Source organism: Bos taurus, chromosome 7 (genome assembly GCF_002263795.3).
Source record: "Bos taurus isolate L1 Dominette 01449 registration number 42190680 breed Hereford chromosome 7, ARS-UCD2.0, whole genome shotgun sequence".
Classification (NCBI taxonomy): domain Eukaryota; kingdom Metazoa; phylum Chordata; class Mammalia; order Artiodactyla; family Bovidae; genus Bos; species Bos taurus.
Window position 1 is genome coordinate 83,350,974 of NC_037334.1, and position 1,153,433 is coordinate 84,504,406.

Here is a 1,153,433-nt window from a genome sequence, read left to right on the forward strand (position 1 = left end):
GTGAAGAGATTTTCCAGTGGAGGAAGTAGCTTTTTTGGGCTAGCATTCTTCTCTGATTCAGTGGTAGTTGGTGGCATGTTTTTTAAAAAATGGCTGAGTAGACAAGCCACTGGACATGCACACACAGACAAATACTTTTCCCCTCTAAGTTCATTTGTCATTATGTAGATGATAAGCTTGACTACTCTAATAAATATTTGTTCTATAGAAATTATAAACTTCTTTAGGATGGGAAGCAATTCTTCCCTTTTGAATTATGCCTGAACACCTAACGTCTAAAACAGTGTACACAGAAGGTACTCAGGAAATGTTTGTTGAACTGACAAAGAAAACAGAAATCAAATTGAGAGTGGTCTGTTTGTGACAAGTATTTGCACAGCCTTATAGATATTCTTCTTTTTCTTGGTGAGTTATAGCACATATTTGATCTTGTTTGGATCACAGGGTTGAAATGTGATTGTTCATAATTTGTGATAAGAGCCTAAAGTCCCTGACATTCAACTAGTCCTGCAATTCTTTCTACTGATAGAATAAAAATAGTAACTGCTGTTACTGCTATTCCTTGTTTTGATACCTATACTGGAGTTCTCCAAACATTCTTCTCACTAAACTTCTTTTGTTTCCTGTCTTGCTTCCACCTTTGTTCAAAGGAGATACTAATGATGCTATGCTGACTTTTTGCCCCATCCGTTGTGCAAAATTGGGCTTCCCAGGTGATGCTGGTGGTAAAGAACCCACCTGCTAATGCAGGAGACATGAGATGCAGCTTCAATCCCTAGGTCTGGAAGATCCCCTGGAGAAGAGCATGGCAACCCACTCCAGTATACTTGCCTGGAGAATCCCATGGACAGAGGATCCTGGCAGGCTATGGTCCTTAGGGTCACAAAGAGCTGGACATGGCTGAAGCGACTTAGCACACATGCACGCCCGCCTGATGCTTTCATTAAGCTTCTTGACTCTGGGTTTCATTGTCCTCTAATTAAATGAATGGAGCCTGGTACTCACTGAAAATACACAGCAAGTTTTGGCCCTTCCCCGTTCATAGATTCTAAGATCTCTACCGCTTCCTTATGTTCAAAATCCAGGTTCTTCATTTCGTCCTGGTTCATTCAGACAGATGCGCTATATATATATATATATACACATATAAATTAACATTATTTGTCAGGCTGTGCAGAGGAAAAGAAAAGAATTTGAGAAAGTGACTAAGGAGAGGAGGAAGATTGATACCTGTGATTCAATTTAGCTGGACTGCTTTATTTGTGCCTTGATCTTTTCCTGTCTAAAAACGATGGCATTTTTGATACTCTGCTCCAAGCAACCTCCCCAGGGCAAGTGCAGATGTATTGAGCCATTTGGCAGCAGTGTGGACCGACTCAGAGATCCTCTCTTCTCCCTAATGAAGTCATCTCCTCTCGGCAGCCCAGCCTTTCCCATCACTCCATGTTGGAACTTGGCTTTGGCTTGCATAGTTCCGTCATGATGTAGATGGTCTCCTACTTCAGTTCTGGAGAAATCTACCCAACCATGAACAGGACATTTACAGGAAAGAAAAAAAAAAAGAACTCTTTTATTGAAAGAAATATTTTACTGTAACATTTTGATTTGGAGGTTGGGGAGCAAAGGCTTGGTGTCTGATTTCTGGGGAAAATCACATTTTTCATGGCTTTCTAAGGATATTTGTCTGTATTTAATTTCTCTGAGTAATTTATATACTTCAGGCTAAAATGTAATGAGATTGTCACCACCACTTTGCCTTTTGTAGGGTTTCTTTTATTTTTTAAAGAAAGTGACAAAGACTGTATATTACTTCTGCATTTCCTAGAAACCAAAGATTTGAAGTGTTGGATAAAACATTAATCTGTAGAGTTATTTTTGTTTTTAGAAAGCAGTCTTAGAGGGTTGACTTCCTTTTTCTGGGGTCTTAAAGTTCGTTAAAAGTGCATTTTTAATCTTTCACATTCTTTTACCATCCAGAAAGGATATTTGCTTAATTGTGCCTAGAATCTGCCAGATCAGGGATGTGAAATATGAACTGTTTTCTGAATGTGGATGGGACTGGAACCTTCATTCCTAGTGCAGCCACAGATAATAAGATGTCTAAGAACACTCCACCTGATCAATAAAAAAGGAGAAGACTGAAATGTGATCCCAAAGGACCTCAGAAGTAGGTTTAGATAAAGATAATGAAATTCCCTGGAGACCCACCTGACATCTACACCTTTCTTCTCTAAGTCATTGGCTGGCTGCCCCTGACCTCAGCCAAGTTCCTAAAGACAAGATCAAGGCAATGAAGCAAGGCATGTAGCTTCTGGCTTCTGGTTTCTTGCAGACACCAACCCTGGGAATGAAGAGTTTGTTTTATCCATGTCTGGGACCATGGAGTTTACACACAGAATATCCCCAGGACCAGAACATGATTTGAAGGGGGAAGCTCAGAATGCTATTTTAATTACTGTATGATTCAGACAAGTGTATCGGGCAAATATAGTTGTAGTTATGCATGCCTGCTTGCTAAGTCACTTCAGTCATGTCCGACTCTTTGCAATAGCCCATAAGGCTCCTCTGTCCCTGGGATTCTCTAGGCAAGAACACTGGCGTGGGTTGCCATGCCCTCCTCCAGGGCATCTTCCTGACCTAGGGATGGAACCCACTCTCTTATGTCTCCTGCATTAGTAGGGGGGTTCTTTACCACTAGTGCCAGTTTTAGTTATAAAAGCTGCAAATATATATTTTCTCATTCAATAACCTGGGGAGAGAAGGTGAGGGAAAGGAAGAAAAGAGGGAAAGAAGGAAGGGGGAAAGAGGGATAAAGTCCTCAAGGACAGTTATAGTTGCATAGAAATAATAGAGCTGTAGACTGTGCTGAATGTACCAGGTATGCTTTCCTTTTTATTCCTTCTCTATTATAAATAGCCAGAGGGGAAAATCTGCCTTAGAAAAAGAAAGCAGATATTCAAGGGTGTCATTTCATTCTGGTTATTTGACAGCCTGAAGAGTGTTTAATTTTCTAAATAATAATGTTACATGCCAAAGTAAAGAAAAGGCGTGCAGTATAAAGCTTTCCAACGTTGTCCATGTTCTGACTAGTTATGTCTGCCTGAGAAAGTGCCTTTCCCTGTAGAACTGCTCTATCAAGAGTTGTAATGTCTGTGGACATAAAAAGGAACTGTAAATGTTGGAAGGCTGAAGAAACACATTTGGCAAGATAAAGGAAATTATCTCAGGATGTAAGGAGTAGCTGACCCATAATTATAATCATGTTCCATCATGTACAGATGGTATTATTTATAGTGAATGTTAACCAGTAACATTTGCTTGAAAATGGATATTAATCTGTTATTTGCTGCTTGCTGCTGCTCCAGGTCTCCTTTGTAGAAAAGTTTTACTTAACTGAATTATGAAGGGAGAGCAGGATAATGGAGCGATAATAAGCTTTTCAGATTGGCAGATCTACCACTTAGAAAGTGGCCTTGGGTAGGACATTAAACTCTTTGGAACTCAACTAGGTTCACTCAAATTTAAAAATGAGATGAATAATATATATTTTGAAGATGTTTCAGAGAAAGATCTAGCCTAATGCTTGGGATATAAACTTCAATAAAGACTGTTTTATTTCATTTTTCTCCCTTTCTGAGTAAAGTCTTTACGTAGCATAAAGTTGCTATGAGGAGCACTGAAAAGATCACTGGACCAGAAGTCAAGCGTTGTGTGCTGGTAACAGCTCTGCTATTAATCATGTGACTAGAAAAAGTCACTTTCTGGGCCCTAGGTTGCTTATCTGTTAAATGTAAAGATTAAAATCCGTTTCTGTTCTATGACTCCCTTATTCTAAATATATTTTAATGGACTGGAATTTCAACATTGGGAATGGTTGTCTAATAACTGCGTGTGTTCATGTGCTCAGTTGTGTCAGATTCTTTGTGGCCCCATGGACTGTAGCCTGCCAGGCTCCTCTGTGGAATTTTCCAGGCAAGAATACCGGAGTGGGTTGCCATTATCTTCCCGACCCAGGGATAGAACCTGCATCTCTTGCATCTCCTTCACTGGCAGGCAGATTGCTTACCACTAGCACCACCTGGGAACTCCCAACAATAACTGTACTAAGAATAAATAAATCAGTGTGAAAACAAATAAATGTTGATTTCCAAAGCCTATAATTAATAGTTATATCATTCACAGTATTGAACTGATAGATAGATCAATCAATCAATCACATTTTGAGGACTGAAATTCTCCTGACCAATCTTCATTTGTTTATTAATTAAAATCTATGATCCTGCAATTTGCATACAAATTGCAAAAGAAATATTACAAGAGTCTAGGCTGCTACAAGTTTTAAAGTATGAACTTAAGTCAACTTACTCAAAGAAATTCAGTGTGAAAATGGACTTTCTCCTTTAATCATGTGAGATGTTGAGTTTGATACAATTTTAATAGGGACTTCAGTGAGAAGAATTATCTCATTTTCCATATTTGGAATACTTCTATTTTTGTGTAGAAAGAAAAGTGTGCTATCCACTCTGGTATCCTCCGTGTTAAACTGATATGCACCTCGGATTTATTTTGTTCTCATTGTATAAACTCATACTTGACTTCAAAGGAAAGGGAAATACAAAATCTCTGTTTTCTAAGGGGCAGAAATCCTTTGTGTCAACTGGTTGACCCTTGATGTCAGGTCCTCTTGGAAGGCTTTTGTAGCAGGAGGCAGGGGACTTTTCCATGTGTTGATATTGTTTACATAGTCCAGTGGACCTGGCTGAGAATAAAAATCACATAAACTCAGGAAAGATTATGGTCCCATTTCCTGACCACAGGGGAGGTGATTGATACACCCAAGGAACCTCGGCTGCTCAGAGAAATTATTAAATATTCTGCCACGAGGGACACTTGGAAAGACTGAGGGAAAGAAAGAAAGAAGAAAGCGGAACATAGCCTTCTGGAGGTTTGTGGCAGGGGAAGAGGATCTGTTTGAGTCTGACAAGGGATTTGCCTCGGGGAATTTCCTGTCCAGCCCCGTTATTAGCAGGGTCTTTGTAGATTGCTCAATGACCCTGGGCTCCCCATTGGGTAGCTCCAGGGAAAGGCAGTGGGGGGACTCTTATACTTCCCCTCTAGGTCTCAGAAGGGTCCCCTTGTCTCAGTGTCTCTTTCAGGTTGGCAGAAGCCAGGACCCTGACACTTGCCTCAGATGGGACAGGCAGGCTCGGTGGCCGCGTAAACACGCTGTAACCAAGTTCTGGGCTAATTTTTACAGAGTTTCGTTTGCTCCCCAGAAGAACCGACGGTACTCAATGGTCTCCTACGGGCCTGCCCCCACAAGAGCCTGGGGGCTCCTTTCCCCTAAGCCAGCACTGGCAGCGCGGGGGGCGGGGAAGAGGGGGTGGGGAAGGGTGGGAGGGCAGCGGTTTCCTCGCGCACCGCGCGATGTTCCTTAGTGAGCCGCTGAATGGGGAGCGCGGCTGTCCCCAAGCCGATTGGTACTTGCTTGTCAGGAAGAAACGCCGAGAGGTGGGAGTGCCTGGGGAGGGAGGCAGGCGGTCCCTGCCGCAAGCGCGGGGAGCTGCCTTTCCGCCCCTCTGCCTGCCTTCCCAGCCTGGGCTTTGAGGAGTGGCTGAAGCTGCGGAGCGCTTGAGGAGCCTGTGAATGAACCCTCCTCCTCCTCCTCCTCCTCCTCGCCGAGTCTCCTCCTCGGCGCTGACGGTACAGTGATATAATGATGATGGGTGTCACAACCCGCATTTGAACTTGCAGGCGAGCTGCCCCGAGCCTTTCTGAGGAGGAACTCCAGTCGGGAGGGCGCAACAGCCGCGAACCTTCTTAGGTGCTGCGGACAGGCGTGGGGACGCGGATCTGCGGCCAGCCCCGCATCCTCCAGCACCATCCCGCACGCTTCCCCAGGACACCGCGCTTCCTATGTGACCCGCCCCGGCAACGCCGAGCCCAATCGCGCAGCGCTGAGGTGAATTTTCCCCCCAAACTGCAATAAGCCGCCTTTCAAGGTAATCACGTTTCTTTTGTTTCCCCTTAAAAAAAAAAGAAAGAAAGAAAGAAAGAAAAGAACAAGAAAAACTTATAGGAAAAAAAAAAAAATCGAGTTTAGAAAAAAAGTACATTGTGATTGGTAGAAGGCTTTAATTAAGGCAAAAAGAACTATCTTTGAGAAGTTAAGAAAATATAGGCACTGTAAAAAATGCAGGTAACTTTCAAAAGGATGTTTGGAGAGAGGACTACGGAGGGACCCTGGTGCTGAAAAAGATCCAGACAAAAGAAGCCCGGGGTGGGGTGGGGGTAGACCGACTAATGGAATTGGGGGAAGGGAGGGAAGGAAATGCGGAGACCCCCCCTAGAAACGTCGAGGGGTCTGGAGCTGGAGAGGACGGAGGGACCCTGGCACCTTGATCTTTTTGTTGTCGTTAACCTGCTCGAGGCAAAAGTTTGAATGGGGACTCCCGAGACTTGCCCACAAGCAAATCCCCGAAGCCGCCTTGGTGCAGGCCACCTGGTTCCCGGCCCCTGGTGTGTGGTCAATGCCCGCGTTCCTGGAAAGCCGCTCTCGGGCAGCTCCTGACAAGGCGATCCGGGTTCTGAGCGGACGTGACCCCCTCATCCCGCGGGCTGTCTGGGAGGCGGTCCGGTCTGGGGGAGGTGCAGGGTTCCCGGTCCGCGCGTCTCTTTGGCGACTTGAGGGCTGTCACGGCTCTCTCCGGTGCCCCTGGGTTCTTTTGTCCAGCGCGCCGTGCTCCGGAGCCGGCCAGGAGGGAGCAGGGGATGGGGGTGGGGTGTTTGGAGCGCCGCGGACGTCTGCTCGGCGCCAGGGCGGGAAAAGCTTGTTCCGAACCAGTAGAGATGTGCAAGAATTTTAGCTCATTCTGAGAAGCGAGGTAGAGGCTTTTGCTCCCGTCTCAACCAGCAAGCCAGCGCTCAGGGCGCTTTTCAGACAAAGGTGGCGTGGGGACCCGAATCTGGGGCCTCTAGGATCAGCCCTCTTCGCCCGGACTACTGCAGCCCTCCTTTTCCTTCCATTTCCCCACCCCTCTCCCCGCTCGCGGCCCTAGTTGAGCAACTTTACTGGCGAGTCTTGCGGCGGCAGAGAGCGAGTGTCGGCAGCTCCGGGGGACGCCCTGGGCTGGAGCGCCCCACCGCCCTGCGGAGGCGTGGGCGCCGCCGGGCAGTATCCCTGGTGCGTGCGGGCTGGGGGGCATCAGGGTTGTCTAGGCTCACTGTGTCACTGGGCGTGGAGCGATCCCTGTGTCAGGCAGCGGAGAGCGAGGTAGAAAACTAGTGTCATCGCTTAAACTATGTGCTCTGGGATCCAGCTGCGCCCTAAGAAGTCCTGCAAGTTCCCGGGAGATGCTACGGGAGGGAGGAAACATCTACACGGCGCCTGGAGAGCTGTCCCGCCGTGCGCACACCCACAGGCGGAAAGACAATCTGGCTATCTCTGTCCGCTTTCTCATCTTTGTCTCTACCTTTCTGTCTCCATCTTCTCTGTTTCCCTTCCCCTCTCCCAGCCTCCGCTCCGTCCCTTTCGCTCCTGCGTCCCCTCCCCCACCGCTGACAAATGAATGGCTAGTGTGAAATCCCTGCCTCCTCTGTCCGCGGAGGCAGGCAAGAAGGGAGGAGCGAGGGAGGCGGTGCGCTCCTTCGGATCGGCCCCCAGTTGGAGAGCTTCGAGCTTGCAGAACCCAGATGTCTAGGAATAGGGAGTTTTGTGACGGGTGTGGGCGCCCCCTGATGGAGAAATCCAGTACAGGTGGAGAAAAACGAGCTCACCCTCCCCCCTCCCCCCGCCCCAAAACCAAACGAGCCTCTTTCACAGCCCTGCATTAAACGATGGAGGGCCATAGCTTCCCGTTTACTTTTCTACTTCGGAATCTGCGAAGTAAACCTAAGCGTTGGCAGGCCCAGGAAGGAGACGTCTTTGCCAAGGGCTGAAGCGCCTTCTCTTGAGTCCGCTGGGGTGTGCGCGGCGCTCCCGGGTCAAGCCTGCAGTTTGATAGACTAACACACGTGGCCAGGTTTCAGAGGGCTTGGTACTCTATCTTGGGCGTCCCTTTAAGAAAGATCATACAGATCTTTGGGAGATTTTACTAAGGCCCATGACCACTCGAAATCGATGCTAGGGCCCCGCCCAGACTATTGCCTCCATTTAAACTTTCTCAATTTCACAACACTCGTCGAGGACAGAAATTTGGGAGGAGGGCTCCGGGTGGAAAATACAGAGAAGGGAAGGACAGGAGCAGTGGGGAGAAAGGGAAGAAGAAAGGATGGGGCACATACACGCAAATAGCCAGGAGCGGACCGGCTGGGTTCGTTTCAAGGTTTGGACTGAATTTCACGTCTCATTTTAAGCCATTGTTTTAATCCCCAGAGCGGTAACAAATCCTACTGAAGCAGCGTGCTGGGGTTAGCGGGGGTAGGGGGGAGAGGCGGAGGAACTAGGCTTAGAGAGGGGGCGCTGGGGGTTTCTTTCCACTCCCCTGTCCCCGCGTAAAGGAACCGCATGGAGCGCTTCCCGCAGCGCCGGGGTTCACCAGCCGCCGCCACGTGGGCTGGGGCTTCAGCTCCCGGCCCGAGACGGGTGTGACTTCTTGGGCTCGGAGACAGCAGCACTGCTGGACCGGCAGTCCTACAGAGCCGCGGCTGGCTGGGCGCCTCCTGGGTCACCGCCCAGAGGCCGGTGGGGGCGTGGCTTTGGTCCTTCCGCGGGATCGGGGCGGGGCGGGGAGAGCCCGGCGGCCGCGCATCCCTTGTAAAAGGGCTAGTGGAGACTGCTGGAGCGGATCTGACTTCTATCCAGAGGGCGCTAAACACTTTTATTAAATAGGACCCCTTGATTTTTTTTTTTTTTTTTCCCCTCTTGCTTCTTGGGAGTGGGATGGAGTAGATTTTGCCTGGCGACAGGAAAGAAGTAAAGATTTACACCAAGCAAATTTGAGATGAGTTTATGATCTATATATTGACTTTTTAAAGATCGTTTTTAGTCAGTTACAAGATATTCACGTTCCGGATGTCATGAAGAGTTCGTCTAGCACCACAAGCAATTGCCATTGACAGGACTGATAGATTCCATGAGCGCAAACCTTAGGGGCTGTGGGTGTAACCCTGATCCCTTTGCAGCAGGAGCTTTTCGCTCCCGCCCGGCCCATGGTTGGAGCTCAGCTCATATTTATGAAATGACTGAGCGAAAAGACTGCGGAATGTGGCGCAGAGTAGACGCTGCCACTTAGAGCTGCATTTTAGACTCGCCTACTTCTTCGCTTTATCTTGGAAGAACAGAGTTTTAATGATCTAGTGTGTTAGTCACTCAGTTGTGTCCGACCATTTGCGACCCCCGTGGACTGTAGTGCACCAGGCTCCTCTGTCCGTGGAATTCTCCAGGCAAGGATACTGGAGTGGGTAACCATTTCCATCTCCAGGGATTGAACCTGGGTCTCCTGCATTGCAGGCAGATCTAGTCCGTCTTCTGACATCTATCTGATACACTTGCCGTTCAGTTTTGACTCCTTCTAAAAGCTGTGACCTAAATTCTTTTAAACATGCTTGGCAATTTTGCCAAACCTACAGTGAAAATATTCCTTTAAAGACTTAAAATAGGATGTTGTGAGATTAACATAAAAATAGGAAGGCATCAATGGAAGCAACTAGTGTTTGAGATGAAATTTGTTCCAGTTGGGGGAATATGTAACTTGGAATGTGAGAACATACCAAGCAGAAGGTCTCAGACTGAACTTCTGGTTCTGGTGCTATGTTTAAAAAAAAAAAAAAGAAGAAGATTTTATGATTGTGTCCCAGCTAATACGGCAAAGGCTTCCATGGATTCCAAAGTAGTTGAGCAATTACTTCCTCCAGCAGGAAGTCCACGATCCTTAATCTTGTGGGTTCTGGGAAAAGGGATGAGAGTCAAGACAATTGCTAAAGATTTATGTAAGAATTCAAAGTTTTATTTTGTTTTTCTTAGTAAGTAAAATAAATTTAAAGTTAGCCCTAAATTGTATTTCCTACTTTTAAAGTGTAAAAAGAATATTAACTGTAATTCAAATTTAAGGTTTTAAAAGAATCCCCCTGGATTTATATATGTTTACAGACATAGGTTTCGGTTTCTTCTTTTTCTCTGTGCCTACAAACTGGAAGGAAATACCTTTGATATCCTAGGATACCTATATCTGCATGCACCCTTGTAAGTTGTTTGGAAAAGACCTAAAAAGTTCATTTAAGGCTGAATATGATTAATGTTACAGATATACTCATTGTTCTTTCTTTCCTCACATTATTATGGTTAAGTACTTTGTGGTTAATGATTGGTCAGTAATTGAACATCAGAGCACAAAGATCAACCAACACTGTCACCCAGTAGCCATATAACTAAACTTTCCATACCTGGTGGGGTTTAAATATTTTTGTTAACTTTATTCATGGACAAACATCACTAAATACTGTATTTAAAATGGGATATTTCCCTATGACTGAACAGAACTTTTCCAGACACATGGTTCTTTTGAGGAAAACAATGAATGACTGCAGTAGGCTATTATTCCACCACCCACCTAGAGAAACCAGTTAGGAGTCACATACACTCACTATTGGGGGTGACTGGCTCTGGGATGAGAAAACATGTTGACTATTGGATAGATGTGTACTTTACCAGAAAATACAAGGTCTGTACTCTGATTTGGAATCAGAACAAGGAGAAGTAGAGATAAATGTCTTGACCAAGCTCCGCTTGTTAGTGAATGTTTGCCAGTTTCCTCTGGTAGCCTATATGTGGTTAATTACATATATGTGCATAATTACATATTACATATATGTTCTCCAGGTTTTTTTGACAGCTGTGTTCCTATTACTGAATGTGCCAAGAGTAGTTCCATTTCAGTGGTCAGTGCAAAGTATCTTTATGTGATGAGTTTGCTTCCCTGAAACTCTGCTGGCTAGATTGATCATCTTTAAAAGGGTGTAAATTAGGAAACTACATTTAAATTTATCTTTTTTCTGTATCTATATACATCCTACTTCATTCTTCTAAGAATTTTAAGAGGTGGTTACATCTATAAATTTATGATTGCATAGTTTATAATAAACTATGTAAACATATAAAATATGTTATCTTTTTATTATTAAATTACTGAGTTGGTATTTATTACATGTGGTAATAGTAGAATGAGCACTAGGCTTAGAATCAGAAAGCTTGAGTTTCAATTCCTAGTTGAGAAAACCAAGTTAAGACACAACTTTTGGGCATTTGGTGTCAAAATCTATGAAATGGATATACATTTATAAACAACAAAAGGGTAAGTACCTATGAAAGGACTCTCATAAATAACTCCACAAATAAATAGTGTTAAGATATATATCCCTGGGGCTCGTCTTGATCTAATTCTATAATCCTAATATTAACAGCATTACCCAAATCATGTATTTCCTACTAAACCTGTAAAATGAGTTAGAGAGGGACATACTGTTCTCAGAATTGTCTAGTTTCACACTTGTATGTGGAATCTAAAAAAACCAATACAAATGAACTTATTTATAAAACAGAAAGAGGCTCACAGACATAAAAAAACAAATTTAGGTTTACCAAGGTGGAAACAGGGGAAGGGATAAATTAGGAGTTTGGGTTAACAGGACAATATATAAAATAAATGAACAACAAAGACCCACTGTATAGCACAGGCAACTATAAGATATTCAATATCTTGTAATAACCTATCATGGAAAAGAATCTAATAAAAGATTATATATATAACTGTGTATATATGTATATATATAATGTATATATATATAACTGAATCACTTCGCTGGGCAGCTGAAACTGACACAACATTGTAAAGAAAGTATACTTCAATTAAAAAAAAAAGAATTGTCTAGTTTCATTGACTAGAAGACAGAGTCCATAAACAGACTCAAATAAACATGGAAATTCAGTGGAAATGAAAAATTATTCAGTAAATGACTTGGGCACAACTGATTGGCCCACTCAAAATACAAATCAATCTTTACCTCATTTATCCCAGAATAAAATTAAGATGGATCTCATATGAAATGTAGGGAGTGAAAAAATAACCTTTTAAAAAAATAACTAGAGGAAATTATAAAATGTTTAAAATAATAAGCTAGGAGAAAAGAAACCCTTGATAAGGAAAAGGTGTAACCCAAAAGCTATACTAGAAAAGATTGATAAATCTGACTAAATAACAATTAAATTATTTACACAAAACACATAACACATCTAGAAAATGTCAGCAACGTAAGAGAAACAAAGACCTAACAACTATTTTGATATGCCAGGAACTTTTACAAAAGCATATACCACAGCCCATCAAAAAGAAAAATTGGCAAATGTTTTGTGTGTAGACTGCTGGCAGAAAGGGAACAATAAATGTTTTAAAATCATATGAAAAATTGCTTAGTCTCATTCATAATTAAAGACATAATAATTGAAACAGCAGTTTATTCTGTGCCATTTTCATCAATCAGCTGTAAAGATAAAGTTTAATAAAAGTTTGTGTTGGTCAAGTTGCGGGGAAACTGGATCTCTTATATATGTAAATAGGTTCATCCTCTTTAGAAAGTGATTTGGTAATAGCTATAATTTTTTTTAATGCATATACATTTTGACCCAGCAATTCCACTTCTAGGTATTGTCATGTAGATATTGGTAGGAATGTCACTCAAGACAAATGGACAAGAACGCCCTTTTGCAGCATTGTTTCTCATTGCAAAAATCTGGAGACACCTTAAAGGCTCATCACAGGAACTGTATGATAAAAGATGATACGTTCATGTAGGAGAAAATTATGCAGCTGTTAAAAGTAACAGACAAACTGTATTAGCTGATTCAGAACATTCTCAGAGATAAACAGTATTTTAACTAAGAAAGTAATGTGCCAAATAGTGTATAATGTGCACATAATTGGCTTCCCAGGTGGCTCAGTGGGTAAAGAATCCCCCTGCAATGCAAGAGCTGCAGCAAATATGGGTTCGATCCCTGACTTGGGAAAATCCCCTGGAGAAGGCCATGGCAACCCACTCCAGTATTCTTGCCTGGAGAATCCCATGAACAGAGGAGCCTGGCAGGCTACAGTCCACAGGGTTGCAAAGAGTTGGACATGATTGAAGTGACTGAGCACGCATGCATGCATGCACATAATTACATACAAAATGGGCATATTCATTCATTCGACCAATATTACTGGGTGTCCTGGGCATTGTGGATACAAGAATGAACAGAACATCAAAGACTGCCTTCCTGGAGCTTATATTGTGGCAGGCAGAGAAGGGCAGTTCCCAAATACACATATACAGTGGTGAGATGTGCTATGATGAAAATAGAACATGAGAAAGGGAATGGAAAGTGCAGTGTGTTTTACATCAAGGAGGGCACAGGCAGTGAACACAGCAATACTAAGGAGCAGTGACATGAAAAAACTTAGCCAAGTCCAGGTTCAGGAATCCATACCTATGTTTGTGGTAATTTCACATGGTGCTATTTATTCGTGGGAAGCAAATTCATGACACTGTATGCTTAAACCATGATATCTTTCTCTGCATTACAGTGATCCTCCTTTGTGTAAGCACCACATGGCAACATGAGAGACAATGCTCTTTGCATCCACTTTGTGGCTGAGGTATTCTGAACAATTGGTTGTCTAGGGTAACTAATTCGAGAACTGGAAGACAAACCACTGGGTCTGCATCCTTAAGTCACCCTTTGCTCAGTGGAGCTTCCCCAAGATCAAGGGAGAATACTAAATATCTGTTTACTAAAACCTTGGCTCTCTCTTTCGCTGAGGCAGCCTACCCCTGGCATGACCCTTATCCCCTTTGCAGACGTTTCTCATGGATAGGAATCCTGTTGACCTTGTCTCTCATGTCTCCTAGGCAATTAAACAGCCTCAGTCAGCTGTGACTTGATTGTTCAATGACTTTTTCCTCTTCTCATTGACTTCACTGGAATAGAAGACTAAATATAGGCACCGGCTCTCATATCTCCCAGGTCTTTCTATGCAGTCAGACTTGTTATCACTAACAGATAATGCTTACAAGACCCACACAGAAGAGCAGAAGAATGAAAATGGGGGTTGGAGTGGTGCTAAAAACAAAGAACCTTCAGAAAGTGTCTCATTTTGTAAAATCAAAGAAGGCAAATGGTGTGCTTAAACAACCATGACCATGAACACAGACTTATGAAAATTAGAGAAATGGAATGATGTCCATGGCCTGTAAGGAAGAGGCAGTGAAAACATAGTTCTGAGATCAGAAGTTTGGGAATTTGAGTTGCAAACTCTGGTGACTACAGGGAATAGGCATGGAGTAGAAATGGACGAGAGGCCAACTGGGGCATTGATAACCTTGAGCTCACAGAGCCAAGGCCAGGGCCTGCTGCTTGCTTAGTGCTAATGATTGGCCAGCTAGAATATGGACCTCTAATTGTTAGGTCTGATTTTCCAAAAGAAGTCCGAGATCGGGGGCTTAGTGTGAACACTCCAATTTTTAAATGTTGGCAACTTAATTTATGCAAATGTATTTAAAATATGACTGATCTCTCCCTTGCTCTTTTAATGCACCAACTTCCTTCCCTAACCTTGCCTTACTGGCAGTCTTACTTGGGCAAGTGATGAGTATACTTGTTAAATAGATGAAGAACTACTTCCTCCTCTCCCTAAAAAAAAAAAAAGCCACTTTTATAAGGATGGAGTATCCTTATAAAAGAGTTAGACTTTTAAGTATCTGCTTTGGGTGGAAAATTGTGATGCAGAAGACCCATTCTTGGTCAGGATTGCATCTTCTCCACTGGTTTTGTTACAACATGTTGACACTCCAGATATTGCAAACATCAGATATTATTGAGTCATGGCCAATGTTAATTGTATTTCATGTGTTAATTAGCCCACTCACCCATGTTTAAAGAGATTGTTGATGCTTCTCTTCAGAGTGTATTTCTGAATAGAAAATGAGGGGGTGTTGGTCATGCATTTGGTCAGCAAACCTCCCTCAAAGCAACTACTCTGAAGCTGGCACTGTGGAAATATTGTGGGAATTAATAAGTTGAATATGACACTGACTCTGCTTTTCAGAAAGCTACTGTTCTACATAGGAGATAAAACATATTTCTAAGTAATGATTCAAAGGACATAATGATAAATTATAGGACAGTTTACTGTGAGCATGAAGGTGTACAAAGTTATAGTAATAACCCAGGTTATAATTTTCAAATCCAAGAGCTTTAAATATTCTTTTTACTACTAGTGATATGAAACCAGGAACTTCTCACTGGTAGAAAGCTTGAATTAGGAATTTTAATAATAAATACTGAGTACTGAATATACTGTGTATCACCAAGCTATATTTTATATGCATTGTTTTATCAATTCTCATTATACTGTTTAGTAACTTACCCCAAATCTCAGAGTATAAGCAGAAAATTCAGAACTCAAATTCAGGGCTCTTTGACAATGGAGCCCAGACTTTTAACATTAAGCTTATAAATGTTTTCTGAAAAAAAGAAAAACAATTTGAGAAAAAATTTTTCTTGAAGGAGAATAATAAATTATTGTTTGTAAGCACAATTGAAGAAAAGTTTCTTATTTGGATTCAGTACTCATGGAGTACATTGTCTTCATAGTGTTGTATGATACAATCTAAAGCTTCATTTTGGTGGAAGCTTTAGGGTATGTGAAATTGACATCTTATTTTTTTTCCTGAAATATTGATATGGTAATGAGATATAGGTGTACACTTCCTGCTTGCTGTGGTATCTTGTAAAAAAAATCCAGAAAAGTAGAAACCTAATTCCCAGTTTGTGTGTAACAACATTTATTAGCATATCTCAGTGATTATATGGTAAATAATAAGCTTAATTATCAAGGTTAATTTAGGATTATCAGCTATATACTTTTCATTGTGACTTGTCAGATGGTTCATTGATGGAAAATATGAGATATATAATGTGTTAGATAAAAATTGGTCTTCAGGAAATATCTAGAATTTTATAATTTTCTTTTAGAAAGATTCTAACACTTATTTCAAGCTATATAAAGTAAAGCAATTAAATGGAGAAGAATATCAAGGGAAGAGGAATAGCTGATGTAAATTATTAAATTGAATTTGAGCCCAAATTGGACTTGGATTCTTACAAGATTTTAATCTAGGTTTTCTAAATAGTACAGAATTTAGATAATTTCTGAGAAAGTTATAGGGCACCAACTCAAATATGTGTCAGTTAAGATGCCTTTCAGTGACATTGGCTACCAAAAAGCCCTGACTTTATTGGGTTTAAATAATAAAGGAATTTATTATCTAATAAAAGAAAGTTCAAGGGTATGGCTAGCTGTTGGTCTAATGCCTGGGCACTTCAGCCCTGCCTCTCCTGATTGTTTCTCAGCTTCATCCCAGAGGGTATCTTATATACTCATGGGTGCAACATGGACACAACAGTTTCACAAACTAGGACCTGTGTAACTGGCTTGGAAGGAAAGTTATGACCAACTTAATAGCATATGAAAAAGCAGAGACATTACTTTGCCAACAAAGGTCTGTCTAGTTAAGGCTATGGTTTTACCAGTGGTCATGTATGGATGTGAGAGTTGGACTATAAAGAAAGCTGAGCACCAAAGAATTGATGCTTTTGAACTGTGGTGTTGGAGAAGACTCTTGAGAGTCCCCTGGACTGCAAGGAGATCCAACCAGTCCATCCTAAAGGAGATCAGTCCTGGGTGTTCATTTGAAGGACTGATGTTGAAGCTGAAAGTCCAATACTTTGGCCACCTGATGCGAAGAGCTGACTCATTTGAAAAGATCCTGATGCTGGGAAAGATTAAGGGCAGGAGGAGAAGGGGACGACAGAGGATGAGATGGTTGGATGGCATCACTGACTCAGTGGACATGGGTTTGGGTGGACTCTGGGAGTTGGTGATGGACAGGGAGGCCTGGCGTGCTGCAGCTCATGGGGTCGCAAAGAGTTGACCACAACTGAGTGACTGAACTGAACTGACCTGAACTGAATTGGCTTGGAATAAACAGGATCGTCCATTTGGGCTGGGGTTTGACCCAGGTTCCATCAAAGTATGGCCATGTGAAGGAGGGTAGATATTAAAATGGAATCAAAGTTTTGTTAGAAAAGAGAGAACGTTGGCTACTGGGTAGCCAACCAATGATGGCTGTTATAGAGCAGTTCTAAATGTAACTGGGGAGGAAACAGCTGTTGAGATCAAATAGTCTTCTGTGCTTGTTTTGAGCTTAGCTCTTTGATTTCTAGATGGTCCCCAACAATGATGCTTATCCTCCTCATAGTTATAACAGCAGGGAAATGTGAGCTCGAAGGGATCATTCTGAGACCCAGATTTGTTAAATGTCTTCCCCAAATTCACACAATAAATTAATGGCAAAGCCAGGGCAGGGTTTATTGACTCTCAGTACAGGGTGTTTTCTTTCATTCTTTACCCTTCAGACCATTGGAACTACTTTAAAACTCATGGCAAGCATTGGCCTTTTCTGTAATTAACAGCTCCTTATAATACATTTATTTTGTTTGCTCAGCCTCCTAGAAACTAAATTGAGTCTGTGCTTTAAAAAGCCTGCTGAGATCCTTATTCTCTGTCCTGGTACCATGTGCATGAATCAGCAATGGGTTTCCACACACTTCACATTTGGTGCAAATCCCTTTCTTTCCACATGTCTCCCAACTGCTTCCCCATCTTCTCTTGCTCCATCTATGATCAGCTTCCTGTTTCTAAATAGGTTTTGTGGTCGCCCGTCCCTCCTTGTTCCAGTTGCTAGCCGCTCGTTACTTAGGCTGTGGTCTATATTGTTCTTCCAACAGCCTACCCCACTGCGGTTGCCCCACACATCCACATTGTTATATGTCCCCAGTTTGGGTTCTGGAATTATTTTGGTAACGACCACATTGGGTGAGAGTCAAACTAATAATTAAAGTGTTGGGACAACTTCTCGTATTGCAAGTCTCCTCCTGTGTTTACAACCCAAGAGGAGCAGCTTCTTGTACTCTTGTTACATACAAGGTACAAAAAGCATGTGACGTATGGCCTCCCACAAGCCTGAGTGCTTATGATTTCCTTTGTGTTTATCTTCATTTCTAGGACAAGATGCTGATAAATATAAAGAGCATCTTATGGATGTGCTCCACCTTAATAGCAGCCCATGCACTACAGAAAGGTGAGTGTGGTAATCATTTTTTAGGACTAATTGAAATAAAAATTAAAGTATTGGGGCATGGAATGTGATTATGGAATCATTAAAATAAAGGATGAATTTTTTATTTATTCGTTGCTGAAGACTTTTAGCTAAAATATCATTAGGCTGAAAACAGTGGTTTTAAATAAATCAGTTATAACAAAATAATGAACAGGATGCTAAAGAAGAAAGTGGGCTTTCAGTAACTTACCAGATTACTTTCAGACTGCGCAAAAAGGCTCATTTGAGTGGCTGGGCATATTTTAAGGTTCCACTCTTTTTGACACCACTCAAAGGCTTTTCTACATTGAAAAAAAGACTATTGAGCTTTCAGAGGGATACAATTTGAAAGAAATCAATAAGATATAGATAGACAAGATAACTGATAGACAAGTTTTTACCCCTACCTCCATTTCTTTCTTTTTCTCTTTTCTTCTCTCTCTCTCTTTCTCCTTTGTAACTGGATAAGTAAACATGCACTGTTTTCTTAGCTTTAAATTATATGTCCGCCTAATGAGAGTTTTGTGATTCCAAATTTGTAGATTCTTGGTCCATGAAGAAAGAATCTGTGCTGAGTATCAGTGACCTGCTCCCATCAAGGGTCTCTCTAGACTCAGCTTCTGCTTCTTTCTCACACTCACTGCCTGCTACAGAGTCTGAAATAATTTATAATTTCCATTCTTATTCCCTATTTTTTTCCTTACACCTTGTTTCCCTTCCCCTGCCCCAATGCAGTTCCTTCTGCTTAGCAGTGCCTTCTTTTGTCCTCTACAGTTCCACTTCAGTTCATTCTTAAGATTCAGAACTTGTGTCACTCAACCTATTTATTCATCCATCCTTCCTATCCATCCATTTATCTATCCATTGACAGTATTGTTTGAACAGATTCTACGTGCTATGGCTTAGTCTGGGTCTCCAGGGATATATCAGTGGATGAGTCATACATTGTTTTAGATTTCATTAAGCCTAATCTCCTTAGTTACATGAGGTAGGCAATAAACATGTAAACCAACAATCCCAGTACTTCTGAACTGATGAAAATAAAGCAGAGTGACGACCTAGAAAGTGTCTTAGGGTGGGGGCAGGGGAGGTGGTAAGGCGTCTTTGAGAAAGTAATCCTTAACACTGACGTGGGAATGACGAGAAGGAGCCAGCCAGCTAAGATCTGGCCCAAGTTAGGTAGTGTGTTTGAGCAATAGAAAGGTCACTGCAGTTGGAGAGCAGTGATCAAGGGAAAAGTAGGAGATCTAGATAGAGAGATAGGCAGAAATCAGCTCATGTAAATAGAAACACTATCTGACACTCAGAAAAGAGCTTCCTATGTTTATTTTTCTGCTGCACCCCCATGTCTCTATTTCTACTTTGCAAATCTGGGTGGACACCAAGGGGGTGGCATGAATTGGGAGATTGGGACCAATATATACACACTACCATGTATAAAATGGATAACTCATGAGAAGCCTCTGTAAAGCATAGAGAATTCCACTCAATGCTCTGTGATGACCTCAACAGAGAGGAAATCCAAAAGAGAGCAGATATGTGTATAGGAGTAACTGATTCACTTTTCAGCAGAAACTAACACAACATTGTAAAGCAACTATACACAAATTATTATTATTTTTTTTTAAGAAGGAGCTTCCTATGAGCCAGGAACAGTTTTAATACTTAACATTAGCTTATTGAAACATTCACTATCCATAGAGGAAACTGAGATCCAGAGAACCTAAGTGACTTGCTCAAAGTCACAAGACTAGTAAGTAGCAGAACTGGGAGAAGAACCAAGGCTGTCCCAGGAGTGTGTGAGCTTTACCACTGATACACTTCTTATCCATGTAAGCATTGTAAGCTTTAGAAATGGATTTTATTCCCAGGAAGCACTAAAGGCTTTCAGCCAGTGAAAGGTAAGTCGATGAATACTTCCCAGGTTCCATGTTTGCTGTTCTACGTTGGTTTGACTGTAGGAGAGAAAGAGCGGCCCCAGGGAGATGACTTAGGAGGTTATTGTGATCACCCGTGTGTGAGATGGGGCACTTGTATCACGTGGGGGCAGGAGAGCTGGAGGGAAGTGAACTGGATAGGTGGAGATGGAGGATTAGGACCAACGCATGGATGGGATGTGGTGTGGTGAGGGTGAGAGAGGAATCAAGGATGAGCTGACTTCTGAGATGGCTCCCACCTCTCATCCCCCAGATTGTTTCCAGGCAGTTTTAAAGCCCTTTCTCTACGTTCTCATTGTCCCCTGTCCTGTGACAGCTATTATAGTCCATACCACTCATTGAGGATAAGTTATTCTTTGTTTTTTTTCCCAGGCAGACTGTGACTTCAAGAGAGCTGTTTTTTTTTTTTTTCTCTTCTAGTAGAGTTCCTGACACACTGCTCGCACTTAATCAATTTATGCTTGAGTGAATAAGTGAATGAATAAATAAATAATGAGTGAATACCACAATGAATGACTTGGATGGCCATCAGAGTCTAGGCTCCACCAATCCAATGGCCAAGAAGATGTCCTCTTCAGCATTTCTAGGAAGTAAAGGTGACAGAGAGGAAAGGACAACAGCATTGAGTGAAGAGGGAGGACACAGAAAAGAGATGGAGAAAAGGGGGTTGATTTGGTTGGGTTGTAATAGAAGGAAATTACAGAGAAAGTAGCAGGAGGACTTTGAGAAACAGGACCATCACCCTTTCACTTAAAGAAAGAACTCACACAAATAATAGGGAAACTAATGCTTATGGTATAGCTCCTTGATGATATTTTAAATAGTAATAACCACTAACAATATTGAGTAATTTCTACATGTTGGGCTTTCTTCTAAGTATTTTACTTTGTTAACCTTTTTTAATCTTAACTCTTCCATGAGACACGTGCTTTATTCTCCCCAGCTGGCAAATGAGGAAACAATAGTACCAAAAGATTTATCAACATAGCTAATGTAGAAGATCACACAGCAATTTAGTGATGGAGCCTGGAGGTGAGCCCAGGCAATCTGGTTCCACTGTCCATGCTCTCAACCAGTGTCCTGTACTTTACCCCAGGCATCAGGCTTTTTGTAAATTGGTGATCACTATTAAGCAATATCATTAGTTTGGGGCTAATTTCAGAAGAAGCTTCATTTTTTCAAAGGGACGAAGTTGAAAATGTAAGATACATATGAAATATATTTGCCAAGTTCACAGTGAAGCACAGAGTAATAGCTAGTTGGGTCAACACAAGTACTCTCATCTTAAGGGTTTTTCTATGTAAGTCTAGGCACTTGAAAGGTGAGTAATTAATGAGCACTTTGTCTCTTGGTTATTGGCTTTATTTTAATGCATAAGGAACTCTTTGATTTAACAATATCTTTCATATGGATTATTTACCACTGACTCTGTTATTCGGATATTCCTCTAATATAATAAACAGAGTCATGCACAGTCACAAGTAAATGAATGAATGAGGGAGTGATATTAATACTTGAAAGGGCGATAAATTCCCCTAGTCTCACTCTGGCACTTCTAGGCCAAGGTCTGTGTGTGTTTGATTAAATTTTGTAGATAGAATTTGCATCATTCTTGCTCTGCAGAATTTACTGACATAGAATGAAGCATAATTGATTATTCATTATTTGGAGTGCTCTCCCTTACAGTATTCATTTAGACCACAAACTTGAATGGTGAACTGTTGTAAGCATTCGTTTTTATTTCTTGCACTGTCAGAATTTCAGACAAGTTCTTGCAGGTAGCATTTTTTTTTAACATGCATAGCCGATAAACATTATCCTCTGTGCTACTAAATTTCTTTCTTAAAATATTTGTATTTGATAAACTTAGTTCTCATTACCCAGTGCATTAAGACCCAAGATTTCATACACAAAAGACTTGGCCACACAGCTTTTTGTTAATCTTGTTGATAAGACTGGATTCTCCATGAATATATATTTACATACAACTGCAGCTTTTAATTCTCTTGCATCTGTAAATATCCAGAACAATAAATAACTCTTGGAAAATTACCTTTTGACATTATATTGTTCCAATATATCTTTTCATTACAGCACAGTTCTGGAGAAATGCTCTAAGTGTAAAAAACCTCCCAATTGAATTGATTGGGCTGAATCAAAGAGTCTTATAAATTTATACCACAATTGATGTCAATGGTAAAGATGTTTATTCTCCCTTTAAAAAGCCATCTTTTATTTGTGAGTTTAATCATTTTCAGAAAGGAATATAGGAATTCCTAGAACATACGATGGGTACAAATTAAGACATTTTTAGTTCATAAAATTCTCACCTCTTTCCTTCTCAGGACTCCTCAGTTCAGTTTAGTTCAGTTGCTCAGTTGTGTCCAACTCTTTGTGACCCCATTCTCAGGACCCCTATTCTCTGCCAAAATAAAAAAAAAGTACAAAATATCTTTTTGTTGTCTTTAGCTGCTTAATGGGATCCAGTCCTTTTGAAGTTAAATTTTAGTCTTTAGCATCTGTATCATTTCTAATGCATGTTCATATTGAGACATGTGTTACTAATGCCTTTAACCACTAACATACCAAGTGTTAGCTACATATTATTTTGTCAATTAAGAAATATTATTTTACTCCACCTAGAGGTTACTATTACTGTTCATCATATTTGCATGAACTGGGAGTTCTCTGCGCACTATAATTTATATTCTATTACTGAACTGAACCAACACATTGTCTCGCCAACTAGGAGAGACTGGGAGATGGGTGCAAGATGGGGAGGAGAGGTATAGATCCCTATATAAGTGAAAGAATGTGGGTTTTTATTTATTTTATTTGCATGTAATGGTGTTAAATTATAGTTGAAGTGTTCTTTCTCATTAAAAGTTTAAGGGCTTAAGCAGAAAGGCATTCTGTAGATTAATACTTTAGAAGGGTTGCATGTGTGCATATTCAGTCACTCAGTCATGTCAGACTCTTGCGACCCTATGGACTGTAACCCGCGGGGCTCCTCTGTTCATGGGATTCTCCAGGCAAGAATGCTGGACTGGGTTGCTATGCCCTCCGCCAGGGGATCTTCCCGACCCAGGGATCAAACCCACATCTCCTGTATTGTAGGCGGATTCTTTACCACTGAGCCACCTGGGAAGCCAGGCTTAGGAGGGTTAGGTGAACAGAAGCCAACATTACCCCCCAGGATATAATGGAGAGGTAATGTTTCGCTGCAAAGCGACTGCAGCTGGATTTGTCATTACGATGAAAGCCTTTGATTCACTGAACCATAGTGGGTCCTTCAAGTGTTAGACATTTCCCTGCTCCAGTCTACTGAAATACTTTTGATAATTTTCACTTCCTCCTGAAGTTGTTTTCATTTCCTCTAAAGTAATGTGGTAGTTATCTTAATCATTTTTCTTCTTCTCACCTGTTGACTTAAATCTGCTTTTTAACCTGTATTGCTTAGTCTAGGTTCCTCCCACCCTTGATTTCTTGCCTTCCTACAATGGCCTTATTTTATCACTTGTTTTGTTCATGTTAAAATCTAAGTTACAAAAACTTTAAAATGAATGCTCATATTTTAGCACCTAAAAATGAGCATTATCCATTTGCAGCAACATGGATGGGCCTAGAGATTGTCCAAGTTAGTGAAATCAGACAGAGAAGGAGAAATATCGTATAAGAAAAGTGTTATAAATATATCCGGATGAGGGTGTATATGGAATCTAAAAAGAAATTATACAAATGAACTTATTTATAAAACAGAAGCAGACTCGCAGACTAGAGAATGAACTTTTGCTTGGCATGGGGGAAAGTGATAGGGAGTTTGGGATTGACATATACACACTGCTATAATTAAAATGGGAGCCAACAAGGTCCTACTGTATCGCACAGAGAACTCTGCTCAGTATTATGTGGCAGCCTGGATAGGAGGGGAGTTTGGGGAGAGTGGATACATGTATATGTTGGCTGTGTACTTTGCTGTCCACCTGAAACTATCACAATGTTGTTGACCAGCTATACTCCAGTATAAAATAAAAACTTTAAAAAATAAAAACAAAAACAACTTTTAATGAGCATTATTAATTCCTGTCTTTGTTATAAAACATTATTGAAATGATATACTATTCTCTGTATATAAAATCATCCTTATTATTTTACATACTGAAGATGTAACCAAATCCCTGTAATGGTTCTTATCCTTTCACTTATTTAATAGACTCAGCTTGTAGATTTTGTATTTTCTTTTTCTTGTAGTCAACATGGAAAAAAGCCCACCTGTTAAGGGCTCCCTCTCTGGAAAAGTCAACCTACCTTGTCATTTCTCAACCATGCCTACCTTACCACCCAGTTATAACACCACCAGTGAATTTCTGCGAATCAAATGGTCTAAGATTGAATTGGACAAGACGGGAAAAGATTTAAAGGAGACTACTGTTCTCGTGGCCCAAAATGGGAATATCAAGATCGGTCAAGACTACAAAGGGAGAGTGTCGGTGCCTACACATCCCGAGGATGTGGGCGATGCCTCACTCACCATGGTCAAACTGCTGGCCAGTGATGCAGGCCGCTACCGCTGTGACGTCATGTACGGGATTGAAGACACACAGGACACGGTGTCACTGACCGTGGAGGGTAAGGCTTGCGAATCTAGAAGAAGCTGGTACTACAGGATACCTGGTTCAGAAGTGTGGTGAAACAAGATTCAAAAGTAGCCATTGCTCAGGGTTTGAACAGAGGGAAAACACACACCAATCGACCCAATAGTCCATGTCTGTTACTAAAAATGAGCTGTTAATTGGTCAGGAGTCAAGGAAGGTGACTTTATACCAGATATAATGAATACCTCAAGACATGGTATATAGCTCAAGAATCATTACTTCATTATTGAGACCTATCAGCAATTATTTTTGAAGACTGCAAAGGCTGATCTACAGTTTAATTTTTTTAAATATGTGCATATGTGCATGTATACTCACGTGCATACATAAACACACATATACACATATATACATACACACACACACACACAAACCCTTTTTCTCACTCTCCTAGCATGATTATTAAAATGTTTGAGTTTGCTTTTAAGAAATATAAGTTATATCTTAACTTACATTGAATAAATAAGGCACCTAATAAGTCCATGGTATATATTAATATCATAGTGCTTTGAAAAGGCAAGGACTCAACAAACATTTGAATTGGATCAAAACAAGAATTCGGTGTATTTTTTTAAGGTCAGTACACTAGTCACCCACTGTCTTGCGATGAGACATTTTAGTTTCAGCCCCCTTTCAGTGGTAGTTTGTATGTCATTTGAATTTAAGTTAGGAGACAAAGCAAAGAAAAATTGCTTTAATTGGGTACACACATAATGCCACAGCTCCTGGAAGCAGAATATTTTGGCAAGTTATTAAGCAAAATTCTCATACCCAGACATGATGGAACAGATTTTTCTTCCAACCCTCCATTTCCCTATAAAATATTTACCTTTCAGAAACATATACAAAGGGTTTTATTAAAACTCTTTCTTGTGTAGCCAAAAGGAAATACTCTGAATTTCAGATGTGACAGATTAATTTTCTGAACATCCTTTCCCATTCAGATCCTATTCCTGTCTTCTATAAATCTATTTTTATGTTTTCCAGGCATCCACTGAACACCCTGGGCTCTTTGCTCTTAATTTTTTTTATCATTTACTTTGATTAGTCTTGGATTGTTTTTTCTACTGATATATCTCTTCCTCTTTTTGTGTAATCTAACATTATATATATATAAATAAAATATATAAACTTAGATACGCATTATACGTATATTATATATATATATTAAATCCCAGAAGTTTAACAACTTCTTAAATCTTCATCATTAAAGAATTAGCAGTGGATTTGCCCCTTGCCTCTCTGAAACAATGAAAATTCTCCACTTAATCTCCTTAGCCCCATGAGGTCTTCAAATTATCCAGCAATTATAGATACTTATACAGCCTGATATTCCCTGCCTTGGTCATGGAGGCCCCTTTGTGCCCCCTTACTGCCAGTCCTCAGTGCACTAGGAAGATTTTTAATTACCAAGAAGGCTCTTTGAAGCTTTGATCAGCAGAAGACTAATTTAAAACCATGCAAAGTCTTGCTCAAGTCTTAGAGATCATTATAAACATACTTATAGGACTATATATACTTCCTGGAAATGTTAAAGTTGTTCTGTAAAGGTATAGATTTTATGAAAAGCATTCGCTGTTTTTTTGTTTTTTTGTTCTTTGAAATATCAGAAATGGGAAATAAGTATTAGTTGTCAGTGCATCCACTTGGTACCTGTGCAGGCCTTTTTGTATTGACACTGATCAGAGGTGCTTATTGATGACATGCCTAGTCTGTCCCCTGTAGATGCTTTATTGGCACATACCTGTTTTGGAAGACAGAAGCGAGGATAGGCATGTGGAAAACAATTTAATAGCTAGAAGTCAAGCTGTGTGTGTGTGAGAGAGAGAGAGACGGAGGGAGGCTGTTGTCAACTCTAAGAAATTACTAGGAATAAAAGGAAAGTGAAAGATATCTTGGAAACCAAAATTAATTCCACATAATAAATATGTGGTGTTAAATGATATGACAATAAAATCTCACCCATAAAACCCAATTACTCCAATTTCTATTTTCCAGTGATTTCCTAGGCACATTAGCTTGACTCACTTTGCTGTCTGATGAAAATGAGTCACCATATTTACTCCAGTTAAAAATGGAGATGCCCTTGCTCAAGTGGGAGGAGGGCCCCAAGCTTCACCCCCTCAGTTGCTCTTTCCTCAGGCTTTTGACAGTTCTTTGACCCTGAAACACAGTTCAAGAACCACTAGTTTATGCAACTCCTAAAATACGACAAAGTGGAATTTGAAGCGCATATCAGGATGCCTGGCTTCTACCCGCGGGAGTCTGGAGAACTTTATTTCAGGCCTTCTTTGGGATAAAAATCATACATTTTACCTGTCAAAGTGGAGATTCTACATTATGCAGATCAGTTAGTGAATATGATAAACATTTATTATAGTAGCCTATCCAACATTTTAAGATACTTTAAAATTCTTTATCTAATTTGATCTTCATTTCAATAAAACAGCATAAGCACTGTTAGGTATACTTTATAGAGGAGGAAATTAAGGCTTATATATGATTAAGGAGCAAATCAGGAATTAGAATAGGCCTTCTCTTATATACTCTAGTGTCTTTTCCATTATAATATATTGTCTCGGTAAGTAAATACCACAATATTTCATGTCTGGAGGAAGTGGTATTGGTGAAGGTTCTATATGCTTCTATTGAGTTGGCCCTGAGTACAAACATGGAGAGGAGTTGATCTCGTGACCTCCTTAACTCTTTGTGTCTCCTGCAGCACCTACTGCCTTTAGTCGTCCGTGGTCCCCTGATAGCCTGTGCGCGCATGCTCAGTTGCTTCAGCCGTGCCAGATTGTTTTGCAACCCCATGGACTATAGCCCGCCAGGCTCCTCTGTCCATGGGATTCTCCAGCCAAGAATACTGGCAGTTGGTTGCCATGCCCTCCTCCAGGGAATCTTCCCTACCCAGGGATTGAACCTGCATCTCCTGCATTGCAGGCAGATTGTTTATCCATTGAAGCACCTGGGAAGCCATGATAGCCTGAATACTACCTATAATTAGGACCACTAGTCACCATATGGGATTTAGCGACTTAAATCTTTTTTTCAGACGGTTTCCATGGGAACAGAAAACTCCTGACTAGGAAACTTTAATGGAGCAGAATGGGATACCTGAGTGAATAGCATTTCTGGGGTTCCTCAGATCACCATGATTTTGCATAATGCTATATGAAGTAAAAATAAAAGATTGTCATGGTCTTAAGACCGTGTTAGCGAGTCATTTGACATACTGCTCCAATGAGAAACTGCACAGTACGAGGGGAGAGCTGAACTCGCCTGTAATTGTTCGCTGCTATCTTTGCAGGGGTTGTGTTTCACTACAGGGCGGCAACCAGCAGGTACACCCTGAACTTTGAGATGGCACAGAAGGCTTGTGTGGACATCGGGGCCGTCATAGCCACCCCAGAGCAGCTGCATGCCGCCTATGAAGATGGTTTTGAGCAGTGTGATGCAGGCTGGCTGTCAGATCAGACTGTTAGGTGAGTGGTCTGGGGGCTACCGGCTTTAGTTCATCACGTGGGGAGTGAGAATATAGTGCTACTTCCTAGTCCTTTATTTTCCCAGGTATCCCATCCGGGTTCCCCGAGAAGGCTGCTATGGAGACATGATGGGGAAGGAAGGAGTCCGGACCTACGGATTCCGTGCTCCTCATGAAACTTACGATGTGTATTGTTACGTGGACCATCTGGATGGTAAGATGTTCACATTTCTATAGCTTCATTTGACCCGAGAAAATCGAGGAAACACTGGGAGCACGTGGGGATAGAGTGAGTCTCCATGCTTGTTTGGATTCCAAACAGCAACGTTTAGTTTAAATAACCGTATGATTCTGTGGTAAAATAAGCTTAAATTAAAGTGGAAAGAGAAGGAGGGTTGTGTAAATGGTTATGTAGGTTTGAAATGTCTTTAGTTAATGGCAGGTTTGCTTTCAGTCATGCTGCCACTGGAACGTTTCCAATACATTTTTAGAGAATTAAGAATAGAAGCCTGTAAGGGCGGTACCTATTCTTGTAAGGACTTCAGGTAAAGTCCTGTGATGACAAACCACTGTGAATCCAAGTGCTGATAAACATCCCAAAGTGCAACTGAATGACACAAACTAGCCAAGGAAGGATTTTCATGGTTTGCTTCTCCTTGTGTTCACTTTGTTACACTAATATTTATTTTTTTAATATAAATTTATTTTTTTAATTGGAGGTTAATTACAAATATTTAAAGCAATATTGCTACACTAATTTTTAAAGCAATCATTTATTCATTCAATCAATCAGCACGCAAAAAAAAAAAAAATACAAAACACCCACTGTGTGATAGATGCTCTGCTTGTTAGAACTATGAAGTCAGGTAAGATATAAGCCTTGCTTTAGAGATTCTTAGAGCCTGATTGATTCTGGCATCGTCATTTCCTCCTCAGTGACAGAGTGAGACTCTTAGAGATAGTAAGTTTGAGGTCTCTTCTGGCAATGTTACCTAAGGACATAATAATTTTATTATAAGACACATGGAGCAGAAGTTTCTGTGACTTTTGAAATGGAAGTTCACTTGTAACAATAGCTATCTTAGAGGCCTCAATATATAAATAGAGGTATCGCATTGAGTTATACATTTAATTTTAGCTGGGTACCCGTAAAAGAATGATCTCAATTTTCTTATGCTTAAAATGAGGAGGTTGGACTAGAAAATTTCCATAGTCCCTCCCAACATAATTAAATTCTCTGATTCTATGAATTGAATAAACAACCTCAGTGACCGAAAGCTAGAAAATAAGCAGCTTATATTTGCCTGGTGTCCTAAATGTGAATAGGATAGCCTGATTTCCAAGAAGGTTTCTTTAGTGTGGTTCTCTAGCATCTTAACCTTCTTATTATTCATATTCTTATTATGACTGTTATTTAAGATTGATACATGTGTTTTCTAAACCATAATTTCAGATACTAACAATTTACATTTTTCACAAAGGTAAAGGGAAAATAATCTAGAAAATTCAAGCTATGAGATATAGCTTATCTCCTTCCTTAAGTTGAATTTTAAATTTAGTTAACTTTTTTCATAGGATAAGAGATGGTTGATAGGAGATTCTGATTCTAGGAAACAAATTTTGTTATTGCTATCTCAGTAAGATGGAAATTTGTACCTAAATTCAGTGAAATTTATTTTATCAGTGTTGTTTTCTTTTGGAATAATGTCTATTAGAGTGATAGCAATAGAAATTTCTGGAATGTTGGTAATACTGGAACTAAATCAGAGACAGATTTTGCAAAAGTATATATAAGTTGTAATTGGTAATCTTTACCAAGTGTGATTGAAATAGTGGCTTTCAGGTATAAATCTGTGGACAATTTGATCCCAATGGGAATAAACGTTAACATCACAAGCCAACCTTTGTGATGGAAAGTTAGGATTATGTATTTACAATGCTCCCAGAAAGCATGCCTAGGGGTCCCTCTGCATGTCTCTTCTTTAGTCTTATCCTGATGAAGTACTGAAACCCTACTCTCTAAGGCTACAGAATCGCTAGCTTCTTTGAAGTCTAGAGGACTTTGTGCAGAAGCTCCAGAAATTCCATGCCCTCCACAAATTCAGTGTGAGATACTTTTGACAGGGTCTTGGTGGGAAAAGCCCTGCCAAGGATTCCTAGCCGTGTTGTACCATCAAGAGCTGGCTTCCTAAAATCTGTTCAGAGTATCATAACTAATGTTTGGGGAAAACTGAGCTGTCAGAAGAGCCATTTTGAGGATCTAGGCATACACCACAATGAGAGGGATTTATTAGTCATATAGGAGTTCTTCTCCATCTCCATAAACATTGTCACTTCTAGGGCAACTGTTATTCGTAAAACCAGTCTCTGCTCCAGGGTAACCCAACTGTGTTTTATATAGTTATGTATTTACTTGGGATATATGTTCATGTATTTGATAACTGAAAACTTGAAGTGTGTAACACAGCATAACTTTAGTTGAGGTATTTATACTAAAACGACAGAATCTGAAATTTTTTGTCTTACCACATAGAAGTTGGAAGACAAAGATGAAAGAATTGATATAAACATGAATTCAAGCACTGGCTGAGATTTGTGTCAGCAGTTACAAGGCTTCAATTTGTTTCACAGAAGAAACTTAGTTTCAGAGGATATTCAATATGTTTATAATGACATTTATTGTGAAATGGGGTCTGTAAGGATAATTCCCTTTTCATCACAGTATGAAGATAAAATGAGTTAAGGTGTAAAGTGTTTGTCAGAATGTGTGGCACAAAGTAAGTGCTCAATAAATAGTAGTTATTATAGTTTATAGATTTTTAAAAGGTTCTTATTTCTGCTGAATTCTTAATTGATTTCATTTTTGCTCTTTTGTATGTAAGTAAGTCAAGTGCCTTGAGGGATGAACAGGACATGAAAAGACACCAAGAGAACAAAAAAAAAGAAAAATGAAAATGATAATTTTTAGTTTTGCATGTCTAGCCCCAAACTCTCTTCTGAATTCCATACCTGCATTTCTGGTTTGTGAATCATTTTGGTGTCTCATCTCTGGTTTTCTGTCTTACCTCGCAAGTAATCCCCAAGCCTTTAATAGTTCTTCAAGGAATCTGTTTTATGACCATCAAAACAGGCAATCACCATGGCCATATCATTCGCCTACTCAGCATGGTATGGTGTGAATTTCCCGTTGCCTTCCTCCTCAAGCAAATGCTGCTGGCTCAATCAAGAACCTCAATCCTGGCTCAGGAGTATAAACTTTTCAGCTGTGTTTCTCTCTCTCTGATATGCTTATATGCCTTATAACCCTTGCTTATATGCACCAGCTGTCCCTAGCTCCTGCCAACAGCTGTGCTTTGAGCCTCTCTGAGAACAAACCTCTCATCTTCCCAGCATTCCACTCTCCCCTATGCCTGTGAGCAGACTGCCTTCAAGAGCCCATCTTTGGCCCTTCCAGCTCACACTGCCATTTTCTGATTTTGAACTCCCACCTTTCTTAGAGTTAGGGCCACATATCTGGTGTTGAATTCTTCTTTCTGGTTGTTTTATATTCATCATACACAAACTATTACCTAATATTTTTGTTTCTGAAAAAACTTTTGTAAGATCCTGATAGAAATAAGGGAATAACCATCTTCTATAACTCTCCAACCACAGTGAAGAATCTATTCCAGTATCAGACACATAGCAGAACTCAAGAACTACACGGTGGTAATTGCAGTTTTTTTCCAAACTTTGTCTCTTTCGGAAACCGCCTCCACCACCCTACCATTTCTACAGTACTTGAAAACAAATGCCAAATTTTATTCACAAGACTTACTAAGGATCTATTTTTTTCATTGGATCACCAAGGTGCTAGTTTTTCTCTTTGAATTTCTCCTTTCACTCTTTTCTGTGGTGTCTCTTAGAAATAACTTTTTCCTAGAGATACTCCTTTATTCTTTCTCGCCTCTCCAGTCATTTCGCTTTTTTGCCTCCCCAGCCAATTGTCTTTTCTGGGATTGGTCCCTTTGTACCTATTCACAAATCATAGGCTTATTTTTCTACTGCTTCCTTATTTCAAAATCAGGATAACTCTGTCACCTCTATGACTTATCTAATGATTCCATGTCATCCAGGTGTCTGACCTAGAACGAAAAGCAACTTTTCCTTTTTGTCTTATGAGCTCCTTTATATATGTAAGCTTCTCAGGTGGCTCAGTCCATAATCTGCCTGCCAGTGCAGGAGATGCAGGTTCAATATGAAAACCTAAAAATATTCAGGTAAAAACCTGAATATCATTAAACAGGTCTTAGAGCAGGGCTTAATTCCAACTTCTTTAGAGGATTTGATAGGATCAAAATCAGATACCAAATCTGTAAATTGTGTGATTTCCTGCCTGTGGATTCTCAGATTGACTTTTAATATTAATGGAATTTGCAGTGTGTAATCTACAGATTACTTTACTGCTGGGAGTTATTTAAGAATTAGTGATAATTGGGTTGATTCAGTTAAAATGCCCCATGTCAACTAGAATAGCTTCCTGCACACTGTGGTTCAGCAGATGGCTTCAAATATTGATTCCGGATTATAGAATCTTTCCACATGGATTGATGTCGGTGCCTGAAGATGCCGGAACTTTTTATTCTCTACAGAACTCACAGAATTGTAGATCACAGTTAAGGCTGTGGGTTCCCAAATAGGCTTTAGACATGAACGCACCTTGCTAAGGGTTTGAAATTGAACTTGGAGTTCTTTTTGTTTAAGTGTTTGAATGTCTCGCTAAGAGTCACTGAGGAAGGTGTCCAGGCGTGGACCCTGGCAGAACCTCTGGAAAATGATGTCCTCTGTCAGTATGACTTGAATAGATTGACTGTGAAGTAGCTCCATGGGTAGAATAAGAAAAAAAACTATTTGTTGTATGATTGTACTGTCCTTTAACTTAATTCTCAGAAAAACCTTGATAGGGATTTTTGTAAAACCTTCCTTTTTATACATGAAGATACTAAGGAACAGAAGTTAAGTGACTGGGTATACCCTTTTTTTACTGTCCTTCTTGAGTAGCTTTTCAGGACCACCAAAGATTCCCCAGTAGAGCAACAGGCAGTCTTACAAACCAGGAGGGTGCAAAGTACTCTTAATGCTCCCCGAAATCTCTGATTTTTCACATGAAAATATCCTAATTCTTATCTGAGTAATGATTGCATCCCTGTTTGGATTACAGTGATTGGGATTGCTGGGTTAAATGACAACTCTATTTTTAACATTTTGAGGAACTGTTTTGAAATTTTTACCAGAAGTACCTTAGGGTCCCGATTCTTTCATTCCTGCCAACACTTGTTTTAATCTGATTTTTTGATTATAACCATCCTAATGTGTGCAATACTACCTGTGTGTGGTTTTGATTTGTATTTCCCTGATAGCTAGAGATGTTGAGCAACTTTTCCTATGACTGTTGACTATGTACATAATTTTCTTGGAGAATCATCTGTTCAGAAGCTTTGCTCATTTTTAATTGGGTATTTGCCTTTTTATTACTGAGTTATAGGAATTCTTTGTATACTCTCGATTCAAGAGTGTCTATTCAGATATATGATTTGTAAATATTTTCTCCCATTCTCTGATTTGCATTTTTACTTTTTCAATAAGACCTTTTGATGAACAAAGTTTTTAATTTTTATGAAATCCAATATCTAGTTTTTCTTTGATAATTTGTGCTTTTGGTGTCACATCTAAGAAAACAGTGCTAAATCCCTAGTCATGAAGACTTATTTCTGTGTTTGTTTCTAAGAACTGTAGAAGTTTTAACTTTTATTTTTATCTATTTTGAGTTATATTTTGTATATGGCAACTCTTTGCAGAAGAAGTAAAACAATTTTGAAAAAGAAGAACACAGTTGGGAGTCTCATATTTTCCAATTTCAAAATTTACAACAAAGCAATAGTAATCCAAACACTGTTGCAGTGACGTAAGCATAGTCATACAGGTCAGTGGGGCAGAGTCCAGAAGCAAACCCATATATTTATGATCAATAGATTTTCACCAGGGTGCCAAGGCCACTAATGGGGAAAGAATAGTCCTTTTTAACAAACAGTGCTGGCATGATTGAATACCCACATACCAAAGAATGGATTTGGATTCTTATGCCATATACAAAGGGATTTCCCTGGTGGCTCAGATCGTAAAGAATCTGCCTGTAATACAGGAGACCCCGGTTCGATCCCTGGGTCAGGAAAATCCCCTGGAGAAGGGAATGGCTACCCACTCCAGTATTCTTACCTGGAGAATTCCATGGACAGAAGAGGCTGGTGGGCTACAGTCCATGGGGTCGAAAGTGAAAGTGAAAGTCACTGAGTTGTATCTGACTCTTTGCGACCCCATGGACTATACAGTCCATGGAACTCTCCAAGTCAGAATACTAGGGTGTGTAGCCACTCCCTTCTCCAGGGGAATTTTCCTGACCCAGGAATTGAACTGGGGTCTCCTGCATTACAGGCAGATTCTTACCATCTGAGCCACCAGGGAAATGCTTTTGTATATGGCATAAGAATCCAAATCCATTCTTTGGTGTGTGAGCATTCAATTATGCCATCACTATTTGTTAGAAAGACTATTCTTTCCTCATTTTAATGGCCTTGACACCCCGGTGAAAATCTATTGATCATAAATATATGGGTTTGTTTCTGGACTCTGTCCCATTGATCCGTATGACTATGCTTACGTCACTATCACATTGTTTGGATTACTATTGCTTTGTAGTAAATTTTGAAATTGGAAAATATGAGACTCCCAACTGTGTTCCTCTTTTTCAAAATTGTTTTACCTCTTCTGGACCCCTTCAATTCCTACATGATTTTTGGGATACATTTGTCAATTTCTGCAAAAAATCCAGCTGAGTTTGAATTGAATTGCCAGATCAATTTGAGGTGTATTGTCATCTTGACAATATTGAGTCTTCAGATTAGATCTGTAAACATGGGATATTTTTTCATCTTTTGTTTAGATCGTCTTTATTTTCTTTCAGCAGTGTTTTATAGTTTCAGAGCTTTCATAGTATAGATTTTGCATTACTTTTGTTAAATTTAACCTACATATTTTTCTCTTTTGATGTAAATGTAATTTTCTTTCTTTTTCCAATTGTTCATTGGAAGTGTGTAGAAATAAATTGGCCTTGTATATTTTATCCTACAAGCTCGTTGAAATTATCTCTTAGTTCTAATATATTTTTATGGAATCCTCAAGGTTTTCTATATATATAGCCACTTTTATTTTATAATCTAAAAATAAATAAGTAGAAATGTCTTGACAGAAATCCCTTAAAACCTGTGACAGTCATTTGCTTTAAGGCTTGATGGCAATTTCTAGAATTCTAAATTAAAAGAGCTTCTTTGGAAACACAGGGCCATTTAACTCTGAGCTGTGAAAAGTTAAAAAAAATAACTAGGCTGATCTTCCTATGTTGACCTGCGGCCATACTGTGCCTGTCAAACAAAATAACACATTCGATCTTTTGTATATTTTGAAGACTCAGACATCCAGAAATTTTTTAGAATCTCTTTCTCACTCTAATTAAAGTCTTACTGCTCTGTCATGGGGAAAGAATGAGATCTGACATCCTGAAAACCATAAAAATATGCTTAAATTTTGGTGGGATTTCCTGTGTCTTTAATCCCTTCAAATGACATATACAATATCTTGTGTAATAGCACATCGACAAATATGTGGATTCCTTTTCCCATGAATGTTATCTGATTTAAAGAATGTTAACTGACTATCACATGACTGATGACAATTCTCTAAAATTAATTAAAGGTTAAATTTTTCAAAACCCAGTGTCTATGCTTTAAGCCACATTTTGTTTCTCAGTTCAGTTCAGTTGCTCAGTCATGTCCAACCTCTTTGCAACCCCATGTATTGCAGCACGCCAGGCCTCCCTGTTCATCACCAACTCCCAGAGTTCACCCAAACTCATGTGCATTGAGTCGATGATGCCATCCAGCCATCTCATCCTCTGTCATCCCCTTCTCCTCCTGCCCCCAATCCCTCCCAGCATCAGAGTCTTTTCCAATGAGTCAACTCTTCGCATGAGGTGGCCAAAGTACTGGAGTTTCAGCTTTAGCATCAGTCCTTCCAATGAACACCCAGGACTGATCTCCTTTAGAATGGACTGGTTGGATCTCCTTGCAGTCCAAGGGACTCTCAAGAGTCTTCTCCAGCACCACAGTTCAAAAGCATCAATTCTTTGGCACTCAGCCTTCTTCACAGCCCAACTCTCACATCCATACATGACCACTGGAAAAACCATAGCCTTGACTAGACAGACCTTTGTTGGCAAAGTAATGTCTGTCTCTGCTTTTCAATATGCTATCTAGGTTGGTCAAAACTTTCCTTCCAAGGAGTAAGCGTCTTTTAATTTCATGGCTGCAATCACCATCTACAGTGATTTTGAAGCCCCAAAAAATAAAGTCTGACACTGTTTCCACTGTTTCCCCATCTATTTCCCATGAAGTGATGGGACCAGATGGCATGATCTTCGTTTTCTGAATGTTGAGCTTTAAGCCAACTTTTTCACTCTCCTCTTTCACTTTCATCAAGAGGCTTTTTAGTTCCTCTTCACTTTCTGCCATAAGGGTGATGTCATCTGCATACCTGAGGTTATTGATGTTTCTCCCGGCAATCCTGATTCCAGCTTGTGCTTCATCCAGCCCAGCGTTTCTCATGATGTACTCTGCCTATAAGTTAAATAAGCAGAGTCACAATATACAGCCTTGACGTACTCCTTTTCCTTTTGGAACCAGTCTGTTGTTCCACGTCCAGTCCTAACTATTGCTTCCTGACCTGCATACAGGTTTCTCAAGAGGCAGGTCAGGTGGTCTGGTATTTCCATTTCTTTCAGAATTTTGCACAGTTTATTGTGATCCACACAGTCAAAGGCTTTGGCATAGTCAATAAAGCAGAAATAGATGTTTTTCTGGAACTCTCTTGCTTTTTCGATGATCCAGCAGATGTTGGCAATTTGGTCTCTGGTTCCTCTGCCTTTTCTAAAACCAGCTTGAACATCTAGAAGTTCAAGGTTCACATATTGCAGAAGCCTGGCTTGGAGAATTTTGAGCATTACTTTACTAGCGTGTGAGATGAGTGTAATTGTGCGGTAGTTTGAGCATTCTTTGGCATTGCCTTTCTTTGGGATTGGAATGAAAACTGACCTTTTCCAGTCCTGTGGCCAGTGCTGAGTTTTCCAAATTTGCTGACATATTGAGTGCAGCACTTTCACAGCATCGTCTTCCAGGATTTGAAATAGCTCCACTGGAATTCCATCACCTCCACTAGCTTTGTTCTTAGTGATGCTTCCTAAGGCCCACTTGACTTCACATTCCAGGATGTCTGGCTCTAGTATTTTCTACTTCATCCTAAAACAAATGATATATTTGAAAGGTGCTGACCTGGCCATTACACCCCAAATTAGATACATTGCCAGCCTAACACTAGAATTGGATGAAGCTATCTTGGCAGCCCCAGAAGTTTTCTTGTCACTGTTAACAGAAGAGTGGTTTCTGTATAGGTTAAAGAGTCAGATCTTAGGGGGAACTGACATGCTTTTGAATTATCTACAAATGTTGGCTGTCAAAAGATTATATAATAGTGTATGTTGCCTGTTAACCAACCACGTACAGCTGATAGATTTTGTGATCCAGGATAATGAGTATTAGTCTTTATTGTTTTGATCTTGTGTATACAGACATGGGCAAAAAATGAGAAAGAGCAAAAGGCAGAGGGAAAAAAAAGGAAACTTACTTTGAAAAAACTTAAAAGTCCAAAACTTTTACCCAGTAATAATTATATTGACTTGTCTTTATTACCATAACACTTACCGTATATTGTAAGTGGTTTTATCCTTCTGGGCATGTCATCTGACTATTTCCAGCTCATACACCACGTCTACTTTTGCATACACTTATTGCCTGTATACCATTTTGACCCAAACAGCAGGGAACTGTAGTAACAATCGCAAATCTTGATCTTCCTTATAGTGAACAAAAAAATCATGAAGTTCTATTCTCAAATGAGAAAAGAGACTCATGATTAGTTTATAGGAGCTAATTCTCAGACAGTTCAGGATAGATAGGTTATGAGTGCACACACACACACACACACACACAAACAGAAGAAGCATAAATATTTATCAGACTATCCAGAAAATAGGCCCTTCTAGATAACTGTGGTGAGACCTCAGCTTGGACTACCACACAGAACAGCCCATCTAGGAAGGACCTGAATAATTCTCTGTGATCTGCTGGTGCCAGTTTCTTGTTCTCCTTGGCGATCTCAGGGAATTGCTTGTGAAAGAAAAAGATCCTCTTCTCAATTTGCTCTGGACTCAGAGTCTCTTTCATAATTTTTCTGAGTTACTCCTGAGTATCAACTCTTAGTTTTTGAACATTGTAGGTCATCTTAATGTTTTGATTTGTTTTCATCATTGCTTGCCACATTTTAGTATGTGTCATTTCTAAGTCTGCCAAGGAATAGCTTTTCCATTTAGCAATCAAAAGTGTGGAAAAAGAACACGCATGATCCACTTTCCAGGGAGTCTTTTAGCAGTTACTTTTCAAATTTAAGTATTATTTTTGATGATGTTAATTCCTGTAATTAAGATGAATTTAGTTTGTAGAATGTCACCAGATATTAAAGTCTCACCAGCAATGTCTTCCAATTTCTTCTAGGGCATCCCTAGAAAGTTGGAAAAACAGGAATAGTTTAAAGTCACAGCATTTAACTTGATATTTTGGAAAAACAGAGGTTAAGCTACTGCATATATGTTTACCATATGAGCATGCAAATTATCCCTTTTGTGAAATCCTCTGTTCTACATTATAGTTTATGTGTTGTACTAATAAGAATGTATATATATATGCATGTCAGTAAATTCTTACTTAGGACAACTTAACTTCACATTTTACATTAAGTCGTGCATTGCTTTGTGTATAAAGGATATTTTGTGTATTTCTTTCCTTACATTTTATCTGCTGTCAAGAGCAAATGATTGTTATTACACTTGGACACTTTCGTGTTCACCTTACATGTGGTCCTGGACACCATCAGGGTCTCTGCTCTGGTCCAGCTTCTTCTGCTCATTTACAGTCTTTGACACAGCCTTGGTAGGCAGTGGACTTCATATGACCTTTGTTTTTGTTTTTTTGGTTCCTGCTTTGATTCTGATTACCTTGTCTATATACTGTGTTTCTGTCGTGGACAGGTTAACACATAGGATATGAGAAACTTAATATGTGCTGAGTTATCATTGTTATGGCTCAACTGAGATTCTTCTTCTTGATTGAAACATACATGTCTCTCAGTCGCTCAGTCATGTCCGACTCTTTGCAACCCCATGGACTGCAGAACGCCAGGCCTCCCTGTCCATCACCAACTCCCAGAGTTTACTCAGACTCATGTCCATTGAGTCGGTGATGCCATCCAACCATCTCATCCTCTGTCATCCCCTTCTCTCCCATGTTCAATCTTTCCCAGCATCAGGGTCTTTTCAAATGAGTCAGTTCTTTGCATCAAGTGGCCAAAGTATGGGAGTTTGAGCTTCAGCATCAGCCCTTCCAATGAATATTCAGGACTGATTTCCTTTAGGATGGACTGGTTGGATCTCCTTGCAGTCCAAGGGACTCTCAAGAGTCTTCTCCAATACCGCAGTTCAAAAGCATCAATTCTTCAGTGCTCAGCTTTCTTTATAGTCCAACTCTCACATCCATACATGAGTACTGAAAAAACCATAGTTTTGACTAGATGGACCTTTGTTGGCAAAGTAATGTCTCTGCTTAATACGCTGTCTCAGTTCAGTTCAGTTCAGTTGCACAGTCATGTCCAACTCTTTGCGACCCCATGTATTGCAGCACACCAGGCTTCCCTGTCCATCACCAACTCCTTGAGTTCACCCAAACTCATATCCATCAAGTCAGTGATGCCATCCAGCCATCTCATCCTCTGTGTCCCCTTCTCCTCCTGCCCCCAATCCCTCCCAGCATCAGAGTTTTTCTAATGAGTCAACTCTTCGCATGAGGTGGCCAAAGTACTGGAGCTTCAGCTTTAGCATCATTCCTTCCAAAGAACACCCGGGACTGATCTCCTTTAGAATGGACTGGTTGGATCTCCTTGCAGTCCAAGGGACTCTCAAGAGTCTTCTCCAACACCACAGTTCCAAAGCATCAATTCTTTGGCGCTCAGCTTTCTTCACAGTCCAACTCTCACATCCATACATGACTACTGGCAAAACCATAGCCTTGACTAGACGGACCTTTGTTGGCAAAGTAGTGTCTCTGCTTTTGAATATGCTATTTAGGTTGGTCATAACTTTCCTTCCAAGGAGTAAGCGTCTTTTAATTTCATGGCTGCAATCACCATCTGCAGTGATTTTGGAGCCCGAAAAATAAAGTCTGACACTGTTTCCACTGTTTCCCCATCTATTTCCCATGAAGTGATGGGACCAGATGGCATGATCTTTGTTTTCTGAATGTTGAGCTTTAAGCCAACTTTTTCACTCTCCACTTTCACCTTCATCAAGAGGTTTTTTAGTTCCTCTTCACTTTCTGCCATAAAGGTGGTGTCATCTGCATATCTGAGGTTATTGATATTTCTCCCGGCAATCCTGATTCCAGTTTGTGTTTCTTCCAATCCAGCATTTCTCATGATGTACTCTGCATATCAGTTAAATAAGGAGGGTGACAGTATACAGCCTTGACATACTCCCTTCCCAATTTGGAACCAGTCTGTTATTCCATGTCCAGTTCTAACTATTGCTTCCTGACTTGCATACAGATTTCTCAAGAGGTAGGTCAGGTGATCCGGTATTCCCATCTCTTTAAGAATTTTTCACAGCTTGTTGTGGTCCACACAGTCAAAGGCTTTAGCATAGTCAATAAAGCAGAAATAGATGTTTTTCTGGAACTCTCTTGCTTTTTCGATGATCCAGCGGATGTTGGCAATTTGATCTCTGGTTCCTCGCCCTTTTCTAAATCGAGCTTGCACATCTGGAAGTTCACAGTTCATGTTCTGTTGGAGCCTGGCTTGGAGAATTTTGAGCATTACTTTGCTAGTGTGTGAGATGAGTGCAATCGTGTGTTAGTTTGAGCATTTTTTGACATTGCCTTTCTTTGGAATTGGAATGAAAACTGACCTTTTCTAGTCCTGCGGCCACTGCTGGGTTTTCCAAATTTGCTGGCATATTGAGTGCAGCACTTTCACACATCATCTTTCAGGATTTGAAATAGCTCAACTGGAATTCCATCACCTCCACTAGCTTTGTTCGTAGTGATGTTTCCTAAGGCCCATCTGACTTTGCATTCCAAGATGTCTGGCTCTGGGTGAGTGATCATACCATCATGATTATCTCAGTCGTGAACCTCTTTTTTGTACAATTCTCCTGTGTATTCTTGCCACCTCTTCTTAATATCTTCTGCTTCTGTTAGGTCCATCAATTTCTGTCCTAATTGAGCCCGTCTGCATGAAATGTTCCCTTGGTATCTCTAATTTTCTTGAAGAGATCTCTAGTCTTTCCTATTCCATTGTTTTCCTCTATTTCTTTGCACTGATCACTGAGGAAGGCTTTCTTATCTCTCCTTCCTATTCTTTGGAACTCTGCGTTCAAATGGTATATCTTTCCATTTCTCCTTTGCCTTTCACTTCTTTTCTTTTCACAGCTATTTGTAATGCCTCTCCAGACAGCCATTTTGCCTTTTTGCATTTCTTTTTCTTTGGGATGGTCTTGATCCCTGTCTCCTGTAAAATGTCACAAACCTCCATCCATTGTTCTTCACACATTCTGTCTATCAGATGTAATCCCTTGAATCTATTTGTCACTTCCACTGTATAATTGTAAGGGATTTGATTTAGGTCATACCTGAATGGTCTAGTGGTTTTCCCTACTTTCTTCAATTTAAGTGTGCATTTGGCAATAAGGAGTTCATGATCTGAGCCACAGTCAGCTCCCGGTCTTGTTTTTGCTGCCTGTATAGAGCTTCTCCATCTTTGGCTGCAAGAATATAATCAATCTGATTTCAGTGTTGACCATCTGGTGATGTCCATGTGTAGAATCTTCTCTTGTGTTATTGGAAGAGGGTGTTCACGCTGCTGCCATACATGTTTCTAGGGCAGTTTAGTCCAATTTGCTTCAAGAAATAGATCCGTGGACTACTAGTTAGTCTTCTATGAGAAAAGGAGATTATTCTTTTCCTCCAATGGTCAAATGGTTTAAAAATCCTGACTTCTTTATAGAAACTCGCAGTAAATTCTATAATATTACCTGCTCTGAGAAGTCTTACAGAAATGAAACCTGTCAGATGACTTGTGTGTATTTGTTTTCCAAATGCCGTCCACAAAGCCTATTTTCGTTGGATACCTAGTCATGTTTCAGGGATTATCAGTTTTTTGTGTAAGGCATTTTTAGAAATTGTATTTTTAGAACTTGGACTATACGTTAATAATCTTCCCAATACACATCTTCAGCAATAAGCTTTTATTTGGTTGTGTACTAGCTTAGATGCTCAGTCGTGTCCAACTCTTTGCAGGCCCATGGACAGTAGTCCACCAGGCTCCTGTGTCCACGGGATTTTTTAGGGAAGAATACTGGAGTGGGTTGCCATTTCCTCCTCCAGGGGATCTTCCAGATCCAGGGATTGAGCTCACATCTCCCGCATTACAGGTGGATTCTCTACCACTGAGCTGCCCGGGAAGCTCAGTGGTAAAGCTCTTAATAGGTTAATTCTGATTTAAACAACAAATCATCTACATTTATATTATGTTAGATTAAATACATAATGTCTGCTGCTGCTACTGTTAAGTCACTTCAGTCGTGTCTGACTCTGTGCGACCCCATAGACGGCAGCCCACCAGGCTCCCCCATCCCTGGGATTCTCCAGGCAAGAACACTGGAGTGGGTTGCCATTTCCTTCTCCAGTGCAGGAAAGTGAAAAGTGAAAGTGAAGTTGCTCAGTCATGTCCGACTTTTAGCGACGCCATGGACTGCAGCCCACCAGGCTCCTCCGCCGATGGGATTTTCCAGGCAAGAGTACTGGAGTGGGGTGCCACTGCCTTCTCCGACATAATGTCTAAAATTGTCTAAATCCAGGTAGCTTGTGAATCCAAAAGGACTTGACAGGAGATTATTTTAGTAATATCAATAAAAACTAAAAACAGATGTCTTAGAAATCAAGAGTACTTAGAAATCAAAAATACTTAGGAATATGAATTAATTCAGTGATTGCTATCTGTGTATTACCCTTTAATTTACCTTTTTTTTCTTTGGGTTTTAGTATATGAAACTGATGCTGGGATATTCTGGCACATTTGAGAACAGTATTAGATGTCTGACATTAATATTTTGAGGTTGTTACATAGAAAGGTCACAATTTAGACATTTAACTTAGTTTCTTTTGGTAGAGATTGAGTGTCAGTTCTAACAGCTTCTAGACTCAGTAAGATAGTTCCGTAGTATGGATACTTCACTGTATCATTAGAATTATGAAATAGACAAGGCAATGTTTATGTTAAACAATTATGATTTAGAAAGGCTTAGACACTATTTTTTGCAACAGAGTTAAAGTAACTTTTTTTATTATTTTAAAATCAAACAATTATGCCGTGTATAATGATGGGCCACACATATGGATCTTTATAGATGAGTTGTTTTGATTCTCACCTTAAGTCACATTAATGCTAGTTAAATCTTCCTTTTTTCATCTGAGTTACTTGAAACCCAATGATGACATCACTTTCAATAAGTTTTTTAAATTTAATTTGCAATGTTTGAAAAGTTTTTACATACAAATGAAAAGGAAAACAGGGGAATAACAGAACTTATACTTAAATAAAATCATTATTTTTTGGAGCTTGGAGAGATAGATACTGTATACCCCAAACAAGTGAATTAAATAATTAATTTAATATAAAGTCAGACTTAATAAGAGTTTTTAATGAAAAGTTCTATAAGTAGATCTTTATTGATTTGATAATAATAAGGGTATTTTTTTAACCTGCCAGCACCTACCAAAACCTTTCCTTCCGTTAATACCCCAAACGTGTTTGCTACTTAAAACAGAGAAACAAGTTATCCAGAAAATCATGCTGTCATTTTTCGTCATTAGCCCTTTGGTCTGGCTGTATTTGGAGAAGTTGATTTCCCCCATCATGTGGGCGAAAATCGCTGTTTGGAGAAGCAGAGGTTTACTCATTTAATTTATTTCTCTGCCTTGCTCTGGTTGTCTGATCAGTTACTGAAAAGGAACAGTGCTCTTGCCTCCATGTAGAAGCACCTCACCATACAGGAAACGAAGGCAACAAAATTGATATTCCAGCTGTAATAACAAACCCAAGGGTTCCACCTTGGAGGGAAGCATGCTGGCAGGCTGCCCTCTTTCACACTTCCATTGCTTTCAGGCCAAATGCAAGAGTAATGCTCAGGTGAACAAGGCTGCTGAGGCTGCTTGGGGCGACACGGTCTGTCTGCCTGCCTTCCCCCAGGTTTTGTTGTTATTTTCTTGTTATTTAGTCACTTAAGTAGTGTCTGACTCTTATGCGACCCCATGGACTGTATGTAGCCCATTGCTTTGAGCCAGATCCACAGGCGAGATGAATCTCCTGTCCCAGATGGCAGCTACCCAGAGCACTGCAGCCGAGGGAGCACTCTTTAATGTGCTGCTTGGGAAGGATGGAAGGAAAAAGGGCACCTTTTTTCTGAGTAAGAACCTTAACAAATTATTGAATACGTGCTATGCAACTGGTACTATGACCTTACAATTTTAAAACCTACTAGGAAGGATGACATTCTAGGAATGAGGGGGGCCTTTGTTCTTTCAGTGTATTTTTGGGTTTGAGATTGCTGTCCTTTGCCAGCCTAGATTATTAAGGACAAAACCCCATTCTCACCTCTGCCTTACTTTTTGCAGTCAGGTAAAAGTCATTTTTCTTTTTCTTCATCAAATAGCTCGTATTGGGATTTGTCCTCGTTTCATTGGCAGCGTTTTTAGATTTGTAGTGAGAAGAGCTGATGTGGGTGACTTGACCTTTTTCTCCTGACTATGATTTTCTGGTTTTATAAAGTTATGACACTCACACATGGAGTAATGGCTCTATTCATTTTAAACAATAACTTGTTACATCTGGATTTAGTGAGGTGAAGATCCAGATCATGAGAGCTCTTGTGTCTGATAGATCATAGAATCAAAGACAAGTCTCAATGAAATGGAAGCAGGACCCATGGCTGCTATAAAAATGGGCTCTCGATATTTTAGCTACCTCTCTACCTCATTTTGTACTCCTCATCCTGCCTGCTCTATTTGCTTAGGTCTTCTCTAATTCTACCTTTGTCTTTTAGCCACTTGTGAAAAGCATCATTTAATTCACATTGCATTCATTTCAGCCAGTTGTTACGTTACACAAGTAACATTCCAATTTAACAAACGCTTTGGCATTTCCAGAATATTTTACTGTGACATGTTAAGTGATAATGAGCATACTAATTGGGTCTAATTGAGCCTAATGTGATGAACAAAGGAAATGTTCAGCCTTTCTTTGTTAATCAATAAATAAACATGAAAATTTCCCCAACCTAGTTAGAGGCCCTTATGGTAACTTTGTGGGAACCGGAAAGGCAGACGGATTTCAAACGGTATCCACCTTGGGCAGAGCAAGTAAAAAAAAGGGTGCCCCTTCTTCCAGGGGGACTTTTGGTCTCTTTGGCTGGTTGACTGGGAGCTGATATTGGTCCTCATACATCCTCAGCCCTGCCCAAGGGCAGGCCGTGACCTGCGTAACTCTCAAAGCAGCCCTGTGCCTAGGACAGAAAAGCAGGAAACTGCATTCCATTCTGCCCCTTTCCCTCCCCCGTCTTCAAACCTTGGAAGTCTTGTTTTGTTGTTTGCTTTGCTGGGAGTTAATCCATTCTGATGGCAGAAATGGATGAGAGAGTCAGAAAATTGCTATTTGATTTTAGGATAAACAAAGAAAAATGACCTCAAAGACATTTCAGTGCAGCTTTCTCTTTCCGGCATGCAATGTTAATAAGTATACCACAGCCTCTTTCATGGAGAGAAAACCCATTTCCTGGACAGTAAATCAAAGAATCAATTGGAAAAGTTTGTTTACTTCAAAGAATCTATTGTAACTGTATTATCAAATGACTGCTTCTATGAACTAGGGAATGTACGTATATGAAATGAAACGTTTCTGGTGTGTGTTTATTGTGTTACTTCTTATCATACACTAATATTAATAATAACAAAATTAGGAAACTGAGTTTTCTGCTGTAAATATCAGAAGATGATTCCTCACTATAAGAAAAGAATGGTGTGCTTTTCCCCAACTCCTATAAACAGGAAAAGACAAGAGTAAACTTTAGACCCTTTTTTCTTCTTCTTATTGCAGGTGATGTGTTCCACATCACTGCTCCCAACAAGTTCACCTTTGAGGAAGCTGGAGAAGAGTGTAAAACCCAGGACGCCCGCCTGGCGACCGTGGGGGAGCTCCAAGCAGCGTGGAGGAACGGCTTCGACCGGTGTGATTACGGGTGGCTGTTGGACGCCAGCGTTCGCCACCCTGTGACTGTGGCCAGGGCCCAGTGTGGAGGTGGTTTACTTGGGGTGAGAACCCTGTATCGTTTTGAGAACCAGACAGGCTTCCCTACCCCTGATAGCAGATTTGATGCCTACTGCTTTAAACGTAAGTGTTTGATACCTTTTAAAACATTCTAGTTTAAAAAAAAAAAAAAAGCTTCGAAGGCATGCAATTGATGTTCAACTAGCCATTGGAATGATTCCATGTCTTGCATTGTGTGCACGGAATGGAAACAGTTCAGTGACTCTCAAAAACAAGGAAATGAAACAGCAGTGATATGGTTAAAACAAGTTAGACAAATGGCTTTTAGAGAGGATGAAAAAATGTCAGGCAAAGGCCTTAACTGTGCTGCATTGCACAGAACATGTTTCTGAGCACTTGTTTTATATTAATTGCAGTCCTTCAATGCAATTGGATTGTTGGCGCTATTATAATGCTGGGGCCAGTCATGGCTGAGTTGAATCCCTGAGTTCTGTTTTTTTCCCTCTTTGTTTGGTATCACCCTTTCTTTCAAATAGCAGAGGATTTAAATTTCAGTAACCGCAGGTGAGTACTTGGAGCTGACATGGATAATACCTAAAAATGAACCATGCTATAAGTAAAAATTTCATTTTATCTCAGTTTATCTCATATAATGGAAATATGTTCCTTCTAATGCTCTAGTATCATATTAAATACAGTATATGTTTTTTGGCAAGCTCTAACATAAATAGGCTACCTTCAGTTAAGTATGGATTTAAAATAACTTAAAATGGATTTGAAGTAACATTTCTCAACATTAATGATATATTTAATTTTTACATGTCCTTAAATTACTTTAGCACTAGTCACATACCATAGTGTCATGCTTGTAGAATGCTTAATTAAACAAGCAACTAATCCAGAGCCTCACTGTGATGTTTACTGTAGGATCTATATTATGCCAGCCAAACAAAGATCTGCTAGAAATTTTGGTGACCTTTAGTGTGTTCAAGATGGAGCCATATTATATTGAATTAGTGAGAATTTTTTTACTAAGTTTTCAATATATGTACTGTTTTAGCAATACATACAGTCATCCCCTCAGTATCCATGGGAGATTGCTCCTAGGGCCCTCAGGGATACCAGAATTACTTACCTAAGCTATACTGTGTAATGGGATATAATATCAACTATGTAAGTAGTTGCTAGCGCACAACAATTTCAAGTCTTGCTTTTTGTAACTTCCTGGAGTTTTTTTTTTTTTTTTAATCAGAACTTGGTTGAATCTTCAAATATGGAACCCGTGGATACAGAAGGTCAACAGTAACTGAAATGAGTCAAAAATACACTAGCTTATTTTGTAATTGGCTTCTAAATATACAGACTTTCTTCATTAACCAAAAAGACACAGAAGTGGGATATCTGAGTAGTCAGGAGAATCGATTGTTAGTGCAATGGAAAGGTGTAATTTCATATCCTGCTATCTCCCAGCTAAGGTATTTCTGTTTGGATCTCCTCCTGTAAACTCAACTTTCTGAGTGTTAAAGCCATGTGTTGTGTATCAGTGCAATACAAGCTGGCCACGAAAAGCCTTTGGAATTATTTGTTTTTGTTCTTAGGCCCTGAAACTACAGGAAAAGTCTTGATCATTTTCAGGAAAACAAACAAAACAACAACAGTAATAGCCAAACCTTATCCCCAGAAGTAAGAAGATATCATTCTTTTAAGCCACATACCCATAACAGTAGTTCCAGGAATATTTTCAAGTAGTTCAAGCTTTAAAATCAGTTTTATGTTAAGTGACTGGTGTGATTAAAGGAGAAAATCAGATTTTTGTGTGTGTATTGGGGAGGGGAGGGAACAGGTGGGTTAGAGAAGTTAAATTCAGGAAGGAGTTGAATTATCCTTGTTTGATTTTATTTTCTTGTGCTTTATAAACCTGGCACTAGAAAACTTTTAAACATTTTTGTTCTCTGTGAGAGAAAAATGTCAAACAAAGCCTGTCTATAGCCCCAAAGAATTCATCCTGATGTGTTTTAAATTATTTATTTAAATAAGGAATTCACATGAATGTACAAAATAACAAGATACTTAGATTCAAGTAGAATAACCACCTACTAAAACATCTGTATAAAACGTGAATAAAATTTGAAAGTTTAGGTCTTCTTTTTTCTCCCTAATTCATTTGAATCTATATAACTTGGAAATATATAACTTGCAGATATAATAGATTCAAATTTTTGTTTTTTACCCCAGTTAAGCTAAAGACTAGATTCTTATTTAGTTCTTCCCTAAGACTCTACCATACTCAAAGTTTAGTCATACATAAAAGCCTTCCTTAACACATAATGCCAACACCCTCCTCAAATTTCGAATTCATTTTTAAAAGATTCTTTTTAAAACATATACATTTTTTTAAATTTGAAAAATATTCTCAAAATGACTTGCCTGCTGTAGTTTCCCATAGAGTTGAGTCATGACTAAATCTATAGGGTTAAAGTTGATAAGAATTGTGACCTTAAGGACAAATTCCAAAAGTGATGTCAGGGATGTACAGCTAGTTGGTTAAGTAGAAGAATTTAGAAATATAACCATATTTTTCTTGTTTGCTTTTACCAAATGTCAAAAGTGTTTTTAAGGCCACTTCATGGTGAATAAACAATACCAAATCTCACTTTGCTATAATTCCCTCTTCCTTCTGAAATCACTGAATAGAACATTAACAATGGCCGATGATAAATAGAATTAGAATCTGTTCTTGTCAAACAGATTTGAAAAACAAGTATATTAATGTCCTTGTGAAATACAGTCTTCCTGCTGGTTTCCCCTTGATTAAATTGTGCACTTTTCATTCTTCTTTGACCTCAGAGTTAAGCAAGTTTTGCGAAATAGAGTTATGCAGTGCTCTGAAGGTTCATGCATGCTCCCCAAATTTAAGGGAATCAAAACCATTAAAGACTCGTGATAACCTCTCATTTAATATGATTAAAGATCTCCAGGAGAGGAAGACAGGGAATGTTTCCTAGAAAACACATTCCAATATCCTATTATTATCACTCTCAGATTGTTTTCTTCATTATCTAAATCCTTTGCATTAGAATCCGAGTCCATCTTTCCTTCTCAAGTTGGAAACCAAATTCTAAATAACAGCATTTCTACTATTGAACACAATTGTTCAGTTGTCCCTCAGTGTCTCCTTCAGCTGAAACAATTTCCTTGTTTTGAAATTTTAATTTCTAGGCCTCTAATCACCTATGCCATCTTGCTTTGAACCCTCATTGTTTTTCACACCCCTCTGTTCAGTTAAGCTTGGAGCTAAAGACAGTGGTCTAAAGAAGACTTAAATAAATACCCACCACTTCCTATGATGTCTTTCTTATGTATTTGTTCACTTTTACAATTGATCTGCCCTTCTAACCTATGATCAGCTTGTTATCTTTTCTGCACCCTAGATCATAATCTGACCATAGGTGTCAAAACTTATCCTTCCCTAACTGGCCTTTCTGACATGTTTTCTCTTTATTGAATTTGAATCGGTTGGCATTCAATCACTCATAAAACTTTAAATATTACTTTGAATTCTGATCCCGCGGTTCTGACCATTACTCTTTCTGCAACCATGAACCCCAAATCAACTTTCTGAATATCTAGTCATTTCCCTATAATAAAGGCAAGTATGGCTATAAGTTAAATCGACTATCGTGCTGCTAATAGGATTTTCATATTTCATTAGGAAAATCTGCCTTGTGTCTCACAATAGAAGCACTGGAGAAGATAGTCCATAGGATATAAAATACCATAAGTACAGTGATGTGAAACATCTGTGTGGCAAACAGCTGCAAATGTTCGAGGGGAGCTTTTGTGGGAAAAGAAGCCTGCTGCTTTCTGTTGGCTTCCTCGATAATGAAGCTGAAGAAGGGACAGTGGTAGTTTTCCAGGACAAAAACTTCTCCACGTGAATTCTTGTGGAGAGACACTTTCAGAAAAATCTGGAGTTGTGTTTTCATGTTTGTAATAGTCATCATTAATACACTGGTATTTATTCTTATGTTATTTCTTTGTAGATATTTGTGTTTTTATTTTTTTTTAATTAGTTCCTTTTTTTTTTTTTTGGAAGGGCTGAAACAAGTGGCGCAGATGCTCAGATACACTGAGTTGTGATGGAAATCATCTGTTAAGTTGATGAAAAAGTAACCCAACCCCAAAAGGAAGTCTGAGGTTTTCCATTCCAAATAGTAGAATTAATCAGCTTAATTATAAGCAGACCCTTAAACGGGGCTCTCATTAAAAACCCTTGTTCTGAAAACAAAGTCATGTAGCTTTGTAAAGGAGATTCTGAGACACACTACCGTCATATGACTATGTTTCAGGCCTAGAGGAAGACAGCATCAAACAGCACAATACCAACTGATAATGACATACAGTCATGTCGTTTTTGAAATCTGAGTCTTTCGTTTTTAAACTGATATGAAAAGTATTTTCATAGTACTGTAGAAAGTTGCTGGCATACAAATTGGGTTGGAACATTTGGAAGACCTGATTCACAGGCCCTGTTTTGGCTCTCAGGCAGTTATCACCTCCTTTTAAGTGAATTTTTTCAGCCATGGAAATACTCAGAGGGAAAAAGCAAAATTAGCTTTTGTGTTGTTATTAATAACAATATGATTGAATTTTCTCTAATATGCAGTGTACCAAGTGTTTATATTATGTTTCCTTGGGAACTTTCTCTGTATGTACATTTTACTGCTTCCCTAAAGAATGCAGTTATAAAACAAACATGATATCTGGCAGTTAAATGAGGTAACAGTTATGGAATTTCAGAGGATAGAGAATTGAATGAAAAGAAAAATAGTCAACCTCACTTTGGTTCCTTAAGTTGTCCATGTCAATCAAAATAGACCAAAGCTTCCTCCAGGAAATGACTGCAGAAAAAGCTTTCTTTAAAAAAGGGGGGAAGAAACGTTATTGAACATGTTTTTGAAGAGTCTAATTCTTTTTTTTTTTTTATTGTTTAGTTTTAAGATAAAGGGACAAATAGTGACAGACTAAAGAATTTTAAAATACAGCATAATGAAATGGTCACCAAGTTTTTGTATAATATTAATGAATCTGGGCTTTAAAATGGTCCAGGAAATGAGCACAACTAATAATAGCTCATACCAGACCAAAAAAAATGAGGAGTCTGTTACAGCTCAAGTCTGATTTACAACGAAATCACATCATTTTATCATTAAATTTTTAAAATAGGCTTTATTTAATAGTTTTAAGTTCACAGTAAAATTTAGTGGAACATTCCAAGATTTCCCACATACGCCCTGTCCACACTCATGTACAGCCTCACCCATTGTCAACATCCCCCATCAGAATGACACACTTATTAGACCAATGAACCCACATGGATGCAACATAATCACCCAAAGTCTGTAGTTTACATTAGGGCTCACTCTTTGTGTTGTACATTCAACATTTGGGTTGAATTTGGACAAATATATAATGACATGTCTTTGCCATTCTCTTATCACACAGAGCAGTTTCAGTGCCCTAATATCATTACGTTTTGACAGAGTAGATGGCGCTCAAAAGTAATCAACCAGTTTTGTCTTCCAAGGACTCTGGTTTGGGGATTATTAAGAGTAGGCCACAAGATATTATAGATACTACAGATTTTACAACTTAGCAAAGCAGTGACCACAGATGTCCTCAGATCAGTTCCTTCTGAGGCTAGTGGCAGTTTTTGATTTTTGAAAATCTTGAGTATTTTTTAAAAGACAAAATCTTTATGTGCCTAACTACTGCATTTTCTTTATGGTGAGATGGAATCCTATCTACAACACTGTCATTTTTATACACAACTTATATTTCTTTCAACAGGCCAGGCCATTCTCTGTAAATCTGGAGGCGTTATAATGTAGCATTTTATGATGACATGTTACTTTTTATTGCCTGAGCCCATTCTTTCTGATGCTCAGGGTTGTTTCCAGTGATTTGTAATTACAGAGCTAAAATATATCATGTGGGTACTTTACTTCCTGTTCTCTGTTTGCATTTCCTGCTGAAAGTAAGCCTGGACCCAAGACTCGTAAGAGTTATAAACATATCGTGTTGAACATAGAACAAGATGTAGAACTACAACAAAGGCCAAGCAGCCTCTGCCAGAGGCATTTTAGTATTTATTATAAACAAGGCTACCCTGTAGAGTTGAAAGGAACATGAAGACAAATGTCCAACACCTGGGATCAAGCAACAAGTGGTGTTAAAACGTTTAATATCCTGTTTTTATGAAAGCTTCCACAGTATGGACCATGTAATCGTTGATATGTAACTCGGGTACATTTGATGTGGCTTTTTTGTTATTTTGCAATCTGAGGCACTCCCTCTCCCTGGAGACATTATGTAGCTAGAGACAGAATAGTAGTATTGAGTTCTCCTACTAAACTTCAAGTTGGTGCTGCAGTTTCTGAGAAATAATGTGCCTACTGTTTCCAAGCTCTGCATTTGTTTTTTGAACTTCTTATCTGAAAACTACATAATATTCACGTTCGTTAACTAAGAACAGTCTTTTGTGATGATTAAATGTTTAGTTTCTGTCTTTGGGTTAAGTATAGTTTTTAGACTCCCCTCCATCACAAAACACTTTTGGGTCACTCCAAATTACACACAGCACTTAACAAACACTGGACGTACAACTTTTATCAGTAACTTGTCTAATCAACTCTTTGAAATTATTTTTCTAGCTAAACAGAATATATCAGAGGCTACAACCATCGAACTGAATATGCTTGCAGAAACTGTCTCACCCACTTTATTGGAAGAACTACAAATGGGACTGGACAGAATGACACCAATCGTCCCTTTAATCACTGAATTACCTGTCATTACAACAAAGGTCCCTCCTATAGGAAATATTGTCAATTTTGAACAGAAATCCACAGTTCAGCCTCTAACTAGTACCCACAGATCAGCCACAGAATCACTGCCACCTGATGGAAGTATGAAGAAGCCTTGGGATATGGACTATTACTCACCTTCCGCTTCAGGACCTCTTGGAGAGCCAGACGTATCTGAAATTAAGGAAGAAGTGCCCCAAAGTACAACTGTCGTTTCCCATCATGCTCCTGATTCATGGGATGGTGTGAAGGAAGATCTGCAAATAAAAGATTCAGTTACACAAATTGAACAAATAGAAGTGGGTCCCTTGGTAACATCTATGGAAATCTCAAAGCACATTCCTTCTAAGGAATTCACTGTAACTGTGACACCATTTGTATCTACAACGATGACCCTGGAATCAAAAACTGAAAAGAAAGCAATAAGCACAGTCTCTGAATCAGTGACCACAAGCCACTATGGATTCACCTTGAGAGAAGGTGATGGTGAAGATAGAATATCTACAGTTAGATCGGGTCAGAGTACCTCGATCTTTAGCCAAATACCTGAGGTCATTACAGTGTCAAAGACTTCAGAAGACACCACCCGCGGTCAACTAGAGGATGTGGAGTCAGTCTCCGCATCAACGATTGTCTCACCTGACAGTGATGGGTCGCCCATGGACCACAGGCAAGAGAAACAGACTCATGGCAGGATAACTGAAGGTTTTCTTGGCCAGTATGTGTCCACCACACCTTTCCCATCACAGCATCATACAGAAGTAGAATTGTTTCCTTATTCTGGTGATAAAAGATTAGTCGAGGGGACATCCACAGTTATTTCTCCCACTCCACGAACAGGAAGAGAAAGAACAGAAACTCTAAGACCAGCGATGAGAACAGTTACTTACACCAATGATGAAATACAGGAAAAGATCACCAAAGATTCATCTATAGAAAAAATCGAGGAAGAAGGCTTCTCTGGAATGAAGTTCCCTACAGCTTCCCCAGAGCAAATTCATCATACCAAGTATTCAGTGGGAATGACCAAATCTTTTGAATCCCCAGCACTGATGACAACGACAAAGCCAGGCGTGACACCAACAGAGGCAACAGATGTGGAGGAAGACTTTACAACTCCAAGTGGATTAGAAACAGATGGCTATCAAGATACCACAGAGTATGAGGAGGGTATTACAACCGTGCATTTGATCCAGAGCACTTTAAATGTGGAGGTGGTTACTGTATCAAAATGGTCATTGGATGAAGATAATACAACATCAAAACCTTTAGGGTCCACAGAACATGTAGGCTCTCCAAAATTGCCCCCTGCCTTAATCACCACCACGGGAGTGAGTGGTAAGGATAAAGAAATGCCAAGTCTTACTGAAGATGGAAGAGATGAATTCACTCGTATCCCAGGTAGTACTCAAAGGCCACTAGAGGAGTTTACTGAGGAAGACACAACAGACCATGAAAAATTCACAGTTAGATTTCAGCCAACTACATCAATTGCTACCACAGAAAAGTCTACTTTGAGAGATTCTATAACTGAAGAAAGAGTTCCACCTTTTACAAGCACAGAAGTCCGAGTTACTCATGCAACCATAGAGGGAAGTGCTTTGGATGAAGGAGAAGATGTGGATGTCTCTAAGCCTTTGTCTACTGTCCCTCAATTTGCACACCCTTCAGATGTGGAAGGGTCAACCTTTGTTAATTATAGTAGCACCCAGGAGCCTACTACTTATGTAGACACTTCCCATACCATTCCTCTTCCTGTAATCCCCAAGACAGAATGGGGAGTGTTGGTACCTTCCATTCCATCAGAAGGTGAAGTTCTAGGCGAACCTTCTCAAGACATACGTGTCATTAATCAGACTCACTTTGAAGCTTCTATGTATCCTGAGACTGTAAGAACAACAACAGAAATTACACAAGAAGCAACGCGAGAAGATTTTCTTTGGAAAGAACAGACTCCAGAGAAACCAGTTTCTCCTCCCAGTTCTACAACTGACACAGCCAAGGAGACAACACCACCTTTGGATGAACAAGAGAGCGATGGGTCAGCATATACTGTCTTTGAAGACAGATCAGTGATGGGTTCTGACAGAGTCTCAGTTTTAGTAACAACTCCAATTGGAAAATTTGAGCAGCATACATCTTTTCCACCTGGTGCTGTCACCAAAGCAAAAACAGATGAAGTGGTAACGCTAACACCAACCACAGGGTCAAAGGTAACTTTCAGTCCATGGCCTAAACAAAAATATGAAACAGAAGGTACCAGTCCAAGGGGATTTGTATCTCCTTTTAGCATTGGTGTTACCCAGCTTATAGAAGAGACCACGACTGAGAAAAGAGAGAAAACATCCCTGGATTATATTGATTTAGGCTCAGGATTATTCGAAAAGCCCAAGGCCACAGAACTCCCAGAATTTTCAACAGTTAAAGCCACAGTTCCAAGTGACACTGCTGCCTTCAGTTCAGCAGATAGACTTCACACACCTTCAGCCTCCACTGAGAAGCCACCTCTCATTGACAGAGAACCTGATGAAGAAACAACCAGTGACATGGTAATCATTGGAGAATCAACATCTCGTGTTCCTCCCACTACCCTTGAGGATATTGTAGCCAAGGAAACAGAAACAGATATTGATAGAGAATATTTCACAACTTCAAGTACTTCTACTACACAGCCAACGAGACCTCCCACTGTGGAAGGCAAAGAAGCCTTCGGACCACAGGCATTTTCTACTCCAGAACCCCCAGCAGGGACAAAATTCCACCCTGACATAAATGTTTATATTATTGAGGTCAGAGAAAACAAGACAGGTAAGTCTTTGCTTTCTAGACATACCAATCAAGGCAATCAGCATTTTATCTTGAAAATTACTTTTGGGAAAAAAAAGTATCAACATGCCAAATGCTGCCATTAGAAGATAACTGGAGTGTGAAAAAATTCTGTTTTAGCTTCATATATTGTGTATTTGTACATGAATTGGAAGAATATGTTAAACAGTTTGGAAGAATGTTAGATATGGTTTTATTTTAAAAGTCATAAGAAGCCCTGCTTTGTCATCTAATATAACCAAATCATCACTGTTACATCACTTCAGAACATGCAGAACAAGATGTTTTAATTTCAGTGTCTTTCCATGTGTTACTACTCAAGTGTAGTACTAGACTGTGTTAACATTTCATTGGTCTTTAACTATTAACCTTCAGTACTTACACCGTGGACAGCTAAAACCGTATTGCATATCCCTCGGGCTGATAGAAAGACATCTAGAGGTTTGTTTTGGTTTTTCTCTTCCATGATTTGCAGGTTTATTATGCAACTTTGTGGGGTGGGTAATAGGTATGCAGTTTAAATTTATTTTAAAGAAAGTTCAACATATTTTCAAGCTGTTGTCCTTGGATATTTTCATTAAGCTGTAAATATTTAGAACAAATAAGGTCTAGCTCAATTCTAGGAAATGCTGTAATATATTTTATCAAATACAGTTTCAGAAAGTGGATTACCTCTGTTCCCTAAAAACCCAGGCTGTAATGTTATTTATTTTGTGATTTAGTTATAAGAATATTCATGGTGCTTTTTATTCTGCTCAAGTATTTTATATATCTCTCTGGCAAAAATCTTAAAAGCTGTTTCTTTACATTGACTAATACTTGCAATTTTTATCATTAAATTTAACTTATTCCTTCTTAAAGGTCAGTACACTCTATCTTCCAAATTTGGTAAGCTGAATCGCGAATACGTGTTATATGGAGTTCAATAGATCTATTCAGGTTTGTCTTTTTTTAATTTAGAAGTTAAGATCATCGATTTTAGTTAAGTTGCTGTATTTTAGTTTTAGTGTGTGGATTAGAGGAATAAATGCTCGTTTTTCCTTAACCTAGCTATGAGAAGTCAAGCTAGAAGAATGTTTTTTGAGAGGTTTTTTTCTCTTACTGTTGGGCTATTCCCCTAGAGGTGTCATTTTTTGTAAGAGGTGTCATTTTTTGTAATTTATGCGATACTCATGAGCCTGCTTGGGGATGCACTTGTTGGGAACACAGGTGGCTCTAATGTCTAGTCAGCTGGCTTTCAGTTAGATGGTAATTTGGCCTCTACCACCCAGAACTTTCTCCATGTAAAAGCTCCTCCTGCGGGACAGTGAATAGCAGAGAAGAGAATACACTCTCAGAGTATTGATATTAATCTCCACTTTCCAATACAGTTGAATGAGGTCAGGATTGGAGCATTATTTGCCTGTTAATGATGCTGTTTCTTGGAAACCATATTTCTTCTCTCCTACATTGCTCTTCTGCCTCTTGGAACTGGAGATGGAGAGAGAAGACAGGCTGCCAAATAGTGGTAATGAGGATTGCTGTTAGTGGGGCTGGAAAGTGACAAGAAGATATTACTATGAAAAAGAAAGAAATGAAGAGAAGCTTAGGGATTCCTACGAATGCTTAATTTGAGAATTAAAAAAAAAATTCTTGAATGGCTAACTACACAAAAGTTTTTTCCCAACTTAGATTACTCTCTTGTTAGTGTAGATACTATGTTGAATCAAATGATAGATAAAGCAGTAAAACATGTTCTGCATTTAAAAACTCTTCTAAATGGGAAACTGTACATTGAGGTGAGGGTAATCAAATTACCAAACGGGATAAGTGAAACTCAATCTCCCTGGAAGAATTGGCAGCCATCAGAAAAAAAAAAAATCTAAGTTTATAAATGGCTACTTGAAATGGAGAGTCTGAGTAACTTTAACTCATAAACCATTTATACAAAGTGTGTATTTTTATCTGAATTGTAAACTTAAGTCAGCTGGGTCTGGGAAACACAACTAGGTATTTCCTCCTCTTTTTTCTACCTTTATTTTACTTTTCTTTTCTTTTTTTGGAGTTTAGTTGCTTTACAATGCTATGTTAGTTTCTGCTGTAGAGCAAAGTAAATCAGCTATACATATTCATATATCCCCTCTTTGTCACCACAGAGAGTTGAGTGGAGTTCCCTTTGCTATACAGTAGATTCTCATTAGTTATCTATTTTATATATAGTAGTGTATATGTGTCAATCTCACTTTTCAAACATGTGGCCTTGACTTGCCTTCAAACTAATTTCCATTCAGCATTGATAACAATGGGTCAGAAAGGAAAGGGAATAATTGTTTATCTTCTTTGGCAGAGGGTTCCAGTGAGTGCAGTGGGGTGCAGGGGGCTAGGGATGAGAATAGAACATGTATCTATTAACTCCCTCGCTCCATCTCTCTCTTTTTCTCCCCTGTCCCTGCATCTATCTGTCTTTTCTGTATGCTTTATATATGCCCTTCTTAAGACTAAAAACACCGTTTATTGTCTTGATAAGACAATGAGGGTGGTGACTGAGGTCCAACTGCTTTATATTCATTTTATTTGTTTTCTATGAGAAATTTAATTTTTCAAGCATTTTTCACTCTGAAAAGGGAAAACCTGAGAGCAGATGTTAAATTAATGAGTTTTAAGGCAGGTGTTCATTAATAAGGAAAAATACATATGTGCCTGGAAAACCAACCTTTTTATGTATCAAGGCACATTTTTCCAAACTGGAAAATCCTTGGTACATGTACAAATTTGTATAAATCTATTCAAAAACGTAAAATTGACCTGTACATATACTGTATATTCAAGTAGGCAAAAATACCACCCATGTTACTCTAAACCAAGGCATTCATAATTTTTTTGCTGCTCTCAGCAAGTCACATAAATCTTGATTTTTAAAAAATTTTTACTACTATTAAACAAAACACACTATGCAGGACATGTTTATGTTCTATTTGCTCAAATGGATCTTAATAGCAACTCAGGGTGCTGTTGCCGGAGGGCAACTGTAGTTAGCAGTTAAAAAAAATCTGAAGGAACTTTTCAGCTCATAAAATTTTTATGAGCTGAAAAATGCTATAGGGTGTGTTTAACAGTGGTTCAGGGGATACTGAAAACATGGCTCCTGTCTATTTCAGGAGTAATTTGCACACCTGCACTTTGAAAAGTTATTGAAAGGTTTTCTTTGTGAACATGTGATGGCTCAGAAGATAACGAATTTGCCTGCAATGAAGGAGACCCAGGTTCAATTCTTGGGACAGGAAGATCCCCTGAAGAAGGGAATGACTACCCACTCCACTATTCTTGCCTGGAGAATTCCATTCCTCCTCCAGAGCAGGCTGGTGGGCTATACAGTCCATGGGGTTGCAAAGAGTTAGACATGACTGAGTGACTAATACACACACACACACACACACACACACACATGAAATCTATAGAGTTTAAAGGCATAGGAAGAGTTAGCTCAATTCTGGACTCTTTCCCTTTTTTAAAAGAATGCTCCTCCTTGAAATCATCTGAAATGTCATAAATTAGTGTAACAGGATTATGAATGATTTTAAAAACTAATACACTGTAATTTTAACTCAAAGAATAATTTAGAAGTCTACAGATATTGAATGTACAAATTATTATGCAAATGCTTATGGTTATAACATTAAAATAAGTGACTTATTTGTTTTTATTTTAAACAAATTCATGTATACTGCCTATTACTTGTCAGACTCGCTTGGTATTATTTGCTGGTCAGGTGTTCTTTTTTGCTAGTTTTATCATTTCTAGCTACCCAGTCTAAGTGTAAGACAGGTATTAAGCCACTATGAAACTAAAATGATAACAAATATAAAATATTGATGAAATTATTAATGAAATGGCATTAATGATTAATGAAGTTTTGAGAAAAATAATTTTGGTCTCTAAATTAGAGTTTCTTTTGCTCTGTTTCCTTGTTGAGAATTATGGTACTTTATTGCTTACAAAGAGTCGGACACAACTGAGCGACTGAACTGAACTGAACTGATTGCTTACATCATTCAGAAATAATTCCCATATGATTAATCCCATCTGCATTTTTGTTTGTATATTTGAGAAATGTACATAGAGCTAAATATTTATTTCCTGAATATGATGCTGTTGAGGAGAGGGTAAGGAATAAGGGTCATTAGCTCTAAGTATAGGAGATATCTGGGTAAATGCCAATATTCATACCATTGAAAGCACAGTCATCAGGTTTTAAAAAGTAATGTTACTTATATAATTCTTTTTAAATCACATTTTTATAGAATTTATTATGTAGAACTGCTTTCAGATTTTTAATTAGAGGATCAGATTCCTTTCTTGGGCCTCCATATTTTGAGCGCATAAAAGAGTGGCTGTTCTGGTTAGTGTTTGACGGGGGGGATATTAGGAGCCCTACTTTCTTGGGACCCCTCTCTCATCCCCAGTGGTAGTTTCTAAAGTAACATGTACCTTAGAACACAGCTAGAAAGAGAATGAGATCATTTGGGTAATTCAGAATAAAGCAGCAAAAATTTACTCATTTCTGAATGAATTTCTTTATTTTTTCTTAAGTAAAAACATTTTTTAAATTGGTCTCTCACTATATGGGCTTTCCTTGTGGCTCAGATGGTGAAGAATCAGCCTGCGATGCAGGAGACATGGGTTCGATTCTTGGGTAGGGATGATCCCCTGGAGAAGGGAATGGCTACCCACTCTAGTATTCTTGCCTGGAGAATTCCATGGACGGAGGAGCCTGGTGGGCTACAGTCCATGGGGTGGCAAAGAGTTGGACACGACTGAGTGACTAAGCACACAGTTTTCACTACGTGTATGTATATGTCTCCCTATAATGATACACATTTATTAACATTTACCTTTGAACATTTACCTACATGATTCTGAATAAAACAAATTAAGCAAATCTAACTTTAATCTTATTGATAGCTGTATGTAGTCAAAATTATATATAATTATATTTCAGAGTATGTGCAGGGCAAAATCATCAAGTGTGCACTTAGAGCTTGATATTTTCAGACCACTCTTGATATATTTTATCATGTTTAAACTTCAGAGGTAATTTGTGAGGTGTCCAGGGGAAATGCAGCAGATGGCAGACAGAGGCACACTGGGTCTGGCACTTTGGTACTAGTCTGAGTCTTGGCACTCCTTGGAGCATTTTTGCAGTGAGGCAATTCTCTCCCCTGATGAACTCACAGGAATAATGACTCGCTGTTGGCTCAGGTGCTGCTCTGTCTGTCAGTTTCTGAAAGAACATAGACTCTGGAAAGACTGGCTTCTCATTGGCATTCTATTGGTTTAAGAGGAGATGGCTTAGATTTCGTTTGCTGCTAATAAGGGGCTCTGTGTATGCTATTCAGATACCTGCGATGGCAGGAGAACAGCATGCTGAAACCAGCAGCTCTGGTTCTGGGCTGTTTCTCTCCTGCAGAATTTTGGAGCACATCCCTGAACGTGGATGGGGCGGGTGCCGACACACTTGAGTGGTTCTCTTTGCTGGGCTCCAGCTGTGGCTCCCTGCCAGAGAAGCACATGTTTTTTTTCCCCTGCAGGGAATTAGGATGGCTTCCCTCATTCCTCCTTGGCTGTCTAGAAAAGGACTGAATTCTTCTATTGGCAAAATAATGAAAAAAAGAAGAGACTGTCTCCTTTCCCTTCGTTTCTATAGTAGGAAAAAAAGAATTGGCCTTAATATTTTTAAATGATTAATGAGCTTAACACTACAGTACAGATCAAAGCTTACCTTTTTTACCAAGTCCTTCTAAGTGAAATGTTTTGTATGTATAACACATACAGTCACATAAGACACACATACAAAACACAGAGAATCTCAAACTTTTAAATGCTGTATAAATATTTATTAACCCACTAATCTCAAGAAAATCTTGAAGACATTAAAATCATGCTTCTCACAGGTTGAGGCTTACTAATAAAAGAGATGTCCTGTAGTTGGGTAAAAGGAACTTTGCTGTCTTCTTCTTAACATAAAGAAGCTTATTCTTTCTGAAAATGGCACTTGCAACTACAAGTTGCCAGTGTCGAAGCTGCTATTGAGGTGGGGCGTCAGCCAAAGACAAATGCCACTTGTTATTAGCAGTGACCTTGAGAGAAAGGCTCACACTGTCTTCTAGCAGAGTAGTCAGTCAAGGGTTATCCTCAGGTAAAGCTACAACATGCTTTGTTCTTTAACAGAATCAAAAGGGACACAAAATAACTGTAAACCATAGGCCCTGCTCCCAAAGCCTTTAAATGCTTTTGAGGAGCCTATATTAACATAGTCAAATGTAATTAACAGTACAGAAATGCATAATTACACACTAGGTGTGAAATACTGACTAAATGGCAGATTATATCAACAAAGAATAAATCAATGAAGGCAGGGGATTCAGAAAATATTTCATGAGAAGGATGAAATATAAGCTGGTTCTTGTTGGAAGGGTACGATCAAAGACAAATGGCTGAAAACTCATTATTAACCTATTGCTTCACAACAGAGACTCACCAGTGGGCCAAGGAGCCCCAAGTACTGTCAGGCATTTTCCTAGACAGGGCTTGAATGGCAGAGTGGCTCCCCTGATTCAGAAGATGAATGCCTTCTTAAGATTCACCTAGAAGCCTATACAAATCATGGAAACTTCAGGCAACTTCCTCAGGAAGGAGTGTTCTCTCACATTTTCCTATTTTTCAGTGATTGATATATTTTGATAAAGATAGCATCATCTGTAAGTTAAGTACATTTAGCTTTTCAAAACACGTCCCATGATGTATCACGGTTCAGAATTACACATTTGTAAAATTAAATGACATAAAACTACTTTTTAGAGTGGGCTGTATACCTAAAAGATGATCTAAACTTCTATAATATCTTAATTCAAATGCAGTTTGAACTAGCAATATTACAGAAGCAGGTGATATAAGTTAGGGAAACTACAATCAGTCTTTCCTTTGATTCTTGGCCATGTGGACCCAGGAATTTCTTAAATTTTCTGTCAGAATTTTTTGCCAGTAAAATGGATGTAGTAGTGATTATTGTATAGAAAGAATAGTTCCTAAATTCTGATACATACTCTCTTTTTTTTCCAAATCACAGGGATTATATAACAAAAGATCACTGTGTGAGTATATATATATACACACACATATATACACACACACATATAGGGATCTTCCCAACCCAGGGATCCAACCCAGATCTCACTACATTGCAGGCAGATTCTTTACCAGCTGAGCCACAAGGGAATCCCAAGAATACTGGAGCGGGTAGTCTATCCCTTCTCCAGCAGATCTTCCCGACCTAAGAATCAAATCGGGAGCTCCTGCATTGCAGGTGGATTCTTTACCAACTTAGCCATACATGTATGTATGTATCCAAATATATTAATATACATGTATCCAACAAATAGTCAAATAATTGCCATTCACTACATACTATACTAGAACTGGATTTCTGAAGCATACTCTGTGATATTCTGAAAGTCCACGGATAGGTAGTTGATTTGATCCATGGGATACAGTTCGATGGAGTGGAAAGAGCCTTTGGAAACAGACTTGGGTTCATGGTCAACATTGTTATCTGCCACCTATTTGATCTTGGGTAAATTGCTTGATCGCCACAGGCCTCAGTTGTTATAATAGTAAACATATGTGCTAATGCTGCTGCTGCTGCTGCTAAGTCATGTCCGACTCTGTGCGATCCCATAGACGGCAGCCCACCAGGCTCCCCCATCCATGGGATTTTCCAGGCAAGAGTACTGGAGTAGGGTGCCATTGTCTTCTCTCATGTGCTAATACTACAAACTCACGAGATTACTTAAAAGAGAAGGGGATCTCTTCCTGGGCTTGCACGACACGGTGGCAGGCACATCGCACGTTTAATACCTCCTAAGTGACTAGAAAGCACCCAGCATAGTGCTTTGCACATGGCAATGACGTAGTAGAAATGAATCCCCTCTCAGCTACGGCAGTTGTTTCGTTGTGAACGTCTAAATGTCAGAAAATGTAGATTGTTTTGTATTAAGTATGTTAAAAATGCAATTTCCTTAAAATTTGAGATGATTTATACTACAGTGAGACAAATATAATTATACTCTAGTATCTGTCTGACTGCAAGAGCTTGTTAAAATTTTAATCATCTATGGATTGTGTTTGTCTAGGGTGATGCCATTTTGGGTGCAAATCAGAAGCAGCTGCAGCCCTTATTTAAATTTTAAATATAGTTATAGTATTGATTCTATACTATCAACATGTAGAACTCATTAGCTTTCTGCTCTTTTTCATGTGTGAAAATTGGACTTGTGATTTTTGATGATTGCAAATTTAATTTTTTTCAAAGAAAAGATCTTTTCACAAATTCTTTATAAATTTTTCCAGGTGCTGGGCCAGGCCTCTTCTTGCATATTCATAGAAAACATGGGCATTCCCTGCTGTCTTTTTGTTGTTGTCAAGGAAACCCCCTAGTTCTCTACACAGGGATTACATTCTTCTTTCTTAATAGCTCTTAGATCATTCATTTGTGCAGTGAATAAAAAATGTATTCACGGGCCCAGACAGTGTTCAGAACTTTTGGAGGGGAGGGGTGTAGCTAAGGGGAGAGACGTGTGGTGAGAGGAGCAAAGGGATAAAAGAAACAGAAAAAGAAATGCTTTATAAAGGTTTCATTTTAATGAGGTAAAATGAAAAAATAATTTAAATGCATTATCTGTTTTTGTCAGTTTTAAAATTTATTTGCAAAATTTATTACATTGAATCTCACTGAGGCCAGTTTGTCACATATATATTTTTTTTAAAAAGCTGGTTAATAAGTGACTTTATTAATAGGAAGATTCCAAGAATGGGGCTCTGGTTGAGGGGACAGGGGAACAATTTTTAGTGAAAACTGTTGTGTATTTTTTTTTCATTTGCATGGAAGTACTCTGATTTTTTACAACACAATTGAGGCAATGGAAATTGTAAAATATTGTTTCAACCTAGGGTATTGTGTGGACAATTCAGCACCTATTGCATGAGAAACTGTGTTCCTTAGAGGGATATGCCAATATTCAGACCTTTTGAGTGTAAATCAAGAAGGAAACCCTGATCCGATGGCATGAAAGCTATAATTATTCTCAAAAGGAGTGGTTTGATTTGGAGGAGGAGACTAAATTACGGCAAACCTTCTAAATACTTGCTAGAATTATTGTGATAATGTATCAAAATTTTTTTTCCATAGATAAGTTAAAGTAGGAGATTTGAAACTGGAAAGAAAGAATCCCTTGAGTGAGAGGGAAAGTTTAGTTGTACTTCAACATCTGTGTCTATGAAAGCTTGACATATTATGTCTCAGTATGGTACTTAGACCTGCTTGCCTCTAGGATCGGCATACACTACCTTGTCTGGCTTCCAATGACTTCATCTTTTCATCTTACACCACAGTATTCCTGGCATCTCACAGGGTGAGTTAGTTTCTTTGGCCATGTGCTGTTCGGAGTAGGTTTGGGTTTCTCTAAGTTGAGAAAGGGAGAAGAAAACACACCAACATATGCTTCTGTAGAGTACAGCGGAATATACTATAGTTACCATCTTTTATTACGTTGTGATCTTACCTTGCTCTGCTTTCTAAGGGAGCCATTTCACTCTCTGAAGATAAAACATTCTCTGCCCATCTCTTCACATTCACTCCCAGGAAGTATTTTAAAGGCTTGTTGAAATAAAGGCATTCAGGCAAGCTACTCTGTGGCTGAAGTGAATTGAAGTCACTCAGTCATGTCCGACTCTTTGAGACCCCATGGACTGTAGCCCACCAGGCTCCTCCGTCCATGGAATTTTCCAGGCAAGAGTCCTGGAGTGGGTTGCCATTTCCTTCTCCAGGGGATCTTCCTGAGCCAGGTATCAAACCTGGGTCTCCTGCATTGCAGGCAGACACTTTACCGTCTGAGCCACCAGGGCTAGGGAAAGGAAAATAATGTCATCCATAGCTTAGTTGGGAAGGCAACTTGAAATAATCAATAAGCAAGAAAAGTATACAATAAAAGCCAGTTGCTTGCTTTAATAAAAAAGAAAAATAGAGGTAATATGGGCGTGAGTTTGAGCAAACTCCAAAAGATAGTGAAAGACAAGGAAGCCTGGCTTGCTACAGTCCTTGGGGTCGCAGAGTTGGACACAGCTGAGAGACTGAACAACAGCAGCAACAATGAAGTAAGTTACTATTTCAGACAAAGTCTCAGAATCAGCCTCACAGGAAACTCTGGGCATTCATCCTCTTGCTGAGCAACCATCCATGTTGCCCAGAAGGCCACAGAACAGCACCAACCAGGTATCAGCAGCTGACCGACAGTGATGCCATTCTGTGCAGGGGTTTGAAGGAGCCCCAGGAAATCCCCCAGTGCACAAATTCTGCTCATGTTGCTTCTCAACCTCGGCTTTATATCAGAATCACCAGGGAGCCTCCATATAAAAATATCCACTCTCCCAACCCCCACTAGACAACTTGAATCTGAATTTCTAGTGGTGGGACCCAGGCCTTCATATTTTTTGTTTCTTTTCTTAAATTTGCCTTCTTTTTTTAGTATTAGACGTCTGTATTTTTTTAATGCATGCAGTCTTTATTCCTGGAGAATGTTGAACCCTACAGTAAAGTAAAGGCTTTCTGACCTTGAAATATAGACATATTGGGGAAGGGGTTGCTTTAAACCCCTGCAAGTTTAAGTTGTATTTTACCAGTTTTAAGGGGGAAAAAATGTTTAATTCAGTCTCCCCTAAATGAAATGCTGGCCTTTATCACATTTTGGGAAGTGTAGCTTTTCTCACACATGTTAAATGAACCTTGACATCTGTAAGGAAGGAAGAAAATAGAATTAACTATAATGGAAACCTGTGTTTTTTAACATTTCAGAGTAATTGTAATTGGATCAAAAGTGATCGTGAGGGGTGGAGAATGTATCTTGAATTATACAGACCTGCATACCTCACACTGCCATACCCGTATTACTTTCTCTCTATCAGCATGGAAATTAAAAGGAAATACATATGCTCATGGCTTAAGGATTCTTTTGACTATACTGACAAAGTAAATATGTTCATTATATATTTCCACTTGAGAAAAATAGTGAGTATTGCCCTGAGATAAACCTATATGGATTCTATATTTGGAAAGGAAAAGAATGATAAAAAATAATATTGAGACTATGCCTGCCCACTTAGATTATCTGATTTTCATAGCCATAGAAGTCTTTAATATTTGCATTATCTGTGTTTCTTTTAGTTGTGTCTCAGAATTTGAGCTATTATTGCAGCCAAAAAACAGTTTCTTCAGGACCAGAAAAAATGCAGATATTTAAAAGAAAGGGTCAAAGTAGTAAATGTAAATGTTTCCATTCTTGATGATAAATAACTATGTAGACATTCTTTCAACTAAATTCCCAAAGAGAAGCTAAGTGGCTAGAATAAGGAAAGCTTTACATGTTTAAAAGATCCTTTCACTTTACGGAACATAGAAGTTAGTAAGGAAGGTGAGACAAGTATATAATACCCACTAGGGAATTTATAAATAAGAAACAATATGACATAAGTCCTATGGCATACAAATGAAAGACACAACCAGTTCCGGCTGAGGAGTTTTAGTGAAGACAGACTGGAGGAATGGAGACTTCAGCTGGATCATTCATAAATACAGGAGTGAAGCTCCAAGGAGGGTTTATGAAGCATTCCAAGTTTGGGGCAGGAGGATTCTTGTTGAATAGAAGTGTGAGTTGGGAATGAGGAGGATATTGAGATGGGGGCATAGATTTCTCTGCATCCAACTCAGAGATGCAGAGAATGAGAGGATGAGGATAAATGTGAGGACAGCCATGGAGCTGTTTGAACATGCTATTGAAGAGGTCAGTTGGAAGAGGTAACTTTTGAAGAAGGGAGTGTTGTAATGAAAACAAACTGATGTTTGGTAAAGTTCAGTTTAGTAGCTGTAATTGGAGAGCTTACAAGGAAGTATTGAGATACACACACACACACACACACATATATGAGGGGCATTCGTTTTACTTATGTCAAAGTGTTTTACCTAAATTTGAATCCTTGATCTTGACCAAAGTATTTTTCTGGTGTTGGGCATCTAGTCATTATCTGTCATCTATTCATCTATGAAAAGTTTTGACAATCATGGGGAACTAACATGAAAAAGATAAGAAAAGTAAGTACTGCCCAATAATTGGTTTTTGTCATTTGCTCTGCTTTCAAGGAAACATTTACAAACTGAAATAACCTGCCTTCTTTTTCATGCAGCTCTTTATCTTACTGTTCAAAAATGCTTGAAGGGCCCAAAATTACTTGATTAAGCTCTCCAGGAAAACCCTTACCCTTTAAAAATTGGAAGTTAGGGAGTCCCTTGGGCCTCTTCTATAAGCAAGAAAAGCCCACACTCAGTGGTAACTCCTTAAGCTCACTTAGAGCAGATGACTGTATCTAAACACATTCTTTCCACTTGAAAGAACAGCATTATTAGAGGATTATTTGAAGCTGGGAAAAGAGATGATTCCCATTTATCATCCCCATAACATGTCTGCCTCAAAAGTGAGGCCATCAGAAACGCTTATATTGTTTATTACGCTTTCTGGGTGTAAAATTCATGAATTGAGAAATATTGAGCTCCTTTCTCAGCAAGCAGGAGCTGTCAGTGTCCGATAGCATGCATGGGTGGTACACCAAATGAACCTCGGCTAGCAGAGCTAACAGGGAGACACGGGTCACAGAATCCAATCTTGATCTCCTGGCCTCTAGTTTAATCTCTTACCTCTGGAGGGATTGCGCGTTGATCTAAATATCACGTGATTTTCAATTATTAAAGTAATTTAAGCATATGAAAACAAGTGACAAGATTTGGGGAAGATATTTATATCTTGATCACTAATGTCATTTATTTTTTCAACATCCTGAGTTGGCACCATTTTTAGTGTCTCAAATTTTGAAAATGTTGGGAAATTTGGAATGTCTGAGACAACCTAGTGGAAAAGCACATTAGGTAGTCTTCATTGTTTTACAAGGTGGCAGCTAGCATTTTATTTTAGTTAAGAATATTTCAATGGTGAATGAAATTGAAGCATTTGCTTATGTCTGGATATATTAGATTCATAGGTATGTGTCAGAAAACTTAAATATCTTAGACAACTTCAAGTTTTCTCTATTTAAATTCCAAAAGTGTTTCTCAAGTACTTCAGTATGGCTGTCTATTGTATTTTTTAAATAAGGAACCAAAATCTTTTTTTTCCCACACATTGAAATCTATTTTAATAGAGAAATGTGATCCTAGTATCTCTCCACTGAGTGGATTGGTATATACTTATATTTGATTAAAAGCTCTTAAATTGTAGAATTCCCTATAGAAAACATGGACTCTAGCCAGCTGCCTCTGCATCTTAGCAACTATGTTTTGTGTCTGCTAACAGTGTGATTGTAAGACTTGTGCTATGTCTACAAAATTTTGCCATTAAGTACTTAAATATACTTGATGAGTAATTTGAGGTCAGCTAGCAATAAAGCTTTGTGTGAAATGCCATTAAAAAAAATCTATTAGCGTGGTATATTCAAGCTGTTAAAATACATTCATAGAAACAGAGAAAAGATTATACATACGCTGTGTAGAGTTCTGTGGTTTGACTCTTGCAGTCCAAATAAAAGTTATATCACCCTAGAATAAAATTCTAAAATAGAGTCGTCTTTTGTAAGAATTTGTTCACCTCAGAGCTGGGGTCATTAATTATTCCATGAGGTTGCACTGTTAGTACAAAATAGAGCAGATCACAATTTCATGATGAAATACTTGCTTTCACAGAAACACAGGTGTTCCCTACTCCCCTCCACACCCCCCACCGGTCACACACCCTACAAAGAAACTTTTCTGGTTTGCAATAATAGCTCTTGCAACTCTCTCATAATATGCATGGTGGGTGAGGGTGGTGGCAAGAAAGGGGGATGAAGAAGTAACTTTAGAAACTAAATAGAGAGGAGCAAATTGGAATATGGGTGAGATGGAGGTGGCAGTGGCAGGAGTGAATTCACCTGTCTATCCTAAGTCGATTTTGTGACTTTTTACAAAAATTATTTATTTATTTTTGGCTCTGCTGGGTCTGTTGCTGCTCAGGCTTTTTCTCTAGTTGTGGTGAGCTGGGGACTACTCTCCAGCTGCTGTACGTGGGCATCTCATTGCAGTGGTCCTCTTGAGGCAGAGCATGACTCTAGGGCTCACAGGCTTCAGTACTTGCGGCTCGTGGGCTCCATAGTTGTGGCTCCCAGGCTCTAGAACACAGGCTCAATAATTGTGGTGCGCAGGCTTAGTTGCTCCTCAGCACATGGCATCTTCCTGGATCAGGGATTGAACCCATGTCTCTGGCTTTGGCAGGTGGAGTCTTTACCACTGAGCCACCAGGGAAGCCCTTCATGACATTTTTAAAGTATGAAAACAAGTTTGCCATGCTAAGAATAAAATGTCGATTCATCTGTAGAGAATCTCTTGGCCAAAAAACTTGTCTTCAAAGCCCTGGGCAATGAATATTTTCCTCACCCTTGAACCAATATTAAGAAATCAGAAGAAACCATTTGGAACACAACTTATTTTAATAATAAATACTGATAAGTTATTAAGACTTCCCTGGTGGCTCAGATGGTAAAGCGTCTGGCTACAATGAGGGAGACCTGGGTTCAATCCCTGGGTCAGGAAGACCCTCTGAAGAATGAAATGGCAACCCACCCAGTATTCTTGCCTGAAAATCCCATGGATGGAGGAGCCTGGTGGGCTATAATCCATGGGGTAGCAAAGAGTCGGACACAACTGAGCGACCTCACTTTCACTTTTCACTGATAAGTTAATTGTGAGAAGATTCCTTTCAGAAAAGAAAACCAAATAATTTTATGTCACATTTCATATCTTTGTTTAAGAATTCTTGTTAAGTGGAGCATTTTTACAGTGCTCATATTTAATGAGCACCTTTTGAAATATATCTTCTCAATCACTGTTTATTATGATGCACTGATAGTTATTTGGTCAGTCCAACTTCAAAGAACAATGAGAAGTATAAGATGAAATTGCTTAAGTATTTCTGTATTTTCTGCCATTCTGAGGCAAGGCAGATCAGGTACTTGGAAGGCAGGTAGATAAAGGAATTCTAATTTAAATGTAATGATTGGTACATCTGCATTACATACAATCACAAAGTGTCCTTTGCAAAAAGAGTTATAGGAAGGTCATTTCTCTAACCTATTGGCATGAGGACTTGTTTCAGAGAGAAAGAGAAAGATTTGGAAGACACCCTTGGAGGCCATAGGTTTCTGTAAAGTTGGTAAATATGAGTCTGCCATATAGTCTCATAGAGAATAAGTATTTAGTAAATTTTGTGCAATCAATTGATCTTGGGGAGATTGCATTTTTGGGTGCCATGCATGGTTGTGGGAGTTAATTTAATTTTGCATGCAAAAACCAGTACGATGCTGAGCTGTGTTGTGAAGTTTATGGCTGTGATTGAAGTATTGTGGTATTTATTTAGGTTAGAAAATGGAATAAATTGCATCTAACAGTTGAGTCTTTTGGTGAAATATTCTAACACGCTGGTCTAAAATGCTAAGGGAGTCCTCAGATTTATGAGCAATAAGAAATGTCAGGGTTCCTTATCCAAGTGGAAAATGGGCTAAAAGAATATTATACTCTGTTCATTGAACTGCAATTAGAGAACATAAAATGAATGTCAGGGAATTTAATTAATTGAATTAAATAGACTTAATGAGTTGATAGTCAATGAAATTATTATAAAAATTGTTGATTTACAATGAGTTCTTTGTTTTCTTTACTAGGAAAACATTTTATTTTAAATTATTCTTTTCCTTTGTAAAACATGTAAGTGAGCGTCAGAGTGTCAGTTCCTTTGACATGTTGACATTTGACACACTGACAGGCCTCTGTGTCTTCTTTCTGCTTTTTTCCACCCCACTTGTTTTTAGAGCTACCAACATCATACCTAATGAACCTCTATCTATAATTATTCACTAAGAAGTTCATGGGATATGTTTATATCCATTTTGTTTTTCTAAAAAGTAAGGAATTTATTTAGAAATTCATAGAAATCTATAATAACATTGAATATTTTTACCCTATTCCCAGCCTAGGAGTTTATAAATAAAGACTATCAAGCAGTTATTTCCTTATGTATCCTTGTGTTTGGCTGGAGAAGCTTGGCTGAGTAGTTAGTTTAATCTCCACTGCTTATACAGAGGTACAAAATGTGATGGGGATTTTTTTATATATGCTTGACACACACCTATGCTTCTTATTGAAATTCTTTCTGTATTTAAGTGCAAGGTGTTGTGGAAATTTAGACTGTATGTGTGGTCATTTTTCATAATGAGTTCTCATGATATTTATACCTAATGAAACCTAATGAAAAGGGTGATATGCTAAATGACACTATGCTGCTGCTGCTAAGTCGCTTCAGTCGTGTCTGACTCTGTGCGACCCCACAGACGGCAGCCCACCAGGCTCCCCTGTCCCTGGGATTCTCCGGGCACTATAAGCAATTTAAAATTGGCATATTTTTGAAGTTCCTGTTAAATTCTACAAAGTTTCACAGAATCGTTTAACTGAGTGTAGCTTCATGGTAGCTCAAATGGTAAAGAATCTGCCTGTAGCACAGGAGATCTGGGTTCAATGCCTGGGTCGGGAAGGTCCCCTGGAGAAGGAAATGGCAACCCACTCCAGTATTCTTACCTTGAGAAGAACTCCATGGACAGAGGAGCCTTGTGGGCTGTAGTTCACAGGGTTGCAGAGTCGGACACGACTGAGCGACTAACACGCTTTCACTCAACTGTATTCAAATAGTATTAACAATGAGGCTGCTTGATTTAGTGATTAGATAAGGTTATATATGTGATATTTCAAAAGATTCATTTGTACAGAAGGCATTTAAAGATGCATTCTCTCATATACCTATATAAGAATATGCATATATATTCTCTCACATTCTTTTTTCCTTAGTGAGAGGTAGCCTTCAACACAAGCTATATTAAAAGGTATTTGTCATCTGAAGATGTTTTCTTTTAAAACATACACCATGAGACAGTATAAGATCAGAGTAATAACTTCTATGATCTAATATTAAATGAACTTACCCTTTTTTGAAAACAAAGGTAAGGCATTTAGTTACTTCTGTGAGTTTGGCAATTAGGAATAGCTGTAACTTCTGTGGCAGAAATCATCTATATTAGTACATATTTTTAATTTTTAAAATTTTTATTTTATATTGGTTTATAGTTAATTTACAATGTTGTGTTAGTTTCAGGTATACAACAAAGTTATGCAGCTCTATATATACATATGTAAATTCTCTTTCAATTCTTTCCCCATTTAGATTATTACAGAATATTGAGCACAGTACCCTGTGCTATACAGTAGGTCCCTGTTGGCCATCTGTTTTATTTATTTTTTAGTTGTTTTTTTTTTTTAACTGGAGGATAATTGGTTTACAGTATTGTATTGATTTCTGCCCTACATCAACATGAATCAGCCATAGCTAATACATATGTCCCCTCCCTCTTGAACCTCCCTTCAACCTCCCACCCCATCCCACCCCTCTAGGTGGGGTTTTATATTTTTGTAATATGCCAGAGTTATGTATTGATCACATTTCTGTTTAGGGTAGCAGTATTTTTTGTTCATTTGAATACCTATCCCACTTTGTTTACATGATTGAGGCACCGAATGTATTCAGTGGAGATATAAGGAGTGATTTGTAGTGTGTGAAAGTTAAATAGGATGCACATGTAGTAGGGAAGAGTGACCTACTCTGACACAAATAGTACTGATATTTTATGGTGGCAATATAGTGAAGATGGGATACAGAGAAAAAAGTTTTCTTTTTTGTTTTTATTAGAGTGAAAGGGATTAATGTAAATACAATATATCTTCTACTTACATAAACGTTTTGCGGTCTCTCTTTTTTTAATTAGCAAACCATAGTTAAAAACAGAAGGAGCGCTGTAGAGTTTTTATTGGATGTTCATATACTTCTGTATTTATGCTGACACAGAGAATACAATGGCAAAGAGTCAGACATGACTGAAACACACACGCATGCAAAGAATACAGACAATATTGCTACCGTCTCAATAGAGTGTTTTTCTTTTTTGCCATCGGGAAATGTTAGATGTTGGGTGACGGGGAGTGGCTTCTGACAACAGAAGCCATTTCCCTACCAATAGAGGGTAGGAGTGATTCCGTCGTTGTAATTATTATTCCTCCTGTAAGTTCTCAGGTTCAACCTAAGCATGTGTGGCATGGATCAGGGCTAGGCTGAAAGCTGTATCTGCAACAGTGTTCCCGGGACCAGAGGGCGAGACCCCTGGCAACCCTACGAGCTTCTCTGTGTCTTTCCTGGGGTCAGAACACCCACAGGTACCTGTCCGTGCTGCCGTGATTCTGAAACCCTCTCCAAGGACCACTGAATTCCACTCCGATGCAAATGAGGGTGCGGAATGTCCCCCTCCTGGTGTTTGGATGAGGAGCTTTGCTGGTGGATTTTTGGAGAGAGAAAAGACAGATGGGCTTAGTGGTTGATACCCTGTGGCAATCTACAGTCTAGGAAATGTTCCGAGGATAGGTGTTATTTCAGGTATGCTAGTTCTAATGTTTAGAAGTGACTCCTGAACTTCTTTTGGAGAAAAGGTTAATGAAAAGAATGACAATTGCCCCAGGCCAGATCACCTCTCATTACAGATAAAGCTGGAAAGGTGTGGAGGGCTCTTCTTTCCTGGTGCTTTCTGTGAGACAGCCCTGCAAGGAGACCCCCAGCCCCTCCTCCCCAGGGCTTCCTGCCCTTGTGCATGGAATGTGGCTGCAGTTTATTACACAGCTAAGTCTTGTCTTACTGTTGCGTGGGACAGGATTGTCATCACACTGTGAAAGGGCTGTAAAGAAACCTCTCTTTTACTTTTCTAAAAACAGTCTTCTCTAGAGTAAATTATGACAGGAGGCCAGAAGAAATTGCTTCTCACTTCCCTATTCAATAGAGGGTATCTTTGCATTCACCAACATGAAGGACAACAGTTACTTTTTTCTGTATGATCTCGTGAAGGGATCTTAACTTGAAATTTTTTTTTTCCAGTTTGCACAGAGATGAATTCTTCCATTTCATGATTACACTGTGTGTACCTGGTGCCTTGTTTCGTTTTAAGGATGTGGTTTTGTTAAACATGTTGAAGAGCTTTTGTGACCTGTTGCTACAATTGGATTTATCTTTCCCGTTGTTAATATCAAACAGCAAATGCGAAGACTGAGAACCATGTGTAGAAGGGTGATTGCTCTTACTGTGAACAGATTTGAATCCTTCTTTTTGTGTGAGAGTGTGATCAGCCAGCCTTGCTATCGATTTCTTCTATCGTACACTGCCAAATCTTCTATTTAAGTATTGTGAAAACTCTTTGTTTTTTTCAGGTCGAATGAGTGATTTCAGTGTAAGTGGTCATCCAATAGATTCAGAATCTAAAGAAGATGAGCCTTGTAGTGAAGAAACAGATCCAGAGCACGATCTAATTGCTGAAATTTTACCTGAGTTACTTGGTATGTTGCACAGTGAAGAGGATGAAGAAGATGAGGAGTGTGCCAATGCCACTGATGTCACGACCACCCCATCCGTGCAGTACATAAATGGGAAGCATGTAGTTACCACTGTTCCCAAGGACCCAGAAGCAGCAGAAGCTAGGCGTGGCCAGTTCGAAAGTGTTGCACCTTCTCAAAATTTTTCAGACAGCAGTGAAAGTGATAGCCATCAGTTTATAATCACCCATGCTGGACTGCCCACTGCCATGCAACCTAATGAATCTAAAGAAACAACGGAGTCCCTTGAAATTACGTGGAGACCCGAGATTTACCCTGAAACAGCAGAGCCTTTCTCAAGTGGCGAGCCTGATATTTTCCCCACAGCCTCAATCCATGAGGGAGAAGCCACTGAGGGGCCAGACTCAATCACAGAGAAAAATCCTGAACTTGATCATCTGGTGCATGAACATGCTGAATCGGTACCTCTGTTTCCTGAAGAGTCTTCAGGAGATGCTGCCATTGACCAGGAATCTCAAAAAATCATCTTTTCAGGGGCTACCGAAGGAACGTTTGGTGAAGAGGCAGAAAAAAGTTCTACCACACATACTCCAAGTATGGTTGCAAGTTCTGTATCAGCACCTGTCTCAGAGGATGCATCATTTATCTTAACAGGCACTCCACAGTCTGATGAGCCGTTGTCCACAGTAGAAAGCTGGGTGGAAATAACCCCTAGACACACTGTCGAGTTCTCGGGAAGTCCTTCAATTCCAATTCCGGAAGGCTCTGGGGAAGCAGAAGAAGACAAAGATAAAATATTTGCCATGATAACTGATTTATCACAGAGAAATACTACAGACCCCCGCGTTACTTCAGACACCAGCAAGATCATGATCACGGAGAGCCTTGTGGATGTTCCTACAACCACTGTATATTCAATTTCTGAACAGGTTTCTGCAGTAGTGCCTACCAAATTTGTAAGGGAGACAGACACTTATGAGTGGGTTTTCAGTCCACCTCTGGAGGAAACAACAAGGAAAGAGGAGGAGAAGGGAACTACAGGTACAGCTTCTACAGTTGAGGTACATTCCCCTACACAGCGATTAGATCAGTTTGTTTCACCCTCTGAGTTAGAAAGCTCAAGTGAAACTCCACCTGATGATTCAGCAGCTGCTACTAGGAAGAGTTTCACGTCCCAGATGACACCCACACAGTCTGAAAGGGAAACGACAAGTTCTACTGTTGTCTTTAAAGAAACAGAAGTTTTAGACAATCTGGCAGCACAGACCACAGATCCCAGCCTTAGCAGTCAACCTGGGGTTCTGGAAGTGTCACCTACTGTCCCAGGGAGCCCCGTCTCTCTCTTTATGGAGCAAGGCTCCGGAGAAGCTGCTGTTGACCCAGAAACCACCACTGTTTCTTCACTTTCATTAAATATAGAGCCTGAAATTCTAGCTGAAGAGGAGGCAGCTGGCACTTGGTCTCCAAATGTGGAAACTGTATTCCCTTTTGAGCCAACCGAACAAGTCTTAAGTACTGCAGTGGACAGGGAGGTTGCTGAAACTATAAGCCAAACATCTAAGGAAAACTTGGTTTCAGAGATCTCAGGAGAGCCAACTCACAGGGCAGAAATAAAGGGCTTTTCTACAGATTTTCCTTTGGAGGAAGATTTCAGTGGTGACTTCAGAGAATACTCGACAGTATCTTATCCCATAACAAAAGAAGAAATAGTGATGATGGAAGGCTCAGGGGATGCAGCATTTAAGGATACCCAGATGTTACCATCTGTAACACCTACCTCGGACCTCAGTAACCACACTGCTGACTCGGAAGAACCTGGCAGCACCTTGGTCAGCACCTCAGCCTTCCCTTGGGAAGAATTCACAGCCTCTGCTGAGGGCTCAGGTGAGCCCTTGCTCTCAGTAAGCAGCTCTGTTGACCAAGTGTTTCCCAGTGCCGCGGGAAAAGCCTCTGGAACAGATTCCCCATTTATTGACCAACGATTGGGAGAAGAAGGTGCTATCAATGAAACTGATCAAAGATCCACCATTTTGCCAACAGCAGAAGCTGAGAGTACTAAAGCTTCAACCGAAGAGGGGGAGGTGAAGGAGAATCACACAGTTTCAATGGACTTTCCCCCAACTGTGGAGCCAGACGAATTATGGCCTAGACAAGAAGTCAACCCTGTAAGGCAAGGAAATGGAAGTGAAATAGTATCAGAGGAAAAGACTCAAGAGCAAGAATCTTTTGAACCCCTTCAAAGCTCTGTTGCACCAGAACAAACAACTTTTGATTCACAGACATTTCCTGAACCTGGACTCCAAACCACAGGTTATTTCACACTAACGACAAAGAAAACTTACAGTACTGATGAGAGAATGGAGGAGGAAGTCATTTCCTTAGCTGACGTGTCCACTCCAACTCTAGATTCAAAGGGCTTGGTATTGTACACTACTCTCCCTGAAGTTACTGAAAAATCCCATTTTTTCTTAGCTACTGCCTCAGTGACTGAATCAGTACCAGCTGAAAGTGTAATTGCAGGTTCAACCATCAAAGAGGAAGAGAGTATAAAACCCTTTCCCAAAGTTACGAGCCCGATAATTAAAGAGTCAGATACAGATCTTATATTCTCTGGACTGGGATCTGGGGAAGAAGTTTTGCCTACTCTAGGATCAGTGAATTTTACTGAAATAGAACAAGTCCTTAGCACATTATATCCCCTGACTTCTCAAGTACAAAGTTTAGAAGCCAGCATCTTAAATGATACAAGTGGAGACTATGAGGGAATGGAAAATGTAGCAAATGAAATGAGACCACTCATTTCCAAAACAGACAGCATTTTTGAAGATGGTGAGACAGCATCCAGCACAACACTACCAGAAATTTTAAGTGACGCCAGAACAGAAGGGCCCTTCACGGCACCTCTCACTTTTTCCACAGGCCCCGGACAGCCTCAAAATCAGACGCACCGTAGGGCAGAAGAAATCCAGACCAGTAGACCACAGCCTCTGACTGATCAAGTCTCTAGCGAGAATTCTGTGACAGCAGAAACTAAAGAAACAGCAACCCCTGCCACTGATTTTCTGGCTAGAACATATGATCTTGAAATGGCCAAAGGATTTGTTACATCAACACCGAAACCATCTGACCTGTTTTATGAACATTCTGGAGAAGGTTCTGGGGAATTGGATGCCGTTGGTGCAGAAGTCCACGCTTCTGGAATGACTCAGGCAACTAGGCAAGGAAGCACCACATTTGTTTCTGATAGATCCCTGGAAAAACATCCCAAGGTTCCAAGTGTCGAAGCTGTTACTGTTAATGGATTCCCGACAGTTTCAATGGTGCTGCCGCTTCATCCTGAGCAGAGAGAAGGCTCTCCTGAAGCAACCGGCACACCGGCAAGCACAGCATCATATGAGAAGGCCACAGAAGGTGCGGCAGATAGTTTCCAAGACCATTTCTGGGGATTCAAGGATTCCACGCTGAAACCCGACAAAAGAAAAGCCACTGAAAGTATTATTATAGATCTGGACAAAGAGGACAAGGATTTAATATTGACAATGACGGAGAGTACCATCCTTGAAATTATACCTGAGCTCACATCAGATAAAAATACTATCATAGATATTGATCACACTAAACCAATATATGAAGACATCCTTGGAATGCAGACGGACTTGGATCCAGAAGTACCCTCAGGACCGCCTGACAGTAGTGAAGAGAGCACTCAAGTTCAAGAGAAGTATGAGGCAGCTGTTAACCTGTCTTCAACTGAGGAAAACTTTGAGGCTTCTGGTGATATTCTGCTGGCTAATTACACTCAGGCAACACCTGAATCGAAGGCTCCTGAAGACAGAAATCCATTAGATCACACAGACTTTATCTTCACGACTGGGATCCCCATTCTTAGCTCAGAGACAGAATTAGACGTTTTGCTTCCCACAGCCACATCTCTGCCCATTCCTAGTAAGTCTGCCACAGTTAATCCAGAGTCAAAAACTGAAGCCAAAACCCTGGAGGACATCTTTGAATCAAGCACTTTGTCTGATGGCCAAGCTATTGCAGACCAAAGTGAAGTCATATCAACGTTGGGCTATTTGGAAAGGACACAGAATGAGGATGAAGCAAAGAAATATGTAAGTCCCTCTTTCCAACCAGAGTTCTCTTCTGGGGCTGAGGAGGCACTGACAGATCCTACCCCCTACGTAAGTATTGGTACTACCTACCTTACGGCTCAGAGTTTAACAGAGGCACCTGATGTGATGGAAGGAGCCCGTCTGCCGGATTCCATCGACACATCCACAGTTTCAGCTTTTTCAGAGCTGCTCTCTCAGACACCATCATTTCCTCCACTCAGCATCCACTTAGGCAGTGGAGACTCTGAGCACTCAGAGGACTTGCAGCCAAGTGCTCTGCCAAGTACAGATGCCAGCACACCCCCAGTATCCTCAGGAGAACTTGCAAACATTGAAGCGACTTTCAAACCCTCAAGTGAAGAAGACTTTTACATAACTGAGCCTCCATCCTTACCTCCTGACACAGAGCCTTCAGAAGATGAAAGTAAGCCTAAACTATTAGAACCAACAGAGGCTTCTGCCACAGAACTAATTGCTCAAGAAGAAATTGAGATTTTCCAAAATTCTGACAACACAACCAGTGTCCAGGTTTCTGGGGAAGCAGTCAAGGTGTTTCCCAGTATTGAAACCCCTGAGGCTGAGGCTATTGTCACAGCTGCAAGTGAAACGAAGTTAGAAGGTGCTACACTGCGGCCACATTCTACTTCTGCTTCTGTGATTCACGGGGTCGAGGCAGGTGTGGTGCCTCAGCCCAGCCCACAGACTTCTGAGCGGCCCACCATCCTTTCTCCTCTGGAAATAAGCCCTGAAACACAGGCAGCTTTGATCAGAGGGGAGGATTCCACAGTAGCGGCCCCCAAACAGCAAGTACCGACGAGGATGCTTGATTCTAATAAGCAGGCAACACTAAGCACCACAGAGTTAAATACTGAGCTTGCAACACCATCATTTCCCCTTCTGGAAACTTCTAATGAAACCAGTTTCCTGATTGGCATTAATGAAGAGTCAGTGGAAGGCACAGCAGTCTATTTACCAGGTAAGGACACAATGTTGATAAATCTGTTTCCAAACGTGGAAACAGTCCCTTGGTCCTAACATATTTATTTATATAATTGTGTTGTACTGTGAAAGGGGTGAAGGTTCTTTGTATTGTTCACATACAGCAGAACAGGCCATAGTATTGATTTCCTAATGAGATGCAAAGAAAGTAAGTATAGACTGGGGGCTTCCAAGATAAACTTTGTATTTTTCTGGGTTTAAGAAACATGTTGTTTCTTTTTTTTTTTTTTCAATTGCAACATGGAAAACCTGAAGTTGTTAATGGTATAAAAATTCAATTTGACTTTATCCACAACTTACGTATGACTTTGTCTTAGGTCCCATAGTTATACATCTTAGCTTTAGGAACAGGAAAAGTATCTTATTAAAAAAAAAAACAAAACAAAACTCTAATGAATGGGTGTTATTATGGCAATATTAAAATCTGTCAGGCCTTTACAAATGAGACTAGTAAGTAACTCTAATAAATACTTAACATGGTTCACACAATATCGGTTATAAGTTCATACTTTTGTGTAATTTCCTTGCTTTAGATAGGTAGTCTACCTAATGCTTCTAACACAGTGCCTAGCCACAGTGAGTATTCATTCGGTATATATTCAAACTCTGCCTATTGAGAGATTTCTAGTTTTTTGCTGAGTAGACAGGAAGCATGAATTTGATACTGGTTCATATAGACTATGCCATTTGAGCTTCACAGAAAGGCCACAATGCGTACATTATTATCTCCATTTAAAAGGGTAGGGGGTGGAGGTTCAGAGAGGCTCTGTAATTGGCCCAGGGTTGTAGCCACACATATCATGGTAAAGTGGTATTTGAACCCAGATGGGCCTCGCTCCAGAGTAGGTGGTTTTTTCCACTGGTCTTTGGTGGTTTTCTGTTAATATAGTATAAAAATGAATAATATTTAATTACATGTAAAGCAGAGATCTTGGAATATTTACTCTGTAGAATTTATTTTCCTTTTAGTCTAGTTGATAATGTTGAAAAGTTGAGTTTAATGGTGTTTTCCAAGAACGGTGGGAATAATAATGTTAGTGGAATCCATAAGTAGCTATCACCACCTAGTTGCTACCTAGAAAAAGAAAAAAAGAAACCAAAAAATAGTACTTCTAGGACTGTGCTGATTAAAAATATGTTTTATTTTAATGAGTATGTTTTTACAGCATGGCTATACTTAAGAGTTATTCTTCTGAGCGTTGCAACCTTATCTTTTGTGCTACCAATGCTTCAGTTTTGTTGTGCTTCAGATAGAGTGAAATAGTCATAAAGTGTAACTTTTATAAATGATGAAGTATTTTGTGAATACATCTGATCAAAGGTGGCTGATGGATTTTTGTGTGTTTTTTTTTTTTTTTGTCACTCTTGATTGAATCTGTAAATGATAACCTAGTAATCTGGCCAATATTTATTCTTTTGTAATTTAGTTGAAATATACTTCAGATTAGAGGAAATATGATAGAGAAATCACTGGTAATAACTGTATCTATAGAGAGAGTTGGATTTGACAAATGAGAAATGTGTACCAGTTGCCCAATTCGTAATGTTTACCTAGAATCAGAGCTTGCGTCCTTGCAAAACCAAGTGTCACTTTAGGTGAATTCAATAAAAAAAGCTCCTATTGGATCCCCTGGTCTATTTGCTGCAGTTTCAACTTTCCGAGATGACTACACACTGCTTAGGGAAGAATGAAATGAGTGAAAACAAAACTGTTCTCCTGATCGAAACTGCCTTCAGTTCACAGCCCTCTCCCTCGCCAAGCCCGTGTCCTGCACTCTATCATGATGTCCCGTGTCTGTGGTGGGAGTAACGCTGTACTTCACATTTCTGTGGCACGTCACTTTACCAACCACTTTCACTTTAGTGTCATTTTGGTTTTGCACTGAGAGCAGCATGTAGAAGTGTTGTTGACTGTAGCCTTGTCATCTAAGCAGCGTGTTTTCAAAAGCAGAAGGCAAAAGTAGGGAGATCTTTAGAACTATAGGGAGAATCTTAGCACAGTTGGGGTCACTTTTGAAGAAACAGTTGCAAGCATCTGAATTAACCTAATTATCATGAACCCACACGTGCACATGTGCCCCTATCAAGTCTTTCTAGTAGTCCAGAATTTGCTTAACACTCAGAAAGTGTGAGTTTGACTTTCCTGGGTGGGAAAGGCTCAGTTATTTTCTACAGCCATACCTGTTTCTCATGTTTCATAAGTGCATATCTTCTTTTCTTCATGTGCAATTATTTCAGACTTTCAGGTCTTAAAATTTTTGAAACTATATAGCCTATTTATTTCAGTTCTTTTGTAAAAAATGGTTAGCTCTCATTTGGATTCTTAAACATTGAAGCAAGCACTTCTGGAAAAGTGTTCAAATAATATATATAAGCTATTAATATAAATATAATTACCCATGTGATATTACAGAATAACAGATGTGCCTCAGTTAGTCTAAAAGTACTTGGATTTAGAAAATATGTATTAAACTGTTTTCTCCTTATACATTTGTACCTCTGGCCTTTATATTGATCACCTAGGAGTGTCAATTTTGTGTTTTTAATAAGAAAATTGTAATAAAATTTTGGGGTTTCACTTGAGGTGAGATTTTTGTATTTGGGTTTGTTTTTACACAGTAGAGTTTAATCCATGTGTTGCTTTTCTTCAAGTATAGTTTAAAGGAGTACAATTGGAACGTGTTTTTGGAAAAAGCATATTAATGTAGCAGAAGAGACTTCAGTGCACACTTTCGAAGAAAAAGTTTCTGAGCATTAAGTGGTAAAAGGCAATAATAATTTAAATGATGGTAACAAGCCAATGCTAAAAAGAATGCATGTTCTGTGTATCCAGCCATTTCACATGAACTAACCTCGTTTAAAAGAATACATGTTCCATTCACTGTGCACATACGTGTAATCATTTTGACTAAAATCAATTGCCATTATCATGCCAACTAAATCTGCAGTAGAATATATTAATTAGTTGCCAGATACCATACAAAATACTGTTTAAAAATAATGATGATTGATTGGATTCCAGAAATGAATAGACGCAATTTGTAATAATTAGTTATAATGCCAAGAAACACTCCAGAGAGTAAAGTTAATCTTAATTTTTATGTGTAGTGCTATGGTAAAGCCTTATGTTATGGTAGCAAAAAACGGCATTTTTATGCTAAAATATGTTGAAACTGAGAGATGAGCCTAATTGCTCTTCTTACTTTCCTGAACCTGGTAGGACCTGATCGTTGCAAAATGAACCCGTGCCTCAATGGGGGCACCTGTTATCCTACTGAAACTTCCTACGTGTGCACCTGCGTGCCAGGATACAGTGGTGATCGGTGTGAACTTGGTAAGATGTTCTTCCCTGAAAGACCATGGTGCTTTTCCAGAAGACATATTGGGGGAGAGTTTATGTTGCTTGGATCCATCAGAGGATTTCAGAGAAGCCCATTGTAGATGAATGGTGTGTTAGATGAAATTAAAATCATAGAGTAATTTAAGTAGTCTATGGGAAACAGGGATAGATGTTTATTGAATTTTCTTGATATCACCAGGACTCAAGGAAGATTACTGACGTCAGTTGTATTTATGTGTGGTTTTCACACTCAGGCTTTACAAATGTAAAGTTTGATATACAGTATTTGCTTACATACTGACAAAAATTTTAATCTGTCTCCAAATCTGTGTATCAATAAATAATCAATTTAAGTGCAAATTTCTTTTAAAAAGCTCTATTTAAAAAATGGATTTCCCAGGTGGCGCTAGTGGTAAAGAACCTGCTTGCCAATGCAGGAGACCTAAGAGACGCAGATTTGATCCCTGGGTCGGGAAGAGCCCCTGGAGAAGGAAATGGTGACCCACTCCAGCATCCTCGCCTGCGTAATCCCACAGACAGAGAAGCCTGGTGGGCTACAGTCCATGAGGTCACAGTCAGACATGACATAGTGACTAAACAACAATTTAAAAAATAGGGAGGTTTTATGTTTTGAGATGACTTGCTGCTCTGGCGTGTCATGGGAAAGTACCTTCTCTGGCTGTGCCCAGAGACCAGCCTAGTCCATTTCTCCCTCGAGGAGCTGTGACATTGTTGTCTTCCTCCTCTCTTTGGATTCCAAAGAACGTCATTGTCTCTTTACTAAATCAGTCCCTTTTACTTCCATTCTTATTTGGGGTTCCTTCTCCTGAAGAAAATTTTAAAAAGGACTCCAGTTTTGATTTGGCTAAATATAGACCTTGACCCTCAGAGAAGGTGATGGCACCCCACTCCAGTACTCTTGCTGGAAAAATCCCATGGACAGAGGAGCCTGGTAGGTTGCAGTCCATGGGGTCATGAAGAGTCGGACACGACTGAACGACTTCACTTTCACTTTTCACTTTCATGCATTGGAGAAGGAAATGGCAACCCACTCCAGTGTTCTTGCCTGGAGAATCCCAGGGACGGGGGAGCCTGGTGGGCTGCCGTCTATGGGGTCGCACAGAGTTGGACATGACTGAAGCGACTTAGCAGTAGCAGCAGACCTTGACCCTAAGAAATAAAATGATGGGAGCTACTCATCGGGTGCTCCTTTTAGCAGTACCATAGTGGTTTTCTCATAATGACTGAATAAAGTTTATACTTTAGATTACACAGAAATGTTGAGATAAAACCCCCAGCATTCATGTTAAAAGAGTGCTTATATTTAAAAAAAAAAAAAGAGCAAAAGTCAACAGAGCTAGTTCTATTTGTGTGCTAACCAGTGAAGACAGAGATCACAATCAGATCAGATCAGATCAGTCGCTCAGTCATGTCCTATTCTTTGCGACCCCATGAATCGCAGCACACCAGGCCTCCCTGTCCATCACCAACTCCCGGAGTTCACTGAGACTCATGTCCATCGAGTCACAATAGATAACACTTAAGAAATCATTATATCTTAAATATCAAATTTACATATTTTATGTGGTTTAGCTGCTAAATCCTATCTGTCTCTTTGCAATCCCCTGGACTGTAGCCTTCCAGGCTCTCCTGTCCAAGAAATTCTCCAGGCAGGAATACTGGAGTGGGTTACCATTTCCTTCTCCAGGGCATCTTCCTGACCCAGGGATCAAGATAGGTCTCCTGCATTGGCAAACAGGTTCTTTACCACTGAGCCACGTGGGAAGCCCTCAAATTTATGTGTGCAGTATAAAAGTATATGTGTGACCCCCATTTTTTTTCACATTACAATCAATTGAAAATAATTTAATGAGTTAATATATGTGAAACTGTTTGATCAATGACTGGCACTTAGCAAACAATATAAAACCATTATTATGATATTAATATATTATCATTTCTACTAAGGTCATTTCTTTAGGTAAGAATACAGCATATATCTCTTAGAAATTTAATTTATTTTTTATATTTATTTTTGGGCTTCCCTTGTGGCTCAGTGGTAAAGAATCTGCCTGCTATATGGGAGATGCAGGAGATGTGGGTTAGATCCCTGCGTTGAGAAGATCCTCTGGAGGAGGGGATGGCAACCCACTCCATATTCTTGCCTGGAGAACCCCCACTGACAGAAGAGCCTGGCAGGCTACAGTCCAGGGGGTCGCAAAGAGGTGGACATGACCAAAGTGACCGAACACACACATATTCATTTTTAATACTTATATAAACATTAACTAAATTTTTAGTGTAACTGCAAAATGCAATGAAATAAAGGTATTAGTTTCATCACAAGAGATCATAGATGTCTGTTAGAAAGTTTGTATTCAATATAGACACTGAAATTAGGGAGGATTTTCATAAGTGGGAGAGAAAGACTCAACACAGCAAACGAAAGCAGAGACCGCAAACGCAGGATGCATCTGGGGGACCTCGAGTATTCTGGATGCCTACTTAGTGGGTTGTGAGAGAGAAACGCTGGGAAAGAACAGTGGAAAGCTAGTGGGATCTAGTCTAAAGTCTAAGACTTTAGTGTACATGAGAATCACCTGGAGGGCTTGGTAAAACACAATTTGTTGTTCCCATCCTCCAAATACCAGTCAGTAAGTCTTGGATGGGCCTGGGAACATGCATTTCTGATATTCTCAGGTGATATCGATACTGCTGGTCCAGGGACCACATTCTGACGACTGCCACCCTGGATAATCGGTGTCTGCGGAATGCTTAGATGCCAATGAGGGAGAATGGATATGTGTATATATGGCTGAGTCCCTTTGCTGTGCGCCTGAAACTATCACAGCATTGTTAATTGGCTATACTCCAATATAAAATTAAAAGTTTTGTAAAAATTGAAAAATACATTTAAACATTTAAAAAGATTAAAAAAAAGCCAGTGAATAAAATTATCTTGATGGTGCCTAAAGAAGATGACAGTCAGCTGAATGAAGGATATATTGGAAAGGGAAGGGTCTGGAGGCTATGAAGCCAGTGAAGTATTTTCAGTGTTTCACAACTGAAGTGGTCAGAGCATGAGTCAGAATTGGGGGTGGGAAGGCTAGGGGGATTCTTTATTGGTTTTAATGCTCATGGGACTCATCTAACAGCAATGGAGATAATGACCTTACTCTGAATATACTTGAAATTTTCTTAGGGTTGCCAGATTTAACAAATAAAAATATTAGATCAGTGACACTTAAATTTCAGATTTAAAAAAGAAAAGTTTTTAGTACAAGTTTGCCCTAAATAAAGGATGTGACGTACTAAAATTTCTTTTTTTTAATCTGGAATTCAAATTTAACTGGCTATCCTGTATTTTACCTGGCAATCTTATGAAATAGGATCTTTTGACCTTTTACTGAAAGTACTTTTGTGGCTTTTATTATAGATTTTGATGAATGTCATTCTAATCCTTGTCGCAATGGAGCCACATGTATTGACGGTTTTAATACCTTCAGGTGTCTCTGCCTCCCGAGCTACGTTGGTGCGCTTTGTGAGCAAGGTAAGAGCTTTTGCAACATGTGCATGAAGAACAGTATTTATACTTCATCTCAACTGTTAATTCTGGACAGCCCTTTGTCATAATTATTTGGATTTTATTGTTGTTGTTGTTAGCAATTTTGACCATACTGTATATTCTTTTCTGCAGAGGAAATTCGCAGATTGCCAAAATACATTAGGTTTCCTGATGCGTTTTTAGCTCACAACATTTGAACAATAATGTTCATTTGATCATTTTTGTTTTACTGATAGAATGGAATTGCAGACAGGCATGCTGAGCCTTTAAGGACATCCATCCACCAAAAGGAACACTGTGGTACATATTCTTCCTGGGGACAGACTAGTCATGGACCTTAATTACATATGTAGCTTGTACCAAGGATATTGAATTCAGTGTTAATTGCCTTTATTTTCTCCTCTCAGCATTTGAGACTCAATGGTCTTATTGTTCATAGTTGATCATCTCTGGAGAATGAGTTAATGCAGTTGTGTGAATACATTCACCTTGACTTGGCAAATACTACAGAAAAGATATTATGAACCAGGTTTCTTTCCTACTGAAGAAAAATCTATTTTTTTCTGAATGAAAGGCCTAAATTCATGATGGCTTGAATTGAGTGATCCCTGTAATTTGCATTTTATGGCCAACCTGAGAGTGTATTTTGGGTGGTTAATGGTAACATTTCTGAGCCCATCAATCAGAAACAGATCGCATACTCAGCACACTCAGTTTTGGAACATCGATTTCCTCTCCTTAAAGTCATACAGTGGTTTGGCTTTGATAAAAGTGCTTAATGCCAAACTTCCATTCCACCAGACAAAATGAAAATGAGTGTCTAATAACTCAGACACATTGGTCTGGCCCCACATTCCGCTTTGCAGCATGAATCTGGATGTCAACACAATTAAAGCAAAGCTAAAAGGAGTGTGCATTGAATTGCCAAAGGAAAGGGATGGATGATGTTTGGCTTTTTTAGGGTTTTCTTTTCTTTTTCCTTACTGCATAGGATGGGTCTGTTTTAAAATTGTAAAATATAAATATGATAATTGACCAAACAAGATCCTCTTCTTTAAAGAAAACAGTAGGAAAGATGCTATTTTTTGAAGAAAACAAAAGGGTGAGGTGCTTGAGCCTTTTGTATGTGTTAAAATGATTCTGGCTTCACTTAGTTCCCAGTACAAGGAGTGATTCAAAAAATTATTTGTGCCACAAGTGTTCTGAACACCTGCAGTCTTACAGGCACTGTTCTGGGTGCTGGGTGATAGAGCTCTGAACAAAACAAAGGCTCTGATCTTCTTGACTCAGCATAATTCTTGGCAGGGAATACAAAGAGATACTATTTGTTGGTTGCTTTTTAATTTACCACGTGCTTCAAGGTACACCATTTCCTTTGGCTGACAGCAATATTTCTGTGGGTTAAGTGGACCAGAAACTGAGGCCCAGGAAGGAAAAGTGATGTGTTCAAGGTCACACAGCTAGTAAATTAGAGAGTGGGAAGAATGAACCTCAGTGGCCTTGGGAAGCCCAGATTTCTTCAACATCTTCACTCTTCTGAAGTAACTCTTAACGAAAAGCATTTTATTTATATGTGAAGCTGATAGACTCAGCAGTAACATCTTTGGAAGGAAGTTTGGGGGCAATTACCTTTTACTTCCTTTTAAGAGAATATTAAAAAGAAAAAGTTTTCATTTTTCTTCTTGTTTCTGATATCGCCTTTCAGGTACCTTCTATTTTATCTTACAGCAAGGTTCGCTGAGGAATAACTACCCCAGTCTGTTTACCAGATGCAGCTGTGCTCCTGTGATTTACTGCCAGGACACTGAAAGATTTTTTTCTCCTCTTTTCAGGTTGCCTAAGAACAAATGTTTTCTTCATTAACAGCGGCATTGTTCTCTAAACAGTTTTCTATCCAAATTTCGGTGATGACTGTGTTGTTGTTTCTTCAGCTGACCTTTTCTGTTCTCTGCTTTAGTAACTTCCCAACTCCCAGCAACTCTGAAAGAGGGGACGCATTTGGTGGAATGATAACAGATCTTAAAATCTAGAAGAAGGTCTTAGAACCATGGAGGGACAGTTCTGTACACACAATTTGCCCCCAAGTCAAGATACATCTTGCCAAACAGAAGTGCCAGAGTGTTGACAGTTTCTTAAGGCTTGTGGGCTATATGTTAGGAGTGTTGAAAACGTTACCTATATAGCATAAGGAGAATAGAGTTTTAGTGAGGTTGTTTAAGAATGACAATTTCAGCCTCTGTGGTCGTGAACAAGTGTTGTTGTAATCTCCCCATCTTCCCCCAACATACACAGGCCAAACTAAATGTGGGACTTTGTAGTATAACCTATAGACTATAGGAGTCTTAAAGCATAAGAAATATTCCCAAACGTAGACTGATGCCTAAGAAAGCATCATCTGAAAGCATTGCCTTTTAATAAATAAGATGTGTATCACATTATTTTTAGCTAAGATTGAAAAGACAAACTGCTTCTGATAACTCCTTTCAGAATTGCATGCTAGAAGGTGCTGCTTGACACATTGTCCTTCATTATGTGTTTGTTAAATTCATGAATAATAAGGATTAAGTGAATTGGTGTGGTTATTTGGCTTCTTTAAAAAAAATTCACTCTGTTAAGTATTTGCACATCTATTTACAATCATTGGAAGAGTACAGATAAATAATCTGTCCCTGTTTGGTTTTAGCAGAAACACTGCCTCTATTTTCTGTACACATGTGCTAACTGAGAAAGGAACTGGGGCAGTGTCATGGTCATGTATCTAAATTTTTAGGATCATTTGGTTTTCTGTACTTAAGAGGAAAATACTTTCTCTTAGTGATAAAAGACAAAGAAAACCAGACCAAAACTGTTTAGGCTAATAGAGGATAAGAAAGAGGGTAGAGAATAATTTTTTTCTGATGTATTATTCAGTAAGCTAGGGATCCTCTAGAATCTTGAACTGTGTTTCTTCAAATAAATGATAATTTCCAAGGTTATGGTTGGATGGTATCACCAACTCAATGGACATGAGTTTGATCAAGCTCTGGGAGTTGGTGATGGACAGGGAAGCCTGGCGTGCTGCAGTCCCTGGGGTCACAGAGTCAGACATGACTGAGTGAGTGAACTGAACTGATGCTATTACAGTATCACAGCACTGACTGGCAGTAAGGATATTTTAACAAATTTCCTGATTCTACCTCTCCCCCGCCCCCGCAACCCTTTCATATATAAAGATCTGTTTCCTCTTCACCCCTCCCACTTCTCCTCTGAAATCTTCCATGTGAACTTTCCAAAAGAAAACCCGCTATTTCCAAGTAGCCAAAATAGGCTTCCTTCTTGGGTTCTGAGTGCTACTGTTATAAAACTGCCTATCTGTGTCTTGAGTCCTTTCCTATGAGATTGGTGGTGTCCAAACAACTCTGTAATACAACTCAAAACTTCCAGTGCACATTGTTGAAATCAATTAGTCAGCTGGCTCTAACTAAACAACAGGCCTGATAGACTAAACTGAAATAAGGACTGTTCTCAGAGATAAGCTGCATCTGTTTTATGATTCTGGCTTAATCACTGAAGCCAGGAAAAAAGTTAAGTCTCTCATCATGCATGATTTCCCACAATGAGTTATAGGAGGAGGAATAAATGGAGTGAGAATCAGGAAACAATCTGACTTTCAGCTTGGCCCCCAAGTCAGACATATAAAATGAGCATTTATTTCATCTAATAGAGTTTTGTTATCTTCATCAATCAGTAAAATTTAGGGGAGGGGCGTCTGATCATTAGGTAATGTGGAGTTTTCACAGTGTCCCCACTTTCACAAACTTGGCCATTTTGTTCGTTTTTACATGTAACTGGTTCAATATCTTCATGAGATGCTTTATGAAAGTTAAAATGATTTCTATTGATCATCATTTAATGCATATTTTAATCTCACCTGTGAGTAGGCTTGGAGAAAGCAATGGCACCCCACTCCAGTACTCTTGCCTGGAAAATCCCATGGACGGAGGAGCCTGGTAGGCTGCAGTCCATGGGGTTGCTAAGAGTCGGACACAACTGAGCGACTTCACTTTCACTTTTCACTTTCCTGCATTGGAGAAGGAAATGGCAACCCACTCCAGTGTTCTTGCCTGGAGAATCCAGGGACGGCGGAGCCTGGTGGGCTGCCGTCTATGGGGTCACACAGAGTCGGACACGACTGAAGTGACTTAGCAGCAGCAGTGAGTGGGCTAGTCTGAGAAGGTTGCCAATGAGAAGTCAATGCTATGTGCAAGACTACTTTCTTTTGATATACTTAAAAAGTGGCAATCTAGAAAATATAGCTGAAGTTTACTGCCAGTGTAAAATTTAAACATATTTGACAAATGTTTTCATCTCACCAGGATACTGGTTATAGTATGCTTGTTTCAAAAGAGAAAAAGTATATGTATATATTAATACACATACACATATCTACATATGTGCATATGGCTTGATGAAATGAGGGGTACTAAGTTAAAGTCACTCTTGATAAACTTCAAATCCTGATGCTTTTGCACTGGGAGTTACCTATACTCCTTCTCCTTTTGGGAAAAAGGCTCACAGTTGTTAGTGATATCCCAGAAGCTGCCAATTGATGAAGAATTTTTTTCTCTTAGTAAATCTACGTGACAAGAACCTGTGACCATGCAGCTCTCTGGGAAGTGGGGAAGGACTATTTCCAGAGCCTTTGAAGTCATTATGCAAATAGAGCATTCATAATCCTTTTAGCAAGAATTCTTATCTTATCATTTGACTGATTTCTCTTTAGAAAAGTTTGGTAAGAAATTATTAGCCCCAGTTGCTTCACAAGTGAGTCAGTAGACTCTGCAGCCTACAGAAGTTTTGATTGGCCCCTTTTCCAGTTTTTCTCCTGCTGATACTGGCTTTCATCAAGGAAAGTGCAGTTCGATAATGCCTTTCCAGTCCTAAGATGTATTGTCACTCATTTGGCAGGAATCACCTGGGCTCTCTTTATCATGATTTCTTTGTCACTGTAACCAAAATTGGTGAATCCCTTGCTTCAGGGACATTGCATTGATGTGGCTTGGGATGTCTATGAACTTTTGGATGAGTGAACCAAGTTTGAATGATATAGGTGAGTTTAATAAGCCCATCCTTGTTTCTTCCCAGACACGGAGACATGTGACTATGGCTGGCACAAATTTCAAGGGCAGTGCTACAAGTACTTTGCCCATCGACGGACGTGGGATGCAGCTGAACGGGAATGCCGTCTGCAGGGCGCCCATCTCACCAGTATCCTGTCTCACGAGGAACAAATGTTTGTGAATCGTATGTACCAAATATACATGGGTTTTCATTCAATCTTACCACCTTCTTAGTTTTTCCTGTATCTAACTGAAACAAGTAGCATTCTCAGTTGTGACCCAACTTATTAAATCCCTCATCTGTAAAATGCTTTAAATCATGTCTCCTATGTGAGTCCCCTATTTTGAGAAACATTCAATTGTAACATGGGCAGACATTTCTTGATTTGCCACCAGAAATGGTTGAAATAGCATGCTATAGGTGGAATCATATGAAATTGCTATTCAATCATTTTTTAACTTACAGAAATGACCACCTCTTAAGTTTCCAATCTAATTCTTCCCATACTTTTTGGTCTTTGAATATGTACATATGTTGTCTAAAGTTAAAGAGAAAATTGCTTTCAATTATTTTTATCCCACTAATTAAAATTAAATTATAATAGCACCCTAATGTTATTCTCTGTGCATAATTGGCTTATGGATGCTGAAAGCTAATGAGACTTATTACCAGAGCTGTTTAATAACTTCCTAGACTATGGCAAAGAGGAGGGCAGCTAGCTTTTATGTAGAAAATACATAGAAATTTTTTGCTCATGAAACATTGTTTGATGATCTATTTAATATGTTCTTATGGTGCCTGCTATCTTTTAGAAGTTTGATTGTTAATTTGCAATCTGGGTAGAGGTTCATTTAAGTGTTTTCATGGTGTCTTTGCCTGTGACTCATTCCATGGTGAAAGTCATTATTTTTGAGGAAGTTTTGCAGAACTGTCCAGTCTAGGTGCTCACCATTAAAAATGCTTTGAGAAGAAACATGTGGCTTCCAAAATGAGTCTAGTATGGGTGAGATCTGTCACATTTTATTGGTTCACTGAACTTTTGCCAACTGCACAGCTTAATAAAAAAAAGTGGAAAGTTTCTATCGTGAGTAAAGATGGAAAAAATTACTTAATTGTAGTAAACTGCTAGGGAAATAATTGTCCATGTCTGATATTTTATTCACGATATTTGCAAATTAGCTTTTTAGTTTAAAACACGTTGGGCAGAAGAACAAAAGATAGTTAGACCATGAAAGATTTTTATGAGCAACTAAACAGAAATTCAGCCAGGAGAGGATTCATGATTCAGTCCAAAAATAACTTTCTTTGATACATTTCATCCATAATTGGGAAAGGCAATAAAAATGTCTGTGTTGTTCTCCTTCTCAGGTGTGGGCCATGATTATCAGTGGATAGGTCTCAATGACAAGATGTTTGAGCATGACTTCCGTTGGACTGATGGCAGCACACTGGTAAGTTGCTGATTAAAATGATACCAATTCTAGAACTTGGTACTGTGGGTTGCTGGCATTTTACTGAGACACATTAGGCTGCAGACCAATTAAACGTCTTGCTCAGTGATATTTTCATCTAATCAGTGTAATATTTCATCTACTTGGTAAAATAGACAGGGGTTAAAATAGTTCGTTCCCTGAGAACAGATCCAGCTACTAATATTAGTCAGGGTGGCCCTCTTAAAAGAAGAGTATATTGGATTTCCATTGAACAGGTAAACTGCACAATCATCAGAATTGCCTCAGGCCTGTCTTTCAGATGGTTATCTTTGTTTTTACAGCTTCAAAGCAAAAAGGGAAATAATAAATGTGACAGAAAACATCCTTTAAAAAAAACAAAACCTTTTCTTCTTACATAATTGCACTGGAAATCTGATATTATAAGGCATGGCTCATTTTTATCTGAGCAAAAAATGCTCATTTTTTTTTTACATCTTAGAAAGGATTGTTGAATTATGATCTTATAAATTTCTTTCTATTCAAACTCAGTTGACTAATTATATGGTCTCTTAGATTTTTCTACCTCTTAAAGAAAAAAGTGATTTGATAATACTGCCCACATCCTTGAGTAGACTTCAATAAGGTTCTTTAGATTTGAGTCACTGCTAGTAAATGCATGAGTCTAATTCCTAAGAACTAGTTCAAGTGCAATGGCAACCCACTCCAGTACTCTTGCCTGGAAAATCCCATGGACAGAGGAGCCTGGTGGGCTGCAGCCCATGGGGTTGCTAAGAGTCGGACACGACTGAGCGACTTCACTTTCACTTTTCACTTTCCTGCATTGGAGAAGGAAATGGCAACCCACTCCAGTGTTCTTGCCTGGAGAATCCCAGGGACGGGGGAGCCTGGTGGGCTGCCGTCTAAGGGGTCGCACAGTCGGACAGGACTGAAGCGACTTAACAGCAGCAGCAGCAGTTCAAGTGCAGCTAGCTATAGTGGTTGTTCTGGGCTCTGGCTGTTCATTAAAATCACCTGGGGAGCGTAATTTAAAAAAAAAACAAAAACTGGTGTCTAGGCTTCGGCTCAAATTCATTAAAGCAAAACCTCTGGCAGCTATATTTTCTAAGGGTTCCCTGGGTGATTCTAAAATGCAGACAAAGATTTGGGATCTACTAGGCTAGACAGTTAAGTGTAAATTCAATTCTAACTTAGATAAACAAGAGGAAAACCTGAAAATAATTTTTAAACACTTTTTGTGTGTGCTTAAGTTTCATTCATTACTGCCACTCATCTGGATTTAATGAGTTTGGCAAAATGTGAAGTTCATTCTAGAACAGACGCCAAACTAATTATTGTTTTCAGAAGTTCTGCTCTGCCTGTTCAGGAAAACTTTTCTGTGCTCTCCTGGACATGCCCCTCAGTTCATCTCTGTGTCCATCATTGTACTCAGCATTTTGTACTCATCTATTCTCCACAGTAACCTGTAAGAAAGGCATCAGGTGGTTATTTTAATAGGAAAATGAAGGTCAGTTAGGCTAAACTTTTGCCCACAGTCACAATGCTATTAAGGGGAGAAGCCACAGGCTTTCTCCTAGCTGGTACCTCCTTGACTTTAAAAAGGGTATCCCTTATCACATTTTGCCTTTAGGAACCCTAAAATACCCTGGCTTGCACTGTCTCTGTCATCACTCCTTATATTTAATCAACATTGTTTGTCGTTTGTGTCCATAAGTAAGTTCTTTGGTAAGAGGCAGAAAAAGTACAGAAAGTAGTTTGTCCATAAAATATATTCTCAGTAAGGTATAGGATTTCAGCCCTTGTACCAGGAGTCTTAGGCTTCCCTGGTGGCTCAGACAGTAATGAATCTGCCTGCAATATGGGAGACCCAGGTTCAGTCCCTGGGTTGGAAATACCCCTTGGAGAAGTGAATGGATACCCACTCCAGTGTTCTTGCTTGGAGAATTCCAAGGACAGAGAGCCTGGTGGGCTACAGTCTATCAGGTTGAAAAGAGTCCGACTTTACTGAGTGACTAACATTTTCACTTTTCACTTCATCAAAAGTCTCATTTTCTTCTACTTGTCCTGGGTGGATGGTATTAATGTATCTGCAGTTGTTACATCTGTATATTTTCATTTTGCTGAAATCAGTAGTAATTGCAGGCTGATAATTTTGTTCATATTAATAGTGGTTCATGTAGATGAGTTCTTACATATAAATTTTAATTTAAGATAGACAATATTGTTTTTATTAATGTAAGCAAACATAAAAATTAAAGATTTTTCATGTATATTACAGACAATTAAAACTTTTTATAATTTTGTTGAAGTTTATTATGTAATATAGGCATTTAGTAAGTTTTCCCTTGTTGAATGTAGGCTTCATTCCTGTGGGATAAATTGGGTCTAGGCTACCCACTATTAAGTCTCCCCCTTATAAATAGCCCAGTAAAAGTGCAGGTTCTTGTAAGCTCTATTACAGAAGCTGGAATGCCAGGCACTCAGGTGACCAGTTCTGGTGGGTACTTACTTGTGCTTTGCAGACTTGGACCATGACTTATCTCTAAGTGTGCGTGTTACTTGGGTACCTCTATGCTCCTGCCCTGAGCTAGGATAGATGCATTTGACCCAGTCAAGTACTTGTAAAGTCTGTCATTTGAAACGTACTGATCTGATGGCAAAGTCCCTGACTATCTCCAGCCTGTCCTTGGTCCTATAGACTGGGTTTGTATATCCTCATGCTGTGTACTTTTCCATGTCACTAAGGAGAGTGAAAAGGTTGGCCTAAAGCTCAACATTCAGAAAACCAAGATCATGCCATCTGGTCCCATCACTTCATGGGAAATAGATGGCCAAACAGTGGAAACAGTGTCAGACTTTATTTTGGGGGGCTCCAAAATCACTGCAGATGGTGATTGCACCCATGAAATTAAAAGACGCTTACTCCGTGAAAGGAAAGTTATGACCAACCTAGATAGCATATTCAAAAGCAGAGACATTACTTTGCCAACAAAGGTCCGTCTAGTCAAGGCTATGGTTTTTCCAGTGGTCATGTATGGATGTGAGAGTTGGACTGTGAAGAAAGCTGAGTGCTGAAGAATTGATGCTTTTGAACTGTGGTATTGGAGAACTCTTGAGAGTCCCTTGGACTGCAAGGAGATCCAACCAGTCCATTCTAAAGGAGATCAGTCCTGGGTGTTCATTGGAAGGAATGATCAGATCAGACCAGTCGCTCAGTCGTGTCCGACTCTTTGCGACCCCACGAATCGCAGCACGCCAGGCCTCCCTGTCCATCACCAACTCCCGGAGTTCACTGAGACTCACGTCCATCGAGTCAGTGATGCCATCCAGCCATCTCATCCTCTGTCGTCCCCTTCTCCTCCTGCCCCCAATCCCTCCCAGCAGCAGAGTCTTTTCCAATAAGTCAACTCTTCACATGAGGTGGCCAAAGTACTGGAGTTTCAGCTTTAGCATCATTCCTTCCAAAGAAATCCCAGGACTGATCTCCTTCAGAATGGACTGGTTGGATCTCCTTGCAGTCCAAGGGACTCTGAAGAGTCTTCAAAGGTGAAACTCCAATACTTTGGCCACCTCATGTGAAAAGTTGACTCGCTGTAAAAGACCCTGATGTTGGGAGGGATTGAGGGCAGGAGGAGAAGGGAACGACAGAGGATGAGATGGCTGGATGGCATCACCTACTCGATGGACGTGGGTTTGGGTGAACTCCGGGAGCTGGTGATGGACAGGGAGGCCTGGCGTGCTACGATTCATGGGGTCACAGAGTCGGACACGACACAGTGAACTGAACTGAAATGAAATGTTTTTTCTGGTCTCTCCATGAGCAATTGAGCTCTTCAAAGATGTGGTTCTCTTGTCTGCATTTTCTTTCTGAAGGTGTGTAGAATAAGGCTCTATACTCCCTCTGAGTTTGGTTAGTGAGCTTGAATATTGGTTTATAGCTAGCAGATGGAGGTCTGAAAAAAATCTTAGGGAATTTATCTTGCTTGTCAGGTGCCATTCAGATATGCTTGATTCATCAGATGTCATTATTCCACTCTTCTGAAGCAAGCCAGCTGAATTCGATGATTTTTTTTAATCTGTGTCCATTAAGTTTTAATGGACTATACTGTGAAACACACGTGAAATAATAACTTACTTACCATTTCCATAGTTTAGACTGGTCCTAAACTTGGTAAATAAGTGAGTATTGCACTTTTTCGAAGGAGAAATAATGGTCTTCCTCTGATATTTTCTGGGTTTCCCTGGTGGCTCAGCTGGTAAAGAATTCGCCTGCAGTGCAGGAGACCGGGTTCATCCCTGGGTTGGAAAGATCCCTTGGAGAAGGGAACGGTACCCACTCCAGTATTCTGGCCTGGAGAATTCCATGGACTGTATAGTACATGGGGTCGCAAACAGTCGGACAAGACTGAGCAACTTTCACTCACTCTGATATTTTCAGATGAAGGTAACGTGACCTAAGATAGATAACTATACCCCATAAACAAGAAACTTTCCCTTAATTAATTCACATTTTCTAATGCAAACCCAAGGGTTTTGGAGAGAGCACCAAGTAAATGGGGCTCAATTTGAAGAAGGCAGCAAATGAATGTCATAAACAAGGTGAAGTTTATCAAAGAAATGCCACAAGTAAATCTAGGAAAAACTCTGACAGACCCCCGGTTTCTTCTTAATTCACTCTTTGTGTAAAATAAAAGTGTGCTAAGGAGTGTCCTTAACTTTGAACATTTTGGAACAGAAGAGGCCATCTGCCCAACAGTCTGTCTCCCTCCTATTTGACTGATCTCTGGCCCACTTTCTGCTTTTCAAACACCCTTGCCTCCATCCTTCCTTTCCGAGGCAGCCTAGGTGTTTCTTAAATTCGTTTGTAGTTCTTTCTGCAGCCACCATCCCCTTAACAGGTTCCATGTGTGCTCAGGCCTTGGAATAAAATAGTTCCCCTTTGTTTCGCTGTTTACGCCAAGTGTCCTGCTTTTGAAAATATCCCTAATAGTAAACTCTTCCTTGGGAAAAGCAGTATCTGCTTACACTTGGGAATGGTGTTAACTTGACTGTGTGCAATTTCAAGGACTTTGTTTATGTTTTAGAGAGATTTCTCCTCTCTCCCCCCACTCCCATTTTTTGTTTGAAAGGTTTATTAGAGCTTATCCTTCTTGGGAGGTAGAGCAGTATTAAAACAAAAAGAACCTTTGATATTTACCGTATATTATCTTGTGTCATTCAGTCTTACAGTTAAAACAAACAAGTTGATACTAGGTCTCAATTTCAATCATTTCTTTTCTTGAAATCATTAAACTTTGCTTCCAAAAAACTTGCAGTGTATCGTATTTAATGTGATTATGCTTTATAGCTGGATTAATTCAGGTTATATGCTTATACTAAATTAATAGTGTTATTTGGCCAAGTTATTTACTTTGCCCTTATTCTTCAGATTCTGATGGCTTCATTCCACATTATTGGTTTGTATAATAGGATGTTGCTACAATGACAAATTCTTGCCTTTGTTGAATCTTTAAAATATTTTTTGTTATTTATTTGGAGTATTTATCCAATAAATTTCACAAAATTGTACTCATGAACAGTATTTGTTCTAGCCTCACCTTTCTGATTTCTATGAAGGCTATTTTCTCTTAACACAGTTTTTATTTTGTCACTTGCTTTCCTACTCAGCAGTCACATTTCAGTTTGTCCTTTGGTTTTCTACTCACCAGTCATTCTTTAACTTGACTATTGATTTCTCACAGCAAAATGCCTCAAGTGCTTGTTAGAAAGCCTGACAAATAACTTCCATAATGAATTACTTTCCTTGTCACCCAAGTAATGTCTTCAAAGACACTAAGTTAAACCATTCAGGTTAAATACACATTAAAGCTGGCGAACTTAAACAAACATTGCTTATCTAGCTTCTATACTATTAGCTGACTTTTAAGTTTTTTCTTTAACCTATTGTTAAATGAATGACTAGTCTGAAGTGTTTCTCCCCCAGATCTTGTTTTCCACTGCCTATGACCTTCCTCTTCCCTTGCTCTGAACTATTGTACTCCCTTTAAAATTCTGCAAATGTCTTCCTCTTGCCTTCAGGATAAAATTTTGTAATTATTTGTGACGCATATCACGCCCACTTACTCCATCTGCCACTTCCTAGGCTGTCTTATCTCAAAATACCCACAGTTTCAGGAATAAGCCATGACATCTCACTCCTGCGGGTCTTTACATTCACGTGCCCTCAGTCTCAAAATGCTCTCACCTCTTGCCCTAAATTCACTTGATAAATGTTTGAATACCTTGCTTAGCTAAGAGTCGCCTTCTTCCAGGAAACCCTCCTAGCTGGATGTGACGAAGGACTCTTCCTCTGTGTTGCAGAAACCTTTGTGCGCTCTTCCCATCCTACCACTGAACCCTGTGGTGTTAATTTCCTGACACAGAGCTTTCTGGGGTGGAGATTAACTTTCATCCCTATTTTCTTGGCACCTAGCAGAGTGGTTGACAAAAACAGATATTTGAATAATAATCAGTATCCATACATTACTCAACCAACTCACTGTGTTATCTTTTGAATACTGAAAAGACTCATCAAGTCTTTTGGCTGAATCTCCCCATGACAATTCTTGTTTCTCTAAATTGTTTTATTTAAAGTTGTATCAGTATGAAAAAAATTAAACCATAAAATAGGTGGTATTTCAAACATGACAAAAAGAAAAAAAAATGTTTCTGTGAATCAGAAGTATGTCGCTGAGCATAATGCATCTTACGAAAGTTATTAACTCAAAGGAAAACAGATGTTCCTCCTGGAAATGATGACAATTTTGTCCATGGTTGTCCCAAGAATACATATAAGCCTTGGGAAGAAAAAATGGAAAGCAAACTTTTCAAAAGTTTGAGTTATATCAGGGCTGATTTTCCATGAAGTTTTGGGAAACTGACAATTACTCAGACTTTTAAAAACCTTATTATCCAAATCCAAAATGTAGTGAAACAAGCAAAAGGAATCCCACTCCTGAATGTTTTCAGCTTGTTTCATTTCTTATGGGTTGCTTCCCCGAGGATGACGTGGTTGCTAAGTTGGACAGGGCTTCCTTTATCCATCCACTATCTGAGTCCGTCCTTTCAAGCACAGAGGGAGCCAGACCTCAGGGAGCACTCTGGAGTCACTTATGTTTCTCCACCTACATGCATCCTGGCAAAATCATTTCATGACTTGCTTTTCAACTACAGATTATAGTGTGTCCATGGACAGCAAAGTTAGGAAGATGCTGGAAACTGTTAAGTGCCTTCGTCACACCATTTTTTTTATAACACAACTCCCCAGTTTAAAATCAACCCGTGGGCCTCAGAGACTTAAAGCTTGTACTCTCTTACCCCCTCCTCTCTCTAACCACCCAGGAATAAAACTCTCAGAGAATTCTCACAGGATTCTCCTGAGGTCTGTATTGCTCCTTTCAGTCTTCTTTTTAGTCAGTTCCTACAGCAGCTCAAAACTGCCCCCTCACCACTGGGGCTCAGATGCTTCAGTGGATCAGATGCGATTACTTCAAAGGAAAATGTCACCTTCGATGTCCAGAGGTTGAGGATTGAATAGAACTGACAATCCAGTTCCCTTTAAAAAAATGTTGAGGAGCTTTAGGAAAGTCTGATTTGTAAGGGAAAAACCCTTGGCTTTATCCTTATACATTAAAAAGAGCACTTTCTACATCTCTTTTATACTTTTCCCCTGTCATCTCTGTTTTATCAGCACTCAGTGTCACTCTGTGAAAGACTGGTAGCTTGTCAGCTTCCTAGGAAGTAGTCACGGCCTCCTTCTCACTCTCCAGGGTCGTGTTTGGAGACAACAGACTTCCTTTTCTCTGCACTTGTCTGGCTCTAGTCAGAAAGTTCTCAAACAAGTTAGTAATTCACAAATCCATAGCTGTCTTATTTTCTAGCTCTAGCTAATTAATCTTGTGCCTTTATGTTATGAGATAGATTATGAAGCACTTATTGATATCCTTTTTGTGCTTAAAAAATGCTATGGGAATAATATTCTGGAAGATATCGGAATTTTGCAATTTTTTTTTTTTTTAAACATGGTTGATCATTGGCAAACTGGCCCTCCTAGAATTTGGAATACTCACTTGCCCTCCTGGTCATGATGCAGAGTTGATGCAGAAAGATAGCTAAATCAGTTGTGGATTTGACTTTAAATCCAGAGTCCCTTTTTCTTCTTTCATGAATAAACACCTCAGTCTGTCATGCAAAGTATGGTGAGAAAAAAAAACACAGCTTTTAAAAAGGTAGAAACAATAAAGAAATGGCCTTTAATCCAGGAAGAGACACTTAAAAGGGACAGAGAAAAAGAGTAACAAATTGCAGGCCATAAACCATTATTATTTTTTTTTTTCTGCAGGAATGTACCGTTATTACCCTTTTATAAACACAGAGGTTCGTATCCTCCTCCCTCTCCCAGATGTCTTGGACATTGAAAAGAGAATCAAGAGAATTAACTAACCGTGTCTTCCAAGTTTGTTTGTAGGTTTGTAGGTTTGAAGGGATTGAGAATGATTTGGCAGAAAACAATGATGCAAAACAAAACCCCCAAGCCAAAACTTTCAGTTTTACTTTTTCTACCTGAAAATCTTAGAAGACTTCCTGTCAAATGTTTGCAGATGGATGTGTGTTGGCTGTGCTGTGGCTTCAGCTCCAAGTCAAATGCCACTTCCCTATGAGCAAGTCACACTGCATATCAACATTAATTTAATTATGTTAAATCTCACAGACTTCATCACATTACCCTAAAAGCCAAGGAAACGTAGGCTGTTTCCTCTTCCTTTCACACATTGCCCATGAGTAGAAGAATTTTCAGTTTCTTGTCCAAAAGACCACTAAACTCTTGGTGAAAATTTTTACTTGTGTTGCAGTTCAGTTTGATTTGAAACAAGAATTGATTCTTCTGATTCTACACGTGAGATAGATCGAGCAATAGAGTAGTTGTAGAACACAAAACCCTCACCTCCTCCTTTCCCTTCCTTGAGTCAGCTGGTTCGTGACAGCAAACAGCTGGAAGAACCATATTTACCCTCCACCAGAAGATCACTTCATAGTTGACAAAATTCCCCTTAAAAAAAGAATTGATCAATGCAGTAGTTCCTTCTCCCAGAGGCTTTTCCAACAGTGCTCTGTGAAACTTGAAAATCACACACGGTTATTTAAATTTAATTGCTAATTAGTTTAAGGCAATGCATAACCAAGGAAAAGGCCAAGAAAATGTTGAATGGATTTGGCAGTTTCACGTTGCATTTGGATCGTTAGCACTTCCTGACTGAAGACCTGTACAAACAAACTTGGGGCGAAGGAACCCACTGGCATCATTCATGGTGGGGATTAAACGCAAGTGGCTTGTGGGGCTGAGCCTGGGGCCCCATCTCCCAAGTGCTCTCACAGTGGGAGGAACTCACATCCTTTGGAAACTGCTGTTGATAATTACTACTTTGTAGGGCAGTGAGCTCACACTATTACACAAGATTAGTGCTGTGCTCCAAAGCTGGCAGATCATCTCTCCCGCACAGAGACTTGCCAGCTAGGAAAATAATGGGCATATTGCCACTTTAACAACTATCAGGAGAGCCCAAGTTAGTTTTTCTTCCCTTCGATGTATTCATGTTTGCAGGATCCGACTCCAGGCTGCCAGCCTAGGGCAGGGACACCAAAACAAACGTCTCTTTCTCCTTTAAAACAAAGCTGCTCTTTTCCTTTTGGTTGTTGGACTAAAAGACAACGGCAAAACCATAACCTCCTTTAAAACATAAATAAACAAGGACCGAGACCAGAGTAACCTGAAGCAAGTACCAGGATCAGAAGAGGGTATATCTCTACCTCGAAGTGAGGTCATGTGACCCGGCAATTTAAATAAAACAAAATTAAATACAACCGCCCTCCTTCCCCCCATGCCGCAGACTGCAAACAAATGCCTATTGTGACCAGAGCCATCTAGGGGAGAGAGGCATTTTAAAGTTACCAAATGTTTTGATTTCTCTAATAAGTAGTCCTCCTAAGCTCCTGGCAGATAACCATTTGACCTGTGTTCTGAAAGGCGGAGAGTTGGGGGCGGAGGTAAACCCAGAGTGGTTTATCTGAGTCCTTCATTTAGTGCAAAGGTGGTTTCTTATCAGCATATGTTTCAAAAGGGTAAGCAGTCCTCTAGGGTCGCTGTTTTCTCTTTGGAGTTTGCTTTTATCCTTGTATCCTTGGGTGGTTATCTGCTTACCCCTGGCATCCTGGCATCATCTGCATTTGGCCATGGGAAGAGCAGCAGTGGCCCTACCGGTTCCAGGTGATAAAAAGAGTTTGAACACAGAGAAGTCAGCTTTTAGTACAAGTGTCATGTTTTTATAACTAATCTACATAAGTTTTTAATTAAAAACAAACTAAATCACACGAAGACATTAACTTGTGTGCATATTGTTGTTCAATAGCTAAGTCATATCCCTGCTCCATGGACTACAGCAGACCAGGCTTCCCTGTCCTTCACTATCTCTTGGAGGTTACTCAAACCCATGTCCATTGAGCTGGTGATGCCATCCAACCATCTCATCCTCTGTCTCCCTTTTCTCCTCTTGCCCTCATTCTTTCCCAGCACATGGTCTTTTCGAATGAGTCAGCTTTTCACATCAGGTGTCTACAGTATTAGAGCTTCAGCTTCAGCATCAGTCCCTCCAGTGAATATTCAGACTGATTTCCTTTAGGATTGACTGGTTTGATCTTGCAGTCCAAGGGACTCTCAAGAATCTTCTCCAGCACTACATTAAAAGCATCAGTTCTGCAGTGCTCAGCTTTCTTTATGGTCCAACTCTCACATCCATACGTGACTGCTGGAAAAACCATAGCTTTGACCATCCAGACCTTTGTTGGCAAAGTGATGTCTCTGCTTTTTAATATGCTGTGTAGGTTTGTCATAGCCTTTCTGCCAAGGAGCAATTGTCTTTTAATTTTGTGGCTGCAGTCATGGTCTGCAGTGATTTTGGAGCCCAAGAAAATAAAATCTGTCACCATTTTTACTTTTTCTTCATCTATTTGCCATGGAGTGATGGAACCAGATGCCATGATCTTAGTTTTTTGAATGTTGAGTTTTAAGCCAACCTTTTCACTCTCCTGTATAGGTGCTTATTTTTTATCTGCCCTGTTCTAAGGATTTTAGGTGGCTATTATAGATTTGGCTTGTTTCTGATGCAGTTTCACCATTGATGTAAGTTATCTGATAATTTAAAAAGCCCAAATAGTAAAAACAAACTATTGTAGTTGAATGTTTTTGTCAAGTAGAAAGTTTAGATTATAGCTACACTGGCCTGTAGCCAAATAGAATGTAATGGGATTGGTACTTACTGTTTAGTTGAGATCTATTTTTTAGAAAAGTGTTCTCTTCTTACTTTTCCTCACAAAACTGAAAGGACATAACACAGATAATTTTAATCTTTTTTTTTTTCCCATATAGAGTAAATAATCGTAGTTTTGGGGGGATTCTACTTTAACTGTGAATTAGTTGGTAATTCAAAATATAGTGATGGATGGATATCACCACCTAGTGGCCAGATAGTATTTTGCATGTCAAAACTTCGCACTCCCAGAACTGCACTTAAATTCCTGCAGGAGTAATATTCTCTGTGAGTTAAGTCCCTATAGCTTTAGGTTTTAAAATTCTAGTATGAATTGCATTATATTGTGAACTTGAAAGTTACATGTGATATGAGATGATTTTTCAAATACAGTTGAAGCTAACACATGAAGTCACATGCTTAGTAAAATCCTAGCAACTGAGGCAAATATTAGGACCAATCTTTCCTGTATCTTCACTTTATGCACAGTAATAACAGAGGAAAGTTTTCCTTGGCTGGTTCGCTTGGCGTGTGAACCTAGAGGATATTTTTGGTTTTATTATGAAAATTTTTTTACAGTGAATTAAATCAGCAGTGTTTGGGGAAAGGGAGACTAGGTAGAAAGTAGAGACTGGATTGTTCATGGAAAAAAAAAAAAAAAACAACTCCAAATTATAACTTGAAGCCTTAATAAATTCTTCCAACAATTACAATAATATATTATATCATAGAATGACTTTACTGGACAAATGTCAAGAGTGGTTTTTATCAATGGAATGTATGTGATTAATTGTTTAAACATACTTGGCAAAACCCAAAGTAGTTCTAAAACACAAAGCCATTAAGATAATCTAAATTCCAGTGAATTTTAAAGAACAAAAGATTCAATCTAACTCAAGTGAAGTGGAAAAACTGTAGAAAAATATGTGTGTAGGTCCAAGGTCAGTGACAGAGGAGGCCCTTGGCAGATACAGATTCAAGATTTGCAGTTCAGATATACGTGGGAGATCTTGGGCTCCAAAATCACTGCAGATGGTGACTACAGACATGAAATTGAAAGAGGCTTACTCCTTGAAAGAAAAGTAATGAACAACCTAGGCAGCATATTAAAAAGCAGAGACATTACTTTGCCAACAAAGGCATGTCTAGTCAAAGCTATGGTTTTCCAGTAGTCATGTATGGATGTGAAAGTTAGATTATAAAGAAAACTGAGCGCCAAAGAATTGATGCTTTTGAACTGTGGTGTTGGAGAAGACTCTTGAGAGTCCCTTGGACAGCAAGGAGATCCAACCAGTCCATCCTAAAGGAAATCAGTCCTGACTGTTCATTAGAAGGACTGATGCTGAAGCTGAAACTCCAATACTTTGGCCATCTGCTGTGAAGAACTGGCTCATTTGAAAATACCGTGATGCTGGGAAAGATTGAAGGCAGGAGGAGAAGGGGACGACAGAGGATGAGATGGTTGGGTGGCATCACTGACTCAATGGGCATGAGTTTGAGTAAACTCTGGGAGTCAGTGATGAACAGGGAGGCCTGGAGTGTTGCAGTCCATGGGGTCATGAAGAGTAGGACACGACTGAGTGACTGAACTGAACTGATGATATGAGAGAGCCTCAAGATCCATGACATGAAACAGTTTGTACTTTTTGCTCAAGCACAAATTCAAACTCTACCCAGGGACTAGTGTGTAAAGATTGTTTAGTTAGCTAACAAGTTTGTCCAAAGGACAGCTCTGTTTTCCCATCTCAAGGAGTCTGCTGCTGTTGATTCTGGTAGTCATTTAACCATTTTGGAATTTCTCTATCATTTTCATGGTGGGAACCTATCCACAGCACAGGTCTGCGTGAACAGGGGCACTCCCAAAGGTCTAGCCTAGATGCTGCCTTCCCTGAGGCCAAGAAATACTGTACTTGTAGGGGTGAATGTGTGTGTGTGTGTGTGTGATGGTAGTAAGTGTCAAATTTGTGTCACAGAAAGATGAACTTTAATTTCATTTAGTGTGTGAAAATATTTTTTTTTTATTTCATTAGAGAAGAAAAGAAACCAAAAGATTTTAAACAGAGTGATTCTTTAGCAGAACCAATTTGTTTCCATCGATTATTCTTTGTAGTTATTTGACCAAAGAAATCATAAAATCTCAATGAAAAGAATTTGAAATGGGTCAAATATTATGGAGAAGGGCTAGTTATCAACCAAGTTTTGATAAGGTCCATTGCTTTGAAAATGTCTTAGCTTTAAGATGCGGATAAAGGAATTTAAAAACAAAGCTCTTTCATGTTCCAGGAATTCTTTCTCTACTAGAGGCTGAAGCATGACCTTGTTATCTTCAGGGGTTTGATTTTTGAATTGGCTTTATCGTTTAAAGACAAAAGATTTCCTAGACAAAGTCTTCTCTAGTGGCTTAGACAGTAAAGAATCTGCCTGCAGTGCAGGAGATCTGGGTTCAGTCCTTGGGCTGGAAAGATCCACTAGAGAAGGAAATGGCAACCGACACCAGTATTCTTGCCTGGAGAATTCCATGGACAGAAGAGCCTGGTAGGCTAAAAACAAAGATTATATTGGAATGTTGCATGTGAGGATGCGGAGAAGGCAGTGGCACCCCACTCCAGTACTCTTGCCTGGAAAATCCCATGGATGGAGGAGGCTGGTAGGCTGCAGTCCATGGGGTCGCTAAGAGTCGGACACAACTGAGCGACTTCACTTTCACTTTTCACTTTCATGCATTGGAGAAGGAAATGGCAACCCACTCCAGTGTTCCTGCCTGGAGAATCCCAGGGACGGCGGAGCCTGCTGGGCTGCCGTCTATGGGGTCACACAGAGTCGGACACGACTGAAGTGACTTAGCAGTAGCAGCATGTGAGGAGGAGAGTAAGTCATTCCACATTTCAAGAACCTTCCTTGATCCAGCCTTTTCTTTTCACCATCCAGCTGCTTGCCTATTTCCTCATAAATTGATCTGTTTATATCTGTGTCACATAAAGGACCAGCTGGGACGTGACTATCACAGAAGTAACTAATACTGGATGGTATGTTTCTTTTCTTGAACAGAAAGCAGTGCTCAAAGCTGAACCAAGCTAACTCCTGCTGTAAAGCAAAGCAAAATACCTGATTTATTTCTAAACCTTGTCTATTAATGAAATAATGCTTTTTGAAAAATTGAAGTATAGTGGATATACAATGTTGTGTTAGTTTCAGGTGTGTAGCAAAGTAATTCAGTTACATGTATGTGTGCATGTATTCTTTTCCATTATAGGTTCTTATAAGATATTGAATGTAGTTCCCTGTGCTATACAGTAGGTCTTTCTTGCTGTTTATCTATTTTAGTTATAGTAGTGTCTATCTTTTAATCCTAAAGTCCTAATTTATTCCTCTCTACCTTTCCCCTTGAGTAGCCATAAGTTTCCCTTCTGTGTCTGTGAGTCTATGAATTATGCTTTTTAACCTTAGAAAAAAGACAGTGATCTATCTTTACTTAAGAAAAAAGTCAATTACTTACATTACAGTTTTATCCTCAGTTTATTTTGTTCATGCTCGTGATGCTAGTTATCTGCTGAGATTTCAGGGCCATTGATCATGGTGGTGTGTATTTTAAAGATAAAAGTCCGCTGGTATCTTTGAATGACAGTTCGGACTCCAAGACACTAAACAGTCAGAGTCACCTTGAAAGGATGTAAACCCTGACTGAGTTTAGTAGGTTTCTGGTAACTTTCAAAAGCAGAGACTCTACCCCTATCCCAAAACACAGTACATACATTTTCCCTTCCAATATGTTGATTGAATCAAGATGGAAACTTTCAAAGAGCTGGGGAGGAGAGAATAACTCTTCAGCCACTCTGCTTGAGAGAACTAAGTCAAGTTCTTCTTAGATCCGTGGAACTGAATTCACTCTCCAAGGGTGGAGAATGTTTGCAGGCAGGGGAGTTCCATGTGCTCCAGGAGACCTGCAGGGTAATTCTCTGCTTTTATGTTCATTTAAGACAGGAATAAAATTTTGACAGTAAGATACAGGTTATTTGGAAAAAAATAATCTAAGCATTTGTAAAATTTGATAGATTCTGGTGAATAACTTCAATCATATTAGGATTGATTCAGAATGAATTCTCTGGTTGTGGAGACATTCAATTGATAGAATGGTATGTGACTGTTGGATTTTGGCCAGGATTTTTAGAATCAGTGTATGTTTTTGGCAGCTACCTTGCTTGAATCTGATTGGGGGGAAAAGAAAGAGAAAACAGTAACTGAAAAGTTAATAAATTAAATTTAATTGAAATGGTTGTCTTTGGGGGCACATTTTCTTTTTGTACAGATATGTAGAGGTGATCATTTAATTGGGACTCTAAAGTAACTTTTTCATACAGTATAGAGCATTAAGCAGCTCATACAAGGTTTAAATAATGGTATGGACCTAACAGAAGCAGAAGATATTAAGAAGAGATGGCAAGAATACACAGAAGAACTGTACAAAAAAGATCTTCATGACCCAGATAATCATGGTGGTGTGATCACTGACCTAGAGCCAGACATCCTGGAATGTGAAGTCAAGTGGGCCTTAGAAAGCATCACTACGAACAAAGCCAGTGGAGGTGATGGAATTCCAGTTGAGCTATTCCAAATCCTGAAAGATGATGCTGTGAAAGTGCTGCACTCAATATGCTAGCAAATTTGGAAAACTCAGCAGTGGCCATAGGACTGGAAAAGGTCAGTTTTCATTCCAATCCCAAAGAAAGGCAATGCCAAAGAATGCTCAAACTACTGCACAATTGCACTCATCTCACACGCTAGGAAAGTAATGCTCAAAATTCTCCAAGCCAGGCTTCAGCAATATGTGAACTGTGAACTTCCAGATGTTCAAGCTGGTTTTAGAAAAGACAGAGGAACCAGAGATCAAATTGCCAACATCCGCTTTATCATGGAAAAAGCAAAAGAGTTCCAGAAAAACATCTATTTCTGCTTTATTGACTATGCCAAAGCCTTTGACTGTTTGGATCACAATAAACTGTGGAAAATTCTTCAAGACATGGGAATACCAGACCACCTGACCTGCCTCTTGAGAAACCTGTATGCAGGTCAGGAAGCAATAGTTAGAACTGGACACGGAACAACAGACTGGTTCCAAATAGGAAAAGGAGGACGTCAAGACTGTATATGGTCACCCTACTTATTTAACTTATATGCAGAGTACATCATGAGAAACGCTGGACTGGAAGAAACACAAGCTGGAATCAAGATTGCCGGGAGAAATATCAATAACCTCAGATATGCAGATGACACCACCCTTATGGCAGAAAGTGAAGAGGAACTAAAAAGCCTCTTGATGAAAGTGAAAGTGGAGAGTGAAAAAGTTGGCTTAAAGCTCAACATTCAGAAAACGAAGATCATGGCATCTGGTCCCATCACTTCATGGGAAATAGATGGGGAAACAGTGGAAACAGTGTCAGACTTTATTTTTCTGGGCTCCAAAATCACTGCCGATGGTGACTGCAGCCATGAAACTAAAAGACGCTTACTCCTTGGAAGGAAAGTTATGAGCAACCTAGACAGCATATTCAAAAGCAGAGACATTACTTTGCCAACAAAGGTTCGTCTAGTCAAGGCTATGGTTTTTCCTGTGGTCATGTATGGATGTGAGAGTTGGACTGTGAAGAAGGCTGAGCACCAAAGAATTGATGCTTTTGAACTGTGGTGTTGGAGAAGACTCTTAAGAGTCCCTTGAACTGCAAGGAGATCCATTCTGAAGGAGATCAGCCCTGGGATTTCTTTGGAAGGAATGATGCTAAAGCTGAAACTCCAGTACTTTGGCCACCTCATGCAAAGAATTGACTCATTGGAAAAGACTCTGATGCTGGGAGGGATTGGGGGCAGGAGGAGAAGGGGACAACAGAGGATGAGATGGCTGGATGGCATCACTGACTCGATGGACGTGAGTCTCAGTGAACTCCGGGAGTTGGTGATGGACAGGGAGGCCTGGCGTGCTGCGATTCATGGGGTCGCAAAGAGTCGGACACGACTGAGCGACTGATCTGATCTGATCTGATCTGATAAAATGCAAGTCTATTACAGAACATGTAGAAAAGTTTACATCTGATCTGGCTTGCCATCAGCTGTGTGACTTTTATGTCATAATTTCCTCTGCCCTCAGAAGAGAATAAAAATGCAAAGTAATGTAGGGGCTTCTTTTCAGACACGGTATTGATCTAATTCTGGTCTCTATGGGAAAGAAAAAGAGTTCAAGGTTTAGAATGGTGAACATGAGTCTCTGAGACAGAAGCAGTCTCTGGTCAGCATTTATTTCTGTTTGCAATGTTAAGATGAATTCTCCCCAAACCATGCTGGTCTTTTGGGATAATTCTTAGTTTGTCCATCCAATCCTAGAAGAGGGTCAATCTGGGCTGGATCACCCAGAATGTTGGCTTATAATCCCAGTGAGGAGAAGATAATCCAGGTGAAAGTAGAGAATTTTTCTCTGCTTGATCCAAGAGTCTACACTTCTGTATGTATGAGTCACGGTCTATATGAACAAGGCTCAGTTACATTCTTATAACTCAGAACCGATTTCCTCACATTTAGCTTTAGTGGAAAAAAAAATACGTTATTAAACCTAAAATCAATGATTTATTTTTTCTACTCTTTCGTCCTATAAATGATATTAAATAAGGCTATAAAGAATTGAGAAGGATACAAAGAAAGTTGTTCAGAAAACTGCAGTTTCCTTTGCTAAGTCAGTTTGGCAGTAACATGGAGCAAAATCAAAGCATCCAAGCCAAAATAAATGCGCACAATGGAGCAATCAGATATGAGGTAATAGTGTGACATGCCTGTGGCTATCAGACATTCTTGTAAAAACCACAGACTTAAAATTTGGTCCTGCACCATTAAGCCACAGTTCTGCCAAGCAACAACACAGAACACGGGTTTTAAATCACTGTTGTGAGCCAAATGCAATTCCCACCCAAAACAATTAAATCTTTTACCAGAGGTCTGAGTCTGGGCAGCTTAAGGCCTGAGAATTGCTTTGGTGGCATGGAATCAGAATCTCATTTCAGTGTGAAAATGAGATGGTTATTGTTGAGATCAGGAGGAAATGTCAGCTGCAAAATACATGGCAGTTAAGGGACTTGGATGACTTGAAATGCTATTTCTTGAGGTTAGATTAAAAAAGGGCTAGCTGAGAAATTGGTAAGTTCTTTCTGATCACTGCATAGATCATTTTATACTGTTCATTTTTACTAATTACAGAAGTAATTCATACTTACTCAAGGCAAGTTTTCAAACCTGTAAGAATATGTAGAATAAAATATTACCTTAATCTCATAGCACTGGGTATAAACTTTATATATGACATTTGATCACATATTTTCTTTGATCCTTTATATGCACGCATACAAACAGCTACATCTGAGAGTATGTGTAAAATTTGGATCATTGTATATTTTTAGTACTTTGATTTTTAACTTAACACTTCTTTTAGTATCTTCCATCTTCCTGTATAATCCTCAATAACAAGATATTTAATGCTTATATAATATCCCATTTGTCTGGCTGTACCCAAGATTTACTAAATATATGTTTGCTCTATATATTTTTCCCACTTACTACTAGTGTAAGTAATATTTTAGATAAAATGTTAACACCTCTGGTTATTTTTTAGGATAACCCTTTAGAAGTAGAATTACGAGGTCCAGTGTTGAGAACTGTTTAAGACTCTTGGTGTGCATTGCCAACCGTTTCCCAGAACGGTTATTTAACTCTGCTGACTTTGTGATTGTTTTGCTTATGGTTACCAGGGGGAAGCAACATCTTCAATCAGGGGCCAGCCATAGCTCCTGAGGATACAGGCACTGAGGATACAGGAGTAAACAAAAGAAACCCAAACTCCTGTCCTTAATGAGCTTACACTCTGCTAAGGAGAAAAAAATGCAATAAGTAAATAAGATGCATAGGATATTAGAAGGTAATCAGTGTTATGAGGAAAAATAGAGCAAAGAAGGGAGACGAACAGTACGGGAGGGACAAGGAGAGGGGAGCATTGCACAGTGTACACATGTGTTGGGATACTGGAAAATTTTCCACCTTTGAGGACATTCACTGGTTTCCTGGAAACGGTTAGTTAGAAAGTAAACTAGAAAATATTGAGCTCCAAGTTAAGTATATGAGGAACTCTGGAATCTTTCACCATAAAAGTATTAAATGTAGATCTTTATTAGTTTTAGGGGATTCTTATTCTTTTACTTATTAATTTTTTATTTTATCCTGCTTTAATTCATCTATTAAAGACAGTTTAGTTATACAGCAGCAGGACAAATGTGACATTTCTATCTGCAATGTTGCTCCATTTCCTTTTCCATCATCTAATAAAGGAAGATAGCAAAAAACAAAAAAAAACACAGAGGGTAAGAGATAATAAGGAAAGAAAAATAAAGAAATAATTAGAAACCCAGGTCAGATCAAACGTCAGTTCCTTGTTGCAGGAAAACCTGCCAGGCAGAGTGGCTTGGTGTGTATGTTCCTCTAAGCGTCTTTCCAAGGGTCACCTAGTGGGTAACTCGGTGGTACCCTCCAGGCTAAGAGAATGGATTTAAATCCATGTAATTTCTGGATTTCCACAGGAGAAATAAAAGCATCCTTAATTCTGTGTTTTGGGGGAAAAAAATCTTTACTAACCTCCCCTTAATTCTTTGCAGTTGTATCACTTTTCAGAGACACTTTTTTACATAGCAGAGGTCTCTTGTCTCCTATTTTAATTTTCACATGATTGATGTTTATTTCAAAGCAAAGTTAAGCAAAGAGATTGAAAGAAAAGTAGAAGATTTCTTAATCATCTACCTTTCAAACTTAAGGTCTTCATCTCACAAGTTATTTTTCAAAGATCTAGGTTGTTTCACTATAAAGTTTTAAAAACCACATTTTTTTTTCCTGAGGATAAAGGAAAATTCGAACCATTTTCTAGTAAATTTACTGTACATTTTTTTAAAACATAAAAATAGCTTTTGGAAATAACAGCTCTTGGCATGCTCTGAATTGGGAACAATTGCCTTCAGTCATATTCAGTTCTTTCTTCTCTTTTTTCAAATAGAATCTAATTCATTGTTGCAACCACAGACTTATTTTTCCCCCTTTTTTAAAATTTGTATTGGAGTATAGTTGATTTACAATGTTGTTAGTTTCTGCTATACAGCAAAGTGAATCAGATATATATATATATATATATACACACACACACACGCGCTCTTTTTAAGATTGTTTACCCACAGAGGTCATTACAGAGTATTGAGTAGAGTTCCCTGTGCTGTACAGTAGGTTCTTATTAGTTATCTATTTTATGTATAGTATCTATTTCATGTATAGTTATCTATTTTATATATATATATATCAATCCCAACCTCTCAATTTCTCTCTCCCTCCTTTCTTCTCCCCTTGGTAACCATAAGTTTGTTTTCTACACACAAACTTATTAAATTTAATTCAAGGTGCATGCATGCTAAGTCACTTCAGTCATGTCTGACTTTTTGCAACCCAGTGGACTGGAGTCTGCCAGGCTCCTCTGTCCATGGGATTCTCCAGGCAAGAATACTGGAGTGAGTTGCCATGCCTTTCTCCAGGGGATCGTCCCAACCCAGGGATCAAACCTGTGTCTTTTACATCTCCTGCATTGGTAGGCAGATTTTACCACTAGAAATTAATTTTAAATTTAATTCAAGAAAAGATTAATAAATCTGTATGCCCAGAGAGATGTCATATTTGCCATTGTCCCATAAATCTGAATCTATATTCCTTTCAGATGAAGGAAATGTGTCTCCACCAGTCTGGTCAACATTAGATGTGATGTAAAAGCTGACAGTAAGCAAAGCATATTGGGAAAGCAGTACCCAAGTCGAGTCAGACAGACCTGAACAAACTTGTCCCGTATCACATTCTAGTTAAGAGTCTGGCAGCTGGGAAACTGCTTTCTTATTTATAGTGCAATATTATTTTCATCTCACTAAAGTTTGTTACTTTTGAATAGGCATAAGGACTATGTTTTTCATGTAATTGTTGCTTGATATGGAGGCTACATTTTAAGGTGACAAAAAATTGAATGTAAACCAAAAAGTTCTGGGTGTTTAACATTTCTAAGGTCCAAGTTATTCCCAGTCTTGCTGGATCATTGTAAGAGATAATGCATACGAAGTACCTAGAATAGGGTTTCATCTATTATTGGTGCTAAAATAAAAGGCAAATATCACTGTTCAGTTTAGTTGCTCAGTCGTGTTTGACCCTTTGTGACCCCATGGTCTGCAGCATGATAGGCTTCCCTGTCCATCACCAACTGGACAGGTTGCCATTCAATAATCTCATCCTCTGTCATCCCCTTCTCCTCCTGTCTTCAATCTTTCCCAGCATCAAGGTCTTTTCCAATGAGTCAGGTCTTCACATTGGGTGGCCAAAGTACTGGAGTTTCAGCTTCAGCACCAGTCCTTCTAATGAATATTCAGGACTGATTTCCTTTAGGATTGACTGGTTTGATCTCCTCGTGTTCCAAGGGACTCTCAGGAATCTCCTCCAACACCACAGTTCGAAAGTATCAATTCTTTGGCGCTCAGTTTTCTTTTAGTCCAATTCTTACATCCATTCGTGACTACTGGAAAAACCATAGCTTTGACTAGACTGACCTTTGTTGGCAAAGTAATCTCTATGCTGTCTAGGTTGGTCATAGCTTCTCTTCCAAGGAGCAAGCATCTTTTAATTTCATGGCTGCAGTCACCATTTGCAGTGATTTTGGAGCCCCCAAAAGTAAAGTCTGTCACTGTTTCCATTGTTTTCCCATCTATTTGCCATGAAGTGATGGGACTGGGTGCCATGATCTTAGTTTTTTGAATGTTCAGCTTTAAGCCAACTTTTTTTTTTTTTAATTTTATTTTATTTTTAAACTTTACATAATTGTATTAGTTTTGCCAAATATCAAAATGAATCCATCACAGCACATACATGTGCTCCCCATCCTGAACCCTCCTCCCTCCTCCCTCCTCATACCATCCCTCTGGGTCGTCCCAGTGCACTAGCCCCAAACTTTTTCACTCTCCTCTTTCACTTTCATCAAGAGGCTCTTTAGTTCTTCTTCACTTTCTGCCAAAAGAGTGGTGTCATCTGCATATCTAAGGTTATTGATTTTTTTCCCATCAATCTTGATTCCACCTTGTGCTTCATCCAGTCTGGCATTTCTCATGATGCACTCTGCATATAAGTTAAATAAGCAGGGTGACAATATATAGCCTTGAAGTACTCCTTTCCCAATTTGGAACCGGTCTGTTGTTCCATGTTCCAAGTATCGCTGCTGCTGCTGCTAAGTCGCTTCAGTCGAGTCCGACTCTGTGCGACCCCATAGACGGCAGCCCAACAGGCTCCCCGTCCCTGGGATTCTCCAGGCAAGAATACCGGAGTGGGTTGCCATTTCCTTCTCCAATGCATGAAAGTGAAAAGTGAAACTAGTGGAAGGCTTTAAAAGATATTTCTGGTTACATGTCATTGCTCAAACCAGAGAATCAATAGGAATTATCTAAAGATATAAAGGCAACCAGTAGAAAAACATCAGATCAATAAAATTCTTTTTAATTATCTGAACATTCATTTAAAAAACATTTTTAGTAAGATGTATTTTAAAAGCATTATCTTGTATGTCAATATACACAAATGTGATAAATGTTCCTATTAAAGAAACTTGCAGATCGGATCATAAAGCAAACACAACTGTATGGTGTACATGAGAATCATATCTAAAGCAGAATTACTCAGGGAAGTTGAGTGTAAAATGATGGGCATAGGTATATTAGATAAATAAAGAACAAATATAGCAATTTACATATATATCAATATATCAAAGAATTTGGATAAAACAATTTAATTCAATAAGACAAAGAAAGCTACTTTATAGTGATAAAAATATAAATGAAGGACTGAACCTTTTATCACACTATAATCACAACTACATAACAGTATATGTACACATAGAGTCTGGAAGGAAACATGTAGATCAGAGTGCCGAGTTTATGATTTTTGTCTCTAGTTGTTGCACTGCCATTAATGTTGTTACAGTTAACAATAATGCCATGGTTAAAATTCTTAAAATGAGCATTGATTTCATATTTAGAAATCTAGGACACACACGTGCACACTAAGTCATTTCAGTTGTGTCTGACTCTTTGCAACACTGCGGACAGTAGCCCGCCAGGCTCCTCTGTCCGTGGGATCCTCCAGGCAAGAATACTGGAGTGGGTTGCTATGCCCTCTTCCAGGGGATCTTCTTGACCCAGGGATTGAACCCGCATCTCTTGTCTCCTATATTGGCAGCAGAGTTCTTTACCACTAGCACCACTGGGAAGCACTATTAATAGCACCAAGTTCCTTAGATATATCTCATTGTCAAAGGAAAAAATATGCATATTTCTTGAAGAGAGACTTGGAGATAACACATATTTTCCACTCAAAGTGTAAAAATCTTTACCACCAAAATTATTTGAGCTAAATTGTTCAACAGGAATTGCTGAGCCCATTCTAATTCAATTGTGCTGTGATGGAGCCATCGCTTTTATAGTATGCTTCAACAGTTATCTTTCCCTGCATTTTTACAGCAATATGAGAACTGGAGGCCGAACCAACCAGACAGCTTCTTTTCTACTGGAGAAGATTGTGTTGTGATTATATGGCATGAGAATGGCCAGTGGAATGACGTTCCCTGCAATTACCATCTCACCTACACCTGCAAGAAAGGAACAGGTAATGATTAACCCATCAGTAAGGTATACTTAATCTGCATTTCAGTTATCAAGTAAATTCAGGAAGAATAAACGTCATTCTTTGAGACATAAGCTGGATGTCATATACAGCATCCTTATTGCCCTGGAACAGTTTACTTTCTCAATTTAATTGAAAAGTTTGTTTTCAGTAATGTCTTCATTTTAGATTTCAAGTGCTTAAGATAATAATGTAGCATTTATGTAAAAAAAAAAACTACCTGTCAGTATTTTTAAGAAAAACAACTGTCAGCCCCAAGGGCCCACAAATCTGTTAATTTTGATGAGGAAAGCATTAAAAAAAATTAGTTATCAAAAATAAAAAACTGGGATATACCATAAGATAATGTGAATTATTTTTTACTTAAAAATAAAAAAGACCACTTGGTGCCATTTGGCCCTAATTTGGTTCAAATTTATCAGTGGCTTAAAGTACTGCAGCTAAACAACACTGCCTGCCTTGGTGGGGGCTGTGGTCCCCACCTCATTGTGCTCCTCATTCGGACTTTCCCTCCTTTTTGGTTAAGCTCCTGGTCTTTATAGGCATTTGAGTTTTTCAATCAGTCCCTTAGAAGCTCAATCTATGCTCATAAACCACAAAACAAAAATACCATCCCTATATCTATTATGACTATTTTCAAGAAGTGATAAAACAAAAACATTTATAATATAAATTCTAGAATGAGGAGAATTGCTTAGTTGACATTAACAGATAAAATTAATGAAGCTGATTTTTCAGCATTTATCATTGACCAATATGTTTGAATTCTAAGCCATACTACGTAGATTTCTTCCTTAAAAAAAAACAACAAGAATTGCATCACAATTTTTAAACCTGGTTACAATTGATAATGGTGTTAGAACATGCATATTTAACTTCTAGACCCAGATTTTACCCACCTCAATTAAGAGTACAAAGCACAAATGCAAAATATAAAATCCATTTGACTTATTTTTTAATATAAAAATGATAAAACAAAAAATATATACTCTATAGATATTTTAGAAAAGACTTAAACACCAGTGAGAAATTCTGTTAAAACACAGAGAACAGTAATTTACACAAAGCTGAGTCGAAACTCAGTATCTGTGATTATTTCACTCTGCTATTCTCTTCTCTGAAACAGAATTTATTCTGAATATCCTTTCTGTGTGAGCAGCTTTCCTGACTATGTATGTTACTTTAGCACTTAAGCCTGTGAAAACAGCAAATCAAGTTATTTGCTGTTTTCCCTGCTGTTTCCCTGTTGTTCCCTAGTGTGAGAAGTCCTTAGTGAACTGTCTGTCTTTATCCAAATGTCATGTTTGCCTTCTTAGATCTCCAAATGCCCCCAGAGTCATACTTTTTGGTTTATGACGCAAACGTTCTTTTATCTCCAGTGTTGTTTCTTCCTATACTGGGGTATGTTACAGCAGCACTACTGACACTCTGGGCCCGACAGCCCTTGGTTGCGGGGGCTGTTCTGTGCCTTGCAGAGCGTTTGGCATCATCTCTGCCCTCTGTGGCCTCCAAAGTGGCTCAGTGGTAAAGAATTCACCTGCCAGTGCAGGAGATGCAAGAGGCATGGGTTCGCTCCCTGGGTCAGGTATACCCCCTGGAGGAGGAAATGGCAACCCACTCCAGTTATTCTTGCCTGGAAAATCCCGCGGACAGAGGAGCCTGGTGGACTATAGCTCATGGGATCGCAAAGAGTCTGATACAACTAAGCAACTGAACACGCAACACTTCCCTCTATGCACTGAATGCCAGAGGCATTCTCCCCCACTCTCCATCCTCCTCCTCTGCTTTGTGACAGCCATCCACGTCTCTAGCCATTGCCAACTATCCCTGGGGAAGCGGGAAGAGGAAGAAAACTGCCCCCGGTTGAAAACCACTGGCCTGGATCTAAAAAGGATTCACAAAAGCAGCATCATGGTATACATTTCCCAATGGGGAAAGATTTACAAAACATTAGGTCTACCTCGTTAAACGAGGAAGAAACCAAAACAAAACAATTCATATATTTTATCTCCCTACTGTCTGATTTTTATTTATGTAAACTTAATTCTTTGTTAATCTTTACCCTGGGGAATTTTATGAATTTTATAAATGTCTATATAGACTCATTTCTCTTTACAGATAATTTATACATCTTTACAGACCTAGGTAGTTTTAATTAATTACAAAGAAGAATTACATTATTTACAAAAGACATTAAAAAAAACAAACCTTAGTACGTGCCATTCATGCATCTTTGGAGCGTTCTGCAGGTTTTTTCCAATCCCATCCATTTATCTCCAAATCCAACCACAGATAATGACTTAATTCCCTTACTTTTCTCTTAAAAATGGTCACTTATGCTTGTATCTGTAAGCAAATTGTTTGGTTCTGCACATTTTTGAACTTTAAGTTTGTATTTTGTGCCTTGCTCTTTTTGTTCAGCATTATGTTTGTCAGATTAATCCACGTCATCGATGCATGTAGCTGTATTTCTTCATTGTTGCTGCTGTGTAGTATTACATTGTATGACTATATAACATTTTATTTATCAGTTCTATAAGTGGACATTTGGGTTATAGTCAGTGTTTTTGCAATTATAAACAATGTCACTATGCATATTCTTGAACTTGTTTGTGGTAGATCTCTGCAAGTTTCCATAGAGTGTTTCTCCAGGAGTGAACTGCTGAGTCATAGGATATATATACCATCAAATTTACTAGAAAATGCCAAATTATTTTCCAAAGTGGTTGTACCAATTTGCACTCCCACCAGCAATGTGTGAGGGGTCCTGTTACTCCACATCTTCTCCAACATTTGATCTTATCGGACTTTGAAATTTTTGCCAGTCTGGTGGGTATAAAATGTTATCTCTTCTGATTTAACTTGCATTGTCTTGGATGATTCTTCTTGGAAATCTTTTCATATATGCATAGCTCTTCTTTTGTAAGCTATCTGCTCATTTCTATTGCTTATTTTGAAAGATTGATTGCTTCTCTTATATATATTGATCTGCAGGAGTTTGTGTTTTTTTTGTATTTTGTTTTTGTTTTTAATGTCCTAGTTTCTAATCCCCTGATAATTGTATGTTGCAAATATCTACTCCTAGTTTGTAGCTTTTCTTTACCCTACGGCATTTTTTGATAAATAGAGTTGTTTATTTTGTTGAGTTTTCTTTTATGCTTTAAGCCTTTTTGTGTCTTAAGAAATTCTTACCTACCCTAACATTGGAAAGATATCCTATGTTGTTTGCTAAATGCTTTATAGTTTTATCTTTTACATTTATGTATGTGTACCATCTAGAATTGATCTCCCATGGACTCTCTGAGGTAGGGAACCAAAATTTTTTCCATATGAATACCCAATTGTCCAAATGAAAAAAACTACCTTTTCGCTACTGCTCTGCCATGTTGCTCTGTCAAATATCAAGCATGTATATGTGGGTCTGTTTCTAGTCTATTTGCCTTTCCTTGCCAATACCACACTCCTTGAATTATTTTAACTTCAGAATAAGTCTTCGTTTATAGTTTTGGAAGAAATCTATACATTGCTTTCCTCTCAAATTTAAAGACAACTTTTAATTTGCCAGAATCAAGTATGAGTTATCTAACTGATATCATTGCTATCTCATTCTGATACTTACTGGTGTTTGGGCCCCAGTGTAGACTTTCCATATTACAATAAAAGAAGTGTAGATATGCAGATGGGGGTTATTATTGAACTATATATAGTGTAGACTATTAATTGAAAATAACATATTATTATAGAATTCTCAGTTTACCTTCTAGGAATTTGTGAAAAGGAACTATATGCATAAATACTTCTAATTTCTTAGTTTTAGATAGCAGGATTTTATAAACTATTTTTAGGTTATGGCTATCTGAGACACAATTTCTTATGTGAATGAAAAAAATATGCCTGGATTATGTTTTATTAAAGACAATTTTTGCTATAGGGTCAATACTTTCTAACTTGTTTTGTTAGGCAGAAGTAAATTAAAGAGCTAAATATTTAAGTTAAACCTGCATTTGTCACTGCAAAAGAATCTGGTTGTAAACAGCCTTCTGGATATGTAAATAAATTTAACATTCGCAACCATTTAATAGTCTTCCCAGGTAGCGCTAGCGGTAAAGAACCCGACTGCCAGTGCAGGAGACATAAGAGACACACGGGTTCAATCCCTGAGTCAGGAAGATCCCCTGGAGGAGGGCATGGCGATCCACACTAGTATTCTTGCCTGGTTATTTTAGGATGTTGACATCTAAACCTCTTGGTTCTGAGGTTTCTGGTAATCATTCTCCCATTGAAGATTTGCATTATTTCATGAGAGACTATGGCATACCCTTGTAGGCCTTGTGATGGCATTCTTAAAGTAAACTATGGGTAGGAAATGTCATTCAGGGAAATTATATTGAAGTTAAGTTATATTTTTATTAGAACTATATAGCAAAACACAATCACTTAGAGTTAAATTAGTATATTTTTAAAGCAAGTACGCTGATATGAGTAAAATTACAAATTAATACAAATGTTGTTGAATCAATTTTCCTACCTTCTTGAATTTCAAAATTACAAAGTTTTTTTTACTGTTATTTCCTTTTTACTATTTCTATCATCACTAAGTTTGTTGCTATCCAGAGTTTTTTATTGTAGGTTAAAAATGATGGTTATATATTCTAAGATTTACCTTTACTTACCTTTCTTAAGAGTTGAAATTTATATATATAAGGTAATTACAAAACTGAGGCATGAATACTATGTCCTGACTTGCTCTCTGTCTCCATAGAGAAGACAGAAAGAACAAATAAGCATAATTGAACCTGGATGTATTTTATTTACACTGAAAAGTCCATATTTTAGAGCTATGTTGTTATTATACATTGTAAATTTTTTCAGAGAAATGGAAATAATAATTGTTAGAAATCTATTATTATTTGAAGTGAAAAGTGAAAGTGAAAGTCACTCAGTCGTGTCCTACTCTTTGCGACCCTATGGACTATACAGTCCATGGAATTCTCCAGGTTGGAATACTGGAGTAGGTAGCCTTTCCCTTCTCCAGGGGGATTTCCCAACCCAGGGATCGAACCCAGGTCCCGCATTGTGGTCATATCCTTTACCAGCTGAGCTGCAAGGGTAGCCTGTTTGAAGTGAAGGTGAGTGGTAAATAAAACCACTGGGATAGAGGCAAAACCAATAGGCCACATAGTAACATGAGACAGATGCCTTTTAATGTGGAATTTTTTCAGAAAAGTAGCTCTTCCAAACGGACAAATGAATGTATAACCACATGCCTTATGGTTCCTTTAAAAAAAAACAAACACACACACACAATTCAAGATGACAGAATCTGAGATTCAAACCAGGCCCAAAGCCTCAACGTTTCATTTTGTCTTGAAAGTTGTCAATTTCTTAGTCTAAATGATTACTGAAGGTACTTGATTGGGTAAAATAAAGAAGGAAAGAAAAAAAAAAGAAGAGTGTCTTATACTAACAGAAATATTTAGATTATTTGGAAATAACCCAATTTACTTTTCTTTAGTTGCTTGCGGCCAGCCCCCTGTTGTAGAAAATGCCAAGACCTTTGGAAAGATGAAACCTCGTTATGAAATCAACTCCTTGATTAGATATCACTGCAAAGATGGTTTCATTCAACGCCACCTTCCAACTATCCGTTGCCTAGGAAATGGAAGATGGGCTATGCCTAAAATTACCTGCCTGAACCGTAAGTGGTCCTTTAGAAAGAATGGACAACCATGCTATAACAAGTACTAGACACCCTCATTTTACGGCTACGGTATTGGTAGTTTAGGGTATGGAGCAAGTAATATTATTGTGTTTTCTTTTCTTTCTTTCTTTCCTTCCATGTAGCATCTGCATACCAAAGGACTTATTCTAAGAAATATTTTAAAAATTCCTCATCAGCAAAGGACAATTCAATAAATACATCAAAACATGATCACCGTTGGAGCCGAAGGTGGCAAGAATCAAGGCGCTGATCCCTAAAATGGCATACACATGTTTTCATCATTTCAGCCAAAGTCCTAACTTCTTGTGCCTTTCCTATCACCTAGAGAAGTATTATCAGTTGGTTTGGATTTTTGGAACACCGTCCAGTCCAGTCATTTTGGGTTGCCGTGCTCCCAAAACATTTTAAATCAAAGTATTGGCATTCAAAAAGAAAGCAAACAAAAGAAAGGAAAATGAGAGCAGAATGGAACCATTTCCAGCCTAATTTCTTTAGTTTTCTATTTGCCTCCAGTGCAGACCATTTTATAATGTATACCAGCCTACTGTACTATTTAAAAAGCTCCATTTCAGCACCAATGGCAATGTAAATAAGATGATTTAATGTTGATTTTAATCCTGTATATAAAATAAAAAGTCACTGAGTTCAAGCATATTTAATGATGATTACGGAGCCTTAGAGGTCTTTAATCATTGGTTCGGCTGCTTTTTGTAGTTTGTTTAGGCTGGAAATGGTTTTCCCTGCTCTTTGTCAGCAAGACTGAAGACAGCTTTTGCTGGACAATTAACAAACACAAAATTTTGTAGGTCACTGTCCCATCTCCACCACAGGTACAGTTGGCTTCCATGTGATGCTGAAGCCTGGCTAATGGGATCCCAACGAAACTAGAGACTGCAACATGGAACTCTTTATTTTATATTATTTTTTTTTTTTTGCTGCGTTCCTTTTTTTTTCACTTACAAGAAAGGCCTGAATGGAGGACTTTTCTATGACCAGGAGCATTTTCTAGGGGTCAAAGTGCTAATTATTAACTCAACTGGGTCTCCTTTTTAATGGCTTTCTTAACACTAACTTGCAAGATTACAGATCAACACATTTCAAATGGATATAGACCTGGGGTTCTGGAGGGAGGGGGTTTGTTAAAACAACACACATTCAAAGAAAGAAATTTTGTATATATAACCATTTTAATCTTTTATAAAGTTTTGAATGTTCATGTATGAATGCTGCAGCTGTGAAGCATACATAAATAAATGAAGTAAGCCATACTGATTTAATTTATTGGATGTTATTTTCCCTCAAACCTGAACATTGACGTAGTTGGTAGTTATTTTTCGGTTTTAGCCTTTATATTTCCCTCACAGTTTGGAATCGTATAATCTAGGTACTCTGTCCCTGATTAAATAATGTGATGGATAGAATGCATTAAGTGTTTTATTATAAAGAAGAGTGGAAAAGTGTCTAGCTTTCAGCAAACGGTGTTTGCCCATTCTAAGCAAGGAGCACATATATAGAAATAGTATGGGCATTGCTTCTTATTAGGTGGAGTGTATGTGTTGAAATTTCTCCCTATCTCTTCCCACTCCATTTTCTCCCCTTAATTTGAATAAAATGACTGCTAAAGATGACTTTGAATTATTATCTGCTTAATTTAATGTTTAAAGAAACCCTGTGATGGAAAGAAAGCATTTAGGTGTCTTTCCTAATTTTAGTTTAGAATGATCTTGAGAGCTCAAGATAAAAAATAAAATGCGAATTGAAAAAGAGCAGACCCAACAGGGATTCTTTTTCTCAGAACCTCTTTTGACTAGAAGGAGCTACAGTAGCCACCGTCATACACCCTGTCTTTAGGCAAGTTTCCTCGGTTGCTGTGTTAAATGTGACCAACCTTTGGGTGTTCTAGAGCACAGAAGAACTCTGTGTCTACCTATGAGGTTTTTATTTTTCCTCTTTCATTACAATGCACATAATACGTTCCTGTATTTATATTATAACATGTATAGTGTAAAATGTGAATGATTGTTTTTTTTTTGTGAATGAAAATCTAAAATCTTTGTAACTTTTTTATACCTGCTTTTGTTTCACCAAAGAAACCTAAAATCCTTCTTTTACTATACTGTGACTGGTCTGGTTATTTACATTTTTTTTATATTTATATGTATTTATTTACATATTTATAACTTTAAATCCTAATGTGTACCAACATTTTTACATTCTAGATCTATCATGGAGTATAAGCTGCTGGCTTGAATGAAATGATTTTATGGCTAGCAGAGAGATGATTATAAATGTCCCTGCAAAAATTGGAGATAGTAATTCTGATAATGTTTACAACCGCATTCTTAGGCATTGATCTCAAAAATGAAAGAAACATGCAGTAGGAAAAGTGATAGGTCACACTTACACAATTCTTCCTATTAACCAGGCCAAGTGTTTAATGTGCCTCATCTCCCAACAAGCCTAACAGAGAGGCTGTTACCGTCTCATTGACGAGGGAACAGCTTAGAGAATTTAAGTCATTTGTGCCCCATTGCATAGTTTGTTTGTAGAGGATGCAGGTCATCTCTACAACCTGCATGATACTCTGAATAAAAATATAAAATAATATATTCTCAGTTGTTAAAGATTCAGGAGGTTAATTTACTGGCTAGAAGATCATATCTAACAAAATGATCAGAAGATGTCACAAACACCAAGTTCCTATCCATCCAGATATTCATTCATCCCTTTATTTTCATTCATTCACTATTACTAAGTACTTACTATGTATTAGGCACTGGACTAGGCCCTGGAGATTCTACAGTGAGCAAGCTACACAGGTTCCTGCCAATGTAAGGTTTTTTTATACTGAATGCATCCCATGTGAGTTATTTTACAGTCAGTTCTATTCAATATATTTATTAATGCTGTGAAAGAACAAATCCATTGTATATACTCCAGTTGTATAGAAGATATCATAAAGGACAAAGGTGAGTGGAAAGTTATTTTGAGGTTTCTTTCTTGGAATGTCAAAAATATATGGGAAGGCATGATTAGATGCAGCAGAGATACTTTTCCTTGTTGAGCTTGTCCTTTTAATGTGCTGTCATATCTATACAGACCTTTAAAGAGAAATTACTCCAGGGAGTATGTAAGTATGTGGCACAGTGGCCCACCTATATGTGCCAATGCAGGGGACTCAAAAGACGTGAATTTGATCCCTGGCTTGGGAAGATCCCTTGGAGTAGGAAATGGCAACCCACTCCAGTATTCTTGCCTGGAGAATTTCATGGACAGAGGAGCCTGGCAGGCTATAGTCCATGGGGTCACAAGAGTCAGACACCACTGGGTGACTGAGCACAAGCACACATACACCCTTATTAGATGTTTATAAATCCATCAAATAAATTTTTATTGATCTAGGTACAAATAATAGAGGCTATGAGATGTTCCATTACCTATAATACTGGGACAAAGTGAGAAGTTTAAGGAGACTTAGCACTACTCAATATCAGCCAGAGGTGGTTTTCTATTCATTTCTAAAAGCTGGGTTGCATATCAGGGGAAGAATGTGCCCCTACCATAAGGAGCTATGTAAGAAGACGTGGTCTTCTGGGGTAGCTGAAATAGAAGAGATATGAGAGATTGTATAGGGAGGAATGTTGTTCAGTTGCTAAGTCCTTTCTGCTCTGCAACCCCCTGGACTGTAGCCAGTCAGGCTCCTCTGTCCCTGGAGTTTTCCGGGCAAGAATACTTGAGTGGGTTGCCATTTCTTTCCCCAGAGGATCTTCCTGACTCAGGGATCAAACTCGTGTCTCCTGCATTGGCAGGTGGATGCTTTACCACTGTACCACCAGGGAAGCCCCATAGAGAGGAATACATCATTTTGATGTGATAGCAACTTTGCTGATCTTAAGTGAATTTTCAGTTACAGAGCAGAAAGTAAGAACTGGATTAGCCTTGAGCTAATTGTCCAGAAGGCATATATCATGCAAACTTAAGTTTTCGAGTTTGGAAATGGATAGAAAAGAATATAATAGGTTGCCCAAAAGTGCAGAGTTGCTTTCATGAATGGGCTATACATGAGTGTCTCCCAAGCAAAGAAATCTCCAAGAGGAAATATATCTTAGATAAAAGCAAAAGATGTTACTATCAAGTGGTTAAAGACTCGGTGATAGCTTCAACATGTTTTATTGTGTTTCTTTTAATGTTTCCTAGTATTAAAATGCAGTGAAAGGATTTCTGAAGAAAAAGGCCCCGCAGTGATGGTTTTGTACAACTTGTACATCTTTTTTTTTTTTTTAATTGTGCTGCAGTTCCCATCTGCTAAACACACCAGAATTTATCCAAATGATTCTTTTCTAAAACAAGTCTACAGAAAGTTGATAAAGGTCTTTGAATGAGTCATTCAAGAGTGTGTAATCTTTTCCCATTATTACTCATTTCTGTGTGTTTGGATCCCAGCTGGACTAGAAAGAGCAAATGCCAAACAAGAACAAGAATGGTTTTTGTTGAGATGTTTACAGAATAAGCAAAGCTTGGATTTTAATTGGAATTTAATTCACAGTCCTGTCTGAATCCATCAAATGATCCCTGTTGAAGATTAAAAGTCGATTGCCTTAAGGCAGTAAGTTGTAAATGATTTTGATAGTATTTACTTTAAAATAAAACTTTAAACTGTGTCCCCATCACATCTGACATTGTCAACCAAAATGTTTTTCATCACAGAGTAAAACAGTTGTAAAGGACTTTATTTTTGGCGTATTATAAATATTGCCATTCTAAAATAAACATGTAACATCACTCTTAAATATATTCAGCAGGACTCTAAATACCATACTAGTTTGATTCCCATTCTCATCCATCTAAAAAACAACTGAAGGAAAATAATCTTTTAACAGTCAGATATTTTATGTTTTTCTTATTTTTGGACTTGGTTTTTTTAATTTCACTTCCCACATGTAATTGTATCTAAATATTATATATTTATGTGCTTGAAAATCTTCTATTGATTAAGCTATCAACACATATACATCAAAATTTGTACTTTGAAGTGAAAAATTAATTTTAGGAACATAAAGGTGTAAAGTTAAAAATCTGGATTGAGTTATCATTGTAATTTACAGATATAAAATTGGTCAAAGCAATATAATGTTCTTACAAACTTTGAAAAGTCATTACACAAATTGTAACATTTTATTAAAAATACAGCTCAATGAGATGATTAGGACTGTTTATCACAATTCACATTTCCATGAAACTAGAATGTGTCATGGCTTAGCATCAATTCTATTCCTATTTTATTCTTATAGATTTAAAAGTGGAAAAAAAACTTACGTAAATGGAAATGATAGTTTTATTAAGCAAAGCTACTCAAACTTTTTAAGCTTCTTTTTAAATTATACGCCAAACATCACATAGTGGTCTATCAAAAATTATTTTCAATTATTTGTCAGTTGACATCTCAATGAAATCCTTCTTAAAATTTATTGGTGTCACTAGAGTCATTCATTTGGATTTGTCCTTTTGTTTGTTTATAATTTTTACGTCCCAGGTCAGTGCATCCTAAGACTCAGGACAGATGAAGAGTGTGTTTGATGTGGTGGGTTTTTTGTTTGTTTGTTTTTAATAAATGGGTTTGGTTTATTCTAAAGCTTTAGATTTTCAAAGCTTGTTCTCTGAAACAACAACATTAACATCACCTAAAAATTTGTAAGAAATGCAAATCCTCAGACCCTGCCCTAATGAAATAGAAATTTTAGGACTGAGAAGAGCAACCTGGGTTTTCACAAGCACTCAGGGTGATTCTGATGAATTCTAAAGTTTAGGAGAACTGGTTTTAAAAAGAAGCAAAAGTAAAACCAATGGTCTCCACCACAGACACCTTCTTCAGTTCAGTTCAGTCGCTCAGTCGTGTCCAACACTTTGCGACCCCATGAACTGCAGCACGCCAGGCCTCCCTGTCCATCACCAACTCCTGGAGTTTACCCAAACCCCTTCTCCTCCTCAATATGGGAAAGATTGCCCTCAATCTTTCTCAGCATCAAGGTCTTTTCAAATGAGTCAGCTCTTCGTATCAGGTGGCCAAAGTACTGGAGTTTCAGCTTCAACATCAGTCCTTCCAATGAACACCCAGGACTGATCTCCTTTAGGACGGACTGGTTGGATCTCCCTGCAGTCCAAGGGACTCTCAAGAGTCTTCTCCAACACCACAGTTCAAAAGCATCAGTTCTTCGGTGCTCAGCTTTCTTTATAGTCCAACTCTCACATCCATACATGACCACTGGAAAAACCATAGTCTTGACTAGACGGACCTTTGTTGGCAAAGTAATGTCTCTGCTTTTTAATATGCTGTCTAGGTTGCTCATAACTTTCCTTCCAAGGAGTAAGCGTCTTTTAATTTCATGGCTGCAGTCACCATCTGCAGTGATTTTGGAGCCCAGAAAAATAAAGTCAGCCACTGTTTCCACTGTTTCCCCATCTATTTGCCATGAGGTGATGGGACCGGGTGCCATGATCTTAGTTTTCTGAATGTTGAGCTTTAAGCCAACTTTTTCACTCTCCTTTTTCACTTTCATCAAGAGGCTTTTTAGTTTCTCTTTACTTTCTGCCATAAGGGTGGTGTCATCTGCATATCTGAGGTAATTGGTACTTCTCCCAGCAGTGTTGATTCCAGCTTGTGCTTCTTCCAGCCCAGCGTTTCTCATGATGTACTCTGCATAGACGTTAAATAAGCAGGGTGATAATATACAGCCTTGACGTACTCCTTTTCCTTTTTGGAACCAGTCTGTTGTTCCATGTCCAGTTCTAACTGTTGCTTCCTGACCTGCATACAGGTTTCTCAAGAGGCAGGTCAGGTGGTCTGGCATTCCCATCTCTTTCAGAATTTTCCACAGTTTATTGTGATCTACACAGTCAAAGGCACCTTCTTTGGCTGATGAATTTTATAGGACAGAGGCCAGGTAAAAGTTGAAGTGTTGGGAGCTTCTCTGGTAGTCCAGTAGTTAAGAATTTGCCTTCTATTGCAGGAGATGTGGTTTTGATCCCTGGTGCGGGAATTAGGATCCCACATGCTAAGCCTGCAACGAAGCCTGAGTGCCACAACTAGAGAGCTCATGCATGCATATGTTCATGTTAAATTGTGTCTGACTCTTTGCAACTTCTATGGACTATAGCCCATCAAGCTCCTCTGTCCATGGGATTCTCCAGGCAAGAATACTGGAGTGGGTTGCTGTTTTCTTCTCCAGGGGATCTTCCCCACCCAGGGATTGAATAAGCTACATCTCTTGTGTCTCCTGCATTGGCTGCTGCTAAGTTGCTTCAGTCATGTCCGACTCTGTGTAACCCCATAGATGGTAGCCCACCAGGCTCCCCCGTTCCTGGGATTCTCCAGGCAAGAACACTGGAGTGGGTTGCCGTTTCCTTCTCCAATGCATGAAAGTGAGAAGTGAAAGTAAAGTTGCTCAGTAGTGTCCGACTGTTAGCGACCCCATGGACTGCAGCCCACTAGGCTCCTCCATCCATGGGATTTTCCAGGCAAGAGTACTGGAGTGGGGTGCCATTGTCTTCTCCACTCCTGCATTGGCAGGCAGATTCTTTACCTGGGAAGCCCAGTGTGCTGCAACAAAAGACCTTGTGTGCTGCAATTAAGACCTGATGCAGCCCCAAATAAATATATATTTTTTAAGTTGAAGTTCTGGAAATTGTTTCCTTTTGTGTGCCCATGTATCTTCCACCCCCCTCACCCTGGAAAGTCTTGGGATACTCCCAGGATAAACAACCCTGATTTGGGGACCACTGCTTTAAGATACACTGTACTTAAAGTACTTTTAGATTTTCAGACTTTCATTATATTACCTATCTACTTACGAACATGTTTGTTGATTACTTTCCAAATTTTGAATGGGCCTCTGGTTATACCAAAATAAATACATAAATAAATAAATAAAGAATCACTTTCTCTACAGAGAAAATTGGGTAAAGAGGTATGGTTAAAAAATAATTGGTTCTTAAAAACAGACCTGAGACAAAGCCTTAAATGAAAGAACTAAGACAAATACAACAACTGAGAAATAGAAACAAACAAGAAGTAACTTCCAAGCAATAGCTAGTCAGGAAAAACTTCAAATTCAGTGGGGAGCCCTAAAAGAGGTATAGATGGGAGAATCCTTCAGAGTGAATTGATCTATAAATAAGTCCAGTTCTTAAATCAGATGACCCTCTCCAATGCCCATTAGCCAGATCAAGTCATCATTCATTCAGTAACGTATATTGAGACTTACCATGTGCCAAGCACAATGCTAGATATTGAGGATACCATTAAAAACAAGCTAGGCCAAATCCTTGTTCTCACTGAGATTTACTGTCTGGTGGGAAAGATTATCAATGGAACTAAAGCAGGAAGAGCTCTGAATTTTAAAATGTTGCTAAAGCCTCCATTCTTGAACAACTGTGTGCTCTGTTCTCCATCTTCACCTGATTCCAGATATAACCATGTACCTTAACTCATTCCTACATTATAACTTCCATATCTCTTTCTTGTGTGGGAAAGGTATATATTCAGCTGGTTGGATTTCAGCAGTACATTGTTTTATATGTCCCAAATTGAACTATTATTGACCCCGCCCACTAATTGGGTACACTTCTTATTTTTTAAAACTAGGAGCCTAAGAGTCCTAACTCTCGACTCCTAATTTCTGTCCATGTTCAATCAAGCACCAAATTCTATTAATTCTACCTCCAAAAGTTTCCTGTATTATCATCATCTCTCTATCCCAACTGTCACAATATCTCATATAGTATTACTGTCTCCAGGTACATCATTTTCAAAATGATCTTTTAAACTACTATGGAGTATTTTTTCCAGTGTGCAAATCAGAGCTTGGCATTCTACAACTCAAAATTCTCCAGAAGTTATTGTTTACAAAATAAACCTAATTTTACATGCATAGAAAAATGTTTTGGGCAGGAACAGCTGTTCTAGGTATTATGTGCTTAAGAATAGAGGAATTGATTTAGAAGTCTTAAGCAAATCAACATAATGAATTTTAATTAATTTGTTTTAGCCAATTAAAGTTTTAGGTTTTTTCTTCTAATTAAATCAGTTTGGTTTCCTGTTCAGTTTCTGATGATTCGTCATGTTCCCCTCGTAGCAACTGGATACAGGGTGAAATGGAAGACCGAAAATATTCTCTGATTTAGTAGGACATAGGCTTGCCCTCCAGGTACACTCTCCACCCTTCTCCTCCTACTTTAGCCCTGAGAGATGCAGTCCCATCCCCACGTAGCCCTCTCTGCCTCTGAGTCCCTGCTGCTCTCTCAACTTGACCCTTCAGGACTGAGGTAGGAAGAGCTCACAATTCTGGCCCAGGGGTATTGCAGTATTAATTGTGATTTCCTTAAGCTGCACACCTGTATTTTCAATAGTTCTCTGGTTAAACTCTCAACTTACCCTGTTCGATTGTGTCATCTGTTTCCTGCTGGATTCCTATGTGTTTTTAGATGCAGTTCAGGGAAATTTGGGGACTTTCCCAGTGGCCCTGCAGTAAAGAGCTGCCTGCAGTGCAGGAGCCGAAGGAGACACAGGTTTGATCTCTGGGTCGGGAAGACCCCCAGGAGGAAGGCATGGCAAACCACTCCAATATTCTTGCCTGGAAAATCCCATGGACAGAAGAGCCTGGTGGGCTATAGTCCATAGGGTCACAAAGAGTCAGATATGACTGAAGTGACTTAGCATGCACACAGGCACCCAGTCCCTATCAATCACTGGATGGGCACGCCACATTACAGTCTGCAAGCAGCTACACTGGATCTCTTGGTTTCTTCCACAGCATCTTATTGTGAGCTTTTGTGAGGTTGTATCTTTACTTCTTCCTTATAGCCACTAGACACTGAACGTGATTGTTGCAACTGCCAGCCATTTTTCTGCTTCAGTTATGAATAAACATAGCCACACTGCACATTGCTTGGTCCTAAGGCTGTGTTCTCTGGCTTGAATTTCCAAAATAAAAAATGATACTCCTCAGCTTGGAGTCACAATCAAGTTCAGTATTCAATGCTTGTCTTAAAATAAGGAGCAAAGAAAAGAGTAGATGTCAAGTTATACATGTACATAACTTTCTCTGAGACTAAACATCAATATTGTTGAAGCTTTATGACCACACAAGGGGAACTGGGAAGAGACAGGAGCAGAGACTGCTATTTTGAGGCTGCCAACCCATTTTGTTTCTCTGGATAGAGGTCTGCTTCTATTTTTCAGAGAAGAGGTGTTTTTTTTTTTTCCCCTCCTTTTGTTTTTGGAGGAGCCATTCCAGGCTGTAAGTTATACAAGTTTAAGACTGAGCTTCTATTTTGGAATGAATTGGTAAAAGGAGGAACTGAGTTGCTCGGCGTTAAAAAGTAGATGTTATCTTCTCATACAAAATGTTGTAATTTTAGAATAAATTTTTACTTTAAGAAATATTCTGTTTGTTCTCTCCAGGGTATTAATTCTAAGGAATGGAAAATTATTGGCAGAAGGACCTTCCTATGTTGAGAAGGGAAGCTGGTTTCAGGAACCCGGTAGCAGAGGTGCTGAAATTAAGAGAAACACCTTAAGTCTCTACCTGTGGAGGGGCCTGTAAACTCTGGAAATAGTTGATAAACTACACAGTTTTAAGACTTGCTTAGCTGTGTTAGAATTCTTTACATTTCTTCACATCCTCAGCATAGTTTTGTTAAGTTAGGGCTTAACCAAGATTTTCAGATTTAAGGGATTGGGCTGTGCCCTCCTATGGGAAGAGTGGCGAGGCAAAGAGATCAGCAGCAGCCTTTGAGAGCCAGGTACAGATGGCACAATGGGGTGGGGAGTCATGCGCCTGGTACCACAAGACTGGCTGGGGTCGGAGTGACATGCCAGCTGGATTTATGGGACAGGGCAGCATGCCAGAAATGTTCAGAAGGAGTCTAATAAAATTTTTAAATTTTTTGTCAAGTAACAAGTAGTCTTGGGAATATTGTTTGAGCACTAAAGGGAAGTGCAATTTCTTAAAACTAAATGTGGGAATCTGCTTACATAGGTTTTCTCATAAGTAATATCACTGTGTAATACATGGCAATACTTAGACTTTACCATGTAGGCTTTACCATGTATAGACTTTATAGTATTGGTATAGATTTTACCAATACTTTACAATGTACTGTCTTCTACCTTAAGATGTGGGGTGAATTAACAGATTCTTTTATTTTGCACAGGATATGTAGGGCAGAGTGAGTAATTTGGGAATTTAAAAACAAAGACACAGGCAAGAAAAAAGTAACCCAGTAAAATGAATAGAAGAAAATTGGCTAAGTAATTCAGGATGAATGAGAGTAATACAACAATACCATGCTTTTTTGATAAGGATTTAGGAAAGGAAGAAGACTTGCTGAGACTTTAGAGGCTGTACTAATCTTCAGTTCAATTGCTCAGTCGCGTCCAACTCTGCGACCTCATGGACTGCTACTAATCTAGGTAGAGACAAAACGTGTCGTTAAACGGCAGGCATTGAGATTTGGTGATGCTGTGATTATGATAGAGAATAAAAGAAAAATATTAATTATAACATTTCCCATATAGTATTAGGGAAAACAGAAATACTATAACACATTCATGCTAAAAAGAGAAGACAGTTCACCTGGAAAACAAAGAATATTCGAAGCTCACTAACAGTGGGCAGATATCAATCGCTTGGGCATTTCTGATTGTATAAGAATGGAAAACATGTAAAATGATTTTTAATAAACGGAGGGCTTAAACACACAAAAATAATGATCCTGTACATCCATGAAGAAAGAGGCTTGGGATGGAGACTAGACCAGAGGAGGAGAGATGCTGAAGTTACCAAGCATGAATGGACCACTGTGCTGAAGTTGGAAAACACACATCCAAGCTGAAAACTGTGTGGGCAATTACTGTTTGTTGAATCATAATTCAACATAATCATAACTTGAATCATAATTCTCTTTTAGACACCATGAAAACTCTTTTAGATACGTTAAATTATGTCATCGCTCTTTTATTTTTCTTAATTTATTACCTTAGCAATCCCTGCTCATTGTAAATATGTTGGAAAATTCAAAAAGGCACAAGTAGGAAAGTAAATGTTCAAGAGAATATTTGCTTGAGGTCACTATTTTTTACCCATAATACCCCAAAGAGTGCTCAATTACTATGTGTTGAAGGTACTATTTATTGGGTGCTGGTCACTCTCATAAGCGAATTGCCATCTGTTTTCTTTCATGAAAATGTAAGTTCCCTAAGTACAGGGACTCCTCTGTCTTGATCATCACCATGTTCCTAACACCTGCAACAGTACCCGGCATGCAGCAGGCACTCAATAAATATTTGCTAAATGAATGACTAAATCACCTCTCTTAATATTCATGACGATTTTACTATCATTCCTGTTTACTGATAGAGATATAAAGGCTCGGGGAGATTATGCTGACAGCCCCAGGTCTCTTAGTACAAAACCTCAGATGTGCCCCCTGAAAGCCTAACTCTGGAGCTCAGGAATATATTTGGATGTTGCTCCTCAGATAGAGGGGGAGCTTGTTGAAGCTAAGGTAGGATGAAGTTAATAACAGAATAATGAAACTAAGACCAAGACACCTTGTCTCCTTGCCCCAAGTACCATCAAGAGCCTCTTATGTTATATTCTTTGAGCAGTTTTATTAACCAGCAGCAGCAGATGCTGAGGATAGAATAAGAAAAATGTGAAGCCCTTTCTTTCTCTGTCTCTTACCACTCTTTGCTCCAGAAATATGCCATCCACTGTTGTCACCTAAGTTAGTGGACTGAGTGATTTGGCAGATGAGAAGTTGTTGGGATTTCTAGAAAATCATGAGAATGTTTAGAAAAATACAGCTGCAATTTATGTCTATCTTAGCCTGAGAGTCAGAGTGAATGAATATCAGTGTTATTTCATGGTGGATATCAGTCCTTTGTGACTTTCCCTGTTGCCTGTTTAACCAAAGTAAATATTCTCCATTAGAACAGAACCAGAAGTTGCTTTCCAGCAATGTGTGAACAAATCTCCAAGCAGCCTCCTAAAGATCAAGAAATTACAGCTCAACTCCAGAAAAATAAACGACCCAATCAAAAAATGGGCCAAAGAACTAAATAGACATTTCTCCAAAAAAGACATACAGATGGCCAACAAACACATGAAAAGATGCTCAACATCACTCATTATCAGAGAAATGCAAATCAAAACCACTATGAGGTACCATTTCACACCAGTCAGAATGGCTGCGATCCAAAAGTCTACAAGCAATAAATGCTGGAGAGGGTGTGGAGAAAAGGGAACCCTCTTACACTGTTGGTGGGAATGCAAACTAGTACAGCCCCTATGGAGAACAGTGTGGAGATTCCTTAAAAAACTGGAAATAGAACTGCCTTATGATCCAGCAACCCCACTGCTGGGCATACACACTGAGGAAACCAGAAGGGAAAGAGACACGTGTACCCCAATGTTCATCGCAGCACTGTTTATAATAGCCAAGACATGGAAGCAACCTAGATGTCCATCAGCAGATGAATGGATAAGAAAGCTGTGGTACATATACACAATGGAGTATTACTCAGCCATTAAAAAGAATACATTTGAATCAGTTCTAATGAGGTGGATGAAACTGGAGCCTATTATACAGAGTGAAGTAAGCCAGAAGGAAAAACATAAATACAGTATACTAACGCATGTATATGGAATTTAGAAAGATGGTAACAATAACCCGGTGTACGAGACAGCAAAAGAGACACTGATGTATAGAACAGTCTTATGGACTCTGTGGGAGAGGGAGAGGGTGGGAAGATTTGGGAGAATGGCAATGAAACATGTAAAATATCATGTAGGAAACGAGTTGCCAGTCCAGGTTCGATGCACGATGCTGGATGCTTGGGGCTGGTGCACTGGGACGGCCCAGAGGGATGGTATGGGGAGGGAGGAGGGAGGAGGGTTCGGGATGGGGAACACATGTATACCTGTGGTGGATTCATTTTGATATTTGGCAAAACTAATACAATTATGTAAAGTTTAAAAATAAAATAAAATTGGAAGAATAAAAAAAAAAAAAAAAAAAAAAGAAATTATTGCATGAAATTTACAGATAGAGCCGTGTTACAGCTATGCTTTTATCATGTGTCCTGAGAATGTTTATGTATATGAATTTTTGAAGTGAATGTTAACATTTAAAAAAATACCTAACGTATTTCTTCAAAGAAAATGTAGCAGAAAAAAAAAATGTGCTCCAAATTTTCATAACCCTTGAGATGTATTTAGATTTAGGGTAAATGTGAACACATACATTGATTCATTTGTGCACTCACTTTAAATTCACTCAATAGGTATTTGAGTAAGAACTACACTCCAGGAACTATTCTATTTAATTTCTTAGATTCATTTCAGACTTTATTATATTGTTCTGACACTAGCATAAGGCTCTTATGGTTTTTAGTAGTTGCTCCTGACAAATGAAAGTTTTCAGCTGTCCGGAACATCCTACACCTATACAGACACACTGAAAATACACATGATTGGCCTCAGGATTAAAGACGTTTCAGAGTAAAACAAGCTGTGTTGGCAACGAGAAATAGCCTGTGAGTTCAGTATGGAAATAAATGTTTGGGGTTAGGAAGGAAAATTTGTATCCAAGCAACAAGTACTTTATAATAATTCTGTGATAAATAAGAACCTTCTTGATTTTTTTTGTTGTTGTTTAGTCGCCAAGTCGTGTCCAACTCTTTGGCAATCCCATGGACTGTAACCTGCCAGGCCCCTCTGTCCATGGGATTTCCCAGGCAAGAATACTGGAATAGGTTGCCATTTCCTTTTCCAGGGGATTGTATCAACTCAGAGATTGACTCTGCGTCTCCTGAGGCTCCTGCATTGGCAGGAAGATACTTTACCACTTGATCCAGCTGGGAAGCCCCAGATCCAGGGTAAGGCCTGATAATTCACATTTCTAATCAGTTCACAGGCAATGTAGCTCTGGAATGATCATGTAGGGCAGTAGTTCTCAAACTTGGCCACACCTAGCAAAATTATATAGCATACTCAGGCTGGGCCCTCCACCCCTCTGCAGCCTCCCCCCCTGCCTAGACCCCCCTCTCACAGAATCTGATCTAAAGTCCCCTGGGTGATCCTAATGTGTCCTCAGACTTGAGAACCGTCAGTAGAAACCTTCAAGGGTCACATAAAGGCTCCAGATTTTACCCTAAATATGAGACCATATATTTGTTTTCTGTGCTTTCAGAAATAATTTGTGAATGGATATAAAGGTATTTTAAGGCAGACCACTGTGGAATCCTGACAACTGAACTATGTGCCTTTATCTCTAAAGGTGAATGAATAAGCCTTCTGAGGCAGGCACTGTCTTCATTATCTCCTTTATTACAAATAAGGGAGACTCAGAAAGGTTAACCAGACAACTCTTTAATTCCTGTGGAGAAATGTATTTAAAAGGACACAAATTGGTTAATTTTGAAATCTGCTCACACCAAAATTGACTCAGTTTGATTTGCTCCTGCTTTCTATTAACTTCAATGTGTTCCATTATGGGTTATGTGGCAAAAGCTAATTACTGGAAGCCTGTAATTTGAAGTGACTGGTAATTGAAACTTGGGTTCTGTAGGAATATCTGTGTAATGCATAATACATTATTAAACACAAATTATTTAAAATACAAGTGAAGCCAGTTGAAGTCAGCTTCTGCAGTTGGTGGTTCATAATGAAATTGAAACTACAGATAATTAACATGGGTGCAAAAAAGCTCATTCCAAGTTGGCCTGAAAAAATTATTCTTTGCCATTTGATATTAATTATGACATGCTAATATGTGTAATTTGTTTGACCCATCTATATTCATATCACGTACTCAGAGTGGAAAGCAGAATAAAGCTCTAAATCCAAGAAAGAAAGAGAATAATCTATCCCACACTTCTATTAATATTTAATCTTTTTTACTGGACTAATATTGCAATGTTGCCAACACAAACCTCTGTAGAAATGGTGACTCTTTTGAAACAATATGAAATCGGATTTTCATTTCAAATGGGATGTTATTATCTTATAAAATTTGATCACTTGATTTTTTTTCTAAATGGAAAAGTCTCATTAGAACAATGAGATGTGTATCACCTGATGATAATAACATTCCATTTGAAACAAAAATCTGATTTCATAGTCTTTCAAATGAGACACCAAAATTAACCAATTTCTGTTTCAGGAATTTCTGAGGCAGCTACCGTATCTACAATTGCTGCCTTGCCACTTACATTTACTTTGTGAATGGTAGCTCTAGCCTTGAACCGATGAAACCAGGCATGGCTGGCATTAAAAGATGTGACCTCTGATTCTTCACCGTTTTTCAAGTCTTCATAAAGGCTTTTAGCTTTCTCTTGAAACAGCATTATGTTGAATTGGATTCGACACTGATGCTGTTCCTGCATCCACACACTGAGAAATTCCTCCATCCCCTTCATTACTTTTCCAAGCTTCTTTGGGATTATTGTCAACATCATCACAGAGCAGACTTCACAGGCTCCAAGATCTTGTCTTCGTTCCGTAGAACTGTGCCAATGGTTGAACTATTCGGATTAAAAGAATGAGTGACATCTACTATCTTTCTGTCTCACTCCACTCTCTCAATTATTTTCACTTTCGTTTCCATCAACATTGCTTGGTGTTTCTTAGCAGTACCAGCTACATCACTGCTACTTTTATGCTTGCTTCCAGACATCCTGCGCTTGAAATAAAGATACTGCACCACTCTACTCTGCACAGTAACGTACAATAAAGTACACAAAAGCACAACCACTCGTAGTGGACGCATGCGCGTGATGATGTACACAAGACTCATGAACTAATGTGATTGGATGTGTGAATGCACATTCACATCTTTGAAAGTTCACAACTTGAAGGTTTGTGTGCAGGGGACTTACAATGTACTGCTATGAAAATAACAGCTCTTGCATTGAGGCAGGTTCTTTATCACTAAACCACCTGGGAAGTCCTGAAAATAACAACTCTGACTTCCTCTGCCATCCATCTGCAACTTGGGGCACTGACAGTGAAATCCACTTCTAGCCTTTAACATCCTTGTTTGTTGTTGTCGCTGTTGTTTAGTTGCTAGGTCATGTCTGACTCTTTGGTGACCCCAGGAACTGTAGCTTGCCAGGCTCCTCTGTCCATAGGATGTGCCAGGCAAGAATACTGGAGTGAGTTGCCATTTTCTTCTCCAGAGGATCTTCCAGACCCAGGGTTGGAATCAACATCTCCTGCATTGGCAGGTGGATTCTTTACCACTGAGCCCCCAAGGAAAAGAGAGCTTTAAAACTCTGCCAGTATATAGTTTTCCACAAGAGCAACAAGCTAAAAGGCTGATTACCTTAGTTATGAAAACAAACTTACCACAGGTATAAAGATTTATACTTATGTGAAATGAAAATATCTCCTGCTATATCAATAAATAAGACACGTCATGGCCATCAGCGATTTCTGGCCTCCAAAAGTGAATGAGGGCTCCCCAAACTGTGATCCGGAAGATGCTGCTACTGCCTCACCACTCCCCTACCCCCATGGTGGTTGCTGAGTTGCTGAGGTGGGAGAATGCAAGAGGCAGCCATCTGCTACTTCTTAAAGTGAACAAGGAAACAGTATTTGGCCCCAGATAACTGAGGTGCATATGAAAGGAATGAATTCAGTGAACCCAGAGGCTTGCATCTTTCCATACATAGAATGCTAAATTCCTTAACTTGACAACTGATCTCTGATGTACAGACTGCCTGCTCCCTTTGTTGCAAACTTGTAAATAGCCTGACTTCCTCTCCCGCCTCCTTGGAGCAGTTTTCTCAGAGCTACTGAGATGCTGTCTCCTGAGCTCCTAAACATTCCCACCAAATAAAATAACTCTTTACTTTCAGGTTGTGACTATATTTTGTAGTTGACACTTATAAACCGCAGACCTTTCTAAACTGAGGTACTTCTGTAATAGAGCACTGCTGAGTGCCCTCAGCAGGTGGTGTGTGCCGTTATTGTTGCCCCCAACCCCCGTTATGAGGCAACGGTTGTGAAGGACCGTTAGTGGTCCTGCTCAGCCATTGGTGGGTGCGGCAGTGGGTCCCGCCCACAAGCAACCGTCAATAAGCGACTGTTAGCGGTCCCGTTGCGCCATTGGTTGGTGCTGCAGTGGGTCCTGCCCACAAGCAACCAACTGTCAAGGAGCGGCCATTAGTGAGGAATTCAGCCAGCGATTGGTGAGTGGTGGTCATCAGGTGGAGACTGAGGTAAGAGGCAGTTCCCGGCCTTCTCCCAGAGCCCTCCAGCTCGCTGAAGCTTGGGCCAGTGGGTAAGCTGGGTGGCCCATGAAACAGGGTTGTAGCTGTGTCCTGCAGGACTCCAGAGTCCTCACCAAGGCCACCCATTGGCCGCGGCCATGCCTTGAGGAAGCAGTGAACCTCTCCCCCATCCCCACTTCTGCGACCTAATGGCAGAGTCAGTTGGCCTGGACTTGCCCCTGACTTCCAGTGGCCTGAGGAGCCTGAGGGCCAGTTGGATTCTGGGCGCCTGACTCCCTCAGTGATGACAGCTGGGCAGGGTCTAGGGACCTGGCCCTGAGAGAGTCACCAACTGAGATCTGCCTCCTCTTAGGCAGGACTTGTGTAGTGGTGGTCCCAGATGAGACCCAAGGCATAAAGGGCCTTTCACTCCCTGGCTCCAGCCTGCATGCTCCACTGAGACAGACACAAACTATAACAGTCCTCCTCAGCCATTGGTTGGGCATCCCATTGGGCCCCTCCTCCCAACCAAGTGAGCAACTGTCAACCAGCAACCAGTTAACAGCCCTATTCTGCCATTGGTCAGTGCCGCTGAAAGCCCCTTCCTCTTCCCTGCTGCTGCTGCTGCTAAGTCACTTCAGTCGTGTCCAACTCTGTGCAACCCCATAGACGGCAGCCCACCAGGCTCCCTCGTCCCTGGGATTCTCCAGGCAAGAATTCTGGAGTGGGTTGCCATTTCCTCCTCCAATGCATGAAAGTGAAAAGTGAAAGTGAAGTCGCTCAGTCGTGTCCGACTGTTAGCGACCCCATGGACTGCAGCCTACCAGGCTCCTCCGTCCGTGGGATTTTCCAGGCAAGAGTACTGGAGTGGGTTGCCACTGCCTTCTCCGCCTGTAAATACTACATTCACTTGACTTCCAGGAATCACATTAACTTGGTTTTCTTCTGCTTCTTGGGCATCTCTCTTGCTGGTTACTCCACATTCTTTTCTATTTATACTCTTTATGTTGATCTCGTCTAGTCTTATGACTGTTAATACCATATATGTTGATGACTCAGCCTGAATATTTCCCTTGAACTCCAGACTTATACGGCCATTTGTCTACCCTGCATCTCCACTTGAATGTTAACATATAGCTCAAATTTAACACATCCAAATACAAACCCCTGCTTTTCCCTCCTACTCCATCCAAGGCAGAAACTGAGTACTGTGAGGAAGAATAACTTGGGGGGAGGATATCTACTTTTGATGGAATGGGAATACAACTATAAGGAGGTGACATTTAAGCTGAGGGTAGGTCTGAAGGTCAAAAAGGAATCAAGAAAACAAAATATAAACCTGGGATGGGGGAGGGTATTTCAGGGAAAGAAAACAATCTTATGTGAAGACCCTGAATGATTAAAAAACATGGTATATTTGAGAAACCAAAAGAAAGCCCATGTGACTGAAGTGAGAGATGGGCAGTTCCTGTAGGTTTCACAGTATCTGTAGTGTTTAGGAATTCTAGAGTTAGATTCCTGAGGTCAAATCCAGGTTTTGCCTCTTAACAGCTTGTAATATTTGACAAGTTACTCTAACTGCTCTGTGCTTTCGTTTCGTTATCTCCTAAAATGGGAATATTTTTAGCACCTAACCTATAGAGTCGGATATGACTGAGTGACTAACATACACCCTATATAGTAGTTGTACGATCAAAAGAGCCATTGCATTATTCTTAGAACAGCAACTACAATGTAGCATATCTTTCAGTATCTATTTTGAATTCAATTACTTCTTACCACATGGAGAACTGCCACTCTACTCCACTATCATTTCTGGCCCACTTCTAAAACGGCCTTTCATTTGGTCTCTAGGTATTCACTCAAGCAAATACAATCCATTCTCCACACAGAGGTCAGGGTGAAATAATTTTTTAAAGAGAAATCTGTGTCCTTATTGACCAACAGGCTGCTTGAGGGGGATAAAGCAGGAGTGGGTAGCTCTGATGCTGGGCAGCTGTGCTTTGTGGGCTTGTAGGTGATTGAGAACTCGCCTAGGGAATGGCCAATCATTTCAGGCAGTACTTGGATGTAACCTCAAAACGAGAGAATGAACTCTGTTTCCAAGGCAAACCATTCCATATCACAGTAATCGAAGACTATGCCCCAACCAGTAATGCTGAAGAAGCTGACATTGAATGGTTCTGTGAAGACCTACAAGACCTTCTAGAACTAACACCCAAAAAAGATGTCCTTTTCATCATAGGGGACTGGAATGCAAAAGTAGGAAGTCAAGAGATACCTAGAGTAACAGGCAAATGTGGCTTGAAGTACAAAATGAAGCAGGGCAAAGTCTAGCAGAGTTTTGCCAAGAGAACGCACTGATCATAACAAATACCCTCTTCCAACAACACAAGACTCTACACATGGACATCACCAGATGGTCAACACCGAAATCAGATTGATTATATTCTTTGAAGCCAAAGATGGAGAAACTCCATACAGTCAGCAAAAATAAGACTTGGAGCTGACTGTGGCTCAGATCATGAGCTCCTTATTGCCAAATTCACACTTAAATTGAAGAAAGTAGGGAAAACCACTAGAGCATTTAGGTATGACCTAAATCAAATCCCTTATGATTATACAGTAGAAGTGGCAAATAGATTCCAGGGATTAGATCTGATAGACAGAGTGCCTGAAGAACTATTGATGGAGGTTCATGACACTGTATAGGAGGCAGTGATCGAGACAATCCCTAAGAAAAAAGTAACGCAAAAAGGCAAAATGGCTGTCTGAGGAGGCCTTACAAATAGCTGAAAAAAGAAGAGACATGAAAGGCAAAGGAGAAAAAGAAAGATATACAAATTTGAATGCAGAGTTCCAAAAAAAATAGCAAAGAAAGCCTTCCTCAGTGATCAGTGCAAAGAAATAGAGGAAAACAATAGAATGGGAAAGACTAGAGATCTCTTCAAGAAAATTAGAGATACCAAGGGAACATGTCATGCAAAGATGGGCTCAATAAAGGACGGAAATGGTATGGACCTAACAGAAGCAGAAGATATTAAGAAGAGGTGGCAAGAATACACAGAAAACTATACCAAAAATATCTTCATGACCCAGATAACCACGATGGTGTGATCACTCACCTAGAGCCAGACATCCTGGAATTGCAAAGTCAAGTGGGCCTTAGGAAGCATCACTATTAACAAAGCTAGTGGAGGTGATGGAATTCCAATTGAGCTATTTCAAATCCTAAAAGATGATGTTGTGAAAGTGCTGCACTCAATATGCCAGCAAAGTTGGAAAACTCAGCAGTGGCCACGGGTCTAGAAAAGGTCAGTTTTCATTCCAATCCCAAAGAAAGGCAATGCCAAAGAATGTTCAAACTGCCGCACAATTGCACTCATCTCACATGCTAGCAAAGTAATGCTCAAAATTCTCTAAGCCAGGCTTCAACAGTATATGAACCATGAACTTCCAGATGTTCAAGCTGGATTTAGGGATCAAATTGCCAAAATTGGGTGGATCATAGAAAAAGCAAGAGAGTTCCAAAAAACATCTACTTCTGCTTTATTGCTTTGTATGCTACACCAAAGCCTTTGTGTGGATTGTGGAAAATTCTTCAAGTGATGGGAATACCAGACCACCTGACCTACCTCCTGAGAAATCTGTATGCAGGTCAAGAAGCAACGGTTAGAACTGGACATGAAACAACAAGTCAGTACAGTCACTCAGTCATGTCCGACTCTTTACAACCCCATGAACCACAGCACGCCAGGCCTCCCTGTCCATCACCAACTCCGAAGTCCACCCAAACCCATGTCCATTGAGTCGGTGATGCCATCCAACCATCTCATCCTCTGTCATCCCCTTCTCCTGTCCTCAATCTTTCCCACCATCAGAGTCTTTTCAAATGAGTCAGCTCTTTGCATCAGGTGGCCAAAGTATTGGAGTTTCAGCTTCAACATCAGTCCTTCCAATGAATTCAATCTCCTTGCAGTCCAAGGGACTCTAAAGAATCTAATCCAACACCACAGTTCAGAAACAACAAGACTGGTTCCAAATCAGGAAAGGAGAACGTCAAGGCTGTATATTGTCACCCTGCTTATTTAACTTCTATGCAGAGTACATCTTGTGAAATGCCAGGCTGAATGAATTACAAGCTGGAATTAATATTGATGCAAGAAATAGAAATAATCTCAGATATGCAGATGACACCACCTTTATGGCAGAAAGCAAGAAGAACTAAAGAGCCTCTTTATGCAAGTGAAAGAGGAGAATGAAAAAGTTGGCTTTAAACTCAACATTCAGAAAACTAAGATCATGGCATCTGGTTCCATCACTTCATGGCCAATAGACTGGGAAACAATGGAAACAGTGAGAGACTTTATTTGTGGGGGGCTCCAAAATCACTGCAGATGGAGACTGCAGCCATGAAATTAAAAGACACTGCCTCCTTGGAAGAAAAGCTATGACCTATCTAGACAGTATATTAAAAAGCAGAGACTTTGCTTTGTCAAAGCTATGGTTTTTCCAGTAGTCATGTATGGATGTGAGAGTTGGACTATAAAGAAAGCTGAGCACCGAAGAACTGATGCTTTTGAACTGTGGTGTTGGAGAAGACTCTTGAGAATCCCTTGGACTGCAGGGAGATTAAACCAGTCCATCCTAAAGGAAATCAGTCCTGAATATTCACTGGAAAGACTGATGCTGAAGCTGAAACTCCAATACTTTGGCAACCTGATGCAAAGAACTGACTCTTTGGAAAACACCCTGATGCTGGGAAAGATTGAAGGCAGGAGGAGAAAGGGATAACGGAGGATGAGATGGTTGGATGGCATCACCGACTCGATGGACATGAGTCTGAGCAAGCTGGGAGTTGGTGATGGACAGGGAAGCCTGGTGTACTGCAGTCCATGAAGTCACAAAAAGTTGGACATGACTGAGCAACTGAATGGAACTGAACTGTATCATGTTGTTCACCTGCTCAACTTTCCTAAGTTTAAAGTGAACTCATTGAGAATAAAATGCAAAGTTTTTTCCATTACTCTCAAGCCCTCCTGCTCTGGCCCTTTCCTGTCATCCTAGGCTCATTTTCATCCAGGTTCCCTTCACTCGCTCTGTTTTCTCTTATCTTATGACCTTCATATGTCATGTTTTCCATAGTATCTAGAATGTTCACTTTCTAGCCCTCCACACCTAATTTTTCAGGTCTCTGCTCAAATGTCATCTTAAAAATGACTTTCCTAATTATCACACTTAAACAGGCACGTACTTGGGCTTCCCAGGTTGTGCGGTGGTAAAGAATCCGCCTGCCAGTGCAGCAGGCACAGGAGACTCAGGTTCCATCACTGAGTCAGAAGATATCCTGCAGTGGGAAATGACAACCCACTCCAGTTTTCTTGCCTGGAAAATCCCAAGGACAGAGGAGCCGGGAGAGTTGCAGTCCATGAGATCACAAAGAGTTGGACACGACTGACAGCGCTCATTGCCCACACATGTACATTGGTCCCTGTAAAACATTTACTTTTTAATTTTTTTACTTTGCACTTTTCATCAGCTGAAATCTCATTACTTATTTCATTGTTTACTTGTTTCTTGCTTGTCTCCATTCCTAGCTCTCAGTGTTTATAACTGTAAGTACCTATATGTTGAATGAGTGGATGTTTTTCCATATTCTGATAAATGAAAGAAGAAGAATTGAGGATGTGAATTATTTCTACCTGTCAGGTATTCAGATGGAACAGCATATTTTTAGTTGCCTCAACTGTTTATCCTCTATCAGGGATTTCAGTCTTGTGCAATGTTGTTCAATATCTGAAACCATTGTTTATATATATATATATATATATATATATATATATATATACACACACACACACACACATATATTTGTGGTTGTTGTTGAAGACAAAATAAATAAGTCCGGTCCCCATTTCTCTATCTTGATGGGAACTAATTGCACATGTATGATTTTTATGACTCCAGATGTTTGTACTTTGTATGGACTTTTACAAGTTGAGAGCATCTTACATAAAGGCAATTCATGCAGATCACTGTGTCCTTTCTCCATTTGTCTCCAGCTTCTGAATATCTAAGTCACTGTGCTGCCATCTTGGGACACCATGCGTGATAATAGAAATTCTAGGAATACACATTTAGAAGGGTCTAATAGCATTTCCTGAGTTTTTCCCCAGGGCCCATCTCTTTTAGATCATATATGGTTGGTTGAAGAATCAGGGCAGATCTCAGAGGAGATATTTCTGGGAGACCTATAATCCAAGATATGACTGAACCCTACATGGTGCTTTGAACAATTCTTGCTTATTTATTACTAAACCAGATAGATTGTTTTAAATCTGAATGCTAGAAAAGAGAACAAGCTAAGTTAATATCTGCAAGAATTTAGTTGTCCTGAGTCAACACAAGATGTTTATTGCAAGAAGAGTTACCCTCTCCCCATCTTGGAAATATATTTAAATGATAAAATTGAATAGACGTGGATATTTATTCAATAGATCTATACTTGGAAATTTGGAATATGGTTCAAAACAATAAGAAATATTTTCTATAGAAAATCAAGCTTCTATTACATCAATTTCTAGGCAAACTGTTTCAACTTAAATATCTTGGAATTGTGTTTCTACAGACTGAAAAGTGATAATTAGATATGAATTAATCTACTAGAACTTATCATTTCTATTTTCATTTTGAACAAAACAAATTTTCTCTATCAGTTAAAAGGCTGAAAATGGGTGATTTTATTACAGCATAGAAAATTCCATGTTATTTAATCCTTTGTGTAGTGAAAGGGAAACATATAAAGAACTCTGAAAAAGACTTTGCTGTTGGTAATTGTTCTGCTATATAATGCCAAATTTCTGCATTCAGACCTGGTCTGAAGCCAGGAAGTTGTATATGAACACTCCTAATGTATTTTTATTATACTTAGAGAAATAAGGCATGAAGAACATAATGATACCCTGGAAGGAGTGGGGGGAAAAAGCAATGTAGACTGAAAAATCAATTCTAACATGAATGAGGGATATTAACTAGTGAATTTTTTAGTAATATAACTTGAGTTTCGGTGTAAATATAGTATTGAAAGTTACTATCCCACATTACTAGGTTAACCCTAATGGCTTGAAATCAGTGTCTAGCTTTTAGGTTCTAGCTTTTGACTTGGATTAAAAGCCTTACTGAAGTATTTTGGTTAATGAGTTTAGAAGACTTGTGAAAATCTCATTTATCAGAAGTCTCTGGGAGACACTTGCTATTGGTTGGGTAGGAAAGAGAAGGACAGTTATCACAGGGAAGGAAGGGAAAAATGATTTTCTCAAACTTACATATGGACTAATCCCCAAATGATAAATCCAAACTGCCCTAAAAATATTTCCATGACACCAGAACAAAATGTGAATTATACACTTTTATTCAAGAAATGTATAAATATATGATATGCAGGAACTGTGTTTCTATCATTCTTCTAGATGTTAATATTTTCAAAACATCAGTTAAAAGCAAAAATCCCCATAATTCCTGCTCTCTTAGAGTTTAGATCCTATTAGGGGATAGACACACCATAAAAATAAACATAACTGAATACATTACAAAGTAGAGAAAGTGGAAACAACTTTGGGAAAAATAATAGTGAGCAGAATGGGGGCGATCCAGCTGGATGCCTTGTCACTGATGTCTGAGTAGTCTCATGCAAACAGCAATATTTGATTAAAAAAACTTGGAGGAGATGAGGTCCTTAGCTGAAATGATATCAGAAAAAACAGTGTTCTAAGCAGAGTGGGCAATGGCACCCTACTCCAGTACTCTTGCCTGGAAAATCCCATGGACGGAGGAGCCTGGAAAGCTGCAGTCCATGGGGTCGCTGAGGGTTGGACATGACTGAATGACTTCACTTTCACTTTTCACTTTCATGCATTGGAGAAGGAAATGGCAACCCACTCCAGTGTTCTTGCCTGGAGAATCCCAGGGACGGGGGAGCCTGGTGGGCTGCCGTCTATGGGGTAGTACAGAGTTGGACACGACTGAAGCGACTTAGCAGCAGCAAGCAGAGTGGGTGGTCAGTACTAAAGCTCTAAGATGGGAGATTACTTGAAATCAGTAGGAAAGAGCAAGAAGATCTGTGTGCATAGAGTAGAATAAGCAAGGAGGAGGAAACATGGGAGAGAGATCAGAGAGATAATGAGGGCTAGACCTTTTCTCCTTCCTACTCTGAGGAGGGAGATCCACTGTGAGTCTACTCACCTCCCATTCTTAAAAGATTCTATCCCAAGAGACCAACTTTGTTCTACAGATCTAAAATTAATTATGTACATTGCTCATCAATGGCTGAAGCTGTACTACTTCTGATTCCAAGCACCAACAACTATCTTCTCTCCCAGAACATCAGTATCATCACTTCATATTAAGAAGTGATAAGTCAATAGTACTTAACCGGTTGATGAAGAAGTTAATGCCAATGAGAGCTTCTTAAATTACAGTAATCAAATTTCTTTTTGCAATGAGCTAGGACATGGATCAGCAAACTTTTTTTCTGTAAAGAGACAAAGAGTAAATACTTTTGGCTTTGCTGGATTTATGGTGTCTGTTGCACATACTCAGTTCTGCCATGGTGGTGCTAAAGCAGCAATAGATAATGTATAAATGAATATGCACAGCTGGGTTCCATAAAAAATTCATTTACAAAACCAAGTGGTGGGCTAGGTATGGGCCACAGACTATCGTTTGCTTTTCCTTATGATAGGACACAGAGAATTTATTAGCTTTGGCGCGAAGCCCATTAGGTGAGGGGGGATGCAACATGATGCAGGAGAAAGAACAGTCATTAAAATCATCTGGAATCAGACAGACCTGTCCTTTAAGCTCAACTCTTCTACTTACCCAGTGTGCATAGCAGGGGTTATTGAGTGAACGTTTGTATCCCTTCCTCGCACCACATACAAAAAAATATTCATAGGTTGATGCCCAAACTCCCAGCATGATGGTATCTGGAGGTGTGGGGCCTTTTGTAGATAATTAGTTTTAGGTAAGGTCATGAGAGTGGGGCCCTGTGATGGGATTAATGTCCTTATATGAAGAGAAAGAGAGACCAGAGCTTGCTTGCTTTGTCCACCATGTGACAACGTAGCAGGAAGGCAGCCATCTGCAAACCAGGAAAAGCATCCTCAGTAGAAACTGAATCAGATTTGCAGAAACCTTGATCTTGGACTTCCCAGCCTCCAGAACTGTAAGAAAAAATGCTTGCTGTTTAAGTCACCGGGTCTACGGCATTTTAGTCAGCCCAACCTGACTAAGACAACAGGCATTAAAAAATACAAAAGAATGGTTACCAGATATTAGACTTTGAGAAAAAAAATCGCCATTTTAGAATGTAATAATGATTTGAAAAATAAGGAAAAAGCATTGTTGAATAGACCATTATCTCTCTGAATACTGGTTCTGTCCCATTCTCTCACTTTTCTCCTTCCAGTACCCCAGCTTTACAGATCTATACATTTGATCATGGCTTGTGCATACATGCATGCTCTGTCACTTCAGGAGTGTCCAGCTCTTTGTGACCCTATGGACTGTAGCCCACCAGCCCTCTGTCCATGGGATTCTGCAGGCAAGAATACAGTTGCAATGCCCTCCTCCAGGGGATCTTCCTGACCCAGCATCTCTTGCACTGAAGGTGGATTCTTTACCACTGAGCCACCAGGGAAGCCCTTGATCATGCCTTGTGGGGCTTCGCTGGTGGCTCAGGGGGGCCTGCAATGCAAGAGCCATAGGAGATGTGGGTGGGTTTGATCCCTGGCTCAGAAAGAGCCCCTGGAGGAGGGAATGGCAACCCACTCCAATATTCTTGTCTAGAGAATCCTGTTGACAGAGGAGTTACCTGTCTCTTATTATCTGTTTTGTTTCCTCTATATAATATTTTTTACTATGATTCTTCTCTTGCTTATTCTTATTCACCCTTCTTCTAGTTTGCCAATCTGTCTTATACTGTGTTTAGTCTGCTGGAAAACTCATCTAATGATTTCTTAATTTCAAATATTATATTTTCACATTCTAAAATGTCCATTTGATATTTTAATAAATTACACTTTTTTTTAACTTTCATCCTTTTCTACCAGTTGGTCAACTTTTCCTCTAATATCTGAGCCACATGTGCATCTTTTTTTCCCCTTCTTCTTGGCTTTAGCAAAACTACTGTGTCCTATCTGTTAACATGCCTCATAAGTTTAGATACTGAAGATAAACACAAAATGAACTATAGATGATCTGTTGATTTCTTTTGTTGACTAAAAGAAATGCACAACATGAGAGTTGTGAGATAAGTTTTATTTGGGGCAAATGAAGCCTGTGGCCCAGGAGCCAGCACCTCAGATAGCTCTGAGAAGCTGTTCCAAAGAGGTAGTGAAAGGGTCAACATATGTGATTTTGGTGAAGGGGGAGTTCATACAATCAAGCACTTATCCTACGAAAGGTTTTCTGCTAGTCACAAGGAGCTGATGTCGCCATGAAGGGATTTAGTGTTTTTCTAGACATGAAGAGATGCAAAGATTGGGATCATGAAGTCAGTTTCTGAAAATGTCTATCTAAAGACCTGTTCCCCAGTTTTCCTGGAACACAAAGTGCCTCATTTTCCACCCTGGATTCTCTTCAGGGTGTGTTCAAGGTCACCAGCTGCAGCAACACAGGATTCAAACTACAGAGCCAGATGGCAAATAGCCTTGGCAAGTGCCAATATGTAATTGATACTTTCAAAGACAACTATTTATTTATTTTGGGGGGAGCAAGTAGATCAGTCCTGCTGAAGTATGATTGAAAGTGAAAGTTGCTCAGTTGTGTCCAACTCTTTGCAACTGATGGACTATACAGTCCGTGGAATTCTCTAGGTCAGAATACTGGAGTGGGTACCCTTTCCCTTCTCCAGGAGATCTTCCCAACCCAGGGATCGAACCCAGGTCTCCTGCATTACAGGTGGATTCTTTATCAGCTGAGCCACGAGGGAAGCTCAAGAATACTGGAGTGGGTACCCTATCCCTTCTCTAACGGGTCTTCCCAATCCAGAAGTTGAACTGGGGTTTCCTGCATTGCAAACAGATTCTTTACCAACTGAGCTATCAGGGAAGCCCAAAGTATTAGATTGTTAAATTTTACCTTACTTGACCTTATTTGGCTGATCTTATTTCTCACTGATTTCCCCATCTAAGGTCTTCACTAAAATTTTGTTTACTGATGCATCTTCTCTTCGGTAGGGCGTAAACTCTAACCTCTGTTTTCTCAGTACTTCATGCTGCTGAAATATGTGATCAGCTTTTTGGCATTCAAGCTGCTGTTTTCAGCTGGGTTTGTAGAGTTCTTCCCTACCCATGTGCAGCTTAGGCATTGTCCAACAATGTACAGGGATATATACACCGTTTTCCCAGGGCTCTTTTTCTGAATTTCTCCCACTCTCATGAATCTGCTTCTGGTGTGCCCTGCTCTTGCAAGACAGTCACTCTCTACTCAGGCCCTATTTTCCCGTGCTTGAATGTCGAAAACTATCTCAGATGAAAATCCAGGGGCTCTATGAACTCACCTTCTATGCTTCCTTCTCTCAAGACTTACGGGGCCTGTATTACAGTTTTTCAGTGTCAAGCAATTGTTTGGTATATTTTATCAAGTTCTTATAATATTCTCAGCCATAACATTAATCCAATTACAAAATATTCTGCCATGGCCAGAATGGGGTCACCTTTATGCTTCAACTTCATATAGTATAATTTCCATCCCACTGTTTCATTGAAACTGTTCTTGCTAGAGTCACCAATGACATCCACAGCACTACTCCATTGGATTCTTTTTAGGCCTTATTCTATACCATCTCTTAATAGCATTTGAAATAGTTGACCACTTTCTGATTTTGGCTTTCATACCATACTTCTTGGTGTTCCTTCTATCTCTATGGTCATTTTTTTCTCAGTCTCCTTCATTGACTTAATTCTCCATTACTCAGCCGTTAGTTGTTGGAGTTCCCCAGGCCCTCTGATAGCATGAGTCTTAGAAGCTTTTTTCTCCTCACTTTACATTCCTTATGTGAAGTGAAAGAAAGTGAAAGTGAAAGTCGCTCAGTCTTGTCCGACTCTTTGCAACCCCATGGACTATAGAGTCCATGGAATTCTCCAGGCCAGAATACTGGAGTGGGTAGCCTTTCCCTTCTCTAGGGGATCTTCCTAACCCAGGAATCGAACCCATATCTCCCATATTGCAGGCGAATTCTTTACCAGCTGAGCCACCAGGGAAGCCCTTGTGTAGGTGAATTCATTCAAACCTGATGATTGCCATGGTATGCTGGAAACTTAAAATTCCTATTTCCACCCCAGGCCCCACTTCTAAGTTTCACAACTTAGGACTAATGGCCTACTCGATAGCTCCACTTGGATGCCTCACAGGGATTTCCAGATTTAATATGTCTAAAATGGAACTAGTTTTGTACTGTATGCTGATCTCTCTCTTCTTTCCAAGTTCTTCCTCTCAGCACAGGGCAGACTTTGCACCTCTCCCCTGTAACTCTTGCCAGCCACTTAGGAATAACCCTTGATTCCTCCTTTTCATTTTAATCTACCAGGTTTCAGTAGCTCACCTTTTGATCACACTTTCAGCATGATAAGAATCCATCTCTTTGCTGGCTAATGACCTTACTTTGCTTGGTCCTGGGCCAAGTGCGTTGTTCTGGAGCCACTGGAGTCTTTTTTAATTATAGAGCATATGAGGGTATGGGTTTCTCAGCTGGTTCAGTGGTAAAGAATCCACCTGCCAAGCAAGAGATGTGGGTTCCATCCCTGGGTCAAGAAGATCCCCTGCAGAAGGAAATGGCAGCTCACTCCAGCATTCTTGCCTGGGAAATCCCATGAACAGAAAAGCCTGATGGGCTATAGCCCATGGGATGGCAAAAGAGTTGGTATACGGCTTAACCACTAAACAGCAACAACAGCAATGCAAGGGTATATATAGGGGCTTCAAACCCTGAAATCTCACTGTACAGCAAGCAACACTGGGCAGATACAGGTATTGATAGGCAAGACCAAAGTCATCAAATAAAGTTTAATTTGTGTTCTCTATGCTTTTATAAGACATTTAGCACATTTAATGGTTAGTTTTTAAATAATTTCTTAGAAACTTTAGAATTTGGAGGCTAATTTTCTGTAGATTCTGTAAGGCTTGTCTTACAGAAAATAGTCACCGTCACATAGAATTGTTTTTGCAATTTGTGAAACTGCAGCTAGCTAGATGAGCTATCAACTTATATTGCACAGGCTGAAATCTTAGGCTTCTTTTAGTCATGGATAATTGGGAATTTTAGATGTATGCATGCCATCTAGTCCAGTAAATGTCTTAAAAGTTAAAATACTTATTAGGAAGAATAATATGTTCTAACTAATGAGAAATGGTCTGAGTAAAATTCTGCTGCTGCTGCTAAGTCGCTTCAGTCGTGTCTGACTCTGTGCGACCCCATAGACGGCAGCCCACCAGGCTCCCCCGTCCCTGGGATTCTCCAGGCAAGAACACTGGAGTGGGTTGCTATTTCCTTCTCCAATGCGTGAAAGTGAAAAGTGAAAGTGAAGTCGTTCAGTCGTGTCCGACTCTTAGCGACCCCATCGACTGCAGCCTACCAGGCTCCTCCATCCATGGGATTCTCCAGGCAAGAGTACTGGAGTGGGGTGCCATTGCCTTCTACTCATATTTTATATAGGGCTTCCCTGTGGCTCAGAGGTTAAAGCGTCTGCCTCCAATGTGGGAGACCCGGGTTCGATTCCTGGGTCGGGAAGATCCCCTGGAGAAGGAAATGGTAACCCACTCCAGTATTCTTGCCTGGAGAATCCCATGGATGGAGAAGCCTGGTAGGCTACAGTCCACGGGGTTGCAAAGAGTCAGACACAACTGAGCAACTTCACTATTTTATACAGTTTCTTCAGAACCTCTAGTCACAGCACAGTACCCATTGACCTGAGTGACCTTGGAAATGTCACAGACCTGCTCTATCTTCATTTTCCTCATGTACGAATGGTGATGATATTAGTGCCTGCCTCATAGGTTAACCTATGAAGCTTAAGTGACTTAGTATTTATAAAGTGCCTAAAACAGTGCTTGGCCCACTACAAACATGATAACCATTTGTTAAGTTAATAAAGTATTCCTAGCTTCTCCTTTTTGGTTTCTCTATTGTTTTGTGAAAGAACCAAGGAGTCGGGAACCTTGGATTTTTACCTCAGAGGTGTCATTGCTCAGCTGTGTGGCCTTAGTGCCACTTAATTTTTAGTGTCATTTACTGTAACATGATAAGTAACACTTACTAGATCTTTTTCTTGTGCCAAATACTCCATGAAGCACTTGACCTAATCATCTCTAATTCTCACAACTACCTCAAGATGCGTGCTAAAATAATAACCTTCATTTCATCTAAAGCTTGGAAAAGATAATAACTTACAGGAAGTCTCACATCGAGTAACTGTGGCAACAGGCAGCCTGTCCATTTCCAGAGCACAGAGCTCTAACCACCTCTCTGAGATCCTGAGCCTCGCTCTTCAATCTTTCCCAGTGGCTGCTTGTTTCTTACTTACAGAGCTTTTTCTTACTTACAGAGCTTTCAGGCATTGAAAAGCAAGCCCAGTTGCAGCCAGGCCTCTGCCTCTGCCAACTGTCTTGTTCGTGGGAGGAGTCCGTGAGATAGTCTCCATGTCTGAGTGAGAATGTCCCTCGCCTCCTGGTGCAGGCTGGGGTCCACCCACTTCAGCAGCTCACTAGTTCTCACCAGATATGAATAGTAGGAGCCTGGGTGGGCCTTTGTTCCCTGGCGTTGGCTCTTCTCTGTCATTGCTTTCTTTCTAGGATGCCTTTGCAGTTTTAACAAAAATCAGGCAGACTCAAAGCCTTGTGTTGCCTCTCTGGCATTTTTTTCTCTGAACTGAGTCTCGGTTTCCCTTGGCAACCATGTAGCTTGACCCTGCACAAAGCAGTTCTCACTGTAATGTTAGCATTTCAAAACTGAATCCCTTGTCAATATAATTGTGTGTTGTCAGGAATCTAGATTGTCCTTACAGCAGCCTTCAGGAGACAATATGTCTATTTGTCGTCTAATACTTTTGTGACCCTGATGGTAAAAGGAACAGGCCAGCAAGGAGGGAAGCATCACAAGGGTGGAGTATTCTCAGAGCAGCAGAGTCTTGTGTGAGTGGAGGGTGGGGAAAGGCTTCATCCATTCCTCCATTCAGGCTCAGCAGAATCATGACATGTCAGCACTGGAAAGGATCAGAGACTCTATCCCAGCCACCATAAAGATGGACAAATCAAGACCATTAGTGGCTAATTGCCTTGCTCAAGGTCTTGTGTCACCTTAACACTGCACTGGGGCCAGCCTTCCTGACATGGATGCTCTCAGCCCTGCACAGTGTCACCCCTCCACACCAAACTTATCTGAGTAGCAGGTATCAATCCCAGACCACAGATTCAGGTGTACAGTGGGTTGAATTGCATCTCCTCAAAGAGAGGGGACCTTGGTATCTGTGAATATAAACATGTTTGGCAATAGGGTCTTTTCAGATGTAATCAAATGGGATTTTCCAGGCAAGAGTACTGGAGTGGGTTGCCATTTCCTTCTCCAGAGGATCTTCCCAACGCAGGGATCGAAACCGGGTCTCCCGCATTGTAGGCAGACGCTTTACTGTCTGAGCCACCAGGGAAGTCAATTTAAGATAAGGTCCTATTGATTAGTATGGATCGTGAATCCAAAGGCTGATATCCTTATAAAAAGGGAGGACACACAGGGACACGCACCGAGAATAGGTCCCATGAAGACGGAGGTGGAGACTGGTGTGATGAAGGATTGCCAGGACCTGCTGGCAGGCACTGGAACTTGGGAAAAGGCAATGGAGGAGTCTCCCCTAGAATCTCTGTGGGGAGGACGGGTTTGTAGCTGCCTTCGTTTTGTGCTTCTAGCCTCCAGAACACAGAGATTAAATTTCCGTTATTTCAAGCCACCCACTTTGTGGTAACTCGTTATGGCAGTCCTAGGAAATTAATACAAGGTGGCTATTAAATATAATTTTATTTTTCTGTAATTCAACATGACATTTATTTTGTCCTTCAGTTCTTCCAGGGGGTAAACACTTAAACACAGTCAATTTAGGTTCCTGCCACCTCCCAGGGCTGTGCCTAAACTACAACTTGGGTTCATCTGCCCAACCCAGTTGTCTGGGAACATGCTTTGCTTCTGTGCCCATGGCCTCTACAGCTCTGATGACTCCAGCAGCTTCCAGACTACTGCAAGGCATGGCAGTCTCAGACACTTTTCTCTCGTGTACACCAGGTTGGGGTTTTCTGGACATTTCTGCAGTGGGTGCTTCTTTGTTATGATGGCTTTGCAGGAAGAAAGGCTTTTAGGCTTCACTTTCCAAGACCCACCTGTGTCTTTTCTTCCATCTTCACCCCAGCTGTGCAGTCATGGAAAAATAATCACATCCACTTCCCTCCGCTTCATTTCTCAGCACTCTTGCTATACTCTTTATCTCTGCCTTGATTCTCTAACTTCCTTACTTAGACTTTTGGGATACAAAAGCCCAAATATTTGCTGGCTGTTTCAGCTTTCTGTTTGGATACATCCTTGTCCTGAGGCAATGAACCCAGAATATTTGCTACAGGGGACAAGGAGGAGGAGGGCAAGGAAAGCGGAAAATAGCAGTGGAAAAACAAAGAACATTAGTTGGTTTATCAAAGCTGTTATCTGGATGAATGTGATATGGAAGAAAAATGTACTTCTGAAGCCAAAAAGACAAGAAATCAGATGCCAACAATGCTACTTTCTAGCTGTAAATAGGGCAAGTTTTATTTAGCCTCTCTGAGCCCTTGTACTCTCACTTACCAAAATAGGGAATTAAAAGACCTACCTTCTGGAGTTGTTGTGAGGATTAAATTTAGTAAGATAATATACGCGAAGTCGTAATACCTTCATTTACTAAAAACACAAGATTCCAACTACCAACCCACCGTTGTCACAGAAATGATGTAAGAGTGGATCGATGTCTGAGTTCTTTCCTGAGAAACCAGCATCCATGAAGAACCAGCTATTGAGCCTGAACATTCATTCTGAGAGTGACCTCTCACTATGAAACAAGACGCTGCTCTAGAGGCTGGCCAGCTCCTTGTCTTTCTGATGCTAAGGAATAGCCTGAGGATGGGAATTAGCTTTTCAGTTCTTCCCTATCATTATCATTTTTAGCCTTTGGAGCAGTTTATTTTTTGTGCTTTCCTGAATCCAGATGAATACTCTGCAGATAGACAGATGCCTTATATTTTAATCCACTTGGCTCTTAAACTGGAACACTGCTGAACTCTTGTGGGGAGAGAAGAGTGCTCTGGTGTTTTTTCAGGAGTTGGAGAAACCCAGCAGAGGCCTGTTGCCAGATTTTCCTTCTCTGACTAAGAAGCTGTCATGCAGATGCAAAGCCACTAGATGTCACAAATGGGGAAGTGTTCTGTCTTGCTCCCCGTGGTTTCTCTGCAAGGAGAAATGGTGATGTACTGTAATCCTTAAAAAAAAAAAAAATCTTCTAAAAGACTAATTTTTAGGGCAATTTTAGGTTTATAACAAAATTGAGTAGAAAGTTGGGAGTTTCCCATATATCCACTCATGCAAACATACTTGGCCTCCCTTATTGTCAGCATCACTTGCTAGAATGGTACATTTTTTAAAAATCAAAGAAGAACCCACACTGACACATCATTATCACCAAAAATCCATAGTTTACCTTAGGGTTTATTCTTGGTTTTGTATATTTTATGGGTTTAAACAAATGTGTAATAACATATGTCCATCATTATACTATCGTTGCTATTGTCTGAGTGGTTGTATATCCTACCAAATTCATATGTTGAAATCCTAACCTTCAAAGGTGATGCTGTTAGTAGACGAGGGCTTTGAGAGGTCACCGAGGTGGAGCCCTCATGAATAGTACGTTGTTGTTGTTCAGTTGTTCAGTCGAGTCCGACTCTTTGCAACCCCATGGACTGCAGCACACCAGGCTTCCCTGTCCTTCACCATCTCCCAGAGTTTGCTCAAACTTACGTCCATCGAGTCAGTTGATGCCATCCAACCATCTCATCCTCTGTTGTCCCCTTCTCCTCCTGCCTTCAATCTTTCCCAGTATCAGAGTCTTTTCCGTTGAGTCAGTTCTTTGCATCAGGTGGCCAAAGTATTGGAGCTTCAGTTTCAGCATCAGTCCTTCCAATGAATATTCAGGACTAATTTCCTTTAGGATTGGCTGGTTTGATCTCCTTGCAGTCCAAGAGACTCTCAAGAGTCTTCTCCAGCACCACAGTTCAAAAGCATCAATTCTTCGATGCTCTTCTTTAAGTCCAACTCTCACATCCATGCATGACAGCTGGAAAGGCCTGACTATATTGACCTTTGCCAGCAAAGTAATGTCTCTGCTTTTTAATATGCTGTCTAGATTTGTCATAGATTTTCCTCCAAGGAGCAAGTGTCTTTTAAATTTCGTATCTTCAGTCACCATCCACAGTGATTTTGGAGCCCAAGAAAATAAAGTCTGTCACTGTTTCCATTTTTTCCCTATTTGCCATGAAGTGATGGCACCAGATGCTTTGATCTTTGTTTTTTGAATGTTGAGTTTTAAGCCAGTTTTTTCACTCTCTTTCATTCTCATCAAGAGGCTCTTTAGTTCCTTTGCACTTTTTGCCATTAGGGTGGTGTCATCTGCATATCTGAGGTTATTGATATTTCTCCCAGCAATCTTGATTCCAGCTTGAGCTTCATCCAGCCCAGCATATTGCATGATGTATTCTGCCTAGAAGTTAAATAAGCAGGGTGACAGTATACAGCCTTGACATACTCCTTTCCCAATTTGGAACCAGTCTGTTGTTCCATGTCTGGTTTTAACTGTTACTTCTTAACCTTCATACAGATTTCTCAGGAGGTAGGTCAGGTGGTCTGGTATTCTCATCTCTTTCATGATTTTCCACAGTTTGTTGTGATCCACACAGTCAAAGGCTTTAGTGTAGTCAATGAAGAAGTAGTAGATGTTTTTCTGGAAGTCTTGCTTTTTCTATGATCCAATGTATGTTGGCAATTTGAACTCTGGTTCCTCTGCCTTTTCTAAATCCAGCTTGAGTATCTGGATGTTCTCAGTTCACGTACTGTGGAAGCCTAGCTTAAAGGATTTTGAGCATTATGTTGCTAGCATGTGAAATAAGTGCAATTGTGTGGTAGCTTGAACATTCTTTGGCATTGCTTTTCTTTGGGATTGGAATGAAAACTGACCTTTTCCAGACCTGTGGCCACTGCTGAGTTTTTCACATATTCTGGCTTATTGAATGTAGTACTTTCACAGCATCATCTTTTAGGATTTGAAATAGTTCAACTGGAATTCCATCCCTTCCACCTCAATCATTGTTCATAATGATGTTTCCTAAGGCCCACTTGACTTCTCACTCCATGATGTCTGGCTCTAGGTGAGTGATCACACCATCATGGTTATCTGGGTCTTTAAGATCTCTTTTGTACAGTTCTTCTGTGTATTCTTGCCACCTCTTCTTAATATCTTCTGCTCCTGTTAGGTACATACGATTTCTGTCCTTTATTGTGCCCATTTTGCATGAATATTTCCTTGGTATCTCTAATTTTCTTGAAGAGATCTCTGGTCTTTCCCATTCTATTGTTTTCCTCTATTTCTTTGCATTGTTCATTTAGGAAGGCTTTCTTATCTCTCCTTGCTATTCTGTGTAACTCTGCATTTAGATGGGTATATCATGAATAGGATGAGTATTCTTATTAATGAGCTCCCTGGCCCCTTTTGATATGTAAGGAAATAAGGAGAAGTCAAGCACTTATAAGGGAGGCCTTCACCCTAGCATACTGGCACCTTGATCTCTGTCTTTCAGCCCCTGGAACTGTGAAAAATAAGTTTCTCTTGTTTATAAGCTACCTGGTCTGTAACATTTTGTTTTAGGTGCCTGCATGGACTAAGACAATCATATGGAGTATTTTCACTGCCCTAAAATTCCTTTGTGCTCTGTCTGCTCGTCTCTTCTCTCCTTCCCCCAACCCTGACAACCACTTATCTTTTTACTGTGTTTATAGTTCTGCCTTTTCCAGAATGTCATATAGTTGCATTTATATAGTACAAAAGCAGAGACATTACTTTGCCAACAAAGGTTCGTCTAGTCAAGGCTATGGTTTTTCCTGTGGTCATGTATGGATGTGAGAGTTGGACTGTGAAGAAGGCTGAGCGCCTAAGAATTGATACTTTTGAACTGTGATGTTGGAGAAGACTCTTGAGAGTCCCTTGGACTGCAAGGAGATCCAACCAGTCCATTCTGAAGGAGATCAGCCTTGGGATTTCTTTGGAAGGAATGATGCTAAAGCTGAAACTCCAGAACTTTGGCCACCTCATGTGAAGAGTTGACTCATTGGAAAAGACTCTGATGCTGGGAGGGATTAGGGGCAGGAGGAGAAGGGGATGACAGAGGATGAGATGGCTGGATGGCATCACTGACTTGATGGACGTGAGTCTGGGTGAACTCCAGGAGTTGGTGATGGACAGGGAGGCCCGGCGTGCTGCAATTCATGGGGTCGCAAAGAGTCGGACACGACTGAGCGACTGATCTGATCTGATCTGATGGCCTTTCAGATTGGTTTCTTTCATGTGGTAATAAAATCACTCTACATCTTTTCACGGCTTGATAGCACATTTCATTTTAGCACTGAATAATATTTCATTGTCTAGAAGTATCATAGTTTATTCATCCATTGACCTACTGAAGGACATCTTGATGGGTTCCAAGCTTTGGAATTATGAGTAAGTCTGCTGTAAACATTCATGTGTAGAATTTTATATGGATGGAAGTTTTCAACTCTTTGTACTAAAGTGCGTGATTGCTGAATCATCAGTAGGAGTATTTTAGTTTTCTAAGAAATAGCCAAACTGTCTTCTAAAGTGGCTGTACCATTTTTCCATTCACACCTGCAGTGTTTTCTGTTTTCCTACATCCTTGACAGCATTTGGTGTTATAAGCAGTCTAGGTTTTGACCATTCTAATAGATGTATAGTGGTATCTCATGGTTGCTTTAATTTGCATTTCCCTGGTGACATATGATGTTGAGCATTTTTTCATATGCTTACTTGTTATCTGTATATATTCTTTGATGCGGAGTCTATTAATATTTTTGGCCCAGTTTTAAAATCAGTTTTTTTTATCATGATTATTATTGAATTCTAAGAGTTCTTTGTATATTTTGAATTGAAGTCTTTTATTGTTTGTAAATATTTTCTTTGTGGTTTGTCTTCTCATTCTCTTAATATTATCTTTCACAGAGCAGAAGTTTTAAATTATATTAAATTCCAGGTTACCAATTATTTCTTTCATGGATCATGTCTTTTGTATCTAAAAAAGCATCATCATAGCCAAGGCCATTTGGGTTTTCTCCTATATTATCTACTAGGAGTTTCATAGTTTTGCATTCTGCATTTAGGCCTGTGATCCATTTCTGAGTTAATTTTTGCAAAGGTGTGAGATCTCTGTCTAGATTTCCATTTTTGCAAGTGCATGTCTAGTTGTTCCAGCATCTTTTGTTGAAGAAACTGTTTTTGTTCCATTGTATTGCCTGTGTTCCTTTGTCAAATATCAGTTAACTGTGTTTATGGTTATCTACTTCTGGACTCTATTCTGTCCCTTTGACCTATTTGTCTGTTTTTTCACCAATACCACACTGTCCTGATTACTGTAGCTTTATAGAATATCTTGAAGTTAGATAGAATAAGCCCTCCTTCAATATTGTATGGGCCTATTGCCCCTCCATATAAGTGTTAGAAGTTCACCGATATCTATAAAATAAAATGTTGAAATTTTGATTGGGATTGAATTGAATTTATATATCAACTTGGGAAGAATTGATATCCTGTGTTGTATGACAGTCTCAACCTTTAGATAACCAATGTTGTAGCTGGACCTGCCTTGTGGTTCATATGATTGCAAAACGCTGTCAGCAATAACCATCAAAAAACTTAAAAAAATATGTTTATTGTTTAAAGTCCTGGAAGTTATATGGCACATCAGTGAGCACACAGTGAGGTCACAGGTAGAGAGGGAGAGAAAGCATAGACATGGGTTTCTGCTTTTATTGGGACCAAGGGTGCAGGCCCAGGGAGGGCACCTGTGGTCTCAAGGGCTCACTCTGTATTGGTGAATTTAAACATAAATGTGGGAATTTAAAGAACGAGAAGAGAAGAAATACAAGCAGTCCAAACAGTCGGTTACTGAAATCAACTGAAGGTGTCGGAGAGAGCTAGGGGAGACGGCAGCCTGGTTCTTTATCTAGCTGTGTGCTTCTTACTGAGGACAAATGCTCAGGAAGACAGAAGTATGTCAAATGACTCTTTTTCTCTAGAATGTGGTGAGACAAAAGGTGGACATGGACCAAGCATTTCAGGGCTGGGACTGACTGCTGCTCAGTGTCCTGCCTTACATAGGAATGTACCTTCCTGGGGAGCCCACAGCCAATGACTGACTAGGGTATAAAGGCTCAGTCATTTCAGTGCAAAGTGGGACAACTCAACAGGGCCATCGAAGCTCCAGAACTCCCCTCAGCATCAGCTGAAGCTGTTTCTGAGACCTGCATCCCAGCTTGACTTTGCCCTCAGCTAATCCTGCTTCCTTCACCTCCCCTCCACAGGCACTTTCTAATAAACATTCTACACACTAACCTCAGCCTCCAAGCCAGCTTCTCAAAGAACCTCTCCTGTATCAGTGTGTGTGGAGAGACAGCCCACAAGCCTCATTCAGGGTTCCCTTCCCTTCTGGTAGCAAAACTGGGTATACCCAAGTGTGAAAAGGCTGAAAGAACAAAATAATTGACTTATATTGAAAACTAGCTGTGGTAGTTTTAGCTGAGTATGGATGGAGGTAATACCAAATATGGGCTTCCCAGGTGGCTCAAGTGGTAGACAATCCACCTACCAGTGCAGGAGTCACAGGAGACTCAGGTTCAATCCCTGGCTCAGGGAGATCCCCTGGAGAAGGAAATGGCAACCCACCCCAGTATTCTTGTGTAGAAAATTCCATGGATAGAGGAGCCTGGTGGGCTACAATTTTATGGTGTCACAAAGAATCAGACATGACTAAGCAACTGAGCACACACACACAATACCAAATACAAGTGTAAATGAATAGAAATACCCCCCACAGAACAACGAGGTCAATTGTCCTGTAGGGAATTAACATTTTATAATATTCTAATTCAAAATAATTGGATGAATTCTTAGTTCTTCTCAAAAGTCATTTTAAATGTCAGTGATCCTGTTATTCTTTCTGTAACTTCCTCGGAAAAGATCTGTTTCTTCTTTCACTTTGCTCATACAGCAGTTGGCATCAAGGGGATGGGAGAGGGAGTAGGGGGAGAGCAGTGTGCCCTGGTGGCAGGCACAAAGCGGGTATATTGCCTGTGGAGAATTTAAAATGGTACTAAAACAGACTAAGGGTCAGCCTGCTTTTTGTTATCACCATGCATTGCTGATTCTAAACAATGTCAGTAGCAATATGCTTCTTCCTCCAGTGAAGAGTGCTCCACCTCCCACCCCCATAACTTATACATTCCTCTCTATCTTGGTCCGCTATGAGTCAGTGTATACTTTAATTATGGAAACTTGTATTAATACTATTTTCCCCATGAGTTCTTTACATATTATTTCATTATGGCTGATCTTTGCCCCTTCTTTGTCATCTCTGTATTATCCTTATTATAATTCCTGGCCAAAGTAGTCATCGGTAATATTTAGTTGAATAAATAAAGGGTTGTAGTTCATCTACATGTGGGAGTGGCAGATTGTTACAGAGATAATAAAGTCTTCTAATCTTAAAGCTCAGTTAATGTCCTAAGTCAATATCATTGTGATCCCCTCAAACTTGATTTACTTTTAAATTTCCAGTTATTGAATCAAAACACTTTTCTATGTAGTGAGGCAGGAGATAGATGGGCTCCTGTTTACACTTCCAGATAGAAATAACAACAGGAACAGGGTAAATAGCTGGACTTTGCCTCTGGTGGACACTTAAAGATAACAGTAAAGGCAGAGGCAGAGAGGAACTGAGCCCTGCCCAGATAAGAGATAGAGAGACCACATATTTCTCATTCTCGAGGTCAAGGAGATCTTCCCAACTGCATGTCCTTCAGAAAGCCTCCAAAAATGGAGGAGGTGTCACCCCATACAAGGTGATGTCAAACTACCTCTAGGCCTCTTCCATCTTGGCTAGGATGCTGCGCATACAGGGGAAAATTGTCAATTCAGTTCAGTCACTCAGTCATGTCCGACTCTTTGCGACCCCATGAATCACAGCACGCCAGGCCTCCCAGTCCATCACCAACTCCTGAGTCCACCTAAACCCATGTCCATTGAGTTGGTGATGCCATCCAACCATCTTATCCTCTGTTGTCACCTTTTCCTCCTGCCTTCAATCTTTCCCAGCATCAGGGTCTTTTCCAAGTAATCAGTTCTTTGCATCAGGTGGCCAAAGTATTAGAGTTTCAGCTTCAACATTAGTCCTTCCAATGAATATTCAGGACTGATTTCCTTTAGGATGGACTGGTTGGATCTCCTTGCAGTCCAAGGGACTCTCAAGAGTCTTCTCCAACACTACAGTTCAAAAGCATCAATTCTTCAGCACTCAGCTTTCTGAGTCCAAATCTCACATCCATACATGACCACTGAAAAAACCATAGCTTTGACTAGATAGACCTTTGTTGACAAAGTCAAGTCTCTGCTTTTTAATATGCTGTCTAGGTTGATCATAACTTTTCTTCCAAGGAGCAAGCATCTTATAATTTCATGCCTGCAGTCACCATCTGCAGTGATTTTGGAGCCCACAAAAATAAAGTCTGTCACTGTTTCCATTGTTTCCCCATCTATTTGCCATGAAATGATGGGACCAGATACCATGATCTTAGTTTTCTGAATGTTGAGCTTTAAGCCAATTTTTTCACTCTCCTCTTTCACTTTCATCAAGGGGCTCTTTAGTTCTTTGCTTTCTGCCATAAGGGTGGTGTCATCTGCATATCTGAGGTTATTGATATTTCTCCCGTCAATATTAATTCCAGCTTGTGCTTCACCCAGCCCAGCATTTCTCTTGATGTACTCTGCATAGAAGTTAAATAAGCAGGGTGACAATATAGAGCCCTGATACTCCTTTTCCTATTTGGAACCAGTCTGGTGTTCCATGTACAGTTCTGACTGTTGCTTCTTGATCTGCATACAGATTTCTCAGGAGACAGGTAAGGTGGACTGGTATTCCCATCTTTTTAAGAATTTTCCACAGTTTGCTGTGATCCACATAGTCAAAGGCTTTGGCATAGTCAATAGCACAGAAATAGATGTTTTTCTGGAACTCTCTTGCTTTTTCAATGACCCAACAGATGTTGGCAATTTGATCTCTGGTTCCTCTGCCTTTTCTAAATCCAACTTGAATATCTGGAAGTTCCTGGTTCACATACTTTTGAAGCCTGGCTTGGAGAATTTTGAACATTACTTTGCTAGCATGTGAGATGAGTGCAATTGTGTGGTAGTTTGAGCATTCTTTGGCATTGCCTTTCTTTGGGATTGGAATGAAAACTGACCTTTTCCAGTCCTGTGGCCACTGCTGAGTTTGCCACATTTGCTGGCATATTGAGTGCAGCACTTTCACAACATCATCTTTTACGATTTGAAATAGCTCAACTGGAATTCCATCACCTCCACTAGCTTTGTTCATGGTGATGCTTTCTAAGGCCCACTTGACATTGCAATTCCAGGATGTCTGGCTCTGGGTGAGTGATCATACCGTTGTGATTATCTGAGTCATGAAGATCTTTTTGGTATAGTTCTTCTGTGTATTCTTGCCACCTCTTCTTAATATCTTCTGCTTTTGTTAGGTCCATACCATTTCTGTCCTTTATTGTGCCCATCTGTGCATGAAATATTCCCTTGGTATCTCTGATTTTCTTGAAGAGATCTCTGGTCTTTCCCATTCTATTGTTTTCCTCTATTTCTTTTCATTGATCACTTATCTCTCCTTGCTATTCTTGGGAACTGTGCATTCAATTGGTATATCTTTCCTTTTCTCCTTTGCCTTTCAGGTCTTTTCTTTTCTCAGCTATTTGTAAGGCCTCTTTGAACAACCATTTTCCTTTTTTGCATTTCTTTTTCTTGGAAATGGTCTTTGCCTCCTGTCCAATGTCATGAACCTCCATCCATAGTTCTTCAAGCACTCTATCAGTTCTAATCCCTTGAATCTATTTGTCACTTCCACTGTATAATTGTAAGGGATTTGATTTAGGTCATTCCTGAATGGTCAACTATGAACTCAGAGTCAAGCAAAGCAAGATGATTGGCCAGAGGGAATGCAGAAGAAATACCCCATGTAAGTGAGTCAAACTACCACAAGGGCGTGACTCTCTCTCTTTCAGCCCACCCATGTGTGTCTATTCAAAATACTCTTTTTCCTCCTAATAAACACTTTACTTGTTTCACTACTTTCTGTCTCTTTGTGGAAATTCATTTCTACAAAGCCAACAAGCCCGGGCCTTGTCACTAGCCACTGGTCTCTGGTGGCCAGTGGCTAGACTTTGGCACTCTCACTGACACGGACCAACTTCAGTCTCTAGACAGTGGACCAAGATCCTACTTCAAACTGCTGCAGACTGAGGCCACCCCAGATCAATACCACCAGCATATTGGGATAGATGTAGTTAGATAGCAATAATAACTGAAATGTCACTAGTCCTTGTCCCTATGTGCCTGCCCAGGACCACAGACCATATTTATTCATGTATTCAATTGTGCAATGGGTAAGAATGAATATGATGAATATTGACTCCCATGTGCCAGGCTCTGTGGGCTAGTACCTCTGACATCTCATCCAGTTACATCTGAGAGTTCCAAGTAGAGGTATTAGCCATGATCACAGACAGAATGAAACTTAAACACTTACATTTCTCTCACTAATACTGACCTTCTCATATAATACAACTTCAATGCATTATTTAATTATTTAATAACAGTGGAGAAGAGGCCAAAAAAAGAAAAAAGGAAATTATTTCTAGTCACTCATCACCCTTCATATCTCCAATCTAGCCTTTACCTTGTGGCCAGACTATCTTCCAATGTCTATATATAATTTTAAATCACTTTCTTCATCAAATCTCATCAGTGGTTTCCTGTTACTACAAAATAAACCCCCAAACCCATGACATTTAAGGCTAGTTGAAGGATTAAAATATACAAATAAATGTCACAGAATCAAAATGACAAACATATGGAAAATTTCAGACTTTTTCTTCTCCCTGCCAACTGCAGAGTGGTCTGGCTTTCTCCGGCTCAGTGTTTTCTTTTCCTTTTTCTTTTGAGAAGCGTCCTTCAGTGCCCTGTGCGTAACTGCTGTTTGGGGGGTATAATTTGGGGGCAAGAAGGAGAGTGGGCCTGAGTTTCAACGTATGCTTACCCTATTACACGGTGGCAGGAGATTGCCCAGAACTCCTGCATAGTTGATTTTTATGAATCAAAATGGGAGAAGTGATGAGAAATCTGAACAAGAAAAGAGAAGGAATGGTGCCAGAGAGGACGGCTAGGAGTGGGAAAGGAGATTTTTAGGGTGGTTTGTGTGGGAAGGGACTAGAGAGGCTGTGGGTTGGGAGGGAGATGGATGGGGAGAAATGGGATTTTAAGAAGCATTCATCAAAGTAAGAAACTGGTTACTTCGAAATTTCTTTTCGTGGCTGGACTATGTTTTCTTTGTCTGCCATCGTGTTAGAAAAAGTATTTAACACTCCAGACTCAACGTCTCAGTTTAACTAGCTAACCAGTTAATTAAGGTCTACAGCTGCCTTCCAGGTCAATGAGTATTAGGAAAAGAAATCCTCTCATCTTCCCAGTTATGTTATCTGACCTTTTGGAAGTTAACACTTTTCTTAATTTCTGTTTTTTCATCTGCACACTAGGGTATTAACAGTGCCTGCCTCATCAAATGGTTGTGAGGATTAAGTGAAATCACGCATATATAAAGGCCTCAGCTCAGTCTCTGACATAATGTGAGTGAGAGATGAATGATAACATCCTGTTATTGTTTACATTGTTAGTTGGAGAGACTCAAACTGAATCCTTGGAAGTCTCCACAATGAAATTCTGTGTCCTGGCAAGTTAGATGGGACCAAGAGGTACCCTGGGGCTTGCTGAATAACAGTGACTAGAATCAAAGCAGAAATTCTATGCCTTGCAGTGGTTCCTGTAGTCTGTAGACACAGCATATTTTTGTATCTAACTTCTAACATGTCAGATTTCCTCTAAGTAGTAGTTTCTTCTGTTAAGCCTTTCATATAATTTTAACATTTTTCAGCATCTCATTTGCCTAAGTGTGTTTTTATTTTTTCTTTTATATTCCATCTTGTTTGCTTTCTCTTACTCAATCCCACTTCTAAAGAAGGATTTAGGGATTGCAAAGGTCCTCCAAATTTGAATTTAGCAAGGCAAAAATAAGCTAACATCTCAGCTCTCTTCTCTCCAAGCTGTTGCCTTCTCTCCTTCCTACTCCCTTACCGCACACCTTAGACATTTCTCCCTAGAACAACTTGCCCCTCAAGATTTTAGCTTTTTCACCTTCAGAGGAAAAGGATGGAAGTCTTTAATCAGTTGTATCTTTTTGTTTCATAAAACAACAACAAAAAAGCACACTGCCTCATCAGATAGTTGTAATTATAAGCCAGATACAAAATAAAATAAAATTCAAAGAAACAGACACTGGGGCAAAAGCTCTTTGAGCCCAAGTGGTCTAAAGGGACTATTTGTCTTTCCCTTGGTTTTCTTTCAGTTTCTCCGAAAGCCTGTTCTCTGGTTATTGAAATTATAGGATTCTGTTCTCTCATACCATTTTCAAAGGCTCAGTGTTCTTAATTGGTGGTCTGAGAATACCAGCATGAGAGCTCTCTACTAGAATCATCCATGGAAGGGTTTCCAGGGGACAAGACCCTTTATAACTATCATAAAGATGTGTCTGGTGTTCATGTACACAAGCAAACTGTCTTCTGGGAGAAGGATCATATCCATTAGCAGAATCCCAAAGACCCCTCCAAAATTACAATTTGTGCAACTTTAACCATTCATCCAAATACTTAATTCTATTTATTTTGGTTTGTTCCTGCTTTTCTCATTGCATATATATATATATATATATATATATATATATATTTTTTTTTTTACTATGGTAGTTCTATACAGGCATTTTAGATCTCGAAGTAGAGATATTTCTTCCTTATTCACTATCATCTGAGAGGATTAACTCCCAGTTCAGGGCCTATGTAAGAGACATTTCAATTAAAGTTTTCAAAGAGTGTGGATGTGTGGTGATAAAAATGTCGTTAAGCTTGGTTCTTACTGTGTATGAGTCTATAAGTAAAACAGGAAGACAGATATGTTTTTAAAAAAAAACACCACCAAGAACAATAGTCACAGCAGTAGAGAGTCCTATGGGGAGTAATGGGGAAAATAGATGAGTTTCTGAACCTATTCCAGGAGGTTAGGATGGACCTGTTGAAATAATTGATATTCAAAAGTGTCTTGAATGGCTCTGAGGAATTTTTACAGCGAGGCCAGGTGGAAATGAGCGTTCTTGCAAGAGGGAGGACAGCACTCAGTTTGGCTGTATCTGGGATCTGAAGGTACAGTGGGACCTGTGACTCGTTGGGGGCAATGTAGTCAGGTGAATGATCCCGGGTGGATGACTTGGGATTTCGGGTCAAATCATCTATACATGTATATGGTGTGTGTCCTGACATAAAAGTCTATCTCGAGAAAACGTACTTTGGGAGAAGTCTGCTCAGTTCTTGAGAACTTCCAGGGCTTGGGAGAGAGGGAGACAGAGAGACAGAGGATGCACAGACAGAGACCATATGGAAATTGAGCAGTTCAGGATCTAGAAATGTAGGTTCAGGTCAGAGGTGGAGACACAGGGACAGTCCTCTGAAATATGAAGGGACCCGAATCTGCCAGAGGAGAAAGAGGTCAATGCTGCTATATACATGGTTCAATTCTATGAGCAGTTTACAATGCAACAGTGAATGTAGACCCTTAAACACTTCAGTTTGATTGTTTAAACAGGGAGCTTTCAGCTTATTTTATTAAGAAGTATCTTGGGCTTTATGAAGAGCATTGTACAGAGAGCAATGGTTTAGGTCAGTTGTGTTCTAAATGAAACCCTATTATTCACTGGAAAAGGTCAAATGTAAAATGGCTATTTTTGAAAAGGTGACTCTCACATAATTCCTTTGCATTTTAATAAATAGCATATTCGTGGATACTTTATTCTTTTACAAGGCACATTTTTGGTGCCTTGGCAAATACGGCCATGTAGTATTTTCACTGATCAACACCTTACTGATGGCAGGGCCTATAGACCACAAAAAGCAAGACTAAACATTGTAAAGTTGTTTGTATGTTATGGCTCTTTGCGAGAGAACCAGACATTTGTATCCTTTGCCTGAGGCTGCTTAGAGACAGTTTAGCTGCCAAATAAAGTTGCTAAATGGGCTTTTAATTTACTGTATATATCTGAACCTGAGGATAATGTTGTATCTGAGAACTGGCTTGTGGAAGAAGCTAAATTTGACTGTTATCACCATATAAGTGGTCATATTTGTTTGACTCTTTTAGTTTGGAGAAAAATATTTTTACAGCAGTGCTGAGATAATATGTTTGAATTAAATGTAATGGGTAGAGTCACTCTGGAAAGATTTTGCTCTGAAAATGACTTTTTTCTAAGCCCTTTTCCATAATAAAATAGAAAATTTTATAGGCTGTTTCCCCCCATCAAATAATATTTACTAGTTATATATTTTGATGACACAGGCCTTTGTTTCTTTTCTTCAATTGTTACCTTTGATGATTTTGCCTAAGTATGTTGTCAGTATATACCCTTAAATCAAGAAACCCTAGGGTCTGGCAGGCAGGAGGAAGTGATAATGTTTTACAGGATATAGTCACCATATATAGGATTTGTTAGAAGTGAGGGGGCAGTAGAGGGAAGGGGTTGAAGAAACAGCTGCCTGGAAGTTGCTTTCCTCCTCTCAGAGCTCTAGTAGTCTGTGAAATGATGACTAGGAAAGTCACAAAGAGAGGACCCCCTTCCTGAGTCCTCCTAGGCACCCCCAGGAGGACACATTTCCAGATGGGAATTAGCAGACAACGAACCTCTTAGAGTCTGGCCCTGCAGGGCTCTGGACATGCTGTTTACAGACTTTTCCAGAAAAACAGAATTGTGTTAATAATGACTGAATGGCATTTTTCCATAGTTGGCTGTTGGTAATGACTGAAAGGTATTTAAAACGCAGTTTACTAGTCTGATGTGCATCTTGTCATTACCACTTAACTTAGGTGCTGGTACTCTACATTGATTTTTAAAGTTTTACATATGCTTTGCATTTATATTGTTCATAAAAAGCTTTTTGTCCAAAAACATTACCAGTTGGCAATTTAATTCTTTCCAAAAATGTCTCTTGTTTAAATATGAAATTACAGCTTGCACTTTTATCAAAGAACTGCTTATCTTGAACATAATTATTTTGAATTTTTAAATTGTAGATAAACCTAGTCACATAAAATTGTAAATACTATATACTTCAAAATATTACCACCTTCTATTAGCAAAATCTAATATTAGCAATGCTAGTGACCTGTATTTTTTTAATAAAAAGAAGTATTTTGTTTATAAAAGCTTTTCTCCTAAAGATAAAGATTCCATTAATGCTAGCTCAAAGGGATCAGCTTAGCAGCTGGTGAGTGGCATGCGGTATGTAAACACTTTTCATATAAAAATGTCACAAATCTAATACAATTATTCAGGTGTTTGTAATTTTAAGTGCAATTAAATCAATGCATCTATGTACATATGATATTTAAAAATTTTTCTCTTCATTTGTAGCCTAATCTTGAGTTACTTAGCTTGTTTATTTTGAGTCTCTGACTACTAACCTTAATCCCATTTTTCCAGCATTTTGTTCAGCACTAGTCCTTATATGTTGGGCTTCCCTGGTGTCTCACAGGTTAAAGCATCTGCCTCCAATGTGGGAGACCTGGGTTTGATACCTGGGTCAGGAAGATCCCCTGGAGAAGGAAATGGTAACCCACTCCAGCACTCTTGCCTGGAGAATCCCATGGACAGAGGAGCCTGGCGGGCTACAGTCCATGGGGTCGCAAAGAGTCGGACACAACTGAGCGACTTCACTTCACTTCAGTCCTTAAATTATCAGGAGGTTGTTGGCATACTGAAAGTTTAGAATTCACTTTGAAATTTCAGGAATTTTTCCTGCTCCTAATGCTATAGAAAAATGTGCATATGTGAAAAAAAGATTTTAAATTTCTATTCAGGGCTTACACGGCAATTGTTTACCTGAGCACTTAGGAGAGAGAGGAAGCCCTCAGGGTGTGGATGAACAAATTCAGTGTTTAGGAAGAAATAATGTCTGTATTGTCTATTATATGTGAGGGGGCACAGTTTGAGAGCTGCTGATATAGATGACAGTGTCTGGCTAGACCAATTTGGAAACATTTCAGTCAAACCTGGAAGTTGGTCTGCTTTCGCAATTGGTACATTCTCACAAGTTCCACTGGGACAAGTTCCATGCATTTCCATTCCTCTATCCAGATGCAGAGGAGCACCTGGGGGCTTGGAAATTTGTCTCATGACCCTAATTTCTTCACGTATTTACTCAGACCAACTCATATTAAATCGCCCAACAAAACTTGAACAAGCCTCAATTGTGTTTTCCTGAACACAAGTTGCCTTTCATTAAAGGCTACAGGGGCTTTCCTAATAGCTCAGTCGGTAAAGAATCTGCCTGCAATGCAGGAGACCAGGGTTTGATCCCTGGGTAGGGAGGCTCCCCTGGAGAAGGGAATGGCGCCTCATTCCAGTGCTCTTGCCTTTAGAATTCCATGGACAGTACAGTCCATGGGGTCACAAAGAGTCTGTCACGACTGTGCGACTAACTTTCCTTGCCTTTCAAAGGCACATGAAGAGAAGAAACTCAATTGTTTTAAGATGAAAAGTTAGATTAGGTGGAACTCTACAGATTTGCCAGCCATCTGGTTCTGTCACAAACTCCTCAGGGATCCTGAACATATTTGCAACTGAAAAGAATTTGAACTTGAATGACTTTTAAATTGGGATGTAAAATGTGGCAACCCAGACTAGGCACAGATACTTATCAAGGACTAAGGAATAGATTTATTTTGAGGTTTATGCCCCCATGATATTTTCTTTTCTTCAGAGAAAATTAAAAAGAATGCATGCACATTAATTATTCAATAAAAACTCTTTCCCTAAAATTAAACGGAAGAAGGAATTCATAGGGCCTGGACTCCAGCTTAGGCCTGTTCATGCTGATCATGCTCGGCCACCTTTCCAATGGACTCTGAACTCTGTGCTTAGTGCCTATGAAAACAACAACAGAAGGATAAGACCCCCTCCAGACAGGGGAACCTTGAAGATCGTATCTAGGTTACTCATCGCCTAAGAGAAAACATACACTAATCACCCCTTCCTCTGTATCTATCGGAGTGTGACCTCGGGTTTATTGATTATTGGCTAACTGTTTGACTGTTTGAGCACTTGAGCACATAGCACGTGAATGAGGGGGTCATTGGGATTGTATTTTCCTTGGTTTATGTAAGTCTCAAGGAATTTGGAGTGGTGGGTTCAGACACGTACACATGGGGTATAAAAGATTTTCACAAATGCTGGTCGGGGTCCTTGGCTAAGAGGAGACTCTGCCTTGGGCCCGGGGGTGTAATAGACTGCACTCCACTATCTGCATTGTCCTTCTGAGTGAGTTTGTTTCCCGGAACGCATGGTTACAACAAAACTATACTTAAAAGCTATATTTTAAATTAATCCAAAAAGTCTTCTGCTCTGTGACCTTTCTCATTTGCCAGTTTGCAGGGAACCACATTATCAGTTGTTAAATTCTTAAGTAAAGGAAACTTCTTGTAAAGAAAATCCAAAGTGTAATTAGTTTAGTTTAGAGACTATAGATTATACTTTAGTTTAGAGACTATATCCCATGGGTGGAGGAGCCTGGTGGGCTGCAGTTGATGGGGTCGCTAAGAGTCAGACATGACTGAGCGACTTCACTTTCACTTTTCACTTTCATGCATTAGAGAAGGAAATGGCAACCGACTCGAGTACTCTTGCCTGGAGAATCCCAGGGACGGGGGAGCCTGGTGGGCTGCCGTCTATGGGGTCGCACAGTGTTGGACACGACTGAAGCGACTTAGCAGCAGTAGCAGCAGAGACTATAAAGTAACATATCTTATTTTCATTTTGGAAATTTTCTTATCTTTTTTTAATTGAAGTAAATTTGACACATAACATTGTATAAATTTAAGGTGAAATGTTGTATAATCCAGAGTCACAAAACACACCTCGGAGGACACTCAAGACAGTGGAAAGTGAAAGTGAGTCCCTCAGTCGTGTCTGATTCTTTGTGACCCCGTGGACTCTGCAGTCCACAGAATTCCCCAGGCTGAAATACTGGAGTGGGTAGCCTTTCCCTTCTCCAGAGGATCTTCCCAACCCAGGAATCAAACCCAGGTCTCCTGCATTGCAGGTGGATACTTTACCAGCTGAGCTACCAGGGAGGCCCCTCAAGACAGTGGAGTACAGTTTATTATGCCAGCGGGTCCAAGGGGAATCAGTTCACAACAAGGACCCTGATGTTTCTGAGAGGCCCAGTTTTATACCCCCCACTAAGTGACTGGTCACATGTTAGCAACCTCTTTGTTGTATATGATTGAGTTTTACAACAAGTGGGTGCTAGGAGAACAAACAAGGTTAAAGCTTGGGGGGGGAACAGTGATTATACATAAAGGGGGGTGTCTCCATTATTAATCTAACAGGGGCTACCTGACCTCAGCTACAATCTCCGTTTGTCATCTGTAGGGAGGGAAGACGTCACTAGGAGACCTGGTTTACACTAGCAATGGTTTCTTCACTCTTGGGCAGGGTTCAGGCCCAGTTCACATCCTGTCTGTAAGACGGATGACAGGCTTCAAGATGGAGTCTCTCCTGCTTTCTTCACACTGGCCCCAACAATACAACATGTTGATTAGATACATTTATATACTGTAATCTGATTCTCATGTAGTACTAAGACCACTATCACATTACATAATATTCATTTCTTTTTTGTGTGTGATGAGAATAAAATCTAGGAAGGGATTATTTCATTTTCAGATCAGACACCTCTTTAGCACTTTCTCCCTCAATTAAGCTGCACCTGTTTTGAGATGTGCAGTGAGCAGTATGTGAGAGCCTGGGCTTCTGGAACCATGTAAGAAGTGGAGAAGTAGGTAGGGGGTTTGCTGTCAACAAACTTGCAGTGTTTCTTTATCAGAAATGTCACATATCAGAACACAGGTGACCAAGTGGTGTGTCAGAACATAACTTTCAGTTTATGGCAAACTGGCATACACCAATTTTAGATCCCTTAAGAATCATTAGTAAGAACCTCACACCCCCTGCCTACCACAATCCCCCATTAACAACCCAATTTGCATTTATCTCCACTAAGGGGCTTCCTAGATGATGCTAGCAGTACAGAACCCGCCTGCCAATGCAGGAGACATAAGAGACACAGGTTCAGGCCCTGGGTCAGGAAGATCCCCTGGAGAAGGAAATGGCAACCTGCTCCAGTATTCTTGCCTGGAGAATCCCATGGAGAGAGGAGCCTGATGGGCTACAGTCTATGGGGGTCTCAAAGAGTTGGGCATGACTTAAAGTGACTTAGCACTTAGCACAAGGGAGTAATACCAACACACACCCAGACAACAGATGTTCCAGGATTATCATTTAAAGATGTCTCAAACCTTTCATGCATGTACTCAACAGTGGTTTCAAGACAGTAAATTCTAATTTTGAATCCTAGAAAGATGATCTTTTATCAATGAAAAACAGCTTCACTTACAACAGGAAGATATGTTAAGCCAGGAAAAAATATTTTTGGTTCAAATGCTCATAGAATTATATATTGAGAAAATCCAACTTGTTCAGCCTATGCAGAAAACTTCCAAAGGAACATATACAACATAAATTTTACATTGTATTTGATTTCACAATTCAATAAATGTTTGTAAAAACCTACATTTGTGGAGAATTTTGATGATTCATTTGAAAACTACATTGACAATGACAGAATCATTTTCATCCTAGAAATATGGGTACAACTTGTGAGGTCCAGATTTTGACTGTGGGGCAAGAACTGTTGAGGTCTTAAATTGATCACTACCAGATTAAAGAAGGAATAACTTGCTTTGTACAGAGCACAGTATATAGTTGACTAAAGGGTAATCTTTGTAAGTTTAAGGTCTTGGACTTTTGTACAGAATTGCTATTTATACTGTGCTTGAAAAGGAAATCACAAATGATGATGATGATGATGATTAATGATAAATGTAGCATTTATTGAACACTTACTAGTGCCAGACACCCTTAAAAGCATTTAACTCATTTAATCAACAAATAAACTTAACCAGTGGATAAATGCTGAGATGGATCTCCTGATCTTAGGCACTTCTATTGGACCACTGCGGATAAGATACTAGAGATGGGTAAGATACCCTAGGACTTTTTGGAGAAGGTCAACTTTGACTGAATCCCTGGAGGTGGCTGGTTTCAGGAAGAGCACACCTAGCTAGCTCAGATGGACATTAAGACAAGAGCTTGGTTGTGTTTTCCTTGCAGCCAATTTAACAAAGCTTCACTGAGGCTTTAGTTCCACTGGTTTCTTTGTTTTCTTTTTACGCTGATCATCCACCTTGTAATAGAAAACCCAAGCTGTTTCCCCAAAAGGCACTATTACCTGTCTTGGGGATGTAGGGAAACTTGGAGGGTATGTTTTGAGCTGTTAGTTTGATTGGAAAGGAGTATTCACTAGCAGTGACTGGAAGAGTGAGGGACGTTAAGTGCCCTAAAAGGTGAGATAATCCCACACAGTAAAGAACCATTTTATCCAAAATGTGCATGGCATTTCTGAGAAACACTGCAGGTGATTCAGATCCTCCCCAAGAGAGATCCAGGGAGGTTTTATATTGGCAGGCCTGTAATAGAAGATGCAGTGGAGAGCAATTCATAAAATCAAGTCTGGAATATTTTTTCCAAGTGTTTTTTTTTTTTTTTTAGAAATTGTTAGACTCCAGTGAGAAGGCAATGGCACCCCACTCCAGTACTCTTGCCTGGAAACTCCTATGGACAGAGGAGCCTGGTAGGCTGCAGTCCGTGGGGTCGCTAAGAGTCGGACACGACTGAGCGACTTCACTATCACTTTTCACTTTCATACATTGGAGAAGGAAATGGCAACCCACTCCAGTGTTCTTGTCTGAAGAATCCCAGGGATGGGGGAGCCTGGTGGGCTGCCATCTATGGGGACGCACAGAGTCGGACACGACTGAAGCGACTTAGCAGCAGCAGCAGCAGTAAGAATGAATATTATAGCACAATAATTTGTTAAATAATTTTTGTGTAATGCATCTTTGCTGTGGAGATTTCAGAAGTAGAAGGAAAAAGGATAACCCTCACGAGTATGTGTATATCCTTCTAGACTTTACTATGCATGTTAATTGCACAACGATGATATCACGAAGACATCACACAATTTTTTAATTGCCTTTTTTTAGTATTTGCATGGAAGGAAGGAAGTTTCGTAGCCTCAGATCAGTACTCTCTACTTGTAAATTTTTGAAGTTTTTAAAAGGATTTTATATGGGAAAAGACATCAAATACTTACATTTCAAATAGCAGTAAGTGTTACTGATATTTTTTTCAGTGTTTTATTTATCTTTGCATTATTCCAAACAAGATTGGAAGTGATTTATTTACATCACATGTCAAAACTGACTTTTGAAGTAGTGCTTTGGTCAGTAAGATAAGGGCATTTCTGCAGACTACTATCATCGCGATAGCTTTCCTCCACTGACTCTCTAAGGCATTAGGCAGCAGTCTCTAGATACTTTTATGCTGTCTATTGATTTGAGAGTTTCTAAGTTTTCACAGTTCCTCCTGAGCAGTGCTCTCCCTCCAAATCCTGATGCCTGAACTTTCCTCTAATGATCATTTAATAGGGAGCCAGTTCTCAAGGGAATTGTCATGCTTCAACAATTTGCTTTATCTGTTTGGTAGTGGCAAATTGTTATATTGTTAGTGCACTTTTCTAATTAATATTTATTCTTTTTGATCCACTCAGTACGGTATATTTTTCTTTAGAATTTAGAATTCTTCTTCTTGGTGGGGAGGATAAAAATAGAACTTTATGCTCTCTTTTTGCACAGGCGATATTCTGGTAGGAAGCCTCACGCCTTGTGCCACTGGTACTAGTCCTTTCTTTGTTAGTTGAAAGCCAGGGAAGGAAAGGTCAGGTCCCACTTCCTCTGTCAGTGCTAGACCGTTGCCCTCTGTGCTCTCTGGAGGGGCCAGAGAACTAAGGAAGCTGAAGAATGGCTGGAGGATATTTCAAACTAATTAATTGCGTTGTTCATGTCTTCCACGTGCCTCAGCGTGAGTTGCAACTGACTCAACTAACTCTATCAGATTCACAGGCCAGTTAGGAAATGACTTATAGCTTTACTGACATAGTTTACACATCGTATATTTTCTAGAATTGATGACTCAATTTAGCAAGCGTTTATTTACAGACATAATGGAAAATAAGATACTATAAAATTTAAGACTACTTTTCTTCCTTTTCCCCAAATATTCAGATTATGAATAATTTTCATTTTCTTTCTTTCCTATTGTATGTTGGCTTTTTGTTTGTTTATTTATATTTTTGGTCCAAGGGTCCATGTTGTAATATAAAGCTCACTGTGAGAATAGGTTCTTCTTCCTAAAATATAACTAAATCTCAGAAGCAATTGGCTTCAAGTGGAGTTTGAATTCTTGTCACCAAAACGTTTTACACAATTATTGTTATAGCCCTGGGATTTTGGTAGTTTAGATGGGAAAGAATTTGATGTTAGGATATATGTGGTTTATAGTAGTTTTTACAGAAGGGACTGTGATAGGGCAGGCAGGCAGGCAAATGGCTTATTAGAACACATCTGCTAATATAATGGAAACTATTACTTGGAGAAAAAGAGTAAATCAAATGAATCCAATGTTCACATTTGAAGAATTTCTGAGTTTGATCAAATTCAAACCGATTATACTATTTTAAAAATTATTTTAAATTGCGAACTATAAATATCAGTCCAACCATTTATCAGTGGAATGGTTTTGATTTTTTTCCTGCTAAGTCTGTTAAGACCAGTGTTTCTCAACCCTGACTACATATTAAAATTTACCAGAGGTCTGTGACAGAAGATTCGAACAATCCTGATGTCCAGGTTGCACCTTTGACCATGATCTGTGGCAAAGAGACCCAGGCCTCAAAGTTTTTCTAAAGCTCCCTAGGTGATTCTAATATGCTGCCAACTGCTTTAATATATTACTACATTTTCATGTATATTGAACTGAAAGGTTGGCCTTTAAAAAACATTTTTTTTTTTTTCTATTAGAACAGTAGACTTTGCTTCTCAGCCACTTGAAGTTAGGCTCTCAGCACAGGAATTAAGTGCTTTCCCATGGAGGGAGGATGTTCAGTTTGGCTGACCTCGAGTACAAGCAGAGCCACAAAGTACTTTATTTATCTTTTCCCTGGGCTCACAGCAATCATTACACATGAATATGTTTATTTATCAGAATAATAAATGAATGGTTCTGCAGTTTTGTTTCAGATTCATATGTAAGATTCTCAGCATTTTCAAAGAAGGGCTTTTCAAAGACTTAAAACTTCAAAATTTCCTGCTTTTTGTTTTCTACTCATATGTATGAGTTTTGGCAGGGAAAATTTTCATTGACTAAAATCAAAGGGAGAAATAGTGGAAAAAAATTTAAAAACAACAAAAATCCCAGATATTTCAAGCAGAATGAAGAGCTGCCAATTGAGCCCCTTACTTAGAAAGAAAAATATGGGAATGTGGTATTCTTAGAATTTACCACCATCTGAGAATCTCATATTTGTTGATCAAACCAATAGGTTCATCCCTAGAAAATGAAGAATCTGAGCTTTCTCTCCACCTTGAGAATAATCCCTTGAATAAACACAGCTCACGCTGCAGTCAGACACCAACTGAAAGAAAGAAGCATCTTTTAATAATGGAGGCATGTGGAACTGGACAACTTCAGTGGACAGGGATAAGCTGAGAAGGAAAAGCGTTTAATTTCAGAGAAGACATGGAGCTACTCTCTGGGCTGACCCAGGTTGTCTCAGATGATGAGTGGCTATAGAGATGACAAAGCTTTATTGGTCTGAAACAAATATAGAGAAAATAAGCTTCACTTGTTCTTAGTGGAAAAAAAAAAATGTGTGTGCAGTGAATTTCCTCCTAAAGATTGGAGCAAGTAGCCTGCTGTCAGTATCCTAAATACATCACCTACAGAGAGATAAGGACTCCAGAGTCATCTTAAGCTGTGCCCTCTAAATAATGCTAAATGAAGGGCTGAAGAAATCACACTACCCAGTAATGCTTTAATGTAACACTTTACTTTTTGGTGGCTCAGCAGTAAAGAATCCGTCTGCCAATGCAAGAGATGCATGTTTGATCCCTGGGTCAGAAAGATTCGCTGGAGAAGGAAATGGCAACCCACTCCAGTATTCTTACCTGGAAAATAAGATGGACAGAGGAGCCTGGAGGACTACAGTTCATGAGGTTGCAAAGAGTTGGACACAACTGAATAACTGATCAACAATTCTTGCATATCTGATCATCCTGGACAAGGTCCCTTCTGCTCAAGAAGGTAGTCTTCTCAAGACTAAGACTTTAGTATTAAGCCTTGTCACTTGATAGGGAATTAAGGGGACCACATCTGAACAGTGAACTTATTTTTATTTAAGCAGTATTCTAAAGGAGATCAGTCCTGGGTGTTCTTTGGAAGGAATGATGCTAAAGCTGAAACTCCAGTACTTTGGCCACCTCATGTGAAGAGTTGACTCATTGGAAAAGACTCTGATGCTGGGAGGGGTTGGGGGCAGGAGGAGAAGGGAACGACAGAGGATGAGATGGCTGGATGGCATCACAGACTCAATGGACATGAGTTTGGGTGAACTCTGGGAGTTGGTGATGGACAGGGAGGCCTGGCATGCTGCAATTCACGGGGTCACAAAGAGTTGGACATGACTGAGAGACTGAACTGAACTGAACTGATGGAAACCCATAGGACCTTTCAGTATTAGTACCAAGCAGGTTTGTGTGGGATTTGGCTATAATAATACAAGAGGTTTGCTGGAAAAGTTAAGATGATACCTTTCATCTGTGTGAAAACTTAAACGTTAAAGAAACATGATTTAATTTCATGTTACCCTTAGACTTTTTTCTCCAAGGTTGTTTAATGTATTCCAAGTAAGTATGGGAAAAAATTTAAAGTAAACTTTTCTGTTTGAATGTCAGTAACCCAAATTGTTTTAGATGCTTGCATTCAAGTCATTGCACCAGTAATAGACTCTTGCACTCAAGAATCCATTTTTAAATACCGAAATATCCAGAAACTGTCTTCCACATTGAAAATTCAGAAGGGATGGAAATATTAACAAATATGTTCCTTTTTATTGGACTATAAAGTGCATGAGAAGGACTTCAGCAAGAAAATTAAAAACCTTTTTAAAATTTAGCTGTGTATGTAGTTTAAATATATAAATCTATTCAAGGATACACTGTGAACCAGATGAACCAAATAAATTATACTTTGAATCATAGTAGATTTGGGGATAATACTATTGCTGATTTAGTTACACTACAGATATACTCCTTTTGTTGCTGTTGTTGATAACTTTGCAAAATATAGGAAATAGGAATTGGTAGGTGTTTACAATTTGAAGTCAACTGTATCAGAGCAAGGATGAGTTAAACGTCTTTTCTTGAGATAATGCATTTATGGGGTTTGACACAAAGAAAAATAGCTAAGATTCTACAACTCAGAAGAATCAAGAGATACTGCAGTAACATAAAATTGACTTTTAATGTTTGTTTACCAGTTCATTGTATCTTACAGAAAATGAAAACATTTTTTTTTTTTTTTGTAATACAGATATGGTTCTTCTCAGATTTGTACTCAGTAGGTATTAAATGCCTTTAAATACTGACTTCCTTTTAATCAGGTGGCTTAATAATGACTTGTATTTTTCATTTCTTTCATTGTACATCATTGCTACGCTGGCAGTAGTAAGCTACGGTACAGTTAACTTCTCAACACAACTATGTCAGTTATCCACTGATCATTCTTTATGTATTCTATGCTGAGAATGAATAAGCGATTCCCTTTTCATCCTTCCCTCCTTAGTGGTCAACTACTCCTTGAGACCACCATATTCTTTGGAGCACTGAAATCAAGAAACCCAGTATGGCTGCCAGCAACCAAATTGGAATCTCCTTTGAGACTACTTCTAATTGCCAAAATAATAAGCAACTACATTATTGCATAAAATAAAACTTTAACAGGTACCGGCCCCCTTTCTATGAAAGAAAGTTTAAATTTACAAATACCATATTTGACTAGAAATTACTGTGATAAAACATGGCAGCAGTTGGTAAAAAATGGCTTCCAGTGTTAATGTAACTAACTTGTTTTCATTCGTATACTGCCTTTTATAGGTATCATTTCTTTTGTCTATTTTTTCAAATGTAGGCTTGTCAGTGAAATATGCAGATATACTTTGTTCCTTAAATGGGCCAAGTGTTAATTATGAACGAAATGATCAAAGCAAGATTTCCTAACCAGACTCCCATCTCATCCCTCTGTTGTTCTTAGTACCCAAGTCTGAGTAGCAATTGTTGAATTAGCCAGTGTTAGCCAGTGTTGTACCAACTTTACGTTAGGAATTGTGTTAGTATAACCTTTTTTTTCCAGACACTCTCAGTGAAGTATCTTGAGGAATGAAATAGGAAAATAGATATTTGGTGAAAATGGCAAAATAAGAATATTAAAAAGAAACACTTATTCAAGGAGGAGTCCAAAAGGGTATGGGAATTCTGATCCTTTGGGAGAAGTCAGAAGATAAAAATTCTGCCCAGCAGTATTCATTCTGTTAAGATTTTTTTTTCCCAAGCATGGAAAAATGGTGTGCAGTCAGTATAGACTTTAGTCAGCTAACAGTCACTCCAAAGATTTTTATCAGCACCAATTCCTATACTAGTAAGTATTCAAAAGTTAAGAAATGTTACTATGCTTAATATATAAAGGTAGAGTTTTGCAGCAATAACTGAAATTTGTATATCTGCTTCAATAGAAATTTCTTTCCACTTGTACTTCCAATAAGATTCTTGTAATGTGAGTAATAATCATTCAAGTATGGATTTCCTCTAGTGAGCTGACCTCACTTTTGAGGTACTAGAGTCACTGTTTTGGAGATAGTCCCTCTTTAAATAATATATTCATATTATCTTAGATCATTCAGGTATTTTTAATTTAGAAGTTTGAATTCTATTTGTATCAGCAGTGTTTGAGTTAAACTATACAATCTCTTTGGATTTGTATTTTTGTACAATTTGCATATCCAACCTACTGTAAAAATGTGCCTGCATACATTCTCATCTTTTAATAGCAAAGCATCTGAAAATTTCCAGATATGCTTTTGACAGATGAAATGATCTACTTTTATTTACAATATTCTGCCTAGATAATATATGAGTATAGTTATGGTTTCATGGACTTCCAATTGTCCTATACCTTCCACACACATAACTCTACATTTATAGAGTAAATTTATTAGAATTATTACAGAGCTTTGAAGGCAACCACAATCAATTCAGGAAACAGATTTATTTACTCATGTTCATGGGAGGAAAATCTACATAAAAACATTCATGAAAGCATATCAGCTATGTCATACTTGGATTATTATCCTAAATCCCATTTATTAGAACTCATTGTCAAACAATGGGAAACCATGAAATGTAATTTGAATACAAATATTGGTCCCTGTGGGGTTTCAACACTCATAAAAATATAGGAAAACCGAGCTTTATTTAAGATTGGAGCTGCTAATGGGGAAAGTTGTTTTTTGAAGCTGGTCTTACCCTTTCATATAAAGCCCTGAAGATTTTAGTGTAAACTCTTTGACAGCTTCAGCATTTCATTTAAGCCTGATGATGATCAGCAAGAAAGTGACATCCATAACTGTTCACATTTTCTATATGGAGAAAGGTTAAAACTACTTTGTTGACTTTTTTACCCAAACACAGGCACCAGTTGGACTTCCTAGTCTATATACAAATAGGAATAATAAGAATTCTGAAAGTTGGGTTCTTATTTCTTGGTTAGGCAAGTATAGTTATTTATTCCTTCTATGATTTAAATTTTTGTCATGTCATGTAAATAAGAAGGAAATATTAAATATTTTAAAGTTAATTTTATAGGACAATAACACTTCATAGGCTAACATAAAATCAAGCTGCTAAATTTTACAATTTTTCTGTCCAGCAGTTTATCTATATAACTGCCCTGAGTAGATGCTAAATGCTGCTTAGCAAACGGCCCTTAGAATTTAAATATAATTCAGTAAAGCTACTCAAAAGAAAACAGTTCTTCTCAGGCATGTATAATTTTAATTAGAAGAAGGTAGGAATCTCTCATTGGTTATATATGATCTGCTGATTTTAGTTTCATACTTCATATAAATGGGGGTCTTAAGGGGTTTTAACTGTGCTTGTTATACATTGAAGTCCATCTGATTTTTTTTTTTTTTTGGTCAAAAAGACAGGATTTTAAAGAGTAAAATATTCTGACTATTGGAGCTTTGAAATATTTTAGAAAAGTGTAGATTGTTCTCTTGCGAAACTAAGTGTTGTGCAACCTCTCAGAGCCTCAGTTTATGTAAAGAAGCCTATATTTCAAATCTGTTGCTCTAATCTGTTTATTGTAGTGCATTTCAAAATTGTACAAACATGTAAAATTTGTGCTTGTGGCAGCTGCTGCTCTGAGTAGCTTTACTTTCCTTAGTTTAATCCTAGCAATCCTCAAGCTATTGCATGCCCCGATCATGAAAGGATACTTCACTGGGATGATGTAGCCTAAACAGTTTGGCTCTAAAACCTCCATATGTAGTGCTTCCCTTAAAATTATATTAATTTATAATATATATTGAATGATAATAGCTTTACAAAAACAAATTAATGAATTGGTCTTTATGAAAATGACTCTTTACAGTAAGTAAAAAAGGGTTATCACAGTTTTGGTAACTTGCATGAGTTCATATTGGAAAAAAAAAAAAAACCTTTCACTTCACATGTTCTTAATGACTTTCAAACTGATGTGCTTTAGGGGCACGCTCAGTTGTATGCTCTGAAGCAGTAGACACCATACAGCTTATGCTTTTTGTCTGGGAAACCCACGAAGCGCACTGCAGCCTCGCTAGGACTGCAGCGCCTTCTTGGCCTAGAGATGGGGTAGCGGACACTGCCGTCTGCCAACCAGCCTGCATCGCAACGGTCATATCCCAGAAGTTTCCAGGCAGCGAATATCTGGCCCACTTTAGCAATCTGAGCACCATCATTGAGACAAGCCTGCACCGCTTCGTCGTAGGTCAGCTTGGTGGGGTGGATCAGGTAGTAAAATCGGCCTGCAGAGAGAAGGAAAGAGGGTCAGTGGGCCTGTCTGGAGCTCAGCCCAAGAGAGATGGAAAGAGCCCCAAATGGAAGTGTTTCTCAATGCGGGGGGATATAGAGCAGTGTCTGTAGAGGTTCTGAAACATAGGCTAGTCAGTTAAAGGCAGTAACCCTAGATCTCTCTCCATTAAATTAGTTTTTTCCTTGCCCCTTAGTGTGTGTTCAGACATGCCCTTTTAGAGCGGTGAAAAAGAAAGGGGAAATGACAGATGCAGTCTCTGTTAGCCAATTAGTGGCTAAAAGGGCCCTTCTGTGGCATTAGAGAAGACAGAATTCCATGTTAAAAGCAAGAGCTATTTAAATTCTAGCTGTAGCAAGACTGAAGCCCAGCACAAGTTTCTGGAGAGGCAAAATTTGAATGTGAAAGGATCAAAAAACATTCCTGACAGAAAAGTCCATTTAAAAAAAATCAAAAGCCCTCAAGTCCTTTTCATTACAGGTATCAATAAGGCATTATTCTTATTCAAAGACTACAGTATGAAAATGCAAAACATACAGGAAGTCACTTGCCATAAATAGTACGGACTTAGAATGTGAACCCAGTCTGTTCACTCACTAGCAGAGAGGAAAGGAGTTAGTTGTTTTTTCCAACTTCCCTCTGTAGGAGCTCGGACACCTAACCATTTCTTGATTTCACAAAAAAGAGCAAGTTAGCCTCAACCACTTACCTCAGTAGTGTTCATTACTGAGATTCCTTCAATTTGTACTAAATATGCATAAGAAGTATATGACACCAACTAACTAAAGTCATAGGCACCTACCAGTGCAAGATTTTCTCAGATTTTTAGTTTCAGGTAGAACAGGATCAGACTCTTACCAGGTTACACATTGTCACGTGATACCCTCCTGAAAAGTGAAAGTCGCTCAGTCGTGTCCAACTCTTTGGGAGCCCATGGACTATACAGAATACTGGAGTGGGTAGCCTTTCCCTTCTCCAGGGGATCTTCCCAACCCAGGTCTCCCACATTGCAGGCGGATTCTTTACCAGCTGAGCCACAAGGGAAGCCCAAGAAAACTGGAGTGGGTAGCCTATCCCTTCTCCAGTGGATCTTCCCAACCCAGGAATCGAACCAGGGTCTCCTGCATTGCAGGTGGATTCTTTACCAACTGAGCTATCAAGGAAGCCCTGATACCCTCCTGCCTCTCTTCAAATATAGATTATTGAAGTCTAAATTAGTGCTTGTCAGTTCTTTCTAGACTGCTGCTACTACTGCTGCTAAGTCGCTTCAGTTGTGTCTGACTCTGTGCGACCCCATAGACCGCAGCCCACCAGGCTCCGCCATCCCTGGGATTCTCCAGGCAAGAACACTGGAGTGGGTTGCCATTTCCTTCTCCAATGCATAAAAGTGAAAAGTGAAAGTGAAGTTGCTCAGTAGTGTCCGACTGTTAGCGACCCCATGGACTGCAACCTACCAGGCTCCTCTGTCCATAGGATTTTCCAGGCAAGAGTACTTGAGTGGGGTGCCATTGCCTTCTCCGTCTTTCTAGACTAAAAGGGTATAATTTGGAGAACGGGTAGTGGTCATGAGAGCATTAACAGAGGGTTAGTTCTATCACCTGTACCCGAGGCTGGCAAACTATAGCATGTGAGTCCAATGAGGTTTTATTAGAACACAGCCACACCCATCTGTTTAAGATTGTTCATAGTGGCTTTTGTGTTGTAGTTTACAAAGCTACATGAAATAGGTGCAACAGAGAGCATATGGCCCACAAAGCCAAACATATTTACTGTCTGACCTTTTGTTGATCCCTGATCCCTTTCTGTTTTCCCCATAGCATATCAACAGGCACCTAAAATGTAAAATAATGGGACCTGGGCCAGCCTCATGGGTTTGCAACCTGCACAGTTACACTGGGCCTCATGCTTGATTTAATGTTCTACTGTGTCATCTTAAAATTCTTAATAATTTTTTTTTTTTTAACAAGGAGCCCACATTTTCATTTTGCACTAGGCCCCACTATCACATCACTGGTTCTGAAAGAAGCAAGATAGGGTTGGGAGTTGTGCTGAATTCAACTAATCAGTCATCAGTACTGATGCAAACTGGATCTCTCACTTCTGCTTTTGCTTCCAGTGTTATTTCTACTTAATTTTCTTGCAAAGTTCTCTTAATCAGAGCTCTCTCTTTATCCAGCTCTCTATCCTAAGCTTTGCTGATGATCTATGAATACATTGACATTGTAATTTAAAGAAGAGCATGACACTGATGCCATCCTTACTTCAATGGAGAGATCTATATCCTATGGAGGGCACACAGTGGCAGCAGCATCTTTGGCAGTAAGAAAAAGACTCCATAAAACATGACAAACTATTTCACAGCAACAGTTGGATGCAATAAAACCAAAGAATCATGGAAATGTGTACTTTTGCTTGGTATCTGTGTGGATTTTTAAACATTATGATATTACAGAGCTTCTCATAATACTTCAAAGATTTTTCTTTTTTTAAGTAGATAAGATTAAAATTTTAATGTCATATCATAGTATGTATTGGTTTCTGGGATAACAAACAAGGTAGTATGGTTAATATCTTACCATTGAAATTGGATGTAAAACAGAAGACATCATATCTGCTTTTATCTTTGTCCCAAAACCCGTAGTTCCTGACGCCAGGGACTGTGTTCTGGCCTCCACAGGGTTCTCTGGGTTTTGTGATGGGATATTGCACAGACCCATCACTGAGCCAGCCAGCGTTGCACCAGTCCAGCCCACTCCGCCAGGCATCATACAGCTGATCAAAGGAGGCAATCACAGCATCCTGGTCCAGACAAGCCTGCTGTGCCTCATGAAAATTGAGATTGTAGCGCCCCAATCGTGGAAAATAAGGGAATACTACACCTGTCCAAAGGAGAAAGCAAGGACTCATTAGTGGCACAAATAGTAAGAACTATAAGCAAATCCCACTTGAGTGGGGAGAACAGAATCACCATCAGATGAAGTAGCAGCTTTTTGTTCAAGTTGCAGTGTTTTCTAATGGTCCCATTTCCCTTCAAGCCTCTCAGCTCTGAGCATTTCACAATGAGCTATTTGGTCTGGTAACTGCAGTGATTTATCTGTTTTGCTAAGCATTCAACTCAAGCCTCATAATTCTCCTTTCTGAAATGATTCATCTGCAAATTATAGTTTTCAAGTTGCCCTCCCAGTGAACTTACCTTTTGCATATCTAACAAAAACCTAATTAAGAAGTCTTATTTCTTTTTTTTTTTTTTTTTTAATTTTTTTCCGAGCGCCGCGCGCGGACTCTCCTTGCCTCCCGCCCCAGCTTCGCAGGGTGTGCAGCCAGCGGCCCTGCGCAGCCGGCGCGCTCCGGACGCGGCGGGAGGGCGGGCGTCGCAGACGCTCGCAGGTGACCCTCCCGCCCCTCCAGTCGAAGCCCACAACGGCCGGCGGGGCTGGCCTCTCCCCTGCGCGCGCGCGCACAAGCGCGCCGCCACCCACACCCCGGGCGCGGGCGCGGGCACGATCACCAAGAAGTCTTATTTCATATTAATAGGGTAATTTTTTACAGTGAGGCACTTCCATAAAAAGCATCCTGGCTCTCTTATTCATTTGTCTCAGCTTTTACTGTAGCTTAACTTAATTTCATTTTTTTTTCTCTCCTTAAACAATACAACTAAAATAAAAGCTTTCATTTTTAAATATTTCTATTACTATTTTTCAGCTTCCGTATTCATGCACTGCAAACTGAAACTAAGTTTTCTAAACATTGATATTGCAAATAGAGAACAAAAGCCTTTAGAAGCTTGTCCTATACAAGGTACGTACAAAATAGACATCTGCCGAATAATTAAATATTTTAGAGGACAAAAACCCTTAGTCAATGTAGCACTTGGTGAAGATATGGCGCTTGACTTTGCCTGGGAATATGCAACAGTTTTCCAAAGCATTTCTTTAGGTTGGTTCAAATCAGATTATTACGGGAGGTGACTGAGCTGTCTCACAACTTTCTGCACAGTTTCTTTAAAGAATAAGGGTTGCATCATAAAAAAACAAAGTTGTATCATTTGCTGGACTTTATGAAGGACCACTGAGTCAAAATGTCTTCTCCATGGTTGCTAAAAGAAAACTAATTTTGCCTTGAATTTTTTATTATAATGAGTAATAATTCATATTTTAGCATGTGGAATGTAAAAAACTGTCTGACTCACACAGTAATTTGGTGGATTATACCAAATGTGCTATTTTACGAGCCGGCAGACCCTGTGCAAGATGGGTGCACAATCTACTAATAGTGTAACCAGTTGCACAGGAAATGTTTTCTTTTATCAGTTGTCCTGGAATATTCTACAGGAAGAAATTTCAAGAGCCTAAATCAAGTCGTGTCCACTGAAGGGCTCTGCAGGACACATTTGTCCCTGCAGGGCAGTCCAGCTGGCACCATCCACTAGAGGCAGAGATCCAGGAAGGCTTCCTGATCTCATCCTGCCTTCTCAGGTTCTTGGCTGAGAGATCTGTAAGCGGAATTGGAGCCAAAAGTAAGGAGGAAAAGACTCTCTTGGTTGCCTTTGCCCCCTGTAGAGATGGGGGGATGGGGGTGGGGAAAGCCTGGAGGCGACTCCTTCTAAGAAGGGCTGTGCCCAGGCATCCAACTAAGAGCCCAGTCAGCGCTGAGAAGGAGAAGCTTTAGTGTTCTCAGTCCCCTCACGCTTTGCATCCTCTTTTCTCAACAAGCCCAGGAATGCCAATGGAAAGGAAAATATTTCATTTTTCCAGTAGAGCTTTCCTTGGCAGCTAGACCTTAAGTGAGAGAAAATCTCAATGTATATAGACCTAAATTCAACCATTTAGGTTGAATTCCATTTCTCAAATAGCTCGAGATGGTAACAGTGGAGAAAGCAGGCTATTTTAATTTGTAATAGTTTTAAAGACCTAGGCAACCTCTCAAGTTTTAATTCACCAGACTGATTTGGTGAACTCCCATAGGCATTGGGGAAATTTTTTCTTTAGTCATTTGTCCTTGATTAGCCATTGAATTATGTTTGATTTAGTTCCAAAAACAGTGTAATATATTTTTGAGTTCCTTTTACATTTAACATAATTTTACACAATCATTTCTCAAAGTCAAAGTGTAACCCTATATTAAAATTTCACTCTTTTTCAATGGTGAGAGTAAATGGTCAACTTACAGTAACTCAAAAAATTTACTTAGATTTTAATCAATGTTTGATGCTGGAAAGAACAAATTCCGAGTAAATCAAGGTCAATTTCCACATCCTCACCAACATTTTAAAAGTTTCACTTTATTGTACACATTTTAACAATCAGATGTTTTGTACAAGTGGGAGCATTTCTGGAACATGTTTATTAGTATTTTATTTATTTACTCGTTTTACTTCCAGCTAGTTAAGATTTCAACATCTAAGACTATAACTGCAGAAACTTTCTTGGCTCTGTGGAAAAATGTGCAGTTCCTACAGTTAAATTATGGAGCAAATGGTGATTACTTTCATCCAGCATTACAAAAATAAGAAAAGTTAAACTTTCATGAGTGAGAAAGAAGGGTATATGATTATTTTCCAAGTATGATTATTTTATACTTATATGTCAAAATATAATCAAAAACTCTTTACTTTTCCCTGAAAGGCTGGTATGCATTACTACCAAGGGTATTAATAAGAAATATCCATCACATGGAAAAGGATAATATCAAGTGATGTGAGTAGTTTAGTGAATTGAAATATGTTTTAAAAGCACATTCTTTAAGACTTACAATTGCACAGTCCAGTTCATCTTAGTTGTTGGCAAATATCAATTTGTTGGTTATGTGAAAGGTTTTCATGCCATGCTGCATATTAAAGCTAAAGGAAATTTCAATAACTCCATAAAGTAAATATTTTTTAATAATAAAAAGGTAGAGGCCATGCAGAACACTTGTACTTTCCACAGTATCTCTCAGAATGCCTTTCAGTGTTACATACATATATGGAATTAGCTTTCTATTTCTAAAAGTTCTCAGATCCTATTTTTTGTGAATTGGCCCCATTTTCATCAGTGGAAGACCAATAATACAGTGGAAGATTAGAAGTACAAATATCATGTTTTTCATATCATTATCTATATATTTATCAATTGCTCAAATGAATTCTGTAGGCCAAGCTACTCATGAATTTCTGGGGACACTTTCCTTGTTATATAAGGCTTACCTCTTGCTGGATGTTGTTTCTAGCAATGTGGGTAATTTGGTAGTAATAAGAGGGCTTTACCCTATCCAAGATTCTACATGAAAAAAATTATGCTTCCACAGCTAATTCCAACTCATATGTAGGTCAGTTTTTCAAAAGGGTTTACTTTTAAAAAAAAAATCTGTGTGATTTGAAAAACAGACTTTAAAATACAACTAAGAGCAGGCATTATACTGAATACTCTAGGATACCTTGAGTTTGGGGGATGGTGTTTTTCTGCAAAGACTCCATGATTGTATGTGTGTATACACACACACACATATAAAAATCTGACTCCAAGACAGAATGCTGGTGCTGGTGCTGCTAAGTCGCTTTAGCTATGTCCGACTCTGTGTGACCCCATAGATGGCAGCCCACCAGGCTCTCCCATCCCTGGGATTCTCCAGGCAAGAATACTGGAGTGGGTTGCCATTGCCTTCTCCGCCAAGACAGAACAGAATCTTATAAATACAAACCATACAATTTTGGCATCTTGAAGTAGAACGATTTTTTTTCTAATTGGGAAAATTTTTTGAACAACATAGCATTTAATCTGGTATTAAAGGGCTAATATGATTAAAGACATTGTACAATTACAGTTGGAAAGGCAGCTTAATTATGACATTTAAAATGATACACTTCCTTAGTCTTATTTATGCATGTTAGAAGATTGACAAGGAGCTTAAGCAGAACTTGCCTGATTTGGTGATGACCCTAGTAAGGATGTAATTGATAGTGAAAAAAGGTCAGAACCTGGAATTCAGTTCAGTTCAGTTCAGTCGCTCAGTCGTGTCCTACTCTTTGCAAGCCCATGAATCCCAGCACGCCAGGCCTACCTGTCCATCACCAACTCCCGGAGTTCACCCAGACTCACATCCATCAAGTCAGTGATGCCATCCAGCCATCTCATCCTCTGTCGTCCCCTTCTCCTCCTGCCCCCAATCCCTCCCAGCATCAGAGTCTTTTCCAATGAGTCAACTTTTCGCATGAGGTGGCCAAAGTACTGGAGTTTCAGCTTTAGCATCATTCCTTCCAAAGAAATCCCAGGGCTGATCTCCTTCAGAATGGACTGGTTGGATCTCCTTGCAGTCCAAGGGACTCTCAAGAATCTTCTCCAACACCACAGTTCAAAAGCATCAATTCTTTGGCGCTCAGCCTTCTTCACAGTCCAACTCTCACATCCATACATGACCACAGGAAAAAACCATAGCCTTAACTAGATGAACATTTGTTGGCAAAGTAATGTCTCTGCTTTTGAATATGCTGTCTAGGTTGGTCATAACTTTCCTTCCAAGGAGTAAGCGTCTTTTAATTTCATGGTTGCAGTCACCATCTGCAGTGATTTTGGAGCCCCCCAAAATAAAGTCTGACACTGTTTCCACTGTAAGAGCTAATAAATGATAACCACAAGGTATTTCTTCTGCTGCATGTGGTTTACCATAGCCTTCCAATTCTTATGTATATAATTGCTGCACTGTGAGCATTTACCCAAGACTCAGATGATCATTATATCTACTACTGTTGGCAGGAATCCCTTAGAAGAAATGGAGTAGCCATCATGGTCAACAAAAGAGTCTGAAATGCAGTACTTGGATGCAATCTCAAAAATGACAGAATGATCTCTGTTCGTTTCCAAGGCAAACCATTCAATATCATGGTAATCCAAGTCTATGCCCCAGCCAGTACCGCTGAAGAAGCTGAAGTTGAACAGTTCTATGAAGACCTACAAGACCTTTTAGAACTAACACCCAAAAAAGATGTCCTTTTCATTATAGGGGACTGGAATGCAAAAGTAGGAAGTCAAGAAACACCTGGAGTAATAGGCAAATTTGGCCTTGGAATACGGAATGAAGCAGAACAAATGTTAATAGAGTTTTGCCAAGAGAACACCCTGGTCATAGCAAACACCCTCTTCCAACAACATAAGAGAAGGCTCTACACATGGACATCACCATAAGGTCAACATTGAAATCAGACTGATTATATTCTTTGCAGCCAAAGATGGAGAAGCTGTATACAGTCAGCAAAACAAGACAAGGAGCTGACTGTGGCTCAGATCATGAACTCCTTATTGCCAAATACAAACTTAAATTGAAGAAAGTAGGGAAACCCACTAGACCATTGAGGTATGATCTAAATCAAATCCTTTATGATTATATAGTGGAAATGAAATAGATTTAAGGGACTAGATCTGATAGATAGAGTGCCTGATGAACTATGGACAGAAGTTCGTGACATTGTACAGGAGACAGGGATCAAGACCATCCCCAAGAAAAAGAAATGCAAAAAAGCAAAATGGCTGTCTGGGGAGGCCTTACAAATAGCTGTGAAAAGAAGAGAAGAGCAAAGCAAAGGAGAAAAGGAAAGATATAAGCATCTGAATGCAGAGTTCCAAAGAATAGCAAGAAGAGATAAGAAAGCCTTCCTCAGCGATCAATGCAAAGAAATAGAGGAAAACAACAGAATGGGAAAGACTAGGGATCTCTTCAAGAAAATTAGAGATATCAAGGGAACATTTCATGCAAAGATGGGCTTGATAAAGGACAGAAATGGTATGGACCTAACAGAAGCAGATGATATTAAGAAGAGGTGGCAAGAATACACAGAAGAACTGTACAAAAAAGATCTTCACGACCCAGATAATCACGATGGTGTGATCACTGACCTAGAGCCAGACATCCTGGAATGTGAAGTCAAGTGGGCCTTAGAAAGCATCACTACGAACAAAGCTAGTGGAGGTGATGGAATTCCAGTTGAGCTCTTTCAAATTCTGAAAGATGATGCTGTGAAAGTGCTGCACTCAATACGCCAGCAAATTTGGAAAACTCAGCAGTGGCCACAGGATTGGAAAAGGTCAGTTTTCATTCTAACCCCAAAGAAAGGCAATGCCAAAGAATGCTCAAACTACCAACAATTGCACTCATTTCACAAGCTAGTAAAGTAATGCTCAAAATTCTCCAAGCCAGGCTTCAGCAATACGTGAACCATGAGCTTCCAGATGTTCAAGCTGGTTTAAGAAAAGGCAGAGGAACCAGAGATCAAAGTGCCAACATCTGCTGGATCATCAAAAAAACAAGAAAGATCCAGAAAAACTTCTATTTCTGTTTTATTGACTATGTCAAAGCCTTTGACTGTGTGGATCACAATAAACTGTGGAAAATTCTGAAAGAGATGGGAATACCAGACCACCTGACCTGCCTCTTGAGAAATTTGTATGCAGGTCAGGAAGCAACAGTTAGAACTGGACATGGAACAACAGACTGGTTCCAAATAGGAAAAGGAGTACGTCAAGGCTGTATATGGTCACCCTACTTATTTAACTTATATGCAGAGTACATCATGAGAAACACTGGGCTGGAAGAAGCACAAGCTGGAATCAAGATTGCTGGGAGAAATATCAATAACCTCAGATATGCAGATGACACCACCCTTATAGCAGAAAGTGAAGAGGAACTAAAAAGCCTCTCGATGAAAGTGAAAGAGGAGAGTGAAAAAGTTGGCTTAAAGCTCAACATTCAGAAAACAAAAATCATGGCATCTGGTCCCATCACTTCATGGGAAACAGTGGAAACAGTGTCAGACTTTTTTTGGGAGGGGGGCTCCAAAATCACAGCTGATGGTGAATGCAGCCATGAAATTAAAAGACGCTTACTCCTTGGAAGGAAAGTTATGACCAACCTAGATAGCATATTCAAAAGCAGAGACATTACTTTGCCAACAAAGGTACGTCTAGTCAAGGCTATGGTTTTTCCAGTGGTCATGTATGGATGTGAGAGTTGGACTGTGAAGAAAGCTGAGCACCGAAGAATTGATGCTTTTGAACTGTGGTGTTGGAGAAGACTCTTGAGAGTCCCTTGGACTGCAAGGAGATCCAACCAGTCCATTCTAAAGGAGATCAGTCCTGGGTGTTCTTTGGAAGGACTGATGCTAGCGCTGAAACTCCAGTACTTTGGCCACCTCATGCATAGAATTGACTCCTTGGAAAAGACTCTGATGCTGGGAGGGATTGGGGGCAGGAGGAGAAGGGGGACGACAGAGGATGAGATGGCTGGATGGCATCACTGACTTGATGGACGTGAGTCTGGGTGAACTCCGGGAGTTGGTGATGGACAGGGAAGGCCTGGCGTGCTGCAATTCATGGGGTCGCCAAGAGTTGGACATGATGGAGCGACTGAACTGAACTGAGGTTGAAATTGTCAAGTCCCTCATAGTGTCTGTTCTTAGCAATCACGGTTCGTCAGATTTTATTCTATTATGGCACTGTAGCTATCATTAAAATTTTTGTAGTTTTATTTTAAAATGAATTCTTATCTCATGTTGAAATATATAGATAAAATAATACCCTGGATTTTTCTTTAAAATTATTCAGTTGGAGTAGATAAAGCAGGCTAAAGTAAGATTAGCTATCTGATGACACTTTTTGAAGCTGGATGATTATATATATAGATACGTTATACTCTTCATCATAGTCTTTCTCCTTTTTCAAACTTTTGAAATTGGTGAAAATGAAAAGTTAAAAAATTTTATCCCACCCTATTGCCATGCTGAGGGTTAAATCAGTCAAACTGGATGCTAACTACCTGTGGCATCTGTTACTCACATTTTGGCCTTTGAAGAGTTTCTCCTTCAACCTGTGATGTTCTCTTTCCCATTTTGTCATACTCTCTATGCTATGAAGGTACAAAGTTCACCTCTCATGGTCCATATCAAATGTCTCTTCCTTTAGAGTGTTTTCCAATGCATGGCCCTTCTTTTGCATGCAGACTTTTTTGTATTGAAAGTATAAACCCATTGTATCAAACATTCACTCACTTATAAACTATTTCCTGGAGAAGGGAATGGCAAACCAGTATTCTTGCCTTGAGAACCCCATGAACAAGATGAAAAGGCAAAAAGATATGACACTGAAAGATGAACTCCCCAGGTCAATAGATGCCCAATATGCTTCTGGAGAAGAGTGGAGAAACAACTCCAGAAAGAATGAAGAGACGGAGCCAAAATGAAAACAGTGCCCAGTTGTGGATGTGACTGATGACAAAAGTAAACTCTGATGCTGTGAAGAACAATATTGCATAGGAACCTGGAATCTTAGGTCCATGAATCAAGGCAAATTGGAAGTGGTCAAACAGGAGATGGCAAGAGTGAACCTTGACACTTTAGGAATCAGTGAACTCAAATGGACTGGAATGGGTGAATTTAACTCAGATGACCATTATATTCCATTTAGCAGGTGAAAAGTGAAGTTGGACAAGTTTGCAAATATTTACAAAAAAAAAATGTGATTAGAGTTACAGTAGAAATCTGTGGTCTGAGAACATCAGAGCTGGGGGTGGAGGGGATAAGGCTCAGAGTAGCATTGGTTTTTGATCTTATTTTTAAAGGATTGCATTGTTTCCAGTTGTTCAGAAATGATTCATGTAGATAATGTTAAATGTGGAAATGTCAGTCACTCTAAGGCAGATCCTCTGGTTAATGACTGTTTCTACTCTTCCTATAGTACAGAAGCAGCTGTAATAGACACACCAATTAACGCAGTATGACTAAAAGACAGTCCCTTGATCATCTCCCAAATAACTCTGGGGCCTTTAAGAATCTTTAGAAAGCTTCAGAAGAACTGAGGCTGTCAAACACCAGTGCCTTTCTGAAACCTCTACTCTTCTACCCCAACAGAAACTTTCTCCTTACTGCAAACCCCCAGATCATAGTAGATAAAAGCAATGACTTCATTGAGTGCCCTTGGAATCAAATTCTAGTCCTAGCTCTTACTCCTAACCATCTTACTTTTGGAAAGGAGTTTTCCCAAGTTTCAGCTGTCCAGGGGCATTACTGAAAGTGAGCAAAATAAATATGGATACGATTAGAGCGATTTGTACCTACTTACTTTAACAAGTTCCATCTTATTTTAAAGTATTTACTATCTTTAATGGATTGTAAGATTGTTGAATGAAAGGAACCATGTTTTAGAATTTTTTGTTTCTCATGGTACAAAAACAGCACTTCAAAAAATATTTATCAATTAAATTGGTCTCTTGGGCACATTTACTTAGCTCATATGCATATGAATTATATGGTAAAGAAGTAGCCTGAAAGCATGGAAAACATGGAGATTTGGGAAGGTGCAGGGCTTGTATAGGAAAAATTACTCTTCTTACAATTCCCCTTCAACATATCTAAGTATGTCTTAAAGGAAGTCTCAGTTTGACTATCAAGTGTATTATCCTCTAAAATGTGCTAAATCTCTTTTTCAAAAGGACAGCAAGCTTCATACTCAAAGCCATCATCAAGCAGTTATAATTTAGAAAGACCTTATATTCATTGTACTTATTTTTCTGGTTTCCTTCTATTTCTGGCAAGTTATGTTGTTTTCTATTTATTTAAAATTTATTTTTAAGTAAGCGTAAGGAGATAACAAACATGGGCATATGAGTTAAGTTTAGGAAATACTGTGGTATATAAACATGGACTTTAAGAAGAAAACCTACCAATTGATAATATAGTTCAAACTATTGTTCATAGATTGGAAGCCAATGTGCAATACGGAGAAGTAACTTGATCTGGTTACAAAACATGTACTGACAAAGCTGGGGCGAACATGACCATCTTAGTCCTCCTAGTTTCCATTGCCTGATGCCCCTTTGATAAAAGAAAGTGACCCTCAATTAATATTTGATGATTATTGTCTTCTCTAAGCCAACTGCTTCTTTCATTTTTAATAATGCCAGTGTTCATGGATATTAAAGTGAATCAATAAACACTCTAAGTATAAGGTGGCGTGCAATCAGGAGCCAAGAACTACAAGTAAGAAAAGGTCACAAAAATGCACATTACAACATCAAGCAATGTATCAGACACACAAAGCTGATAAATCTGTATGCATGTAATGGTACTCTATCGGATTCAGAAGGTCACATCTTCAGTGGTATGCTAGTGGACAAAATAGATATTTTTCCAAAAGCCACAAATCTGTCCTAGAATGTAAAAGGAACTTATAGCAAACATACACCTACGGTTTACATAAGGAAGGACTATTCCATTAATGCAGTCAAAATTTATTCTCTCATGTAAAGAAATGCTCAAATTCATGAATGAAGAGTGTCTAGAGCTATATCATCAACTAAGGAGAAGTGTAGAGGGCTTTGGTAGAGGCAAGATGGTACATTTTATTGTTTAGCTTTGTAAACATTTTGGTCTTTAAACCTACTAAGAGTGTTGAGAGTGTTAGTTGCTTAGTCGTGCCTGACTCTTGGTGACCCCATGGACTGTAGCCTGCCAGACTCCGCTGTCCATGAGATTATCCAGGCAAGAATACCGGAGTGGGTTGCCATTCCCTTCTCCAGGGGATCTCCCTACCCAGGGATCGAACCTGGGTCTTCCACATTATAGCCGGATTCTTTACTCTCTGAGCCACCAGGGAAGCTGAACCTATTGCAAGTACTGCATATTTAGAAATAAAACTCCCTCCAAAATTCCTTGACCATTTGCTATTCAGTATCTAGGAGACTCTGGACCATTAAAAAATTTACTTCTTTACAAGAATATTTAAAGAAATCTAGAGGTTATTTTTTGTTAAATAAAGTTTTCACAGTTATTTTACAGAATACAACTAAATTTATTTTAGTTAGCAGATGTCCTTCACAAGCTCGCCATTATTTTGAAACGGAGACAATTTTAGAAGCATAATAAAAAGCCTCCACTCTGCATTTCTTAATAACTATGTAATGAGATTTAAATTTTGAATGGCATAAGGCAGTTCCTGAATATTGTTAATTCAGTTACACTGCACATTTCTTCTACTTGTAAATAGCTTCAGTTTTGCATATAACCATTGTGTATAAATTTCAAATGTGAAAGCTTGATTTGTAGACAGACTGCAAATTACAGAAAAACATGCTTTACATGGACTTTTGGTTCCTCATATCAGCACTGGGGTGATCACTGGACATTACTTGTCATGAAAAAAAAGCAATGATTAATTATCATTCCTAAGTTTAACACCGTACTTACCTTGTAAATCTAATGCTACCACAGCAGTATCATCTTCTAATCCTTCAATCACCTCACACTTATATCTCCCATAATCCTCTAGAGTAAGGTCTGTGATCACCAGAGAAGCATCATTATCGCTGCCTCCTTTCAGAAACACTCTACCATGGTAGCCTCCATAGGTTTTCTTGTGGTATCCCATGGAAACAAAGACATCCACTTCCTTGAGGTAATCTGAAGTTAGCTTGGTCCACTTAATCCGGATTTTGTGGGTTCCTGAGCCAAATGCTGTAGGGTCTCGGTAAAATTTACATGGCAGTGTAACATTGCCACCTCTACGTGAGAACACCTTGGCTTGTTCTGCTTCCACCAGTAGACGGGGGCCATTTTCTGCTATAATTGAAAAAAAGAGAAAAAATTAATATGCTTTTAGACTTTTATAATATGAAACATACTACCTATACAGGGTATCTGGTGAAGAGTAGCATTGAAGATAAGCTTCTCTGCCTTGTTGAGCAGTGACCTCCTTTGACTTACGGAGAAAGGTACCTCTAGTACCTAGTGGGGTTCTACAAGGTAGTCATGTCTTTTAAGCCACTGAAGAAAGGGAAAGTTGTACATGACAATCAATGAGAAATACTGGCTATAAGATTCTATAGTCATCTGAAGTTTGAGGATGTCATCATAAATTCCATTTTTTTCTATATTTAAATATAAAAATGTAGAAATAAGACCAAGAGAAGTGATGGGGAACCATAATTATTTCATCGATATAAACCCCAAAATTCAAATTGTATAAATTGATCTTTCCTCAGCTGAACTTTCTAATCCAATAAGTCTGTATTGTATTTAGGGGAAAGTTTATGGTAACAGACTAACATTCATTGAACTGTTCTGGTCAAAGAACTTAGAGTGTTCTCCCATCTCTGCCTTCAGATACATACCTGTGATATACCATTCTGGAGCATTTCAAGCAACATGTATGTATTTTATTTTCACACAAAGGCTAGACCTCAGAAAGGCATTTTTAGTGGATGTTTTTTAAAAAGCTCCAGATTTTGAAATATATTCCTCAAACTTTGAATGGTAAAAGTGTATCCAAAGTTATATTTCTTTTCTAATTAACCCAATAGTTGTTTGTTTCTTTATTCCCTTAAATCTCCTTCTACTGTCCTTCTGCTTTTTCTGTGTCTTGGTTTACAGAATCTTCTCACTTCACTTCTGCCTTGACTTGCCCTTTAGCTTCCTTCCTCCAAGGACTTTATTGCCTTCCCAAGAGCACCGCGATATCCCTAGCCTGCCAAGTCAGCAGGGCTGCCAGGCTCTGGATAGCCAGCTGTTATTTTCAGATCTTGGCTTTCTCTGGGGTTCCCCCTGGTTCGCTCATTGTGCTTTTGACCTTGATGAGCTCTCTTGAGAATGTGCAAGTTTTGAAAATGAGAAAGTGCTACAACAACTCCTGGATGCACATAACCTCTCATCTACACACAGCTTTCAAAGGCTGCCAAAGCTGCCTTTCAGGCAGTCTTTCCTCCTTTAGGCTGGAGGTTCTGAATCAACCTTGGTCATGAATCATTAATGGTATACAGGTCATCAGGCAGAGTAGTTGGTCATCTCCAGACAGACCTCAAAACTTAGTTATTTAATGGCATATGTAACTTTCAGATTTTAAAATAAAGTGTCCAAGAATGGACACACTGGTTCCATTTTTATTATAAAGCAATCAAAATATTAAAAAATATGTATATTTATGTTAGCTCTAATCTTCAGAAACATAATAGTTTAAAGCCATCAGTGCCCTACCTTGAATAGTTTTAAAAACATGAAAGGATAGTGGCTTAATTATCCAGCTTAAAAAATTCTGGCTTAAAAAATGCTCATTAAGCATTTCCTTTGATTCTCTTCATCTTCTTATTTAGGCCCATAGATTTATAATACATAACAGGTAAATCTATTCAACTCTACTGTATGTATGATACTCCCCCTGCAATATCCTCAATGACCACACCCATGTTCTACTTAAATATTCCTAGTGTCTTCTTTCTGGGAGGAGGAAAAAGTGCTGTTTAGTAAGTTGCTCAGCAATGCCTGAGGCCCTACATGGATCTACCCAGTACCTTGGGAGGATGCCTGGAGCTGGATCTTTCCATGATGGGACTTGAGACATGACATGAAAGAGAAGTGAAAGGCAAAGTTGCTCAGTTGTGTCCGACTCTTTGTGACCCCATGGACTATACAGTCCATGGAATTCTCCAGGCCAGAATACCGGAGTAGGTAGTCTTTCCCTTCTCCAGATTTTCCCAACCCAGGGGTTGAACCCAGGTCTCCCACATTGCAGGTGGATTTTTTACCAGCTGAGCCACAAGGGAAGCCCATATAAGACCTTCAAAAAGTTGAAGTTACCTGATTCTTTCAAGTTTTTTTTTTTTTAATCTTTTATCTTATATTGGAGCATAATTGATTAACAATGTTAGATAGTTTCGGGTATACAGCAAAATAATTCAGTTATACATATACATGTGTCTGTTCTTTTTCAAATTCTTTTCCCATTTAGATAGTTACTTAATATCAAGCAGAGTTCCATGTGCTATCAATTAGATCCTTACTGGTTATCCATTTTAAATATAGAGTGTGTACATGTCAATCCCCAATTCCCTAACTATCCCTCTTCCCTACCCTTCCACCATAAGTTCATTCTCTAAGTCTGTGAGTTTGTCTCTGTTTTGTAATTAAGTTCATTTGTATCATTTCTTTTTAGATTCTGCATATAAGTGATATCATAAGGATAGTTCTCTTTGTCTTACTGTCTTATGACAATGTCTAGGTCCATCCATTTTGCTTCAAATGGCATCAGATTAGATCAGATCAGATCAGTCACTCAGTCGTGCCTGACTCTTTGCGACCCCATGAATCACAGCACGCCAGGCCTCCCTGTCCACCACCAACTCCCAGAGTTCACCCAGACTCACGTCCATCGAGTCAGTGATGCCATCCAGCCATCTCATCCTCTGTTGTCCCCTTCTCCTCCTGCCCCCAATCCCTCCCAGCATCAGAGTCTTTTCCAATGAGTCAACTCTTCGCATGAGGTGGCCGAAGTACTGGAGTTTCAGCTTTAACATCATTCCTTCCAAAGAAATCCCAGGACTGATCTCCTTCAGAATGGACTGGTTGGATCTCCTTCAGTCCAAGGGACTCTCAAGAGTCTTCTCCAACACCACAGTTCAAAAGCATCAATTCTTCGGCACTCAGCCTTCTTCACAGTCCAACTCTTACATCCATACATGACCATAATTTCATTCTTTTAAATGGCTGAGTAATATCCATTGTATATATATATATACCACATTATCTTTATCCATTCCTTATTGGATATTTAGGTGGTTTCCATGGCTTAGCTATTGTAAACAGTGCTTTAGTGAATATTAAGTGCCTTTTGGACCATGTTTTTCTCTGATATATGCCCAGGAATAGGGGGGTTGCTGGATCATATAGTAGCTCTATTTTTAGTTTTTTAAGGACTCTATATACTGTTCTCCATAGTGGCTGTATAAATTTACATTCCTGCCAGCATTCTCTCCACACCCTCTCCAGCATTTATTGTTTGTAGATTTTTTGATGATAGCCATTTTGACTGGTATGAGGTGATATCTCATTGTAATTTTGATTTTCATTTCTCTAATAATTACCAATGTTTAACATCTTTTCATGTGCCTCTTGTCCATCTTTATGTCTTCTTTGGAGAAATATCTATTTAGGTCTTCTGCTCATTTTTTTCATTGGATTGTTGATTCTCTCATGCTTTTTACTTTAAAGTCAAAGCTAATGCCCAAATGGATTGGGTTAAGGGGATATTACAGTAGTTAGGAACAAGGGCTTTGATGTATCAGAGACCTTGTTCTAACCTCACCTCTTCAGGTTTCTAGCTCTCCAGCTTTGAGCAAGGTGTATAACCCCCAAGCCTCAATTTCTTTATATGTGAATTAGGGATAGTAATATCTACTATGCATAGTTGACATAAGAGACACTGAAAGCACTTAAAATAATGGCTGACCAAACTATTACTCTGCATAGTTTTTCCACTATATTTTTCCAGTATGATACTGCCTGATATAACATATAATTTTGACATATATTAACCTTCCATGGTTCCATTATAAAGTTTTGAACCATGTGGAGTAAAAAAATACATGCAATGCCACCTGTGTTATATAGGAAACTTGGAAATTATTGTGTGGTTTAGCATAATCATAAGGTATTCCAGAATGAATACAAGGCCTGAGTGTTTTATAAATTAAAGAGTTAAGGCACAGATCAAAAGTCTTGTCTAAGAGACTGAAACTTCTAATTTTTTTCTGAGGTTAACTATAAATCATCTTGTAGTGTTTTAGAAGTATAAACTTCTGATTTTTTTAAGGTGCTATTTACTTATACTCTAGCGTTGTGAGTAGATGATGACTTATGTGGTATAATGGTGAGAACTAAGCAGACACCAAAAATAATTTTTCTAACAAGACTGCTAGAATGTATAAATTTCTACCATTCTTATTTTTTGGACAGCTGGGGTGTTGAGGTAAAAGATGCCAGAAGCCCTGGCTGCAATTCAAAAAACCCTATGAAAAATATGTAATGTATAACACGTTGAGTGACTGAAGGCCATTAATGTTCATTAACCTAAATCCCCAACATGACCTTTAGAACAATGCCTTTTATTAGTCTGCGTGATTTTAGAAGCTCAACACTGCAGATTATAAAGCATTGAACACTGCTGGTGGGAGTAGCCTATTGCAGGGCAGGTAAGATGTAGGCAAGAGCTCTGGCCATTGAGTCAGGAACTCTGGGTTCTGTTGCAGGCTCTGGTAGGGCTTAGCTGTTTGAATGACAGGTTTATGTCATGAGAACATTGAGCTTTAGATTTGTATCCAGCTGCCTTTGGCAGGTTGTCATGACAGGGATCAGCCAGGAAACACACTAAGCTGGAGAAGGGGAGGGCAGGAACAAAGGGAACCTATAATGCTGAAGACAAACTGCACAGTCGCGCCTAGAGTTAAGATTTGAATCTGATTCTTGGATTAAAAAACATGAACTAATTTGAAATTAATGTTTAAATCAAAACTGTTCAATCAACAGGGCACTTGAAAAGCAAATCAAATGCAAAAGGTAAAAATAAACCTTGATCATCAGAATGAATATTGCTTATCCCTTCAAATTTTTCTTTAACTATAAAAACCTAAGCAGCATATATGTGCTCATTTTAGGGATACCGAATTTTTTAAAAAGTCTATCTGTAAGTCACAGGAACTTCATATTTTTATTCGTGAGTGTCAATGACATTGACTTGAAAAGATTTGATGACCTTCAGGACCATAGTTGTCTCCAGGGAAAACAGCAGGGCTTCATTATTATTTTATGAATTCTGCTGTGAAGTCTAGAGGACATCATTCACTTTCATGAAATTATGGAAGCAATGGCATGACTGAACAACTGACCCCTGTGTCACTCTGGGATTTAGAGGAAATCTTTTCAACAATAGGACAAAAACAAATAGTTGCAGAAAAACAGTTTAGAAATAGGGCATGGGAATATTACCTATTGTTCTTAGTTCTATTAAAAGTGTAATCATGGTGGGGGGCAGTTCATTGCTAAGGAAATAGAGATAATAGAAAAGAAAAGGTGTTATGAGTCAGAGTTGGTCTTTTAAAAATAAATAACTTTTGGATTTTACAAAACAACCAGTTTTGGTATCGGTTACTTTCTCACTGGTGTATAATGAAGGAGCCTCCAAACTCTTGGATTTTCTAGACCAATAAAATGTAAAAAGAATCCAAACAGACAAAATGGAGGAATATATTTCAGATGGCTAAACAAGAATAAAAAAACACTCCCAAGGAAAAATTCTACCAGTATCATTTGATTTTTTATTTTTTACATGTAACATAAAATTTGCCATTTTAACCATCTTTAAGTGTACAGTTCAGCATTATTAATTATTCTCACACTATTGTGCAACCACCACCACCATCTATTTCCAAAACTTTTCATCACTCCAAGCAGAAAACTAATTCCTCCCTTATATCCCAAGCTAGTCAGCAGACACTCAAGTGCCAGCTCCACAATGAGTCATTTGAAAATGCTGCATAAGGGTTTGAAAATGGTTCCTTAATATTGTGGTATTTGTTATCACTGTGATAGGTTGAGATGTGTAAGACTAACACTCTGGAAACTGTTACTTCCCTTAGGCTAGCCAGCCTGCCCAAGGATGAGCAACCAGGCTGGATTTGTATCCTTATGCCTGTGCTTACCACAGTCTACTGAAAACAGTCATTCTGTCCGTTTAATGACAATCTCTCTAGTGCATATCTTGTTATATTGTTCCTCCAGCATCAAAATAGTGCCTGGCCTGCGATAAGTGTCTGTGACTGAACTAGACTAGTGCTGCCCAGAGCCTGCAGTCAGCTATGGTAGTAGACACGGACCCCTGCACAAGCTTTACACCATAATACAGCTCTAAGATGAAAACACTTTTACAAAAACAGCTAGATATATGTAATAAGACACAATAGTTAAAAAGAATACATGATTTAGACATTTATCTCTCATGGTATCTTACACATTACATTTGAGTAGGATATATAATTTAGGAAAAAATTTATCTTACTCATTAAACTTTAACTCTTAAAAAAAAAAAAAACAACCTTTAACTCTTTATAATTACAGTCAGTCCTCCATATCTGAGTGTGCCTCTTTTGGGATTCAGCCAGTTGGGGATAAAAAATGTTTTTTTAAAAAATGCCAGGAAGTTCCTAAAAGCAACATTTGAATTTGTTGTGTGCCCAGCAAGTATTTACATAGCATTTACATTGTATTTAGAGCTATTTGCATAATATTTACACTTTTTTAGGTATTATAAGTTATCTAGAGGTGATGGAAAGTATAAGGGGATGATGCGTACAGGTTAGGTGCAAGTACTGTAACATTTTATATAAGGGACTTGAGAATCTGAAGATTCTGGTACCTCAGGTGAGTCCTGGAACCAATCCCTGGTGGATACTGAGGGATGATTGTATTTTGTTTCCTTCAGACCAGATTAAACCTAATTGTTTCTGAAGCTGCTTACTGGGAGTCAGAAGCTCCCATCATTTGGTCTTGATTCTGATCTGTCTAGTAAGCTTTGCATCAGAAACTCTTACAAGGTTCACCCCACTGTCGCCACCCTCTGCTCCCCCCCCCCCCCACCATGCAGCCTTTACTGCCCTTTTGGAGGGCTAATTGCTTTTAGTTTATCAGACAGAGCTTTAGTTTCTTCCCCAACTCTTCCTGACTGTAAGAACTCTGAGTCTCTATGACTCAGCTCTTCAGGAAGGACAACATGATAAGGGTAAGAAAGAAGCTCTAAGGAGGATCATTTCTGTCCTCTGCACTCAACGAGTTGATCTGAGTTTGCAATCCTGTTGGATTTATTCCTAGGCCATCTTTACTTTCATCTGGAGTTCAAATACTGATCTGAAGACTTGTAAGATTATGTGTACTTCTTATCATTTGTGTGAAGTCAAAAGAAATACATATATTTGCCTAAACTAAACTATACCTGAAGGAATCATAGGAAGCTCAAGAAACTTATAACCATGATAGCCTGTGGGAAGATAAGGTAGCTGCGTGGGTAGAGAACCCCTGAGAGATTTTCACAGTGTATACTATACTTCCATATTTTAAAAACTTTTGAACTGTGTGTATGTATCACCTGCTCACACACTAAACATAAATGGTATAAAAATACATAAAATGGTTGAGGGAATTTAATTAACAAAATAAACAAAAAACTTTGCCTAGAAATACAGACAAGAAGCTGGTTACTAGAATTGTAGTATACTGTTATAATTGCAGGATTATAATTTTGTATAAGACCTATGGCTCTGTTAATTATAATATTATCTTTAAACAGTTCTTCAAAACATGAAAGTTTTATCTCATTTTTTCCCCCAATCCTTTAAGATGCTGCTGACAAAGGTACTGTCATCTCGTTTCGACTATAAAGGAAGAATCCAAAGCTAAAGGTAAGTGAAGGTTACTCTTTGCTGTAAAGTGATTACTGCTGTTTCTCACCCTCTGTGACCCTGCCTTTTGGTCTCACAGGCTACAAGAACATACTCCTCTCAACACCCTTCCACTCTCTGCAGTACCTACCTGCTCTTTAACCCCTGTATAGTCTATGTCCCCTGCTAGTTCCTGTCAGTCTACAGCTGAACCAGATTACCTGGAATTGTGTTTTCAGTTTCCTTACATGCCATGTGACCTGTATTATCTGATGTGCTGTGCTGTGGAGCATTCTCTTAGGTATTGACCACATCCATCTTCCTTCCTGTTATGGTCAGGCCACTCAAGATGGCTGTTCTCTTGCTCTCTGTATATCCCCAGTGCTGGCTTCGTCTAGACCCTACTTCCATGACTGACCCTCCTACTTAGCTACCCCAGACCCCAGCTAATGATTGCTTTAGCTTTAGATCAGAATGTCTCCACCATGACAGCTTATCAAAGGGGAGGTGAGAGGCATTCCCCTCTGCTGGTTTCCCTGGTAACTAATGAACCAACCTGATTTTACTTCCCCCTATAACTGTAACCTTCCCTTATCCCTGGGAGCAAAGACTACAGCCAGGTCCTGTCCACTCTCTGCCATACACAGTGGGGTGTTGCTCTAGGACCTTGCTTCAGACATGTACTCCCTCATCCATTAAAACTTTGATGACTTTATTGCTGATTCTGGGCTTTTTCTTCAGTCTTGAGGCTGGGCAAGTGCAGGACTTGTAAGCCTATGAAGTTCAGCCCAACACTTGCCTTAGAGCTAAAGCAATTCTGTGATGAGTGCCCAACACCAGAATATAGTATTGTTTGGGTGATGTTGATCACATATGTGTACCACGTTATTATCATATCCCAGTTTTATAGTGAAAAAATAATGGTTAGAGCCTATAGGTTTTTTTCAGAGACAGTGGAAATCCCCAGCCCCCTGCCAAAAAAGGATAACTTAGACAAATTTTTGCCTTATAAAAAGGTAAGCTTCTTTGCTGGAAATGGGCATCAAGAGCCTCCAAGTAGCTTGAGGGCATCCATTGAACATAGTTCAAACATCTGTGTTCTGAAATATAAACCCCAAACTGTTACTATCTTGAAAAATATTGTCTCTTTTTAATTACTTTTTCTTCATCTGTTTTGACCAGGAGTAAGAAGTGTGGTGAGGGTGTTTAGCTCTGTTCTGCTGACTAAGTTCTTTGGGGCTTTTGTCTTTTCACGTTCATTCTTGTTTCATCTGTTATCTCAGAAGCTATAGTTTATTGATTAAGCCTATGAATTATGCCTCTTGCATGGCCTCAGTTTCCTCATCAGTAAAATAGAGTTAAGTCACCTTCCTCTCAGGGTTCTCATGAGGATTAAAGGAGGTCATACACTGAGAGCTTAACCTGGTGCCTGGCACCCTGAGTGCCCAGTAAAGGTTGGCTCTTACTAACAAACACTTACTTAGTGTCCCAAGTGTGCTAGGTATGCAAACCAGCTTCTGTTTTCAACACTGTCTTCTTTCCCGTGCTCTTTCAGAAGACAGTTCCTAGAAGTACTGATTCCCAAAAACTTGTACCTCATCAACTTACAGTGATTTTCTTAGTGGTTCTTAACAGCATAGGAGCTTAATTCAGGACCACCACTTTAAAGCCTTAAAAACAAAACCAAACCTATATCTGTATAATCTGACTTCTTCCTGCCTCTTCCTCAGTTTTCTCTGGGGTTCCAGACAGTCTTCATTTGGGGGTAGGTGTGGAATGTACGTAAATGTAGCTGTCATCCCCACCTTGCTCCTCGAATTTCCTTCAGAATCACTACGGCAGCCTGTGAGACAAGTTTCTCCAAGGCTTGAGACCAGATCTTTTTTCATAGTAATTTAATTTCTTCTGGAACATAGTTATATCAATTGAATGGAACAAGATGGGAGCGGTTTTTACCTACCGCTTTGTTCAAAAGTTTTTAAGAGAAGGCTTAGATGGAGGTTGTATGATTCCTGGTGGGTTAGGAGCACAAGAATCAGCCTGCCTGAGTTTGAACATCAGTTTTACCACTTAATAGCCAAATGACACAGTTTCAGTGAGGATAACCACTTTTATATAGCATGGTGGGGAGGACGGACTGAGATGATCTAGGTAATGCACATTCTATTGTGCATTCTATATTCTATATTGTGAATCACACATAGTAAGTGGTTTTAAATGTTAATATTAATTTATCAGTATTATTGCCATTGGTAACTTCAATCTAACTGGTCCCCAAACTAGAGACAGTCATGCTAGCTGTGTCAACCCAGAGCTGTTTGCATTTGTTAATAATTTTCAGAATTTAAATTTATCCATGTTATCAATGATTTATGGATAATGAAATAGCATTTGATTTCCATTATTTGAGACAGAATAAAAGCAAATTGAGTTATCACATTGAGAAATTAAGAAATACGTTATACGAAAATAAAATTGATTGTTTCATTAACAGTGAATTACAATCTTTGAAGAAACCTGCTTTCCAGGATTTTAACTGTAATACAGGCTTATTTCAAAGGGTATGGAGAAACTGAAACATTAGCATGTGTCATTCTTCTTCATTAGGCTGTAATTAACCATAGTCCCTAATTGTTAGAAACATGTCTTCATGTGGTAAAGGGCCCGGATCTACTTGTCTCTGCTCAGACTACTTCCGTTTTGTGGTGAAATGTAAGGTCAAGTTCTCCGTAATTTGTAGAAAGGACACTTTTGGTTTTCTACATTGCTATGGTTACTGTCTTCACTTAGTATGAAAAACATCAGGATAACACTGCCCAGAGTCAGTTCTGGAGGCAAAAGGGAACTGTTGATTCTTTACTTAATCAATGGTCATGAATTAATAGCCTATAATGTGTCAACTATTAAGTTTAGTGCTGAAACAAAATGAAAGGTAAATGGAACACAAATGCCCAGGTAGGCAAGACTGAGAGAAGTGAAAATAACAGGGAGTGGAAGGGACTGTACTATTGCTGGGCACTCATGCTCCATGCTAAAGGTTCCCACTGATGTCCAAAGAGAATGCAGCCTGAAAAACAGCAGGACTTTCAAATTTTCAGCAGATGCTAGAAATGTACATTTTAAGACAAATATCTCCTATTCTATTTTTAAACACTTGCAATTCATTTAGATTTTTTAAAGCTACCTGGGAAAAAAATGACCACACATCAGTGATCAGGATTTAGGCTCAAAGAGGTGAATATGTGACCTTTGTAACCTCCTTCACCACCATCCCCCCTGCCCCCACCCCCAGTTGATGCTGAGGGTTTCCAAACTTCAGACCAGGGCAATCTCCTTGTCTCTGCCTGCATTTCCTCTTTCTTTAGGTGATCTCATCTAGTCCTATGGTTATACATATTTATGTACTGGTGATCCCAAAGCTTTCTACCAGTATACTTTTCCTTGAGCTCTGAAATAGTAAATCCAACTACCTGCTGGTTATAAATTCTATGCCAAACAAATAACTTGAGCCCTCCTCTCCAGTCCAAACTTGTTCTTCTTCCAGTCTTCCTCAACTCATTTTATGCCTACATCATCCATCCATTTGTTCAAGCCAAAATTCAGAAGGTGTGTTTGATGTGACCCTTCCTTTCGCTTAATCTCTTAATCTCTACATCTAATCTATTATCTTGGAGAAGGAAATGGCAACCCACTCCAGCATTCTTGCCTTGAGAATCCCAGGGACAGGGGAGCCTGGTGGGCTGCTGTCTATGGGGTCGCACAGAGTTGGACACGACTGAAGTGACTTAGCAGCAGCAGCAGCAATCTATTATCAAGTGCTGCCATCTCTGTCTCCGCTTCCACCCCCTTCCCCCAAATTGGCTCATCTTCATCCACCTCCACTGTTCCCATCCTGGTTCACACCACCATGATTTCCTATCTAAACTACCTCAAGACCCTTTCCTCACTTTTACTCTTCACCCATCATAATCCAGTATCCACTTGGTCTTTTGTACATGAGAATCATAGTACATCAGCCCCTTGCTCAAAATCAAGCAGGCAAACACCACCATTACGAACAGAAGCCTCTAGAAGTAGAAATCTCCTCACTTCAAGGATATGTTTTCAATGGTGTTTCTATTGATATTTAAAATGTATGATTCTTTAGAAATAAGATAGGACTCTTCTTTCTGTCCACCTCCTTCACCCCATCTGAACACTTTACTGGAGTAAATGTTCCCAGTTCTAACTTGCTTTGTTATTTTTGTTCTCGATGGACTATGATCTTCCTGTGTTTTCATCCTTAATGTCCTTGTCTTGCTTGAGTGGACAGTGTTTGGAAAAGGTAGGTAAAATTATTGTTTAACTCAGTGTGTTTAGCACACTTCACAGCACCATCCTCCAATATGTAAAAACGTACTACTTGGAGCTTATACATGTGGTAATTAGTCTCCAAGTAAGCACTGAAGTTAACAACCAACATGTTTAGTTAAAACAACATTAAAATGGCTCCTATTTGTACTGGTGATTTGATAATTATTTTTGAGGACATGTGTATTTAGTGCCACTCCCCCATTGGCTTTTCAGGTGGGGCAGTGGTAAAGAACTCAGATGCCAATGCAGGAGATGTGGGTTTGATCCTTGGGTCAGGTAGATCCCCCGGAGAAGGAAATGTCAACCCATTCTAGTATTCTTGTCTTGGAAATCCCATGGACAGAGGAATCTGTCAGGCTACAGTTTATGGGGTGCCAAGAGTTGGACAGCAGGAAGCATGCATGCATATACCACATTGTAGCAATACAAAATACACACAGTGTTTTGGAGTGATTTGTATAGAACTTATATATTTCTTGTGCTTTCACTGTCTTCATTTTGAAATAAAAATGCTCATATCATAAAGATTTCTGCCCCCCACCAGATATTTTCACTTTGATATCTCTTAATTAAATATTTTAACTTTTTAGTATTTTGATAGATTTTTGTATTCCAAACTACATTCTGAAAAGAGTAGTTTCCATTTTATATTAAAAATAAGAACCAAAACAACAAAGAAATCTAAATCTATTTTTTCTTGATAGCCCCTGCTAACAAGTCAGAGAAACAGGGAAAGTCAGAGAAACATAGCATGTTGAAATTACTCTAACATTAAGCATTAAGTTATAGGTTAGTACAACTTACAACCAAAAAAAAAAACACACAAAAAAACAATGCTTCTCTATTTAATTGACTTTTTCTGGGGAAAAAGAAAAAAAGCTTTGGGAAAGTTTCCAAATAATCATTGACTTCCCACATAATTTGCCAATTTCAGCCCCCAGAATGGAACAGAGAAAGTAATGACTGCTTTAGTGTAAATTTGCTGCTACCTGAAAATATTAAATATAGGTTTTTATACTTGGAAATATTCCAAAATTCATTGTTTTAATGGATGCCTTATAAATAACACAGAATTCAGACTTTTAGGTTACTTACTAACAAGATTAGAAATATTCTTAAAAGGTATTTTATGGGTTTAAAAGGTGAGTATGAATACAGTTTTATAATAAGATATTTTTGTTTGGCAACTATTCTTTTCTTCATATTTCCACCTCTATATAACACTTATTTTAATTTTTTTTATCACCTTTGATGCTCTAATAATATTGTCGTTGAGCTCATTGAGGAGATGGTCTGTCCTACAGAGAATAACTCAGTGTTTTGAACAAAGAAGGCCAATGTTTAACAAATGCCCAAATGAGTAAATAATTTCAAAAGACACACAAATGTGAAGACTGCACCATGGGCTATCAGATGCAAAGTTGGCATGAAAGTATACATATATATTTCTGAGTATAGATTAAAGGCTTTATCAAAAGTATATATCAACCTACAACCAACCTATAGTTTTTGCTTAGTTGAATGGCAGTTATCACAGTCAGTAGTTCTATATTCATAGCCATGTCTGCCTTTCTCTAGACCATAAACTTGATGAAGACAGACTGTGTTCTGATCATCATTCTATTCCCAATGCCTATTTAGGTGCTTGCTGTAGACCGAACATTTGTGCACCACCCCCTCTCCCCAGTGCATATATATTGCAGGCTGTTTCCCAACGTGATGATATTTGTAGGTGGGCCTTTGGAGGTGATTAGGTTGTGAGGGTGGAGCCCTCATGAACAGAATTAATACCATTATAAAAGAGGCCCAGGATAGGTCCCTTGTCCTCTTCTGCCAGGTGAGGACACATAAAAAAAGGTGGCCCTCTCTGAACTAGGAAGCCAACTTTCACTGGACACCAAATGTGCCAGCATCATCATTTTGGACTCCCAGCCTCTAGAACTGTGAGAAATAAATTTCTATTGTTTGCAAGCGACCCAGTCAATGGTATTGTGTTATACAGCAGGCTGAAGAGGAGTATATGTGTATTTGTGCAGTATTTTGCAAATATATATGTATATATGCCTGTATATACATTTTCATTCTTTTGTGTTTATTATATATATGGTAACATTCTTATTTTGATCATATGATAAGCCTGTGTTTAATGTAGTAAGTTCTTATTAGTATATTTGATCTTACATCCTAAAGTAAACTAAGAAGAAATTTTAGAATTAGGGTGTTGCTAACTTTTATAGTTTCATGATGAAATTCTCTGATATTTTTTAGCTAATAATTTCTAGATAGTATTATTAATAGCGTATGTATTTAGCTAAATGCAATTTGGAAAATGTAGTTGACATTCATGGATTTTGCATTTGTAGCTGTAAATAGTAATATAATACCTCAAAAAGAGAAAAAGAAATTATAATTTAACTTTTAATAACAGACTCATAGAGTCTGAGTCCAAACGAGTTTTAAGTGAAAGAGAGAACACATATCCAGTTCTCCCACCAAACTCCGGCTCTGTAGATAGTGTATGATCAATCATACATTATTAAATTCACTTTTGATCCTTTCTGCACCACCAGATCTTGACTCTGCAGATATTACATAAAGAACATGATAGCATTGCAGTGACCACATGTAAATCAAATATTCTTCAAAGTTTCATGCCCACATTAGGAGGATTGCTGCATCCTACCTCTGGTTGATTCTCCTGGAAGTAAGATGTTATGTGCAGTATGGGAGCCATAAAAGCAACCAAACAAAATTTGCTACCCAAACTCAGAATCCTCTTATCTGCTGCCTCTCATTCTACAAACTAAAAACTTCCCTGCAATTTGCAAAGACTGACTTGGGCTTGATTAGGAAAAGTTCCTGGATTTTGGTCCTGAATTTATTCAACGAGCATATTGATCACCTACTACGTGCCCAGTAGTATTAATTTAGGTGACAGGGAGGCATTGGGCAAAGATTCCTTCCCTCGTGGAGCTGATTTATGTTCTTGTGGCAGAGATGGACACAAACAATTATGTAAAAATAAGTAAAGTAGATATCCAAGACTAGAGAGAAAAGGAAAAGGAGATCAGAGATAAATCGGGATGCCAGAGGAGGGTAGAACATGGTAGGCAGGGTGAGTTCATTAAGAAGGTGAAAAGTGATCCTAAATTTGAGGAAGGGCAGGGAGTTAGCGAGAGAAATTGTTCCTCATCAGCCATGCAACCTGGGCTAAGCAACATTTAAGCTCTGGGTCTTGATTTCCTAATTTGTACAATGGGATATTGACCTCAATGATCTATATTAAAGTCCTTTTAAGTTATTAAATTCTGTTAACTATGATTTACTTTATGCCAACATTACAGAATGAAAGCTGTGACCCAGTTAATGTACACTAGGCCCACACAACGTGTCATGTGTTGCTAAATGCATGGATGCTGTGGGATTTAAGAGGTGCTTGTTATGATGAAAGTGAAAGAGGAGAGTGAAAAAGTTGGCTTAAAGCTCAACATTCAGAAAACTAAGATCATGGCATCTGGTCCCATCACTTCATGGCAAATAGATGGGGAAACAGTGGAAACAGTGTCAGACTTTATTTTTGGGGGCTCCAAAATCACTGCAGATGGTTACTGCAGCCATGAAATTAAAAGACGCTTACTCCTTGGAAGGAAAGTTATGACCAACCTAGATAGCATATTCAAAAGCAGAGACATTACTTTGCCAACAAAGGTCCGTCTAGTCAAGGCTGTGGTTTTTCCAGTGGTCATGTATGGATGTGAGAGTTGGACTGTGAAGAAAGCTGAGCACCGAATAATTGATGCCTTTGAACTGTGGTGTTGGAGAAGATTCTTGAGAGTCCCTTGGACTGCAAAGAGATACAGCCAGTCCGTCCTAAAGGAGATCAGTCCTGGGTGTTCATTGGAAGGACTGATGCTGAAGCTGAAACTCCAATACTTTGGCCACCTGATGCTAAGAGTTGACTCATTGGAAAAGACCCTGATGCTGGGAGGGATTGGGGGCAGGAGGAGAAGGGGACGACAGAGGATGAGATGGCTGGATGGCATCACCGACTTGATGGACGTGAGTCTGAGTGAACTCCAGGAGTTGGTGATGGACAGGGAGGCCTGGAGTGCTGCAATTCATGGGGTCGCAAAGAGTCGGACATGACTGAGCGACTGAACTGAACTGAACTGAACTGTAATGATAGTGGCAATTTAGAAGTATCTCATTACACTCATTCATGTATTTATCACATATATTCAGCACCTACTATGTGCCAGGCACTACTGTCTAGCTGGAGTGTGACAAGCTGACAGTAATGCTAAGCGGGGATGGAAGAGTGGTTTGGGACACAAGAAGGAGGAAACAGCCACAGTGAGTGGGGAGTGTCCACTTCTGCAAGGGATTCTAGATCTGCATTAATTTTTCTACTCACAAAGAGATGAACTTCTGACAACTCTTTCTTTAAAAAATCTAATTGCTTTATCTCTTAAGACAAATGACCATAAATTTCACTTATTATAACGAAGGGTGTCACAGTGGTAAAGAATCTACCTGCCAATGCAGGAGACACAAGAGACACAGGTTCAATCCCTGGGTCAGGAAAATCCCCTGGAGTAGGAAATGGTAACCCAATCCAGTATTCTGGCCTGGAAAGTTCCAGAGAAGCCTGATGGGCTACAGTCCATAGGGTGGCAGAGTCAGACATGACTGAGCACACATTTGGGCACATTATAAAGAAGGGGACTGCTTTCCTCTCCAAGATTTCCTCTTATTCTTTTAAAAAATTTAAAGGAGCTTAGTTGTGTTTACCTGATATGTATGTTAAGGGGAATATTACTTAAGTTTGGAAAAATTCAGTTTCTACAAGGAAAGTAAAAGTGATCAGATAATATTTTAATACCATTGGGGAAATCTTAAATTGTACGATTTAAAAAGGGCAAAGAAGGCTACTTATAAAATGTTTATTTCATTAGCACTAAAGTAAGATATTGTTCTTACTGCTAGCAAATGAATTTGAAAAGTAAGAGCTTTTCCCACCAGTGTCTGTGTTCCTTTTTTATTTAAAAATCATTTTTCCATGACAATAAAGAAATAATCAACGTGGCAATAACAACTTTCATCTACTGGGAGCTTATTGTATGCTGGGTACTAAGCACTTTCCTATGTATTATCTAATTTAATTCTCATAAAGCTTTATGGAATAAACAGTGATTATGTCCAGTTTTATAGATGAGATAACTGAGACTGAAAGAGATTAAGTGAATTGCCCAAGGTTTAAAGCCAGAAAGTGGCATTAGGGGAAAAAAATCTTAAACTGGTGACCAGAAGGCCGGCACCTGAAATACCAGAGGCAGGTGTCGCTCTATCACCGAAGTGGGGAAGAACAGGTAGCCACGTATTCAGGATAACTATTGTGGTTCATAGTAAACGGTCATAAAATTTCTCTGCTGTCCATATAAATGTTTTCTTAAAAATTGTATTTTATAAAGTATATTCATCATCTCTGAACTTCTACTGGTAATTGAAAGTCTATAAAGAATTTTTAGACCAGATCTAAATATTTTAAAAATTGTTCTTTTGTGAGATTTAATATTCCATATAAAATTCTTCCTAATGAACTCAGGTTTCAAAGGATTCAGATATTGTTTGACTAGGCACATCATGAAATGAGGAAAATACTCCATTAGTTGAGATTGTTATAGAGACAATATTAACAGTAGCTATCTCTTTCTGCAGAAGTATTTGAGGAAATTACTATCCCCACACTGCCAACAGTATATGATATATAAGTGAATAAATTGATTACAGATTTTTAGCAGACTCCATGGACAAGTAGTTTGCTTTCTCATTTTTATTGAATCAATTTGTAATCAAATTGATTCAATAAAAAATTGGAGTGAGTTAGTCTAAGTGCAATTTTTTCTAAAACTATTCCTTTCTCCATGGAAAGCTAGCACAATTTCCTTTTTCATCACCAAAAAAGATGCTTTTCAATAGAAACTCTTTGTATAGGAATCTATACTTGCCATGTTCCCCCCTGGTATTCTGATTTTCTTTAAAAACCAGATTAAAATTTTTTGTGTGTATATATCTATAGAATTTCCCATAGATAAGAAAGAAATCTTCAGAAAAACTAATTAAGGTAACTCTTATGCATAAGAGTTAAGAACATGTTAACAAAGTGTTCAGCATCTTTATCAAGGCAGCCAAGATGAATTTGAGGGTGATGTGCCTGGGGAACTTAACAGTACAAAAATTTTAAAAATTAATGGAAAATGAGAGACAGAAAAGATGTTTTTGCAGTAAAATGAATTTTGAATAATTTTCTATTACTGACAGAACTTTTACTGCTTATCAGTATGATTCAGGACTTTGAGATTCAGATTACTAATTTAATGATTTGATTGCAGAATTCTTATAAAATTTTATGAAAGTTTCAGCTCCCTTAAATTCCTTCTGGGCCATGTTTGATAAATAAAAGTTTTAAATGTGACAAAATAATCCAGCATTTCAAGTGAGTAATGAAAGATGTCTGCTTTAATGATTACCTGCTGTGCTATGAGTTTATTTTTGTGTTATAAAAGATGCCTGAAATTATGGCAGATATTTGCAAGTGTTTCTCTGAAGGGCAAGAACATGAAAGTGCAATCTGAATGTTATAATAAAGAAAAAAGAAAAATTTTTATTGAATAGAAACTAAGAGGAACAAATAGTTGGAGCAATTTTAAAATAAATTTCAACTATGGACATAGCATGACAATATCGACCCAAATCATATTTCCGTATTAACTTCCTCGAGCAAAATGTAGACCTTGTAGTTTTATTACTTGAAAGCTCAGGGCAACTTTCTAAGAACATTACTTTACAATTAAAATGAAATGGACTAGCAAGTCATTTTTGAAAAAATAGGATAGTGTAGGCAAATAATCTGGATAATTTTGATACCTTGTGTCAGCAATTCTTTTGCACTAAATTTCAATAGAGTATATGGGAATGGAAAGACTGGAGAAACAAGTTTTTCTTGATGAGAAAACTTGAATCTGACTTATAGGCTTCTTTCAGGAATAACTTTTAAAATGCTAATATACTTTAAAATATTTTTATACTCTGCATGAAATTTAGACCTTATGATTATACATAGTTAATAATATAACAGGTATCTAGTCTAGTAATAACTTAAAACCATTGCTAAAGTTTATTCTCCATGAGATTTAAAACCGTTGTTAACAATTACTAGGTATTACACTCTGGCTGAATTGACTTTGACTTGACATTAAAAGGATGTTATCCTTCACCAGAAATCTCTATGTGTAAATGTCTTAAGTCTCTGGGAAACAGCCTTGATTCTGCTTTTATACGGTAAAGAAAATAGCTGAGTCAGCAGCTTGCATAGTCAAGTTTGTGATTATATAATTCCTTTTTATGGTCCGATAGTGAAAAATGTAAAGCTGTTAGAAACATAGAGGTCTGAAAGAGGAATGTCTAAAATAACTAGACATTGTCAAATTCAGAGTTCTGTTTGGGTAGTCATACAGAAAAATACTTCTAGCCAGACCTACACTATCATTTGACCTTCCCAAGTCATACTTTTCAACAGTGGATGCAATTTTCTGAGACTGCACTTTTGACCTTGAAGATATTGAGTTATATCTTCTCAAAGTTTTATTTCTCTTAGCAAACTTATAATGTTTCTGGTCCCCAAACTGACTTCATCTAAAATTCCTATCATCATATGTTTAAACTGTTAAATTCTGTAATTCTTATTTTAAATATTCAGCATACAAGGGCAAAGAGAGACATTCCAGCTCCTTTGGAACCATCTTTTTCTTATTGCATAAGTCTCTTAGCTTTCTTAATGCAGGATGTCCCTCATCTGAAGCTGGGGCTGAGGAAATAGCTGCATTGTACTGCAGCCTCAAATCTTGCTACAGCTCCCAGGTTTAGGATTCAGCTGAGCTGAAAAGAAACATGCAGGCAAAACATTGCTCTGTGGAAACTAAGGCTTTACCGAAGGAGATTTTAATAGGGTAAGTTCTTTTTCCTGAAACTTAGCTTGTCTGACTCATTTTCATGTTGTTTTTCGTGATGACTCTTAACAGAATGACCTTACGTGTAAGTTTTACTTCTATTTCTCCCTGCTTTTGCCCTGTCTTTAAATGAACTTTCTCCCTGCATTCTGCTTAGAAGATAGCAACTGAAAAGCCTTGAACAATTGCATCAGCTCCCTGCAGTTGGATATTCTTAAGCCAATCCACTTTAATTGTCCCTGATTCTTAGCTCTACTGTAATGCAATAGCATTCAAAAGCCAGGGAGCATGTTCACCAATTAGCAGAAAGGAAAAGAAAAAGTCAATGCAGCAGAACTAAAATTGAGAAGCACTAACATAAATGTTAAGAAATCACTTAACATTTCTAAGTAACTTGAAATGGATTTAACTTTCACAAGAGAAGCTGCGTTTTCTTACCTTGGATATGAATAACTCTGTCATGATCTACAGTATAGTTGTCTGAATGATGATCAGCCCAGCAGAATGAAATCAGCACCAGAAGAAGTAGACTCTTCATCTTTGTAGCCCAAATAATCTTCTTCACTGTGAGAGCATCACATACAAAGAGGCTTGTGAGATTTGGAACCCTTTGGAGTGTTGCACTGCACAACTTTTACTGCCTTATCATCCTAGAATGGGTCTGTAAAAATATTTAACCCAATCTGCTCAGAAAGTTACTGTAGCTGTCTTTGGGAGCTGAAGACTGCAGCTTTGAACAATTCCAGTTTCCCTTATGTAGTCAGAGTCCAAACAGTGTTTAACTCTATCTTTACAGAGTTGTAAATCTAAAAATTTATTTAGAACAGTATAGTTTTGATATAGAGAGTTGTAGCAAGTTAAAAGAGATATGACAAAGATATAAACAGACTTAAAAAGCAAAACCATTTAAACTTCTGAATTTGAAGTACAAGTTAATAAAACAATTTGATATAGCTACCTATGAATATTTATCACCCAGTTTAATTTGTAACTGAATATTAAGCCAGGGCAAATAAGGAATATTTGCATGAAACTTGACATCATCATTCATTTTATATATGGCTTTCTAAGCAGGTTAGATTTGCTTGTTCTAAAAAGAAAAGAGGACACACACAAAAAATGCCTGATTAAATAGAAGCAGCACATTTGTTACAGACTCACCATCTTAAACACTGCTTGGGTCTATGGTGAATAATTGAAAGTTAGAGACAAACAAGGTTAGAATTGTGTATGCTATCACTGCAGTCATCCTGATTGATTTTCATTCATTTCTACCTGAAATGCTGACGCATCAACTTGGAGTGCCAGGTAGGGTCTCTGCAGTCAGCAGAGCCTTGGCTGCAGGGAACATCCCTGCCAACCTCGCAGGGCAATTAGGCAAATGAAGAGCTGAAATAGACAGCCAGGGACAGCTCTGGTCCTGAGTGACAGTGGCAGAGCCATTGCCTGGCTATCCTCATTCAAGACCAATTTGATAAAAAGGGACACAATCCCCACAAACTTTGTCATTGTAAGGACCAAAAAGTGATTCCAAATAATACACACCAGATGACCTTTGGAGTATTTGCCAGGCAAGAATTTCAGTGTAGCTCCTCTGTTTTAATGTGGAAGCTGAGGCAGATATTAGAAGGGCTTTCTTTTCCTCTCACGCACACAGAAGCCTTAACAATACTTGGCTATTTTTAAAACTGAAATTGCACAGTACTGGCTTCTCACACTAATTTGTTTTTTCCAGGAAAGCCTGACTCCCTGGAATACTTATTAAAGAGCTCCGAGTCCATTCCTGGAGCTCTTTGCAGGCCAGCCTCTTCTCCAGAGCCTAATGCCCTAATCACAGACGTCACCAGGTCCCTCTTGGGACCTCAGCCCCTCCCTGTTTCCTCCTCTCAAAATCATCGTGATGCTCCGACTTCAGTCTCTAGTGTTTGCTTTAAGCCTTTTCTTTTTATTATGTCACAGAAAGAAGATAGTCGATGAGCAAATTGAGAAACTTACTTTCCCAAGAAACAAAAACTGCCACCTTCAAAATTCTATCTGATTTACTGATTTTATTTTCAGAAGTTTACTTGCTTGTTCCTCTGAGGTTTTTTGGGAAATGGTTTTTTTTTTTTTTGAAGCTACTGACTTTTGCCTATAGGAATACTGTTAAGAAATATTACCTGGAAATATTTTCAGTCCGGAATAATGCTTTGGGTGAAAATATATAATAAAGGTGACCTTTTGGAATTTGGAATATAATTGGCACAATTACAGACATACACATAAGATAGTAGGCCAGCTGGAACACAAGGTGCCCTGTGCTCTCTTGCTTGACATGGGAATCAGAGGAGAGGGGGAGTTGTGGAAGAGAGGGTATGAGAAAAACATACAAGTGAGCATTTAAAAATACATTCAAAGAACGGTCAAGATGAGCCGAGGCAGAGAATTTGCTATATTATCTTTCACATTAAATTGAACATCTATAGTATAACTTGTAGAGAGTTGTATACTTTCCTCTCAAGGAAAGTATACGCACACACACACACACACACACAGTTATGCATCCTACCACAGAAGTCATCCTAATTTGTTCTCATTTTTCCTAAGATTTATTACACATAAATTTATCTCCTTTAATTCCATATCATAGTATTAAAATTATAACACTAAGAATTCATTCCACTGTGTTATGATATAAACTATTCAATGACCCAATTTTAAAATGCAAACATCCCTGGGGGGAGGGTGGGATAGACAGTGCTGGAGATAAATAATAATAATAAAAGAGGTTCCTCTTCATTGAATGTCTGTTATCTGCCAAGTGCTCTGCTAAGCACTGTGCATATACTGGCACATGCAGTCCTTACAATAATACTGTGAAACACAAGCTTCCATTCTTCCTGACACAGTCACCTTGCTGGAGGTCACATATCTAAGAAAGCAGCAATGTTTGTGTTTCCTTCAGGCAAAAGCAGCACCTATTTTGAATTGCACTTATTTTTCTGAAAGAGAAATCTACTTATTTGTTTGGTTACCTTTTTTATTTAGGCTCTTTTACTGGAAGCTACTATGCTGTTAAACCTTTGACTTGTGTTATATGTGAATATAAAACTTTTCCCCCAAGAAGTATGAGGAGTCAGATGGCACTTTTCTTAGCCTGCTTCTGCCCTGCCTCATTTACAATACCATGCTGGTGCCATGAACACTGCCACGGTGGCTCATGTGTGGGTACGCAGACATGTGGGTACACAAATATGTGTTCATACACACACACCATCTTTAATTAAAATAGCTGAGGACATTTCACATCTTCAGTGATTTGTGATTAGAATAAATGCATATATCAGTGCAAGTACCCCACACTGGCATTAATGCAGTCCAGGTAGGAGAAAGTGGAAATGATCTTTGTTACTCTGCTGGTATAACGGCTGTCTTACCAAAAGACATGAAAATATATAAGAAAGCTTTAGGGACACAATCTTCAGATGTCTAAGCAAACTGCAGGTACACATGAGGCATTGCACACTAGACTGAGGTTCACGAGGACGAGGGCTCTGCCAGCTGTCTATGTGCTGAGCCTCAAAGGAGACCTGCTTGTCTGCGTTTGTAATGTTTTCTCTGAATGTCTAGATATTTTTGGTTAAAATTTTTCAGTTTTTTATAGGAGCAAAATTTAGAAAATTTGGGAGCTTGTATACAACCAGTTATTGTTGGCCTTGATTTAGCATTCTTAGTTCACCTGCAACTCACACACTGATGGTCTCCTTCTACAGGCTACCAAACTTTGGAACCATGATGCTGCAGCCAGCTTCAAGATGAGTTCATATGGAAATGTCTGTGTTCACAGTCACAGACATCATAGGACTGCAATTTTGCAGTTCTGCTTGAAAATTGAGCTACTATTTAGAAGCAAGATATCTAGCCAACTTAAAAGTCTCTTAGTTTTATAGACACAGAGATAAACTAACAGTCTAGTAACAAAGTGGCTAACTGCTATTTATTAAATACCTACTATGCTAAAATTATTATTTAATTAGACAATGGAGAAATAAAACCAAGTGGAAAGCATTATGCCATTTTCTGTGTCTTGAGAGGTAATGCCACATATTTCCTGAACTACTATTACAGTGGGCCCTCTGTATCCGTGGGTTTTACATCCTCAGGTTCAACCAATGTCAGGACAAATATATTTGGAAAAAAAATTCCAGAAAGTACTGAAAAGCAGAACTTTAATTTCATCTATTTTGTAGCCTTTACATTATATTAGGTATTATAAGTAATCTAGAGTTTAAAATTAGGGGAGGATGTGTTCTTGCCTGGAGAATCCCAGGGACGGGGGAGCCTGGTGGGCTGCCGTCTATGGGGTCGCACAGAGTCGGACACGACTGAAGCGACTTAGCAGCAGCAGCAGCAGTGCCTATATTATATGCAAATACCACTCCATTTTATATAGAGACTTGAACATCTGTCATCTGTCAGTTTTGGTATCCACAGGGCATTCTGGAACCAATTCTCACGAGGACACCTAGGGATGACTGTACTGTCCATGAAGCTTCACCCATTTAGTTGTTATATCTCAGAACAACCAAATTGAAGTCAATCTGTTTGTATACACATTTTACAGTTCTGGAAATGAGTCAGTGTGGCAAATTCCCCATCATGTCAAATGAGAAGCTGAGGATCTGGACAGTCTGATGTGACCCTAGAGCCTGCACAATCCACCACCATCACTGGGAGTGTCCTGGTACCCTGAGGAATGCCAGCAGCTCTCACAGCTCTTTCAAGGATTCATACAAGCTGGAGTGCCTCTCCCCAGCCTTCTCTCACTGGGTTGTAGGCATAGCACTGATCACAGCACTGTTGGCGTAGATGTATGCATGTCCAAAGTCAGAATGCTTTCCTCACTGCATGCCCAGCACCCAGAATGATCCTTTGTGCCAAGAAGGGTGAATTTAAAACTGGACCTGGGAGAAGTACTTACCAAGACTAAAGGAGCTAAGAAGGGAGTTTCTATGCAGTTTATAAAGATCACATGTGTTATTCACGTAGAGGATGCTGAAGAGTTGGTTTGCTATGTTATTATGTTGTGTATTATTTGTTGTGTTTTTATGTGGAGGATGCTGAAGAGTTGGTTTGTTCCTCCATTGAGGGCATCATGAAATTGACCAGGTTTCAATTTAGCACTTGAAATTTAGTTTACAAATTATGAGAATCAATACAAAGGTTGCTAGAAACTGAACAAACCGTAGAATCTCATTGGACAGAATTATTCTACTATAGACTGAATCTCCTCCTCCTTGCTAGCAAGTCTGATCTAGTTAGAGGTGGGTTCATGGTCAGTGGTGCAGTGAAATGAAAAAAAGAGAAGACAAGAGAGTGCCAAAGTATACTTTTTCATTAGGTTAAATTAATTCAACTTTTAAAAATTGCTCTTTTTCTAAGATTAGTTGTTTGTCAGTTGCTTCATTTGCTATTATTTTCTCCCATCCAGAAAAATAAATGACCCAATCAAAAAATGGGCCAAAGAACTAAATAGACATTTCTCCAAAGAAGACATACAGATGGCTAACAAACACATGAAAAGATGCTCAACATCACTCATTATCAGAGAAATGCAAATCAAAACCACTATGAGGTACCATTTCACACCAGTCAGAATGGCTGCGATCCAAAAGTCTACAAATAATAAATGCTGGAGAGGGTGTGGAGAAAAGGGAGCCCTCTTACACTGTTGGTGGGAATGCAAACTAGTACAGCCCCTATGGAGAACAGTGTGGAGATTCCTTAAAAAACTGGAAATAGAACTGCCTTATGATCCAGCAATCCCACTGCTGGGCATACACACTGAGGAAACCAGAAGGGAAAGAGACACGTGTACCCCAATGTTCACCGCAGCACTGTTTATAATAGCCAGGACATGGAAGCAACCTAGATGTCCATCAGCAGATGAATGGATAAGAAAGCTGTGGTACATATACACAATGGAGTATTACTCAGCCATTAAAAAGAATACAGTTGAATCAGTTCTAATGAGGTGGATGAAACTGGAGCCTATTATACAGAGTGAAGTAAGCCAGAAGGAAAAACATCAATATAGTATTCTAACGCATATATATGGAATTTAGAAAGATGGTAACAATAACCCGGTGTACAAGACAGCAAAAGAGACACTGATGTATAGAACAGTCTTATGGACTCTGTGGGAGAGGGAGAGGGTGGGAAGATTTGGGAGAATGACATTGAAACACGTAAAATATCATGTAAGAAACGAGTTGCCAGTCCAGGTTCGATGCACGATACTGGATGCTTGGGCTAGTGCCCTGGGACGACCCAGAGGGATGGTATGGGGAGGGAGGAGGGAGGAGGGTCTAGGATGGGGAACACATATATACCTGTGGCGGATTCATTTTGATATTTGGCAAAACTAATACAATTATATAAAGTTTAAAAATAAAATAAAAAAAATAAAAATTGCTCTTTTTCTAAAGTAACTTTTTTTGTTATCATTTTTACTGTTCAAATGGTCTTTATTCATGGAATAACTTTTAGGTTTTTTAAACTTTTAGGTTTTTTAAAGATCATGTGTTATTCTTATTTAGCAATATATTTTTAATGACAGCCTTACACTAGCTCATCACTTGTTTTGTTGTTTTTGATTGGCTTTGTCTTCTGTTTTGACTCTGCAGGTGTGTAAAATTCAGAAGTCAGACCACTGACCCAAATGATGGCTAAAGAACTCAGACTATTGATGCATTTGAATTGTTCACTGTGTGGAGGAACCGCTAGGCTGTCACCTAAGCCTCAGGATTTATAGCACACAATGGAGCAGAATGCAGAGCTGTTTGGAATATACCCAATGCTCAAAAGAGAAGTCATGACTGAAAAAAAAAAAAACAAAACCACTTTGCTCAATTATACAACAAAATTCCCCTCAGGGAGTTAGTCTGTATAAACTCCAAGTGAACATAGCATCCGCTCTGTCTTCTTGCATTGTTCTATGAAAGTGCAAATTACTAAAGAAGCAGAAAAGAATTTATGATGCTCTGAATTAGATGTCCAGCCACAGACATCATGATGACCTCCAACTCAAGCCATCATCAGTGTGCTGCTTCCTTGGCGTGATTCATTGGTAACCTGAGAAGGTGGGGAAAGTCCTCGGTCAGGAGGAAGGAACTTTCCCACCTTCTCAGCTTGTTCCCTCAGTGGCTCAGTGGCTCAGTGGTAAAGAATCTGCCTGCCCAGCAGGAGATGTGGGTTTGATCCTTGGGTCGGGAAGATCCCCTGGAGAAGGAAATGGCAATTCACTCCAGTATTCTTGCCTAGGAAATCCCATGGACAGGCGGGCTACAGTCCATGGGGTCACAAAAGAGGTGGACACAACTTTAGCAACTGAACACCAGGAGGAGGAAGGAAATGTGAGTTCTACAAGAAGCCTCATAATCAAAACATCATGTCTTAATTTTTTCACCTACAAAATAGTAGTATTTTGTTTCCTAAGGTGGGAAGTTTTTGAAAAAGTATAAAAACTATGCAGCTTGTATTGTTATCAATACAAGTTCACCTCAGACCTGATCAATTTTTATGGCGAAATGCAAGAAAAATAACAAACTAAAGATATCTCCTTCTCAAAGGCTGGTGAGTTCTAAAAAGTTCACTATCTCTTATACATGGAATCTAAAAAAAAAAAATGATACAAATGAACTTATACAAAACAGAAATATACCCACAGACATAGAAAACAAACTTATGGTTACCAAAGGGAAAGGGGAATGGAGGGATAAATTAGGAATTTGGGATTAACATGTACACACTAGTATATATACAATAGGTAACCATCAAGGGCCTTCTGTGTAGCATAGAAAACAATACTTATATATACAGAGAACTATACTGTAATAACTTACAAAGGAAAAGAAGCAGAAAATATACATATATATGTGTACATATATACATATACACACACACACACACACACACATATATATATAACCCTGAATCACTTTGCTGTACACAACAGTGTAAATGAACTATATTTCAATTAAAAAACAAAGGTCACTATTTGGAATGAGCACAGGAATGAAAACACAGCAGAGGGCAGGAGCAACAGGAAGCCCATTAATAAAGCAAATTCCCAGGGCCCTAAACCAGGACTTCTGAATCAGAACTGAGGATGAGGCCCGCCCGCAGTGCTTGACAAGCCCTGCCCCCTGCCCCAGGTGAATCTGACGCAGGCTCAGTTGGAGAAGCATGTGCCTAAGCCTTTAATACCAGGCATTCTTCATCTGGTGGTTCAGGGAGCCGAAGCCAAATCATCACGCTGAGGACAAGGAAGCAACCGACTGACCATGTCCAGATTACAAGGTCACCATGATGTCTGGTAATGTTACAGGTTTAGACTAATTGAACTTAGGGTCTTCACAATTCTCCAAATAAGCTGCATTTTAAATTTTATGAGTTTTTTTTTTCTTCCTCCTCCATACTTTGAAATCAGCCTGTTTAATTCCTATTTTCCCCTAAATTTTTCATTTCAAAGATGCTTTTATCTTTTCTCATTTTGCTTTTCTGCTTCTGTTTCTCTATTTGTTACCTACAGACTTACCCATGCACTGTATCTTCATTTTTTTCCCTCTTTTCCCTATATTTATTGTATATATTACATTACTTGGTAATTGATGTGATCATATGATTTATCATCCAAACCGGAGCACAGGGTGAACAGAAAAACTATAACTATATGGGAAACAGTGTGATGTAAATTGGGTCTATCGTAGGGAGAAGGGCGTATGTTATGAGTGTAATGGAGGAAAGGCACACTTCAGTTTTCTTCTTTGACCTGCCACTTTCTAGTTGTGTGACTGTAAGTGAAGTCGTTCAACTGCTTCTGGGTCAAATATTTTATCCATCACTTGGAATAGTTGATGACAAATATCAAACTCTTCCACATGTTCACTGTTGTTCTTATTGGTATTTAACTTTTTCTTACCAGAGATATCAGACCCTTCATTCTACTCACTTTGCATTTTAGGACTGTCCTCCTCAGCAAACAAATTCATGGATTTTTAAATGGATGACATCAATAATGCTTGTTTAAGTAGCATTTTGAATCACTTACTGCTTTTTGGCTCAGTGTTCTTTGCCCGCTCTTTCTTAGAGAATTTGGGACAAATTGATAAAATTTGGGACAAACTCAGCAACTCTTCACTTAATCAAAGCACATTAGCTCCAGCTGCTTGTTGACCCATCTGAACCTACTTTAGGTAATTCTTGGGGCGGCTGCTGCTGCTGCTGCTAAGTCGCTTCAGTCGTGTCCGGCTCCGTGTGACCCCATAGACGGCAGCCCACAGGCTCCCCTGTCCCTGGGATTCTCCAGGCAAGAACATTGGAGTGGGTTTCCATTTCCTTCTCCAATGCATGAAAGTGAAAAGTGAAAGTGAAGTCACTCAGTCGTGTCCGACTCCTAGCAACCCCACGGACTGCAGCCTATCAGGCTCCTCCATCCATGGGATTTTCCAGGCAAGAGTACTGGAGTGGGGTGCCATTGCCTTCTCCAGAGGAGGAGGTTAGATTTCTCCAAAACCAGCTTTATGAAAGTATTCCACAGTGCTTTTGTATGTGATTGTTTTTCTAAAACAAACATAAAAGCACAAATTATATTTGGTATTTATAGTGTCAATTCCTTCGATCTCTAGGGAGTAAGGGAGAAAGCAATGCATATACATACTAATTAGCACAGTGACTTATGTGGACTTGTTTCTGAATAACTAATACTGGCATTGCTGAACAAATAAGTGAATGAAGCTTATACAGCAAGATTCTGACACTTTCAGGTTATAACTATGTGAAACCCTAACAGAGTGATGCTAGGGAACATTCCATTCAATGTTTATTTACATGCAATACCTTTGGCTGGAATTGTATTGGAGAGTAGGTAGTATAAACTGTGCTTTTCCAATCTTGTGAGATAATACCAGTGGATAGGTAGATATCAAAATCCACTCTTATGACAAGAAAGAAAGAAAAACAGAAGTTGTTAACTATAGTAAGGCCTGTGCATTTACAATGGCAATCAGTAAACTCTCTTCTGAGGTTATGGCAAGGAAATTCCAGACTTGCTCTCAGTATACTACAATATTCTAGTCTGAATACTAGTGGATAATTCACAGGTTGCTGGAGAGAAAAATAGTATGAGAGATGGGCAGTCTTAGGACACCAAAGTCCTGGAGTGTTCGGACATTGCCTCAGTAGGTTGGGCATGTTGTGTGAGTGCTCTCTATGTGTCTTCTGCAGGGTTCTCACAGCAACTCAAAAGCCTTTTAGTTACATGAGATTTCTAGGTTTTCAGAGTGGGGGCGTGTCTTCTATAATTAATAGTCTGTTTCTTAACCAGAGAGTTGTTAGTAGAGGAAGTCAATAAATACATGCTTAGCAATACATTTTGATGATAACTGTGAGATTAAAAGACAATAAATCTTTTGTCTTCCTTTCTGTTTACTTTGGGGAATTTATCCTACTTTTGTTGCCCTAAAAAAATTATTTTACCATAGAACATTAAGAATTAGGCTATAACTAGTATGAATATTGCATTGCTATGCAATTAAAATGCATCCTTCATAGAATGTAGAAAACATTCATTTTCTATCATTAGAGTAAAGAAAATGTTCAAAAATCAAAATCTCATGAGCAATTCTTAAATTTGTTGGTATATAAATTAGCAGTTCTATCATTTCACAAGCTCACTCATAACTTCTTTTCTATTTTGATTGCTGTCAGGGTGTATTGGCATTATAATCATGATCAAATTATGGGAGTAATAAGTCTACATACTAGAGGTTATTTTGATTAAAATTTAAATGTCACTAAAATTTTGTTTATGCCCTGGAATAATTTCCTCAAAAACCAAACAAGAAAAATGTGTATCGATGTTAGCATTGTTCTGAAAAATTTCTTTACTTTAAGGAATATACTTGATAGGCATACTTGTACAGGAAACACATCATTTTATATAGTCATTCTTCCTTGAGTCATGATCAAAATTCTTAGCACAAATAACAAGCATTACATTGAAAATATAAAGTTAGACCTTAAAATATTTTTGTTAATGTATAAAATCAAATGACTGGCTGCCATATCAGTAATACTGAATGATTTTTGAATACTGACAAGGAATTTGGCACTAAATTAAGAACTCTACAAAGGTAGATGTATTCCCTAGTGAATTGCAATTCAAATAGGACTTGAACACAGGCATTTTAAAGAGACTGGAAGGCCCATTGGCCAAGGATAGTAATAGTTTTAGTAAGCAGTCTTTTTCTGAAGCATTGCAAAAGAATGAATATATATGAAGACTACTAAGAATTTAGATGGCTATCTCATTGTTTCCTAACATATAACATCCAAAAACAGATGAAAGTGAATAAAATACCACAGTTTCCATTTTTAACTACTCTTCTACATCATTTTAAAGCCATGGAAAATAACTCTCTTCGTATTTTAATGGGAAAATATGAATAAAATCACGAGTGTTAGGACTACTTTTAAATGTAGGTTACATAAAAATGAGTTAAACTCCAGCTTATATTCATGCAACTAAATAAATGCAAACCTCTTGGCAATAGACTTTATAATTTGAAACAAAAAATGTTTTAATTTAAACTAGAAGTAGAGTTATATGGATAGAAAACTGATCATAACATCACTTAGAAAAACTGCTTTTGAAAGTACTTCTAATTAAACTTGCAAAACAGTGTTTTAGACTGTTTCATTTAAAATTTTAGCATTTGTTATAAAATTCAAAATTTCAACAGCTGTCAGTTAAACATCATATTAAAACTGAATCTAAAAATACAACTGCAAATCATCTACAGGACAGCTTTGGTGGATCACAGATGTGACAGTAACAAGTTTTCAACATAATGCAAAATCCAACTCTAAGCCCCCACTGCATCCCACATGGAATTCTAAACTAGTTAACAACGAGAATCAGGCAACTCACATATATTTTAAACGATGATCAAACTCTGAGAAGGTGTAGAATGATGTTAAATATATGTCAATCCTGACTTTTTACTAAGCACACCGAAGAGTTTTATGAGCAATGTTTTGCTGTGGTATCTTATCATACTAAGTCATGATAAACGCAAAAATAAATCCATTCATGATCTTTAGCAGCAAAAGCTTCTCTCCTCTCCGCTTGATGCAGTCGCCACCTCTCTTGGCTGTAACTTTTAAGATATCGTCCAAGACCCTGAAGCAGGTTTACTATTGGTCCACATCCTACGTCAAAGCATGATCTCATCAGAATTCAGTTCATTGGCCTAGGGATAACAAAGGCTGTTCCAGTCCAAAAGGCTGTGTCTACACAGAACAAAAAGGGAGTATCCAGTATTCTCCAATTAACTTGGCAAATATTGACAACTAAGCTCATTAAATCAAGTTTCCAAATTGGTTTTGTGATACAAGACACAACCCAAGAATACATCTTAATAGATTTTTTAAAGTTATAGTTATCTTTGAGTGTATTTTAAGCTTTTAAAACTAAGTAATCCTCCTTTATATCTTCTTGAGCTGAGGAATTTGTTCGTTCTGAAAACAACCAAAATCATTTAATCAGCCTTCTTTATAGCACTGAAGCTCAGTCGGTTAGAGCTGACTACCTTAGACTCTAAAACATGTACATAATTTATAACTTTCGTAAAGAATGCTATTTAAAACTTTTATGTTATGTAAGTATTAGGCTTGCAATTGACTTAGAAGTAAATAATCAGCTAGGAGTATAGTGTACAAAAATGCGGGCAGTATTATCACAAGAAATACAGAAATTGGGTGTACATAAACCTCAAAACTTTTTCAGTGTCCTAAATACCATGAAATTACACTCCCACCTCTCCACAGACTTTCCCCTTCAGTTTGCTTCCAAATTCCCACCATTAGAGTTGCCAGTATGAAGTTCCCCTAGGTCTTTTCTATTTCAAACTTGAACATGTTTTTTTCAAGATATTATGGAGAGCTTCACATCCATGCTAGTGAAAGCAGTGTAAAACTGAGAGTTCTGGGGTGAGTACTGTTAGAGTTAAGGAATAAATGGCCAATCATGAACAATGACATAAAGATCAGAATTCTCATCAATGCCAGGTAAATGAGAGTTGTGTACTGTTTGTGTTCTAAGGCACAGTGGTGAAGAACCCACCTGTAATGCAGAAGAATCCGGTGACGCAGGTTGGATCCCTAGGTTGGGAAGATCCCCTGCAGTAGGAAATGGCAACCCGCTCCAGTATTCTTGCCTGGAAAATTCCATGATCAGAGGAGACTGATGGGCTACAGTCTATGGGGTCATAAAGTAGGACATGACTGAGCAGCTGAGCACGGTGACCTTTGAATAGTTGCTTTCACCTTGCTAACTTAAGGAAGTATGCAGAAATATATCTATCTAGGTGATAAAATGTAGTCCTGAGAGTAAAATACCTAGAAAGAAAGGGATATGGTTCAGTTCAGTCGCTCAGTCATGTCCGACTCCTTGCGACCCCATGGACTGCAGCACGCCAGGCCTCCCTGTCCATCACCAACTCTGAGTTCACTCAGACTCATGTCCATTGTGTTGGTGATGCCACCCAACCATCTCATACCCTGTCGTCCCCTTTTCCTCCTGCCCTCAATCCTTCCCAGCATCAAGATCTTGTCCAGTGAGTCAGTTCTTTGCATCAGGTGACCTAAGTATTGAATTTCAGCCCAAGCATCAGTCCTTCCAATGAATATTCAGGACTGATCTCCTTTAGGATGGACTGGTTGGATCTCCTTGCTGTCCAAGGGATATGGTAACTCTGTACAAGTTTCAAAAATGAACTGCTATCAAAAATTTTTTTTAAAAACCTTCCAAACTGAACAGTCACAGCCCTCAGGTGTTGGTAATAACTGCACACCTGAAAATCATTTTTAGTGTACACAATACTGCAAGGAGATCAAACCAGTTAATCCTAAAGGAAATCATCCCTGAATACTCATTGGAAGGGCTGATGCTAAAGCTGAAGCTCCAATACTTTGGCCACGTGATGCAAACAGCCAACTCATTTGAAAAGACCCTGATGCTGGGAAAGATTGAAGGCAGAAGGAGAAGAGGGAGACAAAGGATGAGATGGTTGGATGGCATTATGAATTCAATCGACATGAACTTGGGCAAACTCTGGGAGATGGTGAGGGACACGGAGACCTGGCATGCTGCAGTCCATGGGGTCACAAAGAGTCAGACACGACTTGGTGACTGAACAACAAATCCTGCAAATACAGAGAGAACCACTAAAGGTATAAATACCATAGGAAATAAAATGCAAATGACTGATTCAGTGTTCATTTGCAGACAGTAGTTTAAAAGGCAAAAGCCCCTACCACTGAGAAACAAGCAGAAAGAACAAGAAAAGGAGGAGGGGGAAGGAAATGAGGAATTGGGGGGGAAAGGAAGAGATGGAAAAGGAGAAGGAGGGGGAAGAATACATAGCAACTGGGCCATGGACAAGGAGCAGTGATCTTAGTGCTGATGGACCCCTGAAAAAGGCAGCCAGCAACACAGCCACTGGCAATGGAGGGATGACTTGAAGGACAGATATCCGAATAGAGAAAAAATGGCCAGGCTATGCAAACAATCTGAACAGATCCAGGGAGGGAAAAACCAATCTGACAGACCTTAAGGGCTCCTTAATTATGCACTGTGCCATGTGAGGCCACAATTCAATTATCCATTCAGCACTATTATATGTCAGACCAGTAGAAGTAAGGCTCAGCTTCAGATTGCAAAGCATTTATTACTCTTTGGGGAGGCTGCGAAGCAGGAGACAGAGCAGGATGCTAACTGCATAGAGGCATCTCTGTAAGATACTACAGGAGAAAGAGGAAGAGCTCTCTGGCAATACAGTGGGAAGGGCAACGCCTGGAGCTGTGAAATGCAGTAGCCTTGGAAGGCAACTAACCCTGGTGCCTGGGAGGGGATGGGAATGGTTTCACAAAGAAAGTGACTTCTCAGCTGGATCTGAAAGGCAAGAAGGAGCTAGAGAAGAGGGGAAGGGATACTGCTGTCCATGAGAATAGCATGTACAAAGGAAGTGAGCTATGAGAGACTTGGGCTGCTCATGTGACTGCACGTATTAACAGCTCCCTGTGACCAAAGAGTAGGATAATGAGAATGAATTGGCTGGAGATGATGCCGGACAGGCAGGCAGGGGCAGGAACAAGGCCTTAAAGGTCATGCTTATTTGCGTTTTTCCTGGTGCTGCCAGCTTTTCTAAACGAAGTTCCATAACCACTAAGAGTTGTTTACCTCATCCTTACACATCTCATAATTGTTATTTAGTCACTAAGTCATGTCCGACTCTTTTAGACCCCATGGACTGTAGTCTGCCAGGCTCCTCTGTCCATGGGATTTCTCAAGCAAGAATACTGGAGTGGGTTGCCAGGGGATCTTCCCAACCCAGAGATTGAACTCACATCTTCTTCTGCTTGGCAGGTAGATTCTTTACCACAGAACACCTGGGAAGCCCACATCTAATAATACCCTAAAAATACAACCTTGTTAGAGTACATTACTAAGAGGGATTTTTTCTTTTTCTTGAAGTATAGTTGATTTATAATGTTTCAGGTATACAGCAAAGTGATTCAGATATATATATATATATATATATATATATATACATACACACATTCTTCAGATTTTTTTCATTATAGGTTTTACAAGACAATGAATATAATCCCCTGTGCTTTACAGTAGGTCCCTGTAGTTCCTTTTATATATAGGAGTATATGTCTGTTAATCCCAAATTCCTTATTTTTTCCTCCCTGACTTTCCCCTTTGGTAACCATAAGTGTATTTTCTAGATTTGTGAGTTTCTGTTTTGTAAGTTCATAATTTTTTAGATTCCACATATAAGTGATACAGTATTTGTCTTATTTCACTTAGTATGATAACCTATAGGTCCATCTATGTTGGGACAAATGACATTTCATTCTTTTAATGGCTGAGTAGTGTTCCATGGTATGTATATACCACATCTCTTTATCTATTCCTTTGTTGATGGACATTTAGGTTGCTTACACACGTTGGCCATTGTGAATAGTGTGGCAGTAAACATTGGGGTGCGTGTATCTTTTCAAATTAGAGTTTTCATCTTTTCTGGATATATGCCCAGGAGTGGGACTGCTGATCACATGGTAGTTCTTTTTTAATTTTTTAAGGAACATCTATATTGTTCTCCATAGTGAAAGTGAAGTCGCTCAGTCGCTCAGTCATGTCCGACTCTGTGATCCATGGACTGTAGCCCACCAGGCTCCTCTGTCCATGGGATTTTCCAGGCAAGAATACGGGAGTGGGTCGCCATTTCCTTCTCCAGGGGATCTTCCCAATCCAGGGATCAAACCCGGGTCTCCCACATTGTAAGCAGATGCTTTACCATCTGAGCCACCTGGGAAGTTGGCTCCATAGTGGGTTAACAGTGTGGGAGGGTTCCCTTTTCTCCACACCCCAAGAAGGATTTTCTTAATCATGTTATGTCATCTTTTTACTAAGGAAGATACAAACATAACACACTTTAATAATATTTCCAATTTTTATGAAAGTAAAATGGTCTTAAAGTAAAGTTGTGAAGTTGCTCAGTCGTGTCCGATTCTTTGTGACCCCACGGACACCAGGCTCCTCCGTCCGTGGGATTTTCCAGGCAAGAAGACTGGAGTGGGTTGCCATTTCCTTCTCCAGGGATTCTTCCTGACCTAGGGATCGAACCCAGGTCTCCCGCATTGTAGACAGATGCTTTACCATCTGAGCCACCAGGGAAGTCCAACATCATAGTTTGCTAACATCATAGTTTTTAAAATGGTCTTAAATGGTCTTAAAAGTAATGTGTTAACTTTTACTATTGGATTCTCAGTCTTTAGGGTGGCCAGATTAACATGATATTGCTATAAATTCAATGATTAGTGTAATTATGGAAAACATCAACATTTTAACACATTTTCATATTGGGCTATAGCAAAAGACTGTCAAGCCACATACTTTAAAGTGCTTCTAGGCATATTTTATAGGATTTGAGAGCAGAATTCAGCCCATTTCATGGACACACAACAGCTGGAATGCAAGCTCCAAGAAGGTAGAAACTGTTCACCAGGATATCTTCTGCACACAGTAGGAGCTTGGAGGTGCTGGTATTGCTCTGTACACTGCAGGCTGAACGGCAGGCTCAGTGTGGATATTATACAATATGCACAACCATGTGCTATGGCTCTCTAGATACGAGACACACCACACACATCCTACCTACCTACTGAAGAAATCATCACATTTCGTACAAATTTAGAAAACAGTCATTTAATTTTCAAATGATGAATGAAGCACTAAAAGTGCCTGGCTCCGTGTTAATGTTACAAAAGTTTAAGCCCCCTCAGGACCAAAAAAATGTATTTTATTAGTCTTTGTACTCCTGGCATGTAATGAGTTTTCAGTGAGTATTGAATGAATGAATTAAAAAGACTGGCATTTCTGTGGTTCTAAATGCAGCTGATGAAGGGTGTCCTGGAGTTAACTAAGTAATTACTAGAGTCATTCAGTTATTCCACTTTTTGTATTGATTGTTGTGACCCTTTCTGGCCTACCTCAACCTCAGCCTGTCCCCTTTCAACTTTGCTGCTTGTTTGAAAAGGTAATCTACATAATCTGACATAAAAGGAACCACTTTTGGCCAAAAGCATATGACCACCTGTACCTTCTTCCAAGTATTTCCACACAAGCTCTGGAAGTCCATTTGTGGAACAACATAAGGCATAAAGCTTGAACAACATTCTTATTGTTAACTGTCTACCTCTATCCGCATCATCAGTCCCCAGCCCATCTTATTAACAGAATATTCTCACACCAATAGAGAAGAAACACAGTACAAGCCACTGAAGGCCTCGTATGAGTAGAATTATTTTTCATCAGCATTTCCTATTTGATTTCTTCCAGATCATTTAAAATTGTACTAACCACCAATGGCAGAGACAAAACAAAACCTAGGTTTGTAAAATGTAGTCAAACAGGAACTAAAAAGGGAAAGAACGAGACACGAAGCCAAATTATCTATCTCATTTCCTCCTATGTGCTAATTTAAAATTTGCTTAAGGGTCATGACTTTTGATGTGCTCCTTGCATGATATCTGACTTCTTTCATGAAAAGGGAAAGGTATGACAAAGAAGCAGCTGTTGCTAGCGGTGAAAAAGTAGAAAAGGGAGCGAGGCCAGTCTGTCAAATATAATCACCTTACAGAGGTTCTCTGAACCCTGCTGTCCTTTTCTGCCATGCTAATGGAAAGCTCCCTGGGCTTAGAGGAGAAACAAAGACAGTGAATAGTTATTGCAGCCATAAAGTAGGAAGTTTCAATGTCTTTGGACTTCAGATGGTAATTTCCAGCAATGAATGAATTCAGAGGCAACTATGTCACCTCTTCATTCTGCTAATGCTGAAACGCATCAAATCTAATGCCAACATAGGCATTGCCCCAGCCCCCACTAAATCTTACCACTTTAGAGACAGTCTGCAAATGAACTTGGAAATGCTCACTGAACCTGTGATGCTGGATTGAGGAGTGGGGGGAGATGGTAAAGGAGGTGGGGTGCAAAGTGACTCAGAACAAAAGAAGGTCATTATTTCAGGAAGTTCAAGGGCAGGATAATGTTTATTTTCTTCACATCTGGAAGGGTGTGTTATTTTTTCACTCATTCCTAAATTTCAAGGGAAGAATTTCATTCTGTCAAAATGCCATTGCTTAAAAAAAATAGGTTAAGTTAGCTGTTTGACAGTTAAGCGAGTTAAGGGGACAGGTGTTTGGAATAAGATTTCCTCTTCCAAAAGAGGAAATACACTCAAAATAATGTATACAAATAAACTGGTATGAAAAGGGGCAATTTGTCATTAAAAAGAAAAAAAAAACCTACAGGAAAGAAAATAGGAAAAGAGTAATCTCATTGAATCATTAACTTCAATGATCTGGTTTAGGCAAAATCAGTTTTTAAGAAATGCACAATTGGCAAATATTCTCTCACATGTAGTGAATGGCCTAAGGATGCATCTGCTGTTTCTCCCTTTGAGAAGAAGAGCATGGCCCTCAGGAACCCTTCACTATGATTTGCATTTTTAGTGATAGTTTAGTAAGGTCTTTGCAAAATAACCCTGTTTGCCAAAGCATAAATTTCTATTTAGTCATATGCACAGGCAAAATAAATAGCTACTTAATGGCATCATATGAAAAGCATTTATTCAAAAATACTTAGGAAAAAGTACATAAAATGTAGTCTATATCACCATTATGGAATCCAAACCAGGAAGGACCTCTTTAAATCCCACTGGATTGCATCTGGTGTCATACTTATGTGATTAGACCCTCAGCTTCCCCAACTGCAATGCAACTGCCTTGATCAGAGCAGTGCCCACACTGTAGTATCAGTCCTTGAATCTTCAGCATTTAGGCTAGAAGAATACCCTCATGCCTATCTTACAATTTGTATCTATCAGTTTTAATATTTTAGAACACTCTATTCTTTGATATACATAATGGGAAGAGAAAAAAGAAAATATCAGGAAGACTGATAAACTGTTAATTTGTGCTTTTTGCTGTTAGAATGTCTAAATTCCAGAATTGCATTTATATAGAATATTCCTAGTTACTGCTCTTAAACAGAAACATTTAAAGAATATTTTTATCCCAGTATCCATTTATCTCTATGCAGCAGCATAGTTCCTGTCATGCTTTATTTGGTTCTCTTCACAAACTTACCAGTGCCCACAATGGATCTGGCATGAGCTCACTGGCACAGTCCCACTTTAAGAAGTTCTCATTCTCAATTGCAAAATGAAGCTGCCTTCAAAATACTAGCATAATTGGCAAATCAAATTTCCTCCAATAATTAAATGCACATGAAAAACAAATGACTGTTGACCTCTTTAGTTGGCACCCACTATTTTGGATAATTTCTTGGCTGGTATTTGCCATATGCAGATCTGAGTCTTTTTTTTTTTTTTCCTTTTGTGATAATGGGTATGTTAGGAAAGCTTATTTAAATGGGAGACATTAATATAGACTGGGGAGACAGCCCTAAAAAATGATGCATTCAGGGCAGTGGTGGAGAGAAGCGGGAAACCTTCAGCTTATGGACACGGAGAAATTGTTACTTATAATCAATCCCACTAATAAAACCATGAGCCAAGGAAACTAGCCAAGGAGCTGAAGGCCACAACAATATTCAGTTGCCAACCAAAGCCCACTTGGCCAATCGCTGATGGAGGTCAGCAGCACCATGAGGAATGTAAATTCAATGTTCTGTATTCAGGCAAGTACAGTTCGTAGTACAGACATTGTATTTACACAGCCCAAAATGCCATTTACAGTGAGATTGCTTAAAGGATATGCAAAGTCTACAATAGTCGCATAGTCTACCTTATTTAAATTTGCTCAGTCCACCAGTCAACCACTCCAATTATTAGGTCCCTGTTTATATAAGATTTTCTTTTCTCATGACAATTAATTTGACTATCCTTCCTATTTGGAGTAAGTGGGTGGAGAGGGTTTGGAGTTGCTGGATTAGTGTGCATGCTAAGGCGTTTTAGTCGAATCCGACTCTGCGACCCTAGGGACTATAGTCCACAAGACTCCTGTGTCCATGGGATTCACCAGGCAAGAATACTGGAGTAGGTTGCCATTTCCTCCTCCAGACCAAAATGGAATGATCTGAATGCTAAGTGGTGACTGTCTTCACTGTCAAACTGTTAGACTGATACAGACAGTGAACTACTGAAAATCAGAATCACAGGCATTTGAGTAGTGACGATGACTAACATTGTCAGCCCGTCCTGCGTTTCCCTAGAGGGAATAGCTGCCTACTTAGATATTTTTCAGGGAAATAAAAGGCCTCAAGACTGAAATACAATTCTTTTTTCCCACTGATTAGCCAAGATGAGTAAAAAGGCAAAAGGGGTCTCTGGAAGAGAATGGAGTACCCATAAAAGCAACTTCAACTACTTGAGTATTTTACCTAGGGCAAGCTCTAATGAGGGGATAATATTGAGAGACCACAAAGGGATGATTTTGAATTCCAAAGTGGAATCAAATGTACAGACTAAGCCTAAGTAATAACCAATTCTCTCAGAATTGCACAAAGTTCTTTACTTACTAAATGTCCCTCAGTTCAGTTCAGTTCAGTTGCTCAGTCGTGTCCGACTCTTTGTGACCCCATGAATCACAGCACGCCAGGCCTCCCTGTCCATCACAGACTCCCGGAGTTCACTCAGACTCAAGTTCATCGAGTCAGTGATGCCATCCAGCCATCTCATCCTCTTGTCTTCCCCTTCTCCTCCTGCCCCCAATCCCTCCCAGCATCAGTTTTTTCCAATGAGTCAGCTCTTCGCATGAGGTGGCCAAAGTACTGGAGTTTCAGCTTCAGCATCATTCCCTCCAAAGAAATCCCAGGGCTGATCTCCTTCAGAATGTCCCTAGATATTTTAAATTTATTACATACTGATTTTAATATAGACTGCAATATGTGTGTGCATCATTTACATATAAAAGTAAGCAAACCAAGTAGTTTGCACACATGTACACATGTGCGTGCACAAACACAGTTGGCTAATTCTAAGCTCAAATATACACACATCTTTTAAAAAAAGTTTTTCATTGGATTCATACAGAATTTTTCCCTCTTAAAATCAGAGCTAGAAAATTCTATATGAACAAACAAAAAACATTGAATTTCTCTTCATTCTTTCTTAGCTTCAAAGTTAAAGGACTAAAGTTATTTTACATTTACAGTATTATTAGTTCACTAGTTTCTTCAAAGAACTGTTTTTTAAAGGACCACCCAGAAGATTCAACTAATTGAGGAAGCAATCTTCAGTTTACTTGAAAAGAAAGACTGCATGGGACACATTTCCTGGCACCAGTTCTCTGTCATATGTTTCGACTGGATATAATGCAAAGGACAATCTTAAAATTTAAAAATAACTTGGTCTTTTCTTTCTGCTCCTAAAACACCCAAAGCAAGAAAACAGTTAAGAATTTCTGATACGTTTTTCAGAGAGATTATTTTATAATTTGAGGTTTAGTAATGCCAGGAAAAAAAAAAAATGAACCACCCAAGGAGATCATAAAAGCCGAAGTCACAGATGTAGAAACAGGTTTTTAGCACTGTGATGAGTTACTGAGTTTGGGGAAAGTGTAAGATGTTATTCAAAGTGAATTATTTAGGCCATGGAATTCTCATTAGGTCATGAGAGAAACATCTGTAAATGGGAACTAAAAGGTTTTATGAAAAGTATTTGAGGAATACGTTAGGACCTAGAATAACAAAAGTGTAATGGTAGAATTAAATTGGAAATCAGTAACAAAAATACATGTGGAATATATCCATGTATTAGGAAACTAGTCTATAAACCTCTAAACAACCCAAGGTTCATAGAAAAAAATCAAAAGGAACATTAAAAATTATTTTCAACTGAATGAAAGTGAAAACATTAAAATTTGGGGGTTTCAGCTGGAGCATTATGTAGTGAAAATTTATAGCTTTACATACCTGCAATAGAAAAGAATAAAAGTTTCAGGTCAATGACTTCAGATTCCACCTTAAGAACCTAGAAACTGAAGAGTACTTGAAAAGCAGAAGAAAGAACAATAAAAATCAGCACAGAAATCAATGAAGCAGAAAGCAGAAACAATGAGAAAATCAATGAAAACAAAAGACAGTTTCATGAAAAGATCAATAAAAGTGATAAACCTCTATCCAGGCTAACCTGATAAAAGATAAATTTATTAATAGGACTAACCATACCCACGTGTTGGATAGGATATAGAGCAACTGGAACTCTCTAACACACTGCTGGAGAGAATGTAAAATGGCACAATCGCTTTGGAAACTGGCTGTTTATTAAATAAAAACATAAACATTCCTACCATATACCAGGCATTCCACTCTGAGGTGTTTACTCCAGAGAAATGAAGACCTATGTCTATACAAAGACTTATGCATTAATATTCACATCTGCTTTATTTGTAGTGGTCTAAAATGGAAACACCCTAAATGTCCATCAACAGATGAATGGATAAAAAACTGGTATCCAGATGGAAATACGATTCAGCATAAAAAGGACTGAACTACTGCTATTCACAATAATGTGAATCAAGTTCAAACAAATGATGCATGAATGAAGCCAGATTTTTTTAAGAGAATATAACAATGATTTTTTATATAAAATTCTAGAAAGTGCAGACTAATTTTCAGTGACAGAAAGTAGACAAGTATTTGTGCACAAGGAAGAGGGAGAGGGGAAGGATTACAAAGGGATCATAGAAAACTTTCTGGGTGATGAACATTTTTATTATCTTAATTGTAGTGATGGTTTTATAGGCATACACACACACGAAGCTGATTTTTTGTGCATTTTGAACCTGTCCTTTTTATTGTATGTTGATTGTGCCTGGAGAAATATCAATAACCTCAGATATGCAGATGACAACACCCTTATGGCAGAAAGTGAAGAGGAACTAAAAAGCCTCTTGATGAAAGTGAAAGAGGAGAGTGAAAAAGTTGGCTTAAAGCTCAACATTCAGAAAACCAAGATCATGGCGTCTGGCCCTATCACTTCATGGGAAATAGATGGGGAAACAGTGGAAACAGTGTCAGACTATTTTTGGGGGGCTCCAAAATCACTGCAGATGGTGATTGCAGCCATGAAATTAAAAGACGCTTACTCCTTGGAAGGAAAGTTATGACCAACCTAGATAGTATATTGAAAAGCAAAGATATTACTTTGCCAATAAAGGTCCGTCTAGTCAAGGCTTTGGTTTTTTCAGTGGTCATGTATGGATGTGAGAGTTGGACTGTGAAGAAAGCTGAGCGCAGAAGAATTGATGCTTTTGAACTGTGGTGTTGGAGAAGACTCTTGAGAGTCCCTTGGACTGCAAGGAGATCTAACCAGTCCATCCTAAAGGAGATCAGTCCTGGGTATTCATTGGAAGGACTCATGCTGAAGCTGAAACTCCAATACTTTGGCCACCTCATGCGAAGAAATGACTTATTGGAAAAGACCCTGATGCTGGGAGGGATTGGGGGCAGGAGGAGAAGGGGACGACAGAGGATGAGATGGTTGGATGGCATCACTGACTCGATGGACATGAGTTTGGGTAAACTCTGGGAGTTGGTGATGGATAGGGAGGCCTGGCGTGCTGCGATTCATGGGGTCACAAAGAGTCGGATACGACTGAGTGACTGAACTGAACTGACTGTGCCTTAATAAATGTTAAAAGTAATCACCCATAATTCCAACTGTGATTAATTGTGGTTGCATCTTATTGCATACTTGTCCAAACATTTTAGTCAAAAATGCTTTTCATTTTTGCTGAAATGGAACCAAATTGTATGGCTTTTAAAAAGTGATTTTTTAAATTGAGTATATAATGGGCATCTTGTCGTTTCATTAAATTCTCTTTTACATCATTTTAATACCTGCATGTTACATTATTATGTGTGTCAGACATATTTTTTTGTTTGTTTTTTGTTTTGAGATTTTATTCAACTTTTTATTTTATCTTGGAGTATCATGGCATCTGGCCCCATCACTTCATGGAAAAGATGGGGAAACAGTGGAAAGAGTGCCTGATGAACTATGGATGGAGGTTCGTGACATTGTACAGGAGACAGGAATCAAGACCATCCCCAAGAAAAGAAATGCAAAAAAGCAAAATGGCTGTCTGAGGAGGCCTTACAACTAGCTGTAAAAAGAAGAGAAGCGAAAAGCAAAGGAGAAAAGGCAAGATGTACCCATTTGAATGCAGAGTTCCAAAGAATAGCAAGAAGAGATAATAAAACCTTCCTCGGCGATCAGTGCAAAGAAGTAGAGGAAAACAATAGAATGGGAAAGACTAGAGATCTCTTCAAGAAATTTAGAGATACCAAGGGAACATTTCATGCAAAGATGGGCTCGATAAAGGACAGAAATTGTAGGGACCTAACAGAAGCAGAAGATATTAAGAGGTGGCAAGAATACACAGAACTGTACAAAAAAGATCTTCACGACCCAGATAATCGTGATCACTCACCCAGAGCCAGACATCCTGGAATGTGAAGTCAAGTGGGCCTTAGAAAGCATCACTGTGAATAAAGCTAGTGGAGGTGATGAAATTCCAGTTGAGCTATTTCAAATCCTAAAAGATGATGCTGTAAATGTACTACACTCAATATGTCAGTAAATTTGGAAAGCTCAGCAGTGGCCACAGGACTGGAAAAGGTCAGTTTTCATTCCAATCCCAAAGAAAGCCAATGCCAAAGAATGCTCAAACTATGGCACAATTGCACTCGTCTCACATGCTAGTAAAGTAATGCCCCAATTTTCCAAGCCAGGCTTCAGCAATAGGTGAACCGTGAACTTCCAGATGTTCAAGCTGGATTTAGAAAAGGCAGAGGAACCAGAAATCAAATTGCCAACAACCGCTGGATCATCGAAAAAGCAAGAGAGTTCCAGAAAAACATCTGTTTCTGCTTTATTGACTATGCCAAAGCCTTTGACTGTGTGGATCACAATAAACTGTGGAAAATTCTGAAAGAGATGGGAATACCTGACCTGCCTCTTGAGAAACCTTTATGCAGGTCAGGAAGCAACAGTTAGAACTGGACATGGAACAACAGACTGGCTCCAAATAGGAAAAGGAGTACGTCAAGGCTATATATTTTCACCCTGCTTATTTAACTTATATGCAGAGTACATCATGAGAAACGCTGGGCTGGGAGAAGCAGAAGCTGGGCTCAAGATTGCTGGGAGAAATATCAATAACCTCAGATATGCAGATGACACCACCCTTATGGCAGAAAGTGAAGAAGAGCAAAAGATCCTCTTGATGAAAGTGAAAGAGGAAAACAAAAAAGTTGACTTAAAGCTCAACATTCAGAAAACTAAGATCATAGCATCCAGTACCATCACTTCATGGCAAATAGATGGGGAATCAATGGAAACAGTGGCTGACTTCATTTTTTTGGGCTCCCAAATCACTGCAGATGGTGATTGTAGCCATGAAATTAAAAGACGCTTACTCCTTGGAAGGAACGTTATGAGCAACCTAGACAGCATATTAAAAAGCAGAGACCTTACTTTGTCAATAAAAGTCCATCTAGTCAAGGCTATGGTTTTTCCACTAGTCATGTATGCATGTGAGAATTGGACTATAAAGAAAGCTGAGCAGAGAAGAATTGATGCTTTTGAACTGTGGTGTTGGAGAAGACTCTTGAGAATCCCTTGGACTGCAAGGAGATCTAACCAGTCCATCCTAAAGGAGATCAGCCCTGGGTATTCATTGGAAGGACTGATGTTGAAGCTGAAACTCCAATACTTTGGCCACCTGATGCGAAGAGCTGACTCATTGGAAAAGACCCTGATACTGGGAAAGATTGAGGGCAGGAGGAGAAGGGGACGACAGAGGATGAGATGGTTGGATGGCATCACCGACTCAATGGACATGGGTTTCGGTGGACTCTGGGAGTTGGTGATGGACAGGAAGGCCTGGTGTGCAGCAGTTCACAGGGTCGCAAAGAGTCAGACACGACTGAGCGACTGAACTGGACTGAACTGAAACCACCAAAGGCAGATAACCTTGAAGAAGATTCTTTTTTAACAAGAGTGTCCTAAAACTGTTTTGATGACTTTATATGGTGACTGTTATTAGACCGCCTTCCAAAGAGCCTGTTCATGCTGAATGACAAGCACTTTTCTAGCTGTCCTTAAGTAGCATATATACAGTTCAAACTGTAAATTATCAAGGCCTAGGATGCCCTTGTTTTACTTCAAGGAGAAATCCTATGGGATGTGTCGAGCGTTGCTCTGCTCCTGAGCAGTCTTCCTTAATCAAAGGTTCATAGGCATTACACAGAGCATACGTGCAATTATATAAAAATCTCAACTTCACAGGTAGTCAATACACTGTAAGGCATTTTGTAAAGGCTTCGATAATTTCCAATAATATGTCAGGGTACAGATGAAGGGAAATATTTTTGTAGTTCATTCAAAATTAAGTTTCTTACACTATTCATGCATGCACGAAAAATTCAGATTTGTAACTCATGGGAACATTCTGTTATATAATGTGAAAGCAAAGAAATAACTAATTCCCAATATATTTAGTACTAAATCAATCCTGCTCCATAGTACAGGATAATAGGTTTAATTTACAGTCAACTGAAATATTGATAATAACAGGAGCATAATTCAACTATAGTTCTACTTTAAAATCAAGAGCAGAACGTAGGAATTCTTGTGTTACTAGGTTGAAACAAATGCTTTACTTTACTTAAGATGATACTTTTCTATTGCTATACTGTGTAGAAGTAAGATTTTTCTTTTAAAGTGGGAAGCCTGACATTCGAGGTATTGCAGATGTGTCGTTTCTGAATGACCCTTTGCTTTCCATCAGTCTGAGGTGGCAGTTGCTGGCCTAGGGCAAATCCATTACCGTTCAGAATTTACAATTATTATTCAGGAGTCACAGGTTGTTGACTTCTTATCTTTAGCCTGGATATTGCAATACTGGTGCAGGCAGGGTGGACTGGGGTGAAGGGAAGCATTTTTTCAAAGAATGTACAGTAATGCAAATTATAATCACATTTTGAGTGCAGACTCAGTTGCTCAGTCGCATCCAGCTCTTCTGACCTCATGAATCTGTAGCCTCCTCTGTCCATGGAATCTCCAGGCTAGAATCCTGGAGCTGGTTGCCACTTCCAGGTGATCTTCCCGACCCAGGGGTCACACCTGCATCTCCTGCGTCTCCTGCAGTGGCAGTTGGATTCTTTACCACTGTTCCACTTGGGAAGTCCCAAGATCACATTTGCTTTATACCAACTACAATAAATTGTATTTTCTGTTAACATTTAGATCTCATATTCTTCAAGTTATATCATTTTACCTTTGGGAAATTAGTGTATTACCACTAATCATAACTATTTGACAAGCTAGGTTTCAGTTTTTGATATTCTAAGTTTAAGGATACAGATATTCAGGGATGGTACAATGCTGTTTTCATTCTGCTATCTGAAATAGTAACAACGTAATGAAATAAAATTACAATAAGAGTGCAGATGATCAATGCATTCTGTTATCAAAAGAAAGGTTTTTGACTCCGCGCTGACATTTATTTTCCATTTCTCTGGTGCACTGGCTATTTGTTTAATAAAAGGAGACCTTTCCAGTGACAAGGACATTAGCACCATCAATCAAAAGGTTTGCTTAAGTCATGATAATATAAATGAAGTTTTTTTTTTTTTTTTCTTTTAGAATTTCAAGACTCAAAGCTTAGTACTGGCAATGTGGCTAAGAAGCTAGAAGAAATAAAATGATATACAGAGTTTGGAACAATGTGCCCAGAATAACAAAATTTTACAGAACATAACATAATGTTTTGCATTTAGAAATAAATTGCTCAGATATGAACTGGGGAAGATATTGGACTTAATCAATGTAACTTCACAGGGCAAAATGAGAACACATGGATGGAAGTTAAGGAAGCCAATTTTGTGCAATGTCAGAAAGAACTTCTTGGTAAGTCCTCTAAAAGTGAAATGAATTTCCTGTGAAATACCAGTGCTTTTTGCCCCTGCAGGTGTTAAAGCAGATCAACAAACATCTGTCAGTTATATTACACAAGGGATTCCTAGAGTGGGTGGAACACTGGAACCGATTAAGTCCTTTGAACTCTGATTCCCAATCTAACCTTTCGGGTCAGAACCCTTTAGGACATCAGATGGATAAACAATCTACTAAGAAGAAAGACATTTCAACAATGAAATACAGTATAAGAAATAGAAAAGTATGTAAGTAATGATGATGCAAATAAAAAATTAAGGAAGAATTGAGAGAAAAGTGACAAATTCTAGCTAGCAGTACAATGTCAGATTGCTTAGAGGAGTCCTTATATTAAGGATTATAGTGGGTGTCATAATTCAGGTGGGAAGGATAATGTGGTACAGGATTCCTGCCTGAAAGGAGGGCCCAAGCAAAGAATTAGAGGAGTAGATAGAACTCCAATATCTGAGAAGAGAAGAGAAATATTCTGGAGCTTTTAATTAATCAGAATCTTTGTGATAAATCTGTATTTACTTTGGCTGTCAAGACCTGTCTTTCAGTGCCTTAAATAGGTATAAGGTTGTAAAATGCCTGACATACGTCAAAAAGAATGAAATCATGCCGTTTGAAGCAACATGGACCGATCTAGAGGTTATCATATCACGTGGAGTGAGTCAGAAAGAGAAAGACAAATGCCATATGATATCACTAATTTGCAGCATCTAAAATATAACATAAATGAACTTATCTACAAGACAGAAACAGGTTACAGACATAGAGGACAGACTTTTGGTTGCCAAGGGGGGGAGGCGGGTCGGGGAGGGAAGGACTGGGAGTTTGGGTTTAGCAGATGCAAACTATTATATGTTATACATAGGATGGATAAACAATGAGGTCCGACTATGTAGTGCATGGAACTATATTCAATATCGTGTGATAAACCACAAAGGAAAAGAATATGAAAAAGAATGCATATGTGTATAACCGATCACTTTGCTGAATATATATATATATATATATATTTATATGGTTTAAATCAACTTCTCAGTCATATTTATTTCTTATTTATAATCTAAAATAATATTATATAGTGATAAAGATAGATAGGAGCCTCCCAAATTGCTTCCAGAATTTTCTTAGATAGCAACAGAACTGTACAGCATCTGAACACAGACTGCAGGAACCGAGTCACCAGGTGGTATCTCTCTAGGCTTGAAGACTTTGTCTCAGAGAAAGTAGGCTGAGCATGAGATCCACCCAGAATATGATCAAGCCAAACCACTGATTTTGGGCATTTTCCTAAAGTGAAAAGAGAAGCAAAATTTCCAACTCGCTAATTTCGCTACTTGTTAGTCTATCTAAAGTCTTTTGTTTCTGGAAGCTTTTAATATTCTCTTTGTTTCTGTCAGCAGTTTTTCTGTACCATGCCTGGCTGTAAGTTTTTTTATTTCTTTATTTTCTGGTTTTATCCTGTTGGGCTTTGTAGTGCTCCTTGAATCCCTGACAGGGATAGTCACAAGCTATTCTTTGGAAAAGATTGTTTCTGCCCTATTTGCTGACCTCCTGCTGGGACACCAGTCTATACCCCATATACGTTTTACACTTTTCTTCCCTTCAGGATCTTTCATCCTTTTTCTATAATGTCTCTGTCTGGTTATTTTTTCAGAACTACTTTCCAGTTTATTAATCATCTCCTCAGTGTGTCTAAATTATTTTGTAAACTCATGTATTGAGTTCTTAATTTTGGTTATTACATTTTCCCAGTTCTAGAGTTTCTACATGAATCATTTTCAGTAGTTTCCAGTTCTTTGCTAAAATTCTTCAGACCCAATTTCTTAAAAGAAACATAAAATCTGCATCTGATAACTCTAATATTTAGAGCTATTGATCCGTTTCTACTGTCTTCATTTTTCTGGTCATTTGATCCTGTCAACTGGGGTGTGGGATTCACTGCTAGATGAGAGATGAGGCTGGTAAGGGAAGCATGGGAGAATGCATTAGAAAGCAGCAAGACTAGAGATGCAGAGACCAATGGGTAAGGTTTACAGGCATGTAAGAAGACAAGATGGCAATTAGGGATAAGGCTTTTACTAAGGAAATGGCAATCTACTCCAGGACTATTGCCTGGAAAATCCCATGGACAGAGGAGCCTGGAGGGCTACAGTTCATGGGGTCCCAAGAGTTGGACGACTTATCGACTAAACCACCACCACCACCACCAATGGAGACTTTTAAAAACAGGTGTATATATCCAAGAGATTTTTATGGGCTAGAGTCTACATGATGATTCCCATGTTTCTGTTTTTGAAAACTGAAAGAAGAAAAAATGGTGCCATTTACTAAACTAGATAAAACTGAGGGAAGTTCAAATTTAGGAGAAAAAGAGTTGACTTGAGATTAGTGCAGTTGAGATGGCAGGCTGACTTCCTAGCTGTGAGAGGCTTGTGGTCTGTACATTCAGGAGAAAGTTCTGGGCCAAATATACAGCTCTGGATGTCATCTGCACACAGGTGGCAGTGGTGTCACAGGGAGGAGTAGATGAAAGGGACAGGGAGGAGGTGGAGGTCAGGGTGGGGCGCCTCGGGCTGAAGCTATCAGAGCACAGAGCTGCCAGGAAGCAGGTGGGCCCTTGGAAGCCTGGAACAGGCCGAGATGGAGTTGGAAAAGAAGTCTGTGGTAACCAGGGGAGTGCATTGTCACAAAACTAAGGGTAGAGATCATGGCGAGGGGAACATGGTCACCAGAATGAAATGCGACTAAGAAAACATACCGAAAACAAGCAAATCATTGGTGACCCTGGTGAGCGTTTTGGTGGAATGAAGGGAGAAAGCAGGTTGTGGTGGGCTGAGGAGTGGACGGGTGAAGGGGTGGAAAATGAGCAGAGGGAGTTTGTGAAGTCTGGCTCTGAGGAGGAGAAAGATGGGTAGATAGGATGCATGTGAGACTAGGGCATGTTTTCTAAGTTTAGGCCAAAAAGATATGACCATGATAAAATACCAATAGGAAGATATAACCAAAGTGGGAGAGGTTGAGGGATATAAGAGGAAAAAAAAAAAAAAAAGCCTGCGTGCATCCTAAGTCGCTTCAGTCTTGTCCAACTCTTTGCGCCTGGAAGGACTGCCAGGCTCTTCTGTCCATGGGATTCTCCAGGCAAGAATACTGGAGTGGGTTGCCATGTCCTCCTCCAGGGAATCTTCAAAAAAAAAAAAAATAGCCTAATTAATAGCAAATATGGGGGCTTCCCAGGTGGCACTAATGGTAAAAAAACGAAACAAAACAAAAAAACCACCCACCTGCCAATGCAGGAGACCCAGGTTCAATCCCTGGTTTGGGAAGATCCCCTGGAGGAGGGCATGACAACCCACTCCAGTATTCTTGCCTGGAGAATCCTATGGACAGAGGAGCCTGGTGGGCTACAGTCCATAGGGTTTCAAAGAATTGGATAGGACTGCAGAGACTTGGTACACAGCACGCACGATAGCAAACATCTGAAGACTGGAGGATTCAGGATCTAGAGCTCAAGGGGCAAGGTCTGCCTGAGATGCTTAGAAGCTAGGTAGAGAGATCCTTTCCCGTTTTTTCCTATCAGAAGGGAAAAGTCAGGAGATCGTTTTGGTGGCAAGACAGGGAGAGGGTTCTTTACAGATGGTTTCTCTTTTTAGTGCCAATCAGGGGGGCTTGGATATCTGCTGTAGGGAAAAAGCAAAAACTTTCAAGCAATATGGTAGAACAGCCACATAGCATTAATGATCCGGCTGAAGTCAGACACCATGAAGTCGTTCAGTGGCTGCGTTCTACAGGGTGATATGAGTTTGCCCATAAGTTCCCAGCAGTTTGGAGCAGTTGCAGAGGAAGTCGACTGTTAGATGTATCCTGAAAAAGGATTTGGGGCTGGTGGGTCCCTCTGCAGACAACAGGACAAGGCTAAGGAGAACGTTGGCAAGTGTGACGGACAGTGGAGAAGCAAGTGAAGATGAAAGGGAAGAAGTAGGTAGAAGAAACGGAGAAGTGTGCAATGGAGGTCCCAGGACAATTTGATGAAAGAGTCTGGGACTCCAGATTTCCTATTTTGGGTGACTGGATTTGATGATTATTAATTTATATATAAGAAGACCGGTTTTCTTGAGACAGTCTTGGTTTATACCTGTTTTGCTGAAGTAATTGCTAAGTTTCACCCCGTTTCACTTTCAAAAGTGTCCTTGTTTGTATAATAAATTAAATGTCTTGGTATTTATATAGAGATTATATGGAACAGGCGTGGAAGAAGGGAGATAATTAGTTTAATTTTGGACATATTGAGTTCAAGGAATTTATAGGAATTCAGGTTTAAAGATCAAGTAGATCAAACATTTGGGCAGATACAACCTATACTCACCCATAATACATAAATCAGTATAGTACTAATTGACTTATAATTTAGTGATTATCTCAAATGGTATACTAATCTGCAGATAATACATTAAATTCCTAGAAAACATTTGCTTGAGGGCTTTTTCTTGGTATTAAAGTATGTGGTATTTGTGTGTGAAATGAAAAATATTAATCACGTGAGAAACAATTTTAACACTGACCAATTTGTCAATCTGGTATAAGGTATTAATGGACCGAGTTCAATTGGGTCATACCTCAAAGCGCCACAAGGTGGCAGCACAACTACACTATGATACATAATTAACACGGGGAAAGATTCCTACCAGATATTCTGCAGGTAGAACATTTAAGAGTTTATAGCCATTGGACATGATAAGTGCGTGCATGCTAAGCCGCTTCAGTCGTGTCCGACTCTGTGCGACAGTATGGACTGTAACCCGCCAGGCTCCTCTGTCCAAGGGATTCTCCAGGCAAGAATCCTGGAGAGGGTTTCCATGGCGGCCTCCAGGGGATCTTCTCTACCCAGGAATTAAACCTGGGTCTCTCATGTCTCCTGCCTTGGCAGGTGAGCTCTTTACCACTAGTGCCACTACATTATATAAATGTTTCTAAATGTATGCCTTTTAATTTAAAAGGAATTATTTGTTTTATCATTATTGCCAATTGGAAGATGTGAAAATTAAAAAGTTTTATTTTTAAATATGTACATTATTTTTAAATATTTTAAACAGATTAAGACACATGATGTCCCTATTCCCTGGTGGCTCAGTGCTTAAAAAGTCCATCTGTAATGCAGGAGACATGGGTTCGATCCCTGAGTGGCAAAGATCCCCTGGAGAAGGAAATGGTAACCCACTCCAGTATTCTTGCCTGGGAAATCCCATGAACAAGCCTGGTGGGCTACAAAAGTCCATGGGGTCATGAAAGAGTTGGATGCAACCTAGTGACTTAACAACAAAAGACATGATCACTGATGTACATTTATGGGCATTCTTAAGATAGCTGTTCATATGGCTTCCCTGATGGCTCAGATGGTAAAGAATCCACCTGCAAGGTAGGAGACCTGGGTTTGATCCCTGGGTCTTGGAAGATCCCCTGGAAGAGGACGTGGTAACCCACTCCAGTATTCTTGCCTGGAGAATCCCCATGGACAGAGGAGTCTGGCAGGTTACAGTCCACAGGGCCACAAAGAGTTGGACATGACTGAGTGACTAAGCACACACGGTATATCATACACTAGCTATAAATGTCTTATAAATTTGCATTTTGATTGGTATATTGTAGTTAGATAATTTTATTTATAGTATCTTTTTAATACATTTATCTCACTAGTGAACATACACTTAGCAACTTCATTCATTGGCCTTTGGGAGGAAAGCATTCAGAAATCTCATGAAGAAACTCTTGTTTGCCATATTCTAGCTATAGCAACACAAATGGAGGTAGGTATGGTTATCTGATTTAGCCAATGGATAGTACAGGATACCCGGTTAAATTTGAACTTCAGCTAAACAGCAAGTAATCTCTTTAATATAAGTATGGTACCATACAATATTTGGGACATACGTATACTAAAAATTAGTCAATTCCTCATTATATTTTACGTGGTACCCCAAGTAGGGAGCAATAAGAGGGAGAAGAATTGGGGGGTGGGGGGAAAGCAAGCTGTGGAGAAATCCAGGATTCTGGGCTCCAAATCTGACCTACTATTCAGATGTCTTCAGGACCAAGGAAAAGAATCATAAATGGACTTGAACTAGGCTGCATTCTGTGGTGAACTCATTTATATGTTAAGCTAAACAACATGGGCTAGGGTTAATCAAGCACTCTGGTGAATTACCATCTACACCACACATTGATTACTGATTTTCAAACAACAAAACACGACAACATATATTTAAAGCTAGCTCAGTTTTGGACAAAATTGAATAAATAACTGCAATTCAGACATTTTGGGGTCTTACCCACATTCAGGGTTATCATTATGAAAATCTGTCATTAGAGCATGAAGGCTCGGAAAGGCCATTTTAATTTTGTTTAATCAACAAGCATGCCTGGCACCTTCTGTGTGCAGAGGACTGACTGAGACTGTGAGTATAAGGATTAATAAGACACTGATGTAATTCATCTTGGTAGCCATTTATCGTTGATAAAATAAAAGTTAAAATCGTGTACAAATCATGGCAAAGTCATTCTTACCATTCCGCACCCCCCCCGGGGTTTGGTCCTTGATCAACTGTTTCTCCCTTTGTTCCTCCCTAGAATGATCTCCTTTCTCTTCTGTGTGATCTTCAACTATCATTTTAATACTCAAGACTTCCAAATATCTATTCCAGCCATGACTTCTCTGCTCTGCCTAAGTATGTACATTTAACTGATATGAGTTCCTGGCTGTCCCATGAGCACTTCCTAAATTAGACTTACAGTTTACTTCCAGAAAATTTTATTCTTCGTTTATTCCCAATCTTAGTTAATTGCAGTTCTCTTCCTGTTCTCCTCTGCCCTTCAGACATTCACACAATCTCAACTTCTGTCCCCCATCCAATCAGAGTATCCTTACTAGATCGTGTGTCTACTGTTCCATGTCCTTTCTAAACTCATTTCCTTCCTCCAGCCTCAATTGCCTTAACTTTAGAAATTTATTAAAATTATCAATTAATTTTATTTACATTATTTTATACCAATAATTATATTTTTAAATCTGAGAAGAGTTTACGATTTTAATGGCATTAAAAGGTAAGAATAAGACTGATAAGGAAACACAGGCAGAGTCAGAGAATGGCCTGGGGTTGGGAGGTGTTCAGATGTCTGAAATACAGACACTTGGAAGAGAAGGCAGGGAAACCCCTCAAGCTTCCCATTCAGCACAGTGCTAGGCACTGATGGAAACAACTGGAAGCATTTATAAGGCGCCCACTGAACGTTCTGCAGAAGATTCTTGAGAGTCCCTGAGCTGTAAGGAGATCAAACCAGACAATCCTAAAGGAAATCGACCCTGAATATTCATTCAATGGAAGGACTGATGCTGAAGCTGAAGCTCCAATACTTTGGCCACCTGATGCGAAGAACTGACTCACTGGAAAAGACCCTGATGCTGGAAAGATTGAGGGCAACAGGAGGAGGAGGCGACAGAGGATGAGATGGTTGGATGGCATCACTGACTCAATGGACATGAGTTTGAGCAAACTCCGAGCCTGGCATGCTGCAGGCCATTGGCATGCTGCAGTCCATGGGGTTGCAAAGAGTCAGACACAACTCAGTGACTGAACAACAGCAGCAGAACAACATCAACACTGAACCTTAGGCATTCATATCCTCCAGTGAGATGAATAATGCAGGTCAAAGGTCACATTCCTCTAGACTGCAGGGAAGAAGGGGAAGGAAACAAAGTCTTTCAATCTGGGTCATTAGTCCTAGCAATTTAAAAAGTGATGAACACATCTTTATAAGACCAGCCCAGTATCTTACAGGAGCATCAGTGGTGGCGTAATCAAAGGAGTATAATTAAGAAAAACGTAAATAAATCTGAAACAACTAATAACATGACTACCCTTATGCCCTATATCAACTATAAAATGGGAAATATTTAAACAAATGATTCTGATCGGTGTTACTTTTAAAAAGCCAAGGCAAATTTTCAGTTTTATTTCCAAGTAGTTTTCCAGAATCTATAATCAGCATTGATGTTGAAATTTCTCAAAATCCATTGGAAAGTATCTCAGCATACATTTTAGAAAGATGCTGGCTTTGATCCATTTTGTCAACGTGATGGCTGATACCTGTCCTTGTCTTATAGCCTATCCCTGTCTTCCTCCTTCAGTAACTTGACTCAGAGGAGTTCTGGACCACATATGTGGATTCTCACTGCTCCGTCGCTGTATTTGGGGTGACATAAGGGCTCAAACAACAGAACGTGAGAAGCTATAAGTGGTTTACGTGTCCAGAGGCAGCCACCCAAGCTTGGTAGTTAAGGGCTAAGAGGACTCAAGCAAAGAGAACAGGAAGGTTCAAAAGGAGGGGTCGTGATGCCCCTTGCAACGGGGGAGGGGAGTTTGTGTCCGGGCAAAGCACTGAGGGGAGGGTGGAAGGACAGGTTGATCAGGCCAGGGGTTAACTGGACCCAAGATCCTGTGTGTTTCTAGAAACAGGCCTTGAGGGAATCTCTCTGGCCTCACATATGGAATGGGGATAACAGAGATTGAAGACCATGGAGGCCTGAATCAGCTTAATTACACACTGTGGTGTAAGGATGGGAAGGCCCCCAGATGCTTGAAATTCTTTCCACAGAAAACAAAACATTTACTTTACAGAGATAAAAGGCTTGAAATGTAAATGCATGAGTGAAACTCATTCACACTTGGGTGTAATCAGTCAGTCAAGAAATCAATAAACAGAGAAGTATCAGATTCCCTGGGGGTGGGGGGCAGAGAGCAAGGGGCTAAGTTTAGGAGGTAGAGGCTGGGTGGAAAGTTAGGATAAGTGCCAAGGAAAGAGACCTAGGAGACTAGGAAGCCCAACTTCAGCTACTTGGCACATTTTACTTGTGATTCATGAGGTGTGTCCGTCTGTCTTCTCCACCGGATTATGAACTCCTTGAGCCAATGACTGTAGCACCTAGCATTGAGCCTGGTGCAAATGGTAAGCATTAAATCATTCTGTGCTCATGCTGAATTTTAGTTCCAAACTGGTGGACAGCAACAGTGTGCAAATGAACCTTTGCTTTTCCGGCCCAACCAAAGAGACAGATTATTGGGACCCTTACTCTCCTGGGGTTCTGGAGTGTCAGAGCTGCCTTCTCAGGCCCATCTGTGCCCACACAACCAAGAAACAAGGCTCTTACTTAGCTAGGAGATGGCAAACAAGGGAAAATGATTTTAAAGATGCCTGCTCAAAATTCTCCTAATACGAAAACTATGAGGTGAGGACATTTTGATTGCGTCTGTTGCTCAAAGTATACATCAGGATCTCGCAGTGCTTTCCATTCATTATCCTCAGTGTGGAATTTTGGATTTTTTTTAGTATCAATTTTCTGGTATCGATAGAGTAAAGAGGCTAGCATGTGGCGCTAGCACGGTGCCTGGCAAATAGCAAGTGTTCAATAAGTTTTTGTTGAACGAACAAATGAATGCAGGAATGATCGATTGGGGGTGATCCCCAAATTCCAAACAGTGGAGTCAAAAATGAGGAAAATTCACATCAAGTAGGTAGAGACTAAGCTGAAACATTATGCATAAAACTTTGTGAAAAATCCAGATTTACCATACAAATACTTGAATGTTATTAGCTTAATTGGATTTTATTTGATACAGTAAATGGAATTGGAATATAGTGACTGGAGTATAGGAACAAATGAAGTCAATTTTGTTCTCTTTGGGTTAAGCTAGGTTGAACAAAATGGGAAATTTCTGTTGCCCTTGCCCTTGCAAGACTGGGACATAGTAATTTTTCTAAGTTTTCTGGAAAATTCTGAGTTTGATTTGTTTGTTTTTGTTTTGCTTTACTTTACAAATAGCCTCCTGGCCCTCTAGCAATACCCCCATCTCAGATACCACTCCCCTATCTAACTATAAAACAATTAATAGAAGCTCAAAATACTTGAGCAACATTTGCTATTTTAAACAAATCCTGGTTTTAGTCTGAACATAGTTAAGAACTTTTCAGGCCCAGCAAGCCCCGCTTCAGGTCTCCATTACTGGAAAAAGCCATTATGTGGAACCACTGCAATACAGCCAAGAACCTAGTAATATTAGCACATTTCAGAAAGCTTGGCTGATTCTCTCTTGTAGTTTCTTCTTATCTAGTATCAGGTCACCTGAAATCATTAAAACTTCTTGTAACAGTTTTCCAATCCATGACTAAATTTCCACTTTGAGGACCTCTGACTTTTTAGGCAATCTCTCACTAGAATGAGTCTACGATTCATGCTAAATCACAAGGATGATCAGATGAAATTGTTAACAGAATGCTGTGTTTCTGGTGGATAATAACTCATTGGACATAAAAATTAAGATAATATGCTTTATTTTACATGATTGTTGATGTTGATTCCAGCCATTACCTCCAATCAAGTCAGGCTATAATTTTGTGGCATTAATGAAGACAGACTTAATGAGCAGCTCTCCTTTCACAGCGTAGGTCTCGTTGCTGTACACAAAACCAAAGTTCCCTAAACAGGAAACTTCCATTCCACACCAGCAGGCCTAACTCGATCTGTGGATTACACCTCCAGAGCTCAGCAAGCAACAAATTAATCATGGTTTCCCCCAACCGAGGCATTTTTTCCCTTCCAATCTGAATTTCAGAACTTGGCTTGATTAATGCTGATGTGCTGAACACTGTTGCCATTAAGTCATATATCTTGCAAACAGCCATTTGGAGTAATAATTCATATATCTCCTGGAGCAAAGTTTTTCAAAAGTCTCAGTGCAATATTCTGATGGATCAATCTCCTATGATTCCTGATGCTTCTTTCCAACAGTGGCTTTCATTCTAATTGTTCTTAAGATTTTAATCTATCATGTCAACTTAATAGAAACAATGTTCCTGCTTCAAAACTACATATGAATAACAGGTATAAAGTTGTTCTACATGCTGATTATTAGTCCCTGAGAGCAATATTTTGTAAAACTTACCTCACTACCCAAAAGCAATTTTTACTCTTATCCTTAAATGAAAAAAAAAAATCTAAAGAATATGTGCTAGTATCTGTGTGCTAACCTTTTAAGCTAATTATTATTTATCCACTTAAAATTAGTAACAGTAAATTTTCCATGTAGGAAAGTCATTCAAGATTCAAACTCTCCCCACTCTTTTTTTAAGCGAGGTCATGACATCTCTGCAGAAGACAAATCCTGTATTAGCGATGAGTTGTTGTTCAGTTGTTAAGTCAGGTCTGACTCTTTTGTGATTAGAAGTGAGTTACTGTTATCCTCAAGGAGGCAGAAAGTTGATGATATTACCCAGTAAAGAGTAAACTAATTTTTAATGCAACCACCAGGAGTTTAATCAACTGTTAAGTGATGCCTTAATTTTTAAATTATGCAAAAGTCACTTGCTGTATTTTTTACTCTGAGCACCTACCCCAACGTATGGTCTGCAGTTGGTGTTCAATGTCAACTGAATGGAACTCAGAATTTTTTACCAAGAGGCTGGTGAGAAAGCGTTCTTCAATTTGTCCACTAGGTGGCAGACAGGGACTACGCTTCCCACATGGAACCATCACAGACCCTCCCATTCATAGTGTAAATAAAGAGCTGCATTATTAATTTATACCATAGCATCCACTCTACACTTAATATTTGTTTAACCAGCTGTTTCCTGTAATCCTCCTTAAACACTATTGATTACAATCCTAAGAACATTTAAGTTTCCATCCCTTTCCATTTTACCCCAACAACATATTGTTACTTTTACTTAACAGACTAAATACATTTAAATATCATAGGCTAAGTACTATGGCTACTGATAATGAATACAGGAGGTTGGAAAATTAACTAGAGGCAACAGAAGATGACAATGCAAAAGTGTTTTCAAATTTTCTCTGCATTTCGCTGGAATTTTAACTGGCTGTGAATACCATTATTTTTAAACTGTAATCTGGAAAATAAGACATGCATGGTTCAGAAGGAAACGAAAAGAAAACCAGTATTAGGGTGTTCCAAAAAAGGGAGTTATTTCCTGAATATGCCTCTTGTTCATCTTTACAAAGACCAAGGGCTGTGCTACCTTAAGAGTCAAAGACTTCTTCAACTACTCAGAAAATACCAACATTCCACACCCAAGATGCTAAAAGGCAGGACTGTTTAGTAGACCATCTATTCATAAAGCATCTTCGTTCGCCGAATGTATTTATCCTGGATGTGTTACCGGCTCCCAAAGGAAGGAAAAGGCAGTGAAACCACTAGGGATATAATGAATTGATTCTTCTCTGTGAAAGTATCTTCAGTTCTTCTAAATTACAGTGTCAGTCATTCCTCTGAGATTCAGGGCCTAGCAGACAATAAATGGCTCACTTTATAAGAACACCATGTTCTCTTCTTGCTTGTTTCTGATAGAAAGCCCAGGCCCACTGAACACTCCCCTTTGGAATACTGGCCTCTGGGTACTTTCTCTTTGGAGACCAGTGGTCTGGAGCTTGTTGGTTTTCTCTTGCTCATTAAGTTATGTTTAAACAGAATTAGTTCTTATCTAGTTTTCCCATTTTTAATCTGTTTCCAATTTTGTGAAGAGATTACCAAAATATATAGCTATTCTCTTCACTTAAAAATGAAATTATCAAGAACAGATAGCCCCAAGTGACTGAAGACTAAGGTTTAAATAAATGCCCAACCACCTTTGGCAAAGTTTCTATTTTATTGAATGAAAGAAAAACTTCTTTATTCATAAAAGTAATGGAAGTGAACTTAAGACACATCAAACTAAAAGTTATCCAAAGAGAATGACTATGATGTATGTTTGGTAAAACAATATTCCCATTTTATGATTCCATTAAAATATTGAAGTCGCTGAAGTGTGTGTAAAATGATTGCAAATTTAGTACACTGAAATAATCAAATAGAAATGGTTACCAGAAACTACGTTTGTAATGAATAAATATTACATTTCATGTAGAAATTAATTCTCAGGCTTTATTTCTTAAGAACCGTTAGCTTCCAAGAAGCCAGCCAGTATGTTTGATTTTATGACATCACACTGGAACGTGTACAGGAACACTTTCCATACTAAAAACTCCCGAAGTACTGGCCACTTTGTGTATTTTTCCAGGGGTAAATGAAAATAAAATAACTTATTTTCAAAATAATAAACCATCTTATTTGGAACACAACAGTCATAGTCAATGGAAGAAAACAACTTCATTTCAACCCCAGAGAGTTCAGATTTACTTAGGGTGGTAAACAGTCTCACACAAATCATTCATTTAAGCAACTTTTAAAAGTAACCTTACCAACCACGACTTAAAAGGAATTTTTTTCAGTGTATTAAAATTGTCCACCAAAATCATTCTATATACAAAAAGCATCATAGTTCTGTGATCTTAATTTCACAATTAAGTTGAGAAGCCTGGACCAAAATCAGTAACATCTCAAAGACTGTCACTCTAACAGATATTACCTATGTGATTACAATAACTTTCTTTTTCACATAAACTTACATAGTCTCTAAAAGAAAACTCATAAATCTGGAATGGACATTGCCATTCCTCAGCATTTCCTTCAGCCTATACTATCCTTTTTTTTCAGGTGTTATAAAAATGCTTGTTGAAATACACATGGAAAACTGCCACTTGGAAACCATGCATCCACCAGATTATAGTAGCATCAGCGAAATCTGGGATACTGGACTTCCTCCTTGCCCCAGTCTAGACTGAGCTTGTTTACTGCTGAACAGTATTTTATCTAACAATATGAATCTTTAAAAAAAAAAAAAAAAAAAGTTGAGATGTCATGTCAAACTCAAAAGAAAATTAAGAAAAGTTATTTTAATGTATACATAAATTATGATATGTATTGCTATCTGAAATCTTAAAGGAATCAAGGCTTAACCCAAAGAGTAAAAAAAAAAAAAAAAAAAAAGGGATTTTTACCTTTTCCTAAAATCCAGGAGTTCAGATGCTCTCAAGTCCTGCTGAAGTTGGAGCCTGGAGATCAAGTGAAGCCAGCGCTCTTTCCCCTCACCTTAAGTTTGTCTCTGGGCAAGTGTGTGTGCGTGTGTGAGTGTGTGTGTGTGTGCGTGTGCCGCGCAGAATGTCTCTTTGTGGCGCTGGATGGCAGAGGTCCTGCTCCTGGGAAGAAGGAGGCACTTTCTCACCAAGAGCAGAAGAAAAGCAAAGCAGCGTCACCAGGAAAGTTCTCCTCCCAGATCCCCTAATTACAGCCTAACGTGCGCTTCATGCAAACTTCAGGGAGGAAGGGAGGGGCAGCTCTGTGCCCAGACCTTCTGGAACAGCAGCCTCTTAGATGACTTTCCCTCTGCTCAGATCCCGGAGTTACCCGCTCAGGGGTTCAGGCAAAGCGGGAGCTACAACCACAAGCCCCCGCCACTGCACACCTCCTGGGTCTTCCAGAGGGGATGGGGCAAGGGGCTGTGGAATGATCGTGGGGCAGCGGGGTGAGGCAGACAAGCCAGGACAGTGAATTTTGACTTTGCTTCTTAGCCTCTGCTTAAAATGAAGATCCAAAAGTAGGAGAGGTCCTCGCTTTCCCGTCTCCCTCTCCCCAAGGTATATCCAGGGTAATCAGGTAGACAGGTAATTATGACAACAGCGGATAAACCTTCCAAAATGTAAGGTGCCCTTTCACCCACACTGCCAGAAGTATGCTTTCTTGTTTACTGGACGCAGTATTTATACTGAATTTAATTCTCCTTTAACAAACAACTGCTATTGTATCCTTGGGTGACAAAGCTCAAAGAACCTGGGTTTATTTATAGAGTGAAGAATGCGAAGGGCAGACAGGATGGGTGGAGGTGGCTTATGGATCCATACCCAGGATTAGAACCAGATGGGTACAGAGCGCGCGCGCGCATACATGGAGACAGGCGCGCGCGCAAGCACCCCTAAAATAACCACTGGGGAAGATGCTAGGACACGCGGGAAAACGCCTCCTGAACAAACAGGCATTTATTTATAACTTCTGGGACAGTATATAGGTCCATTGATTCCCGCCTTGAGTAACCAAGGGTTTTGGAGAGGAAACGGCTTCATATTTCAATAACAGAGCCACCTTTGATGGAGCCTAGGAGCGGGGAAAAAAAGAAACACACCGCAGGAAGCAAACGGCTGTTGCAGCCGCCGGGAGGAGGGAGCGGGGCTGGCCCGGGGATGAGGACAAGCAAACAAGCCCGAGAGGCCCCTAGCCAGGGAGGAGGCGAGACGCAGGCCATTTCGCTTTAGAGCTTGGGGTGCCAGGGCACCAGGGGCGCTGGGCGCTCGGAGGCGTCCCGGGGATCGCGGCTGCGCTCCCCTCTCTCGCCCGCGGGCTTAGGAGGCGCAGGCTGAGCTGCGGGCTCTTCACGACCGCTGCCGCTCAACGGGTGCAAAGGAAGGGCAGAGCGTCTGCAGAGCCCGAGGACTGATGGAGCAGAGGGATTGGTGCGGCGGGGGAATTGTGGGGAGATAAGCCAGTGGGATGGGGGCATCGATGGGACAGGGCTCAGGTGAGCCACGGGGCCCAGTGGCAGGCACGCCAGTGGAGTTGGCGACTCCTGGGACAGTGCAACTGGTGCGGCGGGGGGACAGGGCGCGAGGCGGGCGTCGCGCGCTGTCCGAGCCCCTCACTAGGCGGCGAGCGGCGCTATTGTCTTGGAGATAAACTCTAAGCCGGGTTGGCTGCTTCCTCTTACCAGAGAGGCGGGAAAGAGGTCTTAAAAAGAAGATAATAAGGCTTCGTTCCAGCTTTTCCCCCTCGCTGTATTTCACCGGTTCCTGCCCCCAGATTCACCCTTGCCATTCGGGTCTTCGGGTAAATTAATGTGTGCCTCTTGGAAAGATTTTATTCCGCAGCCAAACGAAACACCCACAAAGTCTCATAAAGGAAGACTAGTTATATTCGCCGCGAAATAATTAAAAACGAATCCTCCAACAGACAACTCAACACCTTTCTTGTCATTTCAAAACCTGGGCGTGGGCGCCCCCTTTTCAGTTTTTCTGTTTGCCCTCACCGGGAACAGGCCACTCAGGACTTGGCAATTTTATATCATTGATTTCGTGGCTATTCGAGACAGCTGTTCTGCTGTAGGTCCCACATTAACTGCCAGTAAAAATAAGATACATCTCTGCCTTTCAACTATGAAAAGAGTTTTTATGCTGTTTCTTGTAAATGTTCAGGATGGTATGCACTTTGAGGACCATAAAGGATTTGGAGTTAAAAGCAAATGTACGGCTATGAAATCATATAAATATGTTTGAATACTGATCTTGTTCCCTCAGTTTAACACTTAATTTCTGGGAGTTGCCTGGGCAGTAAGTCAGATCAGCTGGTTCAGCTCGGGCACTTGTTCTTTATTTTGCAGTCTTCTCCAGCCATATACAGGTATTCCAGCACAGCATTAAGAGCACATAATGCATTCTCTTCAGAAATTGCTTATTAGCTACAAAAAACCACCTGCTATGCAATTTAGTCACTCCACAGTGAGTTAGAATTTTGTCTTTTTTCAGTTTCAGGTAAAACCCTACCATCTGAGCTAGGCTTTCAGAGTTATCTCATCAATCCTTCCCCATCCCTAGCTCCTACCTTCTCAGATAGGCTAGTTACTAGTGCGGTCACTAAGATGGCTATTCTCCTGCTTTCTGTACATCCCCTGCTGGACCGGACTCTTCTTTACTTAAACCCTACTCACTTGAGAGATCCTCCTACAAATGTGCCTCTAGCTCCAGCAAGGAATTGTTCTAATCTTTAGATCAAAATATCTCCACCAGCAGAGCTTATTAAAGGGGTAGTGAGGGGCATGTGCCTCTGCTGGTTTCCCTGGTAACTAATGAGCCAACCTGATTTCAATTCCTCCTATAAAACTAGTGACCTCCCCTTCCCTCCCCCCGCTCTTGGAGTGAAGACCATCGCCATGTGCTGCCTGCTGCCATCCATGGTGTTGCTCCAGGACCTTCCTTCTAACATGTAAGATTCTCTCTCCCCAGCCATTAAACTGCTGATATCTCTGGCGCTGACCCCAGGCTCTTGTTTAGGTCAAGGCTTGGCATGGACAAGACTTGTAGGCCTGTGGGGCGCAACCCCAAACTAGCTCCTGTTAAAAGATTCCCAGTACAGTGTTTTTAATCTCAAGTACTTAAACCTGTTAAGATGTTGTTTAGTCGCTAGGACGTGTCTGACTCTTTGCGACCCCATGGACTGTAGCCCACCAGGTTCCTCTGTCCATGGGATTCTCCAGGTAAGAATACTGGAGTTGGTTGCCATTTCTTCCTCTAGGGGATCTTCCCAACTCACGGATTGAACCTGCATCTCCTGCATTGCAGGCGGATTCTTTACCACTAAGCCACCAAGAAGCCTAGAAAAATATTAGAAGATCCGAATGTCTTTTCAAGGAAACTCATACCAAAGTCTACTGTGTGTGAAGATTCTTTCTAATTATTAACATCAATAATTCCTGTGGAAATGTTACCAAATCCTAATTTGTGTGCCCCATGAATGGTAAGGCCAAAAAACACTGGGGTTTGGAGCAGAGAAGGTTTTATTGCAGGGCCAAGCCAGAAGAATAGGTGGCTCATGTTCAAAACCCCCAAAGTCCCTGATGGTTTTCAGGGAGAAGTTTTTATAGGCAAAAGTTGGGGTGAGGGCTGCAAGGTGTGTGACTTTTTGCTGATGGTTGGTGGTGAGGTGACAGGGCTTTGCTTTCTGGAATCTGGTGGTCTCCCTAAAGTTCCCAGTCTCTGCCTTGCTGAAGGCCTTAGTTCCTGAAGAAGAACTCAAAGACAGTGTTACGCATATTCCTGGGGGTTTGGGAACTGGGCCTCTGCCCCATTGCTACCCTATTGCTTCTTGACTCTTCCTCCCTTGTTTCTGCATACCCTCATTCCCTGATTAGCTGTTGTTTGAATCTGCCTTTTGGAACTCAGGTAAGATCCAGGAGGCTGAATGAAACCTATTTCCTACAAACAAGAAACTGGGGACAGGGAAAGGATTTGTACCCAGGAGGACCGCCCCCCCAGGATCCTGCTCAATTTCAGAAAGATGTCTTTCATGGCATAATGAGGTGTTTTGTTTATGTTTGGAAGATAAGGAGACCAACTTTGTTAAATTACAAGGAAAAATCCAAATATCTTCTTCAACATTAATTTTTAAAATGGCTTATGTACTTAAAATTCATGTGAAGTTTTACCTTAAATTGCCTGGCTAAGTGCTCAAGATACAGTCTAGAAATTCAAGTGGAAAATCAAAGTTCTGGAAAAGTAAATACCAATTTAGAGCTAATGGATATTGAATAGACCTTGTTTAGCATAAAGCAAAAGTATTTTTTTAAGAATGAAAAATAGGTCAGAATAGTGTTAATAACATCTAACTTTACATTCTTTTACTAATTGTAAGACAATTTGAGTAATTGGGTTGAACTAGATAAAATCGAATATTCAACCATTTTTGACCTACCAAAAAAAGGCAATTCATCTGGTTTAACCTAGTGCAAACTTAAATATGTCCATAGTATAAACATAGCAGGAACATTTTCAACATTTAAAAAATATCGATATAAAATATCATGAATCTTTAATATGTGATAAATTTGCAAGCAGAGTGGTATTCCTTCTGGCATATTATACTTCTAATGAAATATACATTTATATTCAAATGGAGATTATCTAAATTCATCTCCTTTTCAAACTCTGAAAGAGGCTGCTCTATTATCTACTGAATTTCAGAGAACTTCTCCATGAATTTGTGTTTCCTGGAATTTTTGCCTCAGGCTAATATTATACCTGGCTGAACATCTGCTAGGGGAAAGGGTGCACTCTGTGGATGGGGGTGGGGAGGAAAGCTGTTTGACCTTTCCTGTCTGAGGGCTCAGAACTTCATTAAAGCATCTCTTGGGATTGTGGGATAACCATGAGAAAGATATCATTTGTAATTAAGTCCTTCCCACTGGCTATATTCCTGTTGAACTCCATGATTAAGATACAAATTCAATATTTTAAATGGTCACAAAGCATTTGATAAAAGGTTATTTGGCTTTTAATTCAATGGGTGGGATGACTTTCCAAGGGCCCACTTTTTGTACTCTCACTCTCAAAAAGTGTCCTGCGGAGAGACTCTTCAAAAGGGCAGATGAAATAATTAGGCAATAAATTGTTCAAATGTTAAGAGCAGAGCTGTTCCAGAAGCTAGTGAGGCCACATGAATATCATACCAAGTGATAAATATCCTCAGCTCTGGAGAAGTTAAGTGCCTATGTGTTCTGCTGCTTGCCTGGTGGGTGGGTTTTGGCTTCACAGCATATTTCTTATAATCTATTGTTGCTTCAGTGTGTTTCTCTTGTCCTGAACACAGAAACTCTTTCATTAGTTTTTCAATACATTAATGTATATTTCATTGTTAACTAGGGCCCAGATTTAGTCTCAGGTCCTTTGTTCTGTACTGATTGTTAAGAAACTTCCCTCACCCACCCTCACAATCCCATATGACTCTTTAGAGCATCACTGGCCTATTTTATACTGTCCTGCATTTTACTTATATTTTCATGTATTTAGTTTTTTTTTTTTTTAATCAGGTGTACTATAAATTCTCTGAGGGATGATATTATATCTTTGCACTTGCAGTTGCTAGCACACAGCCTTGCTGGTAGAAGCTGATCAAAAAATATTTATTGCTGTTGTTGAAGATGACAATGTCATCTTTTATACTCAAGAGGGAAAAGAAAAACAAATGAGGAAAGCTAGTTATTGAACAAGCTAGTTCAGAGTATTTTGCATCTAATAGCCAGTGGCATAAATAGTAAATCACCAGAGGTTGATTAATAATTTGTATCATTGTTATTGATCTCATAGAATTAAAGGAAACATAATACATATTTTTCTTCCATGTTCGGTTGATGAGTGATTGTATAAAAGATAACAAAGGTAAAATATTTTACCCTTTTAAGAAACTAGGTTGATGTTAGTGGCAAAATAAGGTTATTGTCTTAGAATTACAGTATCAGTCACTTGGATATTGATTGTTTTGCTTATTTTTATAGTTATTTTAAATTTAGACCAATTATAACTATCAATAAATCTAGTCTTTATTGTATTTTCTTCTTGATCCTTATAACCTTTAGAGAAAAGGATGTTAAAGTCTACTTGGGCTGGACTGGTTTATGTACAGTTCTTCTTAGGGTAAGATGGATGACTTAGCTAATGCATCAAGATTGGCATAGGGCAAGACTACTCAGGAGAGACTAAAGCGTAGCGCGGTGATTATTGGGAAGCGAAGGAAAATAGTCCAGCTTTGTTAGAAAAATGGAGAAAGACAGTGATATTTTGTATCAGAAACCTATGGAGAAGAATTTCAAAAGCAAATAATTGGTAAAGTGCCAAGCTTAGAGACAGTACTAAGACTAGAAGAGAATATTAACCTAAATACTTAAAACAGCATGCCTGTTAGTAAATTTTGACTTAAGTGTTTTGGAATAAACATTTGGATGTTTTTAAAATTGTCTGTACTGGTCAACGCTAAACTAGATAGATAAAATCTATTTCTTTCGTAGTATCACCAGAAATACAGAATTCTTTATTTACATCCAACTTTTAGGCAGGTACTAAGCAAGGCAGTATTTAAACTAACTAATATATCTAGCACTATCTATATATACATGCATCTATCGTATGTATACCCTTTTTTTTTTTTGTTAAGGTTATTGGAAAGCTTACTTGTAGTTTATTTTAAGCAGTGAGGAAGTAAAAGGATTTTGGAGGGAGCCTTTGAACCACACATGTGGAAATTGCCTTACATGTATTTATCTTAAACTTCCTTTCACAGACTAGCTCAGCCAATTGATTCTACTGTAAATAGGAAATCTGCCCTTCTTCCTCAACCACAATCTAGTTGTTCCAACTTGTGGCTAAATTAAGGCATGAAAGGTTAAATTGGAAGGAAGATGTTTATGGGTAAACAAAGAAAAGAAAAAGAGGAAATATTTCTCCATTTTGTGTCTAATTGACACTTCCAGTAGACTTGTTGCTGAAAGCACCGCAATTCCTCAGCAATTCTGCCCTGATGTCAACTCAAGAATATTCTCTTGCTGGTCAAATGCCTGGGATTGACTCTCTTTTGAGCTTAAAGGCCGGTAACTTTGGAATATGAAAAATTCTGAATATTTGCAAAGTTGAGGAGACTGTAATTTCAGCTTGTACATGGAAAAAAATGTCAATAGCTTTAGTATCTGGTGATCTCCAGGAATTTTTTCTCTATTAATGTTCTCTTTTCCAAAGTCTCCTGCCCCTTCCAAAAACACTTAAATAGAAAGTATTTAGAGTGAATAGTAAGCTGAAATGATTTAATTCAATCCTTTACTTTCTGAATAAGTAAACCAAGTCTTCTGAGAGTCACGAATTGTCCCCATAGTTACACTCTTATCCTGAGATAAGTCTGTGAATTGTCACAGCCACCATTTCTGCAAATCAGAGTAGTTCTTAGGATGCAGTTATGATTAATGTACTTCTCCTAGAGCATAGCCAAGAATTAATTATTTTTTCCTCTCCATTTATTACCTTATATCTCTTACGGAACTTTGTACAGTTCAACTCATTAGTTAGGTATATATCTATCTCATTATACTGGGAGCACATTGCTTGTTCATGTCTAATTCACTCTTAAATCTTCCAGTGTTGCCTCCCACCCTACCTCAAGCTCAGAGCCTTGTACGTGTAGGCATAGAGAAAAGCTTGCTGAATTGAACCACATCAAAACCATAGAGAAAGTGTATTAGCAGGGAGAAATCTGAAAGTGATTTCTAGTCCAACTTTTCAGGTTTATCTTTCATAAAAAAAAAAAATAGCCATACATTTTGATTTAAAACCCGACTTGACTCATTTTTATGCCCTTTATTTCTTAGTTTCTGTCTTCAGCGTCTTAGTTCCTCACCACACAAATGCTTGATCTTTTCTGCTAGTTGGAAATTACCATGTCAGGAGTCTGACTCTGGAGGAAGTCCGAAATGTTTCTCACACCTGTAACCTCTTTTTCATTTTAAGTGTCCCTATCTTATTTGATCTTTACTCTTGTAGTAGCATCCTGGTGGCTTCTCTGACTCAGCTCTCCTTTGCGGGCGTCCATTTCTACATGCCTATAATACTGCTTTCTTCTGTCATAGCTGTGAACATAGCACTTCTTTTGTCAAAAACTTTTTGATGAGGCTTGCTGGATAGCTGAGCTCTAAAGATGTGTATTTAGTTTTGCGACCTATACGTTAAAATCTATACTGCTTTACTCTGCTTGGCCTGAGAGTGGCATTCTTAACTCTTTGAATTAATTGCTTTGTTTGGAGGCTATAGAAACTGCTTTAGGTCAAGCATAGTAAATATAGCTGTTCATCAGATGCTGGCAACTCCTAAAATATATTTTTATTACTAAATTACTATGCATGAATGTTTCTTAAATAGACCTCTGCTGAATGGAATTTTGGACTCCAATTTCATAGACAGTCACTATGCTCCATTTCTGTAAATCTAGGCTCATAAAATAATAGACAAATATTTGTAGAGCAAAAAATTTACTTGATAATTTTGTATTATGATTTAATCACTTTGTGGATTTTCTTGTGGATAAAGGCTTTGTGTTATTTGAGTACTACTTATTATGTGAGTACTATTATTAGAATTGTGTGCAGTTTAGAAGCCCTCTCCCTCAACTGGAATATTTGTAAAAAATGAATAAGCTAAAAACTATGTGCACTGCCCTCTCGAGACTATTTCGTTTAAAAAGATAATTTTTTAGAGCAGTTTTAGGTTGAAAGCAAAACTGAAAGGAAGGTACAGAGACTTTCCAGATGCCCCTCCTCTCACATCTGCATGCCGCCCCCCCGCCACCGTCCATACCTCCTTCTCAGGGTGGGATATTTATTATGCGATGAACCTACGTTGACACATTCTTATCATCCAAAGTCCATAGCTTATATTAGGGATCACCCTTGGTGTTGTATATTCTATGGATTTGGACAAATATATAATGACATGTATCTGCCATTTCAGTATCATAGAATATTTTCACTGCCTTAAAAATCCTCTGTGTTCCACTTATTCATACCTCCTTCCATCTAACCCCTGACAACCGCTGACTGAGTTTCCACTTTTAATGCCTCTAGATAATTTAAGAAGCTAACAATGAACTTCTGTGGGATCCTATACGGAATGAAAATTTATAGTCCTACAAGCCACTTAGACAAATTAGGGAGCTTTAAATACATGTTACTTATATCAAAATATGTCCTGCTGCTGCTGCTAAGTCGCTTCAGTCCTGTCATAGACAGCAGCCCATTAGGCTCCTCTGTCCCTGGGATTCTCCAGGCAAGAATACTGGAGTGGGTTGCCATTTCCTTCTCCAATGCATGAAAGTAAAAAGTGAAAGTGAAGTCACTTTGTCCTGTCCGACTCTTCGTGACCCCATGGACTGCAGCCCACCAGGCTCCTCTGTCCGTGGATTTTCCAGGCAAGAGTACTGGAGTGGGGTGCCATTGCCTTCTCCGAAAATATGTCCTAATACTGTCTAATTCTTTATGGAAGGGGAGGAATAAAAGTTTTGAAGTAAAATAATTCAGTGCAACAGGAATATATTCCTGGTTTTTTAATGAGAGAGAAGCTTCATTTCTGCCTAGTAGATTGGCATGCAGGCTGCCTCACTACTAACTCTCTTTTGATCTTTATGAATGGTAATATTTTCTATTTGTAATTTTGCTATTAAAAATCATGAATTATGTTTTAATCAACTGTACAACTTAAAGGGAAGTTAAGGTTCGTAGCATTGTTTTCATTTCGATGTAAAATGTGTGTCATTTGTGACTACGCTTTTAAAAGTGAACTCTGAAAATGACTTCTTTCTACCACCATTTTTTTGAGTAATTAAGCTTGAAGCACATTTTGTCTCACTGATTCTTCAAAGTTCTGGCTGTCAAAAGTTATATCATTTTCCTTAGAGTTTAGAAGAAAAAAGCACTCTTAAATAATAAAATACTTCATTTTAATGCCTGAAATCTTCTGTCTGCTGATATCTCAAAGAATAAGAAAGTTATCCTTATGGCTGTAACATCCATTCTTGACCTCTAGAAACGGAGTAATTTGAGGCAACCTATGTTTGTTGTTTTGATGGCATAACTATTTTGTTAAGGTTTTGTTGTTTTTATTCCAAAGTGAACTTTTACTCCAAACCATGGAATAGGAAACCATAGTTAATTGATCAACAAAACAGCTATAGGACTTCCCTGGTGTCCAGTGGTTAAGACTCTGTGCTTCCACTGCAGGGGCAAAGTTTTGATCCCTGGCCTGGGAGCTGGATCCCACATACCATGGACAAAAAAATTAATAAGATAACAATAATTGTTCTTAATGCTTTAAACCTTCTAGTCTGCATTATATCAAAGTATTCACCATCAATTTTTCAGGCTATTTTCATTTTTTTCAGTCATGTAGACAATGGAGGTAGTCTTAATAGAGTAAAAGCTTATGTACATGTATACTTTTATTCTGTGGTGGGAACTGGAAAAAGGTTCATTACAGTAACTCTATAGGTTTGAGGTCACATGCTTAACTTGGACTTGTGCTTTATATATTGGCAAAATAATTGTCCATAAAGGTCTTTACATCCTCCTGTCCAATACAACACATGTTCTGCCAGGGAAAGTTGTATAATTGAGTCTTTGGTTGGAAAAATTCTAATTGGACAGTTAATTTTGGCAATCCTAATTGCCTTGCCAGATGAATTTTTTACTTTTTTGTCAAAGATATCTTATGATTCTCTTCCTGAAAAGTGTTTACCAGCACACTGATAAAATGGGCTGTAATCACTTCTGGTTTTTATCGGTACTTAAGGAATGCTGCTGCTGCTGCTAAGTCGCTTCAGTCGTGTCCGACTCTGCGACCCCATAGACTGCAGCCCACCAGGCTCCCCCGTCCCTGGGATTCTCCAGGCAAGAACACTGGAGTGGGTTGCCATTTCCTTCTCCAATGCGTGAAAGTGAAGTCGCTCAGTCGTGTCCGACTCTTAGCGACCCCATGGATTGCAGCCTACCAGGCTCCTCCATCCATAGGATTTTCCAGGCAAGAGTACTGGAGTGGGGTGCCATTGCCTTCTCCACCTAAGGAATAGACCTTAGGAAAAGTCACCCATATGATCTGCCAAAATACTGAAAGACTTCTACTTAGGCTATCTTGAAATTACAATCTCTATAAAATGTTATTTTAAACTGGATGAAGCTGTTATTATAATAGATAAAATTGCTGCCTACCAAGGTCTAACCATTTTTAGAAATTGATTATGGTTATATATGAACAAGAAATAGAAAAGGGTCAGAATTAAGTTCTCTTTTCTCCCATTATTTTCTTAAGGTATTTTTTGATAGGAGAAATGATAAACTATGAAGAATGCAATAGATTTGGAAGTAACTGACATCTAAATTTTTCCTCTTAAAAAAATTTCAGCTTTAGCTTCTCTGTCATATACACTTTACCTCATATTTTTATGACTTGTTTGGTGTATGTCTTTCTTGGTAGTGTTTAAACTACGTGAGGGCAGAAACTAAATCCATTTTATTCTCTGCTTTATCTTTAATGACTTACATGTGGTAAGTTATTGACAAATATTTAACAAGTATTTTAAAAATAAAGTTTATTTTAAAAGTAATAAAAATAGAAAAGAGCAAAGCCTCTTTAACTAAAATTAGGTTTCATGTCTAGGGTGTTTTTAATTGAAGCTTTGAAGTACATTGACACTCAAGAGAAAAATGTTTCCCTACCCTAATTTATATATTCTCACAAATCTTCCAGATCTATTAATAAGAAATAGTATTAAATTCCTTTGAGCTGGGATGGTCCTACTTATAAACAGAGTGGGAGGCAATGTCAGTGGTATAATTTGAGGGACAGTAAGAGGTAGGTCTGTTCAAAAATAGCTCCCACCTGGTAGCCACAGTATTTGGAACTCTCTCGTTGGAGTTGTTTTGTAGCTGTTAAAGGGTCTCTGGGAGGACCATTTCAAATTTATTTATTCTGGATGTGAAAACAAGATGATATGCTACCTCCTTTCTGGGGCAGGACTTGTAATTAGGAATTATTATATGAAAGGTAACAAACTTTTGATCAGTAAAATGAACATAGACTGTGCTATCATTTTGTTGAATAGGCAGAGATTTTTCCACCTGAAAATTTGAGAGAGAAAAAAAAATCTCTGAAAATATTGTTAAGCTTCAGATGAAGATTAGAAGCTTCTACTCTAAGGAGGGTAAGCAGAGATTAAACAATGTCAGATACAAGATTATTTGTGCAAAATTTAGGGAAAGAAAGAAAAATGACACATTCCTGGAACATGGAAGAACCTGTGGAATATGAGTTTGTCTAATGTATTATTTATGTATTTGGATTATGGATTGAATAGGATGGTAGGGCCAGGGTTTGAGGGGCAGTGATTATTAGGACACATATAGGAATGAGGGAAAGAAGTTGCTTAGCAACTCAAAGGCAAGTAGACCTTGTCAGAAAAGATGCCTTGGTTTATGGAATCACCATTTGCACGTTCACTTAAGCCAGGAAATAAACGTGGGAGATTTTACTTGTTTTACTGAAGGTTGACTATGATATTGGGATTTATAATAGGGTAAAAATAGTTACCATATGATTCTGCAATTCCGCTCCTGGGTATATATCCAGAGAAAACTAATTCAGAAAGATATATGCAGCCAACATTCATTGCAGCATTATTTACAATAGCCAAGACATGGAAGTACCCTAAATGTCCATTGACAGATGAATGGACAAGGAAGCTGTGGTATATATATGTATACAATGAAATATTTATTCTTGCTTAGTCTCCTAGTCATGTCCAACTCTTCGTGACCCCGTGGGCTGTAGCATGCCAGGCTCCCCTGTCTATGGGATTTCCAGATAAGAACACTGGAGTGGGTTGACATTTCCTTCTCCAGGGGATCTTCCCAACTCAAGGACTGAACCTGTGTCTCCTAGGTGGATTCTTTACTGCTGAGCCACCAGGGAAACCCCATAATATCAGATACTAATACTATAGAAGCTAATCAAATTTTCTATAAAATTTAATACAAGAGAATTAGTTCAAATTTTCAAAATCACTCCTTCATATACTTTCATTCTTCCAAGACTATACCCTAATTTGAAAAATATATTTGTATAATGTGTCAGTAGATTAATTTTATTTTCTTATTTCTATATCATTAATGCCTTATTGTCCAGCTAGACCATACATTCTCTCATTCTAAAGTATACTCCAAATCCCACTGAGATGTGATTAGGCATATGGAGAAGTTATTTGTAAACTTTACCTGATAACAACTTATTAGTGAAGTGAAGTCGCTCAGTCGTGTCCGACTCTTTGCGAACCCATGGACCCACCAGGCTTCTCCATCCATGGAATTTTTCAGGCATGAGTACTGGAGTGGGTTGCCATTTCCTTCTCCAGGGGATCTTCCCAACCCAGGGATTGAACCCGGGTCGCCTGCATTGTAGGCAGACGCTTTACCATCTGAGCCACCAGGGAATCTCAACTATTACTGAGCCACAAAAAAGAATGAAATAATGCCACTTGCAGCAATATGGATAGAGATGATCATACTAAGTGAAGTAAGCCAGACAGAAAGACGAATATCATATGATGTCACTTATATGTGGAATCTTAAAAAAAAAAACACCAAAAACAAAACTTATTTCCCAAACAAAGACTCACAGACACAGAAAACAAACTTATGGTTAAAGAAGGGGAAAGATGGGTAAGGACAAATGAGGACGTTGGGATTAACATATACATACTACTGTATATAAAAGAGATAACCAACAAGAATCTACTGTATAGCACAGAGAACTATATTCAATGTTTTGTAATAACCTATAAGGGAAAAGAATCTTAAAAAGGATATATTCAATGTGAATCACTTTGCTGCACAGTTGACATTAACATGACATTGTAAATCAACTGTACTTCAATTAAAAAAATATAAATATATATAACTGATTTATAGAATTTATAGAATTAAGATATTGCTTATTATATATTCATTAAACAATATACCTTTGTATAAACAATATAAAAACAAGATACCAATACATCTATATCATTAAACAATATACCTGGCTCCTAAAACCCTTGGAATTCCTCTTATCCTTGTCAGGTGGTAAGAGAAAACAAGCTGTTTTTGCTATATTAATGCGGTGACTTTTGGGCCATAGGGATGGAGGCTGGATTAGATGGTTTTGACTTTCAGTCCCATTCTCTGGAAACTCCTGGAAAGGGAGAGAGGGCTGGAGGTAGAATGAGTTGCCCGTGGCCAATGATTTATTTAGTAAACCATGGAGTTTATGTAATCATTTATTCAGTTTTATGGAGGTAATGAAGCTTCCATAAAATCTCCAAAGGAGAGAATTTAGAGAGCTTTCAGTTTGAGCACGTCGAGTTTGGGCAGAGCGGCACATTCTGAGAGGCCGTGAAGCCCGTGTTCTTCCCCCACACCTTGCCCTGTGCGTCTCTTCAGAATGGCTGTTTCTGAGTTATATCCTTTTAGAATAAACCACTAATCTACTAAGTAAAATGTTTTCTCTGAGTTTGGTGAGCTGTTCTAGGAAATTAATCAAACTCAAGGAGGGGGGGATCTTGGGAAGCCCTGATTTATAGTCAGAAATCCTGGCAACAACCTGGGCTTGTGGCTGGAGTATAAAGCACAAGGAGGGGATCATGGGAACCTCTGATCTGCAGTCAGGGTGTCAGGAGCACAGATAACCGCTGGGGAGGGGAGGGGCAGTCTTTAGAAAACTGACCTCTCAACCTGTGGAAGCTGGTGTTCTCTCAGATAGTGCCAGAATTTACATTGTAGGAACCCCTGCTAGTGTCCTGAGCTTTGCTTGGTGATGTGGGGGAAATCCTTCCACCTCCACAGCCACCACTGAACTGGGAGCTCTTCGTTGGTGTGGGGAAAGATGGCCACACGTTTGCTGACTGGAAGTGTTCTGTGTCAGTAGGGTAAGAGTAAAAAAGAAATACAGGGGGATGGACTGGGTTTCCCCTTCATAGGTAGACTGAATGTCATGTTTCCTATTTATTGACGTTCTTGTTTGGCATTTATGTTTTTCTATTTCCTGCTTTCTCTTTGGTAAAGATGATATTGTGTTCTGTGGTGGGTAGAAGGCAAACTCAGGAAAGAGGGAAGGAAAGTAACTCATGACTTATTCTCATAGTAAATAGGCTCCTGAACCATGAAGAGTATGAATCACTTCCTACTTATTTTCCTAACCCAGTGTTTCCTCCACTGAAAGAATCAATGGTAGACAAGTAGAGGAGAAGCCACAGGATGAAGCCACCACTGCCTTCACGTTGTGACTATTTGTAGACAAATCTGGGCTTTCTTCCTCCCCAGCAGCAGCCCTGGGCAGCCTATCTAACCTTTGTAAATTGAAATTTTATCTGCTATAAAATGAAGGTCTTCATGGCGGCTGATTGCAGGGCTATGTGAGGGTTAAATGAGCGCAAAGAGATCATAACGTGAGCTATGTTCACAAACTGCTCAGTAAATGTCAGCTGTTATTCCTCCCAGGACAGACCCCCAAGCCTGCTCAGGCTGGAATGATCTCCAAGTTAAAGATGACCCAGAAATTCCTGACGTATTTGGAGGTTCCAGTTTGGACATCTTTCTAACCAAATGGTGGGGATTTATACAAAAACCCCTGAGGGCTCCAAATCACACCAGGAAGTAACTGCCTCTGTCACAAACACGAGGAAAAGGAAACCTTTGATCTGTAACAGAAGTGATATATCATTGAGCCAGTTTTCTCCCTAGAAGATTTGAATCACAGTTGGTTGATGTTTCACAGGAAGTGAATACTAACTCATAAGTAACTTAATGGAGAATTACTATGAACTGTAATCACAGAGAATTTAAAATACTACATGCTGGATAATTTACTTGAGAAACAATTCATGCCAGGCAGACTAAAGAGTCAACCTTTTGAACTTCCCTCTTGCACATTATAGCAGACCTACTTCCCCCCCGCCCCGCCTTTTTTGGGCCTAAACTGTATCAGTGTTTTGAAATGTTACTGGAGAAGCTTCTGACAACATCTACTTTCCCTTGCTTTTTAAAAAAAATTTAAATTTATTTATTTTAATTAGAGGCTAATTACTTTACAATATTGTATTGGTTTTGCCATACATCAACATGAATCCTCCATGGGTATACACTGTGTTCCCAATCCTGAACCCGCCCTGCCACCTCCCTCCCCATACCATCCCTCTGGGTCATCCCAGTGCACCAGCCCCAAGCTTCTGATGCCTAACCAACTGTAAGTCTGGCTGCTGCTCATCTGCTTTACTGCTCTCCTAACAGCATCCAGTGTCAGCTTTGAAACCAATGGATACTACTCGGTCCTCATAAGCTACTCATACTATTGCCCACATTGCATGCTTTTCATATCATTTATTCTTTTCACTTTGGTTTTCTCTCCTTGTCACCACAAATCTCTAACCACTGCTGTGTTTTGCGGGAGTTTTCTCTGTCATCCCTGTAGTGTTTTCAAGGTTGAATCCTTGGTCTGTTACTCTTTTCTGTTGTACTTATTCTTCTTAGATAATTTCATTTATCTACCATCAATGTGTCAATCATGCCTAAACCTGAATCTCCAGAGTTTAGACTCTAATTTTCAGACATCTGTCTGACTACTTATCCAAAGTGAGCATCTCCATCTGAACCAGCCCATCAGAAATACACTCCTTCTCTTTATTTCTTGTCTTGGCTTATGGACTCACATCTCCCCCATTCAACTGCAGCAGAAAGCCTAGGAATCCTTCGCTACTCTCACATCTTCATCCATATCAAAGTCCAGTCAGATTTACTTCCTAGCATCTTTTCCTTTCGATCTAAATGCCTGAGTCTTTACTGACACAGGCCTATATCTTTATTATTTCAATAATCTTCTAAATGTTTTCCATTCTTACCTTTTAAATAATTAACAAACCCTGAAATATCAGTTACTACATTCCAATCTCTGTTCTAAGTGCTTTATTTATATTAACTCATTTAATTCCCAAGATAAGCCCCTAAAGCAGGTATTCTTATTGGCTTTTTACAGATAAGATCACTGAGGCTCAGAGAGGTTAAATAACTTATCACAGAGCTGGTGGAGGCAAGATGTTAACCCAGGCAGTCAGGCTCCAGAGTCTATCCTTCTCTCTGCTATCAGAATAATTTATGCACACAGAAGTTTCTGTTGTTTGCCTGCTACCCATAGCCCAGAGAACAAAGCTTAATCTCTTCAATGGGGCAGAAAAGCTCCGTCTACCTGTTTTTATGGCTTCACTTGTCACTTTCCTCTTCACACTATGTTCTAACCACACTCACCTCATGCTATACTCTGGCATCAATCTCAGCAGCAACGATGGGTTCTCTGTCTTTCCATAGCCACCATCCAGCTTGGCATTCATTTTCTCTGTTCTCAAACTGACATATTTCTTAAACACATAGTTACAGATGCTGTAACAGTTCAGCCAATTTGTAAAAAGGGTATTGTGCCAGACAGAATTCCAAGATGCCTCCTGTTTCCCCCAGTTCCTGACCCTTGGTGTACATGTACCTTAGTTATTCAAATAAACACTAATCTAGGTATTACTATGAAGGGATTTTTTTGCAGATGTAACAAAAGTACTAAATCAGTTTGACTTTGTAATAAGGAGATTGCCTTAGTGGGCTTAACTTAATCACATGAGCCCTTCAAAAGCAGATTGTTTTTTTTCCCCCAGCAGGAAGAAGTCAAGAGATTCAAAGCATGAGAAAGATTTGATGTGCTATCTCTGGTTTGAAGATGAAGGAGGCCCCAGCAAGGACTGAGCAAAGTGTCTAGGAGGTGAAACTAGCCCCTAGCTGAAAGTCAGCATGGAAACAGGAACCTCAGTCCTCCAAAGGCAGGGAACTGTATTGTGCCACCAAGAATAAGCCTGGAACTGTTTTTTAAATGCAAGATCACGTCATCTGTGAGTAAAAACTGCTTTACTTTAACTTTGTAAATCAGAGTGAATTTTGTCTTGTTCTGACTGATTTCCTTATCTAGAACTTCTAGTACAATGTTGAGCAGAAGTGGCAAGAGTGGGATTCTTATGGGGAGAAACTTTTATCTAGTGTTTGTCCATTGAGTATGAAGTTAGCTTTGGGATTTTTGAAGATGCCCTTTTTAGTGGAGGAAGTTCCCTTTTCTTCCTAGTGTGCTTGTGTTGTTTTGTTTTACCATGAAAGGATGTTGGATTTTGTGAAATGATTTTTCTGCATTGATTGAGGTCGCTGTATGTTTTTGTTGTTTCTTGATACAACAGTAATTGATTTTGTGATGTTAAGGCTATTTATTTCATTCCTGGGATATGTCTCACTTGGTCATAGAATCTAATCCCTTTATATGTTGTTGGATTCAGTTTGCTGGTACTATATAGTGATTTTTGTGATCCATGAGGAACATTGGTTTATAGTTTTCATGTCTTTGTCTGGTTTTGGTATGATGATAGAATAGACCAAAACAGAATTAGAAATCAACAAAAGAATGAAATTTATAAAATTCATAAATATATGGGAATTAAAACAGTCATAAATAATCAATGGGTTAAAGATGAAACTGCAATGAAATTTCATTAAAGATGAATGAAAACAAAAACACAACATGCTATACATAAGCGATGCAGCTAAAACAGTGCTTTGAGGGAAATCAATGCTTTAAACACATACATGAAAAATGAAAAAATCTTAGGACAGTAACCTAAACTTTTAAACTTAAGAAACTACAAAAGAACTAAACAAACCCAAGCTAAACAGAAGAAAGGAAGTAATAGTGAATGAAAATAAATAGAAAAAGGAAATCATTAAAACCAAAAATCGGTTCTTTGAAAAGATCAGCAGAATCTATAAACCTTTATTTATAGACTAATGATTTTTAAAAGGGTTCAAATTAGTGAAATCAGGCTGAATAAGAGAGCATCACTATCTGAGCCCTAATTTCCTCATCTGTAAAGTGAAAATTACAATATATGCCTCATCAAGTTGTTACGGACATTAAATGAGAATTACTGACCACTGTGCCTGGAATGTAATATGCATAACGGGCAAATGTAACACGAAAGGTTGTTTCTGCCTTCCTCTTTTGTACTTCCAGTTTATTTTTTACCATTTTATTCTTTGCAAAGTCTAGTTTAAAAATCAGAAGTGGTTATCCATACTTGTTTAGATCTACTTCACTGCTTGTCTTCAGCGCCTTCCGTATTCTAATCCCAATGTGCCTCTCCATTTATACTCCTCCCTACAGCCTGGCATTGACGCTTAGCTTTGGTGAGAACTGTTTCATTCACTCTTCCTTGAGCTGCAAATGATGTAGGGATTTGTTTTCATGTATTTATCTGCTTATTTTCCAGCTCTAGCTTTTCTTTTATTTTTGCCCTCTCACTGGTACTCCGTAGACAATTGTTTTCCCCTCTAGCCCATACCAGAGCAGAATGAATAAATCAAGGCATTTCTACTGTGAGTGAAGGCAGAAGCTTTTGGCTTCTGCTAGATCTGTTTCCTTACATAAACAGCTTTCAAACTTGTCTCTGTCCCCATACAACAAGCATGTACACTAAGGGTGGATATACTTTTCAGGCCCTCATCCTGCATCCTCCTTCAACTTTTCTTTCATGTCCAGTTTGAAGCTCAGTCCATTTCTGCATACGACTGCAATCAATTTCTTCAATTATTTTAATCTTTTGATTTGTTTAATTGCTTCATGACCAAAGCCTTGCCAGGATGTGTGTACCAGCATATCACTACAGTATTACCTCGGATTGAATTACAAACACCAATATTACCTTGGATTGAATTACAAACACCAAAAGAAAATGCTCAAAAATTTAAAAGGTGTAGGTATAAAAGTAAACAATATTTCAGAGAGGGGTTAATGAAAGGAGTTTTTATGCAGTTTGTTCCTGCATCATTTTGCCTACAGCTTCTAAAATAAAAGTGAGTCATCTTTAACAATGCCATTCAGAAAACATTAATTTAAGACAGCATCTACAGAATACCTGCTGTAAAAGAATACCTGTGTGCAATCAATGCACACACACATTTTCCTACTTCCTATCAAACAACTTTGTCCTGTTTTTTGTCAGGCATATTGCTATTTACATTTTTGAGGTTTATAGTGTTGACCTAAAAATAGACTGCCAGTTATTTCCCCAGCAAAAATGGGTGTATCCAAGATTTTTAAAATTGCATTTTGGAGTCTGCAACCATAGTGAGCCATGTGCAAGTCCCCAGGCAACTTGGAGAGAGAACTCTTTTAAAGAGGGGAAAAGGAAGTTGGGAGGTTTGTAGTAGACAAAGGGTCTATTGGTGGAATTGAGAGTCCTAGGTATAGTGGCTTTTCATTGGCAGCATTGTCTCTCCCTGGCTGAGCTCTTACCAGGCAAGAAGAGGAAGTCTTTCTTCTTCCTGTTGGCCTCAGCTATCACGATAGGGTATGAGAGCTCCTCCTTCTAGCCTCCTGATTTTATTTTAATTGAGGTTTCTGTTTAATTTTTATACAACTATATACCTTCTTAAACTGGCCTTTTTAAACCAAGCAACAAAATGTCTGCATCCCTTTGAGATGATCACTATATTGTTCAGCATTTGTTCTATGGATGTATAATATGATGTTATATATGATCTGTTGAACGTACGTTATACAACCTGTGTGCTATTATAAGACATGCATGATATTTTCCATTTTTCTTACATAAGCAATATTCTGATCAGTTTTACAGCCAAATTATTGCTCAAATACTTAACTTTTTATCCTTTCTTTCCTAAGTTCATCGAGATAAAACAAAGACAAATTTAAAAATTTTAAGTCTAGGTAGTCATTGGCTATCACATTGACCAAGCACATGGGAATTTCAATTAATGTATACTAATACTGTCGTTCACCTGTAACATTAAAATATGATGTCTTTTCCCCAAGGCTTTGAAAGTTCCATTTAGATAACATCTGAAAAAGATATGCTATCAAACAGTGCAGTATATTACTAATTTTATTGTTGAAGCAGTTTTATGAAATCACTGCCCCCACAACACTGTTTTTATGCTTTATTACCTTTTGACATAAATGACTACTTACAAAAACTGAAAATGCTATGAAAATGTCAGAACAGTCCTGGTTTCTACACATCCCTGGCTTTATAGACTCTAGCAGATCATGAGGTTTCAAAGTATGCTATCATTAAGAATTCCTAACACATATCTTTTTGAAAAAATACATAATAATGACCTTTCCAAATATTTCATTTATTGACTATTGTATTCAAAATTCTAAATCTGAACTTTAACGTGCAGATTATTGTTCCCACAATTGCAGTGTAATCCCACCCATTTTAGTGATGGCATTTTGTATGCTTAAGGAAAACATGATTGGGAGGCTCTGTCTGCATTGTAAATACAGAGATTAGAAGAATCGCTGTTAGCTAGGTAGTACCTTTCATAGTATTTCCAAATAATAATGACTTCACAAAATGGGCTGAGGTTGGAGTTTATTTTTAAGAGTCTACCTGAATATGTGCTTAGGTTAAGAGAGGTAGTGTGCATTAATAATTCAAAATGCTACCTTTCATACTTGCCTAATTAAAAAAAGCTCTTCACTAAATCTATCAAGTGGAGTGAAGTGTCTGTTGGCTACTACCGTCTCCACATCATTGGCTTTCCTCTTCTATTTGGAAGAATTTAACAGAGAAGCAAATGCTATTATAAATATGCCATGGTTTTGCAAGGGATAGTCAGTTAAATAAACATTCATTGAGATCCTACTTTGTAGCGGGTGCTATCTAGGTACTAGAGGTTCTGAGATCAATGTTTTGTGGCTTCTATCTTTGAGTTTACAATTTAGAGGGAGAAATAGTCACACAAACAGGTCATCTCAATATGATAGTTTAAAAATAATATTCAGGCAGAAGGATTCAGAGTATTTGGAGAAACAGAGTATTGACCCTGTCGGGCAAGATAAGGAATTCAATGCCTGAACTGAGTCTTCAAAGTCAAAAGCTAGCTGCATAGAGGGCAGTCTACGCAGCTGGATGGAAGGAGCATTTTCCACCTGGTTTATTTAGTCCCATCTTGGCCAGCTGGCTGAGTGCCGTTGTTCAGACTGTGCCTTTATGTTCAGCCCATGCTGCTCTGACTCGCACTCTTATACCATTTTGCAATTCATCTGCCTAGTGGAGGCACTTTTATGTAATTTCTCCATCCACAGAGGTGTCTTTTTTATGTTTGTTCAATCAGAAGGCCTGCTTTTCTTGCGATTTTACAAAGGTGTTATATTTTAGCTTTGTACTATCAGTCAGAGAGCAAGGCTTGCTCTTCATATCATCTTTAACTCATAAGTTTGCTAAGCATCTAACAGTCCCTTGTCTTCTCTTCTGAAAGCTTCCAGGCATCCTGAGTTTGCTCCCTGTGGGTTGTCAACAGCTAGCGAACTGGATAAGCAAATGGAGAGGCTGGTCTGCACCCTGGGCTGTCTCTCTGGTCTAGATCAAAGTCAATACAAACCAAAAGAAAGGTGGACAACTGGCTGACCACTTAGGGAGTGGATCTCAAAAGGAAACAACTGCACACTGAGTTAGTTTCCAGAAAAGTGAGCTCCCAGGGGCTCGAGTTTTCTCTGCTATCTTCTCATTTCTGCCTGGTGCCTCCCTGTCTTTTGATTCCTTCCTTCCATCTGGTTGCTTCTACAGACTCTGCTAGTGGAAAACAAATGCCACCATAGGCTCCAAATCTCTTTTTCTAGCATTGTTCTCAGGTTTTGTTTAGCTTTCTGTGGTAGGCGGTTTATGTCTACCTATCCCTGTGCAGACCTGAGAGATGGAAGGGACCCTCTGGCTGGGGGATGGAAGAATCTACTAAGTTCAGAGAAGGTGTAGATGGAGGGAAAAACAGGTTAAAATCTAGAAATACATGTGTTATCACATGTGTATATGCTGGAAATCACTGAAGAACTGTTAGGGAACACCAGGGTAGGGCCAGTGTATATAGCCCCCCCTTTTTTTTTTTTTTTTTAATTTTATTTTATTTTTAAACTTTACATAATTGTAGTTTTATGACTCCTTTGTTCAGGTAAACTCGATATTTGAGAACTAGGTTGAATACTGGTACTGATTGGTGTCCCAGTACAATATCAGAACTCCAATAAGCAGGGAGATGCGCGTGGTCAGCTCTTGACTATCTTTGAAGTCACTGAGCAAATATTAACTCTGTAGATAGTAAAAGGTGATGGTAAATAGTTTAAATTCCTTTTTCTCCTCTTTGGGGGAGAGATAAGGAGGACTTTAAGTGTATTGAAAAGCCTTTAAAATTCTTTCAGTATTTCTGAGGCTCTCTGAGGAAAGATTGCAACCTGGGAAGCATGACTTTGAACAGGAGTTGTGTGATCTTTGGGGAAGTCCCAGCCCAGCAAAGTCCTGCTTTACAGAGAAGTTAGAAAGAAAATCTGATCCCTAGCCAAGAAAACCAGCAGTGATTGTTCAGTGGCAATCAATTGACAAAATACATTTTGGAGAGGAAAAGTGCTGGGGATAGAATTATCTGGACAAATTGGGCTTTGAGTTAATTCGATCAAGTCTCCAGGAAGAGGTGGGAATTGACATGTAAGCATGACCTAGAGAGATTGCACCTACCTACTCTAAGGAGCAGTATCTGTTCCAAGTAATATTTGGCAAGGTGATCAAAAGCCCACAGACACTCTGCCATTACCCTGTACACAACCTTATGGCAATGTTTCATAAGTATAGGCTGAAGACCACTGGGATCAGACACTCCTGGGGTACTGTAAAATGTCCAGTTCCTGGATCCTACCCTGACTTGATGGCATCGATATCTTAGAGTGAGAGTCAAGAAACTGGCTATTTTCTAATGACCCTGAGTAAATCCTAGGTCTATTATTTAAGAATCATTGATTTGTAGAATACTATCTGTTGTATGTAATACTAATAGGCAAAATTGTGGGAGTCTGTCTACACAGAGAAGCTACAGAAGTAAGCTTGAAGATGTAAAATTCCATGGTATGCATGTACCTCTTCATGGGAGGTCTGTCGAGATACATTGTTACTTACAAGTAAGAGTACTCCTACCAAGCCAATCTGCTTCTCATTTAGGTTATTCCTCCTTTAAAAATAGTTTTTTTTTTTTTTTTTTAATGGATGAACTGGAAGTGGATGGATGAGGAGGAAAGGGGAAAAAAGTCTGATGTTCACATAGTAGCCTGTTTATAATTACAGTGATAAATGTGGGTAAGTAAGTTGTACTGAATATTATGATGGTATGCTCTAAAGTGTTGAAGCACTAGCTCTTTGGGGGAAAAGTCCTGATTTAGAAGTTGCTTATTTTTGTGTTATAAATACTTCCAGATTCATCCATTTCAACCAACCAATGCTTTAACAACCAGCTAGCAAAGTTCCTAAACTTTTAATGTCAGTTTTTATGAACCATCCCTGGTGGCTCAGTGGTAAAGAATCTGCCTGCCAATGCAAGAGATGTGGGTCTGATCCCTGGGTGTGGAAGATCCCCTGGAAAAGTGAATGACTGCCTACTCCAGTATTCTTGCCTGGAGAATTCCACGGACAGAGGGGCCTGGTGGGCTACAATCCATGGGGTGGCAAAGAGTCAGACATGACTGAGCGATTAACACTTTCACTTCACACCAGCCTACCAGCCAGCTCCACTGATTTTATATGTAAACTAGCATATATAAATATTTTTTTTCAAAGTGGATTTTGTAACTTATTTATTATATTGAATAGTACATAGATTCTTCAAGTCCTAGTCAACATTTGTGAGTCAATGCACTTTTTCCCTTTTGATGTTCTTTTTGCATCATTATGACTTTGATATGTTAATGTGGGTTTCCCTGGTGGCTTAGATGGTAAAGAATCCACCTGCAATGTGGGAGACCTGTGTTCGATCCCTGGGTTGGGAAGATCCCCTAGAGGAGGATATGGCAACCCACTCCAGTATTCTTGTCTGGAGAATCCCATGGACAGAGGAGCCTGGAAGGCTACAGTCCATGGGGTCGAAAAGAGTCAGACATGACTGAGTGACTAAGCACAATAGCACGTGTTAACATGGCCAGTGTACTTTTCATTCAATTTGCTTTTCTAGAATTATACACTGCTCATGTGCTTTGAAATGGAGAAGGCCCACTCCAGTACTCTTGCCTGGAAAATCCCATGGATGGAGGGGCCTGGTGGGCTGCAGTCCATGGGGTCGCTAGGAGTCGGACACGACTAAGCGACTTCACTTTCACTTTTCACTTTCATGCATTGGAGAAGGAAATGGCAACCCACTCCAGTGTTCTTGCCTGGAGAATCCCACAGACGGGGGAGCCTGGTGGGCTGCTGTCTATGGGGTCGCACAGAGTCGGACACGACTGAAGCGACTTCTTAGCAGCAGCAGCAGCAGGATGTGCTTTGAAAAGGAACAAAGAGACTTTATCATTGTAGTAGAAAATGAACTACAACTACTGGATTCAGTAAAAGTTATTTTTTTTAGAAGTATTTGTAAAACTAAATGGCACCAATATATCAGATACCAGTCTGATTAGTTTTTAAAAAATTTTCTCCTTTGTAAAATGATTTGTTTATAGACTTGGAAGATAAAGAGGTATCTGGTTCAACTGTTGGAAAACTCTGGCAGTGAGTGGGTCTATCAGAGAAATACTTGCTGTATAATCTTGTGAAAGGAAAATAAAGGTATGAGAGAAATCTAGGAAGATCTTTTACTAGTACATACAGATACTCACATATAACTTTTCATAATGGGAGAGATTATTGAGAAAGACAGGTATATTTTGAGAAAACTTCCTATGATAATTCTAATTTAGTTGTTGTGTGACTATGGTCTGAAACAATGGTCCCTGCCTTTGACCATCTTGTTTTCTAGAAATACTTTGAAAAGTGTAAGTGTTAGTCTTTTAGTCATTTCTGACTCTTTGGGACCCTATCGACTATAGCCCACTAGGCTCTTCTGTCCATGGAATTCTCTAGGCAAGAATATTGGAGTGGGTTTCCATTCCATTCTCTGGGGGATCTTCCCAACCCAGGGATCGAATCTAGGTCTCCTGCATTGCAGGTGGATTCTTTACTATCTGTGCCACCAGGGAAGCCCTACTTCAGTAGGATATAAGACTTCCCTGGTGGCTCAGATGGTAAAGAATCCACCTGCAGTGCAAGAGACCCAGGTTCAATCCCTGGGTTGGGAAATCCCCTGGAGAAAGGAACGGCTACCCACTCCAGTATTCTTGGGTTTCCCAGGTGGCACTAGTGGTAAAGAACTCACCTCTACTTTACCGAAGCAAGAGACATAAGAGACACAGGTTCAGTCCCAGGGTGGGGAAGATCTCCTGGAGGAGGGCATGGCAACCCACTCCAGTATTCTTGCCTTGGAAATCCCATGGACAGAGGAGCCTGCCAGGCCACAGTCCATAGGGCGGGTCAGAGTCGGACACAACTGAAGTGACTAAGTGTGCATGCAAGCAAACACTGAGCTAGAGTTAGGATTATAGTAGCTTTGTTCTACCTGACAGTGCTGTTTTTAGAGGAAATTAGGAATTTAATATTTCAGAGTGTGGTCCAGTGGTTAGGACTCGGCACCTTCACTGCCATGGCCTGAGGTTCAATCCCTGTTTGGAGAAAAGAGATCCTGCAAGCTGCACAGTGACTCGATGGACGTGAGTCTGGGTGAACTCCGGGAGTTGGTGATGGACAGGGAGGCCTGGCGTGCTGCGATTCATGGGGTCGCAAAGAGTCGCTGACTGAAGCTGCACAGTGGGGTGGATCAATCAACTAATTGAAAAAAAAGAGTTGTTTTACTGAGTCGTACAGCTAAAGTAACTAGAAGGGAGGAATTTTGTGGGGACATTGATTAAAAATGCTAAACATCTGGATCGTATGTTATGGACTGAATCGTCGCCCCATATTCATATGTTGAAGCCCCAGCTCGCCAGTGACTATATGTCTTCCTGCTTTTGATGACATGTGTAGCTGAACATGCAAAAACATCATTACTTGAGCAACAATAACATTTTTAAGCATCCAACATTACAAGGTGGGACAAGTTAATAATCAGATAAAATCTATTTTCAGTGAGTTTTCCATCATAGTGAGAAAATTCTAACACACCGTGGAGAAATATAATTTCTTTAATATAAAGAAAATATAGTTCAAGATTGGTATGGAAATAATTTAAGGTAGGATTCTATTGTTCAATAATCTGTTATTTTATTTTAAATATAAATTTTGCTCTTGCCAAAACAACTTAAGGTGGATTTTAAAACAAACATTCATGTAACTGTGGTAGGTTCTCATGTCTATTGCTATCTGTGGGAGCATTAAGGATAAAAAGTGAAGTCAGGAATTACATGGTAAAGGAAAAGCAGTTCTGCTCACAGGGGATAACGTGTTCTGCAGGAGTACAATTAAATTGGCTCTGGGAGTCTTGGTATTTCAAGGAAGGAATAATCTAATAGCTTGCATAGATATCCTTGTTGGTATTATTCCCTTTATCACTTTGCAGTACATTTCATTGTCCAAACTCTGCTTAACATTCTGCTGTAGAACAAAAATAGCTATTTTCAAAGATTGAATAACGATGGATCTGTAGGGTTTCATCAGTTCACTTTGGCGTAGTTTTTCCTAGTGGCTCTTCACTTTCCCCTGCAGCTGGGTGATGGCAGTATCCCACATATTCTGGCTTCATGAACAGGAAGAAGGGCTTGCTACTGCCCTATTTTTTTTTTTTTCTTCATCTATATCTAATATGTGTGTATATTTCCTGGCTAAGACAAAGGGTGACAGAGATCCTTCCTGTTTTTCCTATCTTTGGGCTCTTCCTGCCTTCTTCCTTCTGGTTCCTCTGCTTCTTCAGATTCCCTGTTGTCCATTTGTTTGAACTTTGACCTCCCATCTTGCACCCTCGGCAATAGTCTTGCTCTCCTCTCTGATTGTGTAAGATCTTTCCTATCTTTGAACACTCTTCTTTTTTTCATAAACTACTCAGAGCTTAATTTTTGGTTCCTATAACTAGAATTCAACTTATTAAAGTCACAAGTTCAAAACCTAGTATTTCCTTAAGAACAAATTATTGTTTTTAGCTTACAAATCTTAATATTGTAATTTCTAAGTCCAGCAAACTTTTGACTACCATTTTTGTATTGTTTCAAATTTAGTTAACTAATAAACACCTTTAAACATATTTAGCCGAATTTATAAAATATGTTTAACATTCTTCTTAAATATTCAGTTGTCTGAAAGATATGTCCAAAGTGATTATTTTTCTGCATAGTAAATGTTTCCAGGTAATGTGACAAACATAAGTTCTTTAGATTTTATTAATGTTTATATAAGACAGTTTTCACTTTAATTGAACTCTATCCTGTGATGCCTCATTCTCAGAGTGAAGCTTTCTGCTTGAGTCTATCTGCTGCCATGCGCTATTGAGAATTTCCTTTAGAGGAAAAGCTGTCTAAATATGCATGTCTGTCAGTGTAGCACCCGCTTCTTTGGTTTCTGCCTGTTTTTGGTCCCTCTCCATTGCTTTCAAATAGTTGTTTTTCATAATTTGTCTAAAATTTTCATTGTTCTCTGTGGCAGGGTTAGTCTGATATCAACTATTAATACTTTGTTATTACCTAGACTGGACCTTTGAAAGCAGAGGTTTAAAAGGTTTGTTAACCTGTCACCGAATATAAAGTGAAGGCTGGGGAAATAAAGATAACAGCAGATAGTTACCCAACCAAAAATGTCTTTTATAGGCAAAGCTGGGAAATTAAATGCAGAATTCATACATGTCTTGTGTCATACCAAAAAGATAAAATGTCTGAAATTCTGTTCTGCTGCCAGCAAAGCTATCTAGGCCTACTAACTAGCAAGACTAAAGAGAAGCTATCTTTTCATTAATGTGACCAGCCCTGCTCTGTATTTGGCAGTGGCTCACAGCCGGTCTTTCAAAACTGTGCCTTAGAACCAATGTGGTGTACTGTTCTTCCTCAAGTGGCTCAGATATCTGACAATGGCAGGCTGTTGGCCTTTCAGCTTGGGAAAAAATGACGGATATCCCTTTAGTATATTGAGACACTTATGCAGACTTCAATAACTGTAAATTCTGTGAGTCTAAACCCATAAGAGAATTTGTCATCACTCCATTTGAAACATGTGCTATTAAAATGCCTCATTAAATGGTATAGATAAAAAAAAAAAAGCTTGGAACAAGTACAGAGAATGATAATGGAGGAGAGGATAATTTTCAACAAAACATTACACATAAAATGTATCAGAGAAAAAGGAAAAAAGAAAAGTAGGGAGATGGGATAAGCCATCTTAAAAGAGTAGCCCCTTCTGTGAACTGCTGCTAAGTCACTTCAGTCATGTCTGACTCTGTGCGACCCCATAGACGGAAGCCCACCAGGCTCCCCCATCCCTGGGATTCTCCAGGCAAGAATACTGGAGTGGGTTGCCATTTCCTTCTCCAACGCATGAAAGTGAAAAGTGAAAGCAAAGTCACTCAGTCATGTCCAACTCTTAACGACCCCATGGACTGCAGCCTACCAGGCTCCTCCGTCCATGGGATTTTCCAGGCAAAAGTACTGGAGTGGGGTGCCATTGCCTTCTCCGTCTAAACCAATTTGGCTGGCCAGCAATATCACCTCCAATGAATAGGAATATGTGAAGACTACGTATTCCCACTTTTGTGTTACCAGGTTATATTTTACGATAAATACAAGTCTGAACCTCAACCCTAATTCTGCCTAATGGTAGCATACAGGAGCGAATAGAATCATGTAATCCTTTCTTATTACTTCTGGAATATCCACCTTTCTGTCCTCAGCCCCTCTGACAGGCATCTCACTAAAAGATTCAACCAGAGGTGGGTTCAACCAACACTTCCTGGGGTCAAATGACAAAGCTGTCCTTGAAACAGTGGCCCAAGGCTGTTAGACCCTTAAGGTGCCAGTGATGCCCAATTTAGATTTGTCGAACTTTAATGCTTCCTTTATTTAGTCTCGTATACTCTCTAGCCAATCACATGTTTCAGAAACCATACATTTCGGCACCAAGACTTTTTTTTTTTTAAAGGTAATACACATTTGCCATTATATTTTTCAATCATGTGGCTAGAAGTTACAGGAAGGATATTGGATAGGCGTTCTACCAGAAGCAAATTACTTTCTTCAATTTCAAGTTTAAGAGTTATTTATTACATTTGCTACCTGCCTCAAATAAAAGCTGAAAACAACTCTCCCATAGGAGATATTTCAAGCTTTTTTTGCAGATGATTTATTACATCAATCAATGTCTGTTCATTCTTTCTTTGAATTAATTTTATTGGACTATAGCTGATTTACAATGTTGGATTAGTTTCAGGTGGATCAGTTATACATATACATACACCCACTCTTTTTTTTAGATTCTATTTCTGTATAGGTCATTGAGTAGAGTTCCTTGTCAGCAATGAAAATTTACTAAGATTTCTTTGTGATTAGTAAGATTTCTTGTAAAGCTTTTGGTAAAATATTTGAAGGGCTTAAGTGCACTTCCAGTGTATGGATTCCTCTTTAATCTACTTCAAATGGTAGCTGAATGCCCCACCTTGAGGAATAGAGTTAACTATACCTGTATACATTACACTGCTTGCTGCTAGATTCTAAAAGTAATTTATTACACAGATAATAAAACACTCTCAATGACAATCAGATTTGTCTAGAATCCATTAGCCCAAATGAATAGATTTGAATCGCCACCCATGTACTGTGAGTAGACACTGCTAATAAATAATTAACTGCTTTTTATTCTAGGATACGTTTTCTAAATGCAGATTCACAATCTTCAGGAGCAAAGGCAGCCACTCTCAGTCAGAATTTTCAGTCAAGATATAACTTGTCATCTTAGCCTTAGTCTTCCTTCAGCTTAATATCAAACATTTATCTTATTTAAACATCAAAGTAATAATCAGTATTCCCCATTTCACATATTGTATGGCAGCAGCTTCAACAATACATATTTGATATTTGCAGTCATTAAGCTCTTTTTTTTCTAATGGAGACAAATAAAGTGGGAAGCAGGTCAGTCCTGAGCATCACAATTTTAAGAGAACTCAATATTGTAGATGATTGCTTGGAAGCTGTAGCAGTAAGAGACCACCTATGAGGAAAATGGAGATAATTACAAACAACAATCACAGCTGTTAATGGCAGCGCTCATAACACATCCTCAGCATGAAAAGATTGCAACGAATGCATCAGACGTTCAGTCACTGCGATGGACCCGGAGTGAAGATGACCTGTAGACAAAGCCGACAATAACAGCAGGAGAGGTCAGAAGTAAAGTTAGAGTTTTCCTTGCATGAGAAATTTTTAATCATTTCAGAATTAAGGCTTAACTTATTTTGCATAAGAAATATATTACTTAAAGGTTATTTTTCATTCAAAGCTGCAAGGTTTCTTACCATATTTTAACACTTCCTATAGATGGCACTTGAATCATTGTTCTTATTTTTCCTGACTGCACAAAGAACCTCCCTTTGTGCAGATATTGTGCTCTATATTCTTTAGTTCCAGCGCCATTTAGGAAATACTTCATAGCTCCCAGACAGCGAGATATAACTTTCAGTAGCCAAGGACTAAATTATCTTGGATTTTTCTCCAGAAAAATAATTATGATTTATTTAAGAATATTCATTTTTGGAAAAACTTACTCATTTCACTTCCTGTAAAACATATTTAATATTAGAATTATTTAATGTCTTTTATCCTCTAATGTCTTTTGCTTAATATCTTACCAAGCCCACGAAATAAGCGACAACATGACAAGTCAAGTAATGCAAAAAAAAACCACAAAAAACCAAAAAAAAACCATGAATAAAAATACTCATAGTCTAAGTCCCATAGATTAATTCAAATTCTGATAATCACATATAATTTAAAGAAACATGGTTGATACTACTTTGAAATAAACCAGAATAATCAGAATATATTAAGATTTATAAATCAGAATAAGATGATGTTACCATTATCTCTTTGGATCCAAATCATATCCTGTTACTGTGAATTATATGCATTTGAAATGTTGATTGTCACAAGAAGGATGTTTTGCCTTTGCAAAATGTTAGTATAAATGTGTTTGCTTAAGGGACACTGAAATGTAGAAAACGACTGGTGAATTTAGGTTTTGTTTGAAATGAATGACTGTTAGCTGGTCTATAGTAGGTTTAGTTGGAGGGGCTTCCCTAATGGCTCAGATAGTAAAAAATCTGCCTGCAATGCGGGAGATATGGGTTCGATCCCTGGGGTTGGGAAGATCTCCTGGAGAAGGGAATGGCAACCCACTCCGGTATTCTTGCCTGGAGAGTCACAGAGAGTCAGACAGGACTGAGTGACTATACATACATACACAAACAAACACACCCTATTTGAGAGACAGAATCATGCAAATTAGTTGTAGCCTCAGCTAGAAAAGAGCTTCTACAGGGAATGTACAGAGGACCATCTACTATCCTAAGTACACAGGAAGGCAAATAATGACATATGTAGTGTTCAGTTCAGTTCAGTTGCTCAGTTGTGTCCAACTCTTTGAGACCCCGTGAACCGCAGCACACCAGGCCTCCCTGTCCATCACAAACTCCTCGAGTCCACCCAAACCCATGTCCATTGAGTCAGTGATGCCATCCAACCATCTCATCCTCTGTTGTCCCCTTCTCCTCCTGCCCTCAATCTTTCCCAGCATCAGGGTCTTTTCCAACGAGTCAGCTCTTCACAAAAGGTTCAGTTCAGTTCAGTCGCTCAGTCGCTTCCGACTCTTTGCAACCCCATGAATCCCAGCATGCCAGGCATCCCTGTCCATCACCAACTCCCGGAGTTCACTCAAACTCATGTCCATTGAGTCAGTGATGCCATCCAGCCATCTCATCCTCTGTCGTCCCCTTTTCCTCCTGCCCCCAATCCCTCCCAGCATCAGAGTCTTTTCCAATGAGTCAACTCTTTGCATGAGGTGGCCAAAGTACTGGAGTTTCAGCTTTAGCATCATTCCTTCCAAAGAACACCCAGGGCTGATCTCTTTTAGAATGGACTGATTGGATCTCCTTGCAGTCCAAGACTCTCAAGACTCTTCTCCAACACCACAGTTCAAAATCATCAATACTTTAGCGCTCAGCTTTCTTCACAGTCCAACTCACACATCCATACATGAATTTAACTCAGATGACCACTGAGTTATATCTATTACTGCAGGCAGGAATCCCTAAAAAGAAATGGAGTAGCCATCATGGTCAACAAAAGAGTTTGAAATGCAGTACTTGGATGCAATCTCAAAAATGACAGAATGATCTCTGTTCGTTTCCAAGGCAAACCATTCCATATCACAGTAATCCAAGTCTATGCCCCAACCAGTAATGCTGAAGAAGCTGAAGTTGAATGGTTCTATGAAGACCTACAAGACCTTTTAGAACTAACACCCAAAAAAGATGTCCTTTTCATTACAGGGGACTGGAATGCAAAAGTAGGAAGTCAAGAAACATCTGGAGTAACAGGCAAATTTGGCCTTGGAATACGGAATGAAGCAGCACAAAGGCTAATGGAGTTTTGCCAAGAGAACGCACTGGTCATAGCAAACACCCTCTTCCAACAACACAAGAGAAGACTCTATACATGGACATCACCAGATGGTCAACACCGAAATCAGATTGATTATATTCTTTGCAGCCAAAGATGGAGAAGCCCTATACAGTCAACAAAAACAAGACCGGGAGCTGACTGTGACTCAGACCATGAACTCCTTATTGCCAAATTCAGACTGAAATTGAAGAAAGTAGGGAAAAACCACTAGACCATTCAGGTATGACCTAAATCAAATCCCTTATGATTATACAGTGGAAGTGAGAAATAGATTTAAGGGCCTAGATCTGATAGATAGAGTGCCTGATGAACTATGGACTGAGGTCATGACATTGTACAGGAGACAGGGATCAAGACCATCCCCATGGAAAACAAATGCAAAAAGCAAAATGGCTATCTGAGGAGGCCTTACAAATATCTGTGAAAAGAAGAGAAGCAAAAAGCAAAGGAGAAAAGGCAAGATAAAAGCATCTGAAAGCAGAGTTCCAAAGAATAGCAAGAAGAGATAAGAAAGCCTTCTTCAGTGATCAATGCAAAGAAATAGAGGAAAACAACAGAATGGGAAAGACTAGGGATCTCTTCAAGGAAATTAGAGATACCAAGGGAACATTTCATGCAAAGATGGGCTCAATAAAGGACAGAAATGGTATGGACCTTAACAGAAGCAGAAGATATTAAGAAGAGGTGGCAAGAATACAAAGAGGAACTGTACAAAAAAGATCTTCATGACCAAGATAATCACAATGGTGTGATCACTGACCTAGAGCCAGACATCCTGGAATGCGAAGTCAAGTGGTCCTTAGAAAGCATCACTATGAACAAAGCTAGTGGAGGTGATGGAATTCCAGTTGAGCTACTTCAAATCCTGAAAAATGATGCTGTGGAAGTGCTGCACTCAATATGCCAGCAAATTTGGAAAACTCAGCAGTGGCCACAGGACTGGAAAAGGTCAGTTTTCGTTCCAATCCCAAAGAAAGGCAATGCCAAAGAATGCTCAAACTACCGCACAATTGCACTCATCTCACATTCTAGTAAAGTAATGCTTAAAATTCTCCAAGCCAGGCTTCAGCAATACGTGAACCATGAACTTCCAGATGTTCAAGCTAGCTTTAGAAAAGGCAGAGGAACCAGAAATCAAATTGCCAACATCTTCTGGATCATGGAAAAAGCAACAGAGTTCCAGAAAAACATCTATTTCTGCTTTATTGACTATGCCAAAGCCTTTGACTGTGAGGATCACAATAAACTGTGGAAAATTCTGAAAGAGATGGGAATACCAGACCACCTGACCTGCCTCTTGAGAAACCTATATGCAGGTCAGGACGCAACAGTTAGAACTGAACATGTAACAACAGACTGGCTCCAAATAGGAAAAGGAGTTCGTCAAGGCTGTATATTGTCACCCTGCTTATTTAACTTATATGCAGAGTACATCATGAGAAACGCTGGGCTGGAAGAAACACAAGCTGGAATCAAGATTGCCGGGAGAAATATCAATAACCTTGGATATGCAGATGACACCACCCTTATGGCAGAAAGTGAAGAGGAACTCAAAAGCCCCTTGATGAAAGTGAAAGCGGAGAGTGAAAAAGTTGGCTTAAAGTTCAACATTCAGAAAACTAAAATCATGGCATCCAGTCCCACCACTTCATGGGAAATAGATGGGGAAACAGTGGAAACAGCGTCAGACTTTATCTTTCTGGGCTCCAAAATCATTGCAGATGGTGACTGCAGCCATGAAATTAAAAGACGCTTACTCCTTGGAAGAAAAGTTATGACCAACCTAGATAGCATATTCAAAAGCAGAGACATTACTTTGCCAACAGAGGTCCATCTAGTCAAGGCTATGGTTTTTCCAGTGGTCATGTATGGATGTGAGAGTTGGACTGTGAAGAAAGCTGAGTGCTAAAGAATTGATGCTTTTGAACTGTGGTGTTGGAGAAGATTCTTGAGAGTTCCTTGGACTGCAAGGAGATCCAACCAGTCCATTCTGAAGAGATCAGCCCTGGGATTTCTTTGAAAGGAATGATGCTAAAGCTGAAACTCCAGTACTTTGGCCATCTCATGTGAAGAGTTGACTCATTGGAAAAGACTCTGATGCTGAGAGGAACTGGTGGCAGGAGGAAAAGGGGATGACAGAGGATGAGATGGCTGGATGGCATCACCAACTCAATGGACATGAGTTTTAGTGAACTCTGGGAGATGGTGATGGACAGGGAGGCCTGGCGTGCTGGGATTCATGGGGTTGCAAAGAGTCAGATATGACTGAGTGACTGAACTGAATGGTCTAGTGGTTTTCCCTACTTTCTTCAATTTAAGTCTGAATTTGGCAATAAGAAGCTCATGATCTGAGCCACAGTTGGCTCCTGGTCTTGTTTTTGCTGACTGTATAGACTTCTCCATCTTTGGCTGCAAGGAATATAATCAATCTGATTTCGGTGTTGACCATCTGGTGATGTCCATGTGTAGAGTCTTCTGTTGTGTTGTTGGAACAGGGTGTTTGCTATGACCAATGCATTCTCTTGGCAAAACGTCATTAGCCTTTGCACTGCTTCATTCTGTATTCCAAGGCCAAATTTGCCTGTTACTCCAGGTGTTTCTTGACTTCCTATTTTTGCATTCCAGTCCCCTATAATGAAAAGGACGTCTTTTTTGGGTGTTAGTTCTAAAAGGTCTTGTAGGTCTTCATAGAACCGTTCAACTTCAGCTTCTTCAGTGTTACTGGTTGGGGCATAGACTTGGATTACTGTGATATGGAATGGTTTGCCTTAGAAACGAACAGAGATCATTCTGTCATTTTTGAGATTGCATCCAAGTACTGCATTTCAAACTTTTGTTGACCATGATGGATACTCCATTTCTTCTAAGGGATTCCTGCGCAGGGTACTATATATAATGGTCATCTGAGTTAAATTCACCCATTCCAGTCCATTTCAGTTTGCTGATTCCTAGAATGTCGACTTTCACTCTTGCCATCTCCTGTTTGACTGCTTCCAATTTGCCTTGATTTGTGGACCTGACATTCCAGGTTCCTATGTATTATTGCTCTTTACAGCATTGGACCTTGCTTCTATCACCAGTCATATCCACGGCTGAGTATTGTTTTTGCTTTGGCTCCATCCCTTCATTCTTTCTGGAGTTATTTCTCCACTGATCTCCAGTAGCAATTTGGGCACCTACTGACCTGGGGAGTTCCTCTTTCAGTATCCTATTATTTTGCCTCTTTATACTATTCATGGGGTTCTCAAGGCAAGAATACTGAAGTGGTTTGCCATTCCCTTGTCCAGTGGACCACATTCTATCGGACCTCTCCATCTTGACCTGCCCATCTTGGTGGCCCCACACGGCATGGCTTAGTTTCATTGAGTTAGACAAGGCTGTGGTCTGTGTGATTAGACTGACTAGTTTTCTGTGATTATGATTTGTGTGTCTGCCCTCTGATGCCTCTCGCAACACCTACCATCTTACTTGGGTTTCTCTTACCTTGGACATGCGGTATCTCTTCAGGCTGCTCCAGCAAAGTGCAGCCACTGCTCCTTATCTTGGATGAGGGGTATCTCCTCACAGCCGCCCCTCCTGACCTTCAACGTGGAGAAGCTCCTCTTGGCCCTCCTGCACCCGTGCTGCCACCGCTCCTTGGACATGGGGTTGCATCAGGTTAGATAACTTAAAAGAGAGAAAGAAAGTGAAAGTGAAATCTCTGTCTTGTCTGACTCTTTGCGACCCCATGGACTGTAGCCCCCCAGGCTCCTCAGTCCATGCAATTTTCCAGGCAAGAGTACTGGAGTGAGTTGCCATTTCCTTCTCCAGGGGATCTTCCCAACTCAGGGATAGAACCCGGGTCTCCTGAGGTGCAGGCAGATGCTTTACTGTCTGAGCCACCAGGGAAGAAGAGGAATATTAGGAGAATTCCTATGTCTTATCTTTTATTTTCTTTCAGAAGAGACGTGAGATCAGTTTAAAAAATGAATGTGATAATTAGAAGTCTAGAAAGTAGCTCCATTTCTTTTTCAAGCCTTGTTTCCTCCCCCACCCTAAATCTGTTTCCCCTCCTACTAATGGTGCTTTTGGGGGAAATTTAGAAAAACTTACTTTTCCCTTACCCTGAACTAATATCAGTATGGAGATGCAACAGTGACAAAACTGGTATCTTACCTTCCTTAAGAGATCTTCCGTGTTAATAAATCAGTAAATTAAGCAACTTTTGAGTACATTTAAATGTATTCTCCCGGAGAAGGCAACGGCAACCCACTCCAGTACTCTTGCCTGGAAAATCCCTTGGATGGAGGAGCCTGGTAGGCTGCAGTCCATTGGGTTGCTAAGAGTCGGACACGACTGAGTGACTTCACTTTCACTTTTCACTTTCACACATTGGAGAAGGAAATGGCAACCCAATCCAATGTTCTTGCCTTGAGAATCCCATAGACGGGGGAGCCTGGTGGGCTTCCGTCTATGGGGTCGCACAGAGTTGGACACGACTGAAGCGACTTAGCAGCAGCAGTAGCAAATGTATTCTCCATATAAAACAAAAGTTTTTAAAGCATTGTTGCATTTAGTATTTCACCTGATCTGAACAAGAGTCCTAAAAGTAGAAAGTGAAGACATTATTGTTATTAAAATGACACTAATGGCATCTCATATTTATAGGTCATCTTACAATATGCAAAGTGTTTTCATATAACTTTCTCATTCCCACTTTAGACAAATTATCAGAGTACCAGAACAATTTGCAATAGAATAAATACAAGTAGTTAATATTCATAAAAGTTGTTCAAGGTCACTTAAGACCGAAGAAATAAAAATTAAAATTACCAAAAAACATTTTTTCTTGTCGAATAATTGAGGGAATGGCATGCTCAATTTTGTCAAGGGCATGTGTTGACAAAACAGGTACTATTATGTGCGGCTGGTAAAGCTGTAATTTGTTACACCTTTTCTGCATGACATTTGGCACTAGGAATTTATTCTGAGGAAAAATGAGAGATATAAACATAAGTTTACTTGTAAATGAATTCATTACAGGGTTATTTATAACACAGAATACCAGAAACCACATTTTTCTGGGTAATTGTAATTTGAGGCAGTCATCGTGGAATATGAGATCTTGGGAAGATAGACCCTGTAATGTGAAACAGTAATTGGAAGAAGGCTGGGATCATAGCTCCCCTATCTGCACTGACATCCCTGGAGTTTAATATGAGAAAAATAAAATAGTAGGGCACTATTCCTTTTTCGTTGTTGTTTTTCTTTTATAAATTACTAAAATATATTAACACATTTAGAAGAGACTTGGAAAATACAGAACAAAGTTACATGTCAGATCAGATCAGATCAGATCAGTCGCTCAGTCGTGTCTGACTCTTTGCGGCCCCATGAATCGCAGCATGCCAGACCTCCCTGTCCATCACCAACTCCCGGAGTTCACCCAGACTCACGTCCATAGAGTCAGTGATGCCATCCAGCCATCTCATCCTCTGTCGTTCCCTTTTCCTCCTGCCCCCAATCCCTCCCAGCATCAGAGTCTTTTCCAATGAGTCAACTCTTCGCATGAGGTGGCCAAAGTACTGGAGTTTCAGCTTTAGCATCATTCCTTCCAAAGAAATCTCAGGGCTGATCTCCTTCAGAATGGACTGGTTGGATCTCCTTGTAGTCCAAGGGACTCTCAAGAATCTTCTCCAACACCACAGTTCAAAAGCATCAATTCTTCAGCTCTCAGCCTTCTTCACAGTCCAACTCTCACATCCATACATGACCACTGGAAAAACCATAGCCTTGACTAGACGAACCTTTGTTGGCAAAGTAATGTCTCTGCTTTTGAACATGCTATCTAGGTTGGTCATAACTTTTCTTCCAAGGAGTAAGTGTCTTTTAATTTCATGGCTGCAGTCACCATCTGCAGTGATTTTGAAGCCCAGAAAAATAAAGTCTGACACTGTTTCCACTGTTTCCCCATCTATTTCCCATGAAGTAGTGGGACCGGATGCCATGATCTTCGTTTTCTGAATGTTGAACTTTAAGCCAACTTTTTCACTCTCCGCTTTCACTTTCATCAAGGGGCTTTTGAGTTCCTCTTCACTTTCTGCCATAAGGGTGGTGTCATCTGCATATCCAAGGTTATTGATATTTCTCCCGGCAATCTTGATTCCAGCTTGTGTTTCTTCCAGCCCAGCGTTTCTCATGATGTACTCTGCATATAAGTTAAATAAACAGCGTGACGATATACAGCCTTGATGAACTCCTTTTCCTATTCGGAACCAGTCTGTTGTTCCATGTCCAATTCTAACTGTTGCTTCCTGACCTGCATACAAATTTCTCAAGAGGCAGATCAGGTGGTCTGGTATTCCCACCTCTTTCAGAATTTTCCACAGTTTATTGTGATCCACACAATCAAAGGCTTTGGCATAGTCAATAAAGCAGAAATAGATGTTTTTCTGGAATTCTCTTGCTTTTTCCATGACCCAGCGGATGTTGGCAATTTGACCTCTGGTTCCTCTGCCTTTTCTAAAACCAGCTTGAACATCAGGAAGTTCACGGTTCATTATATTGCTGAAGCCTGGCTTGAAGAATTTTGAGCATGACTTTACTAGCGTGTGAGATGAGTGCAATTGTGCGGTAGTTTGAGCATTCTTTGGCATTGCCTTTCTTTGGGATTGGAACGAAAACTGACCTTTTCCAGTCCTGTGGCCACTGCTGAGTTTTCCAAATTTGCTGGCATATTGAGTGCAGCACTTTCACAACATCATCTTTTAGGATTTGGAATAGCTCAACTGGAATTCCATCACCTCCACTAGCTTTGTTCGTAGTGATGCTTTCTAAGGCCCACTTGACTTCACATTCTAGGATGTCTGGCTCTAGGTCAGTGATCACACCATCGTGATTAACTGGGTCGTGAAGATCTTTTTTGTACAGTTCCTCTGTGTATTCTTGCCATCTCTTCTTAATATCTTCTGCTTCTGTTAGGTCCATACCATTTCTGTCCTTTATTGAGCCCATCTTTGCATGAAATGTTCCTTTGGTATCTCTGATTTTCTTGAAGAGATCCCTAGTCTTTCCCATTCTGTTGTTTTCCTCTATTTCTTTGCATTGATCACTGAAGAAGGCTTTCTTATCTCTTCTTGCTCTTCTTTGGAACTCTGCATTCAGATGTTTATATCTTTTCTTTTCTCCTTTGCTTTTCACTTTTCTTCTTTTCACAGCTATTTGTAAGGGCTCCCTAGACAGCCATTTTGCTTTTTTGCATTTCTTTTCCGTGGGGATGGTCTTGATCCCTGTCTCCTGTACAATGTCACGAACCTCATTCCATAGTTCATCAGGCACTCTATCTATCAGATCTAGGCCCTTAAATCTATTTCTCACTTCCACTGTATAATCAAAAGGGATTTGATTTAGGTCATACCTGAATGGTCTAGTGGTTTTCCTTACTTTCTTCAATTTAAGTCTGAATTTGGCAATAAGGAGTTCATGATCTGAGCCACAGTCAGCTCCTGGTCTTGTTTTTGCTGACTGTATAGAGCTTCTCCATCTTTGGCTGCAAAGAATATAATCAATCTGATTTCGGTGTTGACCATCTGGTGATGTCCATGTATAGAGTCTTCTCTTGTGTTGTTGGAAGAGGGTGTTTGTTATGACCAGTGCATTTTCTTGGCAAATCTCTATCAGTCTTTGCCCTGCTTCATTCCATATTCCAAGGCCAAATTTGCCTGTTACTCCAGGTGTTTCTTGACTTCCTATTTTTGCATTCCAGTCCCCTATAATGAAAAGGACATCTTTTTTGGGTGTTAGTTCTAAAAGGTCTTGTAGGTCTTCATAGAACCATTCAACTTCAGTTTCTTCAGCATTACTGGTTGGGGCATAAATTTGGATTACTGTGATTTTGAATGGTTGTCTTGGAAACGAACAGAGATCATTCTGTTCTTTTTGAGATTGCATCCAAGTACTGCATTTCGGACTCTTTTGTTGACCATGATGGCTACTCCATTTCTTCTGAGGGATTCTTGCACGCAGTAGTAGATATAATGGTCATCTGAGTTAAATTCACCCAATCCAGTCCATTTCAGTTCGCTGGTTCCTAGAATGTTGACATTCACTCTTGCCATCTCTTGTTTAACCACTCCCACGCCCAAGGTAAGAGAAACCCAAGTAAGAAGGTAGGTGTTGCAAGAGGGCATCAGAGGGCAAACACACTGAAACCATACTCACAGAAAACTAGTCAATCTAATCACACTAGGACCACAGCCTTGTCTAACTCAATGAAACTAAGCCATGCCTGTGGGGCAACCCAGGACGGGCGGGTCATGGTGGAGAGATTTGACAGAATGTGGTCCACTGAAGAAGGGAATGGCAAACCACTTCAGTATTCTTGCCTTGAGAACCCCATGAACAGTATGAAAAGTTACATATATTTCTACTATATTTTACAATTATTTTTTTAAGTAGATCAATTAAGATTTTTAGTCAGAGTTTCAATATCAGACTCTCTAATAGGATGAATATACAGGAAGATAGAAGGATGTAGTGGATCTGAAAAACACTATGAACCAATTCCACTGCTATGGACCAAAGCGTATTAAGATTTACACAATTTTCACACAGCAGTAGGATACAAATTCTGTTCAAGTTCCCCTAGACTATAAACTAGAAGACACTGGAACATATCCAGGGACATAGAACAAGGTGCAAAAATTTCATGGTCTAAAGGTATTGAAATCAGTAGGGCACTATTTTCTGGGGATTCATTGATTATAGCCCAACCTAATTTTAACTGGCATAGGGATACTCGCTTGCTTGTGTATATATGAATGCATTTATTTAATCCATAAAATATTTTTTAGGTAAACTTTCAATCTCTTTGTTACAAGCATAGTGTCTGTATTATTAAGGAAACTGTAGGAGTGAGTCTACATGGTAATAACTTTGCCCATTGCAAAGCCAGTAGATATTGGAAGCCTAAAGTTATTTTAAAAACTATTGAAATGTATGTCTCTGATTAAACTGGCTTAGGTAATATCCTTTATTCTGATTCTAGGACTTGATGATCCTGAGATTTCTTTTAGCTTTATGAGTCTATGGCTGATTTAGCAGCCACATTTATTATTTAAAGAAAGCGAGAAAGATGGTGTTAAATGTTCCTCAAAGTGGAATCAAGGTTTTAATTATTACTGGACATATGGGTGAGAGAGACACTGAACAGCTCAATTCTGAGCCTGATCATTTTTCTGTGAATATTTAAAAATACTACAGTGTGGCTATCCAATTAAAAAGCTCTTGGTTGGTGTTTGTCTGCTTTCACTAGGCACTAGTCATTCAAGTCATCACAGCACTTCCAAATTAATGAAGAGAAATCTTTTTGTAAAGTAGTGATTAAAACTCCCTTAATTTTCACTCAAACAAAATCAGTGCTACAGAAACTATGCAACACTTTTGGCTATGGCTGCATATTTTGTGATGTAAATTAAAGGCCACCATTAACAATGAAATCTGCAAAGCTGAATTCAGTGTATTGAGCTGTAGGAAATTCTCCAATTTCTTCTCTTTCTGAATTATTATAGTAAAGACGGCAGACTTTTTAACTATTATAACAGCTTTACATAAAGGAGGCAGTCTCTCTTCTGCAGATGCCCTCTCAGAAGTCTTCTCTCTCTCTCTTTTTTTTTTTTTTTGGTGACAACCCTAATGTTGTTTAACTCTTCCATAGCATCTTATGTTATTTATTATTGTATCCTTTCTCCCTCTCTCCCTGCCTTCTTTCTCCTTTCTCAGTTGTTGAAATCAAAGTGTTGGTGCTACTATGGATAAGGAGAATATAAAATACCTCTTTGAATAAATGTTCCCCCCTGGAGACTGACATAGATGAACGTCAGGGCAGTGAACCTGTCACGTGTGACCCCAGGTCATGTGTCTGCAGAGGATAGCTCTGTGCTTCTGGAAACGCTGTGCACCTTTAGTTTCTGTCCTGCCCCCTGTCCTGTTGTGCTCTGCCCTCTCTCCAGCTCTTGGATGAAGCTTCTTTCTTCCCTGTTGCCTCTTTTTCCTTTACTATGTTATCCTGGGGCTCGAATGGTCTTAAGGTTCCATCTTCTTCCACACACCCACTTCTTTTGGGACCTCTTTTTATGCTTGTGGGTTTCACCTATTATGAAGACAGACACCAAGTATATTTCTCCGGTTCCAGCTTCTGGGCTCCTTACTGGACATCAGTGCTAAACCTTGTATTTAAAGCCCAACTCCTTTTCTTTCCCTTTACAAACCAGTCCTCTGATGTCACATTTTTACTAGTCTATCAGCACTTTTCCAGTCACCCAGACACTGAAATTCTGATATCCTTTCCTCTAATCAGGCATTCCTTTGCCGTATCTCCTGCATCCATCCTTTCCTTTCCATTGCCTCTGATACCAGGCTGGCTCCATTTGCCTGAGATCAATTGCAGGGAATCTGAAAGGACTACACAAAGATTAGTTAATGCTATCAGTGTTTTCAGCCTCTCCCTCATCATCTCCTTTGTCTTTGGGATTAAATCCCTTTATATTGCATTGGAGGGTTCACACAGTTTACTTTCTAAATACCTGTGGAGTTAATCTACTTCTCTCACACAAACCTTCCATTCCAATCCAACTTAACTAATCACTATTCCTTTAATATTATTTCTCTTTGTTCACGCTGTTCTTTCTACCCAAACATCCTGAGTATGTTTCTCCAGCAAAAGCCCACCCTTTCTTTAAGGGCCAGTTTAAACTTTAACCCCCTTTCATGAGCTTCTGTTAACATGAAGTTATATATGCTGCCTTTTGAGCTCAATGATGAGCTTTAATAACATTTCTTCTTCTTTATCAATTTTTTATAACACTTTGTTGCTTGGTATATTTTAATACATTTTATCTCTAGTTTTAGATTATAAACTACTTGAGGGCAAGGAGTTTATTTGTATTTTCCACAGTTAATAGGGAGGTTCAGCATATCAGATGACTGATTGCTGCCTGGAGGTTGTGTCATCTATTATAAAAAACTATTTACCTCCTATCTTTCCATGAATGATGAATGATTCTGAAATTATTCATAATAGCTACCTACATAATAGGAACTGCATTTGTCTTGAAGACATATGTACTTAGTTTTATTACCAATTGTATACCAATGTGGGTTTTAGTCTATTATTAATTTTATTCTGCCTTTGGGGGATTCTCAGGGTCTTTACAGCTCTAGGGCTTTATTTATCCCTGGTAAATAATACCATCATGCACAAAAGGAAATCAGCAAAACAAATTTCCTCATTGTATAACTGCACACAAAACTGCCAGATTTAAACTATTTGAGAACAGGAACTACCCCATAAGATTTCTCTGTTAAAATGCAGAAAGCTTTGAAGACACTTCCAAGGCTAAAAGTAACACATAGTCAAGTCAAGAGTCCAAAAGAAAAATAAAAAAACACTAAGGGAAACACTTATCCCCAGAAAGATACTGCAGTTATTGTTGTCTGGGGCAAGATCCTTTTCTGCCCCCAACAAAATAGTGTGTGCTGACAATTAAGCTAAGAGTAGATTCCTTTTCAGCCTTTGAAAGCAAGAGTTGGTCACCAGCAGTAAGAAAACTAGTATAATGACAGCAGCTTTCTAAGATAAAAAGCCACTTGCTTAAATTTCAGCATGAAATCAAAAATTTTAAATAAATGGAATTCATGTTCGGAAAGGCAGTTCACATAATTTGCAATACTTACACTATTCTTTCACAAAGAAGTGTAGGAGAGCATGACCAGAAAATGATTCAGTTGCTGACAGAGAAAGTCCTTTGTTCTCAAATGTGAAGTAATTTTGATTTTTTTTTTTTTTTAATATATTGAAAGTAGCATTGAGTTATAGCCACCCTGGAGTTGTAAAGATCTAGAGAGTCCTCTCTTTAAAATAATTTTTATTGTTTCATCTATAAGTAGAAATATTAGAATTCAATTTTCCATAAACTGCATTCATCAAGTATTCATTAAAATATTCCAAGCATATTTCCCATAGCCTCTTTTTTGCATTCTCTTTTCCAGGCAAACTAAATTAGTAAGTGCTCACATGATATAATTCCCCACCTCTGAATCTCTGCTTATATTGTCTTTCCCACAGAAATCTCAGGAGATTGCAGTACATGAGCAACCCAGTCTTGAGTCATTTAAAACATAACTAACCACACCCTTTCTTATAGCAGGCAAATATGGCTGCTATATTTGAATATTTCAAATTCAACCTTAAATTATTTCAAAGTTGTCTAGCACATACTCAATTCCAGCTCCTGGATGAATATCATCTTATATCTAGCAAAGAGAGGACCTGTAAACAGTTAAAATAGTGGGTATATAAACCACGCTGGCAGTTTGAAATGGTGACCTTAGAAAAATATCACGGTCTCTAATTTTTGGATCTTAAGATATTTGCTGAAAGAGCAAGAGCATAGAATTTTTAACATCTAGATTTCATTTTCAGGACTCCATACAGCATTTTTATAACACACCAAGTCTGCAGTCATTTCAATGGCTGTTTATGGCCTCTGTCTCAGCCAGTTCAAGTGGAGGTGAAAGTTGACTGCTTCAGTGGTGCTCCCTATTTTGAAGTGGACCAATTTTCTGTTCTTTGGTAGTCTGTGACTTTTTAGCACTTCAGTGTAGTGCTTGCAATCTGTATTTTGATTGCTAAGGCTTGAAGACTTTGTTTTGGTAGTAAGGACTTTTGATTATTCTTTGAAAGTTCTAACTTAAGCTGATCATGTTTAGCATAGGCTTAGAAATTAAAGAAGCAGCATCTGACTATATGCTTGAGAGATTGCTGAGCGTACGGCAAAAATCTAACTTTCAAGTCAGGAGGTAAAATGCCTGTATTGAATTGACCTATCTATGTTAGGGAGCTTCCTAAAATATAATTGCTGAGAATTATCGTGTCAGGTCATTTGCTGAAGTTATTGTATGTATTTGTCATGGTGACTCTGTACAGTAGGGATGAGTAGGCCATGTTGTGGACATCTGCTTTTTGAATTGCTTTAATCTTTAATCTTTCGGAAACTATCCCTCTATGCAATTCAAGTGGTGCAAGAAAGTAATTATTCCTTCACCTCCATGTGCTGTAGATCAAATCTGCCAACCTGTACTAATCTTAGTAGCTTAAGTACCTAAAGTCCTGAGAGAAAGAACAGAACTCAAGAAAAGCCATCCAGAATCCATGTTGGAGATTCATGTGGCTCTTGGTGTCACATGTGACCTTGTCATTTTGTCTGACTTTTTAAATATTGAGGATATGTATAATTGGTACTTGGAATGGCAAGGACCCATCTTTGCTACTTCCTGGGGAGACTCTTCCTACAAATGAAGGCAACCCAGAGGGAAAACAGAGCCAAAAAACTATGTTGCTGCTACTGCTCCAGCTAAGTTGCTTCAGTCGTGTCCGATTCTGCGACCCCATAGACAGCCTCCTACCAGGCTCCCCCATCCCTGGGATTCTTCAGGCAAGAACACTGGAGTGGGTTGCCATTTCCTTCTCCAATGTATGAGAGTGAAAAGTGAAAGGGAAGTCACTCGGTCATGTCCGACTCTTAGCCAATACTTTTTTGTTGTTTGTTTTTTGCTTAAGCCATTTTTAGTAGAGTTACTGACATTTACAATCAAAAGAATGCTAACTAATATTCCCTTCCAATTTTCTTACACAAAAAAGGGTACCTAACTTCTCCAAAAGGAAATGGCAACCCACTCCAGTATTCTTGCCTGGAAAATCCCATGGATGGCAGAGCCTGGTAGGCTACAGTCCATGAGGTTGCGAAGAGTCAGACATGACTGAGAGACTTCACTTTCACTTTTCACTTTCATGCATTGGAGAAGGAAATGGCAACCCGTTCCAGTGTTCTTGCCTGGAGAATCCCAGGAACAGAGGAGACTGGTGGGCTGCCGTCTATGAGGTCGCACAGAATCAGACACAACTGAAGCGACTTAGTAGCAGCAGCAGCAACTTCACCTTATAAACACAGCTAGTAGATGGCCAGCTCAGGATTTGAATACAAGTCTCTCTGAGTCTAGAACCATAGTCATATAATGACACTGAGAGTAGTTTGGGGAATCTGGGTACTAGTTAGCTACTTGAAACATCAAGATGGCTTTGGACTCTGATTTCAAATTAGGCAAACCATTTTCTTCCCAAGTGGTTTTTGTGTACCCGCCAAATGATAAGGGAATAGTTTCTGAAGGGCAGATGTAATCCTGCAGATTCTAGCATATATTATCTGTTTTTATTAAGACAATCTTCGAGAATGTTTGCTTATCTTAAGCTTGGCAAGTGAGAATGTTTTATAGAAATCACCTCTTTACATCTATCAGTGTTGGCTTGCACTGGTTAAAAATTCTGATGTTTACTGTTTTACAAATAGTCAATATAAGTGAGGACAAAATGATGGGAGTTGCTACAGAAATTCATGGAATTTGATCACCAACCTCTCCTGAGATGAACTTTCCTAATAGGTACTTTCATAAGCCAAGCGGGGCTGTTTCTCCTCTCTGGCTCTCCACTGTGTTTGGATGACCTAGTTAGAAAGAGGTCTCTGCTTGGATGGCAGGGAGAACTGTAAGATGGAGAAGCTGTTTCTCTGATGTCTGAGACATTTAGTGACGGTAAAGATTCATGGACCACTAGTTATATCCCTTTAGGCTGAAATAAAAACAGATGTAGGAATTCTTTTCAAACAGAAAGATTTCAAAATCTGTTCTGAAATTTCCTCAATATGCTGGAAAAGAAGTTACACTGTTAAGGGAGATGGTGGTTAGCTATAAAGAGAATTGCCATAGTTTCTTTATTTAAAGAAACTTGAATCTCTGAATAATTTATGGGGATAGAATTGCAGGTATTCAATTAAGTGTTTCAGACTCAGTGTATACAATGACAACTTGTGAATGGTAGGTTTTTCAGGTGTCACAGATGTTCAGATTTTTCTCTTTTGGACGCTTGTTTATTCTAAAGCATGAAGAAAACTTTCAATACACTGATTTCAGAGGCTAAGATTCAATTAGTCAATATTTATCAGAGGGCACATTTTAAACTTAGTTCCCCCAATTTTTAGGACAGAACCTGACTTAAATATCTATCAAAATTACTTTAAAGTAGATTTGTATTGCTTGCTATCCATTTATATTTAGTTGAAAAAAGACTCCAAATTTATTGTTAGGAAACCTAGTGTTTGGGGATTACAATAAATAAGCAGACATGGCTAGCTTGGTCTCAGTTTTTAAAGTCTATAAAAGTATACTATAAAATTAAAATTGGAAAGTTAAACACAGTGAGTTACATTAGCTTCTGTTCCCTCCTGAAACTGCAGTAAAATGACAGTAAAGATATCTTTTAAGGTCGTAAATAAACAAGGACAATGAGAACGGAAGAGACAATGTCAGTAATGAAATGTTGGAAGCTGAAGAACAGATGGAGGGGTTATAACTGACTTAGCAGATCCCAGAAAGCTGAGTCCCAATCACACAGTAGAAAAAGCAAAGAGCAAACTGATTTACACCATGAGACCTCCAAAAGACTCCAGAATTGCTGATGTTGGCTAGTGCTGGAGTGGGAGATGCAAGTGGGCGGAAGACAAGGGTTTGGGTTAAAAGTCTGTTAAGAAAGTTAGTCCTCCAGGTGTTTTTGCCTCTCTGTGCAGCTCATCACTGCTCCTCCCCAGCATGGCAGGTTTGCTCTCTGGAGAAGGTCTCTGATCTGTTTCTGTTCTAAGGCACGTAGAGAACATAATGCCCCACTGTAAACAGGGAATGAAGGAAGATTTCTGTACTCTGTTAACTCACCAAGCTTAGCTGTTAGACTTATATCCTTAAGCAAGTTCTGAAGAAGCTGTCTCTGAGGAATCTGATTGGTCCCCCAAGTAGAGCTGCTGACTATCCCCAGTGAATTGATTTAGGCAGACAACACTAAAAAGAACCAACATTCAATACCCATTTGCCTCCACCACATGTAGACCTTCTAATCAACAGTGATGACTCAGTCACAAATCTGAACAGTCAGGATCACCAAGTATTTGAGAAGGCCTCCAATGTAAATTGAAGGCCTCTAATTTCAAAATAAAGAAATAAACAAAGACATTAGCTTGAAAGAGAGACCATGAAACAAGGAAAAACAATGACCCAAAACCCAGTTATCTTCAAAACAGTCAAAGAAATAAGAACATATATTGTGTTCATGAAATACTTGATAGAAGAGTTAGGTTGAAAAATTCTCTCAGAAAACATAGCAAAAAGGAAAAAAGATGCAAAAAAAAAAAATGAATAAAAGATAAAATCAGCAGATCAATGTAAATAGGAAGTTCAACATCTCAGGAATTTAGGGATAAAAAAGTAACATCATAGAAGAAGTAATTCAGTGGCTTTATCAGCATTGCAAGTTATAAGTTTCTAGATTTAAAAAAATATGTCTGATATAAGGAATGAAGGGAAAAGACTTCATACTAGACATACTATTTTGAAATTTCACATCAAAGACAAAGAAAATAAGCTAAAAATCACTTAATTCTGATAGAAAAATGGCCTCTAATCTAGAAATCTGTGTCCTGCCAAACTATCATTCAAAGTTGGGAATAGATTGAAGACATTTTCAGAAATGCAAGACACCCTGAATTTTAGCACCCATGTTTTTCTCCAGGGATATTAGTAAAGTATGTGCCTAAAATAAAGGAATAAATAAAGAATCAGAAAACACAGGATCCAGGAAAGACATCAGCATGACAGGCAAAACGAATTTCCAGGTAAAAGTTCAAAACAATAATGAGTACGAGATGCAGAGTATGCACGTGTGTATGTATGGTATGCACGTAGAGGTTTGGTAAAGAAACTGGTCCGTGTAGCCTAGTTCAGTGCTGCTGTATTCATTAGATTAACTTGTCCCTTTGTTAGGCTTAATTAATATTGTACAATACTATTGTTAACAATTTCCATTTTGCCATATACATATATATGGTAGTCAAAGCAATAATTTGATGAATTATTATTCTGTTCACTAATTTATCCAGCACGGCATCTTCAGAGGCATGTTCTGAAGCATTTAAGCTTTTAATTTCTGTAGAAATTCCAGTGAAAGGTTACGATGAATCTTTATGGAAAAATTAGATTAAACCAGAATCTGCTCAATAGGAAAAGGGACATGACTGTAGGAAATGGAAGACGCTGGGGGCAAGTGTACTGTTTACTGGTTTAATGTAGCAATAAAATTGCCCAGCACAACCCATTGATTCAAGAATTGTCATTGCACATCCTGTAACTGAGCAATGAAGTATGGCAAGAGAGCTTTTAGAAAAACCTATGTGAGGTTTAGATTATAAATAGAAATATTGACTTATAATCAACTCATTTGAGGGGCACTTACCTCACTAAGAAATGATTCTTGTGACCACCTCATTCAGATTCATTGTCATTCCATGTTTTCACACTGAAAATACCTTGTCCTTTCTTGGTCTAAACATGTGTCTCTTCATTTATAATCAGTGCTGAGCAGAATGACTTAGTCCTAGCTGTAAACATGATAATTTTCCTTAAAATTTCATTCTTTGGGGAAAAGTTGCATTTTTATGCTGGATTCCTTTGTAATTAATAGCTTAATGTTGAACTCCTTTTTTGCTTATGTATTCAGCATACATATTTTTAATTTAAAATACAGAACCTAATCATCCTATTTCCCTTGCTTTGGGAGCCTTGTTCTCCCAGTTAACCATTCATCATTGGCTTTTAAATTGCTGTAGGCAAGCAGAAAAGTATTTCCTTCTTTATAATTTCTTAGCATATTTTCACAGAAAAGAAAATTAATAGAAGTATAAAAGACTCCCTGGGAACATTTGTGGCCACTGTGATTTAGAAATATTATTGGTTAAAAAAAAAAAAGTATGAAATAAAAGAAACAAAAAGATGAAGCGAAGGAAACTTGCAGTTTTGATTTTTAAAATATTTCTGAGATGAACAAGAAAAAAAAAAACTAAGGTTGAGGCTGCCAACCATAGAGTTTCAAAACCTACAGCCATGCTGAAGCTACCACGTTCCAATACACCCTCTCATGTAACACAATTGCTAGATGATGGTGGCAAATACAGACAGCCACTCCCATTCTTAATGCAAAACAAGTAAATTGCAACTGTAATGAAATACTGTTTACACCTTTCAGACTGGCAAAGACAAAAAGGCTTGCTAATATGCTTTGAGGGTAAGGGTGTAGAGAAGATAGCTTTTTATCCTCACACACTACTGGTGGGAATGTAAATTGGAATGATCTCCATTGAGGGCAACTTGACAAAACTTACCCAAATTCCCTGCTTATATTCTTGGCCTAGAATTCTGAAAACTTATTTTCCAGAAAATGTATCCACATGTACGAGGATATTCATCGTGAGTATTCTTTTGGCAAATAAAATAATAAACCAAGGAATACTTTTGACTGTCCATCAATAGACTGCTGGTTAAATAAATTACGGTAAATTTATGATAAGGACTATCTATGCTATATGCAAGAGACGTTATTAAGTGCAAAACAGTGTGTAAAGGAGTAACACTACCATTTGTAGGGGTTTTTTCCTTTGATTTTTTAAAATTATTATTTATAAGAATTTATAGAAGGCTTCAGAAAAGCTACATAAGAAACTGGTGACAGAATTTTCACTGTAGGGAAGGGAGGCTTGAGGAGGACTGGGATGGTCTGTTTCCATGTATTTTTTTGTATTGTGGGGGGAAAAATGATACCAACACAACATTTTTCTGCCCAGTTAAAATTTCAAAACAGAATGGCAAGCCCAGTTCCATGGGCTCATGTTCCTACTGACCACTGCAACTCTAACCTGTTATGCTACTGCTGCTGCTAAGTTACTTCAGCTATGTCCGACTCTGTGCGACCCCATAGACAGCAGCCCACCAGGCTCCCCCGTCCCTGGGATTCTCCAGGCAAGAACACTGGAGTGGGTTGCCATTTCCTTCTCCAATGCATGAAAGTGAAAAGTGAAAGTGAAGTCGCTCAGTCATGTCCGACCCTCAGCGACCCCATGGACTGCAGCCTTCCAGGCTCCTCTGTCCATGGGATTTTCCAGGCAAGAGTACTGGAGTGGGGTGCCATTGCCTTCTCCGCTAACCTGTTATAAATACCCCTACATGTCCAGAGGGAGGCCCTGGAGGTGAAGGGAAAGTGGAGAACAGTTGGATGGAGGAAATATTATGAAATGAGTGATGTTAGGGACCATGATGTTACTTTACAGTTTTTGGATGCTTAGAACATGCTTGGTGCTGGTCAGTTTTCCATTTATTAACCTACTTAATCCTCACATCTATCCCCAAAATTATGTATAATCATTGTCTTCATTTTACAGATGAGGTAGACCTGAGAGATGGTGAGGTTGAGGAACCTGCCCCAAATCACATAATTATTAAATGACTACCCACAATGTCAATGACTCCAGGCACTGCACTCAGCAAAGCAAAAGGTCCCTGCATTCCCAACAGCACTCTTCTGCCCTTTTATGAAAATGACCAACTGTTCTCCAATCCAATAAAAAGGTATTTTTCTCTGTCAACTCATTCTCAAAAAAGGAGACCTGTTTTCATTCATTATTTGGATTTGCAAATATTTACAGAGACTGTGTGGGCAGTATGAAGACTAGTTAGTTTCTTGGAAATTGGAAGGCTAAGCAAACAAAGGAATGAGTGAAAGGTATGCCAGACAAATGCCAAGAGAAGGACAGTGGGTTGTCGATATTAATATTAGAGAACACCATCAAAAGTCATAATATAGGAGGAAAATTTTTTAAAATATTGACAAAATACTTAATTTCCACAGTGAAAATGTCACAGCCATGAATGTTGAGTTGTTAAATATGCACAACCAAAGATATTAAAAATTCAAGAGGAATGAACAAAACCACAGTCATTGTGGTACATTTTGACACCTATCCCCTTCTGTCTCTGGCATGTCTAATACATGAATAATGATATCAATAACAAGGAATAAAAGTAAAAGAGAATTAAAATATATTTACTGCCCTAAAATGATTTATAAATCTGTTTCATAAAATTTGAATTTGCATTTATTAGAATTTTTAGTGGCCTAGGGATTTTGATGCTAACCTAACTGAGTGAGATTCCTTCCCTTATACATTTTCTTGATGATAGGATATATCATTTTAAAGGCAGAAAACAATATGAGCATACCATAGGAATTGTACTCAGATGCAGACAACAGTAGAATTTTTAGGAAGGTAGGGAAAGGAGAGTCTCTAATAAAGTATCTGGAGTCATACTGTAAAATACTGTTAATTTTAGAGTAGGAAAATGTACTTGCCTTGTAGCTCTTCCACCCCAATGCTGGACCAGGAGAAACAGAATTTCTTTAACATCTTCTTCCCACCCAATGCTGGACCAGGAAAAGCAGAATTTCTTTAACATTTTCTTCCCACAAGCAGGGTCTAATGGACTGAAAACCTAGGCCAGTGTACATGCCAAAAAAAAAAAGGCAGGAAGATACTGATGGGAGATCAGGATGGGTAAGGGACCTTGGAGGGAAGGATCATATTTTGATGTTGACTGAGCACCATAATTTCCTCTGTGAATTGTCTAATCCTAGTCTTTACCCATTTTAAAATCAGGTTGATTTACAGAAGCCCTTTATATATTATTTATATTAACTATTTTATACCTGGGCTTCCCTGATGTCTCAGTGGTAAAGAATCTGCCTGCAATGCAGGAGATGTGGGTTCTATCCCTGGGTCAAGAAGATTCCTTGAAGAAGGAAATAGCAACCCACTCCAGTATGGCTGGGAAATCCCATGGACAGAGGAACCTGGCAGGCTACAGTCCAGGGTAGCAAGGATCAGACACCACCACGACCATTTTATATTCAAATTATATCTATTATGCCCAAATATTTAAATATTTTATCCAAATAATTATACTTACTATATTAAATATTAACATTATTTTATATACAAGTTTATCAAGCATATTCACATAGATCTAGTGCATTTTGAGGCTTATTTTTGTCCCTGGTGGCTCAGATGGTAAAAGCGTCTGCTTGCAATGCGGGAGACCCGCGTTCAATCCCTGGGTGGGGAAGATCCCCTGAAGAAGGAAATGGCAACCCACTCCAGTATTCTTGCCTGGAGAATCCCATGGACATGGGAGCCTGGCAGGCTACAGCCCATGGGGTTGTAAAGAGTTGGACAGGACTGAGTGACTTAACTAACTTTTGTGTGAATGTTTTGGCTACCAATGTTTATATTTGATATAATGAAATGTGTTCATTGCCTTTTTTATGTCTTCTGGGTCCTTATTTTGTTAAGCAAAATTTAACAACTTCTAAATGTAATATTTTTGTACCAAATTGGAATTTCTAAACTATATTTAGTAGTTCACCTTACTTCTCTTTTAGGCATTTGAAATTATTGTATGGGTCCCCTTTAACCTCCTGCAACTATTCCTTACATAAGTTTGGAGTTAACCCCTCACCCAGGGCTCAGTTTGCAAAATTCCCTTGGTGAGTCTTGTCTTCTTTGGTCCTCTTCATTTTCATTCTCTCGAAGCCCTCTGTGTTTTGCAGTCTGTGCTCTGCTTGGATGTTCACTTCCTAAAACCTGCCAATGGAGAAGAAATAACTATAACTGCCTTGATCCATTAAGAGATACAGAATATCTTCATTTCCGTATCAGTTTTTATTTTTCCCTATTGCAGTTTATAATTTCAAAATGTTCATTTCCTAAACAATATACCAGTAAGCATACAACCATATTAACATATCCTTGATTAGTCTCTTTCTGTGAGATATCCACCCCACCATTTCTCCTCACTGATTCACGGCCCTCAGCTGTGGTCTTTAAGTGGTATCTCTCACCCCAATGGGGTGGTGGCTGCTGTCTCTGCTCCATAACCCATGTTGAACCCTGTGACTCTTTTAGAACTGCTTTGCAGAGCCTCTGTTCTGTTTTATCAGGCAAGTATTTCTCTGCTGGTGAATCTTGCTTTGATTCTCTGCTTTGAATCTTCATGGTGCTGGAGCTTAGAGACTCTGGAAGAGTGGGCGAAGGGTCTACTTTCCTTTGTGTTATACTCTTTTAGTGGAGTTCAAAAGCTGAGTTAGTTGGAACCAATGATATATTGAGTTCAATGAGTACCTTAGTTTGAGTTCCTCAAAAGCCAGCTCCAGGGTTAGGACTTGGGAGCATGTGGTTTATTTGTAGAATATTCCAGTAAGCATGGGATTCAATCCCTGGGTTTGGAAAATCCCCTGGAGGAGGGCATGGCAACCCACCCCAGTATTCTTGCCTGGAGAATCCCCATGGACAGAGGAGCCTGGCGGGCTACAGTCCGTGGGGTCACAAAAAGTCGGACACGACTGAGTGACTAAGCGCACACACACAAGTGAAGGAGTGGGGAAAGAGAATGAAGAATCACTGATTGAGGTTATGATAAGCTGGTTATATGGAGGAGCAAGGATGCCATCTGACTAGGAGCAGTCTGAGATATTAGATGGCATATACCACAGAACTGTCCACTAGAGTACGCGGGAAGCTTGGGTATTTATCTGCTGATTTCTCTCTCTCATTTGTTGAGGGGTGCTCCTGGGGCTGTTAAATCTCAGCATTTCTGAACTACAGTAGGCAAACTCCCAGGGCTTTGGAGAAAGCCCTAAGACTGAGATATATTGATCTGGTTGCCTGTACAGGAATGTCCACCACAGCTGCTGGTGAATAGAGGGGACATGAACAGAACCTGCCACTGAGAAACTGCACCTTCAATTTATACTTAAAATTCCCTGGTACCATCACTGCAGATGCATGCTCCAGTGTGCTTTCTCTGAGCCAGGTTCACCGTGAATACTATCATTTTTTGTGGAACTCACCTGCTGTCAACACACGCCCCACATACACTCTCAGCCCCTCTAGTTCTCCAGGCAGACCTAAGATGTCCAAACCCCACAAATGAATACAAGTTAGGGTATTTCCTAGCAATCCCATGAGAGTGCCATGCAAATAGATTTCCCCGTAGTTCACAAGTTGCAGCCCATCACACATTTGAACTCTCAGCAGTGAACACAGCCATGGTCAAACTGATCATCACATCATACAATCTTAAAATAAAATTTAATCTTTTATGTCTTTTTCTTTCCTGAACTCTGCCAACTGGTACTTGACTTATTCTATATAACATTGATTTACTTACAAACAGTTTTTGCCAGGTGTCCCTAGATACTCATAGCAACTGGCTTCTTAAAACTTGCCTTTTGTGCAGACTTAAAGTGACAGCATTCCTTTTAAAAGCACAGAAAATTAATCAGTTCTTTCTTGAATAGAATGACACATAATTGTTGCCTCTTGCTTGTTGTATAAAGACAGTGTCTTCCATTTATTTACTTAACAATGATTTCAGAAGACATGACATTAGGTCAGAACATTCCAAGGACAGGAAAGAATGACTGAGGCTCAGGTATTATTGAAGTCCTCTTTCTTCCATTGATTTATGGTAAAGCTCCAGGCAAGTAGGCTGGCTCCTCTGCATTGCAGTTCCCTCACTTTTAATATGGAAATACTTATGTGCTAAAGAACTCCAGGGAAGGAAAACCAGGAGGCGAGATCAGCTGCCCTTGGCAGAGTAGGAAGCAGAAGGACTTGACAGAGAAACAGAGTGTCAGAGTTTTCAGATTCTTGTTAGCAATTGACATTAGGTGAGATTAACTTGTGTGGGGGACACCTTCCCAATTAGCCACGCATCTGAAGTAGCCCTTGTTAGGGTTGAAGTATTTGTTGTTTGAGTTGTTTGCATTCTAATATTGTTTCCATATGGGTTGCAATCTGACTGGTGTCTCTCTAGAGGACTTAGTTTAGTGCTTTATCCATGATTTACCTAATAAATGCCAAGTGATGTATTGCTATATATTGAGGCTGTATAAAATAGCCCTATTTAATATTTTTCTCTGTATTCAGGGAGGGGTGTGATAAATTCACAAAGAAATAGAGAATTTTTCTTCCCCTCTCATTCTAGAACTGAGGAAAACGAGGCAGTCTATCCCTGTGTTCATTTCTCTCCAGTTCCCAGCTCTGCCTGCCCTTGTCTGTGTCACATACAGGCACATTCACAGACACGTTCACACCATGGAGATTCTCTTTTCCCTTCCAAGGCCATTCCCCACACTTAAAGTAAAGCTTGACCTGTCTTACCCCTGTGAAACCCACAGGAGAGGCAGTGTGGAATAGTGTAAAGAGCTGAGGTTTTTGACAATAAACACCGTTTTGAATCCTGGCTTTACCACTCAGCTACATGACCTGCAAGATACACAAACTTCCCTGAACCTTCCTTCTCTGAAGGTCCAAATATTTGCCATGTCTTACAGCGAGAGAAGAACACATCCCTTCCCAGGACACATGCTTGTAGTATGGTCTCCCTGAGGGAAGATTAGGCTTCCAGACATTTTGTGACCCTTGTCCACGTGTCTTGCTTTAGCCAGTAGGTGAACAGAAGTCTCAAGAGCCATGCTGCGGTTCGACTATTGGTCTTTGCTGCTGTCACAAGGTGAATACGTCTTAGATAGGGGTTGTCACTGCCATTTGGGTCGGAAGAACAGGCAACATGCAGCACAGACACAGTGGATGCATGATGGAGACCTACGATGTGAGCAGGAAACAAACCCTTATGGCTATAAACCACTAAGAGCACACAGCACTTTAGCCTTATATTTCCTTATCTGTAAGATGGGGCTGTAATATCCACTCTGCAAAGCTACTGTAAGAGTGAGATAATTCTATAAAAGCTCAGCAATTGGGAGTCAACGAACAGCTTGGAGATGGCAATTTAAAGGTTTTTAACTAAAAGGGCTAGAAAGGAGGGATTTCTGAAGCCCCTACCTCATTATTTTTGAAGGTGCTTTCTAATCAAAGGAAGGTGATTCTTTCTAAAACGATCTCCTTCCTTCTTAGGAAAATGTCAGCATATAATTCAAGTCACAGTTCTAATTTCATATCTTCAATAAAGTTTCACCCAACCCTCTGTCCCTCTGTGAAATCAATTGCCTCTTTATAGCCATAACAACACTGTGTTATAAATGTTTACATGCTGAATTTCCCACGGGACTGTGCAGACCTTTAGGGTATAAACTGATTTTCGTATTCAAACATCTAACGAGCAATAGAATAGGTAGAAATGATAGTGGAGCCTCATCCTAGAAACAGTTTTAATTTATGCTGAGAAACACAACAAAGTTAATGATTCTATTATCTTGCACAATGACAAGCACATCTAAAGTGCCATCGAATGATGGTGTAACAGCATGCAGTAAGGATGCCTTAGAATTTTTTACCCGACTGTTCATCACTGGGACTAGAAGGAGAACGGCTTGACTATGTCCATATTTCCTCTTCTCTTTCTTAAGCCTACTCTAGTGGGTCTCCAAGTATGCTCTGTGTAAGAATGTCTGTGTATAATGTACGTGTGTTTATTGTACTTTAGGGCAAGTTACTGGATTTTTAAAGAAAACATTTAAATAAGTTTATGGAGGTAAAACGGACATGCAATAAACTGCACAGATTTAAAAAGTACACTTGAAAAGCTGTCATATGTTTATACTGGTAAGACCATCACCACAATCAAGATAATGAATAAACCTATTCCATTAGAAGTTTTCTTGTGTTCCTTGTAATCTCACCTCCACTTCTCCTCCTTGGCCTTTCCATCCCTAAATGAGCACTGACCTGCTTTCTGTAATATAAATTAGTTTGCTTTTTCTGAGCTTTATATAAATGGAATCATACAGTGTGCACTCTTTGTCGGGCTTCTTTCACTCACTATAATTATTTTGAGATGAACATTTGGGTTATGCCCAATTTGGGGCTATAGCAAACAAAGCTTCTTTGAACATTCACGTACATGACTTTGGTAGACATATGTTTTTATTTATCTTGGGTAAATATCTAGTAGTGGAATGGCTAGATCATATTATAAGTTTATATTTAACTTTATAAGAGGCTGCCAAACTGTTTTCCAAAGTGGTTCACCATTATGCATCCCTAGCAGTACCGATGAGTGCCAGTTTTTCTATATCCTGTCAACACTTGGTATGGCCAGTCTTTTTAAGTATAGTCATTCCATGAGGTATACATCTCATTATGGTTTCAATTTGCATTTCTCTAATAGCTCACAATGTTGAGAATCTTTCCATATGCTAATTTGTTACACATATATTTTCTTTGGGCAAGTGTTTGTTCAAAACATTTTCCCCCATATTTTATGGTGTTATTTGTTTTTTTTACAATTGCATTTTGAGAGTTGTTTATATGTTTTCAATACAAGCTTTTTTATCAGAAATATGCTTTGAAAATAGTTTTCCCATCTGTGGCTTGTCTTTTCATACTCTTAAAGTCATTTGGAGAGTAATCTAATTTTGGTAAAGTCTATGTTATTTTTTTTTCCTCTTATGGATATACTTGCAGTGTCTAAAAAATTGGTTTCTAACCCAAGGTCATACAGATTTTCTATTCAATTTTCTTCTAAAAGTTTTGTAGTTTTTTAAGTTTTACATTTAGTGCTGTGATCCATCTTGAGTTAATTTTTCTTACAGTGTGAGTAGGAATCAACATTTATGCTTTTCCATATGGGTTTTCATTGCTTCTGTCACTATTTGTTGAAAAGATTGTCCTTTTCCACCTTTGCAACTTTGTTAAAAATCAATTGTCCATACCTTGGCAATTTTGAATACTGTTGCAGCGAACATGGGAATGCAGATATCTCTTAGAGATAATGATTTTGTTTCCTTCAGGAATACACTCAGTAGAAGGATTTCTGAATCCTGTGGTAGGTTTTTTTCCCCCCAAGCAATCTCCATTCTGCTTTCTGTAGTGGCTGTACCCGTCTATATTTCTACCAAGAGTGTTCCCTTTCCTGGACATTCTTTCCAGCATTTGTTGTCTCTTGTCTGTTTGATAATAATCCTAGGACGGGTTAAGCAATGTCTCATTGTGATTTTGATTTACATTTTCCTGATGATTAGTGATGCTTAGTACCTTTTCATGTACTATTGGCTTTTGTAAGCTTTCTACGAAAATTGCATATTCAGGTTCTTTGCCCATATCTTAATTGGGTTATTTGTCAGTTTTGCTATTGAGTTGTATGAATCCCTTGTATAGTTTGCATATTAACCCTTTATTGGTTATGTGGTTTGCAAATATCTTCTCATATTCATTATTATGTTGCTTTTTCATTACAATGATGGTTTCCTTTGCTGTGCAAAAGCTTTTCGTTTGTAGTTCCACGTGTTTATTTTTGCTTTAGTTGCCATTGCTTTTGGTGTCAATTTCTAAAAAATTATTGCCAAGACCAATGTCCAAAGGGGCTTACCCCCATAAAGAAAATATGGTATGTATACACAGTCAGTCAGTTCAGTTGCTCAGTCATGTCTGACTTTGCAACCCCATGGACTGGAGCACCCCAGGCTTCCCTGACTGCACTCCTGGAGCTTGCTCAAACTTATGTCCATTGAGTTGGTGATGCCATCCAACCATCTCATCCTCTGTTGTCCCCTTCTCCTTCTGCTTTCAATCTTTCCTAGCATCAGAGTCTTTTCCAATGAGTCAGTTCTTCACATCAGGTGGCCAAAGTATTGGAGCTTCAACATCAGTCCTTCCAATGAATATTCAGGACTGATTTCCTTTAGAATTGACTGGTTTGATCCCCTTGCAGTCCAAGGGACTCTCAAGAGTCTTCTCCAATACCACAGTTGAAAAGCATCAATTCTTTGAAACTCTGCTTTTTTTTATGGTCCAACTCTCACATCCATACATGACTACTGGAAAAACCATAGCTTTGACAAGATGGATCTTTGTCAGCAAAGTAATGTCTCTGCTTTTTAATATGCTGTCTAGGTTTGTCATAGCTTTTCTTCCAAGGAGCAAGTGTATACACAATGTATACACAATGGGATATTATTCAACTTTAAGCAAGAAGAAATCTTGCCATTTGCAACAGCTTGGATGAACGTGAAAGGCTAGAATATTTAGTGTAATGTTGAACAGAAGTGGTGAGGGTGAACATCTTTGTCTTAATCCTGTTCTTAGGAGGAAAATATCTAGTCTTTCACCATTGGGTAATGTTAGCTGTAGTTATTTCATAGACATCATTTATCAGGTTTGGAAAATTCCCTTATATCCCTCTTTTGCTAAGAGCTTTTATCAGAATGAATGTCAGATTTTATCAAATACTTTTTCTGTATTAATTTAGATGTCACCTGATTTTGACATGTATATGAACAATCAGGGTGTACCTTGATTGTCTTTTGGCTGTTTTTAATCAACTTTGTATTCATAGGATAAGTTCTACTTCATTATGACACATTTTAATTTTTTAATATATTCTTGGATTTGATTTCCTAAGATTTTGTTTAAATATTTGCATTTATAGTCATGAGTCATAGCCAGCTCTAGTTTTGCTTGTTTTTGTTTTCATAATGCCTTTGGGTTTGGTTAAAGAGTAATGCTAGCCTCCATAGAAAGATTTAGGAAGTAGTTCATTCTCTTCAATTTTCTCAGAGTTAAAGTAAAACTGGGATGAATTCTTCCCTACGTGTTTGGTAGAATTCACCAGAGAAGACTTCTGGGCCTGGAGTTTTCTGTATATGAAGGCTTTTTTAATTTACAAATTCAATTTCCTAACTAGATATGGGATTATTTCTGTTATCTCTTTTCTTCTTGAATGAAAGTAGGTGGCTTATATCTTCAAGAAATTTGTTTATTTCATCAACATTGTCATATTTATTTGCATGAAACTGTTAGTAATATTTTTGTTTTGTTTTTAAGTATATATAGAATCTTTGGTGATATTATCTTTCTAATTGCTAATATTGATAATTTTGTATTCTTTTTTCCAGAACAATATACCTAGATGTTTATTGCTTTTATGGATTCTATCAAAGACTCGGATATTGTTTCATTGGTATCTAGTCTGGCTGGTGGGAACAGGCACTATTCCGTGTCTTGCCTGAGTTTTAGGAACTGTTCTCTCTCACCCTTACAGGTGGTTCTGTCCCTGTCTGTGGGCAGTTTCTTCACATGCATTCACTGATCTAAACTCTAAGGAATATCAAGAGTGACCTTCTGCAGATCTCCAGTGTTCTTTTTCTGTGCGGTTCATTTCTTTTCAGTACTCTGTCTTAAAACTATACCCTCTTGGTCTCTTCAGACCCTCAGCTTCATCTTTTCACCTCAGGGAGCCCACCAAGCTCCACCTGGATTCCTACCTCCCTATAAACCATCTGGAAACTCTTGAGGCGATAATCCATGCAATTATGAGGATCACTTCTTTTATTTTCCATCCTCCGGGATCACTATTTTTCTTTGCCTGGTGACCAGGGTCCTTAAATTGATTGCTTCAAATATATTGTCTGGTTTTGGGTGTTTTTTTTTTTAAGTCAGGGGAGTAAATCTAATCCATTTTCTAAAAGTCTCTCTTCCAAGTTGGCAGAAGTCCCTCAAAGCTAATTTTGATCCTGTGATTTTTCACCTCAGTAAATTAAATCTGTGAAAGTTAATTGATTTGACTAAAGGTTTTACTGCTAGTAAATAAAGCCTAGCCAGGAACAGTTGGACCTAGAACTCACAACCCAGTCTTCATTTCACTCAGCAGTCAATCGTCAACAAACTTTCATTTAAAAAATTTGCATGTAGTCAGATGTATGTTTGGGAACATATGCACAACTATACTAATTTTTGGTGCTTGATAACTTAATTTTAAGTAATTCACACATATGCTAGTAAAAAATAGTGCAATAAAATGATTTTTGCAAAGAAGATCTGCTCGTCTGCATGCCTACTGTTACTTTGGTGTAAATTTACCATTACCTACAATTGCAGTGCTAGCTGATCTACTTTTACAGAGTTTTTCCAACACGAATCATACAAAACTGTCAGCTGTCAGCTGTGAGCTATGTTTATTTTGCATCACGTATATCCTAGAAAGTGAGAACTTACATCCTTATACTGTGGTTTTTGTACAGAAATAATGCTGAAATTAACACATAGGGAGATTTAATTTCATTTACATATTTTAGAATTATGAGAAATTACATCTGCCAGACTTGGTGAAAACGATGTTGTAGATTTTTCTAAAAGTAGAGTTGGCTTATTTTCTTTGTCTGTTATTGGCAAATCTGTAATATTAATTTCTTCCATCTTGGAAAAGCTGTAGTGCTGATTGAAATGTATCATAGAAGAGTTTTGGCAACTGAGATTTACACATATATATAATATATATGTAAATATATATATATATACACACACACACACACACATTCAAAATATATTAAATGGATAAATGAATACTTACATGTTTCTTCAAGTTCCTGACCCTAATTTTTATTCCTTAATTTTTAACTGTACAAATATTCACTAAGTATGTAAGTATCAGGCACTGTAGAATACCCAAAGATGAATAAATTTTAATTGTTACACTTAAGGAGCTGATGGCCTAGTGTATGGCATTAGTTAGGGGACACACTCTATAGAGGACAAGGTGGTGTGTGTGAGGTTAATGCCATAGAATAGAACAAAGAAAGTTCTATAGGGACTGGTCATCTCACAACTCAGAGAGCAGTCACCTCCACTTGGGAGAAATTAAGTAGACAAGGCATTTAAGATGAATTTGGAAATATGGGTAATGTTTTGATAGGTGGAAATAGACATCCAGGAAATTCCAAGCAGGAGAATCATATGTACCGAGATCTTCCATTTATCTGGTGACCAGAGAACCTGCAGAAAGAACTGAGGGATTAAACTGGAGTAATGGGAAGGATGACATGGCAGTAATATTGTTAGCAGCCATGGAATGAGCAGGAGAGTCTGTAATTAATGTCATTAGAAATTGGAAGCCTTCACATATTTTAGTAGGAATTTAGTAGGATCAGAGCTGTGTGTGAATTTAAACTGACACCTGAACATAGGAAAGAAGTGGGCAGTGATGAGGGGCATGGAAACTTGGTTAGGCCACAAGAAAAATAATTTTCAGAAGAAACAGTTGAAGTACAAGTTAGGGAAGATTATAAAGATGTTTCAGAGGTAAAAATCTAAATAATTTGACAACTGATTAAGTACAGTCATTAAAGTAAAAGAGAAGGAAGAGATTTACTTAGCTGCAAATAATTTTATAAATGTACTCAATTTGTTTGTAGCTAACGTTTCAAATTAGAAACCACAGAATACTGAACTCAGAGATGAAGTATGTGTGAGAACATAGTAATCTGAATGTAAACTGTGTCCTAATGTCTGTACACAGAAATCGAGGCCAGACCAGTTAAGCCAACACAACAGGGTAAATAAAGTTTGAAAAGTGCTCACATTAGAAGTTCTTTTTACTTTCTCTTTCTTTAAACATGAATGACCTCAAAGTGTTCTGAGTTTGCATGGCTGGAGGCATAGTCCTACTGGTAATGGAATCTGGAAATCCAGAGAGTAGGCTAATAAACTGATAATTACCAGTCATATACTCTTTGACTCTGAACGCACTTGGACCACCAAAGCAAACAAAAACAGAATCTTTCTCCAAGAATAAAATTGTATTCAAACTATGAGGTCAAAGACATGAGAGGGAGTTGCAGATGCTTACAGCAAATCTAATACAAAAGAGTTTAAAGAACTGATAATATTTAAAGCCATGTTTAAATCTATTCATTGCAAGGACCATATAAAATTATGCAAACCCCTAGACCTTTCCTGAATTAGCATTGAGCTCACAGACACTATTTTTAAATTCCAGTGATCACTGTTGTTTCTTACTCATTTTGAAGATTGCATAGACACAATACTTTTCTCATACTACATGTGAACCCTTTTTGTCTTTCAGAATTATTCCTGATTTTGAATATTTCACTTCCTACGTATCACCATTTATCACAACTTTCAATGATTTTATGATCTTTATTTTTAGTAAGATGTAACTCTTCTTACCAGCACCTTTAATATTTCCACTCAATTTTTGTGTATCAGATATGATAAGATTTGTGTTCATGAATCACGACAACAGGAAACACACCCTGTACTAGTCAGTACTGTGACAGACAACAGTAAAATGGATGTACCCAACTGCTAAAGTCCTCTCTTGTTTGGGTGCAGAAATGAAACAACATTTGCTTTGCTTACGAAAGTTAACAGGTTGAGAAGTTCATGAGTACAGGGGATGTGTGTTTATTCTGTGGCCTCAGGCCTTCCATCTCCTGAGAACATACTGGAAGTGAGTCAGTCTTTTCCTGCAGGTCAGCCATGATGGTGCAAAACAAGAAATTCAAGCCTTTTCTTTCTCTGCTAAGCCAAGAGGCAGGCTGTGTATGATAAATATTTCATTAAAGTTTGGGCAGCATCTGAATTCCCCTATATAAGAAAATCACAAGAAACATTTATGAAAGGATTCTTAAGAGGGAACTTCTCACTGAGAAAATGCACCCAATCCTCAGTTCACCAGCCTCTCTCAGGACTTGGGACCTTTGCCAGGCTCGGGATGTACCACATGAGGGTGGGGTGTGGGGACTTTCTTCTCATCTTATGAAGGCTGTGCTGGGACAAAGTCTTGCTGATCACAACAGCTTTCCTACCCAGGGGATGAAGAAAATATTGTAATATTCTGCTTGATTTATATTCCTTTTTGTAAATTTCTTTCATTCTTTCCCTCCACTACTTAGGTGCTACGTTAAGTTGCACTGATACTAAATGTGCAAAGGAGGGGAGGGTTTAGAGAGAACCTCAGGATCGTAAATAGCATCAGTTATAAACCTAGAAATTAAATGACGGCAGCAACAAAAAAGCACGTTGTGAGGCTGGAAAATGAACTAAAATATGTAGAATAGTTTCATGCAATATGGTGGTGATTAATTGTCATTTGTTCTAGAAAGCACATTTTACAAAGTTACTTTCGTATTTGGAACAATGTAAATTACATTTTCCAAGTCCAGTACTACTGGTGGTTTCAGAGGATTGAGACAATATTTAATCAAATTTCATTTTCTCGGTAAGGTTAAGTGGAAAGTTGAGAAGAATGTCTCTTTTATAAATATTCATGTTTATTAACACACACACAAAGAACAATAGGGAAACCCATGAAAAATAAAAATCCATCAAGATAAATCAGATCAGATCAGTTGCTCAGTCATGTCCTACTCTTGGCGACCCCATGGATTGCAGCACGCCAGGCCTCCCTGTCCATCACCGACTCCCGGAGTTCACCCAGACTCACATCCATCGAGTCAGTGATGCCATCCAGCCATCTCATCCTCTGTCTTCCCCTTCTCCTCCTGCCCCCAATCCCTCCCAGCATCAGAGTCTTTTCCAATGAGTCAGCTCTTTGCATGAGGTGGCCAACTCCATAGGACCCCATTATTTAAATCAAATATATTGGGGAAAATTTTAGGCAATAAATTGCCTATTGATAATGGCTAATATCTTTAAGCCAAAAAGAATTATGTGTGCTTGTGACATTGTTTTGTGTTAATACTTGAGGGTTTTTTTTTTATTTTTAGGGTTAAATTTGTTACCACATGTTCAGGATTTTGTAGAACTGTCTTGATTTAAAACAGGGATTCTCAATACAGAGTGTTTTGACCTCCCCTGCTCTCTGCAGGGAACAACGTCTGGGAGCATTTTAACTGATACAACTTGGGAATGGGGAAGTTGGTGCCACTGGCATCTTGTGGGTAGAGGCAGGAGATGCTGATGAATGTGCTTCAATACACAGGATGTTCCCTTACAACCAGGAAGTATCCAGGAGCAAATGTTAGTAATATTCTGGCTGAGACACTTGACTTAAAATATTCTATCGTATCATCTTTCTATATGCTCATCAGCTCATGTAGCCTGATATTCCTAATTTGGAGTTCAGAAAATACGATCCAGTCATTTTATTCCACAGTAGGCTCAATTTAGACCAGATTTTACAGCAAAATACTTAAAAACTATTCATTTTTCTTGTAAAACTGTTGCCTAGTATAACACATGAATATATATATATATATTTGTTATAGTTCAAGTCTTTGCTAATGTTTTGATACAGTTTTGTGCAAGCTTATTAGGCCAGTTATCCATAGAAAACATTTTATAAACTGACAACAGAATGCTTCTGCAAACAAAGGCTGGAATATCAAGCGAATAATTTTCACACAAGGAAATCTCAAAAATTGAGAATTCTAAGCTCTGCAACGTTTCTCTTCTCCAGCAACATTTCATTTGCGCTGGCTTTCACAACTGTATAGAATAGTTACTGACATTTTTCAACATGGACTAGAGGTGAACTTTTTACCCAGTGGTTGCAGAATGACTGAACGTACTGTTCCTCCTTTCCAGGCCCTGCTGTTTGACAAAGAGGCCATTTTGGGCGGACACGTACCTGGTGGTGGGCGTGCAGCTGGGACCTCTGAGTGGGTGTGAATAATCTTTCTGTGGGTTGAGTTGTACCCAAGAACAAAGTAAGACCTGAGCCTCAGAATGCAGCCTCTGTACTCTCTTTTAAAGAGTTTTGTTTATCTTTAGGTTAAATAACATTCTAGAATATGTAAGCAAAATCCCTGAGGTACACGGTGTAGTAGAACAAATTGCACAATAGTGAAGCTGTGTTAGGCATGCTGTGTACATGGTGCTCAATGGACATTCCAGAATCATATGCATTATCAAAAAAAAAAATGAGATGTTCCAGCAGTAAGCTAATTTTTTCAGGGGTCACAAGTGTTATGCATCTGGAAGGATAAGTGTAAATTCACATCAGATGCAACTGGTCTGTTAAAAGGTCAGAAGAATTATTACCCATCTTCCTGCCCCTTGGCCTTATGATCAAAGCTCACTGTGTACTGACATTTTAAAAATGAATGTGAGAAAAATTATTTTGTTACTATCCTCCGAAGTTCCCATTCTTTAGGGAATACTAGTTGTCCAGGGTTGGTATCTTTTCATTCATCATAAAGCATTCAAGCTGTAGTTGTGTGTTAATTTTTTCCTATTTAGTAAAAAAAAGAAAAAGAAATATATCACCTCAGAGATATCAGATTCACTACAAAATGCACTCAATCAAGGCTAAATTATTTTATTGTCACTGGGGAGAAATAAGGTGCAAACTACCAAATTTCAAAATATATGAATAAAACTGAAAATATAACACAGGTATTGCCCTTCAGTTCTAGATCACATTATTTTTAGAAACCATTTAAGATATTTTAAGAAAACCAAGCCTGACTTATTTGCCAGGACAAGCACAGAGTAAGTCTCATTTATGATGAGTTTTCTTATTGGCTTCCTTCAGAACAGGAGTGTCAAAATCAAGGTCGTTGTTTCTACGGGGTGAGAGAAAGAACTGCGAGAAGAGAAGATACAGGGTATGAGGGAGTATGTTGGGGACAGAGTTTAAGATTCTTGTGGCCTAATACTTGTTCATTTCTTATTGTCAATAATTTTTATGGATCCTTTTTGGTTTGTTTTCTTTTGGGTTTACAACTTTCTTTCTGGTTTGACAAATTAACAAATACATAACTGAAATAAACTTTTCTGTGTTTATTTCTCCCTTACGTCAGTGCAAGTGTTTAAATATTCAGTGCCAGACAGTATAAGGCCTTGTGGGGATAGAAGATACGTGGGCCATGGTACTTGTTCCAAAGAGAGCTCTGCATATCTGCAAAATTGGCTGCCTAGCTGTTAGAGAGATGCGAACAACAGATTCCCTTCAAATCCTGCCTTCGCCTGTGTGCTGCCCTCCCTTTTTAGCTTGACTTCAGATTTCCACCTAGAGAATCACTATTATTCAGGGTTGCAAATTTACCTAAGCCAATTTAGCTGTTTAGCAAATGTCAGGTTTTTTTTGGTAAATGTCAGAGTTAAGGGTAGGTACTGATTTTCTGCCAGCATCTCTATGAACTAATAGCCAGATGGTTAGTTACAATGAAAGCAAACTTGAGACCAAAGTCTGCCAAAGTTACCTGCATTTATTAGTGAGTTGTCACACAAATTGTTGGAGACTCTGTTCGTATAGTATGGGGAAACATCTATCCTTAAACCTTCTGACTGGTGCCATGCATGAAAAGTTTACTTTGAGGAGGATGCAATGTTATTGTTTTTCTTATTTTTTATGACTATTAAGATATAATTAAAATACAATCATAAGCATTAGTTTATTGCATTGTGACAATTTTATATACCCATGTAACCACTGTTACAAATAAGATTTGGTATGTTTTCCTTCTCTACTCCGTAGAAAAAGAAACCGGATACTTTCCAGTCAGTTCCCCTCTCACAACAACTCTTTTTTCCATCCCTATAAATTGGTCTGTGTGCATTTAGATTTCATACAAGCAAAAGGATTCTAAACAAGTTTGTAGTTGAATCAGGACAGAATCTCTGTAGAGTGAAGGGATATACTGCCAGATGGGCTGGATTCTTAATCTTCCAATCACACCATGGATGAGGGTCTGCAAAGTCTTTCTAACCAATCATGTGTCTTAAATATCACTCATTTTGCAAATGAAGAACTATCTCTTATACTTACTACACTACTTAACAAATCCTCTGGCATGTATTTCAGTAACAATACATGAATCATCTATCTTAGGGGGTAATTAAAGATTTCACTCTTAAAGTACATAGATTGATAGAGGAAATTGTCTTGTGATGATCTTGCTCCTGCCTTTACCTCTTTTCCTGAATAAACCCCACTCACCTTTAAATGTATGATTCAATAGTCCTTTGTCCACCATCATCATCATTATTGTTTCTTCCATTTCCCATGGTTCTATGTTAGAACCTTTATCATTGCACTATTAACAGTGAATTAACCACAAAATGTGTTCTTTCTTGGCATTTTCTCTTCAGAAATCGTAGTTTAGACATCTCTGAATTTTCCAGATAAATTACTGTATCCCCCAGAACAGAATGCTAAATTAATATTTGTTGCAATGATATATGGATGGATGGATGATAGATGGATAGTTAAATCACCCATGAGTTATCTGGGGCTGTTTCAAAGAGTAGTTTATCAAGAATTCATAATGCTGTCTAGTTTGGGGAATAGAATATATTCACTGGGGGAGTGGAGGTTGACCGCAGTTTCTCAATGGATGGGCCTGAATGATGTCACCTGATCAGGAAATATATCTTCCTAAGGCACTAAAAAGAGATGGGTGATGATGAACTCTTTAAAACTGGATTTTCTGAAAATAATAGATTTCTCTTTTTTTCCTAGTTTTACCGAGGGTTTACACTGTTTCCTTGCCATGACAATTCTTCCTTCCTCCTTTATTCTTTATATGAGGTTTATTATATTACCAGAGAATATGAGATTAATCATGTCATGAACGAGCTAGAGTTCTCTGCGAGATTTTATCTCAAAAATATTGAGATGACTGGCTTAGAGAGAAAAAAATAATTCCTGGAAAACAGTAGTTCGGATACCCATGACCATCTCCACCCTAGCCTTGACTTTTACTCTGAAATGGTAAAGTCTTCCTCCAAACAGAGGAGTTTATGTACTGACATGTCTTACTGGAAAAAAATAAACAACTCAGCCCAGGTTTTATTTGCTTCATGATGCATCAGGAAACATTAAAATTCTCAGTGTCTGTGACAAGTTATCAATTAATTGATCCTAACTTGGCATAATCGCAATTAATTTTTTCTTAATTTCACATTTAGGCCATGTGCTCCTCTGTAACTGGAGAGGAAATTTTTATTGCCTAATAGATTCTTAGCACTAATTAAGGTTATACAATTATAGTTCAGTGAACTAAAAAAGAATGCTACTGAGAAAATTAGCACACTATTTAGGGTTTTAAATATGAAACAAAGAAATGCTTTTATTCAAAGAACATCGGTCTTTTACCTCTCTTTTCTAAATCAGGGAACCACTCATTTCCAGCTATATACTCCTCTGCCTCATCTTTCAATTTCATGACTCTCTCCTTCTGCTCTGGTCCCCTTTGAACTATTTTCAACCCAGAAGTCAAAGTGATTCTTCAAATTGCAAATCAAATTATGTCACTCCTTCGCTGAAAACTTTGTAATGACTTTCCGTCACAGTCATCCCTAAAGGCTATCACTGTCATTTTATCTAAGGTTGTAAGAAAGCCCAACCTCACTCTGGAACAAGAAACTCTTTCTTCCAAGTCTCCTCTCTACATAAACATCCTAGAGAAAATAGCCCAGAACAAAGGTAGTCAGTACGTCTGATCACGAGTTGTGTGGAAGTGTGAGAGACACATGGAAAGTTATTTCTTAGCAACTATGCATTTTATTTTTCCTGTTTGCTGCCTACCTCCCCCATTACATTTTGAACTCCATGAAATTAAGGGTGTTTCTTCAGCAGCTAGGAGAGTAGCTAATAATAGATATTTAAAAATGTGCATTTTGATCAAATGAATGAATGGCTAGTCCTTCACCAGAGGTTACAAAGGAAGCTGGCTGACAGAACCTCCTCAGTTCAATGATGTGAATATAAGGTAAGCGTCTATCCCAGCTAATACCGATTCTGTCTACTACTGCTTAGAACACTGTCAGGCTCTTGGTAGGCACTCTGTACTTAGTTGTTGTATACGTATGATTTATTATAAGGAATTGGATCATGTGAGTACAAAGCTGAGAAGTCCAAGATGTGCAGTCAGCAAGCTGGAGACCATGAAAACTGACGATGTCAGTTCCGGGGCAGATCCAAGGGCCTACAAACCAGGAGAACTGGTAGTTAAGTTCCAATTTGAGTCTGAGCCTGAAAGCTGTAGAAAACCTATCTCCTGGCTCAAAGATTGTCAGAGAGAAAGAATTCTTTCTTACTTAGCTTTTTTACTCTGAATAAGCCTTCAGTGGATTGGATGAGGCCCATCCACATTGGAGAGGGTCATGTATATTCAAGATGCTTAGAGGAAAAAGTGAGGGCTAAGGTCAGGTAATGGGGTAATCTGTAGAATCAAAATTTTGACCTGGGTGAAGAGAGAATGGGGTGAAGTAGGGAAATGTCTTGGGGTTCCCCCTGGGTCTGGGAGATACAGACTACCTTGCGCTTATGGAAACATCTGTGTTCTCTTCTTCTGCTAACCTAGAGAAGGCTCTGAGAAGGAGACTTCCTCTCTGTTCTCTGTGCTGGGGAATTTTAGATAGGAGCTCCCCTGGTGGTTCAGCAGTAAAGAATCCTCTTGCCATGCAGAAGACAAGGGTTTGATCCCTGGGTCAGGAAGATCCCTGGAGAAGAAAATCGCAACCCACTCCAGTAGTCTTGCCTAGAGGATCCCATGGATAGAGGAGCCTGGTGGGCTACAGTTCACGGGGTCGCAAGAGTTGGACCTGAGTTAACAACTAAACCACCACCACCCATCTCTCCAGCTACTATCACTTTCTTTGTTACACCAAGGACCTCAAACTGGAATGGGGAAGGGAGTGAGAATCTATTGAGTGAGAATGGAAACCAGATTAATCGAAGGACTTCACTATGATGTACTTGGTCCTAAATATATCATGAAAAGGACCTCATTAGAAATGTAATAAAGTTTTACATTTTGAAGTTAAAACTTTATTTGAAAAAAAAAATCTCATCTCATCCAGAAGCACACTGAAAGTGTACCCATAAATAATGTTTAACTGAATATCTAGGAATGGGACTCAAAACTGGCAAATTCTGATAACTTGGAAGTGGAAGAAGACTCTCCTGGAGTATATATCCCATTGAGTTTGTAGGAAAATGGAGAAAGACCCTAGAAACCATCTTGGGCCCAGCCAGACACACACATAAAACGAACCATAATCATTGTATGAGTCTTCCAATTCTTTTTTTTTTTTTTTCATTTACAAAGCATTTTATTATTATTTGATTTATTTATTTTTTAGTTGAAGGATAATTGCTTTACAAAATTTTGTTGTTTTCTGCCAAACCTCAACATGAATCAGCCACAGGTATACAAATTATCGTTCTTCCAACTCTCAGTGAGTACTAATAAATAAAAGTGTTCCAAGGATTTGGGGAGTTCAGACCACTGTGTTCTGGATCATCTTTACCACATGCAACAATTAGGTGATCAAAGGTGACAGAGGGTTGGTCCTATTCAGTGAATCAGCGAATCATGGCTGCGGATGGTGATATGAACAAACTCATGCTAAAGTAACTGAAAACAAGGAATTCAGAAACACATGGAAGACTACACAGTTATCTTTAAAAGGTAGGAAGGATGCATGAAGATAATCTTGATGTGTTTGATTGCCCATGAAGTTGACATGGTGACAGAAGTACAAGCAACGGTGCACTGCAAAAACATAATGCCCTTGATCTGTTGTTATTAAATATCTGAAATGTTGGGAAGTGCTGAGGTTATGAGACCCAACGCAGGCAAGTTCTGGTAGGTTGGAAGTGAAAGCAGGGAGATTGGTTCTGGAGAAAAATGGGCAACGACAACGTGGGGACAAGCCACCAGTGTGGCCAATAGTGCTCTTCAGGCATGAGCCAGCATCCTCTTTCCTCACATAGAGAGCCACAAGATCTGCTTGCTTTTACCATCTGTCTTCTTTTTTATCATATAAAAATGAAATTTTTAACTCTCTAGTAACTCATAGAACTGCATCTCATTTTATTGTTTTCCTTGGGCTCAGAGACAGAGTACTTTAAGATTCTTTTCAAATAGTTCTTTTAAAGAAAGTGCTATTCAATATTTGATTTTCCCCCCATATGATACAGTAGTACCAAAAAATAAGTCAGAGTGAAGCTCTAAGTAAACACATTATTAGAGCTATTTACTTTTTTTTAAAAATTAAAGTGTTTTGCACAAAAATTATAGTTTCATATGTACCGTCTATGTATTTAAAGAATACATTGCAATCATTATCCAGGTGTCTTCTCATAAAAAATCTTAAAAACAGTTTGTACTGTTGCTTTTTTGTTCTGAAGGAGCCAGAGTTTCACGTGTTGAAAAGCACCCTAGGTTATTTTTCTCTGGGCAAAAAAAAAAAAAAAAAAAAAATAGCTTTGATTCATCAAAATCTCACAATTCTTCAATTCATTCAAAGCTCTAGCTTCCCTTTTGGTAACTTATTCATGACTTCCTGAGAGTGGCCAATCTCGTAGGTAGAAGTGACTAGATTTCTAGAAATGGTGCCCCAGTGAGTCATCATTTTGGCCTGAAAATCCCATTTCCAGGGGTAGAACATCAGGAATGGTGGCACACCCATTATGAGACAAACATTAGTAAGGAACTGAAGCATTTGTGCATGAAAATTTTTTTCCTAAAGTGTTTGGATGTAAAAACAGAAAAGTTGTACTAAGTTATTCTTAGTGGCTGTGGTCATGTACTGTTTGGTGGAACAGGATTAGGCAACTACAGACCAGCAGTGCTTCTGGGATTGGTCCCTATTGGGTAACGATTTAAGCTTGGAGGTAAGACCAGAGTTCAGGACTGGCCAAAGCCAGTTACTAAGGGTCACAGTTGAAAATCCCAAGAACCAAGGGGCATGGATACCACAGTTAGAGTTGTGATCGAGCTGTCATAATCGGAAACCAATAGAAACAAATAAATCAGATTGGGACTCTGGAAGTAAATATAAGACAATCTGATAAAATTTGGCTGATAAAGACTTGCTTGTTGAGTTTACTTTAAAAAGAAAGAAAGAGACTGGCTTCTGATCATCCTCATAAAACTCAAATGATAGTTGTGGGTATATATTTAAAAAAAAATAATGGGAGAATTAACATCTTTGCAATGTTAAGCCTTTGCATCCATGAATATTGCTTTACTTATTCAAGTCTGTTTTTATGTTCTTCATTCAAGTGTTATTCCTTCTCAAGTCTTTCTATCTTAGATCTATTCCCGGCTTCATGGTGTTTTTGTCATTGCTGTTGTTTTCTGTAACTGAAAATTTTTTCTGTTACATTTTTAACGGATTTTTATTGGTGTGCGGGAACTGTAATTTTGATGTTGACTTTGTATCCTGCACAGTTAAATTTCCTGTTAGTGAAAATCCCACAATAATCTCTTAGGTAGCCAATACGTATAATTTTGTGTCTTCATTTCCAATATATTGCGTTGGCTAAGATTTACAGCACAAGAGAGGGATTAACTTCACTTGTTTTTTAAATGTATTTTTAAAAAATCATAAATGTTGAATTTTATGAAATGCTTTCTTTCCGCATCTATTATGATGTGGTTTTACTCTGTCACCTGTTTGTTGGTGTGATACTTGATAGTTCTCTATCACTGGACTCTTCTTGTATTCCCAAGATAAACAGAATTAGGTCATGATGTATTATTTGATACACAACTTTATTCATTTAGATAATACATTATTTAAGGTTTTGGTATTTATATTTTTGTCAGATTGGTCCCTAAATTTGACTTGGTTTTAAAATGTACTTTATAAGTGTAGATCTGTCTTTTTCATTCCCAGTAGTATTTGTGTTTTATTTATTTTGTTGATTAGTCTTATTTCTATTCTACTGGGTTTTTTTGTTTTTTTTTGGGGGGCAAATCATGTTTCGATTTCACTGATCATTTTTTAATTTCTTTGTTTTTTTATTTCACTAATACCACTTCCTAGCTTTATTATTTTCTTGCTTCAACTTTCTTCTTTATTTTGTTTTACTTTTCCTCAACTGAAATTGTAAAAGTAAATTTACTTTTACTCAACTGAAGCATTGAGTTAAATGCTTAACTCATTTAACTTCTTAGAAAAATCAGTTTCAAAATACTTTCCTTTTCAAAGAAATCAATTCATACGTTTTTCTTTGTAGTACTTCCATGCCATTTGCTTCTAAGTGTCTTATTATTTCCATTGTAGTTTCCTCATTATTCTATCAGCCACTTAGGAGTGAATTTTAAGGTGTGTGTGTGTGTGCGCATGCACATGTGTATTTTCAGATATGTTTACTCTAATATAGAAAAAGTCTGTATAATAACATTTGAAATTTTTTGATATGTCCTATATACTTTATTTTCTGTCTTTGTCTCATGGTTTTAAGGTTACTTCTACCTATTCTTAGAGTCCAGAATTAAGTGTTAAGATTATTTTTTAAAGCTTCTTCCCTGAAGTTATATTGGAAGATATAGAAAAAAAACAGTTCTACAGGTCTCTTGATTTAATACTTGATCCTAACTATATCTGTGTTCATTGCCTTCCTAAGTTAGCTGCTCCATGAAAACAGTAACTGGAGGAAATGATTGAGAGTAGTTTTGTGTTGTTGTTATTTTTAAGTGTGTTTTATGGGAGAGAAATGCCTTTCCTGTCTGCTGCTTTAAGCAGTGGTCACTGACTCACCTGAACTGACTCACTGACTCACTTAGAGTTTGGCTACCCACTCCCAGGAGCTGAACTTCGGCTGTTTCTGCCTACTCTTGGACACAGGGTTCTGATGACCAGTGTCATCAGAACTGATCCATTCAGTGTCTTGAGTTTTGTTTTGTTTTGTTTTTTCCTTCTGTTTCTGACTCAAGAAAAACTCTATTTTACTTTTGATCCTACTATCCCATTTTTGTTTTTCCTTTCTATATTTTATTCCTATGTGTTCAGGTCAGAGGGAGTTCATCAAAGCATAAACTTCCTGCATGCTATTGACTTAAATGCTTTTATGCTTAAAATATTTGGAATTACTTTTGTGTATGGCGTGAGATGAACATCTCACGCCTGTTGTGTTTTCTTTCTGTCTCTTTTCAAAATGAAATTAGTATCTCCTTTATTTAGTAATAAATGATAATTCATTTATGTCCTGTGAGATTTAAAGTACCACAAATTGATGGCCTCTGGCTGAAATTGATTTGGAACTTACAGAGGTTTTCTGAACTTTTTTTTAACTTTTGGAATTAAAGTCACTTTGAAAGGGGCACAGTCTTTATAGTTAGATACAGTCCACAGCCTTCTCTCTTGTCTTACTGGCTTTAAGAGCTTCTGACTGTGCAAATTCTTAAGTAAAACGCAGTCTTTTAAGTTTCCAAATCATGGATTCCATTATTTTTGACTCATTAGTGTGAAGGATTTTGAAAATTTTATTGCACATAATATTCCTCCCCTCAATTTTGCCTGCATATAGCTTTACTCCCTTCAGGTTGCAAATGTATCTACAGAAGAAATGGTTAATGGCTAGTCTCAGATTCTGCATAAGTATTGGGAGCAATAAATGATCTTTTAAAGATCACTGAACCTTGCTTGGCCTTTACTCCCTCATCAGTTAAAATGAGAGATATGGATTATCTGACCTTTGAGATTCATGCAGCAATGTGGCTGGGTCTATATCCTATATCTGAGTAAAAATATAATAATACTAAATAGCACTTGAGAGAGCCCACCATATGGTGTGTAACTGGGTGTGATGCTTTGTCTAATCCTGTTAATTTAAAATTCTTAAAAAAATCATTAGTGAGCTGGAAGACAGGGTGAAGAACATATTAATTACATGGGCAAATGATGCTGTTGTATATAAGGATATGTTGCTAATGTGAGGGAAAAGAGAAATGATAGGTATGGTTTATTACCTGTACATGATCAGAGCGAAGGACCTGCTGACAAAAATGTACACATTTCTGTTTGTTATTCTAGCACAAATTTTTATTAATGAGCCAGATTCTTGAATTGTTTAAACTGTTCCCTTAATTCTTCCCGCCTGTTGGTGTACCATGCCCTGGAGTGTCAAAACTGCCTTTGATGTTACCCTATTGTCCCAAATGTTATACTTCTTAAAGTGTAGTGTAGGCAGTTGAGAAGATCTGACTCGATTTAATGTTCAGTTTTAGGTATCAGGGGCTTTGGCACAGTATCTTATTTTCTCCCTGGAGAGTTATAGTAATTGCATTAGGAACACAGAAGTGGTAACATGCTTAGCATTGTTTATCTCTGCATTAGGCACACATAGGACCTATTTAGCTGGTGGGAGCGTCGGAAGCATCATTTTCAGTTTCTAAAGAAATCGAGTTAAAAAGAAAAAAGAAATCGAGTTTTATTCTCAGTCCTTTGCGTTTCTTAACAAACTTCTCTTTAGCCTTAATGATCCATTCACCTTCTAAGAAGAACATTAAAGTGTTAATAAGAAAATATCCCAAAGAAATAATTTTGTTGATTTCTAGTTTTCCTAATTTTTTAGATTTGCTGATTATGACATAATTTTGGTTACTTAGTCTTTCATCCTTGTTGTTATTGTTGCTGCTACTGTGTTGAGCATCAAAGCAATTTCATTGATTTGGCTTTTAATAAAACATTATTATTAATACTTCCAGATGCCCTGAAATGTTTATTTCAGTACACATGCTCACAGTTGCTGTAGCTCAAGTTCAAGACTAATATATCATTCTGTTATCAAATATTTGTCCTTTACCTTCCTTTCCCTTCCCTAGGTTTTGTTTTAATTTTGACTGAAACTGAAGTCACATCTTGGGTAACTTCCCCCACTATCCCCCAGCCCCCATGAAAAACAAGAAGACAAGTTCCTTTCATTTTTAAGTTTTACAGTTATTTACTATATAGTAGCTGAAAAGAAACATCAAAGATAGCAAACTAAACCATATTTGAGTAGATTTTAACACATTTTAATCTATTTTTCTCTTTAAGGATTGAGAACAAATATTTTACATTTCTCTTTTCTTACTTTCCTCAATGAGTGATGATCATCAAATATCCTTTTTTCCATTTTCATACATTAAGCCAGTATTTATTTGACAAACCATTTCTTCTCTTTGGGGGCTTCCCTCATAGCTCAGTTGGTAAATAATCTGCCTGCAATGCAGGAGACCCCAGTTCAATTCCTGGGTCAGGAAGATTTGCTGGAGAAGGGATAGGCTACCCACTCCAGTATTCTTGGGCTTCCCTTGTGGCTCAGCTGGTAAAGAATCCACCTGCTTATTTTGAACACAAGTAATGTATACTCACTGTATACATTCCTGAATAATATGCATTCTTGAAAGTACAAAAAAGATTAAAATCAAAAAACAATGAAATGAAATTCCACCCATATTTATACTCCTCTGCGGTACCTACTGCACCATTTTGCCTGATTATGCACTGTCTTCTACAAATCTTTCTTCATACACAGAAGGTTCACAAGGCTTTGCTCAACTTAGCTATTGTCTTTGAAGAGTGGTGCCAATTGCCCGTCAAGATATGTCTATGACTCTGAGTTTTAAACATTTGAGTTTCCTTTAAAAATAAAACAGATCAGTTACATCATTATTTGGTAGACAAGCTCAGTCAAGGCCAGAGTCACCAGGATCAGGCTTCTGAGAACTTGAAACTGCAATAGAGAAGTGCTCTAACCATGTTAAGTGCAGGTGGGCAGTCAGAGACCAGTGCCCATGGACAGGCGCAGCAGCTCAGTCTTCTCCAGCAAGGATACACATCTGAAAGAAAACTAACCACTGCCAGACCATAAACATTAGTGAAATAGCATTTTACTTCTTTGGCATCAAACATTAACTTCCCATTAAGTATAGCCCTCTAAGTTATAATCCTAAAAAATCATAAAAAGCAATCAAGTTGGAAATATCTTAATTTGATTAATCTTATAATTTCTCTCCAAAATATTCTGAATTTGGTTGCTGGTATCCAGTTATGCCCCAAACATATGTCATGTATGCATAGTCAAATCAGGTACAGGATTTCACAAACTGAATCTTCTTTATCTTCTGCCTCAAATCATGTTTCATATGACTTAAACTCTCAGCACAATGTCTACTGGCATTGTCCTGTGTATACAGAACTGTGTGAAATCAGAGGACATCAAATGGAAAACAATGGGTCAGACTTGGCTCACAAGTATCTTTTATTTAGGTGTGAATTTTAAAAAAAATTAAATAAGTTGCTAATATTTAAAAACTGATAGAGTGCACATAAATGTATGGATTCCTTGCTTTTCCAGAGACCAGACAATAATTGGAACTATATTCAAATCTAGCAACAATAGACTTAGATCGTCTTACACATGGGGTGCACACTCTTTTCTGCCCTCATCCCACCACCTCCAGGCTTCCACATCTGCTGCTTTTACTCATTCACCTCTATCTGCTTCACAGCTACAGCTTCTCACTGTGTCACTCTGGTTCCCCTTACCACTGAAGCTCTTCAAAGGCTCATGGTATGATCACACTTCGCAACCCATTATTTTTCTTTCCTTCAGTTCAGTTCAGTCGCTCAGTCATGTCCGACTCTTTGCGACCCCATGGACTGCAGCACGCCAGGCCTCCCCGTCCATCACCAACTCCCAGAGTTCACTCAAACTCATGTCCATTAAGTCGGTGATGTCATGCAACCATCTCGTCCCCTTCTCCTCTTGCCTTCAATCTTTCCCAGCATCAGGATCTTTTCAAATGAGTCAGTTCTTTGCATCAGGTGGCCAAAGTTTTGGAGTTTCAGCTTCAGCATCAGTCCTTCCAATGAACACTCAGGACTGATCTCCTTTAAGATGGACTGGCCGGATCTCCTTGCAGTCCAAGGGACTCTCAAGAGTCTTCTCCAACACCACAGTTCAAAAGCATCAATTCTTTGGCACTCAGCTTTCTTTATAGTCCAACTCTCACGGCCATACATGATACTGGAAAAACTATAGCCTTGACTAGATGGACCTTTGTTGGCAAAGTAATGTCTCTTCTTTTTAATATGCTGTCTAGGTTGGTCATAACTTTCCTTCCTAGGAGTAAGCATCTTTTAATTTCACGGCTGCAATCACCATCTGCAGTGATTTTGGAGCCCAGAAAAATAAAGTAGGACACTGTTTCCACTGTTTCCCCATCTATTTCCCATGAAGTGATGGGACTGAATGCCATGATCTTTCTTTCCTTAGACTTGTTTCTACCTCTGGAATGTTCCTTTTGTTGTTGCTGTTTGTTTCCACGGGTCATTTCCCTATTTTCACAGTTGCCTCTTGTCATGCCTTTATATTCCAGATAAGCCTCGACAATATCCAAAGTTTTTTAGAGTCTTACTACCCCTTACAGAATTCCTTCAGCATGTGTTGCTTCCTCTCCTCAAAACACCCTTGGTTCTCATCCATCCTTAGATACAACATCATCATCCTCTGGGAATCTGTATCTGTGCTGCATTTTTCTGACACAGCCTGTCCCTCTACTAGGTGGGTGAAGGGTCTCTCCCTTCATCTGCCAGAGTAACTGTGGACACAGTTCTATTAAAACATGTAACCCTTTATAACTCTAGAGTGTGTGTGTTGATTTGTTTATGTGTAGCTCCTCGGTCTCAGCCCTGGACTCATTCTTTGAAAGCCAGGACCAGATATGTCTTGGTCCTGGCTCAGTGTGTTCACACTCAACAATATGCTCAGCTTCATAGTAGGAGTGGAATAAAGGAATGAGAAGGAAAATATGTATTGAAAGATACAGCGCGTTTTGAGGTTTGATTAAAAAAGAAAAAAATTGAAAGTCGCTCGGTCTCGTCTGACTCTTTGCGCCCCCATGGACTATACGGTCCATGGAATTCTCCAGGATACTGGAGTGGGTAGCCTTTCCCTTCTCCAGGGGATTGGAGGTTTCATTAAATCATGCTTTATTTGATAACTTTTAACCCTGAATATTCACTGAAAGGACTGATACTGAAGCTCCAGTAGTTTGGCCACCTGATGTGAAGAGATGACTCATTGGATGTTGGGGAAAACTGAAGGCAAAAGAAGAAGGGGGTGGCAAAGGATGACATGGTTAGATAGCATCACCGACTCATTGGGCATGGATATTAGCAAACTCTAGGAGATGTTGAAGGACAGGGAAGCCTGGCATGCTGGCAGTTCATGGAGTCTCAAAGAGTTGGACAGAACTTAGCAACTGAACAACAATAACAACACTAAACTTATACTTCTAACTTTTGATGGGATAAGATTTCTCCCATTCTCTTCTCTTCCCTTCCTCCTTTTCTTCCCTGACTTTTACAGGTTGAAAACATATTCGTGTACACACACACCCCACATACACATACCCACCACTCACACACGTATCACCACTATTGCTGTTACTCTCACATACCAGACAAGAATACTTAATAAGTATTCACTAATTTGGAATGTTTCAGTAGCACAGAAATAGAGATCTAGAATTTGCAATATAAATACAGACTTATTATGTGCTATAGTGTCTTATATAGTTCATTAAATTTTATGTTTAGAACTTGCTCCAAAAGTAAATAATAATAATTAGAGGAAGCATTTCATGTAGAAGTAGAATGAAAGGAAATTCTGAACGCTTAAAAGATCCTGCTAATTAGTACGGATTGTGTAAATGTGGCTGCTTTCAGAAAAGAGATTTGGAACTTTTAGATAAAGCTGCAAAGCAGTGGACTACAGAAAACTTCCTGATTACAGTATCATGTCTACTTGCAAACATGGGCTGTGAATACCCTCATCTGTGTGCCTACTTGGGAGCTGTTTGTCTTTATGGGACTTTACACAGCTGACAGCTAATGCAGACGTTTAAATGCAAAATCTGACACTGATGTTTTCCCCCAAATGACACTTCGATTCATAAATTCTATGAATGCGGGTAGCACTATTCATTTATAAAATAATGCAGCTATCACTTAGTAATGCAATTCAAAACATCTTTCACTTTATTTAGCCATTTCCAGCCCCATTACATGTGAAGATGAAGAGAATAAAAATTGATTAGACAATGACTGAAAGTGGGCAAAAGCATTTCCCGGCATGTTGCCCGCCTTGTGGCAAAACGATGGAGCCAGAGCATTTTATTTCCTATTGAGGAGACGTTTCTTGCTTAGGTGGCCTGTTTCTGATTAAAAGCATCTTTATAATATTGCATTTCACTTCCATAAAAAGAAAAATATGCTCTGTGCCAGGAAAGAGTAGTACTAGTTGCAAAAAAGAAAAAAAAAAAAGAGGTTAATGTGGCAAGACAGGATATCCTTGCTTCCAAAGCTTATAGGGTGGTTGGTTTTGAAACCAAAGCAAATCTTGTCTGCTAACTTCTCTATATTGGGTCAGTTATAAAAGTGGTAGAGGTAACTATAATAATTGCTAAGATAACAATAATAGCTATAATTTTGGGGACTTTTTTGAGTACGTTATATTACAAATAAATATATTATTCATAACTGTCAGAGCAACCTGGACATGTGGAAGCATTGTCCTAATTTACGAATGTGGACTCTGAGCCCAGTTAGGTGACTTCCTGGAGGTGAGAAGTGAGTGCCCAAGGCTAGACTAGGGCTGTCAACCTTTTCTCTCTCCTTGTACCTACAGACCCGAGGGGCTGAGGTAGCCCTTTGTGAAAACTAGGAAGTTCTCATTGGCTGTCTTCCTGAGAGTAGTTCGTGGGTCTGTGTGACGGGGGCACTCTGTACTTGCTTCCATACACTTTTTAGACTTCTAAAAAAAAAAAAAGTATCTTGCTGTTTAGAATTAAAAAAAAAAAAATGTGTTTACTTCTTTGGGTGTGCCAGGGCTTAGTTGTGGCACACGGCACTTTTAGCTGCAGTGTGTGGGATCTAGTTCCCTGGCCAGGGATCGAACCTGGGCCTTCTGCACTAGGAGTGGGAGTCTTAGCCAGTACCAGGAAAGTCCCTGTTCAGAATTTTCCTTTTGAATTTTGGGGAACTGGTCTGGATGCAGAACTGCTCTATTTCAGGAGGGAGAAGACTTATCCGTCTCTCCTGTGGTACTTGGGGGTGGCATCCTGGCAGGTCATCCATTGTGGGAGCACTCAGGACATAGCTACTGGTGTCTTCGTTCACAGGTGCTGCCTGAGGAGCAGCTCAAATTGGAGTTCAATGAAAAATAGCTTGTTATAAAACAAGGGAAGTAGTTCCCATTTACTTTTTCAATAAGTGGTATTAGGTATGGGGACCTTGCATTCTGAGCAGAAGGCTGCTAATTTCTGTGTGATCTTTATCAATAAGTACAAATCCCATGAACAGCGTACTGACAGAACACACCTCAGGTGGCTTGTGAATTACACAGCCAGATGGCCTCTGCTGCCCAAGGACTGTTCCAAAGTCATATACATTCTTTATTCATTAATTTCAAATTTTGCCTAACATTTTTACAGGCATAAGGCTTTTCTGCAAGGGGAAAAAAAATCCATTTTAATGAGAAGAAAAAGAGTACATTTGGACATTATTCATTCCCTAGTAAAACGCAGTCCTATATATATAAAAAAGATTAAATGCTAAGATAATATCTATGTTCAAAATATATTCACAAAGTGTTTTTGCATCTCATTTTTTCAAAATTGTCTTACTATTATTTCCCTCTTACTAAGATACTCTGTCTTGTTAGTAGCATACAGAGACCCATAGACTAAATTTTCTGTTTTAAATATTACAGGAAACTTATTACATAGAACTGCTTTCCTTCTCCTCTTTTGGTTTATTTCTTTTTCTTAATCCTATATGATCCTGATATTATACTTTTAGCCAGTTGGACTCTTTACCAGTTCTATACAGGGGGGCGGGGGGGGGGGAGGTATTGAGTTGGAATCTCAGGCTGAAAATTTGATAGTTGGAAGTAAAGGATTTAAGGAAACATGGTCAACATCAGAAAAGCTTTATGTTCAATAATAGCACTGCAGGCGGATTCTTTACCAACTGAGCCACCAGGGAAGCCCAAGAATACTGGAGTGGATTGCCTATCCCTTCTACAGCAGATCTTCTGACCCAGGAATTGAACCGGGGTTTCCTGCATTGCAGGTGGATTCTTTAACAGCTGAGCTACCAGCGAAGCCCTCAGTATAGACCAAAAAAAAAAAAAAAAATCATAAAATAATGGCTGCAGAAAATCTTTCTTTCTTTCAAAATTCCACCCTCAGGAATTCTCTGGCAGTCCAGCAGTTAGGCCTTTGTACTCTCACTGCTGAGGGCCCAGGTTCGATCCATGGTTGATCTCTGGAACTAAAATCCCACAAGCTGTGGTGTGCACACACACAAAATCCCAGTCTCAGCTTGATGCTTATCACTATAGTATAATTTCTGAAGCAACTGTCATGGATATATTATGAAAGGACAAAGGAAATGGAATCAGATCTTTTTTGCATTTATATCAATTCATTAGATCTACATGCTCTTCCCTCTGTTTTGTTTAACCTGAAAGGGGTGTTTTTGAAATTAGTGACACAGCACAGATGCCTGTCTCATCAGTTCATCCAAAGGGCCTCTGCACAGCCCAAGAACAGACCATGTCTGTTCTACCCCCAAGAGGTTTCATTCTGTTTCTCTCTCTTGACCTGTCCCTATTCCTGCCCTCTGGGGTCTAGCACATGACTCTCTTTTAAGTCTTTTCTAGGAAGTCCAGCCTTCCGTTGCCTGAGAAAAACTGTAGCACTTAATCGCACATTGCTTAGTCCTCTACTATGTTCCTCCATTGAACGAGTCTTTCTTCAGCACCTAGACTGCAGGCCCCTTGAAGATAGGGAAACTGGTGTCTGTATCCCTCAGCACAAAGTGGAGTGTGAGCACTCAGCAGGAACTCTTTGATTCAGAGCCTGCTTTCTGCTACTTTATTATTTAATCGAGTGAGATTCTGCAGGGCATAAACTATGCCCTTGAAACCAAGGCACCCTTGGGAGCTATATTAACTTAAGGCACCTGGGCCTTATTTATTTACTGTTTCAACATACTGAGTTAGCTGTACCATCAATCACACCATCTGACAGTTCTAAAAAATGCAGTGCTTCTTCTACATTTTTTGGCTTTGCTCCTTCTCTTATGACCTTTTGGAAGCAGTGGAGAGACACTGGAAAGGAGTGTTTCTCATGCTCTGTCAGCTTCTAGAACCTGAATCAGAAAACTCAAGGAGAACAAGAATTCCTTTTGTCATACACTTAAAAAAAAATAAAGACGTATGTTCCTATAAGTATATAGAATTCTAGTATTTCTTTGACTCTTACAATTAGAGGCATGGAATGAGCTGGTGATATTTCCCTTCAGGTGGCATTTGTCCAGTTGGATCTGTGGCTATGTTCCTGCTTTCTGTTTCTGTATAGAAGCCATTGGGTTATAGTTGTGTCTGAGATGACTTGGGTGAGTGTTTGGGAGCTGGTTTAGGGGTGAGTCGTCAGGAACTCTCAGCCAAAGTATGTTTCCAATGAAGCATTCTAAATAGTGCTTCCCTGGCCATCAGCTTTTCAGGGAGCTCTGAGTTAGGAGGATGAATCTAGGGGCAATGAGCTCAGGGTAAGAATAAGAGGGGCAAATTAACCCCCGGACAGAACCACTACAAAAATAGCCAACCTTCAAGAAGTGTACAGATTTGAGATGTATCCAGGTTAGTGTTGAAATACCCATTGTTTGAAGGGGGTCTGTGCAGAGACCAAAAAAAAAAAAAAGGTCAAACGTATTGTATGCAAGGAAGACAGAAGGCTGGGTCCAATCCAGCAGTAAGGGTCTGCTAGGAGCTTTGTGAAGAGACTAGGATAGTGGCCGCTTTGCTTGAACTATGACAGACCCTGGTCCTAGCAGAAATTTGGGGTGAGAACCTAAAAGAGTGTAAGGTAGATCAGATACACATGAAGGGATCTGAAGTCTTCTGTTCTTATGAGTCCTCTGAGCACCATATGTATCCTGAAACTGGAGGTGAGGGGGGAGGGCATCAGGCAAGTGGAATTCCTGATGTTCTGTGCTGGTTTATGGCAGCTCTCAGGCTGCTACGTGACCTGACTCTCATTGCCTCAGCGTCCTGCACTCAGCCCACATTTATCCTGGCCTCAGGGCAGGGCAAGTATTGGTGGGAATTCTTATAAAGACTCCAGAAAAATCAAGTCAGTTTGACTTTCACTTGAAATGGCATGAGGGTGGCCCCAGACTCTTGGGCCCAATCTAGTTCTTGGGTCTGCCCCAGAGCGAACCCACACCCTCAGTGTCTGAATTATCCGGATGGGTCTTCTTGCTTTCAAGACCACAAGGGCCCCTCTCTAGGCAAGAGCAGACTCCAGGATTAGCCTCAAGCAAAAATGTATTTCTTTGGCATCCATCTAGGATGGAAATAGCCTACCCAGGCCGGCAGCTGTGCGGTACAGCGCTGCTCAGCCCAGCACATTCTCCTTTATGTATGACTTCAGAGGGAGGGTGGGAAACTTAGGTGGAGGCTGAGGAGAGAGGTTTCTCAGAAATGTCAGTTTCACAAAGCAGCTCTTTTTCTCAGTCGAACAACTTTGAGCCTATTGCTTTCATTTCCCTCAAATATCTATCAGGGCTTTGTAACTTATGAGCAAACAAACTGAAACAGAAAGCCATTTTCTAAGTTAATTTTATATTTGGTACAGGATTAGAAACCAGGCTCTGTTCACACACCAGCTGTAGCCTGTAGCACAGAAACCGTGTCTGCTCTTCCAGCCCATCGCAGGGATGTTCAGCTGGAAGGGGATTAAGCATAAGAAAAAAAAAAAAAGGTCAGTTTCTATTTGTAGGTAATTCTCAATGTCCCCTCTCAGAATCTCAATGACTTCTTTCTTATTTTCTTTTCCATGTGTCTCATGGCCTTAAGACTCATTGGAAACAGGAACGTCCTACAGTCTCATCAACAGCCATGGATCATAGCGCCACTCACTCATTTTACTGCAGTGTCCTGAGCTGCCCAGTCGCCTCATGCTAAATTTAGGGTTTAAGTAAATAGAGCATTTTGGTTGCAGTGCTACTAGAAAGCAGCTGGAATAAGGATAAATGGATCTGCTTTTGTGTTGCTGTAATGGGAAACATAATTTTGCATGTTAACTTTTGTTTGTTCTTTTTTATTCCAAAATATTTTATGGGAAAGCAAAATATCTTCCCACTGTAGCAATGGGGCGACTAGCCTCTCATATAAATTAATTTCTTAGTTAATATTTTTAAACTAAGCAAATACATAATACTAAGCAAATACATTTTCCTGAGTGGTTCTGAATAAATTAAATGTATATACATGACTAGTCTCCAAACCAGAAGTACCAAGTTGAAACAGTGGTCATCCTCTCAGCCTCTTTAGAAGCCTTGGCTCTATTCTCTAATGATTCATATGGATGCATCTTGCTACCCAAAAAGTATCTTGAAGTGAAGGACTAATGTTAAACTTCCTAAGACTCTCTGATAGCACCTGCCATTGACCTTGGCACACAGTGAAGGCATCAAGAAATCTTTGCTAAAGGGATGTGCCCTTGTTGACCTAAAACAATAAACAGCAAGTTCTTTTACCAGCAAAATGGGCTTATTCAGTAATAGCAAAGAATTGCAATTTGGAAAATGCAGTCTGTGGTGAATCACAGGCAAGTCCGGAGACCAAAGGAGAGGAATTTTCTTTCACAGAGAAGGGGGAGGTTAGGAGGAGCTGCTATAAAGAGACAGTCCATTGGAGGCAATTGGGAGTTCAAAGTGTAGTGGCTTTTCATTGGCAGAGTTGTGACAGCCTCTCATTGGCTGGGCTGTTGCTGGGTGAAGAGAAATTCTTCCTTCCTCTGGCTGGGTTGTAAAGTAGTAACCTTCTTATTGTTGACGTTGCAAAGTCATCTCTCTCTCTCTCTCTCTGTTTTTTTTTTTTGGTCTGTTCGGTTCAGTTCAGTTCAGTTGCTCAGGCGTGTCTGACTTTGTGATCCCAAAGCACGCCAGGCCTCCCTGTCCATTACCATCTCCCAGAGTTCACTCAAACTCATGTCTATCAAGTCAGTGATGCCATCCAGCCATCTCATCCTCTGTCATCCCCTTTTCCTCCTGCCCCAATCCCTCCCAGCATCAGAGTCTTTTCCAATGAGTCAATTCTTTGCATCAGGTGGCCAAAGTTCTGGAGTTTCAGCTTTAGCATCAGTCCTTCCAAAGAAATCCCAGGGCTGATCTCCTTCAGAATGGACTGGTTGGATCTCCTTGCAGTCCAAGGGACTCTCAAGAGTCTTCTCCAACACCACAGTTCAAAAGCATCAATTCTTCGGCACTCAGCTTTCTTCACAGTCCAGCTCTCACATCCATACATGACCACTGGAAAAACCATAGCCTTGACTAGATGGACCTTTATTGGCAAAGCAATGCCTCTGCTTTTGAATATGCTATCTAGGTTGGTCATAACTTTCCTTCCAAGGAGTAAGCATCTTTTAATTTCATGGCTGCAGTCACTATCTGCAGTGATTTTGGAGCCCAAAAAGATAAAGTCTGACACTGTTTCCACTGTTTCCCAATCTATTGCCCATGAAGCTGATCTCAACTAGCAGGATGTGAAATCTTTCCTTCTAGTCCCTGTCTCCATTTTAAATGAGGTTTCTATTTATTAATTTTCATATCCTTACTGTGAAATTGACATTTTAGGATCAAAACTTTTAATTTCTATTCTACAACCTCATATGGACTTTCTAATTTCATAGTATATAATAAAATTATTATTTTGGAGGATAAAAAATAGACTTACTTAAAAAAATACTTTTTTTGAACATATATACAGTACACAATATAAAAGCTGCTATGAAATATAAACTTAAAAGTCAAGGCTGCTTCTTAACTCTCTGTCTTCACCTAGTTTTCTTCTGAGAGGCAGAGTCCTCCTGTGTAACTTTCTAAAAATACTACATTCATTTACAAACACATGCATAGAGAAATGTATATATACATTATCAAATTCTAGGAAAATATGTACACTGTCCTACAATTGACTTTTTAAAATTTTTTTTACTTAGCAATATATTCTGGAAAATTTTCTATCAACGCATAGAAAGCTAATGCATTCTTTTCAAGAGCTGCATATTATATTCTATGGTTGTACATTTTCCCAAACTTTTCACTATTATCAATTACATGGCAAGAATATTTTTGTATATATGTCATTTTATAAATGGGTAAGTGTAGCTAAAGGATAAATACCTAGAAATAGAACTGTTGCATAAAGACAGTGACAAATTGCGCTCTGCCAACTTTCTCTCCAGCCAAGTTACAATGTATGCAGTGACTGTTTCCTTGACATGCCCTGTGATACCCAAGAAAGTCACATTATTAATGGCAAACACTTACATAGCATTTAGCCTGTGCCAGGAGCTGGTTTATGTGCTTTACATATATTAGCTCAAGTGAGACTCACCACAACCTTGTGAGGGAGGTACTTTCATCATCTTCAATATACAGATGAGATAAGACACTTTGCCTCAGGTCACGCAGCTAGTAAATAGTAGATGACATCTATGCCCAGGCTGTCTGGCTCCAGGAATTAGCTCTTGTAAGCATAACCCTAAACTGTGCTAATCATGACAATTCTTAAAAAAATATTCTGTATGAGATATAAAAGGAATTTCTCAAGAAATAAAAGTTCAACTGTTGAATGATTTCTGCATCAGGCCCTGTACGCTCCTTGTTGCTAGTCTTCCACAGCACCCTGAGTTCCTCCTCACCATTTCTTGAAGGCATTAGTTCCTGGTTTACTAGCACATTCTGGTCATAATTTGCCAGAATATCAATGCACACATAGATGAACCTTTTTATTATTCTCATCTATTAATTTCTTGGTCTCTTCTTCCTGAATAACCTTACCCTCCACCTTACCTCTGCTCTCTTTCCTGCTATTATAACCAAGAATCTAATCATCACCAATAACTGCATCTCATTTATTTATTTATTTTGGTCATTAACTATTTTTTTCTAATTTTTAAAAATTTATTTTTAATTGGAGGATAATTTCTTTACAATTTTGTATTGGTTTCTGCTGTACAATAATATGAATCAGTTATGTGTATACATACATCTCCTCTCTCTAAAGCCTCCTTCCCACCCATGCTGCCCCATCTCAACTGTCTAGGTCATCACAGAGAACTGAGCTGAGTTCCTTGTGCTAGACAGCCGCTTATAGAGACTGTGTGTATCAGTCTCTCAGTCATGTCTGACTCTGTGACCCATGGACTGTAGCCCAGCATGCTCCTCTGTCCATGGAATTCTCTAGGCAAGAATACCGGAGGGGGTTGCCATTCCCTTCTCCGGGGGATCTTCCCGATGCAGGGATTGAACCTGGGTTTCCTGCATTGCAGGCAGATTCTTTACCACCTGAGCCACCAGGGCTTACCACTAGCTGTCTGTTTCACACATGGTGGTGTATATGTCAATACTGCCCTCTTAATTCATCCCGCTCTCTCCTTCCCCAGCTGTGTCCACAGTTCCATTCTCTAAATCTGCATCTTTATTCCTGCCCTGCAAATAGGTTCATCAGTACCATTTTTCTGGATTCCATGTATATTTGTTAATATATGATATCTGTTTTTCCCTTTCTGACTTCACTCTGTGTAACAGGCTCTAGGTTTATCCTCAATCAACTGACTCAAATTTGTTTCTTTTTATGGCTGAGTAATATTCCATTGTATGTATGTACCACAACTTCTTTATCCATTCATCTGTCAATGGCCATCTAGGGCTGCATCTTGATTATAATGCCACTTTCAAGCATCCTGCATTCAGACCAGTGGTTCCAATGTTTCTAAACCATTCTTCTAATACTTCACTGGGGTCTACATTCTGTTGATACTGTGAATAAAGAACAAAGAACACTGCTCATCACTCAATTATATCAGAGTTAAATCATAATTTATGGCAGTTGTTCACCAACAAAGTATCCAGAAAGGAACTCAGGATAAAAAAGAGGATGAGGCACTCTTTGCTTTGGATAAATAGCCCTTAGATAATTAAATGTGTATCTCAGGAAGAATTTCAATGACTCCAGATTCTTGCACTTTCCCATATATAGAAAAACATTGAAATCATTAACTTGAGATATTGGTTGGTTGTTATTAGCAGTAATCTTCTACCAAGATATATGCTTGACTTCATGTATTTCCTAGCCTATATACATATATATATGTATGTATGTATGTATATATATATATACTGCTCCTCCCCTACCTCTTTGGACCAACTCCTCAGAGCTGTCTCCTGGGCTATAGTCCTCAATAAGACCCTAAAAAAAAAGAACAACAACAACAAAAAAACTTATGACTCTTATGTTGTGTGTTTTTCTTTAAGTCAATAGTACTGTCATTTATTTTCATGTCATCTGCACATTGGTGCTCTCTTTTTCCCTTGCACAATAGCTTATATTTCACAGTTCATTGCTACAATCAATTTTACTTAGATTTTTGTATAGCCTGAAAAATATATCTGTTCTTTGCCTCCTTTCTATATATTCTTAAAACAGCAGGTGACTCTGTTAAAATCTAAATTAGATTAAATTGCTTGTTAGTTTAAAGCTCTCCAACGTCTTTCCATTTCACTCAGGAAAAAGACTAAGTATTTTAAATGTTTTATAAGCCTGTATACAGCCTCTCTGGATGTTTCATACCACTCTCCCTTTTTCTCACTCTACTTAAGTTTCCACCAGAAGTCTTTGTATTTGCTTTGTGAGTTTGCCTGGAATATTTTCCTTCCAGATATCCACGAAGATCCCCCTCTCACTTCCATCATTCCAAGAAAAATAGTGTTGCAAGTTATGATAATTTCAGACACAAAAATCAAGTGTGGAAATGTTAACTTTGTTCCTTTTTTACTTCTGAGCTCAACATAGTGCATTTCCCTTCATTAACTGAACTTTTAATCAAGCTTTAATCACGTGTTGTTAAAACTCAGTGTTAAAAGTCTGTCACACTCTTCCTCTCCTGCTTTTCCTCAAAGGTAATATACATTCTTGGTTTTTGAGTGGTTTACTTAAGAGATATGACATGGGAATGGGGATACATTTGTTTCAGAGAAATAGGTTCTGCCAGGACTAATTTTTGCCTGAAGTGTATGCTTCATGTTTGTTTGCAACTTTCTTTGTAATAACAGAGAGCTGGAAACAGCTTCAATATTCCTAAATGGAAGACAGTGCTTGGCACATTTTACAATGAAATGCTACATAGCCATTAAAAAGTAATGAAAATATATTTGAAAATGCTGATTTGGAAAGATCATCAAACTGAGTGAGAAATACATGTAAGTGAGAAAAAAGATACAGAACAGTGTATACATCGTAGTTCCTATATATTCTTTCTTGCTCAGCCGCTTAGTTGTGTCCAGCTCTTTGCAACCCCATGGACTGCAGCACATCAGGCTTCCCTGTCCTTCACCATCTCCCAGAGCTTGTCCATTGAATCAGTGATGCCAGAGTTATAGTTGCTGCTGCTGCTGCTGCTAAGTCACTTCAGTCGTGTCCGACTCTGTACGACCCCAGAGACGGCAGCCCACTAGGCTGCCCTGTCCCTGGGATTCTCCAGGCGAGAACATTGGAGTGGGTTGCCATTTCCTTCTCCAATGCATGAAAGTGAAGTCGTTCAGTCATGTCCGACTCTTCACGACTCCATGGACTGCAGCCTACCAGGCTCCTCAGTCCATGGGATTCTCCAGGCAAGAGTACTGGAGTGGGGTGCCATTGCCTTCTCCAAGAGTTATAGTTAGTATGATATAGATAAATAAAAATATTTGTTTTAGTATACATAAGTAACCACTTTTGCATACGTAAGAGTCCACTTTAGGAAAAAGGAGGCTAAGGAGACAGTTTTCATTCAGTTTCTTTTTCATAGCCTTATTTAAAAAGCATGCACATATTTTTAATTTTTGTGTTTAAATTTTAACATACATTAAATATTATTGAACTGAGTCATTTAACATCAATTTATTTCTTTGTTATTCAGAAGACAACAAATTAACTCTTAGAATTTTGCTGTGAGCGTAGTACCCTGCCAGGTACTGGGGAGTGCATAAAAGAAAAAGAAACAATCACCTACCTAAAAAAATTAAGATATAATAGGGCAAATAAGATTCACAGAAACAGTAAGAGAAGAACATAAAAATCATATAATACAGACTAATGTAAATATGTAAACTGAGACGAGGATACAAATTGCCAGGGATTATCAGCTAAAAAGATAAAATCTTTCCAATTTGGTGCTGAAAGAAATGTAAGGGTTAGATTGTCATTGTTTAATTGCTAAGTTATGTCCAACTCTTTGCCACCACATGGACTCTAACTCACCAGGCTACTCTGTCCGTGGGATTTCCGAGGCAAGAATATTGGAGTGGGTTGCCATTTCCTTCTTTAAGAGATCTTCCTGACCTAGGGATCAAACCCATGTTTCTTGCATTGGCAGTCAGATTCTTTACCACTGAGCCACTAGGGAAGCCCAAGGGTTAAACTAAGGGAAAGAAATGGAGAATATAATCCATGAAAAAGTAACATACATCAGGGAAATATAGTAAGGTCAAAGGGAACAAGCCAGCAAGTTCAAAATATTTTAGGACAATGTATTGGCACAAGCATGAGAATTAATAGATGTGGTTAGAGACTGGGGAGGGAATAAATTTGAAGACTAACATAGAAATCCAAGCCTGAGTATTTCAGTCTATAGTGGAAAAATAAAATTGGATGCAGAGAAGAGGATGAATCCAAAATATGCTGGAAAAGTAAAGATATTATTATGTAGAGTCTGATTGAATGTAAGCACTGCAAGATAACTTTCAGGGAACGTTTCAGAAAAAATATTTCTATTTTTCTTACTTAGAGTACATATCATTATATATTGATAGAATATCATGTCTATCTAATTAAGAGCTGAAGAACAGAAAAAATTAATCTTATAAAATGTCTGATATAATTACTGATACAGACAGACACAAATAACTGCAAATCTACTTAATAAAACTGAAAGTAAACTCAAGAGATAAAATAAAAATATAATAAAAATAACGTAGATACAAAATTTAGATATAACAGAAAATATTGAGAAACTAGGCAGATGGAATGAGAAAAATAAAAATGCACTGCTAACTCATTTTCTCTCGAGGGCCTGAAATATTTTCGTGGAATTCTTAGTACAATGTTTCAACCTTGACTCCAAACATTAGGGAGTAGTGCTATCTCCCTGTTACTTTCATTGTACTGACCAAACTCTCCAAGACGGTGTTAAGAGAAGGGAATAAGATCCAAGGTGTAGGCTGTTTAGATTGCCCTGAACCCCTACACAGAGCACCAGAAAACTGAGCATCTGCTTTTGCTTAGGGGACATTTCTTAATAAACAAGGATTACTTTCAAGTAACAATGCCACAGTAACCAGATGAGGTAACTTGGATATAAAACTACAAGATTCATTACTTAACATCTATTCCAACTTGGGTCAGAAAGAGTAGCGATAAGTTTGCAACGCTCAAGTTTCTCTTGCATTTCTTTTTGCAGATATCCCATTCTTTTCCTTCATTAACATCATTCTTGGTCTCCATCAGAAATCCTTTCCAAACTCCTCCCAGACTCTTCCTCAGTGTAGTACTCTCCAGGCCACATGTGCTCCTCCCATCATTGCTTACTTCATTTGCACAGGGATTTTCTTATTATAATTCACTTTCATAAAGCAGGATCCTATTGTCAGGTCAATATAATAAAGCTTCGATAAGGACACAATGCTACTTGGTCTGATTTCTAATACATTCTCACTTTCATTTCTGAGGTAGGCTGAATAAGGTTTACTCAAAAATGTCTATTCCCTAGCCCCTGGGACCTGTAAATACATTATATTGCATAGCAAAAGTTGTGTGATATGATGAAGGTAATGGAATTTGAGATGAAGAGGCTATTCCTTTAAGTCTAATCACATGATGCTTTAAAAGAGGAGACTTCTTTCTTGGCTCAGTCAGAGAGAGAGAGTGTAAGAAGGATTCAACCCATGCTTACTGACTTTGAAGACTGAGCAAATAAGGGAACTAGATGCCAAGGAATGCAGGTGGCATCTAGAAACAGAACAGCTCTCAACTGACATCTAGCTAGGAAGCAGAACCTTAGTCCTATAGCTGTGAGGAACTGAATTCTATCAACTGAATAAGCATGGTTGATTTTTTTCCCAGAGCTTCCAGAAGGGAGCATGGGCAGTTCCAACACCTTGATTTCAGTCTCTGAGACTCTTAGCAAACTCCAGAGCCCACTGAACTTCTGACCCATAGAAACTGTGAAATTTATAAATTTGTGTTGTATTTAGCTACTAAGTTACTGGTAATTTGTCATGGCAGCAGTAGAAAGCTAATATAATTTCATCATGTGGTTAAGAACACACAGAGAATTCCATGGATTTTATTGTCTCTGTTTTTGTTCTTTCCTTTCCCCTTCAATATCCACCTTTGTTGTCATTGTTCAGTCACCAAGTCAGGTCCAACTCTCTACGACCCAATGAACTGCAGCTTGCCAGGCCTCACTGTCCCTCACTATCTCCCAGAACACACTTAAACTCATATTCATTGAGTCAGTAATGCCATCAGACCATCTCATCCTCTCTCGTCCCCTTCTCTTGCCCTCAGTCTTTCTCAGCATCAGCGTCTTTTCCAATGAGTCAGTTCTTTGCAATGGGTGGCCAAAGTATTAGAGTTTCAGCATCAGTTCTTCCAATGAATATTCAGACTGGTTTGATCTCCTTGCAGTCCAAGGGACTCTCAAGAGTCTTCTCCAGCACCACAGTTCAAAAGCATCAGTTCTTCTTTCTGGTCGAACTCTCACATTCATACACGACTACTGGAAAAACCATAGCTTTGACTATATGGACCTTTGTTGGCGAAGCAATGTCTCTGCTTTTTCATATGCTGTCTAGGTTTGTCATAGCTTTTCTTCCAAGGAGCAAATGTCTTAATTTCATAGCTGCTGTCACTGTCTGCAGTGATTTTGGAGCCCAAGAAAATAAAATCTGTTACTGTTTCAACTTTTTTCCCATTTATTTGCCATGAACTGATGGGTGGGGCAGGATGCCATGATCTTAGTGTTTTGAATGTTGAACTTTAAGCCAGCTTTTTCATTCTCCTTTTTCACCCTTATCAAGAGGCTCTGTAGTTTCTTCACTTTCTGCCATTAGAGTGGTATCATCTGCATATCTGAGGTTGTTGATATCTTTCCTGACAATCTTTATTCCAGCTTGTGAGTCTTCCAGCTCAGAATTTTGCATCATGTACTCTGCATATAAGCTAAATAAACAGGGTGACAATATACAGCCTTGCTGTAATCCTTTCCTAATTTGGAACCAGTCCCTGGTTGCATGTCCAGTTCTAACTGTTGCTTCTTGACCTGCATACAGATTTCTCAAGAGACAAGTAAGGTGGTCGGGTATTGCCATCTCTTTAAGAATTTTCCACAGTTTGTTGTGATCCACACAGTCAAAGGCTTTAGTGTAGTCAATGAGGCAGAAATAGATGTTTTTTGGAATTCCCTTGATTTTTCTATGACCCAGCAGATGTTGCTAATTTGATCTCTGGTTCCTCTGCCTTTTCTAAATCCAGCTTGTACATTTGGAACTTCTTGGTTCATGTACTATTGAAGCCTAGCTTAAAGGATTTTGAACATTACCTTGCTAGCATTTGAAATGAGAGCAATTGTACAGCAGTGTGAACATTCTTTGGCATTGCCTTTCTTTGGAGTTCTAATGAAAACTGACCTGTTCCTGTTTTGTGGCCACTGCTAAGTTTTCCAAATTTGCTGGAATATTGAGTGCAGAACTTTGATAGCATCATCTTTTAGAATTTGAAACAGCTCAGCTGGAATTCCATCACCCCTACTAGCTTTCTATGTAATAATGCTTCCTAAGGTCCACTTGACTTTGCACTCCTGTATGTCTGGCTCTAGGTGAGTGACAATACCATCAGGGTTATCTTGGTCATTAAGATCTTTTTTGTATAGTGCTTCTGTGTATTCTTGCCATCACTTCTTAATCTCTCCTGCTTCTGTTAGATCCTTACCATTTCTGTCCTTTGTTGTGCCCGTCATTGCATGAAATGTTCCTTTGGTATCTCCAATTTTGAAGAGATTGCTAGTCTTTCCCAATCCTTTGCACTTGCAAAGATAGAAGTCTTTCTTATCTCTCCTTGCTATTCTCTGGAACTCTGCATTCAGATGGGTATATCTTTCCCTTTCTCCTTTGCCTTTTACTTGTCTTCTTTTCACAGCAGTTTATAAGGCCTTCTCAGACAACCACTTTGCCTCCTTGCATTTCTTTTTAATGGGGATGGTTTTGGCCACCACCTCCTGTACAATGCTATGAACCTCCATCCATAGTTCTTCAGGTCTACCAGATCTAATCCCTTGAATCTATTCATCACCTCCACTGTAAAATCATAAGGGATTTGATTTATGTCATACCTGAATGATCTGTGGCTTTCTTCAGTTTAAGCCTGAATTTTGCAATAAAGAGCTCGTGAGCTCATGATCTGAGCCTCAGTCAGCTACAGGTTTTATTTCTGCTGATTGTAGAGAGCTTTTCCATCTTCATCTCCAACGAATATAAGCAATCTGATTTCGGTATTGACCATCTGGTGATGTCCATGTGTAGAGTCATCTCTTGTGTTGTTGGAAGAGGGTGTTTGCTATGACCAGCACATTCTGGCAAAACTCTGTTAGCTTTGTCCTGTTTAATTTTGTACTGCAAGACCAAACTTGCCTGTCACTACAGGTATCTCTTGACTTTCTACTTTTGAATTCCAATCCCCTATGATGAAAACCACCCTTTTTTTGTTGGTAGTTCTAGAAGGTCTTGTACGTCTTCATAGAGCCATTCAGTTTCAGCTTCTTTGGCAGCAGTGGTTGGGGCATAGACTTGGATTACTGTGATGCTTTGCCTTAGAAACAAATGATTTGCCTTAGAAACAAACTGAGGTCATTTTTTCAATTTTGAGATTGCACCCAAATACTACATTTTGGACTCTTGCTGACTATGAGGGCTACTCCATTTCTTCTAAGGGATTCTTGCCAATAGTAGTAGATATAATGGCCATCTGAATTAAATTTGTCCATTCCTGTCCATTTTAGTTCACTGATTCCTAATACAATAGATTCTTTCTCAAATCAATACATCCCAGTCAACATACATTTAAATGATTTTAAATGTTAAAAAAGCTCATGAATTGGATTTAAAATATGATATATGTGGCCTAAAACAGCAGAAATTATGAAAACAAACAGACAAATGAGTCCATATGGCACAAATTAGAAAAAAAGGAAAACATTAAGAAAGCATTATAAAAAAGATAGAAATTATTTAAAAAGTAAATGTAAGTAAAAATAATACAATTATAAATGCAAATGGGAGATTAGACTGTAAAATAAAATCCTAAATGACACACTTAAAGAAACGCAAAATGATTAAGTATTGAAGCACTTAAAAAGCATATATAATGCATTCAAATTGTAAGAAGGCCTTGGTCTCCAATCAGTGTTACATGGCAGCCTGAATGGGAGGGAATTTTGGGCAGAAAGGATACATGTATATTCATGGCTGAGTCCCTTCGCTATATACCTGAAACTGTCACAATATTGTTAATTGGCTGTGTTCCAGTACAAAATGAAAAGCTTAAGAAAACAAACAACTTTGATCATAAGTGAAAAGGAAAAAGACGGCATTGGTTACAATAATTATATCAGTAATGAATTAAAAGCAAAAGGCACAAAATAGAATGAAGGTCTCCTTTTTATATTTTAAATTACATAATTTATATAAAAGATTTAAGTGATATGAATCACCCCTTAAATAAAATTTTATTGAATTATATAAAGCAACAATTTGTAAATGTAAGGAGAAATTGAAAGAAATAAAGAGTTAAAAATATCATGTTGTATTTGACAAAAATAATGATGCATGTGCTCTGAATGAAAGAATACAATTTATTTAAATATATTAAAACATATGCTTTACAATTGAAATGAAGCTTCTTTACCAGTGGCTATTAATTTGCCATGGCAAAAATGGACATGCTAATAAATTCCTGAGAAGAGATATTATATGATTTATATTCCCTATGCTAAATGCTTGACTTTATATCAGAAAATTGCAGCAACAAATTAACATTAAAGATATAATCATTTAGAAATCTTAAAATAATTTACATAGTATTTGTTGGTTCAAAGTAGAAAGACAAGTACAGTATAGAATATTAGAAAATCAGTAACCATAATAAGGTATATAGAATCTGGCCAAGGGAGTAACTCAGAGGAAAATTCATAGATTAATAACTGTATAGAGCTAACTAAAAAAGCAGGAAAGAGTTGCACTATAAAATAGGACCATAAAATAAGAAAATAAGGAAATGAGAAATATGGTTAGATATAACTCATTCTTACCCCAAACTTGCCTAAAAGGAACATCTCTTTTTTTTTTTAATTTTATTTTATTTTTAAACTTTACATAATTGTATTAGTTTTGCCAAATATCAAAATGAATCCGCCACAGGTATACCCGCGTTCCCCATCCTGAATCCACCTCCCTCCTCCCTCCCCTACCCTCCCTCTCGGTCGTCCCAGTGCACCAGCCCCAAGCATCCAGTACCGTGCATCAAACCTGGACTGGCGACTCGTTTCATACATGATATTATACATGTTTCAATGCTATTCTCCCAAATCTCCCCACCCTCTCCCTCTCCCACAGAGTCCATAAGACTGATCTATACATTGGTGTCTCTTTTGCTGTCTCGTACACAGGGTTATTGTTATCATCTTTCTAAATTCCATATATATGCGTTAGTATACTGTATTGGTGTTTTTCTTTCTGGCTTACTTCACTTTGTATAATAGGCTCCAGTTTCATCCACCTCATTAGAACTGATTCAAATGTATTCTTTTGAATGGCTGAGTAATACTCCATTGTGTATATGTACCACAGCTTTCTTATCCATTCATCTGCTGATGGACATCTAGGTTGCTTCCATGTCCTGGCTATTATAAACAGTGCTGCGATGAACATTGGGGTACACGTGTCTCTTTCCCTTCTGGTTTCCTCAGTGTGTATGCCCAGCAGTGGGATTGCTGGATCATAAGGCAGTTCTATTTCCAGTTTTTTAAGGAATCTCCACACTGTTCTCCATAGTGGCTGTACTAGATTGCATTCCTACCAACAGTGTAAGAGAGTTCCCTTTTCTCCACACCCTCTCCAGCATTTATTGCTTGTAGACTTTTGGATCGCAGCCATTCTGACTGGCGTGAAATGGTACCTCATAGTGGTTTTGATTTGCATTTCTCTGATAATGAGTGATGTTGAGCAACTTTTCATGTGTTTGTTAGCCATCTCTTGATCCATTCTAAAAACCAAATTTGGGGCTTTCCTAGTGGCTCAGTGGTAAAGAATCCGCTTGCCAATGCAGGAGACACAGGTTTGATCCCTGCTCTGGGAAGATCCCACATGACTGGGAACAACTAAGCCCACGTGACATAATATTGAGCCTATGCTCTAGGGCCTAGGAGCCACAGCTACTGAAGCCCGTGTGCCCTGGAGCCTGTACTTTGCAACGAGAGAAGTCACAGCAAGAAGAAGTCCTCACACTGCGACTGAAAGTAGCCCCTGCTCTCCGTAACTATAGAAAAGCCTGCACAGTGACAAAGACCCAGCACAGCCAAAAATAAATAAAAAGAAGAAATTTTTTTAAAAGAAGAAAAAATCGAATGTGTTCTATTATTACTCTGACACCACCCTTATGGCAGAAAGTGAAGAGGAACTAAAAAGCCTCTTGATGAAAGTGAAAGTGGAGAGTGAAAAACTTGGTGTAAAGCTCAACATTCAGAAAACGAAAATCATGGCATCCGGTCCCACCACTTCATGGGAAATAGATAGGGAAACAGTGGAAACAGTGTCAGACTTTATTTTTCTGGGCTCCAAAATCACTGCAGGTGGTGACTGCAGCCATGAAATTAAAAGATGCTTACTCCTTGGAAGGAAAGTTATGACCAACCTAGATAGCATATTCAAAAGCAGAGACATTACTTTGCCAACAAAGGTTCGTCTAGTCAAGTCTATGGTTTTTCCAGTGGTCATGGATGGATGTGAGAGTTGGACTGTGAAGAAGGCTGAGCATCGAAGATTTGATGCTTTTGAACTGTGGTGTTGGAGAAGACTCTTGAGAGTCCCTTGGACTGCAAGGAGATCCAACCAGTCCATTCTGAAGGAGATCAGGCCTGGGATTTCTTTGGAAGGAATGATGCTAAAGCTGAAACTCCAGTACTTTGGCCACCTCGTGCGAAGAGTTGACTCATTGGAAAAGATTCTGATGCTGCGAGGGATTGGGGGCAGGAGGAGAAGGGGACGACAGAGGATGAGATGGCTGGATGGCATCACCGACTCGATGGACATGGGTTTGAGTGAACTCCAGGAGTTGGTGATGGACAGGGAGGCCTGGTGTGCTGTGATTCATGGGGTTGCAAAGAGTCGGACACAACTGAGCAACTGAACTGAACTGATAATGCCATTCTAACAAGAGGATGGGAAAGAATGTAACTATGTAGGTGCAGTAGATGGTTTCCATCCATGACTAGTCGATATGGAGCAGACTGCTCTTGTAGAAATTTGTCTCCAAATGATGCACAGTTCTCCATTATAAGAGAAACATTTTACTTTGAAAGACCAGCCACTCCTAAAAGGTATGAACCAGTAAGGCCCTTACACATGGGTGAATTTGTCCAGTTGCTTTGCTCCACATGACAAGAGAAGTGAGCCCAAATGGACTGTTTAATATGGTCTGCGGAACACATCTTTGAATTGGCTTTCACTCCTTTCCTATTTCTTCAGTTCCTCTGCCCTTCATTCCTTCTCCCTGAATCACTTCCCAAACAATCCCCCACACGGAGGGGATTGTAGACACCACTTTCAGGAGAACCCAAGTTAAAACTTGAGAGATGGTGACATACTGAAAGGAAAGATGAAATTGTGTTTTACTGGAGACTAGCTTTTTCTGTGGATGCTAGAAATGACTGCAGAGTAAATGTTTAATGACCTAAATTTATACCATGTAGAATCCTACTACTTTGGGTAGATAGAGTGGATCATAAGAGGGAAAGAATATTCCTTTCTATTTCATTTTGCTTTCACTCGTTACTATTATATAACAAAACTAATTTGAAAGTCCCTTTACATATCCATAAATAAACTTTCCTTATGAGAAAACACTCCCCTCAAATTTTTAAGACTAAATCATGCCTGATGTTGGTAATACATGTGAGCTTTACTGGTCTTTAAATACATATACTTTTTACAAAAGCCTTAAATTTAGAATAAAAAATTTAAAAAACAAATTTCAGGAAAGTCAGGGATACAATGACAGAATCTCTGCATGAAAACCCTTTGGCATTGTTTCAAAAATTTTTTAACTTATCATTCAACAAGAGAAAGTCTGTTTAACACCCTCTGTACTTTCAGAGAAATTAACACTTCAGCAGATGTCAAGGATGCTTTTTTTTTTTCTCTTTAAGTGACGGCCTTGTTCAGATTCAAGCTTTAGAGCAGTTTTTCTAAATGCACATCCATAAAACATTTATGGACTATAATGAAGATCTATTGTAGGAAATGTCTAAATTACCAGTTTGGGGAGGGGGAGGAAAAATTAATAGCAAAGGGAAGAAATAGATGAATGCCTCTGATTGACATGATTGTTCACTGTTCTTTTCACTCCTCAAATTAGAGCTTTCTTTATAGCTGGCTATAAATACCTATTCCTATTTTATAATGTATGTGCTCCCATTCCATGGGTGACCAAAAGGAGTTTTTCCTGTTGACTGTGAACTGTCCGTCTTGCTGACAGTGCTGGAAATGAACCGCCTTGCAGACGTGAGACAGATTATCAATCCTGGGGAGAGTAATCTGTTCAGAATTGAGGGGCCCCATTGCTCTGAGATTGGTCTGGATGTGTACGATTATGAAGTCAATCCTGAGAGAGAAGATCTAGAACCTGGGGAGGAAAAATAAGCACAAAGCTGGAGATAAACAGAAACAGTGGTAGGCTCTGACCTGGAATGATACTTTAGATGAACTCTTACATTCTTCCTTTCTTCAGTGTGAAGAGATTTTGCAGTTTTATGGCATAAATTTTCAAGTCTCCAATTTGGCTATGGGGAAAAGTGAAAAAATAATTGACTAGAATTTACCCTCAGATTTACCCTTTTTATTTTCTCCCTTGTGGGTCAAAGTAGTTACGTATAAACCTTAACTAATTGTTTAGGGGTTAGGGATATCATACCGGAGAAGGCAATGGCACCCCACTCCAGTACTCTTGCCTGGAAAATCCCATGGGCAGAGGAGCCTGGTGGGCTGCAGTCCATGGGGTCTCTAGAGTCAGACACGACTGAGCGACTTCACTTTCACGCATTGGAGAAGGAAATGGCAACCCACTCCAGTGTTCTTGCCTGGAGAATCCCAGGGATGGGGGAGCCTGGTGGGCTGCCATCTATGGGGTCACACAGAGTTGGACACAACTGAAGCGACTTAGCAGCAGCAGCAGAGACATCATACAGGGCTTCCCTGTAGCTCAGCTGGTGAAGAATCTGCCTGCAATGCAGGAGACCCCTGTTTGATTCCTGGGTGGGGAAGATCGGCTGGTGAAGGAATAGGCTACTTACTCCAGTATTCTTGGGCTTCCCTGGTGGCTCAGCTGGTAAAGGATCCTCCTGCAATGTGGGAGACCTGGGTTCGATCCCTGAGTTGGGAAGATCCCCTGGAGAAGGGAATGGCTACACACTCCAGTATTCTGGCCTGGAGAATTCCATGGGCTGTATGGTCCATGGGGCACAAAGAGTGGGACACGACTGAGCAACTTTCAGTTTTCTTTCTTTTCTTTGGAGAAGGAAATGTGTACTCACTCCAGTATTCTTGCCTGGAAAATCCCATGAGCAAAGGGGCCTGACAGGCTACAGTCCCTGGGGTTGCAAAGAGTTGGACATGACTGAGAGACTAACACTTTCACTTCAGAGATATTAATGATTAATCACCAGTGGGCTCCTGGTGACTCAGACAGTAAAGAGTCTGCCTACAATGCGGGAGACCAGGGTTCAATCCCAAGGTAAGGAAGATCCTCTGGAGAAGGGAATGGCAAACCACTTCAGTATTCTTGCCTGGAGAATCCCATGGACAGAGCAACCTGGCGGGCTACAGTCCATGGGGTCGCAAAGAGTCAGGACACGACCACGTGACTAACACTTTCACTTCAGAGATATCAATGATTAATCACCAGTGGGCCCAGAAATAAAACCTGTTCTAGGATCCACACTCTATTCTAATTTTCCTTTGGTTGGAGGGAGGGCACACCAAGAGTACAAATTAAAATTTTTGTTCCATAAGGGAAAACAATATCCAAGAACCAAATTGTTTGTCTTTGATCATCAAAAATAGTATCTCCAGCTGCTCAAGTTCCATTATGAATTTCCCTCATAACAAAAAGGCTATGGAGGGCAAGGTGTTAAACATACCCTAGGATATAGGTGACATTATCCTGCAGAGTAGTACGTGCCTGCCATGTCTCTTCTAGATTGCCAGAAAGCACTTTATAAGAAGAATCTGGTGGTACTTTCAAAACTCTTCACCAACTGCAATGTATGAGACTTCCTTTTCTTACTTTTATATTTACAGATAAAAATCTAACCAGCCTGGCAGTTTTCTAGTTAATCTGATTATTTGGGACAGCCAGATTAAATAATTCAGTTCCCAGCTGGAGTATGATTGACCTGAATGACCCGGTTTGGCAGTTTGCAATTCTCCAATTGACACACATATTGCCAAATCTCCACTTCATGGCAGTTTTGCAGTGTCTGGAGCCACAGTTTTAAGCATCGATCCCATGAGACCTAAGCTGGCTCTTGCTGCTAATGGGTTTAGTTACACACATGTTGCCTGCTCACAGCCTCTTTTATTGCCCCAAATCCAGTTACAGAACTAGACAAGAGACAGTGGGGGAGTCAGAGAACCAGGGTTAGATGGCATTTTGAAAGGTTGGGCAAGGTCATGCCTTTATAATGAAGGAGGAGCAGGAATATCTCAGGAATTCCTGAGGAGGAGAACTGATACTTATTCTCTCCTCAGCCTCATTGGGGACTTGAGTTAAAGCAACCAACAGACACACATGGCATCTGCAGTGACTGAGAGTGAGTTCCTTGCAGGCTTCACCCTGATTGGATTGAGCGTTTCTCAGGAATCCTATGAGGGTTTTCGCTTGCAGAGTTCTGGCGAGACAGCAGGGCTGCCCAAGAGCCCCACCCTTCTGGCATGTTCTGTTTGGCAGGGCCGCCTACCTGAGTGGCCCTGAGCCCAGGCTGAGTGGCCAGAGCCACCCAGCCTGGCTGTGGAGACGGGCAGAGTCTGCAAGTCAGCAAAGCCCTGGTTCCAGACATTTTTGGTCATTGATTTAATTTCTGCTTTCAAAAATATCCCTGAAGCAAGCAGTGAGCAGTGCATAAGAGATCTTATGTCTTTTTTTCCCCCTCCTTCTATATTAACTATGTCTAATTAAGAGGCATTTCCCCCCCATGAGCTTAGTTTCAAGTAGAACACTCCATAGGGAAATACAGTTGTGACATAAAATTGCTGCAGAAACTGAATTGGAGGAATCAAGTCACAAGATGAGCTTTTACCTCAAGAATTTTCTTCACCGCCATCCTCGGCACTGAAAACCACCCAGGTACACACCACATAAAGAGGCATATTTATAAAGATTGAATTGTCACTAACTTAAGCATCAAAAATGACAGTGCAATTCTAAAAAATTCTAATCTTATAGCCAAGGTAAAAATCATCTAATATCTTTACCTAAAATACAACAGAAATAGGCATACATATGTGTAAATGTAAAGTTTAAAGTAATATGTAAAATGTTGAAACAAGATAAAAAAATAAATTATTTTAAATTACAGCCAAACTTGACTTACACATTGGAAGATTTCTAAACGGAACATTTTATTGAGGAGAAACAGTGGTTGTCAGAGATATTTTAGATAAGATTTTATTTTTATTTATTAAAAAGATTTCAGAACATCTTACTTACATGGGAGAAGAGGTAGGAACTAACTGATTTTTAGGAGCCCCTTGTAAATCTATAACTCAATAGTCTCTGTTCTGATAGCCTGCCTGCCATGTGTAGTTGGGAGATTAAAACACAAAAGTGCATGCTAGTCTCTGACTACTCTTTAATTCACTCTTTAATATTAAGACTGGAGAAGGAAATGGCAACCCACTCCAGTCTTCTTGCCTGGAAAATCCCATGGACAGAGGAGCCTGGTGGGCTACAGTCCATGGGGTCACAAAGAGTCGGACATGACTGAGAGACTTCACTTTTGCTTTTAATATTAAGAAAGTTCTTCTTGGACTCATTCAAGGGCATTCAGTTGTTATTGCTTAGTCGCTAAGTCATGTCTGACTCTTTTGTGACCCCATAGACTATAGCCTGCCAGGCTCCTCTGTCCATGGGATATCCCAGGCAAGAATACTGGAGCGAGTGGCCATTTCCTTCTCCAGGGGATCTTCGTAACACAGGGGTCAAACCCATGTTTCATGCATTGGCAGGCAGATTCTTTACCACTGAGCCATCAGGGAAGCTCAATACTTAAGTTCAAAGCAATACCAAGAATTGGCAGTTATAGTGGCATTTTAGTGGCAGGGGCACCCCACTCCAGTACTCTTGCCGGGAAAATCCCATGGATGGAGGAGCCTGGTGGGCTACAGTCCATGAGGTCGCTAAGAGTGGAACACGACTGAGCGACTTCACTTTCACTTTTCACTTTCATGCATTGGAGAAGGAAATGGCAACCCACTCCAGTATTCTTGCCTGGAGAATCCCAGGGACGGGGGAGCCTGGTGGGCTGCCATCTATGGGGTCGCACAGAGTTGGACATGACTGAAGCGACTTAGCAGCAGCAGCAGGGTATATAGATCCTGTATTTCACTATAATTATCTTTTCTCTTTCTCTGCATCCTCCTTCCTCCATCTAGTCTGGAAGCAATTTTGTGAACACATCGTCATAAGGATAGTCATTCTTGACAGGATTTGAGTTTGGATATCAAGTCTTGAAAGGATTCTTGGATTGTTAAACAAGGCCAAGAAGCATGTTGTTTGGTGCAGGAGGGGAGGGGGCTCTAAACACCTGAATGTGTTAGAATGCCATCTGTGTCTTTAAGATGCCCATTGAGAGAGGTCCTGGGAGTGGGAATTACCTAGTAAATATCACTCCAGTGAAAGGCTTTGGGAAAGATGACCTAAGTGGTCCCAGAAATAATTCTCTTTCTGACTGATATATCTGTCTCATCCATCAGGTTTCCAAATAGACCTTGTCACTGCTGTCAGATTGCTGGTTCTCTGTGGAATATCAATAACTTAATTTTTTGAATTCTTTTTACCCATCTCTGTGTTTTCCACAGACCTCTGGAATGTTGGTCAACATGGCATCGGTTGTATACACTTACAGAGACTCAGTAGCTTCCTGAACTTTATTTGCATCTTATTCTTTCTCAATGGATTTTGGCAAAAGACAAAGAAAAGTTCATGGAAACAGGGAAAAACTGGGCTTGAAGGGTATTGAGGACAGAGATATTGTGAACTAACTTTAGATACAGAACAAGACACTGTTATTTAATGTTCAGTCTGAAATATGCCAGAATACAGAAACTCATTTTCATTGGATTGTTATTTTATCAAAATCAGACAAAATGAGATTGTCGGAAGCTCTGCATTGTCCTAGTAATTGCCTGTGCCATCTGTACTGTGATTCTTAGCGATGGGTTCTTATTATTAAGCAAAGGGTATGTTAAATGCCCAGAAGGTCTCCATATTCTATGGATATGTTGTTTTAAAAAGCATGCTTTTCTTCTGACAAATAGGAAAACAGAAATTATATAAGAACATAGCCCAAACCAGCAAAAGTTACATTAACCCTACCTGCACTGTCATTGATCTTCATCTTGTCAACGCTCATATTCCAGTATTATTCCTTTTGCTATTTTATAATCAGATGGGCTCTCATAGGTGCAATTCCCAGGGGTGGGTACCATTGCTAATATGTCTAAGTAGTCTTGGTGTGAAATGGGCCCAAAGTACAACCCTATAAACTTACATTCTCCTGGGGATAAAGATGAGGTGCTTGCCACCAACAGTTGGAGTCTGTCACTGTCCTCTCCAAGTTACTCTCTCGGGCCAGCTTCAGGCAAAGATGTGAAAGAAGTAACATGTGCCCCTGGTGCTCTAAGTCTTCTCATTTCTATTCTTCTGCACTCGTCAGCATTCACTCTGCTTCGCGTCTTAACCTTGTCAGAATTTTGCTCTCAGAAAAAGAGCTCCTTGAAATCTTTTTAAGTCTTAGTATGAAATTCTTTGTGTCACCTCTCCCAGGGCGACTTGAATGTTAGTTTCTAATGCTGATTATAGAATGAGATGCTCTTCCCCATCTGAGTCATTCCATGCATCTCTGGGCAGATTAGGAAGAGATTCTGGAGGGACACCAAAGAAAGCCTTCTCAGCACTGTGATATATATCTTGACTTCACATACACACACACACACAATGAAAGAAGACATTAACAGCCATCACCTCCCCATCTTGTGTTAGAGGGTACAGTTACAGTCATTTGTAGGTTTCTCACTAAATTCTGTACTATAAGTAAGGAAGACTCAAGTGAGAGATCAAGTGATTTTGTCAAGGTTACACAGTTAGTCAATACAAGATCCAGGATAAAAAACCTCAGCCAATGCCCAATCTCCTTTCTCTGTATATTCTAATCATTTTTGTTGATTTGAGTATGTACTGAAAGAGAGGCATTTTCTGGGCTTAAATGCATATAAAACTATGGGAGAAACCAAGTGACAAAATATAAAATCTTCTCAGAAATCCCAGGGGCAAGCCAGATTGATTTTAATGTCTGAAGTCTTCATTCATTTTTTACCATTTCTAAAGAGACACGTCATCTATCATCTTTGTTTCATCTCTTGCTTTGGTTAACGAATGGTGTTGCTCTTTGATTACTGACTGATCTCTCATAACTTCTGTGCTGTGAGGCATGAAACATTTCAGATCACAAAACATGGCATTCTCACTATGGAGTAACTAAATATTTATTTCCCTCGAAATGTTCAGCAGGATCTGGGTGGTTTTTTTTGTGCATTTTCTTACATTCCCTCTTTTGTTAATTTCATTACTGTCACCATTTTGTCATAAAATTCTTTTCTTGAAGATCACACACAAAACTAATTCAGTGTTCTTTCATCAGTGCTACTGCCTTCTCTATTCCCAATGAGTGTCGTGTCGTTAGGTGGACTTAAAAGAACTCAGAACAGGTAGGAAGCCCTTGATAATGAAACTTCTCAATGTCTGACACTCCTACATTTACTGCTTCTAAACCACCTATGCCTATCCCAACAAGGAGAAGCTAGAAACACAATTTCATACTTTAATTATTGCTGTATTAAGCAAAGAGTATTTTAAGATAATGGTTGACTTGCATTAGCAATGCAGTGAAAACAATGTTTCATTTATTTAGCAAGTATTATTGGCCTCCTGTATTACATATGCCAGGCATTGTTTTGAGGCTAAAAGGAAACACCGAAGAGCAATATATGCAGCCCTGCTCTATGGACTGGTTGGAAAAAGCGATATTAGTCAAATGAGAGTGCAAAAGAATGTAAGATTATGAACAAAGATATGTGCTAGAAAGGAGGGGAGAGAGGGAGATGGAAAGGGAGGGGCTTTCTATGTAGCAAAGGAACCTGGCCTAGAACATGAGGAGGTAAGGCGAAGCTTCTAGGGTTCATAGGAGGCAGTGGGATGAAAAAGAGCTTTATAAACAGAATGGTAAGATCAAAGGCCTGGTGTTTACAAGGAAAGTGGAGAATTTAGAGAGAAGGCAGTTTGGCCTGAGTGCATAGACAACGTGAGAGAGTGGTGATTAAGGAGACTAGGGAGATAAGCAGGTAACAGGCCTAGTGGACACTGAGGCTGTGCTTGGGATGCAATTGTTCCGTTTATCAGCTATGGGAAGCTACTGTGGGATTTTAAGCTTGGGGGATAATGTAATTGGTTGGCTTTGTATTTGAAAAGATTCCTTTCTGCTCCTGGCAGACTTTGAGTTTGGTGAAAGGGAAATCAGTGATCAATTTTCTTCTCTAGTGTCCAATTATTATTTACGATTTTATCATTAAGGAAGAGAAAACGGAGAAACATGTTCTATAATGCCATCAGTGAATTTATTTCTTTCTCCCCTCCCTCCCTTTCCTACCCTCTCCCCTTTTTCCCTCCCTTCCTTTCTCCCCCCATCTTTCCTTTCTTCCTTCTTCCCTTCTTGAATTAATGCCATTAATTAATACTTCTTGAATTAAGGCTGGCTTATTCAAATAGAAAAAAGCTCTTTGGAGAAGGCATCGCTAAGCTTCACTTATAAAGATGTATAGAAAATTTTAAATTCTCATACAGTGCATGAAGAAAGACTGATTATAATAATCAATGGCCAAGTACAGGTTTATAAGCTAGGAGAAAATTTATTTCTCATATGAAAATAATGTACAGGGAAGACATGATATGCTTCCATATGTACAAAGATATTTTAATCATTTTTGGAGTGTTCTTCTAAGAAATGTGGCTGTTTTTAGAGAAACAGGAAATCTCTTTACCCAGGGAGAAGTACACCAAAGCATACTGGACAGATGGTTATGATATTTCTCTTAGTGTGAAAGGAAGCTCGTATTTGATTGACCGATTCATTCACTAAATAACACATTCTTATGGATGTCCACCCTGTGTTAGATACTGGTTCAAGACATATACTAGAGAATTAGAGATAGCTGCTCTTCTTATGAGGCTTTTATTTTGGGTGGAGTACATATTAAATAATCAAGGAAATACATGGTATGTTAAATGGTATAAACCAAAGAAAAGCGGGGAGGGGGTGGAATAAGATATCATGAACGGTACTTGCAAATATGTATATGCTACCATAAGGTTTTTTCTCAGTATGCATGTACATACACATATGTATACGTACATATACTTGTAAATACTTGTTTTTGTACAAATTCGTATGGAGAGAAATATCTCACTGATGAGCTGGCACTTGAATCAGTCAAAATACTGACACCCTGAATGAAAGAAAATCAGAGAAATCTCTTTAAAAATTTTTGCTCCACCAATTGGTGAAAGACACACCAGTTCAGTTGCTGAGTTGTGTCCTACTCTTTGCAACCCCATGGACTACAACACGCCAGGCTTCCCTGTCCTTCACTACGTCCTGGAGTTTTCTCAAACTCATGTCCATCAAGTCAGTGATGCCATCCAACCATCTCATCCTCTGTCATCTCCTTCTCCTCCTCCCTTCAATGTTTCCCAGCATCAGGGTCTTTTCCAATGAATCAGTTCTTCCCATCAGGTGACCAAAGTATTGGAGCTTCAGCTTCAACATCAGTCCTTCCAAAGAATATTCAGGGTTGATTTTCTTTAGGGTTGATCTAAAGGCAGTTTAGATCAATTGGGCTCTTTGATCTCCTTGCAGTCCAAGGGACTTTCAAGAGTCTTCTCCAACCCCACAGTTCAAAAGCATCAATTCTTCGGCTCTCAGCTTTCTTTATGGTCCAACTCTCACATCCATACCTCACTACTGGAAACCAAAGTTTTGACTATACAGACCTTTGTTGGTAAAGTCTCTGGTTTTTAATATGCTGTCTAGATTTGTCATAGCTTTCTTCTAAGGAGCAAGCATCTTAATTTCATGGCTGCAGTCACAATCTGCAGTGATTTTGGAGCCCCCCCAAATAAAGTCTCTCACTGTATCTGTTGTTTTCCCATCTATTCGCCATGAAGTGATGGCACCAGATCTTCAATTATCTAAATGTTGAGTTTTAAGCCAGCTTATTCATTCTCCTCTTTCACTTCATCAAGAGGCTCTTTTGTTCCTCTGCACTTTCTGCCATGAGGGTGGTGTCATCTGCATATCTGAGGTTATTGATATTTCTTCTGGCAATCTTGATTCCAGCTTGTGCTTTCAGTCCAGCATTTTGCATGATGTACTCTGCACATAAGTTAAATAAGCAAGGTGAAAATATACAGCCTTGATGTACTTCTTTCCCAATTTGGAACCAGTCAGTTGTTCCATGTCCAGTTCTAACTGTTGCTTCTTGACCTGCATACAGGTTTCTCAGGAGGTAAGGTGGTCAGGTATTCCCATCTCTTGAAGAATGTTCCACAGTTTGTTGTGATCCACACAGTCAAAGATTTTGGGGTAGTTAATGAAGCAGAAATAGATGTTCTTCTGGAATTCTCTTGCTTTTTCATGATATAACGGATTTTGGCAATTTGATCTATGGTTCCTCTGCCTTTTCTAAATCTAGCTTGAACATCTGGAAGTTCTCGATTCACCTACTGTTGAAGCCTGAGTTCAGTTCAGTCACTCAATCATGTCCAACTCTTTGTGACCCCATGAACCGCAGCATGCCAGGCCTCCCTGTCCATTACCAACCCCCAGAGTCCACCTAAACCCATGTCCATTGAGTTGGTGATGCCATCCAAGCATCTCATCCTCTGTCGTCCCCTTCTCCTCCTGCCCCCAATCTTTCCCAGCATCAGAGTCTTTTCAAATGAGTCAGCTCTTCATGTCAGGTGGCCAAAGTGTTGGAGTTTCAGCTTCAGCATCAGTCCTTCCAATGAACACCCAGGACTGATCTCCTTGAGGATGGACTGGTTGGATCTCCTTGCAGTCCAAGGGACTCTCAAGAGTCTTCTCCAACACCACAGTTCAAAAGCATCAATTCTTTGGCACTCAGCTTTCTTTATGGTCCAACTCTCACATCCATACATGACCACTGGAAAAACCATAGCCTTGACTAGATGGACCTTTGTTGGCAAAGTAACGTTTCTGCTTTTGAATATGCTGTCTAGGTCGGTCATAACTTTCCTTCCAAGGAGTAAGTGTCTTTTAATTTCATGCCTGCAATCACCATCTGCAGTGATTTTGGAACCCAGAAAAATAAAGTCAGCCACTGTTTCCCATCTATTTGACATGAAGTGATGGGACCGGATGCCATGATCTTAGTTTTCTGAATGTTGAGCTTTAAGCCAACTTTTTCACTCTCCTCTTTCACTTTCATCAAGAGGCTCTTCAGTTCTTCTTCATTTTTCTGACATAAGGGTGGTGTCATCTGCATATCTGAGGTCATTGATATTTCTCCCTGCAATCTTGATTCCAGCTTGGAGAATTTTGAGCATTACTATGCTAGCATGTGAGATGATTGCAATTGTGCAGTAGTTTGAACATTATTTGGCATTGCCCTTCTTTCAGATTGGAATGAAAACTGACCTCTTCCAGTCCTGCGGCCACTGCTGTGTTTTCCAAATTTGCTGGCATATTGAGTGTAGCACTTTCACAACATCATCTTTTAGGATTTGAAATAGCTCAGCTGGAATTCCATCAGTTCCACTAGCTTTATTCGTAGTGATGCTTCCTAAGGCCCACTTGACTTTGCACTGCAGAAGTCTGGCTCTAGGTGAGTGGTCACACCATCATGGTTATCTGGATCATTAAGATCTTTTTAGTATAGTTCTTCTGTGTATTCTTGCCACCTCTTCTTAATAACTTCTGCTTCTGTTAAGTTCATACCATTTCTGTCCTTTATTGTGCCCATCTTTGCATGCAATATTGTCTTAGTATCTCTTAATTTTCTTGAGATCTCTAGTCTTTTCCATTCTAATGTTTTCCTCTATTTCTTTGAACTGACACTGAGAAAGGCTTTCTTATTTCTCCTTGCTGTTCTTTGGAACTCTGCATTCTGATGGATCTGTCTTTCCTTTTCTACTTAGCCTTTTACTTCTCTTCTTTTCTCAGCTGTTTGTAAGGCCTCTTTAGACAGTTATTTTTACCTTTTTGTGTCTTCTTCTTGGGGATGGTTTTGATCAGCGCCTCCTGTATAATGTTATGAAAGGCACATAGAGTCATCTTGTTTTTTTTTAAACATCATGCTAAAGTGGATCATTGGTGTGTGATATTGGAGCATCACACCACTGCAACCTCACCTCCACTGCCACCCTGTCTTCTGCTTTATTCTTAATTCCTTATGGCTGATCTACTTCTGGCTCTGTCTGGAGTGCCTGCTATTTGATGATTATGGATGCTGTGAAGAGCATGGTTGGGAAAAGATCCACTTCATTTGCAATACAATTTAATTATAAAAGAACTTTTTAAACTAATGTTTTCTTGCTAATTCCTTTCTCAAACTTGGTCTCTCTCTTTTGTTTAGCAGATGTGTTTTCATTACATACCCATTTGGCAATTTTGAAACAAGTTCACAACAGAGCCCATTTTCTAAACAAATCTGCACAAATATGCAAACTGTGAACTTGACATTCAGCTTTACAGCTGCAACAACTGAAGGATAGATAGTTTTGTTAGGAATTACCATCATGAGTTGAAGATTAAAATTCCCTTTCAGGGCAGTATCACCAAACACTATTACTTATCTTGATATCTGGAAACAAAATGGTATATTTATTTTTAATAGAAATGACTTCAAAGTATTTAAGAATCTATTTCTTCAATTCAATAGTATGAAAATATGTCATGTCTAAGCACATTTTAAAAATCACTTTCATGTAAATACTTTCAAGTTGTAAGTCTGTCATTGGCCATAATATTGCATAGAATTTTAAAACATGGATCAGATTGCTGAAAGCACACATATGGGGTTGTATTACAAGCTGTATGTTCTATGTTAATAAATGAACTCATGGATAAAAGTAATATGACTGAAATACTAATCTGAAATTTCGATGTGGGATATCAGCATAAGGAAGCAAAATTACAAAATGAATGTGGCAGGACATGCACACCTGGTATTCAAATCTTCTGATTTGGAACAAGCAAGTATTCAAGAAATGCTTTATCACAAGGGCCCCAATTCATCTTGCAGACCCTTAAGATTCACAAACACATGCAAATAAATTGCCCACTCACCATGGTGATGATATTTGTTTATCACCCCCAATTTAATTCTTTTATTTTAAAAAAGCACGTGGAAGGGCCTTCCTGGTGATCAGACAGTAAACAATCTGCCTGCAATGCAGGAGAACTAGGTTCAGTCCCTGGGTCCAGAATATCCCTTGGAGAAGGAATGGCTACCCACTCCAGTGTTCTTGCCTGTAGAATTCCATGGACAGAGGAGCCTGGCAGGTTACAGTCCATGGGTCTCAAAGAGTTAGACACAGCTAGTCCATGAGTCTTAAAGAGTCACACATGACTAAGTGACTATCATTTTCATGAAAGTTTTACATTATTTTTTGAACTAGCATAGAACTAACTGAGGGACAATTCAAGAACCTACATGAACTTACTGATATGATTTAAATACTTTTATTCTTTTGTGGAATTCTGAATAACATGATATAGAAAGTTTGAGTTAAGAACAGCTGTTATACCCACCAAAGTGATCACTGTATTTTTTTTTTCTCAAGGATAACATGCAGGAATTAAAATTGAAAAAAAAGAAAAAGAAAAACAGTTGTTAAACATGGTCTGACTTAGAGTCATGACTAAAAAAAGTAAATTCCCTCAAGGATTTACGAAAGATAAATTATGAAAGATAATTCACATATAGAAAGACAATTCACACATAAACATCTTCCCCCTGTCCTTCTATAACCTAGAAATGAAAGATAAGGTTACTGATACCTAGAGAGTAAGGATATGAGAGGAAAGTACTGAATATAGTTTTTGAATTATATGTAAAATTATGTAGGTGTTTGACTCTTGGAAAGTCACTTTCCCTTCTCATTCATAGGGTCCATAATAGTGAGTTAATGATTAATTACTAGGTTTTCCAAAAATTTTGTTGTTGTTCAGTCACTCAGTCATGTCCGATTCTTTGCAACTCCTTGGACTGCAGCATGCCAGGCTTCCCTGTCATTCACTATTTCCTGGAATTTGCTCAAAATCATGTCCATTGAGTCAGTGATACCATCCAACCATCTCATCCTCTGTCGTCCCCTTCTCCTCCTGCCTTCAATTTTTACCAGCATCAGGATCTTTTCCAGTGAGTCGGCTCTTCCTATTAGATGGCCAAAGTATTGGAGGTTCAGCTTCAGCATCAGTCCTTCCAATGACTATTCAGGGTTGATTTCCTTTAGGATCGACGCGTTTCATCTCCTTGCAGTCCAAGGGACTCTCAAGAGTCTTCTCCAGCACCACAGTTCCAAAGCATCAGTTCTTCAGTGCTCAGCCTTTTTTATGTCCAACTCTCATATCCATATATAATTACTGGAAAAACCGTAACTTTGACTATATGGACCTTTATCAGCAAAATAATGTCTCTGCTTTTTAATTTGCTGTCGAGGTCGGTCATAGCTTTTCTTCTAGGGAGCAGGTATCTTTTAATTTCATGGTTGCAGTCACCATCTGCAGTGATTTGGAGTCCAGGAAAATCATGTCTGTCCCTGTTTCTTCTGTTTCCCCTTCTATTTGCCATGAAGTGATGGGACCAGATGCCTTGATATTCATTTTTTGAATGTTGAGTTTTAAGCCTACTTTTCCACTCTCCTCTTTCACCTTCATCAAGAGACTCTTTAATTTCTCTTTGCTTTCTGCTGTTAGGGTGGTGTCATCTGTATATCTGAGGTTATTGATATTTCTCCCTGATATCTTGATTCCAGCTTGTGCTTCATCCAGTCTGGCATTTTGCATGATGTACTCTGAATAGAAGTTAAGTAAGCAGGGTGAAAATATACAGCGTTGATGTACTCCTTTCTCAATTTGGAACAGGTCCATTGTTCTTTGTCCAGTTCTAACTGTTGCTTCTTGACCTGCATACAGGTTTCTCAGGAGGTAAGGTGGTCAGGTATTCCCATCTCTTTAAAAATTTTCCACAGTTTGTTGTGGTCCACACAGTCAAAGGCTTTAGCATAATCAGTGAAGCAGAATACATGTTTTTCTGGAATTTTCTTGCCTTTTTAATGATCCAAAAGATATTGGCAATTTGATCTCAGGTTCCTCTGGCTTTTCTAAATCCAGCTTGTATATCTTGAAATTCTTGGTTCACATACTTGTACATCTGGAAGTTCTTGGTCCTAGATTGAAGGATTTTGAGCATTATCTTGCTAGCATGTGAAGTGAGTGCAACTGTATTATAGTTTGAACATTCTTTGGCATTGCCTTTCTTTGGGATTGGAATGAAAACTAACCTTTTCCAGTTCTGTGGCCACTGCTGAGTTTTCCAAATTAGCTGGCATATTGAGTGCAGCACTTTCACAGCATCATCTTTTAGGATTTGAAATAGTTCAGATGAAATTCCATTACCTCCACTAGCTTTGTTCATAGTAATGCTTCCTAAGATCCACTTGACTTTGCACTCCAATGTGTCTGGGTCTAGGTGAGTGATCACACCATTGTGGTTATCTGGATCATTAACATCTTTTTTGTATAGTTCTGTGTATTCTTGCCACCTCTTTTTAATATCTTCTGCTTCTGTTAGGTCCATCCTATTTCTGTCCTTTATTGTGCCCATCTTTGCATGAAATATTCCCTTGGTATCTCCAATTTTCTTGAAGAGATCTCTAGTCTTTCCCATTTTGTTGTTTTCCTCTATTTCTTTGCATTGATCACTGAGGAAGGCTTTCTTATCTGTCCTTGCTATACTTTGGAACTCTGCATTTAGAGGGGTATATCTTTCATTTTCTCCTTTGCCTTTCACTTCTCTTCATTTCTCAGCTGTTTGTAAGGCCTCCTCAGACAACCATTTTGCCTTCTTGCATTTCTTTTTCTTGGGAATGGTCTTGATCACTGTTTCCTGTACAATATCATGCACCTCTGTCCATAGTTCTTCAGGCAGTCTGTCTATCAGATCCAATCCCTTGAATCTATTTGTCACTTCCTCTGTATAATCATAAGGGATTTAATTTAGGTCATACCTGAATGGCCTAGTGATTTTCCCTACTTTCTTCAATTTAAGTCTGAATTTTGCAATAAGGAGTTCATGATCTGAGGTACAGTCAGCTCATGGTCTTATTTTTGCTGATTGTATAGAGCTTTTCCATCTTTGGCTACAAAGAATATAATCAATCAGATTTTGGTATTGACCATCTGGTGATGTCCATGTGTAAAACCAAAGATTTTAATGGTTAACTATGGTGGTGGTTTAGTTGCTAAGTCATGTCTGACTTTTGTGACCCCATGGACTATAGCCTGTCAGAGTCCTCTGCCTATGGGATTCTCCAGACAAGGATACTGGAGTGGGTTGCCATTTCCTTCTCCAGGGGATTGTCCTGACCCAAGAATAGGATCTCCTGCATGCAGGCAGATTCTTTACCAACTGATCTATGAGGGAAACCCCTATGGTTAGCTATAGGAGATAGCAAATACTAATTTAGCCCCCGGTCATAAATTTCCTTTTCAAATTCATTACTTTAAGGTTTAATTCTATCTACCTGTGTTTGATCCCTGGAGAAGGGAATTGTTACACACTCCAGTATTCTTGCCTGGAGAATTCCATGGACAGAGGAGCCTGGTAGGCTCAGTTCATGTGGTCACAGAGCCAGACATAACTGAATGACTAACACTCATTTTCAGTTTTAATTCTATCATTACTTTGCCAACAAAGGTCCATTTAGTCAAGGCTATGGTTTTTCCAGTGGTCATGTATGTATGCGAGAGGTGGACTGTGAAGAAAGCTGAGTGCCAAAGAATTGATGCTTTTGAACTGTGGTGTTGGAGAAGACTCTTGAGAGTCCCTTGGACTGCAAGGAGATCCAACCAGTCCATTCTAAAGGAGATCAGCCCTGGGTGTTCTTTGGAAGGAATGATGCTAAAGCTGAAACTCCAGTACTTTGGCCACCTCATGCGAAGAGTCGACTCATTGGAAAAGACTCTGGTGCTGGGAGGGATTGGGGGCAGGAGGAGAAGGGGATGACAGAGAAGGAGATGGCTGGATGGCATCACTGACTCGATGGACATGAGTTTGAGTGAACTCCGGGAGATGGTGATGGACAGGGAGGCCTGGCGTGCTGAGATTCATGGGGTCACAAAGAGTCGGACATGACTGAGCAACTGAACTGAACTGAATCTGAAATGAATCTTGCACTTGAGTGTGATATCATGTTCATAGGGAAAAAAATGTCTCAAAATATAAAATACATACCACAGATAATTCAGTAAAATATGATTGAGGAAAATCTAAAGCAATAGCATTTCAGGATTGATCTTGGACCTTTAAGAACACTGTCCCACAAATTATGTGTATGCATTAAACCTTAACCAACATTCATTAGCAATAGGCACATAAATTCATGTAATGTCTTTTTTAAGCTCTCTGTCCTTCTAGGGGCTCAATTTGTATAAATAATTAATCATCAGTTTGTATAAATTATAACACACACCCAGCCAAGAACAGACTGAAGAAGGCAGCTGGACACTCATACTACATCTGCGTTGCTTTTGCCATATGTTGCTTTGGTTGATGCATATAAAGAATCTATCTTCACACAGCTACATTGTTGGAAAAGCAGCATTTAATAGCCTTTCCAATTGTGGATATTCTTCTTTGATAATGTACCAATACTTGACATATGGTGGTTTCTTTAAGATTAGTTGCCGTGTAGAATTTGAAATCCTATCAATGAGCTTTTTTATACTATGTAATATTAAAACCCATAGGTCTGTCTTGCATTTTGAATACCAGTTACACATGTACGATTGATTTTGTAACATCATACGTTTGTTACTTGGAAAATATTGGTTTATTGAGTTACATAGATTTTTCGAATGTTGATATAATTTACAAAGTCAAAAAATCATATTCATTTATATCCCACCAATCCTATCAGAAATGTCTCTAAGTTTGGGGACACTTTCAAGTTCACCATGGTAAATACAGTTTTTCAAAATAAATTTGCACTTGGCAATCTTATTCTATTACTTGCAACAAATATTAGGAGTTGCTTTTCTGAACTGATGGATTCACATCATTCATTTTTGGGAAAAAAAGACCCCAAGTACTCATGTGTGTAGCCATAATTTTTCTTCAGTTGTTCTTCAAAATAAAAATGGTATTCTGCCAAAAATAAAGGAAGAAAGATGGGAAAGAATTTGCATAAGTGCTTTACCTAGAGATCATTGTCATATTTCTTTGTGCAGTAAAATTGCTTTATGTGTATTTTATATTCAGTTATAAAGAATATTTAAAAAGATATTTACTTAAGAACAGGACCTTAATAAATAAAATTCATTTTATTTATCAAGGACCTTAAGTAAAACTGACTTTTTGAGAACTAGAAGTACATACAACTAGAGAATACACTGACCATTATTAAAGTTTGGCCTGCTGCCCTGATTTGTGTCAAATATCAGTAGGTTTATTTACAGTTGCTTTTGCAATATCAGTGCAAATGTCAGCACAACAAAAATAAAAATAACCTTGTTTTATTATAGAAATAGCTTTTATCTTTCAGATACCCTCGAATGTTCTGGGGGACTAAGAGCTCCACAGAACACACTTTAAGAACTACTTATTGTTCTATATCAATGATTCTTACCTTTGTTTTGTTCTTAGAGTAGAAACAAATCATATGGTATTGAGAAATTGATTAAAAAATTATAGTGATAATCTATTTAGCACATCTACTGTGGCAAGTATATACTAAATATCTTAGATGCATTATCTTATATAATCTGTACTGGAAAACAGAGATGTTTTATTGTGCCCATTTTATAAAAGAGAAAATTGATAAACTTAAAAGGTTAAGTAGTTTTCCAAGATCACATAACTTGTAACTTGCAGGATCGAGAATAGAATGTTGGAATTTCTGATGTAAACCCTAGCTACTCTTAACCATTAGGTCAATTCATTTTTCAGTAGATGTACATATTTAAATATAAATTTAAGGTGATTCAGAGACCCAAAGAAGTCAATTCATATAAACAGTTGTTGTTCTGGAATCTAGATCACTTTATAAAGCTTCCAAGGAAGACTTCCTAAGATGCTTTCCACGGAACAACATCCTTTACACTTTTCCTACAGAAAATTTCAATTTTTGTTTTATCCATTCATTCCCATTTCTTCGTCACTTTCCGCTCTTTGAAAATTTAGTCCCCCATTCAATACAGCTTTACTTTTAAAACTTTGGTGTAGAACATTGACCATGTCCTCTTTAAAGCTTAAGTCCTTTTTGAAACTGATGGAATTTCAGTAGTTCACACTCACTCCAGACCCTCATATCACTCTAGATTAATCAGGCATAACTGACTTCCTTTTCCAGAAGTGTGTTATTTTCTTTCAGATGCTAAGCCTTTGGGAACAGGAACTTGTTTCATCCCTATATTGTTTCCTGTGTGACATCATTGGTGCTACTCCTGATTAGTAAGACGGGGTGATAAGGGGGTGTCCCCTGACAGGAATTGATAACCCAGCAATGTCTGTTCATTTCCTAGTTGAGTTGATACTTCCCTCTCAGATAACAAGGTCTCGAATCTGTGGGAACTCTTCTTCCCGAGTGGTAACCAAGAGCATAGCGGAATAACTGACATCAAGGCGGAAAGAGTTTGACTGATCACCAAATGTAGCAAATGCGAGCTGTGTGAATGCTGCATCTCCCCAGCGCTTAGTTCCCACGCACTTACTGCAGGCACGGTGTTAGAAGCTGAGCGACAGTGAATAAGACAGCAGGTTCCTGCCCTCACAATACTTGCTGTCTATGTGAGAAGTCAAATAGTCAGTGTGCAATTAGACACATACATGACTGTTCTCTACAAGCAAATATTTTAGTGGAGTTCTTACCCTTGCTTGGTTGTAGGGGGAAAAAAATCTCAGCAAAGAGGAAAATCTTCCTTTGGAATCAGGACCTGATAAAACCACCTATCTGGTTTCAAAATCAGCCTCTGCTGTGTGCAGCAACTTGCTGGCATACAAAACCTCTTCCTGACCATTCCAGGCCTTCCTTTACTTGGAATGACTGTGCCCTCAGGCTCCTCTGTCTTCAGTTTTCCAGACAGAGCAAACCAGCCCTTCTGTTGTATCCTCTGGCATGGAGTAAACCAGAAAGCACAAGCTTTCGTTCCAAGGAGTCAGAATTCAAGACGCTTGTGTTTGAAGGCCAGCTCTTCTCTACCTACAGTGTGATGCTGGGCTAGTTTCATAAACTCTCCAAGGTTCAAGTTTCTCAAACTAGATTATAGGATAGGTCGACTGTGTACATTGGTGAAGTAACCTGGCACATAGTAAATGCTCAGAGTTTATTGGCTAATAATATATTAGTGATTGCATTCATTCTTTGACAGCACTTCCTGAATCTGTATGTGAGTACTCAAAAGCCTCAATGACAGCACTTCTCAATCTGCTCTGACATCTACCGTGGCTTCCGTCTCACTCAAAGTCAAAGTCATTCGAATGACCTATAGTAGGCCTCTAAGCGGGCTTCCCTGGTGACCCAGTGGTAAAGAATCTGTCTGCCAATACAGGAGATGTGGGTTTGATCCCTGGGTTGAGAAGATGCCCTGATAAGAATGGCAACCCACTCCAGTGTTCTTGTTTGGGAAATCTCATGAACAGAGGAGCCTGGTGGGCTACAGTTCTTGGGGTTGCAAAGAGTCAGACACGACTTAGCAACTAAGCAACACCAACAGGGCTCTAGGTAATCTGTCTTCTTTCACATCTCTGGCCTCACCTCTTGTTACTTTTTCTCTCCCTCCCTTTCCTCCAGCTACACAGGCTTCCATGTTGTTTTACATTTCAGCAGTTTCTGTCTTTGATCCTTTGCATTCCTTTACTTTTCCTGGCCTGATCTTCTCAGGGATCTTCCCATCTTTTCAGTGAAGCACCACCTGCCCCAGTCAGCTACCATTGCTCTACTCCTTTTAATGTTAATCCTTAGCTCATTTCCTTGCTTCATTTTTCTTTATAGCACTTATTATGCCTGTGCATCTTATTTCTTACCTAATCCCTATATTAAAATAGCCTTATGAAGTAGACATTTATGACTTTCATTCACCACCCAAATCCTGAGCACCTAGAACAGTGCCTGCATCTAGTAGGTGCTCAGTAACTGTCGCTGAAAGACAAAAGAAGTGGTTTTCTTCCTTTTCCTTGAACCCCTTCATAGTTTCATTTGTAGGAGATATTTAGCAAACACCAGTTTAATTTATGCAAATAAATTGTGGTGAATGAACTGAATTAGCAGGTTACCTAGTCAATTTTTACCTTTAAAGATGAATATGAAAGATGCTTTCCTGTGTGAACAAGTCTTTCTACTCTATGGAACTATGGGTTTTCACTGCTCATACCAGAATCATTTTCAGAAATACCTTATGAAAGTATTTATTATCCAATGCTTCCCCCTCCCCATAACCAGAACACTCTATAACTCAAAAGTATAAAAAATATTTATATGACATTCAAGTGTGTTTGTTTTGTTTTGTTTTTGAGCCTGGAGTCTTGAAAAATGTAGAACTTTATATTTGCAGTTGTGAAATTTTCATTTCTGAATAATAATTTTTCATCAAAACGTTTAAATTGCTCATGACCAGTTTTTACTCCAAGAGGCAGTATCATATTTATAAGGGCTTCAAACACATAATTAATTCTAAAGCAGTATCAGGTTGCAGCCAACTCTTACAGGAGTTGGCTTTACTGTCACTTCACTGTTATTACCATGTAAAAATCAAGTCTATAGCCAGGTTGCTGTTTGCTTCTTTCTCAGTTTCTCAGTAGTTTGAGCAAATTATGTAATACTATTTTTAAAATATTCACTCTCAGATGTATCCATTCAAAACATATCTTTCAGTCTTAAAGGCATCAGTTTTTTATCTTAATTTTATTATTGGAAGCCTTTGCTTCCCTTGTAGCTCAGCCGATAAAGAATCCACCTGCAATGAGGAAGACCTGGGTTCAATCCCTGGGTTGGGAAGATCCCCTGGAGAAGGGAAAGGTTACCCACTCCAGTATTCCGGCCTGGAGAATTCCATGGACTATAGTTCATGGGGTCGCAAAAGAGTCAGACACGACTGAGCAACTTTCACTTTCACTTGCAGAATATAGGTGATGTATGTATACATTGCAAAGAGCTCCAGAAATAAAATACATGGCTAGAAAAGATGAACACATATTGGTGGAGTATAAGACTCTTTGATAGGAGGAGAAGTGAGTAAGTAGAATGTTAGTGATGCTTAGACAATAGCTATTCTAAAAAAATACATATTACAGCTCTCTAATACTTAATTATTAAAGAGACTACAGAGATTAATGGTAAGGGAACTTGGGAAGAAACCATCATGTTTTATTATCATTATGAATTTTTGATCACTGAAGAAGAACATACTTATTTTACTGATTTAGTATTATAATTCCAAATGTAAAATGAGTTATTAAATATAAGTTATAAGTATGAGGGTAAGAAATTACAAAATTTAAATGACTATAATTTTGAAGGAAAAAGCGAGAAAAGCAGAAATGAGCCTCCATTTGCTCTGGGGAATTTGCAAACATGGGTGTTCTGAACCCACTCACAAATCTCTCTTCTTTGATGCTCTTTCCTTTTCTACAGCTCCTTTGGTGGCAGAAATGGCTCATGACTTTCTGAAAAGCAGCTCTCCAGCCAAATTCTGTCTGCTGGGCCTGAAACTGAACTTTAAGGGTGATATATGAAGGCTGACTTTCTCATCAGGGCTGAGGTTAGATCTGTGGGTTCCAACTAGTCAGGCATGTCAAGAAAGACTGCATATGTCTTGTGTATGCCAGGTTGAGTTTTATCTGGTTTGTTCTATAGTTATTGTCATGATTGTTACCTAATTATACTTGAGCAGTTGTATGCAGGACTTTTTTCATATTAGAAAACCAGAGACTATACTAGCAAGGGTGAACTTTACATGAATATTTTATTTTCCCATCATAATTTTATCATCTATTGGAGACAAGAAAATATATTCCAGGGAAAATGGCCATCCACTTTACTGGCTATGAAACTGTATACAAATTATTCTCTCTGGGACTCAGTTTTCTCATTTGTAAAATGGGAAATGTTAAGGTGATTGTGAAGATAAAATGATTTCATAAATGGAACACACTTAGAATTATGCCTGGCTTATAATGCACTCCTTAGAAGGAAAGTTATGACCAACCTAGACAGCATATTCAAAAGCAGAGACATTACTTTGCCAACAAAGGTCCGTCTAGTCAAGGCTATGGTTTTTCCAGTGGTCATGTATGGATGTGAGAGTTGGACTGTGAAGAAAGGCTGAGCTGCCGAAGAATTGATGCTTTTAAACTGCGGTGTTGGAGAAGACTCTTGAGAGTCCCTTGGACTGCAAGGAGATCCAACCAGTCCATTCTAAAGGAGATCAGCCCTGGGTGTTCATTGGAAGGACTGATGTTGAAGCTGAAACTCCAATACTTTGGTCACCTGACTCAAAGAGCTGACTCATTTGAAAAGACCCTGATGCTGGGAAAGATTGGGGGGAGGAGGAGAAGGGGAAGACAGAGGATGAGATGGTTGGATGGCATCACTGACTCAATGGACATGAGTTTGAGTAAACTCCGGGAGTCGGTGATGGGCAGGGAGGCCTGGAGTGCTGCAGTCCATGGGGTTGCAAAGAGTCGGATATGACTGAGTGACTGAACTGAACTATAGTATATGCTTAATGAGCATCAGCCCTTTTAGTGTTGGGGGAGGGGTTTAATTTTTGGTTTAATGAAATTGCTCTGCAATATAACATCCCAGGTAGTAGCACTTCTATTGGTCAAATGCTGCAAGTGAACATTTTTTGGAAATAAAATTATGCATGCCAACCCACTCCAGTATTCTTGCCTGCAGAATCCCCATGGACATAGAAGTCTGGCAGGCTACAGTCCGTGGGGTGGCAAAGAGTTGGACATGACTGAGCAACTAAGCACATACTTACATACTGCTTCTCTAACCAAATCCAGGTCTTTAACTTTATTTCTGGTCACTACCATCACATTTTAGTGAACAAGTCTAGAATCTAGGGCATACTTCATTCTTTACTAGAAGAACTTCAGGCATTTCATGTAGATAAGTGATTCTCAAATATCAGCATGCTTGTGGAATACTTGTTAAAACACTAATCATTGAGCCCTATTCCCAAGGTTTCTGACTCATTCCCCTAGGGTATTGTCCAAGAATTTGCCTTCCTATCAAGTTCCCAGGTGGTACTGATACTATTGATACATGGACACACTTGGAGAATCAAAATGCAATGGTACACTTTTTTAGGTGTCTTATAATTCTTTTTGCTGTTGTTCAGTCACCCGGTTGTATCTGACTCTTTGTGATCCCATGGACTGCAGGCCTCCCTGTCCCTCACCATCTCCCGAAACTTATAATGCCATCCAGGCATCTCATCCTCTGATGCTCTCTTATTCTTCTGCCTTCAGTCTTTCCCAGCATCAGGGACTTTTCCAGTGAGTCAGCTGTTCGCATCAGATGACCAAAATACTGGAGCTTAAGCTTCAGCATCAGTCCTCCCAGTGAGTATTCAGGGTTGACCAGTTTGATCTCCTTGCAGTCCAAGGGACTTTCAGGAGTCTTCTCCAGTATCACAGTTTGAAAGCGTCAATTCTTTGGCTCTCTGGCTTCTTTATGGTCCAGCTCTCACAACTGCATGTGAACACTGGGAAGACCATAGCCTTGACTATATGGACTTTTGTCAGCAGAGTAGTGTCTCTGCTCTTCAACTCTGTCTAGGTTTGTCATAGCTTTCCTGCCAAGAAGCAATCATCTTCTGATTTCATGGCTGCAGTCATCGGCCACTGTGGTTTTAGAGCCCAAGAAGAGGAAATCTGTCTCTGCTTTCATCTTATCCCCTTCTTTTTCCCATGAAGTAATGGGGCCAGATGCCATGATCTTAGTTTTTTTTAATGTTTAGTTTTAAGCCAGCTCTTTTGCTCTCCTTCACCCTCATCAAAAGGCTCTTTGGTTCCCCATTGTTTTCTGCCATTAGAGTGGTATCATCTGCATATCTGAGGTTGTTCATGTTGGTCCCAACTATCTTGATTCCAGCTTGGAGCTCCTCCAGCCCAGCATTTCTCATGATGTGCTCAGCATATAGGTTAAACCACAGGGTGATAGCAGACAGTCCACCTGTACTCCTTTCTGTATTCTTCCTTAATCTTTGTGTTTGTCTTTACTTGTTTACATATCAGATCAGATCAGATCAGTCACTCAGTCATGTCCGACTCTTTGTGACCCCATGAATCGCAGTATGCCAGGCCTCCCTGTCCATCACCAGCTCCTGGAGTTCACTCAGACTCATGTCCATTGAGTCAGCGATGCCATCCAGCCATCTCATCCTCTGTCGTCCCCTTCTCCTCCTGCCACCAATCCCTCCCAGCATCAGAGTCTTTTCCAATGAGTCAACTCTTCGCATGAGGTGGCCAAAGTACTGGAGTTTCAGCTTTAGCATCATTCCTTCCAAAGAAATCCCAAGGCTGATCTCCTTCAGAATGGACTGGTTGGATCTCCTTGCAGTCCAAGGGACTCTCAAGAGCCTTCTCCAACACCACAGTTCAAAAGCATCAATTCCTCAGCACTTAGCCTTCTTCACAGTCCAACTCTTACATCCATACATGACCACTGGAAAAACCATAGCCTTGACTAGACGAACCTTTGTTGGCAAAGTAATGTCTCTGCTTTTGAATATGCTATCTAGGTTGGTCATAACTTTCCTTCCAAGGAGTAAGCGTCTTTTAATTTCATGGCTGCAGTCACCATCTGCAGTGATTTTGGAGCCCCCCAAAATAAAGTCTGACACTGTTTCCACTGTTTCCCCATCTATTTCCCATGAAGTGGTGGGACCGGATGCCATGATCTTTGTTTTCTGAATGTTGAGCTTTAAGCCAACTTTTTCACTCTCCATTTTCATTTTCATCAAGAGGCTTTGTAATTCCTCTTCACTTTCTGCCATAAGGGTGGTGTCATCTGCATATCTGAGGTTATTGATGTTTCTCCTGGCAATCTTGATTCCAGCTTGTGTTTCTTCCAGCCCAGCGTTTCTCATGACGTACTCTGCATATAAGTTAAATAAACAGGGTGAAAATATACAGCCCTGATGTACTCCCTTTCCTATTTGGAACCAGTCTGTTGTTCCATGTCCAGTTCTAACTGTTGCTTCCTGACCTGCATACAAATTTCTCAAGAGGCAGATCAGGTGGTCTGGTAGTCCCATCTCTTTCAGAATTTCCCACAGTTTATTGTGATCCACACAGTCAAAGGCTTTGGCATAGTCAATAAAGCAGAAATAGATGATTTTCTGGAACTCTCTTGCTTTTTCCATGATCCAGTGGATGTTGGCAATTTGATCTCTGCTTCCTCTGCCTTTTCTAAAACCAGCTTGAACATCAGGAAGTTCACGGTTCACATATTGCTGAAGCCTGGCTTGGAGAATTTTAAGCATTACCTTACTAGCATGTGAGATGAGTGCAATTGTGCAGTAGTTTGAGCATTCTTTGGCATTGGCTTTCTTTGGGATTGGAATGAAAACTGACCTTTTCCAGTCCTATGGCCACTGCTGAGTTTTCCAAATTTGCTGGCATATTGAGTGCAGCACTTTCACAGCATCATCTTTCAGGATTTGGAATAGCTCCAGTGGAATTCCATCACCTCCACTAGCTTTGTTTGTAGTGATGCTTTCTAAGGCCCACTTGACTTCACATTCCAGGATGTCTGGCTCTAGGTCAGTGATCATACCATCATGATTATCTGGGTGGTGAAGATCTTTTTTGTACAGTTCCTCTGTGTATTCTTGCCATCTGTTCTTAATATCTTCTGCTTCTGTTAGGTCCATACCATTTCTGTCCTTTATCAAGCTCATCTTTGCATGAAATGTTCCTTTGTTATCTCTGATTTTCCTGAAGAGATCTCTAGTCTTTCCCATTCTGTTGTTTTCCTCTATTTCTTTGCATTGATCTCTGAGGAAGGCTTTCTTACCTCTTCTTGCTATTCTTTGGAACTCTTCTTTCAGATGCTTATATCTTTCCTTTTCTCCTGTGCTTTTCGCTTCTCTTCTTTTCACAGCTATTTGAGAGGCCTCCCCAGACAGCCATTTTGCTTTTTTGCATTTCTTTTCCATGGGGATGGTCTTGATCCCTGTCTCCTGTACAATGTCACAAACCTCAGTCCATAGTTCATCAGGCACTCTATCTATCAGATCTAGTCCCTTAAATCTATTTCTCACTTCCACTGTATAATCATAAGGGATTTGATTTAGGTCATACCTGAATGGTCTAGTGGTTTTCCCTTTCTTCTATTGAAATCTGAATTTGGCAATAAGGAGTTCATATAGACCTCTTGATTTCAGGTTTCAAATTAGAAACTGGTGAAAACTAGGTCCAGAAAGCATTGAAAGAGAAGCAATAACAGAAAATCACAGAAGATGACAGAAATTTTGACAAAATGGCATTCTTTACACTTTTAATATTGCGTTTTAAAAATCATATTATATTTACTTTCCCTTTAATAGCTGCTTTGAAAAATCTTACAGAGATTTCCTCTTATACCTATCTTGTGGATTACAGGGCCACCATTTCTAGTCCTGTGGAGCAGCACAAGATTTAAGTAATAAGAATAATTAACTCTGAGTATTTCTCTCTAAAAAGGTAACAGAATATTTTGCTTTATTAATCTCCTTTCGTTTGCTTTTCTTTTGAGAATCCACATTGCCTAGCAAATCAGGTTTGGAATGTAATGTGATGTAGGACATATTAGACCCAATATATGAGTGGCAATTCTGTTTTTTCATAGCTATTTTCTAAGCTTTTGTGGCATATAAGAACATTATTAAGAGGAATGGCAACATCTCAGTTCTAAGAGTACTTAAAAAAAAAAAATCAGCCCTGGATGAGTACTTTTGGGGCTGAACATTACAATCTCAAGATGAGTCACAATGTTCTTGGTTTTTGAAAGTATTAAAAAAAAAACAAACCCATAGATAAAATTCAATGAATGTTGGGCCATTTGAAATGAGCAGTTGATGGGTGATAGAAGGATCCAATCAGCTAATCATGGCAGTATCTAGAGACTGTGTCTTTTTACAGTTTGCTATTTTAAGAAATATCTTTTAAGAAATAGCCATTAATACAAACTACAGACAAAGCACGTTCGAGTCCAAGGATACACTTTCTTATTTAACACCACAGACCTTTCCTGAAAGGATGTACGAGTTTCCATTACACCTGTAACTAAATTTAACCTTATATTGGAAATACTTCACCTTGTTGGGTATACACATTTTAAAAAGAAACACTCATTTTAATTTAAAATATCTAATTTATTGTATTTAACCCAGTGTTAATACACAGTGACTCAGGAGATCTTCTCCCAAACACCTCAGTCAGGAGGCCATTTGTAAGACATCCAAAGACAAGCGACCACAGGCATGAGGCCTGGGAAGGGGGTTTGAAACAGCAGCCAAAGAAAACTGTATCTTGTTAAAGGGGCGTGTTACTTAGAAACAAAGCTGCCCTTTGGAAAAGTGTAGGTTTGGAATGTTTCCAACTTTGGGGTGACGCTAAGCAAAATAAGAGTTAAAATGGAGTCCTTCAACCTTGCTGTCTCATGATTTTGGAAGTTAAGCATCAGGCTGTCCACCGGAGATGCCATTTTAGGACTGGAACAGAGAAGCAGCGGAAAGGAAAGCAGAGCACTTTGCTGAGACAGGATGTGCCTGCGTGCGAGCTCCCAACAGCTGTGTCCTCAAAGAGGATAAATGAGGGCATATTCACTCATTAATCAACGGAGAGGGATCACACACACAGAAAAAGGCTTCAACTGAGTTGCTCGGATGTTTTGGTCTTTAAGCGCAATCTAATTGCCTGGAAATGTGCCCACAATTCTTAGAGATGGCCCTGGGCTCCTCTCATTGTGAGTCCGGTCCAAATAGCGAGAGCCAGCTCCCAAAATTCTGTCTACATCTGGAGCCTCAGATCTCAACACACTCAGCTGCTCTCCCTGATTCTGCCAGAAACAAAGTGGCAACCTGGTTTGAAGTGGCTGGAGAGATAGGGCTGGGAATGAAGGGGTGGAGCATGCCATCTCTTTCAGAATAGTCTTAATGACTTAGTTGGGTTCCTCTTGGGTTTTTGTTTTACATCCCATGTAGCTTTCCTTCCTACAGGAGAGGTCGAAGATGCCACATTTAATGCTTGTCAATGAGACATTGCGAGTCTGCTTACAGCTGAGTTCCCTATGAGCCCAAGAGAAGAGCTATTTCCAGTTTGGAGTGAGTTATAAGACGAAGCTGTGCTGTGGGATCTAGACAGCAATTCTTCACAGCAAGACTTTACTATTTAAAGAGGAACTCGGAGACACTTTGATTTGCTATGCTGTGAGGGGCCCTAGATTAAGTTTCTGATCTCATTCTTTGTTTTCCCTAAGAGAAAAAAGGAGGCCAGAGAGGGGGAATCACTTACAGAGGTTACTCAGTCGTGGATCCAAGACTAGTTCCCCAGGGCTGTGGTTCTCAGCTACAGTGCTTCAGTTTGAAGTGAATTTCCAGATTATTCATATTCAAACGGGAGAACCAAAATACATTCTGAAGTGAAAGATAAAGGTTTCTTCGCAGAACACTGGCTTGCTTCGTCTTCATTAGGAATAGTCAAGTACTAAATATTAATTATTTACAGTGTATATTTTAAAAGGAGAAGAGGGAATGATTAAGGCAAATATCTTGTAGGTATAGTGAAGAAGTAACAATATTTTAGAAAGACTTAAATTTAGAATAGATTAATTAATACTCTGAATTTTATATCCTACTTAGGCAAGATGTGGACAGGTGGGTTTGGTTGGGGACTGAGAAGAAGCAAGACTTTATTATTAAAATCCCCTCACCTTTTTGCATTCATCCACTTTCCTTCAGCTCTCTAAACATGGCATGCTGCTGCTGCTGCTAAGTTACTTCAGTCATGTCCGACTCTGTGTGACCCTATAGACGAGAACCCACCAGGCTCCCCCGTCCCTGGGATTCTCCAGGCAAGAACACTGGAGTGGGTTGCCATTTCCTTCTCCAATGCATGAAAGTGAAAAGTGAAAGGCAAGTCACTCAGTCCTGTCTGACTGTTAGCGACCCCATGGACTGCAGCCTACCAGGCTCCTCTGTCCATGGGATTTTCCAGGCAAGAGTACTGGAGTGGGGTGACATTGCCTTCTCCATCAAACATGGCATAGGTGTTCTTTTTTAAATTTTTATTTTTTATTGAAATATAGTTGATTTATAATATTGCATTAGTTTCAAGTGTACAGCAAAGCAATTCAGTTATACAGTATATGTAAATCTATTCTTTTTTCAGATTCTTTTCCCAGATAGGTTCTTTAAAAAGTGTTCTTATATCCTCTACCCTATATGGGCAAGTACAAGAGGTAGGGTTGAATCTCCAAGCTTTGGTCAAGCTGGGTAAGTGTCTGCTGAGGCATACGTGTTTTGCTGAGCCTTACAAAGACCCTTCCTGGGAGGAAGCCAGCCCCAAAACTTAAACAGCAAGATAATAACAAACAAGGAGTTGTTAACAAACTTCTAAAAGAAACACTGTGTATATAACAGGAAAGACAGGAGAGATTCTGCCTTTGTAGATTCTAATGTGACAGGTCTAATCACGCTAGGACCACAGCCTTCTCTAACTCAATGAAACTAAGCCATGCCCGTGGGGCAACCCAACACGGGTGGGTCATGGTGGAGAGATCTGACAGAATGTGGTCCACTGGAGAAGGGAATGGCAAACCACTTCAGTATTCTTGCCTTGAGAACCCCATGAACAGTATGAAAAGGCAAAATGATAGGATACTGAAAGAGGAACTCCCCAGGTCAGTAGGTGCCCAATATGCTACTGGAGATCAGTGGAGAAGTAACTCCAGAAAGAATGAAGGGATGGAGCCAAAGCAAAAACAATACCCAGCTGTGGGTGTGACTGGTGATAAAAGCAACGTCCGATGCTGTAAAGAGCAATATTGCATAGGAACCTGGAATGTCAGGTCCATGAATCAAGGCAAATTGGAAGTGGTCAAACAAGAGATGGCAAGAGTGAATGTCGACATTTTAGGAATCAGAGAATTAAAATGGACTGGAATGGGTGAATTTAACTCAGATGACCATTATATCCACTACTGTGGGCAGGAATCCCTCAGAAGAAATGGAGTGGCCATCACGGTCAACAAAAGAGTCCAAAATGCAGTACTTGGATGCAATCTCAAAAATGACAGAATGATCTCTGTTCGTTTCCAAGGCAAACCATTCCATATCACAGTAATCCAAGTCTATGCCCCAACCAGTAATGCTGAAGAAGCTGAAGTTGAACAGTTTTATGAAGACCTACAAGACCTTTTAGAACTAAGACCCAAAACAGATGTCCTTTTCATTATAGGGGATTGGAATGCAAAAGTAGGAAGTGAAGAAACACCTGGAGTAACAGGCAAATTTGGCCTTGGAATATGGAATGAAGCAGGGCAAAGACTAATAGAATTTTGCCAAGAAAATGCACTGGTCATAACAAACACCCTCTTCCAAAAACACAAGAGAAGACTCTACACATGAACATCACCAGATGGACAACACCGAAATCAGATTGATTATATTCTTTGCAGCCAAAGATGGAGAAGCTCTATAGTCAGCAAAAACAAGACCAGGAGCTGACTGTGGCTCAGACCATGAACTCCTTATTGCCAAATGCAGACTGAAATTGAAGAAAGTAGGGAAAACCACTAGACCATTCAGGTATGACCTAAATCAAATCCCTTATGATTATACAGTGGAAGTGAGAAATAGATTTAAGGGCCTAGATCTGATAGATAGAGTGCCTGATGAACTATGGAATGAGGTTCGTGACATTGTACAGGAGACAGGGATCAAGACCATCCACATGGAAAAGAAATGCAAAAAAGCAAAATGGCTGTCTGGGGAGGCCTTACAAATAGCTGTGAAAAGAAGAGATCAGATCAGATCAGTCGCTCAGTCGTATCTGACTCTTTGCCACCCCATGAATCGATGCACGCCAGGCCTCCCTGTCCATCACCAACTCCCAGAGTCCACCCAGACTCACGTACATAGAGTCAGTGATGCCATCCAGCCATCTCATCCTCTGTTGTCCCCTTCTCCTCCTGCTACCAATCCCTCCCAGCATCAGAGTCTTTTCCAATGAGTCAACTCTTCGCATGAGGTGGCCAAAGTACTGGAGTTTCAGCTTTAGCATCATTCCTTCCAAAAAAATCCCAGGGCTGATCTCCTTCAGAATGGACTGGTTGGATCTCCTTGCAGTCCAAGGGACTCTCAAGAGTCTTCTCCAACACCGCAGTTCAAAAGCACCAATTCTGCAGCGCTCAGCCTTCTTCACAGTCCAACTCTCACATCCATACATGACCACAGGAAAAACCATAGCCTTGACTAGACGAACCTTTGTTGGCAAAGTAATGTCTCTGCTTTTGAATATGCTATCTAGGTTGGTCATAACTTTCCTTCCAAGGAGTAAGCGTCTTTTAATTTCATGGCTGCAGTCTCCATCTGTAGTGATTTTGGAGCCCAGAAAAATAAAGGCTGACACTGTTTCCACTGTTTCCCTATCTATTTCCCATGAAGTAGTGGGACCGGATGCCATGATCTTTGTTTTTTGAATGTTGAGCTTTAAGCCAACTTTTCACTCTCCACTTTCACTTTCAAAAGAGGCTTTTTAGTTCCTCTTCACTTTCTGCCACTAGGATGGTGTCATCTGCATATCTGAGGTTATTGATATTTCTCCCGGCAATCTTGATTCCAGCTTGTGCTTCTTCCAGTCCAGCGTTTCTCATGATGTACTCGGCATAGAAGTTAAATAAGCAAGGTGACAATATACAGCCTTGATGTACTCCTTTTCCTATTTGGAACCAGTCTGTTCTTCCATGTCCAGTTCTAACTGTTGCTTCCTGACCTGCATACAAATTTCTCAAGAGGCAGATCAGGTGGTCTGGTATTCCCATCTCTTTCAGAATTTTCCACAGATTATTGTGATCCACACAGTCAAAGGCTTTGCCATAGTCAATAAAGCAGAAATAGATGTTTTTCTGGAACTCTCTTGCTTTTTCCATAATCCAGCGGATGTTGGCAATTTGATCTCTGCTTCCTCTGCCTTTTCTAAAACCAGCTTGAACATCAGGAAGTTCACGGTTCACATATTGCTGAAGCCTGGCTTGGAGAATTTTGAGCATGACTTTACTAACGTGTGAGATGAGTGCAACTGTGCGGTAGTTTGAGCATTCTTTGGCATTGCCTTTCTTTGGGATTGAAATGAAAACTGACCTTTTCCAGTCCTATGGCCACTGCTGAGATTTCCAAATTTGCTGGCATACTGAGTGCAGCACTTTCACAGCATCATCTTTCAGGATTTGGAATAGCGAAAAGCAAAGGAGAAAAGGAAAGATATAAGCATCTGAATGTAGAGTTCCAAAAAATAGCAAGAAGAGATAAGAAAGCCTTCCTCAGAGATCAATGCAAAGTAATAGAGGAAAACAACAAAATGGGAAAGACTAGAGATCTCTTCAGGAAAAAGAGAGATACCAAGGGAACATTTCATGCAAAGATGGGCACAATAAAGGACAGAAATGATATGGACCTAACGGAAGCAGAAGATATTAAGAAGAGATGGCAAGAATACACAGAAGAACTATACAAAAAAGATCTACATGACCCAGATAATCACGATGGTGTGATCACTGACCTAGAGCCAGACATCCTGGAATGTGAAGTCAAGTGGGCCTGAGAAAGCATCACTACGAACAAAGCTAGTGGAGGTGATGGAATTCCAGTGGAGCTATTTCAAATCCTGGAAGATGATGCTGTGAAAGTGCTGCACTCAATATGCCAGCAAATTTGGAAATCTCAGCAGTGGCCATAGGACTGGAAAAGGTCAGTTTTCATTCCAATCCCAAAGAAAGGCAATGCCAAAGAATGCTCAAACTACCGCACAATTGCACTCATCTCACACGCTAGTAAAGTAATGCTTAAAATTCTCCAAGCCAGGCTTCAGCAATATGTGAACCGTGAACTTCCTGATGTTCAAGCTGGTTTTAGAAAAGGCAGAGGAAGCAGAGATCAAATTGCCAACATCCACTGGATCATGGAAAAAGCAAGAGAGTTCCAGAAAAACATCTATTTCTGCTTTATTGACTATGGCAAAGCCTTTGATTGTGTGGATCACAATAAACTGTGGAAAATTCTGAAAGAGATGGGAATACCAGACCACCTGATCTGCCTCTTGAGAAATTTGTATGCAGGTCAGGAAGCAACAGTTAGAACTGGACATGGAACAACAGACTGGTTCCAAATAGGAAAAGGAGTACATCAAGGCTGTATATTGTCACCCTGCTTATTTAACTTCTATGCAGAGTACATCATGAGAAACGCTGGACTGGAAGAAGCACAAGCTGGAATCAAGATTGCCGGGAGAAATATCAATAACCTCAGATATGCAGATGACACCACCCTTATGGCAGAAAGTGAAGAGGAACTAAAAAGCGTCTTTTGAAAGTGAAAGTGGAGAGTGAAAAAGTTGGCTTAAAGCTCAACATTTAGAAAACAAAAATCATGGCATCCGGTCCCACCACTTTATGGGAAATAGATGGGAAAACAGTGGAAACAGTGTCAGCCTTTATTTTTCTGGGCTCCAAAATCACTGCAGATGGTGGCTGCAGCCATGAAATTAAAAGACGCTTACTCCTTGGAAGGAAAGTTATGACCAACCTAGATAGCATATTCAAAAGCAGAGACATTACTTTGCCAACAAAGGTCCATCTAGTCAAAGATCAGATCAGATCAGTCAAGGCTATGGTTTTTCCTATGGTCATGTATGGATGTGAAAGTTGGACTGTGAAGAAGGCTGAGCGCTGAAGATTTGATGCTTTTGAACTGCGGTGTTGGAGAAGACTCTTGAGAGTCCCTCGGAGTGTGAGGAGATCCAACCAGTCCATTCTGAAGGAGATCAGGCCTGGGATTTTTTTGGAAGGAATGATGCTAAAGCTGAAACTCCAGTACTTTGGCCACCTCATGCGAAGAGTTGACTCATTGGAAAAGACTCTGATGCTGCGAGGGATTGGTGGCAGGAGGAGAAGGGGACAACAAAGGATGAGATGGCTGGATGGCATCACTGACTCTATGGATGTGAGTCTGGGTGAACTCCAGGAGCTGGTGATGGACAGGGAGGCCTGGCGTGCTGCGATTCATGGGGTCACAAAGAGTCGGACACGACTGAGTGACTGGACTGAAGTGAACTGAACTGAACTGAATGTGGCCGGTAGGTTTTCCTCAATAGATTTTTGACACCATGGGGTAGAGTTTTAATGTTCATAAATGAGGTTTCCTTTTGAAGTTTCTAATACATGTATCTTCTTAGCAATCGTACTTTTTCTTCAAGAGTATAATCTTTATAATTTGAGCAGTTACTGTACATCAAACCCAGGTTTACTTTTGCCTCAAAAGAAAGACAGCAGGAACCATATAGCGAACAAAAAAACAAGCTGCAAGGCTATTCTCATCAATACAGCTCAATAGATCAACAGTGGGATAAAGACGTTAAAGCATTGTCTTTGGCAATTTCGTTCCATTCCACTCCACCTCTTCTTTAAATTTCCCTCTCCTCTGCTCTCAGTCCTGCTTGCTCTGCAAAGATAGGCTTTTTGACTTTAGAATAACATTGCTGGTGGTAAACGTTGGAGGTAAGAATAAGCATGGTAAGTAGTTTTGCGAAGAATCACGCAAGTTTTGGGGTGGACAAGAGTAGAACTGGATATACTACGAGGAAGGGAGAGAAGGGAGCAGGAGGTGTAGGGTAAGGGAGTCAGAGAAGGTGAGGTTCAGAAAAAGAACAAGACCAGCACTTTACAGGAACAGATCACCTTTAATGAGGCTAGAAGGGGCAGCAGTCAGATTAGTGAGCTGCTGCACTGACCCAAGAAAAGATTAAGTATATATAGGCATATATGTGGAAATCTACTGTCTTAAGGGGGCCTGTTCTTCTCCAAGGTTGTTCAGATTAGTTATCTCTTTTTTTCAGGGTTTAAAAAAAATTATTTGATTTATTTTAATTGGAGGCTAATTAACTTACAATATTTTAGTGGTTTTTGACAAACGTTGACATGAATCAGCCATGAGTGTATGGTGTTCATGTGTTCCCCATCCTGAACCCCCCTCCCACCTCCCTCCCTGTCCCATCCCTCAGGGTCATCCCAGTGCACCAGCCCTGAGCACCCTGTCTCACGCATGGAACCTCGATCTGCGATCTACTCCACATATGATAATATACATGTTTCAACGCTACCCTCGCAAATCATCCCACCTTTGCCTTCTCCTACAGAGTCCAAAGACTGTTCTTTACATCTGTGTCTCTTTTGCTGTCTCGCATATGGGGTCATTGTTACCATCTTTCTAAGTTCCATATATATACGTTAGTGGATCTTCCCTGGTGGCTCAGACAGTAAAACATCTACCTACAACACAGGAAACCTGGGTTCGATCCCTGGGATCGGAAGATCTCCTGGAGAAGGAAATGGCAAACCACTCCAGAACTCTTGCCTGGAAAACCCCATGGACAGAGGAGCCTGGTAGGCTACAGTCCATGAGGTCTCAAAGAGTTGGACACGACTGAGCAACTTCACTTCACATACTTGTATATATGCAAAGTTAGTATACTGTATTGGTGTTTTTCTTTCTGACTTACCTCACTCTGTATAATAGGCTCCAGTTTCATCCACCTCATTAGAGCTGATTCAAATGCATTCTTTTTAATGGCCTAATAATATTCCATTGTGTATACCTACCACAGCTTTCTTATCCATTCGTCTACTGATGGACATCTCGGCTGCTTCCATGTCCTGGCTATTGTATCTCTTAAACGGCTGGGGCAAGAAATTCTGGAGATTGGCCAGAGGTTGGGACTGGCTGGGAGCTGGTCGTAATCAACCTTAATGTCCATTTTTTCTCTGCAGGTGAGAGAGTTCTTTGTTTTGCATAGGATGGTGGGGAGGACCTGGAGGGGAGTTTTAACTCCAGGCTATTTTGAGCCATGTAACTTTCCTTCAGGAGGAGTTAGGGCTGAATCAGAAAGTACCACTTCACTCAGCAAGCAGGTCTTGTACCAAACTTTGAATTTGGGAAGAAAAGTGTCTTTATGAATTCTCATTTTTTATGCATCTCTGTAATATTTAGTAGTAATAACTTACTGCCTATCCTAAAATACTTTAATACAGATATTTCTTTTGTTCAAAAATAAACTCATGTTCATTGTAAAACTCTGTTACATTATAAGCCTTCCTGCTATTAGTCATATGAATACATTTTCAGAACCATGCCCAGGTAGGGGCTCATGGGGGAGGCTGCCCATGGTTCAGGCTATCAGGGATTCATTGTCTGGGGAGAATTTAAGAGCAAAAGTAAAACCTTTAGTGAATCTGCTTTTTGTTAACACTATTTGCCCAAAATCCAAAGAATGTCAGTAATAAAATATTCTTCCTCTCCAGAGACACTCATTCCCAGTGTCTTGCACTTTCTATACTACTGTTTTTCTTTCAACAGAATTGGATCATTCTATATTTTTTCAGTGTTCAATGAGCCTTGAACATTTTCTTTTATCACTAATCAATATCCTTCTAGGGCTTCCAAGGTGGCACTAGTGGTAAATAACCCACCTGCCAATGCAGAAGACATTAAGAGATGAGGGTTCGATCTCTGAATTGGCAAGATCCCTGGAAAAGGAAATGGCAACCTGCTCCAGTATTCTTGCCTGGGAATTCCCATGGATAGAAGAGCCTGGCTGGTTACTCCATGGGGTTGCAGAGTCTGACACACAGAGTCTGGCACAACACAATATCCTTCTATATTATAAATTTTGTATTTGCCTATCATGTCATCATTTACTTACACAATCCCATGTTTTTGATTAATATAGACTGCTTCTAATAATTATTTCATATTTAATAACTTGTATTTTAAAAACGTAACTATCGACAAAATGTATGGGGAAAATTTGACTTTTTATATTAATTTTTAACATTTATTTTTAATTGGGAGATTTGTTGTGTTAGTTTCTGCTATGTAACAGTGTGAAACAGCTATAAGTATACATATATCCCCTCCCTCTTGAACCTCCTTGCCACACTCCCATTCCACCCCTCTAGGTTGTCACAGAGCACCAGGCTGAACTTACTGTGTTATATAGCAACCTTCCAACTAGCTCTTTATACGTGAGCATACATACTCATGTACACACATACATACTGCTAAGTCACTTCAATCGTGTCCGATTCTGTGCGACCCCATAGACGGCAGCCCACCAGGTTCCCCCGTCCCTGGGATTTTCCAGGCAAGAACACTAGAGTGGGTTGCCATTTCCTTCTCCGATGCGTGAAAGTGAAAAGTGAAAGTGAAGTCACTCAGTCGTGTCTGACCCTCAGTGACCCCATGGACTGCAGCCTTCCAGGCTCCTCCGTCCATGGGATTTTCCAGGCAAGAGTGCTGGAGTGGGGTGCCATTAGCATCTCTTATACATGGTAATGGATATGTTTCTTTTCTTTTTAAATTAGAGGAACACTGCTTTACAGCATTGTGCTGATTTCTGCCGAGAAACAAAGGAAATTAGTTATAATTGGCAGTGTATTTGTTTCAGTGTTATTCTCAATTCGTTCCATCCGCTCCTTCCCCCACTGTGTCCACAAGTCTGTTCTTTCCATTTGCACCTCTATTCCTGCCCTGCAAACAGATTCATCAGTAATATTTTTATAGATTCCTTGCATATGTATTAATATATGACATTTGTTTTTCTCTTTCTGTCTTACTTCGCTCTATATAACAAGCTCTAGGTTCATCCACCTCAGTTCAACTGACTCAAATTTGTTCCTTTTATGGCTGAGTAGTATTCCATTGAATATATGCACCACACCTTCTTTATTCATTCATCTGTCATTGGACGTATAGATCGCTTCTATGTCCTGGCTATTGTGAATAGTGCTCAATGAACATTGAGGGTGTTGTTGTTCAGTTGCTCAGTCGTGTCTGACTCTTTGTGACCCCAGGGACCACAGCATGCCAGGCTTTCCTGTCCTTCACCATCTCCCAGAGCTTCCTCAAACCCATGTCCATTGAGTTGGTGGTGTTGTCTAACCATCCTCTGTCATCCCCTTCTCCTCCTGTCTTCAATCTTTCCCAGAAACAGGGTCTTTTCCAATGAGTCAATTCTTCCCATCAGGTGGCCAAAGTATTGGAGTTTCAGCTTCAGCACCAGTCCTTCCAATGAATATTCAGGACTGATTTCCTTTAGGAGGGACTGATTAGATCTCCTTGCAGTCCAAGGGACTCTCAAGAGTCTTCTCCAACACCACAGTTCAAAAGCATCAATTCTTTGGTGTTCAGTTTTCTTTATAGTCCAACTGTGACATCCTTATTCCTTAAATTTTATTTCTTTTTTGATCTCTCCTAACAGAGATTCTTGAGTTTCCACTTACTGTAGTCCAACTCTCACATCTGTACACGACTAGTGGAAAAAACATTGCTTTGACCAGATGGACCTTTATTGGCAAAGTAATGTCTCTGCTTTCTAATATGCTGTCTAGGTTGGTCATAGCTTTTATTCCAAGGAGCAAGTGTCTTTTAATTTCATGTCTGCAGTCACTATCTGCAGTGATTTTGGAGCCCAGGAAAATAAAGTCTGTCCCTGTTTCCATTGTTTCTCCAACTATTTGCCATGAAATGATGGGACTGGATGCCATAATCTTCATTTTTTTTTTTTTTATTATGTTGAGGTATGTTCCTTCTATTCCTGCTTTATGGAGAGTTTTTATCATAAATGGATGTTGAATTTTGTCAAAGGCTTTCTCTGCATCTATTGAGATACTCATATGGTTTTTGTTTTTCAATTTGTTAATGTGGTGTATTACATTGATTGATTTGCGGATATTGAAGAATCCTTGCATCCCTGGGATAAAGCCCACTTGGTCATGGTGTATGATCTTTTTAATGTGTTGTTGGATTCTGATTGCTAGAATTTTGTTTAGGATTTTTGCATCTATGTTCATCAGTGATATTGGCCTGTAGTTTTCTTTTTTTGTGGGATCTTTGTCAGGTTTTGGTATTAGGGTGATGGTGGCCTCATAGAATGAGTTTGGAAGTTTACCTTCCTCTGCAATTTTCTGGAAGAGTTTGAGCAGGATAGGTGTTAGCTCTTCTCTAAATTTTTGGTAGAATTCAGCTGTGAAGCCGTCTGGACCTGGGCTTTTGTTTGCTGGAAGATTTTTGATTACAGTTTCAATTTCCGTGCTTGTGATGGGTCTGTTAAGGTTTTCTATTTCTTCCTGGTCGAGTTTTGGAAAGTTGTACTTTTCTAAGAATTTGTCCATTTCTTCCTCGTTGTCCATTTTATTGGCATATAATTGTTGATAGTAGTCTCTTATGATCCTTTGTATTTCTGTGTTGTCTGTTGTGATCTCTCCATTTTCGTTTCTAATTTTATTGATTTGATTTTTCTCCCTGTGTTTCTTGATGAGTCTGGCTAATGGTTTGTCAATTTTATTTATCCTTTCAAAGAACCAGCTTTTGGCTTTGTTGATTTTTGCTATGGTCTCTTTTGTTTCTTTTGCATTTATTTCTGCTCTAATTTTTAAGATTTCTTTCCTTCTACTAACCCTGGGGTTCTTCATTTCTTCCTTTTCTAGTTGCTTTAGGTGTAGAGTTAGGTTATTTATTTGACTTTTTTCTTGTTTCTTGAGGTGTGCCTGTATTGCTATGAACTTTCCCCTTAGGACTGCTTTTACTGTGTCCCACAGGTTTTGGGTTGTTGTGTTTTCATTTTCATTCATTTCTATGCAAATTTTGATTTCTTTTTTGATTTCTTCTGTGATTTGTTGGTTATTCAGCAGCGTGTTGTTCAGCCTCCATATGTTGGAATTTTTAATAGTTTTTCTCCTGTAATTGAGATCTAATCTTACTGCATTGTGGTCAGAAAAGATGCTTGGAATGATTTCTATTTTTTTGAATTTACCAAGGCTAGCTTTATGGCCCTGGATGTGATCTATCCTGGAGAAGGTTCCATGTGCGCTTGAGAAAAAGGTGAAATTCATTGTTTTGGGATGAAATGTCCTATAGATATCAATTAGGTCTAACTGGTCTATTGTATCGTTTAAAGTTTGTGTTTCCTTGTTAATTTTCTGTTTAGTTGATCTATCCATAGGTGTGAGTGGGGTATTAAAGTCTCCCACTATTATTGTGTTATTGTTAATTTCTCCTTTCATACTTGTTAGCATTTGTCTTACGTACTGTGGTGCTCCCGTGTTGGGTGCATATATATTTATAATTGTTATATCTTCTTGGATTGATCCTTTGATCATTATGTATTCATTTTTTGAATATTGAGTTTTAAGCCAGCTTTTTCACTCTCCTCTTTCACCTTCATCAAGAGGCTCTTTGCTCCCTTTTTGCCTTCTGCCACTAGGATGGTGTCATCTTCATATCTGAGGTTATTGATATTTCTCCCAGCTATCTTGATTCCAGCTTGTGCTTCCTCCAGCCCAGCATTTTGCATGACATACTCTGCATATAAGTTAAATAAGCAGGGTGACAATTTACAGCCTTGACATAACTTCTTTCCCATTTTGGAACCAATCCGTTGTTCCATGTCCAGTTCTAACTGTTGCTTCTTGACCTACATACAGGTTTCGCGGAGGCAGGTAAGGTGGTTTGGTATTCCCATCTCTTTAAGAATTTTTCAGGTGGTTGTGATCCACACAATCAAAGGCTTTATTCTAATCAATGAAGCAGTAAATGTTTTTCTGGAATTCTCTGCTTTTTCTATGATCCAACCTTCACCATCTCTTGGAGCTTCCTCAAACTCGTATCCATTGAGTCAGTGGTGCCGATGTTGGCAATTTGATCTCTGGTTCCTCTGCCTTTTCTAAACCCAGCTTGAATATCTGGAAAGCTCTTGGTTCACGTAGTTTTGAAGCCTAGCTTGGAGAATTTTGAGCATTACTTTGCTAGAGTGTGAAATGAGTGCAATTGTGCAGTAGTTTGAACATTATTTGGCATTTCCTTTCTTTGAGGTACATACATCTTTTTCAAGTATAGTTTTCTCAGGGTATATGCCCAGTAGTGGGATTGCTGGGTCATATGGTAGTTTTATTCCTCATTTTTTAAGGAAACTCCATGCTGTACTCCACAGTGGCTATTTCAGTTTACATTCCCACCACTAGTGCAAGAGGGTTTCTGTTTCTTCACATGCCTTCAGCATTTATTGTTTGTAGATTTTTTGATGATGGCTCTTCTGACTGGTGTGAGATATACTGCGTTGTATTTTTGATTTGCATTTCTCTAACATTGGCAATGTTGAACACATTTTCAAGTGTTTATTGGCCATCTGTATGTCTTCTGTGGATAAATGACTGTTTAGGTCTTCTGTCCATTTTGTGACTGGGTTGTTTGTTTTTCTGATATTGAACTATATGAACTGCTTATATATTTTGGAGATTAATCCTTTGTCAGTTGCTTCATTTGCAATTATTTTTCTCCCATTCTGAGGGTTGTCTTTTCATCTTGTTTATAGTTTCTTTGCCATGCAAAAACTTTTAAGTTGAATTAGCTCCCATTTGTTAGTTTTTGTTTTTATTTCCATTACTCTAGATGGTGGGTCAAAGAGGATCTTGCTGCACTTAATGTCAAAGAGTGCTCTGCCTATACTTTCCTCTTAGAGTTTTATAGTTTCTGGCCTTACATTTAGATAAGACTTTTAATAATGAGAAAATTTCTTTAGATAGTTTTACTATTGACAGTCCTACAGCAGCATAAGACAATAGGCATTCCCCAATAGCTGTGCCAACAGTAGAATTTGTCTCACAACAAAGCAACATAAAAACATAAATAAACACTTGATCAGTTTGGTAAATTGGTGATTGCATTTGATTGTGTTGTAACTTATTTTAGTTTGACTAGTTGTGAGGCTGATTATTTTGGTATATTTATTATTTTTAATTATGCTCTTATAGTCATCCTCTCAATGTCCTCAAATGATCTTGCCCCTCTTTTGAACTGTGTATATATGTGTTCACACATTCATAAAAATCTGTGTAGGTTAGGAGCATTACTGTCTATTTGTGTATGCTGCCAATATTTCTATAAAGTTTATCATTTGTTTACTGATTTTAAGTTTGAAATTTTGGGTTAACTAAAAATTTTTAAATTTAATACTATTGTATTCTATCCTTAATAACATCCAAAATCAGCAGTGGAAAGGTCAGTTTTCATTCCAATCCCAAAGAAAGGCAATGCCAAATAATGTTCAAACTACCACACAATTGCACTCATCTCACATGATAGCAAAGTAAGGCTCAAAATCCTCCAAGCTAGGCTTCAACAGTTGATGAACCGTGAACTTCCAGATGTTCAAGCTGGATTTAGGAAAGGCAGAGGAACCAGAGATCAAATTGCCAGCATCCATTGGATCATCAAAAAAGCAAGAGAGTTCAAGAAAAATGTCTACTTCTGTTTTATTGACTGTGTAGATCACAACAAATTGTGGAAAATTCTTCAAGATATGTGAATACCATACCACCTTACCTTCCTCCTGAGAAATCTGTATGCAGGTCAAGAAGCTACAGTTAGAACTGGAACAATAGACGGTTCCAAATTGGGAAAGGAGTATGTCAAGGCTGTATATTGTCAGCCTGCTTATTATCCCTGTTGGGATTCCCTGGTGGCTCAGATGGTAAAGCGTCTGCCTGCAATGCGGGAGGCCTGGGTTCGATCCCTGGGACCCTGGGTCGGGAAAATCCCCTGGAGAAGGAAATGGCAACCCACTCCAGTACTCTTGCTTAGAAAATTCCATGGATGGAGGAGCCTGGTGGGCTTCAGTCCATGGGGTCACAAAGAGTTAGACATGACTGAGTGACTTCATTTTGGGTAGAATTATTATTGCTAGTTCTATCTTCCAAATTCTGTATTTTTCCTTTGCTTTGACCTACTGCTTCTTAATTTATTATTAACAGTTATTTTTGTTTGTTATTTGGATTCCTATTAATCCCTTGTGGATTGGAACACATTACCAATAATTTTTATATTTTGAAAAGCCAGAGAAAAGTATATGTGTTTATATTTATAAATTTCTTATATTTCAGACAGTTTAACTTCATTTATGTTGCTATTTTATTAGGTGGCATATAAATGTAAATGATCATTGTATATTTGTTGAGAACTGTGTCTCTCAGCAATATAAAATAGTGAATTTCTATCTCATTTAATATTTGTCCTTGAACTTGTTTTGTAGGCTGTTTATATCACGGCTTTCTGTTTATTTGCATTTTCTTATAATCCTGTGTTCCCTCTTTTATTTTGACTCTTTTACCTAATTTTATCTTAGACGCTTCTCATATGAAAAGTGTTTTTATATTAGAGGAAAATTGTTAATTTAAAATCCAAATAGACTAAAACAGCATCTGTCTTTAGGAACTTAGGGAGGATATGGGAACAGGTGATGGACTAATTCATATTCAGGGAGGAAAGCAAAATCTCTGACTCCCTTGCATTTACATAGGCTTATAGAACAGTCAAAATGAATAGTGAAATTTCAAAGCCTATTCTTCTGGATTGCTAAAAGGTGAGACCCAGAGTAAAAGAGCTATTTGAATAGTGATATTAATCAAGTCTGGAAAAGCAAAGGCAGGATGGAAGACTATTTGTGGTTCAAAAGCTAGATAGATTGCCCTGTTTAATGTAGGGAGCTTAGCTGAGTTTTCTGTAAGTATAATAGTGAAGAGTTCTTGGAAATCTGAGGGACCTTGTGATATGCAAGGCGTCTTGAGAACAAAAGAATATGCAATAAACAGAAGTGTTGGGGCCCTGCCATGGTCCCAAAGCTTCAGTGATGTCTGCAACCCACACCATTGCTTATCTAGGGAGCTGGACATGGGGAAAACCCAGGAGGGAGGCAGGAGTAAAAGCTGGAGAGATAGGAGGTTAGATGCAAGTGAGATTTAGAGTTTAGAAGTTAAAGACCTTGACTCCAGCAAAAGCTACAAGAACATATCAACTCAGAACATTGATCTTCCTATAAATTGTGAGGTGATACAATGAGTATTTCTTTTAATCTCATAGAGCATATGATCTCACCTGACATCTGGGTTACATATATTTAAAATTTTTGTTTAAGCTAGACTGGCCATCTTTACCTTTTAATAGGAAGCATAATCTACTTATATTAATCATCTTATTTGATATATTTGTGTTTATTACCATCACATTTATATATATTGGGCCTATATTTTAACTTAAAGTATCAAATAGTTTTCAGAATGGATACATGGACAGTTGCATATTTTTAAAGCACCTAACTAAAAATGTCTTTATAACTTTTTTACATGAAGAGAATCAAGAATGGAAAAATAAATCTTGGGTTAAATTTTTTTATTATTGTTGTTTACTTTTCAGAACTCAATAAACATTGCTTGATTGCCTTCTGGAGTTAGTGTTGGGAAGGAGATATCTAAATTCAATTTGAATTTTGTTCTTTTGAGCTTCCCTGGTAACACAGCTGGTAAAGAATCTGCCTGCAATGCAGGAGACCCCAGTTTAATTCCTGGCTCGGGAAGATCTGCTAGAGAAGGGATAGGCTACCCACTCCAGTATCCTTGGGCTTCCGTGGTGGCTCAGCTGGTGAAGCCAGCTACAGTCCACCTACAATGCAGGAAATGTGGATTTGATCCCTGGGTTGGAAAGATCCCCTGGAGAAGGGAAATATGATGCAACCCAGTATTCTGGCCTGGAGAATTCCATGGACTGTATAGTCCTTGAGGAGTTGGACAGGACTGAGTGACTTTCACTTTCACTTTTGTAGATTATCTGCTTTCCTATATAGTAGTTGAGTGTCTTCTACCCCTCAATTTTGTGAAATATAAGTCATAACTAGGGTATATTACTGTATTAACTCTTTTCATTATTTGTATCTTATTTTTGTCCAGTCCTTTAGATAAAGGCTTTGTCTTTCTTTAGCTTAAACCTTTTTTTTTTTTTTTTAATTTCATCTATTACTAATCTTGGAATTAAGTTTTTTTTTAAAGTTCTGGGATGTCTCATATAGGTTGGATTCTCTGACTCTTTCCTCTGTACCTAACACATTTCATGACACTATTTTTATCTTTTTGTCTTTCTTTTCTGAATTCAGGGTAGATTTCTTAAGTTCATCTCCTACCACACTAAAGTAAATATGCAAAACCCAATGTACTGTTCACTCTCATTGTCAAGGCTCAGAATGCAGGTAAGTAGGAAGCATATTTTCTGTAGAGACTTTAAAAACAATAATAAAATCAAGTTAAATCACTTTTCTTTATCATTATGTGGTAGGAACTGTAATAGTGCTTGCTTAGGGTACAGATTATGTCTCTAATCCTAATAGGACTACATATTTATGCACTAAAATAGTCATTATAAGAATTAACAAACAGATCATTAATTATGTCAATTCTGCTTTTCTACGTGGCCAATTGAGTTTTGTTTTTGTTTAGAATTTAAATCAATGAACTGCTGGTATGATATTTTTAATTGGTAAGTGAAAATTTTAGCTTATAAGTAAAACATTTTATTGCACTTAAATAGTAATATATAAATTCTAAAAATAAAATGCTATTCTTTTAAATGATAATTAAAAAGTAGCGACAATGATTACTTGTTACTACATGATTGTGGTTTTTGTCATATAGAGGAAGGAGATTTTAAAACATGATCTGATTTTGTCATCAAATATGCTAGTCATGTCACTGCCAACCATGGTGATATCAGCTTTTTTCAGTAGCTCACTCTATGAGGAATTTTGATCAATTAGCTTTTCCCTTTGAAACCCTATTAACATTGACAATCTGCTTGCTGTGGCCATCTGGTCTACCCAGTCTCCTTTCTCTCCCTGCACTCTGATGCTGTATAAGTGAAAAAGTCTCCTAACCCTTGTTTCCTAGAAAAGCTGAATTTTTGCAGGTCTCTATGCCTCTTTTTTGAGAGTCGGACATGACTGAGTGACTTCACTTTCACTTTTCACTTCCATGCACTGGAGAAGGAAATGGCAACCCACTCCAGTGTTCTTGCCTGGAGAATCCCAGGGACAGGAGAGCCTGGTGGGCTGCCATCTATGGGGTGGCACAGAGTCGGACACGACTGAAGTGACTTAGCAACAGCAGCATGCCTCTTTTAGTGCAGTCCTGTCTCCACTTCCTCTTGAAGAAATTCATCAAAGCTTTCAACTCTTTAAAAAAATTGTATTTATGTATTTTTGGCTGTGCTGGGGTTTGTTGCTGTGTGCAGTATTTCTCTAGTTGCAGCAAGGAGGGGCTACTCTAGTTGTGGTGTGCAGGCTGCTCGCTGCAGTGGCTTCTCTCGTTGTGGTACATTGTCTCTAGCATGCAGGCTTCAGTAGTTGCGGTGCACGGGCTTAGTTGCTCCATGGCACGTGGGATCTTCCCAGACCAGGGTCAAACCGAGATCCCTTGCATAACAGGGCCAATTCTTAACCACTGGACCACCATGGAAGTCCCCAACCTTGGATGGAACCCTTTCTACTTTCCAAATGGGTAGGAATTTTTCTGCATTTTGCTTTCTATTTCCATATACACAGAAAATATGAGGAAAATGTGAGAATGGTGGGGGCCATCTATGCTCCTGTCATTATCTTTCCCTCAGTTTTCTGCTGCTTATTGATTTAAATCCCCCCTACTCTTACTCTCATTAAATGCATTTCTGGAAGAGGCTTTAATAAGCAGGCATTGTGTGTGTGTACACGCAAGTATGTGTGATAGTGTGCATGTATGTGTATATGGATTAATTTTAAAGACTTACAGCTGTTAGAAGAAAGCTCTTGAGTAATCCTGTAATTACAGTGCACTGCATAGTTTAATGAAACCATACGGTTTTTTTCTTTCTTTTAAAGGAGTTAATGTAAGAATCTCAATAAGTGTACTGTTACAAATTTCTCGACAGAAATTTTAAAGTTTATACATGCTTGCATTCATAAAAGAGGAGACCCAGAAAACCACTTTGACTAGTTCAGGAAATATAAACTTTATTTTCTCAAAGAGAACACCCACAGTAGCTTATGGAGGTAGTAGAACAGCTTAAGAATTACTGTTTTGAAGCTGAAAGTTCAGCATCAGTTTAGGGAATTGTGGTATCCCTAAGACTTTAAAACTCTTTATTTCTATCCTATATATTTCAGAGCTGGTGTTTTTCTACTCTTAGATTTATCCAATATAATGGACTTTTGATGAAACTGATTCTACAGAATGTGACCAAATAACTGGCTTCTGAGGGAAGGCTAACAAGTCCCTAATATTGGCAGCAAGTACAGCAAGGGTATAAAACACCTAGAAAATGTCAGTGGAATTTAAACAATTCAGGACTAGGCTAGAAATCTAGGATTAATAGGTAGAATCCTGTTGTTGAAATAGTATTATTTGCCAAGATTAATAGTTAATTCAGTGAAAAATTAGTATCTATGATGTATAAGAGTTAATTCCATATAGAAGGAAGACAGAAGGCTATTTCATAATAGCAAATTTTTAAATGAGAATAGTACCCTGGGGGCAAAAGCGAGGCACCTATGTGCGTGGGGTTGGGGAGGAGGAGAAGACATATCAAATTTTGACTCCTTCTGGGGTCTCTCTAGTTCACCTTCTGAGTATAAGCCTCATTCCAATGCTACCACTTCATATATATGTCTGTTTTCTTGGGCTCCAAAATCACTGAGGACAGTGACTGCAGCCATTAAATTAAAAGATGCTTGTGAAAGTTTGCCTCTATGATCCAAGCCGTGAATGATGTGATTCCTGGCCTCTGGTGGAGAGGAATTCAATCCGGGGCCAGAGACAAGGTTTGATCACTCAGAGCTTTTGTGTAATATTAAGTTCTATTAAAGTAAAAAAGAGAGAGAGAAAGTTTCTGACATAGACATCAGAAGGGGACAGAAAGAATGCCCCCTTGCTAGTTTTTAGCATGGAGTTATATACCTATTAGCAAGCTACTAATTAGAGAAAGGAAATGCCTCAAAGCTGAGAGTTTCACCAAGCCTTCCACCCACAACATGCATTTTGAGATAGCTTGCATAAGGTGAGTCATCCCTGGCCATAAAACAATTGACATGAATCTTGAAGAAAGGCAGTTTTCTAAGCAAATACATAGTTCATTAACATAGCTTAAGAAAATATTTCCATATGGAAAAATGCAATGGTTAGCTCAAGGTTTGAGATAAAGGTAAGTTCAGGTGGAACCAGGTGTCGCCATGGCAACACAGGATTAGAAGAGAAAAGAAAAAAAAAAATTGAAAAACGCCTGCCACTTGCTGTTTATTTTTTCCTGCCACCTGGGGACCTCTGACCTCCCTACTGAGGCTATTAACACCCTCTCTTGCTCCTTGGAAGAAAAGCTATGACAAACCTACAGCATATTAAAAAGTAGAGATATCACTTTGCTGACAAAAGTGCATATAGTTGAGCTAAGGTTTTTCCAGTAGTCATGTACAGTTGTGAGAGTTGGACCATAAAAAAGGCTGAGCACTGAAGAACTGATGCTTTCAAACTGTGGTGCTGGAAAAGACTCTTGAGAGTCCCTTGGACTGCAAGCAGATCAAACCAGTCAACCCTAAAGGAAATCAACCCGGAATATTCATTGGAAGAACTGATACTAAAGCTCCAGTAATTTGGCCCCCTGATGCAGAGACCTGACTCATTGGAAAAGATCCTGATGCTGGGAAAGATTGAGGTCAGGAGGAGCAGGGGATGACAGAGGATGAGATGGTTGGATGGCATCTTTGACTCGATGGACATGGGTTTTAGCAAACTCTGGGAGATGGTGAAGCACAGGGAAGCCTGGTATGCTGTAGTCCATGAGGTCACAAAGAGTCAAACGCAACTGAGCAACTGAACAACAGGGTTCTATTTTTGATAAACTGTGGATCATTTCCTAAACACACGTTTCATTTCATAGCACTCTTTCTTTGTGTATGCTAATCCCTCTCTTGGAATGCTTTTCCTATTCTTGCTTGCCAGAATAACCCTCCTCATGTATTAGGGCCCACTTCACATGTGCCCTGTTCCATGAAGCTTTCTCATCAACTATAAGTAAACAGTATAAGTTGCTAGGATCCCTGTGCCCAGTCCCTCACATTCACCGAGCCTAGCATTTTGTTTCCACCAGCACCTACCACATTGTTCATAATGTTTTTTTTTCGTGTATCTTCCTACTAGACTGCATGGTCCTTGAGGACTGAACAGTGTCATGCATCTTTGCATTTTCATTATCTTATATAGGGCTTGCTTCTTAGTAGAAGCTCATATATGTTAAATGCATGAAGGAGTGAAGGAAACACCCCTATAATGTTAGATTTACCTCCATAACAAAGACTTAATTTTTCTAAGAATGGTGAACATAGAATTGTATTTGTATTATTCAGAAAAAAAAGAAACTTCAAGTGCTATGCTGCTTCCTTTGGGAGATGGGCTTTCTAGAACAATGGAAAATTAGAGATACTGATATTGTTCAAGGGTACCTAGGTACTAGGGCTTCCCTGGTGGCTCAGTGGTAAAAAAAAAAAAAAAAAAAATCTGCCTGCCAGTGCAAGAGATGGGAATTCTATCCCTGGGCTGAGAAGATCCCCTAGAGAAGGAAATGGTAACCCACTCCAGTATTCTTGTCTGGAAAATCCCATGGACAGAGGAACTTGGTTATAGTCCATGGCATCACAGAACAGTCATACATGACTTAGTTACTGAACGATAGCAACCTGAGTACTGACAATGCTTTCTCCTTATAGACGAGAAACTCCCTGTTTTACGCTGTTTGTATGTGGAACAGGATATTTATGAATAGTCCTTTCTAAAGAAGAATATAGATCATTGGTAAAAGTTTTTGTGGATTGGGGATGAAAAAAAGACTAAGGGCACTGGCATAACACTTTTTGCTTCATTCTTAACACTTACAGGCGCCTAAAAGGCTAACCTGGAAGCTCCAGAAGAGGGACAGAAAAACCACACTGTGTACTATTTCTGCAGCATCTTCTCTAATGCCACGTACACATGCTTCGTAACTTACAAATTCATAGCAGGTGTACATGTAAGATCTTTCCCTGCCATCTGTGATCCACCTGCAGTGATGCAAATTATTTATACTGGATTGTGTTGATCACTCTCATTAGTACTACATTTATCAAAGATTGTCTATACAAAAAGGAATATCCTTGATTTCAGAGAGAAACTCCTTGGGTCCCCAGTTAAGTTTTAATGGAAGTGAACTTAGAGTGAGTGTTAGTCACTCAGTCATGTCTGATTCTTTGTGACCCCATGGACTGTGGCCCACCAGGCTCCTCTGTCCATGGAATTCTCCAGGCAAGAATACTGGAGTGGGTAGCCTTTCCCTTCTCCAGGTGATCTTCCTGATCCACGGATTGAACCCAGGTCTCCTACATTATAGGCAGATTCTTTACCATCTGAGCACCAGGGAAGCCCAGAATAAATTTACCTTACACTTAATATGTATCTGTGTAAATCAGCATCTACTTTTTGGGTATTCACAAACATGCTTGTTGCTTAATTAAGATGATATTCTGAGTCAAAATAACACAGCTACCCATGACCTAATTGATTTATCTACTCGTGAGCTCATCTTCTTGATGCTTTCACACATCCTTTGTATGATAGTTCCTATTTCTAAAATTGGTTGCAGTTTAAGTGGAATGTTTCAAAATCTGACTCTGCCTTGAACAATTCTATCTATAGTAGCTAGTTATAGAGAATTATGTCAGCACTTCTTAATTGTTGCACTAAGAAACACTTGGGTGTCTACAATTCCATGATATTATGCTGAGATACTGATTTCTTTAATCCCAAGCATAGCCAGAAAGAAAACACACACACACACATGGAATGGTACTTCTAGCCACAAGCAATCCTTAACTTTGATTCCAATCTGCTGGTCAAATGTCATCTTTTTTCTTGTCTGTGCCATCATGTGAAAAATGAAGAGGCACTGAATTGTAGCATGTTGATATGAAAAAATCCACAAGGTGTATCTGCAAGAGAACTATAGAGATGCTGAGAGGGTCATGGAATAGTGGTTGGGAGCCTGTACTTGATGTGCTATGTGAGTTTGAATCCCTGGTCTCTTCTTTACTAGTTAGTTGTGTGGAATTAGACAAATTACTTAGCTTCTCTATGCTTCACTTTTCTTATCTGTAAAAAGGAGATAATAACAGAACCTAGCCTACTGGACTGAGAAGATAAATTAATATAGCCAGAGTGCTTAGAACATGCCTGATATACAGTCAAGGTGATGAAAGTATTTACTGTTATGATTTATTTTCTTGTTGAGGAATAAGTTCAATTATCATATAATTGGAAGGAAAATTTGTCTCTTGTGCTTAGTATACCATCATTAAGATGCATTCATCTCCAATACACCATAAACAAGTATAATATGTTTATAGGTATTCATGTAAAATACATAGCATTAAGGGCTTCCCTTAATATTCTCATACTCTCATTGACATCACTTTGCAAACAGAAATTGCTTATTCTAGAAGAGTCTTATAAAAATTCAAAAAATTTTTTCTTGGGCCATACAAATGACTTATTAATTAGATATATGGCAGGGATGAAAAATATGCTGATGAATAGCAATAGTTTGTTGGCCAGATAATTAGGCTCACCAGAGTGTTTTACTAGGAAAAACTGGTGGAGCATACAGGACACCAGAAGCCCCATCATTCCTAAAAGGGCAATCAGGTTGATGGATCAGCGCATCTGCTTGGTAGAAGAACACAGACTTTTCTTCGATAGATTAGCACAAAATAGAGCTAAATTTGTGATTTAATTGACTCAAACTATAAAGTTTCATACATAAAATTAGGCCAAAAGTGATGGTTATAAGATTCCTTTTAAAACTGTAGGTGGTGCATGTGTAATTTTTTAAATTTGTAATTAAAATTGACAAGGATTTAATATTTCAACAGCATCTTCATTTGTGGTACCCTAAGATTTGCAGTATATGTTGATACAGTTCAGGAATCTTTTTATCTATGCTACTGCGTGCGAGCTAAGTCACTTCAGCCGTGTCCGAATCTGCAGCCCTGTGCACTGCAGCCTGCCAGGTGCCTCCGTGCATGGGATTCTCCAGGCAAGAATACTGGAGTGGGTTGCTGTGCCCTCCTCCAGGGGATCTTCCCAACCCAGGGGTCGAATCTGCATCTCTTACATCTCCTTCATTGGCAGGCAGGTTCTTTACCACTAGCGCCACCTGGGAAGCCCATCTATGCTATTATGTTTGAGGAATACCAAGAAAGATTTTTTTTTTTTCATTTCATACTATCAACTCAGTGCTTCAGTTCATTTCCATCCAACACACATCTGATAACTGCTTCCTCTCTGAAAATTAAGTCTACCCGTTAACTAACATTGCAATCAAACCATAAATTAATCATGTAGTTTATTCACCCCCCTGCTGCCATCATCCCCCAATAGCAACTTAGATGCCTCTGAGAGTATGTTGACTATGGAAGTGCACAAAATGGCATCTTAATGACCTGAAAGAGCTAATACCCTTCTGTAAGTGCCTTGCTAAATATCACAGAGTGACTTGGACGCTGGGGAAGCTTGGCTCATTATTCCACTGTGCTGAGCTAAATCATTTGGGTTCTCTTTATTTGCTGTTGGCCTTTCTCTTTGCCTCTCTCTGCTCATGCATAAAGGATATTGATTTAAATAAAAGATACTGTAAACATGCACTTTGTTAGGGAAATCTGACTATGCAAGTATAATTTCAAAGGTCAGAGTTCTAACAATGCTTGATTTACATTAATTTGTGCTTGAGGAAAATGCCTACTTGACTAAAAGAAGAAAAGAAAAAGAATTTTATTCACACATATTGCCCTGTGTTTTTCTATCATGTTTTCCAGAGCTGATCAAAGAGGAAAATCATATTTACTGGAAAGATCCCACACTTGGGATCACTCAATGTAGCACAATAGATTAAACCTCTGGGAAAAATATATAGTCTGAATGTAAGTCTGAAAGAATTTGGGACCTCCATCCTAAAATGATTGCCATAGTGAAATAAAAAATTTGTATTTTTAAAGATTATTTTACAGCTTTTTCTAGGACAACATAATTGTTTAATTCTGTAAAGGTATTTTCCATAAAGGTCTATCTTTACTGACATGGAAAAATAGAAAAGAAATTTAAAAAGATGATTATATGCTGTGTGAACTGCAAAAATGGCAAATAATTTAACTATTTTGCATACTTCAGTAGCAAATCTGCCTTTCAATGGCCCTTATTTTTCTACATAAATTCACTTTTTAGTGCTGATTTGCTTGTATTAAAATGTACTTCTATTAATATGGTTAATAAGTATTTTTTAGAGTGCTGTTCCTTTTAAAGTATTTTCAGAATTTTTAATTTACCATTTTATTACTTTATTCTGTGTAGCTTTAAAATATTTATTTATGGCTGCCCTGGATCTTCATTGCTATGCAGGCTTTCTCTGGTTGCGATGGGCAGGGGCTACCCTCTAGTTGGAGCCTGCGGTCTTCTCATTGCGGCAGCTTCTATTGCTGGAGAGCACAGGCTCAAGGCACGTGGGCCTCAGCTGTTGCAGCGCGTGGGCTCAATAATTGGCGGTGCGCTGTTTCTAGAGCTCAGGCTCAGTAGTTGTGGTGCACAGGCTTAGTTGCTCCACGGCATGTGGGATCTTCCCGGACCAGGGATCGAACCTACATTGCAAGGTGAATTCTTAACCACTGGACCATCAGGGAAGCTCCTATTCTGTGTATTTAAAAGATAAACAGGAATTAAAACTTTGTAAGTTAATGATCAAATACACAATAATATCAGAAACATAAAATCCCCCTATGTAGTATCATGTATTTTTTTTTTAACTTAGGGTTTGTTTGCTGTTATTGCTGGATTTGTTGTTGTTGCTGTTTTTTGATGCCAGATTTAGTTCCAATTTGCAGATTTACTTCTTACTAGATAAATTGTGAAAGGGAGGTGACAAGTACCACCTTATACATTGTTGAGGAACTTGCTGATAATAAAGTGATCGTTTAGTGATCATTTTATTGTGTTCACTCTCCTTGCAAAGTATTAAAGACAATACTGTTCCTTTTCATCCTTATAACAAACCTTTAAGGTAGACAGTGAGATTGTTATATTTACTGATGAAAAATGAGAAGTTAAGAGAAGTGAGGTAATATTCAAGATCAGATACCTAACAAATTGCAGAAACAGGATTGGAATCTTGGAATCTGATTTACACACACACAAAAGCTTAACGACTGAATTGTATTGTTCCTAGGGATGTAGGAACAATACATTTCTACATTCTAGGGATGTAGAAAATCATCTGGAATCTGAAAGAGTAATAATTGATTACTATATTTAAATATTTGCTATTGCTTTGATATTCAATAAGAGATGGTTGTATCCTCAGAATTCAAAGTTATAATATAATACTGAAGTTAATGAGTTTTTACTTGTATTGGTAGTTGAAATTTTAGACCTACAATTGACTTAGCTTATTGTTACATTAATTATCTTTGGTGGCATTTATTTTTCTCTGCTTGAATTCTGACTTTAAGACCAGTACTTCTCTTCATTGTCAGATCCTCTGAAATTATATATACTTTTGACAGATTTATAATCCTTCAGCTGTCAGATGCTAATTGTAGTATAGAGAGTCCATTTTGTTTCTATTTGAGGTATATGCAAGTCATTTATCTTTCCATGCCCATAAGATTTCCTTAGGCTTCCTGACCTAGTTCATGAAGCCTTTCATTCATGAGTAGTATTTGCCACCCCAATTTATATCTCTGCATTTCTGCTGCTGCTGCTTTTTTCATTGACTCCATACTCATTTCCTCCCATAAAACTCCTACAGTACAGAATATACATAATATAATTTTTATGTTGCTGTAATATTACATTACCATTTGCTTCTGTCTCCACATGTTGCTAAAATCTTCAATAACTTTGCCCAGGAGGAGGATATTAGTGCTCAGATAGTTCATATAAAATGTTTTCTGAATATTCTTAATTGTTATTCAAGTATTTTCAGTCATTTTGTTCCAAGGTGGGCATAACACTTTGTTTCGTGTTATAGCTTATTTTTCCTTTATAAAAGCCCAGAGTATTGTGCACAGATAATGGAATCATGATGAAGTTTTGTAAACTTGACGTGTGCTTGTTGTTTTCAAATGAGTGAAAGCTATTCTGTCTTAGGGATATTCCTGAGTATCCTTGTAAGACTGAAATGAATGGTCATTGCTAGTTCTATTGCTCCTTAAACTACTGTATCTTGAATTTTTTCTGGAATAGAGAGCTGGGAACAAAGGTCAAAAGACTGTTTAATCTCTGTAATGACATTATTCAAATCCATTATGTTATACACCATTACACACCAAAAGTTCATTCATTAAAATACACATGCCTGAAAAACATAATTGGAACAAACTGTATTACATGCATAGATATATATCTCGTTCGTGTTGTAAATACTTGTGTATACATAAACATGGGCTTCCCATGTGGCACAGTGGCAAAGAATCTGTTTGCCAATGTAGGAGATTCAAGAGACTTAGGTTCGATCCCTGGATTGAAAAGATTCCCTGGAGTAGGAAATGGCAATCCATTTGAGTACTCTTACCTGGAAAATCCCTTGGACAGAGGAGTCTGGCAGAGTTGGCGGGGTACAGTCCATGGGGTTGCTAAGAGTTGGGCATGACTTAGCATATACACACACACATACATAATATGTATATATTTTTCACATATGTATATATATACAATCATATAAATTCTACAGAAATAATATTACTGTGTATATTACACTAGAAAATATATATAATTCAGTTGAGTAGTTCTTTTCATCAAAAAGAACTAGATAATTAACTATTTTTATTTGGCTTCAGTTATGTGGATAATAGCTCTAGTTTTCCATTTCTGTCTGTGCATTTGTATATGTGTGCATCTGTGGAGTCAATTTATTTAATACAATAAAACCTCACTGAACAAAGTTTTTCTAGATTATCTTTTCAATTATATCAATGCAACAGAATGTATTTTGAGCATTCACTATGATACTGGGTAGTTCTCTCTCCTTTTAAGAGTGAGAACCTAAGAAATAGATCCATGTCCCTCAATATCACATATTTCTTAACTACTTATATTAAGCATTTGGGTTTAACTGTATCACCATCCCCATAGTTTAAAAATTATAACAAAGGCCCAGTCAAATAGTCACCAAACTTGAGAGTTGTAGTGAACTCTATGGGTTGTTTAAACCAGATTCTTTATTTTATGTGTTTTAAAAGGAGCTTTGTATGTGTGTGTATTATAAAAATATAAAATTTAAAAAATTAGAACAAAATGCTTGATATTAAAAGATGGGAATTTTTAACTTTCAGAATTTTCTGTGACATTTTAATGAGAAAGGAAAAATTATCCTTTACTTAATTTTAAAGTTTCTCTTTGCACTTTTATAATAGCATCCCTCCCTGGGAAAGAATCTTCTAAAATGTTCTGGAGTAGCCTCTATGGGATAATGGTTTATAAATACATTTTAGTTAGTTCAGTGGTAATTAGTGACACATGAGTGAAGAACCATATTTTAAGTTCATGGATACTGAGCTTAGTGAATGATGTTTTGCTGTATAAGAGTCTGTTGGGGGCTGTTATGAATAATAATGAGGAAAGAACATATATTTGCATCTGTAGTGAATGCCCCCTGGCAGCAAGGCCTTGAGAATCCTCAGTGTCCATGTACGGCTGCCTGAGTGACACTCCAGACTACCCTCCCCAGCGCAGCAAAGCTGCAATCTGCGAATTGCTTCAAGGATCATTACCTTTTTGACACCACTTTCATTGCTTCTTTCATTCTGAATTTCTCTGAGAATGAGTTTTATTCATTCTATAACTGTAACACATCTAGTCTTGGCACTTTTTATCAGTAATTACAAAAGAAGCAGTAGACTGGAATTTGGAGCAATTCAGATATCGTCTAACTCAAGTGTAACTCTTGCTTTTGGAGAATTCCCTGTCTGAATTAGGACCAGCGCACTTTCCTACTTTGTACACTAAGGCCTAAGGAGAGTATCTGCTCCAGATCCCCTCATTAAGGCAACCGTTTCTAAACCAACACCTTTCCCATCCTTCTCTGTGCTCTTTCCCTGCTTATGTTCGTTCTACCACACATCACTCCCTGACACACTGTTTAATTATTAATTCTCTCATTTTCCAGTGGAAAGCAAGCTTCATAAAAACAGAATTTTACCTATTTTACTCACCTTTGTATCTATAGTTCTAGAACACTGGCTGACACATTATTGTTGGATGAATGAAAAATAATGAATTATAAGAACTTTGAAGCTGGTTATATATATTCTTATGGTTCACAATTCCAAAACAGATTTCAGCATTTATTCCTACACTAATTGAATTCTGACTATGTGCTTAGGCATTATGACAAGTGAAGATGAATAAGATAGAATTCTTGCCCACATAGAACTTACTGACTCATGTGCTGTGCTTAGTCGCTCAGTTGTGTCCAACTCTTTGTGACCCCATGGACTGTGGCCCTCCAGGCTCCTCTGTCCATGAGGTTTCTCTAGGCAAGAATACTGGAGTGGGTTTCCATGCCCTCCTCCAGGGGATCTTCTCAACCCAGGATCGAACCTAGGTCTCCCACATTGCAGGTGGATATTCTTTACCATTTGAGCCACCAGGAAAGTCCAAGAATACAGGAGTGGGTAGCCTATCCCTTCTCCAGGGCATCTTTCTGACCCAGGAATTGAACTGGGCTCTCCTGCAATGCAGGTAGATTCTTTACCAGCTGAGCTACCAGGGAAGCCCTACTGTAGACTCATAGGGTGTTCTATTAATCTGATTTTCTGAGAATGGATTTTAAGGCTGCATAATTGGAAGAGTTTCCTTTACCTATAAAGTAAGGGGCTCAATTTGAATGTCATGAAAGATACTTAATACTAATCCCAGAATAGAGTTATTTTTATGAATTAAGCCATTGTTTATGTCAGGCAGTGTTGAATGCAAACATGTTAGCAAGGGGTGGTAATTTATTAATGCAATGACTCTTACGTAGTACATTTTCTTTACAATTTTTTATTGAACTTACTTCTGTACCAGGTGAGTCTATATCTATAATCACAAAAATACTTAGAAGTGGCACTGGAGAAGATCAGGTTTATGGAAGGCACAGGCTAAGGACTGAGAGAAGTCTAGGTGGAGCACAGAGTTTTGTCAGGAGTCTCACTCTTACCACGGATGAAGACCTGGGCTAAGCAGGGAAAAGTATGAGGCCAGAGCACCTGGTAGGCAGGCATTAAAGGGAAGAGACATTTATGAATTATCATCAAACTCTATGGTAAATTCAGATATTAGAAGTCATCCAGATCAAACCTGCATCTTTTTAAAAAAAATTATCTGTTTTAATTGAATGAAAGATGATTTATAGTGCTTTGAAAGAAAGAGAGTGAAAGTGAAGTCGCTCAGTCATGTCCGAGTCTTTGCGACCCGATGGACTGTAGCCTGCCAGGCTCCTCCCTCCATGGGATTCTCCAGGCAAGAGTACTGGAGTGGGGTGCCATTTTCTGTCTGCATTATAGTGCTTTACAATTTTCAAAAATTTCACACACACAATTTGATATAATCCCATAATAACCCTTTTTTAATCCCCTACTTCTATATTACTCCCCCTTCCCTTTCCCCCACTGAGAACCTCTAGTTTGTTCTCTATATCCATGAGTCTTCTTTAAAAACAATTTTTTATTCACTAGTTTGTTGTATTTCTTTTTAGATTCTATATACAAGTGCTATCATACAGTATTTGTCTTTCTCTGATTTATTTCAATTAATTTCACTAGCATGATGCACTCCCAATCATCCATGTTGCTGCAAATGGCAAAATTTCATTCTCTTTTATAGCTGAGTCATATTCCATTGTATACGTGTGTGTGTGTATATATATGTATGTATATACATATATATACATATACACACCTACCTCTTTTTTATCCATTCATGTTGATGGCTACTTTCATTGCTTCCTTTCCTTGGCAATTATAAATAATGCTACTATGAACATTAGGGTGCATGCATCTTTTGCAATTAGTGTATCTGTTTTTGTCAGATATATATCCAGGAATGGAATTGCTGGGTCATATAATTGCTTCCCTGGTGGCTCAGATGGTAAAGAATCTGCCTGCAATGCAAGAGACCTAGCTTCAATCCCTGGGTTGGTAAGATCCCTGGAGAAGTAAATGGGAACCCATTCCAGTATTTTTACCTGGAGAATTCCATGGACAGAGGAGCCTGGCAGGCTACAGTCCATGGGGTCACAAAGAATCAGACATGATTGAGTGACTAACAACTTTCACTTTCTTTCATAATAGTTCTATTTTTAGCTTTTTAAGAAACCTCTATACTGTTTTCCACAGTGGCTGTACCAATTTACATTTCCACCAACAGTGTAGGAAGGTTGCCTTTTCTCCACACCCTCACCAATATTTGTTATTTATTTTCTTTCTGGTGACAGGCATTCTGAAAGATGTGAGGTGATATCTCATTGTGGTTTTGATTTGCGTTTGGCTGATGATTAGCAGTGTTGAGCATCTTTTCATGTGCCTGCTGGACATCTTTGGATTTTTCCTCTTTGGAAAAATGTCTACTCAGTTCTTTTGTCCAATTTTTAATTGAGTTGTTTGTTTTTTGATGTTGAGTTCTATTAGCTATTTATATAGTTGGATATTAACTCCTTATCAGTCATATCATTTGAAAATATCTTTTCTCATTCAGTAGGTTGTCTTAATTTTGTTTTTGGTTTCCTTTGCTGTGAAAAAGTTTGTAAGTTTAATTTTATCTTTTTTTTTTTTTGTTTTCATTTCCATTTATTCTACAAGAGGGATCAAAAAATTTTTTGCTACAATTTATGTCAATGAGTATTCTGCCTGTTTTCCTCTAGGAATCTTATAGTATCTGGCCATAAATGTATGTCTTTATTCCATTTTATTTTTGTATATAGTGTTAGAGAATGTTCTAGTTTCAATTTTTTACAAGTAACTGTCAAATTTTCCCAGCATCATTTATTGAAGACACTGTCTTTTCTCCATTGTTTATTCCTGCCTTTTTTGACATCGATACCCTACTCCAGTACTCTTGCCTGGAAAATCCCATGGATGGAGGAGCCTGGTAGGCTGCAGTCCATTGGGTCGCAAAGACTCGGACACGACTGAGCGACTTCACTTTGACTTTTCACTTTCATGCATTGGAGAAGGAAATGGCAACCCACTCCAGTGTTCTTGCCTGGAGAATCCCAGGGACGGGGGAGCCTGGTGGGCTGCCGTCTATGGGGTCGCACAGAGTCGGACAGGACTGAAGCGACTTAGCAGCAGTAGCAGCAGCAGTTGACCATAAGTGTGTGGGTTTATTACTGGAATGTCTATCCGGCTCCATTGATCTATGTGTGTGTGTTTGTGACAGTACTGCACTGTTTTAATTACTGTAGCTTTGGAATATAGCCTTAAGGCAGGCATGTGATTCCTCTAGCACTGCTATTTGGCTATTTGGGGGTCTTTTGTGTTTCCATACAAATTTTTATATTATTTGTTCTAGTTCTATGAAAAATGGCATTGATAATTTGATAGGGGTTACATTGAATCTGTAGATTGCCTTGGGTAGTATGGTCATTTTGAGAATATTAATTCGATTTGCGTATGGTCAGTTGAGTATGTGATTGCTATGGTTTTATGATCATTCAACATCCACTTTTTCTTTTGGTAGTAAGTACTGACTGTGTTTAAGGATCTGCCTTTCTTATATCCCCAGCACTTGTGGCATAGTGAGTACCAGACTCCAGGGGTGGCGTATGAGACGTCAGCCTAACCCAATCAGAATAAACCATCTCCCTGAACACAGTGACGTCTTACCATGACTCATGCTGCGTGACTCAAGTGACACTTCGCTACTTCCAGTCTTTTTCTGGTCCCATGAGGAAGTTTTCTTTATTTCTAGTGGACTCAGACTTGAAAGATGAAAGACCAAAGCTGCTTCAAGCGTCTTGAAGGTAGAAGTCTGTTGTGACAGGTAGAGGCAATTTGTAACTGGAGCCAAGGTTGAGGGCTTGAAGAGGGGGAGGGAGGACACAGCCTGGTGCCATTGTTGGAAGCCCTGTGCCAGACAGTGTTTGGAATAGAACAATGCCTCCTGGGCTTCCCAGTTTCCTCAGCTACTGAGCTTCTTTTTCCCCCTCTTTTTCTTTTTTATCCATGCTTGGATTAAAGATTGGGTTTGTTTGGTTTTTGCAATGTAAATGTCCTCACTGACACAGTGGTGGATTTCTAGTTTAGTTCTTACTTGTTTGGTGTTTTTGTGTGTTTTTTGAACCCTGACATAAAGAGGCATATAGGTGAATGTATCTGTAGTACAATTTGGTGGGACTAGTTTTAATTCTAATGATATGGCCACAAAAATATTAGTATAGTACAGAGGTTAATAATACCAAGTTTGGAGTAGAAAACTAAGCTCCAGTCTTCTTTCTAGTTCTGAGATCTTCAGTAATTTCCTGAAACTCACTTCTTTTGTGTCTTTTAGACACACAGTGGAAATAATGGTTATCCTTGCATGGTGGGCTCACTGTGAAGATTAAGTGAGACTATATGCCTATAGCATTTTACAGAGCCCAGCATGTGGTAAACAATCACAGGTGTGTTATGGAGATTGATATTATGTTGTGCTAACAACTGCTTAGTCATTGCTAAGGAAATGATACATTGGAAAGAGATTGTTTTAATTTGGGATCAGAAGAATTTGACTTTATTCTCTCCGTCAAAGATTTCATTTTTAAAGTCTCATTCTGCTCCTTTTTCAATTTTGTAAACTTTATTTAGGCAATTATTTTTTTAAGCTCTCATTTTTTCATATTTTTCTCAAAAGATCTTTTTGGGATTTTATTTCCATCCTTGATTTCCTTCTGCATAGCTAGATATTTAATGGACAGCCTGCCTGCTAATAAAACATACTCAGAGAAACTATGCCTAATCCGTTTATTTTTATTTACAATTGTTTTTATACACTCTCTAAAGATGCTACTTGCAAGTTTTATTTTGAGATCCCAGTCATTTTTTGGTCTAATAAATACCATTTTACGTTTCTGAAACATATGTTAGAGTAGATAGAGAAACAGATCTTTCCTGTGTTTTCAATTATGCTATCTTCACAAAGTAATGGTAAAACTTCTTTTGGATTAATAGAACAATTTTATGTATATATTTTTGCACTGAAAGTTTATCTTCATTTTTGGTAATTACACTATTCAGGGGTTTGAAATTATGTATTCTCTGATTTTATAATTCTCTGAATTTATTTATTTATTTATTATTTATTTATATATTCTCTGAAATTATAATTCTCTGATTATGTATTAACTATCTCTCATCATTTTGTGTTAGCATGTACCAGAAGCATGATTTTAAATTAGAATGGATCACATGCTGAGAAAAATGGGATAACCCAGGCAGTGAGAACTTAATAAGTTTAGTAACCTGGGACTTTCCTTGTAGTCTCCTTACTGGGTGATTAATGAGGAGCTGTGTACGTAAGATAATCCTAAGGCAAGATTTTCCAAATTACATTTTTTTGTTCTATATAATAAAATTTTGAGTGTGTGATGTTTTTTCATATCCCAGCAAAACTCCAATATGGAGAATTATTTTGAAGAAAATTATATTATTTATAGGTCTTCAAACAAAACAGCTTCTACTGTACTCTAGGGTCTGAGCTCCTAGGATCTAAACAAAAGTCTGCAACTGATTTAGAATCAAGAAATTTTTAAGAGCATATGCAAACCAATGGACCTAGCAGCGCTTCTATCAACCACTGTCTTGAGTGTGCCATTTGGGTAAAAGCCCATTAAATGTTCTTATCAATGGTACATGAAAATATAATTTTTTAGGATAAAGAATTCTCTTAATGTGATTCAGTAGCTTGAATGATATAGATTTTTATGAATTTTGTGCAATCTAGTTTGGAAATTAAAATGGTGATATCTATAGTTGATAGATTTATCCTCTAGTGAATTTCTCATTAGCAAAAAAGGATTGTCTGAAAGACAAAAGTATACTTAAGTAGTCTGGTTTCTTCCTGCAGCCAGAGTAAATTGATCAGTCTGGAGTCTTAACTACAGAAAATAAAATGCATTCTAGATGGTTTAAACTCAAGGGATTATTATGGCTCATATAATCATTGGTAGACCTGATGAAAGAGATGCTCAGAATGTTCAGGAATAGATTCTCAAACTGTATAGCAGAGCTGGACTGCAGATGGATCATATAACTCTTCAAGAACCTGTTGAATGAGGAAGTTGTTACCACACCTGTCAACTCCAGCCCCCTGAACTTGTTACTATGTGCACCAGAAAACTTTATGCAGTACATCCTACTCCTCCTATGAAACAGCTTCCCTGGGATTCCGTCTGATTGACAGAACCTAAATTGTCTGTACTGTTAGCTGCAAAGGAATCTGGGAAATCTAGCCTTTAGCCTTCAAGCCAATGCAGATGGAAAGGGATGTAGAAGCAGGTGGGAATGACTGCTGAGTGAGCCAGCTACAGTGCTTGCTATGTGTAGCCTGGAAGTGCACATGTTTTAACAGTTAAAAAATCTGATGTGTGATAGCCTTAAAAGCAGATTACATTACAGAAAAGTGTAGGTTGTAAATATCTGACGATTTGGCTGAGGCACATAGAAGGAAGGGAAAGAGATTGGAAGGAACAGGAAGAGTTTACAGGAGCCATGATTCTAAGATCAGACAGATTCACGTTGGTGAGATCTTGAGGTTCTTGTCTCCTTTTACCCCTATCTCTGCCCTGCTTTCTTCATGGGCAGTTGCTTACATGAAACATCTTCTTGCCTTATCTCTTTACCTTGCTCATTCAACCTCTTAGCAGAGGACCAAAGCCACCCTTCTCCCTGGATAAAACAGAAAGCTTTAGTCTGTGAGCGAGGAATAGTTTTCTCTGTGGCCCTTTCATTTTCTGTATAACTAACACCAAATGCACCATTAAATGCATCGCCATTCTCCTACCATCACCACTATACAAGAAGAGGGCTAAACTAGTTCCTTACGAGAGGTATCCACTCTGTGCATTTGGATCTCTCTTTGCACAGCCTGGGGATATTACCAGGAATGTCTGCTTGGGGAATGCTAAAAAATTGGCAGAATCTGGCATTGCTTCAACTACAGGGTCTGAAATGTGAGATTTTAGCCCACATCTTATGGCCCCGCACCAAGCTCTCAATTCCCCAGCCCTGACCAATTAGCTGTTTCTTTCCTCTCCTCGAGTGGCAGCATCTGGACAGTCTTCAAGATGAGAAACATCTAATTTTTCATTTTTCCTGCAACTCAGACCCAAAGCCTAGTGCACAGCTGAGCCCATCAGCAAGCTATGTGTTTGAGTGGCAAATTGGGGTGCGCGTACCCCTTTCTGAGCTGTTTTGCAACCTCTCTTGTCATGATGCACACTGGGTCCATTGTCTGTGGCTCTCTACAGGCAAGGCTGAATTTTGAAAGCACAGAGTTCTATTAGAGCTTCCTCTTGATGCTCTTTTGATTCTGATTATCTTTAAGATGAGTGACTGAGATATTATGATCAAGATGAGAAAAACCCACAGTCTTTCCCCTCCCAACACTGAAATTATCAGGAGACATTTTTTTTTGGCTTCATTGGAGTGTGGAACAAGAATTTTCAAAGAATTACCTAGTAGCTCTTAGTAGAGGGTTTCTGAGCATTTTTGTTTCCCTTGTAAAACAGACAAACTAGTAGGAACACTTTGTCGATTGTTATTTCAAAAATTCTGAATCCTCTGTGAATTTTTTTTGTAAGATGCTAGATATTATCAAAGGTCTACAAAATAGGCTGTTACCTTGCCCACATGGATGACCTTGTCCTTTTAAACAATTTAGCACAGTTGGCTGGGTGAGTCAATCCTATTTATGTCTGCTCTTTGGGAGAAAGTAAATGGTCATTTGAGTCTACTAGAGGACAATAGTTATCTTCTAATAGGGACAGGCAATATTAAGTGTTGGCTTTAATTGTGGAAGTGTCAACTGTATGTCAATTGGATAAATGCTTTACCAAGTGAAAGGAAAGTTCAGATGGTTAGAAATGTTTTCTTTTTTAGACTCATAGTCTTCAAGTTAATAAAATTTAAATTCAATAAGTAGTTTTCCACATGAATGTAATTCTGAAAACATTTGTCTAACGCTTGACTTATCATCTCTAATGGTATTTATAACAAATATGCATTCATTAAAACATATTGCAACAATAATTTTTTGTGTGTCAATATTAACGGAGTTTCTTTTGAAATGAATACTCTTTGTAGAGGAAGGTTGGAGGTTTTATTTGCTGTAGTAGGATGTCATCGATGTAGTAAAAAGCATACAGGTTTGAAATTCTGAACCCTTTTGTTTTGGGGAAATTTGGGCTAACATTCTGCTTCTGTCTTGTCATTGGTACTATAAGGATAATTATGATGAAATTAAAAATTTATTGGAGGATTAAATACAGTCATTGATTTACTCAGTAGCAATTTACTGGGTACCCACTCTGTACCAGGCACTAAACTATTATTCCAAAACAAGACTCACTACTGCCATGAAGAAGTTGTAATCTAGACTATGAAAAAGCACTTTGGGTGTATAAAAGATGTTAAACAAATACTTGTAGTTACTACTAAAAATGTAAAGATGGAGTAGTTATCTATTCTGTCTTTGAGCTAAAATATTCAATACTCTCATCTTAAACAGTAACTTGTCAATGTTAGATCAGTTTAAGCAGTGTGTTCTCTCAAAGAGAATCTCTACTTTTCTGAGACTCTATCACAAATAATTACAATAATAGTATCTTTCTAATTCCAACTCTTTCATGTGACTTAAGCAAAACCTTTATTATCTCACCAGTATCTAATTTCCAAGAAGACAACTCACTAGTTTTACTAGTCATAGACGGATTAATCTTTATAGTGCTGGAAGCATATACAAATTTGCGAGTTCTCTTTAGAAAAGAGAATCTAATATCAAAAATACAAAATTAGGTTCAAATTAATATAGATTTAAAATAAAATGATAAATAAAATTACATATATGTAAAAAGCCATCAGATACCATAAATATCACAAAATTCAAAAGTAATGCTTTATTAGTTAATTTTTTCTAAAAGTTAAGATAATTTTCCTTATAATTTTGGCAGCCTACTCGTTGATCAGGCTTCCCAGGTGGCACTAGTGGTAAAGAACCCACCTGCCAGCGCAGGAGACATAAGAGATCGGATTCGACCCCTGTGTCAGGAAGATCCCCTGGAGGGGAGAGCATGGCAACCCACTCCAGTATTCTTGCCTGGAGAATCCCATGGACAGAGGAGCCTGGTGACCTACAGTCCATAGGTTGCAAAGAGTCAGACATGACTGAGAGCGACCTCTCAAGCACATGCACATTCCTTGATCACCTATCCATACGACAATAATTTTCTAACACAACTTTCTATAGAGATAATAGAATTCAATCTTTTATCAAACATGGATAATTGAAATCTTCTCTTTGTTAAAATGTTTCTTTCAGCTTCAGCTGAAGCTCTCAACTGATGATGTCATATACATTTTTAGGATTTCTATCAAATTTGGGGAAACTTCTATCAAATGTCTTTTATACATGAATTATGCAGTTTGTAAGAATTTTCTCTGGTCCAGTCCGTTTCAAGCTGCCTTTCTCTTTGACTGCTGGTACCTTCCAGGCATTAAAATAGAAGTTGATATTCTAATCCAATTGCAGGTCTTATATGCATATCATGGAGCTGGATGAGTAGGCATAACTAGGGTAAATGTGTTCCTAAAATCGTTCCTACATTGGTCAGTAATAACTTAATCATGTGTGAAGTGTGAAGTCGCTCAGTCGTGTCTGACTTTTGCGACCCCGTGGACTGTAGCCCGCCAGGCTCCTCTATCCATGGGATTCTTCAGGCAAGAATACTGGAGTGGGTTGCCATTTCCTTCTCCAGGGGATCTTCCCAACCCAGGGATCAAACCCAGGTCTCCTGCATTGCAGGCAGATGCTTTATCCTCTGAGCCACCAGGGAAGCCCATATTAAGCCCACAACTTAATCATATGTGGAAATAAATGAAACTATATATATCTTACTAAACCCAAGCTAAACATATTTTCAATTCAACATTCCCCTAACTGTACTTCCCAAATCCCTATGACGTCTCCCACATGAATGGAAGGGAAGCAAAATGGAAATAAGTGTAGAATGAGATACACGTAGTTATATGTACAGCATCCTATGTTTTTAAATATTAAAAAAAGTGCAAATGATCCTGTGAACATATTGCTGGAACTCCTCCAAGAACTGTGGAAGCGGCCTCTGCAAATGAAAGTGTCCAAGATTATGCTTCATTATTTCATGGTAAAGTTTCCTTTGTATCTAGCATATCTCTTTCCTTATAGAGCAGAAAATGTATCAGATGACTGTTACCCTTGCAGTAGTATTATTTAATATAAAATGGTAGTATTTTAATGTGAGAGTCATGTAGTTCCATTTTCCTGAGTAGGGCCTTTATTTCAAATACTGTCTTTATCAGCTGTTAATTTGCTTTGAACCATTTGTTCTTAATTTATTCACACGGATAACCAGTGGATGTCACCTATGCGATGTAGTGTACTGACCTTGCAGAAGATGAGAGGTAGAGAAGAGTTACTGCCCTTCAGGGTGGTGGGCAGGTTTTTAATAGAGAGTGCACAGTTAGTAAACTGATACTCTAATTCCTTGGAATTCCAGCTTTTCTCTGATATTTTACAAAATAATGCAGAAAAATCTCTGCTTCCCCAAATGTCTCTTAGTTTTGTATGTTTCTTTCTCAAAGCCACAGTAGTACATTTCTAATATTCTCCAACACTCTCTAATAGCCACTTCCTACCACCATTATGCAGATTCCAGAGGCTGTCTCTCTCTGCTCCGTGTAACTTTATAATTAGATGTTTACAGTCATGTCCTTTGGCAGAGATTGATGATGGACAAAAATCTTTGAACATTGCCAATGGTCTTGAAATGCTGTCTCATTACTAGATACATGGGGCTATCAAAGCACCTCATTTCCTTGTGATGTTTCTTTCTAACATTCTCCCCATGGTAAAGATATTTCCTTGCACATTTGCTTTAGATGTTATCATAATCATTCTATGTCTTCTGGCATGTGAGTTGGTGAAACAGAGATGCTGAGTGATAAAATGTTGATAATTTCTATCAAGTATCATTGTATTTCATTTCTGATATCCTGTTCTTGCAGGGGGGCTATTTATTTTTGTTAGTTTAGTTATTCGTGTGGAATAGTGTCATGCATGTGAATAGATTTTCTTTTTGGGGCCACGCCTTGCAGTTTATGGGATCTTAGTTCCCTAACCAGGGATCAGGCCTGGGCATAGGGTAATAAAAGTGCCAAGTCCTAACCACTGTACCACGAGGAAAGTGTGTGTCAGTTGCTCAGTCGTGTCTGACTCTGCGACCCCACGGACTGTAGCCCACAAGGCTCCTCTTGTGGAGCCTCGAGATTCTCAAGGCAAGAATACTGGAGTGGGTTGCCATGAGATTCTCCAGGCAAGAATACTGGAGTGGGTTGCCATTTCCTTCTCTAGGACCACCAGGAAATTCCCACATTTTCTTTTTCTTAAAGAAGAGTACTTCAGTTAAGAACTATTCTATTCATCTGAAGAACTAACATTCTGCAGAAAGAGAATCAGAGGCCTAGGATGAACTCGGGAGGGCCCTCTTGTACTGGGCCAGGATTATCGTCTAATTAATCAAGATAGATTAAAAACAGTATTTTGTGTTTAAAGAAAGCATCTGAACAATTTTCCTAGTTACCCATTCCAGTTTTAAACAATTCTCACTCTTAGGCAGTCATTTCATTTATAATAAAATGGCCCAGTAGTGAATTTTGGAAAGGAATACAGGTGGCTTATAACATGAGTTCTCCAAAGGGTACCATGAATTAAAACAATGATATTGAGGCTTGGAGTTTTGAAAACCTCCAATAGCTAACAGGGGAAATGAGGTAAAGAATTCAGCTTTGCAAAGGATTCCTATTAAGACCCTGAAAACACAAATTTATAAAGATTCACTGAATTTCTCTACAAAAGGCAACTATAATTCTGTTTCTCAGAAGTGACTTCTTCCTGGTTCAAATCTCTCTGCTGTCCTTTGGTGAAATGTTTTCTTTTGTATGCACTTATTTTTTCATTCAATATACTTTTTCATGATCCCCAATAGTGTTCATGGGCTTCCCTGATGGCTCAGATGGTAAAGCATCTGCCTGCAATGTGGGAGACCTGGGTTTGATTCCTGGGTCAGGAAGATCCCCTGGAGAAGGAAATGACAACTCACTCCAGTACTCTTGCCTGGAAAATTCCATGGACAGAGAAGCCTAGTAGGTTACAGTCCATCGGGTCGCAAAGAGTTGCACATGACTGAACAACTTCACTTCAATGGTGTTCAAGACAAAACATTAAGGATCAAGAGATAAGCAAAGGTCCACAGCCCCTGACCTCTAGGAACACTGTCTAGGAAATGATAGAGGTGACACTGGGTATAGGATTGTTATGGTGGAGTTAGGCCCAAACTGGCTGAAGCCTATCAAAAGGTACCACTATATAAGGGAGAAATTGCAGGAGTTCTACCCACCCTTACTATAGTGGCATTTTGAAGTGGCTTTTCACATTAGAAAATAAAATACCAACCTCCCCAAAGAGTATGTTCCATTACATCTCTGAAGTCTAGAACAATCAAAATCTAGTAAATGGATACCTGAATGAGGAGGCTCACGAAAGTGATGCCCTCCAGACAAACTTGTTTTCAGAATTAGATTTCTCAACTAACTGACTTACAGGAAGTAAATTCTTGGTAGTGTTACAACGAATTGTTGATCGTTTCTTCAATTTATCAACACTTCAGAAATACTGAGATCCAGTCTCAAAGTACTTATCTGTGCAAGCAAGAACAATTAATTATGCAAAACATAGATTCTAGAATCCATTTAAAATTAGTCTGATCAGTAGATAATGAATGGGAGTAGAAACTTCAATAATGTTTTTAGGCATTCTGAGTGAGATTGAAACAGACTTGAAACTGTACATAGAATAGTAATTCTCACTTTTTTTATATCATAGATGAAGGATGGATCCTCTTACAAAAATGCACATGCACAATTTTAGGGGTTTCATTGAAACCTTTTAAATGGAGTTTCCATCAGTTTTTTCAGACCCTTTCCTTGTTTTGGACTAGCTTGCTAGTACTTCTTTCATCAAGAAACCATATGCCATATAATTACTGTTGGAATACAAGAAACACTTGAGAATAATGACATCATGCAGCTAAATATTTCTGTTTCCTGAAGCTTTGGGGTTGGCCTTAATAAGATCAACTTCTACATTTCCAATGTGCTTTCTTCCCGAGGCTTGGTCAAAGCTTGCCCTGGCTATCTGAATAGCCTCTTAGCTGTTTAATTTGTCACTCTCCCCATACCTCCCACCCCTCTGCCACATTAGCTGTCAGAGTGATTGGGCCAAAACATGCGTCTCATGATTGAAAACCTTCACTGGCTCCTGAAACCCATATATTGAAGCCCTGCATCATGGAATTGAAAACCTTAATCATTTCTCCCTGGATATCTCTCCAGCCTCATGGCCCCCTGTTCCATCTTCTACTTCTTTATCAGATGCTTGTTACATTCCATTATGGTAAAATCCCCTAAAACTGTCATAGCTTATACCTCCATTCTTTGCCTTTTTGCTTGAAATCTACTTTCATCTCTTGCTCTCCTGTGAACTATTTCTCATTCTATAAAATTCAATGCAGAGGTCAGTTCACCTGAGGAAACCCTCCCAGGCAGCGCCAATCACTTTCCCTCTGATTCATGGTATTGTGAACAGAATTCTACTGATGCTTTCATCATATCATATTTAAATCTTTGCTTATTTATTTGAATCACCACTAGATTCTTGTGAGCATTAATTTTTTGGTTTTATAGCCCAGTACCATAGTCAGCACGCTGGGCAAGGTAACTGAATTGAGAAATACAGTGTCATTCTTCTGACATTTAAAAAAATCCATTTATTTTTAGGCATAACTATTTTGTTGGCAGAAGAAAGGACTAGTAACACTTTAGTTAGTTGTCTTTACTGCATTAAAATATTAATAGTAACATAGAAACAGTTTTAAAATCGTCCAAAAGCCAGTGATGTAAAGCGGGTCCTTAGAAGAGAAAATCATGGATAATGTATTGGTAAAGCCAGCCCTAAAATATGGGCAGAAAGAGCAGGAAAAACACATAACATACACATGAGTGCAATAAACTGACACATTTATTGGTGCAATAAATTGACAAATATTTCTAAATATCACTTGGAAGTTGACCAAAACTCCCAAGATCAATTTAAAGTGTAGAAAGTTGGGGAATGAATGGCATGACTTTTATCTCATAGAATAGCAGAATTGACCTACTAAGCTGGCAAATAAATCATTTCAAAATAATTTTTGAGGCATTTGGTAATTTAGTTTTAATTAGTAACTATCCACATGTAGAATTAGATCAGCATTATTATCCTAATTTTAAAGACCAGCCTTTGTCTTCTAAGTATTTATTTATTCATCCTATATTATTGGTTTAAAAGGGCATTTTTTCCTTGAAATATAGCAGTTACTTAAAAAAAACTTTTTACTCATAAAAAGTTATTCTTGGTATTGTTGGGTAAATATCTTTATAATACTATAATTACAGGACAGATACTGATTAATTTTGTAGTTAATTGAATCTTTATTTTGACCTTTTCATGTTTCCTTGAAATATTTTTCTTTAAGCATTATTATTATTAAATAATAAAATATTCCATTATTTTAAGGATAACAACATACAATTTTACTCAAAATTTTAGTACAAATCACAAAACAACCAGAGAAGAAGAAATGTTATGCTGGTGCATTAGAAAGGCACTTGTTTCTATTTTGTTTTTAACATTAATCTTGTTATATTTTCTCAATATGTTATTATTTGACTCAAAAACTGCCTAAATATATTGCTACATATAGAATTGATACTTTCTAAAATGTGAATTGGATAAATCTGCTGTTTCAACTAGAAATAATCTTAGTGATGATAATAAAATATGATTATAGAATAAATATGAGGAAAGTGAAAGAATAGGACTTGTGGAGGTTTTACTGACTAGGAGAGCAGGTTAACTTTTGGAATGAAGCATCAAAATAATTATTAGCTTCAGTGATTTAAGTATGTGTGTATACAAATGTATGTATATAGGGGTATGTAAGTATATGTGTGATTCCATAATTTTATATGTACAAATAGTATCTATATATTATACATAAATATATAATATAATACACACAAATGATCTACTTTATATAATAATATATTAATATCAGTATTGATACATATTTTATATATTATATATATATATATAATGTGTATATACATAATATCCCTAAGCCCGAGGCCAAGGGCGGCGGGCGGGAGGAGCTACCCCACGCCCCCACGCCCAAGGAAAGTGGAGAGTGAAAAAGCTGGCTTAAAGTTCAACATTCGGAAAATGAAGATCATGGCATCTGGTCCCATCACATGGGAAATAGATGGGGAAACCGTGGAAACAGTGTCAGACTTTATTTTTCTGGGCTCCAAAATCACTGCAGATGGTGACTGCAGCCATGAAATTAAAAGACGCTTACTCCTTGGAAGGAAAGTTCTGACCAACCTAGATAGCATATTCAAAAGCAGAGACATTACTTTGCCAACAAAGGTTCGTCTAGTCAAGGCTATGGTTTTTCCTGTGGTCATGTATGGATGTGAGAGTTGGACTGTGAAGAAGGCTGAACACCGAAGAATTGATGCTTTTGAACTGTGGTTTTGGAGAAGACTCTTGAGAGTCCCTTGGACTGCAAGGAGATCCAACCAGTCCATTCTGAAGGAGATCAGCCCTGGGATTTCTTTGGAACGAATGATGCTAAAGCTGAAACTCCAGTACTTTGGCCACCTCATGCGAAGAGTTGCCTCATTGGAAAAGACTCTGATGTCTCTGATCCCTCCCCAGTGGGAGGGACTGGGGGCAGGAGGAGAAGGGGACGACAGAGGATGAGATGGCTGGATTGCATCACTGACTCGATGGACGTGAGTCTCAGTGAACTCCGGGAGTTGGTGTTGGACAGGGAGGCCTGGCGTGCTGGGATTCATGGGGTCACAAACAGTCGGACACGACTGAGGGACTTTCTGATCTGATTTGATGTACATAATATAAAGCAACAAAATATCAAGATATTTACATATTTAAATATCTTGTTTCATTTATATATACACACATATTTATATTTGTTTATTTATATCCAAAAAGATAAATAGTGGAGTCTTTATTAGTGGAAGCTGTTTTTCAAAAGTTAAAGAAATCAAAGCATGGTTTTATGTCTTTAAATAATGCACCTGGACTGCAGTTACTTGATTTATCAGCTTCAGTAGTCTTTATTGATCTCTTGCTGCAAAATGTGGGCCAATCACCTTTATCCACCTTCCTTCCACTACTCCATCTCCCCCCTCCCCTGTTTTTTTTTGGTGGCTATTTAAATTATTTCTACATTTCCAAATTCCTATGGTTATGCTTTGATTTGCCCTTAGAAGAATGACTCAAATCAGAAGCTGCTTTGAGTTTACTTTACATGCATTTTTCTCATATTAGACAATATTTTCTCCCAGAGGGAGAGAAAAATCTATTGCTTATAGTGAAAACAGGTAAAATTCATGAAACAAAATAAATGAAGTTAAACAGGGCAACAGCTTATAAAAAGCCAGGTTCTTATAGGCCTCTGGAAACATCAGTGTTACTGACCTATAAAGTATTTATTTACTCTGTGAAAGGCCGCATGTCCTTTGTCCTCTGAGGGTGGGTTGTCAACCAATATATCTTTGAACCGATACCATTTTGAAGGAGTCACCAAGTTATTATCCTTTCAGTGTCTTCTCTATGTAGATTGACAGCTAGGCAGACAGCAAGGGTGTAAACCCATGTTTCTTAAAGTGAAATAGTTTGTAGGGAATTCTAGGTCACTCTAATTACTATCACTCTAACTTACACATAATGGCAGGTTGCTTTTTGATTCAGAGTCTGATGGTGTGAAGGGATTTGAAAGATGAAACAAGCTTTTAATCCAGTGTGTTCACAGAAGGTTGAATTGACAGTCACATGGGCAGAAGCAGGGGCAAGCTTTGAGTCAAACTGAGAAAAATAATCCATTTAATTTCCATTTTCCCATAATTATGATTGTCATGCTGATTAATCATAGACCATGTCGTGAGTATCTCAAGATTTCTGGACAGGTAAAATTAGAATAATGCCTTTGATCAAAAACTGTGTGTTAATGCTTATAAATGGAATCAGTCCTCTTGGACTGTCTTTTGTCACACAGGAAGAAGGTTCCTGCTTGATCCTCTTGAGCCCTGTTTTGTTGGAGCATCTGCTTCCATTGGCTCTGACAGGAGCACTTACCTGAGGGAGCCCCACTTTCCACTTTCCCTTCTAATTATTATTCAGAATGTTTCCACCCGTCTCGTAGCTACCTGCACTGGGGCAAAGCTGTGTTCAGTGATTTCTCCAGAGATGAAACTCAGCTGGCAACTTACCATAGACAACACAGATGTGACAAGAAGTTATCTAAGAATTCAAAACTATGAACAAGAAAAAATGTATACCCAAGCAGCTTAAGCAAAGAGGTAATCCATGTAAATATCTTTCCTGATGCTTCAAAGACCTTGCAGAGAAGGAGTTTTTATTATCTTGCATACATTGGGTGCTTAAACTTTGCATCTTGATACTACTACTAATTGTTGTAGCTCTGCCTCTTTAGAAAGAAATACGATGTAATAATTGTAGCCGGCTAGCTGCTGAATTGAGTGGCTGTGCAAATTTTCTTAGCTGGTTATTCATTGTTCCTTAAAGTTAACTGCACATAGAATAACCTGGGAGGTTTGAAATATAGATGCCTGGATCCCATCTTCAGAAATTCTAATTTACATGGGCCAGTGTATAGCCTGAGCACTGGGACTTTTAAAACCTCCCAGGTCGTATGTACAAGGTTGAAAATCATTGTCTGAATTGTATTAGCTCACATGTACCAAGTGCTTATTTTGTTCTGGCTCTATGTTAAACACATTACCCATGGCATCTTGTTTGCTCAGCAAAATTACACTTTGAAGTTGCAAATAGTATCTCCAATTTACAGATGAGGACTCTAAACTCAGACAGGCTAAGTAAATTCCCCTAAGTCATGTTTCTGGTGGGTAGTAAAGAAAGGATTTGAACCACGTCTGCCCACAGTACTATAGAGCTGACCATCCTCATTGGTGGAAGTTGTGAGGCCAAGGTAGAACAAATGGCTTATGACATATTATTGGGCTTCCCTTGTAGCTCGACTGGTAAAGAATCCGCCTGCAATGTGGGAGACCTGGGTTTGATCCCTGGGTTGGGAAGATCCCCTGGAGAAGGGAAAGGCTACCCATTCCAGCACTCTGGCCAGAAGAATTCCATGGACTGCATAGTCCATGGGGTCGCAAAGGGTTGGACATGACTGAGCGACTTTCACTTCACTTCACTATTAATAGTTTAGGGAGGCACTAGACTTGATGACTGCTTCAGAATCCTGGCATTCTGTGTAAGCCTTTTCCCAGTCCTTCCAGGGAAAAGTCTGAGAAATGATGGTTCTGAATCCTGTTGAAAACTGGTGACAAAGACAACCTTTGTGCTATATACTCCTAAATACAAGCTCAGGGTGTAATCCTGTCCCAAGGGTTTGGAGGCAGCTCTTAGGGTACCCATCTTTGACTCATTGGAAAAGACCCTGATACTGGGAAAGATTTACCCATCTTGGCAGTATTGGGACCTGATCCTGCCCCATCATTTGAGCCCCTTTCTCTTAAGAGTTGATTGTGCTCAGCTCTGCCTGTGTTTCCTCTGCATCACATATCACATTGGTAGTCTGAAGTTGGCCATCTTGGAGTTCTTAATTTTTTAAATAAACTTTTATTTTTATTTATTTCTTGTCCATTGAGCCAATGATGCCATCCAACCATCTCACCCTCTGTCATCATCCCCTTCTCCTCCTGCCCTCGATCTTTCTGAGCATCAGGGTCTTTTCCAATGAGTTGGCTCTTCATATCAAGTGGCCAAAATATTGGAGCTTCAGCTTCAGCATCATTCCTTCCAATGAATATTCAGGATTGATTTCCTTTAAGATTGACTGGCTTGATCTCCCTGCTGTCCAAGGAACTTTCAAGAGTCTTTTCCAGCACGGCAGTTTGAAAGCATCAATTCTTCAGTGCTCAGCCTTCTTTATGGTCCAACTCTCACATCCATATATGACTACTGGAAAAGTGGTACCTTTGACTATACGGATCTTTGCTGGCAAAGTGATGTCCCTGCTTTTTATACACTGTCTAGGTTTGTCATAGTGTTTCTTCCAAGGAGCAAGAGCCTTAATTTCATGGCTACAGACACTGTCCACAGTGATTTGGGGACCCAAGAAAATAAAGCCTGTCACTGTTTCCATTGATCCCCCATCTATTTGCCATGAAGTGATGGGACTTGATGCCATGGGCTTAGTTTTTTGAATGTTGAGTTTTAAGCCAGATGGACCTTACACTTTGTTTAATGCTCTACTGTTGTGTCTTAAAATTCTTCATAATTTTTGGACACTGAGTCCTGAATTTTATCAGTGCTAGACCTGTAAACTAGGGGACCATTTCTGCATCCAACTGTTCATTGCTGGAGGACATTGACTACCTCTTTCATTTCTTTATAATACTCATTGCTTCAGTTCAGTTTAGTTCAGTCGCTCAGTCGTGTTCGACTCTTTGTGACCCCATGAATAGCAGCACGCCAGCCCTCCCTGTCCATCACCAACTCCCGGAGTTCATGCAAACTCACATCCATCGAGTTGGTGATGCCATCCAGCCATCTCATCCTCTGTCGTCCCCTTTTCCTCCTGCCCCCAATCCCTCTCAGCATCAGAGTCTTTTCCAATGACTCAACTCTTCGCATGAGGTGGCCAAAGTACTGGAGTTTCAGCTTTAGCATCATTCCTTCCAAAGAATACCCAGGGCTGATCTCCTTTAGAATGGACTAGTGAGATCTCCTTCCAATCCAAGGGACTCTCAAGAGTCTTCTCCAAAACCACAGTTCAAAAGCATCAATTCTTCAGCACTCGGCTTTCTTCACAGTCCAACTCTCACATCCATACATGACCACTGGAAAAACCATAGCCTTGACTGATCTGATCTGATCTCTGACTAGACAGACCTTTGTTGGCAAAGTAATGTCTCTGCTTTTGAATATGCTATCTAGGTTGGTCATAACTTTCCTTCCAAGGAGTAAGCATCTTTTAATTTCATGGCTGCAATCACCATCTGCAGTGAGTTTAGAGCCCCTAAAAATAAAGTCAGCCACTGTTTCCCCATCTATTTCCCATGAAGTGATGGGACCAGATGCCATAGCATGTATTTATTACTTATTAGATTAGATCTTTTCTGATTGTATGGAAAAGATTCCCTGCTGATCCTTTCTGATTCCACCCAAAAAGATAGAGGGTGGGGGTATATACAATGTGTTTGAATGTATAATAGAATGTTTTCACAGTGCTAATAGCTTTTACTGTATAATTAAATGATTTGATGTTAGGCATAGAAAAGGAGACTTGTGAAATAAATAGACATTATCTTACAAGGTGACTAACATTAAAGACCATTTTTTTAGCACTAAAAAGTTAATGTTTTAGGTTTTGTGTATAATGTTGGTAATAATAATTTTTGCTAAAAATATTTATAACATCAGGAAAAATCCAACCGAGATTCCTTGTCTCATTTTCACTTAAGCCTGAAGGTATTAAAAACACCAGTTGGCAAATGTAGGTTTTGAATAATCAATTAGCAAAGTTAAACCCTTTATTTAATGTTTCATGAAAATTTTTTTAAAAAGATTTTTACCAGAGACTCAAACTGAGCTATACAACTCAGTGGGAAACCTTAGTCAGTTCATTTTTGTGTTATGTTATTTTCCTTCATTAGGTAAATGAATATTGAAGAATAAAATAAGGAGCAAGAAAATGGTCTTAGGTCTGTACCTCCAAAAAACAACAAAAGATCCACCAGCCATTTAAGTGCAGACTCTAATAAAATTGGAGATTTAGATTATAGTATTTTCATATTTGAATGTACAAGTGGTAAGCATGCATGACATGTAAATAGAAATGCTTACTGCAGTTTAATGCTGCTGCTACTGCTGCTGAGTCGCCTCAGTCATGTCCGACTCTGTGCGACCCCATAGACGGCAACCCACCAGGCTCCCCCGTCCCTGGGATTCTCCAGGCAAGAATACTAGAGTGGGTTGCCATTTCCTTCTCCAATGCATGAAAGTGAAAAGTGAAAGTGAAGTCGCTCAGTCGTGTCCAACTCTTAGCGACCCCATGGACTATAGCCTACCAGGCTCCTCCGTCCATGGGATTTTCCAGGCAAGAGTACTGGAGTGGGGTGCCATTGCCTTCTCCACTGCAGTTTAATATAGTTTCTCAAATACTGAGGTGTGATCCAAGCAGTTTTATTTATGCATATATATATATATATTAATAAAACACATCTCACTTTTATGATGGAGAATAGCATAACTGAATGAAGGGAAGTACTTGATGATATATAATATTGTTGCAATAGTGTTCTGGTTCTGCTGCTGCTCAGTCATGTCTTACTCTGAGACCCCATGTACTGTGGCCCTCCAGGCTCCTCTGTCCATGGAATTCTCCAGGTAAGAATACTGGAGTGGGTTGCCTTTCCCTTTTCCAAGGGATGTTCCCAACCTAGGGATCGAACCTCCGTCCTTTGTGTCTCCTGCATTGGCAGACAGATTCTTTACCACTAGCGCCACCGATATATTAATAAAATATATTATTGTTGCAATAGTGTACTGACTTCCTTTTTAAATTTTATTTATTTCTGGCTGTGCTGGGTCTTCATTGTTGTGCAGGATTTTCCTCTGGTTGTGGCGAGGGTGGGGCAACTCTCCAGTTGCGGTGCACTGGCTTCTCATGGCAATGGCTTCTCTCTTGCAGAGCACAGGCTCTCACACGTGTGGTTTTCAGTAGCTGCACCTCCTGTCCTCTAGAGCACAGACTCAATAGTTGTGCTGCACAGGCGTAATTGCTCTGTGGCATGTGGGGTCTTCCCTGACCAGGGATCAAACCAGTGTCTCCTGCATTGGCAGGCAGTGAGCCACCAGGGAAGTGTATGTATAGACTTCTTAACATGGATAATAATGCTGTTTTATGTTTGGAAAATGAATAAACTAACAATCTTTGTTATCTACTGATTTAATTTAGCCTCCCCTGAAATCATGTAACTGAAGAAAATTAGACTGCATTACATTTTAAAGACAGAGGTGATATATGCATAACAGTAAACACTATAGGGACAAAAAAAAAGGCATTACATTAGCGACCATTATTGTAATATTGAAAACTTGCCCTTTCTGGCAGAGCAGGTAGTTTTCTTCTGAAAATCCAAGCTACCCTTTGTTATTTTTATCTATTTGAGTTCCATGCTGAGAAATATTACAGGGTAAGTGTTCAACAGTAAGCATTATACTAATGATTTCTACCTAGATGGGTACTTTGCCTAAAAAGAAAGCATTTGTTTGCTCTGAAATTTTGAGATTTTAAGAATTAAATCAGATGCATCATTCCTGTTAAGTGGATTAAAAGAGGCAGCACTCTGAGTTTTTAAAAGTTAAGGAAAAATTATAAGCTAATTTTTGGTTTAAATGTGAGAGAGCTCTCATATGGAAACATGTAAAATGTATCAAAAAATAGTGACTTTAGAAACAACTTAGTTGAAAATCCTCCCCCCCTCAATATTACATTCTGTTTTAAATAAGTTAGTATTCATACATACATTCATTTATTTGGTAGACTGTAACTCCTAGTGGCAGGGCTAATGTCTGTACAATTTTTGCATATATTTACTAAGGATACATTTGTGAAAGGAACTGTAGAATTTTTTCATATTTTCCATTGTGGTTTATTATACAATATTGAATATAGTTGTCTGTGCTCTACAGTAGGACCTTGTAGTTAATCCATTCTATATACAATAGTTGGCATCTGCTAATCCCAAACTCCCAATCCCTCTCTCTCCCTTGGCAACCACAAGTCTGTTTTCTATGTCTATGGGCCTGTTACTGTTTTGTAGATAGGCTCATTTGTGTCATATTTAAGATTCCACATATAAGTGATATCATATGGTATTTGTCTTTCTCTTTTTAACTTAACTTACTATGGTAATCTCTAGGTTCATCCATGTTGTTCCAAATGGCATAATTTCATTCTTTTTTTTTTTAATGTCTGAAGGAATTGTTGAATTATTATAGATGTGGTAAAAACTGATAACCTGATGAAGCAACTATACAAATCACCCAAGAGAAAAATCAAAACCATTGACAATGTGTGAAAATGATATAAACAGAAATGCTGAAATATTCATTTTGGCCTTCAACAGACACATTATTATATGAAATGCAGTAAATGAAACTGTTGGATTTCTCTCTTTCACTGAGAAGTCTCTTTAAAAAAAAAAAAAGATTCCTCAAACTCCCCTTTGTTAGGAACCCCAAGAGACTAGCTCCTTCAGTAAATCTAATCCCTTGGACTACACCTAATTTGCATGTCAAGTACGCTTTTCCATAGTCATACATCTACAATTTATATCCCCTGAATATTTTTCTTGGAAGTTCATAGGATGTTGAATTTCAAATCATATCTGTGATATCTACATTTAATTTCCAGAAGTCACACAAAATTAGGCTCAAAAGTAATAAATTGGCTGCATGACTGGGAATCTTGCTAATTCTCAGGGAAAGCTGATCCCTGCTAGGGCAGAAGTGGAGGCCAGGCAGGCAATAGGCAGGCTCACTTCCTTCCAGGCTCAGGGATAAGCTATCTCACCCTGCAGAGCGAGAAAGCAAGAAACCTGAAGGCCGGAATTTGGGAAATGTTATGTGAAATCTGAAAACAGGCTTCCCATGAAATGTAACATTTTCTCATTAAACTAATGATTGGAGAACAGCTGTTGACTTTAATTCAGTGAGCTTTGGGGCTTTCTCTTATTGCAGCTTTCATAATGTACAAGTGTTAGTGGAAGGATAAAGTCTGGGGCCTGCAATTAGGTGACCTGAATTCAGTTCCCTTTCCAGCACTAATAGGCTCTGTGATCTTCATCAAGACTTTCCCCTGTCATGCTTCATTTCTACTTATGAAAGACAGTAATAAGTTATCTTTTCGATATTTTGTAATTTTTGTCATTATATTGAAAGGGAAACAGATATTTTAATTAGATATGTTCTTGTCTTTTTTTTCTAATTGATTCATTCTCTACCTCAAGACGTGTGTACACACACACACACACGCAAATACATATCTTGTGGCTAAATGGAAAATATTTGTGGGTAACCCTCTAGGCAAAGGTACTTCAGTGTTAAACATCTAAAATGTCTTTGTGCAAGTCTTCATGCGAGTTTCTTTCTTGTCACAGTGAGTTTATTTTATCTTGCAGTTCATATTACCTGCTCTGTATTTATAGGTATATATTGTACACACCCTTTGGTTAAAATCTCAGCTTACAGATTATTTTTGCTCACATCAAAGGGTCCATTAATTTGTTTTGCTTCATAAAAGTCTGCATTTAGTTCATAGGAAAATGTTCATAGGAAATATTTAAAGAATGTAACTTTTAGAATTAAATGTACTCTGAGAAAAAGGTAGGGTGTCAATAGATCCTTTTCCTGTGGTTACACAATGACTTTCTTTTCTGAAAATATTAAATTATTTATAGAAATGATTTAATGATTTTAAACAGCACACATTTTATTTCTGTTAATGATAAAACAGTATGTGAAAGAACCTGGATACCCCATGTATTTATTTATATTATTTATTAAACACAATTTGGGTTCAAAGTGATATGGTAAATTGGAGAACTCCTCAGAATTCATATGTTACAGATGGTAAACATGGAGGGTCTTTAAGCTCCCTGGTTACTGGATTTAAAGTCTAATCTCCTGACTTAAAGTGTTTCTATTCAAAAGAATTCAGTGGACTCTACTATTCCAAATACTTGGCTTCTTCTTGTTGTGGTATAAATCACCTTTTTCCATTTTCTTGGGATTCACAAAACTTTGTGCAGTGTTGAAATAGTAAGTGCACTTATCCAACTACAAAACTTTCAAGCTGAAAAAAAAGATACTGGATTTGAGAAAACCATAATTCAAAAAGACACATGTACCCCAATATTCACTGCAGCACTGTTTACAATTGCCAACCCAAGAAAGCAACCTAAATGTCCATCGACAGATGAATGGGTAAAGAAGATGTGGTTCATGTATACAATGAAATATTACTCAGCCATAAAAACGAAAGTGATTCATTTGTAGTGATGTGGAAGAACCTAGACTCTGTCATACGGAGTGAAGTAAGTCAGAAAACCAAATATTGTATATTGACACATATATATGGAATCTAGAAGGATGGTATTGATGAACCTATTTGTAGGGCAGGTATAGACACACAGACATAGGGAAGAGACTTAGGAATGCAGATGGGTAAGGAGAGGGTAGGACAAACTGAGAGAATAGCATTGACATGTATATACTACCATATGTATTAATAAAATACTTAGCTAGTGGGAAGCTACTGTATAATACAAGGAACTCAGCTTGGTGCTTTCTGATGACCTAGTGGAGCGGGATGGGGGCAGTAGGAGGGAAGCTCGAGAGAAATGGTTATATGTATGCATGGAGCCGATTCAGGTTGTTATACAGCAGCATTTAGAGCAATTATAATGCGCTGTACAGCAATGATACTCCAATTTCAAACCTTTTTTTTTTTTAAAGGGTTGCAGTAAGACCAAAACTACCATGAAAAAAATGGAACATATTATCAAAAGGTAGGATGTGGCATTGGGCCAATGCTTATAGAAGTCACTGGTCTTATGTTCTTGCCAGCCTGAAGCAGCTGGTTTCATAGAATGATGAAATGGTGTTTTGAAGACTCAGTTAAAACACCAGCTAGTTGGAAATACCTTGCAGAACTGGGGCCAGGGTCTCTAGAAGGCTGTATGTGCTTTGAATCAGCATCCAATATCTGGTGGTGTTTCTTTCATAACCACGATTCACAGGTCTGGTAATCAAGGAGTGGAAATGAAAGCAGTACCATTCACTAGTACCCTGAAAGTGAAAAGTGGAAGTGAAAATCGATTAGTCCATCTGACTCTTTGTGACCCCAAGGACTATACAGTCCATGGAATTCTCCAGGCCAGGATACTGGAGTGGGTCGTATTTCCCTTCTCCAGGGGATCTTCCCAACCCAGGTCTCCCACATTGCAGGAGGATTCTTTACCAGCTGAGCCATAAGGGATGCCCAAGAATACTGGAGTGAGTAGCCTATCCCTTCTGCAGGGGATCTTCCCAACCCAGGAATCAAAGCAGGGCCTCCTGCATTGCAGGCAGATTCTTTACTAACTGAGCTATAGTGACACACTACTAGTATTTTTTTCTTGTTTCTGTAACTTTATGCTCTGTTGACCTACTGATCTTAGTTCCAAAGGGAAAGATGCTTCCACCAACAAGAGTCCATTGAATTGGAATTTATGACTGTCATCTGATTACACGGGGCTTCTCACTTCTTTGAATCAACAGGGAAAGAACAGTGTTACTCTGTTGGCTAGGATAATTGATCATGACTACCACAGGAAAAGGGCTTCTCTGATAGCTCAGTTGGTAAAGAATCTGCCTGCAATGTAGGAGACCCTGGGTCAATTCCTGGGTCAGAAAGATCTGCTGGAGAAGGGATAGGCTACCTACTCCAGTATTCTTGGGCTTCCCTTGTTGCTCAGCTGGTAAAAAATCCACCTGCAATGCAGGAGACCTGGGTTGCCTGGGTTCAACCCCTGGGTTGGGAAGATGCCCTGAGAAGGGAAAGGCTACCCACTCCAGTATTCTGGCCTGAAGAATACCATGGGATAGCAAAGAGTTGGACATGACTAAGTGACTTTCACTTCACCACAGGAAAATTGGAGTACTACTCTACAATGGAAGTAAGAAAGAATAAGTCTGGAATACAGGAGATCCTTTAGAGTATCTCTTGGGAATACCATGGACTTGTGAATAAAACCAATGAAAAACTACAACTCAATCCAGGCAAGATTGTTAATGTCCTAGATCCTTCAGGTATGAATTTTGGGGTCATCACACTGAGAGAAAATTACAATGAGAAAAAGTACTTGCAGGAAGCAAAGGGAATAGAGATTGGGTAGTGGAAGGAGGTTATAAGTAGTGTTTATAACCGCATGATCAGTTACAGAAATGAGGACTGTGATTTTCATGAAGATTTCTTTCTTATTTTGTTGTAAATATGTTTGTGTACATACACACACAGAATAAGCAAATACATTTGTCTTCTTCCTCTTTAAAATCTCTTTATCATTTAACAAATACTATGACACAAATGTATTCACTTTGTATCATGATGTTTAAGTTTTATTAGTTTTACATCATAGTATTTTTTTAAATTTTATTTTATTTTTAAACTTTACATAATTGTATTAGTTTTGCCAAATATCAAAATGAATCCGCCACAGGTATACATAGTATTTAAGTTATGAGATATCAAGGAGAAACTAAACATTACTTAAGTGCTTTATCTCCTCTTATGAGGAAAAGTTCAATGTGTTTTCAGCTGCCTTCAGGATACCTGTATCGTGTTCAGTGGAAGTATGATGACCATGCTTTTGTCTTTATTCAAAGACTAAGTGTGGCTTAAGAAGATGTGTTTAGATGCCAAGTTGACAAAGGGTGAACTTGTGATGGTTAATTTTATGGATCAACTTGGCTAGGCCACAGTACCCATATATTTGTTCAAACATTATTCTAGATACTTCTGTGGTATTTTTAGATAGGATTAATGTTTAAGTTAATAGATTTTGAATAAACCTTCAAAACATGGGTGGACCTCATCCAATCACTTGAAGGTCTTAATAGAAAATGACTGGCTTCCCTGCAAGAAAAGGGAATTCTTCCAGAAGAATGAGCTTGAACTGTGACATGGACTCTTCCCTGGGCTGCAGTCTGTCTGCCTAATCTGCAGATCTGGGACTTGCCAAGTCCCCACAATTACATGAGCCAATTCCCTAAAATAAATTTCTCTATATATATACATACTTCCTGTTCTGTTTCTATGGAGAACCCTGACACCTTAAAAACCAATAATAACAATTTGCTGTAATATAATGGAGTTCCACTAGAATTAACTAATATAGTGGAGTTCCACCAGAATTAAGTTCAATGAAGGCAGGGGTCTCTTTTTATTATTATTACTTTGAATGAAAGATTCTTTCAATTATATAGTGCTTTAAAACTTTCAAAAGTTTCCAACACGTGATTTTGTATAATCCCTTAATGTTGCTGTTGTTGTTCAGTCACTTGGTTGTGTCTGATTCTTTGCGACCCCATGGAGTGCAGCACATCAGGCTTCTCTGTCCTTTACCATATCCTGGAGCTTTCTAGCCCCTTTTTAAATCCCCTTTCCCTGTTGGCTCAGTGGTAAAGAATCCACCTGCCAAAGCGGGAGATCCAGGTTTGATTCCTAGGTTAGGAAGTTCTCCTTGAGAAGGAAATGGAAGCCCCCTCCAGTATTCTTGCTGGGCAATCCCATGGACGGAGGAGCCTTGCGGGCTACAGTCCATCCTGCAGTGGCAAAAGAGTCGGACACTCCTGAGTGACTAAACAACAGTAACAACAGCCCTTATATTGCCGCTCTTCCTTCCCTCTTCCTACTGGTAGCCACTGGTTTGTTCTCTATATCTGTGAGTCTGCTTCTGTTTTGTTCACTAGTTTGTTGTAGTTTTTAGATTACACATATAAGTGATACACAGTATTTGTCTTTCTCTGTCTGATTTATTTCACCTAGCATGATGCTCTTCAAGTCTGTCCACATTGCTTCAAATGTCAAAATTTTATTCATTTTATCACTGGGTAGTATTCCATTGTGTGTGTGTGTGTGTGTGTGTACACACATATATACATACCACCTATTCTTTATCCATTCATATGTCCATGGTCACTTTTGTTGCTTCCTTACCTTGGCAATTGTAGAAATGCTGCTATGAACATTGGGGTGCACTCATCTTTCCAGATTAATGTTTCTGTTTTTGTTGGCTATATAATTAAGAATGGAAGTGTTGGTCATATGGTAGTTCCATTTTTAAGTTTTTTGAGAAACTTACATACTGTTTTCCAGGGGCTCCCCAGGTGATGCTAGTGGTATAGAACTTGCCTGCCAGTGCTGGAGATGGGTTTGATCACTGGGTTGGGAAGATCCCCTGGAGAAGGAAATGGCATCCCACTCCAGTATTCTTGCATGGAGAATCCCATGGACAGAGGAGACTGGCAGGCTATGTCCATATGGTCACAAAGAGTCAGACACGACTGAAGTGACTTAGCCTACTGTTTTCCACCAGTGGCTGTACCAATTTACACCTTTACCAACAGTGTAGGAGGGTTCCCTTTTCTCCACATCCTCGCCAGCATTTGTTATTTGTGCTCTTTTTGATGATAGTCATTCTGACAGGTGTCAGGTGGTATCTCATTGTGGTTTTGATTTGCACTTCCCTTAATGATTAGCGATGTTGAACATCTTCTCATGTGTCTGTTGGCTGTCTGAATTTTCTCTTTGGAAGAATGTCCATTTAGTTCTTCTCCCCATTTTTTAATCAAGTTGTTTGTTTTTTGATGTTGACTTCTATTAGCTATTTATATCAATATATGTGGGATGTTAATCCTTTAGCATTTGTATTGTCTGAAAATATCTCTCATTCAGTAGGTTGTCTGTCATTTTTTCAGTGGTTTATTTTGCTGTGCAAAAGGTTGTTAGTTTAATCAGGTCCCATTTAGTTTAGTTTTGTTTTTGTTTCCATTACTGTAGGAGATGGATCCAAAAAATTATTGCTACAATTTATGTCAAGGAATTTTTTGCCTATGTTTTCCTCTAGGAGTTTTATAGTATTTGATCTTACATTTAGGTCTTTATTACATTTTGAGTTTGTTTGTATGTGGTGTTAGTGCTTAGTGACTCAGCCATGTCCAACTCTTTGTGACCCCTTGGACTACAGCCTGCTAGGCTCCTCTGTCCATGGGGAATCTCCAGGCAAGAATACTGGAGGGGGTTGCCATGCCCTTCTCCAGGGGTTCTTCCCAACCTAAGTATCAAACCCAGGTCTCCCACATTGCAGGTGGATTCTTTACTGAATGAGCCACCAGGGAAGCCCACATGGTATTAGAGAATATTCTAATTTCATTCTTTTACAAATAGCTATCCTGTTTTTTGAGCACCATTTATTGAAAAGACTGTCTTTTCTCCATTGTAGACTCTTGCCTCCTTTGTTGTAGATTAATTGACCACAAGTGAGTGGGTTTATTTCTGGGCTTTCTATCCTATTGTATTTATTTATGTGTCTATTTTTGTGCCAGGACAATACTGTTTCAATTACTGTAGCTTTGTAATATAGTCTAAAGTGAGCAGGTGTGATTCCTCTAGCTCTGCTTTTCTTTCTCAAGATTGTTGTGCTATTTGGGGTCTTTTGTGTTTTCATACAAGTTGTGAAATTATTTGTTCTGTGAAATTGTGAAGTTTTGTTCTGTGAAAAAAGTCATTGGTATTTTCATAGAGATTACACTGAATCTATAGATTGCCTTGGATACTATGGTCATTTTAACAATATTGATTCTTCCAATCCAAGAATGTGGTATGTCTTTCCATCTCTTTTTGACATCTTCAATTTTTCATCAACATTTTTCAGTTTTCAAAGTACAGGTCTTTTGCCTCCTTTGGTAGGTTTACTCCTAGGTATTTGTTTCTTTTGATGCAGAATTGTTTCCTTATTTTCTCTTTGTGATATTTCATTGTTAGTGTATAAAAATGGAGCACATTTCTGTATATTGTTTTTTGTCCTGCAAATTTACCAAATTCATTGATGAGCTCTGGTAGTTTTCTGGGCTTCCCAGGTGGTATTGTGGTAAAGAATCTGCCTGCCGATGCAGGAGACCTGGATTCAATCCCTGGATCAGGCTGATCCCCTAGAGCAGGAAATGACAACTCCTTCAGTATTCTTGCCTGGAAAATTCCGTGGACAGAGGGGCCTGGTGGGCTACAGTGCCTGGGGTCACAAAGAGTCAGATATAACAGCACACGCCATCTGCACACACACACAGCACAGTAGTTTTCTGGTGGTATCTTTAGAATTTTCTACGTATTGTGTCGTGTCATCTGCAAATAGTGATAGTTTTACTTTTTCCTTTTCAATTTGGATTCCTTTTATTTCTTTTTCTTCTCTGATTTCTGTGGCAAGGAATTATAAAACTATGTTGAATAAAAGTGGTGAAAGTGGATATTCTTCTCTCATTCCTGATCTTAGAGGAAATGCTTTCAGCTTTTCACTATTGAGTGTGATGTTAGCTGTGAGTTTTTAACATATGGCCTTTATTATGTTGCAATATAGTCCCTCTATGCCCACATACTGGGAAATCTTTATCATAAATGAATGCTGAACTTTATTAAAACTTTTTCTGCACCTACTGAAATGATCATATGTTCTTTATTCTTCAATTTACTAGTATGGTATTCACATCAATTGAATTGTGGATGTTGGTATCACATCCCAAGGCAGGGGTTTCTTGATCTCTGCTCTCTCTACCACTCAAAATATTGCCCAGGAAGTCAATATATACTGTTTAATTAATGAATGATAAGTTTTCAGAGGGATAATCATTTGGTAAATGAAAAACTACAAAGTTTATGAAGGGATTAATCAAACCTGTTAAATACTTAAAGTTTGGATTTGATGATGATTGATAGTCATTGATAGAGAGATGGCCTTAGAGGAATAGTAGAGACAGAAGGCAGTTTAACATTGATTTAGGACTTGGTTAAGAAATTGCTACAAATGTATATCTTTCAAAGAATTTGGTAATAGCGGTTCTTTCTCTGTATATGTTTGTATCTCTCTCTTTCTCACATACAGATATGCATACATAAAGTAACAGGTGGGCCATAGCAAATTTTCTTAAAAATTAAGGGAGTTCAGTAGACAAAGATTAAAGACTGTAGGGGAAGAATGATTCACACTTTTTGGGAGTAATACTTAAGAAGAGCTTTAAAATATAGGTTTATTCACTAGCTAGCTGTTTGACCTTTGGCAAGTCCATTTGCTGTGCTGAGACTCTGCTTATTCATCCATAGAATAAATATAATGATTTCTACCTCACAGGATATAACTGGAGACTAAAACACAGAAGAGTTCCCAGAATGTTTAATTGGTGAGTGTAGCAGTTTTAAAACTTGGCGATAAATTCTCTAACACTCCTTGAGATGTTCTACCCACTTGAATCTGGTTTGAACAATAGGGTATCAAAACTGATGATGTGCTATTTCTGACACTAGGTCAAAAAATGCTAGACAGCTTCTGCCTTGTGCTGTTGCAATACTGAACCATCATGTAAGAAATCTGACTACCCTGAATCTACCTGTTGTGCTGGAGAAGGCCGTGTGCAGGCACTCCAGCGACAGTGCTAGCTAAGTCCAGGCTACTGCCATGATGGGCTCAGATGGAGCTGGATGCAGATGGCAGAGAGCTGTCATAACCCCAGTCTTCTCTGTTCTGAGTGAAGGGCCTTTCATGGGGCTGAGGAAAGAGGAAAATGGTAAAGGTTTTAGATTTAGACCACTACTGTTGGGCACAGGAGAGGGAATTGCCTAAGCAGAGGCAAAGATACTACTGAACAACACTGCATTATGAGTCCACAAGGAATTGTAGATGGAGAATCTGTCATGGCAGCAAACTACAGCACCGTCACTTCCCTCTAGGGTGATATCAACCAAATACAGACTCTGAAGAGGAAATGCTTGTGCTTGGTTGAAGGCTAGATAGTTGCAGGATCAGTGTGCTGGAAGTATGTGTAAGACAGGCGAAATGAAAAGAAATTCAATCAAGTTTCTATCTACTTCGTGCCAGGCACTCAATACGTATTGACATACAAGTCAAGAATGCTGGGGAGGCAAGGTCTAGATTAGTGAGGGGGAACTCCCTCAGTCTTGGGAAGGAAGGTTTGAATGAGAACAGAGAGCAATTGTAGGAGAGTGAGGCAGTGAGAGATCCTGACAAGTTGGAGACGATGGTGAGAGAGTGAGATTCTAAAGTTTAAACTATCAAAGAAATACTATATCTTCTTGGTGGCAAGGTCTTGAAAGTTGAGAAGCTGTCTTTAATGAACTAAAGGAAACGGTAGACAAAAGGGATTCAAAGAACAGGGAGGCTAGACATATTTGTCCCATCCTTCTGGACCTTCAATCTGCCTGACATAAAGATAAGATGACTGCTACGGACTAACTATCTGTGTCACCTCAAAATTCACACGTTGACATCCTAAGCACTGTGATGGTATTAGAGGCTTAGCCTTTGAGAGGCAAGTGATTAGGTCATGAGAATGGCATTCTCGTGAATGGGATTTTTCTTTCATAAGAAGAGATCCAAGGGAGCTTGCTCCACTCCATCTCTGCTTTCCATTGTATGAGAATGCCAGAGACAAAATTCTGCAAGGCCTGATGAGGATGCTCTTCCTCACCAGACACTACAAGTGCCAACATCTTCATCTTGGAGTTTTGTGCCTCTAGAACTGTGAGAAATGTTTATTATTTAAGCTTCCCAATGTATGGTATATTTGTTACAGCAGCTTCAGCTGGCTAAGACTATGACTTTAAGGGTAAGCCTTGAAGGATGAATAGGATGCTTCCATATATTTTTTTTAAAACAGTGAGGAAGGATATAATAGTCACAGGGAACAGATTCAATAGAAAATCAGAGATAAGAGCCCAACTAAGTGCTTCCATGGTGGCTCAGATGGTAAAGAATCTGCCTGCAATGCATTAGAGCCCAGTTCTATCTATCACTGGGTTGGGAAGATCCCCTGAAGAAGAGAATGGCAATCCATTCCAGTATTCTTGTCTGGGAAATCCCAAGGACAGAGGAGCCTGGTGGGCTACAGACCACGGGGTTGCAAAGAGTCGGACACGACTGAGCGACTAACACGCTTTCACTCAACTGTATTCAAATAGTATTAACAATGAGGCTGCTTGATTTAGTGATTAGATAAGCTATGAGCCAAATGAGCCCAGCTATTTTCTTAGATAGTGGCAACAGGAAGTGTTTGCACAGGGCTAAGTGGGGTTAAGCTCTATATGAGGCAGAAGACCCCTCTGAGTGTCAGCTTTTCAATGAATTTAGTAATATTAGATGTTTAAAAATGATCATTTCTGTTTCTGACACTAAAATAACTCACTTAATTGTGACTGTAAACACATTGGTTATAAAAATATAAACGAGGTGTGTGGAAAGCTATGTGAAAGTATATAACCCCTGTAATATAACTATGTTCTAAATTCTGATGCTCATACACACATAGAGGGCAAAAGAAATCCTGACTTCTAGCCAAATGACATTACCAGTGAAACTTGAACGAACGTGCTTAATTGAGATTTTAGGAGCCATCAGACAGTTGGACAAAGGTTGTACTTTTCCCTCTATCCAACCAAGAACGTGAACGACGGGCTTTATGAGTTCATCATTCATAGTGCATTGTACTGTCAGTCTGAAAAATAACAGTTGAGCTAGAATCGCTCTGTAGAATGAAGATCCCCGAAGGCAATGCGTGCGGAAATCCTACCACTAATTACTGCCTGTGCTGAACACGCTCATCAAGCAAGCCCAAGCCCTGCATGCTGCTTTAGGCTCAGGAGGGCGCTGTGATTCTGAGCACAGAGGGCGGCCAGTGAGCTCCCAGTGACCAAAGGGTATGTCAGTTAACATGGATCATGAGAGAATTGCCTAAAGTAGCTGTTCTCAGGCTGCTGCTCAGCGGAGCAATTCAGTAAAGCAGACAGAAGCCATGCTTTCGGCATCGCTTGTCTTGATCCCAGATATGCCAGCTGCCGAGTCTCTCTGAGGTCTGGCCTGCATCGCTGCCTTCCTCTTCGCTGTTTCTACAGTCACTGCTTTAATTAAATTCATCAGCCCTCATCGAGGCTATGTGATGTTCTGATGGATCTCCTCCTTCCCTCCAGATACTTTACTCACTTTTAAAAAGTATGTTTCTCAAACACAAGTTGATTATTTCATTTATTTAAAGGTGAGGTTGCTATTTAGCTGAAGAATCCTTCTTTGGGTCCAAGGATGTGACTAGATTGTGTCCAAAGGGACACGAATTGATGAGCGCATGTTCCAGCCTATAGACTTGGAAAGGGCTATGTCTTTGTTCACGCCTGTCACGTTTCCCTCCCAGGGTGCATATATGATCTTGGGGGCTGGATCAAGCATTTTAGGACAGCTGTTCAAGATGCCAGAGCAACAAGATCCAAGAGGTCTGGAACTCCAAAAGCCCTATGCCGCCCTGTCAGCACTGGCTTGCTTATGCTTGGATCGCTGTGTGAGAGAGAAATAAACTTTCAGATTGTTTAAGACACTATTAATTTGGCCCTTACTGTGGCAGTAAAACCTACATTCTAAGACACTTTGTTTCAAAAGCTCTCCAGGGCTTGAAGGTAAGTCCCTCTCTCTAGGGAGGACATTTAGTATCTAGGTTCAACCCACCTTTGCAATTTAATTCCCTGCCACTTGTCCTGTGCTGTCGCTTCAGTCCTGTCCAAACTTTTTGTGACTCTGTGGACTGTAGCCTGCCAGGCTCCTCTGTCCATGGGATTATCCAGACAAGAATACTGGAGGGGGCTGCCATTTCCTTCTCCAGGGGATCTTCCCAACCTAGGGTTTCAAACCCGTATCTCTTTCATCCCCTGCATTGGCAGGCAGGTTCTTTACCAACTGTGCCACCCGGAAAGCCTATGGATACACTCCTCTAGCCAAATTAGTCCTCTCTGTCTACCACACATACCTTTATTTAGTGGTTTGACACATGTTGTTCCCTCTTTTCCCCACTTACAAAAAAGCTTCTCATTCACCTTTCAGATTCTGAAGGGATGTGCTGCTTTCTTGGGTTTCTTGCAATGATTTTTCCTGGCAGATTTAATTTCTTCTTCCTCAGGGCTTCTAGAGCACCGTGTGTGTGTGTTTGAGAAAACGACAGTCATATACTCATTTCCTATAGTTTCTTGCGTTATTTGTGTTTATCTTCCTCACTAGGAATTATTCCGTTACAGTGTTATTGGCCAGAATTGGACGACACCCCAGTCCTCCAGCTTCAGTCTTGTCACAGCAAAGTAAACAGTGAATGATCAGAATGGACACAAACCTGAGCCATCTGTCTCTCATGAGGAGTGGAACCCTGAGTGGAATTGACATTCTGTTTGCAAGGAGGAATGGAGTGATGGTTTGGAAGTACTTTTTTTTTTTTTTTTTTCCAATGAGTATGTTTTTGACAATGGTAGGGAGACTGGGAAATTGAACAGCATGGGGCAGATGCCTTGGATTACTGGATTCAAGCTGGAAAAACAGTCCCTGACAAACTACAGTCATTATTGTGTATTTCTAGAACTTTGAAAGATAAGGAGGAAATCTGCAGAGTAGCCCCCCTAAGGGATAGGAAGGGAATTGGGCCATTGTAGTCCCTGAAGACAGGCTTTTCTTGTTTCGCTGGTTGTGGAGATGTCTTCCTTAGTATCCAACATCAACAACTGCCCTTTGACACTGAGATTCTGACATGTCTGACTAGGACAGTCCCAGTTGGTGTGGAGTGCAAAAAGTCACAGCTGGTGCATTTGGTTTAATCTGCTTTACCCTGGTCTCAGCCTTAAACAAAGAATTGTTTAACCTCCTCCACTCTCAACATTTGTAAATGAAAAATCTATGCATCTTAGCATCTTTAATTTCTGTGGAAAAACACTCTGCTCTCAGGTGTACCCCAAGTGTCCAAGCTCTGTGAGATGGATCTATGGACAAGACGTTAATGAATTCTAGTTATATTAAACCAGGAGACATTGGAAAGATAATGCACATGTTTAAAGTTACAAATGATTTTGAAAATAAGCCAGTGGTATAATATTGTTCTTGTCTTCCCCTCCACCACCTCATTGCAATATCTTAATAAGCTTTGTAGAGTAGAGAAAGCCTAAGTTTGAAAAGAAAGAAAGGAAGGTAGTCACTTAAATATAATGGTTGAGAACTTGGGTTCTGAAGTCAGAGTGTATGGGTGGATGGCTTGGTTTCATTGTACAATACAGAGAAGGAAATGGCAACCCACTCCAGTATTCTTGCCTAGAGAATCCTGTGGACAGAGAAGCCTGGTGGGCTGCCATCTATGGGGTCACACACAGTTGGACATGACTGAAGCGACTTAGCAGCAGCAGCGACTTAGCAGCAGCAGCAGCAGCATTGTACAATAGAAGGCTACTTAAACCTGCTGTACCTTTAGCTTTCTTATGTTTAACCTGGAGATGATGTTACTGTCACCTCATAGGTCTTCTTTAAGAATTAAATGAGCTAAATATATAAGATCTTCCTTTAGTACTGGCACATAACTAGTACAATAAATATTAGAGCTATCTATGACTATTTTATGTAGCATTCATTTGTCAATTAATACTCCTTTTCCTTGATCTCTTAACAGCCTGAGATGCTGGACTGTTTCAAACATCATATCATATTGCTCGCATTGGTGACCTTATAAAAAGAGAATGTCAAGAATTTAATATCTTCTTTTCTAGGATACTAAAACATGAGTTGGTAGAATATAAGTTGATGTCTCAGTAATGACTCCAGATTGGATTTAGAAAAAAAGAGTGTCATTATATTGGTTCTTGTGAAAGTGTGAATCAGACTGCATATGATGGAATTTTGTAGGTAGACGTTTGGAGGTGGTAGTGGATAAAAATCATAAATGTGGGGGAGGAGAAGGGTTTTTAAAATTAACCCACACAGCATTTTTGGCACATAACTTTCTTTTGGCCACCCCTGAGACAGTGTGAGGGTTTGAAGTGGATTTATGCCCAAATTCTTCAAGGCATAATTTAAAAGATTTTAAGCAAAATGTGCTGCCACAATGAACACACACTCTATGCTTTATGAATGGCCTGTTTATTGCTGTGGTTCCGCACAACTGGAAGAAACTGGTCTAAACTAGTCAAATTCATGCAGAGTCACGGGCTTGTGCTCTAAATCTATCCCTCACTTCTAAATCCACTTTCAACTACTGTAATGTGTAGATATTGCAATGAAATATACTGGGTTGTGCACCTTCTGAACGACTCCCTGTCTCTCACTGTTTAATGTGGAGCCTGAAGGAATTTCTGCTTCCCAGGCTGCAGTGTGTTCTTCCGCCCGTGCAGGTCTGGCTGCAGGAAATAGCAGCTCAATCTTTGAAGCAAAGACTTTTCCTCTGCCTCTCCGAGTAAATAGCCCAGGAGAGCTTCCTCACTCCAAGGAAGTCGAGATAAGTGTGTGATAGGAAGGGAGAGAGCTGTCTTTGTGTCTGTCAGAATGGCACCCGGAGGAAGGCAGCTGGTCTGCTGAGTGATAAGGTTAAGGTTACAGAGGCAGAGATAAAAAGCCTGCTTGGTCAAAAAGCATTACAAACCAAACGATTACCAACAGGAGTTTTTAGCATTACACGCCAAGCCTGTTTCTGAACAAAATGACGGTCTGTTCTGTTTTTTTTTTTTTTTTGAGGGGATGTGAGACGTATACGTCACTAAGTGGAAGAAATGCAGGACACACACACACACTGTCTCTCTCTCTCTACTGGCTTTACTAGCTGTAGGTGGCTGACTCCTTCCCCAATGCAACACTTTAAGAAATCATTGCGAAGGACCAGAATAGATGGGACAGGATTTTATTGCTTGAAGCAGGAACTTGTATTGCCAGCGTTGGTGGTGGTAGTGCTGGTGTTGGTGTTAGAAGTCAGGCAGCGCTAGGAGTAAAACACCCAAATGTAAGAGCTGTGGCAAGCAGTACGAACTCAGTACCCTTACCTGCATAATATGAAATGATACTATCACCTTGACCTGGCTCCTTTCACACTGGGTGTAAAACAGTCCCTCATACGCCACGGATGGGGTTGCCATCCTTCCTCACCCTCATGTATGCTGGAATAACGAGTGAAATGACTAACTCTGCCTACAAGAGACCTGGCAAAATATATGCCGCAATACAGGGGCCTTAAAGGGAAATCCCTATTACTTTCCAGTTTTAAAGAACAAATAGAACTTTTCTCTCTTGCTAGTTTCCTTCCTTGAGGTGTGATATCAACCCTTATGTTTTTTCCATACCTCCAAGCAACAGTCCCTAGTGGAGCAAGAACTCCTGAACAAGAGCTTGTATTTTGTTGACTCCTTGCCAAGTCAGATCGGTCTTACTGAGCAAGGCCATCAGGGGGAGCTCTCTGAGCTTCTGTGAGTCTGGGAGAAAGACAAGGCAAGACTTGTTCAAGGTCACAGAGTTGCAGGACCAATAATTTCTGCATGCAGGGACCACAGAGGGCTTCCCTGGGGCTCAGCTGGTGAAGAAGGCATCTGCAATATGGGAGACCTGGGTTCGAGCCCTGGGTTGGGAAGATCCCCTGGAGAAGGGAACGGCTACCCACTCCAGTATTCTGGCCTGGAGAGTTCCATGTGTAGTCCATGCGGTCCGCAGAGTCAGACACGACTGAGCGACTTTCACTTTCAGGGACAACAAAGACCACCCTTCCCTTCCTACCCAGTAGGTTTGCTGGGTAGAAAAAGAAGCAGCCCAGCAGAAATGAGGACCTGGTCAGCATTTAAAAGGAAATGCGTACAGAGGAATGCTTGATGGTTGGATGAGGAGGAGATTTTTGAGTAGAGAACAGTGGGCATTCCTGTTAGCTGCAGGCATAGTTTGTAGGAATCTAGACCTGTAAACATGGATGAGAGAGGCCCCAGCAAAGACTCTAGCTTCAAGGGTGGAGTCAGCATCTAATGGTGGCCTACTGATGGAATAAGTACCGGAGGTGATTAAAAAACAAAGGATATTTTTGTTGCCTCCTTTACAGGGTTTGTTGGGGGCAGAGTGGAAGAGCAGCTGCGATGATACTAATGCAGAAGACCAGGTTAATTGGTTTTCAGAATGATGGAGGAAATGGCAGATGACACAAGATGATAGAAAAGGGGGAGATGTATATATGAACCCTTTCATGAACCTCTGTGAGCCAGAAAGCAGAGATCTGAAGAAACCAGAAGTTCCAGAGATGTTGCTCCCAGTGGGGGAGTCAGATTTACTGTTCTGAGGCCCAATTAAAACCCTGTCATCTAGGATGACTTGGGAAAGTGTGGTTTACACATAGCCGTCTAACAGTATCTCTCCATCCCATCACAAAGACATTTAGAGCTTCAGATATCACTTTCCATCTCCAATATGTCCAATTTTATGATTTCCCCACCCACAGCCTGAACTGTATTTTTGTTGATAAAACAAAAATGCAAAAAAGCAAGAGAAAGCAAATACAAGGCGTAGCTTTTTTCTCTCTCAGATTCCCCAGAGAGAATCCCACCAGCGACGCCACATTTACCGGTCACCGCCCTGTAGTAACACTGTCTCCTAGAGTCTCGTACGAAAATGATTTCTCGAGAACTTTCCATGAGGCTAAGCGCTGGCCTTCTGCCCGGCAGAGTGAATGACAGGCTCGTCAGTGGCGGCTCTGACCTCAAGTTCTGGCTGGCACAGCCCAGGTGCCCCGACATTAGGGAGACGCCACCGAGATGCTCACACTGCTGCTCTGTGAATAGCTCCTTGCAGTTATGGTTGTTGCTCCTGGAACAAGCTGGATTGAAGGAGTTCTGTGTGCAGCAGGCTTTGCCAGACTGTGGGCTGCATGCGACTTTTTATTCCCCCCTTTGGTATGTTCAACTTGACGGTTGTATTTTGACCTCCTTGTTGGAAACAATGGGACAGTTGGGGCACATTAATGACTCTTTTCAAAAAACATGTTTTCTAAACTGAATTTGGAGATTTACGGCTTCAGATGAGTGAAACAGTTCCAAGTGTTATTTGCTTTTTCAGCTCAACCAGCTATTTCTGAATTTATAAGTGGAAGAATTTCAGAATAAGAAAGAAGTCCAGGAGGAAAGAGAGGCTCACAAATGGAGAGAAAGGGGAAAGAGAGAAATAGATAAAAAACAGGGAAAGAGAGTACAGTGAAAAGAAATTACTTGTGGAGATATTTCAAAGGTCAGAGTGGTTTTTTCTTCTTTTAGTTTATCTTCATTTATTTATCAATTCCCACTGCCTTAAACTGTAACTACAACAGTGATAATCATTTGTTTCAGTAAATACGAATAACTTCTACAGCTTCTACCTGCAGAAAATAACTATTAAGAATTTTCATATGTATTTCAAACTACTTAAGCTTACATATAGTTACTAAATATAGGATTCCTGCCAATTGTGTTTAAAATCTTCAAATGAAGAAAAAATTCATTGTGCTTTAATTCAATAAAGCTTCAGAGTGCGGGGCCTTTATCTGTCTGCAGGTTACTCAGCTCTTTCATTTTACTGGTAGGGAGGCTGAAGTCAGACAGGTTTAGTGTATTTTTGTTTATGCATGTGGCTCAGTGATATAAAAAGTATTAACTGATAGGTTTCTTCCTCACAGGCCTTCATATTTTTAATCATTGTCTTCTCTCAATTCTTTAATTTCAAGTAAAAGGAGAAAAGCCAGAGTCTAGGGGTCACTCACAACATCTGAGACTCCCCAAGCTCCTTGGAGCTTAGAGGGAAAGGGCAGAGGGAAGAATGGCCCTTTTGGAGCAGGTCTGTCTCCCCTTCGGTAATGGGATGCTCAAGAGCAGAAAGGACCCGTGACTCCCATCAGTCCAGAAGGCTGGGAGTTGGCGGCCTCACAGAGTGCTTATACCACATTGTCTAGACTAGAGGCGGCTGAATGAGCATGCAGAGCTGCTCTGAGGAAAGTTGCATGTCTTCCTCTCTAAAGACAATCTCAGGAGAAGCTGTATTCATTCTTTCATTCATTCAACAAATTTCCAGAGAATAGACATGTGTGCAGGGCTGAGATTCAGGAGCACATAAAAGCCTTCATGGAGCCCAGTATCCTAGTGAACCATCTCAGTCACCCAAAGAAGGGCCCGTGTCAGCTTAGGCAGAGGACAGTGGTTTGAGAAGTAAAGAGCAGTAACTTATAGCATGATGGAGAAGCAAGAGGCCCAGTGGAAAAAGGCCACCCCCATGGATGACAACAGAGATGCCATCAATGAGATAGGATGATTCTCTATATTCCACCAGATGCCAGACAAGGAGGAGACCTGGGTATTCCCTGTCCCACTCACTCCTGTAAACTTCTAAATACCCTGAAGCTTAAGCTTCATCTCAGGCAGGAGAAAATTAGTGCATTTGCAGAGAAATCAGTAAATTCATAAAATAACTTAAAATTACTGAAGTAACTTAGTTTTCTTGGAAATGACTAAAGTACTTTCTTTCTTTCTTTTTTTTGGAGGGAGGCCTTAAATGAAATACAAAGAACAGCATTTTGTACACCTAAGTTTGTGGTCTCTGAAAAGTAAGCCTGCTACAGTGATGAGCAAAAATCACATCCAAAAAACAAATTTACTGAGTGTGTGTTTATGTATGTGTTTATGTGTGTGTGTGTGTGTGTGTGTGTATGCATATATCTATATATCTATATATATCTTTCCAGGGGAAAAAGTCCTAGAAAGCTGCCCAAAGAGGATCTGATATCTAAACTCAGGGCTGTCTAATTTCCAAACCTGAGATTTCTTTTTTATTTTTTCTTGGTAGGGGAAAACATAGGTTTATTAATTATTTGCACACATCGATGCCTTGGATTTACTAAAGAAGGAATAGCCACCAAAAAGAAAAATTTGGCACTTGTCAACAGATGCTGCTCCTGTACGAAGTCTGGTGCACTCCCAAGGGATAGATTTCCTCCCCAAGGGGATCTTTCCTACTCAGGGATCAAACCCAGGTCTCCTGCACTGCAGGCAGATTCTTTGCTGTTTGAGTCACCAGGGAAGCCCCCAGATAGATTTAGGTTTGTGGCTCAGATGGTAAAGAATTCACCTTCAGTGCAGGAGACTCAAGTTCAATTCCTAGATCGAGAAGTTCCCTTGGAGAAGGGAATGGCAACCCACTCCAGTATTCTTCAACTTACCTGGTGGATCTGATGGTTAAGAATCCACCTTCAAAGCAGGAGACCCAGGTTTGATCCCTGGTTGGGAAGATTCACTTAGAGAAGAGAATAGCTACCCAATCCAGTGTTCTTGCCTAGAAAATTCCATGGACAGAGGAGATTGTCAGCTACAGTCTATGAGATTGAAAAGAGTTGGACAAGACTGAGCAACTAACACTTAGGTTTGTAAATTTCTTGGTCAGCTGCTCAGTCATGTTCGATTCTTTGTGACCTCATGGACTGCAGCACGCCAGGCTTCCTTGTCTTACACCATCTAACACAGCGTGGTAAAACTCATGTCTATTGAGTCGGTGATGCCATCCAACCATCTCATCCTGTTGTCCCCTTCACCGCCTGCCTTTAGTCTTTCCCAGCATCAGGTCTTTTCCAATGGGTCAGCACTTTGCACCAGGTGGCCAAAGTATTGGAGTTTCAGCTTCAGCAACTTTCCTTCCAATGAATATTCAGGACTGATTTCCTTTAGGATGGACTGGTTGGATCTCCTTGCAGTCCAAGGGACTCTCAAGAGTCTTCTCCAACACCATACTTCAGAAGCATCAATTCTTTAGCACTCAGCCTTCTTTATAGTCCAACTCTCACATCCATACATGACTACTGGAAAAATCATAGCTTTGGCTACACAGACATTTGTCAGCAAAGTAATGTCTCTCCTTTTTAATATGCTGTCTAAGTTTGTCATAACTTATCTTCCAAGGAGTAAGCGTCTTTTAATTTCATGGCTGCAGTCACCATCCACAGTGATTCTGGAGCCCAAGAAAATAGACTGTCACTGTTTCCATTGTCTCCCCATCTATTTGCCATGAAGTAATGGGGACCAGATGCCATGATCTTTGTTTTTTTGGATGTTGAGTTTTAAGCCTGTTTCATGCTCCTCTTTCACTTTCATCAAGAGGCTCTTTAATTCATTTTCATTTTCTGCCATAAGGGTGGTATCATCTGCATATCTGAGGTTATTGATATTTCTCCTGGAAATCTTTATTCCAGTTTGTGCTTCATTCAGCCCGGCATTTTGCATGATGTACTCTGACTATAAGTTAAATAAGCAGGGTGACAATGTACAGGCTTGACATACTCTTTTCCCAATTTGGAACTAGTCCATTCTTTCATGTCCAAGTCTAACCATTGCTTCTTGACCTGTGTACAGGTTTCTCAGGAGGCAGGTCAGGTGGTCTGGTGTTCCCATCTCTTGAAGAATTTTCCACAGTTTGTTGTGAGCCACACAGTCCAGGGCTTTAGCAAAGTCAATGAAGCAGAAATAGATGTTTTTCTAGAATTATTTTGCTTTTTCTATGATCCAATGGATATCAGCAATTTGATCTCTGATTCCTCTGCCTTTCCTTAATCCAACTTGAACATACAGGAGTTCACGTACTGTGCAGCCTCACTTGGAGCATTACTTTTCTAGCATGTGAAATGAGAGCAATTGTGCAGTAGTTTGAACATTCTTTGGCGTTGCCTTTGGGATTGGGATGAAAACTGACCTTTTCCAGTCCTGTGGCCACTGCTGAGTTTTCCAAATTTTCGGGCATAGTGAATACAGCATTTCAACAGCATCATCTTTTAGGGTCTAAAGTAGCTCAACTGGAATTCCATCACCTCCACTAGCTTTGTTCATAGTGACACTTTGTACAGTCCCCTTGACTTCACATTCCAGATGTCTGGCTCTAGGTGAGTGATCACACCTTCCTGGATAACCAGGTCATTAAGATCTTTTTTGTATAGTTCTTCTGTGTATTCTTGCCACCTCTTGTTTAATATCTTCTGTTAGGTCCATATTGTTTCTGTCCTTCATTGTGCCTACCTTTGCATGAAATGTTTCCTTGGTGTCTCTAATTTTCTTGAAGAGATCTCTAGTTTTTCCCATTCTATTGTTTTCCTCTATTTCTTTGCATTGTTCACTTAGGAAGGCTTTCTTATTTCTCCTTGCTATTCTTTGGAACTCTGCATTCAGATGGGTATATCTTTTCCTTTTCTCCTTCACCTTTCACTTTTCTTTTCTTGGCTATTTGTAAGGCCTCCTCAGACAACCATTTTGCCTTTCTGTATTTCTTTTTCTTGAATTCTGACTTAAATTGAAGAATGTAGAGAAAACCTCTAGGTCATTCAGGTATGACCTAAATCAAATCCCTTACGATTATATAGTGGAAGTGACTAATAGATTCAAGGGACTATATGCCTGAAAACCTATGGACGGAGGTTTGTAACACTGTACAGGAGGCAGTGATCAAACCATCCCCGAGAAAAGGAAACATAAAAAGGTTTGAAAATAGAATTTTACAATTTAAAACACCAAACTTGCAATGTGCTAATGATATTAAAGTTTTTATATTTCTATTCCTTGAATACTGTCAATGCTTGAGCCTGAATACTTTTTGGGGAGATAAAATAGTTAGCAGAGGTAAGAATATAATTCTTAAAGTGAAAGTGTTAGTCGCTCAGTGGTGCCTCACTCTTTGAAATCCCATGTACTGTAGCCTGCCAGGCTCCTCTGTCCAAGGGATTCTCCAGGCAAGAATGCTGGAGTGGGTAACCATTCCTTTCTCCAGAGGATCTTACTGACCCAGGGATCGAACCTAAGTATGCTGCATTGCAGGCAGATTCTTTACTGTCTGAGCAACCAGGGAAGCACTATAACTCTCAAATGGGTAAGTAATGTTATTGAAAGTTAACATGTAGAACTGAACCATTCCAGTGGAATGAATCTATCCTAATAAATATTCTCTAAGCTAATGTAAATTTCAGCTGAACCAGAGTTATTATTTCAGGGCTTGATATTGTGGTAGGGGCCAATTACACTTTTATTTAGGCAGCATTATATAAATTCTGAAAAAACCAAAGGGTATGCCAACAGAAAGAAATATGACTTGTATAGGGAAACCATTACTTTTCTTTTCCTATGATTGTGAGGAATAAATTTGCTTAAACCAGAAGCTAACTTAGGAGACATGTGTTTTTAATATTTCAAGAATTTTTTTAGAATATAAATCAGTGAGTCTCATGCCCTATTAATTATGGAAGTGTTCTAATAAAAGTTTTTGTGGAATCACCTAGCAATTCAAATTTGCAAAAACAACACTCTGCCTTTCATTCCATGTTTCTTGGTAATATGCAATATAAATATAAACTATAATATAAATGTGTGGATATTTGGTTTTATTTGCATTCTTAAATAAAATTTTGATTAAAATATTCCAATAAACGTGCTTTGAAGGAAAAAGTAACTGAAATATTTTATAGATAGGATGAAAGGTAAATATTGAGAGATTCAATATTTTACCAGCTATAAGCATATTCTTCAGGAAGGGTCAGTAATAAAGGTCTCAGGCACTTAATCAAGGTGCAATTTAAATCAATGCAATAAAAAAGCTTTTGCATATGGAGGGGTGCAATTTGCATCAGTTCCGCTCCAAATTCTACCATTATTATTAGCAGGCTCTCTGAGTTCAGTAGAATGTCAGCTAGTTTATGTGGTTCTTCAAGTCCAAGCCACACTGAGTAGACACTTAATTGTTGTTTAGTCACCAAATCAAGTCTGATTCTCTGTGACCCCATGGACTGTAGCATACCAGGCTTCCCTGTCCACCACTATCTCCCAGAGTTTGCTCAAACTCATGTCCATTGAGTCAAGGATGCTACCTAACCATCTCATCTGCTGCCCTCTTCTCCTTTTGCCTTAACTCTTTCCCAACATCAGGGTCTTTTCCAATGAGCTGACTCTTTGCATCAGGTGACCACAGTATTGGAACTTTAACTTCAGCATCAGTCCTTCCAGTGAATATTCAGGGTTGATTTGCTTTAGAATTGACTGGTTTGATCCCCTTGCTGTCCAAGGGACTCTCAAGAGTCTTCTCCAGCACCACAATTCGAACCCATCAGCCTTCTTTATGGTCCAGCTCTCACGTCTGTACATGAGTACTGGAAAAAACCATAGCTTTGACTATATGGATCTTTGACAGCAAGGTGATGTCTCTGCTTATTAATAGGCTATCTAGGTTTGTTTAGAAAGAATAATGGAGTGGGTAGCAATTCCCTCTGGAGAAGGCAATGGCACCCCACTCCAGTACTCTTGCCTGGAAAATCCCATGGATGGAGGAGCCTGGAAGGCTGCAGACCATGGGGTCGCTAAGAGTCAGACACGACTGAGCGATTTCACTTTCACTTTTCACTTTCATGCACTGGAGAAGGACATGGCGACCCACTCCAGTGTTCTTGCCTGGAGAATCCCAGGGACGGGGGAGCTTGGTGGGCTGCCATCTATGGGGTCGCATAGAGTCTGGCACGACTGAAGTGACTTAGCAGAGCAGAGAGCAATTCCCTCTGCAGGGCATCTTCCTAACCTAGGGATCAAACCTGGGGCTCCTGCATTGCAGACAGATTCTTTACCATGTTAGCCACCAGGGAAGCCCCAGACACTTAGCAGTAACTTATTTAATGAATAAAGAGGTTTCTAGAATCTTTTTTTTTTTTTTTTTTCTGTCCAATATATGACTTATCTGATATTCTTACTATAACTATTCTAGCTTTTTCTAGCTTTTTCAAATGGTGTGTATACAGTAGGCTTTTTTTTTTTTAACTATTATATATTATATTGAAGTGTAGTTGATTTACAGTGTTTTAGGTATACAGGAAAATGATTCACTTATGAAAATATATATATAGTTCAGAATATTTTACAATGTGGCAAGATATTAAATCTAATTCCCTGTACTCTTCAGTATGTCTTTGTTGGTTATCCATTTTATATGTTCAGTTCAGTTTGCAAAGGGTCAGACACAACTGAGCAACTTTTACTTTCACTTTTCGGTTCAGTTCAGTGGTGCAGTTGTGTCTGACTCTTTGTGACCCCATGGACTGAAGCACAACAGGCTTCCTTGTACATCACCAACTCCCAGAGCTTGCTCAAGCTCATGTCTATCGAGTCAGTAATGCCATCCAACCATCTCATCCTCTGTCACCCCCTTCTCCTCCTGCCCTCAATCTTTCCCAGCATCAGAGTATTTTCCAGTGAGTCAGTTCTTCACATCAGGTGGCCAAAGTATTAGAGTTTCGGTTTCAGCATCAGTTATTCCAATGAATATTCAGGACTGATTTCCTTTAGGATTGACTGGTTGGATCTCCCTGCAGTCCAAGGGACTCTCAAGAGTCTTCTACAGCACCACAGCTCAAAAGCATCAATTCTTTGGTGCTCAGCTTTCTTTATGGTCCAATTCTGATATCCAAACATGACTACTGGAAAATTCATAGCTTTGACTACACAGACATTTGTCAGCAAAGTAATGTTTCTGCTTTTTAATATGCTATCTAGGTTGGTCATAGCTTTTCCTCCAAGGAGCAAGAATCTTTTAATTTCATGGCTGCAGTCACCATGTGCAGTGATTTGGGAGCCCAAGAAAAATAAAGTCTGTCACTGTTTCCATTGTTTCCTCATCTATTTGCCATGAAGTGATGGGACCGGATGCCATGATGTTAGTTTTTTGAATGCTGAGTTTTAAGCCAGCATTTTCACTCTCCTCTTTCACTTTCATCAAGAGGCTCTTTAGTTCTTCTTCACTTTCTGCCATAGAGTGGTGTCATCTGCATATCTGAGGTTATTGATATTTCTCCCTGATATCTTGATTCCAGCTTGTGCTTCATCCAGTCTGGCATTTTGCATGATGTACTCTGCATATAAGTTAAATAAGCAGGGCAACAATATATAGCCTTGACATACTCTTTTCTCAATTTGGAACCAGTCCATTGTTCCATGTCCAGTTCTAACTGTTGCTTCTTCACCTGCACACAGATTTCTCAGGAGGTAGGTCAGGTGGTTTGGTACTCCCATCTCTTTAAGAATTTTCCACAGTTTGTTGTGATCCACACAAAGACTTTGGCATAGTCAACAAAGCAGAAATAGATGGTTTTCTGGAACTTTCTTGCTTTTTCGATATTCCAACAGATGTTGGCAATTTGATCTCTGGTTCTTCTGCCTTCTCTACATCCAGCTTGAACATCTGGAAGCTCATGGTTCATGTACTACTGAAGCCTGGCTTGGAGAATTTTGAGCACTGCTTTGCTAGCATGTGAGATGAGTGCAGTTGTGCAGTAGTTTGAACATTCTTTGGCACTGACTTTCTTTGGGTTTGGAATGAAAATTGACCATTTCCAATCTGTGGCCACTTCTGAGTTTTCCAAAGTAGCTGGCATATTGATTGCAGCACTTTGACAGCATCATCTTTTAGGATTTGAACTAGTTCAGCTGGAATTCCATCACTTCCATTAGCTTTGTTTGTAATGATGTTTCCTAAGGCCCACTTGACTTCAGAACCCAAGATGTCTGACTCTAGTTGAGTGATCACATCATCATGGCCACCTGGGTCATTGAGATCTTTTTGTATAGTTCTTTGTGTATTCTTGCTGCCTTTAAAAAAAAATATCTTCTGCTTTACTCCTAATATCCTCTCACTTTTCCCCTTTGGTAATCATAAGTTTGTTTTCTGTCTATGAGTCTATTTCTGTTTTGTAAATAAGTTTATTTGTATCATTCTTTTTCGATTCCACATATAAATGATAAATGTCTTTCTCTGATTTACTTTAGGATGATAATCCCTGTGTTCATTCATGCAAATAGCATTATTTTATTACTTTTTATGGCTGAGTCTGGCACCCCACTCCAGTACTCTTGCCTGGAAAATCCCATGGATGGAGGAGCCTGGTAGGCCGCAGTCCATGGGGTCGAGACTGAGCGACTTCACTTTCACTTTTCACTTTCTTGCATTGGAGAAGGAAATGGCAACCCACTCCAGTGTTCTTGCCTGGAGAATCCCGGGGATGGTGGAGCCTGGTAGGCTGCCGACTATGGGGTCACACAGAGTCAGACACAACTTAGTAGGAAGCGACTTAGCAGCAGCAGCATTCCCAGGTGGTGCTAGTGGTAAAGAACCTATCTGCCAATTCAGGAGACATAGGAGATATGAGTTTGGTTTCTGGGTCAGGAAGATCCCCTAGAGGAGGCTTGGCAACGCACTCCAGTATTCTTGCCTGGAGAATCCGATAGACAGAGGAGCCTGGTGGGTTGCCGTCCATAGGGTCACAAAGAGTCAACACAAATGAAGTAACTTAGTATGCACACAAGCACTATTTCATTTTATGTGTGTTTGTGGGTGTGTGTGTGTATAAGTTTCACTTGTGACTCAGATGGTAAAGAATCTGCCTGCAATGTGGGAGACCCAGGTATACACTACATCTTCTTTATCCATTCATTAGCTGAGGGACATATAGGTTGCTTCAATGTCTTAGCTATTGTAAATAGCTGTTATGCATGCTGAGGTGCATGTATCTCTTTGACACATGCCCAGGGATTGCATGGTAGCTCTATTTTTAGTTCTTTAAGAACCTCCATACTGTTTTCCATAGTCATGCACCAGTGTACATTCCCACCAACAGTGTCAAAGAGTTATCTTTTCTCCACACCTTCTACAGCATTTATTATTTGTAGACTTTTTGTTGATGGTCAGAATGACCATCAGGTGTGAGGTGGTACCTCATTAGCATTTTCATTTGTATTTCTGTAATATTAGCAGTGTGGAGAATCTTTTCATGTGCTTGTTGGCCATCTGGATGGCCACCCCTTTGAAGAAATGTCTATTTAGGTCTTATGCTCATTTTTTAGATTGGGTTGTTTTTCAATATTGAGCTGTATGAACTGTTTGTATATTTTGAAGATTAAACACGTCAGTTGCATTACTTTCAAATAGTTTCTCTCATTCCATAGCTGGTCTTTTCATTTTGTTTATGGTTTCCTTTGTTGTGAAAAAGCATTTAAGTTTAATTAGGCCCAATTTTGCTTTTATTTCCTTTACTCTAGGTTGTTGTTGTTGTTCAGTCACTCAGTTGTATCCAACTCTTTGTGACCCGAGGAATGCAGTACACCAGGCTTCCCTGTCCTTCAGTATCTCCTGCAGTTTGAAAAATTCATATCCATTGGATTGATGACGCCATCCAACCATATCATCCTCTCACCCCCTTCTCCTCCTGCCCTCAGTCTTTCCCAGCATCCGGGTCTTTTCCAGTGAGTCAGATTTTCACATCAAGTGGCCAAAGTATTGGAGTTTCAGCTTCAGCATCAGTCCTTCCAATGAATATTCAGGACTGATTTCCTTTCAGTTCAGTTCAGTTCAATTACTCAGTCTGTCCAACTCTTTGCTATCCCATGAATCGCAGCACGCCAGGCCTCCCTGTCCATCACCAACTCCCAGAGTTCACTCAGACTCACATCCATCGAGTCAGTGATGCCATCCAGCCATCTCATCCTCTGTCATCCCCTTCTCCTCCTGCCCCCAATCCTTCCCAGCATTAGAGTCTTTTCCAATGAGTCAACTCTTCGCATGAGGTGGCCAAAGTACTGGAGTTTCAGCTTCAGCATCATTCCTTCCAAAGAAATCCCAGGGCTGATCTCCTTCAGAATGGACTGATTGGATCTCCTTGCAGTCCAAGGGACTCTCAAGAGTCTTCTCCAACACCACAGTTCAAAAGCATCAATTCTTCAGTGCTAAACCTTCTATATAATCCAACTCTCACATCCATGCATGACTACTGGAGAAACCATAGCTTTGACTATATGGAGCTTAGTTAGCAAAGTAATGTCTCTACTTTTTAATATGCTGTCTAGATTTGTCATAACTCTTCTTCCAAGGAGCAAGTGTCTTTTAATTTCATGGCTGTATTCACCATCTGCAGTGATTTTGGAGCCCAAGAAAATAAAGACTGTCAATGTTTCTGTTGTTTCCCCATCTATTTGCCGTGAAGTGATGGGACTGGATGCCATGATCTTCATTTTTTGAATGTTGAGTTTTAAGCTTGTTTCACTCTCCTCTTTTACTTTCATCAAGAGGCTCTTTAGTTCATCTTCATTTTCTGCCATAAGGGTGGTGTCATCTGCATATCTGAGGTTATTGATATTTCTCCCAGCAATTTTGATTCCAGCTTCTGCTTCATTCAGCTCTGTATTTCCCATAATGTACTCTGAATATAAGTTAAATCAGCAGGGTGACAATATATACCTTGAAGTACTCCTTTCCCAATTTGGAATCAGTCCATTGTTCCCTGTCCAGTTCTAACTATTGCTTCTTGACCTGCATACAGTTTTCTCAGGAGACAGGCAAGGTAGTCTGGTATTCCTATCTCTCGAAGAATATTCCTCAGTTTGTTGTGATCACATAGTCCAAGACTTTAGCATAGTGGGTGAAGCAGTAGTAGATGTTTTTCTGGAACTCTCTTGTTTTTCTATGATCCAGTGGATGTTGGCAATTTGATCTTTGATTCCTGTCTTATTTAAATACAGCTTGAAGATCTGGAAGTTCTTGGTTCATGTACTGTTGAAGACTCGCTTGGAGAATTTTGAGCATTACTTTGCTAGGCGTGTGAGATAAGTGCGATGTTTGGTAGTTTAAACATTCTTTTTCATTGCCTTTCTTTGGCATTGGAATGAAAACTGACCTTTTCCAGTCCTGTGGCCACTGCTGAGCTTTCCAAATTTGCTGGCATATTGAGTGCAGCACTTTCACAGCATCATCTTCTGGGATTTGAAATTGCTCAACTGGAATTCCATCACTTCCACTAGCTTTGTTCATAGTGATGCTTCCTAAGGCCCACTTGACTTCACATTCCAGGATGTCTGTCTCTAGGTGAATGATCACCCTTTCATGGTTATCCAGATCATTAAGATCTTTTTCATATAGCTCTATTGTGTATTTTTGCCACTGCTTCTTAATATCTTTTGCTTCTGTTAGGTCCATACCACTTCTGTCCTTTCTTGTGCCTATCTTTGCATGAAATGTTCCCTTAGTATCTCCCGATTGTCTACAAGAGATCTGTAGTCTTTTCCATTCTACTGTTTTCCTCTATTTCTTTACATAGTTCACTTAGGAACGTTTTCTTATCTTTCCTTGCTATTCTTTGGAACTCTGCATTCAGATGGGTATATTTTTGATTTTCTCCTTTGCCTTTCACTTCTCTTTTCTTAGCTCTTTGTAAGCCCTCTTAGACAACCGTTTTGCCTTTTTACATTTCTTTTTTGTGGGGATGTTTTTGATCACTGCCTCCTGTACAATGTTACCAACCTCCATCCATAGTTCTTCAGGCACTCTGTCTATCAGATATAATCCCTTGAATCTATTTGTCACTTCCACTGTATAATCATAAAGGATTTGATTTAGGTCATACCTGAATGGTCTAGAGGTTTTCCCTACATTCTTCAATTTAAGTCTGAATTTTGCAATAAGGAGCTCATGATCCGAGCCACAGTTAGCTCCAGGTCTTGTTTTTGCTGACTGTATAGAGCTTCTCCATCCTCTCCTGCAAAGAATATAAACAGTCTGATTTTGGTACTGACCATCTTGTGATGTCCATGTGTAGAGTTGTCTCTTTGTGTTGTTGAAAGAAGGTGTTTCTATGACCAATGTGTTCTCTTGGCAAAACTCTGTTATCCTTTGCCTTGCTTCATCTTGTACTCCAAGGCCAAACTTGCCTGTTATTCCAGGTATCTCTTGACTTCCTACTTGCATTCCAGTCCCTTATGATAAAAAGGATGAAAGGGACTTTTTTTTTTTGGTGTTCTAGAAGATCTTGTAGGTCTTCACAGAACTGTTAAACTTCAGCTTCTTTGGCATTAATGATTGGGGCATAGACTTGGATCACTGTGATACTGAACAGAGATCATTCTGTCATTTTTGAGACTGCACCCAATACTGCATTTCATACTATGAAGGCCACTCCATTTTTTCTAAGTTATTCTTGCCCACAGTAGTAGACATAATGGTGATTGATCTGAATTTCACTGTAGGAGATGAATCCAAAAACTCTTGCTGCAAGGTATACCTATGTTTTGCTCTATGAGTTTTATACTATTTGATCTTACATTTAGGTATTTTTAAAATTTATTTATTTTAATTAGAGGCTAATTACTTTACAATATTGTATTGGTTTTGCCATACATCAACATGAATCCGCCACAGGTGTACACGTGTTCCCCATCCTGAACCCCCCTCCCACCTCCCTCCCGATACTGTCCCTCTGGGTCATCCCAGTGCACCAGCCCCAAGCATCCTGTATCTTGCATCAAAACTGGACTGGCAATTCGTTTCTTATATGATATTATACATGTTTCAATGCCATTCTCCCAAATCATCCCCCGCCCTCCTCCTGCCACCAGAGTCCAAAAGACTGTTCTATACATCTGTGTCTCTTTTGCTGTCTCCCATACAGGGTTATTGTTACCATCTTTCTAAATTCCATATATATGCATTAGTATACTGTATTGGTGTTTTTCTTCCTGGCTTATTTCACTCTGCATAATCGGCTGCATTTAGGTATTTAATACATTTTATCTTTTGTGTATGGTATTAGACAATGTTCTAATTTCATTCTTTTACATGCAGTTGTCCAGTTTTCCCAGCAGCACTGCTAAAGAGCCTATCTTTTCTCCATTCTATTTTCTTGCCTTCTTTGTTCCAGATTAATTGACCATAAGTGTGTGGGCTTATTTCTGGGCTTTCTGTCCTATTCCACTGACCCATGTGTCTCTTTTTTCATATCAGTATCATACTCTTGTGATCCCTGTAGTCTTGTAGTGAAGTCTGAAGTCAGAAAAGGTGATTACTCTAGCTCTGTTCTTCTTTTGTAATATTGTTTTGGCTATTTGGGGTCTTTTGTTTTTCCATAAAAATTTTAAAATTATTCTGTGCCATGTTGATGTATGGCAAAAATCACCACAATGTTGTAAAGTAATTATCCTTCAATTAAAATAAATAAATAGGGACTGCATTGAATCTGTAGATTGCTTTGGGTACTATGGCCATTTTAACAATAGTGATTCTTCCAATCCAAGAACACAGTATACCTTTCCATCTATTTGTGTGATCTTCAATTTCTTTTATTTGTATCTTATAGCTTTCAGAGTGTAGGTCTTTTGCCTCTGTAGTTAGGTTTATTTCTAGGTATTTCATTCTTTTTGATGTGATGGTAAGTGGGACTGTTTCCTTAATTTCTCTGACATTTCTTTGTTAGTGTATAGAAATGCAGCAGATTTATGTATATTAAATTTATATCCTGCAACTTTACTGAATTAATTAATGAGCCCTAGTAGTATTCTGGTGGTGTCTTTAGGATTTTCTCTGGGCAGTTGTCATTTTATCTGAAAACATTTGATAGTTTACTTCTTCCTTTCCAATTTGGATTCCCTTTTTTTCTTCTCTGATTGCTGTGGCAAGGACTTGGAAAATTATGTTAAATAAAAGTGTCAAAAGCAGGCATCCTTGTCTTGTTTGAGATTTAGAAGCTATGCTTTCAGCTCTTCCTCATCACTGAGTATGATGCTAGCTGTAGGCCTGCTGTATATGGCTGTTACTGTGTTGTGGTAGTGAAAGTGGAGAGTGAAAAAGTTGGCTTAAAGCTCAACATTCAGAAAACGAAGATCATGGCATCCAATCCCATCACTTCATGGGAAATAGATGGGGAAACAGTGGAAACAGTGTCAGACTTTATTTTTCTGGGCTCCAAAATCACTGCAGATGGTGACTGCAGCCATGAAATTAAAAGACGCTTACTCCTTGGAAGGAAAGTTCTGACCAACCTAGAGAGCATATTCAAAAGCAGAGACATTACTTTGCCAACAAAGGTTTGTCTAGTCAAGGCTATGGTTTTTCCTGTGGTCATGTATGGATGTGAGAGTTGGAATGTGAAGAAGGCTGAGCACTGAAGAATTGACGCTTTTGAACTGTGGTTTTGAAGAAGACTCTTGAGAGTCACTTGGACTGCAAGAAGATCCAACTAGTCCATTCTGAAGGAGATCAGCCCTGGGATTTCTTTGGAAGGAATGATGCTAAAGCTGAAACTCCAGTACTTTGGCCACCTCATGCGAAGAGTTGACTCATTGGAAAAGACTGATGCTGGGAGGGATTGGGGGCAAGAGGGGAAGGGGATGACAGAGGATGAGATGGTTGGATGGCATCACTGATTCAATGGACTTGAGTCTGAGTGAACTCCGGGAGTTGGTGATGGACAGGGAGGCCTGGCGTGCTGCGATTCATGGGGTCACAAAGAGTCGGACACGACTGAGCGACTGATCTGATCTGATGTTCTCTAGTCCCACTTTCTGGAGAGATTTTATCATAAATGGATGTTGAATTTTATCAAAAGCTTTTTCTGTACCTATTGAGATAATAGGTTGATTTTTTATTCAATTTTTTTTAATGTTGTGTGTCACACTGATATTTGTGGATATTGAAAAATCCTTGTATCCCTGGGATAAATGCCACACGATTATGGTGCATGATAAATACATATGTACTTTATGTATTTATAAAGTACATAAAACATTATACTATGTTTTAATGTATTCCAACATAGGAGGAACTCAATATAGAAGGCAAATATTAACAGACATAAACGAGGAATCAACTGAAATACAATAAACCTAGGGAACTTTAAAACCCCATATCATCCAGATTATTCCAGAAAATCAATAAGGAAACACCAGCCTTAAATAACACGTTAGACTATGACGTTTTCTTCTGAAAATTTTAGTCCACTACTGATTCCTCCAGTATATTTTTCATTTCATTTATTGTATTCATCTCTGATTGTTTATTACAGTTTCTGATTAAAAACTCTAACTTTTTGCTCTGTACATCCATTCTTCTCCCAAGTTCTTTGATAATCTTTACAATCATTAATCTGTAATCTTTCTTGGGTAGATTGCCTATCTTCCCTTAGTCCTTCTGGGATTTTATCTTGTTCCTTTTTCTAAAATATTTGCCTCTGCTGCCTTATTTTCTCTAAGTTTCTATTCATATTTTTATGTATGAGGCAGGTTAGTTACATTTCTCAACTTTGGAGAAGTGGCCTTCCATAGGAGACGTCCTATGCATCCTAGCAGTTCACTTCCCTCTCGTCACCCAAGCAGTATGCTCCATGGAGTTGCGTGGGTCCTTCTGTTGTGGTTAACTGACTATGTGGGTGGTCTGGTAGGCTTGGTTGGCCCATAGTCCAGTTGGTTGCCAGGCCCTGCCTTCTGTGGATGCTGCTGGTTGCTGTTTAGTGGGTCCTGGTCATGAGATATCTGGTTGTAGAGTCCTAGTGGCTCTGGAACTAGTGCTGGCTCACCGGAGGATGGAATCAGAGTTCCTAAGATTCTGGGGTTTGTGCCTACTGGCAGGCAGAGCTGCTTCCTGGAGTCTGGCTGCAGGGCCCACAGGTCTCTGGGCTCATTTCAGACTGTTGGTTTTGGGGGTGCAGTGTTCCTGACACTGTTGGCTTTGGAGTCCTGGGTATCATGAAAGTTGTGTTGGCCTGCTAGTGGGCAAGGCCGGGGCCCAGCTAGTCCCAGGATGGGTCTAGCTTGCTGTTGGCAGGCTCAGTCTGCAGGTTGTTGGGATCATAATTTTTGTGCTTCTTATGTGCCCTAGTGGGTGATATTGGTCTAATGGCTGCAGCTTCCTCTTGGGGAGGGATGGTCCCTGCTCATTGGTGAGTAAAGCTGGGCCTTAGCCTTCTGGTGGGCAGGACTGGGTCTTGGGGGCATGTCTAGAGGCAGCTGTGAACTCAAGAAGTCTTTATGAAGGCTGTCTGCTGATGGGTGGGCCGTCTACCCATCTAGTTAAGTTTTTTGGCCTGAGGCATCCCAGCGCTGGCACCTACAATCTGTTGGGTGGGGCCAGGTCTTGGTGCTGATAAGCCAAGATGGCAGCCACGAACAGCACCATTCATGTGTTTGAATGCTCCCCAAAATGCCTGCCGCCATTGTGTAAGTCCCTAGGGTAAGCCACAGCCTCCTCCCTAGCTCACTGGGAGACTCCAAGACCAGCAGATAGGTCTGGCCTCCCTGGTCAGGCTCCTAGCAGATTGTTCCTTTTTTCTGGGATCTGGTGCACTTGGATGTTGTGATGCCCTTTGAGTGAAGTCTCTCCCCCAGTCCAATGAGGCTCCTGCAATTAAGCCCCACTGGTCCTCAAAGCCAAATGTTCTGGGGGGCTTGTCCTCCCTGTGCTGGACCCCTGGGCTGGGGATCCTGATGTGGGGCTCAGAACTCTCACTCCTGTGGGAGAACCTCTGCAATATAATCACTCTCCAGTTTGTAGGGCGCCCACCTGGTGGGTGTGGGATTTGATTATATCACAGGTCTGTCCCTCCTACCCATCTCCTTGTAGTTCCTTCTTTATGTCTTTAGTTACAGAAAGTCTCTTCTGGTAGTTTGTAGTCTTTTTCATCAATAGTTGTTCCACAGATAGTTGTGGTTTTCATTTGCTCATGAGAGGAGGTAAACTCAGGGTCTTTCTACTCTGCCATTGTGAAAGTGAAAGTTGCTCAGTCATATCCAACTCTTTGCATGTCATGGACTATACAATGCATGGAATTCTCCAGGCCAGAATACTGGAGTTGGTAGTTTTTCCCTTCTGCAGGGGATCTTCCCAACCCAGGGATCAAACCAGGGCCTCCTGCATTGCAGGCGTATTCTTCACCAACTGAGCTATCAAAGAAGCCATTGTGACCACTCCCTTATTCTAGCCATTTTTAAATTCAGGAATAAGTGTTAGGAAAACAGGACCTCCAAACTCAATTTAGGTGCAACTTGTGATCTAAAACACAGAGGAGAGGAAACTGAAGCAAAATCTGGAATTTTCACTTTTATGCTTAAGATTATGCTGGGGTGTCATCCCATGGACTGTAGCCTGCCAGGCTCCTCTGTCCATGGAATTCTCCAGGTAAGAATACTGGAGTGGGTTGCCCTTCCTTTCTCCAGAGGAAATATGTAGAATATGCTAAACATATTACAAAAATGTAAGATAATAACAGTCTCCTATACTGGAAGATTGGCTTAATAGAAGTGGTAGTCAGGCACTGAAACTAATCAAGCCTCTACCCTCGGAATATAAGATGCTTATTAAAATTGGCAAAGGCACCTCTTGCGGGAATGTGATACACACAAAGGCACTTTGTGTGGACAGGTCTTCCTCAGGGTTTGAGCTTGCCAAATGGGAAAGAGGCTAGATACCAGCCTTCACTCATATCTCTTGGCCTGTCTCCTTTGTGCATGGCACAATCTATTTGGCCATACACAAATGTTGTGGACATAAATTTCACACTTGATATTTTTATGAGTCCTTTTGCCTTTAATAGACTCTAAATAAATTTCTTAGATGAGAGAGTGCCTGCAGCACAGGTTTCAAATCATTATTTACCGTGAAAATGGTTTTGAAAAAAGAAAATAGGAATACATATATGACAATGTGTATAATAAGGAAAAGAATATTGGCCCAAAACCAAGACTCAGAATAACTTAACGTGCAGAAATGCATTAGAGATAATCAGGTACTCATATTAGACTACAGATTGAATATCTTTCAGGCTTATAGGTGCTACTGTTAAGCCTACTAAAAGCATAAACAAGATAAGGATCATAAATAATCTTTTCATTATAGTCAATGTACCTTATCCAGTCTAACATTTTCAGAAGATTATTTAAAATATTGAGTAGGTTTAAAGAAAACGTTAAAGAGAAGTGAAAGGGAAAAAACAAGGTAGTCACAAAAGACCATAACTACCAGTTTTCTGATTTTAGAGAAATATATGATTTCAGCTTTAGCAAGGATATAATTCAAATATTGGGGTTAAGATTCATTAGTCATTAAAACTATTAAGAACTCACTTCAGTTCAGTTCAGTCGCTCAGTCGTGTCTGACTCTTTGCGACCCCATGAATTGCAGCACGCCAGGCCTTCCTGTCCATCACCAACTCCTGGAGTTCACTCAGACTCCTGTCCATCGAGTCAGTGATGCCATCAAGCCATCTCATCCTCTGTCGTCCCCTTCTCCTCCTGCCCCCAATCCCTCCCAGCATCAGAGTCTTTTCCAATGAGTCAACTCTTCGCATGAGGTGGCCAAAATAACTCACTTAGGTTATACTGTTTTTTCTTGAACACATTTAGATATTGGATGAATACAACCTAGGGAATTAAACATTTAAACAACCAGAGTTAATGGTCCCTTAGTTCCAGTTGTCTAAGATTCTTTCAGCTTATCCTGCTTCACTGATGAAACATTGACAGAGAATTGACTATTTAAATCAAGTTATAGAAATTTCATTACTAATTACATGAAGTTGCACAGGGTTATTAGTCACTGGTTAAGCCCCTAATTCTACTAATTGAAAAATCATCAGGGAATGAAAAAGATAATGCCTTCTATTTATTGTTAAGATGTCGGTTCCTTAAATTGGGTTAGTAGACATACTTTATTTTCTAAGATGTTGTTCACTACTTAGCTTCTCTTCTGATCAAGCAACTCACAGATATTGGGTACTAGAACTCAAGAAGAGGTGGTTTTATGTTTTATTTTTTTTTTTGAATGTTATTTGGAATTCTTTTTAAAAATTGAAAATATCTGTGGATTCTGTTTATATATTGAAAGCTATTCTCAAAATTTTCTTAAATACAAATGTTTTGATTATTACATTAACAGTCTCATGCATTACACATGAAGACAGGCCATTATTGTGCCTTGGCATAGTGGATACTTTGACATTTGGGGCTTATTATTCTCCTTTTAAAAAACCGATGCTATCAAATATCTCACAGTAGTCATTAGCTGTTCATCATTTGACGATTTTTCCTCATATATTCTTGTGACGATCAACACCTCATCCACTAATGAATTATTTCAAAAACCTTACAAGTTAATACTAGTATCTTCAATTATTCAGGACACTATGAGAAGTTGCAAAGTAATGACAGCTGTCTGGAGGCAAATCATTGCTGTTGTTAAGTACTAGTGTGTAATGAAATGCATTTTCAACAGCCTCAGACTTGGGCATTACAGTGGGAAGGAGATGTCATCAGATCTCGGTGCAGATCAGAGAGCGGTGTACCTTGGGCAAATCTCTTAACCTCTTTTAGCTTCTCTTTCTCCTCTTCTACAAAGGAAATGTTAATCAGTTCTTCCTAGAATTGTCATGAATAGTCAATTATAGTTTTCAGGGGCCATGAATATTAAAGTGGACAGTTCTGATGTCATTTCAGATGTTCCTCCCCCCTGCCCAGGGTGCTTTGCCTCACATACTTCCTTTACTTGTGTGAGTGCTCGTGTTCTGTGTTCTCTTTGCCTTTGAGCATATTTATGTCACAGCACCAACTATGACTGTTGGGTTCCTTGTCTCCCCCACACCCCCACCCTCCAGACTATGAGCTCCTGAAGGTCAGAGTCTTTTCATCTTTGTATTTTTAGAAACTTACATCATTCTTAAATTTCTCTTAAAGAAGGATTTTTTAAAATGGTTGGTTCATCTTTTCTTAATATTGATTTAGTAGTTTCCATAGCATTATTTATGAAAGAAAAAAAAGTTTTTATATCTCCAGTGAAAGATTTCAATAGCTTACAGGTTGTGAAATACAGCCTAATGCTACCATTTGGAGGTATAAGTATTTTTGATACTAGGTTTAGGTAGGAAAACTCTCAAGCACAGAATGATAAGTTTCTGAAAGACAGGCTTAAAAAGTTAGATTAAGGGTATTGGCAGGGATCAGATTATGGACTTTTAAGCCAGAGAAGTTTTAAAGTCCATTTTAAATATAGAAAAATCCTTAAAAAAAAAGAAAACCAAGCATCAATATCTTTTCGCAGAAACAAATTGATATATAAATCAGCAGTATATTTAGCCCCTCAAGTGCCAAGTCTCCACTTGCAGCCTCTGCTCATGCTACAAACCCACCTTTGAGCTGTACTCAACACCTGGGTACATCTTCCCTAGCAGAATAAACAATGAAATAGAAGAGAGACAAATTTATTAAAGTATTTTAAGGGGAAAAGGACAAAGGGTTTTGCCCACCATATAGGAAAACTTGACACAATTTTCTGTGTAGTATCTTTATTTGTTTTCTTAGCATCTCTTAGACCTCCAGCACCACATGCCTTCTCTGTCTCCAGCCAGGCCCTAAAAGCCTCCTGTTGATAGGATCCATCTAAACCTGACTCTAAACTCACATTCAGCCCCGAGCATACCTGGCAGCCAGGAGATGCCACCCATTTAGAAGGCTATTCAGGGACCATACGGCAGTGGTTTTCAAACTTCAACTGCTATATAAGAGGAAGAAAAATAATGAGCATGGTGATCAGGAACAGGTATATACACAGGATTATAACTGAAATAATAATGCTTTGTGAAAGAACTTTAACAATGCAGTCATTCTGCTCCCCCACCCGCCCTGTAATGTATTTACTTAAAAAGTCAAATACTGGGCCTAACCCACCAATTTATCTTCATTGGAAATCTGAAAGACATTTTACTATTGTTTAGAAGTCCATATCCCCAGCAGATTATCCAGGTATTTATACCACTAAAACCAGATTCCTTTTTGGGATGTGTCTTAGTCCATTAAGGCTGCCATAACAAAACGTAGGATAGGTAACTTATAAACAACAGAAGTTCATTGCTCATAGTTCTGGAGGCTGCTAAGTCCAAGTTCAAGATACCAGCATGGTCACTTTCTGGTGAGGGTCAGCTTCCAAGTTCACGCTAGTGTTTCACTTGGTAGAAGGGGCGGGGAACTCTAACCAGGCTCTTTTATAAGGGTACTAGTCCCGTTCATGAGGGTTCCACTCTCATGACCTAATGCCGTACACCAAAGTCTTCACCTGCTATACCATCACATTTGGGGGTGAGGAGTCCAACATACGGACTTCTGATCACAGCAGGATGCTTCTACTGTTTTTAAAAAAAAATATCTGTCATTATCTAAGAAACTTGAGAACTGAGGAAATTAAACTCTTGGAGTTGATTCTTTAGTGCTTACTTTGTAATATACCGTCTTTAACCTCTGTTCAATTCTTTCCCAGGCTGAGGTGGAAACCACTATTAGCCTTGAGAAGTGCTGTATGAATTCTCTCTGCCACAGGTGCTGGGCCACTATGGTTGTCTTCCTGAAAGGCAAGTCTTTTTTTTTTTTTAATTTTATCTTTAAAATTCTAAAAAGTGGGAAAATTATAAAATATGGGTAAAGCTATGTTTAATTGGTCACTTAAGTAATTTATCACCAAAAGCACTCCTTCTCTCTCAGGCATGGAGACTACTTCCAGTTGTCTTCCTGTTAATCCTCTATAGCGTTTTGGCCTGATGCCTAGGGAAGTTTCCCAAAGCCGCTCCCACAGAGGCTGTGGGGGATACATTGTTTGAATGCACCACCGGTCTCACTGCCTCTACTTCTTTCCCAGGTGGCAGCAGGTTGAGCTTATGTCGCCATTCATCATCATTATTAACACATTTATATGTGAGCATATGTATGGTTCTATGGGGATTTTACATAAATATGGAAAATATGGAAGAGTGTGGTTCATACCCTTGAGGACGGTAAAATTAAATTAAATTAGAGTCAATCACCATACGCAATGCTTAATCATGTCCTGTGGTGACCATTTGCTGACACTCTATGCCATATTTCCACAGCATTAGTGTTTTCAAATGGCTCAATCAACTCCTGCCAAGATATGCAAAAACAACTAACTGAGGAGTGTTTTCCAAAAATGTTTTCCCATTTCTGCTACCAAATTCACCTAACAGAAATAACTCTGAGTAAGTGCTCCTTGCCTACTGTGGAAAATACTTTATTTGGTGGAAGTGTTGAAACATCCAATGTGAATTATAGCCTCTTACGGTGGCGGTAGAGTCAAGGAATCCAAGCTCCTTTTCAAAACCAATGGAAAAATTGCTACCTACACTTGGTATTCTTTCTTTGTAAAGACAAATGACAATGCATTCTCTTTCAAGGTCAGATATTTCTCAGCTAGCAAAGTGGTTTAATCCTCCACTGGATTCTTTTGCATCTCAAAGGAACCTTTGTGACAATATTTTTCATAAATAATATACTACCTCTATTGTTAATATTATTTCAAACTAGCATTTGGGAAGAGAGAGAGTATGGCATTTCTAACAGTAAAAATTAATGTTTCTTTACCAAAATATTAAAATCATGTACTCAAAGCTGAAGTGTTGGTTGTTTTAAAATTTTATGTTATACAGAGGGAATATTTTCCATTCATGAAGCTATTCTTAGTAGATTTTTCAAGTCAAACTTCAGTATGATCAGACTTTCTGCCCTGAAAATGTTCTTGAACCAGTAATTTCAGAAGTCTCATAGTAGAAAATTTTCTGTTGAATAATCATTCTGCTATCACAGAATTTTATAAGATATGCTATGCTACGCTAAGTCACTTCAGTCGTGTCTGACTCTGTGCGACCCCATAGACGGCAGCCCACCAGGCTCCCCTGTCCCTGGGATTCTCCAGACAAGAACACTGGAGTGGGCTGCCATTTCCTTCTCCAATGCATGAAAGTGAAAAGTGAAAGTGAAGTCGCTCAGTCGTGTCTGACTCTTAGCAGCCCCATGGACTGCAGCCTAACAGGCTCCTCCGTCCATGGGATTTTCCAAGAAAGAGTACTGGAGTGGGGTGCCATTGCATTCTCCGTTATAAGGTATAGATGTTGAATTTTACCCTCTATAGATGTTGTCGTAATTTTTATTGGCCTTATTGAAAAATATGTATAATTGCTTATATTTGAACACATTGGGTTTGTGAAAATCAGGCAAGCAATGGAACCCCACTGAACCATTCATATTAAAATGCAGTTAAATAGGAACATGTATGGATACATAAACATATATAATAAGCTAGTATGTAACTATCAGATTCATTGAAGCTGATAGTTCATTCATTAAAGTTGAGACTAAGGAGTCAATGTTTAATATCTCAAGTTTTTTTCCCCCTAAATTTTTTGAATCTTAAAATATCTAAAAAGTAGGAAGTTCTCAGACTATTTACCAGTGACTTTCAGAGAAGGTGAAACGGGGTTTATGAAGAATCCAAGTGTTATGATTTTCTTTAAGCGGAAGCTAGAGTTACACAGATAGATATATTAATAGCATTTGTATGATAGCTTTCTATTGACTAGATCTCTTCATTATATGCCTGAGAATCATGTACTTAAAACCAATAGAAATACCAGCAATAGCATCTGCTTACCAGTGGACAGATCAATCCTGGAGCACAAGACTTTAGTTATGCATGAGGCAAAAAAAAATGACTTTGGGTTATTAGTATTCCAATAAAATTTCCACAGCTAAAAGCAGGAGAAATGCACAAATTTTAATAATTTTGGAAAGGCCAATTTGGCAGATATCAATGTACATTTGAAGGCTATTTTGATTTCCTTTTTCTGTACTTCTTTAATTTTCCTGTACAAAGAGAAAGTAAACCAGCATGTAGTTAAGAGTAGTGCATATTCACATTCAGACAATTTGTGTGTTCTTACAAATGTGTTTGATTACAACTGCTTCAATAGTATCCCAGATTTTCAAAAGTTTATTTTAACTTTGAAGACTAGACAAGGTCATACTAATTTTACAACATCCTACATGATTTAAGTATATATTACAAAGAAAAAACCCAACATTGGAATATTACACAGCTTGAAAGTTTGCAAAGGTTATGTGTATCTTACTTATTTCTGTACTTACTGACACATCGGATGCCAGCAATGAATATTATATTTCATATTTTGTTGATTAGTAAAGATACAATCATTAGTACCTTAAGTCTTCAAAATTCACATAAACCTTTATGAAGCCATTCAGAAAGAGAAAGTCAACCCTAAAACTAGAATTAGTGATTATGATAAATGCTTTTAATAAGACAGATATACTGGAAATGTTTAAAATTATAATTTAATAGATTATAAAATTAGCATGTTAGAGTTACTTATGGTGAAGGCTAGGTGATCTTCTGTGCCTTGTGCTTATGAGGTTTTACTTGTTTTACTGTGAATTTAAACAGAATAAATCTGCTTCACTTTAATGTCATTGATAGAAATTACACAAAAGCTATATACTACCTCACAATACATTTCTACAGGGAATCTCTTTATTGTCATTAATCTGGGGCATTGTGGGTTAAAGAGATATTCCATGTTGGTGAAAAGCATATACAGAAGAGAGAAAATGCACAAAAGCCATTTCTATGTATTTCTAATAAAAGGTAGCAACCTTTTAGCAAACTCTTTGAAAATATTTTTTTTGGAAAAAACTACCAATAAAATAAAACATCATAAGAAGCAATGAATAATTCTGAGAAAGTAAATCATTGCAAAAAATTACTCATAACTTTAAAAATACACTCTGTAGAGAATCAAGAATTGTGCATAACCTACAAGGGAGAGTTCGGCGGGACAGTAAATCTTTAAAGACATAAGGGCCATTGGCTACAGAGTAAATGTGTATATACCTTTGACCCAAAGTATTTATTTGTGATATGATCTTACAATTTAGTAAACTAAATATAGTTACATTCCTAATTTAAAGCTATCCTAAGAAGATGTTATTGATGACATGGCAGCGCTTTTTCTTTAATATGCTAAAAACTGATCACCATTTCAGATGCTTCAAATTAACAATTTTACAATAAGAGTCTGAAGTAGAAAGCATGTAGGCATAGGACAAATATGTGGCCAGCCAGTCCTAATTTTGCTTTTATTAAAAATGCCATTATGATTGACTTTCTCTTTATAAATCATCACTATGATTGAAGACCACTCTATATATACATCATCAAGAAATTGCTGTTAACACATAGACAGACAAGACAGTAACAGTCTAGTGGGTTTTGTAATGCAGCACAAATAATAACGAAAAAAAAAAAAAACAACTTAGTGTTGCACAGGACCTCAAAGCTTTGTACACATACCATACTTTCTTTTCCAGAACCCTTAATTTAAAACTCCAATAATTCCATGTCTAAGCCTTAATAAAACAAACACTGGTAAAGCTTATAAATTAGATGTTGAGGACTTTCATGGAGGCAGTGAGAACTTTAATTTGTGAGAATGTCAATGAAACCTCCATTATCAATAACAAATCGTTATGATAATTGCTTATTTTTTCAGGACCTTTGAAGCAAAATAAATAGAAATCAATTTTTACCTTGAAAATGGTTGACTACTTTGCCATTAGTAAGTACTTTTCTCCTCACAAATATCTACACATTGTGCTTTCCTGAGAAACCATCACCAGTTTCAAACCTCAATAAAATTCTAGTTTCACAGGAAATGCAGAAATGAACAAAGAAATGACGAGTATGCTTGGCCAAGTTATGCAGTACTATGTCAATATTTGCTAAAATTTTTTTAAAATAGACAAATAATTATTCTATTATTTTAAAGTGAAGATAAGACTATTCGTAAATACCATCAAAACAAAGATTTAAATTTTGCTTTAAAGAAACATAATGGGATTTTGCTGTTTGTTTTGCAAGATGATAGTACTGGGGTCTTTAATTAAGGAAGTATTTGAAGATTACATAGTTATAGCTTCCTTCAAAAACAAAAGAATTGCAGATTTAATCTACTGATACTCAATCCTGTTTCACATGTATACGTGTGTGTGTGTATATGGGCACATATATATATATATATACACAAGCATACTTTTTTAGGCAAAAAATAGGACAAAAATCAACTGGGAAAAATATGAACTTATTCAGGCAGTATATAATATATAGAATATAGAATAGCACAGAAAGTAAGATCATATAATCTCTGATTAGAAATAAAAGTCAAATGAAAATTATAATATCAATTAGTACTGCATGTTACAGATTCATCTTCAAAATTCGATTACAAACACTGACAGTGTTTGGTAGGCACCGGGAAATACTTAGGATAATATAGACTCATTACAGAAGGACAAAACTTATTGCTAACATTGCAGTATTCTTTTTATAAGTTCAGTATTGATCATGAAAGCTCTGACAACTCTTGCTTTTATTTGATAACTATAAGATTGTTTTACCCTTGCTATCAAGAGTGCTACTTTCTTTGCCTAATGCATTTCAACCAGTATAAATAAGAAAACAATGAAAAAACGAATTCACAGTTAATGTGATGTTGCTTAAGGAATTTAAATGATAAAAATCAAATTAAACCATTGAAAAGGCAGGCTTAGACCTCCTTAAGAAGACAGTTAGTGGCCTACCATAATTTGAGCACTTTTCATGAAAAATCCTGTTCAGTTTCCTATAGATTTTGCAGAGTTCATTCCATGGAGATACTTCAGGAAAATAGAGAGGAGGCCTGTGACGTGTCTTCACTCTTCCTCTGTGCAGCCCAACAGCTCCGATCTCAGTGTGATCCTCCCGTACCAGGACCAAGGAAGGATCCTTATGTGCCGTGCATAGATGGGAGGATCAATGACGTTTTTTCTATGAGTATCATTGTCAAAATTGCCCTGGAAAACCTAGTAAAGAAGAACAGACTATTAATCATTTGGCCTTCCTTTTCTTGGGAGTTATTTTTATTATTTTCTTGTTTGGATTTCCCCCCGCCACATGTGAGGTCTGATAACCATGTTTTTTAAAACACACTGCTGCTGCTTTCTTAATGATCATTTTAAAACTGAATGGGCGATGCATGAGCTTCCCAGGTGATGCTAGTGGTAAAGAACCCGCCTGCCAGTGCAGAAGTCAGAGACGCAGGTTTGGTCCCTGGGTGGGGAAGATCCCCTGGAGGAGGGCTCAGCAACCCACTCCAGTATTCTTGCCTGCAGAATTCCATGGACAGAGGAACCTAGGTTACAGTCCGTACAGTTGCAAAGGAACCTAGAGGGCTACAGTCCATAGGGTTGAAAAGAGTCAGACATGACTGAAGCAACCTGCATGCAACACAGGCAAGGAATATTTAAAGAGTTAAATAAGTTGAAAATTAGTTTTCTGAAGCAGGAATACATAGATTTATCATTTTTATGTGTTTTAAAAAGATCTTTTTTTTTTTTAATGCAACAGGTATTTATTTTTTGCTTCTGGCACAGGCTGTTGGTCAGGCAGCTTGCTGAAGGTGGTCTCTTCTAAAGAGTGATTCAGAGATCTAGGCTGTTGCAAATTTTAGCTAGCATCTGAAAAATGCAGCATTCACATTCACAATGGGCAACAGGAAAGAGCCGTGAGATTATACAGGGTGTTTTTAAAAAAACCCAAGGTATGGAAGCAGCTTAAATCATTTCTGGATACATTGCATTGACCTTAACTAATTATATGACCTCAGCCAAATTGCAAAGGATGTTGGGAAATGGAGAGGAGCACGTGGATATCTGGTGCACATAATGGTCTCTATCACAGTGTCATTTGTTCATTTCTCCCCTAGAGAACAAAATCAACCCAGTATCAAGAGATAACTCCAATCAATGCTATTTTTAAAATACTTTTTTTTTTTTTTTGCCTTCTGTATTAATTCCTAGATCCATACAATACTCTTGAGATCACTGTGACCTATAGTGTCCTGATACAGGGCATTGCATGACTTTGTTCTTCTTTCTTTTGTTTCAAAGATCTTTGAACTTTGTATGTCTATTTTTCTCCCAGAAGGCTTTTATAATAGTAAACTTTGAGATGTGCTTGCTTCAGAAAGAAACAAAACAAAATTAGCAGCTGGTTGGTAGAGCATGGAGTAGTGGTACGTGGCGTGAATAACTGAGGTTTTCCCATGTGCTTACTTGTGCTGTGAGCACTTGGAAATTGAAAAGGAAAAGTTACAATGGACACCACCGTAATACAAAATGTCAACTGCAAATTGGCACTGGCCAAGAGCATCGCCAATGACTGAACAGCAAGGGCATTTGCCATCGGCCTCTGCAGAGACTGAACCCTGTGCTGCTGAGCTGTTGACCTTCAACACCCGCTGAGGGAGTTCAAGGTGGAGAGAGGCACTCTGTGCTCCAGGGAATCTGGTGGCACAGGTCTTTGGATTGTTGGATATTTTCAGGAACAGATTTTATGACCCCAATCCTGGTACCTCCTCATATCTAGAAAAGCACGAAGTCCCTTCATGATGACATCAGATCCTCCCGACTAGCAGAAAACCTTTTGTAAAATGAGTGCTTAATGGTACTGAAATCCCCCTTCACCAAAACCTTAACGATGACCTTCCCTCACTGTGTCTTTGGAGCAGTCTCTCAGAAATCTCTGAGGTGCTGCTTCCCAGGCTGCAGTCCTCATTTTGCCCCCCAAAAAACTTAACTCGTAACTCTCAAGTTGTCATATTTTTAGTCGACAGTATGACAACCGCTAAAGTGACCCAGAGTGGAATTCCTTCCTTCGTCTGAACCCCGTGAAGAACTGGAACTTTGGTACCAGCTGCCGCACCCTGAGCCCATCTACCTCCTCAGGGAATGCAGATGAACTTGGGTAAGTCTCTTCTGGTTCTTGAATCTCCTGTATTGGTTGAGATTCTGAGTTTTATTTGGTGGTGGAGCAGGTAAGCTGCCCCCTCCCAGTTGGAAAGATACTGGGGGTGGGTGAAACATTCAGGGCATAGCCACCCAAGAGCTAGACACTGAGTTGGGCTCGGTTGGAAGACCACGAGAAATTTCCACCCAGTGGAAAGGTACTGGGTGGGGCTCCCGCTGAAAGATGCCAGGGGAATTACCCACCCGGTGGAAAGGTACTGGCGGTGGGGGCTGGATTGAAAAAGATCAAGGAGTACCTGGGTCTTGGCTGAAAGATGCCGAGGTCGCTCCGTTGTATGGGACTGAGTGGTTTTGTTGAGTGGTTAGGTAAGAGGCGGATCTGACACTTTTCCTCAAATCAACTGCCTTTATAGAATTTGTCAGGATAAAAGCGAGGAGAATACATGAGAGCTTTGCTCTGAAGAAAAGTGATAATACTCCTCCCGGCAGGTTTCGGTGTTCTCAGGTGACTGAGAAATTTACCGGAGTGCTGGCTGCCTAGTCCTCCTCCCATGCAGTGGTCCCACAGGGAAATCCACTCATTAATTAAAATACTTGCTCACCCCAGGGTCACAGATAAGAACTGGCCATTCAGCGACCTGAGAAGCCATGGTGGTCTTAGATTGCCAGAGGCAGAATCTGAGCCACGTAAGACGGGCTGAAATGACTCTGGGGTGACTCCTGAAGGAGTTTAGCTCACAAGCAGCACACAGGCCCACTACACAATTTCACTAGTGATTTTTATCCCTGACAAACTCAACTTAATATGGGAAACAAAATGTCTCAAAAACAGAAAACAGGGGCATCAGAAAGCCCACCTCTGACTTACACTCCAGCCAGATTCATGCACAGTGCGTGCAGAACTCATACTTGCAAGTACCTACTTAGTTGGAGAAATTATACTAAAAGAGATCTCAACCTAAAATGGCCAAAATGGGGCTCTTTTGATATTCCAAAATTGATATTTTTCATGCATGATTAGAAAAGGCCAGCCATGCTTGCTTTTATTGGTTATCTAGAAGTTTCTAAAAGAGGAAACAATACAGTAACTTCTTTGTAGGAAACAAACAAGAAATTGCTTGAAGTTATATCAGAGCTAAAAAATGGCTGCTAGCACTGACGCCGGAGAAGGTAATGGCACCCCACTCCAGTACTCTTGCCTGGAAAATCCCATGGGCGGAGGAGCCTGGTAGGCTGCAGTCCATGGGGTCGGGAAGAGTCGGACACGACTGAGCGACTTCACTTTCTCTTTTCACTTTCATGCATTGGAGAAGGAAATGGCAACCCACTCCAGTGTTCTTGTCTGGAGAATCCCAGGGACGGGGGAGCCTGGTGGGCTGCCGTCTATGGGGTCGCACAGAGTCAGACACGACTGAAGTGACTTAGCAAGCACTGACTCTGCCAAGTTGCAGGTCTAGTGGGACTGGGAAGTCACATTTGACATTTATGCCACTTGATTTCTGATTTCTGGGCATCACTTTGCCTTCTGCTTTATTTAGAGTGTGACTCCCAGCTGGTAAGGTGCTGGTTTGGTTTTGTTGGTTTGGTTTGAACACACAGACATCTGGTACAAACTGCTCAAGCTAATATGGGAAGACCTTCTTCTAAGGTTCTACACTCCACCTGGGTACCCCTTGGAAGAAATGTTTTAAATGACTTGTCAACCTACAGCTACGATCCAAGGACAAGGAAAATGGCCTAAAAATATTAGATCTTTATTGACACAGGATAGGAAAATGGATCGAAGTTCCCTTATGTCCAGGACTTTCTCCTATAATCAACAGCCTGGGTCTGATCAAATTAAGACCCCCTACTTCCCCATAGGGACACTCCCAGCTGAGGCTAATCTTGTTTTTGGCCCTTGTTATCAGGGTCAATTTGAGCACTATCTATCTGAATCTTGGCTATAAAACTATGACCATGGAAAAATATGATTTTTAACAGTGTATTGAAGACTTCAGAGAAAGTTTGAAGAAAAAAAAAAAAATCTCTTTAAGAATTCTTGCCCTAAGGAATGAACTCTTCTTATGCATTGAGACCAGAGGTCTCTGGATCATTTATCTAGTGCAGTCATGTTAGTTGTTCAGTGGTGTCCGATTCTTTGCCTGCCAGGCTCCTCTGTCCATAGAATTCTCCAGGCAAGAATACTGGAGTGGGTTGCCATTTCCTCCTCCAGAGGACCTTCTGGACCAGGGATCCCACATTGCAGGCAGATTCTTTACCATCTGAGCCACCAGGGAAGCCCTTATCTTATCTAAACAATCTCTAATTCTTGAAACCAAAAGAGAAAAGGGATCAAAGCCTTTAAAAAATCTTCTTATTCCAACTGTTGTTAACAAGTAGTGAGTTTTGTATTGTGATATCTGATTTATAACTAAGTTTGGAAAACAAAGCTGAGATCTCTTTTGTGTCTATTTGGACATATGTCTGCTTATGGTCTCAGTGTGTGTCTTTGTTTTTGGATAAGATTGCTGAGATTGGTTTGTAAATAAGCTCTAATTGGCCTAAAGAAAAGTAAGCACTTACAAATCAAACAATTCTAAATATAAGAGAAATTAAACCTAAATGAATTTCAGGTTCATGTGAATTGGGAAATATTCAGTATTAAATACCTGGTATTATTGTTTGTTTGTTGACCTAATATAGACATTTCTAAGAGTCATTAACATGAAGCATATTTTCATTGTGCCTAGGTTTAATACGTTAAATATTATTATATCTGTTACAAGTTTGTCAGCAAGGAAAAGTACCTTGAGTGAGGAAACTTCAGAAAATAATGTAAATGATATATGAGCTTTTAGACAAACTCTATTAAGAATAATTACACTTTAGTAATGTCTGTCTAAAATAGTTTCTCCAGATTAAGGTAACTTGAATTTGTAAGGGTTGTGCTAAACTAAGTGTTGGAAGTCTATTGAATAGCTAGATCATTTCCAAATAAAATAAGATTTTAAAATATTTATTACTGAACATTAATTTTCTTTTACAGAGAAACTAAGGAGATTTGGGACTCTTAATGAATAATGTTTTGTGTCATCCTAAGATGTTCTCTGTAAGAAATCAAATGTTTTTAGAAATTGTCACTGGTATTTATTCTTACCAATCTATAGAATGCTAATATAAGGGTCAGTTCTTGTTTGCTTAAGGAAAGTAGGATGTGTAGTTTTCAGTAAAGAAGGTATGAGGAATGGAATTGCATTTTTTGAGGGAAAAGGAAGTAGGTCTGATTTACAGGTGGCTGTTTCAGAATGGGAGAACAGAGTAACCGATACAGAAAGTGATAAGGTTTGTGGAAAGTGGACCCTGAGAAAAGAGTTTTGTGCATGGTTAGCAGCACACCTCAGTCAGTAAAGAACCTGCCTGCAATTCAGGAGACCTGGGTTCGATTCCTGGGTCAGGAAGATCCCCTGGAGAAGGAAATAGCAACCCACTCCAGTATTCTTGCCTGGAGAATCCCACTGACAGAGGAGCCTGGCAGGTTACAGTCCATGGAGTCGCAAGAGTCGGATACGACTGAGTGACTTTCACTACTACTACTAGGACTAAGTTTAAAATTAATTTAATTAAGTTTACCTTTAAATGAATTTAAATGCAAGCTGGTACAAAAACTTGAATTTGGTTTTTCTCTCTGTTAAGGGCACATGCTTTCTTCAGATGTTGAACTGCCTCTGAAATCCTTTATTGTTAACTTTGACTAAGTGAATAGCTATTGTTTCACAATGACCTTTAATCCTATCTGACTGAGTGTTCTAAACCTTTTTGACATTTGTTGACAAAACTTCCTAAATCATTCTAATATAGCACTTTTGACTTCTAGCTACCTTTGGGATGCTTCAGGGGGCCCCTGAAACATCCTTGAAGAGATATGACACTAATTAGGTTCATTTTGTATGCAGAATTACATGGGAAGTGTTGTCAAGTCAGTCCTTAAAGAATCTGCCTACAATGCAGTTGACCTGGGTTCAATCCCTGGGTTGGGAAGATGCCCTGGAGAAGGGAAAGGTTACCCACTCCTGTATTCTTGCCTGGAGAATCCCCATGGACAGAGGAGCTTGGCAGGCTACATACAGTTCATGGGGTTGCAAAAATTCGGACATGACTGAGTGACTAAGCACACAACACACACTGTCAAGTGAGTAATAAATCTTGGCTTATATTGTATGGTAAATGTTACTAATATAGATATCCTAGAAACTATATGGAGTTCTTAAAATTCCGATATGTTTGGGTAAAATGTTGTCAGTCATAATTCTAGTTAGTATCATAGTATCTTCAAGAAGCTTCTAGAAAGGACTTTTAGATAAATACAAGTTTCTGAACTGGGTAAGAAATGAAAGGATTCTAATGGAAAACTGATAACTTCACAGAGGTTAACAAAAGGACTGAATGAACTGGCAAATATGTTTATAACTTTTATGGTTTCTATCATAAAAATTACTGGTTTGAGTCTATGTTTTCCAGGTGTAAGAAAAACCTTCCCCTCAGACTATTATGGCAGTACTTTCAAAAAACTTCCCCGGTGGCTCAGACAGTAAAGTGTCTGTCTACAATGTGGGAGACCTGGGTTCGATCCCTGGGTCGGGAAGATCCCCTGGAGAAGGAAATGGCAATCCACTCCAGTACTATTGCTTGGAAAATCCCATGGACAGAGGAGCCTGGTAGGCTACAGTCCATGGGGTCTCAAAGAGTCGGACACGACTGAGTGACTTCACTTTCACTTTCTTTCAAAAAACTATACTTTATAAACAAATTGAAACATTTATTTTTTTCTATCTGGCCCGTCCAGGGATTGTAAACCAAGAGTTTCCAATAACTTTATCAGATCAGTCAGGAAGGTTATCTCACAAACAGGTACAGAAATCTCAAGGAATTCTGGAGACCTTGAGAAAGGGTGAACTTCACTGTTAGGCAAAATCTGTGATAAGCCTTTGGTGTGACTTTCCTAGCCCTGAAAGGTTTTATTTTAAAAGTTCAGTGTGAGACTCTATGAAAGTTTCAGCAAAAAGTCTATGATCAATTATGATTATATAAATAATCAGGCCAAATTTATTGAGACCAAACTGATTTCACAAACAGGTCTATTGGTTATATTTGGTAAAAATGAAAATGATTTTAGGGAGAAAAAGATATTTCAATGAATGTTAAATCCCAGTTTGTTAATGGAGGTCTGTATCTACTAAGACTCATTTATTGAATAGTTCTTTTCTGTTAGGGTATTTTAATGTAAAATTTAATTGAATTATTAAAGAACATTCTAAGTTTATTTCTGAAGCTTAGCCCAGTAATCTATCTGGATGATAATCAGATGCCTCATGAACTGCAACCAAGACTGGAAAAAGACATAATTTAAGAAACTATCTCTAATATGGATGGAAAAATCTTTTTATCAGGTACTCTCTTAACTGTCTCATGCACAGTGAAACTGAAGGGAAACTGACTCTTGGATTAACTCCTACTTCCAAAGGCCCCTACACTGGACTGGTCTATAGAGAGGCCTGCTGACCTCAAACTCACCTTAAAATGATGCTCAGAGGAAACTGCACTATACTGGGATGAGAAGAAAACGACATCAGAAGTAGACAGCTTGCCCAAGATGCTAGACCTGATTTGTATGATCATTTATAATGTTTTGTTTTTTTTTTTTTTAAATTTCTTGGATCTTGGCATATCCATCAAAATGTTTTCTATCATGGACACGATTCTATGCTAGTTTACAACTCAATCCAATTGTTGGGTTGTGGCCAGTTACTTGTGTCTAGTATTTCTGGGTTGCCTTGGTAGATTTCTCCCCTCCAGGGTTCTGATTGGATACCCACTAGGAAATTTATTTTAGAAGAGTGTTCAGGCTTTTTCTGTCTATTCATATTACTAGATGAGATCCTCTCACCAGGCCAATTAATAATACCTGCTCTGACCTTGGCCATTTATTTAAGTTTTCTCTTAGGGTCATTCAAACTCAATCAGAGCGATAAGCTAAGTCTCAACCAAAACACTGTAACTTCTTGTCTAGTAAAAGGAAAACTCCCATAATTATGGGATGGATCTATATGGTTGACACCAAGCTATCATCATTTAAGTTTAAAAGCTCCTCTATGTTGGGAACAATTAAATCATACAAAGAATGATCAACCTAGTAATATTACAAAACTAGGCTGGGTACTTTATGAACTATGCCTATTATTACCCTTAGAAAGAGGATTTGTGGGGTGGTTCAGACAGTAAAGAGTCTGCCTGCAAGGCAGGAGACCTGGGTTCAATCCCTGGGTCAAGAAGATCCCCTGGAGAAGGAAATGGCTACCCACTCCATGGACAGAGGAGCCTGGTGGGCTACAATCCATGGGGTCACAAGGAGTTGGCACGACTGAGTGACTAACACACACAGGCTGCATATTTTATGAACCATGCCTGTTATTACCCTTAGAGACAGTGATTGGTATGGAACTCAGTGGATTTGTGGTACTAATTTATGGCCTTGGTATCTACAGAGATGGATTAGAAGGTGTAGCCATGAACTTAAGGTTATACACATTAACAAATTAGAGGTAATCTCAACCAATCTACCATTGATATGAGTCTAATGGATCAAAAGATTTGTATTCTACTGATATGACCATTTAGCAGCTTTTTTTTTTTTTTAATGTGTGTGTGTGCCTTCAATGAAATTGGAGGATGTAATTGGCCATATCGAGGTGAGCCTTAACAACTTTCACTCAACAAGCTTTAAATGATGGTAACCAGGCTATTAGCCTATTGAACTCTGAGGTCTGCATAATGAGAAAGGCAGTGCTACAAAACTGCATGTCCCTTGACGTCCTTTCGGCACCTCAGGGGGCACCTGTGCCACAATTCAAACTGAACGTTGTGTTTTCATACCTGATGAATCCTTTAATGTAACACATTTGATGAACCATATGAAAAATCAGATTTCTGCCTTAAGTGACCATTTCCCTGGTCTTGATGATCTTAAAAAAAAAATAAACTGGTTTGGTGTGGGAGGCTCATGGCTGAAATATTTACAATTCCACTAATGTTATTAATTTGTATTTTGCCTGTTTTATAAGATTATTGTCTTGTATTACCGAGTGTACGACTGAGCCTCCAACAAAAATAATGACGACTAGACTTAAAGCAGTTGATTGAATGTATACTTTGATATGTGATCAATGATTGTAATAACTCTAGATTATTAATGATTACACAATTAATGATTGTGTAACTCTAGATATGGGAAGATGCAACGAGAGGGAATATTTTCCTGGACCATAACTAGAAGACAGGTGTCCAGAGATCTGTAAGTCTTAAGACTTAGGCCACTCAATGTGCTATTACTGGACTATCAGCAAAAACCTTCTTCAGAACTGGGAATGAACTGTTCTGGGAATATGGGACAAGATGGTCATGAAATGCCTCCCCAAATATGGTTGAATTTATGACCACAAGGGGGCCCTGTCAACTACAAATTGGCACTTGCCAAGAGCACTGCCAATGATTGGAAAACAAGGGCATTTGCTATCTGCCTCTGTGGAGACTGAACCCTGTGCTGCTGAGCTGTTGACCTTCAACACCCACTGAGGGAGTTCAGGGTGGAGTGAGGCACTCTGTGCTCCAGGGAATCTGGTGGGACAGGTCTTTGGATAGTTGGATATTTTCAGGAACAGATTTTATGACCCCAATCCTTGCACTGTTATTTTTGAACTGTGGTATTGAAGAAGACTCTTGAGAGTCTCCTGGACTGCAAGGAGATCCAACCACTCCATCCTAAAGGAAATCAGTCCTGAACATTCATTGGAAGGACTGATGCTGAAATGGAAACTCCAATACTTCAGCCACCTGATGCAAAGAACCGACTCACTGGAAAAGACCCTGATGCTGGGAAAGATTGAAGGAGGGAGGAGAACGGGATGACAGAAGATGAGATGGCTGGATGGCATCACTGACTCAATGGACATGAGTTTGACCAAGCTCTGGGAGTTGGTGATGGACAGGAAAGCCTGGTGTGCTGCAGTCCATGGGGTTGCAGAGTTGGACACAACTGAGTGACTGAACTGAATCCTTGCATCTCCTCATATCTAGAAAAGCACTAAATCCCTTCATAATGACATCAGATCCTCGTGACTGACTAGCAGAAAACCTTTTGTAAAATGAGTGCTTAATGGTATCCACTCCTCCTTCACCAAAACCTTATATATTGATGGTCCCCCACTGCATCTTTGGAACAGTTCCTCAGAACTATTTGAGGTGCTGCCTCCCAGGCTTCAGTCTTCCTGTTGCCCCAAAGAAAACTTGCATCTCTCAAGTTGTGCATCTTCTTTAGTCAACAAAAGGATTGTAAGATACTACTACAAGCAACTGTATGCCAACAAAATGGACATTCTGGAATAAATGGATAAATTCTTAGAATTTGCCTGTGAAACTGTCTGGTTTTGGAACTTTTTGTTGGGAGGTTTTTAATCCCAGTTTCAATTTTGGTATTTGTGTATATTTTCTATTTCTTCCTGGTTCAGTTTTGGGAGATTATATGTTTCTATCAAACATTTAGAGAAGAGTTAAGAGCTAGCTTTCTGAAACTATTCAAAAAAATTGAAGAGGAAAGAACACTCCCCAAATGCATTCTATGAGGTTACTATCACCCTGATACCAAAACCAAAGATACCACAAAAAAAGGACATTACAGGTCAATATCACTGATAAATATAGATGCAAAAATCTTCAATAAATACTAGCAAACCAAATCCAACAACACATTAAAAGAACATACACCATGATCAAGTGGGATTTATCCCAGGGATGCAACAAGTCAATATATACAAATGAATCAGTGTGATACACCACACTGACAATTGAAGAATAAAAACCATGTGATCATCTCAATAGATGCAAAAAAGCTTTTGACAAACTTCTTCAACACCCATTTATGATAAAAACTCTCTACAAAGTAGGTATAGGGCAAACATATCTGAACATAATAAAGGGCATAAAAAGGGCATGAAAAATTTCAAACTTAATAGGGTAAAGGTGAAAACATTTCCTTTTTTCAAAAAGGTCAAAAAGAAGAATAGGATGTCCACTCTCACCACTTTTATTATATACAGCTCTGGAAGCCCTAGCCATGGCACAGAGAAAAAAAAATGAAGGAATCCAAATTGAAAAAGAAGTAAAACTGTTTGTTTTTGAAGTCACTGTTTGGTGATGACATGACACTGTACACAGGGAATCCTAAAGATGCTACCAGAAAACTACTAGATCTCATCAACAAATACAGTAACGTTATAGGACACACAAAAATCGGATGCATTTCTATACACTAACAATCAAAAGTTAGTGATCAATCAAAAGAAAGATAAATTAAGGAAGCATTTACCATTGCAACAAAAAGAATAAAATACCTATGAAGGAATCTGCCTAAGGAGGCAAAAGACCTGTATAAGACAACTGTAAGACACTGATGGAAGAAGATGACAGAAACAGATGGAAAGATTAAACCAAGTTCTTGGATTGGAAGAATCAGTAGTGTCAAAATGACTACACTATGCCAGGCAATCTATAGATTCCATGCAATCCCTATGAAATTACCAATGTCATTTTTGCAATACTAGGTAAAAAATTTTAAATTTGTATGGAGACACAAAAGACCCTGAATAGCCAAAGCAATCCTGAGGAAGAAAAGTGAAGCTGGAGGAATCAGGCTCCCTGACTTCAGACTATGCTACTCAAGTACTGTAATCAAAACAGTATGATATTGGCATAAAAACAGGAATATAGATCAATGGAATAGGATAGAAAGCGGAGAAATAACCCCCCACATCTGTGGTCAGTTAAACTATAAAAAAGGAGAGAAGAGTTTGCAATGGAGAAAAAATAATCAATCTCTTTATAAATGGTGCTGGGAGAACTAGATAGCTACATGTTAAAAAATGAAATTAGAACTTTATCTAACACCATACACAAAAATGAACTCAAAATGGATTAAAGCCCTAAATGTAAAACTGGGTAGATACTATAAAACCCTAAGAAAACATAGGCAATATATATATATATTTTCCTATAGTAATAGAAATAAAAATAAATAGACCCTCATTAACTCAAAACCTTTTGCACATCAAACCATAAACAAAATACAACCCACAGGATAGGAAAAATATGCAAATCAGGGAACAGAAAAGAGATATTAATCTCAAAAAATAATAAAGAGCCCATGCAACTATGTCAAAAAAACAACCCAAACAAAAAATGGGAAGAAGATGTGACAGACATTTCTATAAAAAAGATATACAGATGGCGAGGAGGCACATGGAAAGATGCTCAACATTATTGGAGAAATGCAAATCAAATCCACACTGAGCTATCACCTCTCAGCACTCAGTATGGCCTTCATCAAAATGTCTGCAAACTCTAAAGGCTGGAAAGGGTGGCAAGAAAAGGGAATCCTCTTACACTGTTGGTGGGAATATAAATTGGTATAGGTACCAATGGAGAACATTATGCTGCCAAGTCGCTTCAGTCGTGTCTGACTCTGTGCGACCCCATGGACTCCAGCCTACCAGGCTTCTCCGTCCATGGGATTCTCCAGGCAAGAACACTGGAGTGGGTTGCCATTTCTTTCTCCAATGCATGAAAGTGGAAAGTGAAAGTGAAGTTGCTCAGTCGTGTCTGACTCTTAGCGACCCCATGGACTGCAGCCTACCAGGCTCCTCCATCCATGGGATTTTCCGGGCAACAGTACTGGAGTGGGGTGCCATTGCCTTCTCCCGGAGAACATTATGGAGGTTCCTTAAAAAAAAACAAACATTGAGGTGCCATATAATCCAGAAATCCCACTCCTGGGCCTATCCAGAGAAAACCATGATTTGAAAGGATACATGTACCCCATTGTTAATTGCAGCATTGTTTACAATTGCCAAGACAAGGAAGCAATCTAAATATTCACCGTTAGACAAATGGATAAAGGAGATATCGTACATATATACAACGGAATGTTACTCAGCCACTAAAGAATGAAATCTTGTCATTTGAAGTGACATGGTTGGACTTGGGGATTACCAAACTAAGTGAAGTAAGTCAGACAAATATCATATATCACTTATATATGGACTCTAAAAAAATGTTACAAATGAACTTATTTAGAAAACAGATTCAAAGAATTAAAGAAAGAACCTATGCTTACTAGGGGGTGGGGTAGTTGGGAGATTTGGATTGACATATATATGCTTCTATATTTAAAACAGATAACCAGTAAGGACATACTGTATAGCACAAGGAATTCTGCTCAATATACTGTAATAACCTAAATAGGAAAAGAACTTGAAGAAGGATAGATACATTTATATGTATTTATATGTATAACAGAATCACTTTTCTGTACACCCAAAACTAACACAGCAGTATTAATCAACTGTACTCCAATATAGTTGGAGTTGCTAATAAACTATACTCCAGTACCAACAAAGCTAGCGGATGTGATGGAATTCCCGCTGAGCAATTTCAACTCCTAAAAGATGATGCTGTTAAAGGGCTACACTCAACTGACTGGTTCCAAATTGGGAAAGGAGTACATCAAGGCTGTATATTGTCACCCTGCTTATTTAACTTATATGCAGAGTATACCATGCGAAATGCTGGGTTGGATGAAGCACAAGCTGAAATCGAGATTAATAGGAGGTATAACAGCAACCTCAGATATGCAGATGACACCACCCTTATGGCAGAAATCGAAGAGGAACGAAAGAGCTTCTTGATGAAAGTGAGAGAGGAGAGTGAAAAAGCTCTTTGTGTCACCAGGGAGATTCCTTAATTCCCTGTACCTCAGTTTCTTCATGCAAAGATGGGTACAATAAAGGACGGAAATGGTATGGACCTAATAGAATCAGAAAATATTAAGAAGAGGTGGCAAGAATACACAGAAGAACTGTACAAAAAAGATCTTTATGACCCAGATAATCATGATATGGTGTGATCACTCACCTAGAGCCAGACATCCTAGAGTGTGAAGTCAAGTGGGCCTTAGGAAGGATCACTACGAACAAAGCTAGTGTAGGTGATGGAATTCCAGCTGAGCTATTTCAAATCCTAAAAGATGATGCTGTTAAAGTGCTGCACTCAACATGCCAGCAAATTTGCAAAGCTCAGCAGTGGTCCACAGCACTGGAAATGGTCAGTTTTCACTCCAATGCCAAAGAAAGTTTAAACTACCACACAATTGCACTCATTTCCTGAGCTAGCAAAGTAATGCTCAAAGTTCTCCAAGCAAGGTTTCAACAGTACATGATCTGAAAACGTCCAGATATTCAAGCTGGATTTAGAGAAGGCAGAGGAACCAGAGATCAAATTGCCAACATCTGTTGGATTATAGAAAAAGCAAGGGAATTCCGGAAGAACATCTACCTCTGTTTCACTGACTACGCTAAAGCCTTTAACTGTGTGGATCATAAACTGTGAAAAACTCTTAAAGAGACTGGAGTTCCAGACCATCTTTCATGCCCTCTGAGTAGCCTGTGTGCAGGTCAAGAGGCAACAGTTAGATCTGGACATGGAACATTGGACTGGTTCCAAATTGGGAAAGGAGTACATCAAGGCTATATACTGTCATCCTGCTTATTGAACTTATATGCAGAGTATATCATGCAAATGCCAGGCTGGGTGAAGCACAAGTTGGAGTCAAGATGGCTAGGAGAAATATCAAAAATCTCAGATATGCAGATGACACTGCTCTAATACAGAAAGTGAAGAGAAACTAAAGAGCCTGTTTGATGAAAGTGAAAGAGGAGAGTGGAAAAGTTGGCTTAAAATTCAACATTCAAAAAACTAGGATCCAGGCATCCAGTCCCATCACTTCATGGCAAATAGCAGGGGAAAAAAGTGGAAACAGTGACAGATTTTATTTTCTGGGGCTCCAAAATCACTGTGCATAGTGACTGCAGTAACGAAATTGAAAGATGCTTGCTCCTTGGAAGAGAAACTATGACCAACCTAGACAGCATATTAAAAAGCATAGTTATATCACTTTGCCCACAAAGGTCTGTATAGTCAAAGCTATGGTTTTTCCAGGAGTCATGAATGGATAAAAGATTGGACCATAAAGAAGGCTGAGCACCGAAGATCTGACGCTTTTGAATTGTATTGCTCAAGAAGACTCTTAAGTATTCCTTGGGCAGCAAAGAGATCAAACCAATAAATCCTAAAGGAAATCAGCCCTGAATATTCACTGGAAGGACTGATGCTGAAGCTACAATACTTTGGCCACATGATGTGAACAGCTGACTCATTGGAAAAGATCGTATTTCTGGGAAAGACTGAGAGCAGGAGGAGAAGGAGGCAACATAAAATGAGATGATTGGATGACATCACCGACTCAAAGGACAGGAGTTTGAACAAACTTTGGGAGATTGTGGCGGACAGGGAAGTCTGGAATGCTGCAGTCCATGGGGTCACAAAGAGACACAACTATGTGATTGAACAACAAAACTCCAATATAAAATGAAATTTAAAACTGCAGTTAATAAAAGTAAGCATATAAAACATTGGGGAAAAATAAAAAGAAAGTTCCAGAGAATAGTAAGGAGAGATAAGAAGGCCTTCTTAAATGAACAATGCAAAGAGATATAGGAAAACAATGGAATGTGAAAGTCCAGAGAGCTCTTCAAAAAATTGGAGCTATCAAGGGAATATTTCATGCCAAGATGGGGATGACAAAGGACAGAAATGATAAGGACCCAACAGAAGAGAATAAGAATAGGTGGCAAGAATACATAGAAGAACTATACAAGAAAGCTCTTAATGACCCCCATAATCACCATGGTGTGGTCACACACCTAAAGCCAGATATCCTGGAGTGTGAAGTCAGGTGGGCCTTAGGAAGCATTGCTATGAACAAAGCTAGTGAAGTGATGGAATTCCAGCTGAGCTTTTTAAAATTCTAAAAGATGATGCTGTGAAATTGCTGAACTGAATATGCCAGCAAATATGGAAAACACAGCAGTGACCACAGGACAGGAAAAGGTCAGTTTTCATTTCAATCCCAAAGAAGGGCAATGCCAAAGAATGTTCAAACTACCATAAAATTATGCTCATTTGATATGCTAGTAAGGTTAAGTTCAAAATCCTTCAAGCTAGCCTTCAGTAATACGTGAACTGATAACTTCCAGATATACAAGCTGGGTTTAGAGAAGGCATAGCAATCAGAAATCAAATTGCCAACATTTGTTGGATCATGGAGAAAGTAAGGGAGTTGCAGAAAAACATCTGCTTCACTGACTATGCGAAAGCCTTTGTGTGGATCACAACAAACTGTGGAAAATTCTTAAATAGATGGGAATACCAGACCACCTTACCTGTCTCCTGAGAAACTTGTATGCAGGTCAGGAAGCAACAGTTAGAACTGGACAATGAACGATGGAATGGTTCAAAATTGGGAAAGGAGTACATCAAAGCTGTATACTGTTACCTTGCTAATTTAATTTGTATGCAAATTACAATATGTTTGAAGTGCAAGTTGGACGAATCACAAGCTGTAATCACGATTGCTGGGAAAAATCAACAACCTCAGATATGTGGAGGACACCACCCTAATGGCATAAAGTGAAGAGGAACTAAGGAGTCTCTTGATGAAGGTGAAAGAGGAGAGTGAAAAGCTGGCTAGAAACTCAACGTTCAAAAAGCTAAGATCATGGCATCCAGTCTCATTACTTCATGGCAAGTATATGGGGATAAGTGGAAGTAGTGACAGATTTTATTTTTTTGTTCTCCAAAATTACTGTGGACAGTGACTGCAGTCATGAAATTAAAAAACGCTTGCTCCTTGGAAGGACAGTTATGACCAACGGCGACAGAGAATTAAAAAGCAGAGACATCACTTTGCCACAATGTTGCTGGTGCAGTCTGTGGGGTTGCAAAGAGTTGGACACGACTTAGCAACTCAACAGTAACAGCAAACAAGGCATGGGAAAATAAAAAAGAAACAACAAAACCAAAACACTGAGATCCTGATAGGAATGGCATTAAATTATAAATTACTTTTAGAGACATTAATGTATTTGTAATATTTAATTTCACTTGAAGATTTTATCGTGTTTAACCTATAGATTATGAATATTTATTATTAAAGTAATTTCTAACCATTGTATATTTATATTTTTGTCCGAATTCAACTAGGGTAGTGAAAATCGCTTCAAAATTTTCTCTCTTAGTTTCACAAGGCTTCTTACAATTAGAAGATAATTTTTAGTTTGCTAGAGATCAAAAGATAATTACATATCCAATGAAAGACTTGAAAATAAAAGTCCCCAAAGGAAAAAAAAAGAAAAGAAATTCCATTATCTCTTGCCAGAGTATTTAACCCATATCTTTTAACAATTATGAAATTAAAGGGAATGTTTTACAAATGGCCTTCTCCAGTTGGTTCAGTCTCACATGGTCACAAAAAGTCCCCAGGAAAGAGGAAAATAAAGATATTCTTCTTGATAGCACTAAGAGAGTGTGACACTGATTAATTCCATGAAAAGATTATGTGCCACGGACAGTGAATCCAAAGTGCCATCCCCATCTTGTGGGGGAATAACTTTTCAATGCAATGCAAACTATATCTCAAAGGCTGTTTTTGAATAAATATTTGCTGAAGAAAGGAATACTGAACTGTGCCAAGTCTAGCATTCTGACATATCTGAATCCATGTTCTTTTAGTACAAATTGTATCCTCAGAAATGTTCTGGCTTACACTGACCAAAAAGGAACTAGTTTTGGACTGAAATGTGTTACTAATAGCAATGTCTCTGTTAGCAAAAGTTCACATGTATAGGATATACCACATAAACACTCACAAAAAAATCTTGAGAAATATCATTGTAACGGCAGAAAATAAGAGTACATTCTGTGGTTTCCTGACTTTCTCTCTGACATATGGTGTTGGGATCAATGCTTCACTGAGACTGTGGTGTTACAATTTAATAGAAATTCTAAAATCCAATTTCATAGCCCTGCTAGTAAACTTAATGCATATCTTTGGAATAATAGAGTTTAAATTCATTAACTTTCATTGCAAGATCTGCAATAGTCCAAAATATAATGTTATACCACTTCTTGGGAAGGAAATACAGGAAGAAATAATTTTCTTTTAAATCGCTGGTTTTCAGCACAAGTTTCAATAAGGAACTAGCAACCCACAAAGCAGTAGTTGAATTATTAGTTTTACTTATCTCTTTACACATAATAGAGAACACCTAGAGGGAAACTACAGCAACTCTGAAATTGCATACAGCTATGACATTTCCAATTTAATGTGTGAAAGTTATGGACACTTGAATGCCCATTAAAAAATAATTAAAAACCAAAAATGCTCACCAAAAAACAGCCTATATCTGTATTGTTAGGCCCTCAGTGGTGTCTGACTCTTTGCGACCCTGTGGACTGTAGACTACCAGGCTCCTCTGTCCATGGAATTCTCCAGGCAAGAATACTGGAGTGGGTAGCCATTCCCTTCTCCAAGGGGTATTCCCCACCCAGGGATTGAACCCTTGGATTCCCACATTGTAGGTAAATTCTTTACCATCTGAGCCACCAGGAAAAACCAAGATATAAAAGTACTAACAGTATTATTTTGCTTTCAGAGTCCTCTCAGTGATGATACAGCACGTGACACAAGGCATACATTTGCAAATTCTAGCACTGACATCTTGTGCTTGCTGTGCAAACATGTGGCACATGTGCTGTTTTCTTGTCTCAAGCACGAGGAAGATCCTGCTAAATAATGCTATTTCAGTGTGTTACCTGGCAAAGGAATGCACACTCAGTATTTTCAGTTAACTAGAAGTTCTTAGAAAGAGTTTGTACCTATTTGCAATAGTCATGACATGGAAGCAATCAATCTGAATGTCCATTGACAGAGGAATGGCTAAAGATGTGTGTGTGTACACACACACACACACACACACACACACATAATGGATACCCACTCTAATATTCTTCTCCAGGTCAGAATACTGGAGTGGATAGCCTTTCCCTTCTCCAGGGGATCTTCCCAACCCAGGGATCGAACCCAGGTCTCTCACATTGCAGGTGGATTCTTTACCAGCTGAGCCACAAGGGAAGTGCGTCAAGGAGTATGTGAAGGCTGTGTGTTGTCACCCTGCTGATTTAATTTTTATGCAGAATACTTATATGCAGAGTGCATCATGTGAAATGCAGGGATGGATGAAGCACAAGTGGGAATCAAGATTGCTGGGAGAAATATCAATAACCTCAGATATGCAGATGACACCACACTTAGGCAGAAAGTGAAGAAGAACTAAAGAGCTTCTTGATGACAGTGAAAGAAGAGAGTGAAAAAGTTGGCTTAAAACTCAACATTCAGAAAAGTAAGATCATGGCATCAGGTCCCATTACTTCATGGCAAATAGATGGGGAAACAATGGAAACAGTGACAGATTTTATTTTTTGAGGAGGCTCCAAAATCACTGCAGATGGTGACTGCAGCCATGAAAGTAAAAGACACTTGCTCCTTGGAAGAAAAGCTATGACCAACCTAGACAGCATATTAAAAAGCAGACGTTACTTTGCGAACAAAGGTCCATCTACTCAAAGCTATGGTTTTTCCAGTAGTCGTGTATGGATGTGCGAGTTGGACTATAAAGAAGGCTGAGTGCTGAAGAATTGATGCTTTTGAACTGTGGTGTTGGAAAAGACTCTTGAGAGTCCCTTGGACTGCAAGGAGATCCAAGCAGTCCATTGTAAAGGAAATCGGTCCTGAATATTCATTGGAAAGACTGATGCTGAAATGGAAACTCCAATACTTTGGCCACCTGATGCGATGAACTGACTATTAGAAAAGACCCTGATGCTGGGCAAGATGGAAGGCGTGAGGAGAAGGGGATGACAGAGGATGAGATGGTTGGATGGCATCACCGACTCAATGGACATGAGTTTGAGTAAGCTACAGGAGTTGGTGACAGACAGGGAAGCTTGGCATGCAGCAATCCATAGGGTCGCAAAGAGTTGGACCTGACTGAGTGACTGAACTGAGAGATTATTAGGCACAAAAGCCAAATATAATATGACATCACTTGTATGTGGAATCTAACAAGTGATACAAATGAACTTATTTTCAAAACATAAACAGACTCACAGACTTTGAAAACAAGCTTTAAGTTACCAAAGGCGAATGAGGGGGGAGGGATAAAATTAGGAGTTTGGGATTAACAGATACACACTACTGTATATAAAATAACCAGTAAGGACCTACTGTCCATCAGAGTACTACATTCACCCTGTTGTAACAATTTATAAGGGAAAAGAATCTGAAAAAAAAATTATGTGTATGTATAAAGAAAGTAGATGGCAACCCACTCCAGTTTTCTTGCCTGGAGACTCACCCTGGACAGAGGAGCCTGGCGGGCTACAGTCCATAGGATTACAAAGAGCTGGACACAACTGAAAGACTTAGTGCACAGATAACTGAATCACTTTGCTGTACACCTGAAACTAACACACACTGTAAATCAATTACACTTCAGTTTTTAAAAATTGAATATGAGTATGCACAAGTTTCAGGTTTGGGAGAGGGCTTAATTAGCTGGTAATAAGTTTGCTGAGATACTCAAACATGATCTGCTTAGGAGTCTATTAGGTTTTCCCAACACATGGGGCCTGGAGATAAAGGCACTCAGGGTACTTCGGAGAGGCTTCCACAATAACAAACCAAGAGAAGATAAGAAAGCAAATAATGAAACTGCTTCAGTGTGACTGAAATCTTGGATTTGGTTTTCTTATGTCAACTCTCCTGTGATACTAGATAAAATTCAAATCGGATTCTAGTGAGGATTCAAATCTCAACACAGAGAGACTATCAGATAAAATAAAACAAATGTTGCTGGAAGCAACACTTCTTTGTAAGATAAGACTTGTCATTCTTTGGTAGGGAAACTGGTGTGTGTAGGCCAGGGTTGTTGTTGGTTAGTCACTAAGTTGTGTCAGGATTCTTTTGTGACCCCATGGACTATAGCCCACCAGGCTTCTCCGTCCATGAGATTTTCCAGGCAAGGATACTATAGTGTGTTGCAACTGGCTCCTCTGGGGGTCTTTTTGACCCAGGGATCGAACCCGTGTCTCCTGCATTGGCAGATGAATTCTTTACCACGGAGCTACTAGGGAAGTCCCTTCGGGCAGAGCAGTTGTCATGGATAGGAGGCTGCCAAGCAGCACAGAGTAAGGCAAGGTTATCCTCCTACTAGTCAGAGAGCTGAGGCACATATCAGCTTCTCTTAGCAGTCATGTGCTATGACTCTGCCTCTCATAAATACCATGGATTCCTCTGGGGATTTCTTGTACATCCTACTTATTTACTAAGTCATTGGATTTGTAAAGATGTACTTTTTATTTGTCTTAAACCTAACTCATTAAAAGTTTTAAAGAGATTCTCATTGTCCTAACCTTTTGGAATTTACATTCACATCATCCAAATAGCAAGTGGTTTTAAGCATTTTTCTATAGTGTCCCTGAGCTCTTCAAGGCTAACAGGCTAGTATTTTAGCAAGGTCTCCAGTGACCATTGTTTTATCCCTGTTGGCCTTCTGGTTATCCCCCTCTAGGTGTCTTTATTTCTCTTCTGATATGCGGAGACTAGAACCATATTTGGGATTCCAGATATTTTGGAAATAAAAGGGATGAATCAAGCTTTCTCAAGTTTCCTCTATTTTTTGCATTTGCCTTGTTAATATTGTCAAACAAAGCATTGACTTGATTGAGTATACCTGTATAGTGATCGGATGTCTTTAAAGGAGAAAGGGCAAAGATAAAAACCCATTTCCCTATGGCAGCATGTGTGTGTATGTGCATACTGAGAGCAGGGGTGCAAAAACTAATAATTCTTTTCCTAGCGTGTGTGCGTGCTAACTCACATCAGTCACGTCTGACTCTTTGCAACCCTATAGACCGTAGCTCACCAGGCTCCTCTGTCCATGGGATCCTCCAGGCAAGAATAATGGAGTGGGTTGCCCTGTCCTTCTCTAAGGGATCTTCCAGACCCAGGGATTGAACCTACCTCTCTTGCATGGCAGGCAGGTTCTCTGCTACTAGCGCTACCTGGGAAATCCTTTCTTAGCATACATATTTCAATTATTTGTCCTTTCATCCAAAGTGCATAAAAAAAAGTTGGGAAAAAAACATCTTTTCCACCTCTGATCCCTGAGACAGACTGTTTTTATGGAATTCTATCCATCCAATGAGAGACTTGGAAGAGAGGGCATAGATATGCTAGTGCCAACTTCCTTCTCTAACATTTCTAATGTGGAACTTGCAACTTCCTTCTCTAACATTTCTAACGAGGAACTTTCAGCTTATCTGTGAAACCCTCAGTATAATAGAGCAGCCAGCCCCTCCCAGCAGGAAGCTTGTACAGCCTATTGTCCTCATCCATCAGAAGGCAGACAGAATGAAACCCACAATCACAGAAAACTAACAAAAATGATCACATTCATCACAACTTTGCATAATTTAATGAAACTATGAGACATACTGTGTAGGGCCACCCAAGACGATGGGTCATGGTGGAGAGTTTTGACAAAATGTGGTCCATTGGAGAAAGGAATGGCAAACCACTTCAGCAGTCTTGCCTTGAGAAGCCAATGAACAGTATGAAAAGGCAAAAAGATATAACACTGAAAGATGAACCCCCCAGGTCAGTAGGTATCCAATATGCTACTGGAGAAGACTGGAGAATAGCTCCAGAAGGAATGAAGAAACTGAGCCAAAGCACAAAGTACTCCCAGTTGTGGATGTGTCTGGAAGTGAAGGTAAACTCTGATGCTGTAAAGAATAGCACTGCATAGGAACCTGGAATGTTACATCATGAAGCAAGATAAATTGGAAATGGTCAAACAGGAGACAGCAAGAGTGAACACTGACATTTTAGGAGCCAGTGAACTAAAATGGATCGGAACGGGCAAATTTAATTCAGATGACCATTATATCTACTACTGTGGGCAAGAATCCCTTAGAAGAAATGGAGCAGCCCTCATAGTCAATAAAAGAGTCCAAAATGCAGTACTTGGGTGCAATCTCAAAAATGACAGAATGATCTTGGTTCATTTCCAAGGCAAGCCATTCAATATCACAGTAATCCAAGTCTATGCCCCAACCAATGAAGCCAAAGAAACTGAAGTTGAACGGTTCTATGAAGACCTGTAGGACCTTCTAGAACTAACACCAAAAAAAGATGTCCTTTTCATCACAGAGGACTGGAATGCAAAAGTGGGAAGTCAAGAGATACCTGAAGTAATAGGCCAATTTGGCCTTGGAGTACAAAATGAAGCAGGGCAAAGACTAACAGAGTTTTGCTAACAAAACACACTGGTCATAGCAAACACCCTGTTCCAACAACACAGGAGACCACTTTATTACATGGACATCACCAGATGGTCAATAGTGAAATCAGATTGATTATATTTTCTGCAGCCGAAGATGGAGAAGCTCTATACAGTCAGCAAAAACAAGACCTGGAGCTGACTGTGGCTCAGCTCATGAACACTTTATTGCAAAATCCAGACTTGAAGAAAGTAGGGGAAACCACTAGTCCATTCAGGTATGACCTAAATCAAATCCCTTACAATTATACAGTGGAGGTGACAAATAGATTCAAAGGATTATATGTGATAGAGGCAGAAAAACTATAGATGGAGGTTTATGACATTGTACAGGAGACAGGGATCAACACCATCCCCAAGAAAAGAAATGCAAAAGGGCAAAACGGTTGTCTGAGGAAGCCTTACAAATAGCTGAAAAAAGAAGAGACATGAAAGACAAGAAAGAAAAGGAAAGATACATGCATCTGAATGCAGATTCCCAAAGAATAGCAAGGAGAGATAAGAAAAAGCCATCTTAAGTGAGCAATGCCAAAAATAGAGGAAAAACAATAGAATGGGAAAGACTAGAGATCTCTTAAAGAAAATTAGAGATACAAAAGGAACATTTCATGCAAAGATGGGCACAATAAAGGACAGAAATGCTACAGACCTAACAGAAGCAAAAGATACTAAGAAGAGGTGGCAAGAATACACAGAAGAACTATACAAAAAAGGTCTTAATGACCCAGATAACCATGAGAGTGTGATCACTCACCTACAGCCAGATCCTGGAGTGTGAAGTCAATTGGGTCTTAGGAAGCATTACTAAGAACACAGCTACTGGAGGTGATGGAATTCCAGCTGAACTATTTCAAATCCTAAAAGATGGTGCTGTGAAAGTGCTGCACTCAATATGCCAGCAAATTTGGAAAACTCAGCAGTGGCCACAGGACTGGAAAAGGTCAGTTTTCATTCCAATTTCAAAGAAGGGCAATGCCAAAGAATGTTCAAACTACTACACAATTGCACTCATTTCACATGCTAGCAAGGTAATGCTCAAAATCCTTCAAGCTAGGCTTCAACAGTATGTGAACTGTGAACTTCCAGATGTTCACATTGGATTTAGAAAAGGCAGAAATCAGAGCTGAAATTGCCAACATTAGCTGGATCACAGAAAAAGCAAAGGAATTCCAGATAAACTTCTGCTTCATTGACTATGCTAAAACCTTGGACTGTGTGGATCACAATAAACTGTGGGAAATTCTTAAAGATGATATAGCATGGGATGTGGTATGGGAATACCACGACACCTTTCCTGCTTTCTGAGAAACCTGTATGCAGATAAAGCAGCAGCAGTTAGAACTGGACATGGAACAATAGACTGATTCCAAATTGGGAAAGGAGTACATCAAGGCTGTATATTACACCTTGCTTATTGAACTATATGCAGAGTACATCATGAGAAATACCAGGCTTGAAGTTCAAGAGGGAATCAAGATTGCCAGAGAAATATCAATAACCTCAGATACACAGATGACACCACTCTAATGGCAGAAAATGAAGAGGAACTAAGCAGCCTTTTGATGAAGGTGAAAGAGCTGAGTAAAAAAAACTCAACATTCAAAAAACTAAGATCATGGCATCCAGTCCCATCACTTCATGGCAAATAGATTAGGAAAAAATAGAAACAGTGACAGACTTTATTTTCTTGGATTCCAAAAGCACTGTGGGTGGTGTTGCAGCCATGAAGTTAGAAGACGCTTGCTCCTTGGAAGAAAAGCCATGACAAACCTAGACAGTGTGTTAAAAAGCAGAGACATCATTTTGCTGACAAAGGTCTATGTAGTCAAAGCTATGGTTTTACAGTAGTCATGTATGGGGGTGAGAGATAGACCATAAAGAAGACTGAGCACTGAAGAGTTGATGCTTTTGGACTGTGATGCTGGAGTAGACTCCTGATAAAACACTGGACAATAATAGGATCAAAGAAGTCAATCCTAAAGGAAATCAACCCTGTATATTTTTTGAAAGGACTGATCACCTGACCTGCTTCTTGAGAAACCTATATGCAGGTAAGGAAGCAACAGTTAGAACTGGACATGGAAAAACACACTGGTTCCAAATAGGAAACGGAGTAGGTCAAGGCTGTATATTGTTACCCTGATTATTTAACCTATATGCAGAGTACATCATAAGAAACACTGGGCTGGAATCAAGATTGCCAGGAGAAATACCAATAACCTCAGATATGCAGATGACACCACCCTTTGGGCAGAAAGTGAAGAGGAACTAAAAAGCCTCTTGATGAAAGAGGAGAGTGAAAAAGTTGGCTTATAGCTCAACATTCAGAAAACGAAGATCATGGCATCCAGTCCCATCACTTCATGGCAAATAGATGAGGAAACAGTGGAAACAGTGTCAGACTTTATTTTTGGGGGCTCCAAAATCACTGCAGATGGTGATTGCAGCCATGAAATTAAAAGATACTTACTCCTTGGAAGGAAAGTTATGACCAACCTAGACAGCATATTCAAAAGCAGAGACACTACATTGCCAACAAAGATCCGTCTAGTCAAGGCTATGGTTTTTCCAGTGGTCATGTATGGATATGAGAGTTGGACTGTGAAGAAAGCTGAGCGCCGAAGAATTGATGCTTTTGAACTGTGGTGTTGGAGAAGACTCTTGAGAGTCCCTTGGACTGCAAGGAGATCCAACCAGTCCATTCTCAAGGAGATCAGTCCTGGGTGTTCATTGGAAGGACTGATGCTGAGGTTGAAACTCCAATACTTTGGCCACCTGATGCGAAGAGTTGACTCTTTGAAAAGATCCTGATGCTGGGAGGGATTAGGGGCAGGAGGAGAAGGGGACGACAGAAGATGAGATGGCTGGATGGCATCACCGACTCAATAGACATGAGTTTGGGTAAACTCTGGGAGTTGGTGATGGACAGGGAGGCCTGGCGTGCTGCAATTCATGGGGTCGCAAAGAGTCGGACACGACTGAGCAACTGAACTGAACTGAACTAATACTGAAGTTCGAATACTTTGACCACCTGATGCGAACAGCCAACTCACTTAAAAAGATCCTGATTCTAGGAAAGATTGAGGGCAAGAAGAGAAGGGAGTGACAGAGGATAAGATGGTTGGAGTTTATCATTGATTCTTTGGACATGATTTTAAGGAAACATTGGGAGATTGTGATGGACAGGGAAGCCTGGCGTGCTGCAGGCCATGGGTCACAAAGAGTTGGACACGACTGAAGGAGTGAACAACAGCAACATGTATTTAGACACTTTGAAAATCTCTTCTCATTAGGCTGAAATATGACTCTTTCCAACATCCATCTCTCATTGTAGGGTTTTATTCTCAGTAGGCATAGAAATCTAGCTATCAAAAGAAAACACTGTTGACATATTTAACAATAACAAAACACAAGCCTTTCAAACTCAGATTCAATGCTTCTGGCTAAATATTCATGGTTCCTTAAAAAAATTCCACAAGTTAGATGATTTTCAGACTTAACTTAATTATGTTCCATTGGATATCCCCTGGCTTAATTGTGATTCTGTTAAAGTGTGGTATTTGCTTGGACATAGTACATAGTTATTATGCCAATGGCTCAAAAAATAGAGCATACCTTTGTTGTAGATACAATGGTTCTATCAAAATAGCCTAAGATTTAAAATTATTATATTGCATTTTGGGTCATGATTGATTGTTTATGGTCAAATAAACTCTGAACTTTTTCATAAAATTTTTCTAAAGCCAGGGCTTCCCCAATTTCTTGCTTATAAAATGGATTTATAGTACTTTTAGAAATTTACATTTAGCCTGATTTCATTTCATTGAACTCATGGCCTTTTAAAATTAGCAATTCCTAGTTAAAATTATGATCTATTTAAAAAGTTGTGGAAACAGTGGATATTAGATAATCTGTTTTATAAAAATGTCTTTTTATAAAGTAACCATTTATATATTATGTGAAAATAAAATTTGACTTTTGTGACTAACATAAAGGACTTATATTTACTATAGTTCAGCATCATAAAACTTATTTTTATATACCTAGCATCAAGATACTTGAATTTTTTGACTTAGAAATTTCAGAGTTACAACTTGAATCGATGCTTTAAGTGATTTAAAGTCTTAAGAAAAATTTCAGTGAATTAGTATGCACAAATGACATTAAAACTAATATTTATCCATATGTATAGTGTTTATAGGAGGCTTTATTTCTTTCTGATTCTGTGACTAGGTTGTTAATATTCTTTAGGCTAAGCTGCATTGTAAGTTATGTCCTGCTCTGTGTTATATTGGAGCATTCCAAAAATCAAAACCTTTTATTAAAAAAGCAAACTAAAAGCTGTGTTACAATGTATAGAATTTTTTTTTTTAAGTTTCAGTGAGTGGCATAAATCTAAATTACGTTTAAAGAAGTCTTACTGGAAGTTTTATATTTTGTTAAACTTCTGTTAGTGATTCAAAATAAAAAGTTTGAAACTAATGTTTGGTTCTTTTATCCAACATAGACTCTAGCTATTATTCAGTGAATTCAATTTTCTAGGAAAATTTACCAGTACCCTGAAACCATTTCATGATTGAATGGCTGGTATATCATTCTTGATGGTTTTCTCTGCAATCAATTCCACTAAACCAATGAAACTCTGTAACAAAATTAGTCTAAATATAAGTACATTCTTTCAGATGTAATAAGGAAACAAGAAACAAGTTTCCAGGTAAATTCCAATATTCTAGGACATGTTCCTTGGAAAATAGTTCATATTGATAATTGCATTCTAAGAAGTACACCGAAGGTGGGAGAGGGAAGAAGGGGAAGGCTTTTGCTGGAAACAGTAGATTGTGTTAGCAAAAGTCTACATACACTGTCACAAAAGAATAAGCTAGGAGATGAGTCGTCACTATGGTACATCCCAACAATGTTGAAGCAAAAATCCTCATTAGCAGAAAGGAATAGGAAGCTGTCAAATTGTCTTTTAATCGAAAGCATCTTGAATAAAATTATGGCTCTCCAAAAAGTGCAGATGAAGTAATTGCCATAGCCAACAAAAACAACAGCAGTTAATGTCAGATCAGAACAACAGAAATGTCAGGAGTAGAACATTTCTGTAGAGTTCAGGATGTGTTGAATCTAATGTCATCATAGTTCTTGCAGATACATGTCATTGCAGTGAGGGGTGTACAGTTCATACAACTTTGTGTGATATGAGTGTGCAGTGAAAAATTAAGTTTATCAAGATTGCTGGGAGAAATATCAATAACCTCAGGTATGCAGATGACACCACCCTTATGGCAGAAAGTGAAGAGGAACTAAAAAGCCTCTTGATGAAAGTGAAAGTGGAGAGTGAAAAAGTTGGCTTAAAGCTCAACATTCAGAAAACGAAGATCATGGTATCTGGTCCCATCACTTCATGGCAAATAGATGGGGAGAGTGGAAACAGTGTCAGACTTTATTTTGGGGGGCTCCAAAATCACTGCAGATGGTGACTGCAGCCATGAAATCAAAAGATACTTACTCCTTGGAAGGGAAGTTATGACCAGCCTAGATGGCATATTCAAAAGCAGAGACATTACTTTGCCAACAAAGGTCTGTCTAGTCAAGGCTATGACCAGATAGTGGTCATGTATGGATGAGAGAGTTAGACTGTGAAGAAAGCTGAGTGCTGAAGAATTGATGCTTTTGAACTGTGGTGCTGGAGAAGACTCTTGAGAGTCCCTTGGACTGCAAGGAGATCCAACCAGTCCATTCTCAAGGAGATCAGTCCTGGGTGTTCATTGGAAGGACTGATGCTGAAGCTGAAACTCCAATACTTTGGCCAACTCATGCGAAGAGTTGACTCATTGGAAAAGACCCTGATGCTGGGAGGGATTGGGGGCAGGAGGAGAAGGGGATGACAGAGGATGAGATGGCTGGATGGCTTCACCGACTCGATGGACTTGAGTTTGGGTGAACTCCGGGAGTTGGTGATGGACAGGGAGGTCTGATGTGCTGCGATTCATGCAAAGAGTCAGACACGACTGATCGACTGAACTGAAGTGAAGGTGAAATGGGGGCGTTACATTTTGCCCTCAGCTCCTGGGATGCTAATCTCCATAAACCCCCTGGAAAATCCTACATGATAAAAGTGTCCTTGTGTGTACATGGGGGTCTTGAGTCACACAAGACAGCCCATGATAACAATGTGATGAATGGTGGGGGCTTTGTGTCACCTTGACAACCAGACGCTGGATACTGAAGTCAGCCATGCAAGTGGTCAATGATATCTACATGATTAAACTTCAATAAAAACTCTAACCATCAAGGCTGAGGTTCTCTTCCCTAGTTGGCGACACATGATTGTTGAGAGGAGTTACTACTGTCTGAGGTTCCACCGAGTGAGCAAATGAGAGCTCGTGTTCAGAACCCTCGTGGATTCTGCTCCAGATGCCTCTTTGCTTGGCCCTGTCGTCCCCTTCTCCTCCTGCCCCCAATCCCTCCCAGCATCAGGGTCTTTTCCAATGAGTCAACTTTCGCATGAGGTGGCCAAAGTATTGGAGTTTCAGCTTCAGCATCAGTCCTTCCAATGAACACCCAGGACTGATCTCCTTTATTATTTTTTTAACCTATTTTTATTTTTATCTATATCCTTTAACTATCATAAACTGTAACTATGAATATAAGAGTTTCAGATGAATTCTGTATCTTTCTAGTGAATCATCAAATGGAAGATGGCCTTTGAGATCTCAGAACTCTCAACTGATACCAGGATTGAGGGTGAATTTGAGAACTCACAACGTTGCACTGAGTAATTGGTGTTCAAATGTTACAGGTTCCACAAGGCTTTTTGATATTTGCAACATTCACTTGTCTAAAAGAATTGTGTCCAACACTTCCTCAACATCATATGCCAAGCCTGTGACATATACTCAGGCTTCAAAATTGTGAACTTTTTTTTCCAGATTCTTTGAATAAATCCTGACATGAGAGGCTACTAAAATATACTTACTGTGGTCCTGAGTACACTTTCTAAATCCTCTACTCTTAGTTTCTACTCTTTGTTTTATTCTAATTTCTAGATGATATTAATTCTTATGGACAAAAGCTTAATAAATAAAACAACTATGTCTTTAATATCATTTCTTCAAAGGTTTATATATTCTTTGGAGAGTACTACTTTGGCCTTCTATGGGGATTAATTTGAAATTCCCTGTGAAACTATAGTCAGGTTTTCTGAAAACTACAGAGCATGGTGACATATATAAATAAATCTGTACCATATTTCATATTTGATATCAATTTTTATAACTTTCAAAATGTTGTTTTGTTCCATAAACCCTTTAAAAAATATGGCTTGAGATTTCCTTGCTTTTCAAAACCCTCAATGAAATTATATGAGGTTTTCAAACTGCCTATCAAAAGATTTAACTTTAAAGGTCCAATTATAGAACATTTTTGTTTGATAGGGAAAGTGAAAAGAAAAATGTGGGGATAAGTTCAATGTCTTTCTTCCACCAGTACATGACTCATTTTAAACCATTAAAATGAATATATGCATTCTCTGAGAAAATAATTTCCACCCCATGGTTGCTCGCAGGAGATTTCCTGTGATTCTGAAGTTTCCTCTCTTTTGTAATTATGTCCTAGTAAGTCTTTGGCTAGATGGAATGTTACATTACATTGAACCAATACTGTTTTGCTTCATCCTCCTGGTTATATTTAGATCGCTGATTTTATCCCAAGAAATTTTTTACTCAACCACAAACTTGATGTTCACTTAGATCTCTTGAGGCATTGTTTGTGCTCTATTGTTCTTTCTCGTTAGACATTTGTTTTCAAAATGTACCAATGTGAGATTCAAATAATAATTGGCCTCAAAATGCAAATATGTTGTCTTTTTTCCTCCTACCTTGACAATAAAGAGACTTTTATTGCTTTTAAAATCATCACACAGTCTTCTTCATTTTCTACAATTCATGTGAATGCTGTTGGCTGATAGTTAATTCTTGATTGAGAAAGAGAGTTGTGATATGTTGCTAGAATTCCTCCTATCCTGAGTACTCTGGGAGTTTCAAGTATTGGGAAATGAGGAAATGGCACATCTTTGGGAGTATTTTTGAGAATTTTTAACTGTTGGCCTCTCATAGAAGGGCTCAAATGACTCAAATTGGCATGAGAATAAGGGATATAATGTTCCACTGTAACCTCTGTATTACTGGCAAGCAAGAATAGGTTATCCTGTGATTCCCTAGTCTACCATGAGAATGACAAATTGAGCTAAAGAATTGCTAAAGAAAATAAACAAATGGGACTTCATCAAGCTAAAAAACTTGCATAGCAAAGGAAACTATAAGCAAAACAAAAAGACAACCTACAAAATGGGAGAAAATAGTTGGAAATAATGCTACTGACAAGGGATTAATTTCCAAAATATACAAACAGTTCATAAAACTCAAAAAAACCCACAAACAACCCAATAAAAAAAATGGGCAGAAGACCTAAATAGACATAGATATGTCTCCAAAGATGACATACAGATGGCCAAAAAACACATGAAAAGATGTTCAACATCACTAATTATTAGAGAAAACAAATCAAAACTACAATGATGCAGCAGGTCACACCGGTCAGAAGGGCCATCATCAAAAAGTCCAGAAACAATAAATGCTGGAGAGAGTGTGGAGAAAAGGGAATACTTCTACATTGTTGGTGGGAATATAAATTAGTGTCACCACTGTGGAGAACAGTATAAGGTTCCTTAAACTAAAAATAGAGCCACCATATCCAAAAGTCCTACTCCTAGACATATATCTGCACAAAACACTAATTCAAAAATATACATGCATCTTAATGCTTATAGCAGTGCTATTTATAATAGCCAAGTCATGGAAGCAACCCAACTGTCCATTAGCAGATGAATGGATACACACACATGCGCACACAGGGATATACTCAGCCATAAGAAAGAATGAAATAATGTCATTTGCAGCCACATTGACGGACCTAGAGATTATCATACTAAGTGGAGTCAGCTAGCATCCTCAGTTGCTTCAGTCACGTTCGACTCTTTGCGACCCTGTGGACTATAGCCCACCAGGCTCCTCTGTCCATGGGGTTCTCTAAGCAAGAATACTGGAGTGGGTTGCCACTTCCTACTGCAGGGGATCTTCCTGACCCAGGGGTCAAATCTGTGTCTCTTACATTTCCTGCATTGGCAGGCAGGTTCTTTACCACTAGTATTATCTGGGAAGACCCAAGTTAGGCAGAGAAGGCCAAATATAATATAATATCACTTATATGTGGAATCTTAAAAAAAAAGACACATATGAACTTATTTACAAAATAGAAACAGACTCATAGACTTTGAAAACAAACATGATTACCAAAAGAGGAGCACTAAATTAGCAGTTTGGGATTAACATATATACACCACTATATATAAAACAATAAAATAATCAACAAGGACCTACTGTATAGCATAGGGAACTCTAAATATTCTGTAATAACTTATATGTGGAAAGAAATTGAAAAAAGAATTGATGTATGTATATGTATATCTGAATCCCTTTGTACACCTGAAATTAACCCCACATTTTTAAGTCAACTATAATATAAAATAAAAGCTAAAAAAAGAAAAGAAACATGCACCTAAATGCTTATAGAAGCACTATTTACCATAGCCAAGACATGGAACCAATCTAATTGTTCATTGACAGATGAATGGATAAACAAGATAAGGCATATAGATACAATGGTCTATAACTCAACCATAAATAAGAATGAAATAATGCCATCTGCAGCAACATGGGTGGTCCTAGAGATTATCATACTAAAAGGAGTAAGTCAGAAAGATAAATATGCCATCACCTATATGTGGAATCTTAAAAAAGTGATACAAATGATCTATTTACAAAACAGAAACAGACCCATAGACATAGAGAACAAACATAGTTACCAAAGGAGAAAGGTGAGGGAGGGATAAATTAGGAGTTTGGGATTAGCAGGTAAATACCACTATATGTATGAGTAGTGGCTCAGAGGTTAAAGCGTCTGCCCATAATGTGGGAGACCTGGGTTCGATCCCTGGGTTGGGAAGATCCCCTGGAGAAGGAAGTGGCAACCCACTCCAGTATTCTTGCCTGGAGAATCTCATGGACGGAGGAGTCTGGTGGGCTACAGTCCACAGGGTCGCAAAGAGTCGGACACGACTGAGCGAGCGATTTAACTTTTTTTTTTAACCACTATATATAAAAAGGATAACCAACAAGATCTTACTGTATATCACAGTAGGAGATATCTACTTCAATATCTTGTAATTAACCATAATGGAGCAGAAAAGGAACTGCTAAGATTCAACTCAGGCTTCCCTGGTGGCTCGGTGGGAAAGAATCTGTCTACCAATGCAGGAAATGCGGGTTCAATCCCTCGGTCAGAAAGATACCCTGGAGAAGCAACCCACTCCAGTATTCTTGTCTGGGAAATCCCACGAACAGCAGAACCTGGCAGGCTACAGCCTATGGGGTTACAAAAAAGGTCGGACATGCCTTAGTGGCTAAACAACAACAAAGATTCAACCCAACCTGAGGAAAGGGGGAATGGGCCTGGGGACCAAACTCCACCTCCATTCCTTCTGTGGTTTTCTAGCATAACCTTTGCACCAAGTAGCTGGAGACCTGGCAGCTTGAAAAGAGCCAGAAGAACTCCTCTGAGAAATCACATGACTTTTATTAATAGGTGTTGACCTTGGAAAAAGATCCAGAGAAAAACCAAAGTAAAAGTTCTAACTCTGTTGACTGTTACCTTCCTTCCCCTCAACTGACTGGCATTTTGCATGTTCACTCTAAAAGTCAGGAGGTAGGACACACCACCATATTAACTTCTTTTTATGATGAAAATCTCCTTAAGTAACAAGAATATCCCAGGAAATATATCACATAGGATGATTGCCTATAAAGATTTATGAAACATAAAATATGACATTCTAACTTGTTGCTATATATTTAAACTATCTGCTTTCTAGCCACTGGGATCTTGATTGTCATAAGAAATATTCCAATAGGGGGGAATAAAAAAGAACTGGGGGAAAAAAATCTCTGCTTTTCCAAGATCTCTCTTTCCCATTCTCTATAAAAATACAGAACATTCTGTCTCTCTTTTGAAGCTCAGTGCTCATCTCTCAGAATTTCCTAAATGACACTAGTCATTTTGCATTTTATCAGAACAATCTATGCTATGATTTCAATCCCTTCATAGTAAATATCAAAATGATGTAGCAGTAGAGAAATTGGTATCTGATAATTTTCACCCCACATTAAGAACCTTTTAGTCACCGTGTGTCTCTTTGAAAAGTTTCGCCTATCTTGGTCAGAAATGACTTAGTACAGAGCTATATGCATGAGAACTGCAGTGATTTAGGCATTCGGCCATGTGTCTTCTAAGCTAAAATAGTACTGAGGAGAAAAGAGTGTTAGGGAGAAGGAGAAGATAATCCTGGATATGGATGAGGAGGTGGCAGAGGGGAATCTCAGAGCTGAAGCAGAGTGTGGGTGTGGGTGAGGTGTGGTTTGTGTGTGGGTGCATGTGTGTTTAGGCACAGAAATAAGGCCTTTTCCTTTCTCCTCTCTTCTGTGTATTCTCAGGAGACCATCTGGTCTAGCTGAGAAATTGGAAGATCTTTAATGGAGACAAGGCTGTAAGATATAAATTATGGGATATACTTATACTACAATTGCACTGTTTATCTGAAATGCTATTTAACAGATGCCCTGTTCTCTAACTTCCAACCCGGGTCTCCTGCACTGCAGGCAGATTCTTTACCGTCCGAGCCACCAGGGAAGCCCCTGTATTTTATTTGCTAAATCTGGCAACCCAGGGAATCCTGGCCCTGAGTTGAGCAGGTACAAACTCTGTTTTGATCTGAACTGACTCCCGAGTCTTTTTATCTCAGTGATGTAAGGGTTTACTGATTATTAAAAATATATTCGATATTAGGAAGGAAAGTCAACTTTGCTATTATAGTGATGAACTATCAAAAAGAAGAAAAAATGGTACAATATTGTATATAAAAGTAACATTTTTACTCACTCAGGAGGAATGCCTTTTATTATTAACATTTCATTTATCTGTATGAAATTAATTTTGCTTCTAGTTTTATTGGAAAGTAGGAAATTAATTTCTATGTTTGGTCTCCTGGGGTATAGCGATCTGTTCACAGTTATAGAAAATGTGGGAGGAATGCCCTTTCATGCAGGTATAATTCCTGGATTAATCTTTTATTTTTTAAAGATATATTTAAATCAGTTTTGTGCCTCAGATTATATCAGAAGCTTTTAATGATGAGAAATGCATTGCCTCTTTAATAAAGACCCCAAGGGGTTTTGCACAGACATGCATCTCAAGAGTGCACAATACATATTAGTATGTTTTCTCTTTGAGTTCTAACAAAAGGAAGTACATGAGAGTCACTGCCAAATGTGTCCTTTTATAGGGTGGTGGTAGAGTCAGAAATTCTTTTATGGTTTCCCATAAACATAGACCTGTAGCAGGTATTGTTTATTCTCTGTCAGATTTAAACTATGACAAAATAGACATAAATGTTAATTCATTTTAAAAGAATTAGAGACTTAGTTGCTCAACATATTGTAGTTGATGGTGTGATGGAGGCTAGGAAACCGGCATGTGCATTGTGTACAGTGTCCCTGAGGAATTATTACCTTCAATATTCATTGTTTGGTAATTATTTAGAAATGAAATGGATTCATATTTTTGCTGTATTTTAGTCAAAGGTCAATGCATAGTTCTCACAACCAAAATAATGACATGGTTTCTGTCTTTTATTGATCAAGTACTCATTTTCATAGTAGGAGGAATGAAAACTACCAGATTCACATTAAATAGAATTTTGTAATTTTTCTAGTAAAAAATAATAAAAATTTTTTCACAGTTAAGTTCTCTTGTTTTAATCAGGTTCATCACCTCCTTTTTATGAATAATAATACATGAATTTTTAACAATTTATTAAAGTTTGATGGCCTTGACCATTCTATTGGGAACCTATCACCATTTAATACATATATTTTTTCTTTTGTTGAAATTTAGTAAATTCACAGCACTCAAAAACAGTTTGCCTTTTGCCTCTCCTCCAAAAAATAATTTTTTTTCTTTCTTTTTTTTTTAAATTTTATTTTATTTTTAAACTTTACAAATTGTATTAGTTTTGCCAAATATCAAAATGAATCCACCACAGGTATTTTTATGTCTTACAAATAACAATGAAAACACAATCATACACAATCTATAGGATGCAGCAAAAGCAGTTTCTTGGAGGGAATTTCATAGTGATAGAGGACTTCTTCAAAAAATAAGAAAAACTTAAGTAAACAACCCAATACATCACCTAAAAGAATTAGAAAAAAGACAAACGAAACTTAAAGTCTGCTAGCAGAAAGAAGGCAGTAATAAAGATCAGAGAGAAATAAATAGAGATTTAAAAACCAACAGAAAAAATCAAAAACAAGAACTGGTTCTTTGAAAGGGTAAACAAAATTGGCAAAGTTCTGGTGAGTCTCACTAATAAGAAAAGAAATAACCCAAATAAACAAAATAGGAAATGAAAAAGGAGAAATAAGGACTGATACCACAGGAATACAAACAAATAAACAACAAAAAAAGAGAATACAATGGACAATTTATATGAGAACAAATTTGACAATCCAGAAGAAATATACAAGATTTTAGAAACATACAGCCCATCAGAACTGAATCAAGAAGAAACCGATAAAGTGAACAGACTGATAGCTAGAAGTAAACTAGGATCTGTAATTAAAAAACTCCCTAAAATTAAAAGTCCAGGACCAGATGATTTCACAGGCAAATTCTACCAAATATACAAATAATTTATGCTGATCTTTCTCAAAAGTCTTCCAAAAGACTGATGAGGAGTGGAGGAAACATTCCCAAAGACATTCTATGAAGCCACCATCATCCCGATACCAAAACCAGACAGACATTACCAAAAACTCAAATTACATGCCAATATCTTTGATGAATATAGATGTAAAATTCTCAATAAAACTATTAGCAAACTGAATCCAATAATGCATAAAAAAGATTATATGCCATGACCAAGTTGGATTCATCCCCGGTTCACAAGGATGGTTCAAGATATACAAATTAATGTGATATACCACATCAAGAAAAGTAAAAACAAAAACCACATGATCATTTCAATAGGTACAGAAAAAGCATTTGATAAAATTCATCATCTGTTCATCATAGAAACTCTTACTAAAGTGGGTATAGTGGGAACCTTATCTCAACCTAATAAAAGCTCTTTATGACAAACCCACCACCAATATAATACCTTGATGAAACTGAAAGCTTTCCTGCTAAAATCTTGAATAAGACATGAATGCTCACTCTCACCACTTCTATTCAACATAGTATTGGAAGTCCTAGCCACAGAAAACAGTCAAGAAAAAAGTAAAAGGGATCTAAATTGGAAAGGAAGAGGTAAAAGTGTCTTTTTATGCAGATGAAATATGATACTGTATATAGAAAACCATAAGGACTCCACACAAAAACTACTAGAATTGATAAGTGAATTCAGCCAGGTAGAAAGATACAAGATTAACATACAGCAGTCTATTGCAATTCTTTACAATAATCTGAAAGGAAATATAAAAAAAAAAAACCCTTTTAAAATCATATGCAAAAAAGTAAAATAATTTGAATAAACCTGATCAAGAAGGTGAAAGACTTATATGCTAAGAAATATAAAACATTTATAAAAAATTGGAGATGATTCAAAGAAATGGAAAAATATCCTATGCTCTTGAATTGGAAGAATTAATTTTGTTAAAATGGCCATACTATCCAAAGCTATTTATGGATTTAATGTGCTCCATATCAAATTACCCATGACATTTTTTGCAGAGCTAGAACAAATAATCCTAAAATTTATATGGAACCATAAAAGACACAGAATTGCTAAAGCAATCTTGAGGAAACAGAACAAAGCAGGAGGCATAACCCCAACCAGACTTCAGACAATACTACAAAGCTACTCAAAAACAGTAATAAAATCAGCATGATTTTGACACAAAATTAACATATGGGTCAATGGAACAGAATAGAGAGCCTAGAAATAAACCCACACACCTATGGTTAATTAATCTTTGACAAGGGAGGCCAGAATATACAATGGTGAAAAGACTGTTCTCTTTAGCAAGTGATTTTGGGAAAGCTGGACAGCCACATTAAATCAGTCAAGTTAGAACATACCCTCCAAACCATACATAAAAATAAAGTTGAAATGGCTTAAAGACTTAAATATGAGACATGACAGCATAAAATTCCTAGCAGAGAATATATATTCTCTGACATAAACCGTTCTTATGTCAGTTTCTCAAGGCAATATAATTAAAGACAAAAATAAACAAATGGGAACCTAATAAAATTTAAAAGCTTTTGCACAGCAAAGGAAAGGATAAACAAAATGAAAAGACAATCTACAGACTAGGAGAAAATATTTACAAATGATGCAACCAACAAAGGATTAATTTCCAAAATATATAATTGAATAACAAAAATATAAACAACCTAATAGAAAAATGAGCAGAAAACCTAAAGAGATACATCTCCAAATAAGACATACACATGGCTAGCATGCACAAGAGATGTTCAACACTGCTCTTTATTAGCAAAAAGCAAATCAAAACCATTAAAACATCTACAAATAAAAATGTTGGAGAGAGTGTGGAGAAAATGGAACTCTCCCATGCTGTTAGTGGGAATGTGTGTTGGTGCAGCCACTATGGAGGACATTATGGAGATTACTCAAAAAACTAAAAATAGAGTTGCCATACAATCCATCAACTCCACACCTGGGTATATATCCAGACAAAACTCTAATTCAAAAAGTTACATGCACCAGTATGTTCATAGCAACACTATTCACAATAGCCAAGACAGGGAAAAAGCTGTGTTCACCGGCAGAGGAATGGAAAAGATGTTTCACACACACCCATATATATGCAATATTACTGGAATATATATTATATATATGGAGTATTACTGGAATATATATTATATATATGGAATATTACTGGAATATATAGTATATATATGTGGAATATTACTGAGCAACAGAATATTACTCAGCCATGAAAAAGAATGAAATAGTACCGTTTTCAGCAACATAGATGAACCTAGAGATGATCATACTAAGTGAAGTAAGTCAGAGTAAGAAAGACATCTTTGATATCACTTTTATGTGGAATCTAAACTATGACACAAAGGAACCTATCTACAAAATAGAAACAGTCTCATAGACATAGAGAACAAACTTATATTTGTCGAGGGGGAGGGCCCTACGGTAGGGATTTGCATTGGGAGTTTGGAGTTAGCAGATGCAAACTATTGTATATAGAATGGATGGATACACAGCATGGTCCCACTACAGAGCACAGGGAACTATATTCAATATCCTGTCATAGACCATGATGGAAAAGAATATAAAAAATAGTGTATGTAAATATAAAAAATTAGATTAAAAATAAGATACAAGAATATTTTTTATAGCACTGGGAACATAGCCAATATTTTTAATAACTTAAAATGGAGTATAATCTATAAAAAATCAAATCACTATGTTGTACATGTGAAATTTTAAAATATATATATATTTTTATGTCTTAATATTTTTTCCTGTATTTTTTTAAATTAAAATTTATTTATTTTAATTTTTTAAAATTTAATTTTATTTTTTAACTTTACAATATTGTATTGGTTTTGCCATATATCAACATGCATCCGCCACAGGTATACCTGTGTTCCCCATCCTGAACCCTCCTCCCTCCTCCCTCCCCATACCCTCCCTCTGGGTCGTCCCAGTGCACCAGCCCCAAGCATCCAGTATCGTGTATCGAACCTGGACTGGCGACTCGTTTCATATATGATATTATACATGTTTCAATGCCATTCTCCAAATCATCCCACCCTCTCCCTTTCCCACAGAGTCCAAAAGACTGTTCTATACATCAGTGTCTCTTTTGCTGTCTTGCATACAGGGTTATTGTTACCATCTTTCTAAATTCCATATATATACTTTAGTATACTGTATTGGTGTTTTTCTTTCTGGCTTAATGGCTGCGATCCATTATTTTAATTTTTTAACTGATGCATAGGCTCATAGTTGGTCTAACATTTGATAGTCCTCACAGTAGTAATCCAAGAATGAACTAAATAAAAAGTAATTCTTTTCCAGTAAAAAATATCTTCCTTATGCAACTGTGCCTCATAATACAGAAGTCAAACATGACCATGAGATATTCAGAATTTTCAGTGAGGAAATTTTTATTAATTTTTGGTGAGTGATGGTGGATTAGAAAGACAAAAATCATGAAATTTTAAGTTGTATGGTATTTGAGTATTGGGATAAGTAAGACCATAAAGCCAGTAATCATTAAAAAATATTACTTTTTACTGATGAACATTTTACTTGAATAACTACATAACATATTGCCTGGCTTTTCACACATTTTGTTTTTATTCATGCAGAAACATCTGTTGACTAGGAAGACTATATTGTTTCAGACTTTAAATTTTTTTAAATAAAGAAGTTGAGTTTTATACATACATGAGACATATATAATTAACACAAAGAACAAACATATTCGTTCCTCATTCCTGCATTTCTCGGTATTGTTTTCTCTTTTCCCTATAAACTTCCCTATAAACTTAGAATGATGTTCTCCAGCATCTGTGCTGGGATGTTACCTGTCACTAAATATGAGTCATAGTGGCAGGGATGTTTTTCCTCCTCCAGCCCACTCCCAAATTGGTGAGTTTTATCGATCTTGTACCTGATGTTTGATTGCTTTTTTTTCCCCTTCTATTATCTGATGATACGTCCTTAGAGGAGCACTCTGCTTTCGCTTTTTGTTTTAAATGAACATTAAAACTCCAAATGTCTTCTGAGATATTTAAACACTTCACTGGCCAGAATTAACCATATATTTTACATTGCTAGTTTTTAATATTATACAATGTGAACTGACATACAATACAGTTTTTTTTTGCAACTTCAAAATTGATCCATGAAGAAAGACAATTAGGTTTCTAATTCTGTCTCCAAATAAACCTAATGTCTTTTCAAAATTAACGAGCACCTTACGATACACTGGCTCGTGACTACTCCGTGGCTGCTCTGTCACTCCAGCTTGGCTTTTACTTCTAACAGACAGGTAGTTACTTGACTGTACACCTGTAGTTCTTTAAGTTACTAACTAACCCTCTCCCTGTTCACCTCTATCCCATAAGCCCCATTTCCTATTCCTTTCTCTTCTGCTCTTAAACTCTTCACATCACCCTAGGTTCAGGAACAAACATCTTGGAGTAGGCAGACCATCTGGAGCCTGCGTTAAACATGGAAATGGAAATAGAGGTCTTTTTACAGATGATCCAGCCCTTTTGCCTCTGGACTTGCATCTGGGCTTTGGCCTTGTTTCTGACCCCAATCTCCCACATCACAACTGACTTTAAGTGAGTCCCCATTATGTTCTTTATGTACCATGAACAACTGCTTTCACAGTGCTAACTGGTGAAAATATGCTACTTTCTGAATTTAAATTTGTTCACTATGGCTGCCCTTTCCAATCCAACAGGCAGATCTTGCTCTGCAAACAACATCCCCTTTGATGAATCAGTTCTTTACTGGAATGCTTTCTGAGATGTGGTCTTCTTGGTCAGTGACCTAAGCAAAATTTACAGGGATACCATATTTTTGGCATGATTTTTAAAAGCTGTATAAGGAATTGGGTTTCCCAGGTGGTGCTAATGGTAAGAATCTGTCTCTCAATGCAGGAAGCACAAGAGATTCAGGTTTGATCCCTGGGTCTGGAAGAACCTCTGGATTAGGAATTGGCAACCCACTCCAGTATTCTTGCCTGGAAAATCCTACGGACAGAGGAGCCTGGAAGGCTACAGTCCATGGGGTCACAAAGAGTTGGACATGACTGAGCACACATCACATACACATAAGGAATTAAGAAGAGGTGGCAAGGATACACAGAAGAACTATACAAAAAAGGTCTTAATGACCCAGATAAACACGATGGTGTGGACACTCACCTAGAGCCGGACATCATGTAGTGGGAAGTCAAGTGGGCCTTAGGAAGCGTTACTAAGAATAAAGCTAGTGGAAGTGATGGAATTCCAGCTCAGCCATCTCAAATCCTAAAAGATGATGCTGTGAAAGTGCTGCCAGCAATAAGCCATCAAATTTGGAAAACTCAGCAGTGGCCACAGGACTGGAAAAAGTCAATTTTCATTCCAATACCAAAGAAGGGTGACATCAAAGAATGTTCAAATTACTATACAATTGTGCTCATTTCACATGCTAGCAAAGTGATACTCAATTTTGAAGCCTAGGCTTTAGTAGTTCATGAACCAAGAACTTCCAGATGTGCAAGCTGATTTAGAAAAGGTAGAAGAACCAGAGATCAAATTGCCAACATTTGAAGGATCACAAAGAAAGCAAGGAAGTTCTAGAAAAACATTTATTTCTGCTTCATTGACTATCCTAAAGCCTTTATTGTGTGGATCACAACAAACTGGAAAATTCTTAAAGAGATGGGAATACTACACCATCTGATCTGTCTCCTGAGAAACCTGTATGCAGGTCAAGAAGCAACAGTTAAAACCAGACATGGAACAATAGACTGCTTCAAAACTGGGAAAGGAATACATCAAGGCTGTATATTGTCACTCTGTCTATTTAACTTATATACAGAGTACATCATGCAAAATGCCAGGATGGATTAATCACAAACTGGAATCTAGACTGCAGGGGAAAATAGCAATGACCTCAGATATGTAGATGATGCCACTCTAATGGCAGAAAGTGAAGAGGAAATAAAGAGTCTCTTGATGAGGGTGAAAAAGGAGAGTGAAAAAGCAGGCTTAAAACTCAACATTCAAAATCTAAGATCATGGCATCAGATTACATCACTTCATGGCAAACAGAAGAGGAAAAAGTGGGAACGGTATCTGGTTTTATTTTCTTGGGCTCCAACATTACTGTGGATAGTGACTGCAGCCACAAAATTAAAAGATGCTTGCTCCTTGGAAGAAAAGGTGTGACAAATCGAGACAGCATATTAAAAAGCAGAGAAATCACTTTGCTGACAAGACAAATATCCATATAGTCAAAGCTATGATTTTTCCAGTAGTCATGTATGGATGTGAGAGTTGGACCATAATGAAGGTTGAGTGCAAAAGAATTGATGCTTTTGAATTTTGGTGCTGAAGAAGACTCTTGAGAGTCCCCTGAACATCAAGGAGAACAAACTGCTGCTGCTGCTGCTGCTAAGTCGCTTCAGTCGTGTCCATGCTAAAGAAAATCAACCCTGAATATTCACTGGAGGAATTGATGCTAAAGCCAAAACTCCAATACTTTGGCCATCTGATGTGAACAGCTGAATCACTGTAAAAGATCCTGATGCTGGGAAAGATTGAGGGCAGGTGTAGAAGGGGGCAACAGAGGATGAGGTGGTTGGATGACATCACCAACTCAGTGGACAAAGTTTGAGCAAACTGTGGAAGATGGTGAAGGACAGGTAAGCCTGGTGTGCTGCAGTTCATGGGGTCACAAAGAGTCAGACACAACTTTGTGAATGAACAACAACAACAAGGAATTACAGAGCTTCCTTGAATTTTACAGTTAGTGTATATGTTGAAATAACTGAACTGTTTATCTTTTAACCCCTTAATTCCATGCAGTTTTTATGGCGTTAAAATTGGAATTGTAACATTAACTATTACCTCCCTCTATCTACATGCAGGTCAGGGAGCAACAGTTAGAACTGGACATGGAACAACAGACTGGTTCCAAATAGGAAAAGGAGTACGTCAAGGCTGTGTATTGTCACCCTGCTTATTTAACTTATATACAGAGTACATCATGAGAAACCCTGGGCTGGAAGAAGCACAAGCTGGAATCAAGATTGCCAGGAGAAATATCAATAACCTCAGATACGCAGATGACACCACCCTTAGGGCAAAAAGTGAAGAGGAACTCAAAAGCCTCTTGATGAAAGTGAAAGTGGAGAGTGAAAAAGTTGGCTTAAAGCTCAACATTAAGAAAACGAAGATTATAGCATCTGGTCCCATCACTTCATGGGAAATAGATGGGGAAACAGTGTCAGACTTTATTTTTTTGGTCTCCAAAATCACTGCAGATGATGACTGCAGCCATGAAATTAAAAGACACTTACTCCTTGGAAGGAAAGTTATGACCAACCTAGACAGCATATTCAAAAGCAGAGACATTACTTTGCCAACAAAGGTTCGTCTAGTCAAGGCTATGGTTTTTCCAGTAGTCATGTATGGATGTGAGAGTTGGACTGTGAAGAAAGCTGAGCACCGAAGAATTGATGCTTTTGAACTGTGGTATTGGAGAAGATTCTTGAGAGTCCCTTGGACTGCAAGGAGATCTAACCAGTCTATCCTAAAGGAGATCAGTCCTGGGTGTTCATTGGAAGGACTGATGCTGAAGCTGAAACTCCAGTACTTTGGCCACCTGATGCGAAGAGTTGACTCATTGGAAAGGACCCTGATGCTGGGAGGGATTGGGGGCAGGAGGAGAAGGGGATGACAGAGGATGAGATGGCTGGATGGCATCACTGACTCGATGGACATGAGTTTGGGTGAACTCCGGGAGTTGGTGATGGACAGGGAGGCCTGGCGTGCTGTGATTCATGGGGTTGCAAAGAGTTGGACATGACTGAACGACCGAAATGAACTGATCTACATCTACTTCTGGGCAGAGATATTTCATACAATTTAAAATTTAAAAGTGTGAGCTCATCATTGAACTTTATATTCTGCCAGAATTTGAATATTCTCAGGTGGTGTCCTAAGTTTCAAAATCCTATAACACCCCCATTTATGTGAACATAGGCAATTTTGTATTCTTTATACCAACTATATAGTAGTTGGGTCCCATAATATTGAATTACAACAAGGGAAGAAAGCAGATAAAATTGTAAATAACAGCTGATACCAGATGGTGTTTATTTAAATAACACTGTCCTTAAATTCAGACAATGCTGAAACTATATCCTTGTCTCTTTAACTTCCAATTAAGTCACTCACCAGATCCCTGAGTAAGTACACTACTGTGTCTATATCACAAATCTCTAGCAAATAGGGGCACAAGTCACTTGCTATTTTTAAATTCAAGTGTTTTGTGTGAAGTCAATTAATCCCTGTAAATCAGCTTTTCTTTTCCTTCCTGCCTTGTTTGAATACAGCAAGAGGACTCTGAATGAATGAGACGAAGGGTGTCCATGCAAGATGGAGAGATTGCCCTTGATCTTGCTATTCCAAAACATGTAGCTGGTCCTCCTTGAAAGACTAATTCACCCCTTTCATTTTCTCCTGCTAGCATCCTCCCCATGGATTGCCCCTGAGGATTCCTTTTATTTACTTCCTAGTGAAATGAAGCAGGACCTTCTTTTCCTTACTCCGCATGTCCTCTGCCTGCTTTTTCCTGTGGAAAAACTTTAGCCCAAGACTAAGTTTAATCAGAGGTGAACCAATACAGGAACAAAGGGAAACAGTCAAAAGACACCAAATACTAATAACGTTGTCATTAATTATAGCCCTTTAGTTCCTTCTCAAGGGCTATAGATAATATTGAGCTATATCTTATGAGCTGTCTTTGAGATGCTGAAACTCGCACTAGCCATGACATAAGCTGCCACAGTTCCAAGAATTGGCCTCAAGGAAATGAGAACAAACCAAACACAGAACTGAAGATTAACTGTACCTAAAATAATCAAGATGATGCTGGTCAGGCCACCAATGACCAATTTCAAGTCAACTGTCAAGAGCTGACTATTGTTTCTACATGTAGCCTCCTCCCTCAGTCTAGAAAAGCTCTTGTCCTCTGATTGTCAGGGCAGGAGTTGGCCTTTGGACCAGCAATAAAAATAAAGCAAACTTTCCTTTCCATCAGCTTTGCCTCCTTACTGTTTTTTTTTTTTTTTTCAGTGGCAAGCAGCTGGACTCCACTTTTGGTTGCACTTAGGCATTCTTCAGGTTCTAAATTTCTGGTCCAAATCAAATTTCAAAAGAGCAGCATGGGTACTGACTGCTGGAATGATGTCTTCTTCAGTTTGCTTCACTGATGAGCTGGACTTTCAAGGCTTTAAGTATTCAAATTTAATTCCAGCTACCTGGGAGTGCTAGCATCAGCAGGAAAGAGAGCATGCCCTGCGGCATTTGTAATTACTCTCGGATTTGAATATACTCTCCGGTACAGATTTGCAGGCTTTATTAATAAGGACTGTTGTGCTGTTGCTTCTCTTTTTCACATTGAGTTGAGAAAAGAAAGGCAAGAGGGACGGACCAGGAATTTTTTTTCTTCTTCCTATTGGAGAGTCACAAACTTTTTGAAATGGACATCTGTGCTACTTGTTTCCTAGAGTTGTTTTATCAGATAATACACTGGGTAGAGGGTATTTTGGTTCTTCAAAATAAGCTGAATGAATCAAAGTTTTTCCATCTTTCCTGAGTTCCTTATTAGGCTGAGAGTTCTTTGAGCCACTGTGTCATATTCAGACATCCACCCCCCGCCACCTTACATATGGCATGGAGGTGACAATAATTGCAGAACATATATTTCACATTCTTCTAGATGCTTTCCCACAAAATCTGTATTCCTAACTGCTTAAATATATTTACACGTAAAATTTGTTTAAAACTAGTACCTGTTACTTTCTGGTGTTCGTAAGAGAACTGGTAAACATATCAAAATCTAAACCTGCTTTTGGAAGCACCAATTCATATTGATTTCTACTGACAAATTAAAGGCCAAAAGTCCTAAGGAATAAGTTCCATTCTCATTAGAAAAATACAAAAAAAAAAAAAAAAAAGAAAAATACAAAACTGCATTTAGTTCTGAAAGCTTAATTTGAGTTTTGGTATTGATTAGAGTCATCTTTGCTTATTATTTAAATTAGCTTAGGCTTCTGTAAACATTTAAATTCCCAGAGCCTCCCTGCAGAGTATGAGGCAGAGCCCAGAAAACTGTGTTTCTTAACTAGCTCTCCCATGAGTGTTATAATCAGGAAATTTTGATAACTACTGAATTAGAGAGTTCGCCAAGTTGCAGAATAGTTCTTGATGACTATGCAGAATTCATCTTTTTAAGAACCAACAAAAAGCAGGGTTTTGGATTTTCTTTTACAGAAAACCCAGAATGAAGTTGAAGTTTTTTAACTTATGTTTTTTCAAAAAAGTGTAATTTCAGGGGAGAGACAAAATAGACTATTACCAGCATTTTTTCCTTCTCCCAAAGAAGAAAGCTCCCATGGTGTAAATTCAAGTTTACTTAAAAACCATATTATGACTAATACATTGGTTGAGAAAACCAATTTTCATTTCTACTTTTTCCATAGAAGTACTCTTCCTGAAATTTATTATTATGTTATTTTGGCTTCTAACCTTAAAAATTAAATACAGAAAGTGTCTGTCAAATTTTGCAATTTTCCTGCTAAAATTTGCAGTAAAACAGCTCCAAGAGTACAAAAACAAATGTCACTTTCATGAGAGCAAAGGAACATTTGACTTTTAAATGAAAGAATCTGAATCCATGTTGGAAAGAAATACAAAATTAAATGTTAGAAAATATTGTAGACTAGAAAGAAAAAATATTGATAAGAATGTAGGGATTGTACTGAGAGAAGTATTATCACATGCTCCATAGCAAAAGATTTAATGTAGAATTTTGTTCAAAAATAGAATACTAAAGTCAATTCTTAAGAAAGCTCAGAGAAGGTAATGAGAAAGTGACATTTTAATGATGAGAACAAGGCATCTCTGTTTCTGCAAGGAACTTTTGTTGTATATGTACACACATACACATATATACACAGGCACATTCATGCATATATTTAGATACTCCTATACATATACAGGAGAAGGCAATGGCACCCCACTCCAGTACTCTTGCCTGGAAAATCCCATGGATGGAGGAGCCTGGTGGGCTGCAGTCCATGGGGTCACTAAGAATTGGACACGAGTGAGCGACTTCACTTTCACTTTTCACTTGCAAGCATTGGAGAAGGAAATGGCAACCCACTCCAGTGTTCTTGCCTGGAGAATCCCAGGGACGGGGGAGCCTGATGGGCTGCCATCTATGGGGTTGTGCAGAGTCGGACAGGACTGAAGTGACTTAGCAGCATACATATACATCGAATTGATTGAACTGAAAGTCGCTTAGTCATGTCCAAATCTTTGTGACCCCATGGACTGTCCATGGAATTCTCCAGGCCAGAATACTGGAGTGGGTAGCCTTTCCCTTCTCCAGGGTATCTCCCCAACCCAGGGACTGAACCCAGGTCTACTCACATTGCAGGTGGATTCTTTACCAGCTGGGGCACCACGGAAGCCCACTCCAGTACTCCTGCCTGGAAAATCCCATGGACGGAGGAGCCTGGTAGGCTGCAGTCCATGGGGTCGCAAAGAGTAGGACACGACTGAGTGACTTCACTTTCTTTCTTTCTATACATGTACATAATTTTTCCTTGTCATTGTTTTCCTGACATTAATCCTGTTTCTAGATCTACATTAGATTTCCTCATCCATAGCCCCCAAAATTGATTAGAGGAAGTGTTGGGTAAAAACAGAAAACAAGATAGGTAACTTTTGTGAATATTTCCTTTGAAATGTGCATATATAAAACATTTCACAGGCATATGTTTTGCCGTGAAACATTCATTTATTATATTTATTTGAATGAAAGCTTGTGGTTGAATTTATACTTGTAAGAAATGAATTTATTGAAGACCTTTTCCTCTTATGGCAAGTAACCACAGAAAACAAGATACAAATAATAAGAATCAAGAGAAGATGGTTTATTCAACTTCAGAAAAGTTAATTGCTGAGTTGTGTAGGACCTCTTGAAAGAAGAAAAAGAACACTTCTATAAATATATGAAACTATACTTAATTTCCTAGTATTAATAGTAATACCAACACAAAACACAACTACTTGGAGATATATATATATACACACACACATACATATAAATATAAAAACATACTTTGATTGGTGTGTGTGTGTGTGTGTGTGTGTAAGATGCCTGTATTTCCAAGTGCTAAAAGAACACATGCAATCCATTTTCTCATTTATTTTATAAAATTGCTTTCTCTGTAGGAATGGAGATGTTTATGCCCTATACTTCCTTCTTATACATAAGGTATGTTTTTATTATGACAGTAACTGCAGCATTCTTATGTTCATTGGTTTACTGGTGCTAGTTGCTTCCTTTGGTAATAAATAGTGAACTTATTAAGGTTTTTCTGCAATGTACCAATCTATAATATTAAAAACAGAACAGCTAAATCTAATTTTAAAACTACCAGTTACATTGGCTGAGTTTAGCCAGCTGTCATATTTATATGTATATTACAAACTAAAACAATCACTAAAAAAAAAAAAAAAGTTACGGCAAATAAGTCAACAAATGAAACACAATGGAATCACTAAAAAAATTCAATTAATTCAAAAGAAGGCTGAAAACAGGAAAAAAAAAATGAAAGAAAAGATGAGACACATAGGAAATAAATAAGAAGATGAGATTTAAACCCAATCACTTCAATACTCATATCAAGCACAAATGGTCTAAATGCTCCATTTAAAAGCAGAGATAGTTGAATTGGAAAAAAGGAAAAAATCTTATACTGGATAGAAAAAATGCATTTTAAATACAAAGCAGAAATAGTTAATAGCAAAAAGATGGAGAAAAACATATACCAATGCAGTACTAATCAAAAGGAAGCTAGAGTATCCCTACGGATAGAAGCAAAGTAGGTTTCAAAGCAGAAATACCACGGGGAATTAAGAAGGTCCTATTCTAATGATAAAAGTTATTTGATTAAAAACACATTACAACCCTAAGGATTCATATATTTTTTTAAATAGACTTTCAAAATACATGAAGTAAATACCAATATAACTGCCAGGAGAAATAGAGAAATCAACAATTAAGGTTGAAGATTTTCACATTACTGTCTCTGTTACTAATAGTACAAGTACATAGAAAATCAGTAAGGATATAGGAAACCTGAACAACACTATCAAATTACTTGGCCAACTTGACACCAAAATTTTATGTACATTTTAGACTGAGATAATGAAATAAAATGAATTCATACACATATGTCCAATATATAAATTAATGAAATTAAAAAATTACTCACAAATAATAATTAAATCATATGCTTAATATAAATGGAGATAATGAAATACTTCATGAGCACATTGGTTTACACCTCTTCCCTAAATCGGACTACATAAGGATTTTAATATTACAGATATATGCTTTTCAGTAAATATTGCACGGATTATAGATGAGAACACTTACCTTAAAAATAATTTTAAGAACTGCATAATTTATGAAAAATTACACCTTACAGAATATATTTTCACTCTTTACACATAAAAATGCCTACTGTAAAAGGTGAAAACGGGAATTGAAAGTTATTTGTTATAAATTATAGCAGATATTTGTCTACACATAAAAAATTTGAAGACATTTTACAAAATATTCAATATTCATTCAATTGAAGATGCCTCTGATTATAAAACATGCCATTATTTTATATTCTTCTAGAAAATAATAAGCTTCCAATTAAATTGTGATATTGAGACACACCGATTTCTGAGATGTTAAAGCTCAAAATATGTGTGTTTTCTGAGATGTCAAGTGAATGTGTCTATCCTGAGATGCTAAATGGGCATGTTCTGAGATATTAAAAGGTAAGTAATTGTGGTTTTTGTAATCTAAAACTAAAAACACATCTCCCCTAAAATGAATTTCCTGTTAACTAAATTCAGACTTTGAAGACCCATTGAAACAGCCACTCTGGTCTTAGTATTTCTGGGAAAATTAAATTTTCTACCTTGGATATTTGAAGAGAGAAAGATATTCCCAACCTTTTTATTGGTAACAAACAACAGTCAGGAAATAAAGGTGTTATAGAAAATGGAAAAAATCATTATTAACACAGAAATGCTGAACTTGAATGAAAGTGTATTATATTTCCCCCCACATCACTGAACTAAGATATTTCATTTCTACTGATGTTTTCAGAAAGCTATATTTCTTTGCACAAAAACTCTAAGCAACAAATTCAATTTCATTAATGTAAGGCCATATTTTAACATCTGATCCAATTAACTATTGATAGTTTCCTTGAGCACTTTCATTCTCCAAGGTCCCAAAGACATTCAGACCATCAAACGCTACGAAAAGATGTTCAACACACTAAGAACTTTTTGAAAAATAATTAGAGACTTTACGGTGCAGTTTAGGTGCACAAATATATGTTGATTATTTTAATATTAAAACATTTTACGGCTCAAAAAATTAAATCTACAAATTAAAACACAATCAAAGAAACTGAACGAGAAACAATGAATTAGTAATCAAATCTGTTCACTTCTAATTATAATTCTACAATCCCTAATTATCAAAATAATCAAGGAAATTAAAAATGTTAAACAATTTGCTCCTCCACTTCTGCATGTCCCAAATCACCAGAATGACTTACCTTATCTTTTCTTTGCTTTTCGTCCTGGTATACGGTCCAGTGTTCTCCATCATTGCTGTAAGCTAGTTTGTAGGAGCCTACAAACTGCACATGACCAAAATCTTTAGCTCCTTGTGTGATAATGCCAGTCACTTTGGTAGGGACTAGAAGATCCACCTACAAAAAAGAAAAGACATCATTTAAATGCCACAATAGAGTCTATCATAAATTTGTAATTCTTTTGAACTCAGGAGATTAAGAAACATATATACTAAAGCCAAAAATCCACTTGATTATTTGTATTTTGAAATAGATGACTGAGTCTATTATTGGCTTGTAATTTTGATTATGCCAGTGGGTAAAACTAGTTTAAAATTTGAACAACTACTCTGAGCAGTCATTTCATTCTACCATTTAATTTTATATTACGTTGATTCATCTAGCATGTGGTTTTTGTGTAACTGAGATAGTACAGAACTGGCAAGGCTGACCTTCTTGAGATTGATCATTTTCTCCCAGAGTTTGTGCTTATAATTCAATTTTCTGACTTTACTGGACACTTCAGTAATAATAAACACAAAATTGTAGTTGGTCACTTCAGTAATAATAAAAATAAAATTGTAGTTGTGATCACATCACAAAATATTTGATGTTTTATAATTAAACTTTAAAAAAATCAACCCCATTTCCATGAATTTTAATTGGTTCAGTAATAAATAACTTAATAATAGCAATCATGTGAAATGCCAGGCTGGATAAATGACAAACTGGAATCAAGATTACCAGGAGAAATATCAGCATCCTCATAATGCAGATGATATCACTCTAATGGTAGAAAGCAAAGAGGAGCTAAAGAGTCTCTTGGTGAGGGTGAAAAGAGGAGAGTGAAAAAGCTGGCTTAAAAGTCAATACTTGAAAAACTTAAGATCATGGCACCCAGTCCTATCACTTCATGGCAAATAGAAGGGGAAAAAGTAGGAGTGACAGATTTTAGTTTCTTGGACGCCAAAACCACTACAGATGGTGACTGCAGACATGCAGTTAAAAGACATTTGCTCCTTGGAAGGAAGGCTATGACAAACCTAGACAGCATATTAAAAAGCAGAGAAGTCACAAAGGCCCATATTGTCAAAGCTAATGGTTTTTCCAGGAGTCCCGTACGAATGTGAGAGTCGGGGCATAAAGAAGGCTAAGTGCTAAAGAACTGGTGTTTTTGAATTGTGGTGCTAGAGAAGACTCTTGAGAGTCCCTCAGACTTGTGCGGGGATCAAACCAGTAAATCCTAAAGGAAATCAACCCTGACTATTCATTGGGAGGACTGTTGCTGATGCTGAAAGCTCTAATACTTTGGCCACCTGACGGGAAGAGCTGGGAAGAGCCGATTCACTGGAAAAGACCGTGATGCTGGGGAAGATTGAAGGCAAAAGGAGAAGAGGGTGGCAGAGTATGAGATGGTTGGATGGCATCACTGACTCAATAGATGTGAATCTGAGCAAACTCCAGGAGATAGGGTAGGACAGAAGAGCCTGGATTGCTACAGCTCATGGGGTTGTAAAGAGTTGGACACAACTTAGTAACTGAACGACAACAAATAGTAATCACTGTCCACTGAAAATCATCTTTTAGAAAGTTACAATCCTAAAACTGTTGAGGAAGTCAAGTGTTCTTTAAAAATGAGAGAGAATTAAAATATGCTTCGATGGCATGTGGGATCTGTACTCATAATGTGTTCACTGTTGCAAAATATTTATTAAAGGGCTTAAGACTCATTGTGACTTAGTAAACATTAAAGTCTTCAAATGCAACACTGAAATGTAAAAGATAGGGGTGATTTTCATCAAAGAAGACTACATAACACTGAATAGTTTAGTTTTCCCCTTTTTGTTCTCTATTTCATGCATCTCTTCTTATATCTTATGATGCTAATTAACAGAAAAATTATAGGAAACTTTGTTTCCATGTGGACAATTCTTATAAGACCTTTACCATTTGTTGTCTTAATGTTCTTTGATCTATAGCTTCCTATATTCCTACAATAGCCTACTACTTCTTCCTGCTTCCTATGACTAAGTACTGTGGCACATCCTTGATCTTATCTTCTTCAACTGTCATCATTCCACGTGTGACCTCAGTGGCTTTCAACCACTCTGACCTCCTGTTTCTATTTCAGTTTCTGCATTCTGAGAGATGTATAGAGCCACAAATAGACAGTCATGGGTCAGACAAAGGCCATGGCTAAGAAGAGGGGACTAAGGAGAATGCACTGAATAGACCATATTTAGTGACATAGATGCTTACCAAGAAGGATATGAAAAAGTTCCCAGTGTTTCCTGGTTTAGGAATATATTTCTAAAAATTCACATGGGCTTTTTGCCCACTTTTTGGAACATTCATTAATGACATCAGGCTCAAATTGCACAATGGATTAAGACAGAAAACCACCTAATGCTGCCTTAAAGTATTCTAGAAAGTTTATAAAAAATATAAAATATTTGTTGTTGCTGTTTTTCAAATAATATATTATGTCACCTAAAACATCTTGTGTGTCCTGCAGCAAAGAAGGATGGAAAATTATGATATCCTGGGAAGGAGAACTGTTGCTGCCTCATGCTATGCTAAATGCTTTGTGGTATGTCTTCAGTGACTCCTCTGAACATTCTTGTATGGTAGGGTATCATATCCACTTTAGTGAGAATAGATGCCTATGGAGCTAACATGACATGTGACCCAAAGATCAGCGGTCAGTAAAGGGAGGACCCCAGATTCATACCTGTCTTTCTGAGTCGAAGTTCTACCACATGCATGGACTCTCATGCAATGATCTCATTGAATTCTCTTTCTCAGAAATTTATGAAGAGTCTCAAAAGCTTTCTTGCCACACTCATCAAGCATAAAGGCACTCTAAGCTTCAAACAAAAAACAATTCAGGCTTTACAATATTAGGAGAGCCTGTCTTTAAACTTTCATTTCCTCTCTGTTCTTTAGCTGTCTGAATGGATTGCTATTGCAATCCTAAATCCAAATCTAATTGCACAGAAACATCTAGGCAGAGTGGCTGGTCTTCAAAGTGCTCTTAATATTGCTGACAATAAATGAAAAAAAAAAAGATCTTACAGTACTCTGAGTCACTGTGTTGTCATCTAGGCTGTAAACACACAAGAACTCAAACTGTCACAAGAATAAAAACACCTCCAGTGGAGTTTTCAGTGCCTAAATGTCTGTTAAGTCCTGAGCTAAGATGACGCAGTGAGGAATCTTGTAGCATCTTTTGCAGTGGTATTTCTTAAAGTCACGGTTTCCTGCTGGGCGGAGATGTTTTCTCCTTAAATTGTGTGTCTTGGCTCTTTCTAACAGATCTGTTTTTCTCCCAGTCTAACTGCTCCCCTTCTCAGCTTTTTTTTTTTTTTTCTGATCAAGAAATGTTTTTCTTTTTTGTTCCAGTGAAGTCAACTCCTCAGATTTAAATAGTCAGCAATCTGTTTCAAGCTGGATTTTGTCCTAAAATTTGTTACATTATAAACTTAGAATACCAGGCCTAAGCAAACCTTCTTTCTGCATAAAAATAACCAGCATCCCACACTTCACATGAGGTTGCTGCAACAGGGATGTACAGATTTTACTCGGAGACATTGCAAGGATATATCACTCTTGTGTTCCGCATGCAGGGTGATTCCAGAGAAGCCCTCTATTTTGGACCTATGCCTATCCCTGGCCCAGGACCACTCTGCCCTCTCACAGAGTGTTTGAGCTAAAGTTGTACTCCAAACATGCTTCTGCTATTTTAGATCCTCACCTCCCAAGGCTTGGCTGAGATACAACAAGTTATTTAGGGCACTAAGCTGGCACATGTGTAGGCTGGCACTGCACTTCATGTCCAAATCTGTGTTAAAAGTGCCTAATGTGTAATGGTCTCTTAATAAAGTTTTGCTGGGCTGAGCTGGAACTGCTTCCTAAGTATGTTCAATGGACAAAATCAACCCATGGCTAAGGATGTTGCAGAGCATCACAGCAGGAAATGTTAGCTGCTTTTCTCTTGTTTCTCTATACAACATTACTGGTCAAGGAAATATCATTATAGCTGAAGTAACAATTTTTACTGGGGGTGCAACTAGTTAAAAATCTGCTCCAATCTTCAGGAATGTGATTGTGAGACCCAGTCTATTCTAGCAGAACTGAATGGCCTGGGTTCATGAACAGCCACTACCCTTACTAGTTATATGTCTTTGGCAAGCTCCTTTACCTCTATACAGTTCAATGTCTTCATGTGAAAAAATGAGAACAGCCCTGTTATTAGTATTTTACAGATATTATGAGGATTAGATGAGTTAATATGTGTACAAAACAATATATAGGACATAATAATGGTATATAAAACTTGGTTAACAGTAAAACAATAAGTAATTCTGGGGGAAGAATCTAATATCACTCTCTGAGCACCTGTTAGAAATATAAATATGGAAACAGGGAAACTAGGTTCCCAGCAACTTTTTTATCATAGCACATTTTAGTCACCTTCTCAGGATGTACACAAAGATAGTCATTTCATTTTTCTTAAAGTAAAGAAAATATTATGTAACTACAATTCACATTTATGGGTGAAATGATTAACTAAGAATAAGATAATTTATGAAATATTGTACTTCTCTTTTTAAATACTAAGATCATGTTATAATAAGGAAATGGTCTCACTGTTTGCAGATGACATGTTACTATACAGAGAAAATCCTAAAGATGTTATCAAAAAACTATTAGAGCTCATCAATGAATTCAGTAAAGTTGCAGGATACAAGCTTAATACATAGAAATCTGCTGCATTTCTATACAATAACAATCAAAAATCAGAAAAAGACATTAAGGAAAAAATTCCATTTATCATTGCATCAAAAAGAATAGAATACTTAGGAATAGATGTACCTAAAGGAGGTAAAAGATCTATACTATGAAAACTATAAGCTACTGATAAAAAAAAAAAATCAATGCCACAAACAGATGGAATGATATACCATGTTCTTGGCTGGAAGAATCAATACTGTCAAAATGACTATACTATCCAAGGCAATCTATATATTCAATGCAATTCCTATCAAATTACGAAGGGCATTTTCCACACAACTAGAACAAAAAATTTTTTTAATTTGTATGGAAAAACAAAAGATCCCACGTAGTCAAAGCAACCCAAGGAAACAAAAACGGAGCTGAAGGAGTTAGGCTCCCTGACTTCAGACTATAAAGCTGTATTCACCAAAACAGTACAGAACTAGAACAAAAACAGCAATATAGATCAATGGAACAGGACAGAAGGTCCACAAATTAACTCACACACCTATAGCCAATCAATCTAAAACAAAAGAGGCAAGAATATACAATGGAGAAGACATGGACTCTTCAATAAATGGAATTGGGAAAACTGGACATCTACATGTAAGAGAATGGAATTAGAACACTCCCTAACAACACACACAAAATCAACTCAAAATGGATTGAAAACCTAAATATAAGCCTGGATGCTAGGCAGAACACTCTGATATAAATCACAACAAAATCTTTGATCCATTTCCTAGACTAATAACAATAAAAACAAAAATAAACAAATGTGACCTAATTAAACTTAAAAGCTTTTGTCAGCAAAGGAAATCATAAACAAAAAGACAACTCACAGAACCGGAAAAAAATATTTGCAAATGAGGTAACCATAGAGGAATCAGTCTCCAAAATATATAAACAGCTCATGCAGCTCAATATAAAATAACCCACTAAATCAAAAAAATGGGCAGAAGATCTAAATAGACATTTCTCCAAAGAAGACATGCATATGGCCAAAAAAACACATGAAAGATGCTCAGCATCATTAATTATTAGAGAAATGCCAAATGAAAACTATAATGAAGTATCACTTCACTCTGTTTTAAAATGTGCTGTGCTTAGTCACTCAGTCCTGTCGAACTCTGCAACCCCATGGACTGTAGCCCACCAGGCTTCTCTATCCATGGGATTCTCCAGGCAAGAGTGGGTTATCATGCCCTCCTCCAGGGATCTTCCCAACCCAAGCATCGAACCCAGGTCTCCTTCATGGCCATCATCAAAAAGTCTTCAAATAATAATTGCTGGTATATATGGAATTTAGAAAGATGGTAACGATAACCCTGTATGCGAGACAGCAAAAGAGACACACATGTATAGAACAGTCTTTTGGACTCTGTGGGAGAGAGAGAGAGAGGGGGTGGGATGATTTGGGAGAATGGCATTGAAACATGTATAATATCATATATGAAACGAATCGCCAGTTCAGGTTCGATGCAGGATACTGGATGCTTGGGGCTGGTGCACTGGGATGACCCAGAGGGATGGTACGGGGAAGGAGGTGGGAGGGGGGGTTCAGGATGGGGAGCACGTGTACACCCATGGCAGATTCATGTTGATGTATGGCAAAACCAATACAATATTGTAAAGTAATTAGCCTCCAATTAAAATAAATAAATTTATATTAAAAAACAAAAACAAACAAAAAAATACAATTAAATTAAAAAAATAATAATAATTGCTGGGAAGAGTGTGGAGAGAAAGGAACCATCCTACATTGTTGGTAGGAATGTAAATTGGTACAACCACTATAGAGAACAATATGGAGGTTCCTCAAAAAATTAAAAATAGAGCTACCTTATGATCCATCAATCCCATTCTTGAGAATATACTTGGAGGAAACTAATTTTAAAAGACAGAAACAACTTGATGCTCATAGCAGCACTATTTACAATAGCCAATATAAGGAAGTAACCTAAATGTCCATCAGTAGAAGAATGGATAAAGATGTGGTACATATTATTATATTATGACATATTACTTAGCCATAAAAAGGACTGAAATAATGCCATTTGCAGCAACATGGATGGATCTAGAGATTATCATACTATGTAAGTCAAAGACAAATATCATATGATATCACTTATATGTGGGATCTTAAAAAACTGATACAAATGACTTATTTATAAAACAGAAATGGACTTATACAGAAAACAAACCACTGTTCCCAAAGGGAAAATGGTGGGGGAGGGATACATTTGGGATTAACATATACATACTATTATAGCATATATAAATAGATAACCAACAAGGACCTACTGTTTAGCATAGAGAACTATATTCAATCTCTTGTAATAACCTATAATGGAAAACAATCTGAAAAAAGAAGATGCACATTTGAATCATCTTGCTGTACACCTGAAACATTGTAAATCAATTATATCTCAATAAAAAGATGAAACAACCAACATTATAAATATTGGGAGGTAATAAAATAATATTACAAGGGCTGAATCTAATACCCTTATATTAATTTACTTAATGATATATAAATAAAAATAACTTAATTTTCTGTATTTTTGATGAGAATTTTGTAATATTCTATATAAATTTTGTTTTGAATTGTTTTGAAAAATTTTTCTCAAACAATTATAGTTATAAGTAACTAAAACTGACATCAAGTTAATAGGTAATCTATTTCCCAATTTCTCTAAAACCTATGTCAGAAAGATTAACACATTTCTGAAGAGAAATGTAAAACTTTGAACATTAGTAGTGAAAATAATCATATTTTTCTCATTGGGTTATTTAAGTGACTTTATGCTGAGTTCCTAAAAAATAAGACCACACTGAAAAGTAGAATGAACATATCTTCTTTATTTACCTCTCAAGCCTGATTTTGGTTAGGATGGGAACTTTGACTTATTCTGTGAACCACTCAGGGTGGTGACTAATTGAATTACTCTGTAATTGATAGAGTAATTATTAATATATTAATGGAGACTTAAACAAGTCTTTGATCAAATAGCATGCTGATAAGTGTTTTTTAAATACCTTAATTATAGCAGTGCCAAAGCCCAAATGAAGTAGAAAACAAAGAAAATGGCCAGTAAATGATATGCATGTAACTTAGAAAACAATAACATAACTTTCAAGTAAGAATTAAAATAGTTTTTTATCCAGTGCTTTTTGAAAGTGCAATGAAAGGACAGCCTATGTACAAACCTGCATCTTTTTATAAAGGTAAAGATTTAATGAACTGGCATGTACTTCAGTAGTCAGAATTTGATTGGTTGTTGACTTAAAAGAGCTGTTGAATATATATCTTTGACAACTACTTTACTGAATATAATCTTATCAAAGGCATTTGTGTTTTGTATAACCATTACATATCTTAGATACTGACATTTACAAGCACAAAACATCTATACACAAATACGTGTGTCAATATGTATATTTATAGAAATCTCCTTGTTCTGTAACAAATAAATGAAAATCATGAGAATTCTGAAAATAAAAACATCCACAGCATACAGTATGTTGCAATGGCAAATCACATTTCATATCTTCAATATTTAGAGGCCCATGAAAAGTAGGAAGGTTGACAGAAAACACAATATTTTTATGTACCATGCTTGCTGAAGGAACTGTGCATTTTATGTTGATATCAGACTTCGCCATTCCCACAATTTGTAAATCATCCATAGAGTCCTGTACATCATGTTGTTTCATGAGATCATGCAAGCCTTAATTCTAGACTTTTTGGTCTTAACTGAGTATGTGCATGTTTTATCGTGGTTGATTTTTAGGCTAAAACAGCAACAATGCAAAGAAAACCTAGATGTAATTTTCTCTCCTTGTCCTTACAAAAGAAAGTAGAAAGGGGTATGGCCTCTTAGGAATCAGGATGAGGTAAATGCTGGAAATTGCTTTGGGAAAATGTAACATCAACGGCTGAAAAACAGCCTGGGTCAGCATGTTGCCCTGAAGTGATTGGAGGGGAATGGGCGGGTGATGGCTCCGCAGGAAGAGAACTGCCTGCAGATTACAAGGTTAAGAGCCATTGAAACAGAAAGTGGACTGCTCTAAAGCACAACATTAAAAAAATATATATATCTTTTGTACACACTGTACATATCACATAGGTAACAAGGAAACAAATTATTCCCATTCAAATGCATAGTCAGTAACATTGTCAACATTTTATTTGTATAAAAAGGATAAGCTCAACTCTGGTGGAAATGGCAGGCAAGGCTATCTAACTCATCAGAACTCCAGTCACCACAAATTATAGTTGTCTTCTTGGAGAGCCTCATTAGAAGCCATGGTTATAGAGTCCCTCTCTGAATTTGCATGAAATCAACATGCTTTATTTCTTTATATTAATACATTTATGGTAAAGTGTCTTATCTGTATTCTTCTGCTGTTATTGACATTATTTTTGATTTATTTTGTTTAGAGGTGGAAGTAGAAGCAGCTCATATATACTTGAATTTCATCTCATTAAGATTTTCTTTATGTCTCAATACTAATTTATTATTTATTCTCTTTAACATAGTTTCCAAGGTCTTTTGAGCTTATTAAGCGGAAAAATATAAAACTGGGTGCTGAATGCTGATAAAATCTGAATACTAGCTGATGAACATATTTTAATTAAGCCCCAAAGTGCAATATGACCTGAAATATCTCTAATAAATTCCCAAACCTGTTAGGTATACGCCTAACAAGTTATAATGATACAGCTCAAGAATAGGGTACATAACTTTCACAAAATGTTCTTGACTGCATGTGAACAATAAGATACTCATACTTCCTTCTTTCTAAAGTTGACATATTATTTAAGGGACTCCTGTATACATGCCTGTCTAGAACAAGTGTTCATTTCTTTGTGCAGTCAGCTCCAAACAATCATATGTGTAATCACATATGATTACATTCTTTAAGACTATTCATGCACTATATTTTCTATTATTATAAAATGGCTCATAAACCACAATCTTAAATTAGGTATGGAATTAGTGAATCCCCTGGAACAAACTTACTATACTAAACTTGCTTAATTTTTTTCTATATGTATTAAAGATTTTTAAAACTCTCCAGGTTATACCTCACTTCTCTGAAAGCCCACTTACAGATTTAAGTGAAGCCTTTCATAAGATAGTTCCTGTGGTTGAATATCTCTGTAATAATACTAATTAATATCCCATCTGAGACTTCAGGCACAAAATTTCTGACATTTTAAACATAACATGAAAAAAAATGAAATAAACAGAAAGTTGGGGTATAACTCCTTCTTATTGGATATAAGTGCTTAAGGATCTGGAAATCTAAAGATATTTTAATGAAATTCAAGCACCAATTTAAAAGAAAAGAGGTATCATATAGAAATTATTAGAATAACACTAAAAATACAATTTTAGAAAGTTATTCATAGTGGAAACAGCAGGGAAGTATAAAAACAAAAGCTTAAAAAAAAAGCTGTTCATCTTCATAGACAACTCACAAGATCAGTCTCTTTATCTTGTGGCTTGTCATCCTTAAACAGGTTATTTTGACATGTTTTTCCCGTAACAGAGAAATCTGGTATATTTCAAGAAATGCTGAAATACCTGTTTATGGATCAGAATATAAGCTTTGACCCATCTTTATGGGAAACAGTATCACTACAAGCCCAACACAAATGACTTTTCCAAATCTTCCTTTAGGGGACACTTGGGACAGAGCTCACAAATAGAATTTACTACACTTTAAATGGTTCTAGGTACTTTTACCATAGGAATCTTTGATGTAGACATCTTTGCCACAGATACTTTTGCACGTAACTAATTGGTTATAAGGCAATTTTACCATAAAAGATAAAAAATAACCTAAAATAAAACTGGGACATTATAAAGCACATAAACACTAAGCATGAAGAATTAATAACAAAACTAAAATGACTTTAAAATGAAATAGAGAATATTTGAATACACTTAAAATGGGGCTTCCCAGCCCATTCCCAGGTGGCATTAGTGATAGACAACCTGCCTGCCAATGCAGGAGATGCAGGAGACTTGGGTTCAGTCCCTGGGTCGGGAAGATCCCCTGGAGTAGGAAATGGCAACCCATTCCAGTATTCTTGCCTGGAGAATCCCATGGACAGAGGTGCCTGGTGGGCTACAGTCCACGGGCTTGCAAAGAGTCAGACATGGTTGAGTGACTAACACTTTCAACACTTTTAAAATGTGTATAGATTCATAGCTACACACATTTTGAAAGTATTGAAAGTGTTAATCTGACTCTTTGTGACCCCATGGACTGTAGCCTACCAGGTTTCACCATCCATGGGATTTTCCAGGCAAGAATACTGGAGTGGGTTGCTATTTCCTTCTCCAGGAGATCTTCCTGACCCAGGGATTGAACCCGGGTCTCCCTCATTGTAGGTATTGTTCAGTTCAGTGCAGTTCAGTCGCTCAGTCGTGTCTGACTCTTTGCGACCCCATGAATTGCAGCACGCCAGGCCTCCCTGTCTATCACCAACTCCCGGAGTTCACTCAAACTCATGTCCATCAAGTCAGTGATGCCATCCAGCCATCTCATCCTCTGTCATCCCCTTCTCCTCCTGTCCCCAATCCCTCCCAGCATCAGAGTCTTTTCCAATGAGTCAACTCTTCGCATGAGGTGGCCAAAGTACTGGAGTTTCAGCTTTAGCATCATTCCTTCCAAAGAACACCCAGGACTGATCTCCTTTAGAATGGACTGGTTGGATCTTCTTGCAGTCCAAAGGACATTCAAGAGTCTTCTCCAACACCACAGTTCAAAAGCATTAATTCTTCAGTGCTGAGCTTTCTTCATAGTCCAACTCTCACATCCATACATGACTACTGGAAAAACCATAGCCTTGACTAGATGCTTTACCATCTGAGCCACCAGGGAAGTCATTAGATTCATAGCAATACTGCTGTTGCTGCTGCTAAGTCACTTCAGTCGTGTCTGATTCTATGCAACCCCATAGGTGGCAGCCCACCAGGCTCCCCTGTCCCTGGGATTCTCCAGGCAAGAACACTGGAGTGGGTTGCCATTTCCTTCTCCAAGGCATGAAAGTTAAAAGTCAAAATGAAGTCGCTCAGTCGTGTCCGACTCTTAGCGACCCCATGGACTGCAGCCTATCAGGCTCCTCTGTCCATGGGATTTTCCAGGCAAGAGTACTGGAGTGGGGTGCCATTGCCTTCTCCCATAGCAATACTATACATAACATATTCTTTTTTTGCAGGTTGTACCTATTCTTGTCCTCAAAGTTTTGCATTCATTGAAACATCTTTTTTTTTTTTTTGCTTGTTGATTACTTTGTTGGGCATCACACTAGTTTTTTTTTTTTTTTTTTTGCTAGACTTTCTTCCTTCATTAAGATAGTATTTGTTTCCATACTAGGATACATATTTGTAGTGAGATAGTATCATATTATGAAAGATTTGGCATTGTTGTTGGTTCTTGACATCCTGTTATATGTCTATTGATATTCCAAAGTTCTGTGGGAAGTGTCAACTCTGCACCTTCCAGGCCTTTGACTCTGGCCACTTCCTGCTCCTACGCAAAGTATTTCAAAATAAACAACTCTTGGGGCATGTCCTCATATGTCTGTTTAATAAAGCCATCAACAATGTCACTATCCAGAAAAAATACTAATTCATTTCAACCAGTTGAAAGCAAATTGTCAAAACAAAACTATAACCAGTTATTTCATGGTCAAACTGCCTCATGAAAAATTAGTTATGCAGTTAAAATGTGGCAAAAAATGCTTATAGCAAAGATACAGCAAAAAAGCTATGGAGAAAATACTGGATATGCTTTTTAATACCATCTGTTCTGAAAAAGCATGACCTTGTAATGCATTGCCTCAAACTCTTTTGTAGAGTAACATTTTCTTTAACAAGTAACATCAAGTGGCATAAAAGATCAGGTAGAAATTATACTTTAAAAGCAAGATATGTCACTGCTGTTGGAGAGATTGGAAGTTAAATTATGAAGAATCATTCTGATATAACATATTATTTTAACTTGCAGATCAAAACAACATCTTGTATTTTCAAGATGGAAATTATAATTAAAAGTAAGCCAACAAAAGGGATTTCCCTGGCAGTCCAGTGGTTAAGAATCTGTGCTTCCACTCAGGGAACACAGGTTTGATCCCTGTGAGGGGAACTAAAATCTCGCATGCCTGGCAGTGAGCTCTGACGTGGCTCCCGCCCCCCAGCCACAAAAAGTAATCCAACAATAAAAACATAGACATTGAAACAACGTATCTAATGCTTCTTTAGTGAGAATGCTTTGTGGTATTGCTTGCTTAAAGATATATTTGATTATATTAAGGACTTTTCCTCCTGTGACTTGTTTCAGAATTTAAAAGTCATGAATAGGTGATGAATTGTATCAAATTATTGTCTGTTCATATTGAGACGATTATACATACGTCTCCTTTAATAAGGAGTCCTGAACCCAATCAACCTAAGAATCAGACACTGACAGGACCTATATGCGCATTTTCCACTGTTTTCCTGCTTCTTTGGAACATGTTTACTAGTCATACATTTTCCATTATTTCCTTACTTTTTCAAGCACAGTTTTACTAGATACGAATGGACCTCTAAATAGTATTTAGTTCTAAGTGTTTTAAAAATTCATAAAGGAGAGACATACAGTGATATTTTGGGACTTGTCTTTTTCATTCAATATTATATTACTAAGATTTATCAATATGTTTGTTTATAAGGCATATTTACTTTAATGACTCTGTAGTATTCCACATGCACATATAAGTCAATACATCTACCTAGTCTACGGATATGAGTATTTAACTATTTCCAGTTTTGTTTTTTAAAATCAGTGCTATGAGACTCACAGATACAGAGAACAAACTACCAATGGTTACCAGTGAAAAGAGGGAGGGGAGGGGACATACAGGGATGGGGGAGTGGGAGGTACAGTTCTTGGGTGTAACAGAGGCTACAAGGATGCATTTTACAACACAGGGAATATAGTCTATATTTTTTAGTAACTGGAAATGGAGTAACCATTAAAATTATTAAAAAATAGAAAAAAATCAATGGTATTAACGTTCTTGTACTTGTTTCCTGGTGTATATAGTACTCAGAATATTTTAGTGATGATACTTATTTAACTTCTATGCAGAGTACATCACATGATATGCTGGGTTGGATGAATCACAAGCTGAAATCAAGATTGCCAGGAGAAATATCAACAACCTCAGATATGCAGATGATATCATTCTAATAGCAGAAAGTGAAAGGGAACTAAAGAGCCTCTTGATGATGGTGAAAGAGGAGAGTGAAAAAGCTGGCTTAAAATTCAACATCCAGATAACTAAGATCATGCCATCTGGTCCCATCACTTCATGGAAGATAAGGGGAAAGTGGAAGCAGTGACAGACTACTTTCTTGGGCTTCAAAATCCCTGTACATGGTGATAGTAGCCATGAAATTAAAAGATGCTTGCTTCTTGGAAGAAAAGCTATGACAAACTTAAAGTATTACAAAGCACAGATATCACTTTGCTAACAATGGTCTGTACAGTCAAAGCTATGGTTTTTCCAGTAGTTATGTACAGATGTGAGAGATGGACCATAAAATAGCCTGAGTGCTAAAGAATTGATGCCTTTGAATTGTTTTGGTGGAGAAGACTCTTGAGAGTCCCTTTGATGGCGAGATTAAACCAGTCATTCCTAAAGGAAATCAACCCTGAATATTCATTGCAAGGACTGATGCTGAAGCTAAAGCTCCAATAGTTTGGCCATTGGATGTGAAGAGCCAACTCATTGGAAAGGCCCCGATGCATGGAAAGTCTGAAGGCAAAAGAAGTAGGGGATGGCAGAGGATAAGATGGTTAGATAGCATCATCAATTCATGAAATTGAGCAAACTCCAGGAGATGGTGAAGGACTGAGGAGCCTGGCTGGAGAGCCTGGCATGCTGCAGTCCATGGGATCACAAAGAGTCAGACAGACAAAGCTACTCAATGACAACAATAGCAAACTACAAAGAGATTTTTTGGTTGTAGAGTGCACGAATGTGCAATTTTATAAATTTACTTAGCAATTTCCAAAATGATTTTAGCAGCAAGATATATACATTTTCCACTTTCAATTTCCTATCTTGGTGAGTAACATTAGATTTTTTTAGGAAGATCATTTTATGCATTTCTTTGATAAATTCTTTTTTATTAGTAAACATATTTAAACCTTGATGGATTCAATTTAGTAATGTTCTATTGCTTTTTACATTCTTGCATCTTACAAGTGAGATTCTAAATCATTTTCTTTCTTGTACTTTTCCCCAGTTTTAGTATCAGGAAATCATGATTTTATAAAATAATTTGGGAAGCCTTTTTCTTGTATTTTAGAATAGTTCATGTAACACAGAAGGTATATGTTTTTGAAAACTGTAAAGTCTGGCTTGACATCCATAATGATGGTAAGTCTATTGAAGGATTCTTTGCTTTCCCTCTCTCTTTTCTGTGCCATACAGGTTTCCAGTTTTCTTTGAGTAAATATATTTTGATAATGTACCTTTTGCTATAAATATGTGTGTGTATATATATACACACACACATATAATATCTCTATATATGAAGTAAATATGGTATGATGCTAACTTTGGTTAGATTTAGGCATTGTATTATTCTCTGTACATGACTGAAATATTTAAAAATTTAAAAAACACAGTAGTCCCTGGGGAAGGACTTAAGTCATCCTTGTTTTTACATCTTAAGAAGAATGGAGATGAAGGCTAGCATAGACTCTGCTAAGCTATCTCATTTTCAGTAATATGACATGATGTGTTCCATTTTGCAATATACATTCAAAACATTTTCAATCTTCAAATGAAAAAAATATCATATTTAAGAAACTTCTAACAACAAAAGAGTCCGAAATGCAGTACTTGGATGCAATCTCAAAAACGACAGAATGATCTCTGTTCATTTCCAAGGCAAACCATTCAATATCACAGTAATCCAACTCTACACCCCAACCAGTAATGCTGAAGAAGCTGAAGTTGAACAGTTCTATGAAGACCTATAAGACCTTTTAGAACTAACACCCAAAAAAGATATCCTTTTCATTATAGAGGACTGGAATGCAAAGGTAGGAAGTCAAGAAATACCTGGAATAACAGGCAAATTTGGCCTTGGAATATGGAATGAAGCAGGGCAAAGACTAATAGAGTTTTGCCAAGAAAATGCACTAGTCATAGCAAACACCCTCTTCCAACAACACAAGAAAAGACTCTATACATGGACATCACCAGATGGTCAACACCGAAATCAGATTGATGATATTCTTTGCAGCCGAAGAAGGAGAAGCTCTATACAGTCAACAAAAACAAGACCAGGAGCTGACTGTGGCTCAGACCATGAACTCCTTATTGCCAAATTCAGACTGAAACTGAAGAAAGTAGGGAAAACCACTAGACCATTCAGGTATGACTTAAATCAAATCCCTTATGATTATACAGTGGAAGTGAGAAATAGATTTAAGGGCCTAGATCTGATAGATAGAGTGCCTGATGAATTATGGACGGAGATTCGTGACATTGTACAGGAGACAGGGATCAAGACCATCCCCATGGAAAAGAAATGCAAAAAAACAAAATGGCTGTCTGGGGAGGTCTTACATTTAGCTGTGAAAAGAAGAGAAGCGAAAAGCAAAGGAGAAAAGGAAAGATATAAGCATCTGAATGCAGAGTTCCAAAGAATAGCAAGAAGAGATAAGAAAGCTTTCCTCAGCAATCAATGCAAAGAAATAGAGGAAAACAACAGAATGGGAAAGACTAGAGATCTCTTCAAGAAAATTAGAGATACCAAAGGAACAATTTCATGCAAAGATGGGCTCGATAAAGGACAGAAATGGTAGGGACCTAACAGAAGCAGAAGATATTAAGAAGAGGTGGCAAGCATACACAGAAGAACTATACAAAAAAGATCTTCACAACCCAGATAATCATGATGGTGTGATCACTCACCTAGATCCAGACATCCTGGAATGTGAAGTCAAGTGGGCCTTAGAAAGCATCACTACGAACAAAGCTAGTGGAGGTGATGGAATTCCAGTGGAGCTATTTCAAATCCTGGAAGATGATGCTGTGAAAGTGCTGCACTCAACATGCCAGCAAATGTGGAAAACTCAGCAGTGGCCACAGGACTGGAAAAGGTCAGTTTTCATCCCAATCTCAAAGAAAGGCAATGCCAAAGAATGCTCAAACTACCGCACAATTGCACTCATCTCATACGCTAGTAAAGTAATGCTCAAAATTCTCCAAGCCAGGCTTCAGCAATACGTGAACTGTGAAATCCAGATGTTCAAGCTGGATTTAGAAAAGGCAGAGGAACCAGAGATCAAATTGCCAACATCCGGTGGACCATGGAAAAAGCAAGAGAGTTCCAGAAAAACATCTATTTCTGCTTTATTGACTATGCCAAAGCCTTTGACTGTGTGGATCACAATAAACTGTGAAAAATTCTGAAAGAGATGGGAATACCAGACCACCTGATCTGCCTGTTGAGAAATTTGTATGCAGGTCAGGAAGCAACAGTTAGAACTGGACATGGAACAATAGACTGGTTCCAGATAGGAAAAGGAGTACGTGAAGGCTGTATATTGTCACCCTGCTTATTTAACTTCTATGCAGAGTACATCATGAGAAATGCTGGGCTGGAAGAAGCACAAGCTGGAATCAAGATTGCCGGGAGAAACATCAATAACCTCAGATATGCAGATGACACCACTCTTATGGCAGAAAGTGAAGAGGAACTACAAAGCCTCTTGATGAAAGTGAAAGTGGAGAGTGAAAAAGTTGTCTTAAAGCTCAACATTCAGAAAACTAAGATCATGGCATCCGGTCCCATCACTTCATGGTAAATAGATGGGGAAAGAGTGTCAGACTTTATTGTTCTGGGCTCCAAAATCACTGCAGATGGTGACTGCAGCCATGAAATTAAAAGATGCTTATGACCAACCTAGACAGCATATTGAAAAGCAGAGATATTACATTGCCAACAAAGGTCCGTCTAGTCAAGACTATGGTTTTTCCAGTGGTCATGTATGAATATGAGAGTTGGACTGTGAAGAAAGCTGAGCGCTGACGAATTGATGCTTTTGAACTGTGGTGTTGGAGAAGACTCTTGAGAGTCCCTTGGACTGCAAGGAGATCCAACCAGTCCATTCTAAAGGAGATCAGCCCTGGGATTTCTTTGGAAGGAATGATGCTAAAGCTGAAACTCCAGTACTTTGGCCACCTCATGCGAAGAGTTGACTCATTGGAAAAGACTCTGATGCTGGGAAGGATTGGGGGCAGGAGGAGAAGGGGACGACAGAGGATGAGATGGCTGGATGGCATCACCGACTCGATGGACGTGAGTCTGAGTGAACTCTGGGAGTTGGTGATGGACAGGGAGGCCTGGTGTGTTGCGATTCATGGGGTTGCAAAGAGTCGGACATGACTGAGCGACTGAACTGAATATTTTTAAAGAAATTCTGCTTGCCTAACATAAGTCTAGATCTAATAAAAGCTAGTATACTTGTGTTTAAAAATCAAAGCTCTTTATTTTATTTTTTGGCATTTCACATAACTTCTTTTCATTACTGCAACCATACCACTAACATTGAGCCATTTGTTTTAAAGAAAGATTTTCTTCTGTTAGATGAATTCATTTTGTATAATTAGTTTTCATGTTTCTAGATTTTTGCTGCCTTTGGCATATGACAGCTATAGCAAATCAGGTAAATATGAAATAACAATAAAAAGTTTTATGGAAAACAAAACTTAACACACAAACCTTAAAGATTTTTTAAAACCATGTATAACAGTAACAAACTTTAATGAAAGTAATTAAAAAGTATTTATTGCCTTCCTAACATGTACTGCCATGCCTCTCCCAACCCAGCTTTTCTTATATGTGTGATGCTTAGTACAAAACTAGATGCTCAACAAATTTTGTTTTTCTCAGTAGTGAATAAGATACAAAATTAGTACATCAACACACCAAAATTAATACACTGACATTTGACATTCACGTGAAACTTGAATAAAAGGGGCTCTAAGCCTTTTTTCAATCCAGTCTATGTTGTTCAGCTGATCCCTCCATCATAGTAGATACCGCACTGTGTTCACAATAATCTGTTTATGGATGTTTGTCGTCTACTAGATTTTGCACTCCTTAGGGTCCTCCAATCGTGGTTTTTAGTCATCCTTGCATCTTCCAAGTTTATTGCATGGTCTGCATATGTTAGGTATCTAAGAACATGCTTATTAGATGGTAAACAGATAAAATGGAAAGAAATTGGGTCAGGAACATAGACTGGGTTCATTTTTAAAATACAGCAGAGTCAATTTTTCTTCAGAGATTAGCAGCAAGGAAAAACGATGTGTAAATATGTAAGGAAATGTTGTGGGAAGAAACAGACTTTCCTGAAAGAGAAATTTTAAGACATAGTATTAAGAATTTCATGTTTATAGTCCTTGGCACTGTGAATTCGGCAGCACTGCCAAACTTTGGCAGGAAAAAAATTAATGAGAATGACTTTAATGCTTTGTCAGTAATGCAGAATGAAGGAAAGGTCTCTAGAATCAGAGTGGTAGTGAGAATGGAAAACCCAGGGACAATCTGATAGGTGAAAGGACAGGGTCTCTCTTGCTTTTTTGCACTGTTCATTCAATTTAATCAGAGCTTTCATCAAGGTAACGAACACCAAAATGACAGCCAATGACAGCCCTCAGGAAAAAGAGTGAGTTAACACATCTAGCTCAGAAGTAGGTAGGTAAAGATGTGGGGACACGTAGGAGAAAATAGTAGAATATCAAGCCCACTGTCATTTTGCCAAGTAAGTTTCAGAATCAGGAGGCTAAGTGAAGCAGTATGGGTTGGATTCTCTTGCAAGGGCTGGAAAGATGGACTCTGCAAATGTGAACTCCACGTTGACTAAAGAGGCTGGATCAGAGGGATGATAAACACCAGGACAATGAAAAGAGGTGAAGTCAGGCCAGTTGGTCCCAAATGTCTTGGGAGACAGCATGTTAAGTGTGGCTGATGGAATTTTGGGGACCCAAGGGTGAGAAAAGACAAGAGACCTGTGGCAGAAAGTTGCAGATCTCAGAGAAGTCCAACAATAAGTACTACGTAAGCAGTACTATACAAGTAGAGTGAAAGAAGGGGTATCAAATGGGGACTGCCAGGGGCTTTGCAGAGGTCTGGTAGGAAACAACAGGTAAAGTTCCAAACACTGTATATCGTGGAGCAAAGACAGGGGCATAAGACTGTGTCCCCTCAGTGACTGGATTCTCTTCTTAGGGACTATTGGTGAGGCTAACTTTGATAAGGGCTGGAATATCATGCAGAGAATCGACTGAAAGGGCAAAGAGAATTCTTGTCCAAAGCTGCATACGGCATGAGAGAGGAATAGCTGCATATGACCCAGAGTTCATTTGACAGGGTTTTATATGTCCATTGTCTGGGAATAAGATAAACTCCAAAGAATGGGACTCTCAGGGATACTACTGTGATTATGCATGAACTGCCTTCAATTGTGGGGGCCGGAGTACACAGAAGTAAAATGGCAGAGAGGTCATTACACTGATGAACTCCATCCAGATCAATGAGGAGCAGAGGGTCCTGAAAAGTGCTGTTCCAGATGTCATCTGTGCTTCCACCTGTTCCCTGGCATCAATGGCAACCCCTTTGCAACCAGACAGCTTCTAAGCTGCCCATGACAGACTGCACATTATGATGAATCCACACGGGTCCCACATCACAGTGCTAAGCAACGATGTACGCACACACGAACATACACAGAAAGACTACGGTTTCTACAATTTTAAAATTTCATTGATTTACTCCTCAAACATTTCTTTGCTCCATCTCCTTCCATTCCAGATTAAGTAAAAGGAAGAATGCAGGAGACTGGGAAGGATCTCTCTGCTTGCTGTCTGCAGATTCTTTTTCATGCTAAGGTATATTATATTCCCTCTTATGCTGATTACTCTGGAAAAAATAATCAGAAATAAATATAATAAAAATCTCTCATAATCAATATAAGGCACTGCACTAGTTTTCTGTTCTGGCATAATTTTTTCTACAATTTAGCAAGTCTCAGTGTGGCATACCCACTAGGAAAAATGGAAGGTATTTTTTGATTGGACAAAATATTCCTTAAGAATAATTCCCATTTTTTTTTTTACTCTTTGTTGTAAATATGAAGTATGGGCTTTCAGTGATAGGATTTAATTGAATTTAATTGTAATGTCTATATGTTGGTGCTGTGCCCAGAAATCTTTGGGAAATGAATAATTTTTGTATACCAAAGCAATAAATAAAGGTCATACACTCTCTGCTCTAAAATGTCTTGCTTATTCTTGTTTCTGAAATCAAGTTTGGGTTAAAGTAAAAAACACTTTACCTTTTTGAAATAAATAAACTGACCCTGATTTTATGTTTGCTTGAAGTGTCTTGATTTTTTTTTGTATTTCACTTGTCCAGTGTCTGGGCTTCCCTAGTGGCTCAGAGGTTAAAGCGTCTGCCTGGAATGCAGGAGACATGAGTTCGATCCCTGGGTTTGGGAAGATCCCCTGGAGAAGGAAATGGCAACCCATTCCAGTACTCTTGCCTGGAGAATCCCATGGAGGGAGGAGCCTGGTAGGTTACAGTTCATGGGGTCGCAAAGAGTCGGACAAGACTGAGTAACTTCACTTTCACTTCACTGCTGCTGCTGCTAAGTCGCTTCGGTCGTGTCCGACCCTGTGCGACCCCATAGACGGCAGCCCACCAGGCTTCCCCGTCCCTGGGATTCTCCAGGCAAGAACACTGGAGTGGGTTGCCATTTCCTTCTCCAATGCAAGAAAGTGAAAAGTGAAAGTGAAGTCGCTCAGTCGTGTCCGACTCCTCGCGACCCCATGGACTGCAGTCCACCAGGCTCCTCCGTCCATGGGATTTTCCAGGCAAGAGTACTGGAGTGGGTTGCCATTGCCTTCTCTGCTTCACTTCACTAGTGCTAGGTAAAAAAAAAAAAAAGTTTAATTCTTTACTTTAAAATTCAGTACATTAACTCATGCACTTTTAAATCTGCTCAACAGTTTTTTGTATAGTCGTGTATTATTATTTTATACATAATACATGTATAAAAATATATATCTTATATATTATATACTATATACCATATTATTATATATAATATGTATTATAGACACAATATATATTATATTATATACATACTAAGATCTGACTTGTTTTCAGTTACCATGATGTTAGAATTGATGCATTTAAAAACTTTCAGGGTCAATTAAGGTTCACAGTGAAACATAAAACTTCATATTAAAAACTATACGGCTGAAATGCAGAACATGAAAATAAAATCTGGAAACATTATTCATGCTTATTGGAAAAAACTTAAAGGCTCATAAGTGCCCTGGTTTAAAAATATGCATGTAAAGTGCTCATTATTTCTTTTGACCTAAAAAATAAGTGTTATTCCTCAGTCATCTCCACCTCTCTGTGATCCTATGGACTGTAGCCCACCAGGTTTCTCTGTCCATGAGATTTTCTAGGCAAGAATACTAGAATGGGTAGCCATTCCCTTCTCCAGGGGATCTTCCTGAACTAGGGATCGAACCCAGGTCTCCTGCATTATAGCAGACTCTATTATCCGAGCCACCGGGGAAACCAGCAAACTACTCCAACGATTAAAACAAAACAAAACAAAACACAATAATTTGTATAACAGATCAGTCATCAAGTACTCACTAATACTTGTAACATTGTTATATTTTTATGAACTGGTAAAATTCCAAGTAACCAAGACATAGCTTATATAACAAAGTTATCTCATCAGATGGTTTATAATATAGAATTAAAGTTTGATGATATGGATTTGAATTTTTAATCTGCTGTATACTAGCTTGGTAACTTTATGTAAGTTAATTAACCTCCTTGAATACACTTGTAAAATGAGACATATAGTTTAAAGGATTTTCAAGTTTCTTTTTATTAGAAAATCTCTGACTCCCAATGCTACATGTTAATCAAAAATAACCACTTCTATTAAATTTCATCTTCTACTCTATTTATCCAACACTAATCCAATATTTATTGAGTGCCTACTATGTGAAGCACTCCGGTGACTAAAATTCCCTTGCGGAGCTCTGGTGTTATAGGAGAAGCAGACTTGGACGGCATAGATTACAGCAGGGGTACTTAGCAGCAGCAGCAGCAGCAGCATGGACCCCTTGAGGCAGGGGAACGAAGTGCCAGGAGCTTCGGGGAGCCAGTGGAGCAGAGGTGAGCCTGAATGTTGAAGGATGCTTATGAGTTAGACAGTGAGAAAAGGAGGGAGGGACATTCCAGACAAGGAAAGGTATACTTGCAAACGTGTGGTATCTTCAAAGAATTTTCTTTGTTTACAGAAGGAGGAGGATTTTCTTGTGGCTAGAATATATGGCAGAAGAACCTTAGGAAAGGAGGCTGGAATGGAAGGTTTGAACAATTTGTGAAGGGCTTTTCTTAGTCACCTGCCATGGTTAGTAAATGAAGAAATGTATAGCCTATACAGAATTTAGATTTTAACTTTAATGTGCTCTTTTAAAAAGGAAAGACACTTAAGATTTTATCATATACTCTACTTGAACAAAACCTTTAACATCTCTGGATTTTAGGTTCTTGGTAAAATGCTTAACCCCACCATTCAACACTACATTTCTGCTTTTCAATTTTCTTAGGTCTATCTCTAAATTTGGGCAGTTTCCAGCTATCAATTTTCATATAAATCACTCCATTTTCAAATGGCATTTTTTTCTTCTTGTTTAGTGTTCAAGAGCATAAAATCTATTGCCAATACATAGCTTGTGAGGCCAGTGAGCAATTCAGTAGCATTGTATACCTTTGGGGAAAAAATACCATATATTTATATAGTATGATGCAAATTGAAATCTTTTGACTTAGCCAGGTTACCAAATAGTATTCTATCTTTAATTTCTGGTGACATTTGTATGCTGACTTTTTCATGTTTATTATTTGTCAAAATACACAGCCAATTTTTCATCTAGGGAGAAATTTCCTATAACACCTTTTAGGTATGCTAGAAAAGAAAGCTGCTAAAAATCAATTTTCCATTTCTGAAAAGTGCAGATCCTTTGTGTATATGTGGCTTATATTTCAAAGTATTCGCTTCTTACAGCTTAATCTTTTCAATGGTCACTGCAACTATGCCTCATTAACCACATAGATGTCCGGTATAAGCAGACTCATCACTTGTATCCAAACTTCCACATTTTTGTTATAGTCTCTGAGGAGGAAACAATTACATATTTAACAAAGAATCTGGAAAGAGTAATGTAACACATTCTTTTTCATATTTCTTTGGGTTAAAATTTTTTTGTTTTACAGCTCCTATCAGGGAATACATACCTAAATATCATTATATATATTACACATAACTTATTATATATAACAATTAACTATACATCATATAGTTTATTATGAAAAATCTCAAATGACATTTGTTATAATGTAACCAATGTTTGGAGAAGGCAATGGCACCCCACTTCAGTACTCTTGCCTAGAAAATCCCATGGATGGAGGAGCCTGGTGGACTGCAGTCCATGGGGTCGCTGAGCGTCGGACATGACTGAGCGACTTCACTTTCACTTTTCACTTTCATGCACTGGAGAAGGAAATGGCAACCCACTCCAGTGTTCTTGCCTGGAGAATCCCAGGGACGGGGGAGCCTAGTGGGCTGCCGTCTATGGGGTCACACAAAGTCGGACACGACTGAAGTGACTTAGCAGCAGCAGCAGCAACCAATGTCTACTAGAAAGCAAAATAGACCCTGGGCTGGGGTCCCAAACTGGATCCCTGTGAATCTCTCAGGACCTCTCTTAGGTACAATGGTGTCTTCTGACTACACAGGATACACCTGTCTGCAACTTGCCTTTTCCCACTGAAATGAAATGAAAATGACCCTCCTTGTTTAGATATTACCATTTCAAATCCACACTAAAATTGATCATGAGGCTATCCTTGTAAGTTCTTTCTCATATTTGAGGGCAAAAGTAATGGCAGCGTTACGTACGGCAGCCAAAATCAACACATTTGTGTGTTGACATTTCAAGTGATTTATGTGCTTATGAGATTGCTCAATAAAACAATGCATAATTACCAAACCTACTGACACATAAAAGAACTAATGATATTTTCTTGACACAGGCGCCTTCTTTTTAAAAGGTAAATGCAATTCAATCAGTTTATGTTTATTAAACTTAAGTATATTTCTATCTTAATGACTAATTAAATTACGTTCCCATAAGAACGAGAGGAAAACAGCCCTTCTTTCCGTTTTCCTCTGGAATCGGTGCCTGTCCCATTTTTCAAAGAGCTCATCTGTTCTTTGGAGAAGGAAATGGCAACCCACTCCAGTGTTCTTGCCTGGAGAATCCCAGGGATGGGGGAGCCTGGTGGGATGCCGTCTATGGGGTCTCACAGAGTCGGACACGACTGAAGCGATGCAGCAGCTTAGCAGCATCTGTTCTAGTCAGGAAATACATGGAAGAGCTTTCTCTGTAGAGCTGCAGGCTGCATTTAGCCTGCATTTACTGGCATCGTAGTCATTTTTGGCCTGGGTATCCCTGGATAGGGCTTTTCTGGTGGCCCAGATGGTAAAGAATCCACCTGCAATGCAGGAAACCAGGGTTCAATCCTTAAGTCAGGAAGATCCCCTGGAGAAGGCAATGGCAACCCACTCCAGTACTCTTGCCTGGAAAATCCTATGGATGGAGGAGCCTGGTAGGCTGCAGTCCATGGGGTCGCAAAGAGTCAGACACGACTGAGCAACTTCACTTTCAATTTTCACTTCCATGCATTGGAGAAGGAAATGGCAACCCACTCCAGTGTTCTTGCCTGGAGAATCCCAGGGACGGGGGAGCCTGGTGGGCTGCCATCTATGGGGTTGCACAGAGTCAGACACGACTGAAGCAACTTAGCAGCAGCAGTAGCAGCAGGGTTCATATCAGCTGCCTCTGACCTCTTCATCTAATTGCTCTTAGGGTCGAGTGAGATACGAAAATATTTCTGTAAAAGTAAAATTCTGTACCAAGATGTATTTTTTAATATTTTCCTTTTATTAATACATTTAGTCAAAAATATGTTTGTTCCTAAAGAGCAATATAAGCTGAGGTTCCTAGAAATAAAATGACATCAATTTAAAATCCAACATAAAGATGTAATAAGTAGCAAGAGCAGCTGTATTATGACCACTAAGGATGACATTTCTTAAGTTGAGGTTAAAAGCCAACATCACCACTTGTAGGAGTGGTCAGCTTTTCACATTGAGAATCCTCTGAGAAGGGGTATTTTTAAGTCATTGGAAGAAGATTTTTAAGAGAAAATGAAATCGAATATTAAGGTTTTGATTCACAGATTGATTTAGGGTTACAAAGTAAACTTCAGATTGCTTCCTTTCACTTCCATGTGGTTCAGGATAGTTGAATCCCTAGCAGTGCAGTAGCAGTTCTCTCTTAGGTCCCTAAACACTAGGACCTGAGATTGTGGGGAAACAGAAATTCTCTTATTTTAACAAATGTTGAGCAGAGAGAAGCAGCAGCTCCTTACCATTTGCTTTTCCTCTTCCAGCTATAAGAAAACATTAGTGCCATTAGACAAAGATCTAGGATCTCACCACCTTCCTTTGTGCTCCTCTGCCCCACACCCTGGAGAAGGTGATGGCACCCCACTCCAGTACTCTTGCCTGGAAAATCCCATGGACAGAGGAGCCTGGTAGGCTGCAGTCCACGGGGTCGTGAAGAGTCGGACACGACTGAGCGACTGAGCAGCAGCAGCAGCAGCAGCCCCACACCCTGTGTGAGGGGTGCCTTTGTTGCCATTGTCCAAACGTGAGGCTTCACTACCAGGTCTGTGAAATAGAGATGGCTCCTACACAGAGCAGATATATTGCCTGGAGGAAGGTGCTGATTTCTTCCCTTGCTGATGCTGTCTTAAAATTTGTATTACTCCTTATCTTTCAGGAAGGGGAGTTGGAATGTCCCTGATGATTATTTTGAGCCTTTACAAAGTGTGCTTTGGAATTAGTCCTTTATGTGAAAGGAGACAGAGGATGCAGGGGGTACAGGATGTCTAAAGAGATAAATGGATCTTGTAAGAGGTGTGTGATGAAAGTATGGACTTTAGGTGTGGCAGATGGGTAGTCGGAGTGGCCCCATGATTTTCATCCTCCCTGTTGTCCACACTGTTGCACACTTCCCTCCACAGAGTGCAGGCAAGACCTGTGGCTTGCTTCTAACCAACAGAATAACACAATGACTATGAGATTTCAGTTTCTGTTCACATTACATTATTTAAGACTCAGCAGACTTCAGCTAGAGTTTCTTTCTAGTAGCTTCATAAATTGAGAGACCATGTTGAGAAATTTACTTGGCAGGAAACTGTGGGTTACCTCTAGGAGAATGTGACCTCCAGCAACTACAGGTGTCCTCTAGGACATACATGAGGGCGGCCTTCAGCTGACAGGCAGAAAACCACTTGAGCCCTCATACGGCAACAAGGAAATGAATTCTGACAACAATTTGAATTGGCTTGGGAGCAGATTTTTCCCCAGTCAAGCTTCTAGACATGAATACAGCCCAACTGACACCTCAATTGCATTCTTCTGAGTCCTTGAGAAGAGGACCCAGCTACTAGACTCCTGACCACAGAAATATGACCAAATAAATATGCATTGTTTTAGTTTGTAATAATTGGATACACAGCAACAGAAAATGAATACACCAAATAACAGGAAGAAGTAAGAAAGATGACTTGGTGAAATGATTAGATGTCAAGTAATGAAGAAAAAGATGAAAGCAATAGTTTAACTGAAGGTCACAGGGCAGCACGGGGAATGGATAGCATGACTGTTCTGTATTATTTACGAAGAGTAAAGACCTGCATTTGTGAATGTAATGTGAAGCACTGCTGTACAGCCTACCTTTGGAAGGCAAAGCCATTTCAACGTATCCTGTATTTTTCAGATTCTGAATCTTTTCTTCCTATTAAACATTTATATTGCTTGCTTCTTTAGTGCTATCTCTGTATTGCATATTTCATTTCATGGCTTTGTTTAGAATCTCTATAGCAACTGGTCTACTCCCACTTCCTTTCCTTACCTAGTTGAACTGCTAAAACTACTTTTCCTAATAACATAAATAGTGAGATTTGACATTGTAAAAGTCTCTTTTATTAAGGGTAAGAGTACAATGAAGTAGTTAAATCTCTTTTTAATTAGGAAAAGCTAGATGTACTTTCTGGTAACCAATCACTCTGTCTTACTGTATTTGCCTCATCGATTCACCATCTGCTTCCAAATTTCATCCAACAACATGTTTTTCTTCTTTGATCACACCTCTTATTTTCTCACTTTTATTTAAATTCACATGAACCTTATGAAAGTTAACACGTTCATGCTCTCAGCACTGCACATATAATCAGTCTCTTGGCCACTCATTGCCAATTAATCTTGAGTTAAACATGAGTTAAGCAGCACAAGGAACACAGTATCTGGACAACTTGGTGATGATGGCACTGGGGGTGGTGCGGGGTCAGGGGAAACAGGGTTATTTATAGTTGCACTCACAGTTACAGATAACATGTCTCATGTTTTGGCAGGATGCTGACATATACTTTGACTATCTTACATGCTTATTACAGGCAGAAGGTGGGGTTTCCTTACTGCCATATTTTCCCCTGCTGTCTTGGCCAAAGGAGCTTATCTCTCCAGACTTCCCCATGTCAAATTGTGAGTATACTCATATTCCCTGCTGCAGTGAATCTATTCGTCATCCACATTTGGCAAATTTGTGAATTCACATAATTTCATTTTATGCTCTGCGATCTATTAGTTGGACTTTGGAGGTTTCACAAAGCTTAGCAGGTGCAACACACAGGGATTCAATGATGTAAGAATGATGGTAGATGATAAATGCTATTGTACAGTGCTATATTTCTAGATAGCAATTCACAGCATGGACCCATAAAAGTATCTAAAGGTAGACTGTGTGTAACTCCAAGCCAGTTCATAGCAACAAAGGATGGAAAGAATATGATAACTGTGTTCAGAAGTCCACTTTATAATTTTTTTAAAAAAAAATCTATATTTATTCCATAGACATAAAATCATGATGATCAGCCATTGAGAGCCAGAAAGAATCCAGCCTCAAAGGACATCTGAAAACAAGACAGCCCTGTTGCCATCAGTGTGAGTTTCCAGGCTGCCTTGGGCTATGTCTGCTGTTGTAAAGACTTTTTAAGATACTCATTAAAAAGAACCAAACAAAAAATACCGATTTGACCATTATCAAGTCAATTTAGATAATATGCTCCATAAGTAAGTAAGTAAGTGAAGCACTCAGTCGTGTCTGACTCTTTGCAACCCCATGGACTGTAGCCTACCAGGCTCCTCTGTCCATGGGATTTTCCAGGCAATAGTACTGGAGTGGACTGCCATTTCCTTCTCCAGCAGATCTTCTGACCCAGGGATTGAACCCGGGTCTCCCGCATTGTAGACAGACACTTTACCGTCTGAGCCACCAGGGAAGTCCTATATGCTCCATGAGCCTTCATAATTAAGACTGAACACACTCCTAATTCTTAAAAGTATCTTCATAATACATGATCTTACAATGATCATTTCAATCAGATTCAAAACATTGCTGTCTAGGCACTGGTTAACAAATTAGCAAGGAAGAGATAGAGGCAAATAAAATAACAGAAATTTTTACAAGCACTCAATACTTAAAATATGCTTATATTCAAGTTATTAATGTAAGTTCATAGCCGATTTCAGTTTTAAGGTACTTTATCAATGATGACTCTGTGATATATACACATATTTCAGGGTTTTTTCATTATTCAGTTATTTTAACAAAGTACAGCCTGGAAAAAGGAAAGGTGTTTTACATAAATCTATTTATTTTTAATGGAATAGAACACTTATTACTCTATACCAACTATTATTGTTAGTATGTTTGGTGTTTGTCTCTCAGTGGTGTTCGACTCTTTGCGACCCCATGGACTGTACCCTACCAGGCTCCCATGTCCATGGAATTCTCCAGGCCAGAACACTGGACTGGGTAGCTGTTCCCTTACTCCAGGGGATCTTCCCAATCCAGGGATTGAACCCAGGTCTCCCACGTTGCAGGCAGATTCTTTACCAGATGAACCACAAGGGAAGCCCAAGAATACTGGAGTGGGAGCCTATCCCTTCTCCAGCAGATCTTCCCAACCCAGGAATCGAACTGGGGTCTCCTGCATTGCAGATGCATTCTTTACCAACTGAGCTATGAGGGAAGCCATCTTCTCTTTTGGATTAGTAATGTACAAATATAAAGGTTTAAAATTTTGGTGCAGATTAAGTGCCTACCCAAATCAACTACTGCTGAAGTATCTGTGGAAGTCCCGGTTGCTGTTTTGGAAGATTCAACTAAATAAGAGAATATCATAAAGAGTCACTAATTTAAAACATTAGAATGAATAATTTCAGTGAGGAAGGAATATAAGAGACCAAGTGCTGAAAAACTGCCCTTTAAGCAAAACTTTAATTATAATAAAGTAATATTTCTTGCCTTTATAAAAGGCATGGTTTCCTTTGTTGGACAAAAAGGTTTCACAGCCATAATATTATCTGAAAAATTGTATGAGTAAAACCATATCAAAGTAATGTGACAAAATGATGTTTTATTATAAACCACACCTGTTCTCCTCCATTCCTCTTTACATTAAGAAACCGCAGGGGTGCACTACTTTCTCCAACCTGCATCCTTACCCTTCCATTCTGTAAATGACATCCTTTAATCTTATTAAGGGAAAAATGGAGAGAATCTTCAGAGCTTATTGAATCACCTTGTCTACATGCCATAAAACCTTCTTAAATTCTAAATCAGTGGTATCCAAGTATGTCAAATTTTTAATTAATCCCAGTAGGGAATAAATTTCTTTGAAAACCAATATGAGGAATGATTTCTTTGCATATGATTTAGGTTATACCTTGTTTTTTGGGCTTCCCTAGTGGCTCAGTTGGTAAAAGTCCACCTGTAATGCAGGAGACCTGGGTTCGATCCCTGGGTTGGGAAGATACCCTGGAGAAGGGAATGGCTATCCACTCCAGCATTCTGGCCTGGAGAATTCCATGAATTATTCCATGGGGTCAGAAGAGTCAGACACAACTGAGCGATGGGGTCAGAAGAGTCAGACACAACTGAGCGATGTTCACTTTCGCTTTCACACTTTGTTTTTGCAAACATAATCTTCATGGAACCTGGGTCTGCAAAATGGTGAGTGTTGGCCTATTCAGAGGGACTGAGGATGGGAGCAAGGCTTCCCTTAACTCACTTGTTGAGTCTTCCCACTGCCCTCTAGTACCCACTCTGAACCCAATAACTCCACAGCAGTCCAGAGTTCTGAGGCATATGTACTATGCTTGGTCACTGAGTCGTGTCCAAGTCTTTGTGACCCCATGGACTGTAGCCTGCCAGGTTCATCTGCCATAGGGATCCTCCAGGCAAGAATACTGGAGCGGGTTGCATACTCTCCACCAGGGGATTTTCCCAACCCAGGGATCTATTTCTGACATATTCTGTTATTGCTCATATTGTGCCCTTCCTCCTCTGATTCAATTATTGACCACTTTACTTGCTAAAGAACTTCCTTGGTGGCTCAAATGGTAAAGCGTCTGCCTATAATGCGAGAGACTGGGGTTTGATCCCTGGGTTGGGAAGATCCTCTGGAGAAGGAAATGACAACCCACTCTAGTACTCTGGCCTGGAGAATCCCTAGGATGGAGGAGCGTGGTAGACTACAGTCCATGGGGTTGCAAAGAGTTGGATACGACTGAGCGACTTCACTTTCACTTTACTTCCTAAAGCTTTCTGGGACTGTGCGCAGTTACCTTAAGGAGACCATAGCAACTGTGTTTTACAACATGGTTACTTTAAATTAGGACACAATTGGAAACCTTGCAAATTATCTCTCTCCATCATTTTGTATTTAAGTACTTTGTGCCTCCTTTATGGAGCACATAGTCTTAGATCATCCCATAGAGCTAGGAGTTTTAAACCTAATGTATAAGATAGTTTCAGATATCCACATTCTTTTTCAATAACTATATGCCTGCTATACTTAAATTATCAGTAGACTACATCAAATGGAAGAGATTTTGATTACTTTATCAAGTGACTTTTTGGAAAGGCATTTGCAACTGACCTTCTAGAAAACCACTGAGGACAATTTCACAAGACATTTCACCCCCCTCCATTTCAATTATTCTGCCATTTCAGGTTATCCTGCAAAAGTTTTTGTTTAGCAAAATATAGTTCATTTTAAAAGTTAACAACAAATGTAAATTGCATTAAAAGCACCCATTTAATAACATTTCTTTTTCCTATACTGGCTGACAGAAAGAAAGTTCTGAATAAAATCTTAAATTTGGAGTTTGGTAATTGTTATAGACTCTTTTTTGGCTGGCATTTTATGAGAAAAAAATCCCACTGTTTACCAACACCATATTGCTTAGTTCTTTCCAAATTACTTTTTGCCTGGAGAGAAAACCTGGATCTACTGGATGTATTTCCACCTAAATTATGTGCAGAGAAAAACATTTCTCATTTTGTTTTTCAAGGAAACTTGTTTCTCATTGGAATGACTTAAAATTTGGCCTAATTAGGAAAAATAATTGTTTGTAAAACTCTTTATTCCACAATTTCTAACTCTTTACCTATCTCACTTTTTCCTTTATATCCTATTTATCTGGACTGTTGGTAGGTGAAAAATATGGTCTCTTCCATTGGAGGAGCAATTGGAATTAAATATACATACACACACACACACACACACACACAGAATTTGGGATGTCTTTTCCCTTTTTTTTTTATAGAAGTAGTTTTACTTTTAATACCTGCTTACTGATAAAAGACATAATGTGAAAAGAAGCATTTAGGAATCCAGTGACACTTTTAAATGCATTTTAATTCCTAACTGCAATATCTATACATATTTTCTTAATCTTGACAATACTTAATGTGTTATAAATTCCAAGTACTCTAGCAAACCCTCTGGCCCTCCTCTCTCCTCTCTTGTTCCCTAATAATAGGCTTATAGGACTCTAAGAGTCACTACATTTGTATATAACACATGTTTCAGGGCAGAAGGGTGAGGAGCTAAGGGAAGTTATTTATTCCACAGATGTGATTTTCTATAGTATCCCTGCACCAGTATCTGGCAAACAATTGATGAACCATTCACAAAGTTATTTCTACATCAGTCTAAAAAGTAGAATTATCTGGCAATAATCATTAAAACTGCTGAGCTGTTCCATGCTAAAAATAAATGTCGAATCTAGGAAGTTGAAACTTTAATCCATTTTCATATACTCTTAAAATTTTTAATAAAACCCAAACTCTGTAACACTTATCACATAATCACTTTAAGGATTAAAAAATATCATAATCTTGGCTGATGAGTCATTTTAATGGTCAGTGAAATCTATATGCTATCTGGGATCTTACTTAGTGGATATGTCTCAATTTCTGCTTTATTACATTCCATTACCATGTTTTATTCATTTGCGTATTCCTCTCCAGCTCAAAATATCCAACTGAGAACAGAAAATGCTTTAACTTTTATGAAGGATCATTTCCCTCCTACCCAGTAAGCAAGGCTATGAGTCTGATTATGTTCTTGACAAAAGTATTTTTATCTATAATGAGCTAAGACAATGGGTACCCTAAATTTACCTTGGCTTCTGTAACTGATCAATTAGTAAGCATAAAGTATAGCCCCTATGTTCATATTTTCCTCTGACCTGTTTATGAGTAATCTTAAGCTTCTCTCATTTCAGTAGTCAAATTTAATGATCCCTGATAAACCTAAAGATATTTTGAGATGAATAATCTAGATGAAAAGAGGGCAAGGTATTTCTGATTAACTTGAGTAGTTTCTACAAGCATGTCAGCCAACATATTATGTAAGTGACATCAGACAAGTGTAAACCTTTCTAATAATATTGGACACAAAGTGATTAAGTAGTAAAATCCCATACTACAGTAATGAATAAGAATTCTCATGATGTCTATATTTCTGAATAATTATAGCTGTGTTTTCTACTCTGGTATTCAAGTAGAATCTACTCTGACAGAAAGGATCTCAAGTACCTCTCCTCTCATCCCAATATTATGTGTAAGAATATAGAACAGGAGAGAGAACATGTCTATCAGAGCAGCACAAAACACCGATGGTGCCAGAAAATGCATGCACCGTAGAGAATAAGAGTATTCTTTAACCGAGAGCCAGCCCTGCAGATGATGAAGGAGAAAAGCAGACACAGCAGCAGTAGTGGAAGGAGCAATATCAGTATGGGATATGCCGTAGCAGAGCCAGAATGTTTGGGATATACTGTGATGTATGATGACACTGTTGGTCCATTCGATTGTGGTAACATTATAATAAACTTCCCTGGTGGCTCAGACGATAAAGCGTCTGTCTACAATGCGGGAGACCCGGGTTCGATCCCTGGGTTGGGAAGATACCCTGGAGAAGGAAATGGGAACCCACTCCAGGACTACTGCCTGGAAAATCCCACAGACAGAGGAGCCTGGTAGGCTACAGTCCATGGGGTCACAAAGAGTCGGACACGACTTAGCGACTTCACTATAATAAAGAGGCACTAACAACAAAGGGCCATGAGCACTGTGATACATGGGAATACTCCACATGTTATAACAAAAGAAGCTTTCCAATCTTGAAAGGTCAGGCAATCACCCAGAATGAGTGACCTCTGAAGTGAGTTCCAGAACTTTCCTAGTCAGAGTGTCATCTACCAGACTGTTGCCATCATCCAGAAGTGATTGTTAGAAATACAGTATCTTGTGCCCAGCTTGGACGCACTGAACAAATCTGTATTTTAACCAGATCTCCAGGTGATTTGTATGCACAAGAAAGTTTGAGAAGCACTTTCCTGGAAGACAACTTGTGAGCAGTCAAGTGAACAGGCAGGAAGACAGGCTTCTAGGCAGAGAAAACAACATGGGCAAAGGGCTGGAGGGAGGAAGAACCTGTCCTGTGCCAGGGAAGGTAGGCATGACTGTGATGCTGGGAAAGATTAAGGGCAAGAGGTGAAGGGGGCGACAGAGGATGAGATGGCTGGATGACATCATCAACTCAATAATCATGAGTTTGAACAAACTCTGGGAGATAGGGAAGGACAGGGAAGGCTGGCATGTTGAAGTCCATAGGGCTCCAAAGAGTTGGACATGGCTGAGTGATGGAACAACAGCAACTGGCTAGTATGGGTGGAAGGCAGAGTTTAATGGGAGGGCCACTGGATATGAGGCAGGAGAAATCTGCAGAGGTTGGATAATGATAGATAAATAGCATTGCATACATATAAGCTGGGATTTCTACAAGATAAGGGTCAAAGGATTGGCTATGTATTGGCTATGTATTTTAGTAGAATCCCTTCAGCTGTTAATATGGAGAACTTTTTGACAGAGAGCAAATATTGAAGCAGGGAGACCACTTAGGAGCCTGCTGTAGAAGTTAAAGGGAAAAAGGATAATTACTTTAGACAGTGGCCATGAGGGTAGAAAAAAGTGCACACATATACGGGATGTTGCTGCTGCTGCTGCTAAGTCACTTCAGTCATGTCCAGCTCTGTGCGACCCCATGGACTGCAGGCCACCAGGCTCCGCCATCCCTGGGATTCTCCAAGCAAGAACACTTGTGTGGGTTGCCATTATACAGGATAGTAATATGAAAAATCTGAATAGACTCAGTGACTAAGTGAATACAGAGAACTGAGGGGAGGCGGTGAGTGTGAGCAAAGGGAAAACCACAGAAACTGCTAGCTTTCTGGTTTGAGTATTGTTGGCAGCCCCAATCCCTGAAAATAAGGACTGAATTTGGATGGAAAAGGTAAGCAACTTGTCACGCATGTTGAATTTGAAATATCTGTAGGGCATAGAAGGACACTATCTAGTTAATAGATGGCTCTGTGGGTCTAGAGCTATAAATTTGGGAGTCATCAAAATAGAGTTGTTATCAAAGGATTATATCCACACAGAGGAAGCATGTAGTTTGAATAGCAGAGAAAACAGAAAGAGTATTGAGCAATAGAAAGAATATCCCTAAAAACATACCTGAAAGGATTATCCAGAAGGTTAGGAGAAAAAGAACATAGTATTATTTCCACAACAAGAAGGAACTTCCTAACTATGTCAAATGTAAAATCTTGATTGCTGATATGATCTTGCTGAAAAGCAGTCTCAAGGAAGTGATGGGGCAGAAGAGTGAGTAGGGGGTGAGAGGACTGTTAAAAAAATGAAGATAATGAATAGTTAGCTGACTATCAGTGGAAATGGAGAGACGGGATATTCCGGAGTCACATGTTAAAAGGCCAGGGTTGTTAAATAGACATATCTGAACTCAGTGGGCACACTCAGGTTGCCTATCTTTTTGTTTCATTTTCAACTTCTTCCCAAAGCAGAAAAAATAAACACAGCCACTTTCCTGATAAAAATCTGCCTAATGAGGCTTCTTTCCATTTGCATTTGTTCATGTTATACAAATATCATAACTGGGAAATTATTGCGGTGATCATCATTAACCTGATGATCATTTGATTTAGGGCCAAGAACAGATGGAGCCAATGGGATCTCCTGATATTCTTTCTGAATTTGGAAGATTCTGACTGCAATATGAAGAGATGGCATTTTCACTCCCTGGGCCTTATTAAGCCCTTGTTTTGAATAATAAGTATCTTTAACACATTGAAGTCACTATCAATCTGTGATATGATTATCTGAGGACATAATCTGAGCATACTAACATTATGTCAGGTTATTAAGCAAAATTCCAGGTAGATTAATGTTTCATTTAATGAGGCTAACATTTGAGTTAAGAACTTGTGAGATTAATGACACTGAGAAATGTCAAGACTAAAAAATACTGTCGTGTATAGGCTGTTGCACAAACATCAAAGAGATGGCTGGAGACTGGGAGGTTTCTAGGAACTGCTGAAAACTATGACTAGAATCAGACACTTGAATTGATGAGAAGGGAGAACTTTCTACTGACCAGGAAGGATGGGGGTTAATGCCACATGCAGTCTTTTTATACAGTATTGGCCCTGGCCCAGATGGCAGCTGACAGCCACCAGTTCAGGCACAGGGTCGAGTTCTTTGCTAAGTTCTTTATTTCATGGACAATTCATTAGTCTGCATAATTACTGCTATTCCGAAAAGGCAAGAACTAAGCATAGTCAGGGGCTCCCCTGGTGGCTCAGGTGTTAGGAAATCTGCCTGCAATGCAGGAGACCAGGGTTCAATCCTGGGTAGGGAAAATACCCTGGAGAAGGAAATAGCTACCCACTCCAGTATTCTTGCCTGGAGAATTCCACAGATGGGGGAGCCTAGTAGGCTATAGTCCATGAGTTGCAAAGAGTAGGACACAACTGTGTGACTAACACACACACACACACACACAAGCATAGTGACATAGTGACTGAAGAACAACAAAGCATAATGAGGTTAGGCAGCTCCTGCAAGTCACACAGTGAGCAGATGGCCCACCTTGGACTCAGGGAGTCTGGCAGATGCTGAGACTCATGCTTGTAACAGTGAGGTTCCTGCTTCTCAGAAACCCATCAACTACTTATTTTTTAGGTGCATGGTTGGTTGGTTTGAAATATAAGCTTAAGTCCAAACTTTTCATTTCTCCCTCTTTCTCAATATTAGAGTATGTCTCTCTGAGTAATTTCTGTATCAAAGTAGCCTTTTTCTACAATAAATTCACAGGAAATTCTAAGATTTCTGCTGGAGTAGAGTTGATTTACAATGTTGCACTGATTTCAGGTGTACCAGCAAACTGAATCAGTTATACATATTACATATGTCCACTCTTTTTTTCTTTTTTTGTTTTGATTCTTTTTCATTATAGGCCAGCCATTACAGAGTACTGAGTAGAGTTCCCTATGCTGTACAGTAGGCTCTTATTATCTCTTTTATATATAGTAGTGTGATATAGGGGCTTCTCTGGTGGCTCAGATAGTAAAGAATCTGCCAGCAATACAGGAGACCTGGGTTCAATCCCTGGGTAGGGAAGGTTCCCTGGAGAAGGAAACAGCTACTTGCCTGGAGAATCCCATGGACAGAAAAGCCTGGTGGGCTAGTCCATGGGGTCGCAAAGAGTCTGACACACCCGAGTGACTAAGCACTCACTCAGTGTGTAGACTTCAGTCCCAATCTCCCAATTTATCCGTTCTCTTATCCCCTGGTAACCATAAGTTTGTTTTCTACGTCCGTGACTCTACTTCTGTTTCATAAATAAGTTCATCTGTACCCTTCTCTTTAGATCCCACATATAAGTGATCTCATATGATATTTGTCTTTCTGTGCCTGTCTTACCTCACTCAGTTGTTTAGTCACTAAGTCAGAATTGTATTGTGACCCCCTGGACTGGAGCCCACCAGGTTCCTCTGTCCATGGGATTTCCCAGGCATGAATACTGCAGTGGGTTTCCATTTCCTTCTCCAGGGGATCTTCCCTGGAGATCAACTGCATCTCTTGCTTTGCAGGAGAATTCTTTACCATGGAGCCACTAGGAAAGCCCACTTCACTCAGTACTCAAATGCAATTCTTAATCAGCAGTCTGGGGACTTTGTAACAATCATTCTTTCTCATTCTTTGTAACATTTTGCTTGTACTTTTCACTCATACTATGACAGGCTGCTCATTTTGTCTAGCTTTGTCTTCATTACTGGACTATATTCTACTCTCCTTCAAAGGTATTAGTAATTCTTCCTGATTACCTTTCCAGGACAGGTTCCATTTCCTTCAAAATTTAAATGTGTGGTTGTAGTTGGTTTCACAAGTGTAAGGTACATTATCTTTCATATTCTCATCTAGCTTCACAGGTATTATTTAATGTTGGTAATGCTGTGTACAGTCTTGTGTTTCTCAGTTTACAAAGCATAGGCGTTATCTCAAGTATTCTTTTTCATTTGCATGTAGTGCCAATTCTCTTGTGTTTTTTTGCATCAACTATATCTGGGATCTGTGAGCGTTGCTAGTTTTATAAAGGGACGTCTAAGAGGCAGTTCACACTTATATTCAGTCACATTCTCTCCTGCAGGAGAGAATTTCAGATATGCTTGAAGCCTAACACAGCCAGGAGTGCTTCTGAGGAAACAGACCTAGACTTCAGTCAAAAGGAATCCATCCCAGCGAGCAGGTGGAACATAACAAGAGTGCCTAAAACAGTGTCGGGGGGCATGTGTGGTATGGAAGGCAGCATACCCGCACAAAAATGACTTCCCATCACACCTCAGGGTGGGAGGTTTCCTCTAAGCCCCAGGGAAAACTCTGGGGCCCTGGGAGAGCCAAGTCTCTTGACTATAGCTTGCTGTGGTATCCACTGTCTCGTTTAATACTGCCTTTGCCATTAACGACACTTCATGTCATCTGTATCTTTAAACTTCTTTAGTCAGCTTACATCACTGTCCACTACAGACCCACAAAATCCTATACTTGCTCTCTTCTAATCTTCCCTATCTTGGTAATCAACCAAAAACCTAAAAATCATATTTAATTTTTATTTGCCCTCAAATCCCACAATCATTCTATCAAATCTTGTAAGTCCACCTTCAAACTTTAATCTGAGACTGTCCATTTCTCCTTATCTCCACCACTGTCAGCTCAAAGCCCTTTCTCACCTGAATATTGTACTGTTCTCTTAGATGGTCCTAACTAGTCTCACTGCTTTTAATCTTGTCTTTCTCTTGTCAGTCCTCTTCATAGCTGCCAATACCATCTTTGGCAACCACACATAGCTCAGATTCCTTCCACCTAGTTTAAAGTCTCCAGTGACTTCTTATCACACATAAAGTGGGTGGCCTTGTTTGGTCTGGACCCTGTCTACCTCTCCAACCACAACCACACATGTTCCTGATCTGGTCATACTGCTCTGGCCAGTATTCTTCTTCCATCTGCTCTAATACATCCAGTTTATTCCTGCCTTACAGCCTTAGCCATTGCTAGTAGCCTTAGCTATTCTTCCCATGAATTTCCTTTGCAAGGCTTGCTTCCTCACTTCATTTAAGTATCTATTCTAACTTCAGGTCTTTAGAGAGGTGGCCCTTCTGACTATCCTATCTAAGCTATTATTTTACTTCCATGCAAGCACACACTTACATATATGCCCTCACTCAATTCTACTGATTTTGCCCTGTTTGGGGTTTACTTTATGGACTTTTTCACTACCCGGCATTATCACTAATTTACATTCTTTGTTGACTGGCATCCTCTCCACTATAGTATATGTACCACGAGAGCAGGGATTTTGTTCATTTCAGTTTTCCCTTGATTCCCAGTGCTTAGCATGAAGTCCAGCACATGAAATACACTCAGCAAATGTCAGTTGAACGAACTGTAATTGTTTACATCTATCCTTACAAGAAGAGATGAAATGGTAGGCCTGATAGGGAGGGTTCACTTAAGAGTCAGCAGGATAGATGGTAGAAGAGGTTGTAATCTGGAGTTAGACAGACTTGGACTGGCTAGAAGAGCAAGTCTGCCCTTAACTAGCTAACTGTGTGATGTTAGGCAAGTTACTTACTCTCTTAAACCTGTGTTTTTTGTTTTTTTCTTTCATTTTTGACTTGTAAATAGCAGTGATGAGGCTTATTTTTCATAGTTTTTGTAACGATCAGAGATAACTTCTATGGAAATCCTACCTTTCTGCCTACCAGTGCAGTTGGTTAATTCCTACAGGACTGTCACCAGTCAGGATACACAGAGCAAGTGTCACAACAATGACCTCATTCTGAATTCAAGTGACACATACCAATTCAATAAAACAAACTTTGATTTAAACAAATGTTCATGCTCACATTAGAAATGCAGTCCAAAGGCATTGGGAATAATGCCTGTTTAATATTGACTGTAACAAGGCTTTTTTAAACCTTGCATTTAAAAAAATTACACAGATTTTGAGCACAGTGGACCAACTTCCCACTGAATCAAAAATATTCCATTTGTAATTATAAACATGGTTTCTCAATTTGCTTTTCTCCATGGTTTAAAATACATTTTAAAATTATAATTACTTTATCCTAACCTATTGAAAGAGATGATAAAGTAATCAAAGAAATTCCAAATCCTTCCAGATATGATTTAATCTTTTTTTCCCCCTGACTGAAGAAGCCAAGCTTATTACTCCACAATAGCTTTCATTTTCTATGACTCTAACTGAATATATAAAATCTATTAGGTACATTTCCATTTATATGAAGACTTTACTGTGTTCAGATAAAATGTGCACTTCCAATCTTACTAGAGTTTCCTCCTAATTAAAGAACATATGGCTTGCAGATTTAAACAATTTAAAAATGCTTTAAATTGCTTTACAAATATAATTTTTAAATAATAAGGAAATCTTTCTATGCTTTCCGGGAAATGATTTTTAACTTATTATGCTTATTTTATTTCTAGGAACAGAAGCTTAAGAAGTACATCTTCTATTTTAATAGAATCTCATACACAAGTATAATATACATTAAGGGAACTTCAAAATTAAGTTTCAGACCTTTAATCCAAAAACAATAAGGGACACTGTTCATTATAAAAAGTACCATTTCCTTATGAAATCACAGTTGAAATACTAAACATGGTTTATGATTTATAGAAAGGATATTAAGAGCTGGAATGGCCGATAGTTTAGTTTTTAAACAAGATGAAAAGACAGCCTTAAGAATGTGAGAAAATATTTGCAAATGAAACAACTAACAAGGGATTATTCTCCAAAACATACAAACAGTTCACACAGCTCAATATCAAAAAAACAAACAACCCAATCAAAAAATGGGCAAAAGACCTAAATAGACATTTCTCCAAAGAAGACTACAGATGGCCAAGAGGCACATGAAAAGATGTTCAGCCGTCACTAATTATTAGATAAAACGCAAAACTACAATAAGGGATCACCTCATACCAGTCAGAATAGCCATCATCAAAAAAAAAAAAAATCTACAAACAATAAATTCTGGAGAGGGTATGGAGAAAATGGAACTCTCTTATACTGTTGGTGGGAATGTAACTTGATACAGCCACTATGGAGTATGGTGTGAAGGTTTCTTTAAAAAGAACAATCAGATGACTCAGCAATCCCACTCGTGGGCATATACCTGGAGAAAACCATAATTCCAAAAGATAAGTGTAGCTTAATGTTCACTGCAGCTCTATTTACATGGACAGGACAATGGAAGTAACCTAAATGTTCATTGATGGAGGAATAGATAAAGAAGCTGTGGTACATACACACAATGGAATATTACTCAGCCATAGAAAGCAATGAAACTGTGCCATTTGCAGAGATGTGGATGGACCTAGAGACTGTCATAGAGAGCTAACTAAATCAGAAAGAGAAAAACTAATATTATATATTAATGCATATATGTGGAATCCAGAAAAATGGTACAGATGAATCTATTTGCAAAGCAGAAATAGAGTTACAGATGTAGAGAACAAACTTATGGACACCAATGGGAGTGGAGGAGAGTGGGATAAAATGGGAGATTGGGACATATGTGTACTACTGTGAATAAAACAGATAACTAATGAGAACCTACTGTATAGCAAAGGGAGATCTACTCGATGTTCTGTGGTGACCTAACTGAGAAGGAAATCCTAAAAAAAGTGGATATATGTATACATATAGCTGATTCACTTTGCTGTACAGCAAAAACTAACACAACATTGTAAAGAAATTATACTCTAGTAATCTTTTTAAAAAAGAATTCTTTAAACATGAAGACTGAAACTATCTGATATTTACCAAGAGGCTTCCAAAATATTATGCTGCCAAGAACAGAGATTCTTCCTTGTGGGCAGTGATTATTAATATATTAAATGAAGAAATGTTGAGGTATATCAGATAAACATGTAATTCCCTTATTCACTCCTTCTTTCATTCATTTAACAAATATTTACTGAGTGCCAATCACATGGTAAGTTTGGTTCTGAAGGCTGGTATTCAGTAATGAAGAAAGAAAAATGTGTTGTGTAGAAGAATATGTTCATATCGAAGCTTAAAGTACATCCTCAACCCAAATCAAATGATGTAGTATGTACAAATACATCTTCCAGAAGAAGATATTTTGTAAATATAACCTGCTTTCCAGAGAATAACGCTTAAGTGGAATTAACAAAATGCAGAAGTCCCAAATCAATCTGGTTGAAAGTTGGCCAAGATGATAATATTGCATCATACTGATTTAATTATAGTACATCAAAAGCTATTTTGTTGTTTCTATTTGGCTATTTTTGAGACTTGATGTACCTAAAGATCAGTCATATCTCAGATACTGTTTTTGTTTTTCTAAGCTTCAAAATCTGGACCTTGATAATTGGACAGTTCTGTAAACCTACTCGTATAACACTTCATTTGTGTACAAGAATCTTGCCTTCATTATACGTAACAGGATTTTTCAAGGTGCTAATTTCTCTATTCTTCTGAAATCACATAGCTGACATATCAGTTGTCTAGAACCGTTGAGTCACTTTAGAAAAGTCTTTGATCACATTTGTGACTAAAAAGTAGACTCTCTAATGAAGTATAAAGTGAAATGAAATGCTGCTTTAACAAGAATCCAAAAGAAAAAAAAAAGAAAAACTAGTTAACAACCTAGCTAACTAATCAAGGAAATTCCTTTCTCTATCTGTGGGTCAGTTGGCTGAGGGTTTTGGCTAACTGAAGATCAGATCAGGAGCTCTGGATAACAAAATACCAGAAATTGACATGCCCTGCATCTTGGCCACAGTAAGATCTGCAGCTAAAAACAGAAGGCAGGACAGAGTGCAGAGCGACCTCTGTACCATTGAGCAGTTTTGTAGACTTGCTACTTCTGATGATTAAAATGAATTGCTCTTCTTTTATAGATAAATGCCATGGGTCAGTTCGATGAGGTGAGGAGGGATTTTACTATGTGGTACACTCAGGACCCAACAGGGTAGAGCTAGTGACTGCTTCATAAGCGTGGCTTTCTAAGAAGTGAAAAAGACTCTTTCTGAGTGAAGTGATTCTGAAGGGAGAAATTAAGTTGAAGGGAAAATCAGGTATATCACAATACTACACTGGCATGTTAGAACTAGATAAATGATACAAGTCATCTACTCCAAATGAGGAATGGGTAAAACTACTACTTAATAGGTAGCATAATTCAGACTGATATGCTAGACTCTGGTTCTTAAGACAATATTTTAGCATTTCAGTTTAGAATTTACTCCTGTTTCTTTTCTAAGTATAGTTCAGCCATTTTTCCCCCAAAGATTGCAAATAAGGACTTGGAATTACCTAAATAAAAATATTTGATTCCTAAAATGAAAAATTAAAAAAAAAAACAGTATTTTTATCCCCAAAATGCATAGTTTCCTAACAAAATTCTCAGTATGGTACGAAGAAAATCACTTGGCCTAGATGAAGCAAATAATAATGAATATTATCAATGTACAGTGTGAAATATCACAAGAGTACATACATAGGAACATGGTTGCCTGGTGTTGAAATAGAGTGAGGAAAATAAAGTTTTCATCAGCACTAAAAATTCACGGAACTTCAAAAAGATGAACCAGGCTGAGAAGCTTCTAAGAAGTGAAAAGATTCATATGAATAACAGAAGTTCTCTTTGGAAGTAAATGTTAAAATTGTGGCAACAGCCTTGAGAGTTTTCATTTAGAATTACAGCTTTTCTGGAAACTGCATTTCTCCTCTACTTTTGTCATCTCACAAATCTGTTTATTACCATGTGTGTTACAGTTCGCAGAGCAAATTTGTTCTAAATGGCGTGTGATGAGATTTGTAGCCAAAGGAGGACATTTAAGCCAAAGTTTAGCATAAGACTAGTTTATCTTCATGCACACCAAAACCCTGGTTAGCTCTAATGAAGCTCATCTCATTTATTTCCCTTTATCTTAAGTCTTTTCTGATCCCACTGTTATGAAATGTGTGGAAATGAATGTTCTGAATTTATATTCCCTATTGTGTTTCACATTTGACAGGTGCTGCAATTCATCTAGTTCAACAGATATTGAGTGTAAAGACTTTGTATTAAGAATAGATGAGATAACAGATGATTTAAAAATCCTAAGATTATTAGAGCTGAAAAGGTTTCAGATTATTTGTCCAATCTTCTTATTTAAAAAAGAACCTGCTGAAGATTTCTGTACTGGTTGGTAGAGCTAAGACTAAAACAGAGGCCCCTTGAATTCTGATCTATCTTGCTTTATACTACACTTTAGCAGGCCAGAATCCTTGAACTTCTGAAGCTTATTATTTTGTAAAGATAATAAACCTTTTTACAGTTGACTGAAGGAAAAGTAGAAATACAAGATCCTACCAGGGCTCAAAATATTATATCGGGAATAAAGGAAACTTCAAGTAAACACAAAGGGCATTGTGGAAGTTATTACAGTAAAGGAGTGGTGTGTGACACATGTAATCCATTTTAGGAAAAGCTATCTGTTCTACTTGGACTGCTATACTTCTAGCTGAAGGCTACTCAACTGCAGTTATATAAACAAAGAGTACATCAAGATGGGTAGTGGTCATAGAGAGAGCCAACAGAGGAGTCTTAAAACTACCCTAAACATTTCTATATAAAAAGCCAAATGTAATCCTCTCAACAGTCCTCCGAAGGAGCTAGCAGATATCTTCTTTAAAAAATTATAAACAAACAGATGAGGAAACACTACCTAAAGAGATGAATTTGGCTGTCTAGAGTCAAAGCTTTTGTGGGAGAAGGTGAATCCATAACTAGACCATTCTGTTCAAATACGTTCTTTCTCAGGAAAACTGGGTGGGCTTGGGGGGCAGGACATCCAGGCCTGTCACCTTGTCATTCAAGCCTGCTTAAAGTTATCTAAAACTTTACTTTTATGGAAACAAGCTGTGTGGGAACTCTGCAGAAGTTCAGCTTCCACACAGGTTAGTTGTCCTCAGGTAGTACTGGATGCAGCCATTGGAAGACCCAGGCTTGATTCTTTTTTTTTTTTTTTTAATTAAATTTTATTTTATTTAACTTTACAATATTGTATTGCTTTTGCCATATATCAAAATGAATCTGCCACAGGTATACATGTGCTCCCCATCCTGAACCCTCCTCCCTCCTCCCTCCCCATACCATCCCTCTGGGTCGTCCCAGTGCACCAGCCCCAAGCATCCAGTATCCTGCATCGAACCTGGACTGGCGACTCATTGATTCTTTCCTTTATTACTTAGTAGCTCTGTAACATTAGACTTCATCCTTAATCATTGTGAGTCTCACTTTCCTCATGTACAAAATGATGAGGGCAGGAAGGATGACAGTATCTGCTCAACATCTTTCACAATGTTTTTACGAGGATCAACGCAGAAAGTGCTCAAAAAATCTACTGATGTTCTTCCTTTCATCGATGCCATTACACACAATTAAGTTCTATCATCAAGGTTCACGGTATTCTTTTTGTAAATCTAAAGTGCTGTACAAATAGAAAGTATGACATGATGTTTCAGGCTGCTATGTAGAACTTTGCTACTGATGAACCTGTTCTTCCATTTGTTATTCAGTATGGTCCATAGAAAGGTTCAGTGAGAGTAATTATGATATTTATTAGCTTTTCAGAAGCTTTCACTTTATAAACCTATAAAAAACACTCTGTGATTTCATAAGGATCACAACCTCTGAATTATTTTTTTTTATTTCACAAAGTTGGAAGCATCTTTTATAAGCAGCTATGTTTATTCTTGTGGAAATCTGTGAGGGTCAAAATCATACTTAAATGTAGGGTTTCACTCAACAGTTTAGGAATAGAGACACATTGTGACATGCTAGTGTAAATTTCAAGCTTCTTTTTAAAATTTTGTTTTTAAAACAAATGTGTAACACATGTGGGAATTGCATTCATTGGACAGGAAATATATAATGAACCATGCTTTTGGAAAAAATGGTGGGGAAAATGTCATACTGGGTAATAGGACATCAAATAAAAAACAGTACAAAGTGAATTCATTCTGTTATTTTCTTTTCAATGGTTACTTATTCTGTCATTTGTTAGTATTGATTATAAATTGTGTCACTTCCAAAAAAGGCTCCATATAAATCCAGAGGAACAAATAACACATTCTCAAAGATTTGTTTTACTCCATTCTGAGTCACCATAGACATCATCTTTCTCTGACCATCATATGAAAAGCTGTCCATGGGAGGATAAATCATTGACTTAACTGTGCATATATTAGCCTTACTCTTTCGGAAAGTGAAAGTGTTAGTCGCTCAGTCATGTCTGACTCTACATGACCCCATGCTTTGTCACCTGCCAGGCTCCTCTGTCCATGGAATTCTTCAGGCAAGAATACTGGAGTGGGTTGCCATTGCTTTCTCCAGGGGATCTTCCCAACCCAGAGATCAAACCTGGGTCTCCCACATTGCAGGCAGGTTCTTTACCATCCAAACCCGTCAGGGAAGCCCTTACTCTTTTATGTCCAACAAAATCCCTCCTTTTCTGTGAAGTCCATAGTTATCACTTTCTTTTGGGATTTTTATGGCAATGGTTATCTAAAGTATGCAAATGGCAATCAGCATAAGTAACCTGCACTGTTTTGTATCTCACTGAGTATAAATTCTCACTCTACATTTAGATATGAGACTCTTACATCGAATACTTCTTATAACCGTTTAATACAGCATCTGCTTTATTAGGCAACCGTACAAATCCTTGTTGAGATTCATGAAGCAATGATGGCTTAGAAAACCTCCTGGTATTTTAACCCCTATTTCCCTAAGCAGACTAATTCCTTTAAAGACAAAAGCAGTGTTTGGTTCCTCTAATCTCTCTGGGTGTAACACACTGGTAGGTTAGAGAGCCATGAATAAAATGTTCCATCTCTTCACCGCTGTCCTAACTCTCACATTTGTCCTTGTGCTCAACCTTGTTCTATTCCCAAGAATCATAAAGTACCATCAGCACCTGATTCTTCTCACTCACTCCTTATGATGGCCTCTGTCTTCAGCTGGAGTTAGTTGGGGATGCTCATAAAACTCCCCATTCAAAGAACTGTCAAGGTCTTCTGAGGCTAGCCTTTCTCCAGTAGTGTTAGAAACTTCCTAACTTTGTAATTACAAAACTTTGAATCTCCAAAAGGCAAAGGGAAACTCTGTCCCTGGGGCTGGTTAGAATGTACACTGCAAAGATTCTCATTTCACTCTTAAAATGTAGAAGACGGATATAACACAGGGAGTCCAACATACTTTCCTTGGGTTTTTAAGTAATTACGAGTGAAGGGTCGGATATGCAAGACCTATTTTCATCTGATTTGCTAGCAACATAAATTTCAATGAGAAACCTGAAGTAGGCTAATCATGCTGGTTCTAGCTGAAACTTTGATTCTGTTCCTGACTTCTTAGAACTTGTGTTAGTCAAGCTTTCCAGTAAGACCTTCTTGGGAGGTCCTGGGGCTGCTTTGCAGAGCAATTGACTGGCAAAAGTGCTTTGTAACCAAGGGCTCCTTGGCCAAATCAGTGTGGGGAACACGGCAATTAACAGCCCTTCTCCAATATTCATAATGAGTATTAGTGTATCAAACTGTAGATTTAACTTTGAGCAAAAAAGATGCTTTCCTTTTATAATCTCATGTATTTCCTTCAGCATTAGCTTTCTAAGGACAATGCTTTGTAAAATGCTGTTTCAGTACAATATACAATATACCATATACCGTTCAATATAGAGAGGGGCATTTAGGTGCTTCCAACAGGTTTTAACCTCATTTGAGCCTTATACTCAGATATCAATTGCTTTAATAATTTAGGAGACTTGAATGGATAGGGAATGACTCAAATTTATATGCACCCAAAGGAAATATGGATTAAGAAGATTGCTTTCTTATGGGCCATTTCTCCAGAGATAGTTTGCTGAATTAAGGAATAAAATGTCAGGTCAAACTCATTTCTTATTACAATCTAGCACTCTAAATGGCAGCCACTGAGATAAGTCCAGAGGGGGTTATATTTATAAGGGAACAGGTTTATTGACTACTTTAAATCAATTCTTTGCATCTCTTCAACTTTTAGAGGGATACTTTTTACAGGGTTAAAATGATCACTCTCTTTTAAAGAAACCTTGACCCTCAATATGGTTAACTTTGCAATGAGATGCAGTAAGTCAGTTACACACACACACACACACACAGAGCACATATAAGATGATAGATGACCCAGTGATTGACCTAGCTATAAAGCTAACTACTTCTGTCAGCAAAATCAGTATAGGAAAGGTCTAAATAAACACATAATCATATTCCCTACCAAAACAGTTATATTAGAGAAATACTGTTCTAATTCTTTTACATTTCTTTACCAAAATACTATCTAAGGATATCAGTAAACAGTCATGGTGTAAATGCTAACAATGTCTAATTTTAGGTGGAATAAGGAAAAAAAATACTTGTATTTTTAAAAACAGTTAAAAAGTAAGTCAAGGAGAAAAAAGTGTTATTATGGGATTATATGGAATCATTTAAGCAGACCTTAAATGAACAATGCAGAGAAATAGAGACAAACAATAGAATGGGAAAAACTGGAGATGTCTTCAAGAAAATTAAAGATATCAAGGGAATATTTCATGGAAGGACAGGTACAATAAAGGAAAGAAACAGTTGGGAACTAACAGAAGCCAAAGAGATTAAGAAATGGTAGCAAGAATACACCAAAGAACTATACAAAAAAAGATCTCAATGACCTGGATAACCATGATCATATGGTCACTCACCTAGAGGTTGAGATTCTGGAGTTTGAATTCAAGTGGGCCTTAGGAAGCATTACTATGAACAAAGCTAGTGGAGGAGACGGAATTCCAGCTGAGCTATTTCAAATTCTAAAAGATGATGCTGTTAAAGTGCTGCAGTCAATATGTCAGAACATTTGGAAAACTCAGCAATGGCCACAGGACTGGAAAAGGTCAGTTTTCATTCTAATCACAAAGAAGAGCAATGCAAAAAACATTCAAACTACCCTACAATTGTGTTCATTTCACATGCTAGGAAGGTTATGTCAAAATCCGTCAAGCTAGGCTTCAGCAGTATATGACCTGAGAACTTCCAGATGCACAAGCTGGATTTAGAAAAGGCAGAGGAACCAGGGATCAAATTGCCAACATTTGCTGGATCACAGAAAAAGCAAGAGTTCCAGAAAAAGGAAGGAAGGAAGGATCCAATTCTGCTCCATTGACTACGCTAAATCCTTTGATTATGTGGCTCACAACAAACTGAAAAGTTCTGAAAGGAATGGGAATACCAGACCACCTTACCTGTCTCTTGAGAAGACTGTATGCAGGTCTGTATTGCAAAAGCAATAGTTAGAACTAGACATGAAACCATGGACTGGTTCAAAATTGGGAAAGGAGTATAACAGGGCTGAATGTTGTCACCCTGTCTATTTAACTTCTATGCAGAGTACCTCATACAAAATACCGGGCTGGATGAATCACAAACTAAAAGCAAGAGAGCCGAGGGAAATATAAACAACTTCAGAAATGCAGATGATATCACTTTAATGGCAGAAAGTGAAGAGGAACAAAAGAGCCTGTTGATGAGGGTGAAAGAGAAGAATGAAAAATCTGGCATAAAACTCAACATTCAAGGAACTAAGATCACAGTATCCAGTCCTATCACTTCATGGCAAATATAAGAGGAAAAAGTGGAAGCAGTGACAAATGTTATTTTGTTGGGTTCAAAAAATCACTATGGACAGTGACCGCAGCCATTAAGTTAAAGATTGCTTGCTCCTTGCAAGAAAAACTATGAGAAACCTAGACAACATATTAAAAAGCAGACATCACTTTGCTGACAAAGGTCTGTTTAGTCAATTCTATGGTTATTCCAGTAGTCATGTATGGATGTGAGAGTTGGATCATAAGGAAGGCTGAACCCTGAAAAACTGGTGCTTTTGAACTGTGGTGCTGGAGAAGACTCTTGAGAGTCCCTTGGACTGTAAGGATGATCAAACCAGTCAATCCTAAGGAAAATCAACCCTGAATATTCTTTGGAATGACTGATGCTGAAGCTGAAGCCCCAATACTTTGGCCACCTGATGTGAAGAACTGACTAATTTGAAAAGACCCTGATGCTGAAGGGAAATACTGAAGGCAAAAGGAGAAGAGGGCAGTAGAGGATGAGATGGTTAGATAGCATCACTGATTCAATGGACATGAATTTGAGCAAACTTCCAGAGACAGTGAAGGACAGGGAAGCCTGGCATGTTGCAGTCCACAGACACAACTTAGCAACTGAACAAACAACAACATGAAACCATTTGTGTGAAACTTTTGAAAACTATGGAGCATTATGGAATTTAAGGAATCATTCAATAAAAATACACATTAAAATATTTTTAAAAATTTAAAGAACAGTCTAGTACATAGTAAGTGTATTTAAAGGTAATAAAATTGCAAGAGAAGATAAGTAGATTTTAAAAATGAGCTAAAGAAACATCTGACATATTCATTCTTTATATCCTAAGACTTCATAAATTGTAGAAACTATTTATGCTGTTTATATCATGCAGTAATGTATAGAGTGGAACATTAAGCACCTTTTGCAAATATATGTTTATTTTAGTCATTTATGAATTTAAGAACAAATAGATATTGGATAGCACAAATTGAGTCCAAATATTAATGTATCATAAAATCTTGTCCTTTGGAATAAGATATGAGTAGCTATTAAGTAATATTTTGATGTAAATATTCCTACTGATTTAACAATTTCAAGATTGCACAAAATGTTTAAGCTACATGCCTGCATTTTGTCTCACAAAGCCTGTAATAACATGTTTAATGTAAATGCAAATTATGTAGTTGACTATTTAGATTATATTCAAATTTGAAGCTGAAGAGATGTGTTCTTTAGAAGAAACAGTTGGGTGTCAAGGTTCCTATTAACCTGTCTCATGAAGACTTTCTTCTTTATGGTATACTGTGGAACCAATTACTAGCTAACATAGGGCAAAATGACAAATCATCCCATTATCAACCAAATGAGAAAAACTTGAAAACTTATTTCAATATTTAAATCACTTGCAAGATTACAGTTCAAATGACACAACAGCATTGCTCAATTTAAACTTACATCTTTCTGTAAAGCTGAAAAGCAGATTAAACTTGAATAATTAAATTTAATGTTTTCATTTATATGGGGTGCATTAAAATTTTACTTGCTTTGAGCTGTTAATGATGGCCTATAACCCAATTTCCAGGATTTAGAGATTATTTCCACACAGATTAGCCTCAGTGTTTGTACCAAGCAAACCTTCTAAGAGCAATGCAAAATTTGTAACTACACTTCACTCTTAATTGGCCTGAGTCGGGCATGCTATAACTAAGATTTTTCATGGTATATGGTTCTCAAAGATATTGTAGCCATTTTCTGAGAAATATCCTCTTTCAGTTAATTTTCAATCACTTTTAAATACAATATAGCCCTTTAACATTACTCTTTTTAGCTTACTTTAAATCAAACATTATTTAAGATTGCGAAGAAAAATGTTATAATAAACTTTCCTTAACATCAGCATTTCATTTGCTTTTTCCTTCTGTCCTGTAATACCTAAAAATTCAATCACTTATTCATTCATTTAATGTCTATGTACTAAGCACCCACCACATATAATACCCTGAGACAGGCACTTTTCAGGGCATAGATGTTGAAGTTCAGAACCCGGTCCCTTCGTAGTTTATTGCAATGTGATATAATACAAGGCAGCATGGAAAAATCTGCAGTAGGAAGAAAAGATTCTGAACAGGGAATCAGAATCTGTGGTTTTTGATCGTGAAAACTGCTACTTTCTAGCTCAGTGATGCTTTGAGCTCTAAGTAGCTGAAAAACTCAATCCATAATGGTTTAAATATATTGTGAAATTTATTATTTCACATAACATGAGATGTTAAAATAGGGGTGCTCCAGGGTTGGTTAATTGAGGGGCTCATTAGTATCCCCAAAGACACAAGTTCTTCCTAATTTTTCTACCCCACCTTCTTGAGAATATTGATGTTATCCCTCCAACTAGCTTCCTTCAATATCCCAGGATGGCTGCCACAACTACATACCGTATCAAATGCCGACACAACATTCAACATCCATTATTCAGCAAAAGCCATGTTTACTAACGAGGAGGAGCCGTCCCTTTCTTTGTAACCGTGTGCAAAAGACTGGGCTCTTGCCACCGTGAGTTTACTCGGTGCCCCTTGCACCCTATGCTACTTCACTCAACCTGTGTTAATCATATTTTCTCAAAAAATTAGGGCTCAGCACTGGCTCATTAGTTTGCCTGATGAAGATATAAATTTGATTCCACAAGAAATTCTAGTACAGTACCTTTCTACTCAAAGTGAGATCCCTGAACCAGTATGACATGGCATCACCTGAGAGCTGGTTAGAACTGCAGAGTATCCAGCCTCACTCCAAGACGTACTGATGCAGAATCTGCCTTTTAACAGGATGCCCAGGTAATTCATTTGCACACACTGATGCACAGCATCAGTTTTGCAGAATATAAGATTTCTGGACTCTAAAGATGTTTTGAATCCAAGTATTTTATCTAACATTGATGTTTTCATAACAAAGCATTTTCTTAATTGGCTTTCAGCCAATTAAGCTTTGGCTTAAGCAATTAAATTGCTTTGAGCCAATTTAATTCTTTAATCAATTTTCTTTTCAGAGAAAATGTTTCTATTCCGTATTTTTTTCAAATTATTTTATTGGATCAATTCTTCTCTAAATAAAATTTACAACAAATTCAATCCCTTATCTTTTGTTTTTCATATAAAATTATAGTATTTAACCTACTGACACTGTGTCTTTTTTTGTGTGTATGGGGGGCACATTTCTACTAAATCCAATTTTACTTCCTTAAATTGATCAATTCCAACCTTTTCTTCAGAAATACTTGATTAGTCTATTAATATTTAGTTAATACAAAACTTAGCACAAATATTACTATATTTGGTTTCAGCCACAGCTAATTTTATTTTTATTTATTTATAACTGTAATTTTCTTTATGAAAAGAAAAAATCATCTCTGAATGCTTATCTTCAAACCAGTTGAATAGCTGCAGCTATCCTGATATGTCGTCTATTAAGGACTTAAATGAATAAAAGAGGTCTCAACATTCAGGTTCAAAATTGTTAGCTCTGATATCATTTGAACTGAAAATAGATTATATTCATTTATTTTTGTACAATATAAAGACATTATCACATAGAATAGCATGTGTTGGTTACTATATAAGTATCCACAATAAAGATCCTACTGGAATATAATCTCCTAAAGAATAAGGTCTATGTCACATTCATATTTATTCCCCTAGAAGAATATGTGGTACAAGTGTTCAAAATAATTGTTGAATTAGGAATAATAAATATGTCAATCTTCAAACACATACTATGGGAATTCAGAGAAGGAAAACTTCCTCTTATTTTGGTTGTAGGTAACTTTCATGGATTATTGATATTCTTTCTACAAGGAAAAGCATAATCCAAAAATGGAGGTGGAAAATGTACAGAGCTCTTTCTGGGACACTGTCCCTTTTGATTAAGTGTAAAACATTCATGAACTAGTATTAGAATGTGAATTTAGACAGATGGAAAGACTTTGAGAGGCTGAACATTCTGATCAGTGAGATAATCTGATAGTCAAGTGCATACTAGATGGATATAGAAAATGGGGAGTCTGATGAGAAGAAAGTATTAAAAAAAAAAAAACTGGAGAAATTAGTGTAGAGACTGTGGCAGTGGAGGTAATAAGAGCATGAACCTAGAAAACAGGACTGGAGTGGAATAAAGGATAGATCCTGAAGACACTTTGTAGCATTGGTGTCCATTGCCTTTGACTCTCTTCCCTTTTCATGACATATTCTTGAGGAAATCTGTGAAGTTATTCTCTAGGAGCTTTCAAATTCTAGTTGGTTCTCTCCTCAACTGTGGACACCATTTTAATTACTTTAGTCTAATTCCTGGGCATTTTCACTACCATATTTTCTATGAACCTGGTGTCCCAAAGAATAATCCTCCATGTTTGTTCCCAAACTAAGATCTGCTTTCTTGGTAACCACCTTACGACACATAAAAACAATTTCTTGAAGGACTCCCAATTTTACCCCTTAATTTGCTATTCCAGTTTTCTCCCTGCCTGTTCCCACTCCTACCGCCAACAGCCAAGGGTTTATTATTTTCCACTTACCTTTATAATATTTTAATTATAAAATATTTTTATATTTTCTATAAGACAAATGTATTATAGAAAAGACATTTATATGTCTCCCTGAAATATAACCATGTCACTCTTTGACTTAAAATCTGTCAATGGTTTGTAAGTCTTATCTTTGGGAAATGTAGTGAGTTATATTGGAAAGGGCAATATGATTTAGAATCGAACATGTAAACCTAAACTTTGATTCTACTAAATATTAGTCATGTGGCCTTGAGCGAGTTATATATCTGGTCCTCAGTTTCAAAAACTGTCCTTATAAGAATATCCTGAAAATGAAAAAAAGTATAAATAAAAAGCTTAGCACAGTACATAATAGGCACTGGATACACACACACACACACACACACACACACACACACACACACACAAGAAAATTACCATTGAAAATAAACTAGTACAGCCACTATGGAGAACAGTGTGGAGATTCCTTCAAAAACTGGAAATAGAACTGCCTTATGATCCAGCAATCCCACTGCTGGGCATACACACTGAGGAAACCAGAAGGGAAAGAGACACGTATACCCCAATGTTCATCGCAGCACTGTTTATAATAGCCAGGACATGGAAGCAACCTAGATGCCCATCAGCAGATGAATGGATAAGAAAGCTGTGGTACATATACACAATGGAGTATTACTCAGCCATTAAAAAGAATACATTTGAATCAGTTCTAATGAGATGGATGAAACTGGAACCTATTATACAGAGTGAAGTAAGCCAGAAAGAAAAACACCAATACAGTATACTAATGCATATATATGGAATTTAGAAAGATGGTAACAATAACCCTGTGTACGAGACAGCAAAAGAGACACTGATGTATAGATCAGTCTTGTGGACTCTGTGGGAGAGGGAGAGGGTGGGGAGATTTGGGAGAATAGCAGTGCAACATGTATAATATCATGTATGAAATGAGTCGCCAGTCCAGGTTCGATGCACGATACTGGATGCTTGGGGCTGGTGCACTGGGACGACCCCGAGGGAGGGTAGGGGAGGGAGGAGGGAGGGGGTTCAGGATGGGGAGCACGGGTGTGCCTGTGGTGGATTCATTTCAATGTTTGGCAAAGCTAGTACAATATTGTGGAGTTTAAAAATAAAATTAAAAAAAAAAGAAAATAAATAATAATAAATTATAAAATATTCTGGGAAAAACCAAGAATGAATATTTTCTTAGCCTAATATGGCAAAATATCAATTACCTAATGAAGAAGCAATGAAGTTGATGTTAAGATCAATATTAATTGTTTAGGAAAACACAATTCAACTATAGAATTACCTATTTTCAGTGAATCTTGACTCATGTTACAATAAAGTCATACATAAAGAAACCCTCTTTGATATGTTAGTTATTGGCCTCTCAACCAAGTAAATATGTCCTGAAAAAATCCTGGTGTCCTATATAAGCATATTGGGTTGGCTTTACTGCTTCTGGATTCATGTCCAGGTTAAGTATTAGACTTCTTTGGTGACTTAGATGGCAAAGAATCCACCTGCAATGCAAGAGACCCGGGTTCAATCCCTAGGTCAGGAAGATCCCCTGGAGAAGAGAATGGCTACCCACTCCAGTATTCTTGCCTGGAGAATCCCATGGGCAGAGGAGCCTGGTGGGCTACAGTTCATGGGATTGCAAAGAGTTAGACATGACTGAGCAACTAACACACTTATGTATTGATACCATTTCTATCTGGGCATGCCATTTGGTAACTGATGGTGGGGGGGAAATGACAAGATATGGCCAGCATTAGAAGCAAAGAGAGTTAGCAGTGATGGAGAAGTTGAGGAAGTAAATGGGACTAAATTTTTCTTCTGCTAGTGGAGGAAAAAGAAATAGAGGATTATACTTTGACTTTATGTTTCCAGAACTAAGAGATACTTAAGTTTTTTTCTAGATAATGGGTAGGAAGAAGTGAGAGACTCAACCTGTAGTACAGAAGCATATAACTAAAGTATCAAGTGAGTTAGGAGAAGGTGTAATCAGAGGATTACATGGTAATACTTGATAAAAGATCCTTGACTATAAAAAGAATACTTGATAAAGTAAGCCTTGATAAGAAGGAAGAGTCCTCTTCTATTGAAATGGAAAGAAAAGGGTCAAAGATTCATATTATTGAGATAAATCTGTGGTCATGAGTGATTTCCAATCTTGTTTGCACATTAACATGAGGGAGCTTCAGTAAAATGACAACAGGGCACTACTCTGGGATTCTGACCTAATACATCAGGACAGATATTGGGTATGGGAATTTTTTTTAAGCTCCCATGTGACTTTAATGTGCAACCAAGGCTGAGGTCTACAGTTGCCATGATGTAGAGGAGATAAAATGGAAGGGAAATGATATCAGGAGATATCATTTATTTTATCTCAGTAGCTATGAAGAAAGTGCAGTTTTTTGCAGGATGAGGGAAGTGTTTACCAGATGGGGACAGGGAAACTATTGAAGGTTGTATGAAAGCTCCCATTTTATCATATTACTCCTTCTGTCTACATCTGTCTGTGGTAAGTGTTACTTACAGACATCAAGAACACACCCTACAATGAAGAGGAGCTTCATGGAACCATCCATCTGCTATTAAATTTCCAAGGTGGTGTTCAGTAAAAAGTGGGGGTGGCTGGTTTAGAAGAAGAGATGGCAAAGGTGGCATATTTTTTCATCCACATTAATGGAAAACCCAAGAAGAAAAAGATTACATTAAAAAAATCCCCAAATAAAACAAGGTTACTATAAAGAATATATATGTGTGTAGATTATAGTTGCAGTACATATTAAAAATTTATACTTTCAATTAACTTATAATTCTGACACATGAAACATCTAATATAGGAGAGCTCAATTAGGCAAACCTGATACATAAAAATACACACAAAAAAGCAATGGACAATTTACTGGAAAATTTTAAACTTCAAAAAATGTTTCCAAAGGTTTCCAATAGTCCTACATGTACATATGTACGTATGTATGTATATACATACATGCACATATAGAGTTCCACATATATATATACTCACTCAGAGGCTTTAAATATATATACACACACAACATAGCTTATGTATAATTTAAATTGGAGTAAATTATTTCCATCTGTTTTGAAGTTCCAGAGACACATACTTATATCTCATGAGAAATAACAGAAATAAAAGCACAGAAATAAGCTACTTTAACGTTTACACCAAAAGAGAGTATTCAGTTTTCCTAAGACCAAGTTGATATTTATCACAGGTATATCTTTGAGAATTGCTTTGCCAGCCTGCAGTTAGTTGGAACAGGAAACAAAATCTTACAGTTTTATGTTGGGGCTGGCACCCCACTCCAGGACTCTTGCCTGGAAAATTCCACGGACCGCGGAGCCTGGTAGGCTACAGTCCATGGGGTTGCAAAGAGTCGGACACGACTGAGCGACTTCACTTTCACTTTTCACTTTCATACTAACAACATGGGCTTCCCTTGTGGCTCAGCTGGTAAGGAATCTGCCCGCAATGTGGGAGACCTGGGTTTGATCCCTGGGTTGGGAAGATCCCCTGGGTTGGAAAGGTTACCTACTCCAGTATTCTGGCCTGGAGAATTCCATGGACTGTATGTATAGTCCATGGGGTCGCAAAGAGTCAGACACGACTGAGCGACTTCAATTTTCACATACAAACAACACATAATAACTTTTCTCATCTCTTTCCTGTAAGAAATGCAATATACTCCAACGGTGTGATAATACCGAAAGAACGATAAGAAAACCTTCTCTAGTACTGGGTTGCATTAATTCAAGTCTGTATCTGTTACAAACTCAGAGGCAGGAACACCATTACAGGGTACTCTGTCCTTCTCACTCCATACTGACTAGAACATTTATGGAGAAATGTGATCAGTTCTGAGAACCACATTTTAAAGGGGATATTTTCTCAAATCTTGTAATAGCCTAAAACAGAAGAGAATGTTAATAAAAGAATATATGTATACATATATTCTCTATATATAAAAAACCAAATCACTTTATTGTACACCTGAACCTAAGACAACATATATCAACTATATTTCAATAAAAACCAAAAAAATATAAAAAAATAAATGAGTTATTAAATTTAATAATTTAATAACTTTCATCTACATTTAATAACTTTCATCTACATTTAATAACTTGCTCTACATAGAGAGAAAGACAAATGAGTTGGCTAGGATGACCATACTTTATTTACAATGTAAAGGTTAGAAAGTGGCTAGAAATTCACCAAAGTTTTTATTAAAGGAAGGGAAACTTATTAATTATAAAAATTTATCACTGGAAGGAATTCCCTGTAACTGGAATTACCTAGGCACAGGTTCAATGTTTGTATGTCTATAAAGGCTATGTTAAAAAAATTCTAAACATCAAGTCTGATTCATCACATCTGATTTTTCACCTGGATGACCTTGTCTCTTTCTAAATCTATAATGTAATTATTAGGAAAAGAGACACATGCAGTAGTAACCAGTTTGAGGTACAAAGGTATTTGGGTTTTTCTTTTTTGTTTAAGTATTTTAAATGTCTTATATGTGAAATCCTCTATGTTTACACACATATTTGCATATCTAAATGTAAGTAATATTCTTTTAAAAATTACATTTCTCAGGAAGCTCAAACCATTTATCTGCAAATTTTTTTTTTTTTTTACTTCCAACCTTGTAACCTCTACTTCATAAGCATTAAACATAAGGTTAAATGGATTTCCCTAAGGAACAGAGGCATCAAGAGTTGTTCTAAAAATATCTTATGTACTAAGCAAAGCAGTTTTCTAAGACTTAGCTGGGATATGATAAATAGCACAAGAACATGTGCTTTGGATTTTTGATTATTCTTAGGTCTGTATTTATATATTTATAATATACAAGGGTTTATAGGATATTCAATTTAACATTTATCTTAAAGCACCTGCCAGCCTATGTTGTGATGCTATGGATTTCCAGCTTCTGGGGTTTGGTTTTATCATGAACAAGGCAGCGTCTTCTCCCCTCTCTCGGCTCTATCCACACAGGGACACTACAGTACCAATTCTGATTTCTGGAGTAGAAGAGTCATAGGTAGCCTATACAACTGGGGAGCAGCCACGGCCCCCAAGATGTGGCAGTCTGCCCCTGTGGACCCTGCCTTCTTGCGCTTCTCATACAATCCCAACCATTGTTCTACTTGTCCCAAATCTTGTCACTTCAAAAAATCCTGCCACAGATGGACCAGTTTCAGTAATTGTCTTCGTTTGCTAGGGCTGCTGTAACAAAGAAACACCTATGATTAGATGCCATAAAAAAGAGAAATTAATTTTCTTATAATCCTGGAGGCTAGAAGTTTGAGATGAAGATGTTGGCAGATGGCCGACTTTTCCGTGTCTTCATGTGGTCTTTCCTCTGTGTATGCCTATGTCCTAATTTCCTCTTCTCATAAAGACACCAGTCATATTTGATTAGGATTTTTACATATGACCTCATTTCACTTAAGAGTCCCTATCTCCTAATGTGGTCACATTCTAATGTACTAGAAGTTAGGACTTCTAATATAAATCTGTGAAGCTTCCCTGGTGGCTCAGAGAGCAAAGAATCTGACTGCAATGCAGGAGGCACAGATTCGATGACTGAGTTGGGGAGATCCTCTGGAGAAGAGAATGAATACTCACACCAGTATTCTTGTTTGGAGAATTCCATGGACTGAGGAACTAGAAACAGTATTAAAAGGCAGAAACTTTGCCAACAAAGGTCCACCTAGTCAAGCTATTCTTTTTCCAACATTATGTGCCGGTGTGATAATTGGACCATAAAGAAGGCTGAGTAATGAAGAATTGATGCTTTCGAACTGTGGGGCTGGATAAGACTCTTGAGAGTCCCTTGAACTGCAAGGAGATCAAACCAGTTTATCCTAAAGGAAATCAACCCTGAATTTTCATTGGAAGGACTGATGCTGAAGTTGAAGCTCCAAAACTTTGGCCACCTGATGAGAAGAGCCAACTCATTGGAAAAGACTCTGATGCTGGGGAAGATTGAGGGCAAGAAGAGATGGGGACAACAGAAGATGAGATTGTTGGATGGTACCACTGACTCAATGGACATGAGTTTGCACAAACTCCAGGAGATAGCAAAGGACAGGGAAGCCTGGCATGCTTCAGTCAAAGGGGTCACAAAGAGTCAAACACAATTTAGTGATTAAACAACAACATATTAATCTGTGGGTGGGGGAGACACAATTCAGTACATAACAATCACTTAAAAAAATAATAACGCATTTACTAAGCTGATCTTTTTGTATGAAATACTTGCTTGACACATTTGTTTTCTTTTTTTTGACACACTTTTCAAGTTTTGATTAGATGTCTTTGCATTATGGAATTTTGCTAAATTAAAGATAACTGTTCAGTTCAGTTCAGTCGCTCAGTCGTGTCCAACTCTTTGCGACCCCATGAATCGCAGCATGCCAGGCCTCCCTGCCCATCACCAGCTCCTGGAGTTCACCCGGACTCACGTCCATGGAGTCAGTGATGCCATCCAGCCATCTCATCCTCTGTCATCCCCTTCTCCTCCTGCCCCCAATCCCTCCCAGCATCAGAGTCTTTTCCAATGAGTCAACTCTTCGCATAAGGTGGCCAAAGTACTGAGTTTCAGGCAAATGTCTGGTTACTATTTGAAATTGTGATTTAGTTGGTATCTACCTATTGACCACTTATTACCAGAGAAGTTCTAACTAGAGATGACACAAACTATTTTCAATAACTTAAAATATTACAAAGAAATTTCAGTTGTAATTTCAGATTTGCAGGACTTATTAGGCCAAAATTTTATTAAAGTTTGTTGATGTGCCCCATAAACCATAAGAGGAAGAATTGTAAAGCAGTATTTGAAAACTGTATTTCTTCTTTACATATGGAGAAATCAGTGATTTCTTTTTCTTATGAAAGAACTTCTTAGAAAAGAATTCATGTAAGACTGCTAAATGACTTTCCTATTTAATTAAAAAATAAAGTTTTATCTGAAGTGGATTAAACAAAACCACTATTTAATTAAACCAAAAACCTTTAAGAGGATCATTTCAGTAAGATCAATTAGCAGTCTGTTCCATATTGAACATGATTAGAAAGACAGTTCTTGTAATCCATTGGCATAACCTTTAAAATATGCTTGCCCTTTACAACATATCTATATGGTATTTCTTTAAAATCCACACAGTTAAATAGAAAAAAATTATATACTAAGTTCAATGTTAGTTTTCATTTTAAAATTAAAATCATTCTAATAATCATTTGAATAGAATTAAAAATAGAACTAAGAAATCTTATTTGACAATTGGTACTTTGATTAATTGAGAATTCTCCGTGAAAAATCCATTCCCATATGTGGGTGGGGAGGGGGGGTAAGAGTTAAACCTTAGACTAAGGAACTGCAATATTGAGCAAATACAACCAGAATTTGAATTTACACATTCCCTTTTTAAAACTGAAGAGTTTTCAGTCAGGGTTTCTGAAATATTTACTTTAAATTTCTGAGTCACACAGATTAAATAGACAGAGCAAGATTTTATTAATGCCAATAATAATTTTAAAAGAAATCTTTTATTTTAAGTATTTGTATGAAATAGTCAGGAGAACTTCAAGAAACAGAAAAGCCATACTGCAGTGGCCTCTGAGGCCTGTTGCCCTGTAGTACAGTGATTGTTAATGAAAATTTTTAAAGGATGCCCTATACTGTCAACACTTATGTCAACAACAGTGTTGATACTGTCATACAAACAGTATGACACTGTTCCAAATATATGCAGTTTTTGCCTTAGAAATAGTTTGAAATATGCTCTAAGACAGCTAGGTAAGTAGTTAAGAGTGTGTTTGAACATAACACTCAACAATGCTCAGGGGGACTACGTGACCCTTCAGAAGGGTCTGGCCTTGGGCACGCTCACTGGGGAAAGCCAAGACACCAAACAAGGTAGAGTTTTAGAACGCTCAGCTCTGAACAGCTCCTAGTTCCATAGGTCATATTTTTAGGTCTTTTAGGGCAACAGCCCCAGCATATGCTGATACCTTCTTAAAAATTTTTTTGGCTTATTTCCAAATTGATCTAAAGCAACCTACAAGATTAATTCAAAGTTATTAAAATATTAATCAGTTGGCATGTGACACCTAGATAAGATTTGGAGGGAAACAATGTGTCTAGATCTTTGATATAATTTCCTGTGACCTACCAGTTACCTCCGGACAGTTGCACTTCTGTAAGATATACTAAAATAGTGATCTGAACTCTGAGTTGTACTGGGACTACATTTTAACATAGTAGTCAAACCAAAAGGGGTCTGTTCTCTTAACCTGTATGGCTATCTTTCTGACACAAGAACAAAATTTTCCTCTCTCCCTGAACACTCCTTTCTGGAGGGGAAGCTCTTCTGGGAGGGAAGAGGCTTGCTGGCTCACTCCATGCCACTCTCCACCCAGAAGAACACAGGGCAAGTTTCCGAATCCACTGAAAAGAGTCTAGGTTGCACTGTTGAACATAAAAGCTGTGTGCAGCTACTGCACGGAATTAGAAGACCAGAAATTTGATAGTTATAAAGGTTTCAGCATTTAAATTTACTCATTCTAAAAGAGCAATTTGTTATGTATTTTCTAAATAGTTTAATCAATTTTACTAAAATTAGAGGAGCCACGCATCGCAGGTGCATAATTACACTTGCCATTAAACACAAACACAGATGCACACAGGAAAATTAGATGCAATCATTTCATTGAGAAAAGAATGGCGCTTGTTTCCCATTTTTCATTTTTGATTCACAAAATGAAAATAAACTTTGTTTTTTTCTTAAAGACCAATGGGCATATTGTACCCAGTATTTTAATTTTCCCCCCACACTTTAGTGTGAATTAATGATCATTGTCATTCTAAAAGTAATGGAAAGAAATTTTAGGCCAGGCCTCCTTCATTACATTCATGGTAATCATTACCCCGTCATAATCAACTCTACAAGTTAGACACCACAAAAAGCAAATGTACCTTCAAGCAATCTAGAATGGCCTTTGTTATAATTTTGTCCACTGGATATCCATGTGGGGAAAAGGCATTACTTATGTGCCAGGTGGTTTGGGAACGACTTTCCTATATGTCCTCTCATTTTACCTCCACAAAATTCCCTTAAAATAAGGATGGCCTCATTTTGAGGATGAGGAGCTCTGGGGTGGTGAATTCATTTGCTCTGTTAATAAAGATAGTAAGAAGCAGAGCTAGAATTTGAACCACAGTACTTGGAAACTATTCTGGCATTTTACCTCCTCACCAGTCAATAAATCCTCAGAAGACAAAGCCTTCTGCAGCCTTGATAAGATTGGCCACACCACTGATATTTTGAAGTCCCAGCATGTTAAGTCCTGCTGGCTGAGTGAGTGACCCCTCCCAGTACCAGATCTTTCACAGGACAAAAGTCATGGTGATTTATTTTTCTATGATGTTGCTATTTATCAGAGACTATAAGACTATACTGATGTTTCTAAATTGGGCTTATGAAATTAGAATGAATTTCTCAAACCAATATGACCTTAGGAATGTCTAAACTGAATCCTACATCAGAATTCTCATCAATATTTAATTCATTTGAGCATCTGTATAAATAAAGTGCTTTATTCTAGACTTCATGCAACTTAAGGGGGAACAGGGAGCAAAGTTCACCCTCATGCTGAAATAATTTTTAAATCTCAACAAAGCTATGATGATTAATTCAGCTTTCTTATGCTAGAATCATGATGTGAATTCTCTTCTCCAACTCTTATTATAGAAACTTTTCAGTTTTAAAATTAAATGGCATGTTTTTAATTTTTCCTAGCTAGAGGATTAAGAAATAAACCAGCTACATTAAAAAAAATGATGATAATCCTTTAAATTAAGTTAATGCATAATAAATATTTATGTATTTCTTGAAATGGGGTCATTTATTAGTATAACTATTCCATTAAGCATCTTGAATTCATTATACTTTTACGCTATCACCTTATGGAAAATTATATGCAGAGATTACATAGGGTAACATACACAAAGTTTCATTTAAACTGTTAGCAACTAAACTTCTTTCAGTTTCTCATGCCTTCTTTCACCTCGAGCATTACACATATTGTTCTTTCTGGAACATTTTTTTTTTATTCCACCTCCCTACTCCTACTTGCAGGTACAATTAACTCTTGCTTCTATTCTAGGTCTCAGCTCAAACACATTCACAGGATGTCTTCCCTGATCCCCACGCCAGAGCAGATTTCCACTGTATGTTCTCACGGTCTTCTATTTTCTCAGAGTAGTCCTTTTTCTTTTTTTCTTTCTTGTATATAGCTCCGTCTTTATGAGCTATAAACTTCGTAAGAGCACAAAACTTGTCTTTTTTCTTCACCTCTGTATCCCCAGAGTTTGGGGCTAGAAGTCATTCAATAGATATCTGCTGAATGAGTGGGTGATACTGAGTAATACTGTAAAAAAGTACATATTTTTGTTTAAAAATCTCATAAGGTAGCATGATGAAAATTATTGAAATGAGAACCAGTGATCATCAATGTTTGGGTCATTCCCTCCTGAGTAGCCTGAATTGAAGCTTCTGGATAATGATGTTAAATATCCAGGAGACTTCTCCCTCCTGGACTGGCAACTTGGAACACAACCTATGGCTCCCGGGAGAGGTTTGTGTACAATGTGATCAAATCTTTGTTTCTGTGGAGGATCATTCTGGGTTTGGTCTGAATCAGATAGTATCTTAAGGCACAATTGTGGTACTTTTCCTCCCCGGATACCAGACACGTATCAATAAGAGAGGTAGGCTTTTATTTTTTTTTTCCCATTTCTGTGATGATATACCTCTATTTTAAAAATAAGGACTCCAGAAGAGGCAGATCACCTCCCAAGGGATTTCTCTACTTCTTCATTCATTTTAAGGCTAACTTTTCTAAACGCCTCATTTTAAGACATTTCTTTGGAGTCATACCTTATTGCCAAGGCCAATGAATCTTAGACAGGTGGGGATTTTAAGGAGATATGCATTCAACATCAATAAGGGGAAGGTTCTAAAAGCAACTAAAGACTCAAGGGACTATAGTAAAATGTGATGCAAAATTATAAAATCTTAGTTCTGTGAGAGAACTTATCTCATTTGGAGCTGCTTGAGAGGTACTGTTCATGTCTCCATTTTCTTTGTGATTCTATGTGTATTTGGTATATTAGTGTATGTGTATTTGGTTCAGTGGTAGAAAAATAATAAGCCTCATTTATTTGACTTTCACTAGGAAATAACTGCTGCTTCTAATTTATCTTGGAGCCATTGAAAAGTAGGTAAACTTTCAAAATTATAAAGGAAATGGTAAGAAGTATGATAGATTTCTTTAATATGTTTTGCATTTATTTGATCCATTAAAAAACCCACCTTGGAAATAAATTTGTGTTCTATATAAACAAATTTTAGTATATTAAAAAAAACTCAAAGAAAAAAACTTCCTAAAGAGATTCTGTACTTTCTATATTTAAGGCTAATTACCATTTTAATTCATACTATTATTTATACATTAAATTTTTCAAGTGCTGTAGTTTCCAGTTGTATTTTTTTCTTCAAGACCTGAATAATAGGCAGAACAACTCTTTCTACTTTATCCTATAGACCTCCAAAGCCAACAAACAAAAATGATCCCAAGACAATCTAGTAGACAGACTTTTCTACTTAAGGACTTTCAACATGAATTTTTCTTAAATATTGGCCATCCTCTCATTTGTTAGTGTGGCTTGGCAGATAGAAAAAGTGTCCCTTTAAATGCACAGTGAGCTCAAGAAAGAGCAAAGCATGTTGGGATTTTCTTCTCCACTCAGAGAACCGCTCTTGGATTGGTTCTCCATATGTGGCAGGTCAGGACGGTCTGCATCTAGCCTGTCTCTCAGTTTCACACCTGAGGGTGGAATGGTGGCTCCAAGGAATTGGTGACTCCAAGGTGGCTGACTCCAGTTTCTCCTGAAAGACTCTCTTAGTAATCATTTTGTCATACGTTACGGTGTGCTTCCTCTACAAAAGCAGATTAAAGAAATGTCTCCTACTCTGTCTCTACCTCCTCTGGCACAATTCCAACAAGGTGCTTCCCTTTTTATCAAAAAGTTCTGGCCTCTCCCCTGAAGAACTCAGCTGTGATGAGTGAATGCATGACTATATTGGTAGCTCCTATGACACATGCTAGGTTAGCCTGGGATTACCCCTCAAAGGAAGAGAGACTTCCTGGAAGGAAAGATAGGTTGATAAAACAATGGATAATCTCACAAAGTGGGTGAGGGAGAGGAGATTTATGGCATTTTTCCAGATAGTTAAATAGAACTATTGTGGGAAAATTCAGGAGTCTAAGCAAATTTTGAAAAACATAAAATAATCTGAATGAAAGCTAGAGACACAAAGTACCCTGAAATTCTTCCTTAATTTGTCTTGTGATTAAACATAATACAGCCACAGGATATGGGATCAAAGTTGGTTCCACTACTGCTAACCTCTAGGGTTTCTGCTTTAATGCTGAAGCAGAGGCAGGGAAGAGAACACACAGAGGGCACTTAGCCTGTTCTAAGCACCTTGAATTGTGTCTTATATTGCTAGTATCTCATGGTCATGGTTAGAAATATCTGTTATTGTGCTATCCAAATGAAAGAATTACCAAAAATCCATGAGAACATTAATTCTGTAATCCCATTAGACCTACATATATATTTCATACTCAGCTAACTCAGTCTTCCAACAAGCCTGTGGAATGGGCATTTACTAAATTTCTCAAATGAACAACTTGATGCTGGAGGCGGGGAGGGATATTATCTCCTCATTCAGGGGATCAAGAGTCAGGTTCTAAGGACAGTGTTTTTTTATAATATGAACTCACTGAACAAAAAATCTTTGAGTATTTTAGACACCATCTAGTGGTAATTTCTATAAACTATAGATACAGTATTCTAAATGTCACCAAGAGTTAGTCACTCAGGGGCATTTCTAACAACTTACACCTATTTCCAAAATGAAAACTATTATGCTGAGTCCTTATATATTTGAAAGAGACTGACTTCCAGAATTTATTGCTTTGTTTCTGTGTGGATCTCTAAGGGTTCATCTTACCCCCCAAAATCCACTAAATGTAGAAGAGTCAGAAAAAAGAATAGCTTCTTTTTGTCCATAACAAAATATGGATTAATAATTTTGAAGTAGAAGTCAATTTAAGCATATTTTTCTTGGGTTTAATAAAGTATTGGATTTCTAATATCTATTCATCTGGTATATAGGCACAATGAAAAACAATTATAGATAAGCAATTAATTTAAAACATTATCTATTGATTAAATCATCACTATATCAATATAACAACTTAGTTTTGTCAGAGAGTAGAGATTCCAAGGGAAAGGAGGCAAAGGCAGATTGAAAATATGGCTGTTGAATGAATGAATACAGGATGTCCAGTTAAATTTTAAGTTCAGATCAACAACACTGGGTCTCTCTCAGTGTGTATGTGTAAATATGCCCCTTGCAATATTGGGACATCCTTATATTAAACAATTATTCATTACATATTCTTAACTAAGCATTCTAGATTTTTTCTGTATTGGGCAACCTTAAAGAAGGTGCCATATAATAGTTTCACTGGTAACTGATTCATTCTGATTAATAAAGCAACTAATATTTTTAAGTGCTTATTTTCAATTTGTTAATTAACTTATTCCTTAACAGCCCTATAAGATACTATTGTTACTAGTTTAGAAAATGAACTAGTGAGACAATAACCAGTAGAGTCACTTGTCCATAGTTACATAACTAGTTAGTGGCACAGTATGAACCCAGATAGTTCTACTATAGAGGTTACCATCTGAACATTACAAAGTACCTTTTCTTATAGAATATATCAATTAATTTAAAATTAACTCTATAAATGACACAAACATTGACAGGTTTTGAAAATATTATTCAACAAACTTTCAATAAGCACCTTCTCTAAATAAGGCCAAGAGTTGACTCATTGGAAAGGACCCTGATGCTGAGAGGGATTGGGGGCAGGAGGAAAAGGGGACGACAGAGGATGAGATGGCTGGATGGCATCACCAACTCGATGGACACGAGTTTGGGTGAACTCCAGGGGATGGTGATGGACAGGGAGGCCTGGTGTGCTGCGATTCATGGGGTCGCAAAGAGTCGGACACGACTGAGCGACTGAACTGAACTGAACTGATGAGACAAAAACAGTAAACTTAACACTCTATCTTCATTGAATATATTTTACTCTCTTCAAATTTTGCTTCAGAAATTGATAATGTTTCATGGTCACTGTTAGGAATATCTGTTATTGCACTCTATATACCAAAGGATCAATTAAGAAAAATCTGTGATAATACCATAGTAATTCCATAAATCCATAATTCCACAAACTAGACCTTTATTCTTTCTTTTTTTCTGTCTTTCTTGCTTTCTTTCTGGCTTTCTATCCATCAACCTACCTACCTACCACCTACTTACCTACCTACCTTCAGATCTAATGACCTACCTAACTTTCATAGCCAGAAGATACAGAAACCAATATGAATCTTATTCTCAGATTTTAGATCTGGTTCTATGTGAGTATGTTTGATACAACTTATTTCTTATCAGTTCAGTTCAGTTGCTCAGTCATGTCCAACTCTTTGCGACCCCATGGACTATAGCATGCCAGGCTTCCTTGTACATCACCAACTCCCAGAACTTGCTCAGACTCATGTCCATTGAGTAGGTGATGCCATCCAACCATCTCATCCTCTGTCATCTCCTTCTCCTCCTGCCTTCAATCTTTCCCAGCATCAGGATCTTTCCCAATGAGTCAGTTCTTCACATCAGGTGGGCAAAGTATTGAAGTTTCAGCTTTAGCATCAGCCCTTCCAGTGAACACCCAGGACTGATCTCCTTTAGGATGGACTGGTTGGATCTCTTTGCAGTCCAAGGGACTCTCAAGAGTCTTCTCCAACATCACAGTTCAAAAGCATCAATTATTTGGTGCTCAGCTTTCTTTACAGTCCAACTCTCACATCCATACATAACTACTGGGAAAACCATAGCTTTGAGTAGATGGACCTTTTTGGCAAAGTAATGTCTCTGCTTTTTATTTCCTATAGAGTTAGGAGAAATGACTTTGACACCAACATGCAAGAATATACAAGCAGCTGGTGGTATGCTTTTTCCCTCTCAGGACTTTAAAGATTTGTTGTTGGATTCATTCATTTAATAAAAGTCAGAGAATACAAAGCTGAATTTTTGAACTCTGAATTCTGGTATCATGACATTTTCTTAATTAGAAGTATCTGATACTCTGTTCCTAAACTGCAATTAGATACATAATAAAATAATAACATATGTAAGCAAGGTCCATTCAAATGGTAGATGCTAAACAAATATGTTTATCCAGTCAGACCATAAATTACTAATTCCATTTATCTCCTGTTAGACTAAGTGCAAGAATCCCTTGATATATATCCCAAAATATATATATGCTCATTCTAGACTGAAAAACATCAGTCTTTGGGGATGGCATTTGGGAATTCACATTTTCAGCTAACTCATGTCAGTTGATTCTGATGCAGGAGGTCTCCAAACCACAATTTGAGAAAATGACTTCGACACTAACATGCAAGAAGATATAAGCAGCTGGTGGTATGCTTTTTCCCACTGAGGACTTTAAAGCTGCTTTATTTTTAGAATTTCCCCTATTTTCCATTATGGTGCTCTGAGGCAGCTGTATACATACATACATACACACACACACACACACACACACACATATATATATATAGAGAGAGTTATATTCGAAGTACTCTTAGATCCATTCTCTTGTAAATACGACTCCTCCCACATCATCAGGCATATGCCTAACAGAACAGATGGGTGCTGTGTTACTCATGAAGGGCCATCAAATCCCAGAGCTAATTTTGGGGATAAAAAATCCACAGTGCTTCTCATGAAAGAAACAAAGGCTGGGCCTCAAACAGGTGACAGGACATTGGGAGAAGGGAGAAAGGTGACTCAGAGTTTAACTGGAAAAACAGTTACTCAATTGTCCTTGCTTTTATTCATTTACCTTAAGCCCTTTTAATCATATTTGGTTTGTTAACTAAGTTACACATAAAATGGTAATGATAATCACACAATTTCACAATGATAATTAATACCATTTTGAATGCAATTTACAAATTCTTATTTTTAATTTTAAAACTATAGATATCATATAAACAAGTACTAATTAATGACTATAAGTAAATTCTCTTGGTTTCTTCTTATATTGGATAATTTTGGATGAAATGCTTTTTATCTGCTGTTAGCTTTCTCTATCAAATGCCACTGAGCATGTAGAAGAGAAAATATATGGGACAGTAGAAATCATATTCAAACAGACTGTGGTCTGAATTCTTAAGTGAGGAAAATCTCCAAGGAACTTATTTATAAAATAACAAAGCTTTCATAGTTCTGAGTTCGTGTTGCTCAACAGAGGTGAATGCTAAACATGTCTATTATGTGTGTTTTGTGCCTGATTTTACTGTAAAACAGTGACTATTCTAATAAGAATACTATGTTAAAATTTAATGTAGGTCGGTTACAAAAGTCTCTCTCATTGGAATAAAGAGATAAAACTTCATACTATGAACACAGAGAAGGCAAAACCAAAGGCTATGAACATTTGCAGGAGGACCAACTTTATAGTTTATTGATTTAAAGATAGGTTCCAATGAAAATCTTTTGTCATCTTAAGTGAGAGGCAAACAGAGATTTAACGATAATTACCAAATGCACTTTTCAACAAATGAGAATTTTTTATTTTTACTATTTGAGTTGACAAATAAATATCTGTGTGCTGTTGTAAACTCTACTTGTTAGTAAGCCCACTAACTCATAGGAACTGTTTCTTAAGAGGCAAAACTGTTCCTATGTTACTTGATGCTCTTGGAGTGGTCAATGTATAGAGACCGTTTTATTCATGACGTGGGTTGACAACACTTCAGATACACCAGGGTCGACTTTAGCTTATATACAACATTCCTTCTGATGAGAAAATGAAAATGCTCTGAATCCATTTAGGCAATTTTACAGGCTTGGTTTGACCATACAATTGCACTTACTTAACCTGCTAGTAAGGTTATGCTCAAAATTCTTCAAGCTAGGCTTCAGCAGTATGTGAACTGAGAACTTCTAGATGTAAGCTGGGTTTAGAAAAGGCAGAGAAGCCAGAGATCAAATTGTCAACATTAGTTGGATCACAGAGAAATCAAGGGAGTTCCAGAAAAATGTATACTTCACTGATTATGAGAAAGTCTTTGACTGCGTGGATCACAACAAACAGAAAAATTCTTAATAAGGTGGGAATACCACAACACCTTACCTGCCTCTTGAGAAACCTATATGTAGGTAAAGAAGCAAAAGTTAGAACCGGGCATGGAACAACTGACTGGTTCCAAACTGGGAAAGGAGTACGACAAGACTGTATATTGTCACCCTGCTTATTTAACTTATATGCAGAGTACATTATGGGAAATGTCAGGTTGGATGAATCACAACTTGGAATCAAGATTTCCAGGACAAATATCAACAAATTCATATATGCAGATGATACCACTCTATGGCTGAAAATGAAGAGGAACTAAGGAGCCTTTTGATGAGGGTGAAAGAAGAGAGTGAAAATGACAGCTTAAAAATAAACATTCTAAAAACTAAGAAAAGGAATCTCATTTGTTTTAAAGTATACACATTTTCAGAATGAAAGAGTGATATACATTATCCTAATTTCATCAGTTCATAATCAGACTGAGAAAGAGAGGACCTTTTAGAAACTCCAGGTCTGTAGCAGAGAAGACTGGATTCTGGTAGGGGAACTATTTGAAGAAAAGAAGCATCTGGAGAAATAGAAATCTTGAGTGCCAGGACGAGAAGCTAAGAGAGCGAAGACTGAAATCAGCTAGGACAGCAAGATGGCCCAGTGAGAGCCAGGGCAGGGCTGAAACTCCACAAAGATGAGAACGAGCTGATGATAAACAGGCAATCAGCCTTCAGAGGGCAGGCTGGAGCTGGAATGTAAGACCTAAGAGGAGATAAAGCAAATCACAAGAACCCAGGAGAGCTCAGATGAGAAGAGGGTACAAGAAGGTTTCACAAAGGGGAGCAGGGAGGCCAAACGGAGGGAGTAGCACTGGATAACTTGACAGACCTGGGCGAAGAGCCTAAGTGATGCGTTACGAAGTCAAAATTCTGGTTGGCTTGATAATGGCCAAGAAAATTGATGTCTATTTTCCTCTGAAAAATACAGTAGCTCCAGAAAGTGATTAACTGGAAGCTAATTAATTGGTTGGCAGATATGTCAGGCACATCCTAAAGGATATGAGGGAATATTCTAACCAAAGGCTAACACTAAAAGGGGCATGGGTAGGTGGACCTACACTTTCCAGGAGACATATTGTGCCAAAGAACTAAAATAGCAGCATTAAACAGAGACGCTAGAAACTTAAAAGTCACTTCACTAGGGCATGTTTTCCTCATTGAAATGCTAATAGTGAAAGAGAAAAATGAATGTAATATTTTCTATAAATACATTTATGTTGACAATAGCTAGCAAATAAATACTTCACAAACGAAAGACACCTTTACTCATGAATGTAAATGAAAACTCAATAACCTATTCATCATAGCACCACTGACTTTGAAGAAAAATGACAAAGATCTCTAGGATAAACCAAAGTAATCAGGCCAGATGGCCTTAACTACAATCAAGAGTGTTGGGTAGAGAAGCTTTGTCTAAGATGTGGCATGTGCACAAACAATACACCACCGAGTTACAGGAAGAAAAAGCTAGAATTTGCATATTTCCTATCTGCTTCATCTTAGAAGAAAAAAAGAAAAAGAAAATTTGTAGATATTTAATGTGTGGGTTCAATGTTTAGTAACACCATAAGGGATATACTATTTTTATAGTACCAAACCACAAATGTAGAGAGCAAGCTGGATGCACAGAGGTACCAGAAGCTCTCCTTCAAGAAAGCCGTAGCCAGAGCTTCCTAAACCAACACACATTCCCTGAAAACAGGAGTCCCCACACTCACTTAAACGGTTTACCAGAGTGCGGTAAAAGTCACTGCATGAGCTTCCTGCTGTATTGAGTTCCCCTTGTACTGCTGACTGACTGCTTAGTCTTTAGCAAGTCTCTGAGAGTCTCTGTAGCCTCATAAAACAGAAATAGCTTAGTCACTGAGAAGGCTGCTCTAAAGACAAAATGAGATCGCCGATTAAAGTTGATTCCTATTTTATCTGAAAGGCTTTACAAATGTTCATCTTACTTGAAACAGTATTCCCAAGTTCTAAATTTTACTCATTGGCATATTTTCAACTCATATTTTTAGAGGAAAATGATTACTATTCTTGTAACTATATTTTGCTACTATAAAGATAGCTAATAGCCACAAATTAAAATTCATTTGCACACAAAGGAATCAGAAGTCATTCGGTTCTCATTATCATAAAAACATGAATGGGCCTGCTGTGCACATACAATTCTTTTAAATCCCGCTGTTCAGTTTTGCAGTGGTTTCAAATATGGCTCCTAAGCAGACGCATCCAACTTCCTACATTTCTGTTTATTGCTTTTGGAATGTTGAATCCATGACAATAGAGCTTCAGTAATCATACCTGAAGGCAGACGCAATGCCGGATATTTCTTTCAATTCTTTGTACCTGTTATAATAGGTATCTCAAAAATATTTATTTGAATTAAAAAAAAAATTATGAAGCCATTTAGAATAACCTCTAAATCGCAAAGCCGACATACAATTTTTAGGTACAATCAAGGCTTGCTTTCCAAAACTGCACCCTGCCCTCAATCTCGTCTACTCCTTCCATCACCCGAACTATTGCTTTGTGTATTTCTCATGATGTGCTATATGTAAATGCTAATACATTAGTACTTCATAATGTCTTAATATGCCTCATTGCCTTGTCTTAGGGAATTCTTTTCTTTCAAGCTGTTTAAAGAGAGATATAACACAAAGAAATTACTACAAATGAGAATGGATGGAAACGTAGGGGCAATATCTGGAGTACTGAGTAGATATAATATGCATAACAGGGCTTCCTAGGTGATGCTAGTGGTAAAGAACCTGCCTACCAATGCAGGAGACTGAAGAGATTCAGGTTCAATCCTTGGGTCAAAAAGATCCCCTGGAATCTTTTTGAAAAGATACCCTGGAATGGGTATGGCACCCCATTCCAGTATTCTTGCCTGGAGAACCCCACAGACAGAGGAGCGTGGCAGGCTATGGTGCATAGCATCACAGAGTCACACGACTGAAGCGACTTAGCATGCGTGCACACAATATGAATAATACAAAGTTAACTTTTAAAAAGATTAATTTATGGCTATACTATAATACTAATTATATGATGTCTCTTTATTAACTTCACCAGAAATTATCTGGGAGGCTTGGTAATTTTCTGACTACTTTGGATTTGGCCAATCATCATTTAGATACCAGAATCTTAGTGATGTAAGAGTTTTTTTTTTTTTTTAACGGAAAGGCTGCCTGAGAGATTATCTTTTTTGTAATATCTACAGTTTAGGAAAAGAGCAAAAGCTGATCCCATAGTATTGATGTGATTTGTCAGCCTTCGAAATCAGATTTTTGGCATTGAAATTATGCACTCAGTACAAATACACTGATGTTGATAGCACTTTCTTTTGCCATAAAAGTATTTTCTGTATAAATACCCTACTCAATTGTGCTTTGCTCATCAAAAGTGGTTCCCCCCCAACCCCGGACTTCCCTGGTGGTCCAGTGGTTAAGAATCTGCCTGCCAATGCAGGGGACATGGGTTTGATTCCCGGTCTGGGAAGATCCCACATCCTAACTAAGGGACAATTAAGCCCATGCACCACACCTATTGACCCTGTGCTCGAGAGCCCAGAGGCTACAACTACTGAGCCCTCGCATCACTGCTACTGAAGTCCATACACCCTAGAGCCTGTGCTCTGCAACAAGAGAAGCCACTGCAATCAGAAGACCATGCACCTCAAGTGCAGAGCAGCCCCCACCCACCACAACTAGAGAAAGTCCACGTGCAGCAACAAGGACCTAGTGCAGCCAAAAATAAATGAATAAGTCTTTTAAAAAAAGAATTTCTTTCCTAATTGGATTGTGGAGATTTCTTTTGATATTATAAAATTATAAACACATTTAAAGGTGAATTTATAGTCCAAGCAAAGTATAGCCCTCCTTTGATTCATTTCATGCACTCCAAAATACATTACCATTTATGAAAAATAGAAGATGTTTTATAATCCTACATAAATTGTTTCATTATTCGATCTCTTTTAGATCTGCTTTATAACTGAACACTTCATGCAGGCTTACTGTTTCCAATATATGAAATATTGAAAGAGTGAATCAGAAATCAGAATATTCCTTCTTCTTGCCAAATGTTTTCCAGTGGCTTAGAGGCCCCTTGATCTTCAAAAATCTTTCCTTTAGCTCTTTTCTACATGAATTGTCCAGAAGGCAAGGGAAGTTAATGGCTTGAAAAAAGTTAATAAATTTTATGGCTACAACACTCCCTTTTAAAAATATGAAATGGACTAAATTAAATAAGGCTTATTTAATTTGAAGACCAAAATTCAATTGCTTTCTTACACATTTCCCTGAAATTAGTATTGAAATGAAACTGTGTAGGGTTAGCTGCAATTCTGACAAAGGTCAGCATTAAAGTATGCAGTCTAACAACTCTATTAATTCTATAATTTGGTTGAAATAATATGCAAACTACCTTAAATTAGCAAATGTCTCACGAAACAGAACAAAAGGTCATTTCTTAAGTGACATTGTGACATTTTTCTTCCTATTAGTCATTTATATTATGCTACTCTTTATGAAATCTGAAAATTTTTTAATAGATTCAACTACAGATGGTGAGTTATCCATTTTCTTTAGTCACCACCAATAAATAGGGCAATGAGTACATACACAGAAAATTTATGAGGTCTTATTCAAAAGAAGTTTTTAATCAATGCAAGTTAGTTCATAGTGTTCTTTGTTTAGATGTATCTACTACAGCAAGATATTTCTTCACAATTTTGAAGATTATCAACAATAATACACCTACTCCTGATAGAATGTCACTAAACATCAACCTCATGCTGAATTTTAATCACTTTGTATAATCTGAGCATAAACAAAAGGGAATTTACTCAATCTTTTGAAAACATCCTGAAAATGAACTTTAAAAGCATGCAGCCATTCTAAAAAGGGCATGATTTCAGTATAGAACATTGCTAAATGACATAGTGTTCTTTTTAAGTTAGTAATAATATTATTACTGCTCTCAGGTAAAGAATCTGAAAAATAGCTGATGCTGCCTAGGTAAAAATATTTATAATTTTTTCTTGCCAATGCAAATGTATATAATTTATCAACATTGCTCAGTCTGTAACTGAAGTAATGATATTTCCATTTCATAGTTTTATTGGAAATTTCCTTTTGGAAGAAGCAAAAATACATATGCATATCTTTCTGCTTGGTTATAATTGGTGTCAGATGATGTTCTGTTTTATCAAAAGCCACCAGAAAGAGAAAGAAGGAACGGGTGGCTGAGTACTCACTACGTGCTTCCTCTTTTCTGTTATTTGTCTTATTTAATCCATGTTAAAACCCAACAAAACTTCTGGGGTTTTGCTTAGAAAATAACATAGGAAATAACAGCTTGATTCTAAAAGATGTCTGTAAATTCAATTTGCTTAAAATGCCACTTTATCTTATGGGCTTCCCTGGTGGCTCAGATGGTAAAGAATCTGCCTGAAATGCAGGAGACTTTGGATTGGGAAGATCCCCTGGAGAAGGGAATGGCTACCCACTCTAGTATTCTTGCCTGGAGAATTCCATGGACTGAGGGGCCTGGTTTAATTCTAAAAGATCTCTGTAAATTCAATTTGTTTAAAATGTCACTTTATCTGAAAACAGGGTTTAAAATCTAATGTAACCATGTGTTAAGAATGTTCAACTCCAAGTCAGGAATGATTGCATTATGACCTTTCAACTTAGGTATAGTAAGACTTTAAAAGGAGGTCTTAGAATTTAACCTTTGTAGGATTTTGGAAAACACACTGATAGAATTTCCTACTTAAAGCTTAAGAGACCATCAAACATATCAAGAGATGGGATAATGGTTTTTCAGAGGTCTGAGAAATGCCTCTCACCTAGGGCTGCCTGTGGACTTAACGTATTTTTACCGTGTTCATACAGAAATATTATGATGATTACAAGATTAACAGTAGTTCAAGGAAGCAAATCAATTAGGTAAGATCACTCCAAATAAATCCCACAAAAACATTTGGCTGAGGAATTGCTGAGATTCTGACTTTAGAGAAGAGACAAGAAGCAACATTAAAGTAATAATAAGAATAAATATTAAAGTGATATTTGAATACATAAGAATTTCTTAAAAGAATGCATAAGTATTCCTTAAAATATATCACAATTGGGCATAAAGGGTTTTTGAGGATTCATTTTCAATTGTATTTCCAGATAATATATGATTAAGTTTTGGAAAAAACTACAAAACTTAAATAAAACTCTCATTATTAGAGGGTTACATGTATAGTTGGCATATAAAATAATTTAAAAAATTAGCAGGAGATCAATAATGAAGGAAGAGAATTTAAATTACCATCATAGTTTATCTTCTGAAGAGCTGTTTCTCTAAAGCAATGCATCTTAGTTAAGATTACAGATAAAATTTATAAATTCAGAAGCCCTAAATAAGGATAAAAATTGACTGTACACCAAAGATTTAAAAAATATCACCCTATACATTATCTGTGAAAATATTAATCTTATTTCCAACAAAGATACAAGTATAACAATGTACAGTTGAACAGATTCTACTCTCTTGAGGAGAAAGCACTAAAAATAGTTACAGTGCTGGAGCATTTTCTTGCATGATGTCAAAAAAGAAAAAAATAAGCAAAGATGTCAATTTCCCTTGCCTTGGAGATTCTGAATATGTTTTGCCACAACAAAAGAATAGACATACTGAAAGAATTGGTCCTTGAATTGACAGAAAATCTGTCACCAACAGAATGAATCAATTTCAGCATGCAAGTGACTTTAAGAAGACAGATGAAAAGTCATCTTAAAAAAGTGATGGATGAAGGTTTGCACTGAACATTACACCCTGATTCATGTACGTAAAAATACTTGTTTTATCTTTCTAAAGAAATTTTCCATTGGCAATACCCTTAAGTGGTTATTTCTAGAGTCTACCAGTCTTTTTGAATTACTTATGGGGTGTAAAATATTTTATTTCACATGGCATTATGATTCACAAACATTAGCCATACCCAGTGAATCTGAGATATGACTGGTATGTTTTCAATTTTAAAAGTATTATATAGTGACAAAGAACAAGTTAAACTTCACCATTCAAGTCTAACAAATGGAAAGGAAATTCTCCATGGTCTCTTCTAATTAAGAACTTGAAAAGTTCACAAAAGCTATCCACTTCCTTTAGTAAAAAGGTTGGAATTTTAATATGATCTTTTAGATTTACTTTTCAAATATTACTCAAAATTTTGAGGATATTAGCAGTTGGTCTCAAACTGGGGATCAAATTATATGCATTTTAAGTACAAATCAATAACTTAAATAATTCTTTGACGGATTAATTCATTCTTTCATTCAGCAGTACTTATCATGAGAATGTAAAGTGATACAGCCACAGTGGAAAACAATACAGAGGTTCCTTAAGAAACTAAACACAGGGTTATAATATGATCCTGTGATCCTATTCCTGGGCATCAGCTGGGGAAAACTATACTTCAAAAAGACACCTGCACCCCAATGTTCACTGCAGCACTATTAACATTTACAACAGCCAAGACATTGAAACACCTAAATATCCAGCTACAAGTGAATGGATAAAGAAGATGCTGCATACATATACAATGGAAAATATTCAGCCATGAACAATAATGAAGTGATGCCATTTGCAGCAACATGGATGGCCCTCGAGATTATCATACTAAGTGAAGTAAGCCAGGCAGAGAAGGACAAATATCATATGCTATCACTTACACAGACCCAGACATAGAAAACAAACCTGTGGTTACCAAAAGGGAAAGGGGATGGGGAAAGGATAAATTAGGAGGTTGAAATTAATATATACACACTGTTATATATAAAAAGATGACCCACAAGGACCTACTGTATGGCACAGGGAACTATCCTCATTATTTTGTAATAACCTATAAGGGAAAAGAATCTAAAAATGTATATATATATATATCTTAAATATATATATGTAAGATTGAATCATTGTGCTGTACACATGAAACCATCACAATATTATAAATCAATTATACTTTAAGAAGACAAAAACAGTATTTACTGAGTGCCTACCACATGTCAGATGTTGTGACAGGTTATTTAGTTAGGTACTGGACAACAGGTTGAGAAAGTAGAAAAAAGACAAATGTGGTTCCATCTGCCCTGAGCAAGTAAAGCAGCACAAAAACACAATTTCCAGTGGATTGTGATAATGGACCGTGAGAGAATTACAGGGGACACAGTATGTCCAGGAGACAATTTAAGCCAGATGTGGTATGGGATGGAGCTGGCAGCGAAGCTGGCCAGAGAAAAGCACATCTACAGAAAAGCGAAACTACAGTTGAAGTATTTAACCAACAGAGGGCTGAGATTTTGTGGGCAGAGATGCTCTTTCCATTCTTTTTTCTCCAGGAAGACGATGTTTATAAAGGATGGGGAAGAGAGAGATAGTGTTGTTTAGTTTGAGAAACTGAAGCAAAATTAGAAGGGTGGTGAGAGATGAATTGAGGGCAAATCACAAACAGATTTTTAGGCTATCTTAAGGAAGCGTCCCTTTATTCTGTGGCTGATAGAGAACAACTGAAGGGTTTAAAAAAGGAGTAAAAGAATCACATTTACACTTCAGAAAAAATTCACACGGATGGCAATCTTGGAAACAGGTTTTTAGAGAGTAAGGCCAGAAGACAGAAGGCTGGTTAGGAGGCTTCTGCAAAAACCCAGGTGAAAGAGGGCAGTGGCCTAGATCTTGGAAGTAGCAGTGGGGATGATAAGAAGTAATAGAATGTTAAAGCAGTTGAATCCATTTCAGTAGTTGAAATAACCAGTTCTTGCTAAATTAGTTAAGGTGAGTGTATGGAGTTGGTGAGAGTGAGGTTGTTAGGAAGATACCAACCTGGAAGGGTGGCCTGGGGAAGGACAGTGGGAAGAACCAGCTAAAAGGATGAAGATAAACAAACTGTGGTGTCATCCAAACCAAATAAGAACAATGGCTGATGAAACAGGTGATGTCTTAGGAACGCAAACTGTGTTGCTCGCTTCTGTACCATCACTATTTATCACGCTCTGTGATGCTTCACAGGGGCATCACACACATTTATCAAGTGAATTATTTCATTTAGTAGTATTGCTACTTATACACAAGGACATAAGACTGGGTTGTGGGATGATAAATATTTAGTGTTTTATATAGGTATATAAAACCTACCTTCAAAAAGCTCAAAGAATAGGAAAAGGAGAAAGACATACATAATTATGTATAGTATATGGTAATGTGAGACCTTAATAAAGCTTCAGATCAATAAAGATCCAGACAGAATGTCACAGGACAGTAAAGAACAAAAATAAGAATAGGGAAAAAGTAAGAGTAGGGAAAAAGTAAGGTCAAGAAAGAAGAGATTATGAGAAATTTCAGGTGATTTGGTAAGTATAATTTCATATGTGCAGATTTGGTTTGATGAGAGGTGAGATTTGCCATTGTAATTGTTTTTGCTATTTCCAGAAATACAATGAATTACAACTTTGAAACTCATAAATGTAGCATAAAAATCAGTAAGAGGAGAACTCATCTTTCTTAAATAAAATGAGCTCATGATGGAATTAAGCTGTCTTCTTTGCCACAGAAGACATTAACAAATTTGTGCCTACCTAAAAGTACTCCACAAATAAGTGCATTTCAAGAAGGTTGTTTTAAAAAGCACTGACTGTAACCTTGCCTCATTTGCAAATGATAAACACACTCTGCAATGTCTATGCTTTCCTTCTATAAGCAAGCACTCTTATGAGAATGTAATCAAATCACTCCATTGCTTAGCAACCACAGGTAAAGGGCTAATAAGCCATGAGTCATGATTCTATGGGAACAATCTGCAGGTCAGTGGCATGATTTCAAGGTGGTTTGGCTTTCTGCTGTGATGCTTTCAAACCAATATTGACACAGAGCATTAGAAGAGATGAGAGTTAAAATGCAAATGATCACATAATCAATTGAATTGACCTGTACATGGTGTGATTTGGTTCACTCTGCTGCCTCAATCTGACAGTAGCATCTGTACATCAACATCAGCGTAAAAACAATACATGAAAATGAATTCATAAGGAATTTTTGTTTTACCCATTTAGTTAAGCCAAACAGGAAGACACATTTAAATTAGCATGAAGGTAATGACTCCTACAGACACCTAACTAACAGGAAATCTTAGAAGGAAGAAAGACAGTGGGTTGTGAGATTTTTAGAAAATATTACCTGTAGCCACTGTGATTGGTCATTGTGGCCGGAGGTCCAGGCATTCACTTTGCCCTGCTTGTCCAGCCGGGCTTTCCTTGGTTCCCAAGTGAACATGTCCATATTGAGAGTTCTGAAGATGCTGGAGGCAGTGATCTGATAGTCTTGTATATGTCCTGATTTCATCCCCAGAGGCTCAGAACAGCCTGGAAGAAAATGAGAAGGGTGCCATGAGAAAAATAATTTATCACCCTGAAAGTCTGCAGCATTCATTTTAGATAGGCAAGAGAAGATTAAGCATAATGCTATTCATTCCCCCAAAGAGAGAGCATCTAAAGTAAAAAAAAAAAAAAAAAAAGGCTATAATCTGAAACAAAATCGAAAAACAAGATAGCCAATTCAAACTATTCTGTCTGAATATATTTTGGAAAAATTGAAAACAAGACAGACAATTCAAACTACTTTTCTCTGATATATGATTTTGCAAAATGAAAACAATGTTGAAATGCTCTCTCCTATCTCATTACTGATAGCCTCATAACGGGTCCCTGGTTCTCAACAGCTTCATTTTGTCCTTAAAACTGGAACATTTTATCAGAAAATATATTTGGTTTTCTTTTATCTGTTTCTATAACACTGCAAATGAAAATTCTCCCAGGACAATGTCATTTTCACAAACTGCTCCGATGTTATATTCTAAACTGGACAGTATTTTATTTTCCAAGAAACCTGTTAATCACTATCAGTGACTCTTATAGTACCAATATGGCCTCTTCTGGAAGGTAAGAAGCTCTTATTTATTCAGTGTTTACCATGTGCCCTGCAGTGTACTGGTATAAAATTTAATAGGTAACAGAAGAAATGAGCTAATTCTAGCAAAAACCATGACTGGACAGCCTTTTCATACATTTTTGTGTTTCAATCATACTCAATAACTTTTAGTAGTGGATATTTTTTGAAGATTCTCAAATCTGCCACATATATTTTCAAGTGTGACGTGGTGTGAAATTTGGGTTTGTCTGTTTTTGAAAAATCTAGTCTGTGTGTGTACATATACACAGAATTTAGTAATCTTGAATTACAACTCTGACAAAATTACATTCATGAACCTTGTAAAATGCAGTGTGATTATATGATTACATTAGACAGCAGTTGAGTCTTCATTTGTAAAATTTTACGTTTGGGCCAAAGAACACACAAGGTAGTGTGATCATCAAGAAAACCAAGATAAAATAGGAGACCGATCAATGCCATCTCTTCACACTCAACTGGTGCTTGACTTACTAGATGTGTTGCCTTGTACCTATTACTAAACCTGTTTGTGCCTCAGTCTTATCATCAGTAAAATGGTGATAATAATAAGTTCAGTTCAGTTGCTCACATATGTCCAACTCTTTGTGACCCCATAGACTGTAGGACACAAGGCCTCCCTGTCCATTACCAACTCCCAGAGCTTGCTCAAACGCACATACATTGAGTCGGTATTGCCATCCAACAATCTCATCCTCTGTCATCCCCTTTTCCTCCTGCCTTCAATCTTTCCCAGCATCAGGGTCTTTTCCAATGAGTCAGCCCTTTGCATCAGGTGGCCAAAGTATTAGAGCTTCAGCTTCCGTATCAGTCCTTCCATGAGTATTCAGGACTGATTTCCTTTAGGATTCACTGGTTGGATCTCCTTGGAGTCCAAGGAATCTCAAAAATCGTCTCCAACAACACAGGTCAAAAGCATCAATTCTTTGGCGCTCAGCTTTGTTTATGGTCCAACTCTCACATCCATTGATGACTACTGGAAAAATCGTAGCTTTCACTAGACAGACCTTTGTCAGCAAAGTAATGTCTCTGCTTTTTAATATGCTGTCTAGGTTGGTCATAGCTTTTCTTCCAAGGAGTAAGCGTCTTTTAATTTCATGGCTGCAGTCACCATCTGCAGTGATTTTGGAGCCCAGAAAAATAAAGTCAGCTACTGTTTCCACTGTTTCCCCATCTATTTGCCATAAAGTGATGGGACCAGATGGCATGATCTTGGTTTTCTGAATATTGAGGTTTTTTTTTTTTTTTGAATATTGAGTTTTAAGCCAACTTTTTCACTCTCCTCTTGCACTATCATCAAGAGGCTCTTTAGTTCCTCTTCATTTTCTTCCTTAAGGGTTGTATCATCTGCATATCTGGGGTGATTGATATTTCTTCCAGCAATCTTGATTCCAGTTTGTGCTTCATCCAGCCGGGCATTTTGCATGATGTACTCTGCCTATAAGTTAAATAAGCAGGGTGACAATATACAGCCTTGATGTACTCCTTTCCCCATTTGGAACCAGTCTTTTGCTTCATGTCTGGTTCTAACTGTTGTTTCTTGACCTGCATACAGATTTCTCAGGAGGCAGGTAAGGTGATCTGGTATTCTTATCTCTAAGAATTTTCCACAGTTTTTGTGATCAACAGAGTCCAAGGATTAGCGTAGTCAATGAAGTAGAAGTAGATGTTTTTCTGGCATTCTCTTGCTTTTTCAATGATCCAATGGATATTGGTAATTTGATCTCTGGTTCCTCTGCCTTTTCTAAATCCAGTTTGAACATCTGGAAGTTCTCAGTTCACATACTATTGAAGACTAGCCTGGAAAATTTTGAGCATTATTTTGTTAGCATGTGAGATGAGTGAAACTGTGTGGTAGTTTGAGCATTCTTTGGCCTTGCCTTTCTTTGGGATTGGAATGAAAGCAGATCTTTTCCAGTCCTCTGGCCACTGCTGAGTTTTACATATTCACTGGCATATTGAGTGCAGCATTTTCACAGCATCGTCTTTTAGGATTTGAAATAGCTCAGCTCGAATTTCATCACCTCCACTAGCTTTGTTTGTAGTGATGCTTTCTAAGGCTCACTTGACTTCGTACTCCAGGATGTCTGGTTCTAGGTGAGTGATCACACCAGTGTGATTATTTGGGTCATTAAGATATTTTTGTATAGTCTTCTGCGTATTCTTGTCACCTCTTCTTAATATCTTCTGCTTCATTTAGGTCCATACCATTTCTGTCCTTTTCTGTTCCCATTTTGCATGCAACGTTCCCTTTTGTATCTCTAATTTTCTTGAGGAGATCTTTAGTCTTTCCCGTTCTATTGCTTTCCTCTATTTCTTTGCTTTGATCACTTAAGAAGGCTTTCTTATCTCTCCTTGATATTCTTTGGAACTCTGCATTCAGATGGATATACTTTCCTTTTTTCTTTCACCTTTGGCTTCTCTACTTTTCTCATCAATTTATAAGGCCTCCTTAGACACCCATTTTGCCTTTCTGCATTTTTTGGGGGGGGGATGGTTTCAATCAATGCATCCTGTACAATCTTATGAACCTCCACCCATAGTTCTTCAGGCATTCTATCTATCACATCAAATTGCTTGAATCTATTTGTCACTTCAACTGTGTAATCATAAGGGATTTGATTTAGGTCATACCTGAATGGTCTAGTGGTTTTCCCTACTTTTTCAATTTAAATCTAAATTTTGCAATAAGAAGTTCATGATCTGAGCTACAGTCAGCTCACAGTCTTGTTTTTTCTGATAGTATAGAGCTTCTCCATTTTCAGCTGCAAAGAATATTATCAGTCCGATTTTGTTATTGACCATCTGGTGATGTCCAAGTGTAGAGTCATCTCTTTTGTTGTTGGAAGAAGGTTCTTGCTCTGACCAGTGTGTTCTCTTGGCAAAACTCTGTTACCTTGCCTTGTTCATTTTGTACTCCAAGGCCAAACTTGCCTGTTACTCCAGGGATGTCTTGACTTCCTACTTTTACATTCCAGTCCCCTATGATGAAAAGGACACCTTTTTTTGTTCGAAGTTTAGAAGGTCTTTTAGGTTGCCACTGAACTGTTCAGCTTCTTTGGCATTAGTATTTGGGGCATGAAAAGTGAAAGCCACTCAGCTCAGTTCAGTTGCTCAGTGTGTCCGACTCTTTGTGACCTCATGAATTCGGCACGCCAGGCCTCCCTGTCCATCACCAACTTCCAGAGTTTATCCAAACTCATGTCCATTGAGTTGGTGATGCCATCCAACCATCTCATCCTCCCTCATCCCCTTCTCCTCCTGCCCTCAATCTTTCCCAGAAAGCTACTCAGTCATTTTCAACTCTTTGCAACCCTATGGACTATACAGTCCAGGGAATTCTCAGGCCGGAATACTGGAGTTTGTAGCCTTTTCCTTCTCCAGGGGATCTTCCCAACTCAGGGATCGAACCTAGGTCTCCTGCATTGCAGGCAGATTCTTTACCACAAAGGAAGCCCAAGAATACTGGAGTGGGTAGCCTATACCTTCTCCAGGAATTGAACTTGGATCTCCTGCATTGCAGGTTGATTCTTTACCAACTGAGTTATCAGGGAAGATTTGGGGCATAGACTTGGATTACTGTGATATTGAATGGCTTGCCCTGTAAGAGAAGAGAAATCATTCTTTCATTTTTGAGATTGCACCCAAGTTCTGCATTTGGACTTTTTGTTGACTAAGAGGGCTACTCCATTTCTTCTAAGGGATTCTTGCCCACAGTTGTAGATGTAATGGTCATCTGAATTAAATTTGCCCATTTTCGTCCATTTTAGTTCACTGAATTCTAAAATGTTGATGTTCATTCTTGACATATCCTGTTTGACCACTTCCAATTTACCTTGATTCATCGATCTAACATTCCAGGTTCCTATGCAGTATTGTTCTTTACAGCACTGGACTTTACTTCCATCACCAGTTACATCTACAACCGGGTGTCATTTTTGCTTTGGCTTAGCCCCTTCATTCTTTCTGGAGTTATTTCTCTACTCTTCTCCAGTAGTATATTGGGCACATACCCATCTGGGGAGTTCATCTTTCAGTGTTATATCTTTTTGCCTTTTCATACTGTTCATGGAATTCTCAAGGCAAAAATAATGAAGCGGTTTGCCATTCCCTTCTCCAGTGGACCATGTTTTGTCAGAACTGTCCACAATGACCCATCTGTCTTGGGTAGCCCTACACAGCATGGCTCATAGTTTCATTGAGTTAGACAAGGCTGTGATCCATGTGATCAGTTTGGTTACTTTTTTTTGATTGTGGTTTTCATTCTGTCTGTACTCTGATGGATAAGGATAATACGCTTGTGCATGTTTCTTGATTGGAGGGGTAATACTAAAAATGACCTCAAAGAAGTATTTTTAAAAAGTAGTTAATCAACTATTTAGAAACAGTGCTGGCATGTAGCTAGCATTCAGCAAATGTTAGCTAATTTATTATTTCCATAAAATTCATCACAACAGGTGACAATGTTACGTCCACAAGTCAGCATATCAGTGGGTATTAAAGAATATATTATGACTGACTGCAGTTTCTAATGGAGAAGGCAATGGCACCCCACTCCAGTACTCTTGCCTGGAAAATCCTATGGACGGAGGAGCCTGGTAGTCTGCAGTCCATGGGGTCGCTAAGAGTCAGACACGACTGAGTGACTTCCCTTTCACTTTTCACTTTGATGCATTGGAGAAGGAAATGGCAACCCACTCCAGTGTTCTTGCCTGGAGAATCCCAGGGACGGGGGAGCCTGGTGGGCTGCCGTCTATGGGGTCACACAGAGTTGGACATGACTGATGCGACTTAGCAGCAGCAGCAGCAGTGATTTCTAAAACTAAGTATTTTAAGTGAAATCTAAGAGTGGTGGCTTAAATTCTTCTTTGATAAAACTAATTCTTAACTACAACTACTTGCTTTCTGTTCCATTCAATCTAAATCAGTTTTTCCTTCTTGAGGCTCTTCCATGTTTGTCTTCACCTGTACCTTCTAGGAAAATCCTATCTATGCAAAATGACAAAAACTGACACACAGATTCATCCAATTGGATGTCTAGCTCAGTTCTTGCTGCCATAGGAAACCTATACCCCAGGTCTCATAAATATTTCTAGATCCTAAATATAAATGCTAGAAAATAAAAAAATTCATGACCAACTGCTAATATCCTCAAAAATTCATGACAAATCTCAAAGATTCCAGAAAGTTCTAAAGTCTTAGTAGCATGCTGCTTGTCTTCAAGCAGTTCTAAATTAACATGAGTTCTCTGTATTATGACTGATAATAATAATAATCAGTCAGTCTGATTTCTGACTCATTCATCTATCATCACCACCAACTCTCTGTCCTCCTCCTACCTTGCCACTGGAACTTTGTACAACTGCTTCCTTGGCTTTTGGAAGAGACACAAGTGAAAGGAAACATATTTGTTTTTCTCCTTTTGTGATATAACACAGTACTTGATGTGTTGGATAGAAAAGGAGCACCTTTACTTTGACCACTGCTGCTCAGCCACAGAATTCATTTCATTGCCCACTTTATTGTCCACCACTTAGCCCAGAGGAGGTGCTGAATAATTTGCTCAAAGAATGAATGAATGATTATTCCTCTACTAATTAAGATCATGATCCATTTCATTCTAAGCATCTGAAGTCACATCTCTTTCAGAGAATATTGGGGAATTCTCTTTTTTAAGTATCTGGGAAATGATTAACTGCTATTTCCCACCCTGAGAGATCTTATAACAGTTTATTGACTCCTATAAGGCAGCCTAGGTTTTACACTGTTGCACGGAACTGTAGGAAACAGTTTGGTATATTATGCTACTGTTTATTGCCAAGTGTTATAGCTAGCCTCTCTTGCCAATTTACCTCATACCATGAATTTCCCTTCTCATCCATAATATTTTATACATATAAATTAACTTTTTCACCAGAATGGACAATGTGTATCCATGTTATGGATAATAGTTGAACAGAATAAAGTATTAACAACGCAACTGATTATTTTTACAGTTAAAGTGCCCTAGCTTTTATAAACATTCCTCAAGAGATATTATTCCCTGCATATACTTTTAATATCAATTTGTGGGGTCAGGAGATGGGGTATGACTTCTTTCTGAAAATGTAAAAATGTAAAGGGTCAGGTATAATCTCTTGTCAAACTTGAAAGTAAAACACATTCATATCTTAAGGGTATAAACTGCGCCATGTGTGAGACTGGCCTTCATGAATCAAAAGACTGAAAAATTGGGGAAGGCAATGTTCACCAACTAAAAGCATAGAACTTGCAGCAGACTTCATCGCACGAGGGCTTCCTCCTGATTGCTTTATGATGAATGAGCTCAGGATGATGCTGGCCCGTGGTGATGCAGTGACACGCAAAATAAACACTGTGCAGCAATAATTCCGCAGAGATTTACGGGTAGTCAGCAAGCCTGCTCGAATTACCAAAATGGGGAAAACATCCCTATCGCGATAATTAATGGTACTAAATCTGTACCACGGATTGCTTCATAAAGGAAACCCATATATAGCATGAAAGTGTGATTCTTAAAATAGATTCACTCATCTGCCCAAATGCCCCTAATTCCTTTGAATGTAAAGGGTTCATTTAAAGTTTGGTTGTTTTGAACAATCACTTGCATTTCCTTCTAAACCATTCCCTTTCTTAAAATCACATATAAACCCAAGAAGGTAAATAAAGCATGCATTTTAACCATTATATGCAACCTTTTGAAATGAATAAAATTCTCTCAGTTGTCTCTTTGCAGGGATGTGTTCTATTTTTAACTAAATGGTCTATAAATATGCAAGTCTCTCATACTTGGAGGTTGTACTAAAAAGTGGGACACAAATGGATATTTAGTGTTCTCAAAAACACAGTAATTTCAACAAAATTTCAGGCCAAAGTGACAAAGAGAGTTGTAAGTGTTGATGACAGAAATATAAGAACCATCACCAAAAATACAGCACAGTGAAATGCCTGGGCAAGATTTTCTGTTTAGTTCAGAATCTACCTAGATTGAAAGTGAACAACTAAGAGACCCAGTCATAAAGTCTTCATTTTTATATCCAGTCTTGAAGCTCCAGGAGGACTAGAATTATTTAAATTTGAGTCCTTTGGTAGTTATCTTTGTGTTTAAAAACCACTTTTTGAGTAATAGGTAAGTTGCTAGATAATAACGATCTAGGAATTCATAGTAGCAATCTTGGTTTTTAAAGTATTGTCTCCTAGGAAACAATGATAAATTTACATGTTTTGGAAAACCTAAAGAAAAAAAAAAAAGACGAAACTAAACGCTTATGGTAGATGTACAAACAAAAAGCTTACTTTTCTATGCTGTATAGTCTAAATGTAACTGCAATTTATGAGGTCAGGCAGATTCCAATTTTCACTGAAATTTTGTCATAAAACATAAATCATAGTTGCTATTAAAATTAAAAAGACACATTTAAACTTGACAAGAGTTTCCAGTAAAAATTTGTTGTATTTTCTTTGACCACTAAAAGAAACACATTGCCCCTTCTACATTAATCCCATTCTGTAGTGTGTTTTAGAACTTCTTTCTCTTTTACCCTCTCTCTCTTGCTCCTTCTCACTGAACTAAGCCCTAGACATTTTGTAGCAAAAATGAATATCTATGAATATTGAAAAACTGCAAGCTAGCAACACACTACATACAATTGTGCTTTGTTTTCCTTTAAAGAGAGTACAAAAATAGATAATATGAGACTCACCTGACAGTTCACATCCAAGAAGTTCCATTCTCAAAGTGCAATGCCTTCGACAAACTTGGGGGTAGAGTCTCACATACTGAGCTTTTATGGGGGGTGTGAAAGAGTTAGCATAGGGTGTGTTGTTATCAACGTTTCCATGGAATACCTATATAAAGAAATAACAGAATTTAAAATTATTCATTGCAGCTTTTTTAAAAAAAAAAAAACCCTATTTTCAAATATTGACTCTATATCCTACCCAACCAAGTCCCTCAAAGATTGGACTAAATAATTTAGAGGTCTGGAGCTTTTAGAGAGCACCTTGCCATCAGGGCTTCCCTTATGGCTCAGCTGGTAAAGAATCCGCCTGCAGTGCGGGAGACCTGGGTTCGATCCCTGGGTTGGGAAGATCCCCTGGAGAAGGGAAAGGCTACCCACTCCAGTATTCTGGCCTGGAGAATTCCATGGACTATCCAGTCTATGGTGTCGCAAAGAGTTGGACATGACTAAGCAACTTTCACTTACTTTGCCATCAGAAGCAAATCTAAAATCTATAGATAGAATCCTCATTAAAGCTATAAACCACTGTAACCTATGGCTTAATCTATACCCTATTATGTTGGCTTATTAATTTAAGTCCAGTCCTTTAGAATGGAATGCTTCTAAAGGGAAATGCCTCCTCAACTTAGTCCCGGATCTGGGTCTATCTATTCATTTTGCTACTTAGTAATTATGTATGTTGTTTTAGGAACCAGCCTTCAATGTTATTTCCTGATCACTTAGTTTCTCTAAAGAGAAGTCGCTCAGTCGTGTCCGACTTTTCGCGACCCCATGGACTGCAGCCTACCAGGCTCCTCCGTCCATGGGATTTTCCAGGCAAGAGTACTGAAGTGGGTTGTCATTTCCTTCTCCAAGCTGTGATCAAATTCATGATGCTTTAGGGTGTGAGTCCTCAAGTCCCAGATCATTGGATAAGAGACTCATATTTCTTTATATACATATCTCCAGTGAAAAACCAATTTATCTTTAAAATTTAAATGCTAAAATGTGTTATTTTTAATTCCTTTAAATCTCATTTTACTTTATCTTTTATATAGCCTAGTAATCAAAAAACCTTTTAAGAAGTTAATTAAAAAAATCTTTCATAAAATTTATCAGTCTATTTTAATGATTCAGTTTTAAATGGAATGAGCTACATTGCTGCTTTTTAAAATTAGAAATTTGTGTTAAAATTAATTAAAAATTTGGAAATATATGAAAGGGCAAAGGAGATACTGAATATCATTATGGAAGATGCACACTGATATATATTCCTCTAAAATACTTTATTCTGCAGAATAACAAAAATTTCTTCCAATATTAAGATATTAAGTATAGAAAGATATTTATCTTTTCTATAACTCGGTGTTTCTCTTTAAAAATTTTATTTTTTCTTTAACAGTTTTGATCTGTATTTATTTAAGGAGAAGGATGATCTGTCAAAGCAATAAAATGAAATTTAAAGCTGACTGTTGTTAAAATAAAACTTAACTGTCATGCACAGGACCATGCTAACCTTGTGATAAAGTGTTTATTGTCCCACCAATTAAAATCTGAGGAAGATTTATATGGTCACTACTATACACTGATAATTTGGGATAACTCCTTACCCTCTCCACACACCACTGGTCCTATTAAAAAAGTCATAAATTTATTTTCAACAACATAAGACTACTTTTGAATATTCAGTAGTCACTTGGTAATAGATTACATATGACAGGTTATGTTCAATAAGCATGACATGGAAGTCTTACCATGTCTTCATTGGTGCCTTTCGCTTTGTACATTGTCCAAGTTTTTCCATCATTACTATATGCTATTTTGTAGGATTTGATATACTCTGGACTTCCAATCCTCTTGGCTCCTTGAGTAATCACACCAGTAACTCTCATTTTTCTCTGTAAATTTATCTGAGGAGACAAAGCACAATCAACTATAATTTCCCTGCTTTCAGATAACAATGCTTACAGTGTCACATTTGCAAATGGAACATTTTTATTTATTAGTGAAGATTGAAAATAGTATAAATCAAGCCTATATCAAGTTTAGCTTCAAAATGCCTTTCTCTAATGGTATACTTTTCATTTTTAAAGTAAAGCAATATATATGAACAAGTTTTAAAAAGGGTAATGTGTCCCCAAAATATAAGTATTGAAAGCATTTGGTGATTATGATATGTAAGTGTGAGTTAGCAAAGTGAAAAATGAGCATATTATCTTCTCAAAATAACCTCAATGATGTTACCGTGAAACTAATACCAAAATAACTGTTAATGTGCCTCAATTGCTTAAACTTCAAGAAATTCCCTTAAAATAAAACATGCAAATCCCTGAGATCTTTGAGTGTTAGAATAAAAAAAAGGTAAAGATAACAATGATGGCAAGAAACAAATGCAAAAGTATCTTCAGTTTCTGAATCTTTATATTGTAATTTCTGCTTGTGTTAAGTACACACTTGTCATGGAGAGTTTTCACCAAATACTTTCCATTATATGGAGATGTTCTAACTGATGTTTTCTCTCCATATTTTCTCCCCATTCCAAGTCATAATACAACAGTTTGCTACAGCATAATTATCTCCTAAGAAGTTTTTCAACATTTTTCTCATATTTAAGTATAAATTTCCTTTCAATACAACATAATAATTCATTAAATACTACCATGCAAGAAAAATATTTTCTACATATATGACAAACATTAAAAATTGTTACATTCACTTTAAAATGCCTTTATGATGTCTATAAAATCTCAAGTTCAGTAGAAAGGTAATGTTTTAATGATCTTGACAAATTGCTATAAAGCTCTCCTCTCTTAATTATTAATATTAATAATAACATAGTATAAGAGATTTAAATTGGTGTAATTCAGAGACCATTTCCAGAGAAATCAGGAAATCTTCACATTCATGTAAGTGGTAAGGGCTTTCTACTCTCTGACAGGACTATAAGAGTTAACATATGAAATGGCAGAGGTTGTGCATGAAGAAACCAGCTCCTCTATAATCATTTGTTTTTAATATGTACATTCATGTCATATATTTAAAAAGTCAAAAATTGGAACTACAAAAGCAATCCCTGGAGTTTGCACCCCAGACAAACACTGCAACTCAGTTAAGTTCAGTCGCTTAGTCCTGTCCGACTCTTTGTGACCACATGGAATACAGCACGTCAGGCCTCCCTGTCCATCACCAAATCCCAGAGTTTACTCAAGCTCATGTCCATTGAGTTGGTGATGCCATCCAACCATCTCATCCTCTGTCATACCCTTCTCCTCTTCTCCATCTTTCACAGCATCAAGGCCTTTTCAAATGAGTCAGCTCTTCGCATCAGGTGGCCAAAGTATTGGAGTTTCAGCTTCAACATCAGTCCTTCCAATGAACATTCAGGACTGATTTCCTTTAGGATGGACTGGTTGGATCTCCTTGCAGTCCAAGGGACTCTCAAGAGTCTTCTCCAACACCACAGTTCAAAACCATCAATTCTTCGGTGCTCAGCTTTCTTTATAGTCCAAGTCTCACATTCATATATGACTACTGGAAAAACCATAGCCTTGACTGAACAGACTTTTGTTAGCAAAATAATGTCTCTGCTTTTTAATATGCTATCTAGGTTGGTCAAAAACTTCCTTCCAAGGGGTAAGCATCTTTTAATTTCATGGCTGCAATCACCATATGTAGTGATTTTGGAACCCCCAAAAATAAAATCAGCCACTATTTCCACTGTTTCCCTGTCTATTTGCCATGAAGTGATTGGACTGGATGCCATGATCTTAGTTTTTTGAATGTTGAGCTTTAAGCCAAATTTTTCACTCTCCTCTTTCATTTTCATCAAGAGACTCTTTAGTTCTCACTTTCTGCCATAAGGGTGGTGTCATCTGCATATCTGAGGTTATTGATATTTCTCCTGGCAATCTTGATTCCAGCTTGTGCTTCTTCCAGCCCAGCATTTCTCATGATGTACTCTGCATATAAGTTAAATAGCAGGGTGATGATATACAGCCTTGATGTACTCCTGTCCTGATTTCTAACTGTTGCTTCTAACTGTTCTAACTGTTGCTTCTTGACCTGCATACAGATTTCTCAGGAGGCAAGTCAGGTGGTCTGGTATTCCCATCTCTTTCAGAATTTTCCAGTTTATTGTGATCCACACAGTCAAAGGATTTGGCATAGTCAATAAAGCAGAAATAGATGTCTCCTGGAACTCTCTTGCTTTTTCGGTGATTCGTCGGATGTTGGCAATTTGACCTCTGGTTCCTCTGCCTTTTCTAAAACCAGCTTAAACATCTGGAAGTTCACGGTTTATGTATTGCTGAAGCCTGGCTTGGAGAATTTTGAGCATTACTTTCCTAGTGTGTGAGATGAGTGCAATTGTGTGGTAGTTTGAGCATTCTTTGGCATTGCCTTTCTTTGGGATTGGAATGAAAACTGACCTTTTCCAGTCCTGTGGCCACTGCTGAGTTTTCCACATTTGCTGGCATATTGAGTGCAGCACTTTCACAGCATCATCTTTCAGGATTTGAAAGAGCTCAACTGGAATTCCATCACCTCCACTAGCTTTGTTCGTAGTGATGCTTTCTAAGGCCCACTTGACTTCACATTCCAGGAATCTGGCTCTAGGTGAGTGATCACACCATCGTGATTATCTTGGTCATGTAGATCTTTTTTGTACAGTTCTTCACTGTGTTCTTGCCACGTCTTCTTAATATCTTCTGCTTCTGTTAGGTCCCTACCATTTCTGTCCTTTATTGAGCCCACCTTTGCATGAAATGTTCCCTTGGTATCTCTAATATTCTTGAAGAGATCTCTAATCTTTCCCATTTTATTATTTTCCTCTATTTCTTTGCACTGGTCACTGAGGAAGGCTTTCTTATCTCTATTATTCTTCAGAACTCTGCATTGAAATGGGTATATCTTTCCTTTTCTCCTTTGCCTTTCGCCTCTCTTCTTTTTACAGCTATTTATGATGCCTCCTCAGACAGCCATTTGCTTTTTTGCATTTCTTTTTCTTGGGGATAGTCTTGCTCCCTGTCTCCTGTACAATATCACGAACCTCCATCCATAGTTCTTCAGGCACTCTGTCTATCAGATCTAGTCCCTTAAATCTATTTCTCACTTCCACTGTATAATCATGAGGGATTTGTTTTAGTCATATCTGAATGGTCTAGTGTTTTTCCCTACTTCTTCAATTTAAGTCTGAATTTGGCAATAAGGAGTTCATGATCTGAGCCACAGTCAGCTCCCGGTCTTGTTTTCACTTCTCCATTTTTGGCTGCAAATAATATAATCAATCTGATTTCAGTGTTGGCCATCTGGTGATGTCCATGTGTAGAGTTTTCTCTTGCGTTGTTGGAAGAGGGCATTTGCTACGACCAGTGCATTCTCTTGGCAAAACTCTTAGCCTTTGCCCTGCTTCATTCTGTACTCCAAGGCCAAATTTGCCTGCTACTCCAGGTGTTTCTTGAATTCCTACTTTTGCATTCCAGTCCCCTATAATGCAAAGGACATCTTTTTGGGGTGTTTGAAAAGTCTACCATCTTTTATTTCCCTGGATTTATGGATTTTAAGGGACTTCCTAGGTGGCGCTAGTGGTAAAGAACCTACCTGTCAATGTAGGAGGAGACATAAGACACAGGTTCTATCCTTGGGTGTGAAACATTCTTTGGAGAAGGAAATGGCAACCCACTCCAGTATTCTTGCCTGGAGAATCCCAAGGACAGAGAAGCCTGGCAGGCTACAGTCCACAGGGGTCACAAAGTGTCAGACGTGACTGAAGCGACTTAGTACAGCACAGCACATAGACTTTAAAGATGTTAATATGTTAAGGGAAATCCTGAATCCTTCATGTAGTCAGTGTCCTTTCAAGCTTCTGAAAGTTTGCTAACGTGGCACAGTCCACTTTCCTCTCTATTCTGAGTTTCTCTAAATCTCATTTTCTATCTCAGATTGTTCTTCCCCAACTAATGTTCACAAAATGATTCTGTCTTTGTTATTGTTGTTCTTTTGCTCAGTCATGATGGACCCTTTGCAACCCCATGGACTGCACCATGCCAGGCTTCCCTGTCCTTCACCATCTTCCGGAGCTTGCTCAAACTCATGTCCAGTGAGTTGGTGATGCCATCCAACCATCTCATCCTCTGTCATTCCCTTCTACTCCTGCCTTCAATCTCTCCCAGCAGGGGCTTTGTCTTACTCGATTCTCTGTCTTACTTGTTTATAAAGAAAATCCAGAAATTGGATGAGCTAAAGAACTGGGGTGAATGGTCCCCAGCCTCTGATATGTGAGCATGCCCATCTTTCACTCCTGTAATATAAACCTATAAACGATATTTTTCTTATTAATTTCTGGGCCTGTGGGTCCTTTTTTCTCCAACAGGGCCAAGTGAGTTGACTCATATATCCAATTTTGCTTTTCTCATTTTAGTACTTAAGACATCAAAATTACTGACATGAATACATTTTATGTCTCATTTTTGTTTGGAGGTACAAATAAGAGGATATTCCCCATCAAGGTAAATTTTGCTTATTACTCTTTAATCTCAGTTAGTTCTCTAAAGATTGATTTGGGAATTTTAATTGCTAGATTTGTTAAAGGTAAGCTCCAAAAGAGACTATCTTAACGTATTAGGTAAATGAGCACAATGCTGTGAAAGAGCCATATTCATCCACTATCTTCATTTTTCAAATGGAGAGTCTTCATAGTCTAAATCTTTCTAATATATATAACAAACACTGGACACTATGAATAAAGTGTCCTCCTGTTTTGCAAGCCAAATTCCACTTGAAAGTGCTGAACATTGCTTTTTCAATTATCTTTTATCTTGTTTCAATTATCTTGTTTACACCTTCTTGTAGTTGGTCAAATTATCTCTGCTAGAGTTTCAGCTGATGAGCTGTTGACTAATTTTTCTGAAGCTTAAATTGAGTAACAATCAAAAAATGAAAATCTGAGTACATATTTCGAAGGCATGGCAGAAATGCTGTTTTAAAAGATTCTTATTTGCTTTAATATTTATAAGCTCTGAATATATATCTCAAGGAGCTGGAACTCCAGAGAGTAAAGCAGCACCCTCCTTGGGATGTATCTGTTTTAAGTAGTTGAAAGTAAAGGTGTTAATTGCTCAGTCATGTCCAATTCTTTGTGACCCCATGGACTGTACCAAGCTCCTCTGTCATGGAATTCTCCTTTCATATACTAAACACTTTAAGTAGCTATTTGTAATTAAATTTCAGTACTGTTTTCATCAAATAAAAAATAAAAACCAAAAAGTGATTCACAGAATACTGGTTCAGGGATTATTAGCAATTATTAAGTTTTAGGCTTTTGAGTTCCCCTTTATCTAGCACTATTAAGCTTGAAATAATAAAATCATATATAAAAGAGCTATGATTTCACTGTCATGGTTATATTCAAATTTAAATACCAGGAATTTATATTACTGTAAGAAATAAACTACGCCTTGGAAGAAGGTTATCACCTGATTTTAGAAATATCTCTACCACAAAACTTATTGCAAGCAATTCCCTTTCATCCTACTCCAACATTATTTACGGGGTTTTGTGATTCTTTGTAAAATAACATTGGCTAGAAAGTGATCTGATTTCTACTTTGTCTTTTTCTGCCTTTATGAAGGTCTAAATATAATAAGGGAGAAGGCAATGGCACCCCACTCCAGTACTGTTGCCGGAAAACCCCATGGATGGAGGAGCATGGTAGGCTGCAGTACATGGGGTCGCTAAGAGTCAGACACGACTGAGCAACTTCATTTTCACTTTCCACTTTCATGCATCGGAGAAGGAAATGGCAACCCACTCCAGTGTTCTTGCCTGGAGAATCCCATGGACGGAGAAGCCTGGTAGGCTGCAGTCCATGGGGTCGAACAGAGTCGGACACGACTAAAGCGACTTAGCAGCAGCAAATATAATAAAGAATGGGGATTGCATCAGAAATTCCAAATTACTCCCTGTGACTTTGATAGACATTTGGATATGCAATAAAATATTTTCATTTATTTATCTTGTTTCAGAGAAATTATTTTTCCACTAGGTGGTAGGTACACTGCATGTCCTTAAAAAATAAAAGTATTTACATTCTAAGGTATTTTGAGTGAACTGCTTTCCCTGTATTAATGTAAATATTAAGAAACATAATATGGACCTAGAATGCCTAGAATCCAGGCAAAGCCCAGGCAGAAGACAAAAAAGGACTGAGTTTCAGCCCTGGTTTTTCCACTTCTCACCAATATAATCTTCAACAGCTTGTCTAAGCTTCCTGAAATTTAATTTCTTCCCCAGTAAAAGGAATTTTAATAGAATTCTTATGTGTGAAAATTATATGATAGAATGCATGCAGAAATTTAGTAACACCTGCCACTCAGAAAGCTCTGTAGTTGCTTTTTTTGGGTTGATTTTTAGTTTTTTTTGTTCTTTAAATGAAAAGGAGCATTCCTTTTCCATGTTCGTCCCTTATGTGATCTGATAATCATAATAACCATATTTTAAAAATATGAAATCAACTTCCAAAGCTATGTGCTAATAAGAAATTCAGGGCTATTATGTTTACATGTGTGTGCCTGTATGTGTGTGTGTGTGTAAATCTAACCATTAGATTCAACATGGGGGAAAGGGAGAAATCAATGAGTTCCTCACAAGATGGCAAACTACCGTGGGCTTCTAGCTCTCTCTGCTGAATCCAGCATCAAATATATTCTAGGACAGAAAGCCTTCTGAGACTGATCAAACTCTAACACAAAAAACCCTGGGAAACCCTCAGGAATCTTTGAGACTTTAATGCATGTTTGTGTGTCTGGGGTGTGCACAGAGGAAATCCAGGAGCCAATTATGATGAAAATAGGTAACTGAGGGGAGAGCTTTCTAGATGTGCCATTTCTCATTCTCATTTTGTTTGCCTGGCTCCTCCCCATTTTTCCCATTTCCAGCCTATTGCCTATGGGAGGCCAGGTGGGAATGAAGAGCCCGCAGTCACTAAAAGACCTGATTGCTTCACCTTCTGCACCACACTCCTTGTCCACAGATTAAGAAAGTAAAACAGAGGGATGGGGGTCTTAGTAAAAGCAATATCTGGAGTAGACAAGGTCTTCTGCAGGGAGAAGTCAGATTTTAGTTGAATACAGCCATAACCAATTCACCCGGAGTAATGAAGCTAGGGCATGGGTTTCACCTTTCCCACCAGGTATATCACTAGCCAAGATATTAATAAAAAACAACTCTCTCAGGAACAGAAGAAGAAAAAAAGAACTAATATAGAAAAAAATAATTTAAAAGTGGCAAGTTAAGACTTCACATTAAAAAAAAAATCTCTAAGATAAAGAAGTTTTTGGAACACAGGACAGAAACAAGTATATAAATAAAAACCAATTGGAAATAATGAGAATAAAAAATATAAAGTAAAATGAAGTTTAAAATGAAGCTGAACAAGTTTCCATTGGGGCTACTTCAAGCAAAGAGTCACAGTTGAATAAGACAGTAGCGAGCAGAAAGACAGGTTATGAAATCCTTTCTAAACAGCAATGGGATGGAATAAAGATATTGTTCATATTGGCAGATGATATAAAAATTTACTTTGAAAATTCAAGAGAAATTAATAATAATGAAGATTAAAAACTTCTGCCAGTTTGCTTAATATAAGATCCACATTTAATTCATCTGTATCAGTAATTATCAAAGGAAAATATAACACAAATAATTAAAATAGCATGATCCTGGCACATGCAAAGGCAGCCTGATCAATAAAACAGAAGAGAAAATCAGTAAATAGATCCCAGTATGTAAGGAAATTTTGCATACGAAATAAACAATACTCAAATTAGTGGATAAAATGAGCAAAGGATTTCATTAGTTGAGATCTAAGGAAATACCTATGAATACTAAATATGAAAGATACTCAATCTTACTCATATAAATCAAATTAAATCTACCCCAACTTACTAAAATTCACCTTTCACAAGAGCAGAAAGCAAAAAAAAAAATTATACGGTATAGCAAAAGTATAAAGAAATAGGCAAGCATATACATTCATGGTGAGAGTATAAACAACACAGTCTTTTATCAAGGACAATCTATGACTTGACACAAAATGACAAATGCATATTTTCTTAAAGTCACCAATTTCATTCTAGGACTGTTGGCTACAAGTATAATCAGACATAGGCAAAATGATGTAGGTACCAAGTTGTTCTCTGTGTACAAAGTTGTCCCCTGCAGTGTTATATATAACACAATTTCAAACAATTTAAAATGTCTATAGGTGTCTAAGCCATTTTATTATGGAGAAGTCCAGAAAATGAATACAATTCAGTTGTAAGACAAAAGAATAGAAATGAAGGAGAGGAAGCGGACAAAGAGAGAGGAGAGAGAGATCTTGGGATACAATTTAAGAAATTACTGCTTTCAAGTTTTGGTGTTCTACCACAGCAGATCTACAATTATCTGGAAACTGCATGAAAAAAGAAAGTAAGGACAATGTGTACTGCATACTCCTCTTCACTATAAAGGGCAAATAGCATGCATATTTTCTTGTATATAATTATAATTATATAGCAAAACCAAGAAACTGCCTAACAATAGTTTCAAATGGAGGTAAACAGATATCTTGAAGAGAGAGAAGTAGGAAGAATTTTTATTATAATCTTTTGTGTCTTTTGAAACTTCTAATGTGTAGGTGTCTTACCTATTCAAAATACACATACAATTAAAGTGAAAAAAATGATAAGATGCTGTTTATAATACCAAAATAATTATAAAATACCTAGAAATTTACCTCAAAAATAATTAATATGATCTTAGGAGAATATTTTTTAACTAGATCTTATAGAATACCAGTATAAATTTTAATGGATGAAATAATACAATAAATTTATTCTTTCAACTCTGTAAATTTGCCATAAAAATTTTATTCTAAAAACCTATACTTTTTTATTTTGAATGATACATTGACAAACTTCCATTAATAGCAAAATGAATCTTCGAAAAGAAGTAATAAAATGGGAGAAGTCTGCTATGTATTAAGAATTCCAGGACCATGTGAAATAAAAGTAATGTGGTACTAGCAATAGGAATACCCAGACCATCTTACCTGTCTCATGAGGAACCTGTATGTGGGTCAAGAAGCAACAGTTAGAACCCTGTATGGAACAACTGACTGGTTCAAGATGGCGAAAGGAGTACGACGGGGCGGTCTGCTGTCACACTGTTTGTTTAATCTATATGCTGAGCATATTGAGAAATGCCAGCTGGATGAGTTACAAGCTGGAATCAAGACAGGTGGGAGAAACATCAACAACCTCAGATAGGCAGATGACATCACTCTAATGACAGAAAGCAAAGAGGAACTAAAGAGCCTCTTGATGAGGGTGAAGGAGGAGAGTGAAAGAGCTGGTTAAAACTAAACATTAAAAAAATGAGATCATGGCATCCAGCCCCATCAGTTCATGGCAAATAGAAGGGGAAAAGGCAGAAGCAGTGACAGATTTCCTCTTCTTGGGCTCTAAAATCACTGCAGATGGTGACTTCAGCCATGAAATTAGACGGCAATTGCCTCTTGGCAGGAAAGCTAGGACAAACCTAAACAATGTATTGAAAAGCAGAGACAAAAGGTCCATGTAGTCAAGGCTATGGGCTTCCCCATGGTCACGTAGAGTTGTGAGAGCTGAACCGTAAAGAAGGTGGAGCGCCGAAGAATTGATGCCTTTGAACTGTGGTGCTGGAGAAGACTCCTGAGAGTCCCTTGGACAGCAAGGAGATCAAGTCAGTCAATCTAAAAGGAAATCAACCCTGAATACTGGCTGGAAGGACTGACGCTGAAGATGAAGTTGCAGTATTTTGGTCATCTGATGTGAATAACTGACTAACTGGGAAAGTCCTATTTGCTGGGAAAGATTGAGGGCAGAAAGAGAAGAGAGCAGTCAGAGGATGAGATGGTTGGATGGTATCATCGATGCAATGGATATGAACGTGGGCAAACTTCAGGAGATGGTGAGGGACAGGGAAGCCTGGCATGCTGCAGTCCATGGGGTCGCAAAGAGTCCAACACGACTGGGCAACTGAACAACAGCAGCACACAGGTAGGAAAAAATACATGTGAATTGGAAGGGGGATCCAGAAAGAGACTAAATATATATTTACCCTTGAGACAGCATTACAAGTCAGTGGGGAAAGGATAGATTATTTAGTAAATGGTGCTGGGAAAATTGATTCTCTATGTAGAGAAAAATGAAGTTGGATTGGAATGTACTTAAGACAGAATGTGAAAAGTAACACTATTCATCTAATAGGAGAAAATGTAGAAACATATTTTTATGACCCTAAAGTTAAAGACAAATGTTCTTTTAAGAAGACCAGAAAAGTACAAAATGTGAAGGAAAAATGAAATTGCCTCCAAAAAGAAATTAAAGGTTTCTATTCAACCAAGTACATCACAGGGAAGGTTAAGAGAAAGGTGACAGCCTTTGATATTTGTAATGTCAAAAACTGGCAGGTTATTTAGTGCACTGGTTCTCATACTTTGAGATCTCAAGACTCCTTTACTCTTAAAAAGTATTGAGGGCCCTAAAAAGCAAATGCACTCACATCTGATACTTGGGATACATAACACACACACACACTCACACATATAAAAATGCTTATTGTATTAAAAATGAAAATAACACATTTTAGAAATATTTGATTTTTAAAGAACTATTATAATCATAATAATTTATTAATCAAATATTACAGTTAGCAAACCAATTACATCTTAACATAAGCTTCATAATATCATAAAATTGTCCAAAGCCAAAATTCTACTGAGTTGTGTTCATTTTACATTTTTTTAAAATGTCTTCAGTATCTGACTTAAGAGAAGATAAGTAGGTTCTCATATTTGCTTCTATATCAAGTGGACTACAAAATATTCTTTGCCTGAAGTATGTGAGGAAAATCTAGCTTCACATAGATATCTAGTTGGAAAAAGAAGCAGCATTTTAATAACTTTTCCAGATAAGTGTTCATATTCTTTGCTACCGTATCACAACTTGACAAAAAACAGTTTCTTAAATGTTAGCTCTAGTGTGTAATCTAAAATCTCCCAGGAAAATTCTCATATTCATCATGTTAAGACCCATTGGCTTATTCTGCACTTTGAATGGACCTTTATTACCCATGCATTTTGGTTTTGTAACATCATGCATTGGTCATTTGGAAAATACAGACTCACTGAGCTATGTGGACTCTTTAAAAGATTACACACTTTATTATTATATAATATCAAAAAAGGCATGTTTGTTACTATCACTACCAATTTCATTAAAAAATCTTAAAATATTGGAAGCTCTCAAGTTCATGCCGGCAATTACACTTTTTCCAAACTTCTAATTTCCCCTTGAAATTTCAAGCTTTATCTAGCAACACATACTGTCACCTGTTTTCCCTAATATGGCAAGGCTACTTGAGTTCATTTTCAAGAAGATATCTGCCAAATCTCCAGTTGCGAATAGTCATGGTTTGTTAGTTGTTCTTTGAAGTAAACCTGATGTTCAAAAAAGGAGGCGGTGGTTCAGCTTGCAAATCACACAATCTCCCAAGTATGACTCCTGAAGATTATCTCTACACTTCAGTACCCAGCAGAAGTGCTCTCCCTGTGAGACCCATATCATCACACAGAATATTAAAGATACAGCCAGCACTGGCATTTAATAAAATTAATGGTCATTACTGTTTCATGAAGGACATTCTTAACTGAGCTTGATCTTTCTTTTCTCTTTTTCTCCAGCATGTGCATGATGAAGGTGACTATAAAGACTATTAGTACAGTTTGATGCTACTGTTTTGATTTGTGCTAAAGCTCTAGCAGTTTTACTCACCACCTTTTTGTGGCATTAGTACCAATGTTAGTATAGTGAAGATGTTGAAGAAAATCTTATAATTATTATGGAAATAGCATTGACCTGTGAACCTGCTGAACAGATCTTTGGGGATCTCTGCCTCCACGTGTACTGCAAGTTCAGTTGAGAACTACTGGTGTGAAATATACAAGGGGTTATTACAAACACATACACACACGTACAAACTCCAAAGAGATGGAGAAACCAACAGAAAATGGAACAAAGTATATTAATAGGCAATTCAGATAGTTAACTTTCACTATTAAGTAAATGCAAACTAAATGAAAAGCAATTTATAACTAACAATGAATGTATAGCCAAAATGGCAAAACAAAAAACATGAGCTAATATCAAGTATTACTGAAGCATTCCTCTGTTGATCGTGGGAGTATCAAATGGCATAGTTACTTCAATCCATTAGTTGTTAGTAAAAATTAATCAACTTTTTCCTGAGCATTCTCCCCACCTCAAATTTCTCTGTTGGTAATCAAGAGCTGAAACTCCAGTACTTTGGCCACCTCATGCGAAGAGTTGACTCATTGGAAAAGACTCTGATGCTGGGAGGGATGGGGGGCAAGAGGAGAAGGGGACGACAGAGGATGAGATGGCTGGATGGCATCGCTGACTCGATGGACGTGAGTCTGAGTGAACTCCGGGAGTTGGTGATGGACAAGGAGGCCTGGCGTGCTGCGATTCATGGGGTCGCAAAGAGTCGGACATGACTGAGCAACTGAACTGAACTGAACTGAACTGAATCAATGAGAAATGCATACACATATTTATTGTAGATCTTTTTTATGATAGCAAAGGATAGCAGCTGAAATGACTCATCTCTAGAGGAATAGAGATTTTTAATATAAAATGTGTGCACATACATATGTCCGTGTGTGCTCTTACACACATTCACAAAAGCATTCTTTCTGAGATCTGGAAGTAATTAACTAGATTCACATATAGTAGATTGGCAAAAAGTTGGTCAGGTTTTTCTGTACAGGAAAATAATAGTGTTAATAGCTTTTCCGTATAGAAAAACTCGAATCAATATTTTGGGCAACCCAATAGCTATCTAAAAACATAATTATAGATCAATGGAACAGGATAGAAAATCCAAAAATAAACCCACGCAACTATGGTCAAATAATATATGAAAAAGGAGGCAAGACTATACAATGTTGGAAAGACAATTTCTTCAACAAATGGTGCTGAGAAAACTGGACAGCTACATGAAAAAAATGAAATCAGACCCTTCTTTAGCACCAAACACAAAAATGAGCTCAAAATGGATTACAGACCATAATGTGAGACCAGATACATGAGGAAATGTGAGATTTCCTCTTGGAGGAAAACAAAGGCAGAACACTGTCTGACATAAATTGCAGCAATGTCTTCATTGATTCATCTCCCAGGAATGGAAATAACAACAAAAATAAATTGGATCCACTTAAACCCAAAAACTTTTTCATAGCAAAGAAAACAATAAACAAAATGAAAAGACAAATCACAGATTGGGAAAACAAAATTTGTAAATGATGTGACCAACAAGGTATTAGTTTCCAAAGTTTACAAACAGCTCATTATGCTTAACAGTGTCGAAACAAACCACCCAATGAAAAAATGGGCAGAAGACCTAAATAGACATTTCTCCAACGATGACATACAGATGTCCAAGAGGCACATGAAAAGATATTCAACATCACTAATTATTAGAGAAATGCAAGTCAAAACTACAATGAGATATGAAGTCACACCTCCCAGAATGGCTACCATCAAAAAATCCACAAGCAATAAATGTTGGAGAGGGTGTGGAGGTAGGAACTAAACTGTTGTTGGGAATGTAAATTGATATAGCCACTATGGAGAACAGTATGGAGGTTCCTTAAAAACTAAAAATAGAGCTACCATGTATCACTGCAATCCCATTCCTGGGCATGTATCTGGAGAAAAACATGACTGGAAAGGATCCATGCACCCATGTTCATTACAGCACTACTTACAATAGCCAAGACAAGGAAGCAAATTAAGTGTCCTTTGACAGAGGAATGGATAAAGAAGATGTGATACATGGATTCAACGGAATATTACTCAGCCATTAAAAAGAATGAAATAATGCCATTTGTAGCAACATGGATGGGCCTACGATTGTCATAGTGAGTGAAGTAAGTCATATGCAGGAGAAATATTGTATGACATCCCTTACATGTGGAATCTAACAAGAAATTTTACAAAATAACTTACAAAAGAGAAAGAGACTCACAGACTTAAGAGAATGAACTTACAGTTACCAGGAGGAAGGATAGGGTGAAGGGTTAGTTAGGGAGTTCGGGATGGACATATACCCACTGCTATATTTAAAATGGATAACCCATAGGATCTACAGTATAGCACATGGAACTCGGCTCATTATTATGTGGCAGTCTGGATGGAAGGGGAGTTTGGGAGAGAATAGATATATGTATTTGTATGGCTGAGTCCCTTTGCTGTTCACCTGAATCTATCACAACATTGTTAATCAGCTATGCCCCGATACAAAATACAAAGTTTTAAAAAAAGCATGTAAAAAACAGAAATATGCACAATAGCATTTATATATTTAAAAAACATATACAACATAACACAACATAACCACGAACTTTTCAATAAATCACTTGTGCAAATCAACACAGGAAGGGTAAAATGAAAGGTTACACACCATCTCTTCTAGGTTGAATTTCTGTAAGAGAAGAGGAATGAGAGAAGATGGGGAATGAGTAACGATGCCAGGAAAGAAGGAGATTCATCCTGAAATCAGTGCTTGCAAATGATATTCTAAGGGCGGAAGGGATACTGGTGCTTCTCATTTCCCCTTCTGTTCTCAAGGAAAAGAACAGAATGTCATATGAAGCTGAAGCATATGAATACTTTGGCCACCTGATGCAAAGAGTCGACTTATTGGAAAAGACCTTGATGCTGGGAAAGACTGAAGGCAAAGGGGAAGAGGGCTGCAGAGGATGAGATGGGGAGGTAGCATCACTGACTCAATGGACATGAATTTGAGCAAAGTCTGGGAGATAGGCAAGGACAGGGAAACCTAGCATGGAGCAGTCCATGGGCTCACCAAGAGTCAGGCAGGACTTAGTGACTGAACACTGAGTAATGGCCATCTGATGTAACAGTACATACAAAAGTATTTTCTGATACTCATTCTCTAGTATAAAATACAGTGCCATAAGCATTTCAAACATAATAACATACTTAGAAGTATTTACAGTTGTCAATCTTAGGCAAAGGCTAGTATTAAATAAGCAATTAGCTTTAAGAATAGCTTTATGAATAGTTAATTGCTTTTTTTCTTTTTCTACCTCAAGCTAGAAGTTCTGATATGCCTAAATAATGCATTCCAGTGTGAGTTTGACTGGTACTGGGTATTACTACATAAAAACAATATGAACATAAAATGCAAATAAACAACAGTTTGCTAAAAGGAACTACTTTCTACTTAACTGAAAAAGAAGATTTCAGTATCTAAAATTTTGTAATATTTGGGAAGTGGAAGAGGAAAATTTTTTAGAAGAAACTCTAGGAAACATTTGCCAATTAAAGATTTATAAAAGATAAAGTGAGACATATTAAAAATTTAAGAGTTTATCTGATCAAACATTGATTGGAATGGGGTAGCACCAAATCAGATGTAAGAATGTTCCACAAACAGGAGCTTAGCGGAGACTTAGAGAAGAGGGGAAAGTAAAACAATTATTTGATTAGCTATAGCTTAAGCAGTTGCATCATTTGGGAAAATCTATTTGGTTGTTTGTGATTGGTTGTACTTAGGTTTCCATTTTTTAACCTTGAGGAATTTATAGGCTTAGGTTTGTGTTTGCTTATGTAGGCTGCTAAGGTATTAAAGTCAACTCAATCTAAAACGTACAAACAGCTCATACAACTCAATAAAAACAAAAAAAAACCAAACAATCCAATAAAAAAATGGGCATAAAACCTGAATACACAGAAAATACACAAATGGTTAACAGGACATGAAAAGATGGTCAACATCACTAATTATCAGAGAAATGCAAATCAAAACTACAATGAGATATCACCTCTAACCTGTCAGAATGGCAATCATCAAAATGTCTAAGAAAAACAAATGTTGGCAAGGATATGGAGAAAAGGGAGCCCTTGTACACTATTAATGGGAATGTAAATTGGTACAGTCACCATGGAAAACAATATGAAGGTTCCTCAGAAAACTAAAAATAGAGTCAGCATTTCCACTCTTGGGTACATATCTGGAAAAAATGAAAATACTACTTTGAAAAGATCCATGCACCATAATGTTCATAGCAGAACTTTTTATAATAGCCAGGACATGAAAGTAACCCAAGTGTCCATCAACAGACAAAAGGATAAAGATGTGACATATACATATATGAACATTATTCAGCCATAAAAAGAATACTTTGCCATTTGCAGCAACATGGATGGATCTAGAGAATACTGGGCTTAGGAAATTCTCAGACAGAGAAAGACGAATTCTAAGTATTTTAACTTATATGTATAACCTAAAACATAAAACAAATGTTCATATATATTAAAACAAAAACAGACTCACAGATACAGAAAACAAATGAGTAGTTACCAATGGGGAGAGGGAAGGAAGGGCACGTTAGGGGTATGGAAATAAGAAATAAAAACGATTATGTATTAAAAATGCAACAAGGATATACTGCATAAACACAGTGAATTCTGGCAATTATCTTATAATAACTTTTAATGGCATATAAACTATAAAAATACAGAAATGCTATTCTGGACACCCGAATCTAATATAATGTTGTAAACTCTACTAAAAAAGTCAACTCAGATCAATGGTCTCCTGTTTAGTTAATTTACTAAGATCAATTAATAAGAAAAATAAACGCTTGATTCATAACTTATTAGTAGGAAAATGATGTTAAAATCATGTTAAATCATGTTAAAATCACTTCAGTTCAGTCGCCCAGTCGTGTCCGACTCCTCGCGACTCCACGAATCCCAGCACGCCAGGCCTCCCTGTCCATCACCAACTCCCAGACTTTACTCAAACTCACGTCCATCGAGTCGGTGATGCCATCCAGCCATCTCATCCTCTGTCGTCCCCTTCTCCTCCTGCCCCCAATCCCTCCCAGCATCATGGTCTTTGCCAATGAGTAAACTTTTCACATGAGGTGGCCAAAGTATTGGAGTTTCAGCTTCAGCATCAGCCCTTCCAATGAACACCCAGGACTGATCTCCTTTAGGATGGACCAGTTGGATCTCCTTGCAGTCCAAGGGACTCTCAAGAGTCTTCTCCAACACCACAGTTCAAAAGCATCAATTCTTTGGTGCTCAGCTTTCTTCACAGTCCAACTCTCACATCCATCCATGACCACTGGAAAAACCATAGCCTTGACTAGATGGACCTTTGTTGGCAAAGTAATGTCTCTGCTTTTTAATAGGCTATCTAGGTTGGTCATAACTTTCCTTCCAAGGAGTAAGCACGTAGGGGTTGTTTATCTCATGATTGTTGGGACACATAAAAAATCAGTAGTCTGTGATTTGCTATTAAAAAAAAATGAAGATTTGAAGGTTAGATAACATATTCCATTGCTTGCTTGCTTAGTCCTGTCTGACTCTTTGCGACCCTATGGATGGCAGCATTCCAGGCTTCCCTGTCCTTCACCATCTCCCAGAGCTTGCTCAAACTCATGTCCACTGAGTCGGTGATGCTGTCCAACCGTCTCATTCTCTGACGTCCCCTTCTCCTCCTGCTTTCAATGATTCCCAGCACAGGGTCTTTTTCAATGAATCGGCTTTTTGTATCAGGTGGCCAAAGTATTGGAGCTTCAGCTTCAGCATCAGTCCTTCCAGTGAATATTGAGGATTGATTTCCTGTAGGATTGATTGGTTTGATCTCCTTGCTCTCCAACGGACTCTCAAAAGTCTTCTTTAACACGACAGTTCCAAAGCATCTATTCTTCAGCACTCAGGTTTCTTTATCGCCCAACTCTCATATCCGTACACGACTACTGGAAAAACCATAGCTTTGACTATACGGACCTCTGTCAGCAAAGTGATGTCTCTGCTTTTTAGTACATGGTCTAGGTTTATCATAACTTTGCAAGGAGCAAGCATCTTTTAATTTGATGGCCATGGTCACCATTCGCAGTGATTTTGGAGCCTAAGAAAATAAAGTCTGTCACTGTTCCATTGTATCTCCCTCTATTTGCCATGAAGTGGTGGGACCAGGTGCCATGAGCTTAGTTTTATGAATGCTGAGTTTTAAGCCAGCGTTCTCACTCTCCTCTTTCACCTTCATCAAGAGGCTCTTTAGTTCCTCTTCACTTTCTGCCATAAGGGTGGTATCATCTTTATATCTGAGGTTATTGATATTTCTCCTGGCAATACCAATGTTTTAATAATTTTCAAAAAATTTATTTAAATTGACCACTTAGTGCTAATGAATATTTTTAATTCCTAATTTTTCTTTTCTGAGTGATGAGGGTTATGGATTAGCATTTAAATATTAAAAGTATCAAGTAAAAGATTAAGTAATAAAATAATCTGCCAAACAGGATAAGGTTGATATATCAGAGCTGATAAAACATAACTTGAGAAATTTGCTGCAATTGTGTATTAGCTAATGCACATACTCAAGCTTGAACTAAAAGAAAAGTATACATTTCTTAAGGAAATAATAACCTATTTAAATGTTTTTTTTTCTTTTAATCAGTTTTGATTAAGTAACCTAATAATTAGTTCTGAAGCTCCAGCCAAGAGGATTCCTAAATTACCCTCCACTGTTCTGAATGCTGGTCAACCTGTGACGTGGGTTCAATTAACCCAACTGTCTTCCTTGAAGAAAAGATGGGGAAAGCACACATATGAATAAGTTTTAAAGACTATAATCTCTTTATGACTCTTTGCACCTGGTAAAATTTCCCTTCAAAGTGGAACACCCTATTCACTAAATGGTCTGAAACAGAAGCAATACACCATCATGGGTGTAATCTGGTAGTTGTTCCAAGAGTCCTGGCGTAACAGTTTCCTCTGAATTTCCACCTGTTTCTGAAGGGCTTTCAGTGTATTTCACTCTTCTCCACTTTCTTGGTACTTGCTGTGGTTAGAGTGTCTTAACACCCTCCAGTATTTATATTCAGGAATGAACTGAAATGTGTATATTTTGTTCAAAGACTTCAATCTGTATACTCAATTAGATGTAATAGTATGTATTAAGGTAGTAGTACTCCAGAACTCTCATAAATCAAGTTTTATGGTCGGAGGTATAGACTTTAATTCTTGTGCTCTGAGCTTTAGATTTTTGTATTTTTCCTGGTTACACTAGAACAAGAATGAAAGTAGTCATTGTTTGTAAAAAGCCTGGCAATTTGAATAGATTCAGTAAAAAGATGGGAGGAAGGAAGGAGCGAAAGACAGAAGGGAGGAGAAAAATAGAAACTTCAATGAAAGAACATGAGGATGAAAACAGATGAATAAAAAGAGAAAAAGATAATAGTGCACGAGTAGAGACATGACTGAAGCGACTTAGCAGCAGCAGAAACATTCATCTCAATAAAGATACCTTAGAAACAATAATAATAAGGTTACTTTACTAATCTATATATTTTCAAGGAAGCCCGAGGTGATACCAAAAAGGAAAAACAAATCCTGGATGCCCAAGCACACAAGCAGTGGGTGTGCCATGAAGGGGAGAAGAAAGAGGGGGGCTGAGGGTGGGGGCCTGGGCTTGCTAAAGTTCCTATAGGTGGCCAGTGTCAGCAGCGACAGCTCTTAGGTGGAGGTAAGGAGGGCAATCACCTGCTCCACCAAGAAAAGAGGGGCGAGGAGGAGAAATTAGCATGTTGAAACATTTTAATAAATTTATCAATTAAAAAAGTAAATAAATCAGGCAGATATTAGGAGAGGTGCCTTACTTCTAACAGCTGGCTCAGAAGCGAGGTAGGGGGCGGATTTCACTTTAGGGTCCACTTTAGGGTTCTCTGCTTCAATCACCTCACTGAGCACACTTCAAAGCCAGTGTGACTGAAGACAGTGCTAAGGGAATCAGAAAAGAAAAACTAAAGACAGGATCTCTAGGTACTTTAAGTATGCTGCTACTGCTGCTAAGTCGCTTCAGTTGTGTCCAACTCTGTGCGACCCCATAGACAGCAGCCGACCAGGCTGCCCCGTCCCTGGGATTCTCCAAGCAAGAACACTGGAGTGGGTTGCCATTTCCTTCTCCAATGCATGAAAGTGAAACATGAAAGTGAAGTTGCTCAGTCATGTCTGACTCTTAGTGACCCCATGGATTGCAGCCTACCAGCTCCTCTGTCCATGGGATTTTCCAGGCAAGAGTACTGGAGTGGGGTGCCATTGCCTTCTCTGACTTTAAGTATGCTGCTGCTGCAGCTAAGTCGCTCAGTCGTGTCTAACTCTCAGCGACCCCATGGACTATAGCCCACCAGGCTCCTCCGTCCATGGGATTTTTCCAGGCAAGGGTACTGGAGTGGGGTGCCATTGCCTTCTCCGACTTTAAGTATAGTCTTAGCTAAATCTGAGAATTCCCTGATACTCATATCCTTATCCAGGATGATGAAGGGTTGGCAGCGAGAGAAGAATGCGTTATTCCCCGTGTTCTCTCTTTTTTCTTATTTAAGTGTGGTGGTGTCACACACAATCACCAACATGTCAACAGAAGACTTTCTGAGGTTTGCTCTGAGAAAACCCAATACTTTTCTATTCATGAAGATATTATTGGTTGTGGCAGTAAGTGCCCTGATATTTAAAATGTGGACATGGGATCAATTAATCATCAAGACAGAAACAAATATCACATAATAAAAACTTAAAGGGTACTTCTGGTGAGCCAAATAGTATGATACTCTTTATTTTCATGTAGTGAAGGAAAAAGTCTAAGCAAACATATGCTCTAGCTAACAGAATGGCCTATTTTCTAGGATATTATTGTCTAGCATTGGGCGATATGAATGAATTAACCAGAAAGAGAAATCAGAGGGCTAAACAGAAAGAGTGGAAATCTCTGGGACACAGACGCAGCAGCCATCACCAAATAATTACTTAGTGTTCTATAGTTCTTGTGTTCTTCTGGCTTTATTTTAATCTAAATAAGTACAATCTTCCATCTGTGTTTCAAAAATAAAATTAAATAATTTTAGAAATTAAATTTCATTGTCACCATGGAATATATCAGCAAATGTTCTAAACAATAACCAAACAGACTTAATGTTTCATGGCTTTTTTTAGACCTTAACTTCGAGATTCAAAAACTCTGTTTAAACAGACAAACCAAACAGTGCTTGGCTATTTTTCCTTATTACTAAATTGTTACTCCATACCTAGAGGTGGCTTCTAGGAATGTAATTACCTGAGATAACCAGATTATCTAATTTCAGACATGCTGAAAGCAAGTGTTTCGCATTGAGTCCAAAATCAGACTCACACTGGCAACATTCCATAGTCTCTTAAAGTGTTGCCTGATACAAAAGATTCATTGCACTCTATAATGTCTCCCTAGAAGAAGCAAGTAATGTCTTTTAATCCTGCCACCTGTTTCTACACTTTTATAGGAAGGATTCGTTTGTAATTTGCATTGCAGTTTTACAAAAATTATGGGTACCAGACTTAAATATCTAATTATTTTAAAATAAGGGACTTCCCTGGTGGCTCAGACCATTAAGAATCTCCCTGCAATGCGCGAGACCTGGGTTCGATCCCCGGGTTGGGAAGATCTCCTGGAGGAGGGCATGGCAACCCACTCCAGTATTCTTGCCTGGAGAATCCCCACGGACAGAGGAGCCTGGCAGGCTATAGTCCATCGGGTTGCAAAGAGTTGGACACCACAGAGCGACTAAGCACATTTTTAAATAAAATATGAAAGATAAAATGCTCAAAGCTATTTGGACACTGTGAATCCTTTTATGAGCAAACAAATCCTGAAATTTGAACTCAGCTTTTCCATAGCAACTGAAATCTGGGACTGAACTTATTGAGCCTGAACCTCTTATTAGGTTTTGGGAGAAAGACAGTAATATGGGAACACTGGAAAGATAGGAAGCAAAGAGCAGCAAAAGCCTGCAACTGGAAGCCCTGTACTGTATGTCTTTAAGATATGCAGACAGGCCCCTCCTTTCTAGGTGATGACCAGTGATAAGAACTGCTATGACTCAAAACTTGCTGCCTCCACCAAAAGATATCAGAAGGAACAACAAGAACTCTTGTTTCTTCAGGGTGGGAGAAGATCATTGTACTTAAGACGTTTGTCTTCTGAAAACCCATGCTATAAAGCTGGTTGTGCCACAGAACTTCCTAACATGACCTTATGCAAGGTTTTTAACCATTCTGAAACAGAATTTCTTTATCCATACAATGGTGAAGAGATGCTATCCAACTCACAGCTTTGACTGAGTATTAAAGGTGATGTTGACTCTTAGGTGTCTAGCATCTTTAGGGATTCAACGATTGTTTGCTATCATTACCATTCTTTCCAGGAAAGAAGAAAGCTGAATTTCTCATTTACAAATGTAGGAAAACAACAAAAAGAAGAAAATGATTTTTACTTCACACTGATCAGGCATATTAGACTTCCTTTCCTTAACCTCTACTTTTCAAAGTGCTTTTACACACATTATACTATTTCTTTGCTTTTTTTTTTTTTAATCTGCCCTAAGAAATGGTGTAATCACTGACCTATAGCCAGACATCCTGGAATGTGAAGTCAAGTGGGCCTTAGAAAGCATCACTACGAACAAAGCTAGTGGAGGTGATGGAATTCCAATTGAACTATTTCAAATCCTGAAAGATGATGCTGTGAAAGTGCTGCACTCAATATGCCAGCAAATTTTGAAAACTCAGCAGTGGCCACAGGACTGGAAAAGGTTAGTTTTCATTCCAATCTCAAAGAAAGGCAATGCCAAAGAATGCTCAAACTACGGCACAATTGCACTCATCTCACATGCTAGTAAAGTCATGCTCAAAATTCTTCAAGCCAGGCTTCAGCAATATGTGGACCGTGAACTTCCTGATGTTCAAGCTGGTTTTAGAAAAGGCAGAGGAAGCAGAGATCAAATTGCCAACATCCGCTGGATCATGGAAAAGGCAAGAGAGTTCCAGAAAAGCATCTATTTCTGCTTTATTGACTATGCCAAAGCCTTTGACTATGTGGATCACAATAAACTGTGGAAAATTCTGAAAGAGATGGTAATACCAGACCACCTGATCTGCCTCTTGAGAAATTTGTATGCAGGTCAGGAAGCAACAGTTAGAACTGGACATGGAACAACAGACTGGTTCCATTAGGAGGCTGTATATTATCACCCTGCTTATTTAACTTATATGCAGAGAACATCATGAGAAATGCTGGACTGGAAGAAACACAAGCTGGAATCAAGATTGCCGGGAGAAATATCTATAACCTCGGATATGCAGATGACACCACCCTTATGGCAGAAAGCGAAGAGGAACTAAAAAGCCTCTTGATGAAAGTGAAAGTGGAGAGTGAAAAAGTTGGCTTAAAGCTCAACATTCAGAAAACGAAGATCATGGCATCTGGTCCCATCACTTCATGGGAAATAGATGGGGAAACAGTGGAAACAGTGTCAGACTTTATTTTTTTGGGCTCCAAAATCACTACAGATGGTGACTGCAGCCATGAAATTAAAAGAGGCTTACTCCTTGGAAGGAAAGTTATGACCAACCTAGATAGCATAGACAAAAGCAGAGACATTACTTTGCCAACAAAGGTCCATTTAGTCAAGGCTATGGTTTTTCCTGTGGTCACGTATGGATGTGAGAGTTGGACTGTGAAGAAGGCTGAGTGCTGAAGAATTGATGCTTTTGAACTGTGGAGAAGACTCTTGAGAGTCCCTTGGACTGCAAGGAGATCCAACCAGTCCATTCTGAAGGAGATCAGTCCTAGGATTTCTTTGGAAGGAATGATGCTAAAGCTGAAACTCCAGTACTTTGTCCACCTCATGCAAAGAGTGGATCATTGGAAAAGAGTCTGATGCTGGGAGGGATTGGGGGCAGGAGGAGAAGGGGACGACAGAGGATGAGATGGCTGGATGGCATCACTGACTCGATGGCCGTGAGTCTGAGTGAAGTCCGGGAGTTGATGGACAGGGAGGCCTGGCGTGCTGTGATTCATGGGGTCGCAAAGAGTCGGACACGACTGAGCGACTGAACTGAACTGAATTGAAGAAATAAAGTGGATAATTCTGGTCTTTTGTATGGGTCAATGGGAAAGATGATGGGGGAATTTTGGTCATCTCTGCTTCCTGAGAAGGAGAAGAACACAAAAAGAGCAAAGGCAAGCACATAAAAAATTCTACTCCCCACACAACACTCTTGTCCAATATCAACTCAACTCCTTGATAAAGTAGAAAGGTAATACTTCTACATGTTTTCAAAGAAACACAGATCTGCCATTATCTAAAAAAATTCTGCACAGCAAAATATTAAAATATTTGAAATTTAGGAGGAAAAATTGCATATATTTCAATATTTTAAAATGATAATTTTGTTGAATAGATGTTGGCAATCAAAAAATCTTCAAAAAATGTAATGACTATATCATTTGGAAACTTTTATTTCCTCTTCCTCTAACTAAATACTATAATTCAACTTGATCTAACATTTTCAAAACTTTGAAGAATAAATTATTTTTAAATCGAAGAATATCATTCTTTTATTTTTGTGCTTTCATTAGAGTGTGACACGAATTAAGAAAATAAATAATTTTTAATGGTCAAGAGCTATACATACTAATTACTGACCAAATGTCTTCATACAAAATTATACCCATAACTCTAGGTTTACAGTTAATTTTATAACCAATTATTTTAAGATTCATATGATTTTAAAACTGATATAAAATTTCTGATAATGGAATACTATAATTATGTTATTAGGACATTCAAAATTAGGCTCACTATGTTGCACTTGATTTTTTTTTTTTTTGGTGTCTTGAACTGTAGACTTTCTCCAATCCTAAATCACTTCTTCGTTTTCAAACCTTCAGCAGTTCATCCTTTACCACCAAATTAAACAGGCACATTTTTCACTCTGGCATGCACTAATTCCTACCAGGTCATCACAACTTATATTTTCAGCTGCACTTCTAATTACTTAATAGATTTAATTTGTCCCGTATGTCTATAATTTACAGATATGATGACAGAGACAGCGGAATATGGAAAGACAGAAAAGCTATTTGCACATGTAATCTAAAGAGAAAAAAAAATACAATTAACTGTAATTCAAAGTAGAATGTTTCAAATAATAATGGAAGAAATGCCTTGTCATGGACATAGATAAAATATCAATTAATAGTGACCAGAAACAGAAAATTAAGGTCTAGAAAGGTCAAGTGTCCTGCCCAAGGTCATATGCTGGGATTGAGTGGTCATCTCAGACTCAGAGGAGAGCAAGTGAGATGGTGGAGCACCACTAAACTTATGAGGGTCTGGTGAGGCTGGACAAAAAGGTAATTTTTCTGTTGCCATGTTTGTCTATATGGAAGGTCTCTTTCATCTATTGGAGCAGTCTGAAATCATACCTGGTCTTTGAGTCTCATCATAAATAGCTTCCTTTGCACTGACACAATACTTAAAAATTATTATTGGGACACTAATATATTCTGCCTTGGAAGTGATATTAAATATGTTATCTGCAGACTCATATTAAGTATAATTTGGTTCAGATGTGAGTGACAAAACCCAAGTTAATTAATAGTGGCTTAAATGAAAAAGCACTTGGCTTCTCCCTTGTGTAAACGTGTGACGAGGCAGAAGGGGCAGACACAGCATGGCCCCGGGGGCCTTTGTCTTGTTGTCACCGGATATAACCCCGATCTCATGGTCCAAGATGGCAGCCTCTGAGTTCTGGCAGCAGGATGCAGGAAGAGATGAAGAAGGGGAGAAGGGGGCATGTGGGCACAGTCTCTCAAGGAAGATTCACAAAAACCACCATGTGATACATCTACTGATATGCTGTAAGCCATTTTTTAATCACATGGCCAGATCGAGTGGAAAGGCAAGTTGGAAATATAGCCTAAAAGGCTATACTTTTATATAGAATATACAGAATATTACACTGAATAAGATAATCTTATACAGAATAAGACTATATTCTGAGGTTAAATATGCTTATTAGCTAGTTATCCTCTTGCTATGGAAGCAAGTGAATAGGATGTTGTGAAACAACTAAAAGTCTTGGCTACAACTTTAAATAAATGAGTGAGAATGTACACTTAGCAATCACTTGCTGTATGGTCAATATGTGACAACATTCATCATATAATACTCACAACAATCCTAAAAGCTACTCTATTTTTGTTTCCACTTTATATATAAAGAAGTTGTATCTTACAGTGGTTAAGTAATTTTGCCCAGAGTGACAGTGGCCAGTTGAATCTAGAACTGCTGATCTTGAACAACATATTGCTTTACCACAGAAAAAGACTCTTATGCAAGTGTGTTTTGTTTTACTATAAGATATTATGGAAAAACCCAAATAAACATTTTGGCCAACCCAATATTAGATTTACAGGTAATGTGGCTTATCTTCACTTACTTGTTAATTCATTTAATAAATGTTTATTGAGCAAATAAAAACTGTTCCAGGTCTTGGGAATACCAAAAGAATTATGATAGCATATTTTATCTTATTTATTAAAGGTTTAGTCACTGCGATTGGTAAGAATACAAAGTGTCCCAACCCTCATGCAGCTTACCTAATAAAATAGCCTCCTGTATAGTCTTTAATTATAAGCAGCAACCAAAAAGAATAAGAAGTTGTAAGAACATAGATTAGGAGAACAAAATCTCGGCTGGGGTGAAGAGCTGAGTCAGGGAAGGCCTCCTTGAGAAAGTTGCCTCCGGAAGAGCAACTGACATATGTGAAATGCTCCATGTATATACTGAATTAATCAATTTATTAATGAAAAGGGAGATCAGTTCAGAAGATATCTTTTCTAAGCTTGGAAAACAGAAGGGAGGACCCTTCTAAGTACCCATGTGGCTGTAACTCAGAGTAGATTCTCCCACTTCCCAGAGCACGTGGTTGATTTCAATTACTCGTTGCATTAAATCAAACAGCAGCTTTGTTTCCCCTCTCAAATGTCCACGCAATGAAGTAAAAATTTTCGGCATAAGATCACCTAACACGTGTTATTTACTTAAAAAAGCTCCACACAGGATCAGAAAACCTGTCTATTGCTCACATGGTTTTCTGAAAATAGGAGTTGCTCAATAAATACTGATTCATTGACAGCAGATTCAAAAAAAAAAGGAAAGCATTCTAAAAAATTTGTAACAGTACTCTTCTTTCAACGTTTACATACATCTTTTCAAATCTGGGTTAATGCTCCTAAGAAAAGCACAGTTAAGACCCATCAGCAATATCACAATGTCTTACTTGTTTTGTTTTGCAAGATAATCACATTTCAGTTTAAGAGCTTCTTGAAAGCTACCCTTATGGAAAAATACTGGCTTAGGTTGGGCTCCTGCTAGGAAAACTAAGATAGAAAAATTTACATCTGCATTTGAAACTCAGCACTCTCTCTCTTAGCAGTGCTAATGATAGTAACTAAGGTGACTGAGCTTAACATTGCTTTTTTTTTTTAATCTGAAGAATGAAAACATAGCCTATTATTATGAACTGAGAGAAAAATACTTAGGATATATTGAAAAATTAAATATATAATATAAACAAGAAATCTGGGAGCCCATTTGCAGGGAACAAAAGGAAAACTGTTGTTGTTTTATTTTTTCCCAAGAGCCAAAATCATAGCAAAATAAAATAACCTATGGGAAATAGATGGGGAAACAGTGTCAGACTTTATTTTGGGGGGCTCCAAAATCACTGCAGATGGTGACTGCAGCCATGAAATTAAAAGATGCTTACTCCTTGGAAGGAAAGTTATGACCAACCTAGATAGCATATTCAAAAGCAGAGACATTACTTTGCCAACAAAGGTTCGTCTAGTCAAGGCTATGGTTTTTCCAGTGGTCATGTATGGGTGTGATAGTTGGACTGTGAAGAAAGCTGAGTGCCGAAAAGTTGATGCTTTTGAACTGTGGTGTTGGAGAAGACTCTTGAGAATCCCTTGGACTGCAAGGAGGTCCAACCAGTCCATTCTAAAGGAGATCAGTCCTGGGTGTTCTTTGGAAGGAATGATGCTGAAGCTGAAACTCCAGGACTTTGGCCACCTCATGGGAAGAGTTGACTCATTGGAAAAGATCCTGATGCTGGGAGGGATTGGGGGCAGGAGGAGAAGGGGACAACAGAGGATGAGATGGCTGGATGGCATCACCGACTCAATGGACGTGAGTTTGAGTGAACTCCGGGAGTCGGTGATGGACAGGGAGGCCTGGTGTGCTGCAATTCACGGGGTTGCAAAGAATCAGACACGACTGATCGACTGAACTGATAAGTTTATGGTGTGGACTTCCCTGATGGTTTAGCGGGTTAAGAATCTGCCTGCAATGAAGGAGAGACAGGAGACTCAGGTTCGATTCCTGAGTCGGGAAGATCCCCTGGAGGAGGAAATAGCAACCCACTCCAGTATTCTTGCCTGGAGAATCCCATGGACAGAGGAGCCTGGCAGGCTTCAGCCCAAAGGGTTGCAAAGAGTCGGACACAACTTACTGAGCACACAGGCTTACTAAGTATATCAATGTTAGGTGGAAACAGCCACTATTTTAATTAAATATATCAATTTGGGGAAAACAGCAGCAGCCACAGCAATATTGAAAACAAATTCATGGATAAAATGTAACCAACATGTGCAGTACAAAAAATGAAATGTCCTGAAAAAGGTGTTAATGTAGAATGGATTACACTTATTTCCAAGCTCAAATTTCAGTTCTTTGCTTCCTCAGGGTGCAGTGGTGTTCCCAAGTAAGCTATGGGCTTATAAACTATTTTGATGGAAACGGAAATAGGAGAGCAAGGCACCTTTACCTCTGTTGGAGGACAGTCTCTTAGAGGTCTCCTCTGTTCCCTCAAATATCTATTGCAACTCCCCGTGGACACCACCTAACCTCCCATTCCAGCAGGCCCAGGCTTGCGACTCAAAGTAGTCAGTGGTAAAAAGGAAGACGGTCACACGGGGGTGGTGTCCCCTTGACCCACTTCTATTCTCTATACAGAACAAACACTTTTCCAACTTCATGCTGGACACTTACTTTCTCAAGGCAAATCACCCAGAATACATCCAGCATTTTCTATGCATAACTTCTATATTTCTGTTCATGGTACCAAAATCATGCTCAAGCTCAAAACCCTGGAATTTAATTTTTCTTACTTTTTTCCTTCCCCTCCTCCCATAACAGACAATCAATTGTCAATGATGCACTCTCAAACCCTCTTACAATCTGATTATTATTTTTATTTCAATAGCTGCTAGTCTCATTCAAGTTCTTCTCTGGGCAGTTAGCCATAAAAGCCTCTTAACTGGTGTGCCTGCTCTTAGATTTGCCTCTGCGTTAAATATAACATTTATTCCATAAAATTTTACTAAACACCTCATCAGCTCAGACTTTGTGTTGCATACTCATAATATACACCACGGACATCCACCTTCCTGAACTAGTTCTGACAGTTTTTGTAACGTGCTGAAAACCCTTCAGTAACCATCTTAAATGTCTCCTTCATCTAACATTGATGTAGTTCACATTCTGGTATCTCTTTATCATTGCAGACTTTTATCCTTTCATTCCACACCTCCCTCCCTCCTTCTCCCCTGCCGCCAGCTCCGTCCCCAATATATACCTATCTTTTCAGTATAGTAAACCAGTCCCTATAGTACCCTGAGTTCCCTCCATCTCTCTTGTGACTATATTCATTCTATTTCATCCATCTGAAATAACCTCTTTAATGTTATCCTCAAAAATGGTGAGTATGGTAAATTCACCTTCAATAATTAAAATGTAAATGGCTTTTTGATGTTTTTATTATACTCTGGTTGCATAGAAAATAAGTATTTCTTCCTTAAAGACTTCTAATACCCAGCTGAGGATTTAAAAATAAAACATTTAAAGCCTGGTCTTCCAGGGATGTGGATTTTTTATGATCCTTTTACTATTTAATTATGACTTAATTATTGAAGGTCTCCTGTCATGGGCAAAAATCCTTTGAAAACAATTAAGCATTACTATTTCCAGTTCATGGAAAAATGGGGATTCCACTTAAGGCAGACAACTGATACAGGCAGGTTAATAATAAAATATTACCAAAGCAGCTTAAGTAGTTAGGTCTTAGAATTGGGATGTGTTGACGCCATCCATTACTTTAAAATATCCCACACTATTGTCTCATTTGGAAGAGCAATATGCTGTTCTCCAACATCTTAATTTATTTAATTGATTTGCTTCTAATAGTGAAAGGGGCATATCCAAGGATAAGTGTGTTTCTCCTGCCAGATTGTGAGTTCCATCAGGGTAGCAATTATTACTTTTCCCCTAAGATCACCAATATCACAGTCCACCTGAAGTGTCTGCTCATTATGTAATCCCCTGGGTCTAACTCTGACCTATTAATTCAGAAACTCTAAGGATGGGGACCATATTAAAAAAAAAAAAAAAACAAAAAACCTCTCCAGGTAATTTATAAGTAGTTGAAGTTTGAAAACCACTGCCCTAGGCTAGAGAACTTCTTGCTTACAGGAAGATTATAAATGTTATAAAATACAATAGCTACTTTATAAAGCCTTAAGAAAATCCAAGATTCTCCCATACCCACTACCAGTGCCCACTCTCCTCCTCCAAAAGAAAAAAAAAGGAAAAGAGCACTTTTAAGAGCTTTCAAAGTAAGAACAGTGCCGAGGTTAGGATAGTTTAGCTCTGGCTCACCCACAAGCTGCCTGCATTTAAATCTGAACTATGCAATTTACTAGATTAATCAATTTGGATAATGTACCTTTCTGTGCCTAGATTTCCCTATCTGACTAATGGGGATAATAACAATACGAACTGCATGGAATTATGGACTCAACGCATGCCAAGTAGTTGAAACAGCACATAGTGCTAGCTCTCAGATTAAAGTTAATACATAATGGTGTGGATAGTGAACTCAGCTGGACTAAGTAAAAGTGAACAGAGTAACTTTTTCTGCACTTAAATCTAACCACATTCAGTTAAACCACCACCAAATTCCACAGGTTGAAATGGTTTCAAATTAATTACTGTCTCGAAAAATAAAAGCTTTCAGAATTAGGCCAGGTGGCTTGGTACTCTGTCACATTTTCAACACAAGGAGGTTTTCAGTGAGGCCTTGGGGCAGAACAAATTTGTTCAGTGTCTGCAGTGGAAATAAGGGATTCCTTCAGCTCAATCCAAATAGTAACCCCATGAGTTCCCAGACGATAAACATAATGAGACAATCACACCTTTAGCTCAGAATCTCACTTTTCCCCTTGCTTCTCTGCATTTCCCACCCCTGAGGACTCAGGACAGACTGCCAGCAGACCTTCAATGCCCTTGCAGGAGGAGCTGCTGCCATCCTTTCAGGATGAACTGCCTCGGAGGCAGTAGCTGACACTGATTCCTAAGCAAAATTTCCCATGGGCAGGTGTCATAAGCAGGTTTAACACCTCTGGTTGAAGTCAGATTCACATTCACATTCACAGCAGACTCATGTTCATGAGTGCGCGTAGCAATATCTGAGAAAAGTTACAAGAAAATCTAAAAGACAATAGGAACTCAGAATGTTGTCTCCTTTAGTCCTAAATGTCAGAAGTTGAGATATAGTCCAGAGGCTGCCCAGATGGTCATGTGAAGAGATTTGAAGAAGGAACCAGAGTAAGTTTGCCATGAAGGTGATCAAGGAAGACTGGAAAACCAATTAAAGAGAGATTAAACTTTGAATGTTTTGTTTTTCCATGACAAGAGCAAGTTATTTTCAATCAGTTCAGATGATTTCCATTTTAATCTACCAGTATCATAAACTAAAAAATCACTCTGGTAACATTCATGAGACAATGGGAACTAAATGAACCATCTCAACCTTTGTAATAGGGAAGGTAAGTTGGAAATGTTCTCCTTGTACCAAAAATGTAGAGCAAGTACATATCATGAAAAAGTATTTTATACAAGAGTAGTTTACTGAATTATCTACTAAGATTTTATCAGATGCTAAAAATTGTGTTAAAACAACTCCCTATCACTCTTCATAATCTATATTTTATGAATAATAGTAATAGATTTAGTTGCTTTTTTCTAACATTCAGGTAAGGGTGAAAATGACATAGCGTAAGTTAGGGAAATACTAATATTTTAAATGTTTTTCCGTGGTCAATTAATCTTAGAGAGAGAGGATATGGCTATTTTAACAACGGTGATGTCTAAAGTTTCAAACTCTGATGGTGTAATTATAACAAGCATTTTGCAAGAAGCTAAACAAACCTTTAATTTGTAACATTTCAGGAACAAACCATAAACAGGATAGGAGAACATGAAAATTCTGGTGTTTGGTATTCAGAGTTTAATTAGCAGACTTCCTGGCAAACACCTTACAAATATTACCGCTGCCCACTTAAAGTTGCATATAAGAGGGGTTTGCTGTGATTACAGAAGAAAGAATGGGCCACTGCGATTACAGGAAGCTTGATTCCTCTGCTGTCCAGATGGGTTAGGGATTTCTTAAACTGTAGAGAGATACAGTACACTCTGCACCAGCGGGATCATGTTCAGAAGACATAATTCACATTTAAGTACACACAGCTGAACACAATGAGCTAGGTCCTTTGGACATTCCCAGTACCACTCAGAGCAGTTTAATTACCATGTGAAAACAACCACTCTTTCTCTGCTGTCTATTCTGTTCAATAGTCTCTGTTATTCTATAAATCAATTGTCTGTATCTATCCATCCAATATAGTTTTTATTTTTTTAATCAAGGTGCTATGAAATAAACTTAAATCAGGTATAATACTCTCAAGTGATACAAGAGAAAAGTAGACAAAAACCCTTTTATGTTAAATATGAGTCACTATGATTGTAATAAATCAATAACCTTAGATATGCAGATGACACCACCCTTATGGCAGAAAGTGAAGAGGAACTAAAAAGCCTCTTGATGAAAGTGAAAGTGGAGAGTGAAAAAGTTGGCTTAAAGCTCAACATTCTGAAAACGAAGTTCATGGCATCTGGTCCCATCACTTCATGGGAAATAGATGGGGAAACCGTGGAAACAGTGTCAGACTTTATTTTTCTGGGCTCCAAAATCACTGCAGATGGTGACTGCAGCCATGAAATTAAAAGACGCTTACTCCTTGGAAGGAAAGTTATGACCAACCTAGATAGCATATTCAAAAGCAGAGACATTACTTTGCCAACAAAGGTCTGTCTAGTCAAGGCTATGATTTTTTCTGTGGTCATGTATGGATGTGAGAGTTGGACTGTGAAGAAAGCTGAGCACTGAAGAATTAATGCTTTTTAACTGTGGTGTTGGAGAAGACTCTGGAGAGTCCCTTGGACTGCAAGGAGATCCAACCAGTCCATTCTGAAGGAGATCAGCCCTGGGATTTCTTTGGAAGGGATGATGCTAAAGCTGAAACTCCAGTACCTTGGCCACCTCATGCGAAGAGTTGACTCATTGGAAAAGACTCTGATGCTGGGAGGGATCGGGGGCAGGAGGAGAAAGGGACGGCAGAGGATGAGATGGCTGGATGGCATCACTGACTCGATGGACGTGAGTCTGGGTGAACTCCGGGAGTTGGTGATGGACAGGGAGGCCTGGCGTGCTGCGATTCATGGGGTCACAAAGAGTCGGACACGACAGAGCAACTGAACTGAACTGAACTGATGACTGTAATGCATACTTATCAGGGTGGGAGAAAAGGACAGTGAAGTCACTTCTGGCTTTAGAGATAAAAAACAGGAATTCTAGGAATCACTTTATAGACAAGGCAGTAAAGGAGTTGAATCTAAAGAAGACTGGTAGATGGTCAATAGAAGAACCAAGAAGTGTATGTGCCTAATCACAGAAGCAACAAACAGCCAGGTAAAGTTGAGCAACAGCAAGAAATCCAGGTCAATGAGTCTTGGGTGCTGAAAGAGAGGGAGTAGCTTAGAGGAAAGAGAATCTGATGCACCTTCTTTTATATTAGAGAACAATTTCTACCTGGTTAGTCATCTACTCCATACCTCAGAGAATCTGGAATTAAAATTCAGATTACATCCTTTAAAGCAAATAAGCAAGCAATATGCATTACTATTAGTATAAATGAGGTAAATGACCAAAAAATTACTGTATTATTTTTCAGTATAGATAAGTCATTTTTGCGTAATGCTAAGTGCCTTTTTGTTTTTAAAAATTAACATTAAAAAAAACCACATACAACTATGTGTGGAAGCTCACTTCTAATAAACAACTTAAAGGAAAGTAGTAATTTTCCATACAGGATTACTGTCTTTTTAAAGAAAGATGATTAGAAGCAATGTATGAATGTCTAGATGTAATTAACCTTATAGAGACATATAGTACGGATGGGAGTATATCTGAGGACATAGCTTTTTTTCCCAGGAAAAAACAGGATAAAGACATTTTACTTGAATGAAGAAGTAGTAAAGACATGTTAAATTCTGTGTAATTCAGGTTCTGTAACTAGAAAACATCCTGAAAATGAAAAAAAAAATTTTTTTACTTCTTAAATTCTGTGATTCTAAAAATGGTTTTTGTGTCTCAAGGAGCTCCAGGTGCCTATAAGTACCAAAAAAGTCTTTACACACATTATATATAGGCTTTGTAAAGGAAATAGATGATTACTCTATTTTTTGCAACATTTGTGAATCTGGTTCACAAAGTTTTAAAAAATCCCCACTGCGTATGCAATTCATATTCTAGAAATGTGAATTTGTAACATAACATGTGTTCACATAAGTCTGTTAGGCCCATGTATTCCACATTATTATTTTGTTTAAAATGTAAAAGGCAGATGGTCTTGCTTTCGGGTATTTAAAATTTTCTAACAGAGCAGAATCTCATAGTCATTTAGGGACATTAACTTTGTAAAATACTTAAAAACTTTATGACTAATGAATAATGACTACTGATGAATTGTTGCAAAGGTGGGATAAACTTCTGACTAGAATATGCAAGCTGGTTCTGCTTCCCTCTAGTTTAGAAACTTTTCATGGGTCACATAATTCCTACTACGTTTCCTCATGTTTATTCACTGTTCTTTCCTCTCCTCCACCTCTACACTTTAGCACTACTTGCAGTTTCAAAAACAAAGTGCCCAGATCATTAAGCAAAAGTGTCCTTTGCATTTTATTTATTTTTAATATCTTGGGCAGTACAAATCCGGGCTTTATAAACTGCTAAGACATGCTTTTACAGTGCAGTCTGAGGATGACCTGCAATAAATGGGACTGTGGGACAATTCAGAAGTTTCTGTGATTCCTGTGCCCACTAAAGTTTGAGAAATAACTACCCTCCACCAAGCTCTGTGGCATACAGAAAAGGAACATATTAAGATCATATTCACATTTTCTAAGGGGTAATGAATTACTTAAAATAGAAAGATCAAAATCTATTTTTCTCAGTGATTAAATAGTAGCACTGAAACAGTTACTGTTACATTAACTTTCAAAGAAAAATTATGGCCTTTCCTTGGTATGTCTGAACATGGTAAGTCACTTCAGCCATGTTTGATTCCTTGCAAGCCTATGAACTGTAGCCTACCAGGCTCCTCTGTGCATGGAATTTCCCAGGCTAGAATACTGGAGTGGGTTGCCATGCCCTCCTCCAGGGGATCATCCCAACCCAGGGACTAAAGCTGGGTCTCCTGCATTGGCAGGCAGGTTCATTACTGCCAGTGCCACCTGGGAAGCCCTTTCCTTGGTATAGCCATAAAATAGATCAGCATGTAATAATAGAGCCAGGCAATATATATATAATGGGAATTTCCTTTTGTATTCTATAATTACACTAAGCTAGTTTTTAGCTTCACAAAAGTTCTATTAAAAATAGACTGTCTAGATAAAATAAAATATTATGGTTCAAATAAAATGGTTAGCAGATGATGTAACACCAGGCTACACATGTTACATTATTATGTTTACTCTATTTACTTTCCTATATCTTAGATACAGAGCATTGTGAAGGCAAGTAGTATTGTTTTTCTAGTGCCCAGTGAAAAATAGACCACAGAGCAGACATTCATTTAGTAAATGTCTGGTGAATGGATGAATAAATAAATGACTGAAAATCCAATATGCATGCATCCCAGAAAGAACATCTACAAACAAAAATCACTTTAGAAATTAAAAGAAGAAAACAATAAAACATATTTTACTACATGTATCTGTAAAAAAGAAAAGGAAAATAATAGGAATGGAAAATATTTATCTTTTAAAATAATAATCATCCTGACTAATCTGATTCAATAAGCAAAGTTCCCAGAGGTTTAGATAAGCTTTTAATTTTTACATAATAATACAAGGCATATTTCTATAATTGTTTAGAGTTATTATTTCTAACATATCAGTCAAAAGGGAAATTGATATTCCAGGATGCTAATGAATGAGTTAATGATTAAGATGGTGGTTATTTATTACTTGGGGAAAAAAATCTAGGTGAGGAAATAAAGGTCAGAAAAACTTGAAAAGAAAAACAAGATTTTTCTTTAACTGTATTTACTGGACTTACTCCTACAATTCAGAACCAATTATGAACACTGTGGTACTATTCATAATTGCATACTGAGTGTGTAAATTTAAAAATGGCAACTTTAATTTTCATTTCATCAGTATAAGGGAGAAAATGAAATTGAATACTAATTAGTATATGTGTCTTATACACCTAAAAGATTAGGGGACTACTGTGCTCATTATAAGTTTAAGAAAGTACTCAAATGCTTCATTTGAATGACTGAATATAAATAAAAGAATAAAGTGACAAGGGAAATTAATAATGCTCAAACAAAGAAAATCTGTGATATGATTACACTTCCTAGAGCCTCTTAGATATGGTTGTTCTTTAAGAAAAGAGACATATTTTTCTTTGGAAAAATAACTTAGAAAATGAGGTGTTATTAAAGACTATAATAATTCTCCGAACACAATAATGAAATATGTATTGAAAAGCAATAGTGAGTTTTCAGTTTTCCTCCCGTTATATGCAAGATTTCCTTATCTAATATAAACCCTTTTAATTAACTTTTACTGTTTTTATATAAGAGTTCATTATCATCTTCACAGAAAAAGCAGGAGAACTCCAGAAAAATACCCATTTCTGCTTTAATGACTATGACAAAGCCTTTGACTGTGTGGATCACAACAAACGGTGGAATATTCTTCAAGAGATAGAAATACCAGATGTCCTTACCTGCCTCCTGAGAAATCTGTATGCAGACCAAAAAGCAACAGTTAGAACTGGATATGAAACAACAGACTGGTTCCAAATTGGGAAAGGAGTATGTCAAAGCTGTATTTTGTTACCCTGCTTATTTAACTTATATGCAGAGTACATCATAAGAAATGCTGGGCTGGATGAAGCACAAGCCAGAATCAAGACTGCCAGGAGAAATATCAATAACCTCAGATATGGAGATGACACCACCCTTATGGCAGAAAACGAAGAGGAACTAAAGAGCCTCTTGATGAAAGTGAAAGAGGAGAGTGAAAAAACTGGCTTACAACTCAACAGTTAAAAAACTAAGATCATGGCATCCGGTCACATCACTACATGGCAAATAGATGGGGAAACAATAGTAACGGTGACAGACTATTTTCTTGGCTCCAAAATCACTGCAGGTGGTAACTGCAGCCATGAAATTAAAAGACGCTTGCTCCTTGGAATGGAGAAGGCAATGGCACCCCACTCCAGTACTCTTGCCTGGAAAACCCCATGGATGAAGGAGCCTGGTAGGCTGCAGTCCATGGGGTCGCGAAGAGTCGGACACGACTGAGTGACTTCACTTTCACGTTTCACTTTCATGCATTGGAGAAGGAAATGGCAACCCACTCCAGTGTTCTTGCCTGGAGAATCCCAGGGACGGGGGAGCCTGGTGGGCTGCCGTCTATGGGGTCGCACAGAGTTGGACACGACTGAAGCGACTTAGCAGCAGCAGCAGCAGCTCCTTGGAAGAAAAACTATGACCAACCTAGACAGCATATTCAAAAGCAGAAACATTACTTTGCAGACAAAGGTCCGTGTAGTCAAAGCTATGGTTTTTCCAGTAGTCACGTGTAGATGTGAGAGTTGGACCATAAAGAAAGCTGAGCGCCAAAGAATTGATGCTTTTGAACTGTGGTGTTGGAGAAGACTCTTGAGAGTCCCTTGGACAGCAAAGAGATCCAACCAGTCCATCCTAAAGGAAATTAGTCCTGAATATTCCTTGGAAGGACTGATGCTGAAGCTGAAGCTCTAATACTTTGGCTATGTGATGTGAAGAACTGACTCATTGGAAAATACCCTGATGCTGGGAAAGATTGAGGGCAGGAGGAGAAGGGGACAACAGAGGATGAGATGGTTGGATGGCATCACCAACTTGAATGACAAGAGTTTGAGCAAGTTCCAGGCTTGGTGAAGGACAGGGAAGCCTGGCGTCCTGCAGTCCATGGGGTCACAAAGAGTTGGACACAACAGAGTACTGAACTAAACTGAACTGATCATCTTCACAACAAAAGCAAAATAATAATAATAACCATAGTTAAAATAGCAATAGACTGCCTTTATATGTAAAAAGAAGTATTTAATTATTCTACTTAAATTGATGAAGTTATGTTTAATCTAAGATTCAACTCTTTGCTCTCTTTCACTGAGGTTATTTCTACCTATAATCTGTGGGAGAAAGAAAGTTTAAAATTCATATTCTGAAAGACAGAATAATGAGTAGTGTTAAGTAGGCAACAAACTGTGACAAAGTGAAGTGAAAAATCAGGACCTACAACAATCCTAAAGTATTTCTCAGAGAAAAAGAAACTGCAAAAGTATGTTATTTATGGTTTATTGAAACAATCACTGATGCGCAGGAACATAACCTGCCCAAGAGAAACTCTGATGCAAACTTGTGACATCATCTCTCAATTGCTCTGCAATTTCTGCTATGAATCTTAATTTCTAAGGTTTTATAACGACCTCAATTCTGTAAATGCATTTCATAAGGTCAACTTAAAAAACGGTCTCTGGGATGATTTTTAGCAAATAGAATATAGGCATTTTTGTTGTTATGTGTTTATTTGAAACTTAATTGGAACTTCATTAGTCTACGATCAAAATTGTACAGAGGTGCCATTTCTACTATTTGGAATTTTCTCCTCCCATGTGGCAATAGATTAGAAAAATCATGTGTAACTAAAGAAGCAATTTCTGCAAATGTATGCAAATTAAATTCATAAAACCAAACACGAATATCAGATAATCACATGGAGCCATATAGATAAAAGAAATGTATATAGAATGAGTAAAATTCATAAGAAATCTGAAGAAAGATATATCTAAAGGAGACTTTGGCCCTGTTTGAAAGTATAGAAATCATATTACTTGGCTGTAAATTAATCTCTGTTTCTATTAACTCCCTGTAAAGCAACCTCTATCTTTTGTCTCCTAATAATGTTACATCATACATCCCCATCTTAAAAATTACCTCTGACTCAAAATATGCAGTCAAAACGTAGAAGAGATCAGCTGTCTAAACAAACCCTATTCCAATACTGTGGTGCACTGAACCCACACGTGCAGTTCCCCCAGCAACCTAAACACAGGTCATGATTTGCTATATGGCACTGCCCAGATTCTCATGTGGCATCTTGGATCATCCTGTTTCCTTGGTGTCTAGTCTTTACTGAAAAGCATCTTCCAAGGTTTGTCTCAGAAGCCATCTTCCCATGAGCCTTTCTCATGATAATTAATACCTTCTTCCTTTGTCTGACCTCAGTGTGCACTGGATTTCCCGTCTTTTTAGCACACCTCAATGAATTGTTAAAGGTTATTAACATGTGCCACACCAACAGAGGTATAAGCTTTCACAGAAATCATGGCTTGAGCACCTTTTCTGTCTCCGAATATGCAGTTTTCCTGTCTCACTTCAGTTAAGGGCTCAAAAGCTATTAAGCAGATAATATATAAGACGCAGGCATTACTCCCATCCATCACACTTTTTGGAAATCATTTAATTTCCATTAAATTTTCTCACATTTAAAAACATAGCTGATGATAATTAATGATAGAGTATGAATTGAAACACACCCAGTTATTGAAAGAGGGTGCTGAAGACATTTGAGATATTATATTCCATTGTATAATTTATATATACACATATGGAACCACTAATAAGACAGAGAAGGAAAAGACACCATTTTTATACTCCTGAAGTACCAAAAATTGCTACTAAGCGTTAACACAGTACTGATGGACACATGGCATATGTAAAATCCTCTCTTTGACATGTACCTTCAGAGAGTGATATTTGCAACTCAAGGTCATTTTAACATTTTTAACTCTCTTCATTCACTTTCCAAAGGAATATTCACATTTCCCACAGTTTCAGGATTTATAGTCAGTTTGGACTCTAGCTAAATCATCCTTTCTTCTGTGACCATGAAGAAAAGTCACATGTTAGACACTATCTTCTTTCTGAAATGACTCTAGCCATTCCTTGGCAGAAACCCTGTCCCATCCCATCTGTTACCTGAATCCATGGCCATCTGTCATTTTCTGCAGCTGTCCAGGCATTTATAAGTCCCTTCTTATTCAGACGTGCATAGTAGGGATACCACTTCTGGAGTCCAAAAAGAGCTCGGTGGGTAGATGAAGCTGTGATTTGCTGATTTGAAATGATTCCCCCTTCAATTCCCAATGGGCCAGAGCATTCTAGGAACAAATTAGAGGAAAAATGTGAAGGTATCAGAAATAACATATCCAAATGTGGCTGTTAGATTTGATAGAAGATTTTTAAAAGTGATTTCAACTTGGACCGTCATGTGATTCAAGCCCCTCACATTTAACAGGTTTGTTACAGATCACAACATGAAGTGATTCTTGCTCCTCCCGCCACGCTCTTCTTACTTTGCTGTGAATGTGGCATCTGAACAGACATGTCCCTTCTGCACTGCTATTCTGTGTTATACACTGCCATCCTTTGTTGATCACATCAACAAAAAGTGCAATGTCCTTAGAAGGTCTATCTCGTATTTTGTATTTCCATTAGCACACCTCACAAATCATAATTTATCAAAAAATATCCATTGGTCCATTATTTCTTGACTAGGCTACATCTGAGTTTGGTATTAAAATAATTTTCATACTGACTTAGCATTTTTCACACTATAACTTTTTCAGTTATATTTTTATAATGGCTGGCAGTTATGCTTTCAAAAAAAGGGTGATGTGTAAACCTTTTAAAACATTTTAAACTATTATAATAATAACTTGTGATATGCTATAAATAACAGGAAATACATAGACAAATTATTTTTATAGAGTAAGCAGGTAAGCACTCAGACATTAATATAGAGTAGTATAAATACCACTCAGTAAATCAATATATTAAAATATTTACATTTCTAATTTTAATTCAAAATACACAACTCTATCAATAGGGATTCTGCACATATATTTTAGCATTTTTCTTTATTTTTGTTAAATTCGTAAATTGGAATTCAAGATACATTTACTAATAAATACTTAAAATACTAAGATTAAAGCATAATATACTCAAAATAATAGGTCCTCAGATACTTAAGGTATTTAGATTTTAAAATCAGAAACAAAAGTAAATTGATGTAAAAATAATATATGTACTCAAAAATTTTTTAATTAAAAAATAAAAATAATATATGTACTATATATATAATATACATTTGAATTTAATTATTTACTAAAAATTCACCAGACAGTACACTTATTTCTTATTCAGTTTTTAAAATTAAGAATAAGTAATATTATAATGAAAAGCAATACCTAGTTTTCTTAATTTCAATAACATATACTATACTCAACTTATTGAAAAATTAGGTTTGTATAATAAAATGATAGTTCTATTATAAAATATACTATAATGATATACTAGAATTCTTGAAAATATGAAAGGAGTACACTTCTATTATTAAACCTTAGTGCATATAAGTCAACTTAGTCATTGCTACCAAGGATATTTTAGATTTTAATTACTACTGAAGTCTAACAATTGTTAGTAATTATATATTTACATTCAGATTGAGGATGCAAATATGAAAGGAAGAATTCTGCCACCAGACTACAATATTTTAAAAAGTTACACGGAAAAAAATTAAAAAATAAAAAATAAAAAGTTACAAGGATGATTCTCACTGGTATCCATTTTTTTTCACTAAGCATAAATGTTTCTTTTTTCTATTCCAAGCTCAGATAATATGTAGTTCAAAGGACATTACTTAGAAACATTTTCCCAATGAATTTAAAACCTTTAAACACTTTTATAAAAACAAAACTTGTGGATAAGTAATCATCTTAATCAATTGTTATTAGTATATATGACATTAATATAGCAAAAATTGCATCTTTGTGATTGATAGCTGACAAATTATTCGCTTGCTGAGTTAGACAGTTTAGATATTTTCTAAAGCATTGTATTTAGAACTCTAGCACTTTATAAAGGTGCACTATATCACTTTGAAGTCATTTAATTAAGAAGCCATTCATTTTTAGAATCACACCATTAGGAATCACAGATAATAATCTGATTTTCACATTCCTAAAAAAATTAACATTGAAAACTCAAATATTGAATCTTTGGATTCTTGCTCTGCTTTGCATTTCAAACTTAAAGATCTTTACAGATTTCATAAAAGCACTAAGTAACTTTCATGATGACACTTTGATTTTAAGCAACTGCAGGAGGCTGGGTTTTTAAGAATGTTGCCATTAAAAAGAGTCTCAAGGATGCTTGTCCTTGATTTGCACAATGTTTGGATGGAAAAGTACAGCAGGCAGGGAGGCCATTTATTGTAGGCCAGTCAGTGGAATGGCAGAGCCAGAGAGTCAGCTTTGATTAATTAAACTGCAAGATAGCCTTAGAAACAACTCTGTACCATTTAGTTGTTTACTTCTAAAGACCTTATGCAGAATTGGATGTCCTCACCGAATTTGTAACCATTAAAAAAAAAATTAGACCTCAAACCACACTATTCAGCCTGTCCACTTTGTCAGTCCTCTTAACCTCCCCTTACTAGCAACCATATCAGCAAACAATGGCTATGAACTGCTACCTTATCATATAGGCCAAACACCAATGAGCAATTTAAAAAGATATTTGCATTTATTTACGGTACCATAGGCTCCCAATTTTGTCATGTCCTCTACAGTCATACATTCAAATAAAATAGAATTAAAAAATATATAGACATGCTGTATATATATATAGTATTTCACAGCTTACAAAATAGTTTCTCCTGAGCTGTATCAGTGCTGTGAGGTCAAAACCGATGAATTTTTCTTTTCTCAGCCCTCAAGTCCACAAGTTCTTTTAGAATGAACTTTTGTAACATTTACTTACATACTATACTTTATGTGGCCCTTGACTCTGGTGGGGTAGTGCAGTTCTTGAGCAAACCATGAGTGTGTGAAGTATCAGCTTAATTCCTTAAACATGGAATGATCTTCAGTTTTTCTCATTTCAAAAATTGTGGTTATGGTGACATTGAGTCTACCAGCTGTGAGGTAATGAAAGATAAATGGTGTGTTCCCTTTGTAACCGTAAATTGTTAATAATGAGCTTGGTTCTACAAGGTCACTTGCACGTCTCTCCTTAGAGACGAGTCCATTGCAGCCTTTTAGCTCCTGTGGAGCTGACACCGATTCTTATACTGCTGCATTCTTAGATGCTCACAGTAGCTTGGCTTGTACACAAGAAGAGCTCAGGAAATATTGCTGAATACTGGTATTTGGTGCTTTTATTCCTAGACAGTAACCTAATAAGCAAATCTCAGTTTTATGCTTTATTTCACACGGGGAAGTTGTCACAACAGCAGCTTTTTCTTCACTAATCATTTGGACCACAATCAAATGGATGTCATCATAATAAAAGGTTCAAAATCCAATTTCCTTTTGCCTGTGCCATCCACTTCCCTGATGTCCTATTAAATACAACAGTTATAAAAACTAATGAAGGAGTTGCAATTCAGAATGCAAATGATTACACACCTAAGATGAAGTGACCTTAAGCTGTGAACAATAAGATGATTAAAAGAAAGATAACGTGGAGATATATGCTATCACCATCCATACATGAGGGAAGGACATGAAATCATTCTTGATAAAAAACTATACTAGATGAGCATTTTGAAGTTTGAAAAGTGCATCCACATGTGTTTCCTCACACAATCAACATAACAGTTCAAGGAAAAAAGGTTATCACACACATTTCATAAATGAGGAAACCAGTGAGGAGGGAAGGTAAACTCATAAAAGATAAGTCTGGAATTTAAGCCAAATGTTCCTGCAGAAACAGAAAATAATATCAATTGATAAAGTGAAGAGTTCAGTAATTCTTTAAAAGCTGATACTGAATTGTTTTTCTTCTGTTGTTATTTTACATGGGGATGTGTGTACATGTACTAGGAATAGAGGATAGGAGAATTAGCATGAAGGAATCATGTAGAGTATTACTAGTGGGACTCAGGATATGACAGGGCTTTCACAAACTGGGGAGCATTAAAAGAGTAGGCAACAGTCTGTGACAGTGAGTCACAGAAGTAAATATTGAGGCATCATGGTGGTCTGTGTCCCTTTACAAGTGCTAAAAAAAAATTGACCCGCTACCATTATTGATCTATAGATTGCCTACCTAATTTGGATAGGTTTACTCAGTCCTGACTAATTCATTGACCTCTTATTATGTGCCCATCTACCCAGCAATATATCTATCTATTCATCCATCCATCCATTCTCCATTCATTAAATTCAATTTTGAAAACTGCATATTAATTAAAGGCCTTCTATATCCAGGCACTTTTCCAGGCAGTGGAGATACAAGGATGAATAAGGCAGAAAAAGCCTCAGCTCTTGAGGCCCATATTCTTGTGGAGAGACCAATTCTAAATAAACACTTAAATAAACAAGGAAATACCTAAAAAAGTGGTAAGTGAAGAAAAAAGAGGGTGAACCAGGTGGAGGTGTGAGATGATCAAAGACAGGCTTCCTGAGAGATGACATACATCTGATCTCTTAAGTGAGAAGCAGGAATTGGCTACTGCACTAGATTTACGGTACTGGTTTTCTGAAGGAGCTTTCAGTCCAATGGGAGAGACACATATAGAAACAAACAAACAAAAAATAAAATCAATATAACATGGCAGATGCTGTGATGTTGGATGTACAGGATTCCCTGGGAGAATGGGAGAGGGAATTATAATCCAGCCTGGGCTTCATGGAATAGCGTAGGGATTAACATAGTGTAGAAGAAAGGGAGGGCAGACAGAGAAATAGGAAAAAACCTGGTGTGACTAGGGACGTGAAGGCAGATCAGTGTTATTAGAGCAAGATGGGTTGGTGAGAGGTTAAAGGATGGGGTAAAGAAGCAGAGACAGATTATTTTTCTGGAAATCTTGCTGGAAAAAAAAAAAAAAAAACTGATTCTATTAGTGATGGGGAATTTTTGAAGGATTTTAACTATGGTGATATTGTCACTTAGCATAAATGATTTAAGAGGTGCCAAAACTAGGGCCAAGTAGCAAACTACTACTACGGTCCAGGTGAAAATGATGCAGGTCTGAAAGAACAATGGAAAAGAAGAAGAGTTCAAAGCGTATTCAGAAATCCAAATCGAGAAACAGTGTTACAGTGTTAGTCATTCAGTCATGTCCGAATCTTTGCAACCCCATGGACTATAGCCTGCCAAGATCCTCTGTCCATGGGATTTCCCAGGAAGAATATGGAGTGAGTATCCATTCCCTTTTCCAGGGGATCTTCCTGACCCAGGCATCAAACCTGGGTCTCCTGCACTGCAGGCAGATTCTTGACTGTCTAATTAGATGTAGAATGGAGGAGAAAAATGGAGTTATCTTTGAGGGTGACAGACAGTAAGTAGCAGACAGCAGTTCCCAGTTGAGGGATTGGTGATGTCTCACAAATAACACCTTTAAATCTAATTTCTTCCTTAAAATGTTATCAAAAATTATTCTTGCTGCTGGACTGCATTTGAGAGGATCTGACTTAATCCCACTTGCTATTACTCTGCAGAACACCACAGGCTACATTCACATCAACCAGGCTCCAGGGACAGTTTTGAAAATTGAAAACCTGTTTCTATGCTGAGGCCACACCCAAACTTCCCTGCCTCACAGCTCATCCATGCGTGTATATCTGCTGTCCCACAAAATGCGGAGCCCCTCATAGACCAGGGTTATATCTCACATGGTATCCAGCAGCAAGCCTCATTCTCAGCAGAAAACTGATCTCAAATAAATACATTAGGCAAATAAACAGTAATAATTACAGCCAATATTATAACATTTTAGTTGTATAATTTACTTTTAAATTAAGAACAATTATTTCACCTAGTCTCTCAAGAGTACACCGATATTGAGGCTTTTATTTGTTTAAACATTGAGCAAAGAGGAAGAGCATCTTTTCCATTAAAAAAAAAAAAGGACTGATAATCAAGTAGGTTACTTCTGTTTCTCAACTTGTTGCCTCCCAACAACTAGGTATCTCTGAAACTGTCTACTGTTATGCCTTGAGTAGGGTTTTCCCAGGTGGCTCAGTGGTAAAGATCCAGGACATGCAGGTTCGATCCCTGGGTCAGAAAGATCCCCGCGAGTAGGAAATACCAACCCACTTCAGTATTCTTGCCTAAAATTCCATAGAGGGAGCAGCCTGGTGGGCTGCGGTCCATAGCGTCACACAGAGTCAGACACGACTGAGCACACACGCACACACACCTACAGTGTGCCAAGTGGCAATTTGATCACTGCCGAATATGGCAGTAGAACATGGTGGTCTATTGTTTGTGACCATTAGACCTTGTTTATGTATCTTTGGTCCCGTGTTTGCTTTCGTCAGATTCAACAGTAATCCTAAACTAATGAGTCCGATCAACATCAATGACCAGGGGCTTTTAGGTGGCGTTTACATAATCAGTTAAATAATCAGTTTGCTGGAATGGTCTGAGTGGCCTGGAAATGCCTCCTGCCCCGAGGTCCTGCCATTCAGATGGACAGGGTAAGTGAGTGATGTCGCCTGGCAGGGGGTGCTCAGGCAGCTGGGCCAGCCGGGCCAAGCCTCACACGTTCTCCCCAGAGCCACTTTTCCGCCTTTGCCAAGTCCAGGTGCAAATAAAACCGCTTCAACGTGAAGCCTTTCTCACTCTGCAAACTCATTCTCTGGAGTGCGGTATAGGATGGCATCTGCATTTTATTGATCTTGCAGCTGACAGGGAAGCCGTACTTCAAGATGCCTCACATCTTGTTCCTGAGTGTGCTGGTTAAGCCTTTCAAATAAGGGGGATGCTTGGCTGCATCCATAACACAAACGCACTGCTTTCATTTGCTCTATCTCAACATCCAGACATCTTCAGAAGGAAAGGATTTCAAATTAAAGCCATGTTAGAAACAAATCTTTAAACATCGCCAGTCCTCTCCTTCTCTGAGCATCTCATCTTATAGGAGTGTGGATCCTCTGCTGTGCTTAGCATAGCACAATAATTGTGCTGAACAAGAGCGCTGGCGAAGGAATTACGGATGACCTCCAATACTGCGGAAACAGATGCTGATTCAAGCAGAAACTTCTCTCTGTGCCACTTGGACCACAGCCTTTCTTTTATTCCTAGGGTTTGTTCTATTTTGAGAGTTGTCTTGAGACTAGGTTCTAAATTGGTGAGAGAGATCAAGGCCACTATTTCTCACTTAGTGGCTCAGGGTTGAAAGGAAGCCTTAAAATTTTTGCTTGTGAGTTTTCCAATATTGAAAATAATAGAGTATAGTTCTTAATAGAAAGGGGAAATTCTTTAGTGGCCATGTATCACAATATCAGTCTTCGAGACTGAAGAAAATTAGCATTTATCAAGAATAAGCAGCCCATCCGATGCAAAGAAGTAGAGTTTTCTCTAAGGTGCATATGCATTTTATGTGAATTCCAAATAAGCTTAACTTATTTGGAATTTAAGTTAAATTTATATTTAAGCCCCCTCCATCCTCACCCCAGCCATCCCACACACTTGCTGGTTTTTCTCAGCTTATCATTTTTCAGGGGTTGGGAAGTGGTTTCAGGGGCAAGTGGACAAGGGACCGAGCAACCTCATTGAAGTAGAAGAAAAGTTGCTCTCAGAAATAAGGTTTGGATACACTAGCTTGGAGGTAGGAGAGCAGGGAGATGGGGAAGGAGCTCCCTGGACGTGGTGAGAGAACGTAAAGGTAGACCCACACAACACAGCCCTCGCATCACTCACAAATCACCTCGGAGCACCCGTAGGGATTAGCCAGCCTCACCTCATCGCGCTGAGAGTGATCATCCTAAAAGGACTTAGAGTGAAAAATCCCATTTGGGGATGTTTGCTTCTCTCCACACTTAGAGAATGCTTCGGGACATAGATTTCACATATGGCCACGGTAACCTTGCTTAAGGAAGCCAGTACTTGCAAAAATCATCACAATAGTTTCTCCAGATTAGTTAAGCTTATTTGGAATTCACATAAAATGCATGTGCACCTTAGAGAAAACTCTACTTCTTTGCATCGGATGGGCTACTTACTCTTGATAAATGCTAATTTTCTTCAGTCTTGAAGACTGATTCTGTGATACATGGCCACTAAAGAGTTTCCCCTTTCTATTAAGAACTATACTCTATTATTTTCAATAGCAGAAAGCTCAGAGGTGCCTGAGATAAATGATGAGGAACAACTATTTATGCACTTTTTTTTCCTCTTGGACAATAAACTTCTTAACGGTAGAAACCATGCCTTTTGCATTATGTATGTTTTCAAAGCACTCAGCCCAGTGCCTTACAATTGGCAGTTCTCAATACTATGGGTTATATCATAAATTAAAACTAATCACTGCTGTTTTGGAATTACTTTTCTTCCTTTCTTGAAACTAAATTTATCCTCCAAACATAGATATTATCACTCTAAGGATTCCACATACTAGGTGGGCATTAAAATCAGAAATACTTTTGGTATTCTGGACCCACTTGAAATACATCAGAATTAACTCTTGGAGGTAGGGGAAATATGTTTGGAATGAAAATCAGCCTTCATAAAGTTACAAATTCAATTATCAGCCATCTAGCTATTTTCCTATAAAATATGGTTATGCTTTTCTTCACATTGTATTATCTCAAATCAATTATGATGTAATCTCAGTTAAATTAATTGCTTTAAATTCAGGAAAAATTAAACTCATGAATAAGCTAAATTAGAATAGGAAATTGTCCATTAATATTTCCCCAAGCTAATTTTTTGAGCATATTGATGCCGAATGATAGTGTTATTTAAATAGCAGGGTCTACGGACTCTAGTATTCAAAAGCCAAAATTTGTATCGAGATAATTTACAGAAGTCAATTAAATCTAATATTATCATCCTCTCACAGTTAACAGGCATTGCCATAGGACGATCAAAGAGCACATTTTAGTTTGTGTAAGATGTATTCTCTCAGAAGAGAAAAGCACACGTGCTTTTCAAGCACTGAGTGCGTTTTTGCAGCCAGGCAAGATTTTAGTAACTTGTACTCAGGCTTCCACTTACACTGCACAATTCATCTTCTACCGACTATGAAGATAACAACATGGTTTGATGAAATATTTGTCTGTAGACTCAAAAGCCCTGCAATTCAAAAACCCGCAGGTATACCTACACTTGCCTTCTGACAAAACATATCTGCACAGGAAGAGCTAAAAAGGGGTATAATGGCAAGGTAAATGCTAAAGGTGGGATTCAGTTGCTTCAGGAAGCAGGAGTCGAATACTAAGTGTAAATATTCAAGCACTGCCATGCAAAAGACACTTTCCCACACTTACAAGGTATTTACATCTTTTAGGTGTCTTTGGTAAATGTCTACCATGGTAAGTACTGCAAGGAATTGCCTCTGATGTTTGGTTATAGAGCAATATGACTGGCATGTCAAACACAGATTTTTATTTGAGAGAGAAATCACTGTCCCAAATCCAATTATCAGCTACCTAGGCATTTTTTTCTGTACAATGCAGCTTTGCTTTTCTTCGTGCTGGATGTTATCTCAGGTCAAGTATGAAGTCTCAGTGTTCCAGAGGTCAAAAGAAACTAAGCTGGAAAAGAACAAATGGGAAGCTACTGCAGATGGTAGGTACAGCCCAACAAGCCCTCTCTAAGGCTAGCACTCCTTGAGAAGTTGGTGGGACGAAGGCTCGGGGGCAAAATGGAGCCTGGAAGACAACAGAGGCTGATTTGATTATTTGAATTCTAGAACTATCTATTGATACATGTATATTAACTCCTGAAATATCTATATAAATAGATATACTATATAAATGGAGAACTCATATAGTCAGAGAGGTATGAGAGTGGAAAAGGGAACTATAAGTTCTCACAAGTAATTTTCAAGTCTGCTCTCCACATCACAGCATCAGCTTTGTTGTTTTTCCTCTTTCCAAACTAAATCAAAGAGTATATCTTGTACTTCTATTGTGGTCCAGAGGTTAAAGAATCCACCTGCCAAAGCAGGGGACACAGGTTTGATCCCTGGTCTGTGAGAATTCCACATGCCACGGGGCAGCGAAGCCCATGCACCACAACTACTGAGCCCACGTGCGACAACTACGGAAGCCCAAGTGCCCCACAGCCTGCGCTTCACAAGAGAAGCCAGTACAATGAGCAGCTTGTGCCCCCTAACTAGAAAGCAGCCCCGGTTCGAGGCAAATAGAGAAAGCCCACACAGCAACGAAGAGCTAGGGCAGCCAAAAATAAATTAATTTTTAAAAAGTTAATCTTTTGTCACTATTTCCAGGATAGAACTGAGACAGAAGATGAATTCTTGATTGATTCTAGGAATTGATTCTAGGAATCAAACATTCCTAGAGACTATCACAAATGCTTTGCATAGAGTATTTGCCATGACTTTGGATATCTGAAAGGGAAAATCCAACATAGAATTTATAATAAAACAAAAGTAAAGCTATGGAAACAAAGGATGAATTATGAATTTTATAGAAAGAGCATTCTAGGAGAAGTTAATAGAGTACCATTTTGTTATAAATCTGTATAAGTTAAGCCAGCCTTTCATACATTATTTCTTATATGAGATTCATATGAGATCAGTTTTATAATGCAAGGAATATAGGTCAGCCTATTAAAATAGGGAATTTACCTTTGCTTCTTTTCAAAGCTACTATATATAATAATAAAGTAGACCTTGATGTTTTGTTATGTTCGGGTTAAATGTTCATTTTTGTCAGACAGTATCTGTAGAAAAAACAGCTAAATAGTGTATTGTGCTGTGTGCTGAGTTGCTCAATCATGTCTGACTTTTTAAGACCCCATGGACTGAAGCCTGCCAGTATCCTCTGTCCATGGGGATTCTCCAGGCAAGAATACTGGAGTGGGTTGCCATGCCCTCCTCCAGTGGATCTTCCCAACCTAGGGATCAAACCTACGTCTGTTACCTAATAATGCACACTAGTAATATACCTAATAATGGGAAAGGTTGAAGGCAAAAGGAGAAGAGGTGGCAGAGGATGAGATGGTTAGATATCATCACCAATTCTACAGACATGAATTTGAGCAAACTCTGGGAGATAGTGGAGGACAGAGGAGCCTTGCATGCTGCAGTCCATGGTGTCACAAAGAGTCGAATACGACTCGGCAACCGAACAACAACAAATAATGACACATATATTTCCGACAAGTAAGGTATTAAAAATATTACATCTAGATTTAGATATTCAGGTGCTGGAAAAGGTATAGAATATTAGCTATGTTCAACAATATATTCATATACTTTATGATACACTGCTATTTTCTGGTATGTTCAAACAGAATACATGATTGTTATGTAGTCTAACCTAAATGATTAAGTAAATAGATATGCTTCTTATAAACTAATAAGCTTCTTAAAACTTAAAAATAGATGTCAAATATAAAGTTTTAAACTACAAATAATCCTGTGACTGCCCATTACAAGTTTCACATTTTGAAAAGGTAGTCAAAACTAGAATTTTATGCTTTTTCTTAAGCTTTTAATAAAAGAGGACTTAATGTTTCTCTTACTTTGGAATGAGGTAAAAGACTAGCTTCTCCAGAGGCTTTTATCTTACCATCTTATTCATGCTGAATTGCTCACCACCCTAGTTATATATTTACAAGATTAACCAGGAATCAGGTAAAGGTCAACACATCACAAACATAAAGCATAGCCATTAACCCAAAGCCATTAACACTTCCCTTGTGGCTTAAAAGGTAAAGTATTTGCCTGCAATGCCCGAGACCTGGGTTTAATCCCTGGGTCGGGAAGATCCACTGGAGAAGGTTATGGTAACCCATTCCAATATTCTTACCTAGAGAATCCCATGGACTAAGGAGCCTCGTGGGATCACAAAGAGTTGGACACGACTAAGTGACTAACACTTTCACTTTCATTAAACCAAAATGAAGATGGAAGAATTATTATCATTGCTAAAAATTCCTGTAAATTATGCAGAAAGTGATGTTCATTCTTAGGAGTTCTTCACTTTAGTCAAATGTCTCAAAAAATACTAAAAGCAGTTATTTTGCAACTTAACAACCATTAGGACACAACAGGATATAGCTACTATTATTAATATACAAGAATGATAAATTACACAAAATAGAACAAGGGATATAAATTTCACCTTGTATTTATTAGGAAAAATATTTTATTAGTTGAACATTTTTCTTCAATCACCCAAAACCTTTTTAGATACATAAAAAGAAATATTATGAACTATAAATATTAAGTGAACTATAAATTGCTCAGGGGTTATTACAGTGTTTTCTTTGTGCCTTAGTTCTTTCAAACATTATTTGCTCAGCTAAACCAAAATTGAAAAAAATAAAAAGAAAATAGAAACATTCGTTTTGTATTAATAGATATAAAGGTCTACAGTTTCATAGGATCATACAATTTTCAAATGTAGGTAATTTGGGAAATAAGGTAACAATTAAGTGTCATATACTGCTGACATAATGTATGTAGAGTGACTTATTGAGTCTTGGCCCACTTCCTAGTATATCAGTTCATCAAGACTGTTTTCACTGTAATTTTGGTGGAGGGTATGAATGAAAATGCAGTTCCAGATATTTATATTTTTAAAAACATTTGGGTGATAATAATGTATAGCAAAGTATGGAAACTGTGAGTTAATCATCTGTATTATTGGGAAAAGAAGATCCACCTTAGATTTGTTTCATAGACTAGAAACAATATATCGTAACACATAGTAAATCATATGACAATTAATATGCCCTTAATGAATAGCAGCTCCTTATACTGTAATTGTTATTTTATTGTTGTTATAAAGCAAAAGTTAGAATTAAAAGTTATGGGTAGGAGAGACTGACTAACTATGACTATCTGAATACTGAAGATTGAAAAATATATTGCCATTTCAGCCAGGTTTTCCAAGTATTCACTTCTTATTCAGGAAATAAGAGAAGAGTATAACATCTACTCCCATTTCCCCACAAATATTCTTAATAAAAATTAAATACATACATAAGCACAATTATTAATCATGAAGAGTCACTGAAAATGTTCCAAAATGTCATGCCACTTGGCATTTCCTTAATATCATATTCATCATCAGATAATTCTGTCACCAAAGCATTCAAATTGTCATATAAATCTCTGCCTAGGGGAAATATACACTATAGCTTCTTATAATGAATGAAAACGAAATGGTTCCCCACAGTATATTGCCAGACTCACTGGATATAAAAATAACTAATTAAATAATCTCTTTTTAAAATAGGTCTGTGACTGGCAGGCACTTTTTTTCACTGTGGTACAAAACAGGGATTTCTCCTCTGGAAAAATCTCATATTAATACTTTGATAAAGTAGATTATAACTCTGAAAAGTGCCTTTATAATAAAGTTTTTTTTTTTCCCAATTTAATATCCGAGTAATCTTATCTTTAGGTTGGATGGAGATAACGTTTTAGCTGGCAGCAATTTTGCTGCAGTAATCAAAGAAATCTCATTTCCTCAAGTCCATAACTGACAGTAAAGCAACAAACCATTTCCCCCCAAATTGAATAGTACCTGATTTCTAAATCTTCAGCATAACCGTTTTTGTTTCATCATGACTTATTTTTCCAATCAATGTGAGAAGTTAATATTCACTGTTTAGGATTTCCAAAGACATAAAGTGGATGTATTAGAAGAAAAATCGTGAAATGCCCCCTTAGTACCTAGCCAACTCTGTTTTGATCTGATTTTCAGACACAAGAAAACCACGCACGAGTGCTGGTTTCTTGTGTGTGTGTGTGTGTTAGTCGCTCAGTCATGTCTGACCCTTGCTTCCCCATGGACTGTGGCCACCAGGGCTCTCTGTCCACGAAATTCTCCAGGCAAGAACTGGAGTGGATTGCCATTCCCTTCTCCAGAGGAACTCCCAACCCAGGGATTGACCCCTGGTCTTCTGCCTTGCAGGCAGATTCTTTACCATTCGAGGTGTTAAATAAGCGAAGTAAAATGAAGAGTCCGTTTCAGAAGAAACTTCTTTGCTCCAAATGTATGGATTTTTTTCTCTCACAGACATTCTTGAAGAATAAAAATGAAGCCTGAATATATTTATTGCAAAGAGAACATGTCAAGTATTTCAGCCTCAAAATAACCCCATGGAGGCTAATTTCATTCTCAATTTTCAATGAGGCAAATGAGGCTCAGAGAGGTTGAATAACTCCTAAATCCACAGAGGAAAGATTTGGCCTTAGGTGTTTTGGTTACCAAAGGGTTATGACAAACACCACGGCATGATACAATGTTTTGGGGACATTTCTGTTTGCTGCACTGTGTTAAGAGTGTGGAGAAGAGATGAGAAGGGACAAGCAGTTCCATCATATTTATAAAGACAAAGAGTAAAATAGCTCACTCTATGTTCTTCATCACTGTTTCTGTCATGGCGTATAGGCTGAAGGGTCAACACTGATAGTTACTCATCTAACATTTAAAAAAGATTTTAAATGTTCAATGAGCAAAGCAGAGGCATGACATTTCATACTCTAGTCTTAAGTTTCAAGTGATGCTAATTTAAAGTTGCCATCATTTGATACCTAGATATCCATAGAAAAGGACTATGGTGAATGTCCTACCTCAAGGATTTCTACAACTTTATTTTTCTTCTCTCTCTTGCTTTTTATCTTCTTTCTATAATACATGAACTGCTTTTATACATTCACTTATGAGAAAGTCAGTTACAATAAGGGCATTCTTCTCTGTTTAACAAAATACTTCTGCCTAAATTATGGAGGCAACTATTTTCAATGTTAATATCTTCAAACAAGAAATTCGCAAATGCATAAGTATCACATTAGTCTATATATATAATTTATAGTAGTAGCAGTATTAGTGGCTCAGTTGTGTCTTATTCTTTGCGACCCCACAGACTGGTCAACCAGACTCCTCTGTCCATGGAATTCTCCAGGCAAGAATACTGGAGTGGGTTGCCATTCCCTTCTACAGGGGATCTTCCCAACCCAGGGATCAAACCTGGGTTTCCAGCATTGCAGGCAGATTCTTTACCATCTGAGCTACAGAGAAGCCCATATAATTTACACATAGTTTAAATATAGTTTATGTATATAATCTCCAAAATTTATATCATTACTTTATCAAGAACTTTATGTTCTAACCCCAGGATTGCTTTTATAGTAGCTGTTAAGCTTTGTTTTTAAAGCTTTCTATTTTAGGTGCACAATAATTGTTAGAAAAATAAACAGACACCGATTATACATTCAGGTACCCATGAACTTGTATTTCCCCAGTGTATTTCCCCTTCCTTTCATACTCTATTGTATATCCAAGATTCAGTCTGTGATAGCAGATTAAAAAGTATGAAGAAAATAAATCAATTGATTATATTTACTCCACATACCTTATAATTACTTTAAAATTCGGTTTCAACTCTTCTTATTTCTCACAAGCATGCTGTGGGCTATGCTTAGTCTCTCAGTTGTGTCTGAATAGTTGTGACCCCATGGACAGCAGCCCGTCAGGTTCCTCTGACCAAGGAGATTCTCCAGGCAGGGATACCAGAGTGGGTTGCCATTTCCTCCTCCAGGGGATCTTCCCAACCTGGGGATCCAACCCAGGTCTCCTACATTGTGGGCAGATTCTTTACCGACTGAGCCACCAGGGAAGCCCAAGCATAGCTATTTAATAATGTGAATTATTAACTGAAACACAATTTTTACAGTATTTAATTTATATCAATACTCTCTGGCTAAGGTGGAATACTAAAAATAAAATTCATTTCACCCAGTAATAAAAGCAGGGAAAGAAATGCAAAAAAGCAAAATGGCTGTCTGGGGAGGCCTTACAAATAGTTGTGGAAAGAAGAGAAGCGAAAAGCAAAGGAGAAAAGGAAACATATATAAACATCTGAATGCAGAGTTCCAAAGAATAGCAAGAAGAGATAAGAAAGCCTTCTTCAGCAATCAATGCAAAGAAATAGAGGAAAACAACAGAGTGGGAAAGACTAGAGATCTCTTCAAGAAAATCAGAGATACCAAGGGAATATTTCATGCAAAGATGGGCTCGATAAAGGACAGAAATGGTATGGACCTAACAGAAGCAGAAGATATTAAGAAGGGATGGCAAGAATACACAGAAGAACTGTACAAAAAAGATCTTCACCCTGTGTACGAAACAGCAAAGAGACACTGATGTATAGAACAGTCTTATGGACTCTGTGGGAGAGGGAGAGGGTGGGAAGATTTGGGATAATGGCATTGAAACATGTATAATATCATGTATGAAACAAGTCGCCAGTCCAGGTTCGATGCATGATACTGGATGCTTGGGGCTGGTGCACTGGGACGACCCAGAGGGATGGTATGGGGAGGGAGGAGGGAGGAGGGTTCAGGATGGGGAACACATGTATACCTGTGGTAAAACTAATACAATATTGTAAAGTTTAAAAATAAAATAAAATTTAAAAAAAATGCCAGCAAAAAAAAAAAAAATCTTCACGACCCAGATAATCACGATGATGTGATCACTGACCTAGAGCCAGACATCCTGGAATGTGAAGTCAAGTGGGCCTTAGAAAGCATCACTATTAACAAAGCTAGTGGAGGTGACGGAATTCCAGTTGAGCTATTCCAAATCCTGAAAGATGATGCTGTGAAAGTGCTGCACTCAATATGCCAGCAAATTTGGAAAACTCAGCAGTGGCCACAGGACTGGAAAAGGTCAGTTTTCATTCCAATCCCAAAGAAAGGCAAGGCCAAAGAATGCTCAAACTACCACACAATTGCACTCATCTCACACGCTAGTAAAGTAATGCTCAAAATTCTCCAAGCCAGGCTTCAGCAATATGTGAAGCATGAACTTCCTGATGTTCAAGCTGGTTTTAGAAAAGGCAGAGGAACCAGAGATCAAATTGCCAACATCTGCTGGATCATGGAAAAAGCAAGAGAGTTCCAGAAAAGCATCTATTTCTGCTTTATTGACTATGCCAAAGCCTTTGACTGTGTGGATCACAATAAACTGTGGAAAATTCTGAAAGAGATGGGAATACCAACCACCTGATCTGCCTTTTGAGAAACCTGTATGCAGGTCAGGAAGCAACAGTTAGAACTGGACATGGAACAACAGACTGGTTCCAAATAGGAAAAGGAGTTCGTCAAGGCTGTATATTGTCACCCTGTTTATTTAACTTATATGCAGAGTACATCATGAGAAACACTGGACTGGAAGAAACACAAGCTGGAATCAAGATTGCCGGGAGAAATATCAATAACCTCAGATATGCAGATGACACCACCCTTATGGCAGAAAGTGAAGAGGAACTCAAAAGCCTCTTGATGAAAGTGAAAGTGGAGAGTGAAAAAGTTGGCTTAAAGCTCAACATTCAGAAAATGAAGATCATGGCATCCGGTCCTATCACTTCATGGGAAATAGATGGGGAAACAGTGGAAACAGTGTCAGACTTTATTTTTCTGGGCTCCAAAATCACTGCAGATGGTGACTGCAGCCATGAAATTAAAAGACGCTTACTCCTTGGAAGGAAAGTTATGACCAACCTAGATAGCATATTCAAAAGCAGAGACATTACTTTGCCAACAAAGGTCCGTCTAGTCAAGGTTATGGTTTTTCCTGTGGTCATGTATGGATGTGAGAGTTGGACTGTGAAGAAGGCTGAGTGCTGAAGAATTGATGCTTTTGAGCTGTGGTGTTGGAGAAGACTCTTGAGAGTCCCTTGGACTGCAAGGAGATCCAACCAGTCCGTTCTGAAGGAGATCAGCCCTGGGATTTCTTTGGAAGGAATGATGCTGAAGCTGAAACTCCAGTACTTTGGCCACCTCATGGGAAGAGTTGACTCATTGGAAAAGACTCTGATGCTAGGAGGTATTGGGGGCAAGAGGAAAAGGGGACGACAGAGGATGAGATGGCTGGATGGCATCACTGACTCGATGGATGTGAGTCTGAGTGAACTCCGGGAGTTGGTGATGGACAGGGAGGAATGGCATGCTGTGATTCATGGGGTCACAAAGAGTTGGAATGACTGAGCAACTGATCTGATCTGGTAGACAATTTACCTGGCTAGCCAGCTCCTGGAATTTCAAAAAACTGTATGTACTATTATATTCTTGGGAGTAGAGGGGCTATGAGTAGAATGTGAAGTGGTCATTCCTTTTTACTTATATGCTGTTAATATGTGTAAGACCACAGCCATGACATTTTCCAATATTTTTTCTTTTTTAAAATTCAGTTTAAATTTGGATTACATGTTTCCAGTGATCTGTTCATTAGGTTTCAATAAGTGATAGTCTGCTTCCCCTTCTTATGTTAATCAGTATAGATGAAGGCATCTCTATTTTACTCTCATTCTCTCAAGAAATCTTAGCCACTCAATTGCCTGGGTTTGTCAAATGTCTAATGTATCTACACAGGGATTTTAGCTATTATAGAGATTAGGGAAGAAAATACATTGTAAAAGCAATGTCTATTCTTGAAAAACTTTAGACCTGACATGGGATTTGACCAACTAGACACATGTGAGACACACTGTAGAAATAATGATGCAACAATAAATAAAAGTTATAAGGGTAGCCTTTGATAATATACTATAACTTGTAGACTTAAACACAGTATTTCAGAGGGAAAAAATTATGAATAAAACATTAACTTTGTATTTTCCAAATGTTCCTTTTTAGTCATATATGTAACTCTATAATCAGGAAAAAATGTGTTTTTTTTTAATATTAAAAGGTAATTAAAACAAGTGAAATTTAAACAGTTTTTCAAGTTAGAGTATCAGAGATGTTGCTAAGTGCCAGAGATAGTCACTAGAATCTCTTTGATAGATAATTGTGCCTAGAAAAAGATAAGTAAACTGTTTTCTAACTAAAGTAGGAGTGCATGTGTGATAGAGAGAGAGGAATGTTGTACAATGATCTTTTTTGGTCTTGAATTACTCAAAACACATTTCCATATATGCAAAGGGTAATGTGTGGGTAAGAACTGGCTTCTGGCAGTTACATCAGTTACATTATTTACATCAGGCAGATGTGGCCTGATGTAAATAATGGCAAAGTAGTCATACAATGGGAAATACAAATGAACAGCATGAATTTATGCATCATTTGCTTTAGTGTTAATACATATTTTTATTCTATTGATTTTGAATCATTACTTGCTTAGCTTAGATATAAATGCTTGCTTGTGGTACATTTTTTTGGAATGGTTATGTTACCAAAATTTCTGTTTTGTTATTAATTTAGTAGACTTCAGCGAGTCAAAGATCCCATTATTATATACTATTAACATATCAATGATTTTAAGATGCCTCCCAAAATGAGAGATGTTAATATGTTTCAAATATAAAGGCATACATTTTAGAATTGTGGAAATGAGGAAATATCCACGATGCATGTTTATGTTTTCTGTTAGAGGTGCATGTTTTAATTTTTTTTGGACAATTCCTTATGCTCATATTACTGGTATTAGTAGTGGCTTCCCTGGTGGCTCAGATGGTAAAGCATCTGCTGTCAATGCAGGAGACCTGGGTTCAATCCCTGGTCAGGAAGATCCCCTGGAAAAAGGAACAGCAACCACTCCAGCACTCTTGCCTGGAAAATCCCATGGACAGAGGAACCTGATAGGTTATAGTCCATGGAGTTGCAAAGAGTTGGACACGACTGAGCAACTTCACTTCACTGGTATTAGGCAATTAGGCAAACCTATAACTGATACAGTTAAACCAGAACTACAAATATTCTCTCTTCTAGGTCATATTAGAAACCAAAATCTGAGGGCTTATTACCAGACTGGGAAAATGACATATTTTTCTATTAAATTGTCTTATCCATTTTATTCAATAGGATTTTATACAATACTCTGTAATATTTTCAAGCAACAATGTGCCACTATCCTTAGAATATTAAACAAAAATTGTTTTACTTTTCATGACTAGATCAAACCATAGAATATAGTTAGTAGTTCTGTGGGGAATTTGTAGTATTCTGCATAATGAATGAAGTCATTTAAGCCCCTATGACAAAATCCACCTGACTGCTCAAAAGGTTAAATGTGTATAAAAAAGCTGCTATTTTGCTATGCTAGAAAGAAGAGTTAAAAGACACTAAATGAATTGTTTTTCCTTCTCAGATACAATTGTAAGCTTATTGCTTTTTTTGTGTTGTAAGTAACCTTTTCATGTGCAATCCACAGCACTATTTATTATTCATTAAAGAAGCTACCTCGACTAAAATATTGCTATAATTGAAGAATATTCAATAAATGGAAATTCATCATGAGTATGAAAGGAAGCAGGGTAAAAACAGGAAAAAGCAAAAGTTCTATGAGAATTCATGTGACGTGGAAACAGGAACAAAAATAGAATGAGAAAGTAAGACAAAGGTCCAAGTAGTCCACAAGCCTTCTTTATGGTTTTGGTTCACATATAATCTTGAAAACAGCCTTCTTAAAAAGATGAATTGAATGACTATACTTTTCCTATAATCAAAAAAGCCAGAAAAAATTACATCAGAGTAATATTTCAAAAGTCTTAATGTCAATAACTATGTGTTCTATATTTTGATAGTTGTCTTAGCATCTAACATAATGCCATCATCACAGTCCTGTTGCAAAAGATCTAGGTTGTTAGATGTCTAGTCATCTCCACCTTTTTATTCCAGTTCAGCACTTACAGATCTGTGCAAACTTATCCTCCTTAAAGAAAGAAGGCCAAATAAATGATGGAATCATATGAGTCTTAGAAGTGTAGACTGCTTAAAATAACTCTAGGTACACATAAACCATGAATTAAGAAGTAAATTCCAAAATAGACTTAATTATGTACTTAGTGACAATACGCTGATGCTTTGAAACTGATGTGATCACCAGTTAAAAATATTACTTAGTAGACTGGCATTCTTTTTTTCTCACATAATGAGCAATTCACATTTTACTCTGTATTTGATGCTATGATTCTAGACAACTGGCAATTTTTTGTTAACTTATACACAAGCTGTATTCTTCTAAAGCAACTATATATATATATATATGTCAAATTCTAAATTGACTATAAAATAACTAATAACTAAATGATTTTAAAATTTTACACAGATTATAATTGGTCTTAAGAAAATTGGAAAGGCCCTGGTTAAAAAGTAGATTGAATGCTTTCAACTTCAGACTGTAGTCCCTGGGCAGGAGGGATGTTCTTTAGTGTATCTCTTTTTTTGTCTTTTAAATATGGATTAATATCCATATATAACTTCAAATATATCACTTCTCTATAGGGTTAACAAACTTTCTGAACCTGCATTGTTGGTGTGAAGCAGCAATGCATTCAATAATAACTCTGCTGTTAAAACGCCTGTAAACACAATGACAAAAATGTGGCTTAACAGTATCATCTTCTACTATTTTACTTATATGTTTTATACATGGAGTTAGAGAACCAAACTCAGAAGCATGGCTAGAAATGGACATTCAATGAAAATGGATCATTAGTAGATTTCATTTCCTAAAGCTTCATGAATATTATCCCGGAGGATAAAATATCTTTTGAAACCAAAAAGCCAGTAACTCAGGATTCTGAATCTTCTCTGCACTATGGATACTTTCATCAGTCTTGTGACGCCTAGAGGCCCTTCTCAGAATAAATGCTTTTCAGTTCACGAAATGAAATAAACAGAAGCACAAAGTAATTATCAAAATATTTTAAAACTGTGTGATATAATAACATGCACGCTCATCTATTAACATGTTAAATAACAGAGGTGGTGGCAGGACCACTAGAGTCTCTTATTAGTGAAAACTGTAAATGGTATTTTCAGTGATATACAACAAGATAATGTGGTATGAAAATAACTGTGGTTTCTGTTAGTGACAAAGTCATTGGTGCTGCTAATGCAATGATTCATTGTTATCTACATCTGTAATGGATGGAAATTCTAAGTTTCAGAGAGCTATTAGGAAAAAAGAAACATACAATTTTTGTTTCCTCATCAAAAAACATAGACACCCTGAATTCTAGCTATCCCTGAGGATCCTGTAGCCTTGGTCAAAAACTTCACATTAAGCACTTAAAGGGGATGGGGCTAAGAGCATCCTTTATATAAATCCCTGTAGGAAAGTGCTCATGTTTTGTTATACTGAAAGCTATTAACAATGGTAGAATTGAGGAATAATTCTAATGGGAAAGGAAAAGGCATTATCAAGTTACTGCTGAGTGGATATGAAGCAACATTTATATATGAAATAGCCAGGTTATGGATGTTCAAAAAAATTGTGTGTCTTCCTGAGTGTACCAAAAAATATAAATTGAATTTTATTTTGAACAAACTACCACAAATATCCTTGGATTTCTTGGAGCTAGGAGGCACGGTTTCAACTCTTTGGTGTTTTGTAGTTAGATAATAGTGCTGAGTATTTATAGGCTCCCTTATATAACTATATTCTATTCACTTTTCTTGTCAGAATAGTTTATTTTCTGTCCCTGCTCCTGTTTTCCTTGAATTTTAGTATTGAATTTACTGACTTTGCTCTGGCTTTACTTCTTTTTATAGAACCATATTCCTCCAGTTCAATTTATTTTTAAGTTGGATACTTTATGTGTCCATTCCCTTTAGAGCTCTAAAAAGAATGTGTATTATTGACCAGATAAAGCTATTAAAGTAACTATCATGAAACTTATTTTTAGGTCCTTGGCCACCTTAATGGCTCTTTGGGGTTTAAGATATGCTCAAAGTTGAGCATTCCATACCCTGGGAGGAGCAGTCTGTGGCTATTATTTCTTCCTCAACACCTGTTCCATATGGAAGAGGTGAAATTTGGCATTCTCTCTACCACCCACCACACTTATTTCAGGACTATTAATGATTACAGGATCTAAATTTTTTTCAAAAGTGTCTTTTCTTAGGTATCCATCTCCCTGACCAGCTCCTATTCTGGAAACAGTATTTTCTTTGCCCTCTCTACATCTTTATTTTCTACTTCTCTGATGACTCTCTTTTTGTCCCTTTGCAGATAGAATTGCTTTATGTTAAATCTATGTTAGCAATCTTGTACTCTTTATTTTTTTTAATTTCTCCTTTGGCACTAATATTAAACCTTACCACTTCTCTATTCTCATCTGATTCTTGAATCTGAGTCTGTGTTACAAGTGATTCCTTGAGTTACCATTCACATTTTTATAACTGCCAGTCCTAGCTTACCATGATGTGCCAGTTGCACCTACCATTCAATATGACTATGCAGGAAAGAAATTTGTTGGAATCCTCTCCTTCAGGTGAAGAAAAATGCTTTGAAGATGAAACTCAAAACATATACGAGGCTCTTTGTGCTACATGCTGCTGGAAGGTATCACTTCCAAGGGTGCAGATGTAGCTGACAACTGCAGCCAGTGGCATGCCAGGGGTTGCTGTCCCGCCCAACTCAGCTCCATGGTTGCCAGTAAAATTTTATTGGTACTATTTGAAACCCTTTGGATTTCAGGAAATCCTGGAAAGCTTTGCACATTTGATAAAAGATTAGATATCATCTATGTTCTTTTCTTTCTCCTGAGAAAAGTGTCTCTGCTATTCAGTGAATTTGATTAAAAAAAAACAAACAAACAGTGATTTATGCCTGTAATTTTCCCATGATGAAATAACCATTTCAGCCTCACTCTGATAATCAGACCCCAAATTTCACCTAAGCACCCCAAAATGCCATGGTACACATGTAAAGAATAATGACTAGCCCACAAATTACATCTTAACCATGTTTCAACTTGCAAGTCATAGAATGACTTCTTTTCTAGTAGTTTTCCTATAGGAGATTTTTGTCTATAGTGCCATATTTTATTTGAGTTCTTTTTTTTTTTTCAAGGGTAAGGATGGGGTGATAATTGAAAAGATTGATATTTACGGTCTGAGAAAAATGTGGTATTTCTCAATCATATATTACAGTTTTAAATGCTACAAAGATGACATCACATTATCCCGTTGCCCAAACTCTCTTGATCTCTGCATACTTTATCTGCCTTTTTAGAGATAGGGATATATTAGAATGAGTTTCAGGTTGGAGAATAAATGCAAAATTAATTTTGATCCCTGAACATATGCTATTAAGTGCATAATGGGAATGTTACATAATTTGAAAAACAATAAAGTCTTCTTGAATGTTTCAGCAATTATTTGTAATGAAATACAAAACTGTCAGGTAATGAGAATCTGATTCAATTTGTTAGATGTATTTAGTAAGTCCTAGGGGATCTATTTGAGCATTCTGCAGATATTTTTACATCTTTCTTTTATTCGATTATCACTTTAAGGTACAGCAGGTGAACTTTCAAAGTGTGACATCTCTGTACAAAATTGTTGGGCAACATTTGGAAAAATATACCCAGAGGCATCTGATTGAAAATGGAACTTCTGTGTCAGACACATAAAATCCAATTTGGTTTTGTCATTAAGTCAATTTTTTGTGTTTATTGTTGCAAAGACTTCATCCTGCAGTAATGTCGGAGTCATTTCTTCCCTTGAGGGCTATTGATATACTTGTACAGTATTCTGGATTTTTTGTACTTATTGTCAGGTCTTTGTAAAGAATGTGAGAAACTAAGTTAAATAATTATCCATGTTCAAGTATTTATAGTTATGGTTACTTCCATTTATATCGCTATGTATTTATGGGTAGATTTTAAATATTGTGTATCTTGGATTTAACAATATACAATTAATCTTAAATATAAAACTTTCACCAACCCATAGTTACTTTTTCCTTTTTTTTAATGTTCACAGAAGGTGAGAGCCTAAGGTAAGCTGCCCTTTTCCTGTCCTATTGGAGTTCTGAATTAATTCCTATTCTATGTATTCAAGGAAAGTAACCTTACGTTGATATTAGGCAATGATTTCAAAGGCAAAAAGCACTGCTAAAGTACCATTTCAAAATTCTAAAACAGAGCAGACTTTTTTAATCTGGAATAAAACTAGATTTAGCATTAATGACTATTATTCTTTGCTTTTCATTGATTTCTTGCTATACATACAAAAGCTAAAGTCTATTTTGTTGTTTTAAAAATCCCTTGTGGGCACACAAAATAGTTTGTGAGATGATTATTATAATCCTTAAATATTTTTTCCATCAGCTGGTCTTAACCCCGTATTGTCAAAGCTTCAAAGGCAAATGATCATCCTAAAAACCTCATCAGATGATTATTACACAGCAATCATAACTCATCCACTTAATATTTGTCTTCATATTAAACAAAGAGCCTGTTTATCCTTGAGCATATTGTCCTTCTTGTGAAATCCTCATTTCGACAGCCCGCCCTCTGTTTGGTACCTACTATTATGCTCCTCTGGCCTCAGTTCAAATGTTATTTCCTTAAACTTCCCCAAACAGAACAGGTGCTCCATCGTGGCTCCCTCTTCATTCACAGTGCTCAGGATGTTTTGTAATCAGCTATTATGTAATTCTTGCTTTTCTTTCCCATTAATCTGCATACTCCACAAGAACAGGAACTGAATTTAACCGCTATTGTTGCTCCAGCTGTAGTGGGTGGCTACTGCTGGATCTAGGTTGGTGAATGAATTAATTCATACATTTTCTGAAAATTCTGTACATAGTTAAGAAAAAAAATCAATAAATATCTGTGGCTAGTTTATTTACTGAACACCTAGTTGAATACTTTCACTATAATACTCGACTTACACAATTTTCTTATTAAATTTATGTGTCTTAATTCTCATTTTCATTTCTTTATAAACACTTATTATTTTTAAAACTCTTATTTTAATCAGAATCTCTTATATTTTGCCTTTGGATCTATGTAATATCTGGATATAGCAGACTAGGAATTTACTGTTATATAGGATAAAACTATAATCTCTGACCATCTATATTAGATAAGAAAATACTGGAATTATTTGCTCCACTGTTTCTGTTCACCATTCACTAAAATACCTGATCGAATAACAGTGGCATCTTAACAATAATTGCAAACAAAAAAACATAAAGAAAGAAATTTGGTATTTGTGGTTCAGAGTATGTTATGATGTCATACTTTTCAAAAACTAAAGCAACTCTTATCCCCTATAATGGTTTTGGTTGAATTAATAATATTTGTTTATTAAAAATTCTGCTAATGTCATTGCTGCTACTGCTAAGTCACTTCAGTTGTGTCTGACTCTGTGCGACCCCATAGACCACAGCCCACCAGGCTCCCCTGTCCCTGGGATTCTCCAGGCAAGAACACTGGAGTGGGTTGCCATTTCCTTCTCCAATGCATGAAAGTGAAGAGTGAAAGTGAAGGCAATGGCACCCCACTCCAGTACTCTTGCCTGGAAAATCCCATGGACGGAGGAGCCTGGGAGGCTGCAGTCCATGGGGTTGCTAAGAGTCGGACACGACTGAGCGACTTCACTTTCACTCTTCACTGCTAATGTCACTGGATTTCCTAAATTAATGTACTTGTAAAACATGGTATGCAATGCATTAAAAATCTGACTTCTATACATTTTGTTCTCAATACACACAGTCAATTGCTAAAGATAGGTAGTACTTTAAAATTAAAAAAAAAATTATAGCAAGAAAAAGGGGACTAAACTAGCATTAACTTTTTTTAAGTAATTCAAAATCATTGTGTCTATTTATTTACGCAATTATTTGCTTATCTACAACATGTATTGACCTATGTAGTTTACTAAATAGTTTATATATGCTCCTAATTTTAATCTAGTCATCAATTTAAACCAAAAAGTGCTATTCATTCTATTTATAGATGAAGAATCTATATGCTATTCAGACATAGAGTTATAAAGTAACAAGCCAGAATCTAAACCTCAATTCTACAAAGAGAAAAAGGCAGAGTTTAAACCTCAATTCTATTTGAATTCAAAGCCTATGTTCTTTCCTCTTACTCTGCAGCCACTTGTCAAGGCCACTCGAGTGAAAGTGTTCTTAAAATGTACTGTGTAGTAAACAGTGTTCCTTTCACCCGCCAAAGGGCAGGATCGATCATGCTTGGGAGGACAGGCTATGCAGATGCAATAAGACCAGGATCTGAACTTTACTAGCCATGTGAACCTACACAAATTATTTCATCTCTCAGGAGCTCAGTTTTTTCTATAAAATGGAGCCAATGATAAACAGAATCTACAACAGAGAGTGTTAAGAGGACCAAATAAGTTGTTATTTAAAGTACTTAGAAGAGTGCTTGGCTCATAGTAAAATTAAAATCAACATTATCATATAACAATTGGTGACAAAATTTTAAGATAAGTTGACAGTTTTTATTTACAAGTTTGTCTTTCAAAAGCAATAATTAATTGTTGAGCATATAATAATGGAGATGACATTATTCACTTATCAAATGTTTTATCAATTTTAACAGCATAAGCCTTCACTTATAATTCAAGTGTACTTGGCAGCATACATTGATTTCAAAAGAAAAAACACATATATACATCTATCTAGCATATGTTTGTGTATTTGTAAATACTAGTTCATTTATAATGAAGGCTTAAAGAGTTACAGCTGCTCAAAAGTGAAGATACAGAAATATTAATCTATAGTTTTCAAACTCTATTCACATGTATCATTACCTTTTGCCCTTATTAGTTTATAGATGGAATTCCTAAAGTACTATAGAATTATCTAGATTATTTCACTAAATTAAAAAAAAAAAAACTGAATAATTTTGACTTTTAGAAACATCACTTTCTCCTCAGTTGAAGATTTTAGTTTTGATTTTTAATAAAATGCTCTGAAATCCTCCAAGTCATAATACTTTCTGGCATAATAGTTTGGGGATGCTGTATTATAAGGGCTCCCTTGGTGACTATTTTAATTTCCAGAAATAGTATCAGTAATGGAAATGAATTTGAGTGCCATTCCTGAAGTTTAATCATGTCACATTTAAACACCCAGAAGGGAACTGTATACGGTTACTGTCAGCCACATAAGCCCCCCAGATGAAAATAATAAAAGTTATTTTTAGATAGTTAACTAAAGTGCTATCAATTTCCATTGAATTTACTTTAAACATCATGTTCTGTTAATCCTACATGACAAAGCATATCTATTCTCCTGAGAACAGGTTTCTCATTCCAGTTCATCATCCTTGTCCTTTGAAGATGTTTATAAAAATGGCCATGTGAACACTTGAATTTATTTAAAAGAAACAAGGGAATATAAATTAGAACTTAAATTGGAAGAATATCTGTAATACTGTAATAGGTATTAAGTGTGTGCTCAGTCGCTTTAGTCAGGTCTGACTCTTTGAGATCCCATGGACTGTAGCCCATCAGGCTCTTCTGTCCATGGGATTTTCCCAGCAAGAATTCTGGAGTGGGTTGCCATTTCCTCCTCCAGGGACTCTTCCCAACCCAGGGATCGAACTCAGGTCTCCTGCAGCTCCTGCATTACAGGCGGGTTTTTTTTTTTTCAACCACTGAGCTACCAGGGAAGCCCCATTAGGTGCTATGGGAACATCTTAAAAATTTTCACATATCAATCAAAAGTAGCTCCAATTAAAATAAAAATAATCAAAGTTAATCAAATGCCCTGTGGTAAAAAAAAAAAAGATAAAACTAAAAAATAATTGAGATCTTTCAAAGTCAATGACAAGCTCTATGAATCATAACTGGAAATCTAAACTGAAATTATATAAATCAGATGTATAATTGCCTTAACTTACCCACAGATATTAGGAAATAATCAGTGTTAAAATTATAAGTACATTCTTTGCCAAGTATTAAAACACTTGTTAACATATGAACTAATTATATTGTTACAGAAAATGTTTAACAGGTGACTGATACACATAATAATTATTACCACAAAATTAAGCATTATCTTATAATAGACCTAGATATAAATTTATTCCTTACAAACTAAAAGTACTTAATAGCTGTATTAATTAAAGATATACATTATGAAAAATAATTCACATAACAATTTAAAAAATAATATTAAACTCTCATCTCAACATAAATGCCTTGCCTTTAATTATTTAAATGAAAATGAATGAATAAATGAATTTATACTTAGGTTTTTAAAATGTAGGATATCATTAATATTAAAAATATTTCATTTAATTACACTGAAAATCAGTCATAATAAATTGCTTAAAATTGAAAGTATGGTAAAAATGAGGAAAAGGCAAAGAAAAAGCTAAGGACTGAAAAAAAAAATCTTTTGATGATAAGCATATAGATATCAAGATCAGTCTCTCTACACAGTGAGAAATGCAACCTCCAAAATTACCACTTTTATATTTTGATATAAGGCTTGCTAGTAGTAGTAGCAGCTGGTAAGATCATAGTATCATATGACTGCTGACTATTTGAAATGAGTGAGAAGTAATAAGTGATCTCAGATAAACTATCAAGATGCCTGCATGCAGAAATGGCCTAAAATGAGAAACTCTTATTTCAAGTTCATTTGCATACTGCTGCTGCTAAGTCACTTCAGTCGTGTCCGACTCTGTTTGACCCCATAGACGGCAGCCCATCAAGCTCCCCCGTCCCTGGGATTCTCCAGGCAAGAACACTGGAGTGGGTTGCCATGTCCTTCTCTAATGCATGAAAGTGAAAAGTGAAAATGAAGTCGCTCAGTCGTGTCTGACCCTCAGCGACCCCATGGACTGTAGCCCACCAGGCTCCTCCGTCCATGCATAACCCCATTGCAAAATATACCAGATCTCAATAAACCCATCAGTACAATTAAGAAGGAAGTAGATATCTGTCAACTATACTTCAATATAAATCAAAATTTTAAAAAGGCAGAAGTGGTACAAGTGAGGCAAATGTAAGTGCAGGAGCCCCAGTGAGACTGAAGACAATTTAAATGTGAACACAAGGACAACAGCATTTTGGTATGGATGCCCTCTAACCCTTCCCTCCCCCACCCCCTCACCCCCGCACCCCTACACCAGTTCCCTGCCTTGCCAAGCACTTAATCTCCATCATTCTCTCTTCCCTCTCTCACATGAAATATCTGCTGAAACAAATGGCTTGTCTCCCATTATTGCAGGTATAAACTGACCTTGTGGTATTCCTACAGGACAGCATACAAAGCCTGAAGAAAGTTTATCAATCTTAACTTCAGAGTGGACGTGAGCAAATTGGTTATAATCTCTGTAATGTCAACTCCCAAGATCCTAAACTCAATCAACTGGGAGCTGGCACTAGCTGTAACCTGCAGGTACTTCTATATTGCGTGTAGTCAGGGGATGGTCTAAGTTTTCAGTGTGTAGCACTAAATCATCACTGTGGCAAGGTGCACTTTCTTACTCTGGATTTTCTAAACATTATAAAAAGCCACACAAAAAAGCAAAACCATATATCCTCAGGATCAAAGACAATGGGAAGAATCAGAATCCTTATTACATATTCTTATAAATCAATGCTATAAAAACAAATACCCCAAGAGGAACATATTTTACAGTGTACCTTACGTGACCCTTTTTGATCCCTGTCAAGGCACAGAGATGAAGAAGGAAACAGCAGAATGTCAGAGAATATGATAGATAATGGGAGGCACCTCACTGTCACATTCATGTCAGAAAGCAGTCTGGATTTACATATAGATATTATATAGAGACAAAACCAAGTCAAAGAAAAACAAAATTTTGTTAAATACAGTAGCAAAAACTAATTGGAAGACGCTAGATGCAAGCTGGGGGCAATTAAGCTCGAAGCCTATTTTGATACATCCTTCTTAATCTATCAGGTTTCTTTCTTTTCAGGGGTACTTTCACATGTGGTGACTTCAGTAATTGCTAATGGAGAGATGCACAAGCTTTAGTCATCGGTTTCACTTTCTAGCTCACATCCTTCCTTTTTCAATGGGTGGAGGTGACGGAATTCCACCTGAGCTATTTCAAATTGTAGTGTGGAAGAAGACTCTTGAGAGTCCCTTGAAGAGTAAGGAGATCAAACCAGTCAATTCTAAAGGAAATCAACCCTGAATATTCATTGAAAGGACTGATGATGAAGCTCCAATACTTTGGCCACCTAATGGGAAGATCTGACTCATTAAAAAACACCCTGATGCTGGGAAATACTGAGGGCAAGAGGAGAAGAGGGTGACAGAGGACGAGATGATTGCATGTCATTAGTGACTCAACGGACTGAGTTGGAGCAAACTCCAGGAGACAGGGAAGGACAGGGAAGCCTGGTGTGCTATATAGTTCATGGGACAAAAGTCCGACACGGCTTAGTTACTGAACAACAATAACAGGCCAACCAGCTGGCTGTCTAGTTGCTCCTTGATCAATACAGGTGGCAAAGGCTCACTAGGCAGTATATTCAGGTCCCATGAACCACATGTTCATGCAAGAGCTGGGCCTGGGTGGGCCAAGGACTACTTGAAACTGAATTTAACTTAGTGGGAGATTAGTTAAACTCTTTGTAGGAAGGTTGCTAGGTTAGTTGCCTGGATGGCTATGGTTTATTCAGAATAATCTGCTTACTCAGACTCTCCTTTCCTTCCATTCATCCATGCTTGAACCTCCCTTTATTAACTTGTTCTCCGTGTCCTTCTCCAATTATTTTTATTTTTTAACTAGTTTTATTTATTTATGACTGTGCTTAGTCCTCACTGCTGTGCAGGCTTTTCTCATTTTGTGGCCGTGGGGGCTACTCTCTAGCTGCAAGGAGCAGGCTTCTCATTGCGGTTCCTTCTCTTGTTGCGGAGCACAGGCTCTAGGGTCTATGAGTACATATGTAGTTGCGGCTCCAGAGATTGTGAGCACAGGATCAATAGCTGTGGCACACGAGCTTAGTTGGCTTCACGGCCTGTGGGATCTTCCCGAATCAGGGATTGAACCAGTGTCTCCTGCATTGTCAGGTGGATTCTTTACCACTGAGCTTCCAGAGAAGCACCCTCCAATTATTTTCAAGCTTAGAAAAATTTTGCTCAATCTCAAGTATTTCTTTGATATTAACAACTTCATCATTTTCATGAAGATTTTAGGACTAGGGTGATGAGAATCCCCAGATCATTTTGTTTAAATACATAACCCAAATTAATTCTTCAATAACTTTCCTTGTTTTATTTTATAAATTACCGTTGTCAATGGGAATAAAGAGAGGGAAAGTGAGAAATAAAATTGTTACTCTGGCTAAAGAGAAAGAGAAGAGAAAGAGGGAGAGAGGGATGGAGTGAGTGAGTGTGTGTGTGTGTGGATGTGTGTGTATAAGAGAGTAGAGGTGGAAGGTGCTTCCAAGTTTACCATGTTCAGCTCTATCCACAGAGACATCTTGATTTAGATAAAAATATACAGAATTTGGAATCTTAAGACCTGATTCTAGATTCCTTCCAGTTCTGCTTTTGGCACTAACTTTGAGAGCCTGGGAAAACCACAAAGCCCACGTGTCTTAGTTTCCATGTCTGAATTCTCATCTGCATTTGCATTCTCAACTTGCATAATGTTACAATGCTCTAACATCATTATATACATCAAAGCCATAGCACTATGAAGTTCTATAAATGTCCAACAATTAATAAACTACACCACTACTGTTCTCATTAGCAAGTATTTGTGCCCAATTCTGATCTCCTTCCACCAACTATAATCCCGTTATTACCTCTCCCTACTTTTTGTTTGTTTGTTTTTGGAAAGGTGGGGTGCTCTGTGCTTCATGGTAAACACTTCAGGCAAATTATTGTCCTATAATTTGATCCATCACTTCAAGACCTTACAGACTTAGGCTTCCAAGAAGGCAAAAAAATGGCCTATCTTACTAATAGATAGGCCACCTTAACATGAATCCTCATTAATCTCTACCTTTTATTTGTGACCAAGGTTCTCTGTTTAGAATGCTCTGAATTTATTGTTTGAACCAGAATAACCAGCCTGGGAGGAAATTAGGTCCTATATATACTCAAAAGCCAAAATGAGGCTCATAAAAGTGATGCACTTGTGTCTTTACAGAACTGTTGAGCTCCTTTGAGGTCACAAGGTATCCACTATCCCTACCACTCGCATCCCTATCATGCTCCGAGACCCATCCAGGAGTATATATGTACACTAACAACATTTGATTGTTATCATATTTGATAATAACAAATATCAATTGTTATCATATTTGATAACAACAAATATGAAATGCACATTTCAATATATTATAAACCCCAGAAGCAATTACTGATTTTGACCCAAATTCCATAATAAGTGAAAGTGATGCAAACAGAGGATATATATACATATATAGATATTCATATATATGTGAATACTTACTGTACTGACAATTTCTTCCCATGAATTCTCCTGGGCACTCACAGGAATAGTTAGCAACAAGGTCTGTACATATCCCACCATTTTTGCAGGGCTCAGCTTCGCATTCATTTATATCTGAGGAAAATAGGAAGAAGAGAGAAAGAGAATTACTGGTGAAAAAAGATAGATTTTTAGAAGGTTTTAGGCATTTCAAGTAAGAGAAGCTCTAAATAATGTCATGTGCATATGTCTTGTCAATAATATAAATGGTGCTTACAATAGACAATTTGTTAACAATCAAACTAAGTCAAGTTCAAATGGAATTGAGAATCCAAACCCAACAGAACTAAAACACTCTCTAATCCTGAAAATAAACATGACTAGTTGGGGAAATATTCAGTGTGTCCTTAAAATTAAATCAAACAAATTAATCCTGATCGAGAAATGAATTGGTATCACTTACAAGATCTAGACACCTCCCCAGCAGCAACCACTGCCAATTAACACTGTATCATTTCATCTTAATTCATTAAAATTCTCACTGACAGAGATGTTTTAGTTTCTAAATAGTTCGCCTTTGATGAATGCGATGAGAAGCAAATTAGAGTTAATAGCTAAAGCTTGTTACATGCAAAATATAATAAATGTAAATGACGATCATTTCCTAATTTCATTCAAGGGTTTCTAAAGTTAGGATGACTAACGGGATTTACCTTTGATATACTATTATTATACCCGATGAAAAATCATATGATATATAAAACATTCAGCAAATTATACTAAATTCCATGCTAATTTTGGATAACAGGGACAATAAATGGGATTTTGAAAAAAAAAAAACGGAATAATGATGAACTCAGTGAAGTATCAATCACCGATATTTGCACATCATTTCCTCTAAGCACAGCCCCGAGTTTGGCTCTGTGGGAACTAGTAAAGTAATTGGAGGATGTACACGGCTCTGACTGCTTTCCCTTCTATCATCTGTTTCAATTGAACACCTGCTCTGCTCCTATTCCCACAACCGCTTCTTACATACCTAAATGCTCTTCCTTAGGAATCGTCTTTCTGTGGGCCTTTCCCTCTCACAGTCAATCCGTGAACTTTACAAATGCAGGACCTGTCCAGTACTGTTTTCTGTACCCCCCAAAATGCCACACATTATCTAGAACACCACTAGTACCCAGTAAGTATTGCTTCATCAAATATCTCACAAAATAGTGGTGCAATCTGAAGAAAATTATTTCAGACGTGTAATATGCCTTCTGATGAACATATCAAAAGCTGTTCTAAAGTTCTGGGTTTTCACGGTGCTTAAAACAATATGATCATAAATTACCCTCTCAATATTAAACAAGGACAAAATATTAGAAAACTTCTAGTTTTCCTTTTCCTTTAACGTCTTTCTTATAAACAGGATCTCCTCCTGGAAGCAGATTCGTTCACCCTCTCATTCTCAGATTATGGCAAAGTTTGGTCTAAATTTCTTTAGGCAGGTGACCACTTTATAAAATATTTCTGGTCCTTTTTTGGTTTCTGGTCAACTGTTACATCTTGAGAGTAGAGATAATTCATGACTGTGTTCAGAAATAATCCAAATCATTTAAACCACAGTGGAGTGCTCAATCATGTGTGACTCTTTGCTAGTTCAAGGACTGCAGGGCACCAGGCTTCCGTGTCCATGGGATTCTCTAGACAAGAATACCGGAGTGGGTTGCCATTTCCTACTCCAAGGGATCTTCCCAACCCAGGGTGGCAGGAGGAGTTTTTACCAGCTGAGCCACCTGGGAATCCCATTTTAAGCAAATATAACATCAAATAATAGGATTAAATCAGAATCTGATCATTCTAAGAAACAGCTGTGTACTATAAAATATAATAGACTCAAATTTTTGACACTAAAACTTCCATGAGAGGAAGAAGGAAGGAAGGAAAGTACTAAAGGAAGAATATGTCATTTATTCATTCTCACCTGATGAAATATTTAGCTCTTTTTTCCCTCAAAAATTCATCTAATCTTTATTTATATGGGATGAACATGAAACATATTTTCATTAAATTTTGAAAGTGGCACAGAAATCACTGTGTTATTTATTTTCTTACCTGCTCAGTACAAGGTAGGGGCAATAACTGGCAATAACTGGCAATAACTTTGGAACATGCCTAATGTGTCTTTGCCTACATCATATCTATGGCAATTTGTTTCAGGTGAGGTATGTCAGTGGCCAATAAAAAGTTAAATCATCAGGTCTTAAAGAATACATTGCCTTATTTTGTAAAGTTAGACATAAAAAAAGTATTCTTATTATATATATGTATATATATCTATGTGTGTGTGTGTGTATATATATATATATACACACACACTGAGGTGATACTGAGTATTAATATCTGAAAAAGACCACATAAGGGGAATAAAATTTGATCTTGGACTTGAGGGGAAGTCAGTTAGGATTAATAAAAACAGGATGAAGACGGCATTGTATTAACATTGCCAAGCAGGGATCCAGAATGAGTCACGACTTTGAAGAGGAGTGTTCATGGTGTGATGGTGTGTTCAAGCACACAAACAGCAGTTTGTCTGGAGCAGAGAGTGGGAAGGAGGGTGCTATAAACCAAGTATGGGATGTAGGTAGGGGCCAGATTATCATGAATGCCCAGTGTCAGCTAAGGGAGACAGGCTTTCTCTTTGGCACTGAAGACGTGGAACTGGCTGGGAAGGTAGCTTCTGTACCCTGGTTTCCTAGAAAGACCTAGAAAAGCCATATGTGGAATGGACTTAAAGAAATGAATTCAGGAAGGCTGTATAGGGACCCACCCAGGATTTGAAGCTAAGGGATACAACATACATTTTAATTCTCATGTAAGAGAATTACCTTACCTGAGCATTTCTCATTTCAGTATTGACCTATATTACAAGTATAATCAAACTCAGCTCTTGAGGCTTTGAAATGTTAAGAAGAAGGAAGTCTTCATAGCTGATGATATGCAACCAATCAAGAGTTATTATATATCCTTTTAGGATATGTATGCACCATTTTTCTTTGCTTCCTCATTTCTTCTATGTTTTTAAACAATAAGTAGTACTTTACACTGGAGAAGGCAATGGCAACCCACTCCAGTCCTCTTGCCTGGAAAATCCCATGGGCGGAAGAGCCTGGTAGGCTGCAGTCCATGGGGTCGGGAAGAGTCAAACACGACTGAGCGACTTCTCTTTGACTTTTCACTTTCATGCATTGGAGAAGGAAATGGCAACCCACTCCAGTGTTCTTGGCTGGAGAATCCCAGGGACGGGGGAGCCTGGTGGGCTGCTGTCTATGGGGTCCCACAGAGTTGGACATGACTGAAGCGACTTAGCAGCAGCAGCAACAGTACTTTACACAGGAGAATGTGAATTTAATTGAAATTAATCAACCTTTGAATTTCTATGTACTTGTTCATCAGACTGGGTCTACTGTCACCAACAATTAAGTTGAAATTAACAACATTTGTTTCTAAAAATACAGTTATACCTTTACCCAGGGGTTAACTCGAGGTGGAATGAACTGAAATTGCATTTGTGGAAGAGAAAATGCTTTCTAGCCATTATTCAGTTTGTGATTTAAAAAAAATGACCTTTTACTGTTTATGCATTTTTTAGATAAAAATGACTACTTTAACCTAAATTCATAAAATTAAAAACACTATATTGAGTTTAATACTTTAATAAAGTAGCAAAATAAGTAAAACATTTCTATGTACACACCTAGTAACATGTAAGCTCAGATAACAGATGCAAATTACACAGGAGCTTTTATATATCAATATAATGTAAGAGTTCTTACAGCAGTGAAGGCTATTTGCACAGTGATTAACACTGAAAGCAATCTAAATGGAAACAGACCTCAATTTGGATAAATCATGTTTAATTAAAGACTGGATATAAATGTTCACAGAATATAATGTAATGAAATGAAAGTTAAACTCCTTTGTAATAAATCACATACATCTCTCTCTGTCATAGATCATGCCATTACCATTTCCAGAAAAAAGTCCTCATATCTTGGGCTCCAAAATCACCGTGGACTGTGACTGCAAGCATGACATTAAAAGATGCTTGCTGCTTGGGAGGAAAGCTATGACAAACTTAGACAGTGTATTTAAAAGCAGAGACATCATTTTGCTGACAAAGGTCCATATAGTCAAAGCTATGGTTTTTCTAGTTGTCAGGTCTGGATGTGAGAGTTGGACCATAAAGAAGGCTGAGCATCAAGAATTGATGCTTCTGAACTGTGGTGTTGGAGAAGACTCTTGAGAGTCCCTTGGACAGCAAGGAGATCAAACCAGTCAATCCTAAAGGAAATCAACTCTAAATATTCATTGGGAGGACTGATGTTGAAGTTGAACCTCCAATACTTCGGCCACCTGAAGGAAGAGCTGACTCATTGGAAAAGGCTCTGATGCTGGGAAAGACTGAAGGCAAAAGGAGAAGGGGGCAGAGGCAGAAAATGAGATGGATATGGCATCACAGACTCAATGGACATGAATTTGAGCAAACCCCAGGAGACAATGAAGGATAGGAAAGCCTGGCCTGCTGCAGTCCATGGGGTCGCAAAGAGTCAGATATGAAGTAGCAACTGAACAACAATGAATTTCAAATACACTGAGATATTCTAAAGTATTTTATAACTAAGAAAATTTTGATACAGCAATTCTATATAAAAATAGGAATTTCTATATTTGGTTATTTTAATAGTTCATTTATAATTATAACTTTTTGAGTTTTTTAGTTCTATGACTGCTCCCCTGAGAACTGTTCTTAAAAGTAGCATCATTCAAAGCTAGATTTTATAACAACACATCTAGCTGAATCCTGATTCCTCACTGAAAACATTAAACTTTGCTGCCTACTCTCTAGCTGACTGAAGGAAAGTGGAAAGAGTTGAGCACAAATTCCTAGATATAAACTCATGGTGCATGTGTGTGAAGAAATTAAAAAGCAAAGCAAAGGAAGGGGAGAAATAGATGAGAGAGTAGATAGTTGATCACAATAGCATGCATATCTTTTAAACAAAAAGTACTCTTCAAGGGTTTCCAGACCCCTTTTCTGTTGTAAATACAGAAACTCATTAGTATTATATGCAAAACTTAGTTTCTCTATCTTTACTATTATTTTGCCCTTAACCCACCTTACACAGATTTGGAAAGGAATGCTGCAGTCTTTCCTCTTAGGCTTGGCTTTTTGCTAACAGAAATACTGTAAACCCATGCATTCTCTGGCGGTGTCACTGTAAAGAAGTCTAGTAATTGCAAAACACATATATTCATTGTGATCATTCTGAGTACTCATGAACTTGCACACATCTGCATCATGAGAAGTGCTCAGTTACTTCAAGTCTTTTTTTTTCTTGATCTCTGTTAGACCCATCACTGTGCAAAATATAGCCCCAAGCCCATGAAACTGACTTCAAAGTAGTAGGTTAGCACAGAGTTTTTAAAATCAAAATTATATTGGATTGGTCACAAAGTTCATTTGGGCTTTTCCATAACTTACAGAAAAACCCAAATTAACTTTTTGGCCAACCCAATATTTGCTAGTTCCTTTATCTGTGTCTTCAAAAAACAATGACTTCTCTGGGCATGAGTCTTGCTACAGAAATGCTGGTGCTTCTTCTCAGATAATTATATTTAAATAATCTGTAATCCCATTCTTCGTTATAGACTCCACCAACTGGCCAGAGATGAAGTGGAGATTTCTGAAGTCTAATTTTCTAGGACGTCCAGTGGAAACTTTCAAAATGAATTGACTAAATAATTAATTAATTAGTTTTCAAACTGACTACCATTTGCAACATGCAGAATAGAAATGACTGTACATTGCACACGTGGGCCATGGGAGTGCCAGCTTACCCTTACTTCTCTCCAGAGCTCCCGAGGTGGGCACCATCTAGCCCAGTCGTTCAACTACATTTACTTTGCCAACTTGGCCTGGAATATTTTCAATACTGACCATCATTTAGACTAGGACATCCACTCCTTTTTAGGACAGAAATCCATGTAACCTCCTCTTGAGTGGAGGAAAAAGACAACTTAATTCATTCCGGAAATGACCTCCTTTTGATCCCCAAGTATATTCAGGTCCTATGAGCATTAAGAAAGAGCAACTGATTGTCAGGCTGAGCACCCTAATTTTGATATATTAAAAGGATACCATAATTAAGCCCTTTTTTTCTTCTCAAAGACATAATTCCTTGGCTCCCTTATTCCCTTCCCTCAGGTTGTCTTTTTTCCTGCAATATTGTTATTGACTGTTAATTAGCCAGCAAGAGCTTATTTTCAAGAGTCTGCTCTTTTTGATCCTTAACAACCTATCTTCCCTGGGCTCCCCATTAGCAATTAAATAGTCTCCAGACCTCCTGTGAGTGACTGTCTTTTAAAATTTGACCTTTTATATTTTTTTTCTTATCTAAAGACTATGCTTATTCAATTTCTCTTTTAAGGCTGAATAAATTATGATGAATTTCTAGGAATTCTGTCCTCCCACTCAGATACTGAATTAAATTAAGTCATAATCAGAATAATCTATAGGATTCCCCAATCATTTCTAGGACAAGACAGTATATTTTTAATTACGTGTGCTTGAATGCTGTTTTGATCCGGCCTTTTGCTATATTGCTAGCAATTCCTTTTAAAATAGCAAATTAAAATGAGCCTTCTTCAATCAGAACATATCACACACAAACCTTTTATAATAATTTACTGATAACTTTCATTACCAAGAACAACAGTGTAAAAAAATATCCAAGAGGTATTTACCCATCACCACTTACTAACAAAGATAGTATTCTATGCTCATCTGTATGGCATCCTGAAACTTATTTGGGGACCTCAATTTTGATGCAAAAACCTCTGCTACTGGTAACCAGGTAGAGCCCAATTCTCTAGAATGTTTCCATATAAAATTATTTCAGTAAGGCTTTATTTGTCTTAATCAGATATTTGGCCATCAAGATAAGACAGCCATTCCAAGATACTTATAAAGCCAAAACCAGGGAATATGGAAGAAGGCTTGAGGGAGGGGTAATCAAGAGGATGATACAACTCAAATATTAGAGGCCTTGAAGAAATTCATTTAAAAAGCTATATGAAAAACACAGTAGATGCCAAAATGAACCAATGTCTCTGGTAAAATTTTTTACCAAAGAGCAAACCATTGCAACGAACATTACCTTGGGGACACGTGGCACAGTAAGCTGACCTGCAATAAATATTTGCTGATTGGTAAGAAAGAACTGAGAATATTAGAGACCTGGGGAATCTCCATGTGTACTAGGACAGTGAGTTCCTTGGTTGGGGCAGATGTACCAGCTTATTTCTAAAGGAGTTCTATTAAGGAAAATGGATTTAGAGCAATGCTTCCTTTAAAAGTTAGAACTTTAAAATACACCAGATACAAAGCTACCCCACTAGAGATTCTAATTTAAATGGACTTGAGTGGAATGAAGGCATATTTATGTTATACACTTTATTGTTATACAGTCAGCCTAAGATTCTAAGGGTAACCGGGGTTGACAGCACATAGAACCTCTGTGCATAAGCCCATCTATCCATCCACCCATCCTCAGTTCTCTGCTAGGTTCCAAGAATGCAAAGATTAATATATCATGGTCCCTTACTTTCCTCAAGGCTCTTATAGTACAGTGTGTGTGTGTGTGTGTGTGTGTGTGTGTGTGTGTTAGTCGCTCAGTCGTGTCCAACTCTTTGCAACCCCATGGATTTGTCCATGGGATTCTCCAGGTAAGAGTACTGGAGTGGGTTGCCATGATTAGACAGACAAAGTGACAAGTGCTCTAAAAAATGGATGCTAAGTTTCTCAAAGAAATTTCAAATATCAATAACTAAATTACTCTAGCAGACTAGACAATGTTGAGTTAGAGAGGAGTCTGACTGTGGAAAACACTTCTGAGTTATGTCAAGTTACAACTAATTACTCTGAAAGTTATTTTTCTAAAATAATAAGCATCTTATTATTCTGCATATCTAATAGTGACTCCTCATTGTCCTATAGTTCTTTGCTCAAAGTATAAAACTTATATATGTTTCCCAATTTCCTATTTTTATTATGTGTGATATAATTTGTATATTTTTGCATATTCATAATGGTCTATCCAAAATTAATTACTCTATTCTGTCAGATGCATGTTAAATTAGTTTGCTAGCAGTTCTCTCAATTTTAGTGGTTAATACTAAGGTTCAACTGTTTTGGATTTTTTTTTCTATAGTGAGCTATCAAAAATCCATAACTGGCTAAATGAGTTGGGATTCACATGGGAAGCACAACTACAATTCACATGGCTGCTTTTCACCCACCCATTCACTCACTCACTCATTCATTCATTCATTAAAACTCTGGTGAGCACCTTCCATGAATCAGATTCTAAAATATATCATAGGATACATCAGGGAATAGGGATAGCTCTAAGAGGTCTCACCTCCTATAAGTCTATTCAGAGAGATAATTATAATAAAATGTGTGCTACATATCATTATGTACAAAATGTACTGTGATCACAGATGAGGCAACAGCTTTCTCTAGAGGAGATGTGGAAGAAGGCAATATTTGGTTCGTGTTTAAAGGATCAGCAGGAGATTTTTAGATGTGTTACAGTGGGAAGGAACATAAAAGGACACAGTGTTTTCAGTGAGAACTGAGCACTTTCAAATGTCTGGATATGCACAGGGACTACATGTGTGGAACTGCTAGGGATGGTGGTGACTAGCTAGTCTGGGACTAGATTTCTACACCCTTACAAATCAAGTTAAGGAGTTTGAACTTTAGTCCTTGGATACTGGAAAGTTAATAGAGAATTTAAGAAGAGTGGAAAAGGGAGCAGGGATTCAATAGATCTGTGGTTTAAAAAGCTCATTCACTCTAGAATTTCATTACTGGTAACATTTGGAAAAATAATTAAAAAACTTGGAAGGGAAATTTAAATTGACTATATCACTTAGACTATACATATAACATGAGAACTACAGCATGCATTTTTAAACATTAAGTTTGATTTTAAATGCATGCTGCTGCTGCTGCTGCTGCTGCTAAGTCGCTCCAGTCGTGTCCGACTCTGTGTGACCCCATAGACGGCAGCCCACCAGGCTCTGCCGTCCCTGGGATTCTCCAGGCAAGAACACTGGAGTGGGTTGCCATTTCCTTCTCCAATGCATGAAAGTGAAAAGTGAAAGTGAAGTCGCTCAGTCGTGTCCAACTCTTAGCGACCCCATCGACTGCAGCCTACCAGGCTCCTCCGTCCATGGGATTTTCCAGACAAGAGTACTGGAGTGGGGTGCCATTGCCTTCTCCTTTAAATGCATAGAGACTTCCTAATATTTAGGGTTGCCAGATCCAGCAAATAAAAATGCAAGATGTCCATGCAATATCTGACTCATAGCTTATCAAAAAAAATTTTTATCTGCAATTCAAATTCACCTTGCCATCCTATATTTTATTTGGATATCCTACTTGCATTGTCAACTAGAATACGATCTCTCCATATTTTCTTTCTTTCCTTTAAAATAAGCACTTTAATTTCAGCAATATGGCCATGCTTTCCATTTTGTATATTCAGCAGACCCTAAGGAAAAGTACCTGAAGTAGAAAATCATTATTGACAAATGAGTCCTCCTCAGGCTTTTGCTCAAACTAAAATTTATTGCTTGAATTCAGCAAAGCAGTTCAAAATCTTTAGAATTTACCTGTATGTAAGCTTCAGTGTATTATTTATATAGTTATACTTGTATATATACTTCAGCTATGTAAGAGCCAAAGAAACCCACTTCTAAATAGACAAGCAGTTGGGGATTTCAGAAATAAAATATTAAGATATTCATTAAGCCAAAATCACTTAAGAATTTGAGAAAAATTACTAGGATGAATAAAAGAATTGGGGGAAAATTTGAACTCTTATCAGAAAATTAATTCAAAACAGTTTGGAATATAGAATATGCATGAAACCGTAACCACTTATTTCACTACATATACAAGTTGTAAGTAGAGAGTTTAACACTGATATATCATTTTAAGACATATTTTTATCAAGAGAAGTTTTATTTTTTTTTTTTCAAGAGAAGTTTTAAAGGAGTAAACTGAAACCAGGTTGAATTATTTTTCTCTTCAATGACAGTAATAAGCAACAGTGACAGACAGTAACTTATACTAAAAATGATGAGCCACTAAAAGCATACAAGCAATGCCACATTTAAATAACAGGCACTGACTCGATGATGTGAGTCTGAGTGAACTCCGGGAGTTGGTGTTGGAGAGGGAGGCCTGGCGTGCCTCGATTCATGGGGTCGCAAAGAGTCAGACATGACTGAGCAACTGATCTGATCTGATCTGATACACAGTTATATTTTGAATACATAGAAACTTTAGCTCTAGAATTAATTTCTTAAAAATAACTGCAATTTTTATAAAGTATGTACAAATAGTACTTTGGGATGACAACCTATTGACAAAAATTAGCAAATTCAACCACTTGTACTATGAGCCAAACATTGTTTTAAGCATTTTGTATTTATTATCACGCCTTCTGAGCTACTTACTATTATCATGAGTTTTCCAGATGAAAACTTGAGACATTGAAAATATAAAACACTAGCCTAGAGTCGCACATATGGTAAAACTGAGATTAAAACCCAGATAATTTGTCTTCAGAATCTGTACTATTCACCAGTTAACTTCACCACCACTAGGAAATATGAAAGTCTTTCACCTTCACTTCATGGTTGCTTTCAAGGCGCCACTCTACCTGCTGAGGAGGGCAGAAAAGTCATACTACCTAGTCCTTGATCTACAAATGTAGTGGGATTCCCAGTGGTTCAGTGGTAAAGAATCTACCTGCCAATGCAGGAGACATGGGAGATGCGGGTTCAATCTCTGGCTGGAGAAGATGCCCTAGAGGAGGATATGGCAACCCACTCCACTGTTCTCGCCTGAAGAATCCCATGCTGCTGCTGCTGCTAAGTCGCTTCAGTCGTGTCCGACTCTGTGCGACCCCATAGACGGCAGCCCACCAGGCCCCACCATCCCTGGGATTCTCCAGGCAAGAACACTGGAGTGGGTTGCCATTTCCTCCTCCAATGCATGGAAGTGAAAAGTGAAAATGAAGTTGCCCAGTCGTGTCCGACTCTTCGCAACCCCATGGACTGCAGCCTTCCAGGCTCCTCCATCCATGGGATTTTCCAGGCAAGAGTACTGGAGTGGGTTGCCATTGCCTTCTCTGGAAGAATCCCATAGACAACCACAAATCCCATAGAAATCCCATAGACTGAATAGGGACAGAGTATTAGTATTGCCACTCTAGGCCAAAGACTCCAGTACTAAAATCTTAGTTTGGAATTCTTTTCCCTAATTCTTTTGTTCCTTTTAGTAATTTTTTCATACTCTTAGTTTAGGCTTAATAGGCATCCGTTTTAATTTTATTCCTGAAATTCACATCATTGTCTATTTAGAAATGGACATTTTTGGCTCTTACATTCTTTGATACTTGCCTTTTAACCTTACATTCTGATGAAAAGAATACATTTTTTTGTTTCTTTAGAGAGGACATGGATGTATTTTATACCTGTAGAGTTGGAATTTTTATTTTTCAAAGGAGATAATTCACAGTTTTAAAAATCTTTGTTTGCAAGATAACACACACACAGATAAATACACAGAGCAATAGAGTTAAATGAGTTATTGTTAAGACAATCTGTGCAACAGTCACCAAGGTCAAACACAAGAATAATGCCAGCACTTCAGAGCCTTCCTTTGTCCTTCCATTCACAACTTCCTCTCCATCCTCACAAACATAACTGATTTCCTGCTTATTATGGCAATACCAGCCTCACTCTGTATGGTTTAGAGTTTTGTTGCCTAAATCAGATCAGATCAGATCAGTCACTCAGTTGCGTCCGACTCTTTGCGACCCCATGAATCGCAGCACGCCAGGCCTCCCTGTCCATCACCACTCGCGGGTTTCACTCACACTCAATGTCCATCCAGTCAGTGCTGCCATCCAGCCATCTCATCCTCTGTCGTCCCCTTCTCCTCCTGCCCCCAATCCCTTCCGGTATCAGAGTATTTTCCAATGAGTCATCTCTTCGCAGGAGGTGGCCAAAGTACTGGAATTTCAGCTTCAGCATCATTCCTTCCAAAGAAAACCCAGGGCTGATCTCCTTCAGAATGGACTGGTTGGATCTTCTTGCAGTCCAAGGGACTCTCAAGAGTCTTCTCCAACACCACAGTTCAAAAGCATCAATTCTTCGGCCCTCAGCCTTCTTCACAGTCCAACTCTCACATCCATACATGACCACAGGAAAAACCATAGCCTTGACTAGACAGACCTTTGTCGGCAAAGTAATGTCTCTGTTTTGAATATGCTATCTAGGTTGGTCATAACTTTCCTTCCAAGGAGTAAGCATCTTTTAATTTCATGGCTGCAGTCACCATCTGTAGTGGTTTTGGAGCCCAGAAAAATAAAGTCTGACACTGTTTCCACTGTTTCCCCATCTATTTCCCATGAAGTGATGGGACCGGATGCCATCATCTTTGTTTTCTGAATGTTGAGCTTTAAGCCAACTTTTTCTCTCTCCACTTGCACTTTCATCAAGAGGCTTCTGAGTTCCTCTTCACTTTCTGCCATAAGGGTGGTGTCATCTGCATATCTGAGGTTATTGATATTTCTCCCGGCAATCTTGATTCCAGCTTGTGTTTCTTCCAGTCCAGCGTTTTTCATGATGTACTCTGCATATAAGTTAAATAAACAGGGTGACAATATACAGCTTTGACAAACTCCTTTTCCTATTTGGAACCAGTCTGTTGTTCCATGTCCAGTTCTAACTGTTGCTTCCTGACCTGCATACAAATTTCTCAAGAGGCAGATCAGGTGGTCTGGTATTCCCATCTCTTTCAGAATTTTCCACAGTTTTTTGTGATCCACACAGTCAAAGGCTTTGGCATAGTCAATAAAGCAGAAATAGATGCTTTTCTGGAACTCTCTTGCTTTTTCCATGATCCAGCAGATGTTGGCAATTTGATCTCTGGTTCCTCTGCCTTTTCTAAAACCAGCTTGAACATCAGGAAGTTCACGATTCACATATTGCTGAAGCCTGGCTTGGAGAATTTTGAGCATTACTTTACTAGCGTGTGAGATGAGTGCAATTGTGTGGTAGTTGGAGCATTCTTTGGCATTGCCTTTCTTTGGGATTGGAATGAAAACTGACCTTTTCCAGTCCTCTGGCCACTGCTGAGTTTTCCAAATTTGCTGGCATATTGAGTGTAGCACTTTCACAGCATCATCTTTCAGGATTTGGAATAGCTCAACTGGAATTCCATCACCTCCACTAGCTTTGTTCGTAGTGATGCTTTCTAAGGCCCACTTGACTTCACATTCCAGGATGTCTGGCTCTAGGTCAGTGATCACACCATCGTGATTATCTTGGTCGTGAAGATCTTTTTTGTACAGTTCTTCTGTGTATTCTTGCCATCTCTTCTTAATATCTTCTGCTTCTGTTAGGTCCATACCATTTCTGTCCTTTATTGAGCCCATCTTTGCATGAAATGTTCCTTTGGTATCTCTGATTTTCCTGAAGAGATCCCTAGTCTTTCCCATACACATTACTCAATAGTACCTTTTACTTTTGCCTTATCGTGTATTTGAAATTTATATTAGAAAAAAGAAATCATTCAATATGTACTCTTTTGTTTGAAGCTTCATTCACAATGGTTCTACAGGCAGTTGCAGTGAGTTCATTTTCACTGCTTTATGATATTTCACTGTAATTATATGACAATGCATTTTTCCGTTCTATTGTTCATGGCACTTATGTTATTAAAAATAAAAGCATCCATGAGTGCACTTGTACATAAGTATATTGAACTTTCTCTGGATATACCTAGGAATGAAACAGCTGAGTCATTTATATACTTCGGTAGATAATGCCAAAATGGTTTTTAAGTGGTTGCACCAACTTGCACTTTGATCAGCAACTTAATTCATAATATTTTGAAGATACAATACATATGAAACTTGCATTTAATCACTTGTTTCATATACAAGTTGTAAGTAGAAGGGCTTAATACCAATATGTCATTTTAAGATATTTTATCAAGAGATTTTTTAAAGGGAGTAAATTAAAACTTTCAACTCACCAGGCTGAATTATTTTCTCTTCAATGACCATGATTATTTTTTTTAACAACTGACAGTAACTTATACTAAAAATGAAGAAGCAATGAAAGCATATAGGCCATATCACAATTAAATAACAGGCAGTGATACACAGTCACATCTTATATATGAAGAAAAATAATTTCACTTAACTCTAGAATAATTTCTTAAAAATAACTATAAATCAGTCTCACCTACATATATATGTAGACTCAGGTAATAAAATAAGAATGGTTCTGACTTTTACATTTTATTTATTTTTTTAATTAATTAAATTATGTTTATTATAAATTTATTTATTTTAATTGGAAGCTAATTAATTTACAATATTGTACTGGTTTTGCCATATATCAACATGAATCCACCATGGGTGTACATGTTTTCCCCATCCTGAACCCCCTCACACCTCCCTCCCCATACCATCTCTCTGGGTCATCCCAGTGCACCAGCCCCAAACATCTTGTATCATGTATCAAACCTGGACTGGCAATTAATTTCATATATGATATTATACATGTTTCAATGCCATTCTCCCAAATCATCCCACCCTCTCCCTCTCCCAGAGTCCAAAAGACTTAATATCTTTGAAATTTTATATCATAGGCATAGTTAAAAATAATGAAGTCTATTATACTTTAAAGCTGCTCTATGGATTAAATGATGTAATTTATGGGAAAATATCAACTTTAAGGACCAAAAAACAACTGTCTACAGTATTATAATATGGGCTAATTGATATTTCTATCATTCAGTTGAATGTTTGTTTATCATGTTGCTGGATAAAAAACATAGGTATATTTTTAATGAGACTTTCTGTACACATACACTTCTACTTTTGGGGTTATCATCAGGGTAAATAAATGGGTAGCAATTTAAAAAATGTTCTACAGAAGAGTAGCCCTTCCCTGGAGAGGCATGAAAGAGTATTTATCCCCACAACTGCAAAGCCCATAGGAATTTTGATCCACTGAATGGGGCAATTTAACAGACACCCTCAATATACTTCTTTCTAAAATGTTGCCATTTACTATTTTTAAAACTAGTACATTGACTCTCCATACATCAGGTCTAAGAGATCACCAAGCTCTGTATCTGATAGACATATGTTAATGGCTGGTAGAGAACATTCCTTTCAAAATTCTTAGGCATTTCAGTTTCCATCAGAGTAAAACAACTGGGTGGCTCAGTTCAGTTCAGTTCAGTTGCTCAGTTGTGTCCGACTCTTTGCAACCCCATGAATCGCAGCACGCCAGGCCTCCCTGTCCATCACCAGCTCCTGGAGTTCACCCAGACTCATGTCCATTGAGTCAGTGATGCCATCCAGCCATCTCATCCTCTGTTGTCCCCTTCTCCTCCTGCCCCCAATCCCTCCCAGCATCAGAGTCTTTCCCAATGAGTCAACTCTTCGCATGAGGTGGCCAAAGTACTGGAGTTTCAGCTTCAGCATCATTCCCTCCAAAGAAATCCCAGGGCTGATCTCCTTCAGAATGGACTGGTTGGATCTCCTTGCAGTCCAAGGGACTCTCAAGAGTCTTCTCCAACACTACAGTTCAAAAGCATGGGTGGCTAGATTACCTCAATTCCAGGACCTCAACTGCATAATTATAGGAGGTTTCCTGGCTTCCTGGCACAGCTGGAGGCAACACAACATGGTCCACACTCCAGGCCACCATGGAAGTTTCTGCCTCAGCAGCTGACTCACTCTTCAATGCCAAGTGTGCCTACAAGCCTCTAATCTTTATATTTTATTTTTTCTCCCATATTTATTGTTAAGGATGCCAAATCAGCATATTTTATTCATTAAAGCGATAATGCACTGGGATTCAAGAGAAATCTTGCTTCTGGCCAAGGCAGAGTATAGGAATGAGAAGTGCCCTTCTGCCTTAAACAACCAAAAAAATAAAACAGACAAAACAAATGAGACAACAGTTTTCAAGACACTTGACATTAGGAGAAAAAGGGTAGTAACAAACCAGGTGAGTTCTACAAGTGCCCAAGTTGACTGCCTTAAGAGAGATTCCAAGCCATGGCACACTGAAGAAGAATCCAGGTGGAACCTGGCCAAGTCCATGAATTAAAAAGAGGAAGATGAGTCTGGAGAGCCCAGGAGGCTGGAGTTTGCAAAACAAAGTGGCTATACAGAGGCAGCCCTCAGGGACCTGCAGAGCATGTCCTGAATCCTGCCGTGCTCCCTCAGGGGTTCAGCAGAGCGTGGAGCAACCCATGCAAGTGAAGAAAATACTGAGGAAGAAACCATCCAAATGGCCCAGCATGAGTGTGTGCTCAGTCACTCAGTCATGTCAGACTTTGTGACCCCATGAACTGTAGCCCACCAGGCTCCTCTGTCCACAGGATTCTCCAGGCAAGAATACTGGAGTGGGTTGCCATTTCCTTCTCCAGGGGATCTTCCTGCCTCAAGGATCAAACCTGCATCTCTTAAATCTCCTGTGTTGGCAGGAGGAATTTTTACCACCTGGACCAGAGGGAGCAATACTTGGGGATAACACTGGCCAGGAAAACTACCAATTCCCTCCAATTAGACTGGGAAACAAACTAATTCCTGGGGCCCCGAGCAGAGAGGCACTGAGTTAATTATTCCTGCATTAAACATCTTACTGGTCCCACCTAACAAATTTCAGAAGACTCAGAAGAATAAAACCATTTTCAGGTAATTTAACCTTGTTTATGAAAGTTCAAGAAGATAGACAGGAATACAGATTATCTAGCAGTCAACATGGTAAAATTCATGTCAGGAATCCAGTCAGGGTTAACAAACGTGAAAAAGTAGGTAACAAGCATATGAAAACTGTGATGACTGTGCTACTTATATTGGAAATGTTGAGTACAGACATGGAAAATATAAGAAGAGACCCAAATTGAACTTCCAGAGATGAAAACTACAACGTGAGATGAAAAATACACTAGAAGGAAATAAAGCAAATTAGATACTTCAGAAGAAAACATCTATTATATCTTAAATATTTACTGAAACTATACAGAATAAAAACAGACAGGAAAAGAACCTGGACATCATGAGCTGTGTGTGGGACACACACAAATAGGTAGCCTAAAATAGATGTAATTGGAATCCCTGAAAAGAATGGGCAGAAAAATATTTGAATATATAATTTTTCCAAATATGATGAAAACTATATCTGCAGATCCAGGCCCCAGAAATGCCAAACACCAGAAATATGAGGAAAACTAGACAAAGACTCAACATGATTACAAAAGATGTAAAAGTAATTCTGTAGATGTCATCTTTTCAGGAGATAATTCTGGAACAACTATTTAAATAACTACATGACAATTACAGACAGATAAATAAAACAGATCCATATCATATACTACATGCAAAAATTAATTCTAATTATAGACTTTAGAATAAAACCTAAACCTCTAAAAAATTATAGGAGAAAGTCTCTTGGGATTCAGTTTTAGGCAAAGATTTCTCAGACATAACATCAAAAGTATGAGCCACCAACATTGATAAATTGTACTCAAACAAAAATTATAAAGGTACATTTTTCAAAATCTATTTTAGGAAGTAAGCCACAGATTGGGAGAATATATTTGCAAATCTAACATCTGATGAAGTAACTGTATGCAGAATATATAAGGAACTCTCAAGAATCAATACTAAGAAAACAAATGACAACAAATGGACAAAAGATTTCAACTTCAGAAAAAAAAATATGAATGGAAAAACATAAGATGTTTGATATCATGTGCCAATGCTGCTGCAGCTAAGTCGCTTCAATCATGTCCAACTCTGTGCGACCCCATAGATGGCAGCCCACCAGGCTCCCCCATCCCTGGGATTCTCCAGGCAAGAACACTGGAGTGGGTTGCCATTCCTTCTCCAATGCATGAAAGTGAAAAGTGAAAGTGAAGTCGCTCAGTCGTGTCCTACTCTTAGCAACCCCATGGACTGAAGCCTACCAGGCTCCTCCGTCCATGGGATTTTCCAGGCAAGAGTACTGGAGTGGGGTGCCATTGCCTTCTCCATCATGTGTCAATACAGAAATCCAAATTAAAACAAAAAGTTATCACTACACAATTTTTACAATGACTAAAACGAAAAAGACCGACCATAACAAGTATTAATGAATATGTACAGGAATTGAACTCTTATATACTGCTGGTCAGAACGTAAAATAATACAATCAGTTGGGAAAATAGTTTGACAGTTTCTCCAATATTTAAACGTGTATTTACCATATGGTCCAGTCCGTCCTCTCCTAGATATTGACCCAAGATAAGTAAAAAGTCATGTCCAAATGAAGATATGTATAAATATTCACAGTTGCTTTATTTGTAACAGACAAAAATTAGAAACAACCCAATGCCCATCAAACAGTGAACAGCTCAAATGATTATAATTTATAGCCATACAATTGAGTACTACTCAGCAATAGAGAAGAATGAACCACTGGCACAAGCAACAACATGAAATGTTCTCCAAATAATTATGATGAAAGAAAACAATCCAAAAAGTACATTTATTTTTGACTCTATATAACTTTCCAGAAATGCAATCTAATCTATAGAGACAGAAAGAAAATCAGTAGTTCTCTGGGATGAAACTGGAAGGACAGATGAGAAGGATTATAATGGGGAGGGAGAAACTTCTGAGGGTGATGGAAGTGTTCAAAATCTTTATTAAGATGGTTGTTTCACTGGAAATAGAACTGCCATATGACCCAGCAATCCCACTGGTAGGCATGCACATCGAGGAAATCAGAATTGAAAGAGACACATGTACCCCGATGTTCACTGCAGCACTGTTTACAATAGCTAGGACATGGAAGCAACCTAGATGTCCATTGGCAGACAAATGGATAAGGAAGTTGTGGTACATATACACAATGGAATATTACTCAGCTATGAAAAGGAACACATTTGAGTCACTTCTAATGAGGTGGATGAAACTGGAGTCTATTATACAGAGTGAAGTAAATTAGAAAGAGAAACACCAATACAGTATATTAATGCAAATATATGGACTTTAGAAAGGATGATCCTATATGCAAGTCAGCAAAAGAGACACAGATGTAAAGAACAAACTTTTGGACTCTGTGAGAGAAGGCGAGGGTGGGATGATTTGACAGAATAACATTGAAACATGTGTATTACCATATGTAAAATAGATGACCAGTGCAAGACTGATGCATGAGCAGGGCACTCAAAGTTGGTGGTCTGGGAAAACCCAGAGGGATGGGGTAGGCAGGGGATGTGGGTAGGGGGTTCAAGGTGGAGGGGCACACATGCACCCATGGCTGATATTTATCAACATATGGCAAAACCCACCACAACACTGTAAAATAATTATACTCCAATTAAAAAAATAAATTAATTTTAACAAGACAGTGGTTTCACAGATGCATATACATGTCAAAATTTTATTACACTGTATATTTTAAATATGTGTATTTTATTGTATGGCAAGGATGCCTCAACAAAGATATTGAAGAGAGTGATTATGTCAGGTTCTTTCTATAATCTACTTATTTACCATCTGTGGGTTTAGTTGTACACAGACATATGCATCCATGCACACACAGACTGCATCACAATAACAGACCCAAAAAATTAATGAGGGACATCAGCCTTCTGAAATTCACATCAGAGATGGCTTGTTTTCTTTTACACTTACACTTCAAACTGAGAGCCATGTAGCCCAAATGAAATGAGGCAGACCTTATTGGGAAGACTGAGTAGTTTAATAAAACATACTAATAGAAGGAGCTGTATTCATAAAAATGACAAAAATACTAATTTTTTCACAGTAGTTCACCTCCTGCTTTGCAGGTTATTTTCATCACTCAAGAAAGGCTTTGCAGGAAGCCTTAAATGAAGATGAATGGGAAAAAAGTAACATAACTGCAAGATTTTCTATTGCTCATATATTTTTGGTTTCAGATTGGATTTATTTCTGATATGGCTGACTGTCAGAAAACCAAAGATTATTAAACTATAACTGAGGTTTCCCATACCTTCACTAATAGTTCTTATTTCCCAGAAATTTTTTTGCACTAAGTTCATAAAGTATATTGATGTGTATGTATCCTGGACTCTTAGGATCTATTTAAGAGGTTGGAATTTTCATATAAAAAGAATGAAATGCATTTCTTTAGTTTTCTTTGCTCCTATATGAGATGTATGACTTTAAACACACAGGTACACATGCATATTTAAAAGGCGACTTTTATTATTAATTCATTTTAATATACAGTAAGATGGAAATCTCAGTGCTATTAATTACTTACTATGTAATTTCCCATTGTAAAAGTAAGCCTTCAGGGCAATAATTTTCATCATCTGCAATGAACCTGATTAAAATAATTGGTTATTTCCATAACAAGTGCTTTAACAAGTGATCCTATGTCAAAGAGGACCTGGTCTGATTAGAAACTGCATTGTTGCATTATGCTATTATCAGATTAATGTAAATAGAGCTTAGTTCCTTTTAATAAAATCCAATGACTTGTGAATTGGACTATCAGTTAACAGTAAGCATAAGTGTAACCCCATCTCCTTAATTTAGCTGTCTAATTTGGCCCTGAGTATAATGACTTTAATTTACACAGCAAAATGTACTTCCCCACCCTTGTTAAATCTCCATCAGTGTTTCAGAGAATAAAGGAAGAGAAGTGAAGATGAGAAGCTAAAGGCAAAGGAGATAAGGAAAGCTATATCCATCTGAATGTAGAGTTCCAAAGAATAGCAAGGAGAGATAAGAAAGCCTTCCTAAGTGATCAATGCAAAGAAATAGGAAAAAGTAGAATGCAAAAGAGTAGAGATCTCTCCAAGAAAACGAGAGATACAAAGGGAACATTTCATGCAAAGATGGGCACAATAATTAGTACAGAAATGGTATGGACCTAACTGAAGCAGAAGATATTAAGAAGAGGTGGCAAGAATACACAGAAGAACTGTATAAAAAAGATGTTCATGACCAAGATAATCACGATGGTGTGATCACTCACCTAGAGCCAGACATCCTGGAATGTGAAGTCAAGTGGGCCTTAGGAAGCATCACTATGAATCACACTAGTGGAGGTGATGGAATTCCAGTTGAGCTGTTTTAAATCCTAAAAGATGATGCTGCTGTGAAAGTGCTGCACCCAACATGCCAGCAAATCTGGAAAACTCAGCAGTGGCCATAGGACTGGAAAAGGTCCTATGTAAAAAAGGCAAATGCCAAAGAATATTTAAACTACCACACAATTGCACTCATCTCACATGCTAGCAAAGTAACGCTCAAAATTCTCCAAGCCAGGCTTCCACAGTCAGTGAACTGTGAACTTCGAGATGTTCAAGCTGATAAAGAAAAGACAGAGGAACTGGAGATCAAATGGCCAACATCTGGTGGATCATAGAAAAAGCAAGAGAGTTTCAGAAAAACATCTACTTCTACTTTATTGACTACACTAAAACCTTGATTGTGTCGATCACAACAAACTGGAAAATTCTTCAAGAGATGGGAATACCAAACCCCTTATCTGCCTCCTGAGAAATCTGTATGCAGGTCAAAAAGCAACAGTCAGAACCAGACATGGAACAATAGGCAGGTTCCAAATTAGGAAAGGAGTACACCAGGCTGTATATGGTCACTCTGCTTATTTAACTTATATGCAGAGTACATCATGGGAAACACTGGGCTAGATGAGCACAAGCTGGAATCAAGATTGACAGGAGAAATATCAATAACCTCAGATATGCAGAGGACACCACACTTAAGGCAGAAAGCGAAAAACTAAAGAGCCTCTTGATGAAAGTGAAAGAGGAGAGTGACAAAGCTGGTTTAAAACTCAACATTCAAAAAACAAAGATCATGACATCCAGTTCCATCATTTCATGGCAAATAGATGGGGAAACAATGGAAACAGTGAGAGACTTTATTTTCTTGGGTTCCAAAATCACTGCCAATGGTGACTGCAGTCATGAAATTAAAAGATGCTTGCTCCTCAGAAGTAACACTATGACAAACCTAGATAGCATATTAAAAAGCAGAGACATGACTTTGCTGACAGAGGTCCATCTAATCAAAGCTATGGTTTTTTCCAGCAGTTATGTATGGATAAGAGAGTTGGACCATAAAGAAACCTGGATGCCGAAGAATTAATGCTTTTGAACTCTGGTGTTGGGGGAGACTCTTGAGGGTCCCTTGGATAGAAAGAAGATTATACCAGTCAATCCTAAAAGAAATCAGTCCTGAATATTCATTGGAAGGACTGATGCTGAAATCTCCAAATCTTTGGCCACCTGATGAGAAGAACTGACTCATTGGAAAAGACCATGATTCTGGGAAAGATTGAAGGCAGAAGAAGAAGGGATGACAGAGGATGAGATGGTTGGATGGCATCACTAACTCATGGACATGAGTTTGAGCAAGCTCCAGGAGCTGGTGATTGATAGCCTGGCGTGCTGCAGTGCATGGGGTCACAAACAGTCAGACATGACTAAGCGACTGAACTGAACTTTTGTGGTTTGAATTAAATGTACTTCAGAAATGAAGTTAATATTTTCCCAAAGTAGAATCCATCTATAAGATACTACAATAATTAAAGTGCTTTGATTACTTTATCAGAGGTAAATAACAACCAAAATCAATTGATGAATCTATTATACTGAATATACAAATGTATTTTTGAAATCTGTAGACCTCTTTATAAGTATTACCACTAAAGTATACTAAATTCATATTTTAAAGAAACATAGAGGTCATTATAATTACACACATTACACACTTATTTTTATCTTCTTACACACTTATTTTTATCTTATTACACAGTTATTTTTATTATACACATATAATTTTATGGATGTATAATTTTTTAGTTTCTGGGTTTTATTCTATCTGATTCATTATCAATAATAATTCCTTTTACAAATGAGTAAATTATCTTCCAAAACTACCTCCTATTATCCTCCGTGCCTTCTGAATTTTCTTAATTGCTTTCCTCCTTCTACTGATTACCATTACAGTCTGAACCAGCATATTTAAACCTGCTATTTGTTCATAAACTTTAGACATCATTCTTAAAATCCCTTTCCTTCCTGTAGAGTCTCACTATGTATTCCACTACCAAAATTTTATTTCTGTTTTTCCAACACATTCTATTCTATCATGGTTAAGTGTGTTAGTGAATGAAAGCTACAGTTAAGTCTGGGTAACAATCACAAACCTCCATAGCACACAATATGTATATTTATTTCCCTAACATTCAAGTGTCAGTGAGTGCTTGTGGTGTCAGGAGATCTCAGGTGGGCTCCACAGAGGAGCTTGGCTTTGACCTAAAGATACTGCCATGCTCAGCTCCTCACTGACATTTGTGCTGAAGTCTGCTCCCTTTGTGACCGTTCTGAGATCCAAACTAAAGGTATAGCAGCTATCTTTTGACCTCATCCATGTGACATCAGAAGTTCAAAAATAAAAGTGAAACATGCAAGACTTCTTAAGGCCTAGGCTCAGAAGTGGCTCGCTGGCATTTCCCTTCATTCAGTTGCTCAAACCAAATCACATCTCCAAACTCAGTCAAGGAATGAGAGACATATATTTCTCCTTCACAGGAAGATGCAAAGTTACATATGACAAAGGGTGAGAATATACGGAGGGACGAAGAACAGTGGCAATATCATCTGCTGTATACGAATTCTCCAAAGTCTTGTGTATAATTAATTGTAAGAAATGGGAAATGAAGAGCATTTACACAATTGCACAACAATATAAATATAATTTACTATAGAACCAAGTAGAGGAATGTTACTGTTCTTTATTAAAAATATAACACATTATGGAGGACGTTCTAGCATCACTGTCAAATGGACTTCCTTTGATACATTCTATCAATTGTTTAAAATCATGTCACATTTAGATGCTTCATATTAACAGAGTGTTTATTTTTCTTTCATATTTTTTCTGAAATAATTGTTTTTCTTGTTGTGAGAAGTAAACAGGTATTCAACATATGACCACAGTCTTTCTCTATTTTGACTGAAATTTATTCCCATGTTTCTTGAAGAGATTTTGGTGGGATCTTCTGATTTCTTGTTCTGAGTTGGGCTGCTTGCTTTCTGGGGATGCTGTGAGCTCCTTCCTGGGGTTTCTTTTTCTTGCCCCCCTTTCCTTCCTTCTGTACTTTCTTGGACACTAAGTTTCTTTTCCATATTCACTTTTCATTGCCAATATCTTCAGGTAAACACTTCCACGATGGCTTAGTGGTCAAGAAATCTGCCTGCAATGCAGGAGATGTGGGTTCAATCCTTGGGTCAGGAAGATCCCCTGGAAGAGGAAATGGCAACCTGCTCCAGCATTCTTGCCTGGAAAATTCCATGGACAGAGGAGACTGGAGGCTACAGTCCATGGGGTCACAGTCAGACATGACTGAGCTACTGAGCATATCTTCAGGCAATGTTCATGAACGAAGTTAAGAAAAACATTATTTTGAGCCTTTTTCTTATTGTCCCCACACCTAAATAAAATATAGCTGGTAAGAGAAGTCTAAATTCAAATTCATGTATTCCCGGAAATGTAAAGGTACATTCATTCCTTCATTGAATTCTAATAAAACTGTTGCTGTCTGGGAAGTTTGAAGTCAATGAAATTTTTGCTTCTTTAGGGTTAGCATGTTACCTCTCTTAGGGATTTTGGGATTTTCTCTATATCCAAATTTCACTATGATTTATCTGGATATACCTTGCTTTGTGTTCATTGCTTTGGTACTGATAAACTTATTTCAATATGAAGTATTAAACGTTTTTGCCTACAATTCCTCCATTTCCCCTGGATCTCCAAAGTTGGTCCTATGTTCAATTTCTTAAATTGACTCTCCATGTTTGCTGAACATACATCTCATTTTTGTATTTCTTTATATTTTCATCTAAGCCTTGGAAGATTTCTCCAACTTTACTTTTCTTCTGTACTAATTTCTTTTAGTCTTATTTTCATATCCATTAGCTTTTTCATTTTTGTTTTATGAAGACCATTTTTTCTTTATGTTTCTCATTAAGATGTATTAAATGTTCTCTCTGACCCACGAATCATGCTTGCTTCCTCTAGTACCCGTTACTCTATGTGTTCGTTTTGGATCTTCCGTTTTGCATAGTTGACTTCAGTGATTGACTACTGTTCAGAATGAAAACTATACTGATGAATATGTTTAACTTGTATGGTTTCTTCAGTCTCTATCAGTTTATTTCCACCCATCTTCTCTCCTGCACGGAGGGACTGATTGGAAACTCTTACCACATGGAATGTAAGGGAGTAGGTCCCAAGGTCCCCTCCATTTACAAAATGAAAAAGGTTTAATCAGTAACAGCTACTTCCAAGCTTTCCTCAAGGAAACTCTGATTAAGGGTTTTTGACAGCAGTCTCCCACTGTCAGCCTCAGAAATCATGCCTTGTATACAGGGGGCGGGAAATGAAAAGTTCACTGGGGCTGCTGTTGTAAAGAGTGTTAATGAATGAACCTTGTTTCTGTCCACTCATTTCTCTGCACCAGATGACTCCCCTTGGCTCCTAGTTTGTACTCTTCCACTAAAAGAAAAATAGCCATTGACACTATTTCAGACTTTTTGAGATCAAGGATTTAGATTCTTGGTTCCCTTCTCTAATAATGCTATTCTGTCTCATTCCATCATCTAAAAATATTTAAATTTACTGGATGCTTAGAGTTCCACCTCACTATTTTTATACCATTAAAATCCTATCCCTCAAAAAGTCTTCACTGTCACTTCCATGAGATTTGAGGACTTGAGAATAAAGGGATGGTAATATTGTCACCCTGCTTATTTAACTTATATGCAGAGTAAATCATGCGAAATGCCAGGCTGGAAGCACAAGCTGGAATCAAGATTGCCAGGAGAAATATCAACAACCTTAGATATGTAGATACCACTCTAATGGCAGAAAGCAAAGAGGAAATAAAAAGCCTCTTGATGAGGATGAAAGAGGAGAGAGAAAAAGCTAGCTTAAAATTCAATATTCAAAAAATGAAGATTATAGCATCTGGTCCCATCTCTTCATGGCAAATAGAAGGGGAAAAGTGGAAGCACTGACAGATTTTCTATTTTGGGCTCCAAATTCACTGCACATGGTGGCTGCAGCCATGAAATTCAACATGCTTGCTCCTTAGAGGGAAAGCTATGAAAAACCTATACAGCATATTAAAAAGCAGAGATAATAACTTTGATGACAAAAATCTGTATAGCTAAATCTATAGTTTTTCCAGTAGTCACGTACAGATGTGAGAGTTGAACCATAAAGAAGGCTGAGCATTGAAAAATTGATGCTTTCAAATTGTGGTGCTGGAGAAGGCTGAAAGGAGATCAAACCAGTCATTCCTAAATGAAATCAACCCTGAATATTAATTGGAAGGACTGATGCTGAAGCTGAAGCTGAAGCTCTAATATCTTAAGAGTCAATTCATTGGAAAAGACCCTGAAGCTGGGAAAGACTGAAGGCAGAGGAGAAGAGGGTGGCAGAGGATGAGATGGTTGGACAGCATCACCAAATCAATGGACAAGAACATGGGCAAACTCCAGGAGATAGTGAGGGACAGGGAGGCCTGGTGTGCTGCAGACAGTAAGTTCAGTCCCAGAGACTGATTACGGAAGCTTCAGAAGTTATCCTTTTTTTTTTTTTTCAAATCTAGCATCCACTAGATAAAATCTTCCTCTAACATAGATTCATTTGAGACACCAGAGTACTATCAGCACATGTCAGAGACAGAAAGAAAAGGAAAACATAGCTGGACTTCCCCCTTCTCTAGTGCCATCCTTAATAATAATTTTATGCCAAAAATTTATCATGATTCATAATTGTTTCTATAGGTTTTCCTTACACAAAGAAAAAATAGAGAATTCTTAATAAAGCTCTAAAAATATCTGTTACCATTTGATTCTAATAAAACTCTAGAGTATTTGACAAAAATATCAATATAACACTTTGGTTCTCCCTTTAAAACGGAGTGGTGAATTTACTCACATCATTGATTCTAAAACAGCTTTACATACAATCCAGATGTGAAATAAGGTGCCCAGTAAATAAGATTCAGACTATCATGAAGAATCAATATGGAGAAAGGTGTTGGTGAATCTGGTAGAAAAGACACTTGAGGTTTTTAAATTTTCTAATTTTATCTAGCAATTCACAAAAAGAGAAGATCTTAAGGGTTTTACCAATTTACTTCTTAACTGTCAAAGTAAATACTGCTCTCTGTGTTCACTCCCTATCCCTCACAGTTTCTGGAATTATTTACTTAAGCTCTATTTTCTTGAATATTCACATTCTGCACAATCAACATAATATTAAAAATACAAAGCCTGGTTCTATGCTTTCCTAAAATCAATTTCTTGGACACTTTCCCATTCTGCCTACATAATATAACTCAGTATTCCTGACAAACTGTGATATCTGTAAGGAAGCCTGTGGAGAGAATGATCTTAAAAATGATGATGAGGTATTTTTAATTCTTCTGCATTCTTTTCAGTAAATTTGCTTTTTCCTTATAATTACTTCTTATTAAGATGTGTTCTAAATTATAACAAGTAGCATATAGAAAGCTAAATGCATAAGTTACTAAATGCATAAATATTCAGAAGAGGTAATTACAATAAAACAGTACTTCAGTTTTACAATACTGCATATTTTGGTGACAAATCAAACTGGTATATGTTTCTGAAACTTTCTAGACCACACTAGCTAGAATATATTACTGAACAAAGACGTGTCACTATAATGAAGCAACATGCTGCATATAATTAAAGTATTAGAATAGTACACAGACTATTTTAATAGTACACAGACAAAACTGTTAGGCACAACAAGCTTCATTACATACGAGGAAAGAGAAAAAAGAATACGATTGCAAAACCATATATCCTAATAAGTACAATTAAAATTAATTGAAATCTGACTGGTTTATGAATCTATCAATTATACTGGACAGAGTCAAGTAACTTTTGGCATTCTCATTTCTCTATTTTTATCTAGCAATTCACAAAAAGAGGCAACTTTAAGGGTTTTACCAATTTACTTCTTAACTCTCAAAGTGAACACTGCTCTGATATTTTAAAGAACAGTATCAGCATTGAAAAAATTAAAGTGAATACTGGGAAAATAATTATCCAATTCCCACTAGGAAAACACACAAAAGTTCAGCTGCATTCATACATATCCAAATATGTCAGCTTTTTTGCAGAGACATGCTTTGAATTATCCTACAAAATAAAATACCTTAGAGATGAAAGAGCATTCAGAACAACAACACAAATACACTGATGACTAAAACACAATTTTAAAGCGCCTCCAGCATACATAAGATATATTCCAGTTACACTGTACATAGTCCTACCTTATCATGAACTAAGTTTTGTATCTATTTCCTATTTATCCCTTAATTACATGGTAAAATTGGATAGTTAAAAATAGAAGAAGACATAAATAGAGAAACCTTTGTTTTTTATGCCCTAAAACATTTCATGTTAAGATGTGCAGAAAAACAAATTATTTATGATAAATTCTCAATTCTCTATAAAAAGGTGTTTATTTTTATTTTTGAAACATTCAGGTCAAGAAATACAATTGTGCCACTCCATGTTTTTGTGTTTCAGTGTCATTCTCAGTATACTGAATATTGATCTAATAATAATACTCTATTACCCCAAATATCTAGTCATTTTATATCGCCCAAACTAATTTATTATGGAACTCATAAAATTATCCCCTGTAGTGCCTATAACAAAGGAACAAACAGAACAATAAAAAGAAACAATGTACATTTTTATTATATTTTAATGATATCCCCATTGCTTATATATGTACAACCAAGTGGAAATATTTTAGCCACAGGCATCTCTAGAGATTCACTTTTTAAACTTCCATTCACAAAACAAGTTAAAAGGCAACTATCTATCCATTATAAATAACAGGGCATTTATGAGTTAGCTCATCTTAAATCATTGTATGAAAACTAGGGTGGAGACATTGTTACAAGTACTGCATTTCTCCTAGGGCTGCATAAATCCCTCTGAATGAAGTTTTATATTGTTTCCATAATCCTAGACTACAAATGGATAAGTAGAAAATGGCTTCTTTGAGGTTAGCTAGAAGCAGAGGAAATAGGTTAACATAAATATAAGACAATCATTTGTTTTACAAGTTGAAACATACATGAGTTCATTTGTCATATTTTTTCCAAAAAATTTAAATATTCTTCAATCCTTTCTAAATATAACCTCAAAACTCTTAATCATATATCTCTACCAGTAAAATTTTAATTGTGGTATCTCCTTTCAATAAATATATAGTTAAGTGTTTGTAAATTATATACAAGTATTAAAAATGAATCTATGTTTGCATATAATGTAGGCAGGAAATACAAATTTTAAAAAGAGTGAGAAAGTTTGCAACACAATTTTTAAAGCATCATCCTAATTGTGATGGCTTCATATCATCATTAATATCTCAAAACATGGTATTTACTTGGAGTGAATTCATCAACAAGAATACTAGATATAAAATATATATACTGGTGATAATTTTGACTTGGGGGCCAATGTCCTGTTGGCTATAACTGCTGCTGCTGCTGCTGCTAAGTCGCCTCAGTCGTGTCCGACTCTGTGAGACCCCATAGACGGCAGCCCACCAGGCTCCCCCATCCCTGGGATTCTCCAGACAAGAAAACTGGAGTGGGTTGCCATTTCCTTCTCCAATGCATGAAAGTGACAAGTGAAAGTGACGTCGCTCAGTCGTCTCCGACTCTTAGCGACCCCATGGACTGCAGCCCACCATGCTCCTCTGTCCATGGGATTTTCCAGGCAAGAGTACTGGAGTGGGGTGCCATTGCCTTCTCCGTCTCTGTAGATTTCTTTTTAGGTCAATTGTAGATTTGGTGAGGGTTAATTTAACTGCAACTACATAACACAGGCAGCTACACTGTGCTAATGGTGTGCTGCTTTGTACAACTCCTACCGTCCCTCAGAACCTCTGCACTGGTGTCCCTCTGACAGAAAAACCCAGTGAGGTACCTCTGTCAATCCATGTGGTAAACAGCAGTATGATTAACATATAAAAGTAAACATAAGCTATCTAACTTTCTTTGCTCTTATCAAAGGAGTGTCTCTTGCACTTTTCTAGGGTATATGCACCTCAGTGTGGAAACAACTACACTACGGATAAAGGTATAGGAAGATGGATCTGGGGATTTAACACAGGTCCATTTGTTTTTAATCACAAAGCCTTGCTCAGCTACCCATGACTTCTAGAGAATAACTAATGGTTAACAGAATTTGATTTTTGCTATTTCAATTCTTTCTAATATAATGAAGAATTCCCAACTTTAGAAAAAAAAAAAAGCTTATTTTGTTTGTTTGTTTCCCTTTGGCTAATTTCAGGACAATTGCCTTTTCAAAAACTGGGTTTGGTATGACTAATGTACTCAAGTCTCCGTACTTTGGACAGATACTATGATCACAGAGTGTAAGAGAATGATCTACACAAATTAAAAAAAAAAAAAAAAAAACATGAAAACTGCATTCTTCATTAACCAAAAGATTCCTAGTATGTAAGATTTAAGAAAAAATAAAAACAGCCTTTGAAAGTTTAAAACATCCTTTACCTAACACTAAATATTTATTTCTGCCTATCACTGAATCAAATCTTGAAACAGCTTCCATAGTTTTTCTGGTTACTTATGAATAATAAAACTATCCTTAGTTTTTAAGTGAAAGCCAATTGAGTCTGACTCTGTGACCCATGAAGCCTGCCAGGCTTCTCTGTCCATGGAATTCTCTAGGCAAGAATACTGGAGTGGGGATTGACCCTGGGTCTCCTACATTGCAGGTAGATTCTTTACCATCTGAGCCACCAGAGAAGTCCTATCCTTAGCTTACTTTGAATTAATAAACAAATAGCTCACTTATATTTTACATATTAAAATAAGTCTACTGATAATTATATTTGATTTGGAAATTTCTTCCCCAGCTTAGCCTTACCTTAGGCTGGTAAAATTGCAGTGGGGAAGGAGCAGGCCCTCCCTTAATATTTTCAGAATCTCTCACACATCTAACTATTTTCAAAATTAAAATAAGTTTAATAAATCATATGTAAATTTAATAAATAATAGATTAAATAAGTGTATATATATACACATATATATTCTCCTACATTTGTAACAATGTGGAAGACTAGGTTTGAATCGAGACTCAGATGCTTCAGACCATAAAACAAAGGGAGGACCCTGGGGAAAAGGACTTCCAACCCACTCTTCTCCATGGCTACCCCAGTGTGAACACTCAAGTTCTGCCTCTATTCCAGTAAACAGATACCCAATGGCCTGTCACTGAGCTGAGGGGTACACACACTAGAGACACAGTCCATTCGTTCCAGGGCAGATAAGGGAGAAGAGGCCTGCACAGGTCTCGAAAGTATGTTAGGCGCCTTTTGAAAGAGTATTCTGGAATCCCGAGTGTGAGCATGGTCCAGGAGAGGGGAATCTGTCTCCAGGTGAGCATGCTCCTTGTGCCCACTGATTCGTTGCCTCACAGAGAGGGCTGATGCCAGAGGAAGACGAGAGCAAGGTCTCCAGGGTGAGGTCCAGAGCAGGGGACCCTCGTGGCAGGGTCAAGGAAGGAACTGGGAAGGGACTTAGGGACCTCCTCTCTCTCATTCCAACTCATCCTCTACTCTCTAGCTGTATTTCAGCCTCTCCAGTTTCAGAGTAGATGAAAGTCTTCCTTGATATTCAAATTGAAATGTGGCACTGGTGACCCTGGATGTGGCAGATATGTAGTTGTAGGCTCGTTCTCTTGTGGGGCAATTCTGGGAGTCCTTTGAAAACATCTCATCACTGAGAATTCCCTGCCTCTCGCTTGCCTTCTCTGATGGGTCAGCATGCTTTGCCCCTCAGTTTCCTGTGGGCTACCATGTAGGTGGGTCAGAGGGCTGCTCAGGGTTTTCTACTTAGGTTCCAATTCTTTTAAGATAGCATGGCTGCTTGGTTTGGGGTCATATCTGACCCACAAGAAATCCACACATATCCTTGCCCTACCATTTTCTACAAGTGCAATCTACTCCTGAAAAAACACCTTGGGTTTGCACCATAACACATAGGGGTAGCTTTGGTTACTAGCCTCTTGTCTTTGAAACTCTCCAGGCAGGCATTAAATCACCAGTATGTACATGTATATGAGAAATCAGTACAAAAGAAGACAAAAAAAATATTATATTCCTGCCTGATCTCCCAGTGTCTCTCTTTTTCTTTACTAGTGATAAGGGACTTAATATCCATTATGCTTTTTTTAAAAGGAACTATTTGGAGGAAAAAAGATTGTCTGCTTTTAAAATCTACCAAGGCTCATGCGTTCTGTATTTGAGAAAGTTTTAAAAATGAAAGTGGGAAAAGAAAGCTGAACCTCAACCAGTAATTCTATTTTCAAACGACAGAACCAAATCATATCCAAAGTCCCTGAAAAACAGAAAATGACCAAAAGGTTCATTTCAAATACACTCGCTGAACCGTTTGAGAATGGCAGGCCATAAACTATATAGCAGAAAGATAGCTGGCAAGAAATATTTTTCTTAAATTCAATCTCTCTGAATAGGAAAGAAAAAGATTATATTCTCAGATAAAAATGTCATTTATATTCTTACAAGACCACACTTAAATAGAAATTGAAATAAGTTGTGTTTCCTATGAGTTTAAAATAGCAATTAAAAAACAAAGTCCACTAAGACTTAAACTACCCCAAGGAAAGAAGACAATTTCACATCTGTTTTTGATATATGACTATCAACACACAATTTATTAAATACCTTATATGACTTTATAAGTTAAAAAAGTAATTGACAGTACAGGAACTTACCTAAGAAGACTTAAAAGATTTACCAGTTTAATCCTGAGAGAACAATCAGCAATTCTGAGTCAATCTGTCTCTATCAGTTAGGGCAATGTTGATAGTAATGCATTAACATGGAGAAGGAAATGACAACCCACTCCAGTATTCTTGCCTGGAGATTTCCATGGACAGAGGAAGCCTGGTGGGCTACAGTCCATGGGGTCACAAAGAGCTGGACAAGACTGAATGACTTCACTTACTTACTTTTACATTAACATGGGAATTATGGTATCTTTTACTGAGAGAAAAATGCATGTGGCAAGTTTTACCAAAAAAAAAAAAAAATTCACAGGCGTAGACTTGAAGATATATAAAGAACTTCAACTTAAATGAAGACACAGAAAATGATTCTAGAATACGCTAGCCATATTGTCACCAAAATAATACTTCATTCATTTCTAAGTCGACTCCATTGCTTCTCTATTCAAATATGCTAAATCATTTATACACAGCTTCTTAGAAATTTGGAGTAATTGTTCTGTCTCTAAAAAGACTGATTTGGACCTCTGGAGCTGGCCATGAGGGATTTATCTTTATTGTTATACATGCTGTGCTGTGATGTTCTCATTATATATGCAGAACCATTTGGGAAGCATTTTGAAAAAATATTTATTTTTAATATATACCCTGCTTTTCTACAACGCAGTTGAAAAAGCCTGCAATAAAATCTCTACAAATCAAGATAGTTAAAAATAAAAATAGATATCCCAAACTATCCAGTAGACTGAGAGCAACAGGAACTTAGGATGGATACTTACTGGATTTGAACATTAAGTTTGTCTAAGCCACCCAAGCAAAACAGCTTTAATAGCTTTCAGTATCAGATAAGATGGAGCATCTCTGTACCTCAGAAAAGAGAAATATATACTTCCCTGCATTTATATAAAATGTTTAAATAAAAAATTGATGTGTCCTCATATTCATTCATTCAACAAATATTTATTGTACACCTATGTGTACATTGCAAGATACAAAGGATAAATGGATAAAACAGACATATAATATTAAAGAGACATATAACTGCCAGATAAGGGCAAATAACCCCAACAGGTCTAGTGCAAGAGACAAAACAATTGCCATCATCTCTGTTGTAATACCATGGTTTTCTTAATGTTCCTATTTTAGTAGTCAAAGAATAAGCAAGGGTTTACTGAGCTCTTACTAGTCAGTCATTTCTTCGTTAATTTATCAACTACATTTTGAGTACCTACAACATTCAACGTTCAATTCTAGGCTGTCATCAGGAATCAAGGATAACTCAGGTGTGACGTATCTTTAAGCTACCTAGCAAGTTGAGAAATACACAAATCAATACAAAGCAAGGTAGACAGAATAAGAAAAAGAGCTATGCGAGGTGGGGCGGGGCGGGCTTTCTTGCTTAAGGAAGGAGTGGGAATCATGGAAGTGCTCCTAGAAGGTCTGGGGCTGGTATTACAGACAAGTCTATGGGGGGAAGGGCTCCGGGCACAGACAGCACACCAGCAAAGGCAGTGAGATAGGCAGTTAAGGAACGTGAAGGATGAATGGCAAGTGGCTCACTTTGATTGATGCATTTGGCGAATAAAGGGGAACATGGAAATAAAGTAGGGAAATGAGTTCAGGGTTAGATTTCAGCAATAGAAGAGGTTTAGCTTATGGAGCTGGTGCCCCTAACTGTGCCTCTTGTGGTGAAAAGCTGGCAAAGGAAACACACAGCTGGACTTGCCCTCAAGGACTTCATAAACTAATGTGTGTGCAGAAAGGCAAATACAAGATGTTTGCATCTAATTATTTTCATGTCCTTTGCTTCTACCACCTAATGTATAAAGAAAGCTCTCTAAAGAAAGCAACGGCCACAGCTCTGGGAAGGGCACATATTTGGAGCCATCTGATCTGTGACAGAATCACCTCTCCCTGGGCATATCTTTTATGTGTGACTAGTGTTCTCAGGACCCATTTCTCCCACAAGGGTAACTCTTGTGGCGCGTTCCTCTCTAAGCGCTGCTGGAGCCTGCCTTGTAATATTACTCTTGAAGGATTCACTGCCTGGGCTGCAAAAACACAGCTCATAAAGCTCTTTAGTTCAGTCTGAAGAGCTGGAACATTAAAGCAAATACAACAGGGAAAAGGCTGCACTGGACCAAGCTGCTGAGAAGGTAGAGGAAGAAAAGCGCCTCCAAGAAAAAGAGTATGCGGACTGTAAACCACGAATAATGGCGACGCCTCCAGAAGCAGAAGTGGCAAATGGCCCTCTAGGTAATCTTGATGGAAAGCATCACTCATTACTCCCTCCCCTCTCAGACAGAGGAGGTCACCAGAGGCAGGGCAACGTTAACATGATCACTATTTCCAGGAGAACTGTAAATATTGAATTGATGCTCACCCACAAGTAGGCATTGGTGGATGTTCATCCTTGTGTGTATTTGCATTAAAACACGTATATGTGCAGGGCTTCCCTGGTGGCTCAGATGGTAAAGAATCTCCCTGCAATGCGGGAGACCTGGGTTCAATCCCTGGGTTGGGAAGATCCCCTGGAGTTAGGGCATGGCAACCCACTCCAGCATTCTTGCCTGGACAATCCCCATGGACAGAGGAGCCTGGTGGGTTACAGTCCATAGGGTTTCAGAGTCAGACATGACTGAGTGACTAAGCACATATGCAGATGCAAAGGATCCCTGAAATAACTTTCCATCTCATCCTACCCTTGTTTCCTTCATATTTCCCATTCCTTTGGCAATAACTTCCTCGCCTTCTGAATCTCTACCTCATTTTTTAATTTTTTAATCTGTCCCCTCTCCTTTGCTTACAGAGTCAACTCTCCATCTAAGCTTTAATAGTCACTCTCACTCCCATATCTTCACAGTATTAAAAAAGTTTTTTTAATTATATAACAGTTATCAACTGAATTGACAATCAAAGCACTGACAATCTCTTGGCCATCTGTAAAAGGAGGAAAAAATGGACAGTTTTCTCAAACTTATTTGGCCATAGGACTCTTGTTAGATGACAACTTATTTTTTTGTTATCTTTCTCCACACTAATTTCACAAGCCATTGAAGGCAAACACTGACTTTTAGGGTTAATCTTTGGTCTTGCACAGACCTCAGCATCACGGATGACAGAGAATTAGATGATACATTAATGGGGTAACAGACAAACGGTTTAATATTCACTTACTTGTTTAATGAGTATTTACTGAGTACCTACTATGAACTTTTTAGGCATAGGGAGCAGAGTAAAAAGTAAACAAATCAAGTCCTTGCTCTTAGGAAGCTTATGTTTTAGAGGAGATTAAAAACGATAAAAAATAAATATAAAATATGTCAGGAGGCGAGGAGTGCTAAAAAATAAAGAGGAGTAAAAAGGTTGGAGAGAAGAGGTGGCGAGGAAGTTTTTATAAAATTACATTTTATTCAGGGTAGTTGCAGAAGGGCACTCTGATGAATTACCACTTGTGCAAAGATCTAATCTAAAAGAGAAAGGGAAAGAGTCTTGTAATTCTTCAGGAAGGAGAGGGCAGGTAAGTGAACAGAGAGGCAAAGACCCCAGACTGGAAGCAGGCTTGTCATGTTTGAGGGCAGCAGCGACAGTGTGACCCCTGCTGAATCAGCACTATGGAGGATGGCTGGGTTCAAGGCCAGAGATGGCTGGGAAGAGAATGCACCAATCTCTTTGGGTCGATGCAGCACTTTGGATTTTACTCCAAGTACACTGGGAAACCCTGGAGGGCTTTATACACAGAAACGACGTAGTATGAATTGTGTTTTACCTGGAGCACTCTAGATGTTGTTTTGAAAAGAGACTAGGGACAAGTGTAGAGACAGCACAATCATTAAGAGTATTTTCTAGTGGATAATGGTGCCTTAGGGAAGAAGTGAAGGTGGAAAGAGGTGATCAGAATCTCATATACAGTCTAAGTAAGTACAGAGCACACAGAAGACATTGAGTACAGACGACTCATCTAAGGAGCTTTAATGGAAAGCTGACAAATGGAACCAAAGTACTAAAAAGTACTCTCCCTTCCTCTTTTTCTTCCTCTCCTTCTATTTCTCTGTCTCTATCACTGTGTCTGTGTATCTCTCTCTCTTTTCCCCTTCCTTTCTCCCTACCTTTCACCCTACCTACTGGGAAGGTATACACTCTCTATTACAAGATTTCACTTTTTAAATTGAGGCCTTTAACCTTCCTATTCTCTCTGTTGCAAAATCTGCTCAGATAAAATCAGTATTTATTTTAGTACCAATTTATTCTATAATGACTAAAGAGAAAGTATTTCAAAAACTACTCAGAAATAATAATGAGAATTTATAAACATACATACTTCTAATTGTCAACAACACTTTTACATCTATTAAATTGTCTGGGCATCATTAACCTGGACCTAAAGGTAGGCAAAGAGCCCAGTTATTTCTATTTTACAAAGGAAGAAACTAAGGCTTAGCATAATCATTATTTCAAATTGATATGACTCGTTAATAACATAGAAGAATTTAAATTTGAGTCTCTCCTACATTTAAGTTCTTAACCTCCTTAACAATCATGCTTTTGTTATTCAAATACACTATACTCTTTTCATTTTACAAGAGTCAAAAGCAATTCCTTTACCTACCACTGAAAGAGTCTTTGTCAATATTGTTGGGGGAACAATACCCATTTAGAAATGCTTCAGTTTAAGATGCATCTTATAAAATGATTAAAACTTTCAGAATATCTAAAACTATTTACTTCCAAGGAATATATTGCCTCAAATTTCTATAAACTGTAGCATGATTGCAAAATCAATTTGGAATCACTGAAGCAAAATCGATCGAGTTATATGCTAAAACTGATGTCAGAAAATATCCACTCAAAGCAATTCTGATTTCCGGATTTCCCATTAAAATGCAAATAATGTCTTCTTTTTCAAAATCATATATGTTAGTATGTAATTATACTTGTCTTGATTTATGTATTACTTCTATTATAATGTTTTCCTTAAAATATATTGTACTATATTATTAAGACTCAGCCAATGTGAAAGATAAAGTGATCATTGCTGCTGTTTAGTTGCTAAGTCATGTCCAACTCTTTTGCGACCCCATGGACTGTAGCCCACCAGGATCCTCTGTCCATGGGATTTCCCAGGCAAGAATACTAGAGAAAGTTGTCATTTCCTCCTCCAGGAGATCTTCCTGACTCAGGGATTGAACCCACACGTCCAGCACTGGGAGGTAGATTCTTTACCACTGAGCCACCAGGAAAGTCCCATTGATTATATATGCATATACATATGTGTATATAATACTTTTTTTAAAATTCCTAATATTTTTAATTAATTGACACACTTCTAATTAACTACATGAGTTGAGGAGATCACAAATGACATTTTAAAAGATTTTGAACTGAATGAAAATTAAAACATAGCATCTCAAAATTGGTGGGATAGAACTTAGAAGAAAATTTATAGCAGTAACTGTGTACGTTAGAAAAGAAGAAAGTTCTCAAATAAGTTATCTAAAATTTCCTCCTAAATAAGCTAGAAAAAGAAGTGTAATCCAAATGATAAGAAGAAAGTAAATAATAAGGATAAGACCAGAAATCAATGAAATAGAAAACAGAGAAATTTTTTGGACCTAAGAAATATGTCCTTTCTTAAGATGAATTTTAAAAACTGATGAATCCGATAATACGTTTTTTGTTTAAAATTCTAGATTCTATCTTAATGATACTGTTAAAGGCTAGAAACAAACATCATTAACAAGGCATAATGAAAAATATAACCATATATTATACTGGCAAGTTCATGACATGAAATTAAGTACAAACAATAATTAAAATGCCATTTAAATTAGTTAGAAACCAAGTATTTACAACCTCAGTGTCAGCCACTTGAATAATTTTCCAAATCTGATTGTTGCTCAGCTCCTCTCAACTCCTCATTACCACCTCAGTCCTAACCACCAACATCTTGCCTCCAACAGAGCCTGTTTTTCACCAGTGGTCAGAGTCATTCTCCAAACAAATGAATTAATGTACTCTTTTAATCTCAATCCTCCAAAGATTTTTTCCATAATTTCAATACCACGAAAAGTCTAGTCTATGGCTCAAAAGACGCCACCCTGATCTAGCACCAGTCCGGTGCTGCCTGTCTGCCTCCCCTTCTCATCATTCATTGTGCTCCAAGAACACACCCCTCTTAGGACCAAGCACTTGCTACTCCCTCTGGTTTACTTGGCTGACCCCCGAGTTCATCATACTCAAGTATCACTTTCTGGGAGAAAATTTTGGCCATGCTCTAAAATATCACTCAAAAACCTCTGCTCTTTAGACCTTATCCTTATAATATATATCATTGCTGTTGTTGACATTACATGTTACTATACATTACTATGGAGAAGGCAATGGCACCCCACTCCAGTACTCTTGCCTGGAAAATCGCATGGATGGAGGAGCCTGGTAGGCTGCAGTCCATGGGGTTGCTAAGAGTCAGACACTACTGAGCAACTTCACTTTCACGCGTTAGAGAAGGAAATGGCAACCCGCTCCAGTGTTTTTACCTGGAGAATCCCAGGGATGGGGGAGCCTGGTGGGCTGCTGTCTATGGGGTTGCACAGAGTCGGACACGACTGAAGCGACTTAGCAGCAGCACACATTACTATATATTATATAATATATATTTTATAATTAAACTTCTATTAAAATAATTAAAGATTCAAATGTGTTTATAAAAAATCATGCAGAAAATACTGTGTACATTTTACTCAGTTCTCCACAATGGCTAACAATTTACAAAGCTGTCATATAAAAGCACAATTAAAATATTCAGATTTTACCAGTTTTACTTAATACTCATTTGTGTGTGTGTGTATATAAAAGTAATTCTGCACAATTTTATGACATAGGTAGGTGTGTGTATCTATCATTCTATTCAATACAGAGGATAGTTCCAACACTGCAAGGATGCCTCATGCTGTCCTTTTAAGACCACCTCACTGTCCTCTATTCCCTCCCTAACTTGAAAATCTATTCTCCTTTTCCAAAAGTTTGTCATTTCAAAATGTTATATTTGGAATCATCCTATAGGTATCCTCTTGGAATTGGCATTTTCCCCCACTCAGCTTAATTTCCAAGAGATTTACTTAAGTTGTGTTTATCAACTGTTCCTTCCTTTTCATTTCTGAATACTAAGCATTTCATGGTATGCATATACCAGTTTAGCCATTCACCTATTGAAGGATATCTGGGCCAATTTAAGGTTTTGGTTATTACCAATAAAGCTGCTATGAATATTCACATACAGACATTTGTGTGAATTTAAGGTTTCATCCACTGATCTCCAGTAGCATATTGGGCACCTGCCGACTTGGGGAGTTCATCTTTCAGTGTCCTATCGTTTTGCCTTTTCATACTGTTCATGGGGTTTTCAGGTCAGGAATACTGAAGTGGTTTGCCATTCCCTTCTCCAGTGGACCACATTTTGTCAGAACTCTCCACCATGACCCGTCCGTCTTGGGTGGCCCTACATGGCATGGCTCATAGTTTCATTAAATTAGACCAGGCTGTGGTCCATGTAATTAGATTGGTTCTGCTGCTGCTGCTAAGTTGCTTTAGTCGCGTCCAACTCTGTGCAACCCCATAGACGGCAGCCCACCAGGCTCCCCCGTCCCTGGGATTCTCCAGGCAAGAACACTGGAGTGGGTTGCCATTTCCTTCTCCAATGCATGAAAGTGAAAAGTCAAAGTGAAGTCGCTCAGTTGTGTCTGACTCTTTGCGACCCCATGGACTGCAGCCTTCCAGGCTCCTCCATCCATGGGATTCTCCAAGCAAGAGTACTAGAGTGGGGTGCCATATCCTTCTCCAGACTGAGGGGGATACTGGATGGCAATTAGATGGAGAAACAGTGGAAACAGTGGCTGACTTTATTTTTCTGGGCTCCAAAATCACTGCAGATGGTGACTGCAGCCATAAAACAAAAAGACGCTTGCTCCTTGGAAGAAAAGTTATGACCAACCTAGACAGCATATTGAAAAGCAGAGACATTATTTTGCCAACAAAGGTCCATCTAGTCAAGGCTATGGTTTTTTTCAGTAGTCATGTATGGATGTGAGAGTTGGACCATAAAGAAAGCTGAGTGCCAAAGAATTGATGCTTTTGAACAGTGGTGTTGGAGAAGACTTTTGAGAGTCCCTTGGACTGCAAGGAGATCCAATCAGTCCATCCTAAAGGAAATTAGTCCTGAATATTCACTGGAAGGACTGATGCTGAAGCTGAAACTCCAATACTCTGGCCACCTGATGCTAAGAGCTGACTCATTGGAAAAGACCCTGATGCTGGGAAAGATTGAGGGCAGGAGGAGAAGGGGATGACAGAGGACGAGATGGTTGGATGGCATGACCAACTTAATGGACATGAGTCTGAATAAACTCCAGGAGTTGGTGATAAGACAGGGAGGTCTGGCATGCTGCAGTCCATGCGGTTGCAAAGAGTCGGATATGACTGACCGACTGAACTGAACTGAAGGTTTCATCTCTCTGGGATAAATGCTCAGAAGTACAACTACTGAGCCATATGGTAAATGCCTATATTCTATTTTTTTAATTTTTTTTTTTTTTCCTATTAGAATGGAAGTCCTATGACACCAGGGACTTGGTTATTTCAGTATCTTCTCCTTGTTCCTGGTACACAGCACCTGTGAAACTCTTATAGTTTCCTGGGTGTTAGGACTGTCTTTTGTTCTAATGAGGCAAGACTAGGTGGTTCCTTGGATGACGGATGATTACATAAACACCAAACTATGATTAGAAGCTTGATATTTTTAGCATTGCCCTCTGTGCTGGGACAAGGGCTGAAAGTAGAATTAATGACCGAGCATGCTGACATGAGGAAGCCCCCATAAAAACCCCCAAGGTTCAGGGCTCAGAGAACTTCCAGTTTGGGGAACATATCTAACTGGGAAGGTGACATAGCCCAATTTACAGAGAGAAGCTGCTGTGCTCAGGGCCCTCATAGACCTCGCCCGTATATCTCTTCACCTAGTCTTTCACCTGTATCCTTTATCACACCCTCTAATAATTTTGCTTACATACTTAATGCTTGCTTACATTGACTCATTAGGAATGAGTACCAGCTCTGTGGCTCTGCCGTCAGTTTCACCTTGAGAATCTCACTAGAGGGTTGGCTGCTTTTTCCTCTGGTGACCCAGGCACCAGAAACTACACGTGGTCTGAGGAACCATGGTCTGATCTTATTTAACATACGTTGGTTCAAAATTTACGGTTTCCTGACAATCAAATTTCTTTTAATAGGTAACAGGAAAAGCTGTTTATCTGTCACTTAGAGATTTTCAAATATTTTGAGTTTGATAATATCTGAATATTTCATGGCAAAATTAATGTTGATGTAAGCAAGTGTGTTCCTGAGATCTGTGCAAATTAAGAGAACTATAAGAGGGAACATCACATTTGCAGCAAAATTCGACAGAAGTTGTTGCAACCTGGAGACCTACTACGTTCCACTGGTATCTGGAGTGGGGTGGGGCAGTCTTGTGGTACTGAGCTCTCAACCTGTGGGATCTGACGATATCTTCAGATACACAAGGATAACAATCACCACCGCTTGAGATGAACAGAACAAAACTGTTGGTTGCCAGAGGCAGCAGGGTGGAGGAGAGGGTGAAATGTATCAAGGGAGGGTCAAAAGATAAATAAGTGCTGGGGATGTCATGCAGAGCATGATGGCTATAGTTTTAATGCTGTATTCCATATTTAAAGGTTGCTAAGAGTAGATTAGCATCCCCCTGGAGAAGGAAATGGCAACCCACTCCAGTACTCTTGCCTGGAGAATCCCATGGATGGAGGAGCCTGGTGGGCTACAGTCCATGGGATCGCAAAGAGTCGGACATGACTGAGTGACTTCCCTTCCCTTTAAGAGTAGGTTTCAAAAGTTTTCATCACAAGAAAAAAAATGGTGTATACCTGATATGAATATACTGTTATCCATCCATTGTATCTCAATTAAAAATAGAAAGAAAGGAGCAGTTAGGGCAGGAGGTTGAGTGGTTACGTCCATAAAGAGATGTGTGAGGCTGTGGGAAAAGTCCTGTGACCCTCCAGTCCCAGGGAACATGGTCGAACCCAATGTCCTTAAAATGGCTCATCTTGGTCTGACGGTTCCTCAGACCGTGTGCAGTTTCAGGTACCCGGGTTGCCAGAGGAAAAAGCAGCTGGCCCCTTAGCAACATTTTCAAGGCGGAACCAGTGGCAAAGCCAGGGAGCTTGTACTCGTTCCTAAGCACGTGGCAGCCTGAAGAATAGTAAGTAAGCTTTCAAAAATCACTTGTCAAATCCATAAATAAACAAACTCCTAGCCTGAGTGAGGAAGAATTCAGGGGCGAGTGAGGCCCCACCGGGGCAAATGCCATTGGAAAAGGGTAGCTAAGGGCAACAGGAATTCAGAAATCAAAGTTAACATCCTTATAAGCTGACAGGCCTGGGAAATTTGGATTGCATGCAACAGATTTCTTTTTGAAGCTGTATTTGTGGTACTATCTCTAGATTACTAGAGAGATTCTTTATAAAATCATAAGTGAATCCATTTTAGGTCACATCTATTAGCATAAATACATCACCTTCATGAGTCTAATCTTTCTGGCAAATTTTGCTTAACAGATTTTTGTTCAGAATTATGGTTTCCTGACAATCAAATTTCTTTCAATAGTTAACAGGAAAAAAATGTTTGACTGTCATATAAAGTAGTGATTTTCAAATATTTTGAATTCAACAATATCTGAAAATTTCATGGCAAAAAATCCCAGATTATGTCTATGTTTGAATAGTGTTTCAGTGCAAATATCTATTGCATTTATCTGCCAGGACAGTGCTCTTTGTGAGTCTTCTAAAAAGACTGAAAACAAGAAAATGAAAATGCCTTGGAACTCTGACTACTGCAGATGGATTAAGGGATAACATATTTTAAGAACAGTAAGTTAATGTCTTCCTTTGGCCTGATTCTTTCAATCAGTTGAGGGTTCTTGCTGTAAGATGATTTTCTATATATTAAGTAAAGGTTGAAAGACAAAAATTCAGTAAGGTTGCCTGATTATCCATTTACTGTGCAGGTATATTTGTTTATCCTAAACTCTGTTTCTTTTTGAGTATTCCTCTGCCTGGTATCTTTAAGACATAGTAATTCTTCACAGTATGGTTCTAGAACACTGATTCCCAGACTTGGCTGCACATTAGAATCATCTTGGGAGGTTTTTAAAACTCCTAATGCCTAGACCATACCCCAGACCAATTAAATCAGAATCTCTGGGGTGGAAGTCAGGCATCAGTATTTTTCATAAGTCCCCAGGTGAGTCTAATGTGCAACCAAGGTGAGAACCAGTGTTCTAGAATCATTTGTGTCAGTTTCACTAGGGTAATTGTTAATAGACAGACCTGGGTACAAAATTACTTCTATTAAACTGCAATCTCTATGGATGAGCAAGAGGAATTTGAATATATTTCTGTACTCCTTGATGATTCATATGCACACTGAGTTTTGCAAACCTTTGGCTTATTGAGTTAAGGGGCTAACGTTGACTTGTGAAGTCCTCAGTGAACAGAAAAATCTGAATTCTCAATCTGTAGTCAGAACTCTTTTGGGGTTGGAGGCAAGTCGATTTTGGAAGTTTCCTTAGAGGTCTTTATCTAGCATTGTAATTCTATAGCTTGCAGGTGTCAGTAATATCTTCAGATTAAGTTTCCACACAGTTTTGAAGTGAATACTTTATTAGGACAAATTGATCCTCTAGTGGGCAAGCTAAAATAAAGAGGCCATGAAGCTAAAATTAGAAAGAGTAATTTAACAAAATAATAATTACCTATTAGAATTAAGGATGTAGAGGAATTTAAAATAGAAAAGGATAAAGCTCCAATTTAGCCTTCTCCCTGAGCCACAACTCATTTTTTTACAATTGAAAAAACTTTAAGAGAAGGGAAAAATTAAAGACCAATAGGACAAAGCATTATATTTTAAAATATTCATCCATTCAGAATATGCTACCCTTTAAGATATGTAAAGTATGTTCTAAAACTTCTCATATGGTTCTAACAAATATCCTACTTAGTGAAGCAGGACAAAAGATTATCAATTCTACTTTTTATAGACATGTTATTTCCGGCACCTAATACAGTATGAAGTTCTCTGTGTCTATTGAGTTGAACTGAATCATAAGAAAGCTGAAGCAAAGAAACATTAAATGCTGAGTCTTCATAAATTGATCAAAATAAAACTGCATCAGAAACCCAGGTCTAATCCAGAATTCTCTCCCTGAAAACAAGCTTCTTCCCAAACAATATGGAAATTACAGGTCATTCTTTTAGCCAGTAGTCTTGAAGCTTGATTCACTTAAGGATCATATGGAAGCTTTTACCTGTATCCAGGATATCGACCAAAGACTGTGATTCAATAGAGCTGAAGAGGGATGAGGTTTTGTTTGTTTAACAAGCACTACCTGTCAGAAACCATATGTAATTGCCAAATATGTAATTAATCCAGTTAACAATGATTGTCAAGACAGCAAATACCATTGCTAATTCTGAGAAAAGTGAAACATATGTTAAAAAAGTAAAATGACTCAGGTCACCAATAAGTATCTGTTGAATGTATGAATCTACTAGTCAATAGTATAAAATTAAGACCAAACTGGCTTACAACATTTTGCATAACGTACAAAGAGGAAAGGGCTTCCTTGGTGGCTCAGCAGTAGAGAATTCACCTGCAACTCAGGAGCCACAGGAGATGTGGGTTCAATTCCAGGGTCAGGAAGATCTTCTGGAGGAAGACATGGCAACCCACTCCAGTATTCTTGCCTGGAGAATCCCATGGACAGGCTACAGTCCATAGGGTTGCAAAGAGTCGGACACAACAGAATCTACTTAGCACACATACACAAAGAGGAAAGTTTTAGATTCTGTGGTGTTTTCTGGTCAACTTCCTCAGTTTGAAAAGGGATTCAAGATTACATTGAGCTAATCTGATAACAAGGGCCTGCTTTAACTTTTCTTTTTTTTTTTAGGGTTTGGTGGGCACCTAGATCAACTCTTCTTCCTCAAAAAATAGGAACCAAGAAAACATGTTCTTTTTTTTTTTTAATTTAATTTTATTTTTAAACTTTACAATATTGTATTAGTTTTGCCAAATATCAAAATGAATCCGCCACAGGTATACCTGTGTTCCCCATCCTGAACCCTCCTCCCTCCTCCCTCCCCATACCCTCCCTCTGTTCTTTTAAAACAAACTCAAGGTTTCAAAGCTGTGCACAGGTACAGACGAATTCAGAGAATGCCTTCAGTGGTAAGATGGGCAAAGAATTCTGAGAATAAAGAAAGAGTTCTCCCCTAAGGCATTAGATTTATAACTAGGCAACAAGTAAAATATGATTACTTCTAGCCAGACCAAAATGCAGGTCTCACCAGAAAAGTGCTTGCTTAAAAATGTCTTTCAAAATTTCAACTTCTAGACATTCTGGTATTCATTTTATCCTATAATTTACATCTTATAATTTACACACACACACATACACATACAAACATAAATATATATATACACACATGCATATATATGTATATGTAAACGTTAACATATGATATTTTAAAAACATAATTTGACAATTCTATATTAAAAACCAATATTAATCAATATGTCTTCTAAAGTTATAACCTCACGCTATTTTCATTATCAAAAAAGCATTTGTAATGGCTAAAATACAAAACGCTGACAACAAGCAATGCTTGAGAGAGAAGGAAGCTCTCAATCGTTGCTGACAAGCATACAAAATATCACAGCCTCTGTGGAAGGCAAGAGGGCAGTTTCTGACAAAACTAAATGCACTCTTACCATAAGAATTGCACTCCTAGGTCTTTAGTCAAGGAAAGACATGAAAACTCAAGTCCACACAAAAACCTGCATATGAATGTATATAGCAGCTTTATTCGTAATTGCCAAAAGGAGAATAACTATTAATAAAGTGTGCTTTAATAGGTGAATGAATGAACACACTGTAGTACATCCATAAAGTGGAATAGTCACTGGTTAAAAGCAAAAGAGCTATCAAGTCACAAAAGAAAATGGAGGAAACTTAAATACGTATTGCTAAGTAAAACAAGTTAGTCTGAAAAGCCTACATACTATACGATTCCAGCTACACACTGTAGAATTCCAACTGTATGGCGTTTTGGAAAAGGCAAGATAACAGAGTTAAAAAAAAAAAAAATGAGTGATTGCCAGGGGTTTGGAGTAAGGAGAGAGGAATGAATAAACAGAGCACAGAGATTTTTAGGTTAGTGAAACTATTCTGTATAAGGCTTTGGAGGACACATGGTATGCATTTTTTAAAATCCATAGAACTGTACAATACAAACAGAAAATCCTAATGTAAACTATGGACTTTACTTAATATATTAATATCCATTCATCAATTTCAACAAAGTATTAAAAAGTGTTAATCACTCAGTTGTTGCTGACTCTTTGTGCCTGCATGAACTGCAGTCTGCCAGGCTCTTCTGTCCAGGGAATTCTCTAGGCAAGAATACAGGAATGGGTTACCATGCCTTTCTCCAGGGGATCTTCCCAATCCAGGGTTCGAACCTGAGTCTCCTGCATTGTAGGCAGATTCTTTACCATCTGAGCCACCGGGGAAGCCGAAAAGGAATTTGGGAGGGCTTCCCCGGTGGCTCAGATGGTAAAGTGTCTGCCTGTAACACGGGAGACTGGGTTCAATCCTTGGGTTGGGAAGATCTCCTGGAGAAGGAAATGGCAACCCACACCAGTATTCTTGCCTGGAAAATCCCATGGACAGAGGAACCTGGTAGGCTACAGTCCATGGGGTCGCAAAGAGTCGGACACAACTGAGTGATATTTACTTTACTTTATAGGGAAAGTGAAGAGGAACTAAAAAGCCTCTTGATGAAAGTGAAAGAGGAGAGTGAAAAAGTTGGCTTAAAGCTCAACATTCAGAAAACAAAGATCATGGCATTTGGTCCCATCACTTTATGGGAAATAGATGGGGAAACAGTGGAAATAGTGTCAGACTATTTTTTTGGGCTCCAAAATCACTGCAGATGGTGATTGTAGCCATGAAATTAAAAGACACTTACTCCTTGGAAGGAAAGTTGTGACCAACCTAGATAGCATATTGAAAAGCAGAGACATTACTTTGCCAACAAAGGTCCATCCAGTCAAGGCTATGGTTTTTCCTGTGGTCATGTATGGATGTGAGAGTTGGACTGTGAAGAAAGCTGAGTGCCAAAGATTGGATGCTTTTGAACTGTGGTGTTGGAGAAGACTCTTGAGAGTCCCTTGGACTGCAAGGAGATCCAACCAGTCCATTCTGAAAGAGATCACCCCTGGGATTTCTTTGGAAGGAATGATGCTGAAGCTGAAACTCCAGTACTTTGGCCACCTCATGGGAAGAGTTGACTCATTGGAAAAGACTCTGATGCTGGGAGGGGTTGGGGGCAGGAGGAGAAGGGGACGACAGAGGATGAGATGGCTGGATGGCATCACTGACTCAATGGACATGAGTCTGAGTGAAGTCCAGGAGTTGGTGATGGACAGGGCGGCCTGGCGTGCTGCGATTCATGGAGTCGCAAAGAGTCGGACACGACTGAGCGACTGAACTGATGGGGATCAAACCTGTATCTTCTCCATTGCAGGTGAATTCTTTTTGGACTGAGCCACCAAGCAAAACCTCATGGCTCAAATATACCATATTAATGTAAGAATTTAATATCAGAGAAGACTACAGAGGAGGAGGGATATTTGGGAACTCTCTGTACTCTCTGCTCAGATTTTCTGCAAATCTAGAACTGTTCTTAAAGCCAAAATCTAATTTAAAAAAGATGCATATATAATATTAATGCTAGCTCTAGAAACCTTTCTTCTAATTTGTAACACAGTGACAAAATAGTTGCTACACTAAACTATGTATTTCTTACTCCTGTATCATAAAACTTAAAATTCTTCAGCTATTAAGCTATATTCCCAAAGACATTTATTTCACAATCTGTCACACAGAACTAAATTAATAAGCCCTCCTATATATGGATGTCTGAAGAATCGTTTTCAATTCTTTTCCCAAATGAAATGTTCGTATTATGTTGGTCTATCTTTCATTTTCATTGATTTTCAATATAGCTTTTATTAGCCAAAACATAATAAATATTTTGCCTATAATGCATGGTTATGTAACTGAAAGCAGAATTGCTACCTTAATGTACAAGATGACCAGGTTTAGCTATTGAAAGTCTTGTGCGTATTTCTCAAGCTTCAACATGTGTGGGAATCAACTGGGGATGGGATCATTTTGAAATACAGTTTCTGATTTAGTTGGTGTGAGGTGGCACCTGGTAATCTTCATTCCCAACAAGCTTCCAGGCAATGCTGACGCATGACTACACTTTGAATAGCAAAGTTCTAGGCCATAAAACTCTTACCACTGTGAAAAACACACTTAATACCCTAGCAGTTCTTGCAAGGAAGTAAAGAGTTGCTTTGTTTGTTTGTCTGTTTATCCCACTTGAAAAAGCTCTCAGGGATTCCAGCACTTCTAAATTTGCTTTCCCAATATATAATCCATTTCAATTTTATCTATAACCTATGTACAGCTCTATACAGTCAGCAAAAAACAAGACCAGGAGCTGACTGTGGCTCAGACCATGAACTCCTTATTGCCAAATTCAGACTTAAATTGAAGAAAGTAGGGAAAACCACTAGACCATTCAGGTATGATCTAAATCAAATCCCTTATGATTATACAGTGGAAAGTGAGAAATAGATTTAAGCGCCTAGATCTGATAGATAGAGTGCCTGATGAACTATGGAATGAGGTTTGTGACATTGTACAGGAGACAGGGATCAAGACCATTCCCATAGAAAAGAAATGCAGAAAAGCAAAATGGCTGTATGGGGAGGCCTTACAAATAGCTGTGAAAAGAAGAGAAGCGAAAGCAAAGGAGAAAAGGAAACATATATACACATCTGAATGCAGAGTTCCAAAGAATAGCAAGGAGAGATAAGAAAGCCTTCCTCAGTGATCAATGCAGAGAAATAGAGGAAAACAACAGAATGGGAAAGACTAGGGATCTCTTCAAGAAAATCAGAGATACCAAAGGAACATTTTATGCAAAGATGGGCTCGATAAAGGACAGAAATGGTATGGACCTAACAGAAGCAGAAAACATTAAGAAGAGATGGCAAGAATACACAGAAGAACTGTACAAAAAAGATCTTCACGACCCAGATAATCATGATGGTGTGATCACTGACCTAGAGCCAGACATCCTGGAATGTGCAGTAAAGTGGGCCTTAGAAAGCATCACTACAAACAAAGCTAGTGGAGGTAATAGAATTCCAGTTGAGCTATTCCAAATCCTGAAAGATGATGCTGTGAAAGTGCTGCACTCAATATGCCAGCAAATTTGGAAAACTCAGCAGTGGCCACAGGACTGGAAAAGGTCAGTTTTCATTCCAATCCCAAAGAAAGGCAAGGCCAAAGAATGCTCCAACTACTGCACAATTGCACTCATCTCACACACTAGTAAAGTAATGCTCAAAATTCTCCAAGCCAGGCTTCAGCAATATGTGGACCGTGAACTTCCTGATGTTCAAGCTGGTTTTAGAAAAGGCAGAGGAACCAGAGATCAAATTGCCAACATTTGCTGGATCATCGAAAAAGCAAGAGAGTTCCAGAAAAGCATCTATTTCTGCTTTATTGACTATGCCAAAGCCTTTGACTGTGTGGATCACAATAAACTGTGGAAAATTCTGAAAGAGATGGGAATACCAGACCACCTGATCTGCCTCTTGAGAAATTTGTATGCAGGTCAGGAAGCAACAGTTAGAACTGGACATGGAACAACACTGGTTCCAAATAGGAAAAGGAGTTCGTCAAGGCTGTATATTGTCACACTGTTTATTTAAGTTATATGCAGAGTACACCATGAGAAACGCTGGACTGGAAGAAACACAAGCTGGAATCAGGATTGCCAGGAGAAATATCAATAACCTCAGATATGCAGATGACACCACCCTTATGGTAGAAAGTGAAGAGGAACTAAAAAGCCTCTTGATGAAAGTGAAAGTGGAGAGTGAAAAAGTTGGCTTAAAGCTCAACATTCAGAAAACAAAGATCATGGCATCCGGTCCCATCATTTCATGGGAAATAGATGGGGAAACAGTGGAAACAGTGTCAGAGTTTATTTTTCTGGGCTCCAAAATCACTACAGATAGTGACTGCAGCCATGAAATTAAAAGACGCTTACTCCTTGGAAGGAAAGTTATGACCAACCTAGATAGCATATTCAAAAGCAGAGACATTACTTTGCCAACAAAGATTCGTCTAGTCAAGGCTATGGTTTTTCCTGTGGTCATGTATGGATGTGAGAGTTGGACTGTGAAAAAGGCTGAGCGCCGAAGAATTGATGCTTTTGAACTGTGGTGTTGGAGAAGACTCTTGAGAGTCCCTTAGACTGCACGGAGATCCAACCACTCCATTCTGAAGGAGATCGGCCCAGGATTTCTTTGGAAGGAATGATGCTGAAGCTGAAACTCCAGTACTTTGGCCACCTCATGGGAAGAGTTGACTCATTGGAAAAGACTCTGATGCTGGGAGGGATTGGGGAAAAGAGGAGAAGGGGACGACAGAGGATGAGATGGCTGGATGGTATCACTGACTCGTTGGACGTGAGTCTGAGTGAACTCCGGGAGTTGGTGATGGACAGGGAGGCCTGGCATGCTGCGATTCATGGGGTCACAAAGGGTCAGACACAACTGAGCGACTGATCTGATCTGATGGACAGTAAGCAAGCTACCCATTTAACCATAATATTCTTCTATCCTGTATGAACCAAAGATCATTTATTTCTAGTTTGACTCCTGTATTTCTATGTCTTCAAGCACAGAAAGGTCAAGTGGCTGGCTCCACTTATCCAGTAACTTAGAGATCAGGTCTCAAATCCAGGTCTCTGATTCCAAATCCAGTCCTTTTCCCCTCCATTCTCTGCTGCTTCTAATAATGACGCACTTCAGAGAAGAGGCACCAGTTTGTTTAGCTCACAAAATCCCAGTTCTAAATTGAATTCCTCAGCCTCCAGTTTCCCATAAACCTTAAGCATGTGTTTAAGGTCTTACAGGACCTGAGTCTTGAAACATAAGGTATTGATCAGAGGGAGGGGAATGAGGGGATGGCAAGTGGCCTAGAGTGGGCAATGAATACATGAGCCAGGAATACTACAGTGATGATTAAGACCATGGTATGAGGAATGAGTTAGGAAAAATTGAGTCTGTCAGCCAGAGCCAGATTTTCAACCACCAGCAAAAAATTATAGAGTGCACCCTGGCTCTGAGACTTTAGGAACATTGTGTACTTCTCTGGAGACTTGCAAGGGCCAGGAACATGTGGAAATTCTGTAGAGGCCTGTTATAATACAGCTTATTATAAAATGTACACTGCGTGTAACTGGGTTCAATCACCAACCAGGAATGAGAAGCTCGGGATTTTTCTCAGGCTGAGTTCAAAGTCACCATGGCTGATTTTTCCTTGTTATAGAATCACTGCTCAGGCTTTACACATGCCTATCACAAAACATCTCTGGAAAGACAGGGATTTGAGCCCAGAATGTTGACTGCCTTGACATTCACCTGTTCACCTAAAGAGGATATTACTTATCCTACTTATTTCCAAAGATTTGTGACCTAGTGTCAGAGCAGTATCCAGAGTTTCCTCAGTCTGGCCACCCCACCTGAGCCCCTCAATTAAGGGCTGCCTGCACGGAGCACACACACCACAGCAGAATGCCCCCTTGAAATGAGAACAAAGTTTTCATAATGGGATATTGCCCAGTGTCTAGAGGCAGGGTTTGCACCTAAGGGCATAACATCTGAACTATTTTTTTTTTTTTTTTCCTATGCAATAGGCTTCTAAGACAAAGAGGGTGAGAGTATAAAAATGCTAACATGTGAGATGGAAGAAACTGGCTTATAGAAAGGACAGAGTGGGCAGTTTTCTCTTTTAGGTATCTTCTCTGAACCCAAACAGAAAAATGTCTGGGAAGCTTGAAGACTGTAGTTTTAGGACACATGTGAAAGAAAGACATAGATATCAGATCAATATAAAAGCAGCATTTTGCAAGTATGGCTGAGCGACAGTGAAAAGGGCTGATAGAAGATTGCTAGCCTCCCACACCCTTGGGAGAATAGAAACAGTCTAGGGATAAGTCCTCAGCTGGGGATATGGTGTATCCAGTGGGAGAGAAGCAGGCTCAAAGATTCTATCATTCTACTGCAAACAAGAATGATAATGACTTGCATACTTTGCAATCAATGATAATAAAAGCACAAAGACCGTGGATGACTTACTGTGCTGACAGTGAATCCCATTAAATCCTCGGGGACATTTACAAACATAGCCTATGAATGTATCTCCTCGGTACGCTTCACTTATTTCGCAGGTTCCTCCATTATGGCATGGATTAGGAGTGCAGGGACCTGCAAGACAGAAAGCAATATTGCTGCATGATACATATGCTTTAAAGTAGACACTGGGTGAACATTTTGCAATTAACAATTTTACAGAGAAAGTGTTCTGGATATTAGTGCTACAGGAAATGCAGAAGCTGTGAGGGCTCTGGAGACCAACGGCCTGGGCTTGAATACTGGTTTCACCACTTTCTAGCCATGTGGCCTTGGATGGTTTATTTAACCTCTCTTTACCTCAGTATCATCTTCTGTGAAATGTCAATACTATAATAATACAATCTACCTCAAAAGGCAATGACAGAGACGAAAAGAATTCATACATATAAAATACCCTGAACACACACATATCAAACATTCAAAAAGTATTAACACTAAGTAAAACATTGTTACTAAGGTTCCAGATTATAAAATCTCCTCTGCATGTTTAAAATGCAATGCTGCTAAGTCACTTCAGTCGTGTCCGACTCTGTTCAACCCCATAGACGGCAGCCCACCAGGCTCCCCTATCCCTGGGATTCTCCAGACAAGAACACTGGAGTGGGTTGCCATTTCCTTCTCCAGTTTAAAATGCAATACTGAATGGCAATTTCTAGAGTTAAGAACATGCAAGAGCTCTTGTGCCTGCTGGTGAAAGTAGCATAAACTTAAAAGCCATTGTAACTACATAGGCCAAGTGAAGTGGATGGTTGGTTGCAATACTTTTATTGACTATTTTGAGTTTGTGGTGGGGCATACTTCAAGAGAACTTCAATTTTTGCCAATGAATAGGAAGTAGCTCATTGAAAGCTGCAAAGATAGAGAAGAGACAGAGAGTTATTTTTGAGCCTTGAAAAAGTAACTTCACCAGAATGACTGGTACCTGGTACCTCTATTGAGGTACCAATACCTCAATTGGTACCTCTATTGAGAGTCAATAGAAGTGTGGTGCTCCACCTCTGGGATTGCACAGCTGAATCAGTTCTGCCTGAACCTGGACTCCTCTACTACACATTCTTGCCTCTGGGGTACTCCTTTGCTATGGATGAGATTTTTTTCAACTGGCATAGCATTTAAGAATACTGTTTTCTTTGCAATAATCCTTCTGTCCTTTCCTTACTTCAGAGTCCACAGGCTTGTGTCAGTCTGAAGGCTCATCCTAATTACTCTTGTGCTTTCTCCCTCTTGTTCATCAGTTATTCCCCCTAATAAACCTTTGCCTCTCTAATTCTGTTTAATAGCTGGTTTCTTGGAGGATGCTGAATGACTCATGGCAGAATCCGCACTGGATGTTGGGAAGAAGAGACAAGTTGAAGGAAGAAAAAGCTCTCCCTGGGAGATGAAGAGAGATCAAGCTAACTATATAGCATTGTCTAATTTTTGTCCCCCCTTTTTTTTAAATTGGAAAAACTAGAATATATTTATATGAAACAAAAATCTCTGAAAGGAAAGTTAAGATGTACAGACTAGAAAAAGAAAGCAAGTGTTATTAAACTAAGTATCTGACTCTGTATGTAAAGATGAATTCCAGAGTCCTGGAGGGCATAGGAGAAGAAGAGAAGCCAGTGGTTTTTCCCAGGGACGGGGGAGCCTGGTGGGCTGCCATCTATGGGGTCGCATAGAGTCGGACACGACTGAAGTGACTTAGCAGCAGCAGCAGAGAGAAGGTAACAGTGTTGGCAGGAGAATGGTGATAACTTGAGCCAACTGGTGGGGGCTCCATCAGACAAGGCTATAACAGAGAACAACAGTGAACGGCTACTCAAGTGTGGGTCAATACCCTTTAACATCTTAATGACAGAAAAGGAAATTCACCATCATCACAAAGTTAACAACAGGAAGCCCTTAAGAGTTTGGGCAATGCTATCCTGGAATATTCTATAATTCTATTACCTCCTCCTGCAGCTCTTTGATAGTGTTTCTTACAGTTTAACATTCCATGACAGTCAATAATTATATAACCTAATAAACATATGCATGAAATAGGCAACAATATGACAACTATGCTGTCAAGATCTTTGTATGGCTGACTTTCAAAAAGTGCAAAGAAATCAATGGGTCCATAATTTTCTTCAGATATCTCCATACCAATTAAAAATAAAACAGTTATTCAAGTAGGCAGTCTTGTGCCTTGCAGTACTGGTCAACTACACCAACTAACACCTGCCCTTGAGATGGTATGTTGTCAATGACTGAGACAAGAAGAAGGTGCAACACCAGGGACCATTTTCTCCCATCACCAAGAGATGCAAACCATGCTATAGAAACCTTTCCCCCTCTTCTTTCTCACTTTCTAATTCTTCCCTCCTCTCAAATTAATTAACGTTAACAATGCCAGACAAGTTACAAATTACTTTCAGATAAATAATCTCATTTATTCCTCCCAGCAACTAGAAGAGGTTGTTGTCTATATTATTCTCTTTTACCTTTTTTTAAAAACCGTAGGTCAGAAATTTTAGATAATATTTCTCAAATGAACATTACAAATGAAGCATTCGGTCTCAAGCCAAGAATCTGTGACTCTAAAACCTACATTCTTTACAGAATCAGTCAAATGGGGAAGGGAGAATAAAGTAAAAGTGATATTAGAACTTTAACTCATCAGTTCACTCACTCAAAATACAAAAATACATGACAGGTTTTTAAATTAACTGATAACTGATAGCCATGCATGTAATTGCTAAAAAAAAAAAAAATTATAACCTAAGAATATTTGTGAAAGTGAAAGTCACTCAGTCATGTCTGACTCTTTGTGATCCCATGGACTATTCAGTCCATGGAATTCTCCAGGACAGAATACTGGAGAGGGTAGCCTTTCCCTTCTCCAGGGGATCTTCCCAACCCAGAGATCAAATCCAGGTCTCCTGCATTGAAGGTGGATTCTTTACCAGCTGAACCATAAGGGAAGCCCAAGAAATATATAATTTTAAACAAATAAGGAGTGTTAGAGATCATCTAATCCAATCTTTAAATTTTGCAGATAAGGAAACAAGCCTAAAAAGAATTCAGGATTTCTCAAAAATAAAAACAAAAACCTCAACTAATATGGGGAAAACTGAGTTTGAGGAATTCCCTCTAGTAGGAAAAAACTTTTTAAAAACAAAATTGATAAAGCTTTTCTGGCCCAACAGGAGAGCAATGTGATTTCTATCAGAAAGAAAAGAAATATTTCTCATGTTCCCTTCTATTGATACCCTGGAGAAGGTAATGGCTACCCACTCCAGTATTCTTGCCTGGAGAATTCTATGGACAGAGGAGCCTGGTAGGCTACAGTCCATGGAGGTTGCAAAAAGTCAGACATGACCGTGCAACTAACACTTGCACTTTCTACTTATAATGCTGAGGGAGGGATAAAAAACAAACAACTGAAATAGTAAGGCCAATGCCAGTCCTTGGGAGCAGTTAAAGACACGATTACGAGGGAAGTGGTCAACGGAAGTCACTTGGAAGAACAAGGAGCAAATATGAGCCTGGAAGGGATGATTACATTTAATCAAGGCTTCTACATCTCTGGAACAGTAAAACTTGGCTGAGGAGGAGTCAGCAGCTCTGCCTTATAAAGGAAGGATTTAGGAATGGATGGGGGCAATCCCGGAGGGGAGACCCTGCAAACAGAACTGAAAGTCAACTTCAAGGGGCAAGGGGGTATGCTCATAGAAGTATGCTATGAGGCTGTAATATGGGAAGAAATGTGGCTAGTAAGAAACTACCATGCCTAAAATTCAGTTTTGTTTGTAAAGCTACTATGTGGACCTGTCTTTGTGGGACTATCTAAGTCTGCTAGACACACAGACCTATGTATGGAATTGGGGGAAGTCAGAGGGAAAGGGCTGTTCCATTCATCAGGCTCATCCTGGCAGAATGGAAGAAGAGTTGCAGCACATGATCCCAAGGAACTCAAGAATCCAGTGGATACAGGAACCTGAAAACTGAGCTGACAGCTATCTAGTCTTAGACACTCTATAGATATTTCCTGGGGGCACAGGCAAAGTCTATCAAGTAATCCTGGTGTAGCCTCTGGAATTCCCCAAAGATAGGAGTTAGAGAGTTGGAGCTCATTTTATTTATATCCGCAGAGATAGCACTGACCTCAGCTGACATCTTGGTTTCAGAGAAAGATTACTTGTAACAAAGGCTGTTTGCTACTGTTATTTTTCCTACTCCAAGAAATTCAGTGATTTTCATTTATATGACAAAGATGACATAAAGCAAAGGTGGCAAGCATTTAACCTTTTAAGAGTGCTTTATATGCTAGGCAACATGAAATACATAGTATTCTTTACAATACTTTGTTAAAAACATATCTTTTTTCTTTAAGCAAAAAAAAAAAAAAAAAAAACAAAACAGGCTTATTCAGAAAGGTTAAGTGTGAGTCTAACCACAAAAGTCAAGATTTTTTTTTTTTAAACACATTCTGCTTGACTACAAACCTAAGTCCTTTCCATTAAGCTACACTTCCTGCCCAGTTACAGATCTGTAGATGAATACAGTCAATCTTGATAGATGCTTCCAGAATTTAGCAAGTACTCACTAAGGCCAAACCCTTCCAAAACCTTCCTAAATGGAAATATTTTCAGCAAATTGGTCAGAGTGTATTAGATATCATGAATATAGAGAGTCTCTGCCATGCTAACAATACTCCACTTTAGCTGTGTTTGAAATCAGCTGTCAAACATGAGTATTTATTTCCCTGCTGCTGCTGCTAAGTCGCATTGGTTGTGTCCGACTCTGTGCAACCCCATAGATGGCAGCCAACCAGGCTCCACCGTCCCTGGGATTCTCCAGGCAAGAACACTGGAGTAGGTTGCCATTGCCTTCTCCGATTTCCCCACTATTTCGTGATGTATTTGGTATGTGTATACTGCTGCTTACACTGTGAAGAAACTGACCCTGACCAACATATAGATTTCTTTCCTTTTTCTATTTTGTCCCTAACAACTGTACTGTGAAACTGATGTTATAAGCCTTGTACATACTCTTCTGGAGAAGGAAATGACAACCCACTCCAGTGTTCTTGCCAGAAAAGTCCCATGGACACAAGAGCCCAGTGGGCTATGGTCCATGGGGTTGCACAGAGTCAGACACGACTGAGTGACTGAGCATGTGTGTGCACGCATGCACACACACACATATACTCTTTTGGAAAACTCATGACAGAGTGTTGAAATGACTGCTTACGTGGCATGTTCCCCCATTAGACCCTTAATTCTCTGCGGTAAGTCATGGTTGGCACACAGTAGGTTTACAATGTATCTTTAATAAAAAGGGTGTGGCAATAATGAGTGATAACCACCATATCTTTTGCCTAACCCCATTCAAGCTTATAAGACTTATAAGTTATAAATATCTTTTGGCATTTCAATTGGTAATTAAGATAGTCTAACTTTTCTACACTTTCTAAGGTTCAAATTCTTTAAATTTATATATCTAATATGGTATAAGCTTCTAGAGTATCACAGGTGTGATATTATTATATCCCTAAATGTACAATGATTGCACATATCTTAATTCTTTAGCAAATACATAATTGAGAAATACGTGACATTATACAATCCTATCAATAGTGTTTTGGCCTCTTAATTGAACAATTCCTGTGTAAATAAAGACGTTCACTTGAAGCATTAGCAAGATGAAATAATCAGAATATAAGTTAGTACAGAAAGATGATAAATGTAGCCCAAGGTTTCAACTCACCAAATGTTCATGTAGCCAAAAATTTTTGTGTTTGATGTTAATCAGTGACAATTAAAATGTGTCAAGAGTTTGCAGGTGTCTTTCTCCAAATGATAAGCGGATTAATCATATGAGAACTAAAGATTCTAGGAAACTTCTGTCTGTTTTGTTTTTTTTTCCTCATCATCTAACAATCTTCTCTATTTTGATACTGGAAGTAAGTAGGTATCATTTTAAGGTGTTCACACACTTATACATAATGATCATCACATATAGCATTTGCATTGCTCTCATACTGTGAGAAGAAACTGACCCTAACCTTGTTCAGCATAAAAGTGTTTTTCTTTATTTTTCCTTATTTCAGCATAATATTCATTTATTAGGCATCTATTATGTGCTGTATACTCAGCTACTTATTTGTGATACATGTTTTAAGTGGAGTTACGATTGTCAGCTGCTACAAGAGGAAGCTAACAACTCAAGAAAATATTTACTTATCCAGGTTATAAGGTAATTTTAATGACTATCTTTTACTGTCTATGTACTGTGCTCAGTATTAATATTTTTTGTTTATGTAATAGTTTCTGAAAAATTAATTATATAATTCTCTTAGTGATATATTAACAAATGTTTGTAATATTACCACATCCATAATTTTTGCTGCCAAAATTTTGGAATATTTAGGGCACCTGATAACATTTTTTTATAACATGTCAGCACTAATCTATAGCTGATACATAATTTTGAAAACAATTTAATAGTAGAGCAAATTCTGAAAACAAATGAGCCTTACTGAACCACTCAGAGCTTATTAAAACAAGTGTGATCTCAATTCCTTCTTACTTCAAACATTTGCTTCTTTTTGTATCACAGGTATACAGAAGAAGTATCCAGAGTGGTGGTTATGAGCTTCAGTTCTGATTAGTATTCATAAAAGTTGAAATGATCTGATAGATAACAATATTTGATAATAGCACTCTTAACAATAAAAGTATAAGTGGACTTTCAAGATACAAGAGGCATCAGGGAGTCTTAAAATCAGTAATGCTGTAACACTTTTGTAGGTAATCTTTAAGTAACTCCTAACACAATGGGGACAGCATATGATCAATATTAATGAACAACTGAAGTCAACAGCACGCTCTCCAGGCATTTTTATGCAAGCTCATATACATATGTCAACAAGATTAATCACTCACAAAAGCAATAGATCTATGTGTGCTTTTCTACTTTTCTGCATTGACCTTCTCCCAATTCCATCTGTAGAGTTGAAGTGATTTCCATATATGTAGGCCAGTTAGTTTTTCCACACATTGAGAGACTATGCCCCAAATCATTAATTCTGTATAGTGTGAAAACAGATTATTACAAAGTGAATAGGGTAACCCTCTCCTGTGACAAGGTATACATAGATGCAGTCAATTTTACAAATTATGTTTCCAAACATTGGCATCTAGATATTAAAAATGAATGCACATTTTAGATTATATAATAAGGAAATACCAATAGGCTCATAAAAAGAGCATTGTTTCAGTGTTTATTCTAGCAGTACAACCAAATAGGAACAGTTATGACCCAAAAGTTCACTCCAAATTCCTGTCTTAAAAACATGCTAAAATCATATCATAGCGTTGCTTTTACATTTAATGAGGTCTGAACATTTTGGTAGTTTCCATTTGGAGTCATTGTCACTCTATAACTAGTTGAAAAAGAAGAAATTATTCTGGTAATATTCACATGATTGATGCTTTCAAATCATTTTTGACACTAGTTGCTTCTTCTTCTTCCTCCTGGTTTCTCCTCCTCCTCTCTTTTAAATTTAAACTATAAAATCAGCCGTTTGAGGGGAAAAAAAAAAACTGTCTATATTTTCTGGGTATTTTGTATGCATTCAGAAAGGTAAATTATAGTTAATCCAAACCATTCCATTTAAGGGGAGAATCAGCAAAATGAACAAATTGTTCCTCAAACATAAAATATTTGAATAGATTATGAAAATTGCAATCTGGAGCTAAAGAGAGATTTTTTTAAAATACCCTACTGATAAACTTTCTTCTCAAGGATTAATATTGGCCTCTCTTTATATATATCTGTCCAAAGGAAAACACTGATACAACTAGTGATCAGAACAGGTTTAGGGACCCTGTACTTGTTTCCATGAGCTACTCTATCAAGTTACTGCAAACTTGGTAGCTTCAAAGAACAGTTATTTATTTTGTCTGAAGTCAACATGTCAGGAGGGCCATAATCCCTCTGGAGACTAGGCAGACTCCCTCCTGTCTCTCCAGCTTCTGTTGGCTCTTGGAGTTCCTTGGACTATAGCAGCGTAACTCCAATCTCTGCCTCCATCCTTCAGGGCCCATCCAAATCCAGGATAATTTCATCTCAAAATCCTTAACTACTTACATTTGCAAAGCCTCTGTGATGGCTAAATTGTATCCCTGCCCCCCAGTTCACATGGTGAAGCCTTAACCTCCAGAACCTCAGAACATAACTGCATTTGGGAATAAGGATGAAAGAAGGCCATATATATGGGCTGTAGCCCAATCCAATCTCCCATCTAAGAAGTCAAAATCTGGACACACACAAGAGATATCAGTGATGAACCATCACCAGAGGAAAGGTCACGTGAGGACAAAGTCAGAAGGTGACTATGACAACTCAGGAAGAAAGGCTCAGGAGAAACCAAGCCTGCCAACACCTTCATCTTGCACTTTGAAAACTGTGAGGAAATACATTCTATTGTTGAAGCCACCCACGCTGTGGTATTTTGTTTTTAGCAGTCCTAGCAAACTAACACAGGCTCAGTTTTCAAATAAGGTCACATTCTGAGATTCGTGGCAGACAGGAATTTTGGAGAGGTGCTCTTCAAACCACTACAGTCCCCAAGTAGTTTCTTCTTGTGGCAAAGAAGTTGATTAAGGAAACCCTCATCTAATGTTAGAGTTGGCTGACAAAGCACTCACATTTATTAGCAACTACCAGCTTAGCTAAAACTAATTTCACTTTGCTCTCATCACACAGTGTGGTAAAAAGTTTTGAGGATTTTGGAGATTAGGAAAGCAGTTTAATTTTTTAGCAGTCCCAAGAAGGAGCGCAGAAGTGGCTCTGCAAGATAGAAGGAAGTACTGAAGAAAGAATTAAGATTTTTTGCAGTTACTCTTTATCCATTTAATCTAGTTTAGAGTTGGGCCTGCCAATGGCAGTACACAGTGAGTCAATACTCAGAGAAAGCCATTATACACATTATTTCCATATTGTTGTTGTTCAGCCACTAAGTCATGTCTGACTCTGCGACCCCATGGACTAGAGCATGTTAGGCTCCTCTGTTCTCCACTATTTCCTGAAGTTTGCTCATATTCATGTTCATTGAGTTGGTAATGCTCTCTAACCATCTCATCCTCTACCACCCCCTTCTCCTTTTGCCTTCAATCTTTCCCAGTATTCCAGGGTCTTTTCCAATGACTCAGCTCTTTGCATCTTGCAGCCAAAGTACTGGAGCTTCAGCTTCAGCACCAATCCTTCCGATGAATACTCAGGGTTGATTTCCTTTAGGATTGACTGGTTTAATCTCCTTGCAGTCCAAGGGACTCTCAAGAGTCTTCTCCAGCCCAAACTCAAAAACATCAATTCAAATCAATTATTTCTATAAATACATGTAATCATTTGTATAACAATATCTGTTATGTTCTCTTTTCTCAATAGATATGATTAAATATTAATATTAATATGGATTTTAAAAATTATTAACAAAATAGAGCTAAAGGATCTATCGTTTGCAAAGCGACGACTGTTACTATAGCTCCATCTAACATTTTTCCCCTGTCCATTTATCCCCTGTTCATCCTGCACTGATGCCAAAATAAACTTCCTAAACCCACCACCAGCTCAGAATGCTTTATAACTCACACAGATATCTGTCTCTTTAGGTTGTAGTCACAATGCATATATATATATATATATATATATATAAATTCTTCAAAACATGCTATTTTAGGACATCTTTACTTAATAATACTTACTTTCTGATTGATTATGTGATGTTATCCTTAACAGAACAATATATAGTGAATACAAGACAAAAGATAATTTGCCCTTTTATTTTCTTTCTAAAATAAAAGACATCAATTTTGGCTTACTATGCCTATGAACATTAACCATAGTATACAGAATCCTTTTATAAATGACAGAATGTCCCAGGAAATTAAGTAATGATTATTATTGTTGAAGTTAGTAACAGAAGACCTAAGTGTACCTTGAAATCTTGGGTTAACAGGATAAACATTTTTAAAATCTAAAGGAAACATGGGTATCTAAAGCATGGACGATCATGATGATCAGTGTTATGCTTTCCTTTTCTTTACATGGCCAACAGAGTAGGAGAGTGAAACTTCCCCAAAGACTGTAGGACCCATAAATGCAATCCAATGTAAGTGAAAAAAACCTGACATTCAATACTTTTTTGAACCATAGAGGGGAAACAAATCCCTTTCTGCTTCTAGTGATTGTAGTAAACCAGCTCTGAGTAATGCCCAGAAATCGTACTAATTTCTAATTACTTAAAAAGCCCTTAAAAATCAGGGAGCTGTTTCCAAGTAGAAGTCTGCAAATCACTTGTCTGAAAAGTGCATCTGTCAGAATGCACATACCATGCATTGCAAAATACAATTCGAGCTCCAGAATACACATTAGCAGGTGGTAGAAAGTGGTAAGACATCATTCAAGTTTGCCGTTAGCCACTTTGGTTTGTTTCCTCTTCTATGTGTCACTAGGACAGGGCATGGAGAAAAGACAGAGACCAAGGTATTTCCATTATAAGCAAATATCTGAGCCCAGGTTTCAGAAGCATCAAGCAATCTCGCTGTTTTACATGGTGTCTCTAAGCAGCTACAAAATTTCCATGTTCTCCATCAATCTTCCTCTGACAGCTCTTCACCTTCTTCTTCTATTGAACTTGCTGCCTGTACTATGTGATTAACATCTCACTGTATACTGCTTCCTTCTCTAATTATTTTATGCATCTCTCTTGTCTCCCTGATGAGGTTATAAACTGTTCTTGCACAGGAATGCCTACGCCTTGTATTTTTTTATACCCCCACAGACTCTGATAAAGTACTAGATTCTCTAATGCTGCTTCATAAATACATGATGGAAAATTATTAATAATTTTAGGAATAACAGCATATAATCTAAACTACCTTTCATAGTCTATAACAAAAACCTAAAGTTTAGAGGTTGGATGCATTTTCATTTGTAGCTCTTTCTCATCCACAGCAGGTTGCGACAACCCAATTTTAAGCCTGGAGCCAAGTTCAATTTTCTCTGCTGAAGGCTGTGGTAATTTGTAGAATACCAGACTGCGGATAATCTTATACATAGGTATTAAAAGTAGGTGCACTCTTTCTACAAAACTACAGCTCTTTCTTTTGAAATCTAGCAGAGCAATTTTGATTTTAAAGCCAATGACAGAAGGTAGAGGAAAGGATTTCTATTTTCTCTTTCAGAATCTGGCCTCTGTGACTGCCATGTTAATCATGAGGCAGTGAGAGCCCTGTAGCTCAGGCATCCAGAGCACTAAGATGGGAAGGGTGCCTACCCAGACTTCATAGCTGAGGACATTGAAACACAGCTGGACAGGCAAGTTACTGTTTGAATGGCCTCCTTAGGTCTCGTATGTGACTTCTTTGTGGCAGACAAGAAACCATGAAACAAAGCAGGCATGGATACCAGCCAGCTGGCCATCTGTTTCTTCATCCACTGTGATAATTTAGTCTTGTAGAATTTTGTTAAGTGAACATTAAGTAATGACCATGTCAAACAGAGTGCATAATGAATGCTTCTTAATCACTGGATAAAAGCTTAGGGGAAGCTTGCCCAAACACTGAAAAGGTCACCGATACAAACCAAGAATTAAAAACAAGAGAGCAATGAAACTGATGCAGAACAGCAATAATTAACTTCTTTTCCAGTTTCACTTCTGATCATATGGAATCTATGTCACATGGAAGATGGGGGTCTCATAAGGAAGCTGGGTAATAGTGTCATAGTTCCTAATTCCCAGTATACATGTGTCAAACTCAGGAATAAATTTTTAAATGAATAAAACATGTGAGGAGATTTATCATTCTGACTCAAGCTGAAGGCACCAGGGTTATAGCTATTAACACCAAACTTTTCCAAATAATTCCCTGGATTAAAATCAAGAATTCTGGAAAATATTTTCTGTGTTGTTTTCTATAAAGATCAACTGAAATATCTCATTCTGAGAAAGTTTTTTTTTTTTTTTGTCTCATAAACAATACCTACAAAGTCATCAAGTTTTTAATCCCCCCAGTGGAACGATGTACTCGATTAACTGTATTATTGGGATGGTCGGTCTCCTACTGCCTGGAATTCTGAAGTTCATAAGTTTACACTAATCTTAGATAGTCAGTGTTACCGCCACTATTCATGAAAAGAAATCAGAATGTTTTACTTGGTTAAGTTACTATCCTATCACCTAAAGAAGACAATATCTGTTCCTAAGAATCTGCTTATATGGTTCCCCAGCTCAGAATGCCTTTCTTCACCCCACTGTCTCCTCCAAATCTCCCCTTCCTTCCAAGACCTTCCAAAGTTTCGTATTCTCCACTCAGCAGTGGACACAGGATGGGAATAGGTCAGTTTTCATTTTTAAAATCGGAGGAGGGCAATGCCAAATAATGTTCAAACTATCGTACAATTGCGCTCATTTCACATGCTAGCAAAGTGATGCTCAAAATCCTTCAAACTAGGCTTCAACAGTAGGTGAAGCCTCAGCTGAGAACTTCAAGATATACAAACTGGATTTAGAAAGGCAGAGGAACCAGAGATCAAACTGCCAACATTCATTGGATTATGGAGAAGGCAAAGGCAGTCCAGAAAAACATCTACTTCTGCTTCACTAACTACGCTGAAGCTTTTGACTGTGTGGATCACAACAAACTGGAAAATGTTTAGAGAGATGGGAGTACTAGAACACCTTACATATCTCTTAAGAAATCTGTATACGGGTCAAGAAGCAACAGAACTGGACATGGAAAAACTGACTGGTTCCAAATTTGGCAAGGAGTACGACAAGGCTGCATATTGCCATTCTGCTTATTTAACTTAAATGCAGAGCACATCATGCAAAATGCCAGAGTGGATGAACCACAAGCTGGAATGAAGATTGGCTGGGAGAAACATCAATAACCTCAGATATGCAGATGATAATATAATGGCAGAAAGTGAAGAGGAAATAAAGAGTCTCTTGACAAGGGTGAAAGAGGATAGTGAAAAAGCTGGCTTAAAATTCAACATTAAAAACAAAGCTAAGATGATGGCATCTGGTCCCATCACTTCATTGCAAATAGAAAAAGTGGAAGCAGTGACAGATTTTATTTTCTTAGGCTCCAAAATCACTGTGGACAATTACTTCAACCATTAAATATAAAAAGACACTTGCTCCTTGGAAGGAAAATTATAACAAACCTAGACAGTGTATTTGGCTTCCCTGATAGCTCAGTTGGTTAAGAATCCACCTGCAATGCAGGAGACTCCAGTTCGGTTCCTGGTTTGGGAAGATCCCCTGGAGAAGGGATAGGCTACCCACTCCAGTATTCTTGGTCTTCCCCTTGTGGCTCAGTTGGTAAAGAATTGGCCTGCAATGTGGGAGACCTGGGTTCGATCCCTGGGTTGGGACGATCTCCTGGAGAAGGGAAAGGCTACCCACTCCAGTATTCTGGTCTGGAGAATTCCATGTACTACAGTCCATGGGGTCACAAAGAGTCAGACATGACTGAGTGACTTTCATTTTACAGACAGTGTATTAAAAAGCAAAGATATCACTTTGCCAACAAAGGTCTATACATTCAAAGATATGGTTTTTCCAGTAGTCATGTATGAATGTGAGAATTGGACCATAAAGAAGGTTGATCACTGAAAAATTGATGCTTTAAAATTGTGGTGCTGGAGAAGACACAAGAGTCTTTTGGACAGCAAGGATATCAAACCAGTCAGTACTAAAGGAAATCAAACATGACTATTCATTGAAAGGACTGGCTTTGAAGCTCCAATACTTAGGCCACTTGATGCAAAGAGCTGATTCATTGGAAAAAGAACCTTATACTGGGAAAGACTGAAGGCAAAAGGAGAAGGGGGCAGCACAGGATGAGATGGTTAGATAGCATCACCGACTCAATGGACATGACTTTGAGTAAACTCCAGGAGATACAGAGGTGGCTGGTATGCTGTAGTCCATGGGATCACAGAGAGCTAAACAAGATTTAGCTACTGAACAACAATAGCACACACCAAATACTTGCTGGATGAATGAGAAACGTTCACAATTTTATGAACTGAATATACTGGCAAAGTATGTTAGGGATTTAAGTGACATTATTTCATACCCAGAGGACATTCTGGTTGATTCCTCCACTTATCTAGGGAGTCAATTTCATATAAACTAAAGTTGGATAAACTGTTGATACTCTGCTCTATAAGAGTAACACGTTCTTTGGCAATATCAATTCCTTTTAGACTTCACAAGAGGAAAAGAAAAAAAAACATGGAGAACAAAAACAATGATAAGAAAATGAAGGTAGGAAAAACATGTTGAGAAAAAATATATGTTGAGAAAAGTTTCAGATTTACCTAAAGTCCTTTGGCTGTTTTTTTTTTTTTAATTTTATTTAATTTTAATTTTATTTTATTTTTAAACTTTACAATATTGTACTGGTTTTGCCAAATTTGTTTTTCCTTGATCTATCTCCCTGGTGCTACTCTCAATGCTATACCGTCATTTCACTGACCTTATAAATCCTTTTATTTGACTATACATCTAAAACTGGTTTCTATCAGATCATTCTGACAAGAGAATCTCGTTTAAACTGCTACACTATTAGGCTGAGAAAACCTCTATCAAGACTTGCCCATAGGGATAAGCAGTGTGTGGGTGAAAAAAACCAGAAAGCCATTTAAAAAATAATAACATCACACTTTATGTAAAGTAATTGTCTGCTGGCTTCCTAGTAGACATGAAAATGTACGTGGTAGTTAAATATTTGAAAACTCTAGAAATCCACTTAAAAATGTGTATAACAATTTATTATCATTGCAAAGCCAATTAAAAATGTTGAGCTATTAAACACAATTCAGTTTCCAACCCAGGAGAGAAAATTCTAAATGTATTCAGCACATATTTGCATTACTATAAAAATCTATATTTCTACTTTTCCAGTATTATGCATTTAAATTTGTAAATTCCATGTTGCATTAATCACATGAATATAGATAGGTAATTTTAGAGAGCTACAGTAATCACTGTATTCTCTATAAAAGAAATCATTCCTTCTGACAATTTTGTGGTGAATTTTGCTAAAAACTGACTATTGGTTCATAAAATAGCAAGGCTTCCTTCACAAAAGTTATTAGATGTTTAAGCCCTTCTCAGCTTTATCAAAATAATAAAAAAAACTGTTAAGTACTACACTTTAATAGCACAGTCTTTGGACTCTGACACTGTACTTAATACTACATAGAATATGGCCATATAACCATTAAAAGAAATGGCAGTATTCCAAGTTTGACTCCACCTTAATTTAATATTTATAGTGTTTTCATGATTCAAATAAAGTATGCTGATTAAAATGATCAGGATGTCCCCACCTGGATGGACAAAGCAGCTGAGGTTCACATCTTCAGTATAAAATACCTCAACTTATTTCTGCCTGTTATCCTTTATTTCCAACACAATTTCTGTTAAATGAAATATCATAGTACAAAGAAATCATATACAGTATAGAAGATTTTAGTCAATCAATGAATACCTTAAATAATTAATTAGAGAAGTTCTTGCCAACATGCTACTTAAATATGGGTTTCCTTGGTGGCTCAGTACAAAGAATCTGCCTGCAATGTGGGAGACCTGGGTTCAATCCCTGGGTCAGGAAGATCCCCTGGAGGAGGACATGGCAATCCAATCCAGTATTCTTGCCTGGAGAATCCCATGGACAGAAGAGCCTGGTGGACTGCAGTCCATGGGGTCGCAAAGAGTAGGACATGACAGAAGCAGCTAGGCTAAGCATCTCACCTATTTAAATATTATATGTTAAATATAGTATATCTGAAATTTATATTCAGTAGCTCATTCTTTAAGATCAGCATATCAAATATAAAAGATTTTGAGAGTAATCAATAGTTTACAAGAAGTGACTGAATGTGTAACTGCCCTTTGGTAAATGTGGTATGACTTTCAGTCTGATTTTTCCTACATAAAGCCTTTTAAAATAATTTATGGGTCTAATTGAAGTAGGTCACAAACAGTAAAGAGATTTATGACTGTTGACTCAACACCTGAAAAAACAGTTGTAAATGTACAGACATTGTAATTTCCAAAGAAGCAACTAAATGACATCTTCACATCATTGTACAAGATAGAATGGAACTATGATAGGAAGAGCACATTGAATTCTAATGAAGATTATCAAGCAGCAAAATTGTCTCTAACATGGGTATTCAAGGATAACCATATTGTTCAAGATTAAATTTCTCTTAGATGTGGACTCAGGCTCACTCTCATAACTGTAGTAGGAACCTTATTACACTGTTTTAATATTTTTCTGGATAAAATAATTTTGACCACAATTTAGTTCATAGAACTGTAGACAAGGGTTCCAAGTTTTCCTTGATCTATGTGCCAGAGGGGAACCTGAATCAAGAATCTTAGCTCTTTACGGAGAAACTACCTTAGTCCACCTCTGGGCTAAAATGCACAATCTTGATTCAGACACAGGCTCATCAGGCCTCTCAACTTCCCTAAGAGGATGTCCTTCTCAACTCTGCCTATGTTGCCCCTTGGAACGTAAAAGACATATATGCCTTTACCCTGCAGCCAAACTCATTAGGAAATGCTATTGATTCTACCTGCAAAATATAACGGAGTGACTAAAAAGCCAGGGAACACAGATAAATACAAGAAATGATACATTAATATTACACTGCAAAACAATGAAAAAAATTGTGTTTACACAGCCCCTGTTGCTGTATTGAACAAAATGATGTTACCTGTTTACTACTCAAAACTGCAAGTCGTACCTTCAGGCCCAATATTCCTATTTCTTCCTTACTGTGATCTGGTTTTCTTAAAAGCATTTGCCACCTTCTAATAGAACTTGTTTATTTTACCTCTTTCCCTTCCCCATTCCCTCCTTCTCTATTATTTGGAGGGAATTATTGTCTATTATTTCGTTTATTAGCTCTGTGAAGACACAGAACTTTGTTTTCATCACTGGCGTATCTCAAGTGTCTGGGAATGATGTACTCAGAGTACCTTTGTTGACTGAATATGTCTTTGTATTTAAGTGGCTAACTTTTCCAAGTGTTTGTCAGGAAATAGAACGTTAAACTAAATACTGATCAAAGCTGGATTTAGCCCTGCATTACATCAGAAAGGCCATTTTTCATAAAGGCAATGGCAACCCACTCCAGTACTCTTGCCTGGAAAATTCCATGGACAGAGGGGCCTGGTAGGCTGCAGTCCATGGGATTGCTAGGAGTTGGACATGACTGAGCGACTTCACTTTGACTTTTCACTTTCATGCATTGGAGGAGGAAATGGCAACCCACTCCAGTGTTCTTGCCTGGAGAATCCCAGGGATGGGGGAGCCTGGTGGGCTGCCGTCTATGGGGTCGCACACCGAGTCGGATACAACTGAAGCGACTTTGCAGCAGCAGCAGGATCATTTAGATAAACACAAAAAGTGTTTTTATAGAATTGCTTTTGCTGTAACCCCACTGACCTACATAAAAACCAAACTAAATGATTCAAACCAAAACTTTCGGAAAAAAAGAAAAGAACACCCTGTTTTATTCATTGGAGTCATGTTATCAAGGATCTGAGGTGCAGAATCTCTGAACTTGAGACCAAGAATAGTTTTGTTTTTCATGAGCAACAAATTCAGTTATTTCTTATGAAAAATTTGAATTTATAACAGCATTCAGTCATCAGAAACTTATTAAGCAGCTGCTATGTGACAGACACTAGGTATTGTGAACAATATCAAAAACAGCCCATGGTCTCAAGAATCCTGTATGCCAAAGAAGATTACAGGGAAGTAAACAGAAAACTTCAATACAATGAATTAAGTGCTAATGTATGGCAAGTACTGAGAGTTCTGGGAGAATGTAAGAGAAATACCCAATTCAATAATGGAAACTCAGTTTTGAGATCCTAGAATAATGAACACTTAAAACTGGGATCCACAGGATGAATAGGAATAGGCTAATAAGGAAAGTAGTGTATAGCCCTTCTGGCGGAGGAGGGCTTTCTCAAGCATGAATACTCAAAGTAAAAAAAAAGAAAAAGAATAATAGGTAATTTGAAGAAATGAAACAAATGCAGAGTCATTGCAGTCCAAAGTTTAACAGGGAATGGTAGGAGAAAAAGTCAGAGAGATTAGCAGAGCCTGATTATGACAAACCTCACAAGCCTACTTAGGGATTTAGACTTTATCCTGAAGGTAATGGGAAGTTGAGTGTTTTAAGCAAAGAATGACTTTAAGCAAAGAATGACTTTAAGCAAACAATGTCTGATCAGATGCACACAAATTGAATGTGTAGGATTAGCTACTTGATAGAGTTATTGAGGGATGGTTTCTATTTCCTCTACAAAGTATATCTGTCTCAATACTAGAAAAGATATGGCCTGCAGCCACTATGTCAAACAGTACGGAGGTTCCTCATAAAACTAAAAATAGAGTTGCCATATGATCCAGCAATTTCACACCTGGGCACATACTCAGACAAAACCATAATTTGAAAAGATGCATGCACCCCTATGTTCATAGCAGCAATATTTACAATAGCAAGACATGGAAAAGGCCTAAATGTCCATCAACAGACAAATGGAATAAAAAAAGATGCAGTACACACACACACACTCACACACACACAATGGAATACTACTCAGCCATAAAGAAGAATGAAATAATGCCACTGGCGGCAACATGAATGCACCTAGAGATTATCACACTAAGCGAAGTAGGTCAGAAAGAGAAAGACAAATGTATGATATCATTAAATGTGGGATCAAAAATATGACACATATGAACACATCTATGAAACAGAAATAGATTCACAGACAGAGAGAACAGACCTGCAGTTGCCAAGGAGGAGAGGGGTGGGGAAGGGAGGTACTGGAGTTTGGGATTAACGGATGCAAACTATTATTTACAGGATGGATAAACACTAAGGTTACACTGTATAGCACAGGAAACTATATTCAATATACTCAGATAAACCATAATGGAAAAGAATATATATATATATATACATACACATACACACACACGTGTGTGTGTTTAATTAAGTCATTGTGCTATACAGCAAAAACTGACAGAATACTAAATCAATTATATACTTCAATAAAACTAAAAAATGATAATGGGTGGTAGTGTGACACAAAAGGTAGCAGAAACATTTTAAACAGCAATTGGCAGAGCTTAGGAAATATCTGATGAGGCAGTCTGAGTATCTGTAGGAAGTACTGATGCTCAGCTGCTGTTGAAGACTAGGAAACTGTAATGGTGGCACTCTCTGAAAGACGTGACATTTCTTCTTCTGTGCTTAGTAGAGAACGATGATGATACCACTAATCCAAAACTAGAAGCTTTCTAGTTGTATGCAAGGAATGGCAAGCAAAGAAAACAAAAAGTATGTGCAAGAGAGTGGTTTTGATGATGGAACTTGTGGTCTTTGCTAGGAAAAGGAGGGTGATCAGGTTCTAAGGAGCTGAACAAGAATGCTAGCATAACACAGGGATTGGAGGTGTGAAGTCAAAGGAAAGGTGCAGTTTAAGAATTAAATAAATTCTGCATCTGAAAAAAAAACAAGGCAGTTCTAAGTCACATAATAAATGTATATGTACACTTTGAATATGCATTTATAAAGTGCTGCTGCTGCTGCTGCTAAATTACATCAGTCCTGTCTGACTCTGTGTGACTCCCATAGACGGCAGCCCACCAGGCTCCCAAATCCCTGGGATTCTCAAGGCAAGAACACTGGAGTGGGTTGCCATTTCTTTCTCCAATGCATGAAAGTGAAAAGTGAAAGTGAAGTTGCTCAGTCGTTTCCGACTCTTTGCAACCCCATGGACTGCTGCCTACCAGGCTCCTCCGCCCATGGGATTTTCCAGGCAAGAGTACTGGAGTGGGTTGCCATTGCCTTCTCTGTTATAAAGTGCTAGAGACTTGTTAAAGATTACCAACACATTGAGCTATTCTTGACTTGATCAGAATGAATAAAAGAGAATTAGCATGAAAGCAACACTTTGTGTAACACCATGTCATTCAAGGTTATTCATGTCTTGTCTGCCTACCACCTAAGCTTGTCCAATGACAAGCAGCAGTAAGTACCATCCTTTTGGAGACACTGTGTTAAGATAAAGACATGTCTGCGAAGACGTCCAGCATGTCATGGAATGTGTGTGCCATGGAATGTTAAGTCGCTTCAGTCGTGTCCGACTCTGTGTGACCCCAAAGACGGCAGCCCACCAGGTTCCCCCATCCCTGGGATTCTCCAGACAAGAACATTGGAGTGGGTTGCCATTTCCTTCTTCAATGCATGAAAGAGAAAAGTGAAAGTGAAGTCACTCAGTCATGTCCGACTCTTAGCAACCCCGTGGACTGCAGCCCACCAGGCTCCTCTGTCCATGGATTTTCCAGGCAAGAGTACTGGAGTGGGGTGCCATTGCCTTCTCCATGTGCCATGGAATCGGGCTTTTTAATTTTAAGAACAAGGTGACAGCAGAAATTTGGATGTGAGCAGAGTAACCAGAGCTGTATGAGAACATGGACTAGTGAAGATCACCAGCCAGAAGGCTTCGATTTTAGGAGTCATCAAAATATTAAGGTTTCTGAGACGGAATGAGATTGCCAAACTGTGAAGATTTCCAGAATAATTAATTCCCAGCAGTAACTTACTCAATGCACAGACCCAGAATTCTATTTAAAGAGTAAACTGCAAGTTGATTTCACTTCTGAATAAGTCTTTGGTGGTTAGTGATGAGATGGTCCAGTGTGTCAGGATCTTTTATATGTTGAAAACAGCAGCCCTTAAGGAGGATGTTTAGAGCCAAATTCATGGCTCACCTCTATCATGCAGAGCTATGCTAAGAGTCTGCAAATCCTTTAGACACAGATCTTTCCCCAGTTTCATCTTATTGACTGCTTTCATGTTTTTCCTTTGTCACATATAACCAGAACAATCACCCTCACTTTCTAACCATTTTTGGAAAAAAGAGATGGAAAACCCTAATACTGCATATATTAAAAGTTGAAACATCAAAGGAAGACAATAGGCTCCAAAATGTAAAGCAGCCCCCAATAAACACCTCTTAGCTAGGAATTGTTTTTGCCTGGCAGTGCTTTCTAATGTTGATCTCTTCTACTTGAGTAGGTCTCTGCCATTACCTGAAGCATGAGATCTTCAATGGGAGGATTGAACAAGGCAGCAGATTTCAGAGCAAGAGAGGTTTTGTGTGTGTGTGTGTGTGTGTGTGTGTGTGTGTGAGTAGTTTTGTTGTTGTCATTATGTCCTTTTTATTTCTTCTAGGGAGCCTCAAATCTCCAGTAAAATTTTTGCAACAGAAAGCTTTTTGTGTTGGTAGGACTGAAGAGGGTTTAGTGGTGGAAGTAAACGAAAATGCTCAATTCCTCCTCTCCAGTTCAGTTCAGTTCAGTTCAAGTGGCTCAGTCATGTCCCACTCTTTGCGACCCCATGAATCGCAACACGCCAGGCCTCCCTGTCCCTCACCAACTCCTGGAGTTCACTCAGACTCACGTCCATCGAGTCAGTGATGCTATCCAGCCATCTCATCCTCTGTCATCCCCTTCTCCTCTTGCCCCCAATCCCTCCCAGCATCAGAGTCTATGAATACTAATTACCAAATATGTATCACTTGTATCTTGTGGAGAGATCAGCCAAACAATTAGGGGTATAAGAATCCCTTGGACTGTGAGGAGATTAAACAGGTCAGTCCTAAAGGAAATCAATCCTGATTATTCATTGGAAGGACTGATGCTGAAGCTGAAGCTCCAATACTTTGGCCAGCTGATGCGAAAAACTGACTCATTGGAAATGCCCCTGGTACTGGGAAAGATTGAAGGCAGGAAGAGAAGGGGATGACAGAGTATGAGATGGTTAGATGGCATCACTGATTCAATGGACATGAATTTGAGCAAACTCCAGGAGATGGTGAAGAACAGGGAGACCTGGCATGCTTTGTCCATGGGGTTGCAAAGAATCGGACACAACAGAGCGACTAAACAAGAATCAGGAGTATGACCCAAAAGCAAGAAAGGCAAACATTTCCTTCCATTCTTTGTAAATATACAGATAACTAAACCTGCTAACAAATATTTGCTAACAGGAGAAGGCTTATCTATAAATATTTTTAGTGGTATATTTCTAGTTAAGGACTATTTCTGGTAAACAAATCTATAATCTATGAATTTATAAGGCACAGTTTCATGGCAAATGTTATGTAAGCTAGTCAACTATATGAAGATTGACTATTATCTAAACACCCATGTACACGTGATAATCCATGTCCATACACAGAGACCCAATTGTTTTCCAGGGTCAGATATCATGTGTCCAGTGCAGAAAAGAAGGACCTAGGGAGCTGTCCTCAATGTCCTCAATCTCTCTGCTTCACTTGTGCCTCTTGACTGCTTCTATCATTGAAATTGCTAGTAAGCTTTGACATTGGCTAAGGTCTCTTGACTTGTCTAAGGCTGATTTAACAATCCAATCTTTTGAAGTAACCCTATACTTACTCAACCTTTCTAGAAAAGTTGTATAGACTAAAAGTGAAATGCTTGAAAAAATTCAAATGCCCATAAGTTTAGGAATAGTTAAGCAGCCCTCAGTATAATTATGAAGTATAATAGAAATCTGCCAGTTTAAAATATGAAAACTTAGTTACATGATAAAATCTATATAAATTATGTTAAATGCGAAAACACAGTTTATGCTACAACAAATGATCCTAAAAAGTCACGTTTAAGAAGAGAGTGAAATAGAAGGTGCCTTGGATGGTCTATGTCTGACAGAGACATTGGTAATGTCATTGAGAAAGGTAAGACATGAGAGCAGAGAGGGAAAAAAGTTAAGAACATTTTTGAAGAAAAAAAATTTTGCTGATAAGTCATTAAATGTGTCTAGATGATATCTGAAAATGGAAATACGAAATTCAAGAGTGAGGCCACATTTATAGAAAAGAAGAAGAGAAAGCAAACTCCCATATTTTATGAGCTGGGTATCCCCCTGGATCTTTTACATATATTTTCAATTAATAATTGAAAGTTTCATCACTGCACTGAAAAAACTGAATCACTAAGATGCTTAGCTATCCAGATTTGGGAGTATTTTCCATATAGGAACTAATAGAAGCCTGGGAGAGATTACAGCAAAAGGGGTAATGAGACAGTAAAAACTATATAGACAGGTCAAAGAAACGGCACACTAAATAAAAAGCGAACATTTTTAAAGTCAAACTAACATACAGGGTCACTGAGGTCAAAGAGAAAATGTCAACAGGTAAAAGACTGTTGCTCATGTAGAATGCTTCAGAGAAAACTAACTACATTCATTATCTTCAAACTACTGAATTATGTTTCAAAAAGATTAACTTACAAGACACAAAAGCTGAAAAGTATTCGGGTTTTAATATATTAATATTATGCAGAACATTAAGGTGAATGAATCTCAAAGACGGGGTGTTTTATGAGCATTATACCTCATGTTTGTCTAAATTAAAATCTAGGGAATTACATAAATACTACCACTAGGAATACTTTTTATCTCTTTAGATAAAATTTCTAGCAAAGATGACCCAACAGATGTTGAATGAACCCCTTAACAGGCTTGAATCATACAGGTAAATTAATTCCACAAATTTCTCTCAAAGGGAATCTGAATCTCAGTGCTGATTTGGATGTGCCAACAGCACATGTTCCTGACAGTTCATAATGCTTCATGAGATGCCTAGGAACCTCTGGATTGGATGAATATTCAAAGTGATCTTCAGGGAAATCCTAAATGAGAATGCACTCCAATAATTGAATGGAAAGGTCACATAGGTGAGTGACCATTACAAAATCTGTAACATAATGGAACCATTGTATTCTCACAAGTGGTAGTTAGGAACTTTAGGTCAAGGATTTATTGCATTTCTACACTTACAAGAAGATAATACAAATAAAAAGTGTTCACATTTCTCTAAGGAAAAAAATATACTCTTTTGTATGAAACTTAAGACAAAACACTTGTATTTCTAATATCAACTTTCTTAGAAAAGAGGCAAATTTTAAGTAAGTGAAGCACACACCTGTAGTTACATTTTTTAAAAAACATTTAGATTGTTACAGGCTTTTGCCAATTCCTTAGATTGAAAAGAGAATTTTTATAGATACTGGAATCTACTATTAGAAAAAAATGCTTTGATTTACCTGTTTGCTCCACTTTAGTTGCTTTGTAGTTTTATTACTTTTATTCTAAATTAGATAGTAAAAACAAAACATCAAACATGATTTTACTTTAGTAAAGAACATTTACAGCATCTTGGGGACTCTTGGTAAATAAACCCAATCATCATTATTATAAAATTTATTTAAAATATTTCATTAGAAAATCATTAGTTGTCCAAGGACAAATTATACATTTGTATAGTTCTATTAGTCAAATTCATTTTCATATACTTCAGGGAGGAATATCTACTATCTACTGTATATCTTCTGAGAGTAACAATACAGAATACAACTGATTTTAAAATTAAAATATTTTGAATACTATCTATCCTAATATTTGGTAGAGAATTTATTTCCTTTATTTTCATCAAAAAGTAGGTTAAAAAAAAGTGACTAAATTTCCTCAATCAAGATAATATATTTTCATAACAAGGTTTAGCCCTTTCTTTAATTAAAAAACTCTTCATTTTTTCTTCAGTTCTATCATAAAATCTGCATGAATCTCTATTAAGCCCCTAGTTTTAGTCATTATGTAATTATTTTCTGTCTCTAGGTCTACATGCAACCTGTTCTTCCCTTGTTGGCTTGAGTTCCAATTAACTTGCAAATTCAGCAGGCCTCTTACAACTGAGACATCAATATCCTTCAAAGATTCTTCTGCTCTTCTTTTGAAGTAGCATATTAGTGGTCTCAAGGTAGCTCTTAAAATCCTCTCTTTTCTATTGTGACCATTTATAAGCACAAGTTAATTGGCCCAAGGCCAACTATCAAAAAATGGCTATGTGACCTGAAAGGGAAATGTTACTTTTGTATGGTTTTTTAAATGCAGTGTGTCCTATAAGAAGTTTTAATAATTAATATAGTAAATTTCTACATGGTCATGTATTTGTACCTGTGTCCCACTTTTATTGCAGGAGGGATTTTGAATAGCTCCAAAATAATGTAAAATAAACTAGAAACATTCAGTAAGTAACAAAAAATAAAAATGAGCAGTGATGCAACAAAGGAGCAAGAAAGCCAATGAATTAAGCTGTTTTACTGGAAAGACTCTATCTCTTTCACAGAGGCAATTGAAGAAGTGTAACAGTCATGATATTTAAAATCTTATAAAGAAGCTGTGTCCACTTGAAGAACTTGATTCCAATAACACATGGTGAACAGTAAGGCTATTCTCAAATTCTATCAATCATAGGGTAGAGAAGTTGGCAGTGCCATAAACAACTCAGCAACAGAAATACATGCATTTATTGGGTATCCTGGTCACTGATAAATAAAGTAGAAGAAATTCCATTAGAATGTTTTCCTGACACATTTTTCACAGCAATCTACTGGTATTTTCTGCTCTATCCCTCAAGTTACTCAACATGATGATTTCCCAAGGGTCGTTTCCACATCACACTGAGAAATTTGGTTCTTGTTACCTGAATCTAGAAAGAGCTTAGACTCTTGTCCAAGCACATTCTAATTTACCTTTTATTGCCACTCCTTTCAAAGAATATCTTCTAGGTATAAAAAATACAGTAACTTAACAATAAGATTTATTATAGTTAAAATTATCATGAAAGTAAAATTTTAAATAGTAACAATTTAAAATTTCTATATTTATTACAGTAAGGTTAAGCTTTGGCTCCCAAATTGCAAAAAAAAAAAAAAAATGAATTTAAAGAAAAAGACTGCTCTCATTTGCCACAGTAAATATTTGCTTTCTATTTAAAACAGATTACCCATATCAAGATGATTTTGTTCTGCTGATAAATAATAAAACTAAAATAAAAATAAGGTAAAGTTTAATTTTATGTTTTCTCATTATGTATTACTTTAACTATGCTGAATGAATAAAATAAATGCATTTCAGTTTTCTAAAATCTGGGGCTCTGCTTTCCTTTTTCTTGCTTTTACAAATTAATGAATTCAGCATTAAAGTTGAAGAAATTATAAAACACCAAGTAATTATAAAAGCATGTAAACATATTTAAGAAGAAATTTGTGAATAATACTTTTCTTTAAAATGAACAGGAGATACTTTATAATGTGGTTAAAAATTGCAAATCTGTTTTTTTTTTTCCTCTTCTGCAGACATTTCTAAATACATCTGTTTAAAATAACTATATTATATCTATTACATAATTTTTTTGTTTTACCTAGTACCCACTTCATGGAACATACAGAGTTTTCAGTGATATTGAAGTTAGCTCCACCTTTACTGAATTATAATGGACTTTGACCACGTCTATAGGGTTGGGATGGAGAAGGCAATGGCACCCCACTCCAGTACTCTTGCCTGGAAAATCCCATGGATGGAGAAGTCTGGTGGGCTGCAGTCCATGGGGTCACTAAGAATCGGACACGACTGAGTGACTTCCCTTTCACATTTCACTTTCATGCATTGGAGCAGGAAATGGCAACCCACTCCAGTGTTCTTGCCTGGAGAATCCCAGGGATGGCAGAGCCTTCTCTGGGGTTGCACAGAGTCGGACACGACTGAAGCAACTTGGCAGCAGCAGCAGCAGCATAGGGTTGGGAAGACTGCCTGGAGAAGGGAAAGGCTACACACTTCAGTAGTCTGGCCTGGAGCATTCCATGGACTATATAGTCCATGGGGTCACAAAGAGTTGGACAGACTGATCGACTTTCACTTTCATAGGCTTTATGAATGTTCTCTGTGCTGCTTTGTTGAGTCAATTATGATTTCATCATTATACTTTTATGATCAGTTTTTAATCCAGGAAATAAAATATATTAGTGGTGCAAGAATAAATAGTCTATCCATTTTTGCAAAAATCTTTCATTGAACATTAATATGTTCATTTACTTAAAATTTTCTGGTCCAAAAAGAGGACAACCTAATTCACTGTACCTTTATCTTACCACATTTACTTTAGCTGTTGAAGTAAGTTGAATGGTGTCCCCTAAAAAGCAATGTCAGGGATCAAATCCTAGAATCTCTGAATACTATGTTATTTGAAAAAAAAGGTCTTTCCAGACGTAATTGAAGTTAAGGATCTTGAGAGGAGATCATCGTATATCACATGGGTAGGTCTTAAATGCAATGGCAAGTGTCCATATAACACACAGAAGAGAAGCCACGGACAGGACAGGAAGAGAGGATGCTAATAAGGAGGAAGAGACTGAAGCGATGTGGCTGCAACCACAGGAGCCAAGGAGTGCTGACACCCACCATGACCAAGAAGAGCAAAGGGAGGGTTATCCCCTAGAGCACTCAGAGGGACTCTGGCCCTCATGTCACCTTGGTTTCAGAACTCTGGCCTCCACAACTGTAAGAGAATAAATGTGTGTTGTTTTAAGCCAATGAGGTAATAGTAATTTGTTATAGAACTCTGGAAAACTAATATAGCTGTAGTCTAAGTGATTAAGCAAAGATCGAAATCAAGAAATGTGACTGACATAACTGTAATTTATACCAATCCAAGGGGATATAATTATCACATAGCTTGCATATTTTGTATATTTGCAAAGCACCGTGTTCAGTTAATTTCTTTCTCTCTTTTTGTTTTATGATCCTAAGGGGTGAGAATAATGGTATGTATCTTGGTCACAACACAGATATTGAACCCTAACCCTGTCTTAATCATTGCTGGGAATAAAATACAAGGATGAGTCACAGTCAAGCCTGAGTCACCAGTTCAGGGGGTGAAGCAATTCCAATGAACATCTAGTACATAATAAATAAACTCAAATCCCTGTAAGAATAGAAACTGTTATATCCCCGACCTCTATTCCATACATGCTTTTATACTCACAGAAACACGGTATATTTGAAAGGTAGTAACGATGGCTTCCCAGATGGCTCTGTGGTAAAGAAACTGCCTGTGAGGCAGGGGACCCGGGTTCGATCCGTAGGTCAGGCAAGATCCCCCAGAGAAGGAAACAGCTACCCACTCCAGTACTGTTGCCTGGAGAGTTCCATGAACAGAGGAGCTGGTGGGCTACACTCCATGGGGAAGTAAAGAGTTGGGCACAACTAAGTGACTAACACTTTAATGAAGACGCTCTGATCTCAGAGAATGGACTCCTTCCCCAGTCATGCTAATCGCAGTTACCTGCTGCAAAGAACACTCCCAGCAGATACACAAATTGAGATTTGGGAAAAGAGACATCAGTGTAGGTTGCAGCAGATGAGAAACACAGGACCTGAGATAAGTGTGAAAAGAGGGACAGGTTCTGGGGATATAAAAGGGAAAGGAAAGTATGCCCTCAACAGAAAGCCATGAACTAAAGCTTTGAAGTGAGACAGAGCGCAGCATGTGTGACTTGGAAGAGCAGTGACTATTTGTCTCCTAGGGAGAAGAAACACGGGTGTGATGGGTCATAAAAGCTAGGCACAAGTTTCATGGAGTGAAATGAAAGAATGTTTTTAGGAGACCAGCTTTCACTGGTTCCCTCATTTTCAGAGTAAGAATAAAATTAGTGTGAAGCAATAGTTCTGTCTCTCTGTCTCCGGCCATCCGCAAAAGTGTTAAGGAGTACAGAAATCTAATGATATATATACAGGAAATTGAAAAAAAAAAAAAAAGTCTGAAAACTCAATTTCCTTAAAAATATGCTAATCTCCTTCTTCTGTAACTCTATTAATCTTGAAGGTTAGACAACTTACTTGAGCATTCTGCTTAAAAAGTATCAGATCAAAGAATGGCATATCATAAGAACTCAACATGGATCAGAATTCTCAGTGGTTTCTTGATGATACTATAAATAAACCTTACTGCAAAACAAAGTGTTTGAATAGGTAAAGATGCTAAATGTTAAAATTCTGGGCAAGGGGGACTTCCCTCGTGGTCCAGTGGCTAAAATTCCAAGCTCCCAATGTAGGGAGCCCAGGTTTGATCCCTGGTCAGGAAACAAGAGTCCTCATACCACAGCTGAACACCCCTTGTGCCACAAATAAGACCAAGTGCAGTAAAATAAATAAACACACACATATTTTAAATCCTGGGGGGAAGTCCCTATTTATTCACTTGCTGATCATTCTTATTTATGTTTGTTTATATTCATCATTTCCTACCTGCACAACTCCTCCCACACATTTCTAAACACTAAGTTATGGAATGAAACAGATTTCACAGGGCTTCCGTCTTAGACAGGTATCACAATGTCTTTTAAAAATCTAAATGCTTAGTACAAACTTTTACTTGATTTGAACAATGGTTTTTATTTTTGAGAACTGGATTGTTCATTCTTTTTCAACAGTCTCTAGTAAGTTCTCAAAACATATGATTTACCTTAGATAAGAAACACTGGATATTTTCTCATTTGAGATTTATGTTTAGACTAGCAGAAAATTAGATGCAAAGTTTGGAATGGATCTCTAAATCTTTGCTAATTCTACCAGTTGAAGATCTGTATTGGATTAAAAATTAGAAAAAAAAAAGGTGTATCCCAAGAACACTATATCCAGGTACTATTCAAAGGCTTAAAAAGTCTCCCACCCACACAACTTGGAAAATAAAATTACTTGAAATCATGTCTGTGAGCTTATTAATGAGACTTGCACTGATAACAATGCAATAAGAAGGAAGTCATTGTACCAAAAAAACAAAACAAAAAACTACAGGCCCTTTTTTATTTCCCTTGGAGTTCAAACCCTGGAAACCAGTGGCCCAGCCCACAACCTTCCTGCTGCCTCCCTGACCTCTACCCATGCCCGGCTCTAGACAGTGGTTATTAGCAGGTTTGAGGCTTCTTAACATCACTGCTGCAGGGTCCATTCAGTAATTACTAACAATCACTAAATTATCGGCTTTGTTAGGATACCATGCTCAAAGAACTACTAAACAAAATGTATTTTATTCTACTGCAATGAAAACAGAAAAACAAAAATCCATGTAATGACTTTTAACTATTGATTTAAGACCTTTAGAGCATCTTTAGGGCTTTCCAGGTGGCACAGTGGTAAAGAAGCCACCTGCCAGTGCAGGGGATGAGGGAGACCTAGGTTTGATCCCTGGGCTGGGAAGATCCCCTGGAGAAGGAAATGGCAATTCACTCCAGTATTCCTGCCTGAAAAATTTCATGCACAGAGGAGCCTTGAGGGCTATAGTCCACGAGGTCTCAAAGAGCTGGACACGGTTGAGGATGCACATATGCATGCAAAACATCCTTAAGATTCTCATTAAGGTATTAATGCTATCCTTTTATTTATTTCTTAGGTTGGGAACTATGTCTATCATCATTCCTCTTTATATCATACAGGGAAGAACTGTGTATGGTCTTGGGTTAACAATGCTTTAAAATCAGCATAACTTAATTTATTTTTTTATTCAATCTTACAACAAATATTTATTAAGCATCACCATCCCCGTGGAAAAGAAATGCAAAAAAGCAAAATGGCTGTCTGGGGAGGCCTTACAAATAGCTATGGAAAGAAGAGAAGTGAAAAGCAAAGGAGAAAAGGAAAGATATAAACGTCTGAATGCAGAGTTCCAAAGAATAGCAAAAAGAGATAAGAAAGCCTTCTTCAGCGATCAATGCAAAGAAATAGAGGAAAACAACAGAATGGGAAAGACTAGAGATCTCTTCAAGAAAATCAGAGATACCAAAGGAACATTTCGTGCAAAGATGGGCTCGATAAAGGACAGAAATGGTATAGACCTAACAGAAGCAGAAGATATTAAGAAGAGATGGCAAGAATACACAGAAGTACTGTACAAAAAAGATCTTCATGACCCAGATAATCGTGATGGTGTGATCACTGACCTAGAGCCAGACATCCTGGAATGTGAAGTCAAGTGGGCCTTTGAAAGCATCACTACAAACAAAGCTAGTGGAGGTGATGGAATTCCAGTTGAGCTATTCCAAATCCTGAAAGATGATGCTGTGAAAGTGCTGCACTCAATACGCCAGCAAATTTGGAAAACTCAGCAGTGGCCACAGGACTGGAAAAGGTCAGTTTTCATTCCAATCCCAAAGAAAGGCAATGCCAAAGAATGCTCAAACTACCACACAATTGCACTCATTTCACTCGCTAGTAAAGTAATGCTTAAAATTCTCCAAGCCAGGCTTCAGCAATATGTGAACCGTGAACTTCCAGATATTCAAGCTGGTTTTAGAAAAGGCAGAGGAACCAGAGATCAAATTGCCAACATCCGCTGGATCATGGAAGAAGCAAAGAGTTCCAGAAAAGCATCTATTTCTGCTTTATTGACTATGCCAAAGCCTTTGACTGTGTGGATCACAATAAACTGTGGAAAATTCTGAAAGAGATGGGAATACCAGACCTGCCTCTTGAGAAATTTGTATGCAGGTCAGGAAGCAATAGTTAGAACTGGACATGGAACAACAGACTGGTTCCAAATAGGAAAAGGAGTTCGGCAAGGCTGTATATTGTCACCATATTTATTTAACTTATATGCAGAGTACATCATGAAAAACGCTGGACTGGAAGAAACACAAGCTGGAATCAAGATTGCCGGGAGAAACATCAATAACCTCAGATATGCAGATGACACCACCCTTATGGTAGAAAGTGAAGAGGAATTCAAAAGCCTCTTGATGAAAGTGAAAGTGGAGAGTGAAAAAGTTGGCTTAAAGCTCAACATTCAGAAAACAAAGATCATGGCATCCGGTCCCATCACTTCATGGGAAATAGATGGGGAATCAGTGGAAAGAGTGTCAGACTTTATTTTTCTGGGTTCTAAAATCAGTGCAGATGGTGACTCCAGCCATGCAATTAAAAGATGCTTACTCCTTGGAAGGAAAGTTATGACCAACCTAGATAGCATATTGAAAAGCAGAGACATTACTTTGCCAACAAAGGTTCGTCTAGTCAAGGCTATGGTTTTTCCTGTGGTCACGTATGGATGTGAGAGTTGGACTGTGAAGAAGGCTGAGCGCCAAAGAATTGGTGCTTTTGAACTGTGGTGTTGGAGAAGACTCTTGAGAGTCCCTTGGACTGCAAGGAGATCCAACCAGTCCATTCTAAAGGAGTTTAGCCCTGGGATGTCTTTGGGAGGAATGATGCTAAAGCTGAAACTCCAGTACTTTGGCCACCTCATGGGAAGAGTTGACTCATTGGAAAAGACTCTGATGCTGGGAGGGATTGGGGGCAAGAGGAGAAGGGGACGACAGAGGATATGGCTGGATGGCATCACTGACTCGATGGACATGAGTCTGAGTGAACTCTGGGAGTTGGTGATGGACAGGGAGGCCTGGCGTGCTGCGATTCATGGGGTCGCAAAGAATCGGACACGACTGAGCTACTGATCTGATCTGATATACCAAACAATTATTCTAACAGCTAGGCATTTAGTATTGAATAAAAGAGATAAAAAAATCCCCTCCCTCGGGGAGTTTATATTCAGGCTAGAGAGAAAAATAAGCAAAATACATAAATCTTGCAGACAGTGCTAATGTTAAAAATTAAGCAAAGCAGGGGATCATGACAAGGTGAGGTGTGACCATTTTAGAGAAAAAAAGGTCTTTCTGAAAAGGCATTTTTAGGTCAAGACATGAAGGATACGCCGGAGGAGTCATGCAGATAACTTTTAGGAGAAGCTGTCTGATAATGGGTCTGTGAGTGCAAAACCCTGCCCGAGACAGTGCGTGCGCAGGCCTTGTGTCTGTTATATGGAAAATAGAGGACAGGATAACGACAGAGAAAATGCAGCCAGGGAGTTAATGAAGGGTGCAAATTACATCCAGTTTCAATCCTAAATCTACTGGAGGGTTGAATGAGAGGTTCTAAAGTAGCCTAAGGTTGAAGAGTGATGGGATCGCATGGCCTGGTAGGAGATTCACGCAGCCTCTCTGCTGAGAATGAACTGCAGAGGGGCTGAGGGAACCAAGAAGAGACTCACTTAGAAGGCTACTACGTGATAGACCAAGTGTTATTGGACAAGGGTTATCGTATATGAGATGGCAAGAAGTGATTATGTGCAGTATACTTTTTGAAGGAGAGGCTAAAAGGGTCTGGTGAGAAAGGAATGTAGTGGGAATCTTTAGGGTTGACCCTGATGATTTTGGATTGAGCCATGGACATGGAGAAGATTATAAGAGCAACTAGATTGAGGCAGAATGTTTTTTGAAAATGCAAATATTCAATAGGGGTGAAGGTAGGCAAGAGGATTTTAATTTTGCTATTTTATTATTTTTAAAATGTCTACCAGGTCCATAAATGACTAAGGTAATCAGATTATCATTTAAAATAATAGGCCAAAGTTTTGCACATTATTAGGTACAGCTTTATAATATAGTTCATTTGGGTTTTCTATAAGATGGTATGGAAAACCCAAATGAACTTTCTGGCCAGCCTTATATATGCATGACGAAAAAAAAGAAATTGAATAACTATTACTTTCACAGCTGAAAGAAATGGTATATGTGATCCTTACAGCAAGCCTTTTATTAATCCATTTTATAGACAATGAAAATGAAACCTATAAAAGGAAAATACTTCATAGGTAGGAGGCAGCTATTTCTAACTGAATAAAAGGCAGTTTGCTACAACAGAGTAAGTATAAGTTTCTCCAGAGAAACCTGAATTGAATCCTCCTTTTGTTAGTTGCTTACTGTGTAACCTTGGACATATGTCTTTAGGCTTTAAAATTAATTCAGTGCTTTCCCCTTTAAAAGGAATATATATATCTGTACATATGTGTATATGTATATATATACATATACACATGTATTTAAATAGGAATATTTAATTATCTGTCTTCTTTTATTGTGAAAATTAAATTAAATATTGTGCATAAAACACTCAGCACATTGCCTGACAAATAGTCATAATCAAAATAACAACAATAATATGAGAAACAACACTGATGATAATGAATGTAAAAGCAACAGCTTAGAATCCCTGTCCTTATTATGGGGTAGACGTCATATAGTAACTCTTTAAAGTACCGTGTTTTATCCTTATAGCAAATCTTTAAGAAGATAGCTATCGGTCTGAAGATAAAAACACCTAAAGGCACAGGCTTAGGCCTTTAGGTCCATAGGTTTTACCCTGCCCATCATGAATAGGAAAATTCAATGCCTTCCTGAGCCAACAAATTTCTGGAATATTAAATTAATACTTCTTCAATGCTCTATTTGTAATAAACTTTGAGGTGAAACTTGGGACAACAACAACAAAAAGACAGGGACAATTGGAGAAGGCCTTAGAGATAAATACAGTCATAGCAAGGAAGACTAGAAATTAAATAAGGCTTGAAGTCCAAGTGCACACAGGTAGTGGGACAACATGCATTGGTCTATTTTCCTGAAGCACATAGGTTAAAAATTAAAATATTTTGTGTTTATATAACTTTTACTCATTTTTGGTGATGCTTCAATTTTGTCTGTCAACTTGGGCTAGACTGGGGCACCCAGCTGCTTGGTCAAATACTAACCTAGATACTGTTGTGGAAGTATTTTGTCAATGTGATTAACATCTGCAATCAGTTGGCTTTAAATAAAGCAGATTACCCTCCATAATATGAGTGGACTTCAACCAATCAGCTCAAGGCCTTGACACCAAAAACAGATTTCTCTGTGAAGAAAAACTTTGCCTCAAGACAAACAGAAATCCTGTCAGAGTCTTCAGCTGGCCTGCCTTATAGATTTCAAACTTGACAGCCCCACAAGCACAGGAGCCAGTTCCTTAATATAAATCTCTGTATTGTATATACTTATATATCCTTTTGATTCTGCTTCTCCAGAAAACACTGACTGATATCCTTTTCCTTTCCATTGATATATCTTTATTACTATTTTTGTTTACCTTAATAAAATATCAAATATAAAATAAGAAAAATAGTATCTACATATAATAGAAATTTAAATAACGATTTTTCTCACAACTCAACACCACTATCAAGTATTTATCAACAAAAAACACATTTTTTTCATTAAAAAAAGAAGCAAGCACTATTTGGTCTTTTCATCACGGTCTTAGTGAATTGACCATAGCTAAATTTTTAGAAGCAATTACTTCTTTCCTATTCCACTGAGAATCTAAAAATAATGACTTCTTGCTATTCTTTAAAGATTGCAGCAGAAAACATTTTAGTTTTTAATATGTAAGCCATTCGCTTCTCCAGGGGATCTTCCTGACCCAGGGAATGAACCCGGGTCTCCTGCACTGCAGGCAGATTCTTTACAGTCTGAGTCACCAGGAAAGCCCATAAGCCTACTTAGTATGTATCTATGAGCAAAGGATATACTTGATAAAATAATTAGTAAGCTTCCTTTACGCACTGGAGGGAAAATAGGCATGCCTGTATAAAAAAGGAGAAAATGTGTAGCAAACATAAAGTGAAACAAAAAAGGATGTGCAACTTTACTGTAGATTTCCAAGGAAATAAGTGCTAAGATCAAAATGAAAAAGAACTCATGTTCATTAGAGAATAATATGGTTAGATATCACTCCTTTTAAAATGCCAAAGTTGTAGAATAATTGAGCATAATCTGCCGTGCAGAATTAAATTCTACAAGAAAACAGAGAGGAGATCTAGAGGAATCTGCACCACAATTAAGAAAATCAGAAAGTCCACCATAAACAGAAGTAATGCTTTTGTTAGACTAAAATTGAGCATTTCAAAAGTTAGAGAAAACTACCCAATCACTGGGTCCTGTGGTTAGCTTCCATTTATATATATATATAAAAATGGATATTTAAAAAGTCCGTTTGCAATGCAGAAGACTTGGATTCGATCCCTGGGTTGGGAAGATCCCCAGGAGAAGGGAAAGGCCACTCCAGTACTCTGGCCTAGAGAATTCCATGGATTGTATAGTCTACGGGGTTGCAAAGAGACACTACTGAGCGACTTTCATTTTCACTTTCACGTATACATATATATGTGTGTGTGTATATTTGTTTTAAACTATATACATACATATATAAAGTTTGTTTATAAAATTATGAATATATATTTATAATATACAACTATATTAAATCTTTATTACTGCTAAGGTGGCTCAGTGGTAAGGAATTCTCCTGCCAATGCAGGAGATCCAGGAGACATGGGTTCCATCCCTGGACTGGGAAGATCCCCTGGAGGAGGAAATGGTAACCCTCTCCAGTTTTTTGCCCAGAGAATCTCATGGACAGACGCGCCTGGATGGCTACAGTCCTCGGGGTCGCAAAGAGCTGGTCGTGACTAAACAGCTGAGCATGCAGCACTGCACTTCCTCAGTGGCCAAACTGAACATTTAAAAGATTAAACATATTAAAAGATTTAGAAGGAACTAGTAACAATGATGAAGCTCTGGTGTGCTGAATTACCACTGCCTCCACCTCTGATGGGCATCACAAAGGTCACAAGAAGTCTATTATAAACTATTGTATCCAGGCAATGATCTCTATCATTACCACCATTTGGAATCAGATGTTAATAGGCCACAAATACAGATGTACATTTAAGTAAATGATGAAATTTTAACTTTATAAATATATGAAAAACAGTATGGCATTTACAGTGTAGTGTTTTAATAAAGCTGATTGCTAAAAAGATTTTCCTTCTACAGTCATCTAAAAATTCCATTTTTTCTAATATTTTTATTATATGAGTTAATTCAGTATTAATATTTATTTTAATATTCAAAACTTACTCTCTTTCTTTGATATTAAAAAACTGACATATGACAATTAAAGCAATTAAGAATCTTCCCTTAGGCAAGAGAAGAAGGAAAAAAAGAAAAAAAAATCAAGTTTTGCTTTTGAGTTGTTATGAATAAAAAGCTAACTTGCAGCTGATTAATTTTAGCCACTGATTTATCATACAGCTATAAGACCTCAACTGTGTCATTTTCTGACTGATTGATCCCATTCAGTAATATTTTCTATTTTCCAGTCTTCTTAATTTTTATAATGATTTAATTAATTAATGAGAAGAGGTATTAGGAATACACAGAAGAACTATACAAAAAAATCTTAATGACACAGATAAACATGATGGTGTGATCATTCACCTAAAGCCAGACATCTGGGAGTGCAAAGTCAAGTGAGCCTTAAGCAGCATCACTAGATGGTACTGGATGTGATGAAATTCCAGCTGAGCTATTTCAAATCCTAAAAGAGGATGCTGTTAAATGCTGCATTCAATACTCCAGCAAAATGTGGAAAACTCAGCAGTGGCCACAGGACTGGAAAAGGTCAGTTTTCATTCCAATTCCAAAGAAGGGAAATACCAAAGAATGTTCAAACTACCGCACAATTGCACTCATTTCACATGCTAGCAAAGTAATGCTCGAAATTCTCCAGTCTAGGATTAGTACGTGAACAGAGAACTTCCAGATGTCCAAGATGTATTTAGAAAAGGCAGAGGAACCAGAAATAAAATTGCCAATATCTGTCAGCTCATAGAAAAAGCAAGACAATTCCAGAAAAACATCTACTTCTCTTTCACTGATAACATTAAAGTCTTTGACTTTGTTGATCACAACAAACTGGAAAATTCTTAAAGAGATGGGAATACCAGATCACTTTACCTGCCTCCTGAGAAACCTGTATGCAGGTCAAGAAGTAACAGTTAGAACCAGACGTGGAACAACCATCTGGTTCAAAATTGGGAAAGAAATACGCCAAGGCTGTATATTGTCACCCTGCTTATTTAACTTATATGCAGAGAACATCATGGAAATGTTGGGCTGGAAAAATCACAAGCTTCTGGAATCAAGACTGCTGGGAAAAAAATCAATAACCCAGATATGCAGATAACACCACCCTTATGGCAGAAAGCAAAGAGAAAATAAAGAGCTTCTTGATGAAGGTGAAAGAGGAGAGTGAAAAAGCTGGCTTAAAACAACATTCAAAACAAAAAAAAATCATGGCATCCAGTCCCATCAGTTCAGTTCAGTTCAGTCACTCAGTCATGTCCGACTCTTTGTGACCCCATGGACTGCCGCATGCCAGGCCTCCCTGTCCATCACCAACTCCTGGAGTTTACTCAAACTCATGTCCATTGAGTCAGTGATGCCATCCAACCATCTCATCCTTTGCCATCCCCTTCTCCTCCCACCTTCAATCTTTACCAGCATCAGGGTCTTTTCCAATGAGTCAGTTAGTTCTTCGCATCAGGTGGCCAAAGTATTGGCATTTCAGCCTCAACATCAGTCCTTCCAATGAACATTCAGGACTGATTTCCTTTAGGATGGACTGGTTTAATCTCCTTGCAGTCCCAGGGACTCTTAAGAGTCTTCTCCAATACCACAGTACAGAAGCATCAATTCTCCAGTCCCATCAATTCATGGTAAATAGATGGGGAAACTATGGAAACAGTGACAGACTTTATTTTTGGGGCTCCAAAATCACTGCAGATGGTAAATGCAGCCATGAAATTAAAAGACACTTGCTCCTAGGAAGAAAAGCTATGACAAACCTAGAGAGCATATCAAAAAGCAGAGACATTACTTTGCCCACAAAGGTCTGCATAGTCAAAGCCATGTTTTTTTTCAGTAGTCATGTATGGATGTGAGATCTGGACCATAAAGAAGGCTGAGCGTCAAAGAATTGATGTTTTGGAAATGTTGTGTTGGAGAAGACTCTTGAGAGTCCCTTGGACTGCAAGGACATCAAAACAGTCAATCCTAAAGGAAATCAGTCCTGAATATTCATTGGAGAGACTGATGCTGAGGCTGAAGCTCCAATACTGTGGCCACCTTAAATGAAGTGCTGACTCATTTGAGAAGATCCTGATGCTGAGAAAGATTCAAAGCAGGAGGAGAAGGGGATGTGAGAGGACGAAATGGTTGGATGGCATCACCAACTCAATGGATTGAGTTTGAGCAAACTCTGGGAGATGGTGAAGGAGAGGGAAGCCTGGTGTGCTGCCATCCATGGGGTTGCAAAGAGTTAGACATGACTGTGTGACTGAACAACAACAAGAATTAATTTGATGAATAAATGATATTTCAAGAGAGGTAAAATAATAGCTTCTATGTCAAAACAAAGAAAAATGAAATTTATACGACAGCAAGCTGAATTTGATAGATTTATAGTTAATAAATTAAATTTATATAGATTAGTTCATTTGCAGCAGTTAATTTTCTAATGTAAATGTCTTAATTTCTTAAAAGACACAGACAAAGGCATTAGTGTAATCAATTTATCAAGTCTCTCCTTATTATGAAATTTAATAAAAGATAAATGAAAATTGGATTTGTGCAAATGGGAGAAGCATCCACTGACTTAACTTTATTAAAGAGCATTATTAAAGTTATAAACTGATCTGTATTTTACACCTAAGATACAAACACACACAGACACTCTTAATATTTGGGCATCTTCGTTTTGAAGGTCTATTTTTCAGACCACTGTGTGGCGAATAGAGCAACACAGTTCTGAGACTATAAAAGAGAATAACTGATATTGCAATAGCTGGAGGATATTTTGAAAGAGAGTTACCAAAATTATTTGAGGAACAGCAATATAATTGGAGTACATATATCACCTCTTAATATGAGTCATTTGGAGTTACAGTATCTGTTATGGTTGCTCCAAAAATATGAATCTCATTAGTTTATAATTAGATCTTGGGATATAACCTAGTTTGACAGAATTTCTTATATAGTTCATTTGTGTTTTTATACTCAACTATAAGATGTTTAAATACCTGAAGATAAGATTCAACAAAGATAAATAAAAAGAAACTTCTGGTAGTTACAGAACCAGGTGTTAGGTGAAACTGCCCTAGTAACTCAGATGCTACAAATATGTTGCTCTGGGCTAATGCATCCCATCTGAACATTTGGAGATAAAAATAATGAACAAATGGATGCTCCATAGTCAATATGGGGATACATCCCCATGAGGAGTAATGCAGATGTGACTTTTTTTTTTTTTTGCATCCCCTCTATAACTCAACACACACACAAAAGCTGTTACTAGGCACTTGCTTTTTGCATGGCAATTTAGAGGTTCAAATAAAGAGATAATTAGGTGTATTTGAAAAAAGATTAAAGAAACAGTGAAATATAAAAATATTGTAAATAGAATTATATGGGGAGAGAGTGGAGGGACCAGTTGTCTGTTTTAATGCTGCAGTCATAATAATTCTAAATATAAGGCAAACAAAATATGCTCTATTGTAAAGAGAAAAGCCCAGATCATTTTGTAGAATTAGAACACAAGTAACACACTCTGTAATATCTCATTAATTTTCTCAGAGTTATAATGTCTCTATTTTTATACTGTTAGTCCAGACAGAAATCTATTATTTCTCTAAAATATATTCTGGACAATGAGAATTTATCATGATTATTGAATTATAATTGATCAGTTCTGTGTACTTTTGGGGTAATAACTTAGATTTATTATATAAATCTCTACCTTGTAAATATTTAATAAATAGTATCATTCAGTCACAGTGTCCACTAGGCCCCTGTATATTAGATAAGCCATACACATTTTTTTAAATAATAATTTTAACTTATAATTCATATTTTAACATCTAGTGATCAGGAACCTGTGATGCTCTGGCAGCAACAAACACCTCCATTTACTTTATTATTTCTTCTACTTTTGAATTTTGAAGAGTAGTAGGTCTCCTACTAGAAATACCTGAATTATTTAATTTAAAGAAACTAAAGTATGTATTTTAAAAAGTCACTGTCCAATTATACTGTGAATCGGAAGGAAGAATGTGAAACTGATAAAGATATCATATGGGGACATATAAAAGTTTAATCCAGGTACAATTACTATGTCAAACAAATGACTGGGCTTCACTGATAATTTCAATAGAATGAAGAAATAACAGGAAAGAAAGACAAAGAAGGATCACAAAGGATAAATTAAACAAGTCTGAACCTGGAAAAGATCATTCTAGATAAACTCTGTTGGCAGGAGATGAAAGCAAAAACAGAGATTATTATTAATCTATTAAATATATTATTCATAATATTTTTAAATAGACATATTTTGATAAAATAGACACATGAATAGAATAATAAATATTTAATTTAGAAAATTATTGAAAAAATTAGGGGCAAGTAGTAGCAACAAAAGACTAAACAATCACAATCCACTTTCCACAATTATTCATAGTCTTTATGAATATATATATATATATATATTAGGTTATATATATATATAACCTAATACCGCATCAAAAGTTTTAATAGAACTACGCAATTATATTTTATATTATACAGTTTGGTAAAATTAAAGGAATAACATTTGTTTCCCAGTGGCAGTTCAATGTAAAAGGAATGTCTGCAATAAAGCAAATAAATGCAAATCTTCTTAATGTAATATTCATGTGAAATTATTTAAGACATTACTTAAGAATACATTTGTTCTATTCTAATTGTCTATGCTAAAATCACACAAAAAAACCTGGTCATATCTGAAAAAAAATAGTTTTAAAGCATAATTTATTTTATTTTTTTTTTTTAAAGCATAATTTAAAGTCTATGTTGTTTAGATCACTCTAAAGTTAAATATTTGTGCAGGAGAAGTATTTAGTTGCTTTTACAAAAGAATTTCTTAATAAGCATAGAAAGTATTAAATTAATTTAAAACAAGAAAATTATACCAAGAAATATTTATATTTTAAGTATTATTTACATTGTTACAATTAATCTTCATCATGCAAAAATAATAATTATTTTGCAAAGTCACCAAAATTGCTTGGCAGGCAACATAACAAGGAATGGGGTATAAGAATATTAGAGGAATGAGAAATTCCTGGGCTAGAAAGCATGGGCTCACAAGGACTGGTATTCACAGAAAGAAAAGATTCAATTGAGGCTGAGAAACAGTCTTTGAGCAGCCCTGTCAACACTAAAGCCTCAAGTTAGGGTAAAAAATTCAGAAACCAGGCAGTGGAAACTCATAACAACACAGAAGTCTGCTACTGACTCATATGATTCGGTTGCTCCTAAAAATATGCTACATAATACTGACTAGAGTAGGAGAAAATTATAGAGAGTTCTTATCCAAATCACGTTACAAACTATCTAGCAATATTATGAAAACGAAACATTAATTGAGAATTTACCTTATTCTGTGATTCCATTTCAAAACAGTGATAATGAGCATCATGCAATACGGTATTTTTGAAGTTTACCAAAGATATTTGTAAGATGTCTATTTCACTTTATTCTATTGAATTTTGACTTTTTGAACTACTTTTACAGGTAAAAATCCCTACCCAGTTTTAGAAGAAGGTAGAAATCAAGAAGTTTCTCACCAACTGAAATGTTGTCTCTGAATTGAAAAGACCCTATCTTGTACCCAAGTTCCAAATAACAGGGCTACATTTCACATTTCCTGTAAAGTCAAGTCCCATTTGTGTCCATTATTTTCAGTAACCATTTCCTGCTCATATCTCTCAGGCCTAACTTCCTAAAACTGCCTAAGACAGACTCTGGTGCAAAGGTCTCATCTTTCTCTTCCAACCGGGCTCTGATCCCTCCATCTTAAGACTTCATTCCTTTTTCCTGATGTTGCTGTCTGCTAGCCCGGGCCTTTTATTACTTGCTAACCAGATTGGCTGTGGTGCTGACTTTCTTCTTATAAACGTACCGTTGGCATTCTTAACAGATTTTAGTTCAGATCTCAGCCTTTACTTGATAAATGCTGATCAGACAAATGAGGAGCAATATCATGAAGCCAAATTTCAGTATCATTAAGTTATAACTACAGAAATTAGTTTCTTAAAAAAAGTGAGTATTTGAAGCAACAACATAATTTTTATCCTTAAACTTATATGAATATCATGTTCAACATCAAATATGTGATAATGCAATATTCTATCATGGTAAGTCGTATTTATGAAAGTATGTCTTACCACTTTTCCTCTTTTCCCTTTCAGTCTCATTTTATTATTTTTCTGCATTTTATCATTTCAGTTTCTCTCCCCATTTTATTACTTATTGGCACTTTTCTCAATGTTTTAATATTCCAATTTTCCTTATTCTTTCATACTGATGTGTTCTGTGTTATGATTTCCACTGTGACAGTTCATTTTTAATTATTTTCTCTTTTTACTTTAAACTCATTACAATGTCATTTAGTCTGGGACAGCATAATGGATTCAAGAAATAAAGTATATTAAACTGTGCCAGGTTTCTGGTTGAAACCTGGACAAATACATCTCTATTAAAGGTCTTAAATTAAATAGGAATAATTTTTATAGCATAGAAACTTTACCTGCTGAAGTTGGCTCTTCATCATCTGATGCTATGATAGAGGAAAAGAGATGGGGGGGGGTGGAGTAGGGGGAAAGAGAGGTGGGAATGATGTGAGAGGGAGAGAGAAGGGGAGAAAGAGAGAAATTGAGATTGAACATAAATATATCTCACATTTCTAAATAATAAATAAAAGTCTCTGACTTGAAAATTTGTGTCGTACATTAGAAATTTGTCATTAGATAATTAGATAAACAGATACACATATTAAATTAACAGCTAAGTACACCCATATTTTAAATAAGCATTAGAAAAGCCATTCAGTTATTTAAATTTGAATTTTCTGTCCTTTTGCAAACAAGGTTGATTTTTTTTTAGTCTGAGTGCAAATTATATTATAAATAATATTGTTTAAAATATAAATTATATGTTACATATGAATACCCCAACCATCACCACTTTATGGAAATTTTCTATTAGCAAAGAGGAATTGAAAGGTATTGTTAACTGTCAAAAATTTTGCTTCACAAGGTAGAAATTATGAAAAAAAAATAGGAATTATTAAACCTTAGAGTAACTTAGAATCACTCTGAGTGTTGGTTAAACACAGAGATTCAATCTTTCTCTCACCCCATCACATTCACACACAACTACACTCAACTCATGTGTATCACACACTTCAAGATTCAGTAGTGGTGGTTCTGTGGTGAAACCACAGGATCCTGCAATTTAAAGGTTGATCCCAAGTGATTCTGACACAAGTGTTCTACCGCACATACACGGATAAGCATGGATATTACAAAAAGAGAGATCACATAATGAAAACAACTTTCTGCTAAAGCAGTGGTTCATAACTCCACATCTATACAAGATGCCAAACTCTGGGCCCCATTTCAAACCAATTAAGCCAGGGTCTCTTTCAATGGTAGTAATTTGGAGCCTGAATTGAGATAAGACTAGGTAATATCATTATAATGTATTGATTATATTGGAGCTATAACTCAAATTGTTAATCATTTTGATTTGTTCTTTAAAAGGGAGACATTTTTGAGAACAGCACAACTCCAGGGGTAATAATTAACTGTGTGTTTGTGGGGGATGGAGCTGCAAGAGAGAAGCAGCTTCACAATTTTGCCTAGAATTCACGTTTCACCTTTACACTAACAGACATGCTCTGTGAGAAGATATTTCTGCTTTGTGCACAAGTGTAACTTAACCAGAATATTACTGTTGAATTATATTACTCTAGCCAATACTACTTCATTGGATTTATGAAGTTTTAAACTAAAAATTTACTCAGCTGAATTGCTTATAAAAGAGCTTTGTTCCCAGGTGATTCGTTCATCAAGGTACCTCTGTCTAACTAGGGAGAGTTCTGCACTCTTTCCCGTTAGGGTTACATCTGCATAGAGAACACATAAGACAAGCTTACTTTGTGCCTTGACAGTATTTTTCTCTCACACTGCTTGGCTTGTCTCCTTGGCACCAGGAAAAAAAAAAAAAAGAAAATTCGAGAGTGCAAACACACTTGGCACACATGGTGCAGAGAACAGAAATTTTTAAAAGCTTTTTGCTGCTTTATCATGTCCCAAACATATCACAACATGTTCAAAGAGGAAAACCTTCAGTAGCTTCCAGGAATCCCCTTTTAGGAAAATACCACAGGGGCTTAAAGAAGTGTTGACTTTTATGGGTCATTGTTAGTAAAAGTCTGGAGATTCAAAAGGAACAACCACCAAAAAAAAAAAAAGTTTATAGCAGGTCACTTTGTGTGTGTGAACTGAATTTATAAAAGAAACAAGGAGATGAAGTATACTCTTATTTGATAGATGAAGGGACAGAGGTTCCTAGTGACAGAACATTTTGTCTAAGGTCAATTTGAATTTGAACTCATGTGATTTGAAAACCACTTTTTCCACTGTGCCTTCAGAGATCAGATTAGTTGCTCAGTCGTGTCCAACTCCTTGCGACCCCATGAATTGCAGCACGTCAGGCCTCCCTGTCCGTCACCAACTCCCAGAGTTCACTCAGACTCACATCCATCGAGTCAGTGATGCCATCCAGCCATCTCATCCTCTGTCGTCCCCTTCTCCTCCTGCCCCCAATCCCTCCCAGCATCTGAGTCTTTTCCAATGAGTCAACTCTTTGCATGAGGTGGCCAAAGTACTGGAGTTCAGCATTAGCATCATTCCTTCCAAAGAAATCCCAGGGCTGATCTCCTTCAGAATGGACTGGTTGGATCTCCTTGCAGTCCAAGGGACTCTCAAGAGTCTTCTCCAACACCACAGTTCACAAACATCAATTCTTCGGCACTCAGCCTTCTTCACAGTCTAACTCTCACATCCATACATGACTACAGGAAAAACCATAGCCTTGACTAGATGAATCTTTGTTGGCAAAGTAATGTCTCTTCTCTGCTTTTCAATATGCTATCTAGGTTGGTCATAACTTTCCTTCCAAGGAGTAAGCGTCTTTTAATTTCATGGCTGCAATCACCATCTGTAGTGATTTTGGAGCCCCCAAAAATAAAGTCTGACACTGTTTCCACTGTTTCCCTATCTATTTCCCATGAAGTGATGGGACTGGATGCCATGATCTTTGTTTTCTGAATGTTGAGCTCTAAGCCAACTTTTTCACTCTCCACTTTCACTTTCATCAAGAAGCTTTTGAGTTCCTCTTCACTTTCTACCATAAGGGTGGTGTCATCTGCATATCTGAGGTTATTGATATTTCTCCTGGCAATCTGGATTCCAGCTTGTGTTTCTTCCAGTCCAGCATTTCTCATGATGTACTCTGCATAGAAGTTAAATAAGCAGGGTGACAATATACAGCCTTGACAAACTCCTTTTCCTATTTGGAACCAGTCTGTTGTTCCATGTCCAGTTCTAACTGTTGCTTCTTGACCTGCATACAAATTTCTCAAGAGGCAGATCAGGTGGTCTGTTATTCCCATCTCTTTCAGAATTTTCCACAGTTTATTGTGATCCACACAGTCAAAGGCGTTGGCATAGTCAATAAAGCAGAAATAGATGCTTTTCTGGAACTCTCTTGCTTTTTCCATGATCCAGTGGATGTTGGCAATTTGATCTCTGGTTCCTCTGCTTTTTCTAAAACCAGCTTGAACATCAGGAAGTTCATGCTTCACATATTGCTGAAGCCTGGCTTGGAGAATTTTGAGCATTACTTTAAGTGCCTTACTTTCTCACAAAGTGCTGATTCAGTATCCACCAAAATAGAAAAGTAAAAAGGAGATGGAATCAAGAAATAAGGATTGGTTATAACTATGATAACATTTCTTGGTCTTAGCCTAAGGGAAAAAAACAAAAACTGGATATAAGGGCTGCAAGAGAAATCCCTTTAAGAAATGAAGTGCTGCTTTAGAAACTCCCTTACAATCCAGGGATTGGCAGAGGCAGCTTAGAGTCTGCTTAGATGGTTAAACAAAACATCCTAAGCCTGTAATACCTAAGAAAGAAGATCAGAAGTACTAAGATTTTACTTCTTCATTATATACGGAGAAGCAAGAAATTTTAGGAAGGAACTAGCAAGCACAGAAATAAAGACAATTCTGAACTTACAGGAGTAATAGCAATTAGTCTTAAAACCAAAGCTTCTGGGGCAAGCAGTGCACTAACCTACACTTGAGACTATAATACCTGAAAGAAGGTTTGTAACAAATTAACAATATTAGAATCAGCAGGTCCACAAGTCCGCATACAACTGTATTTCCAGGAAACATCTCTATAGTTGTGGTTTCTCCTAACGTGCAGATTAACTATATTCATATTGCTAACTATATTCATACTATTAACCAATATGCATATTATTAAAAAAACCTGTATACTCACAAAGTCACATAAGGGTTAGGATTAGTATTAATTCACTGTTTCAGTTATCGCTAGCAAAGAAGGCTTTGTAGACTAACTCATTACCAAAAAAAGCACCATGAACTATAAGCAGATGGCAGCAAGAGCCCCAGGAGTACAACCAAAACTCTAAATGGACATTAGTGGTTTATTTAGTGACATTTAAGTGAAATTAAGGATCACAGGAGTAATCTCATGATATCCAATGATTCCTTACTATTTTTATTTGCTTCTTGGAATTCATGAATCAGCAAATCAAATACAAACATACATGTTTGTGTCACATGCAAGTTCCTGTAATCCTGGAAATTAAAAACACGTGCACCAAGAAAACTCAAAACTAAAAACTCTGTATTGTTCTCCCTGGTGACAATGTAGATGAATGTATTGAAATTATGGTAATAGTAGGAAAACAGAGAGCGAATGTATACATTTAATATAGAGAAGCTAACCCAGCATGTGGACCACAGTAAGCTCTGGAAAATTCTTAAAGATACGGGAATACCAGATCACCTGACCTGCCTCCTGAGAATCTGTATGCAGGTCAAGGAAGCAACAGTTAGAACTGGACACGGACTGGTTCCAAATAGGAAAAGGAGTACGTCAAGGCTGTATATTGTCACCCTGCTTATTTAACTTATATGCAGAGTACATCATGAGAAACGCTGGGTTGGATGAAGCACAAGCTGAGATCAAGATTGCCAGGAGAAATATCAATAACCTCAGATACGCAGATGACACCACCCTTATGGCAGAAAGTGAAGAACTAAAGAGCCTCTTGATGACAGTGAAAGAGGAGAGTGAAAACGTTGGCTTAAAGCTCAACATTCAGAAAACTAAAATCATGGCATCTGGTCCTATCACTTCATGGCAAATAGATGGGCAAACAGTGGAAACAATGACAGACTTTATTCTTTGGGGCTCCAAAATCACTACAGATGGTGACTGCAGCCATGAAATTAAAAGATGCTTATTCCTTGGAAGGAAAGTTATGACCAACCTAGACAGCATATTAAAAAGCAGAGAGATATTACTTTGCCAACAAAGGTCCATCTAGTCAAAGTTATGGTTTTTCCAGTAGTCATGTATGGATGTGAGAGTTGGACTATAAGAAAGCTGAGTGCTGAAGAACTGATGCTTTTGAACTGTGGTGTTGAAGACTTTTGAGAGGCCCACAGACTGCAAGGAGATCCAACCAGTCCATCCTAAAGGAGATCAGTCCTGAATTGTAAGGACTGATTCTGAAGCTGAAACTCCAATATTTGGCTACCTGATGTGAAGAACTGACTCATCTGAAGAGACCCTGATGCTGGGAAAGATTGAAGGCAGGAGGACAAGGGGATGACAGAGGATGAGATGGTTGGATGGCATCACCGACTCAATGGACATGAGTTTGAGTTAACTCCGGGAGTTGGTGATGGACAGGGAAGCCTGGTGTGCTGCAGTCCATGTGGTCGCAAAGAGTCAGACACGACTGAGCGACTGAACTGAACTGAACTGAAACCAGTGTGGTCCTCTCATTGCCCATAACAGAATCATCTGGGATTCTGTTAAAATGTCTTAGAGGATTTGACATTTGGGTGTTTGGATTTGAATTGTGGCTAATAGCCTAAGTTTTTGCATTTTTAGAAAACTCATCATGTGCCTGTTATGAACACTAAGTTTGAGAATTATGGCTCTACCCATAAAGTTTGCGGCAGAGCAATGGGTTCAGTTGTTGGAAGTCCTGAAGTAAATTAGCAGGCTTGCAGAAACCCCTCTTCAGTGTACACTGTGGTTGCTTCAGCAGCTTTCAATACTTTCTCTTGCAATATGTTCAGGTTTATTTGGCTTTCTCACTATCAGAGTCTTGGGGGTGATGACTCGCCCTTCAAATTTAGAAAGAAAAGTCTGTATCTCAGAACAAAGTAAATATTTTCCCTTTTCCTGCCCACAGTTATTTGTCTAAGTAAGTATATGATCCATTTGGGGACAGTAATATGTGAGGACAGGTTTGTGTTTGGGCAAGAAGCAGCTCTTGGAATTTACTTCCTTCTGAGAAAGTGTCTGCTAATAACCCTCTCTCTCTCACCTCTTCAGATACAGACAAGCAAGTCTATGGCCCCAGAGGCAAATTGACAGACATCTTGCAACCAAGATGGAAGCTGGCTTTAGAAAGAAGACAATTGTCAAGACTAAGTAGACAAACAAAAGGAAATTAGATTATAGATGGTATTATTGAGCCATTGAATCATACGCTAATCTCACTCTAGACTTCTAGCTCTGAGGAAAAATACTAGCACTTTATTGTTTATATAGTTTTAGTTGAGCTTTCTCTTATTTGCCAGTAATAGCACTCTACTGCAATGGTACATAGTTTTGCTATTCCCATTTAAACTATATTTGAATGCCTAAGAAATTAATTGTCTCTGAAGGAGGCAACAAAGCTCTGTCTATCAAGGCTATGGTTTTTCCAGTAGTCAAGTATAGATGTGAGAGTTGGACTATAAAGAAAGCTGAGTGCCAAAGAATTGATGCTTTTGAACTGTGGTGTTGAAGAAGACTGTTGAGAGTCCCTTGGACTGCAAGGAGATCCAACCAGTCCATCCTAAAGGAGATCAGTCCTGAGTGTTCATTGGAAGGACTGATGTTGAAGCTGAAACTCCAATACTTTGGCCACCTGATGCAAAGAACTGACTCATTTGAAAAGATCCTGATGCTGGGAAAGATTGAAGTCAGAGAAGGGGACGACAGACGATGATATAGTTGGATGGCATCACCAACTCAATGGACATGAATTTGAATAAATTCCGATATTTGGTGATGGACAGGGAGGCCTGGTGTGCTGCAGTCCATGGGGCTACAGAGTCAGATACAACTGAGCAACTGAACTGAACTGAGGGAGGCAAGACTGGAAATATATACAGTTCAGGACTCTACCTCAGAGGACAGGTGGGCTTTCCACAAATTTTAATTTGTCCATGGAGCTTACCACCATATTTTGATACAATGAATCTATTTCTCTAATTTCAAAGTTGCTCACAAATTTTCAGAGCAGTCTGGCAGTGATCATGTTCATGAACTGAGCTGGTGCTTGATCAAAGAAGAGTGCATTCTACAGTTTTTTCTTCCCTTCCTTCTTTCCCTTCTCCTTCCCTTTCTCCTTTGCTCATAGGATCAACTGTCAAGTACAATAACTATCCACTGAGCCGTGTATTGCTCTGATATACACGTGCTATTAAAACACACATACTTCTTCACTGGACCAGCTGTAATTTCTATGTGGTCTCAACAATTCTTATATCTCCTGTTTTGTTTTTTTTTTTTGGTTGCTGTTGTTTTGTGTTTGTCTTATTCTTGGGTGTCTTAAGTACACTTTCAAAACATAGAAATTCTACCCATTTAAAGCAATCATATACACAGCATGGCTCACCATCAAATTGGAAAAGCTCACTATGAAATATATAAAATACACTTCTTCGCATATGATAATTTATTTTACAAGATGTTACTCAGTTCATATTGATTTATGGATCATTTTGTCTGCTATACTATATAACTAGTTAATTATGCACTGAACATGCTTTGCAAATATAGAATTACCTATGCAATCCATTATTTCCATGAGCAAAGCAACAAGAAATACGTATTTCTGTATTTTCACAACATCTTAGAATGCTTTTACTCAACTGCAGTGATGCAAAAATAACAATGATGTTATGTATGCATGATTATTCATGCCTGCCCAGATGTTAAATGCTATAAATGTGTGTGTGTACGTGTGTGTGGGTGTGATTACTAAGGAAAAGTAGAGTCAACTACAATTTAAAATTTGTGAATTCAGTCATTTAAGTAAGTTGTGGAGCTGCCTCTGGAAGTATGCAGAGAAGTATTTAGAGGAAGGTTTTGGTTTATAAAATCTTTGTTTTATTGTTTGTTGATTTGCTTGTTTTTGGCCCAATGAGGAAGTGCCTCAGGACTTAAAGTTGTTATTACCAACTCCTTCTTTGTGAAAGTATGAAGAGAAGTGTTAATCTCTCCTGGCCAAAGACTTCAGACAGCATACTGCGTGCTCAATTCCCCACCCTGAGAACTGCAGAATAACTAGGCCACAGTGAGGTGCTCCTTTCTATGCAGTAGACACTGCATAGAAAAGGTTCAGAAAATTACAAAGTCACCTCTATTCTATCAGTCTTCTACATGAAGTTTGATCTTGTGCTAGATTTGGAGGATGGCATTTATTTGAATACAGTTAATATGTGCATAGTCAATAAAGCAGAAATAGATGTTTTTCTGGAACTCTCTTGCTTTTTCCATGATCCAGCGGATGTTGGCAACTTGATCTCTGGTTCCTCTGCCTTTTCTAAAACCAGCTTGAACATCTGGAAGTTCATGGTTCACGTATTGCTGAAGCCTGGCTTGGAGAATCTTGAGCATTACTTTACTAGTGTGTGAGATGAGTGCAATTGTGCAGTAGTTTGAGCATTCTTTGGCATTGCCTTTCTTTGGGATTGGAATGAAAACTGACCTTTTCCAGTCCTGTGGCCACTGCTGAGTTTTCCACATTTGCTGGCATATTGAGTGCAGCACTTTCACAGCATCATCTTTCAGGATTTGGAATAGCTCAACTGGAATTCCATCACCTCCACTAGCTTTGTTTGTAGTGATGCTTTCAAAGGCCCACTTGACTTCACATTCCAGGATGTCTGGATCTAGGTGAGTGATCATACCATCGTGAATATCTTGGTCGTGAAGATCTTTTTTGTACAGTTCTTCTGTGTATTTTTGCCACCTCTTCTTAATATCTTTTGCTTCTGTTAGTTTCATACCATTTCTGTCCTTTATCGAGCCCATTTTTGCATGAAATGTTCCCTTGGTATCTCTAATTTTCTTGGAAAGATCTCTAGTCTTCCGCATTCTTGTTTTCCTCTATTTCTTTGCATTGATCGCTGAGGAAGGCTTTCTTATCTCTTCTTGCTATTCTTTGGAACTCTGCATTCAGATGCTTATATCTTTCCTTTTCTCCTTTGCTTTTCACTTCTCTTCTTTTCATAGCTATTTGTAAGGCCTCCCCAGACAGCCATTTTGCTTTTTTTGCATTTCTTTTCCATGGGAATGGTCTTGATCCCTGTCTCCTGTACAATGTCACGAACCTCAGTCCATAGTTCATCAGGCACTCTATCTATCAGATCTAGTCCCTTAAATCTATTTCTCACTTCCACTATATAATCATAAGGGATTTGATTTAGGTCATACCTGAATGGTCTAGAAGCAATAGTTAGAACTGGACATGGAACAACAGACTGGTTCCAAATAGGAAAAGGATTAAGTCAAGGCTGTATATTGTCACCCTGCTTATTTAACTTATATGCAGAATACATCATGAGAAACGCTGGACTGGAAGAAACACAAGCTGGAATCAAGATTGCCCAGAGAAATCTCAATAACCTCAGATATGCAGATGACACCACCCTTATGGCAGAAAGTGAAGAGGAACTCAAAAGCCTCTTGATAAAAGTGAAAGAGGAGAGTGAAAAAGTTGGCTTAAAGCTCAACATTCAGAAAACAAAGAACATGGCCTCTGGTCCCATCACTTCATGGGAAATAGATGGGGAAACAGTGGAAACAGTGTCAGACTTTATTTTTTTGGGCTCCAAAATCACTGCAGATGGTGACTGCGGCCATGAAATTAAAAGACACTTACTCCTTGGAAGAAAAATGATGACCAACCTAGATATCATATTCAAAAGCAGAGACATTACTTTGCCAACAAAGGTCCGTCTTGTCAAAGCTATGGTTTTTCCTGTGGTCATGCATGGATGTAAGAGTTGGACTGTAAAAAAGCTGAGCACTGAAGAATTGATGCTTTTGAACTGTGGTGTTGGAGAAGACTCTTGAGAGTCCCTTGGACTGCAAGGAGATCCAACCAGTCCATTCTAAAGGAGATCAGCCATGGGTGTTCTTTGGAAGGAATGATGCTAAAGCTGAAACTCCAGTACTTTGGCCACCTCATTGGAAAAGACTCTGATGCTGGGAGGGACTGGGGTCAGGAGGAAAAGGGGATGACAGAGGATGAGATGGCTGGATGGCATCACTGATTTGATGGATGTGAGTTTGAGTGAACTCTGGGAGTTGGTGATGGACAGGGAGGCCTGGAGTGCTGTGATTCATGGGGTTGCAAGAGTCGGACACGCAAATGAGCGACTGAACTGAACTGAACTGAACAATGTGCAATACATAAAATATAATTATCTACATGTGTGGTTAGCATGTTTACTAGTCTCTGCCATTAGATTGGGAGTTTCATGAGGGCAAGGATGTGCCTCTTTTGCTCACCCTTACAACTATAGTTTTTAGACTAGTACCTATAACACAGCAAGGCTCAAATGTTTGTCAAAAGAAAGAAAGAAATTATGAATAAATACTTAATTCAGTCTTCCATGTTACTCAATAAAATTTAGCTACTTCATTATGTTACATTAGTAGGCTTACCAAAGAGAAAGTATTAAATGTCATCTATATTTTAGTTAGATAAAGTTATATGTGCATGCATGTGTGCTCATTTGGTTCATTCATGTCCAAATCTTTGTAACTCAATGGTCTGTAGCCTGTCAGGCTCCTCTGTTCATTGGGGATTCTCCAGGCAAGAATGCTGGAATGGGTTGCCATGCCCTCCTCCAAGGGATTTCCTGACCCAGGGATCGAACCAGTGTCTCTTACTGTCTCTGGCATTGGCAGGCAGGTTCTTTACCACTAGCACCACCTGGGAAGCCCCAGAGCTATATGTAATTATATATAATAACTTGTATCATTAAATATAGTCATATAAGTCAGATTTTCTTTCTTGGGGCAGGAGAGAAAAGGAATAATAATTGAAAATACAATGCTCTAATAACCATTTGTTCATCTCATGAAAATACAAATCTGTGATTTTAAATTAAAAAGCACCAAACTATAGCTTATTAATTTAATAGATTCATTAAAATAGAAACACCAAATTCACTCTATAAAGTTTAGTAGTAATAGAGCTCACATGAGTTTTATAAGCTACTTATATAGTGAATCATCTTAACAGCAATTAGCAATGCATTTGTGATTTCTCAGTTTAGAAAGAGGTACAAATGGGGAAAATAATAAAGAGTGAATGAAAGCTTTGGTTTCATTTTTTTCCTACTGAGTAAAAAATAGAAAACATGTAATTTACAAAGTATTCCCAGAGTACTGGGTAGCAGAAAGTAAGTAGACTATATTCATATCCCAGGTAGTATTAAAGAGACTTTGGGGACATAATTAGGACACACTTTGCTACTTAAAGGAATCACTAAAAAGATCTTTAAGCTAGGTGATTTGACATTATAAAAGCCTATAATTCAATATTTCATGTATCTATACAACTGTCCTCAAATATCCTTTGTTTATTCAATGTGCCCTCCCTCATATTTGAGTTCATCTCATCACTGTAGACTGAATGCAAATCTTACCACCCTCAATTCTTTAGTATTTATTTCAGTTTTCAGACTTAGTTGCTTCTTTAAAGCTCCCACTAGCTTTTAAACTATAACTTAAAGGCAGTTCTAATCAAAATGGCAATGGTGTTTTTCAGTCTTGGTCCTGAGCTGGGCATTTTCCATGATCCTTCTTTTGAGGGGAGCAATTAGGTTTTAATTTTCTACAGTGCACATTATTAGTACTAAGCAAATATTTCTGGAAAGCTATCCAGTTTTAGAGATGAGAAAATGAAGTCCAGTTAGTGACTGGGAGTCATGTAAAAAGCAAATCGGAAATTAAACCTACAGTAGCCTAAGAAAATTCATGAACCAATAGAAGAAACTTGTGAAGGATAAAGCAGATCTGGAGTTAATATAAATGACTGGTCACATTTATCAACTTTCAATAAAATTAATTCATAATTGTTTAAAAATTTAATACAGGAGAGGGGGGAATAGGCCTGGAAAGAAGAATGCTGTTTAATGTGACAGGAAAGTCATGCAGGTGAGGTCATTTGCTTATCATATGTGAATTTCAGATGGTTACAGAATCTATATTGTTCTTTTTCACAGCAACTGACAGAAGGAAGCTAATATCACCAGGCTCATGTTCTATGGATTTCTGCTTTATTTATGTGTGGGCAACCACTCACTTCAACCTCAGTTCACTCCTATAATTCTGGACAAATGAGCTAATCTAAAATGTAAATCTATTAAAACCTAAAGAACCAAAAAAGTAACAGATAAGTCAGTAAGACTAGGACAAATCTCACAGAAACATCCACTTAAGGAAACCACAGAATCGTTGCACATAAAACGTTAATGTCAGAAGAGATTTTATGATTAAGGAGTTGGCAAACAAACAAACAAAAAAAAAGAATTGTTATAATAGGTTAAGATTTGCATTATAAGATAAAAATGTATTCATTAAATTATCTAAATTATCAACTAAAAACTCAACAGAAACTGCACTTTAAAGTAAAAATAATGAAATATCAGATTATATATATAAATATATGTCAGTTAAGTTGCTCAGTTGTGTCCAACTCTTTGCAACCCCATGAACCACAGCATGCCAGGCCTCCCTGTCCAACACCAACTCCCAGAGTTTACCCAAACTCATGTCCATTCTGTCAGTGATGCCATCCAACCATCTCATCCTCTGTCATCCACTTCTCCTTTTGCTGTCAATCTTTCCCAGTATCAGGGTCTTTTCAAATGAGTCAGCTCTTGTAATTATGATTAAATATTTATATCATAAAAGTAAAAAGAGGATTATGTAATAATATGATATTCCTTAACTTGCTTTCATTAATATATTGCACAATCTTTTTTATGAAAATATAAAGTAGTATTTTATTTTATGGATAAATCATGGTTTATTTAACTGAGTCTCCACTGAATAAGGGAGTTCTGAGGTGGCGCTAGTGGTAAAGAATCTGCCTGCCAATGTAGGAGATTCAAGAGACATGGGTTCAATCCCTGGGTTAGAAAGGTAACCCTCTCCAGTATTCTGGCCTGGAAAATTCCATGGACAGAGGAGCCTGGAAGGCTATCATCCATGGGGCCACAGAGAGTCAGACACATCTAAGCAACTAAACACACATGCAGCACTAGTGAATGACACTTGGATGGATTTACGGTTTTTCTCTTAGAAATACTATTTCAGTGAATAATCAGACTCCATTTGAATGGTGGTAGAACCATAAAACAAAAATCAGTTCAGTTCAGTTCAGTCACTCAGTCGTGTCCAACCCTTTGTGACTCCATGGACTGTACAACACCAGGCCTCCCTGTCTATCACCAACTCCTGGAATTTACTCAAACTCATATCCATTGAGTCAGTGATGCCATCCAACCACCTCATCCTCTGTTATCCCCTTCTCCTCCCACCTTCAATCTTTCCCAGCATCAGGGTCTTTTCAAATGAGTCACTCAAAGAACTGACTGACTTTGGCCATCAGGTGGCCAAAGTATTGGAGTTTCAGCTTCAATGCCAGTCCTTCCAATGAACACTCAGGACTGATCTCCTTTAGGATGGACTGGTTGGATCTCCTTGCAGTCCACAGGACTCTCAAGAGTCTTCTTCAACACCACAGTTCAAAAGCATCAATTCTTCAGAGCTCAGCTTTCTGAGCAAAATAAATGAGCAAATAATTTCATTAAATAAATAAGAGCCCATAAGCTTAATCACAATATAAATTATTAACTTCTTGTAAATAAGGCTTTTAAAGGAGCCTCTTTTATGCTGTCAGCCTATCTTTAGTTACCTGCTTCTTAAAAATACTGGACAATATTATATTTGTATTTGTAACTTCTTCCCATTAAAGTTACTCCCTTGGATTCGAGTTACTGTTAATGGAGATTAAGTAAAAGTTGCCGTGACCTATGCCCAAACAGCACAAAACACAGGCAAAGCAATGCCTTGAGCTCTGGGCTTGAGGAAATGAAGCTGTGGAGGAACAAATTTCCCTGACTATCACCATCACCTCAATCGGGCTATGGAGGGCTGTATACTGAATATAATATCCTTACACTAAATAATATAAAACTTCAGTGTTTAGTAAACTTAATGGTTACTGAAAACAGAAAATGACCTTATTACAAAATATTGGCATATAATGTGTGTGTGTGTGCACGCACAAGCAAGTATTTACCTCGCTACAGTTATGTCAAATATGACATTTATACCACTAATGAAATTTGAGAAGCCTTTTTAGTAAAATATCATTCGTTTTTCACTACTCATAAAGAGGAATTCAGAAATTTTATGATGGCTTTGAAATGACAGGCTCCCAAAATACAGATCCACACATCTGGCTTAATTAAAATATCTTTGAAACTCAAAAGATGAAGGGAATAAAACAGTGGAAGGTGTAACTTAAAAAGAACTGAGCTATCTCTGGTGGATCTACCTGTTTCTCTTTGGTCAAGGGGAATTATTTTTTTCATGTAGTTTGAACTCATCCCAAGGACACTAACTAGAAGAGATAAAGTACAGTCTCTGCTTGCCTGTACAGAACTCGATTAATCTAATGTGCCACTGACTTACTCAGCAGTGAGTTAATGACTGCTATAGAGAATTTTTTCTTGCCTGTTAAAACAGAAGCTAAAATTAAATGTTTTCTCTTCAGACTCGTTAGGACCTTCTTTAAAAGAAAATAGTCAGTGTATCCACATTTAGGTGTTAATCAAATGACATTGACAATGTAATTTCCCTGTCTTCAAAACTTGGCTCCCTGGGCTGAATTTTTCCTTAATTGGAATGTCTTTAAGGAACTCAAGTGATAAAAAAGTGGACAGGTCTAACTTTGAGACAGTGAAAATGAATAAAGATACAGGTATTCATGGGGAGCCCAAGCCCCATTCCTGTTATCTTTGAGGTAATTTTCAAGTTGTGAATGCACACTATTAACTTCTATTTTTCCAAACCAACAAGAAACAGTCTAGGAAACAGCCTGTTCAGATAACAGGATGTAAAGAACTTCACATAAAAGTTTAAATCCAAACCAAAATTAAAGATCATTTAGTCTAACTTGCCAACAAAAATCTCAAAGTTGCTTCAAAACTTCTAGTGGCAGGGAACTCTAAACTCACAAAGAAACATGTCACATCACTCTCCCAAAGATAGCCTCTGGAAAACAAAGGAATAATGGGTCTTTCTTTGACGTACCAGCCTTTCAAATATTTGAAGACAACTATATAATTCTCTTAACTGAGACAAACATCTCCACTTAATTTCATAATCATAACATGCAACCTGGCCATCCTTTTTTGTTAACTATTTCTTGATAAATTAAAATGTATCAAGGTCTTTCAAAATGTAGCAACAAAAAAGAAATCTTACAGCAACAAGAATTGATGTCCAGGTGAGATCTAACTAGCACAAAATGCAATGGCATTATTACCTGACTTTTTTAGGCTACTGAAAGAATTAACTTCCATTCCATCCTTCGTCCTGGGCATCCCTAATAGGTCAGTTGGTAAAGAATGCACCTGCGATGCAGGAGACCCCAGTTCAATTCCTGAATCGGGAAGATTCGCTGGAGAAGGGATAGGCTACCCACTCCAGTATTCTTGGGCTTCCCTTGTGGCTCAGCTGGTAAAGAAGCCACCTGCAATGTGGGAGACCTGGGTTTGATCCCTGGGTGGGTTGGGAAGATCTCCTGGAGAAGGGAAAGACTACCCACTTGAGTATTCTGGCCTGGAGAATTCCATGGATTGTATAGTCCATGGGGTCCCAAAGAGTCAGACACAACTGAGAGACTTTCACTTCACTTCACTTCCCTCCTTCCTCCAGCCCCATCTTATAGACCAATAGCTAGAATGCTGGGGACAGCTAATCATATCTCCCTCCCATCGGAGGGCAAGCTTAAGCAGAAAAAAGAGAAAGGAGAAAATCATGACTGCCAAGAAAGAATAGACTGGCTTGCAGGCAATGCTAAAAGTACCTTATAAAAAGGAAAATTTGCAAAAGTTTAACATCAAGCAAAGCCTTAAAGGTATTTTTCCAATCTTTCACTTTCTCTCCAGCAAAAATATCCAGCTTGCATATATTTCATATGTAGCTGATGAAGTTCACAGACAGGAAAAACAAACATTTTCAGCATTGAAACGGTTTCCTTAGTGACCAGGACTAGGTATTCATCCAGGTGGATATAAATATTTTGTGGTTTCTCATGGGATTTTTCCATCTGTCAACTGACATTTTTAGTCATAGAAGGGTCTCTTGAAAACTATTTTTGAACCTTTATGCTTGTTTCTTTCAGCAGTTATTTCTGGTTAGAAATTCTAAGTTAGAAATTAGCACTGATTTCAGTCAATAAGCCACACTGAGCCTTTTCCAAATCAACTACCTCTTATACTAAGTCTTATTGAAAACAATCACAACAGTTAATGAATTTGAAAAAGAGACTTATCTTGGAGGCAGAAAAAAAAATGTAATGGAAAAAACAGTACAATTTAATTCTAAAAAAAAAAAAAAAAAAGCCTGAGGTACTACTTAAAAATTATCACAAGTTTTGTTAAGAGTTTTGTATTGTTTTGTTTTTGTGTTTGTATGCTTCAATTATATCAGGAAAAGAGATTACAGAATCATGTTCCTGGGATAATACTGTTAATAATGCTGAAATCTCTATTATAGAAATAGTTCAAGAGGATCGACTAAAAGCCCTATACAGCATAGAGCCAAACCACTATCCTGTCTGGCTCTTCATCATCTCCACAAACCCCACACAGTCTAGAAAAGCACTCCCGCTAATTCTTCCAGAAGGTTCCCAGGCTTCTTATCTTTGTGCTTTTTATCACCTGGAAGAGACTGCTAGGCTACAGAACATGGAGTCACAAAGAGTCAGACGGGACTTGGGTGAATAAACAACAAACTTTGCTGAAAATGTGTCTACCAAATAATTTTACTGGTAAAGTGCACTTCTATCCCATCCCATCTCAAAAGCCTTCTCACCCATCAAATTTGATCCCTGGGACTGGAACTAACCTTTCCTCCTCCTGATACCCACAGTATTTTTTTTTTCTCCTCTTAGGATAATTATTTTCTGCATTGTGTAATGACTATTGATGTGTGTGTTTTGTAGTCTTTCCCAAATGTATCTCAAAGTCAAGCTCTTTATCTTGGGGGCATAGACAAAGCGGAGAGTATACCCTGGGGTGAGGAACAGCTTTCCAGAGATGCTCTGTGATAATCATTAAATGGAAGATTCTAGTTTTCTTTCTGCTCTGTGATTCTATCTTTATGCAAAGCCACAGAGAGCTTATTGTTGATGTATCACATCTAAGAACCTAATATTAATATGTTGTCATAAATTCTAACTTCATATTTATTATCCCTTTACAGGATTTCCATTTTGTAATCTTATAAAAAAACAAATTCCTAAGTTATTTGCTGTAAGCATAAGGAAAGCTCTATTCCAGAAAGGCCAATTCCTAATTATGCAAACATTATTTACATTACTCATAATTTTCAAATAATAAAACATAGGGGTCTCTTTTTTCCCATAATAAGTGAGGTGATTTGTCAAATTACACACTGAGGAAAAGAAAATTTTGAAAAATTAAAAGCTGACAGCTAAATTGCCCCCAGTTTGCATATTGAAGCACAAGCAGAAAAAATCCTGACATAAAAATAATAGGTCAGGATTTATTGGACATTTCAACAATGTTATTAATGACTGAAATGATGGAAGAATATTCAGTGACTTCAAAGTTTGGTTTCTGCATGTAATGTTTGAATTGTCTATAAGGTTTAATTATATTTATTTACTTATTTTTATAACTCCTACCTAGCTTTTATTACAAATCAGGAATAATCCTAAGAACCTGACATATATAAATCACTTAATTTGAACAAAATCTCTTTGAAGTTGATACTAGTTATTACCCAGATTTTACAGATAAGGAACAAAGGCATCAATAGGTTAATCAACTTGGTCAAAGTAAGAGACAATAAATAGAAGAGTTAGACTGAATTCAGTCTGGATGAGCTCTTGATCAAAATATCATGATACAATTCTTTACAGAATGTGTTTCTACAGAATTCCAAGAGCATGGTCAACATGAAAACACTGGAATTACAGGTTTTACTATTATTATTATTGCTATTGTATCTCTAGGTTCTCTCAGTGTTGCCTCTTGAGAAATCTGTGTGGAGGTCAGGAAGGAACAGTTAGAACTGGACATGGAACAACAGACAGGTTCCAAATAGGAAAAGGAGTATGTCAAGGCTGTATATTGTCACCCTGCTTATTTAACAGAGTACATCATGAGAAATGCTGGGCTGGATGAAGCACAAGCTGGAATCAAGATTGCTGGGAGAAATATCAATAACCTGAGATATGCAGATGACACCACCCTTATGGCAGAAAGTGAAGAGGAACTAAAAAGCCTCTTGGTGAAAGTGAAAGAGGAAAGTGGAAAAGTTGGCTTAAAGCTCAACATTCAGAAAACTATGATCATGGCATCCGGTCCCATCACTTCATCGCAAATAGATGGAGAAATAGTGGAAACAGTGTCAGACTTTATTTTCTGGGGCTTCAAAATCACTGCAGATGGTGATTGCAGCCATGAAATTAAAAGATGCTTACTCCTTGGAAGGAAAGTTATGACCAACCTAGATAGCATATTAAAAAGCAGGGACATAACTTTGCCAACAACAGTCCATCTAGTCAAGGCTATGGTTTTTCCAGTAGTCATGTATGGATGTGAGAGTTGGACTATAAAGAAAGCTGAGTGCCAAAGAATTGATGCTTTTGAACTGTGGTGTTGGAGAAGACTCTTGAGAGTCCCTTGGACAGCAAGGAGATCCAACCAGTCCAACCTAAAGGAGATCAGTCCTGGGTATTCATTGGAAGGACTGATGTTGAAGCTGAAACTCCAATACTTTGGCCACTTGATGTGATGAACTGACTCATTTGAAAAGACCCTGATGCTGGGAAAGATTGAAGGTGAGAGAAGAAGGGGACAACAGAGGATGAGATGGTTGGATTTTATGACCAACTCAATGGACATGAGTTTGAGTAAACTCCGGGAGTTGGTGATGGACAGGGGGGCCTGGCATGCTGCAGTCCATGGAATCTCAAAGAGTTGGACACGACTAAGTGATTGAATTGAACTGATCCATCAGCATATGTGTAATAGGTACACTTTAATTTGGATACAAACACTGGACTGTGGAAACAGGCTGGAACAAAATTTCAGGTTGATTACTTGCATGTGTCTTTGAACAGGAATCTATGACCTTGGTATGCCTTAAATGTTTATTTCAATATTATTGCAAGAATAATACATAGATTAGCCTTTTAATGGATAGAGAACTCTAAAAGCACTATTAAAGGGGAAAAGGGTGAAAGAAAAGAATGTTCTTGGCATTATGGTGATTGGTAAACTGCTTAAATGCCCAACTTCAACATTTAATACATGGCCTGATACCCAGAATGATTATGAGGCGAGCCTTACGCCAGAAATTTTAAATCAACAAACCATTGTGGTGATAATATAGCTCAACCTCCCTAGCTGAATAATTAATGGAAGCTGACAAAGGTCTAAGCATGTTCTGTGATGAACCTTGATTTATGCCATTCAGTCAATTCCATTGACTGAAAGAGAGATGAGTTGACATAAACATATGTCTTGTTGAAAATATTTAGCAGCTACTGTGTTGATGAGTAGCAGTAATGAGTTCTATACCCAATTGCTGTCTAGGATTTGGATGAAGCATTTGGGGATCTGATTTCTCAATTAAAATGTTACCAGGCAAAGACACTGTGGGGGTTTACCAACGTGCCATGCAAAGAAGGTGCTAATTCTTACTTAAAATTTGCTATATTTTAGAAGGATTAGTACTTAAGAAAACACCCTTATCTGTGGTTCTTTTCCTGAGAAACTAAAATTGTGTCCTCCCTACTTTATTTTACAAGCTTTGATAAAAATAAAGATAACAGTAAATACTGATTATTTTCCATTTCAAATCATAGTTTAGTGAATTTTATACTTTCTTAGGGAAAAATTAAATATATTCTGAAAAGGATTTGGCTCAATTCTCTTTCATTATATGACTCATTTAAAAATTATGTGTTGTCACTATACTCCAAGTATGGATTACAGAATTTGCTTTCACATAAATACTTTGATATATGCTGAACAATAAATTTTCCATGAGTACAAGTTGTCTTGATGCGTCACCCAGTTTTCCTATGGCTTCAGGGACTGTGGCCAAATAAGCCTTCAAACACAGTGACATCTACTTGAAGCACCCTGAGAAAAGATTCATGCCTTCTATTTCATTGTAGTAATCATTATGTTTTACCCTATCAGTTCCTTGTAACAAAAAGTATGATTCTAGCACATCAGTTCAGTTCAGTTCAGTTGCTCAGTCGTGTCCAACTCTTTGCGACCCCATGAATCGCAGCACACTAGGCCTCCCTGTCCATCACCATCTCCCGGAGTTCACTCAAACTCACGTCCATTGAGTTGTTGTTGCCATCCAGCCATCTCATCCTCTGTCGTCCCCTTCTCCTCCTGCCCCCAATCCCTCCCAGCATCAGAGTCTTTTCCAATGAGTCAACTCTTCGCATGAGGTGGCCAAAGTACTGGAGCTTCAGCTTTAGTATCATTCCCTCCAAAGGACACCCAGGGCTGATCTCCTTCAGAATAGGTGCCAGTATTTGTTGATCAATCTAATTCACTAATATTAAATACTACAGAGAGTTCAAATAGTTTTAAAGAAATATCAACCTATCAAAATACAGATTTCAGTGAATCTTTAATGCTTCATCGCTTTCTCCTCATTCTACCTTCTATGTAATTAATGCTAAGTGGGAGAGGACAGCAAACGTCTGTCATTCATCTAACAGCCTTTCACTTTCCACTAGAAACATACCTATCTTTCTCCTATTTTGTACCTTTATCGAACCCTCTTAGGTTTTCCTTCCTTAGTCATTCTAAGTCTGTTCCATGCTCTAGATGCTCTAGAGCCATTTTTAAGATTTCTTTGATAAAATACCTCTCCTTCTCTCCTTGGTCTTATTTTTAGAGAATAGCCTTTTCCTAACAGTTTTTTTTTTTTTTTTTTTTACCAGTCTAACTGAATTGGTAAAAAATTTCACTATTTTGTATGAATATTTATAGTTTTCCCTTTTTAAAGATAAATTGTTAAAACAAGGACTATTAAAAAAGTTCTTTTAAAATGATTTATGGCCTTATTTAACTGTTTAAGTAAAAAGTAGAAGGGGATGTAGCCTTCGTGTGTGTATGTTAGTCACTCAGTTGTGTCCAACTCTTTGCAACCCCACAGACAGCAGCTGCCAGGCCACTCTGTCCGTGGATTCTCCAGGCAAGAATACTGGAGTGGGTTGCCATTTCCTATCCCAGTAGCCTTCATATGGTATTTAAAAAATATATTTGATAGGACAACAATCTCTTCTTTTAATAAGTATATTTTTCTCCTCCTATTATACAAATAAGTCCAAATCCACATTATGATTAAGTAAATCTAAGCCCATTAAGCTTTCTTTTCACCAAAAAACCCATCATGGTAACTGTTTACCTTCCCTATCTAATACTCATGATAGTAAAGTTCTCAAATAACTATTATCCCAACCATTTACTTTTAAGAATTTAGTCTAAGGAGACAGTGGTGAACATACACACACATACACACACACATTTAGTTAGAAGAATATTTACCAAAATGTTGATAATAGAAGTTTATATGGAACTTATATGTCAAAACATAGGGGCTGGCTGAATAAAATGAAAGTAGATGATGGAATGTTAGCTGGATATTTTAATGTCAGGAAAGAATTTTTAATGAGATGGAAAGATATTAATTTCATATCTTAAGTAAAAAGGAGTGATCAAAGAATATGCTACATATAGTATAAGTTTTATGCACATGCATGCATACACATATAGACAATTTTATATAAAGATGTCAATTTAATTTGCCATCACTCTTTATATCACAGTAATAAGTGTTCTAGGTGGCTCAGTGGTAAACAATCTGCCTACCAATGCAGGATACACAGGAGACATGGATTCAGCCCCCAGTTTGGGAAGATCTCCTGGATTAGGAAATAGCAACCCACTCCAGCATTCTTGCTTGGGAAATCCTATAGACAGGGGAGCCTGGTGGGCTACAATTCAAGGGGTCAGAAAAGGGTCAGACACCACTTAGTGACTAAACAACAAATCCCAAGATAAAAGCTGTTCACTTTTTTTCCTGTTAATGGCATTTAGCAACTCAACCTAAAGATAATTACATTTTCATTTTCTTGTTTCTATTGTAATTATAGGAATAATATTTTGTTTATTTTTTAGCAACATATCAATTTCCTTGAAATAACAGAATCTTAACACCTTGTCACAGTTGGTTAATGGCAATATTATTTTTTAATGACTTGCTTTGTTTGGGATACCACGGGTTGATGAGTAGTTAATTTAATTGAAAGGAAACAAACAATAGTAACGATTGTTAAAATCAAGCAATAGATTGATGGTAAAAATCCCTGAAGATAAAAGCAAGTAACAACATGCTGGCATGCATGCTCACTCACTCAGTCGTGTTCAACTCTTTGCAACCCCATGGACTGTAACCTGCCAGACCCCTGTCCATGGGATTTCCCAGGCAAGAATACAGAAGTGGGTGGCCACTTTCTCCTGCAGGACATCTTTCTGACCCAGGGATTGAATCTGGATCTCCTGAGTCTCCTGTATTGGCAGAAAGATTCTTTACCACTGAGACACCTGTAACAGCACTGGTAAGTCCAAGAAATGGAACAGAAGGTTTTAAAGATTGTTGGATATGTTTTAACTATTTTATAAGTCATTTGTGAGTTTCCTATATATCTCTTTTCAATTAAATTGGAAGATAATTTTTTTCCAGAGGTTAATGCTAAATTTTTCATTTAGCCTATCACTTAAAAATAGTAATTTTCATAAATATGGAGAATTGTACATATTGGTAGTGCCCACAAATCCATTTGGAATCTGAATAAAAGGAAAAATTAATGTCACTACAAATTTTCATGCTTCTAATTTCTTCAATGTATTTTCCTAGATTAAACAGAAAATAATCAAGCTTTGCCTTTTAATGAATTTTGTACTTTTTCCTCCCTTATAAAAAATAGAGGACTGTTTTCATAAAAATTAGTGTTATAAATTTTTTGTATTCATAGCTTCTAACATGAAAATAAATATCCAGAAACATATCTACATGCTTATCAACTTTTTGTTGCAGTCCATGGGGTCGCAAAGAGTCAAGACACAACTGAGCGACTGGACTGAACTGAAACAACTTTTTGTACTGTTAATAAAAAAGTAAAAAGATCAAATGAAAAAACAGCAAACTAAGGTAAATTGTAGAACTGGCTATAAGTTCTTCTTTTTGCATTCTCGCCTTTGCAGTGCTGTGCTGTGCTGTGCTTAGTCACTCAGTCGAGTCTGACTCTTTGCAACCCCATGGACTACAGCCTGCCAGGCTCTTCTGTCCATGGGATTCTCCAGGCAAGAAAACTGGGGTGGGTTGCCATGCTCTCCTCCAGGGGATCTTCCCAACCCAGGGACTGAACCCAGGTCTCTCGCATTGCAGGTAGATTCTTTACCATCTGAGCCACCAGGGAAGCCCTGCCTTAGAAAAGTGGAAATCCTCCCAACAAAGCTAAGAATTTATACACTGTCTTTTCTTAAAAATAAAAGCCTTACCAACACATTGACACTCATCTTTTGGCTGGCCAAGAGAGGATTTCTGTGTTTGATATTTTCTGAAGTTCTTTGAAGTTATATTGATATATATGTTTTCTGAAGTTAGTATATAATTGGGTTTGGAATTGCAAGTTAACAAACTCTAATCATTATAATTAACAGTAAACATGAACAATTTTAAAATTAATAAGCTGGTTTATATGCTATGTTATATAAATTTATATGTATATATAACAAAATTATTTTCTGTAATATATGCAAAATAAGTAGCAAAACATTTCCCTTAAATTATTAATTCTGTCATCTTAACTGCAAAATTCTGTTTGTATAAATACATACTTAATCATTTTTATTATCAAAAAATTAACTAAACATAACTCTGAAAATTAAATCCCTTTGACTCTCACTGACTGAGAAATTTCTAAGCTATCATGCATGGCTAGCAGCTTTTGAGAAAAGATTTTAGTGTACGCAGAAGAGCTCTCATTATGATAATTTCAAGAAATATGGATTTAATCATGAATTATCCTTCCTTAATCCAAGAAGTAATCTTAAGGAGAAAAACTGATAACTACTCATAATTTCATGTAATATATGAATAATTTAACTTAAATTTACCAAATCTCTCTCTCATTTGGTAACCAAAGTTCACAAATCTAAAAATAGCCTCACTCTACCCAAGAGATCTACTTAAAGCTTGTTAATATTCTGATATTTCATGATCACTAACAAGAAGTCTTTTAGACAGAGTCAGTCAGTCTTTGCTACACTATTTGAAATTCTGACACTGATCACCTTCTAAAAGATAAATATGAATGTGGCTATGCATGGAGCAAGATGTGCCGTGGAAATTGGTAGTTTTTTCTTTTAAATTTTTATGAAATACTTTGTGTTTTGGAGGCAAATGTAACTAATTTCTCATAATGAAATGCAAGTAGAAGGACAGATTATCAGTGAAGGCCGCAAATTTAAAAGAACCTGAACTCATGTTAGAAAATGAATACCGACTACCAAAAGGAAATGAGTTTTGATGGAGTACTACAGAAGAGGACAGAAGACATAATGGGATAAAGCATCTTCATGTTTATTGCTTTTTTTCCTAAATGAGAAAATCTGATCAGAAGCCAGTAAAATGACTGAGAGAATAAAGAGGAAGAACAAGAAATGAAATGATATGCTAACTTTGTTACCCTGAACCGAACAGAACACGGTAACTTTGTTACCCTGAACTCTCAGGAACACAGGTACTTTGAATTCTAAAAGTAATAATAGATTTTACATTACTATCAAATTCCAATGTTTACATCCTTTGTTTTCAGACTGATAGTTTTAATAGGTTAAATGTATGCTAAATATTATTGACATATCTACACAGGTCATTCAATATAGTTTATTCTTAGTAAAATACAAGCTTGGGTTGTATATCATATTCCTGAATCATAAAGACATCACAGTTCATCTTAAAAGAAAACCCCCCTTACCTAAATTTCTCTTTAGTTACTGTCCTCACTCTCCCATCCATAAAATGAGGACATCAGCTCCTCTCTCTGTTTAAACATCAACCTCTCAATCTTTCCTAATGGTCTGACCAAAACATATATCTACTCTTAATTCCAGCTCACACTTGTCTTTATTTTTTAATAGAGCTTACCATGGTAAGTGTAGTAATTTACTGTCTAGATCCCCTCTAGACTAGAAGATTTGTGATATCTTTTTTTAACAGTTATATTCTCACTGCCTGGAAGAGAATCTGGCACAGAGTATACACTCAATAAATATTTGATGGACAAAAAATTGAATAAATTGATGGATGTTTAATATAGTCATTTTATAAAATTAAGGACTACTTTTTAGAGTAGTTTTAGGTTCACAGAAAAACAGAGGAAGGTACAGAGATTTCCCATATAGTCTCTGACCCCACACATGCATAACAACCCCCATTATCACCACTCCCCACTGAAGTGGTACATTTGCTGCAACTGATTAACTTACATTTACCCATCATAGCAGTTCACGGGGTCACAAAGAGTTGGACACGACTGAGTGACTGAACTGAACTAAACCCATCATAATCATCCAAAGTCTATAGGTTACATTAGAATTCACACTTGGTGTTGTATATTACATGGGTTAGGACAAATGTATAATAACATGTATCTATCATATAGTACAATATCATACAGATTATTTTCAGATTAACCTAAAATCTTCCTTACTCTGTCTATTCATCCCTATCACCCTTCCCCAGCATCCACTGATCTAACTGTCTCCAGTTTTGGCTTTCCCAGAAGTTCACATAATTGGATTCATACAGTATGTAGCCTTTCAGTCTGGTTCCTTTCACTAAGTCATATGCATTTAAGGATCCTCCATGTCTTTTCATGACTTCATAGCTCATTTTTTAAAGACCTGAATAATATTTCCGTATTTTAAAACATATCTGGGAATACAGGGGAACTTCCTCAACTTGATAAAGACTATCTATAAAAAACTTACAATACCAGCATACTTAATGAGGAAAACCTCAAAGCTTTCCCATTAATGCTTTTTAAAAGCATTAAAAGAAATGCTTTTTAAAATATTTACCCCAGTTTATCTATTCACCTACTGAAGGACATCTTGGTTGCTTCCAAGTTTTGGCAAATATGGATAAGGTTGCTATAAGTATCTGTGTGCAGGGTTCGTGTGGACTTAAGTTTTCAACTTCTTTTGGCAAATACCAAGGAACATGATAGCTGGATCATATGGTAAGAGTATATTTTGTTTTCTAAAAAAAACTGCCAAAGTATTTTCCAAAGTGTCTGTAACATTTTGCATTCTCATCAATAATGAATGAAAGTTTCTACTGCTCTATGTGCTTTCTAGCACGTAGTATTCCAGCATTCAGTATTGTCAATGTTTTAGATTTTGGTTATTCTGAGAGGTGTGGAGTGGCATCTCATTGTTTTAATTTGCATTTCCTTGACAACACATGATGTGGAATATATTTTCATATGTTTATCTGTTTTCTATACATCTTCTTTCTTCCCAATCTTTGTCCTTCCTTTACTTGTCCTACTGCATTAGATTGCACTTTTAGTACAAGATTAGAACAGAGTGATGATACAGGTCATCCTTGCCTTGTTTCTGATCTTAGTAGGAAAGCTTTGAATTCCTCAACATTAAGTATGATGGTAACTTGTAGGTTTTTTTGTTTTAATAAATATTATTTATCAGGTAGAGGAAGTTGCCTTGTATTCCTGGCTACTTTATAAAAAAAAAAAAATTTCCTCTAAATCTTCTGTGTGCCACAATTGATTCCAGCAAAATTGATCTTGGCAAGACCATCCGTAAGTCATATGTAATCAATGTAAATGTTTGCCTTGGTCAACTTCTCCACAGTATTTGGGCATTGCTGATCACTCATTCCTGTCTGCTCTTAACTTTGGCAGCACAACCCTTTCCTGGTTTATCTTCTGTCTCCCTAACCACTCTTTCTCAGGCTTCTTTACAGATTTTACTTTCTCTTCCTATTGCTTAATTCTTGGTCCTCTCATTTCACAAGTTGTTCTACTTCTGGACAGACTCACACACTCCATGAGCTTAAATAACTATCTGGATGATTATGACTTCCAAACCTGTTCCTGCTGTCTTTACTAATATCTAGCAGATTCCTCCAATTCAGTAAATGAAATATTTGTTTTCTGCCTTCCAATCCTTTGTATCCTCAACATTCACTGTCTCAGTAAATGGCACCAAGTTGCCCAGGCATCAGAAATTTGAGCTGTTTCTTCTTTATTCCTCCCTTTATGCAAACCCCTTTTATTCAATAACCCCATAAGTCATGAATAATTATATATTGCATCCTTTAAATACTTTAATTGAATACCTCAAATACTTTAATACTTACTGACTCTCTCCTTTTCATCCTGTTCCTGACCCAGGCTAAGATCATCAAGTCTGACCTGGTTTCTGCTGCAGCTTACAAATTGTCTCCTAACTTACTCTGCTATGATTTTTTTTTTCCATATTGCAATAGCAGTGATCTCCTAAAAGCACAAATCCTCTCCATTACTCTTAAAACGAAGTTCAAATTCCTTAGAACATCACTCAACACTGCAGAATCTGCCACTATCACCACTGCCAGACTCATAGCTTTCGGCCTGGTAGATTAAAATTATTATTTGGAAATATGTCAAAATACGATTTTTTTTCAGGTAGGCATGTGTTCTCTGACACCAGCTTAAAAGAGGACACCTGCTTTATATTCTTATGGCTCCATCTAGTTCTCCCATCACAAAGTCCATCATATTTATTTACTTTTTTATTTATCTGATTTCCAAGCTAAGCAGCAATTCCTGTAAATTTTGTTCACCAATGCATCTCTGCCATTAGGTAACTTTTCTACTTCGTCAGTGCTTAGTAAATATTTGTTTAAGAATAAGTGAAAGCTAAAATTTTATTTTGTTGAAGTCAATCACATTGTCCCCCTTAATTACATTGATATACTATGTAATCAAGTAAAATTTATATTTGTTACTAATTCACCAAATTATTCTGAAAGCAGAGAGTGTAGAACTATACCACAGAATTCAGGTGCTTTAATAAGTCCCAAGATTTCCATATATGAAAGCCAGAGTATTCACTAGCAATAGATAATTTTCTATGAAGTAAATGTGTCAGCGTTTGGCTCAAAACTCCACAGTGCCATCCAGGAATGTGAGTAGGTGATTGGGAAGTAATTTGGGGTTTAACCACATGGTGCTCTGTCTACGAGTCCCCTGGAGAGGGTGGCAGTGTCCTGTGAGCATCTGTGCGAACACTGGGAAACCTGGCTGAAGTCTGCAAGTCAGAGGACCCTCACTAGACTTTCTTCCCCTTTCCTTTGCTCATAGAGATGCTTTCCTATTGCCTTTTGCAGAGATCAGAAGTGAGTTTTCATAACTCTTAAGAGGCTGAGAACATTGTGTGTGTGTGTGTGTGTGTGTGTGTGTGTGTCTGTATAAGGGATATGTGTGTGGGGAAAGGAGCAGACAAAGAGATGGGAAGTGACAGACATAAAATAATGATATTGGAGTATACAGCTAGATCAAGAATTAAGTCCAAAGAAAAGCAATACTGTCTAGTAAGTCAAGTTCACAAATCTAATAAGTTAATTTCTCCAAACTGCCACAGGTAGTATAGAAATGTAAGTGATGTGAAGATTGACTGCAAACAGGGTGAAGTGTTCTGTGCTTATCTGACACTACATGCTTTTAGAGGCACGAGAGAAAGTACAAAAATGGATGAGGCTCTCTTTGAAATAAGTAGCATCAAGAAATTAGGTTTGAGGTAAAATCAAAATGCAATTTTTATCAAAATGCAATTTTTATCTCTGAGAGTAGCATATTTTTGAAATTCCCCCCCATATACTGCAATAAAGTATATTTTGATTGTAGAATAAAGAGTAATAATAATGTTTAAACTTAGATCAAAGCACATGTTTTTTAAGCTAATATAGACCAGATTGTTTTCTATTCATTGCAAATGTAAGGGAATTTAGAACTTCATATCGGAGAAGGCAACGGCACCTCACTCCAATACTCTTGCCTGGAAAATCCCATGGATGGAGGAGCCTGGTAGGCTGCAGTCCATGGGGTCGCTAAGAGTCGGACATGACTGAGCGACTTCACTTTCACTTTTCACTTTCATGCATTGGAGAAGGAAATGGCAACCCACTCCAGTGTTCTTGCCTGGAGAATCCCAGGGACGGGGGAGCCTGGTGGGCTGCTGTCTATGGGGTCACACAGAGTCGCACATGACTAAGTGACTTAGCAGAACTTCATATAATCACAAAATGTATATGGTTCAAAAGGTTAACAGAAAGCTTAGACATCTCTATCTTTGGGAGGATTAATGTAAAAGCAAAACTACAGCGGTGCTGACAGTTCAAATCATTTGTCTTTTAAGACAGCACATTAAAATACCTAGAGCTTTTGAGGGCTTATTTTTTTTTTTTTTTTTGGACAAAATCCTAGTACACTCTATTCTTCTGCATCAGCACTACCCAACAGCAGGGAAACAACAGTAATGGGCCAAAAATGTTCCAGAGAAGTAGTAGACTTTTTAAATTAAAAAGGCAAGGTGGTCTTTAATGGTCTAATGTTCATATATTTTGTAGCAATTGCTGCTGTTTAGTTGTTCAGTCGTGTCAGCTCTTTGCAACTTCATGGGCTGTAGCCCACCAGCTTCCACTGCCCTTTGGATTTTCCAGGCAAGAATACTGGAGTGAGTTGCTATTTCCTTCTTTGAGGGACCTTCACAACCCAGGGACCAAACCCGTGTCTCCTGCATTGGCAGGAGGATTCTTTACCACTGAGCCACAAAGAAAACCCAATAATTAGTTTTAAAGTCATGAATAAAATAAGGTAGGCTGGATATTAAAGATATTCCTATTAACTATTTTTATTCAATACATACTTAGTATTCCCTGATTATATGCAAGAGTTAAGAAAGAGGTGGAAGAAATGTGGGGGCTTCCCGAATAGCACCGTGGTACAGAATCCGCCTGCAATGCAGGAGCTGCAAGAGACACGAGTTCGATCCCTGGGTTGGAAAGATCACCTGGAACAGGAATGACAACCCACTTCAGGCTTGTTGCTGGGAAAACTCAACGGACAAAGGAGCTTGGCAGGCTACAATCCCCAGGGTTGCAAAGAGCTGGACACAACTGAAAGGCTGAGTACATACACATACAAAAGAAATATTAGGTGCTTTAGTAACAGAGAATAATGAATCTAAGTAAACTTTAATTATATAAGCATTTGATTTTTAAAAGTCTCATTGAACTATGAGGAATACGGCAGTATGTTTAGTTTTTAAACTACTGTAGCCTATAGTATTGGAGAAGGCAATGGCACCCCACTCCAGTCCTCTTGCCTGGAAAATCCTATGGACGGAGGAGCCTGGTAGGCTGCAGTCCATGGGGTCGCTAGGAGTCAGACACGACTGAATGACTTCACTTTCACTTTTCACTTTCACGCACTGGAGAAGGAAATGGCAACCCACTCCAGTGTTCTTGCCTGGAGAATCCCAGGGACAGGGGAGCCTGGTGGGCTGTCATCTATGGGGTCACACAGAGTCAGACATGACTGAATCGACTTAGCAGCAGCAGCAGCCTATAGTATCATTCTGATAAAATGACAAATGTTGTTTAAAAATATGGCCCAAAGTATTCAAGTATTTATTTCAAAATTCTATAAAGATACATATCCATATAGTCAAAGCTCTGGTTGTCCAGTGTGATGCACAAATGTGAGAGTTGGACCATAAAGAAGGCTGAGAACTGAAGAACTGATACCTTCAAATTGTGGTGCTGGAGAAGACTCTTGAGAATTCCTTGCACAGCAAGGAGAGCAAACCAATTAATACTAGAGGAAATCAACCTGGGATATTCACTGGAAGTACTGATGCTGAAACTGAAGCTTCAATACTTCGGCCACTTGATGCAAAGAGCCAACCCACTGGAAAAGATCCTGATGCTGGGAAAGGTTGAGGGCAAAAGGAGAAGGGGGTGACAGAGGATGAGATGGTTGGATGACATCATTGACTCAATGGACATGAGTTTGAGCAAACTCCCATAGATACTGAAAGGCAGGGAAGTTTGGCATGCTGCTGTCAATGGGACTGCAGAGTCAGACACGGTTTAGTAACTGAACAACTGGCTTCTTAATTATTAAAACACATTTGCCTCTTTGATTCCAGATTTGACTTTTATAAAGCAGCAACCAAAACATTATATACTACAAATCTAAGGCACTGCTGATTTGGGGTCAGTGGACTCAAAATATAACACTAAATTTTAAGTCTATTCATATATTTTTTAGGAATACTTATGACTCTATTCTCAGAGATATAGACTTTTGTGAGGAAAGATTCCTCATATTAAACCCTGAAATTCACTGTACATACTTGGAGACTTGTCAAAGTAGTTAAAATTTGTATTCCTATAACACTGCATCAAATCCCCTAAACTAGTAGCAAGTTAATAAAAGCTTTAAAAGAGAATTGTCTTTGAAATGAATCAAATGAGCATAGTATCTGTTAGCAATAACATAATTAACTTTTTCAAATATACTACATTCTTATCAATGTAACATAAAAAATACAAGTGAGATACACTTGTACTTTAAAAAGTAAAGCACACTAAAATGCAATAGGTAGTAGCCAAAAATGGCTAGTTAGTGGTTTTATTTAATTATTCTTTCATTCATTCAACCAACAGTTATTGGGTTCCCATTGCACATTAACTATAGGTGCGTTAGATACAATGATGAGTAAACACACTGATCCCTTACTATAGACACAATTACTTCTCTTCTTCAAAACTATTTTTAAAATGCTATGAAAACTTCTGAGTTTCAAAGTTTATGCTGGTTGACTGAGCTTTAATCCAGTACATAATTTAGTTTTCCTATATTGAACAGATACAGTCTACTTTTTTATTCTTAGTATTGACATGAAAAAGACAATTTTTTTTTCAAATGTAATCATGATATTACTTTTAATCAGAAGAAAAAATATCTATTTAAATTTACATAGTGCTAAATTATTTAAAGTACCATTACCTTCTCAGTGGGGAGTAATTTTGAAATTATGGAAGCTATCCTGAATCCATAATGATATACGCCAGTGAAGTACTTCACACATGAAAACATTTTGAAATGTGATCACTGACTGATATTTACCAAGCATGTTTTTGAAACTCTGAAGAACAATCCAGCTGGAATAATTTTTCTTTCATCATATATTTATAGTCTTAGAAAAATAACGATTAAAACAGCTGTAGAATGTTGATGAATATTTTCAGGCACTAAAATAAGTTCTATTTTATTTACAGTGACTATTTAACTTGACTAAATTGACTTGGGAATTACTTTCCAGTGAAAATAAAATTTAAATGTATATTAATATTAGAAAGATAAATTTATTATATTCAAGTAGTACTTGTAGTGCTTTTAAATTATAATGTTAATCACTAAGTCATATTTTTAAATTATTTGTGAGCACTACAAATAATAATATAATTTATTAAATAAAAATGTTAAAACTGAGAGACCAACAGAAGATTACACTAATTAGCAACACACAGCAATCTTATACAGAGCACCCATAACGCACTGATCTCCAAATGTGTCAGTCATTCATGAAAACAACGATGATAGCTATTGAAATGCGTAAATCTTGCACTTACCAACCTCCACAACACTAGAACAGTTGGGACCTGTGAAGCCATCTGGACACTTGCAGGAAAAGGAACCATCAGACAATCCTGGCAAGCAGATACCTCCATTTTCACAAGGATTGGGATCACAAATATCACCTGAGAAATAAAAAAACAGATATTGACTGTTTTTGCCTTAGACACTAAACTGTATTATTTCATAACTCCCACTCATCTTCCTTTGGTAACATCACAATACTTTATATAGACTTACAGATAAGGTAGGCAAGACCCATTTGAAACCATGTGCTTCTAAAAGAAATGGTCTGTCACAAGGTTAAAATTAAAATTTTCAATTCAAACATTGCATACTAGATTGCATACTAAAAGCAAGTAATGTACTTTGGAATTCTTTCATTATGTGTAAATGAAACATTTTCTAGCTTGTTAAAGATTAACCAAAATGTCTGCAGTTGACTGGTCTGCTAATTACTCCTATAAATAACCTATCTATATCCGCACATTTTGCTTGATAACTTTGCAAGTTCTCTCAGTAAAGGGGGTGCTTATTTCTTGATGTCTAGAGTCTGGGCTTATCCATGTGACTTGCTTTGGCCAGTAGGGTGTTAAGAGACTTAAAGTCAGTTGATATTTGATAAAACATTTTAATCATTCTGCTTCTTTTCTTGGAACTCTGCCATAGCCCTGAGAGTAAATTCAGCCTAGCCTGCTCAAGAGAACTGAGAGGAAATATGCAAGGAAAGAGAAATAACCTGTGCAGTAACCAAAACCAAAAACACGTGGCACGGCTTTAACACAGGTAGCGGATGGAATCTGGAAAAGCACTGAAAGAATGGCCACAGGAGGCTAGAAAAATGGGTTCTCTGTGCTATATAGAGATGCAGTTGGTAAGACTATCACCTGAGGAAACTCTGGTGAAAGAAAATGTACCTAATAAACTTCTGTATATGAGTAATGGCATTTGTAGGCAGAATGTAAAAGTGTCACTTGATTTAATAACTGTATTTTATAAGGTATGATAAGAAAGAGACATGCTAAATAAAGAACTGATGAGTTTGAAAGTAAAGGAATAGGGAGGCACCAGGACTTATGATAGAAAACAAAACAATTTCTCAACCCCAGCTTCTCAAACCAGTGGAAGATCAAATCCAGAGCTTTGTCAGAAAGACATGGCTTCAGCATAAATATCAAATGAAGGCTGTAGCTACAAGACCTTTGTGAAAACATTTCATGTAACTCAGGTGCAGCCTGAAAGAATCTCTCAGCTAAATAGAAAGAGATTCTAGAAATCTTAAGGATATTATCCCTGAGCAGCCTGACAGATCCACAGTAGTGCTGATTAGGTATGGAGTGATAAACAGGCTTCAGAGAATCACGGGTGTGGCTTTGCAAAGAGCATGTGAATCAGATTCAGAAAAGCCCATACAACTTCTAAAGGAGCTTTATAGGTAAAGGTGCCATCTCCTGGAATAAAGGGGAATGAAGCTTTTAAAAATTAAAAAAAAAAAAAAAAAAAAGCAGCAGGGCCCCAACTTCCTTAGTACTTGGTATTTCGAAGAACTTTATTCCCCTACAGAAGTTTTCTCATGAATGATTTCATCTTTTCTCCAAACTAACTGCTCTAAAACTTTACAAAAAAGGAAAATGGAGGTTAAGATATTTGTGAAATTTATAAAGCAGGTCATTAGCTATACTAACATGATAGACTAAAATACTACATTGGCACTGGATAAGATATTAGAAAAAGAGTCCTGAAATAAGTTAATAAATGAAAGAATATGCTTTGGGATTACCATAGAATTTAGCATGGCTGAACCCTGGAGTATTTGCTTGGTAATGACTGAAAAAGTATAAATATGTCAGATCAGGGGAGATTAAAAAGTGACATCGCCAATTATCAGTTGAGGAGACAACAAATGTTTTTAATATGTATTTTAAAGCTTTAACATGGTCAGATATATTTTAAGAAGACTATTCTGGCAGCATTATCTATCAAGTGCATTTGAAAGTGATGAATGGTAAAGATATTTCAATAGATTATTTATCTCTTTATGTATCTAGCTAGTGAGTCATTCAACTATTCCTCCATTTGTCCATCCAACTATCTATTCTTTGAGTACCTATTTAATGATAGGCACCAAGTGGTAACATAAGAGACATATATAAAGAGTCCTTATGATCAACAAGTACAGATCCCACTACAGGAGATGAAAAAGATAGAAACAATTAAAGCACATGGTAATAAGAACTATGATTAGTATACATGATCCAAATCACAGGATCACAGGAGACTTCTAAATGGATCCGGTGCTGTTCAGTGATGCAGAAGAAAAGAAGGTACATGCTTAACATCCCAGGAAAAGAAAATAACATATATGAAGGAAAAAGATCACTACGCATCCTAGGAACTTCAAATAGGCTACTATAATTAAAGCACAGAAGAGTATGATGAATAGAAAGAAATGAGTAGAAAGAAACGTTAGCATGGTCATCTAGATAAATGCCTTGTATGCTGTACCCCAAATTCTGAAGGTTTTCTGTCGGCACTGAAAAATCATAAAAGGACTTTACATATGAGCAAGTATATAATCACACTGGTGTTACGGAATGCTGACTTAGGCAACATTGTGTTGAATCAGATGGGGGACTAAGCATGAATCTTCTGAGGTAGTCCCATAAAAAATGACGACTCCCTTAACTCTCTTTAGAGGTAGCCAGGGACAAGGAAAGCAATGTAAGCGTCATTTAAACCCAATCCAGTTAATAAATGCTAGCTAATAAGATAGGAAATGATAGTCCCCCCAAATTACTACCTCCCCCATTAGAAACAAGGGGAGATTGTCTAGAAAGTAAATTACTAGTTTAAAAGTGTGATCCTGCTTGTCTTTCTTCAGTGTGAGCAAAGAAGCACAGCTTTATACAGTCAGACTAACAACACTGCCATCTGCTCACTCTGTACATTGCATAAAGATGAGTATTAACACCGAAGCTTTTTTTTTTGATAAGATGTCAGTCATATTTCTGTGCACTGTGAATACTACGAAAGAGAAGTTCTACATTCCCCAGACGAGGATCTGTTGTTGCAGCAATGTCAACAGATCAAGGAACATTGTGGATGTTTATATTGATTTATTTACACTGACAGGCGTGATCTCCACAGGAGAAAGGCAAGGCATGAACAGTGTCCTACAGGCTCACAAGAATACAGGCTATATTTATACATTTACCCAAAACCCAGATCCCTCATTCTCATCCCTCTCACTCCTACAGCCAGTTTCCTTTATGTGAGCTTACCCAGAGTCGCATGAGACCACGACGTCGGGTCCCTTTGGTTGACCCCCCATCACACAGGGCTTTGTTGTCCTAAGAAACCTTTCTTAGTACTTGTGCTGCCCTTTCTAAGTGATAATACTTAATCTAGTTGATTTTCTACTGGCGTGTCTGCCAGTCATATGATGCTTCTGTGGTCACAGTGAGACAGGATGGTCTGTTTACCTCTCATAGCTCGTAGATGCCAGCTGCTCTTCAGCTGACCTGTTTTCTCTTTTGTACTTCTTGTTCTTTCTGCTTATTACTTATTTCTAAGATGTTAATATTGTAAAAACCCATATTTTATCACCATTATTGATATCTACTCAGTGTCTTTCTGAAACATAGAAAAGAGGTAATAGATTTGACCAAATTGTGCCAGTAGAACTAAGAGGACATTGTGACCAAACTGATGTGTGGGTTGAGGGAGAGCAAAAAATCTGGACTGATTTCCAGAGCTCTTGCCTGTACGACTGTAAGGCCATCTTTCATAAGGAAATACAATGGATTCATTGTTAAAGGAATTATTGTGTTTAAGAAGTCTGCAGAGTATCCAAAATGAAAATGTCCTATAAAGGTATTGAATGATCAGATATGAAATCAGAGAGCGTTTGATAAAACATGGATTGTTAAGTATGGATGTGAATACTAGAATCCAGTGAGAGTCATTAAAGGGAGGGGAGGGGAGCAGAGCAAAGGGGAAAGGAGAGGGGAAGAGAAGTCCTTGGGCACACTAACAATAAATGAGAATAAAGAGGGAAGATTCTTCAAGAGAGAAAGAGGCAAAAAATAGTGATAGGCCTCTTCCACAACAGTATGTATATCCAGTCTATTCACTTAGGGTCTAATATGTTAAGGACTGCCTGAGATTAATTAAAGGCCCTCACATGTAGCTGTGATAGATGGATACTGTCAGCAAAAAAAAAAAAAAAAGAAAGTTTAGATGGGCACAACAGAATCCAAACACAATTAGGGTGATTAGAGGATATGCTATGTACTTGTTTCCCCACACCTAATTGTTAACAGCACCCTTGTGTCAGCTGTGTTCTCCATGAAGACAAAGAGTATAGCAAGTTTATTAAGAAGTAACACCCAAGAAAAAATGAGGAAGAAGCAGAAAAGGGCTGGGAAAGCTTTGATCTTGTGATGCAGATCTGACACCTGTGAAAAGAAATGGGTGGTGGTGGGGAGCAGGGAGGTCACTGAAGGAAGACTGAGCCTAGGAGTCTCAGTCTATAATGCAGAATTGACAGTCTTAGCTAATCTACCTGGGAGCTCCAGAGCAAAGATTATACTTTAGAGGAATCCCCAAAAGGCAGAAATGACCAGACACTTGCTCAGTTTTTGGCAGGAGGAGGCCCAGGCAGAGCAGGGGCTCTAAGGCTCTAATAAGATCATGAAGAAAGTGCTACCAAAGAAAGTCGGTGGAAGCTAAGTGCATTCATTCTTTGCAGCCAAACAGCTTGTTCTTTCTTGAAAGGATATTGGAGCCATGCACCTTCATGTGTACCAAGGTCCTTTTTCACCCTCAAAGCTGTCCTGGTTTGGATAAGTTACATAGTTACTTTGGTCAAAACCAAGGTATCTTAGCTTTCTTTCTTTTATCTACACCCGCTATCTCAGTAGGCTGATACCTTCAGTTCAGTTCAGTTGCTCAGTCATATATAACTCTTTGCGATCCCATGGACTGCAGCATGCCAGGCCTCCCTGTCCGTCACTCCGGGAGCTCAAACTCATGTCCATTGAGTTGGTGATGCCATCCAACCATCTCATCCTCTGTAGTACCCTTCTCCTCCCGCCTTCAATCTTTCCCAGCATCAGGGTCTTTTCAAATGAGTCAGCTCTTTGCATCAGGTGGCCAAAGTACTAGAGCTTCAGCTTCAACATCAATCCTTCCAATGAATATTGAGGACTGATTTCCTTTAGGATGGACTGGTTGGATCTCCTTGCAGTCTGAGGGACTCTCAAGAGTCTTCTCCAACACCACAGTTCAAAAGCATCAATTTTTCAGCACTCAGCTTTCTTTATAGTCCAACTCTCACATCCATATATGACTACTGGATAAACCATAGCCTTGACTAGACGGACTTTTGTTGGCAAAGTAATGTCTCTGCTTTTTAATGTCTCTGCTGTCTAGGTTGGTCATAGCTTTCCCTCCAAGGAGTAAGCGTCTTTTAATTTTAAGGCTGATACCTTAAGTAGAAACCAACCCTTTCTGGCTAAAATTTCAAGTCTAATTCAAATGTACTTCAGGGACTTCTGATTCTCTGTCATTTCAATTAATCTGAAAAAGCATCAGCTTAAGAATCCTGATTAAAATGCAGCTGACTTCTGGATTTCAAGTCAGTGCTTTGTTGTCTCTTTGCCTCCCAGTGGATGCGCTGGTAGAGTCTTTTAAAACTAAGATGGCAACTGGTACAAGAAGACAGGCTCAGGAACGGAAAACAGGACAATACACGCCTTCATGGTTCTTTATTTCACTGTCAGCAGGTTCCTAAAATATACCTCTGCAGATTGTAATCTGTGTGCAGTGTTACACCTTGATGCTTCGTGGCTGGCTGGCCTCACCTGCTTTAGATTAGGACAGATGTGTTTAATTTGAATCTAACTATGTTTTACGATTCCATCTGCAGTTTATGGCAGACTCGGCAAATTAAGCTGATGCCGATTTTCCTTTTGGCAATCGAATGCAGCAATTATTTTCCCCAGGGGCAAGAAATCATTGCAGGCTAAATTTAACTTCCCATTTGCCTGCTCTCTCCCCCCACTCTCCAGAGTTCTGTTTGGACTGGGACCATCCTGACTGTGCTCCGTGTCCTCCTCATTCTTCTCACTGACCCACCATCTGTTGCCAGTCACCTCCTGTTCAAAATGATTTAGGGATGTCTTATTTCACTTTATTATCAATTGCCTGATCTTTTAGCCAAAATCACAAAGTGTGTATGAATCTATAAAATCAAGCACTGCAGAAGACAGTGCAGAAAAGAAGAAAAAAAAAGCACTATAATTTGTACCATTATGACTGTGGTTGTGTTTTTCTGTGGGCTCAGTATACAGCCATGCAACTTGTGATGTAGGGAAAAGGAGAAAATTCTATGTTAGCACTAACCTGGGAATTAGGTGGACAGAACAGCCAATTTGCCTCATTGATATGTAACTATCTGATGGTTTATGCACTGAGTTTTCTTTACATATTACTGCTTATCTCCAGTTTACAAATCAGAGAACCCCAACTCAGTTATCATGTATTGATACTCCAGGAACCAAACATTAGACACTGGGAATGTTGCCTAGATGAAGACACATATGAATCCTGCACTCCTGAAATTCATAGTATAGTGGAGGGGATGCACATAAGAAACTGACAAATAAGCAAGGTATTGTCCACTGTAACAAAAACCATGCTGGGGTGGGGGAAAGGTAAGAGGAGGACAACCTGATGAGAAAGGCAGTGAATGCAACTAGTTACGGGTGCCTCTTGAGCTGAAGCTGAACATTAGCCAGTCATGTTAAAACCTAAGAGTCTTCTAAGCAGAGGGGATAGCAAGTGTGTGGCCTGAGTGATAGGCAAGAGAGTGATGAATTCAAGCAACACGAAGGAGGCCAGAGTGTCCAGAATACAGTGATAAAGTGTCACTAAGTGGTTTTTGTCAGCAACAGAGTTTTAGCAGGAACCAAGTTATAACTAACGCCCCACATTTGATTCTCTGTCCTTAGGATAATCAAGGACATTTCTTCTAAGCCTACTCTTACTATATTATCAAACATCTACTGAAAATATATTATTGTATTTCAATTTTTTAGATATTAATATAGGTACACAGTACTGTGTTAACATAATGTTGTAAATATATGAATAATTTATTTGGATGAATGCATGCATCTCCATTTCCTTGGCTCCTTTAGCAATCCAAGAAGCCACCTACAATATATCTGTACCTTCATCCCTGCCCTCTCATTTCTGAAAGAAAATTTGTATACAGATGCAATATTAAAAATAAAAAAGTAGTAACATATCTCTAAAGCATATAGCTATACTAACACAAGATATTAATATTAATTTCTTCAACATCTCTGCAAACTAAATGTAAAAACTGTCACAGTACATATTTATATGTGGTTAAGTAAATGGAGACTATATTTTGTTTTACTTTGGATCTTTTTTAATGGAATTATAATTGACAAATAATATTATATAGTTTCAAGTGAACAACCAACATGGTGATTTAGTATTTTCATACACTACAAAATGATCACCACAACAAGTCTAGTGACCACATGTCCCCATACAGAGTTATTATAATGTTACTGACTATATTCCCAGTACTGTAATATTACTTCCCTGTGACTCTTTTATTTTATAGCTAGAAGTTTGTACCTCTTAATCCCCTTCACACTTTTCACCCATCTTCCAACCCTCTCCCCTCTGGCAACCACCAGTTTCTGTTTCTGTTCTATTTATTCACTTGTTTTGTTTCTTTGGCTGTACTACGGGAATTGTGGGATTTTAGTTCCCTGAGCAGGGATCGAACCCCGACCTTAGTAGTGACAGCTCAGAGTCCTAATCACTAGACCACCAAGGAATTCCCCTTGTTCATTTGTTCCAGTCTTTAGATCTACATTTTAGTGAAATCATATTATATTTGTATGTCTCTGTCTGACTTATTTCACTTAGCTTAATATCCTCTAGGTCCAAGTTTACATGATCAATTAATCTATGACAAAGGAGGCAAGGGTATTCACTGGGGGAAAAACAGTCTCTTCAATAAACAGTGTTGGGAAAACTGGACAGCTACCTAGAAAATAATGAAATGACTACTTCCTTACACTATACATAAAAAATAAATTTAAAATGGATTAAAGATTTAAATGCAAGACCTGGAACTATATAAAACTCCAAGAATAAAATAGGCTCTAGGCCCTTTGACACCATTCTTAGCACAATTTTGGGGGTTATGTCTCCTCAGGCAAGGGCGACAAAAACACAAATAAACAGATGGGACTACATCCGTGTAAAAAGCTTCTGCACAGCAAAGGAAACCATCAACAAAATGAAAAGGCCAACCTACTGAATGGGAGAAGGCATTTACAAATGATATATCTGATAAGGAGTTGATACCCTAAATACATAAAGAACTCATACAACTTAATATCAAAACCAAAAAACAAACAACCTGATTAAAAAACAGACAGGGACCTGAGTAGACATTTTACCAAAAAAAGACAGGCAGAAGGCCAACAGGCACTTGAAAAGGTGCTCAACATCCCTAATCACCGGAGAAATGCAAATCAGAACCACAGTGAGATACAAGAGAACATTTAAATTCATGTTCTACAACCAGGACAACCTCATCTTCCGCTGATTGCTCTCCACTGAACTTGGCAGCTATACTATCACTTCATTTAAAACTGAAAGAAAACAAAAGCTTTGTCTTCAACTGCACAAGTTAGAATCTGAACCAACCTGTAGACAGAGTACTTGGCAAAATGAGCCACTTCTCATACACAAGTGAGCAATAACTCTAGTTAAAATGAGATAAAGTTCAGGAGAATTTGCATAGTCAACCTGGTAAAACTCACAAATGTTAGCACCCTTATGACTTACTGCCAGTGAAATTGTACAGAACAAAATAAATGTCACTTCTGAATCAACAGTAGGACTGAATTTACTTTGGTGTCTCTTGAGAGACCATTTATGCTGAATACTGCAATTTCATCTGTTCCATGCTCTAATGAATTTGATGCATAGACTTTTATTTTAAAGTCTTTCTTTGCAAGCTAAAGCTTAAAAATGTGGACAGTTTAAAAAACAAAACAAAACACAGTTCAAAAGGTTTGATGTGATTGCTAGCTTCACTTGTGCTTTAAAAACAAATTTTAGTTGATGTTTCAGACCATCCTGCAATTTGGAAGAGAAAGAAATAAGATTAAAAAAAATAAGAATATTCGTGTTGAGAGGATCTGTCATTTCACTGGAAAAATCATGTAACGCACTTGTAATAAAAGAAAAATTAACACCTTGATGTCCACAGGACTCCCAAATGACCACATGCAGCTACGGAAGACACAAATCTGATGAAAGAACAAGGAAACTTTGTAGACTCACTCAGGGCTACACTAAAGCTAATTTAAAGCAGGATGTTTCTTAGTTGTTTTTGGTGTTTAGTCTCTAAGTCCTGTCTGACACTGCACCCCCCTGGACTTGTGGCATAGGCCCCTAGGCTCCTCTGTCCATGGGATTTCCCAGGCAAGAATATCAGAGTGGATTGTCATTTCTTTCTCCAGGGGATCTTCCCAACCCAAGGACTGAACCCACGTCTCCTGCATTGCAGGCAGGGGAAGTCCTTCTTAGCTGTTAGCCAGTGGTTTATCCCACTATTTTTAAAGATAGTTTTTTCTTCTTAGATAACTTTTTAAATGTGAGAGAAATATAGTATTGAAGAGAGTTAGACGGAAACCAGCAATAATTTTGAGTGTTGACTATTTGAATTTTACATCCTTTACCACACAGCTTCAATCAAGGCTAATTGCACGAAAATATAAAAATATTTTGGGCTCTACATTTTGAAAAAGGCTTTTGGCATATTTTGTATTTTAAAACACTCTAGAGAGTCCCTTAAAATAACAAAATCTAGAGTTTTTAGAATTGAAAGTGACATTAGAGATGATCTAACCCAGTGGTTCTCAAACTGTGCTGAATATTAGAATCACAGGGGAGTTTTTAAAATTCCTGATGCCCAGTCCAATTAAGTCAGAATCACTGGGGTTGGAAAACAAACTTCTGCATTTCTTAAAGCTCATCCAAACTTTTCAACTTATTAAAGAAGGAACACAAATTAAAGAATGTGAGGAAGGAAAGAAAGGAGGAAGGAAGAAAGTTTGTATTTTCCTGGTTTCAACTGAGAGGAAGGCAAAAGAGAAAAGAATTTATTAGACTAGCTTTCTTGGTAGTTCAGAATGAGTTATGAAAAAAAATACCTGCAGGAAGTCAGAATCAGCAAATTGAAAATAAAGGCACACAGCATGTTAGGGAGAGCAGAACAGATACTACTTACTACTAACATATATTGAATTTCCATAGAATAATTAGCTGGAACTTTATAAATCACCAGCTAATTCAACCATATCATGGAATTCCCAAGTATTTTTTGACTATATTATTTCTACCTGTGAAGAATATTCATCAAGTTAATATTAACTGAAGCCCATTTACATGACATTGAGAGATAATTGCTGCACATATTATGGGACCCCTGATAGACAATCACCTGCTCTTTATAGAGTCTAACAAAAGACATAGATAAGTTGACAGGTGGTTATCAGAGCATGTTAGGTCTATGAGAAGGGAAACTCCTGGTGCCAAAGGATCATGAAAGAGCTTCGTCAAACTCTGCCCTGTGAGTTAGGAAGCTCTCCCAGGGCAAGTGATCTTCAATTCAAAACAAGAGGATTAATGGAAAGCAGCCAGGCAAAGGGATGGCCCAGAGATCCCCTGCAGAGGGGAACACATGTGCAAATGTAGGGAGCAGAGCCAGAGCCCTGCTTAAGAAACAGGATGAAACTCATTTTAGCTAGACAGAAGAGAGAGAACAGAAATGCAGAGGCAAGACTGAAGAACAGGCGTTGCCCAGGGTGTGCAGTGTCTTTAGGACACTCCTAAGGAGTCTGAGATTTCCCTGGTTGCTCAGATGGTAAAGCATCTGCCTACAATGCAGGAAATCCAGGTTCAGTCCCTGAGTCGGGAAGATCTGGAGAAGGAAATGGCAACCCACTCCAGTATTCTTGCCTGGGAAATCCCATGGACGGAGGAACATGGTCGGCTACAGTCCACGGGGTTGCAAAGAGTCGGACACGACTGAACGACTTCACTTTCTTAAGGAGTCTGGGCATTCCTGAGCATAAAGGACAGCCATTTAGGGGTCTAATCCGAAGGGTGACATGATAGTTCACCCTGGAAGCAATGTGGAGAATGGATTACAGGAAGTAAAGTCCAAGACAGACCAGTGAGGAAGTGGCAAATTTTAGTCTGGCTCGAGGGACTGCTGACTTGCCTTGGAGTACTAATGGAGAGAAGTGGATCCCAAAAGACATATGGAGAGAGGAAATTCATAGAGTCAACGGGATGGCTGAAAAGAAAGAGAAGAACTAAGGATGAAACTCATAAATTAAAATTTAACAGAAAACTCTGCCTTTCATTTTAATAGAAACATGGTTTAAGGAGCAAGTGTGGTAATGGTGATGAAGGGGAGTGAAGATTTCTGTTTTGGAAATGCTTGGACAAAAATGTCTATAGCCATTCACTTGGAGATATTCAGTGAGAAGATAATTTTATCGATTTGAACCTGTGGAGAAAGATTCAGTTTAGAGATCGAGCAATTAGCATAAAGTCTATCTTTTAAATCATGGAAATACAAACACAAATTCTCAGAGGTGTTTCTGGAAACATGATCTAGAAGTAGATACATGTTTCTACCTTGTAATGGAGAAGGAAATGGCAACCCGCTCCAGTATTCTTGCCTGGAGAATCCCCATAGACAGCCCATAGGGTCACAAAGAATTGGACATGACTGAGTGACTAAGCACGGCACACCTTGTAAACTCTCTTAACGTGGAATCATTTCAACTTATTCACCAAATTCTCCCCATGGCAAAGACTGGCGTCTGATCGTTTTATCCAAATAAAATGCTATCAAAATGAAAATTGTGTGGGAGAGAGTTGGAAATGTATTTAAAATGGCAGAAACCTGATAAGTGTTTTGGCGTTGATGGGAGGCAGCTATCAGAACAGAAGTTAAAGGGACAGTAGAGAAGGAAATGCTCAGAAGGTTTGAAAATCACTCAGTTGTGTCTCACTCTTTGTGACCCCATGGACTATACAGTCCATGGAATTCTCCAGGTCAGAATACTGGAGTGGGTAGCCTTTCCCTTCTCCAGGGGATCTTCCTGAACCAGAAATTGAACTGGGGTCTCCTGCATTACAGGTGGATTCTTTACCAACTGAGCTATGAGGGAACACTGTGAAGGATGGGCTTCAGATATATATGGAAGGAATCACCTTTGGCACGAGGAGGGATCTGATATAATACAACCTGGATGTCTATATGTTTACAGATGCTTAAGCAAATTGAGGGAGTTTTCTGGTGTCTTCTCTGTGTAGCAGGGCTGCTGAAAATATGATGGGATCATAGGCTTGAGTAGAGTAGAACGTAAGTAATATGTACTTGCAGTAAATAGAAGGTTGCTGCCTGGAAAGCATAGGAAAAAGCCCGAGGGAAAGGAGTAGGGCCCAGCTGGGCTTGGAGTCAAGAACTGACACCAGCAACACGTACCCAACCTTGTTATCTGGTTAGAGGACAATAGCTAGTGCTCAGGCAGGAAGAAGACCCTGACCCAGGTTTGCTGTGTTACCAGACAGGTGTGATGGAGGTCAACAAAAGAGTGACACCTGACTGCTTTGGATTTTTTAATGCATAAATAAGATAGCTTACTGTGTGTTATGCTCTAAAATCATATATTTTTCTAATTATGGAAAAATCCTAAACCCAGTGAGTTGTTCTTTCAGAGACTATCATAGTTCTTCAGTTGACAGCAAAGGACAAACTAAAAGATAGAATTTGGCTGCTGTATATAAATAATGCAGTACATCATGACGATAACACTTAGTCCATCAATCCTTGTCAAGAACGCAACTCACAGTGACTTTACAAAAACAATCAGCTGCTACAAAGAAGATGAAATCCAGTGCCATATGCAATGGTGGAAGATTCACATTGCCTTCTTTTTTAGACCTTAGACTGTGAATTATTTCGTTTCTAAATGTAAAGCTGCACAGCCACAATAGAAACATAATCTCCAAGGAAAATGAGTAGAAAAACAATTGGCTATATTGATCACTTATTAAGCATAGTGACTCAAGAAACACCAGGACATTTTATCAATCATCACATTACTCATTTAATTATGTTTTTCAGGTAGAAAGGGTATGTAATGCTAAAACTAGAGAAAAAATTTGCAAAGTCTAATTTTGTGTTTTACTTAGAATCTTCTTTTTAAAAGTCATAATTTAAGACAGCAGTAAAATAACAGTTTCAAACTCCAGCATACAAAAGTTGAAGCAATATATTTCACTGTTTTAAGGGCAGCCCCGACTATTTATTGCTAGAACGTTTAAAGTAGTCAATTGTTTCATTAAATAACATGTTTATAAACTGTGCCACTGAACCTGACTATATATGTTCCTCCGTTTGGTGCGTGGAGGAAAGAAATCACAAAAATTAAAACTAGTCTTTTTTGAGCTAAAAATAAGCAATCGAGACACCTATCTAATTTACAGAATGTAAGTCATATTTTACAAGTCTGATTTAGATCTTGATTAAATTTTATAAAAAATGAATGATTTCATATTTATCTTTTACAGTAATATTTTCACATGAAAGCAACACTTTATAGAATAGCTGCCAGATACTCTAATTTCAGGTAATCTCTAACATTTCAGAATTTATGTCATTTATCCAAAGATAAAACAATCTTAGAAGAAACATAAATTACTTTGATAGGCCACTGTCTGTAGATAGCTTCCTGATAAACAATTTGATATATTTATTTGCTTGGTTAAATTTTCATATATCCTTTGATTCTATCATTACATAATTCAGCCAATGTTAGAACATTTCATTATTGTATAGTAATATTAATATTTTCGTGATTATGTACCAAACACTATACTAAATGCTTTATGGGTATTATATCATTTAATCTTCATAATATGCCTATGATAAACTTTGCTGATATTGTTAATAAGCCTCATTTTATTTATGAAAAACTGAAATTTACTGATGTTCCAAAATGTAAAGGCATAGAATAACAAGGGCAAAATAAAATTCACATGTAGTCAGCATGGCTTCAGGAATAAGAAACTAGGAATGTTGGAATGATTTCCTTTGCCCCTGTTTTCCTTCACCTTTCTGCTTCAAATTCTTTATTTTTTAAAAGTTCTTTTCATTCTCTGACTACAGGTCAGTTATTTAGTATTATTATGTATTGTCTACCTTCTCATCTTTGGATAATTACAGCCTCTTGGAAAATTAAGTGGATGAATAACATATGAATCATTGTTTGAGTCAATGATAGCAAGTACTAGAATAATACCTGGTTCACAGTAGGATATATACACACACATACAAATATATGCATATATATGGGGAAAGAGTATCATATTCATATTTGAATGAACTTATATATAAGTTCTATTAGCACAAGAAACCCAATGATGACAATTATTTGAAAATAATAAAACACTTGCAATAGAAATAAAGCCTTTAGAAAACTGAGGTAGCATATCTCACCAGCAATTTGGCTAGAAAGAGGTAAAATCCAGGTAACATTTCACACGCTGATAGCACTGTCCTTCTGTTGTTGCAGTCTGTATTGCATACAAACATGAACACAAAAGGTTTTTTTCCTTAGACTTTAAGTTAATAACAACATCTTCATTTTATTGATCACTTACTGTGATCCAAACACCTTCATTTTCAGAAAAAAAAAAAATCAAAACAATTGCCTATATTCAGAGCATGTGAATTCTGGCAACAGAATTAAATCAAGAACCTGAACTATTAATTGCCACTTTTTAGCATTATGCTAAAATTCAACATTTTTCCTAATTCTAAAAACAGTATATATTCTAGGGAAAAAAAAATCGAGAGACACATGCAAAACAGGGAAACTGGACCCCTTCTCTGCATTTCATTCTTGAACCCTAGCAGTAGCCACTGTAGTGAAGTTCGCTCAGTCGTATTCAACTTTTTGCAACCCCTTAGACTGCAGCCTGCCAGGTTCCTCTGTCCATGGAATTCTCCAAGGAAGAACACTGGAGTAGGTTGCCATTCCCTTCTCCAGGGGATCTTCCCAACCCAGGGATCAAACCCAGGTCTCCAGCATTGCAGGCAGATTCTTTACCATCTGAGCCACCAGGAAAGCCCACTGTTACCTCATTCTTTCGTATCCTCTGTGAAATTTACAAATCAGTTGCAAGAGGGCATCAGAGGGCAGACGCACTGAAACCATACTCACAGAAAACTAGTCAATCTAATCACACTGGGACCACAGCCTTGTCTAATTCAATGAAACTAAGCCATGCCCTGTGGGGCCGCCCAAGACGGGTGGGCATGTTGAAGAGGTCTGACAGAATGTAGTCCACTGAAGAAGGGAATGGCAAACCACTTCAGTATTCTCGCCTTGAGAAGTGCATGAACAGTATGAAAAGGCAAAATGATAGGATACTGAAAGAGGAACTCCCCAGGTTGGTAGGTAACCAATATGCTACTGGAGATCAGTAGAGAAGTAACTCCAGAAAGAATGAAGTGATGCAGCCAAAGCAAAAACAATACCAATTGTGGATGTGACTGGTGATAGAAGCAAGGTCCGATGCTGTAAAGAGCAATATTGCATAGGAACCTGGAATGTTAGGTCCATGAATCAAGGCAAATTGGAAATGGTCAAATAGGAGATAGCAAGAGTGATCGTCGACATTCTAAGAATCAGCAAACTAAAATGGACTGGAATGGGTGCATTTAATTCAGATGACCATTATATCTACTACTGAGGGCAGGAATCCCTTAGAAGAAATGGAGTAGCTATCATGGTCAACAAAAGAGTCCGAAATGCAGTACTTGGATGCAATCTCAAAAACGACAGAATGATCTCTGTTCGTTTCCAAGGAAAAGCATTCAATATCACAGTAATCCAAGTCTATGCCCCAACCAGTAATGCTGAAGAACATGAACAGTTCTATGAAGACCTACAAGACCTTTTAGAACTAATACCCAAAAAAGATGTCCTTTTCATTATAGGGGACTGGAACGCAAAAGTAGGAAGTCAAGAAACACCAGGAGTAACAGGCAAATTTAGCCTTGGAATATGGAATGAAGCAGGGCAAAGGCTAATAGAGTTTTGCCAAGAGAATGCACTGGTCATAGCAAACACCTTCTTCCAACAACACAAGAGAAGACTCTACACATGGCCATCACCAGATGGTCAACACCGAAATCAGAATGATGATATTCTTTTTTCTTTTTTTCATAATGATTTCATTTATTTGTTCTGTACATATCTGATTAACAGGCACTAATTTTGTTGATGGAAACAAGAGAACTCTATTGTTATATACAGATTAGAAATGTAAACACTTAGCATTTCCCACAACTACTGACTTCACAAATTACTTTGAATGTTATTTCTTTTTTTTTTTATTTTATTTTATTTTTAAACTTTACATAATTGTATTAGTTTTGCCAAATATCAAAATGAATCCGCCACAGGTATACATGTGTTCCCCATCCTGAACCCTCCTCCCTCCTCCCTCCCCATACCATCCTTCTGGGTCGTCCCAGTGCACTAGCCCCAAGCATCCAGTATCGTGCATCGAACCTGGACTGGCAATTCGTTTCTTACATGATATTTTACATGTTTCAATGTCATTCTCCCAAATCTTCCCACCCTTTCCCTCTCCCACAGAGTCCATAAGACTGTTCTATACATCAGTGTCTCTTTTGCTGTCTCGTACACTGGGTTATTGTTACCATCTTTCTAAATTCCATATATATGCGTTAGTATACTGTATTTATGTTTTTCCTTCTGGCTTACTTCACTCTGTATAATAGGCTCCAGTTTCATCCACCTCATTAGAACTGATTCAACTGTATTCTTTTTAATGGCTGAGTAATACTCCATTGTGTATATGTACCACTGCTTTCTTATCCATTCATCTGCTGATGGGCATCTAGGTTGCTTCCATGTCCTGGCTATTATAAACAGTGCTGCGATGAACATTGGGGTACACGTGTCTCTTTCCCTTCTGGTTTCCTCAGTGTGTATGCCCAGCAGTGGGATTGCTGGATCATAAGGCAGTTCTATTTCCAGTTTTTTAAGGAATCTCCACACTGTTCTCCATAGTGGCTGTACTAGTTTGCATTCCCACCAACAGTGTAAGAGGGTTCCCTTTTCTCCACACCCTCTCCAGCATTTATTATTCTTTGCAGCCAAAGATGGAGATGCTCCATACAGTCAGCAAAAACAAGATGGGGAGCTGACTGTGGCTCAGATCATGAACTCCTTATTACCAAATTCAGACTTAAATTGAAGAAAGTAGGGAAAACCACTAGACCATTCAGGTATGACCTAAATCAAATCCCTTATGATTATACAGTGGAAGTGAGAAATCTATTTAAGGGACTAGATCTGATAGATAGAGTGCCTGATGAACTATGGACGGAGGTTCATGACATTGTACAGGAGACAGGGATCAAGACCATCCCCATGGAAAAGAAATGCAAAAAAGCAAAATGGCTGGCTGCGGAGGCCCTACAAATAGCTGTGAAAAGAAGATAAGTGAAAAGTAAAGGAGAAAAGGAAAGATATAAACATCTGAAAGCAGAGTTCCAAAGAATAGCAAGAAGAGATAAGAAAGCCTTCCTCAGCGATCAATGCAAAGAAATAGAGGAAAACAACAGAATGGAAAAGACTAGAGATCTCTTCAAGAAAATTAGAAATACCAAGGGAACATTTCATGCAAAGATGGGCTCGATAAAGGACAGAAATGGTATGGACCTAACAGAAGTAGAAGATACTAAGAAGAGGTGGCAAAAATACACAGAAGAACTGTACAAAAAAGATCTTCATGACCCAGATAATCACGATGGTGTGATCACTCACCTAGAGCTAGACATCCTGAAATGCGAAGTCAAGTGGGCCTTAGAAAGCATCACTATGAACAAAGCTAGTGGAGGTGATGGAATTCCAGTGGAGCTATTTCAAATCCTGAAAGATGATGCTGTGAAAGTGCTACACTCAATATGCCAGCAAATTTGGAAAACTCAGCAGTGGCCAGAGGACTGGAAAAGGTCAGTTTTCATTCCAATCCCAAAGAAAGGCAAGGCCAAAGAATGCTCAAACTACCGCACAATTGCACTCATCTCACACGCTAGTAAAGTAAGGCTCAAAATTCTCCAAGCCAGGCTTCAGCAATGCGTGAATCGTGAACTTCCAGATGCTCAAGCTGGTTTTACAAAAGGCAGAGGAACCAGAAATCAAATTGGCAATATCCGTTGGATCATCGAAAAAGCAAGAGAGTTCCACAAAAACATCTATTTCTTCTTTATTGACTATGCCAAAGCCTTTGGCTCTGTGGATCACAATAAACTGTGAAAAATTCTGAAAGAGATGGGAATACCAGACCACCTGATCTGCCTCTTGAGAAATTTGTATGCAGGTCAGGAAGAAACAGTTAGAACTGGACATGGAACAACAGACTGGTTCCAAATAGGACATGGAGTATGTCAAGGCTGTATACTGTCACCTTGCTTATTTAACTTATATGCAGAGTACATCATGAGTAACGCTGGGCTAGATGAAGCACAAGCTGGAATCAAGATTGCCGGGAGAAATATCAATCACCTCAGATATGCAGATGACACCACCCTTATGGCAGAAAGTGAAGAAGAACTAAAGAGCCTCTTGATGAAAGTGAATGAGGAGAGTGAAAAGTTGGCTTAAAGCTCAACATTCAGAAAACTAAGATCATGGCATCTGGTCCCATCACTTCATGGGAAATAGATGGGGAAACAGTGACAGACTTTATTTTGGGGGGCTTCAAAATCACTGCAGATGGTGACTGCAGCCATGAAATTAAAAGACGCTTACTCCTTGGAAGGAAAGTTATGAACAACGTAGATAACATATTCAAAAGCAGAAGACATTACTTTGCCATTAAAGGTCTGTCTAGTCAAGGCTATGGGTTTTCCAGTGGTCATGTATGGATGTGAGAGCTGGACTGTGAAGAAACTGAGCACCGAAGAATTGATGCTTTTGAATTGTGGTGTTGGAGAAGACTCTTGAGAATCCCTTGGACTGCAAGGAGATCCAACCAGTCCATTCTAAAAGAGATCAGTCCTGGGTGTGCTTTGGAAGGAATGATGCTGAAGCTGAAACTCCAGTACTTTGGCCACCTCATGTGATGAGTTGACACATTGGAAAAAACTCTGATGCTGGGAGGGTTTTGGGGCAAGAGGAAAAGGGGACGACAGAGGATGAGATGGCTCGTTGGCATCACCAACTTGATGGACCTGAGTTTGAGTGAACTCTGCGTGTTGGTGATGGACAGGGAGGCCTGGCATACTGCAATTCATGGAGTCGCAAAGAGTTGGACACGACTGAGTGAGTGAACTGAACTCTTATGTTTGTTTTACACAAATACACATAAATGGTGCTTATACTGGTAATATAACCTTAGAAGTAACTGTTTGTTTCAGAAAATTTTATTTACATTGCCTAAGATCCTTTCAATAATATTATCCCAATCTAGAATATCACTATTAGTATATTACTGTTCTTTAAGGTTCATGTCACTGGGCTGGGACTGTTTGCAAATTAACCTACATTATCGTAAGCATTATATATATATGATTTCAATTCCTCCATAATATGAGCAATTTAGAACTTAGTTCCAACAAAATAAAAACTCTGAGTTTTGTTACATGAGAAGAAAAAAATAAAGGATGATCTGCTTAACTGTATAACTGTTCTAAAAGATACACAAACATAGAGACTCTTTAATTCTATTCTTAAAATGGACCACAAAGTGAGATTGTTGTTGGCAATTTTTTTCTCAGACCCAGGGTTAGGAAACTCAAGAGGCATGTCAGTACACACTAACGGGTCTTCAAAAGACCTACCTTCCATCCTTACCCTCTTCTCCCTAACCTTGAGGTTGGAGTAACTCTTTACAGGAGATCATAAAATTTGTAAGCATAGAGTCAATTCATAAATGCTGTTGGATCATATCAAAATCCTGTCTTAAATGAAAAAGCAAGAAATATTCTATAAGCTCTTTCTAGAGTTGGAGAGAAGAAAAGAAAGATCTGGAAAGGTATATGCAAAGAGATCAAGAATAGCCATCTCTAGATAGGGAGTAATCAGAATATTTAAATAGTCTTCATTGTGTTTATTTTGTAATGTTTCCTAAAATTTTGTGCAGTGCTTTTTTGAAATAAGAAAAAAATCTACTTAAAAAATTCATAACATTTAAAAATCCAATTAGCAGCTAGGTAGAAGCAGAAATGATAACTACCAAGGTTGAACTGAAAGAAACAGAGGTTAGTGAGCATTATGATGGGTCATTATGATGTTTAGTGATCATATTTACTTAGTGCTAAAATGTGCCCTTTAGGAACTCAGCTTTTTCTCATCAACCATATGACATGCATACTAGTACCAACATACTACTATTATCAATCACTTTGTGATTAGAAACAAAGTGAATAAAAATTAAGTTTAAATAACTCACTTGAAATTCCACATCTAATACAGAATAACACCTATACTCAACCCCATGAAATCTGATTTCTCATTCTTTGATCTAGAACCTGACAAGGAATGAAGTAACATTCACGCAGTAGGCAACCATAAAAATATTATCGAAGTCACTTATACAGCCCAATTCTGAAAAAAATATCTTAGGCATTCATTAATTCCTTGAGTCATTCAAAAATGTTTCATCAGGTCCCTGTTATATTCAGGGCTTCCCTGGTGGCTCAGTGGTAAAGAATCTGCCTGCAATGTGGGAGACCTGGGTTTGATTCCTGGGTTGGGAAGATCCCCTGGAGAAGGGAACAGCTACCTACTCCAATCTTCTGGCCTGGAAAATTCCATGGGCTGTATAGTTATGGGGTTGCAAAGAGTTGGACACGACTGAGCGATTTTCACTTCACTATTATATTCAAAGCAGAGGGCTAATTAATATGAGTTAAACTACAAACTTATGACACAGTCCTGTGCTGTGCTTAGATGCACAGTCCTGTGCTTTGCTTAGTCACCAACTCTTTGTGACCCCGTGGACTATAGCCTGCCAGGCTCCTCTATCCATGGGATTCTCCAGGGAAGAATACCAGAGTGGGTTGTGATGCCTTCCTCCAAGATATCTTCCCAATCCAGAGATCAAACCCAGGTCTCCTGCATTGCAGGCAGTTTCTTTACCATCCGAGCCACCAGGGAAGTCCATGACACAGTCCTGGTCTTATCTAATTTATTCTTCAAATTTTATCTAGACTACTTAAAATTCACCTTTTCTGGATCTTGCTAAAAGAAGAGAAATAGAAAAAATGGACTGTTTGAAAGCATCACATTATTAACATCAAATTTGACATGAAATTAGAATGTTCCTTTAACTGTCACTTAAAATAAAAAAGAGACATAGTTTATCACAGAAAGAAGACTAATGCTTATGTTCAGAGGATCCCTCATGAATGATTAATACGCCTTTGATTTTCCCATGAAGCCACTAGTTACTGATGTAAGCTTATAAGCTACTGCGATTTACTTTACTTTTGGAAAGAGAATCTATTTTATGTTCATTTCAAATCCCTTATCATGTTTCTCACTTTGATTAATATAATTATGTCTCAAGCTTTTTAATGTAATTACTTAATTACTAAATTATCCATTTCTAATACTATTGGGAGTCGAGTTCAATTTTAGTAACTTTATTGGCATGATAAAATCTAGAAGTATTTCCAGGGTCAATGCAGACACTCTTCAGGCAGGATGTCACAATTCACAGCAGTCAAAGAAATTACACACTGCATCCTCAGTTGAGGAATTATTCATATTTGGATACTCCACTACCACCATTTTCTCAGAAGATTTTTCTTGGAAGTTTCTTTCTTGCTTTAATTTTTTTTTTTAATTTAGTTTTGTTTACAATAAAAGGAAGGGAAGAAAGGAAGGAGGAAAAGAGGGAGAGAGGGTGAGAGAGAAAGAGGGAAGGCTGGAGAAATAAAGATATCCTGGAACTACTTACAATTTCTACAGATCCTATTGTTTAAGGGCATGGAGTGAAAAGTTCAAGCAACATCCAGGTGCATGGCAGTGATAGTACCTGAAGGGTGCTTCTGAGTGCAGGGTGACTCTACCTCTCCCCTCTGCAGTTCTCTTGCCTGTGCTTGTCTGTAGTCCCTGGCCAGGTATCAGAAGGGTCTCTCTCACAGTGCCAAGGAGACAAAGAGCAGTAGTAAGATGTGAAACCCCATGCTATGAGATTCAGAAGAACAGAATATCTGAGAAGCACTTTTTGCTAAAGAGCAAGAGGATTTCTTTTCCAGAAAATTCCAGTAGTGGAAAGTTCCCCACTACTTACTGGTCTTAAATGTATGCACACAGTATATCTTTCGGATTTGATTCCTATATTTAGGGAAACACTTTCTGATGATATCCTTGATCATAATTCCTGAATCCATCACTCAGTCACAGAAGAGGGGTCTCTCTTTTTTTTTTTCTTTTAAACCATCAAGCCCACTTAAGAAAAGGCAGAACATGAATATGCTAATAAGCCCAGCCATACTCCTGGGGTCAAGCTTAGCTTTCCTGTTATTTGGGCAACTCTTCTTACATCTGTTTTCACAAGTAAAAAATGGGGTTCATAATAGTAAGTACCTGACAATGTAGTTGTGAGAACTAAATAGGTTGATATTCATAAAATTCTAAAAAATAATTCAAAAATACTAACACTTAACAGGTAGTACTTTAGTTAACAGATTCATAAAATCTATTTGAATAGAGAGAGACACAACATTCCCTAAAAATACTCAAACACACTTTGCTTCACAGTTACCTATTAGCACAAATTACAAGCCTGGCATTTTTTAAATGTCTATTTTGACTTCATCAAGGTTTCAATGATAATCCTCACATACAGTGAGTTTTCATGGTAAATAGTCTCATGGCACAGCCTTGTTTCATGCCTCTAAATAGTTCCACAAAACCATCTCATTTTTTCCCAGATCTTTATAATGTAGAAAGAGGTTATATCAACTAGTTTCAGATCAGTTCAGTTCAGTCGCTCAGTCATGTCCGGCTCTTTGCGACCCCGTGAACCACACCACACCAGGCCTCCCTGTCCATCACCAACTCCCGGAGTTCACACAAACCCATGTCCATTGAGTCAGTGATGCCATCCAACCATCTCATCCTCTGTTGTCCTCTTCTCCTCCTGCCCTCAGTCTTTCCCAGCATCAGGGTCTTTTCCCATGAGTCAGCTCTTCGCATCAGGTGGCCAAAGTATTGGAGTTTTAGCTTCAACATCAGTTCTTCCAATGAACACCCAGGACTGATCTCCTTTAGGATGGACTGGTTGGATCTCCTTGCAGTCCAAGGGACTCTCAAGAGTCTTCTCCAACACCACAGTTCAAAAGCATCAATTCTTCGGCACTCAGCTTTCTTTACAGTCCAATTATAAAATCCATACTTGACTACTGGAAAAACCACAGCCTTGACTAGATGGACCTTTGTTGACAAAGTAATGTCTCTGCTTTTTCATATAATGTCTAGGTTGTTCATAACTTTCCTTCCAAGGAGTAAGGGTCTTTTAATTTCATGGCTGCAATCACCATCTGCAGTGATTTTGGAGCCCAGGAATATAAACTCTGATACTGTTTCCACTGTTTCCCCATATACTCGCCATGAAGTGATAGGACCGGATGCCATGATCTTAGTTTTCTGAATGTTGAGCTTTAAGCCAACTTTTTCCACTCTCCTCTTTCACTTTCATCAAGAGGCTCTTTAGTTCTTCTTCACTTTCTGCCATAAGAGTGGTGTCATCTGCATATCTGAGGTTATTGATATTTCTCCTGGCAATCTTGATTCCAGCTTGTGATTCATCCAGCCCAGTGTTACTCATGATGTACTCTGCATATAAGTTAAATAAGCAGGATGACAATATGCAGCCTTGACGTATTCCTTTTCCTATTTGGAACCAGTCTGTTGTTCCATGTCCAGTTCTAACTGTTGCTTCCTGACCTGCATATAGATTTCTCAAGAGACAGGTCAGGTGGTCTGGTATTCCCATCTCTTTCAGAATTTTCCACAGTTTATTGTGACCCACACAGTCAAAGGCTTTGGCATAGTCAATAAAGCAGAAATAGATGCTTTTGTGGAAATCTCTTGCTTTTTTGATGATCCAATGGATGTTGTCAATTTGATTTCTAGTTCCTCTGCCTTTTCTAAAACCAGCTTGAACATCAGGAAGTTCACAGTTCATGTATTGCTGAAGCCTGGCTTGGAGAATTTCGAGCATTCCTTTACTATCGTGTGAGGTGAGTGCAATTGTGCAGTAGCTTGAGCTTCTTTGACATTGCTTTTTTCTGGGATTCGAATGAAAACTGACCTTTTCCAGTCCTGTGGCCACTGCTGAGCTTTCCACATTTGCTACCATATTCAGTGCAGCACATTCACAGCATCATCTTTCAGGATTTGGAATAGCTCAACTGGAATTCCATCACCTCCACTAGCTTTGTTCGTAGTGATGCTTTGTAAGGCCCACTTGACTTCACACTCCAGGATGTCTGGCTCTAGGTGAGTGATCACACCATTGTGATTATCTGTGTTGTGAAGATTTTTTGGATAGTCCTTCTGTGTATTCTTGCCACCTCTCCTTAATATCTTCTGCTTCTGTTAGGTCCATACCATTTCTGTCCTTTATTGTTCCCATATTTGCATGAAATGTTCCCTTGGTATCTCTAATTTTCTTGAAGAGATGTCTACTCTTTCCCATTCTATTGTTTTCCTCTATTTCTTTGCACTAATGACTGAGGAAGGCTTTTTTATCTCTCCTTGCTATTCGTTGGGACTCTTCATTCAAATGGGTATATCTTTCCTTTTCTCCTTTGTTTTTCACTTCTCTTCTTTTCACAGCTATTTGTAAGGCCTCCTCAGACAGCCATTTTGCTTTTTTGCATTTCTTTTTCTTGAGGATGGTCTTGATACAAATATTAAGATGTTTTTAAGTAGTGCACAAAGACTATTTTATTTATTGATTTTAATATGCCTTAGAAAAAATAAAATTGATATATGAATTCTACCTTATTAATATCATTGGTAACTTTCAGTTAAATGTGATGATTTTGTAAAATATTAAAGAATAAATGATGGTAAATAGATACAGTAATAGTTAAATGATGGTAAATACATACAGTAAAAATTCTGGCTATCATAACAATAGTTGATTTGTGATAATACTACACAACACTGAAAATCAACAGCAGCAAGAACAACTACTACTACTATACCACACACACACATACACACATACACACACATACACACACACACACACATACATACACACACACACAAAGACCTTCAGAGGACAAGAGTCATCAAGGGCAAGGGGACAAGAATGGTAACAAGAAGCATAATTATAAGGCAATAATACACTGCATTTTATACCAAATTAATTTTTGAGCATATGATCGTAAACATATTTTAATCTCACAAACAACCTTTTGATTTAGTACAGAATATATCAATAAAATTTGAGAGATAAAGAAGACCTCAGAGACTATATGATCTATCTCCCTTACTTTTTTAATGAATAAAGTTAAGTCTAGAAATGTAGTCATGTACCACCCAGCCAAGTATTTGCACATTTGGAATTAAAATCTTAATCTCCTGATCCCTAAACCAGCATTTGGTGGTTTTACTGTCCCACCCCACCTACCCTATAGCTATTCTTATTTCAGGGAAGGGAAAACGTAGACTCTGGTGCTAATGAGTAACCAGAACCCAGTTTTGATGTCAGGCTCATGCTTCTACTACCCGCTACACTATGAGGTTGAGAATATAATAAAATCCACTCTCCAATTTGCATTCAATAGAGATTTCTTTTTGTCAAATATGCAAAATGATTGACTATCATAGAAGTCTTACACCAGTTTTTGATTTCCTAATCTAACCACTCATTTAAAATATAGTTGGTTCATTTAGCAGCACAAGAAGGAAACTGGAAGCATCTATATAAATTACATACTCTTAGCAATCACTCTCAATTATGTGTAACTTATAATTTGTTTCTTGGTTTCACTTACAAACTGAATTCCGTTGAATGTTTTCCCATTTATTCCCAACTGAACTGATTTTGGTGTGTGCTATCTGTTAGATATTAAAAGAATACTCCCAAACATTTTTATTTTTATTCCAAAGGCAATCTAAAGAATTGGAGGTGATGATCTAGAATATTTGTAGTGCTAATAAGTGATTAAAGAAGCATCCTTATTCACAGACAGTGGATATGAGAGAATTGTAACAACTAGGCAAATATTTCAACTGAGTCCCTTGAGGGAGGTGGTGAATGATTTTGACAAATGCATGCTAAAAAACAAAGATCTAATAGGTAAAATGCAAGAGTAAATCTTAAGCATCAAAATTTTTCTTGTCAAACAGAACTATTAATTCTAGCTCAGGGTCTCATTATGGCAAGACGGAACTACTTTTTATTCACTGGATTTATATATTTGCTGCAGGGAGGTTTCCTGCTTTGCATTTTTCATGCATGAATATTCGGTAAGTTTCTCCCTGTATTAGTGGAATCTCACTTTCTTGCTACCCTGAGCCTTTCGAAACAAGCCACAAGTCATTCACAGCTTTCCTTTATAAACCTGTTTGAGCCTTTACAGGCTGGTCCTTTGCTATCTCACCCTATTGCATATTATCTATTTTGTTGGATGATTATCATAATCATTTGTTTGTAAAACATTTGGTTTGTTTCTTATACAGGGAACCCCAAAAGAAGAAATATGGCTCTCTAGTTCCAATCGTTTTTGAACTCTACAGTGTGAAGGTGTACCATTTACACTCAAATGAATTTTAGAAAATATCTACATTTTCTTGCTTATAAATTTTCAACACAAACTCCATATGAGTTTTCAGAATTCTCAGTTCTGGTTGTTAACCCTCGTTAATGTCTAAATGAGCTTTAATTGCTTCTCTGTAACTTTATAATCCTTCCCTTCATAATCTGTCAATATGACTTTATTTGTTTTTTGATCTGTTTATTTTGCTTCTCAGTGTCTTCATTTCTCCTTGGCATTAGTTTGCTGCTATACTTTTGACTTTATGTTCAAGCCAAATAGTGTTGGTTTTATTACATAGTGTATTCTAAGAATAAACTGAGTCAAAAACAATTTTAATCATTTAAACTTTTAAAACATATAACTTGTAATAATCACAACTTTTTTATTCTCTAACCTTGGTCCATTAATACCTGTAGTGTATAAAACACTTCTTCTGATAAAAAGTAAGCCACTTTTAAAATTAAAAAGATGTCATGTGTTATTTAATTAAAGTTTCAATTATTGATCACTTGCTATTTTGTTATACAAAGAATGAGATTTATTTGTGAAAATATTACCATTTATTTATCTTTACTTTCAAATACACAGTTACTGAAAGCAAAGGAAAAAAGGAAAGATATAAGCATCTGAATGCAGAGTTCCAAAGAATAGCAAGAAGAGATAAGAAAGCCTTCCTCAGCAATCAATGCAAAGAAATAGAGGAAAACAACAGAATGGGAAAGACTAGAGATCTCTTCAAGAAAATTAGAGAAACCAAGGGAACATTTCATGCAAAGATGGGCTCGATAAAGGACAGAAATGGTATGGACCTAACAGAAACAAAAGATATTAAGAAGAGGTGGCAAGAATACACAGAAGAACTGTACAAAAAAGATCTTTATGACCCAGATAATCATGATGGTATGATCACTCACCTAGAGCCAGACATCCAGGAGTGTGAAGTCAAGTGGGCCTTAGAAAGCATCACTACGAACAAAGCTAGTGGAGGTGATGGAATTCCAGTTGAGCTATTTCAAATCCTGAAAGATGATGCTGTGAAAGTGCTACATTCAATATGCCAGCAAATGTGGAAAACTCAGCAGTGGCCACAGGACTGGAAAAGGTCAGTTTTCATTCCAATCCCAAAGAAAGGCAAGGCCAAAGAATGCTCAAACTACCGCACAATTGCACTCATCTCACACGCTAGTAAAGTAATGCTCAAAATTCTCCAAGCCAGGCTTCAGCAATACGTGAACCGTGAACTTCCAGATATTCAAGCTGGTTTTAGAAAAGGTAGAGGAACAAGAGATCAAATTGCCAACATCTTCTGGATCATCGAAAAAGCTAGAGAGTTCCAGAAAAGCATCTATTTCTGCTTTATTGACTATGCCAAAGCCTTTGACTGTGTAGATCACAATAAACTGTGAAAAATTCTGAAAGAGATGGGAATACCAGACCACCTGATCTACCTCTTGAGAAATTTGTATGCAGGTCAGGAAGCAAGTTAGAACTGGACATGGAACAACAGACTGGTTCCAAATAGGAAAAGGAGTACTTCAAGGCTGTATATTGTCACCCTGCTTATTAACTTATATGCAGAATACATCATGAGAAACGCTGGGCTGGAAGAAGCACAAGCTGTAATCAAGATTGCCGGGAGAAATATCAATAACCTCAGATGTGCAGATGACACCACCCTTATGGTAGAAAGTGAAGAGGAACTAAAAAGCCTCTTGATGAAAGTGAAAGTGGAGAGTGAAAAGTGGGCTTAAAGCTCAACTTTCAGAAAACCAAGATCATCTCTTCATGGCAAATAGATGGGGAAACAGTGGAATCAGTGACTGACTTTATTTTGGGGGGCTCCAAAATCACTGTGGATGGTGATTGCAGCCATGAAATTAGAAGACGCTTACTCCTTGGAAGGAAAGTTATGACCAACCTAGATAGCATATTCAAAAGCAGAGACATTACTTTGCCAACAAAGGTCTGTCTAGTCAAGGCTATGGTTTTTCCAGTGGTCATGTATGGATGTGAGAGTTGGACTGTGAAGAAAGCTGAGTGCCGAGGAATTGATGCCTTTGAATTGTGGTGTTGGAGAAGACTCTTGAGGGTCGCTTGGACTGCAAGGAGATCCAACCAGTCCATTCTAAAGGAGATCAGTCCTGGGTGTTCTTTGGAAGGAACGATGCTGAAGCTGAAACTCCAGTACTTTGGCCACCTCATGCGAAGTGTTGACTCATTGGAAAAGTCTCTGATGCTCGGAGGGATTGGGGGCAGGAGGAGAAGGGGACGACAGAGGATGAGATGGCTGGATGGCATCACTGATTCTATGGACACGAGTTTGAGTGAACTCTGGGAGTTGGTGATGGACAGGGTGGCCTGGCGTGCTGCGATTCATGGGGTGGCAAAGAGTCAGATACGACTCAGTGACTGAACTGAACTGAACTGAAAGCTATTAAGACCAGTCTTCAAATCTGTTATATGTTTACTTCTTAATAGTTCGTAAAATATAGTTCAGCATAACTGTCATAATTTTAAAATTCATTCATTCATTCTTCATTCCACATATATATTTTAAGAATCTGTTGTACCTAATACAGTGAAATAGTAATTCATAATATCACAGGTATAGTTTCTAACATTAACATATGGAAACTTGTAATATGTTTTCCTGAAAACACTGAACTAATAGAAACCAAATTAAAATTGATTCTTTTAATTTAAAAATCAGTTTCAGTACATAAAATTGAACCTCTTATTTTCCAAGTTAATTCACATCATAATGTATTTATTGAAAACAATGTATGCCATTCTATCAGTACTATACCCTTGAAGTATTATCGCTGAATATTCAAACTTTTAATGTTTCCATCACTGTGACTAGAATTCTAATAATACCTGTTTGTATATAGCATATATGCCCCCAAATAACTCGAAGCACTTACACAAATCTTTTTTTCCCCTAATAGTTGATATCAATCACATAGTCTAGCTTGTTTTGATTTTAGGTTAAAAAAAAAAAAACACTATATGCAGATAGACAGAAAAGGGAATGTCTAAGAATGTTCTTATACAAAATGAGTAGATGGAAGGCAAGAAAGTTTAGTACAAGTTGAAGAGGATGGATGGATGATATAACAGGATGTGCAGCCCTCTTGTGTCTCACAAAGTGCTTCATTCATTCATTTAACCACTGCCTCTGTTCCTACCTAGAGTGTATGCACTTGAACATATGGATTGAGTCTACTATATTTTTTTCCAACATCAGCTTTTACACTAGAGACTCAGAAATTATCTAGACTTTCACAGAATCAGATCGGTAAAATTACTTTCTCAAAGACACAAACTTCCACATAAAGGCTGAAAATTCTGATCTTTTCATTTTCATCCTTTCAACACAGATTAGCACACTGGGTCCTACCATGTCCCCAATACTATGACAGAGATAAGGGATGAGAAACACTGCCTGATGCCCCCAGCACCAAGGAAAAGGGCCCTTAACACATCCGTGAGTGCACTGTTACTTCCTAAATTCTAACCCTGTCTCAAAGAGACCAAAATTCTTCATGGAAAGAAACAGCACAGTGCAGAATGTCAGTACATATTTGCCTTGCCTGAGTGACTTTATCCTAAACAAATGAAGATCTGCCCACTCTTTTTTAGGAAAGCGGTGATTTCCATCCTTCTCCTGGAGTTTTCCTTGATGTCTCTGAGGGAGGCACCAGTAATTGTCCCTGCCCAGGGACAGTTGAGAGGGGACAACTGCTCTGCTCCTCTTGAGAGTCCGCAAAGGGCAGTATTTCATAATACAAGGGCTATAGGCTCTAAGAACCAGATCGCCCTCTTTCACATCTCAGCTCTACTACTTTTAGCCTTGTCTCCTTGATAAAACCTTCTCTGCCTCAGTTTCTTTTTCATTCTTAGAATGAAAGTCTTAGCTGGGATTATAGAATAGTGCGTGTAAAGCAACTAGCAGAATGCCTAGTGCATGAGCAGCATTCAATGACTATAAATTCCCTGTTCCCCTTCTTCTGATGAAAGAAAAATTATTCAAATCCTGCACTAAAATAAAGTTTATTAAGCCCAACTCCCTCCAGTGAGAAGAAATCATTTAAATACATGCAGAGTAATCACATCAAAACACTCTTAACTATGAGTAAACACAATCAATAAAAGAAAACCAATACTCTCCTTTGAAAAGTTCCCTCAGCATCCCACTGGCATGCTAAAAACTGTTTTCTTATATTTTCCCTAGGAATCTTTCCACATAGATTAGCGTAAACTCTGCAATCTGCATTCTACATATGCATTCTCTATCTGTAGGCAACGGTATTTACAGAGATTACTAACACTGTGTTCTCTTAAACCCACAATGGCTGCTGCTTTGTGAACAGATTATGCTATACTGTGCCTATCTTAAAACTGTTCCTTTTTATATTTGTAGTCAGCGCTACTCTTTACAGAATCTTTTGCTCTTTGCAACCCTGCCAGCCTCTCTGATTCCACTTTCGGGTGGATGATTTGGTCTGCAAGGATCCCTGCCCTTCACCGCTGCTCTGTCTTGCTCTCCTTGTTCCTCACGTGACTTGCTGCACACGGAGAAATCCCAGGGCTGAAGCTTCTTTCAGATAGTTCTCCTGCCCTTTCTGCTGACAAGGTACATTCTCTTTTCCAACTTCCATTCCAAAATTGTTGGAATATTCCACTGCTGCATCTCTCCTCAGACACCCAGGAATTCTGTACTGAAATAAGCCTTCCTTTGCTGCCAGTGGACTGATACACTCCAGGACTTAATCCCCAGGGTCTCCTTCCTGCTATTTAATGTACCACTGCTCAAGATTTGATGCTGTCCAGTTTCCAAGAAGACTGAAAGCTGCACATTCTCATTGTTTTATGGCACTTGACACTTTGGCCACATTGCTTTTTGTTCTTCCCACATGACTGGTATCTTCGAAGTACAATGGTTAAGTAAGGGAAAGGCAAAAATGTGCTGTTTTTGTTGCTTCTCTCTCTACAAATGCCTGGCAGAGAACTGTTTGCCTGCGGCATCCAGGATTCATGTCCTTGTTATTTTGCTCTTCCCTTTCCTTCATCTTTACTGAGTAGTAAGGAGTGTCATCTACCAATGTCACGAGGGATAACAGTAACATCTCCCGAGAATCCCACCAGACATAATAAGAATGTAAAGTCCAAATAGGAGGTACTGTGCTGCAGAGAAACGGATCTCTGGTTCACAACGCATGCACGCGTGCTAAGTTGTTTCAGCTGTGTCCGACTCTGCGACCCCATGAACTGTAGCCTGCCAGGCTCCTCTGTCTATGGGATTCTCCAGGCAAGAATTCTAGAGTGGGTTGCCATGCCCTTCTCCAGGGCATCTTCCTGACCCAGGGACCAAACCTGTGTCTCTTATGTCTCCTGCAATGGCAGGCACTGTCCCACGAGTGCCATTTTCCATTCTTTACCACTAGTGCCAACTTGGAAGTCCCTGGTTCACAGACGGGTGTTCAAATGCTGACTCCACCAAATATGAGACGTATAACCCTGCACCCATTCATTACTTTCTCTAGGGTTCAGGTTCACCTCCTTGAAACTGATATTGCTAAATAAGATAATGACCATCCAGTAGGCATCCATTCGATGGTGACTGCTCTTTTACTAAAAGACTCTTTCTCTACATGTTTTCTCTTCAATGTCATGCTACCTGTCTGTATACCTTTTTCTTGGTAGACTGTATTCTTAACCACTATTACATAATGATTGTTGTCTTTTCTTCACTTGTGAGGTATTATTTGCAAATATATTTTTCTATCACTTTTCACATCATTATTGTCAGCCGTACATTATGGTTAAGAATATCAGCCCTGGAATTCTGCCCTCATTACAGACTGACTGTGGATTTGGGGAAGTTGCTTAAAATTTGTGCTTCAGTGATCTTTTCTGTGAAAGAAAAAATATCCAAAGATTTAATTCACAAGTGTCACTGTGAGAGAAAAATGACTTCACATTCACAAAGCCCTTAGAACAGTGGCTGCCACACAGGAAGTATTCAATAAATGACCACTCTCATCAACCGCTAACTTCCCATGATCTAGTTAATAGACTTGGTACATTTCCTGAAGTGCTGAAGTGCAATATTTATTTTTTTCTTATCACTTGATTCTCATTCAATTCTAATTCTTACCTTCACTGTGGTCATTAGAATTCAAATCTGACTTTCATGAGTTATGGTATTTTATGCATAGGCTACCATCTAAATGATTACAAAATGGAAAAAGAAGACTCCAAATAGAGGAGGATGGTGTCTATATTATAAGACATCACTTCATCCCCAAATACATCATTCACTTGGCATTTAATGCCTTTTGCAACCCAAATTCCCTGTCAGTAATGGGCAGTCCACTATAAAGCCCATTAGGTCTCACTTAAATGACTTTCATTTTCATCTCACTCTAATATTGTAATACAGATAAAAACACTCAGCAAACTATCTAATCAGAGGTTTAAAATGTTAAATATATGACTTGTGGGCGAAATCTGTGATCACAGTGTGGAAATGGTTTGGTCTTTCTCTCCATGAGCGGTTGTATGTACAGCCCTGACTCCAGATTGCTCTCTTCCAGCTATGACAACCACTCTTCTGAACTGGCTGTGCTAATAATAACCTGTAACCTCAGGCAGTTCAGGTTCTTTTTTCAAATTATGAAACATTTCAGGAAAACAGAAAAATGTGATTAGTACAATCAACACCCACATATCTATCTGCCACCTGATTTTGCCAAAGTTTAACATTTTCATCTGTTTCATTTTTTTCTTTTTAAAGAAAAGCATTAAACCAAAGCATTAAAGACATGATGGTAAGTTCCTTGCCCATTCTAAAGAGGAAACTATTACTATAATTGCATATTTATCATTTTAATATATGATTTATACACCTGCTAGATAAGTATGGATCCACACAAATCTAGAATTTTCTAATACTCTCTTAACTTTATATATAGTACTATACTAAATGTACCCTTTCACATTCTTTTTCCTTAAATCCGTTTTTGAAATTTATCCACAGAACTCTAATTAGTACATTTTAATTGCTTTATTGTGTTCTATTGTGTACATATATGTGAAGAGTTGATTCACTGGAAAAGACTCTGACGCTGGGAGGGGTTGGGGGCAGGAGGAGAAGGGGACAACAGAGGATGAGATGGCTGGATGGCATCACTGACTCGATGGACGTGAGTCTGAGTGAACTCCGGGAGTTGGTGATGGACAGGGAGGCCTGGCGTGCTGCGATTCATGGGGTCACAGAGAGTCGGACACGACTGAGCAACTGAACTGAACTGAATACTGGAATGCGTTTACCTTTTCTCCTGTTGATGGATATTTAGGATTTAGGTTCTTCCAGTTTGTTTTGCTTTTGCTGTTGTATTTTAGTATGTTTCTCCTGAAGCACTGTGCAAAATAATGTCTTTTGGATATATATCTAGAGGCAGAGTTATTGGGTCAAATGATATGCATGTACTGCACCCCACTCCAGTACTCTTGCTTGGAAAATCCCATGGATGGAGGAGCCTGGTGGGCTGCAGTCCATGGGGTCACGAAGAGTTGGACACGACTGAGCGACTTCACTTTGACTTCTTACTTTCATGCATTGGAGAAGGAAATGGCAACCCACTCCAGTGTTCTTACCTGGAGAATCCCAGGGACAGGGGAGCCTGGTGGGCTACAGTCTATGGAGTCGCACAGAGTTGGACATGACTGAAGCAACTTAGCAGCAGCAGCAGCAGCATCAGACTATTTACAAGCTACTCTGCCAGGCAGCACACCTACATTCCCACCATCAGTGCACGTCTCCACTACTCCACATTCTTGCCATCACTTGGCACTGTTGGACTGTTTATTCTCTACAAACTGACAGGTATAGTATCGCCTCTCTTTATTGCTCTAGTTTGTATTTTCCTGATTACTGTTCAGTTTTCTTTTACTTAAATTGAGGAAACAGACATCTAAAGTATCCAATATTGATATTAAGTGACCGACTCTCCATGATGTATTTTCCAGTGTGTTTCTTACATTTTTTGAAAAACTACAACATACTGATTATTTTTTTCAATTAATTTATTCTTGGGATTACCTAATCAAATGCCATGTAGGAAAGATAAAAGGGTGCAAATAAACTGTGTCTATTTATTTTAGTTCTTTTTTATTTTAAATCTACACTTAACTGGGGAAGAAGATGAGCTAGTAAAATTCTATATTGGGCTGTTATGTTCAGTATTCACTTACAAGAACAACTATGGAATATAGGAAACATATTAGAAAATTAACTATAAATGCACATTATGTGGGGCTACAGGTTCTCTCTAACTATGTCATCTCATGTGGTTATTTAATAAATAGCTGCTGATGATACACTAATTGTAACATGATGATGATAATCATTATAATAATTATAAGATTCATCACCTATTCTTATTTATGTTCTGAGAGTTAGAAACTGCTGTGATTATGGCTGACTGCTCTTTTCAAATAAACAAGTTTCTTCACCCTAACTGTGCTTTTCTTCCAGGAGAACAGACTGAGATAACTCCACTTTGTTAAGGTATCATTAGTATAAGGACTCCTATTTTTACAGCCAAGTATAGCCATAGGTTTACCTTCAAAAGCCATTTGAGAGTAAACCAGGCTACAGTTTAAAAACCGTTCAGAGGTGCACCATTCACTTTAAAAGAAAAATGTCAATTATTTAGAATTACACACAAATTCTTATACATTTCTGGCCATATTGAACTACGCACTTGGCCTTCACAAATCTTTCTCAGTCTCTCACCATTTAGCAACAAAAGCATTATCTCTTCCATAAACACCGTTTACATATATTCCTAGTGTCCTAGCACATATTCCTAGATTTCTTGCTACGACTCTGGCCATTGTTTTTTGTCATTTTTTTGTCAACTGACTATCCCAATTCATCTATCTCTATGCCACCAACTTTATCATATTCAAAATTGAACATGGGCTCCCTCAAACTGCCCCCAAAGCCTTCAGTGATGAGCACAACCACGGACTCAACCGCACAAGACAGGGCTGTGTACAGGTGCTCTCTCCTCACTTCCAGCAGTCAGTCCTTTCATCTTCTGCCTTTTAAATCACCTTGCAATCCACTCCCTTTTCTTTGCCTCCACTCCCAACTCCATCATCACACCTCTGCACTTCCCATACTGCCTTGCTAAGAATCCTCACCCTTGCGCTTTCCAGTCTTCATGTCTTAACTATGGACTGACCTCCCAAATCAGAGCCCCTTCCCCTGACCTCCTCTCACACGTGTTCCTCCCAGAAGCCCCCTGGCACGTCTCGCACGGCTTCACTGCCATAGCCATATCCTTGCTCTGTGTCCTGGTCCTTCCCCACTAGACCCCATCATCTCTGAAGACAAGGCCTATCCTTCATCTCTTTATCGCTGGCACCTAGAATACACAGTGCCATCATCATGTCCAAAAACCATTTGGTAAAAGAACTGATGACAATAAGTCTAATGAGATGGACATGATAAAGGAAAGTAGTCTTAGGTTGCTTTTCCTCTTTTGTTGTTTTTGATGAGGAGACATTTCTGCCTCATATAAAAATAATTCTACCTTCTAAAAGTCTTTAAATAGTTTTGTCCTAACATTATAATTAAAAGCATTGCAATAGAAAACCATAGCTTATTGCTGTAATGCTACCTTCGTATTCTGTGCAAAAAAACAAAACAAAAAAATGCTGTTCCATTCCTTCCTGAAAGATATATTTTTTGATTAGTTGCTAAGTATCAGTTACCATCCAGAAGACAATGGGAAAAAAATCTATAAAAACTATTATTTTCAGTGACATTCTGTGTACCAGAGAAAGCTCTGTGATGGGCTGAAATTCAGTTTAACAAACAAACCAAACAACTGTCTCAAGAAGTCAATATCTACAAGAGTGTTTCTAAAATGCCTGTGAGTGAGTCTATGGTAAACAGCACTATGATGAGAGTATATACAGAGACTACATATATAATCTGTGTAACAATGAAATTGAGTATTTCTGAATAAATAGGCTCCTTTTAAATGTCAAAAAAATCATGAACTCTCACATAATCGAAATTGCACTCCTAAGGTTCATTGGTTATGAAAAAGCTTAATAACAAAAAAGCTACTACTAATTAAGTAAACTAAATACAAATCTTCTAATCCCAATAGTCCCCATATATCTTTCAAAATAATAGTGTGTGTTTGTGAACTTAGTATCAAATGTTACTTTGCCTCCAAAGAGACTTGCTAATCTGAAACCAACTGAGAGCTACTGATACCTTCTATATAGGCATTACTGGTTAGAAAGCAAGGATCATTTCTAGCTGACTTAAAATCCTTTGTGCCTGGAACAGTGTCTGGAAGGACACCATAATGAAAAAATAATCTTAAGTTGGACTGAGGCTTCTAGGTTGTTGAAAATAAATTCCACATGTAGTTACTAAGATGCTTGGATCCAGTTGGTATGCATTACTGCACTTTTCCATGATAGCCTCTGCTTTTGCCATGGATTTAATGAAGGGAAGTGACGGACTGTGGAAGGCCTCAGATAGAAAGGCTTTACAGGAGAAGTGTCAGGGTGACTGTTCTGTCAGTGGCATGCAGGATCCAGTGGCACTGATTAATTTCAGTGCCGGCACTTTATATGGAAATGGGAAGACACAAAGAGCACAACATTGTAACTATATTATACATGGAGTCCTTTTTACCTGTCTGAACATAATTGCTGGCAGCCAGAATCTCAACCTATATGATTCCATGGGAATTTTTTTCATGGATTTTCCTAAGATGAAACTTTTGTCCTGTATCCTTAAATTCTTGTTTTAGCTTTAGGCTTTATAGTCAGACTGCATAAATATTCTTGAGCTGTGCTTTGAGAAGCCAAGCTCTCCAGAGAATAGCACAGGCAGTAGACTGCAGTTTAGGATGTTAAAACTGTTTTTAATTCTGTGATATCATGTATTTTCACACACATACACACACACAGAAAAACTGATATGTGTTTAGCTTGCTACACTTCCCATTCTATACTTTTAGAGGGGATTGTGAGGTATAACAGTCTATCCCTGATTTAAAAGAGAAAGAGAAAAGATATCCAGATGAAGGAACAGAAGATTTATTAATGGAAAATAGAATAAATAAAATGCTCTTTAAAGTATAAAAAAAAGACAATTCAGCAATAAATCTTGCAGTACAGGTTGATAGGCTGTGCTTAAGATCTTATCAAGCTTGTATTAAAGGAATTTAGGAGACAACCACACTGGATCAAGACAATATATTTAACATCTATTCTTCGAGTGCTTGTTTTATTTTGATAAATATAAGCTAAAAATGCACAACAGCAGGCATTTAGTTGGATTCTTTATACAAATTACTCTTTATTGCCCTTTTGTATATTTTATAACATTTAGTTAAATATGGCAATCAAATACATAGAATAACGTAGCATCTATGTGTTCTCTCTGAAGATTTCAGATGCAGTGCTTTCTCTATTCATGCTGTTTCTCCTGCCCATATAAAACAAAGCCCTGCCCTTCAGGTTAGAATCAATTAGGCTGATCCTCAGCTATTCCTTGGTCTGGGTTCCCAGTGGGGCAGCCCGCAGGTGGTACTTGCTCTCCTCCCTGGGCTTTCAGGATAAACTCTGGAACTCTGGCCACCCTTCATGCCCTGCACAGTAAGCCAGCCATGCTAGTGTGTAAGGCTGAAGAGGACTGTAAGAATCCTACTTCATGATGAAGATCACATTTTATCAGTATGCTGGAGAGGGGTAACTTTCTTGCTCTACCCCTCTTGAATTCTTGTGCCAGGACTAATAAAAAATGGCACAAGGCAGATTAATAGGAGGGAAAAAAGTTTTAATTCACGCACATGGAGTTGCCACAGAAATGGGATCTAAGTGGCCACAGCAGGCAGATTTTATGCTTTTGAGGCAAATAAAAATCTGTAAGGAACTGACAGGACAAAGAAACTGGGGTTTGGGGTGCCCAACTGGTAAAGAATCTAAACAGAGTTTGGGCTTGGGGCAGGAAGTTACAGAAGTAACAAGGTTGTTTATATAGGATTCTATCATCAGCCATAAGGGTGTCCTTCTAATTCCAGACACAGCAAGTACACATTTGACCTGAGAGATTTATTTCCTGTTTTCAGGGAGACAACAGAGTCAGAGTCAGTCACCCTCCAGCACTGATCATTTCTTAAATAACTTTAATTCAAAATAATCAATATGTCATTGAGGCACATTTTGGGGTTGCCAAATCTGGGCCCCGACAAATACTCTTTTGAAAACAACCCTCTACCTAAGATGTCTATAACTGAAGACTATTCCTGGGAATAAGAGTAAGACGGACCCATAACAGGAGATATAGAGACTTTTGGTTGGTGATGATTTACATAATATTGTTGAAAGGTTTAATACAGGCATATGTTTTATAAATTGTAGAGTTTTACTGATTGCAAACCTGTGTTTTTCAACTTGCCTTATTTCATAAGGTATACATAGTAATCTACACTCCAAAGACGAATGTGCTATTTTGATCCATTATACAAGCTTAGTTTATGGTACATGAGACTATTTTAAATGGAAAGCTTACTATTAAGAATACAAGTTGATGTTTGACTTCCAAGGGTGTTGGTCTTATCCATGGTACACCTTTAGGTCATCATTAAAAGAACTAACAGGAACAAAAATGAAGAAAACACTACTGCTTTTCAGATTCTGAATATTTAGGATATTTAATTTGGAGGTCAGATCACCACATTTGCCAAATGATTTCCAATGTTGTTTGAAATTCAGGCTTAATTAATAGGGATCAAAGTCTAAGAATGCCTGCATCCTAAAAGGATACACATACAGGACAGACCATACAGATTTCTGCATGGTCATATGGGGAAATGATGTGAACCATTTAAAATCATAAACACTAAGTAATGCAACTGTCAATTCTTAGTTTTTATCTTACTTGACCAGTAATAGCCTTTGACATAGTTGAACCCTGCCTCCTCTGTAAACTATTTTCTTCACTTAGATTTCAGTATGCTTCTTTGTCCTGGTTTTCCTCCTACTTCTCTGACCATTTCTTCTTTTCAGGCTCCTTCTCTTCGTCTCCAGCTATTAATTTTAGAGCATTGCAGGGCTGTCCTTGGACTTTTTGTCTTTTTTTATCTACATGCACTCCCTTTGTGATTTCATCCAATCTCCTGGCTTTCAATACCACCTATAGACTGATGACTCAACATTTTTACCTCCAACTTGATACATTCCATTAGACTCCAGACATAAAATTACAAACTCACTTGGATGACTAATGGGCATCTTAAATTTAACATGTCCAGGCTCTTGATCATCTCCCTCAAATCTACTTTTCCTACTGTCTTTCTCATCTCAGTTAATGTCAATTCACTCTTCCAGTTGCTCAGGCCAAAAGCCTTAGAGGCATTCATGACTCATTACTTTCTCTCATACCCATAGCCTCTCTGTCAGCAATTTCTGTCAGCTCTATCTTCAAATTACATTAAGAATTTGACCACAACTCCGCTCCTCCACTGCTAACACTCAAATTCAAGCTGTAATCATCTTTTGTCTGGATTATTGCAATAAACTCCTAACTGGTGTTTTGGGTTTTTTTGTTGTTTTTTTTTTTTTTTTTACTTTCACCCTTGCCCCTTTCAGTATGTTCTCACATGTCAGCAAGAATGATTTTGTTAAAACATGGCAGATCATGTTACCCCTCTACTCAAACTCCTCAGTGTTAAGGATATATTTGAAAACTTTAGCAGGGAATATAACATTGCCCTGACACATTGAAATAGATGCCTGCATCACCCTAGTAAAATGAGCCTAACATCCAATCCCAATATGGGTGTGGGGGACCCCTATGCCAACAAGCGATTCTCAGACACCAGCTGGGTGTCCTAAAACTCTATCCTGACACTATCCACTTAGAGATAACTTCAGATCTCACAGGTTAAGGGTTCAGTCCTACCAGACTGTCCCCCTGGCCAACCATATGTTGTTGGTTGGCTTCAGATGCCAGCCACAAGCCCACAAACTGACTTGCTATTATAGGTCAGAGGTTCTAATGACCCTGTCTCTGGGTTCTATTAATTTGCCAGAATGGCTCACACAGTTCAGAGAAACACTTTACTATGTTACTGTTTTATTATAAAAGGATATAACTCAGATACAGCCAGAAGAACGAGATGCAAAGACAAGGTATGGGAAAAGGGGCAGAGTTTCCGTGACCTCATGGAGTGTACCATTCTCCCCCCAGCATCCACATCTTCACCACCCCAGAACCTCCCCTAACTTTTGTGTTTTTATAAGGGCTTCATTATATAGGCAAGGATGATTAAGTCACTGGTAGTTGGCAACCGATTCTACTTTCAGCCCCTCACTGCCACTTTGATGTGGACCTAATCTGAAAGCTCTAACCCTCTAATTATATGGCTGGCTCCCATAACAACCAGTTTCCATCTTTAGGTTACCTAAGAGTTTTCCAAAAGTCACCTCATTACCATAACAAAAGATACTTTGGTTGCTCTTATCACAGGAAATTTCAAGGTCTAGCAGTTCCCTTCTCCAGGGGATCTTCCAAACCCAAGGATCAAACCCAGGTCTCTTATATTGCAGGTGGATTCTTTATCAGCTGAGACACTAGGGGAGCCCAAGAACATTGGAGTGGGCAATCTATCCCTTTTCCAGTGGATCTTCCTGACCCAGGAATTGAACTGGGGTCTCCTGCATTGAAGGTGAATTCTTTACTAGCTGAGCAACCAGGGAATCCCTTCAGAAACATAACAAAGACCAAATATGTATTTCTTATTATAACCCACAAGATTATACATACCGATGAGTCCAGAGTGAAAAATGAGCCAGGTGTTTTCTCAGTAAAACAGAAGAACTTCTGCCCATTCTTGCCTCCCCCCACTTTCTCTTGCAATCTGCTTTGAGCTTCAGGATAACTCAATTCATTATAATCAGCTAATCACCTCTCAACCTATTCCTGAATTACTACCCATCTCTTGGTTTCTTTGGCTCTAGGGGTGCCCTCTTTCACAACTGCCCATCTTATCTTTTTGGCAAAAACTGTCAATGCTTCCTTAGTTCCAAACCACTGAAAAAGGTAACAAACTCACTTTGCTCTTCAATATTTCATTGCTTGATCCTGCCCTCCCCCTTCCAAATTTATTACCCATATCTCCCTAGCCTACTATCTTAGACTTATTACACTTTTTACCTTCCTATAAATAAAAATATCACCTGTAAAAAATAAATAAATAAATACTATACTCCAATGGCTTCCCAGATGATTGTTATCTTTCTGACCTCTGCTCCCAATCCTCTTTCTCCTCATCTCTTGGTTTGCTTCAACTCATGACCCCTTCTATTTCTCAAATATTTCAGCCTTAAGATCTTTGCATCTAAAAAACTTCCCTCTGTTAAGAATGCTCATGTTCCAAGCATCAGAAGCTCTTGTTTCTTTACCTTATTTAAGTCTTTGCTCAGATATTACCTTTGTAGAGCCCTCCCCTGAGTCCTCAACCTAAATTGTTGAATTCATTGCCCCCAAATCTGGACATTTCCTTTATAATACTTATCACCAACTATCATACTACTAATTTTACTTAAACATTTTGTTTATGGTCTTTCTTTTCCACTACAATGAACTCTCACAAAGGGAGGGCTTTTTTGGTTTGTTTGTTTTGTTTTGCTTTTACTATTATGCCCATTACTTATAACCAGCCTACATACAATATGTGCTCTAGAATATTCAATGCAGTTCAGTCCCTCAGTCGTGTCCTACTCTTTGTGACCCCATGGACTGTAGCACACCAGGCTTCCCTGTCCATCACCAACTCCCAGAGCTTGCTCACACTACCTAACTTTAAAATTAGGTATGACTGAATAAAATTAGGAATGACTGAATAAATCAATAAATTTGAAATGTACAGAGCTAAGAAATATAGATCAAGGTTTGGGGATTGTGACTAAAACATCCCTGCACTATCTGTATTTTAACAATATTTCTATTTTTTCCAGGCAATCTACAAAACTCAAGCATTAACATCCTCCAGATTTCTAAATGGAGCTGAGCAGCTAAAAATAAACAAAGATAATAAGTTTTGCCATGTAAACTTTGACTTTCGGTTTTAATGTTACATATTTAACATTCTGTTTCTTTATCTAAATAAATTTACTTAAACTTGGCCATTAACAATAATAGAGCATTTTGTGAAATACTTCTTCCTTTAAATTAGTAAAAGAGCTTAGCTAGGTAAACAGGTTACTGTTTGAGTTTTCTGTACTATGTGTTCTTTCCAGAACCTATCTTTATCCATCTCCTCATTGGTGAGAGTTGCCAGCCCTTGGTTCTCTGTTCTTTGAATTTTCTCTTCATTAGCTACTTGTGGTCAGCACTGAAAGAGTTTATGAAGCGAGTTCTTTCAGTGACATGCTCAAATTGTCAAATACACTTCCTCCCCTATGAATCATTCAGTCACTTCTTCACTCCTTGAAAGCTGTTAATCAGCCCCCAGTTCCTCACCTTATTTTTAAGGTCCTTATTTTTAAGGACCATTTGGTTGTGAATCTCATGGGTATTCCTCAGTCCCTATATTTTCTGACTTCTGTCAGCAACTAACACAACTGACCACTCTCTGATTTGTGGAACATCTTTCTCTTGATAGCATTCACTTCCTTTTATCCTTCCATCCCTCTATTCTCTCTAGGCTATTCTTTCTGATACTACTTCCTTATCAGAAACAGATAGGTTTATTGAAGTTATTACTAATCATTTCAGTCACCTCCAACTTCTACGCACTAAAACACAGTGAGGAAATTAAAACCTTAATATATGAACTGTATACTCTTCCAGGAAAATATCCTCACTGTTCAACATAAGAAATGCCATTTTATTAATAATACCCTTCTGCCTAATGAAAAGAATTAAACATAAACTTCTGCTGTCTTCTAAATAATATACTGTATAAGATATGCTCGTGGGTCTCTTGGATCCCCTGTCAGGAACAAAACACTCATTTTTCCCCAGTTAGGAGTACTTGCTCCTACAAGCTTCAAAGTTAGTTCCTCCTTGCCTGGAGAAGGGAGCTGCCTCACAGGTCCTCACTGGAGCCACCACCCCCTTCCCTAAGACTACATACCCAGGGACTTTTTGGTGCTGGAGTATAGAAGCACAGACCTTGGGTTTGCTACCAGACACCTTGGAAGGGCCTTCCCAGGTTTAGAGCTGCCCATGGTACCACCTGAGACTTCTTTCACAATTTCATCATGGTCACCTCTCCTTCTACTCATTTCTGCTCCCCTCATTCCCTGCAAGTATTCTCCCTCCCTTCAAGCAAATCTCCAATCAGAGTCAGCTGTCTGGGGAGTCCCATCTGGATATACAGCATCTCTAATACTAGGATATTGAGTGTCTGTGCTATTTCAAGTAGCTCAGCTTCAATCCTTGAACAGACTGCTCACTGAACACTTGCTATTTTGGCTTTCCTCTGACTGCAACATTTAAACTAAAATATCCTCTGGAAGGGAACATTATAACCGGATAGCTTGCTCATATTATAAACTGCCTGATAAGCCAATTTAAAATTCAATATATGGTACCAAAAAAAAAAAAAAGGCAAGGTAATATCTGTCCAACAGTGAGGCTATGTGACATTTAGAATCATACAAGTTACTTGGTAGCTGCTTGTAGAATTGAACAGAACAAGAGGAGAGAAAAGAACTCATAGCTTTATATTCAACTAAATCAATTAAGAGTTACTGTTTCTCCTTACTAAATTGATTTTCATTATCTTACCAGAATGTTAGACAAATGATAAGAGAAATTTAATTATATCTTAGCTCTATTTACACACACACACACACACACACACACACACCCCAACTGCTTGGTTCAAGTATAGTGAATGAATATTTGAATAAAGGAATCATTTCACTTTTTAAGACAGAGGTTATCAGATTGAATTTATGGAAATCCATTTCTAAAATCCTTCCTTGTGAAAAGGGAAGAAAGCAAAAAAAACTCTGAAAGATAGAAAATAATGACATTTTGACACACATATATTACTTAAAGAAAAACAATATAAATATTAAAGATGGAACTTCAGACAAAATTCTACACAAGGACTGTAAAAGAAGTGACAATATACCAAGAAGTTAGAACATTCATTATAATGTACACACATAAACACATAGCCCATGTATATAGAAAATAATAATTGAAAAAATGCATAGCATAAAATACAGAAGAAATTTAATTATATTTTATAGTCCTTCCTCCATACATGAAATACATATATTATTGCTCTGCTTGGATATAATTTTAAAAAAGCTCAGAAGAGATACTAGAATTTTACTGTCTAATGCGGTAGAAGTGACAGTATGTGAATTTAAAGTTAAAAATAAAATTACAAATACGAACTCAGATCTTCACATTAGCCACATTTTAAATGCTCAATCAGCCATGGGGCTGTTTAGTGGCTGCTGCTGCTGCTGCTACTAAGTCACTTCAGTCGAGTCCAACTCTGTGAGACCCCATAGAAAGCAGCCCACCAGGCTCCCCTGTCCCTGGAGTTCTCCAGGCAAGAACACTGGAGTGAGTTGCCATTTCCTTCTCCAATGCATGAAGTGAAAAGTGAAAGTGAAGTCGCTCAGTCGTGTCCAACTCTTCGTGACCCCATGGACTGCAGCCCACCAGGCTCCTCCATCCATGGGATTTTCCAGGCAAGAGTACTGGAGTGGGTGGCCATTGCCTTCTCCATTGAGTGCCTACCTTATTATATTCATCAATCATAGAACATTGCCATACTCACAAAAGTTCTATTGAGTTGGGCTCTGCTAGAGTGGAACTCCAGTGTTCTTGCCTGGAAAATCCAGGGACGGGGGAGCCTGGTGGGCTGCCGTCTATGGGGTTGCACAGAGTCAGACACGACTGAAGTGACTTAGCAGCAGCAGCAGAGTGGAAATCAAACTTTCAACAGAGAATAGGGGTTGGGGAGAACACTGAAGACAAATTTCGTTTGCACTGTCACCTAAATATTTATTAAAAAAAACCATATTCATGGACTGTGCAGCTAAAATAACTTTTGAATAGGAATCATCACTGCTCACCGAACTGATAACTTCCATGAATGATTCTATGCATGGTAATGTCTTAGATGTTTATAGAAATTTTGACCTACATCACAATATGTAACAGCAGGAAAAACATTACACAGACCAGACAAGTGCCTAACAAGATTCTTACTGTTACAGTAAAGCAGAATCAAAAACTGTGCATCCTGATATGGGGTACTTGGGGCCCAATTGTGCCTCCCCAGATCCATAAGTCCCAACCCCCAGGACCTGAGCATGTGACTCCATTTGGATATATGGTCTCTAAAGAGGAAAATAAGCTAAAATGAGGTCATGAAGATGAACCTAGTCTAGTATAACTGGTGTCCTTATAGTAAGAGAAAATGTGCATGCATTCTTGCTAAGTCCCTTCAGTTGTGTCTGACTCTGTGTGACCCTGTGGACTGTAGCCCGCCAAGCTCCTCCATGGGATGAGGATCCATGGGATTCTCCAGGCAAGAATACTGGAGTGGGTGGCCATGCCCTCCTCCAACCCAGGGATTGAACCCATGTTTCCTATGTCTCCTGCATTGGCAGGCGGGTTTTTTTTTTTTTTTTTTTTTTTTTACCATTAGCGCCACCAGGGAAGTGTAGACATAGAAATAAATGTACAGAAGGAAGACTATGTAAAGATACGGAGAGAAGACAGTCATCCACAAGAGACAGAACGAGGTCTCCGGAGAGGCCACCCTTGCTGACACCTAGATCACAAATTTCTAGCCTGCAGAACTGTGAGAAAATACATTTCTGCCATTTAGGCCATGTAATCTATGGTACTTTGCTACGCCAGCCTTTATAAACCCATACATCAAGCTTGGCATCTTTCTGCTATGCCATGCTCTCTCTCCTACCTGTTCACCAACAGCATTTGTGAACATTAATGTGGTGACCATATTATTTAGGAAAAAATGTTCAAAATTAATAACTTTCAAAATTTAGACCCTGTATTCTGAATAAAATATTACAAGGCACTTGGAGTTTCAGAATCCATCTCACGCTGAATAGAATGTAGTGTTCTGCAGCCAAGAAAGCATTCAGTCTTTATTAAAGCTTTTCCTGTTCAGTTCTCTCAGCTGTGTGCAGAAGAAAGAGGACAAAAGCGTGGCACAGATTTGCACAGCATATTGTCAAGTCAACAACAATGATACAAACTCTTCATGGCCAAAGGGCAGCTATCTGTGCTTATTGCCAACGACTGATGATAAAAGAAAGAAGTACGCTGCACTTGCATCTTCACTATTTAAAAATACTTCTGAAAATACCCTACCATTAAAATATTTGGCTCTCAGGCTATATACTCTTAGTGATTTCACAGGCTAATGAATATATCAGATGTTAGAAACTTATGTATGTTGATTAAACCAAAGGCTATTGCTAACAACACAATTTTAACTGTTGGTATATTCGCTTAATAAACACAAAGTACTTTACCAAGTCAATTAATGTTATTTTTAATTTTTATAACAATCCTATAAGCTAATACTATCATTGTAACCAAGAGGATTCTACGGGGCCTTCCTAGGACAGACACCTCCTCTCATGTTCTCTGTCCTCTTGTTTGTTAAAAAGTTATAGTCTGCCAGGCATCCCCGGCTCAAGAATTAATGACTGAAAGAACGTGGACATGTAGTGATGAAAGTAGCAGTTGGGAGAGGAGAACTGGTAAGAATTTATAAACAGTCACAGAATCTTTATTTCCTCCCTGAAGTACCTAGATAACAGTATCAGAGATGCACATTTCCTGAATTGTTTCATAGATGCTAAAACCCCCACTAAAGGGAAGAAGTGAATTGCTTAATGACCATGTACAGGCCCACAGCCCCCCAGACCTACGGGTACCTGAGGATGATAATGTTAACCCCTCTGACACTGCCCTCCAACCTCACCATCAACCATCATAGAAGTGTGCATGAGTGATCACACATCCTGTGACTCCCCTCCCTCACCTTGCTTTTAAAAATGCTTCACTGAAACTCATCAGGGAGTCTGGGTTTTTTTGTGCGTGAGCTGCTCCCGACTCTGGTACCTTACAATAAACTCTGTACTTTCTTTCACCACAACCTGGAATTAGTAGATTGCCTTGAGTCTGTGGGCGAATTGACTCAAGGCTGGTTTAGTATCACTATTACTCAGTTATACAGGGGAACCTGAGGTGCAGTGACGTTGAAAGACCTTCTCAAGGTTTCTGAAGCACAGCCAGGGTTTCAACCCAGGTTCTCCAGCTCCAGAGTCTGTGCTCTTAACCACTGTGCTTTCATTTGCAAATGGCTCTGCTAAATTGCTACAGTCCTTGGGGTCTCAGAAGAATAGGACAGGATTTAGCAACTAAACAACTGCTATACTTGCTTTCAAGGACAGACTCACTCATGCATGGGAAAAATAAACTATTGTCAAGTTCAATCCATATGTGTCCCAGTGATATTTTACATAAAGGCAAAATTTAAAAGTAGCAGTACTATAGTCTTTAAGGATATATTTACAAGTTGTAATGTTATAAAGAAATCAAGAAAAGTGATTACTATACAAATAAAGAAAACATTTACTTTGCCAATTGGGAAGAACAAGGGAGGGAAGAGCTGTGCTTAGAAAGGGACATCGGAGGTAGTACCTCAGGGCTAGAGATTGTTAGGTGATGGTTACATAAATTTAATTAGGGGCTTTACTGATGGCTCATCTTTGCATGAAATGTTCCCCTGGTATCTCTAATTTTCTTGAAGAGACCTCTAGTCTTTCCCATTCTATTGCTTTCCTGTATTTCTTTGCACTGATCACTGAGGAAGGGTATCTTATCACTCCATGCAATTCCTTGGAACTGTGAATTCGAATGGGTATATCTTTCTTTTTCTCCTTTGCCTTTAGATTCTCTTCTTTGCTCAGTCTTGAATATGGTACGGACCTAACAGAAGCAGAAGATATGAAGAGGTGATAAGAATACACAGAAGAACCTTACAAAAAAGATCCTCATGACCCAGATAACCACAATGGTGTGATCACTCACCTAGCCAGACATCCTGGATGTGAAGTCAAGTGGGCCTTAGGAAGCATCACTATGAACAAAGCTGGTGGAGGTGATGGAAATTCAGTTGGGCTATTTCAAATCCTAAAAGATGATGCTGTTAAAGTGGTACACTCAATATGCCAGCAAATTTGGAAAATTCAGCAGTGGCCACAGGACTGGAAAAGGTCAGTCTTCATTCCAATCCCAAAGAAAGGCAATGCCAAAGAATGCTCAAACTACCTCACAATTGTACTCATCTCACGTTAGCAAAGTAATATTCAAAATTCTCCATCCAGGCTTCAACAGTATGTGAACAGTGAAATTCCAGATGTTTAAGCTGGATTTAGAAAAGGCAGAACAACCAGAGATCAAATAGCCAACATCCATTGGATCATCGAAAAAGTAAGAGAGTTCCAGAAAAAACATCTACTTCTGCTGTATTGACAATACCAAAGCCTTTGACTGTGTGGATCACAATAAACTGGAAAATTCTGAAAGAGATGGGAATACTAGACCACGTGACCTGCCTCCTGAGAAATCTGTATGCAGGTCAAAAAGCAACAGTTAGAACTGGATATGAAGCAACAGACCGGTTCCAAATTGGCAAAGAAGTACGTCAAGACTGTATATTTTAACCCTGCTTATTTAACTTATATGCAGAGTACATCATGTGAAATGCTGGGCTGGATGTAGCACAAGCTGGAATCAAGTTTGCCAGAAAAATATCAATAACCTCAGATATGCAGATGACACTACCCTTATGGCAGAAAGCAAAGAACTAAAGATCCTCTTGATGAAAGTGAAAGAGGAGAGTGAAAAAGTTGGTTTAAAGCTCAACGTTCAGAAAACTAAGATCGTGGCATCTGGTCCCATCACTTCGTGGCAAATAAATGGGAAACAATGGAAACAGTGAGAGACTTAATTTTCTCGGGATCCAAAATCACTGCAAATGGTGACTGTAGCCATGAAATTAAAAGACACTTGCTCCTTGGAAGAAAAACTATGACCAACCTAGACAGCATATTAAAAAGCAGAAACATTACTTTGCCAACAAAGGTCAAAGCTATGATTTTTCCAGTAGTCATGTATCAATGTGAGAGTTAGACTATTAAGAAAGCTGAGCACCAAAGAATTGATGCTTTAGAACTGTGGTGTTGGAGAAGACTCTTGAGAGTCCCTTGGACTGCAGGGAGATCCAACCAGTCCATCCTAATGGAAATCAATCCTGAATATTCATTGGAAGGACTGACGCTGAAGCTGAAACTTCAATACTTTGGCCACTTGATACAAAGAACTGACTCATTGGAAAAGACCCTGACGGTGGGAAAGATTGAAGGCAGGAGGAAAAGGCAATGATAGAGGTTAAGGTGGTTGGATGACATCACCGACTTGATGGACATGAGTTTGAATAAGCTCTGGGAGTTGGTGATGGACAGAGAGGCCTGGTGTGCTGCAGTCACCAAGAGCTGGACATGACTGAACCACCGAACTGAACTGAATTGATGGTTCAAATGGTAAAGAATCTACCAGCAATGTGGGAGATCCAGGTTCGATACCTGGGTCAGGAAGATCCCCTGGAGAAGGGAATGGCAATCCACTCCAGTATTCTTGCCTGAAGAATTTAATGGACAGAGGAGCCTGGTGGGCTACAGTCCATGGTCTTGCAAACAGTCAGACATGACTGAGTAACACTTTCACATGAATTTTCTCTTTTAAACAGTTTATTCATCCCAAAGTATATTTGTTTTTATTCACTTTTCTGCTTCTATATTTTTTTTTATAATAAAACCTTTATAATAAAGAGACATACAAATATATCTTTTGCATTTGTTGGAAACAGAAGAATGTTGTATATCCCATCTGAAAGTGTTTATATGAAACACATGAAGTATCGCAGCATGTAAAATATAAGTCAAAATTACATACTGTAAGGTAATAGATTCCTTTCAAGAACTGCAGTGTACCATAATGCCCATAAAACTGACCCATCATCAGAAAAAAATACTGTGAGAAATTTCAACTAGCCATATACACTATGCAAATATTCATAATAAATAAAATGTTTTGATGCTAATTTATCATCAGGGTTTAATCTTTTGGTATATGTGTACAAACATACATGTATATATCTCATGTGTGTGAGCATGCTCAGAGTACTATACTAATTCAAGGAATTCTTATTACCAAAAAAAAAAAAAAAAACCACCCTGCAAAACATTTTTATTACCTGAAAGCATTCACATTATGTGAAAGCATTTTTAAAAAGTCAAGTGGATTTTCCAGTTAGGAAATATATTAGCCAACATTTATTGGTTAATCTTTATTGAGTACTTACTAGATGTCAGGTGGTATGGTTAACACATTATGTGTATTACCTCTCTAAACCTCAATAATGAAGCAACTATCATTATTATACTCATCTTACAGATCTTAGAGGTTAAAAACCTGAACAGGTTATACTGCCAGTACATGTTAATTAAGGATCTAGACAAGAGAAGACTTTCAAGGCATCTCATTATTTCACAGAAGCAATGGCAAAATTGAAATGTGCCAGTATATTGAATAGAAAATACATTAAGATGTAATGCATTTTAATATTTATACAGTTCAATAAAGTGTAAGTTTATGTGGAACACTTATCTAGCTCCCATAGATGTTACACAAGGAATTTAGTACAACAATGGTGGCCAGGAAAGAAAAAGGCAGAAGACACAAGAGTCGTGAGAAAATGGAAACTTCAGTAGTTTTTTTTCTATTCCTATGCCACACATCCATCATAACATAGAGGAAATTAAAGAAAAATATTATCGTTTATATAAATTTAAAAATAACAACTCTGTAAGCATGAACATATAGGTGTGTGTTTTAATCTGTATATTTAACTAGAATGTCACTTGAGGAAAGATGTTACCCCACGCTAAAGCAATGTTAGATCACATTCATGTTCTAAGAATATGAACCACCAAAGGAAATCATCTAAAGTAATTCAGACAGTAGTATTTACGCATAATGATAAATTTAACAATTATTACCAAAGCAACAGGAAAGTCTGTCATTATAACAGTGGGCTATTAAAACGTGTGTGTGTGCTTAGTTGCTCAGTTGTGTCTGACTCTCTGCGACCTCACGGACTGTGGCTCACCAGGTTCTTCCATGCATGGGGATTCTCCAGGCAAGAATACTGGAGGGGCTTCTATGTCCTCCTCCAGGGGATCTTCCCAACCCAAGGATCAAAACCAGGTGTCCCTCATTGCAGGCAGATTCTTTACCATCCAAGCCACCAGGGAAGCCCATGAATACTAATATTGGAGTGGGTAGCCTATCCCTTTCCCAGGAGATCTTCCTGATCCAGGAATCAAACCTGGGTCTCCTGCATTGTAGGAGGATTCTTTACCAGCTGAGCTACAAGGGAAGCCCCAAATTAGAGCATATCTAACCATAAAGATTAACTAAATTGTTAAGACTTTATAGGTTCTTTTGAATATTCAACAAAGGTTTCACATGTAAAGTAGGAAGAAGGCAGACCTACTAACTTTTCCTAAATTTAATGACTAACTGTTGGAAAGCTACAGAATTCATTGCTTCATTTTAAAAATAGCAATAAGAAAAATAAGGATATGGCCCTTACTTGTGAAAGATACACCTACACGTTTTCCTAAATTACTTATAATACAATAAGGCAAACTGATATTCACTCCCATTGTTTATTATACAAAAAAAAATGGGTTGAATTACTCCTCTGTGTTTCTTAACTGCTATACAAACACGGCTTACTATATTGTAATAGAAACGTTTTGAATGTCCAAAGACTGTAGCTGTGTGAAAAATGACTCGGGATATCAGCAATCATATAAAGAGGAAGATTTGTCATAGGCATTAACAGAAGTTAGTGTATCTTTATTTCAAAGTTGGGTTTTCTCAATTTTCTACCTGGGCCACATTTTCAAAAAGTAAGAAAGAAGTAAAGTAAACCCTTTCTAATCTTAGTTCTCCTCATTTGTAATATGAGGATAATCAAAATTACCACCTCAATTTGTTATAAGGATAAATTGATACTACACAGAAAGCAAGAAACTTTGTATGTGACACATAGTAGGCAATTGATATCAGTCAGTTACCTTCTTTCCTCCAACTCTAGCAAGCAGTAGTCACAGAAAAGACACTAAACTCTTACCACCTTTCTTTCTCTAGGGCATTCATCTTCCTTTCTACATAAGTTTGGGAGCTCCAGGCAGTATAGTTCAGACTAGCTAAGTAGGTCCCTTATTACTTTGTATCAAAGTTTAGCTAGATATTTTAGTGATTTTTATGGATACAATTTATATTCTAGAATAAATGTTTTCTATTCTGTATTCCCCACTGGATCAAGGAGAGTGACACATAGTCAATGAACATTAAACCCATATTCTGAAATGAAAATGAAACTGTATCTGTATCTGAAGAGCACAAGGTATTTATTCCTTATTTTGAGAAACTTAATGTGTTTTTAAACCGATGAAACTAATCATACAAGTTAATTTTTATGTCATCTAAGATTTAAACAAAAGTTAAGTTTAGGTGGTTTTATTAAATACAGCAAGGGGCTTAAGGGAAACTTGATACCACCATGTGACGTGTGCCCACTGTAATTCACTGTAATAGAACAACTGGCTACCAGACTCTAAAGAAACTGTTAGCACGAAGGTCACATATAACTTCCAAGTTGTGAAAGCAATGTTCACCTCTTCATCTTCCACTCGAACTGAATGTAGCTGACCTATACATCCTCTTGAAACCACTCTCCTCTCATGGCTGCCACTCTCCACAGGCTCCTCTCTCGTCTCACTGAAAACTGATTCTCAGTCTTTTCGATTGGGGCCCCACTAGGTTCAGCCTTATTACTGCTTCTTCACCAACTACCTCATTCTCTGGAAACCTTGTAGAGCCTCATTGCAAGCTGCCTAGTTGTCGCAATAGCATCCAAATCCACTGTGGCAGAGGGGAGGCATAACCAGCAGTTAAAGTCTTTAACAAATGTCTGGAAAACTTATACTGAGAAATTCAATACTGAGAGGGACAACTTAGTTCAGAATATCCTGTTAACAAGTTGTAGTGGAGGCAGGGAAGATCCACCTTGAATCCACTAACAGGGAGTGGAAAGACAGGTACAATCTTCATCACATGTGGTAGAACTTCAGTTCCAAAGTTGTTGAACTGGTGGGGATAGACCTACATTTTCTAAAAGTACATAAGCCAACATGAGAAGGAGCTAAAGCAGGTGAAAGTGGTGATGTCAAGAACAGTAGGAGACAGCTGGGTGGCTAGGCTAGGCTAAGTCACTTCAGTCGTGTCCGACTCTGTGTGACCCCATAGACGGCAGCCTATCAGGCTCCCCCATCCCTGGGATTCTCCAGGCAAGAACACTGGAATGGGTTGCCATTTCCTTCTCCAATGCATGAAAGTGAAAAGTGAAAGGGAAGTCGATCAGTCGTGTCCGACTCTTAGCGACCCCATGGACTGTAGCCTACCAGGCTCCTCCGTCCACGGGATTTTCCAGGCAAGAGTACTGGAGTGGGGTGCCATTGCCTTCTCCGAGCTGGGTGGCAGGGGATTGCTATTTCCTCTGTGAGGACTTTGGCATCATTTGATATATTTTTAAAACAATACACGTTATTAATTAGGTATATATATTTCATACATATATGCGTACTCACATATATATATGTGTGTATGTATATATATATGCACACAGTTGTCTCAAGATCCCCATTCCCTATATATTTCTACATAAATTTATATATTAAGGCTGATCCAATAATTCTACCTCCTTATATTCATTTTTTTCTATAGCCAAAAATATTTCATCTATCTTTTGAATCTCGCCTCCATTTTCCCAATATACATTTAACTGGATTCATATGGAATTGTTTCATCCTTATGATTATAAGTATTGCTTTCTGCTGTTCCAAGTAGTCTCCATTTATTATATTTATATTCATGTACAAAGCTCAGTTTTTCTTAGAGTTAGCAATTGCATTTTAAAATTTTTCATGTGCTTAGTGATCTTTGTGTGTAGTACCTCCATATCAATTACATCTCTGGATAGGGAGTCAACATAAATAATAAGCTAATCACAATAACCCTATATTTTTGTCTATAGAGCAGTCATTATTAACCAATACATTTGGAACATTCTATATATAATAACATTGGAAATTTATGTTACCACACTATATATCTCTATCAATCTTTTTGAAAGTCTACCCTTTTGGTCTAAACTTATTTCTCAGTGTTTTGGTTTTCTACTGTTGTCATAAAAAATTACCACACTTAATGGCTCAAAACGACAAAGATTTATTATGTTAGAGTTCTGCAGGTTCTAAGTCTGACATATTTCTCACTGGATTAAAATCAAAGCATCAGCAGGATTGCAATCTGTGCTGGAGGCTAAAGAGAAGAATTTCTTTGATGCAGTTTCCAGCTTCTACAAGCTGCCTACATATTTTGGCTCTTGGCCCCCTTCCTCTATCTTCAAAGTCAGCAACACTGCACCTCTCTGACTATTCTGTTGTTACATCTTCCTATCTTCTGAACCAGCTAGGGAAGGCTCTTTGATTTTAAAGGCCCATGTGATTCGGTTTGGTCCACCTGGATATTCCAGGATAGTCTCCTCATCACAAGGTCCTCACCTTAATCACACCTGCAAAATGCCAAGGAACACAGTACATTCACAGATCCCACAGGTTAGGAAGGATGTAGGCATTTCTGGGAGGCCATTATCCTGCCTTCCACATCAAGTATGTATTACCTACGCAATCTTACCAGTGAAAGCTCTTAGCAATGGATATGCTGTATGAGTTAAGGAATTATTTTATTTCCTGGCTTAAATGTCTATAATTTCAAATTGGCTATGATTACTGGGCTTCCCTCATAGTTCAGTCAGTGAAGAATCTGCCTGCAATGCAGGAGACCCGGCTTTGATCCCTGGGTCAAGAAGATCCCCTGGAGAAGGAAATAGCAACCCACTCCAGTATTCTTGCCTGGAGAACCCCCATGGACAGAAGAGCCTGGCAGGCTACAGTCCATGCAGTCGCAAGAGATAGACACAATTTAGCAGCTAAATCGCCATATAGAAGATAAATGTATATCCTAACAAAAAACACAGAAATATATGCCTAAGAAATATTTGTTAATTAAGAGTGAACATACAGTATAGGGAATATAGTCAATAAAGTCATTACTAATGTAGCATTTTTGTTTTTGTTTACAAATAGTAACAAAATTAATTGTGGTGACCATTTTGTAATATATAGAAATATCAAATGACATATGTTGTATACCAGAAATTAACATAGTTCTTTGGTCAATTATACTCCAAAAACAAACTCATAGACGAAAAGATCAGATTTATGGTTACCAGAGGTGGTGAATGGGTAGAGAGGGAACTGGATATAGGTGATCAAAAGATATAAACTTCCAATCATAAGATAAATAAGTAGTAGGGATGTAATTACAACATGATTAGTACAATTAATGCTGCCATATATTATATATGAAAATTGTTAAAAGAGTAAGCCCTAAGAGTTCTAATCACAAGAAAAAAAATTTTTTTGGTAAAACCTAGCATAGAACTAGGAGGTATACTGACTCCAAGCCAATCCTCATACAAGTTCAGTAGCACACAAATACACACATACACGTCTCATAAAGTATTTTAGAAATTGTACAGAATCATATGGAATCAGAAGAAAAAACTCAGATCAAACTCTGGAAATAAAATGAATCCAACACCAAGAACTACAAAAGATAGTAATTAAGACGGGACAAATTTTAGATTTGCCAATCTCAAAATACTCCTGTTAAATCAACTCATACGTAATACAGAATACTCTTATCTTTGTAAGCTTTCGTATCTGCTTGCTGTAGGGGGCTGAGTACAGAAATAGAAGAGTCAGATCCTTTCCTGCTAAAATATGTCAGCCTCCATCTTGTCATATAAATCACAATTATCATTACTTTAAGCAAAGCCTGTCACACTGGTAGTAAAGAATGAAGCTACAACTATAAATCATCAAGTTGCAGGCCACTGTGACTTATGGCTTGTGAAGCAATCATTAATCAAATAAATTCTACATTTTAAAAAATCAGCAAGACTAAACTCTTTTGTGATGATCTTTGTGGATCCTTTCATGGAGTGTCTCTAATTCTTTAGCACTGACTGGTCCAAAGCAGATAAAGAGAATTTAAGGAAGACGATGAAAAAGTAACAGGAATTCTAACTGCTAATTCGCCTGGTGTCCAGATGTGTGTGTATCTGTGTGTGATTCCCCCCCCAGCCCCCGACTAGAGATGCCATAGTTTTCATCACGGTATCAAAGTAGTTTGAGACATAGGAAGTTAAGAGCCATTCTAAGATGAAATTAAATAGCTGGAAAGCCAACAATAGAACAGTTATTTTGTAACATTTGTCTCTATCAAAAGTATTGATTATGTAGAAAAGATATTTTCATAATATCTATCGTAAAAATCAGTCTTTTAATGCAATTATAAATCTGACTGGTAACTTCCTGAGAAATTTAGTATTAATTGTATAGCATTCACTTTAATCATGTGTGTGCTCAGTTATCCAGTTGTGTCCAACAGTTTGCAACCCCATGGACTTGAGCCGACCAGGCACCTCTGTCCAGGGGTCTTCCCAGGCAAGAATACTGGAGTGAGTTGCCATTTCCTTCTCCAGGGAATCTTCCCCACCCAGGGATCAAACCCATGTCTCCTGCACTGCAGGTGGATTCTTTAGCTGACTCCAATGCAGTTAAGAAGCTCCTAAATGAGCCATCTCAGAGACACAGATGGTTTCATTTCTATAGAGAATTTCTCTACCTACACTCTGGGTCTCATCTCTTGGCACATCTGCCAGACTTTTATTCTGCAATGATTGCCTCCAGCACCTTTAATTATTCTTTTTATCATGAACCTTTTAAGTTTTTATTTGGGCCCACATCTTTCTTAACCTTAAAAATGAGGGACTATACAGAAGCCACATAATTCATTTAGTTTCTCTATTAATATCTTTAAAATAGTGATCTCTACAGTTTTCACTTCAATGCCCCATCTCAGCCCCTTTGAGTGGAACAAAATCACTTAATTATCCATTAATTTACTGAATTCCAGGGACAGGCTAGACACAGTGCTTATTAAAGCTCTCTCCACCATAGTCTGTGGTATGAGCCACAGCATCTTTAAAAGCAAGTGAAAAATACTGGTATTTTTCTGTGAAGCAATTTTCTGATCAAATCATGACAATCTCTTTCAGGACAGTGTGGACCACTGAACAGTTGTGTACTGCACAGCTCTAGAGGTGCCATATATAAGGATGTTAATGGTGGCAGCTGCAACTGTATAATGTAGGGGCCTTGGACTGTTTTAGTCTTGCGGCTCTATTACGTAAATTCTGTCTTTCATGGGTCCTGCTTAAACTGGTCTATGTGTCTTTATCCACACACTCCTGTTCTCTTAAAAAGAAGTGAATAACAAAACATGCCATCTAGCTCCTATCCCTGAGTCATTGGCTATAACCTTTGTGCACCCTCAAGGTGAACCTGTGTACTTTTGCTCTAAGTTGCCATTTTCCCATTTCTTTCTGGTAAACACACTCTGCTTTCTTTCTTAGCTGTTTGGCCAGAATCCTCCCCACCTCTGTTTCCTTTCATTATGTACAACATCTAAGGAATGGCGACAGTGTATTTGCAAATACTTTCTGTTGCTTTTGTCCTGACTTCACAGTCATTGCATTCAACTAAGAAAACTAGAGAACCAGGAATCACTTTCAAGTTAAACACATTACTCACCCTAGCCTTGCTCTCCTAACTTGCCTTATAGCTGTCCACCACTAATTTAGTTGTTAACATCCATGTGGGCACATAAAAAATAGTTAATATTTTCATTGTACTATATATTTTATTGAATATATTTAATTAACATTAAATATATTGTTAATATATTATTTTATTATATGCCTAAAGTTAATAATTAAACATAGTTAAATATTTATTAGGTATAAACTCGCTTTAATAGTTACCACTGAATTTTTACAGTACAGCAAATTGTAAGATGACAATTTTAAATTCTTTCTATTCTTCCATCTCTCAAATACAACTTCCCTAATGCAATAAGTGTGTGTTTGTGGGTACGTGTGCATATGTATGTCTGTTTGAAATAAAATGGATCGTGCCATTTAAACTGTTTTGCAACTAGCTTTTCCACTCAACAATACATCTTGGGCAACTTTTCACGATAACCTATATAAATCTATCACTATGTTTTTAATGGTTGCAGAGTAATGCATTCATATGGTGTACAAACCATAATTTATGTAAAAATCTGACCGCAAACGCTTTTAGAAAAATCTGCTATAACTGTAAATATATGAAGATATGCAGAAGTCGATGGTCCAGTAAACAGTATAGCTCATCTTTAATGTTTTCACCATTGAGTAACAGGGATGTTTTCTAGGTAAAAACCGAATTTGTCACAGAATATCTAGTTTTAACATAATGTAACAGGCCTGACTACATTTTTTGGTATATGTCAATGAACTGACAAGAATGTCAAATTTAGGATTTTCAACTCAAAGTCACCTAGGGTGCACCAAAATTGTGTTAGTTAGAATATGGAACCTTCTCAATGTGCTATAGGACATCTAGGGCATTTCTGTCATTTAACTGACATGCATGACAGACCACAAAATGTTGAATGCCAGCTCGCATTTTGTAGTTCTGAACAGGCAGCCTCTATTCCACTGTTCCTGCTTTAGTGAAGTTGACATAAGAATATCAGGGAAAACCTTATTTGATGTATCCTAAATGAAAATTTGAAGCCAACCTTAGAACAAATTGTTATAAAGATCAATTAAGTGTGCAAGGTGAAATTATGCTTTGAATATCATATTGAGGATTTGATGAATGATTTGCATTGTTTTGAGATAAGCTCATTGAAATCCATTAATTAGTTATATATCTTTATGACTGAATCTTCAAAAATTACTTTAATATAAGCAAATCTAAGCAGCCAAAAAATACAACCAACGAATATAAGGCAAGAAATCCCAGGATGATGAAAACTATCGTTTGAAAAAAAAAAAGCCCACATTTTGTCTTGTAACACATTTTAGAAATGTGTCAGAAATGAAGATCTCACTCTTTGAAAAAAAAATAAAGAAAAATAGTCTTCAACAATATAATGTTATATAATGCCAGGTGTTGGAGAAGACTCTTGAGCTTCCCTTGGACTGCAAGGAGATCCAACCAGTCCATTCTGAAGGAGATCAGCCCTGGAATTTCTTTGGAAGGAATGATGCTAAAGCTGAAACTCCAGTACTTTGGCCACCTGATGCGAAGAGTTGACTCATTGGAAAAGACTCTGATGCTGGGAGGGATTGGGGGCAGGAGGAGAAGGGGACGACAGAGGATGAGGTGGCTGGATTGCATCACTGACTCGATGGACTTGAGTCAGAGTGAACTCCAGGAGTTGGTGATGGACAGGGAGGCCCGGTGTGCTGCGATTCATGGGGTCGCAAAGAGTCAGACACGACTCAGTGACTGATCTGATCTGAGAGGAAAATATTTTAATGTAAATTTAATGTGGCTAAAAATAAATCCAAAGCATAGATACTGGCTGAAAATGTTTTGGAAAAGACTCTGATGCTTGGAGGGATTGGGGGTTAGGAGGAGAAGGGGACGACAGCCTGGGGTGCTGCGATTCAAGGGGTCGCAAAGAGTCGGACGCGACTGAGCGACTGGACTGAACTGAGAATGTTTTGGATAAACCAACATAAAAACACATGGTATTTAAGAAGGTGAATAAAATTAAGCAGTCAGAAAATAAATCTAGGACTACCAGATTTAGAGTTTAAGCAGTAACTAAATAATCCTGACTTCACCATTCTTTAGGAATAGAAAAGATACATTTAAATGCTATTAACATGTTTAAAATTCTAGTAATTTCCCCATGGGTACATATGCAAACACATATTAAATATGTCCTTCCTTTTGTATGGCAAAACTGCTTCTTTGGACCACCTTGTAACTATTTTCTGTGTCAATGTTGTACATAATTTGTTCTACGAAATTTAGCTCTTAACAGTTATTGTGAAGCACTCCCAAAGGCTCATATTAGCTCAGCTGCCCCATATCCCAGGAGTCTTTTTAAATGTAGACTGTAATCAACTTGCTAAGTGAAGCAAGGTCTCTCAAAAACCCTCGGCAGAGCTTGATTTAGTGCTATGATGGACAAATCCAAGCTGTGAGTTCTATTACTCATTACTTACAAAATAACTTCAAAATACACTGTCTATAGTTTTCTTTTGTCTTCTGTCCTTCAAATTCTATGATCTGTGAACTTGAGCACAATCCTCTTCAGATTTATTTAAGCAATAGAGTTTTCTTCTGTTTCATGATGAAAATTGTTTTCTAACTTTATATTTTTAGACAAAACATCAAAGCAAGCTCAGGATGTTATCTTAGGAATAATCACCAGGCACAAGCGTGTCCTTGTCTTTATACATTTCTTTCACTGTTGGGAGAAAAGGATTAGTTGCCATATAAAATGTTCATTAGTTGGGTTGAGCAATGGCTAGAAATATAGAAGGAAGACCAATCACAATAGCAGAAAATGCATTTGGAACTGTATTCGATAGTCAAAGTTTTATTAATATTGGAAATAGTGGTATATATGAACTAATTGAAGTCTAATGCTCATAATAATCTTCTAAAGTTAGGACACAATTGACTGAAATCAGCACACTGGTAAATATTACTATTATAAATAACAATGATTTTACTCTCATTTCTAACCTTCTACAAACTAAATAGACTCTTCCTTGAGATCTGAAATTATGGCAAATGGGTGAAGAGCATTCTATAGTCAAACTGTCTACAACCCTGTCTTGACCAATATAGCTTAGATGGTTTCAAAAAAAAATTAGAGCTCAGTGAGACAGTTAGTCCTCAATCATGAATCAAGTGCTAAACACAAATCCATGTCTAATGAAAGCAGTTCTTTCCCAGTGCTTCTGCTTTATTATTTTGTGGTGTCAAAGTTGGTGGTGAAACTTTTGGAGCTAGAAGGTACACGTCCTGAACAAGTAATTTCCTGAGAAGATTTAATCATCGGTGGGATGTTATGTTGCTCTTTTAAGTCATATTTTCCAAAGTGAGTTAGTGATTATGTACAAGGTTCCAAACTCCAGCATCTCTACTCATCTGCCATATGACCTTACAAAAAACATTTTACCTCCTTGTGCCTTAGTTTCCCTATATGTAATAGAAGAGTGATAATAGGACCACTTCAGAGGAGGTTTCTGAAAAATAAATGAGATGACTCATGCAAAATACTTTATATAATACTTAACACCTAATAAATAGTAAGAGCTAATTATTATTCATACACTCTTCTAGAAGCATCAATTAAGTATCTATCTCTTATGTCGTACATACTAAGGATCCAAAAAAAAGACATAAATAACATGATCATAACAGATTTGTTCAGTTCAGTCACTTAGTCATATCCGACTCTTTGCAACCCCATGAATCGCAGCACGCAGGCCTCCCTGTCCATCAAAAACTCCTGGAGTTCACTCAAACTCATGTCCATCGAGTCAGTGATGCCATCCAGCCATCTCATCCTCTGTCGTCCCCTTCTCCTCCTGCCCCCAATCCCTCCCAGCATCAGAGTCTTTTCCAATGAGTCAACTCTTCGCATGAGGTGGCCCAAGTATTGGAGTTTCAGCTTTAGCATCAGTCCTTCCAATGAACACCCAGGACCAATCTCCTTTAGAATGGACTGGTTGGGTCTCCTTGCAGTCCAAGGGACTCTCAAGAGTCTTTTCCAATACCACAGTTCAAAAGCATCAATTCTTTGGCACTCAGCTTTCTTCACAGTCCAACTATCACATCCATATGTGACCACTGGAAAAATCATAGCCTTGACTAGACAGACCTTTGTTGGCAAAGTAATGTCTCTGCTTTTTAATATGCTATCTAGGTTGATCTAATTAAAAAAAAGAAGAAATATGATAACACATTTTAAAAGCAGAAGATAAATCCAAAAAGAGTGACAGGAGAAAAGTAGGGTTAGTCAAAAACAGTTTCACAGAATAAGCAGATCCCATATGGGTCTTATTGCAAAAATCAGACCTAAATTGAAGAAATTATGGAAAATCACTAGGCTGTTCAGGTATGACCTAAATCAAATCCCTTACAATTTGGAAGTAGAAGTGTAGATTCAAGAGATTAGATCTGATAGACAGAGTACCAGAAGAACTATGGACAGAGGTTCATAACATTGTACAGGAGACTGTGATATAAATTATGCCCAAGTAAAAGAAATGAAAAAGGGAAAAATGGTTCTCTGAGGACGCCTTATAAATATCTGTGAAAAGAAGAGAAGCAAAAGGCAAAGGAGAAAAGGCAAAATATACCCATCTGAATGCAGAGTTCCAAAGAACAACAAGGAGAGATAAGAAAGCCTTCCTAAGTGAACAATGCAAAGAAATAGAGAAAAACAACAGAATGGGAAAGATTAGAGATCTCTTCAATAAAATTGGAGATACCAAGGGAACATTTCACAGTAAAGGACAGAAATGGTATGGACCTAACAGAAGCAGAAGATATTAAGAAGAGGTGGCAAGAATACACAGAAGAACTGAACAAAACAGATCTTCGTGACCCAGATAACCACAATGGTGTGATTGATCCCTCTCCTAGAGCCAGACATTCTGGAGAGTGAAGTCAAGTGGGCCATAGGAAGCATGTCTATGAACAAAGCTGATGAGGTGATGGAATTCCAGCTGAGCTATTTGAAATCCTAAAAGACCATGCTGTGAAAGTGCTGCACTCAATATGCCAACAAATATGGAAAACTCAGCAATGGCCACAGGACTGGAAAATGTATGTCTGTTTTCATTCCAATCCCAAAGAAGAGCAATGCCAAAGAATGTTCAAAGTACTGCACAATTGCACTCATTTCACATGCTAGTAAGGTAACATAAAAATCTTTCAAGCTAGGGTTCGATTGGATGTGAACCAAAAAATTTCAAATGTACAAAATGGATTTAGAAAAGGGAGGGGAATCTGAGATCAAATTTCCAACATCTGTTGGATCATAGAAAAGCAAGGGGATTCCAGAAAAATATCTACTTCTGCTTCACTGACTATGCTAAAGCTGTTGGCTATGTGGATTACAACAAACCGGAAAGTTCTTAAAGAGATGGTAATACCAGACCACCTTACCTGCCTACTGAGAAACTTGCATATAGGTGAAGAAGCAACATTTAGAACTGCACATGGAACAATGGACTGGTTCCAAACTGGGAAAGGAATATGTCAAGGCTGTATAATGTCACCCTGCTTTATTTAACCTATACCAGAGCACATCATGTGAAATGTCTGGCTGGATGTAGCTCAAGCTGGAATCAAAATTGCCGAAAAAATATCAATAACCTCATGTATACAGATGACACTATCCTAATGGGAGAAAACAAAGAGGAATTAAAGAGCCTCTTGATGAAAGTAAAGAGGAGAGTGGAAAAGCTGGCTTAAAAGTCAACATTTAAAAAACAAAGATCATGGCATCTAGTCCCATCACTTCATGGCAAATACATGGGGAAACAATGGAAACAGTGATAGACTTAGTTTTCTTGGGCTCCAAAATCACTGCCAATGGTGACTGCAGCCATGAAATTAAAAGACATGTGCTCTTTGAAAGAAAAGCTATGACAAACCTAGACAGCATATTAAAATGCAGAGACATCACTTTGCTGACAAAGGTCTATTAGTCAAAGTTATGTTTTTTCCAGTAGTCATGTATGGATGTGAGAGTTGGACCATAAAGAAAGATGAGCAGAGGAACTCGTGCGTTTGAACTGTGGTTCGAAAGAAGACTGTTGGGAGTCCCTTGGACAGCAAGGAGTTCAGATCAGTCAAGCCTAAAGGAAATCAACCCTGAACATTCATTGGAAGGACTGATGCTGAAGCTCCAATACTTTGGCCACCTGATGCGAAGAGCCAACTCGTTGGAAAGACCCGGATGCTGGGAAAAATCAAAGGCAAGAGGAGAAGGGGATGACAGAGGATGAGATGGTTGGGTTGTATCACTGATTCAATGGGCAAAAGTTTGAGCAAACTCTGGGGGACAGTGAAGAACAGGGAAGCCTGGTATGCTGCAGGCATGGGATAGCAGTCAGATACGACTGAGGGACTAAAGAAGAACAATCTGTGTCTTGTGTTTAATGACACCTGCAGATTAAAAGACAATTGGGAATGATGTTCTAGGTGAGAGACCAAAAGGAAAAGTCAGAGAAAAGAAAGTTAACAACATGATATGAATGAGACCAGGGCTGAGGTAATGTGAATAAGGAAAAATAAATAGAATGCACAAAAATAGAGGGGATGTTTGAGAAGAGGTCCCACAAAACAGAGAAGTCATTTGCAGAAATGTCATATAAGCTACAGTTAGGAAAAAGGCATTTAGATTAGCCCTATCCATTTATATACACATGAGCAATAAAAAAAAATCATTATAGCTTCATGAAGAGGAAAATAACTTGTCCAAAATCATGTTTTAGAAAGGTTATGTCAGCAGCTGTAGGCTGCATGCTCTGGGTTGAGGAAACATGGTAAGCACAGGTGGCAGTTGAAGCTTTGAGAGCAAATGAACTCTCTCTGAGGGAGTTATTAGAGGTAAAAAAAAAAAAAAAAAAAGCAGAGGGCAAGGCTGAACTTAAGTCCACATTTAACTAGAGCCTGTACAGGAAAGAGAGATATAAAAAATATAGGAGGAGAGATGAGAAGGTGCAGTACATAAAAAGTTTAGTTTCTAGTGCACAAAGCAGTAAGAAATGGAGGAGAATACAAATTAGGAGGGGGGAAAAAGCCAAATGCGAGTTTGAAAAGTGTGGCTAGGGTAGAAAATGAAAACAGGCAGTTTGAGGCCAAAAGTTTGTGGGATTCTTTCATTATTTTTTCACCCACCAAAAAATTTCAAACCACCATGACTAGATCTATATTTCACAACAATAATTCTGGAAAACAGTATAAAGGAAATACTGGAGGCAGAGGAGATCAAAGGCAGGGAGACAAGCTCAGGGTCACCTGGAATACTCAATGTGAGAAGAGTAGACACAGGAATGAAGAGGAGAGGAATTTAAGAGACAGCTGTGATGTTGCATCAGTCTGACCTAATGGTCTCCTGGCTCTGGCCACCATTACTAATAAATGATCCAGCCTGGGTCGACAGAAGAGAGATTACAAAGAATTTTCTAAATGCTGAGGGTGAGGGGCCTGTAGGATATTGGTAGGCAGGTATAAACGTGTATCTGGAATGCAGAAGAGAAAAGCAGAAGCTGTATACAACTGTAAAGCTCAAGGTGATCTGTACACGTTCATGAATAGTCCTAACGTCTCTCGTGCTCACTTCCCAAATGAAGCCTGTTCCTAACCATCTGCAGAGCATCGAAACTAGTGGCTCTTTAATTGCAGTTGCTTTTTATATGATAGGTATATACCCTCTGTTGTATTTTAAGTTGATTCAGTTTCATTGAGAATTATTTCCTCTGGCGGGTATAAAAATAATTTTAGGACTTGTTTGTGGCTAGCATTTTTTAGAAATATTGAAAATGATAAAAAGCAAATTATTTAGGATTCTGGTTTTATAAAATATAAACATTTGCTCTTCTATCAATATACGAGTCATAATATTGGATGCAAGACAAAAAATAACTTATGCAAATAATATCATTTGTATACAGAGATCAATCTATTTGTTATATATTTGATAGTAATTTTTATAAATTGACACTTCTTTTTATAGTACTATATTTTTCAAATAAAGACTCTTCTGGAGATTCAATATAAACTTTTGATCATGCAATTAAGCAAAACTATATCATTAGTCACTCAGTCAATTCATCTTAAACCCAGGAAAATAGTCTGCATAATTGTTTATGTAGACTAAGTGATTTTTATCAGACATGCATAAAAGATGATGCTGTTAAAGTGCTGCACTCAATATGCCAGCAAATTTGGAAAACTCAGCAGTGGCAACAGAACTGGAAAAGGTCAGTTTTCATTCCTATCACAAAGAAGGGCAATGCCAAACAATGTTCAAACTACTGCACAATTGCACTCATTTCACATGCTTGCAAGGTTGTACTCAAGATCCTTCAAGCTAGGCTTCAACAGGACATAAACCGAGAACTTCCAGATATGCAAGCTGGATTTATAAAAGGCAGAGGAACCAGAGATCAAATTGCCAACATCCACTGGATCATAGAAAAAGCAAGAGAATTCCAGAAAAACATCTTCTTCTGCTTCATTGACTATGCTAAAGCCTTTGGCTATGTGGATCACAATAAGCTGTGGAAAATTCTTAAAGATGGGAATACCAGACCGCCTTACCTGCCTTCTGAGAAACCTGTATGCAGGTCAAGAAGCAACTGTTAGAACTGGACATGGAACAATGGACTGGTTCCAAATTGGGAAAGGAGTACGTCAAGATTGTATACTGTCACCCTGCTTATTTAACTTATATGCAGAGTAAGTTAATGCAAAATACAGAGCTCAGTGAAGCTCAAGCTGGAAAAAGATTGCCGGGAGAAATATCAATAACCTCAAATAATGCATATGACACCACCTTAATGGCAGAAAGTAAAGAGGAACTAAAGAGCCTCTGGATGAAGATGAAAGAGGAGAGTGAAAACACTTGCTTTAGACTAGCATTGAAAAAGCTAAAATCATGGCATCTTGTCCCATCACTTCATGGCAAAAGATGGGGAAAAAAATGGAAATAGTGACAAACTTTATTTTCTCAGACTACAAAACCACTGCGGATGGTGACTTCAGCCATAAGTGGAAAGATGCTTGCTCCTTGGAAAAAGAGCTATGACAAAACTAGATAGCATATCAAAATGCAGAGACATCACTTTGTTGACAAAGGTCTGTATAGGCAAAGCTATGGTTTTTCCAGTAGTCATGTATGGATGTGGACCAGAAAGAAGGCTGAGCACTGAAGAATTGATGCTTTTGAACTGTGGTGTTGGAGAAGACACTTGAGAGTCTCTTGGACTGCAGGGAGATCAAATCAGTCAATCCTAAAGGGAATCAGTCCTGAATATTCATTGGAAGGACTGATGCTGAAGCTGAACCTCCAATACTTGGGCCACCTGATGTGAAGAATCAACTCATTAAAAAAGACCCTGATGATGGGAAAGATTGAGAGAAGAAGGAGAAGGGGACAACAGAGGACAAGATGGTTGGATGGCATCACCGATTCAATGGACATGAGTTTGAGCAAGCTCCAGGAGATGGTGAAGGATCGGGAAGCCTGGCATGCTGCAGTCCATGGGATCACAAAGAGTTGGACATGCCTGAAAGACTGAACAACAATAAAAAGGCCTACATTCCCCTCCCTCCCAGCTTTTCCTATTAAGATGCTATTGAAACCTGAATTCTAAAGCCATTTCTTTGAGTCACCTTTTTCTTCCCCCGAGTATCTCCCATGTATGCATGAGGCATACAAGTTAATAAATTTCTGTTTTTCTCTTGTTAACCTATCTTTCAGCAGAGGGGTCTCAGCTAAGAACTCTGAAGGGTAAAGGGAAAATTACTTTCTGCTCCCACACTAGTCATTTAACCTTTCTGATATTCTATTTCTTTTTTTCTACAATGTATATATAATATCTCCCTAGAAGAATATTTTGACATTAAGTAGATGGTGATTCCTGAGAAGGCAATGGCACCCCACTCCAGTACTCTTGCCTAGAAAATCCCATGGATGGAGGAGCCTGGTGGGCTGTAGTCCATGGGGTCGCTAACAGTCGGACACGACTGAGCGACTTTACTTTCACTTTTAACTGTCATGCATTGGAGAAGGAAATGGCAACCCACTCCAGTGTTCTTGCCTGGTGAATCCCAGGGACGGGGGAGCCTGGTAGGCTGCCATCTATGGGGTCACACAGAGTCGGACACGACTGAAGTGACAGCAGCAACAGCAGCAGATGGTGATTCGGGAGAGAGAAATAGACTTCTCAGTACATTTCAGCAGTTTCCAGATTACACATTAGTCACCTGAAAAGTTTTCTAAAATGCCAATGCTCAGGCCACAACTCAGACCAATTAAATCAGAATCTCTAGGGGTTGGACTTAGGTACCAATATTTTTAAAACTCTCATGTGAGTCCAATTTTGTAACCAAATTGTAGATACTTGTGCAAGATGCATATAGCAAAGGTATAAAGAACCTAGGGCAGATACAATTTAGTGGGGTTCAGGAGTTGAGAAACTAAAGGAAAACCACAGTGGGAACTAGAAGAGAATCAGATTTAGGACAAAGTAATCTGAGATGCACAGACCATAGGAAAGGGAGGACGGTAGTGACTCCAATGACAAATCTCTGCCATCATAACTGTGACTTGCTCTACTAGGTCTCTACAGTATCAGAAACATCTGCTTTATCTTCACGCCCAATTTGCTTTATCTTTTTCCTTCTTAATTTAGTGTTTGACTTTCGTATAATAAATGCATGAAACAAAAAGTCTATTTTAAGTTATGGAGAATCATTCATTAATACAGATGTACAGAAATATAAGTTAAAAGGTTTTGCTAGATTTCAAAAATTTCACCATGCTAAAATTATGAGGCCAATTTACCTTTGCAGGAAAGAACATCAATCTTCCTCCAAAAACACTCTGAAAATAAAATGGCATCATTTAATCATTTCCACTATCTCCTATTCTATAAAATGAAGTATTCAAAATATATAAAATACAAATTTTCTATGATGTCCCCAAAATGACATTATAGAATATAAATTTTTGAAAAGTTTTCAAAAGACAATAAACTTTAAAATCCACTAATTTAATGAATATGTATGCTTATGCCATTTTGTAAATAAATAAGTCTCAGGAATCAAAGAAGTCTCTAAAAACTTATATTCTAACCTCGTCATTTCAAGTAGTTCAAACAACTTAATTTAAAATACAAATAACTTCAATTTTGTGCTTTTATGGTAGTCGTAATGAGGAATGTGAGGTGAGGTTACATTGTGAATTAAAATATTCACAATACATGGTTTTTCTTATTGCAATTTTTCTTTTTATTTACCTCCAATTTAACAGTATATATGACCATGACTAGAAGGATAAAAGGTGAACAGATCTATTTCCAGTAAATTTGATCATCTAATACCAATAACCATATTTCTCAATGATTGAGATAATTGTCTGGATTCAACTCTGCCCTTTGATACTTATGTATAGATGATATAAACTCTCATATGTGAGCTATTTCAAAACTACTGTAATTATGAAAATTTTATAACTATAGCAGTTTAGAGTTGGAGCAATCCAGAAAAATCATGCAGCTCATTCAACTCCTACTTCTTCAGAATAAGAAACCGAGAATTAGATAATTTAAATCATAACCAATTAGTTATAGGCCTAATTAGCACCTTGGTCTCATGATTACCAAGTCTAGAGTTTTCATTTGTTTATTTTCTGCTATACCATGATATCTCCTTTCATGCTAGAACTCTTTTTAAAAAGATTAAAACACATTGCTGATTTCAGTGTATCTGTGATATGAACTATATCAAGCAGCTAATTAAAGCAATGTAATGTAACTGATACTTTTGAAAAAATTGTCTGTAACTGAATCTCTTTTTAAGACCAGTAAATAAACTATACTGATTGAAAGAATTATTTTAAGAACTCTTCAAAAAATTACTTTGCTATCTGAAATTAAAAATGTGGAGCAGCAGGCACTGGCATCACTTGTCATAAAGGTAGAAACTCTGGCCCCATGCCAAATCCAATTAATCAGTATATGCATTCTAACCAGAGCCCTAGAAACTTAGATATCCACAGAAGTTTGAAAAATATGGCAGCCAGCTCTGGCCCCACCCAGGGAAAGGGACAGTAAATGCAATCTAGGCAGCAGCAGGAATTTTGAAGAACCAGAAATAGCAGTTGATATCTGCAGACTTTATGAAAATCTCTCATCTGAGGCTGAATTAGAATTGAGCCTAAGTCTCTTGCTGCCAGATCATCCGATAAATCCTATGCAATACTGACCGCCTCTAGGGAGATCCATCCCTTCTTACTGACTGTAAAGGCGGGCAAAGCAAACCAAAACCTCAAACTGCTGCAAACATTCTTGATTCTAAGCCATCTCACACCAAATACAGAAGGGGGGAAAAAAAGAAAGAATAAAAGAATTTTCATCAAGATTTCTTCCCTACAAGAAAGCTAAGACAAAAAGAAGAAAAGCTAAGACAAAAATATATGCAGTTTTCCCTCAGTATTCATTGGAGATTAGTTCCAGGACCTTCAATGATAGCAAAATCCGCAAATCCTTCATATACTATGGCGAAGTGTAGCAGGCAGACCGGCAACTACACCATTTCTTGTGGGTCTGAGGTTTGCTGAAGTTTAGGTCAAGAACCCATATCCAGAAAGGAATTCTCTGCTATTCTACTTTACTGAAAATTTTTCTCAAAAATATTATATATGTATATATGTATATAAATATATATTCATTTATAACTGAATGTTATTCAATTGCTTATAATTTTAAAAGTGAAAAATTTTTAAAGTTTGAGCCAGATTATATGCATGGGATATTATATATATTCTTCATTTGATATTGGCAGTGCTTTTTATGTATCCTTAGATCAACTATAAGTTGTACACATATGGCATATACTTAATATTTTATCTGCTTACTCAATTATTATCAATTATTAGGATTTGAGGTTTAAAATCTGCCTTGACAGTAGATCTGTCAATTTATCCCTTTTTAATTTTGGATTTACATATTTTAAACTATTATTGGTTGACATAAGATCACTGATGTTGAAGCTGAAACTCCAATACTTTGGCCACCTGATGCGAAGAACTGACTCATTTGAAAAGACCCTGATGCTGGGAAAGATTGAAGGCAGGAGGAGAAGGGGATGGCAGAGGATGAGATGGTTGGATGGCATCACTGACTCAATCAACATGAGTTTGAGTTACTCCAGGAGTTGGCAATGGACAGGGAAGCCTGGCGTGCTGCAGTCCACGGGGTCACAAAGATTTGGACACGACTGAGCGACTGAACTGAACTGAACTAAGATCAGAAAAGATACATGACACTAGAGATTTAAAACTTTATCAATATGTAAAAGGGTTATCCCTTTTAATCACTATAGTGCTTTTTGAAGTCTTTTATAGTTGTTCAGTTGCTCAGTCATGTCAGACTCTCTGAAACCCCACGGAGTGCAGCATGCCAGGTTTCCCTGTCCTTCACAATCTCCTGGAGTTTGCTCAAACTCGCGTCCATTGAGTCGTTGATGTCATCCAACCATCTTGCCCTCTGTTGTCCCCTTGTCCTCCTGGCCTTCAATCTTTCCTAGCATCAGGGTCTTTTCTAAATGAGTCAGCTCTATTTTCTCTAATTAAAAAATTGCTTCATTTTGGTATTCGCCCAATATATCTTTTTCCTTATTTTACTCTCAACATTTCGTATCTTTATAAATATACGGTCTGTAAATGTTTTGCTTTATTATTTCATTTGGCAACCTTTTCTTTGAACTAGAGTCCATTCATCTTGACAGATCACCGATATATTTGGACTGGTACTACCATCTTACCTTGTGTTTTTAATTTGCCCTGCTTTTACTTAGGCATATTTTTTTCCTCTCATTTGTACCCACTGAAATTTTCTCTACCTTCACTCTCAGTCCATTCACTATCATTGTTGGAATATATATTTTCTTTCCTTTTAGTTATTATTCTTTAGTTGTTGCCTTATTTTGACTTGAAACTAAATTTGAAAATCCATCTTTCATTTAATCTAATGTGTTAGGTTAATATTTTTTTCCTTTCTCAGACTAATACAAGGATCTTTATTCACCTCTAGATTTAAGTGCAATTTCTAGCCAAGGCTTTGTTTGTAACTTGAGTTTTCTATCCTGAAAGAAATTGTATGTTATGATTTTATACAATCAGCATTTACCTATATTTTTCTCTGTGTTTACCTTTTTTATTTGCTCACTATTCCTTTGCACAGACTTTCCTATGATTATGCTCCCTCCTCTGGAAGTATAAATAATTTAACATCCTTCTGGTCTGTTAGTATTGAATTTTCTCAATTTCTGTTTTTCTGAAAATACTTTTATTTGTCTTCATTTTTGAATGGTGACTTTAAAGGATATAATTTTAAGTTACAAATACTCTTATCTTTCATAAAATATGATTCACTATCTTCAGCTTCAACTATTCCATTAAAAATTAAAGTCAATCTAATCTTTTGGCCATCTGTATTTTCTTTGGCTACTGATAAGATTTGTTTCTAGCATTTTATAGTGTCACTATGCTGTATTTCAATGTCGATTATTCTTAATTTTGTTTTTGCTTTCATGTCCTTTGCATCCAAAATCCTTCATAATTCTAGAAAGTAGTTCAGCTACATTTATATGCTATGCTGTTTCTTGATTGTTTTCTAAATTTTCTTCTTCAGAGAGTTCAACTAGACATATGTTGCTACTTACTTGTCCTTCATTCTTAACTTCCAAATTTTCATCTCATTTTCTCTTTGTTCTGCAATCTAGATCATTTCTTTAGATATATTGTCTTGTATCCTGAATATTTTGTGTCTACTTTTTAGCTTTTCTGTTCAATGAGTCCATTTCTTAAAATTAAGTTCAATTATTATATTTTTCATTTCCATAAGTTCAATTTATAATGCTGGCCAATTTTTATAGTCATTGGTGTTTTTGTCACAGTTTCAACTCCATCTTTTTTGGTTGGTTTGTTTAAAGAGATTAAAGATATTTATATTTGCATAATATAATTACATAACTACATACATAATAAAATGCACAGTCTGTGCAAACTTGATTCCACATTTTTAAAACTTTTTCATTGTAGCTTATTTCTCAGAATATTTAGTGTTGTTTGTTTTTTAATTCATGTTCTTGGAAGCTTTTTTCTATAAGGACATTTGCTGTTGTTTTTTAGTTGCTAAATCTTGTCCAGTTATTTTCTGACCCCATGGACTATAGTGTGCCAGGCTCCTCTGTCCATGGGGTTTTCCAGGCAAGAATATTGGAAGTGGGTTGCCATTTCCTTTTCCAGGGGATCTTTTAACCCAGGGAGTGAATCTGTATCTACTGCATTGGAGGATTCTTTACCAATGAGACACAGGAGAAGCCCATGAGAACACTTCGAGTTGTGCATTTCATATTTTTGCCCTACAGAGTAGTTTTGCATTTCCTTCAGTTACATACTTTGGACACCAGCTTCTCAAGACCACTTCATGTCAATGTATGGCAAAACCAATACAAAATTGTAAAGCAATTAGCCTCTAATTAAAATAAATAAATTAAAAAAATAAATTTTAAAGTTGCAGTTTTCAGAACCATACAGCTAGTATGAATGGAGTCCCCATGCCTAATGAAGGGGGCCTAGTATTAGGAATTCTCTGGGAGACACTTTATTTTTATTACTTTAACATATTTCACTAAGGGGAAAGATTAAGAAAGCTGGGTTTTTTCTACTTTCTCCCATTGAAAGTGTAACCCTAATTCATCTCAGTTTTCTATGAGGGTAGCGTGTGGAGGTCTTACCAGCACACAAAGCACTCCAAAAATGCTGGGAGGTCATGTGTATGTATTTATTAAATGAATAAATGGATGTTGCGCAAAGAGAATTTATAATATTAACTTCACCATTTCAATAACATTTACTAATGTTCTTTAGAAGTACCATTTCCTTTGGTTTCATGAGGGTGGAAAAGGAGCCAATAATGAATAATTTTTTTTAAAAAGATAAGTAATAGAAAATTTTCTGAAACGTAATTGGAGAAGGGTGTCATGTGCATTTAAACATTTCAGCCTTCCTCAGTAATCTTCTTGTATAGAACTAGAAGTTTTAAATATAGAACAAGAAGTTTTAAATATAGAACATATTTCTTCAAGCTGTGTCTTAAGATGAAATCAATCCAAGCATATAAGATTTTGTGAACATTTATGCCATGGTGATATTGGCTGTACAGAAAATCCCTCCCACCCCTACTGCCTGCCTCTCCTCCATCTCTATGCTCTGACTTTTTAGAAAGATGTGATTACTGCCCTAAGAGAATGAGTTGTAATAGCCTCAAGGGAATAAATCTTTGCATATCCCCACTGAGCAGTGCAATTCATCTAACAACAGATGCTTCTGAAGTCTTTTGATTTCTGAAACTTGAATCAAATATTTCTGAAATGGATACATGATCCCTATATGCCTTGGATTTCTTCATGTATATTACAAATGCACCTACAGAAATACAAAGTTCACCCCAATATCTCCTTACCATGTCTCTGCTTCAGTGAGAAAATGACAAATTTCTCCAGCTCAAAGAACACCAGGATTCAGCTGAGATAAAACGCCTCATATCATCCCATCAGTAAAAGAAGTGCAGTACCCTGAATGAAGTAAAATTCAAGTAACTGTCGGTGGTTCATTTTATCTCTCACTGCATCTGGAAGATTAGTTCAGTTGGGAAAAGGAGACGAGGCAGATGCTTGCAAAGTTTCTTACAAACACTTGAAATTTTCCTCAGGGAACGTTCAACTTCACTGTCTATTTGACCCTTCAGAGAGAGATCACCCTCTAAAGGAACTATGGTTCTTTGCCACAGTCATACTGGTGCCAGAAAGCAGGCAGCTCTGAACTTCTCTCTTTACTTGTGAAATTCACTATCTGCATACTAAATGATTTTATGCTAAGTATCCTTGTTCTGCACATTTCCTCCTTATAATAAATGAAAGTGTATAGCTTCTTTGAGAACAGGAAAACTGCTATTTGGTTTCTTCATTTTTTTTTCTCTCTTCAGTTAACAACAGAGACAAAGTCATGAAAAGGAAAATGACCGTTGTCTTTTTTCTCTTCCATGATGACCGCTTTGCTTAACAACCCAAATGACCTACCAACCAGCTGAATATTATCAACATCCCATATGAAAAAGAAGACAGGAAAACTGAAGTAAAAGTTGGGCAATTTCCATTAAATGTGTTCAGTTCAGTTCAGTCGCTCAGTCGTGTCTGACTCTTTACAACCCCATGAATCGCAGCACGCCAGGCCTCCCTGACCATCACCAACTCCCGGAGTTCACCCAGGCTCACGTCCATCAAGTCAGTGATGCCATCCAGCCAGTTTTTCTGTAATACTAATATTTATCTTGAATATTCATGATAAATACTTCAGCTGTATTTCTGAATGTTGTAAATGCTTGAAATAAACTCTTTAGAGACCTTACTATGACTCTATCTGTGCCTATTACACAGTGATAGCCATGAAAGGCTTCCAGAATTGAATAGCACTTCTGACTGCATTTCACAACACTGTGCCAGGTATTAATTTATGTAATTTTCTTGAAAGTTAGCATATTGATTGCACTTCATATTGTCTATATTGCTTGTCTCTATTTATCCACTTGATTTTCTGCTGCTACCTCAAATTAGTAAGTTATTATTGGTATTATTCTGCTTCTTCATTTTACTGTATAAAAATCACCATTTTTATATAAATGCTAAAGATAGTTTAAAATATAGGTGGCTCAGATGGTAATGCATCTCCCTGCAATGCGGGAGACCCAAGTTTGAATCCTGAGTTGGGAACATCTCCCAGAGAAGGGAATGGCTACCCAGTCCAGTATGTTTGCCTGGAGAACCCCATGGACAGAGGGGCCTGATGGGTTAGAGTCCATGGGGGTGCAAAGAGTCAGGCATGACTGAGAGAAGAACACTTTACTGCATAAACTTATCACCATTTATATATTAATGCTAAAGACAGTTTAAAACAAATACTATAATAGCACTTTTCAAAGCATTTACATATATAGTACTCACAACAATATTGACAAATAAAAGAGATATTATTTCCTTTGCACAAAAGGAAAAAGAGAGACTTAGAATTATCAGGTGGCTTGTTCAAAATTACACAATGTATATTTTTTCTACAGATTTTTAGAAGCCATTTCTATCTAAATACCTAGATATCCGATTACTTACAGTTGTCATTATAAAGTCAGAATATAATTTTCCAGAGACATATATTATAGGTAATTATTAATTGCTAATATTAACCTGCAAATAACTAATTCATTCCAAGTAAATGTAAAATACAAGGGTGATAAACAGAGAGACTACAATTTTCAGAAAAACTCTCATATTCTCCTGGAATAACTAGTTGTTCTTTCAATACAAAAACAAAGATTTCATTCTAAAATGGACCTTGTAATGCTTGAAACTCAGAACTGCAGCAGAGTACATCCTACTTTCAGTCAGATGAAGATAAACAAGTATGAGACAGACAGACCAACACAGGCAGGTCACAGCACATACTATACTGAATTGCCAGAAAAGCTTCCTTAGGGTACAACTTGTCACATCACTGTTTAAGTACTCAAATAATTTATACAACACACTTTCAGGATAGTTAATTTCAATGTTTAAACTAGTGCACTCTATAGTTTCTATGTATGTACATATTCTTATCCTTAAAGTCAGGAAACTCATTTTATGAAAATAAAGATGGAATTGTTGGTGTATGTAGTTTTAGCACAGAATTAGTATAAATACAGCTAGCTCTTGAAATCATACTTGACATATTATTTTAAAATACATTAAAGATAAGCCTTTTACGGATAGTCATGTCTATTCCCCTCAGAACAAAATGAAAAGAACAAAATTTTTAAAATATTATTCTTATTAGTAGGATCATTCCTCACATTCAACTGTCTTCCTTTATCTGTCTTTAATGAACAGAATAAATAAAAATATCATCTAGATGAAGGTAGAGACATAAAACATGTGGTCGACATTTACAACAGAGATCAATTACCAATAAAACTCCCTAGTTCTTTTTGTTTTATTTATAATCCAGCTTCTCAGTTCTCCTTATCTTTTAAGCAGAGAGCCCCACTAAGAAGGTTCCTGGGGGCTGCTTGCATGACTGTGGTAAAGCTCACCTGGCCTGAGTCATGCAGCTGCCTTCGGCTAAAAGCAATAAAGAGCAAGGTTGACTCCATGCTTCTAGAATACTGTGAGGCAATAAAAAAAAATATCAGGAAGGGGTTGGCATTCCAGCCCTTAAGCAACTTCTCTGTTATTTTATTTCACTGTTTCCTCACTAGTATTTATCTTCAAAAGATTTTTTTTTAAATCAGAACAGTTATATAAACGTTCCTCTCTATACTATTTTTCTTTAACAGTGCATCCCACTCCCTCCTCGGGTACAGGGACTATTCTTTTTTTTTTTTTTAATTCATACACATACTCAGAAATGGAACAATGGATTCTCAACACTTGATAAAAAGAGAAGTAAAATTATTATATGAACTCTTCAAATTACTGAATTATTCACTTATAGAGTTAGGGGCTGTGCTCTGCTCAGTCATGTCTGACTCTTTGCAGTCCCATGAACTGTAGCCTGCCAGGCTCCTCTGTCCATGGGATTTTCCAAGAATTCTGGAATGGGTTGCCATTTTCTACTCCAGGGGATCTTCTTGATCCAGGGATAGAACCAGTGTCCCTTAACCCCTGTGTTGGCAGGTGCGTTCTTTACCACTGTGCCACCTGGGAAGCCCTGGAGTTATGGGGCAAACGGGAAAGTATGAGACTAACTACATCTGCCACTAAGAAAGACTCACTGAAAGCCCCTCCAGTCAATCCAGTGGATGGATATTGTTTGACTGATAAAAGAGAAAGTCTAATATGATATTCTTCTAAGAAAATAAAGTATATGTAGTACTGCAATGGTTGATTTCCTAAATCTGGTTAAAGCTGAAAACCATTACAGAGACTCTCAAGATAAAGTTCCGATTATAGAATTTTAACTCAGTGCAAGATTCCATGAGTGGAAGAAGCTATTTTCCTTACTACACTTAACAGGACACCTCTCTCAGCAGGCATGAAGAAGACATGTGAGGCTCTAGATTGGGAGAGACATAAAGTCCTGAGAAACGAGGACCCAGGGCAGTATTGCTGTATATCTATTTTGTGTTTGTCATGGATTCAATCAAAAATATAATGGCACAGGTATAGCTTCAGTAAGTAACTTCACAGTTCCTCAAAAGGCTATGAGGAACACAAAGAGCTTCTTACGGTGAAGATCACCTTGAACATCCCATTAGCCTACTGTTGAATGAGGCTGAAACCTGACAGTCTACAGCCATCATACTGCACTGAGGACAAGGATAATCAGTATATGTTAAATGCAGGTCTGCACATTCACAAACCGATGATGTAGGCAGGTAGGGAGTTAAGTAGGCAGTCAGGTAGGAGTGAGAGCGGAGCAGAAAGAGAGAGAGAGGTGTGAATGAAAATGAGAAGAGTTGAGAAGTGTAGAGGGACAGAGGGAAAGGAGGGTGGTCAGTAAGAAAAGGGGAAATGTGATAAAATTAAACAATAAAAATACTTGCAAAAGGAGATACAGATTTACGCTAAAGCTCAAGGATAATCTTCTGCTGACATATGATTACATAATTTGGTGTTTCTCCTTACTTTATATTGTGAATTAGTACATGTTAATAATTAACTTTTTATATTTAAGTTGCAAAAAATACGGCTGATGATCAAGAGCTGAAGCGATGAAAAGAATTTAGCAATTAAGCTCTGCATTTATGCCCAGTCTCACTTCTTCTATTCAACATACTATTGGCAAACCTAGCAGCAGCAATCAGACAAGAAAAAAAATTAGGAGGTATCCAGATAGGAAGGGAAGAGGTAAAATGTCATTATATGCAAATTATTTGATACTTTATATAGAAAACCCTGAAGACTCCACAGAAAAACTACTATAACTGATAAATTCAGCAAGATGGCAGGGTACAAGATTAATATAAAGAAACCAGTTGTATTTTCTTTACACCAATAATGAAATATCAGAAAGGGAATGTAAAAAAATATATACCTTTTAAAATCACAACCCCCAAATAAACTTCATCAATGAGTTGAAGGGCTTATAAAATGATAACTATAAAGTGTTAATAAAGCAAAGTGAAGAAGATTCAAAGAAATGAAAAGATATCCCATGCTGCTGGTTTGGAAGAATATTGTTAAAATGGCTATACTACCCAAAGCAATCTACAAATTTAATTTGATCCCTATCAATTTATCCAAGACTTTTTTCACAGAACTAGAATAAATGATACTAAAATTCATTTAGAACCATACACCCAGAATTGCCAAAGAAATCCTGAAGAAAAAGAATAGGAGGCATAACTCTCTCAGACTTTAGACAATACTACAAAGCTACAGTAATCAAAACACCATGATATTGACACAAAAACAGACATATGGATCAATGGAACAGAACAGACAGCCCAGAAATAGACCCACATACCACAGAGATACCACATACCCAATACAGTCAATAGACCTTTAACAAAGCAGGATAGATTATACAATGGGGAAAATACAGTTTCTTCAGCAAGTGTTGTTGGTAAAGTTGGACAACCTCGTGTAAATCAGTGAAATTAGAACATGCCCTTTCACCATACACAAAAATAAACTGAAAGTGGTTAAAAGACTTAAACTAAAACACTACACCATAAAACTCATAGAAGAGAACACAGGCAAAATATTCTCTGATAGAAATCATACTGATGTTTTCTCTAGCCAGTCTCCTAAAGCAATAGAAATAAAAACAAAATAAACAAATGGGATCAAATCACACTTACAGGTTTTTGCACAACAAAGGAAACCATGAACAAAATGCAAAGACCACCTGTAGAATCGGAGAAAATATTTGCAAGTGATGTGACAAAGGACTTAATCTCCAAAATATACAAACAGCTCATACAACTCAATAAGAACAAAAAAACAACTCAATACAAAAATGGGCAGAAAACCTAAATAGACATTTTTCCAAAGACATATAGATGGCCAATAGGCATATAAAAAAGATGCTCAAAATCACTAATTATTCAGTTCAGTTCTGTTCAGTCGCTCAGTCGTGTCCGACTCTTTGCGACCCCATGAATCACAGCACACCAGGCCTCCCTGTCCATCACCAACTCCCAGAGTTCACTCAAACTCAAGTCCATCGAGTCGGTGATGCCATCCAGCCATCTCATCCTCTGTTGTCCCCTTCTCCTCCTGCCCCCAATCCCCCCAACATCAGGGAGAGATTTTCCAATGAGTCAACTCTTCGCATGAGGTGGCCAAAGTATTGGAGTTTCAGCCTCAGCATCAGTCCTTCCAATGAACACCTAGGACTGGTCTCCTTTAGAATGGACTGGTTGGATCTCCTTGCAGTCCAAGGGTCTCTCAGGAGTCTTCTCCAACAACACAGTTCAAAAGCATCAATTCTTTGGCACTCAGCTTTCTTCACAGTCCAACCCTCATATCCATCCATGACCACTGGAAAAACCATAGCCTTGACTAGACAGACCTTTGTTGGCAAAGTAATATCTCTGCTTTTGAATATGCTATCTAGGTTGGTCAAAACTTTCCTTCCAAGGAGCAAGTGTCTTTTAATCTCATGGCTGCAATCACCATCTGCAGTGATTTTGAAGCCCAGAAAAATAAAGTCTGACATTGTTTCCACTGTTTCCCCATCTATTTCCCATCTTACTTTCCCACAAGAAAGTAAGTTCTTGTGGCCACTGTGGAAAACAGTATAGGATTTCCTCAGAAGACTAAAAATAAAATTACCATATGATCCAAGAATCCCATTCCTGGGCATATATTCAGAAAAAAGCTAAAACTCAAAAAGATACATGCACCCCCAACTTCATAACAGCACTATTCATAACAGTGAAGATATAGAACAATGAAGTTTCCAAATAGGAGGATAGTTGGATAAATAAAACGTGGTATGTGTGGATACACACCCACACACATACCCACACACACAATATGGAATGCTACTCAGCCAAAAAAATGAATGAAATAATAACATTTGCAGCAATATGGATGTAACTAGAGATTATCCCACTAAATCAAGTAAGTCAGAAAGAGAAAGACAAATAGCATATAATATCACTTCAATATGGAATCTAAAGATTGATATAAATGAACCTCTCTATGAAACAAAAACACACTCATGGACATAGAGAACAGACTGGTTGCCAAATGGAGGGGTTTGGGGGAGGGATAGAGTGGGAGGTTTGGGTTACCAAATGCAAGCTTTTACATAGGATGAATAAACAACAAGGTCCTTCTATATAGCACAGAGAACTATATTCAATATCCTAATATAAACCATAATGGGAAATAATATTTTTAAAAGAATGTATATATGTATAATCGAATCATTTTGCTATATTGCAAAAGTTAACACAATATCATAAATAACTATACTTCAATTTAAAAAAACTATACATTTCATTTGCTTAAATGCCAAAATTTCCTCTGACTTGACAATTAACATAATTTGGCTTTTGAAATTAGGGTTGAAAGGAATTCAGTTTTTGATAGAGAAGAAAGTTAAGATAAAAAGTGATTTAAGTAAAATATTAATCAAGATTTCAACTAATAAATACATGCATTAACACATTCTGTTTTTTAACTTCAAAGGCACAAATTAATAATGAACTAGATAGAATAAAACAGAATTGGCACAATGCTCTTAAGTCCTCATCCTTTTAGAAAGGAATAAGATAAATATATTTTTATAAGTAGAAATAAATACTGTTTCTATAGGGACTTTTGAAGATAAATTATTACTTGCTTTCAGAAACCATTAAAATTCAATAGTGAAATAATTATAAACTTAGAATATCACTAAATAATATATTACTTATATATACAAATTGAAATTTATGTATAAGTAAGATAATAAAAAAAAATCCACAGCTTCCTAGGGAGGGACAAAAGGAAATATTTTCTCCCACTTTATACCATGGGTATACATTTCATTGAGAAATATTTTAGAAAAGTAGTTCTGAGAAATGATAAAGTAATTATGATTTCCATAACAACAAACAAACACAAAGATCAAAAGTATAAACATAATATAAGAGTTACTTCACATTGAAAGATTGTTTCTGCACCAAAAAGTAAATAGAAACTAATTTTTTTTAGGGCATTATCTTATGATAAAATTTTGCTTTTCATTTTTTGTTTTTCAATTTTTGAAGCTTCTACTCTTCATTATTCAATAGGATCACAAACCTCAGGTTAAATGAATAATAAAATACTATACTAATGTCCATAAATATTATACCAATATATTTTATTTCTTATAATAACATACAGAATAGGAAAAAGGTATCAACACATAATTCTCCTTCAAACACTGATTAAGAAACATCAGTAATTTATCAGATTCAAAGTTCTTACTTGGAAGAATTTCTTAATGCTGCCTGATGGAAGACAAAGAAACCAAAGATACCTGGGATATAACCTTTAGGTGTTCAGGGAAACGGAGCAACTGCCATGACTTAAAAAGTGCAATAATTAAACAGTATGTTTCTTCCTGACTGGGAGAATAGAAGCAGTATCAGTAGACACTGAATTCCTTTCATCTTTTCATGTAAGAATGGTGCTCTTGTACAGTGGCCATGTGGGATGAATAAAATATTTTATCCTTCAAATAGTGCAACTAAAAAGAGGAAAGATTTTTTTTTTTCCTACAGTACAAGAAACCAAGTTCTACCACCTTCTTCACTGTAAATTTACCAAAACATCCCCATTTAGAATTTGTTAACAAAGTGCCCCAATTCACTCTGCCTTTTCAATCTTTGGTTTTCAATTTCCTCCCTGCCCTTTCAGTTATATACTTATTAATTTGAGAAATATTTATTTTATGCGCTGGGAAAAAAATAGTGAAAATATACCTGGTTCCTACATCCATTGAGTTTGAAGTCTCATTATAATGAAATCTCAATCTTTTGTAATGAGACCCTTACAGGATTTGAAAATTTATTTAGATTTATTTATCTTTTGCCTCAAGTATCATTTTCTAAGATTTCCCTGGTGGCTTAGATGGTAAAGCATCTGTCTACAATGTGGGAGACCTGGGTTCAATCGCTGGGTTAGGAAGATCTCCTGGAGAAGGAAATGGCGACCCACTCCAAGACTATTGCCTGGAAAATCCTATGGACAGAGGAGCCTGGTAGGCTACAGTCCATGGGGTCGCGAAGAGTTGGACACGACTGAGCGACTTCACTATATCATCTTCTAAATGTATTCCTAAAAATGATCTCTTCTTTATTAATAAAATTTTATTGAGGCAACACTGGTTTAAAATATTATGTATGTTTCACATACACAACATTATAATTTGACTCTGTACTATACTGTGTGCTCACCAAGAAAAGTCTAGTTTCCATCCATCACCATACTATTGATCCCCTTTCCCATTTCCTCTCTACATTTCACCTCTCCAATTCCCCTCCAGGAATCACCAATCTGTTCTTATATTTATGTCTTTGTTTTGTTTTTGTTCATTTATTTTGGCCTTTTTTTATTCCCCATTTGAGTGAAAATACACAATATTTGTCTCTGACTTCTTTCACTTGGCATAATATCCTCAAGGTCCATCCGTACTGTCACAACTTACAAGATTTAACCCTTTTTATGGCTAAGCAGTACTGCATTGTTTATACAGTAAGTCCTCTACAGTCCAAGTTCTGTTCCAAGAGTGCATTGGTAAGTCCAGTTTGTTCACAAGTCCAACAAAGTTAGTCTGTGTCCCCAAATCATACAATTAGCTATGTAATATTGTACTATAATAGGTTTATAATAGTTTTCACACAAATATATAAAACATAAACAAAAAATAAAGATAACATTTTCAATCTTCTTGTACAGTATTCTAAAAAGTACAGTAGTATGTTATTCTTTTCGTTGCAATGGTGAATGGAATTGTTTCCTTAATTTCTCTATTTTCTCATTATTAGTGTATAGGAATGCAAGGGATTTCTGTGTGTTGATTTTATATCCTGCAACTTTACTATATTCATAGATTACTACAACCCAGCAATCCCACTGCTGGGCATACACACTGAGGAAACCAGAATTGAAAGAGACATGTGTATCCCAGTGTTCATCGCAGCACTGTTTATAATAGCCAGGACATGGAAGCAACCTAGATGTCCATCAGCAGATGAATGGATAAGAAAGCTGTGGTACATATACACAATGGAGTATTACTCAGCCATTAAAAAGAATACATTTGAATCTGTTCTAACGAGGTGGATGAAACTGGAGCCGATTATACAGAGTGAAGTAAGCCAGAAAGAAAAACACCAATATAGTATCCTAACGCATATATATGGAATTTAGAAAGATGGTAATGACAACCCTGTATGCAAGACAGCAAAAGAGACACAGATGTATAGAACAGTCTTTTGGACTCTGCGGGAGAGGGAGGGGGGGATGATTTGGGAGAATGGGATTAAAACATGTATAATATCATATAAGAAAAAAAAAAGTACAGCAGTACCAGCTACATCACTGCTGCTTTTACGCTTGCTTCTGGATATTCTTGAATAAAGACACTTCACTACTGTACTCTACGGTACTGAAAGTGAAGTACACAGAAGCACAGCCACTTGCAGAGGAGGCATGCAGAGAAGGCACTTGTAGAGGTGACAGTATATGCGAGACACACGAACTAACGTATGTGATTGGGCATACAAGCACAAGTTTGTATCTTCGAAAGTTTGCAACTTCAAGGTTTGTATGTAGAATGCTTGCTGTATATACAGATATCACATGCTAATCTATTCATGTTGGGCACTTAGGTTGCTTCCACATCTTGGTGATTGCAAACAACACACTGATGAACATGGGGAGCATGTCTTTTCAAATTAGTATTTTCATATTCTTTGGATAAATACTCATCGGTGGAAAACCTGAATCAGATGGTAGTTCTAGTCTTAATTTGAGGAATCTCCATATTGTTTTCCATACTAGCTGTACCAGTTTACATCCCCACCAACATTCTCTCTAACACTTGGTATTTCTTATCCTTTTGATAATGGTCATTCTGACAGGTATGAGGGGATAGCTCATTGCAGTTTTACTTTGCATTTCCCTCATGATTAATGATGTTAAACATCGTTTCATGTCCTGTTGGCCATCTGCATGTCTTCTTTGGAAAAAATTCTATTCACATCCCCAGCCCATTTTTTAATAGGATTGTTTTTTGTTAAGTCATATAAGTTCTTTACATATTTCAGACATTAACTTATCATATATAAGATTTGAAAATATCTCATTCTTTTGTTGATGGTTTCCTTTGTTGTGTAGACGTTTCTTTTGTTTGTTTGTTTGATCTAATCCCATTTGTCTATTTTGGTTTTGTTCCCCTTGCCTGAGGAAACATACCCAAAAAGACATTGCTAAAACCAATGTCAAAGAGAGCACTATCTTTCTTCTAGGCGTTTTATGGTTCCAGGAATTACATTCACATTTTTAATCCATTTTGAGTTAATTTTTATATATGGTATAAAATAGTGGTCTAGTTCATTCTTTGGTATGTGGTTGTCTAGTTTCCCTAATACCATTTATTGAAGAAACATTTCTTTCTCCATTGTATTTTCTTGGGATTTTTGTTGTGAATTAGTTGTCTATGTAAGCGTGGATTTATTTCTGGTATCTCAATTCTGCTTCATAATCTAAATGTCTGTTTTTCTGCCAATCCAATCATCTCTTCTTTTAAATTCTCCCTCAACAGATACTGGTCATTTGTTTCTTACGATTCTAACTAACCACCGATTAGTATTTGATTCACATGCCTTTTTTGTGCAATAACATTTTAAACTAAATTGGAGTCAGAGGACTAAAATGCTTTCCTGCTTTACTTTCCATGTCAGAAAAAATAACTGGCAGATAAAATTAATATAAATTTACATAAAGTAATTCTCACTACTTTTCATTGTAATATTAATTCTTGGTTCTCTCTGTTATACCAAAATTAAGGAGAGGTCTTGTAATTTCCTGGTAAGTGAATTTCACAGGGAGAACTTCCTAAGTACAAATACCAGCAATATATCAGCTCTATGAGGTGTTTGGAGTGAGCAGTTATGATTAAAAGACACGCCACAGGGGAGGAGTACCTTAAGGAAAGTGCATTGTGTAATCACAGCCTGGTCCTTAGCATTTATTGACTCTGTAAGCACAAAGTCATTCACCACTCATAGTCTCAACGTAAAAGGAGCTTTTGGCAAAATATTAATCTTCCACCTTAACACAAAGTCAAGTAATCATGAGTTCATTCTCTGAGATACGGTTGTCCAGCATAGCACGTCAATTAAGAGTTGGACTCACTCTGAAGAGTTGAATCTTGTTCCCTCTCTCACTAAATGGTTGCAAACAAAATGGTTTTGCCTTCTCTAAACTTCAGCTTTTTTTTTTCCCCCAGAAAAATGAGAATAATAATGTTACCTACCTCGGAGAGGGGCTTCCCTCATAGGTAATCAGTTGGTTAAGAATCTACCTGCAATGCAAGAGACCCAGGTTCAATTCCTGAGTCCAGAAGATCCCCTGGAGAAGGAAGTGGCAACCCACTCCAGTATTCTTGCCTGGAAAATCCCATGGACAGAGGAGCCTGGCAAGCTACAGTCTATGGGGTCAAAAGAGTCGGACACGACTGAGAGACTAAACCACCACCACCATCTCAGAGAGAGTTTGAGCATTAATGAGAAGATGCATGTATAATGCAACTTTGAATTCATAAGTAAGCCCCTGGTAACTAACAGCCCTTACCATCCTCACATGACACATTTCCAGTGACTATGGTGGGGGCTGATTCGTTTGGGGATATTTTACCTCCAGAATCTGTTAAACTGGACATTTTCAGATATATTTATACTATAAACAGTAACTTTCTTGCAGTATAAAACTATCTAGCATGTACAAAATTACTTCACTGTAAAAACAGTATCAGTGACTGGCACCTAGATGTTGAACCACCAGCAGTCATAACTGGCTGATCCTCAGGAAGATTTAATAGGTAAAGTAAATGATGTGACATTTAGTGATCAACATGGATCAATTTAAGAAATAAATGATGTTTTTTTAAAAAGTTGAATCCATGACAAAAGTCCTCCTGAGTGGGAGAAAATAGAACATGGGTGAGGAAGAAATCAAGTTATGTTATGCAAAAAATCTTAACAGATGAATGTGCAGAAATAACCCTAATTTTACCTGCCTTGCAAGACCTAAGTGAATCATCCAGTCAGCCCAGCCACTGGGGCAATGGGACTTCTACTTTAATCCAGTTGAGTTCTCCGATGAAGCTTATCTCTGGACTCAGGGATGCGGTAACTCACAGAAGCTAACTGGCTCGTGTCTTTCCTCCTCTGAAGTACCAGCTAAAGCTTGGCATCTTTAAAGTGATGCTATAGTAAAGGACAACCTAATGGTGGTGGTTCCTTGCACCAGTTTACCTTGTACATATTATTTACTATCTTCTTTCATTTTATATTCATACACAAGAGGCTTTGACTTGATCTTTTGTCTTCCTTTCTTATAAGAATAGTGTATTTGAAAGCAAAGCAGGAGTACAATTTACAGTTTCTTATTTCATTTTTCTGGCAATTATGCAATTCTAACAAAAGCTAGATATCCTTTTTTAAAAGGAATCTCATTTTCTTGATAATTCTAAATATAATAATAGTATTTCACCAAATCCTTCAGAGTAATTTTTTAGTCTTTTAGTTTACACATTGATAATTTCCATTTCTATTACTCCCTATCACTTAAGTCACTTTTAATTTTATGCCCTTCATTTGTGATTTTTGTCTATATCTTCTTTTGGCAGAGCCATCATATGTTCAGTCAGAATTTTCTTGTCTATTATACACAGTCCAATTCTCCACAATCCATTCTAGACAATCTCTTTGTCTATATTACAAAGTTCTTCAAATGTTGCAAGTGTTCACCTTTCTTCCTCTCATAAGGGTTTTGCAGTTTAATTTGTCCCTGCTTTGTAGACCTGCTCCTCATTCCTCCTTCTGACCTCCTGTCACTAGAATCTCGTTTCTTTTTTCATTTTCTTTTTACTAGCATCATTATATCCCCTGATTTACCCCCAAGATATGTCTTCTTTTATGATATGGTATCTATTTGTACTGGAAGGGAAGCCCCAACCCAGACACAGGCTGTGTTAAGTACTGCCATTCCTTAGAAAACATGTGCAGAACAGCTATTTTGAGTCATCCCTTAAATAATAGTCTAAAGATATTTAAAAATAGAAAACAAATAACTAACAACTTGGCTTCTAACTCAAAGCATGCAGAATCAAATGGAGACCACAACTTGTAAATAAATAATTATAATACCAGTGGTATTAACTGTTACAAACAAGAAAGTAGTGTGTGGGACGGAAGTGGAGGAAAGGGGTAGGGAATATTTGAACTGACTTTGATATACAAAAAGAAGCCTTAATGAATGGGTATGAAATCACAGGAATTGGGAGTGCAGCATTTGAGATAGTGGGACCAGCACATTCAAAAGTAAAGAAGGAAAAAACAACCAACCAACCAAGAAGTGTGAAAAACAGCTTCATGTGTCTAGGTCTTTGTGTAGTTGAAGAACATGAAGATAGAAGATGGGACTGGAAAAGTCAATGGGGATCAGTAAAGTCACGTATGTGATGCTTACAACTGAGATTATCCCTATGCACTATGGTCTGTCATGGTAGGATTTCATGAAGAGGGGATAGCTGTACTGTGAAGGCACAGTATGGAGACTGGATTAATGGGATTGAAACATGATTCAGCATTAAGGAGCCAGTCATCATAGCAATGCACAGAAGACATAATAAGAGTCTGAACCAAGGTGCTGAGAGTCATGATAGAAATAAGGTGAAATATAACTAGTTTTTAAAGAAAGGGCATGGAAAGTTTTTAAAGGAAGGGCGTGACAGGGAGGGGAGAGAGAGAGTGGAAAAGGTGGTTCATAAAGAATCCTCGGACTCAGGCTTGATTCACAAAGTGGATAACGGTTTCTTTAATGTAGATATATTTAATCCATAATTAAGTTGCATGCGTGCTTGCTGAGTCACTTCAGTCATGTCTGACTTTTGAGACCCTATGGACTGTAGCCCACCAGGTTCCTCTGTCCATGGGATTCTCCAGTCTAGAATACCGGAGTGGGTTGTCTGTCCTCTCCTCCAGTGGACCTTTCTGACCCAGGGATCGAACCTGCATCTCCTGTGTTTCCTGCATTGCAGGTGGATTCTTTGTCACTTAGCCGCCAGGGAAGCCCGTAATTAAGCTGAGAGAATACTAAATATCACTTTAAAAAATATCAATGTTCTGTAGCTTTATTTCTCTGGTGCTGGAGAAGACTCCTGAGAGTCCCTTGGACAGAGAGGAGATCAAACCAGTCAACTGTAAAGGAAGTCAACCCTGAATACTCATTGGAAGGACTGCTGCTGAACCTGAAGCTCCAATACTTTGACAATCTAATGTGAACAGCTAACTCATTGGAAAAGTCCCTGATGCTGGGAAAGATTAAGGGCAAAAGGAGAAGAGGGCATCAGAGGATGAGATGGCTGGACGGCATCAATGATGCAATGGACATGAACCTGGGCAAGCTCCAGGAGATGGTGAAGGACAGGGAGGCCTGGTGTGCTGTAGTCCATGGGGTCGCAAAGAGGCAGAAATGACTGGGTGCCTGAACAACATAATACAATTAAAGTTTCAAAACAAAATGCAAGAACATATCATCCCTATTGTCCCTTGAAGTGAAACAATATCTCAGAACTCTAAGATAAACGGGAAAAAAAAAATCTTTGAAGTTTAAGGAACTTGCTCAATGTCACTTGCTAATAAATAACAGGGCAGGAATCCAACCAAGTTGTTGCCTAGGTTGGGGTAGGTCCTTTAATCATAGGGACTCCATACAGTTTCACAGGTTGTTAATGGCACAAGAGTGCCAGAACAAGCAACCAGATGAGGGTTGAATTCCAGCCTATGTTCCACTGGCTTAGTCCTGTGCACTGACCCAAGCCTGCATACAACACTTTAAAGAGGTGTCCTTTCCTCACTCTGAAAAGTCCTCTGAGAACCGAGCTGTGTACCCTGAGAACGCTGTCTTCTTGGAGGGGTGAATTGTTTCAACTTGCACAAAGGTACCAAAGACACCTACGGCCTTGAGGTGGCTCATACCCCATCGCATTGTAAGAACATTCTCTACCCAGGGGTACATTGATCTGCTTTGGCAAACAGTACCGGGAAACTATCCCCAAACTGGCAGCAAGCAGGGAGTGGATAGGATTTATTCTGAATTTATATATAACAGACTTTGGGGTTGGAAATTTCCTGCATGTGGTTATAAATGGTAGCTACATCTCCAATTAGAGACCAAAGGCAACTAATAATAAAATTGTTGTTTTTCTAGTATGACTGCAATTAATTACCTCATATACATACGGTAAGTGTGTATATGTATGTGCATATATACACACACACTAGTGGAAAAAGTAGTGAGACGCCACACTGAGGGCTTGGCTATAGAGCACGTACAACATAGATTATGATTCAGATATTACAAAGAATAGAACCCCCTTTTCTGGCACTAGATAGATTTTATTTTATATCACCTGCAAATTTGTGACTCAATGACTATATTCAGGCTGACCTTCAATATTTTACATAACTATTTTTGGTCATGGTAAATGGTGAATCATAATCAGAAAAGTAATTTCCATAACGATGCAAATATTTCATTTTTACTATAGAACTATAATATTCAATTCCATACTGAATTAGAAATCATAATGATATGCATCACTATGCAAAGGTCATGAAGTTGTCCTTTTTTGTACCATAATAAAGTATGAGGCTGTTATTCATCAACTTGAAAAGACTATATTTTCCTTTCTTCTTGCATCAATCATCCATGCTTCTCTGAAGTTTCTTAACTATTAAATACTAATCTACATACTTAGATGTATACATATAATGGTCAAATTATTGGATACAGAAGCATATTTAGAAAGGTGACTCTAGATTTATGTTAATAAAATTATTTTCTTCCCTGATAATATTGGGTTGGCCAAAAAGTTCATTTGGGTTTTTCTATAAGATCTTACTACTCAGGCAAGAATCTTCATAACCAACTATCAGTTGAAGTTAGGCACTAATGCTGAAGAGGATAAGGAATAAGGAGATCATCTCGTAAGAAGCCCATTTCTGAATGAATACAGTTGGCCCTGTAACTTTCTTTGGCTAACAGAATGCAAGAAGATGTGAGACAAGCAAAAATGTTAAAATGTCCTTTTGCAGTTTGGTTAGTTTCTTGCATTCCTATCATTTGTCACAAGAAGACATTCCATGAAAAATATGAACATATTAAATAAACATGAATTCAAGCTGGAACCTGCAGTCAAGCTAAGAAACCCTAAGGTAGGAATGGAAGCTGCCCTTTGGGACCTAGTCTAGATATAAATACCAATTGCTCTGCAGACACGTAAGAGTACTGGCACAAAAACAGACGCACAGATCAATGGAAAAAAATAAAGAGCCCAGAAAGGAACCCACACTTACATGAACAATTAGTCTATGACAAAGGATGCAAAAATATACAATGAGGGGAATACAGCCTCTTCAACAAATGGTAATGGGAAAACTAGACACCTACATGAAAAAGAATCAAACTGAAATACTTTTTAATACCATCTGTAAAATTAAACTCAAAATAAAGACTTGAAGATTGAAGACTTAAAGGTAAGATCTGAAGGTAAGATCTGAAACATAAATTTCTAGATGAAAACATAGGCAGCATGCTCTTCAACATTGGTCTCAGTAATTTATTGGATATGTCTCCTCAGGCAAGGGAAATAAAAGCCAAAATAAACAATGAGACTCTCTCAAACTAAAAAGTTATCAACAAAACAAAAAAGCCACCTACTGAATTGGAAAAGATATTTGCAAAGGACATATCTGATAAGGGGTTAAATCCAAAATATACAAAGTACTCATACAACTCAACAACAGTAAAATAAACAATGAGATTTTAAAAGATGGGCAAAGGACCTGAAAAAAACTTTTTTTTTTTTTCCAAAAAAGGCAATATATGACCTGCAGCCTACCAGGCTCCTCCTTCCATGGGATTTTCCAGGCAAGAGTACTGGAGTGGGGTGCCACTGCCTTCTCCCAAAACAGAGCTGAGCCTCACAGAAACCAAGGGAAAGTAAAAAAAAAAAAAAGTTTCAGGTTAAAAGAAAAAACAAGTGATTCAAACCTATTTATATAAGGCTTGTTAAGTATCTCCATACTTTTCTTCAAGGTAACTTTGAACAACTTTTAATGTCATTTATTGTACAGGTCAGAAATCTCACACCATCACCTCAAATCTTCTGAGACTAGACTCTTAAAAAAAAAATTTGATGACCAGAGCAAACTAATATAAGCTGACAGGGGATAGGCCAGAAAATCCCATTTCAGCTAATTATTTTTTTACATTTTTAAGTTTCTAGTGGCTGATGAAGTTTTGAAAATGTCCTTTTGCCACTGGCCTATGAGCATATTTCATATGAAAAATCCAACAGAGCATTTAAATATAATATCCCCCTGCTATGTATCCAAATGTCCCTGTTGTAACAAAGAAATTTAATCCAAATATTATAGCTTATTTTAACACAGTTTCTTTCTCCCTAGAAGCTCAGTCTGCATTAACCACATCAACAATGCATGCTTTTTCCTTATACCATCCTTATCTATTTAATAAAAATAACAGTCTTCCTCCCATTTTTAAATGAGGAATGTTTATAATCGCCCTGTGCTCTCTTTTGGCCCTGAAGGGTGAATTGATTTCTTTCCTTTGAAAGAAATTTTATCAATAAAATTTATGAAACACCATTACTCAGCTTCCTAGAAATAAATACGCCTTTCTTTCATCTATTCTTTGAACACAGAACAAGTCAATCTTTGTATGATGAATTATCTATCCTTTATGATTGCTCAGTATTACATCTCAGTCTTAAGTTTAAATACTGACTTAGAATCAAGGTGTCTGGCACAACATTACGCCTCATTTTTCATTGTTTCCTCATTTCAGAAACTTTCCAACTTCTAGAGCTGAGAGCAAACTTAGAAATCATCTATCCAAACATTTATAGTCAAGTTTCCTTTCAAATTTTGAAAGCAATTTTTCTATTGAAAGGGTATTTTCACTGAACTCCTTAGATGTTAAGTTCTACTTATATGAGAACTACTTATACATGAGTTCTATTTATACATCCTCCCTATTCAAAGAACCTTACTGTCCTGAAGCAAGGTGTTGAAAGTTAGGTGTAGTAAAGTTAGGGCTGTAATTCTTCACTTATTCTCTGTCCAAATTCATTTCCACTTTCTCATGAATTACATCAAATCTTCATGATTCCAAATCATAATTTTCTACATTTTCAAAACTCAGATTCATAGTAAATATGTTAATGGCTACAATGAAGGAACAACCAAATATTTGCCTGGTCTTTATTTTCTTTAGAGAGAAACATAAAGAGCTATTCAGAAGTCATTTAAATTTTACCCAATTAAAATTTGAGATGTGTACTGTCTTTGCCTACTAACAAAAGTTGGAAACTTTCATTTGATAAAATTCATCACTTGAAATTACTTATTTTTCTTTTAACTTTGAGTTCTCAGTACATATAAAATATTGAAAAAAAAATGTGCTTGGCATAACGTCTATTCTTGGCTATGTTCCTGAACTGCTGTAATAATGGGTCAGGTCGTTAAGTCCTTTAAAACTGAAGTAAAAATAGTCTACTGACATTCATGTTATGTTGTTAATGAAATGCTATCTTTCTTTTTGGAGGAGAAATAAAATTGTCTAGTTTTATCTATTTTAAGACAGGCCAACTCATCTGTCCTGGGACAGGAAGTACACTTGGATTTACTTTAATTTTTAGAAAATTGTGATAATGAACAAGTGATATAATATTTCCATAGAAACTTCTTACTACCATAGAACTTCAGAAAACTCACCAAAATAAACCATTAAGGTATACCATATAGATCACATGAGTAGCTGTAAATTTACTTATGCTTTGTCCACAGGAGATGAAGAATCACAGATCAATCTCTGTGGACTGTGGTTTGCCTCTAACCCATAATCTCTAGTAGGATCCTTTGGCTTGGAACAGAACCTGGGAAAGAAATAGGGGTGTCTTCTCTCTGATGGGAAATGCTCTCAAGTCAGTCCTAAAGGCCTAAGGCCTTAGGCCTGCATCAGTGATGCAGCCAAAGCTCAGGAAAGTTTCAAACTGAGGTCCCACCAGGATTCTAACATGAAACTCTTCCATATTTGGGAAAATAGAGCAATATATATTAGATGAATGCTCCTCATTTTTGAGGAGCATTGATTCTATTTAAAGAAGTTCTATTTAAATGATTATATTTAAAGAAGTGTAGCCCATCTACATCTGAAAGTGGCTACTTGTAGTAGAGGCTCTTCAACTGTGGAAGAGGAGTCAGCATTTGGAATTTAAAAGGGGAGGTGGGGTTACATCCAAAATACACACGTATTTTGTTCCAATTTTTAGTGTGAAAATTCATTTTAATATGTTTTGTTATAATTGACACACTGTAAAACGCCTATTCATATATTTTGCTATTATAAGGAAACAAATCATAAGTATTTGAAAATTTGACCTATAAGACTGAGTAATGTTTTACGACTGCGCCGCCCAACAGTATCCACTAGCCGCATGTGACTACTGAGCACATGAAATGCGGCCAGTGTGACTGAAGAACTAAATTTTTAATTTTATGCTAAATTTAGCAACCTGGATATGTGATTCTCCTCTTTTAAATATAACTTTATGAAACAAATACATATAAAGTATTTTTGATGAAAAATTAGCATCTAAATTGAGATGCACTGTTATTGTAAATATAGCCCTGATTATACCTAGAATAAAGCATAGAATGTAATACATATCATTAATAATTTTATACTGTAAAGTTTTTAAATGAGAATTTTTTTTTAATTAGCCTCCAATTAAAATAAATCAGAATATTTTTGATGTACTGGGTTAATTCTTGTGGTATAATTCACAAAGTTGTAAAATATTTAAAGTACAGTATGTGGTGATTTGATATATATACATTTGAAAAGATTCACACCCTCTCCCGTCCCCCAGTGTTAATCAGCACATCTATCACTACACATATTTACTTTTTGTTTTGTTCTGATGAGAATATTTCAGTTCTAAGAAATTTCAGTTATACAATGCAGTGTTGTCAACTACAGTCACCATGAAACCATATTATTAAAATTAACTTACCCATTTCTTTTTGTGTTTTTTAATGTAGTTACTAAAAATTTTAAATTACACACATGTGGTTTGCATTACATTTACATTAAATAGAATTTCTTTGGACAATCATAAATCACGACAGTGTCAAATGCTAGGGCTGTTGATTTAAACACTTTATGTTGCTTCAGAATTACAATATCATTTTCAACCTATCAGTCATATTACTTACACTTAAAGTTACTTAAAGTAAACTGGTGGTGCCATTCTAAAAACTCTTGGATTGCTTATGAAGCATTTTAAGAGGATTATGTATTTTCACATAAGTATTTGAATGACCAAGTTGTTATTCTCTCATCTTTTCCTGTGGCTCATTTTCTTGGCCCACACAGATAATACTCTGCAGCCTCTACAATATAAATCTATTCTGTAACATTTCCCATTTCACCTCAGAGGAAATACCTAACCACTGAAATCTTTCTGTAATTATGTTATTGGGTAACACACGCCACTAATTCTCTTGCCATGGAAAGAGAATCGTACTAAAAAGAGACATCTGAAACACATTTTCTGCCAAGGAAATGTCATTTGAGTTCACCTACTTGCAAAAAGAAAGAACTATTCAAATATCCTTTGCAGTATCTGTTATTCTTGGGGTAATTTTTAATGAGACAAATAAACAGCAATGATTAAAAAAGCTGGATACTAAAAAGTCAGATACTCTCTAAATCTAAGAGCTATCACTGCAGTTTAAGAATTAAAGTAGCACTAAGGCTCTCCGAATATAATGTTGCCAAAAGCTGATTTTGAGTTATCACGTAAAAAATGTCTACAAGCTGTAAATCTCCCACAGATGGTCTACTTTAAAATATATATATCACAATATTATTAATTGTCCCATAATTAGATGGGACTCAGGATGGTACCGGGGCTTCCCAGGTGGCTCAGAGAAAAAGAACCTGCCTGTCAATGCAGAAGACTTTAGAGACTCAGGTGCAATCCCTGGGTCGGGAAGATCCCCTGGAGGAAGAAATATCAACCCGCTCAAGTATTCTTGCCAGGAAAATACCTTGGTCAGAGGAGCCTGGTGGGCTACAGTCTATGGGGTTGCAAAGAGTCAGACGTGACTTAGTGACTACAGATGCATGAATGCACGCAACATGGTACAGAAAGAGATAATGTGTTTAAGTTTTATTTTTAATTTATATGGATACATGAATAAAGGCCAGAGGGAAAAAATCATTAGGTACTGCAAATATACACACAAAATTAACCAAGCATTTTGCAAAGTTTTCCAAAAAAGAAACAGTCATATGTAAGTCCAAAAAAAGAAGAAAAGCTACTAAAGGCTGGTTCAAAACCTCTAAAAATAGGTACAGATTGAAGAATCTCACTCAGCAGATCCCTGTGCAACCACAGCAATGTTTCCTAAACTACTGAAGCTGATGATTTAGGAAAACTGCTGGAAAAAGTTCAAAAAGAAAAATGTCTATTTTAAAAGCTGATGCTTATACCAATTTTATTTACTCTATTAAGTGCACTAACTTTATTCTCTATTATTCTCTTTATTCTATTATTATCTTAAATCTTTACTTCAAGGTCATCAAACTTTTTCTTAAGAAAAGCCAGATAATGAATATTTTAGACTTGAGGGTCATACTATCTTTGTTGATACTACTTAACTCTGCTGCTATAGTGCAAAAACAGCCAGAGACAATACATAAACCAATGGGCTTGGCTGTGTTCCTATAAATTTTTATTTACAAAAACAGGCTGTGGGGCTGATTTAACCTGAGGGCTGTAGTTGAGGGATCTCTGCTCTGAATCTTTGAACCACTGCTCTTGGGTGCTAAGTCACTTCAGTAGCGTCCAACTCTTTGTGACCCTGTGGGCTATAGACCACCAGGTTCCTCTGTCCATGGGATTCTGCAGGCAAGAATACTAGAGTGCGTTGCCATGCCCTCCTCCAGGGGATCCTCCCAACCCAGGGACTGCATCTGTGTCTCTAAAGTCTCCTGCATTGGCAGGCGGCTTCTTTACCACTAGTGCCACCTGGGAAGCTGATCTTGGCTAATTTAATTTTGCTTATCCTGGTATTTTCATAAGTATTCTCCTTAAGTAGATGAGTATAAAAGGACATGTTTGATATGCCTACTTGTCTTCTATTCCTTTTCTTCTGTTAATAGCCCCCTGATGTTCTTTGGGAAAGTCCTCTCTCTACTAATCTCCATTGTTTTAAGCGGTTGTTTGGGTAACTCAGGGATGATACAGTGAAACAAGAACACCAAAGCCAGTGATATTTATTGCGGGACTTTTGTGAAAATTTTCAGAGACAGAGCTCATCCCTTTTCTACCAGGGTTGAAACTAATAAGCTGTGTGTTTAGAGCCACTGGTAACCATTCTGCTTCTGTATAGGAAGAGCCTATCTGAGGATGAAACCAACACAGAAGCAAAGGATGCCTGAGGGCATTATTTAAATCCCTGAATCCAGCTGTTTGTGAAGCCAGAATGTTTCAATTATGAGACATTGCTCTCTCTCTTGTGTGTGTGTGTTGGGGGGGGGGAGGGGCGGGGGAGGATGCTGGAGCTGGTTTAAATTCATATCTGGCTTTTGAATACAAGAACTACTAACAAAATACATTGAGAAATTGTAGTATCTGAAGGGTTCTAAGCTAAGCTCTGGAACTTATGCTGCATAGGTAACCCCTGACTTCTTTGATAACTTCAAAATGTCATAGAGGGTAGCAAAATGTCCCTTTGTCCACAGTTCTGTCCTAGGCAACATTAAATATATATGAATGGAAGGAAAACAGTAAAAAATGTAAATGTATTCAGATCCTATCAATACAAAGTTCTATTTTTATCTGTTCTCTTATCAGAAAACACCTCATATTGCTTTGAAAGTACAGATCTTGTATCATGAGGCAGAGGACAGAAACTGAATATGTATAAGAAGAAAGAAATGCTACCCTCCATTTGGAAGTAGCTAATTGACATTTCCAGGAATACTTGCCTTTAATTTGATTATAATGCATTGTGCTCACATCAATAATTACAGTAACTCAAACTAAATGCCCATGACTTTTCATGGATCTTCTTTACCTAAATATACATAACCATATTTGGGCTTTCCCCCTATCATATCAGATACAATCTATTAGCTTCTAAAGACAGAGTTGGATTAAGATTACTTTAGGAAAAAAATTTTAGTAAACATTAAGATCCAATATGTAATAGGAATAATTATTTAATTTGAATGCATATGTTGTACTTGTCAGTCTTATAATCATCTTTATAGTCACTGTCTCTCCCAGTATTAAATTGCAGTTTCCTGGAAGGTAGATATGCGTCTCACTAGTTTAGACTCTGCAGGGCTACTGTAGTTTCTTCCATGTTGAAAGGAGTCAGTATCTACTCAACTGAATTACTTTTCTCTATAAAATACATTTAAAATATTTGCTCCCATCTATATCTGAAAGATTTGGAATGCTAACATTACCACTTTGCATGAATGAGATAAAGCCTTTTTCTGGCTCCTGTCAGTACGCTGTAATCCCATTCAGGTTCCCCAGAGATAAACTCTGACACAAGGTTCAAGCCCAGGAAGCAATGGTGAGGGAGTGGGGAAAAGTGCTTCTTAAGCTGCTGCAGAGGGTGACTTGGGTTAAATTCTATGAGGGAAAACTCTGGAAAAGATGGAAAATGCACTTCAGAGATGTATGCCATTTGGAGAAGAGAGCCAGGCTATTTATACACTAACTTCCTGCAATTATTGCTTGAAAATTAATCCACAGGGGTGTTCATTCCCTATCATTTTTACTCTACCTGTTTCAGAAAAAGCCTTTAGGCATGGAAATAGAATGGCAGCTGGACATCATCCCGTGCACCCCAAAATGCAGAGCCTGAGTATTTAGGTGGGGTATCAATAGCATCTGCTACATCCATCTTATCTTTCTCTCTTTCCACTTTCCCTGTGCAATATTATTTTAAATAACCATTTTTTCAAACTTCCTTATTCAAAAACCTTCAGTGATTCTGTCCTTTAATTTACCAAAATCTAAAATCTCTCACCTGATTTTCCTTTCTTTTTGTTTCTTTGGGTTCTTATGTAGCAAAACCAAACCAAAAACTATCCACACATACAAAAAATTTATCCATGGGGATGCTCACGGCTAGGTGGATTAAAGATGCACAAACTGAAATATATTAACAATTTGCAAATATGCTAATAAGCTTCTCTCTCTGACTCTGGTACCCAGAAAACTCACCAACGCATAGAAGGGCATCAATGTCTATTGAAGATATAAGTATCCTAACATTTTCACAGGATTTCAAGTACCACACCTCAACTCCTATTTGATATTCACAAGAGATTAATAAAACTTAGTCTTGAAATAACAAAAATAATATTCATAAAGTAACAGCATGCTATTATCTAGCTTTTTTAAAAAACAGTGAGCTAGAATTGTCTTTAAAGGGCTGCCATAGTATGCATCACTTAAATTTACAAATGAAAGTACTCCATGAGCAGATGTCCTGCTTCTGATTGGAATGTTCACTCTTTTCTCTTATTCTAGCCCACCTTTGTTCAAGAGAAATAGAAAGCAAGCTACATATGCAATTTTAACTTTTCTGGTAGCCACTTTAAAAAGAGGAGAGACACATGAAAATTAATTTAAATAAAACTATCATTTGAATAGGTAGTAAATATAAAATTAAATGAGTTATTTTACTTTTTGTGTTTTAACTCTTTAAAATACAGTGTGCATTTTACATTCACTGCACATATTAATTCAGACTAGCCCCATTTCCAATAATCAACAGTCATCTGTGACTAAACACTGCTGCCTTGAACAGCACAGAAATAGCCTTTATCAGCTGAAGCATCCACACCATCCCTTTTTATCCTTTAAACTAGCTCTTTGGGGTATTAAAAAGGTGTTCACAGATTAGCAAGGACAGGTGGTTCTGGGGAGCCCTATGATTTCCTCAGTGGTATTTGCATATTTTTATCTATCTTGAGTTTTCTTAGGATTGTTGAGACAGTAACTTTGCAGCATTCTTGTTTTGCAGACATTACTTTGCCAACAAAGGTCCGTCTAGTCAAGGCTATGGTTTTTCCAGTAGTCATGCATGGATGTGAGAGTTGGACTGTGAAGAAGGCTGAGCGTCGAAGAATTGATGCTTTTGAACTGTGGTGTTGGAGAAGACTCTTGAGAGTCCCTTGGACTGCAAGGAGATCCAACCAGTCCATTCTGAAGGAGATTAGCCCTGGGATTTCTTTGGAAGGAATGATGCTAAAGCTGAAACTCCAGTACTTTGGCCACCTCATGTGAAGAGTTGACTCATTGGAAAAAACTCTGATGCTGGGAGGGATTGGGGACAGGAGGAGAAGGGTACAACAGAGGATGAGATGGCTGGATGGCATCACTGACTCGATGGACGTGAGTGTGAGTGAACTCCGGGAGTTGGTGATGGACAGGGAGGCCTGGCGTGCTGCGATTCATGGGGTCGCAGAGAGTCAGACACGACTGAGCGACTGAACTGAACTGTTTTGCAGTATTATTTGACTCAAAATATATCCATCCACAATCTTTGGCATCATTTTAAGACCTCTTGTTGACAAAAGCTGTGCTGTGGCCCTAGGTATGTTCCTAATCAGGTGTGTGCCTATTTTTCATCCCTGTAGGCAATAGCTAGTGCAGGCAACCAATATAATAGGCTTTCCATCCTATAACTCTGCCAGGGCTCATGTCCTTTCTTGTTGAAGCTCTTGTTTTCCCATTTGTCAAATGGAGGTAACACTTACTTAATAGAGATGCTGTTAAGAGTAAATTATATCCTGTTTACTCCATATTGAACCTGAGTTACATTTAACAATTATTTAATGCAACTTTCCTCATCTACAAAATGAGGATTGGATTTGAACCAGAATGCTCACCAAGATTCCTTCCACTCAATATCCAGTGAAATGTATTAAACCTTGGCATGTGGCTAACAGAAGTAAATCTAGAGAACTCACCCCCTCATCTCCCACCACAGCGGAGGGTAGGTTAGTTTTGTTTCCCCAATGGCTGTACAAAGACAGCCTGGGTTCAGGGCAGGCCCAGGAGTCCCTGCAGCAGGCCTAACTGGGAAGAGTAATTCTTAGAGGCAGAAGAGTCAGGGGGACAGTCAACATATTTAACAACTGGTGAAACATGAATACCAAAGAATTGGAAAAGTTGTTGCTACTGATCAAAAGGAAGGGCAGCTGCACGTCACCAAGCAGGGGGACTGCAGTGGTATCTCCCAGAGAGGCGAGCACTGGCAGGGAGGCAGGCTGCAAGTGAGGGTTTGAGCTCTGAGCACTTACTTAATGTGCGCTTTTGGGTAAGTAACCTAAACTCATCAAGTGGCAGTTTCTTCGTCTATAAAATGAGGTGTATTATCCAAGAGGTCTCTCATCCAAGGATAATTAGTTCTAGGATAAAGGGATTTTAAATGAATATACTTAAATAGTACCACAAATATCTTAATGCTACAGCAAAAATCATTTTAATTGGGGCTTATCTTGAGCTAAAAATCTATGAAAATAAGTTTATTTTATGTATAGCAAAACCAAGTTATAATTGTTCTAGTGCTCAAAACAAGTAATTAATTAAGAATTGATGGGGGTGCTGGGTTACTTTTCCCTCCAAATTTGGAGAATATGATCACGTATTTTTTACATCAGTGATAACTCTGACAGTGTAACCATAAAGAAGGTGATACGAAAAACACTTTTTTAAGTAATCACCAGTTAGTCCAAGGATTTCTCTTAATTCTTTCTATTTGTATCATTTTCAATTGAAGCCCTGTTGCTGTGGGTTAGCATTCTATTTTATATTATTCAGTATTTCCTATATCTGATAACTGGTTAGTAAATGACAATATTCAAGTTCAAGCTGCTATGTTAACCACAGAGTGCTGTTAAAATGAATACTAATTTTATTAGTCATCTCGTCACCAGCTGCTGTCTTCTCCTCTAAAATTATATTTTCCTGCAAAACTGTACAACTCGGGGCATGTGCATAGTATATACTTGCTTAATCAGGACCTGGTAGATGAATCACTTTTGACTGTAGTGAAAGCCGAATGAAAGAAGGTCAACTAAAATACAGCAGGTACATGACAAAAGCCGAAGCCTTGTCTAGTTTCCATTTAACCTCAGTGATCATGAAGTTGGAGTAGGACACTGGAAACAGAGCCATGCTGGGGCCTCTTGCCTTGCCCTTTCCATGGTAACAATGCTTAGAGACCAAGAATGGAAATATGTTTCTAACTTCCAGTGACTCCACTAAAAATCATTTTTACATGTCCAGTTATTCAATGATAATTAAATAACTACCATATAAAAGGCATTTAAAATAATTTTATATCTTCTTAGGTTTACATGTATTACAATTCCCCACATATGTATAACTGAAATACATTCAAGACATAATTTGGTATAGAATCCCATCTTGTATCTTATATAAATTTAGTATCTTCACATTCGTCTTCATTTCCTTATGATAATTTTTATAACACTGAACTACCTCTAGATTAATGTTTGCCTCATATTTTTTAAGCACCTCATTAAAAATCACCTATCACATTTTGTTAAAATGTACCCTGGATATATAGACCTCTGTATGAAAAGAAAAATGCTCTCAAATTTCAGCAGATGGCCAATTTATCTCAGGCAATATTAAACATAACTTTATTTTAGTACTGTGAAGTTATATAGAAAACTTCTAATTTTTAACAAAGATACAGAAGTATTAGAAAGTATAATTTCTCCTCAAAATTAAGAAAAAGGGACACACTCTTGGGATAAAATTGTATCCCCATTCATCACTACAATTAAGTTTTCTAAATGAATTCATAGACATATTTTTAAACACACTGTTCTCTAAATTAGTTTCTAATCCAGACAATTCATTCTATGAATGTTTTAAAAGTCTTAATGAATTACATAAAAATCATTTGAAAATATATTGTTCTCAGGATTCAGGATGTCTTCACAAGAATGGTGATAAGGAAGAAACGACCAAGATTATATAAATGGGAGAGAGGCTCTTGCATCAGTGTATTAATTTCCTATTGCGGTTGTGACAAATTACCACAAAGTTAATGATTTAAGACAAAATAAATTTATCCTACCTACAGTCTGAAAGATAGAAATATAAATGGGCTTCATTGGACTGAAATCAAGGTATTAGCAGGACTGTGCTCCTTTTTTGAGGTTTTCGGGGAGAATCTGGTATCTTGCCTTATCCAGCTGCTAGAAGCTACCCCATATTCCTTGACTGGTGTGGCCCCCTTCCATCCTCAAAGTTAGAAGGCCAGTCAATTTTTTTTTATAATCATCACTTCAACTCTGAATCAATCATCACAGCTCATTCTCTGAATTTCTTGCCTCCCTCTTTCCCTTGAGGGACCCCTCATAACTACCTAAGATCCAACAGATAATCCAGGGTAATGTCCCCATATCAAGATCCTTAATTTATTCATATTTGCAAAGTTCCTTTCTCACAGATTCAAGGAAGCAGGACCTGAACACCTTTGGGAGACCATTATTCTGCTACCACATCAGACACATTGCTATTACTTCCTCTCCCATATAATCTTATACCTAACTGGTCACAAAAGGCAAAGGAGAAAAGGGAAGATGTACCCATCTGAATGCAGAGTTCCAAAGAATAGCAAGGAGTGATAAGAAAGCCTTCCTAACTGAACAATGCAAAGAAACAGAGGAAACAATAGAATGGGAAAGACTAGAGATCTCTTCAAGAAAATTAGAAATACCAAGGGGAAATTTCATGCAAAGATGGGTACAATAAAGGATAGAAATGGTATGGACCAAACAGAAGCAGAAGATATTAAGAAGAGGTGGCAAGAACACAGAACTATACAAAAACTACACATCATGAATGGATGTGAGAGTTGAACCATAAAGAAAGCTGAGCACCGAAGAACTGATGGTTTTTAACTGTGGTGTTGGAGAAGACTCTTGAGAGTCCCATGGACTGCAAGGAGATCAAAACAATCCATCCTAAAGGAGATCAGTCCTAAATATTCATTGTCAGGACTGATACTGAAGCTCCAATATTTTGGCGACCTGATGCAAAGAACTGACTCATTAGAAAAGACTCTGATGCTGGGAAAGATTGAAGGCAGGAGGAGAAGGGGACAGAGGACAAGATGGATGGATGGCATTGCTGACTCAATGGACAATAGTTTAAGCAAGCTCCAGGAGATGGTGAAGGACAGAGAAGCCTAGCCTGCTGCAGTCCATGGGGTCTCAAAGAGTAAGACACGACTGATTGACTGACTGACTGAACAACCACAACAACAAACTGGTCACACTTATTTTCTTCTAAGTATTCATCATATCAATGATTCTGGAATTGACTCTCCAGATATCATTTATTTGGTTTTTCTGACTTTGAAAAAAACAATCTTTCTGATGTCAGTTCCCACTTTTAGTTGCAGCCCCCGTCCATCCTAAAGGAGATCAGTCCTGAATATTCATTGGAAGGACTGATGCTGAAGCTGAAGCTCCAATACTTTGGTCACCTGATGCAAAAAGCTGACTCACTTGAAAAAAACCCTGATGCTGGGAAAGATTGAGGGCAAGAGGAGAAGGGGACGACAGAGGATGAGATGGTTGGATGGCATCACCGACTCAATGGACACGGGTTTGGGTGGACTCCAGGAGTTGGTGATGGACAGGGAGGCCTGGTGTGCTGCGGTTCATGGGGTCGCAAAGAGTCGGACACGACTGAACTACTTCCACCCCTACTCCCTACTCCAGGACTTTCATCAGGTTCTTCTCTTTCTGAGAGTAAATGGAAGCACAGGAACACTGGTCAAGTATTCACACATTTCTTCCTCTCCAGGGCTGCTGACTCAGTCATAGAGCCACAGGGAAGCAGAATTCACATAAAAACCCAGACTAACCACAAAAATCCTCCATGCTGCCAAGGAACATTCCGTACAAGCATCAACTCTGGTATACCCAGGAAACTCATAATTTGGCGGTTTATAGGCCAGTTCCACTGAATGCATTACAAATAGAGATTGTGTTCTGGAAATACACCTAGCCTTCCAGTAGTCATGTATGGATGTGAGAGTTGGACTGTGAAGAAAGCTGAGCACTGAAGAATTGATGCTTTTGAACTGTGGTATTGGAGAAGACTCTTGAGAGTCCCTTGGACTGCAAGGAGATCCAACCAGTACATTCTGAAGGAAATCAGCCCTGGGTGTTCTTTGGAAGGAATGATGCTAAAGCTGAAACTCCAATACTTTGGCCACCTCATGCGAAGAGTTGACTCATTGGAAAAAACTCTGATGCTGGGAGGGATTGGGGGCAGGAGGAGAAGGGGACGACAGAGGATGAGATGGCTGGATGGCATCACTGACTCGATGGACGTGAGTGTGAGTGAACTCCGGGAGTTGGTGATGGACAGGGAGGCCTGGCGTGCTGCGATTCATGGGCTTACAAAGAGTCAGACACGACTGAGCAACTGAACTGAACTGAACTGAACTGAACTCTAATTATTTGATGCATCTTCCTTTCTCATTAGACCCTAAGTGGGGCAGCTTTCTCTAATTATATGTAAAGCATAAGGTCACAGAAAAGTGTTGCTGATAATTATAAATATCTATAATAATGTGATGTGAGCAAACTCTAAAAGAGCATAAAGTTCCCTTTTGAAATTGCTTTCATGTATTGTACTATAATATACTCAAGTACCTAAACGGTAGTTTGGGGGTAAATTAAGGTTATATACATTTTCTAGAAGTAAAACATCTTTTGATATCAAACCTAGTAAACTAGTTAAAGCTGAGTTTGGGGACCAAAGTGAATCATTGCATGAAAAAAAGATGGTTCTCATTTTATCCTATGGCTTTAAAGGCAATTTCAAAAGGAGTTTAAGACACTATTTGAATAACTATGGCATCATTTGGAAAAAAGGAATAAACATCTCGGGGTGATTACCTTGAAGGAGAACACTCATCTAGGTATGAGAATTTGGGTTTATAAAGAACTACCATTTTAAGGTTTCTGCTGCTCTGCCCCAGACAAGTTAGCATTTTGCATTTTTTAGCTTGTGGTTTCAGTCCAAGATGACTCAAATATGAAGAATGAAATTTTTATCAACCATTTGATTAAGACGTTACCAGGCATGTCTGCCTTTATATCATTATCATAAAATGTGCAAGGAGGCTATACTCAACACAGTAAGAATTTGGATTAATGTCCTCTCCCGTGCCCAACTTTTACCCAGAATTTGATCACATAAGAATTTAAATAGATACATGATATGACACACTGCTAATCATTAAACTTAAAAGATGGAGAAGGAAATTGCAACCCACTCTAGTATTCTTGATTGGAAAATCTCATGGACAGAGGAGCCTGGCGGGCAACAGTCCATGGGGTCGCAAAGAGCCAGACCCAAGAGCAACTGAACAACAATGGCCCTCAGGTAAATGGCTCAGGCATATTATGGCTGCAGTTTTAAACATGTTCATAATCCCCTAAGAACTTGGAAAACTGAAAAATAAAATTGCCAACTGCTAGTTATATTATAAAATCCCAATAGACAGAAAAGGGGCTTCCCTGGTGGCTCAGATAGTAAAGAATCTGCCTGCAAGGCAGGAGACCCTGGTTCAGTACCTAGGTCAGGAAGATCTCCTGGAGAAGGGAATGGCTACCCACTCTAGTATTCTTGCCTGCAGAATTCCATGGACAGAGGAGCCTGGTAGGCTACAGTCCATGAGGTCACAAAGAGTCAGACACAATTGAGAGACTAAAACTTATACTTTCCACAGAGAGAAAAGATTGACTTTCCAGGACAGCAACAGTTGATATGGACATAATGGAATGTATACTCATCCAAAGAAAGACTGTCAGAGTGTGTTGGTAGATGAGCAGGACTGGGGGAAAGAGGTTATTCAGCAGTTAGAGCATCCAAACCCGAGACAGAGAGGCCTACCTTGGCTAACCGTGGCATCGTCCATCCAAGCACTGAGCAGGAGAATGCAACACAGACCGTGGAACAGGCGTGTCTCTGCTGCGGTCAGATGATCTTAGACTCAGACTGTTAAACATTCAAGTTGTTCAACTAACTCTTCTTTTCTAAATCCCCAATAAATAAGCAGTAAATGGCAAGAAGTCTTCTGTATCATTTTGTATCCTCAGTGATAATTACGATTATGGAATTAAAAATTTATATTCTGATATAATGGTTTTAAAAATTATATTTCCTATATATAGAGAGGAAATGAATCTATCCTGAGTGCAGTGACCAGACCATGTTTCTAGGACTGAAACACCATTGTTACTACTATCTAAGCCTGAACGAACACCGAGTCAAAGCAGCTCAAGACCTGGGTGAGTTGAAGATTCACAAGAGGCAAAATGATATAAACTGAATTGAAAAGTAAGGGAAGGCAAGATGAGGGTTAACAGAGGGAAAAGGCGAGATTTTATAAGGTCAAAGAACAGGTGTTACAGGTGCAACTGAGTAATTCAGACTCTAATTGCTTTCCAACAGTTTGGACCCTACAGAAATGTGTGAGAAACTATAGGAACAACTATTTGTACAACCTTCTCTGAATTCAATTATTTCAGCAGGAATCCCGCTAATTTACTTACAGACCGAAGTTTGATAAATTAAAGCCAAGGTGTTTGAAGCCTGGGAATAAATTCATGGCCCTCAAAAGCATCTCCTAATGTGAAGTGAGTAGATAAATGGAATGCCCTTTATCAGTCATTTCCTATTAAATTAGTAAAGAAGGAATAAGTAAAGCCATCACTTGTGTAGGCTATAACCTCCAGAATCGTAATTACCTAAATGAGAACCTCAGTAAACACTGAAAGGAAAAAAGACCTTAGCAAATTTCAAAGCAGGGCTTGGTAAAGATCTGAGGAATTTTATCACAGATCCACACAGCAAAAGGTAGTCTTTTAAAACAATTTTATTTCACTGTACTCATATATGGTATATCTAAATCATGGGAGGAGACTGGATATAAATCCGCTTCTAATAATGGCCTCTCAAGCAAAAAGAATGCAATCCCTTTCCCAATAACTCAGTCTAGCATTTAATTATCATATGAAGCGCAAAAAAATTTACTTGAGGAGTGGCTTACAGTTATATAGCAAGATTGTTCTAGGAATGTTTTTTCATAAAATATTTTCAAACGTGCGGGAAAAGTGACAACGGTGAGGGGCTCAAAATCATGTATCCCGCCTTTCAGCATAGCTTTGGTCCGCTTTCCTAAGTCAGTTCTGCAAAACAAGCGGGGATAGAAAAGACAGACAACTGATGGGTTTTGCTTAACTTGTTTCAAAGAAAATCACATTAGTTTGGACTTGGTTCAAGAGATTCAGTCAAAGCAAAAGCTTTCTGGTGATAACACCCTTCTGGGACAAGGTCATCAACACACACACACACAATCTTAAAGCTTCTAAAGCAGGATGAAGCCTCTGCCCAACAGCTTCCTGCCTTGGGAACCTGACTATTCTGTATAAAGCTATAAATAACTAAACTACCATTATCTTTATAAATAGAAGAAGCACTTACTTAACCAAGGTGGCTAAAGTGCAATCTTTATTTCTAGGAGAATAAAATTATCACAGGTACTCTTACCTTCTCTGATGTCATCAACTATTCAGTGTTTTAAAGGTTTTGTTTTTGAGCTTTAAACTGGTGTAATGCTATGAATCTCAGTTTATTTTTCTGGAAACTTACATTTATATACTTTAGTTTTAAAAAAGACTTCATTATTGGGAAGGCTGGTTTTCCTCCTAACAGCATAGTCATGTTATACAAGTATTAATAAAATGGTTTTCAATTTGTCTATACAGTATATTCTATGTGTAAAGTGCTTTTCTAAGTACTGTGAGGCTTACTATGGTGCTGAATGAGTTCCACTTTTAATACTTAATTTCCATTTTAAAACAAAGTAAGCATGAGTCATCAATGTAAAAATGGTTTCTATTTTATAAAACCTTACAAAAGTAAAAGGAATGAGTCCTTTTGTTAAATATGGATCCACACAGATATATGAATGAACAAATAAAACATTTTAATTGGTTGGAAGATATAATATTGTTAATATGTCCCTTCTTGTCAAGGCAATCCACAAATTTAATGCAATTTTAATCAAAATCCTAGCAAGCTTTTTTGAAGAAATTGACAATCCTAAAATTTAGATAAAGTACAAAAGATACAGAATAAAGTAAATTTAGAAGAATTACATAAATTCAAGCCTTACTATATGGCTAAAGTAATCCAGGCACCCTGGTAGTGGTATAAAGATAAGAGATTAAAGACACAGAATAGACACAACTATGCAGCAAGTCAATTCAAAGGAGAAAGCAGTCTTTCCAACAAATGAAGATAAAATAATTGATCTCTCTATGGAAAACAAACCTCAATCTATACCTCATGATACATATAAAAATTAAGAAGGATAATAACCCTGAATATAAAAATCAGAAATATGAGATTTCTAGAGGGAGAGAATAAACAATATATTTGTGACACTTGACCAGGCAAAGACCTTTTAGAACATTAGAAACACTCTAAAATAAAAATGTTGATAAAATGCACTTCATCAAAATCAGTAAGTTCTACATCAAAACACACTAGTAAGAAATGACTATGAAGTCACAGGCTAAGAAAACACATTTGCTATATATATCTTGCAAAGTAATTATATCCAGGATATATACAGAACTTCTACAGGTCAACTTTAAAATTCCCAAACAACAACAAAAAGTAGTATTTGCAAAATATTGAACAATTTGCCAAAGATATATGAATATCAAGAAACTCCTATGTCCTCAAATCCTAAGGCATTAAGAAGTACACATTTAAAATATAGTGAGATACTATTTCTTATCAACTGGAATAGCTACAATCAAAAGAATAATACAGTTGACCCTTGAACAGCAGGAGTTTAAACTGTGAGGGTCACTTTTAGGTGGAGAGTTAACGACCCTAAACCTTTCATTGTTCGTCAACTGTAGAACAAATTTTGGTGAGGACATGGGAATAATTGGACCCTTCACACATATGGGAGAGCAAAATGATACAAGTCCTTTAGAGATCTGTCAAGTAGGTTTTCATCAAGTTAACACATATCAGCCTATGACTTAACAATTCTATTCCTAGGTATTCATCCAAGAGAAATGAAATTCATGTCTATAAAAAAAAGTGTATAATATTTTCAGATTACCTTATGCATAATAGCTAAAAAACAGGAAACAACTCAATTGTCCAACAAGTAGAAAACAAATTGTGCTATAATGTACGAATTATTATTCAAGAAAAAAAAGGACTTCCTCTCTCTCTCTGAGTTGCTCTCTCTTCTGCTCCTAACAATGGTTTGAAGTCTAAAACCAGACAAAGTTAATCTATGGTGACAGAAATAAAATACAGATGTTGGAGAGAGGCAGGTAAGGATGGAATTTGGTTGGACATACAGCATGGGAGAATTTTCTAGGATTATGGAAACAGTCTATATCATGTTTTAGTTAGTGATTAAATGGGCACATACAATTTTGAAAATTCACTGAATTAGATATTTCAGGTTATTATGCTTTTTTGCATATCAAAATGCCTCTAAAATTTATAGTACCTTTCTGGTGGCTCATGGTAAAGAATCTGCCTGCAATGCAAGAGACCTGGGTTAGATCCCTGGGTCAGGAAGATCCCTGGTGAAGGAAATGGCAACCCACTCCAGTATTCTTGCCTGGAGAATCCCATGGACAGAAGAGCCTGGTGGGCTACAGTCCATGGGGTCGCAAGAATTAGATATGACTGAGCAACGAACACTTAAACACTGTTACTGCAAATAAATCAGCAATTTTCATAAACCCAAAGAACCAACATTGACCATCCCAACATAATAAGTCTAATAACCTAAACTAGAAGTCACAAATACTCTGGTTATACAAGAGTTTTCTGTATGCTGCTCCATAGCAGCAGTCTGAGTAACAACACCGTCCAATAACATCCTATGTAGATACATAACAAAACGAACTTAATGTAGGATATATATAAGCCAACTTCCCAAATGAGCAGTAATGCCAAAAGAATTAAGTATTAACTATAAACATGTATTAGTAGGTTTCCTGGAGTACCTTCCATTTAATTTCTGGATTATCAGCTGTAAAAGCATATATCAATAATACCTTGTTGCTTTACTACATACCATGATTATTACTCCAACAAAAGAAACAACAGTGTTTAAATTCCTGGAGAGAAACCAAATTATTCAATTCATTTTACTTTAATTTCCTTTTGTATGAATCAGGGAACCAGCAAACCATGTGAATAAGCTCTAAATTGTTAAATTGTATCTTCCTCAGAGTCAGTCTTTGCCTATGACTTCTGGAAAAAAACAAAGGGTTGATTCAAGCTACACCTAATAAATGTTACGGAGTGATGGTTTATATTCCTCATATTGCCAAGTGACACAAATATTAAGTTCTCTATAATGCAGCTACATATTAAAATGCATACTTTCAGACTGATATACCAACATAAATGAGTCCAAGAAGTCATCGTTAAACTTTGCATGCTCCAGTTGCCTGGGCTAATCTTTGCTCCTAATAATTGCTTTCAAAAACAATTGATCCTGGAAGAGTTCATGCCTCTTCCTATCCCAAAGTGAATTGACTGAATTTATAACCCAGTCCCAATTACAGTTATATCAGCAATCTGAAAACTCCAACCCTAGATTGGTAAACTATTCAGCTGCTATAATAACATTTAATATTTCAAAGTAATCTTGAATTATGAAGAACATAAAACTAAATAATCTATTTAAAATAATGAAGAATTGTTACTTCAAACTGATCTATACCACTTGCCAAAGCATAAACAGAAATTATTTCTAGTAACAATTTTGCTTATTTCTGTTTTCCTATTTGTAAAGTTGAATTCTGAATATATTTTATTTTTTAAGTAATCATCATGTGAACTCTACAATGAACTAAATAAGTCATTCATTAGGGATTTTATTCTTCTAACTTATTTAATACTTTCCTTTATAATAAAGGATTAAAAGTTTACATACATATAATAAACATTTACAGTTACTAGGGGAAAAATTCCAATAATGTGATTGTACTTTGGTATCGAAATCTAAGTTAATTCTTGTATTGAAAAGTATAATCAAGAAACTGCTAATTCAAAAATAAGCTGAGGTTTATGATCCATATATAATTTTGAAAATGAGCTTTTTAAAAAGCAAAATAAAGCATATTTCTTCAAAAAAACAATTTAATAACACTAGCTAAAATATTTTAAATAGTGTTACTGCTACTATTCTTAAGGAAATTTTTATTAAGCTATTTTTGTGGACTGGCATTAGGACTGGAAGAAGTTGAAGTTTTAGGTAGCAAAACACAGCAGAAGAAAAGATGACCCTGATTCCTTTGGAGGTGGCAATTTTGTCAGGAGGGTGACAGAATTACATAACTTTTTAATTCTCTGTCTGCATTTGCATGAACAAAACATAATTTTTGCAAACATTTTAATGCTATATATGTGAATAAATTAGAAAATATTGTACTCAAAAAACAGGTCAGACGGCCTAGTATATGAGTTATGTCAAAACTTCAAGAAACAGAAAATTCCTATAGAACATTTAAAGTGCTCCACAAGACAGAAGCTTCTCTTAATTCTGCATATCTACTAGTGCCCCAAAACCAAGCTTGGTAAATACAGTTCAAAATATAACTTATAAAGATAGATGTAAACATCCCAACTAAACTATTACCAGACCATATTCAGATATACCTCTAAATAATTATACACAGTAGCACAAACATATTACAAAGCTACAATAACTAAAACCATGTGTCACTGTCACATTAATGTAGCAACCCAGTAAATATGTCTCTGAACTGATGCAAATATATACTATCATTTAGCATAATACATGCTTCATTTTCCAACAGCTGTTTTAAGTCATGTTGGGACACACAGATAACCACTGGTGGGGAAAACAAATGGCAATTCTTACACATTAATATATGATAACAAAAGCAGAATTCATAAAGGAAAATAAAATGTATTTTACAAAATAAACTTGCTTTAACTGTTGCATAATAAACGTAACAAATATAAAGAAATGAAACCTGAGACAATATACTTGCAACATATAAGTCACTTCCTTAATATCTTTGAAGTCAAGCTTGACATAAATACCCTACATAAAAATGAAATTCACTGTTGAAATACCTACCTCCTCCTTTTAACCTCCAAGACAATTTCCTTAGTTGATTCTCTGTTTCTCTCCATTAGAACGTAAACTCTAGTGGACAGGAATTTTTGTTCACTGTCTGTAATTCCAACACCCAGAACAGTTCTCGGTGTCCACCTCTACTCAATAAAGTTATTGAATAAATTATAAAACTAGTAGATTGATATTTATTGAAACAAGTCCCTCAATATATACTGAAGTGTCACCACTAAAACTTTTCTTCAATGAGCATATACTTTAAAGTTCAAAAATAATTAAAACTTCAAAACAAAGGAGTTAACTACCCTTCAAAAAACAAAGCCAAAGTTTCTTTCTTATCACATAAAAAGGAGCAAAGCAATAGATTTTATAAATTTTATTCTACATAATCCTTTGCCATTATATCTTTTATAGACATATATGCCATTTTCAGAGCTTTGAGACTGCAAGTGGAAATCACACAATTACTAAGGGTCACAAACATACAAACTGTTTCAGAACCACTGAGGCATTTAAGAGAGGCAGCAGTATAGTTACCCAAAGATGAATAAAGAGCAGTTTGCAGTGACATAAATATTGTCATGGCACAAGCAACTCTAAACAGAGCTATTTCAGAGGCTCTGGGCTCCTGGACAGACACAGCACCCAGGCTGTCTTTTCCTCTCTGCCAAGTACATCTGGGTTCACAGGTGTCGCTGTGTGGTGGGATGAGGAAAAGGATAGGCTTGGAGGAAAGTCATTGCTGGTAGAACTCATGGGAGTGATCGCCAGGATACTGGGCAATTAGCAGATTAAAGAGCTACCTGCAGCTCCTTCCCCTGATAAGGAAAACCACCAAGTACTTTGCCTTGTTGCACATACTTTTCTTGTCAACTTTTGATAATAAAATGACAGTCTGAAGCTTACTATCTTCCATATTCAATGACTACGTTATTGCAATTTGATAATTTAAGGTAAAACCCAAATCTTGATTTTAAAGTGTTTATAAGTTAGACAGCTGTGGAAACAAGTAGGTAATTTATTTAGTCAGCTCTCAGCATTTGCCACTACTTATGTATTTATTGCTTTCTAAGAGTGTATCACTCGTGTCATAAATCACACGTCACTGCATCAGTGTGTCAAGTAGATAAGAATTTATTAAATGAGTTAATGGGTCTATCAAAGGAACACTTTTTTTTAACCCAGAGAAAGATTTATACATGAGCAGCATTGTTTATCTCCATATTTTTCACTCATCCATGTACGCCATTCAGGCAACAAATATTGAGTACCTACTCTATACAAGGCATCAAGTTTGCAGGCAGATATACACATTAATAGCTTTCCTGGTGGTTCAGATGGTAAAGAGCCTGCCTGCAGCATGGGAGACCGGGATTCGATTCCTGGGTCGGGACAATCCCCTGGAGAAGGAAATGGCAAACCACTCCAGTATTCTTGCCTGGAAAATCCCATGGATGGAGGGGCCTGGAAGTCTACAGCCCAAGGGGTCCCAAAGGGTCAGACATGACTGAGAAACTTCACTTGCACTTTTCATATACATTAATATTCTTCCACCCTGATGGAGCTTGCAAGAATACATTACAAACAAGAGAAAAAAACAAATAAGCGAACAAGCAAGTGATTATATAATATGATTTTTGAAAAATGCTGTAATTTCAAAAAAGATCAGATAATAGAAACTGACAGGAATATAGTGTGTGTGTGTGTGTGTGTGTGTGTGTGTGTGTGCTGAAGCCTCAGTTACTTGGAGAAAACTATCAGAAAGATTCTCTGAGGTTGTGCAGTTTAAGCTGAGGAATGATCTGGGAACAGAAAATGGCAGCATATCAGAGGACATAGCTAGAAATAAATAAAGCAATAGGAAAAATACAGGAATAGAGACAGATGATGGTTTCAAGAAGATAATGAATAATTTACAGACCCAAAAATAAATAAATATGCAAAAAAAGCTAAGGATGGGAATTTGTACATTGCATTATTATTTAGCTGATATGTACATGATATTAAAACAGCAGTAAATAGCAGAATAATATAATTTGCAGGGAAGAAATCAGATTATTCTGAGATTCTGTGGGCAGAGAATGCATCATATAGTAGTAATGATCATTATACTGAATACAGAATGAAGAAAAATATAAAGCAAAACTCCAGTGAAGGTTAACACAAAACAAAATTATGAAATAAAAAAGGCATACATAGAAAAACTTAACCAGCAAAACAATCGTATTTGCACAATTAAAAACTACAGACTAATGTGGGTGGCATTATTTTAGGAAGCACATCCCTAGAATTCTCTTTTGAGACTTTGGCAAGCCTGTTGCATAAATATGTAGGCTACTTGGACAGATTCCAAATGAAACAACTAAAATGATGAAAGGAATGGCTTACAAGGACAGATTAAAGGAAAAATATGTACGTCTTTAGCATGTCAGAAACTCGAGAAGGAACATCATGGTTGACAAATACCTGAAACATAAATTTGAGAAAAAGGAATTCTTTATGGACAAGGTTGCAAAATTATGAGCATGTTACAAAGAGAAAAAAACTTCCCATAGTAATAATGCTGTTTTCCAGTAAGAACCATTTGAACAAATAATCCGAGATGGGCAAGGATTAAGGCACCATGCACACACAGACATTATACCCTGTAGCCTGAACTCTGCGGACCTCAAAATATGCACAGGCCTGAATAGGACAAAGTAGGTCAGGGCATAACTGCAGACATCTTATGCAGCTGTGCTTTAAATTTAGAAGGGATCCTTCCTTGGATTTAAGGCTTTTCTCTGTAATTTTGCTAAAGTGAGAAGAATCCTGGACTTGGGTCTGCAAAACCTAGTTGTGAGTGCTTATCACTCCGAATAGAATTATTCTGTCTATATCTTTATCTGTCAATGGGGATAATAATAATCCCCTGAATTTTTGTGAGGCTTAAAGGAGCTGTTGCATATGAAAACATATTCAATGTGCTTAAAAGCATAGCTCTTAGTGAACATATCGATTATTTTAATGAGCTCAATGTGTCAAAAAGCGTAGGATGAAGACTGTCAAAGAGCATGATGCCTCAGCTCAGTTCATTTCAGTCGCTCAGTTGTGTCCGACTCTTTGTGACCCCATGAATCACAGCACTCCAGGCCTCCCTGTCCATCACCAACTCCCCGAGTTCACTCAAACTCATGTGCATCGAGTCGGTGATGCCATCCAGCCATCTCATCCTCTGTCATCCCCTTCTCCTCCTGCCCCCAATCCCTCCCAGCATCAGGGCCTTTTCCAATGAGTCAACTCTTCGCATCAGGTGGCCAAAGTACTGGAGTTTCAGCCTCAGCATCAGTCCTTCCAGTGAACACCCAGGACTGGTCTCCTTTAGGATGGACTGGTTGTATCTCCTTGAAGTCCAAGGGACTCTCAAGAGTCTTCTCCAACACCACAGTTCAAAAGCATCAATTCTTGGGCACTCAGCTTTCTTCACAGTCCAACTCTCACATCTATACATGACCACTGGAAAAACCATAGCCTTGACTGCTGCTGCTGCTAAGTCACTTCAGTCATGTCGACTCTGTGCGACCCCATAGACAGTAGCCCACCAGGCTCCCCTGTCCCTGGGATTCTCCAAGAAAGAACACTGGGGTGGGTTGCCATTTCCTTCTCCAATTCATGAAAGTGAAAAGTGAAAGTGAAGTCCCTCAGTCGTGTCCAACTCTTAGCGACTCCATGGACTGCAGCCTACCAGGCTCCTCCGTCCATGGGATTTTCTAGGCAAGAGTACTGGAGTGGGGTGCCATTGCCTTCTCTGATAGCCTTGACTAGGACTAGGCTATTACATCTGCCTCCCTGCTCAAGAGGAAATCATCTCGCCTCTGAGTCATTATTTACTTTGCAGCCCTCTTACATGGTTACCATTCTCTCTCCCGTGGCTTCTAGACATGAGATGTGGCCTGGGTCCCTCAATACAACTCAGGGCTCCTCAGTGCAACTTCCTAAACATTCACCCATTCCCCTCAAACAACAGCAATAAAAAACCTATCCAGTTTCAGTTTCATGCCAAAGACCTCTATTCTCCAATATTACCCCCCATTATAGTTATCTCTTGATATCTGTACCACATTCTCTCAATCCTTAAAGATTTGTGTCCCTAGTTCACTCTCCTTGCCTCCAAAATATTTCTCCTGGTATAATTTTTTTTGGAATGTTGGTACCTACATACATGATTTTTCCAAATGCTTTGATTATTTTCCTTCAGAAATCTTATCCTTTTACTCTCCTTCAATCATAACTCCTATGGTCATACTTTCAAATTTATACTAATAATTATCAATAATTAATTACAGTAGAATTACTACAATCACCTGATCATTTTATTCCTCATATTATCACTTTCTATGTTTCTTACTCATTCCCCTTTGGACCCACAGCTTAGCCTTTCAAATTTGCCAGGATTTCCAGTGGATCCTATCACTTCTTGACAGAACTCCAGTTTTCTCGTGGCCAGAGAGGGGAAAGGGACTTTGGAAATTACCATAGCCTGAGATTTCATGAAGCAAAAACAATGAAAGTATTTGGGCTGAAAAATTCCCAAATGGTTGAGTATCTCTTGAAATGGATAACCACAAAGAATAGGCTGAAAAAGGAGAGAGATAAGAAGGACTGAAAATTAGAGCAATGATCAGAGTGAGTTCAGTGGGAATGAAGGACAAGGAGAGGTAAAAAGAGAGAAAATTCTAGTAAAAAATGGAATGTCTGAGAAATTTCAAGTTCTGTTAAATGAGCAAATCACATGATGACAAAGTCTAATGAACAGCATTGCCAGCAGGTACCTAAAATTGGAGATGGGAATATTTAGTGTTGGGAACTTCCAGGAAGTTTAACAACAGAATGTTAAAAGAGTCACAAGCTTATAGGGGCCAAATGATAAAGAAGAAGCCTTTGAGGAAGTTCAGGATGTTGTCATAGTTAGTAATTGGATCCAAAGAGAAAAGGAAATGTTATATACTGATGGAAAGGAAGTGCTAATGTTGTACTGAGAGGCAGTAAGAATATTTTCTGAAAAACCAAGTAGTACATCAACTCCTTCTCATCTTGTGAGTTTAAGAACTGAAGAAAAAACAAAAAATAAAAACCACCAACTATAACTACCTCGAGCAAAATGGGATAGCAGAAAACAGTAAAAAAAAAAAAAAAATTAAGTTGGAATCAGAACACAGAATCAAGTTCAAACTCTATTATTGGCTGCTTGAATTACAAGACATGTTGAATGTGAGTGATGTGACTTTCTTGAACTTCATGTTCCTTATCCATTAAATGACATTAAGAATGTTCTGCTTATGTCCCCTAAAATAGATACAGGAAATGCTTATGAAATTTAAACTATTGTTTTATTATTATTATTTTAGGGGAATAAATATAATAATAAATCATGAATGGTCTATTTCAACTATAAAATACTGTACATATGTACAGAAGAAGATATTAACAAAGTGATCTCATATTAGATGATGTAATTTTCATTAGTTTGTAAAATATTTAAAGTAAATACAATTCCAGTTTTAAAAAATAAATCATATTTTGGTTAAATAACTCGAAATCATAAAATATAATTTTCTAGCTGATATGGTTTGAGCACCATTTGGTGCTTTTGTTTGGCTACAATTTCTAAATGGGATTACACAGAAATAAAATTAAATGAGAATGGGATGTAAAGCAAATAAAATACCTTCATTAAACTGCATAAATGAAAACCTAATTAACCTCTAAAATCTCTATGTCCTACATTATGTATCTGTTAACCTTTAAAATCATTTTGTCCTACACGACATATCTGAAAATTATAGGGAAAGCATGCTCTCACCATATCAAATTGAGTACCAATGGAGAAATGGAATCCTAGAAAACCAAGTAAATTATAAAAGTCAAGTTGAAGTAAATTGAGTGGCAAGATTTTGAAGAAAATGCATTTTGAATCACTTCTCAACTTCTCTTTAATTCCTGTCTTCCCTATTCATACGAGTGATGAATTTTTCTGAAAGACATATTAACTCCTTCTGACCAAGTATACGCCAACCTTTATTTCTGAAGATGAAGAGATGTACTTTTGTTTTACCGAATTAAATTTGAAAATTTAAAAAGTATTGTCTAAGAAAGTAAATATAATTTGTCCCTTCCAAAATATCTACCAGTTAAACAGAAACTGGACATGATGTGTGTGTTCTACAAATAAGAAAATCCCTTAACACACCATTTCCATGACATAGAGGATGTGTGACTTATTGAAATACAGCAGAGCCCAGTATTTAAGAAAGCAGGCTCTAGATTTAAACTGGTTCTATTTCTAGAGATACTTAGTAGATTGTTTATTTGGGAGATTATTTAACCTCTCTGTATCTCTGTTTTCTCATTCATATGTAAATAATAATACGAGTCACTTCATAGAATCCTTGTGAGAATCAAAGATGGTACTTAGAACATGGGAGCACATAACAAGTATTAAATAAATGTTAGATTTACTAACTATACTAAATAAAAATATCAAATGTCCCTTGTTAATTTATCTAGCAAGATGCTTAGACATGAAAGAAAAAAAGATGAATAAACAAATAGGAAAGACAGTGTGGATAATATTAGAGTTCAATTAATATTTGAAGCCAAACATGTGAGAAGAAAGGGGTATTAGAGATGTGAGCATGGATAAGATTGGTGCCTATAAATGGGAGACTGCTCTACATTACTGGGAGGGGTTCTGCAAAATATTCCCAATAAAAATATTCTTCAGTGTTCCCACTTGACTGTTTCAGTCTTCTCTGCTCAAGAGTCATGAGCCTATTTGACTTGGGCGGTGTTCACATGATCTCCAGTGGCAGTAAGATATAAATGGTCATCCTAACCTCAGTACAAGAAGAGGATTATTGTGCATTCCCAAAATACATGCCTTTATCAAATACCAAGCATAAACCTAAAAGAATGCATAGTGTCCTGACCCACCTAGAGACTACTTTCAATCATAAACAAAATCATTTAACAAGAGATTAAAACTTTGGCCTTTGCATCTATGGAATGTTAAACTATAGAAAATTATTTTTAAAGAGACTGATCAGTTTGATACAGACCTGTTTTAGAAAATGGAAAGAGTAAGGCTTAGCTCTAGAGTCAATTTTCTTTCTCCATAGTAACAATCACATACAAAAGTGCTTTAGTACTTAAAAAGCCTTCACTTAAATTCTTGAACTTAAATCCTCCATTCTACTTCATGCACTATTAAATCTTCTGTGGAACAAATCCTACATGGCTACTATCATCATCATAATGCATATGGTAAAACAGATAGCAGTATATTTTCTTCTAAAATATAACCAAATAATTGCCTGACATCTTATCTGCATTCTGATATCTACTTCTTTTCCACAAAATTGAGTCCTGTATTTGATAATTTGTACCTTCATTCATTACTTTAGGAGAAATGCAATCAAAATATATATATAAGAACATAATCTCTGAAATGATGGGAAAACAAAGTTTCAAACCAGCATATTCTTCAGATATGTCTCTTTTACCTTTAAACAGGTTTTCAAGCTTAAACATTTTGGACAAAATCTCTTCAATAATACACACATCTCAGTGCCTCTGTACCCTCCAAATGTTGAACATATGGGTAGTGAGTCTTTCCCTAGTATACAAGATCAGTAGCTGCTTCAACTAGGGCTATATTCTCTGCCAAGGTAGACTTAGCCCCTCCCCCAAATAAAGGTTCCTAGTTTCTTACACTGTAAGGAAGCCTTGCTTTTACATATACTTTGTTCAATCTCCTCTTTGTCTAGTAGCTGTCATGTTTTATTGCTCTGATTAAGCCTGACTTATTACCTCATATGTCTTTAATTTTGGGGATTCAGTTTATAATGAGCCTGGGAACCAAGAGAATAGACTCTTCTATATGATTTAAGGCAGAAATGCAATTATCTGTTTTAAGTGGTTAGGAGTTTTTGATGTTTTCTCCTAGGTTCTCAGCTCTGTGCTACAAGTAAAGCAAGAGACTTCTCTACAAGTTGGGTGGATATAAACTATTAACCAGTTGACAGTTTTAAGCAGGACACTCAGATTAAATCAAGGTATAAAATCCTGCTGCTGCTACTACTGCTGCTAAGTCGCTCCAGTCGTGTCCGATTCTGTGCGACCCCATAGATGGCAGCCCACCAGGCTCCCCCATCCTTGGGATTCTCCAGGCAAGAACACTGGAGTGGGTTCCCATTTCCTTCTCCAATGCATGAAAGTGAAAAGTGAAAGTGAAGTCGTTCAGTCATGTCCAACTTTTAGCAACCCCATGGACTGTAGACCACCAGGCTCCTCCATCCATGGGATTTTCCAGGTAAGAGTACTGGAGTGGGGTGCCATTACCTTCTCCGTAAAATCCTGAGTTGCTCCATAATTCAGATCCTAATTTATTTCCATTTATGTTTTAAACCTCAGGAGTTAGTAGTAGCAGCTTTACATTATCACATTTTTTTTTGTTCCTCACAAGAAAGCAAACTGCAAATGCCACAATGTGTTATAGATTTGCAACATTTCAATAATGATGACAAGTTTGTATAGTGGATGCTGTGCCCTAGTGCTAACCAGCAAAGAAATGTTGGGAAAGGGGTTATTTGAGGAGGTCTCTGTCACAGAAAGGATATACCACTGGAGACAGACTACTTGGCATGATATCAGTGACTTCATAAAAAAACTGAGAGAATTTGTATAATAGAAATGGTGCAATGGTGAATCTGTTTTAATACTGTTAAATACTGTATTACTGTTTAATACTGTTTTAAGGGTTATATCAGCAGATGCTAGAACTAACCTTTGAGGAAAGGTTATTCACTAAGGACCAATTAGAAATAAACAATGTCAAGTCACTGACAGATACTGAAACACAATAGTCACATATACAAGGATTAATAAGTCTGAAACAGGTAATAATAAAACTTTATCATGTCATTTATTCTTTTTTGGCCACATGGCTTATTTTGAAACTTGCAAGTTCCAGGAAACATATACTTTAAAACTGTGACAAAAAGAATAAGTGGTAATCTCTTTCGGGACTATAGAGCTGCACATATAAATAGTTGAATATCAGATCAGATCAGATCAGTCGTTCAGTCGTGTTCGACTCTTTGCGACCCCATGAATCGCAGCACGCCAGGCCTCCCTGTCCATCACCAACTCCCGGAGTTCACTGAGACTCACGAATATACATCCACGTAAATCAGCAGAACAGCGTTTCCATGTATAAAATTTACAGTGGATATAGAAAGTAAGCTTAAAAGTATTCCAAACATTTCAGTAATAATCGCTTTACTAAAAGTGCCTCTTAGCTCTAAGTACATTTCCTTGTAAGTTACTCAGGAAACCCCTGAAAAATAAAGGTTCAATCTTGACATATATTTATTTCTGTGTGGTCGTTAGAACTACTCTGCCTCCAAGTTAAAGTCCTGTGGTACAAGCAATAAGTCCTTATAACTCACTTTCCCTCTCTTTCTCAGGGGAGCAATGAAAACTAATAACATCAGTTTCACAGAAAGTAGAAAATCACTTTATGTGGATTTGCAGATAAGCATTTATTCCTTTACTCCCCTTGACCTGCATCCCTCCTTTAAAAATATCTCCATTGATTATCCTGACACCTGCTGGCAAGGGCACAGTGCATCCCAGTCTACTTTTCCCTTAAACAATTCCCACAAAGCAGAGATTGTTTAGAGGTATTTTCAGTAACAATTAAGTGGCAATTCATTCAGTTTAAGTACTTAATTTCTAGCATTATCATGTAACCATGAGAAAATTTTCAATAATCTATTTCACATAGCCAACTACTTAAGTTTTTATATATAAATACAGGTTTCTTTCATTAACCAAAAGATGGTAATCATTACATGGGCTGTGACTTAAAAAACAAAAACATGCTAGACATCTTCCTTAAAACACAGATAAGAACTGAATAATACAAACAGCTTGGCTTTGGTTTTCTATGATTTTTTTTAACATAATAAAGTCAGCTTGCAAACTATTTGGGGAATAAAATCAAACTCACATAAAGTCATAGGAGTAAACTGATTAGCTATGAGAGAATCCATACCATTAATTACATAGTTGCAAAATTTGCTGTTTCTCATCTGATTGAATTGAGTTCTGAAGCCCACACTATTTTTGTGGGTTTCTTTATTTGGCAAGGAATATAATGAACTTACTACATCATAAATGATACTCAAAGCTGTTTGCACTGCAAGTATATTCAATAAACAACAAATATCAGAATTAACCTTCTTAGTCTTTAGGAAACTTTCAAGTCAGTCAGGTTTTCACAACTGGATACAAGTGATAACATATATAGGCCATCCCACTATCAAACCCTTCAAAAGATGAAAAGTTTTAAAAATAAATTACCTAATTAAAATTTGTATCTTTAATATCAGAGAAAATAAGAGTTTGGACTACTAATTTAGAATCTAAAAATTGTCAAATTTGTACTTTGTCATGACTTTGAGTAACCAGGCTTTTTTAGTTTAGTCATGTATATTTTAACCCTTTGCATTGCTATCATTTTCTGAGAAGGAAAAGTCATATATCTAGCATTAAAGGCAAGTTTTAGTAAAATGTTTATTAAAAATACCCAACATCCTGAATACACATTTTATATAAACACTGATGATAAGATATTTGAGAAAAATTAGAGAGTTTTAATTCAGAGAAGAGTTTAGAAGTAAAAGACATTTGCCTGGTTTTGAAGATCTTTGTAAGTTCAAGACCACAGAAGGGAAAATAGACCGTTTCAATTTTGTAACCCTTAATTTGTATTTTTATGTGTCTTCCCCTAACTATATAAATTTAAAACAAAATGCATTTCATCTCTAAGAAAATATTTTAAAATAATCAGAAAAAAATTGTTTAAGATAGGGGTGGGGGGGTGGGGGGATGTGTTTTGGATCATAACAGAGGTCAAGGCTTTGCACTGATCTTCACTTAGTTATTATGTTTAATTTAGTATTTCAAAATTATTTTTAAATGTTTCACTTAGATCTGAAGTTAGCATTTAAAGTATAAAATTAATGAGCATGTAAATCAGGTAATGAAGACACTAATGTGTAATAATTTTTAAAAGTACACAAATCTGTTATTCCAGCAAAGACAGTTACTAGCAATTATAGAAGCATGGGTGTTTTTTACTTGGAATGAGATTATTCAAGTATTAATTGATCCCCATGTAGAATTAACTAAAAATCACCACTGATTAAAAAAGCAAATGCAAGTGCCAATGATTCATAGTATTTAGGACATGTCTAGACATTTTTAGAAAGTGCTATTTGCTTAAAGACTTCAGACACAAACTGCAAGCACAGGGACAGATTGCATAAGATATCACGTGCTTGCTGCAACTGTATGCATGTATTGGATTTTTTAGAGCAACCCATAACGATGAATAATTTAAGAGTTAATAAAATATTCAATCTGACTGATCCATGGGTTTAATTTTAAAATAAAAATGACTAATAAAAAGAATTACATGTCCTTATTAAATCTTAGTCATTAATGCACATAAATTGCAACCCACACAGGGAACCAATTCATAAAAGGTATACAGTAGGCAAACTGTGTCTGGGGAGGTGGGGTGGGGGCAGCGCAAGGGAAATTCTCATCATTAACACTGGCTTCAATAAGTTTGTTCAAAGTTTAATTGCTGGGAGCTGTCATGCAAGACGCATTCTGCCTTTTTGCAGGGCTAAGGGAGAATAAATTAGAGAGATGCAAGTTTAACAAAAAGAGCTCAGGGAAAGCAGTCCATTTCTTTCCTACAGCCCTCTATCCCTTTCCCCACAGGTTGACTGGAATAAAAAGAGAAATCTACCGAAGAACGTGGAGTATACAGTGCCGAAGCATTGTTTAGGAGCCGGAAAGAGAGCCCAGGCATAACACCGAGGTTGGACTGCCTGGCAGAGTAAGCTCCCTAGGCGCGGGAAGATTTAGGTGCAGAGCTGGGATACTCTCACGATGCCCCAGGTCTCCTGCAACCAGACCTAGGGAGGCAAGCGCGGCCCCCACGCTAGACGCACTTTCTCCTCCTCCACCCACTCAGCCCTCCACCTCCACGCGGGTGCCGGACTGATGGTGGAGGCGATGTTGGCATGGAGTAGGTGCCCGTGTGTGCGTGAGTGTGTGATTTTCGGTTTGGGTGGGAATGCAGGCAGGGAAGGAAGGTGGAGATGGGAGTGCCTGCTGTTTTCCCTTCCATTCCCGCTAAGGGATCAAAGTGCAGGAGGAATCCAGAGGGGAAATGAGAGAAAGGAGAAATCTCGGTAGCGGGAGTACTGCCTTTTTCATATCGATGAGAGACTCCGCAGCACAACTACAGAGCCATTACCATTCCTTAACCTTCAGTGGAGTGGCTGCCTCTGCCGGATAAGTGGAAGGGCACGTTGTAAACGCCAGCGAGGCACACACCTACATACACCTACACGCTAGGGAAAATAGCCACATTCTGGGGGAAGAAGGGAGCAGGGAAGCCCCCCTCCCCCCAGGAAAGGTTCGACCTGGATAGCTACTAGCTGGCATTGAGGGCATCTGGCCAGAAACACCCAGCTTCTTGGGCAAATTGTAGCCCAAGAGTTCACAATTTTCCTGTGAAACAGACGGACGGGCGCACGGATAAATGGTGTAGAATATTCATGCAGTGTCTAATATTAAATGGATCAGAGTCAATGCATGTTTTAATCCAGCTACCTTTTGGAGAGGCACAGCATTTTAAACCCTGTACTGCACTCAGCTCTCCACTTGAAGCAGCCTGCGGTCCGTTTCATTACCCACGGAATACTTAGAGGGGGCCGCCTGCATATGTGGGCGCAGAAGGGACTCAGGTCCACCTCCGAGGACCCACCCAGGGTCCCTGATGATCCCCCTGGCTCTTTTCAGGCAGCTAACTTCAACCCCAAAGCTAGCGGAGATGAAGTCAGAATGACTTGTACTGACAAGACATCCTTCCCAGGGACCTGGAAGCCGGCTACGCAACTCAGCAGGAGAGTCCTCAAAGTCTTGTATTTTATTTTTTTTAACAGACTGGTTTATTTCATGCAAGTCATGAAAACCACCACCAGACCAGCTCTTACAACTTTTCCGCTCTTGGGCGGGGGCGCCAGGGCTGTCTTGCAATGCACGATTCCTTATTACCAAGAGTTAGGCTTATACCAGGAGGAAATGCTGAGCAAAGCTCGGGGCCTTTGGGGTTACAGGAGAGGCGGGTTCCGGGGGTTTTTTCTATTATTGATGCAGCACGTCCAGGATGGAGAAACGGGAGCAAGCCGAACGGACTTGTCAGACCCGTCTCCACCGCACCCATGGCCCAAACTCCCAGCACCAGGTTCGGATTTGCAAACTGCTCAGCGTGGGCCTGGCAGTAAGAGCACCGCACCCTGGAGGCGGACAGCCCGGTGGGTCTCCAGCCTCTTCCCCTTTCAACTACTCAGCGCCCGGGGCGAGCTAGCTTCTCTGGCTCCCCAGAGAAAGCCCCGCCTGGCGCCTGCATCTGGCATCACCCACAGGGATCTGGGAGGGTTTGCTTGGCGACTGTAAGCTGTGCAAAATTTCTCTCCCGCCTCCCCATCTTTCCTAGATCTCATCTGGGTACCCCACACCCCCTTCCCAGCTCAGCCTCACCAACACTCCGCTCTGACTTTGCAAAGCACTTTTCCCGGGCACCCAACATAGGGTGCACAGCCTCCTCCGGGCCGCCCACTGGGCTAGCCACTCCGGGCGCGCCCCCGGGACCGCCTCCAGCCCCCTTCGCGGTGTCTCCCAGGGGGACTCACCACCTGTCCCGCCGCCAGCCCCTGGCCCTTTGCCTCACCTCTGCAGAACTGAGGGACGCTGAGGCTGAGCCCAAGCAGAAGCCAAGCAGCCACCGAGTGCTTCATGATCCCGTCTCTTGGACGTGACCCCGATGGTCAAGGGTCTTGGCGGAGGGTAGTGTCGCCGAGGTGGCACCGCAGGGCAGCGGCAGACCCCACCCCGATAGAGGATTCAAGAAGATGTCTTCTTCCCGCAGCGTCTCCTGAAACAAATTGTCGGAGAGGACGAGAAAGAGGGGTGACCCAAGAGAAGAACGTTGCTTCCCCTATTGCCTGCGCTCCGGTGGCGCCGGGAGGTGGGCGAGCTCCGAGGAGTGGCCGGCGGGCTCAGCCTCTGCGGCGGGTGGGTCCCGGCCGAGGCACGGCGGGTGGGGCGGGGCACTGGGTCCCCCGCGCCCGCGGACCCGCAGACGGTGCGCTCGGCTCCAGTCGCTGCGGCCAGCGGCTGGGCTGCCGACTTGGAGAACAATGAAGCGTGAGCTGGCGGGGAGCGAGCAAGCCGGCGGTCGGGAGCGCACTGTGTACAAACAGAGGCGGCGTGCGTGCGAGCCTGAGCCTCACAAGTGCCCGCCCGCCCAGAGCGCCCCTACCCCCCGCCCCTTCCTTCTTACTCCCTCCACCAGCCTCCCCCTCTTCTCCCCACTCCTCCTGTCTCTCTTTCTTCTTCTTCTCTGTCTCAGAGGTGGCTCCTTCTGCTGGAAGAGAAGAGGGAGACAACTGCAGCCACACCCTGGCACCTGCCACCACCTCTGAAGTTCCTACAGTGCCTGTATCTTCTGCATCCACGCCAGGGACTCCCCGGCTTCAGGAGAAGCACCCTCAGAGTCTGAGATGCCCCTGGTTTCCAGCCTGGACTTTATAATGAACCACATTAAGGAATCCCCTGAAGTCCCCGTTCGCAGTCTAGCCGGAAAAGAAGTTAAGAGGTTTGGAAAAGTGGCTCTCTTTGGGGCACAAAGCTGCTTGAGAGATGAACACTGGCAAAGGGATCTGTCCCAGATTCTCAGGAAGCACAACCTCGTCAGCAGGCAGACTTTCATCAGCTTAGACAGTGGGGATGGTCTGCTACTGATCTGCCCACCCTTCAGTTGGCTCTAGGGTTGAGGAGAGAGGCTTGTGGGCTCCTGTGTAAACCGGAACAAAAAGGTGAAGGCACAGAGCAAGTGAGTGCCAGACACATCTCCTTAGGCAGGACATCTGTTTCAGAGGAGAAATAGTGGGGCAAGTTTGGGGATCATGTAAGGAAATAAAAGACAAGGACAAGATTCTTGAAGCATCACTATGGGAGATCACATTTCCTTGCTACCCACCAAAAACAACAGAAATCGACTGGCATTTGCAGTCAAAGTGGCTGAACCAAAATACAGCCCATGGCTTACAATAGTGCTCACTTCTCTATTTTCCATTTAAACTATTTGCTTAGGGTATACGGACTCAGCTCCAGCAATTGCAGGTACCAAAATGAAAGTCTCAAAAAAAAAAAAATTGGTTTTTTTCCCCCCTTCTAAAGAGGGGGGTAGGGAGAGAGACAGAAAACACATACAGAAAAATTGAAAGAAACATTCTTGAAGGAAGGATTTTTGAAAATGCACTAAGAAAAAGATAGCAGAGGACAACTGGTCATGCAACTTCATCTCCTTTTGCTTCCTTGAGGCCTTTAAACTTCAATTTCTACCTTCCTTGGGAATCTGAAGTGAGATCAAGGATGCAAGACTGATGGAAAAGTAACATTGCATACTGCTACAGAGAAGTTAAAGTATTATCCCACTGGCAAACAAACAAAAACTATGGTAACAACAAATAAAGTGAAAACAAGGTTTGTTCAGATCTCATGTTTGGTGGGAAGTACAAGAACATTTTCTTAAAAATGATTTTGCTAAAGGAAAGAGAGAGAATCATTTATTTACAGTCTGCTTTCTTGCTGAAAGCCATACATGTTAGAGCAAGGTGCCACTGTCAGAGCTGCCACAAAGCAGCTGTAAACAATCACATTTCAACTTTCTGGCTCATTACTGTTACTTAATTTTGAAAGTACGCTATGAGTCATGTGGTGATATGTCCATTATAAATTATCTATCTCTGTGACTCTTTGGAATGAGATGTTGAATATTAGTTTTAAGGTTTTATTCCTAAAACATAGTGCTAAATCTCAAATATATATATATATATATATATATATATATATATATATGCACATACAGATATATAACCAACAAGGATCTATTGCACAGGGAATTTGACTCAATATTCTGTCAGTCTGTAAAAGAATGTATATATGTATATGTATAACTGAATCACTTTGCTATATAACTGAGACTAATATAAATCAACTCTGCTCAAGTAAAATTAAAATAAATTAATAGCAAAATAAAATTAGAAACTAGTGACTTTGTGATGAGGTATTAAAGGAAAAAAGTATGCTAAAAGTTTTGTTTACTTTCCTATTTATTCTGTTTATTTTCACTTTTCTGATAATATATGACCTCAATAGGAATGTTAGGAAATTAAATAATTTTTTGGCAACAGTGTACATTACTACAATTTTATCTTTCTTTGGTTTTAGTTCTTTAAAAAAAAAAAAAAAGCTCCAGGAGAGCATAAAACTGCATTAAAATGCATATTCTATAGTCAAATGCCTGGAATTGTGACTATAAATGCCATTCTTATTACCTAGTAGTCGACTTGTAAAATGTTTCCAGTTTAGTATCTCTACTTTCTTAAGTCCCATTTCTAATTGAAATTTGATATATAGTCTTAGAGTCTTATATTCATACTTCCCAGTACACAGCTACCCCTTTTTTTCCCACTTACTGATAATGCTCACGTACTAACAAGCCTTTTTTTGGAAAATTCCAGGCACTTTACCTAACTTACATTTACAGGACTCATTTCACTCTTACTAGGCTTATATACAGCCTCTTCAGAAGTGGAATATAAGAAATGTTAAAGGATCACAAGAAACAGACATTTTATAAAAGGAAAAGGAAAGTTAAAAGGGCAAAATTGTTATGAATTTTTACCTTACATCAAGTGCTAAGGGACCTTTACTAATCATATACAGTCTAACCTATAGTTTTATAGCTTCTTCAAATATATGCCTAGAGCACCAAAAATGAATCTATATATCACTTGAAGACAGCAAGTCCCAAAATATTTTCTGCAGACTTATTTTCCCCAAGATGCTAATGGGAAAAAAAAAAGTTTCATAGTCTAATAATTTTGGGCAACATCACCTATCAAAGCAGTTCTTAAAGATTTCGTGGTGAATGTTAGCATATTAAAAACTTTGAAAAGTCCTGTGATTAAGAAACTTTTTCAAAAGTGTTAATCCACCATTCTGTAAGCTTAATTTTTTTTTTTAAACTAAGGAAAGCTTTTTCTCTGAACACCTGTTAACATATTTTATTTAACGCCACAATGAAAACAACTCAAGAAACGTTGTCTGAAAATAAAGCAGGAAAAAGTATCAGGAAAACAAACAAAAAAGGGACTGTGGAACGTTTACTTGTTTTCAAGAGCTATTCTTATTGGCTCTCTCTTTATATTCTGGAGCAGAACATTTCTGAATTGGAATACTGTCTCTCTCTTTAACTCTTTAAACATAGGTAAGCCAATTAATCGCCAAGTCTCAATATTCTCATCTGTTAAATGGATTTGGTAAGAGTATCGAACTCATAGGGGTAAATTACTGATTGCAAAAGGGCCAAGGCCAGTAGTGGGTACACATTGCTGATGACGACGTGAGGGAGACAAAATCCCAAACAAAATCCCAAACTTTTGTATGTGATTTTCCTCAATAGCTGATTATCTCAATTTTCATCCCTCACCCCCATTAAATTATCTGGAAAATTTTTAACTCATATTTTAATTGACCAAGAAGCAAATAACATAAAAGTAGCATTTTGTATTCCTGTAATTACTGAATGATATTTATAAATAAACTAGATTTGGGAAGAGTCAGACTATTTGATCAAATTATACTCAGTACTATTAATGTTTAAAACCATTTTGTGCTTAAACACTTTGTTTTGCATTTCGAAACATCTATTTTCTTTAATATCCAAAATGACTCTGGCGTTAAATCTCAACATTGTGGAATCAAAAGCAGAAAACCCAGTCAAGGCCACCTGAACTTCTGACTTACAGAACTGTGAGCTAATAAACTGGTGTTTTAAAACTGCTTAATTTGTGGTAACTTTTAAACAGCAAGGGAAAAGTAATACAATAAATCACTATCATCATCCCTTTTTTAGAGAGAAGGGATACAGCACAGCTTGGTTAAGTACATTGTCTATGGTCTCAAATTAGAGTTGGTTTGAATGGAGGAACCACTTTACTGGCAGCAATTATAGAGGGTCAGCTGTATGCTCAGCACTAATGCATCTTTAATTCTAGTGCTTCACTAAGTCATCCCAAAAGCACTTATGAAGTAAATATTATTATAATTTCTACTTAACAGCTGAAGATACCATGGATCAAAATTTCTAAGCGATTTGCCCAAGATTAAGGTGGCAATGAGACATGGAGGCAGGAGCCATGATCTGAGCCCTGGTTTGTTTCCAGGAACATTTTTCATAACTATTGTGTTGTAGCATCTATTTTAGTCACTGTTCTAACTTATTTCATTCATTTATATTTTCAATTTAAGTGGCTATAACTGTAATCGTCATTTTTTAGTATTTTAGTCTGCAACCTCTTTGACCTTGATTTATCATTGTAGAGCATACTTTGAGTGTAGAGTTTCAAGTACATTTTAAAATTCTCTAAAATATTTGCATAACTCATAACATTTTTTTCATTGCTCTCCATAAATACCACACTAATTCTTTCCTCCAAGCTCCTCCTGTTGTCCCCATTTGAAAGGAATTCTTACAAATTCTGCTAGCTGAATTCCTGTCTCCCTGTCAGACTTCCCAAATTATTCCAGCACCACAGAACCATGATTCCTTAGAGTTAACACTTCTTGTTTTTCTCTAGTTGTCTCATTGTTATTAGCCTTACCGTTTCAAATAATTACAAATGGATCTTGCTATAAAGATAACTATACTCCTTGGAGATAACTGAATATGTTTTAAACTTCTTCTTATGAACACTAAAAGCAGAATAATTTATAAAACTACGTATTTTATGCCAAATTAAGAGTTCCTAGTCTTTCCCTGCTTAGTTCCCTGATGGATGCTCTTTCCAGAACATATGCAGTGTCATTACACAGGAGTGAGCCTTTGACTTTAGGGTCTGACCCTAGTAAGAGAAATCTGTTGTGCCTCTTATTCCTTCCCTCATGTTTCCTGTTCAACCTATTGAATGACTTAGTTTTAGGTCCTTAAAATATTTTTTTTTAATAATTAACACATGCACACACATGTAGTTAATACGTGTAGTCCCTTGGACGGCACAGTCAATCCTAAAGGAGATCAACCCTGAATATTCATTGGAAGGACTGACGCTGAAGCTGAAGCTCCAATACTTTGGCGGCCCGTGCCAAGAGCCAACTCATTGGAAAAGACCCTGATGCTGGGGAAGATTGAAGCAAAAGGAAAAGAGGGTGACAGATGAAGAGATGGTTGGATAATGAACATAAGTTTGAACAAACTCCAGAAGATAGCAGAGGCTAGGGAAGCCTGGTGTGCCACAGTCCATGGGGTCACAGGGTCAGACACAATTTAGCAACTGAACAAACAATAACATGCACACAATTAAAGCTCAAAGGTCCATGTGGGTGTACAGGGATACAGAGGTTTCCTTCTTGATGACATTCCCTGGTTACAGAGGGTTGCTGCCACAGGGCCAACAGCTGTAGCTAGTAGCTATTGCTGTGTACTTTTCAAAAGATATACATATATACACATTTACACATACAAACACACACCTTTGCACAAGTGTGTTTACAGTGTATGTGTACACACACTGTTCACAATATTGTTACTTATACAATAATATTGCTAAATTATACAAACATTATGCCTCTTGCTTCTTTTCACCAAAAAACATTATATATTTCTGAAATTGCATCAAGGACAGGCAAAATATTTGTGTAACAGAAATCCTTTCGGATAGATATTTGTTTCAAATCTTTCCTGACTGCAAGCAATGCTGCAGTGAATGCACATTTTGCACACATGTGCACTACATGCATGTGTGTTAGAATAGACTGCTTGAAGTGGCATCGTTGGTTGAAGGAATAGACTGCTTGAAGTGGCATTGCTGGTTGAAGGTGCATGCATTTAACTTGTGGTAGACATTGCCATACTGCCATTCATAAAAGATGCATGAATTCATCCTTCCACCTATAATGCTTCAGAAACATCTTGGCTGATACAATGTACTTACAATTTGTGGCCTTGTCGATCTTGCAGATAAAAACATGGTATCTCAAGATTTTGAACATTTTTTATTAGGAGTGATTTGAGCAACTTTTCATATATTTAAAAATAATTCATATTTTCTTTATGTTACCTACATTTCATGTGTCTTACCCTTTTTTCCTACTGGGCTGCTGACCTTTTTCTTGATTTGTAGGAGCTCTGCATATAAAAAGGAGGTTAGCCCACTGTGTGTCATATTTATGTCAAACAATTTATCCAGCTAGTTTATAGCTGTTTTGTTTGATTTTGCTGTGCTAAAATGTTTTATATTTGTAATGATGAAATTTAACCATCTTTGCTTTATGATTTCTAGGTTTGATTTTTGCTAAGATATACTCGCATTATTCTGAGTTTATACACATATAAACATATAATATGTTCTCATATATTTTGTATAATAATTTTATGGATATTATATTTTCATATGGGTATTTACATTTCTTACCCAGCTGAAATTTATTTTTTTGTGGAAAAGGGTAGTGTAGAGCTTACTTATTTTATAGAAAACTACTACTTTTATAAAAGCCATTTATTGAATAAATTCCTGTCTTCTTTACTGATATGAGATGCCAACTCAATCAACCAGTCATATATATTTGGTTCTACTGACTGCTTTTACACATTGTTCCATTGGATTATCTATCCATGTGCCAAGACCACATCCTTAATTATGTTTATTTAAAGCATTTTTGATAACTGATAGGGCAAATAACTTCATCTACTTCATTTAAAAAAAATATTTCCTAATACTCTACATATATTTGTCCCCATAAAGACTTTAGAATGAGCTTGTCTAGATGAAATGAGAGAATATGCATATTTATCATTTTATTATTGCTATCTATATATCCACGTTTTAAGTTCCCCTTGTTAGGTTTCTATGTATGTCTTTTATCGTTTTATGTACCTATTCAAACAAGGGGTTTTTTTCAGTTACGTTTTGTAACTAGCTATTTATAAGAAGGTTATTTGTGTGTGTGTGTGTACTTATACTCAGTCACTTTATCAATGTCTTCTACTGTTTTTTACTTGCTTTACTCTTTTACAGTTTTTTTAGTTGATTCTCTTTCAGATATACAGTTATATCATCTGAAAATAATATTAGTTTTACCCCCCTCATCATATCTTCATATGTCTTTTCCCCACGAAACTGTTACAGCTGCTGCAAAACAAATCTAAATAAATGGACACACTTGTACTGTTCCTGACTCTTATGTGACCATTCTAGTGACCTTGTGTGGCAGAGCATATGGCCTCTGGTTTCCTGGGTCCAGGACAGTTGGTATAGTTATTTTATATATACCAGTCTTTGCTCAAAAAATATCTTTAAGGAGTGAATTACTGTCAGTGTAGACAGGAAGTAAGTTTTCATAAATATACAGGATAGGTTTAAAAAAAAAAAAAAGACTCTTTTTTTGCCAGAAAGAAAGGCTTGTGAAGATTTGATAGGATTGGATGCTGTAAACTTTGAGGTTGCCTTTGACAGGCTCCTGGAATGCAATGTCTTTTGATGTAAAATGAAATGATAAAAACTTCTTTCATGCCCACCATATTCATAGCTATTTAAATATACGATTACCTGGGGGAAAATGATATTGTAACAGTCCAAAGGACAATTTTAGACTATTGCCTCTTTTATCTGGTTTTCATCGACTTTCCCTCTCTTTTTCTCCAAATGGGTATTTGTTTAAAATACACAAAACTTCTGGTTTGACACATCAAGCATAGTAATTAGACCAAAGCTAAATGAAACTCAAAGAAAAATGCTTCTGTCTCCATAAATGATGAATGTCTAAGATTTTAGACTTTCCTGGTTCCAAAAGACTATGACTTAAGGAGAAAAGTCTCCAATAAAAAATTTTTGCAATCACTGCTTCATCTAAAAAATTCAAAGAAATACATTTTAATATATGGTATATTGGCAAATGCAGATTGAAATACCATTTGTTTCTTCAGCCATGGGGAGAATAACACTTAACATCATGTGTTTCATTGACATTGATTCTGTTACTTCTAAAGATAAAATACTCCTAGCACATTCCCTAACACAGTAATTTTAAATAATTTACTAAAGTAAAATAAAATTTATGCATGTTCATATGACAGCTCTAATTTTTCTTAAATTATTATTGTATTAATATTATATGAAATATTTGATTAAATGTTTTCAACTCATACTTTTCCCAAACTTAAACAAAACCATAATATCTGTATTAAATTGGAAGATGAAGGAAATATGGCCCTCACTGTGAAGAAAATTATAACATCTTGACCTTATGCCTTTGAGAGTGAGCAGAACAAAATAGTAATTTGAAACCAAGAGATTTTTAATAAGGTTTTGAACACACTATGGCAGCATGCCTTTTTGTTGTATTTGATGATCTTGGGGACTTTAATTCATAGAGAAGCTTTCATTTTTCTAGAACAAAATCATAAAGCATATATAAAAACAACTATGAAGCAAAACTTCACCATTGTCTTGCTAAATCCTTTGAGAATTCAGGGATTTATAGTCAGATTCTAATCATTATCTTTTTCTTAAGCATATACAGGAATGCAACTTGACTTGTAATACAATTTATGGTTTAAAATATAATGAAGTAGATATTTTGAACTGAAAAGTTACAGTTGATATAGTAAAAACCCATTGCAATGTGGGCCTTCAGTCTCCTAATCATCAATAAAAAAATTAAAGTTTCCCATTTATTTAGTGGAATTATTATTTATGATTTTATTTTAAGGAATAAATTCCTGACTATTTTCTATTTAATAATGTAATGAAAAAATTAGCATGAATTTGAAAGTAGAGATTATAAAGCAATCTAAAAATCAGTTTTTTTTTTTTCAATGATGAGTTTAGGATACCTTAGATTGTTTCAAATTAGAGATGAGTAAATTAAGCATGCATTAAAATGGAAGGTTGTCAAAGGTTTTAAAATTGCATTTGTCTATTTTCAAAAATAAAATTAATAGGGATATTTATATGTAACCTAGTTTCTGGTCTTCCTATTTATGAGTAGGCTACAACATAATAGTGTGTAGGGGAAGGGGTGGAAATGTTTCTAGTATTGCCTATGACGATGTGACTCAGCATCAGCTGAAAATATCTTTGTATTATTTTAACATTTTCCTTTCCTATATTAAATAATGTGTCACTCTGGGCTATGGCTCAAGCTGGTGACTCAGTTCTGCCTGAGACACTGCCTGGGGAACCTTAAGCAATGACTGAAAATGCCCAGAAGTTGTCCCTTTGGAAGAGCCTTTGTTCTGATAACTTCAGTGCATATACTATTGATCCACAACTTTTAGTCAGTTTACTTAAAGGAAATTGCTAAACCCTTTAATATTTTTAACCATAGCAAAATATTTTCTTGTTTTATCTGCTTTATATTCTACTTATATTTGAATTATAATATTTTCTTTAGCTTTTTTACTTCTTCAAATGCAGAAGAATAATCTTAGGAGTTTTCTGAATAGCTTACATCACTAACAAGGGGGTGGGTAGCTCTTTTGCTTTCAATTAGTTCTGCAGAATCCTTTCTAATGCTAAAACAGCTCTCCTTTTTCAGTCCCAGATGGCACCTTTGCCCTAAAAGGCAGTCTTGTGGAGGAGGTGGGCTGCATGGAGCTTAAATCACTGCTTTTGGCAGTGGCTAAGGACTCCTTCCTATGGGAGTAATAACCACCATCTCACAGACAGCCCAGGATAACGGCTAGATTATTGCTGCTTTCTAAAGTATAAGATTGCTCAGTCCTTAATAAACAAATCTATGAGTCAAAGATAACTCCTGACAGTAACCAAGCCTTACATTCAGCCCACAGTATGGGGCAAAATGGAAATTGGAAATCTTTATAATTCCTTTTATATTATTCACTTCATCTAGCACCTCCAGACAAATCTAAATAACTCTTAGTAGTATGAATTTCCAGTGGCATTCTAGCCTGACTACAGTGTTCAGTTCAGTTCAGCGCAAATGTAAGCAATGGATACAAGTTCGTCATAAGCTGGGCGGTCTCTGTCTCTTGCAGGAATCTCCTAAGTACCTGAAGCTGAGAAGGAAGATATATCCTACCTCTTTGTATAAGCCTTTAAAAGGAGTAGTGATTCCCTCCCTTAGTCCATTTAAACAATTTTGTGGTTAAGAGGTCTAACAAAGAAAGTTACATTCTAGGTTGATTTTGTCTCTTCTTTGAAGCCAAAGTAGAAAAGGAAGGGAAGGAGGTGGTGAGGGGGAGGAAATGTGTCAGTGTCTTCCCAGGAAGGACAGTGAGAAGTGTTCCTCTCCAAGGCTAAGGGTATCCTCACAGATAATCCCTGATATCTGGATAACTGGAGCTCAGAGTGCACATTAGAATGCAAGCGGCTGCTGATGGAATAGGGTGGGGGTGGGTAGGTAGTGGGTGGGGATAGTTCTAGAAGGGCCTGAAGCAGAACACTCAACAGAAGTTAGGAAACAAAACACCTGGATAGCACATTACAGGAAGCTGAGGCCTCAGCAACCATGACAGAAGAAATGTTTTTAAAAAATTAAGATGTGGGCATTTGTCTGCTTTTTACCTGCATCTTAAAAATGTAAGATTTTCAAAATTATTTTCTGTTTATTATATTTCATTCTACAGAAGAATTCTTGCAAGCAGGAATGTTGGTTGTCTAGAATAATTTGTTTTCCTAAATTTTACGTCACCATCAATATGTCCAGAGAAGTTTGATTATCTCAGAGGAAAAAAATATATATATAGAGAGAAAGAGCCAAATGTACTATGTATGTTTGTCTTCAGATGAACAGGGAGCTATTTTTGCATTGACCAGCTCCCTCATAAAATTAGACCAACATATTGAGTCTAAATGGTATACATTATTTTCTTAATTTGAAACATCATCTAGTAACATTCTTATCAACCACATTTCCTGATCAGTCTGTTTCTTTGATCCATCTGCCAAGGTTGACTCATGTCACTTGGTACTATTTTCCTCTTCACTTACTCTGAGCTCTTAACTTTTTTCAGGAGTTTGAGTGGTCTCTCATTCCCCTCCAGTTAATTTCCCTTGCATCTGCAATGAAATCTACTTGAAGGATGTTCAATCATTCATCTACTCTTTAATATGTTCTAAAAAAATAATAATCATTTATTACATAGTATGTCTCAGACATTTCTAGCAGTTCCTTATAAATCACTAAATTTAAAGCCTGTGAAATGCTAAGATGGTCTTTTGTTGACTTAGTGTTACTGCGCAGCCCAAATCTTCCACTAGCCAATAGTCTTGACTAAATTCCCCAGAATACACCTCCACACTCCAGGAGCACACCCCTATCACTGATTAGCCAAAACCACACCGTCACTGGAATTGAACGGAACTGGAACCTATTCTTCTCCAGACACCAGTGACAGCACACAATTTTATAAGGAAAACAAAGCCCAGATTAATCCTGATGTCTTTTCTGTGACCATCTATCTAATCTATCATTTAAAATAAAAATTCCCTGAATGCCTACCATGTTGAAGGAGGCACACACAAGAGTGAAAATAGACCTAAGAGAACATAGTGAGTAGAGATGGCAAAGTGGAAAGGGTATCTCAGTCTAAAGGAGGCGGCAGCTGCCCACGGCAGTCAGTTGCGGCCTTGGCAATTATGGGCCCAGGATAACCAGAACGCAAGTTTTCAAAACCTAATGTTTAATATGAAATGTCCCAATTTTTAATATACAGGTATACCTCAACTTTTCTGCAAATCAAATAAAGTAAGCATACTCCTAGTATTGAATATTTTTGAAAATAAATTAAAACTTGATCAGTGTGCTAACTAGCTTTTTGATCAAACCATATAAAATAGAAAATTTTAGGTCAATATTGTAATCTAATTTTTGAATAAGTAAAAGAAAATAAGGAAAATATGAAAGAAGTTAGTGACAAATGTCCTCGTCTACATAAAGATGAAAATAAAAACTTCTGTATATAAAAAAAATAATAAAAACAAGTAAAAGGCAAATATCAAAGCATAAAAATATTGTGCTGACTGACCATCATACCACCAGTGGGAATGTTAATTCTTTCTAACTCCTAAGAAGCAATTTGACAATATAGATGAGGGATTTAAAATATAAGTTTTGACCCAGTAAAATAAGAATTCTAAGAATTTATCCTAAGGAATTAATATAGTTTTATATATGATTATAGTTCAGTTAAAAGAGTAGTCGTAGTATAGTGTTTCAGTCATGTCTCTCTTTGTGACCCCATGGACTGTAGCCCACCAAGCTCCTCTGTCCATGGGATTCTCCAGGCAAGAATATTGGAGTGGATTGCCATTTTCTTCTCCAGGGAATCTTCCTGACCCAGAGATAGAAACCAGTGTCTCCTGCATTGCAGGCAAATTCTTTACCACCTGAGCTACAGGGAAGTAGTTATTATTGAATGTTTATTAGATGAAGTATAATGTATATCACTTTATTATATCAAGTTACAATGTCCAGTGAGGGCTTCCCTAATACCTCAGTTGGTAAAGAATCCGCCTGCAAGGCAGGAGACCCTGGTTCAATTTCTGGGTTAGGAAGATCTGCTGGAGAAAGGAAAGGCTACCCACTCCAGTATTCTTGGGCTTCTCTTGTAGCTTAGGTGGTAAAGAATTCTCCTGCAAGTCCATGGGCTCACAAGAGTTGGACACGATTGAGGGATTTTCACACACTAAACTTGAAGTAATGTAGTTTTATACTTTTCATAACAATGATTTTTACTAATTTTTAAGACATTTATGTAAATTTTGTTTCTATCTAGATTTTATTAAATGCTAGACAACATCACCCATAAATCACCTTTGTTTCTTAATAACTGCTAACATTTTAGAATTTCTTTCGAGAATATATCCTAAATGTTTATGAACAGAGTATATTAATATGTATACATTACATTTCTCTTTTTCCTTTTCTTTTTTTTCCTCTCATTAAGCCTTAAACAATGTATCATAAATATATTTATTGTTCATTACATATTTAAATGTAATTTTAAATGGTTATACGTGTGAATATTTTCATTTAGAAAGATCAAGATGTTTTTATATCTTAAAAGCTAAGATAAAACACAAAGTTTCAAAGATCACAAAATAAAACATAAACATAGCCTGACACATGTCTTATATTCTGTCACTTCTTTTGGATGTATACTTTTTGATCATTTTTTAATTTAAAATCAGTTTTAAAATATGAGTTTCCACAGAGAATGAAAAAGATTGATTTTTTTCTCTAGCATGATCAAAAATAATAAATGAATAATTTTGTTAGCTTTCTTTGTATGTCCCAACTCATTCAGTAATGTCAACATTTACAGAATGGTATTAAATTTTGCAAAACTTTCTTTTATAAACAAGGAATTTCAGGAATATTCCACAGACTGGATCTCTGAATTTGTATTTGTCAAACTGTTTCTCTTTCACTATCTACATACAATTGGTGCTGGTAATTTCTACAGGGCTTATCCCTGTTATCTTTTCAGTCTGAGTTAGTCAGGCTGGGAAGTTGTGGTAGTATTCAAGGAGTTATTGCTTTGAAACAACAGTAAGGGTTTATTACTACAAATAAAAGTGACTGCAAATCATATAAATACACGCCATTAAACTCAAAATAAATGTGTCCTAAACTCAGCTTTTTCATAATCACATTCCCCAATTCCCATGGTTCCTCCAGTGCCACCTCCCTCATAAAAGAAGGTGCTGACAAACTGGGAATTGGACTGGAAATATAAACGGCTAAATATTTTTCTTTTTCAAAATTTTCAAAAGCATATGACCATATGAACACAATGCCTGCATCCTCTCAATACCTTGGACGGAGATGGTACAAATGAAAGTCCCTGAAACTTAAGCTTCATTGGCATCAAGGTAAATCTGCCTTGAGAACTGTGAACAATCTGTTCTTCCTCAGAATAGTCAGTTGCTCAATAATCTGTGGAGTAACTTGTGTTTTCTATTACCAATTTGGAAAGGAAAGGTAGAGTAAGTGCCAACTGATGCTAGAAACCCTAGTTCATGATGGGCATCATAGAAACCAACCAAACTGCTTGTGAGAGGTAAGCACATCTTATTCTAGAGAGGGGGAAACTTAATCCTTTTATTCATGAGAGCTATGTTTCTAAAAGTTCATGTTAATACTAACAGGATAATTAAATGTAAACATTTGATTAATTAATTAAATAAGAATACTTCCAGCAATAATATGCATGTAATTCTTAATATTGTATAATAGAAAAATATCCATTAAAACAAAAGTATCCATTAATACAGAAAATAATTCAGTGATCAAAAATGCAATTTTCAAAATTGTATACAATATGACATACTTTTTATAAAAAATGTGTTCATAGCTATTACTTCTTTAAAGAATTAGTAAAGGTTATCCCTAAGCATGTCATTGCGGGTATTTTAAATTTTAATTAAAAATTTTAATTAAAAAAATAAAATCCTACACAGACTGCTTTTTGAAATGTTGCAAAGTTATAAAATCATTTTTATTTAAAAAGCAATAAAATATATGATGCTTTGTATGTAAGCCACAGAATAATATGAAGGTTTTGAGTAATAGAAAAGCATTTTGGTTCACATAAAACACTTTTTATTCAGGGCTTATTTTTATATCAGTTATTTGACTCTATCATCAGTCATACAGCATTTCTGTGCTGCCTGACAAGCCCATGGGTTTTGTACTTTTTTTGAACCAGATCTCAATGAAGCAGTGATAATCTGAAGCTTGCCTGCTATATTGTAAAATCCCTCTGTGCTTTTAATAAAGGTGTCATCTATACTCTACCTAAAGTATGTGTCAAGAGTGGTAAATAATACTCTTTTTAAACACAGAATAACATATTTATTAATTAATTACTTGAGCTAATTATTTATATAACTATAAATATATTTTTATGATAACATATTAAGCATTTCTATGAACCACTTATTCTACTGTGAAGAATATACCAAGGATTCCAGTAAAATTTATTTTCCCTATTTTCGAAGATAAGGAGAAGTGGTAAACTTTGAAATTAAAAGGCAAGTGGATAGTATAAATAAAATAGAGTGGAGCTAGTGTAATTCTCTGATTATATATTTTACAGTCCATGTTGTGTTTAGGAACACAATGTTACTAATCTTTGAGATATTGCAGCCAGTGTGGCCTGCAGAGTTTAGCAGTTCAATTTATCTTATCGTTAATATGGATTTGTGGGCTCTTAAGCCTATCAGCTATCCTATGAAAAGGTCCTCCTTTGCTACTTCTATTTGTCATTAAATTCTTGTTTTCAATCTATCAGCACACTTTTCACTGACTTCTTATTTTGTTAAAGCAAGACTGAGGAAAAGGGCAAGGAGGTAAGAATCACAACCTGCCCTTCAAAAGCTCACAGTCTGTGTGTAGACGGAGGAGCTGTGACATGTGAACACCAGGAATTTACAAACACTAGTTCAACAATAAATACTGAGGATTTTTTTGTTGTCGTTGTCATCATTCTAGTGCTTATTTATGTGTTTTTGCCAAGAGTAAAATATATGGTTTAAGTGTGTCCAGAGACGAGAGAGGAGATAAGGTAGTGAGTAGCATACTGTGTGTGTCTATAATATAGTTGGTGGTATAGACTAAACGTAGAAACCAGAAGGAAACAGCAAGTTCTGGAAGACTGGGAAATGAATTTGTTACTGCAAATGTTTGATTGAGACTGACCTACTGAAACCTCAAAAACTCATTTGAACATGTATCAGTTAGCATTAGTATCTTTAACTTGCAGAAAACCAAAAACTAAACCTACATGGGGATTTCTTGTTTATATGATTAAACTTTAGGGATCTTTCGCAACCCACACACAGCTGGATTCAGGGATCAAAGATGGTACAAGCACTGACTTTTCCCCACCTCTTGGGTCTGCCTGTCACTACTATTGGCACCAGTCAGACAAATGTATTCCATGTGGGGGAGAAATGGCCACAGAATTTTCAGCTTAGTATCATCCCAGGGCATAGTACATGCAGAAAGAAAGAAAATGAAATGTACTGGCATGGCTGTGACCTGGGTCACATACATGTCTCTGAGATAGAAATGGAACCAGTTCCACTAAGGCACATGGCCTGAAAGTGGGGTCAGGTTGCTCCCTAAAAGGAAGTTTAAAAAATTCCTTGAAATAGTCTTTAAATTTGCAAAAAGTGGTAGGTTCCCATTTCAATGGGCATCATGGGCCTTCATCTTTAATACTTTATAATTCATACAGTTGAATGCTTTGTACGAACATATGGGGAAATGGTTATATGGTGGGCAAAGTATTTAAATGCTACTTAAGAAGAGGATTTCAGGACTTCCCTGGTGGTGCAATGGATAGGAATCTGCCTGCCAATGCTGGGGACATGGGTTCGATCCCTGGTCCAGGAAGATTCCATATGCTGTGGAGGATTAAGCCCATGCACCACAACTACTGACCTGCACTCTAGGGCCTGTGAACCAAAACGACTAAGCCCATGTGTCCTAACTACCGAAGCTCATGAACCTAGAGCCCGTGCCTCACAAGAGAAGCCAGTGCAATGAGAAGCCCACACATCACAACAGAGAGTAGCGCCCACTCTCTGTAACAAGAGAAAGACCACACAAAGCAAGGAAGACCCAGCATAGCCCAAAAAGAAAAGGAGAGGACTTCAGTGTTAGGAAAGGACTGTTAGGAAATAAGTTCAAAGGCAAAATTATTTTTTTTAAATCTGTGGAGAAATTTAACACTAAATATAAGAACTTTTTAGTACTGCTTAATCATTTCACCTAACACATTCATATCTTGAAATTAATTTTAAGGTAAAAATTAGTCAAGCACAGATGAATATATACATGTTTATTGTACACTGCCACTATGCCAAAGGAAAATTCTGAAAGAGATGGGAATACCAGACCACCTGACCTGCCTCTTGAGAAATCTATATGCAGGTCAGGAAGCAAAAGTTAGAACTGGACATGGAACAACAGACTGGTTCCAAATAGGAAAAGGAGTACGTCAAGGCTGTATATTGTCACCCTACTTATTTAACTTATATGCAGAGTAGTACATCATGAAAAACACTGGGCTGGAGGAAGCACAAGCTGGAATTAAGATTGTCGGGAGAAATATCAATAACCTCAGATATGCAGATGACATCACCCTTATGGCAGAAAGTGAAGAAGAACTAAAGAGCCTCTTGTCGAAAGTGAAAAGAGGAGAGTGAAAAAGTTGGCTTAAAGCTCAACATTCAGAAAACTAAGATCATGGCATCCAGTCCCATCACTTGATGGCAAATAGATTGGGAAACAGTGGAAACAGTGTCAGACTTTATTTTTCTAGGCTCCAAAATCATTGCAGATATGATTGCAGCCATGAGATTAAAAGACGCTTACTCCTTGGAAGGAAAGTTGTGACCAACCTAGACAGCATATTAAAAAGCAGAGACATTACTTTGCCAACAAAGGTCCATCTAGTCAAGGCTATGGTTTTTCCAGTGGTCATGTATGGATGTGAGATTCGAACTATAAAGAAAGCTGAGCACAGAAGAATTGATGCTTTTGAACTGTAGTGTTGGAAAAGACTCTTGAGAGTCCCTTGGACTGCAAGGAGATCCAACCAGTCCATCCTAAATGCGACAAGTCCTGGGAGTTCATTGGAAGGATTGATGTTGAAACTGATACTCTAATACTTTGGCCACCTGATGCGAAGAGCTGACTCATGGAAAAGACCCTGATGCTGGGAAAGATTGGGGGCAGGAGGAAAAGGGGATGACAGAGGATGAGATGGTGGATGGCATCACTGACTCAATGGACATGGGTTTGGGTGAACTCCGGGAGTTGATGATGGACAGGGAGGCCTGGCGTGCTGTTTCATGGAGTCTCAAAGAGTCAGACACGACTGAGCGACTGAACTTAACTGAATACAAAAAATGGGAAAAATAATCAAATGATGAATAAAAAATTAATTTTCTTATACCCATATAGTAAAATATTTTGAACTCACAATTATAATTTGTTAGTTTATATGTAATATTACATGAAATAAATCAGGTTAAAAAAAAGAGCATATGTACTGTGATTATACATACAAACACTTAGAGAATTAGATGCATATATGCCAAGAAATTAAAAAAAAACAATTATATCTCAGTTATAAGATTGAAGGCAATTTTTCCTTTGGCTTTCCTGTAGTTTTTTCTTGTAAAATAAAAAAAAATGTTATTTTTTTTCCACTTTTTTTTTTAAATTTTATTTAATTTTTAAACTTTACAATATTGTATTAGTTTTGCCAAATATTGAAATGAATCTGCCACAATTGTAGGAAGAGGGATTGGGAAAATTTCCTCACTTTTTATTTACAAAGTAAAAAACAACTTTAATGACAGAAAAATTTAGTTTTATCTTAAAATATGAAAAATATGGTATTTTATTCTCAAAAAGAAAAATGATTTGGCCTATTGTGAATGCTTATGTATGTATGTGTATACAAATATCATGCATGCATAACTCTCCATTTTTAAAAACTTTCAGATTTTATGTTATATTTTTTTTAATCCAATTACAAACATTTTCTTCCCGTGACCAAATCACTGAATTACATAAGTAGTATATAAAATAATAGAGCACTGCCATTGTGCTTTAGAAATTTAACCGTATGAATGAGGAAAAAGACCTTGTAATTTCCAAGTAAAAAGAATTACTAGTATCAAAAGACTTTCAGTCATACATTGGTCATTTTGAAATCCGACACTTCATGTCAGCATAAGACGACTCGGAAAGGTTTACCATAGGATAGTGCTAACATCTTGCAGAGGAAAGCACGCTGGCATGGAAAATAAATACAACTATCCAATTCAGACAAATCTTGTTTTAAAAGGAAAATATAATTTACAACGGTGTTTGAAAGAATCACAGGATTTCAAATTTGAAGCAAGGCAAGTTTTAGAGAACTTCCAGTTTTGGCTCTGTGTTTTATAAATATGAAAAACTAGATACTATGACACTATGACTATAGCTCAGTGAGGGAAAATCCAAGACCAGGTCATCTGACTCACAAAGCCTCGATCTTGCCGCCCTGCTACACTCCTAAAGCCACCAGAAATGAGCCCAGTACTCATCAGAGTTTCCTCAGTTGCAGGTCTGGAAAAACAATGATTTGTCTTGTGGTGTCAAGGAAAGGGTAAGAATCTGAGTCAAACAAACTGATCTTTCCTCACAATTTAGTAACGACATAAACTTCAGCATGTTAAACTCTCATCTCTTAAATGGAATAAAAAATATTTACATAAAAGTGTTTGTGAGGCTTGTAAGTTTGGGAGGTAATATTTCTGAAGAGTCTAGTATCCACCAGGTTTTGATCAGACGGTTCTATTGATTCTCTTTTAATCTTGTTATGCTATCTTGCTCAGGATTAAAACGGATCAATCTCTCATGGTTTTAGGAATACTGATAAGGTAGTTGCCTTCAGTATTCTACTTTAGATGATTCTTACAAAAATTTTTGTCCAGGACACAAGATGTTAATTCTTAAGTCTCTATTTTTTGTATTTAGTCACTTTCTTTATTTTATTCAAGAGAATCTGATTTTTTAATACAATGAGAAGGAAAGTTTTGCTGATCAATATAAGTAATGGAATGACTAAGGAATTCTGTAAGCCATGTTTTTATCTATATTTTCAGAATGTATATCTGACTGTTCTGAGTATTTCTTTCATTAGATATTAGATCTTATAATCATTTAAATAAGCTTGATTTTCTATTTATACTTCATTCAGACAGTTTAAGGTGTATGTTTTACTGTCATTTAAATATGCGCATAAAATAATAACCTTTTTCCTTCAGAGGTTTTTGTTGTTGTTCTAAATTAACAGCTCTGACTAACTACTGATAAACTATTGCTCAAGAAAAAGCTATTTTAAGATATCCATTTGAGCAGTAAAGTTTAGCATGAAACTGTGATAATCTCAGGCCCTAATCACCACCTCAAGGGGTGTATATATCCCATTAGCATCAAGGGAATAAGCCAAAACCTCAAAGAGACCTAACAAATATGATACCTAACCCAAAGGGCATTTCCAGCAATCCAGGGAACTATAAGAAATCTCTTTGATTACCATGATTATCAAGGTTTGCAAAAACCATAAGAATAACCACTGGCTTCAAAAGATCCTTTCTACACAGAAGAGGAAGAAGTACTTGATAGGATAAAGATAGCTCTTGTTTCCATTGTGGACAGATCATTCTAGAAAGGGCTTAAGTGAGAAATACTAAAAAGAAGTTACCAGAAACAGATTTCACTTATGTAAAAGGAAGATTTTAATATTCAGAGCTGTGCAAAGCTGCAGAGGAGATGGTGAGTTCCTTCTCACACAGTCTTCATGAAAGGATTGATATACTTAAACATGCCCCATTACTTCCCTAAAATATGAAAATATCCTTATTCATATTACTGCAAAGCAAACATGACAAAGTATAGTTTTTGACAATGATACTTTGATACATTTAAAATCTTATTATGAGATTAACACTAATTTCCAACATTAAAATATAAAGTTGTTTAACTTGCATTTAAAAAATCAACTATTGATTCAGGATTTAAAAGCAAATAGCTTTATGTTTACCTGTGCAATGATCTTTAAAATGATGATCCTTACAGGTGCTTCTCCTTACACTGTTTCAAATTAAAATAACATCATATCCTACTATTGAATCAACTAAAACAATTATAAGATTTTAATTAATTTCTTAGATCATTCTTCTGCAGTGACGTCACTAATATTAAATCAAGTGCATGTCATTATCTGTATCTCACATGCAAGCATACACATATGCTCTACAATTGAGTTATTGAATAAATATGAGTAATTCTCCTATATAATTGAATTTAGAGAAGGGATATATGATGAATTAGAATTGCAGTTCATGCTTATTTAAGATTTCTAGGGAAAGTCTATCAAAAAGTTTAAAATAGTAGTGATAATGATATATTTATAAGTATTGATAAATTGATACTTATATGCCCTTTATTTAAATCTTTACATATGTTGCTTACAGGAGATATCTTTTGTTTCTTTTATTACATAAAAGAGGTAAGAAATCAAGAGTGGATTGTGGAAGGAAATCGGCATCCCCATAAAGGATACATATTAAAAGATGGATAAAACTGTTGCTCTACTTAAAAGGTTTAAATCTGGATAATTCATTTAATTACTATGGGCTATAGTACTCCCATTTATGAATTAGAAATGGATGGAGGGGCCTGGTGGGCTACTATCCATGGGGTTGCAAAGAGTCAGATATGACGTAGAGACTGAGAACAGCACAACAAACCACCAAAAAAGACTACTATGTTTATTGTGACAATTCAATACATATTATGTGAAAGTCTGCTTGGTAATAAAGATATAATGTTTAAAAAACAAAGGCACAAAGCAAAATGAACAGCAACAAAACAGCCATCTTTCCAATTTCATGGAGCTTTCCTTTATTGGGTTCTATGACTTTAGTATTTTGGCTTTACTGAGATATAGCTAAAATATGATGCTGTGAAAATGCTGTATTCAACATGTCAGAAAATTTGGAAAACTCAGTAGTGGGCACAGGACTAGAAAAGGTCAGTTTTCATTCCAATCCCAAACAAAGGCAATGCCAAAGAATGTTCAACTGCATGATTGCATACATTTCACAAGCTAGCAAAGTAATGCTCAAAACTCTCCAAGCCAGGCTTCAACAGTACATGATCCAAGAACTTCTAGATGTTCAAACTGGATTTAGAAAAGGCAGAGGAACCAGAGATCAAATTGCCAACGTACTGTGGATCATAGAAAAAGCAAGATAATTCCATAAAAACATCTACTTCTTCTTCATTGACTATGCTAAAAGCCTTTGACTGTGTGGATCACAACAAACTGTGGAAAATTCTCAAAGAGATGGGAACATCAGACCATCTTACATGCCTCCTGAAAAACTTGTACGCAGGTCAAGAAGCAACAGTTAGAACCAGACATAGAACAATGGACTTATTCAAAATTGGGAAAGGAAAACATCAAGGCTGTATATTGTCACCCTGATTATTTAACTTCTATGAAGAGTACATCATGTGAAATCCTGGGCTGGATGAAGCACAAGCCGGAATCAAGATTGCTGGGAGAAATATCAATAACCTCAGATATGCAGATGACCCCACCCTTATGGCAGAAAGTGAAGAGGAACTAAAGAGCCTCTTGATGAATGTGAAAAAGAAGAGTGAAAAAACTGGCTTAAAGCTCAACATTCAAAAAAGAAAGATCATGGTATGTGGTCCCATCACTTCATGGCAAATAGATTGGGCTGCAATCGAAACAGTGAGAGACTTGACTTACCTGGGCTCCCAAATCACTGGGGATGGTGACTGCAGACATGAAATTAAAAGGCGCTTGCTCCTTGAAAGAAAAGCTATGACAAACCTAAACAGCACATTAAAAAGCAGAGGCATTGCTTTGCTAACAAAGATCTGTCTAGTCAAAGTTATGGTTTTTCCAGTAGTCATGTATGGATGTGAGAGTTGGACCATAAAGAAAGCTGAGCACCAAAGAATTCAACTGTGGTGTTGGAGAAGACTCTTGAGAGTCCCTTGGATTGCAAGGAGATCAAACCAGTCAATCCTAAAGTGAATCAGTTCTGAATATTCATTGGAAGGACTGATGCTCAAGTTGAAGCTCCAATCCTTTGGCCACCTTATGCGAAGAACTGACTCATTGAAAAAGACCATGATGCTGAGAAAGATTGAAGGCAGGAGGAGAAGGGGACGACAGAGGATGAGACAGTTGGATGGCATCACCGACTTGATGGACATGAGTTTGAGCGAGCTCCAGGAGTTGGTCATACACAGGGAAGCCTGGCATGCTGCAGTCCATGGGGTTGCAAAGAGGCAGACACAACTGAGTAACTCAACTAAACTGAACTGAGATATAACTGATATATACTATTGCATAAGGTGTACAATATGGGTAATTTGACTCATATTTATGGCAAAGAGATTATCACAATTGTTAGTTAAGACTTCTATTCCCCCACATTATTACTACTTTGTGTGTGTGTGATAAGAACATATGATTTACTCTCTGTGACTTTAATGCCTATAATAGGGTACTGTGAACTTTACTCACCATGAAGTACATTAAATCCCCAGAATTATTCATCTCATAGCTAAAGTCCATACCATCTGACCAACATCTCATTTCTCCAGGCTCCTGGGGACCAACTGGAAACCACAATTATACCCTCTATTTCTATGACCTTGTCTTCTTTATTGCACAAGTGAGATCATGTAGTATTTCTCTTTGTCTGACTTTTTTCACTTAGGGTAATGCCATCAAGGTCCATTAATGTTGCCTTCAATGGCAAGATTTCCTTCTCCCCCTTCCTTTATACACAACACTTATTATTAAAAAATTTACAAACAGTCTACAAATAATAAATGCTGGAGAGGATGTGCATAAAAGGAAATACTCCTATACTGTTGGCAGGAATGTAAACTGGTGCAGCCACCATGGAAAGTGTGGAGGTTCCTTAAAAACTAGAACTATAGCTACAATATGATTCTGCAATCTCACTCCTGCACATATATCTGGAGAAAGAACCATAATTCAAAAAGGTGCATGCACTCCAATGTTCATTGTAGCACCACTTACAGTAGCCAAGACATAGAAGCAACTTAAATGTCCACTGACAGACGAGTGGATGAAGAACATGTGTAAATACATACCTAAGATGGAATATTACTCAGTCATAAAAAAGAATGAAATAGTGCCATTTGTAGCAACATGGATGGGCCTAGAGATTATCATACAAAGTGAAGTAAGCATACAGAGAAAAACATATGATACTGCTTATATGTGGAATCTGGAAAAAAATGATATAAATAGATTCACAGACATAAAAAAAAAGTAACTTATGCTTACCAAAGGGGAAAAGAGCAAGGGATAAATTAGAAGTTTGAGATTAATATAGATGCCATTCCTGTATATAAAATAGATAACCAACAAGGGCCTGCTCTATAGCACAGGCAACTATACTCACAATTTGGTAATAAGCTATAAGGGAGAAGAATCTGAAAATAATATATATATACATATATATGTGTGTGTGTATATATATATAACTGAATAACTTTGCTGTAAACCCAACACTAACACAATATTGTAAATCAAATATACTTCAATAAAAATAAAGCAGATATTTCAAAGCTTCCTCAAATAAGGAAACAGGGACATGGAATGAGTCAAGATTTCAGTTATCACATACTGCATTAATTTTCTGACCCTTTGACAACTGTAATAGGAAAGCTTATGTTAAGGCAGAGAAGTTTATTTTGATAGAATCTAATACTTGCCTTTATGAAGATTCTAGGTCCTTTGTGATTTAATCCAGTGAATGGTGATTCCTTCAAATATGTTTTCATAAAAACCTATTAATATTTAACTAGTGTTTTCTGGAGACACTGACTCACAATTTACTTCTTTCTAAAGTGAATGCTCTTTTCTCATGGATATTAACAGAACATGATAGAACGACTTTCACTTTCAATTTTCCAAACATTTTGAAGGCTGCTCCATGGAGGCACCATCGAGACTCTGAATCTCTAAGGCCTAGGTGCAATCTCATTTATCATTGTATTCCTGGGGCGAACATTTTGCAGTTCTGTGGTAGAAGGAGATTATTCATTAGATGTTAGCCTGCTCAATGAACGATCAGAGGATAATGGTTAAATCTAAATATTTATAATCCAGATTCCTGGTAGCTGTGTGATTCTGAGTTGAAATGATCTGCCTCCTCCTTACGTCTTTCTCAAAATGTAACGAGAAAAATACTGAAAGGCTCACTTTGCCCAGGCAAGGTGAAATATGTTACATGATTTCCTTTGAATAAAAACCAGTAAGGGGAAAAATTAGTTTTTAAAACATATGTACTGATTTTGTTTATCAAAATTGTGACATGTGAATATGTTGTTGGAGGAGTCCGAGTAGAAAATGGGAGAAAAGTACTTCTAAACTATAACACTTACATCAGAGTGTTAAAATTATCTGCTAAAAGTCTGAAATGGATTAAAGGAAAATACAATATTATTCCAGCACTGTAGCAGTTTCCACTGCCATGCTTTCTGTCTCAGGATTTCTGGGCTGTTATGCCTCCACTGCTTGGGCCATATTTTGTTTCTATTAGGAGAGAACACAAGGGTATCCTGGATGAAAAGAAAGGGGAATTTTCTAGTGCCCATTATCTTCAACTGCCCTTTGGTTTCAAAAATGATTTCCCCTCTGGATAGGTTAAAAAATTTTTTTTCAAAACATATTGATTTGAAAAAGCACTTTGTGGTTTACTTGTAGAAAATGCACTTAGTACTAATAGCATGTTTGTTCCTTGCCCCTGATGTTACAGAAACAGGTCATTGTTCTTTCTCAGAAATAAAGACAGGGATATTTTTATTTTGGAAGAGACTATATATTTTCCCCCATATATTTATATTTATTTTGAGGCCTACTGTCTTTAAATTAGGCTTCAAAATATCCTTCAAAATTCAAAATTAAAAATAAATAAAAGAACAATAGTAATTCTAATGAAACATCAGTTCAGTTCAGTTCAGTCGCTCAGTCGTGTCCGACTCTTTGCGACCCCATGAATCGCAGCACGCCAGGCCTCCCTGTCCATCACCAACTCCCGGAGTTCACTCACACTCACGTCCATCGAGTCAGTGATGCCATCCAGCCATCTCATCCTCTGTCGTCCCCTTCTCCTCCTGCCCCCAATCCCTCCCAGCATCAGAGTCTTTTCCAATGAGTCAACTCTTCGCATGAAGTGGCCAAAGTACTGGAGTTTCTGATTAGGTATAATTCACAAGAGTAACAAAATATATGCAAATTATATTCAGATTGGAACATAAGCTAACTGAAATATGCATTCAAGGTTTCTTCAATGATGTATAAAGTTTATCAATTTAGACTACTGCCAAACATAATAATACAAAAATATATAGCAGGCAAATATTAGATATGAGCTATGGTTGTTACATGATTAATTTTGCTGTTTGTGAGAACTGTATAGAAGAAATCTCTGAGTTAGGTATTCAAATACATAAAATAAAGCAAAGGTATTCTGAATTGCCATTTTCTGAAATAATACTTGTCAAGGTTTCTCAGTACGATGTTATAAATGACCATGCAAGATATATTCTTTAATCAAAATGACTAAGAAATCCAGAAGTATTCAATATAATTGCAGCTGTCCCTTTTCCTTCCTCCCTTGGATTATTTCATTCTGAAGAAATTAGGTGGACAAAATTGGCTTTCATATGACAGTTAAGGCTGGCATAGGGTCAGCCCAACCCAGGCAAAATGATTGCCCTGCTGGAGGCAGCATGCTGGCCCTGAAACGTCCAGAAAGAGGAAAGATTTTTGTATTGTATTATACTTGCAACTCTTCTGTGAGTTTGAGATAGCTTTTTTTTTTTAATTATGCAAAAAATATAATTACAGAAGTTTGTGCTTGCTAAACAGAGACACAATAAAAATCAGATTGAAAAGTTGCAAATAATTATCTAAAGTGTAGATTGGATATGTCCAATAAAACTTCTCAACAAATTAGTTTGTTGTTTCTTTTCCAAAGAAGCCTATGTGCTCAAATACTTTTTTAGATTCTGTGATGATAGAAATCCTTATTTATCCTGGATTTTTATGTATCACTGAGCAATAGGTAAATACCTCAGTGAATAATGACGGACTGAAAATTACAAACTAGTAACTTCCAATATGCAATGAAATTAAGTAACACTACTCAGAAATGCAGTTGCAGCACAATCTTAAGGAAAAAATCTAATCACAACCTTAAAATTATAGTCATGCCTCTTAGACAGTCTTATTTTTGTCACTTTGTATTTTGTATGTAAAAATAAAACTGTTAGAACAATTAATAACTTAAGAAATGGGTTGAATGAAGTCACTGTAGTATGAGTTGATGGTCTTTGATGAACTACAGAAATAAGCATTTAGTGTGGATACTATTGTCTTGACTTTATAGAGACACAGCATCATACATCTATCTCAGCATTTACTTGAGTAAATATGAGTAAATACAGCTCTATAATCTTTTTAAAAATAATGTATCAATGTATCAGGAGTCTACTTACCCAACCTTTTGTTATTGACCTATTTGTGGATTTTATGTTTTTCAGAGAGTTAAAGTGGACTTTTTTGTATGCGACGACTGGTAAGAAGCTTAATAAACTCATTTTAACAAGTGATTTTAGTTTTATCATTCGTGTAAAGTTTTTTCAACTTAGAATAACAATGGATAAATTAAACTCTGTATTAAGCATGGGTAGCTCAGTTGGTAAAGAATATGCCTGCAATGCAGGAGACCCAGGTTGATCCCTGGGGGAAGATCCCATGGACTAGGAAATGGCAACCCACTCCAGTACTCCTGTCTGGAGAATTCCACAGACAGAGTCTGGTGGGCTAAAGTCCATAGCATCACAAAGAGTTGGACGTGACTGAGCAACTAACACTTTAGACACATAAGACACCATGGACTTGAACAGCGTATATGTGGACTATAATGAATGGAGAGTTTTCAGTTGTTTACATTTTCTGTAATTCTTCGCTTAGTAAGTATTTTGTTTTAGCAAATATGAAATGTTTTTCCTCACACTGTCACAAGAGAGAATATTTTTCTACCCCAAAGATTTGGTTTGGTTATATGATTTCTTTAGTCTGTGGAATGTTAATGGATGTGACACAAGTAAATGTGTGAAAAACGTTTTGAGGTTGCTTTCTTGGCTTCAGCCTTCTGCAGTAAGAACATGCCTCACATAGTTGCTGGCCAAAGAAAGATGCGAGTCTTGTAAGGCAGATAGCAATACACATCTCCTTTCTCTAGAGATGGTGATAACATTAAAATAAACTTCTTTATCAAGAAGCACAATAGTGTACAAGTATCATAGGGAGAAAGAGAAAAATCTACAATGGCGAAGACAGCAAAGGCATAGTAAAGAGTTAAGGTCAGAGAAAAATATGAATTTGTGTTTAAGCACATTTATCTATGAATCAGTAAACTATATTCCTATAGGTCAAGTCTTTCTGTTGAATGATAAGAATTTAATGAGATTGTGATTTAAGATACTGAATCAAATTAAGATTTAATGTACCTAAATAGGCCTATAAGTGTTGATTAAAAAGCAGGGAATGTGCAGATAAACAATATACAGAGATTTCCCTGGTGGTCCAGTGCTTAAGAATCCACCTTCCAACACAGGGGACACAGGTTCAATCCCTGCTTGGGGAACTAAGATCCCATATGCTGCGGGACAAAAGCCTGTGTGCCACAGTTAGAGAAGCCCATGTGCCACAGTTACTGAATCCATGCACTCCCAAGGTCTGTGTTCTGCAACCAGAGAAGGCACCATAAGGAGAAGCCCATGTGCACCTCAGCAAAGACCCAGTGCAGCCAAAACAAACACACAAACAAACAAAACAAGTATATACTATCCCTTCATTTAACGAACTGCTGACACTAGCTGTTTAACATTTTATACAATTTACACATTATTATAATAGTCGAAATCTCATTAAAATTTTCTTTTAGCTTTCATACTTTGTGAAAGCTGCAACTATTTCTAAGAACTCAACAGGTAAATAATTAAGCTTTTGTCTGTGTACAGATGCTAAGTTACTGTTGAGACAGAGATATGTGTAAGGGATATCTCATCTCATCCAGCTCCCTTGCTCTATATCACTATACTCAATGCTTTTACAACCTGATATTATTGCCTCAGAAAAATTCATTCTGATATATCAGCATAGATACTACAATGTCACCTAATAAGTAGTTTTATGCTGAGCAGTTGCAGAAAAACATTACTACATAATCCAATGTAACATTATATTCCAATATATTTGTGTGTGCTCAGTTGCTCAGTGGTGTCGAAGTCTTTGCAACCCTATGGACTGTAGCCTGCCAGGCTCCTTGGTCCATGGAATTTTTCAGGCAAGAATACTGGGAGTGGGTTCCCCTTTCCTCCTCCAGGGTATCTTCCCAATCCAGGGATTGAATCCATGTCTCCAGCATTGGCAGGTGGATTCTTTACCACTGAGCCACCTGGGAAGACCCATATTCTAATATAACAAAGTATAAAAAATTATATTGAAATTGATGGCCCTTCATTCCTTTATACATCTAACAGTATTAACATTGTTGATGCTGATTTAGGTGTTTACATAATCCATATAATTATTCTAACTCTCCACTTCAATTGTCTATTAGAAACCTAATTAAACTGCAAATGGAAGGGGATGCACATTGACACTAAACAGTAAAACTCTGCTCAAAAAACTAAAATAATTATGTGTGATATTAAAATTTAATATAAATATTGTATTATTCCATTATCAAATTACAACTTAACTGAGTGTGGATTGAATTTAATGAGTTGAAGTACAGGGTTTCTTTGCAAACTTATTTTCAACAATTACTGAGTAATAGTATATTTCAATAAATATAATCTTTGCACTGTAGTGTAAGTTCTCAATTTTTCATGTCTTCACCCTGCTTGCAGGCTTTTCTCCAACTTTTAAAGGTTTTCCTCTATCATTCATTTTGCTTTTTTGGTAAATTTTTAAATATTATAAATTTCCTTGTAGAACACTGACAAAGATTAATAAATAAAAATCACTTTATTAATTAAATTCACAAATATATTACTCAATTTTAATTTTCATTGATTTTGTGATGGCTTTAAATTAAATTTATTCATTCATTTGCTGAACAGTTATTGACTGCCTTTTATGCATTAGGCATCGTATTAGGCAATAGAGCAAAATGCTGAGCAAAAATATGTAACATTTTATTCTCATGGAACTTAAAATCAAGGTAAGGACAGATATGAGCCTAAAACTTACACAAATGAATAAAAAACTGTGCGTTGTGATGAGTGCCACAAAGGAAAATACATGGGAAATTATGAACCGTTTGACTTCAACTTGGGAAGTTAGGGAAATTTTTCATGAAGTGACGGGTCAGCTGAACTTTAAAGAAAAATCTGATTTCAGCAAGTCACAAGAGGAGAGGATGTAGCATAAGCATAGATTTCCTATGGCAGAAGAAATTGTTGGGATCCATGTCATAGAAGGGATGGTGTAGCTACTACTTTTGTTTGTATTTAATGAGAATATTTCCAACCATAAACCCAATAAAAAAATCGGTGTTATGCTGGAGTTGTAGTATATAGCTGGTATCTTCTACAAAGTCAGAATTACACAGCATGGGAATTACCTCAATCAGAAGACTCATTTCTCTGAGGTATTTCTCTGATTCTGGCTTTGTATGGAAGACAGAATCTTTGAAGTATATAATGGTGTATCCGGTGTTTATTGCCAGAACAATGCTGCATAGCAAACTGCTTCCAACATTCTGTGACTTAGAATAGTTACACCATACATGTAGCTCACAAATATGCAGGTAGGCTAGGTACCTCTTTTGACCTTAATTGGGCCTCTCACGGGTCCTTTCTCAAGAAGTCTCTTACAGTCTTGACTGGCTTATTTACATGTTCATCAGCTGGTGTAGAGTGGCCTCAAATGGGACAACTGAGGAGATTCAGGTCTGTACCAGCTGGCTTATCTTAAAGCAGAAGAATAAGAAAGGAAGTAAGAATGCACAATTCCTTTCCCAAGCCTCCAATTTTTGCAAATTTGCTACTTTCTCATTGGCCAAAGCAAGTTACATGGCCAGGAACACTCAGTATGGAAGGCCATTAGCAAAGCATGAGTGAAAAGAGGGATGAAAAATTGAGGGTATTAATTCAAGCAATCACCCATTGGTGGCATCTTGAGCAACAACTGTGATATCAGGAAAATAGGAGTACTCTTACTTTCAGAGAGTTTTCTAATAGGCTTCAGAGGCTGACAAAGAAACTCAAGATCAGAGTGCAGAAAGCCAAGGCCAGCAAGGTGAGAGTTGGAGCTAGATGGGTTGGCCTTATGGTAGTCCTTATTTATGAATTCAATTTTATTTTTCCTGAATGAATGAATGAATAATTAGCTTTTCTATTGTTATTGTTCAGTCACTAAGTCATGTCCAACTCTTTGCAACTCCATGGACTGCAGCACACCAGGCTTCCCTGTCCTTCACTCTCTCCCACAGTTTGCTCAAACTCTCATCAATTGCATTGGTGAGAAAAATAAAGTGACAAATCTACAGAGACAAAAAATGAGTTTCTTTGGGATGAAATTTTCTAAGAGTAACACTGAAATTTAACTAACAATTTTAATAAAACAAAAATTACCAGTCCAGGTTCGATGCATGATACTGGATGCTTGGGGCTGGTGCAGTGGGACAACCCAGAGGGATGGAACGGGGAGGGAGAAGGGGAGGGTTTCAGGATGGGGAACACGTATATACCTGTGGCAGATTCATGTTGAAGTATGGCAAAACCAATACAATATTGTAAAGTAACTAACCTCCAATTAAAATAAGTTTATTTAAAAAAAAAGTAGGTAGGCACTGGGTGTGATTAAAAAACAAACAAACAAACAAAAAAGCTCATTCTGTTACTTAAGAACTATGTAATTCTACAACTTCAGTTCAGTTCAGTTGCTCAGTCATGTCCGACTCTTTGCGACCACATGAACCGCAGCACGTCAGGCCTCCCTGTCCATCACCAACTCCCGGAGTCCACTCAAACCCATGTCCATTGTTTTGGTGATGCCATCCAACCATCTCATCCTCTGTCATCCCCTTCTCCTCCTGCCTTCAATCTTTCCCAGCATCAGGGTCTTTGCAAATGAGTCAGCTCTCCGCATCAGGTGGTCAAAGTATTGGAGTTTCAGCCTCAAAATCAGTCCCTCCAATGAATACCCAGGACTGATCTCCTTTAGGATGGACTGGTTGGATCTCCTTGCAGTCCAAGGGACTCTCAAGAGTCTTCTCCAACACCACAGTTCAAAAGCATCAATTCTTCAGTGCTCAGCTTTCTTCACAGTCCAACTCTCATATCCATATGTGACCACTGGAAAAACCATAGCCTTGACTAGATGGACCTTTGTTGACAAAGTATTGTCTCTGCTTTTTAATATGCTGACTAGGTTGGTCATAACTTTCCTTCCAAGGAGTAAGCGTATTTTAATCTCATGGCTGCAGTCACCATCTGCAATGATTTTGGAATCCATAAAAATAAAGTCTGTCACTGTTTCCACTGTTTCCCCATATTCGCCATGAAGTGATGGGACCAGATGCCATGATCTTCGTTTTCTGAATGTTGAGCGTTAGGCCAACTTTTTCACTCTCCTCTTTCACTTTCATCAAGAGGCTCTTTAGTTCTTCTTCACTTTCTGCCATAAAAATGGTGTCATCTGCGTATCTGAGGTTATTGATATTTCTCCCAGCAATCTTGATTCCAGTTTGTGATTCCTCCAGCCCAGCATTTCTCATGATGTACTCTGCATATAAGTTAAATAAGCAGGGTGACAATATACAGCCTTGACGTCCTCCTTTTCCTATCTGGAACCAGTCTGTTGTTCCATGTCCAGTTCTAACTCTTGCTTCCTGACCTGCATACAGATTTCTCAAGAGGGAGGTCAGGTGGCCTGGTATTCCCATCTCTTTCAGAATTTTCTACAGTTTATTATGACCCACACAGTCAAAGGCTTTGGCATAGTCAATAAAGCAGAAATATAAGTTTTTCTGTAACTCTTGCTTTATTTGATGATCCAGAGGATGTTGGCAATTTGATCTCTGGTTCCTCTGGTTCTAAAACCAGCTTGAACATCTGGAAGTTCACAGTTCATATATTGCTGAAGCCTGGCTTGGAGAATTTTGAGCATTACTTTACTAGTATGTGAGATGAGTGCAATTGTGCAACTTAACATATAAGTTAAGTATACTTTCTAATTTGTTGATGTTTTTAAATGGAAAATGATTTCCATACTCACTTCAGTGCGAAAGTTGATTTGTGTATTAAAATTTAATTGTTTCTGTTTTTTGTTTTAGTGTTTAAGATAAAATACATTTTTTTTACATGGCTTATGTTTCTTTTAGTTTTCCTAGAGTGTACTCTTCCAATTTAATATTCTTTTGATTCTTATCCTTTACAATGTTTACTTTGATCCAAATTTGGTAAATTTTTAAAGTGTGATACACATGCAGAAAAGTATGTAAAATATATGTGGACAACTCACTTCAGAAACTGAACTTAATTGCGTAAGGAACACTTAGATCAGAAATAGGATATTATCAGCACTTCAGACATTCCTCATCTATTCTCTCCCATGTACTACCCCTCCCCTCCCCAAAGACAATCTCTGTTCTGATTTCAATCACTATAAATTAATTTTTCTTTTTTGAACTCTATATGTTGTTGCTTACTTGTGAAGTCTTGACTCTTTCCAACCCCATGGACTGTAGCCTGCCAGGCTCCTCTGTCAGTGGGATTTCCCAGGCAAGAATACTGAAGTGGGTTTCCATTTACCTCCAGGGGTCTTCCCAACCCAGGGACTGGACCCACATCTCTGGCATTGGCGGGCAGATAGTTTATTGCTGAGCCACCAGGAAGCCCCAGACTCTATATAAGTAGAATTATACAGTCTAATTTATCTTGATCAACTTTGTGATTGTGAGGTTAACTGCATGTAGCAGCATTTTATTGATTCACATTGCTAGATAGAATACTAAATATGAAAACACTATAATTTATGTATTCTATTACTGATGATGTTTGGTTATTTCTAGTTTTGTGGCTAGAACAAAATGGTGCAGTATTGGTAATTCTGTACATGCCTTTTAGTACATACATGTGCATATTTTAAATAGTTATATACTTATGAGTAATACTTACAAGTGCTGTGTTTATGCCTATCAATGCATAAATAAGAGAATCTGGGGATATACCTAGGATATGTACCTAAAAGAACTGGGAAAACAAAATGTTAGTTCACCTTTACTAGATAATGCCAAATAGTTTTTCAGAGGGCTTGCACTGATTTTCATGTCCTCCACCAATATGAGATTTTTATTGCTCCAGATAACTTTCAAATACAAGCACTATTGTTATATTAGTCATTAATTAATTTTATACATTCTGATATCTATGTAGTTGAATATCATTGTGGATGGTTTCATAATTCCCTGTCAGGTAAACAGGTTAAACACCTTTAATTTGTTTTTTTTGGCCACTTAGATATCCTCTTTTTTGAAGCACATCTTTAAGTTGTATTTTGCTTTTAGACTGCCCATTTTTTAGTGACTATTTATTCTGTATTGTCTTTTTTTTATAGATTTTTTAAAAAATGTGTTCTATCTATGAATCTTTCATTGGATATTTGTATTATGAATATCTTTTTCCCAGCCTTTGGTTGCATTTTCATTCTTTTATTGGGATCTTTTGATGAACAGAAGTTCTTAATTTTAATGAAGTCCAATTCCTCATTATTTTATGTTTAGTGTCTATTGTTTCCTATGTAAAATACTATTATTTATTTAGTATCTTAGAGCTACTCAATATTTTTCCTTTAAAAGTTTAATTTTTCACCAGATTTAAAATTGATCTGGAATTTACTGGATTTTCTGTGTATATAATCAGGTTTCAATAAATGGATACATTTATTCATTCCTTTTGACTAATTTTTTTTTCTTCTTTAATTGTACTGGCTAGGACTCTGGTAAAATCATAAATAAAAGTAGGAATAATAGTAATCCTTTTTCTTTCCTAGTCTCAATGAAGAAATTTTACATTTTATATCTCTTTCTAATTTGCTTAAATATAAGATCATAAATGATAGAAATTTTAAAATGCCTTTTATACATTCATTGAGATAATATGTGGTTTTGTTGTTTTATTTATGACATTATGGATTATAATTAAAATTGTCATACTCATTAATTTTTGAATTTTAAACAAATTTTGCTTTTCTGAAGTAAATAGACCCTCTATAATATATTACTAGATCTGTATTATGGTTTCCAGAGAAAATAGAACAAACACCCGCATGCACACACACACACATCCTCTCTCTCTCTGGATACATACATACACGCAAACACATGCATGAAGAAAAAAAAAATTGATTATGAAACCTACTTGCAGTTGTTTAGATAACACCACCCTTATGGCAGAAAGTGAAGAAGAACTAAAGAGCCTCTTGATGAAAGTGAAAGAGGAGAGTGAAAAAGTTGGCTTAAAACTTGACGTTCAGAAAGCTAAGACCATGGCATCTGGTCCCATCACTTCATGGCAAATAGATGGGAAAATAGTGGAAACAGTGGCAGACTTTATTTTTGGGGGCTCCAAAATCACTGCAGACGGTGACTGCAGCCATGAGATTAAGAGACTCTTATTCCTTGGAAGGAAAGTTATGACCAACCTAGATAGCATATTCAAAAGCAGAGAGACATTACTTTGCCAACAAAGGTCCATCTAGTCAAAGCTGTGTTTTTTCCAGTAGTCATGTATGGATGTGAGAGTTGGACTATAAAGAAAGCTGAGTGCCCAAGAACGGAAGCTTTTGAACTGTGGTGTTGGAGAAGATTCTTGAGAGTCCCTTGGACTGCAAGGAGATCCAACCAGTCCATCCTAAAGGAGATCAGTCCTGAGTGTTCATTGGAAGGACTGAGGTTGAAGCTGAAACTCCAATATTTTGGCCACCTGATGCAAGAGCTGACTTATTTGAAAAGACCCTGATGCTGGGAAAGATTGAAGGCAGGAGGAGAAGGGAATGACAGAGGATGCGATTGTTGGATGGCATCACCAGCTCAATGGAGATGAGTTTGAGTAAACTCTGGGAGCTGGTGATGGACAGGGTGGCCTGGCATGCTGCAGCCCATGGGGTTGCAAAGAGTCGGACACGACTGAGTGACTGAACTGAACTCCTTAAAAATCAACTTGCCTATGACATTTCCTATAAAGTTCATCAAGTTTATTGATAAAATTTTTCCAGGCTTCAGTGTATGAAATTCAGTGATACCCATCTATTGTTAGCACCAAGGAAATTAATTCACAAATCTAAGAGTTCATAATATTTTTAAAAAATGTCTTTATCCTGTACCATCATGACATCTCTAAAAGTAAGGTGACCTGATGTAAGGATACTTCTAAGGTGACTTATTTCATTTCTACATACCTTTTAATCTTGGTAATCCTTTTCGGAACAGTGGCAGTTTATAGCAGTCATAGATCATTTGTTTCTTTGTCCTGCTATTCTGAGCCAGCTCCACATCCCCTAATGAAACCATTCAATTATTTCCCAAGATATATCTTCCTTTTCATTAAGAAAGACATTCTGCACATCCATCTTTGTTTTCTCAACATTATTTCAGCCTATCACTTATTAAAGTAAAAAAATAAATAAAAACATTTTTAAGCAACTCATCTGTTTTTCTTTAGAATTTTACACAAAACTCATTCCACATGTTTCTCAATTCTCCTTCAATTCACAATTGAAAAAGAAATTGGTATTTTTGATACAAATTTTTTAAAACAATACGATAGAAGGTATAGGTTTTTTCCTTAGATTATAATGAATAACAATGTTGATAGAGGTGTAGTCTTTTTGCTTCAGTTCAGTTCAGTTCATTTCAGTCGCTCAGTCATGTCCGACTCTTTGCGACCCCATGAATTGCAGCACACCAGGCCTCCCTGTCCATCACCAACTCTCAGAGTTCACTCAAACTCATGTCCATAGAGTCAGTGATGCCATCCAGCCATCTCATCCTCTGTCGTCCCCTTCTCCTCCTGCCCCCAATCCCTCCCAGCATCAGAGTCTTTTCTAATGAGTCAGCTCTTCGCATGAGGTGGCCAAGTACTGGAGTTTCAGCTTCAGCATCATTCCCTCCAAAGAAATCCCAGGGCTGATTTGCTTAGATTATAATAAATAGCAATGTTGATTAATTCAAGCCCATTTCATGTTGAATCTGCATAATTTAGTTCATTAAAAATATGTACTGATCACAACTATTTTATAAGCACTTGAAATAATAAATAATATATGGTAAATAATAAATGGTCTCTGTCCAAGTTTATTTTATCCAGATGATACAAGTATGAAAAATATAAAAACATATTAACTGTTGTAAACTATTAAAAATAGAAAACTAGAGAGATATAATGAAATCAGAAAATGAATAATATTCCTAATAATTTTGGTAGCTAATACTTTTACATCAATTGTACAAAATTGCTGGTAAAATGGTTAGTAATTCTATATTAGCCAAATAGATGACCTCACTCTTTATTTTCTTCTCTTTGGCTCTCTTGTGAGGAGTATATAGTCATAATCCTTTTTTCAGCTTTTAGGAGGGAATTAACACATCCACTAAATTTCTAATCCATGAGCTTTTTTCCCAAAGTTCTAAAAATATCAAACATTTAGCTCATGTTTTTATAGAAATTAGAAATTAACTTTGAGCAGCTGCATTTTTCCCCACATATTTCAAATTTGGTTTATATACTTCAAAATTAACAGACACTTTACTTCTCAGCATCTCAGTGAAGGAAAGGAGAATAAATGAAAGTTCTGTTGTAGTAATTTCTCTTGACTGAAACTATTGTAAGATCATAGTTTTATACAGAAGGAACTACTTAAAACCACCTCAAGGTCATAATTTGTTATATTCTTTATTCATACACATTGACTTCCTTTCAGCTTTAAGGGGATGAGTAAAATCTTATTTCAACAGAAAATAAGAACTTTATAAAAGACAGAGCTGCAGTTCTTTCCTGAGAGGTAGGTGTGAAGAAAAAAAAAAAAGCAGATAAATATACATAAACAGGAGAGGACTGACGAGGAAATAAAAATCTAGAATCTCCCAGGTAATTACTGCAGACATGTTAATTCATTTAATATAGAATGTGATCCTTCCAAGTAGGTATTTCAATGCTTAATTTTTAGCTCACACTCACATCCTGACCAAGAAAGCAGCCTTTTATTTACACAAGAACTTGTTATAGTTTTGTCAGACATTGGGAGATGTCTGCTTTCTTGCATTGCAAAGGTCTTCATCTTCTAGGTTACTGAAGACAAATTATTCTCAAGCTGTTTCTCAGTAGTTCCAGCCCCTGAAAATGACTAAAATATAAGCCTAATTTTTTCCTATTATCCTAACAGTTGTCTTAGACTGTACCTTGTAGTGATATCAAAGCCAATGCCAGTATAGCACCAGCATCATTAAGAACAGGAATACCACTATAAACACAAACACCAATGCCAACTGTATCAATACAGTCATAATACCAATGCTTCTAATTTATTTCACATCAAGAACAATGCTAGTGTATTCTATCAGCATTAAATTCCCACAATAAATATACAATGCAATTATTAGTATTCTTATTTTAAGATGGGGAAACTGGGCCCCAGAGAGGTCAACTAATTTGCTCAGTGTTTTAGAGTTAGCAAAGTGGCAGAGTCAGAACTGGTTCTCAAGTCTGTTACTGTAACAAATATAATACATACAGTAAGACTTTTTCATCCCAGTTCTAAACATTTCATATTGATAGCATATTCTCCATTTCCTCCCACCCATGCAGGGTATCTTCTTAAAATTGTACAGATGTAAACTTCCTTTCAGATTTCAGAAAGAAATGAGCATAATCACTAATTTTTTTCAATCAAATTGCAGAAATACACATTACTGATTGATCTTTTAACAATATGTGAAATTTGCTAGTGTAGTCCCTTGTTAAGATTCCCCACAGGGAGCTTTCCTGGTGGTCCAATGGTTAAGAATCTGTCTGCTCAATCGGGGACATAAGCTTGATCCCCAGTCCAGAAAGATCCCACATGCTGTGGAGCAACTACTGAAGCCTACGCACCCTAGAGCCCGTGCTCTGCAACAAGAGAAGCCATGGCAATGAGAAGTCCTTGCACTGCAACTGGAGAGTAGCAACTAGAGAAAGCCCGCACACAGCAAGGAAGACCCAGCACAGCCAAAAATAAAAAAATAAATCTTAAAAAAAAAGTTTCATTGGGCCTCAGTTCTTCAGCCATAGTTGAAGAAATTATGCAAATATTTTTGAAAAACACTTTCATACTTAGATGGTTAGCACTGGGACTTAGGAGCATAAGGGCATTCTGGCAATCTGCCAACACATCCAGCTGGGAACCCTCCCATCTGTCATGATTCCCAATCACTATAGTGATGCAGCAGCATCATTCCAGGCAGACTTTTGTTCACATCGTTCAGCACAGTCAATGGATTTGGTTATTTCCTCTCAATTCATTTCCCACCTTCTAGGCTTTTAAATGTTCAAAATCTCCACTTTGAAAAAAAAAAAAAGTTCAGGTGTCCTTATAGTTCCCCATGACCTTTAATACATTCTCTGAAAGCAACAGAGAACACCAATGGTATACGGACTGATTTCCTTTATTTATCTTCTATTAACCTTTCATAACATACAAGGGAGAAAAAAATAAAGGATTTCCAGGTTCATGGACAACTAGACACTGAGAAGATCAAATCAATGTGGGAACCTCGTATTTGGTTATCTTAAATAGCCATCTACTCTAGCATGGTCCCATTACAATCTCTGCTCTCATTTTCTAACTAATCATCCTACTGTTCTAATTCCATCTGACAATTGGAAGTAGTTTGTCTTTTCAGTTATTTCTCAACTTAACTAAGTAACAACTGAAATATTCTTTTTGGGTTTGCTCTCCTTTTATCAGCATCCCATTTCTCTGCTTTTACATTCCAACTCTTCAAAAGAGTTGTTTATTCTATCTCCACTTTTTAAATAACTCACATTCAGTGCTCAAAATTCTCAACCAGGATGACATTGCCTATACCCTACTTTACTCTTTTTTCCCCATGATACTACTTCTCACTCATAATTTACTGGATAATCTATTCATTTTAATACTTATTGGTAAAAAAATATTTCTCTCTCCTCACTAGATATAAGTTTGACACAGAGATCTGCCCCTCAGATATTTTAATACAAGTATCTAGAATAGGGACTTGTATAAATCATCATTCAGTTAATATTTGACAAGTATTGAATGACCCAGGATCTTATCCATTTCTTTCATTCATGAAACATTTTAAAATCATATTTTGTTAATATGTTACTATTTAATCTACAAAGTATGGATATAATCAATAATAAATAAAATATTAAATTCTTTGGTGGTAATTACAAGAAAAACATTGAGCCCAAGACGGAAGAGTTGGTGCACAGTCTGATAGCTAATAAAGGTTGTCACACAGTAGTAGACACTGATTGGTAAGATTAAGATTTGATGAGGGGATTCTATAGATGGAAAGCATCTCAGGTATCAGAAATAGCATAAGTAAATGTAGAGCAGTGGAAATGAATGTGACATTCACGAAGACAATGAAAAGGCAGGACTGGAGAGCAAATGTTAGGCAGAGCAGAGATAATGTTAGATAGCTAGGGAAGAGCAGAATGTGAAGAACTGTGGAGTCTGACCAAACACTTTGATTTTGGGGGAAAAATAAAAGAGCAAATAAGCTCTTGATTATGGAAGTGGAAAGACAAAAGACGTGTTTTAGAAAGATTAAGCACTGCCATCACTTGCTATTTGTAACTGGGTGTGTGTGTGGGGTACTAATATTAAGTGCAATTAATACAACATTTTTATTTATTTATTTATTTTTGTGTTTAAGTACAGAAAAGAATCTTTTTATTTTCAAATCTATCCTCTTCTTTTTATTTTTAATTAAAAAAATTACAACATTTTTAGTAACTACTTTATGTCAGGCTCTGTCCTGTTTGCTTTACATATTTCATTTAGCAAGAAAGTTTAATGCCATAGGACAATGTTACTTTGTAAAGTAAATTGACCTCCTTCTGCAAGCAAAATTAGTTCTCTTTTCATAACATATTACATTTGCAGATATGGTCTCTTTATTTTTCAGATATATTTCAATGTTTTCTGAAATTGCTCTGAATATACTGATAACCGTACTGAAATCACACCTGTGTTTTCTTTATGTCAACCAGAATAGCTGCTCAAGTACCCTATATTTGAAGCATCTAATATGTACCCTGTAAAAATAATTTAGTTTGCACTATGCTTGTAAATATTTATGTGAATATACATATATAAATATAATGAAAAAGTGTATCTATTTCAGTATATTACATTTTTAAAACATGTCAATAATAACAGAGTTGCAAGACTGAGTTATTAAGGACCAGCCAAATTTTTATGCAATATTTCACATATCCATTTTATACAGTTGATAGGTACTTAATTGGATTATATTACTGTGTAACAGGACTTCTGCATAAGAACTCAATAGTGGCAATCATAGAAAAAAGTAGAATGACACTGCATCAGTTGTTCACTAAGGTCTCTCTTCTTCCAAAAATTTTCACTGTACTTTTAAAATATTTGGGAGAAATGATTTTGTTAGTCACATCACTATAATTTTTGGTGGTTTATTAAAATAAGAAATATAACATTCGCCCTTGTTAGAATTTTGATTCAGAAAATATAATACTTTCCTCTATGTCCTCTAAAAACAGTGCAGGAGATGTTAGACATAAAGAAAATGTTCCTGGCAGTGTGAGCTGTTCAACTTTGGAATAAGTTATAACAGGGGAAGGTTAGAGGACTTTAACAATGAGATCAATCATCATCTTAATATCACAGCATAAAAGCACATAAGAAATGTCACTCAAGTTCAAACCAGTGTCTATCCAGATGCTACCACATAAATACCTGAAATGTAGTAGTTTCCTTTCCTAATATTCAACTTTAAAGAATATAACTCAAGTATTGTTTGTTTCACTTCACACGGTTCTTGAGGAGTGAATTTAATCCACCTTATTCATCTCTTTAACTAGCATAATCTCTTTTAAGATATCAGGAGAATTTTCCTTATTAATTTTCTTATTTAGCCATTCAGGCTTTGTGGGAGGGTTCAGAGTTAACTAATTTCAATACATTAGTTAATTCATCTGATAAATATAATTTGAAATATTATTAGAGTTTTTAACATAAAAGAAATTGAAGTGTGCACCCTGTAAACTCATTATAAATGGCATATTTTCAATCTGATCTCTGTGTCAGTTAAGGAATGCTGATTCTTGACTGGTAAAATCTTAACTAAGAATCCTTTAACCATCTGAGCCACCAAGGAAGCCCACAAATGAACTTATTTACAAAGTTCAGTTGTGAGAACAAAGATCCATAAAAAGTAGCCAACCAAGACAGGGAATTATTTTCAAAAGAATATACAAAAATACACTGAAGTACGGAAATAGCATAACAAGTCCATTGTATCATTAGGACTCTGGATTCTTCCACTCTTCCACTTAACCTTCTGTAGGATGTACTACATATGTGTCCCATAGTTATAAGAGAGCAGCAAAAGGTCCACCCTTCCTATTTGCATTCTAGGAATCCAGAAGCAATAAGGCAAAGGGCAAAGACCACCCAAAGATGGAAACAAAAAGGCAAAGGATAAAGAGCACCCTAATAATGGGAAAAAATACTTGCAAATAATTAAACTGACAAGGTATTAATCTCCAAAAATACAATCAGCTCATGAGATTCTATATAAAATAAATTAAAAATCCAACCAAAAAATGGGCAGAAAACCTAAGTAGACATTTCTTCTAAAAAGACATACAGATGGCCAAGAGGCACATGAAAAAATGCTCAACATCACTAATTATTATAGAATTGAAATCAAAATTACAGTGAGATATAACCCCATATCTACCAGAATTGGCTATCATCAAGTCTACAAACAATGAATGCTAGAGAGAGTAAATAGAAAAGGGAAACCTCAGGAGGTGTCTGTATTGCATAAGACCTGTAGCTGTGGTGGGTAATTCAAGGATGAACCAGTTTACTCAGGAGCTTGAAACTAGCCTAGCTGGGTATGAGACATCGGGCTCCCCTCAAGATAATGAAGAGGACAGTGCCTTTGATCTGAAGAGCAGTTAAAAGTTCCAGATACTGGAGGCTCACACCATGAACACTGGCCCCCCACTCTGTCCTCAGCAGAGGCTCCAGGAATACTTGGGGGCCCAACCTTCCCACCACGTGGACAGTAGCACCTCTTAGAGATCAAGGCCTGAGCCTTTGGAGTGGAAGCACTGACTCCAAGACCCTAGATTACCAGAGAATTAACTCTGCTGCTGCTGCTGCTGCTAAGTCACTTCAGTCATGTCTGACTCTGTGAGACCCCATAGATGGCAGCCCACCAGGCTCCGCCGTCCCTGGGATTCTCCAGGCAAGAACACTGGAGTGGGGTGCCATTTCCTTCTCCAATGCATGAAAGTGAAGTCGCTCAGTCATGTCCAACTCTTCGCAATCCCAAGGACTGCAACCTACCAAGGCTCCTCTGTCCATGGGAGTTTCCAGGCAACAGTACTGGAGTGGGTTGCCATTGCCTTCTCCAAACTAACCCTAGTGAGTATCAAATAATGATAACATTATCACAGAAAGGAAAGGACTTGAATACAAGACCCAGCATCACCCAACCACCAGTAGCACCCTGTGCAGGGTGCCTCACCTAAACAACAAACAAAACAAAAATACAAACCCAATCATCAGCAGACAGGATTATCACCTCACTCAGCCTTGCCCATCAGAGGAAAAACAAACAAACAAAAACTCAGCACAAATCTCACTCTATAGGAAGCTTACACAAACCACTGGACCAACCTTAGGAGGGCAGAAACCAAAAGGAAGAAATAATTCAGCCTTGAAGCCTGGGAAAAGGAGACCTCAAACACAATAAGTTAAAAAATAATAATAATGAAAAAGTAGTGAAATACTACACAAATGAATGAATAAGCTAGAAACACAGAAGTCCAAATAAATGAAGAGGTAATAGGCAAACTACCTGAAAAAGAATTCAGGATAATGATAGTAAAGGTGATAAAAAAGCTTGGAAACAAAATGGAGAAAATGCAAGAATCAACAGACACAGAAGAACTAAAGAATAAATATACAGAGAAAAACAACACAATTGCTGAAATTAAAAATACTGTAGATGAAATCAGTAGCAGAATATCTGAAGCAGAAGAACGAATTAGTGGGCTGGAAAGTAAAATGGTAGAAATAACTTCTGAAGAGCAGAATAAAGTAAAAGAATGAAAAGAACTGAGGACAGTCTCAAAGATGTCTGGGACAATATCAAACACACCAACACTCAAAGTATAGGGGTTCAAGATAAAGAAGTGTATGAGAAAATTTTTGAAGAGATTAGAGTTGAAAATTTTCCCCAATATGGAAAAAATAGTCAATCAAGTCCAAGAGGCACAGAGTCTCTTATCTTTACAAGATAAACCCAAGGAGAAACATACCAAGACACATACTAATCAAACTAACAAAGACTAACCACAAAGAAAGAATATTAAAAGCATCCAGGGAAAAGCAACAAGTAACATACAAGAGAAACCCCATAAATTGAACAGCTGATCTTTCAGCAGAAACTCTGCAGGCCAGAAGGGAATGGCAGGATATATTTGAGGTACTGAAAGGGAAAGATTTACAAACAAGATTACTATACCCAGCAAGGATTTCATTCAAAATTCATGGAGAAATAAAAAGCTTTTCAGACAAACAAAAGTTAAGAGAATTCAGTACCACCAAACCAGCTTTACATCAAAGGTTAAAGGGAATTAAACAGTCAAGAAATAGAAGAAAAAAATCTACAAAATCAACCCCACACAATTAAGAAAATGACAATAGGAGCATATACATCAATAGTTACTTTAAATGCAAATGGATTAAATGCTCCAACAAAAAGACACAGGCTGGCTGAATAGATACAAAAACAAGACTCATATATATGTTGTCCACGAGCAACCCATTTTAGACCTAAAGACAAATATAGACTGAAAGTGAGAGGATGGAAAAATATATTCCATGCAAATTGGAAACAAAATAAAGCTGGAGTAGCAATCCTCATATCAGATTATGCACCCAACATAGGAGCATCTCAATCATAAGACAAATACTAACAGACATAAAAGGAGAAATCGACAGTAACATAATAATAGTAGGAGACTTTAACACCCCACTCACACCAATGGACAGATCATCGAAACGGAAAATTAATAAGGAAACACAAATCTTAAATGATGCATTAGATGATCTAGATCTCATTGCTATCTCCAGGATAGTCCATCCAAATGCAGAAGAATACACCTTCTTCTCAAGTGTACATGGAACACTCTCTGGGATCTACCACATCTTGGGTCACAAATCAAACCTCAGTAAATTTAAGAAAATTGAAATCATATCAAGCATCTTCTTCAATCACAAAGCTATGAGATTAGATATTAATTATAAGAAAAAAATGTAAGAAACACAAACACATGGAGATTAAACAATACATTTCTAAATAACCAACAGGTTACTGATGAAGTCAGAAGGGAAATTTAAAAATTTCCAGAAACAAATGACAATGAAAACACAGCTCAAAACCTATGGGATCCACTAAAAGCAGTTCTAAGAGGGAAGTTTACAACAATAAAATCCTACCTCAAGAAACAAGCAAAAGCATCGATTAGACAACCTAACTTTGCACCTAAAACAACTGGAAAAAGAGGAACAAAAAACCACCAAAATTAGTAGACGGAAAGAAATTATAAAGATCTTAACAGAAATAAATGAAAAAGAAATGAAAGAAGCAATAGTAAAGATTAATAAAACTAAAAGGTGGTTCTTTGAGAAAATAAACAAAATTGACAAACCTTTAGCCAGACTCGTCAAGGAAAAAAGAGAGAAGAATCAAATCAACAAAATTAGAAATGAAAAAGGAGAGGTTACAACAGACAATGCAGAAATACAAAGGCTTATAAGAGACTATTATGAACAACTATATGGCAGTAAAATGGATAACTTGGAAGAAATGGACAGATTCTTAGAAAAGTTCAATCTTCCAGACTGAACCAGGAAGAAATAGAAATTATCAACAATCCAATTACAAGCACTGAAATTGAAACTGTGATCAAAAATCTCCCCAAAAACAAAAGCCCAGGACCAGATGGCTTCACAAGAGAATTCTATCAAACATTTAGAGAAGAGCTAATGCCTATCCTTCTAAAACTCTTTAAAAAAATTGCACAGGAAAGAACACTTCCAAACTCATTTTACGAGGCCACCATCACCCTGATAGCAAAACCAGACAAAGACAACACAAAAGAAGAAAACTACAGGCCAATATCACTGATGAACATAGATGCAAACATCCTCAACAAGATTTTAGAAAAAAGAATTCAGCAACACATCAAAAAGCTCATACACCATGATCAAGTTTGGTTTATTCAGGAATGCAAGGATTCTTCAATAAATGCAAATCAATGTGATACACCATATTAAAAAATTGAAAGATAAAAACCATATGACCATCTCAATAGATGCAGAAAAAGCCATTGACAAAATTCAGCACCCATTTATGATTAAAACTCTTCAAGTAATGGGCACAGAAAGAACCTACTTCAACATAGTAAAGACCATATATGATAAGCCTACAGCAAACATTATTCTCAATGGCAGAAAACTGAAAGCATTCCTCTTAAGATCAGGAGCAACACAAGGGTGTCCACTTTCACCACTATTATTCAACATAGTTCTAAAAATCCTAGCTACAGCAATTGGAGAAGAAAAAGAAATAAAAGGAATCCAGATCAGAAAAGAAGCAGTAAAACACACTGTTTGCAGATGACATGATACTGTACATAGAAAACTCTAAAGATAGTATCTGAAAATTACTAGAGCTAATCAGTGAATTTAGCAAAGTTGCAGGATACAAAATCAATACACAGAAATCACTTGCATTTCTATATACTAACAATGAAAAATCAGAAAGAGTAGTTAAGGAATCAATCCCATTCACTATTGCAACAAAAAGAATTAAATATCTAGGAATAAACTAACCTAAGGAGGCAAAAGATCTGTACACAGAAAATTGTAAGAAACTAAGGAAAGAAATTAAAGATGGCATAAAAAGATGGAGAGATATTCCTTGTTCCTGGATAGAAAGAATCAATATTGTGAAAATGACTATAAAATTCAATTTACAGATTCAATGTGATCCCTATCAAATTACCAATGACATTCTTCATGGAACTAGAACAAAAAATTTCACAATTCATGTGGAAACACAAAAGACCCCGAATAGCCAAAGCAGTCTTGAGAAAGAAGAATGGAGCTGGAAGAATCAACCTTCCTGACTTCAGATTATACTACAAAGCTACAGTCATCAAGACAGTATGGTACTGGCACAAAATCAGAAATAGAGACCAATAGAACAAGATAGAAAGCCCAGAAATAAACCCATGCACCTATGGGTAGCTTATTTTTTACAAAGGAGGCAAGAAAATACAATGGGACAAAGACAGCCTCTTCAATAAATGGTGCTGGGAAAACTGGACAGCTACATGTAAAAGAATGAAATTAGAACACTTCCTAACACCATGCTGCTGCTGCTGCTAAGTTGCTTCAGTCGTGTCCGACTCTGTGCGACCCCATAGACGGCAGCCCACCAGGCTCCCCCGTCCCTGGGATTCTCCAGGCAAGAACACTGAAGTGGGTTGCCATTTCCTTCTCCAATGCATGAAAATGAAAAGTGAAATTGAAGTCACTGAGTCGTGTCCGACTCTTAGCGACCCCATGGACTGCGGCCCACCAGGGTCCTCCGTCCATGGGATTTTCCAGGCAAGAGTACTGGAGTGGGGTGCCATTGCCTTCTCCGTCCTAACACCATACACAAAGATAAACTCAAAATATATAAAAGACCTAAATGTAGGACCAGAAACCATAAAACTCTTAGACAAAAACATAGGCAGAACACTCGATAACATAAATCAAAGCAAGATCCTCTATGACCCACCTCCTAGAGTAATGGAGATAAAAACAAAAGTAAGCAAGTGGTACATGATTAAACTTCAAAGCTTTTACACAGCAAATGAAGCTATAAGTAAGGTGAAAAGACAACCCTCAGAATGGGAGAAAATAATATCATATGAAACAACTGACAAAGGAGTAATTTCTACAGTGTACAAGCAGCTCATACAACTCAATACCAGAAAAACAAACAACTGAATCTAAAAGTGGGAAAAAGACCTAAAAAGACATTTCTCCAAAGAAGACATACATACACACACATGAAAAGATGCTCAACATCACTCATTATTAGAGAAATACAAATCAACACTACAATGAAATATCACCTCACACCAGTCAAAATGGTCATCATCAAAAAGGCTACAAACAACAAATGCTGGAGAGTGTGTGGAGAAAAGGGAACACTCTTGCACAGTTTGTGGGAATGTAAATTGATATAGCCAGTATGGAAGATAGTATGGAGATTCCTTAAGAAACTAGGAATAAAATCACCGTATGACCCAGCAATTCAACTCCTAGGCATATACCCTGAGGAAACCAAAATTGAAAGAGACACATGTATCTCATTGTTCATTGCAGCACTATTTACAATAGCTAGAACATGGAAGCAACCTAGATGTCCATCAACAGATGAATGGATAAAGAAGTGGTGGTACATGTACACGATGGAATATTATTCAGCCATAAAAGGAATGTATTTCAGTTGTAATGAGGTAGATGAACCTAGAGCCTATTATACAGAGTGAAGTAAGTCAGAAAGAGAAAGATAAATGTCATATTCTAACACATATATATGGAATCTACAAAAATGGTACTGAAGAATTTATTTGGAGGGCAGCAATGGAGAAACAGACATAAAGAATAGAGTTATGGACATGGGGAGTGGGGAGGAGAGGGTGAGATGTATGGAACAAGTAACCTGAAAACTTACATTACCATATGTAAAATAGATAGTCAATGGGAATTTGCTGTGTGGCTCAGGGAACTCAAACAGGGGCTCTGTATCAACCTAGAGAGGTGGGATGGGGAGGAAGTGGGAGGGAATTTCAAAAGGGAGGGGATATATGTATATCTATGGCGATTTACGGAGAAGGCAATGGCACCCCACTCCAGTACTCTTGCCTGAGAATCCCATGGATGGAGGAGCCTGGTAGGCTGTAGTCCACGGGGTCGCTAAGAGTCGGATACAACTGAGCAACTTCCCTTTCACTTTTCACTTTCATGCATTGGAGAAGGAAATGGCAACCCACTCCAGTGTTCTTGCCTGGAGAATCCCAGGGACAAGGGAGCCTGGTGGGCTGCCATCTATGGGGTCGCACAGAGTCGGACACAACTGAAGTGACTTAGTAGCAGCATGGCTGATTCATGTTGAGTTTTGACAGAAAACAAAAAAATTCTGTAAAGCAATTATCCTTGAACAAAAAAATAATAAACAGAAAATTGAACCCTCTTACACTATTGGTGGGAGTGCAAACTGTACAGTCACTATGGAGAACAGTGTGGAGTTTCCTTAGAAAACTAAAGCTAGAGCTACCATATAATTCAGTGATCCCACTCATGGGCATATGCTCCAGAGAAATACATGGTTTGAAAGGATACATATACCTCAGTGTTCATTGCAGCACTATTTACAATAGCTATGACATGGAGAAACCCAAATGTCCACTGACAGATGAATGAGCGAAGAACATGTGGTACATATATATGCTGGAATATTTCACAGCTATTAAAAAAGAATGAAATATGCCACTTGCAGCAACATGGATGGATCTGTAGATGATCATACTAAGTGAAGTAAGGCAGAGAAAGACAAACATCATATGATACCGTTTGCATGTGGAATATTAAAAAAACGATAAACTGAATTTATTTGCAAAATAGAAACAGACTCACAGACTTAGAGAAAGAACTTATGATAACCAGTGGGGAAGAGTAGGTAGATAGATCCAGAGTTTGGGATTGACACGAACACACTGCTATATTTAAAACAGATACCACCTGACCTGCCTCTTGAGAAACCTGTATGCAGGTCAGGAAACAACAGTTAGAACTGGACATGGAACAACAGACGGGTTCCAAACAGGAAAAGGAGTACGTCAAGGCTGTATATTGTCACCCTGCTTATTTAACTGAACTCCCTGTAATAACCTAACTTGGAAAAGAATTTGAAAAATAATTTGTACACGTATATGGTGGTGCTAGTGGTAAAGAATCCACCTGCCAATCCAGGAGATCCAGGTTCAATCCCTGGGTTGGGAAGACTCCCTGGAGAAGGAAAAAACAACCCACTCCCATGGCGGATCCCATGGACAGTGGAGCCTGGCAGGCTACAGTCCATAGCATTGCAAGAAGTAGGACACAACTCAATGACAGCATGAAGCATGCACATGTATAACTGGATGACTTTGCTGTTTACCTGAAAGGAGTACAACATTGTTAATCAACTATTGTACTGATCAGTGTGCTCAGTCGTGTCAGACTATTTTGCAACCTCATGGACTGTAGTTCACCAGGCACCTCCATCTGTGGGATTTCCCAGGCAAGAATACTGGAGTGGGTTGCCATTTCCTCCTCCAGGGATCTTCCCAGCCCAGGGATCAAATCTGTGCCTTTTACATTGCATCTCCTGTATTATAGGTGAATTCTTTGCTGCTGAGCCACCAGGGAAGTCTGTTTATCAACTATATTCCAATATAGAATAAAATTAAAGAAAAAACTGCCTGCCAGACATTAGCCTCCTTTTAAAGAATGTTTGTCTATAGCACACCCAACAATTTGACCAGAATACAATCACATGGACACCTGTACCAGGTGGCTGGGAAATATCATTACTAATTGGAGAATATTTCTTCCCTAACAAATCAGAGTCCCTTTGAGAAGAAAGCAAAATAATGAATATTAGATGAGGTCCATGGCACATTCCTTATATTCACATGCTATGCTCATTACATTGAACTTTCTCATTATTCTCACACAAAATTTCTATTTTCATATTTCTTTACTTTTGCTTATTCTTTTCTACTTATTCCCTCTGACTAAAATATGTTCACCCTGTTCACTACCAGTTGAAATCTTAACTGTTTTCAAAAGCACATCTCAGAAAGTCCCTTTTTTATGAAACAATTTCACCTTCTTCTGCAAAATTTATTATTCTCTCCTTTACATAGTCTCCTAAAGATTTTCTTCTTCTTATATTGTGCTTATACAGAGTAATTTGAATTTTAAGTTTTACACCTTGTATTCCTTTAGGATATATTTTTCTAGCTGCTTTTTTAAAAAATGAAGTTTAAGTGCACATAAGAAAAATCTACCACCTTAACTATTTTCAACTGTATAGGTCAGTGGTATTAAGTACATTCATATTGTGCAGCCATCATCATCATCCATTCTGTTAACTCTTGTAAATCTGAAACTCTATACCTAGTCAACAATAATTCCCCCTTCTCCTCTCTCCTGGGGTTCCCTGGTGGCTCAGACGGTAAAGCGTCTGCCCGCAATGTGGGAGACCTGGGTTCAATCCCTTGTCCGGAAAGATCCCCTGGAGAAGGAAATGGCAACCCATTCCAGTACTCTTCCCCAGAAAATTCAGTAGATGGAGGAGCCTGGTGGGCTACAGTCCATGGGGTTGCAAAGAGTCAGACACAACTGAACGACTTCACTTTCTTTCTCCTCTCTCCAGCACCTAGAATCACCAGTCTACTTTCTGTCTCTATATTTTTGACTAATCTAAGTACTTCATATAAGTAGAACCATACAGTATTTGTCTTTTTGTGACTGGTTTATTTCACTTAGCAGAATGTCCTCAAGGTACATCCAAGTTGTAGCAGCATGTGTCAGAATTTCCTTCCTTTAGGATATTTTTAACTCTTAGAGATCAAAGACCCATTCTATTTATTCTTGTGTTACATATCAATGCCTACCTATAAAAGGTACAAAATGGAATATTTCCTGCCCAGTCAATAAACAAGGATGCCACAGCCATCCATGATTTCAGTCCTCCAAATGTGAATTTCTGAGTCCAGGAAGAACAATGTCTGCTATCCAGCAGCCACCAAACCACTGCCCTGAGCTGCTGACACTCCCTATGGTGAGCAAAGAACTAAGGATATGAAAAATCAAATTGTAGGATGCTGGCCCCAGATAGCTGAGATGCATATAAAAGGAATGATTTCAGTAAGGCCAGACTCTTGTATCTTCCCATACATAGAAAAGCACTACATTCCTTAGCTTGAGATATCTGGTTTTCCTTAATTAACAATAATCTTTTGATGTTCAGATTACCTGTCTCTTTCTGCAAACTTCCAGATAACTTGACTCCTCCCTCTGTCTCCTTGGTATAGTTCTCTCAGGGTTACTTGCGATGCAATCTCTTGGGCTTAAAGTCCCAAAAATTCCCACCAAAGAAAGCATAACTCTCAGTTTTTAGGTTGTTACTACTTTTTAAGTTGACATAGTTATTCAATGTATTTACTGAGTTAAACATATAGATCTCAGTTTAAATATTTTATTCAGGCAGATAACCCATTTTCATAAAAAATATAAGAAAAAAAAAAGAAATTGGGACTGGCTTGACAAAGAGATTATCACATTTATATAAAGGGCAGGGGGAATTATCTCTGAGTTGTGCTAAAGGTTTACACTAAATATATATATTCCCTATTGCCTTTGAAGGCGGAAACAGACAGAACAGGCTCCATCTTGAAAGCAGGACTCCATATTGGGCCAGACTGTAGACTTTGAGCTATATGTCCAGTATCTATGGAAACGACATACTAACTGGAAAACCAGACCACCCGGATACAAGAGCCCCAGGACTCGTACCTAGACTCTTCATCACCTAAAAGAATACCCTAATTATCTGCGTAACCCAATAGAATCATACATTCTATTATGTTTATTGGGGTATGACCACAGGCCTACTGATAATTGTCCACTGTTAACTACCTAGGCTTAGGGCATATGAATCACGGGTTAACTTTGATTGTATCTTTCTTTTCCTTTGTTCAGACTAGTTTCAGGGAATTTGGGGAGGTGGGTTTGGGCACGTACACTTAGGGTATATAAGGTTTTCACAAAAACTGGTTGGGGGTCCTTGGCTAAGAGGAGACTCTGCCTTGGGCCCGCCAGTGTAATAAACTATACTCGACTATCTGCATCGTCCTTCTGAGTGAGTTTGTTTCCCGGAACATGTGACTACAACATCTTGATCCTTTTGCTCTTAATGTTTTTCATCATTTGTCATTGATGCGGCAGTTCCTCAACTATACTCTTTATTCATATCTTTTTCAATCTGCTTCAATTTGACATCTTTTTTGTCCATAAATATGTACAATTCTCTAATAGTGAAACCAAAACCATTTTTTCTTGATCTTAATTTGTTCTTTATCTACATGTATTTTAAATCTTATGTTTATTAATTCCTCTGGTTATTTTCTGTTTTCCTTCCAGATCTAGTCTTCATCATTTTCCACTATTGAATGTATTAAATCAATGAATTTCCAAGGCTTCAGGTATCCCTTAGATCTGGCAAAGAGGAAACTGGAGGAAAAGGGATATAAAAAATGGAGTATTCATTCTTCCACCATCCTCCTTGGGATGTTAGTTTAGGCCCTTGACTAAAAGTCACTGTTCCTTTCAGGACATCTGGATTCCTGTAAGTATTCTATCCTCCCATCCTTAAAATTGAGTGGTGACAGTTTAGCCATGGTTCCCCCCAACTCTGCTCTCAATATTGTAATCATTTCCTTTATAAACTGAGAAATGGACTATTTCCTGCCATATCAGCAAACAAAGGATATCCCATCATCAGTGATTGTAGGCCTGTACGGTGAGCTGGTGAGCACTGAGGGAACTCAGGAAGGAAAGAATACCTGGCAGCTAACAGCCATCAGACTTCAGCCACTCCCTATGGTGAGCCTTGAGGAAACACAGGTATTGGCCCCAGACAGCTGAGGTGCATATCAAAGGAATGATTTCAGTGAGCCCGGACTCTAACGTCTTTCCATACAAAGAAAAGTGCCATATTCCTTAACTTGAGATATCTGGCTTTCTTTAAATTAAAATAATCATGTACTATTCATCATTCAGAAACAACTGTATTATGTATGTATTGCAGTTTTCAAAAAACATATACATATTTTAATGTTAATAGGGCTAATCATTAAAATTAAAAAATATTCATGATGAAAAGTACAATTTTATAATAAAAAACACTGAACTTAGAGCTAGTTAAAATAGAAGTATTGTCCTTAATTATAGATGAAAATGTATGTTTTTTAAAATAAAACATTGTTTTTATACTGTCAATATTTTAGAAAAGATGGTATAGCTGAAGAGTTTCTTTCATCCTGTTATGTATCATCACATTTGGTCATGATCCCTGGTCTTTGAAATAAATAGTCAGGTTTATTTAAAGTTTATTTAATTCTTTTTTTTTTTCCCCCTTAGTGCCATTAACAAATTGAAAATTTTTGCCATATCTTTAAATATTTTTGCTGAACTATTTTCATTGAAAATGAGTATTTGTATTTCTGGAAGGCAAAGGCTATTGTGTGGAAGATATTTCTTCAATTCTTTGAGTATACAATTAATAAATGATTATTGATTGAAATAAAAAGAATAATAATCATCTGACATTCAGACTATCTGTCCTGTGATGCAAAACTTCTATACCCTGGCTCCCCACTCACCTCCTCAGAGGAATTCTCTCAGGGTTACTTGAGATGCTGTATCCCAGGATTGAAGTCTTAAAAATTCCCTCCGAGTAAAACATAAATCTCAACTTTTCGGCTGTGAACAAAACAAACTCTTTTAAATCATGATGGGAACCAACTCTACCCACTTTCTCACCATAAATTCCTTCCTTTAAAGCTGTACATTCTGGATTACCTTCTTTTCTCTCCTTTTAGGAAAATCATTTATTGCTACTTGACAGTGAGGACAGAACTCTTGTTGCAGCCATGTGTTCTGGGAAACAAACTCACTCAGAAGGACAGTGCAGATAGTAGAGTGCAGTTTATTACACCAGCAGGCCCAAGGCAGAGTCTCCTCTTAGCCAAGGATCCCAACCAGTTTTTGTGAAAACCTTATATACCCTAAGCATATGTGCCTAAACAAACCTCCCCAAAACTACTTGAAACTAGTCTGAACAAAGGAAAAGAAAGATAGAATCAAAGTTAACCCGTGATTCATAAGCCTTAAGCATAGGTAGTTAACAGTGGACAATTATCAATAGGCTTGTGGTCATACCCCAATAAGCATAATAGAATGTATAATTCTATTGGGTTACACAGATAATTAGGGTATTCTTTTAGGCAATGGAGAACCCTGGGGCTCTTCCTTCTGGGGGCCTGGTTTTCCAGTTGGTATGTCCTTTCCATAGATACTGGGCTCAAAGTCCAGTCCGGCCCAAGATGGAGTCCTGCTTTCAAGATAGAGCCTGTTCTGTTTCCTCCTTCACTCTGAAGATTTATTCCAAGGTAAGTCCCCTTCCCTTTAGAGAAACAGTGCTCCTTGGAAGGTCTGTGAGAGAGGAGGTGGATGAAAACCTTGGATAAGGCCATAAGTATATGCATAAGATAAGTGGAAGATTAAGCCTTTTTATTATTCATCAGAGGAAAGCAGTGTAACATTGTCAAGTGATTTGAAACAATTTAAAGTTTTTACACTAATATATTTGAATCAGATGCAAGCATTTTCATATATTTGTTTACTGAAAAAAATGTACAAAATGAGAGTTGTGAATTGAGTTTTATTTGGGGCAAAATGAGGACTATAGCCCAGGAGAGATTTCAGATAGCTCTGAGAAACTGCTCCAGAGAGGTAGGGGGTAAGATTTTGGTGAAGGGGGAGTACATACAATTAAGCACATATTTTTTGCATAAGGTTACTACTGCTAGTCATGAGGAACAGACATAACCATGAAGGATTTTAGTGCTTTTCTAGATATTAAGGGATGCAGGACAGGCTCATAAAATTGTCTCCTAAAAATAACTATTAATAACTATCTGAAGGTATTTTCTGCCATTTTTTTCCCCCCAGAGCACAGACTGCCTCATTTCTGATCTCCACCCTAACTCCTTTTGGAGGGTGTTGAAGGTCAGCAGCTGAAGCGGCTCATAATTTAATCCCTGTAGAGGTAGATGACAAGTGTCAATTTGTAGGTGACATATTCTATGAGCACATACTTCAAAAAACAGTGCTTGGTTATACTATATATTACCAAGATAGATCAATGGAGAAATTATAAACTTTATTAAAATAAGTATCATTCAGTCTTATTAACTATGGAGTAATATTTACCCTGGAGCCCTGACAAAATTTACAACTGTAGGTAAATTATATACAGTACCTAAAAAATGTAAGACTTAATTACCTTAGATAATACCACATAAATGTTTCATTAGCTTAAATTCTAATGCAATTTTAAATTCTACTGAATTTTCTTACTTACGTAATGTAACAAACTAATCACCAAGAAGAAAAATATAAAACATTAACTTGCTATTAATTTTATGACACATTATTTGATGGTACTAGATATTAAAACTAAATTAATAGATAACTTTAATGGTATTTAGCCAAATTATTCTATATCTCTAACTGGTTTTTAGAAAAACAGTGAAACTAATATAAAAGTAAATTAGAATTTTGAACTGCCTTTGATTTTACTACATATATATGGTCAATGGAAAAGATAAGTAGAAGACAAAAAAAAAGACTAAATTTTAAAATCCTCTTTTCATGTGTATCACCAAAATAATAGTTTCAAACTAATTGACAGCAGTTTGCCTTTAACTATTGGTATTTTCACCCGGTCCCTCATTTCTCTTATTCTCTCTTTTGAAAGCTACATGTGGACTGTGCCTTCGGAATAATACCTGAAAGAATGTTAATTGTAGTTATGCTTGGGCGGTAGGTTTTCAATGGTTTTATTATTTTCCTTTTTGTTCATTTGTATTTCTAATTTTATCTGCAAAGAATATATGTTCCCTGGAAAACTAAAATAGAAATAATCCAAACCTCTAATATGTTAATTTTTAAAATATCTTATCATAATATTACATATAATATATATTATATATAAATGCAAATAAGTCAGAACTAGATGGGACATAAGCTGTCTCTTCCTATTAAAGTCAATGTTTCAGTTTCATCGATTTTAGAATACACTTGAATTTAACTTGATTCAATTTAGAACACACTGCTGAGTACCTATTATGTGCCCTACGTTCCCTGCTAAGCTCTGAACAAGGATGAGGAGATGTAGTCTCTACCTTAAAGATATAATGAACTGCAGTACAAAGTCACAGGTAAAAGAAGTCACCAGGGTTGTACCAACTAAAGCAGAGAAGAGTCTATAATTTTCAACTTTTTTCAGGTGAAGGATTTCAGCAAGAGAGCAATATTGTTCAGAATCTTTAAGGATGAGTAAAATCTTAGCATATGAAAGGATAGAACACTGCAGAAAGAAAGTGAGGATTTTTATTTTGGAAAAAGAACATTCAGGTGGCGGCACATTTCAGTGCCCTTCAAATGTGAAGATGACTATTATATGGAAGAGAATACAGATACATTCCATGTTGCTTTAGCCAGCAGGACCAGGATACATTTTTCTTTTATTGGTCATTGTTAGTTGTCCGTGATTTATGTCAGTGCCCTGAGAAAAATACAAAACTTACAGGCACAATACTGTTAATGAAGAAAATATGAGCTATTTATGAAGATCACTTTTTTGACATGTTTCAAGGAATGAACTTTGCTCTCAATAGGGAGGTTTCCTTTACATATCTATGTAAATTAAGCCAAGATGCTTTGGTTTACTATGTTTATTAAGAGTGTGCATCTTTGCTCTTAGTTTCATGTGCAATGGAACATGATGTCAATTGTCTGTAACATTATGGGGTGTAAATGGATGAGGAAAACAAGAACACTGAAAATTGTTATTGAGTAAAATCTACTGAACAATTTAAGTCAATAAATGTAAAGGCAGTCTGGCAGGTTGTTCTTTTTCTGCTATTTTCAAGGAACTTAATAGACAGTGAAATCAGAGGCAGAAACTGTCAAAAGTAGAGATGAGAAAGTTTACTACAGTGAGAAATCAACTACAGAAGTTTATCTTGTGTTATGATATTCACAAATAGATGAAAGTTTAAATACTATAAAAAGTTTAGAGTTATGGACCTAAGCTTGAAAGTGGGAACTGGGTAAGCTGTTGATTTGTGAGCTTCCATTTGTGCCTCTTAGAGTTGAAAAGAAGAAAAAAAGAGTCTACTTGGAAATAAGAAAGAACTCTACAACTAAGCTGATCCCAGGGGAACAAAGTGCTTGGTTTGAATGGAATGTATTTAGTATGCTTTTGCTTTTATTTGTCTTTTGACAGAAAGATTTCACAGTCCGCAGTTTAGGAGACATAAAATGAAATAATAGAGCTCTTGGAGAAGGGAATACTTCCTTCAAAATCAATAACAAATAAGCATAATTATTGAACTTGGATATGTTAGAATTTTATTAGAATGCAGTGCTATGAATTATTTTGATTGAAGATCAACTTTTATGTTTTGCAAATCTCAAACTATGATTAGAAAATATCCGAGAAAGATGGACAGACATAATTAAAGTTGCTGTTAGCTAATGTTATTGGCATAACTGTGATTAAATATCCTGAATATTCAAACACATATGTATTGTATAAATTTTGGCAAAGAACAACTTCTGGTACTGTTGTAGGCACTAAAAAAGATGAGATAAAGAATAAAATAGTAGATGTTGAAGGGCAGTAGCATAGTTGTAGAGGGCATCAGAGATTACATGAATTCATTCAACAGTTACATATGGGCTGCTATATTCCCAGGCTAACCTGGTGGCTCACTGGTAAAGGACTCGCCTGCCAATTCAGGAGACGTGGGTTTAGTACCTGGGTCAGGAAGATCCCTTGGAGAAAGAAATGGCAACGCACTCCAGTATTCTTGCCTGGGAAGTCCCATGGACAGAGAAGCCTGGTGGGCTATGGTCCATGGGTTGTAAAGAGTTTGACATGACTTATCAAGTAAACAACAACAAGCTATATTCCCATTATTGTTCTTGGTGCTGGGGACAGAGTTAGAAGTAGCACAAGCAAAAGAAACAGAACAAATGATCATTATAAAACTTATTGCTAAGGGAAGAGTCAGAGTACATGTAAAGAACTTAAGTACATGTAAAGAACTTAAGTTGATGGCAAGAGGATAAAAAAAGTCTCAGAATTCTATTTCTATTTGCTCAGTGAAATATGAATGAAGATAATAAGTACAGAGGATGGGAGAAGACTTGATAGTTTGAGGGCAGAATAGAAAGCATGAAGTACTCATCTAGGAGAGGGTAGTAGATTGGCTAGAAGCACTAAAGACCTCTTAAGGTCTGTGATCAAAGACAGACTTTTGACATGTTTGTATGTATTTCTTCAAGCAGACATGGAATACAAAGTTAGATTAAACCAGAATTGGGATTATTCTATGAAAATACTATGGAAAGAGATAAAGAAAGGTGTAGAGGGTCTATGCACAGGAGTAATAATAACGAATGGTGTGAAATTTAAGCCAGATAAGGAAGAGGTTGAGGAATAATAGGGTTGAGAAGGAATATAAAGATGAGTTGGAGGTTTTGATGGAGTCAAAGAATTATTGTAATCAGGATACTAGAGAGAGTGAACTGAAAGATAAAAAATGTTGTAAATGGAGAGCTAGATAGTTTACATGGAGAGCATGGAGTTCGAGAGTCTGACTGTGAAAATGAATTGACTGAGGGAAGGAGAAGAACAGTATCATTTTTATTGGGCAAGTCAAGGTAGTCAAGGCTAGTAATTTGCCAGGATCAGCTGCAGAGAGGATGAAATAATCAGAAAATATTCACACTGATCCTAGGTCATACTTTGAGAGAACATAACGTAAATCTGTAATGTTCACATAACTTTACTCATTATTCCTTTTTCTTAAAATCAAAGCACATAAAACTATTCTAACACACTAGGCATTCAAATCTATTAATATACATGCATATACATATGGAAAGATCTCAAATAATAGGAAGTGCTCTTTTTCTTGAGCCAAGTCTAATATCAGCAAATGGACACAAGCAAAGGGAAAATCATTCTGATTCTGGAAAGTCTGTATTAGGTTAGCCAAAAAGTTCCTTTGAGTTTTTCCATAAGATGTTAATGGAAAAACCTAAACTGACTTTTAGGCCAACCTAATGGATTATGAAAGTGAAAATGTTAGTCACTCAGTCATGTCCGACTCTTTGCAACCTTATGGACTGTAGCCCTCTAGGCTCCTCTGTCCATGGAATGCTCCAGGCAAGGACACCGTAGTGGGTAGACATTCCCTTCTAAAGAGCATCTTCCTGACCCAGGGATCAAACCCAGGTCTCCAGCACTGCAAGCAGGTTCTTTACTGGCTGAGCTACCAGGAAATGTAATAGATTATATTATAGTAACTCTTTATTCTGGATTTTCTTGAAGATTATTATATGGAAGAAAGTACAGCACACAACCCTCATCAAAACTTCCTAAAACTTCTACTAAGTGATTTTTTGTCCATTCAATTTTCCCTAACGTATTTTCCCATCTATGCTAATATGCTTCTCTGTCTTAACAGTCTCCACTGTGTGGTCACCTTGATGAAGCTATAAGGCAATCAGGAGTTTCTGGTATTTCTGCCATTTGCATCTTTCCCACTTTATGTAGTGCAGATTATACATTTTATTTAAAAGGCATGAGAGGAAAAAGTTATAAGCTCTTATACTTTCATTTATTTAGGCTCTATCAAATGTCTTTATGTATACCTAATATGCATAAATATTTATTTGTATGAGTCAGAGAGTGAGAGCTTATTTAAAGACATGAGATGTAGTGATTTACCTCAATTGTTGAGAATCAGAACTGTGGGGGAGGAAAACTTTAAATGATAGATCTTCACAGGTTGCATATTCAGGTAAGTTTGGGAACATGACTGTAAATAAATGAATGAGGAATCGAGTTTGACATTTGCATGATGAAATATGAAGCACATTTTCAATAATTTCAGTGATCCCCTAAATATCATTCAGAAATGTTAGCCGACCTAAATTTCCATTTGGCTAATGACTTTCTCGGCAAAGCATATGACAAGCTGTCACTGCCATAACTCTAGTAATACATCAATAAATTCCACCTTTCTGAGTTTTTATATATTTATACCTAAAGCAATAGAAAAATCCCTGGGTGGAATAGAAATTGACACAATTTCTTACAGACCCAAGAGAGAATATTAATCTTTGAAACATTCATGTATTTGAATATAATGCAAAATGCAGGGCTGTAGATATCTTTTAATAAAAACATTTAGCTGTATCCTGTGGTAAAAAAAACCTCATTTATTATTTTGGGGTATAAACAAAATAACCTTCACAAGTCTGTAACAAAGGTTTTCTCTTAAAATACTTGCAAAACAAAAGGATTTCAACAGGCAGGCGTTCTCTCCAACCCCCTACCTCCCACTCCTAACCCCCACCAAACACAATTAAACTCCTAGCAAATAATACTAATGTGTTTCTCCCATACTTGCTTTGATTTTTCAAAGGGAAACTATTGACAAGAAATAGACAAGAGAAAAACATTATGAAATGCATATTTAAATTTAATAACTCCAATGCTGTGAATTGAAATTCTCATCAATTTATATACTTGAACAGCTATTAGCTCATAATTAAGTGTTCTGATCAGTGAATGACATAAGATCAATTTAAATTGATCTTTCATAAATGGTTTGGCATTTACATGGAAAATCAGTGCTGAATAGGTAAGGGTCTATTGCTGTAGGCAGAAATTACCTGATTTCAAGAAAATGAAGCAGCACAATAAGGGAGCTCAAGCAAAAAAAGGAGAGATACTGGTAGGTGCATACCATATGACCCAGAGGTGTAAAAAGAAGCTGGTTCTCTCTAGGGTCTAGAGTTATGCGATTGCCATACATTCACATCTTCTCTTTTCCTCAGGTACACCTCTGCAACCAAATCTCAGGCTACATAGTCTCTCCTCTCTGCTAAACTTTACACACCTACTTCTTTTACTCTCTCTTAGACCATCTCCTTTAGCTTTACTCACAAATGGCCCCACACATGGCTGTCTCAAGGCTTTCAACCAGCTTCTAGTTCAAGGGCTGGAGAGAGTCAAACTAGATACCTGAGTTGCAAATTCAGCAGCTTTATCAGGTGAGCACCCCAGAACCAATGAACTAGACATGGATAGGGGTACATAGAGGAGTGAAGGTGGGAGGTCACATTGCAAGCACACTCTCTCAGAATGGCACAAAGCAAGTGGCATAAAAGATTAAAAATTCCATCTATTTGCTATTTTGCAGTGGTCTAGAAAGTCCCTTAGCCCATATACCTTTCCAGTTTCCTATAGAACTCCCCAGAATTCCTATGCAAAAATAAGTTCCTTTTTTGGGAATGCATAGTCTGTTAGAAATTCAAAAATCTTAGGGAAAGATTACATGTGATAAAACAGAACTGAAAAATACATGTTAATTTGAAGGAACTGAGTCATCTGCTTGTAATAGCTATAACTTCAAAGAACCTGAGATATCATCTAATCTGACTCCTTGTCTTATAGGCAAGAGAAGTAGGTACAGAAGTTTAAGGGCTTGCCAAAATCCATGTGGTTGGATATTTTTTTAAAGGTCAAGGCTATAGTCTAGTTTTATTAACTCCAAATCCAACATTACTTCTACTGTACCAAAATGTTTCCTTTTCAGCAATTCAGTTTGACCAGTGTACCAAGGAAATTGAAATTTTGTTGTATTTCAGCAACCGCATTAGTTTTCTATTGTTACTATAACAAAGTACAACAAATGTGTGACTTAAAACACAAATTTACTATCTTGCAGTTTTGGAAATCAGAAGTCTGATATGGGTCTCACTGGACTAAAATCAAGGTGTCAGCAGGGCTGTGCTCCTTTACGGAGGCACTAGGGAAGAACTCATTTCCTTGCCTTTCCTAGCTTCTAAAGGCTGTCCACACAGTGTCTGAAAGCCCCTTCCATCTTCAAAGCCAGCAATATCAGGTTGAATTATTTTACATCTAAACACTCCAGTCTCTATACTCATCCTTATATCTCCTTCTCATCCTCTTCCCATTTTAAAGACTATTGTGATTATATTGAGCCCACCCAGATAAACCAGGAAAATCTTCCTATTTTAAGGTCAAGTGTGTAGTAACCTTAATTCTATCTGAGACACTAATTCCCCTTTTTTATACAATCAAATGTACTTGCAGATTTGGGGCATTAAGACATGAAATTTTTGGTGAGGGGTGGGGTGGGGAATGAGGGCCCTATTATTCTTCCTCAGAGGAGATGATCCTTGAAATGCGTCAGAGAGATGGAGAGATACTGGGGAATGCATGGGTTGTCTGGAAGAGAGTTTCCTTGGTCTCTGCCATATTTGCCATCTGGATCCTCTTTTGATCTTCTAAATTTTCTCTATCATTTTAGCCCCACATCCTTCTACTGCACCTCCTAAATATAGGCAGTTCTCAAGATTCAATTTCAAGCCATATATTAAGCTACATCTTTTAGAAAATTTACCTAGTTTCAAAAAAAAAAATAAATAAACTAATATCAGTAGCAGAAAGTGAGGAAGAACTAAAGAGCCTCTTGATGAAAGTGAAAGAAGAGAGTGAAAAAGTTGGCTTATAGCTCAATATTCAGAAAACTAAAATCATGGCATCTGGTCCCATCACTTCATGGCAAATAGATGGGGAAACAGTGTCAGACTTTATTTTGGGGGGCTCCAAAATCACTGCAGATGGTGACTGCAGCCACGAAATTAAAAGACGCTTACTCTTCGGAAGAAAAGTTGTGACCAACCTAGACAACATATTGTAAAGCAGAGACATTACTTTGCCAACAAAGGTCCGTCTAGTCAATGCTATGGTTTCCCCAGTGGTTACGTATGGATGTGAGAATTGGACTATAAAGAAAACTGAGTTCCGAAGAATTGATGCTTTTGAACTGTGGTGTCAGAGAAGACTCTTGAGAGTCCCTTGAACTGCAAGGAGATCCAACCAGTCCATCCTAAAGGAGATCAGTCCTGGGTGTTCATTGGAAGGACTGATGTTGAAGCTGAAACTCCAATACTTGTGGCTACCTGATGCAGAGAGCTGACTCATTTGAAAAGATCCTGATGCTGGGAAAGATTGAGGGCAAGAGGAGAAGGGGACGACAGAGGATGAGATGGTTAGATGTCATCACTGACTCAATGGACATGGGTTTGGTGAACTCTGGGATTTGGTGATGGACAGGGAGGCCTGGTGTACTGCAGTTCATGGGGTCACAAAGAGTCGGACACGACTGAGTGACTAAACTGAACTGAATATCAGTAGGTCCTTCTACAGACTTATATAGTCAGTCATTAAATCCCCTTTATATTACTTCTCATTGCTAACAATTTCCTTTTTAAAATTTTATTTATTTATTTTTAATTGAAGGATAATTGCTTTACAGTAATGTGTTGGTTTCTGCCAAACATCAACGTGAATCAGCCATAGGTATACATATAGGTATACACATGTCGCCTCCCTCTTCATTCTCCCTCCCACCTTCCTCCCCATCCCACCCCTCTAGGTTGTTTCAGAGCCCCAGTTTGATTTCCCTGAGTCATATGGCAAGTTCCCATTGGCTTTCCATTTTACATAAAATAATGATAGTTTCCATGTTTCTCTCTCCATACATCCCACCCTCTCCTTCCTTACAATTTCTTATTTCAACCCACTGACTCTGATTCTCTCAAATTATTTGTGGGGAAAATTAATATCCCTATTTGTTCAAAGGGAAAAACAGAAAGATAATTGCTCTGGTGACTTCATATAACCTAGAGCAACAAGACAGTGACATGTTGAGAATAGAGTTCAGTTCTTCAATTTTCAATTCATGTTTCCTACAAAGCATAACTCAGCAACCAGGAAAAAAAATCCCATATGATTTAAACATTCTTCTTTGAATTGAAATAGTTTTTCTTTCCAACATCAACACCTTCGCCACAGGATATTCTGTGAACTGAAAAGAAAGACTCTGTGCTAAAGCTGTGTCATGCTAACACTGCAGCAGGCATATTAGCTTCTTGTTGGAGAACTATTTAACTTGAATAGAATCTGAGCAGTTACAATGGTAGAAAGATTTTATATAGCAGTTATTTTTCTATTAATGAAAGCTCTACTACCTTTAAGATCTGAAAAGGCAAGACCTCTGCCATTAAAAAAAAAATCACAGTTATATGAAAGACATATTCACAAGCAGTTAGCAAATACTGCATTGGCTTTTTTACATGATACTAGGCCACAGGAGAAGTGCATGATGAGAACAGGGAGTTGACAGGCTGTATAAGTTGAAGATAATAGAAAATAATACTATTAAATGAATGCATGATTAACCATGAAGTATATAAATATTTTTCATGTTAAAGTTTATTTTGGAAAGAATTGAAATTTCAATAAAGAAAATAAGATTGAAAGGAAATGGCCAAAATTTTAGCTAAAATTTAATGAACAATTATTTTGCTCAAAGGTGATTAAAGTTGCAGTTCTAAAACAGGAAATCCATACATAATTTGCTATCAAGTTTGAAAGGACCCTATCAATGTATCATTTGTCTACTAAGAAGAGGTGAAGGTGTTTCTTTTCATCCTGAAAGGATCCACAGTAGTTTTTAAGGGTTGCATTTTTATGCACAGAATAGCATGCTCCTCTGTGTAAGTGGATAGACTTGCAACACCCATGATAGGGTGACCACATTTTAAATTGCTTTAAATGAGATAATAATTTGTTGTGCCACGACTTTGGCATTTCAACAGGTGGCTAAGGTCTGGTTGAATTATAAAGTTTAAGTTGAGTTATTTATATTTTTCATTAACATGGATAGACACCTGAAGTTGATATACAAATTTGAACTCTACCATTCATTCATAACAATGTATTGAGTGTGTTTATTCTGTTCTATTGCCAGGTTCCAGAGAGCTAAAAACAGATAAAATGCTGTGCAGCAGAAAACATATGTATGAATAATTAGTAATGAAAAACTAAGGGATAGGCATATATAACCTGAATCTCTAAAACAAATACCTTGTAGAAGGTGAAGAGTGGGGTAAGAGCATTCTCATAATAAGAAATTTCATTTTAAGATCCATGAAGACAGAAAACAAGGTCATGTCGGCAGAGAACTACAAGCAGCTCAATGTAGCTGGATTGTAAAGTTCAAGCAGAGAAGAGTGAAGATATGTCTGGAGAGTTGAAATGGTCCAGGTCAAGGTAAGTTAGTTGTGGCATACAAGGTGGTCTGAATTTCATCCTATAGAGATTAGAAATCCATTGAAGAGTTTAAGTGAGAGCTTCTGTTTTAAACGAGCTCCTGGCAGTGGCTTCCCTGATGGCTCAGAGAGGAAAGAGTCTGCCTGCAATGCAGGAGACCCAGGTTCAATCCTTGGGTTGGGAAAATCCCCTGGGGAAGGAAATGGCAAACTACTCCAGTATTCTTGCCTGGAAAATCTCATGGACAGAAAAGCCTGGTGGTCTACAGCCTATGGGGCCGCAAAGAGTCAGACAGCACTGAAGTGACTTAGCAAGCATGCACCCTGGCAGTGGGGTGGAGAACAGAGTTGATAGTCTTAGAAGCAGGGAAAGTAGAGAGTTAAGAGAATGTTGAAGAGGTGCAGGAGAGGGATGTTTTGAACATCAACAAGGGCAGTGATACTGGTGGAAAAGAGGTAGGAAAACTTTAAAGACATATTTAGGAGACAAAACTGCCGAGACAGGGGGCAAACTGCCAATACTAGCAGACTGTGGGGCAGAGACAGAAGAATCAAGAGTAATTATTCTTGGGTTTTTCACTTGAGTGACTGCTAGATGGTGTAGTATCAACTTAATTAGATGATAATAATAATAATAATAAAAAGATGACATTCAAGAGAAAAAGGGCAAATGAGAGGGAGAGAGGAGGGAATCTTTCTACTGATCACTGCACTTGCAGGCAAATTTACTCATTTTCCATCAGTAGATGCTGAATGTTAATGTAGTGACATCAGAAGGTGTTCATTATCTTTGAAGAATTTTAATACAGAACATGCATTCTCAACTACATTAGCATATTTATTATTTTGATTTTCACTGTGGAATACTATAGCATTTTATTAGAATTTCATCTATTCAATTTTTCTTTGTAAATGAAAATAGGATAAGCTTGAACATTTGTAGAGAAAAAAAATAGTGAATAAGACTCATTTTTGATGCATTCCTTCATTCTGTCCTATGGTTAACCTTTAAGACATAATTTTAAAAGTTTCAGGATATTTATCATGGATCCCTAAGCTTATTAATAAGTTAAAAATTTTTCAGCTGTAATTCATTTAATCCATGGAATTATGGATTAAATAGATAGCTCAATCTGCCCAGCTGGTTCATGTTCACTCTGAAATTAATGTTTATACTTCTTAGACTTGGTCATTACTTCATCAGCAAGATGCAGTGGTAAAAGCCAACCCAAACAAAACCAAGCAAAAGAAAAAAGTCATCTAACAAAAAACAGTACCTCATAATGACCTTCATTTCATCTTCAAGTAGCAAAGACTTGATGGTTTGTTAGACTATGAAAAGGATTTCAAAGTCTGCCTACATGAAAATAAGAAAGACCTGTGTCCTATTAACTGATACTGAAAACATATACTTTGGACTGTAAGGAGATCCAACCAGTCCATCCTAAAGGAGATCAGTCCTGGGTGTTCATTGGAAGGACTGATGCTAAAGCTGAAACTCCAGTACGTTGGCCGCCTCATGCAAAGAGTTGACTCATTGGAAAAGACTCTGATACTGGGAGGGATTGGGGGCAGGAGGAGAAGGGGACGACAGAGGATGAGATGGCTGGATGGCATCACCGACTCGATGGATGTGAGTTTGGGTAAACGCCGGGAGCAGGTGATGGACAGGGAGACCTGGCGTGCTGCGGTTCATGGGGTTGCAAAGAGTCAGACACGACTGAGTGAATGGACTGAACTGAAAACATAATACATTTTTGTCCATTTTCCCTCATTAAAATAATATTACAAGATTTATAAATATTATATCACATAATGCTAGAAAGATCTGATGACAAAACATTTCCAACACTAAAATAAAATACCTCTAGATTTCTCACATTTCTGGGTCTCCAAAAACTAAAAATTCCTTAATATACATTTATAACACTATACTCTGTAGAATTATACTTGCAGGACAAAAGTTAGGAAGTAATTTATACCATTATTTGTTACATATATAATGCCCATGAATTTTAGTGTTTATTTTCACTAAAAGGAATTACCTATAGGTTGGCACAAAGGTAGACCTTAGGAACAAAGACCTTTTAAACTTTCAGGTTATTTTATTTCTTCATAAATTATTATGACTACAACGGACTAGATGATACCCAAGTGACCTAAAAGATGTGCTTCCCTAAGCACTTAGAGAGTACTATACTTTGGCAGTGGGAATATCTGACATTTTATGTTTAATCAATTACAACAAAGAGTGCTTTTTATATTCACTGCTGATTTTGCTAAATATTCTTAGGATACTACTTAAATCTCAAAGGAATGAATGCCACCCACTGGAAATCATTAAACTACTTAATCGAAAAGGATTTAACACCACTGAGTAATTAGAAACATGGTCTGTCTACACAAGTACACCTTGCCAAGGCAGTTTAGTGGAAGACTGGTTTAACTTCTTAGTATGTTCCAAGTTGGTACTTGGTCACCAATATCAGAGTGATGTTTGAAATTCAGTCTAGAAACATGTAACCTCCAGTTATTTTTTGTAAAGTTGTTGTTGTTCAGTTGCTAAGTTGTGTCTGATTCTTTATGACCCCATGTACTGCAGCACACCAGGCTTCCTTGTCCTTCACTATCTCGCAGAACTAGCTCAAATTCATGTCCATGGAGTTGGTGATGCCATGCAACTATCTCATCCTTCATCACCCCCTTATCCTCCCTTTCAATCTTTCCTAACATCAGGGTCTTTTCCAGTGAGTCAGGCCTTTGTGTAAGGTGGCCAAAGTATTGGAGCTTCAGCGTCAGCAGCAGTCCTTTCAATGAATATTCAGGGTTGATTTCCTTTAGGATTGACTACTTTGATATTTTGCTGTCCAAGGGACTCTCAAGTGTCTTCTCCAGCGCCACTGTTTGAAACATCAATTCTTCACTGCTCAGCCTTATTTATGGTCCAACTCCCACATCCATACATGACTACTGGAAAAACCATAGCTTTGACTAGAAGAACTTTTGTCAGCAAAGTGATATCTTTACTTTTTAATATGCTGTCAAGGTTTGTCATAGCTTTTCTACCAAGAAGCAAGCATCTTTTCATTTCATGGCAGAAGTCACCATCCACGATGATTTTGGAGCCCAGAAAAGAAAATCTGTCACTGCTTCCACTTTCCCTTTCTATTTGCCATAAAGTGATGGGACCAGATGCCACAATTCTAGTTTTTTGAATGTTGAGTTTCAAGTCAGCTTTTTCACTCTTCTCTTTTACCCTCATCAAGAGGCTCTTCAGTTCCTCTTCTCTTTCTGCCATTAGAGCATATCATCTGCATATCTGAGATTTTTAGTGTTTCTCCTGGAAAGCTCAATTTTATAAAGTAGGTCATAATTTTTTTTCAGACTTTTTAGCCAGTTATTACTTTGTCTTTGTAATAATTTTATTCAACATTGCTTCCCCCCCCCCCCCGCCCCGAACTGGTTTTAACATGTTATTCCATAGCTGTTTGAAAGCAGTTAAACTAAGATTTTCCCCAGAAATAGGCAATAACAATTTTAATACTACCATGAGAAGATATAATGGGGTAACAGTCAACAAGGCCAACCTCCCTCTAACAATACTATAAGAATGAAATTCATTTAAATGAGTGTCTTCTGGGAAAAACTTGGTAGAATCATTCTAAAATACTTCTAGCATAAGAAAGAACATATACTTGTCAATTTCCTAGTTACCAAAGGGCCAGATTAAAAAAATATTTGTTTCAATTGAGGGATTTTTCAAGGTTATGATATTGCCCACCAAACATCAAAACATGACATGCACAAGACTCTGAAAAAAATTCAGTAACTTTCATTTTTACATTCAGTAGTGAGTTCCTGGGAAATAAGTGAATGTCCTTGACACTGTAGTATGGTTATTTTCTGCTGCTCTAGGCATTTTGCTGAACACTATTTTTGCCTGTATGGGCATGTAGTCATAAACAGTGCCAGGGAATGGTGAAATGTGTACATGAACTCATTTGGTCTTATTTACAGTAAGAATTCAGAAAACACAGGACTCATGATTCAAATGAAAGCTCATTGCTTTTTATGTGTTTAAATAATTGAATGTGGTTGTTTTAAAAATTAGAGTGGAATAAATTTGGAGCAAAAACATTTTTTGACTTATGAGTAATGCTTGATTTTACTTGAAACTAAATTATTAGATTTGAAATACAGTGTATTATGGAATTCCAGTTTATTATTTCTTCAGAGAAATATATTTCCATTTTAATAAGAAAATCAATACATTTGAATCATGGAATTTTAACAACATTAAAGTCAAAAATGTATTATGGTTCATAATCCCAGTTTTCACATATGAATCTATAATAATTATAAAAAAATATACGAATATTCAGTGAAAGGACAAGGTCCTTGTGATGGAAACGTACTATGTTATGATTCATTACTGGGAGACAACACAAAATGTAAAACATATCTCATCAATTGAGTCTTTAATACATATATTATTAGAAAAAGCTAGGAATCTTTTTGTCACGTTCATTTCATAGCCATAAATCTGATTTCAGTAGACACAGAAAATGGTCTCACATGAAGTTCTAAAGTTCATGCTGAGAACAATGCTTATGAAAACCTTTATTTGGCTGTTCAAATTATTCCTGAGCCTGTTATTCACAAATTGAAGTGAATATTTTATATGAAATAGGAATGCTAATGCTTCAAAGGACTATGTCATTTGACTATATATCCCTTGTCTGTCACAGAGTAGGATCTCTGTAAATGCTCACCAGATCAATAGCTGATTTTATGCACATGTCCTTAAGTATTTACAATTCATATCCTTATATTATCTTATTAGCTATGTAAAATGCCTTGGCACATTATGCATTAGATATAAAACTAGAATTGTGAAAATTCTTTTATATAATAAATTTGGTCATTTTTATATCTATAACTTAGCTAACATAATTTGACAAGACATAATGATATATCCCTGCCATGTACAGCTAGCCAGAGGTTTTGACAGCCATACTGTCATCCCCACATATACATTAGGAGACACTATGTTAATGACCTGTTTTCCCATTACTGCTGCTGCTGCTGCTGCTAAGTCGCTTCAGTCATGTCCAACTCTGTGCAACCCCATAGACGGCAGCCTACCAGGCTCCCCCGTCCCTGGGATTCTCCAGGCAAGAACTGGAGTGGGTGTTTTCCCACTGATGGGCAGTAATTCCTATAAACCAAAGTAATTTCTAAATAATCTAGGTGTTTATTAGGTAACGCAGTAATGGAAAATATAAGTAGGTTTAGGGTTTTTAGGACTCATATCCCTGGTGATGAGAACTCAATACAAACACAGAGTGAAACTTATTAAACTCATAAAATTTAAACATGAAATAAACTGACATATTATCTTGCTTGATTTGTATTTATCATCATTGTAGTAAAGAAGTATAATACTTTTAGTGTTTTGACATTTCACCACCATTACATTCCTCACAGGGTTTTGTTTCTCATATGATATGGTCATTGTAACTCAACACAATAAAATGTAGTCACTAAGGTGAGGACAAAAGATTACACAACTTTTACCATAACTGTAAGTAACAGTATCCTGAAATTTAGAAAGAGAGCTAAGAAAGTGTCAACCTCAAACTCTATGTCAGCGAGAGAGTAAATTAACCTCCTTAGCCTCAGTTCCATTATGTACTGAGAAGGATTAGGAAAGATACTTCTAATATTTATTTATATTCTAAACATCTCTGGCATTTAACACATTTATTATGATTACCATTATCACTATTTTCATCATCTTTTTTTAAACTAAAAGCTCTAAGAATTTTTTATATATACACACACACACACACACACGCACACATACATTTTCTCTGCTCTAAGTTGATATCTAGTAGTATGTTCTACATGCTAAAATGTGCTACACGACAAGACCAAAAATGTTAGAACCTAGTAGGTAGGTAAACTTCCAAGTTTTTTTCCTAAAACTTTTGTACTTTTAAAAACAATTTTTATACCCTTGAAGTAATGTAGAATGAAAGTTGTGTTACATGTTGGTTCTCAAACATTTCAACAGCATACTTCTTTTCTAAAAAGTAAAATGTAGAGGTGGAACATCATTTTAGAATCATTATCTTTTATGTTATGCGTGTGTGTGTGTGTGTGTGTGTGTGTGACAATAACGGCCTGCCAGTTACTAACTGAAAGATTGGATAATTCAGTTCTGGAGACTCAGATTCTTCATTTGTAAAATGACGTAAATAATGCTTTACTCATGGTGTAGCTGTGAAGATTAAATGGGACAATGCTTGTGTAGGTTTTACTACTCAACATAACAGCAATAATTACAAATGAAATAGGTGATTAGCTCTGGTGAAACATACATTGTGGGTGTTGGTCACTCAGTCGAGTCTGACAATTTGTGACCCTATGGACTATAGCCTGCCAGGCTCCTCTGTGCATGGGATTCTCCAGGCAAGAATGCTGGAGTGGGTTGCCGTTTCCTCCTCCAGGGGTTCTTTCTGACCCAGAGAATGAAGCTGGGCCCACCACATTGAGGGCAGATTCTTTACCATCTGAGCCACCAGGGAAACCTAAAACATACATTGACGTGACCAAAGTCCTGCTCTAAACTTTATTCTTGTTCCCTTCTGGGCATCATTAACGGTTCAGAAGATGCATTCTAAATACTTTCTCCTCCTCATTCCTGCATTAAATAGAGGTTTTATCTACAATCAGGAAACAGTGGTTCAGATAAATGATAAGTATTTTCCTTATGATATGCAAGATTTTTCCTTACTGTCTCATTAAGACATAGAATCAGGATCATTTCCTTGATTACAAAAGCCCACATTAGAGCAGCTTTAGGTTACAGCTCAACACTCAAAATGACTCCTGTCTCATAGGTAATGACTGATAATGATGGGTGGTATTCTCTAAATCCTAACAAGTACTAAGGGGTGGAGGCTAACATTTGCTATGGGACTCCATGGAGCATCAGAAAGCCCAGGATTGTCTGCTCCCATTTTTCAATCTTAGGAAGTAACCCAAGTTTCATTAGGGCAAAAAGAAACCTGGGTTTGGGATAGCTGACAAGTTCCTGTTCTTCATTATCTGAAAGCATTCCTCCTTATTATCTGAAAGACTAACAACCAGAATGATATCCAGGGTTAAAGTGCTCACATGTTAATTGAGGGAATAAAACATGGGAATGTTTTATGTGACAACCTGGCATTATACTAGGCAAATGAAAATTACTGTGTCTAGCACTGTGGATGAAGCTGTAGGTCATCCACAAAGCTAAACATAAGAGGCTTGGATGGATATAGCTTGATCCCATCAAGATGGTCTACAGGTGAGCAAGGAAACTCTTTTTCTGGAATGGCAGAGGTGACTGAGTCATATATACTTCTCATCTTCCAAATAGGCTACTCTGGACCTAATCACAACTTTTCCAAAACTGACACATGCTACTGTCATTCCAATATCCCAGAAAATCTCAACCAATTATGGCTCCAGGCTCAAAGCTTGAAATTTTCAATCTATATCCATTGTAGATGCAGCTATTTGAATATGCCTCATTTTGCTCCAGAGATATATGAAAGATGAGCTGTTTTGCTCCTAGACCCCAACAGATAATTGAGAAGCAGGAATAAACAAATTACAAAAATACTGCCATTTGGGGAGAGAGGTGGACAAATGAATATTGCATCACTGGTCTATGCCATTCAGAAATCCAGTGAGGCAAATGTTATCAGCCCTACCCATTCTAAGAACAAGAAATATTTTTTGGTAAAGATCTAGTTCTGATCCCTGGAAATCACTTCTCCAGTCCAATATTTTGAATGATTTCAGCTCTATTTTTTTTTTTAATTTCTTTATTGTTGTCTCCAGAATCCCCCCTCCCCAATTGGCAGATAATTGCTTTACAATTTTGTGTTACTTTTTTCCATAAAACAACGTGAATCAGCCATAAGTATACATATGTCTGCTCCCTTTTGAACCTCCCTTCTACCCTCCAAACCCATCCTACTCCTCTAGGTTGTCACAGAATATCGGGTTGAAATTTCTACCTTTTGATAACCTCTCGCTTCTACTAGATCTGAGGATTCTTCCTAGTCTGCTTCTTGATAAGGGAAACATAGGGGCCCAAAGGTCTCTTCTCCTTTAACTGCCTCAGCCAGTCCCCTTTCTTCTATGCAGGCAGTGCTTTTGCTAGTACAACTCTGTTAAAAACTTGTGATTTCCAATAATTATTTTTGTACAGATTTTGTTCACTAAAAGCAATACTCTCAATCCCATCTACTTTGATGAGGCATTGTCAGGCTGCTGGAAAGGTCTTAGAAACTCTTAGAAACACTTTTTTCTAGTTGAGAAGATCAATAAACACTATCTGAATTCTTTCAAGTGTCTTTAAAAAGGGGTCTTACAGTCATATCCCTGATTTAGTTACTGCCCCAGATCTTGTTTATCTGAAGAGTATTTTATCATTTGAAGAAGATATATATATATATATATATATATATAATATATATGTATATATCTTATATATATATATATAAAACAGTTTTTATTTTCCAACCCAGCTTCAGGCAAGTTTGGCAATGTTCTTTTGTCTACTGCACTTCCCAAACGAGAGTCCTTATGTAGTTTGTTCTTGTTTGGTTGGCTGTTGACTGAAGGGGGACATCTGCGCGAGACTTTCACATGCTCCAGTAAGCTAATTCTGGCCTTGTTTACATGGTGATGTCATGGTTCCAATTGAGAATAGAAAGGAGCAAGGTGTCAGAACTGGTTCCTGGTCACTTCTTCCACATTCTAATGGAAGGAATATCATATTATTACATAATCCTCTTTTTACTTTAATGATATAAATATTTAATCATAATTACAAGAGCTGACTGATTGGAGAAGACTCTGATGCTGGGAAAGATGGGGGCAGGAGGAGAAGGGGATGACAGAGGGTGAGATGGTTGGATGGCATTACCGACTCGATGGACATTGGTTTGGGTGGACTCCAGGAGTTGGCAATGGACAGGGAGGCCTGGTGTGCTGTGGTTCATGATCCACTTAGGATCTATAATTTTTGTAGTTACTTAGGATCTATAATTTTTGTTCTACAATTTATCTTTTTTTTTTTTTTTAAAAAAAAGTACCAAAGACTAAAAAGTACCAAAGAGCAGGCAAAGTACCAAAATACCCAAAAACATTTCATTTGTAATGCTTTTCTTATTTGGCAAGCAAGCCAACATTTCAGCTAACCCTCTCATCACATTCCACTAGGTTCTAGAAGGCAATAGTCGAGTCAGACACGACTGAGCAACTGAACTGAAATAAGGCATTAGAAATGGCAAAAGCAAAATATCACGTGCATAAAAATATTTAAAATTAGACCCTTCCAAGACAATAACAACTGTGACTTTTAGATTATTGGAGTCAAACGAAATTTTCAGAGAGCAAAAGTAAATTAAAAAAAAAAACTCCAAAGAAGTATTGTTATCAGAATGGCTTCAGATTTTGATATTGAAGCACATCTTGATACTGAATTAGCTTCAGAAAACATTTTCAAGAGATAACAGCAATGTGTAGAACACTATGTATAGTTAGCCACTATTATGTAAAGAAAAATACACAGTCACATCTGCATATATGAAGACAAATATGTATACATATATATGCATATACACGTTTGTTATACACATATGTATATACATTTCTGTTTCTTATTTCTATAATATCTCCAAAATAATTTTTTAAATATTGGTAAAACTGGTAACCTCTGAGGAAAAATATGGGTGCATGTGGACTAAAGATGGAAGGAGCACATTTTTAACTATAAAATTTTATACTCTTTGCTGTAGTACCATGTCTAGTTGCTAACTCAAAAATTAATACAAAAATAAATAACTTCCAGCAAAATGAGACAATTATACAAAATTGTAACTCTGCTGGAGAACTGAGTCCTCACTCTGTTCTGCACTCTGTCTGATGGTTTCAGTTTAGTTCAGTCGCTCAGTCGTGTCCTACTCTTTGTGACCCCATGAATCGCAGCACGCCAGGCCTCCCTGTCCATCACCAACTCCCAGAGTTCACCCAGACTCACGTCCATCAAGTCAGTGATGCCATCCAGCCATCTCATCCTCTGTCGTCCCCTTCTCCTCCTGCCCCCAATCCCTCCCAGCATCAGAGTCTTTTCCAATGAGTCAACTCTTCACATGAGGTGGCCAAAGTACTGGAGTTTCAGCTTTAGCATCATTCTTTCCAAAGAACACCCAGGGCTGATCTCCTTCAGAATGGACTGGTTGGATCTCCTTGCAGTTCCAAGGGACTCTCAAGAATTTTCTCCAACACCACAGTTCAAAAGCATCAATTCTTCAGCACTCAGCCTTCTTCACAGTTCAACTCTCACATCCATCCATGACCACTGGAAAAACCATAGCCTTGACTAGACAAATCTTTGTTGGCAAAGTAATGTCTCTGCTTTTGAATATGCTATCTAGGTTGGTCAGAACTTTCCTTCCAAGGAGTAAGCATCTTTTAATTTCATGGCTGCAGTCACCATCTGCAGTGATTTTGGAGCCCAGAACAATAAAGTCTGACACTGTTTCCACTGTTTCCCCATCTATTTGCCATGAAGTGATGGGACCAGATGCCATGATCTTGGTTTTCTGAATGTTGAGCTTTAAGCCAACTTTTTCACTCTCCACTTTCACTTTTATCAAGAGGCTTTTTAGTTCCTCTTCACTTTCTGCCATAAGGGCGATGTCATCTACATGTCTGAGGTTATTGATATTTCTCCCAGCAATCTTGATTCCAGCTTGTGTTTCTTCCAGTCCAGCGTTTCTCATGATGTAGTCTGCATATAAGTTAAATAAACAGGGTGACACTATACAGCCTTGACGAACTCCTTTTCCTATTTGGAACCAGTCTGTTGTTCCATGTCCTGTTCTAACTGCTGCTTCCTGACCTGCATACAGATTTCTCAGTAGGCAGATCAGGTGGTCTAGTATTCCCATCTCTTTCAGAATTTTCCACAGTTTATTGTGATCCACACAGTCAAAGGCTTTGGCATAGTCAATAAAGCAGAAATAGATGTTTTTCTGGAACTCTCTTGCTTTTTCCAGGATCCAGCAGATGTTGGCAATTTGAACTCTGGTTCCTCTGCCTTTTCTAAAACCAGCTTGAACATCAGGAAATTCACGGTTCACATATTGCTGAAGCCTGGCTTGGAAAATTTTGAGCATTACTTTACCTAGCGTGTGAGATGAGTGCAATTGTACGTTAGTTTGAGCATTCTTTGGCCTTGCCTTTCTTTGGGATTGGAATGAAAACTGACCTTTTTCAGTCCTGTGGCCACTCCTGAGTTTTCCAAATTTGCTGGCATATTGAGTGCCCCACTTTCACAGCATCATCTTTCAGGATTTGGAATAGCTCAACTGGAATTCCATCACCTCCACTAGCTTTGTTCATAGTGATGCTTTCTAAGGCCCACTTGACTTCACATTCCAGGATGTCTGGCTCTAGGTCAGTGATAACACCATTGTGATTATCTGGGTCATGAAGATCTTTTTTGTACAGTTCTTCTGTGTATTCTTGCCACCTCTTCTTAATATCTTCTGCTTCTGTTAGGTCCATACCATTTCTGTCCTTTATCGAGCCCATCTTTGCATGAAATGTTCCTTTGGTATCTCTGATTTTCTTGAAGAGATCCCTAGTGTTTCCCATTCTGTTGTTTTCCTCTGTTTCTTTGCATTGATCGCTGAAGAAGGCTTTCTTATCTCTTCTTGCTATTCTTTGGAACTGCAGTTGAAATGACATCACCACTTTATGGGCCTCAGTTTTCTCATCTGGGGTTCAATAACATTTTACCTAATAATTATGTCTCCTGCACTAACAAGTAGGTTCTTTACCACTCCAGACACTAAACAGAGGTGTATAGAGTGAATGACTGAATGGAAATTGTCTCAATTATTACTAGAAAAAATTCCCAGGAGTCGGACATTTTAGGCAGAGTCTGAAGCTCGTTAAGCTGTTAATATACAACTGTGCTCTCATTAGAAGTGCAGTATATCAAAGTGCTCACCCTGTTTGAACAGTCAGGAAAGTAAGGTTCTCACTTAGACAGAAGCTGTTATTTGTACGTCTCATCTCCTCTCCCTCAGTGGCTGTAGTGATACATATTTAGTCCTGAACTTATTTGTGATTAGATTCCAGACATCATTATTCCAATTAGCATCCTTTTCTCCAGAGAATAAGGGACAGGCTGACTCATATTGTTACAATTTACAACCTGAAAAATTTCAGATTCTGAAGGGAAAACCTAAACCAATTTGTCAAAAGAAAATCTGATTTGTTTGTTAGAGCTGGAAATCATTATCTTATATATTTATAATAGACATCTATTTCTGACTCAAACTGAAAACGTATAACCCACCATAATTTGATTGTGTGGAGGCTTAAGAAACATTTACCATTTTAACTGATTAATCAATAAAAATATATATATTTCAAGAAATAGATCTAAAAACTAATTAAATGCTCATATGCTCTATAACAGCTTTTCTGTGGGTGACATTTGTGATAATTAGTTTTTCATTTCATATAATTTTGCAAAAATTTATGAAAGCTACATTCAAAAGTTATAGTTTTACAGGGAAATAACCTTGAAATTGAAAAATGTCATTAATTCTAAGGTTGAAAAAGTTTTGTATAGTTGGTCTTAAACCATCTCAAGTTTTCTATATATTTCAGTAGAGGAGAAATCCATACTATAAACTTTCCCAAGCTGACATTAAAATAGAAGAAGAACTAAAAATGTACATGCACATTCATTCATTTATTCAAAAGCTCCTTAGTTAAGTACAGGCACTATATTCGGTGTGTGGGATTTTAAAATACGGATTACACATTAATTTTTCTTCGGTCTTGATATATCTCTATATATATGAACTGAAATAAATACAAGCTAAATTTTTAGCTTTAAAAAATGTTTTTTTTTTTTTTTTTAAATCATGCAAATCTAAACTGCATATCCAAGATAATTCAACAAATTTGCTCAGGGAAAAAACTATTGAACACACACTACTGTATATATTGCTAACTAGACTGGTAAAATGCAAATCCATTTCTTAGTCTCCCTATTTTCCAGCAAGTCATTCATTAAAACCTTCATTTTAGAACTGTTTCAGACACTGGACATACAGCAGTAAGCAAAATGAACACAAGTTGCCATCTTCATCTAATCTCCTATCAAACTTCAAAACATAGAGTCAATAAAGGAATAACATTGAAAACATAGGGCTTCCTTGGCTGGGTGAACTTGCACATTGCCCAGAACTAAGAAGAGGATAAATAAAAGGTCAATGTGCTTTGTCTGGGCTATCAGTAAGCTGCAGGTTACAATTAAGCAATTGCTATAATCATCAGAGGCTTAGGTCCTTGGTAAAGAATCTGCCTACCAAGCAGGAGATGTGGATTTGATCACTGGGTTGAGAAGGTCCCCTGGAGAAGGAAATGACAAACCACTCCAGTGTTCTTGCCTGGAGAATTCCATGGACAGAGGATCTTGGCAGGCTATAATCCATGGGGTCACACAAGAGTCAGACAGAACTTAGTGACTAAACAACATGGTCACCAAAACTTCATGCCATTGCCACCTCACTCATTCTCAACCTTCCAAATCACTTTATCTGAAGCAGTACTGTTCATCCCCACCACTCATCCCTGCTTTGCCCCACCTGTTGTCATCCATTGTTCAGTCGCTCAGGCAGGTCCAACTCTGAGACCCCATGGACTGCAGCATGCCAGGCTTCCCCATCCTTCACCGTCTCCCAGAGCTTGCTCAAACTCATGTCCATTAAGTCAGTGATGCCACCCAACTATCTTATCCTCTGTCATCCCCTTCTCCTCCTGCCTTCCATCTTTCCCAACATTAGAGTCTTTTCTAATTATTCTATTCTTTCCATCAGGTGGCCAAAGTATTGGAGCTTCAGCTTCATCATCAGTCCTTCCAATGAACATTCAAGATTGATCTCCTTTAGGATTGCCTGGTTTGATCTCTTTGCCGTCCAAGGAACTCAGGACTCTTCAACACCACAGTTCAAAAGCATCAGTTCTTCAGTGCTAAACCTTCTTTATGGTCCAGCTCTCACAGCTATACATGACGACTGAAAAAACCACAGCTTTGACTTATAGGGGCCTTTGCTCCACCTAGGTCCTCTTTTAATCACAAGCCCCTGTTTACATCCTTTACTGGATATAAACTTTCACAATCCATCCTTATCTTTTTGTTGTTTTCGTTCAGTTGCTCAGTCCTGTCAGACTCTATCCTTATCTTGAATCCTTAGTTAATCTCCATCTCTCCCAAAGAGAAGGTAAACTCTATGAGGTCAAGGTCCTTATCTCTCTTGTTCACTGTTGCCAAGCACACTCCCTGACATATAAAAGAATCTCAGTAAAGGATGAATGAAACAAACTATGAAACATTTAGGAGATACACATAATAGATGGTGTAGAGGCCTGGAGGTAGTGAGTGAACTCAGCTGACGTACAGAGAATAGATAAATCCAGTCAATGTTAATGCAATGGAAAGGGAGATTATAATCTTTTGCCAAGAAAATATTTTGAACCCATAATAGTTTCTGCATAAGACCCAACCTGATTAGGTATCCTACACTTAATTTCTGTGAGACTCTGCCTTTCTTGCTCCATATAGATCTCTACATTTTATCTTTAGCAACCTGGATAAGTCTTTCTTGAGTAAAATCTTCTAACCAATCTACTGGTAATATACCTTACTTGATTCATGCACTGCTCCTTGAGAGACCAGTGTCACAACATCTGTGACACAGGTTAACTTTCAAAAATCCTCCCTTCAGAGAATTGGCATCATTTTCTTAACAGTATTAAACCAGTATGAAATGCAATTATTCTGCTACTGCTAAGTCACTGCAGTCGTGCCCGACTTTGTGCGGCCCCATAGACGACAGCCCACCAGGCTCCCCCATCCCTGGGATTCTCCAGGCAAGAACACTGGAGTGGGTTGCCATTTCCTTCTCCAGCAATTATTCTAGTTATATGAAAAAGTCTATCCTAGCTTAGTAATTCCAAATCAGTTCAGGCTATGTTGATTATCTTGTGTGTGATCTGAAGACATCAGAATATTTCCTGATAGTAATGTATATCAACATCATAAAACCACAATATCCAAGGTGGGCCGCAGTCATCAGCAAGAGAAAGCAATTTAATGACATATAAAAAGATTTTTGGCTGAATTGAGTTATTCTCGTCTGACAGCCAGTTCTAGTTATGAGGTTTAAACTCTAAGGAATTTGAAGATTTATTATTTTAGAGATTACCTACACTCTCCGTGGCCACAGAGTAGCTGAAGATTACTCCATTTTAGAGATAACACGTTCTAATTTTTATATTCAGCTACTAGAAATGGAGTATTTTATCAAGTGCTCTACTTTCTAGTGGAACTTCTTAGCATCTGCTGCACTGAGGGCTAAACATTCCACTCAGAAAACACTGAAGCTATTTTTGGATTTACATACACTTCAGAAAAATTTGCCCTAAGTTCATTTCTTAAGAATGATTGGAGGATTTGTGAAACTTGTAACTTGCATATAATTTCACAGATTAATTTTTATAAGCAAGTAGTGTAGATAAATAAAATTGGATTAGTATTTTCATTTATAAAACTTAAAAATCTTTCATAAATAACTGAAAAACTCTCCATTGAACAGTCTTTATTTCTGGAGACCCAGCATCATGCAAAAACAAATGGTAAGCTGTTGGACATGTTGGTTCTAATTGGGGCAGACGTGGAGGCTGTAACTGGGTGAAATGAAACTTCTTTTCCAAATGTGGGTTTGCCAGGGGTATCTTCTCCCTCTGGCAGGACAAGAAGCAATGTCTTTATCATCTCCCACACTGGTACTTGCACTGGTCCTTCCTAAAGTCACTGTTGATGCCTCTTATCTATCTCAGACTAAGTTTTCTCTTGGGTTCTGGAGTCAATCCACCCTTGCCTTCTTAGAAACATTGATTTTGCAATAATATTCTCCTCTATGAAATTTTCCTCTCAAAAACCTCATCCTTAAAGAACTTATATTTGATCTTAACAGAATTAACCGGGTAACATTTTGAATTATTTTAGAAATGTAAAATGACTTAACTATAAGTATCTTTGTATAAATAACCAGCAGTATCTTCCAACCTAAACATGAACAAAACCCCTACTGGTCCAGGATATACAAATAGTATACACTAGAAAATGTTTAATAGCCAGTTTTCCAGGGGGTTGGGGAAGAAGATGCCAGCTTATAACATTTTTCAAAACTCATGATATAAATGCTCTCACTCTGGTTGATTTCAAGTTATCACTAAACATGGAATTGGAATGAAATGCACAAGAGCACACTGTTATTTTTCCACCATATAAACATCGTAGATATAAATAATCTAAAGGGTATATACTATAGAAGAATTGTGTTCCCCCAAAATCATATATTGAAGTCTTAATCCCTGAAAAGATGGGAAGATAAGTACATGCACCTGATCTTTTAAGGGAGGTCACCGTTACCTTCATTACCTCCACCATAGTTTGGCCCAGGACTGAGCAATTGAACTGAACTGAAATACCAGGGAGGGAACACAGCTCCACCCATCAACAGAAAATTGGATTAAAGATATACTGAGCACGGCCCCGCCCATCAGAACAAGACCCAGTTTCCCCCTAAGTCAGTCTCTCCCACCAGGAAGCTTCCATAAGCCTCTTGTCCTTCTCCATTGTAGGGCAGATAGACTGAAAACCACAGAAAGCTAATCAATCTAATCACATGGACCACAGCCTTGTCTAACTCAATGAAACTATGAGCCCTGCCGTGTAGGGTCACCCAAGATGGACAGGTCATGGTGGAGAGTTCTGACAAAATGTGGTCCACTGGAGAAGAGAATGGCAAACCACTTCAGTATTCCTGCCTTAAGACCCCATGAACAGTATGAAGACGCAAAAAGACAGGACACTTAAAGATGAACTTCCCAGGCCGGTAGGTGCCCAATATGCACAAATATGCCCAATTTCTCCAGATCCGTGGAGAAATAACTCCAGAAAGAATGAAGAGATGGAGCCAAAGCAAAAACAACACCCAGTTGTGGATGTGACTGGGGATGGAAGAAAGGTCTGATGCTGTAAAGAGCAATACTGCATAGGAACCTAGAATGCTAGGTCCGTGAATCAAAGCAAATTGGAAGTGGTCAAACAGGACATGGCAAGAGTGAACGTCAACATTTTAGGAATCAGCAAACTAAAATAGACTGGAATGGGTGAATTTAACTCAGATGACCATTATATCTACTACCGTGGTTGGGAATCCCTTGGAAGAAATGGAGTAGCCTTCATGGTCAACAAGAGAGTCTGAAATGCCGTACTTGGATGCAATCTCAAAAATGACAGAATGATCTCTGTTCATCTCCAAGGCAAACCATTCAATATCACGGTAATCCAAGTCTATACCCCAACCAGTAATGCTGAAGAAGCTAAAGTAAATGGTTCTACGAAGATCTACAAGTCCTTTTAGAACTAACACTCAAAAAAGATGTGCATTTCATTATAGGGGACTGGAATGCAAAAGTGGGAAGTCAAGAAACACCTGGAGTAACAGGCAAATTTGACCTTGGAGTACAGAATGAAATAGGGCAAAGGCTAATAGAGTTTTGCCAAGAGAACACACTGGTCATAGCAAACACCCTCTTCCAACAATAAAAGAGAAGACTACACATGGATATCAACAGATGGTCAACACTGAAATCAGATGGATTATATTCTTTGCAGCCAAAGATGGAAAAGCTCTATACAGTCAGCAAAAACAAGACCAGGAGTTGACTGTGGCTCAGATCATGAACTTCTTATTGCCAAATTCAGACTTAAATTGAAGAAAGTAGGGAAAACCTATAGACCATTCAGGTATGACTTAAATAAAATCCCTAACAATTATACAGTGGAAGTGAGAAATAGATTTAAGGGACTAGATCTGAAGGACAGAGTGCTTGACAAACTATTGGTGGAGGTTCGTGACACTGTACAGGAGACAGGGATCAAGACCATCCCCAAGAAAAAAAAATGCAAAAAGGCAAAACGGCTGCCTTAGGAGGCCTTATGTAAGGCCTATTTGAGAAGCTATTTGAATGGCTATAAAAGAAGAGAAGCAAAAAGCAAAGGAGAAAAGGAAAGATATACCCATTTGAATGCAGAGTTCCAAAGAAGAGCAAGGAAAGATAAGAAAGCCTTCCTCAGTGATTAGTGCAAAGAAACAGAGGAAAACAATAGAATGGGAAAGACTAGAGATCTCTTCAAGAAAATTAGAGATACTAAGGGAACATTTCATGCAAAAATGGGCTCAATAAAGGACAGAAATGCTATGGACATAACAGAAGCAGAAGATATTAAGAAGTGGTGGCAAGAATACACAGAAGAACAGTACAAAAAAGATCTTCATGACCCAGATAATCAATCATGATGGTGTGATCACTCAGCTAGAGCCAGACATCCTGGAATGCAAAGTCAAGTGGGCCTTAGGAAGCATCACTATGAACAAAGCTAGTGGAGGTGATGGAATTCCAGCTGAGCTATTTCAAATCCTAAAAGATGATAATGCAATAGTGCTGCACTCAAAATGCCAGCAAATCTGGAAAACTCAGCAGTGACCACAGGACTGGAAAAGGTCAGTTTTCATTCCAATCACAAAGAAAGGCAATGCCAAAGAATGCTCAAACTACTGCACAATTGCACTCATCTCACACGCTAGCAAAGTAATGCTCAAAATTCTCCAAGCCAGGCTTCAACAATGCGTGAACCGTGAACTTCCAGATGTTCAAGCCGGTTTTAGAAAATGCAGAGGAACCAGAGATCAAATTGCCAACATCCATTGGATCATCAAAAAAGCAAGAGAGTTCCAGGAAAAACATCTATTTTTGCTTTACTGACTATGCCAAAGTCTTTGACTGTGTAGATCACCATAAACTGTGGAAAATTATGAAACAGATGGGAATACCAGACCACCTGACCTGCCTCCTGAGAAATCTGTATGCAGGTCAGGAAGCAACAGCTAGAACTGGACATGGAACCACAGACGGGTTCCAAATAGGAAAAGGAGTATGTGAAGGCTGTATACTGTCACCCTGCTTATTTAATTTATATGCAGAGTACATCATGAGAAACGCTGGCTTGGATGAAGCACAAGCTGGAATCAAGATTGCCGGGAGAAATATCAATAACCTCAGATATGCAGATGACACCACCCTTATGGCAGAAAGTGAAGAAGAACTAAAGAGCCTCTTGTCGAAAGTGAAAGAGGAAAATGAAAAAGTTGGCTTAAAGCTCAACATTCATAAAACTAAGATCATGGCATCTGGCCTACCACTTCATGGCAAATAGATGGAGAAACAGTGGGACAGGTAGCAGAATTTATTTATTTTTTTTGGTCTCCAAAATCCCTGCAGATGGTGACTACAGCCAGGAAATTAAAAGACACTTACTCCTTGGAAGGAAAGTTCTGACCAACCTAGATAGCATATTCAAAAGCAGAGACATTATTTTGCCAACAAAGGTCTGTCTAGTCAAGTCTATGGTTTTTCCAGTGGTCACGTATGGATGTGAGAGTTGGACTATAAAGAAAGCTGAGTGCTGAAAAACTGATGCTTTTGAACTGTAGTGTTGGAAAAGACTCTTGAGAGTCCCTTGGACTGCAAGGAGATCCAACCAGTCCATCCTAAAGGAGATCAGTCCTGGGTGTTCATTGGAAGGACTGATGTTGAAGCTGAAACTCCAATATGTTGGCCACCTGATGTGAAGACCTGATTCATTTGAAAAGACCCTGATGCTGGGAAAGATTGAGGGCAGGAGGAGAAGGGGACGACAGAGGATGAGATGGTTGGATGGCATCACTGACTCAATGGGTTTGGGTGAACTCCGGGAGTTGGTGATGGACAGGGAGGCCTGGTGTGCTGCAGTTCAAGAGGTCACAAAGAGTCGGACATGACTGACTGACTGAACTGAACTGAAGTGAATCTAGACAGCATATTAAAAAGCAGAGACATTACTTTGTCAACAAAGATCCGTCTAGTCAAGGCTATGGTTTTTCCAGTAATTATGTATGGATATGAGATTTGGATCATAAATAAAGCTAAGTGCTGACGAATTGAACTGTGGTGTTGGAGAAGATTGTTGAGAGTTTCTTGGACTGCAAGGAGATGAAACCAGTCTATCCTAAAGGGAATCAGTCCTGAATATTCATTGGAAGGACTGATGTCAAAGCTGAAACTCCAATAATTTCACCACATGATGTGGAGATCTGACTCATTTGAAAAGACCTTGATGCTGGGAAAGACTGAAGGTGGGAGGAGAAGGGGAAAACAGAGGATAAGATGGTTGGATGGCATCACCGACTCAGTTGGCATGAGTTTGAGTAAACTCCAGAAGTTGGTGATGGACAGGGAGGCCTGGCATGCTTCAGTTTATGGGGTAGCAAAGAGTCAGACATGACTGAACTGAAGATGGTATTAGTTGGCAGGGCCTTTGGAAGGTAATTAGCTTTAGATGAGACAATGAGGGTTGGGCCCCCGTGATAGGATTAGCGTGCTTTATAAGGAAGAAAAGAGAACAGAATTCCCTCTCTTTGTCCTATGAAGATACAATAAGAAGACAAGCTAGGATAGGGCTCTCAGTGAAGGTTTCAGAACTTCACTAATCCTTGAGGCCCTCTTCAAACCCCACCCTTTCATTCTCTATAACAAACCTGGCACATCTGCATGGAAGGACTAAGTCAACCAAGAATATATAATCCTTTTTCACAGTGCCTAGTACTGTGCCCTGCAGAGTAAATGACTCTGAAAACAATGTGTACATTGTCTCCAAAGAGTTTACAAGGAAATAACTCATAAGCATGTGAATTAACCTAAACAAATCATTAGCTTTCTGAGAATCAGCATCCTCATTCATCCTAGTGAGGTCTACTTCAGGGATGAACTAGGGTTACTGTTTGAAAATGGAGCAGAGAGGGTTGCAGAAGCTGATCAGTATAACCATTAAACATATTTTTTAAAGCCTGTAAGTTTCTATTTGATAAAATATGGTTGATCATTTTGCTCAGCAGATAGGAAAAAATTATTAATTGTAGCTTTCACATCCGTAGATGAATGTTTCTTCAAGATTTTTATGGAAACACCAAGAAATGAAAAATTAATAAGAATATAATATGATAAACTTGGCAATAAAACTACGCTCTTGCTAAATAAAAAGAAAAAAAAAAAAAAAGCAGTAAAGAAGGACCACTGCAAAATTCTGGGAAATATCAATGACTATTATCAAGAACTCATTAACTAAAAGCTATTGACTCGGTTTGGAACTGTCCAGGCATTCAGAAAATTAAAGAAAAAAGGTTTGATTACTCTATGGAAAGCTATTAAAGAAAATAAAGACTAAAAGTGAAAGTTTTAGATGTTTGGTAGAATAGCAGTAAATAATATAATAGATCATAATGGTTACCAGTTAAAAGCAAGTACTAGTTAAAAGTAAGTAGCAAATAAGGACCCAGATCACACTGGAGATGAATCAGTGATGGAGCGGTCATTTCTGAAGGGAATACAAGCCATCGCACAGGCTCCCCATGAGCATGTGGTATTCAGTGCTGGCTGTGGAAGCTCTCAGGGACTGGAGGCAGACATTTCTGAAACAGGTAAGCTACTAAGTGCAGCAATTCGATGAAAAGATTTTGACATCAAAGCAGCCTACTTCATACCATATTTTGACATCCTCTGCCTCAGAAAAGGATCAACATTTAGAAATTTCTGTCTTAGAGAACTCTCAGGCACTGAGAAGCATCTAGAAGGAGATCAATCCAAGACTGAGTTATGAGCAACATATGAGCAACTTGTAACATATGGCAAGAAAGCCAGAGTAAAGTAAATACTGATAATCTTTATTTTCTAGGCAGACTTAATTGAAATATTATGACTAGTGTATTAGAGTTTACATAGACTTGTCTCAAATCATGGTTCAATTCATCGTAATTTGCTATAACAATTCTTTAAAAGTTATACCATTTTTGAATGATAACTGATTTCTTTGTAGCACAACTGACCCTTGAACAACACAGGGGTTATGGGTGCCGACTCTGCAGCACTGAAAAATCCAGATATCACTTCTAATTGGCCCTTCCTGGGAACGTGGTGCCTCAGGATCAGAGGTTCAACCAACCACAGACCATGTAGTGCTGAGGTATTTACTAGTGGAAAAAATGCACATACAATGGACCCAAAGAGTTCAAACCCATGTTGTTAAAGGGTCAATTATATAAGATTTCTTTCACTTCAGAACACATCAAATAAATATGCTTTAATATTAATGATTCAATATTATGCTTTTAGGCAAAAACAGTTTGTACCAATTAAATTGATACTACTTTTCTAATCAGAAAAGCTCACAAGGAACAAAACTTGTGTCCCATGTTTGCTGCTGCTGCTGCTAAGTCATTTCCGTCGTGTCCGACTGTGCGACCCCATAGACGGCAGCCCACCAGGCTCCCCCGTCCCTGGGATTCTCCAGGCAAGAACACTGGAGTGGGTTGCCATTTCCTTCTCCGATGCATGAAAGTGAAATGTGAAAGTGAAGTCGCTCAGTCGTGTCTGACTCTTAGCGACCCCATGGACTGCAGCCTACCAGGCTCCTCCATCCATGGGATTTTCCAGGCGAGAGTACTGGAGTGGGTGCCATTGCCTTCTCTGTCCCATGTTTGGGTGAACCCAAATGGTTTGCTCTGTATAGTTAAGCTATACATGCCATTGGAGAAGGAATGAACACAAGGAGAAGCAAGGAACACATCTTCCTTGCTTGATATTTTCAAAATATTTTGGTGTCTTAATTGGGTTGGAAAGCATCACAATACAATCTCATTAAAATTAATGATTTTTTTTGTCTAAAATCAACTCAGATTGAAGATTTTAACCTAATATCTAAAACCATTAAACTCCTGAACAATAACACAGAGGGTAAGCTCTTATTTGTCTTGGTGAATAATTTTTTGTGCTTAAAACCCAAAGCAAAGGCAACAAAAGAAAAAGAAAAAATCAACAAGTGGGACTACATCAAACCAAAAGGCTTCCGCACAGCAAAGGAAACCACTGACAAAAGGAAAAGGTAAACCTAAGGAATGGGAGAAAAAATGAAAATAATACCCAATAAAGGGTTAATATTCAAAACACATTAAAAATTTCAACAACTCAGTAGATTAAAACCAAACAATATAATTTAAAAATGTGCAGAGACTGAAAAGACATTTTTCCAAAGAAGATACACAAATGACCAACAGGTACATTAAAGATATACATTATAACTAATCATCATGGAAATGAAAATCAAAACTACAAAGAGAAGGCACGTCACACCTGTTGGAGTGGCTATTATCAAGAATTCAGGAAAAAAGTGTTGGTGAGAATGAGAAGAAAAGGGAGCCCTTGTGCACTGCTGGTGAGACTATAAGTTGGTGCAGTCACTATGAAAATAACACAAAGGTTCCCCAGAAATTAACAACCAAACTACCATATGATTCATACAATCCATTTCTGGGCATTTGACTGAAAGAAACAAAAGCACTAACCTGAAAAGATATCTCACCCCATGTTCATAGCAGCATTATCTGCAATAGCCAAAATGGAAACAATCAAACTGCCCACTGATGGATAAATGAATAAAGAAAAAAATGCCACAGACACACAAATGTTATTCAGCCATAAAAAAGAATGAAATCCTGCCATATGAGACAGCATGGATGGATTCTGCGGGTATTATGTTAAGTGAAATAAGTCAGAGAAAGACAAATATTGTATGATCTCACTTATATGGGGAATCTAAAAAATCCTCATAGATAGAAAGAACAGATTGGTGAGGGTACAGCAAGGTGACAATAGTTAACAACACTCTATTTTGAAAGTTGCTAACAGAGTGGATCTTAAAATTCTCATCTTAGGGGGCAAAAAACTATGAGTTAATGGTTGTTAATGAGACTTATTATGGTAGTCATTTTGCTATACATATACATACAGAGTAAATCAGTATATTTTATGCATAAAATGAATACAATATTATATGTCGATTGTATCTCAAACTGGATGTGGGGTGGGGGAAGTTAAGGTACCTATTTCTGAACACTGACCTGAGTTCTAGGTTGTATATTACACCTTCATGAATATATTTTTGAAATACAAAATACATAAAGATAAAAATACATAAAATAGAGATATTACTTCAAGAGATAACAAATCGCTCTTAGTAGATTTGTAGGTGGGTAATGTAGGTATAATTTTATTACTGTTGAGAAATGGATTATTCTTTAAATTCATGAAAATAGTTTTTCTTCCTTCTCTCTTTGCTCCTTTCCTTTCCTTCTTACTTGCCTTTGAGCCTTCCTCCCTCCTTCCATCTTCTGGTCTCATCTCCCTTCCTTCCTCTCTCAGTCCTTCCATTCACTCTCTCTTGTTATTTCCTTTTCTCCTTTCCTTCTCTTATCTTCCCTTCCCTCCCTCACTCCCCATCTCCTTCTATCCCATTTCCAGTCAGATAATGTCGCCATGAAGCATTTCTTTGGTGCTGCATGCTGGTCATGAGGATCCTGAGGCAAATAAGACAGACACAGTCTCTATCCAAGTGAAGCTCACAGGCTTAAGGCAGGGAATGGAGGAAAGCATCAAAAAATAATCAAAATATAGTTGTTCAATTACTAAAACAGAGGAAGCTATTTAGGAACTTGTAATAGAGGATCTGATCTAGACCAGGGTTCAGAAAATTCTTTTCCTGAGGTCAAAATCGTTTAACACATAGAGATATTATCATAAACAGCTAAATTAATTGTATTGATTCTGTTTGAGATTACAATTTTATATCAGATCATTTAATATGACTTTAAAGTAGTCATTTCTGCAGAACATTAGACTTAGGGTTATTTTAAGGTATATTCAAATATTTGGTTTATATTAAAATTAAGGCTTTAAAAAACAAAACTAATTTTATTTTTCAGAAAGTATGATTATTTTATATCTATTTTTATTTTGAAAACACATGTAAAATATCAATGAAGAAATAATACTTGACTTAAAAACATCCAGCTTACACAAAAGGAATATTTTTAGAAATATATCCTGTTGCATAATTCAAAAATACTTTAAAAGTTGGCTTTGGAACATCAAAATTGTCATACTTAGAATAACCTCATTATGTTGTTGAGTGAGTCACAGATATTATTACAACTGGAAAAACTGAAGAACAAGTGATTTTTCTCAGTATAGCAAGTCAGTACAGTATACATCAAATACTTAGCCTGTTATCTCAATGTAATCAATCCCACAGGACATTTAAATTGGTAGGTCCAGTTGAAATGGAATTGTTTGAAATGAATGTATTTGAAGAAATTATATTTCACAGTTTGAGGAATTTTGAAATGAAAGAAAACTCAAGTTTAGCCTCATAGAAGAAAATCAGGATGTGACTTGAACCTACTGGATAGAGAACTACAATATATTATTGGCTACGTATTCCTGCATTAAAAAAAAAAAATTCTGTTTTTTGATTTGGGTCTTAATTATGTATTAAAAACTTGATTATTTAATTTTACTGTTTGAACTGGGGAAGAGTAAGCAGTGTTGAAGGTGAAAGGAGTGGCTACTTAATGACAATGCAGGGAATATGAAAATTCATCTGCAATTGTTTTCTCCCTATATAAATGCAAAGAGGACACAAGTGAATGTTTATTTTAGTATCAGAGATAACAGCTATAGATAAGTCTATTGGTTTTCTACTACTATGTAACAGATGACCACAAACTTACTGGTTTTAGTTTCCTAAGGTTTGAAGTCTGAGCACAGACTTTCTTGGTCTACTACTCAGGGTTTCACCAGGCTGAAATCAAGTTGTCAGCCAGGCCTGTGATCTCATCTAAAGTTTCAGGTTCTCTTTCAAGCTCACTGGCTGTTGGCAGAACACAGTTCCTTGAAGCTACAGGACTGAGGCCCTCAGCTCCTACCCAAGTTTGACTGTTCCCTGTCTCCACAACTTGGCATTTTACTTCTTCAAGACCAAGGGGAAAAAGACACTTATTTTAAATCTCTTCTGTTGTTGACCTCCAGAGATATTTTTTGTAGGGTATTCTTAGCTGGGAAACCCCATAGACAGAGGAGCCTGGTGGGCTAGAGTCCATGGGGTCATAAGAGTTGGACTGAGTAACTATTATATGACAACAGCTGATTAGGAGAGGACCACCAGGATAACCTCTTTTTTGATTAACTTAAGGTCAGTTGTTTAAGGACATTCATTATTTCTGCAAAATTCTTTCCCTTTCTCCATGTAAACTTTTCATAATAGCAATATTTCATCATATTCACACTGGGCCCACCCACACTTAGTGAAGTGGCTTATGCAGGGCATGTACACTGGGGGTCAGTATCCAGGAGACCAGTAGAATGCTCTGCGTACCACAAGAATCTTCCCCAAGGTGACTGCAACCTATATCATTTTCAGCTTATGACACATAGAAGGAATACAGCCAGGAGAGAATCCATACTGTTTCAAAGTAACTATACAACAGGTAACATGTCTCTAAAAAAAAAAAAAAAATTAGGTAAAGTGTCTGTCTACAATGCGGGGGACCCGGGTTTAGTCCCTGGGTTGGGAAGATCCCCTAGAGAAGGAAATGGCAATCCACTCCAGGACTATTGCCTGGAAAATCCCATGGACAGAGGAGCCTGGTAGGCTACAGTCCACAGGGTCGCATAGAGTCGGACATGACTAAGCGACTTCACTTTCACTTTCACAGAAATATAATAATCACTTTTCATATACCTTTAAAAAGTTCAAAATGCACTGAAACATTATGCATATATTTTTGGTATAAAAATATAAATTCTATTTTATGAGAAGGTATTTATGTGTTGTATCACATGCTTATTTTAAATTAGCCACATTATTAGTGAATTGAATTTCTGAATTAGATTTGGCAATAAAGCTGCTCCTACATTTTGCCTTCATTGTGCCATATTAGGAAAACCCTTTCACACTGGTAAGCTTTCAGAATAGGAAGGAAGACAGAAAACTGACATGTACAATGCCCTCAAATTAGGCTGTTCCCAAAGTCATCTATCACTTCATCTTAGGCAGCTTACCTCCCATTTGCTAGAAATCATTGTATGCAATTTTGCACTTTTCATTTGAAATATTCTGACATCTGTATTTTTTATATGAATATAATTTTACATTTAAAACATCTTACTGCCTTGGATCTCAATGTAGAACATATTTTTATAAAATGTACATTCAATAAAAATAAACATTAAAAATCTCACAACTATTGAAATTATACAGAAAGAAACTAACAAGCCAATAATATGTACAATCTTGAGAAATTAAGCCAATAATATATATAATCTTGAGAATTAGAAATGTTCCCTGGCATCCATACACAAATAGAGCATCAGAGCTTTCTGTTCATGTGTTGTATTACACAGAATATATAACTTCTTAGCTGCTCACTTCTTAAAGACATAAAACAAGCAAAGCATTAAAAAAACAAATTGAGTCTTTCCTTAAGAATATATAATAGTAATTTTAGAAAAAAAAAGTTTTCCTACTATCTATTCATCTACTTTTACAGTAATTTATGTAGTTGTAGCCTTCCCTGGTGGCTCAGACTGTAAAGTGTCTGCCTACAATGCGGGAGACCCAGGTTCAATCCCTGGGTCGGGAAGATCTCCTGGAGAAGGAAATGGCAACCCACTCCAGTATTCTTGCCTGGAAAATCCCATGGACCGAGGAGCTTGGTTGGCTACTGTCCATGGGTAGTCGGACACGACTGAGCGACTTCACTTTCACTATCACTATAGTGACTCCTAACATCCCTAGGACCCACTCCAGTGTTCTTACCTGGAGAATCCCAGGGACGGGGGAGCCTGGTGGGCTGCCATCTATGGGGTCGCACAGAGTTGGACACGACTGAAGCGACTTAGCAGCAGCAGCAGCAACATCCCTAGGAGACTTGTACCAGATCAAGTCTTATTTAGGGGGTCTTCCATAAGACCCCTTTTAATAGTATTTATTGAAATGCATATGAATTTATTTTAGGCCCTGATGCTGTCTCTGTTCAGGCATTGGAATCAGACAAAATTAAAGGTGATCCTTTACTTTTGTCGAGCCAGTGACCTTGGCCTATAATTTAATCTCTCTGAAGCCAGTTTCTTCAGCTCTGAAGTCAGACATATAGAAATAATCAATGAAAAATGGTTAACATAACGTCTGAGACAAATTATGATCTGAGGAAATAGCAGTTAATACTGCTATTATTAGAATATGACCATCCTACATGTTCTGATAATCAAAGTGAATTTTTGGCTTCAATTTTTGCTCTTGCTTTATGAAGCATTGGAAGGAATGTAACAGTGGTTTAAGCAAAACAGTGCAAGAATTCATGCTCTTGTGTAATGAATAACTGGCTAAACAAATGAAAGGACTGTGTTTATTTGACCATCTGCATATCAGCCCCATACTGACCATATTCTACATTGTTTTTGTGATTTGGGAAAATGGGCATCATTCAGTGCTTTGTGTTAAGAACTGGAAGAAAAATTACATTATGTCAACATAACCCATTCCCAATTTCAGACCATTTTATTTTGGTAGTATCTGTCTTTTCCTCTTAAGTTTGAGGAAACATAATAAAAACCCTAAACAAAAATTGTGGTGCATGTAGTTGAGGAGTTGATACAATTTATGTCATTACTTCAAAAAAAAAAAGCAATCCTGTATCCAGGAAAGAGATTATATCGATTTTGCCAGATTTTTAACTCCTGGGGATGTTGTTGACATTCTCAGTCTGCCATAGTTCATCAGAACATGATGTGTCTTTAGCAAAGACAGATGTCTGCCCGACCTTCTGCACTAAATGCTGATCTCTGCTTTGCGTAACTCCTGCCAAGCACTTGATGTTCACACAGAAGTCAATGATCGCTGTCATTTTGGTGCCAAAATTTCCTTTATGCAAAAACACTCATAACTAGAGTTTCTGAAATGAATATACTATGTTCTGGTCATCACTACAGCTAACTATTTTATATTTACTCAGTGAAACAATTAAAAAAAAATACTCCTCCTTTATACCTTGAGACTGCTCATGTCAACCAAAAGAAACAAAATACATTACTGAGATAATGCCAGGAGAGTGGGCTAGTTGCATTGTTGACTTGGTCACTATGTTTTCATTGAAGGTCTACTTTATTTACAGATGTTTTTAAGGAAACTGGGAAACAAATGGGGCTTATCTTTGAAAAACTTAAAATTCTATTCGGAAATTTATAATCTAGAGTCTACAGAAAACACTAATTTAAAATCAGTACCCTCCATCCAAATTATCCATTTTTGTTTAAATTGCATTCTGTTCCTTCAGTCTTCAGGCTTTATTTTTAGGCCTTTCCAGTTGTATGACCCTAGTCGGTTCACTAATCCATTTAAGCTTCAGTTTCCTTGTTTGTAAAATATTAAATGTAAATATTTAATTTCCTCGTTTGTAAATATTAAAGTAGTTGTTACCTCAAGAATTTTTCTGAGGGAAAATATGATGACTAAAAATCATTACTATCTGGTAGAGACAAAAAGCTAAGCACTAGGAATCAGAATCGGAGAAGGCAATGGCACCCCACTCCAGTACTCTTGCCTGGAAAATCCTATGGACGGAGCAGCCTGGTAGGCTGCAGTCCATGGGGTTTCGAAGAGTTAGACACGACTGAGCGACTTCACTTTCACATTTCACTTTCATGCACTGGAGAAGGAAATATCAACCCACTCCAGTGTTCTTGCCTGGAGAATCCCAGGGACGGGGGAGCCTGGTGGGCTGCCGTCTATGGGGTTGCACAGAGTCGGACATGACTGAAGCGACTTAGCAGCAGCAGCAGGAATCAGAATAATAATTATGGTTGTCTGAATAATAATCATGATTTAGCAGCAGCAGCAGGAATCAGAATAATAATTATGGTTGTCTGAATAATAATCACAACAATAAAAAGTTACAATGATAGTTTTTGTTTGTTGTTCATGATTGAGTTTCACTGCAATGCTAACACTTCAGAACAAATATCACATGTAACTATAGACACAGGATAACAAAATCTTGGTATTTGCTTGGACATATGAGATCAAACACTGCAATACTACTAGCTTCACAGATGAGGATACTGATGTCCAGAAAGGCCATGCAACTTGCTTGTTAGGGGTGGGGAGCCTAGCTCTTTTTCTGCATTATTCTGTGTTACAGTTATAACTTAAAAATGACTGAACACTTATTAGGTCTAAGGAATGCACTAAAAGTACCAATATTATTACATTTATTATTAATTTTCACAGCAATCTTATGATGCCTATATGTTAACTGCTGTTATCTCTATTTATATCCATGGAGAAACTATGGCTTCTCTGCTGTGGGTAGTGAATCCTGGGTATGAACATATTTAACCAAACTCTAATACCCAAATATATGACCACTTTGCCATGTGGATGAATTTGTACATATGTCTGTCTGTATGTGTGTATGTTTAATTATACAAATGAAATGCATGAGTTAAAAACACATATGTGGTGATTTTTATAGATTTTCATCGCTGTTTTTTCACCCCTCTTCCTTAGGTTTAAAGAGTATACATTTTAATTTTTTAAAATCTTACAATGTTCATTTGTAGTAATGGTTCAGAATATGAGAAATTAGATGATTTAGGGGAAGGAATTCAGAAAATGTTCAGACGACCTTCAAGTTAATATCTTCAAAACGAGAAGAAAAAGAAAATTGACCTAAATAAATAAATCTGGGATAGTATCCAGGAGGAAGAAGTCCATATTATTTAATTAAGAATAAGAGGAAGAAAAATTAAGCAGAGCCAAACAAAACAAAAACCAAGAAATGGTACAGATATGCAATTGAAAAAGGGTGGTTTCTTCTATACAACAGGTTAAATGCATTTTAAAAGTAGTGTTTTAACAAAAGGCAAACATGGCATAGCATTATTTTGACAAGGATGTAATATATGAGTTTAGTATTAAATGTTCTATAATCTATAGTCTACATTTGTGCCTGCATGCGTGATCAGTCATGTCTGACTCTCTCCAACCCCAAGGATTGTAACTCACCAGGCTCCTCTGGGATTTTCCATGGGATTTTCCAGGCAAGAATACTGGAGTGGGTTGTCATTTCCTTTTCCATATATTCTACATTAGTCAATCACTAATACTGAAGGCTGGAAGAGAATCCTCTATGGAGCTTATGAATTTCTGAACATTTTACAAACAGCACTGAGTGCCATTATTCTAGAATATTTTTTCAAGGCAACATTCTATAGCACAAAGCACTGAAGAGAAAGGTAGATAGTACCTCCCTCCGGTATAATATTCAGGTTCTTAAAACTGAGATTTCCTCTCCTGTAATACAATCCACTGTATATGCAAGTGTCACTTGACTTTTTGTCTATAACTCTGGCTTCCAGGTGGCTCAGTGGTAAAGAATATGTATGTCAACACAGGAGACGTGGCTCAATCCCTGAGTCAGGAAGATCTCGAAAAGGAAATGGCAATCCAATATAGTATTCTTGCCTGGAAAGTCCCACAGACAGAGGAGCCTAGTAGAGGAGTACGGTCCATAAGGCTGCAAAAGAATAGGGCACATTTAGAAACTAAACACAACTGGGAATTTGCACTTGAAAAATGGGCATCAAATGCACCCATGCTCAATGTTTCATGCTGTGTTGAGAGAAAAAAATTCTTCTGTCCTTCGATCTATGAATCTCGTGTCTTCTACCAACATTCAAGAAACTGAGACATTTTAGCTTGCACATAGAGTAAGATGTCAGACTTCTCACCATTCTTGACATTAAAGTTTCTCAAATAATGTCAACTGACTGTTGCATAGGCCCCTTTGGTTCTGTCCAACTGAATTAGACATTTATTTTCTCCACAAAAAAGTTTTGGAGATGGGTTTCTCATTTACTCTTAACATTCTTTACATTTTCTGGGGGATATTTATTTAAACATATTTCTTAAAGGCCTTCACTTTGGGGAATTCCCTGGTGGTCCAGTGGTTAGGGCAGCACAGGTTCATTGCTGAGGGCACTGGTTCAATCCCTGGTCTGGGAACTAAGATCCCTCAAACCACATAGAGTGGCCAAGAAATACACTAAAGGCCCTTGCTTTCATTCTCCTTCCATTATGTCACTTCAGTTATGTTCCCTGAGTTCTGCCTTTTTAACAAATTAATATTCGGATACTTATATGCTATATCAGTTCAGTTCAGTCATTCAGCTGCGTCCGATTCTTTGTGACTCCATGGACTGTAGCACATAGGGGATTTCACCTATGTGCTACATAGGAGAAACTATCAGTGTGTGTATGGAATCCTTCACACTGTTTATATATATATATAAGCATTGTTGAAAGTCCCACATCTGCAGTATGATAATTTCTACTTTTTGTGACATCAACACTTTTTAGTTCCCAGATATAGACAAAGAACTTGAAAGGAAGTGATTTCTTCATACTCATTCAGAAAATTTGAAAGAGAATCTTTGTTAAAATTCCAGCTGTGTATCAGTCTAGGTCAGTAGCTGCTAGATTTAGTATATCTGAAGTGTGTGAAAGTCAGGATAGGACAAAACTGCTAAAAACTTTGCCTTGTCACTTCATTTCAGAATCTATTTGTCTTTCATGATCATGAACAACTGAATTGTTTTCCCTAGAAATTGCAGAAAACTTATTGTATGGATGCTAAAACTTTATTAGCTAATAAAATTTCATCTGGTGAAATTATAAATTATAATATAAGTGGCTGAAAGTGCATGTTATTCTACATGACTAGCTAAAATGTCATCAGTAAACATTAATGGAACATTACTTGTAACATGCTCTATGCCAGGCACTATACAGTAAATTAAAAGAAAAATAATTAAGCCAGTGTGTTTCTCAGTCAACTACATGAGAGAAACAAGGATTAGCCAAGCCAGTCACAGAATGTTATCATGAAAACGTTCAGCCTGGAGTGACTTTTAGGCATTCTACTCTAGGAGGATCTTAATTCACAAGATGAAATGAAACACATATGTCTCTATCTTTAAGTAGCCAAGACACATCTGTGTCTTCTGAGCTATCAAATTACTTATCATATTTCTTTTCTCTCTCTAAAAAAATGTGCTTTTATCATTTAGTAGTGACTTAAAAAATATATGCTGAATAAGCACAGTGGTGGCAATTTTTATGAGAGTATATAGTAAAGGGCCTGATGCCCACAGAAGTGCCTTGTCGAGGGATCTAGGATGTCATTAAATTTTCTCTGTTCTCTCATTAGGAATTATGATTGCATGTAAAGGTAAGAGTTAGTAGAAGAAAACAGTAGATGCACAAATTCAAATGTCACTATCATTTGACAGATTCTAGTCAACGGGAAGGGACCTTGAGATCAGTTATTCAAACTACAGTAGTGAGCAGGACACTGGATGATATCTTAGATGCAGTTGATACGAAAAAAATTGCAAGAGAAAAATAAACACAAAATAATAAAAGCTGAAAATGTGATGACATACCTTCACCCATTAAAAAAAAAAAAAAAAAACAAATAGTCATAATGGAAGCTGCTATTCTTACATGAGAGATCCTATATTCCCTAATGATTTAGGAGTGAAGATTTGAGTTCCTGCCAAAATATGAAAGATTTCCAAATAGGAGCTTTCACTCCTTATGAAGTCTATTTTCCTTTTCTAAGTTAAAAACAAGTATTTTTATCATATGCTTTTAAATCTTGCAAAGTAAAATTTATTTATTTATTTTTTTATTTCCTGATTACCGTGCATACTCTGGAATTCTGTATCCTTCAAAGACTGTAAATTATTCTCCTGGCTCTGTAAAAGTCTTTAGGATTTGATTAACTGTCACCTTTTATGTTCATAATTCTTCTTTAGGTTACTGAAGTTCTCTTGAAAAGAATATATCTCAATATATCTCTGAGTAGGTCTCAAATTTAGGATTTGGAAATCCAAATTTAACAGAGAGAAATCATCTTTCAGAAGCTTACCGAACCAAGGATCCTTTAAAAATATTTTCTTAACATTTTGGGGAAGCTATCTATACCACTTTACTTTGAATAGTCTGATTTTCCATGGCTCAAGAGGGAAAAACAGATATAAATATGGCTATAGAAAGGCAGCAGGAAATGGAGGTTAGTGTCTCTTTCCCAACATGTGTGTACAGAAGGTAATAAAAGACGAGTCCAGGAATCACTGATGCCTGCCAATTTGTAGCTAATTTTTGAGCAAAGGGGTTTTAAAACCCACATTGCCATCCCATCACAGCTCCCTCTCTTGACATTTTTCTATAAACTGCTCTTGTGGAGTTCCCTTTAAGGAAGTCACTGCCCTCCTCTTCCCTAGTGCAGGGAAAGTGGGCTAAAGAGTAATTTAATTTGCTGAAGTTGACTTGAATTCTTTCTTACCAAAATGCTCCTTTAGGATCAAATGAAAGCACTCAAAATCTTATTTGTAGACTTTACTCATCTGAGGTTGCTGTCTTGAGGACTGCTGAACCAAATTTTCAGTTGCTTTAATTAAGCCTATTTTGTTCCACAGTTAGGAGAAATGGGGTTTGTTTTCTGTGGGGCTGATGAGGTGTATTCCTCTTCTTGTCAGGCTTCTGTGTTGATAATAAGCTTCAGAGTTGGAAATCTTTTCCATGTGTTTCTAGTTTGGGATCTTAGCAAACTGTCCTTCTGGTCTGGTAGGAAGCTGTTATACATTATTGAAAGATCTTTTGTATGAGTTAGAATTACTTCACCAAATTTAAATTATGGTATTCAGAATTCATCCTTGCCATATGGAGCAGTGTTATAAAATATATTGATCTATGTCACTGGATGTACATCATTTCAGAAACTGATCGGCCCCTTCTGTTGTGTTTAAAACATTGAGAGGAGCACCCCTTATTCTCTTACATGTTACGAGTCATAGTTTTAGATTTTATTTTCACCTATATCTTAATATAAACATTTTATATGCATGCTTCCTTTACACATACAGACACATATATGTGAGTATACAGAAAAAACTCCAGAAAACATGTAAAAATATAATGAGTGCATTCATTGGTCTAAAACATATACTAAATGTAAAACACATCTATATCCAAACTTCAGAAAAAGTCAAGATACTCAAATGACTGAAAACCTGTAGTATTTCTCTTCTTTTTCTAACCCCCACAAAATTAAGGAACACCTGCTGCGTTCAGAGAACCTTTCCTTCTTTATAAAAAGGTTTATAAAAGGGCAAGACACAAAGATAAGAACTGTTTGATTCTACATAAATGGTTGTCCTGTGGGGATCAAAGTCTTGTCCAGACCCAAAGCCCCAGGCATCTATCCACATTACAAAACTCCAACGAGTTGGCTGTAGAGAAGCAACACTTTTGAAGGCTGCAAGAGTCGCCTTGAAGTAGAGGAAATGTTTCTCTTCTGAATCACCTCCTTAGAATGTTTTGTTCTCATTTTTTTTTTTCGGTCTCCCAAATTTTAGTGCTCTCCGCCACTTTAAGCACATGTTTGCTCATGTGCGAACTACTTGTCCAAGCCCTACTAAGACTAGGATTAACGCGTTGAAAGTGAAAGTGAAAGTCGCTCAGTCCTGCGTGGGTAGTCTTTCCCTTCTCCAGGGGATCTTCCCAACGCAGGGACTGAACCCAGGTCTCCCACATTGAGGGCAGATTCTTTACCAGCTGAGCCACAAGGGAAGCCCATTAACACATTAAGGACATGAAAATCTTTGTCTCTACTAGGGCTTAGAAACTATATCTATTTAAATTGCTATCATTTCAAATGCTCTGAGAACCATACATCTTGATGTAACTACTAGAATTCTATTTTAGAATGGTTAGATTAAAAATAAAGTATCTCTGTAAGGTGGGGGATCGGGGGGAACTGCAAGAAGAAATGAATGAATCTCTTCAGTGATTCAGGGAAAACAAACAAACAAACAAAAATCAAACAGAACTGAAAAGTTATGAACTGGTTCTTTCAGGAAAACTAATAAAATGGTGAAATCATTGGAAAATACATTTGGAAACCAAAAATCACAACATAAAATTTGAAATATCGAAGGTAATACAGTAAGAGATGTAAAGATTTTACTAAAAAAACAGAGATCATTGTTATTTAATTACTAAGTTGTTTCCAACACTTTTATAACCCCATGGGCTATAGACCACCAGGCCCTCTGTCCATGGAATTTTCCAAGCAAGAATACTGGAGTGGGTTGCCATTTCCTTCTCCAGGGAATCTTCCTGGATCAAGGATTGAGCCTGTGTCTCTTGCTTTGGCAGGCAGATTCTTTACCATTGAGCCACCAGGTTACATTTGACTGCTGGGACTGATAAGCCTTGTTAGTTTGCTTTATATTTACACTAGATCAAACATCATAAGTCTGAAATGAATGGGAGGAAGGAGAATCAAAGCTGTTGCAGAGTTACCAGAGAGGTAAGTACAGACTAACACACAGGCAACATCCCTGCCAAGGGAAGATGATGCCAAACTAGTGCTCTGCTTTATAAGATACACAGGTAGGAAAGGAAGCTAGTCTCTTGGGTATACATTTTGGTAGGGGGAGCTGGAAAACTAGCAGGATATTCCAATGCAATGAAATAAACATGACACTGGTGGTAGGTGGGGAGGAGGAGAAGGAGTTGGGAACAGGGAGGTACTAGAATGAATCTGCTCATGGCTGCCTTGTCGTGGCACTGGAGCCAGGGAAGAGGAGCGATGAGACTTGAAGAGGTAAGCAGAGCCTAGAGGGTGAAGCAGCATCACAAAAAATGGTCATCTCTACTTTTCTTTTTATCTTGAAGCCGTCTTTCTGGGGCTCATTGATCTTTTATAGCATGATATGGGCTATGACAATGCTTACCCCAGTTACTCAGTGGTAACCTAAGTTTTTAAGCAGTACAATCACACTCCATAATCCACACTTGTAATCATTATGCTCTGATGTTGCTTTCAAATGATGTGTGAGACTACTGAGTCAATATCTAGAATAATCTGTGGAGTTGACACCCACTAACCAGTAGTTTTAATCCTTTCAGTGCATATTTGAGTGAATAGTTTAATATGGCTGAACAATAGCACCTAGAAGAAGAAGGCCTGGACCACATTAGTATCAAATATGTTTGCTGCATGAATAAATATACCTTCCAAAATAAAATATAATTTATAGCTAGCAAGCAAAAATATCATCAATACTAGGATATAATTTGATTTTTTTACACAGATATTAAAGAACTCTTAAGAAAATTGAAGGTAGCAACTCATATATGTGGAATATGAATAAAACTGGTATAGATCATCTAACTTATTTACAAAGCAGAAATAGAAACACAGACTTGGAAAACAAACATATGGACACCAAATAGGAAGGGTTCTGTGAGAGGATGAATTAGGAGATTGGGATTCCATATATACACTAATGATATGGATAAAATAGATAACTAATGAGAACCTACTATAGCATAAGGAATTCTACTCAGTGCTCTATGGTGACATAGTAGTAGTAGTTAATTGCTCAATTGTGTCTGACTCTTTATGACTCTATGGACTGGAGCTCACCAGGTTCTTCTGTCCATGGGATTCTCCAGGCAAGAATACTGGAGTGGATTGCCATTCCCTTCTCCAGAGGATCTTCCTGACCCAGGGATTGAACCCGGGTCTCCTGCATTGCAGGCAGATTCTTTACCATTTGAGCTACGGGGAAGTCCTTTTGAGCTACAGAGAAGTCCTGTGGTGACATAAATGGGAAGGAAATCCAAAAAAGGGGGATATATGTATATGTATAGCCGACTCACTTTGCTATACAGTAGAAACTAACACAACATTGTAAATCAGCTATACTCCTATAAAAATTTTTAAAGAAGAAAATGAAGATAGCAAAGAGTAAAGCTCTAATTTTCTCATCTCTTGTTCATACATTTATTTATTTATTTTTTTAACTTAATTTTGCCTAATACTTTAAACTAGAAGTTTAAGTTCTTTCTCTATTGGTTAGTTAGTGCTCAGTACCTAAACGATTATTGATCCTTACTTTATGCAATACCTTTAGATATTATTTTAGATATATAACAATCAGAATGCCTGGGTTTAATCCTAGCTTTACTATTGAGAACTGGTATTTATCAGACTAAGGGCAGAGCAGTACACTCATGGGAAAATTCACTGGAAGGCAAGATGGTATATGTATGAGAGGTAGACATTTTGGGGAGACATATTTCAATGGTTCTTTCTTATTCTGCATGTCTCATAAGCAGAGACTAACTGTTATGTTCCACAGTATCTTTTCAAGTGTGCTTGTTTATAATGAACAATACTAGAATTCAGAGTGCCTCCCTCTGGACAAGAGTGAAAGAAAAGGAAGTCAGCAAAATAAAATCAAAGTCCCTTTCTAGAGTTAAGTCCAAGCAGGTTATCTTATCATTGCTCATAAAATAGCAGATTTTCTAGGTCAAGGTTTCTCAGCAGTAACACAGTTGGGTGTGCAGGGTACCCAACTGGATCCCTGTATGTTGCCCATGTTGGACTTAGGGGCAAAGGAATTGACATAAACATGAAAGTCACACTATTTGCCATGTAATACATAACAAAGTCTTTTGTCTCTGACCCAGAAAACTTGTGTCTTGCCAGCATCAGTGAAGCTGTAGAAGACTAACTCATTTGTTTGCAAGCAGGGTAAAATATTAGGGCTTTCACAGTTATTTCCTGGACCTTCACTAAAATTATTAGACTACTTCTCTATATTCTAATTGAAAAATCGAAAGGAACTTGGAATAGTCCTACTTAGGATTGTTGAGAGGATTAAAGTGAAGTGAAGTAATGTTTAACTTTTTGCAACCCCATGGACTATACAGTCCAGGCAAGAATACTGGAGTGGGTAGCCATTCCTTTCTCCATGAGATCTTCCCAACCCAGGGATTAAACCCAGGTCTCCTGCCTTGCAGGCAGATTCTTTACCGCTGAGCCACAAAGGAAGCTGAGATGATAAATTTAAATGGCCTAGTCTAGTGTGTACCACATAGTAACACTTAACAAAGATTAGCTAGTATTACCTAATACTTAAACATGTGTGCTGTGTGCTCAGTCATGTCTGGCTCTTTGCAATTCCATGGACTATAACCCACTAGGTTTTTCTGTCCATGGGATTTTCCAGGCAAGAATACTGTAGTGGACTGCCATTTCCTCCTCTAGGAATACTTATACATCATGAGCTGATAGTGCTTAAAGTAATTAGGGATGTGTAACTGACAACAACCTATTCCGGTCAAAATGAAAAAGAAAAGTCCCTTCCTTGCTCACTATGTTTGTTTTCCTCCATGGGCACTTTCCCTATACTATCTTGGATTTTCCTGTTTATTTCACTTCAGCTTAATAAACATTTATTTGAACAGCATTGGGAATACCCAGTTATAGAGTTTATGACACTGAGTACAGCAGATAGCAAACTGTTCACCCTCATGCGACCTCCCTTAAATCAATTTTTAATAATTATGTTTAAAAAGTCAAAGCCAAACAAAACACTCATTCACCCTTGGTAAGTGCAAGAGCCAAGTACACCTTGAACTATGCATACATATTCAATAACTGATTTGAAATCAGAATGTCCTCATGCCTCTCTAGCCTATAGGTCCAATCAGGTCACACTAATCTAAATTCCCAAATATTGCTGGCTTGTTCTCCGCATAATTTGAGGAAATAAATGTCTACTTCAACATCTCTCCCAGTTGTTTCTGGGAGTCTCTAGAATATGTCTAAGGGGAATCAGAAAGACCTCTGTGCTGGTCTCTGTTCTTTTGCAGAAGTGCTCTGCTGGGTGTGTCAGTGGCTGGTGATGGGCACTGCTGTCCCTTCTGTGGCAGTACCTCTTCCCCCATGGCAGATACTCTGACCCCTGAGCTGACAAAGCTATGCAGATGCCTGGGGCAGAGTGGGGTTGTTTTCAAGTTGTATATGTTGGACACGGTATGCTAAAGCTGGTGCAGCCACAGGACAAAACGAGAACAAGCCTACAAGGAAAAAGTTGATTATAGTCATGGGTCCCAGAGAAGGGAGTCAATGCATGCTACTTAGGGCCACGGGGAATGGCACTAGCATAGGACAGGAGGCAGCAGGGAAAGAGCAGGAGGAGCTCAGCCCATGGCCTGTATTGAGGGTTCCATAGGCAGAGTAAGGCAAGGCAGGGTCAACAGTTTAGCACAGGCTAATTTGAATAATTTCAGATAACTTGGGCTAGATGGGTCTTTAGTTGCCTGGAAACTGGCCCTGGGCTGATGAAGACAAGAACATCACCTCCTAGGGTGCACATGCCAGAGCAAGGAGATATGGTGCTAGACGGGTTAGTTTGCATATCAAAGGTATGTTCCCCACTGGGTCCTTTTCTATATCTAAGAATTGCCTAGCCAGCAGGGACAGTTGTTGCTCAGCAAGAAAAGTTAGTTTTTGTTTTATGATGTCAAAATGTCATAGCATAGAGGGAAAAAAAAAAAAAAAAAACTACATACTATATGGGGAGAAAAGGAACATTTCTCAATTCTGGATTATATATGTCAGCATCTAGGCTCAGAATCGGCACTTTTGTGTCAAAACTCTGTGTCTGTTCTGAAAACTGGTTTAACTTCTGCCTTACTCCTCCCCTCTGTGTCCAGACTTGGTCCCTGGGAGTCTGCTGAGGGAAGGCTTTCTATTATTTATCATTTTCCTTCTTCTGTGAACTATTACCAACATCACAAAAATGTTGAAAGCTCTAATCCCAACATCTATGTTGTCTACCACAAATACAGATATTTTGAGCACAGCACTTTCTCAGATTAACTTCTTAGGGCTATTATTTGGTTGTTAAATTTCAGGTAGAGAGGATCACCTTCCTTGTATTTTTCTAACCCATCACTTACAAACCCATCAATTCTTTTTTCAGAGCCCCATGAATTGTCAAGTATTCTAATTAATACTTGAATAATTCATAAGTGATTATTTTAATTCTTAAAGATACAGAAAGATATGACATCTAATCAGTTCCCAGTCTTACTATTTGGGTGTCAGAATACATTGGTCTTGACCTTTGGGCTCACCATATACGGATAGATCCTGAACACTGCACACAATTCTTCTCTGGTCAAGGCACCTCCTCAGCCTCAAACAAAGGTGTAGCTCTCAACATACAGACTGCTTAGTTCCCACAAACAGTCTCTCTCTCTCTCTGTTTCCCCAGTCTTCTATAAGGACATCGACTGGCTCCAGAAACATCACCTCTGGAAAGACCCAGAACACAAATTAACTCCCCTGATTATCCTACCTCTTCATCCCTCATCCCTCACTCTTTCCAGTGCCTTAATTTTATGGTCAACTCTCAGAATACAAAGAGTTTAATTTACGTCTCTTTCTTGCCAAGCTTTCTAAGGAAGCCTGCTGCTGCTGCTGCTAAGTCGCCTCAGTCATGTCTGACTCTATGCGACCCCGTAGATGGCAGCCCACCAGGCTCCCCCATCCCTGGGATTCTCCAGGCAAGAACACTGGAGTGGGTTGCCATTTCCTTCTCCAAGATAGTTTTCTGGCAATTCTTTCACTAGAAAGAAGAAAAACTACAACTTTAATCTTTGGCAGGGACGCCTCTGTTAGAGTACTTGATAAACAAGCATACCTTGAACACCAGTTGAGCCTCAGTCTCAACTCTGACTAAATATTTATCAATGTTCATCATTCTATGGTCATTCGGCATTTGAAGGAAATTAGAAAGGTGGATTTGAAAAACAAAATTCAAATGGTCTGTTTGTTATACCTGAACACGAAAACAACTTACTGTGAAAAATATATACCTAGTAAAACATCTTCATAAAAAAGAGGTAAGATTAAGCTCATGTTGTTTGGGAAGTTAATGAAAAAACACCTGTTTTTAGAAGTCTATTGTATGAGAATTTTCTCTCTAGATAATAAAAAACTTGGTGATATATTATTTAAGAGACTTTAAAAAATTTTTAACAGGTAACAACTTTTTAATGCTAAGTAAAATACTTTCAAATAATAGCTTGGGAGATTTTGTTTGTTTAAATGAACTCTAAGTACTTCCTGAAGATTTATTTTCTGAAGTTGTAGGAAATATTGATTATATTCTTTTCCTCCTTGCATCTCACAGTATTTTATTCTATTTTAATTTTTATCTACTTTCAGACTTGACTAACATTAGAGAATAAAGGATTATTAGATGGTAGTGCCTTTGTAATAACACTATTAACTTGGGAATAAATTCTGGGATGACACTGACTTATGATCTCAGACTCAATTATCTCACTGACCCCCCTGGGCTACATCCCCTTTCAGCAAAGGATCTGTGCTGACCTTTATTATGTCTATCATGGATACAAAGAATGAATTTCTCAAAGCACAAGATCAGAATTGTTCAGTACAAATATAGGAGAATGGCTAACATTTCAAGGTAAATTTATGTATACTCTAAATATACATTTAAACCATAAAATAGCAGTCACTACATCACTTTAATAATGAGGAGATGTTTAAAAATCATTACCATAATGTAAAATAAGTTGCTCCAGTATTTACTGACTTATATTTTCATGTTAAATAAATGAAGTTCAGTTCAATTCAGTCGTTCAGTCGTGTCTGACTCTTTGCGACCCCATGAATCACAGCATGCCAGGCCTCCCTGTTCATCACCAACTCCCGGAATTTACTCAAACTAATGTCCAATTAGTTGGTGACGCCATCCAGCCATCTCATCCTCTGTCGTCCACTTCTCCTCCTGCCCCCAACCCCTTCCAGCATCAGGGTCTTTTCCAATGAGTCAACATGTTGCATGAGGTGGCCAAAGTATTGGAGTTTCAGCTTTAGCATCAGTCCTTCCAATGAACACCCAGGACTGATCTCCTTTAGAATGGACTGGTTGGATCTCCTTGCACTCCCAGGGACTCTCAAGAGTCTTCTCCAACATCACAGTTTAAAAGCATCAATTCTTCAGCACTCAGCCTTCTTCATCGTCGAACTCTCACATCCATCCATGACCACTGGAAAAACCATAGCCTTGACTAGGCAGACCTTTGTTAGCAAAGTAATATGTCTGCTTTTTAATATGCTATCTAGGTTGGTCATAACTTTCCTTCCAAGGAGTAAGCGTCTTTTAATTTCATGGCTGCAATCACCATCTGCAGTGAGTTTGGAGCCCCCAAAAATAGTCTAACACTGTTTCCACTGTTTCCCCATCTATTTCCCATGAAGTGATGGGACCAGATGCCATGATCTTCGTTTTCTGAATGTTGAGCTTTAAGCCAACTTTTTTACTCTCCTCTTTCACTTTCATCAAGAGGCCTTTTAGTTCCTCTTCACTTTCTGCCATAAGGGTGGTGTCATCTGCATATCTGAGGTTATTGATATTTCTCCCAGCAATCTTGATTCCAGCTTGTGCTTCCTCCAGCCCAGCATTTCTCATGAGGTACTCTGCATATAAGTTAAATAAGGAGGGTGACAATATACAGCCTTGACGTACTCCTTTTCCTATTTGGAACCATTCTGTTTTTCCATGTCCAGTTTTAACTGTTGCTTTCTGACCTGCATATAGGTTTCTCAAGAGGCAGGTCAGGTGTTCTGATATTCCCATCTCTTTCAGAATTTCCTACAGTTTGTTGTCATCCACAGTCAAAGGCTTTGGCATAGTCAATAAAGCAGAAATAGACGTTTTTCTGAAACTCTCTTGCTTTTTCCATGATCCAGCAGATGTTGGCAATTTGATCTCTGGTTCTTCTGCCTTTTCTAAAACCAGCTTGAACATCTGGAAGTTCACGGTTCACATATTGCTGAAGCCTGGCTTGGAGAATTTTGAGCATTACTTTACTAGCGTATGAGATAAGTGCAATTGTGCGGTAGTTTGAGCATTCTTCGGCATTGCCTTTCTTTGTGATTGGAATGAAAACTGACCTTTTCCCGTCCTGTGGCCACTGCTGAGTTTTCCAAACTTGCTGGCATATTGACTGCAGCACTTTCACAGCATCATCTTTTAGGAGTTACCCATTTAAATAAAGTCTTAATCACTGCTTAAGATAAATACACTTGACTTTTATTAAAATAATCATAAAGATACAGAACAGAGCAATCCTTGGTAGTATAAGCACAAAGCTAGGGCTGACAGTCAGCCTTTTGGCTAACTTTGTGAGGACTTTCCATTAGTTATAAGCAGACTAACTCTAACATACGTAGACTTGGAACAAGAATATAAATGAAGACTCCCAGACATGTGCTGGACGAATTCCAAAAATGCCCTCTATTTTCCACCCCTCCTGTATTCTTACCCTGTGATCAGAATTTGTAGCTCGTTTCATTAAGTAGAATGTCTTCTTCTACCATTTGCACTTGTGCTGACCTTGTGACTTGTTTGTGTCAATAAAGTGAATGGAAATAGTATGTAGGTAGTTGTGAGACTAAACTTTATAAGACCTTGCATACATCTGCTTTTTCTATTCAAACTCTGATACCACCAGCCATCATGGGCTCCCAGAACAGAGTTTACCATCATTTTAAGCTAACCAGCCCCCAGTCAAGGAGCTAGGTGACTATCTAGATAGTTCATTAGAATTGTCTAACCAACCCATAGATCCAAATTTCCAAGGATTACTTACATGTAAGCATTTTAGGATCTCAATTACTAAATTTCCTTACATTTTTAAAAGTTATAACATTTTTCAATGTTACAGAAAAAGTAGATAAGTAATAAACATTCTTGATGATGTTGTATTATTTCTAAACTGGCCATATGATACAGAATATTTTTTCAGACAGTTTTCAGATAGTTTCATTGATTTAAAAAGATGAATTATAAATGTGGTGAAATGTTTTACAACAAATTGAGTTATAGTTTTAAGATACTTAAAGAGACTAATGATTTTTTGATTTGATGCATTTATTTCCTAGGTAGTGTGGCTGTTATATAGCTCAACTAAAACAACAGTATGTAGTATATTCTTCAGTGACTTAAAAATGCTGACAAATGGAGCAACATCAGAAAATTTATTGTGTATTAACAAGCATGTATTTGAAGCATCAAATATATGCTTGAGATGATACAGATATAATTTAATCACTTGTATATAAATCTTCCTTTGAATCCTTACCTAGTTCACAATTTGCTATTAGCAAATTATATTAATAAATTCAATTCATTCAGATTTGACGAACTCTTCTTATTCTGTTTCCTAAGTGTATCATCATAAGCATTTCTAACATTGAACAAAGTGAAATTCAAACAACAATTTCTTTCAAAAATATTTTTCTAACAAAATATGACAGTGATATGTAATCATTCGCCTAAAGATTATAATTTTATAGTAAAAATCTATGGTATCTATTATCTTTCTAAGTATTAATGTGATGACAAGTGAGAGCATGCTATTAATAAACTACTTTTATGATGCATGATAGAAATCTTTGGGTTTTTTAACATACTAACATTGATGCTATGACTCATTTATTGTGCACATTGTACTTTAGACTATATTTTAATTTTTAAATTGAAATGCAGGTCAACACCATTAAACTCAAAGTAACATTTGATGTTTTTCCTTTAACATAGTATGATCTATAAAATTTTATTTGCATTAAAATAAGTGAGCTATTGAACTTGACTAAGCACATCGTATTTAGTACTGGGAGCCATAAATCAAAAGGGTTTCAGGTAATCTAAAACACTTCAAGTAAGGAAAAAATATTGGAAGGATGAAAGTCTGGAACCTCTGTTATACTAAGACTCATAATCAGGGCTGTTTAGCAAGGAAAAGAAATCTTCAGGGCTATCATATGGAAGAGGAATTATAACTCTTCTAAATAGCACCATTAGATAAAATATATTGGGTTGACCAAAAGTTTGTTTGTTCACCTTTTTCCACTACATTGTATGGAAAAACGTGAACAAACTTTTTGGCCAACCCAACAAAATAAACCAAAGCATACTGCTAAGAAACAGCATAGGAAAATTTATTGTTGGTCTAATTTAAAGATAAATTGAATTTCTTTGAGAATGTAAGCATCGGATTTGTGAGGGAGTTGAGAGTAAACATAACGAAAAAAGTGTGAAGGCCTTGAAAGTCCGTTCCAAAACTTACAGTCTGCTGTAACAATGATCAGAAAACCTATGCACAATTATATGCACAATTTAATCACCACTGAAGGTATTAATACTTAATTTAAACCATCTTGTACGTTAATAATGGAAAGTCACAACGTTACCATGTTTTTAACATTGAGAAACATACGGCTTAACTAATCCAAATCTTTCATGTAAAAGACAAGGAATGTAAAGCAAAGATATATGACACTACAACTTGCTAAGGAGTTTTGTGTAGTCAGGGTGAGTGTACAGCTCATGTTCGTAAGCAATGGTATGCTAGTAGAGTGATTAAGAGCACTAGAATTGGTGTAAAAGAAGACCTGTGATACCACATTAAATTTTGATATCTTGAATAAATTACGTAATTTTTCTAAACCTTAGTTTCTACTTCTGTAAATTTAGAATTGGAGAAAAGAAAGTTCTTATGACTCTTTCTATGAATATATGGAGGGATAAATAACAAGAAACATGATGTAGTAGAGAAAAATATTAAAAGGATTATTTCTTAATTCCCAATTAACTGCATTAGTTTTTGGAGCTTTATAAAATATTTCTGTGTTACTCTTTCTGCTTCTCTAGTACTTCCCTACATTGGTATAAAATGGGCTTAGATGGTAAAGACGAGGTGGCTCAGGTGGTAAAGACTCTGCCTGCAATGCAGGAGCCCTGGGTTTGATCCCTGTGTTGGGAAGATTCCCTGAAAAAGGGAAGGGCTACTCACTCCAGGATACTTACCTGGAGAATACTGGCATAAAATACTAGTATAAAATATTGGTACACAAAGCATGGAATCAAAATAGGCAGAAGAAACATCAACAATCTCAAATATGCAGATGATAACACTCTAATGCCTGAGAGCAAAGAGGAACTAAAGAGCCTCTAGATAAAGGTGAAGGAGGAGAGTGAAAAAGCCAGCTTAAAACTACATATTAAAAAAAAAAAAAAAAAAGATCATGGCATTTGGCCCCACTACTTCATGGCAAATAGAAGGGGAAAAGGTAGAAACAGTGTCAGAGTTCCTCTTCTTGGGCTCTAAAATCACTGTGGATGGTGACTGCACCCATGAAATCAGAAGGTGATTGCTTTCTGTCAGGAATGTGATGGTAACCCAAGACAATGTGTTGAAAAGCAGGGACATTACTCTGCCGACAAAGGTCTGCATAGTCAAGGCTATGGTCTTCCTAGTGGTCACTTAGAGTTATGAGAACTGGACCATAAAGAAGGCAGAGCGTCAAAGAATTGATGCCTTTGAACTGTGCTTCTGGAGGAGACTCCTGAGAGTCCCTTGGACAGGTAGGAGTTCAAACCAGTCGATCTTAAGAGAATCAACATTAATACTCAATGGAAGGACTGATGCTGAAGTTGAAGCTACAGTATTTCAGTCATATAATGTTAACAGCCAACTCACTTGAAAAAGTCCTTGATGCTGGGAATAATTGAGGGCAGAAGGATAAGAGGGCATCAGAGGATGAGATGGTTGGATGGCATCACTGATGCAATGGACATGAACTTGGGCAAACTTTGGGAGATGGTGAGGGACAGGGAGGCCTGGCATGCTGCAGTCCATGGGGTTGCAAAGAGTTGGACATGACTGTGCAACTGAGCAACTACTCAAAGCATAGCTTTTTTTCTCTAATGTTTGTACATCTTCATTGAATTTTTATTGTTTTTAGGCTTGCTGAAACTTTAGATAAAGTTTAAGCTTAACATTTAATGTAATTTACTAATTTTATTTAATAACTTTAATACTAATATATTTTTAGAATTCTTTTGTAAGCTTCAGCAAACTATTTTCTTGCTTTTTGTTCTATATCTCAATTATTTCTAATAATAAATATCACTGAAGTTTGAATGTATGTATCATAAATACTATAAAATAATAAAATAATAATATATTTTGGAGACTTCTAATCATACCAAAAGTTATTTTCAATTAAACAGCATGCTTGGGAATATACTATTTATGATTTCTCTAAAAACTCAGCAAATGCTGTAAAATAACAGAAAAAATTTGATATTGAACTAACTAAAATTGTATTTCAGATAGACTTTGGCATCGTAGACTAATTCTATGTGACTTGAATTCTTGGTGGTAAAACCCACATATTCTTTTTCAGTAAACTGCAAATGTCACACAGGTAAGGCTTTAATTTGGACCACCTGTGAATAATAATTCATTTAAAAATATTTAATGATTCAAACATGCCTGCATATCAATGCAGTACATGATTTAGTCTAATATTACATCAATATTTTTGACTTCTCTGGAAGCATTAACCTTTCAAAGCAGAGGTATTTCTAATAGCTCTTCCCAGAAGAATACTTAAAGTTCCTCCATGATTTGAATTTATTATGAAATGGCTATGTGCTGGTGCTTGGACAAGTAATGATATTTCATGCATACAGAAGAATCAAGCATTGGGCTTCCCTAAAACAACCAAGTTCACTGCTAACCCCTGAGGCATGCCTGACAATACCCTCTATTCTATTATTTTTACTAGAACTATTCCTCTCAAAACTTTATCCATTATGGTGGTGGTTTAGTCACTTAAGTCATGTCTGACTCTCGTGATCCCATGGACTGTAGCCTGTCAGCTTCCTCCATCCATGGTATTCTCCAGGCAAGAATACTGGAGTGGGTTGCCATTTCCTTCTCCAGGGGATCTTCCTGACCTGGGAATCAAACCCAGGTCTCCTGCATTGCAGGCAGATCCTTTACCAACTGAGCTACATTATACTTTTCTTTAATAAAGAAAAATATTATTGAACTCTCCAAAGTTATTTATAACCTTGAAATGATATTTGCCTTGTCACTTAAAAAGAGCCTTTGAATGTTATTTAATATTGTCAGTGTGCCAACATCAGGAACTTGATATTTCTTTAGTTCGTTTGATTTGCCTTTACTCTTGCTAATGAAATAAGCAGCTTTGTGAAAATGAAAGTCATTTTAAGAACTACTTTCAGAAAAGGAATGCTTATATTTTCAATTACACGAAAGAGATGTATTCACATACACAGCGATTTAAAGTAGCAAAATAACTACTGATTTAGCAGTGCATCTTCTAAAGATTTAATAGCATTTTTAACCAAGGAATATACAAATATCCACCCTGATTTCCCACGCTAGTGAAAGGTAAATATCTTATTGATAATAAAATATATGAAATTGTCTTGGATGAAAATTACTGTAGCCAAAATAAAATAACAAGCACCTCAGTTACATAGCTATTCCTCTACCCAAAGTGAAGTAAAATTTCAAAGGATCTTCTAATTTTTTTTTTAAGAGCCTCCATACTGTTTTCCATGTTGGTTGCACCAATTTATATTCCCACCAACAGTGTATGTTCTTAGCAATACTGTTTTGAATAGGTCTCCTCAAGTAAGGGCAACAAAAGTAAAACGTACACATTCACACACACGTATGTGCACACACACTGAAATATTACTCAGCTATAAACAATAAAATTCTGCTGTTTGCATCAGTGTGGATGGACCTAGAGAAGTAAGTCAAATACTATTATGATATCACTTTTATATGGAATCTAAAAAGTAGTACAAATGAATATATATAAAAAACATATGTAGTCTCACAGATATAGAAAACAAACTGGTAGCTACTAAAAGGAGACGGAAGAAATAGAAGGGCAAATTTGGGGTATGGGATTAAGAGATACAAACTACCATCTATAAAACAGATAAGCAACAAGGATATCTTGCATAATACAGTTATAATAATTCTTAATGCATTACAACCATGAACTTCCAGATGTTCAAGCTGGTTTTGGAAAAGGCAGAGGAACCAGAGATCAAATTGCCAACATCCATGGATCATCAAAAAAGGAAGAGAATTCCAGAAAAACATCTATTTCTGCTTTATTGACTATGCCAAAGCCTTTGATTGTGTGGATCACAATAAACTGTGGAAAATTCTGAAAGAGATGGGCATTCCAGACCACCTGACCTGCCTCTTGAGAAACTGATATACAGGTCAGGAAGCAAAAGTTAAAACTGGACATGGAACAACAGACTGGTTCCAAATAGGAAAAGGAGTACGTCAAGGCTGTATATTGTCACCCTGCTTATTTAACTTATACGCAGAATACCTCATGAGAGACGCTGGGCTGGAGGAAGCACAAGCTGGAATCAAGATTGCCGGAAGAAATATCAATAACCTCAGATATGCAGATGACACCACCCTTATGGCAGAAAGTAAAGAGGAACTTAAAAGGCCTCATGATGAAAGTGAAAGAGGAGAGTGAAAAAGTTGGCTTAAAGCTCAACATTCAGAAAACTAAGATGAGCTTTCGTTAATAATCATTGAATAGATTGATTATTTCAATAAGGGTTAGAGAAGGTGATTTTTCTATCATTCTTTTTATCTTTAATACCTGGAGTTCTTCTATGTTATGTTGATAGTTTCCTTCATCAACTAATTTATCACCTTGAAATAAAGTACTTCGAGAAAGGTAGGATCATTGATTCTTTGCCTAAAATACAGAATAGGTAAAGAGAATGTATAGATGGCTTCATTTGGTTACTAATTTGATATGTACCCTTGGAGAGAATTAAATGCATATATTTATGTTTAAATATGTAGATAAACACATACTTGTTTTCACCTAAAGGACTGGTTTTTCAAAATATGCTCTGTGAATCACCCCTAGGAATCCATGAGGACTTAAATGCCATTTTATGTAATGTGGGAGATCACTAGTTTTGTCATATGAAACCCGTCTCCTTTTCTGCATTGTTTTTAGATTTCTGCACCTGCTATTAACTGTGCATCTCTCCTGTACCTTAAGTGGAAACATTCCAAACGTGAATGTCTAGGGAGATTAGTCATCATTCTCAGCCTTTTAATGCTGAATCACTCATACAGGGTGAATAGATATATGAACCAACATGACAATTCCCATTTAACAAATCACTTATAAATAGACTGTGCAGACAATAGCATAAATCAAAGTTAAAATGTCTGGCTGAGTGAATGAAATCAGACCAAAAAGAAAAGAAATACTTTTGTATAAATTCCTAGAAAATACAAACTAGTCCAGTGATATTAAGCAGACCAGTGATTGCCTCGAGGTGGTGAAAGAAGACAGGAAACTTAATGGGGATGAATATGTTTACTATCTTGATTGCTCACTAACTTAATGGTTTTACAGTTTTATTCACGTTTAAATTTCCCATATGGGATACTTTAAATATGTGAAATTTGAGGCATGTTATTTAATCCCAATAAAGTTTTTTTTTTAATAGGTTATGAAAGTGGAGACTAATCTGAAGAAAAGACTGACACTCCAGTGTCTTATAAGGATGTAAATATTATTAGACTTAAAAAAGGAGAAGGATTTGACATATAGGGTGCTACGTTAGGAAATCAGTGTAAAATTAGGAATCCCAATGGGACAATTTTAGAAGCTTAAAAGTAGTACAAGAACATTTGCCTACCAAACCATTTTTTAATTAATGTATATGATAATCAAGTCCAGTCAATGACAAAGAAGAGAAGACTAAAGCATAGAAACAGTATAAAGAGACACACAAGGGAATATAGAGGGACAATAAAAGCTAAACTTGGAAAGAGAAATATGGAGAGAAAGAAAAAAAGAAATACAGGCTTGGAAGAAAGGCCAAACAGGAAACTTTATCAACTCTGGTTCCTGCCACCATATTGCTCATCTGGTCAAAAAGTGGTAATTCCTGAACTATCAGTGAGCTTTATGGGAGTTTGAAGTAGTCCTTTCTGTAATAAGATTCTCTCAGTTTATTTTCACTTACTTATTTTTATTTACTTTTAGCATAATTCTAAAACAATTGCATGTATATGAAGGACGGACTTGGTTTTCTGAAATACATCTCAAAGGGAAACATTTTAAATAAATATACCCTATGTTGTCAAGTGATATATACAGGTCAGTGTCAGCTTACAAGAACCCAATGTCATTATCTGGCTATGTTACAAGGGAAAGGTTGGCTCATTCACTAATCTTCCTTTCTTTTTTTTAATAAGAAAATTGATCTCTTATCTGAACAATTATTATAGTACATTACCATTAACAGTAAATGAAGATCTAAAAACACTAGTGATGAACCAGGAATTTACAGAAATGATTCTGTAAGTGAAGATTGTTTCTAGGACTATATACTTACAGCTTCTTATAAGGGAATGACTATGCTGCTGCTGCTGCTGCTGCTGCTAAGTCGCTTCAGTCGTGTCCGACTCTGTGTGACCCCATAGACGGCAGCCCACCAGGCTCCCTCATCCCTGGGATTCTCCAGACAAGAACACTGGAGTGGGTTGCCATTGACTTCTCCAATGCATGAAAGTGAAAAGTGAAAGTGAAGTCGCTCAGTCGTGTCTGACCCTCAGCGACCCCATGGACTGCAGCCTTCCAGGCTCCTCCATCCATGGGATTTTCCAGGCAAGAGTACTGGAGTGGGGTGCCATTGCCTTCTCCGAAGGGAATGACTATATAAAGAGCTAAAGTTATTTTCATTTATGTAATTCTTAAACTGTTGCATGAAGCAGTAGAAAATTCGGGGGTAATGCTGGTATGATGAAAGGATTAAATCCAGCATATAAGCATAAAAATAATAATGTTTAGTGTATGTAAAAAATTGGATGTAGATACAATCAGTCACATACATACACACACAAAAAGCACAAATCATGATGTCCAGAGATGACAGAGGCTCAACCAAGATGGCAGGTTAGATCATAAATGGTTTGCAGTTATGGAGAAGCAGTAGTAAGGAGATCATGAATTGACACGACTTCAATGTGAAATACAAAGTCTCATCTAAGGTTTCAATTTTGTTTGGATCTAGCACAGACTCTGAAGATAGCTGTTTATGAGTCATTAGATGTAACAGTTATGGGGAGAGTTTGGCCATGGAATTTGGCATATTCTGTAAAGCAGACACAGAAGTCTGATAGTATGGAAGTGAACAGAATATAAAGTAAGAACTATCTTTAAGGCAAATTAATGGTCTTTAGAATGTTCTTATTTCAATGATACACCATTATTTATATGGCACTTCCATGATGTTATTGAACAGTGAATAGTCACTGATAATTTTTTAAAAGATTTCCACAGTAATTATATTACCTAAACTTACTCTTTCATGTTTCAGATGAGGACTCTGGAGCTTAGGTGGGTGTACTTGGACTAACATCAGATAACTAATTAGTAGTAGATTCAGGCTTAAAATAGGGATTTGTGTTTATACCAGCAACCATGTTCCAATCTTTTGGCAGTAAGAAAACTGTAAATAAATAAACTCCAGATGAAGTTACACCTTTGGCCTTCATGCAAGGTACATTTATTTCCAAATGGCAGTATAATTGAGGTGTCATATATATGCTGAGGAGGGCATGGCAATCCACTCCAGTATTCTTGCCTGGAGAATCCCATGGACAGAGGAGCCTGGAGGGCTACAGTCCATGGGGTCACAAAGAGTCAGACACAACTGAGCGACTAAGCACACATATATGCTAGGGATGTGGGGCATAATTTTGTTGCTAGAAAACTATTAAATCCTAAAAACTATTAAAGTCTTTTATGATTTTTTGCAGGGGCATTATATGCACAGGATTCAATGCCAGTTAGAAATACTCATTCTTAATTCCAAGGTGACTCCAGTCCTATACTGCTAGGGATAAAAAAGGCTAATACCATTTTATTATCCACTTTCCAGGTGGTACTAGTGGTAAAGAAGCTTCCTGTCGATACAGGAGATGCAAGAGATGCAAGTTTGATCATTGGGTCAGAAAGAGCTCCTGAAAGAGAAAATGGCAACCCACTCCAGTATTCTTGCTGAGAAAACCTTTGGACAGAGAAGCCTGGTGGGCTACAGTCCATGGGGTCACAAGAGTTTGATGTGACTGATCATGCATGCAACACATGTCTAACATATTTTGCAATATTTATTTTTTTCCCCTAAAGTTATACCCAAATCATGAAACCAATACATTTTTGGGCCAGATTATTCAGAAACCAAGACAATTTTACTTCAATTGTTAACAGAAGAAAATACCAGCATATCTTAAGATATAATCTGACACTTGCTCACTATTTCACTGTATCTAAAGCTGAAGTGAAGTGAAGAGAAAGTCGCTCAGTCATGTCCGACTCTTTGCAACCCTATGGACTATACAGTTCATGAAATTTTCCAGGCCAGAATTTTGGAGTAAGTAACCTTTCACTTCTCCAGGGGATCTTCCCAACCCAGGGATCGAACCCAGGTCTCCTGCATTGCAGGTGGATCCTTTACCAGCTGAACCAAAAGGGAAGCCCCAGAATACTGATGTGGGTAGCCTGTCACTTTGCCAGTGGATCTTCCCAACCCAGGAATCAAACTAGGGCCTCCTCCATTGCAGGCATATTCTTTACCAACTGAGCTATCAGCTGCTGCTGCTGCTGCTAAGTCGCTTCAGTTGTGTCCGACTCTGTGTGACCCCATAGACGGTAGCCCACTAGGCTCCCCCGTCCCTGGGATTCTCCAGGCAAGAACACTGGAGTGGGTTGCTATTTCCTTCTCCAATGCATGAAAGTGAAAAGTGAAAGTGAAGTCGCTCAGTCGTGTCCAACTCTTAGCGACCCCATGGACTGCAGCCCACCAGGCTCCTCCGTCCATGGGAGTTTCCAGGCAAGAGTACTGGAGTGCGTTGCCATTGCCTTCTCCGGAGCTATCAGGGAAGCCCATATAAAGCTAGTTCTTATATACCTTTGTGAGGTAAGATATATTTTAAAACATCATAAATGTAAGGTCTAAAGTAGTGGCAGTGAGTTCTAACAAATAATTATATGGCTCTCTGTCCTTATCTTTAGTTCATCCTGAACAATCATTCTTTCTAGAATTAATTTATAGTATTCATCTAAAGTTTCTTCCACTTGATGTCAAGCTTTCTTGAGAACTGAAACAATTTTCTTCTTATAAAAGGTTGTACTGAAATGTATCCCACTTTAGCTTACATTCAATTTTTCCATTATTTGACCTGGACCTGAATGTACTTAATGAATCTTGAGTAGAAAAATTCTTATATATGACTATCTTGATTAACCTGATCTTTCAGCAAAGTATTGCACAAATTGAAACCACACTCCAATATGTAGTATACTTGAAACTTGAGTTGGTTATTCAATTACTGTTTACTGGAAAAAAAAAAAAAACACAGTAAGTTACTTTAGGCTAAAATGTGACTTAAAGCATAAATCATAGTCCCTCTTAGTCTTGCTTTTGTCAAATTCATATCTACATCTTAGGACATAGTTTGTGCCCCTGCTCTTACATTACTTTTACTTTTTTCTTGGCTTATGAGTGTTTACATTATATATATTTTCTAATTGTTTCTCCAGTTTGTCTCAAGATCACTCACATCCTCATTGTGTGTGTGTGTGTGTGTGCATGCATGCACACACATGTGCACACTTGCACACTCATGTGAGAGTACTGGTGAGGGAAGCCCATTTGACAATGAAAACGGGTTTAGATATAGAAAGATGGGCTATAATAGTCTACTTCTGTGATTGGCATCAGTCACTGATTATATAAAGTATCACACAAAGTGGCTATTCATCTGTTTTACCCTTAGGATCTACTCGACCCATTGCTATAGATGCTTGTGGGTCAACACACGCTAACTGTCACTTTAATCTCACTGTTCAGTAGTGAAACTGCATCTACCTTGTAGCGTATAGCTGTGAGTTCAAAACTAGCCTCTCCCATCCTGCTTCACCATTAGACTTTGATATTCATTAATAATAGGAGCAACGCTGCCATCACTGCCAGCCCCTGGAGGTCACCTTCTACTGAGCATCTCAGGGCTGTTGGGACCACCATACCCCTAGTATATTTCTCACTTCCTACATTTCTTCTTCTCTTAGTGAAGGCAGTGTCCTTTGGCAACTCCTAAGAAACAGAGTGAAACAATAGTTTCCATTCTAATGTCTCCATATCCCAAAGCCTCATGATGAGGAAGTTAAAATATGTGAGAAAGAAAAGAAAATAATATTGAGTAATAAGAACAATAAGTTGAATTAAAATATGTTACATATAGGTGTAGTTGAAGAGCTACTTCAGATTGGATGATCAGATAAATTTCTTAGATGAACTTAATCTGAGCATTGAATGAAATAAAGGAGGCAACCTTTTAAAATTAATGAAAAAAGTTTTAAGAAAATTCCTAGTCTGTAGATTCAGCTCATATGTCTTTCCTTACCTTCAAATTTTTATTTTCAATGCCTTCTGGAGTTTTTCACAATGATCTCAAATATAACTAACAAAAATCTGAATCAATAATACCCCTCCCCTACCAATAATCTTGTTTGCTGTAATATGTTCCTAGATAATTACCACAAACGCTGGCTTAAAACAATCAAAATGTATTCTCTCATGGTTCCAGAGGTTAGAGCTCCAAAATCAAATTGTTGCCAGGTCTGGCCTCTGCAGGAAGCTCTGAGAAAGAATTCACTCCATGCTTCTTTCCACATCTTGGCCGTTGCCATCAACATGTGCACACAGCCTGCTTTCCTGTGCATGTCTCTGTGTGTCCTATCGTTTTTGAGGATATCAGTCATTGGATTTAGGGGCCACTCCAATATACTATGGGGCTTATCTTAACTTGCTATCTGCAAAGACTCTGCTTCCAAATGATATCACATTCACAGATTTCAGAGGTCAGGACTTCAATATACCTTTTGGGGTAACACAGTTCAACCCACCACACTTGCCATCCTGTATCCCCAGTATTAGTCATAGAATACCTTAATTCATCGCTCTCCACATTTAGTCACCAAACATTCTCAAGTGTTTTTTTAATATTTATTGAATATATCTAATTTTTACTGCACCTTATATCACTTTAACTTGGTTCTTCATTATTTTTAAAGCCTTCCAAAATAGCATTTCAAAACATCTCTCTGCCACTAATATCATCTTCTCTCCCTCATCCAGTCTTTCTAAATTCATTCTACAGCCAGAGTGTTTTAGAATCCAAAAAAGTCTTAGTTGAATCATGTCAATATCCTATTAAAAAACATTAAAGTCTTCCCTTTGCCATCATTTTTTAAAAAATGCACGTGTGTGTGTATAAGCAAAAAAAAAAAAAATACAAAAGATCATAAAAATAATTTTTAAATATGTTTTTAGGGTAATAATTAAATTTTGCCTTTGAGTTTAGTAAGACCTTCATTCATTATGTCTTATGCACACTGCAGTTTGGGCGGCTACTGACTATCTGAATCCCATTTTTCTCACTTGTTAAATGGAGCTAAAATAATTGGTTAAGCAGAATTATAAAACTGTAATGAAGAACAGGGGCTTACTCCAATTCCTGGCACACCGTGAAAGCCTAGGATACAGAACTACCATCCACTACCTCTCCAGGTCCTTCTCCAAACCTAGTATACAGTGAGGTTAATATCTTAGGTCTCAGGTGACTTCTGTGACTTTGTAATAAAGGGTAAGATAAACTTTCTCAGAGTAGGAGCTGTATCATAAACTGATACTAATTATAAGGGTTTTACATGCTTTCATTGAAGTGCTCTGCAATTTTGACTTTTACAGAACAGTCTTTTGGACTCTGTGGGAGAGGTGGGGGGATGATTTGGGAGAATGGCATTAAAACATGTATAATATCATATAAGAAAAAAATAAATGGACTTTGGGATCCTTAGAACACTTAAATAGTTACTCATGAACAAAACAAACATTTCATGCCAATCTCTTCTTTCTCTTTGCCTGGTGTGCCCATTCAGTGGAATGTTTTCCATTTTCAACTTTGTACAATCTACTCCCAAGCTTCTTGACCTTTTCACTTGACTTGAAAAGCTGCTTAACTTCCCATCTTCAGTGGGTTAATTTCTTAACACTCTTTAATCCTACTGGACACAGGTATCAGCTCTACCAGGAAGCTGAGTCTGACTCCTTAGTCCTAATGAGAGTTTCTCCTTTGTGCATACTCCTGTCACAGCATTTATCAATGTCAACAGCAGTTGTCCTTCTCCATTTCTGTCTGCTTCAACCATTTCTGTCTGCTTCTATATGCTATCAGCTCTTGAAAGCAGGGACCACATCTCATGCTGTGTCTATCCACCAGTACCTAGCCTAGTGCTGTTCTTGCAGGAGGTGAAAAGATGAGATTGTTTCTTGACAGTAGTGATTTATCTACCCCTTGAATGAATATACATTTATATTACTAGAACTAAGTCCCATAGAAGCCCTGACATCATATATTGAGTTTACTGTTGTATTCTCAAGTTTAAAGCGGAGATGGACATACAGTTAACGCTCAATAAATACTTGACTGTTGAATGATAAGAGAAGCATTTCATTTAAATTAGCAAAAAAGGAAAGGTTTTTATCAGAACACTTCACTCTTACTCTAAACTGTAAGCATGTGTATTCCAAATACAGAAAGAAAACTGTAGAGCTCTGTTGGGGAATAATGTCTGTTACTTGGCATAATGTAAAGACACTTTCTTGGCATTCAGGAGATCTGGCTCCTGTCTCTCAGAGTGGTCACATACCTATGCACTTGGGACTGAGTCTTTCATTTTCTTTAGGTCTCAGTTTCCTCCTTTGAAAAGTGAAGGTTTTGGATTATTATCTACCTCTAAGGCCTCTTCTATGCTGAAATTCTTTCATTTTTAAATATCAAGCCTTATCTAGATAAATCTATGACTCCATAGCATTTTTCATGAAGATATAAGTGAGGGGAATTGACCTATATAGCCCTTGTATTAAAAATAAATCACTTTGCTTTGACAATTTGCAATACTGTGTCCTAATTAGAAGACATTTTCATCTGAAATGATGGAATTCTGCCCATTTCCCTGTTATCTGTTCAAAAATATACAGTATTATTAAAGTATTAAAACTAAATATGCCAAATTTATGTTATTATTACAAAATATTAATGTTTCATCACTGGGAAAGATACAGAGGCAATCAGTTAAATCCTTACCCTTTACAGATTGAAGAATGGGGACACAAAGGCTATATATGGCTGTCCCAAGTGACCATGGGGTTATTTCAGGGCAGCAAAGTATGAGAAATTCAGTCCTCCTAATTCTTTAAGAAGTGCTCTTTCTTCTACCTGAGGTTTTACTATCTTTGAAGTACTAATTGATAATTTCACCAAGGAAAGAGAAGCAGATACAGACACTCACGAGCACCTCCAACATCCACCTAGATGTGGTACCAGCATCTATTCCTGGATAATACATGTTCTGACTTCATTCCTATCACCATGGGAGGACTCTCCTTGTTCAACTAGGGAGTTGCTAAACACAATTCCTCTAACTGTGCCTAAGATCCCTTTCCCTCTGGCCTACTCAAAGATGTTATTCAAAAGCATCAATTTGTAAAAGATCCTTTCTATTAGCATACAAATATGCTGTTATTTTTCTCATGTTGGAAAAAAAAATATTTGTTTGATCACAGTTTCTCTGCCCTCTGATCTCTGTCTCTCTCTCTGATCCCTTTTATAGCAAAACTTCCTAAAATTGACTCCACAGCTGCTTTTCTTCAACTTCCCTTCACCCTTGCTCTTTGAAATTTATTCCTTCCCAGCTGAAGCTGTCGCTAAGGTAAATGCTGTTCTGCTGCTGCTGCTAAGTCGGGTCAGGCATGTCTGACTCTGTGCGACCCCACAGATGGCAACCCACCAGGCTCCTCTGTCCCTGGGATTCTCCAGGCAAGAATACTGGAGTGGGTTGCCATTTCCTTCTCCAAATGCTGTTCTGAACATGGCCAAATCCAATGGTCAGTTCTTACTTCTCATCTTACTTGTCCAGTTCAGTTCAGTCACTCAGTCATGTTCGACTCCCTGCGACCCCATGAATCGCAGCACGCCAGGCCTCCCTGTCCATCACCATCTCCAGGAGTTCACTCAAACTCACGCCCATCGAGTCAGGGATGCCATCCAGCCATCTCATCCTCTGTCATCACCTTTTCCTCCTGCCCCTAATCCCTCCCAGCATCAGAGTCTTTTCCAATGAGTCAACTTTTCACATGAGGTGGCCAAAGTACTGGAGTTTCAGCTTTAGCATCATTCCTTCCAAAGAAATCCCAGGGCTCATCTCCTTCAGAATGGACTGTTTGGATATCTTTGCAGTCCAAGGGACTCTCCAGATTCTTCTCCAACACCACAGTTCAAAAGCATCAATTCTTCGGTGCTCAGCTTTCTTCACAGTCCAACTCTCCTATCCATACATGACCACTGGAAAAACCATAGCCTGACTAGACGGACCTTTTTTGGCAAAGTAATGTCTCTGCTTTTGAATATGCTATCTAGATTGGTCATAACCTTTCTTCCAAGGAGTAAGCATGTTTTAATTTCATGGCTTCAGTCATCATCTGCAGTGATTTTGGAGCCCCCCAAAATAAAGTCTGACACTATTTCCACTGTTTCTCCATCTATTTCCCATGAAGTGATGGGACCTGATGCCATGATCTTCATTTTCTGAATGTTGAGCTTTAAGCCAACTTTTTCACTCTCCACTTTCACTTTCATCAAGAGGCTTTTTAGTTCCTCTTCACTTTCTGCCATAAGGGTGGTGTCATCTACTTGTCCAAGGTACCAGCATTTGATCGTCTATCACATCTTCTCTTCTTTGAAATGCACCAAGGACACCGTATTCTAATGGTTTTCTATCTCTTTTATCTATACTACCCAGAATCCTTTGCCATCTTCTGCTTGTACCCCAAACTCTGATTACTGTTGTCCCAAAGTCTGGAGGTGGAGGGGAACATGTGACAAGGAATGACAGCAGATTTCTAGAGCCAAAAATCGCCCTCAACTGATAGTTAGCAACCAAATGGAGACTTCAAACCTACTGTAGCAAGAAACTGAATTCTGCCAATGATGTTACAAGGCTTGCAAGCAGATTCTTCTACAGTCATGAGAGAAGAATTCAGCTAAGTTGGTACTTTGTAAAGTTCAGTTCAGTTGCTCAGTTGTGTCTGACTCTTTGTGACCCCATGAACCACAGCACGCCAGGCCTCCCTGTCCATCACCAACTCCTGGAGTCCACCCAAATCCACTGTGAAGGTTAATTTTGTGTATTAACTTGATTGGACCAGGGGATGCCCAGGTTGCTGGTAAAACATTTCTGGGTGTGCCTGTGAAGGTGTTTCTGGCAGAGATTCATTTTGAATTGATGAGCTGAGTAAAGCAGACCTTTCTCACTTACATGAGTGGGCACCATCCTATCAACTGAGGGCCTCCATGGAACAGAAGGCAGAGGAAGGGCCAGTTCCTTTTCTCTGAGCTGAGACGTCCATCTTCTCTTGCCCTCAGACATCAGTGCTTTTTGCCCTTGGCCTTCAAACTATTATCAGACCTACACCATCAGTTCCCTGCGTTCTCAGGCCTTTGAGGTTGAACTGAATTATACCATAGACTTTCCTGGTTCTCTGGCTCCAGTCAGCAAACTGAGATGTCTCAGCCTCCATGATCATGTGAGCCAATTCCCATAAAAAAAAAAATCTCCTTTATTTGTGTGTATGTAATCATACACACCTTAGTTCAGCTTTGAGAATCAATGCAGAAAACTCAGGCACACCACGCCTGGACTTCTCATCTGGAGAACTATAAGCTAATAAATAGTTACTTTAACTCGCTATGTTCATGGTAATTTTTTAAGCTGCAGTAGTAAACTAATATAGCACTCAATAAATATGTGCCGAATAAATAACATTGCATTTTATCAGTATAAGTCTTTCAAATAATTGGTATTGTGCCAGGAATACTGATTTTATATTATATAAATAATTTCTCTACTTTCTGAAACATCTCTTTTTGTTTCAGATCAAATGTGTAGTATTATAGTTTCACAACATTAAAAAAAGGGCTACTTGGTAAAATTAGAGATCCACTCAGTACTATGTTATCTTGGACTTTTAGGATTAAATTATGGTTATACTTTCATTAAAGTTTTTGTTAGTTATGTGTTTAAATCTTGAAATTTAATCTGTAAAGATGGGCTTAGATTTTTAGCCTTTTTACAGTTCTGAGGTCAAATGTATTTTTTTTCTCCCCTTCTGGATACTAATGCCAGCTGTTCCATTTTTACTTTGGGTGATCACAATTTGAAAATGATTGAGCATGGCAAATTAGAGAGCATATGCATAATAGGTTTTCACCTAGCACTTACGTTTCAAATTTCCATCTATTTTGCACAGTCTCACTAACAGGCAAGTGTTACATTTTAATCACACTTTCTGACACAAGCTTTTCTCTTTTCTATTGAAAAATAAATTAGATCATCTTCCCATCTGCATACCCTATAATAAAGACTAAGTGATATCTTACTGCTTGATATTAATTTGATATGAAAACCATCACTCTTTTATGTTTTTAATTTTCATAAAAAATTTTGGCTTAATACATAGTTTTAGAAATGTTTCACATTAACGGGTAAATAAAAAGATCAATTAGAGAATAGACTTAAATATTCATATCATATGTAAAAGTTAAGATAAAATGTGATAGTAGGTAGCTGAATTTTTTTCATTATTTTCTAGAGAGTGAAAAATATATTGTCATTTGTTTAGTTTCTCTTCTGGTTGTCATCTGTTAGTAAACAAAAATATAATGATGCTAGGAATTTAAAAATAAAAAGGTTCATGCTGGAGACACCATGCTGAGACAGAGGCAGTGTGGATTTTATTTCTTAAATAAATTGATAGCGCTGTTTTAGTCCATTAACATTTCTTATAAACTGTTGTTCAGTTTTCTCTTGACTACATAAAAGAACAATGTAAATGGCTATCTCTGGATAAATATTACTACTCAGTAGGTAACTAAGAAACACGTATCCCCTTTTTTCATATTAAGTATGTAGTAAACCTGCAGAACATGAAACTAAAAGGAACCAGCAATTTTTTCCTTAGTGTTGATTAAAAAATAAAAGTAGCAGAAAACTTAATTCTAAAAAGACTGTTTGCTCAATTGCACTAAAACCTTATGTGATTTTGCCTATGAGTAAATGCTATAAAAAGTAGAAAAATGGAAGGTCATAGATTTTGCTCTCAACTAGAGCAACCAGTTCAGCTCAGTTGCTCAGTCATATTCAACTCTTTGTTACCCCACAGACTGCAGCACACCAGGCTTTCCTGTCTATCACCAACTCCTGGAGCTTGCTCAAACTCATCGAGTAGGTGATGCCATCCAACCATCTCATCCACTGTTGTCTCCTTTTCCTCCTGCTTTCAATCTTTCCCAGCATCAGGGTCTTTTCAAATAAGTCAGTTCTTCCCATCAGGTGGCCAAAGTATTGGAGTTTCAGCTTCAGCATCAGTCCTTCCAATGAATATTCAGGACTGATTTCCTTTAGGATGGACTGGTTGGATCTCCTTGCTTCCAAGGAACTCTCAAGAGTCTTCTGTAACACGAATTCTTTACCAACTGATCTATCAGAGAAGCCCAACTAGAGCAATAATTTATGTTAATACATGCATTATGAGGACTTGCTCTATGCCTGACTTCAATATATTTTTCCCTCCTTCATTTTCCCTGGAAAAACACTTTCTTTTCTTCCAATGTGCTCTTTCTCCATGTCTTTTAGCAAATTACCTCAAATCCTTTGATTAGAATGGGAAAAGGAAATACCATCTTTACTCCTGCTGGGCAAGCAATGAAACTAATGAGCTATCCCAATTATCAGAATAAACATATGACAAAGTTTAAACATTTTGCTTATGATTTTTTTTTTCCTCCATGGGTTGCTGCTGCTAAGCTATCCATCTTAAGACAAATTTAAAATACTCAGCAATTTATTATAAAAGAGGAGAACTTTCTACTTGCTCTTTAAAGTTGGGTTTTGGGGGGTACTTTTATGTGTTTCTGCTTTGGGCCAATAATTAAAAACTCAGAATACGAGAGGAGGAGATACTACCAACTATTTTTAAAATTTGGATTAAAAAATTAAATGCATTCAAAGAAAGTGTGAAAACCATGCTATAACCAGTTAACAAGTATAAAAACGGAAAGAAGCTAAAATTTGGGGAATTGAGACACTGTCTCACTTTCTTGATCAACAGATAAAGGTTGGAAAAATGATATTGAGTTTTATGGCATTCTAAAGGAGATCAGCCCTGGGATTTCTTTGGAAGGAATGATGCTAAAGGTGAAACTCTAGTACTTTGGCCACCTCATGCGAAGAGTTGACTCATTGGAAAAGACTCTGATGCTGGGAGGGATTAGGGGCAGCAGGAGAAGGGGACGACAGAGGATGAGATGGCTGGATGGCATCACCAACTCGATGGAAGTGAGTTTGAGTGAACTCTGGGAGTTGGTGATGGACAGGGAGGCCTGGTGTGCTGCGATTCATGGGATCTCAAAGAGTCGGACATGACTGAGAGACTAAATTGAACTGAACTGAAACCCTATGACTTGTCTAATCAGTTTATCCTTCTGACATTTTAATATGTTGAAAAAGTGAACTTCTTTAACTCATTTTTTTTTTCTTTACAGCTTAAAGACATTCTTCAAGGCATCTTTGTTATTGTGTCTCTGTAATAGTAAAAGTGAAATCAAAATAAATCGAAATCAAGTCAAAAGGCATCATTCTGCAAAAGAACAAACTTTGAGATGTCTTTGTAGCTATACTATAAACTTCTGAATGTACCTAGAGCCAATAAAGAGGAAAAGTATCTCTAGAAGTTCAAGGCTCCAGAATCATGCTCAGACAGTCTGGCTGAATTTATATGAAGCAGAAACTGCACAGAGTTATAGGAATCATTACAGGGTAAACTCTATTAGTCCTTTAGCTGAAACAAGTGACGAGACAAAAATATAATGTGGACCAGGGAGGGAGGTTGAATGAGTAAAGATGTATTGTTTGTGGAAAGCAGATGGTGGAATTTGAGAAACTAAGAAAGGCTGAATAGATATGTGGACAGGTCATAATGCTTTTTTCTTGGGAAAATGAAAAACTGCTCATAGGCTCCTTTCAGGCAAACCTTAAGATCAGAAATTTCTTGGGTGTTCTCCCACAGGCTTTTGAAAGTACCTCTTGCTTCAGAAGCTCAATTTATAGTAGATAAATAATCCCATATTTTAATTTTTAATTTGATTAATGAAATTTTCCTATTTGAGGAAAACAGTGGGCTTTCCATGGGAAGTAATAGAGGCATTACATCATCTCATTAAAAAAGAAAACAAAGCAATAATAGCAACAACAACAAGCTTTTAAATTGTTTCCCAGAATGCCAAGCTACAGTGCACAGAGAAAATAGGAGATAGGACGTTGAAGAGATGTGTTTTGAGGATACCACCAAACAACGAAAGATTCTTGGATAACACTTCTTTTAATTAATTTCCTCAAACTTTCTGCTAAATCACTTTTTCTTCTGAAGAGTTTTTTTTTTCCAGTTGATGCTCTTTTCTCAACCACAACTCCTGGCATAAATTTCCATCATCGAAATTTGATCTTACTCATATTCTCTTTTAGCACTTCTCAGAAGTGTAATTATTTTTCACATGACCGTATCTCTTACAAGATTGTGTATGTATTTGAGAGGAAGTGACTTTATTTTATTTATATCTCTGTCCTCATTGCCTGAGTTATGCTAGTCACATTGCAGGTATTTAGTAGTTAAGCAGTAAATGAATGATTACCAGTACAAAAAAGCATCTGTCATCCCAAATTTGAGTAAGACCTACCAGTTTATATGTAAAAGCTTAGTCTTGCAGGACATTCTAATTTATTTTTTAACCAAAAATATAGGTGGTTTGAGATAAAATTTTAATAACTTCCAGAAACCTTGGATGCTTATCAAAACTCCATGAAATCTTTAGAGATTCACTTATCACTTAATTGATAAATTTAAAATCTTCCCCAATCTGTTCTTTATTGTTTAACACACATAGAAATAGCTGTGTAAATCCTAAAAGGTAAATTTATCATTGACTTCTGAAATGCCTATTTCTGATTACATGCTTTAATTTTGCCATGTGGTTTACTTAAAGAATTAAGAATATTTTTAGAATGGCTAGAAAAGGCCCATCATACTTAAATTGTCTTAATGTTAATTATAATGAACTCTTTACATTTTAGAAAATATAATTTTAGGGTCTATCAACTGATTGAAATTTAATTATCTTTCATAAAATGACTGGCATGCATTCATGTCAGAAAGAATATTAATGTTTATCAAACTAAAAGCCTAAGAATTTAAAACTAAGCTATTACTCTGTGTAAATTTATAGCCAGGTTACCTGAAAGGTCAATTATGCATTTATGTGCCTTGGCGCTTATTCCTGGAATCAATGTGATTCTTTACCCTGAAGAAATTTTATTTATCATGAAAGGAAAAGCAAAATAAAAATATTCTTCAGGAAATCAGAGTAGCTACTACATTGTAACTGATGATTGCATTTCTGCACATCAGGATCAGGCAGCCATATTTGTAGATACTGGTTTTGCCATCACCTGGAAAATCCCATGGGTGGAGGAGCCTGGTAGGCTGCAGTCCATGGGGTCACTAGGAGTCGGACACGACTGAGCGACTTCACTTTCATTTTTCACTTTCATGCACTGGAGAAGGAAATGGCAACCCACTCCAGTGTTCTTGCCTGGAGAATCCCAGGGACAGGGGAGCCTGGTGAGTGCTGTCTATGGGGTTGCACAGAGTCGGACACGACTGAAGTGACTTAGCAGCAGCAGCAGCAGTTAACCCTCTGTGATTCAGTATCTTGATCTACAAAGTTAAAGACAAAATGTTTGCTGAACTGTTGTGGATACTAAAGGATCAGAATATAATGTTGGATGTTATTACTACTTTACCAGCTACCTTTCCCACCCCCCACCCCGCCCCCCCGCCACCTTCCTCTCTTCTACTTTGCCAAATCTGCTTTCAATTTTCTTCTTACTTTTCATGTTTTCTTTCTGAATACTTCCTTGGGTTTGATGGTGATCCTATTATGCATTGCCACTCCCCTCCAAAAATAAATTGAAGTTAAATGCTTATTCAAAATAAGATACAAAATTGAAATGAAAAACAAAAGGCCTGATTTTCTGTTTCTTTGTTCATCTCCCTAATTGCAAGATCTCTGTCTCTTTCCCTCCTCCTTCCCTTTTACAAGCAACTTTAATTAGGAAACAAGATGAATGTATGAAGTAACAAATTTAAAATTAAGGAAGATTTAACAAAATCTTTGAACTAAATATTTAAGGAAATCAAGAACTATCTTCAAATTTTAATGTTTATATTGCAGGAAAAATGGCCAAACCAATGCCAAAGAAATAGGTGGACTCAATATAAAAAATGAATTCATACAGTGAAGAATCCAGCAAGGAATAAAGCTTTATTTGGGAAAAGCAATATCACAAAACAGAACTTTAGCCTTGTCATTTTAGCCCTTGTCATGCTAGTCTTGAAGTACTTCCAGAGTGTTTCTTTTCCTCCTTATCCAAATACTGCCATGTCCAATTCAGAGAGCAGTTTATTCTCAATCTGTCATTCCCTATCTGTGCTTCTGGTCCATGGTTAGATCCAACATTAGAGAGGCCATATTTAAGCATAAGAAACAAACAAAGTATGTATTTCAAAATTACATGAAAGAAGGATCCTTAGAAATTGCAGCTTTCCTCTATATTACAGTAGTTATATTGGCATATCTTCTTAACCGGATTAAACCCTCAGGAAGGCAATCAAACTCTGCTGGGTGAGATTATGGAAAAGTTCCAGAACTGTGTCAACTGAATGTTATTAGACATTTGGGATGGCTATTCTCAGGAAACCCCAGTGAGATTAGAACACTAATTATATTCATTTTAACTAATCAGAATTCCATCTTGGAAAAATGCTTTGCCGATCTCCACTATCCAAAGTCATACTATAAAATCTTTCCAGTGACACAGAATATTAACTTCTCCTATACTTACTATAATGGTTGGTTGCTGACAGTCTACTTATACTTTTTGGAGAAATTTTTTTATTGTGTATCTCATTATTAGCCTCATGATAAAAGTAGGAAATGGTAAAACATACAGAACAATAACTCAAATATTATGAAATGATACACTTGTGTAAATATCTCTTTAAGAGAATTAAAGGCAGTGGGGAGGACAGTGAGCGCTTTGAAGAGAGGATGTAGTTAGCCTTTCAACTGAATACACTGCTTCATACACTGACTTTGTCAGAGTTAGCACATCAGAGCAGAATCAGACACTTTAACCTGTTCTGTTATTTTTACCGCTTTTAGATCTCTACAATTGTACACTTGGCCAAATATAAAAGGTGAAAAATAATAGACCATTGACCCTCCAAACCTTTAACTATAAATTTGAAGTATAAGCAAAGGTCAATAGCAGTTTCTTTAGGCTTACGGAAATTCTTGAAAAGTTCAAAAGATGTCAGGATGGAAAATATGTGAGTTCCTATTTCACTGAATTTACTGTGGTTCAGTAAAACTTGCATTCCTGGGGGTTCCTGAAAGGCTGGAGTCCCTCTCATTAAAAAATTTAGGGATTAAAATTTGAACACCATTGTAATGTAAAATTGTATATTTATGGGAGGAAAAAAAGCTGCAAAAGTTGAGCACTATACATTTATGATCCTGTTTTATATTGACATTTGTGTGAGATATTATTACCATTTTCAGATGAGAAAAGAGAAATGGGCGTATATTTTACAGAAATGGGGTCCAAAATACAGAGCTAAGAAAACATGACAGTCTGAAATCAAGATGGGAAATGAGGATAGGAGGCTGTGAAAGAGGCACTCAGCAAGGTCATTCAAAGCAGAGAATGTTCTCAATGGATAAGCACACAAGTTCCAGCAAAGAAAAATTTTCATGAACAAGGCAATGGAAAAATTCAAGTCTTTGAGACAGATTATTTTGTCTAAGTATATTTTAAAATTTGACACCCACAACTTTTGAAAGCAAAAATTATATATGTTTCTTTGGGGCAACAGCTGTAAGATGCCAACCCATGCTTTATGTCCAACAGATGGGAGGCACATGGGGACCCAGAACCCTTCAGGCATTCGCACCATAGCCCCTGGCCTACTGTACCGGGTCAGCCAACATAGGTGCCTCCAAGGAGAATCCCCTGCTTCCAGGTTGAGCACCCCACTCCTAACTGCTCTCCCCAAGGCGCCTGCCAGTTCTGGTCTCCAGACTAGGAGAACCTGCTCTAGACCTTGACAGCTCAGCAGGGGCAGCTGTGGCATGAGCACTGCTGTGGGGACAGCAGCAAGGACCTTCACACACTCCCATGACCTGCAGCACCACCATTTATGCTCCACACCCGCCTCTGCTGCTGCTTCAGCATCTGAAGGCAGCTCTTCTCGTGAAACAACCATAGGGCTCCCAGATCCCAGAGCAGTTGAAGATTTATGTATAATCCAAGATATATGGTAACTGATTCATTCTTACATTCAGCAGATAGCAATTTTTCACTCTCTGCAGCTGTTCTACAATTTTTAGCAAATATTGTTGTCAGTAGGCTTTCCTCCCCGTGTCCAACCACATTCTATTTCATGAAAATTTAAAGTGAAATCCTTAATATCTATCCTTCATAAAGACTGGAAAAACTCACTAAACATAAATACTCCCAATCTTTCCATATATGATGATGTATACTGATAAAACAATTCACTTTTATTTTTTTAGTTTTTGTGCATCTGTATTTAGTCTTAAGATTCCACAGCTTTTATTTTAGTCAATGAAGTTTTTCAAACAGTTAGCAGTTGACATGATTTCTTTCTTTTCAATAATATATTTTATAATATATATTGACTTACCTTTCAAAGTAGTAATATTCTATCATGATCATTTAAATATATGCTTAACTCCTGATGAGTCAGGCTCATTTTGCTAAAAACTTATAAATAATGCCAAATTTTAGAATTCATTTTCTCTAACCTCAAAATAGCACTAGCATTCACTTTACTTTGCAGGAAAGTCAACCTGCTCTGGAAAGAAAAAATATTAACCAAGTTCAGTAGCTTCAGCTACTGCTCTGCTATAGCAAGGCTTCATGTACTACAAATTTAAAATTCTATAAAATCACAAAAGACCTCAACTAGTCAGAGTGATATGGAAAAAGAACAAAATAAGAGGAGCCACACATCTTAATTTCAAACTATATTACAAGTTATAGTAAACAGTATGATATTGGCATAAATACAGATACATTAATCAACAGAACAGAAATAGAGAGTCCAGGAAAAAAATATGAAAAATCAATTAAATTATGTCAAAGGAGTCGTGGATATAAAATAGGAAAGGGACAGTCTCTTTAATAAATAATATTGGGAAAACAGGATGCCACATGCAGACTGGATCACCATGTTATTTCACATACAACAATCAACTTAAAATGCAGTAAAGACTAAAATGTAAGACCTAAAACCATAAAACTTTTTGAAGAAAGCATAGATAGTGAGATCTTTGACACTGGACTTGGTGATAATTTTTTAGATTTGACGCAAAAAGTATACATGTGAGACTATATCAAACTAAAAAGCTTCTGCATAGCAAAGGAAACAATCAACAAAATTAAAGGCAACCCACAGAAAGAGATAAAGTATTTGCAAATCTTATATGTGAAAAGAGGTTTCTAAAATATATAAAGAACTCATATAACTGAATATAAAAAAACAATCTGATTAATGAATGAGTAGAGAAACAGAATAGATATTTTTCCAAAAAAGAAATCCACATGACCAAATGGGACACAAAAAAGTGCTCAACATCACTAACCATCAGGGAAAGGCAAGTCAAAGCCACAGTGATGCCTTGCCTCCCTCCTGGTGAAATGACTGTCATCAAAAGCACAAGAGACAGCATGTGTTGATGATGACATGGAGAAATAGGAACCTCTGTGCATTGTGGGTAGGAATGTAAACTGGTATAGCTACTATGGAAAGCAGTATGGAAGTTTCTTAAAAAGTTAAAAACAGAACTACCATATGATCCAGAAATTTTACTTCTCAGCATATATCCAAAGGCAATGAAAACAGGACATAGAAAAGATGTCTGCGCTCCCACGTTCACTGTGGTATTACTTATAAGTATCAAGATATGGAAACAGCATCAGTGCCATCAATGGAAGAATGAATAATGAAGATGTCACACACGCTCTCATGCGCGTGCACACGCACGCACACACACACACACAAACACACAGAAATATTATTCAGCTATGAGAAAGAAAGAAATCATGCCATTTGAGCCTGTGTAGGTCGGAGAAGGCAATGGCACCCCACTCCAGTACTCTTGGCCTGGAAATCCCATGGGCGGAGGAGCCTGGTAGGCTGCAGTCCATGGGGTCGCTAAGAGTCGGACACGACTGAGCGACTTCACTTTGACTTTTCACTTTCATGCATTGAAGAAGGAAATGGCAGCCCACTCTAGTATTCTTGCCTGGAGAATCCCAGGGACGGGAGAGCCTGGTGGGCTGCCGTCTATGGGGTCGCACAGATTCGGACACGACTGAAGTGACTTAGCAGCAGCAGCAGGTGGACCTTGAGGGTATTATGCTAAATGATATAGCCAGTCAGAGAAAGACACATGCTGCCTGGTGTCACTTACTTGTGGAATCTAATACAAAGTCAAACTCATTGAAACAAAGAGTAGAAAAATGGTTATAAGAGCTGAGGGGAGTGAGAAATAGGACAAATGTTGGAAAACGGTATAAACTTTCAGTTATAAGATGAATAAGGTCTGCGGATCTAACATAAAAATGGTGATTATAGTTAATAACATTTACTGTAAATTAGAACACTGCTAAGAGTAGAACTTAAATGTCCTCACCAAAAATAAAAAATAAAAAAAATTGAAAATGTAGTTCTGTTCAATTTGGTGACATTGAGTGTATCAATTTTCTGTTGCCACTTAGCAAATTGCTACATGATCATCTAGAGGTTCAAATAGGGAAGTATCTGTTTTTAGGCTCATTCAGGTTTGTAGTAGAATTAATTTAATCGCAGCTGTATGACTGAGGGCTCTGGCTTCTTTCCGGCCCTCTCGGGTCCTGGAGGTTGCCCTCCTGCCACAGAATCTTATTTCTGGGCAGTTTCCAATGTGGCTTCCTGCTTTGTCAAGGCCAAGAGGGGAATCTCTGGCTCTAGTATGCTAAAACAGTATTTTATGTAAAAAGAAATATTTTTTTAACATATTCTATTGTCTAGACTCAAGTCACAGATCCTCCTGTACTCTGGACGAAGGGATCATATAAGGGCATGACTCTTGTGGGGTTCATCTTGGGGGTAGCTGTCGTATCTTTCCAATCTCATGATTAAATGTCCCAGTGTAATCACTTGAAAACTAAGCATATATTAATGTATCTCATGAGATATTTTTATATTAAAATATGCATCCCCAAATGGTTTAAGAGATATTAGAGAATGTCTGTTCTCACTAATATTGATATTTTTAGCTATTTGAATACAAGTATTCCTAATTGATTTACTGCATTTCATACAAATAATATTCCAGTTAGCTTACAATTCTTTTCCTTCTCTTCTGTTTTTCTTTTTTCACTCTTATGGGCTCAGTAAATTAACTCATAATGTTCTCCATTTTGCATTTATTCATATCCTGAGGTCTTCTCTTTTTGTAACAAAATGTATTTTTGATCTTCAGGGATGGTTTCATCTACAATCCTTGTATCTGTGTTTCCTTACAAAAAGGGAGAGAGAGGGAGCTAGCTAGTGCTAGCAACTGCGGCATTCAGAATAACAAAGACAGGCATTGAAAGGCTGGGCTGGATTGACATCAGTAGCAAAAACAAAGCATTATTTATGAGGCCTGCCTGGCTACAATTTTCCAGTGGTAATTTTTATTCCCTGACTCATTCCTCTTTTAGCATACACATTTAATAAAAACATTATGGAACAAAACCCAAAAGCCATCTGATGCCAAAGCACTCTTAAGTATTGCTTAGCATGATGAAAAATGCTGTAAGAACAAATCGTTGTGACTAGGATATTAATGGGGCAAGCCATAGCTTCAAAGTGGCTGCAGGTATAGATTTTGGTACACCAGGTAAACAAAGTAGCAGCATTTGCCTTTGGATAACACAGAAAGCTACACCTTTATCTAATCGCCAGGCTAAAGCTTCCCCCACTTTGGAGTAAAACTATAGTGCTAGTATTTGGGAGCATTATCACAATGGACCAGACAGCTGAGGTAATGATGTAACCAGGGTTACTGAATAATTCACTGCATGCATTAGCAAGAAGATTATATAGTTAATCAACCCACATACTTCCTGAGTCCTTATTAAATGCAAGACACCCAGGGACAAAATCACCTATAATCAAATGAGATGATGCAAATGATAACACAATATACATTGCATCTCCATTAAAATGTGAGTTATGACTATTTAAAATAGTATAAATTATTTTTACCTTGTTTTACAGCTGGGCCCCCAAAATGGCAAGACAGTGCTTTTGTCTACTCTGTTGGGATTGACCCAGAGTTATCTGGATTGAAGTACATTATGCTTAAAATCAAGCATACTGGGAATGGGGTCAAAAGGTTAATGGTGATGGGTACTAACTAAATGTATTGCAATAATCATTTCACAACATATATAAATCAAACCATTATGTTGTGCATCCTCAAATTGTACACTGGTAGATGTGAATTATATCTCATTAGAACCAGAAAATTAGTTAACAGAGAGCAAGTCAGATTCTTAGGAAGGTGGTCCCAAAACTCCATTATTTTCACTGTATATAAGTAGTAAGATCAAGAGTCTTGGCTCCTCATTAAATACATGGACTGACTTGGAGAGAAAAGAGTGCATTTGTGGATGCCCAATATTCCAGACGAACCTAATTTATTAACCAGGGCTCTAAATTAGAGATGTTTTTCTTCTATGCTCAGTTGTGTCCAACTCTTTGCAACCCCATGGACTATACAGTCCATGGAATTCCCAGGCCAGAATATCAGGTTGGGTAGCCTTTCCCTTCTCCAGGGGATCTTCCCAATCCAGGGATCGAACCCAGGTCTCCTGCACTGCAGGTTTATTCTTTACCAGCTGAACCACCAGGGAGCATCACAGAGTTGGACATGATTGAGCAACAGAATTGAACTTCTGTACAAAGTGTTATAGACCCCCAAACCATCATGTTATTACCACACATACCTCTGATTATAAATGCAGAGCTTGGCATAATATTGGCACATTTTATACATAAAGACATTGAGAAATGGCCTTTATACATTTCCCAGTTATGAAAGGAAAGTTATAATTTAGCCTTAAGTCAGTTTCCCTTCCTTGGGCTCTAGGCTTTTTTTTTTTTTCTTATTTTCAATTTCTTTATCATTTACTGAGTAGCTTTTGTTATTGTGCATTTCTCTTCCACAAATAGAGCCCTGAATTCAAGGCACTAATCCAAGTTACTTATTAAGTGGAATTTGATTACATATAATTCAGTGCTATCTCTTTGACTTGTCAAATTTGGTATTGCCTTCAGCTGGAGTCAGTCAGTCAGTCAGTTCAGTCGCTCAGTCATCTCCAACTCTTTGCGACCCCATGAACTGCAGTATGCCAGGCCTCCCTGTCCATCACCAACTCCCGGAGTTTACTCAAACTCATGTCCATTGAGTCGGTGATGCAATCCAACCATCTCATCCTCTGTCATCCCCTTCTCCTCCTGCCTTCAATCTTTCCCAGCATCAGGGTCTTCTCAAATGAGTCAGTTCTTCCTATCAGGTGGCCAAAGTATTGGAGTTTCAGCTTCAGCATCAGTCCTTCCAATGAATATTCAGGACTGATTTCCTTGGGGATTGACTGGTTGGATCTCCTTGCAGTCCAAGGGACTCTCAAGAGTCTTCTCCAACACCACAGTTCAAAAGTATTAATCCTTTGGCTGGAGGGCATGTATTAATACAAGATTTTTCTTTGGCCTTTCTGCTTTGCAATTAGCAGCAATAATATCTGACCATAGACAACCAACAGCCCTCAACCCAGATGGCTTCTGATGCTGCCTTCATATTCTTTAGTGAAGGAGGGTGAGACTTTTCAAACAATTACAATATCCTTTCAATCTGCAGGTTGCCATTTTGATGCTAATGTAGTTTAGTTCTCAAAGAATATTTAAATTGCTCAACAGATGCAGTCTCCTGACATTTGTCTTCAATTCATAGGGAGTTTCAAATTTAAAGGCACATAAAATGGTCTTCTTGCAGTGAAGGCTCTTGCTTCTATACTTACCAGTTAGAATTTCATGTATAAAAGAAAAGTTAATGTGTCTTTACTTTAAATTAATTTTCACCTTTAAATTTTTTTCAATCTAATAATCAAGATACCACTTTTTAGCATTTTTATTTTATTTTATATTTTTGTAATATAGAAAAGCCTGAAGCCTAATAGGTTTCTGTAAATTCTATGTAAACCTAGCATACTCCTGGCAAAAGCAGATAGGTAATGAGGTTCAACCCTTCAAAACAGCCTCATAGAACCCAACAATCCACCTGTCCAGAGACCACTTGGCCAACTTTTTACAACAAACCTTTAAAATCCAAAGTAGCTTTGGCTGGATGGAGAGTGTCCTACAACATGAGTGAACCCACAATTATTTGGAACTTTTCTCAGTGGTACCCTGCTGTTTGGAAAGTTCTTGATCAAGAGCTTTAGATGTTAGATATCACAGGAAGAGAGACACTAAGTTCAGACAGAGGCAAATATCACCAACCTCAGTGAGTACACAAAAGAATTAAAATTTAGGAAGAAATGAACTTTCCTAGAGGCGTTTTATTAAAAGTTAAAGTATAGCTTGATGAAACATTTTGTTAAGTTCTTCTATAGTGTAGTGAAGGAATATATAGGATTGTTGAGCAGTACCCCACTGGCCTAAAAGTCTGTGCTTGCCCTGCTTCAAGACTGAAGAAAGAACCTGGAGTCAGCAACAGAGCCATCAGTGGTTTAATGGACAGGGAATATTTTTATTCCCTGACTCATTCCTCTTGAGCATACACATTTAATAAAATGTTATGGAAGAAAACATCAAACAAAGGTTAACCATTTTCATTTTTCTATATGCCAGCAATGAACAAGTGGAATCTGAATTTAAAAACATGTCATTTACATTAGCAGCCCCCGAGATGAAATACTTAGGTTTAAATCTAACAAGGTATGCATAAAATCTACATGAGGAAAACTACAAAAGCCTGAAGAAGGAAATTTTTAAAAAATCTAAATAAATGGAGAAATATTCTATGTTCATAAATAGGAAGGCTTAATAATGTCAAAATATCAGTTATTCTCAAAGTGATCTACAGATTCAATCCAATCCCAATCAAAATTCCTTCAAGTTACTTTATGGATAATGACAAACTGATTTCTAGAGTTTATATGAAGAGGCAAAAGACCTTGAATAGCCAACACAATACTGAAAGAACAAAACTGGAATGCTGCTACTACTTGACTTCAAGACTTACTATTAAGCTATGGTAATTAACACAGTGTGATATTGGTAAAAGAACAAATGGGCTGATGGAACAGAGTACAGAGCCCAGCAATAGGCTCCCATAAATATAGTCAACTGATCTTTGACAAAGAAGCAAAGACAATATAACGGAGCAAAGACCATGTTTTCCGCAAATGGTGCTAAAACAACTAGAAAATGAATCCAGACACAGAGCTTATACCTTTCACAAAAACTAGCTCTAAATGGATCACAGACCAAAATGTAAAATGTAGAACTAAAGATAATACAGGAGAAATTCTAGATGACCTTGAGAATGGGCATAACTTTGAAAATACATCAACGGTATAACCTGTGAAATAAATAATTCATAATCCAGACTTCATTAAAAGTAACACTTCTGGTTTGCAAAAGACAATTTTGAAAGAATGAAAAGACAAGCCAGACTATGAAATAATATTGACAAAGACACATATGATAAAGAATATTACTCAAAATGCACAAGTAACTTTTAAAACTCTTTAATAAGAATATAAACGACTTGGCTTAAACATGGGCAAACCCTAAACAGACATCTCACCAAAAAAGATGCATGAATGACAAATAAGCACATGAAAAGGAACTACACATCATATGTCATTAAGCTCATTTAAAAAAAAAAAAAGATACTGCCACATACCTATTATAATGGCCAACTTCTGGAACGTTGGTATCACAAAATGCTGGTGAAGATATGGAACAAAAGGAACTTTGATTCATCGTTGGTGGAGATGCAAAATGGTACAGCCACTTTGGAGGACACTTTTGTAGTTTCCTATAAAAGTAAATACACCCTTTACCATACAATTCATTAATTTCACTCTGGTATTTACCCCAAAAAGTTGAAAAATTTATCTTCTCAAAAATCTGCACATGGATGTTTACAGCAACTCTATTCATAAATGCCAATACTTGGAAGCAACCAAGATGTCCTTCAGTAGGCAAGTGGATAAATGAAGTGTGGTATGAAAGACACAAAGGAAACTTAAATGCGTATTAGTAAGTGAAAGAAGCTAACCTGAAAGGCTGCATACTGTATGATTATGATCTGACATCCTGGAAAAGGCAAAACTATAGAGGCATAGAAAGATCAGTGGTTGCTAGTGGTTATGGGCCTGGGAAGGAACTGACTAGAGCACACACGGTTTTAGGGCAGTGAAAATACTCTTTATAATACTATAATGATAGACACACATTATTAACATCTTGCCAAACTGACAGGATGCACAATACCATGAGCTAAAGCTGAGATAAACTATGAACTTTGGGTGCTGATGATATGTCAATGTACGTACTTCAGTTGGGATTAATGTACCACCCTGGGGGATGTTGATAATTGGGGAGGCTGTGCATGCATGGGCACGTGGGATATACAGGAAATCCCTGTATATTTTCCTCAATTTTGTTGTAAACCCTAAATTGCTCAAAAACTAAGGCCTTAAGAAAGAAAAAAATATATTCAAGGAAAATAACACACAGTATGTGTCCTTACAAAAATTTGTGATCTAACTGTAGAAATATATTGTGACCATGAGACGTTAAATAACAAATATAGAAAACGTGATGTATGATATTTCATGCTTAATGAGTCCAGAAAGAGTTGTGAGTTAAGAACAAGGAAATTTCTGTATGAGATGGATTTGCTCAGGAAGATTCAATGGAAAAGAAGAGATTGAAGTCAATTCTTGAAGGATAGCTTGGTTAAAGAAAAAGGAGAATGAGGAGCCTGGATTAGAGATTAGGTTATAAATGACATATCATTCTTTAAAGTAGTGTCCCTGACCTTCCTGTTCCGGGATTAATATATGAGTTTGCTGTTCTTAAAATGACCGATGAAATATTGTTTTAACCTACTGTGGACAATCTTTATAAGAGTGCTATGTTTAAAAATAAATTTGATGAATACTTTGTTGATTTCATGATAAAACACCATTATAAAGGAAGTTCTATATTGAAGTTTGCCTACTCCATTTTAGTTCAACAATAAAAGACAGGACATTGATTTAATGTAAACATCATAATATTATTTTCTTGAAATTCAAAAATATCATATAAAGGAAACAAAAAAAAACAAGCAAAAAATATTTGTAACAGATAGCAATTTCTTGAAACTACCTGGTTTTACTTATTAATGCTTATAGAAAACCTAGTACATAGAGGACACATAAAAATCTTTTTCTAGCTTTAAAAACAATTCAACTAATTTAAGTCTCATCTCACATTAAGCATTAGTTCAGTTCAGTTGCTCAGGCATGTCTGACTCTTTGCGATCCCATGTACTGCAGCACGCCAGTCTTCCATGTCCATCAGGGAAGCCAGAGTTTACTGAAATTCATGTTCATTGAGTCAGTGATGCCATCCAACCATCTCATCCTCTGTCATCCCCTTCTCCTCCTGCCTTCAAACTTTCCCAGCATCAGGGTCTTTTCAAATAAGTCACTTCTTCACATCAGGTGGCCAAAGTATGGGAGTTTCAGCTTCAGCATCAGTCCTTCCAAAGAATATTCAGGACTGATTTCCTTTAGGATGGACTGGTTGGGTCTCCTTGCTGTCCAAGGGACTCTCAAGAGTCTTCTCCAACACCACAGTTCAACAGCATCAATTCGTCAGCGCTCAGCTCTCTTTATGAAGAAGGCAATGGCAACCCACTGCAGTACTCTTGCCTGGAAAATCCCATGGATGGAGGAGCCTGGTAGGCTACAATCCATGGGGTCGCAAAGAATTGCACATGACTGAGTGACTTCATTTTCACTTTTCACTTTCATGCACTGGAGAAGGAAATGGCAACCCACTCCAGTAGTCTTGCCTAGAGAATCCCAGGGATGGGAGCCTGGTGGGCTGCCATCTATGGGTCACACAGAGTCAGACACGACTGACGTGACTTAGCAGCAGCAGCAGCTCTTTTTATAGTCCAACTCTCACATCCATGCATGACTACTGGAAAAACCATAGCTTTGACTAGACAGATGTTTGTTGGCAAAGTAATGTCTCTGCTTTTTAATATGCTATCTAGGTTGGTCATAACTTTTATTCAAAGGAACAAACATCTATTAATTTAATTTCACTGCAGTCACCATCTGCAGTGATTTTGGAGCCCAACAAAATAATGTCTGTCACTGTTTCCATTGTTTCCCCATCTATTTGCCATGAAGTGATGGGACTGGATGCCATGATCTTACTTTTCTGAATGTTGAGTTTTAAGCCAATTTTTTCACACTCCTCTTTCACTTTCATCAAGAGGCTCTTTAGTTCTTCTTCACTTTCTGCCATAAGGGTGGTGTCATCTGCACATCTGAGATTATTCATATTTCTCCTGGCAATCTTGATTCCACTTGTGCTACATCCAGTCTAGCATTTCTCATGGTGTACTCTGCATATAAGTTAAAGAAGCATGGTGACAATATACAGCCTTGACATACTCCTTTCCCAATGATTTGGAACCAGTCTGTTGTTCCATGTCCAGTTCTAACTGTTGCCTCTTGACCTGCATACAGATTTCTCAGTAGGCAGATCAGGTGGTCTGGTATTCCCATCTCTTTCAGAATTTTCCACAGTTTATTGTGATCCACACAGTCAAAGGCTTTGGCATAGTCAATAAAGCAGAAGTAGTTGTTTTTCTGGAACTCTCTTGCTTTTTCCATGATCCAACGGATGTTGGCATAGTTTTTTTCTTTTTTTACATTTTGGATGATGATCCTTACATAATGAGTTGATAAATTATGGGCAAAAAATTAATTTTGAATGCAATAATTTTGTGTATATAAATGTATAAGCTACAGCATGTTTTGATTAAGGAATGGGGCTTAATTTTCTTTTGGAGTTAATTATATAAATTACAGATAAATTCATCACATATATTGTCATCTCATCATATTTTAAAATTTCATAAGTTATTTCTTTTAAATAATCAGCCAAATGATTTTTTAAATTGACATGACAGTATATTGCTAACAACTTGTTCAATTTAAAAGGTTAGAAATTCATTATTAAAAATCTGAGATAATTCTGCATTAACTCTATACTGATTTTGACAGCTTTTCAGTAACATGATATGGCAGTAAAATTAATATAAATCACACCTTAATGTTATTTTTAAAAGCCCTAAGCCTATAAGCCTATCTTTTGAATAACAGACATTTCTATAAATTGTTCATGTATCATTAAGGCACAGAGCTAAGTTATACAGACTATGATAAAAGTGTGATGTAAATCTCAAGTTACATTCACTTATTCACCGATGCAGTCATGTCTTGGTCTTCTAGTTTTGTTTAATGCCTTTCACCCTTTGGTGACTTTCACATAGGGAATGATACTCCCTCCCCTAAAATTTCTCTCTGAAACACTCTACTTTCAGAACACATTATTTCGTCTTTTCAGTTCACTTTCTGTAAAGCATGCCCTTTTCCCATGTTAAAGTTCTACATCATCGTAGAGGCTACAAGTCCATGAATCCCACCACCTACTGTCAATTTGCTCCTTCGTCAATTGCCTCCCTGCTGCTGCTGCTGCTAAGTTGCTTCAGTCATGTCCGACTCTGTGCAACTCCGGAGATGGCTGCCCACCAGGCTCCCCTGTCCCTGGGATTCTTCAGGCAAGAACACTGGAGTGGGTTGCCATTTCCTTCTCCAATGCATGAAAGTGAAAAGTGAAAGTGAAGTCGCTCAGTTGTGTCCAACTCTTCACGACCCCATGGACTGCAGCTTACCAGGTTCCTCCGTCCATGGGATTTTTCAGGCAAGAGTACTGGAGTGGGGGTGCCATTGCCTTCTCCACTATTGCCTCCCTATCCTACCTAAATTTCTTGATCCATATAACCACACTCTTGCAAACACCTTCTGCCCTCTGCTTTCTTCTTGCCTGGACCCATGAACTGAATATCTGGTGAAAACCAATCAGTCCTAGACTAAACAAAACCAACCCCCACAACTGGGGAGGTTGGTTTCAGTATAAATATACCTTCATCTCCTTAATACTACTCAAGTTTTCTCCTCTCTACCATTGCCACCAACTTCTCTTTCCCTATTGTCTACCTCCATATTTTGTTATGGCCCTCCTTAATCTTTGGCCAGTTTTCATGATGTGTTCTGTAAAATGTAAAATCACTTTCTACCACTCCCAAGGTTAAAAGGCTATAAGAGTTGTCAGTTCCCCTTAAGTAGTGTCCTAAATCCTTTAAGGAAATTTAAGTACTCTACATTACACAGCTCTTTCGTCTGTCTTTTCTTCTTCTCTTAGGCTGTCTTTTTCTTCAGCACACTTACTTCATATATCCTTTCACTCCCTTAAATCTTCTCACTGGGGGCCTTACTCATTTCTGCAGTTAGACTGCTGGACAGCCTCTTTTCATTTTCAGGTAGGCCTTCCCTAGTCTCCTAATCTGAGATAGATTCTTCAGGACTATCTCTCAAAGCATCTTTTCTTCTAATCATTTTTCACCATGTGTAGCTACAGTTTTACATTTTCCTTTGCTTACTCTGTGCATCTCCCAGTAAAATCTATGACCCAGCCAGCAGGGCACCTTACCATATGCCCACTGTATAGCAGAATATCTGGAACACAGACATTACCTCATAAGTATTGGTTAAAGGTGAAAAACTGAAACTGTAAATGAAGTGTGCTGTTGGTTGACAAATACAGCAATTTGAGAACACCGCATTTTCAATACTTGTACATAGCTGAGAAAAAATCCATTAGGATTTCTTAAATTACCAATGGATTAACATGTTTTTTAGAAGTTCTATCGATATATGATTTAAGTCTAATAAAATGAACTAATTGTTTTAACTTTTTCAACACAGATATCGTGCAATCACCAATTTATATATTCCTGAAAGAAAGAAAGAAAGTGAAATCGCTCAGTCGTGTCCAACTCTTTGTGACCCCATGGACACCAGGCTCCTCCGTCCATGGGATTATCCAGGCAAGAGTACTGGAGTGGGTTGCCATTTTTAATATGGTTCTAAACCAACTTTACTATACAGAGGTAGAAACCAACAGCCATGGAATTTAAGTGACTCTCCAAAAGCCATGCAACTAAGTAAGTGGCAGAACTGCTAACAGGATTTGAATATAAACTGTAAATCTTCCTTTTTAATAAACTATAATGTAAAAATCTTCCAAACGTTTAGGTTTTACCTAGCTACTTATTTAAAGTATGATGACAGAGGATTTTAATAAGGTCCTGAGGTATTGAGTTATTGTGGTTCATATGTTCTAATGGTATCTAAATAACACTTTTCAGCTCCGTGGAACACAGTGTTGCTTTTCTGTAATTGGTTTTCAGTGAGCCTGTATTATTATTATATCTGTATTATTCAGTTCTCTTTGTTAGTACTCCACACAGAGGTTTCCTATACAATTGATACATGTTTACTCACAAGCACACTGATATTTAAGCCCTCTCTAGCTATGACTTTAAATTTAGTTAAACTGCATTTAGTTCTTGATTGAAGGCTCTGGAGATAAGATCATATCTGTCAACTTGACTGCATCCTCAAGACCTCCAGAAGAGGGTTTTATAGGGGAAATAGAAACAGACAAGAAGTATAAGTTGAACCTCTGTTACCCAATGTAATAAAATAAGAAGAATTTGTTTTGATCACATTTCTTTCTAAATTGTGTTCAAATATGCCTCCTTCTCCAGTCCAGTAGTGGTTAATACATCCAGACAGTGTTATTTGGCCTGTTTCCTTATCACTACATTTTCCAAAATATCTCCTGTCCTTGTCTCACTGTTTCTTCTTTCCAAGACACATCTTTCAGTTAACTCACAAAGATATTGAGACTTCAACAGAACAACTGTCAGAGAATGTTTCCAACTAGGCAGGTTCATTCAATTAAAATAAAGTGAGCTGTATTTCATCGGAATAGGTAATGTTGTAGAGTTCCAAGGTAGAGATAATTGCATCCACAGATCATGCTGCTTTTATTTATGGTTTTATTAAATTGTAGTGCTTATTACCATGTACACGTCTATAATCCACACTCATTCTGTTTTCTTTTTATTTTTCTTTGTTCCCAAAGAATAATATGCCTCTATATCCAATTCTAACTTCTCATTCATTGGCTGTTTTATATGTCTTTCCCTTTTAGTTTATAATTCTTTCTACTCAGTGGAACTTTTATACAGAGATTCGTGAAAGCATTAGCAATACAGAGATTCGTGAAAGCATTAGCAGGAGCTATTTATAGCTCTTGTCTCTGAATGTAAAAAAGGTGCAAATACAGTTCTCACTACAGTAAGTCTGGCTTCTTTCATGTAATGCCTATCATATTCTAAATCTTTTGATCTGTAAGTGATATGAATCTCAATGTTCAAGCCTTGTTACCTTGGGCAAGTCAACATTTAAACCTCAATTTCTTTAGGGAATACCAATACTTGTCCTATCTAATCCATAAATTATTGTGAAGCTCAAATACATTTTTAGTAGAAGTAATTTATAATAGAGATATAATGAAATTCTGCTATTTTGCTATTATTATGTTGTTATTCGCTATATTATAGACAGAAATACAGATATGCAACTGTTCTCTAGTAGTAAATCTCCAAAGGATTTTAGTGGTTTTGCAAAGTCTTCCTCAGCATCTCTTCTATTCAAGGAAATGCCAGTATAGAGCTCACAGTTGAAGGTAAGGGTTTTGAATTTCTAACTTAAGTAAAATATAATTAAACTATAATTTTGAAAAGTCAGATTGTTATAAACAATGCAAAATTTTAGCATGTAACTTAAAACAGGTACTGCATTTTAATTTTCTCAGGTCAATTTTCATCTATGCTATTTTAAGTCTCTGAACTCTTCTCTAAGCTGGCTTTCAAGAATTTAGCATTAATATTTGTTTGATGGCTTTAATATTATTAGGGCCACAAGAATCTCATCTATTTCAAGCCCTATTGCTCAAGCACCAGAATTTATGTTATTTTAAAATCATTCTGTTAAGTTGCTTAAACATTTTTATATTAATTTGTGGGTATTTGACTCATAAAATTCAACTGGAATTAATAATAATTTAAACTATTTTTAAAAATGTAAATTATACATATTTTTGAAGCTTTTCTCTAAATATTCAATTTTATTTTGCAAATACATTAGAGATTAATGCAAGCATTTTTCAGAAGAAAAAAAAAAATTCAGCCCTTTCAGGCTCTAACAGAGCTGCTGATAAATTAGTTTGGTTAGTGGCTCCATAGATTTCTAACCTAACATCCTAAAATCAATTAAATTCAGAAGAGACTTAGTCCATCAAAAGTGGTTGGTGAGCTCTAACAAGGAGAGGTTCACTGTTCTCATCCGACTTTACTGATAACCCTTAGTAACACTAAGGGGCAAACTGACATCGTTTCCGTGTATAACAGTTCCTATATTTGGCTGTCAGTTAGAACTTCCTAAAGAGCTTTGGGGAAAAAAATGAAAAAGAAAAAAATGTGCTCAGTCCATGCCTTGGACCAACTGCGTCAGATCTGAGAAGGTGTGACCTGTGCTTGGGGATGAAATGGCAACCCACTCCAGTATTCTTGCCTGGAGAATCCTGGGGACAGAGGAGACTGTTGGGCTGCCGTCCTTAGGGTCACACAGAGTTGGACGCGACTGAAGCGACTTAGCATGCATGCATGCATTGGAGAAGGAAATGGCAACCCACTCCAGTATTCTTGCCTGGAGAATCCCAGGGACGGAGGCACCTGGTGGGCTGCCATCTATGGGGTTGCACAGAGTTGGACATGACTGAAGCTACTTAGCAGCAGCAAGCCTATGATGATAACTTTTGTTTAGAAATATTTGATCATCTTTATTAGATAATTCAAAGGAGTTAGTATTAAGTTTGTAAGAATTATTAAGTATGTAAGTTTGTAGTATTAAGTTTGTAAGGTGTAATAATGGCATTGCAATTGTAAAAGAAAATGTCCTTATTTCTTTCAGAAGTGTACAGGAGTGAAATGACATGGTGTCACTCTCTGGAATTAATTCCTAAAACATTTTAGCAAAGAATAACAGAGAAGAAAGGTGATCAATAAAGGAAACATTGCAAAATCTTTGTAATTGGTGAATCCAGGTGTTTGGCATATTAGACTGATAGATTATATTGTTGTTTCTGTGAATTTTAGCATATCTAAATATAAAAAGTGTATTGTTGATCCTCATTATTTGTGGATTCAATATTTGCTCACTTGCCACAACATACTTTTAACACCAAAAGCAATTCTCCTGGGACTTTGCTATCATTTACAGATTTGCACATTGTTGAAAAATTTGAGTTCCTCAACAGCACACTTTCTCAGCTGGATGTAAACAAGATGATGCTCTGCTATCTTGATTCAGCTCTCATATCAATGGTTTTTATGCTATTTAGTGCCATGTTTACCACATTTTTGTGCTTTTTGTTGATGATTTTGCTGTTGAAAATATTCCCTAAGCGTATTGCTGAAGTGCTGGCTAGTATTCCTAAGTGTAAGAAGGTTGTGAGGTGCATTATGGAAAAAAAAACTATATATATATATGTTAAACAGACAAACATTGTTTAGTCATAAGTTAGTGCTGTTAGTCTGGAATTCAATGTTAAGTAACAATACATATTAGACAAGCTTTCTTTAAACATATAAAACATGGTTATGTATTGTTGTACTGAGGAAACAAATGTATGGCTTACATGGCCCTAATCCTACTTCACCCTAAGAACAATTGTTTACTATTTACTAATTTAGTGTTTGTGGTGAATTTATAGAACATAACTACCTTGAGTAAGGATTGACTGTATATATCAAGTGCCTAAACTACTTACTCACTCAAAAATTTTTGAACTCTCCAAGGAGTCAACAGAAAATGTAAACTAGCACAGTTTATTATGGTATTATTGACATCACTAATAGGAGTTAAAGGTACAGAGGGAAGTCAAAATGGCTTGGGGTGTATGATGATCCCAGGCCAGAAAATGGGACAGACATTACTATTCTTTCCCCATCACTGTCCATATACAATCCCATCACTAATTTCTCTGGACATCATTGGACAAATAGTGTCTCCACAATCCATCATTTCCTCTATCATCACTTCTGGACTGCCTGAATAATTTCCTAAACATTCTTCTCATCTACAATAGTGTCTTCCTCACATTCATTCTAGTGACAAAGGCTATCATGATGCACTACCTAAAACTGCCACCCTAGTTAACATCATTCAGTGACTCCAAGGGACGCACGAGGATTCTTAACTTCAGTCCAAGAATGATGTTCAGGAGACCAGGAGCCCATGAAATCGTATGCAAAATGCTAAAACTCTTCTAAGTGTCTCCTGTCCCAACTGGAGAGGATATACCACTTTTTATAATATCTGCAAGAAGTCTGATCACATATCATTACCAAAAATATAATTTCCCAACACTCTTAACAAAGTCTAGAATGACTTTCATAACCTCATTCCTTGCTACCTGTTTAGACTTGTCTCTCATCGTGCCTTGTTTATGCTGCAGCAGCAGTAAACTTGCTTGTGGTCCCCAGCACATACCATGGCTGTGCTCATGATAATCACACTGGAATGATTTTTGATTGCACATTACTACACATTACTTGGTTATGTCCTCTTCATTCTTAAGGACACCCTTATTTAAAATTTGAAAGTAGATTAGATGGGCTAAAATAAGTAATAAAAAATCAGTGTATCTGAGCAGAGTGGGAGAGGATGCAGTGGTATAAAACGATGTCAGAACACCAGAAGTACTGAGGAGCCAGATTATGTGGAGTTTTGTAAACTGGTCTGGAAAGTTTGGGTTTTATTCCTGTGTGATGGAAAGTCATTAGAGAGTTATAATAAGGGAGTCCAAGGTGAACTGATCCCAAAGTTTGAGAACATCATTCTGATGTATAGAGAATAGACTGTAGGTAAAGTGATGGGCTGAAGTAACAAGATAGACTAGGAGGATATTGAAAAAATCCGTTCAAAATGATGGTAATTTAGCAAGGATGGTAGTAGCAGAAAGATGGAAAGAAGTCCCTTTCTGAATTTAGACTGGGGTACGTTTTGGAGGTCAAGCTGTCAAGGGATACTGATGAACAGGACATACTATATGTGGGGAAATGGAAAGACTCTTAGGTTTTTGACTCTAGTAATTGGATGGAGGATTGTACCATTTATTAGGAGACAAAAGAAGAAAGGAAACATGACTCCCAGTATTCTTGCCTGGACTATTTAGTGGATAGTAATAAGCATGACATAGATAAGTAACCCATAACGAAGGACAGGTTTTCTATGGGGCAGATTGTGTTTATATTTAAACATGTTCTGTTTTAGATATCTGTGAATGTCTAGTTTGGGAACTCTAACTCTAACTCTAGGGAAGTTTTGTTTTCAAAGAACAATTAGGGAAATTTGCTCTAAAAGCAATATTTTTACCCTGATGATGTTTATGAAATAACTCTGTGGACATAATAAACTATTATGGAGGTTTTGAACCCATCCTGAGAAAGATTCATATTTAATCAGATTTATCCATAAAGTCCTTCAGACTTCTTTCTTATTGAGCTTTTATGAGTGTTGATGGTAAGGATTTATATACACCTTGAGTCATTACAATTAATCCATTTTAAGCCATTGACCTTCTGTAATAAATCCTTAACAAAATCCTTTAGATGTTATAGGCTGTAATTTTAAAATCTTGATAATGAAAGAGGACAAACAGCTAGAATTTGGAATCTTGAAAAAAGATGATAGAATTTGGCCTTTCATTTTTTTTTCTTACAATAAATGTGGAATACATACTTTGATTTACCATTGCCTCAACAGTATGCATTATGACTCAAATTCAGTTACCTCATAGGATAATACCTTTTTCAGTTTTTTCTTTTCTCTACTCCTTGGGTTAAAGTTGCTACATTATGTGTCATTTTGACAGTGCTTTGACTCCCTTCTTAGCAGCCAGGTATGAAATCCAGACGTGCTACTGACACTTCCAGTTGGATGTCTAAAAGAAGCTCAAGCTTCCCTTGGTCCACACAAGCTCCTGCTTACTCCTTGTAGTTACTACCATCATTGTCTCCCCTATAGGTGCCTCCATTCACTTACTTAAACTTGCTTAAAGTCACTCACTGAAAAGCCCTGGCTGACTTCTCATTTCCAACCATCAGTATCTGCAATTCTGGTCTTGAAGACTATTTCCTCCAACTGAAGAAACTCACTATGAAGCCAAGACTGCTGCAGAATCACCATCCAACCAGTGACTAGGTGTGGATAAATGCCTCCACTTTCTCACTGTCAAGGCAGGATATTTCAGAGTTACCTGTAGTGCTCTGTCCTGACAGTGCAGGAGACAAAAGAGATGCAGGTTCAATCCCTGGGTTGGGAAGATACCCTGGAGAAGGAATTGGCAACGCACTCCAAAATTCTTGCCTGGGAAATTCCATCAACAGAGGAGCCTGGCAAGTTACAGTCTATGAGGCTGCAAAAGAGTTGGACACGACTTAGTGACTGAACAACAATGAAATCAAGCTGACTTCAGACATTCTTTGTTCATCATCTAGCTTAACAGAACATCCACAGTGGCAGCCTTCTTTATTTCACCTCCACTGTCCCTATTTTTGTTCTTGAAATTTCCCAAAAAGACGATTTGCATTCAAATGATCATGAATTAAGGGAGTGCCTACGGAGATGTTTCCCTACAAACCCACTATTCTTGGAGTCTTTCCTGTGTCAGTCAATGACAACTCCAATTCCACCAGTTGCTGGGCCAAAGAGCAAGGTGTCATTAATTCTCCTTTCTTCATACCTCAAGTTGGCTTAATCAGAAAAATCTTGTAGCATCTGTTTTAAACATATCTAGAATTTGACCAATCATCTCTACCCTTAGTGACCATCAGCCTGCTTGCACTGCCTACAAAAGCACCACAGATGAGTGGCTTAAACGGCAGATATTTATTTTCTTACAGTTGTGGAAGTTGGAAGACTGAGATCAAGATGCAGGTAGGGACATTTTTTTCTGAGGCCTCTCTCTTTGGCTTGCCTTTTTACTGTGTCCTCTTCTCTATGAACTCACATCACTGTTGCTTTTTGGGTGTCCTTATTTCCTCTTACAAGGACACCAGTCACACTGGTTTAGGGTCCACCCTAACTGTCTCATTTTAACTTAACTGTCTCTTGGAAGGTCTTATCTCCCAACAGAATCATGTTGTGAAGTCCTGGGGAGCAGGGTTTCAACATATGAATTTTAGAGGGACTCAATTCAGCCTGAAACAGTGACCCAATTTTGCTGAAGACATCATCTTTTTCTGCCTAGAAAAGCAATCTCCTCTTAACTGTCTGCCCTACTTCTGCCCTTTCTTACGGTCAGTTCTCAATACGACAGCCAGAATTTTCCCATTAGCACTCTACTCAGAACTGTCTACCGGCTTTTCATCTGACCTAGAATAAAATTCTGTGACAAGCAAAATCTACACTGGCCCAGGTTCTTTCATCTCCTGACATCACACTCTATTATTCCAGTCTGCATTCCAACACTCGTCCAGAACACTGACCTCCTTGTTACTTGAGCAATCTTGGCTATTCCCACCTTAGGGCCCTTCCATGTTATTCCCTTTACCTAAAATTATATTCCTGCAATATATGTACGGCTATATAAATTCCTCCCTGCAGGTCTTTACTCAAATCTCATCTTAGGGAGGCCTGTCCTGGTCACGATACAAAAGATCTCAATCCCTCCATGACACTTCCTGGTTTTCATTATCCTTAGCACTTATCTTCTGGAATATTATATATTTTACTGCTTTATTTTCTCTCTCATTAAGTTATAAAGCTTCTTGAGGGCTGGAATATTTTTTAATTCAGTCTCGATACTTCAAGACCTAGAGCAACAGTTAGAACTGGACATGGAACAACAGACTGGTTCCAAATCGGGAAAGGAGTACGTCAAGGCTGCATATTGTTACCCTGTTTATTTAACTTATATGCAGAGTACATCATGAGAAATGCTGACTGGAAGAAGCACAAGCTGGAATCAAGACTGCCGGGAGAAATATCAATAACCTCAGATATGCAGATGACACCACCCTTATGGCAGAAAGTGAAGAGGAACTAATGAGCCTCTTGATGAAAGTGAAAGAGGAAAGTGAAAATGTTGGCTTAAAGCTCAAATTCAAAAACTAAGATCATGGCATCCAGTCCCATCACTTTATGGCAAATAGATGGGGAAACAATGGAAACAGTGGCTAACTTTATTTTGGGGGGCTTCAAAATCACTGCAGATGATTGCATGGTGATTGCAGCCATGAAATTTAAAGACACTTACTCCTTGGAAGAAAAGTTATGACCAACCTAGACAGCATATTGAAAAGCAGAGACATTACTTTGCCAACAAAGGGCCATCTAGTCAAGGCTATGGTTTTTCCAGTGGTCATGTATGGATGTGAGAGTTGGACTATAAAGAGAGCTGAGTGCCGATGAATTGATGCTTTTGAACTGTGGTGTTGGAGAAGACTCTTGAGAGTCCCTTGGACGGCAAGGAGATCCAACCAGTCCATCATAAATGAGATCAGTCCTGGGTGTTCATTGGAAGGACTGATATTGAAGCTGAAACTCCAATACTTTGGCCACCTGATGTGAAGAGCTGACCTATGTAAAGACCCTGATGCTGGGAAAGATTAAAGGTGGGAGGAGAAAGTGATGATAGAGGATGAGATGACTGGATAGCATCACAGACTCAATGGACATGAGTTTGAGTAATCTCCGGGAGTTTGTGATGCACAGGGAGGCCTGGCATGCTGCGGTCCATGGGGGTCACAAAAAGTTGAACACAATTGATCCACTGAACTGAACTGAATCAAGGAAGAGATGAAACAGAACAGTCCTCTCTCTATAATATCATGTATGAAACGAGTTGCCAGTCCAGGTTCGATGCACGATACTGGATGCTTGGGGCTGGTGCACTGGGACAACCCAGAGGGATGGTATGGAGAGGGAGGAGGGAGGAGGGTTCAGGATGGGGAACAAATGTATACCTGTGTCAGATTCATTTTGATATTTGGCAAAACTAATACAATATTGTAAAGTTTAAAAATAAAATAAAATAAAAAAAAATAAATAAAATTTTAGTCAATATCATCACAATACTAAAATAAAATAAAATAAAATAAAACCAGCCCTAATATGATGCTTTGAAACTTTCTTCAAAGGCCCATATTGTGTCTTACCTTTATTCTAGCTTTGCATGATCAATATCCAGTTTATTATAAGAAGAATAGCATAGGGAAAAGCAACCATAGTAAGTTTATGGTATTCCTACAGTTGGAAGGAGTACACATTATGGAAAAGGAAATTTTTAAACTAAGGGCAATTCTATACTTACAAATATAGATTTCTTAATACATGGTTTGCTATCCTAGTGAGAAGTGAGCTTGATTTTCTTTCTGGGTATATGTCTTGTGTGGGGAGAGTGTAGACTAACTAGAGGAAAAAGACTTAAACTCAGGGTATGATTATCTCAGGCCCAATGTTTCCTCACAGGCACATAATAATTGCTGTTAGCAATGTACTTTTCTAAAGTTTAAAGCTATAGCATAAGTAAAATAAATGTTTATAGATATCAGACCTTACAGCTAGTGAAATTGAAACAAACATTCTTAAGTCGCTCCTTAGAGATGCACACAATTAATTGAAGACAGATAATTGCATGTGTAATGGCTTCTTGTACACTAAGTACCTGTTTACAAATCAAATTATTCAATTTGGAGTCTCCAGTGTGTGCTGCCTATGCTCGATTAACCCCTTATGGCTATGCATAAACACCTAGTTTGTGAAGATGTGGCCTTAATAATATCTTTAAGATCATTTAGATTATAATTTAAATTTAAATCTGTGAAGTAAAAATCTATGATCAGTTCCTAAGTAAAGAAATGTAACATGTCAAGCATTATTCTGAGTCATTTGCTATTACTGTTTGAGGCTCAGAGGTTTATTTGTAAAACTTGTGTTTAAATAAGTCCTCCTTTCAAGGGACATCCCCCTGTAAAGAGATAATTAAAACATGCTTTATAAAAATCTGAAAAGGCAGTTTTCTAAAAGCATTTGAGAGCCTTAACCAAGTTCCTTTAAGAAAACTTATTCTAAGCATGAAAATTAGGTGCATTAGAATTACTCATGTAATCATTCCTTCACATGAATCATATGGCACACAATATGGAAACAGCCATGGAAATGCACAGAGAGAAAGACGACGTGATTCCTGCACACGACACATGATTAAATGCATCGGATCCATGACACTAACGCTTTAGAAGGGATGGACATGCTGCTGAGCTCAAACCCTGGTGTTACACAGGCCCTAAAACCAGCTCCATACCTCAGGAAACAAGCAAACAATATTTATGTCATCATGTTTAGCCTTAGTCTTCTCATCTATAAAGGCAGAGCAACCTAGTACCTCGCTCAGGTAGTAACATGAGAACAGAATGCTTAGCACTTTCTAGAAACTCACAGAAAAGCAAAATCTACTGATCAGTTAAGAAAAAAAGTTTTTTCTATTTTTCCATGACTTAATATCTATCATCTTTATAGATAGGTAAAACTAGATTAAAAAAAAAAAGCTCATAATGGGTAATTAATGCCATAGGAAAAGCATGATTTTTTTGCAGAGAGGGAATAAAAAACAGGGTTAAGATTATGATTCATATAGTGAAGTTAGATTGTTCCCTTGAAGGTTATGTGAACATATGGCTAAACAAACAGCAGAATAAGAGGGTAAGAGGTCAAACTGTAGAAAGTATGCAGTGGATTAAAAAAAAGAAAATTACATTTGCTACTGTTTTAAACATTTGAAGCTGTTTTATAGATTTGAGTTTCAGACCAAAAAAAAAAAAAAAACAAGCCTTTGATAGGAAGAATATGAAAAACACAGGAATAAAAAATAATTTGAGGGTTTTTTTTTTAATTTCTATTTTGTATCAGACTTTCCAACTTGAAGAAAAAGTTCAAATCATTCTTTTCTCCAAGTAAAAACAAAGGAAAATCATTATAGAGCGCTTGAGATGAAAATAGAGCACACACTATTTTTATATTGTTCTTTAAATAGGTTCTGTTCAATAAAAGAATTTAGTTTGCTTTTTAGTGGCAGTAAATACAAATAGATATCGTTGGTATTAGTTCTCCCAGGTGTAGGAGACTTGATAGGAGACTGTTAATTTCTTGAACATTACCGTTTTTAGTATTCATTTTGGTGACTGAAAACTGAATGTTTGAATTGGGTTCAGTTTGTTAGGAATCTATACTCATTTTACTTGGCTTCTGAAATATAATTGGATTATATGTGAGACTTACAGGCTCAGGAAAAACAAAGCATTTATGTGGTTCATTTGCACTTTTGTTTCGTCTCTCTCCCGTTTCTAACCTTCCTTCTCTTCTCCTTTCCTTGTTACCTTCCCCTCTCTCTCCCCTTCCCCTCCTTTTATTTATTTATTTATTTTTGCTTATTTCCAAAGACGGATAAACAGTGTTTCCTATTTATACTGTTTTCTTAAAAGGAAGAAATGTCTGAAAAAGTTATTTTTCATTACCGACAACTTTTTCCCAAGATGATTTGACTACCCATGTTTAACATCTACAGTAAATTAAGTTCAAATAGAAAAGACTGAATCTTTTATTACAAAATGACTGTGGACTGCCTAACTCTAATTGCCTATGTCCCTGTTTTTGTGGTTAGATAGGGAACATACAGAGAAAAATAACCATACACGCATTGCATGCTTTGTACTGCTCTTTGGGAATTACACTTCTGATGGTAACTGCATGTTTCCAGCGGTGATCCAAGGCATTAGGCTTCTGTGCCCCTTATGCTTCACATCCTTTCCTGATTCTAACAGACAGCCTTTTTCCATGTTCAGCAGTCTATCTCTTTCTCGTAAATGCCTTGGGTGGTAAACTGAAGTGTATGCTAAACAGTTAATGCTAGAAAAGGATAGGACTGTAACTCCACTGGATGTAAGAGGATTCATGAAAATATTACAGATTGATCAAGTATTCATTATTGGAAAGATGATATTATTTTATAGTAACTATTCAAAACACTAGGCGGTTGGCTTTATTTCTTTCTGAGATAGTGGAAAATAAATGGGAAAAGAATCTCATTCACTTCATCTGTCTCATTTAGCACCCATTGTATCCCTTTGTAGTATAATTCAAAAATGTTACTTAGAACATAGTGGTAATGGAGAAGAAAAGAGTACATTTGAGAAAATTGAGGCATAAAACTGGCAAATAACTATCTTAAAAATATTGTGAAAGGAAAAAATGGATACTTGCAGAAAATTTATATTGGCAGAGCAACATTTCTTTTAAAATGTGGTTCAGCTTCCTAGAGACAGAAAAATGTGACTTGTTGCCAAAGGTCCTATTATTAATAAATACAAGAAAATCTGCAGAAGCACAGAGGAATGGCAAGTGTCTTCAGTTCTCTGAAACAGCGTGGCATCACAGAATCTGACTGTTGCTCTTTTTCTTTTTTTGCTTTCTTAAAGAAAATGTGATACTGGAAATTCCTTATATTTCACCATCAGTTCTGCCAGTGAATATGTAAAGCAACAATATTCCTTGCACTAACATGAAGACAAAATATAATCAAGATATCTAACCTACAGATGTCATCTTATTTACTAAATGTAATGGATTTTTTTTAATATCCTACCAAAATTAAGAAATGAAGTCTAACGTTTTTAATGTTTAGCTACCACTTATCATTGTGTATCAGAATTTCTTAGTCCTAGGATTTATTTTGTAACATGACAATATTCTGTGTTCATCCTTATTTGGAAGTAATATCTGTCTTAGGGACTTCCCTGGTGGCTCAGTTGGTAAAGTGTCTGTCTATAATGTGGGAGACCCAGGTTCGATCCCTGGGTTGGGAAGATCCCCTGGAGAAGGAAATGGCAATCCACTCCAGTACTACTGCTTGGAAAATCCCATGGACAGAGGAGCCTGGCTACGGTCTATGGGGTCGCAGAGTCGGACACGACTGAGTGACTTCACTTTCACCTTCAATATCTGTTTTAAGTGAAAGTATTTAGATGGGAAACAGTGGAAACAGTGTCAGACTTCATTTTTCTGGGCTCCAAAATCACTACAGATGGTGACTGCAGCCATGAAATTAAAAAACGCTTACTCCTTGGAAGGAAAGTTATGACCAACCTAGATAGCATATTGAAAAGCAAAGACATTACTTTGCCAACAAATGTTCGTCTAGTCAAGGCTATGGTTTTTCCTGTGGTCATGTATGGATGTGAGATTTGGACTGTGAAGAAGGCTGAGCGCTGAAGAATTGATGCTTTTGAACTGTGGTGTTGGAGAAGACTCTTGAGAGTCCCTTGGACTGCAAGGAGATCCAGCCAGTCCATTCTGAAAGAGATCAGCCCTGGATTTCTTTGGAAGCAATGATACTAAAGCTGAAACTCCAGTACTTTGGCCACCTCATGCGAAGAGTTGACTCATTGGAAAAAGACTCTGATGCTGGGAGGGATTGGGGGCAGGAGGAGAAGGGGACGACAGAAGATGAGATGGCTGGATGGCATCACTGACTCGATGGAAGTGAGTATGAGTGAACTCCGGGAGTTGGTGGACAGGGAGGCCTGGCGTGCTGCGATTCATGAGGTCGCAAAGAGTCGGACACGACTGAGCGACTGATCTGATCTGATTTTCAATACACAAATAATAGGGCATGTGCTCTATGTTTCTACATACAAAATAATGCACCGTAAGGAATGAGAGCTGGAGATATGTTGACAGAATTAGAGAAATCCTAGTTTTGTATAATTCTGAGAAAAGTCCTATTAGGAAAGATTTTCTATAACTTTAGTGTTCTCAGTAAAGCAATGTATTTACTATCTACCCTTCCAGATCTACAAATACAGTCATATCATTCTAAACTAAATTTATCAGAAAAAATAAAAAATAGGGCATTTTGGTTTATTATTTTAGTGAATAAACTTGCTACATGTTAAATGATTTTTCACATATTAGATATACAACAGAAGTCAGTATTAAAATTATAATATGAAAGGTAAAACTTGTATCAAAAATTATAGTTTAAGCTATGGGAGAGTTTGATGGGTAATCATTGTAAACAATAATTATCCTGTTATAATTTAAATAGCTGAAGAACATGAGAATGTTTACTCAGCTATTATATGAGACACAGCATGTAAAGATTAACTTTAGTAGAACTAATGTCATCAGTAATTTACTGTTGTTATTATGTCTGTGGGCTTCTCTTGTGGCTCAGCTGGTAAAGACTCTGCCTGCAATGTGGAAGACCTGGGTTCAATTCCTGGGTTGGGAAGATTCCCTGGAGAAGGGAAAGGCTACCCACTTCAGTATTCTGGCCTGGAGAATTCCATGGACTGTACAGTCCATAGAGTCACAAACAGTCAGACATGATTGAGCAACTTTCACTTCACATTATGTCTATAGAATTAAACAACAAAAAATAACATTTTTCAAAGGAATATATAAATGTTTGTTTTTGGATATACTAGTATTGGGACTTCCCTGGTGGCTCAGAGGGTAAAGAATGAGATCTGGGTTCCATCTGGGGTTGGGAAGATACCCTGGAGAAGAACATGGCAACCCATTTCCAGTATTCTGGCCTGAAGAATTCCATGGACAGAGGAGCCTGGAGGGCTTCAGTCCATGGGGTCACATAGAGTTGGACATGACTCAGCAACTAAGTACTATACTAATATAGACTTTCTCTAATATGAATTACGAAGTTTAATTTTTTCATTTTTGCAATTGTCTTTTTTATTGAAGTATATTTGACTTACAATATTGTATTAGTTTTACAACATAGAGATTCAATCTTTTTATGGATTATAATTCATATAGAGTTATTATAAAATATTCACTATGTTCCCTGTGCTGAATACTACATTCTCATAGCTCATTTTATACCTAACAGTTTGCGTCTATTAGTCCCCTGCACCGAACTGGCTGCTCTCCTCACTTTTCTTCCCACTGATAACCACTAGTTTGCTTTTTGTATCTCTGAGTCTGTTTCTGTTTTGTTACATTCATTACTTTATTTTTTAGATTCCATATAGAAGTTAAAATATACAGTATCTCTCTTTCTCTTTCTAACTTATTTCATGGAGCATAAAACCCTCGAGGTCCATCCACATTGTTGCAAATGGCAAAATTTCATTCCTTTCTTATGACAGAATAACATTCTACTGTGTGTATATATATACAGAACACCTTCTTATTCACTTACCTATTGATGGACACTTAGATTGCTTCTATATCTTGGTTATTACAAACAATGTTGCTATGAACACTGGGGTGCATATATCTTGTCAACTTAAGGTATGTACTCAGGATTTAAAGTGCTGGCTTATAAAATAGTTCTATTTAAACCAGTTTACACTTCCACCAAGTGTAAACTAGAGTCCCTTTTCTCCAGATCCTCACCAACCCTTGTTGGTTCTTTTCTTTTTGACACTAGCCATCTGACAACTGGGAGTTGAAATCTCACACTGGTTTTGTTTTGCATTTCCCTGATGATCAGTAACGTTGAGCATCTTATCATGTGCTTATTAGCCATCTGCGTGCTTTTTCAGAAAGATGTCCGTTCAGGTCCTCTGCCCATTTTCGAAAAAAAAATCTTTTAATTGAATTGTATGCTTTATTTCTATTTCTTTGCTTCTATTTCTGTGCTATTCTATTACTTTCCCAAGTTCTGTTAGCATTTTTATTCTATAGCTTTGAACTCTTTATCAGGTAAATTATTGACCTCAGTTTCATCAGGGGTTTTGAATGTGGCTTTATCTTTCTTTATTAGAAACATACTCCTCTGTCATCGTAAATCGTTTGACTCTGTTTATTTCAATGAAATTAGGGAAAACAGTCATGTATCCCCAAGTCCTTATGTGGGAGCGTGTCTATGCAGTTGATGTATGCCTAGTGACTTTGGTGGAGAGCTGGGTCTGCGGTGAGCACAGGCTGTCTTCTAGGGACTGCTATCAGCCACCACGGATGGGAGCCAGGGCTGGAGTCACAAGGGTGAGCTCCAGAGCCAGCTGTGAGCTGGGACTTCTCTTAGGCTCAAGGTGGTCAGAACTCTATAGGAAGTGGAGGCTGGGCTTGAGGGGGTGGAGCAGGAGCCATGAGGGCGCTGGGCTTTTCCCAGCATGAAGGAAGTCTCCTCCTTGGTTGGGAGCATGGCCCAGTCTGTGGGCTTGGAGCCATACTTCTGAGGTGACTCCACTTCCTCCCCTGGTATGTATGCCCCCTTAGTTACAGGTGGGCTCGGAGCTCTCGGAGCTGCACTTTTGTGGAGGCTTTGTTTTTCCCAAGTGCATGGACACCAGAGAACTGGTGGTCTCCAGCTTGGGGGGAGCAGTGCAGAGCATGAGGGGCTAGAGTGGGAGTCCAGTGTAAGCAGGGGAATGCACTGGGGTGGTCCTGGAAAGCTGGCCAAGTACAGGACCATTTTCAATCACCTGCCCCTGTGCTGAGACTGGAGGCAAATAAGTGTGTGTACAAACTTCTCAAAGTGCAGTCTCAGTTTCCTAAGGTCCTCCAGTATGACATACTGGATTTCAAACCAGCTAAGGGGCCCAATGTCCTGGTGTCAGGGTCCAGGGTTGCTGCACCTAATATGAGGTGTGGATCCCTTGTTTGTTAGGGAGGATTCTGTGATAAAGCCTTCTTCTTCTGAGTCACTTGTTAGGGCTGTGGGTCCTGACCAGAATTGCTTCTCCTTCCCCCACCCCTACCAGATTCTATTTGGTTCTTTCTTTACAGATTTGCTTGTAGATGAGACATTTTCCTAGTTTTCTGGTCATTCTCTGAAAGAGTTGCTCTCTATACACAGCTTTGATTTTGATGTATTCCTGGGGGGAGGTGAGTTCAGGGTCTCTCTTATCTGACATCTTGACCCTACCTCAGTTCAGTTCAGTCGCTCAGTTGTGTCCAACTCTTTGTGACCCCATGAACTTCAGCATGCCAGGCCTCCCTGTCCATCACCAACTCCCAGAGTTTACCAAAATTCATGTCCGCTGAGTCGGTGATGCCATTCAACCATCTCATCCTCTGTCGTCTCCTTCTCCTTCTGCCCTCAATCTTTCCCAGTATCAGGGTCTTTTCCAATGAGTCATCTCTTCGCATCAGGTGGCCAAAGTATTGGAGATTCAGCTTCAAGATAGTCCTTCCAATGAACACCCAGGACTGATCTCCTTTAGGACTGGTTGGATCTCCTTATAGTCCAAGGGACTCTGAAGAGTCTTCTCCAACACCACAGTTCAAAAGCATCAATTCTTCAGTGCTCAGCCCTTTTTATAGTCCAACTCTCACATTCACACATGACTACTGGAAAAACCATAGCCTTGACTAGACAGACTTTTGTGGACAAAGTAATGTCTCTGCTTTTTAATATGGTGTCTAGGTTGGTCATAACTTTCCTTCCAAGGAGTAAGCGTCTTTTAATTTCATGGCTGCAATCACCATCTGAAGTGATTCTGGAGCCCCCCAAAATAAAGTCTGACACTGTTTACACTGATTCCCCATCTATTTGCCATGAAGTGATGGGACCAGATGCCATGATCTTAGTTTTCTTAGTGCTGAGCTTTAAGCCAACTTTTTCACTTTCCTCTTTCACTTTCATCAAGAGGATCTTTTGTTCTTCTTTACTTTTTGCCATAAGGGTGGTGTCATCTGCATATCTGAGGTTATTGATATTTCTCCCGGCAATCTTGATTCCAGCTTGTGCTTCTTCCAGCCCAGCGTTTCTCATGATGCACTCTGCATAGAAATTAAATAAGCAGGTTGACAATATACAGCCTTGACGAACTCCTTTTCCTGTTTGGAACCAGTCTGTTGTTTCACGTCCAGATCTAACTGTTGCTTCCTTACAGATTTCTCAAGAGGCAGGTCAAGTGGTCTGGTATTCCCATCTCTTTCAGAATTTTCCAGTTTATTGTGATCCACACAGTCAAAGGCTTTGTCATAGTCAATAAAGCAGATATACATGTTTTTCTGGAACTCTCTTGCTTTTTCGATGATCCAGCGGATGTTGGCAATTTGATCTCTGGTTCCTCTGCCTTTTCTAAAACCAGCTTGAACATCTGGAAGTTCGTGGCTCACGTATTGTTGAAGCCTGACTTGGAGAATTTTGAGCATTACTTTACTACCGTGTGAGATAAGTGCAATTGTGCGGTAGTTTGAGCATTCCTTGATATTGCCTTTCTTTGGGATTGGAATGAAAACTGACCTTTTCCAGTCCCGTGGCCACTGCTGAGTTTTCCAAATTTGCTGACATAGTGAGTGCATCACTTTCACAGCATTATCTTTTAGTATTTGAAATAGCTCAACTGGAATTCCATCACCTCCACCAGCTTTGTTCGTAGTGATGCTTCCTAACGCCCACTTGGCTTCACATTCCAGGATGTCTGGCTCTAGGTGAGTGGTCACACCATGGTGATTATCTGGGTCATGAAAATCTTTTTTGTATAGTTCTTTTGTGTACCTCTATTCTTCATTTTTTAAAACAAATGATTTTGTTCTCCTTATATAATTTTTTTTTTAATTTGGGGAAGATTTGTATTCAGATATGTCCATTATTTTCTACATCATGCTTTCAAATGGATGAGATTCTTCTTACTGATCTTTCTTCCACTGATTCAAATTTTGCCTCAGACCCCAAACTGGTTATGAAAATAAAACCACTATTCACCGACCCTGAATATTCACTGGAAGGACTGATGCTGAAGCTCCGATATTTTGCCCACCTGATGTGAAGAACCAACTCATTGGAAAGACCCTGATGCTAGGAATGATTGAAAGCAGGAGGAGAAGAACACAGCAGAGGATGAGATGGTTGCATGGCATCACCTTCTCAAAGGACATGAATTTGAGCAAACTCTGGGAGATAGTGGAGGGCAGGGAAGTCTGGCATGCTGCAGTCCATGGGTTTGCTGAGTCAGACAAACTTAGCAACTGAACAGCAACAATTCACCAGTGATTTAAGTAATGATTCTGTTTTGCTCTTTCTATTTTAGGTTCTTTAGCCATGATTTGTAGAGCAAATAATGCTGAAGATTTAGGAGAGAAGTATGCTTCATGCCTAATGAAGAAAAATTCAATGAGGTGGGCTTGTAAGATGAAAACATTTTGAGAAAAGTAATAGTGTTATCTTGTTCCCTGACTGTACCTAATGGGTTTACAGTGAACACACTCTTCTGTATTAATATATTCTCTCCAAGTCATTCTTCATCTATTCTGCCAACATAAAAGTACCACCATTTTTAATATCACTTCCTCCATAGAAATTTTTTACCTTTTAGTTTATAACATCTGGAAAACAACATAATTCTTTAACATATCAATAAATACTTTTTTGAAGATGAATAATCCTCTTATTTATTTTCCAGATAAAATGCAGAGGTTAATTGCATTCTAAAATATTTCTATGAGTCATGAAACAACATGATAACACTGAAGCCTTAACAGAGTATGAATAAAATGAATATAATATCTTTAAAGTATCTTTAAGGTATGACCTCTTCATCACCATTATTTATCAAAAGCAACAGTGATGGGTAAACAAGCGTATAAAAAACAAAGTGTGAAAATGGTTTTTGAGAAATACTCTGCAACCATGTAAGAAACAGAGGTGTAGAGATGAAAGTATCACTCTGTTTTTAATTGGAATAAATATATTGACAATATTATAAGAGTAGCTAGCTAGCTAATTTATGCTCTTCAGAATCTGAGATAGATCAGAGGAAAGCATTAGGAGCAAAAATTCACTGTCCATAGATTCTCTAAGGAAGTGATTCCCAACCTTTTTAACACCAGGGACCAGTTTCAGGGAAGAAAACTTTTCCACAGATGGGGTGGGGAGGGTGGGAAAGTGGAGGGTGTTGTTTCAGGATGATTCAGCTGAACAGTGGGAAGCTGTAAATGAATAGAAACCTTCCTTTGCCCTCTGCTCACTTCCTGCTGTGTGGCCCAGTTCCTAACAGGCCACAGGATTTGAGGACCCCTGTTCAAGAGGGTACAAAGAAACATTTAAAATTTGTATGTGTGCATTATTGGATTTGTTATTTTATTTCCACTCTGGGTTTTCAGAATTTTTCACTTATCATTACATTCTAATTCACTGTTTCTTATATTTGAAAAAAATATACTTATCACTTTTAAAGGTATAATATCATGAATCCATAGTACTGACATAAAACACTTAAATTACAATGGTACTTACAATAGCATTTAAAATGGTAGAAAAATAAAATCAGATGTAAGACCTTTATGCTTATAGCTCTTACAAATTATAAAGTCAAACCATTTTATAAATGAAAGATAAACTATAAAAATAATAGAATTCAAATTAACAATGTAGATTTTATTTGACAAATGTTTTACTAAAATTGCCTTTCAAGATGTAAATAGTAGCTTTTAGGCACTGGCTCATCCAAACTGTACTAAAATTTTCAACTTCCAACTACACTAAGATTTTTATATGTAGAGCAGTGACACTATTTATTATTCTCTTGGTGTGAATTGTGTTATTGTGTCCACTCTTTTGTTCCCCCTCTTAAGCTTGTGCCATAGTGCTATTATTGCCAACTCAATCACATAATAAATACCAATGTAGTCTCTTAAATACAGTGATATTTGGTATTAGGCATGTAGATGATCCAATATATACTAAAAACTTATTTTTTAGGGATTTTTAAAAAATTGAATACTCAAGGATATCCAAAATATGCTTGGAAAACTTCAGAGAACCTCAGAACTCAGTGGAAGAATATCAAATCAGTTATAAACAAATTATTGAAAAACATATTTAAAGAAATTACCACCCATCAGACTAAATATGCATCACAGAAAATACACAATGTCACAAAAAATAAAACAAACTATAAAAACAAACAAAATTCTCCAAACAAAGAAGAAATGTAGTGGGGTGGGGGGAGTTTGAAAGAATGAGAAATCAGAATGCATAAAAATGAAAACTATGAAACTGCAGATACAACACAGATCCTTTTATTTTCTTCCCTTCAGATCAGATCAGATCAGTCGCTCAGTCGTGTCCAACTCTGCGACCTCGGAGAAAGGGAAATAAAAGGTAGTGTTCATTTCAGGGATAAGGCTGGAAGGAAGTTGGAGTCAAACTGAAGGTGGGCTATGGTTCGGACCTAATGCAGAGTGACTAGAGCTCAAAGAAAAGTGCTCTAGTCAATTCAGAACTTAAGACAAAGTGGAAAGAAAATGTTCAAAATTATTTTGGGGAGATTCAGGTTTTTTTGGCAGCCAAGTCTTTGTCTTTGATGTGAATTGACTTGTATCTAAACTTGGGATGATTTTCATTCTCCTTTATTTTCCTATTTTTAGTACCACAAAGCAGAATTTCCCTATTTTTGCCAACAGAAAAAGAGCTGCCCTGCAGGAGAGAAGGAAGGACCTTAACTATATGATCTTACTGCAGAGAAGTAGGACTACAGCAGAAATAGAGCCTTGCTGGTGTCCTGCAGGAGAGTTACCTCTGTAGTAGCCCAGGTTGGTGCTATTCTTCTGTGGCTACTGAAATGCTAATTCGGCTGTGGTTTAACACAAAAGGTTTGTAGTAACATCAGCATATATTTCAACTGAAATCTTTTTATGACTTCTCCAAATGTGAATATTAGGTTGACATTTCAATTGATATTACAATTTAAAACAAATTCAACTGTCAAACATTTCACTGGACAACTCTATTCCCAAACTGCATTTAAATTGAAGTAAAATGTAAAGTAATAATAAAAACTTATGAAATATTTATGTCTTATATTTGCTATGTGCAAACTTCTAAAAATAGATTCTTTATTTACCTGTTTCAATAAATTTCCTGTTTATGAAACTAAAAGCAATAACCAAAATAATAGGATGTAATTATCATACTTGTGTTTCCTCTCTGTGTGTTTGCTTTAATATATTTAACATAGATGTAATCTATGTCCTTTGAATTTTCCTGGTTCCCATGAAAAATATATCACCAGTAGCTTTCATTTCATTCTATAGTATATCAACCATAACTACAACTAACTTTTACCACTGAATTTCACTATAAAAATTAGATTAAAAGAGAAACCATGAAATATTGAAGAGCAAAACAAATACAATATATAACCACTCAGATACCATTATTGTTAACATTTTTACTTATGCTTTTTAGAATTTCATTTTCCTAAAGATATGTGTATATATCTATTGTTGTTTAGTTGCTAAGTCATGTCTGACTCTTTTGCGACTCCGTGAACTGTAGCCCACCAGGATCCTCTGTCCATGGGATTTCCTAGGCAAGAATACCAGAGTAGGGTGCCATTTTATTCTCCAGGGAATCTTCCCAACCCAGGGATTGAACCTGTGTCTCCTGCTTGGCAGGTGAATTCTTTACCACTGAGCCACCTGGGAAGCCCACGTGTATTATATGCATACTTATAAAAAAAAATTCACTAGTTTCCCTAAAATACTCCCTGGACTCTCACTGATTCATGCTCATGGTATCCTTTTGAAAGCACGCATGATGCTCTGCCTGAGAGCTTTTCTCTTCCCCAGGGAACAGTTCTTAGCTAATAATAATGGGAATTAAAAGATGAAGAGCTCAGCTTTCTTGAAATTCAGATGCAGTATCTTTAAGATATTGTGGTGGCTCACTCCCGTGAGATTCAGAACTCTTCTAAAGAACAAAGCCTGGAGAATTTGCCATTAGTCTGACAGGGCTCAGTGAGTTTCTTCTCACCCAATCTTCTTTCCTCCTCTGCACTGTGGTCCGAGTGCTCTCCCTTCTAATTCCTCCTACTCCCCTTTATTCCTCATAGATGTTTCCCTGATTAAATCTCATTTATATCAAATCCTATCGTGGCTGCCTTAAAAAACCTAAAACAAAGGTAATGCCAGCAGTAGTTAGAGGAAACAAAAGGTAAGACAGAATTTGGAGATTGGCCAACCAATCATCCTATGGCCAAAGAGGCGGCCACTGGCATGGCAAGGACACCATTAAGCCAAACTATAGATGCCACCAGGGCACTCTGGACTCCTGGTGAAAAAAGGAGCCACCATCTCGGCCAGAGTAATAGATGCACCTAAGCATGAGGTGGAAGAGCTGCTTTTATACAGCTGGGGCAGGTAAAATATTTATGAATCCTGGGTGATCTATATGTGCTTCTTGGTACCCTCAGGCCTATTTTAACTATGAATGAACATTTGCAACAATTGTGGCTCAAGAAGTCAAGATTGCTAAGGGCTCAAGCCCTCAGGAATGAAGTTTTGGGTAACAACACAAGGTTAGTCATCCAAATCTTTCAAGGTAATAACTGAGAGTGAGGGTGTCTTAGAGAGGAAAGTGGAGGTGAGGATGAGTATGACTCAAGAACCCAAGGCAGACTGCTAGAGCTGGCATCAACAATCCTTCTCTTCTAAGCTTCTCTTCAAGAAAAGAGGGCCACAGCAACCGTGATGAAGTTATTCTTTGAACTTACACTGAGAACTGGCTCTGTGCAGGGCAATGAACGGACTGCAGAAAATACATTTCTCAGATCTTATGCTCCAGGGATGAGAGCTGACCAACAGTTCTGACTGCTACCTTCCTGAATCCAACATGGCTTTTATACTGCAGCCATACTTCCCTAGGGCTGCTCTAAGCACATGACTGAGCATGGTGGGTTACTAATGTCAGCCCTTTTGAAATCACTGATGACACTTCTAATGAGTAGTACTTTCAATGTACTGAAACTCAGACTTTTACTGCTGTTTGAGACTTTTTCCATTCAAATTATCTTTGTTTTCCCTTTTCCTTTCATAGGTATCTTACCACCACTGTATTCCAAATGTTCTCCCTGCCTATTCTTTCTCCTTCACTTTTATCCTTCATGGGGATTTCTCCAATAAATTCATTGCCCATTTTGATCTCAACTTCTCAGAAAAACCACAAATTTGCCCCATACTCTCCTAGAGGGTCCCAGGAGGAAGTGACTTAGTTGTCCACAAATAATATTGATTTACACATTAACATAACCTGCTCTGAATTCTTTCCATTCACTGTTTAATATCCTTCTTCCTCACTCAGTCTTTCTCAAAATTAAATTAATGAGATGGTTTTAAAGTAAATCTACAGTGTCCAAGACTCCTGTCAAGTGGTGGAGCCCAAGTCTTCTCTCCTTGAGGGTAAGCTGGAATTAATAACACAGGTCTGATGAAGAGAATGTAGCAGAAATGATGGTCTGATCTGCTAACAGCCAGAAAGAAACCAAGGCCACCTGCCAAGAGCTATGTATTTGAGACCTTCTAGAAGTGGTCCTCTCAGTTATGTCCTCAGAAGACAGGGCTAACATCCTGATTGCAACCTCAGGAAAGATTCTGAGTCAGAACTCCCCATCTAAGCCATCTCTGTACTCTTGACTCTCAGGAATCGTGTGAGATAATAAATGTTTGTTGTTTAAGATGCTATGTTTTAAGGTAACTTGTTACATAACATATAAGTAATACACACTTAATACATATATTCAAATCCTTATCTCAAGATTCATTTCTGGAGGAATATACACATGTATACACACACTCACATACACAGGTGTACGTGGGTTTCTCAAATAAATAAACCACTTAGTATCAAGGGTTTATTTTTCACTACCATATTTTGAGTTATTCCAAAAATGTCTATGTATATTTCATTATTATTACTCACTCCATAGTGTTCCACCTAAATTTCACATGTTTTAAGCATGTTCTTTTTTATGAGAAATTGAAGATGTTTCTCATTTTTAGGCTCTTGTATACTTATGAAACCCCACTCCAGTACTCTTGCCTGGAAAATCCCATGGACGGAGGAGCCTGGAAGGCTGCAGTCCATGGGGTCGCTGAGGGTCGGACACGACTGAGCGACTTCACTTTCACTTTTCACTTTCATGCATTGGAGAAGGAAATGGCAACCCACTCCAGTGTTCTTGCCTGGAGAATCCCAGGGATGGGGGAGCCTAGTGGGCTGCCATCTATGGGGTTGCACAGAGTCGGACACAACTTAAGCGACTTAGCAGCAGCAGCAGCACACTTATAAAAAATGAATATACTAGTTGATATATAACTAGTGATTGAAAATATAAAACATTTAAATCACTTGTGCCTTATTCTGTGACATAATTCATAATTACAGTCATCTAGCAACTATAATTAGAGCAAAGGACAGATGGTAAAGGTTTAAAAGGATGTATTTTTTTAAATTATGTAGGCTGACAAATAATTTATCTCCATCACAAGTGTCCGTTCATTAGCTACTCCACTGAGACAGGGTCAATGAAATTTTAAGATGGATAGATAGAATTAGTAACTCCAGTGTCTAAACAGAGAGTATACATCTACTATTAAAGGGGCAGCAAAAAATGCATGATCAATTGCTAAAGTTTTAGTTTTATCTCACATATGATAAAACTTTCCAAGTAGTCACAGGATTTCTTATTTTTCTACCAAGAGTAATAAAAGATATATTAATAATGTAAATAATATTCTGGATATATGTCAATTTCTCCCATTGTGTGTGGTTCCTCTGCTTGAAAGTAGATCCATCGCAAATAATATTAAACTCAAAGGAATTTTATTGTGAGATTATTGGAGAAGCTTCTGGAAATGGAAGAACTCACTAGACATGGAAGACATCAAAAGACAAAGGCTTCAGTAACATCAGTTTTTAATTTCTTGACTTTGCTTTCTAAATGTAGGTAGACTTGCTCTACTTTTTGATCTATAGCACTTCTAAGCAACAGTAAACCAAAAATAACAAAAAAAAATTAACTCAGTAACCAGTTATTGAGTACATACTAAGAGCCACGCCTTCTATGTTATGCTTTGTAATCCTCACAGGAGCCCAGAGAGGAGGAAATGACAATTCACTCCAGTATTCTTGTCTGGAGAATCCTATGGACAGAGGAGCCTGGTTGGTTACGTCTATAGGGTCCCAATGAATTGGACACAACTACTGCTGCTGCTGCTGCTAAGTCCCTTCAGTCATGTCCGACTCTGTGCGACCCCAGAGACGGCAGCCCACCAGGCTCCCCCGTCCCTAGGATTCTCCAGGCAAGAACACTGGAGTGGGTTGCCATTTCCTTCTCCAACTCATGAACGTGAAAAGTGAAAGGGAAGTCGCTCAGTCATGTCCGACTCTTCGCGACCCATTGGACTGCAGCCCACCAGGCTCCTCCATCCATGGGATTTTCCAGGCAAGAGTACTGGAGTGGGGTGTCATTGCCTTCTCCGTGGACACAACTGAGCATGCCCTAACACATTGAAAAAAGTGCCCCAAAGAATAATAACTAAACCAGTAGTTACATATTTACTGACTTGACTTTCTGAGTACCAAGTTCACATTCATAAGGAATGTACTGTTGGCCTCAGTGTGGATGCCATCCCCACATCTAATCCAGTTCACTATACCTGGAGGATTGGACCGCGTTGTGCTCAAATTGCATTTCCTCTTTAAACAAAAAGGATAATGGGAGGAGTACAAGCCTTTGCTAGAAGTACAATAAGTGTGGTAATATAAGGACTAGCATATTAAACAAACGAGAAAATATGACCAAATACGAAATTTTTGCTTGATTTGGAAGAGTCAATGAGGGCATCTATTTTGGTTTTCAGTGAGAATTAGTAAAAACAAAAAGAGCACTGAGTCTTTTTAAAAAAGAAATACACTCTTATCCAAGAAATACAATGATAGTAATTTAAATTTTACAATATTTTAAGATGAATACTCGAAAATCAGGAGATATTCTGTGCTATGGATCACTTTTAAATTACATTTTAGGGTGGGAGGGCAGAATTCTGTGTAATATTAAACATTCTTGAGGGTTACATTTGATGCTGAATAGAGCACCTGTGCCAGGATTTAGTGTAAATCTATGACTTGGTAGAAAGTTCAGGAAGGATTATAGTGAGAGGTGAGTAAAGCATATTTTATAGCCACTTACATAAATATCTGTCCTCAAGACTTTAAAGTGGTGTGAGTTGTGTGTCAATACAGTCATGTACTCTCCCAATATTTCCCTAGTATCTAAAAGAGCATAAAATTGTTAGTCTAGGTAAGGATTATATTTTGCCCACCAATAGATAAAAAATGGTGATTAGCAAAGTTCATTATTATATAGGAAACTAAAAATTGACCCAGATTGTTTATTGGTTTAGTATTTTCCTGATGTCTTTCTTCCCTGACAATGGCTAACTTTATTCAGTATGTAATGAAATTTAGTAACAGTGTACAGATTTAATTAACCTAGCTATGATTATTCTTTTTTTGAGATAGGAGAAAAATCCTAACATTCCAGACATAGTCAAGATAGCCCCAAATTGAAAAACAAATGAAGACAACTTTCAAAAATAAAGGGAATTTGGAAAGCATAATAACTTAAAATGGAAAAAAAAGAGTTAAAAAAAAATTTTTTTGTCATTCTTTCTTCCAGTTTTGAGGGTCAAGTTAAAAGCTGTATACTGTAGAACTACTATTTATACCTAAACCTGTGTAATCGCAATACATTTATTTTACTTACAATAAAAACAGAATATGATTTCAGACTCAAATATGATACAAAAATTATATTTTTAAGTACCAGAGCATACACTGCATATAGTAATTTATTTGACATCTGACTGAGTCAATTTTAAACTATGGGTATGTGTAAAGATTAGAGCTTTGTCTTCTCAGAGTTTCCTCCAGGTTCTCCTAAAATTGCACCCAAGGTAGCACTACCTTTTTTTTCCCCTGTGAGTCTTCTATTGATTTTCATCCTTCACTTGTGAGTTCTTTTTATGTGTGTCCTAGTCTTCAAGTGTTATCTGATTCCTACAGTATTAATTATCTATGCTGCGTTACAAATTACACCCAAATTTAGCAGCTTCAAACAGCATACATTTATAATCTCACACTTTCTATGTGTCAGGAATCTGGCACAAACCCTCTAATTCAAGGTCTGAGGAAGTTGTAATCAAATTTTTGCCTTGGGACAAATTCACCTCAAGGTTCAGTAGAACCTTGAGAATCCTTTTTCAAGCTCACTTAATGTTAGTGGGCAGGATTTCACTGGTTTGCAGGCTGCTGACTGAAATCCTCAGTTGTTTGCAGAAACTATCCAGTGGCCTTCTTTATCCCAGCAAACATTTGAGAAAAATGAGATAAAGAATATCAGGAAAATGAAAGTCAAAGTATTTTATAACTGAATATTAGATATGACATTCCATTACTTTTGCAGTATTCTACTTATCAAGAAGAAAATCACTAGGTCTATCAAACATTCAAACTATTTTACAAAGGTTTAGTAATCAAAAGAGTGTGGTATTGGCATAAAAACAGATGCATAGAAAAAACAAACAGAGCTGAAAGTCCATAATTAAACCCATACTTACATGGCCCACTAGTTCATGCAAAGAAACGAGCACTCAGCAGGGGAAAGGCAGCCTCTTAAAAAATGGTGTTGGGAAAAAAAAAAAAAAAATGATGTTGGAAAAACTGGTCAGACATATGTAAGGTAGTGAAACTAAACCCCTAGCTTGCACTATACACAATAATAAACTCACAAATGGTTTAAATATTTGAATGTAAGACCAGAAATCAAAGAACTAGAAGGAAACATAGGTAGCGTACTCACTGAGACTGGTCTTTGACATCAAAGGCTAAGGCAACACAATCAAACACAAACAAGTGGAACTGCATCAAATTAAAAAGTTTCTGTATGGCAAATGAAACCATGAACAAAGTGAAAGGGCTGCCTGTGGAATGAGACAATATTTGAGAATCATATATCTGATAAGCAGTTAATTTCTAAATTAGATGAAGGACTCCTACAACTCAGTAGATTAAAAAAACAAGCAATCCAATTAAAAATGGGCAATGGAAGTGAATAGACATTTTCTGAAGATATGAATGACCAAAAGATACATGAGAAGATGCTCAATGTCACAAAATATTGTGTAAATGTAAATTAAAACCACAGTGAGACATCACATCACGCCTCGAAGAATGAGTATTCAGTTCAGTTCAGTCCAGTCACTCAGTCGTGTCCGACTCTTTGTGACCCCATGAATCGCAGCACGCCAGGCCTCCCTGTCCATCACCAACTCCTGGAGTTCACTCAAACTCACATCCATCGAGTCGGTGATGCCATCTGGCCATCTCATCCTCTGTCGTCCCATCTCCTCCTGCCGCCAATCCCTCCCAGCATCAGAGTCTTTTCCAATGAGTCAACTCTTCTCATGAGGTGGCCAAAGTACTGGAGTTACAGCTTTAGCATCATTCCTTCCAAAGAAATCCCAGGGCTGATCTCCTTCAGAATGGACTGGTTGGATCTCCTTGCAGTCCAAGGGACTCTCAAGAGTCTTCTGCAACACCACAGTTCAAAAGCATCAATTCGGCGCTCAGCCTTCTTCACAGTCCAACTCTCACATCCATACACGACCACTGGAAAAACCATAGCCTTGACTAGATGGACCTTTGGCAAAGTAATGTCTCTGCTTTTGAATATGCTATCTAGGTTGGTCATAACTTTCCTTCCAAGGAGTAAGTGTCTTTTAATTTCATGGCTGCAGTCACCATCTGCAGTGATTTTGGAGCCCAGAAAAATAAAGTCTGACACTGTTTCCACTGTTTCCCCATCTATTTCCCATGAAGTGATAGGACAGGATGCCATGATCTTCGTTTTCTGAATGTTGAGCTTTAAGCCAACTTTTTCACTCTCAACTTTCACTTTCAGCAAGAGGCTTTTGAGTTCCTCTTCACTTTCTGCCATAAGGGTGGTGTCATCTGCATATCTCAGGTTATTGTTATTTCTCCCGGCAATCTTGATTTCAGCTTGTGTTTCTTCCAGTCCAGCATTTCTCATGATGTACTCTGCATAGAAGTTAAATAAGCAGGGTGACAATATACAGCCTTGATGAACTCTTTTTCCTATTTGGAACCAGTCTGTTGTTCCATGTCCAGTTCTAACTCTTACTTCCTGACCTGCATACAGATTTCTCAAGAGGCAGGTCAGGTGGTCTGGTATTCCCATGTCTTTCAGAATTTTCCACAGTTTATTGTGATCCACACAATCAAAGGCTTTGGCATAGTCAATAAAGCAGAAATAGATGTTTTTCTGGAACTCTCTTGCTTTTTCCAGGATCCAGCAGATGTTGGCAATTTGATCTCTGGTTCCTCTGCCTTTTCTAAAACCAGCTGGAACATCAGGAAGTTCACGGTTCATGTATTGCCCAAGTCTGGCTTGGAGAATTTTGAGCATAACTTTACTAGCGTGTGAGATGAGTGCAGCTGTGCGGTAGTTTGAGCATTAAGTCATGGTGAAGATGTGGAAACAAGTCAACCCTGTGCACTGTGTTACACAAGTGGGAATGTAAGTGGGAATCAAATGGGTACAGCTATTATGTGAACAATGTGCAGGTTTCTCAAAACAACAACCACTTTATCGTACCACTGAGCAATTCCACTTTTGGGTATTTATCCAAAAGAAATGAAATCATGGTCTTGAAGAGATCTGTACCCCAATGTAAAGTGCATCATTATTTAAAATACCAAGATATGGAAACAAGCAAAGTGTCCATTGACAGATGAATGGATAAAGAAAATATGGTATATACATAAAACAGAATAATATCCAGCCATTAAAAAAATAGGAATCTTAAAAAAATAAAAATGAAAAAAATAAGAAGGGAATCTTGCCATTTGTAACAACATGGGTAGGTATTAGGAGTTTAATATTTACTGAAATCATTCAGACAGAAAAAAACAAATACTATATGATATCATGAGAAATCTAAAAACAATAACAACAACAAAACCAAAATAGAATTCACAGATACAAAAAACAGATTGGTAGTTTCCAGAGACAAGGGGTGGGAGTGAGAAAAACAGGTGAAGTTGGGTCAAATGACACAAATCACCACTTATAAGACAAACACACACTGGGGATGATCTCTACACTTGACAATACTGTATGTACATTTGGAAGTTACTAAGACGTCCTTTTCATTATAGGGGACTGGAATGCAAAAGTGGGAAGTCAAGAAACACCTGGAGTAACAGTCAAATTTAGCCTTGGAGTACAGAATGAAGCAGGGCAAAGGCTAATAGAGATCTGCCAAGATCTGCACTGGTCATAGCAAACACCCTCTTCCAACAAAACAAGAGAAGACTCTACACACCAACATCACCAGACAGTCAACGCCAAAATCAGATTGATTATATTCTTTGCAGCCAAAGATGGAGAAATCCTATACAGTCAGCAAAAACAAGACGGGGAGCTGGCTGTGGCTCAGATCATGAACTCCTTATTGCCAAATTCACACTTAAAATTGAAGAAAGTAGGGGAAACCACTAGACCATTCAAGTATGACCTAAATCAGATCCCTTATGACTATACAGTGGAAGTGAGAAATAGATTTAAGGGACTAGATATGATAGACAGAGGGCCTGATGAACTATGGACGGAGGTTCATGACATTGTACAGGAGAGAGGGATCAAGCCCATCTCCAAGAAAAAGAAATGCAAGAAAGCAAAATGACTGTCTGAGGAGGCCTTACAAATAGCTGTGAAAGAAGAGAAGCAAAAAGCAAAGGAGAAAAGGAAAGATATACCCATTTGAATGCAGAATTCCAAAGAAAAGCAAGGAGAGATAAGAAAGCCTTCCTCAGCAATCGATGC

At 38.0% G+C, this 1,153,433-nt stretch overlaps 3 protein-coding genes and 1 long non-coding RNA gene across 10 annotated transcripts; 2 read left to right on the forward strand and 2 right to left on the reverse strand.

Annotated features, from left to right (window-relative positions):
- Window positions 1-5,767: 5,767 nt before the first annotated feature.
- VCAN (versican) lies at window positions 5,768-125,782 on the forward strand. Of its 4 annotated transcripts, NM_181035.2 has the most exon segments (15): window positions 5,922-6,002; window positions 18,099-18,174; window positions 24,381-24,758; window positions 28,095-28,269; window positions 28,355-28,482; window positions 46,668-46,961; window positions 53,552-56,512; window positions 75,990-81,203; window positions 84,447-84,560; window positions 88,003-88,116; window positions 93,256-93,414; window positions 94,600-94,682; window positions 118,630-118,774; window positions 124,308-124,490; window positions 124,637-124,822. In NM_181035.2, coding segments are annotated over 14 exon segments (10,146 nt in total). In that variant the 5' UTR covers window positions 5,922-6,002; window positions 18,099-18,104; the 3' UTR covers window positions 124,765-124,822.
- Window positions 125,783-140,596: 14,814 nt separating this feature from the next.
- On the forward strand, window positions 140,597-230,009 carry LOC101902163 (uncharacterized). 2 transcript variants are annotated; one of them, XR_003035707.2, is made up of 4 exons: window positions 140,597-142,797; window positions 192,187-192,282; window positions 210,659-210,720; window positions 229,727-230,009. It is a non-coding gene; the product is annotated as an uncharacterized lncRNA (long non-coding RNA). The 2 variants fall into 2 exon arrangements; XR_003035706.2 differs by lacking the exon at window positions 192,187-192,282 and having other exon boundaries at window positions 142,618-142,797.
- Window positions 184,863-265,674, reverse strand: HAPLN1 (hyaluronan and proteoglycan link protein 1). Of its 2 annotated transcripts, none has more exons than XM_005209718.4 (5): window positions 235,033-235,248; window positions 223,500-223,625; window positions 202,691-203,062; window positions 191,061-191,363; window positions 184,863-188,479 (listed from the first exon to the last, which is right to left on the reverse strand). In XM_005209718.4, the coding sequence occupies exons 2-5, from the start codon at window positions 223,597-223,599 to the stop codon at window positions 188,190-188,192; spliced, it is 1,065 nt and encodes a 354-aa protein (XP_005209775.1). In that variant the 5' UTR covers window positions 223,600-223,625; window positions 235,033-235,248; the 3' UTR covers window positions 184,863-188,189.
- A 226,791-nt stretch (window positions 265,675-492,465) lies between these two features.
- On the reverse strand, window positions 492,466-973,087 carry EDIL3 (EGF like repeats and discoidin domains 3). Of its 2 annotated transcripts, XM_002689374.7 has the most exons (11): window positions 972,545-973,087; window positions 844,062-844,190; window positions 811,328-811,357; window positions 767,939-768,067; window positions 714,508-714,621; window positions 681,325-681,506; window positions 640,557-640,712; window positions 638,785-638,929; window positions 630,275-630,459; window positions 547,556-547,711; window positions 492,466-495,630 (listed from the first exon to the last, which is right to left on the reverse strand). In XM_002689374.7, exons 1-11 carry the CDS (start codon window positions 972,609-972,611, stop codon window positions 495,481-495,483), a joined length of 1,443 nt encoding a protein of 480 aa, XP_002689420.2. In that variant the 5' UTR covers window positions 972,612-973,087; the 3' UTR covers window positions 492,466-495,480. The 2 variants fall into 2 exon arrangements, with proteins under 2 accessions (XP_002689420.2, XP_005209783.1); XM_005209726.5 differs by lacking the exon at window positions 811,328-811,357.
- Between the last annotated feature and the right edge of the window lie 180,346 nt (window positions 973,088-1,153,433).

Excerpts from the sequence above, each read along its gene's own strand:
- VCAN (XM_005209719.5), top strand. The coding sequence starts at position 18,105 with ATGCTGATAAATATAAAGAGCATCTTATGGATGTGCTCCACCTTAATA. Across the intron at positions 46,962-75,989 it reads TGATGCCTACTGCTTTAAAC|GTCGAATGAGTGATTTCAGT; the intron begins GTAAGTGTTTGA and ends TGTTTTTTTCAG. Across the intron at positions 118,775-124,307 it reads CACCTGCAAGAAAGGAACAG|TTGCTTGCGGCCAGCCCCCT; the intron begins GTAATGATTAAC and ends ACTTTTCTTTAG.
- HAPLN1 (XM_005209718.4), bottom strand. The coding sequence starts at position 223,599 with ATGAAGAGTCTACTTCTTCTGGTGCTGATTTCATTCTGCTGGGCTGAT. Across the intron at positions 191,364-202,690 it reads GGTAGCATTAGATTTACAAG|GTGTAGTATTCCCTTATTTT; the intron begins GTAAGTACGGTG and ends TCCTTTGGACAG. Across the intron at positions 188,480-191,060 it reads TTTTACATCCAATTTCAATG|GCCGATTTTACTACCTGATC; the intron begins GTAAGATATTAA and ends TTCTCTCTGCAG.
- EDIL3 (XM_002689374.7), bottom strand. The coding sequence starts at position 972,611 with ATGAAGCACTCGGTGGCTGCTTGGCTTCTGCTTGGGCTCAGCCTCAGC. Across the intron at positions 681,507-714,507 it reads GGGAAGAAATTGTCAGTACA|AATGCTCTGGCCCATTGGGA; the intron begins GTAAGTATTCAC and ends ATTTGTTCCTAG. Across the intron at positions 638,930-640,556 it reads AAGGCACCAATGAAGACATG|GTATTCCATGGAAACGTTGA; the intron begins GTAAGACTTCCA and ends TTCTTTATATAG.